The following is a 1084302-nucleotide window of genomic DNA, read 5'->3' on the forward strand; positions in this document are numbered from 1 at the left end:
CAGTGTTTCGAGAACTATATTGAATAGAAGTGGTGATAGAGGGCATCCCTGTCGTGTTCCGGATTTTAGAGGGAATGCCTTTAACTTTTGTCCATTGAGAATGATGCTAGCCTGAGGCTTGGCATAGATAGCTTTTACAATGTCGAGTTAAGTTCCTGTTATCCCTAGTTTTTCTAGTGTTTTGAACATAAAGAGATGCTGTACTTTGTCGAATGCTTTTTCTGCGTCTATTGAGATGATTATATGGTTCTTATCTTTAAGTCTATTGATGTGGTGAATAACATTTATTGATTTCCGTATATTGAACCATCCTTGCAACCCAGGGATGAATCCTACTTGATCATGGTGTACAATTTTTTTGATGTGCCTTTGTATCCGATTTGCCAGAATTTTATTGAGGATTTTTGCATCTAGGTTCATCAGAGATATTGGTCGGTAGTTTTCTTTCTTTGAGGTGTCTTTGTCTGGTTTCGGAATCAGGGTGATGTTGGCCTCATAGAATGAATTTGGAAGAGCTCCCTCTTTTTCTATTTCCTGAAATAACTTGAAAAGTACTGGTATTAATTCTTCTTTAAAGGTTTTGTAAAACTCCGCTGTATACCCATCCGGTCCTGGTCTTTTCTTGGTTGGAAGTCTTTTGATTGCTTCTTCTATTTCATCTATTGATATTGGTCTGTTTAAGTTGTGAGTATCCTCCTGACTCAGTCTGGGCAAATCATATGACTTAAGGAATTTATCGATGTCTTCACTATCTTCTATTTTATTGGAATATAGGTTTTCAAAATAATTTCTAATTGTCTTCTGTATTTCTGTAGCGTCTGTTGTGATATTGCCTTTTTCATCCCGTATGTTAGTAATTTGAGTTTTCTCTCTTCTTTCTTCGTTAGCATGGCTAGGGGTCTGTCGATCTTATTTATTTTTTCAAAGAACCAACTTTTAGTTTTGTTAATTTTTTCAATAGTTTGTTTTGTTTCAATTTCATTGATTTCTGCTCTGATTTTAATTATTTCTTGCCTTCTGCCACATTTGCTGTTGTTTTGCTCTTCCTTTTCTAGGGCTTTGAGATGAAGTGTGAGCTCATTTATTTGTTGTTTTTTTCTTTTTTTGAGGAATGACCACCAGGCGATGAATTTCCCTCTTAAAACTGCTTTCATTATGTCCCATAGATTCCGATATGTTGTGTCTGTATTTTCATTTATCTCTAAGAATTTTTTGATTTCCTCCTTTATGTCTTCTGTAACCCATTGATCATTAAGTAACATATTGTTCATTTTCCATGTGATGTAGGATTTTTCCTTTCTTCTTTTATCATTGATTTCCAGTTTCATTCCATTCTGATCAGATAAAATGCATGGTATTATCTCCACCCCTTTATATTTACTGAGGGATGCCCTATGGCATAATATATGGTCTATTTTTGAGAAGGATCCATGTGCTGCTGAGAAAAAAGTATATCCACTTGATGTTGGTTGATATATTCTATATATGTCAGGTAAGTCTAAGTTGCTGATTGTGATATTGAGTTCTATAGTTTCTTTATTCAACTTTTGTTTGGAAGATCTGTCCAATGGTGAGAGAGGTGTGTTGACGTCACCCATAATTATTGTGTTGTGGTCTATTTGATTCTTGAACTTGAGGAGAATTTCTTTTATGAACGTCGCAGCACCATTATTTGGTGCATGAATATTGATAATTGTTATGTCTTGTTGGTGAATGGTTCCTTTTAACAGTATATAATGTCCTTCCTTATCCCTTGAGTCTTGAAGTCGATTTTATTCGATATGAGGATGGCCACCCCTGCTTGCTTATGAGGACCGTGTGCGTGGTATATTTTTTCCCAACCTTTCACCTTCAGCCTGTGTATGCCTTTTCCAATCAGATGTGTCTCCTGGAGGCAGCATATTGTTGGATTTGTTTTTTAAATACATGTTACCAGCCTATGTCGCTTTATTGGAGAGTTTAAGCCATTAACGTTTAGAGTTACTATGGATGTATTGTTTGTACTTCCAGCCATGTTTGATTATTTATCTTCTTTTAGTTTGTTTCTCCAAGGTTAGCTTTCCCCCAGCCCCCTTTCTTTATAGAGGCACTTCCCACTGATGGTTTTGGTTATTGTTTTTCATTTCTTCCTCGTGTAGTGTTTTGCTCAAGATGCTTTGCAATGCTGGTTTTCTGGCTGCAAATTCTTTTAGCTTTTGTTTATCATGAAAGATTTTTATTTCGTTATCGTACCTGAAGCTTAATTTTGCTGGATACAGAATTCTTGGTTGGCATCCATTTTCTTTCAGTGTTTGAAATACATTGTCCAGGATCTTCTCGCTTCAGTGTCTGTGATGAAAAATCCGTTGTTGACCTTATTGGTTTACCCCTGAATGTGATCTGCCTCCTTTCTCTTGTAGCTTTTAATATTTTCTCTTTGTTCTGTATATTGGATATCTTCATAACAATGTGTCTTGGCATTGGTCTACTGTGATTTTGTGTGCTCGGTGTCCTGTATGTATCTACAATTTGTATATCAGTTTCCTTTTTTATTTCTGGAAAGTTTTCTATAATTATTTCATTCAGCAGGTTACTCATTCCCCTGGTTTGAATCTCTGTACCTTCCTCTATCCCGATGACTTGTAGATTTGGCTTTTTTATGTTATCCCATATCTCTTGGTTGTTTTTCTCGTGATTTTTATCCAGCCTTTCTGAGATGGCTAGGCTCTTTTCAAGATGATATATTTTGTCTTCATTATCTGACATTCTGGTTTCTACTTGCTCCACTCTGTTAGTGATACTCTCGATTGAGTTTTTAATTTGGTTTATCGTTTTCTTCATTTCTAGAATTATTGTTTGATTTTTTTTTATAATCTCTATCTCCTGATAAAGATGCTTAACTTCTTCTTTTATCTGTTTATGTAATTCATTTTCAATATGTTCTTTCACTGTTTGGACTTGCTGTCTTGTATCCTCTTTAAGGTTCCATTCCGTCTGTCTAAGGTATTCCTTGAGTTCTTTATGTGACCATTTTTCTGCTGACTCTAGGTCCTCCTGAATATTTAGGCTGTCCTTCATTGTTTGTAGTCCTTTTCTTCCTTGCTTTTTTATGCTGGTCATGTTACTTTTTGTTCTGTTTGAGTGCTGAGTTACTGTTTACACTTATAAATTTATTTGATGCTTGGGAGGAAGGATATTAGAAGGGCAGGGAAGAAGTCACTAAAGAGAATGAGAGTAGGCAGGTAGAATTCAAGGAAGGGGGAATAAGAAAATTGAAAAGAGGGCTGGGGATGTGGCTCAAGTGGTAGCGCGCTCGCCTGGCATGCGTGCGGCCCGGATTCGATTCTCAGCACCACATACAAACAAAGATGTTGTGCCCGCCGATAACTAAAAAATAAAGATTAAAAAAAAAATTCTCTCTCTCTCTGTCTCTCACTCTCTCTTAAAAAAAAAGAAAATTGAAAAGAAATGAAAAGACAAAAGAAACAAAAACAAACAAAAATTAGAAAATAAAGAAAGAAAGAAAAGAAAAAAAGTTTTTTACAAAAATAATAATGATAATAAAAAAATGAAAATTAAAATTAAAAAAAAATAATAAAATAAAAAAAATTTTAAAACAAAAAATTAAAAACATTAAAAAAATTAAAGAACAACAACAAAAATTGAAAATGAAAGAAAAAGGAAATAAAAAAGAAAAAGAGAAAAAAATGATAATAATAATAATAATAAATGTAGTCCAAGCGTTCGATTAACTTCTCTTCCAGTCGGTGGAGCTGTGCCCACTGGGTCAAGCTTCTCCTCTCAATAGGTGGAAACCGATCACTGTGCAGCAGCTCTTCCTCCCAGACTGGGCGGGTCTCCAATCCTGAGTGCCTAGGGCCTTCTTTTGTGGTTCCTCAATCTAGGCCATGCTCACCTGTGACGCTCACCACAATACTGGCCACACGCCAGGTCTGCTGTTCCTGGGAGCCCTGTTTTCATGAACACCTGGGCTCCCTCTCCCTATTTGCCTCCCTCAGACCCTATGTTTGTAGAGCTTGGGGCTGAGAACCCCCAGCGAATTTGCTTGCCCTCCGGTAGCCACGCCCCCTGTAGCTGGTGCAAGAGACCTGAGCTGTCAGCACTGGTGGGAGCGGTAGCCGGGAGTTTTGCGCCACGAGTCCCGTACCACTCCTGATTCCCTTGGTCTGGGTATCGCGCTCACAGGAGAGCTGGGAGGGGCCCTTAATGTTTCCTCTGCTGTGTGGAGAGAGATGACTAGGGGATTACACACCTGTCTCGCTGGTTTCAATGCAGTTATCTCCTCCGCCCGTGACGTCAGTTCTCTTCCAAGGTGGTATCCCATGCAAATGGTGACCGTTCTTTCCCTATGTCGGGTCACCAATGCAACGGGTGGGTCCTGACTCTCTCTCCCAATCCCCGTTTCAGTCCTGTGGCCACTGCCTATGAAGGCTCAGTTGGCTTTTACCTCTAAGTTCAGAAGGGCCGACCAGTTATTTCAGCGGGATCGTTAGTGCTGAGTCACGAGAAGCAGGCGAACCGGAGCTTGAATGTAGCTGATCCGTGCTCAGTGTGTGTTTTCTGAGGGGCCCAAACCGTACGCGCCAGATCTACGTCAACTCAGCATTGCCTAGTGATCCTGAGCAGACAGCCTTTAGATAATTTACAGCTCCCTATGCCCGCGCAGTTGAAGAGGTCAGAGACTTGATCTCTCCATGCCTGCAGTCATGTTAGACCTCCTCCATAATATTCATGTTACCCTTACAGTTTCCTGGCATAAGCAAGATCTTGGGATTATACAAACTGCTGCTTCTGTTTCCACTCCAGTTTTCTAGAAATGAAACCCTGCTGCCATCGCCTCCACCTCTGGGCCGCGCTCGCGGGTGCCGCGCTTGTCCGCGACCTTAGCAGCACCGCAGCGGCCTCCGCCGCTCCTCGGCCCGGTGCCCGGCTCCTGGGGCCCAAGTGGCTACTGCCGCGGCTCTCCAGCCCCCTCCTCCGGAGCACGGGTCCCCTCGCAGGGGGATGCCGAACGACCCCGGAGCAGGCTCTGCCCCAAGGTGCAGCAGGGAACAGGCGACCGAGGCGCTCGAGGCCGTGGTCCAGCCTTCGGAGGACAGGGCTCGGCACACCCCAGTTCCAGTCTCTAGATGCGGCTGCTGTACAATGTAGACAGAGCCATCAAGACAGCAAGCAGAAAGCAAATGGCGGCTCCCGCGGAGTGAATTTTCGGCCCCGAAACCATAGCCCAGCCAACAAACCCAATCCACTAACTCTCCCTGTATAGACAATATTAAAAAAAAAAAAAAAAAGGCGGGGCGCACTGAGCTTTCTTAGCCTCAGGTACTTACAATCCACTGCTGATTACACATTCAGCTTCTCTGCCAGGAGCGAAGTGAAAGAGGAAGCAGATGGGCGCAAAGCGCCCGCGGCTCTGAGCAGCAAAGCGTCCGGGAGCCAAGCGTCTCTTTTTCAATCTCTTTGTTCTTTCTGCTGCTTGGCAAAGTGGTCCGCTACAGATTAATGGTGAAAGGAGCTCTAACAAGCTGCGCAAAATCTCGATTAAAGCTGCTGCTCTGAGCACCACGCTCAGCACTTCAGCAACCCCCGTACCCAGCGGCCATCTTCTTCCCCTTGTTCTTCTTTTTCTAGAGCTTTAAGATGTAATGTTAAGTCATTTATTTTTTGACTTTTTATTCTTTTAATGAATGAGCTCAATGCAATGAACTGTCCCCTTAGCACTGCCTTCATAGTGTCCCAGCAATTTTGCTATGTTGTATTGGTGTTCTCATTTACCTTTAAGAATTTTTTTTAATTTCCTCCCTGATTTCTTCTGCTACCCATTTGTTACTCAATAGCATAATATTTAGTCTCCAGATGTTGGAGTAGCTCCTTTAAAAAATTTTGTCATTGATTTCTAATTTCATTTTATTATTATCTGATAGAATACAAGGTATTACGTCTGTTTTATTATATATATATTTGCTAAGACTTCCTAGCTTTGATGTCTGTGTTGATAAATCAACTGAGGTCCAAATTGTTTTCCCTGTAACCATAATCTGATATTTTTCTCTGGAATCCTTTAAAATTCTATATTTATTCTGTATGTTAGACATTTTCATTGTGATGTGTCTTGGTGTAGGTCTGTTGTAATTTTGTATATTAGGGGTCCCATAAACCTCATGTATTTGATTTCATTTCATTCTTTAGGATTGGGAAATATTCTGATAATACTTCATTGAAAAGATTGTGCATTCCTTTGGTTTATATCTCTGTGCCTTCATCTATCCCAATAAATCTTAAATTTGGTCTTTTCATGTTATCTCATATTTCTTGGAAGTTATGTTCATGGTCTCTTAACATCTTTTCTCCATGGTCAACATTATTTTCAAGATTATGTATTTTATTTTTATTGCTGGAGATTCAATCTTCCAAGTGGTCTAGTCTGTTGCTGATGCTTTCCATTGAATTTTTAATTTGTTTTATTGATTCCTTCATTTTGAGGATTTCTTTTTATAATCTCTATCCCTTTATTGAACTGATCTTTTGTCTCCTGAATTTTCTCTCTGATTTCACTCCTTGAATTGTCTACCTCGTGGATCAGTTTAACTGTGTACAGCCTAAACTCCTTCTCTGACATTTCTTCCTTTGTGGTTTCAATGGATTCCATCATTGGAGCATCTTGGGTTTGTTTGGGGTGATTTATTCCCTTGTTTTTTTCATGTTGTTTGTGTGTCTACCTATCTAGCAGTGTGGATCTGAGGAAGTAAAGTTTCTACCCTGCAGTCTTATGGCATCCCTGAAGGTTTCCAGCTCCTTGCCTTTAAGGGGAAACAAATAATAATAGCAACCAATGCAAACCATATACAGCCTTAAACCAAATTGCTCCTACTAAGATGTCTACAGTTTAATTGCAATAAACAGAAACAAAATGTTATGTTATTGCCTACAATTAAAACAGTAAATTTACAAAAGGGTTTACAATTTCTAATGGTGGATAAAGAGAGAACCGAAGTGCTATAGGATGTGATGTTTATGAGGAGGGAGGAGAGAAGACATAAGTAAAAAAATTAAAGGAAGAGTCAAAGAGGAAATAGTAGACATTGGCTGTTAGAAGGAGAAAAGAGGGAGAGAGAATTAAGGGAAACAGACATGTGGGAGAAAAATATATATGTAAAGTAAAAATTAAAAAAAAATAAAAATAGAAAAAAGTAAAAATAAAAGAATACAAAGCAAAATAAATATACTAATCAGGCATCCTAGTCCTCAATAAACTGATGCATGAAAAATAATTGGTTTCAAAAATGGTAGAAATATGAGAGAAAAAAAGGAAAAGAAAAGAAAAAAAAGATCTCAATGAAAAATTGAACAATTATTTCCGTTGGAGTTCAAAAGTGTCTCAGCTTCTCTTTTCAGCAGTTAGGTGGGGTTTTCTGGGGTATGATCTTTGCTCCACCCTCAGTGTGGGGTTGCTAGAGTGAGAGGATTAATCCTGGAGGCATGATTTAGGTTTAGGTATGCTCCAGTCTCTCCACTGAACCAATTGGTCTGGAGACTTTAAATCAGTGCACCTCCAGGGCCCAGCGATTGTTGGAAGACTACACCTCAGGAATCTCCTTTGGATTCTACTCCTGTGGTGTAGGAGCTTGGCTCCCCCAGCTGCAAGCCCCCACACTGTGGCTGCAAAATGTTTTCTTCTGCTGTCCTCTGTATGCCCCCAGGAGAGATGCAGTTTCTTTCCCATACAAGATTTTGTGTAGTGCACCTTACTGTTTAGTTGGACAGTAACTCTGATCCTTAAATGATCCATATCCCAACATGCCTTAGTTCTCTTGAGAATGAAGTTTCCTCTAATTCCCTTATTGCTTGACTGTATTCAGAGAGACTCTTTTGGTTTGTGTTTTTAGCCACTGCCACAGCTGTGGTGCTAGGGATTCTTTCCTTATTTTATTATATTAGATCTCCCGAGTCCCCAATCTGTTCTGAGTATTTGGTATTAAATTCCAGTAAAGTCCCTCCTAATTTTTGTTCATTCACCTACCTTGCCGAGAAGCTGCCTATATGCTCTTCATGGTTTCATGCCATGGAGCTGCCAGGGAAGCTACCTCTGTATTCTGCCATTTTCCCAGTGTCCTAGTTTAAAATTTTCTGAGAAGAAAATTTTCAAATGAAAGATGTGGATAGTATACTAAGAATCAGAAGTGAAAGCAGTTTGTTTGATTGTGGTATGGAAATCAGGTAATAGTATTCTAAAGATGACTGCTGTTCATATCCTTACCTACTCACTTGTAGGTTGGTGTGATGAGAGGAGTCTTAACAGATCTTTTTTAGCGTTCTTCTCTGGCAGTATACATGTGTAAGTTTTCTTAGATATGTGCATTCTGAGGTCTACTGCTCATTCAATTTCTCAGTTCTTTGATTCATGCTCTTTCCTGGCTCCTCATCTTCCCCAGAACTTGAGCATGACTACTCCATGAAATGCCTTTATTTACTCTGTTTAAATGACCAGGGTAAAGGAAGTAGAGAAGAACGTGTTAGTACTGTGAATGTTCAACCGACTGCATCTCTAAAGTGTATAATGAAAAGCATTTGCAAGTTTTGGTTTTTGATACATCAAAACTGAGTTGTGGTTACAGTATTGTAGCAATAAGTCTATTAAGTAAGTAAGTCTATATTGATGTTTTTTTAGTAAATAAGCTAACTGGAAAGAAAAAAAATACTTAAGTACCATACTTATACTACTGGAAGCATTATGTTAAAGCTGTGCTGGCAATAATAGGTGTTTAATATATTAAAGGTTATATACAATGTTTATGGTAATTTTTGAGTTCTTAAATTATTTATTTATTATTTATCTGACAAAATAATAGAGGAAGGGTTTATTTTGGCTCATGGTTTCAGAGGTTCAGCCCATCATCAGGCAACTCCATTGCTCTGAGTCTGTGAGGCATAACATCATGGCAGAAGGGGGTGATGGAGTGAAGCAACTCAGAACATGACAGAGAGGGGAGGAGTAGAGGGAGAGATAGAGGGCGAGTGGGGGAGAGAGAAAAAAAGTGATTCACTCACCAGGGACAAAATATAAACGTCAAAGTCACATTCCCAACCTTCAACCACTCCCTACCTGCCTATGCTTATCACCCAGTTAATCCGTATTAGTGGATTAAAGATCTCATAATCTAATCATTTTACATCTGAAACTTCTTGCATTGTCTCATACATGAACTGCTTTTGGGGGGCACCTCATATCCAAACCATAACAATTTTTTTCTAGTTACTTGGTAAGGATGATGCTTTTCATACATGTTTGGATTATTCCTCACTGTCTAAGTTCAGGCTATGTGTTAATTTACTTTTCAAAGGCAACTTGAATATGTTGGTTCCAAACTCTTCCAGTGCTAATTAGGAGGGCCTGGGTTGTTTATAGCTATTCTTTCTAAAGAGACAAATAATAATACACATTATTACTGGTTTTATTATAGAGTTTTTATTGCCTTTAGAGCTAGAGAAATCCCTGGGGGCCAGAGCAAGGTATTTATATGACATGGTGAGACTTCTTTGTTAACTTTGCTGTTTGGCAGTTAGTACATGAGGGAATCAAAGACAGTTTCAATAGCTTCTGGCATTTAAGTGTTCTTCCTGAACCCCTGTGTTACAGAAAAGTTAACATTCACCTACCTTGCTCTCCTCAGCAAGGTAGGTGAATGAACAAAAATTAGGAGGGACTTTTTCTCGTCTCTAGCCAAGGCAGGAGGTGAGAGGTTGTGTCTGGGCAAGTTAATTTCTTTGCATCATTTAGAAGAGCAAGGAACTCTTGGGATCCTTTGGGAAAATCACTAAGTAGACACTTGAACCTTTTTTTTGTGATATATGTCCTCAGGCCCCTCAGAATATTTCCTTGCTTCCCTTTTCTATAAACTGACAATTTTCTCTCTGATCAAGGTGAATATTTTTGCTATTTATCTGTTTGCTTCTGTCCTATCCCACTTCTGTGGTAAGGAAAAACTTCTTTGCTATTCTTCAGGTAACTCAGTTGTAGAAATGATACTGAGTCACTATTAACAGTGGTTCTTGGAGGTTGTCTGCAAGACTACATCAGAAATTGTAGAGGCACATGGTGTATGTATTCCCCTTCCTCATCTGTGCATGAGTTCCTGGATCTCATCCCATTTCCCAGGTGATTCTTATACAGAGCACTGAGTAGGAGTCCTTCTAACTATTGTTACTTTCTAACTTCTCTCATATGACCCTTCCAGAGAGATGAAGAAAGTCTTTAATGGTACCTGATACGTCAGGTAGTTATTCAGTGAATGTTTGGATATGAGTTAGAGAGAGAAATTTGTATTTTTTATGTAAGAAGGCCATTTTTTGGTTATTTCTTTCTCATGGATATTGTCTCTCTTTATAGGCTTTTTCCATGGGATTGTTTTATTTGAATAGGACCAGGATTTCTCCAGCTTTGTCCCGGTCAGCGCCCGGGACAAAGGAGACAGAGAACAGTATACAGGTGGACTTTTCATTGGCAGCAAGAGGGCAGATAGGGTCCTCATGGCTTTCATGAGATTCAGGGAGCTTAATGCAGGCTGGTAATAAAATATTTACTTGCTTTCATATCATCTTTCCTGTACATACTCCTTGGGCAACTTGCCAGTGTGAATAATGTTATGGAAGATAGTATGACAGGACTGTGGAGTTAGGATTTTGTTATCATATCCTAGCAGATTCTATTAACTAAAAATGCTATAGAGAGAAGATGTGTATGTTGTAGACAGCAGTGGAGTAAAATTCATCGATTTGAGTGTGTCGTTACCTTCTGGGGCTCTTTTTGACCTGATATATTTCTATTAAACAACAAAACAAAATGATACCAACAACAACAAAATAAAAATGTGTTATAAAACACCAAGGTTATTAATATTAAAAGGACTATGTTCTTGATTCCAACCATCATTATGACTCTCTGCTCTTTAATTTCTATAATGAAGCTTTGCTTGGGCTATATATGACTTTGTGCTGGCTGTACGGACCCTGTACCACTTACTTTCACAGAGGCCCTTTATTTCTGAGATGTGACCAGCACCACAGAGAGAAAAGAAGCCTGGTGTTTTTCTCCAGGATTAGTGTGCTTGTGATGGGCTGGGCATACTAACCCCCAGAGGGACAGCTTAACCCAAATTTCATCCTGTTTAACTCAACTGTTTAAAGGGCTGACCTTTTTATAATAGAGCAACTTAAACAGATTTCATATCTCTTTTATGGCTGAACTCTTTCCAATTTGAGTATTTTTTTTAAGTGTGAAAGACTTTATATCAGATACTGAGAATCTCATAACACTAAAGGGAGCTTAATTAAAGTCATTGGAAAATTCACACAGAGAGAAAATAAAAGCAGCAAGCAATAGAAATCACATGGACTAGATCTAGAAGCATATTGGGGATAAGCCCAGGAGGCTTGATGCCTTCAGGACAATCTATCAGATCAAGAGAGGAAGAATAAAATGTTGAATCTAAGTTAAAAGATAAATCCCTCATGACAAATATTGCTAACTCAAATTCTGCATTCGGAACAGCTTAAAGAGCCAGATATCCAACAGGATCAAACACTTTTTCTTTTTACTTTATGTTAAACTACATTTTTGTGATAATGAAGCATGTTATGGGGCATACCCCCAATGAAGGTAGACATAGGTGCTTGGTTTGAGGGTAGAGGAGTGGCTTAGAGCATAATCAACCATGTGGCCATTACCACACAAGTGGATGCATTGCTGTGAGTAAAGCCAGGAGAATTATTAAGCCCTTATCATCTTGGATAGCAATTGTAGATCCTCTGGGTTACTATCCTCTTTTGTGTCTCTGATAACCTCCTTTCATCTTGTTATTCAACTCTGTGTGATTTGGGCCTTTGGTGATGTGACATGCTATGGTAGACCAATGGCATCAAAAATTATTAAAATGATTGAATCTAACAAAATCTTTAACACTTAAAAAATGTCTGCAATCTCTAATTATGTTTGTCACTTGTTAACCATGAAAGTTCCAAGGTCTAGGTTAGAATAAGCACACGTTTTCCAAATGGCGGTGTGGCTATTGGGAGCTCTGATAGAAATCCCCGCAGGTTTTCATGCATGCTGTCTAGGTTGCTGTGGGAATATCATGAGCTTGCTGTCCTTTCGGTAGCATAGCAACAATTCCAGGCATGACTGTTCCCCAGCAGGCTCAGCAAAACAGCATGTTTACTGCTGTGCTGTAAAGCACAAGTGGCTGAGCCATAGTCTGCCTACGGTTGGCCTTGACCAATAATGCTGGGAGATGCTAATAACATGGAAGGTAACTAAGCTGTGTTTCAAAGCATTCTTCTCTTGTTGCCTTAAGATTAAAGATATATCTAAGGATTTTTGTGGACATCATTTATGTCCACACAGGTGAAACATAATATTAAGATAAATGTTGCTTCTAACATTTCATTTTAATAGAAGGTATTTAAACATGTTAGTTCCAGAAAGGAATAAAGATCTACTGCAGCAGAAGGAGAGCTGTCCATTGATACAATCATCTGGACGTTATCTTAGAATTATTGACTTCAATTGCTCCTTGTGAGAACCGTGATTTTCTAAATCAAAGCTAAATCACTCCCTGCAACAAAACAATAAGCAGCTACTATTTGGATCTCCTCACTTTTTGTATATACTCAATGAAACATTTCACTAGTAGCATCCAATGCTCACAAACTCTGTGGAGGAAGTTCTATTATTCCCATTTTGTACCTACAGAAACTGAGGCTCAGAGAAATTTTATCAAAACCACAGAGAAAGAGCTGGGATGGGAACCCAGGTCTATCTGATTCTAAAACTTCTTCTATAAGCTACACTCTATTTTTCCAGAAACTATGACTTGTCATATACCTAGTGCCTAACACAGGACGTGACACTTTAGTCTTATTATAAATAGGTTTGGACTGATTTGATCCAGTTTCAAAGATATTTTTATAAGATATAGAAGAAAAAAATTCCATCTGTTTCTTCAGGAACTTTACAATTTTATTTGGAATTCTTTTACAGAATTCTAGGGACCCACTTTAAATTAAAGAACCATGGAGCTCTGCTATAGACAGTAGTCTTAATCAGGGACTTAATTCACATAGCCCACGTGGCAAGGTGGCAAATGTGAAAATCAAGGGACATCTTGCTGAAGGATTTGAGTGAGTTGAGTGAGGAGGGAAAAGCAATGGATAAATTTGTTGCTGCCTCAGAGGTTAATGGAAAATATCCGTGCTTTGCTGAGCATAACTCACTACATAAAAGATGTAGCAAAGTTGCTTAACAAGGTCACTCAGCTCTGGGGAGATTTTTGATCTATGCTCAATCAAATCCTTTCACCTGCAGTGGTGGGTCAAACCTTGCAAATGGAGTCAACCAAATTAGTCACCCGAAATTCAAGTGCCTGGATTGCACTTTTTTAGGATTTAGTTCCTTGTCACTGTCACCACCTAGAAATGACACTTCCTAATTGAGGGTATTCAGTAATGCCCAGAGGCCTCTGTGCTGTAAGCCCTAGAGGACACCTATTTATCTTATTTAGATTCAGCCTATTTGCTGGAGAAAGGCCTTTATGGCAGCAGAAGGAGCCAACTTTGGAAAATAAGGAAGATTCCAATAGCATAGGTATTAGTTATCACTCTATCCTTCTTCGGAAAAACCAAAATAAAACAATAGAAAATACATTGAAGGCCTAAACCTAGGGTTCAGAATTAAGCTGCTTTAAAGGAGCATCAGAACTTTTGTTCAATTCTGAGCCACTGGGTTTATTGTTTCTACCCAGAGCACACAACTCAAGAACAACTCTTAGTGATACCAGATTACTGAGGTCAGCCTTACTATATTAAATGTTATTACAGTCAGCTGTGTTGACATGCACACTTAATTCTGAGTGCATTACAGCATGTTGACATACAATTGAGTGCTAGCCAAGGATCTGTTTTCATTGGATAGATCTATTGATGTCATAAGGGGCAGCAAAAGTTTTCAGCAGTTGACCCCCATCTTGGCTGAAGTATTGGGTTTCATTATTACTTTTCACGCCAGCTATGGAGACTGTTGTTGAAACTAATCTTCCCAACTCTTGTTTCTTCCCACGCCAGCTTTTCCCATTCACTGCTTAGATACAAATCATAACTTGTTTTTACTGTGATACTTTTTCTGCACATGCAGTTTTTGTCTCATTGTCTTCAAAATGAAATCTGAAAGTCTTAACACAATCTTTCAACTATTGGTCCCATATATTAAACTATTCTGCAGTGAAACACTGTTTGTGTGTAACCTATTTTCTTCTTCCCTATTTTTGTCCAACTGTCTCCTGAAAGTCCATCTGTATTTGTGAACTTTCTTCCCATCCATAAAACTTTATTTTCCATGAAAAGAAACTTCCATAAAGTTTTCTGATATTTTTCAAGAATGTGTATTTTCTTTCCGTTGCAGCTAGCCATACAGTTCTTAACATTTCTCTTATAGTAAACATCTTTATTCTTTATTTATCCTCTTTATTTATTCTCTCTTTATTATTATTTTTAAGTTTGTAGTCACCTCTAATGAGTTATAAATGACATAGGTTGGGGATTATGTTTTACCTTTTGTCTTGCATGTAGTAGGATCTCAGTTAAAATTTATTGAATTGAATTCTTGCTAAGAAGACTGATTTAATTTTTTCTAAGTCTCTACTTGTTTCATTTCCACCTAGGAAACAGTGATTGTCATTGGTGATAATTGAGTACTTGCAAATTTTTAAAAATAGCCTTTGAAACACTGATGTCTATTGAACACAATCTATTTCTGATGTTGAAAGGAAGTGGGTTAAAGCTAGGGGAAAGGGTTATGTATTTGTTTGAATTTCCCCCTACTTTTAATTCTCTTTGTCATCAAAGATATTAGCCTTCTGCAGTATTTAATTACTTATAAAACTCCGAACTTCTTGGCATTGCACAAAACTAGTTTAATACTATGTTTGTTGAAGATGATAAGCAAAGCTAAATTTCACATACTTTTACATTCATTTACTATGGCAGGAGCTAGAGAATGGAGATTGTATCCAGATTGCCTTTCTACATTTCAGAGTTAATGGTCATTATTGTTATTGCTGTTATAATTCTTACAGTTCTCTGCTGGCATTTCAAGTACTACACTAAACCAAGCTAGGAATTACACTAGCTTTGTAACTATACTGAGACTTGATTCAAGAATAGTAGCATTTCACACTGAATTGAAATAAAAATTAATCTTAGAGGCATCAATGTATTTCCTTAGGGATACACAGAATGGTGGTCTTTTCGGTTATGTCTAGTTCTCTCAGGTTCACATGCTGAAGTTTAGAAACATCAGAGAACTACAATAAAGTTTCCAGGAGAAGCATAAATTGGAATTTATATAACTTCAAAACTACTGTTCAATTTCAGGTCTACATTTCTAGGTAGGTGTACCACTATGGCCACATGCTTCTTCTATTTGTTTTCTTTTCTTTCTCTTTCCAACTGAAAATCAAAGCCAAAAACAATGACAAAAATCAATACTGCTCAAAATATTATTCTAGAAGCTTAAGAACTAAAATTTAAGCTTTATGTTTAAACTGGTCAATATCTACTGTGGTCTGTTGTCTTGTGTCTGTGGAGACTCAACAACAAAAAGATAATTATTATATCAAATGAATAACTTCCTCAACTTTTCATTGTTAATATCTTATTTTGCCATTCTGGGCTTTTAGTACTGTCTAGAATGATTAACTTATTTTAAGACAAAACAGGAAAGAAAACCCTAACCCTTCAGATATAGAATAGATGTCATTATTTAGGGCAGCAGGCTCTCAATTACAACTTGGCAATGAATCTATCTATCTATCTATCTATCTATCTATCTATCTATCTATCTATCATCTATCTAATCTATCTGCCTATCTATCTGTTGCCATAGAGGAAAAGGTGTTACTCTTCATTTCTGATGATATTTTGAGCTCGTATATTTGCCAGCTCCATGCAGGTGTTGCCTTAATAGGTTTTTTTATGAATGTAATGCAGCTACTTCTTAATTTCTGCTATTAATTTTTATTTTTTTGGAATATGGCAGCAAAACTAATGACTTTAAAATTAAACATGTACTAATTTTAGAAAAATGTGTCTTAACTGCTCAAAAATGTTTTTAAGACTTCCTGCAGGGACATTGTCTGGTGACCAGGCTTAGGTAGTGTAACAGTCATCTCAGCATGATGCCAGGTACCTTTTAGCTGGCATCGGTCACTCCATAGCTCTGTGATGCTGTAGTGTGCAGAAGGCTTTGGATTATGCTTAGTGACACTGTTTATTAATTGTTAACTTCAGAAAGTGGCTCCTGGATGTATCAGTGAGTGGAGAGTATTATGGAAGCCTATGTCTGAAAAAGGCTACAGATCACCAACACTGGCAATGTGTTTTACCCTAGCAAAATGTAAGCTGAGAAACAAGTAACAGGACTATAAAATAAAAGGAACTGCAAATTCTGAAATGTTGGGATGGGGATATAGCTCAGTTGGTAGAGTGCTTGCCTTGAATGCGCAAGGCCCTGGGTCCTAATCCCCTGCACCACAAAAAATAAAAAATAAATTCTGAAATGTCTCTGAATATACAGACTTTGCATGTAGCAAACTAGAGAAACTAGAGAATAGTACAACTGATAATTATAGGTAAATTCTGGCTGTCACTCTACTATACATTTTCATAATTTATAAATAAACATTTTGAATATTTTTTTTTAAAAATAAGCTATTTTATAAAGTGGCAAAACATATTTGATAATGTTTCAATGTACTGGAAACTAGCTCTTAATTTTTATTTTCTTACAAGAAAACTCATTTTTCTTTAAGTATTTGTGATTCTAACCAAACTGGTAAGTGGAATAATGAAAAAAAATGCTAGCATTTTGGGGACAAGCATCTCACATTGTGAAGGATGGATGAAAATTGCTTACCATTTTTAGTACACAGGTATTTCATATAGACCGCCTAGTTCTTTGTTTACAGATTTGTGTCTGTCCTAATGTTTTGGTTAGGGTCCTACAGGAAACAGATGACATCCTCTGGAGTGGTAATTGCAGACAGTTGAATGAAGGGGTAGCTTAATAAGGAGCAGTGAAGCATTCTGCTTATAATAATCATGGAACATATTACCATCCTCAACCTGCTGGGGAAAGGGAAGGCTGTATTAGATTTTGGGAGAGCTGTGGCAGCAGGAAAGGGACAACCAGCAGAAGTAAAAGCAATAACTGCAAAATGGGCTGGCACAGAGAGAGCGAGGGCAATCCATATTCTCTTTCCAACAGCATTCCAACCTCCTGTTGTATTCTTCCACTGTCCAAACCCAACTAGAAGCCAGGGGGACTGGTCCCTGAGATCCTTAGGGTTCAGCCTTCTGGAACCTAGAACAGGATGGAAATTGGTAGAATGTGAATTGGGAAAGGCTGATAGAAATACCAGTGTACATATTACATTGTCAGGTATTTTAAATAATGATGACGAACTTGTTCATTTATAGAAGTTGTGAAAAATCTGGCAAAATGTCTTAAAACATTTACGTGTGATAGGTCAAAATGCATCTACTGCCATGTATATAACTAATTAGAGCAAACAAAAAAAAGAATTACAAAAAAGCCTTAATTTGTTACACAATAGAATAAAAATAATGCCTAGTAAGGAATACTTTTAAATCCCACATCAAAGTCATTGAAATAAACATCTTCAGTGAGTAATTATACAAGAAAATATTACTAATAATGTTCCCTGGAGATTTAAAGAAGAAATACATTCATCTGTTGAATTTAGTGATAGTCTTCTCTTGAAACCAAATGATCTAATTCTCTGCTCATTAAAATTACAGTACAATTTGGTTAATGATGACCACTGTGAACACATCTGATCTACAGATGTGTTTGACTTGCAAAGAATTATTGCAAGAGGTTTATGCGTTCTTGTGTACAAGTTTTGTAGATTAAATAAATCACATACACATATTTTATGCAATTTAAAAAACAAAAATACTAATTTTCAGAATATATTATATGAAACTGTCAGAAATATTCACAAAAATTAAGCTACAAGAAAGTTCAAAACAATGTTTAGAATAGTATAAAACTGGAAATAATCTAAATGCCTAAAAGGAAGATATTGATAAAGTGAATTGTGGTTTGTTTGTTTTTTGGTACCAGGGATTGAACCCTGGAGCCCTTAACAATTGAGCTATATCCCCATCCCTTTTTATATTTTATTTTGAAACAGGGTCTCACAAAATTGCTTTAGGACCTCCCTAAGTTACTGAGGCTGGCTTTGAACTTGGATGTCCTCCCTCAGCCTTTGAAGATGCTGGGATCATAGGCCTGTGCCATGGTGCCCTGTGAACTGTGTTTTTCTCAATACAGAAATTTAACATTAAGTTGTATAAAATAATGCTAAAATATATCTTATGACATGGAACTATATTTCACCAGAACTTATAAAATAGACTTATGGTATAACCTTATTAGTATATAAAGAGAAAGAACAAAAGGACTATCTTTCTAGATAGTCAACCCCCCCCCCCAATTTTTTTCCTGGCAGATTATAGGAGATTTCTTTTAAAAAAATACTTTGTTTTGTTCATGTTTCAATGTTTTTCATATACGTCCATTAACTTAGTTATTTTAATAATGTTTTAAATCAGGTAAAATAAAGACTATTCTGTTAAACTATAGATATATATGAAACAAAAAACAAATAATTTTTCTCTCAAAGATGAAAAAAATAGAAAATTAATAACACTTTTTGTTTAATGTGGAATCTTTAAAGAACTTGTATAAGAAACAAGTCAATTTTGTTTTAGAGAAAATAAGGATAATAAGATGTCTGTTGAAAGTTTGGAAATGAGTAACATGCAGGATTTGGGCAGATGAGATTATGAAGTTAATTTTTAAATTAATTAATTATTTAATTAATTTATTGCAGTATTGGGGATTGAATTCAGGGCCTTGCACATGCTAACAAAATTAATGCTATTTTTGATGAAATTAATGCTAACTTTAAGACCAGAGCTTAGGTGCAGAAGCAATAGGTTTTTATCTAAGCCAAGAAAGCCATTTCTGGTATGGGTGGCACCAAACCCCCACTTCCACCTCTGTCCCCTGTCCCTATGTGGTAAGGAGATGGAGCCAGTCACAGAAGGAGTGAGTTGTTGAGCTATGCAGGCCCAGTCCTTGTCTGAACTCAGTATTCTGAAAAGTCAGTTCTCTTAGAATGGAGAAACTCGGATCAAAAACCTGTAGGAGAGAAACCTGCCTTATACATCACACATATCAGAAAAATCAGTGCATGATCACTTGTAAGCTATTGTAATTTCTTTGATATCAAGTTAATAGGAATGATCTTGAAATTAATTCAACAGCCATTAAAACACCTACTGTGAACCAGGTGTGTTGATAGTTGTTAGGATGTAAATTTGAAGGGGTTGGGGATATAGCTCAGTAGGTAGAGTGCTTGCCTTGCATGCACAAGGTCCTCGGTTCAATCCCCAGCACCAAAGGAAAAAAAAAAGATGTAAATTTGAAGGAGACATGCTTGCTTCCTCTGCATTCTGGGGAGATGACAGAATTGTAGCACACACAGCTAATCAGCAGCTCTCTCTGTATATTCAACTGTCCAGTCCATTTGTACACCCTTAAGACTTCCAAAGTCAACATGCAAATAACAAAGTTATACTTCCAATGAAACTCCACCTGTTCTTGGTTTGCTTTTTGATGAATGACACTGCCTAAACTTGAAATTCATTTTCAGCTTCCTTTCATTAGTGTTCTGCATCAACTGATTATTAAGACTACTCAAATCTATTATAATCACTTGATTTCATAACCCCTTCTCCTTTTAATAGCCTTGGATCCATTCTCTTTCATCTGGGCTCTATCAAATGCCATCTAATGGATCTCTCTGCCCACAGACTTTTATTCTTTAGTGCTTCCTCCATATTGGCTGTTCAGCGACTTTTATCATATGCATAATTAATTATGTTCTTCCCTTACATAAAAATTCTTGATGACTGTCAAGTTTGAATATGTCCCTAATCACTTAGCTTACTGGACAAGGTTTTCTATTATCCAGCCACTTAGTGGGTTTGTTATTGTTGTTTTTGTTTTTAGAGACTGGGTCTTGCTGTGATGTCCAAGCTGGGCTCAAGCAATCCTCCTGATTCAATCTCCCTAGCAGCTGGCACATGCTACTGTACCTGGCATTCTCTAGTTTTTGAACATCATTTTTCAGCATCTATTTTGTTTTTTTTGTCTACATATGTGCTTTTGTTTGGGTGTTCTAAGTATAACAAATTCCTAATATGGCATTCTTTTACCTGTCTGGTCTTTATTTTTTCTTTCACAGTTTTTTTATTGGTGCATTATAGTTATACATATGGTGGAATTTATTGTTACATATTGTACATGCATACAATATAACAATACAATTTGGCTAATATCACTCCTAGCACTTACCCACTCCCTCTCCTCCTCCCATCCTGGCCCCCTTCCTCTATTCTACTCACTTCTCTTTGCTTTTTTTTTTTTAAATAATTAATTAATTCTAATTAGGTATATATGACAGCAGGATGCATTTTGATTCATTGTATACAATTGCAGCACAACTTTTCATTTCTCTGGTTGAACATGATGTAGCATCACACCATATGTGCAGTCCACACATGTACCTAGGGTAATGATGTCCATTTCATTCCACCATCTTTCCTGACCCCATGCCCCCTCCCTTTCCTTTGCCCAATCCCAGTTCCTCCATTTGGTCTTTGAACTTATTATTGTTTTTACCTGGCATTCTCTCTCCTGTTCTGAAAAAAAAAAAAAATCCAACTTGTCCTAAAAACTCCATTGAAGTACCACCTACTGGGTTGAATTTTGGTCCTCCAAAAGATATGTAAGTCTTCAACCCCAGTACCCATAAATGTGGCTTTATTTGGAAATGGGTTTTTGCAGGTATAATTAAGGTAAGGATCTTGAAATAAGATTGTATTATGGTAGGTCCTATATCAAATAACCCATGTTTTTATAAGACACAGAAATGGAGAGACACAAAGGAGAAGGCTATGTGAAGAGGCAGAGATGCAGATGGCATTATGCTGCCATAAAATAAAAAAATGTCTGGAGTCAGCAAAAAGCTGGAAGAGGGAAGGGTGGGTGTATCTTTGAGCTTTCAGAGGGAGTGTGGTTCTGTCAACACCTTGATCTTGGAGTTGGTTGTGGCCTCCAGAACTGTGACAGAATAAATTTCTGTTGTTTTAATCCACTAAATTTGTGATAATGTACAGTGGCAGCCCTGAGAAATGAATATAACTATCTCCTTAGAAATCTTCTCTTTGGGGAGAGAGTGCCAAATTATGGCCACATATGGCTATGTTGGTCTCAGGCAGACTTGCATATAAAACTTTATTAAATAAAAAATGGTTTGGGGATTAAATGAGACAGTCTTGGAAATCATTCCCATAAAATAAGAGCTCAATGAATAGTGGGGTTATTCTTCTTCTAAAATCCCTACCTCCACTCAAAACTAAGTGTTCCTTTTAGTGTGTTTTCATATTACCTTTTATCTACCTCTACATTTATTACTTTATTATAGAGCTTATTATCATTATTATTATAAATTATAGAGTTTATTACTCTATAATTCCTTTATTTGTTTGCAAATCTTTCTTCCAAGCTTCCTGTGAGCTCATTAAAGTCAGAACTATGTCTTATTCTTTCTCATCTGCCCACCACGTAGTAAAAAGTCAAGCATGTGGGAGGCATTCAGTCACTGTTGAATTGAAGGACTTTGACGTCATGGTACTTTCCAGGAGGGGGCCTGGCACAGTACCGTGAAAGGGTAATAAGATGGTTAACATACTGTTCTGTGATACTGCTGGTGTCATATAGGACTCATGGGTTTTATGGGAAAACTCTTGCAACTTACATAAAGAAGAGACAAACTTTGGTCCATACAAATCCATTTGTTATTTTCATATTCCAGTTTTGTTGCTTTAACAGAATATCTGAGAATGGGTAATTTATAAAGTTCATTTGGCAAAATTCTTGGATAGTCCAAGAGCATGGTGCCTGCATCTGGTGAGGGTCTTTTTCCTGCATCATAGCATAATAAGGGACAGAATATATCAAGGCAGAATAAGCACAATAGCTGGGTCTCTCCTCCCTGTCTTATCTATTTATTTTTAATATTAATTTTTAGTTCTTGGCGGACACAACATCTTTGTTGGTATGTGGTGCTGAGGATCGAACCCAGGCCGCATGCATGCCAGGCAAGCGCGCTACCGCTTGAGCCACATCCCCAGCCCTGACCTCCCTGTTTTATCAAGCCACTAATGCCGTCATCGGGGTCCCACCCTCAAGACCTCATCTAATCCAGATTACCTCCCAAAGGTCCTACCTCCAAATACCTTTAACATATGAATTTTGGGATTAAGTTTCTAAATCCTGGGGGAAACATTTAAACCATAGGAATTATTGAACTATTTATTTTCAGATTAAGACCACAATATTAAACTAGTGTGGACCTATATTCTCATGGCATTGCTCAAAAAATTTTTCCTCTTTGAAGTCTACACTGGCTCCCAACTCCCTTCCCTGAACAAATTAGTCTCTTTCTTACCCACTTTGTATGTTTCTACTATAGCATTAATGACACTGAATAGTCAATATTTATTTAATTGTCTTGGTTATAAGCTGTAGACAGTTTATATGTATTATTTATCTCTGTATGTCAATAATGAATAGGCAATAATGAATATTTATGGACTAAACCAACAAATGAATGAATAGGATTCTATTACTAACAGGCAACAAAAGAAGATCTGGAGATATTTAGTTGCTCGCCATTACTTACTTGAAAATTTGGGGTCAGAAGTCGTAACTTCTAGTGCCAAGTTTCATACTGACTACACTAATATGAAGGTCAAATTATTTTTTGAGAACAATGAGTCAATATCCAATATCAATTCTAATTCTCATCTCACGTTGTATATCCTGCAACAAAGTAAATCATTCACCACTTCCTATTTGTCAGCCCACTGAAACTTGGAACACAGAGGAATTGCAGAGGCTGAATTGCTTTTCATGGACAAAACTGCTCTCTTCCCAAGAGGTTGCTTTGCCACTTAAATCATAATTCATGTGCTGTGCTTTTTCGATTTAGGCTTCATGGAATGTCAAACATTTTTTATCATAGGCTGCATAATGCAACCAATTTATAGAATGGCATTGGGTATAATAATCTTTTCCGTAAGGCTGGTCCCATGGAGGGGAAGATTCTGTCATGACACTTTGATGAAAGCTAATTATGTGCCCCCTTCCTTAATCCTTCTTTCATCATGCCGAAGAATGACTATCAGGAGATTGCCAGCTGGACCACTCTCTTCTTTCACTCAGACACTGTCTGTCAAGAACTTTATTTACCACCAAGATGGAAAGTATCTTTCCTCCTGCCTTAGGGCTTCTACATATAATTTTGACAGCCTTTACTTTATCAAAGAAATTGTGTCAATTTAAAAACTGGAGCCTTCCTTACTGTGGTTGAATATCAAATTTTAGATACAGAAGGATCTCTTTAATGCCAAATTTAAAAGGGAATTTAAGGCCAAATTAGAGAAGATTTATACTTTTGAAAGGCCATTAGTGCGATAATGATCACTATAGTATTCCTTCTGCAGGATTCACTCAAGACTGAATTTTCATCAGACAACACTATTATTTTAAAACATTGGTGTGCATACCACATGCATTTCAGGCATTTCAGGCGCTAACATGTCAGGAGCACACACACACACACACACACACACACACACACACACATACATATACATATACATATAAATAAAATGCATGCTATGGACATTGGGGGAGGTTGTGTTTGAGATCCCAATCTGCACAACTTTATTTCTGACAGATGAGGTAGTTGGTAAAGAACATCAAGGCCAGCATCTCTGGGACTGGGATATCATCATCATCCAATGAAAGAGCCAGTGTCACTAGGTGCTGATGGATCCTTTCCAAACAGCAGCCATTATCCCCTCATAGAACAGAACTCAACATGTCTATGTATATGGCTTTTCTCATGCTTTTCTTGAAATAAAGTGAAGGTTTTAAGCCACAGATGCACATTGGAAAAATTGGTAGAGTTTTCAAGAAAATGGAAGGGTGATCAGTAGGAAAGAGGAAAGGAACTTGGAGTGGGGGAAGAGGAGAAGAAAAGGGGAAATATTGGGGGATAATTTTTGCCAAATTGGCTTGTTATATTGTATGCATGTACAAATATGTAACCATGAATCCCACCATTAGGTACAACTGTAATGCACCAATAAAAATATGGGAAAAAGAGAAATATTGATAGAGTAAAACAACAACAAACAAATTTTGATGATTGGCTCCTTTTCTAGTTCAAATTAAATCAGAATGCTTAGAGAAATCCAAGCATGGGTACTTTTAAATGCTCCCTTGGTTAGTCTATTATGTTTTAAAGCCATATCCAAACTGAATTTTAACCTGCAGCTACATTAGGGGATGACACAGTCCCCAGAAAGGCATTCACAGCACTGTAGTGCTACCTTCCAATTGTCAACAGGCTACCACAATGGTAATAAATTGTGTTTGTCTGCTTCAGTACCCTTCCTGCTCACTACTGCAAATTCCCTCTGCAAGGCATAGTTTCCAAACAACTACAAAATGCCAATTTAGCTGAAAGGTCAAATCAAAGTAAGACCAGGGCGAACAGATGAGCCTACACTATGCCCAGAACAACCTCTAGCTTGAAATACCTAAACACACAAACACGAGCACAGGGAGACAAATGGCACAGCAAAAATAGTCTAAGCAGACAAAAGTGGGCCTCAATTTCAGCTGCTCTTAGTTTAGTTTAGTCTGGTCGTCGAGATTGTCCTTGTGTTACAGTATTGCTGCTCCTGGAGTCTTTTCACTGAGGCTTCTACTTAATTGGTTGTATCTTCCCTGCAATCTGAACTCAAGGTAAAGTGACAAGGAAAAGCCTTAGATATGTTCTGAACTAATTAATATGGAAAGTCTTGACGTGATCAAATCAAGCTTTTCCTTTAAGCTTTCCACATGAACAGCTGGTCCGCAGCACTCCAGGAATGTCAACTGCAGAGGCCAGTGTCCATCACTCAGGCTTGTGGTGTCCGGTAACCTGAAAGGAGAAGTATTTGGGTTGCTCCTTCCTATTTAAGATTCACGATTTGTGCTGACCTGAGAAGACAGACAGCAGCTGTGGTAAAAACCTCTATTTGTTCCAGTTGGTCCTTTCATTCCCTACTGGGCCATCTTGTAAATTGGCAGTTATAAGTAATGACAAAGAGACCCTCTCAAGGTTGGCAGGTGTGATGAGTAAGTAACATGCCGACATATCACCTGCAGTAAAACAATCTCTTGGCTATCCCCCTGAGATGGAAAAAAAAAAACAACAACCTTAAAAAACCCTCCACCTTTATCAGTTCTCCCCAATACATACTGAAATCTCAGTTTCTCTTCCCCATGAGCCTTGGACCTTGATTTAATTTAATCTCATAGCAGCCCTTATTTTCTTGTTTTATAAAACATCTGAGCTATTTAAAAGGAAGTAGAGTGAACCGGCATACCTATTAACCTCATTTTGGTTGGTGAAGTCTCTGGCTGATTAAAAAGAATGCCTTGTTGGAAGGAGCCACTGATGAGTCTGCAGACCCTGGACAGTCTGGCATTTCAAAGTTGGGTTGCAATATCGTCACCAAATTTAACAATGCAGTGCTAAATTTATCAATTCATCATTGAGAAAAATCCTACCTGCTTTATAGAGTTGTGCTTTTAAATTTGAGTCCACTATATCAAATTGATGTGTATTTAAATTTAGTATAATATATCTCTTATTTAATCACATTTATTTTATTTTGCTCCATTTTGCATATGGCACTGAAAAGAAATTGTATGGATTTTAATCTGATTTCACATAGTCCACTTCCTGCATGTCAGCTACTACTAATAGATTTTCCGGGATATTGAAAAACTAAATTTAAATTGATGACGGCCTTTGGTTTAGGAATATTATATTTCAAACAATTTTTTCTCTTGAGTAGTTAGGTTATTGGTCCTGATATTTTGTTTGTTTTGAGTTACCATAGTGGCCATATGTATGGCATTAGAGTCAGTAAATTCTCTTTACCAACTCCAGAAAAGTCAATTTAATTTTTTATGTTCTTGGGTTATATTTGCTTTTTAAAGCAATATGGATTAAAAGGCAGGGTTCAAAATTCTTGACCTACTATTGAAAAAAGCTATAGTACATTACTACATATATAAAATTGTTAAGGACTCTTAATCTGGTGATTATTCACCTGCTAGACAGCGAATGAGTCACATTTCTTTAGGAGTGCTGCTATTTATCATCTTAATAGGAATTTGAATATTTTAGAAATGAGATAGGCTATAATCTCAAGACTCTTTTTTTTTTTTGCTACTGCCAGAATGGTATTCACTTAGAAAGTTTTTATGAAGAACAATTAGAATATGCCTAATGAGCAGTGCCTTTGATTCATAGCCCGTATTGGTTTTTAAATTTTTCTTATAAATTCCTCCAGCATTGGGCCATCATATGGAATAGTGGCTGAGGACTCATTGCTTCTAAAATGGAAAAGACTCAACTCCATCTCAGTCTGTGTCCATTTCCTTGCCTTGGAATGCTTAATCATACATATTGAGTTATTATATATATATTTTAAAAAAACCTTATCTCTTTTTTGGTTGTCTTCTTGCCCTTAGCAGTCCATTCCCAATTCTAGGAACCACAAGAGAGTTTCTAGAAGAATTATGTCATGGTTAAGCTCTAGGCATAGATCTGGCTTATAAAAAATGGAGGATCCTGAAGTTTTTAGGAAAAACTATTGTTTCTCAAGATTATTTAAATATCAATTAGTAGACCTTTCAAGGAAAATTATATCTCTTTTGAGTGTGGAACTCTTGATTAAACAGTGAGCCAAGAGTATCATTTTCTGCATTTAGTTCAATTCCGAGGGTAACTTGTGACCCAGATTTTCTGGGATCAAAATCTAGCCTGGCCAGGAATAAAGATGTCAGCTTCGTGATAGTTGAGATAGCAATCATAAAGTAGGTCTTCTAAAAATTTTAGTAAGCAGTAACTTGTTGAAAGTGGAAATTGGGTACAGTGATATTTTTCCTAATGGATAGCTGTTGTTTTCCCATCCCTTTTGGTCACAGGAGTAATAGTATAACACAAGGTGGGGTGAATTAGTGATCAAAATAGGGTGGAGGAAGGCAGTCAGGGAGAAGGAGGGAAAAAGGAAAGGAGAGGTTCTAGGGAATGAGATTATCAAATTATGTTGTATAGATAAATATAATTATGTATTTATAAACATGTTATAATGAATTCCACTATTGTGCATAATTATAATGCATGAATTAAAAACTATAAAACCAAGATGTGTCAACATTAGGATCTTTAAATATTAATAGTGGGCACTATTCTAGGATCAGTGAGGAGTCCTTGATGTCCTACAGTGTTAACACCTTGCCTGAGGGAAGGTTGATTGACTAGGCAGTGATGATTATAGGAGGGCCTGATAACAACATCAGGAGCGTTAAGTAAGAAAACCAATAGGCTGGTGAATCCATAATTTTATTTTCTAACTACTTAGCATCTCCAAGGTAGATTTCTACCATCAAAGGAGCTATTGCAATTTTAAAATGCTTTTTAAAAATCTATGTTTATGGTAACTGGGGATTCTGAAGTATTTAATCCTTACTACAAATCTGTAGATGAATATATATGAAAGAGTTAAAAATATACCACTCTGACATATTGACTATTTAAGCTAAAGGCACCTGAAAAACACAGTTGCAAGATCACTTCAATCTTCGTGCTATTTCTTAAATGTAGAAGATGAAATTCCCGTGTGAAAGACACTCTCTCTATACTAAAAGGAAAGGCAACATCCTTATCTTCAAGGACAAGAAGGGGAGACCAAGAAAATTCTGTGTGAACCTTGTTAGAAGCTTTGATCCTTTAAGTCTTCTCCAAGTAATTTGATTACATTTTCATAGTTTACTAAAATCTGTCCCATTCACTATATGAGTAAATGTCTCTAACTGCTTCTTTAGGTCTTCATTTCTTTATGAGAGCCCTGTGCCATGTAAAATTTGTATTATGCTTTTCTCCTGTTAATCTCTCATATGTCAATTTAATTCTTGGATGCAGCTGGGGACCCTAGGAGGGTAGAGGTGGAGTTTTTCCATTCCTATATATATTACTTTCTAAAGTTGACAAAATTTAAATGAAATAATTTCCTGTCATCATCTTGACTTCACAATTTAAATGGCTAACCTGAAATGCCTCCCTGTTTGTTGATGTGGCCTCACTACAGGTCCCCACACACCATGGTGACCAGAAGTACAGTGATTCTCATCACCTGGTTTGATGCCAGGATTCATTTTGATTATTTTTTTCCTCAAGAGAGTTAACATCAGGCAACAATGTTAATCTGGTTGTTTTATTTATTAAAATGAATAGAAGGAGAAATTTTGAAAGTATTAAGTATGTCAATTTGAATTTATCAAAGACACTTGAAGACATTAGAGGTATTTTATCCACAATATGTTTGTAAAATATAAGAACAAACCTCCACTCTCATGTAAGTTAACATACTCAAATTAAAATGTCTATTTTAGAAAAACAAAAATTTTAAATAATTTACTTATAAGTATGAAATGTATTGTTTATTAGCAAAATAAATTAGCTAGTAAGTTGAAGCAAGGGATTATGCAGACAACTTAGTCTTGACTATTCATGAATAGTCTTATTTATTTAAAGACCAAAAAATTAAGACAAAATATTCCCCATCTTTCTCTCACAAATAATTTCTTTATTTGGAATGCATGAATAAAATTTTCAAAAGAAATATTCATTTTGTAACTGCAGAAGAAGTTTCTGTTTTTCTAAGATAGATTGTCACTTTAAAAGCAACTGATGTGCTGAGTATTACAGTACAGGTCCTTTGGGGAGATAGTCTTTCAAACCTCATCAGCCTTCTGAAATTCTCTGTGGTTGGTGTTATCCATATTTATAATATCTGGGTGTTACTTTTGTCTCATTGCCGTAAGACATTTTCTTTCTATCACATTGATTGGGACTGAAATTTTAAAGACATCAGCAAAGGTTAGATCATAGAACAAGAGGACTGAACAAATTGACCTACTATACATTTTTAGGACATTTTATCCAACAGCTATACAATATAAATTCTTCTAATCAAATCAGAAATGTAGCTATTACATCTAATACCATAGAAATGCAAAGTATTACTAAGGACTGTTATGAATAACTATATGTTAACAAAATTTGGAAAACCTAGAAAAAATAAATTTCTGGGCACATATAATTTAACAAAATTGAACAATAAGAACATATAAAACCCAAATAGATCAATAACAACTAACAAGATTGAATGTAATAAAAAATCTAATAACACAGGAAATCCTTGGACTGTATGGCTTCCCTGATGAATTTTACTAAACTTTTAAAGAAGAACTAATACCAAAATTTCTCAACCTTCCCTCAGGCAAGAATCGAAAGGGAACCTTTGGGTATCAGGAGCATTCCCCTGATACCCAAACCATATAAGAACAAATCAGAAAAAGAAAATGACAGATAAATATAGATGCAAAAATTCTCAACAAAGTACCAGCAAATTGAATCCAATAGCACATTAAAAAGATTATACACCATGGTCAAATAAGATTTGTCCTAGGGATGCAAGGATGGCTCAATGTATAAAATTTGATAAACATAATACATCACAGCAATAGAATGAAAAATAAAAACTATAGGATTATTTCAAAGGACATAGAAAAATCATTCAATAGAATTCAACTTCCTTTAATGATAAAAACTCTGAACATATTAGGTATGGAAGGAATGAGCTTCAACACACTGTAAGCTATGTATATGGCAAACCCATATTCTACTTCATAATTAATGGAGTAAAGTTGAAATCATTTCAAGATCAGGGACATGACAAGAATATTCATTTCCATCATGCTAGTATTGGGAGTCTTAACCAGAGCAATAAGAGAAGAAAAAGAAATCAAGACCATCCAAATAAGAAAAGGTCACATTATCCCTATTTTCAGATGCCATGATTTTATGTGTAAAAAAACAAAAACAAAAACAAAAACAAAGCATAGAGATTCCACATATACACCAAAAAAACCCCTATTAGAACTGATAAATTTAGTAACACACAGAAATCAGTAGCATTTCCATATACCAATAACAAAATTGCTGAGAAAGGAATCAAGAAAGTGATTTCATTTACAATAGCCACAAAAATACAATAAGTTTCAAATAGATGTAAGAAAACTCTACAATAAAAATTAAAAGGCTGATGAAAGAAATTGAAGAGGAAACAAAAAATGGAAAAGCATGCCAATGTTCATGGATTGGAAAAAATAATATCATTAAAATATCAACAACCCATGTGTTTGGAAGCAAAAAAGCTGATCTCAAAAAGTAGAGAATAAAATACTAGTTCCCAGAATCAGGGAAGAAGAAGAGAGGGATGGGAAGGAGGGTGATTAATGGATACATGGATGCAGCTGGATAAGGAGGAATGACTTCTGTTGTACAATAGGATAACCACAACTGAAAACAGTTAACTGAATATTTCAAAATAGCTAGTAGGGAGAATTTTGAATGCTCTCAACACAAAGAAATGATATATATCTGAGGTGTTAGATATTCCAAGTTACCCTTATCTCATCATGACACATTGTACACATACACTGAACTTTTATGATATACCTCACAAATATGTGCATTTGCTGTGTGTCAATTGAAACTAAAGATGTTCTTAAAAGATGGAAAATATCAATTAATTTTTGCATGTAGGAGACATCAGCAGTCAAGGGCAGTAATTGCTCATGAAGAAAACATTTGGAGCTGATTTTTACAGTGAAAATAAATTATTTAGTAAATCCTAAGTTGCTTCCATTAACTCCCATTTTTGGACACAGTTTTGTCTTTTCAGAGTTCTCTCCAATTCCTTCTATTTTTATTTGGTTTACATATGAAATAAGCTTTTAGGAAAGGCCCATTCCTATTAAATAGCTTTCTTCAGGGCTGGGGATGTGGCTCAAGCAGTTACGCACTCACCTGGCATGTGAGGGCGCTGGGTTAGATCCTCAGCGCCACATAAAAATAAAATAAAGATGTTGTGTCCACCGAAAACTGAAAAATAAATATTAAAAAATTATTCTCTCTCTCTCTTTAAAAAATAGCTTTCTTCAATTGTCACTTATTGAGAAAAATAGTCTTCACAGTTTTTCTGGGAAGGCACAATTCAAACGTGAAATGTTCATTTTAATATGGACGTTCAGAACCTTTTCTTTGGTGGTTGTGGGCTCTGCTGCAGAGAATGTCCATTCTATCAATCAAGAATTTCACATTTCAAATGATTGATGATACTGATTCCAATTTACCCAATTACTTTTCATAAGAATTCCAATGGCAGATGTCTCTGTCTCTCTGGGTGTGTCTCTCTCTGCCTTCTAAATGTTTTATTAAATCTAGGTCCTAAGTTTGTCATACTATAGGAGTGTCTTGTGGAAAATCATAGAATGTCAACCTTGTGGATGCATTGTTAGATTGATTTTAAATAGAATCATATTAAAACTGTCTTCAATAACTACTTTCTTAGAGATCATAGACCCTGGCTTTTGTAATGCACATCTTTAAATATTTTTTTTCTCATATTACTTGGTAAAATTGTGTATTTCAGCAGGAGATAAGATACAGCTTATTGAGGCCAACTTGATCAGATTTCAGAAGCAATTCAGGTACCATATATATGGTTTTTTTTCAAAATGGTTGTTTTATAGATATTCATACCAAGCATCAAAAAACTGTATTTATCCAATTGTGCACAGCAGGGGCAGGATAAAAAGTACAATATTATTAGCAGCAGTGAAGGAAATGACAGCATCATACTTAAATGGAAAGAAAGTGACTATTGATTGAATGACACTATAATAAAGCACCAATTTTGTATTTATTAATAAATTGAAGAATTAAATGTAAAATCTCTAATTGTTAAAAAACTAAAAGAAAAAAGAAACATGGGCCTATTTCTTTTTTAAAAGTAAAAAATATGAACTGATTATAGAATATCAATTCTGCCCTAAGGCTCAGAAATATTTTGAATTTGTCTGTTTCTTGTTTGTAGACATTATACTATATTCATATAAGATGAGGGATTCTTTAAATGTATGTTTGATTGTGAATTATAATTGCAAAGATTTATTATGCTAAAATAGGCATTTTTAAAAGGTACAAAAGTGAAGTTAATTCTTTTCAACCATATTTTAATTCTAAGTAAAGGTTTAGTTAAAGCTATGTGGTTAAGATACAGTCAATACTATTATTAAATGGGAATTTTCACTTAATATTCTGATTGTTAGTATATGTGAAACAAAATATTTACATTTTGAAACACCAAAATAATATGGAGAAAAATAAATTACTTTATAGTGAAGCTAAATGCTTTAACATTATACTTATTTATTTTTCTATTTAAAATTTGTATAAATTTATAACTTTTATTTTTTAATAGACACATAAAATTGTACACATTTACGTAATACCATGTGATATCTGATACATATATTCTGATACATATATTGTACAATATTCAAATGAGGGTATGTTTCCTTAAATATTTATAAGTTCTTTGTGGTGAAAACATTAAAAAATCCTTTCTTCTTTTTTGTTGAAATACACATTACATTATCTTTATCTCTTCACTGTACTGTGCAATAACACACCAAAAGTGATTTCTTCCATCTAACTATAACTTAGGAATCTGATAACCAACCTTTCCCAATTCTGTCCTTTCCTGTCTTCTCCCTCCTTCTGGTGACCACTATTCGACTCTCAATTTCTATGCAAAATCTTAGACCTTATAGTTCACATATTTATTTTTCTAATTACTGATAGAAGACTGGTAAAAATAAATCATGGCATATCATTACAATAGAATGCTCTGTAGCTCATTAAAAGTAATGGAGTAGATTCATATTTCCAAAATGAAGCTGAAGATAAGACTAACATGCATTGTATAATAAATGAAGTTAAAAGAAACTCCCCCTTTTGTGACCTTATCTTTCTGAATGCTAACATTTTTCTAGAAGCCAATTTAGAATTCTCTAATGAAGAGTTAGACTGTGGATTTGGGTAGGGAACGTTTCACTGTTAATTTTGTATTCTCATGTGATGTTTGAGTTCTTTGTCAGGTATATGTTTTACTTCTATAATTTAAAAAATACACTTGATTTTTTAAAAGAGCAGTTGGTTTTCTCAGACCTTGCCCTCTCCAAGTTTGAACCCTAAGGTAGCTGGCTTAAACACTCAAACCAGCTTATGCAAAAGGCTAAGTTTATTTTCACATTTTCCATCTTGTCCTTCTGCTGTTCTCTACCTTGGCTTCCTTCCAATGTTCACGATGTTTTTTTTTTTTTTTTTTATTTTCCTATGTTGAACCAACTTTGAATTCCTGGAATGAAACCCATTGTACATTATCTTTATTTTTTAGTTTTAGGTGGACACAATATCTTTATTTTATTTTTATGTGGTGCTGAGAATCTAACCCAGTGCCTCACACATGCTAGGTAAACATGCTACCACTTGAGCCACATCCCCAGCCCCTATCTTTTTTTTTATTGGTTGTTCACAACATTACAAAGCTCTTGACATATCATATTTCATACATTAGATTGAAGTGGGTTATGAACTCCCATTTTTACCCCAAATACAGATTGCAGAATCATGTCGGTTACACACCCACAATTTTACATAATGCCCTATTAGTAATTGTTGTATTCTGCTACCTTTCCTATCCCCTACTATCCCCCCTCCCCTTCCCTCACATCTTCTCTCTCTACCCCATCTACTGTAATTCATTTCTCTCCTTGTTTATTTTCCCATTCCCCTCACAACCTCTTATATGTAATTTTGTATAGCAATGAGGGTCTCCCTTCATTTCTATGCAATTTCCCTTTTCTCTCCCTTTCCCTCCCATCTCATGTCTCTGTTTAATGTTAATCTTTTCTTTCTGCTCTTTCTCCCTGCTCTGTTCATAGTTGCTCTCATTATATCAAAGAAGACATTTGGCATTTGTTTTTTAGGGATTGGCTAGCTTCACTAAGCATAATCTGCTCTAGTGCCATCCATTTTCCTGCAAATTCCATGATTTTGTCATTTTTTTAGTGCTGCGTAATATTCCACGGTGTATAATTGCCACATTTTTTTATCCATTCATCTATTGAAGGGCATCTGGGTTGGTTCCACAGTCTAGCTATTGTGAATTGTGCTGCTATGAACATCGATGTGGCAGTATCCCTGTAGCATGCTCTTTTAAGGTCTTCAGGGAATAGCCCGAGAAGGGCAATAGCAGGGTCAAATGGTGGTTCCATTCCCAGCTTTCCCAGGAATCTCCAAACAGCTTTCCAAATTGGCCGCACCAATTTGCAGTCCCACCAGCAATGTACAAGTGTACCCTTTTCTCCACATCCTCGCCAGCACTTGTTGTTGTTTGACTTCATAATGGCTGCCAATCTTACTGGAGTGAGATGGTATCTTAGGGTGGGTTTGATTTGCATTTCTCTGACTGCTAGAGATGGTGAGCATTTTTTCATGTACTTGTTGATTGATTGTATATCCTCCTCTGAGAAGTGTCTGTTCAGGTCCTTGGCCCATTTGTTGATTGGGTTATTTGTTATCTTATTGTCTAATTTTTTGAGTTCTTTGTATACTCTGGATATTAGGGCTCTATCTGAAGTGTGAGGAGTAAAAATTTGTTCCCAGGATGTAGGCTCCCTATTTACCTCTCTTATTGTTTCTCTTGCTGAGAAAAAACTTTTTAGTTTAAGTAAGTCCCATTTGTTGATTCTTGTTATTAACTCTTGTGCTATGGGTGTCCTATTAAGGAAATTGGAGCCCGACCCCACAATATGTAGATCGGAGCCAACTTTTTCTTCTATCAGACGCAGAGTCTCTGATTTGATATCAAGCTCCTTGATCCATTTTGAGTTAACTTTTGTGCATGGCGAGAGAAAGGGATTCAGTTTCATTTTGTTGCATATGGATTTCCAGTTTTCCCAACACCATTTGTTGAAGATGCTATCCTTCCTCCATTGCATGCTTTTAGCCCCTTTATCAAATATAAGATAGTTGTAACTTTGTGGATTAGTCTCTGTGTCCTCTATTCTATACCATTGGTCCACCCGCCTGTTTTGGTACCAGTACCATGCTGTTTTTGTCACTATTGCTCTGTAATATAGTTTGAAATCTGGTATGGCGTTCACAATGTTTTGAAGGCGGCTGCTGCAGCCGAGTTTAGCTCACCTGCTCAGAGCTGTATCACTAGGCAAAAATTGGCTCTTCTACCTTACTCAAACCAAGAAACGGTTCGTATCACTAGCCACAGTCCTGGACCATGACATAAGGAGTGGTGTTGGCAAATATTGTGAGGTGATTGTGTTATGGTGTGGATATGTTGTGTCCCACCAAAGCTACTGTGTTAATCCAAGAATAGTCAGAGGTGAATTGATTGGATTATGAGAGCTGTGATCAGTCCATCCTAGCTTGAATGGACTGACTGGGTGGTACCTGCAGGCAGGTGGAGCACCTCCAGGTGGTGGGTCACTGGAAGGCTTCCCTGGAAGAGTTCATTTGCTTTGTGACCTTTTCCCCCTCCCTGGCTGCCATGAGGGGAGCAGCTTCCCTCCATCATGCCTTCTACCATGATGTTCTGCTTTACCTTAGTCTCAGAACAGTGAACTTATTTGACCGTGAACTGGACCTCTGGAACGATGAGCCAAAGCAAGTTTTCCCTTCTCTACGCTGTTCTTGTCAGAGCAATGAAAAGCTGCCTAACACAGATTGCCACAAGACCCAAGGCCAATTACTGTGACAAAGGAAACATGAATAGAGCAGAAAAGGGTAGCCTCTTTCCCAAAGATGGGAGAGGTACAAAGCAGGAAAGTACACACATGCACATACACCCACTATTTGGGAAATGTATTTAGATACTGTTGTGATCAAATCAGTATCTACTACTGATTTTATTATAGTGTCACTTGTACTTTTGTCATTATAGATTTTTTGTCATAGATTTTCTCAAACATTAAACACTAAAATATACGTTTTTTTCTTTTTTCTTTTTGAGGAGGGAATGAGCAATTCATTTAACATTTAAAAATTTCCTTATGTTCTCAAGAGGATGGAGACCACTGGTGGAAGTCTGAACTAGGATATTGGCAAGAGTAAAGAGAGTAGGTATAGATTGGGGGAGAGATTTTGAGAGTAGAAAGTAGAGATGTTAAACTGTCTAATTATGGGGGCAAAGATGAGGGAATAGTACAAATTACATTGTGCCAGTATCTGGTAGTTATTTTAAGGACTTTGCAAAAACCAATGGATGTCTAGGAATATGACAGTCAGGTAATAAATGTGGTAAGCTATCTTTTGCCTTCCTGCTTTCCATTTTACTCACTACACTCATGCTAAAATAATAATAAATCTTTTTATTATTTATTTTAAACAAGAAGGTTACTGCATAAAAGTGGGGTACATGGAACAGGACTTGTGGATTTTGGTTTGGTTTTCACAAAGAACATTTTCTATAAAAAATGCTTGAAGGTACAATCAGGTACAATCAAAATGGCCTTGGACAAACAATACCTGAGAAAAACCTCACTGGTTTCCAAGGAAAAGAAAGAGTGATTTAATAATGGCACTTAGTTTTGGTGCTTATAGCTGTGAGTAAACTGAGGTGTTAAAAGAGATTCAAGAAGGGGCTGGGATTATGGCTCAGTGATAGAGCGCTTGCTTAGCATGTGTGAGGCACTGGGTTCAATCCTCAGTACCACAAAAAAATAAATAAAATAAATGTCCTGTAATGTCGGATTCTTGGGACCCTAATAGACCTCCAGGAACTGAATTCGATGCAATCACACAAGAGTCTTTAATGCAAGCTGGAGCCTGGACTCACAACCGTTTCCGACGCAGCGGTCCCAGGAGTGAGTCCTGGTCCTTAGTTCAGTGAGATCTTGGGGGGATACTCTATGCATCACAACATCACACAGCAAATCATTTCATACCGTGGGAAAGTCAAACAACGACTCTTAACATTGATTAGCACATTCACTGGTGGGAACAAGTTGGGTAGGGGTGATTGGTTAGTGCAAGAGGGGGATTCCTTTGAGCTGATTGGTTTAATCTGTGAGGGATGTACTTGCTAAACTACATGGTTTCCTAACATGTTATCAACCGCTGAGACTACGTGAGGGGGGTCATCTGGCATCCCAGGTATTTTCCCTGCCTCATGCTGATTGGTAGTTGCTAGGGGGTTGCAATGGGTCCTCACCTAGCCTAACTGAGTCAGGGACACTTGGCGCCACAGATCTCTTCTGTTATTTACAGACAAACAACTCAGCAGGGTGGCTATGTGCCTAGGAGTGCTCTGTGGGTTTTTCCAAAGACAAGGGTCATATCCCCTCCCTTTGGACAGGCCTTGAGGTAGAAGTTGGGTTTTCAAAAATGGAGTCACATCAGTTTCTCAGTCCATCAACAACTAAAAAATAAAAATAAAAAGCCTATGGAGGGAGGGGGAGAGGGAGGGAGGGAGGGAGGGAGAGAAAGAGAGAGAGAGAGAGAGAGGGGGGGGGAGGAAGAGGAAGAGAGAGGAGGCTGGTGGGAAGAAAGAGATTCTAGAGGATGGTAGGTCAGCTTTACATCTGAAAAATACTTCTCACTATAAGAAACATGACAACCATCATGAACCCCGCATATTTTGAACACCTTCTATCGGGCATAGCTCTAGGACTTCAGGAACAAATTTGAATTGCCTTTTGTTTACAACAAGAAAATTAATTAAAGGCAAATAAGTCATCAGCCTCTGCTTCCTAATATAGCTTAATAAATGCATGGGCCATACAAGTCATGGTTAATTCAATGCATAATGTTTATTAGCTCAAAGAGAAAGAAGTCCTGTTGGAGCACATTCTAATAAAGGCTGTGTCCTGGTTCTGCCCAATCTGAGGTGTAGAATCTTCTCTGGAAAAAACAGGGTTAGTCTTTTCTTGACAAATTCCTTAAAGACTGTTTATTTTAAAATTTTAAACGAAGTCAACAAAAGAAATTTTTCCATTATTAAATATCCTCCTCAGGAAGGATAATAATGACTCAGTGAATTGGGAGTGGAGGTTGGAGCACCTGGTCCTGGGTGGGACGTAGGGAAGGCGGGTGGCAGCACTGTGGTGGCTTGCCTTGTGCTCAGTGGAGGTGGAACTGGGCCTGGCAGGACCCACTTGATTCCTGGGGAACCCCCACTGCATAGCCCCTCTGTAGCACACCTGCTACTGCCAAGTCCAAGGCTCAGGGATGACCCTGGCTCCCAAGGGTCAGGGTCTACTAAGGAAAGGGAAGGAAGAGTGAGCAAGGGAGGAACACAGGAGGCTGGGGGACTGACTGCCCATGGAGATAACGTGCCACTCACTGCAGCTTCAGGCTCCTGGCAGGTTTGATGAAGCCTGTGGAAACTGTGGGAAGGAAACTCTCCCTCCGAAGATTTTGTTAAGTGAAATAAGTCAGGCACAGAAAGAAACATAGCCAGGGTTCCATTTATTTGTAGAACTAAAATAGTGGAATCTAGAACTCATAGAAGTGGAGAACAGAATGATGGTTTAACTAGGGTTTGGGTGTTGAGAAGAGTAATACTATGATTTAAAGCTCAAAATAAAGATGCCAAATATCATAGTCTGTTGAAATTAGCTTATTTTTACTTGTGCTGAGTAGAAATGTGAAATAGTTAACATTTCTTGGTAGATAACTTACTGATTATATAGTGTGATGGTTCATTTTAGTTGTTGATGAGATGGAGGGATGCTCAGAAAATTGGTAAAGCAGACTTCTGGGTGTGTCTGTGGGGGTCAGTGAGCTGAGTAGGGAAGCTGGGCCTTGAATGTGGGAGGCACCATCCAATAGGCTGGTGCTGCATGCAATGAAAAATGGAGCAGGAAGCTCTGACACTCATACGTATTGGACCCTTCTTGGGCAAATCTTTTCTTTTTTCTTATTGCTGCCTGCTGTCACCCTTAGATCAGAGTCCAGATTTTTAATCTTTGAATGTGTACCAGCAATTACTCAGGGGCTTTCAGGCCTTGCGCCCCAGACTGGGGCTATGCCATTGGTTCCTCTTGTTCTGAGGCTTCCAGAATCTTGGATTGAGCAATTACTGGCTTTCATGGCTCTCCAGCTTTCAGAGGGCCATCACGGTACTCTCCAGCCTCTAAGCATGTGAACCATTCCACAAATCCCCTCATAATTATGTATATTCTATACATTATTATTTTAGCTTTATTCATCACCGTAACAAAAAGACCCAGTAAGAACAACACGGAGGAGGAAAGATTCTTTAGGGCTTATGGTTTCAGAAGTCTCAGGCTACAGATAGCTAACTGCCATTTCTCTGGACCCAAGATGAGGCAGAGAACCATGTTGGACAGGCATGGTGGAGGAAAGGAGCTCAGGACGTGGCAATCAGGAGACGGAAGAGTTCTGCTCACCACTTCCTTGAGCTATACCCTACCTACCTACCTACAGTTACCACTGAGTTAATCCATATCAGTGGTTTAACCCACTGATCAACATATAGTTCTCAGAATCTAATTATTTCACCTCTGAAAATTCTTGAATTGTCTCACACATGAACTTTTGGGGTCACCTCATATCTAAAAACAACAAGTTATGTCCCTCTGGAAAACTCTGATGAAATATGTATAGATATTACTTTTGATTTTGATTCCATTCTTTATTTTAATTCATGTAGTAGTTACTCTTATATTGCTTTGATCAAACAGGTTCAAGATGAAAATTAAAATTTAAAATTGCTTTTCTAGGCATTCTTAATGGGTAAGTCATACTTCATAGGTAGTGAAGAACAGCTTAAATTTTTAAAAAACTTTAGTGGACATAGGAGTCATGAGTAAAACAGGTAAATTATGACAAAATGAGGGTGCATTTAATTAGAAAATTAGAAAGGGTGTTTCCTTCACTTATGTACTATAACTGAAAATTTTTGCTATTAAATATGGCTGTGATAAATGCATGGTCCAATAATTTTATTCACTGTTAGTATTTAATAGCTTATTAATATCTTCTCACTTCTGATAATGAATTTTAATTAGCAAAAATTGTCTAATAGCTTTAATTTAAAGATGAAACAAGTGAAATAAATCATGCTTTTAGGTAAACAAACTAGTAAATACACAACTCAGTTGATAATTTAAGATTTATTATTTAAAAGTTTAAGTTCCTCCATAGAAACTGCCCTTGGATATTTCTTTAATTTGTTCATTTAACAAGTTTTTATTGAGAACCTAGTATATGTTTAGCTCTGTGCTAACTAGGAAGGATACAAAGAAAGCTGTTCACTATTTTAGTTAATTCTATAGCTTAATGAGGGAAAGACAGAACTTAATTAAATAAATTTGATCCTCATTATTTGTGGTTTCCATATCTGCCAATTCCCTTACATGGTTCTATGATAATTTGCAAACATGTATAGAGAGGCAAAAAATTTGTTTCCCAATGTGCACATTCTCAGCTAAAATTGAACAAGGCAATGGTCTTATTCGGTTGAGCTCTCACACTTTAAGCAAGTCTCCTTTTAATAGTCTGTCTGGCTGGGTGTGGTGGCACAAGCCTGTAATCTCAGCGAGTGGGGAGACTGAGGCAGGAAGATCACAAATTCAAGGTCAGCCTCAGCAACCTAATAGTCTGTCTAGTACCATGTTTGGAAATTTCTGTGTTGCTATCAGCACTATTTATAATAATAACAGATAATAACCTAAACGTCAATCAGAAGTAGAAATGTCAAAAGGCCACCTTGATGGAACTATGTCAAGGAATAAGAAGCCACCTGAAAGTACTCCCAGTGGCCAAAGCTTGGACAATTAGAGTAACAAAATTAATCTGTCAATTAGTAAAACAGTACTGACTATAGCTCAAAGTTAGAATTAGATAATCAATTGTGCAGAACAACATGATTGCATTAAATGCTACTGAATTGTTCTCTTTAAAATGATTAATTTCAGGGGCTGGGTTTGTAGCTCAGTGGTAGAGCACTTGTCTAGCATGTGTGAGGCACTGGGTTTGATCCTCAGCACCACATATAAATAAGTGAATAAAATAAAGGTTCGTCAACATCTAAAAAATTTTTTAAAAAAACTTAAAAAATGATTAATTTTATGTTATGTAAATTTACCTAAAAAAAGAATAACGAAAAGCAATTAGCAGCAGGATTAATAACAAACCATAGAAAACAAAATATTCATAAAGTTAGAGTAGAATGGCATTATTCCACATTCTCTCATAACTTACATAGCTATTTTACCACTAGTTCTTATTTTCTTAGATTTCTAAAAACAAATTTTATGGTACAAAATATAGGATTTCCATGATGAAGAAATAAGAGCAGTGCATTGATCTTCAGAAATGTGCTTTATATGACATATACTCATCAACAAGCAAAGATTGCTTACATCATATCAAGGTATTAACAATTTCTATTGATGAATAAACAGACCTTAATTTATTGAAGTCTAAAAAAGTGGGACATTAAAAAGCTGATGGGCAGCTCTTTGCCAATGGATGGGACTTTTTAAATATAGACTATCATCGGGGGACACCTATAGTCACTATCTTTAGGTATGTTATTATGGATTGATTAGAGTCTCAAAACAAGAATAGTTGTCAGATTTAGCAAATAAAAATATAGGATTCATGTCCAATTAAGCTTTATTTTCAGGTAATCAAAAAAATGTTTTTTAGTGTAAGTATGACCTGATTCTTACAAGGAGACAGATTTGTGTTGAAAATTATTTATTCTTTATCTGAAATTCAAATTTTCTTTGGCAGTGCTCTAGATGAGCCTCTTATTAATCTCCTGCCTGGGGAATAGAATCTTTGCTGCCAGCATTCTCAGATCCATTCATGCAGAAGACGACTGTGGCTACCATATTTCCTACAGAACTTTGCCATTAAATGCCTCAGTTTTTCATATAGTTCCTACCTTTTTTTGTTTTATTCTCTGCAGAGAATAAACCAATCTTCTGCTGGTTTGTAGAAAGTCATTGCACAATTTAATTTTTCTTAATTTTTAGACTTTACATCTATTTTTAGCTCTGTTTTCATCTATTTTCAGTTCTACCTTCACCCCCACTTCTAGATGTTCTTGATGTCACCACTTCCTGAGAGTTTTGCCACATGTGGTGGCATTTGCTTTTCTTCTTAGAGTTTCTTTGCTGTCTGTTTAAAATTCAGGTTGCTCATTTTTTTGTGTGTGACAGTTATTACTTATCCATCTACTATAAAGGAAAACCTTTTTCCACTTTATAAATTCTCCCATTCAGTGAAGGAGCTGGGCAAATACATATTTTCAACCTATTTTCCTTAACCATGATTCATACCTAAATATTTTAGTAGGTGACATTCAAAGAACAGATAATCTTAGACTTAAGTAAATTTTCTGAATACTGAAAGTGAGAGAATGGTTCCCAACTTATTTTAACAGAAATTTAATTTTGATGCAAAAAAATTAGAGTACAGATAAGACACATGTTTTTGAAAAAATACAGTTCATTTGGAATCAAGTCAAGCAGTTTACATTAGAATTTTTTTTTAAGAGAGAGTGATAGAGGAGAGAGAGAGAGAGAGAGAGAGAGAGAGAGAGAGAGAGAGAGAGAGAGAGAGAATTTTTAATATTTATTTTTTAGTTCTCGGCGGACACAACATCTTTGTTGGTATGTGGTGCTGAGGATCGAACCCGGGCCGCACGCATGCCAGGCGAGCGAGCTACCGCTTGAGCCACATCCCCAGCCCTACATTAGAATTTTTATATTAAAATATTTTAAAATAAACATCTTGAGCAAGTTGAATTCAAACCAGCAATATAAGAATTTTCTTAATATAAAAAAACATCTGTTTCTATAATTGACCAAAAGATACAAAGAAAAAATACATCTTTATGAAATAGAAGAGGCTTGTGATAAAATTTTCCATACCTATTCAAAATAAAGTCACAGAAAAATAGAAATATAAAAATAAGAACAAACTGTATTCCTACCAAACATCAAGACTAGAAATAATTTTTACATACCAATATTAAGATTACACTCCATAGTTATCATTGGATACGCTCTAGTTTAAATCAACAACCAGGAAAGGATGTCCATTATCAGTGCTTCTAAGAAAAATTTACTGGAATTTTTATACAGTTCAATATGTAAGAATGAGAAATAAATGATGTGATAATTTTTTGAAGTGCATATCTCTCAAGATATATAAATGGCTTATATACAAAGTCCAAGAGAGTCTACAGGCAAAGTATTAAAGCTACTTGAAAGAGTTTAGTATGATTATGGATTGCACAGTAAAAACACAAAAGTTCATTGCAATTTTATACATCTGCAAAAAAATATTAAAATGTACTTTTAAAAACAGAAAATGTAAATATTTTGGTAAAATCTTAACAAATAGGGTTTTAGATTTAATAAAGATAATTATAAAAAAAATCTTGATGGATGTATTAAAAGGTATGAAGAAAAGAAAGTGTACAGTTTTGAGATAGAAATTCAAAGGAACAAATGCATCCCTTAGTGTCCAATTAATCTTAATTTATAAAGTAACCTGATTTAAAATATCAAAAGTGTTTTGGCAATTTTATATGGGAAATTGAAAAGCTAATTTAAAAATACTCATATCAGTAAAGGTGAAGAATAACTATAAAAATTTAAGGAATACAAATAAATGGTAAGGATTCACCTCAACAGATATGAAGGCCTGTGATGAAGTTGCAAAAACATAAAAATGACAAATTTTTGTGAGTTAAATGGCAGACTAAAATAATGCAACTAATCGCTAAGAATGATATTCATATGAAAAAAATTTTATCAATATTAAGGATGTTAATACAAACTCATGGAGAACATGTGGTCATTCAATACATGGCACTGGGACAATTGGGACAAGAAAAGGAAATCCCCATTTCACGATATACATAAATTTATTTCAGAGAAATTAAAGAAAGGTCTAAATTCAAAAAGCCATGCTTTAAACCTTTTTACCAAAATATTGGAGAAAATCATGATTTCAGCATAATGGAGTCACACAGACAGAAAGACAAAGACAAAAAACCCCGATGAAATTCCACTGAACATATGGAAAACCAAAAACTATCATGCATAATACAGAGGCAAGAATGTAGTTTTAATGCAACCACTGGAAAATTTGGGATCCTATTTTCAGTAGATTCAACTCTTCGGGTCAAAAACTTCACTTCTATATACATATGTCTAAGGAGATACATGGCAAAACTTTTCATTGAGGCATGTTTTTAAGAGGAAAAAACTGGAACCAACTTAAATATTCATCAATTCATTGACAGATAAGTCGTATTTCCTTACAGTGGACTACTATGCAGCAGTTACAGTGAATGGAAAGCACCATGTACATCCACACAGACAATATTCATAAAGAATACAGAGAATAAAATGCAAGTTGGAAAATAAGAGGTACAGCTTGATACTATTACAGAGTTAAAATCATGTAGAATGAAACAAAAATTTGTTTAGAGATATGCACACAAAGCACAATTGTACAAATGTGCACAAGAGTAGTAAATACCAAATTAAGGATATAAGTTTTTCCTGGAAAAGAAAAGAAGGGAAGGGAATAGAGATGTACAGTAGAACTTAACTGTTTCTGATATGTCTGATTTCTTAAAAAATTCTGGGGCAAGTTGGTAAACTGTTAGTGTTGACAAAACTGGTACTAAGTATTTTATTTCAGAGTTCTCTATATGGTAGGAATGTAGAACAAAGTGAAAATAAAAGATTTAGTCATAAAAATAAGAAGCTTAGACTGGAGGTTAAATTAAAATATTTGATATCTCATTCCAGGGGTCATTCTAAAAAATGTTTATTTTTCTTCTTCGTTTCTTTTAGTGGATATTTGTTTCTGGCCTGATTTTGAAATAAAGAAAACCTGATTGGCAGAAGCTCTCATTTCATTTTAAAAATACAAATCAAGTTGTGTCACAGCAAGTCAGTGGGCCCAATTTAAATGCTTTTTTAAAAAAAAAATTTTTGAAAGATAGCACAGATATTTTTTTTCTTATTTTTAACCAATATGAAAGAAAACTAGCTTCAATTACTAATGATAGCAATGTATCATTATAACCAACCAATAGATTGTAGCATATAGATAGGTGAAATGAATACATTTTTTATTAGCTGTTTACATGGCTCCTGTCTCTGGTTTGCAGTGTGGCTACTCAATACCATTCAATACTCTTCTCTGATTCCTCTCAAACCCACCCATTCTCATTCTGGTCTGTTGACTTGCCCCTTAGAGGACACCAGCGTGAGCTATGGCACTTACCTAGCTGCTCCCACCCTTCCTTTTCTCTCTAGGCTTGACAAGTGCAGATCCCTCCTCATAGGAATGAGTGATGCTTCTGAGGCATCTCTTCAGTAGTTTTCCTCTCTTACTGTATTCTCACCTCTTCTCTCCAACTTCTTCACCTTCTCTGAGGCTGTCTTCTTGTCATATGGGGGCAATAAATACTAACTTCCAATGAGTATCAAATGAAATCAGACTGTAAATATTCACTTATGTTACAAAAAGCCATGTGTCTTCAAAAATTGTAGTTTATACTCGACGTTTTTAAGCGTGAAAGGATTTGGACTTCCTTATAAATGTTCTATTTATATAATATTGATGTCTAAAATGCCTACAGAAAACATTCACAGGAAAAAGTCAGACATAGAAAACCCGGGACAGAAAGAAAAATTGTGGGCTAAATGGAAAGTGGGAACCGCAGGGAAAGACATTTACAAGTGTTTAGAGGACTGTTCATTGGATAGTCATTTCACATTCTCTTCACTCTACCTTTTCTCCCCATAAGGTGATATTTTCTTCTCCAGAACTAATCAGAAGAATATTTGAATTATGAAAATACATCTCTTAAAATTGATAAAATGATGCATTAGCTTATGTTCAAATTAGTAAATTGATATAGCACTTTGAATGAACAGCAGGACTTAAAAACACTTTTGAACAGTATTATGAAGCATTACAGATGCTTTTTTGGGACTAGCTGCTCATTTCCTAAATAGATTTATTTGATGGCTTTTCTCGTTTAATGAAAAGATGAATTAGAAAAATATGAACAGATTGTGATAACCAAAAATAAATGAACTTGACAACCTGGAAGAGGAACAATTGCCAATGGACTGAATAATAGTGTAGGAGAACTTTGGCATGCAAAATTTATGTATGAATAAGAAATAAAATTTTTGACATTTAAGTTTAGAACAGGCTGCCTAGAAGCAGATTTTGGAAAAAAAATAACAGTTTTAGTTTTGCCAAAAATAATGTTCTAATCAAACATGTAGTCAACTATGTTTTACTTAATGATTTTAAAAATATTCTCTCTCTTTCCCCTCTTTCATTTCAGAAACACAAAATAATATTCTGATGAAGATGACTATAATGAATACTATGGTTGTTTTATTTTGATTCTAGGTTACTCATAAAAAGTGAACCATTTAATCTCTTGCTTGAATATCTTGATTATGATTGGGATCTCTGAAAAAACAATCATCTTTTGAGAACACTGACAATTTCATTCTAGCTGTTTTTTAGTACCTGTGTAATCGTGAGCAACTTTACTTAGTACCTATCTCTAAACTTCAGATGCCTCAACTATAAGACATAAAGAAAATTCAAGAATTTTGTGATAATCAAAATGAAACAATTCTTCTGAGAGTGTGTTTAAAACTATAAATTGTATAAACTATATAAAATAAGATGCTTTCATGTGCATTTTGCACATTATGATTTCCTGGTTGGAATTTTCTGGCACCACATAGAGAGCATCCAGGCAATTGGGCTTTCATTTTTCATTCATAGATTTGGTACTGTATAGAAATATGCAAGCAAGACATAAGCCAATGAAGCATGAGTCTAGTTAAAGATTCAAGTACAGAATCTTAAAAACTGGCCTACTCTCTTTTTGTTATAGTTAAACAAAGGCATTAGGAAATACAAGAAGAAACACAAAGACCAATCATAGATGGGATCATAGGATCAGGATTTAGGGCTCTGGCTGCTCTGAATCCCTCCTAGTAATCTTTTTACTATTCCATGTTGCTTCCTTTTCACAAGATAGGGACAAAAAAGCAATGCTTATTGACTTAGTGATTTAGTATTTTATAAAGGGGTCTTCCAAACAATAAGTGATTGTTGGTTGCATTCTTCCTGTGATGGACAATGATAATTTAAAGATAAATAGAGTGCAGCTGTTGCCTTAAGTGATCACAATGTCTGAGGGAAAAATGTGTACAATAGAGCTGTCATGAGCTGGGACATCTGCCTTAATAGAAAGAAGTATTTATGAAAAGTTTGGTGAAGAGAAAGAAAGAAAGAAAAAGAAAGAAAGAAAGAAAGAAAGAAAGAAGGAAAGAAAGAAAGAAAGAAAGAAAGAAAGAAAGAAAGAAAGAAAGAAAGAAAGAAAAGAAAAGAAAAGAAAAGAAAAGAAAAGAGGAGAGGTCAGAGAAGTCATGGTCAGGGTATATTTCCCCGCCCAAAGAGAATTTTTTAACTTTATTTTTTCCCCTGATTTTGATGAGAAAGACTGTGCTGTGTGTGGGTGGGGGTAGGAGAACCTGATGGAAATGACAGACAGAGGACAACCAAATAAAAAAAGAGTATGTACGAGAGTCAGAGGAATAAAAAACAAAAACAAAACAAAACTGGAAGGCTTGTGAAATAGCAGGTAGTCCCACTGTCCTGATAGTTAGGGTATGAGGGAGGGACCAGCAGGAGAGGATTTAGAAAATAGAAGAGATAGAGAGAGGTCAGTTCAGATGAGAAGGCACGATTTAGGATATGGGAAATGGAGTGTGAAAGTCACTAGAGCAGTACAGAATACATAAATAAAAACCAGCAGAAAGCTAACCAAAGGTTTAATGCAGGCTGGCTCATTTTCCTTGAGTTTTAATTTTTTATTGAAAAACATATCATCTTGGAGTAGAATGGAGAAAGGATTATAGGTCTAAAAACTGGAGTAGAAAGGCAAATTAGGGAACTATTAAAAGAAACGATGGGATTTGATCTGAAGCATTGGCAACATAGATAGGAGAAAGAATGACCAAAAGGATGAGGTAGGTGTTGATATTCTCTTGTTACAGATGAATAAATTGAGTCTCAGAGAAGCTAAGTAATTATCCCATGGTTGCACAGCCAAAATGAGAAAAAAATCAAGAGCAAAACATGGTCTTCTATATTAACTCTAATGTTAGGGCCAGCTTTCAAGTTGTATTCCCTTGTGGAGGCCACATTCACTTAGAGGAAGAGAATTGCTTTCTTAATCACCTAACGGTGAATGCTATTTCTTCTTTCACCCTTATCTCATTTAAATTTTTTAAAAATTTAATTTACACATAAAAATCGTACTTCTTTACTGGATACAGTGTGATATTACAACACATGCATATAATGCACAGTGATCAGATTGTTAGGGAACAAACAGATGTAAATGGTGGGAAGACGAGATTGAGAGAATAATTCTGTAAAATGGGCCTACTGTCTGACCCCCACATGCTTTCTTTTCCAAGAAGCAGTTTGCCTGCACCCCTGCCTGGCCTCAGTGACCAAGACATTCCTCAACAAACTATCTATTAGCTGCAGGAGAAATGCAGGCCCCAAATAATGTTGATATGAGGAATCCAAGTTACCCTGAAGGGGGAGACTTTTGTGACTCCATCCCGAAACTCTGAGAGATAAAGCTATTTCCTCCTAGCCATAAAACTTGCAAGAATGTATGGTTAAGTATCCAATTAGAACTGGTCATCATGGGCTAAGGTGACCTAAAGTTGCCATGGCAGTGGGTCTTTAAGAGTCATGTCATTTTGCTGTTAGTCGAAAGTCAAGAGGTAGACTTGGGAGGGACTCTTTGGAAATTTCTGTGGGATCTGCAATAAAACTGGAGTGCAGGAGAGGTACATTGTCCCTCTCTTCTCTAAGAGGACGTACTCAATCCATTGAGAGTGTCTCCTTTCTCCTTTTTTTAAATCTCTCAATAAACTCTTTCCTGTTACTTTGAGTGACATGTCTGAAATCTTTCTAATTTGATCATAAGAATTGGGTTTTGAAGGGAGGTCTTCATGTATATATAAATAACACGATGAGGGTAATTGATATATACATCATCTCAAACATTTATCATTTCTTTCCAATGGAACATCAACTCTCTCTTTATTAGGTGTTTTGAAAGATTCAATTAATTTTTGTCAACCATATTTATCCTACTGTCTATACATCATTAGAAGTATATATCCTTCTATTCAACTTTATCCCTGTACCCATTAGCCATCTCTCACCACGCCCTCTGTGCCCACCCTTCCAAGCCTTGGGTAACCATTATTCTACTCTCTACTTCCATAAGATTAACATTTTAACAAAGGCAGTAAGAACATACACCACTGAGCAATGTCCATCCAGATCATTTGTCCATTTTTAAATCATATTCATTTGTTTTTGATGGTTTTTTCTTTTTTTAAACTTGATTTGATATTGATTTTCCTGACCAATGAATAGTTTGCAAAGATTTTCACTCATTCTGTAGATTGTCTCTTCATGCTCTTGATTATTTCCTTTGCCGTTCAGAAGCTTTGTAGTTTGATATAATTCAATTTGTCAATTTTTAAATTTTATTTCCTGTGATTTTGGTGTCAAGTCCAAAAACATCTTTGCCCAGACCAATATCATGAAGCATTTACTCTGTGTTTTCCTTAAGCAATTTCATAGCTTCAAGTCTTACATTTAATCTTTGATCCATTTTAAGTTGATTTTTTTTTTGTACATGGTGAGAGAGATTCAGTTTTGTTCTTCTGCATATGGGTAGCCAATTTTCCTAGCACCATTTATTGAAGAGGCCGTCTGTTTTTCTGATGTACGTTCTTACTGCCTTTGTTAAAAACCAGTTTACTGTGTAAGTAGGTGCACTTACTTCTGGGTTCTCTATTCTGTTCATTGGTCTATGTATCTGTTTTGATGCCAGTACCATGCAATTTAGGTCACTAGGGCTTTGTATTCTGAAGTTAGATATTGTGATGCCTCCAGCTTTCTTTTCTCCCCTTACAATTACTTTGGCTATTTAGGGTCTTTTGTAGTTCCATAAAAATCTGAGATTTTTTTTTTCTATTCATGAAAAGACAGTCATTGGTCTTTTGATAAGGATCACATTTATTCTGTAGATGAATTTGGGTACTATGGACATTTTAACCAGTGTTAATTTTTCCAATCCATGAATGTGGGGTTGCTTTACATGTTTTTGTGTCCTCTTTGATTTTTTTCATCAGTGTTTTATAGATTTTATTATAGTTGTTATAGTTTGGATGTGAGGTGTCTCCCAAAATCCTGTGTGTGGCAAAATGTGAGAGGGTTTAGAAGAGAAATAATTGGGTTATGAGAGCCTTAACTTAATTAGCAGATTCCCCTGACAGGATTAACTGAGTGGTAACTGAAGGTGAAGGGTGTGGCTAGAGGAGGTGAGCATTGGGTATACATATTTTGTATCTTGTGAGTGGAGTCTCTCTGCTTTCTGATCATCATGTGAGCCATTTCCCTCTACCATACTCTTCTGCCCTGATGTTTTGACTCACCTCTAGCGCCAAGGAATGGAGTCTGTCTTTTATGGACTGAGACCTCTGAAACCCTTAAATAAACTTTTCCTCCCCTAAAATTGTTCTTGTCAGGTCGTTTAGCCATGGGAACAAAAAAGCTGACTAAAACAGAAATTGATACCAGGAGTTGGGTTGTTGCTGTGATTAACTTGACCATGTGGTTCAGATGCTTTTGGAACTTTTTGTATTTTGTTGGAGGAATTTTGAGATATGTAGCAATGCAAGCTGGAAATATTTTAGATTGTTGTAAGGGGAGCTTAATTGCCAATTTTGGTGGGAACTGAGAAGACCAGAATGCCAATATGACTGTGGAGAGTGAAGACAAGGCTCAAGAGGGTTCAGAGAAGGAGAACTCTATTGGTAATTGGATTAGAGACCATTCATGTTATGTTCTGGCTGAGAACTTGTCTGCATTTTGCTTGTGTCCTGATACTTTTCTGTGAGGATTTTAAAAGTGATGGACTGGTAGAAAAAAAATGTCTAGGCAGTGTAGCATTCAGGTAGTGGCATTGATATTGGTGGTGGCTTTTAGCCAAGTTTCTTGTGACATTTAGGAGCAGAAAGCAGAGCAGAAATATTTGAAAAACTCGGACTTGAAAGGTGGGAGGCAAAGGAAATTGCAGTTTTAAAAGATATTACTGCCTCTAAAGAAATGCAAACTTTGCCCAGAGACAATTTAAAAAAAAGGCTTGAGAGCAGCTTCAGAGCTGCAAGTCCACACCCATCTCAGGCTTAAGGGAGTAAAAGTAAAATATTCTCTTGAGAAGATACTAGCGGAGCATCCTTCTTGCACAAGGGGGTCTAGAAAGGTTTTTCAACATGCTCAGCCACCCAGATACCCAGAGGCTGCTGCAGCCACGGTCCCTGGCGTTTTGGCTACTGCTCTAGATGGCGGCAGACCTTGGCATCAACCATGTGGTGCTAGTTCTTCAGGAATGCAGGATGCTGGAGTTAAGGAGTCCTGGAGGCTTCCACCAAGTATTCAGATGAAGGCCTGGGAGTCCAGGCAAAGTGCAGCAGGGTTGGAGTCCCTGTGGGCACCCGCTGAGAGGGCAAACTGTGGAAATGTGAGGAGAATCCAAAGCTGCAGTGGAGACCCCCGGAATTAAGAAATGCCAGTAACATTGTCCTAGGAAAGTTGTACGAACTAAACAAGCCAACAGAAAGGCCATTTGAACTGCAACCAACAAGGCCACAGGGGCAGATCTACACAAGCCCTTTGGGGAAAACATTTCTACACCAGGTACTCCAGATGCTGGATACAGAACTCCAGGATTTGTTTGTCCGGCTTGATTTCAGTCTTGCTTTTGTCCCATTCCTTCTTTCTATACTCCTTTTTTTCTGAATGGAAATGTTACTCTGTATCTCTATATATTGGATACTTATAAATTTCTTTTAAGAACTTTTTTATTTGTTCTTTTTAGTTACATATGACAGTAGAATGTATTTTGACATATCATAAATACATGGAGTCTAACTTCCCATTTTTGTGGTTGTACATGATGTGGGGTTACACTGGTCAGGTATTCAAATATGAACGTAGGAAAGTTATGTCCGATTCATTCTATTGTCTTTCAAAATCCCTTCCCCCTCCCTTGTAAATTACTTTTGATTTCTATAGGGGTTCACAATTTGAGTTTGCCCTGAGTCTCAGAGGAGACTTTGAACTTGAACTTTTGGGCAATCTTGGAACTGTTGAGACTATGGAGACTCTTGGAAATGGACTAAATGTATTTTGCATTGTAAAATGCTCATGCACTTTTGAGGACCAGTGGTGGAATGTCATGTTTTGGATGTGAGGTGTCCTCTGAAAGCTCATGCATGAAACAATGCAAGAAGTTTCAGAGGAAAAATAATTGGGTTTTGAGAGCCTTAACTCAATCAATACATTGATCCCTATCAGGATTAACTGAGTGGTAACTGAAGGTGGGTTGGGTATGTCTGGAGGAGGTGGGTTTTGGGGGCTTGCCTTTGGGGTATATATTCTGTATCTGGTGAGTGGAGTCGCTCTCTCTCTCTCTGCTAACTAATCATCTTGTAAGCTGCTTCCCTCTGCCATACTCTTCCTAATCTGCCTCACCTTGAGTCCCAAGGACTGGAGCTGGCCCTCTATGGACTGAGACCTCTGAAACCGTGAGCCCCTAAATAAATTTTTACTCCCCTAAAATTGTTCTTGTCAGGTCTTAAGTCACAGCAGCAAATAACCAACCAAACACCCCCCACCCCAAACCAAAAACCAAAACCAAAACAACAACAAAAACAAAAAACCTGACTAAAACAGTAGTTATTTCATTTTCTTGGTTAAATTTATTCCTATGGTATTTTTTTTGTAGTTATGCAAATGAGATTTTTAAAAAATTTTCTTTTCTATATAGTTTATTTGCTGTGGGTATATATGTGACTGCATGACCAATGTAATTCTGCAACCTGTACACTCAGAAAAATGAGAAATTGTATCCCATCTGATTCAATTGCATATGTCAAGATCATTGTACTGTCATGTGTAACTAAATAAAACAAATTTAAAAAAAGAATTAATGTTGATGTCGAAGGAAAAATTCTACCTACCAATTTGTATAGTAAGCTGATGATTACAAAAAAACAAAGAACTAAAATGTGAATTAAAATTAGATGTATCCTAAAGTCCTGTATACTAACAAATGGAGTAAAAAAGTTAAATATTTAGAGTAGGTTTACCTATGTATGTAGAAACTTACATGGAGACCACTTGTGCCATATGTATGTTTTATTAGAATCAGATTGAATCTCAGTGTTATCGCTAGCTATATACATCATTCTACAACTTGTATTTGTGGTTTGGTTTCTTCATCAGTATAACTGATAAAGTACTAGTACCAAACTAATAAGGTCGCATAAAAATTGTAAAAAATTAGAATAGTGCTTGGCACATAGAGAATGCACCAAGTGGATAGCATAACTAATACAATAAAAGTATCAATTTTAAATAAAAAATCATATACTCCTTTTATTTTTTAAAAAAATTTCTTTTCTATATAGTTTATTTGTGTATACAAATGCTTCTGATTTATTTTTATTTTTATTCTTCACTGAATTTGTTTATCTTTACCTTTTTCTATGTATAATATCATGTCCTCTGCAAACAGGGATAATTTGATTTCCTCCTTTTCTGTTTGGATGCCCATTTCTTTCTAAGATTTCCATTAACATATTAAATAAGAGTGATGAAAATGGGCATCTTTGAAAGACAGCACTATTTCTAATATGATACCATGTGTCTTGGGTTCTTTTCTGAAGTTTTAGTTCAGTGATTTCATTTTATCTTTGGACAAAACTTCTATAAGAAAATATTTTTTTCCTTCTTTTTGGAAATGATATTGCTAATGATCAATAATATCTCTGAGCCAAATGGGGCTAAAGAAAATGTATTTTCAAAAAACTGCTAATATAATGTGACTATTTCTGAACAGGCTGGTTGATCCTATTTAATTTTTCTAGGCTTTTTTTTTCTCTTCTCTTTTTCTTTTTTTTTCTGTTTTAGTCATAGAGTGATGGGAAATACTCTGTAAATATTATATAGGTAGAAAAAAGTTAATATAAATTTTAATAAAACCAAAGCCTTGGTTATTGGAATTATTTAAAAAATTTTTAGATAAATCAAATTTAATATACTCTTCAATATATCTGTTTACTAACAAAAAGTTAGAGATATTATGAGTTTTTCTGCCCTTTACCTGGATAATACTCTGTAAGTAAGAGGAACACATTTAGTTTTCACATAAAAATCTTTCACTTAACCAAAGGAAGCTTTTTCAATGGAACTTTAAAGGGGAAACAAAGCAAAAATGAAACAAATATTTAATAAGATTTTGATAATGGCAAACTTAGGGAACAAGTTAAGTGAATGCAGTATTGGCAAAGAGATGAAAAGAATTATAGTATCTCGTTTTTGTTTTTATTTGTTTTTATAGTGCTGGGGATTGAAACCAGGACGTTGCTCCACTAGGCAAATGCTCTCTAACCCCTGACCTACATCCTCAACCTCCAAATCTTGGTTTTCATAATAGCATAGAACTCAAACTGTCTGATAGACTGTGCTACTTTATAATTAGTTATAGTAAATTTCTTGTCTGTGGAATAAAAAAATTTGTGTTTATATGAATGCCTTTAACTATATGGTATGTCTGAGTCTCTAAGTATCTTGTCATTCAGTTGCTTTGAACACTGGGAAAAAAATAAGTTCAAGAAATTGTAAAAACTAAGTCAAGGGTTGTAAGTTGAATCAAGTCGACTTAGACCAAATATTATATTAATTTTTTACATATAAAAAGAACCAAGTAGGAGTCTATATATCCAGGTATGTGTGTGTGTGTGCATACATGTATATGGAGAGAGAGAAAAAAAGAGTGAGAAAGATTTATTTAAAATAATTCACTCATGAGGGTAATCTGCTTTACTCAAAGTCTACTAATTTAAATGTAAATCTGAGCCAAAAAAAAAAAAAATACCTTCACAGAAACATCCAAAATAGTGTTTGACCAAATATCTGGCCACTAGGCCCTGCTAAGTTGACTCGTAAAATTAACCATCACACCATTTCAGAATGTTCTGAGCATTACATGATTTAATAATATGTATGTCCTAATATATTAAGACATTGGCACATAACAGTTATTAAATGTTAACTCCTCCTCTTCTTGTTATTCAAGCTGTTACTCTGTTAGAATGGTATTGGAAAAAAAAAAAACTACTGTTTTTTAGCTTGTGTAAGAAATACTTCTACTGTCCAAATAATAGGAGACATTTTGAATCATTGTTAAAAACAGCAGACATCATGTAGATAAAGTTTCCCACTAGATTGTCAGATATGCTCATTCAAACTGGATCTTTGTGAAGAGAAATATATTCATGTATTTACGAAGGTAAGTACACTGGAATTGTTTTTTTTTTTTTTTTTTTTTTTTTTGCAGTGCTTTCCCTGGCACTTCTGGCCATACAACTCTTTCCTTTCTAGTGGAGAGGAAAAGCTCAATTCCTTCGATCAGATAAGGACAAGTGGCTTGCTTCCTTTAAAAGACAAGCTTATCTTTTTATTCTCCCTCTTTTTTTTTGTTACTGCTGAGAAATCAGTATAAAATAAAAGCCCATCACACAAAACCTTAAGTAGCAGCAGCGGTAGTGACATTATTCAGACTCAGTTCATATGGAGATGTTCATTATAACCAGCAAAGTTATCAGAGATGTGCAATTCCCCAGTGCATTGGGCCTTCCACGGATAAATCATTTACCAACGTGCAAGACTCAGCCTGGCCTTTCCTCTTTGCTCCTGTTTCATTGTAGGAGGACTCTGCCCAGCTTCTGATCTTTGCACACTGATTTTACAATTGAAGCTCAGAATTCAGGCATCTCTACTTTCCTGCGGTCAGTGATGAGTGTTCTCTCATCTTCATCAATTTTGAATTTTCTCAAAGCTTGTTTTTTTTAAAAAGGTCATAATCTGTAAGGAACTCTATTTTCAGATTCCTTAATAAATCTCTTTTCTAAATTATTTCAAGATAGCTCAAAATTATTATTTCTTTTTACATGAACTTCCTTGGGTGTGTTTTTTTTTTTCTCCCCACAGGCTTTGAATTGTTTTCTTTCTCTATGAGTCATATGGGAATTTGTTCTCTGTGTAGAGAGTTTTGATGCTTCTGTTTAAAAAAAAAAAACAAACATGATTCTGCTGCTTCTTTTTGTTCCATGTTCTTTGTTTCTCAGCCCTATTAATATAGTCGATCTTATAAAGGTGACTGCTTGCATTGCAGTTGTACTTGGCCCGGGTGGGTTCTGGTGGGCCTCAGCCTGCTGGAATTGAGGGGACAGTAGTTGGTATGGTCAGTGCCAGCCTCAGGCAAGATAGGAAAATACGATAAAGGTGTCTTGGGTGTCCTTGCTCTGGGGTGCCCACACCTCCAACTTCCTTTTGTTTTTCAAACTTAGTTTCATTTTTATTTTTATTTAGTTTTTATTAGTGCATTATAATTATACATAATAATAGGGTTTATTATGACATTCATACAGGCACATGACATAATTGGTTTCATTTCCCCATTCCCCACCTCCATTCCACCTCTGTCAATACTTAGGGTCATTGCTTAGGACCTTTCTATCTAAGAAGCCAATTTGTGCTCAGGAAGATGTCATGTTACTTCTTAACTTCCATTTTATCTGAGGACTGTATGAAGAGAGCAATAGTTAACCCCAAGAAACACAAGTTGTTGAACTATCCAGTCTCTTGGCACATGGACAGCATGTCTTTAAAACCACGTAGTATAGGTAATTATGTATACTATTAGTCCAGAGGTCTTTAAAGAAGATAATGCTGGATTCCTGGTTTTCCCACCCTGACCCCCCTTCTTGTGCTGGTGTAGCCATTCCCCAATTGCTTACATGGTTGGCTGCCAAAGACTCAGCTGTTAGCTGTAACCTTCTGTGGAGAATTTTCACCCATCAATGGAAGCCACCTAGCTTGAAAATTTCTGGGTGGTTATTCCAGTCGCAGAGCAGCCCATAGTCACAGCCATTGGCTGCCTGATAGGCAGAACGAGACCCTAGCCACTTGTCCTAAAGATGGAACTACTGTTGGATCTCCTTCGGGCTCCAGAACTCCGTATGTGCTAAGGCTCTAGCTGATCTCGATCCGCATCTTTGCCTAATTTTTCTCTGTTCCTTCACATCCTTACAAGTTCTTCTGAGAGTACTGTCTCAAAGTCTCTTGCACAAGAATGCACCCTAAGGCTTTGCTGTTAGGGGACATGGCTTAAGATCCTAAGCATAATTTTGTGGAACCAGCAAAACCTGGCACCTGAAAGAGGTGAAAGATTTTTTGGCAAAAATTGAAATGTCAAATAGAAAATATAATAGCATTGAAGTACTTTTCAAGGAGAAAAATTAGAATTTTGGCTTCTATTTTGAAGATCAAGTGGACACTCCCTTCAGTGGGTTACTATACATGTTTTTTTTTTTTTTTAGAGAGAGAGAGATAATTTTTTAATATTTATTTTTTATTTCTTTTAGTTTTCGGCGGACACAACATCTTTGTATGTGGTGCTGAGGATTGAACCTGGGCCGCAGGCATGCCAGGCGAGCTCGCTACCACTTGAGCCACATCCCCAGCCCTATACACGTCTTAATCAAATATTATTAGTAGAAAAGGAAATCTAGTAAATTCTCTGCTTTGTTTACCATCCATTCAAAGATGCATGCTTCCATGGACTCATGGATGAAAAAATATGCATATATTGTAGACTTCTCATATTTTAACTGTATTCAAATGTCATAACTACAAATGAATCTTCCAAATGAAGTGCATTGGCCAACTGTCTGTGGGTGGCAATCCCTTTTCTACTATAGGCATTTTGCAACTGGCCACTCTAGAAGTAGGTTCCAGTCTGGGGTGGTAGGGGATGTTTTCTGCATATCCAAGGAGGTCAGGTCACTTGGGTACTGTGAGCTTGTTTTACTGGGCATTCTTTCAAATGAACATACTTCAGAGGCAGAAAAACACAAAATCCTCTTCTACAATGGCAGCAGGCTCCCGATTGACCACACAACTGTTCAGATTTAGGGTGTAGCTCTTCAGTTTTTCACATCTCAGAGCTGTATCTGTCTATGCTCACATATCACATTTAAGGCAGCTATATTCACCCATGCAAAGCACACTCTATAAAAATGACCCATTTCTTATTCTCACTCGGCATATTCTGCACTGATTTAGAAGTTTTACACCCCATCTCTGATCTGCCTTTGGATCTTTTCATTTGACCTTGGAATCTGGATTCACTTGGTGTGATTCCCTGCTCCTTCTCTCTTGCGCCTCTTCCCTGTCTGCTCACAGGAGCTCCTGCACATGGGTAATTCACTTGGGCATCTTCCAGGAGAAGCATACCAGCCACGGCTCTTTCTTCCGGTGTACCATCATCTCAAATACTGCTTCCTGACAATGCCTTCTATGTGTCCCTTAAAATAGAATAAGACAATAGAACACAAAGGAAGCCACCAAATGGGAGCAAGGCTTTCTTTCAAGATTTCAAACAGATTTAAGCCATTAAATTCTACCACCCTTGTTCCAGGTACTGTGAGGCCTCAATGGGATGAAAAGTAGCTGCTTTCTCAAACCTCTCAGTTGATCTTACCTCATTGATTAGGATTTCTCACTAGGAGAAAAAGTAGAAAAAAAAGTGCTCTGTCCATGGTGTAATTACTAGGACTCTGAGAAAAGATTCAAAATTCCTTTTTGCTTAGTGCAGTGGCACACGCTTATAATCTCAGTGCTGGGGAGGCTTTTGCAGGAGGATTGTGAGTTCAAAGTAAGCCTCAGCAATTTATCAAGCCCCTAAGAAACTCAGCTATACCCCACAGCTAAATAAAATCAATCAATCAATCTATCTATCTATCTATCTATCTGTCTATCAGACTGAGGATGTGGTTTAGTGGTTAAAAGTCCTGGGGTTCAATTTCCAGTACCAAAAACAAACAAACAAACAAACAAACAAAACCAATCTTTTCTATTATGACTGCATCTATTTGTCAGCTGTCTTTATCATTCATCTATCATGTGGCAGACACTTTAAGAGCCATCGTCTTCACCCTTATATAGCTTGCAGAGGTAGGTATTATCTCCATTCTGCAAATGAAGAAATTGTGGTTTAGAGAGGTTAGGACATGAAGTGACAAATCTGGATATAATCTATGTGTCTGACTTCCAAGACTATGTTCATTTTTCCCCCTCTGTGGTGCTGAACATGAAGCTCAGGGCCTCACACATGCTAGGCACGTGCTCTACCCTTGAGCTATACCTGATCTCCACTTTATATTGTTCTCCAAATGCTCGCCTCAGCCTGACAATAAGCCATTGGCATGACTTCCTCTAATAGCTATCTTTTGCTACATAACCATCTTAGTGCCTTAAAACAGCACATATTTATTGTCTCAGTTTCTGTGGGCCTAAAGTCTAGCTTTCTTTGCTTAGAAAATGCAATCTTGGTGTCAGCTGGCCTTCATAACTTTCTGGAGCTTGGTGTCCTCTTCCAAGTTGTTGGAAAAACTAGTTTCCTAGCTTCTTATCCACTGTTGGTTGGAGGTGGCCTTCTTGGCCTCCCACATGGCCCTTTTCATAGGTGCACAACAAGGCTACTGGCTTCTTGAAGGGCAGAAGAGTGGTCTCCAGTTGCTGCCTTGGAGTTGTATCACCTGTGCAGTGATATCCTACTACTTTTGCTACATTCTGTTAGTTGTGAGCAAGTCACCAGTCCTGCCCACACTTAAGGGGAGGGGATCATGCAAGGATGTGGATTATTGGGGGGGGGTCACCTTATTCTGAAGGGGTCACCTCAGGATGCCTCCACCACACCCCTTCAGCAAAGGTCTAACAAGGCTGCTGCTGAAGGTTAAAAAAGCATAGTCCAGAGCAGATCAGATAAAAGTTTCTGCTGCAGCTGTTAATTCCAGCTGCCATTTTCCTCCCCCATCTGTAAAGTAAGGAGGAGGGTATTTATCTACTTTGCTGGGGCAGGGTGACAATTTGGCCACAAAATGCTTTGTTACCATGGATGAAAGTCTCTTTATAAAGCCACAGTATTTTTTTTTTCCCAAAAAAGAAAAATATAGAAAGAAGTCATCTGTTGCTAGGGAAACCACAACCTTTCACTGTTCTTATTTAGAAAAGAGACATATTCAAGACGCTTCACTGTAGGAACAGGGATGGTGCATTATGTTGGTGAGAATAAACAAAGAAAAAATACCATTTTTTTTTCTCAAATTAAGAGAAAATCCATTGTCTTATGTCTTGCTGAAAATATTTTATTCTGAGGGGTTCAATTTGAAATCCACCCTTTTCTACCCCTTACCATTTTGTCTTGTTTGCATATGAAACTTCCTTTGAAGTCAGAGGAATCTTTGGATCTGGGCAAAACATGAGAAGCTGAAGGGATACTGGGCAAGCGAGCAAAACCCATTCCAACATGGAAGAAGTCTTGGGATCTCCTCCTTCTGTCCACATTACTCCTGAGCACTAAGTCAAGAGTTTCAGAATGACTTTAAGTACATCCGCAGACTCCTGTATTATTGCTTAAATGATCACATTTTTGTACAGATACTGTGATTCAATTCACGCTTTTGAAAAGGCAGTTCTATTTTCAGGTGTCTGAAATTTTAGCCAAAATGGTTTGGTACAGTTTGACTCTAAATATCATTTCCACAGACATTTTAGCTCCGCTGGTCCTCCTTTGTTGTATAGTAAAGTGCTTCTCTTCCAGTACCTTTGTGAATAGGCTCCCTCAGCACGGGTCTCCAATCTGCTGTGCCAGGGCACTGCATCTCCCAAGGTCCAAGGAACTATGATATAGAATTTTTCTAGGGATATTTTACTTGTGAAAATGCAAAGGAGAGACAGGATGGGAAAAGAAGGAGGTAATTAAATTGGACCTTACGGAGCTTCAAAAATATTATTATCTATCAATGGTGTGTGCCTGGGCACAGGTTCCTGGGTTAGCTTTCTGAAAGTCTTCTGTGGAGACATTCGCTTAGAGTTTGAAAAGGAAGAGAAAAGGCATCTGAAAATTGGAGAGAATGTCATTTTGAATAGCTTTTATCTGTAGTCTGTATGCTACTGATTCTTCTGCTATTAGTACTGTAGAAAAAAATGTCCCAAAGTGGATGGCCTCTCTTCTTAGGACAGAAGTTGTATGCCATTGAGGATTGTTCCCACTTCTCAGGAAGGGAATGGGGAGAGGGGTGTGGATGCAGGAATCCCTGTCCCCTAAATGCCCTCTGCTTAGCAAAGAGGGCATTCCAGAGGGTTAACATCCAATGTGAAAGACAATTAGCTATAAAGGACCTAATTGTTATGGTTCATCTCATTGTCTCATATGTCTCTTTACGTGTGTCTTTGTTCTTCGAGTCTAGGCCTGTGATGATGGAATGATATTTTACTCACTACTGTGGTTACCTACATTAAACTTACGAATTCAAACTGTTAAGCACTTTCTTTGAAAATCTCAAATGATTGCACACATAGTTAAAACTGATGGATGCTGAGAATCATAAACCCAATACAGATAATCAGTAAAAAATGCACTTTAGTCTAATATTCAAATGTTCAAATGCAATATCTACAACAGTTCAAGCTGCTATTTTCCATGGTCATATGTATCACATTAAGAAAGGATTATATGGGCTAGATTTCTAATTGTCATTTAGCTTCCACAGAACTTAAATTTATAATTTTCTATTGGAAAAAGCCATTTAAAAAATTAAGTTATTTATTTATTCTAATTTGTTATACATGATGGCAGAATGCAATTCATTTCATATTACACATATACAGCACAATTTTTCAAGTCACTGATTGTACACAAAGTATTTTCACACCATTCGTGTCTTCATACATGTACTTAGGTTAATGACGTCGGACTCATTCCACCATCATTTCTACCCCCTTACCCCCTCCTTTCTCCTTCCTCTACTTCACCCTATCTAAAGTTCCTCCATTCCTCCCATGCTCCCCACCCCCCCATTGCCATTATGAGTCAGCATCCTCATATCAAAGAAAACATTCAGCCTTTGGTTTATTGGGATTGGCTAACTTCACTTAGCATTATATTCTCCAACTTCATCCATTTACCTGCAAATGCCATGATTTTTTTCTGTTTTCTAGAAAAAGCCATTTTAACTCTTGAGTCTGCCTACCAAGGAAAGGTCAGGTGAGGTCAGATGTGTGAATTGCTGGAAATTACTGAAAATTTTATCTAGACAATATAAGGAGGAGAAGGGTTTGAAAAAAGTAAACACAGTACTGTACGTCTCTAATTTCCTACACCATCATAGTAATAATTAAGGAATCAAATATTTTGGTTAGAAGCTATGAGTGAAAATACTAACATTCTTCTAATTGTAATTCATGGACAGCAAAAACCTTGATAATAGTGCCAGAAAGTTTGCTGTATTTAGTAATAAAAGAAAAAAATTAAAACCACTCAGTTTGATATGTTTGCATACCAATAGGGTGTACACTTACTTTGTATTGGCCAGATGATTTCACATGACTTGTTGCTAATAGTGGAATCATGTAATTACAGACTACTTGTCCCTGCCTGATTTTCAATGGGGAAGATAAGAGATGCGATGTCAGATTTCTGTTTTTCAAATACCACACTTTGTATAAACACAAATGCCGGTATCACCTTTTATAGTTAAAAGGGATTTTTAGCAATCAACCAATGATAGATCTGATACCCTGAGAGGTAAAGTGATTTGCTTCAAGTTATGAAGGCAGTGTCCTAATTGAGACAAAAGTGAAGATTTCCTGGTTCTTAGCCCAGACATTCAAAGCACAGTATTGAGGTATCAGAATTCATTTTAAATGTGCCAAGCAGATATAAAATTATTACTTGTGACTCTGTGGGTTTTCATAGGATAAATTTTTCAAATGATTTTGGAAGACTAAGGTAACACCTGCTACTTTTAAATAAATGAAAAACATCTTTAATCTTTATTAAATTCTCCTCGCTTCCAATGTGCTAAAGAAGAGTACACAAGCTGTCAGTATCTCCATTAAAAATTTTAAAAAAATGACAGCAAAATAAAGTCATTAAAAATGTCTTATTAGGGAAGTGATGAACTAAACAGTCCAAGGTTGTGGTTTGACTTTCTCCAGTTGGATATAATTGTCTACTTATTTCCATAGTCTGACCCTCTTTCACATTTCCACAGATGTTATATGGAAACATTATAAAACTGACTCTGAAGTCACCAATGAGCTTAAATAGTTATTTTATTTATTTATTTTTATATTTATGTCTGTCATATATTGGCTAGAAAAAGTCCTTATATATAGAAACTTTAAATAAATATACATTAAATTGAATAGTATATAGTTTTGTTTTTTTTACATTATAATTCTTATTACACATATATCACAATTTTTCATATCTCTGTTTGTATATAAAGTTGGTTGACATCACATTTCACCATCCTTGCTAATCCCCTGCCTCCCCCTTTCCCTCCCTCCCCTCTTCCCTATCTAGCTAAACAGTGATTTAAACAGACACGCAAGCGCACGCGCGCGCACACACACACACAAAAGATACATTTTTACATATGTATATTTAACTAATGTTAATGAACTTGAAAAAACAGGAAATGCACTTGGTTAAAATTAGTGTCTCTTCAGTGAGTTGTTTTCATAACAATGCTCATGTCAGTGGGTTTTGAATGCACTTAGAAGAGTACACAAATGCACACCAAAATTATGTAATAGCCCACAGTCAGCTGGAGCTAAATGGATCACGTTCATGCCAAAGATTGCTCTTTGTATTTTCCCCTGAAATCACAAACTTATGACTTGGCAGAATGTGAGTTTGCCTTGTCAGCTAGACAAACCTGGCACAAAAAGCTGGTCAGCAACAGATTATATTGGGTAGCACTAGATGCTGCAGGGGAGTAGCTAGCCTAACTTCTACTTGGCCTTCTCATTAAAGAGCTGCTCTTTAGGAACTACTTGCTGTAAACAGTACTGGTCTGGCCCTCACATCTTCATGCCAAGATATTGTATCTACAAATCCTAGCTCTGTTTGAGCCAGACATCCTCAATTTTAGCCACTTACAGGCCCAATAACTATGAATCCCTACGTATTCATTTACTGTGATTCTGATTGTAGTTAGGTACATGGAGATTGAAGTAATGTATTATCAGTAATATATAATCAATGACACCAACTAGTTTGGAAATCTTCAGAACTCCAAGCATCTGACTACTCAACTGTCAAATTTTCTGTTATTTCCCCCATTACTTGATCATTTCATGATGAAATGCTTTTTAATTGAGACATAATATTTGTATGATTTTATGGGGTATATTAGGTAATCAGTACTTGTATAAAATGTGTAATAATAAATAAGGGCAACAATCAATTCCATCTCTTCAATCATTAATCATTTTTATGTATTGACCATTTTGTAGTCTTCTTTTCAAGTGATTTTGGAAAAGGTCATGGATGGTTTCAAACAACAGTTATCCTACTCTGATGAAGAAACACTGGAATAACTTCTACACTCTGTGTTTTGGTGCCCTTTATTGGGCTTCTTTCCATCCCCCATCTCCACTACCCTTCTCAGACTCTTGAACTCTATTCATTACATTATTCTACAAGATCAACTTATTGGTTTCCATACATGAGGGAAGATATATACATGAGGGTATTTGTCTTTATGTATCTGAGTTTTTCACTTAATGCAATGTCCTTCAGTTCTATCCATGTTGCTGGCAAGTGATAGGATTTATTCTTTTTTATGGCTGAATAGTATTCCCTTATGTAATGATACCATATTTTGTTTATCCATTCATCCACAGAAGGGATCTGAGTTGATTCTCTATTTTAGCTATTATTAATAATGCTGCAATGGGGGTGTAAGTATCATTTTGGTACAATTACTTCATCTCTTTTGGTATATACCCAGTGGTAGAATTGTTGGTAATTCTATTTTTATTTTTTAGAAATCTCCATACTATTTTTCATAATGACTGTGCTAATTTACATTCTTACCTATACTGTATGAGTTCCCCTTTCTTTATGTCCTTACTATCATGTTATTTTTGTCTCTTTTATAATAGCCATTCCAACTGGGGTGAGGTGATATCTCATGTGGTTTTGATGCACGTCTCCTGAATTAGTGAAACTGAGCTTTTTTCATGGGTATGTTGGCCATTTTTATGTTTTATTTTGTGAAGTGGCTGGTTCCTTAGTGTATTTTTTGATTTGATATGTGTGTGTGTGTGTGTGTATGTTTGTGTGTGTGTGTGTGTGTGTGTGTGTGTGTGTGTGTGTGGTGTTCAGTCTCTTGAGTTCCTTATATATTCTGGAAATCAATCTTCTGTCAGATTAATACTTTATAAATATTTTAGCCAGTGCTGTAAATTGTCTCTTAATTCTATTGATTATTTTATTTTCTATGCAGAAGCTTCTTAGTTTGATATAATCCAATTTTTCCTTATGTTAGCTGTGCCTTTGGGGTCCTATCTAAAAAATAATTGATTACCCTAAAAATAAGTGATTACCCTGTGATCTTGTAGTAATTTCAGGTTTAACATTAAGATAGTTAATACATTTTGAGTTGATTGTTGTGTATAGTGGGAAGAAGAGATCTAGTTTCATTCTTCTGCATATGCATACTCAGTTTTCCCAGCACCATTTGTTGAATAGACTGTCTTTTCTCCACTGTTGGTGCTGTTGTCAAAAAACAACTGGCTGTATGAGCACGGATTAATTTCTAGGCTCAATGTCTTGCTCTATTGGTCTATGTGTTTATTTTTATGCCAGTACCATGCTGTTTAGGTTACAACAGTTTATTTAGTGTTGGAGCATGTTTTGAACTTAGGTATTGAGATGCCTCTAACATTGTTCCCCTCCCCCCAGAAGCACTTTGGATATCCTCTTTTGTGGTTCCATATAAATTTTAGGATTGCTTTTTTTTTCTATTTATGTAAGGAAAGTCATTGGTATTTTGATGGGAATTACATTGATTCTATAGCTCAATTTGGGTAGTATGGACATTTTCAAAATAATACTTGTGCTAATCTGTGACCATAGATTATCTTTCTATTTTTTATGTGTGTCCTCTATAATTTCTTTCATCAGTGGTTTGTAACTTGCATTATGGACATGGTTATTTAAATCTGAAAGATTAAAGTTGGATAGAATTTCAGTCATCATTTTTTGGTCACCTTGATATTATCCCCTGACTCAATACATTGAAGATGTAACTGAGAATTTGATGTTGAATATCTGTCTCTGATACCAACTGAGCAGTAATTTCTTAATTTGCTTTTGTGATTTGTAGTAGTGAACACACTTTTTTAAAATAAAAGTCTAGATAAACATTTTAAGCTTTGCAGGTCATGTGGTTTTTACCACAATCATTCAACTCTGCAAAAGTAGCTCCAGATAGTATATATTCCAGTCCAACTTTATTTATAAAATTAGATTGTGGCCTGAATTTGCTTCTTAATCTGTTCTTAGGCATCATAGTAAATTATATGGAGTGATTAATACTCTAAAATTCCTGAGCTTTAGAATTCCTTTTGCTGGACTCTAGGGGAAGGATTTCACAGAATGAGTTTTGCAAAAATAACTATTACAAATTTATTTCAATTCATGTGATGGGAGATATACTAAATTTAGCTTCTGGGAAGTAAAAGAAAAAAATCTACTATGATTTTCTTAATTTAACAAATTGTCAGAAAGTCTAAGAATAACTCTTGCAGAGATCACAAAATAAATGTTACTGATTTGTCAATGCCAAAAGCTGGAATGATCAATTTAGATCACTACAGTCTGGAAGTCTACTAAATGGAATGAATTATCCAGTCCATTAATTTAGAAATTGGCTAATGTTGTGAAAATTTCTCTAGTTATTGATACTCTCACTTGCATCTTAGCCAATAGGAAAAAAAAAACTTGTCATTGGAATTAACCTCTTAGATCTTAAAAACAAAATGAAACAAAAGCTTAATGATTATTTCTACTACTGTGACATATTGTTTGCCATTAGAATTTATTGTTAAGAATCTATAATGCTGATAGTGATTGATGTCAGCAAGATTGCAAAATAGGGGTTTCTGGTGTTCCTTCTGTCACAGAAACATTAGTTTGAACAATCATATGCTCATAAAAGTACAGAGCTAAGGAATCCAGGTAAGAGATTCTGAAACTGAGTGGAGCACAGAATTTAGAAAAGACACATAAAAAGAAGGTAGAAAGAACAGTTTCATAATACCTATGTCACCCTCTCCCAAGCCCAGACAACAGAATGCAGAAAGATACTCTTTCCATGGGTGAAGGAAAATAAAGTGACTAACCTCAGATCCCAGCCCTAGGCCCACCTCAGTGAACCAGGCCAGTGACCCCTATCTCTAGGTTGGTCTCAGTGGCCTCAGGCTTAAGGATCACCCCTCCACCATGTCAGTGTATTTAATTCTCATCACAATCTAGGTTGGCCCTTGTAAATCCAAGCTCCAGGCTGGTGTCTGCAGACCCAGGTTTCAGGCCAGCCCCTATAGACTGAGGAATCAGGTTTATCGCTATGGACTCAAACTCTAAGCTTGCCTTAGTCCTAGGCTGACTCCACAGACTCTAGCTCAGAATATGCCTTAACATCAGATCAGCCCCTGTGGGCCCATAATCTAGTCTTGCATCCTCATATTCTCAGACCAAGGCCACAAACCTATCCCATGGATCCAGTTACCAGGTCACCCCAGTGGACCCCAGCTCCAGGCTCTTTCCCATAGACCCAGCATCCAGACCTATAACCCAGGGTCTAAGATCAAGGCTTGCCTATGCAGGCTCAGGTGCCAGGTCCATCCACATGGACCTAAGCCATAGGCTGGTCCTTGGGGAGCCAGGTGCTAGGCCTACCAGGCTTCTGACTCGGGCATAAGGTCATTCAGTTGAAAATGCTTCAGCAGCAAGTACTTTCCATAGACTCCACCAGCTGAACTGCTAGAGAATCTCTGAATAGTCTGGTAAGGAGTATTCCCGACCAAAACCAATCTATACAGTCTTAAAAGGTAAGTGCCTTCAAATGTACAGGTACCGACACAAACCCAACCCAATTCAGAAAGAATTGGGGCAACATGACATCACCAACGGAACAAAACAAAGCACCAGAATAACCCTAAGTATTGAAGATTTGTGATTATTCAGAATCATAATTTAAAACAAACTCAGGAGCTGGGGTTGTAGCTCAGTGGTAGAGCACTTGCCTAGCATGTGTGAGGCCCTGGGTTCAATTCTCAGCACTGCGTATGAATAAATAAAATAAAGGTCCATCAACAACTAAAAAAATATTTTAAAAAAGCAAACTCAGTGAGCCACTACAAAAAAATGGACACCTAAATAAAATAATAAAAATGATACAATTACAAAATAAGAAGTTCAAGGAGATAGAAAACATGAAAGGAATCAAACAGAAATTCTGGAGCTGAAGAAAACAATGACTGAACTGAAAGGTGATATATTATCTCACATTAACTGTTAAGATGGCTATTACAACCATATGCGGTGGCATACACCTCTAATCCCAGTGGCTTGGGAGGCTGAGGCAAGAGGATTGCCAGTTAAAAGCCAGCCTCAGCAAAAGTGAGGTGCTAAGCAACTCAGTGAGACCCTGTCTCTAAATAATAAAATACAAAGTAGGGCTGGGGATGTGGCTCAGTAGTCAAGTGCCCCTGAGTTCAATCCCTGGTACCCCCCACAAAAAAAGATGGCTATTATAAAACAGTGAAAACAGATGCTGGATGTACGGGTGTATGCTTGTAATCCTGGCTATTTGAGAACCTGAGAATTGCAAGTTCAAGAGACCTTTTCAAAAACAAAACAAAACACAAAAAACCAGGGAGGCTGGAGAAGCTAAGTGGTATAACATTTGTCTAAAATATGAGAAGCCCTGGATTCAATGCTATAGTCAGATCTCAGGTAGGATTTCAGTCATGTGAAAGCAAAAACAAATATGAAAGCTACAAGTGGTGGTGAGAATATGGAGAAAAGGGAACTCTTGAAAGCTATAGATACGATGTAAATTAGTACAATCATTGGAGGCTTTTACTTTTTCTTCAAAAAGTAAAAATAGAACTACTATATAATCTAGCAATTCTACTTTTGTATACATCCAAAGAAAATGAAGTTAGTATCTTAGAGACATCTGGATCTCCCTGTTCCTTGAAGCACTATTTGAAATAGCCAAGAGAGAGACATGGCCTAAACATCCACTGGTGGATGAATGAATGAAGAAAAAAATATGGAATATTATCCAGCCTAAAACACGATATGCTGCCATATAGACAACAACAGGGATGAACCTGGAAGATATTATCTAAGTGAAATAAGAAAGATGAAGAAAGACAAATGCTGCATGATTTCACTTATCTATAGAATCTAAAAATGTCAGACTCAGAAGTAGAGAGTAGAATGATGGTTGCCAGTAACTTGGGAGTAGGGAAATGGGAGATTTTGGTCAAAGGGTACAGTTTCAATTATGCTGAATGAATAAGTTTTGGCGATCTGGTGAACTAGAGCATGGTAGCTATAGTTAATAATACAGAATTGTGTACAGAAATAAGAAAGATCAGTGGAGTAGACCAAGAGGATTGAGGTGTGGGGGGGAAATGGGAAGAAGAATGGAATAAATCTGACCTAAGTTTCCTATGCACATATGTGAATGTACCACAGTGAATCTCACCATCAAATTATTCATTATATCAAAATGAATCCTAATGTTAAGTATAAATAAAAAGAACCAATAAAAAAGAATAAAAATTAATCCAGTGTGTATCTGATGCAATGTGGTAAAGTATTTTTATCTAATAATTTTACATGTGATAAAAAATATGCAAAAGAGTAGATCTTAAATGTTTTCACTATACACATAAACATATAAATTGTGTTGATGGTTATGTGAATTTGCTCGATAGTGGCAATTATTTCACAATGTACATGTATATCTATTGTTTTAGACCTTAAATATATACATTTTAGTTTGCCAATTACACCTCAATAAAGCTAGGGTGAAGTGAATTTGTAATGCTACTGAGTAAATAAAAAAGTATTTGCCAACTAAATTGTTTGGGGAAAACTAGGCATCTTGCCAAATTTTAAAAAATTAGGTAAAGATGACATATTATGCATGCTATTTTTATGACTATTTAATTTGGTTTTAAATCTCTGCTTAGGAAACAGAGACTATGAGAGAATATTTGTTCTAGATTATACTGTAGTTATGCTTTTATACCTTAAATGATGAGTAGACTGACCAGGTCTAAGGAAGTGTTAGGATTATGAATGAACAGGTAATGTAGATAAAAATAATAGGGCCAATATGTTTGATAATTTGAATAAGATTCTTATTGCTTTAATGAAGAGTAGAAAACTATTAGAAAACATTTTTTAAATATGATAAATAACCATATTTATGTGGGTTGGTCTCTGTGTCTTCTACTCTGTATCATTGGTCTACATGTCCACTTTTCTTGTTAAGGATTGCTTTGACTATTCTGGGTCTCTAATTTTTCCAAATAAATTTCATGGTTGCTTTTTTGAGTTCTATCAAGAATGACATTGGGATTTTAATAAGAATCATATTAAATATATCTAACAGTTTTGGTAGTACAGCCATTTTGACAATACTAACTCTGCCTATCCAAGAGCATGGGAGATCTTTCCGTCTTCTTAGGTCTTCTTCAGTGTCCTTCTTTAGGGTTCTGTAGTTTTCATTGTAGAAGTCTTTCACCTCTTTTGTTAGATTGATTCCCAAGTATTTTATATTTTTTGAGGCTATTTGAATGGGGTAGTTTTCCTAATTTCTCTTTCAGTGGATTCATTACTTATGTATAGAAATGCAATCGATTTATGGGTGTTGATTTTATATCCTGTGAATTTTCATTTATTAGTTCTAGAAGTTTTGGGATCTTCTAAATATAGAATCATGTCATTGGCAAATAGTGATAGTTTGAGTTCTTCTTTTCCTATGCATATCCCTTTAATTTCTTTTGTCTTGTTGCTCTGGCTAGAATTTTAAGGACTATGTTGAATAGAAGTGGTGAAAGAGGGCATCCCTGTTATCTCATACTAGACAAAGGTACCAAAAGCATACATTGGAGAAAATATTCAATTATGGTGCTGGGAAAACTGGAAATTCATATGTAGCAAAATGAAATTAAACTTGTATCTCTCACCATGCACAAAACTCAAAGTGGATCAAGGACCTAGGAATTACACCAGAGACACTATACCTAACAGAAGAAACAATAGGCCCAAATCTTCATCATGTTAGATTAGGCCCTGACTTCCTTAACAAGAGTCCTAAAGCACAAGAAATAAAATCAAGAATCAATAAATGAGATGAATTCAAGCTAAAAAAGCTTCCTTTCAGCAAAAGAGACAATCATTGAGGTGAAGAGAGAGCCTACAAGTATGGGAGCAATTTTTTACCACATATACATCAGGTAGAGCACTAATTGCCAGGATATTTAAAGAACTCAAAAACTTAATACCAAAAAACCCCCAAACAACCCAACCAATAAATGGGCTAAGGAACTGAACAGACACTTCTGAGAAGAAGATATATAAGCATCAACAATATATGAAAAAGTGTTCAACATTTTTAGTAATTAGATAAAAGCAAATCAAAACTATTCTAAGATTTCATCTCACTCCAGTCAGAATGGCAGTTATCAAGAATACAAGCAATAATAAGTATTGGAGAAGATGTGGGGAAAAACGAACACTCATACATTGCTGGTAGGACTGCAAATTGGTGCAACCACTTTGGAAAGCAGTGTTGAGATTCCTCAGAAAACTTGGAATGGAGTCACAATTTGACCCAGCTATCCCACTCCTTGGTCTATATCCAAAGGACTTAAAATCTGTTACACCAATGTTTATAGCAGCTCAATTCATAGTAGCAAAACTGTGGAGCCAAACTTGATGCCCATCAATAGATGAGTAGATAAATAAACTGTGATATATATATATACACAATGTAATATTACTCAGAATTAAAACAGAATAAAATCATGGCATTTGCAGATAAATGGGTAGAATTGGATAATATTATGCTATGTGAAGTAAGCCAATACCAAAACACTAAAGGTCGAATGTTTTCTCTTATTAGTGAATTCTGATTTAAGATGGGGAGTGGGCATGGGAAGAATTGAGGAACTTTGGATTGGGCAAAGGGGAGGGTGGGGAGGGGTTATAAGGATAGGAAAGATGGTGGGATGAGATAGACATCATTACCCTAGGTACATGTCTGATTGCACGAATGGTGCATCTCTACACCGTGTACAACCAGAGAATTGAAATGTTGGACTCCATTTGTGTATGATGAATTGAAATGCATTTTGCTGTAATGTACAAGTAAGTAGAACAAATAAAAAAATTAAAAAAAGATGACAAATAAGCATGCAAAACTTGACTTAATCATTCAGGGATTTTTTTTTTTTTTTTAGAAAGGACACATGTGATGGCCAGCTTACAAGATAGCTTCAGTATTTCTTGCCTCTGGTATCCAAACTCTTTGTAATATCCTCCCACAGAGAATGAGTACTGACTTTTATGACCAATAGAACACAGAAGAAATGATGTTATGTAACTTTTGAAGCTAGACACTAAAAGGCATTTTTAGCATATGATTTTTTTTTTCTCTCTTGGATTGCTCATTCTGTGAGAAGCCAGCTGCCATTCCATAAGGGTACTCAAGTAGCACTTCACAGAAGCCCACGTGTACAGGAAGTGTGGTCCTTCTACCCCAAGTCAGCACCAACTTGCCAGCCATGTGAGAGGGGATTGAAGGGGATTCTCCAGTTTCAAAGAAGCTTTCACATGACTGAAATTCTAGCTGAAATCTGACTGCAGCTTCCTGTGAATCAAACCAGAACTGCCCAGCTAATCTATGTAGAGATTCCTGACCCCCCAAAAAACTGTGAAGGTAGTGAGTAATCATTGCTATTTTTAAATTTTTTAAAAGAATTTTTTTTGTAGTTGTAGATGGACAGCATGCCTTTATTTTATGTGCTTATTTTTGTATGTGGTGCTAAGGATTGAACCCAGTACCTCACATGTGCTTAGGCAAGCACTCTGCCGCTGAGCCCCAGCCCTAGCCCCTGATTTTTGCTATTTTAAGCCACTGAGTTTTGATGTGATTTGTTATATACCACTAGATGATTAATACCCAGGGAGGGGGGAGCTTTGTACTGTAGCTACTTCATCCTGATTCCTGAAAAATTTCTAGTAATAGAGAAGAGAGCAAATCTTCAGATCGGGAATGGAAGATGAAGAATCAGCTCTCAGTCTTCTCCTGGGGGCTGGCTCTACTGTGCATTTAACGGTACAGAATAAAGGAAGACCCAGATGACTGGACATTTTATAATAAGCATTCATGGTCAACACCAGGGAATGAGCATTCATTGTAGGCATGCGTGTAGATTTAGTCATCATACTAGAGCTACTTACTGAGTGTGTTCTAGGTGTAGTTGTAATAACAGAAATAGCAATCATAGCTATAACCCTGAATGATCATGGAAAGAAGTCATCACAATACTAGAAAATATAAAATGATAAATATTATTGTAGACCATACATAACACAGGAGTTCAGGACACACAGAAATCATAATAGCTTAGAAAAATTGTATGAGGTTTTAGAAGAGATTAATTCTTGAACAGTCTTGAAGATAAAATGAACAAAATGAAGGTATAATAGGTTAAATAGAGTTCAGCTATCTAGTATTTTACTTGAAGAAAAATTTATCTCCATCCTGTAAAGAATAAAGGAAAACACAGCAAAATAAAAATGGGGGGTTAAAATAAGTGAGAAGTACATAGGAGTTTGAAAATGTTTACATCTTCAGGTTCACTTGGGCAGAGTCAGGGGTACCACTGACTGTCACCTCCCTTCTTAGAGGCGCTGACCACCCATGAGGTGAGTCTTAAAAAAGGAATAGTTATATTATTTTTTTTATAACTTAAGTAATTTTAGACATTGGTTTCCTATTTTGACAAAGGCTCAGCTTCCATTATATAACCCTTTTCTAAACACACATACACACACACGCACGCTTGTACACACACACACACACACACACACACACTCAGACACCCAGACTTTCTTCTGTTGTGTCAGTATTGTTATATATTCTCAAGTTTGGGTGAAATTTAATGGGTGATTATGTTATTAAAGTAAACAAATGTTCTCTGCTAAGCAAGTAGGTTACTATGACTGTATTTATTTTTCCTGGGAATAATTTTAGTGTTTTCCTTTACTTACTAATTGTCTTGCTCTTTTCCCTTGTTGGATTTTCTGTTCTCCTATTGCTAGTTCTTTTTGCTTGTCTTCGCTTCTGCTTCTGGCTTGGATCTCTTGCATCTGGACCCCAAGAGTTTCTCCTTCTTGGTTTAATTTCTCCCTGGGGGAAAATATATTCTTGTCATTCTAAAAAGTTAACTATTAGGTAAAATATTTGATAACTTTTAATTTGAGAATGTCTGTATTCTATCCTCACATTACATTGACTTCTTGGCTGGGCATGGAACATAATGCAAGGTCGAAAGTAATTTTCCCTCAGAATTTAGATGTCATTTTCTAATTGTAATTTGGATTCTGGAACTGCTGTTGAGCGTTAGATCCACGCATTCAGCAAATAATTACTGAAGGCTTACTATTTTCAAGGTTCCATTTTAGGTACCACTTTGGGGCTCTTCATTCCTTTGTGTAAGTCCAATTTTTCTATTTGACATAATTTTCCTTCTACCAGAAAGCCTTTCATCTTTCTTGGAGTTCTGAACTCTTGGTGTATTTCTGGAAAAAGAAGTTTTACTTTATGTTCTCATTTAACATATATATCATCTGTGCATAGAATATAAGTGTTTTTTTCTTTCGATGCTTTAAATATGTTATTCCACATTCTTTCAGCTCTCATTGTTTCTGACAAAAATTTAACTATCCTACTCATCTATATCTCCCTATGTAATGTTTCTTTTTCATGGGGGGAAAAGGTACTTTTAGAATGATTGGTTTTATGAAAGCATTGGCTTTAGGAAATTTGTGTATGATGTGGCTTGATGCAACTTTTTCCTTATACTTTGTGCTTGAATTTTATTGAGCTTCTTGAATTCAAATTCAAGGGCTTAACTTTTTCACAAATTTGGAAAAATTTTAGCCATTATTTTCTGAACTCTTATCTACCCATTTCCTTCTGATTTCATGTTATTTCATATCTCCCTGATATTCCATTAATTTCTTTTCTTAGTTTTATTTCTATGTTTCACTTCAGCAAGTTCCTATTACAATATCTTCATAATCACTAATCTTTTTTTCTGTAGGTATTTTTATCTGCTTCTAACCTTATCTAGCATATTTTTCTTCCTATACTTTTTTTTTTTTTGATACAGAGTATTGAACCCATAGGTACTTAACCTCTGAACCACATCCCCAGCCCTTTTTATATTTCATTTGGAGACAGGATCTCACTGAGTTTCTTTGGGCCTCACTAAGTTGCTGAGGCTGGCTTTGAACTCATGATCCTCCTGACTCAGCCTCCTCAGCCTCTGGGGTTAGAGACTTGCACCACTGTGTCTGGCTGATCTGTTTTTAAAGTATATTCCATATATCTTCTTAGAGTACTTCAACATTCTGTGTATATTCAGCATTCTTGTCTACTGATTCTATCACCTATATAATTTTGAGGTATATTGTATAATTTGTCTCCTCATTGTGCATTGTATTTTCTGCTTTTTTGTATCTCTATTTTTTTAAAAAACAACAGACTAAATGTAAACTTTACTTTGTTGGGTTGAGTTTTTATTCTATTTCTTTAAATAATTTTGTTCTGAGGTGAAGCTAAATCATACAGAAACAATTTGTTTCTTCTTTTTTTTTAAGAGAGAGAGAGAGAGAGAGAGAGAGAGGATTGTTTAATATTTATTTTTTAGTTCTCGGCGGACACAACATCTTTGTTGGTATGTGGTGCTGAGGATCGAACCCGGGCCGCAAGCATGCCAGGTGAGCGCGCTACTGCTTGAGCCACATCCCCAGCCCTGTTTCTTTTGAGACGTGCTTGTAAGCATTGTTAGGACCAGAACAGCCCTTCATCTTGGGCTAATGTGATACTCCTACAATAGCACAATATCCTTCCAAAGTCTCAACTTGAAGCCGCATGTGTTAGGAAGTCTTTTGCTGGTGAGGGTCTGAGTTGTCCCTGTTCCTTTATGAGCTGTGGGGATGTCTGACCCTTTTGTAACAGTGGTCCGCTTCACCTTTTGAATATAGCTCTTGCAGCTTGTTTTAAAAAGTGACATGTTTTTTTTCTTTCCTCTTCTCCCTTCCTCCCTCCGCAACCTTGGGGCGAGGAACAAGATTAACTTTTCCCATCCTAGGCCAGTTATCTGTGCTTGAGCACACACCCCAGGAAGGAGATATTACCGAAGATCTATGAAGTGACTATTTCCCAAACTAACAAGTGAATTTCAACGCATCATCATGGTGCGCCTGGGAGCCCCATCGACACACAACACACCTGGAATGTAGCCTTTGAAGATCTTCTTTGAGAGCCCTCTGTTCTCCCAGATGGGGAGAACCACAGCCTCTGGGACTGAAGTTCCCTGTGCTTCTCCTTTGCTGGCAAAGCAATAAACCTTCTTTTTCCTTTTTCTCAAAACCATGACCTTGTTATTAAATTGCTGTGCTTTGGCATCGGACAAGGACTGAGCTTTTGGTAACACTTTTACTGGTTATTTCCTCAGCCTTTGTAGACTTCTCCAGGCATGCGCTGCTCAGAACTGGAATGAGAACTCAAGGAAAACCTTTGTGTGTCTCCTGCTCTTTCTATGGTTCTTTCCTCTCCAGACACCCACCTTAACGATTCTGACTGCCAGCTGGGGCCATTGTGAACTCTGGACTCTGCTGCCTCAGCACCAGGCTCTGTTAGATTTTCCCTTCTCCGTTCTGCAGCCAGGGAGTGCTGGGGGGCTTTCATAGACCTCACCTTGCATTTGTCTCAATGCTGCTGTTATTCAGTGTCTTAAAACTTCTGTTTCACATATTTTGTCTGGTCTTTCAGTTGTATCAAATGGGTGAAGGTGAATCTAGTTCCCATTACTCCTTAATGGAGGAAAGTAGTAGTTCTGGGGCAGAGATTTTGATGGGATATGGGAAGAGATTTTCTTGTGATATTATTTTATACATAAGCATGAGGGAAGAGTCTACTATAAAATAAAATAAAATAAATTTTCATATTTTTCCAAATACATTGATTCTTGACTTTCAACTCTCCTGCAAACTACTAGAATGATAATCATTATAATAATTATGTGCATTATTAAATAGTTCTAATTTTCTGGTTTAGCACATCATTATATTTGTTACTTAGTGAAGATAATGTGCACCAATTTTGTGTTTCATTAATATTTGAATTAATTGTTCTTATTTTTATTAGAAACATTTCTTTGAGGTGCAAATCGTATTTCCTATATTCTAAACCACTAAAAATATTGATTTAGTTGACAGTGTATAGTTATATTCTCTTGACAAGATGACTGAATCAATTTTGTGAAACTATATGCAATCCCAAAGTTCTCCGGGAAATAATAGCTTTGAGGCACAAGCAAAATATTCTTACTGTTATACCCCAATTCTGATCTACCCTTTATGTTCAAGCAGTGTCAAAGCATGTTTTAGCCATTTTTGGGAATCCCCAAAGGTATATCTTATATATGCCTATAAACCAGTCTTATGTCAATGAATCCTCTGAAGTTCAGCACACAGCATCCACCATTTTTGACATCCACTGTGTAAGTTCTCCATAAAGCTACTCTGCTGACATGGCAGAAGGCACCTATTAGTGAAAATATCACAGTCAAGGATATCATGTCATGATTCTCAGAATGACTGTGTAGTGTTCATTGGTGAAGAGTCAGGGAGAATGTTCTCAGAGTCTTTCCTAAAATAGCACTATGGCTGGCATCCATTCCTCTGTTAGACTTTCATCAAGCGTTTTATAAAAATAGCTCCATAAACTCTCAACTCTTTACTTTTATTATTAATATGGCTCATACTGGTCTAAGGAAGCCTGATGGAAAGAGACATAATTATTTTAATTAATACTTTTCCTTTCTTCTCGGGAAACATTGGCCTAACAAAAGTACTACTTCCTTCTACAGTTACAAAATAAACTCTTGAATGTGTATTAAAATATATGCATTATAAACTAAGAGAGGATGGTTGCTGTTTTCACCAAGTCATATTTCCTAGGTATTTTCAGAAAATAGCAGAAACACTTTGAAAAAAACATCCTAATGTTTGCAGTCTCTAATAAATCAAACATGGATAGTTGAGCTCTATTTCCAAAAGATTAATGTATATAAAAATGATTCATTTTCTGTTTCTAGATTGTGTAGTTTGCTCATTTTCCTGAACAAATAGTGATTTCTTGTTTTAAGTCCTTACATGTATCAACCTTTCTCATCCTCACAATAGCCTTACGCCTTAGGCTCATTCTTATTTCCATCTCACAACTTGCCCAAATTCCCATAACTAAGAAGCAGAAGAGCTAAATTAGAACTGTGTTAGTCTTGCCATGATATTTGGCCACTCAGAAGAGGGATTTAACTCTGATAATATTTAAATTGTTTATAATTTTATCCTCACTTTGAAAACTTGTGAGGTATGTAAATAACTCCATAGTGCTCGAATATTCTATAATGTTACATATTGGGATATTGATCTATTATAATTAAAGATTGTATAAGTAATTTGTGTGTGTGTATGTGTTTAGTGTATTAGCATCTTTTCTTTTCATAAAGACATCTGTTTAAGTTCATTTCAATTTGCTTTACTGTGGAATGAAATAGTGAATCACGCAAATGCTTTCTTGAACATGCACTAGTCCTGTACCAACGGATCCTCTTATATAAAAAAAATTAATTCTTAAAATTTATTCTATTTCTGTTAGAGTCTGTAAACAAGTCAAGATGGCACCTGGTATTTTGCAGAGGGAGTGGTTTGTGAAGTAAGGCCAGCGAGCCATTAAGTGTGGAGATTCCTTATTGGTTGACTGCTGTATCTAGTTTATGTTAATTAAGATAAGCTGTGTGGAATGTATATATACCCCTCCTGTCCTACAATAAACAGCTCCCACTCCAGCTGTATCAATCTTCACAAGTTGCTCGTAACCCCCCTGGCTATTTTGCTGTAGCCGGACTGCGGCATATTTCTACACATTAAAACCAAATGGGTAGAGCAGAAAGAACTGCGTGGGCATTTTGTACTTTTTGTGATCTGGGTAGCAATGGTTCCCTGGTGTAAGCCAGAGGTGAATAGATGATTTTGTGCACTATTCTATGAACTTACCTGGGAAGTACATTCTTAGCAAGAGGATATTGCCTGCAACTGACATATCCTCCACATATGAACCTTTCTATAATCATCATTGAAAGGACTCAGGTTCTTCTACCATCTGGCAGTTAGTCATTCCCTTGTGTTAATACACGGGTGTGTAGTTAGTGTCCAGATATGGAAGGATTGGGAGAGATCGGCTGCTAAGGGAAAGGAGGACTCTTGAGACTTGAGTGCAGGGCTACAGTATGTAGCTTGGGGCATCTGAGTGTCTGGGTGGTAGGATGGTCAGAAGAAGGCATGAAGGTGAAGAATGACAGAGGAGGCATGGATGAGGTTTGTTTCAATATTTCCCCTCGATTAGTTAAACTCTGCTCTCAGCTGAATTCCAGGAAGTCTGTGCTATAAGCCCCATGAAACTCCCTATGACTATGTTCACATATTTTAATCCTGGATGCTGTTTCCCTTGCTCCTAAATCTTGATAGTCATTTACCTTTTTTTCCCTCTTTAGTTAGTACTGGGGATTGAGCCCGGGGCAAGACGTCTAATTATTTCCTTTCTTTTGCTACCTTTATTAATTCTTTGTTAATTTACATTTTGAATTTTTTTCATCTTCCCAGTAGGAGTCCAGTGAGGCCCCATCTTGAAATGCCATTGATATTAAAATTTCTTTTCAAGTCAGTTCATTAAATAGCCACCAAGTGCTGATGATTAAGTTATTTTGCACTTTAAAAAATTTGACTATTGTATAAACAAACTATACTGAAGCAGCTGAGAAATGTCGTCTACAGAGTTCTTTGCAACGGAGCAATTACCAACCACAGAATCATCTTTGTCAGAGGATAGTTTGAGGAAGTGACATTCTCCTGCCTGTGCTGTATGTGGAACAGGGCCATCTACGCAATGTGTGACCAATTAATGCCATCTCTGTGGGGGAGCTTTCAGAGGCTTAGTTTTCTTGTCTGGTAATGCTTTTCACTGTGTGATTTTCTTTACAGGCTCAATTCCAAATTGTTCTATAATTTATTGAGCATATTTAGTTGTACTATTGAATACATGCGTTTTAGTAGATGGAATGTATGTATTCAGTGGTGATGTTTCTCTGTGATGTGTTGATGTTTGACATATTCAGAGTAAGGTCCTGAATTATATTCATAATCTTTTATGATTATAAGAAAATTAATTCAGTGATGTTTTTTAATGATAATCTGAATGAACCTTTGTCTTTCTTTAATTAACTCATGGTGACTTTTGCCCTTGATTATTGCACACAATAAATGTTTGACCAATATCAAATGTAACATATCATATTTGTATGTGTAACCAGTAGGTATACACCATGCATGGCAGGCATGGAGATAAGCCACGGAGATCATCCCCCTTTAAAGAAAGGAGGGTGGTTGTTTGGCTGACAGCCTTCTGTGGTTGCCTGCTTCAGGTCTTCCTCAGCTTTTGGGTCAAGGTCATACAGTGTGAGAGGAGCCCAGTCAGTGGACTAAGCAAGACTGTGAAACACGGACCTACCCATTTCCACCCAGATGTGATTCTTTTAATGGACAGTCTGATCCTGTTCTTTTTTTTATCTGCTTTTTATTATTATTATTATTAGTTGTCCAAAGCATTACAAAGCTCTTGACATATCATATTTCATACATTTGATTCAAGTGGATTATGAACTCCCATTTTTACCCCGTATACAGATTGCAGCATCACATGTTTTTACATACTTATCTGCTTTGTCATCTTGTAAATGAAGGTCTCACCACCTCTTACAGAGGTTCTGCTAATGGGGGAGCAGGATGGGTGCTCTCTCACCCTGAACATGTTCTCCAGCATGGAAACGCTCCTTTCTGTTTACCTATCATTCATCTTATTACAGGTTCAGCTAGTTAAGGAAGCAGTCTTCAGTTCTTCTTTCTCATCAGTCCCAAAGAGGTCCCTTTTCTTGTTTCATTCTGATCCTGTTCTTGTTGCAGAGTAGGTGGTATCAGAGCTGCATTGCTCTCTTGGCTCCCGCTGCCTAATTCTGCTTCCTCTCTACTTTGCTTTCACAGGTCTCACTGCCCTATAGACTTTTATCTGCCTAATTCAGGTCCTCAGCATCTCAGTGTCTACCTCCTGAAGTCAGAACCCAACTTAAGTTTACCTTAAGGATTTGGTTTTTGTTCTATTCTCCAATTTCTCACTAGGCATGTAGAATTAAATAGAAAAGGTGATGTAATTCAATTTTCTTAGGAGGACCGCTATTATTGTGTGTCATCCAGAGACTTCTGATTGTGTGAAGGAGTAAAACTGGCTTCTATAAATACATCTATTCTTTCTTGGACTAAACTCTGTGCTACAAAATGAGGGTTGGAATTTGCAGACCATTAAACTCAAATTTAAGCACTGTCTTGTCCTTTTCATTAAAAAAATAAATAAAAACCAAGCCTATGTTTCCAGCTTGATGAAACAGCCTGCTACTAATTGGTCATTTTCATAAAAAAGTGACTTGTAATCATATAAGCTGCAGCTGTTAAAAAGTGTTGCTTTAGTAACCGTTATACATGCCTGCACTAATGAACTCTTCTACTCCTCCATGTGCTAGGAGATTCATTTGGGTCATTTAAAGTCAATTCTATGAACCTTAAAACATGCAAAATGTTGTTAGTACCTTATTCTATGGCTTATAAACTTTAAACTAGGGATGAAATGGTTTTTATTAGTTTAATTGGCTCAAATATGAAATTTGTAATTACTAAGTACATGCAGAATAGAGGGGTAAAAAAATAAAATACTGCTTTTGTAGAATACGATAAAGCTATTTATGGCTTCAGTTGTTGAGAAATGAAAGAATATAACAGTGAGAGACTCAGGAAAAACTCTTCTTCCTGGAGTATTTTTATTCTCTTGCTTTCTGAAACCATTATGTAATTTCCCACATAACAAAATTTTAAAAAGCTGAATCTGAAGTGAACATATCTAGATTTATATCATAACCCTGCTACCCACCTGTTATGCAAAGATGGTATTATTTCTTTTGTCTTAGATTTGGTTTTCTGGTCTATAAAAGTAATGGTAATAGAAACTCTGACTTCAGGAGGGTGCTATGATCATCCAATGGGAAGATGGGCCTCCAAACAATCTGTAAGATCAACATTGTTTCCACTGGATGTGTTATTTTTCTATCTTGAAAGATTGAGAAAATGGAACTGATTTATTTTGAGAAAACTCATTAGGGTATGCTACAAAGAAAATGAGGGAAACCTATTGTTATCAAGGAACCATCATTATTGTGAGCAGAAACAAAAGACAGCTTGAAAGGGTGCAGAATGACTGAATCAAGTCCATGTTTGTAAACGTTTGAGCTCTGTCTGTGGAAGTGTGCAGTCACTAGTCTTGTCTTGGTGCCATATTTATTTTGTAAATGATAATGCATCTCTAAATTTGAACTATAAATGAATATATATATATATATATATATACACACACACACACACACACACACACACACATAGATGTTTGCATTTATTTAAGAACTTTTTGGTTTTTATATACTACACTCTTGCTTGTATATTCATATATGTACTCTAATAATTTATAATTATACTGTATCTTTTCCTTTTCTCCTTTTCCACCTCTTTCTTTATCTTTTTCATTTAAAAAAATGGTGGCTCTTTGGTGTTGGATATCCATCCCAGCACATGCTAAGCATGTGCTCTACCACCGAGCTATACTCCATCCCCATTTTCTCTTTCTCATTATTTTTCCTTTGGTTGAGAAATACTACTTGAGTTGAGTCATGCATGGCCATATCTGTCATGTTGCACAGTGAGAAGAGCTAAAAGGTACTACTTGACATTGCTTGGTTCTCTTCCTTCAGCGCTGCCTTTTCCCACAGTGATCCCTCTTCTGCAACCTGGAGATCATTCGTCTGACTGTGTCATTCTTTTGCAAAGAAAGTCTAATTTTATGAAGAAACAATGACAGGTTATTTTCTGGGATGTGTCTTTGCCAATAGGAGCACAGAGTCTCTAATGGAAAAACTATCAGAAGAACAAAATAGGTGTAAGTCACTACATCAAAACAACATATTTCTGTTGGGTCAACCAATGTATTTTCAGCACCTTCTATATGCCTAGAAGTTTTTAACTACTAATAGTCTATTGTAGCTATTTGCAAAAGGAAGCAAAGATAAATAGGAGACAGTCATTATCTCCTTACTAACACATTTACTTTTCTGTTTTAAAACAAAAATTAATATACTTTATTCAAATTTCAAACATTACAACAGATTGGTATAAAATGGAAAATAATGAGCTCTTCCTTCCAAAATTCCCATTAATGTTCCTCAGAGGTAACCACCTTAACTGTTGTACATTTCTTCAGAATATGTATATACATATATTGTCTTAGTTTCTTCAGGATGCTAAAAAAATAATACCATAGACTGAGTAGCCACAGACATTTATTTCTCACAGATTTAGAGGCTGAAAGTCCAAGATCAAGGTGCTGACCAATTTGGTTCCTGGTGAGTGCCCTTTTCCTGCAGATGGTGGTCTTTTCTGCTGTGTCCTTAGAGAGAGAGATCACTGATATCTCTCTTTCTCCTCTTATAAAGCCATTAATTCTATCTGGAGGGTCCCGCCCTCATAACCTCATCTAATTACCTCTTCAAGGCTCCAAATATAAATATGATCACAGTGGGGATTAGGGATTCAGTATATGAATTTGAGGGAGACATAATTCAATCCATAACCCAGTCCAGATACACAAACATGTGTCTATCTACTATCTATCCATCCATCATATGAATATATATTCAAATGGACAGATATAACAATTTGAGTCATATGGCAACAATTGTAAAGCAATGTGATTTTTGAGTAATCTTAAACTTGAGTAATTTTCATTGTATAAACAATGTAATACGAACATTAAGGAAAATATAAAAAATAAAATCACTAAAATAATGTTACTGATGTAGTTGTAATAATATTCTTTTCCACATGAATACCCATTTTGTATAGTTGTAATTGCACAAACCATATTAAATGTCATGTTTAAAAGCTGGCATTGGTGTAAATATTTTCCTGTAATTGTGCAATCTTAATAGCCTTGCCCTAAATTGCAAAGTATATCTATCTTTATTCATTGCTGTTCATAGCTGATCTTATTTTTTTTGGCTTATGACTAGGAAATTGGCTACAAAATTCATTATTTTCTAGACAAAGTAGACTGCAGATACTCAAATATGACCATAAGAATTCTGTTCTATGCTAGCTCTGTGACTCTGAATAATTTCAGAGCTTAACAATGCTTCATTTTTCTCATTTAAAAAGTGGATCCAAATAATACATATTTCTAAATTATTATAAGGCTAAGCTGCATAATGTGTATTAAGCCCTAAGACTATTCCCCAGCATTCAGTATGTATTCAATAAGGGATATGTGTGTTTATTAATTAATTATATTAATAAATATGTATTTAAAACTTTAAATATATAATTAAATCAATATCAGATAACTGGAGGTCCACAAATTAAACTCTCAGTCAAGGATATTACAATAATTTTTGCAAAAATATTCAATAAACTGTTTTTCTTTTTTGATACTATTATACTAAAAGATAGCACTGTACACAGGCATGGATGACTCAACCTTCCCCATTAATCAGACATTTCCACTGACTCAGTTGATTGCTGAATGTTTACAGAAGGCAGTCAATGGATGACCTACAGAAAATATTCATGAGAAGATGCCATGTGATGCAGTAGACCATAAAGAGTTTACTGTACTTAGCCAAAAGTGTAACAAACCCACGGCTGTATCCTTGATGATGACGAAGAAGGAAGTCCTTATGCTTAAAATGCTGCCATGGATATCTTACTTCAGAATTCTCCTGAACAAGCTATGAAGAACAGCATTAGCTGACCCTCAGGGTATGGCTGACTTTGCTACACAGAGCAAGCAGCAAGAATGACTTTAATTCCATATCCATCAGTGAAATTTATGATCTGACTGTCAAAGGCAAAAGGCAAAAAATGAATTAAATGTAAATGGAATCCACAATGAAAAAGAATGCACAAGGAATATACTCATGTCTGCACATCCCCTCACATGAATGTACATATATGCATTTTGATTGTTGCTTTGCTGAAAAAGAAGTGCAAAAGAATCTTTGGTGTATGACTCTTTCTGACCCAGAAGTGACTGAAAATAATAAGAAAAGATACGTTTTAAAATAAATCCCACTTTATCCCCATTTTTGATATGTCTAATGACCCTGGAAGATTCCCATAATTTTTTTTTTCATTGAGAAGAAAGTCTGAGCAGGTTGGATTTATACATAATCATTTCATGGGTGAGCAAAATTTTATGTTCCTCTACTGCCATCCAAGAGAGACTGGGATTTCTTCCAGAAACTATCCCAGGCTTCATTAATTTTAAGGCCACCTTCAACCACACAGATCATGGTTACTTAAAATGGATTCTTATACCATAAGGACAAATAAAAAATTTCTATTGGATAGTCAGGCATTTGATTTTATTCCAAAAATAGTAAGGAATGTTTTCTGAAATTCTAAGGAATAGTGCTAAATTGAACATATTCAGTGATGGAATGGTCTACCTTAGAAATAGTTTATGTAAAAATATTTGAGTGTATTATTCATCATTTTTTTTCCTGCTGGAGTTAAGATAACAAAATAAGACTTATACAGTACCTTTTGTAGCTTAGAGAAAAACCAGAAGTAGAAATTGGGGTTAGAACCAGAAACTTCATAGCATATGAACTCTAATATTTTATCCACTGAGCTTGGGGGGAAATGATAGGGAAAATTTATTTTGTGTGAAGAGTTTAGGTTATAAAATGTTAAGGTTATAGAATGTTAAGCTTTAATGTATCCTGGAATTCATCTGCTTCCCACTTACCCCACCCTACCCTACCCCACTGAGAGGTCATTTCCCATATCTCCCAAGATATTTTGTCATATGACTATTCCTTTAAGCTCTGTCTATATCCCAGGCAGTTCCAATGTTGGACAGCTCTACTTGCTGGAATCTAATACAGAAATGAAAATTCCTTCTCCAAGTGATCACTAATTGTTTCTTGATCTAACTCTTAATAGAAGAGATTTGTCCCTCTTCTTGACTGATGGCCTTTCATATATTTTAGGGAAGCTATTATACTTTCTCTAATCTTTTCTTACTCAAGCTAAGCAGAATTACATATATAGTCTTTAGAGCCCAGCTGAGATAAAATTTCTCTTTCCTCCTTCTTAATAACCTTTCTAAGTCTTAGTTTCCTTGTCTGTAAAATGTAACTACAAAGCTACTAAATTCATGCATATCTGAGGATTAAATAACAACGCAGACTCTCAACATATGTTAGCTACTATTTTTATTTTCTTCAATTCTTCCTTGTGTAGCTTAAATCTTTAGGCACTAGAATAGACCTAGATATGTTTAATTTGAATTCATTTTGATATATTTTTTTGAAAAAAGGCTTAATTTCTGGGAGAGGAGGATGTGCTTTTGTGTGTGTGTGTGTGTGGGGGGGTGCAGTTATTTTTCTGGCCTCTGAGCCTGGCATTTTGTCTTCACCGAAGTCTTGCATTTGTTCCATGTGTTGTGGTACTTCCTTTGTTTCTCTTGGAGTCAGTGTAAATGTGAAATCCCAAGGCAGTACAGAGGGCCTCATAAAATTAAAAGTAGAACTATCATATGATCCAGCAATCCCACTTTGGGGTATATATCTAAAGGAATTGAAATCAGTATGTCAAAAGAGATAACTGCTGCTGTTTTCATTGCTGCATAATTGACAACAGCCAAGATATGGAACCAAACTAAGTATCTACCAGTGGTTGACTGGATAAAGAAAATGTGGTATAGATACATAATGGAATACTATTCAGGCACACAAAGAATAAGCCCTGTCATTTGCAGCAACATGGCTGGAACTGGAGGACATTATGTTAAGTGAAACAAGCGAGGCACAGAAAGCTAAATTCCACGTGATTTCACTCGTGTGTGGAATCTAAAGAAGCTGACCTCACAAAGTTACAGAGTCTAAGAGTAGTTACTAGATTATGGAGAAGGCAAAGAGAAGGAAGAGATAGGAAGAGATTGGTCAATGAGTGTACAATTATAGTTAGAAGGAATACGTTCTGGTGTTCTATTGCACAGCGGGGTGACTATGGTTAACAATATTGTACTGAAAAAAATATAAGTATAGTTTAAAGAGTTTAATTATTTCTAAAGTCCTTTAAGAACAAGGACACTCCTCTTACCAGGGAAGACATGGCTTTCTGTTGCTCTGACCCCCAGCCTCCCTGACTCCCATTCTTTTTTTCACACTCGATGCCAAGTGATGTTGCCTTCTAGTTTCAAGAGTGCTTTGCTGTTCTACCACTAACTATGGCTCCTGTGAAACTCAGTGGAATTTGTACCCAAGCTTGCTTCATCTTAGTACTCTTTACCCATCCTTGAAGACAAATACTATTCCCTGAACATCTGCAGTAAAGAACAAGAAATAATTTTCCTATTATTGCGTTTGCAAGGTTTGCACACTCTGTTATACTGAATATTTAAAAAAAAAACTAGAAGAGAGAACATGAATGTTCTTTAACACAAAGGAAGGATAGACATGAGGGGATGAAACATGCTAAATATCCTGATTTGATTATTCCACAATGTGTATTTGTATTGAAACTTCACACTGTATGCCAAAAATACATACAATTATCATGTGTCAGTTTAAAACTAACCAAACATGAAACTCAGTTTCTGATTACATACACTCATACACACGTACACACCTTAATCATGTCTCTGAACATGTTGCATGTTTAATAAAACTTTGAGGAATTAAAAGGGCTTTGCTTAAAGAGAACTTAAAACTGAATATCTAACACTTTTATTTTAAAATGTTTTCTCCCATTCAGCTCTATCTCTTTTGGCTACCTCTCTTTTTTCTTCTCCTTGTTCTCAGGAACAAAACTACTAAAACTCTTCCTAGGGATTTTCTTTGATTGAAGTGATCAGATTAATAAGATTCAATTGATTAGTTTCTACCAGCAACAGGTATTATAAAGGTGATTGGGCTCTGATTAATAAGTTCCTTTTCATGGGATGGATCTTACCCTGTTGTAAAAAGGTTCAATAACAAAATAATGCAATCCTGCAGAGAATTTCCTGCTTTGCCAATTTGAGAAAGCAATGTAGCTATTTATGGAAGATCTTTAAACAAGAGCAGTTTTTATTACTTTGGAATCACTTGCAGATGTTATTCAATATCTTTGCTGTTGCCACAAAATTAAAACTAAGATGTGGCACTTGTTACAGCCATCTGTTTAATGTTTTGTTGAGAAACTTCATCCTTCTAGGTTTCTTCAGTGTTATTTTTGCAAGTTCAAATCTCTGCAGATTATAATCTGTTTATAATCATTGTCTTCCTAAGTGACTCAGTACTTTGTGTGAGTTTAAGTCTCTCTTCACTGTGGCATTAGATGAGAGGATAAGCTCTGTGAGGGCAGGCATCTGGCCCATTGTTTCCTGCTGTTTTCTCATCGCTCTGCACAAAGTGTGGCACATGGCAGAGTGTCACTCAATGTTGGTTGAATGAATGAATGAATACAATCTTTAGATGTATACAGAACAAAATGACAAAAAGTACCCTTAATTAATTTTTAGATAAGGAAGTCAGGGTCTTAATATTTGCCTAAGTGTCAGCTTGCAAGAATTAAAGCCATCGTCTTAAAATGGTAAGGAATTATTTTGGCAATAGTTGAGATTTCTTCTTACTACTCATCTTAGAATAAAAATGAATAGCGAATAACCTGCCATCATTTGGATAAATGCAAATAAAAATTTTCTATGATGCTTCTGTTAGGTATAAACACACAACTGCTCCCTCCATACTCTCCCCCAGGAAAAGTAGATTTGTTTGGAAGTTTAAGAGGGCGAGCTCCAGACCCTGACTGTCTGAGCTTAAATCTCAACTAGTTTACCTCCCAAGTCATTTATCTTGGGCAACCTGCATTACTCTCATTGCTTCAGTTCCCAGCTTGAAAAATGGAAGTTATAATGTACTCACCACCTAGTGTTATTTATTTCTAAAACTCTGAATGGTTCCCTCTCTTTCTCTTCCTACTTCCCTTTCCTTTCCTTTCCTTTCCTTTTCTTTCCTTTCCTTTCCTTTCCTTTCCTTTCCTTTCCTTTCCTTTCCTTTCCTTTCCTTTCCCCTTCCTTCCATCTTGCCTTCCTTCCTTCCTTCCCCCCTTTTCCCCTCCCTACCTTCCCCTTCCCTCTTTCTTTCTTGTCACCTTAAATGCTGCTTTTTCTATTATAACTTCTATATAATTAATTTCTATATAAAATTCATTCAACATTTGTTTTCTGGTCTGCAAATGGGAATTTATAGCTTTCAGAAAGAAAATACAGCCCGACTTAATGGGTGGGCAAGCATAATTTAAGTCATGTTTAAGCGTTGTTTAAACTAGGATTTAATTTATTTGTTTTCCAAATAGGACTATTTTTCCCCTCATGCTGAGTAAAATATGGCAGTGATCACATTATTATCTCTATTACTTTATTAGAAAACATGTATCTTTTTCACATGTCAATATCTCTGAAACTGGGAGGAATTTTACAGTCTCTAGAGCCTTGGAACTGGTCAGCCATGCACTATAGAATAGTTGTCATTGTGGTGTGTATGAATTTAATCACAGCTATACATATTGCTGTTCCTGCAATGGAGTTATGTGCATTGCTGATGCTACACATTTTGAGTTGAATTAATCTATGAGTTGGCATTAAAATTAAAAGCAAAGAAGAAAAGCAAAGAAACAGAGCAGTGAGACCCAATTTTGATATTAATGAAACAAATATTGCAGTAGTAGTCACCATTCCATTATTTTCTCTGAAAGCAAATCCAGGTGCTTTGTGGAAATGAATGAGATACAAAAACACCACTCCAAAATACAGCACTTTGACACAGTTAGTATTTTAAATGAAGAGACAGGAAGATGTCTCTGGCCTTATCTTGCTCCCTCTCCCCTGAAGTGGGCCATGGCAACTAGGAGTCCCCTGGTCCCTTCTTCTTTGAAGTGGACCATGAACCCCAATGAAACTCTGACCTTCTTCTTCCTTCTCCCTGAAGTGACTCATGTGACAGGTGTCTTTTCCTGTAGGTAGAGGGAAGAGGACAAGAAGCATCTCAACAAAAACAATCTTCTTCAACAGCTTTGCTGTTTGTCCCACATTAAATCATATTATTTTGTCTTCTAAGCATACTTTTGTATGACAGTTTATAAAAGCACATTTTTTTCTTGGTCTTTGGAGTTTTCATTTCTGGAGGCTCCCATATTATATAAAATATTTATTCAATATATTTGCTATGCTTTTCTCTTGCAAATCTATCTTTTATCATAGGGCTCAGCCATGAACCTTGTGATAGGTGAGAAAAAGTTATTACTTTTCCCTCTAAACCTCTTTAGCTGGGTGCCATTCAACACCCCTTAATAGACACTGCTTGTAAAACAGAAAATATGATATAAACACATGTCCAGTCCACAAATTTCTTCCATTCTGGTAGAGGAGGGTACACACATACACACACACACACACAAAATAATATAATCTGTAGTTGTCATAGAAAAATTTAGGTAAGATGTTAGAAGAGTTGAAAGGAAGAAAACATTACTTTCATATTGCCAATCTTCTAGCAACTTCCATTCCAAATAACACATAGGATCATAAACATGCCAGGATTTAGTCTATTACCATAGCAGTGTTATTAAATAATTATTTGACTTCATTCATTAATGTTTCATATATAATATTATTATATTCTGTAACACAGATAAATTAGGAAATCATATCTATATTGACCTATAATAATAATTACCATTTCTCCTTTCATCCATGAGGTTAGTCATAAGAAGGCTATTTTTATTATATAAATACAGAAATGGCAAATATGAAATATGAAAAAAAATGATCTTAATTTTTAAATTTTAATTTTACTTCATGTGTTTGAAAGATATGTATTTTCCACAGATATGTCTTTTTTAAAATCACAAATAGATTAGTCATTGGAAGTATACAGTTCAACGAAGAAAATGAAGTTGATATATAATTTCTTCCTTGAAGCAGACCATAAACCCCAGTGAATCCTCTGACCATCTCCTTCCTATTTTTATTTTGTTTAAATTAAACTCTCTGTCTCTGTTTTTTGTATTGATTATCATTGAGCAGATAAATGAATCACCCCGAGGCTGAGTTTACCTGTGTGTATAATGTATGTGGTGGGCAGGCTTGAGGTGGTCACTGTTATTGCTGCATCCATGCCCTTATAGAATACCTCTTTCGATTGTGAGATGGATCATGTTACTTACTTCTAAACAATAGAATATGGCAAAAGTGACAGGATGTCTTGCACATTACATATAAAAGATTTTGTCTTGCAAGCAAACATATAAGAGAGGCTCCTTTTACTTGTTTTGAATTAGCAAGTTGTTATGGGAAAGTAGCCATATTGGAGATGCTCATGTGGCAAGGGACTATGGGTGACCATTAGGAGCAAGGACTGTCTCTAGCAGCAACCTGAAGCCCCCAGTCCTGCATTCATCAAGGAATTTAATTCTGCAACCACTCAAGAATGCTTAGAAGCAGGTCCCTCTCAGTTAAGCCTCTATTGAGACCATAGCAACAGGCACAAACTGCCCTGTTAAGACCATGAAATAGAGAACTATAGTTAAGCTGAGCCCAGACTTCTGCTGCAAAAAAGTTTAAAATAGTAAATATGTGTTATTTTAAGTGATCAAATTTGTGGTTACTTGGTATGCAGCATTATACACTAATACAGTGTAAATGTGAGTTTCTCAGAATGGTTGATAGAAGTCAATACAGGATGAAGGCGACTGATTCAGCAGAGGCTGGCATGTTGTAGGCGTTAATCACATGTTAGTTCCTATGCATTTCCTTTGGACCCAGAATATTTCATGAAGTTCTAGTCATTGAAACTTAAAACTAGATCAATATGTAAAAGGTGCATAAACAGGCAATATATGGAATTGTACAAAGATTAACTATGTGTATTGTTAGCACTTGTTATATATAATGGCAGTAAAAATGAAACTCAACGGAAAATTGAGCATGGAATGAGGAGATGATTAATAAGATGGTCATTGATAGCCAGGGACATTTTCTTGGGTTAAAGCTCTTATTAAATTTCTCTATTAAGTACTTTCAACTTATAAAGCACCGAAGCACCATCAATGAACCCCATTCTTTCCTAGAGAATTTAACAGTTCTCTCTATGGAATCAGGCTGATGTTTGAGGTTTCATTAAAATTTGTCCAAAAGTTTTCTTCTTCTTCTTTTTTTAAATAAATGCTTTTATTAGTGCATGATAGGTATACATAATTTTGGAGTCTATTTTGAAATATATGGAATATAATTTGCTCCATTTCAGTCCCCCTGCCTTCCCTTTCTTCCCCTTTCTCTCCTCTACTGATTTTTATTCTATTTATTGTTTTTTTTCAATTGGTGCTTTACACATATACATAAAGGTGAAATTTACTGCAAAATAAAATTGAACATAACTGTTTTTAAAAAACATTTTCTGCTTATTTGTATATATTAAGAAACTATTAATGTGAAAAAGTTCTCAGAATTTTTGCAAGGATTTACTTTAACATTTACCTCTTTTTTGAGAGAGAGAGAGAGAGAGAGAGAGAGAGAGAGAGAGAGAGAGGAGAGAGAGAGAACTTTTTAATATTTATTTTCCAGTTTTCGGCGGACACAACATCTTTGTATGTGGTGCTGGAGATTGAACCTGGGCCGCATGCATGCCAGGCGAGCGCGCTACCACTTGAGCCACATCCCCAGCCCAACATTTACCTCTTTTTTTTTTTTAAAGAGAGAGAGAGGGAGAGGGAGAGGGAGAGAGAGAGGAGAGAGAGGAGAGAGAGAGAGAATTTCAATATTTATTTTTTAGTTTTTGGCGGACACAACATCTTTGTTTGTATGTGGTGCTGAGGATCGAACCCGGGCCGCACGCATGCCAGGCGAGCGCGCTACCGCTTGAGCCACACCCCCAGCCCCAACATTTACCTCTTAATAGAAAGTAAACGGGGAACTCAATCTATGTAGTATTAGGTGGATTTATTATGTGGCCTTTTCATTCTTCTATTGATGACAAGATCTGTGGCGATTTCAGCAACTCAGACATTACACCTTTGTCTCCATGGAAATTGTGTGCTATTCAAATAGAGCCCACAGTTGTCACTGGACTCATTTGTAAAAGTGTATATATATATATATATATATATATATATATATATTTGTCTGTACTTCTGCAAATAGTGACTCCACTCTGCCACTAATTGTAATGACTGAAACACAGAGAGTAGGCTTTTTACCAGATTTGAGCATAATAATTTATATAATGGCACTATGAAATCAATTTTATCACTAGTCCAAAACCACTAACAACATACAATAACTACTAACCCAGACAGCTTTTCTCAAACTGTATTTTATGGAATGTTCCCTCTTAGAATTTTATGTACAAAATAAACAAAGGAAAATTTGAGTGCAGCATAGAGAATTTTAAATTGTTAATGTGCTATACAAGACAGATACCTGTTATGCCAATTTTCAAGGCATTTGATCACAATTTCCTTTTTAAATGATCACCTACTTGCATATTCTGGAAATAGAATTTATCAGAACCATTTTGGGAAATTCTCCATTGACTTTTTGTGCTATGGAGTGTGGGACATCAGTAAAGGGGGAGAAAACTCTGTTAGTTGTTTTCACTGGAATTTAATCCAAGTATGCTCACCACTGAGAATGGAAGACTGTTTTTATATTTTATATGTTTTATGACTCTTCTAGTCTTAAAATCATGATTTACTGATTCAGAGATGAGTGAAAAATGACAATACTTGAACTATGATGAGAACTATATACAACTACCAAACCAGTGCAAGAGTTTACCTTCAAAACTAAAAATAAACTAAAATAAATAAAAATAAAAAACAAGGTAAAGCTTAAAAATCACATGGAGGAAAAGAACAATCATGAACAGCCCTGTTAACCTGCACCACTCCTCTAGCCTCTGTAGCTCTGCTTCCCAGAATAAACCACTGTTCTGCTTCTTATCATGATTGCCATGTGGCTAGAAAAACATACATTCCTCTTATACTTTACTGGATTTACTATAGATTGACTTCCTATAATAATAATCATGTGTACAACTTGTCATATCTCTTACTCTCTTCTGCCAGTAGCTAGATCATTGTCAGGGAACTTGCTGGCCACCTCTACAAGCTCAAAGGACCTAAACTTCTGCTCTTCCTTACATCAGTGGTAGGAAGCTCTTCTATTCCCTTCCCAAACTCTTTTGACTGAATTTTTAGTATTATACTGAGAACATGGATAATTATAATACTTCTTGCATGAATAGTCTTCTGTGCTTTAATTGTAACAGTTGAAACCAGCAAATATCATTTGCATATTTATTAGCTTTAGAGACAATCCTTCATGAGTTTTGTTTCTTTTCCTTTGGGTCTAAAACCCTGTGCTTCTCAACGAAGAATCCTCCTAGTATCTATTTCAAATGTATTTTTCTTTTCTACATTTCATCAATTACTTTCATAACACATTCAAACTCTTCTAATTTCTGAATTACATTATAATATTAATCCTTCACCTCTGATTTTTCCAAATGCTTATTTATTTTTATTTATCTTTACTTATTTGTCTTTAATTGACAAATAAAAATTGCATATATGCATCGTATATAGCATGATGTTTCAATATATGCATACATTGTGGAGACTAAATCAAGCTAATTAACATATCCATTGCTTCACATACCTTTTGTGTGTGTGTGGTAAGAACATTTGAAATCTATACTTAGAGGTTTGTAAGTACACAATATATTGTTATTAACTATAGCTACTATATTTAAAAATAGATAATCTGAACTATTCCCCTTAACTAAACTTTGTACCCTCTGACCAACATCTCCTGGGTCCGCCACCTGAACCCCCAACTCCTGAAAACCACAAATCTACTTTGATTCTATCAGTTTGATTTTTTTTTTAGTTCAACATGTAAGTAAGAAATCCAGTATTTATCTTTATGTGCCTGCTTTATTTCACTTAATATCCTACAGGTTCACCTGAAATCTTCAAATTGGGTTCAGATGACCAGATTTCCTTTTTTTAAAGGTGGAATAATATTTCACTGTGTACATATACCACGTTTTCCTTATCCACTCACCCAGTGGTGGACACTCAGGTTGATTCCGTAAAATTGATAATGAAATGAACAGTCGAGGGCAGATGTCTCTTTGGCATACTAATTTCAATTTCTTTGGATACATATACCCAGAGTGGGATTGCTAGATCATTTGGTAGTTCTACTGTTAATATTTTGAGAAATCTCAGTACAGTTTCCTATAATGGTTATACCAATTTGCATTCCCCAAAACAAAGTTTCCCTTTTCTCCACATCCTTAGTATTTGTTATCTCTTGTCTTTTTTATAACAGCCATTCTAACATGTGTGAGGTGATATCTATTGTGGCTTTAATTTGCATTTCCCCCATGATTAGTGATGTTGAACATTTTTCCATATATCTGTTGGTGTTCATATTTCTTCTCTTGAGCACCGTGTTTTCAGGTCCTTTGCCCATTCTCTGATTGGATTATTTGTTTTCTTGCTATTAAGCTGTGAGTTGTTTGAGTTTCTTATATGTTCTAGATATTAACCCCTCATCAGATATGTGGCTCCCAGATATTTCCTGCTATTCGATAGGTCATTGCTTCACTCAGTTGTTTCCTTTGCTGTGCAGAAGTTTTTAGCTTGATGCAATCCATTTACCTATTTTAGCATGCATAATCTGTATTCCAGCTACCTTACTCACCCTGAGCACTTTACCCTAGACTTTGATTTTGCAGAATTGCTGCACATATGTGTGCGAAGGCATGTGTGTGGGGACACCATTTATTGCTTACCTAAATTAGATCCACTCTTTCTTAGATTACAAGCCTGCCTTTTTCTTGATTAAGTTCCTCATATCTAGAAGTAGCTTACTAAGAAATGATTCATGGCAATTAAGTTTCCATCTTGGTGTTTTGAAAGCTTTTTTTTTGGCTCTTACATTAATTTATAATTCTGAAATCATATAAATGTAAAATCATCTTTCCTTAGAACATTAGCCTCATTTTCATTTAACATTCATTGTTACTGATGAGAAGTCTTACATCAGCCTGGTTCTTTTTATTTTTTAATTTTTTATTAGAGCTATGGTTATACATAATAGTTGGGTTCATCCCGACACACTCATACATGCATAGAAATCTATTTCAGTTCATGACTCCCTCCCCCACTTCCCTCCTGTCCCCACTTCTCTCTCCCCTTCTCCTTCCTCTACTCTACTAGACTTACTTTCACTAATCTATTAATTTGTATTTGTTTGGTTCCTTATGTAATCTCATTCTTCTTTCCCCCTTTCTTTATTTTACTATAGCTTTCACATATAAGAGAAAACATTCCACCTTTGAGTTTCTGAGTTTGGATAATTTCACTTAGCATAATATTCTCCATTTTCATCTTCTACTGGCAAATGCCATAGTTTTATTCTTTTTTTAAAAAATATTTTTCATTGTAGATGGACACAATACCTTTATTTTATTCATTTTTATGTGGTGCTGAGGATCAAGACTAGTGCCTCACATATGCTAGGCAAGCGCTCTGTCACTGAGCCACAAACCCAACCCCACAGTTTCATTCTTTTTAATGGCAGAGTAGAACTCCATTGTGTGTGTGTGTGTGTGTGTGTGTGTGTGTGTGATGTATATATATAGATTAGATCACAATTTCTTAATCCATTCATCTGTTTATGAGCATCTGGGTTGATTCCATAATTTAGCTATTGTGAATTGTTCTACTATAAATATTGATGTGTCTGTGTCCATATAGGATGCCGATTTTAGATCTTTTGGGAAAATACCCAGGAGTGGGATAGGTGGGTCATATGGTGGTTCCATCCCTAGTTTTTATTTTTTAAAGAGAGAGAGAGACAGACAGAGAGAGAAAGAGAGAGAGAGAGAGAGAGAGAGAGAGAGAGAGAGAGAGAATTTTTAAATATTTATTTATTTATTAGGTTTCTGTGGACACAACATCTTTGTTTGTATGTGGTGCTGAGGATCCAACCTGGGCCGCACGCATGTCAGGTGAGCACGCTACCGCTTGAGCCACATCCACAGCCCATCCATCCCTAGTTTTTTGAGGAATCCCCATACTGCTTTCCAGAGTGGTTGTATAGTCTGAAGTCCCACCAGCAATGTATAAGTGTTCCTTTCTCCCTACAACCTTACTAGAATTTACTGTTGTTTGTATTCTTGATCATTGCCATTCTACTAGAGTGGGATGAAAATTTAGTAGAGTTTTAATTTGCATTTCCCTGATTGATAGAGATGTTGAACATATTTTTTTATGTATTTATTGGCCATTAGTGTTTCTTCCATTGAGAAGTTTCTGTTTAGTTCTTTTGCCCATTTTTTGATTGAGTTATTTGTGTGTGTGTGCATGTGTGTGTGTGTGTGTGTGTGTGTGTGTGTTTTAAGTTTTTTGAGTTCTTTGTATATTCTGGATATTAATCCCCTATCAGAGGAGTACTGCCCAAGATTTTTTCTCATTCTGTAGGCTTTCTTATGCTCTTAATCATTTCCTTAGCTATGCAGAAGCTTTTTGGTTTGATGGCATCCCACTTATTGATTGCTAGTTTTATTGATTGTCATCAACCTGGTCTTGTTCCTTAGTATATAAATTGTTTTAGTTTCTCCATGGAAGCATTTAAAACCTGCTCTTCATTATTTGTGTTCTGAAATTTCACAATCACGTGTCTCAGTTTCTTATTTGATTATGTGTTTGTTTATTTTGTTCGGTACACAGGCCTTTGAATATGAAGACTTGGGTATTTTAATTCTGGGAAATATTCTAATGTTATATCTTATAATTTATTCATTCACATTTTTTTATCCTTTCTCTGTAGAATTGCTAGAATCAGAAGGTAGTCAACTTCATTTATGTGTGTATTTTATCTTCATACCTTTTTTGAATTCTAATAAATTAAAAATATACAAGCATAACTATTTTGACCTTTTTCACACTAACTTCTACTTTATCTTCTAGCTTTCAGTTATTTATTGTAATTTTCACAAGCAGCATTTTAATTTCACAGTTCTTTTCTCATTCACTGAACAAACATGCTGTTCTTGTTCTCTGTGTGTACTATGGTATTAAGTGACTCTGAGGTGTTCATTTTTTAAAGTTCTCTTCTGTCCCTTAAATAATCCATTTCTTTGAGTTTCTTTTTAAATTTTAAAATTTCTCGGATTCCAACATGGCGGCGGGCGCAGAGAGATCAAGTCTCTGACCTCTTCAGCTGTGCAGGCATAGGGAGTCGTAAATAACCTAAATCTGTTTGCTCAGGATCACTAGGCAATGCTGAGCTGACGTGGATCTGGGGCGAACAGTCTGGGCCTCTCAGAACACACACTGAGCCTGGATCGGCTGAATTTAAGCTCCCGTTTGCCTGCTTCCCGCAGACAAACAGCTGTGACTCAGCACTAATCCATCCAGCTGAAACAACTGGTCAGCCCTTCTCATCCTACAGAGGTAAATGCCTACGGAGCCTTCATAGGTAGTGGCCACAGGTTTGAAACGGGGCTTGGGAGAGACAGTAAGGACCCACCCGTTGCATTGGTCGCCCGGCAAAGGGAAACGAACTGTAGCCATTTGCAAGAGACACCACTATGGCAGAGAACTGACGTCATCAGACTGCGGCTGAGGAGATAAATTCATTGAAACCTGCGCTACAGGTGTGTAATTCCCTAGCCTTCCCTCTCCACACATTGGGGAAACCTTAAGGGCCCCTCCCAGCTCTCCCGTGAGCGCGATAGCCAGACCAAGGGAATCAGAGGTGGCGCGGAACTACCACTCCCACCAGGGCTGACAGCTGAGGTCTCTTGCACCAGCTACCGGGGGGGTGGCTACCGGAGGGCAAGTAAAATTCGCTGAGGATTCTCAGCCCCAAGCTATACAAACTTAGGGTCTGAGGGAATGGCAAACTGGAAGAGTGTGCCCAGTCGTTCATGAAAACAGGGCTCCCGGGAGCAGCAGACCTGGAGTGTAGCCAGTATTGTGGTGAGCGGCACCCATGAGAGGGGCCTGGCTAGAGGAAAAGTGGGAAGTGACTAGACACAAGAGGAGGCCCTAGGCACTCAGGATTGGAGACTCGCCCAGTCTGGGAGGAGCTGCTGCACAGTGATTGGTTCCCGCATATTGACAGGAGAAACTTGGCCTGGTGGGCACAGCGCCACCTACTGGAAGAGAAGTTAATCAAACTCTAAGACTGCATTTATTAGTTTTTTTTTCTTTTTTTCTTTTCTCTTTTTTTTTTGATTTGGGTTTTTCTTTCATTTTCATTTTTCTTTCTTGTTTTTTTTTTTTAATTTTTTTACAATTTTTTAAAATTTTTTTTCTTCTAATTTTAATTTTAATTTTTAATTATTTTTTAAAAATTTTTTTTCTTTTTTTATTTCCTATTTTTTTCTTCTTTTGTCTTTTCATTTCTTTTCAATTATCTTATCCCCCCTTCCTTGAATTCTACCTGCTTACTCTCATTCTCTTTAGTGACTTCTTCCCTTCCCTTCTAATACCTTTCCTCCCGAGCATCAAATAAATTTATAGGAGTAAATAGTAACTCAGCCGTCAAACAGAACAAGAAGTAACATGAGCAGCTTCAAAAAGCAAGGAAGAAAAGGAGTACAAACAATGCAGGACAGCCTAAATAGTCAGGAGGACCTAGAGTCATCAGAAAAATGGTCATATAAAGAACTCAAGGAACACCTTAGACAGATGGAATGGAACCTTAAAGAGGATACAAGACAGCAAATTCAAGCAGCGAAAGAACACATTGAGAATGAATTACATAAACAGATAAAAGAAGAAGTTAAGCATCTTTATCAGGAGATAGATATTATAAAAAATAATCAAACAATAATTCTAGAAATGAAGGAAATGATAAACCAAATTAAAAACTCAATTGAGAGAATCACTGACAGAGTGGAGCAAGTAGAAGCCAGAACGTCAGATAATGAAGACAAAATATATCATCTTGAAAAGAGTCTAGCCAACTCAGAAAGGCTGGTAAAAAATCACGAGAAAAACATCCAAGAGTTATGGGATAACATTAAAAAAACCAAACTTACGAGTCATTGGGATAGAAGAAGGTACAGAGATTCAAACCAAGGGAATGAGTAACCTGCTGAATGAAATAATTACAGAAAACTTTCCAGAAATAAAAAAGGAAACAGATATACAAATTGAAGATGCATACAGGACACGGAGCACACAAAATCACAGTAGACCAACGCCAAAGAAGGTCATGGAACAATGTATTTCAAAAACTGAAATACAATGGATGCCAACCAAGAATTCTGTATCCAGCAAAATCAAGCTTCCGGTATGACAACGAAATAAAAATCTTTCATGATAAAAAAAAGTTAAAAGAATTTGCAGCCAGAAAACCAGCATTGCAAAGCATTTTGAGCAAAACACTACACGAGGAAGAAATGAAAAACAATAACCAAAACCATCAGTGGGAAGTCCCTCGGTAAAGACAGAGGGCGAGGGGAAAGATAATCATGGAGAAACAAACTAAATTTTTTTAAAAAAAGGATAAATAATCAAACATGGCTGGAAGTACAAACCATATATCAATAGTAACTCTGAATGTTAATGGCTTAAACTCTCCAATAAAGCGACATAGGCTGGTATCATGGATTAAAAAAACAAATCCAACAATATGCTGCCTCCAGGAGACACATCTGATTGGAAAAGACATACACAGGCTGAAGGTGAAAGGATGGGAAAAAATGTACCACGCACACGGTCCTCGTAAGCAACCAGGTGTGGCCATCCTCATATCGAATAAAATCAACTTCAAGACTAAGTTAATCAAAAGGGATAAAGAAGGACATTATATACTGTTAAAAGGAACAATTCACCAACAAGACATAACAATTATCAATATTTATGCACCAAATAATGGTGTTGCGACATTCATAAAACAAATTCTCCTCAAGTTCAAGAATCAAATAGACCACAACACAATAATTATGGGTGACGTCAGCACACCTCTCTCACCATTGGACAGATCCTCCAAACAAAAGTTGAATAAAGAAACTATAGAACTCAATATCACAATCAATAACCTAGACTTAACTGACATATATAGAATATATCAACCATCAACAAATGGATATACTTTTTTCTCAGCAGCACATGGATCCTTCTCAAAAATAGACCATATATTATGCCATAGGGCAACCCTCATTAAATATAAAGGGGTGGAGATAATACCTTGCATTTTATCTGATCATAATGGAATGAAACTGGAAATCAATGATAAAAGAAGGAAGGAAAAATCCTACATCACATGGAAAATGAACAATATGTTACTGAATGATCAATGGGTTACAGAAGACATAAAGGAGGAAATCAAAAAATTCTTAGAGATAAATGAAAATACAGACACAACATATCGGAATCTATGGGACACAATGAAAGCAGTTTTAAGAGGAAAATTCATCGCCTGGTGGTCATTCCTCAAAAAAAGAAAAAAACAACAAATAAATGAGCTCACACTTCATCTCAAAGCCCTAGAAAAGGAAGAGCAAAACAACAGCAAATGTAGCAGAAGGCAAGAAATAATTAAAATCAGAGCGGAAATCAATGAAATTGAAACAAAAGAAACTATTGAAAAAATTAACAAAACTAAAAGTTGGTTCTTTGAAAAAATAAATAAGATCGACAGACCTTTAGCCGTACTAACGAAGAGAAGAAGAGAGAGAACTCAAATTACTAACATACGGGATGAAAAAAGCAATATCACAACAGATGCTACAGAAATACAGAAGACAATTAGAAATTATTTTGAAAAACTATATTCCAATAAAATAGAAGATAGGGAAGACATCGATCAATTTCTTAAGTCATATGATTTGCCCAGACTGAGTCAGGAGGATACACACAAATTGAACAGACCAATATCAATGGATGAAATTGAAGAAGCCATCAAAAGACTACCAACCAAGAAAAGCCCAGGACCGGATGGGTATACAGCGGAGTTTTACAAAACCTTTAAAGAAGAATTAATACCAATACTTTTCAAGTTATTTCAGGAAATAGGAAAAGAGGGAGCTCTTCCAAATTCATTCTATGAGGCCAAAATCACCCTGATTCTGAAACCACACAAAGACACCTCAAAGAAAGAAAAGTACAGACCAATATCTCTAATGAACCTAGATGCAAAAATCCTCAATAAAATTCTGGCGAATCGAATACAAAAACACATCAAAAAAAATTGTGCACCATGATCAAGTAGGATTCATCCCTGGGATGCAAGGATGGTTCAATATACGGAAATCAATAAATGTTATTCCCCACATCAATAGACTTAAAGATAAGAACCATATGATCATCTCGATAGACGCAAAGAAAGCATTTGACAAAGTACAGCATCCCTTTATGTTCAAAACATAAGAAAAACTAGGGATAACAGGAACTTACCTTGACATTGTAAAAGCTATCTATGCTAAGCCTCAGGCTAGCATCATTCTGAATGGACAAAAGTTAAAGGCATTCCCTCTAAAATCTGGAACAAGACAGGGATGCCCTCTATCACCACTTCTATTCAATATAGTTCTCGAAACACTGGCCAGAGCAATTAGACAGACGAAAGAAATTAAAGGCATAAAAATAGGAAAAGAAGAACTTAAATTATCACTATTTGCAGATGACATGATTCTATACCTAGAAGACCCAAAAGGGTCTACATAGAAACTACTAGAACTAATAAATGAATTCAGCAAAGTGGCAGGATATAAAATCAACACGAATAAATCAAAGGCATTTCTGTATATCAGCGACAAAACTTCTGAAATGGAAATGAGGAAAAACACTCCATTCACAATATCGTCAAAAAAAATAAAATACTTGGGAATCAACCTAACAAAAGAGGTGAAAGATTTATACAATGAAAACTACAGAACCCTAAAGAGAGAAGTAGAAGAAGATCTTAGAAGATGGAAAAATATACCCTGTTCATGGATAGGCAGAACTAACATCATCAAAATGGCGATATTACCAAAAGTTCTCTATAGGTTTAATGCAATGCCAATCAAAATCCCAACGGCATTTCTTGTAGAAATAGATAAAGCAATCATGAAATTCATATGGAAAAATAAAAGACCCAGAATAGCAAAAGCAATTCTAAGCAGGAAGTGTGAATCAGGCGGTATAGCGATACCAGATTTCAAACTATATTACAGAGCAATAGTGACAAAAACAGCATGGTACTGGTACCAAAACAGGCGGGTGGACCAATGGTATAGAATAGAGGACACAGAGACTAATCCACAAAGTTACAACTATCTTATATTTGATAAAGTGGCTAAAAGCATGCAATGGAGGAAGGATAGCATCTTCAACAAATGGTGCTGGGAAAACTGGAAATCCATATGCAACAAAATGAAACTGAATCCCTTTCTCTCGCCATGCACAAAAGTTAACTCAAAATGGATCAAGGAGCTTGATATCAAATCAGAGACTCTGCGTCTGATAGAAGAAAAAGTTGGCTCCGATCTACATATTGTGGGGTCGGGCTCCAAATTCCTTAATAGGACACCCATAGCACAAGAGTTAATAACAAGAATCAACAAATGGGACTTACTTAAACTAAAAAGTTTTTTCTCAGCAAGAGAAACAATAAGAGAGGTAAATAGGGAGCCTACATCCTGGGAACAAATTTTTACTCCTCACACTTCAGATAGAGCCCTAATATCCAGAGTATACAAAGAACTCAAAAAATTAAACAATAAGATAACAAATAACCCAATCAACAAATGGGCCAAGGACCTGAATAGACACTTCTCAGAGGAGGATATACAATCAATCAACAAGTACATGAAAAAATGCTCACCATCTCTAGCAGTCAGAGAAATGCAAATCAAAACCACCCTAAGATACCATCTCACTCCAGTAAGATTGGCAGCCATTAGGAAGTCAAACAACAACAAGTGCTGGCGAGGATGTGGAGAAAAGGGTACACTTGTACATTGCTGGTGGGACTGCAAATTGGTGCGGCCAATTTGGAAAGCAGTTTGGAGATTCCTGGGAAAGCTGGGAATGGAACCACCATTTGACCCTGCTATTGCCCTTCTCGGACTATTCCCTGAAGACCTTAAAAGAGCATGCTACAGGGATACTGCCACATCGATGTTCATAGCAGCACAATTCACAATAGCTAGACTGTGGAACCAACCCAGATGCCCTTCAATAGATGAATGCATAAAAAAAATGTGGCATCTATACACAATGGAGTACTATGCAGCAATAAAAAATGACAAAATCATAGAATTTGCAGGGAAATGGATGGCACTAGAGCAGATTATGCTTAGTGAAGCTAGCCAATCCCTGAAAAACAAATACCAAATGTCTTCTTTGATATAATGAGAGCAACTGTGAACAGAGCAGGGAGGAAGAGCAGGAAGAAAAGATTAACATTAAACAGAGATATGAGATGGGAGGGAAAGGGAGAGAAAAGGGAAATTGCATGGAAATGAAGGGAGACCCTCATTGCTATACAAAATTACATATAAGAGGTTGTGAGGGGAATGGGAAAATTAACAAGGAGAGAAATGAATTACAGTAGATGGGGTAGAGAGAGAAGATGGGAGGGGAGGGGAGGGGGAGAGTAGGGGATAGGAAAGGTAGCAGAATACAACAATTACTAATAGGGCATTATGTAAAATGGTGGATGTGTAACCGAAGTGATTCTGCAATCTGCATTTGGGGTAAAATTGGGGGTTCATAACGCACTTCAATCTAATGTATGAAATATGATATGTCAAGAGCTTTGTAATGTTGTGAACAACCAATAAAAAAATGAAAAAAATTAAAAAAATAAATTTCTATTTTATATTAAATGTATTTTTTTCACATTTAATAGTTCTAAGCCATCCATGCAAAACTGAAAAAAAGCAAAATGTTGATTTGGTGCTGGTGTTTTGGGCTGGTCTTTTTTTAAAATTTATTCTAGTTAGTTATACATAACAGCCGAATGCATTTCAATTCATTATACTCAAATGGAGCACAACTTTCAATTCTTTTGTTGTACATGATGTAGAGTTGAACCATTCATATAATCAGACATGTACCTAGAGTAATGATATCTCATTCCACCATCTTTCCTGCCCCATGCCTTTTCCCCTCCTCACCTCTCCTTTGCCCAATCCAAAATTTCTCTATTCCTCCCATCTCTCCACCCCAGCCCTCATTATGACTCAGCATCCACTAATCAGAAAACATTTGGCCTTTGTTTTTTTGTTTGTTTGTTTGTTTTGGCTTACCTCACTTAGCATAATATTCTCCATTTCCATCCATTCATCTGCAAATGCCATAATTTACCACAGTTTATTTATCTATTCATCTATTGATGGACATCTAGGTTGGTTTCAGAGTTCAGCTATTGTGAATTGAGCTGATGTAAACACTGATGTGGCTGTGTCACTATAAGATGCTGATTTTAAGTCCTTTGTATATAGACCAAGGAGTGGGATAGCTTGGTCAAATGGTAGTTTCATTCCACGTTTTCTAAGGAATCTTCATACTGCTTCCAGAGTGGTTGTATAGTCTGCAGTCCCACCAGCAATGTATGAGCATATCTTTTCCCCCACATCCTTGCCAACACTTATTGTTGCTTGTGTTCTTGATAACTGCCATTCTGACAGGAATGAGATGAAATCTTAGAGTAGTTTTGAATTGAATTTCTCAAATTACTAAAGATGTTGAACATTTTTTCATATATTTGTTGATTACTTGTATATCTTCTTCTAAGAAGTGTCTGTTAAGTTCCTTTGGGATAGTCTTTTGATGGTTAGCCTAGGTAAGCTGATGTGAGAAGGCATTTCTAACTGACAATATTGGGTCCATGCTGCCCACACCAAGATCCCAGAAATCAAGGAGTCTGTTCAATTCTGATGCACAGAAAAAATCCCAAGATTTTAGTGCCTTTTCTACTTTATTTGCCACCAGGTGTTAAATGATTTGGGAGGCCATTGGGAAAGGAGGGGTGCGTGTATATATGACATACATATATTGTAAATACTAATAGCATTTGCACTGATAAGTATTCATGATCAAAAAGAAATTGGAGTTCATTATTGTCAAGAATATACTAGTTCAAGAATGAAAATGATTGAATCCCTACGCTTTGGCTTATATGATTTCAAATTAAATTTCCTTGTATGTCACATTAAGTAATTTAATTATATTATTTGTATAACCAAAAGTTGGATGTGAACAAGTGAGGACTAGTGGAAATTTAATTTTGTATTAAAATAGATAACCTTATATATCTTAGTACATTGATATAAAATTGTTGTTTTTATATAAAATCACTCTAAACAGAGTGCTAACCAAATTCATATATTTATGTGGTAAGCTTCTTTCTTATGAGAATAATTTGAACTTCCAAAGTACAAGAAAGCAAAAACCATGGGGCCCTATCGAAATGCAAACCAGCAGAATTCTATGGAAATTCTAACCATGACAAAGCACCAGACACAAGTGAGTGATCTAGCTAATTCCTCAATAGGTTGTAAGAAGGCTTTTTAAAAAAAATTTTTTTTTACAGACATTATCTAGTTTCTGTCATTTTATTTCCAGCAAGTACTTTGTGCAGATACTCTGCAAGGCAGTCAGTGAATAATAATAGTAATACAGATGACAATATCTTTGTGGGTTGCAATCATTTAACATAATTTCTGCTTTTCTGAAAGTTTTTGTAAATTCACTTAAACAAAATACAATTTACTCTACAAAGGAATTCCCTCACTTATTTTGATAGACAAAATAACTAATATATATAGGATAACTCATTTTACTCATAACCTCTACCTCATTCCCCAGCTCTTCTTCTTTCTTGATTTTGATCTTATCTCTCAGATGAGAGAATCATCTGAAGTAAAAAAGATGGACTGTTCAATCAGAAACTCTCTTTCTAACATTTCCTAATTTTGATCCTGAGCAAGTTAGTTGATTTCTCAGTTTCTGTCTGTCATCTTCATAAAAATGACAAGAGTGAACTCACTGGGTTATTGGAAGTATTAAATAAAATGTACCAGTGTCCTATATTTTGCTGAGTATTCAATACAGTTTCAAAAAATGCGAATCCTTTTTCTAGAATAATTTTTACTCATCCTATTCAGGTTTCCTATATTTCACTTGACATTTAATTAAGTTCTTTGGAATTTTTTTTAAATATCCAGCTTTTTACACAATTGTCTTTATATCTAATCCTTAGGTTATTTAGATCCTTCAGAAAGTACAACCCTCCTAATCTGAGATCCCTTAACTATATTAAGACTCACCCATTCTTCTATGGAAAATTTTCCTTAGTGAGAATAGCCAAAATCAGTTATATGAATCATAAGTTTTCTGTTGCAGCAAACTAAAGGAATTCTTCACATTCTCTAGTGTGAAAAAAGAGTATTTTGGGGGATAATTTTCATCATTTCATGGCATTACTAACCAACTATTTTTCTAGGAATAATTTTTTTTTTTTAGTGTGTCGATTATTCTTGCCCTTTATTTCTCCTCCCTATTTTGTCTGCCTCTTGGCTATTTTTACAGCTCATTAGTGCTTCCATCAGAGGATGCGAAATGGAAATAAAAGAAAATGAAACTCACACTCAGGCAGTACCTATGCAACATAAAATGGACCTTCAGGGATTAAAGAAAGTCCATCTGATTGGCTGTGGGGATTTTAATGGCTGAATTATACTCACTATTTGATTTCAGACTGTTACCACACAGTGCTGGTCAGCTACTTACACTCAATTTTCTACGTGAAATGGTTGATTGGTATTCATTAATACAGTGGTATCCATCAGCCACCCAGGCCATCAAGCATGCTGAGTGATTGTCTTGATCTTTTGACTCGTGGGTGAGATGTCTGTACAGAGCTCTCAGCCTTATTCTGTTCTGTTTGCTGATTCACTTATCTCTTCTCATTCCTCATCTGCCTGTTAGGAGTTGGCATCTCCAAGCAACTTCAAATATGGTAGAAACAGATCAGGTACACCAATACTCTAAGAGCCAATATGTCTAGTAACTTCAAGGACACGGGAGGATCTGACTTCATTTACCTTTTGGTCTGGAATGAAGGTAGGATTTATTTACATTCTTGAATGATACGTTCTGACTAAGGCTTGACTACCAATAATTTTGTTTTTTTCTTAGGAGTTCTCTTATATCTCATCATAATAGTTGTTGTAAAACATTACCTTTGCAAAAAAAAATTGACTTGCTTTTCAGAAAAGCAAAATTCAGTTTATTGTAGCCAGTTATACCATCTATAGTTGTCTAGTGTTATATTTGATTAACACATTTTGTTCATGGATTTGATTGTGGAACTGCAGAGATCTATAGAATTCAAGTGTTTCTGCTTTAAATTCTTATTAGCATAAGAAATAAGAGTGGAATATAGGCAGTTGAATATGTATAAATAAGTAACTGTTTGGGAGTTGACACTTAACTTTTGGTCAGAGTGCTTTTCCAATTTTATAATAATAAGAACTTTTATAAAACTTCTGTAACCCATATGTACTAATTATTTCTCTTCATCTAATGTCTCTGAGCCTTTCTCCACTAATAATAGATATATAGAAATGTCTGAAATTCCTAGAAACTCAGGATATTTCAGTTGCCTGTTGTTGGTTTAATATTGTTCAGTCCAGTTTGTAAATCATATTCAGATTCCCCCCAAAAAACACACTCAAAAACTGCAATATTAAATACTAGAGTTTCCCTCTACTCTAAATTAGGTAAAAATTGTCATAATTGCCCCCTGAATTATGGAATTACCTTAGTAAGGAAGAGTTAAACTTGGAACAACTGTGAAAGATGTTTTCTGGCCTGGCTCATTTTTGTAGTATTTAGACTGAAAACATTTATGACAGAACATGCTGATAAGGCAAAGAATAATGGAGCTAGGAAGAAAAGAGAGGAACAGAAAATGAATGAGGAATTTATGTGAAAAGCCAAGGAACAATAGAGCTGTAGTTTCCTAAATGTAGGCTGTATGAATATGCTCCGTGTCCTGAAGTATGAGAGCAAAGCCGGTTGCTGAGAAGTCTGATCGTCTTTGGATCCTCCTTCTTCATTATTATTATTATTATTATTATTATTATTATTATTATTATTTTTAAGGAATTAGACTGAAAAGGAAATGTATGGGATAGGTTGGCATAGTGTATAGTTAATTTCACGCCCATTATTAGGTGTTAAGAAACTGGCTCAAAGATTTCAAAGGGAAAGTCATTGCATATATGAGCACTAATGACCTGGACCTCAGCTTGCTGTGGTGGTGGACAATAATCCCATTGTGAAAACTCAAGACAGTAGTGAAATTAATTAGCTTTCTCCTCCAACTGTGTGAAGATATAGTAAGAGTTTGAACTCAGTGGAGCACCCTGGCAGGGGACATGGACTTTAGAGGGGAGCAGGGAAAAGAAATACTTTCTTATCACCAAATTGTCATGTTCCTGTCACAAAGAAAATTCATGAATACAACAAAAATGTCACTCCCCCTTCCCATATTCAGCATTTAATTGAGAGCTTAGGTTGCTTTTAAAAATGAAATATGGGGTAATTAATTCTCTTATCAGACAACAGCCAGACTGCAATAATTATTTAGAGGAGTTTGAAAGGGAGTCTGTTCTATAGTCAACATAACCTTTATCATTTATGAGGCTGTTTATCTGGTTGCTTTAAAAAAGTTTTTTTTTTTCAGAAACTTTTCTTTTTAACTTCATGAGTAAATAACTTTGTAGTCTTTATTAATTGATTTTTAAAGTCACATTCAGAGTTCCACGCCTTGTATTTGCAAAGGTCAGAAATGTTTTGCACATAAATGGCATGGGGGGGTTTCTATAAATACTATTTCTGATTTCAAAAGGTCACATGGAAAGGGAAAAATTCATCTTTGTACTGCGTGCATTTTGTATACATCATGTGCTTTTGTAAATGAGTCCTTTGATAACATACCATGTAATGTGCCCTTAACCCTGACATTTCCCCCTCTTTAATCTGGATTTTAATGTAACCAGCTAGAAGGAAAGAGTATGTTTCGTATGGCTCAGCAATCAATACACATCTGCTTAGAGGAATCATTGAAATCATAAGATTTTTAAAGCTGACAAAGATGTAAAAGATCAGCTCAAAATGACTTCTTTCACTAAAGGAGACCTAAAGACAATGAATGTCACATGAGTCAGTCTACTAAGAGAACTGGGAGCCAAGTACTCTGATTCCCAGTTCTGTGCTCTTTGGTGATGTAATCTCAGTAAGATAACAGATTTACTTTTTTTTTTTTTTTTTAGAAGAAAGATCTTCACAAAGCTAATTCTCAAAAACAAACTTCTAATTAGAATTTCTTATCTCATGCTATCTTTTATTTAAATAAACTTTTATTTAAAAAGCATATAAATGATATCAAATAACACATATAAAACTTGATAATTATGCAAAGTAAATACATTTATGGAACGAATACATAAAGAAATAGAATATTGCCTGCACCCCAGAAACGTCTCCCTGGGTCTTTTCCCAGTCACTGCCCTAATGTCCTAAAAGGCAATTGCCATTCTGATTTCTATCACCATATATTAATTCTGCATGTTTTTGAAATTTATATGAATATATTCTTCTGTATATGGATTGCTTTCCATAAAAAATTTTGTTTTTTAAAATTTATCAATATTGTTTGTATAATTTGTTCCTTTTTGTTAATGCATAAACTTCTTTCACATCAGTAGCCACCATTTATCTACTTGATCCAATATTATGAACATTGACTTGCTTCTAACTTTGGACTCTTAGAAATGATACTTCTATGAAATTCATATTCATATCTTTGTGTATGTGTACACACATATATATGGCATATATGACTCAATTAATTCCTGGGGATAGACTATAATAATAAAGTATGCATGTATTAATAGACACAGTCATCTTTCCAAAGTGGTTGTGACAGTTTATACTCTCAAGAGCAGTGTAACTTGCTCTGCATACAGACCAAAGCATGATATTACCAGAATTTTTAATATTCATTATGGTAGATGTGTCGTGAGGTCTCATTGTGGTTTTGATTTGCATGCACCTGATGCAAATACTGCTTTCAAATTGTTTATTAACTTTTTGGTAGTCTTTTGAACAATTTCCTCTTGGCTTATCAACCATTTCATCACTGATTGTTGTCTTTTTCTATGTAGTTTGCTACAACAAAATATGCACTGGGTAGCTTATAAACAATAGAAACTTATTTCTCATAGTACTGGAGGCTGGGAAGTTCAAGATCAAGTTGCCAGTAGATTTGATATCTAGTAAAGACTTGCTTTCTGGCTCATAAATGGCATCTTCATTATGTATCTTCAGGTTATGGAAAGGGTGAAGGAGTTCTCCAGGGTCTCTTTCATAATAAGGGCACTGATCCCATTCTTTAAAAAAAAAAATATATATATATATATATATATATATATATATATATATATATTTTAAAATTATATATATATATAAAATTTATTTATTTATTATTGATTTAAAAAAAATAAATGACAGCAGAATGCCATACAATTCTTATTACACATATACAGAACAACTTTTCATATCTCTGGTTGTATATAAAGTATGTTGATACCAATTCATGTCTTCATACATGTACTTTGGATAGTGATGTCCATCACATTCCACCATCCTTGCTAATCTCCTGCCCCCTCTCTTTCCTTCCCACCCCTCTGCCCCATCTAGACTTCATCTATTCCTCCCATGCTTCCCCTCCCCACTGTAAGTCAGCCTCCTTTATTCGGAGAAAACACTTGGCACTTGTTCTTTTGGGATTGGCTAACTTCACTTAGCATTATCTTCTCCAATGCCATCCATTTACCTGCAAATGCCATGATTTTATTCTCTTTTATTGCTGAGTAAAATTCCATTGTGTATATATGCCACAATTTTTTTATCCATTTATCCATTGAAGGGCATTTAGGTTGGCTCCACAGTTTAGCTATTGTGAATTGTGCTGCTATAAACATTGATGTGGCTGTGTCCCTGTAGTATGCTGTTTTTAAGTCTTTTGGGTATAGTCCGAGGAGAGGGATAGCTGGGTCAAATGGTGGTTCCATTCTCAGATTTAAAAGGAATCTCCATACTGCTTTCCAAATTGGTTGCACCAATTTGCAGTCCCACCAGCAATGTATGAGTGTACCTTTTCCCAACATTCTCACCAACACTTATTGTTGTTTGTCTTCATAATAGCTGCCGTTCTGACTGGAGTGAGATGATATCTTAGAGTAGTTTTGATTTGCATTTCTCTGATTGCTAGAGCTGATGAGCATTTTTTCATGTATTTGTTGACTGATTGTATATCCTCTTCTGAAAAGTGTCTATTCAGTTCCATGGCCCATTTGTTGATTGGGTTATTTAGTTTTTGGTGCTTAGCTTTTTATGTTCTTTATATACCCTAGAGATTAGTGCTCTATCTGATATGTGCACTGATCTCATTCTTAAAGGCTCTACCTTTATCACCTAATCGCCTCCCCAAAGTCTGCATTCTAATTACATCACCCTGAGGGCAAAGATTTCAGCATGAATTTTAGAGAAACACAAACATCCAGACCATAACAACTGAGTTCTTTTCATTGCCAGCTAAATACATTCCAAGTAGATTGTAGTCTGTGGTTTGCCTTCTCACTCTCTTAATAATGTGGATGAAAAGAAGTCCCCAATTTTAGTGTAGTATAATTTATCAAACTTTTTCTTTAGGATTAGTATGATTTTTTTTCTCTTTTTAAATGTATTCCCTTACTCTCAAGGTCTTGAATATATTCTCCCACATTTTCTTTTATTGGATTTGTTGTTAGACTTTTGCTCTAATTAAAGCTAATCCTAATTAGAGCTATACCTATTAGATCTAATATATTTTTGTTATATATCAGGTGTTCCATATCTAGATGTATTTCAAGACTTCCTATTTTGTTTCACTGGTTTGTTTATCATGTGTCAATAATACCCTGATTTAACATCTTTCTATTCTTATATTTTTTGAATATGGTTGTATGTTGAATCTTCTAATTCTATACTCCTATTTCTCTATTTCTCCATCGAGTATTCTTGGTATATTTCTCAGGTTTGCTTTCCAGTTGTTAATTCTCTGAACATATCCAATTTGCTGCTCAATTGCTTTCTGAATATTTAAATTTTTGCTTTGAAATCCCATTGTAGTCCTGATATTTCTAATATTATGTTTATTTTCTTGTTTTTAAAAATGCTTACATGTGCTGGATGAGGTGGCACATGCTTGTAATCACAGTGGCTCAGGAGGCTGAGACAGGAGGATTGCAAGTTCAAAGCCAGCCTCAGCAATGATGAGGGGCTAAGTAACTCAGTGGGACCCTGTCTCTAAATAAAATACAAAATAGGGCTGGGAATGTGGCTCAGTGGTTGAATGTCCCTGAGTTCAATCCCTGGGACCCTCCCCCCTCAAAATAATGCTTACATGTTCTTTCAGATCCTGTTGTATTAGGACAATGTCTTTTTTAAAAATCTATTTTATTTCATTATATTGGTTCTTTTTAGATACACATAACATTAGGATTTTTTTTACATAATTATAAAAGCATAAGATTTAATTTGTTCTAATTCAGTCCCCAGTACTCCCCCTGTCCCTCCTTTCCTTCCTCTTCCTGTTCCCTTCCCTGTACTCTACTTTGTTTCTGCTATTTTCATATAGTTCTTTTTTTGAAAAAATTAGTTTCTTATCTACATGAATCTCACATGATGATGAGATTCACTGTGGTGTATTCATATATGCACATGGGAAAGTGAGGTCAGATTCATTCCACTGTCTCTCCTTACCCCATCTCTCATCCCTCCCCCTCATTCTCCTTCCTCTGCTCCATTGATATTTCTTCTATATTTTTTTAAACCTCTCTCTTCTAGTCAGCTTTTTCACTGCTGTGCCTACAGGACCTGACCAAAGCAAATGTAGAGGAGAAAAAGTTTATTTGGGGGCTCAAGATTTCAGAGGTCTCAATCCATAGACAGCTGGCTCTGCTCCTCCTCAGGGCTTGGGGTGAGGCTGAACATTATGGTGGAAGAGTGTGGCTGAAGGAAGCATCGCATATGATGATCAGGAGGGAGAGAGAGAAGAGAGAGAGAGAGAGAGAGAGAGAGAGAGAGAGAGAGAGAGAGAGAGAGAGAGAGAGAGCGCTCCACTTTCCAGATACAAATATATACCCCAAAGCCATGCCTCCAATGCCCCACCTTCTCCAGCTGCACCCCACCTACCTTCAGTTGCCACTTAATCCCATCAGGTTATTGGCTCTCATAACCCAATCATTTCTCCTCTAATCCTTCTTACACTGTCTCACACATAAATATTTTGGGGACACCTCACATCCAAAATGTAACACCCCTCCCACCACTTATTTTGGATTAGCTTCCACATATCAGAAAAAACATTTGATCCTTGACTTTATGGGAGTGGCTTATTTCACTTAACATGATAGTGTCCAGTTCCATTTACCAGAATATGCCATAATGTAATTCTTCTTTATGGTTCAGTAATACTCCATCATGCATATATACCATATTTTCTGTATCCATTCATCTGTTAAAGGATAACTAGATTGTTTCATGGCTTGACTATTGTCAATTGTACTCCTATAAACACTGATGTGGCTGTATCTCTGTAGTAAGCTGATTTTAAAGCTTTTGGTTATATACCAAGGAGTGTGGTAGCTGGGTCAAATGGTAGTTCCATTCCTCGTCTTTTGAGGAATCTCAATATTGCTTTCCAGAGTGGTTGCAATAATTTGCAATCTACCAATAATGTGAGTATACCTTTTTCCCCATATTCTTTGCCAACATTTATTGTTTTGTAGTTTTGATAATTGCAATTCTGACTAGAGTGAGATAAAATTTCAACATAGTTTTAATTTGCATTTCCCAAATTGTTACAGATATTGAATGTTTTCTCGTATGTATGTTGACTGTGTTTCTTCTTTTGAGAAGTTTCTATTTAGTTCTTCTGCCCATTTATTGATTGGGTTATTTGTTTTTTTTGTGTGTGTGTGTGTGTGTGTGTGAGTGAAGTTTTTTGAGTTCTTTGTATATTCTGGATATCAATGCCCTCTCTGAGGAGCAGATGGCAACAATTTTCTCCATTCTGTAGGTTCTCTCTTAATGCTATTAATTGTGTCCTTTGCTGTGAAGAAGCTTTTTAGTTTGATGTCACTCCACTTATTGACTTTATATCTTATTTTTTGAACTTTGGGCGTCTTAAAGAAGTCAGTTCCAGTGCTGTTGTGTTGGAGTGTTAGGCTTACATTTTCTTCTAGCAGTTTCAAGGTTTCTGGTCTAATTCCTAGGTATTTGAGATGACTTTTGTGCAGGGTGAAAGATAAGAGTTAAATTTAATTGTACTATATATGAATTTCCAGTTTTCTAGTATCATTTGTGGAAAAATGTCTTCTAATAACATTATTATTTGTTGCTTGATAACTCTTACAATTTTTATTATTTTGTTCATTTTGATTAAATGTCCATCTCATGAAGATTTTTATTCTGCAATAATCCCTTATGATAAGAAAACATTTCTCCTGAGAGGTTTAGGATTTGCATTTGGTGGTAGCTTATGCATAACATTGGTGTGGAGTACATATTATATTAAATTTCAGCTTTCTGGACCACCTGCCAATGCAGCTTCCAAATCTGTGTGAGTTTTAGGTCTAGGAGTCCCCAGTGGTTTTCTTTTGCCCAGAATCCTCACATACATAGATGCCACTATTCCCTAAAGAGTGGAATGTGTGTTTCTGGTGATAATGTATGAGAGATATTTCAAAAGGGAAAAGTGCAGCACAAGTATAAATATCAGTGTTTTGTATTTTATGGAAAGGTGTTATTTATGTATGAACAGTATAAAAAATCTTGCAAAACTTAATAGCATTCATTACTGTAAAACTTGCATCAATGAATTGAAAGTCTAATTCAAAAACTACAGGAGGAAATCTTTGCCCTTCTATGGTTGTCTGCCCACAGAATATTGGCACTATAAGAATCCATATTTTGCTTTTACCTATTTTTGTATTACAATTTCATCTTCTTTCTCTTGCCTAATGACAGATAGGACACTCTGCCACACCTGACAGATTGGTACATGGGGCAGTGCACAAACTGAAGTCAGTGCTTCAGTGACTGTGTCTTGAGCAGACCAGATGAACTTGAGATGCTCTCATCCTGCTGCCCCCGTCATGAGCTACTCCAGGCTCTGATTCTTATTATGAATGCTCAAAAGCAAATATACAGCACTTTGTAAATCATGCACTCTTTTTCAGATCAATGGTCAGAAAGATTCTAGGCTTAGTGAAGAAGCAGATAATGAGAGAAAAAAATCAAGAAGAACAGAGTTGGAGTTAATTCATCTTTGTTAAGAACTCTCATTTTAGAAATATTGGCAGTACCAGCCTTGAGATTCCAGCTGAGGATGAAAGGAAGAAACTCCTTTCTCATTCTCTTGGGGAAATAAGAACTAAAAATGAATTGGACACACACACACACACACACACACACACACACACACACACACACACACAAAGTAAATCTTCCTCCATCTCACTGATCAGATTTCTTCATAAAGCTGCCTATGTAAGATTTTTAACTTGTTCCTGAAAAGAATTAGAAACATGGAGAGATATAAATTATAGGTGCAGGAAGTATGGTATAAATCCAATCAAAAGCTTTCATTTTCTTCCATTTTGGCAAAACACTTCCACATTTCTTGGCTCTTAGTTTAGTTTTATCTCTATTATAGTTCATTCAATTCTTACTTTGAACTGTAATGACTGTCATGACCAAAACATGGACTCTCCATCTCTTCTAATGTGTCAAATGGAAATCTTCTTTTTTGGGGATCATCTGTATCCAAATATCCCCTCAGTTACAAATTGTCTTAAAGGGGCAATCAACCTGATGAGGGCAAGAGAGTATGTTTGCACTACAGGATAATTTTATTGAATTTGTCCAAATCCTAGAATGTTAATAATGGATTGTTCATGTTTAAAATGGTAGAATGGAATTTAGAGTTTTTAAATATATATTTATTTATAAGTATTGATTACTTTTTTTCCAGATCTAGGTGAGTTTTATGTGGATGAATGATGACTAATATGAACTTCTGAGTTGAAAATATTTCAATTTTGATAGATATAAACGTTAGTTATTTAATGCTTCATATAAATTAAGTAAAAGAGAATATGGAAACAGCTCAGAACTACCCAGGTTTTACCTCTCTAAAAACAAAACAAGACAACATAAAACAAAAATTTCTAGTCATTCTCAATTTAACCAAATGTTAGAAGTCATTCATTATGGACTGGAAATAAATTCAAATATTTAAGGTCAGGTATATAGCTGGATGGAAATTAGTTTTCACACACACACACACAACCTGATGCACATTCATGGTATATATATCACCTTATATTTATAAAGTAAAATTTGGCTGTTTGTCCAATCATTGACAGAAGTGTAACTGAAATTTGTCTGATTATGACTTCACTATTTTTCTTTAACTCCAATGAAAATAAATGTATCCTTATTTTAATGCTATATATAAATAACACCTAATGGCTAATATAATGTAATTCAGGCAGATAGCCAGTGAATAATATCATAGCTGCCTTTCTTCAGGTGCAGTACCAACAAATTTGTGAACTTCTCTGTGTATGTCTGACAGGCATGGTGGAACGACCTTTCTGTTAGTAAGTGAGAGAAAGAAGGCAAAATTGTAGTGTAAAATGTAAGTTGATAAAAGCAAACTATGGATTCTTATAATGCCAATATTCTGTGGTCAGAGAACCATAGAAGAGCAAAGATTTCCTCTTATAGTTTTTGAACTAGATCTTTATATATGTATGTGTGTGTATTTATGAAAATCAATCATTTATATATATATATATATATATATATATATATATATATATATATATATATAATGTTTGCATTGCTTTGAGAATCTATGGTTGATTCTCAAAGGAATGTGTATAGAAATTATGAGTCTGTTTTCCTGTAAACAGATGTTTGTGTTTTTATACCTAAGAATTTAGAGGCTGTTTTTTTCTTTCTTTTTCAGCAAAAGACCATGTTGTTGAATTGGTTTAGCTTTGTGAAGTTTTTCATGAGTTTTTCTTAAGATTAAATTACATAGTATCAGTTAGAATTGTTTTAGTTCCAAAGAGACAGAAAGCACTTAAATTGGCATAAGCAGAAACAACAGTAGTGAAGTATTGGCTTATATAACTAAAAAGTCTGGAGATATCCTGGGGAACATCTTGATTCAGATTCTCTAGTGATGTCATCAGGACCTTATTTCTGTGTGTTTGCTAAGGTGGCTACTAACCACACCAGGTTTTTATACTCTGAGGTCAAGCATAAATCAAAGAAAAAACCAAACCTTGTTTTACTTTTGGCATATCCACCTACATCCCAGAATTAATTTTATTGAATCTGATTTTCTCATGTGGCTTAGGTTAGTCATGTGCCTTGAGAAATGCTATACTTGTCCCAATGCAGATCATCTGTCCCTCTTATAACTGGGATTGAGTGGGGATGGGCAGTTCTGATGAGCAGCAGTAGACCCTCAAATAAAATCCAGGGGATTATTATCATCAGAAGGAAAAGTGGATGCTCCAAGGCAAAACACAACAGTGAGTCCAGTAGTTCTAACATTAAGACATGAATGCCTTTATAAAAAAAGTAGTGGTTTTAGGGCAGAATCAATGAAAAAAAAATCCATGTCAAATACTAAATTTTATGGCAATCCATTTTAAAATGCTGTTTTTGAAAGAACCATACATAATATGATTTTTGTGAGTTAGTTATTTAAGCATGATGGTTGATAAAAATAAGATCATTGCTAGTTATAATTGCTGACTATAAAAATAAATACTAGGACCTACACTCTATGAGGATAGAAATTCAACACTGAATTAATGATCTGTTCTATTTACCCACTTAAGAACTTTCCCTCTGTCAGTTAATGTTGTGGGTCTTCTTTTGTGGTGACACCAAATGGCTGATTCCCAGAGCATCACTTAATGATCCCATAACCATGTAACTCCAGCATTAGTCACTAGTTTCCTGGGTCATTAGCTCCAGGATCATTGTCTTTGCTGGTCAGTGTTCTTTCTCCTGGGCTATTGGTGATATCTGAAATATGGAACTTGTATGACTGACTCAACCCTTGTACTAATACTTTTTGAGTTTTTTTAATTTGTTCTAATTAGTTGTACATGAAAGCAGAATGCATTTTGACACATCACACATAAAAGAAATATAACTTTTCATTTTTTTCTGGTGGTATGACAGATGACCTATCTTGAGGTCATCTTACCTTCTGTCTAAAACTTTCTATTCTTTTGTGTTTCCTACTTTAGTAAACATTCTGTCTACTCAGTTCTTCAAACTTGTATATGGGCATCATATTTGACCCATGATGCTTTCTCCCGAGGCTGATTGATCAAACATCAAGTCTTAGTTTATAGAACTGTCAATTTTAGCTTACAAATAGCTTGCAAGGTGTTCCACCCTTCTTCATTCCCATAGCTGTCCCCTGCTCCATTCCTTAGCTGCTCTATCTGCAAAAGTCTCTTAACCAATTGATCTTGTCACTTCCTTACAAAATACCCTGCCATAGGATAAATATCTACCTTCATACTCTCTCATCTGCTGTCTCTGCTTTCCCTTCAGACATTAGCCTCTCTGAGCATCCTGATCTTATTTTAGAAGACAGTTCTTCAAGAAGGAGTTCCTTGCTTCCTTACACTAGTTTTGGTTTCTCTAGAACAAAAGCACAGTACATCTTACTTTTCTTTTTTTCACTCCTTATAATTATGTATATGCTGACTATCTTCCCCACCAGACATAGATTGCATGAAGGCTGGAAACACATTAGTCATATTCAACACAATATTTACATTGTCTCACGCAATGCAGGTACTCCATAAGTATTTTTTAAGTGCATGCATGAATAAAACCTACACAGGTCCTCCTGTTCCAAGCCCCAGCTCTTTACACTACACCATCTGCTTTTAGACACATTTTGATTTAATTTTCATTTCATAAAAATTCAGTCTTTGCCTCAGGACTCTGATGGGAATATCCAATACATTCAATATAGACATTTACATTTTGTTTCCTATTGAGGCAGTATCTCAGTTTTTCTTAGTAATAATTTTCTCAGGATCTTTTTGAAATAGTAAAAAGATCAGAGTGGAATGGACTTTTTTGAATGAAAATGATTAAAGCACATTTTTAATAGTGTTGGATTTTCCAAAAGCAAATTAAAAATGTGCTCCAGGCAAAAGATTTTGAATATTGATATTTCCTGAAAAGAATAAAATAACACTGATGGAAAAAAGTCAACAATTCCTTAAACTTCCTAAAATTTATCTTTATATTTACTATTGATTATACTTTTCATTATGTAACACTATTAGGATCACTAAAGGCCTTAACAGAACCTGCTTTGCAATGTGAGTGTTAGTGATATTCAATTGTTTGCATATGCTAGCCCATTGCTCTTTCATTTTTATAATAATAATAATAATAATAATAATAATAATAATAATGCCTGTGTATTATTATAGATCAGATACTATGATAGGTATTTTACATGCATTTATCTCTTCAGGTTACATTGAAAGTTAGATGTTATCCTCCCCATCTTTAGATAAGGAAAGTGAGTTAGAAGTTATCGAGAGATAACATGGCAAGATGTGCCTGGCTTCCCAGCCCATGCTTTCTGGAAAATCATAATAACTGTGTGACTGGGGCTATAACTTTTTCCCCATCATATTTGTTCTGGTAAGACAATCCCAATGCTGACTATGCAGCAGGATTTCATATATTGCTCCAATCTGCTTAAATTGGCTACTGTGCAAAACTGAAGCAAAACCCTAGCAGCTCAATAGAAAATCTATATGTTCCAACAGGATGCCCACAGGGAAGCAGCAGAGCTCTAATTTGGAACAATCAGCACAGCAGGGAGTGTGGCAGGATTGCTTTGAAAAAAATATACAAGAGTTTCAGTCATTGTAGTTGACAGACGAACTAGTATTTATTGTAGAAACTAAGCATTTTCTTTAGAATCAGTCATTGCACGTATCGGGAGTCAGCAGATAAATTTCTTTTATTCAGTACGTGGCTATGTCACTAACTGACTAAATGGTATGTTTTAGACAGAGACAGAGTTGAAGTATAAGTTCAGTGAAGTATGGAGAAAATTTGAGTAAATAAAATAACTTTCATGATACAACCAGTTTGAGCCAAAAAACATATTGACTAAAATAAACTTACTTGAGAATTTGAAAGTAGCTAAAATGAATTGGGAAAATGCCCCAACCATAATATGTGGCAGATATTTTGTGAAGAAGTATTCTACCTGGACTCTGGAATTTTTTGGCTCTCCTCACTGAGGTGGGCCCTTGAGGCAGCAAGGGTCGGTGCCAGTTCTCTCCTTTAGTGGTAGTAAGGTATACCAGATGCCAACAACCTCGGTGCTGGACTAGACCTGGTTTTCATTTCAAGGTGCATATGTTAGTAGGAATTTCTAAAGAATATTTATATAGGGAAGATGATAAGAAAAGCTGATAAATCATGTTGTACTTTAGTTAATGTTCATTGAATATTTAAAAACGAATGAACTATCTTGACCTCAAAAGTAGACTAATATTCTCTTAGTTTTAATTTACTAGAAAAATTTTCTTTATTTCTATGGAATTTCTCTTTTCTAATGTGTTACTCTAAGGCAGACTTCTCCTTTCTCCGCCTAACCCCTGCTGATTAATCACTCCCCCGCCATTTGCTTGAGATACTATTTGCCTGACTGATTTTCAACTTGATGGCTTTAGGCCTCTTCATGTGCATTTCAGTGAGTCACAGTGACTCTATTATAACAGCTCATTTTGCAGCTCGTTCCACTATTATACATGTGCTGACTTTCTCTGTATCGTAAAACATAATGGTTAGAATATGGTGTTAATAAGGCCAAGTGTGCTTATCCTCTTACAGGTCAATGAGCACCACTCAGAGAAATTGTCCATTCTAAGTGTACTACTTGGTATCATATCTTTGGCCCCAGGGATCAAGTCTTCCACTGAACATAAGATGAGGCAAAGGTTGCTATTCTGATATCCATTCTCAGAGATTTGTATATCATTTCAAAATAGTATCATAGAGACTTTCTCTGATCTGAAAAATTCCTCCGATAAAAGCACACAGATAATCTGGTTACATTCCTCTCCAATAATTTTGTCTGAACACACAAATTGTTTTATTTCAGAGTATCAATTTTGTCCCACTATGGTACACAGTTACATGAGTAGCCTTTGGCCAATCATGTCTCCTGGTAAGTACACCCTTGTGGTGATAGTCCCCTTCTGCATTGATGCGGAGCTTAGCTGTGTGACTTGCTTTGACCAATGGGATCTCAGAAAAGATGTGGCAAATAGTAGCTTGAGAGATGTTCACACAAGAGAACTTGGCCATCTAGAGAATTGCTACCACCAATGTAAAAGGCTTGGACTAACTTCCATAAGGAAGAAAGATCACATAGACAGAAGGGGCCAACTGCCTCAATATATCAGTCAAACTTACCCCTGTCAACCCTCCAATTGAATCAGGACAGCTGTATAAGTGAGTCCAGGTGAGATGAGCAGAAGAACCACCAAAGTTAAGAGAAATACTGAATCATTGGTCTTTTTTCTTTTTATACCAATGAATTTTGTGGTATTTTATACTTAGCCCTAGATAACAGACACATTCATACATACAGGTTTTATTTATTTTTTTAATGTGTGTGATGTGTACATGTTTTGTAGTAAGAGACAGAATAAAAACATAACTTAGATAACTTTTGCTTTTCTCCTTACACTTTGCTGTAACCATAGCAAAAATTACTCAATTCTTATGTGTTTGTCATCTAGATATTAGAGAAAACTACCAATTATTAAATTTGTGCTCTGTACAGCTTCTGACTGAAAACTGACACTTTGGTTATCAGCATTAGGAGTCTATCCATATAATAACAGTCTTTAAGTTATAGAAAAATGTATCATATTAAGTTCTCAGTATTTTTATTTAAATTACTGGAACTTTAGAGGAAGCTAAAACTGAGATGAATCAGAGAGACAGAGACAGAGAGAGGTGAGAGTATCTCCTTAGCTATATTTTTAAGAGGTGAATAACTGAGCACTTGATTTTACAACAATCCAGACTATTTGTTTTCTCAGAGTACCCCTCTGGGTTTCTTCCATTAGTGAAAGATGGTGGTTGGAGGCTACTAGCACAATGGGATCAATTTACAAACCAGGAAGAATTCCCATTGCATTCAATAATCTACTTTGTAGACTAAGGGTTTCTTAATGTTGTATCTTAAAGTACCTTTTAGGACATCTAAAAACAAAATATAAATATCACTTATACTTAAGTGCTCTTTAGTCCATTACTTGAAAAATACCCAACCCAGCTATGAACTTTGATCTTTTTCAAAACAAATTAATTCTCTCTAAATAAATAAATACATAAATAAATAAATGTCTTTCCTTTTGATTCAGACTAATGATGAATTTTATATAGTAAAGCGTATTTTATTATAATTTTGTTACTCAGTTAATTTATTTTTCTTATAGATATAACAAGGATTTTTTTTACATGCAAAATATAATGGATTAATATTGAGCCTAAAAGTCAACATTACCTAAATTTTAGACCTAGATGAAACATTGCCTAGTTACATGACTTGTAGGCAATAATTTAACTTTCCATATTTTTAAAACATTTTTATATGCTTTCATTTTTTTCTGTAGTTTTTTTCTTTTCTTTTTTTTATTTCTTACATACATGACAATAGTGGAATGCATTACATTCATAATTATCCATTCACAGCACAGTTTTTTGTAACTCTGTATATAAAGTATGTTCATGCCAAATTATGCCATTATACATGAGCTCTCTTATTTAGTTTTTTCTTTTTGAAAAAATTTGTTCTTTTTAGATATAAATGACAGTAGAGTGCCATAGTTTTATTTTATTTAAAATAAACCAGTGCTTCATGCATGCTAGGCAAACATTTTACCACTGAGCTATACATCCCTAGGCCCTTTCCATGTTTTAACTTTAAAACATGAAACTAATAATACCTTCCTTGTTTTCCTCATGAGATTTTTGAAGAACTAAGCAAAAAGTCTTGTATATGAAGATATTAATTGGTGTAATAACATCTAACTGTTTAAACTAAATGATACAATATTGGGAGTTATAACTTAAAGAATCAACCTTAAAATCTTCTTGATAGTTCTTCAGTATTTGCACGTTGTACATTTTGACATTGTATATTGAAGGTATTATTAGGGATATGAGCTAAGAACCATTTTGATCTCTCAGTGCATTTGAAAGAGTTCATTGAGCTGGGTACAGTGGCACATGACTATAATCCCAGTGATTTAGGAGGCTGAGGCAAGGAGATAACAAGTCCCTATCTTGAAAGAGATTCTGTCTTGAAATAAAAAATAATCATATTTTTTTTAAAAAGGGCTAGAGATGTAGCTCAGTGGTAAAGCACCCTGAGTTCAATGCTCAGTACCAAAAACAAAACAAAATAAAACAAAAAAATCTACTTCTGGAAAAGCAACATGATAAAATATCATTTTTATTCTTGGGGACTCTGTGCCTAGTTTGGGACCTTTTCAAGGTCACAATCAAATTATTCAGATTTCACAAGTGTTGGTCAAACATGAGGTGAACCTTTTTCAAAGTGACACATGACTTACATTGCCACATTCCAATTATATCTGATTTCCTTGATAATATATCTTGACATTTACTAGATACAATGTTTATCATTTCCAAATACTTTCTTTGCACAGCAAACACTTGGAAAAACATCCTAGACTATATGGAAAAATATTGTTGACTGTTATTTGCATACTATCAATCTTATGTTTGACTTCAAAAACATTATTTGAATCATTTGCATGAAAACAAGATTTTTGTCTTTTAAGAGTTTATCTCTGCCTGCTGCTATATATCTTATGCTGGATTATGACTTTATGTGAGGAATAAACAGCAGGAACAGATGAACTCTTAAAAATAAAGATCCTATTTTTATGCAAATACCTCTAATAATTAAAACCAAGAAATGAGAAGTCATACACAAAATTCTTTGGCCGAAACCAATAGAGTTTTTAAGAATAAAAAAGGCTTTCATGTTTCAATTTAACATCTGAAGTCAGAGGAGTTTGCATGTGTCACTTTGATCTTTAAAACCCTATGTGGTCTTGGAACCAGTGACTTTCAATGAGGCCCTTCAGGTTCCCTGCAGTTTTTTTCTCCAAAAGGCTTAGGGAGAACTAAGCATAACTGTTTTCTCTCAGAGTTTAGTTAGCAAACATTTCTTGAATTTGAAAACGAGGATGATAATATGTTATGATGTATGTATGCATGTATGTTTATGTAAGTGCATGTGTGTATATGTGTTAAATAGTTATAGTACTTTAATTGTGGTTCTGGGGATTGAACCCAGGGTATCAGTGCATGCCTAGCAAAAACTCTATCACTAAGCTACAACCTCAGGCCCTGGTTGTAGTATTTTATATTGAACTTGGTTAGTCATATAAGTTAAAATATACTACTCTGGCCAGGTGTGGTGGCTCATGCCTGTAATCCCAGCAGCTCTGGAGGCTGAGGAAGGAGGATCAAAAGTTCAAAGTTAGCCTCAGCAATTTAGTGAGGCCCTAAGCAACTTAGTGAGACTCTGTCTCATAATAAAAAATAAAAAGGTCTGGGTGGTTAAGCGCTCCCGGGTTCAATCCCTGGTACCCCCCCCCCCAAAAAAAAAATTACTCTGACTTCTGACAAATTAGGTTTCTTTCAGCCTCTTCAAGGATGAGAGTAAACTTTGAAATCAAATGATTTTTAAGTCCCCTTTTCACAGGATAGATATTATATTTTCATTTTTTCTAACTTCTGACAATGCTTATTGCATTGATGCTTATTGCATTCATCAACTTTTGAACCTCTCTTAATGACTGTGCTTCCCCCTGTTCCTCTTTTAAAAATAGCCAACTCAATATATTTTGATTTGGTTACTTAACTCTGCATCTCTGCTTGGGGCAGCTTGACTAGGGCTGGTGGATCCACTGCCAGGATGGCTGCCTCCCATGGCTGCCAGTGAGCTCAGCTGGACTGCTGGGGAGGGGCCCACTTTACTTTCCACGTGGGCCTTGCTGTAGGCTTCTTGGGCTTCTTCAAAATTTGGATGCTGGGTTTTAAGAGCTAGTGTTCCAAGGGACAGAAACAGAAGCTGCCGGCCACTTTTGTCTAGAAACCAGCACAGCATCATTTCTCCCATACTCTATTGATCACCCCGTCACAGAGCCCGCCCAAATTCAAGGGCAGAAACATAGCCTCCACCTCTTGATAGAAAGATGTCAGAATTTTCAGCCTCATGTACCATACTGTAGTTAATTTTGATTTCAGATATTTGTAGCAAAGCTTTCCTTGTTTCTTCCAAGAAGATCAGCATCCATTGCCAGTCACTCTAGTGGACACTGTACATTCCTGAAGGGCCTGCTCTGTTACCTTTGCTTTCTTCTGTGTTCAGAGCTTTCTAGGATGGAGAAGGGCTCTGAGATATGCCAGCCACCACAGACCTTAGTTTTGGGGGATTTTTATCATACAACTTAAGAGTACAGGGAAATCAACTTGATAATGACCCTAGCTCTACTCTCTCTGGTAGACATCCTTGACAGCCTTTAGGCCCTCATTGGCAATGAGGCCTCCTGTGGCAACAGTAGATAAAGAACAAGGGGACAAGTCTCTATAAAAAAGGAAAGTAGGGAATCAGTGAAGGGGTTGCTTCTTGTCCTCTCCTGACATTGCTGTCACCCCTAACTGTAAGGTCTGTCCTCTTTCCTGCCACATGGGCATGAGGACTCATTTTCCTTTCATGGTTAGTGAGATTCTTGTCATGCCTCTGCACCTTTTTAAACAGCAAGAAGGTTTACCCGAGGAGGCTGAAAGTGATCTCAACTAAGTGACCCCAAACTCAGACTACTGGGTCTGGTAAGTTGAATGCTGCTGTTGTCTAGAGGTGAGGATTTATGAATTACTTCTCAAAATGGTGATTTTGTGGTTTAGGTAAGTTATGGCTTATGTGGGTAGTGATAACCCTTTCAATAGACCACATCAGCTGGATAAATAAAGGACACTGGAGAGGAAGGCTGGCATTTATGAATAGCCTTTACCTGCTTGAACCTCCTACCTGAACACATAGGGCCTTTCTACCTGACATCATGGACTTAACATAAAGGTGAACTTAACAGAAAGCTCTCCCAGGGTTACAGCTTGCTGGACTTCAGACTGGATATAAAGCATTGTCTTCTTCTCTTTTACTTTAACCCAGACTTTTGGATTTGGAATATATATATATATTCCCACCCTCATGTGACTTAGTCTTATTCATGTGCATATTCTGATGCACTGGATGGAGGAGATGAACTCAGTATCTATAAAAATAACAAAGATACCCAGAACTCTAGGTTCATACCTCTAGGATTTTAGCTGCCTCTGAAACAGAAACAACCAGTGTGAACAACTTTAAAAATACTATGCATCTCAATTATATAGGAGTAAAAATAATGGCCTATTCTTGGGCTGGGATTATGGTTCAGTGGTAGAGTGCTTGCCTACCATGTGTGAGGCACTGGGTTCAATTCTCAGCACCACACATGAATTAATAAATGAAATAATGGCCCATCAACAATTAAAAAAAAAGATTTAAAAAATGGCCTATTCTTATTTAGCTAGTTAGTTTTAGTTGTTCCTGAATATTTTATTTTTTTTCTGATATAAAATATATATAAGCAGGTTGATTTTCTTTTGTCTCCTTGCCTATATATTTCACAGTAGAGTTCCTTGTTTTTAAGTTTGTAAATTTTGTTCTACATACAGGAATATGAAAAGATACACATATTTATTTTTTTATGTTTTAAATTGTATTAATTAGTTATACATGACAGCAGAATGCATTTATGCACTTTGATATATCATACATAGATGGGATATAATTTCTCATTTTTCAGGTGTACATGTTTCAGAATTATATTGGTCATGTAGTCACATATATACGTAGAGTAATAATGTCTGTTTCATTCTACTATCTTTCCTATCCCCACATCCCCCACTTCCCCTCCACACTACCCTCTACCTAATCTAAGGTAACTCTATTCTTCTCTAGTGCCCCCTGCCTTATTGTGAATTAGCATCCACATATTAGAGAAAACATTTGGCCTTTGGTTTTGTGGAATTGGCTTATATCCTTTAGCATGATATTCTCCAAATCCAATCATTTACTGGCAAATGCCATAATTTTTTTTTCTTTTTTTTTTATTGGTTGTTCACAACATTACAAAAAAGAAAAAAAATAGGAAATAAAAAAGAAAAAAATTTTTAAAAAAAAAATAATAAAAAAATTAAAATTAAAATTAGAAGAAAAAAAATTTTAAAAAATTGTAAAAAAATTTAAAAAAACAACAAGAAAGAAAAATGAAAATGAAAGAAAAACCCAAATCAAAAAAAAAAAGAGAAAAGAAAAAAAGAAAAAAAAAACTAATAAATGCAGTCTTAGAATTTGATTAACTTCTCTTCCAGTAGGTGGCGCTGTGCCCACCAGGCCAAGTTTCTCCTGTCAATACACGGGAACCAATCACTGTGCATCAGCTCCTCCCAGACTGGGCGAGTCTCCAATCCTGAGTGCCTAGGGCCTCCTCTTGTGTCTAGTCACTTCCCACTTTTCCTCTAGCCAGGCCCCTCTCACGGGTGCCGCTCACCACAATACTGGCTACATGCCAGGTCTGCTGCTCCTGGGAGCCCTGTTTTCATGAACCACTGGGCACACTCTTCCAGTTTGCCATTCCCTCAGACCCTAAGTTTGTAGAGCTTGGGGCTGAGAATCCTCAGTGAATTTTACTTGCCCTCCGGTAGCCATGCCCCCGGTAGCTGGTGCAAGAGACCTCAGCTGTCAGCCCTGATGGGAGCGGTAGTTCTGCGTCGCGGGTCCCGCGCCACCTCTGATTCCCTTGGGCTGGCTATCGCGCTCACGGGAGAGCTAGGAGGGACCCTTAAGGTTTCCCCGATGTGTGGAGAGGGAAGGCTAGGGAATTACACACCTGTAGCGCAGGTTTCAATGACTTTATCTCCTCCGCCGCAGTCTGATGACGTCAGTTCTCTGCCATGGTGGTATCTCTTGCAAAAGGCTACAGTTCGTTTCCCTTTGCCGGGCGACCAATGCAACGGGTGGGTCCTTACTGTCTCTCCCAAGTCCCATTTCAAACCTGTGGCCACTACCTATGAAGGCTCGGTAGGCATTTACCTCCGTAGGATCAGAAGGGCTGACCAGTTGTTTCAGCTGGATGGATTAGTGCTGAGTCACAGCTGTTTGTCTGCAGGAAGCAGGCGAACGGGAGCTTGAATTCAGCCGATCCGGGCTCAGTGTGTGTTCTGAGAGGCCCAGACTGTTCACCCCAGATCCACGTCAGCTCAGCATTGCCTAGTGATCCTGAGCAAACAGATTTAGGTTGTTTACGACTCCCTATGCTTGCATAGCTGAAGAGGTCAGGGACTTGATCTCTCTGCGCCCGCCGCCATGTTGGAATCCTCTGCTCCAAATGCCATAATTTTACTCTTCTTAAAAGCTGAGTAATATTCCATTGAGAGATACAATATTTCTGTGATATCTTAGTGGGTCCGCATGATCATAACACAATCAGGTCTTATCCTAACTATTTGAATGTGGCCCACCATGACTAGTGAAGATTCATTTACGACCAGCACACACTGTATTTTCAGATTTAGCTGTCCATCTGCCCTGGAAACATTTAATCTCTTTTTTAGTTTTTTTTTAAATTTCTCTTCCATGCATTCTGTCAATGTACCACCAATTAGTTCAGTGTAAGAAATGCATCACTTTTGCATTAAACTAGTTTAATGCAATAAAATGAATATGAATAACTCAAATAAACTGTTAAGAAGAAGAGAGTACATGAGTGATTGGGCTTATTTTGCTGACATTTTGATAAGATCTTTTGTTATCTAGTCTTCCTTCTCTCCTAGGCATTTCTTCCCTTGTTCATCACTGATACACCTGTTTTCTTTTCCTCTCTTGCTCTTCTATTCTGGTCATATTAAGCACATTCTATTTTTGCCTAAACTTTTAGAATTAATGGCACAACTTTTGACAATAATCAGAACTTCACTAACCTAACACCTTCTGTGATCTGACTCCTAAAATGAGGGAATTTTAATTAGTGTGCCTTTTGGTGACACAGATGTAGCTACAGAAAGTAGGAAGAGCAGTTCTTTTTCTAAAAAACCCTTACCAAATGAGCTACCTGATTGACCACTGGATATTAACAAAGTCCTGAGATGTGAGACTCCCATTTTCAGAACAGCAATAATGAAAAGGAGAAGGAAAGGAAAATAGCCTGTGTCAACTACAAAAATGAGATAAAAATATTTCTTCTAAACGTTTACTATTTTATTCACACCATCCTTTTCTAATTTAAAACTCCTATCATATTTGAAAGAGTAGTGAGGACTGAAGGAAATGTGTAATTAAGAAATTACTCTCAGTTGAATATCTACAAAAAGTTCTATAGAGCAAGTACCTGTTACCTCTTCAGGAGACACTTTCATTTTGTGCCAGGCCATAATCTGCCACTCAACCCCTGTTACTCTGTGCTCCCGACTGGGATGCCTAATAAGGAAGTAGGTCCACAATACACATGACAGATGCTTGCCTACTTCTCTTCTTTCATTCTCAGTTAATTGCCTGCTAATAGTTATCCTAATATAGTAGTTTTATCAGTGAAGTGTTCTACACTAGTGGATTGTGAAATTGTCTGGACCATGAAGATGCCCAGATATTTGGTCAAACATGATTTTGGGTGTTTCTCTGAGACCTTTTTTGGATCAAATTAACATTTAAATAGGTAGAGTTTTAGTAAGATAGATTGCCCTCTATAATGTGGGTGGGCCTCATTTAATCAGTAGCCTGAATAGGGGGGGAAAAAAGATTTGCCTCACTCAAGCAAGGCAGAATTTTCCAGCAGACAGTCCTTGAACTTCATTTGCAACATCAACTCCTCTTGGTTCTGTAGCAGATGGCCTTTGGACTCCCACTGGAACACTGGATTTTCCTGGAGCTCTTATTTGCTAGCTCACCTTGCAGATTTTGGGTTTCTCAAGTCTTCATAATCACATTAGCTAATTCCTTTTAATCTATTATCTATCTATCTATCTATCTATCTATCTATCTATCTATCTATCTATCTACCTACCTATCTATAATCTCTTATCTAATCTATGCCATCTCTAAAAATACCTAAAAACAATGCTACAAATATACCGTAAGTTATTCATTCAACAAATGATTGTTGGGTTCATAAAAGGTCCAACACCCTCCTCTAAGGTCCAGAAAAAGTCCCTGCCCTCATCACGCAAACTTTCTAATGATTAGGTAGAAATAACAAATCAATAAACAAATAATCAAGAAAGAGACTCTGTGGAGGAAATAAACTAAAGTGACAGAAGATGCCAGGTTGCAGACAATTTAGCTAGTATGATATCTTTATATAAACTTGTAGTTCATAACGATGGACTATTGTATTTTTTTACTATTTTTATATTTTGTATCTGGTAACTACTTGTAGAAGAGAATGTTTATGTGATATTATTCTACAAGCATAAAAATTATTATTAGGAAAAACAGTTTGATTTCTTTTAAAGGTGATGAAAATGTTCTAAAATTATATGGCAAAGGCTGCATAACTCTGTACAGGTACTAAAAACTTGAATCTCATGTTCTTTAAATGGACCAGTTATGTGGTATGTGAATTATATCTCAATAAGATTGTTAAAGAAATAATATTGTTCCATTCTGTCATAGTAGTAAGCAGTATAGGATTTTCCCCCACAACAGCATACTCTGACAAAGAAGGTCTATTTACACTTCTAGGTTGTATCTTCTCCTTTTCCCTTGTGGTCAGCATGCTACGTGGGCTCTGGGAGCCCTAATGTTGATAACAGCCATTAACTACTGGGCTCCAATACCAGTATATTGGAGTATTTTGTGTTGAGTATTGTATCTGTATTATTTTATTATTTCACTAAGATATGTAGGCATTAGCACCTCCATTTTATAGATGAGAAAACTGAAGCTGGGAATGGTTAATGCTATGGTCAGAATGTTTATGTCTCTCTAAAAGTTCTGTGTGGCAGCTTAATCCCCCTGTGATGGTACTTGGAGATGGGGCCTTTGAGAGGAAGAGGGTAGAGCTCTAATGAATAGGATTAGGTCCTTCTACAGAGATCCCAGAGAACTCTCCTGCTCTCTTTCTGACATACGAGGATACAATATGAAGTTTAGAAACGAAGAAGAGGACCCTCACTAGAAATCGACCATGCTGACACTCTGATCTTAGACTTTCAGCCTCCAAAACTGTGGGAAGTAAATTCCTTTGTCTAAGTCACAGACTACCACAGAGTGGTTTGATATTCTGTTACAACAGCATTAACTGAAAGAGTTCAGTAATTTAACTGATTAAGTAGTAGAACCAGAAAGGAAATGAGTATTAGAGTGCAGACAATACTGTACAGTAAATTTCTGTTCTCTAATGTGATCTGTGATCCCCTATTGTTGATATCCCCTCTTGTTTCACTGAGATGGAAAATACTTAAATGGCTGAAGGGTTCCCTCAAGCATGCCTTTTCCTCTGGTAGGTGCCTTCTCCTCCTTGTCTCCCCCACCTCCTAGTTATGTTTCACTCTTCCTCTTCTTTCTCTTTCTCCCTCTTCTCCTCATCCTTCTTTGTTTTTGGCTAAAAATTAACAGATAATGAAGAATTTTGGAAACAAGTAGTAAAGAGAATATGTAATTCTGGAGTAATGGCAGTTTAATTAAATTCTGGCTCCTTTCTGCAAGTTTTATAAAGGAAAAAGATATGGTCCTGGGCTTTATTGTACTATAAAATCTTGATTCTAATTCCTAAGGAAAGGCTTCCTTTCTCAGATACCATCTGTCTGGAGCTGTTTGAGAGTGGCTGTAGATCACTGGACTCATACAGTGGGATATCCTGGAACAGGAATTGGAACAGGGAAAGTAATTGTTACCCTGTTGGTAAATTCGGTCAGTCTGTTTCCCCCTAGAAATGCTACACTTTGTAGTATCTATAAAAGCACCATAGCATTTCCTGTCACTTAAAATTAATAATATAATACATCAAACATTCACCAAGTACCTCCTGTGTACATATGACAGTTCCACAGTATTGAGGCCCTGGGGTTATTGGGTTTTTTTTTTACCAATGCAAAATTCTATCCGCTTCTCCACCAATATAAATGCCACTAAATAACTATAATCTAAGTAAAAATTATTGCTTTGAAAAATGAAGCTTCAAAGTGCATCTGCCTTATCCTTCAATAGAGGAATTTCTTATCCCCTCTATAGAAAAATTCTGGAACGATTCCTGCTGTGGTGGGTATTTTGAGAGATCATAAGCTTTATAAAGTGTTCCTCTTCCTCACTGAGCTTTTAATCTAATTGAAGGGTAAATATGTAAACTTGGGAAAAAGCAAATAGCAATAAAATATTTACTAGGGTAAAACAAAATATATGACAAGGACATATGACTCCTGAAAGCATTCATAAGAGGAGCAGAAATAACATGCATTCTAAGTTGTGCTGTGTGTGGGACCAAAGCAGCAGGTGTACAGACTCTCAGTAAGGAGGGGGAAAGGGGGATTTTGCTCACATTTAATATTGGACACCCAAAGGGGCTTAGAGACTCAGAAATTTGGATACAATAAACAAAGAAGAAAGTACATCAGAACTGACCCAGCAACATGGATCACCATAGGCAGAAGGAAAGGATCACAGTCTTGGTATGGAGAAATCACAAATAAAAAATTCTGCTTAATCTTAGCTGATCCAGAGGCTGCACAGCACACTGGTTGCTTCTTCTATTTTCCCCAACCTTATGTATGAACCTCACCTGCTACACCTCTTGTGCATTGTCTCTTCAGTTTCTGAAATGGTAAAGTCTTTTCTAATTCCTAACACATTTCCTTTTCCCCGAATTAACTGCATTTTTACCATAATTCAGAACTAATTGGTTAATATAACTCCTGCCCCCACCATTAATACTAATAAATTATTACTGCTGTGGATAATATAGTTGACACCTGCTGTTTTCTTTAAAGCCAGAGGTAATTCATGGTTATTGTTTCACTATTGACAACTGCTGAATCCATCATGCCTCTTTATTGATGGCAATTAATTTTGAAGACTCATAGTCAGATCTGGGTATTTACTTTAACACTGTGTATTATCTGTTGTTTACAACTGTTGTTACTATTATTTATTTCTCCCTCCCATTCTGTGAGGTGCTTGGAACCTACAGATACACTAGAAGTTAACAAGTTAGAGGCTCTGCTGCTGAACTGAACATTCCCTGGCATTATACCAACTCAAAGAAGGGAGGCAACAAAAGCCCACAAACCAAAAATGAGGATCTAAGGAAGAACAATCAGAGAGGGATCTCAGGACTTACACTTTGGCATCTATGAAAACATCAAAAACAGAGAAGTCCCAGAACAAACAAGATAATTGCACACAAAAGAACACATGCAAAAAAAAAAAAAAGGTAGAAGAATCTACCTCAATTGATACATAAGACCAAAACCTCTGAAAACATGAGAAAACAGGCAAACCAATCTCACCCCAAACTCCACAATCTCTCAGCGAAGGATCCAACTGATAGTGAGGTGGATGAAAACCTAGAGAAAAATTTTGAAAAAATGATTATGAAAATATTCAATGAACTAAAAGATCCAAGGAAGGAATTGAAAGGGCAATTACAGAAGATGAAAGAACACTCTAATTAAGAAATAGAAAAATGGAAAGAAACTCAACAAAACTTCTAGAATGAAAGGCACAATAAATCAAATTTAAAACTCACTTAAAAACATCACTGACAGATTAGATTGCATAGAAAATAGAACTTCATCCCTTGAAGACAGAACCTCAGGCATTGAAGACAGGCTATATGATCGTGAGTACACAGAAGGCAGTAAAGGGAAAAAATCATAAAGCATGAACAGAATTACAAGAACTCTGGGACAATTTTAAAAGACCACACCAGAGACTCATTGGGATAGAGAAGAACATGGAGATACAAATTAAAGGAATAAAAAATACTTTTAATGAAATAGTTACAGAAAACTTTCCAGAAATGAGATATACATACACATACAGAGGGTGTACAGGACTCCAAATAGACCCAGCCAAATGAGAAGCTCACCAAGACATATCATAATCAAAATGCCTAACAGAAAATAAGGAAAGAATATTAAAATCAGCAAGACAGAAACATCAGGTCACTTTAGAGGCAAAACAATAAGGCTCACTTCTATTTCATAGCTCAGAACCTAAAATCAAGGAGGGCTTGGAACGAAATAACTATCAGCCAAGGTTACTATGCCCAGCAAAACTCAATTTCAAATTTGAGAGGTAAATCAAAACTTTCCACAACAAGAATGAACTAAAAGAATTCATGAGTACTAAGTTAGAACTACAAAGAATACTCAAAGATGAATGCACACAGAGGAACTAAAAACCAATTCCCAAATCTCACAAACAGAGAAAGTTCAATTGAAGAATGAATCCACTAAATGAGAATCAAGACAAGATAAAATATAGCAAAAATCAAAATGGCAGGAAGCCGCAAACATATATCCATACTAATGCTGGAAGTTAATGGTTTCAACTCCCAAATTAAAACACACAGATTAGCAGAATGGATCCAAAGACAAAATAAAACTATGCTTTTTATAGAGACTCAACATATAGGAGAAGATATCCATAGGCTGAAGGTAAAAGAATGGTAAAAAATATTCCAGGCATACAAAGAAAATAAGCAGAAATAGCTATTCTCATATCTGACAAAGCAGATTTCAGGCAAAAATTAGTCAGAAGAGAAAAGAAGGCTACTGTATCCTAGTAAATGCAACAATCCAACAAGAAGACTTAATAATAGTAAACAGTTAAGTCCCAAATGTTAATGCAACCAATTACATAAAAATAAATAAATAAAACCTTATGACATTAAATCCAACATAGACCCCAACACAATTATACTGGAGCATTTAAATATACCCTTATCAACATCAGACAGGTCATTCAAACTTAAAATCAATAAAGATATTTCCAACCTAAACAGCACAGTAAATCAGATGGATCTAATGAATATCTACAGAATATTCCACCCCAAACAGCTGAATTTACCTCCTCAGCTGTGCATGGAACTTTTCCAAAATAGATCACATCCTAGGTCACAAGACAAATCTTAGTAAATAAAATAATCAATATAATCCCAGTATCCTATCAGATAATAATGGAATTAAACTAGAAATCAACAGCAAGAAAAATAATGGAAACCACAAAAACATGTGGAGATTTAATAACTCTTAAATGAAGAATGAATCAAAGAAGAAACAAGAATAGAAATTATGAAATTCTTAGAAATGAAGGAGAACAATGAGACAACGTATCAAATTCTCTGGGATAGGAGTTCTAAGAGGAAAAATTATGGCACTGAGTGCCTATATTAAAAAAAATAGAGGGATCCCAATAAATAAGCTTATGCTCCACTTCAAAGCATTAGAAAAAGAAGAAAGTAACCCCCAATCCAGTAGAATATAGGAAATAATTAATATCAGAGCTGAAATCAATGAAATTGAGAATAAGAAAACAATGCACATGATCAATGTAACAGAGTTTTTTCTTTGAAAAAATAAATAAGATTGACAAACCCTTAGCCAAACTAGCTAAAAGAATGAGTGAGAAGATGTAGATCAACAAGATCAGAGATGAAAAAGAAGATATCACCCTGGGCCCTTCTGAAATTCAGAGAATTATCAGAAGCTATTTTGAAAATTTATACTTCAAGAAACCAGAAAATATGGATGACATTGGCAAATTTCTAGATACATATGACCTGCCAAAATTGAATCAGGAAGATATGGAAAACCTAAACAGACCCATCAGACCAATATCAAGTGTGAAATTGAAACAGCAATTAGAAGCCTTCCACAAAGAAAAAGCTCAGGACCTAATGAATCTCAGCTGAATTCTTCCAAATTTTTACAGAGGAACTAACACCAGTCTTTCTTCAATTATTCCATGAAATTGAAAGGGAGGGAACACTCTCAAATACTATTTATGAAGCTAGTATAACCCTGATACCAAAACCAAAGGTGCATCAAGGAAAGAAAACTATAGACCAATATCCCTAGTGAACATAGATACAAAAATCCTGTAAAGATCACTTATGATAAACTCAAAGACAACATCATACTAAATAGAGAAAAACTAAAAGGATTTTCTCTAAAATCAGAAACAAGACAAGACTGTCCATTCTCACAGCTCTTATTCAATACAGTCCTTGAAACATTAGCCAGAGAAATCAGGCAAGAAAAGGATATCTAAGGGACACAAATAGGAAAGGAAGAAGTCAAACTATCTCTATTTGCTGATGATGTGATTTTATATCTAAAATACACAAAAAACTCCACTAGAGGATTTATAGATCTTATAAATGGGTTTAGCAAAGTAGCAGAATACAAGATCAACACCCATACATCAATAATTTTCTTATACTCCAACAGTGATTCAGCTGAGGAAGAAATCAGGAAAACTATCCCATTCACAATAACCTCAAGAAAATATTGGGAATTAATCTAACCAAGGAGGCAAAAGAATTCTACAATGAAAATTATAGAACAATGAAGAAAGAAATTGAAGAAGGCCTCAGATGATGAAAAGACCTCTTGGGCAAAAGAACTAAACAGAAACTTCTCAAGAAACACAAGTGGTCAACAAATAGATGAAAAAATGTTTAACATATCTATCAATTATCAACTACAGTAAGATTTTATTTCACTCCAGTCAGATTAAGAATATAAACAACAGTAAATGCTGGTGACGTTGTGGGGGGAATGTTCTCCTGTGCATTGTTTGTGGAATTGCAGACTAGTATAACCATTCAGGAAATGGAGATTCCTTTAAAAACTAGGGATAGAACCATCATACGACCTACCTATCCCACTCCTTGGTATTTTCCCAAACAATCTAAAATTGGCATACTACAGTGACACAGACAAATCAATATTCATAGCTACACAATTCACAATAAGGAAATTATGGAGTCAACCCACATGCCTGTTGGTAGATGAATGGATTAAGATGAAGATGAAAAATACATATGGTATATGTATACAATGGAGCTTTACTTAGCCATAAAAAGAACGAAATTATGGCATTTGCTAGCAAATGGATGGAATTGTAGAATAACATTTAAGTAAAATAAGCCAAACTCAGAAACTTAAAGGTGGAATGTTTTCTCTCATATGTGGGAATTAGAATAAAATAAAGGAAAGATGGAGGGAAAGGATAACATAAAGAACCAATCAAATACAAATTAATAGATGAGTGAAAGGAAGTCCAGTGGAGTAGAGGAAGGAGGAGGAGAGAAGGTTGAGAGGACAGGAGGGGAAGGGGGATCATGAATTGTTGTCGATTTCCATGCATATATAAGTTTTTTTGGGAGAACCCAACTACTATGTATAACTATAAAGCTATAATAATAATAATAATAATAAATAATAAATAGTAATAGTAGTAGTAGTACATATAATAATAATAATAATAATAATAATAATAATAATAATAATAATAATAAAAGAACAGAAGTCAAAACCAGCCATTGGAACTGAAGGCTTGGATTTCAGTTCTGGTTTCACCACCTGCTCTCTGTCCCAAGGCTTCAGTTTTCTCCCCATCTCATATAATATTTGAGGACGCAGTAAATAAATACACCAAAAAATGTGTACAACATTTGTTGACAATGACAACAGAGTGTTAGCAACCGTCATTGCTTTCAGAAGAAGGGGCAACTTCATATCCCAGTGCTCAGGGAAGCTGTCACGAAAAGAGGAATTGCTTGAACCCGACTTGCAGGAAAGTTTGAGATTCGGATGGAAGGCACTTATTGAATCAAGAGACGAGAATGCTGTATGTGAAAGAGGCCATGGTGTATGTTATTATAATGCAGTGAGTTTTGTCTCTTCTGTGTCTCATGTAACTGGAGTCCAGGTGAAAGCTACCAACAACTACTGTTGATTCATCATGATAGGAGAGAGGGAGTCACTGCAGCAAAACAGTGCTTTCCACAGTGCTTTCTAATAATAATGGTATTAAAGATAACATGGAGCTGACGTGGAGTATTTGGGTCAGGCTTTGTTTAAATAGGCTGTCTCACTTTATTTCAACTGTCTTAAAAGATTATTTTATTTTTTTCAATGAGTTAGTTGAGAGGCATAAAGAGGTGAAGGAACTTGCTTGTGGCCACTTGCCTGATGGAGACAGGAGTTGAATACATGAAGTTAGCTCCAAAGCCTTCATCAAATTTAACCCATTAATAGGAGGAGGAAGGAGCATTTAAAACTACGTATCATGGGGAGATGTTTTAAGGGATTCATGAGTTTAGTACATTTTAAAATTATTCCATTTAGGCTACTTTCTGCTCTGTTCCCTAGGTAAGCAAAGTTATGATGTTGATAAACTAGGAAACAAAATGGGCTAATTAATCTGATTTTGCAAATTATTGAATCAAATATATTTTTATCAAGAAATTAGTAAATTCTAGGAGTAATTTCTGTATGTGACTAAAAGTCTCTTTAGTGTGCTGTATTTGATTTAAAAGCATGAGGACTTTTGGTTCAATAGCATCTTATATACTCACGTTCATACCTGTACATATCCACTTTTCCACATAAAGTCTCAAAAGTTGGCTTTGTATAGTGAATTTTTCTGTTTAGCTGGATAGGGAGCTAGCCTGTGGACAGGAGCATGAACTAGACACTTGTGGAAGACCTTTCCAGAGTTGTGATGCTTAGATCGTATACAGAGGAGAAGTACCTTGGAATTATTTCCAGTAACATCACACTCCATTTGTCATCCTGTGTTCTTGACCCAGAAAGAGGAGAAGCTATTTGGAAGCAGTGACTGGAGCTTTCACTAAAGTAAACAAATAAAATTAATGGAGCACAGTGTGTGGTTCTGCACTTGTGTCTTTCCATCACAATGTCACACATCATGAATGATACAGGCAAATGAAGCAAAATGAAGCAAATAGCAAAGCAATTTGTGACATAAAATGTAGATTTTTCATCAAGCAATACTTTTGACCAGATAGAAATGATGATAGCATCTTAGGAATTTATCATGATACTAGATTGTAAATGTTGCCTGCTTGAATAAGCAAGAAACTGTCAGTATTTGCTAAGAATGACATTTATTCTTTACTATAAGGACCTTAATTTACACTGTAAAAACTCAGGAAGTAGACACATGACCAAAATGAGGAGACTTCAGATGAGAAGATATGAAAAGTATGCACCATTTCTCATGCTTATTCTGGGCATTTAAATTCTGCTGAATTTATTGCTAGTAATCTAAAATATGCTTCTTTGCTTTTGCTAAAAGTCTGGATTAGTATTGTCTTTGAATGGCTGATTATTACCTGGAAGGATCTTTGTATAGAACTTTGGAAACTATTCCTTAAGATTCTAATTCAGTACTTTTGTTGTGGGGCCCAGAAATCTGTCTTGATTATTTTATGATCATTAAATCAAACATAATGTCTAAGTTATTGCTCCTACAAAGGAACAAGGAGGAGTCCGTGAACTTTGATGGGATCTTTATCTTCCCAAAGTCCAGTAGCACATTTACTGAGAAGGAAGCATAATATTTAGCAAAGCCCAAAATACATGTGAACTGATTTAATCACTTAAAAAAATAACTAGTGTTCAATGAGGTTAAGGAGACAGCATATTTTCAGATAGCTGGTAGATTCTGAGGTTGGAATTCTGCCACTCTCCATATGTTTTGCTGCTCATCTGATGTAGTTGTTTTGGATTCACAGAGATAAAATAACTAATTGGATAAACTCTTTCCCCTTTAAACACTGGTTTATATAGATAGTGAATATCTTTTTTTGTGTGTTATTGGAATTCCAAGGATAAATAAGATAAAACATTTGTAAAAGTCTCAAACATTTCAATAATCAGTAATTGCAGGTCAATTTGATAAAGCAGGCTAAAGAAAAATGTCAATATTTTATATAGAAGTAGTAAATAAGGTGTCAAGGAGAACATTCAGGTGTCTTACAAGGAAGGCTTTTAGAGACTGACGTAGAAGAACTACACTTACGTTCCTCTTAGATTCCATTGACTGGAATAGGATGTCATACAACCTCCCTGGGGGCAAGAGAGCTTAAGAAACATTGCCTTTATTCTGGGAGGTTAGAACTCAGCCAAAAAAAAAAAAAAAAAAAAAGTCTAGCATCCTGTCAATGTGGAAGAAATGGAAAAGAACATTAGGACAAAGCTAGCAGAATCCAGGATAGTAGGTACATTTTGGTTTTTGTTGCTAATTATAAACATAATATTACTTTTAACATGTTTTTTTTTCTACACAGCTTATGATTATGCAAATAGGGTAAAACTCTTGTAATTTGAGAAACAGTGTTCAAAAATTCTCATAAAGTGTAAGATTATGTCATTATATAGTTTATAAAATGCCAAGGTGAGTCTATGTGTCAACTGATAGAGTTCTAGGGTCACTACCCAAGTCTACCTTGATGGTACCTGGGGAGAGTTCTGCATTGTGTTCCTGGTTGAGTTCTACAGGACGTCTGAGACGATTTAAGGACTACTTGGGTCATATAGTATCTCTTTGTTGTGCCCATGAGGGAAGCTCAGGTCATCAGAATCCTGGGAACACAGGAACTACTCTTACCTTCTCCTGTTTCTAAAGACTTGGTTGTCTGCAGTTCCCTGTCCATCACTCTCCTCTTTTTTGAGTGCTCCTTGATTGAAGGCAAAGCTTACTCAATTGCTTATAAAGAGCTAGGGTTCTGAAGAAGAAAGGTATTATTTGTGTAATGTACATATTCCCTTCAATGAGAGGTACATTATGGCAGAGGTTTATTTGTTTGTTTTGATATCATAGGCACGTTGTGATAAAAGTAAATAAAAAACATTAATACAAAAACAAACAAACAAAAATCACATCTAACTTTCTACACTGAAATAGGTATTAGTTTTTTCCTCTATGCTCTCATTTTCCCTCTTTCTTTTTTTCTATAAACTTAGAAGATGACTGTGAGATGTGGGATAGATTGATTTGCACAGCTTTGCTGTTAAATCACCCGTTCTGCCACCTAGAGTGTTCAAAACTCTTCCCACATCATTAATCTCAACTACTGAGCTGATGGGAATTGGACTCTACAAACAGGTTGTCTGCCAAAGAAGATGTCCCCAGGCAAATACTTACAATATTTTTACCTAGTAAACCAAGTTTTTTAAAAAAACAAGCCAAACAAAAATAAGAACAACAATCTGTTTTCCCTATAGACTGATAAAATACCCCAAAATGTGTTGGAATTGAGATGAAAATAAATCACTCTGGACACCTTCAGCATTTGCAAAATCTAACTAATAACTAAGGGAAAAATGTATGAACCAGTAGATAAAAGACTCAATTATACCTTAGTGTGTAGATATTCCTGCCTGGAGTTAGACAAAGCATAGTGTACAGGTCCTCACATTTGTCCTCAACTAAGGGAGTGCAATTCAGCACGGGGGAGCAACATGATAGGCTGAGAGTCAGGTAGGCTTGATTTTTGATCCACTTGACCCATTATAATTTTGACCAGATTATTTGTTTCTGCTGAGGCTTGGTTTTCACATCTTTTGACTGAGGGTAATAAAAATAAATATTTTCCTAGTAACATTGTTGTGAGCATTAAGTTAGATAACTAAAGCACAAAGTGTAGACCATAGTGTAGTGAAGTTCAATAAATATTAGCTACTAATACAGTATTTTATTACTATTAATACTTTTGCATTCCTGCTATGTGAAGATGTTACCTTAACTTTTGTGGACTCCAAGGGATGTAGGGTAAGGTGTTAACCCTTAACATGCTCATAGTCTAATTCGGAAGAATACATTTAAAAAGTCATAATCATGTTTGATGAAAAAAGAAAAAGGTGTGATGTTTCTTTTTAGGGCAGACATTTGTTTTCTTATGATTATCTCCAATTAATTACAAATAAAAGCCTCCAGTGAATCACACTGCCTCCATCTCTGCCCATTTGCAATTCGATTCTGCCATTTATTCCCTAATAGGTGGAGTCTATTTTCATATTCCTTGAATCTCATCAATCTTGAGACTTGCTTTGGCAAAACAAAGTTGTGTGACTTCTGAAGCTAGGTCTAAAGACTTCTGTCTACTTCCACTTCCACTCTCCTGGAACCGTGTTTTCATTATATGAAGATCCTCTCTCTAGCCTCCTGGAAGATGGGAGACCTTATGGAAAAGAACCAAGGAAGTCCAGGCAGCAGCCAGTGTCAACTCAACTGCCAGACACACAAGCGTGCTCATGTTGGATCAGCCAACCTTCAGCTGAACTATCAGATGCCTGCATCCACATTCAGGCTGTCAGGAGAAACCACCAGAGGAGCCACCCAGCTGAGCTCAACCCAAATTTCTCATGAGCAAGTAAATGATTCTTTTTTTAGGCCACTAAGTTTTGGTGTGGTTTGTTGTATAGCAATAGTTAACTAATCCAGTTTTATGTATGATTTTTCTGCTATGAATTTCTTTCACTTGACGGGCCAGAGTGTGCTTGTGTTCATTTCTTTATGGTACATATGTTGGATTCTGGCACTAGACCTTTCTGTTTATGCTTGCCAAGTCACTATTCAAATGAAGAGGTTTTATTTCTTGGAAAGAAGGGAAGCTGCAACATACAATAGTAAACAATAGGATATAACAAAGAACAAGGCTTTGTTTTTTTTTTTTGTAGATATTTTCTTAAAATACAATGAGAAAAAAAAAACCCCTTTGCACCGACACTGTAAAGGTATGTAGAATATGTGGTAAAACTTTAATAATCAGAATTGTGAAAGGCAAGTTTTTTTGAGCCTGGTACTTGAAGCCTGAGCAAAGGGAAACCTCATGTGGTCAAATTGAATCTTTCCAAATGTCCAAACCAGAACCTACCCAGGCAGTATTAGCTGAAGAATTATACTTCCTTACAGCCCAGGATAAGAAGGCTACTGAGAGAATTCAGGAAGGGGTTCCTGAACAGTTTGAGAATCCTTGTAGATGTCACAGTGGAGCATGTTGATTTTTCTGGTAAACTTACTTGGGCTGATGTTGAGTGTCTAATAAATTCTAATTCTCCCTATTTCTTTCAAAAAGGGAGAACAATTGACCACCACGATCGTTTCTATTTTGCTACTTTAAACCTATGTACATAAAGCAAGCAAGTTAAATATTTCAGTATGTTTTAATTTGATGACATTTTGTTGTAACTAGAAGAGGAGAACACAATATTAAAATATAGTTGAGCCCTCTCATTTCCTCATGGTGACATTTATAGAGAAATGTCTACAAACATTATTTTCATTTGGTTGCCTTTCATTTACTTTCAATTCACTATAGTCAGTTTTTACCCTCAGCCAGTTAATGACTCTTCTTAATAAGACCTTCAAGTTTTTCAGTGGAAATGACTTAGTCTTTATCTTTCACAGTCAGTATTATACTACTTGATAATAATGTTGCACTTCATAAAATTCTTTGTTCCCTTAAAATGTATTATCAAGGTCCTCCCATACTGCCCTTTTTGGCCCTCAAACAACAGTGGTCCCAAGGCTCTGTTCTGTTGTTGCCACTCTGCTTCTTATTTACTACAGTCTTTATTGTCAGTCTTGTCTATTTCCCATGTGGTGTTTGTACACCAGCAAGTTGTTTACTTCATGGCCCATGTCTTCAGTCAATTTCAGTCAGGTGAATTCTCACTTTCTGCCCCTTTTTGATCTATTCAGGTCCTCAACAGATTGGATAATGCCCATCATATTTGACAATGCTAATTCCTTCTGGAAACACCCACACATACACACCCAGAAATAATACTTCATGAGATATCTGGCATCCTGTGATCTAGGGCAGGTTAAAATATAAAGTTAACTATTTCCCAAATCGGTTGGCTAATCTCAACTTCCTAATGTTTTTATGTCTTCTACTCTTTCAATCAATGCAAATATAACAATGTCATCAGTTTTCTCTTTGTAAAACCCAAATCTCTTTGTTTTACTTAAACACCTTTAGTGGTTTCTTGTTCTCCATAGATAATTTAACAAATCTTTGTAGCTTGGTAGAAGGGGCATCCTACACAATGTGGCTTCAAGATATATTTCAACCTTGTGTACAACCACTTTGACTACAATCAATACTATTACTACAGAAGTATTCTGCATTTCTTGGATAGATCATTGAATATCATATTGTGTCCTTGTACTTCTAATCCATTTGCATAGATATTCCATCTCTCTTTCATCTGGGTATGGAATAGATTAAGGAATGAAGCTATCCTTGACACAGTGCACATGTTATTTACATTGTCACTCTCAAATCTCAATTATGCCTTTAGTTCACCGCATTGAACTGTGGCTATTGATATAACAGTGAAACTCAAATATCTACTCTCTAGCACCAGACTTGCTCCTTGGTATAACAGTTATACTCACCCATCAGATGATTTATGAATGAATGGGTGATAGCAATTGATTTTCTTGTGCCAGACTGTCATATTGTCATATTTTTAACACACATTTTCAAGCTGAAATAAAAAATGTATGACTTTGTAATAGAAATATGAATGCTTGCTTATTTAGCGTTTCCTTTTGAGAAAATGTGTTTGGATGATTGACTTTAATAGGATAAATGGTGACAATTTGATTACTTCTCCCTCTTCTTTCCTTCACCCCCAAGCTAGTTACTGAATCCCTGGGCTACTGATCCTAATTCTCTTGGCAATGGTGATTTTCATAGTCGAACGGGAAGTATAGTTTCAGGTTTCTGGACAAATCAAGGTTCTTTTTTATCTGTAAATTTCCACATTATGTACTGAAATCTAAATGCAGTAGTTATTTAGAAAATCTTAGAGCAATAGGTATTTTTTTAAAGCCTAAGAACAAAATGTATATTGATTTTTTTAATGGTGATTATTCAGTTTTGTTTAAAATATTTCTTTTCCTGAGTTAGAAAGCAGATAATTAAACAGAATCTCCCAGTTAAAATGACAATTAGAAATTAGAAACACAGTGGTTTTGTTTATTATTATTTTATTTTTTAAAGGTTGTATATGCTTTCATAAATAAATGGAACATAATTTAATTAGGTCCTGATCTAGGGACATTTGGATTCCCTCCAGTTTTTTGCTATTACTAGTAATGCTAATGTGAGCCTTTTGTAACAAAAAACCTTTGTGTACATGTGAAAAAATATGAAGGACACATTCTTAGAAAATGCTACTTTGTATTTTTCTAATTTTAACTTTTTTCAGCAGATAATACATTTATAATGTTCAAAAATCAATGTTATTAAACAAAAAAAAATATAGTGAAAGATCTTGGTCCACTCCTACTCTTTATCTACCTTGTTTCCACATTTTTCACTTAATTATGTATGATTCAAGAGTTCCTGTATGTAAATGAAAAATGGAGACAAATAACAATAGTTTGGGTTTTCTCTTCTTACAAAAAATGTAGAATATTAATAATACTTTTTTTCCCACTGTAGTTTTCTTCTTATCCTTAATAGATCTTGGAAACCTTTTCCTGTAAGTTCACTAGAGAGATTCCTCATTTTTTTCACAGTTTTACATTGCATTCTATTGAGAAAGTGGTAAACATTTGTTCTATCAGTCACTATTATCATATTTTTGTTTTTTTATAATTTTGATATAAGTAATGTTGAATGAATAACTTTACATATATATGATTTTTTTCATGTGTTTGAGTATCTTTGCAGAACACAATTTTCCAAAGTGGGATTCCTAGACCAAAGATTGTATGGTTTTGTACCAAATTGCCTTTCTTTGTATATTACTAATTTATACTTCTACCAGCATCATGGGACAGTGCTCCTAAGCTTGAATACTTTTCAATATTTTAAGGATATATTTCTTTTTGAGAGTATTCTGCTCTTATTCTTTGATATTTTTCCTATAGTACTTTTTAACTTAAATTTTAAAGATGTTTTATATTAGAGAAATTAATCCTTTGTCTATGATACATTGGTCAAATACTTTTTTAAAACTTCCTTTCCTTCCACTCATATTTTTATGGTTTCATTTTGTTAGTGAACACAATTTATAAAAGTAAGTTACTTTATATAAGTTAGTTAGTTTAGGATGGGTATATCAAGATTCAATCTGAAAACAGTTTGTAAAATAGATTATTTAAGCCTACTGTCAATTATGGAAGTAAAATATGAAGGCCTTTAATGTCATGCTAGCTTGTCTTCTGTTTTTCTGTTTTTTGGAGGCTTTTATATATTACATATTTCTGATTGTGTGTGCACGCATATGTATTTCTTTTGATATTTAGAAAAATAAGTATTATTATCCTATTAATCATATTCTAAGTTATATTTTATATTGTTTGGCTTTCTTTTTTCTTTAAATATTATCTCTTAATTCCTGCCTATGAATAATATGATAAAAATAGCACTATTACTCTCTATCTTTCCTTCTTTCCCTGTACCACCCAAATTCTGTCAATAATATTTTGTTCTTTAGAGTATTTAACTAATAAACTGTAAGTATCTTTTGAGTACAGCTATTGAAAACTTTGTAAACTTACACCACGACTTATATCAGTCTCCATTTCATCACACTATTGTATTTATGCTATTTCCATAATTCAAGGCATGTAATGTTTACATCTTATTTGTCACTCAAATTTATATATTTTCTTATTTTTATATTGAGAGAAAAGTATGTATGTTCACTGACAACTTTTCTTTAATTTCCTTAAAAACATCTTTTTGCACCCAAGTTTACCCCAGTAGTTTCCCTATGAAAGATTAATGAGAAAATGTCCCTTCCTTCTTATGCTTGGAGTTTTTTTCATTGTTAATATTTTATTTTTAATTTGAATTGATTGTTGAATCCTGATTTACTATTTTGTGGGAGAGGTATTATTTTTTAAAATTTTCATTTGTTATATATCACAACCGAATGTATTATAATTTATATTACACATATAGAGCACAATTTTTCATATCTCTGGTTGTACACAAAATAGAGTCTTCATACATATATTTAGGGTAAAGATAACTATTGCATTCCACCCTATTTCTTAGCCCTATGGCCCCTCTCTTCCCCTCTCTCCTCTCTTCCCCTTTGCCCTACCTAGAGTTCATTTAATCCTCCCATCCCCCCCTGAATATTATGAATCAGCATCCTTAAATCAGACAAATCATTTGGCATTTATTTTTGGGGGGGATTGGCTAATTTCACTTAGCATTATGTTCTACAGCTCCATTCATTTACCTGCAAATGCTCTTTTTTTTATTGATTATTTAAAGCATTACATAGCTCATGATATATCATCTTTCATACATTTGACTCAAATTGTGTTTTGAACTCCCATTTTCACCCCAAATACAGATTGCAGAATCACATCTGTTACATATTCACATTTTTACATAATGCCATATTAGTGACTGTTGTATTCTGCTACCTTTCCTATCCTATCCCCTACTATCCCCCCTCGCAAATGCTCTTTTAATGTTGAATAATATTCCACTTTTTATATGTATATCACATTTTCTTTATCCATTCATCTACTGAAAAGAATGTAGGTTGGTTCCACCATTTATCTATTGTGAATTGTGCTGCTGTAAACATTGATGTGGCTGTGTCCCTGTAGTATCCTGTTTTTAAGTCCTTTGTGTATAGACCAAGGAGTGGAATAGCTGGGTCAAATGGTGGTTCCATTCCCAGTTTTCCAAGGAATCTCCATACTGCTTTCCATATTAGTTCACCAACTTGCAGTCCTACCAGCAATGTATCAGTGTGCCTTTTCTCCCACATCCTTGCCAACACTTATTGTTGTTTGTATTCTTAATAGTGCCATTCTGACTGGAGTGAGATGAAATCTTAGTTTTGATTTGCATTTTTCTAATTGCTAGAGATGTTGAATATTTTTTCATATATTTGTTGATTTATTGTATATCCTCTTCTGAGAAGTATCTGTTCAGTTCCTTGGCCCATTAATTGATTGGGTTATTTGTTTTTTGGTGTTATATACTGGGAGTTTTTATACTTAGTTTTTGACAGTGAATCAAATCTTTCTCACACCTTCTTTCCATAAGGCTCTTATAGCTGTTATCTCTTTATCTTCTAGTATTGAGAGTGCTGTAGGGATATCTGTTTTCAGCTTGAATTTTTTCCTCTTATGAATGAATGAATTTGTTACATAAAAATGAAGGGATTTGTTCTTCCCTTTAAAATATGAATGTACCAACCTGTATTAATTTCTGTCTTGGTGTTCACCATTGGTACCATTATTGGTATCCATCATGTAAATCTATAGAATCAAGTATTTTTTCTTTTATATTTTAATCTTGAATTATATTCAAATATTTGTTATGTTTTATTGCTTTGGTTTCTTTCAAGGGACTTCAATTTTACATACATTGGATCTTCTTTGCCTTCCTTTTATATCTGCATTTTCTCTTCAAGCACTTTTTAAAATTTTATACAGATTTATTTGCATCAATCCTTCAATACCAGTAAGATATCTGGTAAAATACAAACATTTGTTACCTTTCTTTTTCTTCACTCTGTGGCTTGCTAATACTGCTGTATCGTTTTTCTAATATTTTCTAATAACCTATCAAATGTTAAGTATTTTAGCACCAGTGAAATCCCCAAATTTCAGGTTTTATTACCAGCCTTCTTACATCCATTCCATAGATTTTTCTGTCAGTCATTCCTGATACATAGATTGCAATTGTTTTTATTTCAGCTCTATAAAGGAAAGTAGCTTTCATTATCTGACAGGTCTCACTGTGATTGAATTGGAAAAACTGTAAAAGAGAACAGTGCAGAAAATGATGTAAACCCTTCCAGGCAATTTCTTATTTGTATAATGTCACCAAAAATGGTGTACTTTAAATGGTTTTTCTCAGTTTCTTTTTAGAAAATCCTTTAAATTGCACAATTAGTGGTTCCGTCTCAGTTATTAAGAAGTTCACCCGTGGAAATCAAATAATATCCAGGTACTTCATACCCAAATCAATTTTATCAGCATATCTGCATTTGAAGTACTTAGTGCTGCTTTGATACACCAGTGTTGAGATTCAATGCCTTAAAATATTTCCTAGCTCTTAGAAGTTTGACCATGAATATTACCTCTCATTATTGTCAACAATATTTATTACCCATATTAAAATAAAAGCATTTGGTAAGACTTGCCTCAGTACTAACATTTAAACATTTTCAATCTGAATAATTATCTATGAAATTTGAGTTTGTGGTATCACTGCATAATTCTATTCTCTTGAAGCTGTTTGTCAAACTCAGATACTGTCATGAATTTTCTCCAAACATTTTTAACCTTTTATTTCAAGTTGCTATTTTCATTTTTCTCCTTTGAGTTCCTTACTATGTTTTCCAGCCTTCAATGCCACTTGTGGTCCTTCTCATTATTTATCCATGTGATAACTTTTAATTTTTCTTTCACTTCTTCCTGGAGTTCTGGCAGCTCATATCTCATTTGTCTCATTCTATCTCTTTCCTGTTTGTGTTTGTTTAATTTTTGATAATGTACATATTTACAGTTTTTTTAATACTCTGTGATAACTTTTCCTGGAGAGTATCCTATGTCCATTAATTTGTTTTGATGCTTATTTTTTCCTTGTGACTTTTTATACCAGAATACCATTTCCTTTTATTCTATTACTCTTGGATTTCTCTGGCCAAGTTATCTGTTAGAGTTTCCAGGTTTGAGACAGAATGCCCAGTTTTACTTGAATTTTATGCAAACTACATGTTTGAGGGTATATCCATCCTCTGCAACATTTGTAATATAATTATATCATTTTTCCTTACTTGTCCACAATTCAGATTTCATTGTGCATACCATATTTTTATCTGTGAAATTCTGGCAATTATAGTTGATAGGATCTGTCATATAGGAGGGGCTTCGTTTCATGACCCAAAGGACTTTTTCCCTTTTTGTTTACCTGACTGAGTCTGCTTCCTTCAAGATGGCTTTTTATTTTTATTTTGTGCTACTTCTTTGAATCAAACCAGGTTTAGGAGGGCTCACTAACAGGTTTAGCAGTCCTGTTCTGCACTGCTACTGTGATAAGGAGTATTTGGGCTTTCTCTTCATAGAATGAGCTTCTTATATGTGAAAGATGTGGTTGTATCTGTTTTTTAGATTCCTGAAAATTTTGGAAGCATACTTTAAATCTTTTTAGTTCTTTCATCTTTTTCTTCACAATTTTCCTTATATTTATCTTGTACATATTTTGTTAGATTTATATGTATTTCATTCTTTTGTGTGCTATTGTAAATGATAATGTACTTTTAATTTTAAATCTTAAAATTATTCATTGTTGGTTTACTGGAAAATAATTGATTTTATATATTAGCCTTGTATCCTGAAAGTGATCATTGATTGGTTTCAGGAGTTGTTTTGTTGATTGATTTCGATTGTCTATGCAGATGTCATAGAAAATGTTATGTCATCTAACAAACACAGATTTCTTTCTTTCTTTCCAGTCTGTATGCCTTTCCTTTCCTTTTCTTATCTTGCTACATTAGCCAAGAATTCTGTGCAATGTTGCAAAGCAGTGGTGAGAGGGAACATCTTTTTCTTGTTCCTTAAAGATCAAATGCTCTTTTAAAGATCATAGCAAAGTGGCATCATCACATCTAAAACTTATAATATTTTTTTATATCAGCAAATATTAAATCAGCATTTGTGTTTATCTGTTACAATTTTTATTTTTAATAGTATTTTTTGTTTGAATCATTATTCAAAGCCCACACTTTTCATTTTTGATGTCTTTTAAGTCTTTTTAAATTGATTTCTTCCTTATGTGTTTCTCCCTTTTCTTTTCTTGCAATATTATATTTGTGAAACAGATATGTTTGTTCTGTAAACTATCTTATGATGTATTTTACTAATTTTATCCCTGTTGTGTGATTTACAATATTACTTTTCCCCCTGAATTTTCTTTAAGTTGGAAGATATGTCTAAATTTTGATTAGATTCAAACTCTCTCACCTCCCACTCCTCTTCTTTTGGCAAAAACTTGCCATAGTTTATATTCTATATCTTCATCAGAAGGCACATTATGTCTGGTTGTACTTCTTTTGTGTGTGCAGCTAATGTAATTGTCTATATGTATTGTTTTATTTGGGTTTATAAAGTGGTGCTATTCCTTATTTTTTTTCTGTGTTTATTAGCTAGAATAACTTAGTGCAGACATACTTCTCTTATCACCTCTTTGATAGCTAACTACCCATTGCCTAAGATACAATTCATGTAGGAAGAACAAATGCTTGATTGTACCACTTACAAATTTTCAAAATAGTGATTTGATTTCCTAGCATTTCCCCCAAATAAGAAAAATGTTCACATTTAAATATATTTGATGTTTATTCAATCACAGTTACTACCTTTGCCTCTCAAATTGGATAATCTTTAGTCTCTCAGCACCTCTTTATGTTTGCTTCTGAGTCTTTTTGACATGAAGACATTAACATTTGGCAGTATCCTTGATTTTTTTCTTTTTTTATTGTTGGTTGTTCAAAACATTACATAGTTCTTGACATATCATATTTCACATTTTGATTCAAGTGGGTTATGAACTCCCATTTTTACCCCGTATACAGATTGCTGTATCACATCAGTTACACTTCCATTGATTTACATATTGCCATACTAGTGTCTGTTGTATTCTTCTGCCTTTCCTATCCTCTACTATCCCTCCTCCCCTCCCCTCCCCTCCCCTCTTCTCTCTCTACCCCCTCTACTGTAATTCATTTCTCCCCCTTGTATTATTTTTCCCTTTCCCCTCACTTCCTCTTGTATGTAATTTTGTATAACCATGAGGGTCTCCTTCCATTTCCATGCAAATTCCCCTCCCTCTCGCTTTCCCTCCCACCTCTCATCCCCGTTTAATGTTAATCTTCTTCTCATGCTCTTTGTCCCTACTCTGTTCTTAGTTACTCTCCTTATATCAAAGAAGACATTTGGCATTTGTTTTTTAGGGATTGGCTGGCTTCACTTAGCATAATCTGCTCTAATGCCATCCATTTCCCTCCAAATTCTATGATTTTGTCATTTTTTAATGCAGAGTAATACTCCATTGTGTATAGATGCCACTTTTTTTTTATCCTTTCATCTATTGAAGGGCATCTAGGTTGGTTCCACAGTCTTGCTATTGTGAATTGTGCTGCTATGAACATCGATGTAGCAGTGTCCCTGTAGCATGCTCTTTTTAGGTCTTTAGGGAATAGACTGAGAAGGGGAATAGCTGGGTCAAATGGTGGTTCCATTCACAGCTTTCCAAGAAATCTCCATACTGCTTTCCAAATTGGCTGCACCAATTTGCAGTCCCACCAACAATGTACAAGTGTACCCTTTTCCCCACATCCTCGCCAGCACTTGTTGTTTGACTTCCTAATGGCTGCCAATCTTACTGGAGTGAGATGGTATCTTAGGGTGGTTTTGATTTGCATTTCTCTGACTGCTAGCGATGCTGAGCATTTTTTCATGTGCTTGTTGATTGATAGTATGTCCTCCTCTGAGAAGTGTCTGTTCAGGTCCTTGGCCCACCTGTTGATTGGGTTATTTGTTATCTTATTGTCTAATTTTTTGAGTTCTTTGTATACTCTGGATATTAGGGCTCTATCTGAAGTGTGAGGAGTAAAGATTTGTTCCCAGGACGTAGGCTCCCTATTTACCTCTCTTATTGTTTCTTTTGCTGAGAAAAAACTTTTTAGTTTGAGTAAGTCCCAATTGTTGATTCTAGTCATTAACTCTTGTGCTATGGGTGTCCTATTGAGGAATTTGGGGCCTGACCCCACAGTATGTAGATCGTAGCCAACTTTTTCTTCTATCAGACGCTGTGTCTCTGATTTGATATCAAGCTCCTTGATCCATTTTGAGTTAACTTTTGTGCATGGCGAGAGAAAGGGATTCAGTTTCATTTTGTTGCATATGGATTTCCAGTGTTCCCAGCACCATTTGTTGAAGATGCTATCCTTCCTCCATTGCATGCTTTTAGCCCCTTTATCAAATATAAGAAAGTTGTAGTTTTGTGGATTTGTTTCTGTGTCCTCTATTCTGTACCATTGGTCCACCCGCCTGTTTTGGTACCAGTACCATGCTGTTTTTGTTACTATTGCTCTGTAGTATAGTTTGAAGTCTGGTATTGCTATACCGCCTGATTCACACTTCCTGCTTAGCATTGTTTTTGCTATTCTGGGTCTTTTATTTTTCCATATGAATTTCATGATTGCTTTATCTATTTCTACAAGAAATGCCATTGGGATTTTGATTGGCATTGCATTAAACCTATAGAGAACTTTTGGTAATATCGCCATTTTGATGATGTTAGTTCTGCCTATCCATGAACTGGGTATATTTTTCCATCTTCTAAGATCTTCTATTTCTCTCTTTAGGGTTCTGTAGTTTTCATTGTATAAATCTTTCACCTCTTTTGTTAGGTTGATTCCCAAGTATTTTATTTTTTTTTTTTGAGGATATTGTGAATGGAGTGTTTTTCCTCATTTCCATTTCAGAGGATTTGTCGCTGATATACAGGAATGCCTTTGATTTATGCGTGTTGATTTTATATCCTGCCACTTTGCTAAATTCATTTATTAGCTCTAATAGTTTCTTTGTAGACCCTTTTGGGTCTGCTAGGTATAGAATTATGTTATCTGCAAATAGTGATAATTTAAGTTCTTCTTTTCCTATTTTTATGCCTTTAATTTCTTTCGTCTGTCTAATTGCTCTGGCCAGTGTTTCGAGAACTATGTTGAACAGAAGTGGTGAGAGAGGGCATCCCTGTCTTGTTCCAGATTTTAGAGGGAATGCCTTCAATTTTTCTCCATTCAGAATGATGCTAGCCTGAGGCTTAGCATAGATTGCTTTTACAATGTTGAGGTATGTTCCTGTTATCCCTAGTTTTTCTAGAGTTTTGAACATAAAGGGATGCTGTACTTTGTCGAATGCTTTCTCTGCATCTATTGAAATGATCATATGGTTCTTAATTTTAAGTCTATTGATGTGGTGGATAACATTTATTGATTTCCATATATTGAACCAGCCTTGCATCCCAGGGATGAATCCTACTTGATCATGGTGCACAATTTTTTTGATGTGTTTTTGTATTCGATTCACCAGAATTTTATTGAGGATTTTTGCATCTAGGTTCATTAGAGATATTGGTCTGTAGTTTTCTTTCTTTGAGGTGTCTTTGTCTGGTTTAGGAATCAGGGTGATGTTGGCCTCGTAGAATGAATTTGGAAGAGCTCCCTCTTTTTCTATTTCCTGAAATAGCTTGAAAAGTATTAGTATTAGTTCCTCTTTAAAGGTTTTGTAAAACTCTGCTGTATACCCATTCGGTTCTGGGCTTTTCTTAGTAGTGTTTTGATGGTTTCTTCTATATTTTCAATTGATATTGGTCTGTTTAGGTTGTCTATATCCTCCTGACTCAATCTGGGCAGATCATATGACTTAAGAAATTTATCGATGCCTTCACTATCTTCTATTTTATTGGAGTATAAGGATTCAAAATAATTTCTGATTATCTTCTGTATTTCTGAGGTGTCTGTTGTGATGTTGCCTTTTTCATCCCGTATGCTAGTAATTTGTGTTCTCTCTCTTCTTCTCTTCGCTAGCATGGCTAAGGGTCTGTCGATTTTATTTATTTTTTCAAAGAACCAACTTTTAGTTTTGTCAATTTTTTCAATTGTTTCTTTTGTTTCGATTTCATTAATTTCAGCTCTGATTTTAATTATTTCTTGCCTTCTACTTCTTTTGCTGTTGTTTTGCTCTTCTTTTTCTAGGATTTTGAGATGAAGTATGAGATCATTTATTTGTTGGTTTTTTCTTTTTTTAAGGAATGAACTCCAAGCAATGAATTTTCCTCTTAGAACTGCTTTCAATGTGTCCCATAGATTCCGATATGTTGTGTCTGTGTTTTCATTTATCTCTAAGAATTTTTTAATTTCCTCCTTGATGTCTTCTATAACCCATTGATCATTCAGTAACCTATTGTTCATTCTCCAAGTGATGCATGATTTTTCCTTCCTTCTTTTATCGTTCATTTTCAGTTTCATTCCATTATGATCAGATAAGATGCATGGTATTATCTCTACTCCTTTATATTGTCTAAGAGTTGCCCTGTGACATAATATATGATCTATTTTTGAGAAGGATCCATGTGCTGCTGAGAAAAAAGTGTAACTGCTTGATGTTGGGTGGTATATTCTATATATGTCAATTAAGTCTAGGTTATTAATTGTGTTATTGAGTTCTATAGTTTCCTTATTCAACTTTTGTTTGGAAGATCTGTCCAGTGGTGAGAGAGGTGTGTTGAAGTCTCCCATGATTATTGCATGGTGGTCTATTAGACTCTTGAACTTGAGAAGAGTTTGCTTGATGAACATAGCTGCACCATTGTTTGGGGCATATATATTTATGATTGTTATGTCTTGTTGGTGTATGGTTCCCTTGAGCAGTATGTAGTGTCCCTCTTTATTCCTTTTGATTAACTTTGGCTTGAAATCTATTTTATTTGATATGAGTATGGACACTCCTGCTTGTTTCCGAAGTCCATATGAGTGATATGATTTTTCCCAACCTTTTACCTTCAGTCTATGTATATCTTTTCCTATCAAATGCATCTCCTGTAGGCAGCATATTGTTGGGTCTTGTTTTGTGATCCATTCTACTAGCCTGTGTCTCTTAATTGGTGAGCTTAAGCCATTAACATTTAGGGTTATTATTGAGATATGGTTTGTTCTTCCAGCCATATTTGTTTATTTATGTTACTAAACATGGTTTGTTTTCCTCTTTGATTATTTTCCCCCCTTTACTGCCCTACCTCCCACTGTTGGTTTTCATTGTTGTTTTCCATTTCCTCTTCCTGAAATGTTTTGCCAAGGATGTTTTGAAGAGATGGTTTTCTAGCTGCAAATTCTTTTAACTTTTGTTTATCATGGAAGGTTTTAATTTCATCTTCCATCCTGAAGCTTAATTTCGCTGGATACACGATTCTTGGTTGGAACCCATTTTCTTTCAGTGTTTGAAATATGTTATTCCAGGATCTTCTAGCTTTCAGAGTCTGTGTTGAAAGATCAGCTGTTATCCTGATTGGTTTACCCCTAAATGTAATCTGCTTCCTTTCTCTTGTAGCTTTTAAAATTCTCTCCTTATTCTGTATGCTGGGCATCTTCATTATAATGTGTCTAGGTGTGGATCTCTTATGATTTTGCACATTCGGCGTCCTGTAGGCTTCTAGGATTTGGGATTCTGTTTCATTCTTCAAGTCTGGGAAGTTTTCTCGTATTATTTCATTGAATAGATTGCTCATTCCTTTGGTTTGGACCTCTATACCTTCCTGTATCCCAATGACTCTTAAGTTTGGTCTCTGTATGTTGTCCCATATTTCTTGAATGTTCTGTTCATGGTTCCTTAGCAGTCTTGCTGAGCTGTCTATTTTCTTTTCAAGTTGAAATACTTTGTCTTCATTGTCTGATGTTCTATCTTCTAAGTGTTCTACTCTGCTGGTAGTATTCTCAATTGAGTTTTTAAGTTGGTTTATTGCTTTCTGCATTTCTAGGATTTCTGTTTGTTTTTTATTACCTCTATCTCCCTGTATAGTTGATCTTTTGCTTCTTGGATTTGTTTATGTAATTCATTGTCGAAGTGATGTTTCATTGTCTGATTTTGCTGTCTAATATCTTCCTTGTGACTCCAGATCATCTGAAGCGTGTATATCCTGAATTCTTTATTTGACATTCCATCTGCTGCAGCTATTACCTCTTCTAAAGTTGAGTTGACCTGCATTGCTTGTGGTCTTTTCTTTCCTTGTCATTTCATACTTCTCGCGTTTCTTTCTGTTTGGTGAAACTGTTGTGTTTTTGAAATTTCCCCCCTATATATTTATATTACTCTTGTATAGTTGAAAAGTCTCCCTTGCAGGGTGGGCAGCGGCTGTGCTCCTCCTCCAGTTGGTGTGACGTGTCTACCATGCCCGCGGACCCCTGGGGCTGTTCTGCTGGTTGGTCGCAGGTCTGCCTACATTGCAGACGCGGGCGGCGGCTCTGCTCTGCCCTTACGCCAATTGGGGTGACGTGTCTACCATGCCGGGGGGTCGCTGGGCCTGTTCCGGGAACGTGAGGCGGCTCTGCTCTGCCCCTACTCCAATTGGGGTGATGTGACTTCCACTCCGGTGGGTCGCTGGGCCTGTTCCGGGCGTGGGTGGCGGCTCTGCTCTGCCCCTACTCCAATTGGTGTGACGTAACTACCATGCCGGCGGGCCGCTGGGCCTGTTCAGGGTGCGGGCAGTGACTCTGCTCTGCCCCTACTCCAATTGGGGTGACGTCACTACCACGCCGGCGGGCCTCTGGGCCTGTCCCGGGCGTGGGCGGCAGCTCTCCTCTGCCCCTCCTCCAATTGGTGTGACGTGTCTACCACGCCTGCGGACTGCTGGGCCTGTTGTGCTGGTCGGTCGCAGGTCTGCCTACCTTGCAGACTCGGGCGGCAGCTCTGCTCAGCCCCCACTGCAGTTGGGGTGAAGCGATACCACGCCGGCGGGTCACTAGGCCCACTCCGGGCACGGGTGGCGGCCCTGCTCTGCCCCTACTCCCATTGGTGTGACGTGTCTACCACGCTGGCAGGCCGCTGGACCCATTCCGCTGATCAGCCGGTGGTCTGCCTACCTTGCAGGCTCGGGCGGCAGCTCTGCTCAGCCCCCACCGCAGTTGGGGTGAAGTGATAACACGCCGGCGGGTCGCTGGGGCTGTTCCGGACGCGGGCTGCAGCTCTGCTCTGCCCCTCTGGCCCCCACAGCACTCAGAAGGATCCGGACCGAGAAGCAGTCTCCGCGGGTTCCTCAGCCCTGGGTCAGAGCAGCTCCGGGAGCCAGAACTCGGCCGCTCCGGGCTCGGTGCATGCCCCGACAGGAGCAGGCCCCAAGAAGCAGTTTCCGCGGGTTCTTCAGCCCTGGGCCAGAGCAGTTCCGGGAGCCAGAACCCGGCCGCTCTGGGCTCCGTGCATGCTCTGATAGGAGCAGGCTCCAAGAAGCAGCCTCCGCGGGCTCCTTAGCCCTGGGCCAGAGCAGTTCCGGGAGCCAGAATTCGGCTGCCCCGGGCTCCATGTATGTTCTGATAGGAGCAGGCTCCAAGAAGCAGTTTCCGCGGGTTCTTTAGCACTGCACCTGAGTAATTTGTCTGCGAGACGCAGGCGAATGGCAGCCTGAAATTACCTGTTCTATCACATCCTTGATTTTTAATATGACAAGATGTCCTAGGTTAATTTTGTGTAGTAACAATCCCAGACCTAACATCACCATTTTTCCAGAAAGCTTCTGTTCTTTAGTGGAACATGATATTTAATGATAGCATTCCCCCTACTAGAGGTAATTGTGCTACTATTAATTATTTCTAGAACTTTTTGGTGGGAAAATTTTGCAAATATTTTTCTTTAAAATCATAAAAAATATCATGAGTTTACTCTTTCATCTCAAAATCAGGAATTTTTTTAAATTTGGCATGTTTATCTTACATTCGTTTCTCCTTTCTCACACACTAAAAAAACTCAGTTCCTAATAACATAAAAAATGGCATATTTACTTTATCCCACATTAGGCACACCAAACTTTTATAATAACATCAAACTTCTATCAATAACATGATTACTGAAAGCTGTTTAATTTCCTCTGTAGGTGAGCTAATATGCCAGATCAAATTGTCAAATCGGAGTCACATGGGTAGAAGATCTTATCAACTTTTACTAAAAAATTTCAAGGATATGGATAATTAAAGAGTCAGGTAAAATATAGAGAAATCTGGAATACTGAAAACAGCTCTCCAGAATTTTCCTTCTGTTGTTAGACATGAGTCTGTAACCCAGAACAGATGATGTGTCTAAGACAAATTTTCAAGATTCCTTATGCAAAGGGGAACATTTAAATTATGCAATACCTTTGTTGAATGTTCTTCAAAATCATTAGCTTCTGCAATACTCTTCAGGAAACCTCTCCTCATAGATTCTATGATCCTTAACTAGATATATCCTGCTGAAGGAATTTCAGAGGAAAAGTCTCTTCTACCTGGAAAATAGTATCAGTTTATTTACAAAAAAGGTCCAGTTTGTAAAATAATTGTTGGATAAAGTCACCTGACTACCCCCACTCCAAGTTCATCTGCTGAGTTGAAGGGAACTGGATTTGCTGCTTTATCTCTGCACAGAAGTTTATTTATTTTTTCCCTTAAGGCAGAGACCACTGAGGAGATACAGTCAAATATCCCCCACCCCACTTTAAACAGCTCCCTTCTGTGTGGTCCTGTCATGATTTAGCAAATATGCTTATATGTTTTTCTTCACTTTAAATTTCTAGGAATTGTTTTAAATTTTAGTTTTCCTTTAATATGGCATAAAACATTTACCTAGCTCCATATCAACTATAAAAAGAAGACATATTTAGAGAAATCCAGCTCTGTACTTGTCCTGTGCTTTCTTTTGCTATCATGACAACCTTTTTATAGGTTGCCCCTATTTAGATACATATTTCCACATTCTTAAGCAAATAGCATTGTTCTCTATAAAATTTCCTTTACCTCCCATTAACAATATATCCTGGAAACTGCTCCACAGCCATAGATAGAGAATTTTATTTTTTTCTTTATCCTTACAATAGCACAGTACTCCATTGCATACACTAACCAGCCCCTAAACTGATAGACTTTTGAATTGTCTCTAAAGTCTCACTTTTACAAATACTATGGCAATAGTCTTCTAATTTTTTTAAAAAAATTTGCAAGTGTATCTTGGGGATATAAGTTGAAAGTGGGATTTCTAGCTCGTGCGTGTGTATGTATAATTGTGTGCATTTTGCCAACTTATCCTCTGTTATTGTTTGAATATTAGATGTCCCCCAAAAGCTCATATGTGAGACAATGCAAGAGAGTTTAGAGATTAAGTGATTGGATTATAAGAGGTTTGACCAATCCCCTGAAACGGGTAAAATTGTTAGTAACTATAGGCAGGTAGGTTATGGCTGGAGGAGGTGGGGGATATTCCTTGGGAGTTTATATTTTGTCCTTGCTTAGAGAGCTCTCTCTTTGCTTTCTGAGAAATGTGCTGGGCTGCTTTCCTCTACCAGTATTTTGCCATGATTTTCTACCTCATCTCAGGCCCCAAGGAATGGAGTCACCAATGTATGAACAGAGACCTCTAAAACAATGAGCCTCCAAATAGAATTTTCCTCCTTTTTAAGCATTTTAAAAAAATTGTTCTGTTGAGTTATACATGGAAGTAGAGACTTTTCCTCCTTTAATTATTCTTGTCAGGTCTTTTGGTTGCAGTAGTGAAAAAGCTGACTAAAACATCCTCCATAGTGTTGAATTTTGTAGTCATACTAGCATTGAGGGAGAGTCTGTTTTCTCATAGCTTCACCAACAAAGAAAGTTGTACAGCTTTCAGATCTTTTCACAATATGATGGAAGAGAAGTGATATCTCAGAGAAGTTTTGATACTTCATTCTGTTTTTTTCAAAATTTTTTTGGAGAAAATATATATTTTTTAATTTGTTCTAATTAGTTATACATGACAGTAAAATGCATTTTGACATATTGTACACAAATGGAGAACAACTTCTCATTCCTCCGGATGTACATGGTGCAGAGTCATTCCAGTAGTGTAATCATACATGTATACAAGGTAATAATGTCTGTCTCATTCTACCATCCTTCCCATCCTCACAGCCCCTTCCCTCCCCTCCCCTTACTCCCCTCTACACAAACCAAAGTTCTTTCATTTTTCCCTAGTCCCCCACTCAACTATGGATCAGCATCCACTTATCAGAAAAACATTCAGCTTTTGGTTTTATGGGATTGGCTTATTTCACTTAGCATGATATTCTCTAGTTCCATTCATTTACCTGCAAATGCAATAATTTCATTCTTATTTAAGGCTGAGTAATATCTGATAGTAAATTTGTGTCCAGAATATATTAACAATTTTTAAAACTCAATATTAAAGGAGCGAACAAATCAATGTGTAAATGTGAGAAATATTTGAACACTTTACCAGGAAAGATATATGGATGGCAATAAAACATAAAAAGCATGAAACATTCAGAAGCACATGAAAGGTGCTTAGCATCATTGGTCATGAGGGGATACAAGTTGAAATCACAAGGCGATACTATCATATATTTGCATACATACAAACATGTGTATGTGTGCTTAGACATAAACCACAGCATAAACAACAATCTCTAAATATTGCTGGTTGAGGCTCCTTTTTTTCTTAGTTGCAATAAATACCTCACTGTTTCTCTTAGCTTTTTATTAACCAGAAGCTGACATCATTCAGGCATTATATGTGCAAATACTTCATATCCACATTTTAGACCTTGGGTTTGCTTAAACACCTTTTAATTTAGTCTTGCTTTAGAACTTGTGCACGGTTTCTTTTGGGGAGCAGTGAGGCAGTAGTGTATTTTGCCAGATCAAAAACTGTTAGTAAACAAAAGTCTTTATTACTCAGATGGTACACCTATAAAACTGAAACTAATAATGCCTGTGCATATTAAATGAAAATGTCATGTAAAATAATTATTGCTATAGATGATATATAGAAGAGTTCTACTTTATTCTGTTTTAAAAAGCTACTTAAATACTGGTAATATTAATACTAGGTTGAAAATACGATATGCAAGTTGAAAATATTTTATGTTTTTTTCTTGATCATGAAAATGCAAATTTTCATATGTAAGGCTTTGAATTTCATTTAGCCCAAATTATTAATCATTCTCTGTTGCATCTTGAATTGTAAGTACAGTTAGATTAAATTCCTCCAAGTCCCATGTTATAGCAGAATTTGGCCATGTTTTCTTCTAATACTTGAATGATTTTATTTTTGACACCTAAATATTTGAACTATTTTGAATCCATCATAGTGTAAAATATGAGGAACTGATTCAACATTGTGTCCTATAGTTCTATCCTGTTATTTCAATACTGCTTATTAAAATGTCCATATCTGCCCCAGTGGTTAGGTTATAGCCTTTATCATATAAATTTTCATATAGATTAATTCTATTTCTGTATTTTCCAATTCTGTTCCATTGATCTGACAGCTTGTTCCTGGTCTAATGCTACACTGTTTTAACCTAAGTCATATTATGTTTTAATATCTGGTACAGCCAAACAGTTCTTGCCCTGGTCACTTTTATTCTTAGTGTTTTCTGGCTTGCTGGTTTTCTTTTTCAAATAAACTTTGTATTCAATTGGTCTAAAGACAGAATAAAAAATTGACCTTATTTCATTGTACACATTTTATATTTGTAAGCTAAATTAGCTGCCCAGTTTGCTGTCAAATCTGCTCTCACAAATCCAACAACTATGGTCTTATCAAAGTCAACAATAACTTCAGGTATCAAAACCCAGTGGTACTCTCAGTTCTCATTTAACTCTAAGTAAGTTCCCATACTTAGAGTTTTTGAAACACACATAGTATTTGACACAGTGTGTACTTTCTTGTTCTTGGAAATATTTTCTTTACTTGGTTTCTAAAACCTGATTGTCTCAGCTTTTCTTCCACCAACCAGCAGCTGCTTCTCACTCCTTTCTCCTGGTTTCTTCTTATCTTTCAGACCTGGAGACCAGGAAATCCTAAGACTCAGTATTTGGATTTCTCACTTCTATTTAAACATACACTTTCAATTATCTCATCATGTCTTAGTAATTAAAATAGCATATCTGTGCTGATGAGTCCTAAATTTACATCTTCTGATCAGGGATCTCCACCAATTTCCAATCTTCTCTATCCAACTACCTCCCATTGGATGTCTGATAGTCTTCATCTCCACTTAGATTTCTAATAAGCAATTCAAACTAAAATCTCAAAATTGAAACCCTGGACTTCCAACCTCAAGTTTCTCCTCCCCCCCCCTCCTCCCCTTCCTCCTCCTCCTCCTTCCCTTCCTCCTCCTCCTCCTCTTGTACTAGGGATTGAACCCAGAAGCACTTAACCCCTGGGATTATAGGTGGGCACAACTGCACTGGGTCTTCTAGCTTCTTAAGTAATAAATCTTTTCTTTTAATTATGCAGGTCCAATATGTTGGACACATCATTGACTTTTACACTAATTCCACCCTGGTTGTATCTCCTTCCTAGACTAATGTGATATCCTGGTCCTCCTGCTTTCACCCTTGCTTCATTGATTGTATTATAAAAATAGAAGAGTTATCTTGTTAAAGCACAAGTCAGATCATGGTACTTCTTTGCTCAAAATTTTGTGTTCTGAAATTACTTAGTAAAATGAAGGACCTTCCCATGTTCTAATGACCTATAACACATGGACTCTGTTACTTCTCTAATTTCACTTCCTACTCCTTTCATCCTTAGAGTCTCTGGTTCAGCCACATGTGCACTAAAATGAACTTTATCAGCATATCTACATTGTTCTTCCTTACATTCTTCAAATTTTTCTCAGATATCAACTTCTTTATTAATAACTTCCCTACACCATACGATTTACAATTGCGAGGAACATCCTTATTTCTTGGCATTTCCTATCATCTTTCTTGCTTTATTTGACCCATGGCATTGCAATTTGTCATCCTGTTAATATTTCTAGTTTATTTTGTCCATTTTTGGTTATATTCTTTAAAGAAAATGTAATGAATGAGGACAGGGGAAATTGAGATATCAAAAAGACAGTTATTAATATTTTACAATAGCAATGTAATGGAAGAAATGAATTTAAAGGTAACATCTATAAGGAATTGGTTTAGGAATGTTTTCATTAATATCAATTCTGAAATAGAAATTAGAACACATGCACTTAGTGTTATCAGTTAAGTTTATTGGGATCATAGAGGAGCCCAACTTAAAGTGAAAAGGAGCTATCAGAAAATTTGGTCCAGTTGAGATCACAACTATATATCACTTGGCACTATGGCTTTTTCAAAGTTTCTCTTGAAAACCTCATTTAGCATCTGCCAGTTACTTTAGAAGCTAGACTGTGAGGCCAGTTTATGTACAGGGAGGCTAGTCATCCATATAATGTGTATGGTGTCAAGACCACTGAAAAAGCTGCTTTTCCCACTCTCTACTACAAACACATGTTTTTTCCCTGTTTCAATTTCTTGAAATTTTCACCTTTGAGTATTCCTTTTAGTGTTAAATTGAAGGAACCTAATATGCAAGTCTTTCTTAGGTGGGTAATATTTTTCTCAGTTAATTTTTCAAAATTTTAACAGAAAGAAGGATCTGAAGAAATTAGAACATAGGACAAATTATTGCTAGTTGTGTGGAAGAAAGATTGGGAATCTGAAATCTTGCTTGCCTTAATGTTGGTAGTTCTCAGTAATAGGGGAGGTGAAGAGAAAAACAGGTACCTATCTTGAGGTTCTGGGAGAAAGAGATTTCATAGGTAAAGTCTAGTCAGATTTAGACCATCAGCTTTGCTTCCTTTGTAATTTAACAAAAGGACAAGTCAAGCAAATATGCAGCATGTGAGGTTTCCACAGATTACCCAAAGAGAGGAAGTTGAAAACTCCCAGAAAAGTGTAAGGTGGTTAGCCCTCATGTAAGAAAATACCTGAATTTATTGCAAACTACCTCAGCTTATTCTCTTGTAGTGTAAGAGATGAAAGTGGAAAACATTAAATACCACGGAAAAAGTACCAATATATCAGGAAGATGACAAGCTGAATTTCAATTACTTTAATTTTAATGTTGTTAATGGTAGAATTGATTATTGAGCTAAACAGGAAAAATGGTTATCCCTCAGGCAAATGCTAATGTTCTCAAGACTTTCAATAAGGATACACGTAAAAAGGTGAAGAGAGGTTAATAAATTGCATCATGAGAAGATCATCCTTTAAGCTAGAATGTGCACACCAAAGATCACATCTTGTCTTAAATATATGTTTGCCTAAATTCAAGAGTATATCCCAATTAGAGCAGCTGTCCGTTTTGCATGCCTCAAAGCCACAACATAATACATAAGTTTGTGAGTAAAATTCTTATATCCAAAGAAAAAAGCTCATTATTTCACTATAACAGCACTATTTCACTTACAGCACTAAAAGTACTGTTTGAGTACTCTCTGAAGAGAAGGAAGGATGTAAAGGAGTCCATCTCATGGTGTGCTATGCCATTTGTGCCACTGGACATGTGAAAGAGCCATTCTACAAAGTGAGAATTTATCTTGTCACATCTACACTGGTTTGGTGATGGTACCTTCCAAGAGTTAATATTATGTTTAGTAGTCTCAAAATTTTACTCATTTTCCTTCAGTGATAGGATTTTGCTACCTCTCAGGTAATTAAGTAGAAGGTACTCACTGGGGTCATTTGAGATCTTTTTTCAATAATTCAAGATTTGAAGAACACTTCTATGCCCTCATTTTGCACTCATTTTGTAAAAGCGTTTGCAAAGAGAAATAGTGTTAAAAGTGATTGAGAAATCAATTTCTGTCTTCTTATGTAAGCTACCTTTTTTTGTTTGTAACCTATCATTAATTTATGCTATGACTTATGCAAGCTGAGAGACATTTTAACTGAACTATAAATGGTGAAATTCACAAAATAAGAATAATTCCCTTACTAGTTTAGAAATTGCCTAATGTAATTGCTACACGATTATTAGAATTTCAAAACCACTCTACAGAAAGCCTTATGCCAACAAAAAAACTCATTCTTTTATTTTATTGTAACTGCTATATTCTTTGGTTATGAAGAAGATTCTTTCTTCTTAAAATATTGATAGTGAGGGAAGGACTTGATGTATACGCTAACTTCTCTAGAATAACTGTCTTATATTACAGTAAAGTAAGCTGTAAAATATGAGCTCATGACAAAATAAGTATGGCCAATTGTATGCCATTATTTGTACCAAGAAAACATGATACAAAATTTGTCAGGTTCATTTTAGATTACCAATAAATTCATAGTTTTCAGACAATTCCATTAAATATATATTTTCTTTCTTTCTTTTCTTTTCTTTTTTTTTTTTTAGAATGAAGTCACTGAGGGTGTAGCATTAAATATCTCACACAATGTTACACACATAGTAGATGGTAAAACCAAGACTCATGCTCTGGCATTTTGGGCCTTACATATTTTTCTTTAACAATCACCTCAAGAATAAGAGGATATGAAGATTTAGATATGTTGTCCAAGTTGAATATGAGTTCAATCATAAAAGGAAGAATTGCCAACAAATTTTCTCTGAGTAATGTCATCAGTATGAGTCTGTTGGAAATGAAATATTTGACACATAGTATGAGTATATTTAGCATCTAAAAATACTATGCTATGTGTTAAGATATGTGAGAGGTGCACCCTTGTTCTTTTCAATAATTACCTTGCAGAGTTTCCCAGATAGCACAACTGGATTTCATGGGATATGCTTTAAATTATTTTCACATAATGTATTTTAAAAGAGAGATTTGAGGTAGTGTTGAACATATTCTATGTCTTCCCAATGCCAACAGAAACTTTTAAAATTAGTCCATTGAATTGTTCTTTGTTTATATGATGCTAGGAATGAAACATTGAATATTTCACTAAACTGGCTGATACATTTTAAGCAAAACTAATTGAAATCTCTAGTTGTTTCTGTGACAGGTAATGATGATTCACATGAAATAAATAAGTAAAATAAATAAATAATAATATACCATAATGTGCTATTTTCAGTGGGGGGGGGGGCTTCTTGAAGGAAATGACATTTGAACTTTGACCTGAAGCCAAGGAAATGTCATCTGGGGTAAAGAAAGCTTCTAGGAAGAGAATAAGTCTAGTATAACAAGTCTTATTTAGTATAGTCGACTGAATGAAAAATAAGCAGAGGCTGGTTCATCTGGAATTAGTGAACCACAGTGAGGGCAGTAAGAAATGTTAATGGAATTGTCCAAGGCTAGATCAAATAATTGTAGGACTTTGTAATTTTAGGGTAAGAAATGATCATTGTGAGCATCTTAAAAGGATGGAGAAAAGACCAGAATAGAAGCAAGGAACCACTCAAGAGATTATAACCACGTTCTAGGTGAACATGATGGTGACTCAGAATAGGGCCACTATAGAAGTCTAGAAATGGAAGTGTTCATGTTATGCTTTAACAAAATTTGTTGATAGGCTTGACATGGGATGTGATATAAAGTGAGACACAGAAATGTACATAAAGGATGGTTTGGTGATATTCACTTAGTGAGGAAGCCCAGGGCAGAAATGTTAGGTCTGAGTTTGGTTTGAGAAACTTATTAAAGTGAAGATCTTTGCATATGTTAATCTAAAGCTTGTGGAAGAAGTTGAATCTGAAGTGAAATTTAAGATCTCAGTATAACAATCATACTTAAAGTACTTAAAGCCAATGAAACTGCATGAGATCACCTAAGGAATTCATATATATAGAACAAGGTACAAGGAACAAGCCCTTGGGGCACCCAATATTTAGAAGTTAGGGAAGATAAGACATTTATCGTAGGAGACAAACAATGGTCAGTTATGAGAAATACTAGGGCAGTAGGGTGTTCTAGACTCTGAATGATCACCTGGAGCATTTCAAAAAGGACGTAATTGTTTCACATGTTCTCAAGAAGGTAAATAAAATGAAGATCAAAAATGAAACATTGGATAAGTAACAAGGAGCTTATTGATTAACTTGACAAGGTGTTTCAGTAGAATGGCTGGGACAAAATCATGATTGGAGTGTATTCTAGACGGAACCAGTGAGTGAGAAAGTTCAGTTAGGAAGTGTGGACACTGAAGATAATTTTTTAAGAGGATCATAAAAATAGGTCTCAAAAAATTTTTAATGGAGGAAGCAATATCACATTTGTATATTAACAACAATATCTAATGAGGAGAGAAAAATTAATAGTGCAGATTCGAGTCAAGATATTTGAAGAGGCAAAGCCCTTGGGCAGAAGACAGAAATAGGATCTAGGGGATAAGTGGCGATAATAGCTCAGTAGACACAGGTGTGTTTGACCTATTGTATAGATGGTGTATTATATGAAGATGAAGAAGCTCTTTAATGATAAAGCCTTCATCTACATGTGAGTAGGGAACAGGAGTATTGAGTGGTTCAGGAAAGAATAGAAGACAGAGCATAACTGTCTGAAAAAACTAGAGAATGAATTGACTAAGAAAATGTAGTGGGATTGCAGGCATGATGGCAGTTCACTGAGATTGGAATGGTCTGGAATAAAAAATGACCCATCCTAAACTTGATTGATTTGGGCAAACATCAGTGTACAAGCAAACCCAGGATAGAAGATGAAAAGTCTGGCAGCTGTGGTGTCTTAATAGGATTCATATTTAACTTGGATAAGAGGTTATATTCATTTCCCAAGTAATTTTCTGGTTTGTAAAAGGACAGCCCTTATATGTGGATACAGACCACAGAATCATCCTTGTATGAAAAACAACTATCTCATAAGGGATTGCAAAATGGAGATCCAGGGACCCACTTCTACCCCAGCTCAGTGGATACAGAATCTAACGTAGCATGTCTTGTATCAGATCAGGAATTCTGACTAGGTGGAACCCCCATATAGTCCTTCTCCTCATCATGTTAGGCTCAGTGTCCCTATGGTTTGGGCCTCTAAATGAAGGGCAAAGGTAATACAGATAAATGGAGCAGAAGAAGGCAAGATTGAAAACAGAGTTTTGAGAAACTTCACAGATTTAATAAGAGTTCAAAAGTGTCCATTTAAAGTATAAAATGGAATGGTCCCTCTAAAGTTAGCAGAAAAAAGTCAAATGTTTTCAGGATGAAAATTGAATTACAGTGCTGGGTCAGTAAGCTCGATGCTATGTTTTCATTCAGCTAAGGTTTAAAAAAGAAATAAAATAAAAACATCGCCTTCATCTTCTGACAATTGAAAGCATGCACATCCATCCACAAAGATGATATTTTTTGGTTGAACTAAACAAAAGCACAAACTGATCATGTGCGCCTTTGGACAGAGGACATTGAACAACAGAGGTTACAGTATCTGTAAGCAGTTTTACTATCAGTAAGGAAAGCCTATAAAGTTTCTTTTTTAAAAAAAATCAATCCTCCATAAAAATAGAGGGTTTGACACTGAATTATAACTAAGCAAAGGGTATTCTGTGAAGAGTGGACATAAAGTTGTACAGAAATGTTGCTCCTGATGGTCAAGCTCAAAGCAATGTCAAAACATAGCACTTCTTTATTAAGTGGGTAATTAACACACTCATTATGAAACAGCTCTCAAATATCAAGTATCTCAAATGAGTTTTGTACAGATGTTGGATCTCATTCCCCCTTATGTTCAAATCCCATGGGAGCTCCCAAGAACACAGATTTTGTACTCCTAATTTCAACTAAGCCTAATGCTTCTGACACCCATCCGAAGGTAAGACTGATGTGATATCCAACATGCCATCTTGGTGATGTAAGATGTTGCACTCTGCCACATCTTTACAATATGCTTCTATTGCATCCTAAGGTGGAGGTCTCATTGACATCACTCATATAAGTCCTTCAAAGGCCATGATAACCCTCATAATTTTCTATTTTCTGTGCTTTGTCAATAAATGTAGTGCTGAATGATGAGTTCCTTACAAGAATTAGATGATAAATTTCAACTCAATATTTTATAACCTTTTAAGTCAATATTAAGAAATTGACTTAATTTCTTCCAAGAGGTTTTCTTAAGTATTCTATGGCAAGTGATAAAAAGTATGTTGAACACAATAAATACATATAATTTTACCTATCAATTTAAACAAATGAATAAATTTGAAAAGATAAATGAGGAATTTTGACATAAAAATATTAGCTAAAAATGTTACATTTTAAATTATGAAAACCATATTTAAATTATTTTTATTGTGTCTTAGTTGATGCTATAGTTTGAATCTGAAATTTCCTCTAAAGATCCCTGTGTTAAAGGCTTTATCCCCAGGTTGGCAATGTTGGAAGGTGGCACAAACTTTAAGAGGTGGAACCTAGTGGGAGGTATTCTGGTGGTTGTCTGGGGACAGTGGGACCCCATCCTTTCCTCTTTCTTTTTTGCTTCCTGATTATGGGATGTAAATTCATTCTATCACATGCTCCTCACTATGATGTGCTGACTTGCCACAGGCTAAACTACAGGAGCAATTGATCATGGACTAAATCCTCCAAAACAGTGAGATTAAATAAACCTTTTCTTTATAAGTTCATTATCTCAGGTATCTTGTTATACTAGTGTAAAGCTGACTAACATGGTATAATTCTCTTTGAAAAAAAAAAACTTAGACACAAGTTGATTTGGCTATTTTACAAAACACACACATACACACATATAATTGATACTTTTGGGGCAAATAGTGATCTTAGTTACCATTTTATTAATTATTCTTTAGAATTTATATTTAATTAAGTTAGAAGATAAACTCTAATGAGTTTGAATTGGTAATGAATCCAACTCTTTCAGTTACTGTTTGATGCATTGCATGCTTTTAATTTTTTATTTTAAAATTAGTGATTTTTTTGTATATTGTGGAATTATAACACTCTATATGAAACCACTGAGATCACACATAGGGGTGGTTAAAAAAAAAACCCTCATATCGTACTTTTCAAGTAACAGGTTAAGGGCCCAGGAGTTTTTTGCTTTTTGTACTTTTGTGATCCCCAGTAGTCTCTTTTTCTCATCTAGTTTATTCTTGGCGATGTTGTGTTGGATACCTTCTGGTTTTTATGATGCACATCTTTTTTTTTTTTTTTCTGTGAGGAGTGAGTGGGGAGGATGACATCATACTTATAATGTGTCATAAGTGAAGGTCTTGGGAGTACATCTACCTTTTGTGTCCTGCTGGTTCCTGACTGTTCAAAGTTAATTTAGACTCTAAGTTAAGTGACTTAACTTTTCTGGGCCTTAATTTCTTAATCTAGACATGATATCAAGGATTCTGAGATCCCTTTGAACTTAGTAGTCTAAAATTTCATGAAGTTGTCAAGTCAGCTCTTAGATTTTTATGAAAAAATAAAGTTATTACAGTGCTCTGTTAGTTGAATTGTGAATAGCTGTAAATAATAAAGGGTAAACATTTATCTGCTGAAATTTGTTTAATCACTAATATGATGACTACTGAAAAGTCAGTATTATTTTTTCCTCTCCAGAGTCTAATTTTTAAAGTGAATCCTGTCTATCTGAAATTGACAGGTGGGATTGCTTGTTGTAGAGGGAAATCTGAAAGAAGTATTCTTACTGAAGATGTTCTTACCTTAATGATCAAATATGTCCTGGGGAGGATGGTGGAAGTGAGATGGGCAACAGTCCCATATCTTCTTAGTACACAGAAAGAAGTCAGTGAAGGAAAAGCAGAATTGAGAGATGGGTGATAAAATAAATGCACTAAGACTCCATATTACAAATTCTGAGAGCTGGAGAAGAGTGTGTACTAGATTAGAAAACAAACAGAGTGCCCCAAACCCAAAATGGTGGATAATGGGGGGGGGAGGGGCATCAAAGAGAGTGGGGGAGCTCCTCACTTAAAAATGGTTGCAAGGACAGACAAAACTTAACGTGCAGTGGTAACAGAGAGCTTATTAAAACAGTACAAACAGCCTAAAACCAAATTGTGGTTTTAAGAAAGCTAAGACAAGGTCCCTATCCATCTTGTGGAGCCATCAGCTGACCAGTCATCATCTTAAATCAGCACAGCATCTTCCCAGATAGCTAAACTAAACCAGAGGGAAGTCCCCTACAGTAGTACTTCTTAATAATCTGGCCAGAAAGAACTTTCAGAAGGACTATTACTAGCCCTAAATCACTGAAATGGCCCTCCTCCTCCACACTCCCCAGGAACTAGGGGCAATGAACCAGGGGAATGGAGTGGGCTGGAGGGGACCAGTACCAGGGAAGTGCAGCAAGCCCCTCTCAGCCTGTGTGACCTGGGCAGGGGCAAGAACTCTGTGCAGCCTCTGCTGACTTGCTTGACACAAGCAACAAAGAAGATGCTTTGGCATTGAACAAAGGAAGGCAGATTCACCAGCCCCCCTACCACTGACTCTGTGGGGAGGCATTGTAGGAAGACTGGGGACAGTCCCTGAGATCTGGACAGAAAGGCTGGGATCCCAGGGCCTACCCAAGGGAAGCTGCCGGAATACCCAGGGTCATAGAGACCAGCAAGAACGTGCTAGAGGCCACACAGCAGATAGGGGCTGATACCAGTGCAATCATAACTGGCAAATTACAGGGCATTGTTTGGCACACTTGTGGGTCCTTGAATTGGGAATCAATACATGCCATTCACAACCTGGAGTGTGGAAACTAGAGTCCAGGTGAACCACTGGAGTCCCTTCACTACCATACCTCAGAGAGCTTCATTGACTGGGACAATACCTCTGCACCATAGATCACCTGTGAAAAGTTCACAACCAGCATCCCTGTGCCCACAGATAGCCATCTGGATATTTACCACTGCAAAAAGGAACCAATAGGAGAACAGGTACACAGTGACACATAGCAATCACAGAGATCATCCAGAGCCTACATCCTGAACTAATACCCACAATAGAAACACTGCACCAACCCAGCAGTCAGCTGCAGGCCCTTGAGCTGACAAATCAGAAGCTGCTGATAAGATGATCATAGCAACTAGGAAATTGGCCCCTGTCCCCCAGCAACTCAGGAGAGATCCATGTCTAAGACTGATAGACATCTACTAAATGTCCAAACCCCAATGAAATCCAAACCAAGATTCAACAAAAATTTTCTTCTCCTGGACATTGTACACTATAAACAACCTTATCATCAACTTTGATCCTATAAATAACTCCTTAATTTGAAACAGTAATTGTTAACCCAGTTGCCAACTTTGTACCTTCAATCTATTTAAATGTATTTCATCTAATGGTTTAAAGCATTGATTGGACTCAATATTCCTGTTTTTGTTTTCCTAGCTTTAGTTATACCTGTCTCTCTTACCTCCTCTTCACTCCATGGCACTATCTATTACAACATCAAATAACACCCACCCATCTCCCTTTCCTTTTTACCTTGGTATAAATTACTCTTTTAGAATGAAATTATCACATTTACAGGTAAATGGATGGAGTTGAAGAATATAATGCTAAGTAAAGTAAGCCAATCCCAGTAAAACAAAGGCCAAATATTTTCTCTGATAAGTGGATGCTGATGCATAAAGGAGGGGGGCAAGGGAAGAATGGAGGAACTTTGGATTGGGCACAGGGGGAATGGATGGGGTGTGTTGGGAGGAAGATTGAGAAATGAGATGGACATTACTACCCTATATATGGTATGATTGCATGAATGGTGTGACTCTGCATCATGTACAACCAGAGAAATGAAAAGTTGTGCTCCATTTGTGTGTGTGTGTGTGTGTGTGTGTGTGTGTGTGCTGTAAAGGAATGATATATATACTACTGTTTTACATCTTCTCTCTCCCCCTTCCTATTGCTCCTTTCCCCCCTCCTATTTACTCAATCTTATTCCTTCCTTCTTTTAGCCCTCACTTAAAGGTATAGTAATTGTACTAAATTTAACAACTAATTTTTGACCTGTTTTAGAACTTTATTGTAGGTATATGCCTGAATTTGAGGAACCCACAGATCAAGTTTAACACGTTTTTGCTCTTTATAAGGTTGAATAGAATGAATGGAATGCCATCAAATTAAAAAACTTCTTCATAGCAAAATGAAACAAGCAAGCACATGAAGAGAGATTCTGCAGCATGGGAGAAAATTTTTGCCACCTGCTCCTCAGGCACAGCATTAATCTTCAGGTTATACAAAAGAGTCAAAAAACTTATCACCAAAAAAAGCAAATAACCCAATCAATAAATGGACAAAGGAACTGAACAGGCACTTCACAGAAGAAGAAATACGGATGGTCAAAAAGTATATGAAAAAAATGTTCAACATCTCTAGCAATTAGAGAAATGCAAATTAAAACTAGACAGATTTCATCTTAATCTAGTTGGAATGCCAATCATCAAGAATACAAGTAGCAATAAAAGTTGATTAGAATATGGGAAAAAATACATTGTTGGTGGAACTGCAAATTGATACAACCACTCTTGATAGCAGTATGGAGATTCCTAAAAATCTAGAAATGGAACTACCATTTGACCCAGTTATACCACTCCTTTGTGTATATCCAAAGGAATGAAAATCAGCATATTACAGTGACATAACAATGTTTATAGTAGCACAATTCATAATAGCGGAGCTGTGGAACAAACCTAGATGCCCTTCAATAGTTGAGTGGATTAAAAAATGTGGGGTATATATACACAATGGAGTATTAGTCATCCATTAAGAAGCATGACTCTTAAATTGATGGTAAATTGATGAATCTGGAGATTACCGTGCATAGTGTCATAAGCCAATCTCAGAAAAAACAAAGGTTGAATTTTTTTCTCTGATATGCGGAAGTAAACCACAGCAGCATAGACAAAGGGGAATGAAGGGAAGGAGACAGGGATGGGAAAAGAAATGGTAGTGGAGTGAATCTGACATAACTGTCCCATGCACATACATGAATATATCACAGTGAATCTCATTGTCATGTTTATCCATAAGAAGTTAATTTAAAAATAACTATGGGTAAATGACAGAAAGATCAGTAGAGTAGAGGAAAGGGAACAAGGGAGGAGGGCACGTACTGGGAACTGAATTCTAACAAGATATATTCCATACTATTATAATTATGTCAAAATGGATTCAACTGTTGTGTATAACTAAAAATAAGGAGCAGATACATAGCAAGATATCAGATTAGATGTTATTTCTCCTAACAAATTCTTGCTTTAAAAAGAGCATCATATTTATAAATTAAGACTGTGTAATCTAAATGTTCAACATAAGCAGATTATTCATGGCAAAAACAGCTCTTGGCAGTTCTGGGGGTGTTTCCTGTGCACTTACTTGTTTTATCTTCACATGTCATAATGACACAGTGGAGACATGAGCATTTCTACTTTACAGATGAGGGAAAGAAGAATAAGAGGCTGAAGTGCTGTCTTTGAAGACCTATAAGGAATGTAGATGGCTCTCAGCTCCCTCACCTTGCCCCCAACCTTCCAGTACCTCCATGCGCTCTGTGTGAGTGCATGTGGGGGGAGAAGGAACTTCAGTCTTAGTCTCTTATGCTGAGGGAGTTATGTGTAGGTATACAGGAGATAGGAATTTGGGGATTCAAAGAGAGTCTCAAAAGAAAGATGTTCACATCATTTGGAATGCAGAACAAATAACTCATCAGGGACCCAACCTGTGTCCTTGTGCCTACATCTTTGCCCATAGTCACAAGGCCTCTGGAGGAACTTCTCCTTTAGGGATTATGTGCAGCAAAGATTCTGGTATCTGATAAGTGACCCTAACCTCATAATTGTAGAAATTTAAGATGCTAATGAGCCATGATGTAGGAAGTTGCTTGATTAGAACATACTAGGGCAATGCACATTTGCAGGTAAAGTTGGCACTAAATTGCATAGCCCTGTCCTGACTCTACCTCTTATCTACTGCCTCTCTATAAATGTTAAAATCCCAAACCAAGATGAGGTAACTCTCTTTTTTCAGATTGCTAACACTCCCTTTATTGACTGTGTACTGTCTCTTTATAATAAATCTCTTGCCCTTCTACTTATACCTGATGGGTCCTTAAATTCTTTTCTGCAATGTTGTGTGGAATCTGGAAGGTCTGAGTGGAGGTCCTCCCCTCTTTGAGCCTTCCTCAGACTTCCATGCAGTAACATGTAGCTGTCTCTTCTGTTGCTTTTCAATGATGGTAGCTTTATTAACTTATTCTCAAAGATGGGGTTGCAGTGTTTAGAGGTGTCTCTGTTTCATCTTTCTTGCAATCCTGTAAGAAAATCAAAGGTCAGATATCCTCTGCTTGGAGGTCTGCTTTCCTCATAATAAAACCTATAATACCTTTCTTAAAGGGTCAGTTTATATTCCAAAATGAAAACAACAACAACAACAACAACAAAAATGAAACAAGTGTTTTGTTATGGTTTAGAAATTAGGTGTCTCCCAAAACCTCATGAGAGAGACAATGCAAGAACATTCAGAAGTGAAATGATTGGGTTATGAGAACTTAACCTAATCAGTTGATTAATCCCCTGCTGGGATTGGCTGAGTGGTAACTGAAGGCAAGTAGAGTATGGCTGGAGGAGGTGGGCATTGAGGGCGTGCCTTTGGGGTATATATTTTATATATGGCAAGTGGAGTCTCTCTCTGATTTCTGATCATTATGTGAGCCGCTTTCCTCTGCCACATTCTTCTGTCATGATGTTCAGCCTCACCTCGAGTCCTGAGGAATTGAGCTGGATGTCTATGGACCAAGACGTTTGAAACCATGAAACTATAAGCTCCAAATAAACTTTTTATTCTTAGTCAGGTCTTTTAATCAAAGGAGCCAAAAAGCTGACTAAAACATGTGTTGACTTTACTAATAATATTTTTTTTACAAAGAAAATGATCCTCATATTTAAAAACAGATGCAATATCTTCCTGAAAGCTCCTCATTTCTCCATCTTTGTTAGAGGGCAGAGTTACCTCCTCTACCTTTCAGTCTTTCCCAAGTCAGATAGCTACCCTGTAAGGTCTTGTTAATTCAAGCATTGGAGCTTCACTGTGAAGCTGAATGGAACTTATTGCTCACTCTTTCTTAACACTCAGGGAAGCAGGGTGAGATTTTTCCTCTAGCCAGTGGACATTCTCATTCTTCCTCAATCTTCCCTTCTCAGAAAGTGTTGCCATTGCATTGCTTGCAAGTTACCGAAAACCATGACAGCTAGCTAAGGTGAATGTCAATTTTCTTTCAAAAGTATAATATCCCACGAGGAAAGTTTATTTATACTACTGATGTGACTTGGCTGTCCTATCTTGGAATGAATTATTCTGACCTATTTGTTCTATGGAACATTTGACAAATTACAGTGCTGACTTACATTAGAAGGACCAACTTATTAACTGTGAATGGGTACGAACCATTCAGTATGGGAGGAGACACCTCCACGTAGATTCTTGTGATTCCAAACATTCTGTTGACTGGGGATGAGGTTGCATTCAATTTAATATGGGATAGTATATATGCAGGCATGATTATGCAAAAAGATATGTATACATCCATGTGTCACATCATGGGACATTTTGGTAAATGATGGACTGCAATAATGATGGTAGTCCCTAAATTATAATGGAACTGAGAAATTCCTATTTCCTAGTATTTTTACTCAACCTTTACTATGTTAAAATATGTTTAGAGACTTTCACATAAATGCTTGCCATTGTGTTACAATTACCTATAATTTCAGTATAGTAACATGCTATACAGGTTTGTAGCCTAGTAGCAACAATAGGCTATACCATGTATCCTAAGCATGTAGTAAGCTGTCCAATCTAGGTTTATGTAAGTACACTTTGTGATAGTTGCATAACAGTAAAATTGATTAATTATACCTTTTTCAGAGTGTATACCTATCATTAAGTGATGCATGACTATATATTTATAAATATATACATGTATATTATATACATATATAAAAAATATAAATTGTTACCCTTTCATATTACCTTGCAATTTGGTCTATCTCAGATTGTTGCTTTTGTGTTAATAGTTAATATGAAAGACTATCAGCACTCTGCAAAACTTCTATTTTCCTTTCTTTTTTTGCCTACATTTTTGAAACTGATGTAGGAATGTGATTTGCTATTGGCAATAAGATGTTAATGAAGTATTTCTAGGTGGAAGCACTTAAAAGCCAGTGTAGTTTCTCCATTTACTTATCTCCTGTCATGATAAACTAGAAAGCCCAATATTGTGATGGTGACATTGTAAGTTGGCAGATCTCTGTCCCTTGCTGAGCCCGTGTTGGACACACAGAGAGAAAACAAACCTATGTGATTTCAAGGGGGAGACTTTGAGTATTTATAAACACAACACAATGTAGCCTATCCTGACCATTGTAACAAATTTTATCTTTTAGTTTGTTGAATGCTACAGTTTCCTTTCTTGTTTTTATAACCTTAATTCTTTCTAATTTCATTCTCTTGAAAGAATTATTTATTTATTTATTTTTGATAACAAGTCTTCATTGAAGCCATGTGTGTTTGTTTTTATACATACAAATTCTGTCACAATGTTTACTTGTCTATTTATTTTCTTATGGATGTTGAACATGTAAATTTTGAACACAATGGCAAAATTTTAGTTTTACTACAGAGGTTTTGTTATGAATTGTTTGAAAATATTTGAATGTACTATATACGAGGGAACTTAGATAAAGTTCATGGGATGTTAGGTTATTACCCAAAATATATAAGGGATTCAGATAACTCAATAGCAAGAGAGCAAACAATCCCATTAAAATGGGCAAAGGACCTAAATAGATGTTTTTCAAAATAAGACATACAAATGGCCAACAGATATCTGAAAAAAATACTCAATATCATTATTTTTAGGAAAATTAATATTTAACACCATGAAATACTACCTTACAACTATCAGTGTGTCTTTCACCAAGAAATGAAAGATAACAAGTGTTGTCAAGATGTGGAGAAAGGGAGCTCTTGTACATTATTGGTGGAAATGTTAGTTATTGCAGTCATTATGAAAGACAGTATGGAGGTTCCTCAAAAAAATAAAAATAGAACTAACATATGATACAGAAATTTCACTTCTGGGTACATATTCAAGGATATAAAATTATGTTGAAGAATTATCTTTACTTCCATTTATTGAAACACTATTTACAATAGCCAAGTTATAGAATAAACCATAAGTGTCCATCAGTAGATCAATGGAAAAAGAAAATGTAGTGTATGCACATAATGGAATACCATTAAGCCTTAAAAATGAGGAAACCATCTGTCATTTTCAACACCAGCCTGGAGGACATTATGCTAAGTGAAACAAACCAGGTACAGAAAGACAAATATTGCACATTCTCATTTGTAAGTAGAATCTAAACAATTGAACTCATAGAAGGAGAGAGAATAATGATTACCAGAGAATAGGGGATGAGGATGAGATAGAAATTTAGGGACACAGAGAGTACCTGAGTCTCAAAAGGGAAACTGCCCTTAACTGTTAGAATGCAGACAAACAAAACCCCTGTTCCCCACCACCACAACAGGAAACAAAAGCACAGTGATTCACAGGCAACCCAACACACGTCCTTGCCCACAGCTTGCAAATTGGCTGATGTAAAAGCAGCAAGCCCCCAAGATATCCAAAAGACAACTGAAGGAACTAGGTGGCACAGTTAAACCATGCTAGGGCCAGGCACAAGCAAAACTGGTGCAATATTGCACAAGACTGTCCTGCTCCACCTCTAGTCCAGCTCTCTAGCTATTCTACAAACATAAGATGGTGTAACTCACTCTCTCTGGGATTACCTGTGTTCCCATTCTTGAGTGTGTACTGTCCCTTTATTATAAATATCTTGCTCTGCTACTCATAGCTGATTCACTCTTAACTTGTTTTCTTTAATGTGTCAAAAGCCTGGAAGGTCCCAGTAGAGGTCTCCTCTGCCTCTGGAGAGACCTTCTCAGACCCTCTTATGGTGACAGAAAGTTATTTGTCAAAGAGTAAAGTGTTCCCATGAAACAGGGAAGAAAAAAAAAAGAAAACTTGAACAATTATAAATTTCTTCAAGATGGCAGGATGCCATTGGGGAAGAAGTTGGAGTTTTGGGTTTTGAAAGAGTTTTATAAACTTGATAAGACCTGATGTTTCCATGTACCATTAAGCTCATGGCAAGCAATGACTTTTCAGAAGGTGTGGGCTACCTTTAGTGGTGGTGAAGCATCCATTCAGGATTCTAGAAGGGCCCATTTTTTCCTCTCTACCACCCAAACTCTTCATGATTTTAAGTTTCTTGAATTATTTCCTTATAATTCTGAATGTTCTCTTAAAAATATATTCCTTAATGTGAAAAATATATATATTTTTTGTATTAGGGTTCTATAGAAGAACAGAATTAATAGGATTTATATATATAAATATAAATATATACACACACACACACACACACACACAACACACATGGATATATATACATGGATATATGTATATTATATGTGTATTTGTATATATATATATACATGTATATATTTACATGTATATATGCATATTATATGTGTATTTGTATATATATACATATATACACGTGTATATATATCCTATTTATATATATGTATATATATATATATATATATACATACACACATATGTATATATTTACTTATTTATACACACATAAACACATATATTCTATATACATATATTTCGTAGGCCTATTTTATAGAATATAGAATATATACATGTACTTCATAGGAATAAAATAGGGGAACAATATAGTGTTGCTGAAGTTTCAGCTATTCCCTTTTGTTCTGTTTGACATATTTAGACACTATAATGGTATTGATATCTTATGAATAGAATAATAAGTACTTTGGTGTGTATAAGACATTAATGGAATTATATGCTTGTCTGTGTTTGCTCAAATGTCTGAAAAATACCAGATCCTGATGCATCTCTTTGCCCAACAATTTCCTGAGTTATGAGGTTCAACAGTATCAGGATGTGTGAAGTGCTGTCCATGGTGCTGAACCCAGGCTTGCTGACTCCGGTCCATAGTACAAACATGAATCCAGCAAAGTATTCTTTACTGCTGAGCATTTACATGACCATAGGAATTTCAACTGCTTATCCAAGCAACTGCTATCCATTTCTTAGAGATGGCTGTAAAATTGAAACCTATTAGTCAATCCAAGTTCAATGCCATGTTTCAGCCTTACATGGACTTCAGAAGTCACGAAACAGAGCTCATATTGATAAAGGATGCAATAGACTGATCCATAAGCTGGAGTAATTGTTTATTAATTTCCACATGGTAGTAACTAATGAATGCTTACCAAAAAGATAAATAATCTCCTTGTAGTGAGAAAATACTAATAACTTGCACTTAGTCTGTGCCAGGAACTGTCAAAATGCTTCATATATTTCATGTAATGCAATCATCACAACAACCCCATAAAATCAACTCTATTACTCTCCTTTTATAGATGGGGAAATTGAACTACACGGGTATAAAATGATATAAACAGCATTCAAACTCCGGCAAACTGGATCTGGCAACTGTGCTTTTAATTACTATAAGATACTGCTTATACATGAGAAATAAAATTATATACAGGAGTCACTTTGTAAGGACAGAGTAGAGAGAAATTGTTGATATAATTTAAGTTTTAGTAGAAATTGATTGTGGTGGTTTAGCAAATATTGTTTTTCATAAAATAAAAGTATATCTTCCCCAGGAATCAGTAATGAGTCAGGGCAGAAATAGGGTTCAGAGTACTTCTCTTATTCCTATTTAATAATAATCAATTCAATTTAAGATTGAACTTGCTCAAGTGGCATTTTGTAGTGACTAAGTAGGCTGAAAGAGTAGAATACCTGGGCCCTAAATACCACCTGGGACATGAATAGTTTCATGACCTTTCTAAGTTGCTTTTCTTTTTTCACTTCAGTTTTCTTATCTATAAGTTGGGGGAAAAATAATCCCTATTACACTAAGTTATTGTGCCAATTAGATGACTTAATGCTTGTAAAACACAACAATCTGTGGCACCTAACAAATTTCACTAAATATTAGTTATCATTATTTCATGCTTTTATGACATTAACCAGGTGAACTATTATCCAAAGTATTTTGTGATTGAAAGATATTGTTTACATAGTTAATTATCTTTCTTGTGCATTAATTTTATGGTTTAAATATGAAGATTTGGCTGCTTTTCCCATTCATCATATCTGTCTTTAAATTTAGAATATAAGCTGAGTAAATCAGAAACAACATAAATTATATATATATGTTGTTTCTGTATATATATATATATATATATATATATATATATATATATATATAGAGAGAGAGAGAGAGAGAGAGAGAGAGAGAGAGAAGCAGTGTTTTCCACAGTGCAGCTAATTTATAATGTATGATATAATGTATGATATTGGTTACAAAAATGTAAGTACTGTAAGTACTCATGTATGTACAAATCAATGAAAGTTTACAGAACAGTTAAGGTTTCTGGACAGATTTGTTTACTTAATCACTATTGGTAGCTAAGGCAATAAATAAAACAAAAACAAGATAAAAAAATAGATAAAACAAAAGTGCCTTGTTCTGATGGCACACTGTGTAAATACCTAGCTAGTATTGAGTCAAGGATATAATAAACAAAATGGACATACTGCAATGCCATAATTCCTAATAGATCATCTCATTTTAATATTAAAATAGTGTCATTCCTTTAGAAGGTATTAATAATTATGATAAATTATACCATGTTTAATAGTGAGATACCCTGTTAAATTCTGGTGGCAAACACAAACAAGCAAACAAAGCCAGCAAGGAAAACTGGGTGTGGTGGTGTGTACCTGTAGTCCCATCTACTTGGGAGGCTGAGGTAGGAAGATTGCTTGAGCTCAGGATTTTGAGGTCAGTCTAGGCAACACAGTGTGATCTCATTTTAGAAAAAAAAAAGCAAAGACAAATTAACAAAATGCAAGGTAAACTTTCCATTTTCATGTATCTGATAATAGGAGAGATAAATAAGAAAATAAATCATGGAAAGACAGTATGAGTAGGAATGTACAAAGTGGTATGGAAATAAAAATTATAGCATGTGAGGAAATTTTCAAACAGTATGTCATATGTCATTTTCTGAACTTCTGGACTTGTAGCTTATTAGAAAATTAGTTTAGTTTTTAAAGCGTAGGTTTGAAATCAGGTCCGTTTTATAATTTCAAAGTTGTACATCCTTTAAATTTCACTACAGCAATTGTAATGGGTATTAAATGAGATAATGCATATAAACTGCTTAAACTGTAGCCTATTGGTTTTCAATAGAATGTTTCTGTTATGAAAATGAAACATAAATTACCATGAAAGGGTTATTAAGTGTGGGTGGGTACCTTTTGGAAATAGGATGGAGATTACCTAAAGCAAAAATGCAGAGCATGGCTTTTAAATAAAATGTGAGTACATGTGAGTGAGCTATAGAAGAATAAACTGGAAAATTAGAAAAAGTCTAGACTTTGTCTCATGAACATGAAGATTATTTTAATATACATGATGGAAGATTTGATTGCCTGAAGAAACACATAATGACAAAGTCAGTATGAAATCAGTCACATTTTAAGTGGGAAGGCATTAAATTAATCACAAAACCATTATTAAAAATAATAGTACGTGTATGTTTGCAAGTTCAACTTTTCCATGGAAAATGCATGCTTGGATGTCTAAGGGCATATAGACCATTTACAGCAACTCTCAGGTTGGAAATTACTGCTGGCGATTATGGGGACCAGTGAAAATTTTGCTCATGAGAATGGCATTATCTGTTTTGCATCTGAGAAAGGATACTCTGTCCATGGAGAAAGAATGCTTTGCAATGAAGGTAGGGTGGGGAGAAGGTTGTAGGCATGAAACCAATCACAATTATTTCAGTGGTTTAGAGTAAGTTTGTATAATGTTCTCTGGTTTGATAGGAAGGAGAGAGGACACAATCTCTTGGAATTTATTAAAGGACATTTTAGCGAAGAAAATATTTACTGATACGTGGGTAGATTTAAAGTAATCAACAGGTTAGGACTAACAAGAGTGGGGAGCTATTTCTCCCTGAGGCCTTCATTACGTTCAGGTGTCATGAAAGCTTGAATGAGGGCTGGAATCATGGAAGAAACTGTATGAAGTGAACTTTAGTGAAGCAGCAGGGAATGGGGGAAATGGAAACCCAGGTTTCTTTATTCCCACTTTTCAAATCCTTCTGGTGCCTTCACACTAAGTCCAACCAGAAACCAGAGGTCAAGGAAAATTCAAAGGCTTCAGGCCTTCTGGGCCACTGAGAAACACAAAAATATAGAACAAATCTAGGAAGGCAAACAGAATAGCTGGCAAAAGATGAAAAGGTTCTAAACCAAAGTGACGAAAATGGAAATGAGGGGCTGGGGATGTGGCTCAAGTGGTAGCGCGCTCGCCTGGCATGCATGCGGCCCGGGTTCGATCCTCAGCACCACATACCAACAAAAGATGTTGTGTCCGCCGAGAACTAAAAAATAAATATTAAAAATTCTCTCTCTCCTCTCTCACTCTCTCTTAAAAAAAAAAAAGAAAAGAAAATGGAAATGAAAAAGAATAAATAACTCCAAAGACTTTTTGTGGAGTAGGAGCCAAAGGACTTGGTGACTCTATCACTTGAATCCCATGGGGTTCTACTAATACACACGATAAAATATTTTCCAGGAAAACACAGAGTTAACATATCAGCCGTGTTCTGAAGAACCAGTATTTGATTAATCAAAGCAAAATAATTTTTAAAAGTTATCACGTGTCTGTATGAAATGTTGATTTTCCAAGTGGGATACAGATGAGAGGAAGGATCTCAGAGTGCTCTTAGATTTCTTGTTTGAGAACTTGGAAGAATGATGGAACTATTTACCAACAAAAGAGAGAGAAGGAGGAAGGGCTGGAGTTGTTAAAAAAAATGGAAGTCAATAAATTACAGAAAATTTATATTTAATGGTTAAAATTGCTATTTCATTAGACTCTAGTTGGGTTAATCTAGTTCTCATAGGTTTCAAAGTTGATGCTGCCCCAAAGTTGGAGTATTCACCACTGGTTTGCAGGAAGGGACAACATACAGGTCCATAGTGGAACATAATTATTTCACAGCTAGTCATCACTTACTGTGGAGAAAAATATCTTTGCAGTGAAAATTACTCTCCCACCTGGATGAGGACCAATGGAGAAAAACTACCCTGCTTGGATATATAGCGTTGGGGCCTCAGGTTCCTTGGCAACAACTCTAGAGAGCTTGTTAATGTGACATTAGGAAACTCAGCTATGAATTTATAGCATTGCCTGTTTTGTTAGGCTCAGCAGTGTGTTGAAAAGTGGTATATTGGTTAGTCTGAACAAATCTACTTCATTTGATCAAAGTTGTTTATTGACATCATGACTCTGGCTTTAAAAGCACTGATTTTCCTCCTTTTTTAATATTATAAGTTGCTCTCTAATGAATAATTCTGTGGTTAAGAATTTTTCCCTAATATTGCTAGTTATTTCTCTATGGCAGATCCCATGAAATCAAATAATCTATGGGAATTCTTAAAGCATTTGGTTTGTGTTGCCAATGCTTTCTAGAAAGCTTGAATAAATGCATGTTTATACCCACAAGATATTAATCTCTTCTTTGCCTGAAGACAGTATTACAAATTGTAAAAACCTTTATTCAATATTTGAAAAACTGTGTTGCTACTTTTTAAGTTGAATTTTAAACTTCAATTTTCACACTTTTTTTCTTGCCACTGGTAGTTGTGTGTGAGTTCTTTTTGTCTTTCTTCTTTTCTACTTAAGTCTTAGTATTTTTATTGATATGTATGAACTTTTTTATATATTAAAATGTCAACCATATCTGTTGCCAAAATGTTTTCAAGTTTATTAAACTTTAAAGTTATATGTGGCATTTCTGGTGTTTATAAATTTTATGCTATTTAGTAAAATACATTATTTTTATTTGTAATTTATTTTAACAGAAATTCATTTTTTAACTAAGATAAATTTGTCTATATTGTCTTAATTTCATTTTAAATTTATTTTCATTTTTATAATGTTTAATACAAATCTTTCCAGACTTATTTTGTTTCATAAACCAAAAAAGAAAGTTATTTGCCTTCTCTGTGCATCGTTTCTCTTGTTTAAATTGGAATATAAAAGCATACGCTGTAAGGCTTAGGTTAATACTTATAAAGTACTTTAAACAGTGCCTGAAATATAAATACTCAGTATGTTAACTATTATTATTCATCACCACTTGTCCACAATTCTACAATCCAGAAATCTCTAAGGATTAAAAAATTCTTCACAGTTCATTTGGCAGAAAACATGACCTGACCTGGTGTAAGGCTTGTGTTATCACACTAGTATTAACCTTCACAAATTTGACAGCAGACATTTTGCTGCACTCATGTCACAGTACTCACCCAAGCTCAGAGGAGGTGTTATGCAAAACACAGTATATACTTTCCATTTTCATTTTAAAAGTCAATGTTAAAAAGTTTTGAAATACAATTAGTCTCTGAATCCATGATTTTTGATCTGTATTAGTTATTGATCAGCTACTAAAGACCAGGCATTAAACTAGGCTGGTATATTCAGGCTGCTATAATAAAATACCATAAATGGAGTGGCTTATAAACAATAGAAATTTATTTCCCATAGTTCTGGGAAATCCAAAATCAAGGTGCCAAAGTTTGGAATCTGGTGAGGGCCCATTTCTTGGTTCACAGATGGCAACTTCTTGTGGTGTCCTCACATGGTGAAATAAGAAAAGAAGCTCTTTTGGGCCTCTCTTTCTAGGGCACCAATCACACTCATGAAGGCTCTGCCCCCATGATTTGATCACCTGCCAAAGATCCCACCTCTTAGTATTATATATTTATGATTATGTTTCAACATATGAATTTGGAAGGGAAGCAAACGTTCAGACCATAGCACTAGGTATTGTCTATATTCTGTTATTTTATTTACTGCTCAAAATGATCCAGTCATACATTTGTCCAATCAACCAATATCTTCTAGGTCCCATTCAAGGTGTTTGGGACATTATCATTAACAAAACAGATTAATTTCTCCTTCCTGCTATGAGATAGCATTGTATTTCTTTGAGACAATATCATTGCTGCTTGTTACAATTAATAAAATAATTTGGAGGTAAGAAACAATGTTCCCTTAAAGATATACCATAATTGCATACATATCTTGATTTCAAAAACATTGAGATAATTTTAATAAAAATAATTCTAATTATATTTTACAGGAGGAAGTGAGGTTTGGAGATTAAGATACATTAATGAAGTAAATGGCAAAACTTGGATTGAAAATTTTGAAGGCCATTCTTTCTATTGCTCCATTTTGATGTCTCAAGGAATGGGAAAGATTCTCAACAGAATATATCTTCCATTTTCCCTCCTTCTCTTCCTTCTCTTCCTCTTTGTCTTAGTCACCATAATCAACCACACATAATTGGATGCCCACTATTACTGTACAGGACTTAGCTCGGGAGATCCTATTTAGATCTGTTAGAACTCTTATGCCTTCTTTATTATCACATTTCCACTCCACTTTCTTTTCTCATAAAATCCTCTGAAGTGAGAGACATATAAGGCAAATATCATTAACTTCCCTTCCCAATGAGAAAGGCAAGGTGACTAGGTTAAATGAATTACTTAAGTCATAAACGACATTGTTAGGAGAATTAGATCCAGAAGCAAGGTTGTAGCATTCTGAGTTCTTCTGTGACTCCCAGTACACTTTAGGAATTAGAGTTGACTTGGAAAATCAGGAATGTCTATTAGGGGCTTTCCTTAGCAAATAAATTTTTAGGGTTTTCCCTTATGATAGTTTAGAAGTTATAGCTGTGGGAAAGAAGGCTACACAAACATTAAGAATCATGAACTCCCATCCCCCAATCAGAAAATTATCTTCCGGTTATAAGTATTTGATTCTGTTATCCTAACTCCATGCTTATCAGTTGAGTCAACCAAGATAATTAAAGCAATTTGAGGAAATATACATGACTATAAGATCCAGGTGGAAATATTTAAGGCAGACCATTGATACTACTATTGCAGTTAAACAAAGTGAGCATGTGATTAAGAAAAATCTCAACCCGAGGACAGAGGGATTGACACATGCTAAAATAAATCAGCATCTCTGTTTTTCAAGTGCTTTTATTTTAGGGGAAAACTGTTTAAATACATCTTGTAGCTGGCCATTGATATATTTAGAGCTTCTTTTTCCTTTTTACAACCAATGTGTCTGGTCTGAAGTATGAATTCCTCTTTTTAAAGAGAACCATTCTTCATCCTTTCTTCTACCTTTAAACAAAAGCAATTCATAAATGACCACTTCTATGTCATATTAGTGCCAATGACCAGCACGACTGACAGAGCAGTGGGGGAATGAGCTCAAAGTCACCTTCAGGTCCCCCTTCCCCATTAACGGAATATTTATGACAGAAGAATTTCTGGAGTGGAATTCAAAGTAACTTTAACATTTAGAGTATAGAGATGCAATAAATAAATTTATACTTGTTGACATGTCTTACAAATAGAAGGATTCCCATTATTTATTTAAATTGTTTCTTTAATGAATGAGTTAATTAATACAAAAACTAGATTAACAACACTCCTTAAAAGAATGATCATGTTATATATGTGCCTTTTAACCTTTCTCTGGATCCATTCAAATATCCCTTTTAACAGTTGGTGAACATTAACCAATTATTTTTAAAAAAGATAAGATAAAAGAAGATTTTGAGAAAAATCTGTACTAAATCTTTCTGTCTAAATAAGCTTGGTTATACATCTGTACCCAGGGAATATTACTTCCTATGATAAAAATATATATAGGTCCTCAGAGATAGCACATGTAAAATGATCTATCTTCCTTGTTAATATTTATGTAAGGAAGACAGACTTCATTTGGATGGGTGGTAGAATTTACCTTCAGAGACCCACCAGTGGATTAACTGTACAGAGAAGATAGGTGTTGAGGTAGTCTTTGTCTTTATTTAAAATGATTTTTTTTGTTTTATTTTAAAATAATGTTTCTAAGTATGAAATTCCTGTATCATGTTCTTTGTCTGAAATGGTCTGAGGCTAGATTTAAGAGTTGATTTAGTAGCCGCAAATTTTTTTTCTTCAGAAACAAATTTGGAAGTATTTCATTAGCAGGGATAATAAGAATGAAATTAGTGCTGAATTTAGTAGCTGATGAAAGGGTTCACAAAAGCATATGTAGTCACCTCACCAAATAGAATATAAACATAATATATATCATGCATGTGTGTATGTATTACTATGCTTCCATTTTTAGAGGAAAATTATTTAAATTTGAAAGTATGCTGTTATGAGGGCAGAATTTATGTGTATAGACTGGTAGAAAAAAGTTTGACATCTGATTTGCTACATTTTAGTTGCCTGGACAATTTCTAGGTCTTCAGGAGAGGTTAATAAGACACTCAGCATTGGATAATTTGAAGATCAAATTGACTAATGCCATATTAGCACTTAGGACAATATTTGGCACATCATAAGGGCTTAATAATATTTGTTCTGCTTTTATTTATGATTTATCAATAGTTAATAAATCCATATCTAGGAAAAATTGTTTTTAAAAGTCATTAGCTATAAATGAGGCTAGTGATTTAAATAAAACAGTATTAAAAGATTATATTTTATGAAATCCATGAGGGAAAACAGTAAAATGTAAACACAAAACATTGGTTGCTTTTGTGAAGAGAATCATGTATCAGCATGAAAACAGTGTAACAGAGCATCAATAATTGAAGCAGAGTTAATATATCTCCTCTAAATCTTCAATTCCAAGGTTTAATATATTCATCATTTAAACAAGATTAGAATGTAAGCTATGTTTGTAAGATATGATTTTGGATATAAATTTTTCTAAGAATTATGATATTTTTATATTTTCTAATGCAACAATTGGATGTTTTATTTTGGTTGTTTATAGCCATCCATTTGGGTAAAAATATCTTAAAATATTTAAATAGTAAGATTTAAAAATGATAACAAAACATAAAAGTGTGCATTAGAAATAGGAAATATCATTGGCATACACAAGGATCTTGGCAGATAAACACACACTGGGACAGAGATGCTTGTGAAAGTTTACTAAGATCAAGGGTCATGATGATAGGCACAGCATGGTATTTTTAATTTTCAGAGAAGGACAGAATCACATACCTGAAGACTTTTCCATAGGACCAAATACATTATTTCATGAATGCATTTTATGTTCCTTAAAGAAGTAAGAAATACAGGCGTTGCTTTCCTCCTTTACAGCAGTGCATTGGGTGGGCGGTGGGGGGGGGGAGGCAGAGGGATGCATTTTCTGATCTTTATGGTAGTACATTCCCTGGATCTGCTAACTACCTGTGACCTCCTTATCTCCATAAGTCCAGAGAATGCTAAAGAACAGCAAGATAAACGGAGGCAATGAAGACAGATGGGGCATCAAAGAACCAATCTAGGAGGAAAGGTTTATAGCCTGACCTTCTTGTATTCTTAGAACAGCATCATTAGCAGTTCTAATTACTTTTTTTCAAGCAATTGGATCATTTTCCTATCTCAAAGCCTGCGGTTACTTACATTCCCAAACTCTTACCTCTCACAGTGTTTTTATCTACTATATTTCCCATTTGCTTTGATTTTTTTAAAAAAAATCTTCATTATTTTGGTATTTAAAAATACTTGTTTCTCGAAGTTGTTCATGCATTTGAAATGTTCTTTTGTACTTTGGTGGAAAGAATAAGTAGCTATTCTTTAAAAACTCTTTTTAAAACTATAATAAAAGGTAAGGAACTTGGCAAAGATGTTAAATATATATACATATTTACAATGCATATAAATAATATGTTATAAATGCTAATATACCTAAAGTGTTTTAATTTGAAAATAACTAAATACAAGTTACCACTTCTACATTTTTCCTACATTGTATTTTCTACATTATTTTTAATCTACAGGCATCACAGCCTTAAAGCCTTTTTATATTTTTATTTTTAAAAATACTTTCTGGTTCTGCTTTTATTTTTTTAATTTTTTTTTCTGGTTCTGCTTTTCAAAAGTAATTTATTACCCTTTTCTCAGAATTGTCTTACTTAATTTCACAAACTTAATGCATTAACAAGCCTACTTAATGCAGATACTGGCCTTCAAATTGTCATTGCCATTACTACAACAACAACAACTACTACTACTAGTATCCTGCCACTATTACTACTATCTTGAGTTCTTCTATTTACAAAAATTAGAGTTTCTTTAGAAAAATTGTACCTGCATTTGTAATACATTCCATTCCTAGTCTCTATATCTCTATTGGATAACGGTGGATGATCCCAGTGGTCCAGTCTTCATTTCTCACCTAGACACTCAGCTAAGCTTCTGCAATCAACACTGACTGCTGGTGCTGACCTCTAACATCTTAGTTTCTTTCAGAGGCCATATATGGTACCTAATCCCAGAGAAATCAGGGAGTTCCTTGAAGCATTGACGGATTAGAACACAAACCTCCGTTGTTGAGATCTGGTCTCTGAACAGAGAGTTTTTGACCCAAGCAGTTCTAGGCTGATGGAAGGGATGGATCTGTTTCTCTATGTGTATGTGTGTTTTTATCAACACTGGAGAATCTTCAAAAGTATTGAGGCTGCTCCTATTTATCCCTCTAGTAAAATTTATATGAATATTATAAACAAATTTTAACCAAAAGAATTGGTATCACATCTTATGTTGCTTTCCATAAACCAAGCATCCTGAACTTTTCCGCCAAGCCTGGGCCTGGGAGGTTCCAGTCATTCTGGCTGCAGCACAGGTGTTCACCATCTTGACGTGGCTCCTGAGAAGCCAAAAAAAAAAAAAAAAAAAAAAAAAAAAAAAAAAAAAAAACTTTCTCCTTACTCTTGCCGTCAATCTAAACACTGACTTAGAAATCTTTCTTGATTTCCTTCTTGGTCCCTGGCCCCATCTCCATCACACCCACCCAGACCACACTCATCCTCAGACACACATTTCCTCAGTTTCTTGGGCTCTGACTCCAGTTATCCTGGTGGTGCCAGGTTCTGGGAACTCCTAGAGGCGCTGCTGCCGCCTCCGCCGGCTCTGCGTTCCCCGCGTGAGCGCTGGATTATTCCAGTTTTTGAGCATGGCAGATTTCCACCGGATGACATCATGGGAGCCGAGTGAGTGCCGGCTCCGAGAGGGGGACTGAGAAGGGGAGGGGGAGCAGAGGAGGGAAGAGGGCTGGGGAGCGGAGCCAGATCCGGGCTGCCTGCCACCGGTGCGTGTCCACTAGCTGGGGAGGAGCGCTCCACCAGCTACTGACAAAGGATGGGAGGATGCCGGTTCCCCGGGATGCCGGCCGCGCGCAGCCTGGTGGCCGCCTGAGCCACTTCACCCTCCGCCGGTGAGTGATTGCAAAGATCATTCAATCAGCCTCGCTGTGAGTTCGCACTCTCTTCCGCTTTCTGTCCTGGGAGGTTATCTCTGATCCCAAGCGCGGGACTTGGCACAGCACTAGCCCGGAGCGCAGGCAGCAGGTGCCTTTGCTCGGTGGAACTGTGTCAGAGCTTATGCTCCTGGCTGGGGTTTGTGCGGCTTGTTGGGACCCAACCCGCTGGCGAGAGCTCGCCTGGGAGGCGCCGCTCTGGTGAGTGGAGCCTGCTCCAGCTGGTTGCCTGAGGTAGTTACCTCTATTGGACCCCAGCGCCCGCCGTGCGCTCACGCTGCTTCTGTGGATCCCGAGTGCACAGCGCGCTGCTTACACCCGCGTGGTACTAGTCATTCAGCCGCACCCCTCCGAAAGCGCTGAGTCGATGACTGTCACTCCACAGGCTCACGCACTCCCAGTGTGGGCTTGAGGGAGCAAGCACTGGTTACCCAGGGAGGGCGCGCACCACGGAAGACTGAGGGCAGTCTTTGTCTTGGGTTTATCGCTGATGCGCTCAAACCTGAGTCAGGCTCACTGCAACTGTAGGGTCCAATCCTGGTTCCCTGCACCCACCCCACTGGGCGAGGGATGTCATTGTGTTCCGGAGGCAGGCGGGATTGAGAGCTGGAGATTTAAAACGCCGAAGGGTCCTGCGCTCACGGGTGAGTGTCGCAGTTTTCTAGGTGTAGAGCTAGCTTCTGGAGCTCCCGGGAGTGAAGTGGCCAGTTGAGTCAGAGAGACGCCCAAGTTCTATCCCCAAGTGGTGAAAGGAAAAGAGCAAACTTAGCGATACTTACCCTCGATCTTTTTTTCCCCTCTCTGTCTTTCTTTCTGGCACTGAAGCGTTTATCTTGGGGATTATTTGTAGCAGGTGGATGGAGTCGCAACGTTCAATATGTAGTTAGCCCCACATTTTCTTGGCAATTTCTTTTGTTACTCAGTAGGTCCAGAAAAGGTTTGCTTGCTAAACATGTTGGAGATCAGTATCTTTTCTATTTAGAGCACAGCCAGTTTAAAGGGACTAGGAACCTGCTCAGGTACCTTAGTTGAGAGTTGCGTCTCCCACTTATAACTGTCAATGTAGCAAAGCCCGCGTCTGTTTGGGAAAAGCACAGATTTTGCGTAACAAGGAAGTGGCGATATTTACTGGAACATTATGCGTAATGTCAGTTAACATTGTGCTTAATGCCCCCCTACCCCCCCCCAAAAAAAAAACCTGCTCTGTGGAAAAAAGATGGAAACAAATGAAAATTTGCCACTTTGGGGTTTAGTTGCTTTTTTTTGGGGGGGGGGTGAGTTTTAATCCACTGAAATCTAAAATATTTACCAGTTTAAAAGCTATTATGTGTGTGTGTATAAAAATTAATGTATAATAGATAAATAAACAATCCCTGCACATTAAGGAGATTCTTGGTATACCAGTTTGGTATTCCTGTGCGTAACATAGTAATAGAATATAAGAAAGTGACAATGGCAGTTATAATTCAAAGGGTGTTTTTTAATTTTTTATTTTAAAAGCTTACTGCTTTTATTTAGATTCCTTCTTTGTCTTTAAAGACAGGTGATCCTACTAAGGATTTTCTAAGAGGATTTATAGTACATTGTCTTGATCAGCAATTGCTCTTCTGATGAAGTTTAAGGTCCTTTCAGAGCAGACATGATAAAGTATTTGACTAATAAATGTAGTGGAAGTAAAGAAGGATCTGGATGAAGAGTAGAGGGAAGTTTTACTAAATATGAATAGTGGAACTAAGAAGGGCATCAGAGGGTGCTACATTAGTTTTGATTTTGGAAAGGCTTATGTTAGCTTTTAAATGGTTCTCTCTCCTGGGAAGTGCATAATTAAGTGTTTGATTATGTTGACAGGTCTGTAATATGACCAAGGAGAGCTTGTCTTTATCCAGGATTTCTGGGGGCTAGCAGCAACATTTTCTCCAGTGATTCAGAGATGTGTTTATTTCATTGTTTGTTTCTTGATTTCTTGTCACAAAAAAAGCCTCCATCTGTTTCTTCAATCGTTTTTTAACTTTCTAACTTTGTCATATTCGTCTCTTTATAGTAAAGCATACAGAGCTTTATGTTAAGGTTCTCAGAGAACCTGTTGCTCACATGGACTGCTTTTCTCAGATAGTGTAATAGTAAAAGCTCTTTTAAAAACCTGCTCAGAGAATGTATGATCTGCTGATGTGCTCATGTGATGGGGTGTCCCTGACATAAAAATGTATGTCACCATAAAATATATATATACTTTTTATCAAACTGTCAACCAGCCATGATAGGCAGGAGATATTGTGGCATTTAGTTCATGGCTTTTGGCATGAACCTTTAAAAATAAGATGTTTTGCCCATTTTACATGGTAAATAAAAATGCACATTAAAGAAAAAAGATACATTTTTATTTAAAAATCTTTAATTTTATTTCAAACTATTTTGTCTAAGATCAAAATGCTTTGATGTTTTACTATACATGCATTAACACATGTAAGGAAAGTCATCACAAAATGTAAGCACTGATATGATTTGATATATTTGATAGCAAGTGCAATATTATTTTAAAAAACACATGGGTGAAAATAATGTATTGAACTGAGATTATTCTTCTAATGTTTTTTCATGTATTTTACAAAAAAGAACCTTAGCTATTTTGTTACACAAAGACTCAGCTAAGAAAGATGAGGAAGAAGAGAAAGAAGTTGTATTATAAGACAAAAACAAAGCCACCGCTTCTTGCCCAGAGGGGGTGAGAGTGATGTTCCAAGGTCATGGAAAGAGCATTATGTTGGTGTTTCCTCTAACATAAGATTATGTATGAGGAACAAGTTCATCCTATTTGATGGCATCTTGCTTTCAATGTTCCAGTTGGTTGATTTAAAGATACTCATAGAAACTCTATGATATGAAATTTGTTTCACCTTCCTTGTGGCAAAATTGTACCTTGAACTCCATCAAATGTTGTCTTATAACCTTTCTATAAGGAGGTCTTATGGCTTTTTCAAGCTTAAAGATGCTTATGGATCACAAAACATGATGGTTTAACTTTGGGGTAGGCCTTTGGTAGGGAAACCCATCAGTAAAGCTGAAAGGTTTTAGCATCTTCTTTTGAAATTACAGATTAAAAATGAAGGTCAACAGTTACAGGAAATTATTGAGGAATGTGGTGCTATCTTACTTAGAGGATAAAGATACTGGAGTTTTCATAAAGTTAAAGGAATTTTAAGCAAAAATCTTCAGAAGCAACCATTGTCCTTTTGTTATGTATTGGATACATTTTTGCAACTTAATGGGCCCTTCTATGTTGTTTTTAATTAATTTCCTACTTTGTAGTCTCCAAAAGATGAACACTAGTTGGGAAATATGCATTTCAGTTTTGACTTTGTCATCTCTTAGAGGAAAAAAAATCTCTTTGAACATTACTTTCATTTACATAAAATAAAGATGATAATATATTTGTCTTGCTTTTTCACTGAGGGAGGAGGTAGTACATAGCAAATGAGTTAATGTACAAAAGTGATTTGGAAAATAGAGGGAAACTATCTGACAAATATGATGTCTTAGTGGACTTAGTAACTTTAAAATTTCTGATTAGTTGAAGTCAAAGAAGTAAATGTAAAGAGGTGAATCTAGTTTCTGATTTCTATTTTAAACACCTGGCACTTTTAATTTGTGGCATTCAAGAATATTTAAACTATATATACAATTTGTGTTTGGTAGATCAACAATTTATCTTGTTATTCTTTTGACTTTTAACTTCTACCAAACCTGTCAGTCTTATTATTATTGTCAAAGGTCTTTGTCTCTGGTTGATTTTAAGATTTTTCTTTTGTCTTTATTTTTCTTCAATTGTACTATGATGTTCCAAGGCATGGTTTCTTTGTATTTATCCTCCTTAAATTCAAACATTCTTGAATTTGTGGATTAATATATTTCATCAGGTAAAATTAAAAAAACCTTAGCTATACTGGTGAATTCTTGTATCATATCTTTTGTTCTATCTCTTTTCCATTTCTGAGTTCTCAGTTCATGTTCAGCAGATGATTTCACTGTACTTAGAATGCCTCTTACATTTGTTTCACTATTTTCACTCTTCTTTTTCTCTCTGCTATTGTTTAGACATTTCCTTTTGACCCTTTTTCCTTCAATTTACTAATTTTCGTTTCTGCTATGTCTGTTATGCTTTCAAGTTCATCTATGGGCTAGCACTCCAATTATTACCTTTATTTCAGTTTTCATACATGCACTCAACTCTTTTTTTATAGATTCTAATTTAGCTATTTTCTCTATTTTGTCTTCTGTTGCTTTGAATATATTAATTAAAATTATTTTATTTGTCTGCTTTTGCCCATAACCATATTGTTCGAGCCTCTTCTCAATGTCTCTCTTTTCTCTTGATTTTAGTCATTGTGTATAAAATTGTAGAGTTTCTAGATAATTTATACATTTCCAAAGAGATGTTGATATTTTCTCTGCATGGTATGTACAATGGGCAGGGGGTGGCCAAGTCAGTGTTCTTAGACTTTGTTCCCTTCTGGGGCACTGAGCTACCAGGCACAGGTGTCCAGGGCCTCCCACTGTAGCATTCACAGGTTCTAGACACAGCCAGGATAAGACATCTGAGAATATTGCTATTCTTTTTAGAAATTTCCTTCTTCATGTCTTAGCCTCCAGTTATATGTGCAACTTCAGATTTCAGCAGATGTCATGTAGGTAAGATCAGGCAGGTGTCAGCTGAAATTTTTTATTTTTTGTCGAGGGTATCTTGGCCCTTCATATCTGTAATGGTATCATAATCATGGTATCTCTCTGCTAGAGAGATACCCCTGAACCCGCCCTCCCCCCCACCCCCCATCTGCCCCATAAAACTGCAAAAAAAAAAAAAAAAATCTGTGCTGAAATCTTTATTTCATAGCAGTAGTCCTCTGCTAAAGCAAAGCCCATATTCTGAAGATCTTGCTGTGTTTCCAGATTGGCAATTACCTTTACTCTTTACCCCTAGGGGAAGGAAAACACCTTAAAAGTCAGCTTATCTCTTTGATACTTAATCTATCTGAAATTGTGATGCTTCTGGTCGGGATGTGTTCAGAAGCTCTCTGTTATGATTTGGTTCTTGGGTGTCCCTAAAGGCCCATGTTTTAAAGGCTTGGTATCCTGTTGGTGCTACTGGGAAGTGGTGGGAACTTAAGAGTTAGGGCCTAGTGGGAGGTCTTCAGGTTCTAGGGGCTTGTCCCTGAAGGGGATAGTGAGATCCCCACCTCTTTCTCTTCGTCTCTGTTTCCTGGTCATAAGATGAGTGGTTTTGCTCTGCCAACATGTTCCCCACCATGAGTGCTGTGTTGCCACTGACCAACTGATCGTGCACTAAAACTCAAAACTGTGAGCCGAAATAAACCTGTGCTATTCATAATGTGAGTATCTCAGGCATTTGTTACAGTCATGGAAAGCTGACTCATATACTCTCTTTGTTCTTATTAGAATTTCCCCCTCAGACTCAGCTCTTATAGTTGTTCTTGGTAGTGGTATTGGTCTACTGTGGCTTACTTTACCAAAACTGTCAATTGAAATGGGTCACTATTTATAACTGATTATAAATGTAGATGTACAAGGATGCAGGCTCACTCTAATAAAAGCAGAGTTAGTAGCCTCAACCTATAGGTTTCTAGGCAATACAGCTAACTCCAAGCCCATTTGATTTTTGAAAAACATTGTTATAAAAAGAGGCCAGATTCTACTAAGCATTATATGATGTGCCATTTGGTATCGAAACACTTTTGTTGTTGATGTTCTGTTTTGTTTTTTGAGGTAGATCTTAGGGATAGTGAAGGTTAATAATTCAAATAACGAATAAATTTGAATTCTTTGTCAACAAAAGACAAGCTAGTAGCTTACTGATCTCTTTATTTATTGGTATATGGATAAAACTCAGAATATATTCTTAGACCAACTCACAGAACCATAGTTAATCCAGATCCTACCTGAGGAAGGCTGTTAGATACATAAGGTACAAATTAACTATATTTCTGTAGATTGGCTTGGAATTTTTGATATTCTGCCTAGTGATAGATGATCCTCAAGGTGAACTAACATATATAATGCTCTTGTTAAGTGATTACCTATTCCAGACAGCATATTAGAAACCACTGGTTTCTGGAGATACAATCAGCAATTGGAAAATGCCCAGAATGGACTCTTTTCCTTCCTGATTCAATGTCCCAAAGTATTCTAGAAGATTCGTTGAACCTGAGGGAAAGTGGTAAATTATTTCTTTCAGCACTGCTAGTTCATTGTCTGAGACTGGCCCTGTGTGCCGTGAGCAATGCTTTGATTCCCACAGGGTATGCCACAGGCTTCCCGGGCCCCCCCTCAATCCTCTTCCTCACTTCTGATTCTGGCTGACATTGCAGACAGGCTTTGACTCAGTTGTGGGGGGCTTTTTCACAGCTCAGACTTGTGTGGAGTATCTTCCACTTTCCGCTCTGTGACTTTGCTAGCATGTGTTTACTAGTAAAGGTCCATGCAGTCTGTAAATGGGGAGGATCTAACCCTACTCAAGAAGCCCCGCAGCCAGTGGGAATGGGTGGACCGTTCTGGGAGGCATCCTGTAGCTCCTGAGAAGTCCAGGTGGGACGGTGCCTCCACTGCTCCTGATGGTCAATGAAATTCCACAAGCTTGTCCTGGTTTATGTTCTTTCTGGATTTCATTTCACTCAGTACCTCAGCTTACTTCTTGGGGTCATCCTTCACTGTTTTCCCATGGTTTCTTAGTTCAACCTCTGATTGGAAGGAAGCAAGATATATAAATTGGCTTTTATTCCTCTGGAAGAAGATGAAAAAAAGAAAAGAATCAGGATTACAACTATAAGCCATATCCACTTATAGTGAGAGAATTAATGGGGAAGAAGCTAAAATGACTTTTATTTATTTATCCATTTATTTAGTTATTTACAAATTGATTATCTTTCAGGTCACAAATGAGGCCACATAAATTTTTTTTAGTAATAATAAGATCATCTGTTGATCTAATGATTAATTTCCCTCCCTCTTTCCTTTCTTTTTTGCTCTCCTTTAATATATATTTATTGGCAGCCCATTCTGTGCCTAGCAATCAGCTTGGCCTTGGTGACATAATGATGAGTAGAAAATGTATCCTGATTTCTGTTACTTTGGAACTTTTTATTTCTGTGCAGTTAATTAAATAATCACATGAACTAATACACAGAAGCAAGAGTGAGTATGCTGAAGGACAGTACACACTGATGGGGACGCCTGCTGTAGGGAATTTGACTTGTCCATAGAGCTTCAGACAACTCTTATTTTAGGAAGTAACATTTGAATTTATATTTGAAAGGAAAAAATAGTTAATTTAGTGAGGAGAGAATGTAAAAATTTTCTACCAGGAGAACAAATGGAAGGTGCTGAAGGCTCTATTGTTAAGAGAAGCTTGGAAATTATGCAGGAGTCATACACAGTGGAGGAAGTATGACATGGGTTATGGGGATGTGCCAGACATAAGGGATAGGTATAGAATGTTTGGTATATTAAGGAATAAAATGTGTGCATGAATGGAGGTTGGGGATTTCTAAAGAAGGGCTCAACTAATAAGTAAGACTGTTAGCAAAAGAAGAAGTAGAAGAAGAATCTGGGGAGAATTTTGTATAAAATACACAGGCTAAGAAATACTAAGAGTTATGAACATTTGAAAAAAGTGGGATTTGTAGAAATTGATAATTTTGTTAGTGAATTTCTAAAGAATACAGTTGAAAGCAAAGAGACATTATTCATTTATTTCTCAGTTAATTTATCCTAGCTTATGATGATGATACTTCAGAACTGCATATGAGGCTTTTTAAATTCAACACATCTAAGTAGTGGTAGAGTATAATAAAATGCATATATTTTTATCATTATATTAATTTTTAGAGTGGTAGAATTATAGGTAAATTTTTTAAAAAATTATTTCAATTAAAATTTTACTTGAGATTGATTTTAATAATATAATGCAGAAAAGTTTATTTATATGCTACTGAAGCATGGTGCTAGCTATACTTAATTATTCAGTCCCAAATCAGTTCCTGTATTGAGGTTTTATTTATTTTTTATTTATTTTTATTATTTTTTTAATTGTTGGTCGTTCAAAACATTACATAGTTCTTAATATATCATATTTCACAGTTTGATTCAAGTGGGTTATGAACTCCCATTTTTACCCCGTATACAGATTGCTGTATCACATCAGTTACACTTCCATTGATTTACATATTGCCATTCTAGTGTCTGATGTATTCTGCTGTCTATCCTATTCTCTACTACCCCCCTCCCCTCCCCTCCCCTCTTCTCTCTCTACCCCCTCTACTGTAAATCATTTCTTCCACTTGTATTATTCTTCCCTTACCCCCATTTCCTCTTATATGTAATTTTGTATAACCCTGATGATCACCTTCTATTTCCATGCAATTTCCCTTCTCTCTCCCTTTCCCTCCCACCTCTCATCCCTGTTTAATGTTGATCTTCTTCTCAAGCTCTTCATCCCTACCTTGTCCTTGGTTACTCCCCTTATATCAGAGCAGTCATTTGGCATTTTTTTTAAGGATTGGCTAGCTTCACTTAGCATAATCTGCTCTAATGCCATCCATTTCCCGCCAAATTCTATGATTTTGTCATTTTTTAATGCAGAGTAATACTCCATTGTGTATAAATGCCACATTTGTTTTTATCCATTCATCTATTGAAGGGCATCTAGGTTGGTTCCACAATCTTGCTATCGTAAATTGTGCTGCTATGAACATCGATGTAGCAGTGTCCCTGTAGCATGCTCTTATTAGGTCTTTAGGGAATGGACCGAGAAGGGGAATAGCTGGGTCAAATGGTGGTTCCATTCACAGCTTTCCAAGAAATCTCCATACTGCTTTCCAAATTGGCTGCACCAATTTGCAGTCCCACCAACACCTGAACAAGTGTACCCTTTTCCCTGCATCCTCGCCAGCACTTATTGTTGTTTGACTTCATAATGGCTGCCAATCTTACTGGAGTGAGATGGTATCTTAGGGTGGTTTTGATTTGCATTTCTCTGACTGCTAGAGATGGAGAGCATTTTTTCATGTACTTATTGATTGATTGTATGTCCTCCTCTGAGAAGTGTCTGTTCAGGTCCTTGGCCCATTTGTTGATTGGGTTATTTGTTATCTTATTGTCTAATTTTTTGAGTTCTTTGTATACTCTGGATATTAGGGCTCTATCTGAAGTGTGAGGAGTAAAGATTTGTTCCCAGGACGTAGGCTCCCTATTTAACTCTCTTATTGTTTCTTTTGCTGAGAAAAAACTTTTTAGTTTGAGTAAGTCCCAATTGTTGATTCTAGTTGTTAACTCTTGCACTATGGGTGTCCTATTGAGGAATTTGGAGCCCGACCCCACAATATGTAGATCGGAGCCAACTTTTTCTTCTATCAGATGCAGAGTCTCTGATTTGATATCAAGCTCCTTGATCCATTTTGAGTTAACTTTTGTGCATGGCGAGAGAAAGGGATTCAGTTTCATTTTGTTGCATATGGATTTCCAGTTTTCCCAACACCATTTGTTGAAGATACTATCCTTCCTCCATTGCATGCTTTTAGCCCCTTTATCAAATATAAGATAGTTGTAACTTTGTGGATTAGTCTCTGTGTCCTCTATTCTATACCATTGGTCCACCCGCCTGTTTTGGTACCAGTACCATACTGTTTTTGTCACTATTGCTCTGTAATATAGTTTGAAATCTGGTATCGCTATACCGCCTGATTCACACTTCCTGCCTAGAATTGCTTTTGCTATTCTGGGTCTTTTATTTTTCCATATGAATTTCATGATTGCTTTATCTATTTCTACAAGAAATGCCATTGGGATTTTGATTGGCATTGCATTAAACCTATAGAGAACTTTTGGTAATATCGCCATTTTGATAATGTTAGTTCTGCCTATCCATGAACAGGGTATATTTTTCCATCTTCTAAGATCTTCTTCTACTTCTCTCTTTAGGGTTCTGTAGTTTTCATTGTATAAATCTTTCACCTCTTTTGTTAGGTTGATTCCCAAGTATTTAAATTTTTTTGAGGATATTGTGAATGGAGTGTTTTTCCTCATTTCCATTTCAGAAGTTTTGTCGCTGATATACAGAAATGCCTTTGATTTATGCGTGTTGATTTTATATCCTGCCACTTTGCTGAATTAATTTATTAGTTCTAGTAGTTTCTTTGTAGACCCTTTTGGGTCTTCTAGGTATAGAATCATGTCATCTGCAAATAGTGATAATTTAAGTTCTTCTTTTCCTATTTTTATGCCTTTAATTTCTTTCGTCTGTCTAATTGCTCTGGCCAGTGTTTCGAGAACTATATTGAATAGAAGTGGAGATAGAGGGCATCCCTGTCTTGTTCCAGATTTTAGAGGGAATGCCTTTAACTTTTGTCCATTCAGAATGATGCTAGCATGAGGCTTAGCATAGATAGCTTTTACAATGTCAAGGTAAGTTCCTGTTATCCCTAGTTTTTCTAATGTTTTGAACATAAAGGGATGCTGTACTTGTCAAATGCTTTCTCTGCGTCTATCAAGATGATCATATGGTTCTTATCTTTAAGTCTATTGATGTGGAGAATAACATTTATTGATTTCCGTATATTGAACCATCCTTGCATCCCAGGGATGAATCCTACTTGATCATGGTGCACAATTTTTTTGATGTGTTTTTGTATTCGATTCGCCAGAATTTTATTGAGGATTTTTGCATCTAGGTTCATTAGAGATATTGGTCTGTAGTTTTCTTTCTTTGAGGTGTCTTTGTGTGGTTTCAGAATCAGGGTGATGTTGGCCTCATAGAATGAATTTGGAAGAGCTCCCTCTTTTTCTATTTCCTGAAATAACTTGAAAAGTATTGGTATTAATTCTTCTTTAAAGGTTTTGTAAAACTCCGCTGTATACCCATCCGGTCCTGGGCTTTTCTTGGTTGGTAGTCTTTTGATGGCTTCTTCAATTGCATTCATTGATATTGGTCTGTTCAAATTGTGTGTATCCTCCTGACTCAGTCTCGGCAAATCATATGACTTAAGAAATTTATCAATGTCTTCACTATCTTCTATTTTATTGGAATATAGGTTTTCAAAATAACTTCTAATTGTCTTCTGTATTTCTGTAGCATCTGTTGTGATATTGCCTTTTTCATCCCCTATGTTAGTAATTTGAGTTCTCTCTCTTCTTCTCTTCATTAGCATGGCTAAAGGTCTGTCTATCTTATTTATTTTTTCGAAGAACCAACTTTTAGTTAGGTTAATTTTTTCAATAGTTTCTTTTGTTTCAATTTCATTGATTTCCGCTCTGATTTTAATTATTTCTTGCCTTCTGCTACATTTGCTGTTGTTTTGCTCTTCCTTTTCTAGGGCTTTGAGATGAAGTGTGAGCTCATTTGTTTGTTGGTTTTTTCTTTTTTTGAGGAATGACCCCCAGGCGATGAATTTTCCTCTTAAAACTGCTTTCATTGTGTCCCATAGATTCCGATATGTTGTGCCTGTATTTTCATTTATCTCTAAGAATTTTTTGATTTCCTCCTTTATGTCTTATGTAACCCATTGATCATTCAGTAACATATTGTTCATTTTCCATGTGATGTAGGATTTTTCCTTCCTTCTTTTATCATTGATTTCCAGTTTCATTCCATTATGATCAGATAAAATGCATGGTATTATCTCCACCCCTGTATATTTACTGAGGGTTGCCCTATGGCATAATATATGGTCTACTTTTGAGAAGGATCCATGTGCTGCTGAGAAAAAAGTATATCCATTTGATGATGGTTGATATATTCTATATATGTCAGTTAAGTCTAGGTTATTGATTGTGGTATTGAGTTCTATAGTTTCTTTATTCAACTTTTGTTTGGAGGATCTGTCCAATGGTGAGAGAGGTGTGTTGAAGTCACCCATAATTATTGTGTTGTGGTCTATTTGATTCTTGAACTTGAGGAGAATTTGTTTTATGAATGTCGCAGCACCATTATTTGGTGCATAAATATTGATAATTGTTATGTCTTGTTGGTGAATGGTTCCTTTTAACAGTATATAATGTCCTTCTTTATCCCTTTTGATTAACTTAGTCTTGAAGTCAATTTTATTCGATATGAGGATGGCCACCCCTGCTTGCTTACGAGGACCATGTGCGTGGTACATTTTTTCCCATCCTTTCATCTTCAGCCTGTGTATGTCTTTTCCAATCAGATGTGTCTCCTGGAGGCAGCATATTGTTGGATTTGTTTTTTTAATCCATGATACCAGCCTATGTTGCTTTATTGGAGAGTTTAAACCATTAACATTCAGAGTTACTATTGATATATGGTTTGTACTTCCATCCATGTTTGATTATTTATCCTTTTTTAAAAAAATATAGTTTGTTTCTCCATGATTATCTTCCCCTCGCCCTCTGTCTTTACTGAGGCACTTCCCACTGATGGTTTTGGTTATTGTTTTTCATTTCTTCCTCGTGAAGTGTTTTGCTCAAAATGCTTTGCAATGCTGGTTTTCTGGCTGCAAATTCTTTTAACTTTTGTTTATCATGAAAGATTTTTATTTCTTTGTCATACCTGAAGCTTAATTTTGCTGGATACAGAATTCTTGGTTGGCATCCATTGTCTTTCAGTGTTTGAAATACATTGTTCCATGACCTTCTTGCTTTCAGTGTCTGTGATGAAAAATCCGTTGTTAACCTTATTGGTTTAACCCTGGTTATAATCTGTCTCCTTTCTCTTGTAGCTTTTAATATTTTCTCTTTGTTCTGTATATTGGATATCTTCATAACAATGTGTCTTGGCGTTGGTCTACTGTGATTTTGTGTGCTCGGTGTCCTGTATGCATCTTCAATTTGTATATCTGTTTCCTTTTTTATTTCTGGAAAGTTTTCTGTAATTATTTCATTCAGCAGGTTACTCATTCCCTTGGTTTGAAACTCTGTACCTTCTTCTATCCCGATGACTCGTAAGTTTGGTTTTTTTATGTTGTCCCATAACTCTTGGATGTTTTTCTCGTGATTTTTTACCAGCCTTTCTGAGTTGGCTAGACTCTTTTCAAGATGATATATTTTGTCTTCATTATCTGACGTTCTGGCTTCTACTTGCTCCACTCTGTTAGTGATACTCTCAATTGAGTTTTTAATTTGGTTTATCGTTTCCTTCATTTCTAGAATTATTGTTTGATTATTGTTTATAATCTCTATCTCCTGATAAAGATGCTTAACTTCTTCTTTTATCTGCTTATGTAATTCATTCTCCATGTGTTCTTTTGCTGCTTGAATTTGCTGTCTTGTATCCTCTTTAAGGTTCCATTCCATCTGTCTAAGGTGTTCCTTGAGTTCTTTATATGACCATTTTTCTGATGACTCTAAATCCTCCTGAATATTTAGGCTGTCCTGCATTGTTTGTACTCCTTTTCTTCCTTGCTTTTTGAAGCTGCTCATGTTACTTCTTGTTCTGTTTGACTGCTGAGTTACTGTTTACTCCCATAAATTTATTTGATGCTTGGGAGGAAAGGTATTAGAAGGGAAGGGAAGAAGTCACTAAAGAGAATGAGAGTAAACAGGTAGAATTCAAGGAAGGGGGGATAAGATAATTGAAAAGCAATGAAAAGACAAAAGAAGAAAAAAAATGGGAAATTAAAAAAGGAAAAAAAAATTTAAAAAAATAATAAAAAAATTAAAATTAAAATTAGAAGAAAAAAAATTTAAAAAAATTGTAAAAAAATTTGAAAAAACAACAAGAAAGAAAAATGAAAATGAAAGAAAAACCCAAATCAAAAAAAAAGAGAAAAGAAAAAAGAAAAAAAAAAAACTAATAAATGCAGTCTTAGAGTTTGATTAACTTCTTTTCCAGTAGGTGGCGCTGTGCCCACCAGGCCTAGTTTCTCCTGTCAATACGCGGGAACCAATCACTGTGCAGCAGCTCCTCCCAGACTGGGCGAGTCTCCAATCCTGAGTGCCTAGGGCCTCCTCTTGTGTCTAGTCACTTCCCACTTTTCCTCTAGCCAGGCCCCTCTCACGGGTGCCACTCACCACAATACTGGCTACACGCCAGGTCTGTTGCTCCCAGGAGCCGTGTTTTCATGGACGACTGGGCACACTCTTCCAGTTTGCCATTCCCTCAGACCCTAAGTTTGTAGAGCTTGGGGCTGAGAATCCTCAGCGAATTTTGCTTGTCCTCCGGTAGCCATGCCCCCGGTAGCTGGTGCAAGAGACCTCAGCTGTCAGCCCTGGTGGGAGCGGTAGTTCCGCGCCGCGGGTCCTGCACCACCTCTGATTCCCTCGGGCTGGCTATCGTGCTCACGGGAGAGCTGGGTGGGGCCCTTACGGGAGAGCTGGGAGGGGCCCTTAAGGTTTCCCCGATGTGTGGAGAGGGAAGGCTAGGGAATTACACACCTGTACCCGCAGGTTTCAATGAAGTTATCTCCTCCGCCGCAGTCTGATGACATCAGTTCTCTGCCATGGTGGTATCTCTTGCAAATGGCGACAGTTCGTTTCCCTTTGCCGGGTGACCAATGCATCGGGTGGGTCCTTACTGTCTCTCCCAAGCCCCGTTTCAAACCTGTGGCCACTACCTGTGAAGTCTCGGTTGGCATTTACCTCCGTAGGATCAGAAGATTCTGACCAGTTCTTTCAGCCGGATGGATTAGTGCTGAGTCACAGCTGTTTTTCTGCGGGAAGCACTTGAACGGGAGCTTGAATTCAGCCGATCCGGGCTCAGTGTGTGTTCTGAGAGGCCCAGACTGTTCGCCCCAGATCCATGTCAGCTCAGCATTGCCTAGTGATCCTGAGCAAACAGATTTAGGTTGTTTACGACTCCCTATGCCTGCACAGCTTAAGAGGTCAGAGACTTGATCTCTCTGCGCCCGCCGCCATGTTGGAATCCCGACACAACCTTTTTAGCAGTCTTGCTGAGCTGTCTATGTTCTTTTCAAGTTGAAATACTTTGTCTTCATTGTCTGATGTTCTATCTTCTAAGTGATCTACTCTGCTGATAGTATTCTCAATTGAGTTTTTAAGTTGGTTTATTGCTTCCTGCATTTCTAGGATTTCTATTTGTTTGTTTTTTAGTACCTCTATCTCCCTGTGTAATTGATCTTTTGCTTCCTGGATTTGTTTATGTAGTTCCTTGTCAAAGTGATCTTTCATTGTCTGATTTTGCTGTCTCATGTCTTCCTTGAGACTCCAGATCATCTGAAGCATGTATATCCTGAACTCTTTATCTGACATTCCATCTGTTGCAGCTATTACCTCTTCTAAAGTTGAGTTGACCTGCATTGCTTGTGGTCCTTTCTTTCCTTGTCTTTTCATACTGCTCGCGTTTCTTTCTGCTTGGTGAAACTGTTGTGTTTTTGAAATTTTCCCCCTATTTATTTATATTGCTTTTGTATAGTTGAGAGATCTCTCTTGCAGGGTGGGTAGTGGCTGTGCTCCTCCTCTAATTAGGGTGATCTGTCTACCACGATGGTCGGCCGCAGGTCTGCCCACCCTGCGGGCGCGGGTGGTGGCTCTGCTCTGCCCCCACTCCAATTGTGGTGACGTAACTACCACGCCCTCGGGTCGTTGGTCCTGATCTGGATGTGGGCGGCGACTCTGCTCGGCCTCTACTCCAATTGGTGTGACGTGTCTACCACGCTGGCAGGCCTCTAGGCCTGTTCTGCCGGTGGGTCGCAGGTCTGCCTACCTTGCGGGCTCGGGCGGCAGTTCTGCTCAGCCTCCACTCCAAATGGGGCTACCTGACTGCCTCTCCAACAGGTCGCTGGGCCTTTTCCGGACACGGGCGGCGGCTCTGCTCCACCCCAACTCCAACCAGTGTGACATGACTGCCTCGGTGCTACGTGTCCACCATGCTGGCAGGCTACCGGGCCTTTCCTGCCAGTGGGTCGCAGGTCTGCCTACCTTGCAGACTCAGACGGCGGTTCTACACAGCCCCTACTCCAAATGGGGTGACTTGGCTACTGCGCCGTCGGGTCGCTAGTCCTGTTCCAGGCGTAGGCAGTTACTCTCTTCGGCCCCAGCTGCAGTTGGGGTGTCGTGATACCACGCCGGCGGGTCACTTGGCCTGTTCTGGGCGCAGGCGGCAGCTCCCCTCTGCCCCTCTGGCCCCCACTGCACCCAGCAGGACCCGGACCGAGAAGCAGTTACCGCGGGGTCCCCGTCCCTGGGCCAAAGCCGCTCCGGGAGCCAGAACCCGGCCTCTCCGAGCCCGGTGCACACTCCGCTAGGAGCAGGCTCCAAGGAGCGATCTCCACGGGTTCCCCAGCCCTAGGCCAAAGCAGCTCCGGGAGCCAGAGCCTGGCCGCTCCAAGCTCTCCGAGCTCGGTGCACGCTCTGCTGGGAGCAGGCTCAAAGACGCAGTCCCCGCGTGTTCCCCAGCCCTGGGCCAAAACTGTTCCGGGGCTCAGAACCCGGCCGCTCAGAGCTCGGTGCACGCTTTTCTAGGAGCGAGCCCCAAGGAGTATTCTCCACAGGTTCTCTAGCCCTGAGCCTGAGCGATCTGTCTGCGAGACGCAGGCAAATGCCAGCCTGAAATCACCTGTTCCGTAGCTGAATGAGCTGAGATCAGTAGAAAACAGGGATGATTCCATCAGCTCCTGTATTGAGGTTTTAATAAAGTTAACTTGCCTGTATACTTGCACAAGTTTGGATTCTGGTTTTGTTAATCTCTCCCAAATTCAAATTTTAATCAATTAGAGACAAATTATTTTCCACTTAGAGCTATATTTCCTTTGATATTTCTTAGCAATTTTGCTTTAATAGAGCTGAAAGTTATGTCCCAGACACAGTGTGAAACGATTGATCCTTTAATAATTAACATAATATATACAAAAGATCTTGCCAGCTACCTTCGTTTCTTAATGAAATAACATAGCTTATATGCAGATTACTTTTAAACTTAATCTTTTATGAAATCTCTTAAACTTGTATGTCTTATTTTAAAAAATTTTTAATGAATAAATGGATAAATAAATATTCATTCAGTAACTACCACATGGAAGAGAGATTTTGTACCATGAACAATGTCAGAGGAATTAGAAGGGGGAAATTTTTGACATATTCTAGTATTAAGATATTGAGTGGCAAGTATGAAAGGTAAAATTCTTAGATTTATGGATTTGATCTTCATGACATTTATGATAAAGAATGATTCTTCAAAACAAGTGATAGATGCTATTATGTTGGGTGTTGTTATGAGAATTAACTAGATTTGTCAATTTGCAGGAATTGTTAAAAATTATGCAAAAGGTGTTAGTTTTTTTTTCATACATGACTCAACGAGCTCAAAAAACAAAAAGAAGTATTTCTTTACAAAGAAAAGCAAATATTTTCAAATGTCAATAGATGGCATAGACTATAGTTTCTTATCCTACTTTTATTAATTTTTTCAAATACTCTTCTATAAGTATGAATTATTTTCATCATAAATATAAATGCTTCTTGAATTAAAAAATAAGCAAAACTTTAATGTTAATTTCTGTTAAATTTGAATAGTTTTATTGTGGGAAGCTCTTTTTTGGTACCTTTTCTATATTTTCATATCTTTCTATATTTATGATACAGCAACCTAAAAGGCAAGTAAGAACAAAGAGTTTATTGAAGAGAAAGTGAGTGAGGATGGCCACCCAGGAATCATGAATTCTAGTTTTGTAGAACATATTCTCTGAAATGTCTTTAGAGGGGTCTGGTTTTGTAGATATAGAATAAGAAGTAATTGACAGCAAACCCATTGTTACCATGGCATTGGTGAGTAGTGCAGGTTGTTGATTGGTCATGAGTTACATAGGTTATACATTCCAGGTAAGAACTGCAATACGTAGAAGCAAAGCATTCTCCAAATTATTCATTACTTTAATGGCATCAGTGTGTCTACAAAGAACTAACTTGAGGCAGTCAAGAGCTGTATTCACCAGACTAAGAAACTCTGGCATCTAGGAGGTTGTGACTTCTGTCTCACAACCCAGGTCTTCCAGGTCCAATAAGAGTTTGCAGATGCTCTTTCTTTTACTTATGTCTTCAGTAAAAATTATAAATATTGAAAAAAATGATGTGAAAACAATCCTCTGTGCTAAGTTATACTGTATGGTGATCATATGAAAATTCCTTTGAAAATTTTGTATTTAAACGGTGTGAGATAGAATACATGCAAATAAATTGTTTTAAAGAAATTGTTTATCAACCTCACTAACTCATGAATAAATAATAGAAAACATTTCATATTGCTAAGTTTTATTCATGTGTGTTTTCATGAAGAGGAAACAGTAACCTCCCTCTCTTCCCTCTTATTTTTTCATGGCAATCAATATCTTGTTGATGATGGACTATGAACTCAGTCCATTGCAAAATCTTGGTTATTTACTTAGTGGCTGTGTGTGACTTTGACCATGTGGGTGTACTTCACCATGTGGGTGCTGGGAAGGACCGAGCCTTTGGAGCTAGAATGTTCTTTGGTTCTTTCTTGATACCTGGAATGTTAAATTTTATTTAAATATCTCTATATTTTATACTTTATAAAAATAAACTATAATACTTTATTAACATTTTTGTTATATAAAAAAACTTCAAAATGAATTTTATTTATTTATTTGTTCTAATTCGTTATACATGACAGTAGAATGCATTTTGGCACATCATACATAAATGGAGTGTAACTTCTCATTCTTCTGGTTGTGTCAAAATTAGTTTTAAACAAGAAGATTCAGCTTTGTTCTTAGAAGAATGGGAGACAAGTGGTAGCCAGAAAATGCTCAGACTCTGAGCCATATTGACCTGTGTTGAAATCCCTACTAGTAGGTTGCCTGATGTGTTTGAATGTTGGTTTTTAATGTGCAAAATGTAGATATATAATTTCCTAGTAGTATGGTGGTTAGGTCGATGAAAGGTAGTAAATAGATTCCCTAAAAAAATAGTAGGTTTTTAATACAATTTAATTTAGCATCATTAAAGCCAAATTATAGCTTTAAATGATCAAGTATGGTTTTATGTTTGTAAGATACTGTAAATTTTCAGCTTGTCTTGGTATTTTTGTTTGTACTTTATAAACCCAGGGGCACTTAACCACTCTTAACCATTTTAATTTTGAGACAGGGCTGTGCTAAGTTGCTTAGAGCCTTGCTGAGTTACTGAGTCTCTCTTTGAACTTGCAATCCTCCTGACTCAACCTTCCAAGCCACTGAGATTTCAGGCACACCTGGTGGTCTTGGTACTTTTTAGGGTGTGAATGAAATTTAAAGATTTAGTTGCAGGAGCTACTAAAGAAAGTCTGCAACCACCATCATCTCCAAAGGAATGAAAGACCAAAATGAATGACATAATGATTTACATCATTTTATAGTGGGTGTTTTTTTTCTTTTTTATGTAGTTTCTAAATTTTAAATGAGAGCCCATCACATTCATGATGGTAATATGGAAACTTTATCTGAAAAATAATTAATTGTATAATTATTAGTTTTTGCATCATACACAACATAATCAATCTAACATTCAAGGTATTTTTACCATAGTATAGTGGTGTAATGATTGCAATACAAAATAAAATAACAAAGAATAATTTTTTAGTGTTTTAAAGCTATAAAACTATGATGTAAAATGATTGTTGTAAAAAAATAAAGAGTGAAAAGCAAATATTCCTCTTTAATCCCTACTCAAAAATTATTTATTTAGATGTATCTACAATATAGACATTTAAGGGACATATATTTCATATATATTTATGCTCAAATATATTAGAATATTACATTTTGATACATATGTGTTACGCTGGGTCTTCTCTTTTTACAATATCTCAGATATCTTTTTCATATCTATATAGTCTACGAAGTATATGTTATATTTCTTGAGGGATTCAGCAATTTTACTTCTAGAAAAATTGTTCTTATGTGGGTACCAGGAGTCATGTGTTTATGACAATGTCATTTGTGTTAATTTGAAAAGTTTAAATAATCATTCATTATGGTTTTTTTGGATGCTATATAAAAGTTTAAATAAATAAACTCAAAACTAACATGTGTCAACAGAGGTCAGCCTATGAAGCATAATTTGAGTGAAAAAAGTTGCAAAGGAAATTTGAATGTGTAAAAGATATATTACTTTTTTTTAATTGGTTGTTCAAAACATTACAAAGCTCATGACATATCATCTTCCATACATTTGATTCAAGTGGGTTATGAACTCCCATTTTTTGACCCCAAATACAAGTTGTAGAATCACATCGGTTACACATCCACATTTTTACATAATACCATATTAATGACTGTTGCATTTTGCTACCTTTCCTGTCCCCTACTATCCCCCTCCCCTTCCCTCTCATTTTCCCTCTCTACCCCATCTGCTGTTGTTTAATTCTCTCCCTTGTTTTTTTTCCCCTTTCCCCTCACAAACTCTTATATGTAATTTTGTGTAACAATGAGGGTCTCCTTCCATTTCCATACAGTTTCCCTTCTCTCTACCTTTCTCCCACCCCGCTCGTCTCTGTTTAATGTTAGTCTTTTCCTCATGCTCTTCTTCCCTGTTCTGATCTTAGTTGCTCTCTTTATATCAAAGAAGACATTTGGCATTTGTTTTTTAAGGATTGGCTAGCTTCACTTAGCATTATCTGCTCTAATGCCATCCATTTCCCTGCAAAATCAATGATTTTGTCATTTTTTAGTGCTGCGTAATACTCCATTGTGTATAAATGCCACAGTTTTTTAATCCATTCATCTATTGAAGGGCATCTAGGTTGATTCCAAAGTCTAGCTATTGTGAATTGTGCTGCTATGATCATTGATGTGGCAGTATCCCTATAGTATGCTCTTTTAAGGTCCTCAGGGAATAGACCAAGAAGGGCGATAGCTGGGTCAAATGGTGGTTCCATTCCCAGCTTTCCTAGGAATCTCCATACTGCTTTCCATATTGGCCGCACCAATTTACAGTCCCACCAGCAATGTACAAGTGTACCTTTTTCCCCACATCCTCGCCAGCACTTATTGTTACTTGACTTCATAATGACTGCCAATCTTACTGGAGTGAGATGGTATCTTAGGGTGGTTTTGATTTGCATTTCTCTGACTGCTAGCGATGGAGAGCATTTTTTCATGTACTTATTGATTGATTGTATGTCCTCCTCTGAGAAGTGTCTGTTCAGGTCCTTGGCCCATTTGTTGATAGGGTTGTTTGTTATCTTATTGTTTAATTTTTTGAGTTCTTTGTATATTCTGGATATTAGGGCTCTATCTGAAGTGTGAGGAGTAAAAATTTGTTCCCAGGATGTAGGTTCCCTGTTTACCTCTCTTATTGTTTCTCTTGCTGAGAAAAAACTTTTTAGTTTAAGTAAGTCCCATTTGTTTATTCTTGTATATAACTCTTGGGCTATGGGCGTCCTATTAAGGAATTTGGAGCCCAACCCCACAATACGCAGAGTCTCTAATTTGATATCTAGCTCCTTGATCCATTTTGAATTAACTTTTGTTCATGGCGAGAGAAAGGGGTTCAGCTTCATCTTGTTGCATATGGATTTCCAGTTTTCCCAGCACCATTTGTTGAAGATGCTATACTTTCTCCATTGCATGCTTTTAGCGCCTTTATCAAACATAAGAAAGTTGTAATTTCGTGGATTGGTCTCTGTGTCCTCTATTCTGTACCATTGGTCCACCTGCCTGTTTTGGTACCAGTACCATGCTGTTTTTGTTACTATTGCTCTGTAATATAGTTTGAAATCTGGTATCGCTATACCGCCTGATTCACACTTCCTGCTTAGAATTGCTTTTGCTATTCTGGGTCTTTTGTTTTTCCATATGAATTTCATGATAGCTTTGTCTATTTCTACAAGAAATGCCGTTGGGAGTTTGATTGGCATTGCATTGAAGCTGTAGAGAACTTTGGGTAATATTGCCATTTTGATGATGTTGGTTCTGCCTATCCATGAACAGGGTACATTTTTCCATCTTCTAAGATCTTCTTCTATCTCTCTCTTTAGGGTTCTGTAGTTTTCATTGTATAAATCTTTCACCTCTTTCGTTAGGTTGATTCCCAAGTATTCATTCTATGAGGCCAACATCACCTTGATCCCAAAACCAGACAAAGACACTTCAAAGAAAGAAAACTACAGACCAATATCTCTAATGAACATGGATGCAAAAATCCTCAATAAAATCCTGGCGAATCAAATACAAAAGCATATCAAAAAAATAGTGCACCATGATCAAGTAGGATTCATCCCTGGGATGCAAGGTTGGTTCAATATACGGAAATCAATAAATATTATTCACCACATCAATAGACTTAAAGATAAGAACCATATGATCATCTCAATAGATGCAGAAAAAGCATTCGACAAAGTACAGCATCCTTTTATGTTCAAAACACTAGAAAAACTGGGGATAACAGGAACTTACCTCAACATTGTAAAAGCTATATATGCTAAGCCTCAGGCTAGCATCATTCTAAATGGAGAAAAACTGAAGGCATTCCCGCTAAAATCTGCAACAAGACAGGTATGCCCTCTCTCACCACTTCTATTTAATTTAGTCCTTGAAATACTAGCCAGAGCAATTAGACAGACAAAATAAATTAAAGGCATAAAAATAGGAAAAGAAGAACTTCTGAAATGGAAATGAGGAAAACCACCCCATTCACAATATCCTCAAAAAAAAAAAAAAGATATATCGCTTTTACCAACAATATATGAAAGTGTAATTTTCTGTTTTAGTTTTAGATACTTAAGTATTTAGTAAAACTGTGAAATGTGGTAGTGGTGTTCAGAGAACAGTTTCTATCTTCAGCAGATATTTAAAAGACACCTTGCTATTATTCTCTGTTAATGGTCGCACCAGTTTACGTGCTCACCCTCAGCCATGTATGAAGCATCTTCAAACTTCTTTGCACATGTGGGTTTGAATACATTGTTGATATTTAGTCTGTTTTCTCTCAGTGGTTCTATGAGCATCTTTTCACGTACATAAGGATTTGTCTTTTCATTGAAGTCTCCTCTTTTGCAAATTGTCTTTAAGGACGTGTTCTTTTTTCCTCTCCGTTTGGATTTTTAAAATGGATTGAGAATGTTTTTGCATTTTCTGAGTATTCTTTGTCACTTACATGCATTGAAAATATTTTCATGTATACAGCCTTCTCTTTTAAAGGTTTTTAAAATGTCTCCTATAACTTAGAGATTTTGAAATTTTATTATGTTCAATCATATCATTCTTTCCTTCATAAATTTAGTCTTTCTTATTTGAGGGGTCTTTTCTTAAAGATCATAAAGATGTTCACCTATTTTCCTACTAAAGCTTTAACTATATTTTTTTACTAAGGTCTCTGGCGAAGTTGGAATTTATTTTTGTAGTTGATTCTGAAATGGAAATCAGGCTTCCCTTTCCCCTCCTCCCAAATGCATAGGCAGTTGCTCTTTTCAAAGTTTTTCCATTGATTTGTCAGGCTAACTTGACATATCAGGGTGCCATATATTTATGTCTGTTCTTGGTTCTCCATTCTCTTCTGTGGGTTTATTTGTCTAGTACTTTGCAATTTAGTTCTCGTATCTTCAATTCTTTTGACATCATAAGTAGTCTTTATATCTGTTAGAATGAATTCCACTCCTCATTCTTAATTTTCAAAATTGTCTTCACTTTTTACAAGCTTTGCCACATTACTTTAGAATCTGCTTGTTTAAAACTCCATAAAGCATTGCAAGTGATGGGCATATCCTTTGGTTGCTACTTTAGACCTATTTTCCATGGAGCTGCATCCCAGCACTTCTTTAGCTTCTGACTTCTAGCTGGATTCAGCCAGTGGAAGACTGGTAGAGAGGAGACAGAATGATAAGGGGATTCATTCTTCTGTCTCTCCCTTGATGCCCCTTAGCAGTTGTGATGGATGCATATGTTCATGACCACAGTTCCTCTATTTCTGATTCCATTCTACCTGGATTTCTGTAACTGCATTCCCTCCCTTTTCTATATTTGATGTGATGGAGGTGATGGAGGTGCTGGATTCCTTTTTTAACCCTGGTATATCTCTTTACTTAGTCCCTTTGGATATGATATCTCTTTCCTCCAAGGCTTTTGACATACACTCTGTGGGGATGGGAAATATACTGATTTTATAGCTTAATCTGAGAGAACTGTCATTTTTATGATAGAGCCTTTCTATCCATATACTCCATTTATCTAGTTCTTCTTTTATGTACTTCAATGATGCTATAAATTTTTTTCTATAAAGATCTTGTTTAGCTGTTTTGAGATTTATTCCCAGGATTATTATTGTTTTTGTTGCAATTGTGAATGAGAAATTTAGAAAGATACATGCTTTAAATGTTTATTGGTGATGTATATTGATTTTTACATGTTGATTTTTCCATTCAGCAACCTTAATAATAGTTTCTAATATTCTTTGGAAGTTCTGTTATATAGGCTACATAATAATATTAACTGTATATAATGAAAATAATAAGCATTACTAAAATTTATGGAGAACTCACCTTTTTTTCAGAAGACATTCTTTAAATGGAGCAGCTCATTTAATCTTTAAAACAATTCTGTGATATTAGATACTATTATTGTTATACCTCTGTGCTTTTTTAAAAGAAAGGAGTTCCCAGAAGTTAATAATTATAGTAACTTAACAAAGACAGTGCAGCTTGTAATCAGCAGTAATTATCCCCAATTTTTTAAAATAAAAAATGCCAAGCACAGAAACATTAATTAGTCTGATGAAAACCAGACAAATGAAGGTCCAGGATGTGAACTAATGAATTCACTTTGATTTTAAAATTTCATATCTCCTTTTTTTTCAACCCTTATGCCTCTAATCTAATTTCTGGCCATAACATATTAGTGAAAACTCCTAAACAAACTTAATAGCAAAGAAATCCGTGTAGCAGAGAAATGCTGCCTGGTTGTGGGGAATGTGGTCAGTGGAGAGCCTCCGCTATTGACCCTTTCAGGGTACACCTCAGTTGCAGAGAGCCACCAGGACCCAGGACATACCCTTCCTGGAGCAGGCCACTTCACTCAGTGAGAAGGGGTTGGCATGAATGTCCAGCCACAGGTCAGCTCTGCTGAACCTTCACTCTGGAGCTCCTACCTAACCGAGTGAGGCTTTGCTGCCTGCAGCATAACCCAGCTTCACCTTCTGTCAAGTGAGCCCCTCTCTCTGTCCAAAGTGTTGATGTCTAATCAGTATTTTTAGAGTTTTTCAAATTTGGAATTGATCCCTAATTCCAGAAGGAAATCTGATTATTTGAGGGTGTTGTAGGGACAGATGAGGCAAGGCACTGAAGATAGCAGGAAACAGTTTTATTTGGCTGCAGCCAGGCTCAGAGGGCACAGCTTTTGCTGTAATCAATCAATCAATCAATCTCCCGAACCCTGAATTCAGGTAGTTTCCGAACTTTATACCCAGCATGTAAGGGGAGGGGCTCAGAAGTTCACAGTCTGCAGAAGTTCACATAAAAGCAGCTTTTTCTTTCACTGTTCTGGGCAAGTTAACCCTTCAAGGACAACACCTGAGAAGGAGGGAGCTTCTTCTCCCTTTCTTTCCTCCCCCTGCCAGCTGTTACCACAGAGCCCAATTGGTAACTTCTCTTATCTTAGAAATGTAGACATCTCTGTGAAGCCCCAGCTCAAGGCCAGAGGCCTTGTTTGCACATTTCTATAAACTACTATATGGATACATGTTTGTGAAAAACTAGTAAGGGGGTGTCTAGCACCCGAAGTGCTGACTTCTTCTCAGCCAGTGGCCAAGTAAAACAGGGCAACAAAAAAATTGGAAGTTTATCTACATTGAACTCTTTTATAGAGACTCTTTTGCTGACAGTCCTAAAATTAGCCATGGTGAAGATTTCTGGAGAAGCCCAGTTAGGACTTTTCTGTGGCAAAAGGGAGTACCACTACAAAGGCTCTGGTATGAGGATAGAAGATTTTCTTATATATTTATTGACTACACAAATACAGTCCTTCTGCAATTCGAATGGAATGGTCTTACTCATAAGCTCATTTTGTTTCCCAGAAATTCCAGAATTTATCTCTGGCTAAAGATTATTTTAAAAAATCAACTTCATATTTATTGATTTAAATTATTTAGAAACCTCCTCTCTTTTATAAATAACCCTGCTATATTTCCTTATTTTTGCAGGGGTTTATGTGACAAGAATGATTAAATATGAACAAAAGACCCCAGGAAGTTGATGTTACAAAAGAGAAATATTGGTTATTTTTGTATGTTTTTATGATTAGTTGGCAGAAAGCATTCTTTCTATTAGAAACCCTACTATTGTGTTTGCTGAACTGTGGAACACCCATAATAGCAGATTGGTACATTCTGGACTCAGCAACAGAATAAATGAAGTGGTGTGTAGTATAGTCCCAGAGTACATAAGGAAACACACACATACACATGATCTCTTTTGTATTTGTGTGCACATGCGAGCATGGACACATGCACACACACTCATGTGCCTCTTGATATTAATGTCCTTGTTAACTGGATGCCAGTTTTGTTTATAGTAAATTGGCTGGGTCAGAAGTGAATCATGTTAGCTTTCTATTACTGTGACAAAGTATCCGAGTCAAGCAACTTATAAAGAGGAAAGGTTGTTTTGGTTCATGGTTTCAGAGAGTTTAGTCCATGGTCAGTTGGCTCCATTGCTTTTGGGCCTGTGGTGAGGCAGCAATACTGCTCGCCTGTTGACAACTGGGAAGCAAAGAGATAGACAAAGAGGGGCCGAGTCCCAATATCACTTTCAAGGGCATGCCCCTAATGACCTCACTTCCTCCCACTGGGCCCCACCTCTTAAAGGTTCCACCACCTCTCAGTGGTGCCGTGGGATAGGGACCAAGACCTCCACACATGGGCCTTTGGGGAAAATTTCAGATCCAAACTACGCAAACTAATACACTTAAACTCTTATTTCGTGAGTAGCCTTGAGCCTGCTTTTATCTTTTCTTCTCCCAAGCTTCATGTTCTGCAGTTCTTAGGATGAAGTTTGCTGGTTTTTCTACTAGTTGGGATCTGTGGATTCCTTTTAGCCATTGACATTATGGACATCTCTATGGCCCTATGTTCTATTTTCAGCTACTCTGAGAAAATTTCCCAAAGATAAGAGTCTCCCAAAGATAAGAGCAGTTTGTAATTTGATTTAAACTGTCAAATATTGAAATTTTTACTTCATAGGAAAAAGAAAATTGGTTTCTACCCTCATTTGGATCTTCCCTGGATCCAGTTTGTATTTAGAGTTTAAAAATTTTCTTTTACATCTTTTCTAGTACCATTTGTTGAGTTGGTGAAAATTTACCATTTGTAAATTTGAAACAGAATAAAACACATTTTATATATAACAAATTATTTTCTTGTTGGACTTATGTCTTGAATTTTTATGCTGTTAGAGACTATGGCAGTTTTACATGCAGTGAGAGTCTATATGTCTTAATTGGTAATTGGTTTTAGATGCTGCAAGAAATGATCTTTAACGATTATATATTATAGAAAAATCAGTTTTCCAGAAAAGCAATTAGAACAAAAATGAGACAGTCTGTGAGGATCATAACTAAGAGAAAAGAAAACATCAAAATGAGAAGTTGGAATGGGGGAACAATTATTTGCAGATGACCCTATTTGTAGACAGTTTCTGTAACCATAGCAAAAGTTTATTTCTTTCTTGCTCACTAAACCATATGAAATATTGTTATGTGAATTCCTGGTGATTATACATCTGTTAATTTCTTCACCAGCCCTAGCCAACTTTTGATAAGCCACAGATCACTATTTACATTTTAACTAGTAACAAAAGTATTTACTGTTTGAACCTCAGTTGTAAAGGTTATTACTTTGTTTTAGAAAATAACAATTCCTGACTACTTCTGGGAATAAAATGTGGCTGGTTTCCAATCAAATTATGCATGGGTGTCTGCATTTCAACGAACTCCACTGATGGAGGCTGAGTTTCCTGTAACTCTCTGTATGGCCTTGACCTTCATTCACATAAATCATTTGCCCTGGACTCATGTCCCTCAGACATTTACACTGATGGAACTGATCATTGATCATCTAAATTTGTCTGGTTTGGAGTGTACCACTGTTTTCTCCAATATTTTAGACAATAGAGAGTTGAAAATTTTAAAACAGAATTATTCATGAGTTTGAAAGATTACACAAAAATGTCCATAGGTTTTTAGATATTGTTCGTTGTTCCCTACAAAACACTTTCTATATCAGCTAGTTTCTATATTTGTTCACCCACTATATCCTTTATTTTTGTACCACATCCATAGCTAAATTTAAATTATACTTTTGGTGATAAAGCCCTTGTTGTTTACTGAAAGGGAATAAAATCAATCTTAGAATTCTACAAGTGCATAATCTACTATGAGTTTTACTGTGACTCAACACTCTAAATTTGTGTTAATACTTTTGGGCTAACTAGGTGATGATTAAAAGTGTAGATGAATGGATAAAAAAAATGTGGCATTTATATACCATGGAATATTACGCAGCACTAAAAAATGACAAAATCACGGAATTTGCAGGGAAATGGATGGCACTAGAGCAGATTATGCTTAGTGAAGCTAGCCAATCCCTAAAAAACAAATACCAAATGTCTTCTTTGATATAATGAGAGCAACTAAGAGCAGAACAGTGAGGCTGAGCAGGAAGAAAAGACTAGCATTAAACAGAGACATGAGGCGGGAGGGAAAGGGAGGAAAAAAAAAGGGAAATCACATGGAAATGGAGGGAGACCCTCATTGTAATACAAAATTATATATAAGAGTTTACGAGGGGAATGGGATAACAAACATGGAGGGAAATGAATTTCAATAGATGGGGTAGAGAGAGAAGATGGGAGGGAAGGGGAGGGGGGATTTTAGAGGATAGTAAAGGTAGCAGAATACAACAGTCACTAATATGGCAGTATGTAAAAATGTGATGTGTAGCCGATGTGATTCTGCAATCTGTATTTGGGGTAAAAATGGGAGTTCATAACCCAATTGATTCTAATCTATGAAATATGATTTGTCATGAGTTTTGTAATGTTGTGAACATCCAATAAAAAAAAATAAAAAAAGTGTTAACATCAATTTCTGTAAATGAAATTAAAATATGGTTTCTATGATCTTTATAGTACAGTGTTAAGTATATAACTTCAAAATCCATTCCAAAAGTTGTATACATTAAAGCAAAGTCCTTCCATAGTAAGTTAACTTTAAAAATTTTATACTTTTAGAAGAAAACCCTCAGAAAGGCATGCAGCATATGATTTTGCTACAGTAAATTATCATAGTGAAAGATTCTTTTAGTATTTATACTCAACTCTTCCTACCCCAAATAGCTCCCTATTATAAAAATAGCTTCCCATAATAAAATATGGGCAAAGCTCAGAATTGCATAAACATGTTCAAAAATGAGAGAAAAAAATCAGAGAGTACAAAGATGGCGGGTGGTAGAGAGAGAGAGAGAGAGAAAGCTCAGCTAAGCAGCAGCTATAGCAGATATTTAGTAATATCCATAAAAGGAATACACTTCCTTCTAGATTTCCACTGCACCAATGCATATGCATTTGCAAATTAGGAAATGTGCTAACAGCTGAATTTATAGAGGATGGTGGTTGATGAAGGACCTAATTTAATTTGAACTTTGAATAACTGTAGACAAAAAGCATAAGGAATTCTTGTGATAAAAATGAATACTTTGGTATAAGTAAACACTTACTCCAAATTGCATGTATGCTGCTGTAATGGGTGCCCAATATCTGCCAGTGCCTGGAATATTCCTGGGTGTTGGGATCACACTAGTACTAAACTAGGATAGTCTCAGAAATAGTGTCATTTTTAATTTAAAAAAGTTATATCTGTGGAGTGAATCACAATCACCTTTAGAACTGCTGAAATTCCAGACTTCTCAGCCCTACTCCCAGAGGTTCTGACCACTTAAATGAGAACACTGTCATTTCCCTAGTGGCCTGTGTCTGACACATAGAGAGATGGACTTATAGGTGATAGCTAAAATATAAGCACATAAGTTTTAGGACTGTGGGAATCTTATAAGGTCATTTTCAACAGGGGACTTTGTTCCTACAAAGAATTCACTACAATAATAAAAATAGCCAAGCACTGGAGCATACCTAATTATTCCATACTGTCACTAGACCATTCAAATTACAGTATAACAAGAATTTGGATATTCTGCTGCAGTTGATTTAGCTATATTATATTGTTGGACTCCACACTTCCATAATTTGCATATGGCATATCAGGAGCGAGGACCTCAGATGAACATAACTGGGCATCATACACCTTAGAAAGTGTTGCACTCTTATCAGTGGAGGAAGCAGCTGAGGTACCTAATCTTCACATATGGCAGAAGTAGGATCTTTATTGAAGGGTCTCCCTTCAGACAGATCTGCTGAAGTTTGTTCATACCTTTTGAATGCATCAGATAATGCTGAAACAAGTGGTAAATGAGAGAAAGAACTAATTCTTCCCAAAACATCACCTTATGAATAGAGTTCTTTCTCAGCACCACCCCATACATGCAATGACACACATCACTGGAGTTAATAGAGTGCTTAAAGGCACGATGTCTATGTCCACATCTTCTGAATGTTTTCTAACAGCTGGGTGCAAAGGAACACAATTGCCTTCCTATTAAATACACCAATTGCTCCAGAAGTGTTTACTCTGAATCCCCAGAAGAAAACAAAACTATTTTTTCTTCTTTTTTAATAATTTAAGGTTAGGTTTTCTGGAGCAATAAAAGAAATACCTTTCTTAAATAAGTTGAGATAACAAAATACGTTATTTCCCTCCAAATATTTTAAAGAAAATTGCTATTGCTATAAAAAATAAATGGAAAAAACTAAATAACACTTCAAGGGCCCCTTCACATTTCTGTTTTTCATTTTTCAAGCATCTGGATGCTCAATGTCCAATATTATGAATAGTCTGAAAAAGCGGGTTCTTAAATTGACAAACATTAATAGTGTTTCCTAGTTCATAAACTATCCTGAACTCAGTCTAAAAGCCAGAAATGATATTTCATTTTCTTGGAATGATATTAATTATATTAATCCAATTGCAGCATGTTTTATAATCTGATTACTTTCTTCTCTAGTGGTATTAAATGATAGACTACTTCTCTAGTGATATTAAATGATGAACTACTTACGTTAACAAGGTCCACCAACTATAGTTTACCAAGAGTAATTCCATCTTTCACTTCCTTTTCATTCTGTTTGTCTCCCCAAACAAAAACCATGTTGAAAATTCAATTTATTTTTTTTAAACTAATATCCAGTACCCTGTTTGGTGAGGCTCATTTTGTAATTCTTGATGATCTGTTTCTTATCTCAGTATTTTTTTTCTTAAAACTGAATCAAGGCTTCATGTATCTTCTAGTTCATTCTCTGATACAGAGGAAACTACCTTGGATGCCTCATATTCAAAGTTAATTAACTAGTAACTTTCTTACATTTATGCCCCAGTCACACTGGCTGTCTGGAGGCAACCCCCTATGGCCTCTTTCAATTTCTTGGCATTCCAAAAGGCTCCTGAGGCTCCTGGTACATGTCTGAAATTCACTACCCCAGGAGCAGATGTTCACCTTGAAGAGGAGGCCTTATAAGGTCTGATGTGAATAACTGAATAATGTGGATTGACTCTTGAGAACTCACAGGTTTTCTTTGTGTGTGTTGGGGGGGTGGTGATTATCTCACCTTCCTGGAGAGGGATTCAGATTTTACTTATTAGGAAAATTCATCACAGTGCATCATTTCTGTAGTCTTTCTCTTGTTCTCACCTTGCCACCTGTTACCTGAGAGCTGAAGATTGGCAGCTCTGTGTGAGAATCTAAAACGCCCTGACACCATGTTCTCTTCCAGAAAAATGGATCTTCCCTTTTTCTTCTGAGGTTCTTTGGGGAAAATATTTTTCAAAAATCTGTTTTGTATAAACTCAATGCCAAGCTGTAGGTTTTATTTTGTCAATATTGGGAAGAACAGGAAAAAAAGAACTTTCTTTGCTTTTAACAATCAAAAGTTTTTACCAATTGACACTTGAGTGTTCATGAGAAAATACCTCAGATTTCAGTTTTACAAAACCTTAGTTACTACAGGATCTGACTTCCTTCTGCATTGCAAATTGATGGAACTATGCTCAGAAGTATTCCCATAAATATATTTTATTGCACTATAATTTTTTTTTTTGTGGTGCTGGGGATTGAACCCAGGGCCTTATGCATGCAAGGCAAGCACTCTGCCAACTGAGCTATATCCCTAGCCCTATTGCATTATAATTTTTTAAAAAAACTATATGTCTTATATAGGTGTGTTAGACTGAATAATGCCCCCTCATCCCCAAATCTGCATATCCTACTTCCCAGAACCTTTGATTGTTACTCTATTTGGCAAAGGGTCTTTGCAGATATATTAAAATGAAGGATCTCAATAAGGAGATATTACTCTATTATCTGGGTTAGTCAACTGTAATTTCAAAGATCCTTAAAAAAGAAAATCAGGAAGAATGAAACTTGGGGTGAGAGAGATGTGCTGGCAGAAACAGACATTGCAGCCATGTGCTGTGAAGATGGAGGAAGTGACCAAAAGCCAAGGAATAGAAGTGGCTGCAAGAGTGCAGACTCTCCTCTCAGTGACTCCAGAATAATGAGCCCAGCTGTGCCTTAGCCTGCTCAGGGAAATGGATTTTGGACTTCTGACTGTAAGTACTCTAAGATAAATTTGTGTTCTTTTAAATGACTAAATCTGTTAATCTGTTATAGCATCAATAGGAAATTAAACAATGAGAGTAAAAAAGAATAAAGGTATAAGACTGGACTCTCTCTAATGGTTACAGATAATATTTTATTATACTTTGGTACATACAGCTAGATTGACACACATGATTTTTTTGAGGGTGGGGGTGTACTGAGAATTGAACTCAGGGGCACTTGACTACTGAGCCACGTAACTAGCCCTATTTTGTATTTTATTTAGAGACAGGGTCCCACTGAATTGCTTAGTGCCTCATTTTAGTGAGGCTGACTTTGAGCTCACGATCCTCCTGCCTCAGCCTCCCGAGTCACTGGAATTACAGGTGTGTGCCACTGCACCCAGCGATGTTTTGCCTTTTATTTTTATTTTTTCTGATTTTTGTTACAATTATCTAATCACATTAATTGTATAAAATGTTTCACTGTGACATTTCCATATATGCACATATCATACTTTTATTGTATCCATCCTCCCTACTACTGTCATTTGTCCTCCTCTCTCCCCACTTCCCCAGTTCCTTTCTCCTTTCTTAGTTCCTCTTCTGTTTCCTATCATCTTATTTTTTCCCCCACTGTGAAAGAAAGCATGCAATATTTATTTTTTTATGTCTGGCTTATTTTGCTTAAAATGATAACCTCTAGTTCCACCTATTTTCCTGCAAATGACATGACTTTATTTTTCTTTATGACTGAATAAAGCTCCACTGTGTGTATATACCATTTTAAAATTCACTTATCTGTTGATTGGCACCTAGACGGATTCCACTTCTTGGATATTGTGAATAGTGCTGCAGTCAACATGGGCACACACGTTATCTCTTGTATGATGACTTTATTTGCTTCTAGTATATAAGTAGGAAGCATATTAAAGACCATCATCACGTGGGACTTTCCTGCTTTATCTTAAATGGAAAGGAATATTTTTCCTTCTTCCTCCTTGTTTCTTTCTTCATATCACATTCTTTGTAAGTGAGTGCTATGTGCTGATGAAACATCCCTTTTAGTGATTCTGATTCTGATATTCAAGTCCTGTAAATTACAGGGTGCTTGAAGTCTTATGAAAACTCTTACTCTCTAAAATTATATTAATTCTAGAAGCGTTCTCCTAAAAGGATATGAAAACTGTAATATTGGACAAATAAGTACTGAACTCTAAAATAGATATCCTGGAGAAAATACTCCGACATTTCTCCTATAAAGATTGGTAGCTCTGAGTGAGATTGTTTAATAGAGAAAGAATAGTTCAAGATTGGAAGATGTTGAGGGAATGATGGTTTGATGTCATTAACTTTCTGATTTATTTTAATAACACTGTTGGAAGTGAGAGGAATGAAAATGCAGAGGTGTTGTAGCTTTCTTCAGATTTCACTTCCATTCAGGAGATGGAGCAGAAAATATTCGTAGTCAATAGTCTGTCTAGCATTTTGTTAAGTAGAATCAACTCTGAAGCCACAAGTGCTGTTTTTAGAGAATATATACTACACACTATGAAGTTAAACATTAACTTATGAGTGTTGAACGTGGGCAGATACATTTTGATGACCACAGGAGGTGGATTGCCAGAACTGATTCAGCAAATCTGGCAGGGGAGGGGTTTTCTTTTTCTCCCCTGTCATTGTGCCACTCTGTGTCTATGATTCCAAGAGTGAAACCTTCCTGGTTAGAAGACAATCTTCAGATACAAAAAAAACTGGCTTACCCTTAGAACCTGGAAGCAGTTTTCTTGATCATGAACTAATAGCAGTCCTCACAAGGGGCTTGTTCTTTGTGATATTTACAGTATATGGAAGAGAGTATGTAGCGTAGTGGGATCTCAGTTCATGATCTTTGAATGTATGAATGAATTCAGCAAACATCCCATCATGGTCACATACAACTAAAGACCAGGAATCAGGTCTCCTGTTTTTTTTTTTTTTGAATAATGCTTGCTTAGTACTTTTAATAATTCATTCTCTGCTCATAGTTTTATTTCTGCCTAGAAATTCTATTGATATTAACTCCCCATAAAGGTTAAATCTCCTTGGCTCTTAAGATCAGGCTCTAAGTCTCCTCTGAAAGAGGATCAATATATTCCCTGCCATTTCAATTCTTTGTGTGGAATCAAGGTGACTGACATCTACTTATAACAAACTATGATATACCTGGTTCCTTCAGGTCAGGGGAGTAAACCATGAAACTTAAAAGAAGTTGGGATTAGACAAATCTCAGTATTACTGTAGGAAGTTAAAGCACTTTGTCCTTATAAATAGATAATGATAAATGAAAGTTTATCTCTCTATTCCTCATTTATTTATGCAATGAAGCAGGATAAATCCCTCCCTTTTCTTCTTCCTTTAACACCAACATAAAGGCAGTTTTGAAACCACTACTAACTGAAATATACTATGGGCTGCTGGGCTAATTCTATAGTTTTAAGTAAGACTGATCTTCTACAAAGAAAATTGAGCAAATTCTCTTGATGCTAATTATTGGGGAAAAAATGCCTAGATTTTATCTCTCCTTCTTCTACCTGCTTGTAGAAAATTGCAGAAACATTACATTTCCACCCCCTCTAAACCACAGACAAGTGTTTGGTTTTCATTTAATGTATGCTTATTATTTAATTCTACCTGCTCTCCTCAAAATACAAATTTAAAAATTCAATTGGATTAAGGAACATCTACCTCTTAAATGCTAGGTACTGACAAAATGAAAATATATAATAAATTGTATTAAATGTCAAGATCACAAACACTTTCTACTAACTTTAATTAGCTCAAAAATAGATATTTATCATTTTGCCCCTTTGAGCACCGTGTGTTTTGTTTCCAGTTTACCTTTCTATCTCTGAATTAATGCCCGTGAAGTACAAAAACCTCTTCAATGGCCACAGAACTAAGAGAAAACAATTATTCTTAGTACTATCCTCCATTAAACAGCTATTAAGAGTTCCAACTGATGTTTTATTTGGGGAACTAAGATTAGGAATATGTTTCGATTAATCTGAGGGAAAATGGCAGCTTGGTGGAGCCCCTATGGGGAGATGGGAAAGTGGCCTTTCACCAGTATGGGAAATCAAAAGAAAATGAGAATAGGTAAGAAGAGGCAAAGGAAAGAAAGAAAACATCAGGTTTAACCTGACATAGGAGTTACACCGTGCCCCTTGGAAGAGTGGGATGATGGAGGACAACACCTGACCTCTGCCTAAAAAATACTTGTTTCCAGCAAAGAAAGGGACATACCTGATTCTTTCTAGTTCTGCAGGACATTTTTTTCAGCTGTGTAAGTTACCAGAAACAGTCCTAGTTTAGCAGTGCTTGGAAGGACACAGAAATGAAATCTGGAATTTCTGACAGTGACAAGTGACAGATTAAATAAAGATAAGGATATTTGAAGTACATTTTCTGGAGCAGTGTATCACTTCTTCATTCAGTTTAGTACCAAATCAAGTTGTTTCTCACAGATTAATTTATTTCTTCATTTATTCATTGGCAGAGGTTGAGAGCCTACTCTATGCTAGACTCAGTTCATTGTGCTTGGGAAATATTAGTGAATAAACAAAAGTCCACTCTTCCCCAACACATACTCATAATGTGTGTTTTGAATGCAAGGACAGAAAGAAATCCATTTCTAGTATGAAAACATGAATGCCGGCATATGAGTCTAAGAAAACAGGAAATATTTTACACTATAATTATTTTTTATTTACATTTTGTTCTTAAAGACATTTAAAGATGGATAGTCTTGACTCATGGAGGCATTATGAAAATTACTGTAATGTACATGGTTTTTAATTTGCATTCATTCATTCAGAAGATTATATCCCTAGAGCTGAGTATTGGTGTTAGGTGCTACACAATGAAGCCATCTTTTAAAACGATTCAGCAGCATCTTTGAAGTGAAAAGACTTCGCATTCTACATGTTTTAGTTTGCTAACATTAGGACTTTCTGTGTATATTTATGCATATGAATCTATATATCCAAGTTTAAGGACATGAGCATTTGTCAAGACTGTTCCTGACTAAGCTTGGTTCCACAGATACCAAGAAGCAAACCATAAAGACTGTATCATGAGGACCTTTTGGCATATTCATTAGATTTTGTTTGAAAGACTTAGTGTGTGAAAATGCAATTCAGGTTTATCTTTTCTTCAACAGATAATGTTTTATAAAGAATTATAAAATCACATTTGATTTTTAAAAGTACATTGGATTTTCTTTCATATTGTCAATGACTCTATAAATAACATTTGACTTCTGTACATTTATAGAAAATAATTTTTTTGGCTATCCAAATATTTCTTCTGTTGGTTTATTACTTGAACTCAACTCCTAAGAGACTCATTTTCTATATCCTGATATATCTAGGGCATTATCTGTTTGGATCTGCTAAGCTCATTTAGTCAGAGCTAATGAGAACAAAGTCTCAGCTCCAATACCCAAGGGACTATCTGGTCATGGACTGCATATTTGCTATCTTAGCTCTTAAATATAATGGTGAATTTCTTTCAACAGCATCAAAGCTTTGGCCTGATGAAATTCATGTGGTTGTTAAAAAAGCATTTTACATAAATATCTAATCTTATTTACTTATTTGATCACTAAGTATGAATAATTTTATTATTGTGAGAATCATTAAAACGGGTTTTAGTGTATCTTTTATTAAACTCTTCAGAGAATTTCCAGTATTTGCAAAGCATTGTCAAGTTCTGGAACTCAGGATTTCTCCATATTGGAAAAAATGAGAATAACATAAATAAAGAACATCAGATAATAACAAAACTGTATGTAAGAGGGACTCCAAACTCTAAAGCTAGTATTTTACCTCAATTCATAGTTTAGTAATAAGCAAAGTCACTTCTGCATGATGTATGAAAACTACAGAAACAATTTGAAGTTGTGGCCCATTGATTATAGCTTTAATAATGAGTAGGTTACTTAGCATATGAACAGAATTTAGTTATTCTTTGCTAAAGGGAAAACTTAAATTAATAAGTCCAAGAATAAACTTATTTTAGTTATAAAAAGAAAACTTTTTAAGTATAGAGAGCAAAAGACTTCTTTGTTTCCTCAATCTGTTGTGCCTAGGTAGCTCAGTTCAGGATGAGTGTGCTCCTTGCTATTTTTTAATGTTTAATCCTATTTTTGTAGATGTGTTAATGGATAAACGGAGGGGTGAGATGCCAGATAATAGTTAAGTAGGAGAAAGAGGAAAAGAGGAATAAAAATGGTTTAGAGGCTGCAGACTCATTTTTGTGTGAGAGTCCATTAAAACTAGTTGCCTTTCTTGATCCTCAGTAAGCCTGCCTTTTATTACTTCATTCCACTCACAACCAAGTAATATAGGAGAGTGCTGGAGTAGAAAATGAAATAGGCAGATAATCAAATTTTATCATTGAAAATAAACTCTTCACTTTGTTTCTCAAAGGTGATGTACAACCAGATGTCCCCGGCACATACAAGTGCATTTACTCACCCACCCAGATTCTTGTCTTGTGGAGGAAATATTGGCCAATAATAGATTTAAAACAATTTTCCTAGATTTATTAAAGGAAAGTTGACAAACAAAAATTGTATATATTTAACATGTACATGGTATTTTGGATGTATGTATACATTGTGAAATGGTTATCACAATCAAACTGACAAACATATCCATCACCTCACATAGTTACCTTTTTTTTGGTATAATGCATAATAATAATAATATTTAAAATTGAGTCTCTTAGGAAATTTTAATTCATTATTATTAACTATTAACACCATACTGTAATTCTTCCTAGATCTTAGACATCTTATAATTGAAAATCTGTATCCTTCAACCAATGTCTCTTCATTTCCCCCACTCACCAATTCCTGCTCACATGCTTCTGTTAGTATGAGTTAGACTTTTAAACAATTCCACATATAAGTAAGGTCATGCAGTATCTGTTTTTCTGTGCCTGGCTTATTTCTCTTAAAATTTCTTCCAGTTTCATCCATGTTGTCATAAATGAGGATTTCTTTTTTTTAAAATCAAACATGCAAACTTTATTTAACAAAAGTAACAGGTAATGTCAAACAGGCACGTATATTAAGAGAAAAACTGACTAGAAGAAATTTTATTAAACACCTTACAATAACCTACCTGCAGTTGCATTGAAATGAGCTGGTGCTCTGAATAACACAGCTCAAACAGAGGTATGGACAAATGATTTGTTCATTTTTTAAGTATTCACTGAATACTACCTTATATACACATAGACATTAAATTTGTGATATATTTAATTGATGATTCCAGATATATTTCATTTCTGTTGCTTTTATTGGTAGAGATAGTCTAAAGACAAGAATATGGGGTTCTAGGTCATGAATCATATAATGAACCCAGCTTAGACTCTGTTAGACAATAAGTCTCCTCCATTCCTCTTCAGACATTAGATGAGTTTTGGGTACTTGTTTGGAAAGTTCTCTAGGTAACATGACATGCTGGTACTGATAGTGTTTGTCTGAGTAGTAGATCTGTTTATGGGCCTTACGCCAGTGCACATTTGGGCAGAGAAGAGACAGAAATGGACGACCTCAGGAATGGGTGAAGTGAAACTCATGTCTATTTCATGCCTAGACAATGAAATTAAGGTCTTCTTCTTTTTGAAGGTTTAGTAGTAGCATTTCATTGTGTGTATACCACAATACCATCTTCTTTTTCATCCACTAATGGGCATTTTTAATTGTCTACATATCTTGGTTATTGTGAATAATGCTGCACTAAACATGGGAGTTCAGATATGTCTTTGAGGTAGTGATTCTATTTCCCTTGGATAAATGCTCAGAAGTGTGACAAATGGATCATGTGGTAATTCTATTGTTAGTTTTCTGAGGAATCTCCATTCTGTTTTCCATCACATCTGTACCAATTTACATTCCCACCAACAATGTTTAAGAGTTCCCTTGCTCCACATCCTCACCAATACTTGTTATCTTTTTTTATCTTTTGAGGATAGTCCTCCTAACAGGCAAGAAGTGATATCATACTCTGGTTTGGATTTGCATTTCCCTCATGAATAGTCATGAATAGTCATGTTGAACACTTTTTCGTCTAGCTCTTGGCAATTTCCATACATCTTTTGTAAAATGTCTGTTCAGGTCCTTTGCCCACTTTTAAATCTGGTTATTTGTCTTTGCAATTGACTTCAGTTTCTTATATAGTTTCCATATCAATATCATAGCAGATACAGGGTTTACAAAGATTTTTTTTTTCCATTCTGTAGCTGATTTTTCATTTTCCTGATTGCTTAATTTGCAATGTAGGCACTTCTTAATTTGATAAAACCCCATTTTTTTCTGTTTCATTTCTTGTGCTTTTGGTGTTCAAAGTAAAAAAATTATTGGCAAGACCAATGTCATGGAGCTTTTCTTCTATTTCTTTTAGGAATTTTACATCCATTTTGAGTTGACTTTTTGTGTGTGAGATAACATGAAGACCCTTAAGACCCATCCACCCTTCCTTCCTCTCCTTCTTTCTTTTATTTTGCATTTGAATATCCAGTATTACTAACACTATTTGGTGAAGATAATACCTTGTCTTCTTCTTTATTGTATATTCTTGATGCTTTTGTTACCAAGTTTAGTTATCAACTTCTATGTAGGTTTATTTCTGGGATCTCTGTTTTGTTCGATTGGTCTATATGTCTATTTTAAGTGAGTACCATACTTTTCTTATTACTATAGCTTTATAATACAATTTTAAACCAGGCACTGTGATACCCATGGCTTTGCTCTTGCTCAAAATTGCTTCAGCTCTTCAGGGTCTTTGGTAATTTTATATGAATATAAAATTGTATTTTCTGCTTCTCAGAAAAATACCATAGTAATTTTAATAGAGGTATGATTGAATTGATAGATCACTTTGGATAGTATGGACATTTTGACAATATTAATTTTTTCTGTCCTTGAACATGAAATATGTTTCTGTTTATTTGCTTTTTTCTTCAATTTTTTTTACCATTTTCATGTATTTTAATAACAGGTAATACTGGCCTCAGAAAATGAGTTTGGAAGTCTTTCTTCTTCCAGTTACTTTTTTGAAAAATTTGAGGTTTGATAATTCTTTTAATGTTTTGTATAGTTTGTAAGAGCTTAAACTTTTCTTTGGGGGAATTTTTTTTATTATTACTGATTACATCTCCCTACTGTTTATTGGTAGCTCACAGTTTCTACTTCTGTATTACTCAGTCCTCGTACATTGTATGTTCCTAAGAATTTATCCATTTCTTCTAGGTTATCCAATATGTTGGCATATAATTGTACATAGCAGTATCTCACAAACTCTTGTATTTCTGTCCTCAGTTGTAATTTATCCTGCTTTATTTCAGTATTATTTATTTATTCATTTGATTCTTCTCTCTCTCTCTCTCTCTCTCTCTCTCTCTCTCTCTCTCTCTCTTTCTGTCTTTGGTTGGTCTACCTTAAGTTTAATTGATTTTTAAAATATATTTTAAAGAAAACAACTCTTGGTTGTTCTATATACTTCAGTGCTCTGATGATGCAATGGTTATATCGTCTTGATAAATTGACCCCTTTTTTGTTACATCACAGCTTCCTTTGTCTCTTTATTGAGTTTTTGCCCTAAGATTTATTTTGTCTGAAATAAATATTGCTAGTTTTGGTCTTCATTTATATGGAATATCATTTTCCCCCGTCCTTTCACTTTAATTCTATGAAAGGTGAAGTGAGTCTGTTTTGGGTAGCATGTAGTTGGGTCGTGTTTTCTTTCTTTTTATCCAGACAGCTACTTTATCCCTTTTGATTCGGGAGTTTAACTCACTTACATCAAAAGTAATCATCAATAGGTAAGTACTTACTAGTGCCATTTTGTTTTTTTCTGGTTGTTTTGTAGATCCATTGTTCCTTTCTTTATCTAATGCTTTCTTTCTTTGTGGTTTGATATATTTTTTAGTGGTTTGGTTCAGATCTTTTCTTTTTAATCTTTTTTATATGTAGTATAAGCTTTTCCTTTATGGTTATTCTAAGACTTATATATCATCCCATAACTGGCTATCCTTAACTTAAACAACTTAACTTTACACAAATGCTACACTTTTATTTCCCTTCTCCTATGTTTTTTAATGTAACAAATTACATCCTTTATTATTTATATCTTAACAAATTATTCAACTTTATTTTTAAGTTTTGCCTTTTAATCTTTATGCTAGAGATTTAATTGACTTACCTACCACCATTTTACCAAGAATTTGACCAAGTAGTTGACAATATACTTACTTTACCAGTGTTTTATATTTACATATGCTTTTTTGGGGGGAGGGTGGGTAACAGGGATTGAACCCAGGGATGCATAACCCCTGAGCAACATCCTAACCCCAGCTCTTTTTATTTTTTATTTGAGACAGAGTTTGCTAAATTGCTTAGGGCCTCATTAAATTGCTGAGGCTGCCTTTTTACTTAGGATTCTCCTGCCTCAGCCTGCCCATCCTCTGGGACTACAGGCAAGCACATGGACCTGGCTACATATGTTTTTATGTAACTAATTACCATTCTCTTTCTTTATCTTTAAAGAATTCTCTTTATAATTTTTTGTAAGGTAGGTCTCGTGATGATAAACTCTTTTGTTTGTCTGAGGAAGTCTTAATTACTCTGTTTAACATTTTCTTTTTCTACATTTTTATTGGTGAATTATAGTTTTACATAATGATGGGATTTGTTGCATATTGGTACATGCATACAATATAGCAGTATTATTTGCCCAATATCACTCCCCATCTCTTCCCTGCTCCCTCCCTACCTCCCATCCTCTGGTCCCTTTCTTCTACTAATCTCCCTTTGATTTTCAAGGGAATCCTTGCCCCCTCTGCCTTTGTTATCTTTTTTTTTTCCTCTCTAGCTTCTGCATATGAAAGAAAACATATAATCCATGACTTCCTGAGTTTGGCTTATTCTGCTTAACATAATGGTCTTTAGTTCCATCCATTTTCCTGCAAATGACATATATATATATATATATATATATATATATATATATATATATATATATATATATATATATATATAATCACATTTTCTTTACTCATTATGCATTGATGGGCACCTAAGCTGGTTCCATATTTTAATATTGTGAATTGTGCTATTATAAAATGGGTATGCATGTATCCCTATAATATGATAGATTTAATTCTTTAGGATAAATACTGAGGAGTTGGATCATACAGTGGTTGCATGTCTGGTCTTTTGAGGAACCTCCATATTCATTTCCATAATGATTGTTTAAATTTGTAATTCCATGAATAGTGTAAAAGTGTTCCTTTTTCTCCACATCCTCTGCAACATTTATGATTATTTGTATTCTTGATGATGACTATTCTGGCTGGTGTATATTTGAAATACATTGTTGCTGCTTATAATATTTTTGATTGGCAGTTTTCCCTTCAAAAGTTTGAGTATATAATCCCACTGCTTCCTGGCCTGCAAAGTTTCAGTTTCAACAAACACTCACTGATAATCTTATGGAGGTTCCTTTGTTTGTTACTATTCACTTTCCCCTTTGTACTTTTAATACTCTGTGTTATATTTTGATATGGATCTTATGAGATTCATTTTATTTTCTGTCCTTTGAGTTTACTGAACCTGGACTTCTATTTCCTTCCCCTGGCTGAGGAAGTTTTCTGCCATTATTTTTGAGCATGTTTTCTGTTCCTTATTCTCTTTTTTCACCTTCTGAGATGCCAGGGATGCATGTATTGTCGTGGTTAATGGTTTCTCCTATGTTTTTTAAGCTATTTACACTTTTTCATTCAGTTTTTTTTTTCTTTTCATTCAGATTAGATTCAAGTGATCTATCTTCTACTTTACTGATCCTTTCTTTGGTGTGATCTAATCTGCAGTTGACTCCATCTTTTGAATTTTCAGTTCAGTTATAGTATTCTTCAGCTCTATGATTTGTTGGATATTTTTTACATTTTTTTCTATGTCTATTGAAGTTTAAAATTAGCTTTTGCATTTCTTTCTTGACCTTGTGAATGTATTTATCATGGTTATTTTTATTTACTATTGGATAGATTACATTTCTCTATTTGGGTCATTTTCTGAAAATGTATCTTTTTGTTTTGTTTGGAGTATATTCTCCTGTTTCATCATGTTCCTTGATTCATTCTCTCTCTCTCTCTCTCTCTCTCTCTGTTGCTTTGTTTCTTTTTGTTTAAATAAGATCAGCACCTCTCTCAGTATTGTCAGATTGTCCTCAAGAAGAAGAATCTCATCAGTTCACATGACCTGAAATTTTTAAGATGCCTCTCAAATGGTTTGTTACTTTGGGCAGTTGATTTTTTGTTGTTGTTGTTAGCTCCCTGGAGATTGGCATGTACCACATCTTGAAGAATACTGAGACTGGTATAGTCAAATTCAGATTCTCTAGATAAAGCTGGAAAGCTTGAGGGGTTGGATAATATTTCAGTTTCTTCTTTCTTCACAGAGAAGCTGAGCGTAGGTATTTATTTCTCAATTGCTATCACTAAGCTGGGGAGAGGATTTGTGGTAAATACCTATACTCACATTCAGCCTGAAACAGTCTATTCCTGGGTAGATAGTTCTTGGAGATGTGCCTATTTTATGTTAATTTCTTTTTTTAATGATATATGGCCACTTTGGAATGAAAAACCCCATCAACTCCAAGAGTTAGGCTAGTAAGGAGATAATTCTTTGAGTAGAAGCTATAGGAGTTGTGGCATTTGGTATTCGGACAAATTTTTTCGAAAAAGAATAAATGAGCAGACCTGGAATTATCACTAGAGCAAAAGTCAATAAAAGGCTCAAGAAGTGCTGAATTTCAGCTCAAGTTGCTGGAAGGTTATCATCTATCCCATTGGCTTCTCAGTGCAACTGTGTTAAAAGCAAGGATGTTAAATAGCCACCAGAAGTATGTGCTATAAGCCCCTTGTAGAGATAAAATTGAAGCAGGACATTCTTGCCACTTTTCTACACTTCTTCAAGAGGGTGTTGCCCATAAAAGTGTTTGTACATGTGTTTAAAACTATTTTTTTTCTCTTTATCTAGACAGACTTGCAAATGCTCTGTCTTTGTGCTGTTAGAGCCAAGAAGTTTAGGATAAAGTCCCTTTGGAAGTAACTGTAAAAATTGATGCATTGCTTAAACCCACTCTGGGGAGAAAGAGGGACCTGTATTTTTATAGTCCCTTCTCTACTATTTTCAGGGGATAAAGTCCCTGGAAGTGTTGTATGCTCATATAAAACTGCTGCTTTTTTTTTTTTTTCCTGAGGTACTCACATATACTTGGTCACTTCTGTTCCTAGAACTAGGAGGATTAAGATGCAGTTCTTTGGGTGGAAGCTGTAAAAGTTAGAGCACTCATTGTGTGGACATTCTTATTCTAGGAATGATTAACAGACCTGATGTTATCACTGGAGCAAACACAGGGAGAAGGCATAGGAAGTGCTGATCTGTTTGATAGACTGCTTGTAGGCTAACATTATTCTGCTTCTTCAACTCCCCAATGTGTGTTAGTTAGAAATCAGGTCACCAAGTAGCCCTGGGAAGAGTGTCATGAACTCCCTCTGGGAAGAAACAGAAGGATGCATTTTTTAAATGTCTCCTAGGCAGTGCTTTCAGCATAGAAATGTCCAAGATGTGTATGACCACTTAAATGGCCACTTGTTTGTGCCCAATCCCCTCCACTTCCGAAGCTGATGAATTAAGACACAACCCATGGGGAATCTTAGAGTGAGGGTCATATGTATGTGAGGTCCAGACCCTCCTCCACATATGGAGGAGCTGAAGATTGGGGATTCCTTTTCGTACATTATGGAACAGTGCTTTGACATGTGGGTTATGCCTACATGTGCCTCAACTTTCACTCCCCATTTCATGTGAATGATGTACCAGCTGCCTGTAATCTCAGAGAAAACTGACCACGAATAGGTGTTTATTCCACACATCCACTGGTAGAGGAGAATCAAAAGCTTTCTCTTCTGCCAGGTTACTGATATCATCTCTCTCCTCCAGTTCTGGGCTGTTGTGCCAGGTATTTTGGTTGGCAGCTTTACTCTTCAGCACTTGGAATATATCACCCCACTTTCTCTAGGTCTGCAGTGTTCCTTCTGGATAACACATTGATAGCCTTATGAAAGTCCCTTGTATGTGGTGTGCTTCTTTTCTCTTGCTGCTTTCATCATTTTCTTGTTGTTTTTGATTTTTGACATTTTGATTATAATGTGTCTGAGTACATTTTCCTTTGACTTGAACTTCTGAAGATTTTTGTGCTTCATGCAATGGGATGGCTGTAATTCTTCCTATGATTGAAGAGTTTTCAGCTTTATTTCTTTAAAAAAATCCACCCTCTTTTTAAATCTTCTTAGACTACCAACATATTAATGTTAACTCTCCTGATGATGTCAAATACATCCTGTAGGTTTTCTTCTCATTTTCCTTGTTCTCTTTTCACTGGTTGTTTTCAAATGACCTTTTTAAAAATTCACAAATTCTTTCTTTTGCTTGTTCAAGTCTGCTGTTGTTACTCTCAATCACATTTGTTTTATCAATCACATTATATTATCCTTCATCCTCAGAATTTCTTTTTTAAAAATGATTTCTATCTCTTTATTTTACTACTTGTTTTACTTATTATTGATTTTCTGACTCCATCGAGTTTTTTATTTATATTTTATAGTTGCTTGCTGAGCTTCCTTAGAATTATTATTTTGAATTGTCTGGCAATTCATAGATACTCAATTCTCTGAAATTGACTATTGGAACATCCTTTGGTAGTATTATATTTTACTTTGTTTGTTTTTGCTTTTCATTCCTTGCAGTCTTGTGTTGCTACCTTTGCGTTTGAAGAAGTAGTCATATTCTCCAGTCTTAACTGACTGGCTTTGAGAGGGAAACAACTTCCCTAGTTAGCAATGCTAGGGATTCTGAGGTATTTAGACCTATTCTATAGGTGCACCTGTTCCACTCCTCTTGTTCCTTCTAAGGTAGTAATTCTTAAGATTCTATGCATTCTCTTTATCCTGCCATCCCTGGCTAGGTGCTGAGTCTCACATTTGTTTTCTGTAGGTGGGTCCTGAATTGTTCAAGCATGCATGCCTTCTTCCAACCCCACAGAATTGAGCTGGATGACTATGTGTGCTTACAAGCTTTCTGCAAATGCCTTCCCACTTGTGGTGGTTGTGTGGGGACCTGGTCCTTGCGAATGTGGGGGACTATTGTATGAAGCATCAAAGGTATCTGTGGGCTACTTGGGGAGTGGTTCTGCATGCAAGATTTTCCACAAGGTTGTGGGTGAGCTTCCTGATGGAGTCTGCAGCGTATTTATTAAGATCTCCAGCTTGTCCTTCCTGTTTCCAGCCTCTCCAAACTATTCATACACATCTATCACAGCAGTATTTTTAGCGGGGCGAGAGTGAAGTAGGCCTGTGATCTGTGTCTACCATGACTCGGGAAGCAGGTGCACCCTCAGTATGCTTTCACTTTCCCCTATGGGAGGGAAATGGGTCAAGAGAGCCTCTCTTGGCACTCTGTTACTTGGCAAAGGAATAATGAAGGTAAAGTGAAACTTGTCTTACTGTCCTCTTTAATGTATATGCAGATTTATTTTTGTTCCATGGGTATAGGGGAACTTCTTCTGAGGATTCCTAGACTTTCACAAAGCTGCTATTATTCATGGATAGTTTTCAGAATCACCTGAAGGGGATGATGGTATAAAACTTAGTTCTTGCCATCTTGATGATGTGCCTCAATGGCTGAGTATTATTGTAAAAAGTACCAATTTCTCCAAAAATTACCATTTTAAGGCTTTTTTCCTTCCTCCCTTCCTTTTTTCCTAGAGTAAGTGATTTTTGGGTTTGGAAGATTATTGTACTACCACTACATTGTGAAGTACTGATGAACAAAATTCTCCTGATCATTAAACATTCAGTTAAAAAATACATTACATCATCAGCCTGTAGGAGAGAAAGCTTTTGTACTGGTCAGAACTACTGATCTCATGTGACAAGACACATCCTTTACCTTTAATTGAAACAAGAACAGAAGATAAAGGTTTGAAACCTGGCACTAACCTTTGTCTTAACCTTTGAAAGATTGTCTGCCGTGCCTATGAAAAAGGATGAGAAGAAAGCAGGCTTTATATTGACAACATTCACAACTTTTATCTTTAAAGAAAATGCATCCTTAACACAAGTACTTAACATAAGCTACTCCTACTGTAAAAGAAAATGATCTTTCAAGGTTTCTGCTTCCAAGATGCATTATTTTATGTATGAATATTTGCTATAAAAGAAAGAAATGAAAAAGCTTGTCATATAACCCTAGCTATGTATTATAAAATAAGTGGGGCAAAGAAACTTATTTGCATTTAAAAAATGATGTATGGACCTCTGAGACTTTTGAGGCCTGGTAAATCCTTTTACAATGGATATTGCATATTCTTCATGTAGCACTAAAGAGAAAATACTATGCAGTTCATGCTCTTTTTTGTTTTGTTGCTTTTCCAATATCATTTCCATCATCATGCCACTTCCTGCCATCTTATGTGACGAGGACCCTTTGCAGGCATATTGGCATTTTTCAGAATAGTTGATTTGGGTGTTTATGTCTCTCACCTATCAAGAAGACAACATTCTTTCCCTTTGTTAATCTGCTTAGAAAATCTTCCCTCTCACAGCTGTGCACTTTCTGCCTTGGCATTTTATATTCATGAGTTTGATACTAATGTCTCCTAGTACAGAGAATGTAAGTTCATTAATACCCATTGAACAAGCAGCTTCATACTTTCCATGACATCCTGTTTTATATGAAAAAGGAGAGAGATTTCTGTTGAAAATACTATATATTATATATACTAGGCTTGCCTGATTAATGATTGGAAGAAGGAATATGTTTAATATATATATATATCTATGTGTGTGTGTGTATGCACATATACACACAAATATGTGATTGATTTTGTTTGTATGAATACACAATTTTATATAGCATTCATATAATATCATCTGAATCTTTTTTATGTAAAATCTGAAAGAAATACAATAGTGGGGATACAATAAAATATTTTTATTCATTTCTTTTCCTTAGTTTTGATAATCATTAGCCATTACCAACCTTGTTTTTTCTTTCTTCCACATCCCTTCTATTCCCCCAGATTATATTCGATAAAATCTCAGACATTTCATATCACCCATAAATATTTTACAATATATATTTGAATACCAAAGGACTATAAAAAAACCATATCCACAATATCACTATCCCACTTAAGAACTCACAACAGCAGAAGTATATTTAATCCAGATAGCTCCTAAACAACTAATTATCTTAAAGTGCTTCCTTTCTAAGTCAACTTGTAGAACCTCTCACCCATAATTACAATCTTAAGATGCTGATTGGGCATTCAGACTGTTTCACAGATGCCCAGATAATGGAGACAGTTAATGTGTGGCACTAATTGTACCAAATTATGGGTGTTGAAATCAGGGCTCTTATTTTTTGTGCTCAAGACTGACTTTGAGGTAAATTTTGAAATTTAGGAGAGCTGACCTTCCTTTCTGCATCCTGGTCTCAGAACGCAGCTCTTGCTCTTAGGGCTGCCACCCTCACCCTTTGCTCCACAGGGCTGCCTGCTACCCTTCTCCCCTGCTTTAATTCTACTCCCACATCAGTACAGTGCCCAATTCTCTCAGAGCCCCATTTCTGAGATAAATTTTAGTAGAAAGGCAACCCGTAAGAGTTTCAATAAAAATGTGTGAATTAGAAATATTTTATAAAAGCAGATATTTAATTATTTCTTTAAACAATCATCTTTGGTAGATAAAACAGGAGTGTCAGAGGACTTGGAAGTTGGAGTAGTAGCTGGACAATACGTAAGCTGCAGGGGTCCTAGGAGTGCCCAACACAACATGAGCAAGGCGTGTTCTAGCCTATTATTCTTTGTAAAAAAAATTTACATGTGTACCATTTTTTTATGAAATAACAATGATAGGAACAAAGTAGGAAAAAGAATAAATGGGAAGGAAAAGAATAAAACATAGAGAAGAAAGGCAGAGGTGAGGGAAACCCAGAATATAGGTGACAAATGTTGAGAACAGCTCCACCCATGTAGTTATTTGACATATAAAAAATGAAGATGAAGATGAGCTAGAGTTACCTTTAGTATCATTAAAGAGATGATAATTAGATAGATAATATCGAAAGATCTATTCAGAAAAGATTTTCTTTTTTCCAGCATGCACAAAATTTATCCTGAGAATTATAAACTATACACATGTATATATATATGCACACACATATGTAACACATACATGTACATACTAAGTATAAATGTGAAAAAGGAGAAGAAAATTGAGTTAGAGTATTCTTTTAAATTCTTCACAAAACAACCTATTAATACTCACAATTTTAAAGAAGGGAAATTCACTGCACTAGCATTTTAATAGTCTGGTATTAATACTTAAAAGAGACATGTATTTTGATGTTTCATGGGAAACACGAAAAGTTGAACAAACAGAACTAAAGTGCCCAAATCCAATCGTATAAATGACGAGTCTAGAATCATAGGAGTGCACTTTAATTCTTTCTTTTCAAAATCTATTGTTTATAGGGAGGGAAAGGGGAAGTATTGGGGGGCGGGAAATCTAGTGTTTTAATATGTTGCCTTACAAAGCAATTGAAAGAATGCTTTAACTCACTTCTATTTTCTTTTCCCTTTCTTTACAGAGTCTTAGTTCATCACCATCATAATTAGTTCTTGCATTTCATTCTAATTTTTTTTGTAATTTATATTGAATGGGTCACTGTTTGCTTTCCTACTTACTATTTCTTTGCCTTTAAAAATAAAATCTTAAAGATTATTTTAAAATGTTAATGCGAGTCACTTAGGAGAGGAAGTCATTATTATTTCTTAAATAAAAAGGAATTAAGTAAGTGTTAGCTCATGATATGAAAAGGATTAGTAGAATTATTTGAAAAACACTTTCATGAGAAAGGTGCCAGTGGTTAAATATTTCAGGCTTTTAAGCAGTTTATCTACTGACACACACAGAAATGTAAAGCTTTAACTCAGAAATAAATGTGTTTTTCTTTATTTATAAGTAGCATTCAAAATCACTCATATAGAACTGGTTCATCATTATACATAGGTATACTCCTGGCAAAATTGTGATTTGTTTTTTAACAAACATGGGTATAGTTTGAATGATTGATAACAGCTTCATTTTCCCAAATGTGTTGAAAACTCAGTTATATAACCCTTATTTTAATAAGTACTTCGTCACTGAGTAGGATTTTGATATTTTGCACACTGTAATCCTCTCCCGTGTCACTTAATCTTTCATTTTTGCAGGAATTCTAATGCCTTCCTGTGGAGGACCAACTGTGTGCACGTTCCTCATCACACCCTTGTAATAGGTTCACTACATCTCTGCATTAGATGTTGTCTGTTCCATGTATGTGTAAGAGAAACTCTATCTGCCTTATTTTCCAAATGAAAGACCTAATAATCAAGAAGTTGGCAGCTTGCACTGTGTGAAACATACAAGTTTCATTTTGTGGTTGAGGGAGGAAGTTACACACCTCTATCTGAGTGTATTCTTAGAGCTCTTTTCAACTGTAGCAGCTTCAAGTGAGAGATCAAGCGGTGGAGGGGAAGACAAGGCATCTCTTTCTAAGCCCATCCAGAAAAGAGAGTTTGGTCTCCTGTGGAACAGGAGAGAGACAGCAGCTCACTAAGCTCTTTTTAGTAAAGACTGTGAGCTCTGAGCAGATCCGGCACTGCTGTGTTGTCCAGGTGACAGAATCAGGTTTGCAGGTGAAAAGCCCATTTCTTTTCATCTTCTGCCATAGAAGCTGAAGCCAATCAGGTCACTTTAGAAGCAAAAGGCGAGGACACCTTTGCATGAACTTGGCATTCTCACAAAGAGGAGTTCACTGAGGTCACCCAAGCGGAGTTGCTGGAGCCAAAAGGAAAAGGGAACAGATGCTGTCTGATAACTGTTGCTGGCAGGCTGGTTTGTGAGCAAATGGGAGGTATCCCTATTAGGACTCCAAGGAGGTGGTGAGGAGGTGGTGGGAATGTTATACGAGTAGATGGGGGCTCAGAGCCATTGTGGTTTGGGCATTAATATAAGTATGACCTTTATTCATCCCTTGTTTCCCCTTCTTCCCTCCCTCCCTCCCTCCCTTCCTTCCCCTCCCTCCCCTCTTCTCCCCTCCCTTTCCTTTCTCTCCAGTCCCCTCTCCTCCGTGTTACTGATAACTGGAGCACACTGACTGTTTCCTTGAATTTAAATTTAAATACATAGCATTTTAACCCTTTGTGCAGGAGAGGGTTATGAATGATAAAAGAACCAGATGTCACAGTTTCCATAAATAAAAGGTTGTCACAGAGGTCAGGGACAGTTGACTTTTGCCGAGCACATCTGTTTGTTTCTGATAAGGAGGAGGATTTTGTTTGTTTCTCTTGTGGTTTTTAATTTTCATCCAGGGATTGAATGACAGAACTCTTGTGGGTGGAAAGTCCTTTCTCCAAAGAGGTAAAGCTGTAGGATACTGGGAGAGTCATTAAGGGTAATTCGTATGGTACATTACATCTATTTCAGTTTGCACTCTATTTGAAGTACATCAGTGATCCTGCCAGGAAAAAACTCTTAATTGGAATTTCATTCTGTGGCAAATGCTTAAACGAGGGGTATTTTGTAATTTACTCTGCCTCCACCCAAATGTTACTATGAAAATATGTGAGTTCACATTGAATTTGATTAAAAATGTTTCCTATGACCTGATACACTCACTCAACTATGCAGTGTTGCCGCAGTCCGGCTGCAGCAAAATAACCTGGGGGTGACAAGCAACTTGTGTACATGGATACAGCAGGAGTGGGAGCCGTTTATTGTAGGACAGGGGGGGTATATATACATTCCACACAGCTTATCTTAATTAACATAAACTAGATACAGCAGTCAACCAATAAGAAATCTCCACACTTAATGGCTCGCTGGCCTTACTTCACAAACCACTCCCCCTGGGAAAATGCCAGCTGCCATCCTGACTTGTTTACAGACCCTAACACAGTGTGCATCTTAAATGTCCCCCAAGGACCCATGTGTTAGAAGCTTGGTCCCCAGTTCATTGGTCCCCATCTCCCATCTTAATGGGAGATGATGAGACCTTTAAGAGGAGGGTCCTGGTGGAGGTCTTGTTATTGGGAGAGTGCCTTTGAAGGGGGTGTGGGACCCCTGGTCTCTTTCTCTTTTTCTCTTGTGTCCTGGCCAGTAGGTGAAGGTCACTTTGCTCTGCCTCATGCTCCTACCATCATGTTCTGCCCCCACAGGCCCAAAAGCAGTGGGGCTAATGAACCATGAATTGGAACATCCAAAAGTCTGAGGCAGAATAGACTTTTTCTCTTTACAAGTTGATTATCCCAGGTGTTTGTTATAGTGACATAAAACTAGCCAACCTGCTTGGCCTTTGTCCTCCAGTTGCCATATTAGCTTTAGTATTTGCTTTAAGCCATAGATAAAGGCTGTTATGGAAATAGGTTTTTCACACCTCAATCAATGAATACATTATTCCCTTAGTAGAGCTAAAATTATAAAGTATCTCCCTGTGTTTGACACACAAACATAGAATTGTATAAATGTGTTTAAATCATAAATCTAAAGATCACTCTGTCTTTCCTGTTTTAAATAAAAAATACTTTATGTTGTGAATATTTCAGTGTCTGTCAGAACTGAATGGCAGATGCTTAATTCATTAGACTAATTTTATTTTTACGCATTTGAATATGAGAAAATATATTATTTATTAAAACACTGATCTAAATCTACCTTTAAAGTTTTCTCTACAGACTCTGTGTGTGTGTGTGTGTGTGTGTGTGTGTGTGTGTGTGTGTGTTTCTGGGGATTAAACTCAGGGCCTCATGTACACTAGGAAAGCACTCTAATGTTGAGCTGCAACTGCAACCCCGTCACAAAATTTTTTCTCTCTATTTCCTTATTTTTTTTCTTTTTAGATATATGTGACATTAGAGTGTATTCTGACACTCTACCAACATGGAGTATGACTTCCCATTCTTGTGGTTGTACGTGATGTGGAGTTACACTGGTTGTGTATTCATGTATGAACATAGGAAAGTGATGTCTGATTGATTCTACTGCCTTTCCTATTCCTATGCCTCATCCCTTCCCTTCATTCTCCTTTGTGTAATCCAATGAACTTCTCTTCTCCCCCCTCTCCCACCCCCATTGTGTGTTAACATCCACATATTAGAGAGAATATTTGACCTTTTGGCTTTTGGGATTGGCTTATTTCACTTAGCATGATAATCTCCATTTCTATCCATTTACTGGCAAATGCCATAATTTCATTCTTCTTTATGGCTGAGTAATATTCCATTGTGTATGTGTAATACATTTTCTCAATCCATTAATCTGTTGAAGGGCATCTAGGTTGGTTCCCTAGCTTCACTATTGTGTATTGAGCTACTATAAACATTTATGTGGCCATGTCCACAGACATTTTTAAAGTCCCTAAAAATTTGTAATCACAGTCATTGTTTTGGTTCTATAGACTCTGGGGTATAGGATAACATACATCACATGTGGTAATAGTGCACAGTTTTATATTTCTAGCCCAAATATCTCTCCTGAGTCTCAGACCTGATGTCTAACTGCACAGTAAATACATCTTCTTGGATTTCTCACAGACAACTCATTCAACATGCCTCATGCTATCTGCTCTTGCGTATCTCTCTCTCTCTCTTTAGTGGGGGTATCAGGGATTAAACTCCAGGGCACTCAACCACTGTCTTGCTCCTATCTTAAAGAATGGCTGCACATGCTTTCTAGCCATAGGAGCTGGCAGCTACAGAGGCTGGAAAGTCAGTGTACTTTGTTTCCCAAAACAGCTTCCTCAAATTAGAAACCAGGTATTAAAGGTCGGTGTGTCCTTCATCGTGGTTTTGCTTTCTTCCCCCTTTCCCTGCTCACATTGCTTTAGAATGTACTATCATCTGGTCCCTGAATTACCATAATGGCCTTTGAAGTGGCCTGACTACCTCCAGTGCCTGACTACCTCCAGTGTCACTCTCCTCTGTCCATCTTGGATTTGAAGGGCTGGGGTAACTGAATATGTCACTTTTGACTTAAAAGCCTTTCAAGATCATGTTCAGATTCTCAAGATACAGTGTCCTTTCTCTGTTGCCACTGTCCATTTCACTGACATTACCCCAAGCATCTTAGCACATTCCTCTCCCTTGGTCTCCACCTTGGTTCCAGCTGTTAAAAGGTACTTCCAGTTTCCTTTCTGTCATCAAGATGCTTGGTTCTCCTATTGCTTACACAAGCCATTACTCGTCACTTTCCTTTGTTCTTCATCTCCATGGTTATATGTAGAAGTTTTTTTTTTAACTTTCTAGTTCTTTTGAGTTATGCTTCTTCCTGTTTTCTCATAAGACTATGCATATATGTAAAAACAGAGACGGTGTAGTTCCTGATTACTTGTCCAGCTCCTCATTAGAATACTTGATATTAAGACTGTATTATTATTTCTATTTCAAATGCTAACATAACATCTGGCTAGCAGACTCTTGATTAGATATGTTTTGGCTGACATACAAGATCATGCATAGCATATAGTACCTACAGTATTTGTCTGTGTTGGGGATTGTTCTAAGCCCTATACAGATATTCACATTTAATCTTCACAAGAAGCCTGTGAAGGGGGTACTATTATTAACCCTACTTCACCAATGATAAAATTGAGGCACAGTGAGGTTAAGGGAAATTCCTAGGCTAACATTAAGTAAGCAGAAGATCTGACGTTACACTGTAGTTTGGTTTCAGAGGTAACCCTCAAATTTTATCTGAATAAGTGAAGTGAACTACATGGTTAGAATGAGTTATCCCAGAAAATTAGTCATATTTATTTACATAAGTAAAACTATAAATAGCACTTTGTCATCTAGTCATTGTCCTCCTCTCTAGAGCATCAAATACTAGCTGCTTCTTGTCCAGTTTTCTTTCATTTGTCAACTCCCTGCTTTTGCCCATTTCTCCGGTACCATTTCCCTCCTCTCCAGTAGAAACTGCCTGTAGAGCCATGTGTTCTATTATTTTCATCATACAAATAATCCTTACTTTTTGAAACCATATTTTTGGTATAACAATTTTTATTTTATTAAACCTTAATTTCCTTTTGAAAGTGATGTAGATTAGGTGGATTCCTAGATCACCAGGTGATCTGGATCAGAAGAGCCAACCATTTTGCATCTCATCCTGTAACTATGACCATTTCATCCTGTTTACGTTAGCTTCTTATTGCTGTGATTAAAAGGCCTGGCAATAACAAATTAGAGGAGGAAAAGTTTATTTTAGGCTCATGGTTTCCATCCATGGCTGGTGGACTCTATTGCTCTGGGCCCTAGGTGAGACAGAGCATCATGGTGGAAGGGTATGGACTAGGAAAGCTGTTCAGTTCATAGCAGCTGTGGGGGGAAGGGGAAGGAGTAGGAGAGAGGGGGGAGAGAGAGAAGAAGAAGGAGGAGGTGGAGGATAAGGATAAGAATAATAATAATAATAGTAGTAGTAGTAGTAGTAGTAGTAGTAGTAGTAGTTGGAGGAGGAGGAGAAGGAGGGGAGAGGGGAGCCAGGGACAAGATATTGTCCAAGGTTACTTCCCCAGGGACCAACCTGTGTCAGTCATGCCCTAGTTGCCTATAGTTACCACCCAGTAGTTCTTTCAAATTATTAGTTCATCAAATTGATTAATCCACCAATGAGGATACATCTCTTATCATCTCAATCTTATCAATCATTTCCCTGTGAACACTCCTGCATTGCCTAACACATGAGCTTTTCAGGGGACATTAAAAATCCAAACCACAACACAACTTTTACACTGCAGTTAACCCTGTTTAGGAACTTGCTGTTTCCATCTCTAGCTGTATCCCTAGAGAAGATCTGAAATTCTAGTGAAAGTAAGAATTTAATAAAAATAAACGAAGTAAAAAAAGACAGTAGGAAAGTTAGTAGTAAGTTATATTTGCTGCCTGAAGAGACAACATACTAGTTTAGGAGTTTGGAATGAAAACAATATTATGAATATTCTAACTATTCAGGACAGTTTTCAGATATTTATTATAACTGAAAGTTTTGGAATAGATTTTAAAAAATGAGCTGTTAATGCAGTGTTACTCAGACATAAAGATGAATGAAATCATGACATTTGTTGGTAAATGGATAGAACTGGAAACTGTCGTGCTAAGTGAAATAATCCAGATTCAGAAAGCCAAGGGTTGAATGTTTTCTCTGATTTAGAGAAGTGGGTCCAAAATAACCGGGGTGGGGGAGAAGAGAGAGAGTGAAAGGGAAAAGATATATATACTAAAATAAAAGAAAGATGGGTGGGCTAGATGAACAGGACTGAGGAGGAGGAAGAGGGGACGGGATAAGAGAAGAACAGCAGAAGGAATCTGACCCAACTTTCCTATGTTCATATATGAATATACCACAGTGAATCTCATCATCATGTATAATCCATAGGACAGTATCTATTAAAAAATTAGAAATAAATTGCAGAAAGATCAGTAGAGTAGAGGGAAGGGAATGGGGTAGGAGGAGGGGAGGGTAAGGGGAAATACTAAGGGCTGAATGAGAGCAAATTATATTCCATGTTTTTGTAATCATATCAAAATGAATCCTAATGTATAACTAAAAAGAGCTATTAAAAAAAGAAACAAAGCAAAACAAAAATGCTGTGAATAGCACTTGTCAATCACTCTCCTATGTAATGTTTTTAAATCTTAGTGAAAAATATCATTTACAATTATTTTTCATTTCTGCCTTGCCACAACATATTGATTATTCATGCATGGCATATTTTTGCCAGATTAAATGATAAATTTTTAATATAGTGGAATATTTCTATCACGTTTCTATACATTTAAGATTTTCTATCTTTGTAAATTAGGTCTAAGTTGGATATGTAATCTCAGCTTTTTGGAAGAGTCTTCTTTATTGGTTTTGTCAGTAATTTTTTTTAAGTGTGTTTAAGTGGTCTGAAATTAAAATTTGTATGTGGCATGAGATAGGGGTCCAATTTAACACTTATAGGTATATAGCCAGTTATGCCAATTAAATCCATCCTATAAAAAGCTGTATTGAACTATAACTTTTCTTACAAATATCCGTGCAAAAATTATGTATAATATGTTTGCTTGTGTATGTATAGGCATATTCATACTACATAAAATATGGATTTGTTTATTTCCACTCATCTATTTATTTCCTACTTTTCCTTCCTTCTATTCTTTCCTGCTATTCCTTACTTACCTGCATTATAAGGCAAATTCATTTTCCTCCCAACATTCCTTTTTTGGGGGGAGGGGTACTGTTCTTGTATATTCTTGTGAACTTATTTTTCCACATCAACTTCAATGTAATTTTACTCAATGTTTACTTATGGATATTTTAATTTTATTTGTATAAATTTATCTATTATTTTTTTGAAAATTTGTATTTTGGTTGTGTACATTATATAAGAAAATAGAATGCATTTTCTTTTCATTATATCTTCTTTTGAGTCCTCTGTAAATCATTTTATTGTTTTCTTCATGTAGATCTTGTTGTAACTTTCTTATTGAATTTATTTCTAAAGATTTTATATTTTTGTTGCTTTTGCAAGTATTTTTCTAGTTTCCCTTTCAAACTACTAATTGCTAGAATAGAGAATAAGTATTGATTTCTTTCAAACTCATATTCAGGATGTATCAAATGATTGTGCTAGGTATAGAAAACTTTAAAAGTAGAGTCTATTGGATTTTCAAAGTAATCACATTGTTGGTTCATCATATAAAGTTTCATATATACTTTTCTATTATTAATATAGACAATTTTATTTTCTTCTCTAATTATATTTACTAGCTTCTTCAAGTCAGCCCTTAATAATACTGTGATTCACTACACAGTTTCCACTTATAATTGTCCAGTGCCTCAGTTTTGGGAATGATATTAGCTATTGATTTTTAAAAGAATTGTCATTGTGTGTCAGCAGTGTTATTTTTTTCTGTTTTACTTAGAACTTCTTTTAGAAACATATAACAATTGTCAATGCCTTTTCTACCTTAGTGTTATGACTGCATGATTTTGTTCCTCTATTTACTAGTATAATTGATTGTTATCAGATTTTCTAAAATGGACTCACTCATATGCATATATCTTTAATAGTTCATACTCTCCATATAAAATGTCTTTGAGCCATAGGATATTGTCTTTTTATATGGGTCTGGAATCTATTTATTAATATCTTACTTAAAAATTACATTGAAATAAATAAAATTGGTCTTTCTGTTAGGTTTGTTGTTGAATATTTTATATTACACTAACATATTCTTTAAAGGTTAGAGTCCATATTGGATTTTCTCTGAGACTATCTAAATTAAATTATTTTTCCAAAAGTAGATATTTATCACTTTCCCAGTCACTTTATTATATATTGATATATTCCAAAGTTTCCACTTCTTTTTAGCGTCAACTTGGAAATTCAATTTTGTTATGGAGTACTTTATTTTCTGTTCATTTAAAATTTATTGCCATAATTTTGAGTATAATATTTTAATTCATTTAATGTCTTCTATAGCTGGTTATGAGTCTCTTCTCAGTTTAGTGCATATGTTTATATTCACCTCCTTTTTAATTGGGGGTTTATTTGCTTTTCGTTGGTATCTTTATAGAAGTGTTGAATTTGTTTCTTATTTCTTGTTTTAAATATTCTCTGCCTAGATTGCCAACTTTTGGTAAATTTTATTTAAATTAGCTCTATTTAATTTGTTATGAGTACTTTCTTAATTAAATGCTCTCATCTTTTATAACGAAGACTCTACTTGCTGTGTTTTATCAATTGTAGCTTTTGCTTCATTGCGTGTATTCTCAGGTAGTGTTTTTGCTGTGAACTTCTGTACCTACCGGTTCCACATCTGTGGACTAAACCAACCTTCTGTTGAAAATCTTGTTTAATATTACTTTCTACAAAAAAAATCTTTCTTTATTGGACTTGTATCACCTTAGGTATCATCATTATATGTATGTGTGTGTATTTATTTACATGTATACATATGTATTATGCATGTATATCTATATATCTATATGCACGTGTGTATAGTTTTTATTTCGTTTTGTCTTGGTTTGACTTCTTTTAGGTCATTAGCTATCTTCTCTAGTGGTTCTCTGCCACCAGTATGTGTTTGTTTTGACTTAGCTTGCAATACTGTTGTTACTTACAAAATCATCTCTGCTAGAGTAGACCAGGTAGCAGTTGTATCATGTGTATGGGATCTTCAATGGTTGCCAAATCCTCACCCCAGCACTCTTTGATGCTGGTCACAAGCTTCTACTCAGTCTGTAATTGAGAAAACCTGAACCAGCACTCTGTGCCCCAGACAGTAGCCAACATCTCATGCTCACTCTCTGCCCTTTGGCTCAGGAAAGACTGAGACTAGAGATGGAAGTAGAGGGGTATTAAGTTGTGTCTGGCGGTCATCTCCCCAAGACTTTAAACTTCCAACCACATTTTTCTTAATTAATTACAAGTGTGTGTGTGTGTGTATACTGTAAGGACATGTCTATACTTTTACCTAAGTAAAACCCTTGCTACTGAGGGATTCACCAGTTCCAAAGGCCTAGTTTTCTTTTAAGGATCTGGACTCTTAGATATTTCCCATGTGTGGTTTCAACTTTCAGTCTTTGCGTTTGCTTGTGCATATAATGTTTATGTTTACCTGTGATGGCAGAAAATATGGCTTTGTAGGTTTAATGAAAGACATTCATGGAGAAGCCTGTATTTGCTCAGGCGTGGCTCTCTGCTTGTGAATAAAGATGGGAAGGAGTGACAGCCAACCCTGGCCATCCTTTTCCCTCAGAGCCTCCTAATTTCTCTGACTCCATTGATCTTGCTCAGAGTTTACCATCGTTTCAGGAGCGGTAATTCCTTAGTTTTTCTACTCATATTCTGCTAAGACTTTCTTCTCATTAGAGATTTTGGATCATAATGTTTGCCTTGGGAAATGTCACCTGGCAGAAGTTTCTGAAATTAATTCCTTAGTGAGCAAATTCTAGCTCATTAGGAAATATTCATAATTCCTAGAAAGATTAAGTTGAGTGCTTAGCACCATGAAGAGAGTAACATTTTTTTTCTTTTTCCAGCTTCTAAAATAGTGCCTTGCTGGTGATGCAGCTCAGTGGTAGAACATTGCCTAGCAGGTGCAAGGCTCTGGGCTTGACCCCAGCACCACAAACAACAAACAAATAAAATAGTGCCTTGTGCAGAGTAGATGCCAGGAAGCACTTGTTAAGTTGAAAACTAAATTCAGTGATTCTCCATTAAATACAGAAAAGTGTAAAGGATGTGATAGGGACTGTTCTTGCCTGTAAAGTTGGGTTTATATCATCCCTCTTGTAGTATGAGAATTATACTTGTTTTAATCTGAAAGCACCTAGAGAAATGTGACAGAAAGGGCTAAGGTTTAATGGTTTAGTCTCTCATCTTCCATTTGTTCTCTGTCATTCTCAGTGAGCACTTAACCATATGCATGAACATTTGCATACTGCTTTACTATTCTCATTCTAGGATGTAAATGCAACCTAGGATGTAAATATGTATAAGTCATTCACAAAGCCTATTATCTTATTTATATCTTTGTTTTCCTTTTCAAAACAAAGGATCTATTTGATTATCTGAATAAAACTGATCGGAACTAACTCAACATCAATTGAAACTAACTCTGAACTAAAGAGAAAATGTAATTCTTTAAAACACAGAGCTGAGAACACAGCTCAGTGTAGAGCACTTGGCTAGCATGCTCAGGCCCTGCGTTCAATCACCAGCACTGCAAAAAACCAACAAACCAACAAGAGAAAGAATAAAATATGAAGTAAATCTTTAAGAATATGAGATTTTTTGTGTTCTTCCCTTACACCAAAGAGTCTTATCAATGACAATTTTCAAGACATTTCTACCACACATGGACTTTTAAATTTTTTTTTATTATTGAAACAAGTTTTTCTTACCTTTTGATGGAACAAATATTACATGTAGCACAACTAGCCAGAGGAGTGCAGTGTTCTGTTTGGGATGAAGCTGATCTTGTTTGCTCACTGGGGGTGCCAGAATAGTGTGATTGTGTTTTGGAGGTTACCCAAGGCAGGTGTTCAAAACAAAACCTGATGAGGTTCTTTAACTCTGCACATTACAATGGCAACCAGATTAGATAAATTGAGTATTATCAAGTTACATGATGAGCTGAAATTTATGTGATGAATTTAAATGGTCTGCATGTGTTTTCATATATAAATATACTAAATGATATAGATGAGGGTTCAGGTGTAAAATTTCAACTTCTCCTATAAAAAGTGGCTGTGTGACAAAATCATAGAATTTGGAGGGAAATGGATGGCATTAGAGCAGATTATGCTAAGTGAAGCTAGCCAATCCTTAAAAAACAAATGTCAAATGTCTGCTTTGATATAAGGGGAGTAACCAAGGACAGGGTAGAGACGAAGAGCTTGAGAAGAAGAATAACATTAAACAGGGATGATAGGCGGGAGGGAAAGTGAGAGTTAAGGGAAATTGCATGGAATTGGAAGGTGAGCCTCAGGGTTATACACAATTACATATAAGAGGAAAGGAGGAGTAGGAGGAAAATTATAGAAGTGGAAGAAACGATTTATAGTAGAGGGGATGGAGAGAGAGAAGGGGAGGGGAGGGGAGGGGAGGGGTGAGGGGACAGTGGAGAATGGGATAGACAGCAGAATACATCAGTCACTAGAAAGGCAATTTGTAAATCAATGGAAATGTAACTGATGTGACACAGCAATCTGTATACGGGGTAAAAATGGGAGTTCATAACACACTCGAATCAATCTGTGAAATATGGTATATTAAGAACTATGTAATGTTTTGAACAACCAACAATAAAATAATAAAAAAAAGAAGTAAAATAAAGGTTTTATGGACATCTACAACTAAAAATATTAAAATAAAATAAAATAAAATCATTCTGGAAAAAAAAAAAAAGTGGCTGTGTGGCTAAGTGAAATGTGAGGCTAGTCCTTTGTAATCCCGGGGCTGTAGGGTCTTCCAGCTTTGTCTGTGTCCCACATTACACTCATCTGCTGCTTCAAGCTGATCAATAATAGCTGCTTTGAATCTATAGTCAGTGAAAATGCTTAAGAGTTACACTTTAGATAGTTACCACTCAAATCCATTTCTATAGACCAAGCGGCTTTGTTTTTTTCATTGTATGGTACCAGGTAATTTCTTCTCTATTTACCACATTCTTACAATGCCTGCCATTTCTTTTGTCCTATAATATCTCTTTTTCTGGGATGCTATTACTCTCTGACATCTGTTTTTGTGTCCTTCTGCACAACACCCAATCATTTTCACTTAACTGTTCTGAATTAGGTTGTAACAGTTTAAAGATTTTATAGACCTCACTCTTCAGAAGGCAGAATCAATTTCAGATCAAGTAAGACAAAACCAAATTGCCCTCTTTCCCTCCACCATTAGAATCAAACACTTCCTCAGACTCTGAGTTTTACTTTTTTGGCCACGATCACAGGTTATAGTGCACTATCCTTTTCCAAATTCAAGTCTGCATTTGATGACAGCTAACATTTTTTTAAACAATTATTATGTGCAAGGACCTATTATAAATGCTTTACATGTGTCAACTTGTTTAATTTTGTACCAACCCCGTGAAGTAGATTTTATTATCATCTTCATTTTCATAGATGATGAAACTGGGGTACAGATATTAAATAATTTGCCCAACTTACACTTCTAGTAAAAAGAGGAATCAGGGTTGAAATTCAAGCAGTCTGACTCCTGACTATGTACTTATAACCATCATACAACCACAGGATATGGTTAAAAATAGAGTTATTTACTTATTTGGGGGATAGAAAATTATTTACTTTAGTTAAACAACACTTTTCACATGAAATAGTATTTATCAGAAAGAGCCTCTAGAATATTATCCACTAGCAAGGAAATAATGGAATAATTTTAGCACAAAAGAAGTATTTTTTTCAATCAAAATTTATATTTTATTTTCTTATAGATTGGTATCTTTCATTTCTTTTCAGCAACATTCTTTGTCATTTCAGCTTTAATAGAGAAATATGAAATTTTAGTGCACATAGCAGGCCCCTTGAGATGAACATTATTATTGCTTACAGGTACAAATTAGGAATTTGAAGCCAAGATTAAATAATTTGTCCAAGTCCTACAGTTAGACACTAACGGATCTAGACTTGTTTACTGAACCTGTACTCAATTTAGCTAGAGATCCTGAGTTCAGACTTGTACTCTATACCCCAAGTTATATAACCATTATGACACCATTTACTTAACTCTCAAACCAGAGCAATGATCAGCTGATCCTTTTGATAGTTTGTATTTCAAAGAGTCTATGGTTAACATACTGAACATTGATTATTGTTGGGTATGACCTAGTTATGATCTGTAAGGACCTCATATAACTAAATCTCTCAGTGCCTCTAAGCGTACCAGCCAAACACTTTGTGAAAAATAAGGTTTCCCGGGGCCAGTAAAGGCCTTCAGCTTTCTGATAGAGGTCAGCAGCTGGCCTGGGGCTAGCTCTAAATCATCCACAAAATTGACTATTAATTTAGACACCAGACAAATTTGTCTCCATATGGTTTCTTCCTTGATTTCCATGTGACAATGACATATTTTCACATCCACCTCCCTTTCTTACAGCAGTGTAGTTATCTGGATCGTGATGGTCTGAAACATAGTTCTACATCTTGGGGTAAATTTTACCTTGCAGAACTAGAGAACTTGGATATAAACATTGCCCACGGGTATATTAGGTTCTCACATATGGACCACATTTCTACAGTGGTTGTTAACTATTGTATCAAGATACTAATGAGTCTACATTTTCTGCAAGATGGCATTATAATTGAAAGTTAAGGATCTGTGGAATTTTTTTTTTTTTAGGTTAAATTAGCCCAAATACAGAAGAAAGCTAAAGTTAGCCTTAGTTGCTTATCTTGGCATTGTTCAGTAGGTTTTAATGGGCTCTGAAGTGTTTTATGGTGCATAGACAAGTTTGGTGCTTCATGCATAAAATGTAGCTTGGCCATCTCCCTTAGTGTTCTGCCACACTTGAGTAAACTATGGAATAGCTTTTCTCCATTTTATTCATGTACTTTATTCGGCATTCAGTTAAGATGATGTGACTTTTAAAATCATCCCTGAATGTTTTGGAATTATCACTATTGCAGATTTAGAGTTTTAAGTGAGTAGTCAAAAGATACACATTTTCTGACTTTTTTTCCGAATGAAGAGAAAAGCACCTGGGAGCTGTCATCTTACTTAATGTCGAAGTATAAAAGCTGTCACATAAATATAATGAACATAGCATCTGGCATACAGTAAGGGTTTGATATATGTTAAATATAGAAATAAGAAGCACTGGGAGGTAATAGTGAAGAATGGCCAGCCCTACATTAATAAACCACAAAAAGGGATAACAAATATTAAGAATTTGCACAGCTTCAAGATTGCACAACTGTGTATTCTCTAGGATATTCCTAACTCATATCATTTTTATTTCGCCAGAGTTATAATCTGCCTCAACCTCGAATGTGTGCATGTGTAATTATTGACTGATAAAACTCCTGTTGCCTGTAATAAAAGTAATATTTTTATGTAAAAATGGGGGTTGTATATAGTCAATGACTTATGTGGAAAAATGAGGTAAAATATTTAGCTTTTCACTCTAGCCTTTGGGTGGTGTGGAGAGAGTGAATATTTATTCCTAGTGACTTTCCCTAGAGAATTGTGATGCACAAGATCAGTTCAGTTGGTTTCAGCACTGCATGGATCCATTGTACTAGCAATTAATATCAAAGATAAGTAGCAAGTTGTGATAATCACTTAATCATTCTTAAGTCTGAATTTGAATAATTAAACAGAATAACGCCTCTTGTCTAAAGTCTTATGTTACCTGTGATCAACCACAGTACAAAAATATAAAATGAATAATTCCAGAAATCAGCAATTAATAATTTTAGCTCATATGATGAAATCTTGTGCATCTTGCTTCATTCTGCCTGGAATGCAAATCATCCCTGCATCGGCATATCCACACTGCATGGTTACCCACCTATTGACCACTTCATAGTCTTCAGGGTTGTCAGATCAACTATTGCATATGATTTTGTTCAAGCAAGCCTTGTTTTTACTTGGTCCCAAAACATGAGAGCAGTGATGCTGGCAATCTGGATATGTCAAACAAAAAGCTATAAAGTGAAAAGGTTGTAAGTTTTCCACTTAATAAGGATAGAAAAAAAATTGTGCTCTGAGGTTGCTAAGCTATATGATAAGAATAATAATAAAAAAAAAAAAAGACAGGCAGAGCATCTGTAGGGTTCAGTTTGATCCAGAGTTTCAAGCCTTTACTGGGGGTCTTGGAGTATATCTTTTGTAGATAAGGGGAGACTACTGTATAGAAAGAAAATCCATTTTCTCAAGTGACTATGGAAGTCATGATGAAAGAAATTATCCATTTAGACACAGACTAGAAAATCCTGTGGAGCAATCCAAGATACAGAAAACAATTGGCAGAACACGCTGCATGAGCATAAATGAAGGAAGGGCCTTTTGTAAAGCTGAAAGATTCTAACTTTATCTTTGGAGAAATTTAGAATTTGGAGCAAGAGCATGTCAGGACCTGATCTACTTACTGGAGCTCTCCTTCAGGCATTTGAATGGAGAATGAGTTAAAGGGATGCAACTGGAGCTAGGGGCCTGCTTTCTTTAAGACAAAGGAAAATGAAAATTTGAACTAGAACAGATTAATATGGGTATAGAAGAAGTCATAGATTTGAGAATTGTTTATGAAAAAAAAACCTGTTGATCATTCAATACATGATTAAATGTGGGAAGGCTCATATTGACTTCCAGGGTCCTGGTGGGGGTGACTATTAGATTTAATTTTCATTCACTGAGGAACTCTAGGGAGAGGAGTATTTTGGGAAGATGATGCATTCAGTTATTCAGGGGGTTTTGTTTTCTTTAAAAATGCACATGATTTTGGAGAGGAAATTCATTAAGCTTTAGTAGCTATTTAAAGCTGTGATATTGTTATTCAGGGAGAGAGGCAGGGGAAGAGAAACAAGAAACCACAGCCCTGACAGACCATACCACGTCACTACACTCCCTGGAATGCATCAACCTCCGTTCTTGGATTTCTGAAATATGAAGTATGATGAGAATTAAGTTTTTACCTTGCAGAGGATCTAGACTTTGGCTCAGCCTGTTCTGAACTTAGATACTAAGGAGTTTTGGGGCACAGGTTCTGATTGTTTAGGGAGTCAGATGATTGCATGAAGGCTGCTGCCAATTTCAATGATTTTTTTTTTTAACAAATCTACATTTTACTAGCTTTTGTAAATACTCCAGATGAAGACAAAGCATCCTTAGGCACCAACATTATTAGTATTGAGGGTGTAAATATTCATCTTCAATGAAGTCCAGAGGTGTTCCACAACTGCTTCCTTGTTCTAACATATAATCACCAAGTTTAATTAGTAGTGAAGTCCTGGGACTCAGGCAGGGCTGACTCCACATCAACATAGCTGCTTTTCTAGTGTGAAATATCTTCCCTTTACCATGCACTGACTTGAACTTCAGTGGGTAACATTAAATGTTCTTCTGGTTTGTTTTGTTCTTCAACATGAAGGTGTACCGTAAGAAATATGAGATTAGAAACTTCTATGAATTTTCTGTAAATAACAGATACTTTCTTTCTCCAATTTAAATAGTTATGGTCAGTGTATGGAAAATGATTTATAGAGGAAAGGTTGGCTCAAGTAGAGCTGGATTTGATTAGTGCACACCACATTCATGTGCTGAAATATCACACTGAACTCCATTAACATGTACAACTAATACATGTTAACTCAAACTAAAACATAAAAACAAAAAGTATTTATAAGTGCTTCATTTGTTTGTAGTATAAAGAACAATTGCTTAAGGAAAGTGCTTTATGCACATTTCTAGTAGAACATCCTCAATGTGACCTTCATTATCATGAAGCTTTTCTAGAAATTCAGTTGACCACTCATCAGAATTCTTGGGAGATGTGAGTTTCTGGAGTAGCAATAAAATCAATGCCACCTTCTATGCTGCAAAAGCAGGGTCCAGATAAAAATGGACTTCTTACTTGCATGGAGAGAACTGAATGATACATGCTCATCATGGGCTTTCTTTGAAGTTTGAGATTAAAGAGAAAAAATGGAAAAGAAAACCAGTCCACAATAAAAGATAAGAGGAAGAGAGAATTCTTGTTCAAAAGATCAATGAGAAAGTCTTAAAGCTCCTCTCCATCCCAGGAAGAACTTCATGACATATGTAATCAGACTGTTCATTATCTTTATTATTTGATGCATGTACATTGCTAAAATATAATTCCTGTTCTCCATATGAATAAGTACTTCTTATGTGAAACACCTGACACCAATAATTCTTTTGAAATATATGTAATCCAAATGGGATTTCAAACACTTCACAAATTCTATCTAATCAGATTATGAAAAAGTTTCCACACAAAAAGATAATCACCAGGATTAATATGACTCATGATGATATTTGGAACCATAATTTCCCCCTTAGTTTCTTAGCAACTGGGAACTAACTATATGAATTTCTTTTTAAAGGTCTTATTGTTTCTCAAAACTTAATCACACAGTTTAGACAGATGGTCAGTGGAAACTTTTCTTGTAGAATGCTTCAATAAATAGTTATCTTTAAGAAAATGTATCTTTCCTTAAAATACACGTAACAGAGTCCTCAGTTAATTGCATACATACCATTTTGGAACTGAACTCAAATGTTTAATTTGAGTTTTTTTTTTCATAATAACTCATAAAACTGCAGTAGATGTTTCTGTAACAAAGTCATAGTTTTTTTTCTTTTTGTTGTTGTTGTTTTGTTTTCTCTGCCTCAGGGTTACCCTAGAGGATGACTGAAAACTTACTCAAGAAAATCTTTATGGTGTTTTGAGTAATGATCCTCAGAATGAGAACTGAGTAGATGTCTTTCTGCAATTCAGTATAGAATGTCGTCAACTACAAAGAGTAACTGCTTCAAGAGCACTCACCTGTTAGCATACTTAATAAGTGATAGAGAGCAACTTCATCTTTGGAGGCAACCGCAGCATTTAGAATGCATTTGGAATGGTCTCACTTTTACTGTCTCTGGACTTCCTTAAAAGGAATTCTAAGACAAATCATCACAAGGAGGAAAATGTTTTTGTGGAAGTTTGAACACATAATTCCTAGAACTAGATTTTTAAAATTGTATCTGTTTCAGTTTTTAATGTAGACCCACAAATCACTAAATGGGGAAGTCACTATTGATCATCCAGTATTTGAAAAATTTTAAGCCGTGTCTGATGAATTATATTGTTTATGTATATTCAATTAACTCATTTGATTTATTCTCTGTTTTCATATGAAGTGATGTTTATGTTGTTTTAATTTAATGATTTAAAATTAAGAACTGTGAGTAGTAGCTTTAAAGAACTGTATAATTTCCCCCAGAGCAAACTGTTACATACAGCAAAGAAGTGAACACTATGAAATAATAAATTTACTATCCATTGTTGTAAATACATTTCAGTTTTTCTGATGAGCAGAAAACATTTTCATAAACAGAATGGTTTTAATGGTCTCTTGAATCAACATGTTCTTTATATTAAAAAAAGGATTTCTTCTAGCAATTTGATAAAAGTCATAAAGTTCATTTTTCCTAATGATTAGAACATGGCTGAAAAAACAATGTCATTTTATATGTTTATATTTATATGTTTTGTATGTTTACATATCCAAACATTTGTTGTGGTTTGGATGTGAAGTGTTCCTGAAAAACTCACACGTGAGATAATTCAAGAAGGTTTGGAGGAGAAATGATTGGGTAATAGCTTAGCCTAATCAGTGAATTAATCCCTGATGGGATTAACTCAGTGGTAACTGGAGGCAGGTGGGGTGTAGCTGGTTAGAGTGGTTCAGTTGGGGAGTGGCTATGTGGTATATATTTTGTGTCTGGAGAGTGGAGTCTCTCTCTTTCTGGTTGCTCATCATAGTGTGAGCTTCTTCCACACTCTTCCGCCATGATGTCTTGCCTCGCCTCAAGGAATGGAGCCGGCCTTCTACAGACTAAGACCTCTGATACCGTGAGCCCCTTTCTGAACCTTTCCTCCTCTATGATTGTTCTGGTCAGATCTTTTAGTCACAATGGCAAAAAAAAAAAAAAAAAAAAAAACTTAGGAAAACAACATCATTTTAAATAAGGAAGCTAGTTATAGAACATTGGAAAAAGAATGATAAATATAATTGTTATCTCTGATTTATTATCAAGGTATTAATATCACAAATAGGGTTCCTACTACCTGGCCAGCCCAGCAGTTCTTCCTATACATTCAGTTCTCTAGTTTACTACTTTCCTCCTCTTAGTATCTTAGGATATTGATCTTTTGGGTAAAATGTATTGTATTCTTTAGAACCTGATTCAATTCCATGACTAGTTGTTGGTTGGTTACTAGGTTCTTGAACTGTGCTGAGTATAGAATATAGAAATACAAGGGAACAGATTTGCCCTTTTCTTTGAAGCATTTATGATTATGTTAAAAGTGAAAGTAATAGTTTATTGTAGCAGTCATGATGCCCACTACAGTCACTTATTGTAAAAACAGTAATTGTACCTGCTACTCAGCATGCCTGGGAATGCTATGCAAAGTGTTCTAGGTTTAGAGGTGAGCATTTAGCCAGATGTGTTCCATCTATAGAAATGTCAGCAACTCTTGTGGGGGTCATAGGAAAGGTTCTATCAACAGAACATCATTAGCATTGCTTTTCTAAAACGTGGAGAGGAGAATAGTGCAGAAATGCAGACAAAATCAGCCACAACATATAGACACATAAAATATAATATATATGTACTCTATATAGGTAGTATAACTCTCTCTCCCTGTGTGTGTGTGTGTGTGTGTGTGTTTATGTGCCTGCATCCCTGCACATACTAAGTATTGGTTACAAATTAATCAGTGCTTAGGATTTTTCTAGAATTGTAGAACTGAAAACAATTTTTAAAAATTGACAATATATACAAATGGTAAGATAGATGCTTATTTAAAATCACCCAGTACAAGTGATTCTATACTATTGTTAAACTTGTTTTCAGGTTAATTTTTCTTTATCCCTAAATTTTCCCTCCCTTTGCACAACAGATTATTTTGTATCTATCCATCTATCATTTGCTTTTACTCATATAAAATTTTGTGTAAGCCAGAGTTACAGAGTAACCGTCTCTCTCTCTCTCTCTCTCTCTCTCTCTCTCTCTCTCTCTCTCTCTCTTTCTTTTTGCTCTAATAGTATTTCTAAAACTGAATGCTCATTTTGTGAAATTTTATATTTTTTGTTATTTTTTAATTTGGGTATTCTGTTCTTTATAGCCTTCATAATCATTTTGTGTGATCAGTTGAAGCTGTTCGGGAGCTTGGGCAGGCAGAAAATTGCAAGCAGTGCAAAGTGAGCTGATTGTCTAAGGAAACAATCATCTTCCCAGATGAGTGTGATTTGAAATCAGTAGATTCCACTAAGGATAGCAGAGCTAACATTTAATGGTTTCATTGTCCTGGAATCCAGAAGAGAAAATGGTGGATAAATTATCCTCACATCTGTTTGTATTTAGTTCCATATGAGTATAATTTCAAAGTTCATGTTTGTTGATACGTCTCACCTCCAATGCTAGGTGTTAATGAAATGTCAAGATCCTTTGTGGATGTGCAAATCATAAGCATCATTGTGATTATTTTTTTCTGCTACTTAGCATCAAATATATCAAATGAAGTTAAATGGCTTGATCTCACTACTCTAGAGATGATTTCCCAGCCCCGTCACTCCAGCTTTTCTCATGCATTGGTCTATATTCATTAGTGCACAGTTACCCCATCTGGAAGATATAAAAGAGTCAGTGTAGCTATAAGACAAATTTAAGATTTGGCATGTTTAGTAGGCTCTAGGGGCCCATAAAGTGAATGAAGACACATGATTTGAAAGCATTTGCAGCACAGTAGTTTTGAAGACTTGATCATTAAACTCATATATTCTTCCTTAAAGGAGGCATAGTAGGAGATATCAACCATTTCGTAGTTTCTTGGTTGTTTAACATTGCACGAGTTACATTATATTATTGTTCATTCTTGTTGGGTCAGTGTGCTGTTGCCTAACTGTAACACTAATTCAAAGGCAAAAAAAAAAATGTTCCTTAAATTCATCTGTACCTTTAGCAGTTAGGATAGTCTCTTATGAAGAAGGCAATAAGCAGACTCCACAGGCAGAAAATTTTTGTAGTTGAGTTTATTTGTAATTGGGATTGCTATTCCTTAGAAGGGGGAAAAATGAAATGGTGTTGGTTTCAGGGCTATCCTTTCCTCTTTGCCCAAGGGTTCAGAGCAGGGGAGTTAAGAGATACAGGGTAGGACAAAGATTACATAGGGTTGGGCAGAGAAGGGGTTTGGTTTTCACTGGCCACATATAGACCTATGGACAGCCATTGTTTATGCAGCTTTAGAAGAGTATCAGGCCAGGAGCAGTAGCACACACCTGTTATCCCAGTGACTCTGGAGGCTGAGGCAGGAGGATCTCAAGTTCAAAACCAGCCTCAGCAAAAGTGAGGTGCTAAGTAACTCGGTGAGACCCTGTCTCTGAATAAAATATAAAAATGGGCTGTGGATATGGCTTGGTGGTTGAGCACCCCTGAGTTTAATCCCTGCTACAAAAAAAAAAAAAAGAGAGTAAGTGGTGTTACTATTTGGTCCTTCATGTTTGGACTCAGAGCCCCCATCAAATCCACCCCTTTCATGCAGCAGAGTTAATTTGGCTGTTCCCTCACCACACTGGGCTGTAAGAACTCTGAGGTTTTGTCTGCCTAAGTACTAGGAACGCCAGATTCTTGAAGCACAGGTCACTTTTATCCCCCACTCAAATGCCCTTCATCCTGAATCTACTGTTTAACAGTCTTTTCAAAATATTATGTACTTGCCTTACATAGTACTTGATTACAAGTTATAATTTTATAGCTCTGTGTATGTTGCATTTATTTGGTTAGTGTCTGTCTTCTCAACTAGAATGCAATCCATTTGAGGGTAGGAAAGCTGCCTTCTTTGATCACTATTATTTCCAGTGCCTAGGACAGTGTCTAGGATACAGCGTGCACTAAATATGTCACTGGTAAATTAAGGTGTAAATGCATGAATGTGTGGGTCCACTATGATCAAAGACATGTGCTTTAGAGTTTTACAAATGATGTTGGAAACTTAGATTTCATATACCTTCACAGATCTATTTGAGGAAACCATTTAGATTCACCAGATACCAAAAAATCCAAAAGCAGTCATTCAAAATACAACATTTGAGCTATTTACTATGTTTAACTTCCTTCTCAGAAACAAAATTAAACAAAACAATCAAGACGATGCCCTGTATTATAAAGAGGCAGCATTTGAACATAATGGATACATCAGGAACACCAAAATTTGATGTTAATATTTAAGTTACCAGGAAGCTTTCAAAAGTTACAGGATCAAAGGTATTTTCATTTCTCTGTTATGTCTTCTGCCACAACATATTTTAATGAAGAATATTTCCATAAGAGTAACTTAACACTTGAAATAAAGCCGGGAAACAGAATTTATATAAATTCTTAGAAATTATCCTTAAAGAATTCTGAGCCAAATCTGACCTCTGTTGTAGTGTTTCATTTAATTCTGAAATGTTTCAAAACCAGTAAAGATATGAAGGAGTGGGAGGGAGATACATTAGGGGTAGTGCCCGACTTCTCATTTCTTCCAGAATGCCCTTGGTTGTAAATGGAAAAGCTTTCGGCTTCCTGGTTAGTAATACCCACTTTACATTATTGGCTTGATTTGCTTCTTTAGGATTTGATAGACTATTGCTAGAGGCAGTGCAGTTTGCATTTACCCCCTGGATCTTGCTCTTTGTTTATGGATTACCTTCAGGGACATCTATACTTGTTTTTCTCCCTTTGGTTCTAGCTAATCATGTAACATGGTTTCTGGTATCTTTTCTTCAGTCTCCTACTTACAATCCTAATTGCAAGCTTCGGAACTATTTCATGGCTTCCAATCTTTGAAATCTTTAGGGATTAATTCATAATTTGATTGTTTTCAAGAATGAAGTAGCTTGCAGTAGTCTATTTGGAGGAGATTGAATAGAGAATCAGCTTGATAAATGCCAGCCATGGATAGGGGTAGGGGAGCTTTTACCCAGAGTCATCAGTCACTTAGGGTGTTGATTATCCCAACAATGCCCAGGGAGGTTTTTAACTCTCCTCATTCCTAGCAGCAACTAAGAAAATAAAAGTCTATTTACTTTGTGTCGTATGAAGTTTCACTTAAGATCCCAGAGCTGAAAGGTGTGTGTGTGTGTGTGTGTGTGTGTGTGTGTGTGTGTGAAGGGGAATGGGCACAGGGGGTATGGTGGTTGTGTAATAAGGTATGGGCAAATAAGTCAAAGCCCATGAGCTTCCTGGTAGTTAATATTATACCTTCCAAGGTGGTACAAGAATGCCTCTCTGTGGTGCACATCTATAATCCCAGTGGCTCAGGAGGCTGAGGCAGGAGGATTAAGTTCAAGACTAACTTCAGCAACTTAGTGAGTCCCCCAGCAATGTTACATGACCCTGTCTCAAATATAAAAAATTTAAAAAAGAGGTTTAGGGATGTGCCCCAGTGGTTAAGTTCCTCTGGGTTTAATTCCCAGTACCAAAATCAAAACGAAAAACAAAAACAAAAAAACAACAGAAGAATGCTTAAAAGGGCATGACTACAAATTATATGCAGGATGAACACCTATTCTGTGCAGGTGCAGTGAAAGTGGGTCTGCATATACAATCTCATTTATTCCTTATTTAATTATGTTAAGTATCAAAGAACAGGAGGAAGCAAAGGTTAGAAAAAATGAACCATTTGTGTAAACTGGCCCAGGGTTTAGCTTCTTTTTCTCTTGGTGCTTCTGCAAAGCATTCTTCCTTCACTAAAAAATTCTGTCTTCATTTCTTGGAAGGGAAGGGAAATGTTTGTTTGTTTGTTTATTGCAGTCCTGGGGCCAAAGTGAGGGCCTGATGCTCACTGATGCAGACTAGGCCAGTTCTCTACTGCTAAGCCACATCCCCAGTCCTGGGAAATATGTATTCTTATGTAAAAGATCAAGTTTCCCCAATTTTTTGTGTAAAAACAACTCATAAAGTTTGATTACAAATACTAAAGCAGAGAGGCCTGCTGAGCTCCACAGTCCCCCAGATAGCAAAGAGGGAAATAAATGGTGAGCTGGGTAGCAGAAAATATGCATTTTAATGCCTTGGCATGATTCATTTCAAACTAAAGGGAGAACCTACACCAATCCAAGTGGCACAGGTAGAATTGTACCCCAGCAGGAGCCCATGAATGTGATGGTATCCAACCATTTCAGAAAGAGGTGTTAAAAATCTTTTTTTTTGGAAGCTGTATATGAATAAAAATGAAAATATACTTATAATTATGTCTAACTGAACTTCCTCATTCTGCAGATTGATTCTATTCTCCAAGCTTTCACAGAGTGCTAATTAGAATATTCTTTATAATAAAACTCATAAACTTTAAAAAAATGTTATTAGGCTTTCTTCTAGTCTTATCTTTTCTAACCAAAATTCTCAACTTTTTAGGAGTTATGTTAGCAGGGTGAGTAAAGATTTGCCTTTTCTCAAAGAGATTTCGAAAATTTTAAGATACTAAACTACAAGATTACAAAGTTATTTTAATTCAAGATATGTTAAAGTTCAAATTTTCAATTTAAAGTTTTTACTTACAAAGTTTTTGAACAATGGAACAATGTGCTTGTGTAGAAGTGTCTAATGAATTGGATACAAAAGAAAGTAACTTATAAGAGATCAGATTTGCTGGGGGCCCCACAGGGTCTCTTACAAGCTCTAGAATGTAAGAAGAGGGCCTTTCTGCTACACAGTGTTCAGTTTGATGTATTGCCACTCACAATTACATACGTGACCTAAGGCTGCACTGCCGTCACCACTCTCTACAAGAGCCGTATTAAGTTCTGAGAGCCCCATCAGTCAACCGTGATGTGCTACTGTAAATGTCAGCAGTATCTATCATTGAATCCAGAGAAAAAGTCCATACCTCTCTTGGACTCACCTGTCCTCAATCCTGTTATCTCTTACCTCTTCCACAATCGTAGCCATCATTTGTCTTCTCCCTTAGAGCGTTCCTTATCTTTCTCCCCATTCTTGCTGGTCCACTTGCTATTCAGTTTTCTCTTACATACTTTGCTTTGATTCTTCTGTCTTAGTGAGCAAAATTCATGACTACCAGCATTCATTCCTTCTAGAATGGCTTTTCTGTCCACTTTGGGACATTCTCATTCCTTTTGTTTTCTATGATATTGATTATGATTATTTCTATGATATTGATTATGATATTGAAATAAAATAGTCTTTTATTTCTCTATTTTTTTCCTATTTTCTTCTTTGATATTTTATCTACTCACTCATTAAATGTATGCATCTATTTACTATCTGAACTGAGGCTTCTGTATTGCTCAGCACTTTTCCTTCAGTGATTTCACTCACTCTTGGGTCTAGCACTCATGTTTTGTTCATGACTACCTAAGATAAAAATCCAGCCCTGCACACACTCCTCAGCTCCAGAGTAAAATCTTTCTGTTGGAGGGACTTTCCCACCTCTTTGCTTTATAAAATTCAGTGTGGTTAGATCCCAACCTTCCTTATCAAGACAGTCTTACAAAGGCTCTGTGTTTCTTGTACAGAATAATGACTTCTTTTCATCCAGGTTGCAAAACAAATAAGCAGGACTCCATTTTCTTTTATACATTTGCCAATGCCTGGCAATTATATCTTCAAAACCTTTCTCTTTTCCATCCTGACTTTTCAGTTTTTGTTATCATTGTTATGCCATGGGTTAGTTTGTCTGGTTCTCTAATCTCAAATGCCTTCTCTTTTTTAGTTTTTCTCATGTGGTCATGGGAGTTATTACTCCTCTATAAAACTTAAATGTCTCCTTTTTTCAACATATTAAAAGCTTAATTATGTAGAACGATTTTTTATGATCTTGTCTCATCATAATTTGCAGTGTCTTTTCTTAGGATAGCTCTCTCAAGACCCTATGCCAGGCAGCATAAGCCTGCTGTGCATTAATGCCTGTGTGCTGTGGGTTCTTCTTTTGGTTTTCTTCTCTTTTCCCTTCTACTCAGATATTCCTTACTGTATAAAGCTCAGTTTAAATACCACCTCTATGTTGTCACCCTGAATCAGACCAGACAAGTGAGTAAATTCTCTTATTGTCATCATTTTGCATGTATCTGATGCACTGATGGCCTTACTGCATTCAAACTAGTATTGATGTTAATTTAATACATAGCTTCCTCTACCAATTCTAAAAATAGTTCAAGAGGTAGAAATTGTTCAAGAGACTGGGAATTATTGGAGAGAGAGTTCTTGGACCTTGCGGGGAATAGTATCATTTTTAGAATTTCAAGTCATATTGAGACAACCATGGATAGATCAGAAGACTGGGCATAGCTTTTTTGGATTCATAGGTAATTTAAAAGCGGATTATGGCCAGTAATAAAGTATAGCCAGTTGTACCAGTTGGTTCCAGTAAACCAATCAGTTATATCATTCATTGAGATATTGCTTCATCAGGAGTTTTTATAGTGAAGGAGAGCTACGAGAGATCATTAAAACAAACATTAGCAATAATAAGAAGAATGATAATGGAATACTTCTACAGGAGGGAAGGGGGGAGGAAGGGACACTTAGGATTGACTTGATGCCTATTCTTTTAGAAGAGTTCTGGTCCTAAAAGATGAATTTAGCATGTCTGAATTTTTATTTTTATTTCTGTTATTTATACATTCCAGAGCTATTTGTGGGACTAATATTTGTTTAATTTATATAATTTTCTCCTACTGAACACATTTGCAGCTAGAATTCTGCTAGATAATTAGTGAATTCTACTGAAAGTACAGATATTTTACTTTGAACAATACTTTGGAGTTTATTTTTAAAGTGTGATTTAATTTACAGAACAATTCCATAGTCATGCTCAAGTTTGTTTTAGAAAACAAACTACCATAAGAAGCAAAATCATCTGTCTTTATGTTAGTGACATGTATCTAAGTTCTTTTCCTTGGCAAGAGTGGCATACTGCATTGTATAGAGCTGATCAGAATCATTAGGACATCATGAAAAATAGGTTGGAAGGTACGTGGTTTAGGTCATTCCAGCTGTACAAAATAGGAAAATTCTTCTGTATATCCAAGGCCCATGCAACCTCAACTAGAATTCTTTGAGTTTGTCCAATTTAATTCAGTGGGCAAAAATCCAACTTTCTAATCTCCCAAAATTGTGCCTTATGTACTTTTGATTATTCATTTTCCTTAAGCTAATACACCAGTTCAATAATAAGGCAAAAATTTAGAAATTGCCTTTATTATTTAAGACCTGCTGTTTTTCTGTTGCAGTGATTTTCTTCTAGTATGATATTTCTAAGATTTCCATTTAACATGTCAAAATTGTCAGGACTTTTAGTGCTAGTCGTTTTTTTCTATCATTAAAACATAAATTTTAGAGCTATAAATTATTGTGGACAAGTGATTTTAGGAGGTTGCCTCAATGAAGAGAACGTAACTCTAATGGAATGCACATAAGGCTGTCTCCTTGTACAAAGCCTGGAACACAGGGAGTGGACACCTGATAAATGAGTTTAATATGTGTCTGTAAATGACACTTTCCAGCAGGTATTCAATTAGTATGTATTTATTAGTAGAAATATATTTTGAGATAGTATGAGTATATACTTTAAGTTGTATTTTGTTTAAAATGTCATGATTTTTAAAGAAAATACACTTAAAACAGATGTTTTGAACATCTGTTTATTTGGATCATTTTGTTCATAAAAATCATCTGTCATTTTACTCTACAGAGTATACATGCAAGAGAAGCAAATTTTATTCTATCACTTAACTCACTGTAACCATAGGAGAGTACTTTGCTTTGCTTCAATCTTTTGTATTGCTTAAACTTGGAGAATAACAAAATATAATCTTCTGTTTAGAGGTAGTTTTTGAAGAGCATTTCATTCCAGTAACCACTGTGTCATTTTTCCACAGAAGCGATAATATATTGCTCATAACCTTAGAGAGTTAATATCTTTGTAAGATCCTAAAAGAAAAGCTCATTTTGGGATTCCACCTCTTGGGTCCCCTTCTTCCTCCGGGAGAAGTCTTTTCTGCTGTCCTTTAATAAACTTCTAATTTCTACTCTGAAAAAAAAAAAAAGAAAAGCTCATTTTAAGCTCTGGTTGGAGTTCAGTGTAACTTTATAGAACACACACCGAAAGGCCTTTAGAGAGACTGACTTGTAATATTTTAAGGATAACTACAAATCCATGCAAAGATATACCAGATATGTAAAAAGGAAATAACTGTCCGTCTGGACTTTAATAAGGCCATAAGGGGTTCCTTCCAATGGGTAATCACTGCTCAAAAAAGAAATTTTCTACTGTGGGAAGATTTCCAGGCCACAAAGCTTTTTGTTTTAGTCTGCAATCAGGATGTGATGTACTACTTCCGTTAATTAACTAGCTCAATATATTCATCCTCCCCTTAGCAATGTAAAACAACTCTGAAGGGGCCTATTATTTTTCATCTTTTTTTATTGCACATTTAAAATTCCTTTTACATACTTGTTCAATATTTGAATTTGCTGTAAAACTTCTACTTGGTCATGTACAGTCCACAAAAATTGCATTTCTGCTAAAACATCTAAGTGCATTTGCTTATAGGCATAAAGATGCTTAATATGTTTGGGATGTTGTAAAACTCTCCTTGGGTCTTGTGTTTTATCTCAGTCATTTGGTGTTGTCTTCAAGTATTTTACTAGATTACATAAGTGTGGATTAAGACCTGATTTACCTTGCGAAGTTGATACCAGAATACAAAGTCATGAAGTTTCATATTGAGAAGATTCATGGTTTCTATCTAACATTGAATTTAGCAAACTTTTGGTAAATTGTATCACATGGTTTCTACATTTATACCTCCTAGACCCACCAACTTTTTAAGGATTTTTGTTTATTTGTGACAATTTTAAATTTAAATTTATAAAGAAGTTGCAAAGTCAGTCTAGAGCATCCTTACGTGCCCCCATCTATAAACATAGTGTATGTATCAAAATATCAAAACAAAGAAAGTACTAATTCTTAGTGTTACTGTTAATGAAATTCCAATTTTATTAAGATTTCTTTAGCTTATTTGGGGGAATATTTTTCCCCCTCCTATTCCACAGCTCCCTCTGGGAGACCACATTGTATTCAGTCATCATGTCTTCCTGGTCTCCACTGACTTGTGACAGTATCTGCTCTTTCCTTGCATTTTTCACAGTATTAAAAAGTTTGAGGAATGCTGTTCAGCTATTGGGTTTGGGTTTGTCTGAAGTTGTCATCAAGATTAGATGACTACTGAGGTGGCTGCTGGCTCTTCCTAGAGCCCTATGAGTGGTATGTACTATCAAAAGGCTTTCCATTGGGAAGGTTAATCTTGGTTCCCCAGACAGGGCATCTCCGATGTAAAGTTGCCTTCCCATTCCTTCCCGTGTTCTATTCTTTGGGAAGAAATCTTTAAGTCCAGACTACTATCAAGTCTCCCGTGTCTGTTTTAATAATTTAGGAATAATATGGGGAAAGTTTCCTTATTGTTCTCATTGAAGAGAATGTTTTATAGTACCTACCATTTCTTGTACACTTTCTGTATTTAATCCACTTGTGCTAAATATCTGAATTGTTTCTCTTAATATCACAGACCTGTGAGATAGAGGTTATTATTTCATTTTATAGATATGGATACTGAATCAGAGATTAAGCAACAATCTCTCGAGTATGAACTCAAGTTCATGCATGGATTCAGTTCTGTTGGGCTCTAAGATGCTTTTTTGTTGTTGTTTGTTTTTCTGGTACTGGAGATTGAACTTGGGGGCACTCCAACAGAGAGCTATATCCCTAGTCCTTTAATTTTTTTTTTTTTTAGACAGAGTCTTGCTAAGTTCCTGAGGCTGGCCTCAAATTTGCAAACCTCCTGCCTCAGCTTCCCAAGTTTCTGGGATTACAGGCGTGCACCACCACATTGAACAAGCTTTTAATCATTAGACTCTACCGATTCCTTGAGAGGCAACTCAATTCTTACCAAATGTTCACATATCCTTTGTCCTGGCTTCTTGGTTCCATATAAATTAAAAGGTACTTGGTTAGAAAAGTATCTCTATGCTAAAATGTATATGTAACTTGAAAATTTGACCTTTCTGGATACCAGATAGATGCTTGTTCATGACAGGTGCTCTGCATTCATATGAGGTAGACGTGGGATCTGAGGATGACAGTGAATTTACATGCAAGTGCATAAATATGAAAAATTGAGCTTCTCTGAAAGTTGAACTTCTTTGATTATCAATGGAATATTTGTGCAGGGAGTTGAGAAAAATCAACAGCAATGAGAGATGTAGAAGAAATATTCTCTATCTTCACAGAGCCAGTGATCCTCAGCTTGTTGAATGAGCTAACACATGAACACTTGATTAATTTGGTGACACAGGTTTTGAGTCATAGAACAACAAGTGTAAAGGTGAAATTATTTTTTTTAAGTAAAGGTTAAGTTAATTCTTCAGGAATTTAAAAATTCTTTTGATTATAGATAATCAAATTATAGAAGAATGGGCTGGGAATTTTAGTTTAAGAGGTTCTTATTTTGTTTTCAAATGCCAGATAGATTCTTCTCCTGGGGTGTGTGTGTGTGTGTGTGTGTGTGTGTGTGTGTGTGTGTTTTAGGTTCATCCTTAATCCTCTTTATTCTTCAATACTCTGTGTATTCAATAATTATCAAGTCTTATCCATGTACTTGACTCTCAGATATGCCCTCTCTCCTTCACCCCTTTTACATTAATTTAGGTCACTTTTGGATTCTTTGACAAATATAGCAGGTTCTTTCTTTTCTTCTATGACAAATATCTTTGTCATGTGACAGTTATGATTTAAAACTCCAATACTGCCTCTTCAGGTGTGCAATTGAGAGTCAAAGCGTATGCATCGGTCACCTACAGATCTAAACGTTTTGTCTGCCGAGAACTAAAAAATAAATATTAAAAATTCTCTCTCTCTCTCTCTCTCTCTCTCTCTCTCTCTCTCTCTCTCCTCTCTGTCTCTCTCTCCTCTCTGTCTCTCTCTCTCCTCACTCTCTTTAAAAAAAAAGAAAAGAAAAGCTTTGGGCATTTGTATACAAAAAAAGTTCTACCTTCGTCCCTCAGGCTCTCTTGAATATTATACTCCCACAGCACTAAACCTACTTTATTTAAAATAAAACTCTTATTGTTTTATTCTTCCATGACTCTTCACATGCAATTTTCTTGTGGAAAATGGCTTACTTCTTTAGTCATGTATATGTATATACATACATATACTGAAAGAATTCATAGCATGACACTCTCAAATGTGCCACTGTAGTGTAAGAAATAAATGTGAACCAGAAGCACTTGAAAAACAACAGGTGATGCCTGGCACAGACCTGTAATCTCACCAGCTCAGTCAGTTGGTTGTGGCTAGGGCTGTGTGTGAGAAGGACTGTTAGTATCCTTCGTTCCTCCTGAATCCTACCAACAACTATTGATTTGTGATGCTGCCGTGGGCACAGGAGGAAGGATAGGGAGCCCTGAGCCTTGGGCTTTAACTTGGTTCTGGAGGAGCAGTTCTCAGGCTACTTCACTGTTGAAAATGTAGTTATGTGGGATACTGTTTGGGTTGAAGCATAAATAACATTGTTTCCAGGCTATTTAACTTTTTGTTTCCTAGATTCTCATAACTGATCATGATTATTAGGTTGAGTATTACAAATCTTCAGTAATGATTCCCAATCAGTGGGCATAAGATTACTGAGGGGCAGAGGAGCCAATACAAGGGAACCTTCATGACTTGGGTTCAAGAAACAATCTTTAGTTAAAATAAAATAGTCAATTAATTATAAGTACTTGTAATTTTAAAGTATATGTATATATACACATATATACTCTATACATATATACATTTATAGTATATAATAGTATATATATTCATATCATATATACACGTATATATATGATATGTAATATATGTATCTACTATATTATATGTATATATACACTTGTGGGTGTATATACTATTATACTTATAAATATTATGTATATATCAATGACATGTATATAAGTATATATACTTACATATGTGTATAAGTATACTTATATGTATGTACTATATTATATACATATGTACATTTATGTACATATAGTATACATGTTTATATATACATATATACATATACTTAATTTTAAAGTATATACATATGTACTTTAAAATACATATATATTACACATTATATGTACATATATATTATTTATATATAATTTTAAAGTATATTTTTTTGTTTTTGCTTTTGTTTTTATTGTTTGCTCAACTTTTTTGATGTCTTTTTTTTATTGTTCACAAAATTACAAAGCTCTTGACATATCATATTTCATATATTAGATTGAAGTGGGTTATGAACCCCCAATTTTACCCCAAATGCAGATTGCTACATGTACATATATACATACATACTTTAAAATTATGTATATTTTAAAATATACATGTCTATATGTCTTCGTGATCCTTAAATTATTTGGATAAGCTTCATTTTTATTATCAAATGCATAGTAGCTTCTTATCATTATAGGCTTTCTCAGTCAGTGAATACTAAAATATTATTGTGTTAAAACAAAAACTGTAGACTAATTAAATTCAGCAGAATTTTAACAAAGAATGATTCATGAATCAGGCAGTTCTCAGAATCCAGGAGAGGTTCAGAGAGTTTCAGTCAGCAATATGGGCACACAGTATTTATAAACAGAGAATGGCAATGATATAGAAAAGCTTGCTTGGTTACAGTTTGCCATTGCCTTATTTCTGATCAGTTGGCAACCAGTGATTGACTAAAGCCTGAATGCTGTGATTTCTTGAGACTCAATCATTTATTATAAGAATAGACTCTTAAATTAGGCGGTAGTTTGTTTATATACAAAGTTAGATTGTAATTTGATGTTTAAGAATTCAAGTTACAGGGGGCAGCCACATTTAATAATAAATTTAAACTATTTAAAATTAAATATGCTAGATCATACAGGGATGTGTGATTTCCTTTTTCAAGTTCAAGTGGTATTTTATACCCAAGAACATTGAGAGTCATTGGTTAAGACAGACGGGAGACACTTAATGAATCAAATATGATTTTCATGAGTGAGTATGTTAAAAAAAAAGTGACAGAATCCTCAAGTGATTGGTTAGGAAAAAGAAATTTTATATAGTATCCTGAGTTTACAAAGTTAGGAGAATGTTTTAGGAGGAGAGATACTGATATAGCAACATGTAAGAATGGTAGTTTTGCCAAAAACAAACTTTAAAATCATTGCTAAATACATATAATCCTTTTTTTGTATACAAATGCCCAAAGCTTTTATTTTTCTTTTTTTTTTTTTAAAGAGAGTGAGGAGAGAGAGAGACAGAGAGGAGAGAGAGACAGAGAGGAGAGAGAGACAGAGAGGAGAGAGAGACAGAGAGGGGAGAGAGACAGAGAGGGGAGAGAGACAGAGAGGGGAGAGAGAGAGAGAGAGAGAGAGAGAGAGAGAGAGAGAGAGAGAGAATTTTTAATATTTATTTTTTAGTTCTCGGCAGATACAACATCTTTGTTGGTATGTGATGCTGAGGATCGAACCCGGGCATGAAAACATATATTGAAAAAAATTGTTAGTGAATTCCTGGGCACCATTATTCATACACAATTTTTAGTTGGTCATAATTCATGATTTATATTATCTTGGTGGTTATTGGAATCAGTTTTTATTGACTTCACATGACTAGAATTAGTTACTAGATCTGGTGATGAGACAATACCACATTACTTTGGCAGCTTAGTAAATCTTGTAAAAACCATTTTGGGGTGGTATGATCTTTGTGTCATTTGAAAACTGCTTATTAGTATCTTTTGGTGAGATGAAGGAGGCATAAACATCAAAACCAGCAGTATGGTATTAGAATCTTAGAGATAACTATAGAATTCTTTTCTAAGAAAGATTGCTCTGTAATGGCTGTGAATTTCCATTTCCCTCAACAGTTTCCTTTCTTCACATCCATGCCAATATTTGTTATTTTTTGTAATTTTCATAAGAGCCATTTTAATTAGCCAAAGGTAATCTCATTTTGGTTTTCATTTGCAGAGTGATATTGAACATTTTTTTAACACATCTGTTGTCGTCTTTTGAAATGTATTGGAGTCTTTTGCACATTATTTAATCAAATTTGTGATGTGTTTGGGTTTTTTTGTTATTGTTGTGGCATTTTTTTAAAACTATTGAGTGGTTTGAGTTCCGAATATATTCTTGATATTAACCATTTGTCAGATACATGATTTGCAAATATTTTGTCCATTCTGTAGGTTATCTTTCCACTCCATTGATTCGTTCCTTTACTATGCAGATATTTAGTTTGACTTAGTTAGTTCAATTTTTCTAGTTTTACATTTGTTGAATTTTGGGGTAGTCTTATTTAAAAAATGCTTGCTCAGATCAATGTTATGAAGCATTTCCTTTGTTTTCTTCTAATGGAAGACAGTACTAAGGTTCCTCAAAAAATTAAAATAGAAATACAATATGATCCAACAACCCTACTACTGGATATACACCCAAAGGAAATAAAATCAACCTGTGTAAGAGAGATCTGTACTCCTACGTTTATTGTGTATGTTCACAGTAGCTGAAATATGGAGGCAATTTATATGTCCATAAATGGATGAATGGATAAAGAAAATGTGGTATGTTCACACAGTGGAATGCTCTTCATCCATTTAAAACAAACAAACAAAAAGAAAATTGTCATTTGCAGCAATGTGGATGAACTGGGAGGACATTATGTTAACTGAAAATAAAGCTTGGCACAGAAAGACAAATATTGCATAATCTCACATGTGGACTGTAAAGAAGCTGCTCTTATAGAAGTGTAGAGTAGAAGATTGGTTTTCAGAAGATGGGGAGGGTAGGGAGAAGGTGGGGAGAGAGTATGTGGAGAGATTTGTCAATAAGTACAAAGTTAGGACTAAATTATGGTGGTATAATACAGTAGAATGACTACAGTTCATATTGTTTATTTCAAACTAGTTACAAGAGAGAATTTTGAGTATTTTCACCAAAAAGAAGTGATAACTATGTGGTGATAGATGTTAAATGACCTGATTTAATCATTACATGATGTCTACATTAGTATGATTTGTTCACCAAAACATCACATTTATCCCATAAATTGTTTAATTATTAGGTATTAACTAAAATGAAATTCAAAAAATGTAAAAGAAATAAAAAACCCATAAACATTGCTCTTTGAATTGTAGTATTTCAAAAAAGTTGGAATGAGATTATGGAAAATATTTTAGAAAGACCCTTAAGCAATTTATTTTTCAAATAGTTTTCAACAAGTATTGAAATACCCCAGGTGATGAGAAATCATTGTGTGAAGAATTTAAATAGCAGAGGTGTGTTTTTTCTTCCTTAGAGGCCTGTAAAATAATGTGACATTTATAGTTGAAGGCATCTTAAATTCAGTCTAAAATATGGGAAATCTCTATTAGTTGACAGTATGTAGACCCAAATTCAATGTTAATTTATGTTTTGGCAAAATCTATGATATGTTCTCAATAATATTGGATGAATGAATGAATGAATAAATTACAGTAAGTGTAAATAACATTAAAATTCCTAAGAGAATATAATACATTTAAAGCATCTCTGAGTCATTAAGGAAATACTGCATTGAGTTCAAATAAATGATAATTGGGTTTTATTGTATCTAAAATGGTAATCCAGGCATTATTCTCTACAAATCAGATAATTTTGTTACTGAATCAGTCATTTGGCAAACTGGTAGCTTAAGGAATGTTTATTGTGTTAAAATTTATAGCACTAGAAATGATATACAATAAACAGTTTTAACTCTATGTAACTAAAATATATATTCTATTGATCTTTTTCCAAAAAGGGTGCTTCTCATATTCAATATAATTTATCTGAGTGACCAAGAATGGCGTTTTACAATGTTGATTTATAAAGTCAGAATGGAAAATCTGTAATCAATCTTTCATAAATTTAATAGTTGTAACCTGATGACATAGTTTGTCATTGACAAAATTTGAGTTCTCTGATTCTTAATCATATTCTCTGGGCTAAGTATTTTTTAATTTCAGTTTAAAAATAAGGATAATTATAATACTGAGGATCATATTTTTATAAAAATATTATTTTTAAAAAAATAAATAGGGAAATATTATCAGATGCAAAGATTTGAAATAAGACATAGTACATTTGTTACTAAACTTATTTAAATATTCTTTGTCCTTGCTTGAAAAAAAGTTCTATTTCTAAAGTTAAATACAAATTAATTTTAAGAAATCATAAGAATATTTGTCATGTTTTTTCATGGACGATTTATATGACATTTTGAGATATTTTATAAAAATAAATTCTTAACTTTCATAAAAATGAAGTACAAAAGTTTTAAAATTCCTTTCATTTTTTTGAAAGCATTTCACTCTTGGAATTATGATTAAATATTTTATTTATCTGTGAACTACATAAATGGCATTCTGTTAATATATTATTAACAAAAATGGATTAGATAAGTAATTAAGACTATTTAGGAGGGAGAATTTTTGTGTTCTTAACCTCTCTGGTTCAGTCTTTTTCTTTTACCCAATCATGGTTTTAATTTAGTGACATTATAAAAGCCATAAAATGGAGGAGTTCCGTTTCTGAACTTAAAAATATTCATGACTCCAACTACCTACTTTCTGAAAAGCAATGTTTCTTAACCTCAGGAGTTTATACAGCATTCTTATAATACAGTTTCTTTTGTTTATTTTAAATGATGAAATCATGTAAGAAATGATGTAAAGAATTACCACTTATCCATTTATCAAGTTTATACTGAGTGATGGGCAAGCTCTGGGGGCTGATCAAGGTACCAAGAACAAAAGACAGAATAAGATACAGTCTCTCTTGACTTCAAGGAATGCATTTGTTAGGAAAAAAGACATGCAAATAATTAATTACAACCCAATGTGGGAATGCTATTATAGAGACATATTAAGTGCTTCAGGGCACAAGAAAAGAAACATGTATGCATGTGTGGGGATATTTAAGAATCATTTCAGAGAGGTGAAGTAGGAGAAGATATAAGGGAATCCATGAAGACATAGAATTACTAAGAAACAAGAGTTCAAATTATATTGTTGTCTCATGTACATATATGAATATGTAACAACAAATCCCACCATTATGTACAACTATAATACACCAATAAAAACATGGAAACAAAAGGGAAGAACAGGTTCTAAACTGTGTGGGAAGGGTAGACTGAGATATTGCTGGAATGGTGGAGGCTAAAATGAGGCTCTAAAGATATGCTGGGATTGGAGCATGAAGAACTGAATATTTATCATGCTGGTAAAATGCTGAAGGATACAAATATGAGCAAAAGGTCTTTGTAAGAACAGGATTGAAAATATAAAGGTGGAAAATGACTAGAGACCTGGAGGCTTCCACCTGTGAAAGTCTGATCAGACAGTAGGTAAGGGAGATGAATAAGACAAGGAAGGCTGTTGCTTAAATGTGGAGAATGATGGTTTGGACAATAAAGTCTTTCTCTAAACACTGCCATAAGCTCATAAACCTCTCTTCTGCAGTACCTCACTTGGTTACATTCACACAAAAGTGACCACATCAACAAACATGTTTGCAAATCAAATGTTACTTTAAAAAAAAAACTGTTTCATAATGATCGTCAAAGCCTACATAATGACCAATGTATTTTAGATTCATTTTGAATAACCTTTGAAATTTAAACATCAAAAAATAAAAAAGCCATCTATAAATTTAAGATACATACCAGTTCTTGTGCAGACTGTGGTAGTGATCAAGGCTACGCTTATAATGCAATCAGGAGTAGGTATCATTTATGGCTCATTCATCATTAGTGGCCAGTACATAGGGCCACAGTTACTAGGGTTTGTTTCATAATGAGCATTATAGATCCAACCAGAAAATATCTCTAGTACATAAATGAGGGCATCAACTTAATTAGGACAATTTGCAGCTTACAGAATATGTTGTCTGTATGGGGGTGGTGTGGTGGGGGAAGAATGTTACAAATACTCAAAGACAAGACTCATTTTGTTGGACATTCCAAATCTTAAGACTTCAGGATTTAATTACTTTCAACGTAATCAGTTCTAACAAGTGCAGGGAAAATATTTGGTTAGTTAAGGAATGGAAAATAATATGTATGGAATGTTTTTAAGTTTTTAAAATTCTTGAGAAACTAAGCTGAAGTTCACTGACAGAAAATTACAAATGTCAGATGATTTCTAATATATTAAAGGTAGGAATTCTTCACCTTCAGAGTTTTCCCCAATGATTTCAAAAGGACTCCCATTCATGAATATGATAGGTCTTTCAAATGTGGCATAGTTGAAAATGTGGCTGGCACTTAGACAATGACATGATCATGGGGACAGATCCTGACAGCTAAATGTGAAGGAAGTCTCTTTTTATCATTGTTGTTATTATGACATTTCATCCAGTTTGACCTCATTTTTTAATCTCTTCTCATAATTAGTTTTCATTAATTCTTTTATTCATAGAAAATCTCATTTTAGCTTTTTAAAATTTTTGTTCACATAAATACTCATTTCCTAACATTGCAGAGCAACTGCATCTAATCCTCCTCATCCGACGAAAACTTTGTGAGACATGGGGCTGCCACCAACAGCCCCAGTATCCTTCCCTTTCCGTTTCTGCTCCATTTCTTGAAAAGAATTTAAATGGTTTCCTTTATCCAACGCCTACCAAGAATACTTTAAAATCACAAATCTGAATTTTAACCTATTTTAAAGCATTTTAAGCACTTCTGACTCTTGTAGGATTTTTTTACTTCTGTTTTTCTGAATGCTTTACACAATAACATTGGATGCTGTTAAACTCCAGGACTACTCAAGACTGAGACCCTTACTTAGAGAACTGTAACCCAGGCTTTTCAACCATACGGCTAGATCTTGGATTTAATTTTTGCCCGTGACATTTCTGTTTCCTTCCCACACCCACACAACATTTCTGTTTTTAGATACTCATGAGCTCAGTTTATTTTTATGTTTCTGGGATAGTTTATATTAACAGTTGTAGGATTCATTTCAGAGTGTTCCAATTTTCAGCTTCTGAGAGATGTATCATTGCATTCTACCAAGAAATTTTATTTCCAAATGCAAAACCTTATGTAATTATGTCATCAGGAATTAACTATGCTCAAGTGACCTTCTGGAATATCTCATGAAGATGAAGGATCCTAGTTTGGTCTTCATGTCAGCCCAGCACCACTTTCACATGTCATTGAAACAGATGTTTTTCTCTTGCACATCCTGAAGTAAGAGATCCTGTAATGATCTCAAAATTTGAATGAAGGATTTCTTACTATTTAAGTCCTGTTACATTTGCACACCCAAGTAATCGGGAAGTGATGTAGTAGTCTCAGTGCTGTTTTAGTAATGTGGCTTAGCCATCCTAAGGAATGCCTTGCAGTGGGTTCTCTTAATCAAGATGTCCAGCGATAGCTTCACTGCTTTGAAATTGAGAGCTGTTAGAACATGACAACTCTGCTGTAAATTATATTATCATTTAGCTTATCTTAGACTGTCCTCTGAGCAACAGGCAAAGAACCTAAGAGTAAAATTGATAACAGATTATCCTTGACTACTTGGCCTTATAATGAGTTCATTTTCTGTGAGGATGAGTTGTTTTCCTGGTCTTTCCACTCCCTTGAAGTCCCTACCATATTCTTGAATCCTAATGACAATATACTTTGTAGAGCCTTTGATCTGAGAGAGAAATGGCCTTTAATGTAGACTTCATTAACTTTATATCAGAGAGAATGTTTTAGCATACATTTCTCTTCTGAGGGAACTATGGTACCAAGGAAACTGCACCAATTTTCTGTGTCCCTTGAACTGAATATTTTTTCCTAAAGAAATACAATATTCTTGGAACAATAATTGGAATGAACAATTCAGTAATTGATATTAAGCATTGCCAAAATATTGTAGTAGACTTTAAATACCATATAACAATAACTTCTTTCAAGGATGTTGAAAATTGATTAAAAAAATTGATAGTATTCATTGATTGTTGGATTCAATTTTTTTTTAACACAGTAGTGCTCACATGGTGGGGGGAAGCATTTGACTTTGGAAAAAAAAAAGTAATGTCATGTACTGGTCCTCTAGTGTACAGTTGCCAAATAAAATATAGGATGTTCAGTTAAATCTAGATTTCAGAAAAACAAATACTGTTTTAGCATAAGTATGTAATATTTAAAACATATATACCCAAAATATCCTCCTTTATCTGAAATTCAAATTAACTGTGTGTCCTGTATTTTTATTTGCCAAATCTAGAAATCCTCCCCTATGCATATTTATTCACCAGTTAAGAATTACTGTGGTCACTGTTGCAAAGTTACTTGCATGAGAAATGTGTTTTCAAAAATGCACATCATAAGAATATCATATATTGGACTTGTTAAGCATTTTCAGGACCCTGCTGTGGACATCCTGATTCTGTAGGTTAGATTAAGGCCTAGGAATTCTTATTTTAACAAGTGCCCAAATCGCTTCTCACAATCAAGCTTGTGGCACACTGCCCTAAGGAGTGGTGGAAGGTTCCCAGCACTGTCCAGTGTCCACCTTCCAATCCATCCTCTGTTCTTTCTAAGCCATAGGTTTTCTTGATGTCATTGTCTCTTCAGTTTTTATCATTCAGGAGGTCATGACCTGGACAACATGACCTGGAACTCTCTCATGTTTTATTTCCTCCAAGTGAGAAGTCCGTGGAACTACATGCTATTTATCCAAAAAAAAAAAAAAAAAAAAAAAAAAAAGGGTAGTTTCAGGTTTTAGACTTAAGTCTTTAAGTGATTTGATTTCTGTAACTGGTGAGACTTGTGGACATTCAGTTTTCCCAGCACCATTTAGTGAAGAGAGTGTCCTTTCCCAGTGTTCTTGCACTTGCGTGTTTGTCGCAGTGCTGTTTACAACAGTCAGGACATGGAGTCAATCTAAATGTCCATCAATGGATGAGTGGATTAAAAAAAATATATATGCAATGGAATACTATTTAGTCACAAAAAACATGAAGTCCTGGCATTTTCATTTTTCTTTCAGGGTGGTACTCAAGGGTTGAACCCAGGGGCATTAACCACTGAGCCATACATCCAGTCCTTTTTTGTATTTCGAGACAGGTTCTCACTAAGTTGCTTAGGGCCTTTCTAAGTTGCTGAGGCTGGCCTTGAACTTGTGATCTTCCTGCCTTAGCCTCCCTAGTCCCTGGGATTATAGGCATGTGCCACTGCACACAGCTCTAATCCAGTCAATTTTGAAGACGGGAATGGACCCAGAGGATATTATATTAACTGAAATAAAGCAGGCACAGAAAGACAAACACAACATGCTCCACTCAGAAGTGGAATTCTAGAAATCTGATCTCGGAGAAGCTGAGAGTAGGGTAGTGGTTACCAGAGACTGGGAAGAAAGAGAATGGGGGAGGGTGAGATCTGGGTCAACCAGTGCAGTGTTATTGTTTGAGGAGTGAGTTCTGGTATTGTATGGCTTAGCAGAGGGAATATTAAATATGGTGCATTATATATCTCAAAATAGAAGAAAGGCTCTTCAATTTTGAGATATATACCATACCATAAGGAAATTGTAAAGCTTAAGGTTTGGGATTTGCTAATTACCCTAAATTGATCACCACCTGACGTATACATAAATCAAAAAAGCACACTGCATCTAATAAATAGGTAAAAATATTGTTTCAATCAAAAAATAAAAATGAATTTAAAAAATGAATATTTCAACAGACAAGTTGTTTTTGTAGGAGAAATAAGAAAGAAACTTGATGTAATTTTTCAAAGAGATGTGACAAATTTAAAATTATGTCAGTTACAATAGTGGTGTTTAAAATAAAAATTACCTGTCATCCTGAGACATCATGACACATGTTTTGATTTCATGTTTTCACCTGTGTTGGGTTTTCCTTTTAACAATGTGACGATAAAGGGGAAAATAAGGACAGTAGTCGTCCAGTACAAGTCTTATCAAGATATTAGTTTGTTGAACTAATTTGGATACCATGTTTTGCATTAGTATGTTTTTATTTCTGATATAATAATTGTTTGTTAATCTTATCAACCTGCAATAAATTCTTAAGAATAACAGGATATGTGAAGATATGGAGTTCTTATTTTAAGACTAAAACACAAACAAGTTTCAGATACCTTTTCGATAAAATATTTTAATGTCTAGATAGCAGATCCTTAGGGTAAATGATTGGCATATGGTAAGAACTTAGATGCTATCATAGCTATTTATATTTTTCACGTGAAGAAATTTTTAATACAAGTTTGATAAAGGTCACATAGGGTTATAACTAAAATTTCCCTTTATCTTTTGGGGAGTTGAGTACAAGTGGATTATCCTGAAAAATACAGAAAAAAACAAAAGTTCTACAGCCATTTTCTTGGAATGATTTGGTATATAGATTATTTACTTATTTTTTCTATTAGTTACATTTTGACTTTTCTAATAGTATTTCGTTATTTTACTTGCATTCTTACTCCTTTCCAAGAATGCTGGTAGGAAAGAATAAGATCTGAAGTAGTCTATATTACTACTTTAAAAAAATAACAGTTCCATTGGGAAAAAGATATGATATTAATTATTATTAATTTTCATTTAAAATACTCTTTGGCTTTGGTTTAGTCATCTAAAAATAATATTCTGTAGATGGAATCATTACTAGGCTATTCAACTTAAAAAAGGAAATCAAATATCATTCTTTTATTTTTTGTGTGGTGCTGGGATGGAGCCTAGGACCTTGTATATGATAGGCAAGAGCTCTACCCCTGAGTTACACCCCAGCTCAAATAAAAATATCTTTAACAATAAACAACACTTTAATATTTTATCTCTATTTTGATTAAAATGAAATTAATCATTCCTAGTTACGTGTCTTATAATCGTCTTTTTTTTCTGAAGCACTCACAATTTTTAAAATTTGCAATCAAAGATATATTATTGTTCAACATGGTCAGGTAATTTCTTTTTTATAAAAATATACTTCTACGCTAGCACCTGTAGTTATCAATCCACTTTTAAAAAATAAACACTTGCTGAAGAGGCTGGATATGCTATCGGTTCATGAAGGAATAACAGAATTAATATAAATGCATATGTATTTTAGCTAAGGTTATTGGGAGCAACAGTTATTTTTAAGTTAAAAACATATATATTTGGGTTAGTTTGTAATTTTCCCATATTCTATTTTTTTAAAATGTGTCAAATATGTATGACACTGAGCTATTTTATATTCTCATTGTTTTTCAAGGAAGAAACAGCATTGTGACATATGAATATCATTGTTCTTTAACACAAAAAGTAAATTCTGATAGCTGAGTACAAATCTATGAGAGGAGAAGTCTAACTTTATCCCCAGCCCATGTCTCGATGAGTTGCTGAGGCTTGCTCTGAATTTGTAATCCTCTTACCTTGGCCTCCCCAGCAGCTGAGATTACAGGTATTCACCAAAGCATGCATCAGGAGATGTCTAACTTCAAAGCATATTTAAATAACCTGGGAGTTAGACAGTGTCATTGGTTTTGTATCTTCCCACGATTATAGGAGGTAGATAAAACTATTTAAAGGTCTTCATCCCAACTAGTTTTTTAGCTTTTTCATGGTGATTGCTTCTTTTAAGGAATGTAGCATTTGAATACTCAAATGCAAGTTACCTACTCGCCGTGTGACATGTTGTAAATATGGATGTGTACAGAAAAACTAAAAGAACACCCCATTTCCTTAGGATTTTTCCACTCTTATCAGCTTAGGCAGATAAATTATCTTTTTGCCCCCCCTTCGTCAACTTAAGGACTACAATAAGGCAAGTAGCATGGCCTCCTAAATATCTTTCCATTTGGCTTTCCCCCTTCCTCTGCTCTCATATGGAATGAGTCTTCCCTATTTCCCAGGAATCTTCCTTGGGGAAAGTTGGAAACGGACTTTGTGATGAAGAGGTGAGGCAATTCCTTTAAACTTTTTTGCCTGATATATGTTTTGAAAGTGGTAGGGAAGGTATGTTCAACACTGAGGAAGGAGAAAAGCAAGACCTATGAAACTGAGAGGGTGGTTAACAAAATCATGGAGAAAAAGAAGCAGGCTTATTGGGCAATATTGAATAGTTATCTGAGTTTTTGTGTTTCTGATTTCCAGTTGATATCATTAAGCTAGGTTCAGTGATTTTTTTTTTTCTATCATCAGAAGCACATGTACAAACATAGGTAAGCTCTATATTCAGTGGGGGATCGTGTGAATTTCATAGTTGTCAATACTGTTTCTAAAATCATACCACAGGGGAAGTCTTGAAATTTATAAAATCCATTGAGATTACTTTATTTCCCCGTTGACAAGAGGTGAGGCAATTCCTTTAAACATATGTTGCATTAATTAGAATGGGAGTATATTGCAAGTAGAATCAGAGTCATTTATAAGTGATTTTTAGCAATACCAGGTCTCCTTTCTTCAAAGATTATTGATTTTAAAGATAAGTCTAGGGTTATTGGGAAGTCATTGTCACTCACTGGGGAATAATGATCATACAGAGGAAAACCGAATAAAGCATCAGAGAGAGCTGCCTGTTGGTCATTCTTGAACTTCTGGACCCAGCTGTTTTGGACTCTCAGACTCCCAATTTAAGGATAAACAAAGTTTTCTTTGTGTTTGAATGAGTTATAGTGTGTCCTTGACTTGCAGTGAAAGTTATTTTGACTAAAAGACCAGTTAAGTGTTTCTGAAGGAAAGAGGAGCGAAGAATTGGAGTTGTGTTGCAGGAAAATGTTTGTAGTGAAGAACTAGATGTGAGCTGTGAAGCAAGATGGCGGTGACAAATGGTGAGAAGGTGGTGTGGGTAATGCATTGGCAGGATTGGTGCTATGAGAATACTGCTCCTAGATAAGGAGAGTTGGCAGGAAATTAATCTGAATTGGGGATTTTACAACTATCGGTGATAAGAAGATGCTAAGTGTGATCACACATGTCTGTGGCTAAGGTGGACAAAGAAGGTGGATAAACATTTGTGTCTGCATCACTGTAGTATGCTGATTTTTAAATCCGTTAGGTATAGAATGACGAGTGGGATAACTGGGTCAAATGGTGGGTCCATTCAAAGTTTTCTGAGGAATCTCCATACTGCTTTCCATAGTGGTTGCATCATTTGCAGTACCACCAGCAATGTATAAGCGAACATTTCTTCTCACATCTTCATCAACATTTATTGTTAATTGTATTCTTGATAATTATTATTATTAATTATAATTATTAATGCCATTCTGACTGGAGTGAGACTGATCTCAGTGTAGTTTTAATTTGCATTTCTCGAATTGCTAGAGATGTTGAACATATTTTCATGTACTCTTTTTACCATTCATATTTCTTCTGTGAAGTGCCTGTTCAGTTTTTTGTCCATTTACTAGTTGGGTTATTTGGGGCTTTTTTGGTGTTAAGCTTTTTGAGTTCTTTGTATATCCTGGAAATTAATGCTCTGAGATGCAGGTGGCAAAGATTTTCTCCCACTGTAGGTTATCTCTTCAAGTCCTTGATTATTTCCTTTGCAGGGAAGAAGATTTTTAGTTTAATACCATCCCATTTATTGATTCTTTTAAAAAATATTTTTAGATGTTGATGGACCTTTATTTTATTCATTTATTTATATGTGGTGCTGAGAATTGAACCCAATGCCTCACACATGCTAGGCAACTGCTTTACCACTGAGCCACAACCCAAGCCCCCATTTATTTATTCTTGATTAAACTTCTTGCACTTCAGGAATCTAGTTGAGGAAGTGGGGGAATGGGAATTACAGTTGAATTATCAGATATAACTTTCCTAGCCTAGTGTTTGAATACACAACCAGGGTAACTCTGCATCATGTACAACCACAAGAATAGAATTCTAATTAGAATAAATTATATCTCATGTATGCCAAAATACATTCTACTGTTACATATATTTAAAAAGAATAAATAAAATAAAAGAAGGTGGATAAAGAAGGCTGAGGTGGATAAGAAGTTCAAAGTACTGGGAGGGCAGATGTTGAATGATAAAGTTGAAGAAGGTTTTGAGTGGTAAATTAGGAAGCTGGAGAGAATTTGAGTGAGAAGAGTGGTATAACCACATGGTTGACTGTTGAGGATGGTAGGTTTTGTAGGAAAGAGAATCAAAATGACTTTGAAGTGTTGAGAGCAGAAAGATTCTTCCTTGAGACATAAATGTGAAGAAAAAACAAAGTCCATGTAAATGGGATTCAGTTAATGTGGGAAAGTGAATATGATATTCATAAAAAAGTCTGGGGAATGGAACCACCATTTGACCCAGCTATCTCTCTCCTTGGTCTATACCCAAAGGACTTAAAAACAACATACTACAGGGACATGGCCACATCAATGTTTATAGCAGCTCAATTCACAATAGTTAAACTGTGGAACCAACCTAGATGTCCTTCAATAGATGAATGGATTAAAAAATGTGGCATATATACACAATGGAATATTACTCATCAATAAAAGATAATAAAATCATGGCATTTGCAGGTAAATGGATAGAGTTAGAGAAGATAATGCTAAGTGAAGTTAGATAATCCCAAATAAAAAATGCAGAATATTTTCTTTGATATAAGGAGGCTGATTCATAGTGGGATAGGGATAGTTCAGAGGGGTGGGAGGGAAAGGGAGGGGGCGTGGGGTTAGAAAATGGTGGTGGAATGTGATGGACTTCATTATCAAAAATAAATGTATGAAGACATGAATTGTTGTGCATATACTTTGTATAGAACCAGAGATATGAGAAATTGTGCTCTATAAGTGTACTAAGAATTGAAATGCATTCCAGTGTCATATAAATTAAAAAAGAGAAAAGTCTGATTTATGGAAGAGCTTATAAGTGACACAGTAAGATAGAATGGAAGGGTGAAGGAAGGAAACATAAATGAGGCAATTTTCCCCAGACAAAGGAAAATTGAAAGCAAAAAAGCCTAGACCTTTGAGTGTGACAAAGGCCTGTACAAATGCAGAACTCTTAGAAGACTTGCTGCCTCTGCATCGTGTAGTAGTAGTAGTAGTAGTAGTAGTAGTAGAAGTAGTGTGTGTGTGTGTGTGTGTGTGTGTGTGTGTGTGTGTGTGTGTGTAGCCTGAGTGGCAGACTCTGGTGCGCTCTTTGAGGATGGTTGCACAGTGCTATCAACCACTGCTCTCCTAAAGATATAAGCTTACCCTGGTATGTGTGTTCTTTGTTATAAAGGCTCTTTACTCTTATTTCTCACCACTTTGTAGCCCTCCTGAATCACTCTTGGGTCCTCTACTACTTCTAATTTTCTCTTGCCTCTGGTCTATGTGCTCTTTACTCTTCGCCCAACCACCTCTGGTTTTAGCAGACACTCATGGTTATCTTTCATGACTCAGCCTTGACATTACTCCCCAAGGAACTAGTTAGTGCTCCCTGTCCTCTGGTGCCCCCCGCAACACCTTTTATTCCTATCACAGTATTTAATGCATAATGTCATCTTTGACTTTTAATGCAAGTTTTTTAATGGAAGGCATATAGCTTGTGTAAGAAGAGAGGCATGTAATATCCAATGTATATTTGTAACATGGATGAATCAAACAAATTTAAAAGTTATGGCATTTTATAGGCTTCTGTTTGACTCTTCCAGTTGACAGATCTAGCTAATCTGTCAGTCATTCATTTTTGCTGTACAATAGCAAATACCTAGTACAGTACCCAGGCATCACTTATACTCCAGTAGATGTAGTAATATAACTGAAACATTGAGAAACATCTGAATCTAATTTTTTGTGAGCATTAAGGAAAAATATTTTCTGCATTTTTTGACTTAAATTCTCTGATAGACATCCCATCATTCCTCTGTTTATTCTTCAAAGTATTGTAAAATTGCTCAGTGATTCTTTTTGTAATCATGAGTTTTGTTTTAATAGAATCAGGCAAATTTCTAGGACTATAAAATTACAACCAATATCCATAAATTTAGAGTGAGCCCAGGAATAGGAAAAACATTCTAGTTTTACCATGTGATATTCCTACTATCTATCCACTTAATATAATAGTCATCACAATATTCCAAAGAAATAAATTTCATGAAATTTGAAGCAGAAAAATAGGAGTCCAAATTTATACCCTCAAGTGCCTCATACCTATTCCCAAAATATATCTGAATTTGTAAAAACACTTAGCCTTCTATTTTCTGGGTTAAGTTGACATGTGTAATAAATTTGATTTCAGTATTTGAACATAAATCTATAATCCATCTGGAGTTTATTTTGGTTTATATAAAAAGGTGGGAATCAGTGTTATTCTTTTTCCAAATGGTTAGCCAGTTGTATCAACACCTTTTCTTGAATAATTCATTTCTTTCCCCTAGTTTAAAATGCTAACTTTGTGATATACTAAAGTTGTTTATTTAATTAGGTTTATGGCTACTCTTTCTATGCTATGTCATTGATCTTTCTATTCTCATGCTATAAGGTGTGTTTCTATTCTCATGCTATAAGGTATATATATAAAAATGATAGGTCTATATATTTTGGATTTTGGTGTGTGTGTGTGTGTGTGTGTGTGTGTGTGTGTGTGAGAGTGAGATATTTGTTTTTTCTGAGTCCACTGAAGACATTTGGACCCAGGTTAGCATTTCAATTATGTATCATGTTATATTTGTGACTTTAGGAAATACCTCTCTAAACTTCAATTTACTCATTACCAAAATAGGGATAATAACAAATTGAGATAACAATAATATCTCTTATAGGCCTATTGAGAATTAAGTGAGATAATCTACATAAAAGTAATTATATCACATTAAATATTCAACAATCCATTGAATTCACAATCTATTTCAATATGACATGGGAAAATGATTCTGTGGTTAGTTTCTGTCTTGAAGTTTGGTTTTTCCCATTGTTTCACTTCTATGTCGACATGTAATATTAAGAATCTTGGTATAAAGTTCACAAAAAAATTGGGGGGATTTCGATTATTATTTGGTAAACATGTAGGTAAACTGGGGTGGGAATTTGGGTTTTCTAAAAACATGGTACACTTCTTATTTTCATGTCCCTCAGATAAAGGCTCTTCTAGTTTTACTTTCTCAATATATTTAGTCATAAATATAGAATGTTTATTGTCCTTGCTAATGGAATTGGTTTTTAAAATCTTTATTTTGACCAATTATTGCTGGCATATTGAAAGGACATTACTTTTTGAATATACATTTAATAATGTGTCATCTTCCTTAATGTTTTGAGTCCTAAGAAGTTTTTCAATTGAATTGATTAGATTCTCAGGTAGACTATTTTGTGCACAATTTCTATGTTCCATTTTACAACATAAAAGCTTTAATTTAGTATTTTTATGTATACTATCATCTGTATATATGTGCATATTTATGCACAAATTTTGGTAAATATATGCAGGATACATCAGTGGGATTATTTGCATCCTTCTCAACTCATTGTTTCATCTAAATCTTGGGAAAAGAAAAAATGCAGTAATTGTATAGTGTGAATAGGAAATTACTCTAAGCATTTATAGCTAAGCAGCTCTTTAGTTTTAACTGTGTCCCCTTCCTTTTGTATAACAGTTAAACTTGACAAAGTGATTAATTCATGTTGGGTTTTGTCATAAATATTACAGCATTAAAATCTCTTGCTAAAAAGAGGGGGTATTCAAGAGAAATTTTATCTGCTGCTATTCAGATTGATTTTATTTCAAAAGCACACATTAAGGTATTGTTACATCCTCAAGAAAATGAATTCAAATATAACTTACAATCACACAGAGCCATATTTGAGAAATTTGTCAAGGTCAACTCTGGTGTAGGCTAATATCATACCACTTAACTCAAGAAATATTTTAGTATTTTATTAATAGCTATGTTTGATATGCAATATAATTTTGTAAATGCTAAATTAAGTTGTAATTTCACTCATGAAGTGGATTTAGTGGCTTGGGAGAAAACTTTCAGTAAAAATTTTCTCCTAAGTTTTCCTATCTTCAACACCATCCCTCACATTTATTACCCTTGGTGTTTTTTCATTCTCTTTTAGTTATTAATTAATTCCCATGGTTGCTCCACCTAAATAGGGAACCAATGTGAATGGACCACAATGATTTCACCAATTTTCCATATATGATCCCTGTCATCCTGACTTAAAGATAAATCAATTCTTTACCTCCTGTATTTCACAAATCCTTTTTTTTACTACATCTAAGTGTTAGGTACTATGCTAGACACTGGAAAGATGAATGGTGAACAAGAAAAAAGTTTGCTTTCAGAAGGCTTCAGCCCAATATGGGAAATATAAATTGTTAAAAGGAGATGTGCAATTGTGTTACATGCTATATGCAGAACATGTTGCTATATGAGCATATAATTAATGAACAAAGAGGTCATGGAAGGATTGCTAGAAGGAATGGATCTTCTGCTGAGATTGAAAGTTGAGCAGGGATTAGTGAGTAAAGTGGAGGAAAGATCCTCTGAAGCCAGGGAAGGAGCATGTACAGCGGCCCTGAGAGATGATGAAACAAAGTTTATATGAAGAACCACGGAAAAGTCTGATGTGGCTTAGAAACAGAAACCAGTAGGAACAGAGTTGAAAAGAGGCCAGAGAGGGAGAAGGTGTTTGCATTCTGCAGGGCCTTATGTGAAAGGAACTGTTCCCTAAGTGCAATTGTGATTCAATCATTACCGGAGCCATCAATGGAGTGCCTTGAACAGTCAAGGGGACTGTTAATTCCCAAGGACCCACCATATGCCAGGTATTTCTCTAGCACCTGACAATACAGCAGAGACCAAAACAGACAGAATCTCTGTCCTCATGCAACTTCTAGTGGTCAGCAGTTTTTAATGGTCAGAGGCCTCAAGGAGGGAATGACTTGGAGAAAGTGAAGCTGTCCAAGAGAAGATGCAAAAGCCTGGTGACTTCAAGTGCATCAGACAGAGCAGCCTCGTTGTCCTGCCTTAATCCTCTGGCGCTCAGAGAAAACTGATGGATCATCTATCCCAAATTCTCTCTCTATCCCTGTGTGTGTGTGTGTGTGTGTGTGTGCACGCACACCCACAAGTGTGTATGATCTGCAGTAGTTTAAGGGAGGAACATAAAGTAAGCTATAGAAACAGTATAAAGTGAGAGGAGAAACATCCATCTGTGAGGAAGGGCAATATTTTATGGCTGGGTGGAGAAATCCATAAAATGGCTTAGGAAGTGGCTTAGAAAGAAACACACACACACGGATGCTGTTTGACAGAATTCAAGGCAAAAATATGCAAAAAGAAGGTAGTGGTTTGATCATTAAATTCTGTTGAAGTAAAGATAAGAACTTCAACATAGTAGTTTGAGTTTAATGACTTAAGAGTTACTAAACCCAATTTTGGAACAGTGATAGAAGCAAAGTCCATTTAGAATGGAAGAAACCAGAAATGGAAACTGGGATAGTAGGTGATTCTGTTTATAAAAACTTGTTAAAAATGGAAAAAAAAGTTAATAGTACTGAGATAAATTGTTAAAGTGTGTGTGTGAGTGTGTGTGTGTCCCTAAATTATATATATATATATTTGTTTTGCGGGGGAGGCTTTGAGAAGTTTAGAAGCTGAAGTGAGAGTTCCAGTTAAGATGGAGATACTGATTATATGAATGCAAGAAAGAAATTTTAATAATAGTATAATAGATAACTTGACCTTGGCAAATGTCAGTTTTTGCAGAGGTACAGCTATGGAGGCAATGTGTCCCCAATTATTACTGGAGCAATCAAGTTGTCTATTGTTGCCACTTTAAATGTAGATCTCCAATATCCACTAATTTCTTTTTAACTAATGATACTGCTTCTTAAGGAAAAGAGAAAATGCCCTTTTTTTCCTCTTAATTTAGTATTTGAGTTCAGTGATATACTGCTTTAATCTCACTTTACCATAGATAAGTGAAATCTACACATAACATACTTTTATAAGGCATGACAATTTATAAATAACCACGGTTTGGAGCTGATTTTAAGTACCTGAGTGAAATTTAATCAATTATTAATCTCTTTCTCTCTTCTCAGCTATTTATCAAGTTTATGTCGAGACAAGGAAAAATTATCCACATGTTATTTAGAACAATCATCATTAATTAGTAACACTTATCCAGAGGGGTTTTTAACTTCCCTTCCCCCTCAAGAATTATTCCGATGTCAGAGAAGAATAAAAAATGTCTGTGGTGATCCTGACTCATTCAGGCTGTGTACTTAATGTATGTCAATTAGCTTTGTACTAGGAGCAGGAGGGAAGGGCTGGATGTTCCAGAACATAGCAGATCACAGAGTGGCAGAAGAGGAGGATTAAAATTCATAGGCAAATCATTCCCAATTCCTTTCTGTAATTTTAAATTTTTGACATAATTAACAACCCATTCCTTTTACACTTTCTTTGCAGTTCTTTGTTGGTATGCTATATTTATATTGGTATACTATATTTACATTAAGACAGATTAGCCTTATCTCTGATCATATTTGGGGGACTTTCTGAATATTATCTATGCATTAGAGTAGACTCTGAAGCACACACCGAGTGTCCTGTAGACAGTTATTAAATTCTGCCTCATGGTTATATTTAAACCCTAGGCTTCTTCACTTTTACAAACAAGAGATGAACACCAGGAGATTCAGGGATGGTCTTTTCACATCTAATATAGCTTTCAAGATGATTTTCCTTTTTATAACATTTTCCTGGCTGTTCTGTACCCTGTTATTAAGAAAAATAAACCATCCAGAACTCACTGAAGATGTGACTAAAACCTTTTTAATCATTTGGGGAATATGGCAGGCTTAAGCAATTTTGGTTATAGATATTGTGCCTACTACTTGCTAAAAGCAAACTTGAAAGTACAAAGACTAGAGAGTCAGCTGAAATGATAGCTGAGCTGCAGGTAAGTATGAAGTACAGCTTGCTAACCATTTGCTCTCCAACAAAGAAAAGTTCCAAATACAGTAGAATCTTAATAAATGAGATACTTGTTTTGTTCAATAAAAAATTCACTGTCATTGTCTAGTTCACTGGAGACTAGGTAAATTTAATTATGTGATTGATTACCTAAGACTTTTTTTTATATTGTAAAGATTGTATTTAAGAAAAAATGATTTTAGAGGTTTGGGGGCCTTTATTATATTGCTGGCAATTCTGTCAGTATAAGTTGAATATTGATTTCTCTGTTTCTTTTAAGAAGATTTTTGTTAATTACTCAAAAAATAAACTTTGGTATAGCTCTTATTTGCCTGTGTTTTTCTTTATTATCGTGTGCCATTCTAGGTGATACTTGCTTCTATGACTAAGCTGGCACATCTTCAGAAATTGTCTGATTAAAAACACTATCAGCAGAGTTTCACTAAATTGTAATTGATGTGACTAGTGAAATATATACATCCAGCTAACACTGTGGACATTTTACTGTATTAAAGTTGTAATAATAGTCCTGTTTAAGATAAGACATCTGAATCTTTTCTAAGATTTGTGCTTGTTGGGGATTAATTTGCTTTTCTAGGAGGCCACATACTATTGTGTAGTTAAACAAGTAAATTTTATGTCTTAGCTTAAATTGTCTACCAATTTCTGATTGTTCTGTAGTAAGAATCTATAAAAAAATTAACTTGTATTTTTCTCTTAGTTTAAAATTCCACAAATGCCTATTACATAAAACTTGAAATACAAATAATCAAAATACATTTTCCCACTAATATAGGAGCTAATATTTTGTTTAGCATTCTACATTTAAGATATTTTCATAAGTACATTTTTATATAATTAAGAACTGGCATGTACCACTTTCTATCACACATCTATAATGAAGAAAATAGCCACATAATGTACCATCACTCAACTGGATTATAGCTTATTTCTTCATTTATTTATTTGTGTTATTTAAGATTTTCCCGCATTTTATTTTCTCATTTTAATGGTGTGATATTTAACACATGCAAAATATACAAAATAAATAAAAGTGAAAAGAATGGTGCTAGACAGGCAGTGACTTTCTCAGTAGGACCCCATCAGCTCAGAAAATAATGCCAATAAATGGGATGTCATGAAATTAAAAACTTTTGCACAGCAAATTAGGAATGTAAAGAGAGAACCTACAGAATGGGAGAAAATCTTTGCTAGCTATTCTTTTGCTATGGAACTACCCTAGGTATCCAACAATGGATGAATAGATAAAGAAAATATGGTATACATATACACATTGGAGTTTTTTTTTCATCCATAAAGAAAAATGAAATCATGTCACTTGCAGGGAAATGGATGGAACTAGACACTATTATTTTAAGTGAAATAGCCAAACTCAGATGGTCTAGGGTCATATGTTCTCATATGTGGAAGCTACAGAGGAACAAGTTTAGGTAGAGAAGGTGAGGATCCCATTAAAATCAAGGGGAAATCAGAGGAAAGGGACCAGGGCGTAGGAGTTGGGAAGGGAGAAGGGAATGCTGGGGAATGACATTGGCCAAATTATATTGTGTCCATGTCCAGATTTGTAACAGCAAATCCCATAATTATGCAAAACTATAATGCACCAATAAAAAGGTTGAACGATAAAATTTTAAAATAGTAAAAAAAATGATACTAGATCAAATACAATTTTCTGGCTTAAAAAAAAAATAAAACAATTCTGATATTTTTCCGACTGACATCACTTCAACCACTCAAAGTTACTGCTGCTCCTTTTATCCTTTCATTGATTTTCTTAGTTTTATTATATGTCCTAAATAATGCATTTCTTTATTTTGCATGTTTTAGAACTTCCTATAAATGTGATCATATTGTAGATATTCAGCTGCTTATATTTTCATTAAATAATATGTGTGGGGAATGTAAAAAAGTGAAGAGTCTCATGCTAGTTTTAATTTGCATTTCTCTGCTCATTTGTGAAGGTGAGTTTTTCATGTTTACTAGCCATTCTTTTTTCCATTTTTTTGTTTCTGCAGTTTGCTTATCTTTTCACTTTATATTTCTTTTTATTGTTTTTCAATAATGTGTTGTGTTGAATATTCCAACTACATTTTTGCACTCATTATTTCTGTTGTAGCTATTAGTTCATTGTCTTGTCAGTTTATGATATCTTGAAAATGCAGACACTTTAAATTTTAACATAGTCATTCATGCATTTCTCCTCCTCAAAGTTTCTGGATCATATGACCTACCAAAGATCACAAAAACACTCACATTAATTTAAATGGCAGAAATAACAAAGGCAAACATCCTGTAGTAGGAGCCTACTGGAACCTGCAAGGGTGCTATTATGTCTTTAGAGGAATTAACCATGGAGGGATTAGATCAGACCAATTGTACATGGTGGCCAGATGAGGAAGTCTCTCAGGCTATTGCACAGATTTTACCTTAACTGTAAATGAGAAAACAAAGGGACTTTGGAGTGAGATAAATGGTGGAATCTGTTATATGTTTTAAAGGAATATTCTAGCTTCTGTCCTGAGACTAGATTGTAGGAGTCCAAAATACAAGCGGAGGGTCCATTTTAGGAGGCTGTCATAAAAAGTTTCATGAAAAGCACTATTGGATACAAAAATATAACATGCCCAAACTGACTCAAGGAGAAATAGAAAATCTGAATAGTCTTACCATCTCATCTTGAATAGTATGTTAAGCTTCTCCTCTCCAGTCAAAAAGGAAATTAAAACAAAAAATTGGGCTCAGTCAACTCAGACAGTTTTGCAGGATAGTTCTACAGAATACTAGAATATTTAATCTTACTCTTGCAAAAACTTCTAGACAAGAAAATGGAGCACACTGTGCAACTAATTTTATGATAGTACTAGAATATTGAAATTGGATAAGAATAACACGAGAAGAAAATCTCATGAATACAAATCCAAAAATCATTAGAAAAAGGTAATGATTAAAAATTATTTCAATTTTAATCTGAAATTACTAGTACATTATAATAGACATTGAAAGCTTAACAGAGGTTCTGAACCTTACTACATTATCACCGTCAATCTTTCCTCCTAGTAAATGGCAAATCCTATCATTTTGTTAAGGCTTCTTATCATGTCTTTCTTTAAACAACATTTAGAATTGGAACACTGTAGCCATCCTGGTCCAAACAATTATATTTTCAATTTAAGAAATAAAATGTTCTTTTTCATCTTTCTGAACAATAGTTTATATTTTAATATCAGTCAGGGTTTGGTCAGGAAAGCAGAAGCCATTCTATATAGTCCTACAATAGAAGTACAGTTTTAATGACAGGCTTATACTCTTATTAGAAAAAAAAAACAAGGAAAAAGCCATTAGGAAAACATCTTGAGAAGATCAAAGGAGTTCTGTTTTATAGCAGAGATCTCAGCCTGAAAGACTAGGGTGTAGGCACAAAACCAGAGTTTATGGAGGTGTCTGAGGAGTGTCAATCCTATTGGGACTGACAGTGTAGTTTATGAGGCTGTCTGCAAGCCATCACATGGGCCAAGCTGACATATCTAATCCCCCAGTATGCTGAATATAAGACCTGTTCACTTTCAATCTCCAGCTATCTGAATTTCTTTTGTTGGCAAACTCAAACCTGGAACAATGCACAAGGAAGGAGGCTTTGGGTGATACATTTCCAGACTTAAATATTAGAGGTAGTGGTGGCAGAAGTTGACCATCCAGCATGGTTATCTCACTCCATATATATATATATATATATATATATATATATATATATATATATATATATATAAATTTTAATTTTATTGTTGGTTGTTCAAAACATTACATAGTTCTTAATATACCATATTTCACAGATTGATTCAAGTGGGTTATGAACTCCCATTTTTACCCCGTATACAGATTGCTGTGTCTTATATATATTTTTGATTACTTCTTCTACTTATTTTTTTTTATTTTATTTTTTTTGTCCTGGGCATTGAACCCAGAGGTACTCTACCACTGAGGTACAACCCCAGTCCATTTTATTTTTATTTTGAGACAGGGTCTCACTAAGTTGCTGAGACTGGCTTCAAACTTGCAATCCACCTGCCTCAGCCTCCCGAGTTGCTGGGGTAACAGGTATGTGCTGCCATGCCTGACTTTCCTTCTTTTATATTTTTAATGACATATATGCATTTTATTATCTGTGTCTAATAATACAAACATTTGAATTATTTTCAAGTTTGATTCTGCTGCCCATATTTCTGCCAGCTCTCATTGCCTAGTGTTATAATGCATTTTGTGACTTAGTTGTCTGAGAGACTCATGGTCTTTGAAACATAATCTATGGGATTTTTGGAAGCTAGGTTTGATGAAATATTTTTCCAGAGAGGACTTATTTTATTTCTCTGACATACTTTAAACTGTTATCATCCTGAAATCAATTTGAATTAAATTCTCAGCCTGCAGGTTTGTGTGAGTTCAAGCTCAGACCTGTTTGAGAGTTAGATTTTGGTGACAGACACCACCGAAAGCATTTTCTCCATTCACTCAGAGGTGAGACCACAGAAAAATTTACTTCTAGATTTCTTGACAGAGTTTATGTATTTAATTAATTAATATTTTTATTTTCATTCTTTTTTAATTCATTTTTTTTGAGACAGGGTTGTCTCAAGGTTACTTAGGCTAGGCTTGATCTTCTGGGCCTCAAGGGATCCTCTTGCTTCAGCCTTCCAAATAGCTGGGACTACAGGTGCACACACTACAAGTGGTTTATTTAATTTTTATTTCTAGCTCACATTTTGACTGAGTGTATGGCACCCAGGTGAGATTCTCAAAGCCAGTTCTCCTCTTGTATGAACCCAAGCTGTGTCTTTATCCCCCTCTCTTAGCCAGAGGCATTTCTCAATTTGTAGCTACATGGAGCTTTCCCATTGGGAAGCTCATAACATAGCAACTGATTTCACCCAAGGGAGTTGGTGAGGAGCAAAGAGGAAGCGGGCAGAGGCAGAGGGAAATCATAGTTTTTTATAACCTAATTTCAGAAATGACATATTTTGCCATAATCTATTAATTAGATGCAAGTCACTAGGACCAGCCAACAAACACCAGCAGGGAATAAAAATTATTGGGAGCCACTTTAGAATCTTATATAAATATATCTGATTCAGAGATCTCTTCCTGATCTCTGTAATAGAAGTGACCCTTCCTTCTATATACTTCCATCTCGAATTTGATAGGTGTCTTACCACATATAAACTACTATGTTAGATATCTTTATCTGTCTATACCACATATAGACTATTATATTAGATATCTGTATCTGATTCTTCATAGGCTTCCAAACTCCAAGAATATCCATGATCTACAATTCATTTCACCCCACTCTTTGCAGCTACTGAACCTTAGGAACTTCATCAGAATTAACCATATATGTGGTCCTTAATGAATACTTATGATGTGGAATTGAATTTATATCTTACATCCATTCTTTTGCTCAATTAATAGGGAAAATTGTCATTTCTTTATCTTAGTGACTTGTTCTATTAAAAGTTGCTTTTGTCTGTTATTTTGTTAGGTGAAAATACAATGATTAAGGCTAAAACAAATTTTCGATATTTTGTTTAAGCAACAGCACCTGGTTTGTGAGTTTATCCCATGTTATATGTAAGTGTCCTCCTGAAATGAGCAGCATTTTAGGGTATTCATCAATCCTGTTTCCTTTTCTGAACTATGATAATAAATATTTAACATTCAAATTTAGAAAGATAAACCTGAAAATTACAGGGCTGGTGAGTTGTGAGATCTATTGTTACCACTAAGTATGACAGCAATGCAGATAGGCCCAAAGAACTCTGGATTAGAATCTCAGAGTCTATATGTAGACATTTATTTTGAGACACCTATTTATTTGTTTTGCAGACATTTATTAGATATTTATTTATCTCAAGATTAGCTTTAAATAATGAGCACATATAAGGCTGTAACAGCCATTAAACTTTTAAGTTGGAAATGTAAATGGTTTCTAATACAACAACTGCATCTGTTTTAATAACTTTAATATTGTTTGTTTCCAATGTCATTTCACATCAGACATTTCATTTGATCCTTAGTAACAATTTAAGTTGGTCAAGATAGCAGATGCTACTGTCCAAACTTTCTAATGAAAAATCCAAAGTTAAATGCGGCTAAGAGACCGCATTTAAAGGTCATGTATCCAGGGAAAAAGGGAACTAGGCCAGATGTATAGTTGTGACAAAGGAGCTGTATGATGTATGCCATTTTTGTGATCAGTTTAGCACTGCATTCTAACAAGACAGCATCCGTTCATATACTTGTTCATTCATTTATCATTTACTTAGCACTCACTGTGTATGTGAGGCACCGTTCTCATTCCATGCAGGAGTGAGCAAAACACACATGATCCCTACCTTCATGAAATTGCATTCTCATGTTGCAGACAATTTAATAAAATTTCCAATTATTTTAAAATTATAAATATGAGATATTATATGGCTTATACAATTGTTCCTAATTTAGTCAGAGGAGAGGCAGTTGAGAAAGACTTCCTTGAGTCGGTTCCATTTAAACTGAATTATGAGAGATGATTAGTAATTTGTCAGGAGAAAAATAGGCATAAGAAGAGTAGATAAAAAGGCATGAACTTGGAAAAATCTTGTCATATTCTAGGTTGTAAAAATACCAAAAGTTGCTAGGGCTGGGGGTGCAGCTCAATGGTAGAGTGCTCATCTTGCATGCCTGTGGTCCAGAGTTCAATCCTTAGCACAAAAAACAAAAAGAACAAGAAAGTCAAAGTGGCTGAATCATAGGGACAGTAAAGAAGTATTAAGTAGGCAAGAGACTTCACAGCATGTGTCATTGCACCCAGAGCCCTGTGGGCCACGATAAGGATATGGGGTGCTAATAAATACAAATAATAGAAGAGTTACAACAGAAAGTAAAAACATGATTATATCAAATATATACTCGTAAACAATTCTTTGTTTAATACAACTTAAAATGTTTATACTCTTATGGTTTAGATATTAGGTACCCCCTCAAAGCCCATTGTGAGACTATGCAAGAAGACTTATAGGTATAATGATTGGGTTATGAAAGTCTGAACCCAATCAGTAAATTATTCCCTGGTAGGGATTTACTGAGTGGCAACTGTAGGCTACAGGCTATGGCTAAAGGAGAAGGGTCCCTGGGGGCCATGCCTTTCTTGATGTCCTAAGCTGCTTTCCTTTGCCACACTTGGAGGCCCGAGGAGCCAGATAAACATGGACGGAGACTTTGAGCTCCCAAATAAGCTTTTCATCCTCTAAAATTGTTCTTGTTGGGTCTTTTGGTCACACCAGTGAAAAAGCTAAAACATGTACAATGTTCATTTTCAACAAATATCAAATGCCTACTATTAGTCTGGTACAGCCCTTCTCTACTTTGAATGAAACATATTCTCTAAATTGGAAAACTTTTTCAACAAAGAATTCAAGAGAGTCCCTAGAGCAGTGTTATATGGGTCTCTTCTAAGGTCCTTGAAATCAGTTTTGTCTACATTACTTTGCAGAACTTTAGCTAGTTTTGAAAATAGATAATGATAATATCCCTCTGCTCTATTTTCTAGTTACTTCTTAGGACACTACTTAATATACCAGTTTATCAGCCCCAGAGGTCTTGTACTTCTTTTCAGGTTATTATACTATTATACTCTTAAAGCTTTTAGTGTTCTTGTGAGATTTGGTGTACCTGAATCATCTTATTTTTAAAAAGTGGTAGAAGCTTAATACATTGGAAATGAAAATATACTGGTATAAATAAAAATACCAGTTTATCTCCATACTTTTTTCAGATTCTGAATAACATACCTCGAATAAAAATTTTAAATTGAAACAAAATTGCAGCCTTATATTCCACATTATGAATGATGTTTCTGAAAGGAGCATGATAACATATTCTGTTGTGATTGTGTACAAAATGACAATGAAGTATTAATAATTTATCAAATGCAGAACTATGAAATAAATCATAACTAGAAATACTTATGCAGTGTTAGAACTGGATTTAAGAGCAGCTCTAAGCACCACAACAGTGGTAAAATTTGCAAATTGATGGTGGTAGATCTTATATCTCAGTCTCAACCCTAACTCATTAATTTATTGACTCTTTTCAGTTATACATGATGGCAGAATCCAAATTTTGATATAATTATACAAGCATAGAATGCATCTTATTCTAGTTAGAGTCCATTCTTATGGATGTACATGGTGGTGGGATTCACTATTGTTTTCACATATGTACATGGGAAAATTATGTCAGATTTATTCCACTGTCTTTCCTTTACTCCCCCCCATTTCCCTCCATTCCCCATTGTCTAATCCACTGCATTTCTATTCTTCCCCTCACCCCCTTTACTGTGGGTTAGCTTCCACCTCTCCGAGAAAGCATTCAACCTTTGTCAACACTAAGTTTCTGTGGTTCACTTTCCTTTCCTCATCAGTAGAAAGAAATACATAAAAAGTAAATTTTTGTTCATATTACCCACAATGAAAAGGAGTTTTTAATTTTCAATGACTTTTTATTATAAAGTTAAACTGCTTTGTTCTAATGCTAGATTGGTGGGGTTTTTTTTTTTTACTTTTAAAAGTATTAAAAGTAAAAATAAAAAGCAGTTAAAATCTTCCATATGTATTTTTTCTTTCATTACAAATATCAAATGTGGTTTTGTAGTTTCCATTCATAACACACAGTAAAACTTCTTAACTTCTCCCTTCTGCTCACTAATTTTTGTGTTTTTCTAAGCATGTGTTTCTTCTGCCTCAGTTTTTCTTTCGTCTTTCACAATCATCCTGGGTTTCCTGTCTGCTGTCTAGCTCTTATAAACACACACACCTTGAAAAATACTTTCTTAAACTTAACAACTCCTTCATAAAAATCATCCCTGGGGAATTCCTATCTATCTCATCTCTTCTTCTTGTTCCCCTCCTTCCTGCCACCATTTTTAACTTACTCTATTACAATAAGAAGAAATGAATACTCATAAATTTTTCCTATTACGTCCTCACCATTTCTAAATCTTTGTCATTTCCCTGGATGAATGTTATCATATTTATTTGATGTACTCTAAAATTTATCCCACTCACAATGAATACCCACTTATTCCTCTTCCTTCTGTGATTTGGGGAATTTATAAGTGTCATTGTGACTAACAGCTTAGTATCAGAATCTAAAGTAGACTGGGTAGATGGGGAGAGGCAGATTTTGTCAATCACAGTCTCAGAGGATCCTTCACTGTTGGTTTCAGAATATGAAAGCTATTTGGTCTCCATACTTTGAAGCAGCAGTTTTGAGTGACTCCCTCTATCCTTAAACATTTTTTTCTCTTGCAAACATCAAATGGCAGCAGCAACAACAAAAACAAGTGGCTTATCTCAGATTTCAATATTTATGAACACAATTGAGCACCAGATATTTCTGCTTCATATCTCAGACAAGCACGGGCATGCCCAATGTTCCAGGTTCAGCAAAGTCCAGTAGCAGTCACTGATTTGTTCACACATGCTAGGTCTTCAAAATGAAAGAAAAGTAGCTTCCCATTCATAAGAGTGATTTCATCTCCACCATGTACACAACTAGGAAAAAAGCATTAGTTTGGTTAAATATTCAAGATGAGTCTGGCCTGCTTGGTATTCAGGAAAAAATTATATACCAAGATCTTCCTTGTTGTAGATCCAGTTTTGATAAGGCATATTTTTCTACCCACATCTCCATATAGTCTGACATTAAACATTAACATGCACCTTCTATCTACCAGGCTCTGTTCCAACCTCTGAGGATATGTTCACCTGTGGAGAGGGGAGCAAGGGATAAATAAAACCTTTTCATGTAGCAATTTCCCACTCTGAGAGGAAGAGCTGATGAAAAAGTGAATCAACAATATAATATTGTTTTAAAAATCAATAAAACTGAGAGTCTAAAAAGACTTGGTAACCATGAAAGCTTTACAGTAGAAATGATATTTTAACCAATACTAAATTCTTGAAGGAGCCAATTCTTAGAAGAGTTGGTAGAAAATATTCCAAGTCAAGGGAATAGCACAAAGAGCCTAAGAAGGTGAGCTCAGGGTGATTAAGGAGGAGAGAGGCACAGGATGTCAGAAAGGTAGCCGTGGATTAAATAGCTTGGAGATATGATTGAGTTTGGATTTCCTTTGGTTGAAAAAGGAATGAACCCCATTTGACAGTTTTGAGTGAGGACCTAACATGATTTGTAGTATGGGGTTTTTAATTTTTTTTTCCCCCAAAAAAGTCACTCAATGCATTGGAGTGGGTCAGGAATATGTGATTTTGGACAAATTCCACAGTCTCTGAGGTCTAGTTTCCTCATATATGAAGTGGAAATAATGAAGTACCTACCTTATCCAATTATGAGATACCCTACTTTATGATTATTGCCATAACAAACTGGGGTAGTTTAAACAATAGAAACTCATTGTCTCAGTTCAGAGCTGAGAAACCCAAGATCAAGATGTTGGCAGAGTGATGTCCCCTGTGCCGATGCTGAAGAAGCGACTGCTCCAGGCCTCTCTCCTTGCTTCAGGTGGTATCTTGGTTTATGACAGCACAATCTGGCATTCTTCGTAGGTGTCTGTCTCTGTGCCCCAGTTTCTCTGTCTTTTATAAGGGTGCAATCATGTTGGATTAAAACCCTCCTAATGCCTGATCTTAAATAATTACGTTTTTAATTTCCAAATCAGGCCACATTTTTAGGTAGTTGGAATTTTACTGGGGGATTTCAGCATATGAATTTTGGAGGCACACAATACAACCCATAACCTGAACACTGCTTGAAATTATACATCCAAAGACTTGAATAAAATAGCTTCCAAGTAGACAACAATCTATGTGATCTCATTATTTAATTGCAACATTGTATTATTGGTTTATTTAGACTCTATAAGGGTATAATCACTCATATTTGTGTCCTCTACCCCTTTACAGTTACTGATGGCAAAGGGATTTTGTAAAATCTACATATTAAATATTTGATAAATGCTTTTTAGTCCTATAAAAAAGTGTTACCTAATTAGATTTTGTAGTTCTAAAAAAGTTAGTGTTACTGTGGATTTCTATAGTTGAACAGTCACAAGTGTTTACTCCATAAGTCTCTGGATTAAAGGAAACTGAGTGTGAAGTTATCAGCTTGGTTTTGCTGACTTCAGCTGTGTGTCCTGTCTGGTTGGTTAAGAGAAACATCTGACGCGAGGCCCCTGGAGCACCTATGGTAATTAAGCACATAGAATGGAACCATTACTGGAAAAAAGTGTGCCAGCCAGAAAGAGAGAGAAAAGATAGTTTGCTCAAGTGACAAGTGATCCACAAATTCCTCAAAATTTAAGTAGTCTTAAAGGAGACATCATTGACAGATTTATCTTATAGCCTCATTTTGTCTAACACTGCTTCAAAACAAAGCAATTTATTGAACCTAATAGTCTCATTATTCTGAAAGTTTTTAAAGTTAAAAGTACCTCGAGTTTTGTGACGAGAAATAGCATCAGAATGGGGTGTAAATAATGATGTGTTTATAGCACCTGATGAATTCATAGAGACTGTTGCTTAAGAGTTGATAACCCTGAATCAGAAGCTTTTTATTAGATTTTTCTTAATGTCAAGAAAAAAGAATTTACCTTCAAATTTCCTGCAAATTGCCTTCTTACAACTAGATCAGTGGTTCTCATCACTGCTTATATATTTAAATCACCTGCAGATATCTAGAAACTACCAGTACTTAACCCTGCTGCCCTTTAAATCATGATAGGGGTTGGCCCTCCAGCAGCCAAATTTGAGTGAGATTTTCTCTGTGGCAGTTATGACAGTGATAACTGTACAATATGAAAATTATAGAATGGCAACTGAACATGCTTTAGCTTCTTTCTGAAGAGCTGAACATCTTAAGCTTGATGGCCACTTTATAGTGACCAAATCATGTAGATACCAGAAGTTTTGTCCATACATCTATTTCAAGGGACACAGAGAATTTACACACACACACACACACACACACACACACACCCACACACACCCCTACCTCAAGGGTCACATGGGTTCACCATTTTCAAAGAAAGCAGAAAACTTGGTAGAACACCCTGCTGAACTGAGACCTGTTTAGTATTTATTGCAGTTATGATCTGATTTAATCATTGCAGAACAATCACTTTTGAGCAGGAGGTGATGGTGGTATGAAGGGTTGGTATGAAGTTGGAAGAAGTGGGTTCACCCTTTTCACCTTGGAAGAGTAGGCTCAGTGAATTCACTATTTATTGATGACCGTTTTACTGGAAAAACACCTAGTTTTATTTTTAATATTGTAACTGACGTGCTTGTGGTATGGGAGGTGCTCAGTAATTTTTTGCCTCTAGAAAATGAATTAACCAACTGACATAGGTGATGAATAGACTTTCTTTTTTTAAACTTTTATTCTTTTTTAGTTATACATGACAGGGTGTGTTTTGGCATCTCTTACACACATGTAGTAGAACTTATTCTAATTAGGATCCTATTCTTTTGGTTGTACATGATGCAGAGTTACCCTGGTCATATATTCAAATATAAGGCTAAGAAACTTATGTCTGATTAATTGTACTGTCCTTCCTATTTCTGTCCCATTCCCTTGGTTTCTCTTTATCTAATCCAATGGACTTCTATTCTTCCCCTATCCATTCTCCTTTGTTGTGGGTTAACATCAATATATCAGAACATTTGGCCTTTGATTTTTGGTGATTGGCTTATTCCACTTAGCATGATATTCTCCATATCCATCCATTTACTGGCAAATGCCATAATTTCATTCTTCCTTATGGCTAAGTAAGGATACCTAGGTTGGTTCTGTAGTTTGGCTATTGAGAATTGAGCTGCTATAAACATTAATGTGGCTGCATCACTATAGTATGCTGATTTTAAGTCTTTGGATAACTGGGTTAAATGGTGATTCCATTCCAAGTTTTCTAAGAACACTGCATTCCATAGTGGTTGCACCAACTTGCAGTCTCACCAGCAATTTTGAGTGTTCTGTTCTCCCCACATCCTCCCCAACATTGTTGATTGTATTCTTTATAATTGCCATTCTGACTGGAATGAGATGGAATATCAGTGTAGTTTTAATTTGCATTTCTGTAATTGCTAGAGATGGTGAACATTTTTTTCATATATTTGTTGACCATTCATATTTCTTCTTCTATGAAGTGCCTCTTTACTTCCTTTGCCCATTTACTGATTGGGTTATTTGGTATTTTAGTGTTAAGTTTTTTGAGTTCTGGAGATTAATGCTCTGAGGTGCAGGTGGTAAAGATTTTCTTCCATTCTGTAGGATCTCTATTTACATTCTTGATTGTTTTCTTTGCACTGAAGAAGCTTTTTAGTTTGATGCCATCCCATTTATGGATTTTTGATTGTACTTTTTATGCTTTAGGAATCTTGTTGAAGAAGTCAATTCCTAAGCTGAAATGATGTTTGGTTGGGCCTACTTATTCTTCTAATAACCATAGGGTCTCTGGTCTAGTGCCTAGGTCCTTGATACACTTTGAGTTGAATTTTGTGCAGGGTGGAAAAAGGGGTTCAATTTCATTTTGCTACATATGTAAGATAAATATTTCTAGAAAAACAGAATACAGATAAAAAATAAAATGTGTGTACGATATATATATACATATATAAAATATATGGTATATAACTATTAAAAATTTTAAATGTTTACTATAAAGCCTAACTGAAACTATAATAACATAAACTGTGCATAAGGACAAGTTCTAAAGGGAAATAAATAAAAATTCTTAACTTTTTAAGGTAGAGATATATTTTTCAAACTTTTATATTGATGTGTTTGGAATAATATAAGGAAATACCAGAGTGACAGCAAGAAATAAACATAATGAGTATTCAACAGAGACAATTTTTTTTTTTTAAAGACAGCAACTTGTACTCACAGAAGGAAGTATCTCACAAGGAGCTGGGATGTCTGGATCTTAGTTTGGTCTTTTTTCTTAGTTAGGGGTGTGTCACCCTCTTCCAGTTTTCCCAGCACCATTTGTTGAAAAGGCTCTTTTCTCTAATGTGTGGTTTTGGTGCCTTTGTCTAGTAGGAGGCAACTGTAGTTCTGTGGGTGTGTCTCTGTGTTTTCTTTTCTGCTCCATTGGTCTTCATGTCTGTTTTTGTGCCAGTACCATGCTATTTTTGTTACTATAGCTCTGTAGTATAATTTAAGGTCTGGTATTGTGATACTTCCTGCATCATTTTTCTTGCTAAGAATTGCTTTGGCTATTCTGGGCTTCTTTTTTCCCAAGTAAAATTTATGATTGTTTTTTTTTTCTATTTCTGTGAAGAACGTTATTGGGATTTTAATAGCAATTGCATTGAATCTGGTAGATGAACAGACTTTAAATAGCTATATACTTGATATTTAAATCTAGTTGGCACATATATATTGAACTCAGGACCCCAAAGTATTTGCCTCTATAATCCTGAGATATCATTATTTTTCTTCATTAATATATATGCCTTAGACTCTGCAATTTCCCACTGGGTGTAGTAGCACAAACTTATAATTCCAGCTACTCAGGAGGATGAGGCAGGAGGATCACAAATCTGAGGCCAGCCTGGTCAACTTAGTGAGAGTCTGTGTCAAAACAAAAAAATAAAAGTCCAGGCACTTGCCTAGTATATGAAAGTCTCTGGGTTCCACCCCCAGAACCACAAAGGAAAATAAGTAAATAAAAAATAATATAAAAAAGTGAGCCATAAAAATGATGGAAAATAAATTCAAATATTCTTTGAATGCATATTTATAATCAAAGGAAAAGACTTTATTTTGATACTCAAAATGGAAATGTATTATAAAACGTCTGCATAAAATGATCAAAACATAAGCAACGAAGTACATTTCTTTGATATTGTAATTCTTTACACATGACAGAAACTCATTTGAACAGTTGTATTCAGTGGAAAAGAACTTCAAGTCCCTAAGGCAAGATACACTACAGGCCACAAGGCAAAAAATGATTAATGCCTTGAATTAGGAAGAGAGTGACACACCCCTAATAAGAATAAAGCCAAAACTTAGATCCAGACATCCCAGCTCCCTGTGAGATATTTCCTTCTGTGAGTACAAGTTGCTGTCTTTAAAAAAAAAAAAAGTTCTCTCTTGGATACTCATTATGTTTATTTCTTGTTGCCACTCTGATATTTCCTTATATTATTTGAAACACATCAATATAGAAGTTTGAAATATATTTCTACCTTAAGAAGTTAAGAATTTTTATTTATTTCCCTTTAAAACCTGTCCTTATGCACAATTAATGTTATTATAGTTTTCATTTATGCTTTACAGTAAACATTTTAAACATTTAATATAGTTATATACCATATATTTTATATATATATATTTCATACACACATTGTATTTTTATCTATATTCTGTTTGTTAAGAAATATTTATCTTACAGCTAGTTATTAGTTCACAATAAAATTTTCTCTGTGGCAGTCAATTATGCAGTTCATCCTGATAACAAATGTGTTAGAAAGAAAAAGAAAACCATAAAATATAACTGGAAATTTATCATAAGATGTAATCTAATATTTTTCATATGGTTTGGCCTCCACTATAGCTCCAAGATTCTTAATAATCACACCAAAATGAAACTCTAATCTACAAAATTTATTACATGCACAAGAAAAACAAGGAAATTATCCAATCACTTATCTTTTACTAAAAACAATACTAAAATAAAATTAAATATGTCTATTAGCCTAGGGATAGATATGCTGTGTTTACTTTCTGAATGGACAATCTTTTCTCTACTTTTCTTACAGTTTCATTGAATACTTAGGCTGCAGTTTTAAGTTAGCATTGATTCATCTTCTAATAGATACTTGTAATACTTTCAGCTACATAGATACATGGTTTTTGTATAGATTGCTCTTTTAAACAACTTCATAAGGGCATATTCTTATGGTTATAGGAACCTGTCCTTAAATGTTCTACTAAGTTTTTGTCCTCAAGGGTCGTGGCAATTATATTCCTATAGTCAGTGTTTGAACACAGCAGCTTCCTCCATACATACTTACCATCTTACTTTTTTAAATAAAAATACACTTGAAAATATAATTGATGAAGAAAAGAAATAGAATCAATGAGTAGTCAAATGTTTACATTTTTAAGAAACAACTATGAACAAATTACACACCAAGTTTACTGTATCAGCTTATATTCCTGGCTTTAAGTGTGCTTGTCTGACAATCACTTGAATCCTCTTTTCGTATGTCTTATAAGTTCTTGGCATAGTCATGTTTTCATTTCATTCTTAGACATGCTCTTCAGAACCACTCATAGATTTTCAAAATTATTTAAAAATATTTTGCATATTATTATTATAATTTTTTCTCAGTCTGTATTCATGTTCCCTTTTCCATTCCTAATTTAACCTATTTCTCTTTTTTTTCTCCTGGTTATCATGTTTATTCAGCTAGTGTTTTGAAAAGAACCAATGCTCTTTTTACTTTGTTAGTCCACTTATTTTTATTTTCATGATAATATTATTTTAATTTGTTTTTATTATTTTCATGTTTTAAAAGTTAATTTACATTTTCAGTCCTTTTGTTTTTACCTAAATATATTCAGAACACTATATTTTAAGCACCACTTTGGATAATCCTTAGGTTTTGGAAGACAGTAATAACATTTTCATTCAATTCTAAGTTTGTAATTCTCTTTCACATGAATTATAAAATTTTTGGATGCTTGAATTTTTATTTGGATAATTGTTCTTTTTTAGTTTTATTGTACTGTGATTAGTGATTAAATAATGATTTAATTTAAGCTTTCTATTTTTCCCTTGGAATGCCTTTGTGATTTCCTAGATGGTCAAGTTTTTAAAATATTTATTTAGTATTTGATTAGAAGGTTTATTCTCTGTATTTAGGAGGCATACAGCAATTAGACCAAATTTATTAATTTTGTCATTCATAACCTCAATGAATTTCCCATTTTTTTGCACTTTGGTTATTGGTTTCTTAGAGAGGTATATCAAAGTATCAAATATGATTTTTAATTTGATCTTCTTCTGATTATATTAGTCTTATACATTCTTGAATACAAATAATATATGGTGTAGATAACAAATACTGACATCAGTATTTATATAATACTGATATGACATATCAGTAGTACCTATATATATATTTTCAGGACTATTTTATGAGTCACTTAGAGATTTATATTATTATTTAATATCTTTGCCCATTTGAGAATCTTTTCCCCTTGATTATCATAATTTGACCATAACTACAGATGTTCCTTGTTTATGTCCCATTGGAAATTTAAATATTTTAAGTTGAAAATGGGTTTAATATAACCAACCTACTTATGTCATGACTCAGTGACAGAGTATTGTAGAGTGTTTGTGGTTGACCCTGTTGATAAGGAGTTGCTCATTGCTGTGGTTCCACATTGCCTGAGGGAGCATCTTAACACCTATTGCCAGCCTGGGAAAAGATCAGAATTCAAAAGATGGTTTCTACAGAGTACGCATTACTTGTAGGGCACCATTTGTAAAGTTGAATAATCGAAAGTCGATCATCATAGGTTGGGGACTGTCTGTATTTAATTTTGGAAGATTATCCTCTTTTTGTACTTTTCCACATTCCTGTGCCATCTGATTTACCTATATGTTATGTTATAGGTAACATAAGTTGGATCTTATTATCTGTGATATTGTCCGTATCTTAAATTGATGAGCCTATCTCATTTTTATGCATAGAGTTATTGAAGAGTTTGGACTTATTTCTAACATGTTATGTTTTTCTTTTCTACTTTTTCTGATTGTTTGTTTGTTTATTTATTTATTTGTTTGTTTATTTATTTATTTATTTATTTTTGTCTTTCTTACTAGATCATTGTTTGTTTGTTTTGCAGTGCTGGGGATTGAGCCAAGGTCCTGGCATATGCTAAGCAAATGTTCTACCACTGAGCAATAATTGAAGCACCTGCATCATTGTATTTCCCCCTTCACTAATTTTGCAGTTATAATTTCTATTTTATTTTAGAGGCTACACTTAAATTTCACTTTTTAAATATTTATATTTTGAAATGATTACAGACTATGGAAGTTTCAAAAATAGTACAGAGACGCCCAAGATAACCTATCTCAGTTTTCTCTAAATGACAGTATTTTACATAGCTGTGGAATATAATCAAACCCCTAAAATTGGCAATGGTAAATGTACTAAATAAATCAGATTTTGTCAGTTTTTGCATGATTTATTTTATATATGTGTGCAGGTCTAATACATTTATCACATATATAAGTTAGTATATATAGCACTACCATCAAGATTCAGTATGGCTCCATGTATGAACGATTCATGAACTACCCTACATAGCTCCCATCCCACCCCTGGCAAGACTAACCTGATCTTTATGTAATTGTGTTATTACAAGAATGTTATCTACATGGAATTATGCAGTATGTAAACTTTTGAGATTGTCAATTCCCCTCTTAGCATGCACATTTTGTATGTTTTTATGTGAGTAGTATTACATTATGTAGATTGATTACATTTGTTGTAATCAGTACTTACTTAAGTGTTACAACAAATTTTATTAATTTATTTGCTTTACATCTTTTTGCATATTATTATATCCTTCTAGAAATTTTTCATCTTGGTGAAATGTATTTTTATCTCAAAAACCTTAAGCGAATGGTCTACTTTCCAAGTCTTCAAATGTCTGAAAATGCCTTTATTTGGCACATCTCTCTTGAATGGAAGATGGACTATTAGATTTTTTTCCCCACAATAATTTCAAGGTATTCTTTTCATCATTCTTGCATTTGGTTTTAAAAAATCACAGTATTGCATTTTCTTCATTTTAGTGTAATCTTGTATTTCTATTTGAATTATTTCAAATTTTTTCTCATGGATCAATTTGAACTATTATTATGTCTCTATTGTTCTCTGCTTTATCCTTTTCTTTTTACAGTGAACTTTTACATTTGGAAGACATGCTGGCTCCTCCCCTCCCATGGCTTTGGAAAATTCTCAGGTGTTTTTCCTTCAAATCTTAATATTACAGTCTCATTAAACTTTAATTCTTATTCATCCCTCTGGAATTCCTGAGAGGTAGATTTGGAACTTCTGAAATTATATTCCTCATCACTCTCTTCAACCATCTACTGGATTTCTTAGAACAATTAAATTTTTCACTTTTAATCTCTTTTTTTATTGCTGGGTTTTTGTTGCATTTTTTATGTACTCATTTCAGATAAATAACATTTTCCTCCTCCTTAGACTGGGATAATAACTTATTTATTAAGTTAATGCTGATGGATTAATTCATTTTATTCTATCTCGGCTTTTTCATGTGTAAAACTTGTCAGTTCTTTTTGAAGGTGCTGGTTTTCTCAGGGGCTTGTCTTTCTGATGAAGACTTTGAGGGAGGACTCTTGAGCTGAGACTGCTTCAGTGCTGAGGAGGGTGCTGGGCCTGAGGCACAGCTGTGGGGAGTGCAAGGCTTAGGAGGAAATGATAACAGGAAATGGCTTCTGGGTTTTCTGGAATGTTCTGAAGCCTACTGCTGGGGCCTCTGTCTTTTTCCTTTCCCTAAAATGACCACTGGTGATATTCATTTTTTCTTTTTCTTTTTGGAGGATATATATATATATATATATATATATATATATATATATATATAATATGAATATAAATATATAAATAAATATATGAATAAATACAAATATATGTTTATTTATTTATTCATTTTATATATAATATTTACCTTCTTTCTTTTATTATACACACACACATACACCCACATATATCTATATATAGTTATAATTTTACAAGTCTGTTTTATCTTTTCTATACTTTTGATGCAGAAGGGAAGAATTCAGCACGTGTTCAATTTTCTTAAAAGCCAAGATTCAGACATATTCATAGTATTATTGGTTTAAACCATCATTAGTTACAGAGTGAAGTATTTTTATATTTTTAAGTTATAGAGACTAATCACTCTTTTAAGATTTTTGTTTTGTATCCATATGTAGGTAGAGTTCAAAAATTCTAATCCATTTCAGTTTTATTAATCATGTAGTCTGTAATTTGACATTTTTTTTCCTACTTCAGCCCTTTATGATTATTTTCTTAAGGTAAAAATTATTGATTTCTTTGATCACCAAATAAAATAATTTTAAAACCCTATTTATTCTCTGTCCTTTTTGGCATAAATTATTTAGTTAATTTTTAAACATTTTTTTCTTAGTCTTCCCTAAAATTGAGTTATCAATTTGTTATTTTTGTTGGTTTAAAATCTATCCTTTTTTGTTTTTTAGGCTGACTTTCGCTCCACTGGGATTTTATTTATTAGCAAGCAGCTATGCTGTGTTGTGTCAATTGTCTGCCAGGAGAATTATGCTGAAAGGGTTGGTAAGGCATTGCAGAAGTGATTCCATTTAAGATAGGTCTTGAATTTTTCAAAATCGCTGTGAATTATAAAGAAGTCTGCAATAAAAAGTTTTATTTTATCAATACTACATGAAGCAATTTGCCTTTACCATCATTCTTGTACCTAGACCACAAACCACATCCATTTACACCCTCTGTAAAAGTAGAATTTGAAGTACTCAAAGTGATCATTGTTTCCATGTGAATTTCCTTTTGGCCTGAGGCTAAAATTTGGCATCTGTGGGGATGTGCAGGATTTGACCAGGAGAGATGCCAAGAGAAAGTCTGCCAGGGAAACTATATTTCATTTCACATAAGCATCCTCAAATGTTCTCAATCTCACAGCTTACACTTTTTTTTTTTTACATTTTCTCCTCTATTTCTCTTCTCACAGAATAGAGGCAAAATATTATGAGTTTGAACTTGGTAAATAAAATAATGTGTTCTATCTTTGAAATGCTATTATGCCTTAGAACTATAGAAAGGATGACTTTCTATGCCACATAGAACAAAGAGCAAAATCAGACACGTTTTGCCAGGGAAATGTATTTGGAAATAACTCAGAGAAAAGAACACGAGGCTTACATTAAATATTCAGTGACTAGCACATTGGTGATAATTGTATATGGTAGAGTCTTATTCGAGTAATAATTGTTCATGGCAATATATCTTGATCCTTCTTGTGGATTTATTAGAATTCAAAACCAAAAGATGTCATTCAGGTTTTTTTTCAGTGCTCTTTTCCCCAAATTAAAATAAAAACAAAAAGAAAAAGTTAGCTCAAGTCAAAGAAGGAACAAAGGCACACATTGAGATATTCCTGGTTGATGGTCAAGGACTTGACTGAGTCCTTTCTCAATTTCACTTTTATATTTTCCTCCTTTCCCTATTCTAGTTATTGTTGTTAAAATTCTTTATCATTCTACTTCTCTAGATTCCAGTAATTTAAAAATTTTGATTTTTTTAGTTAAACAGATGATACTGTTGTTCATTAAAATGTTTTTCAAAAATTATTTAATTTATGTTTTGGGAGTCTTATAATCAATGATTCTATTATTTAATCACCCTGGAATGACTCTAGGATAGGAAATATGTTCTAAAAAATATAATTAAAGTGCTATATCATTTATTACTATAAAGTATGTGATACTTGTTTCATTAACTTAGAAAATTAATAAAATAGAAAATTAAGAGGTAATTTTTTTTTCTATAGATTTATTTATTAATTTACCCAATGAGATCAAAATAGAACTAAAACTTTTTGGTCTATATCATGCAATTTTACCTTTGATATTTTGCATATTTAGAACATCTTTTATCTTAGTTTTAGGAGAAAAAAATTCTAAAATCAAATAACAAATGAATATCATAGCTCATTTGAGTATCTACTCTTAAAAATAGTTGTGTTGGGCTGGGGATATAGCTCAGTTGATAGAGTGCTTGCTTAGCATGCACAAGGCTCTGAGTTCATGCCCAGTACTACCACCAAAAAAAAATTATTTGACTTTCTCCTACTCTTTGCTTTTAATGCTATATTTCCTCTATTGATGTCCTGAAACTTGGCTTTTAGTATGCATGTGCTTCTTTTACTAAAGATGTCTTTCATTTGCTCTCTGGAGCTCCAAACTTAGTACTAAACACCATAACCTGAATTTTACACTTCTTCTAACTTACCATGATACAGACGGACCTGATTGTCTTCCTGGGATCTGCCCCTCACTAAGAGATCTTGGGCAGATGGCTTCATTACTCTAGTTCAACATCTAATATAAGGCAAAATGAGATAACATAAGTAATATGCTAAGAACTGCTTGGCCAGCTCTTTCCTCCCTGACCTCTTCTCTCCAAGTTTCTACTTACACCCATTCACCAAATTATTATTTTTCAGTTTCCTCTTTTCCTTGCTTCAAATCCATGAACTGGCATCTTTTTTGTTTGATTCCAGCTGTTCTGTATGTCAGGATCTGACCCAGCTACCTGGGTCATTTCATAGTTTACCTTTACCATTCTTCCAGATCCTATTTCTTTCTTCCTTGATTAGGTTTTATGTATTGGCTAGGAAAAAATTCATGAAATACAGTCCTAATGTGTCCTATCCCTATTAATAAATTTTCAAGAGATTCCTCAATACCTACAAAATAAAGCCAAATATCATATGTTTTAGATTCTTTGAAATGCTATTATGCCCTCTCTCTCTTCACTATCATTCTCTTAGCAAACATTTCCTTCTTGTGGCACTGAGTGACTTGGTACACATATTCACCATATTTTCTTCTCTCAGTTTTTAAGCTCTGTTCTGCCTTCTGACCTCTAAATGTCTTTGTCTTCAGGTTCACCCGACCAAACCTGTACTCAAGAGCATTTCCTTCTGCTAGTGACTTCAACCAGCCTGGTCATTTTTTCATTTAAATTCCCACTTCACCTGTGTGTCTCCCTTCTGCCTGTTCTACAGTAGTTAAAAGTCTTCTTTGTCCATTAGGTTTTGTGTTTGCTCCTTGGCTGTAGGTAGCATCTGCATCTTCATCTTGGTATTTACTGAGTGATTGTAAATACAACTCTTCATTTAGTACTTCATAATTATTTGTTGAATAAATAAATGGATATGTGATGTTTAGTTAATTCCCATGTGGTTGCACAAGAGATAGGTGGTCCTTGATATAGTACTTTGTGTAAAATAAGAATAGTCTCAACATTTTCCTCTCACTATTTATAAAAAGGTTTAAGATTTTGAATTCATTTTTTTTGTTGTGGTTTTGGATTTATATTCAAAAGGTTTTGTTTTTGTGGTACTGGAGATTGAACCCAGAGCCTTGCACATGGTAGGCAACTATACCACCTCTGAACTACTTCCCCCGTCCTCAGGTCAAAGATTTTAAAAGCATTTATTTAGTTTATTTTGCAAAATGGTTTTAAATGGCATATCCCATTCAGTGAAACTTATCCTAGGAGAGGGACGATTTTAATGATTAATATTTGTTTCATGGAAAGTATTTATTTCTGAGTGAATATCTTGTGAAATTGGAATCTTCTTGACATTAGTGTTATATATATTCAATGGTATTTAAATAGTGGTTTAAATGCTTAACTATGTGAAGCAAAGATTCTTTACATTTTTAAGTAGAGTGGATTATATGATTTTTAAAAGAGTCAACTATTCACAATTAACTAGTCTCTAAGCATTTTATGAGATAGAGAAAAGATTGTAACAGCCAATGTACTTAGCATTTGTTGTCTAACAGATGAACTTATGAATATTTGAGAATTTTTTAAAACATATTTTTCAGTGACTCATTAAGTCAAAACATATTCTGCCCTTTAAAAAGGAACATCTCTGTCGATCCTCCAAATATATTCTATAATTTAAGCTTCTAATTAGCAGCTTTACCACACAAACTTTGCATTAGGTTTTTGTATAACATAAATATTGCACATTCATGGTTTTTTAATCCCCAGTATCTACAGTTGGCCTCTTGTGTGTGTGTTTGGGTCTAATTGTTAGTTCCTCTTTAATTGAGGCTGAAATAATTGTTGAATGCCACAATTTTAATTGCCACTTGGGTTTGTTAACATTATTAGTGGTATATCTTTTCTGTCATGATCAAAGTTTATATGCAAACTTTTTAGATTTAAAAAGGCAAAGGAACATAGGAAAGACTTGAAAGCTAACAACAGTCAATTTTAGACTCAGTGTTGTCACCTCCCCACTTGTTCATTAATTCACACATTTGTATATTCAGCAAATATTTATTGAGTATCATTTTAGTCCCTGGAAAGGGGACAGAGCTACAGAAACACCTTGGAACTTGGAGCTGTACCAAAACTTTAAGTTAGACTGAAGAGGGAGGAGAATCAATGCACAAAAGAGAACTCACTGAGTTCTTACTGTGGATTACATAGCATCTGCCCTTGATATTTATGTTCTCACTTAAGTTTCATAAGAATATTAATAGGTATGTAAGTATTTCAATCTTGTTATTAAAAAATAAGGCTCCTAGAAGTTGGATTACTTTATAGAAATAGAAAGTAGAATCCAGACTTGGCTTTTCCATTGAGTGAGGGTCCCTTATCATGAAGTTGTTGCTTCTGAGATCACACCTCTCCTGTATTAAATGAAGGGGATACTCTGAGTGTCTACTACCCCCAAACATGGTATGGCAAAACAAGATCACGTGATTGAAAGCATTTTGAATTTCTATAATAATGCCATAAAATTTTAAGGTATCATCATAGTGCCATAACAACAGTAAATTTTATAAAACCATCATCTTTTCCCTTTAAGACACTTAAAATTCTTATAGTATTAGCTTGTTACCCTACAGTCTTTATATTATAAATTGTTCCAGAGTCCCATATAAAATGTAAAAGAACATCATATTCATGAGATACAAAAAAATGGTCATTCATATGTACCACTCATATACTTGAAACAAATGAAAACGCTTTGTGATTAAATTCATAATTTTTGGTTTTGTTCCTGCTAATTATTAACAAATTGGGCATATTTTAAAACTCCATGTGAAGGGGTAAGTATTTGGAACTATTAAGATTAGGGTCCATTTGCTCTTTCATCAATCTCACCAGGTAATTTCTGAACAAAATTATAGGAACACTTGGTAAATAGGTTGCCTATGAAAAACATACAGCATCTCTTTTGGAAATCATGTTTGGTTGATTTATGTATTTCAGTGAATTTATCATGGGATTTTAAGTGTCCTAGTTTTTATTTAGAAAACAGTGTAGTGTATTATGGTCTTCACTATTTTTAATCCTTCAGATTACAGGGAGAAAAAGTTATAAATCAATGGGAAACAATTGATGTTAAAATGAACTGTTGCCACTAATATTTTCCTATTTTTAACAACTGATCTTTTTTTTTTTTTTTTGCATATACATGGTCATGCTGAACATTGGACAATTCATCAGTCCCAGGAAAGAACTTTAAATGTGTCATTGAATATCTTAAAAACATTATTTATTTGTTCTCATCTCATTTACTTTCCTCTTGACATAAAAGAATCATTTTGCATATGGAAATACAGGTTAAGTTTCAGAAACTGCTTGAGAATTTGTTAGGGCTTTTGATAACATGGAGGTAAACTGCAAGAAACACAAAAAATTATTTCTAAGAATATCAGAATAATTCTTCTTATACCAGGAATAACTGTCGCCATCAACACTGTAATCACTTTGCTGCTATTACTAGGCAGATGTTTAACAGATTTTAACAATGGGAACTTTACTCTCATACTTTGGGATTGGTGCAAAAATTTGCATCTTTTATTAAACTCAGTTGGTAAGAGACTTCTATAAAGTCACAGATTAATAGCAGAATTTCAGAAGAGACTCACGAAACTACATTACTAGGTCAAGTATATTGGTTACTGAATAATTTTTCATCCATATTTAATAAAAAAATTGGATACTGCAATTTGATATACAGGGCAGTAGTTCAGTCAAAATGTAGGTCAATTGTCAATTGTTTTAGGTCCTGAACTTTGTATAGCCATAAACAAATCACTTAAGTTGTTTGATCATTAAGAGTGTGATATCACTTACTAATGTCCTCCGATGTTTTTTTTCTTATTTGTTTGTTCTAATCGGTTATACACAACAGCAGAATGTTCTTCGATTCATTGTATATAGAGAGAACACAATTTACTAAATACAGAGTATTTGGGGCTGATGTGGTGGATTGTATTTTCCAATGTGGCCTCAACAGTATCTCACAGAACACGTGCTCTTGAGTAGTATGGATTTGCCTTCCCTCATCAAGGTGGAGAGTCTAGTTCTGCTTCCCTGAAATCTGTGATGAGAAATGGTAGATTAAAAATAACTTCCCTGTTTTTCTGTAGAACAGATCCTAAGGTGGTGCCAGGAGACAGTCCAATGAGACCCCAGTCACATTTTGGCATGGACAATTAGGTAAAGCATCCACATAATATCTCTTCCTCTTGCCCTATTTCATCCCCTTCATCCTTCATTCCTACTGCTTGAGATTGCATTTCGTTGTAAAGTGGCATATAAATCTACACCTCAAATTCTGCTTCTAGGCGAATCCAGTGTAAGATACATAAAAAGAAATTTCTCAATTTTAGTTGTCTTGACAAAAACCCTCTAACACATACCATCTTACACTGGAAAGGGAAGGTAAACTATTTTCAAGAAACATTAAGATAGTGTTCAAATATAATTAATCTAAGGCATGGGCCAAAATAACAAATGAAAACTTTTATAAAAACACAAAAAGTGAAAAACTGAACTTTCATTACAGTGGAAGCCTTTTCTTGGTAAAGTCATTGGTGGAACCCAAGAATGACTGAGGACCACTTTTTTTCTAAGGAATTAAGACACAGCAAGAGGAAGAATAGACAACTCTTGTTAAAAATGAGCACTGGGTGTCATGGGAGAAATCCAGAAGGGAGTGACTATCTAGAAATAGAGGTCAAGTGAGCAGACATGGAGAACAATATGAGGAATGACACATCTCCATTGGAATTGGTCTTGCAAACATATCCAGACACCATCTCTAAGAGATGCTTGGCATTCTTTCAAAGGAAAACCAAATAGAACATTCCAGCTACTTCCACATTCTGGTACTTGGTCATCACCTCTAGTAAATTTCTTAATACTGATATACTAAAAGAAAATCCCTGGAATTTGTAAGCTGAAAGCTAGCTTGAGAAACCTCATGGAGGAGAGAGTATGAATAAAGCAACATACCAATCTTATAGCTGACTGCAGCTAGAATCCAGGTCTCCCAGTAGTTGTGCATCACTTGAGGCCATACAGTCCTTGAGATGACCAGGTCTGTCTTAGTCGTCCTACGAATCTGGTGTCTCTTTCAATGCTTAGCACCTAGAGAGTGAGCAATGAGTATTTATTGAATTAGTGAATAGCTGTGACAACACTGAATGTATAAAGATACTCTCTTGCTCTATTTAAACGTGTGCTTATCAATGTAATAGAGAAAAAAATGCTTTTTATAATAATTTTCAATTAAGAATGTTTTCCTGCTTTCACAAAGGTTCTTATCCCTACAGGCATACCTTATTTTACTGTGTTTTGCAGCTGTTCTATTTTCTACCAATGGAAAGTTTATAGCTACTCTGCATCCTGCAAGTCAAAGGACACGATAACTTGATACCTTTTCCAATGTGACTTCCATTTCTCCAGCAACATGTGCTCATTTTGCGTCTGTGTCAAATTTCAGTAATTTTCACATTTCAAGCTTTTTCATTATTACATCTGTTACAGTGATCTGTGATGAATTATCTTTGATGTTACTATTGTAATTGTGTTAGGGAACCACAAACCATGCCCACATCAGACAGCAAACTTAATTGATAAATGGATGTTCTGACTGCTCCACCTACTGGCCATGAACTCATCTCTCTCAGTCTCTACTCAAGCGTCCCTGTTCCCTGAGACACAACAATATTGAAATTTGGCCAGTTAAAAACCCTACAAGGGTCTCTAGATGTTCAAGTGAAGAATTAACATGACTCTCACTTTAAATCAAAAGCTGAATGTGATTAAGCTTCATGAGAAAGACATATTGAAAGCCCAGATAGGCCTGAAGCCAGACCTCTTGTGCCAAACCATTCAGCCAAGATGGCACTGCAGAGGGAAAGTTTTGAAGGAAATTAAGTGTTACTCTAGTGAGCACACAATGATAAGAGCAAAACAGCCTTCTTGCTGATAAGGAAAAGTTCTGGTGGTGTGGATAGAAGAGCAAACCAGCCACAAGATTTCCTTTAGCTATCGGCTAATCCAGAGCAAGGACCTTAACTTTCTTCAATTCGATGAAGGCTGAGAGAGGTGAGGACGCTGGAGAAGAGAAGTTTAGAGCTATAAGAGGTTATTTCATGAGGTTTAAGGCAAAAAGCTGACTCTCTAACATACAAGTGAGGAGTGAAGCGGCTAGTGCTGATGTCGAAGCAAGCTCCAGCAAGTTCTCCAGAGGTCTAGCTTAGGTCATTGGTGGAGGTGGATGTGCTAAACAATAGTTTTCAGTGCAGATGAGACATCCTTCTATTGGAAGAAGTTGTATCTAGGAGCTTCAGCTAGGGAGGAGAAATCAATGCCTGGCTTTAAAGCTCCAAGGACAGGTGGCTTTCTTGTTAGGACTGTGCAGCTATTGACTTTAGTTTGATGCCAATGCTTATTTACCATTCCAAAAATTCCAAGGCCCTTAAGAATTACACAGAATCTATGCTGCCTTTGTTCTACAAATGGAACGGTGAAGCTAGATGACAGCCCATCTGTGTACGCTATGCTTTACTATATTTTAAGCCTGAATTGAGACTGCTCAGAGAAAGATTCCTTTCAAAATATTACTGCTCATTGACTATGCCCTTGTTCACTCGAGAGATCTGATGGTGAGGTACAATGGGATTCATGTTGGTTTCATGCCTGAAGACACAGCATGCATTCTGCAGCCCATGGACCAAGGAATATTTGATTTTCAAGTCTTATTATTTAAGATGTAGACCTCTTTCAAAAATTGTTGCATATCAATTATGCAAAATAGTTTCCTGTGATGTATTTGTATAAGCACAAAACATAATTTGATCCATTTCACTCCCTTAATAAACATGCCTGTTAAGGTGGTGCCTGCTGTAGATAGTGATCAAAACCTCCTGGAAAGGACTCGCCATTCCAGATGCCATTAAGAGCATCTGTGCTTCATGGGAGTAGCTCAGAATCTCAATATTAACAGCACTTTGGAAAAACTTGATTGCAACCCTCCTGGATGAATAAGTGGTGTGAGACTTGAGCAGAGAAAGTCACTGAAAATTTGGTAGAAATCTCAAGTAGGAAATGGGGCCTGAAGATGTGACCCAGATGGCTGAAACTTCAGGAGAGAACTTTCCAAGATAAGCAGTTGATTCTTATGTATGAGCAAAGAAAGTGTTTTTTTTTTTTATAGATAGAATCTATTCCTGATTAAGATGCAGTGAACATTGTTCCAATAACAAAAGATTTAGAGTATGACATAAGCTCAGTTAATAAAGCAGTGGCAGAGTTTGAGAAAACCGACTCCAATTTTAAAAGCGTTTCTACTGTGGGTAAAATGCTGTCCAAGAGTCTTGCATGCTATAGGGGAATCTTTTGTGAAAAGAAGTATCAGTTCATTATTTTAAGAAATTGTGTCAGCCCAGTTTTCAGCAACTGCCGCCGTGATCAATCAGTAGCCACCAATATTAATGTAAGGCTCTCCATAGGCAGAAATATTACGACTCAAGACTCAGATGGCTGCTACTATTTCTGAGCAATAAAGTATTTTCTAATGAAGGTATGTACATTGCTTATTTAGAAACATAATTTTATTTTATACTGAATAGACTAAAGTATAATGTAAACATGGCTTTCCTATGCACTGGGAAATAAAAATGCTCATGTGACTTGCTGTATTCTGTTCACTTTCTTGCATTGGTCTGGAACCAAACCTGCAATCTCTCTAAGGTTTGCCGGTATGAAATCAGCATTAATTTCTGTGAAATTGCTAAAATGGCCAAAGAAATGGAAGAAAGAATTTGATGCATACAAACATACTTTAAAAAATTCAGTGAAGGTTTACATTTTCAAGAGTCTGTGCTCACATCAATGCTTATGTAAGATGTCATGGTTTTATCACTGGGAATCCTGATGGGCTCATCATTTAGATAGATAACCACAGTCTCTAATTTGACATTTTCAAGTTTTGTCAAAACACACACTCATGCTCAAAGCATGTTTGAATTCCTCGTAAGGTACTGCCTCCTGACAAAGCCGTCTGAACACTGTGCAATCCAGCGGGGAAATGAAAGATGTCAAGGACGGCCTGACTACAGTCATGTCAAACAATCCCTAGATCTCTGGGGAAGCACCTTTTTCTACACGCTGAAGTTGAAAAGAGGCTATCAAGTGCTGAAAGTCTCATAATGAAAAGAAATGTAGACTGTTGGTAAATTGTGAAAAAAAAATTCTTAATTTTTTTTTTAACTGCTGTAATGGCTCATATATTTGACATATGGGCAGGGACTAGCAGATAAGATCAGACTTTTGTCCAATCAAAATAGGTGCTTCAAAATTATTGTAAAAAAAGATAATATACTTAGAACATGATAGTCAGTTTGTCACTTTCCTATGAGATGCAATTTCAATATTCCTTCAGGCAACAACTTATGAATGATGATGGGATAACTTTAGTCATCCATACTGAAGAAGTGAGAAATAGTAGTTGAAACATAAGATTTGAGGAAACTAAGCAGGAAAAGCCCCTACAATCAATACTTAAGCTGAAAACTATCAGTAGTCCAGAGCCATTTATTATACAAGTGAAAAGCCCAAAGTTGTGAGCCCTGAGACCTTAACTCTAGTAAAGCAGAATATAAAAATTTTCCTTAACAGTGTCACCAAATTATCCAGACATGGCCAAATATATTCTTTCCATAAATAGGAAATTGTAAAAATATTTAAGGTATGTTAGAAATATTTAACATATGGCTAAATTAAAATAACAAGGGCTTCTGTGAAACTGTCCTCCACTCTCCCCTCTGCTTTGCCCCAAGCAGATGTTTAAGATATTGGTAGCTAAGTATGTCTTAAGAGTCACAGAACCCAGAGGGCCTTTGTGAGCCTCTTTCTTAGTAATGTAGGAGGTAGAAGTCCATTGCAATATTCTGAGGAAGACACAAGCCTTAGCTGATCCTGCCCAAACTGCAGCCCCACTAACCTTCCTCTGTCTCCCCAAGATGGAGCTTTGAGAAGCTGGCTCCTCCATCTTCTTCAGGGATGGCTTTGAATAAACAGGATTCCTCCTTACCAACTCTCTCATCTTCCAAATTTTGGTCTCTTGGATTGAAGGGCAGCCTGAATGTTTGATTCCAGTAACATTAAATAAAAGTTTTGACACAAATAGAAAAATTCCTCATTTAATGAGAAAAATTTTGATTTTATCAGAATTTGATTAATCTTTTCTATGGTTTTAAATATACATTTTTCATTAAAGATGTAACTTATTAAAGATAGTTTCTTCCTTTTAAATTCATGTGATGATTTTTTTTCTAGATTCAATTGTAATATTGCTACTATAGACATATATTTTTTGATATTGTTAAAAATACAAAATGAGTTAAATGGAAGTTTTTTTTTTAACCTTTACTTTTGGGATGATATTTAATTTTATATCTGCCCTCTAAGGAAGGAACAAAAGTCTGAATAAAACTAATTTACTACATTAGTGCTCAAAAAATAAGGGCATCAAAGGATATTCTCTCATGGAGGACCCAATTCTTGCTTATGAAGTCATGTAAATAGAATTTTGCACAATATTTGGTATGCAAAATCTGGAAAATGTCAGTGTGAATGAGCTCAGCCAATCGGCATTTCCATTTTCCAATGGATCTGTCATGCCACATCTCTACAGGTTCTTCTTTTCTGATCTAATATTTACTTCACTACTGGAGGAATGGCTTCCCAAGGACCTGGGTTTTCTGAATTTGCTTTTGAATTACACTCGGGGGACATAATTTTCAAGAAATGTCTATGATCATTCTATTCTAAAAATTGCAAAGGTATCCAACGTTTGTCATGTTAAACAAATCTCCACATAAATTTTTAATTAGATCTTCTACTAGGGGTCTTTTAATAGTATCCCAGAGTTATTGAACTTTTAAAAATATAATTTTAACATCAAAGTAGAAATAACTTCTTACCTATACATATAACAATGGTTTAAAAAAATCTCTTGGATATCCCTTAAATATGTCAAATGAATTAATTGTTAATTGAGCTTTAATAGTTCTTAGCACTTTGTAAATAGAGATAGTAGGTTGTGTCTTAATCTTTTTAAGCATACATATTTTTTTTATCTTCTTCCTTTTAACACTACTAAAAACTACATGCCTAAAATTCATACTTTTTTCATGTATTTTGGCAAGTTTTTGTTTTTCTCTAGGTCTGGTATAAGCACTGAACTGGATTTTGGAGAGATGGCTTAAAAGCAGAGAGATACTTTTTGTGCAGAATTATTTTTAAAAAGGTGAAAAAGAATTTACTGGAATAAGTAAAGCAATTGTACAGTATTTTGCAATTAATAAGAGGAAAATTATGTAAATTTTTGTTTTGGACATTGTTGTGTAGTCTTATATAAAATATATCCTATTTGGGGTTGTGGTCAAAACATTGAATGTCTGTTCTTTTCTTCGGGAGAAGGTCTCTGGTCTTTAGAAATGCATGCAGATCAAGGAAAGAAAAAAAAAAGAGGTTGCTAACAGAAATGTAGAGCACTGTCAAACTAGCAAGAGAAGCATAAAGTAGTCAGAAGTTTCACAGTGGCAGTGAGTGCTTCCTGCTTATCTGAGCTACTAAGACCTAAAATAAAGCCATCAGATTCATAGAAAGTTTTTTAGTGCCAGTGAAAAGTGAAATTTTTTAAATTCAGTGTTGGGTGAAATAGCCAGATTTTAAAAAGAATTTAGACTGATATGGATGGGCATTGTGGTGCATGCCTGTAATCCCAGTGACTCAGGAGGTTAAGACAGGAGGATTGCAAATTTCAGGCCAGCCTCAGCAATTTAGCATGGCCCCAAGCCATTTAGTGTCTCAAAAAGTAAAAAGGGTTGGGGATGTGGCTTAGTGGTGAAAGCACTCCTGGTTTCAAATCTCAGTCCCACAAAAGAAAAGAAAAAAAAAAAACTAGATTCCTCAATCAAAACACAAAATAATTTTGATTGATAGCAAATGAAGTAATAATCCTCAGATATGAGATTTGTGAAAAAATGTGAAAATTAAACAAAAATGAATAAAAATCGGCTATGGCCAAGGAAAATCTTGTTTAAAATGGTAGAAGTTCTTGGATTTGGAAATATAAAGAACCACTGAGAAAGATGAAGGTAGAATGGAATTATATACTGCTGAAGGCTTAGGTGGATTTATTGGTGTGCAGACAAAAAGACCAGTGGTTAACAGAAGGTGGTGCAAATGGGAAGGTGTGTTGTCATGCAAATATCAGATTAACAGTTTTGGAGAATCAGATAAAAATAAATTTCAGAGCTATGATTTGAAATGTGTTCTCAATCAGGTATATCAATTATTTAGTTTACATATAATCAATCTTATTGTTCTCAGATTCTGTATTTGTGAATTCTGCCACTTGCTAAAACTTATTTGCAACCTCAAAATCGATGCCCTGGGCATTTTTATGGTCATTTGCAGACACACCCTGAGTTGCCTGTGTGCACACTCCCAGCAGAGGCAACCCGTGCTCTGCCCTTGTGTTGCAGCTTCTGTGCTGCAGACAGGTACACTTTTTACAGTCTATTTAGTGCCACGTTTGTCACATTTTTGTGCTTTTTGTTGGTGATTTCACTGCTTAAAATGGCCCCAAGCTTGGCACTGAAGTGCTGTCTGGTGTTCTTAAGCACAGAAAGCTGCAATGTGTCTTACAGAAAAGATGTGTGTGTTAACAGCTGAGTTCAGGCAAGAGCTACAGCACTGTTGGCTGTGAAGTCAATGTGAATGTCAATGAACTGAGGAAATACATTAAATAAGGTGTCTTTTAACAAAAACATGCATAAAGGGCAACCACTAAAGGAGTACCCTCTTGCCCATGCACAAATTCTGTTTCTATTCTTCACACTTGTATAAATCCTACTCCTTTCAAAAAACACACCCGAAACAAGGTTATACATTGATTAGTTGGTGGAAATATTGTGATCAATATTCATTGTAAGCTAATCCAGTATTTTTCCTAAAAATAATTGTTCAGTATTTATCCATTTAGAGTTTGCAGTGACTGTATACACTACTGCAAATGACAAGAGTTGACTGCAATTTTAAATAGCCCATATATATATATATATATATATATACAGACTATTAAAAAATGGAATATTGATAATCTTTTAATTATTTGTCAGGTTACTGAGTTGGATCTGGAATGTCCCCTAGAGGCTATTGTGTGGAATGCTTAGTTCCCAATGCAGCCCTGTTCAGAGGTGGGGCTCTGACCTCATCAGTACACTAATCCATTAATGGATTCTTAGCTGACAGCATTATTGGAGGTGGTGCATAGTACAGGGGTTGGAGCCTAGTTGGAGGAAGTAGGTCATGAGGGACACGACGTGGAAGGGCATTTCTTGTCCCTAGCGACTTCGTTGCTCTCTCTCTCTCTCTCTCTCTCTCTCTCTCTCTCTCTCTTTACTTCCTGTCTGTCATAAGGTCACATCTTTCCTCCACCATATCCTTTCATCATGATGTTCTTCCTCGACTGAAATCTCTAAAACTGTAAACCAACATAAGTCTCTCCTCTTCTAAGTTGTTAAGCTGACTAACACACTGAGTTCTGTGTTTTATTCTGCAAGCAAATCGCTGCAAATTAAAGGATCTGGATAAACATATGAATCATATATATTTTTTTGTAACCAGGGACATAGTAATTGGTAAAAAGCTTTTCTATAAGTTTACATTTTGAAGCAAATAAAACATATTATCTTTCCCCTCCCCCCAAAGACACCCAACTTTGAAGAAATTTTGCAATAATTTATTCAATTGTTATGGACCTATCAGGTAATGAGCCACTAAATGTGGCATATCACCAGATGTTTTAAACAATATTTTCAAAAGCATCTTATATGCCATAAATAATAGCATAATGGTAGAATGTTTTCTCTGCCTGCTTTTATATTCTTAGTACAAATTAATTTTTAAGATTCAATTGATATTATGAATGATTTCTTAAAGTTTTCTACCTTATATTTTATTTGTTCAACTGTCTACCTTGCCTATCTGCATTTTAAAATTGATGTTTCTATCATCAGCTAGGAAAACTGGTAGGGATTAGAAATACTTCAGAGCAAAGAATCTAAGATAGTTTTTTGTAGGAACTATGGAATAAAAATGTTTAAGAACTTTGTTCTTCCAACTATGCCCTTGGGTCTCTCCAGATATCATCTAATAAAATAGTGAAATTTATCTCTATTTGAGTCACAGGACTCAACACATGACAGAATCTATAATATTTAATATAGATCCTTCTGAGAAATTAACTGAAAGGTACAGATTATTCATCAGTTTAACAAGCATTTAATAAATAAAGCAAAGTGAAATGTTTCTTCGATAAAAAGCATAGAAACACTTGAAGAGTGGAAGAAAAGTCTAATGAAGATTGCTAAGTCATCAGATTCTGAGCTGCAACCTCTCAGCTAAGCCACTTCCAAGTTCTTGACCCTCAGAAAGTGGGCAGATAGCAAACATATGCTGTTTTTAATTAATATATTTTGGTTAATTTTATGACATAATAAATACTTGTTACTATTATCATTATTTTGGGTTCAAAATTTAAATATGTCTTTGCTTGTATGGTTCATTGTGATTTGTGAACAGTAATTAAAATAAGCTTAGTACTGAAATTTCAAGAGTCTTGAGGACAATGGGAAGGACTTATACCTGAGAGCATTGCTTCCTACACAACAGGGGATAATGAGTACATAAATATAGAACATGAGCACTTAAGCAATGCTGCTTTCCCTGCGTAAAAGACCAGGGTACCAGATGGGGGAAAGACAAAAAGAACTTTATGCTATTTTCTTTATGCTAAATCTGCATGTAACTGGGCTCTTTGCTAATAGTTCCTTGTAGTTCTATTTGAGAAAAAAAAACAAAAAGCAAAAAAAAAAAAATTTAAACAACTTAAACTTTATTAAAGAGACTTTATAGAATGGCCCCCAAATAGAACTAAATTTTAGGTTAGATTCAATAATTTTCCTGAAATTTATATACTTTTATAATGGATCTAAAATTTTGGACTATTGTGAAGTAAAATATGCAATAGGATAGCGTGAGTAGATAATTTTGCATATTTTTGTTATGTAGCATCGTCTAAGATTTGAAACTTTAGATATAGAGAATGGGAATGACTCCCATGGTCCTTGTGTGTGAAGACAGGTACTATAAGCTGGATATATTTTCTTAGAAAGTTTGACTTACACATGAAGAGAGAGTGGTTTGGAAGAGAGACCCTTAGAGGAAAAGTTTTAGGAAATATTTATTTAATTCATGTAAGGAAATAAAAAAATAAAAGGGAAAATTGGAACTAAATTGTAGCAGGAAAATCAGAGAATAAAATATTCAAAAGTGTGGGTACCTCAGCTAGATTTAAGCTGTAGTCAGATTATTTTTTTAATTAATTTGATATGAAATCACTATTTTTCTCTGATAATGTCCCAGAAAAATACTATCAGAATAGTTTGACTTAATAACACTGATGAAAAGAAATGTAGTTGTAGAGGTCTAAGTGGATTTTGATAAGGGTAGTTAAGTAGAAACCTTCCCCTTTTTATTTGTGGATGTTGACAATCTTTAAAATAATTTTGTATGTGTCTTTGATTTAAGATCTTATGGTGCCTCAAAAATCACATAATTTGCAATGTATGTTTCTGTGAGTTTAAGAGATTAAGAATGAGTTTTGATACCAGGGCATAACTTTAAAAAGCTTATTCCAAGTCAATCTATGATATTTCATCATCTTTATCTCTGACTGCTACTCTTAGAAGTGTGTTAAAGTAACATATTTTCTGAAAAGAAAATGGACAAGTGGGACGAAACCTTGTATTATTTACTCTAGCTTAGAAAGGACACATATGCATCATATTATATTTGGCCTTATACTTGGAGTGATACTATCAGTGGGGAGATTAAGAAGACGGCAGTTCTGAAAGAATGAACCCTACTTGGATCTGCTTATCAGTATTTGTGAGTAGAAGGGATAATGTTTTAGAAATGTGCAGAAATGGTTACAAGACTTCTATTACAAGGTAAGAATTAAGAGAGCAGACCTGCTGATGTAATTCATTCATTGGTTCAACAAATACTTACAGGGATACTATTAAGTACCAAATACTGTATTGAGTCCAAGAGTATTACTTTTTAGGTACTTAAAAACCCCTTCATAAAGTGCTGAATTACTTCTAAAACAATGGGGTTTAAGAAGAAGTTTTGTACTGTTAGAAGGTGGAAAGGCCTACCACAGGAAGTAAATCACAGTGGTAAATAAAACTCATGTTAACTATTTTTTCTCTTTTTTAAAATCTCTTTTTAATTTTTTTTATTTATATATGACAGCAGAATGCATTACAATTCTTATTACATATATAGAGCACAATTTTTCATATCTCTGGTTGTATACATTGTATATTCACACCAATTTGTGTCTTCATACCCGTGCTTTGGATAATAATGATCATCATATTCTACCATCATTAGTTACCCCATGCCCCCTCCCTTCCCCTCCAACCCCTCTGCCCTATCTACAGTTCATCTGTCTATTCCTCCCATACTCCCTCTCCCTATCGCATTATGAATCAGCCTCCTTATACCATACTACAGGGACACAACCACATCAATGTGTATTGCAGCACAATTCACAATAGCTAAACTGTGAAACCAACCTAGATGCCCTTCAATAGATGAATGGATAAAAAAATGTGGCATTTGTACACAATGGAATATTACTCAGCAATAAAAGAGAATAAAATCATGGCAGGTAATGGATGGAGTTAGAGAAGATAATGCTAAGTAAAGTTAGCCAATCCCAAAAAACCAAATGCCGAATGTTTTCTTTGATACAAGGAGGCTGATTCATGTTAACTATTAAAGAAGTTTTAGAAAGTGGCCATCATACAGTGAAAGTATATAAGTGTTTTTCTGTGTGTACATGTGTGGTTATGGAACTACTATTTCATTTTGACATTGAGTATATAGCTAGAATTATACCAGGTTTGTTAGTCTTTGCTAGCCAGCAAAGGATAATTTTTTTTTTCTTGGTCACAATCCAATTTTTTTATATGATACCATTCAAGGTATGGGTTTTAAAATTTAATATATTAAGCATATTATTCATGGCTAGAAGTAATAACCAAAGGATAAATTCATTATTATCAAAGTGTGGCTCAAGCCGTAGCGCGCTCGCCTGGCATGCGTGCGGCCCGGGTTCGATCCTCAGCACCACATACAAACAAGGATGTTGTGTCCGCCGAGAACTAAAAAAAAAAAAAAAAAAAATTAAAAAAACAAACAAAAACTAAGAATCTGTAAGTCAGTTGGTGGCCTCATAGAGGCCAGGGTGAGTCCGAATAGTACTTCTGATGGTTTATAAAGTACTTATGACTTTCAGGATATGGGATACAGGGATCTGTATCTTTTATTATTGGCTATCATTCATTAGTGTTGATGTTACTCTGCCTGATACCTGATTACATACTTCATTGTCATTATATAGTCACTTTCTATCTCATGAGACATTATATATTCCCCTGACTTCATATACTTCTTTGTCATTATGTACATGCATGGGTACGATATGACTTTATAAATACAAGAGACACCTAAGTAGGTCCAACTGTAGTCTCAAGAATATATTTAAGCATTGTGAGGAATTATGGTGTTTTTATAGCAATGGGAACAAATGCAGTATGATGACTCTTTATATTGACCTTCAAAATTAGCAATCATTTTTGTTCAGCATTCAAAGTGGAGACTTTGATTAGAACCAAAAGATGATGAATGAAAATGATGTTGCTTGATTAAAATTAGATTTTACTAAAATTGCTGCTGACTTTGTTCTTTGTGAACTAATCAGGCTTGTCACGTGAGGTTTGCCACCTTTTCTTTAGAATATATAATAAGCAAATTAAATAATATGGTGGTTTACTCCTAAAACTTCCTACCAGTAAGTCATCCTATTAAGCATTTAAACATATCATTATATGAGTTCTATTAAAATATTTGTTGATGATATGGCTAGGGGTTATTCAATTATTTTCATTGTAATTATAGTGCTAAAGCATATCAGCTATCCATAATCAGTCATAAGAGCCTGGCTGTAGAATTGGGTATAGATTTAAGAACATATTCTTCTGCCAAAATGTATTAATTTGATTTATCATTATGAGTATGACCTGTATAATGTTAGTGGTTCAGAGAAAACCATATAGAAGAAGGAATACATTATAGAAGAGCTTAATGTTGGGTATTAATGTATAATTTGGGCTGAGAGTGAGAATCAAAAAATAGGACATTATGGTCTAAAGTCATGAATTTTGATACCCAGCACCTAGTCCCCCACTGCATATCAAAATGCCTATTCTCATTTATAACTCTTTAATTCTTCTCTCCTCTTAGGAATATGTATTTCAAGCCTTTCAGAGTGTTCTTTTCACACACCTCTGCTAAAATTAAAAGAAGACGTGTTAACCGTCTTCAGTTTTGAACAATTTACATGCTAGATTTGTTCTATTTTGATCCAGATTGCAGAAATCTGTCCAAGGGTAAAAAGATTACAACCTATCAAGGATCTAATAATTGGGGTTTCTAAATTCTAGCATGCTGTAAAAGAATTAATTGACCATTTCTCTATCAGTGGAATTATGAAAAAAGTCATATTCTGAAATATCAGGAATATTGTGAAACAAATTCTGTGGGAGATTGGATTAGATGACCAGTACTTTTCTCCCACTGCAAAACATTCTCTCTCTTTCTCTGTCTCTCTCTCTTTCTCCCTTCCTCCCTTCCTCTTTTCCTCCCCTCCCCCCTTCCCCCCTTCCCCAGCACTTGAGATCAAACTCGGGGCCTCACATACACTAGGCAAAAGCTCTACCACTGAACTACAACCTTACTCCGTATTTTTCTTTTTTTTTAGACACATCTCTCTTATGCTTTTCTTTTTCTGTCAAAGTGACATAGAATTAGTGGTACAGACAGAATTTGAACAGAAGTTGACAAGATGAAAAAAAAATATCAGTTCTTTTTTGCTCCTCACAAATGTCCTGGATTTTTATATTCATCTGCATCCTGTTCACTGAGAGGGGATTCTAGTACTTGTGTGGATAAAGTAGAATTTGCATTTTATTTTTATATATGTGCTATTCCAAGATTTCTAAGCAGCAGTGCTTTCAAGGATAGGATGATGGTGATGTTTTAGAGATCATGAAATCTTAATACTAAGGTTGTTTGAATTAATAATTATTGTCTCAAATCAGAACATTGCACAATAAAAGCAAATATACATTTTCTCTTCACTGAAAAATTACAATGTAGCATGTATTATTAATTTATGGCTGCATAACAAATTACTTCCAAATTGAGCAATTCACAATATCTCAGGAATAGCTTGACTGGGGGAGGGGGGGTTCTGGCTAAGGGCTTCTAATGCAATTGCACTCAAACCTGGCCTCCATCGATGAGGAGGCAGAACTGAGCCTGTTCCAATTTCAAGAAGGGCCACTCACAGGTTGTTGAGCAAAAGCTTCAGTTTCTCCTTGGCTTTTGGCAATGGACTTATTTCTTATCATTTGGATCTCTCCTTAATACTGCTCATGACATGGAAGTGAACTAGAAAGTATTATCCAAAGACGGCTTGTAAAGAAAGCCACAAAGATACAAAGTTACCTTCTATAAGCCAGTCACTAACATTGCAACCCATATATCAACCTTACTCTATTCCTTATTAAAAGTAGCAAGCAGTTCACTGGATCAGACAAAGGGGAACAAAGGAAAAAAAAGAGGATGGGAATAGGAAAGACAGTAGACTGAATCGGACATAACTTTCTTATGTTCATATATGAATACATGACCAGTGAAACTCCACATCATGCACAACCACAGAATGGGATCCTAATTAGAATAAGTTATACTCCATGTATGTGTAACATGTCAAAATACACTTTACTATCATGTCTATCTAAAAAGAATGAATAAAAATTTTTTTAAAAAAGTAAAATACTAATCTAGTCACCCTCAAGGCTAGGCTAATCACATTTACCTCTCAAAGGAAAAGAATAAAAAACATTTTTGGGCATTTTGAAACTGAAAGATGATACTACTTTTAATAACAGCATCTCCTATGATTTAAACAATGATGTCTTCTCCAAAATACATGTTTGTTGATGGAAAAATAAGTTTTGAAAAAATAAATTAGTATATTTCAAGGCAACATGAATGGCCACTCCTCAGGACCACAAATTCAGTCAAGTTAATATGAGCTGCCAGAGGCTATGGGTCCCCAAGGACATGTTTCTTCTGCAAAGAAATTATGTAAGCCTTTTATAGGCCCCCAAAGTAGGCAGAGCCATCAGTTAGGTGAACTATAAAAAGGTGGGGGGAAACATGTTCTACAAGATTCAGATGTTTTTAATAAAGCAGAAAAAGTTTCAATAGAAAATGCCATTTCATTCCCAGCCTTAAGATCTAACAGAGGCCAGATGTCCGTCAAACTTAGTATCTATGTATTCAGAGGTCACCAAAATGATGGTTCAGACACAAAAGCCTAAAATAGCTCAGTATAACTTCATCTCTCCACAAGGTCTCAATGACCAAAGTCTCAAACTCAGTCTCTTTGGAAAAACTTCAGTTTACATGTTGAAACTTAAGCTCTGATTAAGATGTGTGGCCTTTGGAAGATGGTTGAACCTTTCCCATGAATGGGATTAGCAATCTTAAAAATATTTGAGAGGATGAGTCATTCCTTCTGCCCTTATGTCTTGTGAGGACACAGCATTTGTCCTGGAAGATTCACAGAAAGACCTTATGGTAGAAGTGGAGACTAGGGCCTTCACCAGGCATCGGATGTCAGTGCCATGATCTTGGGCTTCCCAGCATATAAAACTATAAGAAATACTTTTCTGTTCTTTATAAATTATCTAGTCTCAGGTATTTTGTTGCAGCAACACAAACAGACTAAGGTAGCTACCACATAGTAAGAGCTTAGATATATTTGAAAGGGTTATCTGTAAACCATAAAACTAGTCGTTTCTTCCCCTTTTTTTGTTTTTATCTCAAATTTGCCTGATATACACAGATATCTCCACATTAGCACCTGTAGTATTCTGTCTTGCCGTAAGTACCAGATTTTTTTTCTACTGATTTAATTATGGGCCTATAATGTGATCATCTTTCATGTATTACTTTCTCTTCTCTAAACATTGGAATTTAGGCCACTAATCCCAGAAACATTTTTTTTCTCTTGTCAAAACACTCAATAGATTTTTACCTACTTTTTAAACTTGAGCTAAAATTTGTTAAGAAATCCTGGACAAAGTAGCAAGAAAATGAAACTGTATCCCACCAATTTAATGTTAGAAGGCAGGAAATTGTGAAGGATCATGAATTCTCTCAGATGTTCTTAACAATTAAAACATTTGAAAAATCAAATATACATACTAAGTTTATCTCTGATGAGTGCATTAAGGCAAACCTGATAGATTCAGCCATAATATGCTTTTGCTATTTTGCAATAACTTCTACATTAAACCAAATGATTCCATGTGCAGATTAACTGCTAAAACTAACTTATAAAAATAAAGGCTGTTAACCAAGATAATTAGCCAGAATAGAGCTATTTATTATAACATTCCATTTACCACAATTAGGGAAACTCATTCAATCTACAGCTATTCTCTAAGAGACTTAGGGATTTTTAAGTTAATAGGACCAAATAAATGGAATATAGTGATAGCAAAGCAGATTCAATCATTTGTCATTGAGGGGAGAGTCTGTACCTCTAAACTAAGCTGGAATCTCATTAGGATCTGAACCACATGGTTTGGTAAACCCACTGAAGTTATAATGTTATCAGCATTACAACCACCACCACCACCATTGCCACCAACACCATCATCATCATGTTAACATTTATTGAAAACTTACTACATAATGTTTTGCATGCATTCTGTAATTTAAACTATAAAACTTGTCCATTATATATGTCAGTCTCTTTAGTATTTCCATTTTACAAGTGAGAATTCTGGAATATAGATTAAGTAATTTTGTTCAGGATTGTATTTCTAGGAACTATTAAAGTGGTTTAGTCACCATGCTACATCATCCTAGTATAGATAGTGCTTCTCCCACGTACAATACTGCCTTTACTAGATATGCCATCTCCATTTTATATCACAATGCAACAAATGTATTTATCTTCTCACGCCCTTGGAAAAGGGGGGGTCTATAATTCTATAATTATTGAGTTATTATCAGGAATAATTATCAGGTATGTAATTATTATCAGGAACATAATTTTAAAAACATACCAGTGCATGGTAGGATATATCTAAGATCATAAGAGCCCTTTTCTTGTCCTTCTGTCCAACACTATTCTTTTTTTAAAAGTTTGACAAAATTAACACTGAAGTAAATGCGATGACTTTGACTAGTTTTAACATACTTGTTACTATTGCTGCCTTTGTCCCCACTCTCAATCCTCAGATAATCTACATAAAGATGTGCTCCTGCCATCAAATCTCTACAAATACTGTTCTCTTCAAATCCCTTGAAACCATAACATCCTTAGTTTTATTTTTTTATTACCACTAAAAAATTTGTTATTCAGCCTTCTTTGCTTGCAGTAATGTTTAAAATGACTATTAAAAAAAGTGGAAGAAAAAAATTCTAAGACCTATTTACTGATAACTAATTTCTGTTCTATTTACCAATCCTTGAGGAGAAAGCGAGTTATCATGGTTAACAGCCTTTACTTTTATAAGTTAGTTTTAGCAGTTAATCTGCACATGGAATCATTTGATTTTTGGCTACACTTTCTGTCAGTTATTAGGGACCAAAACCTTTTATCAGAAAGCAAGTTAATATCAGAGAGATGGGGATGGAGGGGTGGGTAGAAGAATATAGTCATTTGACCTAGACCATGAAAGTTTGAAATTTTCATTGTTTGTTTTTTCATATATTGGATGCAAGATTCTATACATTGTGTGTGTATGTGTGTGCACATATATATTTATGCACTTATATGCATTATATATATATATATTTTAGCCACATTTCTTACTAGTCATATTTTACAATTTCTCTCTGTTCTCTTTGTATCATTATTTTCTCTCATGTTCTGTTTGTATTTTTGCAACGAAGTTTGGAAGAAATCCTTGGGTCAATCTATCCTGTCTTTAATGTGATTTTTCATTTTTATTTAGTCTACTCAACCTTTTTTTTTTTTTGTTGTTGTTGTTCATTTGCTTATTTCCCCACTCTCAATCCTTGGTATAGTCCACATGAAAATAAATAAGTTACTTATTTCCTAATTTTCTTTTACTTGAGTAAATAATTTCCCCATCCTCCAACAATTATAATCGCTTCTTTTTTTCTTCCACAATGATTTGTTACTATTGATTTATGGAGGTGACTCCGTATGAGTGTCTCTGAGAATATTCATTACATTTACTTAAATTTATTCTCTCTCCTTTATTTCATCCCTTTTTCAGGGGCTAGCCTAGCTGTGTGTGAAATTTGCAAAAGATAGTCAGGCTTCTGTTATTGTTACTATTAATTTTCTTCAACTTTTTGTTCATTTGAGAATATTTATTCATATTTGTGCTCGAAAGCTTAGATCAAATTGTACTGACAATTGTAATGCCTTTTAAAGTGTCAATGTAAATTAGAGAAGAATAATTTTGTTGTTCATTGGTTGGAGAAGCAGGTGTGCCTCCAGGTTGCAGGTTACAGAGGTGCCATGTTTTCTGAATCCTGAGCCTTCTATCTTCTGTTGACCATAATTGGCAGGGAACACAGTTTTCTTCCAGAACTCATTTAGGAGGTTCCGCAGCTAGGCTTGCACTTTCAGCTTTAAGTGTAGACACATAGTTTTAGGAGGCTTAGAAACAACTATAAATCACTACATTCAAGTGGTTAAAATATACAAAATAGAAATAAATAGAGAAACTAAGTGCAAATGTATCTATACCAATACAAACATAAGTATTACTGATCATCTGCCATGTTTCAGAAATGCCGTAAGCTAAGATAAGGGAAAACTAGGGAGCAGATGAATATGTGGGTGGAAGTGGTAAATTGTAGTAAATGAAAGAGTTCCATACTGTTATCTCACTTTTGGTGTACTCTGGCTAAGTCTGCATTTACTTTAAGGAGTTCCACAGCCTGAAACTGTCATGCTTACACAGGCTTGTAGGTCCTACAGAACAGGTGTCAATGGCTATGTGCTGAGTAGCGCCAGTGGTTCATCTTTGTTTCCAATACCAAACTCTAATTAAGCAAATCCAGGGAGTAGTGTTCATCATCAACTTCATCTGTAGAGTTTATAAAACATACAGACGCATGGTGCTCCTGTCATGATTTTAGGCTTAGAACAATGGCTGTGGGATCCAGCCATCTTTTTGACAATGCCTCTGTGGGATTCTTCTGTTCAGCCCTTGAGTTGAGAATCACTTGCCTACACAGACAAGGACAATAGAGTGAGAAAAAAGGAATATAAAAAAGAGAATTAAGGTGATAAACAGAAGATCACAAATAGTGAGCTGATTTGGTAAATGCATCAGGTTCTAGTTGATTGTGTGGCCACAAAACTCCTGCAGTTGCTGTTTCTTGATGCAGTAAGAATATTGCTGGAAGCTATCTTCCTGTAAAGTGGAATGACTGAAATTTACTCAGGATAAGGAAACATTGAAGATAGAAAATAGTATTTATGCTTGAATTCATGGAATGCTTTAAGCCAGTGGGAGATAATTCAAATGAGTGTTTAAGCCTGATAAGTTTGGCAAAGAACTACAAATGTTCAATGTATTAAGAAACTGCCAAACTGTTTTTTGTTGTGGCTGTACCATTTACCCATTAGCAAATATAAGAATTCCAGTTGCTTCATATTCTCACCAGATCTTGGTTTTTGTCAGTTTTTTTAAAATTAATAATTCCAGTATGAACTTAATGGAAAAATATCAGAATGTAAATAATTCCCAGAAAGCTTGAGTAGCACTTATTCCTATTTAGAAAATACTCATTATTTAATTTGATCTTTAATGCACAGTAGGATGACCTAGAAGGAATGACGAGACAAAGTTAGCTACAGAGAATGAATTTTTTCATGTTTTTCCCTGTTTACCACTTTCAATTTCAGTTATTAACAACAACAACAACAACAACAAAATTAAGAAACAAACAAAATCTTAAGAAAATGTCAATAAATCTTGTCACAGGATGTTAGGTAATTTGGATATTCCAGGCCAAGAGAAATAAGCAGTTGGAAATGTTACTTGAATTTGTAAAATTATGTATCATTTGACTTTTTTAAAATAAAATTTCTCTTTAAAACCTATTTACAAAAGAGAATAAACTTGATAAAAAACCATATTCATTGAACAAATGTTTCTAAAATGCCTACTTTATAAAATGCATTCTGCTAAGTACTGCTCCAACACAAAATAGAATGTAATTTGGTGCAGGTAGGGTAAGACAATTACACAATTATCTCTACTCCAAAGTATATTGTGAAATGTACCATAGGAGACATATATTGTGGGGTCCTGGAGTTTGGAAACAGAAGCAATGACATCTGTTAGGGGAAATGAAGGGTGTCTTTGTGACAACAAAGAAAAGCAATTTGGTCTTAAAGAATGCTTAAGGATCTCTCTGTTCATTTTGTTTAGATTTTTTGTTATAAAATGAATAAATTATTGTAAAAAGTTTGAAAAATCTAGATAAAATTTAAAAATCGCCTAAAATTTCACTGTTCACATAAAACCATAGTTAAAACTTGGTTAGATTTTACTTTAACCTATCTCTATATTGTGTCATATATTTGAGAACAAAATCTGCTTATACTTTTACATGCTGCTTTAAAAATTTAAAACTATATTAAATAAATGAATTCTACCATATTTAAAAAATTTCTTAACCCTGATGTAAATGGTTGAAGTTTCCATTATTCTAAGAGTGCTAAATACTGAGCAGGCCCCCTTACACAGAGTGTATTTAGATACTGTCTGAGGTTTTGCTATTTATATAAGTCACATATTGAACATCCTTTCACTTAAAGCCCTTTCTATATTTCTCTTTGAAAACTGATAGTCACTGGCAGGAAAACTTTAAGTAGAAGGGCTATTTGAACTCAGTTTGATGGACATGAAGATCAGTGGGAAGAACATTAGCATCTCATACCTAGTGGTGCAGGAAAGCATTGTGAAATGAGAACCTGTCTGTCCATATTTACAGTAAATGGTGAAAGGTTTTTATTTCTTTTGCAGAAAAATTTGGACCTAGAACACACCCATAGGTTGAAGAATTAGTGCAATAATTTTTCACTTGCTTCTTTAATGAATTTATATTATTGCACCCATTTTTCAACCTTTGGACTCCATGGTGCAGTTTGAATACTCAAGTCCTCAAATTTTGCTAATAAGAGCCACAATCATCACCATCTGTATGTATTTGCATGGCAGCCTCTGCCCCTTCCTGTATTGTTTTGGTTAGTTCAGAATGAAACAATAAAGTCTTCCTTTAAAAAAATTGCTGTTGTCATTTTGCATTTCTGAAACCTCATCATTGGTTCAGCTCTACAGCATCCTCTTTGACATCTTCCCCCAAGTTTCCTCACATACTTTATTATTCTTATTCTTACTTTGATAACTGATTCACTGTGCATCACTTTTGTCAAATACTGCCAGAAAGGTAGTGTAGCAATATCACAAATACTGTACAACCATCATGTATCATTTGAAAAACCAGCATTGAAAGGTAAAATCTAACCTTGCAATTACGATGGGGCAAGCCTGTAACCCCAGTGGCTCCGAAGGCTGAAGCAGGAAGATCACAAGTTCAAAGCCAGCCTCATCAAAAGTGAGCTACTAAGCAACTCGGTGAGAATCTGTCTCTAAATAAAATACAAAATAGTACTGGGGATGTGGCTCAGTGGCCAAGTGCCCCTGAATCCAATCCCTGGCAACCAACCCCCACCCCCATAAAAGGTCTAATCTAACTTGACCATGTTTTATTAGTCTTAGGCATGTTTTATACATGAGTATGAGCCCCCTTTCACTTTTATATTCTCTCCTTCCTTTTCTTTTTATTTCTCCCTACTTTTCTCTCACCATTTTTACTATTTGGCAGACTGTAGAATAGCATATAAAAAACAAAAACATAACTTACAATAAATTGGGCAAAATGTATCTTGCTTGTGTATGCTAACAGGGCTTATCAATTCTGTTAACTTTATAAGCCTACCCTAGTATGATATTTTCCCTTATAAAATTATTTTACTTTTGGGGCTGGGGATGTGGCTCAAGCAGTAGCGCGCTCGCCTGGCATGCGTGCGGCCCCGGTTCGATCCTCAGCACCACATACAAAACAAAGATGTTGTGTCCGCCAAATACTAAAAAATAAATATTGAAATTCTCTCTCTCCCTCTAAAAAAAATTATTTTACTTTTGATCCAGATGGCAATTCCTTCCTTCCTTTTATACATAAATAATATATTTTTTTCCACATACCTGAAATCACCTTTTTTAAAATGCACTTTTTTTTTTTTTTTTTTTTTTTGCTGTGCTGAGGATTGAACTCAGGACTTCAACCTTGGTAGGCAAGTGCTCTACCACTGAGCTATATCATCAGCACTTTGTGAAACCTTTTTGGAAAATTATCCATTAATTAATTTTATCATATACATAAAACATGAGAACGTAAAAAAAAATGAAGAAGGCAGAAGGAAATAAAAAGACACATGTTAATTTAAGATTGAAAATTCTAAAAATATCAACTGCTATTCTAAAGAAAATAAAGGTGTTGACAGATTATATCCAAATTCCTATATTTTTGCTAAAATGAATAAAATGCTTCACATATACCCCTTAAGGAGAGTGTCATAATACAATGAAATTGCCGAAAATTTCATTAATTTGAAAGTACCTACATAAAATTTCAACCCTTGTATCTTATTATAGTCAATTTCAATAGAATATTTATGGCAGATAGTAACTAGGGTCTTCAAATTTTCTTACCCTACTGAGTCCAAATTCTTTTTACTACTTGAACTCTGTTTTTTTTTTTTTTTTTTTTTAAAGAACTGAGCTCAAGAAACATAGTTCAGGGAATGATTATAACTGACCCAAACCAGACATAGTGTGTTCTTGCTCCTTGATTAGCCTGGGCGCAGACATGTGACCAAGTTCTGACCTGAGGAATGTCACCAGAGCCAGCTCCTTGGCTGCCTTCTACTTGGATCACTGATTTGGAAGTATAGCAACAGCCATCTGGTCACCACAGGGTAGCATGCAAGACCATGAAAATCAACAAAATATTGATGGTTGAGGAGAAAGGAAGGATTCTATACTTCAGGAAAGATCACCATGCATCTGTCCTATCTCTGGATTTCTGTTTCTGCATGCCTGTATTATTTTAGTCACTATAGGCAGGTTGGTTTCTTTTATTTTCAGTTGAAGTCATTTCTAATGAATGTAATTTTGATGTCATATTTTTGTTTAATCATCTTTTCCATGAATATCAGGAACTCTTTGAATACTGTTATGTGTTTTTGTGAATTTCGTTTTCTGTTCTTTCTTCAGATCTCAGTGATTCTGTTTATTTTAGTCCTATAAGCACCGCCATCATGTTATAATACATTTATGTGAGTTATTCTTTACTTTCTGCTGTATGTCCTCTCTCATGTTTTGTATGCTGGAACATCACGTTCCATAATGCTTGCTCTTGCTCATGAATTTAACACAAGAATACAAGACTCGTTCCCATATGTGATCAAGATTGTTTTCTATGTAGAGTGATGTTCTTACTGTCAACAATTCTTTAGCAAATCCAGACTCCTGTGCATGTACTACAAAAATAGAGCACAAAGAGTCATAATGCCCTTCACTGTATCTAAAATTATGAAATCATATTTTATTTTATTTTACTTATTTTTTCTTTTTTATTGGTTGTTCACAACATTACAAAGCTCTTGACATATCATATTTCATACATTAGATTCAAGTGGGTTATGAACTCCCATTTTTACCCCAAATACAGATTGCAGAATCACATCGGTTAAACATCCACAATTTTACATAATGCCCTATTAGTAACTGTTGTATTCTGCTACCTTTCCTATCCTCTACTACCCCCTCCCCTCCCCTCCCATCTTCTCTCTCTACCCCATCTACTGTAATTCATTTCTCTCCTTGTTTTTTTTCCATTCCCCTCACGACCTCTTATATGTAATTTTGTATAACAACGAGGATCTCATTCCATTTCCATGCAATTTCCCTTTTCTCTTCCTTTCCCTCCCACCTCATGTCTCTGTTTAATGTTAATCTTTTCCTCCTACTCTTCCTCCCTGCTCTGTTATTAGTTGTTCTCATTATATCAAAGAAGACATTTGGCATTTGTTTTTAGGGATTGGCTAGCTTCACTTAGCATAATCTGCTCTAATGCCATCCATTTCCCTGCAAATTCCATGATTTTGTCATTTTTTAGTGCTGTGTAGTACTCCATTGTGTATAAATGCCACATTTTTTATCCATTCATCTATTGAAGGGCATCTGGGTTGGTTCCACAGTCTAGCTATTGTGAATTGTGCTGCTATGAACTATGTGGATATGCTATGTGGCAGTATCCCTGTAGTACGCTCTTTTAAGGTCCTCAGGGAATAGACCGAGAAGGGCAATAGCTGGGTCAAATGGTGGTTCCATTCCCAGCTTTCCCAGGAATCTCCATACTGCTTTCCAAATTGGCCGCACCAATTTGCAGTCCCACCAGCAATGTACAAGTGTACCCTTTTCCCCACATCCTCGCCAGCACTTGTTGTTTGACTTCATAATGGCTGCCAAATCTTACTGGAGTGAGATGGTATCTTAGGGTGGTTTTGATTTGCATTTCTCTAACTGCTAGAGATGCTGAGCATTTTTTCATGTACTTGTTGATTGATTGTATGTCCTCCTCTGAGAAGTGTCTGTTCAGGTCCTTGGCCCATTTGTTGATTGGGTTATTTGTTATCTTATTGTTTAATTTTTTGAGTTCTTTGTATACTCTGGATATTAGGGCTCTATCTGAAGTGTGAGGAGTAAAAATTTGTTCCCATGATGTAGGCTCCCTATTTACCTCTCTTATTGTTTCTCTTGCTGAGAAAAAAACTTTTTAGTTTAAGTAAGTCCCATTTGTTGATTCTTGTTATTAACTCTTGTGCTATGGGTGTCCTATTAAGGAAATTGGAGCCCGACCCCACAATATGTAGATCGGAGCCAACTTTTTCTTCTATCAGACGCAGAGTCTCTGATTTGATATCAAGCTCCTTGATCCATTTTGAGTTAACTTTTGTGCATGGTGAGAAAAGGGGATTCAGTTTCATTTTGTTGCATATGGATTTCCAATTTTCCCAGCACCATTTGTTGAAGATGCTATCCTTCCTCCATTGCATGCTTTTAGCCCCTTTATCAAATATAAGATAGTTGTAACTTTGTGGATTAGTCTCTGTGTCCTCTATTCTGTACCATTGGTCCACCTGCCTGTTTTGGTACCAGTACCATGCTGTTTTTGTTACTATTGCTCTGTAGTATAGTTTGAAATCTGGTATCGCTATGCCGCTTGATACGAAATCATATTTTAAAGCTTAAAACAAAATTTAAAGATAATTAGGAGATTCTGTTCCTTTTTCCTTTTCCTTTTTCTCTTAACTCCACTAGGAGGAAGAGAAAACAAAGAAATGTGTCTTGAGGCAAGGAAAAGAAATTGCCTAAACTGCCCTTGATGTACATTATTCAATGTCCACTGCTGTCTTATTTTTGTTAAATAAATGGACTTCATTCCTAATAACTGATGTGTAGAAATGACAAAGTATAATTTTCAAAAAGCTTTCAATGCTTTTTAGAAAGTCTAATTTCTAAAATTTTTAAAATATAAGATGATGCTATTTTATTCAAATCCTTAATTAGGTAGGAATAGATAAGATGTTAAATTTGATTTTGAAGTGCATTTGGGAAGCAGGAATTTAGTCCATTTGGAAAGACATTAAAAGGTATTAAAATGAAATTGCTGGTTAGGTAAGTACAAAACTGCTTATTGTTTTACATGGCCATAAAACCATCACCTTTGGAGGTGTCTTCTCTACTAAACACAAATCTATGAGTCACATGTAATTTCACGGGTCTGGGTACAGGGCTGTCAATACTAGATGATGGTAAAATAAAAACCAAATATATTCTCTTAGAGATTTAAGTAATTCTTGAGTGAGTTTATTGACTACATCCTGGTGTAACATTGAAAGGCCAATGGTGCATACCTGTAATCCCAGTGGCTTGGGGAGGCTGGGGCAAGACGGATCATGAGTTCAAAGCCAACCTCAGCAACTTAGGGAGGCCCTAAGCAACTTAGTGAGACCCTGTCTCTAAATAAAATATAAAAAAGGGCTGGGGAGTGGCTCAGAGGTTAAGAACCCCTGGGTTCATTATAGTAACAAAACAACAAAAAGAAAGGACATATTTAATATTTTGGGATAATTTTCCTAAGTGTTAATTAAATGTTAAGATGGTTAATCAGAGTCACTGTACTATTAATAGCCTTTAAAAATGTACAGAAGTACTTTTTTTTTTTTTTTTTTTTTTTTTTGGTAATGAGAATTGAACCCATTGGTGCTTTACCACTGAGCCATATACCTAACCCTTTTTATTTCTGATTTTGAGACAGGGTGTTGCTAAGTTGCTGAGGCTGGCCTTGCACTTGCAATCTGCCTGCCAAAGAATTCCTTTGAAGATTGGCAGCTCTTGCTTCCTAAATCATTTTGGTATTATGAAGTTGTAGCCAGATACCATCTCCAACTTTGTGTTAGCGTTTTTCTTTCTTTCTTTTTTTTTTTTTTGTGAGATTGAGTTGGAATATTCCTCTGAAGCTCATGAAATGAAAAAAAAACTAAATATAATTGTAAAATGCACTGGAATTTTAAGTTCTATGGTATAGCTGATTATTCATTACTATAATTCAAATAATGTACATTCTTTTTTATCTACTATCTGTCTATTTATTTGTTACTGGGATTAAACTCTGTATCACTCAACCACTGAATCACATCCCCAACCCTATTTTGCATTTTATTTAATACAAAATATTATTTAATACACTGAGTTGCTTAGCAACTTGCTTTTTGCTGAGGCTGACTTTGAACTTGGGATCCTCCTACCCAAGCTACTAGGATTACAGGCAGGTGCCACCGTGCCCAGGGACTTTTTAAACTCATTTTAGTTATAATAATGTAAATTATTTATATTATATTACCATATTGATTTGAAAGAAATCATTTGAAGATCATTGGTTTCAGACTAGAGATGAAAAACATTCTGGACTTTAAAACTTTTAAAATGAGATTAAAAGTGAGTGCACAAAGAAAGATATTTTATTTGTCAATAGATATTTTGCTTTTGAACTGTCTTACTGTTGTTCTTGAGCCACTAATTGTGATGACTATCTGATTAAATATTTAATTTTAATGTAAGTCTTCTACATGATTAAAAATAGAAATATGCTTCAACAGCATTATAATTTTCCTCAGTTAATCCTCAAGCTGAGGCAGTTGATAGGAAAACTCATGTACAGATTTCTTCACAAAAAATGAAAACCTCAAAAGTAGTGGAACAATCTAGAATGTAGTAATAGCTATAGTAATCCAAATCAGTCCTGTCTACCTGTCCCTAAGTTCTCCAGCCCCCTAGGGAAGCCATTTACATTAATAGCTAAATAAATTCAATTTTTTTGCAAGTAATCCTTAAAGACTTGTAGTCAGTGGTCACCTCCTGTCCCTTAGCCTCTTTCTGGCTCATGGTTCCATTTCCTCTGGTTGCCACCCTTTCACTCTTTCATTATTCTCCAACCTCACTAATGCAACACTGTGTGCTTAAGACTTTTCCTGTGTTTGGGAGAGAGGCAGAGATGACAACATACCACACAGCAAAACCACTGCTTCCATTTCACTACTCAGCATGACAATTCTTAGACTATAGTTATGGCTCTTCCTTGTTTTAGAAAAGTAATTCTTTACTAGCTATTTCCAGTAAGGTTTCTCCATTATCTTCAAATACTTCTCTGTGGTTCTACTCTTATTTGAATGCCACACACTTATTTCCCTCTTTCTTACCTCCCATTCCAAAAGTTACCATTGTATTCACTGTCTTATACAGGGACATTTAGAACATGGTTTCAGTGTCTCCCACAAAATCTTTGATTATCCCATGAACATTGACTTTTCCAATACAATTTTTTTTTCTTAACGTATATTCTTATGGGAAAAAAAATCCAAGATCTCCACAATAAAAATCCTTCTATCCTCTAGATAGCAGAAGCTAGGCCACATTTTTTAAAAAAAGGTTACTGTTTTTATTTTTTCTTCTCCCTGTTACAGAATCAGGGTGAGGGCAATTCCCCACCTACTCTGTGGAAATCTTCTCAGCACATATGCAAAAAGAACAGAACACTGGTGGGTAGGGAGCACCATTCTGGCTTCAGGTGGTCATCCAGGGGATGGACCTGCTCCAGAGAACAGAGGCATGCTCTTTCCTCTCGTGCTCTCTTTTAAGACCTTGTAGAATGGTCTAGTGTAGAATGTGCTCCTGGGGAAGGAAGCCCATCAGTGCTGGCATTTGGCAGAATATAACCCCCAGTGTCAAAAGTCATCTGTGATGACACTGCTTTTATAAGCGACTGTGATTATTTTAAAATGATTTTTTCGGAAAAAAATTCATTTTGCCCTTCCAATAGGCTTTCCTTAATCTATAATTATACTAGCTGACATTTGCACCCAAAACTTAAATAGAACTCTTAGGTTTTGATGGATGGGTGACTAAATGAATACACAGAATCAATGTTTTGCTTATTTGTTTAACAAACGTCTCAAACCTTTTGAACTAGGGGAAGCTTTCTTTTATTCCAGACTGTCAATTAAAGCCGACATAAAAATCTCAGCTGGTTAGATAGAGGCAAAAGGTACTTGTTCCAAAATCGTTTGAGTAAGCTGTCTGATCTGATTGAATGAGGATGTTATGAAAAAGTAGCTGATCGTGAGTGAATTACGATTTAGTAAATACATTTAGTCTAGGATGACTGAGTTCTTCTTAACAGCAGGACAGAATCATTGGCAAGCAGCAGAACCATGAAATTGTAATTGGTAATAAGTGGGATTGAAAGGTGCTTGCTCTATAGTCTTTTTATTTAGTTCTGATGGTTCTGGTTCTTTTTTTGCATATCAGCTGTGTTTTTTTCATGTTTGGGTTAAGGTGAAAAGTATTCTCAAGTACTTTTGGAATATTTAAGTGAGTAAAGTATGGAATATTTACATAAGTAACCCAGTAATTTTCAATCACATGGACTCGAGGACTAATACGTAAAATATTCTTGAGTTACAGCTATTTCTGACATTTGCAGATGACAGAGAAAGGTGACAATGTTATCATCCTTTTAGAGTCAGGAATTTTCCCTTCAGCAACAAAGACCCTTACAGAGCCCCTCTGTCCTGTGGTTTTCCTCAAGGAACAAGATACCTGTAGGCCACAGATAAATCTTTTCTTTTTCAAACCTGTAAAAACATACAGTGTATGTTTTTTCTGTATTTTATCATTAAGCTCAGGATAATGACAGTTTAAATATTTTCTTCATCAGTAATTAATCTAATCCATGAAATGATTTTGCTTTATTAATAGAAAATTAACTAAACTTGATCATTCCTTTGTTAACAATTGGGTTCCAACTAATTAAATTTTCACATAATTATTTTTCAATCTGCTGCCATTCCTTGTAAAGCATATTTTTTCCTTCTTTTTCCATATTAGAATCACATACCCTTTCACCTTAAATTGGAGATTTAATGAAGTACTAATGAGACTTTCAGATTCAAAAGAATGTTTAACAATGTTATTTTCCAAGACATTTAGAATAAAGAGCTGTAATTGCACATCATTTTTTCTTTGGCTATCCGACAGCTTCTCCTAAAAGATGTTTTTATTTCTAAACCAATGAATCAGCTGCTAGCATTACTACTTAAGATGCTTTCTTAGATAAAGGTCAAGTGAGAAGAAATAGTTAAATTGAAAAAGGAAATATGCTTATGTGTTCCAATGCTGGTATCCTAATAAATACATTTTTAAAAATAGAGTTTCATGGAGTTTAGGTTTGTTCTGTCCTTGGAAAACATGTCCTATGTTGCTGACCCCAAGCAAAATTGAGCAAGTGTCCTCATTGATTCCTTAGGCCTTATATGAAAACTTACTTAAATACAGAAATTATATTTTACCCCACTTTTCATTATCCCTTTCTGATTACATTTTACCAATTTTATTGTATTAGTTTTTATAGAGGGATTAGAAAGATGGGTCTGTAGTTCCTCTAGCATGTTTGATTGAAACTTGATTTTACTGTTTATATAATAGAAAAGTATGTCTCAATTCACAAATCATCCCTGATGATATGACACAATTCCTTGGGACTGTTGTCAACCCTCTTAACTTTTGTCCTGGTGCTCTGGATATTCCTGCTCAGCCTCATCTTTCCCCACTTCAAATCACTTAAATCATAAAATCGTTGTCAACCTTGCTGTTATGGTTTAAATATGAGGTGCCCACTAAAAGCTTCTGTTAATGCAGCAGTATTCAGAGGTGAAATGATTGGATTGTGAGACTGTGACCTAATCAGCTCACTCTAGTTTAAATGGACTGACTGGGTGGTAACTGTAGGCAGGTGGGGCTGGCCACAGGAGGTGGGCCTCTGGGGGCATGCCTGAAGGATGTGCCTTGCTGTCCCCCATTCCCCTCCCTCTCTCTTTCTCTTTCTTCCCTCTCCTCTCTCCCCTCTTCCTCTCTTCTCTCTGTTTACTGACCCTGCTATGAGCCGACCAGGTTTCCTCCAAGGGGTCCTTCCCATACAGTGTGCTGCCTCATCTTGGGCCCAGAGCAATGGCTGTCTATGGACTGAGGCCTCTGAAACCATGAGACACACATCAGCTTGTCTTCTTCTAAGTTGTTCTTCTAAGTGGTTTGACCACAGTGATTAAAAAGGGAAAACACTTATTTTTGTTTTTTTAAGATCTTGACCACATGTTGCATGATCAAATTTCAAGAGTCAGAGAGTAATGGGAAAATGTGATAAGGGATTGTGATGGGAGGAAATGATAGGAATTGTGATTGAAACATGGTTAGTAGATGCCCTACATTACAGGCAGCAGTGCAAATTAAATACTTTACAAAAGACTTTATAATTGATAAAATATACGAAATATTTTTGTTCATCAAAGAAAACAGACCCTTGTCTAGATCTTTTCCACACTTCACTTATTTGTGATGTCTCTTCTAAACTGACAAAAGCCCCTAAAGATCAGCATTTTAAGCACCTTGTCCAGTGACACAGTACTTGGCAGAGCTATGATCTGGATCTAGGTCTGTGGTTTACAAAATCTTTGATCTTAGTCTGATAATTTATCATCATGTCTTATAAGGTGTTTAAAATGCAGTGACTTTTTCTTAAGGATAATGGAGATTCAATGAAGGGAGAAAAAAGGTATATTTTTAGAAGATATTTTCATTTATACAAAAAAAAATGAATTGCATACTGGGAAAGTACAGCATGTTAACTACAGAGGAAACTGTTAGGGATCTAAAAATTATAATAATATTAAAAAATTATAATAAATTTGATAGGTTAAAATATCCATTTATTATCTCATAGTTCTGTAGTTGGAAGTCTCAATGGTCACCACTCAATAAATTACTACTGCAATTTCTAATTCTACCATGTCTGTCTTTATTTTAGGGCCTGTACTAAGTGCCATAGCAATATTAGCTCATTTAAGTCTTATAACAATTTTAATAGAGAAGTTATTAGTATTGTTTGTTAAATGACGGAATTGGACAGTGATGGTAATTGAAAATGACTCCATCAGGAAGTGAGTCTCTTTCCCATATGTTTCTCCCCCACACCTCAATTATGAATGTCCTTTTAAGTGCCCATGGACTGATTTTTAAAATACACAGCACATTTTATTTATTACATGTGACTGTTCCGTTAGCTGTTTTTGTCTATTTTTATTTTAGTTTTAATTAATACATTTTTAAAAATAACAATGTAATAAATGTATACCTAATGAATATTTTTGTCAGGCCTCATCATATATTTTAGGTGAACACTCCATTCTTGTTGGAATATACTTCCTGGTACTGACAATATAAAATATGCACTTCTTACTAGGATGAGGACTACGTGCATCTTATCTGAAAGTTCTGAAAGTTCAAACACAAGAATCCCAAATTACATTTTTGTCATGAGATTTTTGGTGTTTATTATTTACATATTGAAATTTCTAAATGTACTTTCCTTTACAGTAGAAAACAGAAAAACATTTAAGGATAATATAATCTATTGGGCCCAAGGGATATGTAGTGCATAACATATATCTTCTTTTTTAAAAAAATATACCTCTAGTTTTAGCATTTCAAAATGTAACGATATAACATAATTTTATTAGCATGTAGCTGTGTTATAGATATCCCTACTTGTTGCCTATAACCAATGTGTTATATAGAATTTTAAAAATTAAAGTCCAAAGAAAAGTGATTAAAGATATTGTTGAAAATTTATCTGAGTTAAGAAATGAATTATTTATGGCGGCATTTTATGTGAAAGAAAAGACATACATACAAACTCAAACATATATACCTTATGTATCATATATGCAGCTTTGTCATTTGCCCATTTGCTTTCAGTTACATTTTTGGCCTTTGATGCTCCACCCTCTCAGATACTGATATAAGTTGACCATCTCTTACTGAAATGCTTGGGACCGAACATTCTGGTTTTGGAATCTTTGTATATACATAATTAGATCTTATAAGGATAGGATCAAAGTTTAAACATGAAATTCACTTATGTTCTCTGTACACATTATACTGAAGATAATTTATACAATATTTTTTAGTGCATTGCATTTTAACTGCAATCTGTCACATGAGGTCAGTTGTGGAATTTTCCACATCTGGCTTATGTCTGCCTCAAAAAGCTTTGGAAGTTGGAGCACTTCAGATTTCAGATTTTCTGAAGAGGGATGGATGCTCAGCTTGCACATATATATTTTTTCTCTGAGTTAAAAATAATACCTGGGAATTCTGAAATAAGATGTTCAAGAAACACATGTGTGTCTTTGCCTCCCCTCCTGCTCTCAACCCCATAAAATAGCAGAGAAGACATGTTTAAAAATAATAAATCTGTTAACACTCCTAGAAAGATAAAAAAAATCTTTAAAAAGCTCAGAGCTCAGGCTCTGGAGACAGAAACACTGGCACTTTCAAAGTTTGACTCACCACTGGCTGAATGATTTTATACAGGATACCATGGTGTGCCTCATGTTTCTCTCTTGTGAAATGGGGGACAATGCTGGCACCTTATGGAGCTATTGTATTGAATGAATGAGAGAAATGTGGACTATGAGCTCAGCCTAGTGCTTAAGACATGGTTGATGTTTCATAAATATTGAAGGTTGTGATCGTTTTTGTTGTTTATCTTCTTTTCCTCCTGTTTTTATAATCATTATCATTACCATCATCATTATCATCGTCTCTATCAGAAAAATTATTATTTGCTCTCAAAGGAAGTTAAATACCATATGACACCTTATTACTATTCATTCTTCCCAGGTACTTTGTTTCATTGACTTCTTTACACTATTTTCTTGATTTCTCCCTTTCTGTTTTTTCCCCATAAATAGTCAAACATGTTGGCATATCTTCCATTAAAAATATTCATTTAAATCTCCGCCTTCTGGCTATTGCCCCTATTTACCTATCTTCTACCAAAGCAAACATTTTAAAAATAATTGTCTAAACTCATGTTCACTTTCTTCCTTACACTTCTGACTTCAGCTCACTCCCCTTTGGCTTTCATGCTCCTACTTCTTGGGTCTGGAGCCCTTCTCACATTTCTAAATGTAAAGCCACGAAAGCTCAGAGTTTTCTTTTCTTTCTTTCTATCTACAGAACTAGTGCCAAGATATATTTTGTTCCAGCAGATACTCTACAAATATTTGTTGAGTGAATGGATACAGTTTTCAGTCTTTTTCTCATAACTTTCAGCATTAGTTAATTTACCTGGCAAGTTGAATTGACAAATAATAATTGTATATGTTTATGGGATATGATATCATCTTTTGATAAATGTATATACATGGTAGAAAAATTAAATAAGATTAATTAACATATTTTTCATCTTACACATTTATATTTTTATGATGAGAATATTTTAAATCTATTCTTCTAGCAATTTTGAAATATATAATTCATCATTATTAACTTTGATCACCATACTTAGCAATAGATCCCTGAATTTATTCTTCTTTTCTAATTAAATCTTTTTACCCTTTGACCAAAAGTGGCCCTGGGCCACTTGAACCATTTCCCTAACCTCCTGCTCACTCTTGCCTCTGGAAATCACCAGCTTACTTTTTCCTTCTACATTTCACCTCTAGGTGAGATCCATGCCCTGTTTTTCTTTCTGTGACTGGGCTATTTCACAAGCATAGTGTCCTCTAGGTTCATCCATGTGATTGCAAAGGACAAAAACTTTTTAAGGCTATACAAGATTCCACTGAGTGTTTATACTGTGTTTTCTTCATCTGATCATCCAATGATGGACATTTAGATTGTTTCTGTTTCTTGGCTGCTGTGAAAAATGCTGAAATGAGTGTGGAAAGTCAGATTCCATTTTTTAATCATAATCATTGTATGAATTAGTAGGTTTCACTGTGACATTTCCATAAATGTGTGTATCATGTTTTGAGAAGTGTCCATTCAGGTAATTTGCTCATTTAATGCTTGCATTCTTGTTATTATTTTTTTAGTTCTTTTTATATTCTGGATATAAATCCTCTGTCAGATACATAGTTAGCAAAGATTTTCTTCCTTTCTGTAGATTGTCTCTTCACCCCGTTGATCATTTCCTTTGCTGTGCCTAAGCATTTTAGTTTGATGTAACCCCATTAGTTAGTTCTTGCTTTTATTTCCTGATACCTGTTACTTCCTAACATAACTTCTAAATATTGAGGCTCAGTGATAGACTTGCCCACCCATTTTTTAGCTTTCTATCTACTCTTATAATATTAAACACCTCCTATATGCCAAGGAATGTTAATATTTATAACTCCATGTGGCTCAGATCTTCAGAGCTCCAGCCCACATCGGTTTACTTGAGGTAACTCAAATCTGATATACCTGAATCTTATTCTCCCATATTTATTTATGTTTATTTTTATTCTATTTTTTTCTCCATTTCATTTAATGGAATTTTCATCTCATAGTAAAAAGTAAGGAGTTGTCTTTGATGTTTTTCTCTCTCTCTCATCTTCTCTATGTACCCTGCCACGAAGCTCTCCATTTCACTGGGGATCAAAACCAGAGCTGTGGGTGCCAGGCGAGTGCTCTACTACTGAGCTAGATCACTAGCCCCCAACTCTGTCAATTCTATTCTAAAGTGTTCTATAGCTTTAAGCTACCAACTTCTCTTTATCTTCACAGATGCTGATAAATTAAACAATCTTTCTTGCATTTCAGGCAAATGTTAGTTTTCTCATCAGTCACACAGTTTACACTCTTGCCTCTTTTTAGTCAATACTCTATACTATATTCTAGGTGGCATTTCAATTTTCTTTACATACCTAAATTGTACAACAGAATCTTTTTGCACTACTAAACAATTTTCAAGAAAAAAGTAGTTTACATTTAGTTGTATGTAACTTGAATAAACAAAAGTTATTTTTTTCAAATAACTCACCTCAGAACCTATAAGGCCTGTTTATCCTTTTTCACTATATTTTTAAATACTTCCTGTTTTAGGAGTTGTATTCTTCTCTTCATTTATTCTAAAATTGCACATGATTTCCATGAAATCTAAGTATTATTCTAGAGGCTACTCAGTAAAATTAAGAGATTTTTTTTATATCAGTTAAATATTCCAATAATGCAGATACGTGTTAAATTAAGAGGATTGATTTTAGGGGGAAAGGCAATGATTCAGGGAAGGCAAAAATGCAATGTGTAACAACATATTTATATAATGAGGACAGTTATAACATTGTTATAACTAAAACTTTCTTTTTTTTTTTTTTTGGTCATTCTTTGTTCTCCATGAATTTGAATCTCTTTGCCTTAGTGATAGTTTCTTTTCATGGCAGAATTTCCAAAAGTTTTGCCCTGTGGCACCCTGTAGTGTCAGACTATCTGGCCTCTTCTCTCCTGCCTAGACTTTATGTTCCAGACTGCCTTACATTTGGGTATGACGAGGTTCTAGACAGGGCTGTGTGAAGATTCTACCCCTGGGCCACAGAAGGCTCTTTTGTGAGAAGGATGAACACGGAGATCCAGGAAGACACATTTTCAAGATGGCAGAATCACAAATCGGAAGGCAATTATCCTTGAATTACCATTTGGTAGAGAGCCATCTGATCAGGAAGCACATTTTGTCCTTCACTTGAGCAGAGAAACTAATATGTTAAGTCATTGAGAGTTTTGGCACTTTGTCAGTCAAAAGAGCATTGTCATAACTAATCCTAAAGCCATAGAATGGCAACCAGATTTTCTTGCTTATTCAATTACAGTTTAGAATACAAGGTTGCTTTTAAATGCCCAAGTTCCATTATCCAAAGCTCTTATTTCCTTCTCCTGAAATGACATTGCTCTTATCTGACTCTGTAAAAGGAATCTTACCCTTTTTCTCTTGTTTGAATATTGTCCTGCTTGAGAGGTTTGGTGGTTATCCCTACACTGATGTTAGGTAGGCAAATCCAAGTAAGGAAGATAAGATTACTGTTTTTTCTTGGGAACTATCTTAGATGGCATCTGGGAAGACCTGGAAAGATATTAAGGTATATTTCTGTATTTTATCCATGAAGGTTTAGATTTAGGTTTATACCCTCCTTCTAGATTCACAGGGCTGGCCTCTAAGGAAAGCTCTTATTTCCCAGTTTGTGATGGGGGTTTAGGGAGACAGAAAGAGTCTAACCCAGAGTGTCAGAAGAAAGGACTTTTAATAGATGTAACTTAAACCTTGTCACTCTTCTCCATAAAACCCTTCAAATACTTTCCCATTGCAATTGAGTCAAATTCCACAGTCTTGGTAAGATCAGCCAGGCACTGGCCCAACCCGCCTCTCCAGCCCCTTCCTTGATGATTGCATTTCTTGAAGATATGGTGCGCTCTGACATACACAAAATTGCCTATGCCCAGGAAAGCTCTACCCCGAAATTTTTGCTTGGCAGCTGTATTTTCAAGGCTAGACTTAAATACACCCTTATCCAGCATGGTTTTATCTATTTCCATCCCACTCAAATTTGCTTTCTTTTTAAAATAAAATACATTTTTTCTTTATTGAAGCTATCACAGTTTTCATTTATAAGTTTGATTTTATGGTGATTTGTTTAATATTGTCTCTTTTATCCACATCTGCATTTACTTCTGTTGCCTGTAACACAGGAAGCACCTGAGAAATACATGTCAAATGAATAAATCAATAAATTTAAAACAGGTAATTGAAGTTTTTAAAATTTATTGGCCCATAATTGACTGAACATTTCCAAATTGGCCATGTTATAACTAGTGTGACCATGTTATACAGACATATTAGGAAACAATGTTTTTCTTCATTGTAAAACATAATGATGACTTGTTTTGGCATATATTACTGTTCATCAATTTCCTTAAAAATAGCTTTCATTCCCTCATTCTTTCTTACAAAAATATTGAGGACTTTCTACTATTAGATGAGTTTATGCAATGAGTGCTTAACATAGTGCCTGTATTTAGTAAATTCTCAGTAAATATTTATTATTATTGTCAATTTTTGTTACATATGGTAGACTTTAATAAATTATTACAGTTTTTATTATGCTTGTTAATCATAATTCTGAAGTTTGTTTTTTGTGGTTTACAGAGTATTTTTTTACTTTGTTATTGATTTATACTTAGCTTGAGTGATTATTATATATAATTATTACATGTATTGACTATATTCCAATTAAATATATGACAATATCATATGGTTATATATGTAAAATTAGTTTAGACTAATTGATTGTAAGAATTAATTTTAAAAGGAATGAAGTTCAATTCAAAGATGGTTTCATGATCATGGAAAGCTAAATATTCTTCCTTCTTTTTTTGAAACAGGTAAATGTAGAGTATGTTATAGTAAATCAACTGACAGAAGTTATTCATTCTTTTACTCTTTAATTCATAGTTTGATGTCTGACTTAACAAAGCATTTTGTTATACAAATTTTGGAAATTGAAGCTTGTTTTGATTTTGGTTTTAATAAGTTTTCTGGAGCAAATCTGGCCATTCAATAGAAATAGAGCAAATGGTATTTAGCTTAGTCTGTGTATCATAAAATAAAAGTGTATTATGTTTTATTTTCATTATCAAAATTAAATGCTAATATTATGTTCTGCTCCCTTTAATCCTCAGATGACGAAATCCATGTAGAATAGAATAGAATGGGTCATTTACAATTTGTCTGAAATTTAAGTTTTACATTTTATATTACTAAAACTGTGCCTCTTTTTAGTGGCATTGTTGATAAGGCTAAGGTTTAGCTGTACTCCACTCAGATAACATTATTATGTAACATATCATTCTGAAGAGATTTACTAAATTGTCTAGTTTGGTTGAATATTTATTTTTTCTGTGGCTTACACATTATTTTTCATGGTTGTAGAGACAGTTCATAGTATTCTAGGTTAAATGAAATTCAAGAACAGTCATACGTTCAATAACTGACACATGAAAATGGAACATATTTATGAGATACATTGTGGTATTTTGATTATACATGTATAATGTTCAAATTAGGGTAAGAAAGAGATTTTTCTTTTTTAGAGGAAAATTATGGTTGATCATTGGATAGTAAAAGCAGAAGAATTGCAGAAACATTTCAAATTCCCTAGCTAGTATTTCAAGGAAAATTAATAAACAAAAGCCATCCTTTCTTATCAACATCAAATCACCAATGTATGGGTAACTTGAAACCTACATGATTACTCATTTAGAATAATGGATTATTTTAAATTAAATGGGAGACTAAAGTCTTATTACATAATCAGTCAAAGAAGATAGACATAGCTGTGTTTTTATGTCATTGCCAGATCATTTCCCCCCAGAACAATTTGGAGTATAGACTGCTGCTAGACGTGGCAGAGTTTGAACACAGGCTGTGTCATGTGACTCTGGGTAACAGCCCACATAAATATTTTTCTTTTCTTTCTTTCTTTCTTTCTTTTCTTTTCTTTCTTTCTTCTCTTTTCTTCTTCTTCTTCTTCTTCTTCTTTTTTTTTTTTTTTTTGGTACTGGGGATTAAACTCAGGGGCACTTGACCACTGAGCCACATCCCCAACTATATTTTGTATTAGAGACAGGGTCTCACTGAGTTGCCAAGTGCCTTGCTGTTATTGAGGCTGGCTTTGAATTCATGATCCTCCTGTCTCAGCCTCACAAACCACCCACATAAAATCTTGTTTCCATTTTAAAAAAATTTCTCATTGTTCTTTTTAGTTTTACATTTTTTAAATACAGATGATAATGATACCTGTATCACTGAATTTTATAGTTAAAAGAATAATGAAGTCAAGTCCTTTGGATGGCATTCAGACTACTTAATAAATATAAGCTCTCGTCATTACTAAGTGGTAAAAGAGCCAACTTCCATACAAAGATTACTTTCTATCAATGACTAACAATGAAATTAGTTCTTAGAAATCTATTTTTTATACAAGATTAAAAATCAAGAGTTTAGATAGGATTAAAACAAAAATGAATACAGCATATTAAATCATTAAACTATAGGAGGGAATAATAGTAAGCTACTAAATAAAAATTAAAACATTTTCTCAAAGAAAATATTCACCACACTTGGATCATTTTCATTTAAAAATAATTGAATACTCTTTTTATTTAACTTTCTTTATACTGAGAGAGATTAGATTCCTTAATTGTACAGAGACATCCAAATACTGAAATGGCAAGAGAGAATTTCATGTTGTAAATGTAAAATTAAATTTTTAATGCTCCTGTTTAAGTTTACAAGTCCTTGAGGAAATTACCTTCTGATGAAGTTGAATGAGGCTGGGAGTGTCACTGTGGAGAAATCCTTAATACTCTGCTCTGAATCATCTTTTGACACCTTCAACACTACCTTTGACATTCTTCTCACAGCCTCTGCCATTATGGGTTTTCTGATGCCTGTCATAGGATGCTTTTTCAGGATTCCAGGGTTTCTGAATCAGACATGCTTCTTGCATATTTTATTAGGCATAAAGTTTTCTAACACAGAATGGTTAGATATAACTGGGTCATTGCTACTCAACAGTGAATGACACATTTAATGTCATTTTTCACTGGCAAAGTCTGTTCTTTACTTACAGTGAAATGTGACTCACATGAAGTGAAAAGCTCACATCGTTTTCCTTTTACCTGGCTGTCTCAAAGAGCAAAAAGTGGAGTCGTGATTTTTAAAAATGGGTTCCTTTGTGTTTAAAATCCAGAGGAAACATTACTCATCCCAAAAATTACTCATCATTTTTGTAAGTGAAAAACTATTGCTTGACTACTGTTATGCATTGATTTCTGTTATTTGATTATTTGTTCTAATCCTAACCATGTTCAAAATGAGAACTCTCAAGGTTTATTATCATCTGCTTTAAGAGAGTGACATAAAATCAGGTTACTTTTTACTTTTAATGAGACTTTGTGCCACAAGCACCTATCAATCATACCGAGAACCAAATAATAGTAATAATAAGAGAGCCTTTTCTCATATCTATTGGGGAGAAAATAAATCACATCAAAACAATTCTAATATAGAAAATAGGTACTAATGGAATTACGCACAAACTACTATAGATAAGTAAAAATTTTAGAATTATAACTACAACAGATCTGTAAACATGTAATATTTTATTCCTTATAATTGAAATCAACTATATTTAATCTGTTGGTCTGAATTTAAACATAATAGCAGAATGGCACAGATCTTGCAATTGTAATGCATCTCAGGCTGGTGTTTACCGTGGCTCTCCGCTCTGCCTAGAATCCTCCCCACCCCAGACAGTCATCACCTTCAAGGAATATCTTCTAGTCATCCATGTGAGTGAACCTCCATTTGTCCCCTAAAACATCATTCTCTTTTCTTCTCTTCCTGGCACTTATCACTCTCTGAAATCAACTATTTTGGTTGCTTGCTTTCTTCTTTACTCTTTCTAGGATACAAAGTCCTTTAAAGTAGAGATATTTCTGGTTTATTTTATTGCTATACATTTAGTGGTTGGGTTGTAGAAGACACTTAATTTTTATAGAATGAATTACTGATGAAATGCATGCTAGTTTTGTAGAAGCAATTTCGTTTACTAACACTTAAGTATCTCTATATCTGACAACAGGTCATGGTAGGAAAAGGAAACATGAACAAAGAAATGGTTTATAGAACTGTACCTTGAAAGATAAGCAGGATTAATTTAGTCATGTGAGAGGTATATGAACAGGAAACAGGTATAAGACACATTCAGAAAATACTAAGTCACCATTATATGTGTTTTATGAAACTCAGAATGCAACATTGTTAAGGGTAGAGAGGTAAGGTGCACCTTATTTTCTTAGTTACTTTAATCATATTAGGATTATCTTTTGGAAAACACCCCCAAATGACTAATGTTCACAGTCTTATAAACATTGCATCATAAAAAATATGAAAGATATTAGAAATCCAAAAACAATAAAAAGATTAAATCATTGCATAAGGAATTTCAGATATACAATAAATAATACATTGTGGCAAAGCAATGATAAAGATGTGCATACGTGCAGGGAGCACAGAGATGAAGTGCTTCTCTGAATCCAGAGTCATCTTGGAAGACCCTGAAAAAAGCAATATCTTAACTAGTCCTTTGATTAAAAAAAAAACAAAAGGTAACCAAAGGCAACTAACAATTGCAGAGAGTCCCAGGAACAAAGCCCAGGAGCAAAGAAAGGCATATGAGTATGGCACCTTCCTGGGAGTGTTCAGCAGTTTGTTTCTACTGGAGCACAGAGTTTGGGGCACTGCATAATGACAGGAAAGACTGAAGACACAAAGAGGTGTAAGGGCATGTCCTGCTAAAATCATGGAAGAGATAATAGGAAGCCACTGAAACCTCAAGCAGAGTAAGATGGTCACATCTACACTTCATACATGTCATTCTGATATCATTATATTAGGAGGACTTACAGGAAGCAAAGTAGCAAGATAGAATTCAATGTCAGTTTGAGACTTGTTGTAAAAGCTATACCAAAGGAAACATTAAAGGTCTGAAATCTGGTAATGGCAGTGGGGATATACAGAATGGAAATATTTTGGAAGTAAACAAGGCATATTTTGCAGATGTTTATTTCTGAGACAGGTTAAGCTCATTGAATGGTCTCGATGTTCTCTTCTATGTGTGGTTTATTGGATTTAGAACATTTGATCTATTTAAGCACATGTAAGTGAGTTACATGAATAAAGTCGTTAAAATCCATAAAAATTTTACTGGGATCTGAGATATTTTCTAGCTGCAGTTTCTTATTTTATTTGAATCAATTCTTCATATCCTTATAATGAAGGTTTCAGGAAATATCTTTCTATTTGCCTAGAATTTTAGCCATTAAGTTTAGTTACAGAAGTTATGGTACACATTATGAGATTGGATAATATGGTATTTTTATTCTCCATACACTGATGGGAAAAATGAGACAAAAATTATTACCCAAGACTTCCAAGGTGTTTATGGATGGAATTATGGCTCAGACACAAATTTCCAGAAGTCTGTGCTGCTGACTTTTCTCAGTAGACCATCATATTCTTCCTGAATATTTTCCCATAAATTCTATGTGCCTGTGAAAGGATTCTTCCAGGGAGATATTGTTTTGAAATTAGCATACTTACTAAATATAGGACACAGTTCCTGCTAGAAAGAGCCTCATGATCCTTGTGGAAGAATTAATTAAAACATGTCATACTATTTTCTTTGATCCCTAAAAATAAAGAAGTGTCAGAAAGGAGAAAATTATTTTTCACTAAAGGGATTCATATGGCATTTTAATTTTATTCCTATTTCATTTGCCATGTCTAAAATTGGTTTGGTGTTTTGGTTGTAGTTATAATTTGATAGAACAGATATATCTGAGGTCACATTATGAATCAGCAATGGAAAATTCATGATGTTTCATAACACCAGTAAAGGATTGATTTAGCTTTTCACAGGATGATTTGAACATGTTACTTCTTCTTTCATTTGAGTGGAAATCTCACCAAAATATGTCCTTTTGATGTATTGTGTTGTGCACTATTTGTTATTGTCAACTTAATGTAGAAAGTTAAAGATCTAATCATCTGGGCTTTAAAATTGAGAAATCAAATGGGTCTTTGTGAAGAATGATTCCTTGATGGTAGTATGGGGGTGGGGTTCCCTGTGCCATCTTGAATTATAATCAACATGGAGGTCAGAAAAGACTTCTCATCTTCAGTTACATAGTTTCTTTCTTATTAGAAAGATAAATACATATTTGGATAATCCTCTGCCTGACCCATATTTACTTGTCAAGCCCTTCATCATAATATTGGTGAATATTAACTAGGATATTCATTTTCTAGAATGATTCACCATCAATTATCCTCTTTCTTTTAATGATAATCTTCTTTTAGTTATAGCCCTCTGAGGCTGAGGAAAAAAGACTCCTGCCTAGTCAATACTGTTACTTCCTCCTATTTTCAAGAGAAATAAGCCCTGTGATTAAAAAAAAAAAAAGGAAAGTAAAATTTACCATAAAAACATTATTAAAAAGCTAAAGCAAATTATAGTGAATTTGTTGCTATAGAAAATATTTTATAATGTTTTGGAAAAATAGTATTATAACTCACATTGTATTTTAAAGCAATGATTTGTAAGCTTAAAGAAACTGTCCCTTTTTAATAGTATGTGATATATTATTTGAAGTATGCAGAAAAATAAAGTATGCAAAATCATCACATAAAACCAATGAAGCATAACTGAAGACATTGTGAATATACCTGTTTTATCTAAGACGGTGTGGAAAAGACATATCTGAACTTCAGAGACTGTGTTGTCTGCAAGTTTTTCATTTAAAAACTGGTAAAAAAAATGTGGCATTTATACACAATGGAGTATTACTCTGCATTAAGAAATGACAAAATCATAGAATTTGGAGGGAAATGGATGGCATTAGAGCAGATTATGCTAAGTGAAGCTAGCCAATCCTTAAAAAACAAATGTCAAATGTCTTCTTTGATATAAGGGGAGTAACCAAGGACAGGGTAGAGACAAAGAGCTGGAGAAGAAGAATAACATTAAACAGGGATGATAGGCGGGAGGGAAAGTGAGAGTTAAGGGAAATTGCATGGAATTGGAAGGTGAGCCTCAGGGTTATACACAATTACATATAAGAGGAAAGGAGGAGTAGGAGAAAAATTATATAAGTGGAAGAAACGATTTATAGTAGAGGGGATGGAGAGAGAGAAGGGGAGGGAGGGGAGGGGAGGGGTGAGGGGACAGTGGAGAATGGGATAGACAGCAGAATACATCAGTCACTAGAAAGGCAATTTGTAAATCAATGGAAAAATAACTGATGTGACACAGCAATCTGTATACGGGGTAAAAATGGGAGTTCATAACCCACTTGAATCAATCTGTGAAATATGGTATATTAAGAACTATGTAATGTTTTGAACAACCAACAATAAAATAAAAAAAAAAAACTGGTAAAATGCATATGGACCACAATTGTAGTATACTGAAAGATATTACCAGCATCAAGTCAAATGATAACAGTGAAGCTATTAGTATTTATAATAAAAAAGTGATAAATATCAGTAGTAGAAAACTGTGGTATAACCCAATGAATCATCATCAGCGATACCTTTATCAGTCAAGATATTTACCAATGCATTGGTTTTTAGAAATTTGCAGTATTTAAACTATTTCAAATGCTGAATTTCCAGAATTAATTGATGTCTCTGTCTTTAGAATAGAATTGGAGACCTCAATAAATTCTAATAGTAAAATAATTCATTACTAATTTAACTCTAATAATTAAACTATTTTTAATTTTTATTATCAGATTCCTTTAGTCACCTATTAACTCACTTAACTTGTATATCCCCTGTGCAAAAATTAAGATATCAGTGTATTTGTACTTAGGATTTCTGTAAAATCTCAAAATTAGATTCATAATTTTAGATTTTTTCAAAACCTAGATGATTGTGATGGCACACGCCTGTAATTCCAGTGACTCAGGAGGCTGAAGCAAGAGAATTGCAAGTTCCAGGCCAGCCTGGAAGATTTAGTAAGACCCTGTTTCAAAATAACAAATTTAAAAAGGCCTAGGGATGTAGCTCACTAGGAGCATCCCTGAAGTATATTGCCAGTGCCAAAACTACAACAACAACAATATTATGAACAACAAAACTATCAAAACCCAGTAATGGTAAACTCTAAGGTGACCAATAAACCAGGGGCCATATTTCCAGTGTCATTAGCCTGTAATTATGGAACTCTACTGTTGTTCTAGACAGTCTTTCAGGTCTGTTTTAGTACTGAAATCCTCTACTTTATAAATCAAGAAACTGAGACCATCAGAGTTAAGTTCTAGATCTCACCTACAAATTTCCCAGAGAGTTGTGGGGCCAGAATGAGGGCACAGATTGCAATTCAGGGTTCCCCCCCTGCCACACAACAGAATAATGACTATTTCCATTTTCCGTGGAAAAGGTTGAAAGAAAAAGATTTCAAAGATGTTGAAGTATATTTCTTACTTTGGTTATATTTTATATTATACCATGTAAGTTAAAATATTTCTAATATTCTAAACATATCATACTTTCCATAAAAACATTAATATAAAAACATCCATTTTCTCTTTTTAGTTATTCACTGTGTTCTTTATGCTAACATAAGAATACAGAGGATTTATGTTTAAAATTGTGGTAGGAGCGGATGGCAAGATGGTGGAATAAAATTATAGTTGGAAAAGCATTCTGTTTTATTCAATCAACAAACACAAGTGTTTATTACGTGAAGACATAGCAGTTGGCTAGGTGTTAGAGGGACATCACCAAGGTAAGTAAAACAATGAATCACATGTCCTAAGAACTTCATGAATGACTGTAACAAAAATACTTTTGCTTTCCATAGGAAACTTTTCAGGTATGTACAGTGGTGTGTTAGGAATCAGTATAACAATTTACTGTAGAATTTCTGAAATATTAAGCTTTTCAATTTTATTGCCTGAAATGAAATGGTTAAAATCAGGCTTTCTCCCTTCTTATGAAAATCCACTAAATGTGTCACAGAACTTGGCCCTAACATTTTGATATCAGTACTATTCTGCCGAATTTTATTGTAGAATGACAGCATATAATTAAGAGATGTAGACTGAGTGCGAAAAGTTAATTAACTGTGAGATTTTGACAGACACCAGATAATTAAAAATTAAAATGAAAATAGTTTTTAAAATTTTTAATTATGTTTTATTTCATATGATGATGCTAAGAAATGTGAAAGAGGATGTTTTCCATTAGCTAAATTTGTTCGTCCATTATGGCTGTTCTCACAGTAGGCTCCCAGTGAAGTCATAATGCACTTCCCACCTGCAGTGCCCTTAATCTATTTCTGAAAGTAATTTTAGAAATTAGAATACTGCTGTGGCATTAAAGTTTAATACTTTGTTGGCACTATAGGAAGAAATTTCTAACAGAAAAAAATTTCACATAATTGAAAATAAAATTATATTTCTTATGTTTTTCTTAGAAAAGACTAGGTGGAGCTTCTATGTGATGTAGACATGAAGACAAACAATTTAATCTGTGATTCACTAGTATGCACTAAGAGCATTATACTAGATTGTGTCTCTACCTCAGTTTCCTGACATTTGTACTTTGTTGGTGATTTGGATGGACTTCCATTTTTGAGAAAGAGGGCTCATCCTTGCAAATCACGATCCATAATCATCAGTCATCATTATCTTTAAAACGAGTTTTAGTCTAGTGCATGCTGAAAGCTTTAAACCATAAAGCCACTTATTGGGAACTTCTGACCACAGAAATGAAATGTCTTGGGATATGTGAGCAAGCTCATTGCTATGGTTGAAGTACATTATAAGTATGTTCCCTAAAATCTCATGTATTTGGAGGTTGGTCCCCAGTTTGATATTGCAGACGTGTTATGGGATATTTAAGATGTGGAGGGTACTGGGCAGTCCTTAGGCTAATTGGGGGCATGTGTTTGGAAGATACTACAGCCCCTAGTTGATTTCTCACTTCCTTTTTTGAGATGGTGATCTCTTCCTCACACTTGTGTCCCCACTACTGCCATCTACCATGAAGTATTAAGCCAAGGAAAATGCTATTCATGACCTGCACAATGCCATATGGACTTGCAGCCTCTGAAACTGTGAGATAAATGTACTTCTTTATAAATATAACATGCTTCAGGTATTTTGTTATAGAAATGTAGGATGGGCTAATATAAGCTTAATGCTTCTTGGAGACAGCATTTTTTGTTAAAAAAATATTGTATGATTGACCTGAATATTATAGATTTTCTTGGCAGGATCCTCATTGACAGGTACTGGAAGATTCATGACATTTATTTATTGATTAAACTCATTTTTAAATGTTTATCATGTGACAATTATTATTCCAGAACTGAAGATGAAATAATGAGCAGGCAAGGTAATTGTCCTCATAGAACACCTATTAGATAATCAATGCTTAGGTGGCCAGGAGCCACCTTGACACAAAAAGGGAATTCTATATACTCCATTGAACAAGAGCAAGTGTATTTGCCTCCTTTATTCATAGAAACTTCAAATTTTATCTAGAACTTCTCATAAAGAATGCCTCTTCCAAAAAGTGTCTAGTAGAAGATGAAGGTCATTGGCATAGCAGCTAAAAGTCCTTCTTACAGGCTGGTGTTTCAAATAACTTCTTAAGAGAAAGAAGAGCTCTATTAAGAGCTTGAATGGGCTGGAATATGTCTGTAACCATTTTCTTGAATGTTTAGTATTTTATAATTTTACACTTTATTTTTTATTGTCTCTCATGGTATTTAGGGAAAGGTGATCAAGTGTTACTATAAAGTGGTCCCAGCTTCTTTAAGAGTGACTGAAGTGTTTTTAGCGCCTTCTTCTAACATCTCCCAACGTGTATGTATTCAGTGCCCATAAATTGTTTGCAGATGTAGATTTTCGGCAAGATCAGAAGATGACAGGCATATGCACTCAAAGAGTCAACTCTTCATCACAGTAGGACACAATTTGCTATCACCTTCAAGTCATATTATTTTTTAATAAAAACTTCATAAATATTAATTCACAAACATGAGGCCAACTTTTGACACAATGATACATCTTTGATCTGGGCTCATGCCTTGGGATATGTTCCTCTCCACAATTGGCATTTAGCCTGATACCTTCAAGACCCTGTCCACAGGTAACATTTGAGAATGTCCCTTACATTATAAAGAAACTGATAATACCTAATTAAATAGTAGGAGGTTGAAAAGAAAAAAAAAAAGAACTCTTCTGAGAATTAATTTTACTAAAAACCTAAGAATCCTTAAATAGCTAAGCATTGCCCTGGGGCTGTTATTCATGTGAGCCTCCCCTCTAAGAAAGTATGAAGAGACAGATCTGAGCAAATCTTAGTTTTATACTAGAAGAGGGAAAGCTGTTTCTCTTTGGCCTTGGGGCATACTGCTTTCTCTTTTAAAAAAGAATGTGATAATAGGGGCAAGAAACCCATAAGGCTCTCTTGGAAATAGGGACCCAGGAGATTAAATTTCCCAGAGAAAGCATTGCTGATTGAATGGAGAAGATGGTACCAAGAAGTTAGGAGTGAGCAAATATCCAATCTCAAAATTTCACACAATTGGAATACATAGAACATGGTTAAATTGCCATAATTTCTTTAGGGATGACTGTTTTTGTTGTTGTTGTTTTGTTTTTAAGGAAAAGCCATATACCTATGTGACAAGAGAGGCAACTTTCTTATGTTTGAGGAGACCCTGAGTATCTGTTTAACACCTTACTCACCTTGGTGGTTGGTGAGCTTAGGATTACTGCATATTTTCGAATATTATTGAAACTGGAAATCAGCATTCTGTTAAATATCATGGATAATTGCACAGAAATTTAGCTATTTGCCTGAAATTGTTTTTGTGATCAGTTATAATATCTCCTGCTATATAGAGGGAATTTTAGTGCTTTTTTTTACTGAAAATAAATGACTTCCATTTAATAAATCAGCTGGGCATATTCTTATCTCTACAGGAAAAAAATATTTTTTTAATCTCCCCAGAATTTGCAGCAAAGATTTGTGTAAATAGTTCTTCATTTAAATGAAGTGAGTCTCAGATATCATGAAAACAAACACAAAGTTTAATTGCTGCAATATGATTTTCAGCAATCCTAATTCTCTAAGTACTTAATGTTTTTTCAAAGTATAGATGACTCTACAATGAAATCTCCTGTGCTAGAACATTAATAATATATTAGATGAGATCTCTCTGCTGTGTGCAGAATTTAAGATTGGTTGACCTTAGAAAGAAAATTTCCTAATGCAGTTATTGGATATAGTAATTGCAATATCTTTGTCATTTAAATAAAAGCTAAATTCAATAAAAATAATGTTCACTCAGATACCTTAGGTGTTCATTACGTTTATTTCAAAATATCAGTATTAGTTAGAGCTAATGTAGTATGCTAATGCAACATGAAGCAAGCAAGTCCAAACAGGAAAAAAAAATCCCCATAAAAGGGGTTTTATTGCTAATTTTGCCTATTCTTAACACCCTTCCTGGGTATCTAAATATCATGCTTAAAGAATTTTATGAGGGCAACAAATGACTTGTTTAGAATGACCAACAATATACTAATTAACATCAGTACTGTGTTTTGCTTTTTAATTTTAATTTTCAATTTTTAAAAATCGTAAAATATTCGAAATGTGAAATCTGTCATCTTAACCACTCTTCAGTATACAGTTCAGTGGTTCTAAGCATGTTCACTTGTTGTGCAACTATCAGAACTCTTTTAGTCTTGTTTTTCCTTTATAGATCTTCTCAACTACTGATGGGGTTGGGTTCCAATAACTCCATCATAGAGAGACAAGTCTGAGGCTCAGCTCTATCAGGTGTCCAAGTGAGCAGCTCAACATTGCAAATCCATTGCTGCTTCAGGGGCCACACCGACAAGACAGTTAATATTTGATTTGGAGACTGCTTAAGTGTATTCTTCTATACTCAGATGTTATGAACTAATTTCTATGAAAAGGATTTTTTTTGTCAATAGATGAGGCAAAACTCTGCTGTTTAAAATAACCTTTTGTTTTCTGGAAGAATTAGTGCAGATTGCACCCCTCTATGATTGGAACAACATGTAACTCTTGGCAGAGTTACTATTTCTTTAATGTGAAGGTAGAAGTGGATTCCCATCCACCAAATAGGTAATGTAGAAAGGTTGAAATAAGGTGTGGAATAAAATCATTTAAATTAAACATTTGCTGGAGATATCAAATTTACCATGAATGGGACATGGAGGAAGAACTGGAACCGTAAATGGAAAACTAAAGAGGGACTTAGGAAAACATCAGAAAATCCAAGTGGTTTACCACAAGTCACACAATTGATTTCCACAGAGTATATTGTGTTGTTGAACAGACCAGCTTCATGCTTTCCTGAATCTCTGACCCTAAATGCACTGAGAATTACTTATATCTGAACCTGGATTTTTCCACTTCTAATGGTCCCCATGACTCTCAGAAAAAGACGATTTCCTAATGCAATTATTGGATGAGGTTATTGCAATATCTTTGTCTTGACTTTCAAACTTCTCCAGATGGCTGGCACCTTCCACAGGGAAGCCCTTCGTGGAGATCTCTCCTTTCTCCTCCCTTCTCTCTCCTCTGATAGGCTAATGATCAGTAGATTCCTTTCCTATCTCTGCTCAAATGTTACTTTCTCATGAAGGTTTTTTTCTTTTTCTTTTAACTACCCCCAAACTTAATTAAATCGATCTGTTATATGCTCCCACAAAACTCTGAACTTTATCATGAAGTTCATTGTTTTTTATTTAAATCAGGATTGGGATTGGTTTCCTTCTCACTATATTTTATATTTCATGATGGCATTTACCACTAATCTTGTCAATGCCCCATGGCTCAGCACTGTGCTTGGAAACATCTGACTCCTGATGTTGAAGATGTACATGTTAAAAAAACCTCACAATAACAATGCTAGAAAAATGCAGGGTGCTTCCTTTATAAAGTCAGGGTGTTGTAACTCATTCAAATTGAAGGATTGAAAGAAAAGCTTGATGATTTTAACCACATAAAAATCACAAACTTCCATAATTCAAGAAACCAGATAAACAAAGCCAAAAGACAAATGACAAACTGAAGAAAAGTTTTTCTACCTTTAGAATAGACAATGGGTAATAAATAAATAGAACAGTGGCTCAAAAGAGAAAAGCATTTGAACAAATAGTCCTCAAATGCCGCTTTTTATACATGGCATTGGGAAAGTTCTGAGATTGATAGTATATGCTTTTGATGAGGCTGTGGGGAAACAGACTTTGTTATTGCTTCATGATATGAGTGTGTATTTGAACATTCCCCATAAAGAACAGCTTGGCAATGATTTTTAAAATTTAAATTGACTGAGTAATCCCACTTTTGGGGATTTAACTTAGAGACAAATTACACAGCTGAAAAATTACATATGCACTAATTTATTCATCTTTCTGCTGTTTTTAAACAAAAGATTAGAAATAAATTAAATATCCATCAACTGGGCACTGGATAAATAAATATCAGTGCATTCATATGATGAAATACTATGTATGGGAGATGGAAGAATCTCTCTATTTTAAAATGGAAAGACTTCTAAGTTTTATTTGTTTAGGAATGTTTCAGATTGTATGTGCAGTATAGTATGGTATCTTAAGGTTTATAAAAGGTGGGATAACTCTATACATTCATATTTAGGTATTTTGCCTATAGCATCTCTAAAAGAATAAATAACATTTTCTAGAGTAAATGGAAATAGGGATTTGAGGTGAGTTTTTTAATGTAATAATACTTTATAACTTTTTAATTTTTGAATCCTAGAGTTTTATAACCTATTAAAAGTTAATACTCACAATTAGAGAAAAGAAGTATTAAACGTTTTAAAATATAAAATAAGAGGAAAGAATAAAGGTAAGTCTTGTTTATGCCAGGCAGAGGGGAGTTAAAGCTGAATTGGAAATACTCTTCGAGCTTAAATGCTTCTGCTAAAAAATGTGGGATATAGACCTTGATCTCTGGGTCACTTCAAATTCTGAGACTCTATCATTTGACAGGAAAAGCTTTCATAAGAAATGTTATGTCCAGATATTTTCTATCTCCATTAAGAATAGCACAAAGCAAAATGGGCTTAAGTTTTTGAAGGGAAAATATGAAGTTTGTGTTACGAGAATTTCAAGTTATCCATTTTTGATAGCAACTGTCTTGGCTTACACATAATGGGCATGACTATGCAGTTGACTTTAGGAGTTTCCTCTGTTTATTTTAAAATTCATTTACTTAATTTTAAATGAACTACATAATTGTTACAAGCCCTCTAGGAGTATAAACATAAAAAAGGTAAAAAATGAGTGCAGCTTCTTTAGATCCACTCACTAAGAGTAATTATGGTTTTGTAACTTGTTTCCTATACATGCATCAGAGTTTTATATATGTACACGTATATAATAAAAAATGTGTTTATTATGTGTTATATAGATGAACTTATATTTTTTTTAAAAAAGGATTTATTTGCAAAAGAAATGAACTTGTACATAATGTGTTCGTCAGCTTTCCATGACTGGCAAAATACTTGTGATAATCCATGACGTATTTGGGCTCATGGTTTCAGAGGTTTTTCAGTCCATAGTCAGCAAGGACCATTGTCTTTGGGCAAGTGGCAACCAGTATTTCGTGGTGAGAGTGTGAAACAGATGAAGCCACTCATATTATGGCAGCCAGGAATCTAAAAGAGAAAGGAGGGCCTGGGGTTCGATTATCCCCTTCCAAGGCACACCTCCAATGACCTCACTTCTTTCTTCTAGCCTCCATCTCCTAAAAGTTCCACCAACTCCCAATAGTGCCATGAGTTAGAGACCAAGCCTTCAAAACAGACTGTTGGGTGTCATTTGAAATTCAAATTATGTATAGTACATACTCCTTTCTAAGTTTCTGTTTTCATCTATGGTTTATTTACTATCTGCTATCTATACATATACCTTAGAAGATATGATCTATGTGATTTTTCATTTTTGAATAAAATGTAGTCAACTAAACATTTCTATAGGAACATTAATAGGATAAAATTTTACTATATACTTAGCTTGTATTTTTTAAATTGCTGATAATCTAATCTTTATTCACATTATTGATCTGTAGCAGGCTGTGTTGTACAATGAACATAGGGAAATGAACAGAGATCTAGAGGGAATCTGATTAGATATACATTAGTGTCTTTATAAGTAGTATTTTATGACTATTAATCATTTCATTGTCAATATAGTTTTTATTTTGGGATGTTGTTCTTGTCCATTTTAAACAAAAAGAAAACATACCTTCTTCCTGAAGTTTCAATGACAGAGCATGTATTATTTGCTGTAGGTTATATGCATGATTGAGTCCCAGGAGAAAAAGCTGAGGCTGGAAATCGATTTGATTTTGTTTACATTCAGGAAATTTACATTATGATACTAAAAATATAACTTCAAGAAACTTAGTCCTTAGCTAAAACACATTAACTTGACACTAAATTTAAAAACAGCAGTTCACGAAATGTTACAATGATATAAAAGAGAAGTTTGCAAATCTAAGGAATATTAATAATCTATTTTAATTGTACAAAAGAATGTAAGTTAGAACTATATTGTCATGTTCTAAATAGCACTTGGCACACCTCTGTGAAGGCTGTAAAAATAATAATCATCTTCCCAAACAAGCATCCTAATTTATCTCCATTCATTATAGAAGAGTCATTAAAAACTGTCATAGAATTAAATAACTTGGAATGTGATTTTTATATTGGAGTTTTTTTTTCCCCTTGTGGTTCCAGGGATCAAACCCAGGGCCTCCCACCTGGTAGGTAAGTGCTCTGCCACTGGGTCATAGTCCCACTACCTTAGAATTTCCTTATGATGCCGATTCTGTGTCCTTAGATTGGAGTCCTTTCATCTGCCTATTTATTGCCTTCATGGAATTATTGTTGGTCTTGTAGATAGTTGATATAACACATTGTTGGGACTTACACACATAGTATGTATGCTTGTGTGTGCATATATAGATGATGTTAGGTGTGTATATATGCACATGTACGTGATTACATATATGAACAAATATATAAAACAGGGAATAAAATGATACAAAGGAGATACAAAAGATAATGAAAGCTTTAAAAAAGAATATTCAATATAATTTGGGAGTTAAAATTGAAGGGTATGTAAGAGTTATTCAGAGAAAGAGGCTAACATGTGCCAGGCACAGGAGTCGTCCCAGCAAATGTTCTGTGGAGGAGAGAAGCTTGGTGGGTGTGAGGAGCTAAGGAACACTTAAGTGGGAGACGTGACAGGGACCCATCCCTGTGAGAACTCGTGGGTCGCAGTAGGCACTTGTTTTTACCCTATGAGCAATGGGACTCCAGTAAAAGATTTTTAAGTAGGAGATGATGGACGTTTTACTTTTTTGAAGATTTCTGTGACTGCAGAATTGAAAACAAGTTTTGGGAAGGTAAACAATGTCTAGAATGGATGCAAGTAGCCTCCTAAGGAGGGAGTGGCATGGTTCTGGGGAGAGGAGGCAGGCAGGTCTAGAGAAGTGGGGATGGAAATGCTAAGTGGACATGGGGGTTCTAATGGTATTTGTTTCTTCAATGATGAATGCCATGTTGGTCGAATTTCATTAATTAATACTTACTTAATCTTACAAGGCAGTGAGATTTAGAATTACTTGCAAGACATTTATTAATATAAATGTCCCTGAGGATAAGGATGAATTTAAGATGTCTGAATATATGTTTTGCTGTCTCAGTGTAAATAAAATGCTTGATGTCTCCTTAAAAATGATATACCATCAACTCTTCTGCTGCATGACCTTTCCCCCACCCCTCATCAAATAAAGGTGTACCCTGTCAATTATCATATTCTAATAAGACTTATGCCTCAAATTATTTTATTGTTATCAAGACCTACATAATTTTCAAAGTCAATGAACCTCTGAATTACCATTTCAAATTTATTATAAGGACATTAAGTGGACAGCCAGAATAACTATTAGATTGCAATTTCATGTAATTGACCTTCTCAAAGGGTTAGTTGTATTAACCTTTTAAATAAACAAATCATCCATGTTACACAAAAGTATTTTGCAAACACTTACATAAAAGTCCAAGTGACAAAAAATTCATCTCAAATTTAGCACTTATCTAATTTATATTTATTGCACCTAATAAAAATTTTTCTAGCCAGGCACAGTGATACATGTTCATCATCCCAGTGTCTCAAGAGGCTGAGGCAGGAAGATCACCAGTTCAAAGCTAACCTCAACAATTTAGAGAGGCCTTAAACAACTCAATGAATCCCTGTCTCAAAATAAAAAATAAAAGGGGCTGGAGATGTGACTTAGTGGTAAGCATCCCAGGGTTCAATCCCTGGTACCAGAAAAAAATATTTCTTTCCAAGGCAGAAGATGTATATCAGTATAATTCATAACCTAAAAATAGAAGTATATGTCTAATCATGTAATTTTTGACAATGAAACAATGGAAAAAATCTCATGTGTCTTTTTAATTCAGTGTTCTCACTACGGAAGAATGTCATCTTTATCAGTTTTGTGACTTTAATCCAGAAAAAGTGACTCAGCATTTATGATGTGAAATGATAGTCACTGCTAGAGATTTAGTGGTCAGGGAAGCAACATGCCCTGTATCCAGAATCTTACTATCCAGTATGGGGTCATTTCTTCCTACTCTATCTTTGCCAGGAACAGCCAGTTTTTAAGTTCTCCTCCCTCTGGAAATTATTTAAATATTCTTAGATGGAGCAAAACTTTCTTCTCAGTATTTTTCCCAGTCTGTTTAGTTTTATTATAGGTTATAGACCATCAAGCTGTTTTTATGCAAATCAATTTTTTTGAGAAAAATAGGTCCATTGGGGATTTTACCACTAGAGAGTAATTAACCACACTAGAAGATGTATCAATATTATCTTATAAAACAGACATTGGTTATATTAGACTATGAGAAAGAATGATTGTGCATTCTCATTAATGTGCCCTTATAGCCTGTGTGTGTGTGTGTGTGTGTGTGTGTGTGTGTGTGTGTTAATTCCAGATGTTTAATTCCTAGGCTTGACTTTTATGTCATCACCTAACATTAATTAGGAAACCCGCATCTTTCAGTGGTTTTGGATCTCCTCAGATTTTGAAACTATTGAATATTATTAGTGATTTATTTATTTACTCAATATAAACTTGTTACTTTTCTCTTCTACAAATATTACCAATTCTCCATGGAAATATGGCTATGAGAAACTGGTGTCAAAAGAAATTACAATGTAGAGCTAGTGACAAGTAGGCCTTATTAATTCTTAATAGGCTTAGCTTAGGCTTAATAAGAACTTACTATATGTAGGACCCTGTGCTAAGTGATTTTTCTTAAAAATGACTTTTACTTAATGCTGTCAAAAAGAGTCTACGGCTCCCTTCTCACACCATGGCCCACTCCTTTCATTCCTTGGGATGACACACCTGGCAGCTCAGTGGTCGAGAAACCACCTGTGGAGACAAGAATCCTGGGGTGGGATCAGGAGAAGAATGTCATTTATTCCCACATCCATCCACACTGCCAGCCAGCAGAGAAGTTGTGCTATGTATTCTCTGTAAAGGGAGCCTCTGGACTTACCCCAGGTGGTACCATCTAATTTCAAAGAACCAAGCAACAAAAAACAGCCCACAGTTATGATGAGATTTTAAATTTTATAGGATAAATGGTTTTCTACCTTTTATGTTATTTACATTATTCTAAGACTATAGTGTGCTTCTTAATACACTTTTAATTTTTTCTCATCTAAGCCATATTTCTTTAAGTTTTATAGTAAAAGTTACCCCTATTTTTGAAGAAAAATTAAAATTTATATAATTAGATATAAAGCTTCATTTTGAAAGAGAGATCACTAACTCAAATATGACATAATAAAGTCATGGTGATATTTAAAATTTCATATGCAAAACTGCACCATCAGTTCTCAGTTACTCATTCTGGGAGGGAAATGGTACAGATCACCTCTCTCTTAGGCTGCTTAGGGCTGATGAGAAGTCCATAACTAATGACAGTTAGATCTATGTCACCTTATGAATGAAATTGTTAAATCAAAGGTAGGGGGACCTCACTGCCTTCTACCCATCATGAACTCCTTCCTGCAGCAGCCTGCAAGACCTCCCTACATACCTCCAGGTACCTGCTCATTAGCAGACCCCTGGCTTTGCTACTGCTCATCCTCCTTCCCTTTTACCTACCCTCAGTCACACCTGTGTTCAAGCACCCCCTCTTGTCCAGAGGCTTCTACATCCACCCTGGCCAAGCCAGAGTGGCAGAGTGATGGTGGGACTAGGCATCTCCAAACTGAGGTTCCCTTGTACCAAGCCTTTACCTCTTTGTCAGCAGGTCTGTCCACAACACTTGAAGTCTTTAGGCCCAAAAGTACAAGCAAGAACAAGCAACTTTATTACAGTAGGGTTATTGGAATTTAGAGATACAAATATTTTTGAATTATGAAAGTGATTAAGTTCAAGGATATGTTTTCAGAACATCCTTTAGGTTCATGGCTGTGAAGGTATCACTGCACATCAACACCCTGTGATAGTCTTCTGTGACTTTCTTTCTATGATAGATTGTCACCTGAGGGTCTCTGATGACTGAATCACCGCTGATTCTCAACCCATGAAGATCAGTACTAATTTGCTAATTTTTGTATATCAGGATTATACTTATAGCCAAATGTTAGGGTCTGTAAACAAGTCAGGATGGCGCCTGGCAAATGTTAGAGTCTGTAAACAAGTCTGGATGGTGCCTGGCATTTTGCCAGAGGGAGTGGTTTGTGAAGTAACGCCAGCGAGCCATTAAGTGTGGAGATTCCTTATTGGTTGACTGCTGTATCTAGTTTATGCTAATTAAGATAAGCTGTGTGGAATGTATAAATACCTCTCCTGTCCTACAATAAATGGCTCCCACTCCTGCTGTATCAATGTACACAAGTTGTTCGTCACCCCCCGGTTATTTTGCCCAGCCAGCCGGACGGTGGCAGCCAAAGTCCCCCATATTCATTCTCTCTCTCTCTCACACACACACACACACACACACACACACACACGAGAGAGAGAGAGAGAGAGAGAGAGAGAGAGAGAGAGAGAGAGAGAATGAGAGAGAAATTTGCATGTATGTTAGTATGGCATTTTGCCTGAAATTATGAAAATTAAACCCTTAATTCACCTTGGGTTTGAAACCATTTTTATTCTTTCAGAAGCATGTGATTTACTAAGTGCCAACATTAAGAGCTTGCTCTCATTTATCTCACATTTGGTGAGCCAGTATTCTTTATGAAAAGATCCACCCTTTTAAAGAGAAAGGAGCCTGCCATTAGTTTTACCACAAAGCCAGGACATTTTTCTGTATGGAATCTCTGAAGTGTTGAATGACATTGGCTTCTATCTACAACAATCTCCCCTGCCATTCATAAGCCACGCAATTCTCATAGTAATTGAACTAGATTGGAAGTCAAAGAAAGACCCTGGATTCTTGAGTCACTTCTGCCCCTTACTAAATATATGAGTTTTGCCAAATAACTAAATTTTTAACATCTAAGTTGTATGACACACAGTGATCTCTCTTTTGGCCACATGGAAGGTACTTGTATGCAATGATGGGTGAGAAATTATTCGTTCTTGGAATCATTTGATTAGGATTGATAAATTGCTTCTCTGTGTGGATATCACTTCAGATATCAGAGGGACAGACCAGAAAAGGACAGAGTCTGTCTTCTGTCTGGCCTCACTGCTATGCTGGGAACTATTAAGTGCTACACAAGAGAAAGTATTAGGAACACATGAATTGATAACATTATTTATGTATATATTTATATAAACACTTAAATTGTTCCCTGGGGTAAAGAAACATGCCAAATTCTGTTGTATCTTTGGAAATATACATATAAACAGGATATAACAGAATTAGCAAGTCCATATGTATTAGGCAAGATCGAATTGAATTTAAGAAAAAACAAAGTAAAGGAAATTCCAAGAATAAATTTAAGCAGTTAGGAGGCCTAATGGTCAATCACAGAGTGTATTTATGAAACTCACTTCATTTTCTGAAGGACCCATTACTTGTTATTTAGAATCCAAAATTAAAAAAAAACTATAAAATTAAAGCCCTTACCAGTAGAACCTAATAAAGATATTTCTGTGAGGCAGCTGTGGGAAAAAAAGAAAATGATATAAAAATGCACTATCTCTGTGATTTCTATCCGGAGATTTCTATCCAGAAAGGCTTCATCTTGGTTTCGCAGATTCTCACGGCAGGCATATATAAATTCCAGTCCTGATTTGATTCTCTGATTTGATGATCTTTTCCTTTCTCTTTTTCCTCCTCTTCTGCCTCCTGCTTTTCCTCATTTTCCTCCCTGCACCCCATAGAGTAAAGTATTTTAAGCCAGTTAGATAGTAAGCTGGGTAACAGTCTTGGCATTACTTGGAGTTATTTAAAAATGAGATGACTACCTTTTTTTGTCCTTGAATATGCATCGGTCTGAAAGGAAAAAAAAAATCCTAGCAAATATATTGGTACCTTGAAGTAATGCTGAAAGATACCAAACATTTGAGGTTGTTTTGCAATATGTGAGCTTGTGTCAAACACCAATGACAATTATAATAGGCTAATGCTTTAGATTGGATAAGAGCAGGTTAAGATGATTGTCTCTCTTGGTCAACTGTTGGCCTTGTCCCAATGACCATGCTTAGTCAGGGTTGCCTTTGTGACTCGAGAGGTTTGAGATGAGATGTTATGATGGACTTTCACATCATCTTAATACCTATTGGTATTAAAATATCTTTTGAAACTTGGTCTTGAGTTTATTTCCTTATTTCTTATCAACAGATAGATATCTAAAATTATTTTCTAACCTCTGTTTCAGAAATTTTGATTTTCTTTTTGTGGCAATTATCTTGATGAAGATGGGTAAATGATTTTAAGGACATTGCTAGTTTATTATGGTCCAAGTGCAAACAATTTTAAAAAGGCTGCATGAGTGTATTACTCAGGCTTCTCCAGAGAAACGTAACTGGAGGATGTGTGTGTGTGTGTGTGTGTGTGTGTGTGTGTGTGTGTGTGTGTATGGCAGGGTGGGGTGGGGAGGGAGCTGTTTCAAAAAGGAGTTTGCTTATTCTCTAAAGCAATTGTGGAGGCTAGCAAACCTGAAATCTGCAGGGCAGGATAGTAGCATGTATGAGAGATTTTGACAGGAGTCAGGGTGGCAGTCTTGAGTCCAAAGGAAGTTGAGAAGCAGAATTCCCTCCTTTTCTGTGGATCTCAGTCCTTTCTCCTATGGTATTGCACTACTTGGATAAGTCCTACCCACACTACGGAGGGTAATCTACTCAATCTCTTGAGTTAATTATCTGTCTCAGCACAACATCTGGATTGATATTTGACCAAACAACTGAGAGAGGCTAGCCAAGCTAACACATACAACTAGGTGTCATAGTCAAATGTTTTAAAAAATGAATTTTACTATATGCTTTATTTATTGTCTTGGGGGAAAGCAGAGATAGAGTGAATAGTATTGAGGAAACCAGAGTTTTACCATTAGAATTTCTAATGTGGATGCATATGGGAAAAATCAGGGACATGACTATGAGAACCTAGATCTAGATTTGTACCTTGAAGGTTTACACTTTCTTAGTTTTGATAAAGATAAATAGGGAGAATTTTGTAATAACATAATAATTGCAATGATATTAATTTATAGCCATTATATCAAGTATTCCATATTTATTATTTCATTTTCACAAATCTAAAGCAGATTCTGATATTATCTCTACTGGAAAGATGAGAAAATTGATGCTCAGATAGGTTGAGATTTGTGCAAGGTCAGAGGTAGGAAGAAATACAACTAGGATAATTATGGCAATTATAAACAATGTTTGCTTCCATCACGTTCAAAACATATCCCCAAGATGGAAGACTGTACCGTCTCTTTCTTACATCCACTGTCTGGATGGATCTATATCCAACTTATTCAACTTTGTTTTTTTATAAAGTAAACTCACTTTTCTCCAAATTCTAAATCATTAACTAATGAGTAATGCTTTCCAAAAAGCATGACTCTTTTTTTCCTTCCTTAATAACTGGCCAGAATTATTTTTTCAGGTTATATTTTTTAAGAGGATGATCTAGGTATTGGGCATAAGTAGACAATATTTACTACTGTTAGAGTATCTATTTTACAAGACGTGTTTTAGAACAACATAATATTATTTTTAGCTTGGATTTTAACCATTTCCAAAAAGTTAAGCCCCATAAGCTTAATAAAAGCTGTTGATGTTTCCTACCAGCTTGGGGGAAGCCATCTCCACACCTCCAAGGAGGAGTTGAGCTGGCCCTGACTTTCTGTTTTTACCCTATTTGCTGTGCTCTCCAGTCTTTTCTGTTTTGTAAATAACAGACAGTTGTATTTCTGATGTGTTGCACCATATCTGGTGCACAGCATTCAGTAAATAATTCTGGAAAGAAAGGAATGAGGTTAGGAAGAAAAAGAATGCTCTTCAGAAATATTTACACTTCAGCTCTATATTTACTTCCTTCCATTCAGCCCTTTTGTAACACACTTTTGCTGGTGAAATTGGTTGCCGGGAGCCAAGGGGCTCTGTTCAAAGTTTCAGCGTTAACACTATTATTGTGCTGCCATTTCAACTCTCTTCCTCATTGTTCTGCCTGCTCACTATGGGTTTGTCATGAGTAAATCCCAAAAGGGCACATTTGAGTCTCAGGATGTGCTGTGCCATAGTGAAAAATGCTATCTTTGAACTTTCTTATTTTAAGACAGAAGGAAATACTGACCAATTTTTTTCTATTAGACACTTTGAGAAGGTTGGTTGACATTTCACTGTCAGACAATTTCTCCAGAGTCATTGATTTTTAAAAAACACTTTCTAGTGATGCTTCCTACCTATAGAATAACACTTGTGATAAACTCAGAAATATGTTTTAGGGATAATAAAGGATAGAAATTGCATCTGCCATTATTATTTTAGCACAACAATTTGTCTGATCTGCTGTTTTAAAAATAATCTGTATGGATGAAATTCAGCTCAGATCATGGACTTCATTCACCTTTGGTTTGAAAGTATAATGACTGGAAGAACCAAATATAATAAGATACATTTGGGACCAAATAAAATTGGGAAGATAAGTTATAGCTAATTGTTAATTTTTATTGATTTTTCTTTTAAATTCTGTCATATTTACCATCAGTTTTTTAATATAGACTTTAAATAGTATTTTTTTAGGTTAAGAAATTAATTGATCTGGAATGTATTTTTAATTGCTCCAAGAAAAACTGAATGGAGAAATTTAAATTCCAGACCTAAATATTTGGAAATAAGTAATTGATTTTTTATTTATTCATAGCTTGTATATTATAGGTTGTCAAGTTTTTATATCTTTAGATTTCAATTTTAAGACTTCTGTGAAATAACTATTCTAATAACATTTTAAAAATGTCTTCTATTGTAATCTATTCAACACAAAAAAGAATAGCACATTATAAACCTCTTAAAATTTACTTAAAATATCCATTTACATATTTTACCTTAATTTTTTTAAAGAGATAGAGAGAGAGAGAGAGAGAGAGAGAGAGAGAGAGAGAGAGAGAGAGAAAATTTTTTGATATTTATTTTTCCAGTTTTGGGTGGACACAACATCTTTATTTTATTTGTATGTGGTGCTGAGGATCGAACCCAGTGCCCCGAGCATGCCAGGTGAGCGCGTTACCGCTTAAACCACATCCCCAGCCCCTTTTACCTTAATTTTTATCCTTTATTTTTCTTAAGAAATTCTTGTATGGAAGTAATGAAATTGTGTGTTCCTTTGTATTAACTGAGAAGAAAGTAAAATATGATAACTTAACATACAAGTTGCAACTAGCAAGGGTCTTTCTTTTTATGATATAATGTCATTTCTGGATATAAATTACAAAATTGAAGCAGGTAAATCGACTTTCAACTCAAAAATTGTGTTGCAGGCTTTATTTGGGGATTTATATTTATTTTCTCACTGCGTATTCTGTGCAAGAGGAGACAGTAATGAAGAATAAATCTTCAGTAAATTTAATCAGCTTACAATATTCTGAGAAGCACAGTCAAGATCTTAAGTTTTACACTAATTCATTATGAGAGAAAATTCATTTAGGCTTCTGAAAATGTTACTTTCTAACATTTATCCTAATTCAACAAACACTTAAGAGATTACTAGAAAAGATATACTGCTTGCTGCCCATAAAGTTATTATAATGTCATAAATAAAACTCTGATTTGCTTTTAGATTTCAATTTTATTTTCTATAACTGATTTACTCATCTTCCCCGAAGCAGACACCAGGGAAAGGAGTGAACCATGTAGATGATGTCATTGTTCTTATTCTAAAAGACTAGAGAAACCGAGGAGTGATGGATAACTGTGGATAACAAGAAAGGAGTTTGAGTAGCTGGAAGTGATTCATATAAAGTTTCCACATTGGACTACAGTGGTTAGGGTTTGGCATCTTAATTCCACCGTGTGGAAGTCTCATGCCTGTTAGAGTGGCTGTGGCCTCGAAACCAAGGAGCAGATCAGATGGACAGAGCCTGCTATAAATTCTACCTAATAGGATGGAATATTCTGTGGTCAAGAATCTCATTATTAATCTCATTATTAATAGAGCAATGGAAAAACTGGAGAAAGGTTTAGATTTGCTATACCACAATTGTTTCCTCAGCCTTACATTTGCATAATGGTTGAGAAATCTTCTGAATAATGTTTAAAAGGCCTAAAGCATTTTCTTAGCCCTCATTTCCACCATGATGAGGTATTTGGATGACAAAAAGAGTCCATATATGGCAGAATTAGATAATGAATTTTTTAAAAATCTATTATTCCTTCAAGTATACTGAAATTCTTGTTAGGCTTTAGACTGTAGATTTTCCTTCCTTCCTTGATAAGCTTTAGAAAAATCGCATACTCTTACTTTTTCTTTATAATGGTATAATAGTATAATCTTGACAACTTAAATTTTTTATCTGTCATTTGACAAATAATCAATTCTAGAAACTTCCAATTACTTAATTCACTTACTACTTATACAGAATAATCAGCACTGTGATAAATTATGGATACTGGGCGATGTACATTAAATGCAAGTGTATAGACATACACAGATACATGCATATTTGTTATTCTATCATGTTATTAATGATGCTTCATTAAACAGTCATTCTTTAAAGTCAACAGTAAATTAGAGTGATGGAAATGCTCAGGCTCATAAATAATCCCATGGTGATGAAATTTATAAGCTTTTTAGTAATCACATTGAAAATACACTATTGAAGTAGATGATAAAACAGTAAGTTTTTACAAAAAGGGTAAAAGTAGTATGAAGTGCAATTATAAACATATGCCTTTATTTTTTCAAGGTAGTCCATTTATTCTTACCATTTAATTATATGTAACATTTATTTAATGAAAGAGTAGACATTTAAAAGCATTTGATTACTATAATAGGATAAGCCTTGTTCCAATTTGGGATCTCAATAACCAGCAATAATAGTTATGTAATTTTAAATTAATTTCACCAGATTCTCTTTGACACATTTATTATAGTATAAAGGAGCCATCATAATTTCTCACAGGCATCTGTGGCTTGTGGACGTGAATAAATTTCTCCTGCCAACCAGCACATCATGAAGCTTCCTCTCAGTGTTCTGGATTGCATTTCCTCTCACCTCCACAGGGATCTGTTCCATCAGTTTTGAGATAATTCCCTCCTGCCATTTAGCTAACTTTTACATGTCCTTCACAATGTTTTTTATGTGTAGTTTTCTCTAACCAGATTTCGATGACTCTGCCTTGCTCTGTTCCCAAAGCACCACTGGAATGCTTTTCCCACCATGATCATGAAGGTCATGAAGTCACTGGGCAAGTCTAATTGATTGTACTGTTTGAGGGAAGGAACTATAAATAAGCTAATGTTTACTAAATATTTTTTAAGTGCCTGGCATGGTCCCAAAACCATCTTATTTCATCTTCACATTTGTAGTCATTGCAGAAGATGTTATTTCTGCCCCAGGGTCAATAAATACTTATTGATAATTTTATTAATCACAACAATAATGTCCAAGTGAGCCCAAGAGCATAGGAGCTAAAAGAATCCCCAACCCTTTACCACTCATTTATCACAAACTCTATAAAGTTATTTTCACTAAAGGCAATTCAATTAAAGGCAGTTAATTCCTGTTAAACTTCATAAAAGATATACCTTTGCAAAATGTGCTAATGCCTTTTGTGGCCGTCACGAAGTGGTTCAATTCATTACGCTTTTACAATGGCAATTTCCATTTTTCTTCAAAATGTGTTTACCATTTTCATCAAAATGTGAAAATTAAAATTTTCATGCTACGAGCTGGCTCATATTCATAGGTCAAAAGTGCTATCCTTTCATTTTACTCTTTTTTTAGTTTTCCTGGACATCTGCCTTTATGTGAAGATAGCTGAGAATTTTGGCTTTCAAAATACACCTGAGTCCAATTAAGCAGACTGGAAATAGACGGAGCAGTAGGAGTAAGAAAAACTGGCCAGAAAATGACATATGAGTTGCTGTTGTTAAATGAAGGGTAAATGCATATTTTGTGGAGGTGATAGACATTTAAATTCACCAAGTGGTTTTAAATCACTTGGCTATGTTCTTTGGCTGGAAATGATGTACAGGTTATTGAGTGAGTCATTCTCCCAAGCAAAGGTAGTGAGTGGGGAAGTTTGGGTCATTGAACCAACTTACCTATGGCTTAGTAGCACAGCACCAGGGCCTAGCAGTCCTGGATGGTATGGTTTTGGACTTTCTATTAAACATGTTCAATTTCTTTGTTTCTATAACCATTTCATGTTACATAGCTTAACAAACATAGCTTCTAATTTTCTCTATAAATTGTCATTATCCCAACAGAACCCATTATAAAATGAAGGACAAGTTTAGAGACTAGTTATTTTCTTGGTAATATATGGACTGTCTTTTTAAAAACACTCAGCATTTTGATATAAGATTTTTTTGGATAACTTGATTATATAAGTGAGGAAATAATGAAAAGCATTTAACTAGCTTCACACTTCATTTGGACTGTGATGGGATTTTATTAGACTGAACAAGCTCACCCAATGTGCCTATATATTTATCATATTGTGCATGAAATAAGGGTGCCAGAGGAAAAGGCATGAAGAGAGACAAAAGAAGTACTTCAAAGGCAAGAATCCTTATTAGGCTGATGGAATTCTATCCCCAGGTTGATTTTTGATAGGCATACAATTCTTTGAATTTCTTATCCCAAATTCCAGTGAGAGTGTGTCTTGCTAAAAGCTGAGTCTATCAGTCTCTGTCTCTTGCATGAATTAATTTAGAAAAAGTTCTTTGAAAATGAGTTGCTGCATTATTTGCCGAGGATACTCAGCCTCTCTACTTCCATGGGAGATTCAGGCAAACATGGAAAGGAACTGGAATGGTATTTCACCCCTCTACAGTTTGACTGAATTTCTATGATGACTCTAGTAATGTACTGGCTACTCAACTTAATAGGAATAGGAGAGGCAGGAGGAAGAAGAGATTTGAGAGGCAGAACTGATAATCCCCAAAGATGAAATAAGAAATAGAATTTATGGTTACCAGGAAAATCAGACCTTAGTTCCACCTCATACCCGCTTTATGCTCACAGTATGTTGATCTAAAGCACTGGATCTTTCAGCTCATACATATCTTGTACTTCTATTCTAAAAAAGATCCTTTATTACATAACCTATATTTACCAGGTATCACCTATCTATTGGAGTGAAAATAAAAAGTATACATATCTCTTAGCTCGAACTTTCATAACAAAATACCATAGACTGGATGATGTAGACAATAGAAATTTATTTTCTCAAATTCTAAGATGCATGTGCCAGCATGGTCTAGTTCTGGTGAGGGCTCTCTTACTAGCTTGCAGAAGGCCATCTTCTTATTATATCCTCATATTACACATGCCTGCAAATGTGCACACATGAGCGTGCACATGCACACACACACATGCACACACACACACACACACACACACAATGCTCTCATGCCTCTTCTTATAAAGATGCTCTTCCTATCAGATGAGGGCCCCAACACTGTGACCACATTTAACTTTAATTACCTCCATAGAGACTGTACCTCCAAATATAATAAAACTGGGGGGGGATGGAGCTTCAAATATGTAAATTTAGAAGGTATACGAATCTTGACTTGACAGCAATAGGTATGTAAAAGTAATTATCTCTGACTTAAAAACTTTATCAGAAAAAATGCCAGAACCACAGCTCAAATTCTCTTTCTTATTTACAGGATCCTTCAGCCATCTAATAGGGGATCTTTTACATTTACAGGTTACCTGATCCCTTTTGGGATTATTTTCTGCCTTCTCTGTGTTGGGTTGTCATTGATAGATCTAGTTCTGACCATAGCCCATTAGAAGCTTTCCTCTAATGGTTGAATGGATCAGGGAGAGAAGAAAATTGACTTACTACACTGATATTTTCTTATTAAAGTAAAAGAAATATTGTATTTTAAGAATAATATTACCCACCAACACATGTAGTTTTTCATGTAATGTTTACAAAACCACTATGATAGAGTTATCTGTAAATGAGAGTGGATCATTCCATTAGAAACTGAAAGAATCAAACCAAGGCCATGTGCATTCAAAGTCTAGATTATCATCAAAATCCGCATAGGTTTTCTACCATAAAATTAAAGAGTCATCAAAATACTATTTGCTTGCACACACTTGAAAAAACTATTTGCATATATATTTAACATATACAACTCACCCATTTCATCCAACAAATCATTAATATCAGGCAACTGTTTGTGTACATAACTCTTTGTATTATTTTTGAATATGACTAAATGTATCTCTTTAGTTGTGGCATCTGGATGTTTGTTTATTCATAATGTTTTATACATTTGAAATGTTTATAAACTTTATTATTATCTTTTAATATATGTAGGGTCTACAGTTGTGTTCCTGTTGTCATTCTTGATATTGGTAATATTTGCCTTTTCTCTATTTTTTTTATAAATCCAGGTAAAAATTTATATTACTGATATATTAAAAGTGCCATCTTTTGGCTCATGAAATTTCTTGAGTTTTAAAACCCATTGTATACTTCATTGATTTCTCCTATAATATTTACTATTTCCATAATTACATTATTATTTTAGACATAAATTTCTCTTTTGCTTTTCTCATTTCTTAAGAAGAAGCTAAAATTTTTGATTTGCAATGTCTTTATTCCACTTCTATTATCTATTCCTAATTACCAAATATAGGTAATTAAAGCTATCAACCTTCTTCCAATAACTGATTTAGCAGGATTATTCCAAATTTTATAATATTTTGTGTTCATTTTCTTCCAATTGACTATTATAATTTTACCTTTTGATGTCTTCTTCAACCCATGGGTTATCTAGAAATATGTTAGTTTCCAAATGCATATTATTTATAGATAGCTTTGTGCTATTTATTTTTTACTTCATTGTAGTTAGAGAACATATTTTGTATTATGGTTAATCTTTTATTTTGAGATATTTTTGGACCCAGAATATGTCTATCTTGGTAAATCCTTGCATATTCTTTTAAAAAAAACATGTATAGGGCTGGGGATGTGGCTCAAGCGGTAGTGCGCTCGCCTGGCATGCGTGCAGCCCGGGTTCGATCCTCAGCACCACATACCAACAAAGATGTTGTGTCCGCCAAGAACTAAAAAATAATAAATATATATAAAAAAACATGTATAGGTTTTCGTATTAGTTAGCAGAATATCTTATAAACATCAGTTAGTTCAAGTGGGTTGGTAGTTTTGAGCATTTCACTAATTTTCTAATTTTTTTCCTGGCATTTATTACAAGAGGATATTGAAATCTTCAATGGAAATTCTTGATTTGTTAATATATCATTATAGTTACATGTTTTGCTTTATGTATTTTGAAACTTTCAATTGTTCTTTTATGTTTTTATTTTCTCTCTTTCCTTGACTTTTTCTGGGTTAGTTGATTTTTTTTTCTTATTCTAGTGTTTTTTTCAACTAGTTGAAAAGTTCTAACCCTAGGACTAGTTTCTTAGCATTTGTGAGCTCAACCATCAATCAGGATCTTTAGGATATCAATATTCTTTCCAAACATTGCAAGGAAACTTCAATCAGTTTAATTCCTTTGTGCCTCACCTTTATGCTATTTTAGTATTTTATTATAGTTGGATATTAATTTTTAATTCCCTTCAATATTATCATAATTTTCTAAAGTCTTATTTCCAAATATCTATTTATCTATACATATCCATCTGTCTATTCATATATATCAGTTTGCTTGCATTTCTGCTTTTATCTCTAATCTTCTGTGTGGGGTTATTTTATTTTTTGCACAAAGTGAATTCTTCACAATTTCAATTAATCTGTTGATAGCAAGAATACTCCTTTTTTTCACAGAATTTTTCTTAAGTTAGCCTCTTTTAGAGATGATATTTTCACTGAATGTAGAAGTCTAGGTTGACCTTTATTTTATTGCAGTTCATAGCACGTAGTGTTTCACTGTTTCTGGCTTCCGCTGTTGCTCTCAAGAAGTTAGTTGTCAGTAAAACCTTTGCTTCTTTAAACATGATATTTTTCCTGTGTAGTTGCATTTAAATTATCTATTTTCCCTTTAATGTTCTTCTTTTTCCTCATAGTTTTACTAAATATTGTTTTCTTATCATTTAGCTTGCTTTGAATTTCCTAGGCTCTCGTTCCAGATATTTGATTCTTTAATTTATTTTGGAAAATTCTCGGCCATTGTTTCTTTTAATTTGACATTTGCTTCACTGCCTTTCCCTCTTTCTTTTGGAATATGCATTATATATTTTCTGGATCTCTTATTTTGGCCCCTCTTCATCAATTCTTCCATAAAAGGCTGACGTGTATGAACATTGTCAATGACCTTCCTAGCCCTTCGGTTTATAGATATGTTCAAATAATGTGAAGCTCACGGTAGATCAGAAGGATGGAGGAGAGCAAAGTGGGTGCTTCCTGACCTTGGTCCCTGGTGGCCAGGCTGATTGGCCACTTACTGAGGGATACAGATCCGGTCAGGGCTCCTCCCCCTTTCAAGCTGTGCTCCCTCAGTTTCCCCCTCACTCCCCTCCCCATCCTTTCTAGGTTCATAGGGAGGTGCTGCCACAGTCACTAACCTTGGGATCATAAACGGATCATGTTGTTTCCTTACACTTTGACCCCAAACTCAAGTAGTCTGGCTACTCTGTTTCCCAATCAGACTGACTCAGACCCGTGACTATGAAACTTCATCATGTTCTCCAGGACACCTAACCTACATTTCATATCTGGGTTCTCCATTTCTATCTGCCTTATATTCTATGCATTTTATTCCAACTCAAAACTTCTTTTTAAAGTTGTTCTAATGATGAATTTTGCATTTTTAAATTCCATTTAGCTCTTTATCAAATCTGTTTGATAATTTATGATAATCAATGGTTTTCTTTAATATTTTACCTTCTTATTTTATGTCTATAAACCTAAAACACATGTTTCTTTTATATGCTTCCTGATAATTTCTATATCTGAAATTTTCATGGGTCTGATTCTGCTGACAATTGTTTTTGTTGGTTCTTGTTGATCCTTTGTTTCTTTTTAGTGTTCTGAGTTTTTTTTTTAACATGAGATTATATTCTTTGGAGTTTCATTTATGGCTATTTTCTGAGTTCTGGGATGAATATCCGTCCCTCCAATGGATTGGTTTCCCTCTTCCAGGTCCTTCAGTGAGCCACGTATCAAGTATCACTATAAATAAAAGGTGATTGGAATTGGACCATATTAGGGTTGGCTCACGATTGTGACTCTTTTTTAGCAGCAAGGTAGGTGTATCTAATTCAGTTTTAAACTATGTTTATAGCCAGTAGGTGGCCTAGATATGTAGACTGGATTTCTTCTTTTAGAGACCCTACTTGGAAGAGGCTTCAAGCTTTGTCTCGTCTTTTAAGCTGCACAAAGCTATGAAGACATAAACTCAAGTTTGGGAAGTCTAACAATTACCCTGAAGAGGAAACTTATCAGCAGTGATTCACTCTTGATCTCCAATTTCACTAGGTTTTGACCTTAACATTGCTATTGTTTTAACATTACATGGAAAAATGAAAGAATATACTTCCCCTAATTTTATCCAACATTGGTGATTGGTTTCAGTTGGATGATCACTTAGTGTTCCTCCTAAGACAAAGTGTTAGAATCAAACCATCATTTTATTCTGATGTTTTTGTGTCAATTTTATTTTTATTGAATCTGGGTGTTTCATGTCATTTAATTGTGTGGTCTGTTTTCTGTTATCTTATTTCTTGCTTTCTGATCTTTCAAATTCTTTACTTGGGTTAAACTTTAAAAGTTTCATGGAGAAGTTGTGCCTTAAGCTGAATTATGATGAAAGGGAGCTGTCAGTTGGAGGTTTGTAATGAGAGAAGGAGAGAATACTGTCAGTGGTTGAATTTATATACTCATTTTGAATCAGGCTCTTTTACTTTAAAAGTAGTCTATAAAAATTATAATCAGAGGTTTTTTTTTTAGAATAGTCACTTTTCTGATAATGGATATTTGGTTTTTGTAAATATATTTCCTAATTTTAATAGTCATATTGGAAATCTAAAGTTGGATTATAATAGTGAAATTTTGATACATATTTCTAATAAAATATGGAATTGAAAATAAAGTGTTTAAAATCCATTTATAGTTTGGGTGGCTAATAAAATTCAAACTTTGTACTGTTACTAATGATAAAAATATTGATGGAGGCTTTCTTTAGTATAATATTAAGATGCTAAGGCTAGGTCCTGGCTCAGTAAGAAGGGTGTCTTGAAGGGTAAGTAGTATCAAGACACTTTACAGGCTGAGCATCATATATCTTTCCACAGTGATGAAGTTCCATGTGCTCATGTTACGTTGAAGAATCGGGTCCAGAGAAGAAACACAATTAACTAGTATTGAGAACTGCTGCAATGATCTACAACATGGGGAACCCTCCTGATTATCCTAAGTGAGGAAAGTCTGTTTAAACCACTTTCCTAATCAGTTATGATATTTCTAAATAAATGTTGTTCAGAGTGAAGTACAGTAACAAAATTCTGAACTTACTTGGTTTTCAATTCTTCTTCATTTTTGACTTATACATACATTGTTTATTGAAAGAGAGAGTTTTTTTATTCATTTCAAAATACAAGTAAAAATAACAAAGAAAGACTTTTTTGGAGGACAAAACTTTCTATGAAAGTTCATGCAATTATTTAACAAAGATAGAATACATATTTATATTATTGTATATCATTCCTAATTTTCAAAAATTTTAAGTTAATAGTTTTTAGCATTGATTTCATATGCAGTATTTAAAACTCACATGAGCCTTATCAGTTTAACTGCTTGATTATCTCCATTTTGTATTAGAGTAAATGGACTTGAATAGATTGAGTGATTTGGTCACAGTCAGAAGTCAGTGATGATATGGGTTCTAAGTTTATCTGATTGCAAAGCCTGTGTTCTTAGTTTTAGTTATATCTTAGAGTCTCAAACACACTAAAACTTGGCATGAAGAACCATAAAATATTTCTAGACATCTCCATGTAACATTTTTTAATGCTATGATTATTACTGAGATGAAGGTTTAAGGAGAGCATAAGTCTATGTAGCAGAAATGTTCATGCAGAAGCTATCATTTAAACTGGGCATTGAAGGAAAGGAAGTCATAGAGGGATGGGGACTGACAAGCATATTTCCAGGAGGGGGGTTGTTGGGACCAAAGGTAGGAACAGGAGCAGCAAAAATGGAAACGATTAGGACGGTTTGACTGGGAGAGGCTGCGTAGGAAACAGTCAGAAGAGATCATTGGAATCAGAGTCTTCCTTCACTTTTGGCATTCTACATATTTGGTTCAAATTTTCTTTATAATCTTCAAATACCAACTATATGTATTATTGCTTTAAAAATGAATGTGTCCTCATCAAAACTGTACTTGTAGTTTTTGAGCACCAAGGACAAAACTGATTAGGTGTTAAAATAGAGTCGGAACAGATTCTTTTTTAGCCAATTAAAACATTGACTAATTTCTAAGCACGCCACTGATTAAACATGTTTAAAAATTTAAGTACTAGTCATTTCTATAGGGTTGCGAATATAGCACCAAGTGCATACAGATACTTTCCCTGTAAGCTGTTGATGAATTTAGCCAAGTGAATGTAGAAGCATTTGCTAAGAATAGAAATGACTGAAACTTGCTTCTGAGGAATCATCAAAAAGAGTATTGGAAAACCATGGCTGGAACTACCATTGAAGTGCTTCATTTGTTTTTCCCCATGTCTGATCTGAGGTGAGCTGTTACTCACCTGTTCCCACGGAAAAAGTACAAGATATACAGAAGTTCTGAGTCTCAGTGCCTCAGAATGTAATCTTATTTTGAAATTGGGTCTTTGCAGATGTAATTAGTTAAGATAAAGTCCTACTGGAGTAGTGGGCTCCTAATTCAGCATGGCTTGGCCCTTCAAAGAAGATGGCCATGGGAAGGTATGGGCACACAGGGAGAACTCCAGGCCAGGATGATAGGGGACACTGGAGTCACACTGCTGTAAGCCGAGCAATGCCAAAGGTTGCTGATGAACTAGAAGCTTCAAGGAGGCAGGAAAGATGCCCTTACAGGTCTCAAAGAGAGTATAGCCCTGTCTATGCCTTGATTTCAGCCTTCTAGAATTGTGAGACATGTTTCTATTCTTTTAATCTACCAGTGTGTGGTATTTTGTTATTGTTGATCTAAGAAACTAATACATTATGCAATGGATAATTATTGCAGAAGTATGGAGCATTTTCAACACAGAGCAATTTGCATTATTCTCAAAAATTATGAAGCCTCTTTTAGTGTTTTAAGAAAATAATATTTCATTTCATCCCAAATAATATTTTGTTTAATCCTGAATAGTGTAATGATATATATATTAATATAATTATGTTAACATCAATTTAAAGAACTATTATTGTCAATATATTATGGATTTGTTAAAAGCATAAACACAAATTAAAATTTACTATAATATGTAGATATATACCATGATATCATTTTAGTATTGTACATTATATTCTCGTTTCCTATACTATGGAAGCATGAATAAACTTACAGGTGTATATACATCAGGGAACTAAGAAGCAACTTGTAAGAATGAAGGAGAAATGTAGAAGGAAAAAAAAAAAAACCTCTAAACTGTAGTTCAAAATAATTGATTTCTAGTCTCAAAGTCATTATTTAGGTGCAAAACTTCCTTGAGCCATTTAATCTCTGAACAAACCTGTTATTTTCTCTATAAAAGTGGCATAATGCTGAGGTGTCTAAAGACCAAATGAGAGGGCACATCTCTTCGTTGACAGTTTTCTTAGTGTTTTGTAGGTACTTGGGATGGTCCTGTCAGCACACACATGAACGTGTCTGGAGGAATCCTGAGTTAAGAAGGGGTCTGGTGACATTCTTTACTGCTTATGAAATGACAAGGATTTGGTTTTCTCTTCCCTATGTCTCTACTGATACTATTCCTCCACCATTTTCCTACAGAATCCAGATTTAATTTTGTTTAATTAATTCAACAGTAGACTTTAGGACTATGTAACAGATATATTTACTTCAATGGACAATGAAGATCAAAACAAAATATGATATTGTCATCTGCCTTCAAAAATGTAAATGAAAGTTTGCTGTGAGTAAGAGGCATTTGGAGCATTCATGTAAATGTATCCCTGAGGGATCTAGAAATCGAGCTCAGTGGGATTGCAGTAGGACCCAGAATTTTCATTTCTACAAGGCCCATGATAATTCTGGAGCAAATAGACTAAGCTACCTTTGGAAAAAAAATCTGAGTTAGTGATCAAAAGCTAATTGAAACAGTCCATTAAGTCTTCTAATAGTTTTTAATTACCAAAATAGATGCTTCCAAAAATTATGATTTATTACTACTGTATGTTACTTTGAATCACAACTGAAGGATAAAAATCTTTTCAAGGGTAAGATGAAAAGGAAAATAGACAGTAAGATTTGTTTTACACGAAAACTCTTTCAACAGAAATTCCTACATGCAAAAGAGTGCACAGAACTAAGGCTAGAAAATATATATTTTGCTACATGAAATTTTTTCTTTGAAATTAAAAAAAAGTAGATGACATTTTTAGGTCTTTAGTAAGATCAGTGAAATTTTAATGAATTAATAGTGTTCTTAAAATGTGGATTATGTAAAATTAGGAAAATTAATTTCTTTTGGTTTTAGACAAAGTTTATCTTGATTATTTATAATAAGCAGTATAAAATTTCAGCCAGGGGTGGTGCTGCATGCCTGTTATCCTAGTGGCTTGGGAGGCTGAGGCAGGAGATGGCAAGTTCAAAGCCAGTCTCAGCAATTTAGTGAGGCCCTAATCAACTTAGTGAGACCATGTCTCAAAAAAAAAGACTGGAGATGTGGCTCAGTGGTTAAGTGCCCCTGGGCTTAACCCTGGTACTAAAAAGAAAGAAAAATATTTCCAATAGGTATAGAAAAACATTCTGTGGTAGGAAAAGTCCCAGGTGTGGAATTGGGGGCCCTGAAATTAATCACAGTGGGTCACTAACTTCTTGAGTGAGATTATCAAGACTTTAAATATTATATGCAACCTACTTACCTCATTTAGAAAATGAGGAATAGAGGCTAAGTAATTTTTAGGCTGTATTTCTAAAAGATGTAATTTTACTTTCTGTAACTTTTTATTGAAGGCATCCATTAGAAAATCTTACAGAATGACTAAATTTTTAAACTTTTCTTTAAAAATGGCCTAATGGTAAACAAGATATTTTTCACATTTTAATAACTATTTTTAAAGCCTGTGATTGCTAATATTTATTCTATAAAACATGCAAAAGTGCATGTAAAGTATTATACTGTTTTTTGAAGAGTATTCATTTGTAAAAATTTCACAAATATATCAATGTGTGAAATGTACTCAGCTCACATTTAGGTTAGCTCTTGAGTGGCACAAAATACAATATAGAACAGATAAATATAGTAATCACACTTCTCTGACTTTTTATAGTGTACAGAGCTATTTCTAAAAGCATAATCTCATTAGCAGTAAGCACAGAACTTCAAAGAACAGTCATAGATATCTTAATGTATCGCTATATATATATATGCATATATATATATATATATATATATATATAGAGAGAGAGAGAGAGAGAGAAAGAGAGTGTGTCAACGTGGTTTTATCTGATTTTTGTAATAATATATTTAATTTAAAAGCCTAAATTGAGATTTTTTTTTACAATTCCAATCCTATTCTAAATGCACAAGAAGTGATGGCTATTTAATCTGTGACAAATTTTTAAAAATTTTTGGTTATTTGTATGGTGTATTTTCTTAATGTCAGCAGGGTATGTGTATGGAGAGATCTTTTGCCTAAAATTTCCAATTATTCATAAATGTTAATCTGTAAAATGTCAAGCCATTTTCCATCAAATTTGGCAGAAGCTTTTCTTCCCATGAGGATGGGCTTTCTTTATTGAATGATTATTTAATCTGCATACAAGTTATAGAGTATAAAAACAATAATTTGATGTTTTTAACATTTAAAAACTTTTAATTTAACATCTTGTGTTTATATACTTTGATTTTCTTCCAATGGCTCTTTATTTTTCTCGAAGAATGTTACTTGAGGTAGAGTGATTCTTTCCATAAGCTACTTTAGAAGGTTTTATTTTTGTTAAAAAGGATAGAGATGGTTATCAAGCAGATGAGAAGAAGATGGATATATTTCAAATTAACAGATTTTGTAAGTCTAAGATGGTTTGAACTACTGATTTCATGTTTGAGTCTTAGTACATATTTTTGTTTTTCTAGGTGGGTATATGTATGTGTTAAAATATTTAATCATTATTTTTTCCTAAAATGACAGTTTGTGTACATATGCCCTAATTACCTAGAACAATGGGGGAGAAAAATATTAGGAAAATCAACGACAAAATAAAATAGTTTTTAAAAATTTAGAAATAATAAAAAAATTTAGAAATAACTTGATATAATTTTGGCTAACATAATCTCTTTTTCCCTCATTTTAAAATTAGTGCACTATAGTTGTGCATGATGGTGGGATTTGTTGTTACATATTCACACAGGCACACAATATAACAATATAATTTGGCCAGTGTCATTCCCCAGTATTTGCCTCTCCCTCCTCTCTTCCCCTGGGTCCTTTCCTCTCCTCTTCTGATCTCCCTTCAATTTTCACAAAATCCCTGCCCTCACAACTTTCTTTTCCTTTTTACTCTCTAGTTTCCACATATAAGAAACTTTTAAGTCATGTTGGTTTCTATTGTTTAATTTTCCTTATTCCAGGTATCATCATGCAAAATCACAGTTCTTTTTGTCTGCACATATATAGATATATGTTTATTTTGGGTTGCATGTCTTTCCTCTCTTCCCTTGAGACTATAAAACTTCCATAAGTTCAATAATGTAATTTTTATTCATGGTTACTGCAACCCAGAACTCAGAACAATGCTTGCAAAAGTGTAGGCTTGAAACAAACAGAATGAAAATAATGAATGGATATAGTTAGGAAGACACTGTCTGTCCTTACACTTCTAACTAAAGAATTCTCCTTGTGATTGTTACGGGCAAGAACCAATAAAACCTGAAGGTTAGAAAAGGTAAAAGTTTGATGTGGCCAGTGGATATTGTCAAGTATAACCTGAGGTAAGTTAGGAATATTCCCAGTCTTATTTTATTTTATTTACTAAGAGTGTCAAAGAAAATCACATTTAAAAAGAAAATATTTGGGCCAACACTTGGGGTCTTCTTTGTGTGTACCAGTTCCCAGGGGAATAGGAGAGGCCTGAGCTGGCAGCTTGGTTGTGCCCTTGGAGAAGCTGATGGAGCTGTGTGTTCAGAGTGAAATCCAGTGAGCATAGCAAACCTCAGAAATTGAACAATGCAAGTTTCAATTCTCAATTGCGCACAGGCCTTCTGTTTAGATATGAGGTGTCCCCTACGGATTTGTGTGAGACAATGCAAGAAAACTTAGAGGTAAAATGATTGGCCTTTAAGAGCCTTAACAATCAGTACATTAATCCTTCGATAGGGATTAACTGGGTGATAACTGTAAGAATGTAGGGTATAGCTGGAGGAGTTGCGTCATTGTGTGTGCTGAGTTTAGTCTCTCTCTGCTCCTGGTTTCATGTCCTGAGCTGCTTTCCTCCTCCACGCTCTTCCTCCATGATGTCTTGCCTCACTTTGGGCCCAGAGCAATGGAGCTGGTCATGTATAAAATGAGTCCTCTGAAACCATGAGTGCCAAATAAACTTTTCTTCCTCTAAAATTGTTCTTGTCAGGTTTTTGGTCATAGTGGTGTAAAGCTGACTAACACAGCTTCTGAGCATAATTTCTTCAGTGTGCAATACGTGCCATATAGCAAATATTACTCTAGACAATTTCCTCACATGGAAAAATACCTCTGTTTTCAGTCTACAAAGAGTTATAGATAGGAATGAAGTTTTGCCTAATAACAAAGGATACAATCTCTGATAACATCCAATTGATGGTATGGGTGGTAGATTTTCTACAGTATTTTTATGTTTATGAGCAAATTGACTTATAATTTTGTCAGCTTTTTTGTTACCATGACCAAAGACCTCACAAGAAAAATTTTAGAGGAGGAAAAGTTTATTTGGGGGTTCACAGTTTTAGAAGTCACAATCCATAGACAGTTGGCTTTTTCCTCAGGGCTCAAGGTATAGCAGAGCATCATGGTGCAAGGATGTGATGGAGGAAAGTGGCTCAAGACATGAAGATCAGTAAGCAGAGGGAGAGAGTTATCCTCACCAGGACAAAATTTAATATCCCTAAAGGCACATCCCCAGGGGCCCACCTTCTCCAGCCACACCCTACCTGCCTACAGTTACCAGTCAGTTAATCCCTATCAGGGGATTAATTCACTGATTGTGTTAAGGCTCTCACAACCCAATCATTTCACCTCTAAAGCTTCTTGCATTATCTCACACATGGGCTTGCTTTATCTCACACGTATCTAAACCATAACAATTTACAAACAATCTTTTAAAATCCAAATGGAAAAGTTTTTGTAATATTTTTCACATTAAAATTCTCTTAGTTCTCCTAAGATCATTGTCTTAGTTTGTGCTGTAAAAAATTATTACAAACGTATTGTTTTTTTTAAGAAATTTATATTTATTTTCTTACACTCTGAAGGTCAGATGTTCAGAGTGAGTCTCACTGGGCTAAGATCAAATGTCAGCATCATATTCCTCCTGGGAATTTGTTTCCCAGCTTCTACAGGCCACTTCCATCCCTAGGAACATCACCCTCTTCCATCTTTGAAGCAGCAATGGCTGCTCAAATCTTTCTCACAGCACATCACTCTGACACTGACACTTTTGCCCTCTCATTTCCATTCGAGGACCCTGGTGATTACACTGGGCCCACCCAGATGATGCAGAATAAGCTCTGCTGACCCATAATTATATCTGTTCCTTTAATTCTCCTTTTCTGTGTGATGTAACCTGTTTCTAGATTCAAGGAATTAAGAAGTGAATGTCTTTGGGAGATAATTTTTTTTTGCCTAGCAGATTATATATATATATATTTTTACGAAGATTTGGTCTTTTTGAAAATGGACCAATAGAAAGGACCAATTCTATTTTCATGTCTTGTTTCAATGTCCTACCTCCAAGGTTAGGGAAGAATCTACACTGCTGTTACTACTGATAAGCATACTCCTCGAAGAGAAACCACATCAGAGTGTTCTGGAACAAACAATCTCCAGGAGCACCATGCTCAAGAAAAAGAGAGGAGAGTGAGGTCTTTTCTGGTTAGTCTTTCTCCTCTGCTCAAGTAATACTGTTCTCCATGCAGGGAAAGCAATGGCATTCTTTATTATACGTAACTCCATATTTGCAGATGCATACATTTCAAGTGGGCTTTACATGCAGTGTTTTTTGGTACATTTCCTGTGGTTAGTGGAAATATGAAGCCTGGGGAAAACTTTAAAGCAATACTTTATTTACAAAACACACAAAATTTGAGGTACTTAAAAGATTTTAGAAAATAAAAGTTAATAATAAATTTCTTAAAATTCATTAGTATCTGTCCAGGTGAAATTTAATAATGAAATTTTTATGTTTGACCTCTGTGACAGATTCTAAATAAGAATTAATCTCTGTAATTAACTTATAATGGAATTTCACTTTCTAATCTTGTGCAAATAAAACCAACATTTGCTTATTTTTTTACTGTTTTTGGCAGTAACTGTTCCATCACATTGTTTTATTAGGCAATAACGCAGTGTCTAAATAGAAAAACTCAGGGCACAAATAATTTGTCTTATTGAATAACAAAGAGATTTCCATGAATAAATCAGGAAATCAAATTACTTTTCATAGGGGCCAGGACCAAGTGAAACACTTACAACTGCAATAAAAGACATGATTAATGATGTTTGAACATCACAGAGTGAATATTTGACATAAATTTATTAAATATCCAGAAATACATCAGGTAGTCCAACACCTTGAACAAGTGATTTTGAATTTCTTTACATTACTCATCCAACATTCACCACACTTAGAAATCTGATTTATCTGACGTAAATTATGCCCAAAACTATGTGAATTTGTGGTATTCCTGATCAAAAGCATTCATTTTTACTACTAACCCAAATCTAAAAATGGCTGTTTTTACTGAAGAAGTCCTTGAAGCTGTTGCTAAGGAACCAGTTTTAGAAAACAGGGACAAAGTATAATGGAAATCTATTGGTTAAAAGGGAGAAAAGCTCTGAAAAGCAGCCATTTCTCAGAAAAGATCATACGTAGTATTAAGCTTTTCCAGAGCTAGTACAACCTCTGGTCATTATGCCATAAAAATATCTTATTTTCCTTTCTGAATCATATATTCTGTTCTGAAATTTCCTGAAATGTTATCTGTTGGATTTAATAAAAGCTCACTTTTCAAATGCAAAGATCATAGAGAGGGTCTAGATAGAGTTCATAGTCCATACTAAGCACATCGTATGCATAATTCTTGCCTACAGGAAATGAAATACAAGGGAGGGGGAGAGAAATGAATTACATTATTGTCTTTGCCCATGTTAATTACAATAGATGGTCTGAAGGTAGAAAAAGCAGCATTTACTAGAATCTTCTAAAATTATGAATAAGAATTAATTCATTCTTTTACAAAAGAATTATTGCAATGGCATCACAGTGGGCAGTGAGTCATAATTTTCTAAAGGGCTTGAAACATGATTACTAAAAGTCAACTTGGTAAATGACAAATTTTATTTCTATTTGAGTATCTTCATGATATAGGAACTCCAGCTTCAGTTAATACCTTAAACAAAAACAAGATAGAAGTAATCCTGCTAACCTGAAAATTTCTGCAGCCTGAAAACTTTAGGAAAGCAAATTATGAATAGTCAAACAGGAAAAGAGATAAAATAATAGCAGGCTGGGGTAAAGATTGAGCAGAAGATGGCTGGCCATGATTAGCTGTAATGGATTCCTAACCAGAATTTATGTGCTGTCTTCAGGTAGTATTAATCTTAACACTGACTAATTCAGGAATTATGTTCAAGCACTATGCAAAATCTAGTGAACTGGCATCACATTAACATCCCTTACAAGTAGTTCTAGTTCTAGTATCTCTTGGTCCTCTGTTACACAGATTTTCTTAGTTTAATGGTGTGCACACACACGCCTGCCCCTCTGCCACACTGGGGTCATTATCATCAGTGAGGAGCTTTAACCATAAGGTATTTTTGGTCATATGAATAGGACTAAGTACTAATCTTTCCAAATGACCAGAGCCTTAATTAAATTTGATTATTAAAATCCTAAATGTATGAATGTTGTAATTTTGTTTCATCAAGTTTGAATGTTTTCTGGGCTATTCTTTTCTCTATTTAGCTAAAATCCAGAAGATCTTTTAAAACAATATTTACTATGTACAGTTTCTTTGAAATATGTACACATATAGAATGGCTAAATCTAGCTAGTAAACATATGTATAATTATTTTTTGAATTTAATTTGTACTAATTGAGTGATTATATTAAAAATCGGCATTATTCTAAAGGTGACTGTAAGAAGTTATTTCTGGACAGTACTTTTGAAAGGGTATGAAAAGAATTTATACTTTTACTAAGTTCCATTTTACCTAAAGTTTGTCCATTGTGAAATGATGGGCTTTGTTGCAAATAGTACTAGGGGTATTGTTTGTTTGTTTGTTTTGCAAAAGAAACTAAACATGATGTATGATGTAGTGGGTGAAAAGATGGCCATATATATGAAGAAATGACTAGGAATGTGTTTGGTATGAGCTGAAACTGACTGGTTGACTTCAATGGAGATGACTAGGTAGTGTGATTTTAGTCAGGTTTTTTTAATCACTGTGACCAAAAGAACTGACAAGAAAACACATAGGAGAAAAAGTTTATTTGGGGCTCCTGGTTTCAGAAGTCTTAGTACATAGATGGCTGACATCATTGCTCTGGGTCCAAGTGATGTGGAACATCATGGCAGAGGAAAGCAGTAGAGGACAAAGCAACCAGGAAACAGAGAAAGCTCCACCCACTAGGGACACAATACAAACCCCAAAGGTACGCCCCCAGTAACCTGCTACCTCCAGCCACACCCTATCTTCTTAAAGTAACCACTCACTTCATCCATATCAGGGGATTTAGCCACTGATCAGTTTCATCTCTCATAATCGAATCATTTCACCTTTGAACAATTGAGTGTACAGTTAGTTTGAACTGAGTCTACATCTAGTTTAGTATTTTCCTAGTGGATGACATAGTTCATGGTGCACATTAGACATTAATTTTAGCATTTATAATAGCCATTAAATATACCTGCTTGTGTAGAATGTTCTTTACATTTTAATCCTCTAGAATTGGTTTCCATTCTGCTTGACATATCTTTGAATTTTTAAACAAAAGACTTGCCCTCTTTCAGCTCTAAAAAAGCAACCCTCTGCTACCTTTCCTATCCCCTACTCTCCCCCCTCCCCTCCCCTCCCATCTTCTCTCTCTACCCCATCTACTGTAATTCATTTCTCTCCTTGTTTATTTTCCCATTCCCCTCACAACCTCTTATATGTAATTTTGTATAGCAATGAGGGTCTCCCTTCATTTGTGAACAACCAATAAAAAAAAAAAAAGCAACCCTCTGGGCGAGGATGAGCAACTCCTCTGGATCTGTTTTTCTCTGTATGAATAGCAGAGGTCAGTCCTTTCTGTCACTCCCACCTCCACCTGACTTTCCCAGCCCCTAGCTGACAGAGGGAGATATCATGTTACACATTCCTTCCCTCAATACCTTCCTCTCCTTTCTTCTCAAATTCTTTAATTAATTAATTAATTTTGCTTTTGGGAGCTCTGCTGCAGGCAGTCAGTACTTGAGGAGGGTAAGTCTTTTGCTTGAAAGTTCAAAGATACTTCATGCTGAATATGAGGTTTTGAAAAAATTTAAAGATCAGTGCTTTCCACCTAGGTTTGGACATGGAAAGATGGAATATCATTTTTCTGAGGCCACTTTCTGGTTCTTTTCATGATAGATTAAAAAGTTGAGGGGAGAGCATTTCCTCTGGAAGGTGATGTTTATGTACATTTATTGTTGTATTTTTTCAGGTTCTCAGAGACTTTCTATGTATGATCGATTTTGTAAAATATCATGCTCATTTTCCCATAAAACTTCATAACTTCCACGCACATTTTTTTATTTATTTACCTCCACAAGAAAAAGAGAAAATGAGGAAAAAAAAACACATCACTTTAATACCCATTTTACAGATGTAGAATGTAATTTCAGAGAAGTCAAGTGAGTAATTACAGAAAAATATAAGAATTAAATTCTTGCTTCTTTAGTTGTAGTTTATGTAATGGACTAAATCCATAACTTGCAAACCCAGCATTTCAGGATATATTCATTCAGGAAAAAAAAATCAAATCATCCAGCAGTGATAGCCTTTGAATCTTTATTTGCCTGCGTAAGAATTAAATTCCTCTCAGATGGTCTTATGGTGAGAGCATCCCAAGGAGGGAACTGTTATTCTTGTGCTTAGGAGAAGCCTCCGAAGAGGTTATGATGCTAGGGCCTCTCCAGTTCCTGGTCCTTGTGAGATCCTGAAGGCCATCTCAGAAGGAGTAATGACTGTCTCTGGCCACTCCTCTTTCCTGGCACCAACTTTGCACGGTTGTGCCCAAGCATTTCACCTGGTGTGTGGCCATATCGATTCCTTAATTTTCCCAAATACTAAGAGGATACAAATTATCATTTTGGGTTACCTTTTCCTATTCAGTGACAACTAGAAAAAGAAGTAGAACACAAAGAAAACATGTAGCTGTAAGAGAGAGGGTTGAGACAAAAACCAGTTCTTCCAACTATAGGATCTGCCTCAATAGTGCTTCTAAGTTTAGCTTCTGGCATACCCCATATTGATGAGTACTCCAAATCCACAGCCCTGAGTGTTTTCCAAGAACTCCTATGCCTCAAAGTCCTGACTGTTTCCAGGGAGCGATCCCAATTGCCCTTGCCTCCTACTTCTGGGCCCAGGTGCTAACTCTTCTTTGACTTCCTGACACTTGAAACCCTTGATCTTTCCTGTAAGTAAGTGATAACCTCTGGTTACCAGGCTGAGTCCTGATCCCTCACAGGTTGAACCATAGCATTAGAGAAGCACACTGAGGGAAGCATAAAAAGCAGTGTTTATTGAAAAAGGGGCAGTAGTCTTCTCCCAGGAAGGAGAAGGGGGTCACAGGTAGTATCCTGGTCTTAGGCTTCCTTTGTTCTCCTGCTATGTCCCCCTATTCTGTCCTTCCTGCTTAGGTGACTAGGCCTAGGAGATGCTCAGTGGGATGGCCAGAAGGTGAGAAGCACTTGGGCTGGAGGGGCCAACCAGGAACCAGATTGAGGGACAATCCCTGGGACAGGTTACCTTAGTAACAGGTTGGAGCAGGGGCAGGTTATTTTCATAAGGGTGGAGGAAGGGCTCTGAAGGCATTTCAGTCCCTCAGGGGACAGTCTCCAACTTCCAGGACTCACTCCAATTGGCCTCTTTGATCTGACCTGAGACCTGCCTCAATTTACCTGTCTATACTGACTACCTCTTTTAATTCTGGTTTCATAAGAATGAATTGTGTCTCTTGTAGGACAACCACATCCTCACCTAACCCAAATGTAGTTTGGTGATTCTTAAATAGCACTACAAACAGAGGATTTATTTTTGTCTTACCCAGTTTTTTTTTTAATCTTCCTTTTAAAAAACATCTTAAGATCTGACTTGAAGTTTTAGGGGCCTCGGCTTAGGATGTTGAGAGAAAAGCTACTAGTCTCTCTCTCTCTCTCTCTCTCTCTCTCTCTCTCTCTCTCTCTCTCTCTCTCTCTCTCGGAACAAACAATAGTTAAGTGTTAATATACATAAGAAAGACTTCTCCCAAGGAAACATTCAGGGTAATGCTTTCTCTGGGAACAATGGGAGGCTATTCTCTTTATATTTATATATTAAAGAGCTTTCTCAATTTAGTTTTTCAGAACTAAAGAGACTCATTTCATAGAGCCAGCTAAAAGTATAGCCCAAGCCTCTGATAATTTTAAAATGCTAGCTCCTCTACAGTTTCTGCCCCTCAAAGTTGGTAATCAACCAAACAACCAAACATACATAAAGTATCCCTTTTCACTTGGTTTTTAGTTGGTTGTTAATTTAGCTATTAACAGGGTTATAGACTTTTCCTGATCTCTTCAGCCATAAGTGATCTCTTCAGCCATAAGTAGTCTCTTCTCCCTTCCACGTTCTCTATAGCACTTAAAACCTCTCTCCCGTGTGGCTGGCTTTTTAATCATTTGATTATCTCTGTTTGAATGCTATATTATACAATCTGTGAGGACAAAGACCAAGATGATTATTATCTGTGACCCTCTCCATACCACTGTTTTCTGTGCTTAGAAAATATATGATCATTTTTGATAAACAGTTGTCCTTTTGCTTTACTGTTCTTTAAAAGTTAAAGGTCTTCTATCATGAAATCTAATTTAATTAGTATGGATGCCACAGAGACAACAGTAACATGTTCTTAGAGCTCTGGGGGCATTGTTGCCTTCAAAGCTCATGATCACTGATACAGAGAGGTACAGAGGCAGCTGTGTCATGTACGTAAGAGGCCACAGTCAGATACTGAGCAAGTTACTTCACTCCATGCACCAGTTTCTCATCCATGAAATGCAGGTACTAATTAATGGCAACTTCTGAATAGCATCTGGTGAAAATTACTTGAAATTAATTTCTGTAAAGCTTTTATAAGTGTCCAACACATGGTTCACACTCAAGAGAGCTTAGCTATTATTAACATTGTCTTGATAATGAGAAAGATCAATATCTCCTAAAATCAAACCAAAAGGGGAAAATTACACATTCTAAGAATATGCCATCTCTAGCCAATGCCAGTGAAGATTTATAGTTTTTTGGTGTTTACGCTGCCAGACTTCAGTCGCCTACAATATAAACTGGCTCAGTCCATGTGTGGGGGTTTCTATATTGCAGGATTAAAGAAGTTGAAAATTATGATACGAAAGAAAGAAGAAAGCTAGATCAGGTGAGAGAGAGAGAGAGAGAGAGAGGGAGAGGGAGAGGGAGAGGGAGAGGGAATGCTAGATTAAAAAGAACTATAAAAGAAGATTTCTTTTTTGGTCCGGTGTCAGCTAATAGACATGAAATATCCCTTCTCCTCCCCACAGCTCTCTGGCTACTTGTGGCCACATGTGGCCACATGGTGATTTGATCCTAAGTGCTTTCCTTGGTTCTGTCATTACTAGAGTAGAAACAGCTGGAAGAACTGGGTAATCAAGAAGTAAAACAACAGCTGTAAATTTTAGAACTAACCTCCAGGGATAAGTGTACTCTCAAGCCCTTAGCTTGTGCTTCAGGTTAACTTCCTCAAAAAGCACTCCACGGGACAAATCTGCTGCCATCAGTTCTTATCGACTTTTTATCATCCATATGGTTTTTTTTTTGTTTGTTTTTATTTATATATGACAGCAGAATGCATTACAATTCTTTTTTTTTTAATTGCTTTTATTTTTTAAATACAGGACAGCAGAATGCATCACAATTCTTATTACACATATAGAACACAATTTTTAACTCAATAACACAATTAACAACCTAGAGTTAATTGACATATATAGAATATACCACCCAACATCAAGCAGTTACACTTTTTTCTCAGCAGCACATGGATCCTTCTCAAAAATAGATCATATATTATGTCACAGGGCAACTCTTAGACAATATAAAGGAGTAGAGATAATACCATGCATCTTATCTGATCATAATGGAATGAAACTGAAAATCAACAATAAAAGAAGGAAGGAAAAATCATGCATCACTTGGAGAATGAACCATATGGTTTTTGTTTGTTTATTTGTTTTGGTTGGTTTAAAGACGGTGGTCCTATGATAAAAGGGGGAAATATTCCCTGGGGATCTGAGAGTAATACAAATGATTAGATACAAGGCTATAATGAAGCCCAGGCTGTGTTAGTAATGAGGCACATTGCTCAATCCAATTCTCAAAATTAACATATTGATTTTTTTTTCTTTTTTGTATGTGACATGTTTTTACCAGGAATACATATTTTGATATATTTTGAGTAAGTAAAAACAGATATTACTATTAGATATGCTCCCATTGAACCTGATCCATGTTATTTGACTCAAAATTTTAAACTTACTTCTCTTTAATAATGTGAAACCATGTTGGTAGCTGAATGTTCTTTGCTGCCATTAAAAAAATAATTTCTCTGTTGCTGTTGCATGAAAGATATCACCATGTATTTTATCATCAACTGTTGTCTGTCATGTTCTATTATCCTAATAACATAGAAATATATTAACATAATTATTTTACTCAGAATAATTCTCCTTTTGACATATCCTGCAGTTTCAGTCTAGTAAGTAACAAGATTATCTATCAGGAAGAAAAAAATTCTTAAGGGAAGTCTTGACAGTTTTAAAGTTAGAAAATGTACCAGAATTAATATAAAGTAGATGCCAAAGACAAAATTTATAATAATACTTAAGCAAATAATGAGAGCTGTGAAATCTGAGTTGAAAGGAAAGACAACATTGAAATATCAATATATTTGACTTGTATAACTTCTCATGTGGTTTAAATTCAGAGTATAGTTCTTCTTTTTTTTTTTCATTACTTGAACAAATTGTTTAGACAGTTGGTTCCTTTCATTTCCTTTGGGGTCCAACAAGATCTTAATATAAGTCATTATATTAATTCTCTTTTTCTGAAATCTATATGAGTAATTGGGAGGATGATGTGTCAAAAGTCTGCGTTTTGTTTCCAAGTTGTAGAATGCCATATATTTTTATATATATATATAGCTAGCCCAATGGCACAAAACTGAATTCTACCATACTGCTCTAGTCTTACATACCTCATAGATTACTTTCTTTGACAATGACGGTATCCAGGGAAATATGTAGCTTTAACAGTCTTGTGCAACTTTTTGCTGTGGGGGAATTTATGTGGAACAAGTAAGCACCAGATGCTGTACACAGCACACAAGTAACAAACACTCTTTAGTTTTGAAAGTAAGAACAGACTTGGAAGACACTTTCCTTTGATTTGTATAAGAGAATCTTAAAGATCCTGATCAAAGTGATCTGTGTATGGAAAATTTTCAAAGGACATAAGGAAACATAAAGGATACCCGTTACCCTGTCTAAGCCTGATGGATGTTGTTTAGGTTCAGGTAGATTTTCTCCAAACCTTAGTATTTTTAAGGAAATAAAATCATTTCTAAGAATGATTTTCTGACAGACTGTGTTAGTCCATTTTTTGTTGCTATAACACAATAATGAGGCTGGATACTTTATAAATTAAAAAGGGTTAATTTAGCTCATAATTTTTAAGGCTAAATTGCCAAAATTAGAAGGGCCCATTTGCTCAGTCTCTAGTGAGGGCCTCATGGTGATTCACATCATAATGGTGTAGGGGGAAACTTATGCAGAAGAGCATAAAGGACAACAGTGGGCCAGAGGGACGCAGGGTCCAGGCTTGCTCTTTTTATAAAAAGTCATTCTTGCAGCATCTGAGTTCTGGGAGAACTACATTAGTCCCTTCTGAGGATACTGTCCCCAATGACCTTCCACAGTCTCCACTACCTAAAAGTGTACTGCCTCTCAGCACTACCATACTTAGGACCAAGTTTCCAGAACATGAACTTCTTTTTCTTTTTTTCTTTTTGGTACTGGGAATTGAACCTAGAGCTGCTTTGCCACTGAGCGACATTCCCAGTCATATTTATTATTTATTTTAAGACAGGGTCTCACTAAGTTGCTGAAGCTGACCTGGAATTTAGGACCCTCCTGCCTCAGCTTTTCAAGTCACTGGAATTACAGGCATGGGCCACCACATCTTACCCAGCACATGAACTTTCAAGAAGCATACTCAAGCCTTATTCAAACTATAGAAGACTCCATAATGCTTTCTTTTGTGCCTCAAATCTTCTATATTTTAAATTGGTAATGTGCATATGCTAACAGAATTTCAGAGTTAGAAAAAATTAACACAAAAATGATTCTCAGTTTTACCCACATACACAATCCTCTGGTTCTCTTCCTAGGAGGAAACTGCTATAGGGCTTTTCTTATGTGTATTTTCAGATTATATTGGTAATTGTGGTGTGCGTGTGTGTGTGTGTGTGTGTGTGTGTGTGTGTGTGTGTGTGAGAGAGAGAGAGAGAGAGAGAGAGAGAGAGAGAGAGAGAGAGAGACAGTGGTTGTTGGGAAAGACATAAATAAATGGAAGTCCTTTGATTTCAAAATATCAGAAGATATCCACTAAAGAATGACCAGATCCTAAATAATGTAATGTCTCTAAGCTGTGCATTTACCTCCAGAAAATGACTTAGATACCAGAGAAAGTAGAGTGTATTCTTCAAGTAAGTATGTATTCTTTTAGAAAAAAAAATTGGACTTTTATTAGCAAGTATTGCTTTCAGCAGCTAGCAGAAATCTGAATAAAAATGCACTTTAGCATAATGAAAATTACCTGAGTTTTAAGATAACCCTTGAGATTGAGGAAACATGCACCAATCAATTGTTCTGGCAGAGAAAAATCAATGACTACTCTGTTGTAAATGTGTTTGGAAAGCAATTTGGAAGCAAATGGAGAAACTGCTTCCTTGGATCCATTCATAAAATTTCATTGTACTATATAACTGAAAAGATTTTAGAAAGATAAAAAATCTATATAAAACAGTCTCAAAAGGACAAATTGTCATAACTGATTATCGAAATGGAATGACTTTGAAAAAAAATTGAATTGGCTTATACTACTTATGGGACACTATGCTAGGATTATAAAACACCTTTGAGAAATTTTCAATATAGCTAGAAAATTATATATATATATATATATAAAGTATAATCTTTAGTATCTGTTTACAAAATCAGACAATATTAAGTGGACCTTGTGAATCAGGTTCTCATCAGACCTATGCCACTTTTGGTCTCTTTTGCAAAGTGACTAGGGAGATGAGAGTGCCTTTGGCAACTATGTAGATGGGTAATGGCTCCTGCCATATGAGCCAGATTCTCTGTTAGCATATGTCAGGTTTTTTAAACATGCATTAATTGTACAAATTTGTGGATTTCACTGTGGCATTTTCATGAAAAAGCACATATCAAATTTGAACTTAAGTTCACTTTTTGGCTTTACTTCTTTACTTTGGCTTCAGCCCTTCTCACAACAATGAAATGTTTTACTAGTCCACAAGGAGTTGCAGAATTTTGTTAATTTTGTTCTATTGGCTGTTCTGTGAAGGATTTCTTACTATTAGAAGTCAGTATTAATAGTAATTCATAATGTTCTATTTATACGTAGGATTCATAAATGAATATTCTCATGTAATTATTCTGGTGCAAACGACTAAGTCAGTCAATGCATTCCTGTAAAATGTATTTGCTTTTCTTAATAGAAATTTGTATGGCAAATATCACATGTATTCAGTACACAGATTTCACTTAAGGAATTACATTTTTATGTAAAGCAAGCTAATTCACTGAGACCTCTCAGGAGTTATCCTAATTAAAATGGTAGCTGGTTTATGGTATATTCACAGGCTACTTGGAGTAACAGGCACAGGAAACAAGTTTGCAAACAAGTATATCAGCAGCAGAATTTTAAAAGGTTTGCTATTCTCTTTGATTCATTGTAGAGTCTCCAGATTCAGATCTTCGGGCAATCACAGATAGTGTCCTACTCTGTTTACCTATAATCATAAGAAAGAGGAAAGTATAAATTCATATTAGTAAAACATGATATTAATTAGTTTTTCTCAACCAGTTCTTAAAAATGTTTCCTTGAAGAGCATTAGGATATCATTATTAAAACTGCTCTCTCAAGTTTTAAAACAAATGAGGTTTACAATTATGGGGTTTGTATTTCCAAATGCCAAGTGTAATTTGCTCTGACAGGAGACTTTTCTTCTTGTAGACAAATGTACAACTTCTATTGTTTATGGCAAATTAAATAGAAAACTTTTCATTTCATACCTGCATGTGCTTTATTTAGCTTCCACCCATCTGCTCAGAAAATGCTCTTATAAAACTGTCTCCCATGGCAACCCTCGATTGCATTTTATCACCATGTCTCCCAACTGAGCTCATCCCTCCCAGGGAAACTACCTTAGCACTTCAAGGAAAGCAGTTCTCAATTCAGAAGGGGTTTGGTTTGATAGCCTCCTCTTCACAATTTCCATTGTAGGACCTAGATATTACATACATTTTCCTTTATACTTACGTGAAAATACCTAATTTTTACATGGTTTATGAACCATGTTTCAATCTTAATGAGGACAATGAGTCAGGTTATTTCATAATATCACTACTCTCCTGTCTGCAAATGAATAAATGACAGATAATCATTTTTATCAATGTAAAGGAAATATTCTATCCTTGAAGTTACTTGAAATAGAAGCTTCTTAGATTTAGAATTTTAGTGGGAAGAGAAAAATTCAGATCTATTTACTTAGTATTTTAACATATAACTGCATCAATTAGGTTGTTACTTATGCTGAGGGAATTGAAACTATATTGGGAAAATAATTTGACAAATCCAGCACAAGGGGGCTACTTACAGCCCTGACATTTAGAGAAGGCATTTTATCCGTATAAGCCTCAATTTTCCAGTTCAGAAAATGGGTGAAACTTCCCAGGGTGTTCTGAAGATGTTATGAGATTCTTGCAAAAGCTCTTTGTTAATGACAAAGTACTAGTTAATATGGTACTTAACTGTTATACTCTCTGCCTCTTCATTTTATTATTGCAAGAATCATCTACATACAATTTAAAGCATAATGATATTGTAACTTGAAGTACGTTTATTCAAAATAGTAAAACAAAATACTAAATGAGATCATGGTTAATATTTGGAATCTCAAGGAGTCGGCAAGGAATATACTCTGCTCTCTGCACAGCCTTTTTTCTAAAACCAAACCTCTCCTCCTTACAACATTCAGTATCTGAATTCAGAATTGCTTTTGTGCCTTAATATATACATCCCCATTTTAATAACCATGTTCAAGTGTAATTATTTGGAAAAAATGCATTAAATTTCTACTATGATAAACTGCCGTGGAGAAACTAAAGGCCATGTGAGCTTATGTATGTTTATTTTAAAATATTTTATTCCATTTCTCCTTCTAGATATTATCATTATTCCTCAATTTTAGAATAATAATATTTATTGAAGTCTTGCGTTAGTTTTGGCATCTTACTGAATCTTATTCAGCCATTATTTTAATGTGTTGCAAATGTCTTTTTGCTGTATGAATCATAAACTGCAAACATTTGATCGAAATTCAGTAATATGGTGTGTACTTTCAAAAGTCAATGTAGTGTTAGAAAAATTTTCCAAACAGATATTTATTTAGAATGGTAATTTTAACTAAAAAGCATTCAACACTTGATTATATTCTCTTCTATAGAAGAGACCATGGAGAAAAATCTGCACTGAGCCAATACTTCTTGTTGAACTGAAATATGTATGACCAAACTATATAATCAAGTAATTGAAAGGAAATTTCATATAAGTAGTTGAAAATGATTATCCTTTCATTTTCAATGGCCAATTCTCTGAGACTATGCTATCCCTTTTGTTAATTTATTCTCAAATAAATCATTCAAGCTTTAATATTTAAAGGAGAGTCTGGTATAGCTTCTTATTTTTGCATAATTACAACCACAGAAAGGTCAGTACAAATTCATGGTAGTATAAGACTATGTTTATTCAAATCTTAAGAAGTTCTTCAAATTACATGTTTTCTGAAAGAGCATCATCAAGCCGTTACAAAGCAAGTTTTAAAATAATTTAAATTTACAATCATGAGTTTGTATTTCCAAATGACAAATTGAATTTGAAGCAACAAAAGTTCATTCTTTCTTCCTCTTTATTCTTATTCAACAATAGGGGAAAAAACATCAAAAATCTGCAATTCCAGGTAGATTATGCTAACATAATACTTTCATTTCCTCACTGTTAACCATTTTCCTAAGGAGAGGTATTTAAAAATCAAGATATGCCCTTTTTATCTCCCCTTCCTTGATTTCAGTTTTCTTTGCTTTATAGACAATTCGGTTCAAAAGCCACTGGTTGGGACTTGGCAGTGTAGTCATTTGGATGTGGGCAGGGGGCAGAGTTGCAGTTCAGAAAAGCGAAGAGGTAGCTTCATGGTGGGGCTTGGCCTCCTGTGAGGTACTGCAGTCTGAGTGACGCTTCATGGTGGAGCCACACACAGGGGAATCCAATGCTGGATTTTGGAGCCCAGTACCATGAGAAGACCACAAGGGGATGCAGAGGAGAACATGCAAGTTGTTTCACGTTTTCAGAGAGGTCTCATCAGTGTAGTGTAGGATTACTAGACACACACACACACACACACACACACACACACACAAACACACAATACAAATCTGTATTTTAAAAATTTGTTATATCTGTATTTTCTTTGATTTTTAGTAGTTTTTATGTCATTGTTAGAAAAATTTACCTACAGATTAGATTATAAAGAATAAACTCTGTGTGTGTGTGTGTGTGTGTGTGTGTGTGTGTGAGAGAGAGAGAGAGAGAGAGAGAGAGAGAGAGAGAGAGAGAGAGAGAGAGTGAGTGAGTGAGTATCTGGAAGTCTGAGCTACTTAAAGTAATTCTGATCTGTGCTACATGCTTATAATCCAATTTTATGGCTTTTCAAATAGCTACACATTTTAAACATATCTATTTATTTATAAAGTCTGTTTTCTCCCAGAATTATACTGATGGACCCAATTCTTAAATTCCTACCCAGTGTCTTTTCATGGGCCCATATTATATTACTTTAATTATGGAGGCTTCATGGTGGGTCTTAATGATTTCCAGGGCTGAACTGCCTGCGTTCTTTTCTTTTGCAGGTTGTCCTCCCATTCTTCATCTCATTTTTCTACTTTAATATCAATGTATCTAATTTCAAAAGGAAAACAACAACAACAAGGCCCTTAGTCTTTTGGAGGGATAATTTCAAATATCTATATATTACCTTGAATACAAATCATGATCTTGTTGACTTTGTATCTTTTATAAGTTATTTTAATGTTTTCTTCATGGAGATTGTGTTCTTCTCTTGAGAGTTATTCCCAATCACTTGATCTTTGTATGTTGTTTTGGAGTCTCAAATAGGGGAGGTATGCCTTTCTATGCTGTTGTCTATCTGGAAATATACATAAGGCCATTGATTTTAAATGTCAATTTCATATTTCTCTATCTTACTAAATGTGTTGCTTTGACATTTGGTTTCACTGTTTCAGCTCTTGTGTAGTCTGTGCATTTTATCATCTGCAAATAAATATGATTGACCTCTCTCTTTTCAATGTTTATCTCATTTTTTAAATCTAATTGTATTAGCTAATAAATCTAAGGAGTAAACCCCATTTTTATTACTTTCAATATGGATACGTTTCATGTTGTTCTCTAGGCCTGGATTCTTAAACACAACTTGGATGTCCATAAAAATCACTGTGTTATGCCATTCATTGACTTCATATTTTTATATTTATATAATGTCCATAAAATAATAATATATTTTACTTATAAATATAGATATAATGAATCTTTCTATCACATTCTTTAGTTTTCTTATTTGTATGTTTCTTTTTAGATCTATACAATCAATTTTGTTTCCTCGGGAATCATTTCTTTGTGCTTTATGCCCAGGAAATTCTCAAAAATCCAGTGATTTTACCAGGACATTTATTACACCATGTCTTGGTGTTTTCTACTTTCCCTAGTACAAGTTGACACTTTTAATATATAAAGAATGTTTTCTTATTTCTCAATTGTTATTCTTTGGTATATTTAAAATATTGCTTCCATTTCATTATTTTTTTTAATCTTTTGGGTTTTTAAAAAAATTTTTTAGTTGTTGATGGACCTTTATTTTATTTATTTTTATGTAGTGCTGAGAATTGAACCCAGTCTCTCACACGTGCTAGGCAAACGCTCTACCACTGTGCTACAACCCCAGCCCTCCATTTCATTATTTTATTTTTCTTCTTCAGTGACCTCACTTACATGTGTTTTGGATGCGTTGTCATATTTATATCTTGGCTTTAACTTTCTTTTTCTATTGTTATGATTATGAACTCTGGCTGATGTCTTCCCTGTTCCCTCTTCACTAGGATCCACTTCATGAACTTCACTTCTCTATTTCTAAGCTACCTCTGATTGGACTTAGTTCTATTAATGTTCAGTTCAAATATTCATTGCCATATTATTGGAGGTTTTGTGATAAATTGTCTGAGAATAGGTTATAAATATATGGTTGATGTTATTTTATATTTTTGATGGTTTCCATTCATTGGGAGAGACATAAAATTCAAATTTAGATTGAGGACATTTTGTTAGGGCAACCAAAAGTCCACAATTTTTTGTGACCATTTTAACATTTCTATGTTATAGGAATGAATTTTCTGTATTGAAGGTTGGTATAGTCAGTCATTTTCTTACAGACAAGTTGTTTCTAATTTTTAATTTTTGCTTCTTTTGTTACTTTTTTGAAATATATTTAATTAATTTTTAATTTAAATTTATTTTAATATACATAAAAACAAAAATATTCACATTAATGTGGTACCATGTGACTTTTTGATAGATGTAAACATTGTATGATTTTTAAACTGTTTAAAATATGTCCATCTCCTCACTTTTATAGTGAAAACATTTAAAGTCCTCTGAGCTTTTTCAAATAAACCGTACATTTTCATTATCTATAATCACTGCACTGTGCAGCAGCATGCTAAGACTTCCTACTCCTATCAAAATGTAATTTGGTACCCACTGATCAACCCTCCTTGCAGGTCTCCCCAGCCTCTGGGGACCACCATTTCTGTAATATCAACTCTTTTAGGTTTCACCTACAAATGTGATCATGCAGTTTTTGTTTTTCTATGACTGCTTGTTTTGCTTAACATAATGGTGTCCAATTCCATCCAGGCTTTCCTGAATGACAGGATTTCATCCTTTTAATGACTGAGTTGTATTTTTTTGTGTATTGGAGCACATTGTTTCTGCCTGTTCATTAGTTGATGAACACTTAGGTTTCCGTTTCTTGACCAATGGAAAATAGCGTATTTTGCAAATGATTCTGAAAATGTTGAGTATATTCTAAGAAAACTTTTAAAGTTGATTTGGCAAATTATTAACTACAAATATTTTATAGTACTTTGTGCTACATTTTGAAGAATAGCTTACCTTTTTCAGTTCCTGATAGATTGATTTCTTATTAATACATATTATTGTCAGTTTAAATCAATATTAACTGGAAGTGTTTCATTCACTTACATATTAGTTCATCACACGGCATGCATCACCGTGAAACCTGATGTATCTATGTCCAGGGACCAGGTGTTTAAAGCATTACCTAGGAAATTATTAAAGATGCAGAATTTGTAGCCTGATTCAGGCCTACAAAGTCAGAGTCTACATTTTAAAATGTTTCTAGATGGAATTTATGCACATTAAATGGGACAAGCATTGATTTAAAATAACAAAAAAGTTATTTTTATTATTAAAACATATTCTCTTAAAGCAGAAAATATTTTACAATTCAAAAGACACAATAATTTAGAATATTGACATGGATTTTAATTTTCCATTTAAAAATGGGCTAATAAGAATATTCATAGTTAAATACCTTAGTTCTGGCATTTTCTATGACAAGTGATCCAACCATTCTTATTTGATATTTCCTAGTGTGTTTAAGGGACAAATACAACCCCTCCACACACATACACATTTACTTCTTGAATATTTTTCTGAATAATAGAACTGTTCCATAGAAGTTGATATTGATGCGTTTTATCTGTAGAGTTAAATACAGTGCTACATACAACTATTGAATGCTAATAATTATGAAGAAATTGAGAGGTTTTAATTTGATTTAATTTTAACTATTTAAATTTGAATTTACAAGTAGTTATGGAAAACTTGGAATGTAGCTAGTGCATCTGAGAAACTGAATTTTCTTTCTTTCTTTCTTTTTTTTTTTTTTTTTTTGATGCCAATGATTGAAACCAGGGGCATTCAACCACTGAGCCACATTCCCAGCCCCTCACACCCCCCACACACTTCTCTCTCTATATTTTTTTTAAAACAGGGTATTGCTTAATTATTTAGGGCCTTGCTAAGGCTTTGAACTTGTGATCCTCCTGCCTTCACCTCTGAAGTCACTGGGATTATAAACCTGTGCCACCATGCCCAGCAAAACTGAATTTTTTACTTGATTTAATTTTAATTACTTATATTAAAATTTACATGTGACTAGTGGGTATTGTATTGAACAACAAAACTCTATAACAAGGATTAGTGAACTATGGTCTGCTTTTCTATGGTCCATGAGCTAAGAATAATTTTTCCATCTTTAAAAGATTGTAAACACAAACACATACACACAAACAAACACTTGTGCACACAAACACACAAACAAGCATATGTAATGCAACACAAGCTGCAGGTAGGCCTGTAAAGACTAAAATATTTGTTACTTGACTCTTTATTGAAAAGTTTGCAGACTCCTGCCCTAAAATGTTAATACAACATGCACAATTAGTAAATAAATTTAAAGCTAGATATTTTGGAAAATATACCATATTATAGCATTCTAGAATTTATATATTTAGTATAATATTTTAATATCATTAAGAAATATATAAAGCAAATAATTGCATGATAGTTTTGAGGTTTTAGTGATATAAAGACATCAGTTTAACTTTCCTATAGATATTTATACTGCTCTTATATTAATGATTGACAATTATCAATATCATCTAAATTTTAATGAAACCAATGAAAATTATGTAGATTTACAAATTAACAAAATCAGTGATGTTCCAAGAAATTTTTTCTCTCTCATTAATATTTGTGCTTAAAGACTGAACAGCAAAATTATAAACTTAGAATTTCTTAAATTTTATTTTGAGTACCTTCTACTGAAAGCAATTATGTTTTTTGTTCACATTTGTGGCAGGCATGATATCTTCCAAGTTCTGAAATCATACCTTTTCCCTATTTTCTGGATTTTAAGAATTTATAACAATTGTATCTTGTTTCATCTCCTGACAATTGCTCTCAAAAGTTTTCACAGAAAAATATTGAAAAATTTTAAAAATGAATTTCATATTAATTATAGTTATTTATACCAAACAGATCATAAGTTGCATCTGAAATAATTTGAACTACATTTATGATTTCTTTCCTTCCAAATGACTGATTTCTTCATTTCTGTAATAAATCAATTGAGTTTTGTATATAATTTTTAAAATTATGTGTAATATTACTTGATGCCAGTGTTTTTACTCTGAATAAGTTTTCTTTCACAATATTATCAAGTTTTACTCTAGTCTCTGCCAAATGCAGGAAATTTCCATTATCACTCTCATAAACTTTCTTGGATCATCTTCTTAACTTGTTTGTCTTGCCAGAACCAAAATTATGTATATTGTATATTCAGCAACAACATGCCATCTCTTCATTAGTCTGTTCTTGAACAAGTACAGTTATTAATTTTTCCAAATTAGATTTCAATTTTAAATATCTAACACTGTGATTTGGTGTCCAGTTTACTTTATTCATGTTTAGTTACTGCTCAAAATCAGTTACTGCCCATTCTCAAGTATTGCTCGATTTATTTGAACCCTGAAGAAATTTATACTGAATTCAAGATCATGGGCATAAAGTAGCTATAATATATTTTTTTATTTGAAAAATATCAGAAGATAATAAATATTTTAAAACTTCCAACCTTTCTGTCTTTTGTAAGGTTAGACTTTTGTTTGTCAGATGAATAATTTTTAGAAAGAATGGCTCATTGCTGAATACTGAAAACTATGTCCACATTGTAGGATTGTAAAGGAATATATTTTACTTAGAGGATTTTTTGGTTATTTTTTTCTCCTCTGTTAAATTTTCTTAAAAATCAGTAGTTGTGGACCTAGAAGTGAGAAAAAAAATTCATATCCTCCTCCATCAGTAGTAATTTGCTGAAAAATCATAGCTCTGAATTCTCTTCTGCCTTTATTTTTGGAGGTACATTCAGCATTCTTCAATTTTTTTAATGTTTCAAATAGTTTTGTGTGTGTGTATAAAATTTCCTATTTTTTCCTTATTTCAATAATATTTGTTATGATAAAAGAAGTTTTTCCCTATATTTTTATTTGTGTGTTATAGTTGTACATATTGATGGATTTATTGTTACACATTTGTACATGCACACGATATAACAGCATTTATCCCCTTGCTCCCTACTACCCACCCTTTGGTCTCTTTTCTCTAGTGATCTTAAAGGATCACTTTTATTTTATTTTTTTAATGACCAAATTTCCACACTAAAATGACTAAAAGAATGAGTGAATCATTATATATATATATATATATATATATATATATATATATATATATGTGTGTGTGTGTGTGTGTGTGTGTGTGTATCATATGCATATAATCATTATTATGTGTATACACACATATATAATTTAATCCCCTGTTAATATTTGCTTCTTGATTATTAATGCATGACTCATAATATTGCTTATATCATGATCTGCCTCATACTAGAAGTATCTTTTATTTAAATAGGGAACTCAGCAATACCTTTGTATTATATTAAACAAATAGATGCTAAGAATTATAATAAAAATATACTAACTATAAGCAGGGCATTAACACCAATGAGTTATTCTATTTTGTTCTTGAACAAGTACAGTTATTGATTTTAATACCTAAATTCCATATGTGTATATGCATACTACAGTAGTTTAATTAGTTAGGTAGGTTGATTAACGGAGTTATTGATAGGTATGTGTTTTAGTCAGCTTTTTTCTATTGGGACCAAAAGACTTGACAAGAATAATTAAAGGAGGGAAAGTTCATTTGGAGGCTCAAGGTATCAGAGGTCTCAGTCCAAAGATGGAGGGCTCCATTCCTTGGGGTGCAATGTGAGGGAACATCTTGGCAGAAGAGTGTGGCAGAGGAAAGCAGCTGGGGACATGGCACCAGAGAGCATAGAGAGAGCTCAGTTCAGTAAGAACAAAATATAAACCCCCAAATCATGTGTCCAGGGACTTACCTCCTCCAGCCACCCCCTACCTGCCCACAGTTACAACCAAGTTAACCCCTATGAGGGGATTGAAGCACCGATCAAGTTAAGACTCTCATAACCCAATCATTTCGCCTCTAAACCTTCTCACATTGTCTCACACAGGAGCTTTTGGAGGATACCAAATATCTAAACCATAGCAGTAGGTAACAGATTTATTGATAGCTTGATAAATCAGTTTAAAGCTTATAGTTACTTGATCAGAAGCACAGATTATCATATATGTTGTGAAATCAACACTGTTTTTTGGTTAATAAATCTTTAGTTTGCCAAACTTATTCCTCAATTGTAAGCCCAAGTGGAATGATGTGTATTGACTCTACTATAATCAAACACTGTCCCATATGTTGAAAGTTTGTCATAATAAACGTACAAGTCTTCTGTTTTTTGATGAAGTAGTTACAATAAAATATAAAAATAAAAAGTTGTTTAAAAGGAGTGAGGCACTATTAGATGTGCTGAGCATAATCCAAATAATCCAAACTGTTGAACATTTCTAGTGAAGCAATTTCACTTTTTACTTACATCCTTCCAATTTCCAAAACAATCTGTAATGAGTCACAAGAGACTGGGTTCAAAGCTAAATCTCATGTCTCATCATTATTTACCATCTGTTGTTTGAATCATGATATCCCCCTATTCCTACATGAATAATTTATTTCTAGGATAAATGTATCTATATAAATTTCTACTAACTTCATTCTCCCTCAGGATTCTCCTTGTTCATATGATGAGGTTTTTGGCATACACTGTAACAAAAAAAAAAAAATCCCCCAAATGTAGGAGCCACCAGTAGTGACCAGAGTTGAGTCTTGAGCACCCTCCTTTCTGCAGAGTTCTTTATTCAAACATCCTTTGTTCCTTTTTCGTCTCTCCCTTCCTCCCTCTCCTTTTGTCTCCTCCTCAGTAGTTCCCTTCCTGTCTTTATTGTCTTTCATGCCATATTACAAAAAAGGAAGTAACTGTTAGACAGGTACCTATAAAGGGAGAAAGCATCAGATTTATTAAGTTTTCCAAAAGCTATATGGAGAACCCAAATGAGGAAGCACTAGAACGGATAATCTTAATCTCTCTGTTCAAAGACAATATAATGTTTGCATATTTCAACATTTCTTTGTTTTTGTTATGTCATTAGATCCATTGATATTTCACAATAGTTACATTTGATACTCAAATTTTAATACCTAAATTCCATTTACATTATGTAATTTATAAAACTGGGTCTTTTGAAACAGAACCTTTTTAAGTTATTCAATTGAATGTAAGTGAAAGTAATCGTAGCCATAATTTAAACTGAACAATGGTAATTGGACTGTTCTGAGAAAAAGAAGGATATCATCCTGTAATTTGTAAATGAATCCATTTGAAATTGCTTAATACGTATGGCATTGTTAATATCCTACTTATTTTAGATATTTAAAAATGCACAATTATAAAAATGTAGTTAGCCAAAGTAGAAATAACAATAATGACTTATTTTTTAAATTTATCACATCGATAGGCCTAAAGACAAGAACCACATGATTATTTCAATAGATGCAGAAAAAGCATATAACAAAATTCAGCATCCATTCATGTTCAAAACACTGGAAAAACTAGAAATAGCAGGAACATATTTCAATATCATTAAAGCTCTATGCTAAACCAAAGGCCAAAGTCATTCTAAATGGAGAAAAATTGGAACATTCCGTCTAAAAACTGGAACAAGACAGGGAAGCCCTCTTTCACCAACTCCTATTCGACATAGATCTTGAAACCCTAGCCAGAGCAATTAGACGAAATAAATTAAAAAGATACGAATAGCAAAAGAAGAGCTCGAATTATACCTCTTTGCTGATAACATGATTCTATATTTAGAAGACCCACAAAACTTCACTAGAAAGTATCTTGAACTCATAAATGGATTCAGCAAAGTAGCAAGATATAAAATTAACACCCATAAATCAATTGTTTTCCTATACACCAATGACAAATCAGCTGAAAAAGAAGTCAGGAGAACTATTCCATTCACAATAGCCTTAAAAATAAAAACAGAAAAAACAAACAAACAAAAAAACCCCTTGGGAATCAGTCTAATAAAAGAGGTGAAAGACCTATACAATGAAAACTACAGAACATTAAAGAAATTGAATAAGACCTTAGAAGATGGAAAGATCTCCCATGTTCTTGGATAGGCAGATTAATATTACCAAATGTGATGAAGGCGTTCCTGCACCCCTTGTCTGACAGGGTCACAGCATGGGGAATGCTGTGGCAGGGCCGCACCATCTATAAACCAGAACCATGGGGAGTATTAAGTGTTTGGTTTATGATACTCATAAAAGTTTTGGTTTATGACATATGGATAATAAGGCATATGTCCATCAACAATAAAAGTACATGTTGTCTGAGATTGCAGCAAAATTCCCAGAATGAAACTAAGGATACAATTAAAACATGCAACAAGGTGTGTTTCGATATCTCTCAGGATACAAACAACAGTGTTATTCCTCAAGAAATTTATGGAACAAAGATTGCAAATCAAGGTTCCTGAGAAAAGCACAACAAAGTGGATCAAGGACCTAAGCATTAGACCACCGACCCTGCTCCTACTAGAAGAAAAAGTAGAGTCAAATCTCCTTCATGTCAGTTTAGGAACCGAAATTCTTCAACAAGACTCCTAAAGTGCAAGAAGTAAAATCAAGAATAAATAAACGAGATGGCATCAAACTAAAATGTTCACAGAAAAGGAAACAAGAATGTGAACAAGAGCCTACAGAATGGGAAAAAATCTTTACCTCAATGTATACCTCAGATAGAGCAGTGATCTCCTGGATTATATAAAGAACTCAAAAAAAATTAACACCAAAAGAATCCCACAAATAACCCAATCAATAAATAGGCAAGGGAACTGAACAGATAATTCACAGAATGAGAAATATGGATGGTCAACAAATATATGAAAAAATGTTCAACATCTCTAGCAATTAGAGAAATGCAAATTAAAACTATACTGAGATTCCATCTTACTTCAATCGGAATGGCAATTATCAAAACACAAGAACAATAAATGTGGGTGAGATTATGGAAAAAAGGTTCACTGTTACATTTCTTGTGGGACTGAAAATTGGTGCAACCATTCTAGAAAGCAGTATGGATATTCCTTCCTTAAAAATCTTGGAACAGAACTACCATTTATGCCAGTTATGCCACTCCTTAGCTTATACCCAAAAGTCTTAAAATCAGCATACTACAGTGACAAAGGCACCTAAGTACCCTTGAGTGGATGAATGGATAAAGAAAATTTTTGGCATATGTACACAATGGAATATCACTCAGCTATAAAGAATAATGAAATTATAGCATTTTCCCATAAGTGGATGGAACTGGAGACTATCATGCTAAGTGAAATAAGCAAATCTCCCAAAACACGAAGACTGGCTATTCTAATATGTGAATGCTAACCCATAACAAGGGAGGGTAGGGAGGGGAAGTATAGAAGTTTATTGAATTAGACAAAGAGGAATGAACAGAAGAGGGGATGGGAATAGGAAAGACAGCAGAAAGAATTGGACCTAAATTTCCTATGATCATATACTAATCATGACCAGTGTAACACCATGTCTTAAACAACCATAATAATGGTATCCTAATTGGAATGGTTTGTATTCCATGTATGTGTAATCTGTCAAAATACACGCTACATCATGTAAATATAAAAAAATAAAACGTTTTTTAAAAAATTGCATTGATAGTCATTTTTAAGTTAATGGACATTCCCATATTTCTGTGCAATACATTCTTCTGGAGATTTTTTTTTTTTTGCTGTATCTCTAACAAATTTATCTTCATGTTTATTTGTGGTACATAGTTTGAGTTTCATTCCTCTATCCCATATGGTTACAATGTGTTCCCAGTGTCAACAGTTTGACTTTTATAAATTGACTAGTTCTATGGGCAAGCTGGTTTTAAAATAACTATTATACAACCTTTGCCTTAGCTCCATACATATTGACTGTATAAACAGACACGACTCTCATTTCAGCGTCATATTTTTTATGCAACTACCATACTGCTTTACATAATATTTGAAAAAAAGGGTAAATAGCATCCTCTATTAGTTTAGTTTGTTGAAGTACAATTTTGTGGTCTACATACAAGAAAGAATTTGGAAATAGTGATATTAGTTCATTGTACAAGCATTGACCTTCTTAGTACTTTTAATTAACCACGCAATTCCATATTGTAGCCATATGTGTCTTCCACTGTTGTGAACACTAAAAGAAATAAGAGGTAAAATAGTTGGTGTTATTTCATTTCCTACATAGGAATGTTAGAAGTCATGAAGTACATGGTTTATGAATATTTCCTCGTGATATATTACTTAGAATATATAAAGATCCAAATGAAGCTGTTGGTTAGCTGTTGGTTATTTTCATCCTCAATATGTTTAATAACACACCATCAAATTCCTTATGAAACAACTGCATGAAACGGAGGACAGGTATTCTAGTCTGATGATTGATTGATTGCAGTCCTGGGAATTAACCCAGGGCCTAGCTTTTGCTAGGCAAGCGTACTACTATAACCTGCCTCAGCCTCCTGAGTAGCTAGGATGGCAGGTGCGTGCTAGCACACTGGGCTTACTCTGTCTTTTGCTTGACCTCTGTCTTTGGAACTGTTCCTGAGTGTCTTGTAGTCTAGCAGCTCACAGATGTTACAAGCAACCCTTCCTCTCTTGTACAAGAAGAGAGAATTTTGGAAGTCTTTACTAGAAAATAAAACTTAACTTGATATCCATAATATACAGAAGTGTGCAGATGTTTTAGAATCAAATAGAAATTAACATAAATTCTTTCACATGACTGAAAATTGGCAGAAATGAAATTAGGAACACTTCCTATTATATTTTTAAAAATTATTTAGATAGGCCCACAATTTGTACAATATTTATGTGGTTTTTCAATTATACAAATGATAGTTTCTTTTCATTTTTTTGAGCTTAGTCTTTTAACTTTATTTATTTTAATTTTCTTTTTCAGTGAATATGCCCAAGAAAAATTCTGAGAGGATATACTCAGTTGACCTGCTGTGATTAAACAGGATACTGCTGTATTTTGTAAGTTCATCTCTTTTTACCTTAGTGAAAACTTTCTGCTGCATAGAACTGCTTTATTTTTTCATTTGGCATTAGAATTGAATTTGGTTTTAATGGGAGACTTAATTGATTTTATTTTTTCCAAGCTTTGTTTTACCTTAATTTTATTCAATTTCAGTAAATAGTAAAAAGGCTTTTCTTTGTTAGGTTAAGTGTTTCCTTGTACCTATTAGCCAATATTTTAATGACTTGTGATAAGAAACTTATCATTTGTTGAGCTGGTTTAAAGAAAGGATGCTTCAGTCATGCTAATCTTGCCTCTGCAAATATATATTATGTTCTCAGTTTAATTGAACAAATACCTTAATTTTATCTGTTGTAACTCCCCTGTGTGGCCTCAGGAAGCCTAAGTACTGACCATCTTCAGCAAACAGAGTGATGTTCTTTTTACCAATAGTTAGATTTTCCATTTAAGGATTACAGTATCACAATGAGATATGCACTGCCTGATTCTGTATTAGTATATTTCACATTCTTAGGAAATAAAGAGATGCTATTATATGAAGAGTCATTCATGACATTACATTGGGTGTTCTCTGAAACTACACATTTACCACCCTTCCCATTATCTCAAAAGTCAAAGAGTTGGCTCTTTTACAGTCTCTGGAACACAATATAAAGAAAACAGATTTCCCCCTTTTACAAACTTCCTTTGAACATGGAAATAAAATAGTCCCTTTGTCCCCAATTAGTTTTCTATGACAGCTCCAGTCGATTGAGAGAATATAATATTTACCATTTGTTTTGACATTTGCAACAATTTTTTGGTGGGGGGGTGGGTTCATTCATGCAGACTATTTCCACTAAACTAAAGAGAAAAATTATGTTTTTTCACCTCATAATAAGCAGATAGGGAATCAAGTAGGTGAAATGATAGATCTAAAGTTCTTAATTCAGTGGCATAATGGTCATTCCAAGTGCTCTTCACTGGGGCATTTTCTTTTTATTACTTTTTAAATTTTATGTTTTTCCACTGGGGAATTTTTTATATCCCAATATTTTTGAATAAAAAATCATGCTGACTGTGGTTACATGAAGAGCACACTTAAGGGTCAGAATTTTGCAGGTCATAAATCAGTTCAAAAAGAGTTTGAAATCATATTTTTTAAAAGAAGATAAATTATATAAAGTCAAAGATCTACCAAAAAAAGTCATCTTGAATTTATACTATAATTCAATAATTTGATTTTCTTCAAACTCTGTCCATTCAAATTATTACTTTCCTCCAAGGAAATCATCTTATTTTTTTCTCTTAGAAAACTGCATTTAATTTTTAAAAATGCTGATTCTTTGCAATTTATTAAATAAAAATTTATTTATGTGTATATGTATCTATCTTAAATTCTAAGAAGTAGTTTTTCATATTGTGAAATAGCAGCAATATTAAAATGACTTTTTAACATTTTATAGCAATAGAAGACATTTGTTGAATGTTTACAGTGTATCAAGAAATATGCATAAAAAGTGCAAATAAATTTGGTATTGGATTTTTGCCTGTGTACTTTTAATCAGTGGCAAATATACATTTTCTATTAGAATTTCACAAATTTTTTATTTTACAAACAAAAAAAAAATCATTACCACATTCACTCTTGATAGGTCTGAAAAACCATGCTGGAACCATGGAGGTGTTATTGAACTTAGATTTACTAAAATTCAAGAAAGAGTTTTAAGAGCAAGCAAGAAATGTGTTCTTGGCTTTGATCACACTCATCTTTTTAAAAAATTTATATATTTATACAATTATAAATTAAAATTTTTTAAATTTATAAAATTTATACAATTCTTATTACACATATAGAGCACAATTTTCATATCTCTGTATACAAAGTATATTCACACCAATTTGTGTCTTCATACATGTACTTTGGATAATGATGTCCATCACATTCCACCATCATTTCTAACCCCCTGTCCCCTCCCTTCCCCTCCCACTCCTCTGCTCTATCTAGAGTTTGTCTATTCCTCCCATGCTCCCCCTCCCTACCCCACCATGAAATCATCCTCCTTATATCTGAGAAAACATTCAGCATTTGTTTTTTTGGGGGATTGGCTAACTTAACTTAGCATTATCTATTCTCTAACTCCATACATTTACCTGCAAATGCCATGATTTTATTCTCTTTTATTGCTGAATAATATTCCATTGTGTATCTATGCTACATTTTTTAATCCAATCATCTATTGAAGGATATGTAGGTTGGTTTCACAGTTTAGCTATTGTGAATTGTGCTGCTATAAACATTGATGTGGCTGTGTCCCTGTAGTATGCTGTTTTTAAGTCCTTTGGGTATAGGCCGAGGAGAGGGATAGCTATCACACTGATCTTGATCACTGTGAGCTCTGTGGTCTCCTCAGCTAAGGTAGAACCTGGAAAGAGTGAAAAGGTGCAAGGAAAAATGAAAGTGATGACTAAAAATTCTTGGAAATCATGCCTCTGATAAAGATTTTAAGGAAATAGAGTAATCCATTTGAAAAATAAATCATAGTGAGAACTAAATATCATTCTTCATTTATATGATGAAATTTTATAGAAAGGGGGAACAATTCTTTATTTTGTAATTTAAAAACACAAAATATATTTAACCTGTTAGTTTAATATACAAACATTTATATATAATGCACACATATTTACCTACCATGTATGAAATAGATTTATTTAGTATATCATAATATAGAGTACATATTATAATATTTAAAACAAAAGACTCTCAGTGTCGATTTCCAAGCGGTTAGAAGTTTTAAAGCAGTAGTATAATTGAAGGTAGAACTTGGTAAATCCCATCTTTAAAAAAAAACTTTAAAGCAAAACAGATCCTATCTTGAAGGGACTATGCAGGGGATAAAGTGCTCATTAATTCAACATGAAATCTTCCAGACCTACGAGTACATGATCATAAATTAGCCACTGTTTTACATTCTGTAAACAGTCCATTAGCTTCATCACTGTAACAACACTGGCTTTGTGCTTTTGAAATCCTACAAAGGGAGGAAGTAACTGGTTCAGCAAAACCTTGCCTTGCTCTGCTGTCCCAGCTGAATAACCGTCCAGTCCCTCATGGAGAATTAGGACAGTTTTTCTCTGAAGGTTTAACGATGATCAAAGTAGGCCCTTTGCTGTTGGAATAGGAGCAGCTCTGGGAGGTACGTTAACTTCATTTGGTTAGAATTCATCTAAGCAAATGTTTTAATGAACACACTTTCAAAACAACCACAGCTACCTTCCTTGTGCCCACCGCACAGCCAGTCCCCGAAGAGATGAATAGATCTCACAAAGTAATACCTTACCGCAGAGACAGTTTCCCTGGTGTTTTAGACAATGAATGGTTCTAGCTTAGAAATATCTGAATCTTCTGGCTTATAGTTCTATTTTATATAGACTTTCTTTTCCAGAAACAGTAGAGATTAAATCAATGGTATATTTTCCAATTTATATATTCTTTAATTTATCGGTTCTTTTTAGTTATATTTGACAGTAAAATCCATTTTGATATAATTATACAAGCATGGAATATATTGTTTTCTAATTAGAGTCCCGTTCTTATGGATGATGTACATTTTGGTGGGATTCACTGTGATATTTTCATATATGTACATAGGGAAATTATGTCAGATTCATCCCACTATCTTTTTCCTTTCCAATCTCCGCTTCCTTCCCTCCATTTCCCATTGTTTAATTACTGAAATTATTATCCAAGCTATTTTATAATTTAATAAATTTAATCAAATGAGTATTTATGCTAAGAACTCTGGGGGAATGAAGGAAAAGTGCAAAATATGACTAGTATTCTAAATCTCTATCATCTCATTTTGGAGAAAAAAATGTCTCTATAAAAACTACATGCAGGATTAAAATTAGGAAAAAAATGCAGACTTTTACTCCCTGACCATTCATAATACCTTAACTCTGTTCTTTGCATATGTACATGTAAATTCAAACATGTAGGGAAAAAAATCAATGAATCAATTTAAATGCTGCAGGTGTACAAAAATCAAGTGTACTTGTCTTTGAGATATGAAATGTAGATAAGACTTAGATGAATACCTAAGGACTGTTATAGATGAGATAAAGTAAGAACAACAGACCTACTTTTTTAAAAAAATATAATAATTAGCACCTATTAATTGTTTAATATAAAAAGGTTTCATATTGAAATTCCCATACTTGCATACAACAAAGAAAAACTGGCTTAGAAATGTACTTCATATCTACACGCTATCTCTAAAGACATTGGAGAAAAAATTTTACCAAGTGAATAGTGAGAAGCAAAGCCAAGTAGATAAGGTTGGTTTATACCATGAAAAATCTTAATTCCATGGTGGGCAGCCTGTGCTTGATTTGGTTGGGGGACAATTACAAGAGACATTTCAGTGGAATGCTATCTGTCCATTTCTGAATAATTGATACAGGTCAAAAAAACAAGCACCATGCCAAATTTCTGACTCTGAATAACTGAAAATATGTATGATGGGCAGAAATATGAACATTAAGGATAGATGGGGTGGAAGAATCTGTATGTATGAATGACAGACGGGATAGGATTTTCCAATTTTTGAAACTTCTTGAATTTATTTTTTGTTTTCTTACCTTGACATATTTTTATGTCAAACTGATATTTTATATTATTGGCATTTTTAATAGTAAAACTGGTTAATTTGTATTTATTTTTACTTTAGAGATATACCTTTAGCTTATCTAAAAGTGAACATTTAAGTAAGTAAACTGAGTAGTTCTTGGATTGTTGAAAGAAATGCTAACTCATTTTAGAACAGTCTTTACCTACATAAAAGGCAGTGTTGGCTTTCAGGAGTAATTGCTTGTTCCTTAAAGTCACCAAGTGCTCTGTTTTATAACCGTGGACATTTTATAGTAAGAAAATAAACCTGATTCTTCATTTCATTTGCATATATTCTTTTTACTTTCTCAAAAGACAGAGAGACACTTGGTTAGAAATAACTATGAAATGGTAGCCTAGGCTCTTCAGTTGTTGATTCAGTTGTTGTTCATTCATTAATACCATCTATTTACAATGAAGCCAAATGCAACGTAGACATCTCTGTGCAAGATCAAGTTTGCTCTGAGATTATAAACATTTATTAGCTAGTAATAGAAAGAAGCACAGAGAGAATAGGTACCTACAAAAGAAAACTGATATAAAAGAATTAAATTAATGTAATCCTACTCTAAATGTTATTGAAGGATAATTTAGAATAAAAATACTTATTGGTAATGATTATAAACATCAGTGAGATTTGTGCAGGTGGACCCTTTTGGAGCTCTAGCAACTGGTTATAATAATTATAATTAAGAACAATGATTTCATCAATAGAAACTAACAATCTATTTTTTGATCTATTTTATCAGTATGTCTTTACCTTAAGGCACTATATGTATTTAATTTTGTTAAATATTATCTAACTTAAAAGCGTTTAAAAACTATAACTTAATTTAAAATATAATTTAATTTAAAAACTTTAAAGACCCCAAAAATGCATATGATGAACAAAACCATTGGCATATGATGAATGGCATAAGCTGAGTACCATGATTGGATAGAGGATTACTTGTATCAAATAAAACAAAGAAATGTATTCAGGAAAGCAATGGCATTTCAGTATATCATTTTGTATTTGTTAGATTCACCTTGTCTAAGAGACAGGTTCACAATACATCAGCATTTTTCTCCTTGTTATGAGGATGCTGTTTTATTTGAACAAAGGGAGACATTCTCACAGCAACTTTGTAAAATACGATCTTGTGCATACTGTTGTCTCTTCTATCAGTCTTTGGTAGACAACTTGTACCAAATTTAAATGCAATTACTGAAGGAAACAAAAGTGATTATGACAGCTTTCTGATTATCTGGAAACACAGGGAAAAAACCTAAATAGTCTTGAAGAGTAAGCTGGCATTTTATTCCTTAGACTTGCACATCAACTGTCATAGTGGGCTTAAGATAGGAGTTTTATGGAAAAAAACTCAAATAAATTTTAGTGAGTATTTGAAAGGCAGGGATTTTTCATTCCTGGCCAAAAAAAGCACCTCTATGCTGTGGCTATCAACCATATTTTTTTTAAAAAAAGACATTTAATAGTGAAAGTTCAAGATAATGATTTATTCATTTAGGCAAGACATATTATTATTTAGCATATGTTGCTAGCCATTTAGCTTTGTCACCATCAGTTGAGGTATGGGATGAAAATTTTGTCATGAAGGCTTAAAAGATTGATATAGGATCTTTATGTTTCTATATCTGTCTGAAAGAGTTTGACAGATCTTGAAGATACACTAGTTTCCAACAACACAGCAGAAACATAAGTGGACTCATTTAGTGAATTTTGCTTGAGTGAAACTCCATGTGATGAATCTCTTAGATGAATGTGGTTTCCAAGGAGATAAATGGACAATGTGTGCATTTCCATCTACCTTCCTCCCCCCCTCCCTTATTTCTTTTCTTCCTTCCTCTCTTTTAACCTATGTTCTACACTATGGAGTTATGGCAATATTGTTATATGGAATAAAGCTCTTAACACCTCTAAGTGGAGAAAAATTGCTATGTCATGTAAGCCCAAACAAGTCACTATAAAAATCAGAAGTCTACAAAAGAAAAAATTCTCAGTTTCTCTTCACTAAGAGATTCATGTATAGAATAGAGATCAATGAACTGAGCATCAGTTACCAAAATGACAGCATTTAGACCATTATTTCTTTTCATGAGATGTAGCAAATGGCCCTTGCTGATTAGAAGAGATATTTCTTTCTTTCTTTTTTTGTTTTATAATTACTATTAATTAAATCCTTGTGCTTCCATGATAGAAAAATATAACATAATTGAAAAGCATTAGATTCATTTTCACAGCTTTAAAAAGTTCATGTATATTCTTGATATTATGATTTCAGAGAACAATATGAGCAGAATTTTCTTTTCTTCTGAAGTATTTCTTTATTAAAAAAGATTTTTAAGTCTGATAATCTCTAATTTGTTTTTCCAGCATAATTAACAAGTGTAGCTTTCTGTTTCATTTGTCTTAGCATCCGCTTTAATGAATTCACCTTTTGTCCTGCTGTGAACTTGATATTGAAAAAGGTTTTATGCACCATTGCTTCTTCATATGTCTCAGGTAATTAGCCCTGTTACAGTAGCTTCTGTAATACTTATCTGAGACAACTGGAGATATTTTTCTAGGAAATAGAGCTTAGCTCAAACGGATTATGTCTCAGTGAGGTCAATATCAAGATGGAAGATGTTTTGACAAATAAATCTATAAATTATAGAAAATTTATAAGGCATCTTTTAGACAGGTAGATAGAAATTATTCTTCCATATATTCTCAGATCTCCTTAATATCAAATGCTCTAACATTCCCACTTGTTTTTGTTAGATAAAGGAAAAAGAGTTCCTAACAACTTTATATGATAGCAAAATGATACATACAGGTAAATATCCTGACTGATACATACTGAAATATCCTGACTTTTCCACTGTTATTCTACCTTTGTCATCCTCTGGGTCTCGTGTGGATTGAGCACACTGAACTTCCTATTTATGCAGCTGAGAATATTGATTTCATTCTTTCTGTTCTGTTTTGTGGAGACTAATTTAAGGCCTTGTTGATGATGGCACATGCTAGTATTTGACTGTGGTTTGATGATTCTTCACACAAGCCCAACACTGACCATATTATAAATACTAACTAAATCTGCAAAGCTAATCTTTGATGCTTTGCAGTAGAACATAAAGTTCTATGTCCTTTAGAGAGAAAAGGGAAACAATTGTGCTATGTAGTTGACCTTTTAATATGTTAGTTTGAGCAGTTTCTCAGTTTTAGTCAAAAGTAAAATGGTCATGTGTCTAAATGCATTCCTACCCATGTTCCTGGTCAGCAGCAGTGAGGAACATAGAGAGTTGACTTTGGCCATTACATAAAGACAGCCAGAGATTTTTCACATAACGTTGGCTTCCTGATTTGAACACATCTCTCTCTTGTAACTGAATGGATAATATAAAGATCAGCATTCTTTCTTAAAATGGTTAGGAATAAAGCCTCATTTATTGATGATGTGGTTCTATCTGTTGTGATACAAATAACAGATATTTGTTTAAATATCAATCCTACAATAGAACTGAATAAGACACCTTGATTAAGACTGTGGCATGGTAGGAACTCAACTGGAAGCAAAATTAAATCATGTACTTTGAATGGAACCATGATACTTTTTAGAAATGAGCTTCAGAAATTCCTCCTCACCTTTTGAAGCAAACACTTTCTGGTAATCTTTTCTGTATTCCATTTGGAGGTCATCTTCCAAATTTATCTGGCCTGGTGCCATTAGACTTGTGATAAGTTAAAGAAACATATTTGATTAAATTGTTTTATTGTGAATTACTCTACGTACATTCTGAGTCAGAAAATGTCATCCAGTAATTACTTTTGAAATTAGAATAATCATCAGGTAATTTAATGACTTTAACATTACCTTTTGATAATCTGAAACTTTGTTTATCATAGAGTTTCTTCATATTACTTTATTTATCTGTTATAATAGTTTCTCATTAAAAAAAAGGTTTCTAATAGGAATTTACATGACTTAGGGCTCCGGTTGAGTGATGTCAATAAGGATGTTGTCTTTGCCTGTGGAGACAGGGTTTGAAACCTACAGGATGGGCAATTGGGAAGAGAAGATAGTCATCAACTCTGAAGGAGCAAACTGTAACCCCCACACATGAGCTGAACAAAGAAAATAGGTTGGAAGTCATGCCAGTTTTCATTCATACTGCTGTCAGCACTGATGGTAGAGATATCCTCCTGTTGAAGCTAGTGCCCCTCATCACAGAGCTGCACACATATCTATCCCAGAGAAGCTAAAGAAAACCATGGGAAAAAGTGGAATAGTTGTAGGCCATCCTTCAACATCTTATCAGTGAATTGGTCAGGAAAAACAAACAAATAAACAAAATAAAAAAGCCCAAAACATGATGTGCTGGGAAACTTAGTTTACCCTATCCCTGTTGACACATTACAGAGTCTCCATAATTTCACGGATCCATTTGAAATCTGGTGAAATTTATGCATCCCCTTAGAGAATGATATTTTTTAATCACATATAGAAGATTACACAGAAAATCAATTATATTGAAATGCAGTTTCAAAAGCACAAGAAATTTGTGATAAATTGGTAGACTTTGAGTTTAAATTTCTTTTTAACTGATACATTAAAACATAAAGGTTGTAGCTATTAATGTAATACCATGTTACTTTTTGATACATGTATACATTGTACAATGTTTAAATTATTTTAAATACATGTATTCCCTCAAACATTATTTCTTTCTGGCAAAAACATTCAAAACCTTTCAAGTGTTTTGAAATACATAGTGCATTTTCAGCATCTGTAGCCACTCCACTGTGCAATAACACCCCAGAGTTGCTTAATCCTATTAAACCATAACATAGTACCCACTCATCAATTTCTCCCCACTCCTTCCCTTCCATACCCAGCTTCTGGAAACTACCATTTGCTCACAAATTGTCTTTCTGTGCCGGGTTTGTTTCACTTAACATAATGATCTGCAGTTCTAATCATGTTGTCATCAGTGACAAGACTGCATCCTTCTTATGGCAGAATGGCATTCCAGTGTGCATGTGCACCTTATTTTCTTTATCCACTCATCAGCTAATAGACCCTGAGGTTGTTTCTGTTCCTTGGCTATTGGGAGTAGTATTGCAATAGAGTGCAGATGTCTTTGCAACATACTAGTTTCATTTCCTTTGGATAAGTACTCACAAGTGGAATTGCTAGTTCATAGGCTTTTAATAATACATTAACAAGAAACACATGTTTAATAGCAAAAGTGGTTCTGAAAGTGTGATAAGTGTGAACTTATAGTTTATGGTATTTATAATAACCAAAATGATATAGTAAAGTGTACATCTCTAGTAGCCAAAAAATATGATATTGACATTATTTTTATGATGAAAAATTAGCAGATATTGCTAATGATATTGTGGCTTATTGACTAAATGAAAATTTTAAGAATTCCAGAAATGAGACATTTCAGTTATGCTAGTGAAAATAAAAATATTTTTCCCCACTTATATGCACAAATCACCTGAATTAAATTCATGGACCCTATGGGTAGGATACACAAATCTGTTACGGAAACTCTCCTTTGGAGTCACAAATTCTGTTGTTGAAAAATTTGACCTGTACTTATTTTTTTAAGAAAATAAACTCAAAGAAATACTTTTGACACCTAAGAGCTCTGTGGAATTTGTAATACATGTTAAATGATGTCTGGAGTAGAATAAACCTTACATTATTTCTTTTACATGTCTACAGTTTTAAAGTCTTAATCATAATGAACAGCATTTTAGTACTTTTCTATGAAAAGTAAAATTAACATTACCACAGGAATTGGCACTACTAAATTGTTCATAGGCTGCCTGGGGTTTTCCTTCTTGCTATGAAGTCTTCATTGATTTCTTCATAGTTTAGACCTAGTGAAATAGCACCATTGTAGGCTTCTGAGAATGGTACTCTCTGAATGTTTTCAAATAAATTTCTTTCAATATATATTATACTTACAAGGAAAATGATTTTTGCATGCAATGAGATTCAGAATAATGCACACTTCATTAAAAGGATATTGCTATTTTGGTACAAATTGAAATACTGTTAAATATTAGCATAGAATACCAAATTTGTGTAACATTTACTTTTTAATTGTGTTTTCTCTAGCTCTGGCTCTTTCTTGCTTTGTGTTGAACATTGTTTATTCTTGCACATTTCTTAGAGAAGGATTCTTGAGAAACAATTTTTAAACAAAGAACATGTTTAAATTTTGCTGGATTTTTTTATTCTTTAGTTTTAGAATAATTTCAGAAATCAAGATGAAGGTTTGGCGACTTGTTTATAGTAATTAATGATTATTGGTTGTTACAATTATAGTATACCTTAATATCTAAAAGTTAATATAGTATATACTATTTCATCAAATCACCTTGACACTCTAACACTGAGAGGACAAACTTCATTTTCATTTCAAGGGTAAAGAACCCCTAATGGAGTCAGTGAAAGTGATTTGCCTAAGGTCATAGGTGTGAATGTATGTATGTTTGCACAGAAGATAACAAATACATTTGCCCTTTCCAGGTATTATAAAATTAAATTATGTTTAACTGATACATTAAGTTATCCATATTAATAAGGTACCATGTGCTGTTTTGATGCATGTCTATGTCACATAAAGTTTAAATCAGGTTAAACATATGAATTTTCTCAAACATTTATTATTGGTGGTGCAAATTTTCCCAAATTCTTTCTTCTAGCATTTTGTAATGTACAGTTCTTTATTGTTATCTATAGTCACCCCACTACACTTGCACCCTAGAATATTTTGCTCCCATCCAACTGTGGCTTAGCACCCATTGATCAACCTCTTCCCATCCTACTCATCCCCTGTTCTTCCTGGTCTCTGGGGACCACCATTCTACTCCCAGTTTCCATGAGATCAACTCCTTTAAATTCTGCATATGAGTAAGATCATGCAATACCGCTTACTTCACTTGTCAAATTTTCCAGTTTTATTACTGTTTTTGTAAATGACATAGTTTTCTTCTTTTTAAAATCTGAATTCCATTCTGTATATGTATCACATTACTTTATCCATTCATTAGTTAATGGACATTGAGGTTGTTTCCATTTCTTGCCTATTGTGACTAGTGCTTCAACGAATTTCCTTTGGATAGTTACTCAGTAGTGAGATTGGTGGGTTATATGGAAGTTTTATTTTCAATTTGTTTTGAGGAACTTATATATCATTGATTATAATGGGTAACTTTGGAGATATTGACTATAATGGGATTGTTTTTGGTATGTTTATCAAAGAGATTTTGGTGATGTTATTGTTATAAAAAGATATCTTTCATAATGCAAAGTCTGTTCTTATATTTCTAGTTAACTCATTGTTACTGAGGAATGCATGTGACTACTATCAAAGGATTTTCAACAGCAAGATAATCAGAATGTTCATTTTTTTTAAAACTTAAGATATATTTTGTTGATAAATTTCCAATAGCTTACTTATTTTAATCTAGTGGAACATAGCACTTAACCATCCTTCTGATCTCAATTTGCGTGAAGTTTGAATATTAGCATTCATATTCTTAAGGTAACGGTACATTTTTATAATCTTTATAAGTTTTTTATGTTAAGATCATATTAGGTATTTTTCAATTTTGGGGGATACCTGTACATGCTCTCCTAGTCCCATATTCTTGCTGTCTTAGCCAAGACTTGTAAGAAAGCAGAACTTATACAACCTTATGACCCCAGAGGGAGGCCATGGCCTTATATTAATGATTACTAAAACGTGATTATTGGCATCTACCACTGAATCTAAACATTAGTATAGAATACCAAATTTGTATACCACTTGAATCTAACTCTGTGCCCTCCGGCCTTTCTTAGAATCCAGAGGCTCCACTTTGGGCCAAGTTGGCTGCTCCTTGGACTGTGGTGTTATAGGATCCTCTGGTTTTCCTTCAGTTGGCCCGTATCTATATTGTGCTATAGCACCAGTCTTCCCTCATTAACCTGCCTCTCTGACAAGCTGGTGGCTCTAAAATCTAGGTACACATTTTTGGTAACAGAGAGAGGCTTAGAAGTGCAAATTATTTCCTGTCCTTTGCCTGACTGCATGGTACAACCCTTTTCAACATGCTGGGCCATGCTTTTTCTCCCTATAGGCATGTCCCTGCATAGCAGATATAAGAAAGGCCCAAATGGTTATTTGAAAGGAGCCTTTGAATTTTCAGTATTCCTCTCAAATATCAATTCTGTCTGAAGGGAAAGGGAGGAACCAGAGACGGGTAAGTGAGAAATGAAAGATCGAAACCAGGCAGAGATACATAAGTTAGTTGATTTGTCAGAGCTGACAAATAAAGACCATCTCTCTATAGCGGAAATAGAGGCAAAATAGGCTTGAATTCTGGGGCTTTCATGGGGGAGGCTCAGAATTAGAGTCTGGCAGGTCCAAATGTGGGAAGTTAAGGGTTGAGTTGGTATGAGGGAGTGGGGAGCCTTTCTCAGAAATGCCCTTGGGCTGGAAAGCAAAATTTTTTCTTTAAAATGGCTGTCACTAAAGATGGCCATTCAGATGCTAAGCAAGGACCTTATAATGTCCCTCCCTTATTTGAACTGAAACCTACAGAGATGAAACCAGGACATATATCAATCAAAGAACAAAAACCACTCTAGTTAAATAGAGAAATGTTAAATTAGTGTTTAAATGGTTAGAATAGTGTTAGAAAAGGTGGGGAGGGTACAAAAAGGGGAAGGTAAAGTTATTGGAGCAAAAAGGAGAAAAGATGATGCAACCTAGAATTAGTAACTGGGCGTGCTGTGCTGGGAAAGCCTCTGTGTCTGGAGCCTGGATACCCAGAATTTACTATGGAATAAAGGGACTATGGGTCCTTTGCTGATGCTGTATTCTCCATCACACTGAAACCTCTGCTCACAGTCCTGCTGAAGAGGCTACTAGAAATTTGAAGTGAAAAAGTCAGTCATTCTTTCATTTTTTCTGCCTTCTAAATTTCAATATGTGCTTCCTATTGGAAGACTTCCATTGGAAGCTCATCCAAAGGGATTTGGGAAGGGTATTTTGTTGAGAGCAAAGGAACAAAAATTCACACCAGTCTTTACCTTTACTTAAGATCTTTTCTCAACCTTCTGTCCACAAATACCTTCTAGAGCAATAGTGTCAGTTGCATGCATCTGCCTTCTTTCATAGAAACCATTTTTGTGCAAATGAAGAGACTCTTACCCTTCCCCCAAAAGAAAGAAATAATGTTTTGTTAATCCCCACAGCCATCTCTGGGGGTGATAATTCCTCTTGTGGTTCAGTATTATTCTCACCGGTTTTGATGTGATGTAAAATATCCTGTCTCCAATGCTGCTTATATAAAATAATAAGCAAAAGCAGGAAGAGGAGAAATAAGCTTATATATGCAAATAAATAAGGAAGAAACCACAAAAAATCTTAAATGCCTTGCTTCTGCAGATGTCCCTTCCTTGTACCACCATGTTTTCCCTCTTCCCCTCTATCAGCTAGAACTCACTGTTAAGATTCTTTGCCTGTGGAGTGATCTCAGCCTTCATTTTTAGAAAATCTTAAGTTCTGTGGTTCTACTCATGATATTACTATAGATTTCCATTAGTTCTTATCATTAAGTATAGAATAATAAGAGAAGAGCTAGAGATTTCCCTGAGGTCCAGATATATTCCTCCCTGACACTATGTGTTTTAAGAAATCAATTTTCTTCTGATAATTGGGATCACTCAACTTAATCAATGGAGTAACTTTCTTCTTTACCAGTTGCTTCTGTAGGAAGACACTGTGGTAGAGAATATTGGTGGCAGTTTCAAAGCTCATTTAAATGAAAACACTGTTTTATCTCCTGGAAAACCATTAATCCCTTGGTAACCAAGAACTCCAAATCACTGAAGACAAAAATCTTGGGAAGTGGAAGTAAAAATTCTACAAGTGGGTTAGAGTGAATTATTGGATCTAGAGAGGTGGAGCCATTGACATGGCATCCTTGGTATGTCAGTACCTAAGTGAAAATATTATATATCTGTTTAATCTGCCTACTGCATCCTATAGACTACTCTCCAACCTCACAGAATGTCTTAACTGAGGCTGTTCTACAATTCTATCAGGTTAACTGCTGCTGAACCGCGGGGTGTGAGGTAAGAAATAGTGAATTCCCTAACATAAGACTTTTGTTATTCTTTGCTTAAATCCAATGTTGTTTGGGATGCATGATGGTAAATAAGGTCTCACATGATTCCACAGATAAACCTTAACAGGATACAGAATCGTTTTGGTCAGGGGAAACCAATGCATGTCTTGACTGTCTCTATTCCAGTCTTCACATTATGTTGGAAGGGATTCAAAGTAACCCATCTACTACCAATGGCTGGATGGTTCCTCCAACTAGAAACTGGTGTGCTCATTGAGTGCTAATTACTGATCTCTGTTGCCAGTAGTTTAGGCACTCAGTAGCATCAGCCACCAGGTAGACCTTGATGAGGAAAGACTAGGTGGTTGCTAACATAGCTACTTTGTACTCATTGCTCCCTGGAGTGAGTAGAGAAAGAAAATGCCAGCTATAGACATTTTAGGACCTCTTTTTTATTTTGTCTACTTGGGTTCCTACACACACACATGTATACATACACACACACACTACTTCTCTAGCATCTCATGATTTGCTTGAAGAATATTTTCTCTAGTCAAGTTTGTCTGAAATCAGAATTAGACTATTTTTTTTTAAAGAGAGAGTGAGAGAGGAGAGAGTTAGAGAGAGAGAATTTTTAATATTTATTTTGTAGTTCTTGGTGGACACAACATCTTTGTATGTGGTGCTGAGGATCGAACCCGGGCCGCACGCATGCCAGGCGAGCGCGCTACCGCCTGAGCCACATCCCCAGCCCCAGAATTAGACTATTTTAATGTGATATCATGTGGAGTATTTAGTCACATTACAACATTTGTAACACTATATTATAATTGGCTATTAAGTAACATTGCCAATCTGACTGAAAAATCATTTGTAGAAAGACCATCTTTTACTTTCAAATCTCTAGTTCCTAGCCTTTGTTTGTAATAAAGCACACTATGTCATTTTGTTGACAATGACTGCAAGTCAATCTTACTTAATATTTCTTTAACCTGTGAATTATTTAGAAATACATTTTAAATTTTCAAGTAATTGTGCTTTCGCACGTGCCTATTCAAACTTTGCTATCAATGTATCTACTTTTATTAATCTATATTCTTAAAGTATGACATTTGTCTTCTTTTTTAAAAATTCATTAAAGTTTATTTTATGACTACTTAAAGGATTTGATTTTGAAAGTTTGGAAGGTGTCAGATATGTCTGTTACCTCATTTATAGTGTTGGTGTGATAGCTACTTTAGGTTTCATCTTGACTGGATTAAAGGATGCCTGTGTAACAGGTAAGGCATTAATTCTGGATGTGTCCATGAAGGAGTCTACAGAGAAAAATGGTGGGTGAATCAATGGAATGAGAACTGAGGTCCAACTTCAACCTGGGTGGGCACCATCTAATTGGCTGGGGCCTAACTAGGGCAAAAAGTGAGAGAAAAGTGAATTTTTTTTCCTCTCTCTCTCTCTTTTTCTCAGAACTCTCTTGGAATAGCATTCTCAGAACTCTAGATTCTTTGCTTTTGAACTTTGGTACTTACAACAGTAGCTCTTACGTTCTCGCGCCTTTGATCTTGGATGTTGAGTTCAACTCTTGGTTTCCGTGGTTCTGAGGCCTCAGATTTTGATAGCTACCCTACTAGCATCTCTGGTTCTCCAGCTTGTAGAATTGGCCTCCACAATTTACTTTATTTTGAAGAGCAATATTTTTATTTTTTTAAAAAATACTATAAACAAATAGAAGAAAGACCAGAAGAGTAGTAGGGGTGGGAGGTGGGGGAGAGAGAGGCAGTGGGGGGGTGGTGGTAGGAGGAAAGGAGAAGTACCAGGAACTGAAGTGGAGCAAATAATACTTCATGTTTTTATGATTATGTTAAAATGAACCTCAGGATTATGTATAACTACAATACATTAATAACATTTAAAATTCTATAGATTTTATTCCTTAAATCTAATCTAGAGTATCAGGGGCATAGAGAGACATGTTAAAATCTCCCATTCTATTGAGAGCTGATTGATATTTCTACATTTTAAATTTTCAAGTAATTGTGCTTTCGCACGTGCAAATATCAGAATGATATTTGGTGTGACCTTCTTTCTTTCACAGTCCATTTGAGTACCACTTAAATTACCTTCCACATTTGAACATGGGTGCAGAATGATGGCAGAGCATCCCTCAGAAATCTGTGTTCAAGTAATTCTCAGGTTATTTTGTTGTTCTGAAATAGGTTGATTTCCTTGACCCATAGCCTAAACGTTGAACCCTCAATCAAGTAGCGTTTCTGGAGAAAACATTCTTTACTTTTTCTGCAGGAACTCTCTGCCCTTAGCTTTGGATTTCTTCCCTACAGTGTGCAACTGACAACTACGCCCTTCCCCAAGAGTTTTCTCAAAGTCTTGAGGCATTTTTATGAGTTTTCTTCTTTTTTTCAATAAAGCATTTTTTTAAAGTTGTTGACGGACCTTTATCCTTTATTTTATTTATATGCGGTGTAGAGAATCAAACCCAGTGCCTCACGCATGCTAGATAAGCGTTCCACCACTGAGCCACAACCCAACTCCATGGGTGTTCTTCTTGCTTCCACACCACAGTGTCTACCTTACTCATTTGGTAACTAATAATGAATGATCACTTGTGATGTCTTTTTGTCTCTTTTGAATTTTGAGGTTACTTAAATTTCATCCAAATCTTGGCTCTTACATTTATTGTTGTAATGTATTTTCCATATTATAAGTTTTGCATTTTAGTGTATTTATAAGTATTTTATTATGAAGTGGGATAAAGTGATTCAGAAGATAACATATATTTTCAGCAAATACAAAGACCTATTGTAATAAACACCTACTATAATATCTTACAGATATACTCCTTACTTATTGTTTAAATCATGATGTTTCACAATTGAATGATCATAAATAGAATAATAATAAATTCGAAAAAGTAGGATGATTGAGTAATTGGAAATAAACATTTTTAGGCCCTTTTTTATATAGTGATGAATTTTCCAAATCACTGTATACTTGTATCACCACCACTTGAGAGTCCTTGTTTCAATAATTCTCAATATTGAAATTTTTATTGAAATTATTTTTATCCCAAGCTGCATGGCAAAAAATAGCATTTGGTTTATTTAATTTATATTAAATTGGTTAGTAGCTTTTGTACTCTTTGCACACTTTGTTAGTTCCTTGTGTTTCTAATTGGAGAATTCTATGATGATATAGTTTGCCTATTAATCTGCTGCCTTTTGGGAATATTTCTTTTCAATAAATATAACAGTTCAATGTGAATTCCCAGGCAACAATTATTACATTTGTGTGAAGAAATATAAATGTTTTGAAAAAATTTCAAAGGAAATATAATTTATTCAAAAGGACTTAGGGAGGCACAGAGTACCTATTTTTTTTTTTATTCCTATAGATGAGATCAAGAAGGTAGAAAAAGAGGTCTCCTTCAGAATGCATCAGCCCTGCTGAGATGTTTGCCCAGATGAATTCCTTCAAATCTTTCAAGTCAACAAATATCCACTTAGTTTTTCTAGGTAATTCTAAGACTGAACTCTTTCACAATGATTATTGCTCCTTCAATCAAAATTGCATTGAATCTTCAGAATGCAGATTTATTTTTTTTATATATGATAGTGGAATGCATTACAATTCTTATTACACATACAGGGCACAATGGTTTCATATCTCTGGTTGTATACATAGTATATTCACACCAATTCGTGTATTCATACATGTACTTTGGATAATAATGTTCATCATATTCCACCATCATTAATTACCCCATGCCCCTCCCTTCCCCTCCAATCCCTCTGCCCTATCTAGAGTTCGTCTATTCCTCCCATGCTCCCTCTCCCTATCCCACTATGAATCAGCCTTATATCAGAGAAAACATTTGGCATTTGGTCTTTTGGGATTGGCTAACTTCCCTTAGCATTATTTTCTCTAACTCGATCCATTTACCTGCAAATGCCATGATTTTTATTCTCTTTTATTGCTGAGTAAAATTCCATTGTGTTTATATGCCCATAATGCAGGTTTTATATAAGTTTGCATCCACTGAAACCATATTTTTAAATGAAATATTAGTAGATTTAAGTTCCTTTGAGTTCCTGTGCCATTTTCAAAAGATAGTGGTTTTTCTTCTAAACAGAAAACTACATTATTTTGTGTGTACAATTTTAGGGTTTAGACCAGTGAAAACCCATGGTATTATCATCCTAATCAAAGAAACAGAAGCATATAATATCGCTCAACTTTCCTTGTGTTCCTTTGTTTCATTTTGGGTTAAGTACACTTAGCAAGAGATCTAACCTCTTACAAATTTTGAAGTGCATATTTTTTAACAGAAATTATGTATATTAAGCTGAGGTTCATATTCCATGAATAGAAGTAGAAAGAAAATAAATTTCCATTTCATTTTTAAAACCCTTTAATTTGTTGAAGATATATCCCAGAAGACTATTAAAAACATTCAGCTCCATAGACATTATTGAATGTAATATTTTGTTATTTAGCTTATTATTTCTTGAGAAAGAAAACAAAATACTTTGTAATGAAATGCCGCCCCCCACTTTTTTTTTGTAAAACAAGAATAGGCTAAAACTGCCATGGAGAGTACATTTCATAGTAATCGCCATTTACATGGCTAAAGAGGATATGGTGTTCCTAACTAAATCTAGGAGTGAGGGTATGAAGGATCATTCTAAGTCAGATATATTTTCATCCAGCTTAAAATAATGTCTTTGAAATTCACTCTAAAAAGGGAATTACCTACATATTTACATGTCAAATATGTTTTCATTTTAGCATATTGCCATTCTTACCTGTAGTTAAAAATAAGTAAGTCCTATTGTATACTACATGCTTCTTTGTCCTAAAACCTTGTCTCTCTCGTTTTATGATTATCACACTTTCATTTGTATTTATAGATTTTAAAGATACCCCTTTGAGCCTTCATATCCCCAGATTATAAATAATCTTTTGTGTACATTTAAATATAAAATAATCTTGATTAAGGAAAACATTAATTCATTGAAGTCAATTTTATGTTAGTTTCTCTACCAAAATGTAGACTTATAAAGCTTTACTCATAGGAATCTTTGAAAGCCAATTAATCTATACCTTTATCTTATATTTCCATAATTGTGATCAAAGTATAAATAATAAACTGTGAAAGATCTCTAAAATTGATCTTTCAGATCAAATTTGTGGAGAGAAGCATACAAGCACTTTTCTAACAAAGTTAGTTAACCAACATTTAAATTAGCTGTACTTATTCCTGCTGAATTATCAGGGTGTGCAATACTTTTCTCTTGTCTGTAAAATCCCTTCATGTGTTTAAAGACTGCTTTCAGGTTATGTCTCAATTCAACATCTATTTAATGTTTTTCTGCATTTCAATGTCAATCATCCTTTCCTTCAAAAGTAATATCAAGTCTAGAATTGTTCTAGTAATGAGGGCAAAGCATGACTTGTGTCTTTCCCGAATCTCAGTTTTGTCCTTCACCCTGGAGATCCAGAAAAGTCTATCAGCTTTGGAGTGCTGTGAGGATTTGTTTGGTTGCCTATTGAACTTTTTATGAGTAAATGTGAGATTTACTATATTAAGAATCTACAGCTACTATTGGACATTTATATATTCATTAAGGAAATGGTTTCATATGTGGAAAAATAATTTAGTTCAGAAAATCCACAGTGTACTTGTCTAATGATAATCATTTGAAAATATCAATAGCATACTCTCTGGCAATGTATATATTAGGCCAGTGTGTATAGTGGTCTTGTATACAGGAGGTAAAAATATGCTTGCTGTATTGAACTAAATCAACATTTGAAAAGAGAAAACATGGTTATAAAGGACAAAAAAACTCATTTTTGATCTCTGAGAACTATTGATGTTTATCTTTTAAAAATGCTAGGAATTCCAAGATTGAAAATCATCCAACTAAAGTTTATTTGGAAGATTTTATTTCTAGGAAGTATATCACTAGTTTTAAATTTCTTTTTTAGTTATTTTATTAAAGTAATCAATTCATATAATCATTGAACACCCCGTTTCCAAACAATTCTCTATAACTCATAGAAATAGGAAATTTAGCAAGATTTATCTTTTCTCATAAATCAACCAAGACAGTCTTTAGAATTGCACTACAGAACTATTGCAGATGCATTGGGAAAAACTCTGCTGGCATTTGCCTTTGAGAAATCCATAACAACAATACTTCCCTTTCAGCACCCAAGGGTTTTATTCTTGATAAGTATGTATTATTTTTAATGCATAACACTCTTAAGTTACAATATTCTTTCTTCAGTCTGCATAGTAATGCCAATGAGTTTGGCAAATGAAGTGACGATAAGGGAGCATGCTATTGTGGACAACATAATATGACTAGTTATTATGACTATTTTCTGCTATCAGATTGGGGAATATAATCTTCTATCTGAGAATGTAGAACCTTAATATTTGTCTGCAGTTCCATTAAGGCATTGTACATAGTGAGAAAAATAAGGCACTTTCCTAAAGTAGATGTTTTTGAAAGTGCTAAAAACCTCTTTTTAGGTAACTGCAAGTTTAGCTTGGACTGAATCTTTGCAATTTATTGGTTCAAAAACTAATATTTTGGCTTATCTAGGAGATTTTAAATAAATTATGAATCAAAGTATGTCCTAGGTTGATAAGAAGAGCTTTAAGTAGAATTATTAAAACAAATTTTGTTCTCCTTCAAATAATAGATGCTCATGGAAATCCTTTTAATTGCTGGAAAGTCAGTTCTGTTCTTTGAGAAATGTCACAATACATTGGGTAGATAAAGGAAATATGTGGGGGCTAGAGACGTAGCTCCGTGGTAGAGTGGTTGCCTAGTGTGTGCAAGACCATGGGTCCCACCCCCAGCACCACAAAAAGAAAGAAAAGTAAAGAAAAATGTTAGAAAGTGAAAACAAAACCTATTCAATGATCAAGTTGATATTATAAAATCAATCCACAGAATGTAGTAAGTGACAAAAGGGAAGATATTCTCTCGGCCTTGTGGGCTTAATAAGGGAAATCCTGCAGTAAAATTGAGATGGCTATTATTTCATTTGACCTCATTACTTTTTTTAAAAAGACATCAATTTTTCAACTCATTTGGCAGCAGTATTTTCTGTAAATGTAGTGATAAGATCATCGGTATGGTTTGTTGCTTTGTCATTAATAGTGGTTCACACAAGGTGGCAAAAGAAGCTGGATATTAATGTAAAAAGCTATGAAATAGTGAATGTCTTCCAACTAAAACACTGGAAAACTGTTGCTTATTGTGCAGTATTTCTTACTTGAATTTTGGAAAATATGCAAATTTATAATTCATATAAGACACTAATAACAAATGATCTGCATTAAATTCACTTTTGAAGTTGATAGATTAAGAATTTATGCAAAATACTACTTTAGAATACGAAACTATAATTGTTTATTTTACTAAGCTTATGCATCCTTAATTATATATGTAGGTAATTACATTATTTTTATCTAAATTATCCACTATGGATATTCAGATATTTTTCTTGTGTAAATAATTTATCTAAAAGCAGAGATATATTAAAATACCTTAACCGAAGTATGAAAGTACAATTCAACTTAATTCACTAAATATTTACTATGTACCTTTATATCTTTAAAAATTGAATTAATTCAACTAGGGAAAATAATATAGAACAATTCATGGCCTCATTACTCAAATAAATGATAATAAATTAATTACTACAAGTTCAACATTTAAAAAATAGAAACTGTTTTTTTTTCTTATACCTTTGTTTATTTGTTTATATTTATGTGGTGCTGAGGCTCGAACCTAGTGCCTCACACATGTTAGGCAAGCATACTACCACTGAGCTACAACTGCAGCCCAAGATAAGTTTTTTTTTTTTTTTGCCATTATACATGAGCTTTCTTTTTTTTTCCTTTTTTTATTGATTATTTAAAGCATTACATAGCTCATGATATATCATCTTTCATACATTTGACTCAAATTGTGTTTTGAACTCCCATTTTCACCCCAAATACAGATTGCAGAATCACATCTGTTACATATTCACATTTTTACATAATGCCATATTAGTGACTGTTGTATTCTGCTACCTTTCCTATCCCCTACTATCCCCCCTCCCCTCCCCTCCCATCTTCCCTCTCTACCTCCCCTGCTGTTGTTCAATTCTCTCCCTTTTTTTCCCTCCCCCTTGCCCCTCATAACCTCTTATAATTTTATGTATCATTGAAGGTCTCCTACTATTTCCATGTGCTTTCCCTTCTCTCTCCGTTTCTTTCCCCCCATTCGTCTTTGTTTACTGTAGTACATGAGCTTTCTTGCTTTTTTTTTTTGCATTACAATTCTTAGTACAGCTTCATACCACAATTTACCATATCTCTATTTGTATATGAAATATGTTGACAAATTCACATCTTCATACATAAATTTGTATAATGATGAGGGTCTCCTTCCACCATCCATGCTATTCCCCTTCCCCCTCCCTTTCCCTCCCACCCCTATTTCCTAGGGAGAGAGAGCATGGAAGGAAGATTACCAAGATAAATTTTTTATTATGGAAAATTTGATAGAAGAACTAGTGTAGACATAAACTCACTTACTCATTGTATGACATATGATACTATCATTTTTATGATCCTCAGTTTCTTACCTGTGAAATGGGGTAAATCACAACCTCCTGATACAGTAATGATAATGCAATAAGATAAACAAGCCAAATAATATGCTCAATGATTTTTAGAGGCCTCTTCACTAAGTTATAGAGCCTCTCCTATGGAAGGCTAATGACCAATATGTCATTGAAATGAAAAGAAGTTAAAAACAGAAACAAAAGTCATATCCTTAGGTTAAAGCAATTGAAAAGAAGTAGAGTTAATGGCAATACAAAGTACTACAAGTGATTTCTATTTCTGCTGCTGTGCTTTCAGGCCTAATATTTTAGTCTGAAAAGTAATGATTAATGGTCATTTTAAGTCTATTCTTCTGTGAAAGTGTGAAATCAGATTTTTAAAATATATATGATGGAAGCAGAATTGGGTGGTACTAACATTCTGCATTAAGGCTTCAAATAATGCTTTTCTCTCTCTGGTTGTAACCTCAAAGATCAGGCCCAGAAGCAGTTGAGAGTTAGGGGGCTGCTGGAAGATACAGTTTTCTACTTTATCAAAAATGTGTACTCTTGGAATAATCTCTACACCTACCATATCTACATTGTTTTCTGCATAAAAGCGAGATATTTCCTTTGCCTAGCTCTTGTCCCTTCCGCCGAGCCTTCGGGACCCATTCCAGGCTGCCCTTCAATAAATCTTGAATAGAGATTTCACTTTTACTTGCTCCTAAAATATTTCTTTAGAAAGCATGTGACTAGATAAGTTATCAATGTGCCCACTTAATTTTGTGTGATATCTAGTGTAAGAAATAGCCAGCTGATCATTAAAAACTTAAACTTTTTAATACTTTTAAATTTCATCTACATCCAACATCATCTGACTTTATGTCACCTTCCTCTGGGCTAGATCCCAAACTTCCTCATTTCTTACTCACCTGAACTCCTTATCTATCTATCTATCTATCTATCTGTCTATCTATTTATCTATCTATCTATCTATCTATTTATAGAAGAGACAGTGCAAGCATCACCTGACAGATTCTTTTGTTCCCTTCTTATATAAATGATGTCACGCGCTCTAAGTAAGGGAAAGAAAAGAAGGAAGACTTGTGAATGGGTACACCTTCCCTGTCAAAGCCATCATGTACATCTCTTTTCTAGAAAAATTTGGTGCTATAAATTTCAGCAAATAATTTGAGAAAAAAAATTTCTTCAATATATGAGTAGGGCATTGAGATTTGAGATCCCGGGCAGAATAATGGCAACATGAGTTTTTAATATTGATTTTAATTTAAGTATTCTACGTGGACGGTATGATTTGTAGCAGTGATTTGTGATGATGTGCTTCATTAAAATCCTGTTTCTCCTCTGCATAAAATGGATTGCAAGTCAGGATGAAGGCACCAAACATGGTTAATTTCAGAAATGATCACATTGCTTGCTTCATGAGTTTGAAAATGAGACACAATTTATGAATTGGTCTATTTTTAGCACATACATTTCTTTCCCATTGCTCTGAATAGAGTGTATGTCTAGTTCCTGGACGTTTTTGTGGAATGGATGCAAAATAATTGGCTAAGATAAAGTACAGATAATGTCTAATGTCTATATGTATGCTTTGTAGGAAATGTGTGAATCTTTTTAATTAAATGAAAATTTACTATATCTTTGTTTTTTTCTCTTTTATTTCTTGTAAAGTTGCCATATTCTAGATCATAAACTAGCTCAAACCCAGATTTAAAGACCTAAAAAGAGGATGGATAGAATTACTAAAAATATTTTTATTGGTTGCTTTACTTCCTAATGTATGGATTTTTTTGTTCTTTGAAGAAGACATCACCAGGTCTGTAAATTGATATATCTAAGCTCATGGCACTAAGAAATGGAGTAGCTGTCTCTTGTGTTCTTGAGGATGATTTACTTTCCTAATATATAATTTCATGCCTTGTTAACAAGATAGAAACTGTTGACTGATGAAGGTGAAATGAGAAGATAGGTTTCACTGGAGAAAAAAATTCTTCTATATTCTTTGAAGAAAATTTGACATTTATATAGAGAATATGCAGATGCAGGAAAAGGCTTTGGGGAAAGTAATCCCCTGGGGGTTGTTTTCACAATTTGGAAAACACTAATACATGAATAATTTGCCAGGCCGGGTTGGCAAGGTAGATAAGATTACATGCACCGGACATAGTGATCAGGCCTGTGTATATTTGCTAGCCAGATGGCGTGAGACAGTTTATTAGCATGGTGTCCTTAGGTGATGTCTCTATTAGTCCTCTTAGTCAAGTTGACTCCTAGTGGAGCCATAGATAAAATGCACCCCTATTAAGAGAAACCAAAGGAAAAACATTTCATTAGATAAAGGTCTAGTGTCTAGGTTTTCTAGCCATTCACAGGATTCATAATCTGATTTCTACATTTGCGTGAGGGGTGTGTGTGTGTGTGTGTGTGTGTGTGTGTGTGTGTGTGTGTGTTTTCCCTAAATCTAAAATCAAAGTAAGAGGCCTTGTCTTATGAGTGGCATTTGTTTTCTTTTCATCATTAAAATAAGGCAAGTCTTAGTGCTGTGCCATTCTGTTACCCTCGAGGAGCACTCACAGAGTGCATTTGGATTCCTGTTCCCCCTTAAGTTCCGGACTTCTGAGGGGTCTCTCTTCTTTGGTGGGTTAAGTGGTGTTCTTGAGCAAAGAAAAGCAGAAGGTATAATGGTTGACTCGGAGGTTTGTCAGAAACAAAGTCCTTGTTTTACAAATATCTTTGTTTACCTACTTGTTTTAATCAGCCTTTGCATTGTTGTGAACAAAATACTTGATAAGAACAACTGAGAGGAGAAGTTTATTTGAGGCTCACAGTTTCAGGGTTCTCATTCCATAGTTGGCCAACTCCATGGCTCTGGGACAAGGGTGAGACAGCACATCATGGAGGAAGGGCTCAGTGGAGGAAACCCACTCAGCTCATGGCTGGGTCAGGAAGAAAGGAAGGGGCCACAGGAAGAACAACCCTTCCAGGGACCCCCCACACACACACACAGTGACCCACCTCCTCCGGACTTACCCCATCTGCCTACAGTTACCACCCAGTCAGTCCATTCAAACTAGCAAGGACTAATTAGTTTATAGCTCTCATAATCTAATCCTTTCACCTGCATCAATCCAGGAGCTTTTAGGAGACAACTCATATCCAAATCAGAGCACTACAAAAATAGTATTATTTCCCAAACACATTTAAATAAGACCAGTGATTAAGATCTGCTAGCATAATTATATTTGTACTTTCAAATCAGAAACATTTCTGATTAGGGTAATTTAATATGTAATATTTCTCAACATCAAGATATTTCTCCAGTTATAGATTCCTAAATCATTATGGGCAAACTTACCATTAATAACACATTTGACCTTGCCTAGTAATTTTTAGACCTTTTTTTTCTCAGAGTATTTTGATAATTTTATATAATATTCTCCAGGAATTTCAGAGTTTCTATGCTTTTCATGCTTTAAAAATATTTACATCCTTTACTTTTGACTCCTCAGTTTCTTATAAGGATACATAAATGAGGGAATATTATAAAACATACTTCTTTAAAATTTACAGATGAAATAAAATAAGTAATCTTAGTAGAAGTTTATGGTGCACTGAAGGAAAATGAAAAGGAGATCCTATGAATTTACCTAATCTGTGACCCAAGAATTTCTACTAGTGAAAGTCTGTGCTCCACTTTCTTCCTCAACCCTACCCACCATCATCATCATAGTAATGAAAATATTATGTGTGTGTGTGTGTAAGTGTGTGTGTGTTTCAAATACTACATAACTTTCTAAACACTTACATGTATAGATATTACTATATATACATCACTGGATATTTGAATATTTAGAGATACAATAAAGATGTATCAGTGCATAGCTAACCACCAAAAAATTCAGTGCCTTCCATGAATTAACTATTACATTTTTTCGTGATTTTGCAACCTGGTGGTCTCACCAGTGCTGGTCATGTGACTCCAGTTCAGTTGGTAGGTTATCAAGGCCTGATGTCAGCTCTGTTATTGGGAAGCCCGGGAATCTGTCTTATTCTGTGTAGTCTCAGGACCTGTTCTTCTCCATCAGTTCCGTCTATATAGTCTTGTCAGCTACACAAGGTGCTTACCTGGTGCCTGAGGGCTCCCCAAAGCACAAAAGTAGAAGGTTCCTGTTCTTCCCAGGGCTTAGGTCCAGAATTGGCACGATGTCAATTTAATTGCCTCATATGAATTAAAATGAGTCATAGGATGACCCCAAATCAAAGAAAATGGATGACACTAGGGTATAAATATTATTAAGATATGGCTTATTGCAAGCTACCAATATAACAGATCACCACATTGATATCAATACATTTTGTTTATAACACTATTTATTATTTCTGAAATAAATTTGTAATATTAATATTACAGCTACTTATGGTTCAAATAACTACTTCTTTTCTAATATATGTTTTGTGAAATTCTATTTATAATGTTCAAGGCGTGACAACTCAAAAGTAGATAAATAGAAATAGAAAAGCAGATAAAGTTGACCACAAATAACTGACACACTAATTCTTTTAAAAATGAGTGTAAGAAATTAGGACTTATGCAATTTTTTTAAAATTAGAAGTTATATGAATCCTTAGTTTTTTTCTTTAGTGTAAGTATCTATTTCATAATGAACTTTAAAAAAAACATGTTGTCTAGACAAATGCATACAAGAAACAAATAAAACAAACATATTTATTAACATGGAAGAATATTTTTTATGAAAGTAATCTGACAGTCACCACCATTATTGATTGCTTTATGGTAAGAAGCAATCATCGTGATCATCTGATATCCATTTTCAATTTGGCTAAAAAAGTTAGTCCTTCAGTTTTTAACTTCAGTTATCATATTCATTTTTAAAAGTTCTATGTAGATTAGTCTATATCTTTACAACTGTTAGGTTATTTCTAAAATTTCCCATCACCTAATACCACTTTAAATCTTTTATTTCTTTGAACACAGTAAGCATAATTGTTTTTTAATCAGCTTCTTGGAATTCTAATATTTTAGGCATTTCCATGTTTTCTTTTTTTTCCTGATCTCTGTTTCTTTCTAGTTTTTGTTCATAGTTCCTTATTTCCTAATGAGTCTGACTTCGGTTTGTTTGTTTTTCCTTATGAGCTGATTATTTTTGTTGTTGTTAGATAATTACTTGTTTGCATTCTTTGAGTCCTAGAATGAAAGCTGTTCTTTTTTCAGAGAGGAATTTTATTTTCCTCTGTCAAGCACCTGGATTATTACTTGCAAGAAGTATTTTAAGCTAAATACATGCTTAGAAGTACAGTCATCAATTTGGTGTGAATTGGGTCCAAACCATATGAACAGCAGTGTATGGTTGTGTCTCTGCTCCCACCATTTAGGTAACATTCTTTGTAGGCCTCACATGCATATTTGTCTATAGGAAGATGAGTGCATTTCAAGGAGATGGGTTCAGTTCAACCCAGTCTTTTAGAGGTCATAGATCTAAGAGGAATGGCCTTCTAGGCTCCATTCCCACCTTGGAAAACATACTCATGTTTAATTCTGTCTTCCACTCCCTGTAAATAAATTTTGGAAATGGCATAAATTTATTCAATTTGGTAAATGTCCTCAAATGAAGTTCAGGTTTTAATTAATCACTGTGGTTCCAACTATATTTAAACTTTGACTTATTGAACCACAATAGTTCAATAGTATATAACAATCAGCATATAACTGCTCATGCATCAGGTGTGGTCATCCGAGGATCTTGTCTTTATGGATGGGCTGGCCATTTGCTGGAAGGATTGCTAGTTTGGCTCTGCTCCTCAGTCTTCATACCCTTGACCTGGGAGTACACACTTAGGGCCCAGCCTGAGTGTCTCCCTCCAAGCATGTGAGTGAGCTAACCAACCTTGTGAGCACACTTCAAACTACTGTTTACAGCATGCTTGCCAATCTCTTGTTAACCCAAAACAAGGCAGCTGTGAAACCACAACTAAAGTGGGAGGTCACCACATGGCAAAGAGAATGGTTATGGTTTGGATTGAAGAATGGAGATATCACCAGGCATGGTGGCACTCACCTATAATCCTAGTGACTCAGGAGTCTGAGGCATGAGGATTACAAGTGGGAAGCCAGCCTCAGCAACTTAGTGAGGCCATCAGCAACTTAGTTAAGAACCTGTCTCAAATAAATAAGCAAACAAACAAACAAAGTGAAATAAAAAGCACTGGGGATGTAACTCAGTGGTTAAGCACTTCCCCCCCAGCATACCCCCCCCCCCATAGCTTCAATTCCCAGTACCTAAACAAATAAATAAGAATGGAGGTACCTTTTCCAGTCTGACAAATGGAAAAATCTTTCCCATGGTAATTTCTTACCATCTCACCATTCTACCATACTAAGAAGTATATTGCTTATATTTAACTAATTTTTTTTTTCTGTGTTCTTTAGTATAGATAATTTAAGTAGAATATCCTAAGAGAACAGAGGAAGCTTTCATTGATTTAAGATTTTTAAAAAGTTCTATAATAATGTTTTTTAACATTGAGACAGATGTCATAAAATATAATGCACTCATGATGTCACTGTTACAAATGAGGGATTGTTTGGACCAAACATTAATATAGTACACTGTATCATTTGCTTTGTTCTTGTAATCTGGTAAAAGTTTTATTTTTTTCTAATAAAATAATAGACTCATAAAGCAATATATTTATAAGACAAATAAAATATGAATTTACCTGCCAAAAACACATAGGAGAAATTATTGCACAAAGATTAGTTTAAAATAATACTATACATAACATGTTTTAATTTCTTTCAAAAAATAATGAAAACATTTTTCCATGTGTATAAATACTTCTTTCCTACATACTTTTAAATGACTATACCACATTTTATTTTGTATTTACCACAATTTATTCAACAAAATACCTAATTTGATTACAATTTTTCAGTATTACAAACAATGTAGCAAATAGCATTCATGTCAAATTTTTGTGTCCTTTATGAATTTCCTTAGCATAAATGACCTGAGTTAGAGTGAATCAATTCAGATTTATTCCTGCTTTCAAGGATATAATGCATATTTCTTTTTTTTCCTCCAAAAAATGTTGTGTACTTGTTGCCTATTCTGGAAATGGACAAAGACCATTTGAAGAAGAAATGGAGGGTTACTTGTTCAGGGCTTGCTGTAGATGAGAGTTGGCCACCACCACCTGCTTTTGACAGAGCCTCAAAGGCAGGCAGGGCTGGAAAGCTGATGTGAAGAAAGGGGAAGGCTTCAGGGGTGCCCTGATTGGAGGTGTTGGTGGCAGGCTGACTAGAAGCAGAGCATCTTGTTTGATTGGTCCTTGTTGGAAGCAGGGATGAAGAAAGTGGAGAGCTTGGCAGTTGTTGAACAAGTCCTGACACTTTGGGGCCAGTTGAACACACATTCAGTTTTCTGGTCCAGTTGTTGTAGGAGCTGAGGTTCAGCCTGCTGGATTTGTGTTGACCAGCATTATATTGCCATGAGTGGTTTAACCAGTTCTCATTTGTATTTCAGTCTCCATACTGAAAGAAGGATGTAAGAAGTAAATGCTTAATTTGCATTGTTGTTTTGTTTATTAAAAAAATGTTTTTAAAGGGAAGTATTTAGGGATTGTTCTTAGAAAAACAATTGTTCCATAGCAAGATCTCAATAAATATCAGCTATCATTATTTACTTAAGTTCACCTTTTTAAAGTAGTATATTCAGCATCATATCTTTTATTATGATTCAGTGGTGCTATATGTCCTACATGATAACGTGAACATCTTTAGTTCATATTCAAAGGCTCTTTACTTTGTCCTTAATGTGCTCTCCCAAGAGTCATCTGCCTGTTTATCAATTCAACTCATGCATATTAGTTACTCACAAAACCTACACAAGTCATTGTATTCAAAACAATTTTGTTCCTGCCTTTGTTCAGATTATTTTTCCTCTTCTAATATTGCTGTTCCCTTTGTGTTTATGTGAATTCCACCATTCTTCAAAACTTACTTGCTGTGACTTCCTATGTTGAAACCAGTTACCATCAGGTTCTCTCCTCTGAACGCTCATCACCCATGACATCACTGCTGTCTGACTTGACATCATATGCTTCTTCCTGTTTGTGTCATTTGACCAATTCAATGTTATATGTGTCCACACATTTTAATATTTTCCTTATTACATAATATGTTAACTCTCTTAATAGTCCTTATTTCTCTATCAGTGTTTTCCTATGAAACTAAGGATCTGGGACACCAATATACTGTTTTATTATTAGAGACATTGCCTAAGTTCAGGCTTCCATTTCTGAAAAGGTGATAATGCTTTCAATTTCCTCTCAAAGAGATGAGAATAATGAAAACATTTAAAGTTTATCTATTTCTGGAGAAGTTGTTATAGAGTGAATAATAATGCTGGTAACAAAACATGAATAAACATTGGGGAATGATAATGCTTTTACATTTGTTATAAGAAAAAACTTGTACCCTAACCAGTTCCTATGTTGCTCTCACTACGTGCATTTATGATATATAGATGAGGAAGAAATCATGGCTTTTGCTTGTCAGAACTGACTTTCTTTTCTAGATTTTGACTAGCTCCAAGTGCAGAGCACAAATGCTTTTATTACTTCTCTTTTTGGCTTCAGTATCTTCAAAAAAGTCTACAGATGCATGGTCATATTGTTGGCTTTGAAATTATCTATTTGATATGAATCCCACTTTCTCACTGCACTAAAAAATTTATAAAAGATACAATGAAGCATTTCTCTCTCAGACCAGAATGCTGAAATTGGGAAGAAGAAGGTGTAAATTTATATTTCATATAGTGTGTTCTTACACAGGGAGCCAGAAACGCACAGCAGGGTAAGATATTTTAAAAGCAAAGTTTAACACTAGGAAGCTATGTGTTGTCAGTAACAACACAAAGAGATGTCTTATAGAAAGAAAGAGAGCAGCAAAGAATTTTAAACAAAGGAACAAAACAAAACTTTAAATATTCATTACACTAAGTTAGATTTATTTGGGAAAATGCCATTGTATGTGTTTTCTTTATGAAAGTTAAAATCGATGAAATACAACCATAGATTAAATGCAAGATCAATAATTACAGTTTTACTTCTTGATGGACAATACTTTATAACATTTTCTTAATATTTAAAACTATTATATTTTAATCACTATCAATTTTTGTTTTTAAAAAAATCAAGAGAAAAATATCAAGTTTTCACTTATGTAATTTATGAAATACATAAGCAAATAAAAAACAAATAAAGTGAAATAAAAAGCACTGGGGATGTAACTCAGTGGTTAAGTGCTCCCCGGTAGCTTCAATTCCCAGTACCTAAATAAATAAATAAGAATGGAGGTACCTTTTCCATACCAAAAAATTATAGTCCATACCAAAAATTTAAACTTGGCACATAAGAATTATACTTTCTTTTTCTTTTTTGCTGTATCTTTTAAATTTGAAAATCAAGGTTAACACCTTGAAGAATACTGATTGATAGTTACAGTTTCTACAACTAATATTGTCACATACAAAATAACTAGATGTTTTACTCTAAAAATCTAATAAAATGCTGAATATTCTTTGTTATTTTTTAAATTTGGAAGATAATATTTGTTTTATTGCATAAAGATCAATGTTGAAACAAATTCTTACAGTTTTGAATATTTTAACAGACTAGACCAAGGCCTTTAGCCTGGCCTAAATAGATTGTGTGACTTTCTCTGCTTTTCAGGTATTTAATTGCTTATTAGTACAGAGCAAGGAACTTCATCTTGCACCCCTTTCAAATCCATGCAAATGAACAATTTCAAACTATTGAACTGAGATGAAGATATAATTTGTCATTGAAACCAGGAAACTTTGCATCGGAAAAGAGCATGATGGAGGGCCAACTGATATGAGTTGAGACCACACTGGGCAAACCAGAGTTATGTGGTAACTGTACAAATAATACACACTGAATGCTCCCAATGTCCTCAACTAATCGCTTTTTAAAATGGTCTCCATCTTGGTTATACATGCATATAAACATTCTAATAAAATTCTAGCTTAGGTCCATTTTAAATTATTGAGTACCATCTTAAATTTCAAGGGGGAAATGCCCTATTCATCTTTAGTAGTGTACATTAACATTAAATTTAGTGTTGTATTTAACATTAGATGTCATGTCACAAAATTCTTTTAAAAACAGCAATCGTATATGCTTTGAAGCAATGTTTGTTACAACGTAGTGTTGCTACCCTGCTTATGAAGAATGCAAAAGTTCAGTATTAAAATTTAAGAATAATGTGTGCAAGAATCAGAGTTCAAAATAAATTCTGAAAAATTTCAAGATTGCCTAAAAGGCATTTTTACTTTTGTTAAAGTTTAGAAAAATATTGGAGCAGGTCCTGTACCATAGATAGGGCTAGATGATAAAATGTTTACAGATGACAAATTAAGCTACTAGAGTCCAAATTTATTTACATGTTTTTCCATTTAGAATATTTCAATAGAAATATGTCAAAGTGAATTCAAGTTCTAAGAAAAAAATAATTTCTTCCTGAATCACTGAGACAAATTTCAAAGCTGAATCAATTATTCCTATTTGGAAAACATGATGAATCAAAGAACTGATGAAAGTCAGAGATTATCAAAGTGGGCAAACCTCAAAGACTCTACCAAGAAAACCTATTAGAAGTAATTGATGAATTTTGCAGTTTCAGGACACAGCATCAACATTTAAAACTCAGTAGCATTACTACATGCTGAAAGTTGGAATTCAGAAGCATAGTACCCAAATAATATGAAAACTTTTGAAAGAAATTATTTTAAAATGTAGCTGGTAAGCAAACAGAAACAATGACATTGTGAGTGGAAATAATGTGAAGATCTGATGTGAAAGACTTATTACTAAGCCCCTTTTTGTCTGTTGTTGGTATATTCAACTCATAAATTATTTGACTGGTATAGTAACATTGCAATAGTCTCTTAACATGACCTAGAAAACCAAATAGATGAAAGAGGGCAAAATGATAGGATATTTGAGTGAATTTGTAAGACATCAAACAACCATTGTCAAAGAGAATTGATGAATAAATTAATATTGCTTTGACCAATACATTTTAGCAGTATATAACTTATTTTTTAACATTTTTATCAGTGATGGTAAAAAGAAGTTATTTACATGTTTATCAAATTAGAATAGGATGCATGAAAGAAAAGGAAAGTAATATATGGTTTAGGAAAAATGGGAAAAAGAACATCTCTACTGGTGCTTATTAAAATCCATTTCATCTTTGACCCAACTATTAGAAAATACTTATTTAAATAGAAGGGGAATATTATTTCTAACTTTTACTCATTTGTATTGGTTCTATTTCTTAATGGTCATAGAGAACACTGGAACTTTTTTCTAAGTGAAAACTGTTCAATTATTGGACAACTCTCATGATTGTTCCTATTCTGTCCTGGAGAAGTTCTTATTTTTTTCCAGCTATTTATCAAATTACATGGTCTTGTGTTTATGCAATATTTCCTATCACCCATTGGTTATAAACTATTTTTATTCACTTCATCATATCTCATTCTAGGACTACAAATAAAATAAAATATTATCTGATAAAATAAAAAATAGTATTGATTATAATCTCTTTTATTTGAGGTACTATCTTCTATGAATACAATTTGAGAACACATCAAAAGGTTGTTCTAGATGAGATTAGTATCTGTTGAATGCTCCAATAGGTCTTTTATGCTTATTCTGAATCACAGTTTCTATAGCCTATACTCAAAGTAACAGTCCTAAACTCAATTCTTTTATCATAATTTTATAATATATTTGTCAATCTGGAACAAGAATTTGATATACCATGAATATTTGGGAAAAAGAGCCATATTTCAGTTTTAAAATCCATTATTTTGTTTGTACAAAAAAAATAAAAACCATAGCAGACACAGAATAAAAGCAAAGCTAAAATAATTTGGATTTGCAAGCGGATTTTACTGTTTACTAAATTACCTAATTTATCTGAAACAAAATATTCATCCTAAAAATGAGAAATTGAAGGCACAGAAAGGATAAACAGCTTAGCCATGATTATAGCAAGACTATGTAACAATCCTGAGGATTAAGTAAATGGGTTATTTACCTACCTCCAATCTGTGAACTGCTTGAAAAAATATTGTGTTTCCTCAGTTTTGTGCAACTTTGTGAAAAATATTAAGGTCAAAGTTTATTACCCAAATTTTATTACTTTAAAATAAGTCTATACCATTTTGCTATTGTAAACCATAACATAGTGCAAATTTGTGAGATCACATGGTATGATATTCAGAATAGATTTTTTATGGGAATTAGCAAAAATGTACCCATCATCATGATTATGAACATCTGTATTTATTTACATCACTTTAATTTTGATTTGGAAAACAGAAAAATAGTACAATGAAGTTTACAAGTTGTTTAACTTTATTTTCATTGCTAAGGTTTATGATGCATAAAACAGCAATGCCTCTTAAAAGACTAGGATTTTTTTGTCAATAAATTCATATAATGCCAAAAAATGCTGAAGAGGCATGTTTTATTTACCTATCCTGAAAATATATCAATAGTATGGAATTTTTTAATGAGAATTTTCAACTTGAAAAGGCTAAGACTTTATGCAAATTCAAATTTGTCTCAATCAAAGTCTGGTCTTCAGGCATCCTACAGAGTGGCTTATCACATTGCTAAGAGAAAGAATCCAAACTCATTGGGAAGTACTTGGAGGAGCCATATGTCCTGGAAATGTCAAGTTGGTGTATGAAGAAGCAAACTTAATTCATTGCCTCTGTATTAAGACACCATTGACTCTGGAGTCGCTGATATTTCTTTTAGTATTTTGAAGCAGATCATGGAGGAATTGGCAGCTGTTATTTCCCTTCAGCATACTTGATGAATCTGCTGTTGTTCTTTCAGTACAACTAGCTCTTATGTGTATGCATCAATCATCAATGAAGAATTCCCATTCTATGAGCCCTTTTTGCAAGCTGTTAAGGCCATTGGTATCTTCAGATGGTGAAAAATTTCTGTGCCAAGCCACACTCAACTGGAAAGAAAATCTTGTTACTCTGCATAGATTGAACACCTGCAGTTTCTGGCAACATATCTGAATTTGCAATTTTAGAGAACAAAGAAGTTCAACAGACATCATTGTGACTCATTGGTTTCTATATCTGTGAGTATTTTGCATCAGAGGCTTTGCCAACCATTCCCTCAAATTCCTTTCCATTGACCCAAAAGTTGTCAATTTCATCAGAGACAGGCACTTGAATAATTAGCTTTACATTTTTAAATTTAAAAAGGGACATATTTTTAAATCAGGGAATGGAATAATATTTGAAGATATTCTTTGCTACATGAATGGATTTTGGCTTTCTGAGAATACATGTCAAAGAGATTGATTAGATTTTAGACTTTTCTTTAAAAGAAAACGATTGCCTTTTTTTGTCAGCTAAGATTGTTTTCCTACACATAACAGAAAAAAAAGAAAGCATAGAGACTTATTAAGATAGAAGTTTATATTTTCCTCTTGTATAATAGGAGTTCCAATCTGTAGGCAACCCAGGGTAGGTTTGATATCTGCATTAGAAATCCAGGCTTCTGTCTTTCTGCTTTACCTCCTTAGTCTCTGGATTTTATCCTCAAATTACCTTGTAAGCCAAGATAGTTCCTTCATGTCTAAGAGATTGTATCTTCTAAGATGAATGAGACAGACGAGAAAAAGGAAGTTTCCTTAGCAATTTTTAGGCAGCTTTCATAGAGTTCCCACAAAATATATATACTTACATGTCATTGAACTGAACTTAGTTATGTGACCGTATGCAGAGATGACGGAAAATGGAACACATTGGAATTGTATAAAGTAACGTGTCTATAAAATAATTAAGTCTTTGTTATTGAAACTGAGAGAAGGAAATGGAAGTTGAGTTGAGCAACTTGTCGTCTACCACATTGATTCAGAATGATTTAGTTAAGTGTACTTCTTCTTAATTCAGTTTAACTGGTGGATCTTCTTGTGATATGGATATGTAATACTTTTCATTCATGTGCTTCAGACTTGGTTATGATTGTTTAGAAAAAAAAATTTGATCAGGGCCATCTATATTATGTGTTGGGCCCTCTGCAATATGAAAATGCAGGATCCTTGCTCAAACAGGAGGAGGAAACCTTTTCTTTTTTCTTCTCTAGTATCCATCTTGACCTGTCATTGTGTTTTTTATTTGCTATTTAATATTGTATTCCCTCAGCATGAGGTTTCTGGAGTGGGTACAGAATTCCGCAGATACTTGAGTCCCAGTCCTGCAATTCCACATAACCCTCCCAGGGTTCACGCTTGAGCCCCTTCTGGTAGAAGAGTGGCTGAAGTTGGCTTGGTCAGTTCAAGAGTAAGAGGCTGAGAACCTGCCTATCCCAGTGAGACAAGGAGGTAGCAGAATCCTAGACCATATATAACTAAGGCTTAAGTTCTTGGCCTGGCACCATTGTCCCACAGACTTTACAAACAAAATACAAATTCAAAGATAAGATTATAAAGAGAATTAGTTTTAAGTGCCATGTGTGGGGATCCCTTCGGTGCAAGGAGCCCCGAGAGATGCATTGGATACAATCTCCAAAGTTGGCCCTGGATAGGAGTTCTTCTAACCAATCTGTTACTCTAAATGAGCACGTCGGAAGTATAGAACACTAACATTTTTAGGTTAGATTTCCCAGAGATAGACCCTGGCAGGAATGTTCCTGTGAAAGTGATTCATTTGGAAGTCTTCTCAAAAAAGCATGGAAGGAAAACGGAGAAGGGGGACATGAGAGGACAGAACCCAAGAGAGAATCTCAAAATCCTCATGGTGACTTTATCTCAAATGCTCAGGAGATCTCTTAAGGCAGGGAGGGTCGCAGCTCCAACTTGTCCTGTTAAGATAGCAGAAGTATGTATACCGCACGTCTGTAGTTAAGGGATACTCACGGGAGATATAAATTCCCAGGCACTTTTTATTCTCCCAGCTGCTCATGGCTGAAGTTGGTTGGGCAGCCTAAAGGGAGCTTTTCCACAAAGAGATGCAGGTGTTTGCTGTGGGAGACAAAGCACATGGAGCCAGAGCATCACTGCAGTTGTGAATGGTAAAAGGAAAGGAGGGGGTTGTGGCCACAGCACCAACTAATGTGCATTACAGTAATTATCCAAAGCTGAAGGGCTTCTGTAGGCTACAGTTGGACTCCCTCCACCCCACTGTAAATATTTGTAGACACTTGGAAGCTTTGCAAAGCTATTTCTGCAGTGAATGTCTGTATCTTTCCTTGATGCCCAAGGAACAGCAATAATGACATAGGTTTGACTAGAGAAGAACCAAATGAACTAAACACAAAGACCTCACATTCAAAGATATTTAAGAAGTCATGTTGCTTTTAAGTCAGATCTTATAAAACTGGTAATGCATGTATAAAATAAAGACTCTAGAGAGTGTTCCATGCATATGTGTGGGCATTTTTCTATAAATTGACTATAAATTTATCCAAGCAATGATTCCCAGAAGACCATTCCTCTAGGGAATATACTTTTTTCTTATTTCATGTTACCAAAATGACAAATGTTTTAAGTGACTAAATCCACTCAATATAAAATCTATATTTATTTATGATTGCTGTCCTTTTTATGTTATTTATTTATCCCAGTAATCAATATTTATTCAGCACCTAGTGTACATGTTCCCAGAGAGAAAGACTTGACGAGGACCCCCTTTTTACTGCATGATCCAATCTACACAATTTCTCTACCCCTAATTTGTCATTACATTATTCAGGTTTATTTCCGTCATTGCATTTTTTCAATAACTAACTGTACCTTCTTACATTTCCTTGTTTACTTACTTGTTCATGCTTTCCACTTACATAGCTCCCAACAGGTTGAACAGAGGAATAAACTAGATAACACTCAAAGGCCTTGACAACTTTCCTAGCCCGTGATTCTACAAAGAATAATTTTCTTCTAACAATTAGGCTGTTCCAAGTCAAGATGGTCTTCATCTTGACACACAATAACTATTGCATCAAACAAAGCCTGAATAACAGCTTGTTTCAAATGTTGAAGAGATGATTCCTGCATTCGAAAAGGGGGTTGAATGTAGTATCTTTAAAGATCATTTTCATCTTTGAGAGTGTAAACTGAAAGAGAAAAAAATGGCATAATATGAAAGAGAAATATAAAAGACAGAATGGTAAGCGACTTGAACTCTTTCTTTATGGACTGAAACAAAGCTATTTCAGCTTAATGGAAGAAGCATGTGGGAAACCACAGTAAGACTCACTTTAAATGCTTCCTGATGGCCATGCACAATTGGGAAAAATGTCTTTTTCAGAGTTGAAGTGGACTGGGTCTAAAAAAACCTGGCATTTGAGTATCCCTAGTCAAACACAAATTTAATGTGCACAAACTAGAAAACCTGGAAATCAATTGTACTCGCATCTTTTCAGTCACTTGCAGATGTGGCTGCCAAGCATCACTGTCACCCCCATGTATGCCAGCATCCCACCCTGTGCCAGGGCTTTCACTCCCTTCACACCTGGCATCACCGACTGAGAAATATCAGATCTCCAGTTTTCTCTCTCAACTCCTGTATGTGGGGTTAAGCCACAGGAAATAACACCACAGGTGAAAAATGCTCAAAGATGAACTATTTCAGTAGTTTCATCTAAAACCTTAAGAAACGGTCATTGATAACTTTGAAGGAAACATCAAAGAACATGTCTCTTTTGTGTATTCAAATAGACTTTTCTCAAAAGTGATTTTTATTGTACCTTGTATGCTGTAAATCACAAGTTTTTTTCTAAATCAATTTGATTCTCTGTTCTTATAACTTTATATATATATATATATACAAATATATATATATATATATATATATATACAAATATATATATATATATATATATATATATATATATATATATATTCAAAAGGTAATATCGTATCAGACTTAACTGTAGATTCTTTTCAAACAACTCCAAAAGCAGAGAAGATGAAGAAACTATAGGGGACAGACACTGAAAGAAAAGAAGGCATCCAGATGTATAAACCAGGGTATGGAAGAAGTGTTCTACGGTACATTGATTCCTTTAGTGGTTTTACTGTAATGTGATTAAAATATCTTGATTTTGATTCTCCTAATCACTTTTTACTCACTATTAATGACTGTTGTGATTTCCAGTCCTGGTGTCAAGAACGAGTATGGGTCTGAACTTTTACCTTATTTGTAAGCTAGAAAATTAACTTGCCAGATTTACAGATGTGGAAAAAATAAGAACCCTGGGTCAGAGAGCGACAAAAGACTTTATTGTTCAGAGTACAGCAGGCAAATGAACTTCAATCACATCATTTCCTCTTCCTCCTCAAGTTTCATGGGTATGATACAGAACAACCCAGGTTAGTACTGTGTGCTGTGTACACAGCAGGTCTGTGTTATAGCCAGGGAACCCTGAGCTTAGAAACCCTCAATCTTATGTGACTGGTAGCAAAACTAATTAATTTTTATCCAGAAGGAAGGCAGTTATCTTTGTTATTCTGATTTGAGTTAAACACAGCCTCTAACTTCTAGAGATACTTACTGTGCAATCATACTTGAAAAAGTAATACAAAGTAAAAAGCTGTCATAAAATGTATAGAAACCTCAGAGAAATGTCTCAGAACATTAGTATTATATTTTTTAAAAGCAGAAATAAGATAAGAAATATTGTCATTTGCCCTCTGCCATTTATTGTCTAGAGGATGGATGGATAAATAGATAGTGTTCAATGTCTGACACTTCATTGTAGTATAATAGTTACATTCATTTTCCATAAATGCAAATGAAAATTCTTTTGCATTTTAAGAGGGATATTTAAGGAAAAGCAGAAATGTCCTCTAAACTTAAGAATTTAAAAATTGTCCAACATTTGAATGAAACAAGCTAGTTCTTTATAAATTCTACATGATCCCTAAAGAGTTTGGTAATACTAGTGCATCATCTTTCTTTTTTCTTGAATGTTACACAAGAGCATGCAGTTAAGTGTCTGGACTGTGGACCTAATGTAAATGCTGGCTGTGCCATTTCCTAGTTATATGTTCTTTGGCAGGTTACCTACTGTCTTTTAGTAAGGAAGGAAATATTAATATTTATTTCACCAAGTTTCAAGACTTAATGTAAAATATTTCCTTATAAGAATATAAATTTAGGAAATATAGAAAAGCATAAATAAGATCATTTTAAAATCCTTCCACCAGGTAAAAACACTGCTGATATTTGATGTTATAGTTTAGATATAAGGTGTCTCTCAAAAGCTCATGTGCAAGACAATGCAAGAATATTCAGAGGTGAAATTATTAGATGAGATGTAACCCAATCAGTTGATTAATCCCTTACAGATTATCTGGATAGTTAACTGAAGGCAGGTAGGGTGTGACTGAAGGTAGTACCTTTGGGGTTTATATTTTGTCCCTGGTGATTAGTTCTCTTTCTGCTTCCTAGTTGCTATGTCCTGAGCTGCTTTCTTCCTCCACTCCCTTCTGCCATGATGATCTGCCTCACCTTGGGCCCAGAGCAATGGAGTCTGCCATCTATGGACTGAGAACTCTGAAACCATGTGCACCAAATAAACATTTTTTCCTCTAATTGTTCTTGTCAGGTTTTTTGTGGTCACAACAACAACAAACCTGACTAAAACATTTGGGTTTACTTGTTCCATGAACAGAGAGAGACAAACATATGGAGCATATTGTATATAATGTATTCTAAACTGTTATTCCTCCTTACCAGTATGTGAAGTGCATTTCTCCAACTCATTAAGTATTCCATGGAGAATATGCAGTATCAGTGGCTACACATTATTACATCATGTGGATGTATTGTATTTCAGCTAAGAGACATTTAGTCTGTTTCTTTACATAAATTTCCATACATTTCATATATTTCTCTGAGATGAACATCATTATAAATAAGATTTGAGGAGTTAAAGGTTAAAAGAAGTGAGTATCTTAAAATCTTGAAAATGGTGCCAAAATGTCCTCCAGTAATGCACAAACTAGTGACTCCATCTCTCTTTTTTTTTAAATAATCACTTTGCTGTGTAGAAACAGGAGAACAAGGTGGGGGAGCAGGGATGTGAGTTAAAATAATTCTTTTCACAATTTAATTGCCTATGATTACATGGATACCATTCAAAGTAGAGATTCAAGTTTAGTAGGTCTCTAGTGGGACTAAGACACTGCATATCTATCCATCTTCCAGATGATACAGGTATTGCCTACTGGTCTCTGGACCATGTTTTGAGCAGCAAGATGTAAAGAAGACAATTTTAGTAGTGGAGATGAGAGGTTACAGCAGCTTAGATCACATCCTAGCAATGAATGCATGTGTGCATGTTTCATGTATTTCGAAGGTAAATCTCCCAAGAGTTTGATGAAAGACTGACGAAGAATGAATATCTCTGAGATGTTTGATATGATCTACTACTGGAGGATGCAAATGCTGTTAGTGGAGATAGGGAACATAGTAGGGGAAGAGTTGGGTCATAATAATAGGGCTTCATTTTCCTTTGACACATCCAATTTGAGGTGTTAAATATTAAGCATCCAAGTAAAAATGCTAATAGTTGGAAATACAAATCCAGAGTTCAGGGAAGAGGTCTAGGACATACAAATATATTTGAGACTTTATTCTACTATAACTATGTGCCTATCTGAAAAAAAAATTCAAGGAAAAAAAACAGAAATGAAAATATAATTTCATTAGGCTTCTGAAATGAGTGTTTTCTAGTGTACATGTGCTCAGTGTAGTTGACAAGAATTATATAAAGTTTTTTTTTCATGGTACATTTTTATTCCTTACCTTATAAAAAATGTGAGATCACTTTTTAGTGACATTTTCATCAATTTTATTTAGAAAGAAAGATGAACACATGTAGTAGTTATATATTTTCAGTGTGTCATAAGAAATGAGTGTGATATGTTAGACATTGATAGATACTATTTTGTATCAGACATCATGGGCTTAGTACCTATTCTGTCCTTTAATAACTGTGTAAATTTAGTCAAGTTAATTAAGTTCTCCAATCCCTATTGTCATCATTTTTGAAAAATTAATTTAATACCTGGTTTTCCAGATCATTTGGAGGAATAAGCCAGTAAGTGCTTTTAAACAAATAGCTAATATTTTATACATTAGGTTTTTTTTGCCATTTGTTAATTAATGTTAAATAAACATTGGCTTTTAATAAATAGCATTATTTTCTAGACTAGAAATTTTGAATAAGAAAATTATTTAGAGGTGAGTTCTTGATGATTATTTCCCCCTTATAGGTTAATAATTGATTAAATATGAAGTAAATGTATATAATATTTTTTATAAAGGCAGTTAAAAGATTGTGAGTCTTACCATATCTAAGGAAAGAAAGATGGAAATATGTATCCTTAATTTTGAAAAGGATTTTTTAATAGCTTTTTGGTATCTATTGAAATATTTCAATGGGAAAAATAACTGGGAACAAAAGTTCCAAGGAAATTAGAAGTTCTTAAAAGACTTTTTTGGCATGGTAAGGGTGAGATGCTTAGCTAGAAAAATTGAAATCTGCAAACTTATAAAAAGTAAAAGGCAAAACCACTAAAGAAAACACTTTATATGTTAGGATTTGGTAGAAATGAGTTGAGAGAAGCTGATATACCAATAAAAGGAAATGAAACTTTGGTGGTCCATAAATATAAGGATAATATAAATGTCAAAAGAAAACTAAAGTCATAATTAATTTTTTTAAATGCAAATTATTAGCATATCGTGTGTGTGTGTATGTGTGTGTCTCTGTGTGTTAGAAAGAGATCATTTGCTGAGGGTAGTCTGTTTAGGGCATGGAAAACAGAAAAACCATGCAAATAAAGAGTAGTCTTTTGCCCTTTTCGTTCTTGCATTTTTATAGAGTATGGTCAGTAGATGTTTTGATTTAGAATTTTTATCCTGTCCAAAGTTACCAACTATCATTTATTTGAATCTCTCCTTATTAGTCTTAGTTTTTTCTCTTTGTAAACTATTTCATATAACAAATTCCTGAGTCTTAATTTTGTATTGTGCAGTGATGTGCTTCATTGATTAGTTTAGAATGATTAACAAAATTCAACATTAAAATTTATGAGGTTAAATCCTGAATTTAAAAGGAGTGTCTGCCTAGTGGATTCAAACTGTAAGCCAGAAATAAAAGTATGAATGAGTTTAAACTATTTTTTCCATTTCTGTTCATAAAATCAAAAGCGTAAAGCATTATATTTTTTTAGGCGATTAAGGAATGTGACATCCAACTAAGGATCAGGCACCATTTTATTTATAATTTAATTTTATTAACATGATGATATATTTTATATCTTTTGAGATTTTGTTTTGTTTTGCCTTTTGTTTTGGTCTTTTTTCCCCCAGTGGAAAGAACCAAAATATATAAACCATAAATTTCGGAGAGAATTTTGAATGGTTTAGACATTATGATAGAGAAAAACTGGTTATATAGAAGGTAGAAATAATATATCCCTTAAGGAACTACTAATCCAAATTGAGAAATGAGATAAATTACAAATATAATTTACTAATTATTTGCCCACAAATGAACTTGCATAACATGAAAATTGAAGTTTAATAAATCAGAAATTTTTTTTAGTCTTAGACAAATTCAAGAGAGAAATAATTTTATTTCTGGGATTTAGACTGAGCCTTAAATGATGGTTCTGGTCTTATTCAGCAGAAATGACCTTCCAGAAGTCAAGAATTGAATTAGTAGTAGGGAGAATACACACACTCAGAAAACAATAAAGTAAGAACAGATTAAATGTTCATATGGTCAAATAAGTGGGAAAGGTGAAAAAAACTGCAAAATAAGCTGGGATATGTTTATAGAAAGTCACTCTGTGGCTTTTCTATTTGTACCATTACAAATTACCACAAATTAAGTGGCTCAAAGCAGCACTTATCTATTATTTCATAGTTCAGTAGGTCAGAAGTCCATGTGGACTTGGCTGATTTCCCAGCACCTGGTCTCACAAGATTCAAATTAAGGTCTTTGCTGGTCTGGGCTCTTTCCTGGAGATCTGGCAGGAAGTCCACTCTCAGGACAATTCATATTGTTAGGAGAACCTCCCTTCAAAGTCTGTGGTCTCTGTGTCCTTGCTGCCTGCTATCTGAAGGTCATTTCTAGGTTTTAGAGGAATTCTCTAAACATATATAAATAAATATATATATAACCCTGGCTGTCCCCAGGGTTAGGAGCAGTGTTTTAGAAGAATTTATTTGGATATGCCCTTATGCAAATTTCCTTTATTTCAAATGTGTGGATGTGTGTATTTACATTATATTTAATAAAACATACAAAAGCTTACCTTTCCTTGAGGAATATTCGTTTATTTGATTTAATTAAATTTGTGGCAATGATCTCTGTTCTATAAACACTAACATTCTTGTTTAACCTTTTTATAAAATATTAGTCTGTCTTCAATATGCATTTCCCTACTCTCCATCAAGGTGTTTCTTTCCTTTAAACAGGTCTGAAAGTATTGCCTCCCTAAATGAACTTTTCTATGAGTTCTCTTCAAAGCTGACTGAGTACTTTCCAATCCTTGTTCTGACTGATCCTATTCCTGGAAGCTATACTCTAATTATGTAATTCAGTTTTCTTCTCATCTATAGAATGCAGTCGTATCCTGAAAATAATGTTTTTTTATGTTTACTCATCTATTTGTGGGTCCCATATGTGTTTTTATTAATATTTCTTATCTTGAATTACAAATTTATTGCAGGACAAGGTTAATAATCTGTAATTCTTAGCATAAACCAAAGACATATTATTTAATAAATGGTTTTTGTAGACAATAATTATATTCACTTTGATCATTTAAAAATATACCAATACTTGGTATCGGATAATGCAATAAAGTAGTGTTCATAAGTGAAATAATTTACATTATTTTTATCAATCAAACACTGGAGGAAAGCACCTACAGTGTGATGGAAGACAATCCTCTATGGGTTTTTGCACATCTTGTGAACAGAGACATTTATGGCTTTTACTCTGACTACCTGTTCTGGAATGTTTGTAGAGAAAACAGCCTTAGAAAATGGAAATAGTGTCTCCCTCTGGGGCAGAAGGTATATTTATTGGCTTTCCAGTATAATAAAGATATCATGTGCCTCTGGGGCAAAAGTCCATTATAAAACATTGGGATTAACTAGAGTTTCTTCTCTTTTAATGCAACCCACTCCAGATGCAGGTATCACCTGTCTCTTGTGGCATCAACCTGTGCAGGGGTTAGGAAACCAATGAAAGAAATTAACTATACCCAAGCTGTTCCTATTGCTATGGATGATAAACATGTCTCTGATTTAGGAAGCTTGACTCTTCTGCTAGCATCCAGGAGAAGGTGGCAAGGTGAGTTGTTAGCTTGCAAACAGGGAAAATATCAGATCTTTCACAGTTCCTGACATTATGTTTCAGGTACTTTGCTGCATACATAAAGTAAAATATAAACTGTATCCTGCTCTCACATAGCCTGTTATCTGTCTGGAGGTGCCTTGGTTTGAGTCAAGAATGACAGAGGAAAAATTATCAGGAGGAGGAAGGGTATTCCGAGAGTAGGTTTGTTTTTCCTATTAGACCATATAGTTTGCTATTTTTTTATGAAGCCATTATTTATGCATGAAACAATAAAACAAAAACTAAACTAAATATGGATCGATCCTATAACCCTTATAGTTTGCTAAGAGAGTGTTAATATTCAATTTATCAATTGTACTCATTCAGAAAGTTTAAGATCTTTTAGTAGGTCATCTTTTTTGCTGTTTGTTTTTTGGTCAGTTAATTGGACTCTTTTTGAGATTTTTTAGGAACAGCTTATTTATTTCTGTCATACAGCAATATTGATTTTTTTTTCTTTTGGTTTATAATTCTATGATTTTGATGTATCTCACCTCAGACACATTAATTCCATTATCACCCAAACTTCTGGATGGTGACTATTTTAATCCCCATCTTCCTGAGTTACAGGAAAAATTATCTTTTCTTATGTTTATTGAGTGTAAATATAACCTAAGTTCCATCACCTACTTACTTCCAGATGATTCTATGGTGGATATTTTAGGATTGGAGGGAGTAAAGTATTATGTTTGAAAAAAAAAAAGACTATATTCTAGTAGGATTTGAGGAAGACAGGCATAGAAAGCTCATTCCAGTCACATGCTATCTGTTCCCTTTCCTTTCACAAAGTGATTTATTTTAATTAGGACATGAATCCCTACTTGTATAGCCTGGAGAGACTCAAGCTAGAGGAGCAGAGTGGTCTGATCCTTGGATCCTGGCCCTGGATGAACACACTCTAAGGATAAAGGAGAGGAGACAATGATAGACTTATTCACTGTTTTAGAACATAGTATTAATTAAGCAAAATAAATTGAGTACTGTTGGTGATGGCATTTCGCAAGCAGTATTGGTATCTCTAGGGAGCAGGGACAATAGTGACATTTTAAATCATAGAAGTAAGAAGGAGCAAGTGTCTCCTCTTCTAAGTACAGATTAATCATTTAAATCTGATATGGGATTATTTTTTTCTATAAAATATCCATCTTTATTTTAAGCAGTAAGATTACTTTGTACTCTATGAGAATGACAAAGTGTTAAGCTAATGAAAGAATATACACCTAATATGAATCTTTAGACTAATGTTTTTCCAACATCAGGCTATATTGGTATCAAAAGAAAGGCTTTATAAAAATAGATCATGTTTTTATATTCTGGAGGTTCCACCTCCAGAGTCTCTGATCTAGACTATTACAGTGGGGCTCAATGATTAGCATTTATAATAAATTTCCAGGTAATGCCCATGCTACTGGTGCTGGGGCCATACTTTGAAAACCACGCCTCTAACTTACTGGGACAATGGGAGGGAAAATACATCTAAATATAATACTTAAAAATATCCTAGTCAAAATATCATGATCTTTGTTATAAGAAATATAGTAACTTTGGCTCTGTAATTACTGTCTTAATCCACTCAAAAAATAATTGTTAAGGGTGCTCCATGACCAAGGAATCACTGTGGTGGTGGTTGTGGCAGATAAATTAAAAAGTAGACATGGAACCTATCTACAAAGAGCTTCTAGACTAAATGAAGAGATAAGACATGAAAAGACAATGACTTCCTGTAGAAAGGTTAAATGGAGTTTAAAAAAAAAAAATGTGTAGCCAGGCACAGTGGCACACACCCGTAATCCCAGAGGCTCAGGAGGCTCTCAAGAGGATTTCAAGTTCAAAGCCAGCCTCAGCAATTTAGTGAGGCCCTGAGCAACTTGGTGAGACCCTGTTTCAAAATTAAAAAAATAGAAAGGGCTGGGGATGTGTTGGCTCAGTGGTTAAGCACCTCTGTCTATAGTGCTATGGTGGTTGGGGGGCATTTTCTTGACAGAGATCAACAGGATGTGGTAGTACCAGTGAGAAAGATAAGCTTCATAGCTCCACACCTAAGAATTCTTGCTGCTGCATAAAAAATATTTTGTCTGCTCTTATAGATGCTGCTATGCAATTCATTCTACCTAAGTGACAAATTTCTAGATATGTTCACCACATACTGAGAGCTAGAGCTGGACAACTTGGTTAGTCTGATAATATGTGGTAATGGTTTTATTATATTGGGATCCTCTTAAAATTGTCACTATAATAACATGAGATTTCAATTTCAGTTTATTATCTGAGATTTAATAAAACTGCACACTGTAGGAAAACTAGGAGTGAACACATATTTTGCTAAAATATGCACACAGTTTAGCTTGGTAGTCTTTCTAGCATAACATCCTTAGATTTGTATTAGATTAAACCATTCAGAATCCCAGATTATATTTTCTAATCTTTAGGTTGGAAAATCATCAGTGACATTTCCTAAATTTGTTTTCTACACTGCAAGCTTTCCAAACACAAAATAAAGCCACTCCTTTAAATAAAGAAAAAAGTAACAACAGACATATTTAAAGGTATTGAACAAAACCTTATTTTGAGTATTAAAAAAGGAAACAGAAAACCATTACAGGTGCCTATATGATTTCATACTCTATTATTTCTTTAGCCTGAAATCAGGTAGGAGGAGAGATAAGCAGAGCATAACCCATCCCTTAGGAAATCAAAGGTAGACAGTCTGTCTTGGTCAAACTCTGATCTTATCTCTACATCTTTCTAATTGCCCCTGGCCTCAGTTCTACCCTATGTCTGGAATCCTATTGTTGTTGAAAATAATTTGTTACTGAGTTGATGTTATTAAACATTTCTTACATTACCAAATCCATCTCTAGTCGTATGGTTTCAAATTAAACCAACAATAAATTGTATAAATGATGATGAATTAATATAAAACAAAAGGATAATAAAATGTGATAACTAGAGATCATAAAATATTTACCTGAAGTTAAGGAAAATTTACTAATTTAACACATACTTTCAAGTGTGTAATCAGTAGAAACTACTAAAATATGGAATTTGAACATGTAAAACAAATATGTATGTGTTAAATTGGGGAGTAAAATAATCTATTTTCTCTACCTATTACTTTGGACAAATGGAAGAGAAATCTGTATATTTGTTTCAATCTTTAAATTCATATGCAGTGGGTATTTTCTAATCCAGTGTTTGAAGATATTTCAAAAAACAATAATAGGTGCCACATGTTTGGTATAGAACTTGACTCTCCTTATGGCATTTCTTGCCTCAGAGTTGCAACAGTGTATTGATTTTGACATGCCAATAAAGTTACACAGAAAGAAATTGGGTTGAAATTGAATTTACCATGTAAAGTAAAATCCTATGCAACAAAATTAGGTGAAGAGTACAAATGTCCTTAATATAAGGAGTCCTTTCTATGTGCTGTCACCGCCAAAGTCACAGGCTCATAAAATCACAGTTATAGAAAATAAGTCTCACTTGTCCCAATTCACACAGTAAGTGACACCTAATCTGGAAGTTGCATTATTTAAAAGAACTGAAGAAAACTCCCGCTGAAACAGGAACTTTCACATGTTATTGATAACCGCTCAAATTAATCTTCTGATTATGACCCTGTTTTCACGTCCACACACCACATATCAATAAACAGAAGCACAGACATGTTGGTTTCCCATTATTCCCAATACATGGGACTATATGCATTCAGACAGAATAATACTGTGGTCCTTAGCATCATAATCTCATGATCTTGTGAATGGTTTTCTGAACAAAATATTATAGTCCACTTTTGTATTAATTCATTTATTTTTCATTACATAAATTATGAAATTATGTATGAAAACACATAAACAGGTACTTTCTCCCTAATGGAAAGTCAGACACATCAATGAAGCTCCACTTAAGCACCCTGAACTCTACGTGAGAATTTGTGAGAGTTTTGAGAGTAATTTGGACAGAAAAAGTTGAGTGTTTCTGGTAAGACAGGTGTGGAGGAAGCTGAAGAATGCCAAAGAGTGATAGAGGAACTTAGTCAAAGAGCATTAAGGTGGTGTCCACCAAATGGAAGACTCTGGAGAAGAATCTATGGCTCCAAAATAGTAGCTGGAGAGTGACTGAGATGTATTGGTAATCAGTTTAATTTTTAATATTGGTTGTATGTTCACGTTTTTAACATTAGCTCTAATCAGACATTGGTTTCCATCCCTTTATTTCTAATTACGTTTGCTTCCTTGATGCTAATGGCATGACTTTAAATATCATGTATATGCCAACAACTCCAAATTTCCATCTCCAGCTCACTCTCTCTTCTGAATTTCAGACTTTCACATCCAATAGCTTACAGAGCATCTCTGCTTGAATGTCTAATCAGCATCTCAAATTCAACACGTGTTCCCCATCCAACCTGCAGTCTTCATTATCTCAGCTATACATATCATTCATCTAATTGCTCAAGCCCCAAATCTTAGAATTATGTTTTGCACTTCCTCCCTCATTTTAAATTAATTATGAAATCCTGTTTTTTTTCTTCTTTTAAATACATACACAATTTAGTTACTTAGATCAACTCCATTGGTAACACTGGTCTGACATACGACCTTTTACTTGGAGGTGAGATAACTGAATCAGTTGGTATGCATCTTTTTTCTGTTTGGTGATGCCAAACTGTTCCCCCAAATTACATTTTACTCTACTCATCAATAACCTTTTAAACTTTGGCCTTTCTGGTAAGTATATAGTTATGACACTATGGATCATGTTCTTTGATCACTGGGGTTGAACTTTTTTTTTTTTTTTGAGAGAGAGACAGTTTTTTTTTTTTTTCATTTTAAAATCAGTGGCTTGTGGAACTTAAAATTTTTTAAAATTACGATTATACATAACTGTGGGATTCATTGTGACACAGTGATACCTGTGCATAACACAACTTTTTTTTTATTGGTGGTTCACAACATTACAAAGCTCTTGACATATCATATTTCATACATTAGAATCAAGTGGGTTATGAACTCCCATTTTTACCCGAAATACAGATTGCAGAATCACGTCAGTTACACATCACATTTTTACATACTGCCATGTTAGTGACTGTGCATAACACAACTTGATAGATCATTTTCGAGCCCTTTTAAAAATGTAATGTATTTAAAATTTATTCAGTTTCCTATGCTGCTACAAAACTAAATTCTCATCAACTCTCATTCAGGAGACAGCATTTTCATTCTGAGATGACACAGGTGAGAATTTTTTTTTGGGGGGGAGACTGTTCCTCCATTTCTCCCATGTTCCCCCCAACCCCACTGCCATTACGAGTCAGCATCCACATATCAAGGAAAACATTCGGCCTTTCTTTTTTAGGGGTTGGCTTACTTCACATAGCATTATATTCTCTAACTTCATCCATTTACCTGAAAATGCCATGATTTTATTCTCTTTTATTGCTGAATAATATTCCATTGTGTATATATATACCAGTTTCCCTACCCATTCATCTATGGAAAGGCATCTAGCACAATTTAGCTATTGTGAATTGTGCTGCTATAAACATTGTTGTGGCTGTGTCTCTATAGTATGCTGTTTTTAAGTCCTTTGGGTATAAACTGAGGAGTGGGATAGCTGGGTCAAATGGTGGTTCCATTCCAAGTTTTCCAAGGAATATCCATACTGCTTTCTATCAATTTGCAGTCCCACCAGCCATGTATTAGTGTGACTTTTTCCCCACATCCTTGCCAACACTTATTGTTGTTTGTGTTCTTGATAGTTGCCATTCTGACTGAAGTGAGATGAAATGTTAGAGTAGTTTTGATTTGCATTTTTCTAATTGCTAGAGATGTTGAACATTTTTTCATATATTTGTTGATTGATTGTATATCCTCTTCTGAGAAGTGTCTGTTCAGTTCCTTGGCCCACTTATTGATTGGATTATTTGCTTTTTTGGTGTTAAGTTTTTTGAGTTCTTTATATATCCTAAAGATTAGTGCTCTATCTGAGGTGCTTGTGGTAAAGATTTGTTCCCATTCTGTAGGCTCTCTATTCACCTCACTGATTGTTTCTTTTGCTAAGAAGAAGCTTTTTAGTTTGAATCCATCACATTTATTCTATGAGGTAAATATCTTCCTGATTTCAAAACCAGACAATGACACATAAAAGAAAGAAAACTTCAGACCAATATCTCTAATGAATATAGATGCAAAAATTCTCAATAAAATTCTGGCAAATCGAATACAAAAACATATCAAAAAGATAGTGCATCATGATCAAGTAGGTTCATCCCAGGGATGCAAGTTTGGTTCAACATACAGAAATCAATAAGTGTAATTCATCACATCAATAGACTCAAAGATAAAAATAATATGATCATCTCAATAGATTCAGAGAAAGCATTTGACAAAATACAGCACCCTTTCATGTTCAAAACACTAGAAAAACTAGGGATATCAGGAACATATCCTAACATTGTAAAAGCTATCTATGCTAAGTTCCAGGACAACATCATTATAAATGGAGAAAAATTGAAAGCATTCCCTCTAAAAACTGGAAATAGACAGGGATGTCCTCTCTCACCACTTCTATTTAACATGGTTCTTGAAACTCTAGCCAGAGCAATTAGACAGTTAAAAGAAAGGGATATGGATAGGAAAAAGAAGAACTCAAATTATCACTATTTACCAGTCATATGAATCTATACCTAGAATATCCCAAAACTTCCACCAGAAATCTTCTAGAACTAATAAATGAATTCAGGAAAGTAGCAGGGTATAAAATCCACACCCATAAATTAAAGGCATTTCTGTACATCAGTGACAAATCCTCAGAAAGAGTAACTAGGAAAACCACCCCATTTATAATAGCCTCAAAACACAACAACAACATCAACAACAAAAACCTTGGGAATAAACTCAACAAAAGAGATGAAAGACCTCTACAATGAAAACTCCAGAATGCTAAAGAAAGAAATTAAAGAAGACCTTAGAAGATGGAAAAATATACCTTGTTCTTGGATAGGCAGAATTAATATTGTCAAAATGACCATACTACCAAAAGCACTATACATATTTAATGCAATCCCAATCAAAATCCCAATGACATTCCTCATAAAAATAGTAAAGGCAATCATGAAATTCATCTGGAAAAATAAGAGACCCAGAATAGCCAAAGCAATCCTTAGCAAGAAGAGTAAAGCTGGTGGCATTACTATTCCAGACCTTAAACTATACTACAGAGCAATAGTTACAAAACAGCATGATATTGGCACCAAAAAAGACCTGTAGACCAATAGTACAGAATAGAAGATACAGAGACAAACCCACATAATTACAGTTATCTTATATTAGACAAAGGCACCAAAAATGTACATGGAAGAAAAGATAGTCTCTTCAACAAATGGTTTTTTGGATCTTCTAAGTATAGAATCATATTATCTTCAAACATTGATAATTTGACTTCTTCCTTTTCTACTTTTATCCCTTTTATTTCTAGCAGTATATTAAATAGGAGTAGTGAGAGTGGACATTCTTATCTTGTTTCAGATTTTAAAAGAAGTGCTTTCAGTTTTTTCTTATTTACTTGGAGATATGAGGTTGACTTTGGGTTTTTCATATATAACCCTTCTGATATTGAGGCAGACTCCTTCTATCCCTATTTTTTTTTAAATCATGAATAGGCACTGAATTTTGTTGAAGGGCTTTTTTTTTTTGGAGCTATTGAGATGATTAAGTGATTTTTGTCCTTAATTCTATTTATGGACTAGCATTTATTTATATTTCACATACTTTTTATACAATATTTCATGGCAATTCTATTGGTTGATTTCATAGCTTCCCAATTACAACAAAAGTTTTCTTTATCTGTTTATATCATAAAAGAGACACATGCAGTAGTTCATTTCAGTTTTTCAATCCCCTCTCCCACTCTATTATTGAAAAAATGTCAATAAGCTAATAGTATCTGTCAAATTGAATAGTAACCACAATTAAGGGGGATTATCAATGAATGAGGAAATCACTACACTCTGAGAACGTCATTACCATTTAAACATATAGTATTTCACTAACCCATTTTTAACAATACTTTTTATTTGATAATAAGAACCCTATTAATTAGAAATGTTCTAATTTTTTATCCCTTTAGAGTTCACTTGGAAGCAAGAAATCCACGATGTTCAATTTTTATACCCAAATAAAACAAACTATATATATATATATATATATATATATATATATAAAATTTTTACAAAAGTTGAATATATATACATATATGCTTTTTACAATTGAATATATATCTTTACTAAGTTCAATTTTATATAATATATATATATATGTATACACACACATACACATCATCACACCCAGTGCTTTGGGCCTGAGGTAAAGAGAAAACATCCATGGACATAGCAGAGGAAAGCTGTCATCTTGTGGCAGCCAACAAGAACAGAGAGGGAGGAAGAGAGAGAAAAGAAGGGTCCAGACAGAATATAATTCTTATAGGACTCATCCCCAGTGACTACTTCCTCCATCTAGTTCTCAGCTGTGACCTACTTCCTCCAACTTGTTCTCAGCTCCTATTATTCCACCTGGCCATCAACGGATTAATCCACTGATGAAGTCAGAGACCCTAAGGATCCAATCTCTTCCCCAAGGTTCTACCTCTGAACATATGAGACTTTGGAGGACATTCCAGATCCAAACCATAACAGCTAGTGGTTATTATTCTAAACTGATAGAGAGTGGCTTAATTTTTTTTCTTCATAAACAACAGAACTAATCCACAGAGAAGTTGTGGATTTAAGTTACGGTTATCAGATTGTTGCTTAATTATTTATTTTCCATAAGTGTGGAGTAATGCTACTGCTCCTCTCTATTTATATCCATTATATTTCTGAAGACTGAAAGATCTTTGGTAAACATTTAAACTTCTCAGAGTTCTCCAAGATAGCTAAAACTCTTTGACCAGACATAGGAATGTTTATTTCAAGTGATACTTTATATAAATAAATTTATATATGTTAAATCTTATTGTTCAAAATAAGATAATAATAATAATAATATAAATATATTGACATGTACAAAATTAATGGAAATTAGTGATATTTTCTCTTTGATATCTCCTTAGTAATGTGACATTATTTATATTTAAGGGCATATATGTGGAAACTATTATGTAATATGGCTTTTGTTATGTTCTCTAGATTGGGGAACAAGAGAGCCATAGGTGGCAGACACCAAGATCAATTGCCTGCAACATAAGTGACTTTATAAAATTTACTTAACTTCTTTGAATTGCAGTGTCTTTGCCAATAATGAAAAATAGTTATCATGAGAGGAATGAGAGGAAAAGAAATATCATAATACACGCATATTTGTCAATAGATTTTTTTAACTATTGGCTGCAGTTATAGCTCTGTGGTAGAGAGATTGCCTAGTGTGTGTAAGGCACAGAGTTCGATACTCAGCACCTCATAAAAATAAATAAATAAAATAAAGGTATAAAAAAGATTTAAATTATAGTTAAAAAAACTATTGGGCTATTCTGCATTTATTTTTAATGAATTTTTGTAGTACATAATACGTACCATAAACCTGTTATTTCAGAAGTTTAGCAATAATGCTATTATCAGTTAGTCTAACATGTATTCCATTTATTCATTTGAGCAGAAAAAGTCATAATCTTCAAAGTGCTTTTTTAAGATTTTACTAACTATAAAAGGTCTTGATTATTCTATTCATATTGAGATATCTTGCTTGCTGATTTTTATTTCAAAAAGTAAATATGCATTTTAATACAATCAAAGCATACAAAAATGCAAAGGAAATATCCTCCCTGACCCACTGGGAGATGTGGATGTGTCCTTTGGCATCTACCATGTTAGCACATATTCACATGCCTTCACCCACAGTACTAACTAGATAGCATATCACTCAGTCTTCTCACTGTTAACCACTTAGGATGCTTCTGTTTTTACTATCAGAACCAAACTACAGTAAATTTATTTATAGCTAATGAAAAATTTCCAAAATTAGAATTACAAGATGAAAGAGTACATACAGTTTTTAAAGTTATAGATTAATTTTCCCTGGGGAGATATTTTATCAACTTTAATTAACTACCCAAAGTTGATAGCAACTCCCCACTTTCCTGAACTCTTGCTTCTACTGGATTTTACTATTGAAGTTGTCTTTAGAAATTTTGAACATGAAATGTTTACTTTTATTTTAATTGCATGATTACTAGAAGAACGTTTAAAACTCAAGGTATGTTGCCTATGAATTACACAGTAGCAAAAGCAGCTATGAGAAGTAGAGTCTGCAGTCCCCACAAATATGTCAGGAGAGTTAATACCAGGGGAAAGGGAAGAGGTAACTTTCTCTGAAAATGATACTTGGGGCTGGGAAGAGCAAGAATCAGTAAGGCAATTAAACATACATACTTCAGTCAGAGAGCTCAAGTTTATCAGTTTCCAGATACAGTAGCTGTTGAAATCATGGACAAATTGTGCAATTGTTTTGAAATTTTGTTTAATCCTCTATAAAATATCACACAAACTTATTACAATTACTTTAATATATGTGTATATTTTTTGTAATTACTTGATTTAGTATTAATGAAATTTATTACTTAAATTTTTGTCTACAGAGATTAAAGAGAAGGTCATATTATTGCCTATTTCATAGAATTTTTGTGAAGGTTTAAAATATTTCAAGTCAGGATCTTAACATGGTGCTTGGTATATACTATGAGCTCAATAAAGGTTCATAATTATTAATTATTTTGTTTTGTTTTCATAACTTCTTATGTGAGCTTGGTAGTATACTTTTTAAAAGTTTATGACTTGGACCCTGCAGAATTATTTCATTATTTTCTATAAATCCTAAGAATTTAAATTTCCAACAAGAGATTCTTTAAAGTAATTGGTATGTTGAATACAGGTTATTTTTTGAAGGTAGTGTATAACAAATCCCATTTTAATATGTTAAGATGTGATACAAAAAGTGAACAGCATGATAGGGATTGTTTGTCTTGTTCTTATTTTTTTTCTTGTAGACCAAAGGATAGCATACTATCCTCAGATCCGCAAAATTCCCTCTTCTTATCTGTTCTTTCTCTTCCATCCACTTTTGTCCTCCTTGGATCCTTTCAATCCAGTACTCTAATCTCACCTTTGCAGTGAAAATTTCCCTCACAAAATATACTGACTCACCCATGCTGAAAATTATGTCGCAGTTGTTATCTTAGTTGCACAGGTTTATGTGTGATATTGTATTATCCTAATCGCTAATTAGAGCCTGTTTTATAAATCTAAACTCCTCCACAAAGCTATTTATTCGTGCTTCCTTGCATACCAAACACAGCGCCTAATAAATTCCTGATATTCAATAAACATACCACATAGTTGTTTTATTGTAATTAAAAAATGATCACACTCACATATGTCACTTATGATTAGGGTGCATCTTTTATGTTAAGGCAAATCCTGCACAAAAAATATTTCAATAACAGGAAGTTTGATCTTGAAGAAGGATGCAGAGTGGATGGCAAATTATTTTACAAGGTTATTATAGAGCAGCTTTCTGTCTTTGCTGACAATTAGTTGATGATCAGAATAAAATATAGTTTATAGTTCAACTACAGTGATGACCAGAACAAAATTTATTCTGTGTATAAATATTAAACATACCTTTGCTTCACTTTTGAATGTTAAAAAAATAGAAAAGTATATAAGCACCTTTTTCAATTTTTTTTAAACAATCAAGGCTGATTCTTTTTTTTTCTCCAAAAACAGCTATTTTTCTCATTGCTAGGAATGGAACCTAAGACCACACACAGGTCAAGCACAAATTCTACCATAGAACTACATTCCTAACCCCTGAGATTTATTTTCCAAAGTTCTATGAAATATTTTTATGTGATATTATATTAAAATAATATATTTTTAAAATGTATCCCTTTGTAAATGATAACTAAAAGTATTGAGGAATATTATTATTCATTAGAAGAAATATTCATATATTAATTATATATTGCTGTTCAGAAAACACAGATGATCCCAATTGGTTTTCTCCTTGACAGGTGTTTTTGTAACTAGCTACTGTCAATTTTTCACTTGTAAAATCTGTATAAATATAGAAACCCAAAAAGGAAAAAAAACTTCAAAAATTCTTTTCTCCAAAGAATACAATATTAAAAGAAATATAGTGATTTTTTAAAAATCTCACATCCATGAAAAATAAAACATTGTAAGAAATATCAATAGATTTTAAAACAGCATTTGTAACTGAAATTCCTGATGTATTTCTTATAGAAGTTTAATGGCTTCTCTCTATGAATACTCAAGCAAACTGAAAATTACCTCAAAGTTCATATTCAAGCAATTCTAAATTCCTCATATAGTAAAGGTACTACAAATCAATACATAGAAGATAAAATTCAGTAAAGTTTAATATGCTCAGGAACTCATGACCAACCACAAACATCTATTACAGCAGTGCTGGCCAACATCACTTCCTGAGACCCTGTAGGATGAGCTGGTCATTGGCTACAGGTGGCAGGTTAGAGAAAAACATGGCTAGCTTTGGAGATGAATTTCATTTTCTTCTAATTAGTTGCATGTGACTAATGCAGTCTTAGAGAAAAGGAGGTCTTGAATTCCTGGTAGGTAACAGATTGTACCATCAAGAGGGCTTAACTAAAGTAAACATAAGAACAATATATGTTTTTTTCATGTCATACATAAAGTAAAATATATGACAGAAATAACTCAAAGGATGGGAAGAACTAATTGGAATTGTTGGAGGGCTCTTGTACAACAAAAATATTGTCTTTTAATAAAGGTAGGTCTTTTAATAAAATATGGTCTTTGAACAAACATTGCTAAAACTATTGGATGTCCATAGACCCTGAAGTTAATCCTGAAGTATACCTCACACCTTATAAATTAACTTAACATGAATCATATTCTTAATGAATTTCTTATGAATTTAAAATTCTGTAAGAATCTATATGAGAAAATATCTTTTGTTCTTGTGTTAGGTAAAGGGTTTGGGGGTATGATGCAAAATACATAGCCCAGAAGAGGAAAAAATACAGATAAATTGGACTTGATCAAAATAAAAATACTTCACTTTTTTTTAAAATTTAACTAAAAAGACTCAAAAAAAGACCCATATAGAAAAGCATATACTGGGGTTAAGGAAATGAAAATGAAATGGTGGAGTGTTCCAAGATTGCAACAGCAGGACATCATTTTACCCAGAATTGTAGGACGAGAGAAATCATGTGATGTTACCAGAGCCCAGTAAGAGCCTGGAAGAGGGGCTGCCCATGGGTGGCATAATTTGGTGAGGAAAGTAGCTACTGGCAAAACCACAGGAAATCTAGAGTGAATCCAGGAAATAAATTATCTGCCACTGACCACCCAGCCCAACCATATGCCTAGTCCATAGAAATAAGCCTCTCAGGACATAACAATAATTGAGAAGGATAGCAGGTGAACTGGAACACTCAGTTTTTATTTCTGTCCTTCCCTTAATTTTTTTTTTTAAAGCACTCCCAGCAAAGAAGAAGTACAAACTCTTGGAAATAGTGGAAATAGTGACTACATAATATTTCAAGGTAATGTCAATTCAGCCACAATGTTGTTTGACTGTGCAAGTCAAGCATTTCACTCTTCTCCAGAGCTCATTTACCCTGATAAGGGACCCAAACTCCCTCTAGAGAAGACACAGGGAACATTCACAATTCATACTTATTACCATATTAGAGTTTTCAATTCCTTCTCAGTTAATGTGCTGCTGGTCTTGACTCTGACTTAAGTCTAGGACAAGGTCAAGGGGCTGTAAAACCACAATGGTAGATTGATCCCTACACACATAGGTGCTTTACCTCACATTTTCTTCAGAATTCTTGGTGGGATTCCTGTACTAGTAGCTTTTGCCTAGTCCAATGTCATGATTCCTCTTCCTAGGTATAAGATCCTTAGACTGTTTCCCACCATTCTCCCTCAGTTCTTGTCCAATGAAATCAGCAAAGCTCTTCAAATTACCTCGTGTGTGATTTCTCTTTTGGGGAAGGGACTTTTCATTTTATTCTCCAGTAATCCTCAGATTTAACTTTCATGATGAGAGGGGAGACAATGAAAGATTAAGATAGATTCAGAGAAAAATGAACATACTATTTTCCCCAAAGTGAAAATAATTGACTCTTTTCTTTTTAAGGAAGTTTGGTTCCTTGAAATTAGAGAGAGAGAGAGAGAGAGAGAGAGAGAGAGAGAGAGAGAGAGAGAGAGAAGAAAAATAGAGAAAGAAACTTCTTTTATTGGCAATGGCAATTAAGAAAGTTATTTGAATCCAAATCTTAGCTGGTTTTGCACAATCTCGTGATCCTACTGTTTATCACCAAGCTTTTGGCAAATTGCTCAAGTCATTAACATTGCCATTCTGCCTGCATTTCCTATATGTGGATCTTAGATTTGACACTCAGGCATGTCTTCCCTAGGCTACCCTAATTATTTTTAAACTGTTATTAAGATTTTATAGTTCTCCACCTGTTCCTTGGGTATAGGTCATTTAATGTTTTAAGCATATACTTATCTTTGTGTAAACTCTCAAGAATAGTCAGAAGCATATTTTCCCCATTCCTAACATGTGTAATCACTACTTTTGCCATATCCACCAAGTGCCAAAGAAGTGCAATGCATTTGGAAGACATAGAACCACTCAACAAGAACTATTGCTAAAGAGGAAAGCTACTACTGTTGGAAATGTAACATAACAGAGAAAGCTAAATACCATGACTTCACTCACCTCCCACCTCCACTACTTTGCTGTTGCCTCCCATTTGGCAAAGCCAGTCAAAACCAGAAGACCTGGCATTTCTGTTGATGTGGCCTATGGTAGTCAACCTCAGAATACAGTGTAGAGCAGAGAGGAATAGAAGAGAGAGAGATCAACAAGCAAAAAATGAACATGAACACTTTCAAAGACTCACAGGCAAGTTCTGTGAGTAATTATACTCTTTTGTAATTATAGATTTTACAAGGTGAATGTTTAAGGAATAATCTTAGAAATGGGTATTGTAAAGTAAGCTGAATGCCAACCAAAAGAACCTTATCCTTTTATATAAATTATTTTAATTTAAAAACCAGTTTATCAAATTCTGTGATGAGCCCAGTGCATTATTATAGCAAGCAAAAGTAGATGTAAAGTGTATAATATTGAATTTATCAGGAAATAATATCAAAATTGTATGTAGATAATTATAAATCTAAGTATGATAATAACATAATTATTCCTAATAATATATTAGTGTATATGTAGTGGTATCTAATTGTGGTCTGATATACTTTTCCCAGATTACTAACTATATTGAGAATTTTTATATACTTATTAATGATATATCTTTTTTGATGAAACACGCATTGAAAATTCATTTCAAATTTATATTGTGTTATTTTCTTACTGAGTGATAAGAGCTCATTTTAAATTTCATAATATGTAATTATGTCTGAGTAGACAGGTAGGTAAGTAGATAAAATATTTAAGTATACGTACATATCATATATATATAATATTTTTCCCACTTTATGTTATCTTTTGTATTTATTTCAAATGATGGCTTTTATTTGAATTAAATTTATCAAATATTTTTCTTCTATGATTCATGACTTTCTTCTACCAAAAAGTATTTGCTTAATCCAAGGTTGCAAAGGTTTTTTCCTAGGTTTCCTTTTAGAGGTTTTATAGTCTAGCCTTATATTTTGGTTTTTGTTATAATTTGAGTGAAATTTGGCAATGGTGTGAAGTAAGGGCCAATGTTCATTTATTTCCAAATATATACACAGTTATTGTAGCACCAATTGTTTAAAGGAATGTAATTATTTTTCCTGAACTATTTCTTGGCATATTTGTAGAATTGATTGACCACATATGTGTAGATATTACTGAAAACTCCCTTTTATTTGTATTGATCCGTTCATTCATATACCAATAGAGTTTTAATTACTATAACTGAATAATAAATTTCAAAACCTGATGAAGCAAGTTCCTCAATTTTTCGCTTTTTCAAGTGTTTTTCTACTGGTCTGGGTTCTTTATAATTCCATACAAATTTTATAATTAGCTTATCAATGTTTATATAAAGGCTATTGGGATTTTAATTGTTATTGCATTACATTTATATATAAATTTATGGAGAATTAATATAACTATATTAATATTCTAATAAATAAGCACAAAATGTTTCTCCATTTAGTTGTCAATTTTTTTCCAAAAAATGTTTGTATTTTTTATTATTTAGAACTCATATATACTTTAATGTATCCTTATTACTCTTGGTTTTGGATGCTATGACAAATGATATTTTCAAAAATAACATTTTTATTATTGTTTGCTATCAGTATAAATACAATTAACTTTGTACGTTGACATTCATTTCTGTAATTTGCCTTAGTTTATTTAGTTCTCGTTGTGTTTTGTGAGATTTCTTACGCCTTTCTATGGATCTGACCATGTCTTCTAAAAATAAAGACAATTATATTGTTTTTGTTTTTCTTTTTAATTTGGCATGGTTTTTGTGTCCTTTCTTCCCTTATTGATTTGGCTAGAACCTCCAATTCAGCATTGACTGGAAATGATGAGAGAGAACATCCTTGTCCTGTTCCTGGTCTTAAGGAGTTTACTTTTTTCATCAGTAAGCATGATGCTAGTTACAGGTTTTCATAAATAGCTTCTATCAAGTTAAGGGAGTGGTAGCTATTTTCTGCCACATTTTCTATAATTTTAATGTAAACATGTGCTACATATTATCAAATGCTTTCTCTATTGAGTGAATCATGTTTTGTTTTTTCTCTATTGAGTGAATCATGTTTTTTTTATTTTAGTGATCATCATAGAACAATGCATTGTCAATTATTAAGGCGACTTTCCTTACCTGGAATAAGCCCCATTCATCATGATCTTAGTACTCTTAAATATTACCAAATATAGTTTATTAAAATTATGCTAAAGATTATGGCATTTATGTTTCTGAGGGATATTGATAAATAATTCTGTTTTCCCCACTTTGGGATGTTTTTGTATAGGAGTAATTGTGACCTCAAAAAATAAATTGAGAAATTGTGCCCTTTTATCTCAAGAAATGTGTGTCAGATTGGTAGTTATCACTAACTCAAATACTAGTAGAATTTCTTGGTGATGGTTTGTGGACCCAGGGTTTTCTTTGTTGCATAAATTTAAATTGTGGATTAAATTTCTTTGGTAGAAATAGTATTATTCATATTTTCAAATCTTCTTTAGTCAGTTTTCTTAATTTATGTTTTTCAAGATATTAAATCCTTCAATCTGTCAGTTTCAAGCACAAAAGCATTTGTGATATTTTCTTATTATCCTTTTGTTATTTGTTTAATATGTATTCTCTACTCTTTTGTCCTTGTGATTAGTAAATTAGAGCCTAAGTCTTTTTTCTTGATTAATCTAACTAAAGATTATTTAATTCTATTTAACTTTGCAAAGAATCAGCTTTCAGTTTTACAATTTTCTCCTTTGTTTTTTTCCATAGGTTATCAATATCCTTTATTTAGTTATAATTTTCTTTTTTACTTACTTTTCACTGATGTGTTCTCCTTTCTTGCACTTCTTAAGGTGGAAAATTAGGTCCTTGATTTTTAGACTATTCTGTTTCATAGATGTATATGAAGCATGCATATATATGTATATACATTTATATATGTGTTGTATATTTAAGTAAATATATATGAATATATATGTATATTTATTGTTAAAGCTATATTTATTGTTAAAGCTATATGTAAATATATATATATATATATATATATATATGTATATTTATTGTTAAAGCTATATTTATCCTTGAGCACTGATATAAGTGCAATCCCCAATTTTATATGCTGTGCTTCCATTTGCATTCATTTTCCAATGTATTCTATTTGCCACTGAGATTTCTTCTCTGGCTCATGGACTTTATTGAAATATATTAATTGGTTTCCAATATTTGGGAATTTTTCTAGATTTCCTTATTGTTGATTTCTAATTTTATTTCACTATGATTATAAGATACAAAAATATTCTAGCTCTTTTAAATTTACTGAATAATTTTCATGTTGATTTTGTGATATATTTTGTGAATTTTTTATGTGTACTTGAAAAAATTGGTATTTTGCAGTTCTTGAGTGCAGTTGGTTGTCAGTGTTGTTTTAGAATATACTCTTTGCACAGATACTCCTAATTGATTTCCACTGTGGTTGTACTAATTCACAGTCCCACCAACAGTGTAAATGTTCCTTTTCCCTGCATACTCACCAGCATTTATTTTTATTTGTATTTGTGATCATTGCCATTCTAACTTGGGTTAGGTGAAATCTCAGTTTAGTTTTTATTTGCATTTATCTGCATAATTTTTCATGTATTTCTTAGACATTTGTATTTCTTCTTTTGAGAAATGTTCTGTTTAGTTCATTTGCCCATTTTTTTAAAACTGGATTATTTGTTGGTGGTTGGGTTTTTTTTGTTGTTGTTTTGGTGTGTGTGTGTGTGTGTGTGTGTGTTGATGTTAAGTTTTTTGAGTTTTAAAACATATTCTGAATATTAATCCAGAAGGGTAGCTGGCAAAGATTTTCTCTCATTCTCCACATTCTCTCTTCATGGTTGTTTCCCGTTGCGGTGCAGAGGGTTTTTAATTTGATGTCATTCCATTTTTTAATTCTTGTATTATTTCCTAAGTTTTAGGAGTTCCACTGTGAAAATTGTTGCTTGGACCTAATTGTTGGAATGCTGCTTCTATGTTTGGTAATAGCTGCAAAGTTTCTGGTCTAATTCCAAGGTCTTGAGTCCATTTTGAATTGACTTTTATGCAGGATGAAGGACAGGGATCTAATTTCATTTCTTCCAAGTGTGAATATTCAGTTTTCCCAGCACCATTTGTTTAAAAGGCTGTCTCTCCTCCAGTGTATGCCTTTGGTGCCTTTGTCAAGTGTCATCAGCTCCCTGAGTTGGTGTGGGTTTGTCTGTATGATTTCTATTTCATTGGTCTACGTGTATGTTTTTAGGGGGGTACCATTAGCTCTGTGGTATATTTTGAAACCATGTATTGTGATGCCTCCAGAGTTGCTTTGCCTCTTCTTGATCTTTTATTCATAAATATTAATTTTAGGTCTGTTTTTTTTCTAGTCCTGTGAAGAATATTATTATTTTTTGGTGAGGATTGCATTGACTTTGTAGATTACTTTTGGTGATATGTTCATTTAACGATATTTATTCTGACTTCAAGAACAGGAGAGGTCTTTCCATCTTCTAATGCCTTCTTCAATATCTTTCTTCAGTGATCTACAACTTTCATTGTAGAGGTCCTTCACTTCCTTGGTTAGATTTATTCCTAGAATTTGCTTTGTTTGTTTTGTGTTTTTCTTTTTTATAATTTTTGCCCTTAACCCAGAGCCAACTGGAGTGTTTAGGTGATTTATATTTAATGTGTAAGTAGCAGTAGTTTTAGGTTACAATGTATCATACTGCTGTGCTTTTTATTTGTCTTATTCTCCTTTTTTCCTCTGCCTTATTTTGAATTGTTACTTTTATAATTCTATTTTCTCACTATCTTTGGCTTATCAGTGGTACCTATTTCTTTTCTGTAGTGCATTACAAGTGCTTAAATATCCCATATTTCACTGATCGCCATGTACCATCATGCCATTTCACACGGATACCATGTATCACACTACTTTACATGACTCTTGCAGTGAAGTGCTTACCCCACCCTTTTTACTTTAATCCTGCCTAAAGAACTTCCTTCAACCCTTCTTTACATATTATTCTCTCACAGATGCTATCTAGCAGCAGATAGTTGTCTTTATTTGAAAGTAATTTAAAAGATAAATTGAATATTAACCTCCTTTCCTTTTTTAAAAGGAAAAGTAAAGAATTTATAATAGCCTTGCAGGTGTGTTAAGATTTCTGTTTCAGCCGGGTGTGGTGCGCACACCTGTAATCCCAGCAGCTCAGGAGGCTAACTCAGGAGGATTGCGAGTTCAAAGCCAGCTTCAGCAAAAGTGAGGTGCTAAGCAACCCAGTGAGACCCTGTATCTAGATAAAATACAAAATAGGTCTGGGAATGTGGCTCAGTGGTCAAATGCCCCTGAGTTCAATCTCTAGCACCCCATCCTCTCCCAGCCCCCCCAAAAAAAGATTTCTGTTCTGAAGTGAAAGATTTTGCATAATAATTTGAATATGGCCTAGATATCCTTCAGGTTTTTTCATGTTTATTCATTTGCTAAATGTGGCTATTTTTAGAAAAATTATCCTTGAGTAATTGAAGCCTCTTTTAACCACAGAGGAGAAATCACTGATAACTTTAAAATTCAAAACATAGATTTTATATTAAGTTATTATATTGAGGCTGTTTACCATACATTAGTAAACATTCTATTAGGTAGTTATTCTTCTACAAAGGAAAAGATATCAGACTTGAAATTATGTAAAGTGCTTATAATAGAATCATAATTCAGATTGTATTTTATGTTCAAATCAACTACAGATATTTGTCTATTATGCAAGTTTTCTTTATTCTTCAATAGAAACTTCACAGGGAGTAAAAACATTGTGAAATTCAATCCAAATCAGCAGATATTCTGGCTCAAACAGCAAATAATTCAACTCATTCATTTTAAGTATCTTAAAATTCTTCAGTTTCTCTTTCTTTCTTATATATTTATATATTTATGTTCATTGCAGATTAATGTGCCACCCAATGTCTAAAGAGATTTTAGAGTAGTAAAGTAGTAAATTCAGTTCATTTCTAATATTTAGGTCATGATTATTTGCATCCATGGTAGCTGCCATCTGTAATGATCTTCAGGAAATAATCTCTTGCATAATACTTATCCTTCAGTTTAATGAATCATAATCTGGATAATAATAAATTACTTAGAACCTCTGTGTTTCAATTATTTTTCAACCATTTAAAAGTTAATTTTTAGGAACTTTGTATGTTAGTACTCTATTGATTCTACATCCTTGGGGAAATGGTCAAGTAGTGGATAGGAATTTGTGATAAGTATACTCATTTTGTCCACTTACATGAAAGCAAAGATGTTATTATAGAGTGCATTGATCTGAGTATTAGTTACTACAAGAACGTTCTGACATCCATTGACTGCTCGGCTTTTTGGCATGTACTTCAGTGACAGTTTCACCAAGAAAACACAATCTAATTATCGCTTCACACAATTAATACTCATTTTTTCTGCATTTTATCAACCAGGACTCTGTTACCATGTTGCTATGAAGGTGTTTGGTGTCAGGCAGAGTTAAATTTAATCTTTTTTTTAATAATCAGAAATGTATATCTATGTGTATTTTATTATAATTATTATTATTTTTTTAAAGGGGAAAGAGATCAGAGGAGAGAGTAAGTACAGAGCAGTATTAAATGTCTTATCATGGGCTGTAGGTTTAGCTCAGTGGTGTAGCACTTGCCTACCATGCACCAGGCCCTGGTTTCTGTCCCTAGTGCCATATATTACATGAACAAAAGTCTCATCACCAACACCCCTCCCCACTTTCCCTTACCCCCCATACTCTGCCCACCAGCATCCCAGGACAGAATACTTTAAATGTAGATAATAATTCTAGGACAGATGTCCGAGAGGTAGGTTATCTTTTATTTATTTAAAAGAGTTCAAAACATATTTTTATTTGTTCTTTTTAGTCATACGTAACAATAGAATTCATTCTGATACAATTGTATAAGCAAGGAATATATCTTATTCTGGTTCGTGCCCCATTCCTATGGATGTACATGATGGTGGGATCCACTATGATGTATTCATATAAGAACATAGGAAAATTATTCTGGATCCATTCTCCCCTCCCTTTACTTCATTCCCCTTTGTCTGTCTATGAGTATCTATTCTTTCCCATTCTCTGCACCCTTATCATTGATTAGCTTCCATATATCAGAGAAAACATTTGACCTTTGGTTTTTTTGGGGATTGTCTTATTTCACTCAGCATGATAGTCTCCAGATCCATCCATTTACTGGGAAAAGTCACAATTTAACTTTTCTTTATGGCTGAGTAATATTCCATTGTCTATGTATACTACATTTTCTTTATCCATTCATCTGTTGAAAGGAACCCAGGTTAGATTAGCTGTTATGTATTGAGCTGCCATAAACATTGGTGTGACTACATTACTTTAGTATGCTGATTTTAAATCTTTTGGATATAAACTGAGTAGGATAGTTTGGTTAGATGATAGTTTCATTCCTAGTTTTTAAAGGAATCTCCATAATGGTTTCCATAGTGGATGTACTAATTTGCAGCCCACCAGCAATGTATGAGTGTAACTTTTCCCGCACATCCTTACCAACATTTATGTTATTTGTATTCTTGATAATTGCCATTGGGAGTGGAGTGAGATAAAATCTCAGTGTTGTTTTAATTTGCATTTCTCTAATTGTAGTGATGTTGAATATTTTTTCATATATTTGTTAATCATTCATATTTCTTCTGTGAAATATCTGTTCAGTTCCTTTGCCCGTTTATTGATTGGATTATTGCTTTATTGATGTTAAGATTTTGAGTTCTTTATATATCCTTGAGATAAATGCCCTATCTGAGGTGCAGGTGGCCAAGATTTTCTCCCATTCTGCAGGATATCTCTTCACATTCTTGATTTTTATTATCTGCTATAAAGAGGATTTTTAGTTTAATGGCATTTTATTTATTATTATTATTTTTAAAAAATTTTATTTCTTGTGCTTTAGGAGTCTTGTTGAGGAAGTGAGTTCCTGAACTAATATATTGGAGTGTTGGGCCTACATTTTCTTCTAATATGTGCAGGGTTTCTGTTCTAATTTCTAAGTCTTTGATCCACTTTGAGTTGTTTTGTGCAGAGTGAGAGACAGGGGCTAAATTTCATTCTACTATATATGGACTTCTAGTTTTCCCAGCACCATTTTTTGAAGAGGTTATCTTTTCACCAATGTATGTTTTGGCACCTTATCAAGTATGACTAACTATATTTTTGTGTATTTTTCTCTCTGTATTCTATTCTCTACCATTGGTTTTCTTGCCTGTTTTAGTGCCAATACCATGCTGGTTTTGTTACTATATCTCTGTAGTATAATTAAAGATCTGGTACTGTGATGCCTCCTCCTTTACTTTTCTTGTAAGGAATTGCTTTGGCTATTCCTGGTCTCTTATTTTTTCCGGATGAGTTTTATGACTGCTTCTTCTATTTCAATGAAGAACATCATTGGAGTTTTGATGGGAATTGCAATGAAAATTTTAATCTTATGTGAGTCTTTGACTATATGTGAAACTTTGGTCAAGTCATATAACTTTCAGAGCCTTAGTTTCTATCCCTGTTAAATGGAGATAACAATCCTGCCTGGGAAGATTCTGGGGAGGTCCAAATTAAGAAATACATATGTAGAGTTCCTAACATTATTTCCCAGATAGTTTATGGCTCGACAAATAGTCATTACTGCTGTCATTATTATGGTTTGTATGATATAATAATTCAAATTTATAATAATGACATTAGGCTACTATAACCCTCTTATTATGAAAGTTTACATTGTATAGTCTATAGGGTTTTGGTATAAAGTGTATGCTGCTTTTTCATAGTTCTTATTTTTTGAAAAGTGCTAGTTAGTATGTATATTTATGTTTAACCAATGAGTGGAAATAATTCCCTATACATAATGATACAGTGTTCTACTGTGTGTTTGAACATTATATTCTTAGGTAGAGCTTCAAAGAACATACCTAATTATTATTTTTTTGATAACCAATCTTCAATATTCTTTTAAATATAACTCCTGTTTTATGACTGAAACATTTATTAGGTAATTTTCCACTTCAGATATGAGTGGTTAACTATTAATTAGTGCTTCCTCCCTTACAGGCCACATGCCAAGAAGTTCACATGCATCATCTCATTTTTCCTGTGTTCTAAAATTTACTTTTTAATTAACAAACAAAGATGGTGAATGTTTATCATGTATAACATATTACTTTAAAATAAATGTGCATTGTGCAAAGGTTAGTGTGAAAGATGAGGTGGGGAAAAGGGAATTCTAGTACAATGTTGGTGGGAAAGTGAATTTTTATAGCTATTATAGAAAATATAATGGAATTTCCTTAAAATTTAAAAATAGAACTATCACATGATGCAGCCATCATAATTCTAGCTATAGAGCCAAAGAAAATAAAATTACTATGTTAAAGAGATCTCTGCACCTCATTTTCACTGTAGCACTGATGATAGCAGGCAAGAAAGAGGATCAACCTAAACATTCATCAGTGGATGAATAGATAACGAAAATGTGACATTTATATGCAACGGAAAAAGTGACATTTTGTCATGTGGTTCAATAAAGATGAACCTATAGGACATTAAACGAAAAAGCCAGGCACAGGAAGACAAACACTATATACGATCTCCCTCACGTGGAATCTAAATATTGATCTCATAGAAGTAGAAAGTAGAATGACTGTTTGGGACAGGTGGCATTGAGGAGATGTTGGTCCAAATTTTTGTTAGATGGGAGGAATAAGTTCAAGAGATTTATTGTATAGCATGGAGACTATACTAGCAGCAATGTATTATAATTCTGGAAATTGCTAAGAGTAGATTTTAAAAGTTCTTCTTGCAAAAATCATTAGTATGTCGGGTAATATGCATGTTAGTATGATGGCCACTATCTCATTTTTTAAATCAAAGTATTAACAGAGTACTCCTGTGTTATTACTTATTATTCATTTTATTCATATAAAATGAATTGAAAGCACCAGAACCTCTCTGCCTTAGAGAACTGAAAAACCTAGATGATGAAAATACCCGAATGATTATCATAGTGCTCTTATTCATTAAATTTTGGAGGCCAGTCATGGATATAGCATATCTTATAAAAGTGATGAAATAAATAGATGATAAATCTGATTTATTCTTCTTAGGAACTAATTGTAATAACATCTTTAAATATTCAACAGCCCATTTCCAAATAGTTTATTTCATAATTCATTTTACTCTTCTTATTGCTTTTGTGAATGTCTTTTCTCCATGAAATTTTTTTATGATAATACAAAATTTTTCAGTACTACAAAGTTTATTATATTAAGAATCTCTTGTGTTATCTATGCCTTCTTTTAGACATTTTACATGTAGAATCTATGTATGAATATGTGTGTGCATGCGTGTGTGTATTTAACCCAGTCACTTAAATTGTAGGTAAGGAATGTGTCATTGCCAGTGTAGTCAATAATTAGACAAGTATGTTTACATTTATTGCCACAAGCTAGGGATTTATTTCTTCTTCTATAATACCATCTAACTCTATTATCCCCTACTTTCCTCTTCAGTTTTTCTGTTCTTCTTTGTAGTAAGACATCATCGGGAGCAAAGTCTGTCCATTCACATTCAGCCCCACTTTACTAAGGCAATTGCTTCATAATGTTATGCTATAAAAGAGTAACACCATGTGCAAAGAATAAACACGAACTAATATGCCAGAATTCTCAAATTAAAGGGTACATCAGAAATTATGAACCCAGTGTTTAAAAAGATATTCATTGTTCATTTGAAGTTACACTTACTTATTTCTCAGATGATATTATTGTAGATGGAATAACAAACTACAAAGGAAAAAAAGGGAAATCAGTAGCCATTTGTTAATAAGTGTATTTTCCATTTTGCAAAATATTTATTTAGGATAGAAAACTATTAATAAATTAAGTAAAAAATAATCTCCATGTTTTACAAGTTGGAAAATCATTTTGGAGTTGGTCTTTTCAAAGGATGTCGATTTTCAAGCTTTATTTTCCAGTTTAAAAATCACTCTAATAATGTTTACATTTGGCTGAGAAAAGTTCCGGGATGAAATAAGAGAGGTTTGGGCTGGGGATGTGGCTCAAGCGGTAGCGCGCTCGCCTGGCATGCGTGCGGCCCGGGTTCGATCCTCAGCACCACATACCAACAAAGATGTTGTGTCCGCCGAGAACTAAAAAATAAATATTAAAAAATTCTCTCTCTCTCTCTCTCTCTCTCTCTCTCTCTCTCTCTCTCTCTCTCTCTCTCTCTCTCTCCCCCCCTCACTCTCTCTTAAAAAAAAAAAAAAAAAAAAGAAATAAGAGAGGTTTACATATGGGCATCTAATTGAACCTTTCTGAATTGGATATATTCTCTATAGGAACTAGGCAGAAATGTTGATGTTATTTTTAGGTTATAAAAATAAGATTGGGATAAAATGTATGAATTATTATTGAAAAAACTTATGAATACTAATATTCTTACATTCAAAAACATCTTCCTTTTCTCAATGATATTTGAAATGACATCTGGTGATGCCCATGTGTGGTTCCTTGGACAATTGTTTTAACCAAATTTCTTAAGCCTGTTGACTGCTTTGAAATTTTAGAGATAAAGCATGTTATGTCATCAGTAGAAAAGGTAAATTGGAATCTTATGTTCATAATTCTGTCATTATGAAACCAAGCCAGATAGTGAAAGAAGAGTACATATATTTACTTTCTGAGTTTTGACCCATTATTTCTTAAAGCACTTTCCCAAGTATAGTTCATATTAAAAAACAAGTTAACATAAATATTACTTATTCTGAAAACAGTACGGTAAATATCTTAATGCTTCACATTTTTCATAATCAGGGGACCATGAGAAAGAAAAAAAAGGAGGGGAGGGACCCAAAGAGGATCCTCAAACTTATTCATTATTTTTGAATGATAAAAAATTGAAATTTTGAAAATAAAATGTGGATCATTCAGATTTCTTTATAAAAAGCAAATAAAATGCAGTTTCCAAGGAGATGTCTGTGATTCATATTTGTGCCGTAGCATGTATTCTTCCCAGAACACATACCTATAATCAATGAATAAATAGCCTAAACATATGTATTAATCAGATGGTTATTTTTTATTTAAAACAAATCTCAGCTGTATACTCATCCAGTCAGGTCACTGCTTGGTTAAAGAGCTTGGTTAAAGAGGAGTCTCAGAATGCGGAGATTCTTCTGCATGTCTCTGTCATCTATTGTTTTCAACTATGTCAAAACAGTATCTCTAAGGACTTATCCTCATCATATATAAAACCCTTGAGATGAGTACTTTCTAGTTTGTTTTCCAAATACAAAATGTTATGATCCCAATTTCCATTTTAAATGCATAAAGTCTGGTAAGAAAAATTTCTACAAGGAAATGCAAATATTTGAGCAGGTGCCTATCTCTGTGCATCCAGATTCAAATTTTAGTTAGGAATCCAAAATAAGGTTATTTGTTTTGCATTTGTATGCAAGCACATGATCAGGAATGTCAGAGCCAATTCTCCTTTGCTTAAACCTTAAACCACATGGGAAGCACTTTATTAAACATGTGCTTTAATTTTTTGATGTAATAAGTCAGAGTGTTGGCATTAAGTCATTGAAAGGCTAACAGGAACTGTGCTGAGATGCTCTGAACATACTGGCATTTATGAGGCTTCTTTTGCTATTAACAGTGAACTCTCAGAACACAGAAGCGGGGCTCCTACCCCACATAGGCTTCCATTCCTCAGAGATCTGGCTGAAGAGGCTCTGAAGTAGGTCTTCAGGGACTAAAGACTTTGTACTATGATTCTGATTCTCTCACAGATGCAAAGATATCATTCTGGAATGAATGCTTCTCATATTCTAAAGATATATGAAAGAACAGATATTTGCTCTCAAAGATTTGTTTTTTCCCTCTGTTTGCTCTTTGTTCGACTAGATATGCTCGAATTTTGAAAGCTATAGAGAATATTAACAAAGATTAACTTACACCTTTGTATGCATGGAGAGCAGGGCTGAATTTAACTATTTGCCAAAATAAATCTTGTTTTTTTTTTTTTTTAATTATTAACTATATTTGTCTTGCCAAGAAAATAAAACACAGAAATTTGACTTCATTTAATCTTAAAATATTCCCACAAAATTAATTATTAATATTTGCTTATCTTCCTTGTATTTTTCACCACTTCTTTTATGTCACTTTGTTTAGAGAACTGAATGAATTTTTTAAAATTTTTTCAGCAAATTAGAAATGAACTAACATCAATCCCGTGATGTTAATAGAGAGTCTTTGTTTTTGATGATATTCTTTTGTCATGAATGTAATATAAGGAATACAAACTATACAAACTAGTACAACTGGCTCTTTTAATGCCTGCTGTACTTATCACACATTTTGTGACTGTGGTGATTGCTATTGATTCTTTAAAAGACCGCATGAATTACTTGGCTATGTTGTAATCTGTTCCAACCTCAGAAAGCAGATGTGGCCAAAATTAGGACCAATACTTTTCAGAGAGTAGAACTGAGGATCTTGAGGATTCGTCTGACCCATTCTTCAGTCTTCAGAGCTGAAGGGTGATCATCCAACTCTTCTCAAAGTTTTCAGAGGCAAAAAGAATGACATTAAAAGGATGTCCTTCTAGTTACAAAGACACTGGTACATACCAAATGTGATCACAATTGGATTCCAAGAATCAGACAAAACCCAGTAAGAAACCTGCCATTTTTAAGTGCTACGTTACATTACACATGATAAACACAGAACCAAACATTTTTTTTACTATTTTCCCTTCTCATTATTTGCATTTGAGCTGGTTTGAATTGTCCCCTAACGCTGATAACTATCTTTCATCATTTCCCTAGTAAAAGTAGCCTTTAAATTCCATTTCCTTTCTCCATCTCCTTTACCAGATGCCATAATATTTCTGTGTGATGATAGCTTCGCATATATTCTTCCCAGTAACCTCTGGTAGCAGTTGTCAAATGCCCTGTGCGATGACACATTGAAAACCCATTCAATCCACACTTCCTCCCTTTCACCAGGGATTTGCTATGAAATATCCTTTCCCCAGCTCAGAGTGCCTTGTTTCTATTTTTAGAAACCATTTAAAGGTCTCAACTTCATCACTTCTCTTCTGGTATCAAGACATTTACAATTTTGACATTGCTTTTCATAGACATTTCCTTGCTTTGCTGTCCTAGTCCTGGTTTCTTCCCTCTCTCCTCCCAGGTATCTGTCAGCATCACATCCTAATGACCATTCATGGTTGAAATCAATTGAAAATCTTAAACATATTTTCTATGCTATTTAAAATAGTATCCTGAAGTCCCACCTGTCAGTCTCACACTCGCTGCTGTGCCTTGAAATGACTTAATCATCTCATCTCTACTAAGCCCACCCCAGGCTCCAGTTGCTCCTTAAGACTTTCTTGAATTATTTAGACCTGTTGTGATTTCTTGGTGCTCAAAGCTTCTTTGACATTTCCATACAGTATTCTACATTATCCTCCAAACATTATTTACAATGTTTGGAGGATAATGTAGAATTACGATTATAATAATGTAGAATTAAAAATTACAATATGTTGTAATTTTTAAAACTGACTTACCTACGTAAGTAAATAATCTAATGACATCTCTCTAATGACAGAGTGAAATTCTTGACTACAGAGATTGTGCCACAAAATTTCCCACAGAATTTTGGGCCCCTCCCTCCAAACATGGTTCAGAAAACAGAGGATGCTTAATAAATATTTGTTGAAAAGAACGATTATTCTTTTCATTTAATATATTAGCAGATTCTTACTTGGTTCCTTGTTTTTACCTAATACTATATTTCCCTTTTGTTTAATTACAATCCAAATAAACCCCTAAGAAGCCTATTTTTTTTTTTTTTTGGAAGGTGGCTAAGACTGATGGGGGTCATAAGCTAGATTATAAGATACTTATTTTGTTTTGTTTTCCTTTTAAAACTCAGGTTACTGAGAGCAAGGAACAGCATCAAATCAGAATGTCTTGGGGCGGGAGGCTGAGCTCTTTAGAGTTAGCAATTGTAAATGCCAAATTCAGGAGCCAGAGGCAGGCACAGAACCAGCAGGTTGGAAGTCAGAATGTGGAAGCAAAACAAGTATAATTCAGACTTGTCTATGGAATGGTGTCCAGGTGGAGAATGAATGTTCTGGGTAGGTTTCAATAGCACTTAGAGTCCACAGTTTCCACAAAAATCAAGTTTAGAAATTTGGGTATGGTCGAATGGCTTTGTATCAGACACAGTTAGCTGATCACTTTTCTCTGTAGGGTGGCCAGTACCTGCTGGCTCTTTGTTTGCTCCTGGTTTACTCCTTAGGTTTAATAACTGCAGGGGATGGCCTGGGCTCCCACAGGAGAAACACATGTCTGCACAGTTTTCTCAGCTTTGGCTCGTTGCCTAAGGATTCACCCCAGAGACTTCTTACTTTGTTAGGCAAGCACTTGGGAAGCTGCTTGAGGAAAAGAATTAGATGAATGCAAGTCATTGACATAGCTCATGTGTAAGTCCTGGGTTCCAAAGCAGCGATGTAGTAGAACACACAAAGAATTTTCCCACTGATACCATTTGAAAATTTTAGAAGCTCATTTTTTTCACAATACCTAATACAATGTAGGTAGATATTTCTCAAGTATACCCTGCTTATTATTTTTTCTTATTTCCAGAATAATTACCTAAATAGATCTAACAAACCTCCTTTTCTTTAGTGTGTAAAATAGTCTAAGAAATAAATATCCTTTTCCTGAAATTCAATTTATATTCTAAATTTTAGGATAAAAGAAAGGTAATTGAAATAACTCAGCCATATAACTCAAATTAACTTAAAATTTAAATCTTACTTTTGAAAAAATCTCACAGTAAACAAAGGATAACCTCACATGCATAATGAGGTACAGGATTAAGACAGCCACTTAGTCAATTCAAGCTAAAAATCTCCTTTCCTGTAACTTTAATGAATATTTTACACAAAAGTACTGAAGTCTAACTTTATCTGGAAAACTGCCTTGGCTTTTAATGGAACTTTTCATGGTTGCAAACACTGACAGTATTCCTCTTCTAAAGAGCTTTATGATTTACATTTTTGTTACAGACTATTAGATTTACAGACTTCTATTTCCAACCTTCTCTTAATTAAGACAGTCCTTCTAGATAAAGGGCTTAACATCCCTTTTTTTCAAGAGAGGAAAGGTTCCTTTCACATGTACAGCTCACAGATGTGATCCTTGAGCCATAGCAAACCTTTAGCATCATCAACTTAACAGTGGGTGTGGCATTTTTGGAAAAGGTTATCTCTAAGCTCTTCATTAACGTTTTTGCATCTCACAAATACACTTTTTAAGCTAGGACAAGATGAACCAACGCCACCTGTAGGGTGCCCAGTTCCCTGCTTTTTTTTTTTTTTTTTTTTTTGTAACTATTCTAAAGCAGGAGAGTTTCTGCAATACAAACTTTAATTAACTTATTGTGCCAAGATTATTTTACTGAGATATTCTAGTGAATCTCAGAATTGGCTTGTGCAAGTCACCTGTGACTGTTTTAAAAACTGTCTGCTCAGGTATATGCCTTGCTGGACCAGAATCTATACAAGTATGTCACAAGTTATCTGTGTATTATAGAATCTCCTGAAAAGCCCAATGGATGATAGGGGTGAAAGCCATGTGAAGGTGACTAATTTAAGTTAAAAGGAACACACAATTGGACAGATCTTGAAAATGCATTGGAGAATTTATTTGAATACAAACAAACATCTGGACAAAAGATTTTGGGGGCAGTCTTTATATTTATAACCTTTGGCTTTATTACCAATGAAAGTACTTATCTTTTTTCACATTTTCTCTCTATCCTGAGTTTGAGCCAATTGTAACATCATATTGGAAATGGCATTTTTTTTTGTTGTGGAATAAGAAGATGGTTAGAGATGCATTGCAATTAGAAACTGCTTTGAAGATCTTCTATTTCATTTACAGAAAGGAAATAACTGCAGGAGGGGAAACAATTTTTACAAAGTTAATGTATATAAAAATTCACTTCACTGAGAGATCGAACTGTTTAAAAAGTTTGTTTTGCTTTGTTTTTAATTTAAAGGGAGAAATTCTGATTTTCCATTTATATTTTCCAAATCGTTTAACGCTACAGAGAGGATGCTAAAGTCCTCAGCAGAGTCGATTTTCTTCCTGGAAAAGCAGGCAAGAGCTGCTATTGAATCTAACAAGTATATTTTGGGGAGTTCCAATAAAGCTGAGAGTAGAGATCTGTGCTTCCGAGTGACTGACACCTGAGACTCCTGTTGCAGATGTCTTAGTAAGGCAGACAGGGTGAACAGTTAAAATCCTTTTCAACAGGCCACAGAATAACATTCGCAATCACTCCCAATATTCCTCTCCTCTCCTTCTTTCTCTCTCTCTCTCTCCCCACTTCATTTGATTTGATGCTCTTCACTTCAAGACAGATCCTTTGACCTAAGCAGATTATTGTAGATGCATGAAGGACACAGTCAGCTAGTGGAGCTTTTCATGGAAGAGATTTGGCTCCAAATAGGACACTAAGCTTTTCAGCCTTCTGCTTATTTACCTAGTCAGCAGGATGCAGTGTCTCTGGGTGCTTAGTAGCTTCCTGGGGAATCCGGGGTGGGGTGGGATGGGGGAGAAACAATAGCCAAAGTGGCAGCCGCTGCAAAAGCGGGAGTCCTTGCCATTAAAGGAAGCAGTTGCTAATAAGGGCCTGAGAGACCTAGGTTTCCTTGGTTTCCATGACAGTTATTAGGTACCATAGAAATTGAATTGTCTCCCACAATGCTCTTAGAGGAGAGGGGGTGCTCCAGTGACAAAGCAGTGCAGTTATGACTCGCAGTAAATTGTCCTTTTGAGAATGCAATACTCCCTGGATTATTTGCTTCTTGCATTTCTTTTAAACACCCCTTTCAGTGTGCTTGACGTTTTGGCTGGAAGACCCTGGCTGCTGCTGCACAGTGTCTCAAACACTTTTTTTTTCCTCCCTTTTTATTTAGACCTGGGCTTGACAAAGCAAGGATATGAACAGTTGTGCAGGTGGGCTACTCAGGGCGAGTAAAGAGATAAGGCATCCAATCAGGAATTGGCAACCTGCAGCCCTGCCAATATGCCCCTCCACCAGATTTCCGTAATCCCTGCTCGGGAGACTGCCAGCAATGGGAGAAGTTCAATGGGCAGAAACAAAGAGAAGAACAAGGAAGTCGAGGTAAGAGGAGGTTTGATTTGCCAAAATAAGAGAACCAAGCCACTGTAGCCAACATAGCTCTCTGCACACAGGATGCCTGTCTAAGGTTTTAAGAGCAGCTGGAATCCAGCTCGGAAAGGTAGATCCAAGGGAAAACATTTGTAATTAACAGGGACAAAAGAAACAACCCCTATTTCCTGAATGAAGGCAGGAATCAAATCCATAGAGAAGAATACTTGCTGTTTAACAGATAAAAACTTCTGATTCTTTTTCTAACCATCTACAGAGTCACTTTTGACTGAATGGCTCATGGGGTGCAACCTGGGTCCCCTGGGCTGGTTGTGGATGTTGCTTTGTCCCTTTTCAGACAGTGGAACTGTTGATGCTTCCTAATTTTACCCACTGCCCATGAAACTAAAGTGTTGGAAAATATCATAACAAAGCAAAAGAGAAGCCAGGGAGGCTGTAACACTGAGGATACAGCAGGAACTGGTGCCCCCTAGGATTGGCTGCTCTCCATTCATTCATAGTGCATGCAGGTGTACTACTCGTTTGATGTCTGTTCACGTGTATTTTATTCTTTCCAAAAAAAAAAAAAAAGCATTATTTGAAACTTAACAGAAGCCATAATATTCAACAATACATGTGAGCTTTATTTTGTAGTGAAGTTTAACAGCTGTTGTTGTAAGTTAATGTGCTTTAAAGATCAGATGCTGGGAACTCACTTCGAGTTTTTAAGAAAGTGTTTGAGCAGAGTCGGGGATATTGGGTGAAAATATTTCAGGTATTATCATACTTCCCTAATAGGGAGCTTGAGATAGAATGCCAGGAACTGGAATCCTCTTATCTCTAGCATAGCTATGGCCTCATCCTCAGGTGTCATTAGCTTTGTAGGAGTTGAGCCGTCCCCACCTCCTGGTCTGTATGTTCATCTTTTTTTCTCAAGGGTAGGTGCTGGGGACAGAGGAAGCAACATACTTAACACCACTCTCCCCTCTTCCTGCCAAAAAGAAACAAATGAAGGTAATAGGAATGGTCTGTCAAGGAGAGTCTGTGAGGGGCAGAATGTTGAACTTGACTGACTTCAAATGACAAAAGACATTTACATCCTCTTTCTATTTTATTTGAACTGTTTTTTAAAAAATGTCATTCAAGAACAATGAGTTACTGAAGTGGATAGAATTTGTAGACATCTTTGAGCAGAGTTTCTTGACTAACTTAGTGCAAGAGATACCATTCCTTCAGTAACGTCCCTGTCATAAGTACATCAGGTGTTTCGGTGAATAAAATATCCTTGGTAAAGAAACTTATCAGCTTTAAATTAACTGGAAATATTCTCTGTATTATGTGTCTTCCTATGACTTGGTAATGTGATTATTAGAATATCAAAGAAATAGCAAGTTTATTGGTACAGGGTAAGAGGAACAGGGGATACTGGCTAGGTTTGAAAGAAATATGAAATGCTAAAAGCAAGATTCTTATAAAAGTTATATATAAGTCACTCATGCTCTAAATATTTAGATACATTTAACAATTACTGAAGAAAACTTCATACATTTTATTTATTTATTTTAGATAGGGACTTGGTATGTTGCTTAAGGCCTTATTAATTTGCTAAGTCTGGCCTCAAAGTTTCAATCCTCCTACCCCAGCTCCTGGAGTTGCTGGGATTATAGATGTGAGCCAGTTTATCTGGTGGTAGCCTCAATCTTTATTCAGATATTAGTACTAAGCCACATCTTCAAACATCCTCAGGAAACTTTCAAAGTCTCCTTATATGAGCACCAACTCTTTCCAGGGCAACAACAGCTTAATAACATGGCAGAACCCAGTGGGTACATCTCTTGGTAAGTGAAAAACCATTAAGAACAACCAGGAGATTAAAGAGAAGAGACAGTTTTAATTACTTGCTGTAAGTAAGGAAAGCACTGGAGCCAAGTGTAACCTGTTTGTAAAATAGTGATCAACCTGCACAAAGAAAGCTCAGGCTGATCACTGCATATAGAGGTGGGCACACTTCTGAACATTCTCAGTTTGAGATCATAAATCATGTGTTCAAAACAAAATGGCAGACAGAGAGACTCATTGATTTGGGATGGTTTCTTATAAATTTCTCTGAGTCTTATCTAAAACAAACAAAAAAATTAAGGCACATTAACAGTCTTAAAAGAGCAGCAATTTCCCCTCCCTACTATAAGTATAGAAGCTTGTCCCTGAGAGTATCTGTTTAGCCAAGTGGCTAACAATATTCCCCAGTGGGAGTCAGAGGGAGATTCTTAAAGAAAAATCAGGTTCATCGTGAGAAAATGAAAGGAAACTCCCAGTCTACATACTCTTTTAAAAAGATATATAGTTCTGATTGTCAGAAGTGGAAGCACTTTTAAACTTTCAAATACTTCTTGTTTTTTCTATAGGATGGAGTTTAAAGTTTCTCATTAAAAGCATGTTTGAAACATATTATTAAATCCCATGGCCATTAAATTGCTTCTTTTGATGAATAAATAATCTAAAAGAATGATAAATGACTTTTAAGGTAGAAAAATTAACATGTGCCCTATGTGCTAGAAGGCAATACAAATATTTAGTATTATACAATGGTTTCTCTAAGTTTAAGTGATGGTTCCCTTTAAAAGTAAAACATTTTTAACTATCTGGATAATTCCTGATTGTTGCACAAATGAGAAACATCCTCCTTGTAAGCTTCCTTGATAGTTTTTTTTCTTGTCTTGAAGTTACTCAAAGAATCCATGTGCAGAGACAGTATGATCTATTCTCAGAATTGAAATTTGATAATTTAAATGTAAGCCAAATTGATTTCTATTCCACAAGAAACTTAAAGACTCTTGAATAAATTATTAACTTGACATCAGGGTTTTTGTTTGTGTTTTTTTAAGCATTTAAAGGGAAAAAAGAAAATAATAAAAAAGTATTTATTAATGATTGCTACAATCCAGAATATCTGGGCTATAAAAATAGGTTAAACTTCAAAAAATAATATTTCTGCCTTCAAGTTTAATGATTTTGACATATTTTGATAGATTTTGACATATTTTGATAGATTTTGACATATTTTGTATGGCATAATGTTGTAATTATCTCTTTGGTTAACAACCCTAGAATCTTCACAAAAACAAGATAACACACACCCTGTTTGGGTCAAGCTGGTATTATGAAATTATGCACGTGGGTAGGGGCACCAGCTCCACAGGTTCCCTGGGCACTCCTAGGACAGTGCCTCACACTTGCATCCAAGGCATAGTCTTCATTAGCACAACCAAGATTTTATTGAAGCAACCTGAACCATTACCTCAATCACTTCAATATCTCATGAAGTGGAGAGACGTCAGTCTGTTAATTTAGCAAAATGCAATTGGTCAAATTAATAATTTTATATCAGGAGACATATTAAATTAGTGATGGAATATTTGAGTGGAAGCTCTAGAGAATTCTGAAAGGGAATTACTAGTCAGATTCTCCTTAGGCGTATAGAATCAGTTGGGAAATGAAATGGTTTGGATGGGAGACGATTCACCTATCCTTTGGGAAAACCTTGATCTTGGGAAAGCCACAGGGGAAGATACTGCTCTAAAGAGTTTAAAATTCCAGATTTCTTTCTCTGGTTGGTGTTAGAGACTGACAATTTAGCTTCCTTAGGTCTCATTTGCCTACTTTGCAAAGTGGGCCATTTTACTTCTATTAATCCAGTCTTTCCTTCCTTTTTAGCTATGGTAATACCATTTATTAGGCTGTAATTAATTCATGTTAGAGATTTGGGCCTAAAAGACTTTAGTCTATTACAAGAATATTGGATTTTATTAATCAAATTCTTAGCCCTCTTGGGGTAACTTAATTTCCTTCTCTATCTGAAAATTATAATAATTGTATAATTTTTAGTATTTAGTTAAACTCTAGGATGCATTCTTTATAGCTCTGCAGGATTTGCAAGCAAATGTCTCTAAGACTCACTGTTTCAAATGTGGGGATACACCTGAGATCACACTAAGGTGCTACTGCCACTTGCTCTGAATGCTACTGTGTTCGTCATCAGATTTGAGATGATTGAAGTTATGGAAGAGGAGAAAAGGCCATGAACCCTTTCTTTCTGATCTCTTCTCACTCTCAGGTTGACCTACATGATGAATGTATTTTGAAGTTTTGGGAGGATAAAAACAACCCCCCATGTTTATATGTGCTTTATCTTTTACAACTTTGATTATATTGTGATATTTCTGTACTTAAGAGTTTTCATCCCCTACCCCCACCAAATTATGCTAACCTTCTTTTCCTTGTGTTTAGGATATCCCTCTCCAACTGTGGTCACTGGGCCATTTTTTTTTCCCTCTCTCTTTCTCTCAAAGTAGCTGCAGATCTGTTATTTAGAAATCTCTTCAGAAGCATCAGTGAAGTGAAAGCCCATGGGGATTTTTGATATATGCCTTCATTTTGAACATAATGGATAAAGTATAGATTTAGTAATTCCCATTTTTTAGTTGGAAAAAAATTTTACCAAAAAAAAAGAAGAAAGCTTGAAATCTCTGGGTTGGAGCTGAGATTAGAATTCAGGTCATTCTGATTTCAAATCCTGTACTTTTTCTTTGCAATTAAGTTACCTTGAACTTTTCATGTTTCTTAAGCAAAATTTGTAGAAACAAAGTATCCCAAGAATCAGACAATTCCTCAAAAATTCTTTATCTTAATTTCTCAATGGAAGCTCACAGAAAATTATGAGCTTGCCAATGCCACACAATTAGGTTCGTGGTAAATTTGGGACAAAAAGTACAGATCTTTCGACTATCACTCTACTGTGCTTTCTGTCATTACTGCATTTGGGGTTTGGTGTGATTTTTTGAGGCACTAAAGTATAATACAAAAATATAATCCCTGTAACTTCTAACTTTTGAATGATAGTTTTGGCTTCTTTTTATAGTGTTAGCTAAGGAATTGTAAAATCAGATGAAATAATTCAATATGTCCTTTATGATTAAGCCTTTCTTTTTTTCAGGTTGGATGTTTATCACTTACAGCATATAGGGCCCTATATGACATTTTGCCAAGTGCGATATTTTCCTGCTTTGTTTCCTGGGCAATAACTGACTCCTGAAACTGGAAATATCTGGGATCTGTGTGAAGTCATCACAAACATTAATTTATGGATAACCTGTACTGAGAGCACATTTAACCCAAGCATACAGGTTAATGCTCTGTATTAACCAAATGAAATGCATCTTCAGCAGGTGTGAGTCTGACACTACAGGGAGAATGCCAGGGGGTAGAAAGGCTAATACCCCTTTTCATTTCTCTCAAAGAGCACTTTCCAACAACTATCTTGAGTCTAAATTGAGTATTAGAGTCCCATGTGCTTAGAATGAATTCCACTGAGTATGCTAATAGTGTTAAAATACTTTCACATAATGAAAACCAGAAAATTTCCATATTATTATTTGCTTTCAGCAATGAAATTAGCATAATTCACATTAATTTTTCTTGTTTAAAACAGATGTTGTGGGTAATTGCATTAATAAGTAAGACTGAATAACACATTTTATTGACTATCAAATGATAACAATTAGTAATTGCTGGCACATCCTGGTCAGTATTTTCTTTTTTTTAAATTGTGGCCTTAATTAGGCAGGTAAATTGTAGAATTCCTCCTTGATGTGACTCTTCTAAAAAAATTTATTATGAATTCATGGCTGATTTAATGAGACTCTGCGATGGTTGTGTTTGAAGGCAGTTGAACAAAGATCTTGATGCAGAAGAGTCTTGGAGCATGGGAAAAGCAGGTGTAGCTCTGCATGTTTTATTAATCAGGATTTTTAGAACTTGCTGATTAGCCAACATTGCATTGCAATGTCAATTCTTTACATCACAAAGAATGCGGACAGTGGATCTGGAATCCCCTCATTCCAGGGCCTGCTGAAGGGGAAGGGTCACAGCTTCAGCATTGCTTTTCCCAGCTCATTCCCAGGCAAAGCACCCTGAGCCACTTGCAGCAGCCTTCATAACCTCCTGGTGATGATGAGAAATGACATCTGTTCAATACTCATTCTCTTTCCTGTCTCTGCAACCCTGTTAAATAATTGAAAGAGGAGTGACAGGAGGGTAGGATAGGTGATAAGCCTTTGCTCTTAAAAAAGAGTAAAAAGGAGACTGAGGAAAAGGACACAGAGCTCATGGATGCTGGGTATCAGCCTCTCGTTTTTTTGTTTTGTTTTGTTTTGTTTTAATCTTGATTATTCATTAAATTGTGCACATCTGGATAACAAAAGGAAATGGGACAAAACTTCAGTGGGTTCTCTTCACCACTAGCAATGAACACACATTTTCTGATATGAAGTAACACATTGCATTCTTTAGGACATTGCATTCATGGTGACTTTTGGTGTCATTCTGAAGAAAAAAAGAGTTTCTTGGGGGGAAAAAATTGACACCAGGAGAGCAATGGACGTGCAATGCCACAGGGCACAAAGTGAAGCCTCAGGTGAGATATGAAAAACAAATTTGTTAATGAGGAGCCAGCTATGTGATTTCACACGTGGTCTGATTCTGTGCAGGTAGTAACTCTGCCTGCCTGTAAAGCCAAGCAGGCTTACACTTCAATAAGCTCCCTATAGTGGTGTGTGACTATAAATGCTCAGTGACTGAAAGTTGAACAGATTTAGATCTGTAACACAGTTTTGCTCTCCAATTTTACTCAGAATTATAAACTTATCAAGTGGCTCAGCTTTAACAACTTAAATTGCAGAAATATGTTTTATTTTAACCTAGAACTACTTTCGATATGAACTTAACTGTGAAATTACTACTACTGTTCATTCAGGCTTTAGAAGATGCAGTTCTGTTTATAATTAGCCAATTACGAGTGAGAGATTTGCCTTTTTATTGCTTCTATTCTTGATAACTGCCGTTCTGAGGTGGGGTGAGATGCATTTCTCTAATTACTAAAGATGTTGAACACTTTTTCATATATTTGTTGATCGCTTGCGTATCTTCTTCTGAGAAGTGTCTGTTCAGTTCCTTACCCCACTTATTGATTGGGTTGTTTGTTTTTTTAGTCTTAAGTTTTTTGAGTTCTTTATATATTCTAGAGATGTATGTGTGGTAAAATTTTGCCATACTGAGCCCCCATACCGGAGGCTCACTCTTTACCTCAATGATTATCTCTTTTGCTGAAAAGAAGCTTTTTAGTTTGAATCCATCCCGTTTATTGATTCTTGATTTTATTTCTTGCACTTTAGGACTCTTGTTAAGAAATTTGGGGCCTAATTTGACATGATGAATATTTGGGCCTACTTTTTCTTCTATTAGGTGCAGAGTCTCTGGTATAATTCCTAGGTCCTTGATCCGCTTTGAGTGGAGTTTTGTGCATGGTAAGAGATAGAGGTTTAATTTCATTTTGCTGCATATGGATTTCCAGTTTTGCCAGCACCATTTGTTGAAGAGGCTACCCTTTCTCCAATGTGTGTTTTGGGCACCTTCATCTAGTATGAGATAACTGTATTCATATGGGTTGGTCTCTGTGTCTTCCATTCTGTACCATTGGTCTACATGTCTATTTTGGTGCCAATAACATGCTGTTTTTGTTACTATCACTCTGTAGTATAATTAAAGTCTGTTATTTTGATGCCTCCTGCTTTACTTTTATTGCTAAGGATTGAACAGGGTGTGGGGGAAAAGGTACTTATACATTTTGCTGGTGGGACCACAAATTGGTGCAACCACTTTGGAAAGCACTGTGCAGAATCCTCAGAAAACTTGGAATAGAACCACCATTTGACCCAGCTATCCCACTCCTCAGTCTATACTCAGAGAACTTCAAATCAGCATACTATAGTGACATATCCACACCAATGTTTATAGCAGCTAAATTCACAATCGCTAAACTGTAGAACCAACCTAGATAGCCAACAATAGATGAATGGATAAAAAAAACTGTGGTATATATACACAATGTAATATTACTCAGCATTAAAGAGAATAAAATTATGACATTTGCAGGTAAATAGATGGAGATGGAGAATATTATGCTAAGTGAAATAAGCCAATCCCCAAATAACAAAATCTGAATGTTTTTTTCTGATTAGTGAATCCGGATCTATGATGGGGTGGGGTAGGAAGAATGGAGGAACTTTGGATTGGGCAAAGTGGAGGGTGAGAAGGGCTTATGAGGACAGGAAAGATGGTGAAATGAGATGGACATCATCGCCCTAGGTGTATGTATGGTTGCACGTATGGTGCATCTCTATAACATGTACAACCAGAAAATTGACATATTGCACTGCATTTGTGTAAGATGAATAGAAATGCATTCTTGTCATGTACAACTAAGTAGAACAAATAAATAATTAAAATAAAAAGATTCACCTTTGACTGTCAGGGCTACCATCTGGCTCAGGCATTCTGTTAGAGTCTGGTGAGTGTATAAGAGAAACTTCATGCTTCTGAGTAAGAAGGAATTTGGGACCCGTTACATGGCTGCTTATGTTGAATGGTTAAAAGCCTGTACCTGAAGGGAGACTGATGGGGTTCGAATCTGGGCTTTGTTATCCCCTACCTGTGGGACTTCAGTGAGGATATTTAACATGTCTGTGCCTCGGTTTCTGCAAATGTAAAACAGTGATATATATATATATATATATATATATATATATATATATATTTATTTATACACACACACATACATACATACATACATATGGACTACCTCATACTGTTAGGAGAATTAAAGTGAATTAATGTTTTTAAGGTGTCAAAGATTTTGTGGAACAAAATAAACATCATTAAGCAATTAATTCCCTATGTTGCCTACATTTTTATCAACATATTTTGTTATTCTTAGAAATGTCTCATTAATTAATACCTTCTATTGTGATAAAAGAAATCTGTAAGGTTTCATGGCTCTGTACATCATATCTTTATAATTATAATATTAATAAAAAATTAACTCATTGCTGTTCAAAGTTTGCCAAGACTGACCTCTACCTGAGAAGACCATGTGTTTGCCTCAGGTAAGTGAAGCCTAGCTTTATGTCTTTCCTTTGTTGACTTGAGTCCATTCTCGTAGTTTTATAGATTCAAGAAATTTTTTAGAGTGATGATTTGTAGAGAAACACATACTATCTTTTATTTTAATGGTGTTTTATCTAGTTCTTTATGCTATGTATTTTTTAATATTTCATAAAGGGATTTTATATTTGATTTTTGGAAATATCTATTATCTAGATCTGCCTTTTTACTTTTCTTCATCTTTATGGTAGTAATGCTCTTGATTGGCTTTTGTTTTACCAGTTCTTTGGCCTTTATGAAGAATAGGCTGTGCTTAGAAAACTGAAATAATCAATAATTTCAAATGGAGAAGTTCGTTGAGAGTTTATGTGCATGAAATTATTTTGTGAATATTTGAATACTAAGGGAAATGGCAAAATTATGTTTTTTTCATTGTTATAAATCACAATAAAGTGTCTTTCAGTCTTCAACTTCACAATAATGCTTTATTTTATTGTGGAACATACAGGTACTGACCTGGCTCAATTCTATATGAAGTGCTCTGTGAAAAGTTTCTTCTTTTTTTTTTTTTTCCTCTCTTCCTCTTTTGATACTCGTTGGGGATATCAGTACTTGTAGTGTCAATTAAATGACTTTTGGAAAGTAGAAGACCTAAGGAAAAAACCACTGTGCTGAATTTGAGTTAAAACAGCGAATATGAGGTACTTGATTTGATGAACTAGTTAACTCTATAGAGGGTGTCCAGGGAGCCGTCTCTGCTCTGTTTGAAGTTGACAAGGGAAGTGGCCATTTCCCGTAGGTGCCTCGAGTTATAGAAATCCTGGGATTAGTAGCTTTGAATGTGAATATGTAAGTGTTGGCTACTAATCAGGTTTCCTGCTCTACATTCCTGGCGAACAGCATTAAGACAGTTTCCCTGACTAACTTGCTAAATGTATGTGCTTTGAAGGTAAGTGCAGTTTTTCTCTAATCCCAACCCTACTAGTAATAAATTTTAAAATAAATTTCATGTATTTATAATCAGAATCATTATTATTCTAGCTGATAATTACTGAATACTTCCTGTCTGTTCCATAAAAAATTATCTTATATGCTTTTCACATTAACTCACACAACTTCTCTGTGAAATCGTATTTCCAGTTGCCATTGTCAAGAATCGCCCCAAAACTTAAATCTTAAAATTTTGTCCTCTTGTTTTAAAAGCACCATAGTACACACCGGACAGGAACATATCCCTTTGCAATCCGGGGTGAAAAATACAATTACTGCCTCCCCCAAGACCTCTGAGCTCTCACCTCATTTTGTCACCCGGGAGCTTATCATCTAAACTTTCCAGGTGCAGGTGAGGCCTCTTGGGTACATTCTGGTATAGTACTTCTGTCTGAAGACCTCTGAAGTAGAGAGACAAGCTGTCTGTTGACTGCACATTTCCCATGTTGGATGACCTCCAGAGACATTCTTATTCAACAGGAGGCAAATAGAAGACATCCAGTAGTGGCTGAGGCATACAAATTCTGAATCCCAGCTGGGTACTTGTTTCAAGTTCTCCCCTCCCCCCCATCCCCTCCCTCCCTGCCCCAACTAGGGTCTATTCCTCCCTCCCCTAAACAGTGTTCTCATGCTCTTGATTCTGCCCCAGGCCTCATGCTTCCTCCCCTGACGTATTATTTCTTTACCATAACATATGACCTGTGGTTCATATGAGAAGCACACTCAGGCTTGCCTCTTACTTAAAATGATGGCAAGTCCAATGGCAGGAAGCTGACCAGTGTCTGTGAACATTTCATGGATTTTCTACATGTCAATGTTTAATGCACTTCACTAGACAAAACTCATACCCACAAGTCTTGGTAAGGTCAACTCTTCTAAACTTTGGCTTCCTGTGGGGCTACTGGACTCCATACCCTTAAAATTATCAATTTATATTGTTCAAAAAAGAGACTTACCAGGATATTCTTAAGATCCTTGGCCTGGTACGGTGATACGTGCCTGTAATTCTAGCAGCTAGGGAAGCACAACAAGTTCAAAGCCATCTGCAACAACTCAGCGAGGTCCTGAGAAATTTATGGGACCTTGTCTTAAAATAAAACATATAAAGGGCTGGGTATGCTGCTCAGTGGTTAAGCATCCCTGGGTTCAATCCCTGGTACAAAAATCAAAAGACAGACAAAATCCTTGGAAGGTTCTTGTGTCTTTGAAAGGGTTTGAGGCACCACTTCCAATCTTTCTTTTTTTAAATTTTTTTTTAGTTGTAGATGGACACAATGCCTTTCTTTTACTCATTTATTTTTATGTAGTGCTGAGGATAGAACCCAGTGCCTAGCACATGCCAGGCAGGTGCTCTACCACTGAGCCACAACCCCGGCCCCACCACTTCCAATCTTTCTAAGCTCTTGCAGGAAGTTTTGTACAGTCATTCCCTGGACTTCATGTTAACTCCAGGTTTTTACTTGAGAGGAACAGGGAATTGATATTTGCCTGGAGCTGTTTTCCTAATTTGAAACTCTTCTGCTGGGAGAAACTAGATAAAAAGAAAAAAAAAATTTTAAACACAGTAAGTCCAGGATTCCTTTATTTCCTATACAGTTTGTTTGATTTGTTTGAAAGCTTTAGATTTTTTTTCTCTCAGTTCTTATCTCCATTTGTATTTTATCATGTACAGTCTCTTGATCAATAACCCCCTTACCTGTTGCTCAAAATAAGCACACTAGTAAATTTTTTACCATTAATGATGATCAGCCATTGTTCAACCTCTTGTAACAATTTCTCTTCAGGTTTCTGACCTTGGGTCAATAGTCCCCTTAGGTTTATCCAACTCTCAGTTATAGTCTCTCTAAGGTCTATATTAGTCATGGTTCTCTGGAGAAAACAGGAAGAGGAGGTGTATGTGTGTGATTTGTTGTAAGGAATGGGCTTATGCATTCCAGGAGGCTGAGGAGTCCCACCATCTGCAGTTGGCAAGTTGGAGACCTGGGCGAGCCAATGGTATAAATTCAATCCCCAAACCAGGATGACAAAGAGCCAAGAAGAGCCAGTATTTCTAGTCCAGAGGCAGGAGGCAGGAGGCATTTTCTCTTATATAGGCTTTCTGTTATGTTCAGATCTTCAACAGATTGGCTGAGGGAAGTCCACCTTAACAAGGGTAATCTTTATTCAGTTCACCAATTCTATTATTAATCTTGTCTAGAAGCACTTTCACAGACACACCTAGAGTAATATCTGGCCAAAAGTCTGGGCACCCAGTGACCCAGTCAAGTCAATACATAAAATCAACCATCATGAGGTCCTTCCAGTTTCTGCTTCAAAGTCAAGGCACATATTTTGGGTTTTAGGGCAATACCTTTTTTTATCCAGGTGCCACAGTTCTGTTATAAATACTATTGCCATATACCAAACATCCTCAGACTGCAGTGGCTTAAAACAAACACTCCAATGCTTATGAATTCTGTTCTTTAGAATATTAGGCAAGGTATAACAGGGATGGTTTTTCACTACCCCCATGGTAGTGACTCAAAATTGTAAAGTAAATCAGCAGTTGGAGTCATCTGATTGTTCAATCAGTGTTTTGGAGCATAGGTTAGGAAGAATGCAAGAACAAGACTGTTACCTGAAGCTTCCACACATAACTGTTTTGTGTCACTTGGCTTCCTCATAGCATGGCGATCTCTAGATGGTGAAATTTCTTGAATGGAAGCTCAGGGCTCCCAGACGAGAGTGTTCTAACAATCAAAGCTAAGTTGCATTACATTTTATGAGGAAATCATGGAAGTCATGCAGCATTATTTTCAACAGACCTGTTGCTTAAAATAGTTATAATCCCACTTTATTCAAAAGAGGGGGGTGTCAGAGAACCTGCCTCTTGAAAACAAGTGATGACTAATAATTTGGGAGCCATCTTTAACATCACCACAAATGGGTATTTTCCTTATCTTCATTCTGTAAGTCAGCAATTTAGAATCCCAAAAGGATGTGATCCTTTCTCTAATGACACAAACTTAATAAAAGGCAGAGCCAGGATGTAAGCCCAGGCAGTCTGACTCCAGAGGTCACGCTCCAAACCATGGTGTTACCCTACTTTTCCCCACTGGGCTAGACAGAACATATGTTTTAGCATCCTACACCATAAACAGGAAAATTTCTTTTCATTTAAAATATTTATGTATGAAAATGAGACAGACACTGGATTAAGTACTAAGAATATTGGTGAAAAAGAGGGACAGGATCTTCATCTTGCATAACGTGAAATCTAGTTTCTCATTATCTTTCTCAGAACACTTATTTGTTATTATTTGAAATAGGTCATTGTCACTATTTATTGTGAAGACGTGGTTTTACCTTGGTTTGTGCTATGTAGCTGTGGTGGATTCCTTGTAGTAATGGCCCCGTTGTTGTTATCTCCTTACGTTCTAGACTTTTGGTAGTGTCCTCCCACAGTTTCTGGGCTTTGCTATGTGACTTTGCTATGTGACAATGGAAGAGTAGAAAAACGATAGCCGATAGGTTTTACTCTCTTAAATTTCTTATGAAGCAAATAAGTAAGAGAAGTAAGAGTGGCTATTAAACAATAAGACATGAGTCTTGTCATTGTGTCCCCCAGCCAAAAAGTAGCCAGTCACTAGACATGGGAGTGAGGGTATCTTAGACCCACCAGCACCCAGCTGATGACAGAATCATGAACTAAGTAATTGTTTAAAACTACTAAGTTGGGGGGTGGGGTAGCTGATTGTATAATAATGGAAAACTGATATGGTGGCCTTTAATATATATATATGTTAAATCTTTGGGTTATAGAGTCTGACTTCACACTTGATCAGTGTGTACAGATGGTCCTGATCGTCTCCGAAGAAGTTAAATGCAGATTTTATGTTTGCCATGCTATTTTTTTTTTTTTGGAAAGGATAAGACAGTCTATTTTAATACCACATTTACATATAGAAATCATCTTTGCCACTGCTAGATTGGTTAATTTCAGCTGCTAAATTAACTTTACAACCATAACAATTACACTGATAGTGACTAAATTTAATTCTTCTAAATCGAGCCCCTTAAGATTTCTATACCTAATAGAGCTCTTAAAACATACATCTAAGGAGCTTTTAGTACAAATAGGCCTTGCAATATAAATAAATATAATACTTTAAAGTCCAGCATACCTCAGATTTGTAAAAATCAAACAATTTCAAATGCAGTTTTCAAAATCCTTTTGCAAATGCTCTTTCTCTTGGCTAATTTCACATGTCACTATTTACCTCAATATTTTGAATTTGAACAACCATATAAAAGGCACTGAATATTTACTTTCCAAATATGTAAATGCTGCATTTGGAAGGTTGGAAAATGTTAGATGACATCTTAAGACATTGGTTCTGTTCATTTGAGCTCACCTACCTGGTGTGTCAATCTCAAACACCTGCCTCATTCTCTCCCCTGCTCACTTTCTGGTTTTGTCACCATTTGTGATCCCCTTTGGAGAGACAACATCTCCATTAGCATTGGCTTTGTGGAACCTACAGTAACAGAGGTCACCTGAATGGGAACTGTAACATGATCATCTCGTCCACGGTCAAGCACTACACTTTAGCTATACACCATACAACCGCCTCCCCGATCTTCTGTGGGTTTTGTGTGGATAATAATCATGGACTTTTTTTCAGGGAGGCGGCTCTTTGGTAGCATTTGATCTAACTTGTCACCAGACTCTGAAACTCAATATTCTTTTAATTCTAGTTTGTGCCTTCTGTGCTACATAGATTATATTTGATCTATCCCAGATCAAGTCTCCAAATACTTCCAATTTTCTAAATTTAATGTACAAAATCTCTATTTTCTAGGACACACCAGCATACCCATCTGAAACAGATTTTTAAAGAAAAATTGTTTCAAGTTTCTTTATAGATCTCGGTTGTCTAAATTTGGGGAACAATTTAGTTTGACAATGGTGTTCTCAAAATGCAATTATTACAACTAAACACAAGACCCTTTTCTGAACAGTACAGGCTGGAGTAAGATTATCATCTCATCTAAATAAGGTTTTTTTTCACCCCACAAATCACTGTAGACTTGTCATGTAGCAGCCATGCTGCGGACACTGTGGCTTCAATAGAGGACAGAGGCAAAGCACTTGTCTCTCAAATACCTCATTTTCATAGGAGAAGGCAGCGTAGGTAAGTTCAGACAGTGTCTATATTCATGAAGCATGTAAACCTGAGCAGTAGGCTAGGGAGGCAGGGTGCAGTAGTGTTATTTCAGATCAGCTTAGAAAGGTGGTGGAGCCGTCCACATGAAGAATATGGCGAAAAGCACAACAGGTGAGTAAAACCCGTAGGTATCGTCTCTGAGGCAGATATGAGCTTCAGTTTCAGAGTCTGGTGACAAGTTAAATCAAATGCTACCAAACTTATCTTTTTTTCCAGATAAATAAAAATAAACTCCAGAGTGTGTATATCAAAATATTCCCCCCAAATTTACAGATACAGTGGTAACACTGGAATCCAGCCTTCTGGATTCCAACTGAATTGTTCGTTATTGTGTATTTTTTTCTTCCCATTCAATATCATTATTTTTTTCTAACACTTGAAAGGTTCATCCACCCATCTAAGACTTATTGAGTATTTACTATTTGTATGCATGAATACACTGTTAATGAAGGAAACTCAGTGTCTTCTCCAGGTGATCTGTTGGCCACAGGATCCTCTTGTTATGAAGCTGGGTCCTTTTGAGAAACTGAGGTGGTGCAAAAACCCTTCTTTAAACTCTGATTCTGGTGATGAAGTCAGAAAGATTTCAGACATGTCACTCAGAAGAATAGGAATGAGATAGGAATGAGTTTATTGAAGGAATAGGAAAAGGGAAAGGGGATACTCTCCAGGGAGAAAGTGGGTGGTCTTAGGAGAAGGACAACGTGTCTCTACTGCACAGCAGTTTTATTGGAAATCTCAGAGAAGTTTCCAGAAAGTCCCACCCAGGTCCACTTTTTTTTTGCATTTTAAAATTTTTTCTTTAGAGTAATACATAACAGTAGAATATATTTTGATATGTCATACATGGAGTATAACTTTCCATTCTTGTGGTTGTGTATGAGGAGTTACACTGATTGTATATTCACATATGAACATAGGAAAGTTATGTGTGATTCATTCTACTGTCTTTCCATTCCCATTCCCCCTACCTCCTTCCCACTTCCCCCAGTCCAATATGGTGAATTTACACTCCTCCCTTCTGCACCCCCACCACCTATTGTGACTCAGAGAGAACATGCCTTTGGTTTTTTTGGATTGGCTTTATTTACTCAGCATGATAGACTCCAGTTACATCCACTTTTGCAGCAAATGCCATAATTTCATTCTTCTTCATGACTGAGTAATATTCCATTGTATATATGTACCACATTTTCTTTATCCATTCATATATTGGAGAGCATCTGAGTTGGTTCCATCACTTAGCTATTGTGAATTGAACTGCTGTGAACATTGATATGGCCACATCATTATAGTGTGCTGATTTGAAGACCTTTGGGTTTAAGTCAAGGGGTGGGATAACTGGATCAAATGGTGGTTCCATTCCAAGTTTCCTGAGATATCTCTAAACTGCTTTCCAGAGTGGTTGCACCATTTTGCAGTTTCACCAGCAATATATGATTGTACCTTTTCCCCACATCCTCACCAACATTTATTGTTACTTGTATTCTTGATAATTGCCATTCTGACTAGAGTAAGATGGAATCTCAATGTAGTTTTAATTTACATTTCTCTAATTGCTAGTGATGTTGAACATTTTTTCATATATTTTTGATCTTTTGTATTTCTTCTTCTGTGAAGTACCAGTTCAGTTCCTTTGCCCATTTATTGATTGTGTTATTTGGTTTTGTGGTGATATTAATGCTCTATCTGAGGTGCAGGTGGCAAAGCTTTTCTCCCATTCTGTAAGCTCTCTCCTCGAATTCTTTATTGTTTCCTTTGCTGTGAAAAAGTTTTTATTTTGATATCATCCTATTTATTGAATCTTGATTTTAATTCTTGTACTTTAGGAGTCTTGTTGAGGAATTCCATTCCTAAGCCAACGTGATGGAGATTTGGGTCTACTTTTTCTTCTGGTAAGGGGTCTCTTGTCTAATGCCTAGGTCCTTGATCCTCTTAGAGTTGAATTTTGTACAGGGTGAGCAATAGGGGTCTAATTTCATTTTATTACATATGGATTTCCACTTTTCCCAGATCCATTTGTTGAAGAGGCTATCTTTTCTCCATTGTATGCTTCTGGCACCTTTGTCTGGTTTGAGGTAATTGTATTTATGTGGGTTGGTCTTTGTGTCTTCTGTACCATTGGTCTTTATGTCTGTTTTGGTGCCAATACCATGCCATTTTTCGTTGTCACAGCTCTGTAGTATAATTTAAGTCTGGTATTGTGATGCCTCCAGCTTCACTTTTCTTGCTGAGGATTGTTTTGGCTATTCCAGGCCTCTTAGTTTTTCAAATGAATTTCACAACTGCTTTTTCTATTTCTGTAAAGAAGGTTATCAGAATCTGTATAACACTTTTGGTAGTATGGCCATTTTGACAATGTTAATTCTGCCTGTCAAAGAGCATAAGAGATCTTTCCATCTTCTAAGGTCTTTTTTAATTTCTTTCTTTAGTGTTCTGTATTTTTTATTATAGAGATCTTTCACCTCTTTTGTTTTTAGAGAGAGAGAGAGAGAGAGAGAGAGAGAGAGAGAGAGAGAATTTTTTAATATTTATTTTTTAGTTTTCGGCAGACACAACATCTTTGTTTGTATGTGGTGCTGAGGATCGAACCCAGGCTGCAGGCGTGCCAGGAGAGCACGCTGCCGCTTGAGCCACATCCCCAGCCCCTCTTTCACCTCTTATGTTAAATTGATTTCCAAATATTTTATTTTCTTTGAGGCTATAGTGAATGGGATAGTTTTCCTAATTTCTCTTTCAGTTGACTCATCACTGATGTATAGGAATGGAATTCATGTATAGATGTTAATTTTATATCCTGCTACTTTGTTGAATTCATTTATGAGTTCTAGGAATTTTCTGGTGGAATTTTTTTGTCTTCTAAATATGGAATCATGTCATCAGAAAATAGGGATAGTTTGAGTTCTTCTTTTCTTATTTGTATCCCTTTAATTTCTTTCTTCTATCAAACAGCTGTGGCTAGTGTTTCCAGGACTATGTTGAGTAGAAGTGGTAAAAGAGTGCACCCCTGTCCTGTTCCAGTTTTTAAAGGGAATGCTTCCATTTTTTCTCCATTAAGACTGATGTTGGCCTTGGAGTTAGCATATATAGCTCTTACAATGTTGAGGTATGTTTCTACTCTCCCTAGATTTCTAGTGTTTTGCATATAAATGAATTCTGTATTTTGTCAAATGCTTTTTGTGCATCTCTTGAGATAGTCATGTAATTATTATCTTTAAATCTATTAATGTGATGAATTATGTTTATTGATTTCTGTAAGTTGAACCAAACTTGCATTCCTGGGATGAACCCCACTTGATAATGATTCACTGTCTTTCTAATATGTTTTGTATGTGATTTGTGAGTATTTTATCAAGAATTTTTGCATCTATGTTCATTAAGAATGTTTGTCTGAAGTTTTCTCTCATTGATATGTCTTTGTCTGGTTTTTATATTAGGGTGATACTAGCTTTATAGAATGAGTTTCGAAGGGTTCCGTCCTTTTCTATTTCATGGAATAATTTGAGGAGGTTTGGTGATAGTTCTGCTTTGAAGGCCTGGTAGAACTTGGCTGAGAATCCAACTGGTCCTTGGCTTTTCTTTGTTGGTGTGCTTTTCATGGAGTCTTCAATTTCATCGTTTGAAATTGATCTGTTTAAATTTTCTATGTCCTCCTGATTCAATTTGTGTCTCTAGAAATTTGCCGATATCTTTACAATTTTCTATTTTATTAGAGTATAAATTTTTAAAATAAGTTTTGATTATCATCTGCAGTTCAGTAACATCTGTTGTGATTTATTTTTCATCCTGAATTTTAGTAATTTGAGTTTTCTCTTTGTTAGCATGGCTAAGGGTTTTGCAATTTTATTTATTTTTTCAAAGAACCACCTTTTTGTTTTGCTGATCATTTAAATTGTCTGTTTCGTTTCAATTTCATTGATTTCAGCTCTGACTTAACAATTTCCTGTCCTCTACTGCTTATGGTGTCAATTGTTCTTCTTTGTCTAGGGCTTTGATATATAATGTTAGGTTACTTATTTGTTGATTTTCTATTCTTTTAATGAAGGAGTTCAATACAATGAACTTTTCTCTTAGCACTGACCTCATAGTGTCTCAGAGATTTTGATATGTTGTCTTGCTATTCTCATTTACTTACCTCTAAGTACTTTTTAAAATGTAATCCCTGCTATTTTGCTATTCATTCATCATTGAATAGTATATTGTTTAGTCTCCAGGTGTTAGCACAGCTTTTATTTTTAATCTTACCATTGATTTCTAATTTCATTTCATTATGATTTGATAGGATGCAAGGTATGATCTTTATTTATTTATTTTTTTGTATTTGCTAAGAGTTTCTTTGTGGCCTAAGATATGGTCTATTTTAGAGAAGGAACCAGGTGCTGCAGAGAAGAAAGTGTAGTCAGTCATTAATGAATGAAATATTCTATATATGTCTATTAAGTCTATACTATTAATTGTATGTGTTAGTTCTATAGCTTCTTTATTTAGTTTTTGATCAGAGGATCTTTCCAGTGGTGAGAGAGGTGTTTTAAAGTCACCCAGTATTATTGTGTTATGGTCTACTTGCTTTTTGAATTTGAGAAGAGTTTATTTGATGTATGTAGATGTTCCTTTGTTTGGGGCATAAATATTTATGGTTTTTATGACTTATTGATATTTAACTGCCTTAAACAGTATGAAATGTTCTCTGTCCCTTCTGATTAACTTTGGCTTGAAGTCACTTTATCTGATATGAGGATAGAAACCCCTGCTTTTTATGAGATCCATGTGAATGGCACCCCACTCCCCCAACATTCTTTTGTCCTTATTCTGTGGGTGTCTTTGCCTATGAATTGGATCTCTTGGAGCAGCATATTGTTGGTATTGTTTTTTAATCCAGTGTGCCAGTCTATGTCTTTTGATTGATAAGTTTAAGCCATCTACATTGTTGAGATGTGATTTTTATTTCATCATTTTGATTTATTTATGGTTTTTAATTTGAAGTAGTTTTTCCATTGATTCACTGTTCCTTATTGTAGCTTTTCTCTTTGCTGTCTTCAGTTTTATTTTTTACTTTTTCTTCATGAAATATCTTATTGAGTATATTTTGTAATGCAGGGTTTCTAGTTGTAAATTCTTTTAACTCTTGTTTATCATGGAAGGTTTTTATTTCATCATGAATTCTAAAGCTTAATTTTGCTGGGTATAGTATTCTTGGCTGGCATCCATTTTCTTTCAGAGCTTAGTATATATCATTCAAAGACCTCCTAGCTTTGAGGGTCTGGGCTCAGAGATTAACTGAGATCTGAATTGGTTTCCTTCTAAATGTTACCTGTTATTTTTTTTCTGACAGCCTTCAAAATTCTATCCTTCTTCTGTATGTTAGGTATTTTTATAATAATGTGCTTTGGTGTGTGGTCTAGTTGGTTCTAGTTGTAATTTTTTATATTTGGGTTCCCATAAGGCTCTTGTATTTGATTTTCCATTTCATTCTTTAGGTTTGGGAAATTTTCTGATATTATTTCATTGAAAAGATTTTGCATTCCTTTGGTTTGTATCTCCAATCCTTAATCTATCCCAATAAATCTTAAATTTGTTCTTTTCAGGTAATCCCATATTTCTTGGAATTCTCTCCATGTTCTCTTAACACCTTTACTCAGAGTCAGCTTCGTTTTCAAGATTTTATATTTTGTCTTCATTGCCTAAAACTCTGTCTTCCAAATGATCTAGTCTGTAGGTGATGCTTTCAGTTGAATTTTTAATCTGGTTTATTGATTCCTTGATTTCAAGGATTTCTGCTTTTTATTTGTTTGTTTTTCAGAATTTCCCTCTCTTAATTGAAGTAATCTTTCACTTCCAGTATTTTCTCTCTGATTTAACTCCTTACTGTTCTTTACTTTGTAGATCAGTTTAACTATGTACATTCTAAATTTCTTCTCTGACATTTCTTCCACTGTGGTGTTGATGGATTCTGTTATTGGAGTATCTTGGTTTGTTTAGGGTGATTTGTTTCCTTGTTAATTCATGTTGTTTGTGTGTCTATCCATGTAAAAATATGGGTTAGAGGTAGTAGAATTTCTACCCTGTGGACTTATAGTGTCCCTACAAGTTGCCATTACCTCACTTGCTGAGAACCTGCCTGTCTGCGGTCTTGGTTTTATGCCAATAAACAGCCAGGAAGAGACCTCCTGTATTTCACCATTTTGAAAACCCCCCAGGTTCACCTCTTGACTTTTGACCAACAGAAAGATGACATCAGACTTTAAAATTCCCACTATCATGGCAACTCTAGGTCATCTTTGCCCATGCTGACTGGTTCTAGTTGGATTCTTAAGTATACATTCTTATAGATTTTATGATTAGGAGGAATTATTCTTATCTCCCAGAGTTTCACAATCTGGTCACAAAAGTCTCTTCCTTCAGGGTAACACAGCTTCTTCTTATCAGCACTGTTTTAGGCCTGCATTTCTCCTGCAGTGAACAGGTAGTTGGCTGAGGAATATGACTGTCCTGTCCACTAAGGTCAGGCAGGGCTGTAGGTAAATTATTTCATGGAAAAGAAGACATCTAGGGGTTGACACAGCAGGCCAAGTTTATAGAATTATTCTCTTAACATCATATTCCCACCATTCACATCTGTCTGTCCCCTAACTCTCTGGGACCCATGGGAGAACAAGGTAAGTGAAAACTTTTTTTTTCATGTTGCTCTATGTGGTGCACAGCTGGGTCCCTGTTATCAGATTAGTTTCAAAACAATATAAAGATATAGGCTTATGATGTAACTTTTTTGAAGAGTATCCTGCCATGAGAGTTGACTAAGTTCTTTGGCTTGTGTCAAAACCTGTGTCTGTATCAGGTCCTTTGAATGGGTGAGATCCACTGGCTTGACCATGTTCAGCCAGGTCTACTGGCTTTAGCTCTGTGGTACTTACTTCTGCCTTCTTCCTTGTCAAGTATCATTTTGGTGATGTGACTTAATGAAGAAATGTTTCTTTGAATCTCAATTATGCTTAATTAAATAATAGTTTCCTTCCATATTTCTTATTATTTTGAGACTCTGTTTGCTGCTATTTCCCTAAGTCTTCCCCCAAAACATGTATTAATGGACCAAATAATTTTACTGGGTTGATCAGCACCATTTCCTAAGCCATTCTGTATTTCTACTCTAATCTGCTTGTTTCTGTTGAGTGACAAATGCATTAATTAATAAGCTACATTGCATCAAATTGAAGAAAAATTGGGTCTTGGAAACATGTTGCATGTAGCATATATTTCTGCTTCATGTCATTTCCCTTGATCAGTTGCCCATCCAGATGGACTACAGCATATGCTACATTGCTACATTTATCACTAGAGATAAATAATGGAAGGATGAACTTACAGTCTGAGGAAAATCATTTTTACTTTTACACTAAATCTAATTAAATTTTCTGTAAAAAGCAGAAGCCGTGTTAAAATAAATATTGCTGTTTTTCTGTCATGTACCAGCTTTATTGGCAAGAATCAATACCCCAAAGCATTATTTCCTTCCTGAAATATATCACCACACCTACAGAGATCTTTTTGAACACTTTTTAAAGCATCCTCATTCCAACAAAAACTTACCTTAACTTGTTGTAGAAAATGCCATAGGGAACAAATAGTTTCATCATGCTGCTCGAGCTTTTTTTCTTACTTGAAATGGTACTCTTAAATTTGAGCTGAGCTCCAAATATGAAAATGCAAATTGAGTTTGCCAGCTGTGTATACGAAGAGGGGAAATGGGCTCCTTGTTTTCACTGGCAGTGTGTGAACTACACTCCTCTCATAGGGATGCCTTTCTACCTCTTTCTTGTCAAGAGAAGGAGATGAGCATTGTAGAGGGCTCCTGAGAAACCCACCCTACCGCCATGTGCCCATGCTTGCTGCAATGTCTCACTGCCGACCATGGTGAGCACTGGAATCCAGGATGTCTCTAGGACCTCTGAGTCCAATGGACTAAACACTATTACAGCACCATTTTCCTCCCTGCTCTACAGGCCAGAGGGAACAATTAAACTTAGCCCTCCTAATTAATGCACTGTGGCTAGACACAGTTAATTTGGATAAACAATTCCTGAGCCAGGAAGTGTATGTTTTTATTTTGTGGCATTTTATTTTCTCAGGGTGATTGTGCTTCAGAGCTCTTTGTTGGACGAGGGGCAGATGGAAGAGGAGAGCTACTGAATGAGGGAGGAAGCAGTTGCCAAGTATTAGGATGCAAATGTGCACATCCACAATCCCATACTTCTCTTAAGTGCAAATAGTTTGGTGTGCCCAATGGGCAAAGAAGCTCTCAAACGGAAAAAAAAAGTCGGAAGCATTTATTCAGTGCTTAGCATAGAGTAAGAGCTCAGCAAATTCTGGCAAGGTGTAATAGTGGTTTTGATTAATGCTCTTTGCACAGATTAAATACTATAAATATTATTTGATAATACCAATGCATGGAAAATCATTGATAGTTTTCTGAATTGTAGAAAAAGTATAATGCGCAATAGTATTTTCTGCAAAATGCATTTCCAAATGCTGACTTTGTAAATTACCCATGTAGAAATTTGAGCCTAAATTCTTCTCTCGCTCTATTTATTTGTCTCTCATTCTGCCTATGTAGCAAGAGTGTCTAGAAGTGAGTCTTAAATATGCCTTTTCAAAAAAAGCAAGGCTTTCCTTTTGGTTTGGGGCAGGGGGTGGGGATTAAGATCTAGTGAGTAGAGTCCACTAAGCATATAAGAAGCTATCTGCAAGTAAAGCATTCTCCTGAAGATAGATGAACTTGACCCTGTAACTAGGGAAATTCCTGCAGCAACTTAGAGGGTTTTCTTGGTTCCTGGGCTGAAAGACATTAGCAAACACCTGGATATTCTTACGAATGCTTAATTTATATCCCATCAAATAGAAACTAGTTCTGAGACCTGTCCAGGAATGACCACAGCTATGGTTAACTTTATGTGTCAACTGAAAGGGTATTTTTTTTTCAAGAGATTAACATTTAAATCAGCAAACTTTGAGTAAGAAGATGTAACTCTCTCAGTGTGAGTAGGCTCTATCCCATGCAGTTAGTTGAAGGCTCACATACAGCAAAAGACTGGGCTACCAAAACAAAAGAGAAGAGAAATTTGAAATTCATCTATTCTGTCAGCACTCCTGGGGTTTTATTCTGCTGGCCCACCACCAGATCTTAGGTTTCGTAGCCTCAATAATCATTACTATAATTTCTTATAGTAAACCCCCCTGTAGAGATTGAGATAGGTAGTTATATATACATATTAATGTATGTATGTAGATAGGTCGATAGACAGGTAGACAGATCTCTATTTAGTTCTGTCTCTCTGGAGAACCTTGAGTAATAATACAACCATCAGCCATCAGCTTGCATATTCCTGTGTTGCATTAGCAGATTAATGAGAACTTGAGAAACTAGCTGGGGTACAGGGGAGAGGCAAGACATCAGGAAAGCCTTTAACAACTGTGGAATAAAACACTGCTCCTGTAATGTTTTTATGGGGCTAGTTATGCAAATTGCCAAAGTGATTTACTTTTTCTAAAACATATCTTCAGTGTAAAATGTTAAATGGGCCACGAGGAATGTGGTGGGTAGTGAGACTCAGTCAGTACCAATCATGGATCATTTATTTTTCCATCCCCTTATTCCCACTCTGCTTATTGCTCCTGACATCTCTAACAAGGACCAACCTTAAATCTGTTGACAGTTTAACTTTGTAAACGATAATTGGGCACTATCACTCCTCTGCTTAAGTGACTTTGATTACTTCCCACTGCCTTATAAGTAAATCTAATTTCCTTGTCATTGAATGCAACGTCCCCTTCACAATTGGATTCCAAAGGACATTCCTCCTCCTGAGTCTCAGTAGGGTCTTTCATTCTCTGATTGTTGCAGATGTACTGATCTACCTGCACTGTCTGAATAGACAACTCTGCTGACATATTTCCCCTCTGTTTGGATGGTTTGTTTTCTGTTCTGTTGTTTGAGTTTTTAAGACCCCACCCTAAAGGGAAGCCATCTGAAAAATCTTTTTTTTATTGCCTAGAGTCAGAATAGCCCCCTCCTTCGTGCTGTTAGAGCACTCATTTTACTTGACCAGGATGGCACTGTCACGTGAGCTTTTCGCCAACTGTACTGCATGAATCTGAACCTCCTGCTGGAGCTCCAACATAGACAATCCTGGCTGAGAAACTCTGTTGTACTCCTGGGTAGCTCTGTGACACCAGGCAAAATATTCCCCAGGGTCAAACATCTTCTATGTAAAATTGTGAAAATAACAGTAATATGAAGAAAAATAAATATTTTAAGTTGAAATGTTTAGAACAACTCCTGGCATATAGAAAGAGCCTCAAAATATCATCTTCATTTCATTTATATATTGGCCTTTCAAGTACCTGTTATGTGTCCCACATTATCTATCATTGTCACCCTTACTGTTATTGAATTGTCACTTAGTTTTTGAGTGGTAGCCCAATAAATGTCACACAGATATTCATTATATGTTTATTGATATAAGAATTGCTTTGGTCATTAGGGCTGAAACACTGGGAAATTGGATGCTCAATTTTAATTCTACTTATTAGGTAAAAGTTTACTGTCTATGGTTATGAAAAACAAGCTCTATTCCCTAAGGCTGTTTTTCTAAATGGTGGAGAATTAAAAAACCTAATTAAAATGAAATAATATCTCCCTTGTATGCAAAATAACTATGTTTATAAAGACAATTCATTATAAAATTATGTTGGAAGAACCAACTTATAAATGGTAAGATTATATATTTTTATCTTAGTGTAATATAGCAAATTGTAGTATTATTAGATGTAAATTCATCTTTTGAAATATTAATTTCAACTCTTTGAAACAAAATCAACATTACCTTGCAGGCACTACATATGTAATGTTAACTGTTGGTAAGAACACATAGCATCTAATGCCATAAATAGTTAAACTTCATAATTTTTATGTTATTGTGTCTATCAGGTCTCAGTTTCTGGTATGTCCAGAATTTCACTCAAAACTGTAAAAACACAAATGAAAGTATGTCCTTTTTTCCTCATGGAAATAATGACACATTCATAACATCAAATATATAACTTTCTAACTGAATCTCTCACAGCTGGTGTTACTTATGTAGCTTCAGTAACAAAGCATTCTCAGTGGTACATGGTTTGATTATGTAGTTCCAACTGCAGGAATCTGTCCAATTGGAGGTAATTGACAGATCAGCTTGGCATAACTGTACAGTGTTAACAATCTTTTTCAAGCTAACAATGGAGATATAAATTCAGTGCCACTCTAGAGGTGAGCATGTCAACAATTATGATAAAAATGTCACATACTGTAGACATGGAGACAAGAAAGAGGTAGGTCTGAGTCCGTGCTACTGCTGTTTAGAGCTCTTCTAGAATTTTAGTGTCTTATTGCCTTAAATGGGAGAAATGCAGATGAGTCCGAAGGAGTCCAAACTAGGAACTGCCCAAGTTCAATTCTAAAGGAACATCTATTCAACATGGATCAGTATCTTCATCTGTAAATGCAGATGCTGGAGATAATAGCCCCTGTCATAGAGTAATGATGAGGACTCAATGAGTTGACACATGTAACATGTTCAGAATAGTGTGTGTCTGACACAGTGACAATACTGTGCCTGGATATGTCACTCCCGAACAGGAAACACCCTTGCCACATTTGAATGAAGATCTTAGGAAATTCATAGGCTGAAATAAAATCTCACCCTCTCACTAGTCTGTGAGTAGTCTGAGGTTCTATGTTTGTAACTATTTATCATTATCCCTGTTCCAGTTAATATAGGTGCTTAATAAGTATCTCTTGATACCTGTGTATTTTGAACTACTTAAAATCTAATGTGGAACCTCCATTCCTTCTCAGTTCATAAGCAATTCTTAAATTTGCTTAGAATCCTTACCCATAACATCTTAGCCAAAGTATCAACAATTTGCATTTTAGATTTGACTTTAATTTAATTTGAAAATAGTTGATTACTAGAGCAAGAATTCTATCAGCATAATCCCAACCTAGGTTAAGCAAAAAGATGGTCAGTTAAGCAACATTTCTGAATCCCAGCTGAATCTGTGGAAACAGCATGTTCTGTATGCCCAGAAGAAGTCACAATTGTGATGGATTTCAGATGGAGTGACTCCAGGAAGGCAAAAACAAAGCTGGGCACTGCTCATGGAGTGGATTATAGAAAACAGGAATCACAAGAAGAGAAGCCAGGATGAAGAGGTGGAAAATGGAATAGACCAATTTGTTTGACCTGATTAACATTGTTTTTTTCAAACATCTGTCCCAGAAAAGAAGGTTTTGACATTATCTTAACCCAGGGTTCTCAAAGTATGGCCTTGATGTGAAGCACAAGCATCACTTGAAACTTCTTAACAATGCAAATTCTTGGGGTATATTTTAGGCTGGCAGGGTCAGACCCTCTGGGAGATGGAGACCAGCAATCTGAATATAACAAGCTTTCCAATTGGGCCCAGTGTCATGACATAACATAGACTGTCAGCAGTTTTGCACGTTCACTGTTTACTAGGCAATGGTAATGAAAATAGTTTTAAAACATCACCATGATTACTGAATAAATAACTAATAAGTTACATGATTCTGCTAGTCCTGAAGATAAAAAGCCATTTTCTGTTCTCTCGTTAGTGATAAAGAAGTCATAAATAGCCTAACAATACAAGGCAGTCTTTGCAAAATGCTGAGTGATTATTTGTAAAAACACACTGTACAAATGTTGAGAGAAAGTGGTGGTCACCACTGCTACAGGTGACTGTGGAAAGGGCCTTGCAATGGGATTTAGGAAAGGGAGTATACTGTTCTCTTCAAGCTCTGTGTTCCTAGACAAGCCTTCTATTTATTTATTTATTTCTCAATAAATCACCGAGCCTAGTGGCCAAAATCTAGAATTTATTATTGCCTCTCATATTTCTGATAGTTTACTGGGCTCAACTAGGAGGTTCTTGCTTGGTGCCATTACCATCTGTTGCAGCTGGAGCTGGAGTTCTCCCGAGGTTTGACAGGCTGGATGTCCCGAAGAGGTTCCTTACATGTCCTGTCCTCTTTCTCTGTATTGTTATTCCTCAGAGCCTCTCCATGTGACATGGGCTTCTCAGCATAATTGTCTCTGGGTACATGCTCTTTCTACCATGCAAGTAGCTTCCAAGAGAGAGGAAGCAGAAGCTCCCAGTCTTCTGAAAGATTTGGAACTGGCAGAGTACCAAAGCTCCCATACCCATTGGTCAGTACAGTCACAGCTCCAGTCTTGGTTCAAAGGGAGGAGACTCAAGGTGTGAATAAGGGAGGCATGGTTTGTTGGGGCCATCTTTGGAGACTAGCTACTGTAAGTCTTTGATGATCCCTGGAAAATATTAGGTTTGGCCTTGATGATCTCTGGAGTTTCTTTTTTTTTTTAATGTATTTTCACCTTTCCATGATCTACAAAACTTCCCTCCATAATTTTATTTCACCAAGGAAGACAGTAAAATATATCTCAATTGAATATCAACTGTTTTCTATTCCTATGGCATTTTGTTTTCAATGCGTTCCCAGTATGTGCTGTTGAAAAAGAAAAATCAAAGAAACTTTCCTTCAGGTTATAAAGCCACTAGAAACATCTCAGAAAAAAAAAGTCTCTTAAGTTGATAAAGTATTTTTGCTTTCGTTTCATCTTTACAGTCAGAGTACACTAATGCCCCAGGTTACAATACAATCTCAAAGTGCTGATACATAACCAGTAAATCTGTGCATGTAAGGGTTTTAAAGTCAGTAATACCTTATAAATTCATTGAGTGGTGGTTTTGGGGGAAAACTTTTATCCTATTTAAATGACTGTTCCTTAAAAGCATAATGGTTCTATTCTGACCCAGATGTTTTGAAATACAAGGTTCTATAGAGAAATGTAGTGCCCTCTAGGAAAAACCTGTTGAGTAAAAATAAATGTAGGTTTTTTTAAACATCTTGAATATACAGGCTGTAGTGCTCCAAGTATTCATTCATCTCATGGGATCAAGCCAGATGCTATGTCTTTAAATGAAAGTCATTAAAATTTCACTAAAGAAGCAAAGTAGAATAATAATCTATAAATTATTTAAAATTACCTTTAAAACAATTTATTCTCCAAAAAGTAGTAAATGTTTCCAGAAATTTAAATTTATATCAATACAGAAGTGTTTCTGCATGTTCCAACAAGAGTGGCTAAAACATAAAGAGGGAAAAATGGGAGTGTAGAAGCATTTGGGGGAGGTATATGCAGAGATTTCCAGTCTGTAAGGATTTTTTTTTATTCTAGGAATGATTAGAAATTATTCAAGGCTCTTAATAATTAGAAATTATTTTAAAAGGCTCTCTGAGTGTAGTATGGAGTGATCAATACAGAAACATGGATGGAAAAGGGAGTTTTGGGAGAAGTGACAATACAGAACTGTACCAGGGTGGATGCATAGAGGGGTGTTTTGTGATTCACAGTGAAAGTAGAGCAGGGCATGGTGGTGGATGCCTGTAATCCTAGCAGGTCCAGAGGCTGAGGCAGAGGGATCACAAGATCAAAGCCAGCCTCAGCAACTTATTGAGGCCCTAAGCAACTTAGTGAGACCCTGTCTCAAAATTTAAAAAATAATAATAATAAAAAGGGACGGGGATGTGGCTCAATGATTAAGCACCCGTGGGTTTAATCCCTGGTACCCAAAGAAAGTAGAATATATATTTATAGGTTGGCAATTGGGTGTAAAAGACATATGTAGCCAAAATGACTTATTTTTCTTGGCCTGAGTAATCCAATAAATAACAAGTACAGCTCTTTCCTTAACAGGAAACAATGAAAGAGAGCCTATTATACAATAAAGGAAACCAAGAGTTCAATTTGTATGCAAAAGTAACTATTACTGCATATGGCACAGAGTTAAGTAGATTTTTTTTCTTTTTTGCCAAAATATGATAAAGGGTATCCTTTACCAAAAAAAAAAAAAAAAATAGCAAAAGAACCAAGCTATTGACTTGATGGAAAAATAGAGAATTCTGGTATTCAAAGCAAATTTGGAGTCAGTGAATGGCTTAGTTTCCGGGGAAACCAACTAGTATTGCTAGGTTTTATACTGGTTTGTTTTTGCAGCATGAACTTAATCATAAGAACCGTAAAAAATTGTTTATATATGTAAAATTTTGAAAAGAAATGTGTCACATTACATTGGTTATAGAGTTTAATAAGTGATTTAGAATTTATTATTAGTTTAATTAAGCAGCTCTAATTTTTTTTAGATAAAAGATTATCAGCTCTAATTATGAAATTTCTATTGGTAAATTCAAATAAAATGTGTTAAAATATGCACAGGTTTCATTATTTGCCTTTATCTTATTCTTTAACAGTTGAAAATAGTCCTTAAAGAAATGAAAAGCCACACAGATTTTGTATACCTAGGGGAAAAAATTTAAAAATAACTTATTTTCTGAAATTTCTTTCTTTTTTTTTTTTTGTTCCTACTTTGAGACATGGAGTGTGATTTACATGAGTCTCAAACAGTCTTGAGTGTAGGAAGCCTTGAATGGTCATAGCCACAAAAACTCTCTTCTACTGATGAAAGTATTTTGAAAATACCACTTTCAGCAATTGTCTGGCAAATGAGTCCTTCAGTCCTAATGGTGCCATAAAGCACAGCTGATATTGCAGATGTAATGTAAATAAATCCTCTGGTGGAAGTGAGAATGGGTTAGCAGCAGGGATTCTTGCTGGATGAACACTTAGTCTCTCTGGGCTAAATAGATGCCCATCACACTAAAAACAGCACCAAAAAACACTGCACAAAAACCAACGCAGTTTTGTTGGCCTTTGATGACGACACAACTTCATGGGGATGGTTCTTTCAAATTGAATGATAAGCACACAATTTAAATGCTTCCTTACTATGAAAAGTCATGTTACTAATCCAGATCAATTTGTTCATTTTCCCCCAACCTTTTTTTTAATTAACCCATAAATTACACTATTTACCTAAACTAATTTTGCATCTTCTGTTAAAAGTTTCTATAAAATATGGTCCTTTGTTGCTTAAAAGACCAATTAACCAACTATAAATCTTACTGCTAATTTATGGGCTAAAGAGTTCTATCAGCTCTGTTCACTGAACCGGTGACATTTTGGCAACAGCATGGGCTTCCCTTGGTGGCCAGCTCCACACTGACTTTAATGATGGGATTTACAGAAGAAGAAGCCACCATGTGCTGTGTTATTTGTGTCAGAATTTCATTCAACAAATTTTGAAACTCTTGATATGTGTTAGACATAGTCAGTAAATATTTATTAAATGCCAAATGAGTAGGAAATGTAGCTTGAGACTATAATTTGAATAGAATTTCTTTTAACTTTTTATTTTGGAATTTTTAATTTTAACATTTTACATAATTGCAGTTTCTACTTATTATATTAAAACTAAAAAATTAACATTGGCTCATGCTATTAACTACATTAACAACAAATTATTCCACCATTTTTTCCCCAAACATATCAATTTTCTATTCCATGATTCATTTCAGGATGCCAAATTGGATTTTCTTGTCATGTCTTTCTGTTTCCTTCTATGACAGTTTCTGAGAAGACTTTTGTCCAAAATATTGGCATGTATACTTCTTAGTATATTTTATACAAAATGAAACTTATTTCATTTATTCATTAATTCATTGGACAGTTAATAACTGTCTAGTGTAGGACGCTGTTCTTGGCACTGGAATATAAACTTTTCTAGAATATTGTTACTCTAGAGAAGTTCTAGTTTAAGTGAAGAATTCCAGCTATAACATGAGTACTGTGACAGAGGAATGAGGAGGATGTAAGGAGAGTACCAGACTCCAACTGGAAAGATTAGATGAAGTCTTCAAGGAGAGTTAATATTTCTACAGACAAATTGGGCTGTTTGAGACTAAGGAACAGGGTGCAAAGGCACAGAGATGAGAAGCAGAGCATGATTAGCACCAGAATTGTTGTGTAGACTCATGAATGAGTTGTGAGAGAATATAATGGCCCTGGAGAGTCAGATTCGGAAAGCTTTGTATGTTCTGTGAAATAGTGTAGACTTCATTCCATAGGCAATGAGAGAATTGATTTTTCCTGGCTTGAAGAGGAGCCTATAAAGCTCTTACCCTATATTTTGTGGCAGGATTTGTTGTATTAGGTCATTCTAGAAAGGCATTCCTCACTATTAGAGCTTTATTCACAACACTGTTTCTCTCAAACATCTTCCCTTTCTCTTTACTACTTAAGAGCAATTAGAAAAGGCTTTAGGACAAAGCTATCATTCGTAAATGATTTTGGAACTTAGCTCTTTCCAAATGTAAATTTTGATATAAGTAATAAAAACATACTTACATTCCACCTCCGTTGTCTGAGTTCACCTATTGCCAAGAAACACGATGAGTGTGGATAGAAGCAGCGAGGGCTATAGAGGAACACAGAGTGTTGCTAAAATCAGGAATTGAATTTCTGCATGCAGAAAAGGTGTTGCTTCTATAAAAAAGTTTAGCATTTGAAATTCCAAACAGCCCAATAGTTTGTTGAAATGTCCAAGTCAAGCATCAAATGAAGCAATTTTATGCTGAATTTATACAAAGTCCCAGGGGCAAAATAATTAAAGTATGGGCATACTGCTTTTTGTCTCTGTGTGAGAAGCCAGTGTTATTTAGAGCTTGCTGCTCAGTGTGCCATCAGCATAACCTGGCATGACCGAACCAGTATCTGCATTTGTAACAAGATCCCCAGGTGATTCATACACACATCCAACTTTTAGAAACACTAAATTAAGACCTTTTTTATTATATTCTTAAATTGTCATGAAAAAGTGCTTGATCGCCATAAGTAAAAATATGGCTATCATTTGTTTTTAGGAGATGAAAATATTTCAAGACAACAGGTACATGGGAAGATTCTAAAAAGTAAAGAATGTTGCATATAATTATCAATCTTTTTAAATATGAATTTTATTTTTATCTAAGTGCATGCAAAGGACAAATGGGAAAATTGTTTTTAAGCATCTTTAAATGTCACCTCATTAAATCTGATTATGTATTTTTAATGACTGAATGAAATTTGTTATATCAGTCTTCCAAGAAATTTTAGATGTGGAACTTTAAGTGTTGAATTCTTAAAACTAACACTTAAATTGAGTTGATGTTAAGCTGAAATAGAACTTTTATCTAAAAATCTGAATTTCTTAGGAATTTAATGATGTTATCAATAGTGTATGTGATTTGTGCAAGAACTATAATCCACCTATTTCAAGTGAGATTTTAATAAATGAAAAACATGATTTACCTTTCAAAGAACCTATGTACTTTAGTTAAATATTTCTTTATATAATTAAAAATGTCCATTGAGAGCTTATTGTATAGAAACTATTGTTAGGATTTCATAGATTTTTTTTTTTGTAACCATCAAGAAATTAGCATGGAAGTCTGAGACACTTCTTTCCTCCGGAACAATTCTGATGTAGTTCTTTATTAGAATTAATTGAAGACAGTGTTTAGCAGACTTTTTCTGTAAAAGACCAGATAGTAAATATTTTTGGTTTTGTGGCTTATGGAGTATGTGTTTCTCATCCTCAAATCTGTCATTGCATTCTAAAAATAGCCATATCCAATACATACTCAAGAAAATGTGAACATGTTCCAGTAAGACGTTATTTGTGAACACAATAAATTTCATACAATTATTTTATTCTTTTAAAAAAACATTTATAACAATAAAGGCCATTCTTAAATTCTGGATTACACAAAACAAGAAGTGAGCTATATTTGGTCTCCAGGCCATAGTTTCCTGACATCTAATATACACAGAGTATCTGAATGCATATAAACAGTGGCTCAGTCTTGACTATGAATTTAATAAGAACCTGATTAGTTCCTGGCATCTAAACTATAACACTGGCATTATGAGGATTTTTATTATCATTACTGTTGATTTGAGATCAAAAACAGACTGAAGAGAAAGAGACAGAAGCAAAGAAAACTAAAAGTCATTGTGAATCTACCAAGTACTAAACACCATATTTAGCGTTTTGTATGTTTCATCTTTAAGATGGCCCCAGGAAATACGTACCATTTAACACATGAGAAAACTTGAGGCTTAAAGAACTTTTCAAGGTCACACAGTAGGTAAATGTTGGAAGTAATTTTAGTCTGATTTAATCCGGCAATATTTTTTTTCTATATTCACACCAATACACTCTAGCCAAATGACTTATCCAATAAAAATGCATGCGATATACTTAAGTGATTTATTTTTAGAGGAAGACAAGGGGCAGTATTCCAAGGAATGCAATATTTGTTTGGAACCTTGAAGTGGAGTTCTGCAAAGGAGCTGGAGGGTGGAGGAAGGCATCCAAATATAGAGGTGAAAGTGGAGAGAACACAGTTGGGGTAAAAAATAGACAATGACCAGCTTCCAATTTTCAGTGTTCATATCATTCTTCATCTCATTCACCATTCATGCATCATCCTCTTTCCCTATAATTTTTCAATCTTTTGAGGCTGATGAAAGCAGATTGGTTCACATTCTTTCTTTTACTCACCTTTTTTTTTTTTTTCTGTTCTTAGCCTAAATTTTCAAAAAGTAAGCCCCAGTGCTCACCTGGCACTTCTGAGTCCCTCAGACACATTTCAGATGGAGCCTCCTTTTCTCTGATGACTTCTGTATAAGCCTTTGGACCAATTATTCTTGGCACTGTGCAGTCGTAAAACACAAAGGAGGTAGCTGTCAGGGGTTGTGTCTTTCATACTCCACCGCCTTTTGTACTTCTTCAAAGCAGATTACAGCTGCATAGCTATTCAGATGTATGCAAATTATATCTGGTCACAGCATTTGAGCTTGATCATAATTACGACAGAGGTGGAGTGGTGACTGTTTCATTAGTACAAACACACACCTTATGCAAACTCTCCTTTTGTCACACAGTGACTCTGTTCAGAAATACAATCCACATTTTTCTTTCAAGGACTCAGTTTTATTATGCGCTTAATTTTTAGTCATTTTAATTATTCTTTATTCAGGAATCCCTCATAGCCCAAAGAGCCATCGAAGGACAATGAAGATGTTAGCACAGAATCTTTGCACTTGAGTTTTGAACCCAGATTATAAAATGGCATGAGAAAAGTTATGCCCCATCGGAGACTTCACATCCTCACATTAGTGTTTTCTACAATGTACAGCCTTACATAGGATAAAGAAAGAACAAGAGAGTGTATAAAGAATTTCTCATAGATTAAATCTAAAATATCAAACAGTGTTCAACTTTGATTCAAGAGATGGAAAATATGACTTTGTATTTAGAAGATCAAACTCAAATATATGTTTCTCGTGGCCTCATGCTTATTCATGGAAAAGCAAGCTATTTTCATGGGGTCTTAAAGAGATAAGAGATCAATAGAATCTTTGTTGCTACTAGTAACTATTTCCTGAGATTTAAGAAATGTTCTCTCCTTTATAAATTGAATTATGTTACAAAATAAAAAATAGAGAAGCACAGGCAGCAAATAATCCTAGAAAAAATGTGACTTCTGTAATTCACAGTTTGTAGCCTATTTGAAATGGAAACCTGGGGACTGCCTGCAAATAGGGCTCTGACATATCATAAGCTATAGCTTATTGAAATAGCAAATATTTGGGGAGCTACAGCCAGGAGTACTACTCATATTTTCTAAATGATTCCTGGGGCTGATGGAAGCTCTGCCTGGATCTTTAAGCTCAGCCAACTTATCCATAACCTTCCTATGCAGACCCTGGGAAGCAAGCTGTGAACACTACAGTTCTTGCTTTGATAATCACCCTTGTCTCCTTGTTGCTTTACCTTTCTGATTTTTCTCTTGGTTCCCAGGTTTTGGTCCTAGCTCCCTTGGAGCCATTATTTCAGGGAAACCTTCAGCTAATCCCTCAGACATTCCTTATTTCTGGTATCTCTTAATTGCCTGAAGTTCACCCTTCTTCGAGGTTTTAGCTTTTGAGCTATGTATTCTCCACCAGGAAGAATCCTGTTTTTACATAGACAGATTTCTTCATTTTCTACTCTCCCTGCTTTACTGTAGGCTTACATCTGTGTTCATGATTATTTACGTCTACATAGCAAATCTACTTAATAGGAAAGAGTTCAGGACAAAGGTTAGTTTAAAGGTGGCAGAGGAAGAATGATAGTCATTGATAAGTAGCTTTAAAGACCAAGTTATAGATATGGTTAAAGAAAATGCAGCTGACTATTTGCCAAATGGGTTAGGTTTCTGTTGCTATGACAAAATACTTGGGAAAAACAACTTAAAGGAGAAAAGATTTATTTTGGTTCCTGGTTACAATTCATGTTCAGATGGCTTCATTCTGGGCCTGTGAGTGAAGCAGAACATCATGGCAAAGGGAAGCTGTTTCCTTCATGAAAGCTGGAAAGGAGAGAGAGAGAGAGAGAGAGAGAGAAAGAGAGAGAGAGAGAGAGAGAGAGAGAGAGAGAGAGAGAGAAGGTGGAAGACAAGATAAAATCCCCCAGGGCATGCCCCCAAGGGTCTATTCCCTTCAAGTAGGTTCCTCTTCCTACAGTTTCTACCACCTCCATTGAGTACATTCAGTTATGAGCCTGTGATGAATTAATCCATTAATGAGATCACAGCCCTCAAGATTCATTCATTTCCCCAAAGCCCCACCTCTGAACATTGCTGCATTGGGGACCAAGCCCTGAGTACATGAGCCTTTGGGGGACATTCCAGATACAAACTATAACAGATGTAATAATCCTTTTTCTCCTTTTTTATTTCCTTTTTGCCTCTGTTAAAATCAATTTCTTCATTTCATGTCATGCATCTCAGTTTAAATCTAGCTCATTTTCAGCACATCTTCAAAGTGAGTAAAGTAATAATCTCGTCTGCTTTTTAAAAAATTATTTTTGATACCTGCTGTCTTCAATATATGCGACTCAGCCCTGTCCAACCTATAGGGACTCAGCTTGATTAGACAGCAGTCATCCTGAGTTGCAGCTGTCAGAATGGCCCCTGCGTAACCCTGATCTGTCTGCCCTGGATAGTTTCCCAGTGTACTCTAAGAAGACAAAACCATTAGAGTGGGGTGTGGGTCTTCACCATCAGATCCTGGTGCCATCAGAGCCAGAAATATGCCTGACATCCTTGATATTAGCTTGAGATAAACAGGGACATCCCAATTTGGATGAAAGTCATAAAAGAGCTTTCTGGACCATTGTAAAAGCCCCCTCCTTATGATGCAGTTTATGGGGATGCACTGTTCCTGCTGCTGCCTGGAACCACACTCCTGTCAGGAAGCCCCTGGTAAGTTGCAGTCTTGCAGTCCTGGACTGTCTGCCTCTTTCCTCAGTCTTAGGGCACCTTCTGGCGTGTTATCATATACTGGGATAGGGTGGTTCCAGAACAGACTGCAATATTCGGGCTTTCCCAGTAGCCATACTGATCTCTAAATTACCAGGAGTTACTTGGAACATCACCTTCCTGGAGCTCATGTGAAGGCAAGGTTCTTTGAAATATCAAGAAAAAATAGTTTTCTTTAGATCGATTTCTTGGAAACTCACTTTTAATAAACTTACATGCTTATGCAATTCAAACAATCCTATAAATTAGTATATTTCATCGCTCTAAGACAATGTTTCCACTTAAATCCTATAATGTGCACTCATGTACCTTCATGGTGCCTTGGAACAGGTCACTGGCTCCTGTGTTAGAATCTTGCCCTCCATTCTAAGTCCCCAGACTCAGTGTTTCTGATTTGGGGCTTTATTATCTTCATTTATTATGCTGACCAGTGCCTGTTAAGGCTTTCACTTACTTACATTTTTTGCTTTAAGGGCTTCTCTTACTTCCTGAGGTTACCATGATATCTCTAAGTGGCTGCTGACTGCTCCATTAAATGTGGACACTTCCTCTCGTTTATTCTGATTTTCTGCATTACACATTTATTTTAGCACTCTACTCAGGTTCTTAGGTTTTCTTCTGTCTTTGCTCTTGTTGTTTATTCCACTTAAAAATGCTCTCTCCTTTTCTCCACATAAGTGTATCCTCCACATAATTTTAGGCACAACTCGTTTATGCTCTTTATTTCATTGTGTACATATCATCTCAAATAACTGGTAACTAATGTATATACTACTTGGTTTTACTAACTTTGTGATTTTTCCTAAACTTAATTGTAAATTTCATGTAGGTGAGGAATTAACTTTTGTACCACAAAGCCTTAAAATACTAGACATGTCGTAAATTCTTAGACTAGTGTTCTAATGAAAATAAATGTGCTGCCGGTACTATATTAGGACATTTGAAAACAGCTTAACTTCCAAGAATTTGTATCTTAGAAATTAGCTAATGATACTGTCTTATTTGACAGGAATATTGTTAATGAACCATTAAAACAAAATGCACCATGCAGTGCCACTTTAGGGGCACTGATTATATTTAAAATGCCATTGTAGCCAGGTGCAGTGGTGCTCTTCTGTAATTCTAGCAGCTCAGGAGGCTGAGGCAGGATGATTGCAAGTTTAGGGCCAGACTCAGCAATTTAGTGAGGCCCTAAGCAATTTAGAAAGACCCTGTCTAAAATTTAAAAAAAATAAAATAAAATATTAAAAAAGGGCTGAGGATGTAGGCTCAGTAGTTAAGCACCCTTGGGTTCAGTCTCTGGTACCCAAAATAAATAAATAAACAAATGCCATTGTATGCTTTATGTCTTTATTGTTATCAGCTGGATATTAGTTCTATACCCAGGTTTGTGATGTGCTGTAGCAGAAGATACAACATGGTAAAGAAGCAAAGTAGAATGGTCAGAAGGCAAAATGTGTAAACAGAAAGGCGTAGTGATGGTGGGGAATGAAATAGAGAAAGCCACTTTGGGGAATGTGCCTCATACCGTTAGAATGTTGATAGTAGATGATGGAAATGGAAATATCAAATCATATGATTCTGCTTCTCCTAAGAAACTATAAAACTACCAAGCAGTGTGTAGTCCTAAGCCATGAAATAGAAACACAAGGTTAATAATCATAAATTAAAGGTAACTCAGCGCATACAGAATGAAACTTGGTTTCACCTTGCTTGTCTAAAAGGCAGGTGGCTTCTAGACAATGTAAACTACCACCACTACTACTACCACTAGTTTCCTCTCTTTTACTAAAATAAATAAATAAATAAATAAAAGAATTGCCACAAAGTTAGTAACTTAACACCACAAATGTATTATTTTGGAGTTCTGCAGATCTGAACTCTAAAATTCATGTTCCTTCATAACTCTTGGAGTTCATTTCCTTGCCCTCTGGTGTTTTAAAGTCTGTCTGCATTCTTTGGCTCGTAGCCCCACATCACTCCAACCATCATTTCATTTCACTCTTGACTCTGAACCTCCTGTCTCCCCATCATAAGAACTCTGCGATTCTTTTGGATCTACTTGGATAATCAAAGAGAACCTCCCCTTTCAAGATTGACAACTTAATTATATTACCCACATCCCCTTTGCCATGCACACCTTCAGGCATTAAGACCTGGCCATCCCTGGGGTCATTATTTTGGCTACCATCACTAGTGAGTGTACTAGGACCATAACTCATCCTCTTCCTACTCTAAGTACCTCAAGAAGAGTAACACAAAAAACAACAAAGTCTGAGATTTTTAGATTTTTATTTATATCCCATAGGCTTGTATAGAAGGCACAGACTACTTCCATTTAAAAAATTCTGCAAATAGGTATTCTGTATTTAAGTATAGACCTGGATTTGGTAACATTTCCTAATGGTTTTAGGGGTAGCATCTCAACAAAATGTTGTAGTGATATTTAAGGAGCAGTTTTTAAATAAATAATGCATATCCATCCTGTGGAAAATAGATCATGGGAAAAGGAATCATGTTTTAATTGCTGAGAAGGACCGAAATGCCTCTGTATCATTAAAAGCATAGCTACAATCATACAAAGCTAGCAAGATTACTGAAAGCTAAACTAATGAACATTGATTGTGTACTTGTGCTCAGCATAATCTAAAGCCTTTTGGGAACACAAAATGAATGGAAGCATGATCTTTTCCATCAATCTACTTGGGGATATTAGGTAGATATTCTTAAAAACTAAATTTCATTACAAATTGGGAGTTGAACATGATTACTTGGGGCTAGAGGAGTTGAAAAACTTCCTTAGTTTGTATTATTTATCTTTTAAAATAAATTTTATTATGTTTACTAGAGGAATAAAATTTAATATTATGGAATATAAATAGATTATAATAGAGTAAAGCAGACTATCATATCTATAATCTCACAGTTACCTTGAGTGATAAGCATAGCTGAAATCTATTTATTTAACAAAAATTCCCAATTCAATCTTATTAACTTTAGTCCTCATGTTGGACTTTAGATCTTTAAACTCCTACTTATCCCCTATCTTGTATCCTTTGACCTGCATCTCCCCCGTATCTTTCCCTGCCACCCCTTCCTGCTATGACCAGTATTTCATTCTTAAACTCTGTATATTTAGGCTCTTATAAAATTTTTACTTTACTTTTATTTTTCATTTTTAAAATATTATTCTTAAATTGAGCCCTATAGATAGACTGGATGGGTGAAAAACACCAAGGACCAAAACTGATAAGCAGAACATTATGAAGAGAAAGCCAGGGCTAGAGGGGATTGACCTTGCAGGTATGTTTTAGGTAGACACAGTGGGCTCAGGTCAAGTAAGGACAAGTGGAGGAGCCGGGGCCTGATAATATACAGGACATTGAATATCAATCGATTGAACAGACCAAACCGTGGAATGCAAGGTTTCCCACACACATGTGCATAAATGAAAATACGTGTGGAAGGTATGGATGGGAAATGGTGAGGGTTTTTATTGTTTTGTTTTCCTCAATATACCAAGTGCCAACAATAGCATCAGATGTATCTTTGTTAAATTTTACAGAATGAATGAGTTGAATTCATTTCATTTTTATAATTAATTTATTTATTCTAATTAGGTATATATGACAGAGTTTAATTCATTTTCCATGTGATGTTTTTATAACAAATCAACTTTAAAATTCATGTTTCAGTGTAAATGATAAAATATTAGTTTGATGATATCTGGAATTAGGTATTTTATATATTATAAATATTTACAATATTTATATTTTACATTTTCAATAATACAGACCTAAGTAGTAGGTCTGGAGGTGGAGCACTCTTCCTTGACATTAGATATGTGACTTAGAGGAGCACCTTCAGACTCCCCAAGGCAGAGAGAAACTTTTTTTAGGTGAAAACCTGTTGTTTAACCTAACTGAGAAGCAGAGGATTCTACCAATTATTTGTGATAGACCTACGAGTGCATAACTTTTTTCTTTTTTGTAAATGCATCTTTGATTATTTATTTTTCATAGTTTCTTTCTTTTGTTTTTTTAAACACAAAACATGTACATGCTTATAGGGTTAAAGTATGGTAAGCCTGTACATGTATACAATGTAGAATGATGAAAATCAGAGTGATTAGCATTTCCATCTCCTCATTTATCATTCCTATTTGATGAGAAACTTCAACTTTTTTTAGTTGTTTTTAAGTATATCACAGATTGCTTTAGACAGTAGTTAACCTTTTAGGCTATAGGACACCAGAAATAATCACTCCTAAATGTAATTTGGTGCCCATTATTAAACCCAAGACTTTATTTCTTCTTCATCAGTTTTTATCTTCTTTTAGGACTTTGAATATATCATCCCAACGTCTTCTGGCCTGTAAGGTTTCTGATGTAAAATCTGATTTTGTCCTAATTAGGTTCTTTTAGTCATGACTTGTCACTTTTCTCTTGTTGTTTTTAGAATTCTGTCTTTACCTTTGATCTGTAAAAATTTATTAGTTCTAATCAGTTATACATGACAATAGAAAACTCTTTGATTCATTGTACAAAAATGGAGCAAATTTTTCACTTCTCTGGTTGTGCATGAAGTAGAGTCACACCATTTGTGCAATCATACATGTACCTGGGGTAATGATGTCTGTCTCATTCCACCATCTTTCCTACCCCTTTCTCCTCTCTTTCCTACCCTTTTTCCCTTCCAAAGTAACTTTTTTTCATTACAATATTTCATCCCTTGCAATATCAACATTACGCAATAAGTAAATTAAGAGTGTGCAGAGAAAATGTAATTTTCAATTAAATTCATATGCAAAATATTGAGTTGATAATAATGAGCTAGTTTATGGAGATAATGAAATATGCAGTTGATGAAAAGATCTGTAATTGTAGAATTGCTGGAACTGAGTTCAATAATTCAGAAAGACTGAAGGCTTTTTTGCCAGTACCTTAACTATTAGACAAACTAATTTTAGAATGTTAGTGTTTTTTAAATATCATTTGAAAACTATTCTACTTGCACCCACTCACCTTAATCAACCCCAAACAGACTGAAAGCTATATCACATCAATACTTTGCTTATTACAAAATAACTCTCATTTATATTACTTTTATGAATTTTTATCTCATTTTTTCCTAATCACATCTAGTTTTCTGCTGTTCAATTAGAGACCTAAAATATTCCATAAGTTTTTATGAAAGAAAACCCCAAGGGGAAATTGTATCTGGCCTATAGCCATGATTTCTGTGAAAATTAGGAGAAAGTTGACATTTCTGTAAAGTTATAGATATCAAGTATGACATTATTGTCTTGAGATTATTGGGCACAGAGAGTAGTTAAGAGTTTTAGAGGCATCCCATATACCTCAAACAGCCTATGGGTGCTTCTCATCTGTGTAAAACAATATTACTTTGTACTTTACCCGTGGTCTTAGGGATGTACTATAAATACATAGCTGTATGGAGATGAAAGGGAAAGCCAGAAGCCTAGGAGTTTTTATGTCCAAGGGATGTCAATATTCAATTGACATAGATGAATATGATTTTCATCTGGTGGCTTTATCTGATAACTTTGGATTGACACTAACGTTACAAAACTTGAATCTGTCAAATTATCTTGGATACCTCTGGACATAGACTGGAAAAGTAGAAAGTGTGCTAGATTTCTGGCCAAGAAATACATGTCCTAATTAAATTCCTGCCTGTAATTAATATGACTTTGAGCAAGTTGCATTACTAGTATTGTCTCATTTTCCAAGAATTATAATTTGCATTTTTTGAGCAGGTTTTTTGATGACTTCATGATTTAATCTTTCTCAGAGATGAGTACTTGGGAAAGACAAAGTGAGGAAGTAGGATTGAGCAGAGAAAAAGATGAAATGCAGTGTAAATCCAACACAGCCTTGATCAACCACATTAGCATTGCTCCACGACGGACTGAAATCACTGGGGTTATTTTTGGTTTTTGTTTTTTGTTTTTTTTTTGGTCTTACTTGCTCACTCAGTCACTAGGCATAGATTTCCTCAGTAAAGTTATAATACCAGGCAAGAGAGATTTCTGCACCGAAGCAAAATTAAAGGAGGTGACAGAGACAGTATGCAGTCTCTAGCATACTGACCACAACTTCACCTAGGAAAGGTCTCCCCTACAGGACAGCGTTATTTCCACATCTACCACCAAATCAGTAAGAGGCACATTGTAGTGAAGGGTTAGAGTAGGCATTTTGTATTAATGGTAATGTATAAATTATGAGATACTATGTAAGATTTAGCATTCTATAAATCTTGTTTATAATCATATTAAGCCCAGACTTCAGTTTCTGGGAAGACTCTAGAGTCAACTCAAGGACAGAGACATCTTGAGCAGCATAAACACTTAAAGGACACAAAGACTGGTACGTCCTTTAGTGGGTCTTTGGATTTTGTTTGGTTAGAATCTCTCTCTCTTTCTCTCCATGAACAGCACCTCAATTTTCTTTTGGAAAACCACTGGTCTCCTACAGTTATAGTCTGCTTCCTTCTGTCTGAGAGGTAGGCACCTAAACCTAGCTCAGTTGATGAGATGCATTTCCCTAGAATTTGGATTTGGGGAGGAGTGACAAAAGTAGCAAAGAAGGTATAGAGGCTGATTTATTAAGATGGTGGCTGCTTGTCCTTGATCCTCTGCTCTTCCCTGGCTGCTGACATGTAACTATTAAACTTTTGTTTTGGTTCAGTGATTTATATAACAGTATTTCTTCTTATTATTATTATTAGTTCATGAATGTTGGTTTGGGTTGCTTGCAAAGAACCCTAATAACAATTAGGGTTTTACAAATAGTACTCATGCTAGTCTAAATAACAATAATAATAATAACTATGAGTTGATTTCTGATCCAATAAATGAAAGATGAGAGGGAATTTCATTAAAATAAAGGAAAGATCAGTAGAGTCAACGAAAGGGATTGAGGAGGAGGAAGAAGGGAATGAATCTGACTGACTTTCGAATGTAGATACATGAATGTGGCGGAGTGAGTCCTGGCATCAGGTGTATCCTCAGGACCCTAATTAAAAATAATTTAAACTGTAAATGGATTAAAAACAGATCGGTGGAGTGGAGGGATGGGAGTGGAGGTGGGAGGGGTGTGTGATAGTGACTGAATTGGAGCAGGTTGTGTTCCATGCTTTTGTGATTATGTCAAGGTATATCCTAGTGATGCATGATAACTAAAAAGAATAAAGAACAACAAAAAACTCTTGTTACCTTTACAGATAGTATTTATGCTAATATAAAACAATAAAATAACAATAATAATGGACTATGAGTTGCTTTCTGAGACAAAAATGCTAAAGGAACTAATATATTAATTTTGTTCTTTTTTTTTTTGGAAGTAGAGTTCCGAATAAGTATGCTTCCACATTAAAAATAAAGTAATTCTTTGTGGTGTAGAATCTAAAGGAATTAGTGAATAAGAGAAACAAAAAGACTGAACTGAGAAAAAATTATTTCAACCCATTGTAAAGAAAAGAAGTGTTCAAAAGAGATCCAGGGAGGTAGTGAATTCTTCACCTGTAAGTCTTTATGGTGAACTAAAAATTGAGGAAAAAGTATCTTGCAAGGCCACAATGAGATAGATTCTCTTCAGTTCAGCCAACACAGTCTATTTCACCATTGCTGCACAATTACTTGGCAAGGACTTTATATGAGGCAGTTAAGCAGAAGTGTATTCAAAGTAAAAAATCATTAAAATCCTTTCAAACATGAACTTTTATGATTCCCTGTGCCCATATAATAACTCACCTGTTGCATCCGGCTCTGGTTCTCAAGAGCCCTGGCTTGTCAACATATGTAACATGGTCAGGAAGCTGCCTAACAGCCTCATAGGACACTCCTGCTGATCATCTTGATGTCAGTCTTAACAGGACTGACTGATGGAGGAATACCGTCTTCTTACCCAGGAAGACAGAAATCCTGAGTAGGGGGAGCAGTGATACCTGTGACTAATTTCTTTGCTTCATTACTTTATACCACTGACCTTTGAGAATGACTTCCAAATTGGCTAGGGAGGATGTGGTCATTTTTTTTCCTAGGAAACGATGATGTGGAGTCTTACAAATTCACAGATATTACACAAACTCAGGCAGTGACTTATAAAAGATGATAAAAAGCAATAGAAAAGAAACATGCTATTTCATTGTTCATGAAACCAAATGCGGCAGTTTTGTTGAGAACTTATTTCAAGTTTAACTACCCCTTCACACTAAATTGCATGTGCTGCATATTTAACTTGGGCTAAAAAGGAAACACACAGAAGAAAGTTCTTTTGGTTTAAGGAGCATAGGATGGAAAGAAGTAGGCAAGTTCCCTTAAACCCATAGACATTTTATTTAAAAGTGAAGGATTTCTGAGTAAAATAAGTTAACACCTCTAAAAATTGAATCATAAATTTAAATGGTAATTTTAAAACACTTTATAGCACTTACTATATGCCAAGCACCATTTTAACTGCTACAACATAGCGAATCCCTTAATCACTGCCACAGTTCTGTGACATAGATACTACTCTCCTTTTCTCAATGGTTACTGAAGTTCTCAGGTACACTGTTCTTTGGGGGAAAAGAAATAGGAAATTGAGGAACGTCTCTAAAGAACTTGTGGTAAAGGGAGATCCATCTGTTGGGCAGAATTTGGAATGGTATATATGTATTTATATGTATTTTTGATACTTTGTGTGGATTGAGAAAGACCCAAAAAGGGCATCAAAAAAGGTAGCAAATAGAAGGATCAGGATTTAAAAGCAGGAGGAGTCATCTAGAATGCAAAAAGTTGTCCTTAACGTACATCCCCATATCTAATAAGACAGCTGTTTCCTAGCTGTACTGCCTCTGCCATATTTAATCCTGTCTCAACACTTGCTTTTTTATTTTCATGATTCCTTAGAATGCTCTTTTCCTCCCTTTAACTTATTCTCCTAAATTCAGTGCCCAGCTCAGTTCTAACTCCTTCACAAAGCTTTTTTTCAACAACTATAGGTAAGAGTAGATTTACCTTATCTTTCACCCTTTTCCATCAGTGTTGACATCTCATGATTCATTACTTAGAGAAATCATTGAATGCTGGGGATGTTGCTCAGTGATAAAGTGCTTGCTTGCCTAGCACGCACAGGGCTCTAGGTTCAGTCCCCTGCACCACAAGAAAATTTGAAATATGTATTATTATTCATATTTTCAACTAAGTAGAGGACATTCAGAGAAACTGAGTTGTCTTCTCAAGGTTACAAGCTGGTCTAGCACAGAAGGATTCAAGAATAAGACTTCTAAACTGAAATGAGGTGTGCTGTAATCATCTAATCTATTTTGTCTTCAGCTAGACTAGAAACTCCAAGGAAGAAAATGTCATGCTTTATACTGCTGTGTCTCCACAAGGTTTTTATGCTAATGTTTGGCAAAATAAATAAATAAATAAATAATATGAAAGCAAGTATTTATGGAGTGTTTACTCCATGTCAAACTTGACTTTTCATCTCAGGTAATTCTTTCCACAACACTGAGCTGGGAAGTATTGTCACCCTTGTTTTCAAACAAAGAAACTTCCTTTAGGCATTAATCAACAAATAAATGCATACCATATGCTTCTTTTGAATCATTGAGTCATTTTGGTAAGGCATACTTACATCTTCATATACAGTTCAATATTTCAGATTTTTATTAATGAGATGCATGACTATTTCATAATATTACAAAGGATCCCTATAAACAAATGTATGATTTGTGTCCTCTAAGAACAGAGCACCTCTTGAAACAATGTATTTCCTAGAAGATGCCTTTAAGCTCCAAAGGTGGACCTATGGATTTCCTAGAAGATGCCTTTAAGCTCCAAAGGTGGACCTAGAAGAAACATGTGAAACATGTGCATGTTCAACTTACTAGAGTATGCACGTGTGTAGTTGGCATTTGCAGCTATGCTGATGAATAAGCTGGTATTTTTCCTCCTTCTGAGTATTTTTAGAGATTTATAGAAATAGATGAATACATACATACACCAACACCAGTGCAGTAAAAATGGAGTATATAAATAAATAAGACAGAACTTACAAATAATTTCCATAAACAGGTGGGTTGGACTCCTGTCTTAGGTCAGATTTTATAATAGAACACCGCAGACTGGATAGCTTAGACAACAGAAGTTTATTTCTCACAGTTCTAGAAGATGGGAAGCCCAAGATCAAGGTACTGACAAAGCTGGTGTCTGGGAAGGTCACTCTTCTTCATTTGTAGACGGCCATCTTCTCATTGTATAGACCGTAACTATTCATATTAGCAGAAGTACTGGGCGCATGAAGTGCAAATGTGTATCCAGAATACAACATGGCAGTTGCAGTGAGGGCAAATTACTTTTTCTTCTCTGTTGGAAGACTTCCTGTGATTTGACTGATTGGTCCCAATTGGGAAAGGTACCATTTAGGGGCTTTGTATGGATCTCTGCTGTTAAAAAGATCAAGCATTCTGGTGGTGGTAGCCAGATCTGCCTTGGTAAGAAATAATACATACTATGAACCTAAAATTGAGCTTCCATTCCTGCCACTTGACCATTCTGTGCTTCTCCTGTCATTCAAAGAACAAACAGGTTATTGTATTGGCTGGCCTGTTTCTGACAATGGAGAGAAATTGGATTAGTTCAGTAAGAATCAGGAGGACATAGACTGCCTCTCCTCCTCAGAGGCTTCAGCCCCAGTTCCATTGTGCCCAACCTACAAGTGCCTGAAGTATTGTCATTAACCAAATATCTTGCCCTTCATGGATCTCCTTGTTCCTTCTCCGAGCTCCTAAGATATTCATATTAGCCAAATGTATTATTCAAGTTTCTCCAGAGAACCTGAATCAATAGGATATGTATGTACACAGTGCTAGGGATCAAATTCAGTGCCTTTTGTATGCTAGGCAGGTGCTCAACCACTAAGCCACACCCTCAGCCCAGAAAGAGATTTATATATATATATATATATATATATATATATATATATATATATATATATATATATATATATAAAGGAACTGGTCCATGAGATTGTGGCAAGTCCAAAATCTGATGTGATAGACTAATGTGCTACAGACCAAGGGAAGAGTTACAGTTTGAGTCCAGAGGCAGGTTTGTTAGCAGAATTTCTTCTCAAGAAATGCCAGTCTTTGTTCTCACCAAGGCCTGAAACTGATTGGACAAGCCCACCTACGTGATGGGGGAGAATCTGCTTTACTAACCAGTTGTCTTAGTGCATTTGGGCAGCTGTTAGAAAATGCCTTAGACTTTGTACCTTAGCAGCAACAGAAGCTTATTTCTTATAGTTCTAAAGGCTGGAAACTCCAAGATCCAGGTACCAATAGATTCAGTGTTTCGTGACAGCCTGTTTCTTATTGATGGCCTTCTTCTTACTGAGTCTCAAATCTGCTGAGATCTTCCTTTGAGCTTCTGAGGTATCATTAACAGTTAATTGGTACCTTTCCCTCAAAGCTTTTGAATTCCAGGGCTCTGATGCTCTCCTCCAAACTTCTGAGGTTTGAAAACCTCAATAACTTTCCTTTTATTGCCCCATCAGGATATGATCATTGATTTCTGAAGTTTTTTCTAACTTTTGTTCCCTTTTTGCTTTTTCAGTTCTGCAAACCTGTTTAACAAAACTCCTATGTCCAATTCTCAATAATTCTCTATTGACCTATTAAACCATGGCTGATGCATCATAATCCTGGTTTGCTGAGGACAATTTTGATTTACGTCTACCTTTCCAACATGATTTTAACAGTGCCCTCTGACACTCTCAGAAGTGTCCTAGCTAGACAATAAATTACACAACAGCACTGAGAATAAAGGACAGTGTAACTAGAAATCAAGACACTTGAAATCTGGTCATGAAAAAAGTAAGGCATGTGACCTTGAGCAAATCACTTAACCTGAGAAGTAGATGACAATTTCTGCCATCATTACAGCCCTTGAACTCTTTGATCTTATCATCTATGGTGCTATTGTACAATTTACTCATATATACTTAAATGTGTTACCACTGAGATATTGACATAAATTAGAAGATGCCAGAGGTGACATGGCTTTTAGCTGTGTTCTGAAGTAGAGAAAAAAAAACATGATTGGCAAAGATGAACTGAGGAACTTTTCTGGAAAAAAAGAGGATTATTAAGTCAGTCTGAGCACTATAACACCAAAATTATTGCAGCAAAAAAGAATAACTATACATGACGATTTCAATAGATAAAATTAGTAATTAGCATTCATTGAGGTTTTTGTGTGTTTGTTTTTGCTGTACAGGTACTACTTTCAGTTCTTTCCAATAATTCTTGAGACAGGTAATAGTATTTCCATTTTATAGTACGAAAGACTGAGGGGATTTAAATAACTTGTTTGAATATAGACAGCAAAAAAATGGTGAAACTGAGAATTGTGTCTAAAGTAGTCTAATTTTGTAACTTCTCTACTAGAGTTTTAAGACCAACATAGCTATACATAGGAGAAATAAAATTATGTTTCATTAGAGAAAGTCTGATTAAAATATTTGCATTTTTATTCTTTATAATTATAAGAAACACCTCCTTGTTACAGATCAAAATTTCTTAGGTATCTTGGTCCTTGTATGCTTAAAATAAATCATCAGGTATTTGGATTTCTGGACTCAAACCTCAGATGATTTGACTCAGTAGGCCTGGAATGGGGCTCAGAAATCTGCATTTTAATATTAACCTGCAGATTAATGCAGAAAGTAATATAATAAATTCCTATATTCAGCTTTTATATTATTAATCTACAAATTAAATCATGACCCCAATGATTGTTTTTAATGATATATTTTATAAACAGCTATTTTATAATTTTTGGAATATTAGGAAAGCAGTGAAGTACTGTTATAGTGTATTAGTTTGCTAGGGCTGCATAATAAATACCCCAAACTGGATGGCTTAAGAACAGAATGTACTTCCTCGAATTCTGGAGGCTAAAAGTCCAAGATCAAGGTGTCCACAGGTTTGGTTTCTTCTCACTTCTCTCTCCTCAGGTTGCAGATGGCTGTTTTCTGTTTATGCCTTCCCCAGCCCCACAAAGTCTGTTTCCTGTGGACCAGTTTCTTCATCTTGCAAAGGCATCAGTCATATTGAGTTAGGAGCCACCCTAAGGACCCTGTTTTAACTTGATTATGTCTTTGTTTTAGTTAGCTGGAGTGCTGCTGTGACTAAAATACCCAATAAGAACAACAGGGAGGGAAAAGTGAATTGCAGCTCAGAGTTTCAGAGGTCTCAGTTCACAGAGAGCTGACTCCATTGCTCTGGGTCCAGGGTGAGGCAACGTATCATGGAGGAAGGGCCCAGCAGAGGCAAACTGCTCAGCTTATGGTAGGGTCAGGAAGCAGAAGAGGGGAAGGTGTCCCAGGGAAGATGTAATCCTCCAGGGCATGTCTCCAGTGACCCACCTCCTCCAGCTATGCCCTTTCTTGCCTACAGTTACCATCTGCTCAGTCCATTCAGACTAGGATAAGCTGATTAGGTTGCAGCTCTCATAATCTAATCATGTCACCTCTGAACATTCCTGTATTAACACAGAAGCTTTTGAGGGACACTGCATATACAAATCATTACTTTCTTTAAAGGCAGAGTCTCCCCATAAGGTTGCATTATGAGGTATTAGAGCCAATAATTGAACGTATGAATTTTTGGAAATACCACTCAGCCCCATAACACAACGACCATACTTCTCCGTGTGTTTGACATAATCCTAGTTTATAACTGATATTGCTGGAACCATTTTATTAGAGCCTATTTTTAATAGTAATACTGTTTCAGTTTGGATAATATATGGTTCCCTTATTTAAAGGTCACAAAAGGGTATCTTGAAGACAATTAGTATACTACAGGAAATACTAGAACAATGAACTTCTAGAAGCTATATTAAGACAATAATATATTTTAATTGTATTATACTTAAAAGTGAAAAACCCCAGTGAAAGGAAATTTAAAAATTAAAGTGCTGGGCTGGGGATGTGGCTCAAGTGGTAGCGCGTTCTCCTGGCATGCATGCAGCCCGGGTTTGATCCTCAGCCCCACATACAAAGATGTTGTGTCTGCCGAAAACTAAAAAAAATAAATATTAAAAAATTCTCTCTCTCTCTCTCTCTCTCTCTCTCTCGTCTCTAAAAAAAAATTAAAGTGCTTAGAGTATTTTTTACCACTTTCCACATGTGCAATTTTTCTTGATTTTGTTACTTTGCAAATTGTTTTCTTTTATTCAGTCTTTATAATATTGATCCATAAATTAAATCAAATTTAATGTTTTTATTCAAAGACTGCTACAAACATCATTGAAATTTCATTTCTATCCTGAATTTTCAACTGAAAAATATAAAAACTCACCTTTCTGAAGTTGTGATCAAGCAGTTTAGATTCCCTTTAGGTCCATGAAGTTCTTTCTGTCCTGGTTTCCTCAAAGAATAAAATATAAATCATAATCACAGCTACCATAGAATTATGAAAATTACAAAGCCCACAGAAATGCTGTAAGATCCCTCTGCCAACACAGCTAGCTCTTCTTTCTCATCAATTCTCTGATTGACTTTCCTCCAACACTTGTCATATTGCTTTATCTTATATTTCTGTTTTGTCTTAGCCACTGAGAGGTTAGCATCTGAGGCAAAGGCACCCTATTGGTATATTTATTTCTTTTATCCCTTGGGCTCCATAGAAAGATTGGAATACAGATAATACATAGTAAAAAATTCATAAAAGGAAATGGCAAATATAAAAAATGAACAATGTGATAAAGGAACTTTCCTTCCTAGAAGATTCCTCAAGGGCTTGAACATCTAATTGATATTTTCATCAAATGAGTCAACTATGCATATCCCATTCAAACATCAAAATCGTAATTCAAAATTGAGCAATCATAAAAAGAGAAAGGTGAACTTATACAACATACAGGAAAAGCAAAAGCCCATCCTTTGTTTCTTATTTATCACACTTCATTTGGAAGACAGAAAACATTTTTAATACTTATATTATTATACAAAAGCCTTTGCTCATGAGTCTCTATGTGCATGAGTGCACATGTTCAAATTCAAACAAGGTGCTACTCTAAAAAAATAGGCTTGATTTCACCTTTCATCTTAGAATCTTTATAAAATGGATTCACATTAACCTCAGGATGTATTTTAAATTTTACTAAGAGTCCAAGGTGTTATTCAGTCTTTTTTTCTTGAAGGCAATTCCTATGGTATTTTTTAACTTTGTATATAGTTCACTCTAAAATTACTCTGCAAGCTAACCAGCCAATCTTTCTCATTGTAGTACTGAAATGGTTATTTCTTGAACTTGCTAACATCATTTAACATGAAGTTTCAGAATCATGAAGTTACATATAAAAATTTCCTATTCACTTTGAAAATATAAAACAAACACCTCTATGTCTTAAAATTTGCATAAATTTATAGATATAAATAAAGCAGTCTCTCTTCACTCTTTTTTTCTCACATGCATGAATTTGTGGGCTGCCTGAAATATTGCAAACTCACACACTAAATTTTAGTTACACTGACTATAACTGTTTTTGCCATTTCCTTACAAGGGTGGCCCCAGAGGTTTATTCAAAATTGAAATTCTTCCCAGCCTCAAGTCCTGACTTATGAATCTGGTTAGACCTGTTTTATTTGGCATTACCTGAGACATGGAATCTAACTGGCAATTGGGACTGATGTCGTCTAGGGAGAGAACACTAACTACATCAAGTTGCACTGTCCCATTTACATAGTAAATGTGTGAATCTTCATTACATAAAAGACAGGATGCACAAACATGGGTTTCTCTTGGAAAAAGAAATTGCAAAAACATTTGAAACCTCTTTTTTGATCCATAATTATCTAAATTTGGGGGTGATTGCCATTGCAGTTTTTTTTTAAAGAGAGAGTGAGAGAGAGAGGGGGACAGAGAGAGAGAGAGAATTTTAATATTTATTTTTTCTTAGTTCTCGGCGGACACAACATCTTCATTTGTATGTGGTGCTGAGGATCGAACCTGGGCCGCATGCACGCTAGGCGAGCGCGCTACCGCTTGAGCCACATCCCCATTCCCCATTGCAGTATTTTGATAGCTTAAAATTAGCATTGGTTATGTCCAAAATGGACTTTCAAAAATTCATTATTTTTAGTAGTATTTAGCTGTTTCCTACACATCCTACTTTAGAATTTTGTCCATTTCAATTTTACTAGAGCTTTCTGAATAGTAATAAAATTAGCCATCTCCCTTGGGAGACATTTTCATGGGCTGTCAGTTTATACTTATACCTGCCCAAGTTTTGGATTTTGATTGGAACAATTTTCCTTCTCCTCCTAGATCTCCTATAGTATCAGAAAAATACAAATTAAATCTCAAATGGTGTCCTACAGCCATACACACCAAAATACAAAACATTTTTTAAAAATTCATAATTCTAGGTACTTTTGAACATGTAGAAGTGAAATTCTCATCTATTAAATGGAAGTTTAAACTGATAAAAAGCAATCTGGAAAATACTCAGAATTACTAAAAGTGAACATGTATATACTCTCTTTGCCAGGAATTCCATTTCTCTGTATGTGCTCAGTGGAAAAGGGTCTGTGCTCACTAAAAGGCATACATAAGAGTACTGACAGCAGCTTTATTTATAATAGTTCTTAACTGGAAATAATCCAATTATCCATCATCAGCTGGTGGATATATAGTACATTTATATAATGTAGAAATTTTAAAAAAGCAACTGTAACTGCTTACAACAAGGTGGGTGAATCTCACTGAATTTTAGGTGAGGGGATCCAGCCACTCGAGTGTACATATTGTATGGTTCCACTATATGAAGTTTAAACAGACAAAAGGAAACTAATTAGTTACTTTGAGTCAGAATAATGGTTACCTTCGTGGGAGGTGATAATGAGAGGTCCTACATTTTGAACTATATGTTATTTATATATTTATCTTAACCTGTTATATATACAGCAAGGTGTACAATGAAGATTTTCCACTTTGCTTATGTTATACCTCAATTTACAAGTATATAAAATATGTTTACATTTGGCTGTTATTATTTGCATACCACACTTGGAAAAAACAACAAAAAAACACCAAAATATTTTGCAACTGCTTGGTGGGGATGGTGAAATTTGAGCAAGTATTTATATATTTTTCACTAACCTTCATTTTTATATTAAAATTTTAATTTTTCTCCATTGCTGGGGTGCATTTATTAATTTCAAATTTCTAATTTTTTTAATTAGCAAGTAGGTGGAATAGAACATCATTAACCAATAATTAAACTATCTTTCTCCAAATAAACAGTTACTCTGAAGAGATTTGGTTTAGTAGAGTAAGTTCTACTTAAACTTCAATCTTACCCATCTCATTATGTTCTACCACAGTTATCTATTCTGTTTTCATACCAAAATTATCAGATGCTTCTTAAAGTTTACTCTGAGCTTCTTTGAACTGATAACAATTGCATATCCTCATGGAAAATTATTTTGAAGAAAATTCTGAACATATCTTCTTTGACTTACTTTTTTGAAGTACCTTACATGTGTTGAATAGAAGAAGTAATGTAGCAATGGCTTATTTGGAAGAATTATTTTCATTGCTTGATAATTTCTGTAACAAAGTTAAGATAGAGGTGCTAATTGCAGAGCATTTCTACTTAGGAGTACACAGAACATTCTGTTATCAAAATACTGGGGATCTTGGAAGAAAGGGACTTTTTCTAAGTGAGGTCAACTGTGAACCCCCAAAAAACACTATGTATCTGGCTTCTACTCTGAATGGCTTCATGTATGAACAAGATCTTGTATACTTTTTCTTATTATTCCTTAGCTTCACTCTTTCAAGTGGAATTTGCCTCGCAGAATAAATATAAAACAAATTGATAGGAAAATAAAAACAAATTTCAAAAGCACCAGTCTTTGGTCAACTTTGATCCCTGCCTGTGACAAAGTCTTTATCAGTATTTGACCAAGTCAAAACCATTAGAGATCAAGAACCCAGAGGACCCAAATTTGATGTTGGGACCTTGGAAAACTATCCTATTTTGCAATTTGTAGAGTTTTGTTCAAGAGGATAAGCCATTGTCATAGTATTTAATGTGCCCAGAGGCTGAATCAAAATTAAATTGGTTCATGAGATGAAAATAAATAATATTTACTTATGGAAAATACATGTTGTTTTAGTCAGCTTTTTTACTGTTGTGACTAAAGGATCTGACTAGAACAACTGTAAGGAGGAAAAGTTTATTTGAAGGCTCATGGTTTCAGAGGTCTTAATCCAAAGAAGGCCAGCTCTGTTCCTCGGGGCTCAGGGTGAGGTTGAGCATCCTGGCAGGAGAGTGTGGCAGAGGGAAGCAGCTCACATCAGGCAGCAGAGAGAGATTCCAGCTCCAGATACAAAATATATACCCCATAGCCATGTCCCCAATTAACCACTTCCTCCAGCCACACCCCACCTGCCTCTAGTCACCACTCAGTTTATCCCATCAGGGATTAAGTCACTGATTGGATTAAGACTCTCACAATCTGATGAGATTTCTCCTCTGAAACTTCCTTCATTGTCTCACATGTAAGCTTTTGGGGAACACCTCATATCTAAACCATAACATATAAATTTAGTTTCCTTTAAAAAGTTTCCATAGAAAACTTTATTTCTTTCCACAAATAAAATTTCTCTAAGTATTTATCATTTTGCAGGTTGATTTTTTTCCCACAAATTTATTGCAATTTTTAATTAAGTATAAATCTTTAACAAGAAACAGAAAGCAGCACAAAATTTTTGGTATGATTTCTAGTGATGGTACCTACTGACTGTGTACCTTTGATCAAGTTTCTTATCCTCTGTATCCTCAGTTTCCTTATCTTTCATACTTACATCCACCTCATAGTATTATTGAAATATTTGTATTACTCAATTTTTTTGTCACTGTGCCACAGTATCTGAGATAATGAGCTTATAAGAAGAAAGGTGTATTTTTCTCACAGTTTTTGAGGTTTCAGTCCAGAGTCAGTTGGCCTAGGTGCTTTTGGGCTCATAGTGAAGTTGCACATCATGGTAGTAATGCATGTTGGAAGAAGTTGCTCAGCTCATGGAAGCCAGGAAGTGAAAAAGCAAAAGGATCCAGGGTCCCAATATCCCTTTCAAAGTCTCCCCCTCAGAGACCTAACTTCCCCCTACTAGACTCCTCCTCTTTATTGTTCTACCTCAACCCTGTAGTGCCACAGGCTGGCAACCATGTCTTTCCACATGGACCTTTGGTGGATGCTTATCCAAAGCATAGCAGCAATCAAATGAATTTATGTCTGCAATTTCATAAAAGGAATTTCTGACACTATACATGAAATAAAATTTGAGAAGAAAATGAGTAAGTAAAAGGGAAAATCACCAAAAACTCCACCACTGATATTGCCTTTATCTTTTTTACCTTGGTCTTTTCTGTCATTACGGTTCTTTCTATGGACACATACCTGCAAGCCTGAGTGTACTATGCTGCACTTTCTGAGATATTTTGTCCACATTTTATATGCACATCTGCTTCTTTTCCTGAGCTCATTCTTTTCCTTTACTTGTAATGCTTGATCTTCTCATATTCACATGTCCAAAGTCCAACCAGCCTTGAAAGCTTAGCTCAAATGCATTGGCTCCTTTTTGATTACTCTCTAAAACAGGATGTTAATTTCGTCCTCCTCTGAAATTGTAAAGCATGATGTTCCTTTACAGCATTTAAGTGCTTTCCATCTTGTATTACAGCTTCTTAAATATGGTACTTCATCTCCTGAACTATCAGTCTGTGGAGATGTGCAAATCTTTCCAGGCTCCATGCATCAAACACAATTTATATGCACAGTAGATCAACAGATACTTGTTAAATAGATTAATGAATGCTCAATTTAAGTGCATTTTAACAAAATATATTGCTTCTAAAAATCAGATTTTCTAAGAATATTTATAGACATGACAAAATATTCATGATATAACACTGATATAAAACGCTATAAAGAATATGACCCAATTTTCTAAAATAATACAGTAGTCCATCTATTTATAACTCATCTGTCTGTATCTATTTATCTGTTATGATCTGTTTATTGCAAAAAGGCTGAAAGAAACATTTTAGATATGGCAGTATTTATGTTTGCATTATAGGATACAAGTGATTTAAATTCTTTTACTTTTGTTGAGTCTGTATAATTCTAGTTCAACACCTTTATAATTATAAAAGTTTAATATTATAACAAATGTTTATATTAAAATAAAAATTACTTTATCCCAGGAATATAAGAAATGTACTGCCATCATTGAACCTTTAAATAGATTTAATAGATTTACTTTCTGACATTCAACATAGTGATTTTACACTCACTGGATCCAAAGAGAATACAAGATGTGTCTTTCTCCCTTGCTTATTCTAAATACAATAACTAGTTTGCAATAAAAATGGAAATGCTTAGCTTAGATAAATAACAGGTAATTTTAATAAGAAATCTTATATGAACTCCTGAATATTTTATTTTCCATACAGGATTATAAAGAAAGCAAAGTCAATTTTTAATGTGCTCTAAACATAGAGAAAACCAAAAGCATACAGAAAAAAAAATAAGAAGTACCTAGAGGAAGAAGAAAAAGGAAGTGATAGCATATGTCTCTAGAATGATCCTTAAATGATTCATTATGAAAATGGATTTCATAGCTGTGCACATAGAGAGGAATAAGGAATAGATATTTTGATGACTAAAGGCAAAGTATTTGTTTCAGGAAAGCAACTAGAAGTGAGTTCAAGTGATCTGCCAAAATGTCTTTCCAAGGATTACGTTATTGTGTGGTTAACTAATTCTGGATCACCATTAGTGTGTTATTCAAGTATATGTTTTAATATCTTTTCTCTGTAGACCTTTTTTCAAACTCTGTGAGGGGGACACAAGACTGACATCTGTGTACTTAAATAATTTCTTGTTTCTTTTATGAAGTTTCTTCTATGTATATGATTTTTCTAAGATAAAAGTTTCATGCAATTCACTTGATAGAGTTGAATTTTACTTTATTGCTGATAATTTTTTCTCTACAGTAGCCCTAAAAATGTTTGTTGAAGGAAAATGCATTTGATTTGTCATGTATCTATTGAAGGAAAAAACCCAATGGTTGTTTTGCTCAATGACTAGTATTTACGAATGGGTGTCATTTGGCCTTTAAGAAAGAATTAATTCCTTCTTGGATCTTGGTTTATTTAGCTGAACTATTTATCTAATATAGTTAGAGAAATACATTAGAGAGACACATTTGAAATTCAAATGATGCAAGACCAAACACGATTAATTCAACACCTAAGTCATCAAATTGTTCATGGAATTGCAAATTATAATAGCAGTATTCGAACAGTAGATGGATGAATAAAATGTGCTCTATGGTCTTTCTGTGTGCTACGAGGAGGAGCCTGATTGCCAGAGGTTTTGGTAAAGTACAACAGCTCTGGGTGACTCACTGTATAATAGGCAAAACAAGCTTATTTTCTGTTTAATACATAAAATTTATGTGAAATGAAAAACTCAGCATTTCTTTTTGTATGGCATAAAGGTATAAAATACCTTTACAAATTTCAAGATTCCTAAGAATTTTCCCCAACTTTAAAGTGTACTAATTTAGAAGAATAATGCAATAGATTTCCCTCCAAAAATTAACCATGGAATTCCCAAGCATTAAACCATTTGATAAATTATCAATCTATATTTTTCTTTATCATCTACCACTTTTTAGGTCTTATCATCCAATACAGCATCAATAGTCTGAGAAAAAATATATACAACCACTAAAAGTACCTGAAATTTGTTGAAATCTTGTCTTACCTCATAAAAAACTTGTAATTCTTGCTTAGCTCGGTTACAGTTCTGAGCATTGTGAGAGGGTTCTAGTAATAGTTAAATAATTTATGACCACCAATGTCATTTATAATGTCTTTTAATTCACCACAGATTGCTTTTAGAATGAGGGCAAAAATAGAGCATGAATATAAGCTTCTAGATCTACCTACTTCCTTCTGAGCAAAAGACTTAAATCTGCCTAACAAAGACTCATAAAAATCTAAGTATGACACCCTGAGAGGATCTTCAATTTTATCCTAAGCAAGATTAACCCCAAGTACCCACAAATGAATGAGTTTCCAAACATGAACAGAGTTAGATTTCATGACAATTCATAGAATCATGTATTATTCAGTAATATTTCCTTCAAGCTTTTTTTTTTTTTTTAAAAAAAAAAACAACTTCTTCTCATGTAATTTTCTTACTTGGTGTTTTAAACTGATCTAGCCTTAATTTGCTCTCTGTAGAAACAAAGACCTTCAGAATCTGTGTCTTTAGAAAAGAGCACCCCGATATAATTCAATTTGAAATTGCTAAATCAAATCTTTCAAATTATATTTTCAAATTTTACATCATTGAAGCTTTACAAGGTGTAATTTTGATAGAATCCTTTTTACTTTTTTATGAGTTTCGGTTTGTATGGGGTTCTTACATTGTTCAGATTACACTGTTTAACGGTTCTGTTAAGTCCTGAGAACATAGACATATGGTTATCCTAAAGACCTTTTTAGCAAAAAGATTCAATAACAGATTTTACTTAACAAATTTTGAAGTTTTAATTAAAATGTGGAATTATAACAAACAATTCTTTTCATCTTCTGGCCTTCATAACCCTGTCAGTGCCTCCTGTGAGCATCTGAACCCCAGGCAGTGTTGAGGGTCACAGGGCATAGAGAGAGCATAGTGCACAGGAGCTCTCCCAGGACCAACCACAGAGAGAGTTCCAGCAGCAGTGTAGAAACACAGGACTGGACGGCTGGCTCCAGAGAACTGTCAGGACTGTAGGACACCACCCCATATTTCAGGAATCTGCAATGTCTACAGTATGGCAAAGTAAAGGTAGAATTCAGAAGACTTAGAGAGACATCAGGCATTGTTGGAGGTAAAACCAAAAGGGGAAAAAGACCAAAGAAGCAGCGTCAAGGATGGTAATACTTATCCCAGCAATTCTGATCAAACAGGAGAATTCTGACTTGACTAATTTTCGGAAGAAGGGTAACAAATTTATGGTATCTTGGAACTCAAACATGAATGGTATTAAATCCATATGTATGGCAGAGAAAGAAAATAGATCATGACCTCAGATCATTTTTAACTGTACTATCTACCATTTCCTAAGTAATCAGATAGCTACCAAGTACTTCTAGCTTTTGAATATCATCCTACATGGGTTTTAATTTTTTATGTGTGGTGATCTCATTTTGATTTAATTATTCTGATAATCTGACCTATGAAATATTATTTATTATACTCATTTTAATGAAAAAATGCAATCAAGAAAATTTAATTTTTTATCAAGATGAGATGCTAGTTGTGGGGGGACTAGTTCAAATTGGGTTGTATTCCTTTTACTTGTGAATAAGATGGATTTTTTCTTGGAGATTTCTGGGTCTCATGCTGTTCACTTACTTGTCAATGCCATTGAAATGGAAGTCCTTTGAGACACAGTGCTAAAATCTGGTAGCTAATACCAAGAGACAGGTAATGTATTTATGAATATTTTGGTTTATTAAAACATTTTGGTAAGTTCTTTTAAAAACTAATGCCTTGAGATAACAGTCATGTCCCTTTTATTTATAATTCGTTAATGTGAGCTACATAATTGAGTGTAATGATATAAAAAATAGAAGTTAAAGTATGTTTTAAAATATAAAATTAAGTTATCCTATATATTTCTACTTATAAATAATATATTCACTACATAAAATATGGCAGAGATACAGTAAAATATAAAGAAAAAAATACATGTAAACTTTATAATGTAAGGCATTGCGATTTTATATACTTCTCAATTATATAAGTAAAATATTAATCCTTTTAGTTAATTTATAATTTTCTATATAATATTTCAAGTGTTTCATATTTCATTTCCTTTTCTACAAATTACTTATTTATATTCACTTTCTATTGTGTTACTAATCTTCTCCTTGATGAAAATAGTTACTTTCACCCTCTTTAAGGACATTTCTTTTCTCTCAGCAACACTAGCCAGGCTTAACATCTCTTTTCCAATATTTTTTTCCAGTATATTTTAAGCAAACAAAAATGTTTTAACATTTGCTCTTCAAATGAAATCTAACTCATAATATCTTTGTCATTGACACCTCTCTGGATTTTAACTCACAAGCTTAAGAAGAAATCAATCTCATCTCATGGATTGTGTGTCAATATAGTTTCTTAAATAAAAAATAAGTCACCTTTTGCTTTAGAAACGTTTATGACCTTGCCAAAGTATATCTTCTGTAGGAGAAAGTGAAAAACAACCTCCATGTCAAAAACAACTTAATTTCTTGTGAATTCATGCTACAGGAAGAAAGAGTATCTATTAAGTCCAAACTCTTAGCAGAATACAACAGTCACTAATATGGCATTATGTAAAAATGTGAATATGTAACAGATGTGATTCTGCAATCTGTATTTGGGGTGAAAATGGGAGTTCAAAACACAATTTGAGTCAAATGTATGAAAGATGATATATCATGAGCTATGTAATGTTTTAAATAATCAATAAAAAAAAAAAGTCCAAACTCTTAGCAGACATCCACACATCAATGCCACACAGAGGAGAAAACACACACAAACAAATTAATGCAGAAACATTTTCATTTTTATTATAGAACTTCTCATGGAAAAATAATGCACTTATTGTTTCACTCCTCATTGCTGATTTCTAACAAAATAATTTGTGATTAATCCACACAGTTAAAATGAGCCTCACAACAAGTAACTAAGCAAATGAATGAAGAATAAACAAAAATGGCTCCAGGTATAAACTTTTTAATGACTATTGCCTGAAAAAAAGTCTTTAGATACATGTTAGTAGACAAACATACCCACATTTATGAAATAATGTTGTATGACACTGAAGATACCAATAATTTTTCTCATCACTTAATCTTTACTGCAATATCTAGGCATGCTAGATTTCTATCATCAATGTTTTTTGTTATGTTTTGGCCACATTTCTTAATACCCTTTTTGTCCAATGAAGTGCCTCAATATATTTCTCAACCTAACTCATGTGCTATTAGAGGAGACAAATCACAGACTGGGAGAGAATATTTGCAAATACATATCTGGCAAAAGAATTATATGCAAAACATAAAGAGTATTCCTAAAACCCAACAATAGGAAATGAACAACCTGATTAAAAATGAGCCGAAGACCTGAACAGACACCTCAAAGAAGATGGTATATAAGCATAGGCAAGAATGCTCAACAGTGTTTGCCATTAGGGAATTTTTGCAAATTAAAACAATCAGATACAACTACATACCTGTTATAATGGGCAAAATCCAAAACACTGACATCAAATGCTGGAGAGGATGTGAAACAACCAGAGCTCTCATTCATCACTGGTGGAATGCCAAATGGCACATTGTTGGTAGACAAAATGGTCTATGTTGAATGACAATTCAACTGTTTCTACAAAAGGAAACACACTGTACCTCCCACGTGATCTAGAGATTAAGCTTCTCCATATTTGTCCAAAGGAGTTGAAAATTTATCTCCACAAAAATCTGTATGCATATATTTATAGCATCTATTTGCAACTCCTAAAACTTGGAAACAGCCAAGATTTCCTTCTGTAGGCTGTTAAGAGTCATAGCCAAGTAGTATGATGCATGGCATTTTTGGTTGAAAGGTGACGCCAGCAAGCCATTGAGATGATATGATTATGTAAAGATCTGCATTCATATGGATATTAGACCCCTGCTGTCCACCTGGGCCTGCTAGGGACTCTTGGAGAGTTCCCACTGGTTGGGGAAGTACGGTAGGAGGGACTTCTGGAGGAGGGATTTCCTGTTGGTGGGGGTCCGGGAGAACACCGAGTGTGTCTGTGGGCATTTTTTCCTGGAGCTTACGGGGCATTGGCGGCAGTTTCAAAAATAAAGTTTGTTCCTGCTTGAGTGGCTCGTGATTTTGTGCCCAGCCAGACTGCGGCAGTAGGCGAATGGATTAAAAAAAAGGGGGGGGGGCACATCCAGGCCATGGAATCTTGTTCAGTGCTAAAATGAAATGAGCTATCAAGCATTAAGACAAAGAACAATCTTAAAGCATATTATTACTAAGTGAAAAAAAGTCAATCTGAAAAGGCCACCTACATACAACATGACATTCTGGAAAAGCTGAAACTACAGGGACAGTAAAATGGTCAGTGGTCGCTGGCGGGAAAGGACCATTGGGGAAAGGGTACACAGATGGAACACAGAGGATTTTTAAGGCAGTGACTACTCAGTAGATAAATGTCATTACACATTTGTCAAAACTCATAGACTGTATAATACCAAGAGTGAATGCTGGTGTAAAGTGCTCACTCTGTGTGACACTGATCTGTCTACAGTAGCTTCATTGATGGTAACAAGTGTACCACTCGAGTGTGGGATATTGCTGGTGCGGGGAGACTGTGTGTACATGTGGAGCAGGAGGATATTGGGAATTTCTGGTACCTTGCACTTGATTTTGCTGCAAAGCAAAAATTATTCTATAAAAATATTTAACATAGGGAAGTCTCCTGTAGCATCGTTTTTCTAAGTGTCCTAGGTGGCAGGGGCTCTATTACTGCTTCTCAGAGCCTAGCAAAATAATTTCTGACTCTTGAGCATGTCAATGATCTTATGTCTGCCCCTGTGGAGCCACATCTTCATCGATGCCATTTCTCTTAATTCCTTGCTTGCATTCTGTACCCCCCTCAAGCCTCACACACCTGTGCATCTGCCACCTGTCCTGTCTCAGATTCTGGCCTGCTATGCTTCTTAGAATGACATCTATTGTGCTAGAGCAGGATCACCTCCAATTTTGGTACTGCTTTCCGTCACCTGGTACATAAGGATGGGTAAAAAAGGTCCCAGCTCTAAGACAAACGTAGTATAAGGTCTGGAACAAATTTGAGAATCCCTTTTTTGAAAGACTAAAGGAAAACCCACATCAAATAACAAAAAATGATTGTTTCTTCCTGCCTGCTCTGGATTTGCTCAGTTATCTGTACTGATACAATTATTTCCCAGAGACACAGATCATCTTGCTGACCACTGGCATTCAGTACGGTTCCAACCTCCCTGTGATGGCCTCTCCGAGGCTGTTTATTACAGATTCAACTCAGATCTCTATTGAGTTCAGTGGGAGGATCTACTTGTCCTGGTGCAGGGAGAATTGCTATCCTTCATGAACCATTCAATCCTAAAATTCTTCATTAGTTTGAGGTCAAGTCACTGGTGTAGAAAATCAGATGAAGCTCTCACATATTACAGAACAGCTAACTCTCAATCAGGCCAAGGCTGTCAGACTCTACTGCCTGACTATTTAAGGGGTCCTGAAGCTGTTCTAACAGCAATTCCCAATTCTGTTAATATGGTTCAATGAACTATGTTCATTTTTATTAGTACACTCTATTAGTAGACTCATTATAAATCAGTGGAAAATAGATAGTACAGAAAATTCCCACATCACTCCCTGCTACTGTTTTCCCTATCATTAATATGGAACCTTAAATACAAGTAATGAAACTCTAATGATACGTTACTATTAAATGAAGCCCATGGTTTATTTGGATTTTCTTAGTTTTTCCTAATGTCCTCTTTCTGACCGGGATCCCATCCTGGATGCCTCATTCCATCTTGCTGTCTGTCATCTTAGGTGTCTTTTGGTTATGATAATTTCTCAGGGTTTCTCATTTTTCAGGACCTTGGCCATTTTGAAGAGTACTGGTAGTATGCTTCTTTATTTAAACTTTTATATTTTTCTCACGATCATATTGGGATTATGGGTTTTGGCAAGGAGGATCACAAAGGTAAAGCATTTCTCTCATTGCATTCTATTAAGAAAGAAACTATTCCTTTTTGTTCCCCCCTTAATTTCTGTTCTTCCTCCCTACCTCTTTCAATCTTCTCGTCTCATATTCTAATCTTATGAACATAAGAGCAAAACATACTTTTTTCTTTAAACAAGTCAAAAGTATATTTCTGTTTAATCCCCATCCCCTGCCTCAAAACACACTGTTTCTCTTTGAATAAAATATTGAAGGACCTCAACATAGTTTGCAATAACCTGCAGTCCTCCGGCTCCCACCTCTCCTCCACCTTTCCCATGCCACAGCCATGAAGCTCCTAAAACAAGCAAGTGTAGCATGGTCAATATCGCTATTGTGCAGTAGTCAAGGAAGGAGCCACTGAAACTACCTGGGAGTTGCTCAGTCTCCAAAGAATAATGCAGACCTACATGGACCAAAAACTGTCAAAAGCTGCAAAACAGACTGGAGACTGAACAAAACACACCGAGATTAGTCTATGAACAGTTTTTCTCTACCAGCCAAGCCCTCGTTGTTCCCTCCAAAGTCTTGGGTGTTCTTTTTTTTTTTTTTTAAATTTGGTACAGGGGTTTGAACCCAATGGTCCCTTACTAGCCACATCCCCAGCCCCTTTTTTATTTTTTATTTTGAGGTGGATCTTGCTAAGTTGATTAGGGCCTCGATAAATTGCTGAGGCTGGTTTTGAACTTGCAATCCTCCTGCCTCAACCTCCTGAGTTGCTGGGATTACAGACGTGCGCCACTGTACCTAACACAGGTGTTCTTATCTACCAGTTGTCCACATAAGTTTTAGAGACTTACCAAATTCTCAAAGAAAACAAAAACATAATGCTAGTATTTTGATCTTCAAATTATACTCTAGTTATAAAACAATTTGAAAGTATTTAACATTGTTCATTGTAACTGGCAGAATATTTTCTATTTAATTCCTCTACTCAAAGAACTGACCTGACTTGTAAATTTTACTTCTACTGTTAAAAGCACTTAAGTGTTTAGTTTTTTATTAGCTCATTAACTTTGTTTTTAACTTTTAATCTTTTTTCTCATATCTTCCTTAAACTTGTTCCTAGTTTCTTTAAATGAATAATTTATTGATATTAATTCCTAGATATTTTAAATGAAAAACTTTTAAGAAGACATTTACCTCCAAACATATCTTGATAAGTTCCCTTAAGTTATATTGTAGTTTTTCAAGTCATGATTTTCTAAATGATCTGTCTATAAGTTTTGCTGCCTCTTTAACCATTTTTTTAAAGAAAGTCTTTGAACTACAATCTATTTTAAATTTATTGTCAAAAAATATTGTCTGTATAATTTCTGATTTAGGGAATATTTTCAGGAATCTTAAGGGTTTAGTATCTGAGTGATGTTTTTATAAATATTTAGCATGTGTTTCAAGTATACTCTTGAGAAAGTACAAAACTCATTTTCCCTTAATTTAATCTTAATTATAATAATATCCATACAATCTATTATTTTCACTTTGTTTTTGTTTTTCAGTGTTGGAAAGCAGCCACACTTCAAATTCCATTCCCTAACAATTATGATTTTGCTAAATTCTCCTTTTGTAACTTGTATTTAATAGTGAATAGAGAGAGGATTAAAGTTTTCTATTTTGGGGCATCTTCTCTCATCATACATTCTTTTCTGAAAACTTTGTAAGTCCCAGAGAGTTTAAAAGCCCTTAGCTTATAACTAGAGCAGAATTACATGGGAAAAACCTATTTTCTCAAAGGTTTATCATGATTATATTTATCATAAAAAGTGATTGCTGCTGTCATGAAATAGTATTTTACTAAAAATTGGATTAGACTGTCTGCTAAAGGAAAGAAAATTAGTCCATAATTAAAAAACAATTTAAATGATGTTTAATGAGGCTGTAAAATGTCACTTTTCAATTGACATTTTCATAAATTTTTATACTATTCTCTTATAAATGGAAAAAAAGAATCAAAATGCTTCCACACACTGTCTAAATTACATAAAGCTTGAATAATAACTGTCAAAAGATCTTTTATGTCTATGAATATACAAAGAGCAAATCAAAGAATAGAGATCACCCTGCTGCCAGGATCTGATATTACTCACCCTTATTTCTGCTTTAATAGCCTGACATCCCCTGCTGTGCTCATGGTAAAGAAACATATAGTTCAGGGTGGAATGAAAGTCAAGAGTCTAATCAATTAACATTTATCAATGCCTAAGATATGCTGGGTTTTTGTACTTTGGCTGTGGTGACCATAACAATGGGTGACACTAAGAAATGTCAGCAGGAAGAACACCAGACCATCAGTGTCCACAATGCAGAATTGGTATCATTGTTATGCCAGCTGCACACAAGTGTGGCCATACAGGTTGAAACTCTGTTTCTCTTCAGTTACCTGCCTCTTTATTAAAAACATACTGAACATTGACATTGCATGGGCTTACAGAGTCTAGATTTTATTGCAAATTGTGGATGAAGGTTAAAGGAATTTCCTGACACTTACCCACTAGCAATGAAAGATTCTACAGAGGTAGTAGAAGTTTGAGAACTGTGCATCAGCAAAATAGAAAACAGAAAGTTTCCTTGATTAAGGAAGGGTTTCAGACATTGCAATACAGCATTGAAAAAGACTGTTGACATGTATACGATAAGGATGCAGAAAAGGTTAATGTGGGTAACATCTAATATTAAAGGTCAGTGTCATTTCATCACAAATTAAAACAGAAATCAATCCTTTGGGAGCACAGAAAATTAATCAAGACCTCCATAATCATCAAAACTAGAGATTAAACATCAATCCCTCAAGCTAATGTTGAGTACCCTCCAAGTGTGTGCAAACAAAATACAAAAGCAGAAAGGGATTGTTTGCACTGTGATGCACTTTGACCAGTGAAGAAGTATAAAATAAGACCTACCTGCTTCTTATAATTTTACAATTTAAAAAAAAGACATACTCTAAATGTTTTGAAAATCTCTTTGAATTCCACAAGGAAGCTTACATCTGACTTCAAATAGAGACATTTTAATTCTCATAATGTTTCATTTATCTTGGAAAAGACTTTCTATAATTTGTTTGAAATTGAGGAGTGATTTACTTTATAAGAATGTATCTTTGAATTTCCATAGCTCTTCATATTTGTCCAAATAGTTTTATTTCACATGAAATTATCCCTAGTGACTTCCAAATAATTTTCTCTTATACATGTAGTGTTACATTTTGGTTTCCATGGTGTTTAGACCAGAGCTAAGGCCACTAGATAATCTTGAAAATGTCACTCTTATGCTGTCAGGTGATATGACAGTTTTGTTTTGTTTTGCTTTGCTTATTTAACTGTAACAAACAAGAAGAATGAATTTTAACTGTCTTAATGAGCAATATGGATCACCTCATAATTGAGTAGAATCTAGCAAATGGTAATAACCAGGAAAATGGTAAAAACAATCAAATTAGCCTTGCTAGTAGATTTCAATTTTTTATGAAAATTTTTTTTCCAATCACATCTGTCTTTTGAAGGTAGTACTAAATGTTCCTTCTTCCCCTTTTCACAGAACTACTTACGGTACTCTGGGTGATCTATGTTTAGAAATTGAGGTCACTTTGGGGGATAATCATATAGCACTTATTTCTTCCTTTCCTTGGTTCAGGGCCAAATCACAGTTCTTTGTCAATATCTGTTCTCCCCATTTTAAGGTAACCACTGACTTTAGCTGGGCATATGACTTCCCAAAATAATGACTACATTGTCCATCCTCCTTTGAAGATTCTACCTGTGGGTAGTATCTAAATTGTACCAATGGCCATGGAAGCAGAAATGCTTGTATAAGGGAATGCTCACTTCTTTCCTGTTTCTTGTTTTAATTTCCTGATGGCTAGAATGCAAATGTGATGCCTGGAGCTAAAACATGGAAAGAACTTGCTACCTAAGGACTTCACAATACTGAGCTATCAACTCCAGACTAAAGATTTTTTTGTTTCTTAAAAGAAAAACAAATAAGCTGGGCATGGTGGCACCTGACTGTAATGTCAGTGGCTCAAGAGGCTGAGGCAGGAGGATCACAAGTTCAAAGCCAGGAACAGCAACTTAGCAGGGCCCAAAGAAACTTGGGGAGACCCTGTCTCAAAAGAAAACAAGTTTAAAAAGTCTTGGGATGTGTCTCAGTGGTTAAGTGCCCCTGGATTCAATCCCCAGTACAAATATATATAACTTAATAAACACATTCTGTATTAGTTTTCTAGGATTACCATAACAAACTGGATAGCTTAAATAACAGAAATTTATGTTCTCACTCTCCTGGAGGCTACAAGTCTGAGATCAAAATATTGACAGATTGATTTCTCCTGTTTCTTTCCTAGGTTTATAGAAGGTCATTTTCTCTCTTCTACATGGTCTTTCTTTTGTGAATTATTCATGTACAAATTTCCTCCTCTTATAAAGATGTCCTTACTAGGGCTGGGGGTTGTGGCTCAGTGGTAGAGCCCTTGCCTAGCATGTGTGAGGCCCTGGGTTCAGTTCTCAGCACCACGTATAAATAAGTAAAAATAAAAAGGTTCATTGACAACGAAAATAAATAAATAAAGATGTCATTACTAGAATAGGTTCAACACATATGACCTATTTTGCCTTAAAACGCTTTCATAAGCCCTGTGTCCAACTACACTCATATTCTGAGATATTGTGGCTTAACATTTACTGTGGTTTAGGAGTGTCCCACAAATGCTTGTGTGTTCAAGACTTGGTCACCAGTCAAGGGTGCCATTGGGAATGGGGGTGGAACCTTTAGGCAGTGGGGCCTGGTGGGAAGAAACTAGGTGAATGGTGGAGTGCCCTCGAAGGCAAGAAGCTTCTCTGTCCCATGCTCCTGACATGGTGTACTGTGCTACCACAGACTCAGAGCAACTGGCCCAAGTGACCATGGTCTGAGACTTCTGAAATTGAGCCAAAATAAGTCTCCTTGTCATAATGTCACAAAATTGACTAACAAACTTCATGAGAGTTTGGAGGGATGCAATTCAGCTCCTAACACACTTTTACTTACAAGATTAAGAATGTCCAAATACTATAATCAATGATAAAAAGATGGAACATTAGATGACCTGGCTTAAATGTGTTGACACCGTAGGCTTCCTAATAGCTTTGTCCTCATTCAAGCTGACTTCCTACCTAGAATCAGGCACACACTTCCCCTCGGTAGGGAAAGCCTGTTCTACTAAACATGGATGGCAGAAAAGCAGAACACAAAGTATCCTTCCCAGGTTCTAAGAAACAGACTGGACTCAGAAGGGGCTAATCTCTACATGTGCAATCTCTTCTCCCAGACCCACCAGATTATGCAATCACTACCAAATTCACTGATCAGATTACTCAGTCACTCCATACTCTAAAGTGAAGGAGACAGAAGTGCATAGGGTTTTTCTCTCATTACAAATTCTCCACATGGAAACATGATGCAGGATAAGTGATCTTTCCCCCAGTAATAGTGCTATCATGCTGAATGGACCACCTGTTATGTAGCTGTTATTTCTGATATTTTTTTTCATATTATCTTGCATATAATTTACTGCTAAAGGCTGATAACTTATTGCAAGTGGGATGTTTTGAACGTGTAGCATCTAACTTTACCAAAATTATTATTGATTACTCCAACTGTCCCTTGTCAGAGACATTTTTCACCAGGAAACTAGAATAATACTAACTGGGAAGCAGTAATATCTGGAACACTTCAGATGACATACTGTAGGACTAGGTCACAATCCACCGGGAGGAGAACATAACCTTGAGAAGATGTTAAAGTCCCTGGGAAATGATGTGTACTTTTCAGGATGCAGCTTATTTCTAAGCATAGACCTAAGATTGGCAAAATGGGGCCTGTCTGCTTCATCCAGCCTTCTACCTATTTTTACACATAGTTCTGCTGAGACGTATTATTTATGTAATATATGTGGCTGTTTTTTTGCTAAAACAACAAATTTGAATTATTATAAAAGTTATTGTGTCTAAAATGTTTACTATTCTGAAATTTACTCTTGCAAAAAAAATTTGCTGGTCCATTTTCTCTCTTTCTACATGGTTTTTCTTTTGTGAATATCCATGTACTAGATTAAGTATATTCCTCCTAATATCCTCCTAATATTCTTGTACTAGATGTCCGTGTATTAGGTCATATGTGTTGAACCTAATCTAGTAAAAAAGGGGTCATATGGAACACTTTTGTTTTTAGCCATTTGCTTTCACCTTTTTAATGATAAATTATCATGAATAATTGGTTATATATAATTTAGTTATTCAAAGAAAATCATGATAGATTAATTCAGATATAAACTAATGAATTTTCATTTCTTCACAGACTGAGGATTTGGTCCTTATATGTAAAATGTTTTGTTATGATCAGAAAATTACAAGATAGCTCTTCAACTAGTCTAAGAATCAGTGTTCCAATTGAGACACTATTAAGTAATTTTACTTCCAGTGCACTCTAGTGAGAAAAATATGTTGATAGTTTACAAATTGATTTTACAGACTAGCTAGTGAAATATTTTTTCAGCATATTAATTGCTTAGTCAGTAGCATGTCTCAGTTTCATTAATATCCAATACAAGTTAACTCTCAGATATCTGCCTTTTACATACACTTATGCAAATAGTCTCTCTCTTAGTGCATAATTTTTAAAAAACCTTAAATAATTTAATCCGGTTTACCCAATTTTATTTTATATGACATTTACATTCATTAATTCTTCAAACTCTAGACAGAGTTCAGTCAATAATATAATGTATTTGATTGTTGAAGATAATCCTTTATTTTTAACTGAGAACTCTGAAGAAAACTTGGATTGCTGGCTTAAAGAAAGAGAAATGAGATTTAATTATTAGGTATGAAGCATTTTCTACCTACTGGGCTGCTGAACTCCATCAGAGGTCATACCTTTTCAATTACAGACATGGGATTCTTTCTCTTTCCTTTGAAAATATTCGGTATCATTCCATAGTAATTATGAGTATGGATTAAACATGATTTAAGTATCATTTATTTTTCCCACAGTAGGATACAACTTGTGGGCTTGCAGTGACAGAAAGCTTATGTTTATGCACATGAAAGATAATGTTAAGCCTTGAAAATCGGGATCCTGGAGTGCTAGAAGAGTTTATTATCATCTCACATTCAGACACTTACTGTTTCTATTATTGCTGGTAGTTTTCCACGGTAACCACTACCTGAAAACAATTTAATTACATTATTCAGCAACTTAAATTAAATTAAGTTAATCCAAGATGGGCTGTTTACAGAAGGATATATACTGCAGTGTATCAATTAACACTTATTAAATTAATTTTAAGCCTATAAGTCCCACAATAAACTACATTACTGGGAAAAATTTAATGTTAAAAAAAGGGAAAATAATGAAGTGTGTTATTGATTTTCTTTCTCTAATGTTATATTCTGGCAGAATGAGATAAACTTTATTGATCCACTGGTTTTATACTCTGTATTTTCTCTATAGTCTAATATATCTTTACTTAGCATGCATTAATAAAGCTATTTAAGAAAAAAGTCTGTAGCCTTTAAATCCATTAATTTTACTCCTGGGAATATAAATACAAATATTATATGTATGTTGTTTATTATAAGAAAAAAATCTGTGGTGGACATCCTTCCACATATTTATTTATGATAATTTTTTATAATAATAGCTAAATGGTACACATCTTTTTGTACAGGGATCCTGATTTTATTACTGAAATACAAATAGTCTGATAACTTCATTGTTCACTAGTAGACACTTTTGAATAGGATCATCTGGGTATCCAATCTTGCCAATTTACACTAGGGAATCATTACATGCATACACTTGGCTGGAATTGAAACATTTGGGGGGAGATGTTCACAGGAAGACTTTATGATCCTCAAACTAGACTTCCAGGTTCTACCATTAATTCTGTAGTTTACAGACTTATGTTTGGTTGAATTCATTCTGGGTAAATGAAATCCATCGACTTCTCTTTTCAAGACTGCTTGTTTGTATTCCTTGTGATTAAGCATATGGGACTTTATCTTCTCAGATTTCCCATTGTCTAAATTACATTTTTAACCTAGAAATCCTAACACAAAGCTGCTCACCTTCAGGACTATCTACATGAATCACAACTCACTTTACAGAATTGAGCATTTAATGAACTCAGAATTTTATTGATATGTACTCTATGAAAGTATATTTTAGTGTGTAATGCATTTTTCTTAATAAACTTGTAAATTTCTGAAAATTATGAATCAACATCTCTCTCTCTCATATCTTTAAGTCATATAAGCAAAAAACATTTTGCTTGTCGTAGGTATGTTACAAATATTGTTGACTGAAACCCAGTATCTATAGCAAGATGAATTGGTTGCAAATTTTCATGTAAACTGCTGATTAAGATCTTTTGTGAATAAAAAGTAGGCTGTGCTTTAAACTTCTTCATCCTGACATTACCAAGCTAGACTGCTAAGGTAATCCTATAATATGAGCTATCATACTACATGTCTCTTACACATGCCAAGTGACAGCATCAGCTTGTAGTAACTTTTGAATATGTGCCTCAGAAATGCAGCCTATTACATGGCATCAACTGAGTTGGAAAATGTAGAGGGATGTAACAAATGTATTCCAGGTCCCTTGTCTTACTCTCAAGGTACCTCACATTTACCTCCATTGATGTTGAAATATAATGCATGAGCTACACTATTACAAGTCTTGTATCAGTTTTATTTCTAGTGGTATTAGCTTGAATTAATCAACCTGAGTGAAGTTATGGAAGAGTCAGGCTTTCTTAGAAATTGACATAGCTCAGTTTTATTTCATGTCTAAGTAGAACAAATGAATCAAAATGGACAGGGCAGACAGACCAAATCAAGTTAGAGTTCCGATTCATTCCATCCAGTTAACTCATCTAAGCTTTCATTCCGTCATGTACCATTAATAGCCTATTTAATTGGAATTTCAATCTAGAAGTTAAGATTATTGCAGAACGTCCTAATCTAAACTCTAGGAGCTCACTGGTTTACAATAAAATGTTTTATTCTGTTATGACTTGACTGCTTTGTTTAGATGGTCCCATTAACCAACACATATTGTAATGAAACAGGCAATATTTCCTAACCTATATATTTTATATTAATATATTACTTTAATTTCCCTTAATCTAATAATTTTTTTAATACAATACATATAGACATTTAAGAGTGGTAACCTTAAATGCCACATAAAAAGCATACTCCATTCATTGGCAGCCGATTTTGTTAAAAAAATATAAAACAAAGATATTAAATAGAAACAGAGGATAAAAGTCATAAAATAGCAAAAGCTAATACACAAGTAATTGTAGTTTATGTGATTGAGCATTAAATTGAATTCCCAGCTTCTGAGTATAAGGCAAGTATTAAAATGGACTGCTGTGTAATTCTTATCAGATGATTTAAAATACATGTTATTGATGAAATATCAATGTTTCTGGTCCTAGATCTAAAATTGAAAGTAACACATGGCCACCAAACAACATTTAAATCCATGCTAATATCTGAACCATGGATTTGTAAAATATGCAAAAAAAATCATCATAAAAATATTTTATCTACTCATTTTCATTGAAAGCCAAAACCATATTATTATATAAAAATACATTGATTTCTTTAAGTGTGTCTATGTGTGTATGTGTGTCTTACCTGATTCTAAGATAAAGCCTTAGAAATCTGATAGCTAAAAGATAAGGCAGTGTGGTTTTAAAATTTTCTTTGTCAAATACCAGTCTTCTTGCCTAGCACTATGACAGGATCTGCATAGCAATTTATAAATTTCCTGTGCATAGTCTGAATCCAGACACAGCCTAGGTACAAACAGGATGCAAGCAGCTACATTGCTGATCAAAGCAGGTGGTGGATATGTTAATGGCCCGGACTGTGGTGATGGCATCATGAGCAGTGGCCAAAAAAAAAAGAAAAAAAAAAGAAAAAATTCCCCTGTGGGAGAGAAAAAGCTGTGACTGCTCACTCATTCATTAACAATCCTTTGGTATTAATAAACTAACAGGCTTTCAGAGCTAAAATACAGTGATTTTGCTTCATGTATCCATTGGATAAATTTATATTTCCCACAAATTGCCATATATTTAGCATCTTTTTTTCTGAAAGACATGGAATTAGTCTAAATTTAAACTATATATGTCAACAGGGAAAAAAAAGTATGCAACTTTCCATGTAACTTGGAAGATAGAATTCTTTGATAGCAACTAGTTAAACTGACTGCATGACTGGAATACATTGTCAAAAGAAGAGATTATAGCCATGTTATTATCAAGTTGCTTTGCTGGAGTTAGGGGAAGAAGGGGGCATTAGTAGTTGGGAACCTTCCCAACTGAAGGATTATTTTAAAAGTCTTGATAATTATCATAGCTTTTCTACACCTCATAATTAGCATCAGACTATGCCCACAAGCAAAGAAACCATGCTGGATGCTTAAACCTGGTTTGTTGTGCCCTAAAGTACTTCTGTGGCAATGTTTTCCAGGATTTGGACTGGAGACATATACATACTAGAATTATCCTTGCTTCTGGTAGAAATCTGTTCCTTACATTTTTTTTCTGTGATATAAACTAAAATATAGATCCATGAAAATAACTGCAAAATAAACGAGATTGAATATCGAGTTTAATATTAGGATAGCTATGCTCTATTCTGGAAGTGCAAGTCTTTAAGCTTAAGATAAAATGTTTGGAGAAGAACAATTAAAAGGGCATATTAAGTGTGTCTGGGTTCAGTAAGTGGCTCTAATAGATTATTAGCTATGTTGATGAATGTTCATGTTGGGCACTCAATAAATATTTGTCGACTGGAATTGAAAACTACAATAGGCTTGTAATTTAGGATTGTTCTAATGGTTTCTTGATCTTTTGGTTTCAAAATTTAAGTATATTAATGTTCATTATGTCTGTATTTGTTCAACTGTGGTGTTAGGGACACTTCCTTCTCTAATTTCCAGCTGTAACTCTGTTGGGCATTTAGGAATCATTTTCCAGTAGATTTGTTATATTTGGTCTAAAACATGAAATATTTTATTAATGATAGCTCTTAAATAAAATATAAAAAAATATTGTTGTGAAGCCGAATGCAAACTATGGTTTTGCTTTTGTAGCTGTGCCAGTCTCAGCTAGTTTTTTAAAACAATATAATTTAGAACCATAAGTAATGATATACTGAATAATTGCATGTATCTGTTAACTTCAAGGTGAAAGAACTAGAATTGGGAGATTCAAAATGATTTCAAAAATGCATGTGTATACTCAGAGGCTACTGGAAAAAATACGGAGGAAATAAAATGGGAAAGAAGCCCAAAGTGTGGTATCTAATCATGTAAATGCTAAATGAATCTTTTCTACTTTGGAATAGGGACTTGCTACTTGATTACAGACTTTCCAGCATCTATTGAACCAGGGACTGGATCTCTAAATATGAATTTACTCTATGCTCACTTTTTCCCCCAAACCCTCCATTTCTTGGTTAAATCTTATACCCACAGGTTGTCTATTTGACACACCCACTGACAGTCTTTTGGCTCAGTTTTCATTGACGTTCGGTTCCAGTACCATTAGAAGATCTTGTTTTATGATTCTTCTATATATTCCTTTTCCACGCATCTTGAAGTCTAACCATGTCCTGATATAACCCAGATAAAAGAGTGATTCTCAGATGCTAAGAAACAGGGCACAATCAACTTTAACTGCATCTTCTAGCAATGAGTTAATTACATGTTAACTTCAAGTTTTCCAGCATATCTTTTGAGGGGTTTTGTGATTCAAAGTGATTTGTTTTTGTGAATCTTAGAGGTCTAATTTTAAATAGGCTATGCCTAGAAAGATTTTCTCAACGTTGTATTTTTCAAATAATTTCATAAAGGAAAATATTAGTCAAACAGAAAACAGTTAAGTGATTCTTTTAAGCATGACAGACACTAAATGAAAAAATATGTGTGTCTGGGGTTGTGCCCTTCAGATGCCCTTCATATTTACACTTTTTAAATTAGACAGACTAGATTGAAGTAGTAAAATCATTTTAATCATTAGGTCTATTTTATTTAAATCATTACACAGAATATATTTTAAAACTTTACGTAGAATGAAAAGAGTTATGTAGAATAAAAAATGTGTTATTCTGCATGAGTTTATGTTCACTAATACTGGGAACTTTAGATTTAAATGGTGTGATCTATTTAAAACAATGATCAATTTTCAACTACAACAGCTTATCTACTTTGATTCAAATGAATTAAGCAGTTATTGCTTAATACACAATCAATTGACTCACCTCTACTTCATATTGAACAGGAACACCTTAGTAAGTACAAGTGGAGTTTCTAAGGCTTAACTAGAACTTTGAGAAGCAAAACCAGTGTGTACACACGTACAAAGCCACACAAGAAGGAAGTGTGTAGGGGACAAACTAAAAACCAGAAGTACTCCACCCACACAAGAGTTAAATATTGGGAACATTTTTTTTTAATATCAAGTAAATTTACAAGATTACATGATTTGTCTGAATTGACAATAATCTGAGACTTCTAGCTTTCGGATCTATTTCAAAGAACTGGTAGTTATTAGGACTGTAAATGGAGGTCATTGGGAATAGTCTGTATATTTGGAAGGAACTCGGTGGAAGAAGATGACAGCAAAAGGGAAACTGGCAAGCTTTGGAGAAAGGAGATTATATATAGAGGGATGGAGCAGTCAGCCATAGTTTTGGAGAATTTAGCTGTAAGTACAGTAGATCATTAAGGCATGCAATGTTTGGTGGCTGGGAAGAGCATTTGTTTGTAGAGGTAATAATGTTATGTCTTGGTTTATTGTGATTAAAATTGGTAACCTTCTAGATAGAAAGAGTCCTTCATAATCTCCTTGTCAGGGAGCCTGGGATCTGACAATTGAAGCTTTCTTAGGACAGTACACTGAGTATCTCCTACCTGAAGATCTTCCTTTAGGGAGGGAAAAAGGAATTAAAGATGCAATAGGTGGTTTTAATGAATGTATGCAAATTACATTATGATGGAAATTGTGTCTCAAAGATTTCCTCATTACCAGAAGGGCCAACAATCACTAAGTATAAAACCAACCGTCATGTCTGCATTTTAATATACTCACTCTTTCCATGCCACTTAAGGTGCTCTGCGAGCCAGGGATAGCATTCTCTTGGTCTGTGTGATCCACTGTCTCTCATTATAGTATCAAACCACTAGAAAGGATGTGTATTGCCTCCCTAATATTTAATTAGATTTTTAAAATGAGCATTCTCTGGTGGTAATTTAGGCATATTACAGCTGCTAGAGCAAATTGAGAGACCCCTGTGGGATCTAAAGGGATGCTTGACATTCACCATGGTGATTTGTTTTGATGTTTCCTTCCCTAATGCTTGTTGTAGAATATTGCTGAGTCTAACGATGCTTCCGATGCATGTCACCACCCATCATACAGACTTGTCACTGTTCTTTTGAGGAGATATTTGGGATATGAAAAGTACTAGGAAGCAAGGTTTGTTCCCCCACTGGCAACATTTTCCTATTCATCCAGCAGTTTTATAGCAGAATTTCTCACTTAAGTGATGTCGTATAATGCCATTTTCCACCAGACTTGGAGTTTGATATTAATTTTAAAGAGTAGAGCTTTTAGACAGGAAGACAAAGGAAGCCAAACACTTGAGGCAGAGTTGCGTTTGCATTGTTTATTTTGAAGTTCCTGAAATGATTACTTCAGTAGATGGGATAAAGGGGGGATTATGGATGCCTGGGATGTTCACATAAATTTAGCAAAACTCTGAATATCTGAAATAGCACACAGCAATTGCTCTTCTGGGAAGAGCAATGCCAGTCCCTCTGTAAATCTTTACTGCCCAGGCCTTCACAACCCATTTGTCAGTCTATGCTTTTCTATAACAATTTTAACTCTGAAAAAATATCCCCGGGGCTGAAAACTTATTAAAACTCTCAGTGTGGAGTAAGTATACTGCCTTGGGTTCTCTAAGGAGCTGCAAAAAGAAAGAAGGCTGGTCCTAACCCTTCGGGCAGTAAATCTAATGAGAGCCACAGGCAAATAAAAAGGATTATGTGTATAAGACAGGTGACCAAATGTTAATAAAGACATCCGAATTCATAAAATAGGCTGAATGAAAAGTTTGCCATCAGGCGAGACAGGTGGATTGCATTAAGAATGACTTCATTAAATAGTCCTAATACTAACACTAATAACTGCTACAGAAATTCTCCCTGTACTAGGGATTTTATTTACCTTACTTTATCAAATCTTTATCATGGCCCTATAGTATAATCATTAATTAACAGAGGAAAAAAATGTAAGATTTTAAGAATCATACTTACTTATGAAGTTCAGTCACCCTGCTCATTGATAATCAAAGTCAGATTTGAATCCAAGTTGTCTCTCAATAATTCTGAAATACTTCTATGGAATATATCCTTTATGACCAATAAATATGAAATATACATTACAGAGGTTCTCACCAATTTGTCATAAAATTATGTGGTGAATCATAGGATGGCAAAATAGTATCTAGTTTATTTTGTGGTACACATAGTAGTTCTTCCATGAATATCTGGCATTACTTTAGCAAATTTAATAGTATCTTCTTGGAGCAATCATTAAAATTCAGAGTTACTAGTTATATTACTACATTAATATTTATGATGTCATTATTCGTTTGACCTGTCTATGGTATGTCTAGCTTTTCTACTAATAGTTCTGTAAGAACTATCATGTCTACATTCCTTCAGTGCCCGTCACAATATGGAGCACAGAGAATCCTATTAATATATTATGTTAAAGTCCAACTGAATTGAAGGCAGAGTGTTCAAAATGAGATGCCTTAATTCTTGCCAACAGCAAGCAAAGTTGATTTTGGTATAACCGGACAAAATCAACCAAAATCTAGAGAGTTTGGATAATTCTCTAGAAATAATTCGTGACAATCATGATGTCAAAGATACATTTATGGAATAGATTTAAATCATTAGCAATTAGACTAAGTTGAAGAAAGATCATTAACATTTTAACTTTTTCATTTACCCTCTTGTATGTATTGCCTGTAGCTAAGTATAAGATGAATCCCAAATACTGTTTTTTAGGCAAGAAGCTATATGTGGGCACTGCATTTCCTGGAACAGAGGTTTCAGAAGCAGGATCAATTATAAGATCAGAAAGATCTCCATATGAAAACACTGAAAATAATCTCTTTTAAATAAGGAAATATACTCTGTGGATAGGAATATAGTGATGATTGCTTGCCAGTGCTCCCTAAGTAAATCTTTAAATTTAATAGAGTAGTAGTCATCATTCATTCTTTCAAAAAACACACATTGAGAGTCTAGTATGTTCTAGTCACTATTCTCAGCATGGGGTTTTGCAGTGAACAAAACCTCCCTGAGTTCATATTCTAGTAGGAATATATAAGTGATAAAATTTAGTATCAAAATCTTATAAGTAAAATCTTGATCAAGGCACTGGATAAAAATAAAGTAGGGAAGCAAGAATGATTCCTGAAGAAGGGGATCAGTGAAGATAGTCTCCTAATCAGGGAACATTTAAGCAAAAACAATAGCTGGGTGAGAGCAAGCAATGTTGATATTGGAAAGCGGACTGCAAGACTGAACAAAGGTTAGTTCAAAGGCCTGACCTAGCAATATCCTCAGTATTTTGAAAAGTTATCATGGCTTGAATTACTGAAATACTCACCCTGTTGGTATTTACTGACAAGGGGTAAACTATGAAAGAATAGGTTGTGTGTGTGTGTGTGGGGGGGGGTTGATACTGGGAGTCTGTGTTTGGATATATTCTGTTTGAGCTAGTTAACAGATACTGCAATGTAGATGTCAAGATTTCATAGTAAATATGCATCTGGAGGTCAGGAGAGAAATTCAGAGTATGAACATTTGGGAGTCAAAAACAATTAAATGATATTTAATACAATGAGTCTGTTGATATGGGTGTAAGTAAAGAGAGCTAAGGAAAAAGTCTAGGGCTATTCTTGTGTTTATAACTAAAAACAAAGTAGAATTGGTAAATAGGGTAAAAATAGGGGATAAGGAATTAGGAGGGAATTGAGGAAAGCCAAGTGAAGAATGTGTTTTGAAGAAAAGGGAAATAATCAATTGTATATCCTGCTACTAATAAAGTAAAAAGTGATAGTCTGACATTAAATTTAGCAACGTGAAGCCATTAGTGACCTTGACAAGTGGTTTTAGCCAAATGGTAGAAAAATTGGAGTTGGATAATAAAATGAGAGGAGGGGAAGTAATTTGAGAAAACAGAGTATGGACAACTGTTTGAGGAGTAGCTGCTAAAGAATAGTTTGTTTATCTAAAGTATGAGAAATTATATGTTAATGGAAAGAGTGAAACAGACCATAGGAATGCAGGGAGAAACAAAAACGTTGCCTAGAATGATCTAGGCAAGTGGAGATGCTTCTAGTACTGACATTGAGTACTAGAATGGTGGACTTCTATATCAGCAGAGAGAGTTTGTAGTTAGTGAAATGAGAATACTAGAAGATATGGACATAGTTGAAATTCAATGGATAAAGAGAGAGGTGGGAATATTGGGAATTTCTTTTCTGATCATTAATTTTCTCAGTGCAATAGAAAGCCAAGTCATCATCTGAGTTCAAGGATGAGGAAGAAGTGCTAGAGGTGTGTAGACGTTTTATGCAGTGGAATTGCTGTGTCCACTTTAGAAAGAGGCTTTAATTTACAGGAGATCAGTTACTATAATAGTGTATTTATTTCTAGCTTTTTCAGGTAGGATGGTTCTGAGTAGGCATCAAGATGACATTAACCAATGTTGGAATTTTTCTAAGCATGAAAAATCATAAGAGTTCAAGGAAGGTGAGGGTGAGTAGAAATGTAGGCTTATAATGGTGGGCTGTGGGATTCAGATAAGTAGAGATAAAAGTGAGAACATAATTTAGTCAAGGAACAGAAAAGATGGCATTAAAGAACTATTGGAGTGAGATACTTGAGGTAATGAGCTAGAAAATTATGAAGAACTTTGGGCTTAAGAAGTTTGGATGTAATGTTAGAACATGATGTAGTTCCTGATGATTACATGTTTGTAATATAGTTCATGATCATTACAGGTATGTAATGAAGATTGGCCATGATTGGTAAAGAAAATGGGATTGGGGGATTTAACAAGCTAGTGTGTTGGAAAGGTTATTCATGAGGGAATTGAAATCACCAAAAATTATTCAGGAATATTAGAAAGCATGAGCACTAAGATCAGAGTTCAAATATTCAAGAAGTTAGGTAGAGTAGATCAAGGGTTAATTGACTGAAATTGAATTAATAGGAATGATGTATTTTGGTGAAATGTATTTCCAAATGAGCCATCTTAGGGAGAAGAGAGGAGAAATTATCTAGAAATACTTTGAGGAGCATGGGTGAAACCCTTAGCCTCTACACCCTGTGGTATAAGGGATGTGGCAGAGAAGAGTCCTCATTGTACATGTAAAACAAGTGATTTTCCCATTTTGTTCAACCTTATTTTCAGGCACTTCAGACAATTAAATGTAGTAATTTTGGTGATGAGAGTGATGGATCAGAGGTAGTTGTCCTGAAAACTAAAAGACCAACTCTGGTTCAAATAGATTCAAGGCAGAGAAGAGAAAAGAAAGAGATTAAGAATAAAGGTATATGTAGGGCAGGAGATGTAGCTCAGTGGTAAGGTGCTTGCCTCCCATATGTGAGCCCTGAATTTGATCCCAATACTAGAGGTAGGAGGGAGAATAAAATTCTATATTAAAAAAAGTCCAGGTAAGAACTTATAGTTAGGAAGAGATATCATAGAGTAGTTGAAGGAAAACCAAGAAAAATACTACGTAATGAAGAAATTCCAAGAAGGAAGTGGATATTATTAGATTCTCAGAAATCTCTAAAAGGAACATTTATAGACTAGATAAGTGAAGCACAAAGAAATAAATTGATGTATCCAAATCTTATAGTTGATTACAACCTGATAGAGCTGGAATTGAAGATGAGTCTTTCTGACTTCCAGTCTATGCGATAGAGGCCAAATAAAACTATAAATCCAAATGTACCCTGTAGTTTCTATTCTTGGACTTGGCATCCTTATTATTAATGTTATAATTAATTGCATGCTAATAAGACTTCACTTGAAAAGAACAGGAAATTATTCTTTTTTCATTAAAAGATATATTTCATATAAATTCAGCAGAAGGCAAGATGACACAATCATAGAAGATATGAAAGCATAATCAGAGAGAAATGTTCATATATTATGTTTTATGATTGGTTTAGCACATCAGTGTTATTTTACAAAATTGATTTAAAAGCATCCCTCAACACTGTTCATAGCAAAGTAATTGAGTCACTTTGGTTGGGACCTTTTATTTCTCATTTTTGATTGTGTCTGTGTTGGGTGGTGGGGGTCATGCTTACTGCATGACTGCACGGTGATGGAAGATTGGAGCCTAGGTAAGCCCTGGGAGTGGCAAGGGACCTTGTCAGTGTGTTATCTACATCTAAGCAAGGCTCAGACACTTGCTGAACACACCCACTGGCGATGATGGCAATTGAAGTCTCTACTTAAATCAGTAAGTTCAGAAGATTGAAAAAAAAAAGTGTTGACTGCCCCAACCCTACCTATGAAACCTGCTCAGAACAGAACATACTCTTTCACAGTACAGTGAGACTATGTTAATTTTGTGGGACAGAAGCCTGAGAGACATATGTTATCTCAAACACATTATCTGCTCTTCCCACCTCCACCCACACTATGTACCTTGGACTTTGCAAGAGCTGTGGCTAACATCATAATTAATTGCAGGAAAATATGTTTAGCTTTACTTCTGCTCGGGTGACAGAGGGGGTAGGTTTAGGTTTAGCTAGTTTCCTTCCCAGAGCAAAATACCATGCTTATCATCCGCCAGGCATCACCCCAGGCATCAGGGTTTGAGCCAGTTCATCAAGCACCCAGGAAGTGTAGCTATCTCAGGAATGCAGCTAAAATGATTTATTCCTGTTCAGAGGAGGATTTAATTGGTATTTTGAAAGAGGTAAAGGATCGAAGGCAATAATGCAGCTAAGCAATTCTAAGTTGTCTTAATTGTGTAAATATTCATCTTAATCATTTATAATACTTAAATTTTAATGCTGCAGACTTTTTAGACATGGCAAATGTGTCATTACACACTCATCATATATAGCTATACATGTGCATTCTGGTATGTGTATGTGTATGCACATGTATACTTATGTATATGTGCATAAGTATATTATCTTTCAGAAGGAAGATTTTACAGTGAATTCTACAAGTAACTGTCATCTTTATTCTTATAGAGATGGCAAGGGAGCTTATCTCTTTTCATTAATTGGTCGTCATTCCATGATTGCACATATACTTATCACACATCTATGTATTTACCAACTAAGCAAGTTGAGTAGGCAGTCACAATTATGGCTCAATACTTGTTTTAAATATTTTTATAACTATACATAAAGATTCAGACAAGTAAATAGATAACTATAATATAAAGTGATAAATGCTATAATCAGGATGCTATAATGACACAGGGAAACCACCAAACCCATCTAGCCTTGGAGAACATTTTCTTCTCACCATTGGCCAAGTCCTGAAGAATAACCGAAGTTGGGCCATTGTCCCTAACAGGAAATAATGTTACTTTGTCCTTGAGACTCAGTGGCCTTGCAATTCCAAATCAACCTTTCATGATGCTTAATTTTCTGGGATAACACATAGAAATAAGGAAATGGGTAAGAAATTTAATAGAGGTGCGAAAAGTCAGCATTAGTACAATTTATGGAGGCACACCATGAACATTCCTATGCTCTTTCTCCAGCAATCAGATCTTGTATGTGGAAGCCATTTCCTATCTGGAGAATAGAAAAGTTTCCTATCTGGAAGACGGCACGCTGCCCGTGAGCACTTCTTGGATGATGTTGCCTCCTGGTGTTGTGACATACAGATGCTCGGTGGCTCACTCTTTCATGCTGTAATGAGTCTTCAGTGAATGTTTTAGGGACACTATGAAATGTCCCTTCATCTTGACTTTAAAAAAATTACTATTACTTTATACATTTATTCAAAAGACACTCTTAAGCCTCAGTTATATGTCAAAGGCTCAATAAAGTTCATTAATATTTTCTCATCAGTTTTAGAAATAGCAATTAACTATTCAAAAAATGGAGAAAATATTTAAAATTTTGATCATCATTTACACAGGTCCCCTTTCCATTTGTATGTCTAATGTGTTGTAAGATAATTATCCATGGGTGTCTTGCATCCCTGTAAAACCTGTGAGCAGAAGCACTGACAGAATAGCTTTGTTCTGAACTATCTTTGCAAGGATATTTCTATGGCAAATAGCTTTGGAAGATGGAGAAAGAGAGGGAAGTTTGTTTACCATTTAGATTTATTATTTACTACATTGATTTAGATACTTTATTGATTACACAATATTTCCCTTCAGGGCAAAGGTCAAGCAGCCTCACTGCCCTTTGCAAAAGGCTAAGGTTTCCTTTTCTCTAATGCACTCCCTGCATATGAAGACTCACCAGGCTTCTTTGTATTACCTGTGGTAATAAGAGTTCAAGGAACTGCATGAGTGCTAATCCTCTGGCTACTGCTCTTTCCACGAGTAATAAAGTAATTTACCTCCAACCCTGTCTCATGTCTTGTGTTAGTATTCATGAAACTCTGACAGTTCTTGTCAGCTGTCAAATAGGATAAATACTCGGACCTTTCCAGTCCTTGACATAGTGTCCTTTTAAATAACTTTTCTTTATCATCAACTTCTTATAGCAAGAATAAATATACAGATCAATAACTCTAAATATAAACCCCCGTAATAAAATTATTTTTTTCTTATACCTGTACTCTTCATGACAGTGTATTGACTCTGCAGTGACAGCTGTAGAAATATAAACCTCCCAACTAGAGCAGCAAGGTTCCTAGTTTAAGTTCCTTAAACTAAGTTATGCAGAGCCCAAGTGTGCCATCCGGTGGGATTGTGACAAGCTCGAAGGGTTTGCTTCTTCCATTTCAAACGTGCCAGTTCTAATCTTATGTTTTAAACATTATAGACCTGCCTAAAGTTTTAGGCAATAAATAAATGAATGAAAACATGAGTAAATGAATAAAACAATATTATATATTAAAAGTTTATAGCATTGTGCTAGATTGTGCGTGTTTAAAGAATACCTGGACTAGTAGAGAACAAGTTAGGAAGTGGTTTTCATGTTTTATTTTTCTTCTTAATTAACTTAAAATGTGAACCTAGTTGAGTAGACTGTGCCATTTTAACACTTTAGTGTTTTTGTTATTCATATTTAAAATTAAATTGTCTCATGTTGTTGTGGTTTGAATGTATCCGTCAAAACTTATCTTGAATTTAATCTGCATTTTGAAGTATTGAAATGTGGGACTGGGTGGGACCATTAACAGGTGATAGGGTCCTGACTCCATCATGGACTAATTTTTTCATGGGGTAATTGATTACTGGGCACTAGCCGAGTGGGTTTGTGATGCAAATGAGCACTCTGGCTTGCTTGCTCTGGCTTCCCACGTGATGCTCTTTGCCATATCAGGACCCAGCAAGAAGACCCCATGTAGATGCCAAGCACATACCAGTAGCATATTCTTAGGTTTCTAGAATTACAAGCTGCATAAAATTCTTCTTTATAAATTATCCAATCTGTGGCATTCCATTACCAAGAGAAAAGAGATTGTGGAGTTTGTTTTTGTTTGTTTTTAATAAATTTGTTGACACCTCACTTAAAAAGGACAAGTTAGTGCCCTATAGTATCACCTGATGATTATGGAATGCAGGGTGGGGTACACCTGTGAACCAAAATTGTTTGCTAATGAAAGAAAGATCCATATGGATGGTATTAATCACCTGCAGGGGGATGAATATCAAGGAGTTTATATTAGGGGGAAAGATGAAAAAAAAATCCAGGTCATTTTTTTAATTGTTTTTGTTGTGATTTTTGCAATAACATGCTTTGGCTCTGTATGCTTGAGCCCTTAATGATAAAAGGAATCAATGTTCCACTACTTCATAGTATTGCACAAGTCAGGGGGAAAGAGCTCCAGATCCTGAGGGGATAATGAAGTACTGAAGAGTCCATAAATTTCCATAGGCAAAAATGCTCCTTTTTGAAATATATTTTGAAAAAAATGCAATGGATTTATATCCACTCAAAATTAATGTTAACTTTTAAAACTAAGAAAACAGAGCACAAAGCAATGCACAGATAACTTAATTGAGAATCTCAATTTTGTGATCTGTAGTTGAAACCTTTTATTCTAAAATTTCCTCTTATAATTCATGTGTTAAAATGATTCACCATATGAGCTAGTAAAGTCATTTGTCTCTGTGGGATCTAAGTAAGAAATCAGGAAGACAATTATTCACCTTCTCAGGGTGAAAATTTAATTACTGTTTGCAGTCTGCCAAGATAAAAGCATGGAAATAATTATTATTAAAGCATATACATAGAGCTCTTAAAATTATGACCTGACAAGATTCTGGTGACCTTTTCTGTCTCCACATAGTATCTCCTAGGCTTCGAATCTTTCTTTTATCTCTGGTGTTTGGTATGTAGGTTAATTATACTAAGTAGTGTGAAGTCAGAAAAATAAAATGAATCTAAATAGTAATCATATATTTTACACTCACTTGATTCAATTCTCTGAATATTTATGCATATATGGGCTCAGGTTTGAAATCTAGGAGAAAATTTACCAGTGAAGCTGCTGGTACCACTTTAATTATTGTAAATTTACATTGTAAATTCATAGTTACTATATAAATCAAGCTTATTAGATCACATAGCATGTGGACCACAAGTTCAAGAAGAAGTTTAAAAGTGAATAGGTAAGTAATTAATAGATAAATAAGAGTGTGTATATTTCCACTCAGGAAAATAGAAAATGCTCTATTTAAACAGAGTATAAGGCAAAGAAGGGATTCCACAGGCAATGGAATTGATGAGCCAAAAGAGAAGAGGAAGGCAAATCAGAGCTTAGAAATAACAGGGACCTCACCTCTTCTAGGCCAGCAAGACAGGGATTAGGGCTGCCTGGGTTCCTCTAGAAACATGGTATCCTGTGGCAGGAGCTGGAGTACCGAGGGCACACTGCTGGCTGCGTGGGACACTATCCAGGTAGAGAAGGAGGAGGAAATCTCTGCCTTTCCTCTTCCCTACCTTCCAATCTCCTGCTATAGACCCCCAGAAAATCCCACAGGAAAACAACTAACACTGGAGCTTGTGACTCTCAGACAGCAGGACTCCTGGGTACTGAGGAGAATACAGGGAAGCAACCTGAAGGTGAGCAGGTCCAGGTCCGGGAGAACACAGCTTGGAAACCGTCTTATTAGATCTTCTCAAAAACACATTACACCTTATCTTGACTCATATGTGGAATCCAAAAATGCTGACCTCCTTGAAGCTGAGAGAAGAGCGGTGGTTACAGGGACCAGGGGCAGTAGGGAGCAGAGAGGGCTGCGGAGAGGTTAAAGGATGAGCCACAGTCAGACAGGAACACGTTCTGGTGGGCCACCGCACAGTAGGTTGGTTATAGATAATGATCGTGTGTGGTACATTTCAAAAAGCTAGAAGAAAGGATTTTGGATGTTTTCACCATAAAGAAATGATAAACATTTGAGGAGATAGATATATTTACCCTGATCTTTAAACTTAAAAAATGTATATCTTTATCTATCTAAATATTATATGGTACCCATAAATATGTGCAAATTTTTGTTTTATATAACTATGAATAAATTAATTAATGTATAATAAATAATTTAATACATAAATACATTTAAATGTATATATACACACACTTGTGTATATGTATGTGTTACATATACACGCATGTGTCTATATACACCAGTCTATTAAAGCATATATTCAGTAGGAGGTGCATTTTTGCATCCACTGAAAATATGTCTTTCAGTCAAACCCCTATATTCTCAAATTTTCCCTAGACATCCCCTTTGTCTTTTTGCTATAACTACAACTTGGCAGTCTCCTGAGACACGGCCTCCCCTGCATGTTCTCTACCTTGTCTTTCACTCCCACAATACTGTCATAACTGGGTCCAGAAGTAGGCTAGACAGATTCTTTATCCCTCATTGTTGGTTTAAGATCACTATCTGTCCTCCCTAAAAAGCACTAGCAGTGAAATGTGACTTTCACACTATGCAGAGGTTTGATTTGGACTTGACACTCTTCTTCCTTTGTTTCCTTCACATATCTGCTCCTGCCCTTGTTAAACAACCTTCACCCCTTCCTGCTTTTCAGGCCCTGGTTTATCTCTGTAGCAGTTATTACCACTGGACACCTCTGGTTTTTCAGATGGGAAATCCAAGGCACAGACAGATCAAGTCATTTGCCTAAAGTCACACAGTTAATAAAGAGCAAGGGACAGATTTCAATCCCAGTCTGTCTGGCTCTAAAAACCATGCTCTTACTCCCAACATTTCATTGTCTCTCAAAATGCAACCAATAAAATTAATAAAATGGGGAAGGGAAAACAATTGTAAAATTTCAAAACAGCCTGTGTGTTTTGTGATATAAACACATGAAATGCATTTTACTTATTAATTCTGTCATTGAGACAGCAGATATCACAGTACACATTCCTATGTTTAAAATATAACAAAGGTAGTAAATGTATTTGTTATTAAGAGGCTTTTTTTCTGCACATAGTGATTTGACAAAACTCATTTATCAAGGAGATTTGTTATAAGGATATATACAGAAGTGGAGGAAGAGAGTGATAGGGTGGTGAGAGTCACCATTTGAGAAATATATGGCTCTGCTCTTTAAAATATACTACAAAAAGGAAACAGGCTGAGGATGTGATTCTCTTTGTACATGAAGGATGAGCAAACCAGCCACACAGGAGAAGCTCAGGCAATCCAGAGACTGAGATCTGAGAAAATTAATCAGTCAGGATTGCTTTCCTCACTATTTTATTTATTATCTTTACTTCTTTTCTTCAACTATGTAACATATTTATTGAATATGTTTGGCTATATGGTGACTTAACTATCACAAAGAATATAATACAGTCCCTGTTTTAACTGTATTTATAATTTAATTTAAATTTTTGTGCTTCAATATCCTTATTTCTTAAGTAGAGATGAAAAGAATGTGTACTTTATAGGATTGTTCTAGGATTAAACTGATATTTATAATGTACATAAAACAGTGTCTAGTACATAGTAATAACTGTAATTTGTTTTATATGTAAGTATATATGTATAAATATAAAAATTCTTACTACATAATTAGAATAATTCATATATTATTAAAATAATCATTGAAATAATAAATGCATTGTTCTAATATTCTATAGAATATATGTAATTTAGAATGATAATATATATATGATTAACGGCTGTGATTTCCAAGGACATGGCATTTCACTTTAGATCATTTTCTCTTTTGTCTCCTTTTTATATGTAATTCTCTGATTTCCCATTTAACTCTAGCTTGTTACAGAAATTCAGCTGAATTATCAACTCAAAATTCAAATAGCACTTATACTACACCATAATAATTGATATAGTTCACCCTGCACATTGATTTACTTTGATACATGCTTCCAGCTCACAGGGACCACACTGAATGCATCCTCAGCATCTAGCACCTAGTACAGAAATTAGACAATGACCATAGCAAAACTTATTACTAGCTGCATACAAAATAGCATGGACAGAAGATAGATGTTATGGTTTCCAAGAACAGGGCTTCAGACTGCTTACCAGAAAACTTTCAGAAGTCTTCTATTAAGGAAAGTCTTATATTTTATGAAAATTTGACTGTCTGTCGATCATTAGTCTTATGAGCTAAGAAAATGGTTTAACACAATCATCGTTGGTTCATTTCTCAGGAGTGGATGCCATTGAGCAGGACTTGTCTAAACAAAGGGAGACTGACATATGCTCAATGTGAATGACTGAGTGAGTCAGCAACCATCCATTCCTCTAGCAAGGGTTGCATCCTTTCCCATCCAGGAATCCTGTGCAATGTGTGTGACAACCGAGTGAGGATGCTAGTGTTTGCTGCTGTCTATAGAAGTTTGGTTACACTTAGTTTTCTTTATATTTTGATATATGCAAATGTATATTTTCCTTGGAGGCCCTACACACTGCCTCATTTGCTTGTTATATCTTGGAGACCACTGATTTAAATGGAGTATTTTTCACACTTTATCCTAAAGTGTCACCAACTGCAGAGAAAAAGAATTCACATTCCTGGAGAGTAGATGATAAGCTTTAAAGTGACAATCTCTAGGTTCTTTTGAATTTTTCTTGTTATATCTTTAAAAGTAAAACAGCGTTAGTATTCATTCAGTCGTATCAGTTTTTAAGATAAAGTGCTGTTTTCAATTACTAACTAACCATTTGCTAAAATGGATACCACGTCTGTCCTCTGGCTCCGTCTACCTCCTGCTATTCCTCTATATTTACATAAGCTTTAGAACTAAGTTTAAGGATTGCAATTTTAGACCAGAGATAAAAGAGATCTTGTTGAACGTGTTCAGGGTATTTTGAAACTAATCAGCTCTGTGTGAAGTGAACCCAATTCCACCTGCGATCTTCCCAGGTCCCAAGCCATCTTTGGTACTGGGGCCATAGGATCTTAGAAAACAAGGGGAGTAGGGGTCCAGTGGCAGTGTTATTGCATTAGCTTTGTCCACAGAACCTCTAAGAAATAAAAGAACTTGGGGAAGCTTTCATTTAAATAACTTATTTATTTAGAATATTAAGAAAATGAAGAAGTGTCCCCAATCACCATATAATATAATTTAAGGCATGAAAGCAAGCAGCTTATATAAAGTGACATTAGAGATATGTTTATTTTATAATTATAAATTTTACTTAATATAAGACTTCCTTATACTTTCTTTTCAGAAATAATTTAAGAGGGATTTTGTCCCTAGATCACAGGGGATCAATTACCCCGAGAAGTCTCTCTCAGGAGCCCATTTAAGCTCAATTATTCTGCAAAGTTGTAGTTTTCTGGGCCACTCCACCAAGTGAGTTGGGCATATCCAACAATCAGCCATCAGTCTCTTCACACAGAAACCAGTTTCCAGACACTACTTATAAAGACTAGTAATTCTTTATATATCTATAGGAATTTATGAGGAGCTGTTTCCTCATCCTGCTATGGTATTGCCAAAAGAAATAGATATCATAATACATGTGACTTAAAGATACATTTGTATCTTCATTCATCAAACAAAGATCTGCTGACATCAATTTGCTATTTTGTGATAGATTTATTAAACATTCCTGGATTTGATACAAACTGAGGCAAGCAATTGTTCAATATGATGGTATATAGGCTGAGTATTCACCATTAGTGATCTGTGATAGGGGTCATTAAGTTTAGCGAGGAAACATACAGCATACCTAGTTAAATGTGAACATCACATACAAATTAAATACTTTTAATACAAGTCCTATGCAACGTTGTGGGGGGGATATTTACACTAAAAATATTGATTGGTTATTGGAGATGGAAATTTAACTGGGAATCTTGTATTTATTCTGACAACACTGTTTGTAAGCCTCAGGGAAGACTTATTGCAACTATAATATTCTTCTATAATCTCTAGTATTGGTACTTCATACTCTGAAATCACATAATATTTGATCTTTTTTTCATTGCAAATATTAAGACTCTTTAATTAATTAAGAATTGACTCTTTTACCGGAATCTATTAAGCAAGTTAAGAGACAATGAAGAATATATTTGAATACTTAATGATTGGGTGATGATGAGTCTTTGTTTATTCATTTGTAAAGGTAAAAAATAGTTTTCTAAGTAATTCTTGGTTGTTTAATGAAGATCAATAATAATTTTTAAAAATTATATTTCTAAGTAGAATTGGAGGTATTATTTTTCATATAAACAATAGAAGGCAAAGATACCAACATCTGCTTCCCTTTTCCTACCCCAGCTCAAAAATAAATCCAACATTTAAAAGTACAGAATGAAATACTCAGTAGACTTTTCTACCTTTAGTCATATTATCTGTGATATGGCAATCACCCATCTCCAACTAGATATCTTTTCAAAGCCTCCCAAATATACTTTACTTTTGACATTTGTTAAATTTGAAATGCTCTGAATTCTTAGAAAGTCAGTCCTGTCTCTCAAATATAAGTACCATAATGCATTTGAGAGGTGATTAGATAGAATCCCAGCACAGTGCATCCTGAAAAAAAATAGGGAAATGAGTAATTTGGAGGTAATTGATAGATCTGACCCAGTAGATTTCACCAGGAATCAAGTTCTCATGTAAGAGAAACTTGTAAGGTAGAAAAGTGGCCAAGTTCCAGATGTCACAAAACTGTTCCATTAAAGTGAAATTTGGTGGATATAACACAAATCAAATCAAACACTAGCTTGCCTGTTCATTGTCTACACTTCTGAGCATCTTGATTTATATGAATGGTGCGAGGCTAGCTGAGCTTCCTTATAGTTGCTTTATAATTATTAGATCTTTTGGTTTATATCCAGCGGTGGGGAGTTGTATGGGCAGGAGCAATTAATTGTTAGCAAAGAGGATAAGTTCTGTGCATTTGGAGCAGTCAGAAAGAAGCAAAGGTATGGGACAAAAGTGCCATGAACCTGTTTTATGTACAGCTGGCTCCTGAATGAAGAATTATATATATTTCATCTGCTCCAAAATGCAAAAATGCATATATAAAGTTATTTTCAATTTTTTAATGTGATGTCAACACTGGCCATCTGCTACCACCGTGAGAAGAAAAGGAAAACCTATTAGAAAAAGTGAGAAAAGAACTCCCAAGAGGGACAAATCCAAATAAAAAGAGAATAATTTAGACAACTTCTACAGAATGAGGACTCTACATATAGGGTAAATTATTTTTTTGTGTTCATCATCCCTTTAATAATATTAGAGCTGTTTAGATGAAGAAAATGGTGCATCCCTGGCTAAAGGAAGACCTGGATTCAATAACCTCTAAGGTTGCATCTTCCCTGGGAACTAGAGCTTGAAAGCTGGCTGAGGACCTGTGATGTCCTCCAGAGTCAATGTTAGCACTACTGTGTCATCTTTGCTTTGGAAAAAGAGATTAAATGAATTCGCTGGCTCATTTATTACCACCAAGCCCCAGAGACACATCCTATGTTTATTTCAGTGACAAGTGTTTCCCACAATTGTGGAGTATTTTAAAAGCACTTTCAAAACCAGACACCAAAAATCTCTTCTTTCATCTCCGCTCCATGAAGTACCGTATTTCTGCAAATTAAAATGAGAAGTAAGTCTCTTGCCCGGTAGAAAACTAAAATAAATCAGTAAGTAGGTGTTGATGCTGTAAAGAGTACCCCCAACTCACTATTCATGTTGCTTTCTATGTGAAGTCACAAAGAACTTTATTGTCTTATTTATAGAAGTTTTCACTTGGGCGAGCCTCATCACCAAGGTATTTCATTTTCATCTTGTTCCCTAAAGGGCATGACATTCAACAAACACTGGACTACCATGACTGCTCCCTATGAGAGGGCACATTCAGAGTGCTGTCAGACTTCATAAGCAGTACCCATCCACACACCTTTGACTGTTATTGGGGTTACAGGCCCAAGCAAAATTCACACATGTGTTTCTGTTATTAAATCTGTCTGTGGACTCTTGGATAGTGTTTCCTGTATTCCATTTATTCTTCATCTTTTCTCAATTCTGATACCGATCCCATTGGTTCTCTTTAGTTTATTGCTTCTTTTCCTCGTTTTCCAGTATTATGCATTCAATTATTTTGTAGATGAGGTAAGTTGGTGGCAGGAAATCTATTTCTACCTCTTGAGTCCTTAGCAAAGATAGGGGCTGGCACAAAGTGGGTACCAAGTATATGTCTGTCAGATGATTGTATTCCCTCCACTTCACAATGTGAATTGGACACGTTCTGTGTGTGCGACGCACACTTGGAAGGGAGGAGAGCTTGAGATGTGAGAGCTGTGGCAATTACAGCTCCTGGCATCTCTTCTACAGTAGCCCCATGATGTCAGTTTGCCAGTCCCCTCAGATCTTTCCTTATCACTACTCCTAATTTATTCAGCTTCAAGAAAACTTCTCTGCTCTTCAGGTGACTCTGTCAGTGTGGAATGATGGGGACTGACTAAAGGGTAAGAGCAGGAGGCCTGGAGCAGGAGTTCAAGAGGAAACCCACAGGAAATATGTCAAATATTTAAGTTTCAAATCAAGATACAATGAAAAAGATATGACTTTGTGCAATATCTTTAAAAAATGTAAAGCTGTGATCTTCTGTAAATACAAATTGACAAAGTCCACAGATAAATTCATTTATTGTTTTCATTTTTATGTATTAAAACAGACGAATAATGTTTGTCTGAATAAATAGTGAGACTTTCTCATTTCATGTATTATTGAAGAAAAGCTATTTTCCTGCCATTAGAAAAATGTATTTTTATAATTCACAATCTTATATAATTGTATAATTGTAATTAAAATAAATGTAAAATAACATGAATTATCAAAAAATATTAAAATTATAAAAAATTATTTTTCTCAATACCCAAAGTTATCTATGATAATTAAAAGTCAAATTGTAAGTAGACTTAAAGCCAAAATTTGAAAGCAAAATTATTTTAGAAGTAAAGTTTTAAAATTATTTTTTGAAAACTCATTTAAATCTTATCAAATAATTTTATAAAAAATGTTTTCAACTCTATGTCCATTTGATTGTTAATGTATTAATTACTGTTAGCTTTCATGTATATTTTAATCTTTCTGTATACACAACATAAATTTGAAAAGGTAACTTGCTTAAATTATATATTTTAAATGAAAACATATGTTAAGTAGAGCTGTCTTACATTTATAAATATTTTGTATTTGTATAATTTGTAAATTGTTTAACAGAGTAAAATTTTCCTTAGTCATCATGGACAACTGTTACAAATTACCTCAGATACCATGAATTGGAACCTGTAAAAAAGCAAACTTTCAAATACCTACCTCATTACATTTATTGACTTTTACTCTTGATTTTAAAAACTACACACACACACACACACACACACACACACATTTCCAAATCCTTTCTCTGACAGATAATTTTTAAGTTAACAAAAGATATATATATCCATGTTATAAATGCAAATAGCATATAAATAGAATAAACATGGAATTGTTTTCCATAATCCCTCCCCCTTCCACAGTCTACTTTTTTTTTACATTTTTTTTAGTTGTCTATGGACTTTATTTATTTGTATGTGGTGCTGAGAATCGAACCCAGTGCCTCACACATGCAAGGCAAACACTCTACCACTAAGCCACAACCCCAGCCCCATAGTCTACTTTAATTTTAACAGTTTGATATAAAACTTACAAGATATTTGTTTGCATATGTGATGCACATGCACACACACAAATGTCCACATATACACAAAATATCTTGTAAACGTAGAAGATAATATTATATATTATCCTTTGCAACTTGCTTTCTACATTAAAGAACATAAGCATCCTTTAAAGTTAGTTCATGCAAGACTCCCTCTTTATTTACAATGTAAAATTAATTTAATTGTATACTATGAAGGATTTCTATCCTTTCATAATTATGGATAATATGACTCTGGAAGTTGTATTTATATAAATCCTCTATAAAGTTAGCTGGTATGCATGGGAACACCTGTACTAGTCAACAGCCAGGGTGATGATCGAATACCCCGTACGCAGGGATCCCATCTCACTGTGTCAGTTGCCCAGGACTGTATTCCAGGACCCCACAATAGGCAGTCTCCAGGAGTCTATTCTCGTGTGCTCTAGTTAGGCAAAAAAAAATTTGGTTGTTTTCTTTTTATTAGCACTTTACAGTTATAATAGTAGTTGGTTCATCCTATCAAACTCATGCATGCATGAAATTTAATTTCAGCTCATGATTCCCCCTTTACCCTCCTGTCCTTCCTCCTCCCCTTGTTCTCCTTCCTCTACTCTGCTAGACTTCCTTTCACTCATCTATTTCTTTATATTTGATTGATTCTTTATACTTAAACATAAAGGTGACGTTTCCTATGGTATATTTATATCTGCATAGAACATGATTTTATCAGAATTTATTCTACCTTGCCTCCACTCTGTCTCTGGATCTCCTTTTTCTACGGTACCGATTTTCCCTTTATCTTTATGATATTCTATCCTTTCCACCCCCTTTACTTTATTTTACTCTAGCTTCTGCATATAAGAGAAAATATTTGATCTTTGAGTTTCTGAGTTGGATTTATTTAACTTAACATGATATTCCTCATTTTCATCCATTTCCTGGCAAATTTCATAATTTCATTTTTATTTTTAGCTGAATAGAACTCCATTGTGTGTATATACTACAGTTTCTTAATCCATTCATCTCTTTCTGGGCACCTGGGTTGATTCCATAATGTAGCTATTGTGAATTGTGCTTCTATAAACATTGAGGTGGCTGAATTGTTATAGTAGGCTGATTTTAGATCTTTTGGGAAAATACCAAGGTGTGGGATAACTAGGTCCTATGGTGGTTCCAAAGAAAACTTTTTCTTTTTCTTTTTTTTATTATAGCTTTTTAAAATTATGTGAAAGATGACTTTTCCTTTTAGAAGTTCTTCCTTGGTTAAATCTAAAATTTTTTTACTGTTAATAATTCAATGCTTAACACATTTTACTGTGAGAGCTAGTTGCCCTTTGCTAGTTGTAATTTTTTAGATGACACATATTGGATGTCTATATTTCATAGTGCTACACAAATGCAACTTCTCACATTCATATCCAGGTCTAATCCTGAACATTTGGTAGATTAAAAGGGGCATCCAGATAGCACCCAGAATAAACTTACCTAATCACCTTGCAATTGCTGGTTCTAGAATCTCACTTTGAATGGTGGATAGATAATGATATCCATAATTTACTTTTTAATTTATATGAGCCACAAACTACTGAGTAGAATATATTGTATGGCTTTGGGAAAGAGTCCTCAGCTATGTTAAGATAGAACCTCCTACAATCTTTTTCAGCACTCTAGACATAAATGGACTCATACACACTAGTGTTGCTAAGTTCAAGGTATTACATTTAATCCAGGCCTAAACTTTAGAAGAACAGAAGGATGGTGCAGGAATCTGGAAAAGTACTGAGGGACTTCTAATTCCTGTGTTAGGAAATCCTTTTTGGAAGGTCAAGTTTGTTGCACTAAAATCACAAGAGTTTTTCAGGCACAGATTCATTCTGCTTGATGTCTAAGCACAGATCAAAATCAGAACAAGTATAGATTCATATGTGTGAGCAAATCTCTTCTTTTTAAAAAAAATACCAAGAACCTGCTCCTCCTTTCCTTTCCTATGCAGCCTCTTATTTCTTTCTTTGGTGCTCATCAGAATAAAGAAACTGCTGTTTTGCGAAACCAGATTGGTTTGGGGAATATGTCTACCAAAAGTGTGTGTGTGATTTCAGGACATTTGGCAGAACTCCTACAAATCCTTGCCAAATGAGGTCAAGAAGAAAGAGGGCCAACAAAGGAAGCAGAGGGCTCTTTGTTCCCTGACAAAGTGATTAGAAGAGAACTATGAGAAGTGTAGGGAGAAAGGTCTTCAGATATCTTGAAAAACTTGGTATGAATCCACATCTGAAAGTGCATGTTCATCTTCTGCACTCTGTCCTCCACTCTCATACCCGGGCACATACGTTCACTCACTTATGCTCACGTGGTTGTATATGCACACAAAAAAGCCCTGGGAAGAGATCCGCTTCCTTCTAAATATAACTGAGACATTAGAGGGTTTTAAGCACTTCTTATAAAATTCACATTTTGTAAAGGTCGCTCGGACTGCTTATGAAGAATATACAATAAAAGGCCAAGATAAAACAGGGAAGGAGGTCAATGTTGGTAGCAGTGAATATGACATGTCATATTTTTTTATATATTTTTGGCATGTCAGCAGGTGAGTAGTGAATTGGGGAGAGGCAAGTTTGCAGGGGGAAGAGTTTATTTTTCATCATGGTAAATTGAAATGTTGAGTGAAGATTTGATTATATTATCTATAAATATGGAGAAGTAAAAGTTGAGGTGATGATAAAGTTTGAGAGTATTGTGTTTGTCAGCTTTGAGTCACTGTGACCAAAATAACTGACACCAACAAATTAAAAGAATGGCAGATTTATTTTGGTCCATGGTTGCAAAGTTTTCAGTCCATGGTCTGATGACTCCATGGTTCTGGGTCTGAAGTGAGGCAGAACATCATGGCAGAAGGGTGTGGTGTAGGTGACCTACTTCCTCCAATTATGCCCATCTGCCTAGTTTCCACCCCCTCCCAGTAATCCATTCAGTTATCAATAGATTAATCCATTGTTGAGGTAAAAACCCTCATGATCCAATCACTGCCCCAAAGTCCCACCACTGAGCATTGGAGACCAAGCCCTTAAAACATGAGTCTTTGAGGGATATTTCAGATCCAAACCATAACAAAGATATAAATGATTTTCCAGGTAATGGCAGAAAATATAGGTCAGTGATTCTCAACTTTGTCTGTTCATGGGGTCAGGTGGTGGGAGTTAATACTCAGACTTAAGAGAAACTAATTCAATAAAAATGTCAGGGAAGGGCCTGAGCCAATGCTAATATTCTCAAAGATCTCCAGTTGATTTGGATGTACAATGAGGGTTGCAAAACATTGTTGAAGAGAGAGAAAAGGACTAATCCTGGAAACCCACAAAGAAAAAGATTAATGGTGAACATATTGAGATTAAATCAGAGATGCCAGTGTCACTTAGACATTTAATCAAGGACTCTTCTGTAGCAATGAAAGTAACTGATCTTGAGATCACAGGTGATGACAGATCAGAGGAACTTATAATATAAGGTTGCCATTATCATTTATATAGTACAGTTCTTAATACAGTCTCTGTAGAGCTAAGCATGGATAATAGCTAGGATTCAGAGACCTGTGGAGCTTTAAAAATGTATTTTAGGGCTACTTTCTGCTTCCTAAACCTTACAAAAATTGTTACTAATTAGAGAATGCTTTCACATGATGAAATTCACATTACATCCACTGAGTCATATTTTTGTTACGATTGATTTGTTATCAAATATTATCAGTTTACATTTTGTTCTTTTTAGCCTTCTTAGCTCCCAATAGTCATTATTATAATAATTTGGAATAGTATATTCCATAGTTAATTTTCTGACTTAACTAGTGAGCTAATGAAAAAAATATTCCACACCTACATGCAATCTTATAGAAAATCATCAGCTGTAGATGGAAAAAGGCAAAAGACATTGCTTTACAATTTTCACTCACACCTTTTCCTTTTCACCCCCCTTTGTGGGGACAATGTGATCAATTTCCATTGTTTCTAGTATTACTCCATGCCAATATCTAGCAAATCTATAACTCTATCCCTGCCCTTGAACCTGTTTCACAAAGAATACTTCAGAGGGGATGTGGCTCGCTCGCCTGGTATGCGTGCAGCCCAGTTCGATCCTCAGCACCATAAACACAAAGAATACTTCAAACTGCCGGCTGAGCACATTTGCAGGGAGGTCCCACTAATTCTCAGATTCCACACTCTAGTTCTCTGTGGACTCATCTTTGTATGTGGTGCTGAGACTCGAACCCAGGCCACACGCATGCCAGGCGAGCGCCCTACCACTTGAGCCACATCCCCAGCCCAGGAAGCCGTTTACTAGTCCAAATGAGAACAGAAGAATCCCAATTACATTAGTGGCAGAAGAAGAGGAAGAGAAGAGATTTGATCAGACACATTTTGAAGTCAATATTTATACTCTGGTGGCTGATGAGAAGTATAGGGGGGAAGTAACCAGGGATGACATCAACGTTTCTACTTCACAAACCTGAGGGGGTGAGACATCTGAACAAAACTGGAAGTCTTAGGTTATAGGACATTTTTTAAAAGAAGATAAGTTCCATTTTAGATAGGATTTCTGCAGTTTGTTCAGTAAATTGAGATGCATTACAGTTGCGGTGAACTGTTAAAAATAGGAGCTTGGATTTTGATTAATGTTTTGTTTTTTAAATTTGATATTCAAGTGTAAATTTTTGCTGTCTGGAGTTTACCAAGATATGGTTTTTCTAGAATTGTCTACATTTTTAAAATGAAGAGATTGTGTCTGATGACCTAACAAGGAGTTTTGTTCTAATATTTTGCTTTTCTTCATCTACCCAACACACATGTCTTTATAGTTGCGTTCTCTACTCTCCGTGGATACTTCTGCCTATAATTTACTTTCATCTCTTTTTTTCAATTGTCACTTTATTGCTTTACTTTTGAAGATTTGATAAATTTTCTGTCTTAATTATTCCTGATTAGAATCAGCTACTCATTCCTCTGTAATATGAACAATATCCCCAAATGGCTAATTGAACAAGTGGAATTAATCTAGCTTTTTGATATTTTTTGCATGATGATTTAGCAATTTAATAAATCCTAGTTAAGCTCATGTCAATAAATTTTTAAAAATAATTTAGTTCAAACATGGAGTAATTGAGTTCAATTTCTGAATGTAAGTACTTACCAAAAAGAGGACAAATAAAGATTTCAAAATTTTACTCAAAGCAAAATAGGAGGTCCGAGAGGCCTGTTTCCATTCTGTCATTGAGATGCAGGTAATGCTGTGCAACTTGAGAGTTGTTTTCATTTCATGTTGGGTTAGGGAATGTAATTAAAGTGATGAATTTTCTTTCATATTGTGATTTTAATCAGCACCAATTTAAGGTTATTTTGTAAGAAATCATAACAGATAATTGAGATTTAGTATGTTTCATTGCTGGGAGTTGCTGAGTTGCTTTTTTGACATCAAAGAATATTTGGAATTAAAAAGTTCTAAATTCAAAATTGTGAACCTCCCAGGGAATCACTTGGTTATATCATAAAGCTATCTGAAAAAAAATTAATCAAAGATGAACTGAGGAAGCATTTTTAAAAATAATATTATTGATGTGTTAAAAGAAGTGCTTTCAAACTAAAATTCAACACATATGTTTGGTGAAGACAAATAAAAATAAATGAATCCCACAATCATGAATTTTCCTGAGCTGACTAGAATTACACCAAGTGGGATTTTTGGAAGTCAAAAATTCCAAACAGACTATAAAATTCATTATGTATAAAAAATACTTCAAGTGTGTGTGGTTAAAGTACTTTTGGGCTATGTATATGAAACATGCTATTGCAGGAGGAACAGGTAGAACCTTTGCCTAAAAGAGAACAAAATATCCCAGAGGCAGGTATATAAATAAAGTACAGAGGTTTTCTGAGCATTTTAGTAATTTAGTGCCTTTTTGTCTAAAAATATTTGTTTTTTAGTTGTAGTTGGATGCAATACCTTTATTTTATTTTATTTATATTTATGTGGTGCTGAGGATGGAACCCAGGCCCTCACATGTGTTAGGCAAGCATTCTACCGCTGAGCCACAACCCCAGCCCCTATATATCCTTTTTCATAAACTTTTTCTAACTACGCTGAAGTTCCACCTTAGTGAAATAAATTTACACCAAGAATATAGCTGAGCTCTTAAATGAACATAATTTTCAATGAATACTTAAATATCACGTTTCTCACTGAATATTTTTTCAACATTCTAGTATATATGCCACTGGCCCAACAACTTTTTGGAGTGTGGAACAAGGAGGAAGGGCAAGAAATTTGTTGTCAGTTTTTCCATGTTAAGTCTCACTAGTTAATTTTCCCCACTAGGTATTAACCCCCACACACTTCTAAACGGTGTTACCAAGCCACGGGAAGCAGATGCTGGGGAAAGCCAGAACTTCTATGAACTCGCCACCAGATAAGAGCTGTCAGAGGAGCTATAGCTCCCGCTATGAGGATTCCAATGGATACCATGGCAAAGTCCAGTGTCCAAAGTCCATTGCACAGAAGTACATACAATAAATAGGACAAACAAAAATTTCAGCATTTTATTCAAATTGAAATAGAAGGCCCATGAACCTCATTTCCATTCTGTCATTGAGTAGAAGGTCATGCTGTGGAATTTGTGTGTTGTTCTCATTTCATGTTGAGATGGGGAATGTAATTGAAGCTGTGGATTTTATTTCATATTTATTTGGCAAAAATACTTCTTCTTGAATGCAGGTAGCTCCTGGCTGACCATGTTTAACTTTTACTTAAAGATATAGCATTACTGCACAACAGTCTCTCCTAAGTAAAACACATTAAGTTACCTACCACATACCACTTTACAGTAAGCAACACAGGTGTGCTTTTCAAATATTTTTCACATTAGATAATTCTTTCCTGAGAGCCCTGTTTCTGATCGACTCTCCAAAGAGTTTGTGTTCACCTTCTATTAAGGGTGCAGATTTACCATTATTCAAGGGTCTACTTGTGTTGATTTAAAGAAAATTAAATGTTCCTTGGCATTTCATTCTAATCAAGGTCATCATCTTCCCTTTGGGCAGGCAATCTATTTAGTTTAACTTCCAGGAGATGTGTTTCCTCAAAAAAGTCCAGAACACATTCACTATACACAGACAAAAGGGTTGGTCAATGTGATGCAGGGGTACCTAAAGTTATTTTGAATTAGAATTAAATGTCATTTATTTAGAATTTAATTCTACTACATCTAGTAAAATATTCAACTCAAATGACTGATTTTATTATGTTACTTATCTTGATTTTTTGTCAGTTTCTTCTAATTCGTTAAGCTGCTTCTTGACTAAATTAATTAATAAAAAACTTTAGTAGTAAATATGCTTCCTTGGCTAATAAAACTCAATTATTTTGAAACTTGTATATCATAAAATTAGTAGTTTTAATAAACTATCTAAAACAAATTTTTCCTGGCACTTGATTTTGGATTATTCATATCTAAGAATGCTGGGCCTCAAATATTAACAAAGATGTGTTATACAGAAATATATAATAAGGGAATAAATATATAATTTTCCTATAATGCAAGTACAAATCAAATGCATGTCCTGTGAATATGATTTTTTATGTGTGGTTTAACAGAGTCATATCCCTGTACTTTAACATACTAAACCAAACATTTATTTTAAAATGAATTTCTGAAAGTCAACTAATTCTTCTATTCTGCCTTTCACATGTCTATTCTTTTTGTCATAAGCTCCTCTAGAGGTCAAAGACTTGTATTAAAGTTTTCTGAACAAGACCCACACAGTGACATAAGCCAAGAGAGATTCCTTGTAGAGTCTTGATTTTGAATAGATGGTATTTGGCATAATACAAGCTAGATGCAGCACTATACTTAGACATTTGTTTTTCTTCTGATTAGATTTCTCATTAAACACCCTAACTGTGGTAGATTACATAAAAACAATGCTATTTATAATACATTTTCAAATAACATTTGTAAATGAGAACCAGATCTTAATACAAAAGATAACAGAAAAACATTTTGTCTCTCACATATGAAAGCTCATGGTGTATGTTCCACTTATTGTGTTATTTAGTTTCAAGCCATCTTAATCTTTCTCTGAGCTATAACAACAACAAAAAAGGGCAACATTTCTAGACTGGCAGTTCCTCTTAATTCATCCCAGGAGGTTGGGTAACTGTGACAGCAATCGGGGAAGATACGTTCTTCAGATTCTTTCTCCTATAAGTTAATTTTAAGTAATATATTCTTTCTGCAGTATGCCAAACACTATTCATAATATGCCAACAAACCAAACCAAATCAAACAAAAATTTGGATAATTCTGCATAAATGCAATATCTCTACTACTTTGTCCATACTGTAAATATATCTACACAAAAGGAAGAATGATGGAAGACGGCATTGGTTTAAATGATACAGCTTTACAAATGGAAAATGTTCAGACACACCTTACCATGACAGTAGTCATTTGCAAGGACTAGAAACTTTGAATATAATGTAGGAAATTTAAAAATAATTGAAAAATACTGAAAGTAGAAAAATATTTTTTTCTATTTATGAGTCATTACTTTTCCCCATATGACCTCATGGAAATCCTGGTTAGTCAGAGAATTGACTGTCAAACAGTGTGAATGTCATATCTGGGATCCTCGATTCTAACTGAAATAAGCTCCAAATTCCTAGAATAAGAACAATATTTAAGTATGTATATTTCTTAGGCTTTGTATTTCTATAGTCTCAGGAGATTTTGCTATTTTGAGGAATGGCAATCTCTAATATTCTTTCCAATCCACTTACATGCTGCACCAAATAAAAACTTGGGATTTTGTAGCCCATTGGGTCATGGACGATGTTAATGACAAGAAGGTCTTAGTTTATAACAATATGAAATGTGGACAAGTTTTTATATAAACAATGTAAATCATGAAATGATTCATAAGTAGAGCTACCTAACTGCTTATAATATAAAATACTTGCTGGATTAATATTCTTTAATAGCCTTAGGGTTTTCTTATCATAATAGACCTTTATAGTATCTTTTAGTGGGCAAATTGCTTAAAAACTTTCTCTAATTTCTGTATATTTCTATCTCCCTTGGATTCTTGGACCAATGGAGGGAATTTTTCAACAGTAGTAACATATACGATTCAATTTGTGTTTTTATTTCATGGTGAATTTTGAGGTCAAAGAAAGCTAGATATTAATGGCCTTGAAGCAGCTTTTACACCTGTTTTGGAATTGCAGTCCCTCAGGTCAGGGCCTCATTTCTGCAACCTACTGCATGTGCAAAATTGAGTCTGCTCATCATCCGAGTCAAACCATTGAGTTGTTCTGTTATTGGAATTCACCATCACCAAAGGTCATGGAGCATCTTTGTAACAAATTTCCGTAAGAATAGCCTACTATATATACCTGGTTGCTACAAAATCCTAGTTAAACTTGTATAAATCTATAAATTATCAAACTTAGATGTACTTGGGGAAATAAAGCCTGATATCCAAATGTTACTAAACTCAATCATGTAATCCCTGAGCCACATCATCTATTCCTGGTTCTCTTCTCCTTTCTAGAATCTTTTTCTTTGGCAACAGTAACCTTATTTCTTCTAGACTATTATTTAAAGTTTCAGACATTTTTTTACCTTATGAATTAAATTTAAGAATTGTGTAGCACATTGTAAATGGCCTTTTTTAATGTTACTTAAAAATCACATGGTCAGGAATATGTCAGATAGCAGCAGAGCATTGTATCATATTGGAGTTTCCTGCCTATTTCATCTGACTCTATTCATCTTTTTCTGGAAAAAAAAATCCTCTGAGATCGAGCACTACTAGGTTGTCACCACAGGCAATCTTGGGAAAGATGTGCAGGCCAGCAAAGTTCCTTTTTACTTTATTATGTCAAAAAAACAAAGTCTTCTTTTCTTCTTTTATCGCCAGTTTGACTTTTTTCTCCACAATGAAACAGAATACATTTTAAATGTCAAATTTATTTTTAACTGGATCTTCACAGTTGCTGTTTTAAAAGTTACTATTCACACACCCATATTTATCTTTCATAGGATCAGTTCCAAAATACACATTTGTGCACATCTATGTGTGTATATACGTGTTTGTCTATATATACATATATACACATACACGCATATATTTCTTTTGTGGCAAAATTAGAAGTTCACAAAAACTCATTATTTTTAACATTTTCAAATTATGTTTTTTTTTTTCTTTTAGCATCAGGTGTTGAATAGTTTCCTACAATGTGTCTTTATCGCTGGTTTGGAGCCAATGTTCTATTTATATTTAAATAAATTTGCCATTTTTGTCATATCCTCACAAAATGACCTTGTCTGCTCCAGGTGGCAGACTTAAAAATTCTCCATGTAAAGAGTGTTAAAAGTTGAATGATAAATTTTTAGTTTTAATAAATATATTGAAGATATTTTCTTTATTTTGACAATTTCTGTGTATTCTTTCCATGTTGATAATGATTGTTGATATTTTAATGTTAAATGTTAGAGTTGTGATCTGTTTGTGGTCCATGGGGCTTAAAAGAACTGTTTGAAAACACTCCATCCCTTTCTTAGAGTACTTTCAATGTGGGTGGAGAGGCAGACAATGGACACCAGTGATAATTCAATGAAGGAACAAGGTCCCAGGTTCATGTAGAGAGGGAGGCAGGTTAAGTAAGGCAAGACTTTGCAGAGCTCTTGATGGAGTGCCTACGTATAGACAGCATAACAAGAGCATGAGAGCAAGAAGCAGAAATCCCAGGGGAATGAGTGCAGAGGAGGAGATGAGGAGACTGACCAGAAGATCAGGAAAAAGAAAAAAAGTAGAGGAAAAAGGGAAGTCATTCAAAGTCAATATACATTTTATCTCTTTGAAATTTAGGTGTTTAGTTATTTATTGATTATGAAAATTAATCAAAGCATGATCTTTCAAAACTAGATATGAATGTATATCTATGTCAGTACTGTGGGGATTTGGACAAAGCCATTTCTGGAAATGGCCAAGAGTGGTCTGTAGCAAAGAAGCCTAATGCAAAAGGAAACATCTTGGTGGTCAATGTCTTAGTCTTCATTCAGGTAAACTGTCCCTGATGAGAGGAACTTGAGTATGCAATAGTACATTATTGTATTTCTGCCATTGGAATACAATTCTGATTAGGTCACATAAAAATTTTAATACTAAAAATAAGTAAATTCTACATAGTAGAAATATGATTGTGCATTCAATTAATCTAAATAGGGAAGGAAATGTAATTTATACTTCTAATAACTATTAGTAGCTATCTGACAATTCAAAGAAATCAATTAATCTATGTAGGGAAGGAAATATAATTTATACTTCTAATAGCTATTAGCAGCTATATGACAATTCAAAGAAATCAATGATAGGACACTAGGACTATATCATTCTTTTACTTCATTTTAAATAAGTACCACAGTTTGAGGTTGGATGGAGAGGGGAGAGAAAACTCATTATGAATGAGTATTAAAAATGAACTAACTTAACATGTAATATTTATCTGAATGCCATTTTTATAATTTACAAAAAATTTGGGGAACTACAAAAATCCATTTAGAACATCAGTTTAAAAAATAGGCTTAACCGAGAAGATGGCGGCGGGAAGTGAGTAAGCCGCTCTGTGCCCCGCGCCGCCGCGTCTGAAAAGATGAGGTAAAGATCATTAAAGGAGATCTGTCGACAAAAACCCAGCACCGTGTCAAGAAAGGGGCCTAGGTGGAGTGAATCCGCCACTAATCCAGCCAAGGTGAAGGGAGTCCATCACGACTTCAGCGCGAGCAGTAAGGCTGCAGCCCCAGCTGCACGGCTCTATCGGCCCCATCTCCTTCCCCTCTCCGCCTCTCCACCTCGCTTCTTTCTCCCCAGCTGTCTCTCCTCCCAAGCTCAGTCTCTAAATTTAGATCTCAATTTCTTTCCCCCACCCCGCCCGCTCTCCTGCGTGTCCGGCACCCGGACCGCGCGGCCCTGAGGTGCCGACTCCCCTCCCCCAACCTCCACCCTCTCCCCGGGGGTCCCGAAGGCCGCTGCTGCCGCCGCCGCAGCCACCGCCGCCTCCCGCGGAGCACCATAGAGCAGACTCTTCACCGCACAAATGAGCTGCCGAATTATATGAAACAGCTGATAAGATGAGTGACAATTTAAAATCCAAGTGATCCGAGAACACGCACTGAGCTCTGACCCGCTGAATTCAAACTCCCGGTCACCTGCTTCCCGCAGACAAACAGCTATGACTCGGCATTAATTCATCCGGCTGAAACAACTGGTCAGCCCTTCTCATCATACGAAGGTAAATGCCTACCGAGCCTTCATAAGTAGTGGCCACAGGTTTGAAACGGGGCTTGGGAGAGAAGGACCCACCTGTTGAATTGGTCGCCCGGCAAAGGGAAACGACGTCATCAAACTGCTGCGGAGGAGATAACTTCGTGGAAACAGGTGTGTGATCCCATAGCCTTGCCTCTCCACACATCGGGAAAACCTTAAGGGCCCCTCCCAGCTCTCCCGTAAGGGCCCCTCCCAGCTCTCCCGTGAGTGCTACAGCCAGCCCGAGGGAATCAGAGGTGGTACGGGACCCGAGGAGCGGAACTACCGCTCCCACCAGGGCTGACTGCTGAGGTCTCTTGCACTAGCTACGGGGAAGTGGATACCGGAGGGCAAGTAAAATCCGCTGAGGATTCTCAGCCCCAAACTCTACAAACTTAGGGTCTGAGGGAATGGCAAACTGGAAGAGTGTGCCCAGTCGTTCATGAAAACAGGGCTCCCGGGAGCAGCAGACTTGGCATGTAGCCAGTATTGTGGTGAGAGGGGCCTGGCTAGAGAAAAAGTGGGAAGTGACTAGACACAAGAGGAGGCCCTAGACACTCAGGATTGGAGACTCGCCCAGTCTGGGAGGAGCTGCTGCACAGTGATTGGTTCCCGCGTATTGACAGGAGAAACTTGACCTGGTGGGCACAGCGCCATGTACTGGAAGAGAAGTTAATCAAACTCGAAGACGGCATTTATTAGGTTTTTTTTTCTCTTTTTCTTTACTTTTTCTTTTCTCTTTTTTTTGATTTGGGTTTTTCTTTCATTTTCATTTTTTTTCTCTCTTGTTGTTTTATTAATTTTTAAATTTTTTTTAACAAAATATTTTTTTAATTTTTTTTCCCTACTAATTTTAATTTTTTTTAATTATTATTATTATTTTATTTTTTTTAAATATTTTTCTTTTTTAGTTCCTATTCTTTTTCTTCTTTAGTCTTTTCATTTTTCTTATCCCCCCTTTTTTCCTTGAATTCTACCTGCCTACTCTCATTCTCTTTAGAGACTTCTTCCCTTCCCTTCAAATACCTTTCCTCCCAAGCATCAAATTAATCTATAGGAGTAAACAGTAACTCAGCAGTCAAACAGAAAAAGAAGCAACATGAGCAGCTTCAAATAACAAGGAAGAAAAGGAATACAAACAATGCAGGACAGCCTAAATATTCAGGAGGACCTAGAGTCATCAGAACAATGGTCATATAAAGAACTCAAGGAACACCTAAGACAGATGGAATGGAACCTTAAAGAGGATACAAGACAGCAAATTCAAGCAGTGAAAGAACACATTGAGAATGCATTTCATAAACAGATAAAAGAAGAAGTTAAGCATCTTTATCAGGAGATAGAGATTATAAAAAATAATCAAACAATAATTCTAGAAATGAAGGAAACGATAAACCAAATTAAAAACTCAATTGAGAGTATCACTAACAGAGTGGAGCAAGTAGAAACCAGAACATCAGATAATGAAGACAAAATATACCATCTTGAAAAGAGTCTAGCCAACTCAGAAAGGCTGGTAAAAAATCACGAGAAAAACATCCACGAGTTATGGGATAACATGAAGAAACCAAACTTACGAGTCATCGGGATAGAAGAAGGTACAGAGATTCAAACCAAGGGAATGAGAAGCCTGCTGAATGAAATAATTACAGAAAACTTTCCAGAAATAAAAAAGGAAACAGATATACAAATTGAAGATGCATACAGGACACCGAGCACACAAAATCACAGTAGACCAACGCCCAGACACATTGTTATGAAGATATCCAATATACAGAACAAAGAGAAAATATTAAAAGCTACAAGAGAAAGGAGACAGATTACATTTAGGGGTAAACCAATACGGTTAACCACAGATTTTTCATCACAGACACTGAAAGCAAGAAGGTCATGGAACAATGTATTTCAAACACTGAAAGACAATGGATGCCAACCAAGAATTCTGTATCCAGCAAAATTAAGCTTCAGGTATGACAACGAAATAAAAATCTTTCATGATAAACAAAAGTTAAAAGAATTTGCAGCCAGAAAACCAGCATTGCAAAGCATTTTGAGCAAAACACTACAAGAAGAAGAAATGAAAAACAATAACCAAAACCATCAGTGGGAAGTGCCTCAGTAAAGACAGAGGGTGAGGGGAAAGACAATCATGGAGAAACAAACTAAAATTTTTTTAAAAAAAGGATAAACAATCAAACATGGATGGAAGTTCAAACCACATATTAATAGTAACTCTGAATGTTAATGGCTTAAACTCTCCAATAAAGCGACATAGGCTGGTATCATGGATTAAAAAAACAAATCCAACAATATGCTGCCTCCAGGAGACACATCTGATTGGAAAAGACATACACAGGCTGAAGGTGAAAGGATGGGAAAAAATATACCACACACACGGTCCTCGCAAGCAAGCAGGGGTGGCCATCCTCATTTCGAATAAAATCGACTTCAAGACTAAGTTAATCAAAAGGGATAAAGAAGGTCATTATATACTGTTAAAAGGAACCATTCACCAACAAGACATAACAATTATCAATATTTACGCACCAAATAATGGTGCTGCGACATTCATAAAACAAATTCTCCTCAAATTCAAGAATCAAATAGACCACAACACAATAATTATGGGAGACTTCAACACACCTCTCTCACCATTGGACAGATCCTCCAAACAAAAGTTAAATAAAGAAACTATAGAACTCAATACCACAATCAATAACCTAGACTTAACTGACTTATATAGAATATATCAACCATCATCAAATGGATATACTTTTTTCTCAGCAGCACATGGATCCTTCTCAAAAATAGACCATATATTATGCCATAGGGCAACCCTCAGTAAATATAAAGGGGTGGAGATAATACCATGCATTTTATCTGATAATAATGGAATGAAACTGGAAATCAATGATAAAAGAAGGAAGGAAAAATCCTACATCACATGGAAAATGAACAATATGCTACTGAATGATCAATGGGTTACAGAAGACATAAAGGAGGAAATCAAAAAATTCTTAGAGATAAACGAAAATACAGACACAACATATCGGAATCTATGGGACACAATGAAAGCAGTTTTAAGAGGAAAATTCATCGCCTGGTAGTCATTCCTCAAAAAAAGAAGAAACCAACAAATAAATGAGCTCACACTCCAACTCAAAGCCCTAGAAAAGGAAGAGCAAAACAACAGCAAATGTAGCAGAAGGCAAGAAATAATTAAAATCAGAGTGGAAATTAATGAAATTGAAACAAAAGAAACTATTGAAAAAATTAACAAAACTAAAAGTTGGTTCTTTGAAAAAATAAATAAGATCGACAGACCTTTAGCCATGCTAACGAAGAGAAGAAGAGAGAGAACTCAAATTACTAACATACGGGATGAAAAAGGCAATATCACAACAGATGCTACAGAAATACAGAAGACAATTAGAAATTATTTTGAAAACCTATATTCCAATAAAATAGAGGATAGTGAAGACATCGATAAATTTCTTAAGTCATATGATTTGCCCAGACTGAGTCAGGAGGATACACACAATCTGAACAGACCAATATCAATGGATGAAATTGAAGAAGCCATCAAAAGACTACCAACCAAGAAAAGCCCAGGACAGGATGGGTATACAGCGGAGTTTTACAAAACATCTAAAGAAGAATTAATACCAATACTTTTCAAGTTATTTCAGGAAATAGAAAAAGAGGGAGCTCTTCCAAATTCATTCTATGAGGCCAACATCACCCTGATCCCGAAACCAAAGACACCTCAAAGAAAGAAAACTACAGACCAATATCTCTAATGAACCTAGATGCAAAAATCCTCAATAAAATTCTGGTGAATCAAATACAAAAACACATCAAAAAAATAGTGCACCATGATCAAGTAGGATTCATCCCTGGGATGCAAAGATGGTTCAATATACGGAAATCAATAAATGTTATTCACCACATCAATAGACTTAAAGATAAGAACCATATGATCATCTCGATAGATGCAGAGAAAGCATTCGACAAAGTACAGCATGCCTTTATGTTCAAAACATTAGAAAAACTAGGGATAACAGGAACTCACCTTGACATTGTAAAAGCTATCTATGCTAAGCCTCAGGCTAGCATCATTCTGAATGGACAAAAGTTGAAGGCATTCCCTCTAAAATCCGGAACAAGACAGGGATGCCCTCTATCTCCACTTCTATTCAATATAGTTCTCAAAACACTGGCCAGAGCAATTAGACAGATGAAAGAAATTAAAGGCATAAAAATTGGAAAAGAAGAACTTAAATTATCACTATTTGCAGATGACATGATTCTATACCTAGAAGACCCAAAAGGGTCTACAAAGAAACTACTAGAACTAATAAATGAATTCAGCAAAGTGGCAGGATATAAAATCAACATGCATAAATCAAAGGCATTTCTGTATATCAGCGACAAAACTTCTGAAATGGAAATGAGGGAAAACACTCCATTCACAATATCCTCAAAAAAAAATAAAATACTTGGGAATCAACCTAACAAAAGGGGTGAAAGATTTATACAATGAAAACTACAGAACCCTAAATAGAGAAGTAGAAGAAGATCTTAGAAGATGGAAAAATATACCCTGTTCATGGATAGGCAGAACTAACATCATCAAAATGGCGATATTACCAAAAGTTCTCTATAGATTTAATGCAATGCCAATCAAAATCCCAAAGGCATTTCTTGTAGAAATAGATAAAGCAATCATGAAATTCATATGGAAAAATAAAAGACCCAGAATAGCAAAAGCAATTCTAAGCAGAAAGTATGAATCAGGCAGTATAGCAATACCAGATTTCAAACTATATTACAGAGCAATAGTGCCAAAAACAGCATGGTACTGGTACCAAAACAGGCGGGTGGACCAATGGTATAAAATAGAGGATACAGAGACTAATCCACAAAGTTACAACTATCTTATATTTGATAAAGGGGCTATAAGCATGCAATGGAGGAAGGATAGCATCTTCAACAAATGGTGTTGGGAAAACTGGAAATCCATATGCAACAAAATGAAACTGAATCCCTTTCTCTCGCCATGCACAAAAGTTAACTCAAAATGGATCAAGGAGCTTGATATCAAATCAGAAACTCTGCGTCTGTTAGAAGATAAAGTTGGCTCCGATCTACAGATTGTGGGGTCGGGCTCCAAATTCCTTAATAGGACACCCATAGCACAAGAGTTAACAACTAGAATCAACAAATGGGACTTAATTAAACTTAAAAGTTTTTTCTCAGCAAAAGAAACAATAAGAGAGGTAAATAGGGAGCCTACATCCTGGGAACAAATTTTTACGCCTCACACTTCAGATAGAGCCCTAATATTCAGAGTATACAAAGAACTCAAAAAATTAGACAATAAGATAACAAATAACCCAATCAACAAATGGGCCAAGGACCTGAACAGACACTTCTCAGAGGAGGATATACAATCAATCAACAAGTACATGAAAAAATGCTCTCCATCTCTGGCAGTCAGAGAAATGCAAATCAAAACCACCCTAAGATACCATCTCACTCCAGTAAGATTGGCAGCCACTATGAAGTCAAACAACAACAAGTGCTGGCGAGGATGTGGAGAAAAGGGTACACTTGTACATTGCTGGTGGGACTGCAAATTGGTGCGGCCAATTTGGAAAGCAGTTTGGAGATTCCTGGGAAAGATGGGAATGGAACCACCATTTGACCCTGCTATTGCCCTTCTCGGACTATTCCCTGAAGACCTTAAAAGAGCATGCTACAGGGACACTGCCACATCGATGTTCATAGCAGCACAATTCACAATAGCTAGACTGTGGAACCAACCCAGATGCCCTTCAATAGATGAATGGTTAAAAAAAATGTGGCATCTATACACAATGGAGTACTATGCAGCAATAAAAAATGACAAAATCATAGAATTTTCAGGGAAATGGATGGCACTAGAGCAGATTATGCTTAGTGAAGCTAGTCAAACCCTAAAAAACAAATACCAAATGTCTTCTTTGATATAATGAGAGCAACTATGAACAGAGCAGGGAGGAAGAGTAAGAAGAAAAGATTAACATTAAACAGAGACTTGAGATGGGAGGGAAAGGGAGAGAAAAGGGAAATTGCATGGAAATGAAGGGAGACCCTCATTGCTAAACAAAATTTCATATAAGAGGTTGTGAGGGGAATGGGAAAATAAACAAAGAGAGAAATGAATTACAGTAGATGGGGTAGAGAGAGAAGATGGGAGGGGAGGGGAGGGGGGATAGTAGGGGATAGGAAAGGTAGCAGAATACAACAGTTACTATTAGGGCATTATGTAAAATTGTGGATGTGTAACCGATGTGATTCTGCAATCTGCATTTGGGGTAAAAATTGGGAGTTCATAACCCACATCAATCTAATGTATGAAATATGATATGTCAAGAGCTTTGTAATGTTGTGAACAACCAATAAAAAAAAATAAAAAATAGGCTTAACCAATGTATAATAATATAATAATAATATAATAATAACATTAATAAATGCTTAAGATACACTAAGACACATACTGAATGTATGTTTACTCTAGAAACATTAGAAAACACTAAATTTTATAGTTCACTTTTGAGTTCCCTAGAGGTTAAAGTAAAGAGGGACATACATAACTTCTTTTAGAAAAATTAGTGTCAAAAATATAAAAGTATCACCAGGTTCAGTGACGCACTCCTGTAATTTCATCGGATCAGGAGGCTGAGACAGGATGATCGTGAGTTCAAAGTCAGCCTCAGCAACTAGTGAGACCCTGTCTCTAAATAAAATAGGATGGGAATATGGCTCAGTGGTTGAGTCCCCCTGAGTACCCTCAGAACTCTCCCCCCCCAAAAAAAGATAAAAATATCTCTTTGAATATAAGAAATTCAGTAGCTATTTCAACTAATAATATAAGAAAGGTAAGGAATGGAGGACTTCAGTAACTTAACAAGGGGAAAACACAGGGAAACTGTATATGACATTTTTGAAACTAAAGTTTTGAAAAACTTATCTAAAAAACTACTTTTGAATAAATGGTAAAAGTGCTGACACAATCATCTCAAAATCAATTGAAAGGGCACAAGTGTTTAAAAATATGACTAATGTTGGAAGTCGTTTTCAGGCTCCATGTGGCTGCAAAATATAGAATTTCTCACACAAAACATGCAGGCATTCCAATGCCTACTAAGATGGCAAGACATAAATGAGATTAATTATAAAATTATTATAATCACAACTTAAATTCATGTAGCAATGCATGTTCTTAATAAATCTATATGAAACATCCTCCTAATAATAAGTCAAAGACTTGTAATGATTAACATTTTTTTTGGTAGGGTGTACTAGGGATTGAACTCAGGGGCACTGAACCACTGAGCCAAATCCCCAGCCCTATTTTGTATTTTATTTAGAGACAGGGTCTCACTGAGTTGCTTAGCACCTCACTGTTGCTGAGGCAGAAAGCCTGGCTTTGAACTTGCGATCTTCCTGCCTCAGCCTCCTGAGCCACTGGGATTACAGGTATGTGCCACCAAACCCAACAATGGTTAACTTTTTAAGATAAAAAGATGTTTCACATTGGAAAAAATTGTAAATCCATATTTTATTGAAATACATTTAAATGTGTTTATAAAGAGCTACTCAAAAAATGTGAGTTTTCTTAAACTCTTCTTATAAATTTACAGTTTCATGCCCAAGATAATAGAATACTGAGGAACTGTACATGTCTTGTGTAGATGGCAAAGTGTGTCCTTCAAAGGTACTGCCTTAAACTTTTTAAATTTCTCTCTCTCCAAATTCCCTCATTTCTGGCAGAGACAGGGGTGGAAACTGGCTTATCTTGAGCCCAGAGATGTTAATTTTTTGGAAAGTTTGAATAAAATCAATTTGACAACTTCTGAGTACTGCTATAATACAAACTTTTCTGCCAGCTTCATAGGTTATTTATTTATTTCACCCAAAGAGGAAAAAAATATCTCCACTCAAAATTTTGAACATTATCTGCAATCTTTCTCTATAATAAATGCCCAAACCATATAATTTAGAACAGTTTATTAGAGTTATTAAGTCATTAGCCTTTGGATATATGCACTTCTCTACTGGTTATTGCTTAGAATTGTATATTGAAATAAAATGTTTCTACAGATCTGAAAAAATAGACTACAGATTTAATTTTTAAGTAACTTTTTAAAACAGTTTTAGATTTATAGAAAAAAATGCAAACATAATATAAGGAACTCCCATGTACCTTATACCCAGTTTCCCCTATTTTTAGCCTTTTATGTTAATATGACACATTTGTTACAACTAGTGGAAAATACTGATAAATTTTTATTAACTGAAATATGTCCTTTATCCAGATATCTTTAGATTTTATCTAGTATCCTTTCCAGTCTCCATTTGGGATACATTACATCTTGTTGTCACAGTTCCCTGGGCTTTATTTGGCTGTGACAGTTGGCTAGATTTTCTTCAAGTTTTGTTGTTGTTTTTGTTTGTTTGTTTTTGTTTTGATACTGGTAATTAAACCCAAGAGTGCTTAACCACTAAGCCACACCCCCAGCAATTTATATATATATTTTTTTAATTTTGAGACAGGGTCTCACTAAGTTGCATAGGTCCTTGCTAATTTGCTTCAGGCTGGCCTTGAACTTGCGATCCTCCTGTCTCAGCCTCTTGAATTGCTGGGATTACAGGCATGCATCATCAGATATTCCTCATGTATGATGATTTGACAAGTGTGCAGATTAATGGTCCGGTTTTCATAGGGTGTCCCTCAAATGAGATTTTTCTGATTTACTTTTTCCTATTGATTACACTGGAGTTCAGCATTGGGGAGAGAGGAACCCAAAGTTAGAGTACCACTTGCAGGACATGGTGAGTCAACATGACTTAACCCGATTGATCTCCTGCCCATGTGGGGTTTGCCAGGTTTCTCCAGTTTAAAGATTCTCTTCTCTTCCATCTTTCCACATTGTACTCTTTGAAAGGAAGTTGCCACAGTCTACAATGAAGTGGGAAGTGATATGCCCCCTTTGTATTTGACAGTGGATTTTCTACATAAATGTTTGTAATTCTTCACAAAATATTTGTGTATTCTCTCCCATTTATTCTTTATTCAGTCATGCACCATATCACTAAAGACTCATGGAATTATCTAACACTTTGGGTTACACTGTGGTACTACTTTATTTCTTTGTTTAAATTATACCAGCTTTGGTCTTTGGGGGCTGGTTTCTTTGGGTTCTGTGTCCCTTTGAGATAAACCCCCAGTTGTGTTTTGTCTGTGACTTAATTTGTTTTGATTTGCTTTTTAGCACTTTCTTACTTTACAGTGCTCTAAGTTTCTCCAGGCTTGTCTTGCACTCTTTCTGCCAGAGTCTGGGAATCAGTCAGATTAAGCACTTGTGGTACCTTTTATTGGAAAATAGTATTAAAAACCAAGATCTGGACATCAGGTTTATTCCTCGCTCCTGGGGTTTCAATGCCTCTATATTTTCTCAGCTGACAGAACAAGAAATAATATGTGTGTATGCTAATCCATATACAGATATGCATACCCATATATATGTATATATCTTATAAATATTCCTATATGTAATCTTTATGTCTGTATTAAACTAAAAGTGAGCCCATAGTTCATAGAAGTCTCTAACTCTGATCCATGACTACCTGGTGCGTGCTTTCTGCACTTGCTTTTCTGCAAACTTTTTCTCCTACATTGAGAAACTTGACTCTCATGGTCCAACATTTACTTAATTGTTCTGCTCCAGTATACATTTATAGTGCTGTCAGAGTCATTACCCCATTCCTCCATGGGGAACAATACCGTGAACTGATGCACAGTGCTGTGTACAATATTTTGTGCCTCTAGCCTTACAGACTCCATCCATTTCCAAAGGTACTTAAGAGAGTATATTTTCCCACATTCTCTTCAGTGAGGGTTTTCTATGTGTTTGTAATGTATTGCAATTATATTTTTCACAGTCTGCATTTTATTCTGGAATTCGGAACCTCCTATGTGAGATATGAATTTGCATACTAAAAGGTTAAAACTGTGAGCTATAAAGTTCTATAGAGGATCACAAATGCAGAATGTAATGTATCCACTCTCCACTGTCATAGAGAATAGTTTAGATGCCCTTCCACTGATTATTTTATTGTCACTATAGAATTTTTGCCTTTTCTAGAACATCACATAATTGGAGTTAAAAATAAAGTCCTTTTCAGTCCAGGTTATTTAATGTAGCAATATGCATTTAATGTTCATGCATTCATCTTTATGTCTTCATAACTTATCTGCTTCTTTATGAATAGTATGTCATTATATGAATTTATCACAATTTGTTTATCCATTCACCTATTGAAGGACATTTTTATCACTTCACGTTTTGTTGATTATTGACAAAGCTGTAATAAACATTTTCATGTACATTTTTGTGGGGTTTAAATTTTTAAATCATCCATGAATACAATTGCCGAATCTGGCAATTACCTTAAAATTTATGATAAAACTATCGTTATCTTTGCAAAAAAAAAATAGAAAGTTGTCTTCCAAAGTGGCTGTACCAATTTGAATCCCAACAAGCAATCAGTAAGAGTTCCTGTTACTTTACATCCTTGGTAGCATTGGGTTAGTACCAGGTTTTTGGAGCTTAATCCCTTCAATAGGTACATAGAGTTGTCTCATTTTTGTTTTACTTTGCAATTATCTAATGACACATGATGCTAGCATATTTTCATATGTGTATCTTCTTTGTTGAGATGTCTGTTCAGATTATTTTCCCATTTTATTGGGTTGTTTTCTTGTTATTGAGTTTTGAGAATTCTTTGTATGTTTTGAATACATCTTAATCTTGTATGCATTTTGCAAATGTTTTCTTCCAGTTGCTGGTTTTCCTTTTTTATTCTCTTAAGAGATTTCCGGAGAGCAGAAGCTTGTAATTTTAATAAATTCCAACCTTAGCCTTTTTCTTTCACATATCATAATTTTAGCATTGTATTTAATACCTCATTGCTAATCCCAAAGCCACCCACATTATTCCTCTCTGTTCTAGAAATTTTAGAGTTTTGCATTTACATTTAGCTCTATGTTCCACTTTGAATTTCATTCTGTGAACTCTGTAAGGTCTGTCTTGTATACTATAACTTTATAGTAAGTTTTGAAACACTGTGTATCCCACAACTTTGTTCTTCTTTAGTTGCGTTGCCTAGTCTAGGTATTTTGCCATCTTACATAAATTTTAGAATAAGTTTGTCAAAATAGCTTGCTGGGATTTATATTGGACATTGCACTGAATTCATAGCTCAAATAGGGAAGAACTTATGTGTGAACAATTTTCAGTCTTCCCATTTATGAACAAACACTATGACTGCTATTGTTGAGTTTTTATTTTTTAAATTAAAGTTCTATAGTTTTCCATATGAATCCTGTAAATATTTTGTTATGTTTATGCAGAAATTTTGGTGCTTTTAATTTCCAAAACCCAGTTGTTCATTAACAGAGATAAGCAAGCGAGTATATAGAAAAGCAGTTGGCTTTTGTATATTAACCTTATATTTGGGCAATAGTTCTCCAACTCTATTATCACTTTTTTCTCCTTATAGTATTCCAGCTGTACATATGTTAAATCTTTTAAAATTATCCCACAGTTCTTAGATGTTCGACATTTTCTCACATTCTTTGTTCTTTCCTGTTTCATTTTCTAATGTTCATTGGAGCAGTTGGTGTGAATTATAGGAATGCATGTTACAGTTTTCTGGATTCTCAGAGACAAACTCTTGGAACACACATACACATACATACTTTCATGGAAGAAAAATTAATTCTCAAATATATACAATCTAGTAAGGAAGGGAAACATATTTCTAACTACCCTCTTCCTTCTCCTATTTGTAAGATATTTCTTTCATTATAGAAATCAAACCTCATTATTATCCGATTGGGATGGAGTATGTGTCCAATAGTTGAGACATAGTTCTGAATGATACCTGAGCTCAAAAAACATACACAGCCAAAACTCAGAAATTGTTCATTGAAAAAAAAAAAAAAAACCTTGAAATTCTAGACGAGGGCCATTTTCAAGTCTTACATTTGAGGCCAAGAGACACCTTCCCAATTGTCTGTATGTGGTAAACAGAGGGAATATTTATTGAGGGTCATAATCACACTTGACTGGATATAATACAGAATAGGCAAATTTGAGGAAGAAGATAGTTGAAGAAATAGAGATGTATGTAGGGGTAGACAACTGTGTTTTTCTGCGGGAAACAAAATACTGATTTTTTGATCAAATTAAATTAGACTTGGAATAAAGTAAGGTGAGCATATGAGACTCACTTGAGCAAATCAATCAGGTTTCCAGACTGCAGAGCTTCAGGCGGTGTTTTATGTGAATAGCATCCAGTAGCACAATGCCATTTGCACGGGTGCTGTGTGAATGAAGCCCTCTGGGTTGTGCCATCCAGCCTATTGTGAAAGGAGCCCTTGGAATAATAACAATTTTAGTTTTCATGTGAATTACTTTTAGTCTTGCTTCTTTTAAGAGTCTTCCAAATCAACCTTTCCTGGAACACGATACTAAGTTAAATGTCATTTCTCAAAATATCTACAGTGGCACTGCACTATCATTGTACACGTATCACGGTACATGTAAAAGATTGTGTACTTGTCTCTTCCCCCTCCTGCCTCTGAGCTCTGGGTCTGTTCCATCTCCGTACCCAGGACTCCAAACTCAGTGTCTGGCACAAAGGAAATATTCAGTAAATGTTTCCTGCATTAAAAGTAAATTATTCTCCATAAGATATACCCAATTGCCTTATATTTTTTCCAATTTTAATTTGTTGTCAATTGAGTCCACAGAGAATGCACTATGCTCCTATTTATTAAATTAAATATCTGCTTGGAGTGGCATATTAAAAATTAAGCTTAGTTAAATCTCAATTTCCTGTGATCATTATATAAGTTGCTCATTGCTGCATCTCATATTAGCTTGGTTCAGTGGTTAGATAGCAATTAACATGAATGCTTAATGACCACTTTCCTATTCTGATATATTACTAATGATACTTACAGTTTAAAGTGCTTCAGGGTTAATTATAAATGTTTATAATTTTCCTACCCTTCTGGCTGACAGTACAGTCTTAACCTAGGAATATGATGCAGGCTTCAGACCCTTGTAGGAAGAAGGCTGGTCTGCAGAGGCTCAGCCATCAACATTTTTAACTCTTTAGTTCTTCCAACTTGCCTACACTATTTCTAGAATTTCTACTTTAGCATCAATGATACGGAAAATTTTTTTCTTTGAAATGTGATACATAATTTGATTGTTTCTTCGTGACAAAACAGAAGATATTTTTTGAGGGAAGTCACAACAGTCTGGGACCCAAAGGGATTTAAGGAGTGAGACAATGGATCTCTCCATTTTATCCCTGTCTTTCTTTTCAATTCTCTTCTACACCCAAGCTGCTTCTATTGAGATAAATTAGAGATTGGATTCTCCTACCTTAGCAGAAGCATATTATAAAGAACAAGTCATAAGATAAAAATTCTGTTTTAAAATATAATATGGATGGATATCCAGACATAGTAAAGCAACCATCACAGGCCTTTTATATGTTTCTCATTAAAATAATAAATATTAAGTGGTCACAAACTATGTAGTTTGGTATTGTCTATTATTTCACACATTTAATTTTCTTTGTAAATATTTCTATAAATATGTCCAAGCTGAATCACAAGCTTTCCAACCTATAGAAACATTGTGTTTCTTTTCTGTTTTCCCTTGTCAGTACAGTGCCCATCTTTAATACTTAATTCTTATTATTAACATTATTTATATGAAAGTATGCATTTTAACTCTGAAATATTTAGCTCACCTAATAATTCTAAAATTAAGATAACTGATACATGCAATAGCAAATCAGAATGCAGTGGATATTTTACTGTAATATATATTTTGGTTGGTGTAGCCAAAATCTAATAGTTTTTATCAAGATGACTTGGTGATAGCAGGTCCGCAAAACAGTTCAAAAAGATGATTTGCACAAGCCAATTTCAGGGAGTGGGTCAGGATGAGTAGACAGTCACCTTAGAGTTAAGCAAATAAATGTATAAGTCACAAAATTAGGGATCAGAAAGGACCCAGTGATTCTCAGACTAAAAGATTCTCTAGAGTGGATTATTGTATAGTCAATTCAAATAAGAAGTGAAAGTAATCTTCATCTCATAGCTCTCTTTAGCACCTACAATATCATGGGAGTGGGGGATAAATACTTATGGATTAATGCCAACCAAATAAGGAGTGACGTGTGTACCACGACCACCATCACATATCAAAAACATGCTGCAAAAGAAGTTATACTACTTCATTTAATCTCAGAATCTGAGTGGGAAATAAGAAGTTGGCTGCTTCACAAACACACCTCAGAATGGATACTGATGATACAATAATTTTGTGGACCACTATGTGATGCTTTTTATTCATGCATGAATTCAACATTTTATTATAAGTTCTAAAGTGATACGAAATTATACAGTTAAAATTTTTAAGAAGTGGATGGCAGATAACTTAGAAGTGGAACATTTGTTTATACTTGATGAAACTGTTTTGGTCATTATGTATCATTTCACTCTTTGCCTTTGAACAAAGATACTCATTTTCATTTACTCTTAGAGCACTTCAAGAAATGCAATTAAAAACTGATGAGTAACCAAGATAGTGTGTTCTGGGAATGTGGAAATATTTACTTTCAGTGAAGTGCAAATTAGTTGGATATGCAGATTTAGTATTAAATAGATAAGATATTTTCATAAAATCTCAAGCAATGTGTTTGAAAATGCAAGCACCGATAATTTGTTGCTCATTCAGACAAAGGTTTTCAAGTTCCCCCTCACCATTTCTCTGTATCTCAAATGAATGAGTTACTCATATTAGATAGTCAGTCTTATTAAGAAATTCATTTCGATGAGTATCTTAAACTTAATTTTTATGAAAGTTTTTATCACTTCCCTATTTACATTGTTCAGATCCATTTAACTTGAGTATTTTGTCATTTAGAGTAATAACTCATCAATCCATGGTGCAACCTTTCTTTGTTACTTTTCTTAGTGCTCTGAAATGTGCTATTTTGAATCCCTGAAATGTTATAAACCACCAGATTGCTAATTGCTTTGGATGCTGTGAAATATAATTACTCCACATTATTTTTGATATTTAATTGACAGTGTAATGCATTTAACTAAAGACCTGCAATAAACTATTTCTAATTACTGAGGGTGGTGGAGTGGAAAAGTAGGCTGTAAAACTTTACAAGGAAAGCAATGTTTCTCCATTATGTTAAAAGTCCTTGTTGATAGAACTTTCTCAGAAAAAAAAAAGTTCTCCCAAATGGAAAATTCTGGTAAGCTTTAGAAGGAGTTGTAGAGTAGTTCTAGTAATAATATAATAAGGATTTTAATAAATTATTATGTTTAAATAGATCATACAGTGATGTATGTCATATTTCTAAATTTACTATATACTTGCACTGAAATGTTTTTCTTCTACACGTGGCAGAACTTTACAAGAGGGATTATCAGGGATCTACCTGAATGAGTAATCTGTCACTGGTCTGTATTCATTTTATTCTGCTTCTGTAGGACATTTTTCTGAAAAGCAGTAACACATTTTATTTGTCATTGATACAGTCATGTACTGCATGATGACATTTTGGTGAATAATGGACGGTACATACAAACTGAGATTATAATGGAGCTTAAACATCCCCGATGCCTAGTGATGTCACAGACACCTTAGACATCATGGTGCAAAGCATCATCCCTGTGTTTTCAATGATGCTGCTATAGACAGATCTACTGTGCTGCTAGTCATATAAAAATATAGCACATACAATTATGTGCAGTATGTAATGCCTGATAATAAACAACTGTGTTTCTGGATTATGCATTTACTATACTGTACTTTGCATTATTATTTTACAGTGAACTCCCACTACTTTTTTGGAAAAAGAAAATGTTTTCTGTGCTTTTCCAGAATCAGCAGAATCATCTCTTGTTTTATGGAGGTATAGGATTTTCACTTGTATTTGTGCAAACATGAGTATCAACATCTCATAATGTTTTATGGTTCCATTAATAGGCCAAATCCTGTGATTGAACTAGGCCATCCAGGTCTAAGCAAGTACATTCCTTGATGTTCTCACAACACCAAAACTACTGCCAGACTCGTTTCTCAGAACATATATTAACTGTTAACTTACTTGTGAGTGTTGGTAGATATTATCAGGGGGTGGGTCTGTTCTTGGCTCCCAGGGTAAGAACCTATCACTACAAACAGATCCCTGGAAATAATACTTAGAGCCCAGTGCAAGAAACTTATGTTTCTAGGAGAATCACAGACAAGCCATGAAAGTATTAGGTTCTTTCAGAAGATGTGTACTATTTTCACTATCCTGTGACTCCCAGATATTATTAATATTATTTGGCATATTATTGTTTTCCTATTCATAATTCCTTGTTAAAATAAAATGCCCCCAATGGTATTTCTTTAAATTGTTGATTTAACTTCAATTTTTGTGTATTTTCCAAAACATAACTAAAATAAGTGACCTGTTTCAGGGAATGTAAATTATTTTCAGAATTTCAGAAATTGAAAAGGGAAAAGAGGAAGGAGAAAATGCTGGGCTGGTGTGAAGCGATAGCCCGTAACCCTCACAGAATCCCAAACAACACGCGAACACCCGAGATCTCAGGGGATTTGGCTGATACCTCACAAACCTCCACATTGGTGAGTGGAAAGTTATTTTACCTCACAATGGCTTATACTTAAATGGAATGCTAAGAAATGGGGAGAGGATGACATGCTAAGTAAGTGTTCATCTCCTTTACAGTTGTGTTTGCCTTTCTGGTATAATATTCATTTAAATCCAGTTTAATGGATGGCAATAAAATATCTTATCTCAATTAACTAAAAATATCATGTAACAGTACAATTTAACTTAAATTAAACAATTATTTCTTTTTCTTTCTTTTACTTTGGAATTATTCTTAATTATGTTAGCAACTTAGAGAAATTCTAAAAGTTCTTGGAATCTATAATTCCATTATAACTGTATAATGGAATCATTGTGGGGAAAGCAAATGAGTCAGCCGAACACAATTAAAGAATTAGAATCATACTTTCTGTATTTTCTTATACTTTTTCTAAAAATATCTGAGTAAAAGGATTAAAGCCTGGTGATTTTCACCAATTGTGAATTAAAGGGCTGCAAAAATAATTTGAAGAACAAATCAATAATATACTCTGCAATGTTTTGTTTTCAGCTTTAATTAGCCACTATTTTCCAGTAATAGGAGTAGATGATTCATTGGCAAGAGGACTTTTAAATATTCTTTGCGTAGATTTTGGCTATAAAATAATTTTTTTTATTTAAAGATGGAAAATTCCATTCACTAAGTTTTAAATTAACATGTAAACGTATGTATTATCGTGTTATCATTTTATAAGAATGTGCATGTTTCCATTAGCCTATTTTACTAGTTGATAAACATATAATTAAATATCACTTGGGCTGGGGATGTGGCTCAAGTCGTAGTGCACTCGCCTGACATGCGCGGGGTACTGGGTTTGATCCTCAGCACCTCATAAAAATAAAATAAAGATGTTGTGTCCACCGAAAACTAAAAAATAAATATTAAAAAAATCTCTCTCTCTCTCTTTCTCTCTCTCTCTCTCTCTCTCTCTCTTTAAAAATATCACTTAATGTTATCTAGGGTTTTTTTTTAACTTTTGGTTTATTTGAAAATTTTTATTACTTCATTGTCTTAGTCTGTTTGTTCTACTGTATAAACGGGTGGCTTATGACAAACAGATTTGGATCATGGACTTTGTCCGAACTGTGAGACTATAAAGATTTTGTGTTGTCAGTATAGTGAGTAATGCTTCCTCTTCATGAGAAAATGGAACATGATATGAATGTTTAATGACCATAAAGGTAGATTGTGGCAGAGATGATATGGGTGCTCTCTAATGCCGTCTCCTTTTCCTGGCTGTAAAGGAGTACAGCATTCACTACCTTCCCTCAGATTGGTTCCTAGTCATGGTCAGGGTGTCCTTGGAGGGAGGAAGGAGTGACAAGCTCCCTTGGGCCTCATCTGTAAGGTCACTGGTCCCATTCGTGGAGGTTGCACCCTCATGGCCTGATCCCTTCCCAAAGGCCCACCTCTGATTACCATCACCTCAGGGTGAGGATTTCAGCATATGAAGTTTTAAGAGGACATAAACATTCAGATCACATCATTAATGTAGAGATAATGATCCTGAATAAACATTAGTGAATGAATGTCACAGAAGCAAGGAACGGGATTCTGGTTGACGAAACTTAAAAGTAGCATCAAAATCCTGCTTAAATCCCTTCGTTTTGGCTTGCTGGGGGAGGGCTAAGGGTATGGAGAGATGGGTGCAATACTATTGGATATTCAGAGTTCTAAAGAATAGATTCTTTGAAATTATCACCTGCGCTGTGTCATTTCACTCTAACACAATCTTTTGCTAAGTTATCTTTTACAATAAAACTGCTTGTCATACAATAAACCTGTGTTATACAATATAATAAAACTGTGTTATACAATATTTATACATACAGCTGATGACTGGAATTGTAGCTCAGCAATAGAGCACTTACCTAGCATGTGCCAGGCCCTGAGTCAGATTCTCAATACCAGAAAATAGATACATTCTCAAGTATCAGTCAATAACTAAAAAATTTTAAATAAAGAAATATTTTCTTCTGTAGTTCTAATAAAGTAGCTTTTAGTGCTTAACTCCTATTTTATGGAATCATAAATCAAAAACCACATAAAATCTTGAGCAAACACTTGGCCTAGCTTTCTGCCTATAACCAGTAACCTAATATTACCTTCATTTCACAGAGGTGTATTGTGGCCCAGAGAAGTTAATTGACTTAGGGATAGCTGGTAAAGATGAAAGGGTGACAGGTAACAGGCTTCTGAAGGCTAGGCTTTTCTACTAAGCACACCATCTCCTTTTCTTGATGACATTTTCTTCCCATTCAAATAATTTTAGTAGAAAGAAAGCTATACCAAGTTATCGATTTAATTAAATGCAGTAGTTATTTGATACTGTATTAGGGGAATAACCTCAAACCATTGTAGCACATAAACCTCAAACCTGTTTCTTAACAAAAAGAGAAATAAAACATTTCTTTCTCTTCTCAGAGCCTGATGTGTGTTGGGCAGCTGTCCTTGGATGTTTGCTGCCTACCAATAACATTCCTTCCATCTTCTGATGCTACCCTCTTAAACATGTGACCTCTTGGGTCACTAAGGAAAATAAGGAGATTGGGCCCTTACTGCATGAAGCAGCCTTGAAAGCCTGGACCTCACCCAATTGGCCAAAACCTAACCCCTTGGCCCAATTAAAGTGGAAGAGAAGGTGGTGAAGGTTGTATTCCTATGCAGCAAGGGAAGTGAGATGGAATTAGTAAACAACCATCTCATCTCTGCCACAGCCCACTTCTCACGAAAAGATGAGTATTTCACGAAATATTCAATGCATGTTTCTTTCTTTCATAAAAGGGAGCATTATTCTCTAGACTGACAACACAAAATTCTTCTAGTCTCAGAACTCAAAGTTCACATTGTCCTCATCAAATAATGGTGACAGTGGTGACCATGATCAAATTATCTGCCTATAATCAATGTACAAGAGAATAATGCTTTTCCCCATGTAATGGAGATTATGAAACCAGGAGTTGTTTTCAGTTTTAAATACCTTGAGTCTCATATTTCCAGAATCTTGGCATTCTAATTTTCCAATTCCTTGAAATCTTATTAGGGTTCTGATAGTTTTGCTTCTGACAATCCATGTGTCTGGATTTTTTTTTTTTTTGGCATGCCTTTTACCTCACTCTTCTCCCATGTCTCTATCAAGTTGATCTTGTCTTGAAAAATATGTATAATGCAGAGAAATGGGTTTACAACTTGGAGGTTATAGCTTGATTATCAGGGTAGAAAGCTGAGTTAGGAAATTAACAATACACTGGGAAATTTCAAATGCTATCATGATAAAAATTTGCTTCTGTTCACAATTCAGTCCAATGTAGGTAACTTGATTTATCAACAAAGAATGCAGGGATTCGTTTCCTCACATCTCATGCTGCTATTGTTAAAAACATGGCTCTTGAACTTATCAGGGAAGGGAAAGAGAATGAGTGGTTAATCATGAAACTACATAGGTAGGTGTTAAAGTGATGTGCCTCTCACTCTGTCCTCATACCATTGGCTGGAAATCATGGACATATGCAAATACATATGTAAGAATGCTGGGAAAAATAGTCTTCCTCCATGACACAAATAGGAAATGTAAGGTATTTAGTCAGTCTCTATCGCAAATGCATTCCTTCCTTGTGAAGTAGTCTTTTTGATTTGCATTTTCACTTTGTATAAGCATACATTTATTATTATTCCTCTGCTGTCAACCAGAGCATTTTAGGCTATCAAGTATAAATTATATGCCTTCTAAAGATGATGATGATCATGATCATGATCACGATGATGGCTGTTATGTTCCAGGACCTTTTCTAAGCATATTACAAATATATTCATTTTTAAGATTCACAAAAAATCTGATGAGGTGGGTATGATCATTGCCCCTATCATATGGATAAAGAAACTTAGGTATAGAGAAACTTTAAAACCTATCCAAACTGACTTTGGTAATAACCGATGAAGCCGGTTTTTCAACAATTCAAGCAGTCTTAACCCATAACTCCACTCTATAATAGTGTCCCTCCTGAGTTGGGGAAAGACTGCCATCATTATCTGAATTGTATATATTTGACTAAAAACAAAGATTGCAAATGAGAAAATAATTCATTATAGCATAAACACAAGTAAAATCTTTCCTTTATAATACATTGTTCTATGTGCCTGTTAGACTATTCGGTGCTCTACATGGATCAACATATAAATGTGGACAGTTTCACAGCATTTGCACCATCTCATTCTCAGTAACTGATCTGATTGAAAAGATCTAGGTTTTCTATTTTGATCTATAAGGCAATTCACGCTACCTGCTTTATAAACTCAGAAAATATTTATTGAGCTTAAAATCTTTGAAAATAAATAAGAACTTTGAGGGACTTGAAGGACTATGCTTATGAAGCAGAGATCCTCACCACTGTAACCTAAATGGGAAAAGGCATCTCATCTTAAATGACAGGCAGGGAAGAAATCTCTCTTTAAATTTATTGGAACACGATTATACTTGTTAAAAACAAAAACACTTTATGCCAACTCTACCCATAAGCAATTTATTGAATCAAATCAGAGCTCCAATATTAAATTTAAAGTGAGAGCAAAGAAGATCAAAATAATCAAGAATTAAGAAGGTGAATGATTCTATGAGGATTAGAGTTGAAAAATCTATGGAAGTCAACATAGGAAGATTAGAAAATGTCATTTTTAGATGGTCAGCAATGACTCCAGAGAAAATTACCCATCTACAATCAATGATAATTCTTTGAGGCTATTAATAGACTGTCATCGGGTAGAGAAGAAAAAGTGTCACTCCATTTGTTTGATAGAAATGACTTGTCACTTTCAAATAGCTCAGACGATGTTTCTCTAGACTTCTATGGATAGGTGCTCCTTGATTTATGCTGGGTTATGTCTAACCCATCATAAGTTGAAAATATTAAGTAAAAATTTGTTTAATACAATTAGTGAACATCATCAGAGTGTAGCAAAATCATACACAGATTATCACACACAGCTAGCTTGGAACTATGGCATACTGGACACTGCCCAGCACCAAGACTGAATATTGTACTAAACATGATAACCTGGAAAAAAATCAAAATTCAAAACTGTAAATACGGGTTCTACTAATGCTTATTACATTCACATCATAGTAAAGTTGAAAATTTTTTAAGTGGAATCATCATAAGTCAGGGTCTGTCTGTACGTAGTCCAGGATGAGATGCTTGCTGATCTAGAAAAGACTAAAGAGAAACTACCTGAGAAAGTTCTCAAGGAGAAACATGCAATACATATATATAAAAGTCAGGTGAAAAGTTATTTGTAATGAGATACATACTTATAAAAATATAATTTTCAAAGCAGATTTAATTATCTAAATAGGTAATGAAATAGAGATACTATTTAAAAATTTATATAATTTACTTTAAATGATTAGGGCCCAGGTATCTTAATTTCTAGGGCTATTTTATACACCAGGCCCATTATAAGGTGTTGATACTCATGTTTGCACAAATACCAGTGAAAATCCTATGCCTCTAAGGGATCAGATAACCAATACCAGTAGCAAGCAAGAAAGAACCATTGGTGAACTTAGATGCTGTCTGATTTTTAAATCCCAAGATATGTCTTGAAGTGAGGCATCATCTACTGATAATATATAATTTACAAATCAAATTTTCAGCTACTGGAACAAATATGTTCTCATACAGTCTGATAAGCATTTATTAATAAAATAAGCAGCAAAAAAGATTTGTTTAATTATTTCATAAACAATCTTTTATTTTCAAAATATGACAGTTGTGTTAAAAGCCAAAGTTTATAAAACTGATGAAAAATTATGAATGAAAATTAAATGCTCTTGTCTTCTTTTAGAAGTTTTTAAGTGAATTTTTGTGTTCTACTTGAGGAATCCTACCATTATCAGCTTGTCAGTGTTGTCCTTATTAGTAACAGCTATTCTAACATTTGTTTTGTTTTGTGCTTAGCCAGCCCACTTTGGTATTTGTGCAATATAGAAAAACACCCGAACTTGAGACTTTTTTTCCTAGAATCTCACTCTTTTTTTTAAAGAGAGAGAGAGAGAGAGAATTTTTTAATATTTATTTTTTTAGTTTTCGGCGAACACAACATCTTTATTTGTATGTGGTGCTGAGGTTCGAACCCAGTGCCACACATGCCAGGCAAGCACGCTACCGCTTGAGCCACATCCCCAGCCCTAGAATCTCACTCTTTATGACTTAATCAAATATACTATTTCCTGGATATCATACAGAAAATAAATAAATGATAGGCTTTGTATGACTTTACTTAGCTTTGTAGAATCCACCATTTGAGAAAATAATATCACAAAATAACTACATGCAGTGAAAATGTAATAGAAAATAAATATGGCAGAACCTTTGCTATAAACAGATGAATAGAGGCTGTTTGTTTGTTTTTCTTAAAAACAAGGTGGAGTGGTATCATTTACTATTAGAAAAATTAATCTCTTAGACTAGAAGGTTAAAGTAATTGGTATTAAATATTAATAAAATTTTCCAAATTATCTGCCTTCCATTCATAACTTTCAGCATTGGAAACTGGTTGAATTGAATATAGTCTACTGAATTTTAATATTTTTCCCAGTTATATTCTTATCATCAATAGCCATAAAATGTGATTCATCTTTATGCATAGAAGTTAAAAAATAATAATAGCAAGAGAGTGATCATCTTGATAAATTGGTAATATGGAGATGATCTTTATTGTATGAATTGAGGAGATGAGGATAAAGGCCATTATGTATTAATGAATTTAGATCAGATGCCAAATACTTTCTTTCCCCAGATCTTTTCATGGCTAGTGTTTTAGTAAGCTTTTTTGCTGTCATCACCAAAATACCTGACCAAGACTAGTTTTAAAGAGGAAAAGTTTATTTTGGGACCTATGGGTTTAAGAGGTCTTAGTCTATAGATGACCAGATTCATTGCTGTGGATCCAAGGTAAAGCAGGAGATCATGGCTGAAGGGCAAGGAAGAGGAAAGCAGCTCAGGACATGGCACCAGGAAGCAGAGAGACTCTCCTCATCAAGAACACAATACAATCTGTATACGGGGTAAAAATGGAAGTTCATAACTCACTTGAATCAAATGTATGAAATATGATATGTCAAGAGCTTTGTAATGTTTTGAACGACCAATAATAAAAAAAATTTTAAAAAGAACAAAATATTTACCCCAAAGACAAATGCATAATGACCCATCTTCTCCAGCCACACCCTACCTGCCCAGTTAACTGGCCAGTTAATGCCTGTTAGGGGATAATGCACTGATTAGGTGAAGGCTCTCAAGCCAAGCATTCCACCTCTAAACTTTATTGCTCACACATGAGCCTTTGGGGAACAATTCATATCTAAACTGTAATTCAGGACTTAGAACATCAACAGTGAGGACTTGGACCAGAGATACACCTAATATTGTGTCCCAAATATGCTTTGATCATGTACTCTCTATGCCAATTCTGATTTTCTTTCTCTTATCATGGACTTATCTTACCTGAAAATAATTATATAATTATAATTGCACGTGATTTATTTTTCCTTTTCACATGAGAATATAAAATGAGAAAATGAAGAACTATTACCTTGGTAACCACAGTGTTTAAAATATAACAGAAATTTAATAAAATTCATAGAATATATAAACAGTTTGAACAAAGAGCATAAACTGAGCAAAACTAAGTTTCATTTCCTATTTTAAAAGGCTCTATTAAGTGCAATATCTCATATATTAAATCCCTTGTGCTTATTAGAAATGTCATCTGCCTTAAACTGTGGAAGAACTAATCCTGTAGATCAAACAATTCTCAGGTAGCTGCTATGATAAAAATACATATTTAAAGATTCAGAAACTAAAATCATGATTACAAATTTGCAATTCAGTTAAAATACAATCTGCCTATAGTAAAAAATTAAAAATATTGTAGTTTTCCAAATGCATAAAATGATGCAACAATCTTGTCCTTACAAAGAAAATCACCTTTAGCAGTTAAAATTTACTAAACACATCTTCATCACTGTCTTCCTAATTATTCCCACCTTCTACTTTTATTCTAACTGAAGACTAAAAGGAAAATATACATCTGCCTATAGCAAATAGACAGTGTAGCTTACAAACATAGCCTCTTGTGGAAACCAAACAAAAGGGAAATAGAAAGAAGAGTTTGTATATGTTAAATTTCTAATTAGAATAATTTACTTATTTCTACACATTCAGTCTCCTCATGAGTGCACCAGTTGATCTTTGCACTGTGGCCTTTTTCCATTCAGAAAATAAATTAGGGTCAGGGCTCCTAGAGTTTTCAGCTGTTTTTATTTTGCACCTCATGCTTCTTTCTCCTTTTAATTCTTATTTAATCATGCACTAGCTATTGTTTTCCATCGCTATTACAAAGCCTTTATTGAGTACTGCCTAAGGCAACGGTGAATAAGATCTAAGTTTTTATTAGAATAAATATCCAAAACAAATGAGGGAAATTAATAAAAGGACATGATGCTTTCAAGAGCTTTGATTTTTTTGTTAAGAAAGCTAAGTCATTAAAAACATGTCCCAGTGGTTGTTATGGAAACGGATTGAACTGGAGAATGCAAAGGGGAGACTGATACTTCAAATATCACATCATGAGGAAAAATTACATTTGCTGAGCAGCTTAAAGTAATGTATTAACTTTAATCATATAGTTACTGAACAATGTCAAAACATGATTATTCACAATAGCAATAATTGATCTAAAATGTTTCTTACTCGAAGAAATCTTTTCCTCTAAGAAGTCAAGTCAGGAGATTACATTCATAGCTGCTCTTTAGCAAAGTGTGTCGTGTCTGTCTGCTTAATTTAGATATAAATTAAATTGTGAGCATCTCAGAAAAATACCTAGTTCTTAGTTAACCCTACACTCTGCATACTATTTAGAACACATTGGTTTTTAAATATTTCATTATCTGAGGTCTAATGGGAAGAATCTAAACCCCAAAAGGAGAGGCTCCTGGGTGTATGTGGAATTGAGGAATGTTGGTTTAAAAAAATATCAAGTTAATTGAAAAATATCAAGCAAAATATCAATTGATTTTGCTTCAGAATAAAAAATTGCAGCTGGAAATTAGTGGAAATGGCCAACAAAAGTCTGCTGAATCCAGAGTCTTTTCTGTGTAACAATCTTCTTATTCAAAAGATAAGTGGGATGAATTCATTAGAGTTCTCATATAAAATTATCTCTCTAAGCCCAATGTCAAAAAATATAATAGCATTTTAATGCCTATGTTATGCAAGGGTTTAGACCTATATCTCAAAAGTTCATAGTAACTTTGAAAGTATGTATTTCTGTCTCATTATATGGACAGGGAAAGTAAGGTTTTAGGAAGATTAGAAAAGTGACAGAACAGGAGTCCAGGGTTTCCCAGTCCTCTATGCTGCTCCTTAGAGAATACTTTTGTTCATTTGAATAGTTCATATTTGCATGATGTAACACAATGAACCTACCTGCAGTGCACAGTCTTATTAAGTTCATTATCAACCACCTTCCCAGATGGCACTGCCTAAGGAAGAAATAGCTTAGTATCCAGTGTTGTGCACTCTTAAGTTGCAACGTGGAGCTCCAGAGCTGCGTGTTATCATGAGAGAAAACAGGGATAAATGAATAACCAGGGAACTGAATGATTGAAACTAGTCTCACCTGAAAACATTTGAATCACAATCCTCATCCAGTTTAGGAAATATCTTCATATTTTTTTCTATCCTTTATTGAGAGCCAGCTACATGCCAAACACTATTCTATAGGACAAATATACACGATTACAGAAAAATTTTTTAAAAAAGTTTTTATCCTCAAGGACCTAATGAAGAAAACAAATTAATAGTTCAATAATAAGATGAAGAATAAATAAACAGTATTAGATATGGGTATTAGGATGGGTACTTACCCAAAGACCAGCAAATTTGGTGACATAGGGGGTGGAGAAGGAAGGGGCATTCTGTGACTTTATACAAACTATTTACCTCTATCATGTACAAATTAACTTCTGTGCTATATAATTTGAAAGACATGTTTTACCCATTTGGTGGCATTAAGTAAAAGGAACAATCTTCAAGAATTATGATAGAGAAATCCACTTAAACAAACACAAGTTTTTACTTTCAACAAGTAGTATTTCATAGAATTTATTTTCTTTGGTATCTAAGAGGTGATCTTATATATGCAGTCTATAGTAACGCTTCTAATAACTTACTGATTCTATTGAGAGAACAAGGGTCTTCCCAGTTGAATAGTGAAGAGGAGCTGTGTGTCAAGCACCCTGGGAAGGAAAGAAGGACATATAAGAGTATTCAACTTTGCTCATTTGACAAAACAATGGAAAAATAATGCAATGAAAGCCAATGTTGCTGACATTTGTTGGATATGTACTATATACCATAGGCACCTGACAACTTGCTCAGTCAGTCTTCTCTACAGCACTATGAGAAGTGAACAAATCTCTTTCATGTAGATAAAAGAGGAAGCAATTTGTTGAAGTTTATCCTACTATTAAATCTGACTCAGGAGTCCACATTCTTAAGACACACTTCTATGTGAAAAGTAACATGATCATAAAAAAGAAAAGTATTGACTTTATTAAAAATAAGTTTAACTCAGAGTCTTTGTTAACTAATCCTTGTTAAACACTTAAACACACACACACACACACAAGCATAATGTTCTGTAAGATATATCTATCATATATATATATAATTCTCAAAACAGACCTCTGATAGATATACTATACTCCCCATTTCACAGATAAGAAACTTAGGTTTATAGATTATTGGATGCATACAGGATATGACAAATATAAAAAAAATTGATAGCAGATAGAGGGATATATAATATACATAGCTGATATACCCAGTTGATTATCCTTATGGATACTTATTATTCACTACATTTCTTGAGAAAGGGGAAGAGTTGTTTAATAGATTCATTTTTACTTTTAATTTGTTTTCATTATTAGCAGAATACCTTCTGGCAAAATATCTGCACAACATATGAAGTAATTTTTTTAGGTTAAAAGCCAAAAGCCACCTCTTAATTTATGGTCCATTAAATTATTTTTTATATCACCATAGTAATTGTCAACTGTAATTATTAGGTGAAATAATCCATGAGTACAGCTTTATGATTCCACATTAAGAAACCAGCAACTCAAACACAGATATGGAAACTTAGACACCTGGTTTCTATGTGTCTGATGCAGCCTACAGGAATAAAATTTAATTTAACAATCCAGTAATTCTTTAAAGATAAAAATGAAATAGCTTTCACACAGCAGTTACCAACTTGTCAACTTCCGCAGACACATTGTCATGCCAACCAACTTTTATTACATATATTGCAATGAAGCTGCAAACAAAAATTGGTTGTCTTGTTTTCATGGGTTGAGTAATTTCACCTATGGAAATTAGACAAACTAGAAGCATTCAATGGGCATAATATCACTGATGCTGTTATTGCCTCTCAGTATGTGAGAATAAATATAAAATTAGTGTAGCCATACGCATAACTATTATCAAAACCTGGAAACCATGTCAATGACTCTATTTTCTGCACAAGCTTACTTGTTGTTGGGCTTTGCTTTAGTGGGCTTCATAGTTACTGCATTTTCTATATTTTGAAGGGGAATGGCAAATCTGTGTGGAGGAGGGCTGTTGGTCCCACTTTTCCAATAGCACGTGCTCACTTGGTGTCTCTGTGTCACATTTTGGTGATTTGGGATATTTCAAACTTTTTCATTATTATTGTAGCTGGTACAGAGGTCTGTGAGGAGTGATCTTTGGTGTTACTCTTCTATGTGTTTTGGGATACCACAGACCCCTGCCCATCTGAAAACAGTGAACTTAATTGATAAATGAGTGGTGTGTTCTCACTGTCCAACTGACCACTCACTCACTTCTCCCCTTCTCCTAAGGCCCTTCCCCTTCGGGAGACACAAAAATATTGAAATTAGGTCAGCTAATAACCCCACAGTTACCTCTACGTGTTCATGTGAAGAGTTGCATGTCACTTGTTTCAAATCTAAATTTAAAATGATTAAACTTAGTGAGGAAGACATGTCAAAAGCTGAGACAGGCCCAAAGCGGGCCTCTTCCATCAGTTAGCCAAGTTGTGAATGTAAATGAAAAGTTCTTGGAGGAAATTAGAATACTAGTCCAGTGCACACACAAACGATAAAGTGGAACAGCCTTGCTGCTGATATGGAGAAAGTTTTAGTGGTGTGCATAGAAGAGCAAACCAGCCACAACCTTCCCTTAAGTCAAAACCTAATCTATCAAAAGATTCCAATTCTCTAGAAGTATATGAGGGCTGAGAGAGGTCAGGAAACTATAGAAGAAATTCTTGAAGCTAGCAGAGTGTGGCTTGTGAGGTCTGAGGGAAGAAATCATCTCCACCACCACACAGTGCAAGGTGAAGCAGCGAGTGCTGTCGTGAAAGCGGCAGAGAGTAGCCCTGAAGGTCCAGCTAGGATCACCAACAAGGCAGATGTGCTAAGACACAGATTTTAAAGGTAAATGACACATCCTGCTCTTGGAGGAAGATGTCATCTAGAACTTTTATAGCTAGAGAGGGAAAGACAATGCCTGGCTTCAAAGCTTCAGAGGACAGGTTGGGTCTCTTCAGGAACTAAGGTGGCTGGTGACTTTAGGTTGAGGCCAATGCTTATTTACCATTTTAAAACATTCCTATGATTCATTGTATTGCGATATTTGTTTTACTGCAGTGTCTGGAACCAAACCTGTAACATCTCCAAGGTATGCTTGTCATATCTTATGAGTAGGCTCCACTGCTACTGGTTTAAATTAATTCCTTTTAAAAACAGACTTCAGTTTTTAGGACAGTTTTAGTTTCATAGCAATATTGAGAAGAAGGTACAAAGATCTTCCACATACCACTGGCCCCATTTACATATAAACTCACAACTATCAACATCCCCTACCAGAGTAGCATGAGTCTGATAATTGATAAATCTACATTGATATATTGTAATCACCTAGTGTCTGGAGTTTACCTTAGGCTTCACTCTTAATATTATGCATTCTATGGATCTGGACAAACACATACTTGCTCCCGCCATGATACTATCACACAGAGTGTTTCTCTGCCCTAAAAATCCTCTGTCTCTTGAGATTCATTCCCACTCTACTTCTAGCACTTATGTGTCAATTCTTCTACAGAGATGCATTTAAATTTAGTGAAAGGCATTTAAGAAAGCTCATTCTTTTACCTAGTCTTTACCTAGTCTTCCATGTTTGCTAATCTTGGATTGCTATAATACATTTATTTTGCTTTACAAAAGTAAATGCTGAGCAGAGATTTTAAAACATCTGCTTGTTCTCAGATATATTTAGGTATATTGACCAAAAATAATATATATTTAAGGTGTAAAATATAATAATTTTTAAACAAATACATTATAAAATAATTGTCATTCTCAATCTAATTAACACATCCATCATCTCATACAGCTATAATTGTGTGTGCATGTATGTGAGATAGGAACACTTACATCAACTCTCTTAGCAAATTTTAAGTTTGCAAATACCTTGTAGCATTATTAAGTTTAGTTGCCATTTTCTTTTTTTTAATAGAGATTTACTATGAGTTAAGTATATTGTTTATTTTTAATTTCTTGAGGAGGATGCCTCAATTAATGAAATGAACTTCATTATATCAATTTAGAGCTAGAAACTTTTATCTTTTTATAATTATCATTCAATTCAAAATAGTTTTGTACTTCCATTGAGATTTTTTTATTATTTTTTTATTTTATTTTATTGTCGGTTGTTCAAAACATTACATAGTTCTTAATATACCGTATTTCACGGATTGATTCAAGTGGGTTATGAACTCCCATTTTTACCCCGTATACAGATTGCTGTGTCACATCAGTTACATTTCCATTGATTTAAAAGAAGTCTATTTTTTAGCTTTTAAACTTTTGGAGATTTTTTCTAGTCATTATTTTATTATTGATTTCTATCCTTTGAAATTTGCAAAGATTACTTTATGTCCCTCCAAGTAATAATTTGAGTAATTTTCTCCTTATATATTTTAGAAGAATGTGCATTTCAAATTTATTAGAAACAGAGTTTAATGTAAAGCAGTTAGCTCAAGTTTGTTAATCATGTTTTTCAAATCATCTGTATCTCCACTGATTTTTCATTTACTTGCTTCAGAAGTTAAGAGTATCTCCTTCTATGATAATAGGTTTATCTTTAATTTTTATATTTTATATTTATAATTTGAACCTATGTTATGAATTGCACAAAATTTTGTTTATATCTTTCTTATATGTTAGCTGATTAATTGCTATAAAATTTTCTTCTTTACTAATAGCAATGTTTCTTAAAATAATTGATACACCAACTTTTTATTAATTTTTGTATGAAGTATACTTTTTCCCTTGTGAACGCTTTCATTTTTCTCTTTCATATATTTAAGTTGTATCTCTTATAAGTAGTTTGTAAATAGTTGTATCTTTAGATTCACACTGAAAATATTTCACTTTCAATTGACTTTAATTTGAGTTGAACCTGGTGAGTTTTAATAAAGGTATTTAAGTATACCATCTTACTATCATTTTAGTATGGTAATAATTTAATTTAAACATAGCTCTTGGCCTAGAATGGGTAAGGGACCCTAGGTTCAAACCCCACACCACAAACAAACAAACATCGCTCTGCCAGTTTGTACTTCTGTGACCACGGACAGGTTAGGCTCAGAACATTTAAATGACTTCACCAAGTCTAATAGCACTAGATCTAGGATTCAGTCCTTCTGTGACCTAATGCTTCCCTTATTTTTGATGCACAAAAATGATACTTTCAACTGTGAATCTATCACAAAATAGTGATATCTTTCTTTTGGCACTTTGCTTCTCTGTGATCATAAGCACAGTATAATTGTCTTATATTTATATTTATGGAGTTTTAAATTCCCCCCAAAGAATTCTCTTCTCTCTCAGACATTTCTATAGTAAATACAGGGAAATTATTAAAATCCACACTCAAGTGGCTTTACTTCAACTTGCTCAACTAATAATAGTTCCTCAAAGTGTGTTCCACCTACTCTGTGAGGTTTCCTCTGTGAGGCACCCAGTTCATATGGTCTCAGATATAATTCTCCAGGTTTTCTCCATTGGGACCCTGTCAGCAAGCAGCCTGGATGCCTTTTGCTACCAGTGGCCCACCCAGGACTGCTATTATTTTTTACAGAGGAGGATACACTTTCCTCTGCTGATGACTACTGCTTCTACCACTTTTGTTAGCTTCTGGCAGGAGATGCTTCTTTTTCCATGTGTTTGTCTATTCCTAAGGCGAACTTTGTTCCTAAAACAGAGATACCCATGTGCAGCTTTTAACAAGCACAGGGTAAAGAGTCAATGTGTATCACAGAATCAGTTACAAATTCCAATACGATATGAATCTGAAGACCCGGCTTTAGAAAGCCATCCTTCCAGTTACATGTAAACTGCTCACTGGAAACCTACTGGGGAGTTTAACATTAATCCCTGGTACTAGGAAAAGAAATAGACATTTCACTCAATCATTCCTAACAGCATCATAAATTGCCCATAACACATCTAGGCCAGGAGGAATGAGCCAAGCTAAGTTCAGCTCATTTTTACTTTTTCTTCCAAGAGACAATTGTTATATTATTTTTCCTATCAGATGGATTATTTCCTCCATGTAGATGGAGAAGTTAAGATGAAAACATTTCAAACAAATTTTCCTTGTCACCAAGCCAGGTGATAGTAAAGAAATAAAGAGAACTATGAATGATCATAATAATTAACTCTCTTAATAAACTATATACTTATGTGAAATGTATGTGCAATCCCCATGCTTCATATCTATAACCAAAGGTTGTATTTTAGCTGCCTTGCTCATCTTTCTGCCTGTCTTGAAACATTTCTGACATTGCGACTTTAAAAACCATGGATATGGTCTTATTTGTTCCTATATATTTATTCTAAACTATTTTTCTGTCTAGTTCAGTGAGATTTATTTCCTAGAAATATAACTAATATAAATATTTATGTGCATCTACAATAGTAACATAGGTCAGCCTATCCAGAAAACTGCACTGGTTTGAGTTTGTGCCTCTGAAGACAAGGTGTAACTCTAGAGAGATTGAGGTAAGATCCAATATTCTCTCATAACACTTAGAAATTGAGCAAGCATCATAAATTGTGTATTTATTATTTATAACTATTTCAGTTATATTTATTACCAAAATTATTTGGAAGGACAGAGAGCTGTCTGTACAATTCTCAATAATTATTAAGGGTATTTGGCAGGTTTTCACCAGGCACACAATTCCATCTAATGCGCTCCTAAACTTATAACTTCAGTGCACCCAAAACAAGGTTGTTTTTCAAGTGCTTTTACTTCTGTGTCAAACATGAAATTAACTCAGATGTTGATTTGCAAGTACAATTTTGTTTTGTTTTGTTTTATTCTTGGTAAAAAATATATTGTCTCTTTCTCCTTGGCAACAAAAGAATCAAGTACAAAAAAAATGTTGCAACTCTATTTTTTTAATGTAACAAGACAACACATAAAATGACTTACATTCATTGTTTTTTCGCCTGTCAGAATGAATGAAAAATGAAGACAGGGTTCTCAATTGTCCCACCTGCTCATTTGTGGACATGGGCTTGATGATGAAATTGTAGTTGGCTGTGTTCTCCTTCCTTCTAATTGCTTCAGGAAAGCTTTGATTGATGTTACACAGGGGTGTGCACAATAAGCAGAAACACATTATTCCTGTGTAATTGTCCCCATTTCCATTGCACTCTCTGAATTGCTTTTGCTTTATTCAGTTGTCTTTCTCAATAAAACAACGTGCTTCATGCCACATCATTCCTTGTTTCTTACAAAAGTAGCCCAGAGCACCTAGTCTGAGGAAAAAACAATAAATAATATTTTGGACCCAACTTTAAACTGAGCTAGATGAAGAAAACTAAATCCAATTTTTTTAAGTTTTCAGAGTTTGAATGTTAAGTTTGGGGAATTGGGGAAATTTTGCTAGAGCTTTCTAGTTTTGCCAAATGAGTTATATTAATAATCAAAAATGCCCTAATCTTTCTTGTCTCTGTCAAGCTAGTTCAGTTGCATGCATATGGAGAGCAGATGTAATTACCTCCATTTTACCAACATGAGAAGCTTGAAGATTAAGGGGCTCTATGCAAGGTCACACAACTCATAGGGAAAGACCACCATTGAACCATGTAATCTTGACTTTTTACCTGTTGAGTCCTCATTTGTTAATAATTCTCTGAATCTGTACATAGTCTATATCTTTATGCAAGGCATCACAATTTATCCTTTTTCCCAAATGGTAAGTTGTATCCCTTAGTCATTCGCTTATCAAATATGCCTCAGACATTTCTTCAATTTGTCCTTACTAAAGTTCATCCCTCCTTCACAATAACCTTCTAATTTGTCTTTCTGCTTCCAAGTTTATTGTTTCTAATCTGTTTTGAACTTTGCTTGAAATTTTTTTTTTTTCTAAAACATCAAAGGAGTCCAGAGCTCGCTCTCAAACCATCAATGGCCCAGATGGTTTGAGACAATAGTTAATGTCTGTAACAGCAACTCTAAACTTAGAGTGGTATATGAACAAGGGCCTTCACAATCAAGTGCCCCTTCATTAGTCATGAATCCCTTCAGTGATTGAAGCTCTGCCACACCAAAGAATTGTCATATAGGCTGCAAAAAAAAAAAAAAAAAAATCTTAGAAATGCTGAATAGTAGTAACGAATTCCTCTGGATCTTTTTTCTATTCTTTTCTGATATTGGCATGAATTACCTTTCCTTTTCCCTTAAAACTTTGATTTGGCAATTTGGCTTTTATTTTCATTTACTACTGTTTGAACTTAGATTTGTTTAATGGACAAATCTTGGACTTTGGACTTGGTTCTAGCCTGATATGCTATTCCTTTGAGTGTTGTGTCTGGAAAATTCTCTTGGTTCTAAAAAGACAAAATTCAATTGAGAGGCATCTGGCCCTCACTTTCATTATCAAGCAGGGCTCAATACAGGAAGCAAATGACTCCAAATTCAGTTAAAAAGGAAACTTAATCATTGAAAGGTCAGATGAAGTTTTTTGCTGAGCTTCTTGGAATATACCCACTGACCCCCCAAAGTTAAGTACTAGCCCTGATCATTACTAGGCCTTTGCATGGAGCATGAACAAGAATCTCCACCTCTCATAACAAAATTGCCTCTCAGCATCTATGAGACTAGATACCAGATGCTTTAGCATTGCTGCTGGGGACCCTACAATTTTCACAACCTTGGTCGCCAGCAGCAACTGTCCCAGGGACAATGGAAAGAAGCCTTCATCTCAACTTTCCTAACCTCAGGTGAGCATGTGATTGATAGGACTAAATTTGCAGGTCAAACCCTAGTTACAAGGCAATGTGAGAAAAGTAGATTTACCTTCTAAATCCTGAAGGAGGGAGGGATGGAGGTTGAGTGAGCCATTCCAGGTGTTAACAGAATTAAATGTCTGGGCTGCCCACTGCTTGAGTACCAATATTCAGAAGACAAGTGATGGGAAGAAGGATTCAGGTATATGCAAGTCTAGTCTTGAGGAAGACAGAGGAGATGGCTTCTCAAAGATCTATCTTTCCAGGTTCAAAGGGTTTTTATAGATAGAGAGGAGGCAGTGAGGCTACCAGATGGGCGGGTCTTTACCTGCAAGGGCTCCTATATCTTCTTGAAAACATCTCATGGAATTTGACCACCTGCCATTAAGGAAGGATGTTACAAAGCCCTTCTGAGTCCTGTGTATCTAAGGAAAGGTTTAGCATCTATCATCTGTGTGGGACTTATCTTCAGCTAAAGACTTAGGGAGAGATGGAAAGGAAAAAGGGAGAAGTTAGTGAAGGATAGTTTCAAAGGCACTGCTGTTACAAGGGTGTTCAGCGTCTTCCCAACTCCAACCTTTCTTTCCTCTCTCCTCTGTACAATCTTTTGTTCAAACACAGAGTTTTTTCCTATAGTCAACCTAGTCATCAATATACCATGATTGAACTGATAAGTTTAGAAGTGTGTATCTAATTTATATTATAAAAATTACATAAATTATGTAAGTAAATTTTATATACATTTAAGCAAATTCATATACAATTTGTGTGTATATATACACAAAGGAAAGTAGGAAAAAAGGGATGAAATATTCCTGGTTATTCTGTAATAAATATCACATTTATTGTGTATTTTTTGATCTAGTCTGTTTATCCTCCAGACAATAATGCAGATGATAAGCTGAAGCTAAACACAAGATAAATCCTATTCCAGAGTGTCAAACATTTTGCATTAAGCTTTTGGAAGCTTTAATTAAATTGTTCACAGTTCGAACTTACCCACAAAATCCTGACATTTCAACATTGCTCCAGGCTATACACAATGTGTTTTAGAAACTAGACCCCAAACTGGGTCATCCCAATACAATTTACCTGCTATTTGAAATATTAGTTTCAGAAACTTAGAAAATCAGGCAAGGCCAAGATATTAACCTACCTGATAGAAAAAGGTACGAGAGTTGTATATCTTGTATATAGCAGGCCCTAGGGGTGGGAGATTGTTTACTTACATAATTAATGTACAAATAAATGTAGCTGACCAATTCCCTTCCGTGCAGATATGTGGGGAAAAATGTAAATTTATGTGGTGTGTCTGCTTTGCCATAAGAAGTACTGGCACAAATAGTAGTTTTGAATGAGTGTGCATGTTTTCCATTGGGGTATATGTGATCCAATAGAGGAGGAGCCATCCCTACTGCTAAATTCCCCTTATTCTCCTCCTGGAAGCCCATCCCTAGAAATTCAACAAAAGGGCCCTGCTGTGACATGGAAGGAACCCTAAGGAGATTTGGCAACTCCTAAAGTGTCTTATTCTGTGGGTGACTTAAATAGGCATGTATGAAAAGGTGCCAGTCAAAAAGGATAGCCACAAATATGTTAATGGTACTAGTTGTCTATAACAGATTGTATAGCAGTCAATGACCTTGAATTTTGGTTTTTATATGAACTAAAACAGGTCCTCTAGTCTTTCTTTGTCTTGATATTGTAGAATAGGAATAGACAAATTCTTATTACCAAGCCATTTTGAAGATAAATTGGTTCTACAAACTTTTGAACTTTGTGAGTAAAATATCTGCAGTATGTAAGCATTGAGTGAGGAATTATGTATCTAATGGTCAGAAATCATACAGATTAAATATGCATCTTTGTTCTTGCATGCTCCTTCTGCTTGTCCTTCCAGGCATGAAGGAGCTCTGGTTGTGATGTCCATCCCAACTTTTCAGGGCTAACTTAGCTGCTCAGCCTGGCTGGACAAGTTGTTCCTTCCCTAAATCTTGGCCCCTCCTGCACCCCTCCTGAAACTGCATATTCATTTGAAGATAATGGCGTTGCCAGGACCCAAAGCCTGTGCTTCTGTCCTTCAGTGAAAGGTGCAAGTGGTTCTACACTCTGTCTAGAACCTGCAAATATTGGGTCCTGCTTCCATTTCAAAGAGGTTCAAAACGTGGGAGCTCTCAGTGTTTTTAATTAATTCATCTTCAAAATACCTAGAACCTCTAATATTGGATTTTTGATCCAACTTCTGATGTATGACACAGATTTACATGGCCAGAATAGTCAATATTTATGGCTGAGATAGAAATTTAAATGATCTTTTGTTACCCACAACTGGACATTTTACCCACCAATATTTTCCTCAAGTTATTTTTGAGACCTAAATATAAACTTGAATACATATTTTTGTTTCATAATGTAAACAACACTTTCTTTTTTTGTCATTTGGCATCAATGTTGCTTGCCTTACATAAAGAACTCAAGTACATCAATGAATGTGTTTTTACTTTGGTTTATTAAAAATATCCATTTTAGTCCCTTGAAATGTGCTTCCAAATATTTATGAGTCATGTGTATAAAAAAAGATATCCACAGAACAAAATTTCCATATTCGATGATGGAAACATTAGGTTTTACTGAAAAATGAAAAAAAAAAGGAAGAATAATGTAAAAGGTAAAAAATAGATACAAAAATCAAGTCATTTCTCATGCTTTATTCACTCTTCCATTGTCACTCTATAAAGTTACACCTCTATAAAGTTATACCACTATAAAGTTAAAAGCAATTATCAAAGAAACAATGGACATTAAAATTAAACCAAGAGCAAAAGTTTTCACAGGATGGACATTAGAATCGGAGGAAGAGGATGAGGAAGGGGAGGTGAGGGAGGAGAAGAAAGTGGAGGAGTTTTCATAGGAGCATGTACTGGTAGAGGGTATACCCACAGTCAGGCTTTATCCTGAGTCTACTGAGTCAGCATTCATAACATATTTACACTGGCACCTTATTTTAGATTTGTGCTGCTTTAGCTTTATTGGTTTCAAAGTTGCCAGTCAAGAAAAAGACAGGTCTTATTTTCATTGGCAACATGTCTAATTGCATGGTCCATTCATTTCAAATTTGCAAAGCTTCAAAGTAAAGTTTAATTTATGCACGCTGTACACAGAATTAACAACATTAGCTGTAACTTTCAAAGCATCCCTGGAGTATATCCAGGCTCAACTTCATTGGCCATAACAAGTGGGAAGGTGTTTTTCTGTTCAGCCCTGTCGTATTGAATGCAAACCATGTCACAGGCATGGAGCTAAGCTGAGGGGTATCTGCTGTTATGAATTCCCTTGCCTTAAAGAAATTTAAAGTCTGAAACATTTAATTTAATGTCAGAAGTAATTCATTAGTCACCATTTTGATAAACTTATCTATTCAACAAATTTATAAATCATGTCAATGAAAAAATAAATTTTATCGGCTATTGAAAAGAAATTATTTGACCTGAATTCTTATTCTTTAATGGAACTGATTAGAAAAATCTCCTAAAAGTGTCCTATGCTATGATCTTCTGCTAGTCTTTGGTCCTTGAAATGGCTAATTCTCCCCAACACTCTCCTAATTTAGAGGGGGAAAAAATCAAGTTGATTGGAAATCTATCTATTAAAAGACAACTAAAGCTCTGCAAAGCATCAGTACACTTAAGAGAGGTTTATATGTGAACAGTTCCACACCACTACATAACCTGTTTTCAGCCTAAGTTGAAAGGAGATGTTGTCATCTACCTCTCAGGGTTGCTTTTAGTTTCCATTGGGAATGACCACAAAATAATAATGTTTTGGATAACAATTTATTTTTATTTTAAAAAAATGCTTATCTCTTAAATATCCAAAAGGAACATAATTGTATATAATCTTGGTCTGTAGAACAATATTTTGTGTCATTAATGGTCCAGAGATAAGATAGGTTTTCCCTTGTTATTCTGTATGTTAGCATCTATTGTCTCCTAACAGCATTTATCATGCTTTCTACTTAGACAATATATTTATTTACTTTTTTTCAGTTTTCCCTAATAACTCTGTTTGCTAAATAGTATAACCTAGTTCTTAATGCAGCACTACATTAAACTACCTCTCCAACAGAGAATAGCAACAAAATTTGTTGCTACCAAATACCTCTTGAATGTTCTATTGTTCAATAAAATCTATGTTTGTATATCTTCAGGATATTTGTTTCATGAGTATGAATTTTGGGAATCATTTTATAAAAAGGAAAATTCCAAAGTGAATTGTTTTAAAGAATTAGTTGTTGTTGTTGTTATTATTTATATTATATTTGCTTTAGTCAGATTTTTCACCAAAAGACCTGACAAGAACAATTTTAGAGGAGGAAAAGTTTATTATGAGGCTCATTGTGTCAGAGGTCTCAGTCCATAGATGGCCAATTCCATTGCTCTGGGTCAGAGGAGAGGCAGAACATTATGGCGGAAGAGTTTGATCAAAGCAGGAAAGCAGCTCAGGACATGGCACCAGAAAACAGAGATAGAATCCCCTCACTATGGACAAAATATATATCCCAAGGTCATGCCTCCAAAGACCCACCTTCTCCAGCCACACCCTAACTGCCTACAGTTACCATGCAGTTAATCCCTATCAGGCGATTAGGTTAAGGCTCTCATGACTCAATAATTTACCTCTAAATGTTCTTGCACTGTCTCACACATGAGTTTTTGCGGGATACCTCATATCTAAACTATAACAACCTTCATTCTAAACCACAGAGGAGAAGTGTGTTCAGTAATCCTTGCTAGCCACTGAAACCCACCAAAGATATCTTTATAACTGTTGGATATGTAAAGGGTGAGTAAACTGACAATGTTAGAGTGCACTAAAAATTACAAATTGCACCACAAAAGTTGTCGAATTACTAGATAATAATCCAAATCAATTAAACTAGATAAGTTATTAGATAAGTAAATTAGCTGAGCAATAAAACATTCTGTTATTTTTAACAATTCATACCACTGTATTATTTGTCAACTACCTCATTTATCAGCATTTGATATTCTAAGTTTTATGTAAAACAATTTCAAAGGCTGAATATTGTTTGATACATAGAATGGCAAAACGTAATACTCTCTATTCTCTCTCATTGACCAAGAACAACATGTGTTTTTGACTCTTGTGCTACATCACAATACACAGTTTACTCCCATCTTCTGTACTGGAGAAGCACAAAGGCACACATTTAAATATATGAGTAACCATGCCCAGCTTTGTTAAATCTTGCATTCATATAGAAAGTGGTGAAAGACAAATTGCTAGTAACTGAGCCATATTATCATTTTGCTTATATTCCAAAATGAGTGAACATACCCTAAGTGAAAAATATTCTGCTGAGGAATAATTATAAGGAAAACAATAATTGTGCAAACATGAAGAGTTATGTGGACACTTACACTCATTCAAAATTTTAGAATGGAAGGGTTTGTAAGCTAGGAAAGGATGATTGTGTTAAAAGATAATTTACTAATTTAACAAGTAAGAAGTATGATATACAAGAGTAATAAGGCATAGTCTTGAGAGAGAAAAACCTCAAGATCAAATTAACCACGGCTCTCCATGACAGACAAAAGTCAACAGCATAAATTTCAGAATTATTAAGTGGAGAAAAAAGTACATCCAAATATACAGACCTGAGAGTATCTAGCATCCAGAACATAACAGGGTTATATGTCCTTTCTTTTATAAAGTTTCACCCACTGTACACTTAAGACAGGTGCTCACCTTAGCGATGATTCAGCCCTTAGTCCCTACAGCAGACCAAATTATACTTCAGTACTGCTTCCACCTGATGATCTGATGGAATGACTGAAAAGGAAAAAGTGCTAGATCAATACTACAAGGCATTAATGGAGGGAGCTCCTGCGTGGGAAGATAGGAGAGCAAAGGAACAGAGAGAGAGAAAGGGAGAACACATATTGTCGTACCTCAGAAGGAGACTATTCTGAAAAGAAAAGAAAAGGAGAAATAAAAACCTCTTCCTTTAAAAATATGAAGATATACAAATATAAAACAAATACATATTTTTAATTTTTTTGTTTTATTAAGAACACCTAAGGTCTACTCCTTTAATAAAGACACAAAGTTGTATAGCAAAATGAATGGATTTAAAAACGTTGTGCCTAGGTAGAAGAGAGTATTCTTCAGTTGTAAAGAAACAGGAAATCATACAATATGCAACGGCCAGTCCAGAAGGACAAGTGTGCATCATTCAAACTTATATGAGGAGTCCAGAAGAATGCAAAGAGCAAAGAAGAGACCTATGGCTCCCAGGGCTGGGGAAAGTTGCTAAAAGATACCTGTTATTAATATAAAAATATTATGTAATACAGGAAAATGTGTTCTGGATGTGATAGATGTGGTATAAATAATTAGATAACCTGTAGCTTTAAACTATTCTATTTGAGTACATATATTTAAAAAACTATAATTTAAAATAAATAAATATATATATATGCATATAAGCTTTGAGTGATGGTGTTATTAGAATTATTAAAATTGGATTATATGCACTAATTTATTCTAATTTGATTTGATCATTTGCTTATATACCCTTTCAGTAATCTCATCCCCTCAAGTTATTTATACTCTTCTAATATACCTGTGATATTGGAACCTGATTCTTTAAACAAAGACTTGAATTATATAGAGATTTTTATCATTTCTGTAAAAAGATAATATATTCTCTAAGCTGGCTATAATTTCTTTCCCTCAATTTCTAGTGCTAAATTTTGAAAATAATTTTAAAATATTTTATCTCTAAGTACATTGATTGTGGTTTTATTAAATTTAGAAAAACAAAATATAATTTTCCTAGAGGCTCGACATTATTTGATTATCCTTATCATGAGTTTCCTTTGGGGTAGTTTCTTTTAGCATACTTTAATTACTTCTTTTGATCATTCTGCTTTATAAATGTTTTTGCTCTAGTAGTGATAATTATAACCGGATAGAAAATTATCAACTCAGTTAATCATCTAAGACTAATTTAACGATCATTGATACAATTTTTAAGACAACAGTAATGGTTTGTATGTAATGATAACCTGGATTTGGCTAGACAGTTGTTTTTGCTGTTAATTAGAAAGATAATAGCTTTTCTAATCTCCAATATCTTAATGTATACCTTCTATCTTTCATAAGGTAGAATTCCAGTAGTGGACCGAGCAAGGTGTTTAGAGTTGATTAGAATTGGGTGCAGATTTTGATCCTGCCACACACCAACTACCTGTTCCAGAACAGTTGTTTTAAACTCCACTTCGTCATCTGTAACATAAGGACAGTAACACCATCCATGCTGGGTAACTGTGCGATAGTCTTTGTAGAGTACCTGGCAAAGCAATTAAAATTGGAATTGTCAATCTGACACAATGTCAGATACAGTGTGCTTGTAGATATTTAAATTAAGGTGGAAATATGAAGAAGAGTCTTCATTCATTCCCTTACTCTGAATTTTGATAGGCTAAAATTCTTAGGGTTTTATAATTAATATGAATACAGGAGGCATAAAATTAAACAAAATACAGTGAGACTGCATTGTTAGCAAAATAGATGTGAGAGTAGGTATAAAAAAACAGGGGAGGGCTCTAAGTAGTTACAGTCTGAGAATCCATTGTTGTAACAGGGGTTTTCCATCAGATCCTATAGCGGACTTCAGGGCATTAGAGATGACTCCATGTTTCAGGTAGAATTGTACATGAAGTTGACTCTTCCGGAGGAAGGGGGTCACAGACTCCATGACATGTAAGTAATATCTTTGACTTTCACACACACAGCAAATGTTTTAAAAATTAATACCTCTTTTTTCATCTTATATAATGGGTCAATAAATAGAAAGCATTGGTGTTTTAAATTATGAATCTTGCATCTCCCCAGTTATGTGTGCATGTTGGCAGAGAGTAGAAACAATTAGAGAGCAGGTGAATGTTAGAATAGAAGTTCAACAAGAAGAATAGGTGAGTCTTCTTTGTAATAAACAAATTCTGTAACTCAATGCTCAGAGTAGGTGTTCATGAAAAGAAATGTAAACCCATGTACCTTTATAATGACATATTTCTTTGGGTTTCCATCTTAGAACTCACATAACAAATGATTTATATCTAAGAATTTCAAAGATGAGGATGAGGTTTTAAAAAAAGAATAAATGAAAAGTATAGTCAATAAAAATTATGGCGAAACCTAAAAATCATACAGTTTGCTTTCATTCATTAAATCTAATGACACTCTCATATCCCCCTACATTTTCTTGCAAGCCTGTTGCCAGTGGCATAGCGGGAGGTGAAGTTGTTTGGGGAAACTTGCCTTATACTCTGTTTGGCCAAAGGACCTTGTGTTCTGTGATGCTGGAGCCACAAATGGTGTTTTCTCATGGAGGTGGGTCTGTAACTCAGTTGCTCTGTTTTTTGAGCTAGTAAAAGAGACTCTTTCCCAGAGCCCTTGCAATATGTGAGAGATGTGAGAATTTGAAGCTTCCATTTTCCACTTTCCTGGTCTTTTGTTTCACAAAAGATAGTTTTTCCTTGATTTGTGGAATTAGTTCTAAATGAAATTGGGAAAGAAATGAAAAGTTAGAGGGAGCTAAAAATGAATTAATGCACATTTTAATCCTGTTAACCAAATTTTTATTATTGATTTTTAGTTTACATTCTTTGAACTTTCAAATATTTCTATCTCATGGTGTTTTTTATTTACCTCATCATGCATGATTTATTTTTCCACAGATTTATCAGTATGGACGACTGAAATGATTTATGTTTAGATTTAATGCTCTACAAATATTTACTAAATGCCTACTATTGCCAACTCTATCCTTGGCGTTGGCCACACACGGTTCTTGAATTCATGGTCTAATTGGAGAAATGTCACTAATAAAATAACCAAACATGCAAACAAACGTATGGAATTAAAATTTTGGTAGATGCTAGAAAGGAGTGGTGATTGTGCTCAAAGTGTATGCAAAGTAAAAACTTAAAATAAATTAATAAAAGAAAATAAGCCTATCTTGAGAAAGTACTTGTGTTGAATCTGAAGGTACGGAAGTGTGGCCCAGAAGGAGGAAGACTGTGGAAGGACATACTCACTCGAACCTTTGCTGACAGTGTGTAGGAAAGCCTAGAAGACCATTAAGATTGGAGCAGTGGAAGGTGGTAAATTGCAGTTCAAGATGAAGTGGGAGAAGTAGGGCAGGAACAAGCTGGACGGAGCTTGGTTCATGAGCTTTCTTTTTGTCCCCAACACAGTAAGGAATTTTAGACAGGTAGGTGGTGTGGTTACATTATATTTGCATTTTAAAAAGCTCAGCTTGTCTTAAAAAGAATGAAGTGGAAAAAAAAAAAAGATGTGGATAGAATACTTAGGAGGCTATTTCAATATCCCAGGAAAAGATGATGATAGCATTGACTAGAATCCATGCAGATGGTGTTTGGGTATAGAAAGAAGTAGATGCTTATGAAATTTATAAAGCTGACTTTATGAAATTAGTAATGAGTTAAAAGTAAAATGAGAGGGAAAGAGAGCTGTGAAACCACCCTAGCTTTGATAAATGAGTTCTGTTATTAGAAATGATGACTATGTGAGAGAGTGCATATAATGATTAGGTAGAGTTAGTTATTACATGATTTATATGTGCACCCAAACAATTATTATATTTGGTAAATCAAGTTCCATCTGTTGGTTTATTTTATAAAGAAGTAAAGAACACTGAGATGGAAAAGAGGCGTGGGTAGAATGTGAGGAAGATAGTAAAATTCATGTTAGTCATTATTTGTTTGAGGCCTTTTGAATATCCAAAATAAACTGTTACTAGTCTTTGAATAAGTGATGAGCACTTTAAAGAATGGTCTGAGTTTACATATATATATACATGTATATGTACATATATACATGTACACATATACATGTATGTGTACATACACACACATGTATATATAAATACAAATGTATGTTGCACGTATATATATAATATACATATATAATGTGTGTATATGTAAACGTATTTATATGTCATGAATCTATGAGTATAAATGCTTTTTGAAAAGAGAGATGAGAAAATGTAAAGCTCTAAAATAAAATCTAGGAAATTTCACATGGCCGAGTAGAGAAGCATGCAGCTCTAAATGAGGCTGAGAAAGAGCAGTAGGGCAGTTAGAACGCAATGGGAAGATTGTGACATAAAGTTTATAAAACAAAGCACTTCAAAAAGACAAAGGAGTCAGCATTGTAGAATGCAGCTGAGAAGTAAGAAGAATGAGAATTATCTATTGGATTCAGAAATGTCAATGTTAGCACAGACCTTACCAAGAGTTGTTATCCCAGTGGAATGTTAGGAATTGAAGCCAGATTGGCATAATTTGGAGATGAGAAAATAGAGATGGTAGGCATAGATAACTCCTTAGGAAACTGGAATCTGAGGAGAGAAAATGTGGAATCAATACTTTTTAATTCCTTTATTCAGGGTTTTTAATGAAATTTTGTTTGTTTTTGTTGTTGTTGTCTTACACAGATTGTGCCTTTTAAAAAATGATGGGAAGGAATCAGGTGAAAGGAAGAGGTCAAATATATAATTAAGTAAAGTTTTGTGATTTGGATATGATGTATCCCCCCAAAGTTCCTGTGTTTATGCAGGAATATTTGGAGGTAAAATGGTATGATTGTGAGAGCTGTAAGCTAATCAGTCCATTCTAGTGGTATTTTGTAAGCATGTGGAGCGTGGCTGGAGGAAGTGGGTCACTGGGGTCATGCCAGGGAAAGGGTTCATCTTCCCGGTGACCACTTCCCCTTTCTCTCTCTGCTTCCTGGCTGCCATGAACAGAGCAATTCTCCTCCTTCACACCATTACCCCATGATGGTCTGCCATACCTTGGGCCCAGAGCAACAGAGTTGGCCCACCATACACTCAATCTTTGAAGTCCAGTATGATACCATTAGAGATTCCAATAGAGAAATAAAGGCATAGCAAAGCAGTAAGACCCAAGAGGACTTTAAGAAGCTGGCTTACCAAATGTTATTGGAGGAAGCTCAAGTCTATGTCCAAGTTTTTGGCATCTCAAACAAAGAATTGAGCAAGACATATAGGAGAAGTGGCCAGAATGTAGATCTGTTGAAAGTGAAAGACTGGGCCAAGTGGGAGAGAATGGCTCAAGGTTCCCAACCAGGAACCCAGCAGCTTATATCTGCCTTCCCAAGGGGATACCCATATGGGGTGGTACTTTCCTTGTTCCTATCAATGCTCAGGTGGAAGTTCCCATAGAAACAGGTACATTGACCTGTGATGTGGATGACATCTTGGTATATTCTGCCATCTTGTTATTCCTAGTCTCCTCCTTCAGTGGGAGAGATGACACAAAGCGTAGGTGTGTATACAAGTCAGTTTGTGTGATTCGTGTCATGCATAATTATAGCGAATTGGAGAGTTTTTCAGAAAAACAGAATAAGATTTACAGGGGGGTATTTCAAGGCTTTGTAGTTAGGTAATTATTAATTAATGATGGATCAAATCTAACCAGTTTTGAACCTTTCTCAAGCAGTGCTCTGCTGCTTTGTTAAAGGCACAGAGAAATTCGGTGTGTGTGGCTCATTCAGCCTTATGGTTCATCTATACAATGCAAAAAGACATGTAGGTACACCTGAATTATGCCATTAAAATTTAAAAAAAAAACCTGGATTTCCAGCTTAATGAAAAGAGAAGTAAGGAAAGAAGTCTGATATACCAGGAAACATTAAGAGCAAGAGCACAGGACTAGGGAGTCCAATTATGTTTTAGAAATGGTTGTAAAATATATGTTGGTATAATAAAGGTGGAATTGGAAGTATGGTCATTAGAAATGATGGCAAGTTTATTAGAGATGCAGGGAAGATGGATAAAGCAGAGCAGGAGAGAAGGATACTGGGTGAGGCTGGGTGAGGTATTCTATTGTGATGATGGATCATTAAGGTGAATATTGGCATCAGAGAGATAAATATGAGCATTTGGTTGAAAAAGATTTTGAGCCTACTGCCACAGTCTTCAGTGAAAAAGGGCGAGTGGGCAGATGTTAATAACGAGAAGGTGCTCTATGTAATAGCATGTGTTTCAGAAAGAGAAGCAATCACGTGGGAGCTTTAGTGGGGAGCAAGAAGGATGACAATCTCTTCCTGACCATAAATTTCACAAGATGGTGAGAAAATAGCCAATGTTCAAGAGACTGGTATCCCAGACCAGAATTCAATTAAAATGTGGGGTTAAAGGAATATTCTGATAAAAGGTATGAGGCATGAATCTTTGCAGGTTTTGGTGGCAGTTGCAGAGGGTATCAGAAAGATTTGGAAAGTAGGATTAAGTAACAGGTTAATCCTTAAAAAGGAGACAGATTAAAACTTGCTCAATAACTGAAGTAAGAAAAAAAATAATTGAAACATTTGTAAAATAAAGCAACCAAGGACAAACTAAAACATCTGAGCAATTATTTCATTATAAGTATCTTTCCAAGTACTTTTTAAAATGTATGTAAACCTTTAGCAGAAATGCCACCAAATTTTAAATTTTATTTTTAATTTGTGTAAATTTTATTTTTAATTTAACTGAGTGTACATACCATTGGGTGCTATCCTGTTGAAAATATTCTTGAGTGTAACAGATGAAATGTGTTTTACAATTTGTAACATTCCTATTATAGAGTATAAAGACACAGGAGCAATTGTACACCAAAGACAGACGATGTGAAACATGAAAGATATATGTAAAATTGTTTCTCAGAAGGGAATCCAGACCCAAAGGGCAATGAAGTGTACAGCAGTATAATTGCAGAGACATGTTTCCAAGATAATTTTAAGTGAATTGTAACTATTGAAGACACATCTAGCTTGTTTTTTGTTTTTGGTTTTGTATTATGAATGTTTTTAAAGTATTCTGGTATTTAACATCATAAAATATAAAATTTCAGAGAAGTAACTGAAAATATTCAAAACATGGTAGAAGACAGGATGGATAGGTCTGGGTCTTTATTATGGTCTCTATTCACCACTTAGTAGCTGAAGGTCTTAACTGAGTTAGTTAGATCCTCTGAAGCACAGTTTCTCCATTTGTAAAATAAACATCAACATAGCTACTAGGAAGGTTGCTGGGAGGAGTTAAGTGAAATTATGCGGATAGTGTATGACAACGAATCCAACACCCAGGAACTGCCCAGGAACCTCTCCTGGGTTATGCAGTTATCACTGAGCATGGACTCAAGTAGCAAAGGTCCCAACTTTGCTACTTGATAGCTGTGTGGCTTTGTGGGGGTTATCCGCCCACTTCTCCTCTACAAAAGGAGATACAGGAATAGGAAGCAACACTCTTTCATAGGACTGTTGTCTGAATGAAACAACACATATGTTTTAGAACCCAGGTTTTGCATCATAGTAAGTATGCAATACATATTTATTTGTAAGAGGTTCATTAAAATGATGTATTAACTAGAATATAGTATTGATAAGTTGTCATTATTATTAACAGATTGAGGATGTTTTGTTAGGGTTATCTATTCAAGAAGGTAAAAATATACGAAAGTAGAGTCCCAGTGGATCCACGGGCTATTTTTTTTTTTTTTAATCACTCCAAGGTACTGTTTCACTCTTTGTAGATGGTCTAAATGCTTTTTTTTTTTTTTTTTTTTTTGAAGATCAGTATAATTTAGGATAACAATCTGCCAAGAAACTCACCTAGGACTGTATGGAAAGTTCTCTCCTGCCTTTTGGTCAGCTTTAGGTCTTCTTCCCTTTTCTCTGCCAGGTTTTTCCAATGCCTGTGCAGCAGTTTAGCTGTAATTACAAACATCTGGTCCCACTGACTTCTCCTTAATTTTACAGTTATTGCTCAAGCTCCCAACACTCCTTTTAGAAGTACCATTTTATTGTTCATTTAGAAGAAATGAGGCAACTCAGAGTGCAATATGGTTGCTGTGAAATAAGTAATTTCTGGCAACCCATAGAGACAATGTTTACTACTTTGTTCTTGGTAAATACATGTGCATTTTTTAGAACATATTACTTGGGGGTAGTATTTACTTTTTTCTCCAGTTATAAGAAGGGGAAACAGAGAAGGTTAAGATTATTGGAAAAGACGTACAATTTTCATTTGGTTTGCTCATTTTCCCACGCCTGTATTAATTATTTAGTAGATAGTTCTCACAGTTTCAAGGAGGGAAAATAAATAATTTTCTAGAATAACTCTCACAATATTCTTATATAATCTGCATAAAGTAGAAATTAAAATTATTAAAATCTTGAGAAGATTAGATATTCCCAAATCTTTCATCACCTTTGAAAAAGCGAGTCTCACTGACTGGAACAAGAAAAGCACAAAATATCAACTTAGTAGAATATGAAGAACTGGACTTTGTCACTTGATACTTCAGGGTTGAAATCTTACCCCACTATATGATGAATATGTAATATTAAGGAATATCTTCTCTCTCAGCCTCTCTAAAGTAGAGGTAACAATACCCATCAAGGTATACTTTGAAAATTTAATGCAATCATAAGAATTATGTACAGAGTACAGTGCATTACTCATAAATTTTCCCAGAATTTTCCTTTAGTTATTAATAGGCTTACTTGGCATTAAAAAATAAATAAAAACACATTTCATTTGTACATATGCACATTGATCATCACTGAGCAATTTGGGAGGTTTTAAGTCCTAATTTAAATGCATTATGAGGACATGCGATGGTTTAAAAAGTAGTTAAACCTTCTCTTATCTTAGAGCAAAAGTATTGCTCATGCAAGATTTAATGTGGAATGCCATCTTTTACTTTGCCATTCTAACCTAGCCATTAGTAAGCACTTCACTTTTCTGGACAAACAAGTCAACCATTTTCTGTTTTTATTAATATGTCTGAAGTTAGCAATTGCAGCCTTCTCTTTCTACCTTAATGTTTTTAATGATGCCGACCATTTTCTAACATAAATGCACTTTTACCAGTTTCAAAAGCCAGTAGAAAAAGATTTTCAACTTGTGTAAATTTACTGTATTCAAAAAAGAGATTCTAACATTTTATAATATTATAAAATTTTGATATAATTTCAACTTTTTAAATATAATTTCAATATGTCACAGTTATTTAGTGTAGATAGGGTTTTCTTTATTTTTTAGTTAGTTATATGTGATAATAGATGCACTTATATACATTGATATATCATACATAGATGGGATATAATTTCTCATTTTTCTGAGTATACATATTGTAGAATCACATTGGCCAGTCACCTACATATATACAGTAATAATATCTGTTTCATTCTACTATCTTTCTTATCCTCATATCCCCTGCCTTCCCCTCCTTTCACTTCCCTCTACCTAATCTAAGGTAATGCTATTCTTGGTTTTGTTTTTGTTTTTTTTTTTTTTTTGGCATTACAATTCTTAAAACACATATACACCACAATTTTTGTATCTCTGTATATAAAGTATGTTGACACCCAATTCAAGTCTTCATACATGTACTTTGTATAATGATGTCCATCACATTCCACAATCCTTGCTAATCCCCTGGCCCCTCCCTTTCCCTCCCACCCCTCTTCCCTATCTAGAATTCATCTATTCCTCCCATACTCTCCCTCCCAATCCCACTATGAGTCAACCTCTTTATATCAGAGAAAACATTCGGTGTTTGGTTTTTGGGGGATTGGCTGATTTCACTTAGCATTGTCTTCTCCAACACCATCCATTTTCCTGCAAATGCCATGGTTTTTTTTCTTTTTTAATGCTGAATAAAATTCCATTGTGTATATATGCCACATTTTTTATCCATTCATCTACTGAAGGATATGCTGGTGGGATTGCAAATTGGTGCAGCCAATTTGGAAAGCAATATGGAGATTCCTTGGAAAACTAGGTATGGAACCACCATTTGACCCAGCTATTCCTCTTCTCAGACTATACCCAAAAGACTTAAAAACAGTATACTACAGGGACACAGCCACATCAATGTTTATAGCAGTACAATTCACAATAGGTTTTTCTTTATAAACAAGACAACTGGAAAGAAAATAAATGGTTTGCACAAAGTTACATAATATCTTTAGACTATAAATGGATTCTGTTTTCTGACTTTTAGTTCATCACAATCTCTATTATGTGACAAAGTTTCTTCACTCTGAATGATATGTAACTACAGCAAACAATTTCATAGTTATGCTAAAAATATTTTCCCAATATTACTTATTGACCTCTAGGATGTGTAGTATTTGTGATTAGCTAGTTTATAAGTTGATTTTTAACTAAAACTGCTTAATAATCAGAATCTTGTATATGAAAAAATCAAATGATTAAAAGGAATTTATGTATTCACATATGTGAATATAACATGCTTTTAGTTTTGTTCCTTTTTAAAAAAAACATTTTTAAAATATTTTTAAAGTTGTTTTGACCCCAGTGCCTCGCTTGTGCTAGGCTATGAGCACTCTACCATTCTACTGCTGAGCCACAATCCCAACCCCTCAGTTTTTCTCTTTACTCTCACTCTAAGTACAATTGACTGCTGGGTGCAGTGGTGCATGCCTGTAATCTCAGTGATTTGAGAGGCTAAGGCAAGAGAATTGCAAGTTCAAAGCCAGCCTCAGCAACTTAGTGAGACCCTAAGCAACTGAGCAAGATCCTGTCTCTAAATGAAATATTAAAAAGGACTAGGGTATGGCTCAGTGGTTAAGCACCCCTGGGTTCAATCCTGGTACTGGAAAAAAATACAATTAACTACTTACAGCTTTGTGAAATCAAATGTATCCTTCTGTGCTGGGAAAATTGGAAATCCATATGCAACAAAATGAAATTGAATCCCTTTCTCTCGCCATCCACAAAAATTAACTCAAAATGGATCAGGGAGCTAGGTATCAAATCAGAGACACTGTGTCTGATAGAAGAAAAAGTTGGCTACGATCTACAAATTGTGGGGTCAGGCTCCAAATTCCTCAATAGGACACCCATAGCCCAAGAGTTAACAACAAGAATAAACAAATGGGACTTAATTAAACTAAAAAGTTTTTTCTCAGCAAGAGAAACAATAAAAGAGGTAAATAGAGAGCCTACATCCTGGGAACAAATCTTTACCCCCCACACCTCCGATAGAGCCCTAATATCCAGAATGTACAAAGAACTCAAAAAATTAAACAATAAGATAACAAATAACCCAATTAACAAATGGGCCAAGGACCTCAACAGACACTTCTCAGAGGAGGACATACAATCAATCAACAAGTACATGAAAAAATGCTCACCATCTCTAGCAATCAGAGAAATGCAAATCAAAACCACCCTAAGATACCATCTCACTCCAGTAAGATTGGCAGCCACTATGAAGTCAAACAACAACAAGTGTTGGCGGGGATGTGGGGAAAAGGGTACACTTGTACACTGCTGGTGGGACTGCAAAATGGTGAGGCCAATTTGGAAAGCAGTATGGAGATTCCTGGGAAAGCTGGGAATGGAACCACCATTTGACCCAGCTATCGCACTTCTCGGACTATTCCCTGAGGACCTTAAAAGAGCGCACTATAGGGATACGGCCACATCAATGATTATAGCGGCACAATTCACAATAGCTAGACTGTGGAACCAACCTAGATGCCCTTCAATTGATGAATGGATAAAAAAAATGTGGCATCTATACACAATGGAGTATTATGCAGCACTAAGAAATGACAAAATCATAGAATTTGCAGGGAAATGGATGGCATTAGAGCAGATTATGCTAAGCGAAGCTAGCCAAGCCCTAAAAAACAAATGCCAAATGTCTGCTTTGATATAAAGAGAAAAACTAAGAACAGAACATGAAGAAAGAGCATGAGGAAAAGACTACAGTAAACAAAGACGAATCGGGGGAGAGAAACGGAGAGAGAAGGGAAAGCATATGGAAATGGTAGGAGACCTTCAAGGATACATAAAATTATAAGAGGTTATGAGGGGCAAGGGGGAGGGAAAAAAAAAAGGGAGAGAATTGAACAACAGCAGGGGAGGTAGAGAGGGAAGATGGGAGGGGAGGGGAGGGGAGGGGGGATAGTAGGGGATAGGAAAGGTAGCAGAATACAACAGTCACTAATATGGCATTATGTAAAAATGCGAATATGTAACAGATGTGATTCTGCAATCTGTATTTGGGGTGAAAATGGGAGTTCAAAGCACAATTTGAGTCTAATGTATGAAAGATGATATATCATGAACTATGTAATGCGATAAATAATCAATAAAAAAAAAAAAAGGTAAAAAAAAAAATGTATCCTTCTGGTTGGGTTAATAAAAATGCAACTGTGTATTGTCCTGAGGAAATTGAAGGGCAGAAGGATAAGCTCATGGTTAATAATTCTTATTTACAAATGAACTACAAGAATAATAAAGTATTTGAGCAGAACTGAGGCAAGATAACTAATATACAGAGCAACTAAAATGAGAGGTTTAGAGTCAGTATTTTGGAGGGTCAAAGAGGGGTTTAAATTCCAGTTTCTCCACTGACTACCTCTATGATAATTGACCACTCTGGTTCTTAGATTCTTTCTCGTTGAAACCATGGAAATTCATGGACTTGAAAATTATTTTGACTGTGTTCAAGACTCAAATACACAAATGATCAATCATGGAACTTTAAGCAAAACTAAGTCCCTAATCCTAAGTCTACAAAGTTCTGAAAACTCAATGATTTTCCTAGATCATGTGACCATAATACCCCACCCTTTTTGAGTTGACACAAACTCCTTACAGTTTTTACTTACCCACTTAGTATGAAGAATTCTGTTTTGCTGCTAATATCATCCTATATCTGGTTATATTCTTATCCAGTTTATGGCTCACGTATCATATTGCTTTCCCAAATAAAATAAATAAAAAATTCTGAATTTTAAAGTTCACTTACTCTCAAAAGTTTTGAATCGAATACTGTAGCTCTATAGCTAGTATCTGTAAATCTGTAAACATGAGCATCTTCATTGAGGAAATGAAGGTAAAACTGCATGAGTGTATTAGTCAAGTTTCAACAAGGAAATAGAGCCAATAGGTGATGTAGTATTATAGTCAGGTATTGACTCATGCTATTATGGAGACAGAGAGTCTTACCATCTGCCTTCTGTAACCTTAGAACCTAGGAAAGCTAATATAAATAGCATTGATTAGCATTTGGTTCTGAAGACCTGGGAGCCAAAAGTATCAAGAGTGTGAGAACATCACTATCCCACCGCTAGCAGTCAGGCAGGACCATTCAACTTTCTTCCACGTAATGGATTGCATGATGTCCACTTATACTGGTGAGAACCATCTGCTTTTTCCTCAGCCCACCAATTCAAATGATAATATCTTCTGGAACCCTCTCCAGGACACCCATGAATAATGTTTAATCAGCTATCTAGGTATCCTGTGGCCCAATCAATTGACACATCAAATTGACCATCACGTTGATTACTAAATTGTTATGGAGAGAAAATGACATCATCTATGTGAAGCACAGTGCCTGGTAATGGTAAGTATTAATAAATATAAATCCTTATCATTACACTAAAGCTTTCTCAATTTCTAGGACTATGGATTCATTCTAATAAATTTTCTAGGCTTTACCTTTGTCTATAATTGAATTAAATTCCTTTTTCCTCCCAATAAACCCTATCAGCCAAGGCAGCAGAAACTTGATTCTGCTCTTCCCCATCTCCCCTCTCTATTTGGTTAACATTGAAAATATTTAGAATTTTTCCTTTTGTTTTCTTTTATTCTTTGCAATCAGGACATCTCCAGAATAGCATGGTGGAAGAAGATGTTTTCAAAGTGACTTTTATCATGATTGTAATTACCTTTTAATTGTCTGTATGTTATATTTATCATCTACTAAAATAGTGAAGTATGAAAGACATTTTCTTAAAACACTCATGTTTTGTGTTTATAAAAGTAATACAATCAAAATTTTCCTTAATTTTTAATTTTGAATTCAAACAATATTTTGTGAATTTTTTTAAAGTTAATTATAGCCTAGAAAAAAATTTTCTGCTATCAGAAATTATTGTCATATGAATAATGTGCTGAAGAATTTCAGGGACCAGCTAGCCATTATAAACCCAGAAAATTATAGGCTAGAGGGGAAGAGATGGATTCACCCACACACTTTGTTTCTTAGGGCCCAGAGAAGCAGTAGATCAGATAATTTTTGGATAAAACTTTGTATTTGCTACTTTTTTTTATATACCAGGGATTGAACCTGGGGCCATTTAACCACTGAGCATATCCCTAGCCCTTTTTATTTTATTTTCTTTATTTAGAGGCATCATCAGTAAAAGTCCATTAGGGCCTTGATAAGTTGCTGAGGCTGGATTTGAACTCACAATCTTCCTGCCTCAACCTTCCAAGCCACTGGTATATTTGATACTTTATAAGAGAAGATTAAAAGAAAAAAAAATCATGAAAATTCAAAATATTGTTGGTCATTCTTAAATTTATTTATGATTAATAATTTTTTAAAATAATATTTAATTTCAGATTGTAGAAAGCACCATTATCATTCTGAGCTTAACATTTCTAAGATCTTTAATTGGTTCAGAGTGGGGCATCCTGAGATTTCAACATGGAACTGTCCGGGATTCTCGTTTTTGTTTTTGTTTTTTCCCCTCCTCTTTCCCTTCACTTTGTACAACTTTGGCACCCTCACTTTCCTATATCACCAATGAGGTCTAAATTCACAAGGATAATCCTAGAAACGAATTCTAAAGGGCAAGGCTCCTAACATCAGTCTTTCCTAGTTATATCTTGGTGGTCAAACAACTGGAGTTGTTTCCCAGTCTAATTTTGCATAGAGCTTCTCAAATGACACCATTTGCAAGACACATTACCAAAGGAATTTTGAAACTTAACAAAAGTGTGATTTGGGGGGAAGTCATTGAACGAACAAAGATTACAATGTGAGAGGACGAACTTCATTGAAAATCTATAGCATTGCTTCTATTATTTCAATGTTTTTACTATACAAACCATCCTTAACATTTTATTTTGTTTTTATTTTAAAGTGCTTTCATTTTGACTACAAAATGACCACATATATATCACATATGTGTATTGCTTGACTTTTACCTGTATATATATATATATATATATATATATATATATATATATATATATATATGGTTAATATATTTATTTATTAACCCAATGTATGTTATACGAAAGAAATTATATCTTTTGCACATAATAATATCCCCAGTGAGTAGTATTCATCTCCTGTAGTACTGGCTTTTCATATAAATTGTGACCTTTTCCTCTGACTTATTCTGAAATCATGGAAGACTTCATAATGGAAGAGAGTAGGACAAATAGCAATTTAATATTTTCAATTCTTGTGGAAATTTTCTCCTACCAAAGAGATGGGCAGAAATGGTATTTGTGAGTCAAGTACTATTTTGAAATAAATAGAAAAAGTGTGAAATATTATAGAAGCCATTATAAAATGCAAATAGTACAGCCGAGTGGATTAGACAAGGAGATCTCAGCTGAATTTTCTTGAACCTATTGCTTTATAAACACTGGTCAATGTTTTTCTTCTTACTCTCAGTAAGACACTTTGCACACGTCAGAGCTAGGCTAGTCTTAAACAAATCATGATCTTAAAGTTTCCCCAATTTTTAAAAGGCTTTAATAATCTCAAAGCATTGGAATTCTAAATTTCAAATTGTTTGTTGTTAATTGTCACGCAGGATAGGGTTAGGTAAAGAGAAGGAGGTGAAATGAACACTGAGACTCATACTGCAAAGGTATAAGAAGGAAAGAAAGAAAAGAAGGGAAGAAAGAGAAGGCTTGAGGTGTCTGAGTAGTGGAGATGATGCTAGGCTCTGAAGCCCCGAATTTCTACTAGATGGTTGAGCTATTCCACTCTGAACTCCAGCCAAACAACACAGTGCTAACATGGGCTTAAAATGCATCCCTATTGTTCTTTCTTTACAATGCCATTTCTCCATTCCACGCCTCATTTGTACTCATTTTAGCAATGCTATTTCTAACTCTGAAAAACATTGGTTTTTTTTTTTTTTTTGTGAATCAGTATTAAATTTCCAAAACATACATTGAAATGCCTTTCAATTAATACATTTAAAATTTTGTTGAAATGGAAGCATTTAAAATTCAGGCAAAAGAACTTAACACTAAATAAGGTCAGTCACACTGGGCAGGACTGCCGATTGTGTACTTGAATCAGAAATGCTTATCTAAGAAAGCCAGGTAGTTACCATGGAGAAAGGATGTTCCAGACAGCATGTGATTAGTGGAATGGACATTTTATTTTATGTGGGCAGGAGTTATTATTGGGTTTTGGTTAGCTGTGAATTTCTTTGCAATTATGTTGCCTCCTTGGAGATAAACTAATGTCACTTAGTATCTGCATGTAATTTTTTTTTCTCTCAAAATACTGTGTCACAAAACAGCACAACAAAGCTAGCAGCCCAGGAAATGTGTGTAGGAGTAAAAAGAAAGAATACTAGGGAAGAGCCTGATTTTTGCTATGATTACCAATATAATCTGTGAGTAATGACTAAAGACAATGCTGTAATTCAGAAACAAAAGTTTAGAAAATACTATTAGAAAAATGTTGATTCTTCACATGAAACAATTGAAAATGAAGCTAGCAAATAGTATGGAAAAAATACAGAAAAGCATTAAAAGTTTAAAAAAGAAATTCCACGTATGATTTCACTGTTTTGAATTGACTTAGTTAAGTACCATTTTATTTTAAGCTTCTTTCCATTTTTGGTCGGCATTTTTATTTAATTAAAATAAATTTCATATATAAAATGCTCTACTTTTATTCTTTTTATGGAAATAAAGGCAATTTCATAAATTACGAATTCTCCATTAGTATCACTTTAATAGCTAAATAATATTTATCAAATGGGTATGTCAGGTTTTATTCCCCAATATTACTATTGTGAAACGTTTGGATCACTTTTACAAATATTTTTAGACATAAGAATTCTTTTGGTAATTTTTAATTATTTTCTTGCACTAAATTTCTAGAAATGAAGTTATGATCGATGGGATGAAAATGGTAAAAGTCATTTGGAAAAGAGTACTAAGTTCTTTCAAAATTGCAGTTTACATATTTGTAAAAAGTATATGAATACCCATTCCACAAGTGTGTTAGTTCATTTTTGTTACTCTTGACAGGTTCTACTGCTCTACTCTGAGGCATAAAAAAAAAAAAAAGGCCTATTTGGCTCACAGTTGTAGAGGAAAAAATGGTGCCAGCATCAGCTCAGCTCTGGTGAGGACCTCATGATACATGGGACCATAATGGCAGGAGCACATGTGGGAACAAGAGATCACATGGTCAGGAGGACACAGAGTAATGCAGAATTTCCAGCTTGTTCTTATAACTACTCCCGTTAGTGAACTAACTCAGAATCCCACAAGAACTATTATTCCCTTGGGTCAGGAGACATAGATCAGTGGTAGAGTGCTTGCCTAGTGCACAGAAGACCCTGGGTTTGATCCCAGGACCAACAAACAAACAAATCCACACTCTCTCTCCACTTTGCCACAGTGAAACCAAGCCTTATTGGTCAAGTCAGATACAACACAGAGCAACATGAGTTTGTATATTTGTATATTTGACTATAAGCTAAAATTCATTTTGCATTTCATTTTATTTTATGTTTATTAGCCATTTACATTTTCTCTTTGGAAATTGTTCACGTGTTGCCCCATGTTGCTACTGACATTAGTGCTATTCTTTAAATAACCCCTTTGTGAAAATTTTAGCAAATATTATTCTAGATTTTTAAAGGATTTTATTTGAAAAACTGAAGTACTTGCTATTTGCTTTGTCCATCTTATGTGATATTTAATTAGTTGAGAATTTAATATTTCTTTAGTTGGGAATGTTTCCATTGTGAGTGACCACACTGTTTTGGACAAAGGTGGGTAGATCTGCTGGTCCATCAAGTTGGGAAGGGGACATACCTGGGCAGGAGAAGTTGAGACTGAATGCCACTAAGATGCCTTCTTCTCTCTCACCTCCCTTCCACTTGCCAGTTTCATTTTCTCCTTGCAGTCAGCAATTGGTCAGCAGCCATTCATGCCCTCCCAGCACTGATTCTAGAGAGTACATCCCTCCCTTCTAGAGCCTTCTTAAGAATGGATTTCAGTTGTCACAGCATGGGAACATGCCAAAGGATAAGGTGGGTCTGATTATGCGTATTAGAGGACTCCACTGGCACATATGGTTTCATGCGGGGGGGGGGCTGGGGGGGCATAGATATCCTCAAAAGGATCTAGGACATATCCTGTAATAAACACAGGGAAAAAAAGATACTGGATTGACAAAAAAGAAATTGGGACTCTGAGGTGGGTTGAGACTTTTCTTCAATGTTATGTTGGAATCTGTTTCCCTGTTTGGGGTTTACAGGGCTTCAAAAACATGCTTTCAACCCTCCAGCTCTTCCCTCTCACCAGAATGTGGAGCCAGCTGAGAAATACAGGAGGGCATCAGACAGATGGCAATTAACATATTGATTGTCTTGCTTATATAATGCTTTTTGGAGAAAACAGCACACTTATTGCCCAACAATTGGGTTCTTAATGTGGAACTTTTTAATTGAACTTATACCTTCCTGTTTCAGACCTGCACCTAGTAAGTGCAGGGCTTTTTTTTTTTTTTTTTTTTTTGTAAGATTAATACTGGATGAATGGCATATCTAAGTACCTCCCAAAGACAGGCAGATCCAAGTATAGAGGGCATCTCCCCTGAGAATGAATAGACTGAAACTGAAATTAAGATCTCTAGATATCACAGGATTGAGTGGTTGGTGCAAATAGATTTCTCAGAGTTCTTAAAACAAACAAAAACCTCTGGGTCAAGCATTTTGACAAGGTAAGAGAAGAGCAAGGGAAAAGAGGCTTTTCTGCTGCTGAGCCTTGTGTCTGTGTATATGCTGTGGCCATTTAAATCAGTGACCATCATTACTCGGCTCTGCCATCGTCACTGACATTCTGGCATAGGATATGCAACTACCTTAATTTTTAATGGGGCATCATGGTTCAATGTCTTCAAACCTGTTTCCTCTACAGCATAAAGTAAATTTGGAGTCTATCTTAGTCTGGTTTGTTGCATGAGGGAATATTTGAGACTGCATTTTTTAAAGGGATTTATTCAGCTCAAAGTTCCAGAAGCTGGAAAGTTAGGATCAGATTGCTACATCTGCTTCAACTCATGGCAGAATGCAGAAGGCAAGAGGACGTGTGGGGAAGAGGCAAGAAACAGAAAACCTTGCTTATAACAACCCACTCTTGGGGTAACTGACCCAGTCCCATGAGAAAAGCTTTAGTCCATCCATGTGGGCTCTACCTTCATGACCCAACAGCTTCCCACTAGGCCCTGCCCTGCAATACTATTACATCAAGGATCAAACCCATCACAGATTTTGGTGGGAACAAGCCGTATTCAAACCACTGCAGAGCCAAATGAATGATCTATAGAGCCTGATGTCCTCACGTTTACTTTCATCTAGGACTATCAGATTGCAATTTAACACTATTTTTCATGTTGCCACAGCTGTGCAGTAAAATAAAAATCTAAGTCTAATATTTGAGTTCAAAAATATCATTGCCAAAAAAAAAATATCATTGCCAAATTTTGCCTTGCAACTTTGCTTTGGGGTTTAAACACATTTGCCTTTATATCTTTGAGAAGCCATGTCTTTTACAAAGTTGTTGTTTGCTTACAACTGAAATTGCATTTTTTTTAAAAAGTGGGTATGTATATTAATTGTATATATTAATTGCAGAAATCCATATTGCCTTATTTTTTTCTACCTTTCAATAATGGTCCAGACACAACTAGCTAATGTGTCTGGACCATTATTGAAAGGTAGAAAAAAATAAGCTATTTAAAGTCTTCTTGGGTGGGCATAACTTTTTCACAGTCTCATCTCCAGGTTGGAATCATTGCAATTTCCAAAAGGGGCATAGTTTTCAAGTCAGTAATTTGAAAAATAGAAGACTAAGAGCAATGAGAGTTGGACATGCAGCCAAAAATGAAGACAAGACAGAGAGTAAAATAGGAGAGAATGCCTGGAAAAATTATGAGATGCAAATGAGACATGTCTACATTTTTGTGGCTTTAATGCACCAGAATATAGACATTAGCACACATTTTAGATCTTCATGAATGACTGATTCAACTTTGCATGAATGTCATTTTATTATACTTATAGGTCTTTGGAAGATAAAACCTCATCTATTTGACCCTCAATTATTCCCAGAAGAGGTGGAAAACCAGGAAAGTTTTAATAATATTGATTTAGTCTAGTGACTTTGCTTAATATATAGTGTAGTTATTGACTACTGATTTTCTTCCAGGTATTTTTAAAATTCTTTCAGTTCGATGTTCCTATTGAACAGTGGTCTCGAAACTTTCCTGTGCATCAGAATCCCCTGGAGAACTTATTAAAACATGGTGCTCTTTCCCAGTTCTAGTCTTTGATTGGAATAGGTCTGAGATGGAGCCTGAGAATTTGCATTTCTGTGAAGTTTCCGGATGATACTGCTGCTGGTCCAAGAATCAACTTCTCAATGCTGTAGAAAATTGGTTGTGATTTGGAACTGGAGGTACCTGATGTGTTCACTTGTCAGAAGTTTCAGTTTGGGGTTTTAAAGGGAGCTAAGTCTCTGAGTGGTGGCTGCTTATTCGTGAAAATTTCTGAGATCTATGTGAATATGGTTTTATTAGCAGGTAAAGATGCCTTATGAGTATTCCTGTTGTGGTTCTATAGTGACCGTGCTGTAAACAGATCATTTATTCTACTGTAATCTCAGTTTGATTCAGGAGCTGCTCTTCAAGGACTATCTTTTCTCAGTGTATCTTGCACCTTGAACATTGACTTGTGTAGAAAGGAATGACTGAGGAAAATAAATAAAAGCAAGTCTGTCATGTCAAGAAACACATTTTTATAAAGTAGCTATTGTTTCAGCTGCCGAAATCAGAAATTGAGTGCTTGGTTTACAAATGATTTCAAACAAGAAGATGGTCTCATATTTCTGTAAGTTTCTGAAGGCACCTATGTAAAAACATACTGAAATATATTCTTGACTCTTCAATTGGGATCAGACACTAATTTCCTTTTTTTCCTCTCCTAACCCCAAGGATTTGAAATGGAAAGATATGAAAGACTAGTATATTGAGGGAAAAATACCTGATTTCACTTTCAAGCAAAAACGCCTACCATCACCATTCATTAACAATATAATCATCTCCTGCAGCTCTGTGCTTGAGCTGTATATGTAATAGTACCAGAAAAAGTGTGTGGTGCAAAGCTAAAGGTCATTTAACACTCGCTGGATTTAATTAAAATGCAAAGCTTAAAGACACATATGGATTCAGATCAGGAAAGGGACTCTTTAAGTACATATTTTATATTGAGAAAATATTATTTTAAAACATTCAGAAATAACTTTCCAATGATGTCTAGCCACATGGACCCTCTTTCCAGAAATTTCATCTAGGGTATTTTAGCAAGAATTCAACAGACTTAACAGTACAGGCTGTCTGAGGAAATACTTGAAGATTAATTCGGATGAGTCAAGTAGCAAGTGGGTACCTTTACCTCTCCAACAGGTTGAATATGACCATCTCTGCCATGTGAGTGTGACAGGTCTAAGTCACCATTGGGATAGGCAGGATACTGACTCCCTAATACTGTGTTTACTGTGACTGTGACAAGACACAGGATAACTTTAACTGATCCACCCTTGGCGCTCTCACCAGAACACAGGGCTACATTTTGTTATTTATCTTTTCTTTTGTAAAAACAATGAGGCCTCCTCAGTAGCAATAGGTGCAAAGCTGCAGAGCACAGGCCCTGTGCAAATCAACTGAAATTTTGGTTAATTGTTTTCTCTCAAGAATTGAATGTGTTGAATGCATTTTCAAAATTACTTTTGCTTTCCAATTTCAAACCTTTTCTCGCTGATACAAAGAAATGTTCATAAAAATGCTCCTGTGGAAAACAGCATTGCAGCAAATGTGGGTTTTTAAAAAGTAATGATTTTGGTAACCATAGTTATCTAAAAATACAAATATGCATACATTAATTAATAAATTAATATCATTAAATAAGTAAATTACAGTCTTTTCAAGTGTATCTGGTTTTGTTACCATACTGCTTTCAGTATTTTGAATACCTGTTTTGTACCTAGCACAGAGCTCCACATTACCAATTTACAGTTTAGGTTCAGAGGTAGAGCGCTCGCCTAGCATGCGTGAGGCACTGAGTTCAATCCTCAGCACCACATAAAAATAAAATACATTGTGTCCACCTATGAATAAAAACAAATATTTAAAAATAAATATATATATATACACATACACATATGTGTGTGTATATATGTTTGAATGTATATTTGTGTACGTATATATATATACATATATATACATATATATGTGTGTATATATATATATATATATATATATAGAGAGAGAGAGAGAGAGAGAGAGAGAGAGAGAAATTTATATATCTATCTGTTTAGTCGGGCCATTTTTATTTAAAGGAGGGAACCACAGATAAAGCAAAAATACACTAGAGTTTTGATAGAGGATACACACCAGATATTGAAGGTGCAGTCCTATTAAGTAATCCTTTAAGGGAATGGGGGAATTCCTTATTTTTTGAGGGATGAAATAGGGAAAAAGTTCAAGAAATCTAAAGGTAAGTGTTAAACTGGCAACTAAAAGTCCACCAAAACTCTGCAAACAACTACAGTCATTTACACCTTAATCATCTCCTGAAATAGGATTGCTAGTCTATGTGAGACTTTAGATCAGAGGTCTAACAAACATTTAGCACTTCAGCAACCTAAATTTTAAAATTGAAAAAGAAAAGAAAAAGAACTCTCTCTGAGATTTAAAATTACCCCACTGGTAAACTATCTACTCAATACTTTCCAGTAATAAAAAAGAAAAAAAAAATAAGAACTAATACATGAACAACATGGATGAATCTCAAAACCTAACACCAAAGGAAAGAAGCCGGTCACAAAAAGTATATGTTTAAATATTCTATTCGTATGAAGTTAAAAAACAGGAAAAAGTTCATTGAAAGTGATAGAAGTCTGATTACTTGTTACCTCTAAGGAAAAGGAATCTACTGAGAAGGGGAAGTAGGGAGCATATCAGGATGCTGAAAGTAGAGAATATTTTGACTTAAGTGAATGCATGTGTGTACACATGTGTCACCCTTCATTGTATCTACCTTAAGAGTAGTGTGCTTAGTGGGGAAAAAAGTAAAAATAAATGACTATAAATAATCCCAGTGATTTTTAGAAATACAACTTAAACTGTTTAGGCATAGTATCATCATCTTCTTCTTCTTCTTCTTCTTCTTCTTCTTCTTCTTCTTCTTCTTCTTTTGAGAGAGAGAGAGAAAGAAAGAGAGAGAATTTTTTAATATTTATTTTTTTTTAGTTTTGTATGTATGTGGTGCTGAGAATCGAACCCAGGCCGCATGCATGCCAGGCAAGCACGCTACCGCTTGAGCCACATCCCCAGCCCCATAGTATCTTCTTAATAGAACAAAAGTCAGAGTTTACTTAGATAACTTTGGAAAACTTTTAAGTAGATATCTAGGGAAATTTTTTTAAGGAAATGGTTTATAAATATTACAGTCTGTCTTTGTATTGGCAGTGTTGGGTTATTCCTAACAGTCCATTTGAAATCCTCCCAAGATCATAAATTTATGGATTATCTATGACTAAAACAGAAAATTTAGGATTCACCCTTCATAATTTCTGGGTTAAAAACAAAGCAAAACTACAAAAACCCCAGATAAATCATGGAGTTTTGTGGGGTTGTTTTTTTGGGTGGAGGATGTTTTCTTTCAACAACAAAAGTGTTTATTTTCTCTCCAATTCCCCAGTCCCACAGTGATGGTATAACAGATTCTTTAAGAATTGCTAATGGAAAGAATGTGGAAGTTAGAGACTGTCTTTTGTGAATGCCAGTTACAGACAGGAGCAGTCTTAGGGCCTGGTGTTCTTCCCCTTGAGTATTTCAGCTCACAGTTCAGAAATAGTCTACAGGATTTAAGAGGAAAACAATTGATTTCAGAGACACCTCCAACTCCTTGGTCATTACCTGTTTATTGGCTGATGTGAGAACTAGCCTCATTCCCTGGGGTGTGGAGGCCTACAGCACCTTGCCCCATGTCTTTCCCTGATGGAACATCTGAGAGAATATTTTCATTTAAAAGATTTGCAGTTTCTTCTAGCAATGATTCTTGAGGGTTTGTAGAGTCTGAAGACTCTATTTTAGGAAAATCAGTTTAAAAAGTAACACATGAAATAATTGTACTTGGTTTCTTTCTTAAATGAAGTGAAATGGAAGTCAAATATATTTCATCACAGAAAATAGGCTACAATTATGTTTTATATATCTTCTTATTATCCCTAGAATTCTCTCTGCTTAACATATAGATAGACAATTAGAGAGAGCTATTTTAAATTATTGTTAATGGCTGTAAATTATTATTTAAAATATTATTATAGTAAAGAGAAGAGATCCTTAAGAATTATATGTTGAGTATATTAATAACATATATACCAAAGGAAAAATATGTTAAAAAGATAGCATATGCATGCTATTATATGCTATAAAACACTGGTTTACAATTGATAATAGCATATAATTAAAAATTTAGAATAAAAATAAGAAAAATCAAATTAAAACGTTTACATTTCTTAAACTCTCAGTCACTAAAGAAAGAAATGGTGGTTAATACATTGTTTAAAGTTTTCTAAAGATATTGAATGTTTTAAAGAAATTTTATCTAGAATCTAATTAAGAAATATCAAATATTTGTGTGTGTATGCATTAGTATTTTTATTATTAGGTCTCGATTGACTTAAAGTAATATGACTTTTTACATACCGGTTCACAATAGGTTAATTTAACAAAGAATTAAACCTACTTAAATTATTTGTACTTTAACAAGTATTCTGACCACTTTTGCAAGCTATAAAATGTACACTATTCCTCTTCTTATCGGATTAGGAATCTGCCCTTACAACCTCATTTAACTTGACTTCCCTGTGGGCCCTTTTTCCAAATTTCTCATTGGACTAGGGTTTCAACATACAAATTTTGGGCGGGGAGGACACCATTTAGTCCATAACACTCCATAGGTACTAATATTCATCCTCTTTTAAAAAACATTCATTCAACCAAGGGTTCTCAAAACTTCAAATTAAAGGTGTAAGAAACATAAATTGACAGTTGAAATTTGCCGCAGTCCGGCTGTAGCAAAATAACCCGGGGGGTGACAAACAACTTGTGTACATTGATACAACAGGAGTGGGAGCTGTTTATTATAGGACAGGAGGGGTATATATACATTCCACACAGCTTATCTTAATTAACATAAACTAGATACAGCAGTCAACCAATAAGGAATCTCCACACTTATTGGTTCCCTGGCGTTACTTCACAAACCACTCCCCCTGGCAAAATGCCAGGCACCATCTTGACTTGTTTACAGACCCTAACGGAAATTCACAGACACAAAATATAAATTCAGAAGCTTCTCATGAGTGTGAACAGAATCAAGAATAAAGACAGCAAACTCAGACCCAGAAAGACACACTTCTACAATTATTGGCACAGAATATCAACCATGTATAATAAGTTAAGAGAAATAAAAGAGAAACTATAGATCATAATTAAAGATTTATAGAAGACCAGAAGACCCTTGAAAAAGAATCAGTGAAACTCTAGAAGTAAAAAATGATAATTGAAATTTAAAACTCAATGGATAAGTTAAGGAGCAGATTGAAAAGATTAGTTCAAGAAAGTTTGGAGAGCTGAAGTAGTAAACCAAGGATCCAAAACTTAGCACAGAAAAAAATAAGTGTAAATTGTGATGTGAATTAAAACTAAGAATAAAGTAAAAATGTCTAACATGTTTGTCTAGACTTTAGGAAGGAAATAATAGAGAAAAGGGGATATGGCAATATTTGATGAGGTAATATTTGGCAGCTTCAAGAATTGTTGAAAAATATCCATCCCACACAGGAAGTCCAGATAATCAATCAATCATTCTCTCTCTCTCTCTCTCTCTCTCTCTCTCTCTCTCTCTCTCTCTCTTACACACACACACACACACACACACACACACACATCTCTGTTAAAGGACTGCCATCTTCTTGATAGCAAAATGGAAAACTGAGAGAAGAATAAAATTATTCTCAGTATATCAGAAGAAACACACACACACACACACACACACACACACACACACATCCTCCACAAACTTAAACTGCATTTTAAGAGAAATAAAAGACAGAACTGGGCAGAGTTTACTAGCAACAGACTATTTTAAAAGTAAATTCTAAGATATGCCTTAATAATTGGAAAATGATCTTAAGTAGAAGATCTGAAACACAATAAGGAGAAGTAAAAATTAAAATATGTCAATATCTAAGTTATGAGGTTAAGAATAAGTAGAAATAAAATATTAGACAAAATTGTCATAAAAATTGTGTGATGCAATCAGACCTAAAGCATCTCTATTACTCAGGAAGAAGGTAGATTCATTGATATGCTGCATACTTCATTAAGTATAAAGGTAAAAGCTATAGAATTACTAAAAATGAGCTGTACAAATACAATTATCAAAACAGTGGAGAGAAAATATTAGAATGGGGGAAAGGAACAAACCAAAATAAGGCCCAAAGTTATGGGAATACATATAAAATATCACAAAAGATAAAAGTGAATTATACTTAACAAGTATAAGAGAAAGATTGCTAGATTTATGAAAAGTAAGTAAATTAATACAGTGCTGTGCTATTTTTAAGATCTGCACCTTAAACTTAAGGACACGGGAAAGTCCAAAGATGACAGCAAGAAGCATGTACAGCAAATACTTACTATCTCTCTACCTTTACCCTGCCCACAGAAAAGAACAACAAACTGTCGTGGCTATAATAATGACAAATTAGACTCAACAGCAAAAATATATTGCTAGAGAGAAAAGTGACTACTTACTGACAAAAGTTTCAATTTCCTAAGAGAACATGATGATTACAAATTTATATCTCTTAAATAACTTTCAAAACTTGGCACAATTACCCACAGTCATTGATAAACCCATGGCATAAAGTAAAATGTTTAACACATTTCAGTAAATGACAGATTAAACGAAAAAAAATAAAATAAACTACCAAAGCCCTAAATGTTATAATGTAAAGACTAACAAGACTGAATTTTTAGAAGTACAAGTAAAAAGTAGTTAGAAAATATCATAAAATGTCTGGGAATTAATCCAACCAAAGATGTGCAGCATCTATGTTACAAATTATAAAATTTTATTGAAAGGCAATAAAAGAAGCCTAAATGTGATTGGATAGGAAAAATCAATTTCACAAACTGACATTTTTATGAATTTGATTTACAGATATAATTCAATTTCAATCAACAGAGATTTTTCTGAAAATTGATAATTTAGGTCTAAAATTTATATGGAAAAAACAGATAAAGAACTGTCATGACAGGTTGGAAGAAGATTGAGATCAGAGACAATAGTCAATGTACTGATAGAATGTTCTATTGTTAATTTTAATGCTGGATTTAAACATGTCTGTTTTACCATTTTAGCCCTCAAGTTTATTTTATATACATTTTATGTTCATGTGCTCTATTTAACAATAAATTCTTTTTGGAAATTCATACAGTATAAATTTGAAACTCATTTCTTTGTAGAGTCAACAACTAAAAAATAGCATAACTTAGAGGTATACATATAGATTTTTTACTAATAATTACTTACTTTTGAAAACTAAAATGCATTTTAATATAAAAATAATACATGTCTAATTTAGATTATTTGGAAAATATGAAGAAATGAATAAAAAAGTCACTACAACCCAAACCATTCAGCTTGACCACCACGAATATTGCTATATGTCTTCTAGTCATTTTATCCATGAAGATGTGTGTCTGTTTGTGCATTTGTTTGTAAACTTTGATAAAATTATTGTATTATGTATTCATCTTGTGTTGTTTATTTTATTTGCCATTACAAATTAATATTTAATGTGCTTGGAACCTCATAAACTAGATTTTTTTTAAAAAACAAAGGTACAGTGAAAATTATAATTGCTCAAGCAATTCTTTCAAGAAATAGCAATATTTTACAAAATAAAACTAGAAAACTCAGCAAAGAGGGCTAATATAGCAAGGAAAATGCCTAATTGTAGGGAATATGTATTTTCAGCTCCCCCTCCCCCACTGAAAAATGGCAGGGGATAAGAGAAGATGCATATCTCATCCATTGGGTTTAGTCTGAATCATAATACTTCCTACTACATATGACACTGAATTTGTTAGTTATTAAACATACTCTACTGTCATGTATATCTTAAAAGAACAAATTAAAAAACTAACAAAAGCTTTTATAAAAAAGGAAAACCAAAATACAGTACAAAGGGTTTTCCTCTGTGCTTCCCTTACAGAGACTGTTCCCAACAGTTTGCATAACAGATGCCATTATTTCAAGTCCTGAGAAAGGGAATATTATATTGAACTTAATAGTATGACCAAACACTTAATACACTATGCTTTCATCTCATTACTAAAATCAGAATTATCTTCAAAGCCAGGGAATCCCCTGAGCAGTGTTCCAAGGGAGAAATTTCTAGCAGGTTGACAAATTCTTCCTTTGAGGTCCATATCTTTTCCTCCAGCTCGCAGAAGAGAATTACAGGCCTTGGGGTGGATCTGGTCCCCAGCAAGTTATTTTATAAATCCTCCAATGCCAGTACCAATTGAGACTTTTCTACATGCTGTTTTCAGTAGGTGAAGTATATTCCTGTCATCGCCGAACTAGAAAGAGAAGGATGGTATTTGCATTGCCATGGCAACCTGCTTCTCTAGATTGAGGTGACATTTTTTTTTTATTGTTTGTTTCCACTTTTCATTTAGGGATAACATTTTTTAATCTCCTTTTAATTGAGAAAATAAGTTGGGTGTGCACATAACATCTGCTATATGTCAGGCACTGTGCTAAGTGTTTATATACGCTGTTGCTTTCATTCCTCCAAGGGTTCTGAGAGGAAAGAGGTCTCATTTTGGAGAGTAGACATAAATTTCAATATTTTTTCTGTGCTTATGGTCAAGAAATTACAAATTTACAGGGCCAGGGTCTCCGAGCTTGGTGTCTCGAATTTCCAGGCTGGTGACTCTTTCACTACTCCACACTTTCTCTGGCAGTTTTTATTTTTCTGTCTGGGCCCCTAATGTAATTCTCCCATAAGGCTGGCAACCACCTTGAATACCAGTAAGTACATGGCAATATGTATTTTTTAAGTGTTGTGGTTCTTAATGTTTAATTATAATTTCCATATATAGAAAATTGCATCTAAATTAGGAATGACTGATTATGTTGTACTCTTCAGTTAAAATAGTTATTCAAATGCTCTAATTGCATTTGATGTGCTGTAGAAGATGATGCCAATTAAGTAGTTAGGACTTAGCTTACATATCATGAGGATTTAGTTATATCACTATGTAAGAATTATATCTATATTTAATACAAATTTATAGATAGAGGCTATGAAATATGCATTGCAAATATGAGATTATGAAGATCAGTATGTGTTTGTTGAACACGAGAGATCTCTATGGGTCATATTTTGGGTCTGTCACTCAGAAGAGCAAAGCAACAAGCATGAATTACATTTACAAGCCATTGAATTCAAATTAAGTTGGCTATTCAATTCTTATTTAGATTCCAAATGTTTATTAAAAATTAGATCTCATTTCCTTTACATTTTTATAGGGATTCTTTTTTCTCAAACTAAAGAATGTGAAGGCTAATATAGAAAACTCCTTTGTAAAAGACTTAATGAGCTATTTGAATAGTCCTGATGTATACTCTTGTTATTTTAAAGGTGTTGACTTCAGTTGCAGTAATAAATCAGTGGAAATTCTTTTCAAAGATCCTATCTTTAACAGAGACAGTTTCAGTAAAATGAAAGAGACTTTTTTTTGGCGGGGGGGGGGGCGGATTCTGAGATTGAACTCAGGGGCACTCGAACACTGAGACATACCCCAGCCCTATTTTGTATTTTATTCAGAGACAGGGTCTCACTGAGTTGCTTAGTGCCTAGCTTCTGCTGAGTCTGGCTTTGAACTTGTGATGCCTAGGCCTCCCAAGGTGCTGGTATTGCAGGGCGTATGCTACTATGTCCACCTAGATATTTTAGTATTAGAAAGAATGTGACATCGTAGTTTAAAAAACCACATCCATTTCTTTATCTTCTTAATTCCCAGCCAGTAAAGGTCTCAGAGCTAGTTATTGTTTGGGGAGTCTGAGGGATATTGGCATTCAAAAACAAGACAGTCATGGACTAGGGGATGGCTGTGAAAGCAGAAGGCATGGGTTGCTTATCAGAAGTTTAGGAATGATAGGTCAGAGAAGGAATGGCCAGTAGAATGGAGAGGGATTGTTAAGACCCTGGAAATACGCTTTGTTCATAGGTGATCAGAGAGAAATCCAAGAACAAAAGAAACAGAGGATGCAAGATAAAACTGGAAGTCCTGTTGGCTAAAGGAGTCGGGGAAAGATACCTGGGATCTGCTTGTGTGAAGAGCAAGCATAATTTCTTTAGCATTAGCACCTTAACTCTCATTCTACAGTCCCTGTAATAACCACCCTTGTCAATCAGAGGTGGTTTTGAATTGGTATGATGCCATATTCTAGCATAAAAGCATGTGTTGATTGACAAATTATTCTGGAAAGTTAATATGAATATGTATAATATCTGGAGCACAAAAAATGTCAAGACATTATGATTCTTATTTATAATTACCTTTACATGAAACTAGAGCCCTCAAAATAAGTGCATGGTGATATTATTTTGAATTTCGATGCTATGTGAGTAGCTTTTACATGGACACATTCTGATAGAAAACCGTCCATAATGAATGAATGCAACCTTAGCATATAAAATGTATGATGGCTGTATATCCACACCTGTCACACGTCTAAATCAGATGGGTACACCTTCAGCTAGCAGAAGAAAACCCCTTTTTATATTCCTGGCTTGGTAGTGAGTAAACGGGCTCCTACAGTGTTATTTTGTTTATTGTGCTTCTGGAGACCCTCAGGTGCTGTGCGTTTCATTCTGAATTCAGTGTTAAAAGAGCCTCCCCATGCTATAAACCAGAGAGCAAATAAATGAGTCCTTTCTATCACTCCTTTTTCGAATACATATCAAAAGAAACTGAAAACATGATAAGTGTATTCATTGCTGGGAGATGTTTAATGAGAAACTCTTCCTAACATAAATACTTGCCCTTGATGACATTTCCTGCATGCCAAGGACTCCTTCAGCCAGGTCACCTAGCAGCCCAGGAACACGATTCTATCCCTCTTGCCACTGCTGAGAATGTTTTTGTTCACTTACCTCTCATCCCAGGTACCTAAGATACTGGCCTACTTTCTGGCTGAGTCCCCAGAACTCTTTTAGTTTGAGTTCATCCGGGCTATTAGAAGGCAAAAAATTCCTGCATATACTGCAGTTACAGGGTCCAGATTCATCATTTCTCTGGGTTCGTCTCCTAAGAATTTTTCTTTCAACCCATTAGTTTCTAGGATAATAATAATCTGATTTTACTCAGAAAAGCTGGTGGTTTTTCTTTCAGGTCTTTGCATAGCTGAAAAGACATTATTGGCACCTAAGTAAAATATGCATAGACAGACAAAATATTCTGTCTTCTGAGACCTTATGGAAATCTGCCCTATTAATAGCTACATTAGATGGGAGTTGTGAATTTTTGTCGTTTCAGCATCTTTCTTCTCTTTAGCGGTTAGTTCTTGTGTATGATATTGAGTAATTTAAAAGAGACACTACTATCTGACTTTTCTGGGCTAAGGGCATTTGATTTTATGAATTACCACAATAAAGACTCTTCTGATCTTTTGGAAAAGATTAAAACATTAGAAAAATTAAGCATTATAAAACTGAGTGTTTCTTTTTAAATTTCTTTATTAAACACAGTAAACAAATAATTACTACACATTTTCTTCTTGTAGGACTGTCTCTTCCAACCATACCTTGGTTATATCTACCAAAGACTACAAGGACATCAATAAAATGAAAGATAATCAGTAAAATATTTGAAAAGATGAAAATTTCCCTCATCCTATTTATTTATCATGAACCCATTTTTGTTATTTGTAATGAACTGATGCTCTTGGAACTCTTTGATGCTTTATCTTTTCCAAATTTGATAGATTTTTATTCTTACATAGTGAATGATGGCAATAATAGCATATGTAAAATTGAATTGTGGCATTCTGAAACTTTTACTTAATATGTGAGTATATTTAAGCATTTTTTCTTAAGATTCTTCAATAGAGTCTCCACATTCCTGATTGTTTCCTTTGCTATGAAGAAACTTTTTAGTTTGATGCCATCCCATTCATTCTTGATTTTACTTCTTACCTTTTGGGAGTCCTATTAAAGAAGTCAGTTCCTAAGCTGATATAGTGAAGATTTGGGCCAACTTTTTATTCTAGTAGGGTCTCTGATCTAATGCCTAGGTCCTTGATTGAGTTGAGTTTTGTGCTGAATGAGAGATAGGGGTTTAATTTCATTTTGCTATGTATGGATTTCCAGTTTTCCCAGCACCATTTGTCGAAGGGGCTATCTTTTCCTCAATGTATGTATTTGGCATGTTTGTCTAGTATGAGGTAACTGTATTCATGTGGGTTTGTCTCTGTGTCTTCTATTTTGTACCATTGGTCTATGTGTCTGTTTTGGTGGGTATACCATGCTATTTTTATTACTATAACTCTGTAGTATAATTTAAGGTCTGGTGTTGTGATACCTAGTGTTTCACTCTTCTTTCTAAGGATTGCTTTGGCTATTCTGGGTCTCTTATTTTTCCATGACTGGTGTGCTATCGAACAGTAGTTTGACTATAGGTTACAATCTGTACTGTGTATTTCAAAAAGATATATGAAAGGGTTTTTAATATCTTTATCATAAATAAATATAAACATTAGAGTAGATAGTTATGTTTACTCTGATTTGAACATTGTATGATGTATACATGTATTGAAATATCATGTGATACCCCATGTGTACCCCATAAGGTACACATACTTTCTATGTTTTTATGTATCAGGAAAAAAATAACTTATACTTCTTATAATAAAATGTTATTGAGCTAATAATGTTTTTTAAATATGGTTTTGGAATTTAACCCAAATAATAAATAAATAGCCATGAGTCCATAATGATATTGAAATGCATTTGAATAAATAAATAAATAAGTAAAAAATCCAAACAAAAATATATAAGGAACAAGAGAAATAGAAAATCACCCTTAGACAACTCAGTGATGATTGCAGCAGTCAAGATTCATTGACAAATGTGAAAATTAGAGGAAAAACTCAAGTATCATTTTTTTTATTACTGGTACATTATGATTGTACATAATAGTGTGAATCGTTGTGACATAGTCATAAATGCACATAATCTAATTTGATCAATTTATATCTCCAGCATTCACCTTTTCCCTCCCCCTGATTCCCACCCCTTCCTCAGCACTATTGATCTCCCTTCTATTGCATGAGGTCCTGTTGTTTTCATTTTATTCTACCTAGCTTCCACATATGAGAGAAAACATACAACTCTGGACTTTCTGAATCTGGTTTATTTTGCTATACAAGATGTTCTCCGGTTATATGTGTTTCCTTGCATATGACATAATTTCATTCTTCTTTATTGCTGAATAAAACTCCATTGTGTATATAAAACACTACACATTCATCCACTGAAGCACACCCAGGCTGGTTCCACAGTTTGGCTATTGTGAATTGCACTGCTATAAACATTGGTATGCATGTACCACTGTAGTATGATTTAAAAATTCTTTGCCTCAAGGTGTATTTTGTAAAATATTTATTAATCATGTGATGGTTCAAATATCCCTCCACAAATTCTTAGAGATCATTCCCTGCAGGAAGTGACTCTTAAGTCTGAAACCTAGAGTGTAGGCTGGATGTAGTGGCTCCCATTTAATAAGTAAAATGCAGAAGGGGATAATTACTCTAAGCAGAAACCTGGCAGACACTGCCTGATCCAGCGACCCAGGGTTAGCATCACCATCACTAAGCCTATCGATACTGTGCACCTCCCAACATGGTTCAAGGAGAAAGGCATTCCCCTCTCTTGTACTCTCTCCCCAAACCTGCAGCCCAGATCTAATAATGAGAAAACACAGACAAACTTAAATTGACAGACATCCCATAAAATGGCTTGTACTCTTTAAAGGTGTCAAGGTCATGAAAAACAAGAAAATGCTAAAAACCATCACAGATCAGAGAAGACTAAGAAAACCTGCTGAATAAATGTGATATAGTGTCCTAGCTTAGATCCTGGGACAGAAAAACACAGCAGTGGAAACATTAGGGACAGATGAATGAAGTCTGTAATTTGATTAATACTGTACCAGTGGTGTCATTTACTCTGATAACATTGGGGTTAGCATTCTCTGTCTTAATTTTGTAACTCTTCTGTAAACCTAAAATTATTTCAAACTCAAACATCTTTTTATTGTTGCAAAAAAATACATACAATTAATTTACCACGTTAATCTTCCTGGTCTTTAGGGTCAGCAGCATGACTTCTGCAAATTTCTCTGTCTTCTGCTTTCTTTATCACCTCTCCTTTTCTGTCTTGTACCCTTCTGCCTCCCTCTTATGAGGACACTTTTGATTATATTGACCTGCTGATATGACTGAAAATGTCCTCAATATACTAAGTATATTCACATTGTTATGAAACAGACCTCCAGAACTTCCTTATCATGCAAATCTGAATGCTATACCCCTTAAAATCTACACCCTTCTTATCCTTTCCTCTAGCCCTTGGCAACTGTTTTCCATATTTCATATGATTAGAATCATACAATATTTGTCATTTTGTGACCTGCTTATTTCATTTAGCAAAATGTCCTTAAAATCTATCCATATTGTATATGCATCAGAATTTTCTTTCTTTTTCAAGACTGAATAATATTCCAGTGTATTCTGTACTATATTTTTTAATCTATTCATCTATCCATAAACATTTGGGTTGTTTACACCTGTTGACTATTGTAAATAATGTTGCAATGAACCTGAGTGTTCAGAGATCTTTTTGAGATCCTACTTTGAATTATTTTGAATGTGTACCAATAGGTGGAATTATTGAATTTTATGTTAATTCTATTTTTAATTTTTTGGGAAAACACCATAGAGTTTTGCATAGAACTATACAATATTATATTCCTACCAAAAGTGAATAAGGGTTCTAATTTCTCCATATCCTCACCGGGATTTGTTATCTTCTTTTTCAGGGGAGGGGGATACCAGATATTGAACTTGGGGGCACTTGACCACTGAGCCACATCCCCAGCCCTTTTTTGGTATTTTATTCAGAGACAGGGTCTCATTGAGTTGCATAGTGCCTCGTTTTTACTGAGGCTGGCTTTGAACTTGTGATCCTCCTGCCTCAGTCTCCAGAGCTGCTGGGATCACCAACTTTATTCTTTTTAAGAATAGTTTTGGCTATTTGAGGACCATTCAAAATCCATATGAATTTTAGAATTTTAGGTTGTTTTTCTCTATTTCTATAAAAACATTATTAGCATTCTGATAGAATTTGCATTGAATCTATAGAAACCGAAGAGTTTTTTTTAACATGTCACTTTTAACATTTAGTTTTCCAGGAATACTGGTAAAGCTCTTGATTTTGATGAGTACTAAATATTTGTTTACTACTTTTTTTTTATATTCACCACACTGCAAATGTCTTATTACTGTTAAGTTTCAAAAAGTTGTTTAATAATTTCCTTATTACTTTTTATTTTCATTTTTTTATTATTCTATATTATTGAGTCACAGAAATTTCTACTAATATACTCTACCAGTTTGAGATGCCCTTTACGAAAATAATTTTCAGGCCTGTATAACTCAAATCTAATCTGAATTTTACCATGCTTAATTGGATTTCCATTAATATTTTCAAAATGTCAAAATTGTAGAAGTAGTCAAGTGAATGCATTCATTTCCTAACTGTGCTGTAACAAATTACTACAAACTTGATGGCTTAAAACCACATAGGTTTATTACCTTACATTTCTGGAGATCTGAAGTCCTAAAATCAAGGTGTCATTCCTTCTGGGGGTTCTGTGGAAGCATATTTCCTTCCTTACCCAACATTTGAGGCAACTCCCGGCTATAAACTCCTGGTCTTTACGGTCAGCAGCATGGCATCTGCAAATTTCTCTGTCTTCTGCTTCCTTTGTCACCTCTCCTTCTCTGACTTGTACCCTTCTGCCTCCCTCTTATGAGGATACTTTTGATTATATTGACCTGCTGATATGACTGAAAATGTTCTCACCACATCAGAACCCTCATTTTAATCACATGTGCAAAGTCCTTCAAGCCATGGATGGTGACACCTTTTCAGATGTTGGGGACTTGGATATGGATATTTTTAGGGAGCTATTATTCTATCACAGTGACTTTTTTCTTCTTTATCATTTATCATATTTGGGATAAATTTGCTACTTTTAATAATTTGAAAGATATTGTGGGAAAACACTAGCTATTATTTGCTTCTCCTATCTATCTATATACACATACATACATATATATTTATTTATCTATATAAATGTAGGATCTTACTTTTATTCTTCAGTTATCAGCCACTAGCAACAATGAGATATTATTCTCCCACATATTCTTACACTACATTTCCTAAGTAAAATTTCTTGAGAAAAGATCCATTGTCTTAATTTTGTTTGGGTTCAGGCTAAGTGGGAATAAGAGAGGCAAGATTTTAGATCAATATTTGACAACACCTGCATATTGAAAGGCTCCCTCACTAAGATTGAGCATCAGGGTATGAAATGCCAACTCCTTTAGGTAAAATGCATGTAGCAGGCTTTGAATCACTGCAAACTGCAGAAATGGACGAGCAAACTGTGGACATCAAAATGAGAAACTGTGGGGAGACCTTCAAACTAGCATTGTTTGGGACTAATGCCATCTATATCTTTCCTAAATAACCAAGAGGAACTTAAGCTGGAATTCTTAATTTTCTGTAGCATCAAGTTCTAAAATCTGATTCTGACTTCTAGCAGCACCAGACTTGCAGACTTCCTGCGATTAAAAGTAACTATTTAAGTGTTTTATTTAAGACTAATGATCTCTCTAGCATTTCTTTTTGTCACAGTGTTGCTGTGAATACCATTCTCTATTCTGCAGTCAATATCTTGGCTGGTACAAAAGGATATTGATTGAGAGCAGACAGTGTTTTACAAGGAAGAGGGCAAGAGGGCCACACATCAGATAGAAATCTTTGCATGTGGGATTGGAATTTCTCAGAGAGTGCTAGGGAGACAAATAAATCAAGAATATTTAAAGTGGAATATGTTTTGTGGAAATTGCAGATGTTCTAGCAGAAGTTGTAATTTAAGGAAAAACGTTTCCTTTGAAAGTTATTAGAAGAATATATTTGTTACACTTTTGTTTCCTAAGCAGTTACAAGTACTTAATGGTTACTGATTTCAGTAGCGCCTATGAAATGTCACTGTCTCCCAAGCTTTTTTTTTCCTGGAAATGGAAAACAAAATAGTGAATTATCAAAGTTAACATATATCAATATTGGGTAAAGATGGAACCAGACATACCTCTGTGTTTTTAGTCTGTGACTTGGGTGAATTTTCCTGATGCTCCATGACAAACTGGTCCTAGTGTTTCCATAAACTTAGGGTTCCTCAAGACATAAAAGCTATTAACTTTCCCATCTGTCAGGTCATCTCTCTTGCCTAGGAAGAGTATCAGTGGAAGACTCACGATGTGTAAGGAAACGCTGGTTGCATAAGGTATTCTGGGCACAACATTTAAGGAGGTACTTGGTCTGGTGCTGACCTTGCAAGGACATGGCCCTGAGAGTGGAGCTTCCTTTAATCTTATACCAGAGGCTGCTCCCTTGCCTCTCCTTGTGCCTACCTTGGTTCTATTCTTTGGAGATACCTCCTAAGACTGTTTCAGAAGTAAACTGGGAGATAAGTCTGGTGGAGCTGGTGACAGATTGAGTGTACTTTCTGTGTACAGCAGTGAGGCAGAGTTCTTCTCACAGCCAAAGAAATGTGATCTCGGTTCAGGAGTCTCCTACTCACCTGTCAGTCCAGTCCTGGGGTTTGTCTGGAAGCTGACCTACAGATTTGGCCGGCTGCTATCTACTCATCCCTGCCAAGGATCCTGGGATCTGCACCACATCTTACATTAAACATCTTCCTGTTTGAACCACATAGAATAGATTCTGCTGTCTAAAAACTTAGCACTCTGATGGTCACAAATTTTTACTTGCATTTCTACTTTTGTGATCTTCAAGGTGACTTTACTCTGAGCTTCAATTTTATCATCTGCAAAAAAGTAACAGTAATTTGTACCTCATGGAATTATTTTGAAAAGTTACCATTATCTGTAGAGTAACAGTGCCAGGTATATGTCAGATAATTGAGAGATATTAGCCATTTTGTTAATATTATTTATCAATTTCAGAATTTAAATCATCCATATTTCTGGCCTTCCTTTATCTCTATTTTGACAGGACCAATGCAATTTTCTTGTTCCTCTTTCCCTGATTTTACTTTATGCTTTCATTTCAGGAATCTAGATGCCTGTTCTTTTTTGAAAACTAATAAAAGTTTCTTGCATTGGCTGTCCGCTGTGCACCTCGTCTAATGAGACTCAATTTTCTGTACTTCTTTTGCAAGCCTCCTGAAGCCTGGAATCCTAAAACCAATATAAGTACTTCTTATTCTTTCCTCCTGGTACAATAAATGCTTGCATGTCTTTGCAGCATGCCCTCACATTCATGCTCTCCATCCTCATGAGCATGTGCCCACTTACCAGCAACTAAGTGCAGGACCCTTCCAGTGATGACTCTCGGTGACCTCTGTACACTGCCTGTCAGCATGCTGCTGGATAGTTTCAACCTGCCCAAGATTTCTGATCACTTATACCCAATATATCCTGAACACCCAATTTCTACCAGAGGCTTCATCATATCTTCTAATCAGGCTGCTTGGGCTTCTTCCTTCCCAATTCTCATTTCTCAAGAATGGTGTTGATACTAAAGCTAGTCTGCCTTGATTTAGAATTGTTTTTAATTCTTTTTCTGGTCCAATAGTAATATTTCTCTGTGGGTAACCATAAAACAGAGCTTTCTCTCATATATATATATATATATATATATATATATATATATATATATATATGTAAAAATTATATATATAAAAACACACAAATATGTATATATACACATTTATATATATAATGTATAGACACACACATAAATGTGCACACATGTGTATTTCTAGGGAGTTGAACATGCATCTCAAGAAACTATAGTTTGATATGAGAGAATCTGTTATTGGATAGTGGTTTGATCTTAAGGTGAATGTCACATACAGCAACTCAGAGGAAAAGACGTATCAGAAGTGAGTCTGAACAAAGTGTTAACCTTATCTGATTTCACTCGTGTAAGAACTGAAAACAAAAATCCCTCTGGAATGCCTCAGGCAGTCTTCTTAGACTAATGATAACTTAGTCTTTGTAAAGCAGGTCTCTGATTTGAGTTCAGCCACAAGCAGGCAAGACTCACGTATAACTTCTCCAAACTTGGATTTGTTCTGCCGCTGGCCCTGCTATAGGAAATGTTTTTTTTTTTTTTTTTCTGTTATCCCTTATACTTTCCAATTTTTCTCCTTTACTCCTGCTGTAGAAAATACTGAACCTTGACAAGATGACCTATAGGAATCCACTGCACTTGACACAATCCCGGCTTAATAGCTCCTTCCTCTTCTGTTTTAATGAGCACAGGACACTTGCCAATGTTGGATCTGTGTTTCAGCTTAACTCCTTGGCCATTAATTCTCATCCTGCCTCCTTCCTCACCTTATTATCGAAGTCTCCTTTGGTTCTAAATGACACACGTCCCAGTAATTCCAAGTCTGTCATTCTGAAGCTCCCCTTCCCCACCAAACAGGACTCACATGCAGAAAACACCAAGCTTGGCTCTGACTGCAAGCCCAACAGAATTGAAGACTCTTTCCTCTGTTCTTTTTCACTGGCCTCTCCTTATATCTTTCAATAGTTAAGATGCATATTCTACTGCCATGTTGACCCCAGTGGTAAAGGGACAGCTTCCCTCCCAGCTCTGGCAGAAAATGACCAAGGCCCATCCTTGCCTATTCTGCTTCAGTTCCATGCATTTTTCTTGAACAACCAAAAGAGCCCCTGAGGTGTGAGGGGCAGCACCCTTGTCACAGGAACAGCTTCTCCATGGGAGTTTGCAGACAACCCTGCCAAATTCACACAGAGCAATTTTCTCACAGAAAAAAAAAATAAAATAAAAAGATGCTTCTGTAAAAGCATCTTTAAAAACAAACAAACAAACAAAGATGCTTCTGTAAAGTCTTCGGGGGAAATTAGAAACAATCTACTCATTGACTGCCCAGTATCTTGCACAATCTTTTCAAACACAGTTTTCTTAAAATTTTCCATCACGTAAAACTACCATTCACTGTAAAATAAAACCCATGATTCTCCACTTCCCAAAGGAAATTCTGTTCTTCCTCCTGACTTTACCTTTAAGTTCAGGATGAGGAGACCTCCTATTTGACAGTTTCAGAATATCTCTTCTTCAATAGAAAGACTGTGGTTTTTTGATATCCAAAATATGGGTATAGGACATCAAAATATGGTGATTTTTAAAGAAATATATATATATATATATATATATATATATATATATATATATATATATATATATATATAATTTCCTCTTTTGAAAACAAAGGATAATATATACCATTAGATGGGATGAAGAATGCTGCTCACTCCCACTGGAGGGGATAAGGAGTCCCACCCATATCCTATTGGACAGGCACAGAGTGATTTCCTTGGTGAGCTAATCTGACAGCTTTCTCTCCTAGACTCCAGCTTTCCTTTCCTGGGCACATAAAACAAAGGCACTAAGGAATTGTCCCTTCCTTCAGGCTCCAAATTCCACTTTCCGAAGATGTGGGTTTAGAATTCTGAGGTCTGCCATAAATTCTAGAAACAGCCACAAGCCCTTCTTTACGTGTCTTTAGATAAAATCAACCTCAGTGAATTTCTGTTCTCATTTTTGTCTACTCACTGTGCTGGGCAGCAAATCTACTTTATCCAGGCATGATCCTTGAGCCCATACCCAGACTTGAGTGTCCCCACCACTGGGCAATGTCATTAACGCTCTGCCTTCCTAGAAGATTAACTGCTTTCACACAGGCCTGTGCCAACAACATAGTGCTGTCAATTATGCAATATTAAATTGCCTATTAAGTCAGAGCTTTTGCCTAGGGAGTAGAACTGTATAATAGAGTTTTTTCTTTTTTCTTTTTATCCAAGTAGGGAGTGCATGACAGAAGATATTAGGGTGGGCTTTGGAACACTATTCTTTCAGTTTTCTCATTGTTTCTACATCCCCAAAATATATTCTATTTTGTTCCCTACTTTATAGTCTCTTGAGCGTAGGGCAAATAAATTAACCTCCCAAGTTCCGTGAAGCCCATGATTATATTTTCTTCACTCAAAATTATCACAGTCTAGGGCCATAGGTGAAAATATCCTCCCATAGGAAATGTCCCCCTTTCTCATTTACAGTCTAGCCAGCTTGGACTTCAGCTTGACCTTTTAGCTCGGTGTTTATGGAAAACTACAAGGAGTAGCCAACTTCTCTGAAATGATATTTTTCTACTAAATTCCTCCAAACTTTTAGCCTATTTAGGTTAACTCTAAATCATGAGTAAAAAAGGAAATAAATAAACTCATAACTCTGCTACCTAGTTTAAAAAGACTGCCAGTTTCCCAGCCGAGATGAGATTTTCCCATGTCTCAAATCCATCTTGAGTTGTCTTTCATATTTTTGACCTATTACTGGCAACACTTCAATTCCTGATAGCATCTTGTGATCTCAAGTGATGAAAATATAGCTCAAATTCACTCAAATATTTCCTCAAATAATTACTTTAGGAAAAAATTGGGGAGAAATATTGTTTATTCATGTTACTAAAAGGTGCACAAATGAGTTCATATCTCTCTTATTTCCTATGGCAGATGAGAAACTTGCATAACATCAACCAACCAATTTCAATGGAAAGAGCATAATATATTTGAAAAGAGGTGATCAAAAGAAAAATGTACAGAAGCCTCTTGTCTAGCATGAGGTATGGAGATATGTGCCTACCCAAAATCAATGAGGAAAACTAGTGCTAAGAGGAGCTCTAATTGGCTGAGACAGGGTTATGGGTTCCTATACTTAGAATAAAAGCCTAAGGACAGTTCCTCCAAAGTAAAAATAAAATATGTCTCCATTAGGAAAATGAGTTGATGAACAACATAATGGGAAATGGGTAGTGCTTAAGTTAAAAGAAAAAAATCACAGATGCTACTAGCTACACTCTGCTCTTCTACATTCTATTTTCGTTCTAATAGTTAGGGAAGAAGAGGGGGCACTTTGTGTCTCAGAAGGTAAGAGATGCCTGGGTCTTCTTACTTGTACTGAGGGTTCTTCCCACTCTTCTATTTCAGGGTTACAGAGACCATTCATAAGTTCCAGTAAAGATTTGTGGCACACACAACTCTGCAAACCAATGTGAATTTGAGTCACTTGGAAGAGTAAAAATGTCTATATGTCTGATTAAAATTAGTTCTGAAAATAATTTTTTAAAAATAGTGCTTTTCCCTTTATATTGTATTCTAGTATTTAGATGGGTTTTCCATTTCATTATGGATTGAATTCATTACAGTATGCCAGTATATCAAAGTACTGATAATTTGCAAAGACATCTTTAAGGGAGAAGAGAATATTCTTAGTTATAAATACCTTCAATCCAACCAATTCATAATCTGAAGATCAACTGTAATCTCTATAGAATTTTAAGAAGCTTTCATGAGTATTATATTAATAGCTATTACTAGGAATATTCAGTATCCACAAGGTACCCTAAATTTATCTCAGTGATTTTTACATCTTGTTCCACTTAATAATTCAGAATTGTGCTCATTTTAGAGAAAAAGAGATTAAGGCTTGAAGTGTTAATTTGATATTGGGTGTAAGAGCCTGAATTTGGAACAGATATATCTGTCTCTAAAGTTCATTCTCATTCAATGATGTTATAATTTTGATCTTAAGACCCTAAGACTATCCAGAAGAACAGTATATTCTAAGAATAATAAGATATATATTGAATTCCTTTTGCATAGTTAAGAAGTACTGGAAGGGAGGGTAATACTCAGGGCTTTTAATTTCTATATTCTGATTCTATGCCATTTTTTTCTCCTTTCAATGTTCATTCAATAAATATTTGAGCATCTTTTCTGTGTCTTGCAAAGTTCTAGGCTTAGGATTTACTAAAGAATTAAGCAGAAAAAAGTTATAGTGTCTTATATGTAATATTCCAGTACTCTCCACAAAAAGTCATGTTCTAAAAAAGGAAATATTAACTCTGTAGAACACTAAAATTCTCACTGTTGCATGAGAAAGATTATGGCCATTAGCAAAATTCCCAAGTAAATGCTCTACTACTTAAATAACTTATGACAGCATAGTATGTAATATTCACTGATGCTTACTAATGCCTTTCCCTGTGTTAAATACTTTACATGATCATTCCTTTCAAGACTACTAATGATCCTGAGGTTGATATTGAGGATCATAACCGACTACATGGTATAAAGACCAGCATCTCTTTTAATAGTTGATCATCTACCCTTATTAAATCCTGCCCATATATTGCCAGTTTTTTTTTCAATATTCTTGTTCTTGTGGGTGGTGTAATCTTCATTGAATGATTAGAAAATGTAGTCTGACTGAGACTAAATATTTCCCTGGGGATGCAGAGAATTAATGGCATACTTGATGCCCTTTCAACCATGTATCCCTCCCCCCATAATCTGATCAATCTACTTTTTTCATTATCCAGGTCACGCCAGAAGCTTATACTCAACTTTGCTTTCAGGGAGTCATAATTTAGTAGAGGGCAATCTTCAGGACCTCATTAATATCTTTTCAATTTGAAGAATGAGCACAAAATGCTTAGTGGTTCATGGAAAAGATAAAGGCAAGAGAAGACATTATTAAGGATTCCAAAATATTTGAGTGCCTAATGTGCCCTAGACATAATTTTAGGTACTTGGGACAAAATTCATATATTATGTATCTTATACTTAGTTGTTTTCCCTCCATATCTTATCTGAAAAAAATGAAATATCCAACTTGTATTCCTTTTAAAGATAAAGAGTATATTCATAAGAAATATTCCTGAATAATCCCTTCAGACTCACACTCCATTATTAGAAGTAAATTTTGTTTGCATGTGCACCTTAGCATTTGAATAGTAGAGAGATTTGTTTATAAAATATTTCCTAGACTCTAAAAAATTATCCTCTTATTTATGAATTAGAGTGAATGGTTTCTGGATAAGGTGAATCAAAGAAGAGAAGGGAACTCATCTATTGATCTATTTGGAGTAAATTTTTATGCTATACTCTCTTGAATAGATGCAATTTTCTCTGATCTGACTTTTTACCATTCTTAGGAAAGTGAAGATGAGGAACATTGGTGATAGAAGGAAACAGAAAATTGGATACCAAATTTGTGAGAGTAAATAAAATAAGATGGAAACAAATCACACATCATTAGATGCAGGAAAGTTCTGGTACTACAGAAAAGTCTATCACCAGTACAGAAGGAGGACTTGAGATTTCAGAATAAAAGATGACAAAACAGTTTTAGATGAAACTAACTGAAGAAAAAAATAGGAACTAAAATTTAAATTTTTTTTTCAAAAACAATAAAAGAAACTTCCTGTAATGAAGAAAGTTTCCAAATCTACATACGGAATGGGCGTCCCGTAAACCAAATAATATGAATTAAGATACAAACACTGACGCAGTGATGAAACTATTAAATTGTAAAGAGAAATCCTGTTATCTTCCAAAAGGAAGTTCCATATACACATAAAGAGGCCATCCATGTCTGATGGGCAGCCCCAGCCAAGCTCCCTGCTGACAGTCAGCATTTGCTAAAGGCCATGTGAGTGAACCATCTAGTCCAGCTGGGCCTTCGGGTAACTCAGCCCCAGTACTCCCTGACTGAAACCAAGTGAAGACTCCATGAGAGAACCACCATTTAAAAACGAAAAGATAATTAGGGTATTCTTTGAAGCCATAGATTCCAGAAGACATTAGAACAGCATTTATAGTTTTTCAGAAATATTCATTTAGGTCAACAGAAAGTGTTTGCAGACAGACAGACAGACAGACAGACACACACACACACACACACACACACACACTGAAAAGGCTTATAAGTTATGTGCAAAGAAAAATGAGAAGGCATAATTCACCCCATAAAAAGTTGCATAAATATAAAAAGCTGATGGGTAATTTCACCATTCCAAAGTGAACACCTGGAAGAGGGATCTCAGATGAAGAGACGAATGAAGGGAAAAACTGTGTTAATAAAAAATTGGGGGCTGGGGTTGTGGCTCTGTGGTAGAGCACTCGCCTAGCATGTGTGAGGCCTTGGGTTCCATCCTCAGCACCACATATAAATAAATTAAATAAAGGTATTGTGTCCACCTACAACTAAAAAATAAAAATAATAATAAAAAAGAATTGGATTGAACGTAGAAATAATGTTAACATAGAATTAAGTCTGTATACTATAGCGAATAATCTGTGAAACAAAATATTATCATAATAATTCTTGAAAGCAATAATATAATATGAAAATGCAACCCCAATATGGCAAAGCAAAAATCCTAGAGCATCAACTGAGCCACTTAAAAAGTGTTTAAGTCCCCTAATTGCTTCATATTTCATATGAAACATTCATAGAGAATATTAAAATCTATCCTTTGGTAAGTGTAGCTATATTACATTCAAAGGTTGAAGAAAATTCTTTGCTACCTGTTATGGTTTAGATATTAGGTGTCCCCCAAAAGCTCTTATGTGAGACAATGCAAGAAAATTTAGAGATGAAATGATGTTGCATTAATCCCCTGATAGGGATGAACTGTATGCTGGTAGGATGTGACTAGAGATCATGGGTGCCTTTGGGTTCTATATTTTGTGAGCTGAGCTAAACTGTCTCTGCTTCCTAATGTGATGTCTACAGCTGCTTTCTTCTACTTTACTCTCCTGCCATGATGTTCTGTCTCACCTGGAGCCCCCGAGGAACAGAGATGTCTGTCTATGGACTAGGATCTCTGAAACCATGGGCCCCCAAACAAACTTTTCGCTCTCTAATAATTCCTTTTAGGTCTTTTGGTCACAGCAGAGTAAAATCTGACTAAAACACTACATTTTTCCCTTGTGAGATGAAGCCCAATCCCCTACTCTTGAACCCAGGCCAACCTTAATGACTTTCTTGACCTAAGGGATGTGGTGGAAATGATGTTTATCAATTCCAGATCCAGTATTTTCTTGGATTTCTCAAAGTTCTGTTGCTTTCAAGCTATGAATGACCCAAGACTCACAAAGAGGCCATGTGTGTCTGATTGTCAGCCCCAGCTGAGCTCCCTGCTAACAGGCAGCATCGGCTATCAGCCATGTGAGTGAACTGCCTGAGCACCTAATCCAGTTGGACCTTCTGGTGAATTTGCCCTAGTGTTCCCTGACTTCAACCACATGGAGACTCCATGAGAGGACGCCCAAGCTGTTCATTGGTTCTTCTGATAAAAAGAGACTTATTTTCTTTAGTAGTCCACTTTATACTTGTTACTGAGAAATTGTTCTCCAGAAATGACTGTTAATTTGGGTGCCCTGTTCTTGCTTATAGGCAGTGCCTTTTTTATAAAACCTGTATCCAAAAGTGACACTAATTAGGGATATAAAAAATTGAAAGAAATAAATAATGAACCACTAAAGTATTCTCAGGAAATAAACAACATTTTGCATAGAGGTATTCTTCATTGCCAGATGTGATTGGTACAAAGAAGAAAAAGAAATGAAAAAAAATCAATTTCTAGGCTTCACAGTTTTAGGCTTAAGTCAGGAACTATCTGTGTATTTTAAAAGACCACTGAAGGAGTCTATCATTGTGTCTATTCAACACTTTGATTGTCAAAATTATACTTAAGAGTTTAGGTCATAGGCCTTAGGAAGTCGGTGACCAAATCTTGTTGCTTGTCTCAGATCTAAGGGGGCATCAGGCAGGTGAAAGTCAATCTTTTAAAACTAAACATGTTTTTTTTTTTTGCTTGCTTTTAAAATAAATCATGTAAGAAGACAAATAGTCCCCACAGATAGGCATATGATAGGAACAAACAAATAGTGCTGCTAGCTAAACACATGAAAAGATGTGCACTCAACATTGTTATTCATTAGAGCAGTATAAAACCCCAGTGAGATAGTATTTCATGATACTAAAATGACTCAAGTTAAATGAAATTTTCAGCATTAGTGAACACATCAAGCAACACCTGGGTAGTGTCTCCCACAATCAACACCCATTCACCATATTCTCTTCTAGATATTTTTCCAAAAGAAGCAAAAATATCTGGGCCCATAAAGCATGCATTCAAATATTTTAAGAGTTTTATTTATAATAACCAAGTTATAAAACAACAAATATGTCTATTAATTAATAAGCACATAAGCAAATTTTGGTACATCCTTATAATAGGATCCTGCTTCTAACAGAAATGTGTGAACTGTTGAAACAGGCAGCAACGTGGATCAATCTAAATCAATATTACATTAAGTGAAAATACAGGAATGTATGTGTTCGGTTTTACATCACTGTGACTAAAACACCCAACAAGAGCAACTAAGAAGAGGAAAAGTTTTGGGGGGGCTCCTGGTTTCAGAAGTCTCAGTCCATAGACTCCATTGCTCTGGGCCCAAGATGAGGGAGCAAATCCTGGACAGAAGGATGTGGCAGAGGGAAGCTACCCCCTTCTTGGGAGCAAAGAAGCAGAAAGAGAAAGGGAAAGGGCCACAGGGAAGATAAACACTTCCAATGAACACCTCTAATGACCACCTCCTTCTGCTACCTCTACCTGCCTACAGTTACCACACAAGTAGTCCAGACTATGGTGGATTGATAGGTTACAGCTCTCAGTCCAGTCATTTAACCTCTGAACTCTCCTGCATTAACACAGGAGATTTTAAGGGACACCTCACAGCCAGACCACAACACCACACTTTACATTTTGATTCTTTTCGTTATACACGACAGCAGAATACATTGTGATAGAATTACACAAGCATGGAATATATCTTATTCTACTTAGAACCCCATTCTTGTGGATGTACCTGATGGTGAGATTCACTGTAGTATATTCATATTAGTACACAGGAAAATTACGTCAAATTCATTCCACTGTCTTTCCTTTTCCCATCCCCCCTCCCTTTTCTTTATTCACCTTTGTCTAATCTACCAAACTTCTTTCCTTCCCCTCCCTGCTTATTGTGGGCTAGCTTCGACATATCAGAGAAAACATTAGACCTTTGGTTTTTTGAATTGAATTATGATACTCTCCAGATTTATCCATTTACTGGCAAATGTCATAAAACCATTCTTCTTAATGGCTGAGGAATACTTCATTGTTGTATATATACCACATTTTCTTTATCTATTCATTGTTGAAGGGCAGCTAGGTTGGCTCCATAGCTTAGCTATTGTGAATTGAACTGCTATAAACATTGATGTGACTGCATCATTGTACTATGCTGTTTTTATGTCCTTTAGATATATACAGAGAAGTGGGATAGCTGAGCCAAATGGTGGTTCTATTCCCAGTTTTTTGAGTAATCTCCATACTGCTCTCCAGAGTGGTTGTGCCAATTTGCAGTCTCACTAACAATGTATAAATGTACTCTTTTCCCCACAACCTTACCAACGTTTATTGTCACTTGTATTCTTGATAATTGCCATTCCAACAAGTGAGATAAAAATCTCAGCATAGTTTTAATTTGCATTTCTCTAATTGCTAGAGATGTTGAACATTTTTTAATATATTTGTGTACTGTTCATTTTTCTTCTTTTGAGAACTGGCTGTTCAGTTCCTTTGCCTGTTTATTGATGAGGTTATTTATTTATTTATTTATTTTGGTGTTAAATTTTTTGATTTCTTTATATATCCTGGGTTCAGGTGACAATGATTTTCTCCCATTCTGTAGGGTCTCCCTTCGACTCTCTTGATTGTTTCCTTTGCTGACAACACACTTTATGATTTCCCTGATGTTATTTTCTAGAAAAAGCAAAACTATGATAGAAATCAGTTCAACTGTTACAAGTAGCTACTAATATTGGGGTGGAGAGGGGGTCCTGTCAGCTAAAAGACCCTAGAAAATTTGGAGGGGATGCTGTGTTGGTGATTACCCCATTGTTTAGATTTGTCAAGTCTCATCAAATTGTACATTTAAAATTGGTTAACTTTATTATATATAAATTATACCTCAATAAAAATTCTTTAAGAATAATATAAAATGTGAAGGAGGAAAATATTAAGTAAATATGTCATTACTTGTTGGGGTAGGCTTGTTCCTCATCCTTGACATTTTTATATCCTGCAAATTTTAGAAAATGAAAACACAGACCTTCCCAAAAAAACCCACAGATAATACCCAGATCAAACTTCTAGTCTATCTGCTGATTTCATGTTCTTGTTTTGTCAGTGGTTTTCACTGTGGCATTAAAAGATTGCTTTTTTGAAGAACCAATTGATCATCTTCTATATGCGTTTTCAATGAACAGGTAATACTTTACAATAGAAGTTCCAAAGCATAACCCAAGACATACACTAAAACCACAAGGGACTTTAAAATGCCCCAATGCAGACAGCTGAGACAAAAATAAATATGTAACTTCATGCTAGGTTTTAAATTTATAGACAGAGCCATTCATCATAAAACAAAGGAATGAGTGAAATGGTCCATCATGAGCAAAGGAAAATGTCTTTTGGTGGGGTTTATATTCTTGTTAAATTCCAACTGCAGTGCTACCATTTGAAAGACCCATTCATCTTTAGGGAGGCACAACCTTATCATCATGGAAATTAGCATGTAACTTAGACATGATTCATTGACCGAAGCTTCTGAGAAGGCAGAGTCTTGACCCAGATGCAGATAATCATAAAATGCTTTGTGACTTGGATCACATGAATTGAAAGTTTATGTCCTTTCCCTTTAAATATGAATTTCAAATGATTTCTTTTAAAAAAGGTTGAATTAAAAAGCAAGAGGTTACAGCGAAAGAGTTGGTAAAGGGATTATAAAAGTAATATATTTTGAGGGTAGAAAAAATGCTACAAATAGTTCTATACTCTGAAAATTACCTATTTTAGTATTATTAGAAGAAAATACATCCTTGCATTTCAAACTCTTTTATGTATTCTAGTTCTCATGACCAAGATTTACTACTCTATAGCAGGGATGGTACTTAATGTAATATCTGCTCACCTTGTCTTGTTTATGTCATTTTAATTGCTTTGCATAGAAAATAATTTGAGTATCTTCTCTGTATAAAACGATGTATTTTGTTGGAGATATAGAGATGCCCGAGAAACTGTCAAGAGTGGATGGGTAGTAGGACATAAGAACAATCAAATGTGACAATTTTGTGGTTCAATCAAGATATAAGAGAAATCAAATACACACAGTTCTTGATTTATGATTTTTTGTCTTACACTTTTTCAACTTTATGGGTGGTGCAAAAGTGATATGTATTGTCAGAAACTGTACTTTGAATTGCATGTTTTGATCTTTATGTTGGCTAGTCATAGTCAGTATGATGCATTCTCATGACACTGGGCAGCAGCAGTGTGTTAGTCAGCTTTATGTCATTGTGACCAAAATACCTGATGAGGACAACTCAGAGGAAGGAATGTTTATTTGGTTCACGGTTCCAGAGGTTTGGTCCATTGCCCTGAGTTCAGAATGGAGCAAAGCATCATGGAGGGAGGAGCACCGCTCCATTCATGGAATGCACATTTTACACGTTTTCTTTTTCCATCATAATATAACTTGAGTAAATATCAATCATCTGAACAGCAATGAAAGTTATGTAAGAGACACAGAGACAGAGATGCAATGGATGCTGGAAAGTGGCAGATCTGGATTTGAACACAAAGCCTCATTAATTCGAATCCATTGTGAGCAAGTTTTTTTTTTTTTCTGAACTATTTTCTTTCTTATAAAATATAGAAATGAGGGGCTGGGGTTGTGGCTCAGCGGTACAGAACTCGCCAAGCCTGTGCAAGGCCCTGGGTTCGATCCTCAGCACCACATAAAAATAAATAAATAAAATAAAGGTATTGTGTCTAACTATAACTAAAAAATAAAATATTTTTTAAAAACTTAGAAATGATGTCTAATAAATGTCATCGTATGAGTGTTTGTAGCAATTCCAAGAAAATGTATTCAAGTGTTGAAAATGATGTCTGAGGAGTAGTGGGATCCGAACAAATTGCTAGTTTGCCATTGCTTTCTCCCGTCCCTCAGAGGATTTCAATTTCGTGGCCTATCAGGTGCTTTTTGCCATAAATATGGCCTCAGCTTCACCCGTGCCAGGAAGTTCTCAGGCCTATTGCCAGCCCAGTTCTTCCCCTGTGCTCAGTCTCACTACATCTTCCACTTTGATCACCTCTAGATATTTACAGCACTTTAGATCAGGGGCAAAAATCTTCTCCCACTTTTTTTTTTCACTTTTTTTTTTTTAGTTGTAGATGGGCACAATGCCTTTATTTTATTGATTTATTTTTATGTGGTGCTGAGGATCGAACTCAGGGCCTTGCTCCTGCTAGGCAAGAGCTCTACCGCTGAGCCCCAGCACACCCCGCCTTTTGGCCGTCCGTCTGTCACTGCTCTAGTGACCTCACATTTCTGGCCTCCTTTTTTGCCCCCCCCCACACTTTTTTCCTCTATTCAACTCAAATGAATCTTCTCCCTGTGGTCTCCTTGAAAATTTTCTACATCACCCAAAAGAGAGTACTTTTCCTAATATTTGTCTTCCTTTCCTGGTTTTATGAGTATCATGTTAAATATCAGGAAATAAAGCCCTTTAATCTCGCCCCAAAAATTAATTATATCTGCTCTATAAAACCCTCCCTGAACTGAGATTTTTTTTTTTTAAAGAGAGAGAGAGAGAGAGAGAATTTTTTAATCTTTATTTTTTAGTTCTCTGCGGACACAACATCTTTGTTTGTATGTGGTGCTGAGGATTGAACCGGGCTGCACACATGCCAGGCGAGCGCACTACCACTTGAGCCACATCCCCAGCCCCCTGAACTGAGATTTGACAATAAATTCCTCCGAAATTTTTCCCAACTGAATGTGATACTAGCAGGACTCCGTCACATACTGCATGTTCTCCCTTGATGTTCAAAATGTTAATAATTCATGGATTCATTCCACAATATTGAAATGACTACTACATGACAGGCTTTGTTCTAAGCATAGGGGACCTAGCCCTGAACAAAACAAAGTTCTATTCTCGTGCAGAGAGAAAGGAGAAACAGGCCACAAACAAAGAAATACATGAATACTCCGAGGACGTATAAAACTAGGTAAGGGACTAATGATTAAAGGCCTCTCTGATAAGGTGACACATGAGTAAAAATATAAAAATTTTTTTCATACTTTCTACCAAGTAATGAAGCAACCATGCTGATATTGGGAGAGAACATTCAGGAAGAAAAAAACAGTAATGTAGAAACTGAAAAGCAGGCATTTGCTTGAGAAAGGCTAGATCCTAGAGAGCAAGAGGAGAGATGAAGTGAGAGCTCGTCAGGACTTACCTGGTAGGAAATAGTGATGGTTTGGGTTGTTACTGAGAAAGAAGGGAATCCATCAGAGATGTTTGGACAGAAAAGTGGCACAATAGGACTCTTGTTTAGGCAAAAGAAATTGAAGCAGACTTTGGATACAAATTTCAAATCTCCTACAGGACTGTGGTAAAGTAGACCAATATTTTTTGCAGATCAGTGTTCTCCTTTAGAAATAGAAATGGTAATGACTGTCTTGTGAAATTGAAAAAATGAAATAAGGATTTACAAAAATGTCTAACATATGGAAAACACTTCATTGAAAGTACTAAACATGATCTCATTTGTATTTGCCAGTATCAGTTTTATCTCTCTCCATAATAATAATTTTCATAGGATCACATCTAAGCCAACTGTGGAAATTTTGGATAGATTCCAAAGATATTCATTCTATTATGTTTTAATATGCAATCTTAAGTCACGTTAAACTCAAAAAATATTTGGAATTAAGGCAAAGAAGGGAAAACAGATTGATTCTAATTTCTCATAATTAGTGAATGGATCTGTTTTGTATGGTTTGAGAGGCACCATTTGTGGTGTTATGCATTTTTTTATTGTAAAGATATTCATGAGGAGTACCAGGGATTAAACCCAAGGGGCTCTCAACCACTGAACTACATCCCCAGCCCTTTTTTATTTTTTAGTTTGAGACAAGCTCTCACCAAGTTGCTTAGGGCCTTGCTAAGTTGCTGAGGCTGGCTTTGAACTCAAGATCCTCCTGCGTTGGCCTCCCGAATTGCTGGTATAACAGGTGTCACTGTGCCCAGGTCTTGACTGTATCTTAAAGGAAATATATATATTAAAATCTTTGTTTTCCTCATTAATTAATTCTCAAATGATAACCTTTTCATGAAAGCATCGTGTAAAATCTTAAAACCACTCTTAGGAGTACCTTCGAAGAAATTCAAACATAAAGGAGCTCATTGTGTATAAAAACATTATAAACCTGCTTGCTTGAAATCCACTTAATTTTCTTACTGAAATTCCAGGAGAGGATTTTTAACCTACATTAAAAGAACACATTTATATAATGGGAATCTTATTAAGATCTAAAATTATTATGTGCAAACAAAAGCAGACCATCGACACAAACCCTGGCAGAGCAGCACAACGCAGATGTAGGCTCTGATAGTAGGGAGGGTAATATGGGCAAGACAGAGAGCTCTGCCTCTTGCTCTACCAGGGCCCGTGTGCACCAGGGTGAAAATTGTGAAGGACACAGCCTGACTTATGACAAATGGAGTGTCACTCGTTGTTTTAGTCAGTCTCATACTTCATAATCTCTTATCTGCAATAAAGGGTGAGGAAGGATCAAATAATTGCCCCATTGTTATCAAGAATCTCTGAAGAACTGCTTCACTATTAGCAAGGCAACTGTAGCATTTGCCTTATAACCCCATGGAAGATGGTAAAATTATATCTTCTTGTAGCTTATAAAAATCTCTGAAAAAAAAATTAATTCCAAGGTATCCTTCATCCTTATAAAATAGCTGAAACTCTAAAGGGTATGTGATCCTCATTATATTCATTTTAAAGTAAAAAGGAACAATAAGCACATTTTTCCTCATGTTTTGCCCAACTTGGTAGTCACCTGGCTCCCTTTTAAGGACACCTGTTCCTGGGGAAGTTTCAGAAGCAGGGGCTGCTCCTTCCTTCTCTCCCCATTCCCATTGAGTTGCTTTAGGCCACAAATGCTCTGCCCTGTGTAAAGCAACTCTGTCCTCCAGAGGAATAGCCTAATTCTCATTGGACCCTCAGCCCCATCCATTATAAATGTTCTTTTCTTTCTTTTTTTTTTTTTTCTGTTAAACTCTCTCCCTCATTACCTACCACCAATGTTTTAAAACTGATTTTCTTGCTTCAAGCTTGGAGGCTGAAATCTTCCCATTCATCTTGAGCACATGACACTTGACAAACAAAATAGAAGTCGTCTGACCCCTTCACAGCCAGGTTTCCTCGTTCTCTAGCACTCTTCCCTCCCACCTTCCCTTATTCCACAGGGATTTCTCTTCCTCTTGAGGCTCCCCTGTTCAGTGGCTCTGTTTGGTGGGCAGAATTCTTCCTCCAAGACTTCCTCTCCCTGTGCATTATCCTGAGTGCTGTGAATATGTAGGATTTTGCTCTCAGGATGTAATTCTGTTAGAGGACAGTTGACTTTAAGAAAGGGAGCTCATTTGGTATTTGTTTTTTAGGGATTGGCTAGCTTCACTAAGCATAATCTGCTCTAGTGCCGTCCATTTCCGTTCAATCTAATGTAGGAAGTATGATATGTCAAGAGCTTTGTAATGTTGTGAACAACCAATAAAAATTTAAAAAAAAAAAAGATTCCATAAGAAAAAAAAAAAAGAAAGAAAGAAAGGGAGCTCACCTGCTTGGCCTCACTTAATTGTCTGAGCCCTGTAAACTCTGACTAGTGGCTAAAGGGAAAGTTAAAGGTTCAAAGCACAAGGATTCAATGAACTATTGCTGGCTTGAAGGCAGAGAGGGCACCATGTATGTGGAAAAGAATGTGAGTGGTCTCTAGAAGCTGAAAGCAGCCCTGCTGACAGCCTTCAGGGAAGAGGAGCCTATTGTCACAAGGAATTGAACTCTGTCCACATGAAGAATGAGACTGGGAATGGATTTTTCCCTGGAGCCTACAGACAAGCCAACGGATACCTTGCTTCAGCCTGGTCATACCCCCATTATACTGTTTCAGAAACCCAGTCATGCCTACAGGATAGTGGCAGAGGAAAAGGGTAACAATTTGTTACATATAAGTAGAAAATAAATATATTCCAGTCCATGCTCAATTCTTTTGGGGAATATTCTTCATTAAATCATTTCCTATCCTCAGCTCCTTACTGCCCTACTGACCCTGACACCATTACCATAATTACCACCATGATCAGCACCTCTAATAGTGATTGCATATGGTGGACACCATAACATACTTCATGTGAATCATTTCATTTAAAACTATAGGATCATAAAAGCCAGGGATGTTTAAAAAAATGTAGATTGTGTTAGGGCCTGAGATTCTATCAAACTCCCAGTTAAAACCTCTTCTCCTGATTTAAAGCTGTGTTTGTGGATATAATTCATGGAATTTGACTGGAATTTGTAGTTGCATGACTAGCCTTATGGAAGTGGTCCTGTTAGGCATCGGTTAGATAATAAACAAGTGGTGTTGACTTGACTTCAGTTGAAATATCTGAGCAGTCTGGTGTTTCTCAAAATGAAACCTGAGATGGGGGCAAATTTAGTAATCCCGGTGACTCAGGAGGTTGAGGCAGGAGACTCACAAGTTCCAAACCAGCCTCAGCAATTTAGCAAGGCACTACTCAAAATAAAAAATAAACAAATGGGTTAGGGAAGTGCCCCTGGGTTCGATATTTAGTGCCTAAATAAATAAATAAATAAATAACCTGAGGAAAATTATCTCAGTACTGATTTCTAAATTCCTCCATCCATGAGCTCAGAATTGCTCAGGAACTTGTAATTCTAATAAACTATTGCACAATCTAAATGTGTTCCCCCAAAATTCATATGCTGAAATACTATCCCTCATGTTGTTGTTGTTGGTATTAGGAGGTAGAACCTTTGGAGAAACATAAAAAGATCTGATTCTGAAACTTTCTCAAAGTCAGAGTAAGTTCCTGTCACTAGTATGTGAGAGTGTGTGTGCATGTACGTGTGTGTTCAGTAAGGAAATGTGTATTCCAACAATTGAGATTTTATATTATGTGTAAATATCAATCCTCCTTTGAACCTATATTGTATGCTGAAGTTTATTTATAAGGCAGTCTAGCAACTAAGCTGGTATGTGTCTGTGTGTACTTCAACTAATTATATGTTGTTCCTCACAGAAACAATCCTTTCTTTTCCATTTGGGCATTTTAAGCATAATTTTAAGTTTAAAACCACTTACAGGATGACTTTAAATATACACACACATTGAATCTCTGACCATTGATCTATAGCAGTTGGTAACGAGGCTGTGTAGTATTGTGTCATTCTAAGTGATTATGGTACAATTACTCATTTAAAATTAAGTCTATCCAAGCTGCTGCTAATTGCTCAACTCCAGTAGAGATTTGACTTATTGAGTAGGATATAGTGCACTCATTTTCACAGCAGTCTCAGCTCTTATTCAGGGAGGCAATGCCACAGAGTAGTGCAAAACAAAGTCTTTAGAATGGGACATTCGTGAGTTTCATTCTAGCCTTGTGGCATCCCTGGGGCAAATAACTTAAAACTCCCTAAATATTATTGTCTCCAGCTATGAAAGGGTATGGTCCAACCTCATGGACTTCTTGTGAAGATTAAATGAGATACTCCACATGAAATGTTTAGCACAGGACACAATTTATGGAATATACTGAATTTATAGTATCTATTATATTATTGCAGTCATACATTGCTTAATGATAGGAATGCATTTTGAGAAACATGCTGTTAGGCAATCTCATCATTGTGTGGACATCACAGAGTATGTTTCCACAAGACTAGATGGTAAAGTTGAATCACTCAATGCAATCAAGAGACTCAGCAGCTGGGCACTCTGGCGCACACCTGTAATCCCAGCGGCTCAGGACTCTCAGGCAGGAAGATGGTGAGTTCAAAGCCAGCCTCAGCAAAAGCAGTGCCCTAAGCAACTCAGTGAGAACCTGTCTCAAAATAAAATACAAAAAGGACTGGGGATGTGGCTCAGTGGTTGAGTACCCCTGAGTTCAATCCCTGCTACTCCCCCCACCAAAAAGAAAAGAGACTCAGTAGCCACAAGATAGATGTATGAGGGTGCTGGCAGTATAATATGGCATACTATTTCAAAGCAAATGTTTTTTAAGTAACAGGAATATAATCTAAAAAAGTGACAAAAGTATAGCATAGTAAATACATAAGCCAATGATATGGTCATTTTATCATTATCAAATACATAATTGTATTTGCTATACTTGGCCTACCAAGTGTGACAGACAGCCAGTAGATGCGTTTCCACCAGCATGAACTCAACCAAGTGAAGAGTGCACTGTGCTGCTACATTAGTGAAAACTATGACATCACTAGGTAATGGGAATTTTTCATTTCCATTGTAGTCATCTGGAACCATTATTGCACATGTGCTGCATCGTCAGCCAACACATCATTATGCAGTTCATGACTGTATTTTAATTCTCTTAATTCCTGGAATAGCAAATCTATGGCCTGTCTATATATTTGTTTCCCTTAATCTTAGGTAGACATGTAGGCTCAACTAGATCAGAAATTTGTTTGCTTGTTTATATTGATATGCATATACCATATAAATTTGACATAGTCACTTAAAATATATCGGTCTGCTTTTTAAAAGGCACATCAGAGAACAGTATCTACATTGGCCTTTTGCTAACAAAGGAAAAACAGTCCTTATTATAAACTTGGACTTATTCACATGGTGTGAAGTTTAAGAGATATATTTGCACTAAATATTTTCAGTAACATGGTAGTCACTAAGAAGTCCAGAGATTTGAAGTATAAAGATTTAATATCAAAGAGCTAATGGTTTCGAGAAAAAGCATAAGACATTCAATTCTATTCCTATTGATTTGCACTTTTTACTTTGCTACCTAATCTGCAAAAATTCAAACCAAAGAAATAAAACACAGTTTGGTTTCACAGAGAGACGAATTTGAAGAAAGGCACTACAGAGTGCAAAAGGTTACACTCAATAAAGTTCTAATAAGCATGGTATTGTAGATGACTCATACAGTCTTTGAATTCTATTCAAGCTCTTGCAAAACAATAATTACTTATGCATTTCCTAAGGAAAAAGAAGTCAGAAATTGCCATTGCATTCTGTTAATAAAATATTTTAAACCCTTTTTTTGGGGACTTTTTATTCAGGGCAACTGAACAACCTTCTCGGTTTGACAGCACTTTTCTTATTTTGTTCCCCCTCAAGAAATTAGAATAAAACTTCCTGTACTTCATTCTAACTAATTTGAATTGTGTTGATAATATCCTTCTAACCTTGTACTAAAGCTGATTCAAAATATCTGAGCATAACTCATTGAAATTGTGTTCAAGGTATTCTTTTCAACAAGATAGAAGATAAGCACTTTATAATGACAATTCTGTTTTCTTTTTAGTCTGAGAATATGTGGCAGTTGAAAGAATTTAAGATGCTTTCTATTATTAATCAAATTAAACTTTATTCTATCTATTGCTTATAAATTTTCTATAGGAATCCCCAATTTAAAGTCCGGTGGGAGGACAGTAAAGGACTCAGCAGCAGGAGGAACTGCCTGAGGTTTCTCTTCTTTTGTTTTATGTGGAAAAAGAATCAGAACTGCTGGAGACCAGTTGGTGGAACTCAGATACCCAAATTATGTGTTGCTTGCTGGTAACTTTTGGGCTGCATAGGAAATAACCTGTCCCTTTAAAACAATGAAGATGGAATTTTATGAGACAATATAGTTCTGTTTGAAAATGTTTCCTTTGATCTAAGGAGGCTGATTCATAGTGGGATAGGGAGTGGGAACATGGGAGGAATAAAGGAACTCTAGATAGGGCTGAGGGGTTGGAGGGGAAGGGAGGGGGCATGGGGTAATTAATGATGGTGGAATGTGATGAACATTACTATTCAAAGTACATGTATGAAGAGATGAATTGGTGTGAATATAGTATGTATACAACCAGAGATATGAAAAATTGTGCTCTATATATGTAATAAGAATTATAATGCATTCTGCTGTCATATCAATAAAAAATTTACATAAAAAAGAATATGAAAAATATAATAAACAAAAAGAAGAAAAATAAAATAAATTTTATCATACCAAAAAAAGAGATAGGTTTGAGTGTCTGAGAACTGGCTGTGACTTCAGGGTCACAGTAAGGATCTCCAACTGGAAAGGAGACCTTGAATTGAGAGCAAAATGCAAATTTAAATAACAATAGTGAAATTAAGAAAAATTTCAAGCCCATTGGATTCAAGGCGTCTATATATTGTACATATTCCCAGGCACTTAAAGAACATTTAGCTCAACTTGGACCTACCAAGTAGAGCAAACCTTAGAACTGAATTCTTTAAAATTTCCCTTAAATATTTCAGTAAATATGACAAGTCATTTTAAACTTCTCGATGAAAATGTCTTATTTTTTATTTAAAAATATCTTTGAAGGGTAGTAGTTTCAGTAGAGTAAGTTATTGTATAATATTAACTTGAGGGGAAGAAAAAAATTCTCTAATCTATAAATTAGGGTAGATTAGACTATGAAGAAAGAAAGGCTGGAACTGGCTTTGCTGACACTGCTCGGTCAAAAGTGGCAATGTTGGGGCTGAGGACAGTACAATGTGTGTTCCCTGTTGATAACTAGGCAGAATCAAAATTAATCAGATTTTCATAGGCTTTTAAAAAGTATTCTCTGTCCAGATTGCCTTTCCTCCCCAACAAGGAAGAATAAAAATTCTAAGAAGGGAGCCAGTGGAATCCGGTAGATGTGTGACCCTTACAGGTTACATACCCTTGGGAGAGATATTTATCTCTTCTACCTTTCAGTATCCTTATCTAAAAAACAAACAAACAAAAACAAAGCAAAACAAAACACCACAACAGCATATACCCTAAAGTCTTTCAAAGGGATTAAATGAAATGATGGAAAAAATGTATGTCATAATGCCTCACACATAGCAATTATTATTTTTACCACCAGTAATAACAAAATACTTATTGACTGTAGCTATGTAACATTTAGAAAAGCAACTCAGAAAAATCATATGTTTTTACATATATGTAAAATCGTATCTTTTATAGTAGATGCAAAAAGTTAAAGCTGTGATGTTTCATAAAATCATGGCTGAGAAATATTTTGTAATACTAAAGGTTTTGTTGTCGTTATCAAAAGGTAAACAGTCCACCAGCTCTGAGAAAATGAAGCAAATGTTTTGTGTCTTTGAGATAATTTCCTATTATTGGGTGTGTAATTAGTATTGTGTTTTCTGTGATTGATTGCAACATTGATATCCATTAACCTGTGAGGAAACAGCTTCTGTCCTTATTCCTAGAAGAATCAGCAGCAACCAGGGCAAGTGTGTTGGGAAGTCATCTGCCAATGGAATGTAAGTTAGCCAGAAGTTCATATTATATGATCACAAATCAGCTAGTTCTTTCTGTGCATTGACTCCGGTGGGTGGAGGGGATTCAGAGGCAATCCCAGAGTCTAGAGAATTTGAAGCTGACTCTTAGAGTTAAGGTTATTGGAGATCAAGAATGTGCTCTTGTGTTGATTTCTAAGAGCACATTCTTGATCTCCAATAACCTTAACTCTAAGAGTCAGCTTCAAATGCGATGCCAATCAAAATCCCAACCGCATTTCTTGTAGAAATAGACAAAGCAATCATGAAATTCATATGGAAAAACAAAAGACCCGGAATAGCAAAAGCAATTCTAAGCAGGAAGTGTGAATCTGGAGGTATAGCAATACCAGAGGTCAAACTGTACTACAGAGCAATAGTAACAAAAACAGCATGGTACTGGTACCAAAACAGGCAGGTGGACCAATGGTACAGACTAGAGGACACAGAAACCAATCCACAAAGTTACAACTATCTTATATTTGATAAAGGGGCTAAAAACATGCAATGGAGGAAGGATAGCATCTTCAACAAATGGTGCTGGGAAAATTGGAAATCCATATGCAACAAAATGAAATTGAATCCCTTTCTCTCGCCATCCACAAAAATTAACTCAAAATGGATCAAGGAGCTAGATATCAAATCAGAGACACTGCGTCTGATAGAAGAAAAAGTTGGCTACGATCTACATATTGTGGGGTCGGGCTCCAAATTCCTTAATAGGACACCCATAGCCCAAGAGTTAATAACAAGAATAAACAAATGGGACTTACTTAAACTAAAAAGTTTTTTCTCAGCAAGAGAAACAATAAAAGAGGTAAATAGAGAGCCTACATCCTGGGAACAAATTTTTACCCCCCACACCTCAGATAGAGCCCTAATATCCAGAATGTACAAAGAACTTAAAAAATTAAACAATAAGATAACAAATCAGCCAATCAACAAATGGGCCAAGGACCTGAACAGACACTTCTCAGAGGAGGACATACAATCAATCAACAAGTACATGAAAAAATGCTCACCATCTCTAGCAATCAGAGGAATGCAAATCAAAACCACCCTAAGATACCATCTCACTCCAGTAAGATTGGCAGCCACTATGAAGTCAAACAACAACAAGTGCTGGCGAGGATGTGGGGAAAAGGGTACACTTGTACACTGCTGGTGGGACTGCAAAATGGTGAGGCCAATTTGGAAAGCAGTATGGAGATTCCTGGGAAAGCTGGGAATGGATCCACCATTTGACCCAGGTATCGCCCTTCTCGGACTATTCCCTGAGGACCTTAAAAGAGCGCACTACAGGGATACGGCTGCATCAATGATTATAGCGGCACAATTCACAATAACTAGACTGTGGAACCAACCTAGATGCCCCTCAATAGATGAATGGATAAAAAAATGTGGCATCTATACACAATGGAGTATTATGCAGCACTAAGAAATGACAAAATCATAGAATTTGCGGGGAAATGGATGGCATTAGAGCAGATTATGCTAAGTGAAGCTAGCCAAGCCCTAAAAAACAAATGCCAAATGTCTGCTTTGATATAAAGAGAGCAACTAAGAACAGAACAGGAGGAAGAGCATGAGGAAAAAACTACAGTAAACAAAGACGAATGGGGGGAGAGAAAGGGAGAGAGAAGGGAAAGCATATGGAAATGGTAGGAGACCTTCAACGATACATAAAATTATAAGAGGTTATGAGGGGCAAGGGGGAGGGAAAAAAGGCAGTGAATTGAACAACAGCAGAGGAGGTAGAGAGGGAAGATGGGAGGGGAGGGGAGGGGAGGGGGGATAGTAGGGGATAGGAAAGGTAGCAGAATACAACAGTCACTAATATGCCATTATGTAAAAATGTGAATATGTAACAGATGTGATTCTGCAATCTGTATTTGGGGTGAAAATGGGAGTTCAAAACCCAATTTGAGTCAAATGTATGAAAGATGATATATCATGAGCTATGTAATGTTTTAAACAATCAATAAAAAAAAGAAAAAAAAAGAAATCAACACATCTTTGGTTTACTTCTTCTCAGTCTCTCAAGGTCAAGAAAAGTGGTTTTGATAATCCACTTTGCCTTAGCTCTGCTAAGATGAACCAGGAAAAAGATATTGGCGCACTGGTTTGTTCTGATCTTTTATCCTTGTTTGCTTACATTGTTGTTATCGTTGTTAACAAAAGAGGTGAGTCTCTTGCACCTCTTCTCAAGTATGATTCTTGAAGGGAAAATATCCAAAATGTACCTGTTCTGACAGACCCAAGCATCATGTCCCACTGCTCAACAGCACAGCGAGTTCCTATGAGTGAAAGACTCAGAAAGCAGCAGGGTCCCAGCGTCCCTCGCTTCCTCCTTTTCTTCCTTTAACCCTGAGTTGCCTGATCAGATTCAATGTCTGAACTTTAGACCCACTTTCCTCCCGCTGGGGCCCATTTTAGAATGTGACAGCAAATATATTGGACTGCAGTAACACTTTTGCATAAAGATACTTCTTGGGAAGGCAACATCAGCCCTTTATATTTTATTTTTAATATTATATACTGTTCTCAGACATTTAGGAATATAGGTAAAGAGAAAATATGGGAGAAGCACAATGGGAGATAAGCATTCTTCTCTTATTTGTAAAAGCATTACAAAACACATAGATCTTTTATTTTCTCCAAAGTCAGCGGTTTTCTCTGGAGCGCATTCCCTCTGCATTTCCCTTTGGTTTCTCCAGGTGAGAATAGAAATCTCAAGAGGAACACGGTGGCCTGCGGTTGTGGCTTGGTGGTAGCGTGCTGGCCTAGCAGCTGTGAGGCACTGGGTTCAATCCTCAGCACCACCTAAAAATGAAATAAAGATTGTGTGTCTATCTACAACTAAAAAATAAGTATTTAAGAAAAAAAAAAAAACAGAAACACTGTGACGATTCATAAGTGTCATTACACTTCCTGGGTAAAAAATCCCACCTTTTGTGATATACCTTTTAGGGGTATTTGATTGTTTTATAACTTGTCAGGAAATTGCTGAAGTTCAACTCTTATTATGATCACATACCCAGGTGAGAACTCATTGACAATCATAGAAAGAGACTTCACAACACAAATTAAGGTAAAATGCAATCTTGAACCTGTCATTCAGGATTCAGAACACAGGGAAGAGTAAAAAAAGAAAAAAAAATCCTTCCTCAAAATACTAAAATACATAGCAGACCTGTCTTCACCCATGCCATTCACTGTTATACTTTTAGTGACACAGGTAAGGGGTAGAAGAAGAAGAATGGCTGTGGTTAGCACACCACTCGTCACACTCTTCTAGAAGATTCAACAACTGATCTCACATAAGCCAACTTATGTACCAGGTGATGATTCCCTAATGACTGCTTTTAATAAATAAAATGGAAGTGGTTGAAAATGACCATACTTACTTTGACATACTCTGTGTCTAATGAAGTTGAACTTATAATCCCTCTCTTGTTTTCTATTAACACATTTAAATGGTCACTGTAGTTTTTATCAGGAAATTTGAGACCTTGAGGCTACATAATACTCAGAGGGGGATTTTTCTTGGGAATTTTTAGTCTCAGTGGGGGTAATACTTTTCATCATAAAGATAAATTTTCTCAAAGTAAAAAATTGACTAGCTGTGAACTTCATCCATCCATGGACATGTATGCTACCATTAAGAATTAGCAAATATAACAAACTTAGAGGTCTTTCTTCTGGATTAGGTGATCTTAACTGGTACAATGAAATAATCCATTTCAGCCACCAAAAACTGTTTCATGCTCAAGACATGCTTTGCACCCTTTGCATATTCATTTTCCTTCATTCTTCACAATTTACAAATTACCAAGACCTGGTGTTTCTTCTTCCTAAGCATCATTGTATCTAAGGTGCTGGAAACAGTCCTAGACCTACTAACCCCTCAATAGCTCTTTTAATGAGTGTCCTTTAGTGAGTTGACTTCAGCACAGGTGAAAATAAATAAGAAATGAGTGGGCCTAGACCTTTCGGTGAAGGAGTAGGTGTATATTGGGGGATTTAAGCTGCCTGCACAATATGATCTGAAATGGCGTTTTGTTCTTGAAGAAAAATGTCAAATGAGAAGTCTCAACAAAACATGGGTGAACAGAGGTGATGTGATCCCTTTGGCCTTGTAGTTGTATCATCGAAAAACATTTACAAGTAGATTTTAGAAATATTTTTTCCTTTGATTTGATTATTTGCTTACTTATATATACTACAAAAGAATGAGTGATACATGGAACTAAATAATTCATTGCCAGTGTGGTGGTGTGTTTCCTTAATTTAAAAGCCCATCTATGATGGTCCTTACTGTCACAACCTTCAGTGATATACAGTATGTAATGTCCCCAAACAAGGTACAGTTGTCAAATGTCAGTCAGTGTGTACTAAATATTCCTCTTCTTTACTTTTTTTTTTTAGGTTTAACAAAACTATAGAATGCTAAGATGATAAAGTTCCTCTAAAGTAGTGACCAAATTTCTAAGGTTCTTGATAGAGTAGACAAGAAAAATGAGTATCTATTACAATACTTAATTTTTTTATTGGTGTATTACATTTATACATAACAGTGGGATTCACGGTGACATATTTGTACATGCACATAACGATTTGGTCAACTTCATTCCCCTGTTCCTCCCCTTTCCTTCCTCTCTACCCTCTGTTAGGAGGTCCCCCTTCTCTACTCTACTGGTTTCCCTTCTATTTTCATGAGATTCTCTCTCTTCTACCCCCTTTCCTTTTTTCTAGCTTCCAAATATGTGCAAACGTCCTACCCTTGATTTTCTGAGTCTGGTTTATTTCACTTAACATAATGTCCTCAAGTTCATCCATTATCCATCAAATGATGCATTTTTTTTCCTTCTTTGTGGCTGAAAAACACTCCATTGTATGTACATAAAATACATTTTCTTTATCCATTCATCTGTTGAGGAACACCTAGGCTGGTTCCATAACAACACTTAATTTGGCATGAAATTTCCAAAAGTTTTACTGTTTACAGGTTAAAAAAAAAAATCAATGTTTCAGAGAAACTCAGTTTGGACAAACCTTAGTAAATAAAATTAATTAGCATTATCTCAGGGGAGGATTAACTTAATCCTTGGACAAGAATGTTCCAGGCCTAAAAATAAGCATGTTGTTCTTACTCAGTGAATAAGAATAACTTCTGAAAAGGTATAGCAGTAAGAAGAGAGTCCATATCATGAACACGTTCACCTCACCAGGGAATTTCCTAGGGCTGCCTTGATTTCTGTTCTCAGATTTCATTAAGAGTAGAATGAATTTTAAAGATTCGCAATTCAGATCCCCAGAAAAGAATTGCATCCTGACTGATATATAGTGAAATAAGAACTATAAAGGCTCCTCATTTAAGTTTTCTCTTTTACTACACATATAAAATATAAATGTTAAAATTGTGCTCAGAATTCTATAAGCACATTTATGATCCCAATGACGTGAGAATACCACTTGTATTTTACTTCTGAGGTTTATACTGCCCTGCGAACACTTTGATATAATTAGAGGCTCCTTATGTGCAGTGGGAAGATGCATGGCTACTTTATAATGAACAAAAGATGAGAATAATCTTGTAAAGTGCCACTCATATTCCTATTATAGCTGTACTCTTATTATTTTATTCATAATGAACACCAGGAAAGTATGGAGTGAGAAACTTAATTTGAAAATGGTCAGTACATGATGTCCAGGTAAGATTCATGATTACATGTTAACCCTCTAACTACAGTTATATATGTAAAATCTCTTTCTAGCCTTCTATGAGTATATTTTAGATTGTACTAAGATTTTACATTTAGCAAATCTACCTTAGAAACATTATTTTACTTTTTGAATTATTAGTTAAGGCAAATGTGCTATTTGTATAATTTGAGACATGTGCTTATAATGGCCAAAGAAGGAACACTAAGAGATATAATTTCTTCTAAAAATTCTGAAATGAAAAAAATCTTTATACTTACATTCAGCTGGATTTTGAAATATACTATATATGTATGTGTATATATTGATTTTTCAACTTCTTGTGTACATAAAGGAATTTGGAGAATCAGGACAATTTTTAGACAAAGTAGACCAAATAATGCAATTTTTGCCTTAAAGATTCAATTAAGAAAAGTTTTTTGGTTATATATAATCGAGGTAATTGCGGCAATTTTCCTCTGGTAATATATTCATAGTTACTTTTGCCAACTTTTAAAAACTAAAGTACAGGTAATATTTTTCTTTGCCAATTGTTAAAGAATAGAATTTTATGAAAGCTGATTTCATAAACCTGAATATTAATAATAGAGGTCAGACATATAAATGTGAAATAAAATTACTGAATAAATGGAAATATCTGAATAATGCAAAGTTTTTAAAAAAAGCCTTTTTTTGAGAAATAAAATTCAAGGGAGACAGGCTTTATTAAAAAAAAAAAAAAAAGCTAGCCTGAAATTATATAGGAAATCACCTCAATTTTCCAGTTCATTTAGCCAGTTAAGAGTAGAGCATATCCATAGAAAGGGTTACTTCAATTCCTCCTATTGCCTTATCTCCCATTACAGAAACAATATAAATTCTTCTTTAACTAGAAAAGACCAAAGACATCTTAAACACATTGAGAAAAAAGTTAGAGCTCTAAAAAAATTATGAGTTAGTGGTTTTTAATCACATACACACACACACAAAAAAAAAAATTCTGTGAAGTATATGTCAATATGTAAATCAGTGGAAGTGTAACTGATGTGACTCTGCAATCTGTATACGGGGTAAAAATGGGAGTTCATAACCCACTTGAATCAAAGTGTGAAATATGATATATCAAGAACTATGTAATGTTTTGAACAACCAATAAAAAAATTAAAAAAAGGGCTGGGGATGTGGCTCAAGCGGTAGCGCGCTCGCCTGGCGTGCGTGCGGCCCGGGTTCGATCCTCAGCACCACATACAAACAAAGATGTTGTGTTCGCCGAGAACTAAGAAAAAATAAATAAATATTAAAAATTCTCTCTCTCTCTCTGTCCCTCTCTGTCCCCCTCTCTCTCACTCTATCTTAAAAAAAAATTAAAAAAAAATAAAGATGATAACTTATTTTCAAAAAAAATTCTGTGAAGTATATTCCCATAAACAAACAAATTAACTCAATATCCAAATTGAATGTGGAGAAGGGGAAGGGGAAGGCCATGTGTTCCATTTGATGGTTGCAGAGTTATTGGAAATGAATACTTCATTCAGTCATCAATGTTCTCAGACCATTTGTGGTGACTTTTTATATGTCAACTGGGTGAGGCTGCACATTTCCCAGAATTCCCTTCATTGTATTTCCAGTGGGCAACAACATTTATGGTGGGACTCATAAATGACAGGAGTGAAGTCACAGCTGTCTATCATTCAGATATGTGGTAACCTGCCGGCTCACCCATTGGAGTAGGACCACATCCCAACCTGCAGCTTCTCCTTCCCCTGATTCTCTTCAGCTTCTCTGACTCCCAGGCTTGAGGATAGTGAGCTCCAGACTTGGCAACTCACCAATATCTTCCAAGTCAGAGGTAGCAAGAACTGATATGAGTTCTAAGCTGTTCTCCTGAGCTCAAACTCATGCTTGTGATTTTATCCCTGTCCTTGTCTTTGTATCCATCTTCCCTTCTTCACTTCCTGCCTGGCAGACTTTAAGCTCCAGCATCAAAATATCATCCAGAGGAAAACTGTAACAATTTCCTAGATTGTTTATAAAGAAGGCAGAGGCAGTAGGATCGGAGTTCAGAAGCCACCCTCAGCGACTTAGACCCTAAGAAAGTTAGCAAGACCCTATCTCAAAATAAAATATGAAAAAAGGCTAGGGATATGCCTCAGTGGTTAAGCGCATCTTGGTTCAATCCCCAGGACCACAAAAAAAAAAATTCTTAATTGGATTTCGAAGGCAAAAAAATTGCATTATTTGGTCTACTTTATCTCAAATTTGTTCTAATTCTGCAAATTCTTTTATGCATCCAAGAAGCTGTGTACAAAAACTAACCAGTTCCTACAGTTGTGTAATGTTGAACCTATAAACCCCTTCATGTGTTACTATGTACCTTAGAATTTCTGTTGGATGATTAAAACTTGACTGATAGACTAAATAGACTATGCATTGTATTAGCCTTCAAACTTTGTATATATTTCTAATTTTAAAATGATTGTCTTATAAGTTCAAATAATTTTGGGCTTGCATCACCATTATTCCAATAGTATTACTTTGTAGTTCTCTCATTAGATGTGTTTTTAGTTGCAGAAGTATTTACAGACACATTGTAAGATGTTTTCCATGAGTCTAAAACTTAAAATTGGGTTAATAATTGTGAACCTGCAACCTCAAGAAGTAAAATGCATCTTCCTACTTAAGTTTTGCAGAAATATGTTTAACTGATGAAAAACTTTCCAATTTCCCAAGAAAACTAATTATAAAATGAAATATTTTCCAACCCCCAATGACTAAATTAGAAACTTTAAAAATTGGATGCACCATAAAAATAAGACTGCAGTGAATTTCTGAGTTAGTTTTTTTTAAAAAAAGAGTTCTGCTTTTTAATGCATAGAAATGCAATTTTCTGTTTACTCAATGCTGCACTGCAATAATACTCAAAGGAAGCACCTTTTAAATGCTAGCCTTATCTCTGGTTCTTCAACCCTTGGGGAAAACTCTCATCAAATTATCAAGGTGTAATTAGAAACAGTTGTCAACATATGTGCTAACAGCAGAACCAAAAAGGAAAAATTCTTCAATTATTTTGGGAGGAAAGTAAGGGCATCACTCTACTCAAGGGAAAGACTAGAATAAACTAGACATAATGAGTGGAAGAGAGAATAATGGATTCCTGCAAAGATGTCTACATCCTGATCCCCCAAACCTGAGAAGATGTTTTGTTACATGGCAAGAGAGAGGTGGCAGGTGAAATTAAGATTACTAATCAGTTATTTTCAAAAGGCAGAGATTTTCATGAATGATCTATGTGGGCTCAGTGTAATCACAAGCATCCTTAAAGTAGTAAAAGGAAATAGAAAAAGTCAGGACCTGAGGGTTAACTTCACAAGAAAGACTGAATTGTCATCCATGGTGGCTTTGAAGATAGAAGAGGGTCACAGGCCAAGCCATGCCAGCAGCCTGTAGGATCTGGAATATGCAAGGAAACAGATTATTCTTCAGAGTCTCCAGAAGGAATGCCATCTTGCTGATACCTTGATTTTAGACAATAGGCCCCTTTTGAACTTCTCACCTTCAGAATGGTAGGATAAAAGTTTCACACAAGATATTAGAACAAGATGAACAATTGAATTTAGCAACTTCTAGAGAATGCTTTTGTGCTCACATAAGCTCTAGAAACTCCCCTGAAAGTGAAGAGAGAAAACAGAAATAAATGAACAGTTAGATCAAACTCTCATAAAGGAAATATACTCATATTGAGAAAAACCATAAGAAAATTCAATATTCCCATTTCTAGCTTTTATACAAGAAAAAAGAACAAAATTTTAAAGAGAAGAAAAAAAGATTTAAATTAACATGTGCAACATTGATTTAACTTACATCTCCATGTCCCCCACTGCATTATATCCTTTGATTATGTGAAGTTCATTTCAGCTCAATGTAGATTAAATTGAATAGTGACATTCCCAACTGGACTACCAGATGGAATCACATTTTAATTAACTTTTCAACCAGCATACAGATGTGCTTCTTGTGATTATTATCAAGAAATCATTTACTTTCAGAAAAATGAGAAGCCCTGGTGGCAGATTGTAACATAGAATGATTGATCACATCATGAGATCATTAACCTTAGAATCCTTTTAATCATTTATCGACCAAACGAAGAAAAAGCTTATGGACGAGTATTGAATATATCTGAGATGCATTATTAGTACCTTTTGAAAGATTAAATTAAAGGAAATATTTGCATAAAATAATGATCTATTTGTGTATATTACTAACTTCTAGAAAGTCACATGGCTTCCGAATTTAAGCCATTTCATAGATTATTGAAAGCATATGCCACTGAAACAAAAGAATTTGCCTAGTTACCACTGTTTTCTTCATCTCCATCAAATAATTCCAATTCACATTTGATGCTTTAAGAATAATAAGTCTTTACCTTTACACTTTGAAAAAGAAACCAGCATGAAAAATTTATCCTTCGGTGGAAAAAAATTAACTGCATTTAAATGAAACATAAAAGATAATTAAAAGTATATTGAAAGAATGAATCTGCTTATACAACTTATGACTTGCTGTTAATGTTTGCTTCAATGCTTTTCAAGCTATAACTGGTAACTCTAGTAACTAGGAATCTAGATACTAATAACTCTAGTAATAAAAACCTAGTAATAAGAAGAAGCTAATGTTTAAAAACATTTCATTGGCTTATTCCAAACTTTATAAGTGAAAGTCAAATGTAAACTATTTCTATTTTTAGTATTATTGAGTTACTTTAATATGCTCAGTATCAAAGGTGAGAAAAGGTATCTGTCTTTGAAAAAGGTTAGGCTGTGAGAAAATGCAGGCAGGCATTTTAGGCAGTCAGAAGCAAACCCAGATTTTTTGGTGTGTGGTTTAAGGTGTCAAGGTATAAAGCATTCATCATCCACTTCATCTGTACTCCTAAAAGCCAAAGTGTGTCTATTAACCTAGGAATAAAACATTCACTGAATGAACTGAGAGTGCAGTTCAGGTCTCTGTCCTTCCGGTATAATAAATTATCTACTAAAAGAAATTGGGATTCTTCTAGCTCCCTAAGTAACCATGGAAAAGACACTCAATGCTCTGCTGATTTCAGTTAATCCATCAGAGAAATAAATTTTAATTTAGTGCTTAAGCCTCCCTTTTTAGTTAAAAAAAAAATCCCAGATAAATTCCAGTTCTTAAAGCTGATCTTGGTGGAATGTCCTTGGTCAAACTGGAGGTGGAGTCGGGAGAGAGGACTCCACTCATTTTGTTTCATTCCTCCACATCCAAAATCCTTGAGGCTTTTCAGAGCCCAGATTGAAAATGGCTACAGTCCCTCTGCCCACTCCAGTTCAGCTTGTCCTGTTTAAATGTAACTCTTTGAAATTATTAGGATAGCAACAGTTGCACCTCCAGCTGAACTTTGCCTTCCAGAACTTCCCACACCTCAGCCTGAGGCTGGCCCAGGTCCTCAAAATATTTGGTTTTTAATAAAGGTGTTCAGAAAGAGAAAACTAATGGGAAAAGAAATAAGTCAAGAAAGAAAATGCCAGATAAGAAAATTAATTAACATGCTTCTATACATAATAATTCATATTTTATTATCTTTTTATGTAGAATCCCATAATGCATTTTTTTCATTATAAATAAACAGAAAAACTAAATTGTGAACTAATTGATTTCAGTGCAGGAATGATTGCTTTGAAATGTCACTTTGACCCTTGTAAGAGGCTGGTCTCAAGTTCTCCTTGTGAACAAATAACATTTAGTGAACAAAACAAAGCATGTTGATTCTTCAGTCCTTGGTGTAATAACTACTCAGTCATTCTTTTGCCATGTGGCAGAAATTACCATTTGGTTCAAGGATCATTTAGTCAAACAAATGTGAAATAAATTCTAAAATGTCCACCTTTACACTGATCAACAAAATTCTTAATTCATTAAAAACAGCTATGAGAGCAAGTTTAGACTGAGTTGTGTTTCTGTAGTAGCTCTACTCTTTTCAAAGACCTCTGGCTTTTTCCTTTCAATATTTGCTCTTCCTAAGTTTAGACAGGTGGTATTTGAATAGAAGTATTCCAGAAAGGGAAAATAATGACATTAGTTTAGACAAATATAGCACCTGCCTTCTTAGCTAATCTACTTTCTGTAGACCAGCTTTCCTAGTTTGCAAAAAGTCACATAATTATTATAGACTCAAAATAGGAATGGGCAAAGAATCCAAATCTCTGACAAGCTGGACTTAGCCCAATCAATATTGATAATATTGAGATTCACATTTTCTCTAAAGTTTATTCAGCAATTAACTGGCAGTAACTGTGTCCTAATATAATTTAGAATTCGAGTTATTTTGAGGTCTATTTTGTGAGTGAGAAATCAAGACCAGGACATAGGAGAAATAAGTATGGAGACTGACAGCTGTGAGGATAATCTTTTTACTTTCAGAATATACATTGGTAATGATTTTGTGTGTTCGACAGTTTATACAATGACTTCTTCCCAGAGAGTTAAGTTTGTAAATGTTACTGTTGTGGTTTGGATCTGAGATGTCCCCCAGAAACTCATGTTAGACAATGCAGGAATGTTCAGAGGTGAAATGATTAGATTATGAGAGTTGTAACCTAGTCAGTGGATTTCGTCATTTGATTGATGCATAATTTGAATGCACTACTGGGTGGTAAATATAAGTAGGTGGGGCATGATTGGGGAGTGTAGGTTACTGAGGGCATGCCCTGAGGGATTGTATCTTGTCCCTGGCCATTCCTCTCTCTCTCTCTCTCTCTCTCTCTCTCTCTCTCTCTCTATATATATATATATATATATATATATATATATATATATATATATATTTCTATCAGTCTCCACTTTCAACTTGCCATAAGTTTAGCAGCTTTCTTTCACCATACCCTTCTGCCACTATAAATGCAGACCCAAAGAAATGAAGTTAACCAAACATGGACTGAACCTCTAAACATATAAAGGCAAAATAAATTTTTCTTTTCTGTGTTGTTCTTGTCAAGTATTTTGTTCAGGGTTATGAAAAGGTGAATAATATAGTTACTTGTTTTACAAAGATTGGATAGCAGGAATAGCCAAGCTTAAAAAAATATATGTATATCAAATAATGGTCAATTTCCATTTTCATCCTCACATCCATGTACAGCTTCAACATAACCGAGATAAACAGCCCATTTCCTCTACATCCTCTTGTCTATGGCCTGAAAATCAATGATGAAAATAATTTAAAGCCTATTGGAAAAGTATCATTTCTTTTTATTTCTACATACTAGTTTTCTTTCATTTGACATTATTTTTTTTTTCCTTTTCTATAGACAAATCACTAAATAACAGATTTCTGAAAATATTTACTTAAAAATTTGAACATAGACTTTGAAACATAAAACATGTTATTTGAATTTTACTTTGTCATTCTCGGAATTAGGGTGCAAAAGTTTTGTATTTTTTCCTATTCATTTTTTTAAAAAATTGACTTCCTCTTTGGTATTCTTTCTAAAGTGGAAGCTATATTGATGTAGTTGACAGAGCACTGGGAAGGGAATTAGACAAAGAGGTTTGAATCCTATCTCCAGCTGTACTAATTCTATGATTTTGGACAAAACATTCTTTTCTACTCTGTGTCTCAGTGTTCACCCTTGAGTGTGGACTATTGTGATGGTCTCAGTCTAAGTCGCTGTAGTATTTTGTAAGCTAAACATAACTTTATTTGGTAAGTAGTTTTTGAGTTGCTTTGAGAGAGCCACAAATAGCCTTAAAGTGGAAAGCATTTGGATAACAAACAATTTCTGCATACATAGGGCAAGGTCAGATTATATTTAATAGGATAAAATTCCTCTTGGCATTCATTAAAGGGGGTAAGGTCGCCACCCACACATCTATGTTTAGTAGGTAAGCACCGGTAATTTGGGTTCAACTGATAATGTATTATTAGTAATTCCCAGGAAGACAAAGCCAGAGTGTACCTTGACCTAGTTGTCTGTATCTTCCAGAGAATCTCTTGTTCAGCACCAACAGTACTGAGCTTGCTTACTTTTCCATCAAGGATTTAGATTCTTTGCAATCTTCCTTCTGTGATGATGCTCTATTATATGACATCACTTCCATACTTATTTTGGTGATTTTATTGTCCTTTACAGATGCCCAATAGCCCAAGGTACAAACATCAGTTGAACATTGTTTCACCTCTTGAGTCCTTTTTTTACAGGAAGAAAATTGGATCTTTCCACTGTAGTTCCGTTTTTATTTTTTTCTACATGATCTACCCCAAATGATAGCGTCAGACACAGCAAGACAGTTGTGTTCACTGCTGGTGTTAAGCTTGTAAATTACATTGACAGAGAAAAATAGGAGCCCCGATATTGTCAGGGACTGAACATGAAACATCTATTTTTAAGTTCCTATCTGCCAACCATAACTTTTTAGGTAGGCTGACAAAACAGGGTTTGCCGGATTAGAAACACAAATCATAGAGAACACAAGCCATGACACAGGATATTTGAAGAAGTACAAAAATTTCACTGTAATATTTGACTTCTTCTCTGCTATCAGCAAGTAGAAAACACCAATCTCAGTGGACTTGGATGACTCAGAAATTTGGTTGAAAGTCTAAAACCAGGGTTTCTCAATTGTGGTAGTACTGGTCATCTTTTCATCACTGTGACCAAAATTCTTGAAAACAACAACTTAGAGGGGGGAAAAGTTTGGGCTCATGGTTTCAGAGGTTCAGGCCATTGTCAGTTAACTCCATTGCTCTGAGTTTGAGGTAAGGCAGGACATCATGGCAGAAAAAGCATGACATAAGAAAGTTGTTCAGTTCATGGAATCCAGGAAACAGAGAGAGGAGTCAGGGACAAGATAATGTCCTCAAGGCCAGGCCTCCTGTGACCTACTTCCTCCAACCACAACCTACCTGCCTCAGGTTACCACTCAGTCATCCATTTCGATTATTCATCCATCAAATTGATTAATTCACTGATGAGGCTACTGCTTTCATCTTTGCCTACCAGCCCCACCTCTGAACCTTGCTGCACTGGGGACCATGCTTCCAACATAGGAGTTTTCTGGGAGACTGAAATCTCCAAACCATAACAGTAGTGCTTTTGACATATTGGACCAGATAATTCTTTGTTGCGTGGAGCTTTCTTTGCAACATAGGATATTGAACAGCATCTCTAGCCTCAAAACACTGAGTGACAGTAGCACTACCCCCTCACCCATACTCAATTAGAAAAAGCAAAAGTATCTCCAAGTATTGCCAGATGTCCCCTAGAGAACAAAATCATACCTGGTTCTAAACCACTACTATAAAACTCAAATAGATAGTGAGACTTGAGGCACAATTGCAAAGTTTACCCATAAGATCTTTGCTTTTCCCTTCCTGCTTCCTTCCCACTCTCCACTGTCTCCCCCAAGACTACTTCTTTATTTTTTTTCCTTTAGAACCCAATGTTTCCCACTTTGTCTATCCTCCTGATATTAAAATCTAATCTCAATGCTTCTGAAAAATGACTTCTTGCCCCATGCAAATGTGAAATGACATTTTTACATTTTATACAGGAGAAAAATCTTTAATGGAGTTTAAACCAAAGCATTAACATTTTAATTGTGGAATTTTATATATTGAGCTTTTTGCAAGGTGGGAGGAATGGATGGCGCCAAAATGAATTGATTAAACTTTCCCCCAGACTATTCCCAGATCCCAGCCAGTCATATGTGTAACTAAATCCTTGTCCACTTTTCATTATTCTGCCACACTATTGGTAATAAACTATTGATTCACTGGCATATTAGTCCTTCTGAAAAATCCAGGTGTCTAGTCTTAAAAATATCAGGCTAAATATTAGGCATTTGTTGTTTCCCATTCCAGTTTTTATTTTATTTTCTTCCAAGGATAGTCAATCCCTCCTGGCTAGAGTAGAGATGCCCACAAAATTAGAGAGCTAATCCAAGAAGAATGCAGATGTTATTGAGTTTATAGAGAAGGAGAAAATCTTCCTTTCCTACTGTACCTGAACAAGAACAATGAAGGGTGGAGTTGTTTGAGGCTCTCACAGCTATATGGAATGTAAGAATGAAACCACAGAGAGAAAAGGAGCTCAGCAGCTAAGTACAATTGTGACCTCTGAAAGCAACTCAACACTGCATCTTCTAGTATTGAGTCAATTAATTCAGTTTAGTTTTCAGGGTTTTTGTTTTGTTTTGTTCTGTTCTGTATTTATTTTATTTTATTTTTGCATTCAAAAGAGTCTTGTTTGCTAACAAATAATCTTACCTTTCTCTGCCTCAGATCTGGCAAGTGATGTCTTTGTTCTGCGGCCATTACTCCTTGGCTGTTTGTGCTGACATTGGTGCAATAATGGCAAAGCCCACACAAAGGATGATGTTCCACAATGTTCTCAATCCTACCAGCATTGTCTGCTCTAGAGTCTTGACATATTATAACCATAATAGAGTGAGGAGAAAACCATCTTGCTCACTCTTTGTCTTTGTCCCAATTGATCTTTGGAGTGTGAAGGCCACATTACTTATAGCTCACAGTGGTGCTAGTGAAAATATTTACAGCAGCTGCAGTCAGTAGGACTTCCAAGCAGGGGACGTACACATGAACTAGTAAGGCTCAGACCTCAAGGGCTAGATCCTCTCCAGGCTTCCTCACATCCCCTGTCGTAAGAGTCCCTTAGGACATTTATGAAAAAACTCTCTTGAAAATGGAACTGTGCTGGTTAAAAAAGCAAAGAATAAAACAGCAATAATGGGCTTAGGGAAAAGATATTTCCTTAAATGTTAAGTGACTAAAATACTAAATTAAAATTTTGGAACACTCAGAGTATCCTTACTCAGGAAGATATCTGATCCATCAACTCACTTAAAGGATTCATTATATCTTATTTTGTGTTAAATAATAAGTAGATGCAAAAGGATATTCATGAAATATATGTATGGGTGTGTATTTAAAAGAATACACAGAAAAACATATTTTTGTTGAACATTGCCATTAAGTGTGCATACTTTCAATTTTATTGTTAAGGAAAAATTATTTTGCAAAGTATTTGTGGCAATTTAAATTTGAACTAACAAGGTATTACTGATAGCAATACATCCCTGCCAGGATTTGATATTGTAAAACTCTTCAGTTTTTACTAACTTTCTTTGGATTTGGCTTATATTTTACTGTTACAAGTGAGGTTGAACAACTTTTCACCTGTTTATTGAACTGTTTTGATTATTCTTTGAGATATCTATTTAGGCTACTTTTGCCAATTTTTCCAGATGGTACTTTTGTCTGTCATTAATTTTTATGAGTACTGTGTATATCCTACGTATTAAACCCATTTCAGTTATATGTTCTGCAAACATTGTATTCATTTCTGTTTCATCATTTTTTTCCTTTTATAATAATAAAACTTTCATAGTGCTTATTATGATCCCTCCCAAATGATTGAAAATAAAGAAATTGAGGCCTAGTTCCCACCACCATTGAATCAAAAATCAAGCACAAGTAACCTATCTTCTGAATCTACAGTCTTACAGTCTATATCGTACTGCATTCCTATGATATTTCTATGGTATCTTTTGTTCAACAGAAATTACTAAAATAATATCATCTATGTTAGACTCTTTTCTCTATGTTTCACCTTTGGGAGGATAGTCTAAGAAATGCTTCCCCATTCACAATCATAAAATTATTTTCTTATATTGCCTTCTAAACATGTTATAGTTTTTTTTCTTTGAATTTAGGTGTTTAATCTAGTTTAGATTGACTTTGAGTCTGGTGTAAAATAGGGGTTTAATGTTGTTTTCTAAATGAATGACATTTATAGTAAAGTCAGTTATTAATCTCATGATTTAAAATACCAGCTCTATCTTAAATTATTTCTGTGCATATATATAGTTACTAGCTACCTATTCACCTCCAAAGAGAAAATTTTCATTCATGTGCTAATTCCACCTAACTTTAAAATAGGTGTTGTTTTGATAATAATTTGTTTGATAATAATCCTATCTAGTAAGGCAAGATTCCCATTAAGTTTTTCTTTATTCGAGTGGCCTTTGTTATTTTTTCTCTTTTCCTCTAACATCTAAGGCTTTCAATCATTTAGGCAATCTCCTCTGCTGCCCTCTGTACTTGTGTTGGGATATTTTATTGGAATGACATGAAATCTATATTACAACATATATCAAGTTGATAAAGAGTGGCCTCCTTCAATATTATTTCTTGGACCATAAATATTAAGTATATTTCTCTATTTAAGTGGGTTTTACTTTTTCAGTAAGTTTTTTTGTTTGTTCTGATTAGTTATACATGACAGTAGAATGCATTCTGATACGTCATACATAAATCGGGTATAACTTCTCATTCTTCTGGTTGTACATGATGTAGATCACACCAGTCATATAGTCATATACACACACAGGGTATTAGTGACTGATTCATTCTACTATTCTTCCTACCCCCAGACCCCTTCCCCTTTCTTCACTCATCTCTGCCTAATCCAAATCAATAAAATTTTGACACTAAAATGTTATAATTTTCTCATTTAGTTAGCTCTTGCTCCTTTGTTATTAGATGTATTTTTAGATCATATATTGTTATTTTTGGTAGTGAATAACATTGCATTCTTATTCTATGTTTATTTTTATACCCAGAAATAATGTTCTAAATTTTTTATTAATGGCATTCATTTATTTCTATATTTTTTTGTATGTTTCTCTATAAATTCACATCCTTTGCAGAGAGTAAGGAAAAGTATTTGATCTCTTTCCTCTCTAATCCCCAGCCTTTTATTTCATTTTTCCCTTATCTTTCTTACTGCATAGTTTATACTCTAATATTGCACAGAAGTGATGATAACTAACACCCTATCTTCTTGTTCTTCATCTTGAAATGAATGTTTTTAGTATTATATATTAAGTATGAGTTAAACATACTCCACTTACATGAATGCTCTCCCATTAGTTAAACAAAATTCCATTATCTTCCTAGTTTTCAAAGTATGTTCCATCATGAATTGGCAATTAAGAATACCAATACTTTCCTACATCTTTTATGAACACATTGCTTTTTCTTTGAATTTGTTAAGGTTGTTAAATATATAAATTATCTTTCTCAATTTGAAATACAATTTGGACATTTTCTTATCTTCTACATTATGGATTTAGTTTGTTAGCATACTTATAGTTTTGCTTCTATGTTTGTGAATTAGACCTTCTTTAGTTTTCTCTCTTAAATATCTCAGTACGAGTAGCAAGTTTATGCTAACTTAGCAAAATGAGAGTGATCCTTTGCCATTTTCAAGAGAAGTCTGTGTGTGATTGAAAGGATTTTTCTTTATAAGTTTTGGATGAATCAATGATAAAGCCATTTGTGTGTTCTGTTTCCTTTGTCAAATAGTTTAAAATATTGATTCAGTGGTTTAATACTTAAAAGAATTTTGGCCTGGTATCCCTAGGAAGCAAAGTAGTCTAAGATAATTAATTCACAAAAATTAGGAGTGTGGAACAAGCGTAATGGAAGAGAGAAGGGGAGGGAGCCAATATGCATGTATTTTTGAGTTAGTCACAATTAAGTGCTTCTGCTTGGCTGGTCCCACAAATAATCCCTGAGAAGCTGTAGAACCACAACATATAATTAATGCAAATAGATTCAGAAAACATACTAGACATAATTTAATAATTGTTCATGGTTTTTAAAAAAAACTTAGTAAACTAGGAATAGAAGACAGAGTTACTCAATTCGATAAGAAAACATATAAAAATATCTAAATCTGGTATTATATGTAGTGGTTAAGATAGAATTCCCTAAGATATGGAAAAAGCAAAGGTGGCTTTTATTGGATTGCCAGGGCAGGAAGACAAGAACAAATGAAGCCATAAAAAACAGAAATCAAGAAGCAAAAACTGATTTTATTTGCAGATGACCTGACTGTTTGCATGAAAAATCCCAAAAATCAAAAAAAAAAATATTAACACAGAAATGAACAAGTCATTAACAAGGTCATTGTACAAAAAAAATCAATTTTGTTTCTACTCACAAAAATAGTCACAAATTAATTTTAAAATGAAACTTAAAACCAGTGCCATTTACAATCGCATTAAAAATACAAAGAATTGAAGAATAAGTTTAACCAAATAATGTGCAAGACCTATAGATTTAAAAAGAACACCTGTAGGAAAAAATATTTTAATAAATGTAAAGAGACATATCACATTCAAACATTAAAGAGAAGAAATAATAAAAATTCCATTTAGGAAAGATAGTCATACACAATGCCTTGGCCTTCACATGGTTGCGTGAGAGTGCCCTTGGGTCTGGCACATTTTCTTGTAAAGAGATAAAGATCCCTCATATCCTGTGATGGACATGTCTCCTCATTTGGGAATATCTTCTTATTGGATAAAATATATTTTGTTCTACTTAAGTGTGTTCATCATCTGACATCTGGGAAGCCCAACTATTCCATCTGCTTCTTCAGGTGAAGGAACCTGGTCCTTTTACTTGGGCATGAAGTGTGAGATATGTAGCCACATTGCTCACAATGCTGCAGAGGAGTCACACTGACACAGGGTATCTATGCATTGGAGGTTCGATGGCAAGGGGCTGTACCTAGGGCACCCTCTCTCTCCTTTTGCTGTAAATAAATACTGTGCCACCTGAGACTGGTGGGCATTGCTCCCTATCTATTCTCAGTGATCTCCAATCATTCATTGATCTCTTCCCTGGAGGTGCACAGTCTGAGCACCTAGTGGAAAGGTAAAATAACACCAGTTCTCTCCAATATGACCTATAGTTCCTATGCAATACCATTAATAATCCTGACAAGATTTGGGTAGAAATTAATCTGATTCTAAAATATATATTATGTGGAAAGGTGAAAGACACAGCATGATCAAATAAAGCCTTTATCTCATTCTCTCATTTCTGACTGAATACATATTGGACCTTCTTACCTGATCATGCAAGTCTCTAAATCTCTCTGTTGTATTGTCTTCTCTTTTCTATATTCTATGCAAATTCTTCCACTTTTTGTTTTCCAGCTCCTTAATTATCTTATCAGCAACATCTAATTTATTGTTAATTTTACCCCTTGAGTTTTTAATTGTAATTGTTATATTGTTATGTCGTTTTAGCTCTAGAAGTTCAATTAGGTCCTGTTATATCAGATGTTCACCCCACCCCAAAGCTTCTGTATTAATGCAGAAATGCTTGGAGGGGAAGTCATTAGATTATAAGAATTGTTAACATAACCAGTCTGTTCTAGTTTGAATGGACTGAGTAGCAACTGGAGGTAAGTGGGGTGTGGCTGAAGGAGATGGACCACTGGGGGTGTGCTCTTGACTTGTGAGTCTTCTCTGTGCCACTTCCCACCTTCCCTCTCTCTGCTTCCTGCCCTGCGTGAGCTGAGTAGTTCTCCTCCACCCTCCTTTCAGCCGTCAGGTGCTGCCTCATCTTGGGCCCAGAGCAATGGGCTCATTTGTCTAAGGACTCAGGCTTTCAAAACCATAAGCCCCAAACCAACATTCCCTCCTCTGAGTTGTTCTTGTCATGTATTTTTGTACACAATGAATAAAGTTGACTAAAACAGTTCCCTTTGCTTAATTTGTCTAGGAATCCTCTTAATAATTTTAATAGTCTTTTTTCTTGATTCATATATTCATTCACTTCATTTATTTTATTAAGTAGTTTGAACATACAGCTTATTTTACACAACCTGAATTCTAAGCCAAATTCAATTCTCAGTTTATTTGCTGGTTCTCACCTAAAATATCTTTTTTTCTTTTTTCTTGTGAATTTTAAGTTCTGACTGTGAGTTTATATATCTTGGAACTTTACCTATTGGGAACTGCTTTGAGACCTAAAAGTAGGTTCCATCAAAGAAAATTTATATTTGCTTCTGCCAGTATCTCGGGGCACTACCAGCTTGGGATCACTTTAAAATAAATTCTCAACTAGAAGTATGTTGGTCTAGCCAGCTGATGTGGATTCAAACTGACTGTAGTTACAAATTCTTTTGGGAGAATATTTTTCCCTTTTTCTAAGTGCCAGGCTTTCTGAAAGGTAATTTTCTTTATAGTTCCCTAAAAGAAGATGAAACGTTTCTTTCTTTACTCCTGACACTGACAGTGCAGTTCCGTAGTGTTGCAGATTACACATTCATCTCCTATTAGGCTACACTATTGGCAGACCCCGAACTTCGTTTCCTTTACCTCTGCGAGATGGAGATGTAATGTTAGAAAGGGTTGATGGAGTTCACCCAGCTCTGACAATGTTCCCAAGGTCAAAGACCAGCTTCCATGGTCTATTTATCTCTCATTTGCACTTTCATTTAGTTTTTGGCCTCTGAGAAAGGAGTCACAGTCCACTGAACTCCCCCACTGCTGACTGACCACAATGGGGAGGAGGACTCTCGAGGCAAAATGACTTTACCAGCTAATGAGCAGCACAGTGTGGGTGCTGATCACCTACGTCCACTTTCTAGGGAAACAGACAAAATATTTCATGCTAATCCATAATCAGTGGGGTTTGCTTTTAAATTTATTTATTTATTTATTTATTTATTTATTTATTTATTTATTTATTTATTTTATTTATTTATTTTTTTTGGTGAGGGAGGAGATCCAAGATTAAAAGGAAATGGAGCCAAAAAAATAAATAAATAAGAATGTAAGCAACAGGAACACTCATTCCTGGTGAGAATGCAGAATGCAGCCATTGTGGAAAATACTTTGCCAATTCACTGAAAAACTAAACATAATTGCTACCACACCATCCAGAGATTTAGCTTCTTGATGTTTACCCACATGAGCTGAACAGTTATGTTCACATAAAAACCTGAATGTGGATGTTCGCTGTAGCCTTGTGCATAATTACTAAACCTTGGAAGCAACCAAAATGTCCTTCAGGAGATGATTAGTTCAACTGTGGTACATCTAGACAAGGGAATGTTATTCAGGACAGAAAATAAACTACCAAGCCATGAGAAAAGATGAAGGAACCTAAAACACATATTACTAAGTGAAAGAAGCTAGCCTGAAAAGGCTGCATACTTGATTCTCATTATAAGGCATATGCAAAAAAAAAAATTAAAAAAAAGGAAAAACTATGCTATGCAGGCAGTAAATTGTTCAGTGTTGCCAGGGATTAGTGGGGAGGAAAGAATAAAAAGTCAGAGCAACAGAGGATTTTTAGGGTAGGGAGAGTATTCTGGATGAGACTACAATGATAGATGTTGGTGTTGATTTATACAAATCTGTACAATGTACAAGGCCAACAGTGAACTATGATGGTCTTTGAATAGTAATGATATGTCTCTAGGTTCATTAATTGTAACAAATGTGCCACTCTAGTGCAGGATGTTGCCAACAGGTAAGCTGTGAATGGGTGGGGATAAGAGGTATATGGAAAATCTGTTTCTTCCTCTCAATTTTTCTGTAAAGTTAAAACTCTAAAAAATAGAGTCTATTAAAAAAAATGAGAATATGAGTCACTGAAGCTGCCCAATTTTATAACAACCCATCTTTTCTAAAGTGAAAAGTCACTCCTAAGCCATTTGGAGGGAAACAGGAAGTGTCATCCATGAAGAATACTCTCTGGAGTTTACAGTATTGGCTCCTCTGGGGGTTTTCCATGGCATGTAACTGAGATGAACAATTTGGGGATATAAAAGTCGATTAGATGTTCTTTTTGAGGGAACAGAGGAGAGAATAAGGATCATTATCAAGCTATTTAAGAGCTGCCTATCAGGAATCAACACATTCACCTGTCAAACAAAGTGTACTTGTGGTGTTGCTCCAGTATTTTTGTGACTATTTGGTTGAGTACATCACCTACTCCATGTTCCTTGACAAGACATATAGAAATACTTTTTGAAATAAAATATTATGAAACTTTGCTTCTGGTATAAGATTGCAGTAATTTTTAAAACAAACAAACTATAATTTGGGAGTACTTTTATTTTTCCTTTCTGCATTGGTCTCTTGAGAGCTCAGAGCCAAATTTTCAATTCTGTTTAGTAGAAATAAAGCCATAACAAATTAGGGTTCATTTTTCATAGTTTGTGTATTATGAAAAATGTTTTCCATATTTTCTATTTTATCTTCAATTTTATTGATTTTTTTAAAAAATCTTACATTGTCTCAATCCTTTGTGAAATCAGTGAGAAACTTAAAAGAATACAAATAAATATATTTTAAAATAATTATTATTTATTTTTAGGAAAACAAGTATAATGGGCCAATTTATGACTCAGCTCTTTTTTGTCAGCATAAATAAATCATAATTTAAAAAAACACTCTATAAATATTGCTCCCTATTTCCCAGGTATTATTCTAGGGATTTTTGTTCATTTGACCCTCACATAATATTCACCAACAAGTATGACATTTCTTTCCATTTCACTGACATGTCAACTAAAAATCAGATAGTGTAAATAACTGCAAATTCTGATTGACTCTATAATACAGGCTTATTTCAATACATGGTTCTGACTCTGTTATCTAGACAGAACTGAGAAAATACTTGTTATATGGAAAACATTTCAATCTAATGAATAACAGGCTATTTTCCATGCCATTCATGAACTGTACAGACTCATAGCTCTGTATCTAAACCATGAAAATAAAATACGAAAAACCTCACTGTGAGGCTTTCCTTCTAGAAAGAAAAACTTTGGTTTGAATAATACAGATAAAATGTTGAGAAAAGTCACCTAGTGGGTCCTTGGAGTCTCTTGTCCTGATAAAAAATGCACACAGTAATAAATCGATCGCTGCTCCCTATGAGTGGGTTTAAGTACAGTTACTAAAAACTGTTTCAGCACCTGCTCATGAAATAGAAATTGATTTGAAATCGGGGTCAGATTCTAAATTTAGATGGATGTTTTATGGAACAATTAGATTTGAAGTACTCACTAAAACTATGGTGATTTATTGTATATACTTAATCAACCTGCAGCTCTAGCCAAAATGTGTTATCACACAATTGATGGTCTAATTTGTGATGCAAAATTCATAGTTCAGTACCAACTTCTGGGTATTTATTGGTTATACTATTTTAAAGTGAAAGCAACATTAACAATTTCACAAGTTATTTGGTATGATCCTGAACGAAATACCCTGAATCCAGTTCTACCCCGCTTCACTCGTGTGTTACTGTAATTAAGTCTTCTTAAACAGAGAAACCACTTAGGTGTAGGTAAATAGTCTCCAGTTAATTTACAAATGGATTTTTCCAGAGTCAGCCATGACTGTAAGAGCCTCATCATGACATTTATCCTATATGCATGCTGTCTACTGGCCTGTCCTTGTTCACTTGGGTTAGCCTGACAGCAATCTTTAGAATTTAGTACTCCTCAACTGCTCCTCTGTGGCCAGTGTGTGACCACTGGGGATGAGCAAGAGCCAGGGACAATCCAGGCAACTTCAGTGCAATTCCAGAGACTTCTGCAATTGTTATTTAGAACCCTAGTGAATGCTCAGGGTTGGACAATATTCCAGACTTTTTTTTTTTCTGATTTTGCTTCCTTTTAGATTCTGTGCTCTTTTCTCAGTCCTTCTAAACTGATGGCTTAAAGTATTAGAATAACTTTAAGGTAATGTCTGTTTAAATCATATGTGTCTAACTAACCAAGTATTTGTGTGTCATGAATGCAAATGGCTATGTAAGGTAAAGAGAGTCACAAGGTAAATATGGATGAAAATATTATTTATCACTCATAGCACCCGCTTCAAGGGGCTGGTCTTCTTCACACTAAGATTTTGTCAAAGGAAATACTACTGAAATTGAACTAGAGACATGTAAATAGGAACTCTTCCAGTGAAGAGAAGGTCTTACCCTTCTGATTCATCTGCCCAGAAAAGCTGATGTGTCACATGCAGGTCGGTGGTTGGCACTCCCCTGACTCTACACACAATGATCTAAACACTGGATCTGAACAAGGGCTTCCTCTCCCATTCTTTCATCATTAAAAACCTGTATGTAATTTGTATGTAGTTTCACATGCAGGCACATACATACACACTTATAATTTTATCCTTTAATTGATATATTTAACTTCCTTCTTCTGAATACTTCTCAGTTCCCATTTCCTTTGAAATCCCTTTTACCTGTAGATAAGCCTTTGAATGTGCTGGTCTGAGTGAAGATGAGGCTACCAACTCACCATCCGCTCCACGTAATTGTTTCTCTGTTTCATTCTGAGTAATAAACTGCCTACCACACCACTGAGAGCACTGAAGAACTTCAAAAGTGCTCTTCCCTCAGTGGGTTACCATACTGCATGTCTTTTCAATTGCAGTTTTGCACTCCTACAAACACAGATGTGAGATCTTATCATTCTTTTCTGTGATTTCTTCTCCTTTCCCCAGCATTAATTCTTCCCCTGTCTAGTCCTGTCAAAAGCACCCACAGGTATTAACAAGTCATTTTAGACTAATGAGTCTGTTGATGGACAGATTTAGTATCCCTCTTATCTCACCTGGGCTTCATGAGGACAGTGGCCCTTGGCCAAGGTGCAGCTTTAATCACTACCTTTGGAAAATTATTTCTCTCTCTAAGTTAATTGCTCCCTGATTACCACAGAGAACCATCTCCTGACCTTGACTTTATTAGTCCTGAATTTTTACTAGCTGAGCTATCCAATCCAAATCATTCCCATCTGTTTCTCTTAGTACAGTGCAATTGCTCATCAGGAATAATGGAATGAATGAGAATTTCTTGTGAGGGATCCCCGTGGAGCTAATGCCTATATTAGCTCCAAAAAGATGTTCCTGAAATGTCCCTTGGATAATGTAGTAGGGGATCTCAGTGACGATCATTTGCTGACTCATGATCAGGCTGAAGTTCCCCTCAGTCTGCTTCAACACTAAGGAAGAAATTGGCCCTTCTCCTGTTTCTACAAAGCAGAGCAAATATCTGGCTATATTATTATATCAGTGAGAGCTGAGAAATAGGGATTATAATTTAACTTTTAAAAAACTATTTTTCCTACACCTATTAGCCAAAATGTTCCTGCAGGAAGAGGCACCTCTTTGTCCTCTATTGTCACTGGTTTGCTGAGATGTTTCAAGGACAAACTTCTTTCTTGATCCTGTTCTCTCTTCTCAGGGTCCAAAGCACAACTCTCTCCTTAACACCAATCTAAGAAGAGGGTTCGTGTCACTCAGAATAAGGTCCAGCATGGACTCTGGCCAGACAGATAAGGGACACCCACTTCCTCAGGGGAAAAAAACCCTACTCCACCCAGACCTTGTCCTCACATTGATGGAGTGGTCTGATTTTCTCTAAAGCACAGAAGGACAGTCACCACAGGTCAACAAACACATGGCTTAATGTCTAGGTTATTCATTCTAAAAGAATGGATCTAAGAGTCCAGTAAGAATCTATATTTAGATTAAACATAATTATTTCAGGATTCATTTTGGGTCACAGACATATTTCATTTATATTACTAAACAAATAAATTGTTCAACTACAATGAGTCACTTTTCTCCTATTAGCTTAAGAATTTCAAGTTCCACCTTAAAATTCTGAAAATATTTGCATTCTTCACATGCCAATTTTCTATTTTCAACCATTTAAGGAATCTAATTTTAGCCAATATGAAGAAACTATTGTCAGTTTTAAAATGGTAATTTTGTCCTATTTACATATGCTTTATCTAAAAGTCATTGCACAACTGAGTCCTGACAAAATCATCCGGAAAATGTAATACAGATTTCTACACACTTTCTTAGACCAACAGGTCCAGAGTCTTTGGCACTATAATACTGGGAATTTATATTTTCAATAAGAATCTCCAGGTTGTAATTTTGGCTGAAGTTTTAGAATCACACATCTTCAGCATGTTTGCACAGAACCTATAAGGCTCTGACCACCTTATCTCCCTTGGCATTTCCAAGCACCTCCTTAGACACAGCTGTTACAAAAAGGGAAGATAACTTTGGGCAGAGGAGGGAGGCAACACTGTGATCCAAGTCCTTCCTCCAACCCTCGGTAATTGTATGAATAGCAATAAATTACCTTTCCCTCTTGTTTGAATGTATTCATTTCAAAAATGGGATTTTTTGAAGATAATATGGGATAATGCAAGTGAACTATCAAGTAAGCTATTTAAGTAAAGGGGTTATAATTTAGCACATGAATTTTCCATTCTTTTTTTTTTCTCATCCCATCTGAAACAACTGAAACTCTTTACCTAGAAGGTGGGAATCAGAGCAGTCAAATAGTAGCTGAAATTCCAGGGCTTGTCGTCTTCCCTGTCCCGCCTTTCCTTTCTAAGGTGACAGCTCCTAATCTCTCCAGCATAGAAAGTCAATCTCTTTTAGTGCTGGTCAATTGGTTATCGTGTTTATTTGACTTCACCCAATGTTCATAGCAAGCCTGAAGAAGAGATATGAGAAGAAAGTAAACACAACTAAAGACCATAACTCAACTTATGGATCTGGTAGAGGATCTCCCTAAACTAATGGTCTCCATGACTTCTGGACATTCCCCCATCATAAATAATATGCAAACACCAATGTGACTGTATCTTCCAAAATAATTTAAAAATTCATATACTATTTTGCTTATTTACTGTATACATTACACAAAAGAAGAAACTTGAAGTAAAAGCTGTATAATGTTGTGTAGGTACTTAAGGTCACTTAATTATACACTTGAAATGGCTAAAACGTTCAATCTCTGTCATGTATATTTCATCATAATAGAAAAAATAAAACATATGTTAAAATAAGTAGGAATAATACTTATCCATCCCCAATGGCTGGTGTGCTCTGTGGCTTCACGGCAGAGCTAGAGAAGTGAACATAGAAAACATGGAGAGGAAAGAATCCTCATCCCCACCTTAAAGGGCCATATCTCTTGTGAGAAAGAATACCATCAAAACCATCTCTGACATGCATGGGAAGCCCTAATTCTAGATTTCCTTTTTTTTAATGCAAGATAAGTTTAAAGAACTTACATTGATTTATGTCAAATGTACATGAAGGCATTCTGCATCAAATATTTCATAATCCTCAACATAATTTCAAGATATATATTGTTATTCCAATGTTTTAATGAGAAAGCTGAGATTCAAAAAAAATCAAGTAGCTTAATATCACACTGCTACTAAGTAGCAAATTTATATTCTGAATTCACATGTTTATTTTAGTGCTGATTCCACCACTGCCTTCCAGAGGCAGCAGGAGGTAGACAGGGTTTTGTGAAGATTAAGCAGAATGATCAAAGTTTTATAGCAACTCAATTCACAATAAGTAAGCTATGGAACCAATCTAGGTACCCTTCGTCAGATGAATTTATAAAGAAAATGTGATATATATATATATATATATATATATATATATATATATATATATATCACATTTTTTATATATATATATATATATCACATTTTATATATATATATATCACATTTTATATATATATATATATATATATATATATATATATATATATATATATAATGGGATATTTCTCAGTCATAAAGAAGAATGAAATTATGGCATTTGCTGGTAAATGGATGGAACTGAAGACTAACATGCTAAGTGAAATAAGCCAGTCCCAATAAACCAAGGCCAAATATTCTCTCTGATGCTAACACACAATAAGAGGGATTGATTAGAAGTCCACTGGATTAGACAACGAGGAATGAAGAGAAGGGAGTGGGTTTGGGAATGGGAAAGACAGTAGAACGAATTGAATATAACTTTCCTATGTTTTTATATGAATACCTGACTAGTGAAACTCCATATCAGGTACAACCACATGAATGGGATCCTAATTAGGTTTAAGTTGTACTATGTATATGTATACTATGTCAAAATGCATTCTACTGTCATGTATATCTAAAAAGAACAAACTTTTTAAAAACAAAATGATCAAGGTAACATATATGCACAGTGACTGGCCATAATAGATACATAAGTTCCTTTGAAAAATTTCTGATGGGGATGTTCTCTACAATACACTGCATAATCAAACTTAATGAGGAGTTCCCCTATGGGGCAAATGAAGAGCAACATTATAAGCAAATTACTCTCTGTTTCTGTTTCTACTTCTCAGTCTCTCTCTTTCCCATCTGTACTCCCTCATGCCCATGCACATGCACACACACACATTCACACTCTAGCACTGAACAGTTAAAACATGAAAACACAAGTAAAGGAATAATTGAGGTAACAAAATAGTGCTCCAACTTTGACCCCCTAATGTTACCCATTGAGGGTAGTGTGTTTTACATCATTTTCTGCCCTATGAAGTATAAAACTGAGCCATGTAGACAAGAAGCGATAACAGAAAGACAGTTCACATAGGCAGATGTGCAACCTGAAGCACATAAGTGGAAGAGAGGGGAGGTCTAGGCTGACAGATGTTATTTCATGGAAATGCAAATGCTCTTCTTTGCAGCAGGTGGCATGGAAATCTCCTTTTCTCTGGTTGCCATACTGTGTCCTCTAATGGCTCTTGAGTAGCGGGGTGAATAATGTTTTCTGAACTACCTGCTTTAAACTTTCTTTATTCCATTATTCAAATATTCAATAAAGACACCTGAAATGCATTGCATTAAAGTGCAATTATGTTGGAACACAGTTCTCCATGAATCTCTTACAATTCTGCACATCTTGGGAACAGAGGTCCTCTCCGTTTGTGATCCATATCATCATTTTAAGAATGTTTATATAGTAAAGAACCTCAGAAGGGAGGCATAGTTTTTCCCTTTACAGCCAAGGGCAGGCATACTTATTGGACATTATAATGGATTTATGTGCCTAAAACGTAGGACTTTATCTCCAGTTACACAATCCGCTGAATGTGCCATCACTTGGCTCTTGCTCCAGTAAGGATTAGGCCATGAAGAACCAGCCTAATGCTGGCTGCTGCTATGAGTGTGTGTAATAACCTGTCCTTGTCTCTGACCCATGAGTCTTGTATCTTCTGCCTGTGTCAGTGAAGCTGTGGCAGGATAACTTTGTAGCCTAATAGTAGGTAAATCCTCATGATCCTCACAGTTCTTTACAATGATGATGGTTCAAAAGGATGATATGAGCCAGGACTTGTCCTGAAGCCAAAGTATATGTTGATGAAGGAGACCTGTGCCCTGAACTAAGGGAGGTTAGGGGAGGCACAGGGAGTCAGTGGAAGGTGGGGTTGGGTGGCTGGGGATGGGGACCGGGGTCTGGACCAGGCCATCGGTCTTTATCAGGAGCTCAGATTGTTTGAAGTCTCTCAGCTTCTGTGTAATAAACAAGTCTCTCATTTTAAATGGCTAGTTCAATCATGCAGGCTGCCTATAATGATCAGGCAATTTATGTATGGGTAAGTAAATGACGAAGAGTGGTTGTGACAAGGAAAAAAATGTCACAATTTATCATTATTTCTTTACTATCATTCAGGTATTATGACATATGGGTGGAATGCCATATCAGAGAGAATTAGACTCCACTCTTGAGATGCATAACGAGAAAAATAGGGGATTCTTTTTACCACAGAATATGATTCTGCGGAGTTCCAAAGTGCTTATTGTTGCCATATTTTAAAGAAAATGTAACTCGATCTTAACATGAAAGTATAAAGATTATCTCTGAAAACTAGCACATAAAAGAAGTTTAAGTGATTAAATATAACTGAAAAATTTTTCTAAGAGAAAATTATTTCCTCCTGAGAATTTATTCTGAATGTCATGTTAGCGAATTTTACATGATTATCTCATATTATTTTAGTTGTTAAATACAGAATAGTGTTCTTTAAAACTTTTTAGAGGAGGGGATTTTTAGTTCATGACATTTCAGTTTATTGTTCTTTTATCAAGCAGGGATATGGTGTGCTTTGAAATTACTGCTCTGCCACCCGTACCACACATACAATTTTGCCTTTCTTGCTGACATAAATGTCAAGTTAAAGAATGTCCTTTTCATTATACTGAATTTTCTCATATGTAATAATCAACCTCCATAATTTGTGAATAATAACTTGTCCAATAATGACATTGAACTAGTCTATAGTGTCCTTTTAAGTCTTGTCCAGCCCTCCTTAGGTTTCAGCAGGGTAGAATCCGATTATGTGGCAATTCTGCAAGGGGTCTCCTGTGATGTTTCACACGGAGAAAGTCTCTAAAATCTTTTCACCTCTCAGTGTGTTGCAAAAGGCTGTGAAGTATTTCAGGGATATGAACAAATATATATTCCACAGGTAAACATTTCTAAAGCAAAGAAATGAAAACCAAATGCTCTAAAATTATATTTTATGGAGTATTACATTGAGTGTTTTGATTTCTATGACAGTTCAATGTTTGTTCCATAGGGCAAATATTACTAACCTAAAAAGAATTTGACAAAAAGGAAAAAGTCTGAAATTTCAACTGTGAACTTCAGGAAATCCCCTCTAACCCCCACCCCCCACTGGACCATTGTTTTGTTTTTTTGTGTTTTGTTTTTTGTTTTCTGGTTTATGGTTTTATCAGAAGCAAGTGGCAACTAATTAGAAGCAAGGTTGAAAGGAGATACAAATTAGTTGCTGGACCTGAAAATTTGGGATATTTTGTAATGTACAAAGTAATTTATAGTTCAAAACATGCTTTGGGTTCTAAAGTTTAATGAGTGCTTCCCCTCCCCCCACCCATAGCTTTTGTCTCTATGACAGTGAAATATTTTTAGAGAGTTTAAATCCTGAATGGGAGGCTGAAACACTACTCTGCTTTGCATCTGTTTAATCTGCTGTTTGAGAGGGTCCTAATCAGAGGCATGAAATATTCCTTAAAATAGTATTTTGAAGAAGAAAAATAGCCCTTTCTAAGCAGAAGGCCATTCCAGGCATGCTTTCATGTCTAATATGAAAGTACCAGGCGGCTGATAATCCATTACTCCTCAATTTGAAGAAGCTTTTATTACAAACAAATGTAAACTCGTGTCGTGTCACCTAAGAGGTAATAACGGTTGTGATAAAAACATTCATACAAAATTATGCAAAAGCTTTCCAATGCTAAATATGCTTTGTGATCTGAGAAGGCAAGAGTGAAACAGAACCCCAGGCCCATAGGCTCCTAGCTTTGTTTCCCCAAGTAGAAAAAGTGTGGGTTCTCTGCTGGAAATGTCAACTTTGAAAGACTTATTTTGCTTCACCGGCCTGAAATCAGACTAAAACATATCCTCAGTATCTTTCCATTGAATGTATGGATTCAGGCCCATTTGAAGACACACTCAGGTTTCCTTTAGCCTGTTCCAAAGCAACAAGAATCTGAACTGAACATGTTTCTGCAGGGCCAGGGAGCCTGCTGATTTCAGATAAGCATGTGACCCTACTCGGTCTTTCAAGACATCCAATATCCAGACCACCAGGAAGTCCAAACTCCTTCAAGGGCTAGAGAAGAAAGCAGTGAGTGCTGACAGGTGACTTAAAAGAATGAGTGAAGCCACAGGAGTCATCTAATTAAAGGATGGGCAATGGGGTAGAGAGAGAAGTTGGGAGGGGAGGGAGGGGAGGGGGGATAGTAGGGGATAGGAAAGGTAGCAGAATACAACAATTACTAATAGGGCATTATGTAAAATTGTGGATGTGTAACCGACGTGATTCTGCAATCTGCATTTGGGGTAAAATTGGGGGTTCATAACCCACTTCAATCTAATGTATGAAATATAATATGTCAAGAGCTTTGTAATGTTGTGAACAACCAATAAAAATAAATAAATAAATAAATAAATAAAGGATGGGGAGACACCAGGACTCTACTTTGGGCCCTGGCAAACAAAGGAATTCTCACTTGGTATTGGCTGCTTTTCTTTCCACAAATGCAGGTGGCTTGGGCCTCTCTGCCTGAGCTACCAGAAAGGGATTGAATGCAGTCTAGACGCAGACCTCCACTTCTCTCTCTTGGCTGTACTCACCAGCTACTGTTTCTTTGTATAGCATGTGCCTCTGGCTGTATTAGGGCCACCATAAATTTATTAGACTCTTCACTTTTGTGTGCTAAAGAAAAAAACTAAAATGGGAAGTGGGGTTAAAAAAGTATGACAAAGTAAATTATGTTTTATGAAAGATTTTTACTTTTAGTGAAAAACAATTTCTGGCTCATAAGAGTATAAAATAACTATTTGCTGACTATAATAGAATAAAAGCATGTTGGCTGGGTACTTTCGAAACTTTTATTAGATGTGATATAATTTAGTAGCATCTACTGGTGATTTCTTTTTTACAGCTCTTAGTTCTTAAAAATGTCTTATGTTTCTTGCTCTATGTCCCTGGGGCCTTGTGGTTTTTATATGTTTTAGGCATCACTGCCCACTTCAGTGTGATTCCTTATACTCTGAGAAAAAGTCTGATAGAAATATCTAGATTTTCTTTTGAGATTCCAATCCTAGAACATATATCACTGCAGGATATCAAACGAAGAAAAAAATGGAAGGAAAATGTAAAAGAGATGGCAAAAGCTATTCCAATGCAATAGTGTATAGAGAAGTAAGAGGTTAGCACTCATCTAGATCATTAATTGGAACAATTAACCTTCATGGAGTGTATAACATGTCCAGGTGTTAGAGCACTGAACAAGATATAAAATTTCCACTCCCAGACTCTCACATCTAATAGGGAAATAGACAATAAAAATAAATAATTTAAAAAATAATAGTAGATGATTATAAGAGCCAGGGAGATGAGGGCCTTGGGGTAATGGATCCAGGGTAAAGTGTGGTGAGTGTGTAAATAGTGAGCTCAGGCAAGTCTCCTCTGAGGTGGTGGCATCTGACAGAGAGTGTCACAGTAGGAACTTTCAGTCTTATCCAAAACTAATGAGGAAGCAATAGAGGGCTATGAGCAGAAGAGTGATGTAATGTTTTATTTTTACAGCTATATTGAGGTATAATTGACATGCAAATGTTTAAAGTGAATGAGATGTTAAATTTTGACCTATCTATATATCTGTGAATCCATTACTGCAATCAACTTAATGTATCTGTTCTTTCCCTGAAAGACTTCCTGATATCTCCATATAATTCCTCCATTCTGCCCCAACCCACTTGCCATTCAGTCAACTACTCACCTGATTTCAATCACTGTGGAGGAATCTCCATGTTCTGGAATTTGAACATCCCATCCTAGATTTGGAATATTACAAAAGTGTCCACTCTTTTTTTGGGGGGGGCAGTGTCTGGCTTTCTTATTCAGCATGATTATTTATTTTGAGAATCAGTCATGCTATTGCATGCATCTTTACTTCATTCTCTTTTAATACTGAATAGGATTCCATTGATAGAGATGTTCCAGAGTTTTCTTATCTCTTCACCTGTTGAAAGACATTTCATTGTTTCCAGATCTTTTGCTGTAATAAAGAAGGTGGCTGTGAAATTTTATGTACAAGTCCGCCTGAATATATACATATATACTTTAATTTCTTGGATAAATATCTAAGAGTAGAATGAGTCATATGGTAGGTATATTTCTAACTTTTTAAGAAATTGCCAAACTGAAAAAAAAAAGAAAGAAAAGAAAAAGAAAAAAAAAAGAAACTTAAATTATTTTTGTACTTTCATACATTTCCACTAAAAGGGTGTGAGGGTTCCTGTGTCTCTATGCTCTGTCAACACTGGTAAAGTCCACATTTTGTTTGTATATTTGTTTAAATGTTAGCCTTACAAATGGTCATGTAGCGATATCTCATTGTGGTTTTGAATTGTGTTTCTCTAATAACTAACGATGTTGACATGTTTGCATGGAAATATTTGCCATCTCTACGTCTTCTTTGGTATAGCAACTGTTCAAAAACTTGCACATTTTTCTTTTTCTCCTGTTATTATTATTAAATTGGTATTATTAATATAAATCGATATTATTATTATTAAATTGATTGATTATTATTAAATAGTTGTACATATAAATGGGGTACCATGTGATGCTTCTCTCCCTGTATATATTGTGTAATATTCAAATCAGGGTGAGCCTAGCTATCTCCTCAAACCCCTTCCTCCTTTCTGTGCCGGTACAATTGGCCAATCTTTTCCAATCGCTCTTTCCCCACTTCTCTCCCCAGTCTCTGGTAAGCTCTATTCTACTCTTAATTTCTATGAAACTGTCTTTTTTTGTATTCCACTTGAGTGAGATCACTCAATATTTGTCTCTCTATGCCTGGCTTATTTAATTAAATGTAATATCCTCTTGATCCATCTATATTGCCACATGTGACAGGATTTCATTCTCTTTAGTGGCTGAATCCTATTCCATAGTGTACAAGCACCACATTTTCTTCATCCTTCTTCACTTGATGGATGCATGCTGTTTCCAAACCTTGCTGCAAAGAACAGATGAGTACAGAGGTCTCTTCACTGCACTGATGTCATTTCTTTGGATGTACACAGAGTACTGGGACTGCTGGATAGACTCCTATTTTTAACTTTTTGGGGAACCTCCACTCTTTTCCCACAATGGCTAATTTACATCCCACCAACAGAGTACAGGGGTTCCTTTCTCCACATTCTCACCAGCACCTGTTACTGTTAGTCTTTTTAATAATAGCTATTCTTAGCGGAGTGAAGTGATAGCTTATTGTGGTTTAGATTTGAATTTCCCTGAGATTAATTATAAGCATTTTTCACATGTATGTTAGCCATATGTATTTTTTCTTCTGAGAAGTATCTATTTGCCCCATTTTAATTAGATTTTTAAAAATCTTTGACTTATCTAATTGTTTGAGTTCCTTATACTTTCTGGATATTATTCCATATATATTACAAAATATATACTATATATATTTAATTTGCAAATATATAAGATAAACATATATGATATATGTGTATATATATATGTGTATGTATATATATGTTTTATGTTGTTGTTTTGTTTTTGTTTTTGTTTTATTTGCAAATGTTTTCTCCCATTCTGTAGGTTACCTCCTCATCCTGTTGATTGTTTCCTTTGGCTGCACAAAAGAGTTTACTTGATCCAATCCCATTTGCTTATTAATGCTTTTATTTCCTGTGCTTAAAGGGTCTTATTCAACAAATCCTTACTCATTTCAATGTCCTGAAACATTTCCTCTAGGAATTTCATAGTCTCAGGTCTTACATTTAATTCTTTATTTTGATTTGGTTATTATATATGGTGAGGTAGGGATCTAGTTTCATTCTTCTTCTTGGAGCTCGTCAGTTTTCTCAATATAACTTATTGAAGAGACTATCATTCCCCAATGTGTGTTTTTAGCACTTTTGTGGAAAACCAGTTGCCTATAAAAGTTTAGGTTTAATTAAAGCCTGTATAGTTCTATTTGTTTATGTGACTATTTTTATGCTATTTTGATTACTACAGCTTTGTAGCATAGTTTGGGATAAATCCCCTTGATCATGGTTAATAATCTCTTCGATGTACAGTTAATTGCTTGTTAGTATTTTTTTGAGGATTTCTGCATCTATGTTCTTAGGTAAAGTAATGATTTTCTTAGTTTATTCTACTCAAGACTACAGTGGTGTTGGGGGGTTTTGTAGTTCTGTACAAATTTTAGAATTTTTTTCTAGTTTTATGAAGAAAGTCATGATTTTTTATAAGAATTGTATTAAATCCATATATTTCTTTTAGTAGTATGGACATTTAGGGGGTGGTTTACCAGGGATTGAACCCAAGAGCACTGAACCACTGAGCCATATCCCCAGCCCTTTTTATTTTTTGAGACAGGGTATCACTGAGTTGCTTAAGGCTCACTAAGTTGCTGAGGCTGGCTTGCAATCTTCCTGCCTCAGCCTCCTGAATTGCTGGGATTACAGATAGCACCACCAGGCCCAGAAGTATGAATATCTTAACAATACTGATTCTTCTAATTCATGCACATGGGATATTTTCCTATTTGTTACAGTTTTCATTGCAGAAATTATTCATCTCTCTTTGGTTAAATTTATTCCTAGGCATTTTTTTCCTGCAGCTATTGTAAATGAGATTGTTTGCTTTATTTCTTTTGCATATAATTCATTATTAGAGTATAGAAATGCTACTGATTTTTGTGTTGATTTTGCATCATGCAACTTTGATGAACTTGTTCATTAGTTCTAATAGATTTTGGTGAAGTCTGCAATTTTCTACATGTAAGATCATATCATCTGCAAACAGTGACAATTTGATTTCTCATTTCCAATTTCTTTCTCTTTTCTTTCTTTCTCTTGTTAGATTGCTCTGTACAGGACTTTCAGTACTATGTTGAATAAAAGTGGTGAAAGCACTTGGAAAACATTCATATCTTATTCCAACCCCTAGAGACATGCTTTTTTTTGATTTTATATACATTTGTTTGATGTTATATGTGGGCTTATTATATACAGCCTTTATTGTGTCAAGGGATGTTCCTTCTATACCTAATTTGTTCAGAATCTTCATTGTGCAGAGATGTTGAATTTTATCAAGTGCCTTTTCTGTAACTATTGAAATGATCATACCTTTTTTGTTTGTTCTTCAGATATGGTATATCACATTTGTTGATTTGTAGATGTTGAAACATCCTTGCCTCCCTGGGATAAATCCCACTTGATCATAGTTAATAATCTCTTTGGTGTACAGTTAGATTCTGTTTGTTAGTATTTTTTTGAGGATTTCTGCGTCTATGTTCTACAGGATATCCATTGGTAGTTCACTTTTTTGTTGCATTCTTATCTCGTTCTATTATCAGAATGATGCTGGTCTCATGGAATGCATTTTTAAAAAATCCTTCCACTTCAATTTTTTTTTTTAATATTGAAACGAAAAAAGTGGTGTTGGTTCTTCTTTAAATGTTTCATGGAGTTTTACCACTGAAGTCACCAAGTCCTGGGCTTTTCTTTGTTGGAAGACTTTTTATTATCAATTCAAAGCCTGTACTTATTGTCGGCCTGTTTATGCTTTCTGTGTCTTGGTTCACCTGTGGTAGGTTTTATGTGTCCAGAAACCTCTCCATTTTTTTCTGGATCTTCCAACTTGTGGCAAGTGGGTTTCTTTATGTGGATTTAAGCTTTTGTAGACTGGTATGGTCACAAACCTGGAGGATGTGGAAGAACACATTTATTCCCCCATATTCTTTCCTTGTGGAACTGTGAAATAACACAATTTAAAAGAAGTTTGGCAGTTTCTAATAAAGCTAAACATACTTTTGTCTAAGATCCAGAAATTTTGTTCTTAGTAATTACACAAATGAATTGAAAATGTGTGTTCTATCAAAGCCTGCCTAAGAGTGTCTATGCTAACTTTAATTACAGTTGCCAAAAACTTGGAAATAATTAAGATGCAGGGATGTATAAAATTGTGGTACATACAAACAATGGAATACTATTTAGCACCTAAAAATGAGATTGAAGGTCATGAACAGACAGAGGAAACTTCAATGCATACTACACTAAGTGAAAGAAGGCAATCTGAAAAAAAGTCACATACTCTGATTCCAACTATGTGACATCCTAGAAAAGGCAAACCTATAGAAACATCAGTGGATGCCAGGAATTGGGGGAAAGGCAGAGATGCATAGAGGAGTAAGAGTTTTATGGAAGTGAAATTAGACTTTATGACACTAAAATGGTAGACACATCATTATATGTTTGCCAAAACCAAGAGAATGTATGATATCAGGAATGAACCATAAAGTAATCCACAGACTTTGAATGATAATGTGTTGGAGTATGTTCTTCAAATGTGAGGGCTGGCTGGGATCTGGTGGTACATGAGAAATCTACATACCTTATACTTAATTTTTCTGTGAAGGTAAAATTTCTCTAAAGATCTTTTAAACAGAGAAAAGGAAAAAGACATATAATAGCTTAGCTTCTATTTCTCTTTTTATATGTGTGTGAGATGCTGGAGATCAAACCTATGCCTGATACATGCTAGGCAAACAGTTTATCACTGAGCTTCACCCAAGACTCTCTTTTATATTTTTAAAATTTTACATTATTAGAAGACTATTGGAGCCCATAAAAGATATAATAAATCATGTCATACTAATCATGATAATTTAATAAAAAAGAAATGCATACTATTCATTATATGTAAGGTTAAAAAGTTTGCATGATGTATGCCACTTAATTTTTTTAAAATGGTATTTAATGATAAGTACTATTAGAGTTTACTTTGTGCAGTTGTAGAAACAGGTACAGAGAGATTAAGTAAGTTTCCTGATTATAGAGCTAAACAATAAATGAGAAAGCCAAAATTCAAGTTTGGAGCTTTCTAACTTGAGATTTTAGGTTATGACATTCTATTCTATACTGCCTTACAATTACAGAAAGAAATTTTTAAATTAACTTTAAGTATTTTTGAATGGAACATGTAGTATCTATTACCACTTAAATTCTTATTGTTTATTTTCTCTTACTATGCTTTTTCTTGGCTTTATTTTCTTCTTTCATGTCACTATTTTTATCTCTCCTTTTTAAATACTGAAAATATCAAATTCTCACCAAAATATTCATGTTATATTACTCTATAACATTTAAATGTGTCTAGTGACATTACAGATTAACATACATTATTAACTTAAAATGCTTATTCTTATGGGATTATATTTGCCTTTATGAACAGATGTACTAATTTTCTCATCTGGAACGACCATAAATAAAATGTTTCTCAGTTTGTAATAGCTTATGGACCTAGGGATACTATTAATAATCAAGTCAAACCTAGGCAGGCTGTGCACTCTCGGTTGCTGGCCCTGGGCTTTTGCACATGGCTGCCACCAACCACCAGATGCTCACAGGCGATTTTCCCATTCATCCTGAAAGCACCAATCATGAGCATTGAGGTGCTTTAGCAGGAATGAGTCAACACCACTTCGAAAACAGATGGATTCACATGTCCTTGGGACTCCTGTGCAAGGGAACGTATTAACATGAATAGTTCTCTATACAAGTTTGTAGGTTAAGCTTCTGCCTATATTTATATAGAAATAATAGATTTTTATATTTTTCTGTTTGCCTGCTTCCAATTTGACTATAATTTAATTCTGTTTAGCATTGCCATCTTAGAACAGTCAATATCATTACCAGAAAAGCCATAAAATGACTCTTACCTATTACTAAAAAAAAAAAAAAAAGGCAATTTGCAAGCTACTCTGCACAAATAAACATAAAATTGTATCTCTTACATGCTGAAACAAATTTTTAAAATGAAGGCTGAGCCAAGTAACTGTATATATTAGATGCTTGGAGTTTTTGTTTTTTACATCAAAGTTACCAAATTTAGAACATGTTGCCAAGTTAAGAGCCATTCAATTTTACTCTTCCATAAAGACTTTTAGAAACCTAGTTATATAAGCACAGGAGTCTTCTTAGTGATAAATAACAAATTTATTAGCACTGCTTTAATTTTGAACCACCAATATTTTGATGATAGCACATGTCCATCTTCTTGTAGATCTTGATGAAATTCTGTGCTCTTTCATGTTTGTCAAAAATTTTAGAAACTGGGCTATCTCATTATAAGTAGAGATCTAGGAAGGGTTGATTTTTTATTCATTCCATAGAGTCTTGGTTGAAAATTCATTAATTCTTTTAAATCTGTTTATGGTCAAAAGTATTAATGCCTTTTGAACTTTTGAAATATTGAAGTAGGGCTTTTTCAGTAGATATTCTAGCCCTTAATTTATTATGTTTTATTATGTCTTATCCCTAAAGTCTATTTCCATTATGAGAAATTCAAATGTCTTTAATAAATAGTCATTGATTCTTGTTCTTTTTGTGAACATATGTGCATATCTTGGATCTCAGTGATTTTCACAAAGATTAAAGTGATATTTTGGCATCTTTGTGGAATGAGATCATAAAAATACTTTATAAACTGAAAGATGCACAAAGATATTAAAAACAATACATTTGCTGGTGAGAGTCAACTAAGATGGATTCACTGCAGCTTATAATTGAGTCCAAAAAACAATATATTATGACCAAAATGAATCCAGTGTTGCTTTGTACTTGTGACTTTAAAATTTGACATTTTACAAACAGGTGTGGCTTTTTATTCTTTATTATAAATTTCACAAAAAATATTAAAAATTACTATTTGTGAATTAAATAGCATATAAATTATATCATATACTTGCTATTATTCTCAGGAATGACTACTAGTATCTATCTGAGGCAAACATACAGAATTAATTACCAATTAGTTCTATTTCATGTATTAAACATCTGTGATATTTCAGGCAGATATTGTGTTAGATTTTAAAAAACTAAAATGTAACTGAAATATGGTTTCTTTTCTTGAGAAATGTTTTATTAAATATTTGTGGTAGAATAATATATATAAACATACCCCTAAGTCAATTTCCATTAGCAGTAGTTTCCAGAATTTTTATCTGATAAAAATTTGTGGGCAATAATAATGTTAAGGTTGGGGTTGCAGAATTTCTACAGCTTTTGAGTTTGCAAAGCAAGCACTGTGTTTTTACTGACATTATGTATTTATTTGAAGTGATATCTATTTATGTGGTGGAGAATTTGAGAGTGTGTGGAAGTCCAGTAACTAAAGGCCACTTCTTGCAATTAATTCTATTTACTGAGAATATGCCATAAAACCTCCTGATCCGTGTATGTATTATATTTCCAAGCATTAAAAAATTTCAATGAAAGAATAACATAAGACATTGAAAAGTAGTCATTGGCACAAGCTCAGCTAACTAGTGAATTTTGCACTGATTTAGAATTTGAACCATGTGTATTTTACTGGGAATTCATTCTTATGCTTATTTACTATTATTACTGTGCCTGTTATATATTTACTACCTGATGTCTCACTTGATAGCTATAAAATCATCTCTTCCCACTGGTTTGTGGTAGACACATACTTTCTCACAGTTGTCCAGGTGTGGCCAATGTCCACTGAGGCTACTGACAGGATGAGGCAGGCATCCTGTTCCACAACCACCTTATCCTCTTAAAGTCAGAGTTCCATACCTCCCCCACCACCCACAGGTGAAATCTGAAAATGTAGCTTTAATTTTATGAAGACACGATTCACAATGTCCTTCTGAAACCAACTTCAACTAATTTTTAATTTTTTTTCAAACAAAAAATGCATTCAGAAATTTTAAAAATTGCAATCTGTTCTATCAGACTGTGTCTAATGTAATGATGTACAGGCTATAAAGAATTAAGGTTAAAATTTCATTTAAAATATAAGATTAATTATCCTATGTATTATTTAACCCATTATGATCCACAATAAATATGTTATCCCTGTTTTCTTACAACAAAGTTGAGATGAGTGTATGATTATCAGCATTCTACAGATGCACAAACAGAAGTCAGAATATGTAAATAACTTGCCCAAGATCACACCGTAGTGGTATGGTTGTGATTCAAACCCAGGCATTCTGGAAAAAGTGCTATTTATTGATCATAAAACTATATTAAATAATGACTCATTTTCTTTTCTTTTCCTCCTTAATGGAAAAGAGTAGGTAGGTGAATAAATTATATATGGACTGTTAAGAGGTTACTTGTTTTCCTACCCTCTGTCAACTGTCTAATAATGAGTCTCATAAAAGTGAAAATGAATTCTTAAACTCTTGCCTACAGTGTGGGCTAAATTCTGTTTGTTTTTCAAAGCAGCTTTAGAAGGGAATACTCTGTAACAATGGAGAGACAGAAAGTAAGATAAAAGGAGAGTGTATGTCAAAATTGCTTTTACAATAGGATTAATAATTTAGAAGTAATCCAGCTGTGTTTTTCTTTTTCATGTATGCATGAAATTTGCATTCATGCAGACTTCATTTGGTTGATTTTCACGCTGTCTCCCCACAAGATTCCGTGAAATACTGCCTTAAGATTTGAGTCCAGCTGTGGCTACGGCTCAGTGGTGGAGTACTGCACCGGCATAGGCAAGGCCTGGGTTTGATCCCCAGCACCAGAAAAAAGCAAAACAAATAAATAGTAATGAAGAATAAGATTTCCAACTCCAGACTTCCTGTGGGCCAGTGTTATCATAACAGCAAAGGCTTGTCAAAAAAGGACCCTAAGAAATGGCAGTAAAGATGAGACCTGAAATGTAGGCACATTCTGATCCACAGTTTCTAACCGTTCAACGAGGAGGATCTCATTTATAACCGCAGCTGCTTCATCAAACCAGAATGTGCAGGCCCACGGATAAACTTCATCTTATTTCCTCATCTGCTGTTGATAATGAAAGGGATGAAAAGGAGAGGAATAATGGAGTGAGGGGCAGGAACAGAGGTTAGGTGAAAGAATAGAACTAAAGGGCTCCTGGAGCTGCCCCAGGGACAGGAAGCTCTTCCACCCCCACAGAAGGTGCAATTACCAAGATGTGTGTGGGTCATTTCCCTAAAAGCATATTTTGTTCGAATTACAATTTTTTAAAACATTTATTTTTTAGTTTTAGGTGGACACAATATCTTTATTTTACATGCATGTGGTGCTGAGGATCGAACCCAGTGCATGCTAGGTGAGCGCTCTACCTCTGAGCCACAACCCCAGCCCCTCGAATTACAAATTTTAATATTTAAAAAATTGTGCTTACAGGTAAAGGAGTTGTTGTCTAGTTTGCCACGGACAAAAAACTTTCTATTCTCTCATCCCAGAGCCACATGTGTGTGCACGTGCACTATTAAAGCTTAGACTCTTTTAATCCTTTTTCAGAATTTGATATACAGCCTCACAATATTAAGAAATATGTGGTAGGTACGTTGCTACCATAAAAGCTGAAGAAACACCCATGAAAACACCCCCCACCCTGCCGCAAAATTTAAAAGGTTGGTGTCTAATATGTGGACAGATTCACAAACATGTCCCCCAGGTTAAATTAAACCTGTGTGGAAAAACAATGTAACTCTTATACAAATTGATTTGAAAGCTACTTGATAGGTTTTTCAAGCAGTGGCAGGCTCAGTTGATAAAATATAATCATATCTTCAGAGTAACCTTCTGAGATATTAACTTGACAAAAAAAAAGCCAAAAAAAATTAATCTTCTTACTAATAATAAAGCTTCACAAAAATACTAAAGAATTTTTTTGACTTCTATTCATCAGGCTTGTCTAGAAAGAAACTGATGACACTTCCAAATTGCATAATTCAGGGACAGTTAATAGTTCATTTTCAGTGGGTGTGAACAGAGTCTAGAGAAAATACAAGGGATATTTGAGTAACCCACCCAGTAGGTAAATGCTACCCACACTCTTGAACAGGCTAGGAGAAGCAGCATTTTCTAGAACATAGAGACAGAGAAGCTTTAGTGCAGAGGGCTACCTGACAGATGTTGAGAAATCCAATTAGGGACACAGTCAGCAGGTAGTGACACTTCAAGGAGAGAAAGGTTCCTCTAATCTCCCTATTCTTCCATTCTTATAATCTCCTGCTGAGTTCTGCATCAGTAGATTGAAACCGGAAGCCTGGAGGTAAGGAGCCAGTGTTGATATCTGCACAGGTGTGCCTCCTGGGACCCACCCAGGTGTACCTCCTGCCCACAGAGCTGGAAGGATCTGAAGGGACAAATAGAATATGTGGAGCAGACTTGTGAAAATAACATTTGAAACTCAAAAGAGAATGTGTGTCTTTATTATGAAAACTCCAGGGTTCCCAGGCAGAAAAATTAAAGAGCCAAAAGCTTAGGTAAATGTTAGTATTTATAGGAAAAATTCAATCAATTAATAAGGAATAGGATATATATTTTTTGAAAAACAAAACATACAAAAAGGAAAGTACTGCTAGATATGTCTTTGGGTGATATTAAGAAGACTACCATGAGACAATGTACATGACCAGTAGAAAATTTTAGACTAATAAGAAAAGCAACAATTTTTGTCAATAACGTGTTTTTAGAATACCAGAGATGTGGCAAATTTCCTGTTTTTATGTGAATATAATCATATAAAACAGAATTGTGAAAACAAAACTACTTATAAATCATTCTGTATAAATGTTCAACAAGAAATCGTTCACTTAATGTATGAGTATATGGTAACCTGACTTTACATACTGTGAAGAAAAAGCAGTAACCATTTTTACACACAAGCAATTGATGTGAAATCATTACCTTCTGCAGATTAGCAACCATGGCCCCTACTTTCTGTCCCTTTGTGACTGTTAGGATGTGTGAGTTTAAACCCTCAGGACTTGTTCTCTGGTGCTCTGACAATTCAGCCAGTGATCAATTTACTATTTACTATATTCTTTTTTTTTTCTTCTCCTTTATCCAAATGAGGCTCAGTTTGAAACATTTTCAGTACTGGAGTGTGGAAACTTAAAATAAAATCTTTTTATCTCATTCTAGGAATTACAATTACTAACTAATCAGACTGGCATGATTTATCAGTAGATAAGCTTTCTTTTAGCAGTGGGCAGAACAAGGACATGTCTGTGCATGATTTTTAAAGAGAGGGTATCACAGTCTCCATCAGAGGATTTTTTATATTATTTTCTAACCAGTACAATTGTTTGGCATCTCAAAAAACAAATAATTTTTATTCATTATTATAATTAGTAAATGTGTAAATACATGACATTTCTATATCAAAGATAGGATGACTGTAATGTCTGTCTTCATTGTACAGAAGAATCTTTGTAGGGTTAGTACTTTCACTTAGAGAAAACTCCCTAAGTATTAGTTATTAGATTTTCACTTGGAGAAACCCCAAAAGTTGTACAGAAGTACTTTTAAAAGCGCTTCCTGGTCTCAACTGTTAGACTTTACATAGTGAAGGAGAAGTTAGATAAAGTCAGCAAGTTTTTCCATTACAGTTGCATTTAGGAGATGACAACATTTGTGTTTAAGAAAAATTAAAAGAGTTTTCAGAAAATTCTGTGTGGTACAAAACAATAATAAGGACTTACAAATTTCTGAGGACTTACAAATGATCTCAGAAATCTTTGGCAAATTCAAGTTTAAAAATCCCAGTAATCCTAGTTTATATTCATACAAGCAATTGAAATCGACTCCAGAATTCAGAACATACTCATATAAAGTTTATCCTGCTTGCTTCATATTCCAGCATGAGCAATATAAAGCTCCATCTGGTTACCTTACCTTCCATATTCCTAACTGCTTGTGACTTTAAACACCTTGTCTTACATATCTGACCATCTGTACTCCTTTATTCAGTGGATTTCTGTTTCTTTTGTTTAAGTTTTTTCTTTTTGGGTTTCTTTCTGTTGCTTTTTTAATGAATAGGCAAAATTTGTTTTGATATCATAGACACTGAACTCCATCAGTCTCTTCCTGGCATTGTTTTTGAATTTGTTTGTTTATTTACTTTAATTCTGGGTATTTTTTCAGATAGAATATAATCAAATACACGAGTGATGTGTAGTTTCTGGGTCCTTCCTAGTTTTGTAGATCTCCCTGACCCCAAGACTAAGTTTGTAATTTAAACTTGTTTCAAAGGTGTTCATTGTTAATACAGAAGGTTTGTTCCATCTGGGGTCTCTGATTGTACCTGATATGTGGTGGGGTCTGTCTTTTCTTGTACCTAGGTAGCCATTTGTCCAGCAGCCCTCATTATATCAGCTATCCTTTAATATTGTTGGGAAATGCCAATGTTGCTGTCTATGACATTCTTTGATCTATTTCTAGAGTCCTTACTTTGGATTACACTGATCTTTTGGTTAATTTCCTATGGCAATACCAAATGGATTTAATCACAATAACTTCATATATTTGATGCCTACCAGAAGAATACATCCTCTTTTTGGGACTATTTTCTTGGTTATTCTTTTTTCTTTCTTCACACAAATTTCTATCTTCTGTCTTCTCTCCCAAAACTAAAATAAATTCCATTGGAGATTTAATTGGAGCTATTGCCTTTTTTATGTCAATTTTATGGTAATTAAATTTTGTTAAATTATCTTCCCACCAAAGAATGATGTTTTCCTTTGTTTAAGTCATGATTCATACTCCTCAGTAGAATTTTATATTTTGTCTTTTTAAAGAAGATTTTATGCCTTCCTTGCTAAATTGATTCCTAAGTATTTTACGGTTTTAATCCTATTATTACATTTCTGTATATTTAATATTAAGAGAAAGCTATTGGTTTCATAGAATTTCCATTAAGATAGATAAAATTACTATTATTATTATTAGTAGTAGTATTACCAGAGATTGAATTCGAGGGCACTCAACAACTGAGACACATCCCCAGCCCTATTTTTTTGTATTTTATTTAGAGACAGAGTCTCAGTGAGTTGTTTAGTGCCTCACTTTTGCTGAGGCTGGCTTTGACCTGGCCATCCTCCCTCCTCAGCCTCCTGAGCAGCTGGGATTACAGGCGTGTGCCACCATGCCTGGGTAAGAAAGATAAAATCATCCAAATAAATAAATAAATAAATATAATGGCTTAAAAGAAATGCCAGTTTCTTTCTCTCTGACCACAGTTTAGGGTGTATGTTCCTAACCGGTAGAGGACTCTTCATCACATGGCCATTCAAAAACCCAAGAGAATTCAGCTCCACCGCTTGGCACTTGGATTCTGGTTCACTGAGAGTTTGCATACCAATATAGAGCCAAAGTGACCTTGGAAGAAATTGTATGAGAGATTTATGTGACATGGAGGAACCTGAGAATTGTTAGCTCTGTTCACTTCTTTTTGGAGGGAATTTGTTCTCACACAGCCTGTAAGAGAAAGAATACTGGGAGAGAGAATGCCACTCAGAAGATTTATATCCAGTTACTCTTCTGTTCATACAGAAGAAGGGGTGAATGCATCTCAGGAAACCTAGTAGGCTCTGCCATGGTGCAGTTATCCTGAATCTAATCCCCATACTGAAATTTTATTAGCTGTAGTAGTTTTCTTTAACTAGAGATGCTTGAGATTTCTATAATATCATGTCATCAATAAGAGAAAATTGGGATGGTTTTTTTTCACTTCTTTTTCCATATATTTATTATTAAATAGTTAATTTTGTCATTATTATATTTGCAAGAAACTCCAACAAGTTGAATAATAATAGCAAGAGCAAATGTCCCTGATATAACTACTTTAATGTGTATAGGTCCAGTATTTTGCCATTTAGAATAATATTTTGTATTCAGTTTTAAAATATCATTTTTATCACTTTACGGGGTTTCTGTCATTTCTTGTTTTACTTAGGACTTTTATTAGAATAAGACCTATAAATTTTGTCAAGTATCTTTTCAGCATTTATTTACAAATTACATTTGTCTCTTTCAATGTATTAATCTGATGAATTATGTTGACAGATTTCATAAGGAAATACTGGAATACATTTTATTTATTTTATTCTGTGGGATTATGATATACACTACTGGTATATCAAAGATATATAGTGATCTTTAGATACAGGCTAATATTTTCAAAAAAAGTTTTGCATCTTTATTCCAAAATTAAACCAAAGGACAATTGTCTTTTCTCTTTAAATATTTAAAGTTTCATTTACACAAGATTAATGAATTAGGGAAACTTATGCTTCTATGGAAAGAATAATATAAATAATATTGGAATTATGTGTTCTTAATAGTAAGAAAAACATGTCATGAGATCACCATGACCTTACCCTGCATAGGTGCATAAAGACTTTCATTTCCTTTTTCAGTCTTTTCTTGGTTTATTTTCTCAATTTTCTGTCTTCTTGTTCTTGAACAAATTCTAGAAACTCTTATTATGTTAGAATGGCATTTATTTCCCCTAGATTTTTAAATTTGTTATAATAGTGTTACAGGTAACAGTCTTCTATTATTTTCTAATCTTTTTTGTGTCTATGATTATGTTTCTCTTTTTTCTTGTTTTCTTACATATTTTTGCTGTTTCTTTTGATAAGTCTTATGGGACGTTCATCTATTTTGCAGTTATTTTCAAAGTGCTTCCTTTAAGAAAGTCTTTTTCTACTTGTCAATTCAATGCATTTAATAAAAGATTTTATATTTTATTATCTTATTTTCATTACATTTTATTTTACTATGTTCTCTAAAAATGAAATCATTTATAGTTATAAATTTTAATCTGGATACAACATGCACTGTTCCCAGATGTTTTATTTATTTATTTATTTGGTAGCAGGGATTGAACCCAGGGGCACTTAACCACTGAGTCACATCCCTGGCCCTTTATTTTTTTTTAATTTAGAGACAGGGTCTCCCCAAGTTGTTTAGAGCCTTGGGCCTTGCAAAGTTGCTGAGGCTGGCTTTGAACTTCTTTCTCAGCCTCCCAAACCTCTGGGATTACAGGTGTGCCACATAGTGCCAGCTTCCATAGTTTTTAGTATGATGTTTTTTAAAGTTCCTGGCTATATTCCAGAGAGTTTTCATTCCTTTAAACCAAACATTATATAAAAGTCTAATTAATTTTCAATTGATTGATTTATCACCTCTCAAAATTGCAATTCTAATAATTGGCTTGAAAATTTTGTTAAAGAATTTCTGAAGAAAAATATTTTTAAATGTTTCATAGACATGCTTTTCATTTGATGAACATGAGGGTTTTTTATATATGTTAATCAAATTTTATTACATTATCCAATTTCACTGCCCTTATTTTTTGTTTTTAAGTCACAGTTTTTAAATAGTTTCTTCTATTCCAAGCTTTAATTACCACCCCCAGCAAAAAAAAAAAAAAAAAAAATTCTTCAGATAACTCTCCAAATTACCATAATTTTTCCTCTTTTCAAATACTCAGTTTTTAGCCTGGGAGTATGGAGAAGAACCCTACAGAATAGCATTATTTCAGTGATTTAATGAGGATATCTCAAATTGATCTCTTCCTGCAGGAATATTTAGTGTCTCCTTCAATTTACATAAAAAAACTTGAGTTTTCTTACTACCTTCTTTGGAAAAACAATATAGTATACAAAGAATTCATGTGTAGAGAGATATATACATGACCAACCATATTGCACATTCTTTAACACTTTAAAGGATAACATTAAAAATACATTAAAATAAGATTTGGTATTGATTTTCTCATTTGCTAATTTCTCTTCCTTGTTGATAATAAACATCCAACTCTGTTTACGAAGATCAAATTTGAAAGCAATAACAATAACCATAAAATAAAGCAGATAATATATCAAATGAAAAAGTTAGAAACCTCTTAAAGATATAAAAATATTCTTGTGAAATTATGAGCCTCTCTCTGCATGCTCTGAATGATATGCTAAAAGTCCAACATTGTTTTAAAAATAATTATGAAACTACGTCTCTCTGTATGCTGTGACTGACATGCTATGATCCAACATTACTGCCTCAAGATTCCACACTTTTAATGCAGACCTGACAGAAACTCTTGTTGGCTATTGACCTCCAAAGTCACTATAATTTGGGTTGCAGTAAGATTTGTTAGACTCTGAGACAGCTTATATTTAATCTAAGGTAAAGTATTTAAACTGATCATAATGAGGTATGACAACCATATTGACTAATCTACAAAAAGGAATATGTCATTGCAGCCGTAATGGGACAAGCCACCCAATTAATTAGCAGCAAATTGGACAGATCGCCTTGGAAGCTTTCCAAGAGAGAAAGCGCTAGATGCTTTCCTTCAGAAACAAGGCTGATCAACTTCCTTAATATCCTTGTGAATAAAAAATTTTGAACTTTCATTCTTAAATTTCATATGCCCAGAATTTAATCATAGTAGAGGCAGAATTGCAAGACAAAGGAATTAAGATGTTTACCTGAAAATTGTGACTTTAGGTTTGGGCATGTGGCTCAGTGGTAGAGTGCTTGCCTAGTATGCTTGTGGTCCTGGGCTGAATCCCCATTACCGCAAAAAAAATAAAAATAAAAGAAAGAAATAAAAGGAAAGGAAATTGTGACTCTAGTAACCAACAGTGATAGTGATGCCAATGAAGAGAATAGATAGTACCTGTTTATCATAATCCTATGATGAATTCACTGACAACCGCAAAGAGAATCTGACCCTCCTTGTTTTCTCTCAAAATAGCACAAAGTTCTGTTTGATTTGAAAAATTAAGTAATCTAATACCAAACAAGTTTCCTGTTTTTCTTCTTAGTTCTTGCAGCAAGACTTCCAATTCTTGTTTCTTCTTCACATCCTCAAATACCATGTACATACAGAAAACATAGCAACCACCACAAGCCTACCCCCAAAGCCTATTGTATTCTGTGGCTTATATACCCCTGTTCTACACAATAATGTGTCAAAATCCTGAAAAGATGGGTTGACTTTGTTAACTAATCTCCAGAAGAGGAGTTTTGACGTCCATAGAAAAAAAATGTCTCTCCCCATCCCAGCAGAAGCTAATCAGGGGAGGTCTGTGGGTAGCATGTACATCCATCTTCACTTGGATCCCAGGGTTGTTATGAGGAGTGGCTGATGGTACGGTGACTCATCTCGGTCTGTAATAACATAACAACTCCAAGGTGATATCCGTGGTTGTATGATGTTTCATCTAAAGAAAAAAGGACTGTTCAGCTAGAATCTCTGTAAGCCTATGCCTGACTCAGTCACAGCCTGCAGCGAGTGTAGCTGCTATTTTTTCACTCTGACACATCTGCCATTTCCCATCAGCACCATATTTCTGAAACAGTCTCAAGTAGTCATCACGGGGCAATTTCAGCCCCATGGGTTTTTGTGACCCTCAGCCCTCAGAAATGACCTCTGTCAAGATACACTGCTGTAGTCTACTCAGGTCTGCTTTGAGGTTGAGTCCAGAAGTTAAAAAAAAAAATTTACTGTGACAAGAATATTTCAATGACAATGTTGATTCACATCCTTCACAAATTTTAGGTTTCCTGAACTGATTTTTCCAACATTTTCTCTACAGGAGAGGTATACTGTGACCTCATTCTACATGTAAAATGCATAATGCCCATAAACTGATTTTTCCAGTTGATTATCCACTTACAGATAATTGGCAGAGTATAAAGCATAAACAGACTGGACCAGTCAGAAGGCCTCAGGGCGGTCTGGCTTGCACTAGATCTATGATGGCTGGAAGTGGAATGTCTCTGGCCTTCCAATGAGAGGGGTCAAGTCCTTAAGGTCTCTTTCCATTTTAAAATTGCATGACTTTTAAAAATATTTTATTTGAAATCATTTTTTATTCTACTTTTCATCCCAACTGGAAATTCTTTAAAAGAACTGGCTTTGAAAGTTTTAAACATTTTTTTTTTTTTGGTTTTAAATTTTAGAACTTACAATTTAGAATTTTAACTTAAAAAAGCAAATATTTTAAATTTTTTAAGTGTGTAAAATAACAGCAAAGACCAATCAAATCTACTTTTGAAGAGCACAAGCTAGGTGTCTCTACCATGCATCTGGCATTGAGAATTTACTGGCATTGAGAGTCAGAATTTACTCAGAATTTCCTGGTTGCAAAAGCAGAAGGGGAAATAGAGGACTATGTTATCATTGTCTAATTTTATTTTCAAAGAAATTGCACAAATCTTTCTGGAGAAATAATATAATCATTTCCTGGAAATAAATATTTCTAGCTTGATAAGTGCTCAGACGTTCACTGGGATATTTTTAAAACTACACTGCTCTATATTGGAGAGATAAAATTTGAAGAGAAAAGTCATTCTGTGTAAGCAATTAATATTTCCCTCAGTCAGTTGGAACACTACTGAGAACAGTGACATGAATACCCCAAGCTGTGCCTTTTCTTCTCAGTGATAGAGTATTGCCACACTCCTCTTTAATCAATGTTTCTAATTTTATTTTTCAGAATGACAAGTCCCCAGGACGATCTGCCAGTCGATCAAGTAACATTTCAAAAGTAGGTGAAATCTATTCATGTTCTTGTTTATTGATGTCTCCATTGCATGAAGTTAATAAATATTTATAATATTTAACCTATATTGTTATCTGGGAGGAATACATATAATGTGGCTTAACAGTTTCAAGCTTTTATTGTGATAAAAGTAATGATTTAATACAACATAATTAGTTAAGCTACTTTTTGCTCTCTTTAATGCTGTGTCCAAGAGATAATTTGCTGCCTTCAGAGTTGAGGTACAAAATGTTTTCTTTTTTTTTTCTCGTTTCAAACACCACAGAGCAACTGCACACCCGAATTAAAACTGTATCATTAATAATAGTACAATTCCCCAAAATTTAATTTCTCAGGAATTTGGGCTCAATTCTGCTGTAATTTAACCTATAGAGAATTGTATGTCAGTGCTTCAGACTTGCTATACTTGGGATAGCAAATGTCCCTCCAAAGCCTAAATGTTTGTGGCTTGGTTCTCAAAGAGACAATGTTGGGTGGTAAGGGAACCCTTTTTAAAATTTTTTGTTCTTTTTAATTATATATGGCAGTAGAATGTATTTTGACATATCATACATGCATGGAGTGCAACTTCCCATTTTTGTGATTGTGCATGTTGTGGAGTTACACCTTTAGGAAGAGGGACTTGGTGGGAGGTCTTTAGATCTTTAAGAGGAATGCCCTTGAGTACTTCCCTTCCTTTCCTTGCCCTCTTTTGCTCTCTGGACATGAGGGGAGTGGTTTTGCTTTATCACCCACTCTTTTGTGTTTTTTTGTTTTTGTTTTCCAGTTTTATTCTTTTTAAAAAAATTTGTTCTTTCTAGATATACATGACAGTGAGTGTATTTTGACATATTATACATACACAGAATAAATAAAACTTGTTCCAATTAGGATCCCATTATTGTGGTTGTATATATTGTGGAATTGTGTGTTTATATATAAGGATAGGAAAGATATGTCCAATACATTATAGTATCTTTTCCATTCCCACCCCCATCCCTTCCTTTCATTCTCTTTCGTCTAGTCCACTGAACTTCTAATCTTGCCTCTCTTGTTGGGATGGGCATCCACATATCAGAGAGAACATTCTGCCTTTGGTGTTTTGGGATTGGCTTATTTCACTTACATGATAATCTCCAGCTCCATCCATTTACTGGTAAATGCCATAATTTAATTCTTCTTAATGGCTAAGTAATATTTCATTGTGTATATGTACCACATTTTCTTTATCCATTCATCTGTTGTAGGGTTCCTAGGTTGGTTCCATAGCTTGGTAAGAAGTAAAATCAAGAATCAATAAATGGGATGGTATAAAACCAAAAAGCTTCTTCACAGTAAAGGAAACAATCAAGAATATGAATAGAGAATATCTTTACCACCAGCACCTCAGATCATTAATCTCCAGGATATAGAAAGAATTCACAAAATTTAACACCAAAGAATCATCATCATCATCATCATCATCATCATCATCATCATCATCCAATCAATAAATGACCTAAGGAACTGAACAAGCACTTCACAGAAAAAGAAATAGGAGTGGTCAAAAAATATATTAAAAAATGTTCAACATCACTAGCATTTAGAGAATGCAAATCAAAACACCATCCACTCTTTACATGACATGACCTAAAAGCAACAGGGTGTCCTAATCATGGTCTGGAATTTCTAGAACTCTGAGCCCAAAGTAAACCTTATGTTGATTATCTCAACTATTTGTGATAGTATTAGAAAGTTAATACAGGACTGAACATTTCTAATTGCATTAAAATTTGGGTCCCTTCTGATATTTCACAGTCAATGTGGCCTTTGGTTGAGTACAAATTTAGTTGAGTTCAAGTCTCTGCTCTGCCACTTTCTATTTGCATGACCCTGAGACATTCACTTAACCTCCCCAAGACACAGCTGCCTCCTCTATGACATGGATGATAAAGTAAGTCACCTGAAGGAGGTTTGCTTCAGTTGTTGTAAATTAACACAATGCCTTTCAAATGCCTGTCATTCTAGTTTCATAGTGAAGAGCTTTGCCCACAGCCACAGAATAGTCATCTTTCTCAACTTCAATAAGAATGCTGAAGAGGTAACAACTTAGACACTTGTCAACATTACTGACAACTCCTTTGTCACACCAAATATTCTGGATCTAGGAGCAAAAATATCTTCTTTCTAAACTGCTGTTTGCATCTAACAGAATGTAGCTTGTTTATAACTTTTAGGCTTCTGATTAATTCTTTAAGAAAATAAAATAAATCCCAAGTGTAATTTCTCTTCTCTGAGTTCTTTTTTTTTTCTTTTTTGTTCAAATATAAATGCTTCCTATTCAGAAGGGAATGAAAAGCTTTATTCTTAAACAGTCACTTCATTGTATCAAAACTCAACTACCTAATACTGGTAGGGATAAACAGATTCCAGTGTATATAGGTTTATTTTTTCTATGCTGGTATAACTTTCTGTTTATTTATGTGCAGAATGATAATCACAAATGATAAATGCATTCTTAAATCTTCACTATGTTTTATGCATTATTGATAGTGACAAATTCTTCGTTAAGACCATAGAGTCTACCAAGAATTGGATGGCAAAAATCTAGGGATATTTAATTTTTAAAATGTTGGCAAAGAAAACATTGAAAGTAGAGCAAAGATTCTTTCTTTAATATTGTAAAAAAAAATGAAGAGAGAGAGATAGTATGCACACCTGAGCTTTTCAGGGGTGTGAGAATCAGGGTAGCATTTAAGAAGACTGATATCAGAGGCACTGCTTCAAAAGGTGATTAAACTTCTTTCATAACCTTATCTCTAAGGTAGAATATGTCACTGTATCTAACTCTCGGAGTTGTGCTTAGAACATTGTTTGGCATGGCATAAGTATTAGCTCTTCTAATTACCCTGTTCTTAATATTTATAATTCACTGAGAACATTAAATAAGTGTTCAATAAGTCTCTTTATAAGAAAGTGACTTTAAACATGGTCTATAATATATATATATATATATATATATATATATATATATATATATATATATATGGTTTTTATAGTTGAATCAGAACAAATTAAAGAGTGGATACTATATATTGCTGATTCTTTTAAAATGTACTTATATTTAATATTAATAACATCCCTAATATCAGCATTAGTCTTACTTAAATTTGGTAGTTCTCTTATCTTTTATCTAATATGTGCTATCCTGTGGCCATTAATTCAGAAAAATTACAGAAAATATAGGGAGATCCACCCAGAACAGGAAGACAAGACTCCTACCCATACTGTTAGGTTTACTTTCCCACCTATTCTTGCAGTTCCTTCCTAAATGAGCTAATCTTCTAATCATCAATACTTGTCAAGTGTCTGCTTTCAACAATCTCATTCTATGCTGGAATGCTGGAATAATGAAAGAAATCCCAACTCAGCCTTCAATGGGCTTACCCTGAGATAGTTGAGACAAGTTGTAAGATATGTATGTTTGTAAGATAGATTCCTGTACTATGCATATTCATAAAGTAGAACTAATGTGACAACCAGTACACAAAGCGTCATCATAATAGGCCTGGACTCCCATCCTTTGAAAGAAATACGGTCAAGTTTAGCCCTTGCTGCCATCTGAGAACTGGGGTTTCCGAAGTGCCATCCTACTTCATGAGATGGTTCACTGTGCCTGGATTACAAACAGTGTGGCTTGTCCTAAACACGTGCTTTCCTTCTGGGAGTCTGGAATATTGGAACATGCTAGGCAAGTGAGTCTATAGGACTAGTTCCCAATAAAAACTTTGTGCAATGAGCCTTTAATGAGTTTCCCTGGTGGACAATCCAGGGCTGCAGGAATAACGCACTTCCTGTGTGATCTATGGGGATGAACTTTTGGAAGCTTGTTCCTGGTTCCTCTGGGCTTCACCCTTGTGTCTTTTCCCTTTACTAATTTTGCTCTGTATCTTTTCACTGTAATAAATCATAGCCAGAGTATAATTATGTTTAGTACTATGTTCTAGAAAATCAGAGACCTTGGGCATATTCAAAGGGACCACTGACATATTATCTTAAAAGGAAATACAAACAGAGATTATAAGAATTCAGAGAGGGATCATTTCATATATTTGGGACAGAATAGCATCAGAGAAGTTTTCTTGGAAGAATGGCATACTGAATAGGGACTTGGAAAATGGGTGTGAACTGATCAAATGTCAGGAAATGAGGCTTAAAGGAATCTAAGAACAAGGCCTGGAAGCTAGAAAACATAAACATAGATTAGAAAGGAGGCACATTAAATAGTTTTAAGAGGTTTTTCATATGGCACTTTGAATAATAGAATACTTTCACTTTAATCATACAAGTATAATCTGACTTGGAAACTGTCAAAATGGAGAAATGGACTTAGAATCATCAAGGTGCCTATGCCCTAAGACTTTTTAAATAAATTATATGAAACTGAACATTATTATTTTTACCATTCAGGACTATAATTTATAAACATAATCTTGCTGCTGTGATTATGCAAATTCCAAATGTGGTATAAATAAAGTTGAATGGTTAGTATCAGTTTTTACCTCTGAATCTTCAAGTCTTCATACCCATATATTATTTAATTGCAATTATACTTTGAATTTTATATTCATTTCAACATTTGTTTCTTATTAGTGTATATATCTAGTTTGTTTTAATCAAAACAAGACTATAACTTTATTAATATTTTAGTAAGATTGGGGTGTCCTGAATAAGTTAAAGTTGATCCAAGAGCTTCAGAGAAACCACATGGGTGCAGAACAATGTATATGAGATTGTCAAAATAGATGTGAACAAAGTATCATTTATTTAGCCATCACTTCTTTTTTTTGAAAAGCTGCTCAAGAGATTAGTTATTCTTGTTGCTGTTTTTGTAAACAGAAATAATTCACAAATAGTTTCCTTGAAATGTAAAATTAGACAAATTTCACCTTTCTTATACTTCTATGGTAGGATAATTACATTCAACTAGAAACAGTTTATATAAATCAGAAGGAAAACAACTTTCAAAACTAAACTGTCAAAAAGGAAAGAAAGCCTTGTACTTTTGATTCAAGTCAACAGAAGTTTCTTTTAAATAAAATACTGTGCTTTTGGGTTTGATTCAGAAGCAACTCACAAAATCTAAACTATTTATGAAAAAAATTTAAAATCCACTACCTTCACCAAGTCAGATTTCAATAGTTTCCCATAATTTCCTAATATATTTTATAGACTTCCTTAACTTCACAAATGTACATCTGAATTTTTCAATTGGTTTCTATCCAAAAATATAGAACGTTAGGGTAATGATGGTATTTAGTTTATAAAATATTATTCCTAAAACTTCCTCTTGCATGAATATCCTAGTTCATGCTGTAACAAATGAAAATGTTTGATATAGTCAACACAATTTACTCAATAAATAGTTTTAAGGATGTACTGTGTCCAGGCATTATACTATCTTTAAGATTCCAAAGTATTTTCCAGCAAGGTCAAGGTGAAAGTGTAAAATGTACTGGGAATTCTTTCAACTGAATCTGAGCCAAGCCTTTGCATCTCTGAGCAGGTGTTTAATGTTCTGATTTTTTGAGAGCTCCATCTTGGCTTGATCTGATACAAGGGACCTATAAATCAGCCATACCCCCAGACATCAGAACCTTTTGCGGGTAAGTGTGATAGGTTGTTGAAGTAAAGTGGGATATAAAATGAGGAAATAACTGAAAATGAGTTGACTAATCTGAGAATTTTCTTAGAGCCTCAGTCTAAAGTTCATCCTGAGACCAACACTGAGAAAATGTGTCAGAATTTAGTTGAGTTAGTAATAGTGTTGGGGGAAGATTAAGAGAATCTGAGACCTTCTTATGTTCTGAGACTTGTCCAATATATATATATATATATACATTCACTCCTTGGTTGATTTCTCTGCTAGCCTCATGACTTTTTTATAATTTTGGGGCCAATAAGTCTTAAAAAGATATTTTTTAGCCCAAATCTCTGCCATGAAGTCCAGACTCAAATATCTGACAACTCCAATTTTCTACATAAATGTATAATGGAAAGATGTCTTGGGTTGCCCAGAGAAGATTCTGAGATAAGAATTTTAGCAGTGATTTACTAGTTTTCCCAGGAGAAACCATTACAGGCATGAGAAAAGCAGGACAGGGCAAAAGTCAAGAGAAGCTCCCCTGCTCCTCCATAGGGACTCTGTCACATAAAATGCACTTCAATGTGTCCCCTGTGGAGGCCAGGGAGGCAGGCTTTCATTCTCCAGTGTTTGTCATTCATTGGCTCAGGGTCATGCCGAGGGGAGAGGAGAACTTCAGGCACTTGACTCTCTTTACTTGTGGGTTACCTGCCCAAGAAGCCAAAGGGCAGTTTCCCAAAGAATTGAAGTTACAGAACTTTATAAACAAGAGCATCCGGGAGCTGAGGGAACCATGTACTGAGTAATGAGGAAAGGGACCAGAAAGGATCCAGGTGAAATACTGACAGTGTCTGTTACAGCTCATCCTTTGTACCACCTTGATCCATAGGCACTCATTCCATCCTCTCATGAATTCTTATAGATGACGATTGTTTACCACATCTAAAGAAAATATTTAAAGGCATATGTTAGGAGAAAGAACTCTTGCTACTGAAACGGCCGAGCCATAACTTCTAACACTCTTCCCAGTTATCTCTTGTTCTTGATGATCACTTCCTTTAGTCTATGTGGCTTGCTGGCGAAGTGTCTCTGACCTCCAGTCCTGATTTCCATGCCCTTAGCAGGCCACGGTTGCTGTAATCATCCAATTACAGTTAAAATTGTAGGTAGGTAAATGAAAAAATGCTGCAGCAGATCTCCCAAGTTTTTAAATTTTCTTGCTTTCCCATTTCATAGCAGCAGCCACACCTCCTAGCAATGGGAATTCCCGTTGTTCAATGAATTGCTGCTCTGCGTACCAGACACATGGCTTTTGTTATCAAGCTCTTGAGGACATCTCCAGCCATGTGGTAACTGATGTCATGGTCAGTTATTCAGCCTTTATAGGGCCAAGGAGCTTTTTTCTAAGTGGTAAAGGGAGCTCTGTTTCAATAACATGATCTTGAACACTAGAGGTTTCACTATGATTCTCCATTTGGAGATTTTTAGTTCATTTGCTGTAGCATTTTCTAAATAGAATGATTTTTTTTTTTAAATCAGACCTAATGAAAGATATTTAATTATATCTAAAAGGAAGATAAATTAAAATACAAGTAATAAAACTGCATATTCCATTTGGAGCTTGATAAAAAAAAAAAAAAAAGAAAAGAAACTACGTTGCATTTCTATTTATCACGGCATGGAATTTGCCATTTTATTATTGCTCCAGCATCGAGGCTGCTCACATCACAAGCTGAAACTCCAGAGGAACCTGGTCTTTTTTTGGGCCCGTCTCAAAACTGCAGCCTTTCTGAGTCACCTGATACAGGGGTCTGTGCATTATTCTAAGGTTCTTAGATTCCTATGGAGCACTCTGGTCTTTTTTAATGCTAAGGAAGGGTCAAAATTTGTCCTTCACTCTAGAAAGAATCTATTACCATGCACCGACCAGGAGATTTCTAAAAATCTGACTGCTTTATCCAGCCCTTGAATACATGTAGGTTTTTTTCCTTCTACCCTCTGGAACACACAGGTCTAATGAGGCATTCAGAGTATTGGTTTCTTCTGACTCACTAGGTCTGATTATAAATGATGGTATCATCAATACAATGAACTATCCTTATGTTTGGCAACTGCCAGACAATGGAGGTCACCTCCAAACTATATTGTGAAATATCCCTGGCACCAGGCTATGAATGTATATTGAAATCCTTACTAGGTGAATGCAAACTGCTTTTAATCCTCATTTATGGTAAGTATCAAGAATGACACAAGCCCGACCCCACAATATGTAGATCGGAGCCAACTTTTTCTTCTATCAGGCGCAGAGTCTCTAATTTGATATCTAGCTCCTTGTTCCATTTTGAATTAACTTTTGTGCATGGCGAGAGAAAGGGGTTCAGCTTCATCTTGTTGCATATGGATTTCCAGTTTTCCCAACACCATTTGTTGAAGATGCTATCCTTTCTCTATTGCATGCTTTTAGCCCCTTTATCAAATATAAGATAGTTGTAACTTTGTGGATTAGTCTCTGTGTCCTCTATTCTGTACCATTGGTCCACCTGCCTGTTTTGGTACCAGTACCATGCTGTTTTTGTCACTATTGCTCTGTAATATAGTAATATAGTATCACTATACCGCCTGATTCACACTTCCTGCTTAGAATTGCTTTTGCTATTCTGGGTCTTTTGTTTTTCCATATGAATTTCATGATAGCTTTGTCTATTTCTACAAGAAATGCCGTTGGGATTTTGATTGGCATTGCATTAAACCTGTAGAGAACTTTGGGTAATATTGCCATTTTGATGATGTTGGTTCTGCCTATCTATGAACAGGGTACATTTTTCCATCTTCTAAGATCTTCTTCTATCTCTCTCTTTAGGGTTCTGTAGTTTTCATTGTATAAATCTTTCACCTCTTTTGTTAGGTTGATTCCCAAGTATTTTATTTTTTTTGAGGATATTGTGAATGGGGTGTTTTTCCTCATTTCCATTTCAGAAGTTTTGTTGCTGATATACAGGAATGCCTTTGATTTATGCGTGTTGATTTTATATCCTGCCACTTTGCTGAATTCATTTATTAGTTCTAGTAGTTTCTTTGTAGACCCTTTTGGGTCTTCTAGGTATAGGATCATATCGTCCGCAAATAGTGATATTTTAAGTTCTTCTTTTCCTATTTTTATGCCTTTAATTTCTTTTGTCTGTCTAATTGCTCTGGCTAGTATTTCAAGGACTAAATTAAATAGAAGTGGTGAGAGAGGGCATCCCTGTCTTGTTCCAGATTTTAGCGGGAATGCCTTCAGTTTTTCTCCATTTAGAATGATGCTAGCCTGAGGCTTAGCATATATAGCTTTTACAATGTTGAGGTAAGTTCCTGTTATCCCCAGTTTTTCTAGTGTTTTGAACATAAAAGGATGTTGTACTTTGTCGAATGCTTTTTCTGCATCTATTGAGACGATCATATGGTTCTTATCTTTAAGTCTATTGATGTGGTGAATAATATTTATTGATTTCCGTATATTGAACCAACCTTGCATCCCAGGGATGAATCTTACTTGATCAGGGTGCACTATTTTTTTTGATGTGACTCCCATAGCCCAAGAGTTATATACAAGAATAAACAAATGGGACTTACTTAAACTAAAAAGTTTTTTCACAGCAAGAGAAACAATAAGAGAGGTAAACAGGGAACCTACATCCTGGGAACAAATTTTTACTCCTCACACTTCAGATAGAGCCCTAATATCCAGAATATACAAAGAACTCAAAAAATTAAACAATAAGATAACAAACAACCCTATCAACAAATGGGCAAAGGACCTGAACAGACACTTCTCAGAGGAGGACATACAATCAATCAATAAGTATATGAAAAAATGCTCACCATCTCTAGCAGTCAGAGAAATGCAAATCAAAACCACCCTAAGATACCATCTCACTCCAGTAAGATTGGCAGCCATTATGAAGTCAAGTAACAATAAGTGCTGGCGAGGATGTGGGGGAAAAGGTACACTTGTACATTGCTGGTGGGACTGCAAATTGGTGCGGCCAATATGGAAAGCAGTATGGAGATTCCTAGGAAAGCTGGGAATGGAACCACCATTTGACCTAGCTATCGCCCTTCTCGGTCTATTCCCTGAGGACCTTAAAAGAGCATACTATAGGGATACTGCCACATCAATGATCATAGCAGCACAATTCACAATAGCTAGACTTTGGAATCAACCTAGATGCCCTTCAATAGATGAATGGATTAAAAAACTGTGGCATTTATACACAATGGAGTATTACACAGCACTAAAAAATGACAAAATCATGGATTTTGCAGGAAAATGGATGGCATTAGAGCAGATAATGCTAAGTGAAGCTAGCCAATCCTTAAAAAACAAATGCCAAATGTCTTCTTTGATATAAAGAGAGCAACTAAGATCAGAGCACGGAAGAAGAGCATAAGGAAAAGACTAACATTAAACAGAGACGAGTGGGGTGGGAGAAAGGGAGAGAGAAGGGAAACTGTATGGAAATGGAAGGAGACCCTCATTGTTACACAAAATTACATATAAGAGTTTGTGAGGGGAAAGGGGAAAAAAACAAGGGAGAGAATTAAACAACAGCAGATGGGGTAGAGAGGGAAAATGAGAGGGAAGGGGAGGGGGGATAGTAGGGGATAGGAAAGGTAGCAAAATACAACAGTCATTAATATGGTATTATGCAAAAATGTGGATGTGTAACCGATATGATTCTGCAACTTGTATTTGGGGTAAAAAAATGGGAGTTCATAACCCACTTGAATCAAATGTATGGAAGATGATATGTCATGAGCTATGTAATGTTTTGAACAACCAGTAAAAAAAAAGAATGACACAAGCATTATAGATTGATATCACATAACAGAGATAGGGTGTAGATCTGCTCTATAAAAGATATCACATGCAACTTATTATTATTACCAGGATTCTGCAGGAAACAGAGTGAAATTAAATGTTCTATTGTGTTAAGTTATAATAAAAATATTCTTAATATGGAATGAGTAGGTTTTTCAGAGCACTGATCCCTGGACCATGCCAGGCCAGGGATTCATTGTTAACCACAGCACACAATTTTCAGCTATACCATAGAGAAGGTCTAGTACAAAAATTGCACCAGATGTTAGTCCTATCTTGAGGAGAGAGTAAAAGTCAAGGAACCATTGATCTCTGGAGAGTAGAAGAATATATGAACTCCTGGGTGAGAAATTTCCTCTTTGGCTAATGGTAAGAAGGGAGCTGTAGAGACCAGTTAACATTTCAGCAGCTGAATGTTTGGGGCACTTTTCTTCTCCTTAGTAGCAAATTTTAGAGGAGATATAATAGCTGCCACTAAAGATGACTCCCGAGACCTCTGAGACCCACTTGTGTATCACAGTAAGTTCAATTCACTTCAACATAGCTTCTGCAGGATTCTAATTGGGCATGCTTTTTGAGGAAACTTATAAGAAGAAGTTAAGTGGGATTAATTGGGATGAAATACAGCCCTCATTGCTGCATTTGGTCAGAGTTCATAACTGATAATCACCTTCTTATTCATCCAGAGCCATACTAGATTTCTTTTACTTTTTGCTAGCATTTCTGCTGCAGAGACTGCTTGCTTGAGGGATCTGGTTGCCATGCTTTTATCAGGCTGTGTAACTATATTTGCCCATTTATAGCCACATTTTGCAAGGGAAAAAGGTACCCTAGTATGTCACTCAATGAGTGAACATATTCTCCCTGTTCTGTTTTGTAGCAGAACTTTCTCATGCTATCAGTCAGGATAGTAGCTGAAGACTAAGAATGTGTTCTAACATGGGATAGGATTTCACCTAACATCATCTCAGGCCCGGGGACTCACTTTATAGCAAAAAAAAAAAAAAAAAAAAAAAAAGTGTGCATGGATGTGTCATGATGGGATTCACACACCCTACCAGCCTGCTGCTGCTGTTTGATACACCAGTTACATAGCTTTTTGAAGGTTCATCAGAGGTATCAACTTAGAAAAGACAGCCTGGGAGAAGGGAGCTAACTCTCATAGGATGCAGTATGTTTTATGTCAACATCTACAAAATGATGCTTTGCCTTTTATAATTGGCACTAAGGGGTAAGAGTAGAAGTTACCCTGTTCATCATCCTTTTGGAGAAATTGTGCTTCTAGTAGCCTTCACTTTGGACTCTGTATTTCTTTGAGTTCTAGTTCAAAGAAGGAACACTCCCAACTAAGGGCCCAGTAGAAGTTCCAGGAAATTGAAAACTATGGGTGTTTCCTGGCACTTTGAGCTTTTTATAATAGTAACCCTAGAAAGTAAAGAAATCTCTTACGGGCTGGGGATGTGGCTCAAGCAGTAGCGTGCTCACCTGGCATGTGTGCGGCCCGGGTTTGATCCTCAGCACCACATACAAACAAAGATGCTGTGTCCGCTGATAACTAAAAAAATAAATAAATAAAACATTAAAAAAAAAAAGGAAATCTATTACCTTTGAAGCTAGCTTTCTTTCAGTCTGCTAAACTTTGTCAGAGGCCTTCTGTTGTATTATTGCAAGTGATAGGTATGGTGGTCTGTGAAACATATTCTCTCCTTTTACTTCATAATATGGTCCTTAAACTTTAATCTTTATGATTTGGCGGCTTATTTCACCATTAGAACAACCTTCAGTGTCCAGCCTTCTAATAAATGGAACTGTTAGAAGTTCTTTTTTTTTTATTATTTTTGTCTTTTTCACATTTTTTATTGGTACATTATAGTTGTACAAAATGATGGGATTTGCTGTTACATATCTGTACATGCACATAGCAATATAATTTGGTCAATATCACACTCAGCACTCCCCCCAACCGCCACCTCCCACTACTTGGTCCCTTTCCTCTACTGATCTCCTTTTGATTTCCATGAAATCTGGCCCCACTTTTCTTTTCCTTTTTCCTCTCTAACTTCTGCATCTGAGAGAAAACATAGGTCCCTTCGCCTGGTGAGTTGAATTTATTTCACTTAACATAATGGTCACTGGTCCCATCCATATTCCTGCAAATGCTGTAATTTCACTCTTTCTTATGGCTGAATAAAAAGATTAAATTAAATAAAATTGTGTATATATAGCACATTCTTTTTATCCATTCATTCATTGATGGACACCTAGGTTGGTTTCATAGTTTATGCTGTTATAGACATGGGTGGTATGCATGTACCACTGTAATACAATGGTTTTCATTCTTCAGAATCAAAGTTCTTTTTTTTTTTTTAATTTATTTTTTAGTTCTCGGCGGACACAACATCTTTGTTGGTATGTGGTGCTGAGGATCGAACCCGGGCCGCATGCATGCCAGGCGAGCGTGCTACCGCTTGAGCCACATCCCCAGCCCATCAAAGTTCTTTTTAATGTGAACAACATTTGTATGTAGGTAGGAGAAGGATTTCATCACTAAAACAAGAAAATTTGGCTGATGGTCTTTAAGGACTGTTTTAAACCCTGTCTTTACTATTGTCAGTGACTAAATCATGGAACAGAATGCTCACTACAAAGTTAGGATCAATAGTATTTTATCTCCCTCAACATAGTAGTAGATGGATATAGTCTTCTTTCAATCTTTAATCACTTTCATTATATTGCTGTTGTGAAGATCCCTTAAAAAGAAAATGACTCTGGGGGAAGTTCGAGGCCAAGGTAATTTTAGTAGAAAACAGAGTTTGTTGTTAGGCTACACTATGTTTTCAGAGCTGAAATTTAAAAAATGAGGCTGCAGGTTGTCTTATGTGTCAAACACAGTGGAGCATGGGATTCTTGTTGGCATTTAGTCTTTAGGCCATGTGTCTTCTTAGCTGAAGAACTCTGACCTATCACCAGGAGTGCAGGCAGTTCAGATCTCTTGATGTAATGCTCACCCAGACACAGACTCCTGAGAACTCAGAAGAAAGGTCATGCCAGCCACCCACTGGGAGAGGACAGTCAGAGCAGAAGAAGAAAGCCAAGACATCAAACGATTAACATTGGCAGTGGCAATCTCGACATATGTAAAAGGAACCACCTCCGTTGAACTTAAACTCTTCCATGTTCCACTTTCCTACTTTTCAAATGTCCTCCTTTTTACTATAAAACATATTAGTAAATTTGTGAAATGAATTGAGGCTATCATGTCTTTTAAATGTGCCTTATGTTGTGAGTAGTACTTACCCATCCTATAGGCTATAAGGAAGAAGTTTTTTTTCTGAGTCCGGGTCCTTGAGGTCAAGATGAAAAGGATTCACTTCAGGAGATGGATAGGAAAAAATATCCTATATAGGTGAATTTTCAGGAGCAAACAGCTGGTTATTGATACTAGAATTTCCCTGTCCCGTGTAGTAGCTACTAGACACAGGTAGCTACCTAAATTTAAATTGATTGCAATTATACAAAAATTTAACTGAACTGATTGATCATCAATGATCCCAAGGAATTAATAACATATCTCTATTGTTGTGAGTGTGGTGCTGGTAATGTTGGAAGTACTCTTCCATGCTAAATCATAAAGCTGTAGTGGACCTGTTTTTGGTTTCTATTATAATTCCAAAAGCAAATGATTAGCATGTGGTTTTGTGGTGCCAGGGGTGAAAATCATCCCTCCTCACTGACCATCTGTCATATTAGAGAAGAAACAAAAAGCAACTTTGCAGTTTTTGTTTCTTTTCCAATAAGAAGGGATTTATTTTACATGAGATTGATTTCACTCAATTTATTATGTTGGTGTAATGAATCTCGGAGGTAATGGGAATAAATAAGTTTTAAGTCTAACTACCCATAAATTAATAGTTTTCTGTGATTTGGGGAGATGGGGGTAAGAGATAGAACTCAAAGGAAAAGGAAATGAGTGCTGTCTACTATTCCTCTGAGCAATCATAATTTTCTCTTCCTCTGTGTTTCCTCAACTAAAATCTCATAAGAAAAATGGATTGGAAGATAAATTAATGTTACTCTTGAACACCTTTGACCTCAATAAAATATAGAAACTTTCTTTAAATTCATGTTATCTAATATGGCATTTTTTTAACCTATAAATTTTTTTTTGGGGGGGGGGGTAAATTCTATTTTGTGGATTTCCCAACTCATGATGTTGGTATAGTCAATTTGGATTGACCATCATCTATAAAGCTGTATCAGTGAGGGGTTTGGACATATTTTAGTTCAAATTTAAGTGGTGTTATTTTAATCATCTTTTGGGATGCTGTGACTAGGATACCTGACCAGTATATTTGTAGAGGAGGAAGAGTTTATTTGGGGATTCATAGTTTCAGAGGTCTCAGTTCACAGATAGCCAGCTCCATTCCTCTGGGCTCAAGGTGAGGCAGGACATGGTGGTGGGAGAGTATGAGAGGGAAACAGCTCACATGATGATCAGAAAGCAGGAAGAGAGATCTCTACTTGCCACATACAAATATGTACCCCAAAGTCATGCCCCTGTTGCCCCACCTCCTCAAGCCACACCCCACCTGCCTTCAGCTACCACTCAATTAGTTCTATCAGGTGATTAATTTACTGATTGGCTTAAGGGTCCATAACCCAATCATCTGAACCTTTCTTCTCTGAACCTTCTTGCATTGTCTCATATATGGGCTTTAGGAGGACATCTCACATCCAAACCATAACAGGTGTAGTTTAAGCTATTAAAAGTCAACGAAGTCAAGAGTTTTGATCATCTTTAATCCCTTTTAACAAAAGATTGTTGACATGGTTTCCATAGAATTACACCATCTCCTCTTGCTGCTTTTTCCTCTTTTTTCTTAGATTATTAGATAGTGCGTGTCTATTTTAATGTTTCTATGACCCTCGCTTTTTGTCTTTTTTTGCATGTTACAGTTGAGTCCTGCTTTTATGTTTCTCTCAGCTACATTTATTTATTACTTCCTATCATCTAATATTTTCATGTCCTTCATCATCCCCGACTTTTGAGCTCTTTCCATGTATCCTACGGTGAGGAGAATGTTGGCAGCTGTGTTGCTAATGTAATTAATGTGCATAGTCAATTTGGATTGACTAGGCCAAGTAAATCCACTTTGAGACATAAAACTACCCAATTTGGCTGTCTTTGTTGATCAGATTAACTGGATAATTGTCAAATCTCTATCTCACTAATTACTGCAGAGACACATTATGTATTCCCTCATTTGATTCTCATTTCATTAAAATTTACAACCAAAACTGTATGAGGAAATAGTGACATATAAATAGATCAATTTAAGATGAAATTCAATAACCATGTGCTTTGTTCCCCACTTCATCTTTCCAGTGAAATGAGGAAAAGGAAAAGTTATAATAAGTTTTTCTTGCTGCCACAAGGACAAATATGATCTTGGAGAATCCATATCCACTAGACCTGAAGTCAGTGAAGGTATCACACCATCCCCCAAACACCATAATTCTCAGGCCCAATGACTCTTCTCCCTCAGACTCCTTGTGACTCTTCACCTTCAGAAAGTGAAAATAGAACAATTAATCACTCATCTCAGGCCTTCTGTCTATCAAAAGGGAACATTTAGATGACCAAACTACAGTAAAGTACTTATTTAATATTCTTTTATTCAGCAAAGGTCTTTTGTACTGGTTCATGCAAGATGAAAAGAATGTGGTTTCTTTCCTCTGAGGAGCTTACCTCTATCTTGAGGTCCCAGACAGGTCACCAAGCCATTCTATATTAAGGGCTTTCTTGATTACCGTTCTCTTGGTTATTGCCACTATTTCAAGATAATTTATGTTTAAGGTAAGAAAAAGCAAACATAAAAATTACTACTCATAATGGCCCATCTAAACAAATAGACAAAAACATTTTCACTAAAAAGTTAATAGCAAATTTGAAGATTAATAATCCATGTCCGAGAGGTTAAATTTCATAGTTTGGACAGACTTACGATAGGAGAGTTTGGTCTTGCCAAAACTTAGTTGTTCCAAGAATAAAACAAGTTGACTAAAAATAATTCTTAAAATACTCATTTAACTATTGTATTTTAGACTTTGTACACTGAATTATAACAGTGTACTCATTTTGTACACAGCTTTGTTCTTGTCAGTTGAGTGTTTTGACTTTTTTAATGGAAAAATTCAACAATATCAATGTTATCAATGCTTTTAAGTTAGCATTTATTGAAACTTACATGTCAAGTATTGAGTTAAACATTTTGCATGATTTGTAAAGATCCCTTCTGTCCACGTATAAGGTGACAATTTGCTTAATGCATAATACATAATAAAATTAAATTTGAAAAATTTATTTCTGAGAAAAAACCCTATTTATTCCAAAAGTGACTTTATTGGTCACATGACAGGTGTGGATTTTGAAGTTTCTTGGGGTTGGAACTTCAGGATGCTTAATGACCACCTGCTGTGTGTCAAGGATCCTAATAAGTCCTATACACCTGCTATCACTAACACTGACAGAAACTCTTTTAGACAGATTTACAATTTAGACATTGGCAAATTAAGACTGATTCGATGATTTACTCTACGTCCTCCTGCCCCAAACAATGGCATAACATAGATATTTTACTCCAAGAGTTACTTATCCACAGAGTGCAGTGGGGGTCCACCTCCACAGTCCCCTTTGACTTTTCTTCAGTGTGTCTTACGTCAAAATGTAAATAGGCACCACAAATTGTACAGGATTCACACTGTAGAAGGAAAGAGGAGTTGTTTAAAGAATAATTGGAATTGGAGATCATTATGTTAAATGAAATGAGCCAGTCACAGAAAGACAGTGTTATGTGATCTCACTCACACATGTAATATAAAAAAAAATTGATCTCATATAGGTCATGGAGAGTAGAGTCATGATTACTAGAGTAGAAGAGAGGGAAGAGTGGGAAGGTTGTTCAATGAGCACTGAATTATAGTTAGGTAAGCATAAGAAGGTATAGTGTTCAATTGCACAGTACGGCTAATAATGTACTGTGCATATAAAAAATCTAGAATAAAGGATTCTGAAAGGTTCACCATAAAGAAATTATAAATATCTGAGGAGACAGATGTGTTTACCCCAATTTAAATATTATATAATTTATACCTATATTGAAACATCACAAATATGCATACTTTTTTATGTTTTCATATGTTAGTTAAAAAATAAGTTTCATTTAACTTTTAAAATAGACAATGCCCATTATATATCATCTTAAAAGTGTGTTATCAACAGATTTTAATAAATGATAGATAATTGATGTGGTTGTATTAAGAAAATATTTGGGGTTCATTTTAGTAGACAATAGAAAAGACATTGGAATCTTTCAAGAAGAAAAATGGCATAATAAAAATAAAGCTAAAAAAGATGCCACTGTAAACTTGTCACATGGTGCATTTAAGATTTATACATTTTACTATATGTAAACTTGACCTAACAAAAGACCTGTATATGAATTTTGAAGGCTAGTTAAGGCTTTGCATTTTGTGAACTATTTAGAGATGAAGTGTTAGGTTAGATTGGGATTGATTTGAGGAACTAATGGCAAAGAATGTGTCCAGAAACATTACAATAAACCAGATACATATAGGCTCTTGAGACACTGAGCAATTTTGGTAATGACGGGAAAAAAGAAATATTGATTATGATCAATATTTAAAATGAAGAAATGAGAGATTGGTTTAAATTAGAAATAGGGGATAAAATAAAGAAAGAAATCTTATGGGAAGCTTCTGAGCCTAGTGAAAAGAACAATGGTGGTGCTCTCAATCTGGCTTTGAGGCCCTGAGTGTGATAATGACCAAGGCCAGCATTGTTCTGAAGCACTTCTGCAGCAGGGTTGGGTTTGGTTTTGGTCTGGAGACTGTTAAGTGGGACTTCTCCCTGACATGGGCAACATCCTTTCTAGTGAATACCTCCGGATGCTTCCAGAGCTCCTGTTACTGGCTACACCAGTGTCTATCCCCAGCCCCATGCTCTTCCTACAGAGCTGCATTAGCACACCTCTGAGAGTCCTCTCAGAGGACTTTTTTTCTCCCCTGAGAAACGGGATGGGCCCTTGTAACTTCCTTGACTAACTGAATGTGGCAGAAGTGTTACCATGTGACTTCTAAGACTGGGCATGAACGGTAAAACGTGTTCTGCCTGGTTATCTCTCTCTCACCACACACACTTGGACAGCCCCAGGAGGCCGTTTCAGAATGCTGGCTGCCCTCCAGTGTGTCCCTGGAGACACTGCAGAGCTCCTGCACACAAGGAAGAGCTCCTGGGCCAGAGGAGCACAGCTGTTCTACCCCTGCTGTTCCAGTCTTCCAGCTCACCTGCAGTGAGCCAGTGACAGCCTCCACATGGTTCCTGCCCCAGCCTGAGGCCTCTGTTGCTGATGCCAGAGGAGCCAACAGGCTTATCTTTGTTGAGCCCCGTCCAGATTGTAGATTTATGAACAAACTAAATGTCATCATTTTGAGACACTTGGTTTTGGGATAATTTGTTACTCAGCCATCATAAGCAGAACACGTCCAAACAGACATTTTCTAATAAGGCTACTTTTCCCATCAGGAAAATCTGATTTCCCTCTAGGTTATTCACATCCACAGGAAACATGAACCTTCACTCCCCAGCAGCAGAAATACATCTTATTCCAAATAGTTTTCTCTCGTCACTTTGCATTTAGTGCCTAGAATCCGTTAGGCGCTTATCTTTAAATTTTTCTAGACAAGAAACAAACAGTAATCTCTGTAACTTCTAAAATATAGATGATAAATATGAACCTCTGGCTTACCACCAACCCACATGGAACCTTTGTATAAAGTAAGAAAAGTCACCACTTGCTCAAGATACTATATATTTCCATGTATTGTTAATAGATAGACGTATATTAACTTACAACATATAATGCACTGATTTATCAGAACAAATATTTTACTGTTAAATGACTGAAAATTATTTTACTACAGTAAACTGCAACATCTAATTAAACTCCTAAGATGTGCCAATGTAAATGGCACCCCTAAGGTGCAGTACATGACCTACACAGCTGCCTAGGCCAGTTCTGAAAAGTCTTGAGGTTTTCCTAAAGCTTCTCTTACTTGAGATGGATAGACTCATTCACCCAACCACACCTCTTAGAACTTCTTTCCTATTAATTTTTTCTTCTTTATATAGCTTGAAAATGGTTAGTGGCATACAAAAGTCACAAACTAGTTTGGGAGAGTGTATCTCTTAGCAAATCCTATAGACATGATATTGAAATCCTTTAAATTGTGGGAATATGGTTTACCTGTTCTGAGGTGAACTTCAGAAACAAGATGGTCCTATTGAACATCTGGTTATCATAAATCCAATCAGCAAATATCTATTGAGCATCTCAGGTGTGTGTTTGTGTGTGTGTGTGTGTGTTTGTCACACATATATGTCAGTCACAATGACAGGCAACTAGGAATACAATGGCCACCCCTGAAATTTGTAGTATAATAAGTCATTTATGCAATCACAAAATCATACCACTATATAATGATAAACTTTAGTAAGAGTCATGAAGAAATTTTAAGTGATAGTGGAGCATCTTGGAACACTAGTCTGGTTTGGAATAGAGATTCAAGATTTATATATATTCTTCAGAGATGGTAGTTCTAAATATAAGAAGTGATATTCAGGGAGTAAGTGTGTGTGTGTGTGTGTGTATATATATATATATATATAACATAGAGTTCAGAAGTCTAAAGATAGAGTTGAAAAAAAAAGCACTCCTGGTTTCACAGAGAAAAGATAGCAAGGAGCCCCAGAAGAATATAGAAGTGGCCAGAGAGAAGTCAAGAGCATGCTGAGCCATAAAATACTGACCTGGAGGGTGGCGTTCCAAGGAGTAACGTTCTCCGAGTCTAGGAAGGATTCATACTGAGAAAGGATTAGATATGACACAGATGTAAGCACTAGTTTCCTTAAACTTCAGAGAAAGGGTCCTTGACTTATGAAAAGACAAGAATAATGTTATAGCACCACAAAGAAGTAGGATACAAATTAGTCTGCAGAATCTAAAAAGGCTTTCTGTGTAGCCTAAGCCCAAGCTGAATTTTTATAAGTAGAGTAATAGACAACAATTTGAAAAAGTAATATAGAAACAACATGTGCAAAACCATAAAGGCACAACAGAATATGATGTTCTGGAACTGCTAGTACTTAGGAGCCAACAGCTGCATTTGGAAAAGTGACAAAGATGGAAATGTGGGATGAGTGGGGACCAGATCATACACCATCCTTGGTCTAAATTAAGGAGTAGAATTTGAGTATGAAAGTTCTGAAGACCATTTTAAGATTTAAAAGAGGAAAGCAATGTGGAAAGGTCTGAGTTTAGTAAATGCACTATAGCTAATCAATTTAGGAAAAGACAGACAAGCAAGAGAGAGTTAAAAGGCAATGACAAGCTGCACATGATGGCACACACCTGGAATCCCAGTATCTCAGGAGGCTGAGGCAGAAGTATTGCAGGTTCGAAGCCAGCCTTAGCAATTTAGCAAGATTGTAAGCAACCTAGCAAGAAGCTGTCTCAAAATAAAAACTAAAATTTGGGCTGGAGATGTGGCTCAGCGGTAGCGCACTCGCCTGGCATGCGTGCGACCCGGGTTCGATCCTCAGCACCACATACAAACAAAGATGTTGTGTCTGCCGATAACTAAAAAATAAAATATTAAAATTCTCTCTCTCTCTCTCTCTCTCTCTCTCTCTCTCCCTCTCTCTCTTTAAAAAAATGTTTTAAAAAAAAAACCTAAAATTTAAAAAAGGACTGGGGATGTTGCTCAGTGGCTAAGTGTTCCTGGGTTCAATCTCTGGTACAAAAAAAAAAAAAAGTCCATCACAAAATAACCCAACCCAATAGATAAATAGGCAAATAAACCGAACAGACATTTCTCAAAAGAAGAAATGCAAATGGCTAAAAAGTATTCAACATGTTTAGCCATCAGAGAAATGCCAATCAAAACTACACTGAGATTTCATTTCACTCCAGTTAGTATGGTAATCATCAAGAATACAGATAACAATAATGCTGGCAAGGATGCAGGAAAATGGAGCCCTTTATAGATCATTAATGGAATGTAAATTAGTACAGCCATTATGGAAATCAGTGTGGAAATTCCTAAAAAGACTAAAAAAGTGAAAACTACCATATGATCTAGTTATACCACTCCTCAGTATGTATCTGAAAGAATTAGTCACAGACTATAGAGAAACCTGAATACCCATGTTTATTTCAGCACAACTCTCAATAGCCAAGTTCTTAAATGGCACCAGTCAATAAATGAATGAAGAAAATGTGGCATATATTCACAATGGAGTATTATGCAACAGTATGGAAGAAAAAAAAATCATGTCACTTGCAGGAAAATGGATGGGACTAGAGATCATCATGTCACATGAAATAAATGATTCAGAAAGATAAGTTGTGCTTATTTTCTGTCATACAGAATTGAGAAGGAAAAAAAGACAAAGTGAATGTGTAAGGGAGGCTATTAGTGAAAAGGAAAGAGACTGGGGGAAGGTGGGAGGGAAGGGTGATGAATGAGAGGGTGGAAATGATCAAAGTAAGTTATATGCCTATACCAACATGATGTAATGAAACTGAAATCAACTAGAAAATTAGAAACATACAGAAATTGGTGCGACAGTAAATTTACACTAGTCCTACAGGATATAAAATCCAGGCATAATAATTACATAAAGAATTATAAGAGTGATATGTGTGTGTATATATACACGTGTGTGTGTATGTATGTGTGTGTGTGTGTGTACTATATTTTGTTATAGAAAGAGAATAATAAAGGGGGACAGAGGAAGAATAATACTACTTTTGTAATGCATTTATATTGATGTCGGAAAATACAAGATATTATCAAAATCACATTGTAGCTTTCATGACCCGGACATTTATGCATACATGGGCCACATCTGTTATTTAAAAAATATTAAAATTACATTTGGCGATATAATGCTGGTACAAAGGCAAATACATTAATCTTACATATGAACAAAAAAAAAAAGCAATGGCAGTTGACACAAGTGAAGAATAGGAGTTAAAGACGAGAAGTGGAGATAAATAGGAGATATTCTGTAAAAGGTAAAAAATACAGGACTTGCAGACTTCGGAGTTTTGGAGTTAGATGAAAGAGGAGTTTAAGGTGATATTCAGGTTTCTGTCCTTACTACCAGGAAGATATGAGGGTCCATGTACTGCCATTTACTGCTTCAGGGAACATGGGAGAAGAGGAATTTGGGTTATATGTATCCTAGGGTTTTCTAAATGGCAGAAGTCACCAAGCAGGGTGAGCTGAGCTGCTGGGGAAGATTGGACATGGCAGCGTACATGCTCAGAGACTGTCTTCCAGAAAAGAAACAAATTGGCATATCTTCATGTCTAATAAAATATTCCTGAAAAATCCAATGAGTTCCTGAAATCCACAGCACAAGTTTCAACAAGAAACCCCGAAACTTTCATTTCCAATTCTCCCAAAGACAGGATGGGAAGCAATTCAACTCTCTCCTCTTTCTGTAGATTTGGGTATTGTGAGAGCCAAATACTACACTTGATAATTTATGGGCATAGCTTACCCTTCTTTCTGGCACAAATTCCATATTGCGGTGACAAACGCAAATGCCTTAGTACATGACTCTTTATTCTATGCATTTATTTCTTAAAAATCAGGACAGTTATGGAAATAAAAATGTTCCATTTTTAATTAGTGTTTACTGCCAAAGAAAGTGGCTTTATCTGCAAGCAGCTATGTTTACATAAGTGAAAGTTAAAAATTACTGTGGTTCTCTAGCTGGCTGAACAACCTGATAAATACAACTGTTAATAGGTAGATAAACGGTAAGGCAGAAACCTAAATTTCATTAAACTCCCATAATTCCAAGAATCCAATGCTCAGAAAGAAACTATAGAAAAATACAAGGTATTCCTGAAAGCATAAAGTCAATCCCAAAGAGACACAGACAATAAAGAGAGCAGTCTTCACAACACTACTGTCAGCTTATTCCACATAACTCACACAAATAGCTTATTTTCTACCCAGAAAGTGCTTCAGGATAGTAGCCGAGATATACTGAGTGTTTATTCTAAAATTACCTGGTGTGAGACGTAAGACATTTATTTCCTTAAAGGAGTCTGCCTGACATTTGAACTTCCTTATAAAATTGCATTAAATATGTATCAGTTTGGAGGGCCTACCAAAATAGAATAATGCATTTTCAATTTAGTCTTGGTTACACTTGACCTGTTTTAAAGTGCTCCTCTAATGAAATGGAAGCTATACCAAAATTAATTCTATGCAAGAGGCAGAACAGATTCTGTGTTATTTAATCATAATGTATATGATCCACTTTGCCTGAGCAGAGAAACAATATCGAGATGGCGATTGCTTTAATCTGGCAGGACTGATAACATTGTCATAATAATCAAAATGAAGTTCAAGTGGTTTTCTGACCTGAATATAACACTCATGTTGTATTATAAGAAATAAGGAAGGGCAGGGAACCAAGGAATGACATCTGTGGCAGTTTTAGCTTGTAGTTACACTAATAATTCTGTATCAAGAGCAACTGAGCTAGGAAAGAAGAGCCCAGAACCAAGTCTTCTTTATTAACATCACCAGTTTAGCTGCTGCATGCTAGACACCGCTCTCAGGATTTCTCACAAGAATTAACTCTTGAGTGAGCCCATCTTTTCAACCTCGCAGGGTTGTTTAAAGAAAAAAAAAAAAAACTATACGTTTTACAAATGAGGAAACAGTCCAGAGTGTTTCCAAGTTATCCTACTGGCAAGTTGGAAATCTGGGTTTACAAACTCCTGTTTGTTCCTCTTCATCAGGCAAACCCCTTCAGTCATATCTTGGCATGTGATGTGTACCAGGGACTCGGTTGGATTTTGAATGTGTGGTGGATAAAAGTCATAATTCAAGGTCGTGCTTTTGCACAAGAGAAAGAGGCTGACAACAGATAAGATGAAACCAAAGTAATATCAGAGGTATTCAGTATCGTTGAAGAAATAAAGTGTCAGCACAGAGAAACATGGGAAAAGTAGGTATCTTTCATTTATTTGTTTTAAATATAGCATAAATTGGCAGGTTCTCCCTAGAGTAGAGGTATTTTAAGAAGAAACCTGAATCACAGGAAGGTACTAGATATAAATGAAAGACCACTGTGGCAGGGAACAGGAAACTTCAAGGCTCTAAGGCAGGAAGGAGCTTAGTGTCTCCCAAGCAGGTACAGGTAGAAGGCCAGTGTGGTGAAGATGGAAGAGAACTTCACACCCCATCCCCCACACACAAAAAAGAAATAAGATGGGAACAAATCAGACAGACACTACAAGTTTGTAGAAGCTTCTGGATCTTCTTATGGGACACTACAGAAGAATTTGAGTAGGAGAATGGCATGACCCAATTTATCTCTAAAAATCTGTTCTGGCCAGGCCTGTAATCCCAGTGGCTTGGGAGTCTGAGGCAGAAGGATCCTGAGTTCAAAGCCAGCCTCAGCAACTTAACCAGGTCCTAAGTAACTCAGCGAGACCCTGTCTCTAAATAAAATACACACACACAAAAAAAGGGAATGTGGCTCAGATATATATATATATTCTGGGTTTGGCATGAGAATAATTTGCTTATTTTTTTTATACTTGCTCAGTTTCTGACAATTGTCAATTTACCTATTTCCCCTTGAAAGGTTTTGACACATAATGTTTATGATGTCGTGCTTTCTTTTTGTATATTTTTTTTCTAGTATGTAACATCCCTGTTTTCCCACGTGATAGTTTTGCTTTAAGTTCTATTTTGTTAGACTTTTTAAATTGCTCAGGTTTTTTTTTGTTGTTGTTGTTGTTGCTAATATATTCCTTTAAAAAAACGTTATGTGTTGTTTTAGGAATGCCACTTGTAGAAAACACCACCAAATATTGTGAAATCTTATTTTTTAATCTATTTTGAGTAGCTGTAATTATTTTATCCAATTGTATATGAATCTTATTTCTTCTTTTATTTGTGTGTATTTATTGTTGCATTCCTTTTATAGATTTAGTTCTTTATATTTTACAGCTACATATGTTTCTGTTGTCCTTACGGTGGTTAATCTCAGCGGAAGAGTTACAGTGTTCATTTAATCACCAGATTTCCTAAGTTTACCAATAGTGACATGATCACAATAATAAAACCACTACTTCAGCAGAGACTTACAGCTGTCTTTGCTACATTTTATTCATATGTTTTAGAACTTAAGGACTTAATTAGTTATTGAAAAACCGTCTAATTTATTTTAAGTGGATCTTACTAATTTTATGCTGCTTCTCCTTCTCCTCTTCCTTCTCTGTGCCCCTCTTTCTCTCTCCTCCACAAAAAAAAAAAATTTAATGAGAAATTTGGATACCTTTTCCCCCAACACTATGGCACCTAGGTTTCTGTGGATATTTCTCACCTTTACTTATTTGAATACCTGCTCCAACAGTAATTTCATCGTGTGGCCTGAGCAAAACTTTTGAAATCTTAAATGCCTAAGGGATTTTTTAATGTCTTCACATGTGATATTCTTCAATATCCACATCTGGATATTCTTCAATACTTTATAATTGTCTTCCATTATTCTTATGTCAAATGTTACTATCAAAATGTTTGGCAGTCTGCTTCTTAGAGAGATTTGTTATTTTATTCTGAATGCTTTTGGAATTCTGCCACTGTGCTTGATACTTCTAAATTTTACTAAATGTGATGTCTTTGTCTTCTATTTCTTGTTTAACACTTTACTAACCTTTTCAATCTGAGGTCTTCATCCTTTTTTAGGTTTATCTTTTTTTTGCTACTAGGATTTGAACACGGGGCGGGGGTGGGGGGGAGGGGGACTTACCCACTGAGCCACATCCCAGCTCTTTTTGTATTTTATTTAGAAACAGAGTCCCACTGAGTTGCATAGAGCCTTGCTAAATTGTTGAGGCTGGCTTTGAACTCACAATCCTCCTGCCTCAGCCTCCAGAGCCACTGGGATTACAGGCATGCACCACCATACCTGGCTAGGTTTATCTTTAATATTATATTTCATATGTATATTTCTATTTATTCTTTAAAGTTGTCATCCAAAAGAGTTCTTTAATATTATCTTGCAAATTGCTACTTCGTTTTTCAGGTATATCTAGCATGGTGTCTATTCCTTTTGTTATGTTCTCTATGTCACTATTATATTTTAATATCTAGTCTTTTCAATTCTGATTTATTTTTCCTGTTTCATGTTGCTGATATCCTGCCTAAGCACAAATTTACATATTATACTTATTTAAAATTATGTCTACAAATAATTGTGCTCCGAATTCCATATGCTGTTCCATTTAAGCCTTTCTTTTATAACAGTTACATGGCTCAGGCGTCTGATGTCTGTGAGTTCCTGTTTCTCTGAAAATACCTGTTACTGCCACACGGGGGAACTAGGGAAGAGCTAAAGGCTGGGGTGGGAATGAAAACCAGGTTTCAAAACCCCAAGTTCCAAACACCTAAGCCACTGTAGATAACCCCGCCTGCGATCACTCCTCCTGAGAAAACACTCTTTGCCTTTTACCTGAGTCTTGGGGGAGAAGCTGCCTGAGGAGATGTCTTCCTAGAATAAAGCTTGCAAGCTGGGGACTGAGGAAGGGAGAAGCAAGAGGCTCTGAAGCACCTGAAGCAGCTGGTCAGCCCCACCTGTTCCTTCATTCCCCAGCCCCCTGTTTCCTGTGGCTTCTGTTTTTCCCTGTGTGCTTTTACAACTTGATTGTTCCCTAAATCACTGCCTTCCTGGTGTTGACAGGTGGTGATGCTGACTTTGATAGTGAAAAGGAAGGCAAGGTTGTCTGTCCCAAGGGCAGCGAAGGGGAGAAGCTTAGAGGCAAGTTCAAGTCCCCATGGGCCCCCTGAACATGCCAGTTCAAGCCTTTGTCTTTGCCCAAGGTGGGGTAACAGTGTGTTATTTATGCGAACGCCTGGAATTCGTGTTATCTTTGCATTTTCCACAAATGATTTTGAAGGAAGTATTAGGAACCTATGCTAGTTTCCCTTGGTAAAAGGAGTGTGTATTTATTTTTTCAGTTTATGTTTCTTGTGTTTCTTAGATTTGACTCAGTAGTGTCCATATTCCCCAACTCCAATTCATGAGCTATATTCATGACAGATTCCAAAAGCAGTATTGGATGCACCAGGTCTACTCTGTGGTATATGACAAGCACGTCACAAAAACTTGCTTTTTATGATATTCTGCCTAGGGTTTTCGTCTAGCAAATTATATGTTTATTTCTTATGGCTTATTTTAGATGTTATATCTCACCTATTTTTCTTACTTGAATTTTATGAAGTAGCCGTTTTAGGATTTCTGAAAGAACAAATCTTATTTAATAGGATGTCTTTATTCTATTAACAATTTGTGTGGGTGTAGAAAACTAAGAAGGTCCTTCTGTTTTGTTATTGGAATCTGACTAAATAAAGGGGGGAAAATAACAACAAAGCTTAGAGTTAGGATGATCAAAAAGGCTTAATGATCCCCAAACAGTCAACATTAAAATAAAATTCAGTTTTCATAAAACCTGATCAAAATGTAAATTAATACAACATCCTTCCTTGGCTTGAGTTAGTTAACAGTCATTCAGTTAGGATTTTGCTAAATGTTAACGAGGCCAATATCAAGGACAATATTAAGTGAGCATGCTATTTGACCAGTCTAGAAATGTATTCTTAGAAATAATGAAAGGGTGCACGGACATTGCTTTCTCTAAAAATACTTATTTCAATTTGGTGTACAGTCTGTGGTTGGTTGAATAATGGTCCTCCAAAGATATCTGCTTCCTAAACCTTGCAACCTGTGATTACCCTTGTGGCAAAAAGGATCTTGCAGCTTTATTGAGAATTTTGTGTGGGCCCAGTGTAATCACAAGAGTCAACCTCAGGGAGATAAGAGTCACAGTCAGAATAGGACGTGTGACAAAAGGACCAGAGATTGGAGGGAAACATTTCAAAAAAGAACAAGAGGGATCGTTATGGCAGCCTCTGGAAGTTGGAAAAGACCAGGAAAGAGATCTTCTTCTAGAAAGAACACAGCAGCCCTGCTAATACCTGGATTTCAGATTTGTGACTTCCAAAAGTTTAAGATAATAAATTTGTGTTATTTTAAATGATTAAATGTGTAGTAATTTGTTAAAGCATCAGTTGAGTACAAATGCATATATAATAATAAAAGAGTTCAAAACAAATCAACTACAAAAGTCAAAATATTATAACATTAAAAAGTACACACCCTACAGTTATTAAAATTATGTTATAGAACAAATTTTATTGTATAAGATACACATGCAATATCATTAAGTAGAAGAGTCATAAAACAAAACGTTAAGTAACTCATTTTTAACATGGAAATTATAAATAATATTACCTAAGATTATTAAGTGCTTCTTGTGTGCCAGGAACTTTTAAAGGGACATACTTGTATTATCTCAATTACTGCTACTGTGAGGGAGATAATATTATCCCAATTTTACAGATAAAGTCATTGAGGCACTGGGAGGTTAGAATACTTGTCCAAGATCACACAATTAGGAAGTTACAGATTTGGAACTAGGACAGTGGATCTCTGAGCTTGCACCTAGTCCTCTTTGTATAAATATCCCTGGAGTGAACAAATCAAACAAATGACAGCGATGGCAAAGCTCTACAGTAAAAAAGCAGGTGGGCCTAATTTTCTCCCTTTCTTTATCTGAACAATAAACCTTAATTACTTTTGAAATGCAGGAAAAAAATTTTAAAGTTTTTAAAGCATATTGAGATGATCTTTAGAAAATACTTCCTGTTCTCATTTTATTTTTAGGAAACAAAAGTACCTTTTCTTCTTTCAAACTGAACTGCTATGAGGATCGTATATAAATACGCGGTTATCTAAAGAATGAAAATATGTCATGACCTACTTGATTACATACCATTCAGTTTTGCAAATCCAACATATTCATACTAAAATACCTATCCATTTACTTATAAATACCAGAGATACATATAAGAAAGTAAACTAAAATTTAACCTTAGGATAAAAAAAAAGAAAGAAGGAAAGAAAGAAAGAAAAAAAAATGGCATGTGTTTAACCTCATTTCATCAGTACATACTAGGAAAGTACCTACAAAGACATAACAAAAAACTGCCAAATAGAGTCATGCTTAAAAAATTACAAAAGCAATTGGTGAAAGATTTGCCTTGTGCTCTTGCTGAAAGTAAGATAACTACTAAATGCTTCCTCTACCAGACCCCTATTCCAAAATATGAAGTCTCTACTAAGCAACACCTGGGCAGCTTTCTCTCTACTATGAGAGTTGTGGTTTTCAAAGTAATCAAATGCTGATTCCACAACCTCAATCACTCTCAGCATCTGGACATCTTGTTGCTTAAATGTATTTCCCCAAAATAAAAGTACATTTACAGAGAAATAGCTATGACCATAGACAGAGATAGGATAGAAAAGCCTTTATAACAGTAAGTAGTGATGGTTATGGGTTTCATTTATCCATTTTAAGTTCCTTTGTAAACTAGGTACCATAGATAGTCTTGGAGAAGATCCCCTATGCATCCAAATGCCGAATCAGGAGCTGGGCAAGGAGCTACATGTTCCATAAACTATCAGTTAATGTAAGGGAAAGTGAACTCGGTAGGGAATGAGCCCGACATAATATCCCAGTCTTTCCACTGGCATGGGGCCGACCTCTCCTTTTGTTCAAAGATAAATAAGTTTTTAAATGAATTCATGATCACCAGGCACTACAAGGCACAAGAAAGGAAATACTGGAAGATTCAGAAGAAAAAACAGAACCCTTTAGAACCCTGGTTGTCTTTAACTACCAGAATAAGAATATTTGCTTTTCTTTTTAACCATTGCAGCCCCAGATCCCAGAATATTCAGTAAATATTCATTGAATTAATTAACAAATCATTTAGAAAATTATTCTTTAGAGGGTGGCAAGAAGTTCTTGAATCTAGAAAGCACGAAGGTAAAGCTATAGAGAGAATAAGCTAATACAATGAAAGAGAAAGAAGGAAACAGAAAGAAATGTGCTGAGTAAGAAAATGTAAAATAAAAGTGGAATTGAGGATATGAAAAATGATGGACATGAAGAATTTTTTCACATACATATTTATTTAAATATATCAAATACTTAGTTTCAATCTGTATCATGTTACTTTTTATGTATAGTTAATTTCATTTTTACATAGAATTTTTTAATCTCTTTTAATTTCTGATTTCTAATTTTTATGTCTGACTTAGAAAAGCCCTTTTCATACTAAAATTATTCCTATTTAATTTAGTTATGTTATCATAATGATCTCTTTGACCAAGCTAAAAACTATTATTATAAAATAAGATACTTGTGTTTTAATGAATAACACTAAAGAAACTTCTCATAAAGTTACAAAAATCATCGCCTTGAAAACTATGAAGAATTAATGTAACAGTAATGAAAGATTAAAAAACTACAGGAAGATAAACATCTACAGGGGAGACCTTGGTATTTGGGGCTAATTTTCCCTTTACCAATGTTTACCAATATCAGAAGTGGTTGAGTAACTGAGAGGCTGGGAAGCCACAGAACCTGAGACCTACCCCATCAGAGTCTTGGAAAACATCTGCTTTCTGTGGCCTTTCAAGGCTGAATCCAAGGATTGAGTGAGAACAGGAAATGTAGACACATAGCACCTGCAATTCCTAGAATGAAATTAATGAAATTCTGGATTACTAGTAGTTTCAGGTACCTGGCATGAATAAAATTCTCACTTTGCACCAAATTATTTGCAAGAAACACGCCTTTTAATACTATGACCAGCAGTATAAGATAACTAAGCAAATATGAGATAAGACAGTAAAACTAAAGCCAAGTCAAAGTCCAATCAGAAAAAGAGAAGCCACTGTACATATTCCAGTTATAAAATATTTAATATGAGAACTAGAAGCTTACACCAACCATGGAAGATCTGGGAGACTGAAGATGCAAGAATTTTTCAGGGAATATTGCTGCATTCAGCCTGAAACTCCAAAGTAGGCCTTCTCCACGGCTTTCCAAAAGCTGCTGCAATTCTCAAGAAATTCTCAGAAGCTCCCACAAATACCACAGCATGCAGAAGTGAAATGGGTAGATCTCAATGGCTCACCAGAAAACCTCTGTGATTCCCAGGTGGGCCACACACCTAGCTGCAAATGCTTGTGGTGAGTAAAGGATTCTTTTCCTCTTCCACCTTCCAAATTACTCCAGAGGATCTCTCACCAAGAAGTATTCAGGGAAGGCAATTTTGAGAAGTGTAACTCTCTTTTCTTGGCTTCTTTTAAATTTGGTTTTTCCTTTCAGACATATTATCCCAAGTCATAGTTAAGCTTCCAGTTGGTCTTATTTTGTGATTTGACATACTCTGGTCTCCTCACCCAGTCCTTTGCTGACACCATGTTTCAACATCAGTAAGGAGCTCTGTTGCTCTTCTGCCTTCTGTTTGATTTCTTTTCCATATGTTTCTGTGGGGTCCTCATGGTCCCTAGACTACCTCACTTGTCACATGCTCTTAGCTTTCTTTGCCCATTCTCCCTCACCGGCTCCTCTTTCTTACTCCAATTAGTCATTCCTCTGTGTTATTCTCTATCATACGCAGGATCTGACTCATTTATTATCAAAGAGTATTTTGTCATTATTTGCTTACTGACTTCACCTGTAAGTCTGCAGCCATTCTTGAGGACTGCCAACAATTATGTCTTCATTACTCATTTTCCGTGATCAAAATCTACCTCACCACCTCACTCAGTTTAGAATTTCAGCAGTTTTGTTGAATGCGATCCATTAGTTCATCACCAACCTAGCAGAGAAGTTGGTGAAATCTGGATGTTTGGAATATACCCATAAAACCATGCAAGTATCACCCTTAATTTGTGGTTGTTTACACCATATGGAATGATATAACAATGTCATGATTAGTTAGTCACATATTTAAGTCAAATAAATAGCACAGTTCAATCTTTACCAATGTTATTTCTAACTAGAAATATTTGGTGATTGCGACAGGGACTGCACATATATTCATTCTAACCTAGATATTCCAAAAAATAAGCTTTTTAAAAAAGTTTTGTATTTATATTATATAGAGTATTTTTTTAGTTGTTGATAAACCTTTATTTTATTTATTTATATGTGGTGCTGAGAATCGAACCCAGTGCCTCACACATACCAGGCAAGTGTGCTACCTCTGAGCCACAGCCACAGCCCCCCAAAATAAGCTTTTAAAAGAGAAGCCTTATTTAGAATTAGACTTTTATGTCAAATTCAAAATTTTTTACAAATAATGGACACCAGGTAGCTACAGTCATATAAAAAATACATTATAGTGGAGAGTGACCTCTCCAGGGGCTTCTGACATAAATTCCACTCTTAACTGAAGATTAAGAAAAATAAATGTATTTTGATATCAATAAAAGGTTTTATGACCTACATGATCAATGAGTTGAATACTACTGTCAACGTTTTCTAATTCATGAGCCATTTCTCTTATGCTATTAAAGCCTTTAATACCAGGGAAATTAACTGTGGTTAGTGATGGAAGACATAATACTTTTCTCTCATTGGTGAGCCCTTTGATACTCGTCCTGCAGTGTCAGCCACGTTCACATCACATCACAGGCTCTTTACGGTCACACTGTTCTCCCACAGAGCTTCCATCTGCCCCTGGAGTGCAGGAGCGTCACCCCATGTCTTGTCAGAAGTATCCATACTTCTGTGATTTTTTTAAAAAGCATTTTGCATCTAAAAAATAACTGTGGTTTAAAAAAAAAAAACTATCTTGAATGAAGTTGTTGTTCCTAAAATTTCCTCTTTGTTATTTTGGTCGTCAAATAATTAAATGACCATAATATAAAATCCAAATGACTCTTTTTTTTTCCCCACAAAGCTCAGAGTCCAGGTGTACCAAAATACTCAAGAGTCTGTGGGGTTAGGGCCCTTTCTGTTTACCTTTTTTAAAGTGGGATTTTCAAGTGTTTTTAAATTGCATTTTAAAATAGGAACATATAATGGGGTGGTTAGAAACAGGAAGTGTAAAGCAGAACCTTGAAGTCCATGAAAACAGGCCAAAAAAGAAATATCTGAAAATTGTATCTTGTGACATGACCTCTTCTTTTGATCCTAGTGCTCCCTGGAAATAAACTGGGTGGTGGAGACCTTGATAAGATGCCCAGTCCATTCATTTAGAGCGAACACAGCAATTGGTATGGGAAGAATAGGCTGCCCTTAGTTAAAGTGACTATTTTATATTTACAGAGATGCAAACAAATAGTTTGGGCCTGAACTTGCACTTCCTTGAAAAGAGAGTGTATACATGAAAAAAATCACTCTTGCTGCAATACTTAAAGCTCTGACACAAATTTTGAGGACTTTTTTCTTTTTTGCAACTGAAAAGAGGAAGAATTAGTTAGAAGCAATAAAAGAAAATAAACACTTTTTTTTTACTGCTCAAATATTTCTTCAAGATTCATTTCAGAACCTCTTACAAGACAAAGCTCATATAATAGAAAAAACTTAAATTGTGATAACAGCCCAAACTTCATCAAACCATGTGACAAAATTAAATGACACATGTTAAAGTTTTCAAAAGACATATGGAAAGTGATTCAGATCCCCTGGTTAACCTAGTCCTTTACTTTAAAGCTTGAACAGGGCAGAGATATTCATGATAACTTTTACTGATATGTGTCCTCCATATGTAGAATGATGATGTGTACAGAGTACCGAATAGGTGATTAAATAAGACAGTAAGTTTTTACTTACCATGTGAGATCTTGGTGAGCATGTTCACACGCAGCATGCAGCATAAACATTGGTTGTCTGAAGGAACTTGGGAGCAATGCCATGTTAAACTCATTAGGCACAGTGACCTCCTCAGCATCTATCCAAAACAATATGCCCAGTGAAGTAGAGAAATTTGCAACTTTTTGTCATTAAAAATTTTTTAAATATTTTTAGATAAGCTTATAATTAAGTGGGAAGTGTCTTTGAGTATATTCTATAAGAGGTTTATTCTGTTTCTAGCAGGGGATGATAGTGATCAATTTTCTACTGAGGTTGCACTAATTTTCATAGAGAAAAAATGTTACAACACAGAAAAAGGAGCAGTGAAGGCAATGTGTTCTTACTTGGCCTTAATGATCTGCACAAAGCAGACTTGAGTTCACATTTCTTTAAAGCTACGCACTCTATAATGTCTTCAAGAGAACACTGAACATTTTCACCACATATATAAAATAATTAAATAATTTAATGAATTATTGTTGTAATAAAAGTAAATTATAGCGTTGGTGGAAGAACATGCATTTGTCATCTGTCATCTTTAATGCCTACGAATGCACTTGGAAGAGGACTTTTGGGTTTTTTTTGCAGTTCTAGGTATTGAACTCAGGGTCTTGCGCATGCTAGGCAAGTGCTCTACCACTGAGCTACATCCCCATTCTTTTTTTTTAACCTTAATTTGGTGACAGAGTCTCACTACATTTCCCAGGCTGGCAGGGGACTTGCCATCCTTCTGCCTTAGCTTCCCTATTAGCCGGGATAACAAAAGTATGCCAACATCTCTTTTGAGATAGAAAGACTGGGATGATTCCCTTAAGTCATCCTGCCATATGAGCATCTGAACTCTTTAGAAAGAATCAACAGCTAACACAGCTCTCACCCAAAGCAAGATTCAATTTTTGGCAGCACTTCCAATATCTTTTCAATTCTATCACTGAAAGAACATTTTAATCATTTTTTAAGTGCAATTTGCATCTGTATAGTTGTTTCAGTCTGTATCACTAAATATTATGACATCGAGAATGACATAGGAATTTTCCTGTATACTAAACTTTGTAGGCAAAATCAATTCTCTTTAATTCTGTGGAATACTCAAAAAATTCTGGGATTAAGCCCACACCATCACATCCAGTAAGTAGCCTATAGCTAGACAATAGCTGCACTGTGATTTTTATAGACATTAGGCACTGGTGCCTTGTGGATTTCTTCAAAAACCAACATTAAAATTATTTTTATGACAACTTTGGTATTAAACAAATAATCTGGTCTGGACTTAACATTATATATTTATTTTATTTATTTTTCTGATTTTAAATAAAATCACCATAAAAATATTTTCTTGGGTCTTTAAAGTTATGATAGACACTGGGCCCTGTTTCTACTGTGTCTACTAAATAAACTGATCCTGCAGGTAGAATATGTCTTTATTCTATCGTGTTAGGAATTTAAAACTTGATTTTTAGATTCATATCATTTCTGTACATAATTTGGTTTGTTTATAACTACATCTGAAGGTGCCTGAGTCTGAAGATAACTAGAGTAGTGAGAAGACACCCTTCACTTTTTTAAAGGGAATGTTTTTATTTTTATCTGTTTTATGTTTAAGTGTCCTTTGTAATATTTAATTTTGAAGAAGAGATATCACTGCTCTAAAAAAAATCTTTTTTAAACCATTGATTTGGAATATATTGTTTAACAACAAGTCAGTTTTTGTATTTCAAAATATCTTAAAAAACTTGCTCATCTGTATACATCTGAGAATTGCTCAATAAAATCTCCACGTATGCTGTCACAATCACATGCAAGGGTACATTTATGATTTTCCAAGAAACAGGCAAATAGAGGTAGCAGCACTCGTTATTCTTTGGTTTATTGAACAAAACATATTCTTAAGTTTTTCAATGTTGAAAGTGCACTTGGATTTCATTGTCAATAAAAAAATAAGGTAGTGAGACTACTCTGCTGATTTGTTTTTCAGTGTCCAATCTCCAGTTAGAAGATGCAAATTCATATATCACAGCTGACTGCATTTGTCAGCTGTTTTGTGTTTTTATCAGGTTTTTTTTTAACTGCCCTATTTTTGGCAAGTACGTTGAAGTCTTGACCTGGCTGTGTTAACAGCTCAAAGTTCTCATGAACAATCTAGCAGGTTGTTAGAAGAGATAAAAGATTCAAGTGGAAGTCACTAAATATTAAACCTAAGGAAGTTGATTGCTATTAATTTCTATGTTGTTGATTTTCATTTCTAAATATACGATCATAGATACAACAGCATGAGCTCATACATACCAGTTTATGTTAAAAATCAGAGGGTTTTACAAAGTGAGCATACAGTGTGTTGGAGAGAGAGCCCTGGACCAGAGGAGTAGCCCTGGCTCTGCCACTCATCTGCTGCTCTTGGGTTCAGCATTTAGGCTCACAAGATTCAGCTTCTTTGCCAGTAAAACCCATCATTGTAACGAGGAAAATGAGACAATTTAAGACTAACAATGTGTGCAGACAAGATGGCCTGAAATTTCTCCTAATATAAAAACACAGAGATGCTAGATAAAAATACAGTAGCTAACGTTATCAGGACCTGGCTATGCTAGCAAGAAGACGATTCTCCGGTAATTAGAAAGGAAGAGGGAACCATGAATCAGAGAAATTGGCCAGAGAATTGTCAATGTGGCTGCCCTGGGAGGGAAGGTGGCCTGGTCAGCCATGATTATCTAGTTGTATGGCTGTCAAGGTCCACTCAGGACAAAGCAGAGGATCTCTGTGGGTGCACAAATATACATCTTTACATTAAAAGAAAGAGAGAAAAAGAAAAAAAAACATTAAAATACTACAATCTCGGTGAAAGTATCCACTAGAGGAAAAAATACAACCACCCACACAGGGACAAAAAGGAAGCTTGCCTTTTATTTTGGCCTGAATTCTGCATGTAATAAGAAAAAAAAAAAAAGGCCTCTAAGAAGTTTAATCACAGATTTAGACTACATTCCATGGGCTCAAATTTGTATTATCTGCATGGTCTATGAACCCCCAAGTTAAGAAAAAAAAATTTTTTTGGCCAAGTCAATGATAATCCTTGGCAAACAAATGCTATCTCTCCCTCTCTTTCTCTCTCTCCCTCCTCCCTCTCTCTGGATTGAGCTGAGTCCCTGACTCCTTTTTCGTCTCTTGGTACCAGAATGTTGGCAATAACTTCATGCCCAAGGCAAGATATGGCTGGATTCTTTATAGCTACAGATACTTAAAGCTGAGGGAATTGTTCCCAAAACCAGTTTAGCCTGAGCACCTTGAGTGAAGGCTGCTTGTTAGCCAGCCCCAAACACTCACAGAGAATTTTAAAGCAGGTTTTGGTTACTCATTAATAACAGGATCCAATGTTCAGATATTTGAGGAAAGCTTCTAGGAGAGAGAGAGAGAGAGAGAGAGAGAGAGAGAGAGAGAGAGAGAGAGAGAGAGATTGAGATTTAAATAGAGACAATGAAGGAACATAGGAATTTTTTAAGTGTAGTGCTCTATGAAAAGGGAAGATGAACTTAATAAAAAAGAGTGAGAAATGAACAATGAACCAATGCAAATATGAAAACAGAAGTAAACAGTAGTTTTAAAAGTTTGGAAGGAAAAAAGTCAGAGAAACTTCCAGAAAGTAAAATAAAAGGTTACAAAATTAAGAATCACTTCAGGAGTTTCAACATCCAAGTAATAAGAGGTACAGGATGAGAGACAAAAGGAAACATGTGAGTTGAAACTGTCAGCAAAACAATTCAAGAAAAAATCCCCCAAATTGGAAGACTAAGCTTCCCAACTCAGTGGACTAACTATGTATCCCGAAAAAGGCATTGTTAAAGATCTAAACAAAACACAGTCAAAACACTACATTACACACCTTCCAAGAAGAACCCAAAGATTATTTTTAAAGAATAAATAATCAACGTAGCCTCTAACTTCTTAAAACCCTGAAATCTAAGGGGCAAAAAAGGAGCCATTGCTTTAAATTTTTAAAGTAAAACTATTTCTAATTTAAAATTCTATATCCACTTAAGCTATCAATTGAATGGTAGGGAAGAAAAAAATATTCTGAGAAATTAAAGTTTCAAAAGTTTATATCCCATTCTCTAAAACCTATATTCTGGGAAAACAAACAAACAAAAAGCATCTAGAAAAATGAACACATCAGATTCCAAAATCAAGGAATTCTAAAATAAGAGAGGCACAAAAAGTTCCAAATAATAAGACACACAAAGGGAATTCCAGAATGGTAGCCAAAAAACAAAAAAAAAAAAGCTTCCAGGAAACATCGATAGCTTTAACTACAACTCAGAGCCCAAGCTCCGGAGCTGAGAAAAGGACCAGAAGGCAGCAAGAGAGACATCAGCAAGAAAAAAATAAATATTAATATGTTTTCCAATGAGCTTGAATGTTGAGAGACATGATTTGTGGCAAGATTAGAAATGAATTATTGAGAGGATTATACAAAATTAAGCCAAAAGAAAAAAAAAGACAGCTGGTAGCAAAAACTTAATGTAGTAGAAGATTCAATATCTACATAAGCAGAATTTTTATCCAATTACATTAGGAGGATATAAAGGGGAAACATGACGGGGTGTGGGGTGTCAGAATTGTATAAAGATAAACTGCTTAGTTTCCAGAGTGGCAAGTCAACAAAGGCATCAGATTGAAAAAAAATCAATATTATTATATGTTATAAATATAAAGGTAAAATACCAAAAAAATAAAATTACCACATAGTTCTACTTGGACTTTCATAATAATAGGAGAGAAACAATAGGGAATCATTAGGAAAAAATGAAAATTTTACAGGATTATGCAAATCATGAATCCTTAGATTTGGGAAGCTTTAGTCCTTCTGAGTGAAAACCCAGACTGGAGAAATGTGAATACAGCAAACACAGTAAGCAAGAGCGAACAGAGGACAATCAGCACTACCAGACAAGTGAGCACCGTGTTTTTTCAACAAAAATAATAAAATCTGGAAGACAATGACATTTATCATGTGAAGACTAAAAAGTGACTCGATCTAAAATTTATACACAGCTAAATTGGTTTTTTTTCAAAAGAATCAGTTTCAAAGAAGCCCATTACAACTGTCACTAAAAGAATTATGAAATGTATTTATTCAAAAAGAAAAACAAAGATAAAGTTCTGTGAGTTACAAAACAGAAATTTAAATGAATGAACAAGCATGTGAGTTAGAATAAAAATAAAACCATCTACTATAAATGGTAGCTAATGACGATTAGTTTAAGGGATCTGTGAGGGCAAGCATTCTGCAGGAGATTAGAGAATGAGTGTTAGAAACTTGAGGAACATCATGGACGTTGTGTGTGAAACTTCCAAATACATGTGGATCAGAGGAGGGAAGGGACAGGGAGACATGAGTAAAGTTGATTAATGGAAAGTAGGAAAGCAAAAGAGACAAAGACAAAGTAATTATTCGCCAATACAAAGCACCTAAAAAAAAAATAAACCAGAAAGAAATCTATTATATGACTACCACAATTAATGTATAAGAATCAAATCTAATATTTATGGCAGTTCACAAAATTGACACAAAAGAGACCAGGTTCAGCTCTGTGGGATTTACAAGAGACCTGTCCAAATTCTAAGTGAGAGATTATTGAAAGTAGATGGAAATAATAGCAACAGGCAAAGGAAGTTGGTTGGTGTCTATATACTATTGTAAAGCAAAAATGAGTATTACAAGAATAATTGCAAACAATGAAGAGGAAGAACAACTCACCTGAGAGATGTATTATTTCTAAACTTGTGTATACTAACAATATGGTCTTAACAAATATAAAGTAAAAAAAAAAAAAAATGATCGGAATTCCAAGGAGAAAAGAGAAATCTAAACAATAAGAAATTTTAATGCACCTCTCTCAGGACTTGTTAAATGAAGCAAAGATTTGAAAATATAAAAAGATACAAACAAAGCAACCAATCAAGTTTATCTAACTCGCCAATTCTCAACTAGGATGTTCGAGATAGTGGCCCTATTTGTTGATGCCTTAGTTACCCAGGTCACTGAGCCAACTGACCCCATCTGCACACCCTTGACTCTTTGCATCTTGTTTTATATGGATGCTATTGTTATTTCCCAGGTTAAGAAACAGAAGGAAAAAAAATGTTGAGAAGCACAAACTCGAGATCTGCCAGTAAAAAAGAAAAAGAAAAAGAAATCACGGATTCAATAGGATCATCTTTAAACTGACTTGTGTAATAAGAGCTCATTCGGAAGGGAGAGAATCTAAGTGTTCTTGAGTAGGTTTGACAACCTCTGATCGACTTCAAAAGGAGAAATTCAACACAGGATGCAAACTTCCTCTGCCTCACATTTTCCTCTTCTCTTGCCCCTTTCCCTCCAGTTTCCTCTTGAAAGAGCCCTTTGCAGCTGCCGACTCATCACCGGCTCCCTTCTTTCTTGCACATGTTCCCCAAAGACCTCCTCCATTGCTTTGTTCTTGTCAAGAGTTCCACAGTGACTTCCAGGTTGCCAAGCACTCAGTTCTCAGCTCTTATCTTACCAGGTTTCTCAGGACATTTAACACTGCTTCCCTCCGTTCTGGGCAAAGCGCCTTTTCTTTTCCACTTGCTTTCCAAGGCCCTCACCCTGTGGGGCTTTCCTCCCACCCCACTGGTTCCTCTTCATCCAACAGAACTCAAATAGCAGAGGGACTCTGGGCGGTATCTTCGTTGATATATCTCTCACAGAGCTCCTCAGGTTTGAACAAAGGAAGTCTAATCCATTCACCTAGGTCCTCAGGGCCAAAACCTTGATGGCCATCTTCTCTATTCTTTTCCTATCTAACCTTCACACTATCCCATAATCCATTTGTGAGAAAATTATGTAAATGAGCTTCACCTCCAACACAGAACCTGAAGCCAAGCTCTTTTTCCTATGCTGCTTCTCTGTCTCTTGCTGTGGTTGCAATAACCCTATAACCAGCCTTCCTCCTACCTCTGCCTGCCTCCACTCTGTTCTCCACAAAACATGTCAAATATAAATCTATTAATGTCACGCCTGTGCTCCAAACCTTCTAATAGCTTCCCATCAAACTCAAGAAAATAATCCTAGATCTTGCTACAATCTATAAAATACAATGAATCTCTCCTGGGAGTATTTTTCTATTTTTCCTATCATTCTGCTTTTCCATTGCTATCCTCCAAGCATGGTGTCCTCTTAGGTGACTCCTGTCCATTTTTTTCTGCTCTTTCTTCCCCTTTCTCTGCTTAAACTGCTCTTTCACAGAGCAGAGGCTGCTCCTTCACCTCTTCAGAGAGCTTTCTATGACCACTCTATTTAATATCAGTCCCTGTCCCCAAGAACTCTCTATTCCATTGTCCTGAGTAACTTAATATAGCTTATCATCTCATGATTATATAATGTATTTTCTTTTTTTAAATTTTTTTATTGTTCTGTCTCCAACCCTCCTCCCCCTCAATAGCACATGAATTCCATAAGAGAAAAGACTTCGTCTTACTTACATCACCAATACCTTGAAGAGTACCAGGAACATAATCAGAGTTCAGTAAAGATTTTTAAAAAATGTTTGCTGAATTAAAAATATTTGAACTTCAGACAGCTATTGGTATTCAACAAAGTTGCGTAAGAAAATAATGACTTGGAAATGTGCAAACAAATTTGAAGTCACCTAGTTCCTTTTATTTTAATTAAAGCATAAAACATCTCTAGACCCTACTGGAATATTTAAAAGAAATGAAAGATTCGTTGAAAGATGCAGCACTTCCTGTCCTTATGTATGAGACTCATGATTCAAAAATCAAAGATGTATGTTACTCTGTAGTGGGAGAAGGAGACTCTTAGATGGAACAATTAACTAGGGATTGAGATGGATAGAAGGAAGCTACTCGGCCACGAGTTGGAGGAGAGATGTGACAGTCAAAAAGAAGAGTAAACACAAAGTCACCCTGCAGATAAGAGCTCCTTGTTGAACAAGAGAAGGGAAGCCGATGCGACTTGCACAGGGTGAGTAATGACAGAACTGTAGGAGATGATGTCACAAAGACACCTTAAGATGCACATCTCTGACAGCCATGGTCAAGGGTTTGACTGTTAATTGAAACACAATGAGGAGCTCTAGAAGTGTCTAAATTAGGGGAGACACAGTCAGTTCAGACAATATCAGCTGAGTGAGCAAAGCACTGTTTTAGGAGTAAGTGTGGTATAAGTGTTATGGGAGCAACTTGAGGGGCATCTAAAGCAGTCCAGGGGCAACAGAAGGCTTCGTAAGTTAGCCATTATCTGTGCATCTGCAGATGGAGTAGACGGTTCTAAATGACATATGTAAAAGCCCAGAAGCAAGAATTCATGAGATAATAACTAGCTCAAAATAAGCAGAGCACAGGATACACAGGAGGGAGGGAAGAGGCTGCAGACATAAATAGAGACAAGATCCAAATGCCTTGTTAGCCCAATAAAAGGTCATCGCTTTGTGTTTAGGGAAATGGAGTGTCATTAAAAGAAAAGCCAAGTAGGAGTTGACCAGTGTCACCTGGTCATGACAAAATGCCCTAGGCTACAATGAAAAATGAAATAAAAACAGGAATGGAGAAATGTGAATAGACATATTAAGGAGGAAAATATAGTGGAACTTGATGATTGCTTGGATGTGTAAGAATGTGAAGAAAAGAGAGTCAAAGATGAAACCTGATCTTCTGTAGAAGATGGAGCTGGGTGGGCAGGCCAATCCATTCACCTCTACTTTCCTTTCTAATGCCACTAAAGTAGAACTACAGGAAAATTTTAAAAGCATAAAACTAATTTTTTAAAAAAGAATAAGACTATCAGAGTTAAAAGGAAAATCTTATGGTGTTTAAAGAGCAGATAGACTTGTGGGAATTGAAGCTGTCAAGACATTTGATAGCAAAGGATGTGGCAGAAAGCTGAGAAGCTGCTCCATCTGTTACAAGGACCATCCAAGAGATGAACTACTGATCTTCAGAAGGAAGGACAAAGGTGGGCCCCAAAGTAGAAGGAGTAGTTGAAAGTCAGTTTTAGAAGCAGCTACACCCTCAGATCACACTGTGTTTGAATAAACTTTAAAATTCTGATATATAAAATTCAATGAGATGAAATTTATTAAGTACATAGATTGGCAAATGACAATTCTAAAAACTATTAATAGTGAACCCCAAAGAACTACCTCCAGCTTGTCTCAAGTATCATCGAAAACAAGCCATTCATTTATCCCTTTATTCAACACAACACATTGGAACACCACATAAATAGGTTAATGACTTTAGAACTGAACTTCCTACATTTAAATCCCAGCTCTAATATTTGTTTTCTGTGTCACATTAGAGAGTACATATCCTCTCTCTTTGCTTCCATTTCCCCTTTTCTGAAATGGGGCTTTAGAAGTAGATAGCTCACGTGCTTGTTGTGAATATCGAATTGATATTTTACACACCTGTCATCTAATAAGCACAACATACCTAGTTGCTTCTATTCCTGTTACTACATCATCTCCAATTGCACCAGGTTCATGTCAGGAAAAAGACAATGAACGTGCTAGGGTGAAGTCAAGGTCAACCAAAGACTAATAAATACACAAGGTAACTGCAGAGTGGTAAATGGAATGAAGAAAATGAATTATCCATTGTGAAATTGTCCATTTAAAAATATGCTTTTGCTTTAAAAGAAATGATTCAGTGACTGAAAAGATTTTACTCCACATTGTATTATTTCTCTATGGAATTTAATTTCCATCAACAGATTAATGAGAGAAGGGATCTATCATGGTGCATGTACTAGACACTTTACAGCTGGTTTAATGTAAGCTTCTAGCCACCTACAATGCAGGCAGTATTATCCTAATTCTGCAGTAAAAGAAGTAACAGACTCAGTGAAATTCCCCAACCCTTAGGAGGCTTGCAAGCCATGGCACTAGTGAGAGGCAGAGCAAGAATTCAAACTGTCTGTCTTCATCTGTCACCATCTCATAGTCTCTTATCTGATTTTAATCTTTTCCATTGTATAAATATTTCTTTTTCCTAACATTAAATTTAGGAAATGGCCTTGTTTTTCCCTTTGTGTCCTTTGTAATTAGTTTTATTTGTTCAACTGCTACATTTACAAGCTTTAAAAGGCTTCATTATGTCATCACAGAGATTTCAGCACAGTGTCTTTTATTCCAGTTTCATACTTGTTAGTGTCCTCAAAAGATACCACATAGGTTGGAGAAGCTGTGTGCCTGATCTTTTGTAAGAACTTTTATGTTTACTCACACTTTTCACTATAACATACTAACTTTAGACCCTGCCTGTGCCTTTTCCCCAGTCAGAACTCACATCCTGGAGCTCTACGAAGGGCTGTTGGTTGCTCTCAATGATGCTCTCCAAGGCATCATTGCTGAAGTGGTGCTATTGGGAGGTTTTGAAAATTCCAAAGTCAGGGCCCAGTAGGAGGTTGGTAAGTCAGTGGAGCTGTGCCCACAAAGGGATTTCGGGACCCCACACCCTTCCTCTTGTTTTGCTCCCGGACCATGAGGTGAGTGGTTACACTCTTGGTCTCACTGCTGCCATTGGACACTGTCACCAGAAGCCTAAAAGCAATGGGTCCGTCTCATTACAGACGACAGCCTCTCAAACAGTGGGTCAGATTAAACTCTCTCTCATTGTAATCTAATTATCTCAGGTATTTGTTACAGCACTGGAAAGCTGACTCACACACCCTTCTTTATGAACCATCTCTGCTTCTCACAAAGGTGAACAAGAAGGAATTTTTTGTCTCTCATCATCAGAAAGTAGGGTGTACTGATCAGCTCCTCGTTTTGCCTTTATCTTCATATTGGTCCTCTCTTGTTTATCCCCTGCTTATCATATTGTTCCTCTCTGTTTAGAATGCAGCAATCAAGTGGTTGTATGACGGACACAATGGCACTGTCACAGTTGTCCCTCTCTATCTGTGAGGATACGTTTCAAGATGGATGCATGAAACAGGATAGTACTGAGCTCTACATAGACTATGTTTTCCTATACATACCTAAAATTTTAATTTATAACTTAGGTGCAGTAAGAAAGGGACTATAACTAATAATAAAATAGAAATATTACTATGCTAAGTAAAATGTAGATCACTTAACACAATCACTGAAGTTCCTTAATAACCAATACAGCTACTGAGTGACTCAGGTGGGCATGCTGGTAAAAGGGATGATTCACATCCTGGCTGGTATGGATGGAGGCTGCCCAAGATTGCATCACATGCACAGCTCAGAATGGTGTACAATTTACATCTTACAATTTTTTATTTCTGGAATTTTTCATTTAATATTTCCGGGCCACAGTTGGTGACAGAAAACTAAAACCACAGAAAGAGAAACAATAAAGAAAGGGAATAAGGAGGGAAAACTGTAAAAATAAGCAGAGACTCCACAGTGCATCAGAAGAAAAGTCTCAGTTTTCTGTGTTTGAGGGAAAAGGCTATGTGGGGTTTTGTGTATTTGTTTATCATCATGCATTAAAACTGTCAAGCTAAGAACTGACTGCATCTGTGGCCCTTGTGTTGGGGACAGCCTCAGCTACTGGAGAGGTCAGCAAAACTCAGACTCTATGTTGCAGATACTCCTTATCCTAAAAAGTCTATTTAAAATTCCACCAGATCAATCTCTCTGATGGATAAATTTAGAAACAAAAACATGAATTATCACCAATTATATTTTTCCCAATAGCCATTTCTTTTGTGCAATGTGTTTTGATTGATAACTCTCTGCCTGTAAATTTCTCTTCCATTGTAACATCAGACATTCCTGTGGGTATGAAGGAAATTAAGCTGAGTGTAGTTAAATTCCAAAAATACACCAGGAAAATGTTCTTTCTGTGTGATATAAGTCAATGTGAGGGCTCCAGTAACCTATTTCAGTGCAGAGAATCCATTCATTTTAATGGAATACCCAGTCTAATGGAGCATATTACGCTCAAAGAAAAACTCATTCTCAGGAATGTGCTGCACCAGGTACATAATTTACCAGAAATGAAGTTAAGTTCAGCATATTCTAGAAAAATGAATCATGCGCCTCTTGGATCTTGCATGATGCCTTCAACTTAAATAGTGCTGTTTGCCTTCTATAACCATGATGATTTGAGAAAAGCCAAAAACATAGTCACTTTGGGAAAACAGGCTGCAGTGAACTCCTTGTGCCTCTAGATTGCTTCCCCAAAGATGGTGTCTGCAACAATACTTCAGAGGAAAACATGGGAGGACAGAAAGAGATGCTTTAAGTCACTGTAACTGTGTGTATGAGTGTTTACATTTCCTTTGTTCAAACATCTAAATCCCTAGTTTCTTCTTTTTTCCTCTCCCATCATTCCTCTTTGAGTTGCTATTGCTAGAGTTCACACAAACTGAACAAAATGTTTCTTTATCCACTTCTTCTCTTTCATCTTCTTTATGATGATTCATACCTCCTTTATTCTTCTTAATTTTCCTACATTACATACTTTCTTTTCTCTCCAGACCAAGAAGTATTTTCTGCAAAGGACCCAAATGGCATTATTTTAAACTCTGCAAGTCACAAAATGTGTCACAACTACTTAATGTTGCCATTATGGTGGGAAAGCAGCAACAGACTTTATGTAAATGAATGAGCATGGCTCTGTTCCAACACAAAGTCAGTTACAAAAGTAGGCATCAGGATGGGTTTGGCTCATGGGCCAAAGTTAACTAACCCCTGCTCTAGACTAGTGAATAACAAAATGAATAAAATCTTCATGATTAACTAGAAGAAATGAAAAATTCCTAACCAGCCTGTTTTCATGCATGAAACTTCTTTGAATGTTTTAGAAAGAGTAGATATGCCTTAAAATTGCTAACTCACCAAAGTTCATAATACAAATAAATTGAATACAGTACTCCAAATCCTTGTGCAGTATCCTGTAAGGGGCTAAAATTTGTCTCACTAATTATCTAATAATTGAACCTAACATCTAGAAACTAGGATTGATATAGAAATAAATCCTAGTCCCAATTTTGTGTTTTGACCCAGAAAAAAATCATTTTTTCCTCAAAGTTAATTAAAGAAAATGAGTCCCTAAATTAAAGAGTAAAATCTCATTTTATTTCATGTTAATAGAAAAATGATCTTTGGTAGTATTCTTGCTTAGATTGAAATTTACCAAACAACTTTGTGAATTTGCTTCAGTTTTTGTGGGAAATGAAAGTTTAAATCTTCTCTTTTTTTCCCCTCAGTTTATCTGAAGATTTGTTCATTCTATCTTTCAACAAAATCCAGTAATGGTTTTGTTGATCTTTTCTGTTGTCCTTCTAGAATTTATTTAGGTTCTAATATTTGCTATTTCCCTCCTCCTGTTAACTTTGAACTTAGTTGTTTGGTTTTTTTATTTTGTTTTTTAATTAAGATCCTTGAGGTATAACATTAGAGCCACTTCCCCAATCCTTTTTTAAATTTTATTTTGAAACAGGGTGTCCCTAAGTTGTTCATGTCCTCATCAAGTTGGTGAGGCTGGATTTGAACTTGTGAGCCTCCTACTTGAGTCTCCCAAGCCACTGGGAGTTATAGGCATGCACCATCATGCCCAGCATTATCTTCTTTTTTAATGCAGGCATTTTTTGCTATAAAATTCTGTCACATGATTGCTTTTGCCACATCCCCTTTTAGGATATTTTCTTTCCATTTTCATTTGCTTCTAGATTATTTCCCTTTAAATTTCTCCTTCCACTCATTGATTATACAGGAACATGTTTAATTTTCATGTATTTGTGAGTATTCCAAATTCCCTCCTAGTATAGATGCCTAAGGGCTACTAGCAAAAGATATGTAATATGTTTTTAATTTTCTTAAATTTATTAAGACTTGTTTTATCTACTCTATGATCTATCCTACAGAATATTCCATGTGTATTGGGAAAAAAGTATATTCCTCTGCTGTAGAATGGAATGTTCTGTGTATGTCTGTCTGTTGGGTCCATTTCCTGATTTTCTGTTTGTAAGATCTATTAATTGTTGAAAGAGGGGTTTTGAAGTTCTCTACTATCATGGTATTACTGTCTGTCTAGCTCTCCCTTCAGATCTATTGACTTTGAATACTTAAGAGTTTCAATATTGTATTTTTATAATTGTTATATCTTCCTGATAAATTGATCTCTTTATCATTATATAGTACTACCATTTTTGCCTATTTTTACTTTTTTTTTAACTCACAGTCTATTTGTCCAATATAAATATAGCTACCCCAACTCTCTTCTGTTTTCTACTTACCTGGAATATCTTTTTTTATTCCTTCACTTTCAGAATATATATGTCCTTAATGCTGACATGAGTCTTTTGTAGGCAATATATCATTATTTCCCCTCACCCCAACCATTCTGTCTTTTGATTGAAGACTTTAATACATTTATATTCAAGGTAATTACTGATTAATAAAGAGTCACTACCACTATTGCACTGTTTGTTTTTTGGTTGTTTGTAGCTCCTTTATCCATTTTTTTCCTCTCTTGCTGTCTTCTTTTACGGTTTGATGGTCTTCTATAGTAATATACTTTGAATCTTTTCTATTTTTACTTTGTGTTTCTACTAATGATTTTGCTTTGTAGTTACCATGAATCTTACACAGAGTATTTTACACTTACAACCGGCTATTTCAAGCTGATAGAAACTTCAATTTGGTTGCATGTAACAACTTTACACTTTCACCTGCCCCCCCACATATTTTATGTTTCCAATGTCACAATTTACATCTTTTATATATAAAATTGTAGCTATTGATATTTTTGTAACTTCTTAAACCTTTAGACTAGAGATATAACTAACTTATGCAACACCACTTTTTGAGGATTGGGAATTTGACTATTCCTTTATTTTTACCAGACAGTTTTTATTTTGGTATGTTTCATGTTATCAACTTGCATGCTTGTGTTTCAATTTGAAGTGCTCCTTTCCTCATCTCTTGTAAGGCAGGGTTAGGGGTGTTAAGCTCTTTCTCTGCTTTTGTGTATCTCTAATTTCTGAAGAACAGCTTTGTCAGGTATAATATTCTTGGTTGTTAGATTTCTCCTTTTAGCCTATTTGAACCTATCATCCCACTCCCACCTGACTTGCCAAGTCTCTATAGAGAAGTCTTCTGATAGCCTAATGGAGATTCCATTGGATATGACAAATCTCATATCTTGATGCTTTCAAGATTCTCTCTGAGAACTTTTGACAATTTGATAATAATGTGATTCAGGGTATTGTTCTTTGTATTGTTCTTGCTTGGGGTCCTTAAAAGCTTATGAATCTAGATGTCCAAATTCCTGCCGAGATTTGGGAAGTTTTTGGACAATATTTCCTTAAATGACCTTTTGGAGCCCTTCCTGATCTCTTCTCCCATAGCTTCTACAATTTGTAAATCCCTGTGCTTGTTGGGATCCTGTGGGTCCTTTATTTTATTTTTTTTCAGAGTAGAAATTAGAAGTTTATTAAAGGACAGCAGAAAAGACTTCTCCCGGAGGAAGAAGGGGACCCAAGAGGTGGAATCCCCTTTATTTTTCTTTTATTCTTTTTCATTCTTCTTTTTCTTTTTGTTCCTCTGACTGGCAGATTTCGAATGACTTGTCTTTAAGTCTTCCATTTCTTTATTTTGCATATTTGAGTCTGCTGCTGAACCTCTGTATTGAATTTTTTCAGTTTTGTCATTGTATTTTTCAGTTCCAAAATTTCCATTTGCTATATTTTCATGGTTTCCTCTTTTATTATTAAAACTTCTCATTTTGTTTATGCATTGCTTCTCTACTGCCTATCCATGTTTTCTTGTACCTCATTGAGTTTCTTTAAGATGAGTTTCTTTAAGATGGTATCACACCTGGCATATGTAAGGCTCTGGGTTTGATCTCTCTGGGAAAAATATATATTTTATTTTGAATTTTCTTTCCAGCAGCTCACATATCTCCATTTCTTTGTGGTCAGCTGCTAGACCTTTATTAGTTTCCTATGCTGGTTTCATATTTGCCTGATTCTTCATTAGCCATGTAGATTTGTATTGGCATCTGTGTATTTGAAGGAGAAATGTAGACTGGTTTTGACAAGTTAAAACCTTCTATTAGATTATTAGATTCCTGGTCTGAGGGATTACCGTCAGAACTATTTGGGATTGGTGCTAGGTCATATGGCTATTGTTGGTCTACAGAGAGGTCTGTGGTTGGGGGACCTGTTACCAGGGTCTTTAGTGAGTATTAATTCTATCTGGTCACTGGGTAGACTGAACTATCTCCAGGACCTTGTTGTTTCAGACTGGCACTGAGATTTTGGTACACTTCAAATATAAAGATAGTGGGCTTGTTATCAGATCATGGGTAGATATTCTCATGATTCTCTTGGAGCACTCTTTCTAGATCACTATATGATTCCCTAGCCATGTAGCACTGCCATGATTGTATCTGAGAGAGACTAGAACCAAGTCGCAGGGCTACTTTAAAGTTTATAGTCAAGACCCAAGTCTTTGAACATGTGTCTGAGATTCACAAATGAATATCTCTTTTGGCAGGACCCTGAGCAAGCAGGCCTGCACTTACAATGCAGTTGAGAGTGATCCAAGGTGAATATTAAGGTCTTTTGAAGACACATACAGTGGAATCAAATCAGTAGATCAGCCGAAAAGGGCACTGACAGGGATGTCTCTCTTCATGTCCCTGTATAAGCAGAGCTACTCTTAAACTTCAGCTGAGAGGAATGGAGGTAAGTTTCAGAGCCTTTTCAGGGTTTGCTATAGGACCTAGTTCAGCTGGCATACCTTTGGAGTGTGGATGAGTGTGTCTCCCTCTGAATCCCTAGGTGGTCAGAACTCTCTGACTAAAGCTTAGAGGAGCTAGGGCCAAGATTCAGGATTATTTCAGGATCTGCTGTGGGACTGAGTTAGAAAAATCTGTTCCTAGGACTCAGATAGCCATGTCTCCCTTTGGATCTTTGTGCAAACAGAACTGATCCTTGGGCCATAGTTTTGAAGAGGCTAGGACCATGTTATAGCATAATTAGTGGGTTGTAGTGAAGACCAAGGTGGATGGTCTCTCTCCCAAGCAGATGCCTTGGCAGATGGTTTTGGTAGCAGGACCAAAGTCAAACAGAGCTGTAGCTGAGTCTGAAGATATGGGGCCATTTCTAGGTCTGGAACCAAAACCTATAGCTGATGCGTTTACCATATGCATATGGCTCTTCCCTCTCAGAATGGTTCTCCTAGGGCTTGAGTTCAACTGGGGTTTCACAGACTCCTTGCTGAATCCTAAGGCTCCCACAAATCTCATTTGCCCTGGGTGGATAGGAAGGGAAGACCTCCTTTTGTTCTTTTGCTCAGATATCATACGTTTGAAGGACTTTTTGAGAAAATACTATCTTAACTAAGAAATTATGGGATAAAAAAGCATGCAGAAATATTAACTTTACATAAATGTTACAAGTTTTATAGCTGAAAAACTTTTTAAGAACCACACATAATATCACTTGTAAGAGCACTATTGAATACTTTGGTAAAAAAAAAAATGATATTTGAAAAGAGCATAGAAGAAATTTGTACAATGTTGTTTTTCTCTTATATTATTCTCTTCATTAGTCCCATTTTCCTTCCATCTTACTTACTAAATTTGTAAACTATTCTTCCACATTTCCCCTCTTGCCATTTTCTTTCTGTTTAAGCAAAGCAGTTACAAAAAAAAATGAGCTAAAAGATTATTTTGAAAGGATTATTATCAAACACTTGCTTACCCTTCCCCTTCAAAAAAGGGAAGAATGTTCAAAGAAATGTAAATCATTAAAATCATTGCTAATTATTCAGAACATCCTCTGGGAAGTTACAAGAAAAGAAACTATAGCTTTTTCCCCTTTGTTGAATATTTCAAAATCAATATTTGAGAATAATTTACTCATACAAATGTACTTCATTCTTGTACCCTGAAATCCTCATTTTTAGCAATAAATTATCTTTTTAAAAAAACCAAAATATGAAAATGCAAGGATAATACATTATTTCAAATAGTGCTTATCCCAGTGAATGGATCTTTCTTTCTTAGTCTAAATCCTTTTAGTTTTATTTATCTAATAACTATAATAAATAATTATATCCATTGTAGTCAAATAATTCTAATTACAGCATTCTGAAGATGCAGATATTTTTAGCATAATTTTTTTTTTGGCAGAATCACAGAAACATAGTATCCTATTTCTCCAAAATAAAATTAGCAAATCTGGAGTTCTGGAGGAGCAAACAGGAGGAATAAACGGTAAATTCCCTAAGTTTCTATTAATCATCCATCCATTTGCTTTAGAACACACAAAGCAATCTAATTTTAACAGTTGCTATGAAAGGAACTTTACAAAGAGATCCAACAAAATTGTCTACTTAATCAAAAGACAAACATGCAATCAAGTCAACCAAAATGCAAGGCAATGATTTATAAACCCAGTGAGAATGATTTGCCCAGAAATGAAGTGACTTTTAAGCAAACAGTGATGACTATACATAGTAATGTGAAAATAAATCCAGATGTTCTGCTACTCTACAGGAGATTTCAACACTGACTCTTAAAACAAGAGAGGGAGACCTTCAAGTGATTAAACATTAATAAAGGAAAACCTACTCTTTATTATCTTCATTTAAAAAAAACTACTCTTTATTATCTTCATTTTAAAAGAATAAATAAGCCACTCCCCCATCCCCAGATGACAACATAAGCCTAAAACCAGCTCTCAGAATCACCCTCCAAATAAGGACAAAAATAAAAGCAATCACTAGCAGTGCCGCATGCTTATTTATGAGCACCTGTGTTAAATTTATTGAGTATTTGATCTAAATATAAAGTCAAATTACTAACTTCGTGATCTTCTCTAGCAGAGCAGGAATTGGGCCTGGCTACTACAACATATGGAAATACTGGCAGTGTTAGCATGGTGAGAGTAGAGTTGCAGGTAGGGAGATGTCCAAAAGAATAGAAACACAATGTCTCCATGGGTGGGTCGGTGGATACCAGACATCAGTTGACCTTCAATTCAAGAAATTTTGAGAAATTGTGCACTGTGCAAATCAAACCAAAGCTATTAGGAAATTTTTCAAAATTTTCAACTCCAACAGAGATAAACCAAATTTGTTTCTAGTCCCACAAATCTCTGGCACCAATCTGGAAAAGATGATGCTAACAATAAAAAGAAGAAGATAAATGGAAATCTATGAGAAAATGACTAGACTAGAGTTGAAATTCCAAAGAATTTTTTAATTTTTTGGTATTGCTGAAAGTACCCATCAGATTTATGTTTTTTTCCAACAAAAATTCTACTTTTGTTTAAGTTAAGAAGAAACTCCCCTGTTACCTACATATAAATATTTGCTTTACACTGAAGTAAGCTCAGGTATTGGTTAACTCTTACATACCACTGCAAGCAATTTATCTTCCTTGTAGCTTCCACTCCTGATCTAATGTGTGGTAAGAACCAGGATTTTCAGAGGAAATGCATCCCAAGACCTTCAGGAACCTCAGACTTAGGAGTATCTTAAGAGTTCATTACCTTTAGAAGCTTTCCTTTTCCTACAGCCATAATTTTCTAGTACTATTATTAGTTATAATGACTGAATTACAGGAATTGTAGTAACTTTAGTTCTTTTCTTTCTTCTCCAAGAGTTCATATTTGATTTCCCTTTGCTCTCTCAGTCAAAGTTAAACTATCATTTTATTCTTGAAAAGTGACAGATTTTATGAAGTAGTAACTAGGTATTAAATATTCTTTGACTTCTTACAGCAGATTCAAATTAGAAGTTAGCATGTAAGAATGCAAGAATGACACATTATAACATTAGGTAAAATGTATTGTATTTGCCAGATGTTCAAAAATTACTTTAGGGACAATAGGGACTGCACTTACAGGTTGACATGATAATGAGATTTTGTATTAAAACCATTAAAACACACATTACAAATGAAGGAACTATGAAACTGAGACTAATATCATATAAAACTTTTTCATTTTTCTTAACTTCTTTTGTCTTATAGCTGTTGGTACCCCTTTGGCATTTGAAATAGAAAAATAAACATTCTCTTTGACACAGATAAAATTATTTTAATAACAAAAAGTACTCTTAATAGACACTTGGCCCAATTATTATTATACTAAACATTTACAAATTAACTAGCTAAAATTAAAGTGACTTTGTTAGGACTTAAACTGTCAATAATTTTGCCTAAAATTCCAACTTACACATTTACCTAGGCATGAAGTTGGCAGCCTATTTAACTTGATAGAAGATGATTGCTCAGGCTGTTAAATATGCTGTAGTTGGTTTTTCTGAATTCCTTTTTTTAATAAACATGTTAGAAATATGATTGGATATTCTCTGATTTTTTTTTCTAGGATAATTTTGTCCTAGAAAAAGGAGTATTGGGCCCAAAGCAAAAAAAAAAAAATCATATTTTCTTACTTAATATGTCTGTCACTATTAACAATACTATTAAAATTTGAGACCTTGACTGTCCTTTTATCTGTGCATTTGAGTGAATTTAAAAAGCTTCTTCTCACAGCTCTTGGCCAGACTACATGTGCGTCTTTCACCAATTTCCTTCTGAATGTTTGCTGGCTTTGGATTCAGCCTCACATTCTTGACAGCATCCTCAACAGGAGTGAAACAATGACTACTTTGCCTGACCTTATGTGAGCCCACCCTTACCTGGAAATACGGAATGTCTTCATGGAACCATAGTCTTATTAGCAAGCTTGTTGGGAGACGCAATTTGTATAAAACAATTGTCTCATCTCTAGCTTTTCCTGCAATTCTCTAAAGTTGATTCCTGAATAAAGTCAGAGAGCAAAGAGTATACCAGACCCTGTATTTTGCCTCCCACTGAGCTGCTTCTCATTCATTTCACCCAAATAAATCCAAGCTCTCTTGCTCCTAAAGTTAGTCCTGTCTGGACACAAAATCTCATTCAGCAGGAATTCAATCCCTAAGCACAAGTGAATTGTAAGCACAGGTGAATTGTCATGACGGTTTTTCTGGGGATGGTCTGTGGACTGGGGAAGGGGTGAAGATGAAGCTGGAATTAGGTCAAAGAACACACAATAAGTGTTCTTAGAGAGCCTTTCCTTATCTACATTGCCTTGTTCCTCACTCATAAAATAGCTGCTCATCTTTGTCTCATTCACAACACTCCTAAAATTGCTTTCAGCTCCCTGTCTTATCACTCTATCCCTAATCTTCTTCCTTATCAGATCTTATTTATTTCTTTTATAAATTTTTTCTTTGTAGAGAAATCTGACCCACCTTTCTGCTTACTTTTAGCACCACTTGCTGCCCATCTGAATAGTACGATAAAGACCTGATAGACCAAGAAGAAAGTTTCTTTTTATATACTTTTAAAAGAAGGAAGGAGGGGAGAGCTGAGTTATATTTATAACAACAAATATCAAACACATATCCATTATTATTTTTTTTATTTTTTTTTAGTTGTAGGTGGACACAATACCCTTATTTTATTTATTTATATGTAGTGCTGAGGATCAAACCAAGTGCCTCACACGTGCTAGGCGAGCACTCTACTGCTGAGCCACAACCCCAGCCCCATTATTATTATTTTCTGAATAATAATAATAATAATGTCAAAATAAAAAATTTCATGTTACACTGAATGGTGCATTATACCATTGGAAATTAATAATGAACTTGTGTTAGAATCTCATAGCTCTGTTAATTATAAAATCATATTGTCTGTAGGTATTCATCACTGTTTCTTCTAAATTATCACCCAGAGATTACGGTGCTTTTTGGTTTCAGTATTAGCATTGTGATGCTTCTAATCATTCAGTTTATTTTTATCTTATGGACAGCGTAAACCATATAATTCTTTGTATCAGAAACTGGAAGACTTAGAACCAAATTTGGGGTTGTTATTCTGATCAGTGTACTCAAAGGTATGGACCTCATTTTTCTGCTATTATTTTCCCTTTGTCCCATTTTCTTCATTTTATCTCATTTTCAAGTTACATTTATTTTCTAGTTGTACATATATGTGTATGTATGTGTATATATATATATATATATATATATATATATATACTTATTTAAATTTATTTTTATATACATATATTTAAATTTACCCCTTACCTATTTTTAAGTTTATAGTGAGCATTAACTACACTCATTGTATTAGGCAGTTTCTTCTTACTGTAATGAAATACCTGAGATGTGCTATTCATTTAGCTCACAGTTTGAGAGGCTCAAAGTGCAAAGGGCATAGCCATGCTCTGGCCCCATGGCAGATGGTGTACTGAACATGGAGTAAGGATCACATTTCAAACTAGAAAAAAAAGCAGGCAAGAGGGGCCAGGTTTTCTCCTTTTACAACCATCTCATGAAAACTACCAAGGGGTTTCATTAGAACTGCCCCAATTTCCCAATGACCTAAATACTTCTCATTAGACCCTACTTCTTAAACTCTCCATTACCTACCAGTACCTGAGAACTGAGCCTCCAATCACATGGACCCTTGAGGGACATCCAATCCACATCACAACTATAGTATTCTGTCCCTAATCCCCAAGAGTGCTTATCTATCTCACATTGTAAGATGCATTCATTCCATTCCCAAGAATCCCAAAGACTTAACTGTTCTAGCATTGCTTGAAAATCCAAGTCCAAGGTCTCATCTGATTTTAGTTGTGAGACAATAAAAATTTAAAAAAAAAAAAGGTACATACAAGATACAATGGTGCAACAGGCACAGAGGACACATTCCTATTCTAAAAGGGAGGAATAGGGAAGTAGAAAGGAGTGACGACGGGCCCAAAGCAAAACAAAACACAGTAGGGCAACATGAAACCCTAAAGCTCCAACTCGATATCCTAGTCACACTGTGGTGGGGGTTGGGCCCCCAAGGAGTTAGGAAGACTCCCCCTTCAGACTTCCCTGCTTTCTGAGGCTGCGACCCCCAGTGCCAGTGGCTTTCCAAGGCTGACACGGCCTGTGGCAGGCTCTGCATTTCTGTGGTCTCCCCTACAGCTCTACTCCCACAGCTCCACTGCGTTCATCAGGGGCTCCACACAGGGGTCCCCTAGCTTCTCAAGGCTTCCTGGCAATCTCATTGGAAGCTTCCGTGACCCCAGAATTCTTGCATTCTATATACCTGCAAATGCAGCATTGAGTAGACAATGCCAAGGTCAACTGCTGGCATGACCTGCACCTGGGCCCTCTTGAACCAGGGCTGCAATGGCTTTGGAGCACCTCCCCAGCAAACTAAAAGACCCAGGTGGTCCTGGGCATGCAGGGATGTGAGGAGCTCTTTCCTGAAATAATTCTGCCTTGGCAGGTCTCTAAAACAAATTTTCATGTCTAGGTCTCCAGCCCTGTCATGGGAGGGGTGGCCCTGTAGAACTCCGAGCTGCCCCCAACACCTTTCTCCAACTGTCCTGCTGATAAGCATAAGGTCCCCTTTATCCATCCTAACCTCTTAGCAAGTGGCAGCTCATTCACCCCCTTCTAAACCACACATTTGCCTCCTCACATATTTTGTTGCTGTTGGTTTTCCCCTTCCCTCAAATATTCTCAATCTTCCTGCTTATTTTGTTCCTCACTCTCACGGCAAAACTGAATAAAAGCAGCTAGTAATATTCATACCTCAGCCCGATTGCTTTGCTGTTTCAAAATCTCCTCTGCCTAATAAACTAATCCATCATTCTTAAATTAAGCTTCCATGAAGTCGTAAGGCATGGACACAATGCAGCTGGATTCTCCATCACAGTATAACAAGATTGGCCTTTGGTCCAATTTCCAATAGAATTCTCATTTCCATCTGAGAATCTCATTTCTACGGCCTTTGCTGGTCACATTTCTATCAGTATTCTGATCACAACTACTTACCTATCCAATTGCTAAGATGTTCTAGCTCTTTTCTAGTCTCCTAGTTTTCTGATCTATCTCCAAAAATCACCTATAATGCCTTGCTTGGGATGCTAGAAAGCATTCTAAGCTTTCTCTGACCTGTTTCTCCAAATTCTTCCAACCCTACTTAACCAGTTCCAAAGCCTGCTCCCTATTTGCAAGTATGGTTACAGTAACAACTCCAGTCTTCAGTACCAATTTTCTGTATTAGTCATCTTTTCATTTCCATGACAAAAATGCCTGAGATAAACTGTCTTTTAAGAAATAGTTGGGGGCTGGGGATGTGGCTCAAGTGGTAGCGCGCTGGCCTGGCATGCGTGCGGCCCGGGTTCGATCCTCAGCACCACATACAAACAAAGATGTTGTGTCCGCCGAGAACTAAAAAAAAAATAAATATTAAAAATTCTCTCACTTCTCTCTCACTCTCTCTCTCTCTCTCTCTCTCCTCTCTCACTCTCTCTTTAAAAAAAAAAAAAAAAGAAAGAAATAGTTGGGAGGTATGACGACTAGAACATAGCTCAGTGGTAGAACGCACAGTGCACAAGGTCTTTGGTTGATCTCCAGTGCTGCAAAAAGGAAAAAGAAAACAAAAGGAGTTTATTCATCTCACAGTTTTGGAGGCTGAAAGTTTAAATGTCAGGGTGCAAGATCTGTCCCCATGACAGATGGCAGGTGGTGGAGTGTGTGTAGAGGAAGGATCACTTCTCAAGCCAGGAAGCAGACAAATCGAGAGAGACCAGGGTTGCTCCTTTTATAACAACCTTCTCATGAAAACAACCAAGGAGTCACACAAGAACACCCTCATTCCTCATTTTTTAAAGCTTCCACCAATTTCCTCTAATGACACCCTGGGGACCAAGCTTACAATCACATAGGCCCTTGAGAGATACTCAAATGATATCCAAACACTAGTGTTTACACTTGAATGTAATCACTCTCCAGGATTCTTTTTATTTTGCAAAGTTGAAATTTTATATCCATTCAAAAACAACTTTCCATTTTCCTCCTCCCCCATCCCCCAGCAACCCCCATTCTACTTGTGCCTCTGTGAATTTGTCTATTTCATGTACCCATCAGTGAAATCATATAGTATTTGTCATTTTGTGACTGGCTTATTGTGTTTATCATAATAGCCTGAGGATTCATCCATGTGATATGATTTTCTTTCTTTTTAAGACTGAGCAATATTCTATTGTATATAAATACATTTTTGTAATGCATTCATCCATTGAGGGACAAAGGGTTTCTTTTACCTTTTAGCTATTGTGAATGATGCTGCTATGAACATGAGTGCACAAATGTCTCTATTAGAAATTATACTTTAGTTCTTTTAAAGAATTAAAGAAATGGATTGCTGAATCAAAGAGTAATTTTATTTATAATTTTTTGAGGAAATGCTATACTGTTTTTCATTGTAAATGTAGCAGTTTATGTTCCCCTCAATAGAGCAAAAGAATTCCAATTTCTCCACATCTTTCCTAAGACTTATCATATTCCCTCTCTCTGTCTCTCCTTCTGTCCTTGTCTTGGGTGTGCTTGGGTGTATGGGTGTATTTTAATGAAAGCCATGCTATGGGGGTGAGGTGATATCAAACAAGTTTTGATTTGCATTTTCCTAATGATTAGTGATGTTGAGCATAGTTTCTTGTGATTGTTGGCTATTTGAGTGTCTCCTTTGCAGAAAGGTCTATATAAGTTCTTTACCTACTTCTGGATCAGGCTGCCTACTTTCTTATTAAGTTATACATGCTGGATATTGACCATTAATATGAACATAAGGGCTGGGGTTGTGGCTCAGCGGTAGAGCACTCACCTAGCACGCACAAGGCCCTAGGTTCGATCCTCAGCACCACATATAAATTAATAAAATAAAGGTATTGTATCCAACTACAATTAAAAAATAAATATTAAAAAATATATAAATATGATTTGCAAGTATTTTTCCCATTCCTCAGGACGCAATTTTCACTCCGTTGGTTGTTTCCATGGATGCACAGCATACTCTTTTTATGCAGTCAAATTTATCGGTTTTCCCATTTGCTGACTGTGCTTTAATTATTACATCCAAGGGATCATTACCAAAACCAATGTCATGAAGTTTCTCCCTCTATATTTTCTTCTAGGGTTTTCTTACTTTTAATATAATCACGGTGTATCTTATGTTGTTTGTGTCAACATATTGGATGTATTTTTGTAAGTTGGGTACATTACCTTAAATTCATTCCTGAGCAAGATAGAAGATATATACAAATACATTTTTTAATTATCCAACTATTTTTCATACCATTTATTAAATCTTCTTCAAAGCAAGAGGCAGGATATATATAATATTCAATTGGTTTTGTTATATATTTGAATCTTCATGCATAACTGTTTATTCTAGGTTAAGATATGCCTTAATATGCTTCACATCTCAAAAGCTTTGACTTAGAACATTAGCATAGCAAAGTAGCTAAGTAATTTTATTTTCTATGAAACTATAGAATAAATCATTACTAGGGTACATAACATTTCTAAAACCACAGATATATAGGCTCCTCTCTAAAAAATACAGTAGGTATGAACATATATACATTTTCTTTTTTATTCCCTTTCCTGCTCTTTTTTCTATTCTTTGTTTTCTTTTCTTTTTTTTTTCTCGTCTTCTCTTAGCTTTTTCCTTTCCAGTCTTTTCTCCATTGCCAACTTTGCTCTACTTCCTTATCTTTATTTTTCGACTTATTAATCTATTATCTTTCTTTTTATGTCCTTCCGACTTTTATCTACATTCCCTTTTTCATCCTATATAAAAAAATACTTTATAATCCCTTATCTTGAACATAAAGATGTTTTTTTGCTTCTATGGCCTCCAATTTGTGTTTTTCCACCACTATTGTCAAATTAAACTTTTAATTCTTATCTAATTTATTTGATGAATAAAAATAAATAAACTTATTTCAAACAGAATGAATAGAACAACAGATTGCAACCCGTTAAGCTGTTTAAGTCAATGAATTTTGATTTAAACATTGCCACAGTCAAGACACTGAACATTTCTGTCAACTTCCTAAAACTCTTTGGACTCCCATGGAGTCAATTTTCCCCTCTTTCCGCCTCTGCCTCTAGCAACCTCTAATATGACTTGAGTCACTATAGAAGCATTTGCTTTATAAATGGGATTTCACTGTATGTGCTCTTGTAACTGGATTCTTTCACTCAGCATAATTATTTTAGATTTCAACTCTGATGTTGCATATATCCACCGCTTCTTTTTTGCTGAATAGTATTTAACAATATGAATAGGCCATTTCTCTTATCTATTGACCTATTGTTGCAGATCTTGGTTTATTATGGTTTGGACCTATTGTGAAGTAAAGCTGCTATCTCTAAACATTTGTATAAGTATTGGTGTGGGTAGATACCTGTTTTAATTAGTCTTGGGTAAATACATGGGAGTAGAATGACTAGATCATGGTAGGTTTATCTAAATTTATATGAAAGCTCCAAATGGTTTTCATTTTTACAATTCCTCCAACAATGTACAGAAGTTCCAGTAGCTCTGTATCCTTTTTGGTACTTGACACCATTAGCACTTTTAATTGTAGCTTTTCTAATGGGTACATAGCGATATGTCATTGTGGCTTTAATTTCCATTTCACTGATGATTAATGACTTGAGGCAGCTTTTCCTAGGCACATAGAAAATCATATGTCTTTTCAAATGTCTTCTCAAATACTTACACCATTTTTGGTGAATTGTCTATATATATATATATATATATATATATATATATATATATATATATATATATATCACTGATTTATAAAAGTGTAGAATTCTTTATGTATTTCCAATACAAGTACTTTATCCAATATTATACTTTTCATTTTCTCTTTCTTTGTGTCTGAGAGAAAAAGTTTTTAATTTTTATAAAGTCTGATTTATCAACATTGTGTTTTATGAGTTGTGTGCTGTTTGTGTCTTTTCTAAAAAATCGATTCTTACTCCAAGGTCAGTGATTTTCACCTATGTTTTGTTCTAGGAGTTTTATAATGTTTAGTGTTTAGTTTTATAAATCACTTCAAGGGAATTTTTTATATGTGGTAAGGTAAGGGTTGAGACTCATTTTCTTCCATGTAGCTATGCATTTCTTCCAGAACCAGTAAAAGAAAGAAAGACATTTCTTTCCTTGTTAAGTTATCTTGGCAGTTTTGTAATTAATCAATTGACCATGTCATCTAGGTCTATTTCTGTGCTCTTTATTCTATCCCACTGATGAATTAGTATATTTCTCAGGGTTTGAGTGCTATGGTAAGGTCAATTTTCTTTGATCTTATTTTCTGATAGATTATTCTTTTTAAAAGGACATCTATCATCATTGTTTTATTCAGAACCTTTCACTGATTACCCACAAACAAGGTAGAATATGTAACCTGACACCACCCAGTGTTGTGGAAAATATTTTTTTTTACAGATTTGTCACCTGCCTCTTATTCCCAATTAAATTATTTATTCATTGTTCCAAATGTGTATTCCAGGCTTGTATATTTCAAATGTATATTCCAAACATACATAATGTGGAAAAAAGACCAAATGGGGTACAAAAAAATTGGTATATTTGAGCATCAATAAGAAATAAATGTTATGATATGAAAAGACTTACGCATTAAGCAAATGAAGAGTGGCTTTGGAGGGTAAACACAGGACTCTTGCTGGAAATGACAGACGAACAGTATTCCATATAATGCTAGGATGATGTAGTTAGAGCACTCTGAAAATGCAAGGGACATTCTCAGGAGATGGTGAATTCCCTGTTACTAGCAGGGGCCAGATGATCACCTATTGAGAACTGTGAATGGGATAATAGTGTCAGATGGGGGTTAGATCAGGGCACCTTTATAAGGTTCCCTCCAGCGTTGAGACTGCATAAATACACATTCAAAATTTATTTATCTTTCTGTTGTTAAATATCATTTCACAGCCAGAAGAGTCTTCCAAATAATTTTTGGCTAAACCAGTGAAATATTCCATTTAAAACTTCATTCTTCAACATGCTACTCATGAACTACTGCTGAAATTAATGGGAGCTTAAAAAAAAAGAGAGAGCTTCTGCTACCACATTTCCCATCTGCAGTTCTAGAATCATGCTTCATGGGACATTATTAATGTATCACTAAATAAGAGAAGCCATTTGTAAATGATTGTGCACGATTATTCTTTGTCATATCCATAAATTATATATCGGGCTCTCCTAGTTGAGTGGATCTAAACCGGTCAGGGCAGCAAGAAGCAACAGCTTTAGAATCTTTTGAGACGATAATTAATTTTCAAAATGCCAAGGCCAATTGGCAATAGTTAACATTACCCCCAGAGCACAATCATGGCCTAGATGCCACGGAGACAAGTTGCCCTGTATTGCCTATAAATGGATTCTCAGAAAACCTAATTTGAAATTACTGCCTTTAATTATACTGCTGATATAAATAACTTTGATAAAATTAGTGCAGCTGGCCTCCTGTTTGTTTTTCCCATTTAAATGCACTGTACAATGTAATCATCTGAAATAAACATCCATTACAAAGAATGCTTCATTTCAAAGAACATATTATTCTGCTCATCCAGCCAATTGTTATTTTCCCCTCCCCAGCCCCATTTCAATCTTGCACCTATTAAAGGGATGAACAAATTACCAAGCTCTCATAATGTACCAACTAGCGAATTAAAACAATACATTGCTGCTGAATAGGGCCATGCATTTAAAAGATTTTAATTCATTTTTATCCTCAATTACCACGTTTTCTCTTTAAACAGGCCCTGCCTGTTTCCAAATTGTTAAAAAGACATGTTCTTCTCTACATAATATAATTATGTCATTCCCTAAATAGAAATCCATATCTTTAGAAGGAAATAGAAGGTGAGCATTCATTTGTTGGGCTTCTTGACTCTAAAGTCTGAGAAAAGGGTCTCAGGACTTAAATGAAACTTTGGCTTCACTTCATTTATTCTGTTACAGGGCAGAATTGGCTGTCCTGTAGAACAGACTGGAACCCTTTCTTCTTTGTTCACTGTGGTGTGATTGTTATCTCTATCGCTACTGCAATCAGGACAGGATTTACCAAGGTCAATTCAACTCAGTTCAACTATTACCAAACTCCATTCTACCCCACAACTCTTTATTAACTACCCACTATACCCAAGACACCATGAAGATTTCCAGAATGAGCAAGACGTGGCCTCTTTTGCTCTGTTCTATAGTGAAGAAAAAAAAAGGTTAGCTATAGAGCTGTGTGGCAGTTTGGAAGTGGTTAGACAAGGACACAGATGATGCACTAAATGCTAGAGCCAGATTAATACCATATGAGAAGTTAAAAGGGTTCTTGGAGTTCAGAAAATGGGTACACATAAGGTTAGGAAAATTAACTGGCCCTCAAGGGAAATTCCAAGGCTAATTCTTGCTCTTCTCTGTAAAGTCATGGAAACAAAAGTAGGGGAATGTTTAGGAATAGCAAATGAGCTAGTTCTTGCTGGGATCTCAGAATTAAAAGAAATAGATGAAGTGAAAATCAGAAAAATGAATGGAATTCAGAACACAGAGGCCTAAAATCCCAAACTGGATGTATGTATTTAATTTATTAGGTAGTGATGAATTATTTAAGCCATTTCAGGAAATGAAAAAAAATATTTGGGTTGTACTTTAGGGAGGGAAGTTTCAAATTCCTGTAAAACATGGGTCAAAAGGAGAAAAATGGAAGGTGGTGAGAACTGTGAGAATATCTTCCTATGTCTCAATAATTAACTGCATCAAGTTGAGGAAGGGGCCGAGATCTGATATTTGATGTGCTTGCAGTCAGACTTAGATCAAGCACCAGAGCTACAACCCGAGCATGGGAGATACCCCAAGGCCAGCAGGTGCAGTGGCAATCATCAACTGATTTATCCTCCAAGTATGTAACTCAAACTCTGTTACATGGACTCATGGACCCAGTACCCACCGATAATACAGCTCCTCCTGATTGTCCAGTCTCTGAGTTTATGTTCTACCAAAAGTAGAGCCTAGAACAAGTGCTTGTGCAAGTAGTTTGTTTGGGAAATGCTTCCTTGGCAGAAAGAATGAGAGAGAAGGAGGAGTGAGACAGAAAAATAGAAGAAGCCAATGGAAGGATATGGGCCTCACTGAAGTGGCAACAGGGATCAGCAGGATCTCCTAAGAAATGTCAAGGCTGTAGGCAAGTAGTGAGCTGGTGTGTTTATTCTCCACCTTCTGCCTTCCTTCAATTGAGGACTGTATAGGGATTGCACCTTTTATACTCTGGGGTACACTTGTACATAGGCTTTCACAGAGTGCCCTTGGCTTGGTTGAACTTGTTCTCTTTCATAGAATTTCCAAGACAGCTAACAAGTGTATAGCCTTATAAACACCACTGGCCTTGTAGATTATACCCAAACTAAAGCTACTGCATGCTTCTCACCACCTGAACTTTGTCCAGGAATTATGATGCTACAGCTCACTTGGCACCATCTCCACCCCATCCACTACCAGCAGAGAGTGTTTTGTTATGTCTAACCATGAGTATGATCCAGCTCCTAAATTCCACCACGTCAGTCTGCTTTCTAGCACAACTTCTGGTGTCAATTTTCTGTCGATTTTGGTTTCACTCAAAGCAGTACCTGTATCAAAGATTTTGGTGCAACTGGTGTGTTTGAAAAGTTTCCCAGGAATCAAAAATGGTAACATACAGAAGGATGAGATAAGGATGGGAGGGGAGTGAATTTTTCGACTGCATTTTGAAGTTAGTAATGGAAGACTGATTCTCATGGGGCTCTGGAGAAATATCCAAGATGACTTCAGAATTTTCCACCTTAGGAACAATAAGATGGGTCACTTGGCCACAAGCTCATAGTGTCCATTTTTATTAAGGGTTTTCTTAGGGGTGTTAACTCCCACGCTTTCAAGCTTGAACAAAAACACAAGAAAACCCAGAATAAGTAGAAACCAAGTGACACTCACCTAAGGTGTGGCACTGTCATTGTGAGGTTGGCTAGCATGCTTAAGGAACTCTTCACTAGAACCTCAGGTGTCATGAGAAGTGTACTGAAAGGATGTGACCCTGGATACCTGGGTATCTTCTGTCTCTCAATCTAGCTCACGGGAAGTCTATGTGTTACTAGGCAGCCTAGGTGCTATGAACCAACCTCTTCTATTTCACAGAATGTTCCCTCGTCATTACCCAGGAAGACAATCCTTGCTCTCAGAACTAGTCTTATGATTTTCTGGCCACAATGGTTCAATCTGAACTATCGACAAAGCTTATCTTGGACCTGGTTTATATTAATAGAAGCAAATACCTGTTTCTGTTGAAAAACAGGAGGTGACATGGTCGGGTGTTTCAAACTAAATTTTCTGCCATGCCTTCCCTGCTGACAATAATTATTCTATCTCGCTTTTCAATGCTGGGTTTCAACAGGAAATACATCCAGGCTGAGTTTGTTCTCTGCACACCAACATAGCGCCATCTACTAACTCTCTGGGGCCTCTCCAGGCCAGCTAGATTCCCCATTATTAGTTGTGCCTTATTTTTTTAACCTGCTGAAGAACCTAGCCCTGCTCCAAGCCACTCTCCTAATAGTGAGAATTGCCAAAAATTGATTTTCCCCTTTTGAAACCATGTTCAACTCCTTCCAAACCTTGGTGTGTCAAAAGGGGCATTCAGATGACATGCTCTGCCATTCTCTTCCACTTTTTCCTACATGTACCACTTTTATTCCATAGGATTTTAAATTTCACTTCAAAATCATTTTCCTCTATATCTAGATGTTGTCCTCAGATCATGGTGCAGGAGTTTTTATGAATGCCACCCTGCCTTTGGCATTTAGTATTTTTTTCTTGAACTTCCATTATTGCTGATGTGAGAAATGTTTAATTTAAAAAGAGAAAAATAAAAATGACTCCAGTCACTATGGCTTCAGAGCTTAATTGCATTCAGTTTCGCAGCACTTCTCACCCTGCCCTTTCCATTTCCTGAGTACACACGGAGCAGGGGCCTCTGTGCAGATTCTGTCCTCTGGATTTACCAGATCTGTTGTAAAATGCTCCTGGCCTGGGAGCTGGTGGCCAACTTTCCAAATACAGTTGAGCAAGGCTCTGGCCTCCCACCTATTTCAGCTTGCACAGGCAATGCCAGGCTTCTTGACTGGGCAGTCTGCCCTGAGTCCCACTGTTAGGAAGTCACATTCACTTTACTCTGGTGGACCCTGCTTGCTCTCCCTGGTGAGCAGTTGCAGCTATCTTTCACATGCCCAAGAAAGCACTGATGGTGTCTGGATTTCCTCACTCTCCCCGCCCCCTCAGGATGAGAAAAGGCAGACCTCCCGTCTATCCTCTTCTGTCCCTTGTACCTCCCCACAAAGGTGCACAAGAGGCACTGCTCTTGCTGGCTGAAAAGCTGAACTGAAAGGAACAGGCTTGAAGAGCAAGGCTGTGCTTTTGGCTTCCCCCAGGAATATCCTGATGAGTCTTCCGCATACCTTGCCCTACCCCTGCCTCTCTTCTCAGCCTAGGTTCAACCCACCGTGGATAAATGGGCGATGGAGATAGTGGGATTCACCCCTTGTTCTTTTTCCCCTGTCTTGCTCTTCAGCAGAAAGACTGTGATTTTACTTCCTGCATACTAGAATTTTCCCTGGGTCATTCCTTCTCTTTCCTTAGACTAGGGTTACAGTAAAGCTGTGTCTAGAATTCCAGGATCTCTTCTAGCTATATGAAAATGATATCCAAGGATGAGAATATTCCCAAATTCTCTCTCTCAAAAAAAAAAATCAAACTTTCAATATTATCTCACTGGAGTCTCAGAAAAACATCTAATGTGAAATTTCAAAAGCAAAGCTGTGTCTCTTTTGACTAAAGCCAGAAGTTCGTAATTCTGGATGCACATTATAGTAACTAGGGCAGTTTTTAAGAATAGTGATGTCCAGGTTTTGTGTCCAGATCCCAGTCCTAAAAGATTCTAGAATAAGGCTCAGGGAAAGATATTTTTTTAAACTTCCCAGCAATTCTATTGTTTAGCCAGGATTGAGAGTCACTGACCTAAGGCTGTCACATGTCTTTCCCTCAGGGAAATACCATTGAGTCCACGTGTCCATGTCCATGATTTATGAGGAATGCATAAAAAGAATTTTAATATTTCAAGCTTAATGTGCTGTTACAACCCTAAAACATTCTACAACACAGACCCACAAATTCATGTTATCATCTCTCCAATCCTTTCGAGCATGTGTTACTATTCTGTATTTAGTTGAAAGGTGATGTGGAGCTCAAAGAGGTTAAGTAATCACTGGAGACAAACACAAATCTTTATTCCTGATATTAATAGCCACCATTTACAACATTCTAAACATGATTTTTAAAATGAACCTCCTATGATTAAAATTAGATATAGAAACAGATCATTTGAAAACTGAAGACTTTCTGTAATCCTAAGTCATAAAGATAATTACTGTCAATGATTGGCTGTGAACACCTCCAAGCTTTTTGTGTCATATGCAAAGACATCAATAAAACACTATTTCCCCTAATAAGATCACACTGTATGCAATTTTGAAACTTAATTTTTCTCTTAAACATATATTCTACAGCCGGGCACAGTGGTGCATGCCTGTAATTCCAGTGACTCGGGAAACTGAGGCAGGAGGATTACAAATTCAAAGCCCTGTGAAACAATTTAGTGAGGCCCTAAACAACTCAGTGAGACTCTGTCTCTAAATAAAATATTTAAAAAGGGCTGGAGATGTGGCTCAGTGGTTAAGTGCCCCTAAATTCAATCCCCAGTCCCTCCTACCAAAATGTTTACCAAATTGTCCTCCAAGTAAGTGAAAACTTACAATTACTTCAACAATATATGACAATGATTGGTTTCCACACCTCAGTGACACTAGGTGGGTATTAGCAATCTTTTTTGAATGTGCTCATTTGCTAAATGGAAGTGGATACCCATTATTAACTAAATTTGCATTTGTTTACTTATTTAAAATTGGACATCTTTTTACATATGAATTTTGATCCTTTGTATTTCCTTTTCTGTGAACTACCTGTGTGTTTCACTCATTTTTCTATGAGATCAATTGGCCTTTCTTTATTGATTTGTGAGAGATTTCTGAATGCCAGAGAAATATGATGTTATTTGTGGTTTTGAGTCTTGTCTGGTTTGCCTTTGAAGATTAGCTGGAGTGTCTCACCCTATATTACTTTCCAATAACTGTGTAATGTATGGCTGCAGACTTGCTGACTGTGAACAACAAAAATTTATTATCTTAGAGTTCTGGAGGTTGGAAGCCAAACATGGGCTCCATGGGGCTAAAATGAAGGTGTCTGCAGGGCTGGATTCCTTCTTTGGGCTCAAGGGGAGGACTCTTTTCTAACGTTTTCCCAGTATCCACAGACCATTGGCGGTCCTTCACTTCAGGCCTTGTCCCTTTCCCTTCAAGCCATCATCCGTGTGGCATATTCCTTCTCTCTGACCTCTACTCTTCTATCCTTTGTTTTTGCCATCTGACTTAATTCCATTGCCTCCTTTTTATTAGGATCCTCATGATTATATTGAGCCTACCAGGATAGCTCAGGATAAATTTCCCATTTCAAAATTCTTAACTACATATGTAAAGTCCTTTTTGCCATGTATGGAAACTTGTCTACAAGGTCCAGAGATTAGGATGTGGACATCTTTGAAGGACTGATATTCAGCCTACTGGACATGCTCTTCCCATGTTTTTCTAATGTCTTGAGTAAGAATTAATTTCTCTTTCTCTCTGGATCCCACAATTCTCAGCAAGAGATGATTCCCATATTTCTAATGTGAGAATTTTTAGAGCTTCTGTGAAATTTGGGTTAATCTTTTTACTCTTATTCTTACTGTCCTGGTGACTTAGCTGTTTATCTCATCTATGCAGTCAGATAGGCCTGAATCTAGACTGGTAACTCACTTGGTTTCCTCATGTGTGGAGGGGGAGAAGCTATCCTGCTGGATAAGAGAACAGATGGCAGAATCAGATTCCTGGTCCAAATCTCTGCTCCACCACCTACGAGTGAAAATCTGCCCTAATTTCTCAGTTTCCTCAACTGCAATACACAAATAATTACAGTATCTACTACATGCCTTTACTATATTAATTGAATATGTGGAAATGGCTTAAAATAATGACTGGCATAAATATTTACTAAAAACTATAATTTATTATTTCTCATTGTGAAGTTATTGTGAGAATTAGAAATAGTAGATAACACCACAACAGAAAACAACACAACGCACAGGGTAAATTACCAGTACACTCTTGCTTTCCATTTATCGTCATCTTCTGTGTTAAAAACAATAGCTTAAAGAAGTCAAATAAAGAGAATGCTGTATTTCAAAGGTAGAAAATGTAGTGAAATGTATTCAACTTTGTGATAATAACCTGAATTATTTCAGGCTCTCATTCTCAAGCTCAATATGTCACAGGGTTAAAAACATATGAAAGGTCAATACTGTTGCAATGGAATGATTTTATTAGTTCCACTGATGAAATGATAATTATGTCAACCACAGGCTTTTAAATATTACAAAGTGTTTTCAAATATATTGTCTCATGGGGCCTCAGTGTTAACTCAAGGCAGTATGTAGCAGTCTCATGGCTATTTGATTATTTCAGCTCCCCAGATTATTATCATCTTTATCACATAATAGCATTTCACTCCCTTGGTTCATGGGCTCTCCCATTGTTACCTATTTGTTTCCCAGGCAAATTGAGCTAGTCCACTCAAATGATTATAGTAAATAGAATAGAAACTTGTGGAATCATCTTCCTCTATGGTGTGAAGCAACAGCAGAGTGGTACAGCAAATCAGCTGTTCCAAGTTCCTCAAAATGAGTTTTACTTTTGCAAAAGAGCCTCTGACTTCCTGCATTCTGTGAGCTGCACTGTGATCAACATGACTGGCAGCCACGTTTGTTGTAATTTTTTAAATATGTGGAAAAAAAGCAAGATATCGACCATGTATTACCTTAACCAAGATGCCAAATTATCTAACTTGTTTCTCCAGGCCAGCAGCCCAACGACAGGGGCAGCTCCCAGGAGCCAGTCAAGGTTGTCTGTCTGTCCATCCACTCAGGACATTTGCAGGTAAGTGCTGAGCAAATAATCTTATTCAATATTGCTTAGACCGGGGTTTTGTGTTTTTGTTTTAGTATGAGAATGTGTAGCTCTTGCTTCTGCTTTATTTTCCTCTAGTTCGCCTCTCCCCTCTAGTTCATTTTCTCCTTTTGATCTTTATTTACCAGCTTCTGGCCATGCTATCATTTTCATCATTCTTTTTCTTTCCCTCTGTCTTTCCATCACTTTCCTCTCCATTCCCATCTCCCATCCTTGGCCTGCTGCTTTGTCCAGATCTTCCATCTTACATGACATGTCAGAAGATGCATTTGAGCACTGCACCCCTGTCGTGGTGCTGGGTCCTGCTAGGAAGGAGTGTGGTAAGAAGCCAGTAAAACAGAAGCCTAGGAGGAGGAGAAGGGCCTCCGAGAGATACAAGCATGCAGAAGAACAAATAAAAGGGGGGAAAAATGACTTCCACCTCCAGATCTCAAGCCCCAGATGGAGAGAACTTTACACAGATTCTTCAGACTCATCTTCCACAGATGAGAATCACTGGATTCAGACAAAAAAGAGAGCCCAGGTTAAGTTCAGACTGTCACGAAGAAGGAGAAATAATAATAAGCCCTGTGGAAACTCGGCTGCATCTTCCACTCCTAATGGAATTGAGCTTGTCGATCTGGGATCCAAAGGTGAGAAGCAGCAGGAGCCAAAGGAATGTGAGAGTTGCTCTTTAAACCTATGCAGAGGAAAAGTCCTAAGGTACCAAGAAGGATCCTTTGAGACGAAGAGACCCTCAAGGAACCATGAGAGAAACAAAGTTAGATACCACCACAGGGATTCTCAGCTCTTGCACAGTCTTAGGCAAAATGAAACAATCAAGAAAGGATTTTCAGAAATGGATTCCAGCACTGAAATACTGGCAGTTGCAGGAGGCAGCCAGTCCATGGACAATACAGGGCTCCAGGTGAATAACGCTATTCAGAATCCTCCAGCCACCTACGATGATCACTTAGCAGTGTGCAGGTCAGTTGCTATAGAGATAGACTTGATGTCTTCCTAGTAGATTTCTTCCTGCTGTGAGTTGGGTATGTGTTTGTGTGTGATCAACCCTCAAAATGTGGCATTTATTCATGCTGTTATTTGTCTGATAGGCTATAAGATGATAACATGAGAAAAGCTGGGTATGTGAAGAAGAATGCAAAAGTATCTGGGCTTTCGAAAGCTGTTACAGAATTAGGTTTCTTCTTCCATTTCTTATCGTTGAATAATCACCTATCCTGGAAAAGGGATTACCAAAGCACTTGAGGCTTGTGCCCATTCCACTTAAGACAAAAATAATGGAGAACAAATGAGTAAGAAGTGTGTGGAACCTTAGATCATTTCATGTGAATCTGGTGAAATGTTAGCATCCTGACAGAAAGTTATTCATGGCTTAGGTTCTTTAATGTCAGATTTTTTTGCATCAGAAAAATCGCCTGTGCAGTGGGCTCTAATTTGTTCTCCAATTGCCTGACTCAGCAGGGTCACTCAAGACTGAAAGGACAGAGAAACGGTTCATGGACATTTCAGTGGGGTTACTGGAGCCTTTAGGGAATGAGAGCACATTAACTTTGCTGATAATCACACACTAAAATATGTCAACTTTTGGACATTTCATAGCTATGATACTGCTTTCTTGTACTTTTTACCCCAGTGCACCCATTTTCAAAATAACACAACATCAAAAAGAAGTATAGGGATATCCATGATAGTAGGCATAAATGAGGTACTTAAAAAAAATTAAAATTATATCCAGTCATTTAAACTGGATTCTATTTGGGAGAAAGTGCAGATTTTGTTGTATAAAGCATGTCTGTTTGACTTTATTCTCATAAAACTGAAGTTACTTTATAAAACGTGTGTGTGTGTATGTGTGTGTGTGTGTGTGTGTGTGTGTGTGTGTTGCATGTGAATCACATGAATGAGAGAAAGCTATCCAGGCCCATTTGGGGCAGGGGAGCAAGAAAAATTAATTTCTAGATGTGAATAACATTAGGGTTTCTCTGAAAGTTCTATAAGATAGTTATTCATAAAATGTTCATTCATTAATTCAAGCATTTATTATGCATCCAGCTTTACTCTAGGCACTGAAAATACCATGCATATTTGGATAGTTTCTGACAAGATAGAGCTTATAGTCTCATGGAGAACCCAAACATGAAACAAATTATTTCATAGTTATTATATTTAGAGTCATGATAAGGAATCTGGGAGCACAGAAGCTCAATTTATTCTGGGAGATCAGAGAGGAATTCTTCTAAGGAAGTGACAAGCTGACCAAAGCTCCACATACAACAAAACTTGATCAAGGAAAGAAGCAGGAAGGCCGTCCAGGCAGAGGATGCCAGGAGGAGGGAAGGAGCCTGAGAGCAGGGAACTGAAAACCTGCTTTTGTGGTCTGGGTGTGGCGAGGGAGGGGAAGCAGACAGGGAAATAAGGATGGAGAAGTGGGATGGGCTGGACTACACAGGGCCATGTTGGGGGGTGTAAAAGGCATTTAAAAGTAAAGTGACACCATTTGATTTATGTATTAATGCACGTTTCCTACAATCTTTTAAATATGATTAATGCATGCCTTTCCTGAACATGTAAGGGATAGGCTACACATCATTTGTGGTCTAAACTAAGAGCTCCCCACTTGCAACCATCTGTTGTCATCTCCCAAATCTACTTCCAGCATTATTTAGTAAGACAGCCAAAGAAGCTAGCTTTATACTTAAGGATAATCGGAGAAAAAAAGTAATGCTAACAATTAAAGTCATGGTGACTGGTTCCCCTAACATGAATACTACTCTGGAGGAATGTTTCCACAGACAGGATACTTAACTAAATGAAACTGAGATCAGTGGGCTATTGCTATTATTTCCTACTGTGGATTAGCACCAAAATACACCATCTAAGCAAATGCTGTGGGCAGCATATTATACCGAATGCTGAGAATAAAAACTGGCAAAAGACTTGATCTTTTTTCCTTTAAGCAGCCTATTTTCTAAGTGGGAGAAATTGAGTGCACACCTGAAAAGACAAAAGTTTAAGGTAGCACAGAGTGAATGTAATAAAGAGAACTATTATTGGAATCTGAAGAAAGAAAACTCTCCAGAACTGGAATGATTTAGAAATCCCTTAGAAAGGGATGGGATTAGGGCTGAGAAAAGTAGAATTTTGACTGGCAACATTTCCTGGATGGTGCTCCAGGTACTACAGTCAGGTAATATATTATTAGCTCAGATAGGGATGGGGGACTGACTGTGCATTTAAGATTTTTTTTTATGAATTTGTGTGGCTGGGTTAGAAGATTCACATAGATTGATAACAACGAATGTTTTTTTAAAAGACATTTTGAAGAAAATATTGACTCATTCTGAATTGTTGCTTCTGTAACTCTGCTTCCAAATGACCTCAATAAACTTTTAAGTTCCAAGTTTTTGCTTTAAAAGCTGAGGGTGGGTCAGGGGCCCTCTCTTAGTCCATCTTCAATCAGACTCTCAATCAGACTCCATCTTCAACACGGTTCTGCATAGTAAGCCTCTACTAAAAATAATACAGAAAAGCCTTTGCTAAATAAAACAGGCTGATGGAGTGTCACATAGAGAGGGCCACCATCCTTGTCCTTGAGTGTGCTGATAGAGGAGCCTTGATTTAGGAGGAGTTGGGGAAGAAGTATCCCACTGTGAGTTGAGCAGGATGCCTGTTCATGGATAAGGAAAGAGAAGAACAAACGGCATACTGGCATTCCACCAAGTGAACAGGAATGATCTTAGTGACTAGATTTGGTGAGAGCATAAGACAAAGGAGTCAAAGGTGACTCCAAACGTTGGGAGTTGGGAGACAGGAAATGCTGATGTTATTGGCACAGGCAGGAGAGGTCAGGGGTCAGTTGAGAAAGACATTATGAGTTCAATTCTAGGCAGGCTGTCTGAGGATGTAGTGACATTCTGGTGTCAGCTGTCCAGCAGACAATATGAGACATAATACTGAAGTGCAGGAGAGCAGGCAGAGCCGGGTATGAATAATTTTTCAATCATCAGTGAATAATACACAGCATCACAACAAACCACTGCTTATGTGTAACTGCATATGCTAACGTGATGTATTAACACAGGAAAATAGATATTAAACACAGAAAGCTTCTCAAGGCCAGGGGAGATATAAAGGCCATGGTAATTATTCTCAAGGAGGTGACAGCAATGTCCGGAAAAGTGAGTTATCTCTACAAAAGATCATATATGAGTGAAGGCTCCAAGTAGATAGAGCCTACGCACCAGGGTGCCCAGAGAGGTAGATGACAGTGACAGAGCAGCAATCGCCTGTGAACTGGCACTCCTGTGCTTCAGACATGCATGAGCAGGACGGGATCAGCCACAACCACAAAGCAGAAGCAGCTCGGAAGCCCTTCCTCCTTTTCTGTTCCTGGCATTTAGTCCTCACATGGACACTATATCCTCTTTCATACCCTCATCGGGCCTTATTGAGACATAGTGTTTCTATCAGCCAATTGTAACATGGAAGGAATGTAAATCACCATGCTGTCGTACCCACAGTTGTGCACAGTGGGAAAATTTCGCCCTTTTTACAGAAAAAAATACATATATTACAAAAGAAAACATGAATAAGAACATCTTAGCCCCTCACTGAATTTTTTAAGGCCTCTAAGTTGCCCTCAGTGGCACGGGCAAAATCTTTCATGATTTTCAAGTCCCCCAATGATCTCCCTATCAGGTCTTCAGCCACAACACACGTCATTCCCCGTGACCTATTAGTGCTGGTCTCTTCCTTTCATGACCGAGGTTGGCATTGCACTGTCTCTGACTCTCACCAGACTAATTCTTCATCATTCTTTCTCAGTTTAAATGTCATTTCTTTGGGGACACATGCCTGACCTCCTAACAGTCAATCCCCTTGGCTGTCACTTCCATCATTTTTAATTGCTAAATATCAGTGTTTTGTGATTAACTGTGTCAGATTCACCCACTGCCATATCCAAAGTATCTGGAACAATATCTAGCAGATAGCACATGTTCAACATATTGTTTTTTAATAAATATACATAAGGAAAATGTGTTTTTTCTGTAGGATTCATGCTTACTATGTGAAATCACAGCATTGTGTTCGATTACCCCACCCCCTTTGGAACCAATCTTTAAGGATACTCTACTCCAGTGGTTCTGAAACCTGAGTGGAAGACTAGTAAAAATACAGATCACTGGTCACCCTTGGACTTTCCCTTACTCTGTGGTTGGGCCCATGAATTTGCATTTCTAAAATGTTCCCAGGTGATACTAATGCTTTAGATGCAAGGACCACACCTTGAGAACCACTGTCTGGGCTACAAATTCTCCCCTTGTTTTGGGTGGGAAGGAAAAGGAACCAAAGGGGAACTTTGGAAAGCTACATTATGAATGTCCATAGATTTCTAGCATGTTCCCTGGACTGCTGGCACAAAGCACAAGTAGGTCACTCTGCTGTACTTCACAGTGTCATTCCTGCATAGTGGGCATCATGTCACTGAAGCCAGAGGCTGATGGTGGCATGTTTACCAGGAACTCAGTTGTCATGGTTTGACTGTTGCTTCCATTTAAACCCACTTCCTCATCCCAACTACCCCCATTTCTATCAGTGAGTCCACACATTTTCTGAATTTTCAGTTTTGACTCTCATTCCTTCTACCTTGGATGTGGAACTCCAACAAAGTCCTGTCAAATGTTCCAGAGGTTGCCTCCGATCTGTGCCTCCTTTCTCATCCCTATTGTTCCATTCTGGCCATCCCTACACTTTCCATCTCTCCCCACATCCACCCATTAGCCCTGCTACCTGTTTTGGTCTGGACTTTCCTACCAGGTTAAAATTGACTGAAACCAATTCAAATGAGCTTAAGCAAGAAAGGTATGTGTTAACCACAGGAATACTAAAGCCAGGTGTGCAGATGACTTCAGGGACTCCAGAAAGTTAAAAAAAAAAAAAAAAAAAAAAAAAAAACAATGTGCTTCTCTCTCCTGTGTGTTGTTATTTTCTTCTATTACAGACAAGCTTTCTCTATATAGAAGAGGAAAGAGAGAGTGTGGACAGGATTATATCTTATCAGTGTGGCCTAACAGAAAAGAGAAATGATCTCTTCAAGTATTTTAATATAAAATGTGAGGGAGGGAATATAATCAGCCAACCCTAGGTCTTACTCACTCACCAGGGGCATGGAGCATTTTGCTTGGGTCAAGTCCTTGGGCAAGAAAACTAGATTTAATATGCAACTATCTGTAATCCCTCCAACATTTTATGAGTTGAGGAAATGACATTTCAACAGTAAAAAGAGCAACATCAGTACCTGGAGTGAAAAAGAATTGTGAGCAGGACAAAGAAAAACAAAACCAGTAGCACTCAACTATATCACCCTCAAATGCAAATCCTCCTCCTCCTAAATGTCTTTCTTTTTTTTTTCTTCCAAATGCTCATTCTTAGGTTTGCTTCCACAGTCACCTCATTTTTATCCTCCTCCATGAAGCTTTTCCAAGCTATCATGGTCCACAATGATCTTTTCTTTCTTGGAACTCCTATAGCCCTTATAGTGAATGTCACATATTTAATATTCAATTTTTCTCAAATTTCACATGCATTCATTCTATTATCCTTGTAGAATAACCACTCTTTGAACATAGGGGTCATAAAAGATACTTATTTATGTCCTCTGCCATACTCAGGACAATTCTTGCCTTACTCAAACACAACTTCTGAAATGGCTTTCAAGTTAGTGAGGTCTCAGAGAGGAGACTGCACGGACAACAGTGAGAACTGGGTAATATACTGTAAAACCAATAAGGAATTCTGAATTCCATCTGAATTCCTCTTCTTTAAAAGAGGAAAATGACAAAGGTAAGTGATAGTTTCTGGTAATGTTCCAGCTCTAACTTGGGTTAGAGAGTGAATTTGAAGATGGACTTTTTAATATTATACAAGAGCTTTTATATATTATATGCATATTCTCATTTTTATTAAGAAAGATTCTTGAGAAAAAACAAAATAAAACTTGATTAAAAAAAGTCTATTTTTTTGAACTCTTACAAGTTGCAATAACTTTAAATGGGTGTGGGAAAATGGAGAGAAAGATTTCCTAAAGCTCAATATGTTCATAGCAGAAGACTTCTCAGGAGCAACAAGATCATGCTTTTAAAAATACAGTTAGCATGTGTAAAAATTAATTTAGATAACTTTGGGGTAACAGGCCTAAGCCTTGAGAGAATTGTGCTTAAAATGGACATTCTTACTACCGTCCTCAAATCTATGAATTGATTTATTCATTCATTCATTTATTGAACAATGATTCATTGAGAACTTGCTTTGTGTGAAGGGAATTTCCTAGAAGCTGACAATGCAGTGGAAAAACTAGAATGGCCCCATCTTTTATTCAGTCATATTTTAGTTGGTAAAACAATTAAGCAGATGAATGTTTTTTAAAAAAAATCCATGAACAAAGCTAAAGGAACACATTTAGTGGAACAAAGCAAGTTTCTCTGAGGAAGTAATAACTAGGGAAAAATCCAAAGGAGAAGTAGGAGTAAGTCAACAAAGAAAAGGGGAGAAGGGATAGCCTGCTTCAGCTAAAAGATGTGATACCTACAAACACAGAGGTGAAGGAGACTCCCTACATGAAGGATTAGCAGATGGGGGAGGAGCTGCAGCCAATCACAGAGCGCCTATCAACCATAATTAGGAGTTTGGACTTTCTTCTAAAGACCAGGAGAAAGTTTCTGCAGACTTTTAAGCCAAAGAATGACAATCTCAGTTTTGCATTTTGCAAGGCCACTCAGGTTGCTGCTGGAAAACAAATTGGCTGGGGCAAGTCTGAAGTCAGAAGGGAGAAAACCAGAGCCAGTCAGAAAACTATGGCTGTGTCTCAGGGAAAAGGGGCAGTGGCTGTGAGAATAGAATGGGATTCATGGACTTTTAGAAAAATATTTTGAAAGTAAATTAAGCAGGACTTGATGGTAAATCATATACAAATCTGCTCTCAGGTTTCTGATTTTTAGAAAACTAGGCAGGTTATAGTATCATTTACTACTGAGAGAACATTCTGCTTGAGAAGCTGATTTAAAAGGGAAAGATAAGTTCAACTTGGGGCATGAGAGGTTGAAGTACAAAACAAATATCCAGAAAGAGATATTTGGTAGTTGGCAGTCGCATATAAGGAACTAGAGATCCAAAGAGACAGCTCAACATTGGAAGAAGACCAAGGAGTCTTGAGTACCGAGGCAGTGGGGGTGAAGATCCCTCATGCAAATTCCATAACTGAGAAGATGAGAGCAGAACCCTGCAGAGTGGCAGCACTTAATGGCCCAAGGAGAGGAAAGGAGCCAAGAGAGGGCAGGAGCAAAATGACAGAGAAGGCATATGCAAACCTAGGAGGTAAATAAGGAAAGAGAGAGTTTAGGAAGTAGAGAGGTGAACTTGGGAATTTTTCTGTTTTGTTTTGTTTTTGCTTTTGCTTTTAGTTTAGAAGAAACTTGAGCTCAAAAAGAGAGAAGTCAAAGATACAGAAAACTGAAAGGATTCATTATTTAAGTTCACCCAAAGAAGGTAGGGGAGAGTGAGACCAAAGGGGACGCCTTGGCCATGGCAAGGAAAATAGGTATGTCTTTCCTTGCATTAGAAGTAAAAGAAGAAAGAGTGGTTATAGACCATGTAGATCAACGGACTTAAGAAGTTTCCTTTTGATGTCCTTGTAAGGTCAACTGCTCAGCTGAAGGACATCGGTTACTAGGTCAGACATCCAGTGATATCTGAATTTCAGATACAAAACCAAGAACTTTTCACGAGGAAATAATGATACTAAAAAAGGATTCATTGTTTCTCTGAACTTTCCATTTAACTGGTATCCTGCATATTTTTGTTAAGCTCAGCAATGGTAAACATAATAAAATACAGAAGCATGGTTAAAACTCCTTCAAGGTTCATAACTATGGGTTGGAGGCCATAGATTTCAGGAAATATAATATACCTCTGCAATACATCCTTCAAATGCCGCCACAGCCCCAGAAGAGTGACAGACACCAGTCAGGGAGCAGCACCATGAGACAGCTGTTTCCTATTTAGCAGTAAGTGTTATGTATGCATGCTCAGATAAACTTGAAATTTAAAAACTAAGAAAAATATGCATTATAAATAAAACTTAAAATAAATATAATTCCAATGAGTAGTTTTGTTCTCAATATTTATTCAGAGAGAAAAAAAATCACACCCCTCTTTACCTTAACCTTTCAAGCAATTATTAGTCACTGGGAAAAAAATCAGTTCACAGACTCCCATCATCTGGGTCACCTTCCCATCTGCTCACTGAAGACCCCTGAAATATCAGCACATGTTGTCATCTATCACTTCCTTGGACATCTGGGGCAGGCTTTCTTCTTTCTGAGTTCCTTGTTGTGAAAAAGGTTCTTTCAGCCTCTATATATTTTCTACCTGTTAGTCCTCGATTTTTATTCACTCAATATTAGATATTGTTCAATTTTTGTTCCTTATTCTGTTATTTCTCCCTAATATTTTTTTTCTATACAGAAATGAGACTAACATGCTGTTGTCAAAGTTCATTCTCAGGGTCAAAGATAAGCTGTTCAGTCTTCAATATTCAGATGAGAAGTTCTGCCCTCAGTGACCTATGGGAAGTGTTTATTCTCAGAGCCGGGAGACTTTTCAGAAAGTTTACAAGTTTATGCTCTTCCTCACACTCTTGCCTTTATTTTGCTTAGTCTTATAGGAATGACTAGCACTCTTTCTTCTGCTTATTTTAGTAACAGCTGAGTATGTAGAAAAATTCAGGTTCAAGCTTTGCTGACAACCTGCCAAAGGCAAGTCACCTGGGAGATTACTCACCATAAGAGTCAGAAAATCTAATATGCAACTCTTGGAGTGGTTAAACACGGGAAAGGGAATGCCCCCTTTCTAACTTATGTGACCATAAAATGAGAAAAATTAGATGTTCATCGCCAATGAATGCATTCCCAGCACAATACAATATTTCAGAATTTCTCTCTTGAAATGCATAACTTTATTCATTGCAATCTTCAGTAAAATTTCAGATACACAACATTTATAACACCACATTTTAATGTTATAAATGTTTAGTATTCTTTCACATGGTCTATTAGCATTTATCTGAGTAGTTTTTATTTTGCATGAGCAAGAACAATGAAGATATACACAAACATGAGACCCATGAATAAATTGAAATGATTGTAGAGATGGTATTTTGTATCTTTTGTTTATATATTTTAAAGGCATGCCTTGTTCTCAGTGAAATCTTTTTCCCCTAATTATTCCAATTTGAGAGATAATCTTTCCAGGAATGAAATAACACTGTCATCAATAATACTGATTATCTTGACTGGTAAATTATTTTACATGACCAAAATCAAGTGGATTGATTGATTACTTTCTAATTTGGCAAAACAGATCACTCTGATTTTTGTAAATACCATGTACTCCACAAGCCAGTTATTTACATTGTGCTTTTAGAAAGGAACAAAGGAAAAAAATAGACATTTCCTTGCTTACAAAACCATTTGAAATATATTTGAAATAGCAATCTGGAATTTTCCAATCTCAGAAATTTCATAAAAAAATTATGATGCTCTTTTAGACACATGGTAAGTTTTACATTATAAGACTATTTATTCTGGGCATCATTTATCTTTGGTAATTTCTAAACTTGGTAAATACCCAGTCATACCAAAATGCAAACTACTTAATAAGGGAAAAATTAATTAAATAGAGTTTATCTACTTTTTAGAACATTATGTATTGAGGATTATAGTTATTTTCAATGGTATGCTTCCTTTAATGAGTTTATTTCTGTTTGGAAATAGGAATTTTTCCTCTCTCTTTTAAAAAAAACACAAAACAAACAAAAATTAAAAATGCCTTCTTCTTCTCTTGTTTATCTCATGTTCATTTTTAAAATTGTTATGTGCATTAAATTCAGATTCCCTATATATTCATGCAAACAGAAAATGAATACTGTGTCTATAAACTGATGAGTGTTGGGTATAGTGCTTATTGCTACCAGATCATGGCTCATATCTGAGAATTTATTTATAGCTTGAACATTTCTCGATTTCTAATTACCATATTTAGGTTTTTATCTTCCTCAAAACCGTTGCAGAAATTTATACATTCATTTTAATTCTACTGCAATCATCCTGAGACACAGGTAAATCTAAATACTGGTATCTAATTTGGTTCAGAAATCAAAATACCTCTGCAACAGTGTTGGCGAGTTGTCCTTTGTTCATATATCAAACACAGCACAGCATTCTCCTTTCCAGCCCTGTCAGATGCAAGGAGGACTCTAGGAGTCCATTAGGTCCCTTTCATTCGCTTCGGGTAGGCACAGAACTGAAGATGCTCTCATGCAGAGGTTCCTGTGTTTGGAGATAGATTTTGCTTAAGACATTGTACAGAGAACTTCCTTATTCTTGGAGATGGATTTTTTCCAGTGCTTTGGATTGAATCCAGGTCCTCACGCATGCTAAACATACACACTACCCCTAATCTCTACCCCAGCCCCTTGGAGATGGCTCTTCTTTCCCTGTTGCCCAACAGGTGATAACTAAAGCCTCTCCATGTGCTGCCCAATTTTCACTGCCTTGTTCTTACTCAACTTTTCTGGACCTCCACAAATTCTGTTGTCTTTATTTTGGAAACTCTTTGATCTAAGCTAGATCAACAACCTCTAAGGGTGTCACCCAATTAAAATGTTTGCACACTCTGAGATAGTGAAAGTGAAGAAAATAAAAGAGGAATGAAGAAAAAAGAAAAAACAAATTAAATATAAGCCCTATACACTGTCAAAATGTCCCATGCAGCCTGTCTCCTAACACCATCCCAAAGCTGCAAGATTCCACCAGTTAGAGCTAGAAAGGTCCTGAAGAGATCATTTTACCCAGAGGTTCCCCATCTGAGCTATACATTAGACTCACCTGGGAATTTTTTTTTTAATTTTTTTTTCCAGATCCTTCTGGACTTGAGGTCTCAGCATGTGTGCATTTTTGAGAACATCCTAGATAATGTTAATGAGCAGCCAGGGCTGAGAACACTGCTTTTTAATACAATTCTAGATGGACAAATTTATGCCAGAAGCTGTATGGTGTGTGTCTATGTGTGTGTGTGTGGTATGTGTGGGGTGTGTGTGTATGTGTGGTGTGTGTGTTTGTAGTATGTGTATAGTGTGTGTATGTAGTATGTGTATATGGTGTGTGTGTGTGGTGTGTGCGTGGTGTGTGTGTGGTGCGTGTGGTGTGTGTGTGTGGTGTGTGTGTATTGTGTGTGTGTAGTGTGTGTGGTGTGGGTGTGTGTGTGGTGTGTGTGTAGTGTGTTGTGTGTGTGGAGTGTGTGTGGTGTGTGTGTGTGGTGTGTATGTAGTGTGTGTGTTGTGTGTAGTGTGTGGTGTGCGTGTGTGTAGTGTGTGGTGTGTGTGTGTGTGGTGTGTATGTAGTGTGTGTGTAGTGTGTGGTGTGTGTGTGGTGTGTGTATGGTATGTGTGATGTGTGTGTGGTGTGTGTAGTGTGTGGTGTGTGTGTGGTGTGTGTGTGTGTGGTGTGTGTAGTGTGCGTGTGTGTAGTGTGTGTGGTGTGGGTGTATGTATAGTGTGTGTGGTGTGTGTGTAGTGTGTGTGTGGTGTGTGTGTAGTGTGTGGTGTGTGGTATGTGTGTGTGTGGTGGGTGTGTTTGTGGTGTCTGTGTGTAGTGTGTGCATGTGTGTGTAGTGTTTGTGTTTGTGATGTGTGTGATGTGTGTGTGTAGTGTATGTGTAGTGTGTGTGGTGTGTGTGTGGTGTGTGTGTGTGGTGTATGTGTGAAGTGTGTGTGTTTGTGTATGTAGTGTATGTGTGGTGTGTGTGTGTGTAGTGTGTGTGTGTGTGTGTGTGTGGTGTGTATGTGTGTGTGTGAGATCATAGGGCAGGAAGTCCACTTGGCAGCACTTGTATAGTCTGGACACATCAGAATGGAGTCTGGGGGTGAGCAACTAGTGCATACCATTTCCTCTCATCTCCTGAAGAGCCAGCTAAAACTTAGGACAGTGGTTCTCAAAGTGGACAACTTTATTGGTAGAAAGAAAATAGTTACTTTTAAAAGATTTCACCCTGGATTAAACCTCAACTTTCTCATCAAATTGGTATAGAGAAGTACAATTCACTTTCAAATGAAACAATGGGGGGAAGAAAGGCCTTAATCAAAGGATAGTACCTGTATGTGTAGCATCACCTAGGAATTTGTGGAACATGCAGGTTATTGGGCCCCAAACTACTGAATCAGAAACTCTGGGGGTTGACTCCAACCATCTATCTTTGAACTAGTCTCTATGTTAGTCTCATGCATGTTAAAGTTTGGGAACCAATGAAATGTTGAGTACAGATAAGAAACCAGGTGTTATGGTCTGGATATGAGGTCACCCCAAAGTCTCCTGTGCTAATGCAGAAATAGTCAGAGGTAAAACGATTGAACTGTGGGAGCTGGAACCTGATCAGCTCATCCTAGTTTGGATGGATGGACTGGGTGGTACCTGGTGGCAGGTGGAGAGAGCTACAGGAGGTGGGTCACTGGGGCATTCCCTGGAAGGGTGCATCTTCCTTGTGGTCCCTTCCCTCATTTTGTTTCTCTACTTCCCAGCTGCCACGATGGGAGCAGCTGCCCTCTGCCCTGTCCTTCCCCCATGATGTGCTGCCTCACCTGGGCCCAGAGCAATAGAGCCTGGCATCGCGAAATGGTACCTCTCATACCACGAGCCACTTTGCCGCCTCTAAGTTGTTCTTGTCCCGTGTTTTGGTCACAGTGATGTACACTGACTAATATACCAGGCAATTGTTATCATATGTTCCTTCTGTGATGGGATAACTATAGAGTGCGTTAGAGTAAGGAAAAGGAAATTACCCCAAGCCTATGCATGGGAGACAGCAAAACACAAAGCAAAAGAGAGGAAATGACATATGTTTGCATTTCCTAATTATGTATTCCCTTTTTAAAAAAATTTTTTGACAAAAAATATGTGTGTATATGCATGTGTATTTACATATGCATGGTATATCAGAAGGATAAGATAGGAAAGTGAGAAAAATCAGAGCACATAAATATAAGGGTACAAAAATGCACACGTGGATCTATCCTACAAGTTTAATTTCCATATGCACAGTGGCCAACAAAGAGAAACAGGAATCAGGAAAGTAAACAAAGTATTTAGAAGAGACACAGTTTTTCCTAGTAATGATAAAAATTTCTTTCATTGAAACTTACAATGAGAACATTTTAAATAGGGAAATGTTCGTATCCACTGTCAGCCTGCACTTTTTCTTGATGTTTAAATAGCTCCAGATTGATCCTTCCTTGTGCTATCAATTTTCCAAGATGATATAAAAACTTGTGCTTTTTTTTTTTCTGTGTGTCTGTGTGTGCGTGCGTGCACACACCAGGATTGAATTCAGGGGCACTTAATCACTGAGCCATATCCCCAGCCCTTTTGTATTTTATTTAGAGACAGGATCTCACTGAGTTGCGTAAGGCCTCAGTAAGTTGCTGATTCTGGTTTTGAACTTGTGATTCTCCTGCCTCAGTTTCCGGAGCTGCTTGGATTACAGGCATGCATCACAGTGCCCAGCCAACTTGTGCATTCTTGCAAGGATGTGTTATGAGCAACTCAGTGGACAGTCATTAGTATTGAGGAAGTTCAACAAACACACATATACATATCTGAGCACTTGAAAATGCTAATGATACAGTTGAAGTTACCCCTTCCATCTAGCAAATATCAGAGTAAGTTGGTTTCATCTTCCGGTAAACTGCAGCAGAATCTGATAGGCTTAAAATGAAATGTCTGAATATGTACACTTGCACAATATATGAAGTATACGATAAATGATATCAAGTAATTTCACACACTTAAAGTTCAGATAATACAAGATACTCCTGATATTGTCATATGTGTGGGGTAGGGAAGCAGCCTCCTCATAATACTCCTTTGTCCCTACAATAAAAAAACTATTTTGAAATTTTAACAAGAAACTCTTGCTCACAGAGTTAACATCTGTAAATTTATGTCTACTAAAATGTCAATAACAGTATCCTTTGGTTTCCAATTACCATGTTTTAAAGATTGTCCCTGAAGCTAGACAGGAAGAGAATAGGATAGCAATTCAACAATTACTGATGATAAATTATTGCAAATCAGGCACAGTGGTGCACATTTGTAACCCTAGCCACTTGGGAGGCTGGGGCAGAAGATTCAGAACTTTGAGGCCAGCCTCAGCATCCTTCAACTTTGTGAGATCCTGTCTCAAAATTTAAAAAAAAAAAATGCATTTCTCCAAATTGCTCATATATATATAAATCTATCAAATTTATTCATGAATTTTTTAACTTACTGGAGAATGAGATAAAAAGAAATGAAAAGCAATTTAACATTTTTAAATCTTTGTTTATTTAATATTATATTGATGAGTATGCTAGTTTCTTATTGTGAAAAAGCTAAAAGTAGAGAAAACTACTATTTTAGTTTGAACTTAATTATCTAGTTAGATAATCACTATCTTGATTTTCCTGTGTTTCTTTTAAGACTTTTCAATGAATTTAATTTTTAATTAAGTGTATACTATGTTTTCAGTTATTTCTTTCAAAGACAAAATAGAAATTCATATACTTAGTTTTATATATATACTAGTTGTAGACAAACACAATTCCTTTATTTTATTTACTTTTTTTTTTTTTTTTAATGTGGTGCTGAGGATTGAACTCAGTGCCTCACTCACGATAGGCAAGTGATCTATCACTGAGCCACAACCCCAGTTCATACTTAGCTTTTGAAGAACAGAGACTATCAGGAAAAAAAAAAAAAGTGCTTTATCTAAGTAGAAGTTCTGTTTTATCTGAATAAATAAATTTTTGTGATTTTACACTCTTATTTGAAAGAAAAATAATAGGGATAATCAAGTGGTATTGGTATCATTTTCTGGCTTCCTTACACACTATAAAATGTGGCTTAAAAAGAAAAAGTAAGGAACCACATGGTTAGTTATATATTTTTAATTCTAGTGGGGCAAATATCTTTCAACTATTATTATTCATTGAATTATCTCAAATCCAACAGGAAGGCTCTCTCAGAAAGTTTTCAGCTCCTTCCTTCTGTCCCCATACAGTGTCACAGAATGCAGACTCTCGCATTGTAGTTTTCAAGTGGTAACCGCAGTGACAGTCAATGCTCAGAGGCCCTGTGCATAGATTAATCCTGAGCAGCCTTTCCAAGGAGCTTTAATTAAAACCTTAAAGTCAGCTTGACTCCATTCTCCCAAGGCTTGCCACCTCCTCCTCCCAAAGCAAGGCCTCAGCTCTGACAACTTTACTTTTACAACATCTCCAGTCTCTCTGCTTTCCCACAGTTAGGGATATTTCCTCACATTCCCATTGATTTTGATGCTTTCAATATTCTCTTCTTTTTTTTTTTTCTTACCTATCTGAGCTAACATTACCAAATTAATCTAATAATCCTCCTTTTTTTGTAACTTGAGAATGACATTATTTAGTTTTTTATTGTGGTAAAAGCATGTCACATGAGACTTTCCTTTTTAATATATTTTCAGTTTACTGTACAGTGTTTATGGCGAACAGTGTTGTACAGCAGGTCTCTAGAATTGAATCATCTGCATAACTGAAAATTATGCCCATTGAATAGCAAATTCCCATCTCACCTACAGCCCAGCCCCTGGCAGCTGCCATTCCACTCTCTGTTTCTGTGTTTGACTCATTTATATACCTCATGTAAATGGAATCATTTTCTGTGACTGATTTATTTCACTTGATACAATTTCCTCAAGTTTCACCTAATGGACATCCAATCCTGCCACAAATGATTGGATCCCCTTCTTTTATAGAGCTGAATGATATTTTTTGTATGTATATTGCCAATATTCTTTATTCATAAAGACATTTGATTCCATATCTTGATTATTGCGAATAATGTTGCCATGAATGTGGGAATTCAAATATCTATTTGGTCAGGATTTCACTTCTTTTAGAAAATTTCTCAGAAGTAGAGTTGTTGAATCAGATAGGATTTCTATTTTTAACTTTTTTAGGAACTTCTTCAGTTTTGAACAATAACTGCACCATTTTACATTCCTAACAATGTACAAGAGCCCCAATTTTTCCATATTCTCAAGAATAATGGATCAATATTTGTGAGGTAATATCTAATTGTGGCTATGATTTGTGTTTCCTGATAATTAGTGATTTGGACACCTTCTCACACACCTTTTGATCATTTGTATGTCTTCTTTGGAGAAATATCTATTTAAGCCCATTTTCAAATGTAATCTTAATTTCTTACTCAGATTCCTTAATGGAATTCTTCAAGATTATAAATTACTATGGTTAAAGCTTGTGTGTGTGTGTGTGTGTGTGTTTAAGTGTTGATCTGGAGTAAAAGAAACAGCCTCTTTTATAATCTTACCTTATTTTTTTTTTTTTGGTATGCCATCCCAGTATAATCCTACCTAAAAATATTCATGTTCTTTTTGAATTGGCTTCAATCTTCTACCTGATTAGCTGATCAATTCTACTTCTAAGCATTCACTGAAAATATCTCTATACATGGAGTATTCTACCAACTCCATCTCCATCTGTCAAAATTTTACCCAGGCTTCAATTCTAGTTCATATACCACATGTTCCATTGGGCCTTGACCACCAATTTGTATATGATCTTTCTTTTACTTGCATATGATGACACTTGACATGGCTCATGTCCCAGTTTAACTTGTATTCTGACTAGCTGTGGAATTGTCCAATTATGAACTATAAATAGTATATAAGTTTTTAAAGTGCAAAGATTGGAACTTATGCATCTCTGTATTTATCATAGCTCCTTGTAAAATCTTACACATAATGCATATTCAACAAAGTATTTTTTAAGTATTTTTTAGTTGTAGTTGGACACAATACCTTTATTTATTTTATTTATTCATTTTTATGTAGTACTGAGAATCGAACCCAGTGCCTTGCACGTGCCAGGTGAGCGCTCTACCGCTGAGCCACAACCTCAGCTTCAACAAAGTATTTGATGAGAGAATGAATGAATGGATGGATGGATGGATGGATGGACAGATGGATAGATGGGTGAAGACTGAGTATAATTCACTCAAAGTGTCTATAACTGCTTTAAAACATCAATACTTTCCAAGTCACTTACCTCTGTCAAATAATTCATATGCAGAGGAGTATTTCTCAGTCAAAGCATTCTTTGTTATCTGTAAATAAAGTGCTTGCTTTGTCAATTATCCATGGCAATGTGAGAATTCCTTTGATGTAATGCTCAGCCAGGTAAGATTAATGAATGGAAAAAATTGGAAGGAAGTCATGGTTGAGGGTGAGCTTATAAGAATTTTAACACTTAGCAATAAGAAATAAAGAACTATCACAAAATCAGTTTGAATTAAGACTTTGTCACATCCAAAAAAGAAAAACACTGAAAAGTTATAACTGGATTTTTCTGATAGCTCTGTTGTTACGTATGTACAAAAACTTCATTCTGTATCTGACCACATCTATTTCTTTGGTTATAGCTACACAATAAATCCAAATGAATTTGTATCATCTGTCCTTTTGCTTTCCCTTTTCACCTCAATGAATGCAGGAAATAAAAATTTATCCTAATACTGTTGGGAATACCTGCTTAGAAATATCTCTAGTTCAATATTTTCAGTCTTACAAACAAACCCCAAAAGATCTCAAAGCTGATATAAAAGGAATGTGTATGATGTGTGAAAATGTAGAGAAAATCATAACATTGGCATATTCATTCAAAATCATTATCAATTTACTTGCCTATTTGTCACCAAAATCATAAAATAGGATCTGGAAAGGCCATTGGAGAAAACCATTTTCTTTACCTAGAAATAGATTGTGCTTTGAGCTCACCAACGAAGTATGGATAGAGTGGGAAAGTGGTGCTTAACTGAAGAGGGATTATCCTAAAAGGCACAACCCAGCTTTGAATCTCTCCCTGGTTTGGAAGATTTAGACAGTTGAAGCTAATTCTAAAGTCAAGAATATCTAGCAGGGTGCAGCAGCACATGCCTGTAATCCCAGCTACCTAAGACAGGAAGATTGCAAGTTCAAGGCCAGCCTCAGCAATTTAGTTAGACACTGTCTCAAAATAAAAAATAAAAAGGACTTGGGATGTGGCCCAGTGATAAGGCACTCCTGGATTCAATTCCTGGCACATACATATGTGTATGCATGTATATATTCTATTACTAGGTACACTCAGGACTGGAGCTACACATGTCAACATGATGGAGGTTGGGGGAAATCTAATGTGCTCTGCAAGCCCATGAAGACTTCTAAGAAAGTCCTCAAGGAGAGTCTAACCCACTGTGAGAGTGAGCCACTAGGCTAGATGAGAAAAAACAAATCTTGGTGATAATTCTCAAGTCCAATCAGGATTTAAACTCCCAGTTTAAATGTCATCAAACTGTCTCCAGAGGTAATGAGGGACCCAAGAGGAGAAATACCAATGGAATCTTTCCAAACCATTGCAGAACTCAATGCCTATGAATTAAAATGAGACGTGGCCTCCTCTGCTTCCATTACTGGCAAGCAAGAGGATCATTATCTTCACTGTTTTTCATTAGTGTGATATCGGGTGGGAGGAAACTGTAGCTGTTGAGTTGAGACTTTGAATTGGCTCCAGGAACGGAGTTAGGAGCCAGAAACAATGCTGTGTCATTGTCTTTGCTGTTGATCATTCCCTTTCGCTCTGTGCAGATGGTCTGAGGTTTTGACCAAGACAGTGGTGACAAATTAGGGCATGAAATTACACTCAGGAAGTCATGCTATGTAGCTGCTTTTCTTAGTTGAAAATAATTCCTTTGAGAAAACAAAACACTTTTTAAAAATCACTTATGTATAAGCAACTGTCACTCATCTGTAGATGTTTGAAAACACTGTAGATCTAGAGTGATCAACCTCATGGTTATAAAAACTGTATCAGCTGTTGATAAAATTATTTTTATTATTATGTCATAAATGGTTTTTTTAATTCAAGTTTTCAAGGTATTTTAAAGAGTGGTAACTTAAAACATGTGTCTTCTGATAAGGAAACAGAATTCTGGCTTATAAGGACTTTGGGGTTTTATTCCAGAAATATATGCTGGCTCCAAGTCAATAAGAGGAGCTGGAAACAGCTATTAGTAAGAATGATATTAAATACTGTCCATCTTCTCCTCTGTTTATTAAGTATGAGTTACTTCTTTCTACTTCAAATCACTTTGCTTGACTTCCTCTGCTGCTCAAAGAGGGTATAAAATTGTCACACCTCAATTTGGTTCCTCAAATGAAAATTAAAGAGTGCATGGTATATGAAAGGATTATATATTTCTCACTTTCACTATAAGTGAACCTTCCCAAAACACAAACAAAACACAAGTAATTGGGAACCACTTCTGAGAACTGTTAAATCATCTCAGCAGGACAGCTGTTGGATGTATGTTCCATACTTGCCTAGCTAAATTCTTAATGCACAGCACTCCCAACCCATTTATGGTCTGGAGACTCATCATCTTTCCCTGACTTTTTGATGCTTATCAGCTAAATTTTAATATTGAAAACACTGTGGGACAAAAGCATTGTCATGTGGATGGCAATATGAATATAGGGTCTAAAGTACATGGAAAGATCAAAGATAAAGGCAGACTATCCTGACATGGGGGAATACTACTGGATTGGGATCTTTAAGAAGAAAAGCTATCTTGGAAATGGTGAGGCACAGAAAGTAAGTGTCCCACTGGGGAAACACTGACTTTGGATTTGGAGAGCTGGCTTAAGTTTCTTGCTATTGAAAAGGTTTTGAAGGGAGGTGTCTTAAAGTCACAAGGTCACAAGTCTAAGATCAATATTTGAAGTTGCGAATCTAGACTGCCTTACCATGGTAGTATAGAGAGGAAAAACCAAAGGGTCAAGTGCAAAATTCTAAGGATAAGCAGAGGAGAAATGCTCCTGAAGAATTAAAAAGGGGGAAAAAATCAGTCCTTGGGAAACAGAAAATAATAGATGTCAACCTTGGAAAAGAGGTGAAGCAGTTCACCTTTGCCCTGGTTCATTTTAGAGTACATCTGTCCAAACCACCCTATCTGTGCGGGAATATATTCAATGGTGGGAAATTCACCATTTTGGGAGAACTCATTCCAACTTTGGCAAATGCTGGGTGTCTCCATCTCTTCCTATTTCATGGAAGTGTGTTTCCTTTAACTTCTCCTCACTGGGTCTCGTTGTGAGACAGACAAGACAGTTGCTCTTTCACACAATAGACTTTGACATATTTGAAGACAGCTGTTATGTAATTTCCCTTTCCCTGCTTTTTATTCCTCTGAGAGGTTAAGTATGGAAATTAGCATTTATTTTTGTTTGTTCCAAAATTACTCATATATTAAAAGACAGCCCCTTTGCCTATAATTTTGAAGTGCAGCAGAAGAGTCTCTGCCATGAATTTAGACACTGAGTACTATATTATTCCTCTATCATCTCTTACTGTCCCAGAATTCTAACATGTTGGTGGTCACTCTTCCACTTGCTCTGATCATTTCATTTTGTTTGCCACAATGATGGAAGTTTCACATAAGCCAAAAAGGTGGAAGTTTCCAGAAGGAGGGGTTAGTCGAAAAAGCAAAAGACATTCATAAAAAATTTAAAACTAGCAAAGGTACTTAGACTTGACTATAGGGAGCGTGTGGGTATCTTAATAGAAAAGTAATCCGAATATAATACCTAGCATCACTTATAATACCTAGCATCACTTTCTGTTGGTTTTATTTATATATTGGTAATAAGACCTCATTTTGGAATAGTGATTAAATTTGGCAATATTTTCTCACATATATTATTTGAGCCTGGTAATAGCCACATAAGATTTTATAGATGAGACTACCAATTCTAAAATCTTATCTGAGGCCTCTCATAATAGAGAAGAGTGAAACTGAATTCAATATCAAATTTACCCTACACAGACACAAAAACCCCTTTCTGCCTAGCTTTCTTGCAGACACGACTGTGACATGACTGACCTGTGGACTCAAATGTGTCTGAAGCTAACCCACCTGTGTGCTGTCAGAATTCATGACCTTGGCCTTACGAGAATGAGTTTTAACCAACTAACCAGCTGCTGAAATCATTCCGTCCCAGGGTACTAAAAGCAGTGCCATTTGCAAACCAAATTAGGAGTGGTAGTAGTAATCCCATGATCCCGTAACAAGTCATAATATAATTAGCAAGCCAAAGTCAGTTAAAATTGTATGTGCGTCAAATAAATAAGTAAAATAAAATAAATATTTGATTGCCTACCATGGGCCAGGTGCTGTACACTTTCATCTCATTTAATCTTCATGACCCCCTAAAAGGTATTTTTAACCTTACTTTACAAATGAGTAAACTGAGATTTTTTTTTTTTTTTCAGTTTACTGGAACAAAGAGTAAGAAGGTGTGCCAGGACTTGATCTAGATTTGAATCTCAAATACCAAATAATTCCATATACTATTTCCCCATTGTCATGGGAAAGCAGTGCAACCAAAAGAATAGGAACTCACCTTTTCCCAAAACATGTTAACCAAGATAAGATTTCACTTGCCTCCCACTGCCTACATGCTGTATTTGCTGATGTTCCAGAATCCTTACTTCTGTGTCCTGCCTATTTCTGACCTGGTGATCTCAGAACAGTTAGAATGCGTCCCAAGCTGCAGGGCGGCTCTCTGACTGCTGTTCGCTGCCAAGTCCCTGTACAATGTTAGCAGCATTTACTGTAAATCCGCGCTGTCTAATCTCACCAGGGACCTCAAGGTTGCTCCACAATTCTTACATTCACGCTTCGTTAATTTCCCATCACATTCTCCAAGTGGTTTTTTCTAATTATTTACAGCCTCTCTAAGACCTTAACCCTGTGCCTTCCTCCCATGTGTTTATCATACCTGCCTCTAAAAAGAGTAGACCACCCACTGCTGCAATTTCTTCTGTTTCCACCACTTTCTCATCTTTACCTTCCATTTTCCCTCTACCTCTTGCCCTCAGGAACAGGTGTCAGTGTTCCTTTTCTACTTGCCTAAACACTTTCCCCTACAAGACTTTCTTTCCCTATACTTTCTTCCAACCACCTTTGTCAACAAGGGGGCATTCTCTTGCCCAATGATTTTTTTTTAAATGTCCAACTCTCTGTGGCACCTTCAATTCCATTTATGAACAAGTTCACATTTTCCATGCTAATAATAAAATGAAAAGAAAACTAAAAATAAAACTTTCCCTAGCCTGCTATCCTTTCACTGCTGTGTAATACTGAGAGACAGAGACATTCTAACTCTTCACTCATTGACCTTGAAAGTTTAATTTCTCACCACTGCTTAATACTTTTCAACATGGCTTCTGTCTGAAAAATTTCTAAGATCTTTTTGGTTTAGTAAAGTGAGTGCTAAGAATGCATGCCACAATCTGAAGCATGATGGTTAGGTCTGAATGATTAACATCCAAATTAAGCCAATACAGACATAGCAGTACCCACAATTACTGTTAAAGATTATTTAGTTGGAGATGGTTATAGAGAAAAATGTAGATAGGGAAGTGAGGGGATAGCCTTAGGAAGAAAGGCCAAAAAAAGAAGGGGTAAATCTAGCATGGCTCTGAGAATCCATCAGTTGGGAAGCCTGTGGTCACGATGCTGCTTGAAGATGACAAGGATGATGGCATTTGGAAGTCAAGTATGTTCTAGAAGTGCTTTGCTACTGCAGCTAATCATGGAAGACAAGTGAGCCCTCCATGTCTCCACACTTTCCAGAGTCACTTGTTGACCTTCCTCAAGGTCACCATGTTGGTCCAGATTCTTATTTCTCAGATAATTGCAATAGTATCACAAACAAGGTCCCTAAGAAGGACTGAGGTTGTGGCACTGTGGCGCAATGGTAGTGTGGTAGCTTAGTATGTGTGAGGCACTGGGTTCGATCCTCAGTACCACATAAAAATAAATAAATAAAATAAGGGTATTGTGTCCATCTACAACTAGAACATATTTTTTAAAAAGAACTAAAAATATATGATCAATCAAATGAATGAAATAATTTTTAAATTCCCAAGTTTTTTTTAACCATGATGGGCCTCATAAAGACAATTTTTCAAGTAATGAATTATTTTTAAAACTTTTACAGAAAAATATATTATTCTATCAGGTCCAAGAGCCTTCAGAAGGGAGTGAATGGTGAAAAATAAAGACCATTTTAACATAAATAAGACCAAAACAAAAGAAATTACTTTTCTTAAACTCAAACATTAAGGCAATTACACACTTTGACCATGCCAAAAAGAAAACAAAAACAAACAAACAAAAAACTAACATTTAATGTGTTACATAACATTTTGTGGTGTTCTGTTCATGAAAAGCTAAAAATTATGTGGAAGTACCAGTGCATTGAAGTCTTAAATATGAAAATCTCAACATATGCTGATTAGATTGTAAGTAGACAGTCAATATACTAATATGCCAATAAAATCTATGAATTCAGCTTCTTCCTCCCACTGGGTATCAGGCACCAACATGGATCACCAATGAGTTTACAGAATTACTGAATTTCCAAGCCTCAATTTCCCATCAAGTAAAAATGCATCAAAATTATGAATATTTTACAATGTAATTTTATTATAGCATTAACAACATTTTCTTTATGCAATTATTCTGTTGGGAAAAACATGTTTATATTTTCATTACTGTGTTTTCATTTATAATTCAGCAATTGTGATTTCTGTCGCGTATACCGATTTAAGAATTGTTTAATTCTTTCTTTAATGGTCTTATCATATTATTTTTTATTTTTAAAAGATACTTGAAGTTGATATTTAGCTCTTCAATTCATTTGAAACAATCTAAATATAGCTTAGAAAAGACTCTTGGGTCTCACTTGAGTTGGATAATTTAGAAAAAGTTCAAAATGCTAAAAACGTGCTAAAATAAAGTATGTGAAATGGAAATGAAAATGAAGCAAACTTTTAATTTTTCCTATGGGAAATAATTTTAATTTTATGAGAAAATAATACTGCTGGTGGTGCTTCAGGTAAGAGTCTTAGCAGAATTTTTTTAAAAGATCATTATAAGACATAGGAAGTTGTATTATAATCAGTAAGCTGATCAGGTCAGTTTGAACTTAGTAAATCAGCTAGGTCTTTGTTTAAAACTGCTTATGAATAAATTACTTTATTCATGTCAGTAAAAAGTCAGAACCTCAGAATCTTTTTGACAGATGTTGAGCAGTTGAGCATTTGATACAATCTTTTTATTTTATTTTAGTGATGAATTATCAGATGACTTTAAAGGCAAATTTCTCTTTTTCAAATGAGTAATTTTGCCCATGGAAGCAGTAGACTTTAAAGTCAGGTCAAGATAGCTTTCATTTAAAGTGTGAACATTTTATTATTTCCCTATATAATCTTTATTTCAGTTTTTGGTTGCTTGCAGAGGTTGGGGTGATTTATTTTGTAAATTTTTTTTCATTGTTGTCAGCAACATACACATATTGTCTCTAACTCAGAATCGCCATGTATACCTTAAAGAAGGAGTCTGCAGACATTTTCTGAAAAGGGCCAGATAGCAAATATTTTAATCTTTGCAACTAGATGATCTCTGCAGAAACTACTTAGCTCTGCTGTTATACTGCAAATATAACTCTAAACAATGTATAAACCAATAGGCGAGGCTGTGTTTCAATAAAACTTTATTTATAATCACATTCATTGGACAGAATTGGGCCAAGGTCTGATTGAAGTAGTAAGAGAAATAGGAGTTTCAAGATGAAAAAAGTCAGAAGGTCAAGGATCACGTTTTCTCCCATATGTAGAAGATAGAAAGGAAAAAGGAAAAGAAGGTGTGGGAGGGGATTTCATGAAAATCAAAGAGAGATAAATAGAATAGAAGAAGGGGGTGTGGAAGTAGATGAGGGACTGGTGAAGTGCTGAGGAGTGGTATTGGCCAAATTATATTGTTAAACTGTGTGCATGTATGAATATATAACAACAAATTCCATCATATGTACAATATAAAGCACCAATAAAAAATGGGGAGAAAAAATGGGTTCAAGGACCTATGAAATAATATCTCTTATTCTTCACAATTAATTAGATTTCAGTGACTCAAATAGTAAATATTACAATCAGATTAAATGCTGTAGAAGCTCTTATTTCCTTCATAGCTGCCTTGTCAGCCAACTACTGGGCACCTAGGCTGTGACACTGTGGTGGCATTAACTGTGATATAAGGCACAGAGGGCCCAGTTCCTGAAGCCTAGGTTTGGAAGAAGGAGCTATTTCAGGTTTTTTAAGGAATAGGCATTCGGATCATTTTGGGGGGCAAGAGTGGGTTCCAGGGATTGAACTCAGGGACACTTGAACACTGAGCCACATCCCCAGCCCCATTTTGTATTTTATTTAGAGACAGGGTCTCACTGAGTTGCTTAGTGCCTCACTTTTGCTGAGGCTGGCTTTGCACTTCCTGCCTCAGCCTCTGGAGCCACTGAGATTACAGGCATGCACCACCACATCAGCCATTTGACCTTGAGGTGTTTTATCCAGCATTGCTGCTCTCAGCTCTGTCTGGGAGGGAGAAAGGGGACATTGGCCTGACCTTCCCTCTGTCCTCATCCCATCATGCCCACCCCAAAACTGTAGAAGTCAGGTTTTCCTTGTGCTTACTTTATTTTTACTTAAGAAATTAAGACAAAATACTGGTGTCCTCTGTCCTACTTCTTTATTTTGAGGTCAAGGAACATTAGGTTTCAATTCCTGTATCTTACTGCACTGGCAATCTAAGCAGGTATTTCATTTTCTCTGGGGAGATAGTGTATTTTCAGAGTAGATTTTAAACCCACTCTTTAAAACATATGCTTCTGGAGAAAAAGGTGTAAACACCCATAAGGAAAGAGCAGTAGCAGCAATGGATACATTTTTCCATCCCACCACTGTGACTCAGCTTTTTTTTTTTTTTAAAAAGGAATTACGCAGATTTTTAATTTTTTTAAATGCTACATTCAACATTCATATCTCTAACAGATATAAAGCAATGTTTCTAATTAAATTTATTACCAACTTCTAACAGCTGGTTAAATCATGAGAGTTGCTGAAAGGCTGAGGTTTTAATTCACTACCTAGAGTTATGAAAGGCTTAACTCATTCAAATAAGAAAATAAATTATTTTTAAAAAGTATGAATATGAGAGTAATGGAGATTTCATTTTAATTTTCCCCTACCACATTGATTTTTATATGAGACACTACATCCAACATTGCTACTTTTTAACTCATCCCAGGGGAGGGGGGACATGGATTGCAAACTTCTCTATGTAAATCTGTGAAACTCTAAATCTTTAAAACTAGACTTTAGAGTAATTCAGAAACTATTTGAACTCAAAGTTCACTGGCCAAAGTAGTGATTAACATTTTCAAACAATAGAATTTCATGAACTTGAATTTTATGTAATTGGTCATTTTTATGGGTTTTTTGTACAATGATGACTATTGACAGTTTGGACAGTTAATTATGACTCAATAGGTATGCTTCTTCCTAGGAAAATATTTATAATATTTTTAGTCTGAAACTTCAGTAGTAACTTTATTTTTTGATTATGCATTAAAATTTTTCAGAAATTTCCCACACTATATTACTACATTATACACTATAGCCCTATAAAACCGCCATCAAAATAACACAATGAAATTCTAATGTTCCACGCCATCAGAAACCTAGCAACCAAGAAAAGCCCAGGACCAGATGGATACACAGCTGAGTTCTACAAGCCCTTTAAAGAAGAACTAACACCAATACTCCTCAAACTATTTCATGAAATAGAAAAAGAGGGAACACTTCCAAACATATTCTAGGAGGCCAATATCACCCTGATTCTAACATTCCTTAGAATATTTACATGTCATAACTTTTAGATATGAAAACCCAAAGAAAGTGACTTTTTAAAAGAAATGAAGCTGGATACAGAGCTTGTATGCTCTTAAAACTGGCTTCAGGCCAGGCATGGTGACGCAGGCCTATAATCCCAGCGGCTCAGGAGGATTGAGAGTTCAAAGCCAGCCTCAGCAATTTATTGAGGCTCTAAGCACCTTAGTGAGAACCTGTCTCTAAATAAAATATAGAAAAGACTGGGGATGTGGATCAGTGGTTAAGGGCCTGTAGGTTCAATCCCCAGTATCAAAGAATTATTAATTATTTTTTTTAAAAAACTGGCTTCAGTGTAGAAATCAAATGATAGTCTGTTTCTGCATTGCCAATATCTAATGCCGTATAACATGACTTAAGTTTGGCAATGACCATACAAGTGCAAACAAATTCATATTGATCAAAGACTCAGCTCTAGCATCCAGGTTGTAATTAAATGTCAGTGTACTCTAAATTTTAGGTTATAAGTTCTAATATAGCCTGGTGTAAGCAAGGGTAGAAATCCACTGGTGAGAATGTTCTCTGTGAGATTTCATACTGTCTGCTGTGTCCCTCCCCAGGATCTGTCACTGCGAAGGGGACGAAGAGAGCCCCCTCATCACACCCTGTCGTTGCACGGGGACCCTGCGCTTTGTCCACCAGTCCTGCCTCCACCAGTGGATCAAGAGCTCAGACACGCGCTGCTGCGAACTCTGCAAATATGACTTCATAATGGAGACCAAGCTCAAACCCCTCCGGAAGGTACAGTATCCATAGGAGCTGGTTTGGGGGAGAGAACTTGCAAGGCAGGCTTGTTTTTATAAGTTCATTTCCTTCCCAATAAGACTCGGCCAACATGCTAATATCCATGGAGGTGATGTATCCTGTAATGGGCTCAGTGTGCAAAATACAGCCAAGAGATGGCAAGTGATCTTTTCTTTCTTCTCTGTTTTATACATTAGGACCTCTGATTTATATATCACCCTTCATGATTAAAACAAAAAAACACATATGTAAAATACATATATAGAGAAAATCACACATATATATGTATGCTAAATATTTTTGTAATTCAATATAACTGAATTGTTAAAAAATTTTTGAGAATAGTTCTCAAGAAGTTAAATGATAGATTAAACAACATGAACCTATCTAATTTCCTGAAAGTCAAGTAGTAAATTATAGAAAAGTAGATCATAAAAAAGAGTGATTTCTTCTAGAAGGTATGGACTGATTTTTATGTTTATTTTTATTTATGTATTATTTGTGTTTTATATATAATGAGTACATAGAAAAAGTATTATTTTCCATATTGTACATCAAGCTATAAGAGAGATAAGTATATTTCTAATCTATGAAGTTTATCTTCAAATTCTGCATTTGTCATTTTTTTCCTAAAGAATGAAGGTAAGACTATGTTTCAAGTATAAGGTTAACATCTCACTTAAAGCTACCCAAGGACTACTTGTAAGGGACACAGACAAGGACAATGAACTTTATATAATTCACACTTGAGAGCTGGGCCCTGGATTTTATCATGTAACTTATTCTTCTTTTTGCCTAACTGCAACCTTACACATATGGATTCTTCAGTCTCCAAAGGGGAGTTTAGAGACTGCAATTTAAATAATGAATCAGCCCAGGCCTGCTTTTTCATTTAAATGAAATGCAAAGCTAAAGCGGATAGAAAGAACATTGCTTGGAAATAAACATGATGGGTTCCAGAATGAACAAAGATGAAAAGCAAACAAAAACATTCCAGTAGGTAACTGACTGGTGGCTGGCCATCATAATTCTTCATTTCTGTATATCATGAAGAGGGAGGATAACATTCCATACTTTTGTGGTACCGTTGTGTTTAAAAATTTGCAAATGCTTTATAGGTGTCAAAAATTATGCACAAAGTGCCTTTGGGACATACATTGTCATTTTTCTTAGCATAGGAGGTGACCCAAATGCCAAAAGGTGACACTGTTCCTCTGGGTCCCAGAGCAACAATGTAAGAAATAGAAATGGATGTTTATTCCTTTCCTTTTGCTTTATCCACTAATAGATGCTGTATACTGTCTGGAGTAGCTAATGACACATTGTGTGCTCCGTGATTCTCTGAATTTCTCTTCTCATCCCTCAGGAAAATGCAAGTTTTTTCATAGCATCTGTATATTTCAGTTTGAGGGCAACAGTCTAAAATAATAACATATTCAAACTGTCTCTTTTTTCTAGTATCTACCACTACACTTTTTTGGCATAATGAACTAAACGTGATGCCCTGAAGGAACTTGAAAAGTCTTTATTCTACCCTCAGTTTTTATAGAATCACCCTTTAAATACAACTCTGGGCCTTTCTATTTTGCACACTTTTAAATATTTCAGTACCAACAATTGACAACCATATCAGGAAATCTTTGTTTCCTGAACTCACCTGCTTATAAACCAAATAGACAGGAAGCAAATATACCCTCTTTTTAAATAGTCATGATAATGAATACGTTACTATAGCCTAATGAATTATCTGTTGATTATCTGTGATTAATGAATTACCTTAGTTTCCTTTATTTAAAAAAAAACTTTTTCTTTGATTGATCATAAGGGCAGTATTTCAACATCCTTTATTTTATATATATATTGTGTGTATATGAATAGGGAGTGTTAGAATCTCATCCAGAGGCGGTTTCCTGACAGCCCACAAAAACAGGTTTTGTTTGACCCACAGAGTTTAAAACTTGAATTCTGTTACCAAAATTTAAATGTGATTAGTTTGTAAAAAAAAAAAAAAAATGTCACACATCTGACTTTGTTTGAAAGTCCCAGGATTTGGCTTTACCAGGACCACATTCCCATTATGACCACAACCAGCAGGGCTAGTGTGGAAGCTGGTCCCTTTAGAACGCGATTTGCTTTCCAAGTTCTTCCCATTTTTCTATCTTCTCTCTCATACCTGAGACTTCTTGCCACCAACACTCCGCATGCTTCAATGGCCTGGTGTAGGGCCTCAATTTTCAACTCCCGCCTCAAACACGAGTTCTAGACATGAGGAACATGTGAGCATACTGTTCTTCCCCCCATGATTTATGGGCTTTAAAAGAAGACCAGAGAGGGAAAGTATTTCAAATTCTCATTTTTTCCTTTTAAAAATATAGAGCACTAAATTTACACTAAAGAGGCAGTATCTGGAATGACTTTTCAGATGGAGGGGTGACACAAATACACAGATCTGGGGATATTAAAACTATTCTAGATGGTTTATTTTGATGGCACTAGGATTCATCAACAATTTCCTTTTGGTAGTTTTTAAGTGGTCATAAAGAGTGCCAGGTACAGCATTTGTTTAGAATATATTTGAAGAACATCCAATTAGTTGCTCTCAACTCAGTAATTCCATTATAGTTTATAACGTTCTAAAGACCAAGCACATGAAACAATTAATTTAGCTAATGATTCTGAATTTCTGCCATTAGCCAACAGAGGCAGGAGATCCTGCTTAAATGAAATGAATTTGAAGATAGAAAGGTGGAAGTCTCCATAGTCTGACAAACCTTGGGGCTAATAGTCTCTGAAGATATCAGTAAACTCTTGCTTCATTAATTGATAGTTCTACACCAAAACCTACAGTTAGCAAATTCATCAAGGTATTTTAACATTTCCAGAAGAAAATCTTTAAAGTCAAAATAAAATCAAGGGCTTATTCAAGGAAAAGCAATTTTCATCATCTTTAAGTCAGTAGCTCAGCTACTTTTATGACACTCAATAAAAGTCCCATTAATTTGCTGAGTTACCCAGGGTCAGAAGTAATTCTCAGAGCCCAGAAAAGTCAAAAAGTCACAAGTAAAGAAAGCACAATGAAATTTAGAAAAATACACAATATTGATTAGGAAGCATAAACTAATCTCCTATTTTGAAGCAAAATAATTGCATGGGGTTCCCATGTCAGTCACTCCTATATGAGAGAAACCAGGCATCGATGTGAAGCCAGGCTTATGGGGACAGCAAATACTACTGACAACTTTACATCCTGCCCTAAAATATTTCTTTATATAATTTTTCCATATAGAAATTATTTGACAAATATATAATAAAAATACTCAAGTCCATGCATTCTTTTATTTTTTCATCAGTTAAATAATTCAATCCTCATTAAACCCCATGTGACATATCTTAAGCCCAATTTAGTGAGATTCCATATCAAAGTGAACGTCACACCCTGGAAGTTCCTAGGTGCTAACCCCACCACCACCACATTTCACATTGTGGTACCACCACTAACAGACTCTCTTTAAGCATCAAAACTTTAGTTTTTACTTGAGCCATTTCCAATGGAAATCTTTCTGAATCTTTTTTTTCTAAATTCTTCCTTCTTACACATGAATATTTTACCTAATAACTCAGTTTTCCTAACCTCTTCTAATAACTCAGGGACATCATTACATGCACATCAATTATTTTGCAGGCTGAAAATACTGACTTACATAGTTTGAAGCACATATTCAGCTTTATCTTCACTCTTCTTTCCTTATCCTGCTGCGTTTTGACAATTTTCCCATCTATCTGTGTTTTATTGTTTCTCTTCCCTCCCTGTTCTCAGAGCATCAGGGTCACTTCTCTCTTCTCCAACTGTCCTTGTCAACGTTTTCCATAGCTATTTCATTTCCTAAACAACAACAAAAACCAAGGGTTATAGGACTTGGAAAAGGCTGAAGTCAACTCTGGATAGACTTCTTCAAAATTCTATTTTAAGCAGGGCGTGGTGGCGCACACCTGTTATCCCAGCGGCTCAGTAGGCTGAGGCAGGAGGATCACAAGGTCAAAGCCATCCTCAGCAAAAGTGAAGTGCTAAGCAACTCATGAGAACTTGTGAGACCCTGTCTCTAAATAAAATACAAAATAGGGCTGGGATGTGACTTTAGTGGTTAAGCGTCCCAAGTTCAAACTCTGGTACAAAAAAAAAGAAATTCTGTTTTAATCCCTGGTGACAATTTTAGTGGGCAAGAGCATTCTGATGCCATTCTAGGGTTCTCAGAATCCTCTTTGACATCCTTCTTAGTTCTCAATTTTGCTCAAGGAATTTGGGATTGCTTAGGAGGGAAGCCCTCAGCACGTGAAGTGTTGATGCCTTATCACTGGTTTGCTGTTTAATTTCTTCACAAATATGCAAACCTATAGCAATGAAAATCTCTGCCCTAGTATAGTCCCAGAAAAAAACTTCATCCTTTTTTGCAAAGATGACCAAGCTCACAATTTACAACACATACATGTTCTCTCATTGTACTGTGCTCAGTTTCACTTCTGTTATCTTATGACCCTATGGGAAGTCTAAGCAATTTAAACTCAGGAAATGATTTTTTTTTTTTCCTAACGCATGCTCTTCAAAGGAGCCAGATAGTTTTTCCACAAAAAAAAAAAAAAAAAAAATGCTCACTGTCCAGTGTTGGTGCTGTCTGCAGCCAAACTCTCCTTCCCTGACTTTTCATTGCTCCATTCACTGAGGGACAATAGGCTACTTAGCTGATTGGTGTGGGAAGGGACTTATGAGCAAATCACTAATAACAAAAAGAAGATCCTTTTTAAAAACAGTATTTCAACTTGATGAGAGCATTATCCTTTTCACTAAAAGTGCTGGATTTTTAAAATTTATTTTAGTGTCTCAACACATTAGTACTCTCAGAATTACAAATGATATTTCAATTAGATTAAAATTCCAATGTGAGTAGAAAACAATGCCAACCTGTCTTTTAAAATGATTTTGAGATGGAAAACACAGGTATCTTGTGATTTATTTTAACAGACACTTGGGACTTAACACATGGCCCTGCTTCTATCTTGAAATAAAACATTACCAGCTCAATTCATCTTTTGAAATTGCAAAGAAATGTATAGACTTCTAGAATCAGAAATACAGAACAGTTTGCTCAGAGTAAAAGTATTGATTTCTGGGCAGCAAAAGACCTTATTGTTTTACAAAGCTTCTATCCATAAACACAGTCACCCTGGGTAGATCTGAACTCACTCCACCAGCAAACTGTGCTCTGAGTGATGGTCCTGAGAGGCCCCTAGTGGTGTCTGGCTGGTCCTGTGCTCTGCTCTCACTATACCAAGCATCTACCATATGCTAGTAGTGTTCAGTAATAAGCAAGACAGAACAAAATCTCTGCCCTCAGAGAGCCTGGAGTGACCCACAAAGGGTAGAAAGGGAAGGAAGAATACCCTCCAGCTCCAGAAGGAAGGGCACGGGGAATTTAAAAAGAGAACTGGGCAAGATTATTCACCTTTTAAAACCATCCGTAACTAAATCTATGCAAACAAAAGGAAACAAAACTATAAACACAGAGCAAAATGACTGCCTTCTGTTTTGTTCTCCATGTTATTCTAGAAGTATTATTTAGCGGTTAGATATCCAAGACACGAAGGGGAAAGAACTGGAAATAGGGGGCCAGATTTGATACAAGGTGTCACAGATGAGTTTAAATAAACTACCTTTGAATAATTATCCTTGGCTGTAATTGATTAATTGAAATCTTTCTGTATTTCTTTATTACTAACTTCAATTATACTTTACTTCAGCTCATTTTTATCTCTTTGAAAACTAATGCTCGGAGAACATCACCCTCTTGCCAGTAAGAATGTCACCTTGTGTTACTATTCTGATATGAAAACAAACACTTAACTTACATTAGCCTTGCTATTGAAGTCTGTAACCAGATAAAGTTCCGCCCTTGAGAAAATCCATTTTTATTTTAACAAGGGCCAAGGACACACAAAATGGAGATTCTCTTGTATATTGTATATTCTGATTTTTGAAACACAAATTATGATTGAAGTGATGGGATCAATATTTCAATTATCCATATAGAACACATAAAAGCATCAAATTAGAATGTGTAGAAATGGGGCTCGAGTGTAGGTCACTTACCTAGATGTACAAGGCCATGGGTTTGATCGACTTCCCCTCAAAAAAGTGCTAAAACATACACATACACACATATACACCGGTAGAAATAAAGACTTCCACAAAGCATTATCTTATGTGAATTATCCTTCAGTTACAGATTTTTTTCTTGTTCAGTTTCAGGGATATTTTTCTTAATTCATTATTATAAAATCCTCAAATCTTCGCATCAAATATAAGAATAATTTTTACCTTTTTGGGGAGGTAGTGGATATTGGGTATAGAAGCCAGAGGCACTCTACAACTGAGCTACATCCCTAGCTTTTACCTTTTTTTTTATTTTGAGACACAATTTTGCTAAGTTGTTGAGGCTGGCCTTCAACTTGTGATCCCCCTACCTGGACCTCCCAAAATCACTGGGATTACAGGCATACACCACCACACCCATCTCCTTTAAATTTTTTAATTCACTTTTCAAAAAAAGCATTGTAAACCAATTTTCTAAAGTGAACATTTTTTATATCTAATCAAATCCCTTTTCTTTTGAATTGATGATAATGAAAAATATTTTCATGTGATTTACCTGAACTGATGGTAGCGGGGCCCATTGTGCAAGCATCAGTATGCTAGAATAATATTACCAACATTATAATATGATAAATGGCTAAAAGATTGCACTTCTGAAGAGAAGGAATCTCTCACAAGTCCACTTCCTTCCAATTCCCTACCACATAGCTCCTTTTGTCTCATCTCCCACATGGGTATACCACCTGTATCCTAATTGTACCAATGTTATCATCTTGCTCAAGAATATCTACCTCAAATCAAGTAGATAGAGCAGAACCTACCCTTGTGAAATGTCTGGTGTGTTAGATGAGACACAAGTGGGGACAGAGGGTGGGAGGTGGAGGGAGGCTCAGCAATCCAGACCTGGTTATGGGGGCCATTCTCGCTGTTGGGGAACTGAAGGAAAGCAGATAGTGGCTGCTGTCTAACTCTGATGGAGTTCCCTCCACATGAAAACATGAAGGAAAGAGAAAAGGGGTTTTCCGGGGAGCAGGACAGTGCTACTACTGTGGGACCTGCTCTCCCAAGACCTAGACTCAGGATCATTAAGTTATCTTTTATCTGAAATACAAGAACATGGCTAACTAAGAACTGCTCAATTCAAACCATAAAGGAAGGAGTCCTGATCCAGGAGTCAGAAGACCAGGTTTTAATTCTGGTTCTCATGCTTAAGCCCTCTGTGCTTTGACTCTGTAAAAGGAGGAGACTGAATAAAGTTGTCATTCAAGCTTCTTTTGACTTAAAACTGGAGTTTCATGAAAAGCAAAGTGAAGAATTTACCCCCACCAAAATAAAATTATTTCATGTTAAAGTATATTTTAATTCTAGTGTGTGGGGTGGGGTGGTAGGGAGACTAGAGATTGAGCCCAGGAAATCTCTACTGAGCTACACCCCCAGTCCTTTTTATTTTTTATTTTGAAACAAGTTCTCACTAAATTGCCAAGGCTGGCCTCCAACTTGCAATCCTCCTGCATCAGCCTCCCTAGTCGCTGGGATTATAGGAATGCATGCAACACTGCATCCAACATAAATGTATTTTTAGATGTTCAGAAGAAAAAGAAAAATGAGTATAGAGGAAAATCTTTGGTGTCCAGTGGATTGGCTTGTGCAGGGTGAGATTCTGAGTAAGGAGGGGAGGGCTTGATGCTAAAGAAACAGCGTATATGCTTCCTCAGTCATTCTCATTCCTTTTTTTAATATATATTTTTCAGTTGTCAGTGGACCTTTATTTTTACTGATTTATCTATTTATATGTGGTGCTGAGAATCGAACCCAGTGCCTCCCACGTGCTAGGCAAGTGCTCTACCACTGAGCCCCCAGCCCCAGCCCTGTTCTCATTACTCTTTAAAGCAAATCTTTGTAAGGAAAGAAAGAAGTATCCTCTCTGTATTTCAGAGAGAGAGGACTAAATTAATTAAAGTTAGGACAGGGAAGAAGAAAGGAGTGAAAAGAGGAAGAAAAAGAAAGAGGGGGAAAGAAGGAAGGTATCTGAGGCATCCTGAGAGGTGCCTGGAAGCCAAGTTAAGCCAGAACACCCTGTTTTGTGTTCTTCTTACAAGCAGTAAGCTGGTGGTTAAAGGCTAAGGTAATGCAGGTCCAGAGGTTCTTGACAGCAAAGCTGTTCTGCAGCCCTGAGGGATACACGAAAGACTTCTGACCCCAAGAAACGGGGCCAGTGGGCTGAAAGCCATTTTCTGTTTAGCACAGTGAAGAAGCATAGAGCAGATTTAAGGTGCAAGCAAGTCAGTTTAGCTGAGACTGAGAAATATGTCCTTTTTCTTGAAAGCTAGGGTTTCTACAAATGGAAAACTAGTTTAATACAAAAGTTGATACTTTGATAAAATACTTTTATGAATAAACAAAGTTAACAAGTTTTTGAGCCAGCTCTTTCTCTGCTTCTGGGAAATGGCTTATTCCCTGAGAGATGGATGAGCTGTTATTGGATTCTTTTGATAAAAGAAATGACAACAGCCAGCTGTGTCTGAAAGACCACCCCAAGGGATCCCAGGAGTATCCAATTCTGAGTCCCTACCCCTGCTTCACTCAGTCAACAAATATTTACTGAGCACTTACTATGTGCTAGTCACTGTCCCTGGTACTAAGGTTACAGTAAAGAACAGGACAAAAATCCACTGACTTCAGAAAATTTACCTGTGATCAGGGAGGGATGGGTGTAGGGAGTTTGAAAATGAATAAGTTGGTTGTAATATTTTGATATAGACTTGACAATGGTATGGGGATAATTCTAGTCACTCAAGACAGGATTAATATAATTCCAACCATTAAACTATAACTTGGGCTGGGCAGATACACAAAATTAACCCCAAATTGGTTGAAATAAATTACTAACAGTGTCTATGGAGAACTGCTCAGATCCACACTTGACTTTATATTAGGAACCAGATAACTACTATAACAGTAGGCAGTCTGTTTTCATGATGAGAAACAGCCAGGAACACAGCACTGGGTTATAATAAGGAGCCTTAGGGACCATGGTGCTTTGACATGCTACTCTAAAGGGAATAATAGCTACTCGACTCTAGTTGGTGGTTGCCAAATCAACTGCTTTTTCAAATGAAGCCCAAATTCTAGATTTAATCTGATCTCATTTTTTTTAAAATAATCATAACCAATTCAAATATGAAAACAATTCAGGCAGAACCCAAAGTGGTCTGAAGGCCAGGTTTAGCCCTCAGGCCAGGAGTCCATAATCTCTGCAGGGTAGAAATGTCCATATGTCTCTGCAAAGATTTGCCTAGTGGGGTTCAATATAATTCAGTGGAAAGAACCTAGTTTGCATGCACAGAGGAACTGGATTTATTCCCTCTGGGTTCTTGCTTTGTGGCTTTAGGTAAGTTCTGTGATCTGAGCCAGTCTCCTTTTCTATTAATAAGTGGGAAGGAGTTGGAGGGGTGGCAATAGTACCTGCTTTGCCAACTTTTCAGGGTTATACCAAAGAATAAAGTATGTAATAAAAGCATTTTGTAAAATGTAAAGTCCTATAATATGGCAATGTTTATTGTCTCTCTCAGTCACCCATTAGCAGTGATGTAGCAAGCATGCTTTTTAGTTCTTATTAAATCAATATTTATTATTGATATATCAATGTACTAATGTTGGTTTCATAGTTTTAACAAATGTATTATGATAATGTAGGATGTTTACATTAGAGGAAGTTGGGTGAGAGAAGAAAGATATGGTTAACCTTTATTATCTATGGAAATGTTCTATGAATCTAAAAATATTCCAGAATTAAAAGTTAATTCTTTTGCCGGGCACAGTGGTACACATCTGTAATCCCAGCCGCTTGGCAGGCTGAGACAGGAGGATCGCAAGTTCAAAGTCAGCCTCAGCAATGGCGAGGTGCTAAGCAACTCAGTGAGACCCTGTCTCTTAATAAAATACAAAGTAGGGCTTCAGTGGTGGAGTGCTCCTGAGTTCAATTCCCAGTACCCCCTCCTCCCAAAAAGTCAATTTTTAAAAGATTGGGCTGAGGGTGTGGCTCAGTGGTAGAGAGCTCACCTATTATGCACAAGGTCCTGGATTTGATCTACAGTACTTCAGGGGGGAAAAAAGATAAAAATGTTAAATAAAAGAAAAATGTAAGAGAGAGAGAGAGAGAGAGAGAGAGAGAGAGAGAGAGAGAGGGAGGTAAAAATTGAAATGCTCTGACTATACTAGAGAGAAAAGAAAGTGAGAGCCAGAGACCTTTCTCTTCTATGTTGCCTTTTGACTCCTCAAGTTTCTACAACTCTGAGAAACCCTTGACCTCTAAAAAAAAAAAAGACTAGAAACCACTAACTCAAAATGCTTACTTTATCAGAGGGGGGAAAAAAACCCTCAGACTCAGAGTATTAACCATCTTGCTCAAAATTAGACATTTATGTACAATGAGGACCAGAGTCTAAGATTTTTGTTTGTGTTCTGTTACTCTTCACTAGCTGTAGATTGTATTATGCCCTCTTTCTTCTCTAAACTACAAGCATTCCTCAGTTCGAATACACAAGAGAGACTCAACTATTTGACCAAATAGCTCCCATGTGAGATTAACCCATGTGCGGCTGCAGTATGTAGACTTACTGTGAGAAACGGAGTCATTGACATAAAGATGAGTTTTGTCTTCTTAAACACTTGTTTCCTGTAGTCCCACAGGAGTGTTTAATGGAAGGTGTGTTGGTGAGACTGTCAACTTTTAAGGTCAGGGAGCTTAGCTGAGCACTAAATTATGGGTGTATATTAGATTGGATTTTCTACTTTCTTGTCTCGATGAAGCAAGAAATGCTCATCGTTAGAACTGAATCCGAAGCTGCTGCTGATGACTTCTCAAGCACGCTTCCCCGAATCACATGCCTATTTCTGCCTGGCGTAGAGTAAGTGAGTCATTGTTGATGTCATGTGTGTTCACTTGTCACTTCTAAAGATACTTCTAATGATGTTTCCATTCACCCACTGGCACCCTTTAAGCTATTCATAGACTTGGAGTGATGGTTTGTATCTCCGCCAAACATCAGCCCATTGAGAAACACTGGCCTTTAACAGAGTTTGTGGGTCCATCTATTAAGAATCTTGTTTATGCCCCAGGGAAAAAAAAAAGAAATGCCATTTAGAAAAGAAACTTTTGTTCTTAGCCTTCATAGGCAATGGCACAGTCCGCTAGGTTACCTTGGCTCTGCACATATTGGAGATGTCACTGTCTGCAGATTTATACTATCTGAGCCCATAGCGGCTTGCCCTGGTGCTTCTTAACTTTGTTATTACAGAGGCAATTCCTTTGCTCCTAATATGTGTCCCTCCGGTCCCAATTCATTTCCACAATCTTAAGGCCAGGAAATCAAAACACAAAGGGCAGTCTAGCCACACAGTATGTCTCCTTCACTCAGGGCTCATCTCTGATAATATCAGATGAATCGCAGCATGAAACTGTGTTGCAAACAAAATTCAGACTGATGTTTAAGCCAAAGAAAAGCATAGCTCTGCTTACCATTTTTTTTTAAAAAAAAAATCATTTTAGGAAAGAAAAACCTAAGCTCTCATTCAAAATTGCTTTATGGTGATTTTTAGAAGAAGAGCATCAAAACTGTGAACTTTGAACAGCATTCCACAGAGATGCTCAATGGGGAAGGAACGTAGCTTGTTGGACAGTGCAGGGTTTCATTACCAGGCTTTGTCTTTGAGGCTCCATGCTTTAGGGGTAAATCCCTCGTCGACCTTGCCGGGATAATTAGACTAGAGGGCACATATGTTAGCAGGTTTTGTTTTCTGTGTAAATAATAACTAGCTTTGTCAGGATAATCCTTATTTATGCTCATTATTAAAGAATATGCAAAAGCCACAGTGCTCAGGGAGGAACAATGTGGGAGCTTGCTGGGGAAATCACAGAATCAGGGCGAAAGAGTGTTCTTAGCAGAACTGAAGTTCTGAGAACAAGCAGACTCCTGGGTTCCTTCTGAGTATGTGGTGGTTTAGAGGAGATGGGGCAACCTCATATAAACCCATTTCACAACTGCTCTCTTTACTTTTCATCTCTTTCCTAACAAGGTTCATGATACAAAGTGAGAGCTAATAATTCATAGGTCAGGTAACACTGCCTTGCTGTGGGATTCATTTTCCTTTAACCTGGTTTGCAATCATGACATACCGGAAGAAGGTCCTGCATTGCCGTGGATCTCTTGATGCTACTGTCCCATGTTGTCAAGGCAACCAACTTCACTGTTTTATCCCCTCTAGAAACTATTTCCAACGTTGCAAGCCTGAAATCACAATCATCTCTTAGAATACTTAGAGGTCAAATACATCCCATATATGCACAAAGCTGTTACTTTTTTATATCATGTCATTACAGTGAAAGATTTTGACTTCAGGGATAATGTATATATTAGAACATTAAAGTTAAAATAATCCCATAGCATTTCTGTCCTGCTTCTGCATTCCCCAAAGACGCGAGCCTGTTTATTACAGGCAGTTACATTCTTTCGAAGCCGCAGTAACAATGTTAGCATATTTTGACTGATTTCTATGTAAATTGATGGCAATCAACAGCTCTCTCATGATTTGTGAAATTAAATTGCCTGAAAGACAAAGTGTTTTCAGGGATTAATGGAACCCACCTGTTGTATATTTCCCCCATTTTTAAGAGTCAAGGCCTAGTTTTAAAGTTCTTTCCCTGTTAAGTGGGTTCACTTCACCATTCTCCAAGTTGCTACAGCCTCACACTTTCAGAGATGAACATCATGGAAAAAAGTGTTTCACCAGGAACCTGGTTTGTAGAGTGATTGCTTCAGAAGAAAATCCCAGTGAAAGATTAAGAAGAAGTGTGTTTTCTCACTATTAACAGGAAATCCAGACTTAGTTAAGATTCTTACTGAGATTTGAAGATCTGCTGGCTTCCTTTTCAGAACCAAATCCCAGCCATGGACCTCACAGGCTACGTGGTAATTTAAAGTAATTCTTAGTCAATCATCCAGGACTGTTGGTCTGAATTTCCAGTTAGTTTTTCAAATATTTATAAGACTTCCTTCCCCTTTCGTTTTTGTTTGGAAGTTGATTACACAAGAGGTAGTCATGTTTCATTTCACGATTCCCAAAGGTTTCTGAACACAAATATGTGGCTTTAAATGAAGTTTCTGTATGAGGCTTAATGGTTCAGAGCATTTTCGTGTTGCACATTTATTAGATAAAACATACCTCAGCTCCCAGCTGCCATTCTTTTTTCAATAAACCGCAGAATTATATTCATATAAAATAGTACAAATTATCATATCTGCTTTTGAAAGACTTGGCATTATTTTCTCTCCATTATTGGGATTTGACAGATCAAGCATTTAAATGTCAGTCAGTCTAATAAGGCTTTTAGGTTGCCTTTCTCAGCCCTTTTTTGTTGTACCCTTTGAAAATTATTAGTGCTCCATCACAATGCACAGAGGATTTAAGCCTGTTTACAGAAATACATGCCAGAAAGAAGCAAGTGGATAACAAGGTTGCAGTAATAGAAAGGGAGGTAAAAGCCTAAGAATGGTCCCTAGCATGTGTGAGGCCCTGGGTTCAAACCATGGGGGAGACAAAAATCAGGCAATGGAAGAGTGTACCCAGGGTCCTGTACAGAGTTTGAAGGGAAGAGTAATTTGCCTCCAAAACCTTTAGCAACCAAAGCAAATAGAGAACCATGGTTGATTAAATGATGGTAATATATAACCATGAATGCTTCAGCAAATATACAGAATATCAGGCCACTGATGTGTTCCTCCCGGGATGTCACTCAGTGAATTTAGTGAAGATCATTTACAGCAACAACTGTGCACTCAGAGCATCCCATCGATGGCCATGATCATTAGTGAGATGCTCCTAACTGCTTGCCAGTGTCACTTACTGTGCTGTGTGCTCTGCCATGTGCCCAGCCCCATGTAACCCTCCAAAGAAAAAGGAACTAGATGTTGTTCTCAGCACAAATGAGAAAACAGAGGCTTAGAGAGGTTAAAGAAGTTGTGTAAGTTGGCAAGCTGGAGCTGTTAATTAAGTTGGAGCTTTATTCCAGGTTATGGCCACATTCAGGGTTATAAGCACCATGGTACCCTATCTCTTTGGTTCAGAGCAGGGAGAGATCTGTCTTCCTGGGTGGGTAAGGAAGCACTTCCCACAGGGACAAGTAGTTGAAACTGACATGGATGGTGACCACATGTTTCCAGTGAGATATTGAGTGTTGAGGACATTCTAAGCAAGAGAATAGTACATCTAAATGCACAGTGAAAAAGGAACTCACAAATTGAAAATAGCCAGTTTATCAGAGAGAAAGATGACCACAGGCAAATTCTTTAGCCTTTTGCCCTCATCTAAAATAGAGGTCAGAAGCTGGGCACTGTGGCCCATACCTGCAATCCCGGCCTTTCAGGAGGCTAAGGCAGGAGAATTACAAGTTCAAGGCCAGCCTCAGCAGCTCAGTGACACCTTGTCTCACAGTAACACATAAAAACAAAATGGCTGGAGATGTAGCTCAGTAGTAGAGCATCACTGGGTTCAAACCCCAGTACTGCAAAAATAAATAAATGAATAAAAAATAAGATAGAGGTAAGAATAGAATTATATTATGAGAATTAGATTAACAATATACATTTATTAATATATATTATCTCTGAGATAGATAATAGATGAGGTTATAAAGAAAGCAAGAGTCAGATCATATAGGGTGCTTTGTGAAAGAATTTCAACTTAATCAAGAATGGAAAACAGTTGTGGGTATTAAATAAGGAATTAAAATACCTGCATTGTTCAAACATCACTCACAGCAATGTGTGGAGAAGGAATTGTCCAGGTGAATGAGCCCGGCACAACATTCAAGCTAGTAAACAAGATAGAAAATTAAATCAATTAAATTAGCTCTTGAGGAGACAGAGAGGAAGCTGCCAGGACTCAAGAGGAGAGAGGAGGTGGAGGAAGGGTTTCACCATGATTCTGTTTTCTGATTGGAGAGTTGGGGTAAATGTTTTAATTTTTAATGGACGAAGAACATGCATGGTGGTATGAACAAATCTGGGGAAATAACATGAGTTGGAGCTGCCTACAAACCAGCCAGGTCCGGGAACTCAGTCTGAGCATCTGGACTCAGAAATGTGAATGGAATCACAATATCTCCAGAAGCTTCAGGCTCAGACCAGTCAGGAAGAGACTGATGGGAAAGAAGGAGAAAGTGTAAGGAGAATGAAGACAAAGAGGAGTCCTAATTATCCCTCTTTATCCTGTATGAACCCAGGTGAAAGGGCAAGTGGAAAAGAGGAGCCAACAGAATGATTGATAAACAGTAGCTGCTAGAGAGGTTCAAAGAACCAATGGAGAATGACACTCTTGAATCCAGAAATCTTAACGACTTTTACCAGAGCCGATAGTGTCAAGTGCAACAGACAGGACTTATAAGCTTAGGACATTGTCAGTAATTTTTTTTTTTGTACTAGAGATTGAACCCAGGGGTACTTAACTACTGAGCCACATCCCCAGCCCTTTCTTGTATTTTATTTAGAGACAGCATCTCACTGAGTTGCTTAGGGCCTCACTAAATTGCCGAGTCTGGCTTTGAATGTGTGATCCTCCTGCCTCAGCCTCCAGAGCTGCTGGGATTACAGGTGTGCACCACCATGCCTGGTCATTATCAATAATTTTGACAAGAGAGGTTTTAGTGGAGTAATGTTTTTAACAGCTGGGTTTCAAGCAATTGAAGAATCAAGAGAAGATGAGAAAGAGTTGACATCTGGGAACTTTAGAAAATGCTTTCAAAAGGTTGCCGACACAGCAGCAAGCAAGCAGGAGCTGTGAGTGTGAGGTTCTGTGCTCCACAGAGATGGATTTTTTTACTGGGTATGAAATAAAAGATTTCTTAGAAATCAGTAAGATGAGCAACAAAAAAAATTTACAATACAAAACAGGAAAAAAATTCTATACCATGCCAAAAGTAAACATAAGCACACATAATTACATAATTCTACCTTAAAAGCCGCCTTAAAAATGAAAAATTCAAACAATAATCTGATATTAATTTTATCACCTTATATTGGCATTTAAAACATACAGGTAGTGAAATAATTTGGGATAATTTAAAACATACAGGTAGTGTTTGGGGGATAATTTTCCTGGAGTACAATTTAGTCATATATATCAGGAGCTTGAGTATGTCATACAATTTCTCACTACAATTTTATTTCTAAGAACTTATGTTAATGAAATAATCACAAATGTGTACAATATTTTGCTAGACAATGCAATAAAATAATTAAAAAATCAAAATATTTAGATTGGAAAGCATTAAGTAAAATGGTGTTTATTCATAGATGACATGATTATATAAGAAATCTAATGACCCACTTGAATCTGAATCCCACTTGAATCTAATGTATGAAATATGATATGTCAAGAGCTTTGTAATGTTTTGAACAACCAATTTAAAAAAAAAAAAGAAATCTAATGAAATCTGCCAAAAGCTATAAGGACTGATAAGTGCATTTATCAATATTGCAAAATACAATTTCAATATATAAAACGAATCATATATATATATATATCATATATATATTTATATTTATATATATCATAATATCATATATCATATATATCATATATATTTATATATATGTATATATATCTTGTGGATTTTAAAAAATACCAGTTGCAATAGTATTTATATCATTAAATATTTAGGGATAAATATGAAAAAAGAGCTATAAGACTAACACATTGAAAACAACAAAACATTAATGAGAGAAATTAAATACATAAATAAACAGATATACTATATTCATGGTTTGGAAAAGTCAATATTTTGACAAAGTCAAATGCTCCCACTAAATTGATCTGCAGCTTCAATGACCTACCAATAAAATTCCCAATAGGCATTTTTACATAAATTGTCAAGCTAATTATAATATTCATATAAAATGCAAAGGAAGTAAAGTAGCCAAATTAACTTTAGAAAAGAAGGACAAAATTGAAGAAATACTAACAATACCTGATTGAAAAATATTTTAATGCAAATGAGAATAGGAAAGAAAATAGATTGAATCAGATATTACTTTCCTATGTGCATATGAGTACACAACCAACGTAATTCCACATTATCCAGAAGAATAGGAAGTTATACTCCATATATGTATAATATGTCAAAATACATTCTACTGTCATGTATAACTAATAAGAACAAATTTTTAAAATGATATTGTAAAGCTACAGTATTCAAGATATTTAGTATCAGCATCAAAACTGATAAATCAGTAGACCAAACTTGAGAGTTTAGAAATAGATTCGCGTCAATACAGGCAACTAACTTTTGACAATGGTGCAAAAGCAATTCAGAAAGGAAATAATTTTTTTCAACAAATGTAAAATAATAAATTGTAGTCCATATTGCACTCCACATGCAAAAATTAACTCCAAATGTGTCCTATAAATATTAATTCTAAAACCATAATATTAGCTTGAGAAAACAAACTTTAAGACTTTGGGTTAGGCAAAGATATTTGGGTATGTTATAAAAACAAGATCCATAAAACAACAAATTGATATAGTGGTCTTTGTCAAAATTAGAAACATCTACTCCTCAAAAGGTATTGTTAAGATAATGAAATGACAAACCACATATTAAGAAATAATATTTCCAAATTACATATCTGATAAAGGAATTATATCTCTCATAAATGAAGAAATTTGAAAATTCAACAATAAGAAAACAAACAACCTAATAAATAAATATTGGCAAGAAATTTTTAAAAAGATAGACAGATGGCAAATAATCCCATATAAAGATGTCAACATAATTAGCCACTGGAGAAATGCACATTCAACCACAACCATCCACCATTGTACACTAATAGAATGACTAACATATAAATGACCCATGATGCCAAGGGCTAGGAGAGGCTGCCTGGAACCCTCGCATAGTACTGGTGGGAATTTAAATAGTACAACCACTTCAAGACTTTCAAAAAGTTAAACATATGTCTCCCGTGTAATCTAACCATTCCACTCAAAGGTATTTAACCAATAGAAAAAAAAATGTACATACAAAGACTTGTACATGGTTGTTCATAGAAGTTTTATTTTCAAAAGCTCCAAACTGGGGGGAAAATATGTTCATCAACAGATGAAGAAATAAATAAATGTAGTACTGCCATTTAATGGAACACTAAAATATACTATGGCAATAAAAGAAATGAATACATGATATAACATGGATGAACCTCAGGATAATTTTGATCAATAAAATAAACCTAAAAATAATATATAATTCCATCTATATAAAACGCTAGAAAATGCATACTAATCTACAGTGACCAAATCAGAAAGGCTGGATGGGAGGCATTATAGAAGGGTAACAGGAAACCCTGGAGGGTGACAGATAGGAGACTCACTTTTCTGGTGGAAGTGATAGTTTCACAGATGTACAACATGTTCAAATTTCTCAGCTTTTATACTTATGCACAGCATATATGACAATGATAACTCAATCCAGTTAGATTTTGAAAACTGTGTAAACAGAAAACAGGGTTCACAATTGCTTAGTTCTATCTTCTTCCTTCTCCTTACTAATTACAGAGCAGGTTTCCCCATTGCCAGTCCTCTAGACAAGCTTGGCCCTTACCTGTATGTACAAGTGCCCTAGGACATCATAAAAGGGACTGTCCATGCTGGGTTTGCACGCAGGTGCTGAGAGAAGCATCGTGGTGTGGGAGCGTGACTCATGCGTGGCAGCCAAAGGGCGAATCTCTATTCTTGGCTCCACTGAGGTGGGGAGGCATAGGGCACAACTGTAGGTTCTTAAGGAAAGGACAGGTGGTTTCTGAGAGGTGAGGTGGTTTTGTGTGGCTCCTGTCTTTTAAACAATGTCTTTCAAAGCCGTCCTTCTTAGGCCTTTTCACTAAGTTTTTCCTGAGCAATTGGGCCTCTGTCTTCTAGGATAATATCTCATTGTCATTATCCAGGCTTCCAACATGTATGAGATTCCCCCCGCTCCATCCTCTGACCTTGTCTTAGTTCAAAGGAACCTGCCTTCCTGCTTTTGTAAATGTCAACCACTCCACATATATCCCACCCCATTCTGCAAGTGCTCCAAAGAAATGAAGACACACAGGAATTAAAATTCTCTTTGAAACTGGTCTGAATGTTTCTGTTCCAATATATTTGTATGTATACATAAGAGAAAGGGAGATTGAAGATGTACATGGCAAAAATGATTTTATTTGTTTTACTTTTCCCATATTTTATAAAACTTCTACAATGAACAGTCAGGTTTTGATAAAAATTGAAATCTATTGTAAAAGAAAGGCTGTGAGAGATTGAGAAGCGAGTTTTCGTATGGAAGAGAAAGGAACTACAGAGAGAGAAAGAGAAGTTAAAATTACCATAAAATATATAATCAAGGGATCAAGGGCCATGGGGTCAATAATTCATTGGGACTATAAAGGAACATTGTTTCTTAAGAAGAAAGGAAGTGAGAAGGGTGTGACGCAGTTATAAATACATGTTTAGTTGGAGGACAGGAAGTTAAGGGAGTTTACCTAGAAGACTCATGTTTAATAAGACCCACTATTAGGATGTGAGTTCCCAACCTCCCCTGGACTACTCCCCTGGACTATGAGCTCCTCGTCCTCACTCTAGCTCATCTTCCTCATAGCTGCAAGAATGGCCTTTCTGAAACTCTGATAACCCCAAATCCTTCTCACCTTACTGCTTTTAGACAGCCTTAAATTTAGCCCATTTCACAGTCATGGCCAGGATGTCCACACCTGCCTTCTACAAGCACCTACAGCCCAGTTTCTCTGCTCTGCATCATCTCTTCCTAGGCTGTCCTTCTCTGTTCATGTATATCTGAGCTCAAAGATTAGCAATGTCCCTAATTCCATTCAACTCAGCATTTGCTGAGTTCAATAGCAGAAGGGAAATCGCACCCTGCAGCCAGGGCTCCCCCTTCTCTGCAGCTCCACCCCAACTCTCTCAGCAACTCCAGCATCTTCTCCTCAGGATGACAGATTTGATTGCCCATTATCTTGCACAGAAGAGGCCAGCTTTCAGTCACATCCCTTGTGGTCTTGATTTCTATTGCAAGTGGCCATAAACAAATTTCTTTTAAACAAATGTCATGAAGGAATTCTGGTAAGATTTTCTATTTCTCCCTGTGTATTGTCTCACCCACAACAATCTGATGCCCAGCAATCCCCCATTTCAGATGAGGATGGAGGGCCTTTATCTCAGGCCCTGCCACTTGTCCCCCTCACCTCCTGTCCTTCCACCTCATGTTCATACAATCTTCTCAAGTTCCTCAGACAAATCCACAGCTCACGTCTGTTCACATAACTCAAAGTCCCCTTCTTAGAGAACTCTTTCCAATTCTGTGTTCAGTTGAAGTATCTGAAGGCGTTTATGATCTTCAAGAGAAAGGAGACATGGAGGGGACCATAAAAGGTTCCTGCTCTATTTTCACTTTTGATAGCTGAACTGTACCTCCTTGTTTTTCATAAGAACAAATTATTAGAATAATATTATATTGGTTTAGCATTTACTTTCTATCTCCTCGCTGGCATCAAATTGTACCAGAGAAATTGACAATTGAATCTGCAGTGGAAAAAAGTGTCCATTATTAAGATTAATGAATAATAATAATTCTGGTAATAAATAACTGAGAATGAAGGACATAGAAAAAGCAGCAAGGCCAGCCCATTATTATTAGATTTCCAAAGAGAGTGGAAAGAAAAATGACTATTAAATACAGGCTCTGGAATAAGAGCTCCTTCTCACTCTTAAGCTTTAGGAAGAAAAATGGACTCTGTTCTAAAATGTAAAAAATTATCATCTGTGTGCTAGGAAATTCCACACCGAGAACACACAGACCTAAGGAATTATTACAAGACATGAGCTCCCTTGGCATGAACTTCCAAAGGCCCAGAAAAATCCTCAGAACTGCAGTGAGATCCTGAGCTCCTTGGAGATTTCCAAGGTCCTAACCAACTTCTTCCTACTTGGAGTGAAACTGGATTTGGGGTTGATAGGATAGAACAGAGCTGCTCTTCTCATACAGCCAAACACTAGAACAAAGTTGAATATTTCTATGCAAACATGAGCCATCATTTCAGATCCCAAGCCCCAACCCAACCCTTCCCCCTGGGCTGGGAATCAGCTTTTGGGATGCAGAATCCACCCTGGGTACTATAAATGAGGAAATCTTCCCAGTTGTGGTGGCAAAGCCATTCTTCGTTTCCCAAACATATGGAGTCCCTGAGCCACAAGTTTAATTTTCAGCCTGTGGAGATACACCTCCACCCCTTCCCTGGCTCAGTGCTTCCTCATTTGTAAGAAGATATTCACTATTAAATCAATGCTAGGAAGAGCAGTCTAAAACAAGGGCTTTTAATCTGGAAAGTACCTCAGATCTCTTTGAGAATCCAGTGAAAATCAAGGCCCCTATCTAGAAAAAAATAAATATAATATTCTGCCTACAAGCTAAGTAATTTATATACTTTTAGAAACCTCAAAGGAATTTTATCATTTTAGAAAGAAAAAAAAATGGCTTCAGTTGTAGTTTTGAAAATTCTTAACAAAAGCTGAGTCTACATTGGCCTAAAGGAGCCAGGTATGGTGGCACATGCCTGTAATCCCAAAGGCTCCTGAGGCTGAGACTGGAGGATCATGAGTTCAAAGCCAGCCTCAGCAAAAGCAAGGCACTAAGCAACTAAGTGAGACCCTGTCTCTAAATAAAATACAAAACAGGGCTGGAGATGTGGCTCAGTGGTTGAGTGCCCCTGAATTCAATCCCCAGTAGCACCCCCCCCCAAAAAAAATAAGGCCCAAAGGAAGTAAAAATATAAAATATTGAGCTAATTAATCATGCTTGATATCAGAGTACTGATCAAACTGATTTTTAGATATGTTAACTAAGCACTGTTTGCTTTAAGATTTTAAAACACTATTGGTTTATTATACCCAAAACATGAATCAAAATTTAAAGACATTAAAATAGTATTGACTGCCATTTAAGAGACTATAGAATATACATTTATCAGGTTAATTTCAATTTTTATGTGGCTAAAAGACTCTAAGGGTTGGAAAAATATCAACCCAATTGAGTTGTATACAATGTTCACTGCTATTAAAGTAGGGTAGAGAGTGAATGCAAGGATTTTTTTTTTTTTTTTGACCCATGAAAATATGCCCTGACAATAGGCAGCCAGTAGACTTGAGCTTGCCATGGGTATGCACAATAGAGAAGGCAAAGGAAAAACTCTTTGCTGCCACCCAAAGGAATACTCTAGAAAGATACTCGTGCATACACACAAAAGATAAAAGGCAATTGGGAAAAAGATAGAAGCATTTGTGAAATTAAAGCCCATTATCTGTTATTGATAAGCAATTAAACAGTCCTCTATTCTAATAAATACACAAAATTTCATAACTGTGACAGTAAAATGGAAGCAGGAATCCTGGTTATCTTCTTTCCCAATACCTAGAACAACCCCTGATGCATTGTGATGCTTCATTAATTAGCTCCTGGATGAAAATGATGTAGTAATAACATTTCTATAACCCTGGGAAAATCAGTTTAGTGTTCTGGGCTCTCGTTTTTCCACCTGTAAAATCAGGAAGTAAAACTGGGTCTTTTAAAAAAGTCATTCTTTTCATATTCCCAGGCCCTGTGACCCCACTTAGTGCATTAACACTTTCTTCTGAATTGCAAGGCTGTGATCGTTTTAGGCAGAATGTCTGCTGGCCTGGGTAGACCCCACATGTGCTATGGATATCCACTAAGGGGGAAAAAAGGGAGACGCACACACAAAACAAACACGAGAAATGTATTGCCAGGGAAGAGATTGTGTTGATTCCAAGAGTCCTGGGAAAAGGCTTAAATCTGTAGGGAAATAGATTTGTGTCACTTTATGAAATGTAATCCAATTATTCCTTTTTGTTTTTTTTTATTTATTAAGCTACAATCCATAATTAAATATTCTGATGAACACAGCACCACAGATTCTCTGCTGCTTCAACATTCTTGAAGCAACAATACACTAACTTCTCTTCTAGAGTATATGTTATGATATTAAAATTTTCACTATGACCATCAAGAAAAAATAGACAACTAAGTATTGATTAAGTACATTTAAAGAAACCTTGTTTGCCAGGTGTGGTGACACACCCCTGTAATGCTAGAGGCTCAGGAAGCTGAAGCAGGAGGATCTCAAGTTCAAAGCCAGCCTTAGCCTCAGCAACTCAGTAGGACCCTGTCTGTCTCTAAATAAGATACAAAATAGGTCTGGGGATATGGCTCAGTGATCAAGTGTCCCTGAGTTCATTCCCTAATGCCAAAAAAAAGAAAAGAAAAAAGAAAAGAACAGAAACTTTGCTTAAATAAATCTATTAATAAATCTGCAATTTGTGTTATATAACTGAGAAAAGGCCCAATCCTGCTGCCACTTGATAAAGCCAACAACTCAAGAGACAGAATGATGAGAGAAGAAAGAGCTTCATTCAATGACCAAAGAATAGCAAAGTGGGAATTCCACTCACAAGTTCACTTCTCCCCTCCAAGGAGTCAAGAAGCCATAGACACAGGAAAAGAATGATGCTAGAGAGAGACAAGCAAATAAGGGAGGAATATTCCTGTTGTCTCTGAAAAAACAGAATTCAGGTACCACATCTTTTTGCTCCTTCCATGGCCTGGCATTTCCTGTCGTGGCAATTGGTAGGTGTCTATATCCTTGAAGGGGAAGAGAGAGCAAGTCTAGGTCAACTTAACCCTACATTATAATTTTGGACAAAACGTTTTTCAAATGATTAACATGTCTATGTATAGAACTAAGTAGAATCTGACCCAATAGTTAAGGCAGCAAAGGAGATAGACGTTATGAAGACAGAGATGCCACATCTCATACATCCTGTTCTAGTCACCCATCAGACATCTGCAGGCCCAAGTGAAGGGGCAGCACAAATGGCCTTCAAGTCCTTCAAGTAAGCTAGGCAAAAGTTATCATCCTAACCCATACGTCAGAGGTGTTAAGGACAGCAGAGCTGCTGGGGGAATAATAATGTGTTGCCCAGCTATGTGACCTCCACAATTAGTTACTTTCAAGTCAACTAAGAGAAAATAAAGTTAGAAAGTTTAATTAGATTTTCCTTCAGTGACATTCTTACATGATAATAGTAATCAACTGAGATTTAGATGGGTTCTTATGAAATATAGGGGTGGTGATTGAAATATCTTCACTATTGTAAAAAAAAATAAAGTATTAGATGTTATAGTGTCTTTCTAGAATATTTCTCTGAACTTTCCCTTCCTTGGGAAAGTAATCCTCCAACTTTAGCATATAGAAAAACCACAGTGCATGTTACAAATACATATTTCTAGGCTACCCGCAGATATGGATCTGGGACAGGGCCTAGGAACTTGCTATTTTAACTGTTACCCCAATAGTTCCAATGGAGATGTGCCTAAGTACCACATATTGTACATCTGACACATATAAAATACACTTCCATTTCTTTTTTCCTTGCAGATTACCTTCATAGGTTATATCATTGCACCCTCTAGTGGATAATTTAACTAAGCATTTTTTTTCTGTATTACAAAGACTTTTCTCAAAATTATTAGGAAATCCCATCTGTCATGAAAATCTTGTCAAAAGAAGGGGAGATGAGGGAAGTATTTAAGAGAAAAATGATTTGATACTTTAACCTCAGAACTTTATGTATTTACAAAGACATTTACATGGTATATGCACATATTTTACAGAGAAAAAGTTAGTCTTGATAAAGTAAGCTGAACATAAAACAGTCACCTCTCAGTATTCTCTGGTTCTGCTTCAGCAGATTTAACCTGTCGTCTATCTGAAGTATTCAGGGAGAAAATAATGTCTGTGTTTAAAAGACATAGATTGTTTTCCTTGTCATTCTTCCCTAAACAATGCAATATTATAATTATTTACATCACACTTAGTCTGTATTAGGTATCATAAATCATCTATAGATTATTTAAGTATATCAATATTTGTAGGTTATATGCAAATACTATGCCATCTTATATAAGGGACTTGAGTTTTCATTGTTTTTGGTACCCAAAGGGTTCCTGGAACCAATCTCACAGATGCCAAGAGATAACTGAATATCCAATCTGTTTTATAAAAATAATTTACTAACTTTGAATTTACTGACCACTCTATTTTAGAATATTTATGCCTGTAAAATTGATATTCTCTCATCCCATTTTTCTAACAAACTTTTAGCACACCAACAAGACAACCTAGGTCAGCCTGACGACCCCCATCTTTTCAGAACTGTTATGGTTTAGATCTGAGGTGTCCCCCAGAAGCTCATGTTTGAGACAACGCAAAAAGGTTCAGAGGTGAAATGATTAGTTATAAGAGTTGTGGACTTCATCAGGGGACTGATCCACTGATATGGATTAACTCAGATAGGGTGTGGTTGGAGGAGGTGGGTCTGGGGGAATGCCTTTGGGGTTTATGTTTTGTCCTTGGTGAGCAGAGCTCTCCTGCTTCCTGATTGTCATGTCCTGAAGTGCTTTGCTCGGTCACATCCTTCTGATGATGTCCTCTTTCACCCAGGCCCATAGCTATGAAGTTGGCTAACATGAACTGAACCTCTGAAACCACGAGCCAAAATAAACTTTTCTTCCTCTAATTATTCTTGTCAGGTCTTTTGGTCACAATGATGGAAAAGGAAACTAAAACAAGTACCAAATGGTCATTCTGAAACCTCCTCATGTTGGCTTCTAAAGTCCTTAGCTCTTTACAAGATCACAAAAGTTGGTGTGTGCTTTTTGCGATTTATGGCTTCTATCTTCTGAAAAACTTTGCTTACTGATTCTAATGAGGGCTTTTAATCACTTCAAGGGTCATAAACTCACAAGGTACCAAACAGGTAATATAAATGAGTAAAATATACTGGATGTAAACCAAAGAGAGTGGCAGGGACTTTGGCAAACTGAGTTTGCTACATTTAAAGGAATTCAACAAATAATTATGATTTTTAAAGTCTGCTATGGGCCTAATAAAACATCTGTGAATCATGCGAAACTTCACAAAGCAGCTAGTACAATGACAAATTAGCCCATAGCTGTAGTCCCAGCCATTGCGGACGTTGAGGCAGGAGGATGGCTTAAGCCCACGAGTTCCAGAGCAGCCTGGAAATCATATTGAGACACTGTCTCAAAATTAATGAATAAATGAAGTAGCCAGAGACCCCTGGTTTACTTGCTGGCTTGATGTGTGCTAACTATTTGTATATGTAATCTCATATAAATTCTAATAACACTATGCAGGAGTTCTTACTGTTATTCTAATTTTGCCAAGGAGGAGGCCAAGGTGTTAGGAGAGTGGGTTACTTGCCCCAAGTCAGACCCGGCTCTCTAACCAGGTCCGCCTATCCCCAGGGTCAGAATTCTCAGTCGCTTTGCTCCAATTCCTCTCCAAACACATGGTCCCTTGCTTTGCCTGTTCCACATGACTTTGTCTTGTGTCCCTCTCCTCACCACCAGCCGAACCTCCTGCCCCTACTCAGGGTCTCTCTGGTCCCCACTGCTCTTTCCAATGTTTTCTATGTTCTCTGGCCTTTGCCTCTACTAGTGTCTTCACAATTGGACAATTTCTTGTGGGCAGTTGACGTGGCTCTCTGCTTCAACACTGCATCATACACCTAATAGCACCACTGAGTGACAATTCTTAGCCATGTATTCTTCATATGGTAAGCTAACGTGGCCAGCATATCCATCAAACTTATGTTTGCTATGTCGCTTTAATTAAGCGCACCTTCTCCTAGCTCTTTACAATGGTATTTCGGCATTTTTGTAATAAGTTGCATTTGTACTGCTCTCACACCTCTACTTTTCCATTTCAATGGTGTTATAAATACCCCAAAGTAATGTGATCTCTTCTCAGTAAAGCTCTATTATATCAGCCTCAAACATCTTTCTCTGAAAGCTAACACTAAGAGTATTTGTGAGCAGAAATCAAAGTTAATTACCTTTTAAGGAAAAAAGCCATTTCTTTCACTCATCTATTCTCAGGTAACTTTGTAAGTTTTGCCCTCACAAAGGCAGTCAGTATAGCAACCACAGGTCCATTTCAAGAAAGTCAAGGCGAGGCCGCTGCCATGTTCCACATATCATATGGAAGATGTGACTATCACATACACCACGTTACTGCTCTTGGTTTATTTGGAATATTTGAGTGTCTTTAACCTCTTATGAAATCTGTCATCCACCACAGTGTTTCTTAGGGAAACATTGAATCTTAACATTCTGAATTACACAAAAAGAACATGAAGTTACTAGGGCGTTTATTATAACTTGTGCTAAATTTTTTCATTCCTAACAGAAAAAGAAAAAACATCATGTACAATCTTTCAGATGATTCTACCTACTATATGCAAAATAACTCACTCACTTGACCTTCTTATCTTTGTTCCAATAGCTAACATAAACAGACTGTATTTCCCTCATGTGAGATTTAATATTCAGAAAAGTTCTATATGTAGTTGAAAAATAGATGGGGGGGCTCTGGCTGACTTAATTCTCATGAAAAATCCCATCTTCATCCCTGAGAAATGTTATCAACATAATACAGTTACCTGTAAAGCAAGGACACCTGAATCCATTTGGATATGGTGCTATAAGTTCCATGTTATGATAATGGCTACAGTTTAATGAATTCCTTTTAAATGACTAGTGATGTTCTGTATTTCCATGCATAAATTCACTTTAGTTTCCTATCTTCCATTAAGTTTCTAGCAATTTCATTAGGGACGTGAACAAGTCAGATTTTTCTTCTAGTGTTCTTAAATTCAATTTGAGGGAGAAATTACTTACAGTGATCAAATCTATGAATTTGGTAACTCATTAACATCTCAAGAGTAATTCTTCACAAATGTCCATAAGTCAATAGTTTGGTTCTGTCCCCAAATACTTGTAACTAATCGTTACTAATACAATTAGGTTTTAATAAGCCTTCATGTTACCTAAACACTAATTTAAAAGGTAAAATTAAAAAATGAAACTGTTTTAGTGATTAATGAGCTAACACCAATCATTTTATTTTAAATAAATTCATTGATTTTTGAGTTTTTAAATTTCAATTTGAAATATTTACATCACAGTCAGGTAACCAGAATATTTTGTTGATTTCTTCCCTTCCCTGAACTCCTCATTTATGATAGGAGTGACAAGTGCTACTTCTAGTATAGAATCCACTGAGTTCACCATGCAGTTCTGCCAACTGTCATTGATGAAACAGGCCATTCTCAAATTTTGGCTTGCTTGAGAATAACCCGAGGGCTTGTCAGATTACAGGGGCTGTGCCATCAAAATTTCCTCTTTGATAAATTTGTTGTAAAGCCCTAAATATTGAATTTCTTACAAGTTCTGCACCACCTTACCCTTTGTATTGGTCAGAATCAAATACTGAGAAATACTGCTGCACTGGAATGAATCCTCTAGGAACTTCTCCAAGGTTCTAGAATTTTTGTAGGGCTTATTTACGCTCTAACACAACATATGTTATTAAGATGTGTAGATAATACAATGCATTTCATACCTGCTGTTCTAGGTATTATTTTGCACACGAGTGACAAAACCCCACTGTAATATGACAAGCTGAGTTAGAAAAATTTAAACAGTTAAACTGTGAATTTGCTTTGATGCTGGGTTAATGAAACAACAGCCTTCACAGCCAGCTGGCCGGGAGTGCCTGGTCAGCCTGCACATGGAAACCAGTTCTGCTAGTTACCATGGGGGCTTAGTGCCACCAAGTGGCAGTTATTTGCTCTATCAATCAATAGATTTCATGATAATTCTTGGTCCTATACAGTGGCCAGGAAAAAACAAATGGCTTTGGCAAAGTAGTCCCTACCTCATGGTTTTTAATGTTGTGCAAATGAACTGCCTTCATTCTACAAAGATTTTTTAAACATCTTCATTAGTCAGTATTTTCAAATTTCTCTCTTAGAATAGACTACAAATACAAGTAATTTAATTTAGAAAATCACACTGAAATGCATTGTTAGATTTAGCTAGAGCAAATGAAAAATTTCACAGAAACAATATTTTCATCAATTTATACTACAGTTCCGAAATCTTTTCAGAAAAAAATCTGGTTTAATATTTCTGAGTGAATAACATAATTCTGTCCAATTCTTTCTATTGTGTAAGGATTTCAACAAAGGAGCAAAGGCCCAGAACAACAAATAGGTACTCAAAACCCAGGAACTGTAAAGTCTAAGCCCAAAGACCAAGTATGTAGGAGGTGCTGGGGTATTTGAAGCAACCTTAGCTGATGCTAATTTTCAAGAAAACTTGATCTCAAAACCTCATCAGTGTTTGATTTGGTGTGATAGCAATCACAGGTTTACTCCTAACCCACGTCTTCAGTGACAGGGCAGACGGAATCTCAATTGTCTTCCAGGGCAGGTTTAGATAGAAGGCTGCCTTATGAAGGAACTCCTTGGAAGAATCAAAAAGTCTTGTCACTGATCAGTTCTGAACCTCAAGAGAGCGTTGGTTTAATTCTCAGACTAAATACCAACCAGTGTTTTTTGACATTTTCCATTTTAAATTGATGAAAATATTGTTTCTGTGAAATTTTTCATTTGCTCTAGCTAAATCTAACACTGCATTTGACCTTTTTTCCATTTACATAGTATCACTGTTAGAAAAATAAAATATTTGGAGTAACTAAAAAAATAAAACTTGTTAACTACTGAATGGGCAGTGCAAAACCTTGTAAGACTGCTTGTGTGCTGTGGTATGTCCCTGTCCCCCCTTCTACCTTGAGAAAGGGGGTGCTCTCTAATGTTTGCACTAGATGGAGAGATGTGTGTCTCCTTCACATTGAGACTTGAGGACTGAATATTTGGCTCAGGTCTGAGTAATCTAGAGGAAAGGCGGTGGCCATTGCTGCCCCACTGATGGCAAGGCAGAAGGGGGCTGGCCTCATCAAGGAGGAGGCAAGGTTCATAGTTTCTGAGTGCCCTGTGGAAAAAGCCAATATGGTCATCTCAAAAGTAAAGCTCAAGAATTTTCATCTCTAACTAGCATCCTGATTCTGCTGCTGTGCCGATGGTTGTGACTCTGGTCCATCTCGTCCCTATCTAGTGACCATCTAGTCACTAGGTTGTGACTAGGACTTTGAGAATCCAAAGCAGCTCTCCTGACACCCCACCCTCTAGAGATATAACACTGGTAACATCATGCACATGCTAATGTAGGCAGAAACTACACTTTGTTTTATAAAGCTGGGAAGGGAGTCAAATGCTATGTGAATTTTCAGATTACCACTTTCCTATCACAAAATATTTTGTGCGCTGCTACTGAATTTCAATTACACAAATATTAAATCACAGTACTTTCATGACAGCTTTGTCTATCCCTCCCTACCTCCTCCTTCTATTCCTCATGGTGAAGGCTTGTATGAATCAGACATTATTACCCTATGTGCATGTACAACAAGAATCACAAGTTATACTCCGTTTATGTATGATGTGACAAAGTGCATTCTTGTGTCATGTATAACTAATTAGAACAAATTTTAAAACTTTAAAAAGTATTGAAACTTGTTATATAAAATAGCAAACTGAATAGACAACATGTCCAGTTTATAAATACAATGATTTCGTTGATGTAGTGTATTGAACATCGGCTGCAGTAATACAATCTCCAGGTAGAAGGCGCTGTGACATCACATTTACCTGTGCGCTGCGTAGTGAATTTCTGAATGGTTTCTGTAAAGCTTTATAAAATGGAAAAGGTTGATGGTCCCCTCACACTTCGTTTCTCCTTAAAATGTCACTTCTAATGCCAGTTAGAGGTGATAAATTCGGAGCTTCTATTGTCTGGAACGAGAAGGAATCTTTACAAATGATTTGGTCCATCTGTGTCAGTTCCACTGATATTTTTCTATTGGAGGTTCATTGATTTTAAATAATGTGTTCCAGCCATTTTATCAAATTACTCCTTAGATAAAAGAAGACTCATTTTTAAGGATTTTTATGGGTAGTTTTACAATTGAGGATACACTTGGTAGGAATATTTTGTTACTGAGGGTATTCCCGTACACTGGAACATTTTAAAAATCTGAACAGCTGAATCTGCTTTTCTGCACCACCTCACCTTTTGTATTGGTCATACAGAATATTGAGGTAATTCAAGGACTATTTAGTAAGTGGTAAACCACAAAATGCTCTTACCAGATGGTAAGATTCTATGATTATACAGGTTATTCAAATGAACATTGCCATAAATAAATGCCAAAACAAGATTTTAAGAAGTAATCTTTCACAGATATGATGTGAAGTTTCGATAAAAGCCAAAGCAATGCTAAAATCTTCTCAATTGGTTGTTGATTATTTCAAAACAGAGTGTAGATTGAAATGTGTGTTTACTTCTTAGGACGTTATTAAGATTTCTCCATTATTAGAATAATACAGAAGATACAAGAGTACAGGAAGGAGTGTAAATGGGCAGTTAGCTCTGATAGACCCCTATGAAGCAAAGAATAAAGAATAATCCCTATATCCAGGAGCAAAATCTCAATGTTCCTGTAAATATCTGCTCATATCTCATTGGTGGAAAATAGCCAAAGTTCACCTCTACCAACAAGGTTGGAAAGGCAGCTTTTAGCTGGGCATAAGGTCGACCCTAGTAGGATTAGCCTGTTAACAAAGGAAGAAGTGAAGGAAGCCTCTCTGCCATACCTCTGCCAAAATCCACTTCTCATGAAGATGAGTTAAGTGGGGCCCAGTGTGAGTGAGCAATGTCAGTCATGTCTCAAGCTGGTGGCAGATCCAGGACTTTCTGCAACATGATGGATGCCCTCTTGCTTTTAATTAAGTCCTGCATCAAGTTCTATGTGTGTGTTGCTGGGGTAGGGTCTTAACAAGTTCTAAAGATTTTGCTTTAGCAAGGGCATAATAATATAAAGAATCTTGAATTACTAAGAGCTTTGCATATTCATTCACAGCTAATAAAATCATAGTGATTTCGTTTTCCTTTGGGAATACAGTAAGGCAAAATAAAGACATGATTCCTAACATGGACATGAAGTGACGCTGTGCATGTCCAACATCCAAGTTTATCTGGAGAGGCTACTTTTCCCACTATGGGAAACATGTCCTCACACAAGCTTCACTTCTTCTACCAACCCGTAGCCTCCCAGCCTTAGAGAGCACCCCTCAATTTTTGAGGAGTGTGATTAAGGGACAATGATTGTCCCAGAATTTACAACTCTCCTGGCAGCAATAAATCAAGGCCACTTTGAAAAGGGCTTTGGCAGATTGTCGTCTATGGCCTGGATGTTAAAATTTTGTTTTTCTAGAAGAGTTGTGAACAGAAAACATTGACTCTCCCTTGCAACTATTAATCAGCCATTCAAATCCCCGTTAAATTCACACATTCAAGAATGTAATACTAGCCAGGAACCGTGGCACATGCCTGTTGTCCCAGGGACTTGGGAGGCTGAGGCAGAAGGATGGCGAGTTCAAAGCCAGCCTTAGCAAAAGCCAGGTGCTAAGCAACTCAGTGAGAACCCTGTCTCTAAATAAAGTTTTTTTAAAAAAAAATAGGACTACGGATGTGGCTCAGTGGTTGAGTACCCCTGAGTTCAATCCCCAATACCCTATCCCCCTGAGAAAAAGAATGAAACACTATGTAAGGTCATGTCATAATAAGAAGACAATGTTACCTGTCACTACTTGTAATCTAGTACCACAAAGAGGTGATAGGCCGAAACCTAAAAGGAAACGTTTTCTAAAACTTGTACAATATTAAAAGTATATCATTCGTATTATAGAATGCAACACAGACTAGCAAAACAAAAATAACTTAATTCACTTGGAAAATGGGAAATTATTTTTGTTTGTATTAATTAATTAATTAATTTTTATTTTTGCAGTACCAGAGATACAAACTAAGGGCCATCCTACCACTGAGTTACATCACCAGCCCTTTTTAAAAATTGTGAGACAGGGTCTCACTAAGTTTCTGAGTCTGGCCTTGAAATTGTGATCCTCCGGCCTCAGCCTTCAAAATAGCTAGAAGTACAGGCATGCGCCATGGCATCCAACATCTTTTTTATTTTTTTATATCTTTAACTTATTATGATTTCATGGTTCTCCAAACATGATGACTTATTTGAATAGTATAGTGTAATCTTAAATTGCAAAAATATGTTTTCCTTCCATTTGTGACCGATGTCTGGGAAATAAAAATCAAAGCCTATTTTTTTAGTTACAAACTCAGTTTTGTGTAATTTGTTTCTAATTGCAGTGGGAAAAACTACAGATGACAACAAGTGAAAGGAGAAAGATATTCTGCTCTGTCACATTCCATGTCATCGCCATCACCTGTGTGGTTTGGTCTTTGTACGTGTTGATAGACAGGACCGCGGAGGAAATCAAGCAAGGCAATGACAATGGTAAGCGCGGGTCTTTTCTCCCCTCTCTTGGATCCTAATGACTGTACCCAGACGTGGGCAGGGAACCTGCCGACCGGTTTGGGTTTAGCTGTGCTGACGCATGAATAAAGCCAGTGATGGCAGTTGTGACTCCCTGGATTAACTAGATTAACTAGAAGGCACTGAGTACAAAGGGTGCTGAAGTGAGACGAGATGTATCAAGTTCATATAAAACTTAGCAGGGAGAAACTCACAGATGACATTTGCCCCTTCAGGTTTTCCAGGAGTAGAAAAAGGATCAGCTTCTTCCTGATAGGAAAAGGCAAACAGTACTAAAAATGGAAGGATTTTAAACTGTATTCAGTCCACCCTACTCATGGCTTCTTCTTATGCATGAATAAGATGGCATTCCAGTAGAGAACATGTTATAGCTTCTTAGTACTACATAATGTGATAGCATGGATTAGCACCATGGTTTAAAATTTTAATTATGCCCAATGCGATTGTGAAGATTTGTGTCAAGACTACAAAAACAGATGTTTCAAAATGTATTTTTACATTTAAAATGGATAGATCATTTGCAACAGAAGCAAAAATGGGAAGCACCGTGGCTGTAAAATATCATTTGCATTCACTTCTGAAGACAGCCTGTCTTCTTCTCTCTCACTGGGTGGTGGCTGCAGTACATGCCTAAATCGTGGCTGGTGAAAGAGGGAAAAATACTCCCATGCCCCAAGTCGCAATACCATCTGAACAATTTCTCCTTTCAAATTCACAAGGAGAAATTGTTCAGATGGTATATTTTGAGTTTATAAGAGTTATGAAAAATATTTATATGCTATCCCCCAGAATAGGAAAACTAAAGAAAGAAGAAGGTAGGATACAGTGAGAGAACAAAGAAAGAAAAGAATTTTAAAAGAGAAGGGCCTGCCTATCCTGTTCCCTTGTATTTACTCATGCGACCGGTGGGCCGTCTTTAGACTGTAAGGATCCACAACTTGCGCTGTAGATGCCGTTTATGTACTTCAAGGGGAGGGGGAGGAGCAAGATCCAGGGACAGAGCTGCAGATCCTACTACTGTCCTTTCCCAAAAGAGTGCAAACGCTGCTAAATCAAGTGTAAAGGCCAGAAAATCGGGCAGGCCAGAGCCTCTGGTTTTGGTTTGTTTGTTCAGGATTAACTCATTTATATACTATATCATTTATATCAAACTACTTTGTTTGCAACTACATTATACATTGTTCCAGAGATTATTGATTTTCAAATGTTATATTATATTCACACGATTAAATAAATTCCCTGAGGATAAGACCTTTCTTTCTTATTTTCTTTCTTTCTTCTTCTTATTTTTTTTCCCTTAACCCCTTCCCTCTAGCCATAGGTACTGGCCCATGCCAAATTATTGAAAGTGTGCCCTAAACACCGCAATCAGGTAGTCCTGTGTGGATGGGAAAGCAGACGCGTCCCCATCTAATTTCGCCCAATGTACTACCTTAGGACTCCTGCGTTCTAGCAACCCAGGGCAGACCTGCTGTAGAGACCCGTTATGGCTAATGTGGCGCTCAGTGTTGGAGAGCCATGCATTTTCCCTAAGTCAATGTGGCCTCAACCCTGTGCCCCTGCCTTGACCTGGTCACAGTAGACTGCAGGCTCTTCTCCGCAGGCCACAGATGAGGGACAGAAGGCGAAAGGCTAGAATTGACAAGCAGCAGTCTCATTTCATCCCCGCTAAGACCCTCATAACCCATCCAAAAGAAACCCCTCAGGTTTATTTTAGCTGTATTTCTGAAGCATGTGAGATGTGACCATTCATCCTACAACTTCAGCTCAGCTTCAGTTTATCTCAACTTCAGCCAACAGATATCTCCAGTCCCCAAGAGAACTATTGCCCTGCCACATTTCTGTCTCCCTGCTCATCCTCCCATCCCCTGGTTATTCTTACATCCTTAGCTGCCATTTCTATGCTGATAGCCGCTGGCTCCATGCATCCTCCTGCCTCCTGGACACTTCTGTTTGAAGGTCTTATAGGTGCCCCAACCTCACTGTGTCCAAACTCATGGTCGACCCCACACCTCACCCCTACACTGTGGGAGAGGCAACACTGTACCCAGCAGCCAAATCCACATCTCAGGCTTTCATTCCTGATCTGTCCTCCTCTCCTTTATATCAATCATCAAATCCCATTTATTTTGCCTCTTATGCCCCTAGAATCTGTCCATTCATCTCCTTCTCTATTGACACCAACCATGTACAAAAACTTCTTACCTAGACTTTCTCCAATTTTGTCCATCTTCAACTCCTGCTTGGTTATTATAATCACAGTAAATATACAAACCACAGATCAAATCAAGTCCTATCCCCATTTAGCCAATAATCTTAATATATAACCCAAACTCCTTATGGGACTCTGCTGTCCCCAGGACTCAGGTGTCACCAGTGAGAGTGAACATCTGTTCTACTCCTCAGATCTACTTGCAGACCCTTGCTAAGCTTTGCCCTCTGTGAAAAACAGCTTCCTTGTCCACTGCCACTGCACATAGTTAAGACTTAAATATCTCAAATACCTCCCTAACCCAGACTCATCCTTGGCAGGTAAATACCAGTCTCTGTGGGAAACCTGGTTCAACTCTACAAACTAGGATAATTATTCCCAATACAGTGGTTCTCAGAATGTGTCGAAGGAACAGAAGCGTCAACATCCCTTGGAGATACACACACACACACACACACACACACACACACACACACATATGTGAATAAAGATTCTAACTAACCTCTCACTCTTGTAGACTACTGTATCAGGAATCCCAGGATGCATTTAGGTAATTTGTACTTTAAAAGTCTACAGGTTATTCTGAGATGTCTGAGAGCAACTGCCCTGCCATGTGCTTCCAGGACCACCCCTCACTTGGCCCCACCCTGGCTCTCCGTCTTCCTTGCACACTGGAATTACCTGTAGAGTTTCTACGTCACCATAAAACCTGTAGTTTATCCCCACAGATTCAGTCTAATCATCCCTTACGTGATTCCTGTCACGCAGCTATGTTGAGAATCTGTCCTGCCATGTGATTTACCATGTTAATGCACTTAACTATCTGAGTTCCCTCACCTGCTCAGACAGGTGGGAATATATTTGTCCCTGTCACCACATATCTCATGCTCATTGCCTCTGGGAGGTGGCAGTTGGTCTGGTCCAGTCAATGTCATAGAAGGAAGGATGAGGTATGAATTCCTTGTACCTGAGATTTTCCCCCTTTTACTTTCCTTTTAGAATTTTCTTTGAATATTTTCTTTTCAATTTTGAGTGGTTGCTGGATCTCAGACCACTGTCTCACATTGGACTGTCCCTTAGGGCAGACACACTGTATTATACATTATAATTTATAGATCTTTCAGTTTCTTAAAGGCAACTAAAAATGACATCATTTTTATCTTCAGTGTTTAAAGCTTTTGAATTAGGTAGCCAGGTGTTTATCAAGAAATGGTGCCCATGGCTATCTCTACAGAGTCACATGCCAGTGGGATGGCTCCCAGGCCACATATGAAAGCCACAGTGACATGTGTAAAGAGTACCCTCTGGATTTACGTTCAAATTGTTTGAAACCTTACTTACCCATGCACACATTTAAGTGGAGTATGGGCATCTGTATGAATCATTGTTATGTTCATCTTCCCCTGGCATTGGGACTGTGTTGATCCTGAATTTACGCTTAAAGTTATTAGAAAAAAAAATCAACACATAATTTAAAGGTCAACATATTTCAAATCTATCTTGAAAAACCTTCAGAAATTGAAAGGTTAATAAAATAGGTACTTGTCACTCCGTTTTTCTATATGCTTAACAAAACACTGTTGAAATCTTAAGAACTGTTTGCTAATCTTGTTCTCAGAATGTGCTGTCCCTAACTGTGGACTGTCTGTTAATCTTGTTCCCAGAATGAGCTGTCCCCAACTGCCAAACTACAAAATGTAACTTCTCTTGCTGCCCTCTCCAGGGAAAGTATATAAGCTCTGCTCAAGCTGTTCTCAGGGCCCTATCTCTCTTTGCTATAGAGAGAGCCCTAGCATGATGGTCTCCAAATAAACCCACCCTTCTGCTGTTGCATAAGACAGTCTCTTGTGGTCTCTTACTCCGACGTTTCGCCGGACCCTTACAAAATAATTGGAGAGGAACAAATTGTCCTTTTCAACCAAAATTGAGGTTGAATATAAAACAGCAAAAATTTTTGAGCTGTAATGACAATACTGGGAGAAAAAAATATTCTCCATATGTTTGAGAAGGGTTATTCTTTTAGATTAAAATGCATGATGCCCCAGATGGCTCTCTCACTCCACTCTTTCATTCCCCTGTGATGACAGAAAATAAAGTAAAATAAATGAAACATATGGAACTTGAAAATTTTAACACTCTAAATCACCCTTGTTACTGACTCTAATTGGGGCAACAATTGTTCTTCCTGCCTTCTCTTTACAGGTTCTAGAGGAATGTTCTCATACATTATTTGTTTGTTAAAAATGAAACACAAAACACGAACCAAAAAAAAAAAAAGCAACAATTTATACTATCCATTTGGGGTATTTTCAAATTTCAGAAGAGTTTCATATACACAAAAAGATACCTTGTGGATAGGACTCAAGTGTAAACATGAAATACGTTTGTGTTTTTTATACCTTAGACACCCAATTTTGTTCAGTATGCTTAGTGGGCCTGTGTTTCAGCTGCAGCCCATTTACTGGGGTGGAACTTTCCATAGTGACATTGTGTTAGTTCTCAGAAAGTTTTGGATTTTGTAGCATTTTAGATTTTGGATTTTTAGATGTGGGATGCTTAACCTATGTCAAGGAGACTGTAGGTGCAGATCTTAAAGTTATCCCAGATTTCTTTAAAAATATATACCACAAGGTTTATACTCACATAATGAGTTACTTTTATTTTCATGGCTGACTCACTTGTGAGCCTCTAAGCAACTCTGGGGTAGGGGCTCCACCTCATTCTCAGAGCACCTTGGTATTAGTAGAGATTCAAACATTTTTTTTTCTAGCTGTGGCTGACTCTAGCAGATAAGAACAACCCAAATATAACAATCACTGTCTTGGGATAATTATCTGAAGAAGAGACTTCTGGTTCTGTTCTAGTCAATGACTAGCTATCTTGAACAAAATAATCATTAATCTCTCTGAAGTACAGTTTCCTCTTCTATGAAACTAAGCAAGTTAGATTTTGTGCCTTCTAAAGTTTCTTTGTATGACTTTTTTTTCAGAAATCATGCACTTTACTTTGCATCAGGTAAACTGAAATGTGTATCCATAAATAATGCATATTTATCATATATGTTTATTCATATATTGAAACAAATTAAGGAAAAGATATGTGAAACAGAGTTGTTTTTATTCAATAATTTCTCCAACTGAAGAAAAGTAACCAGGAGAAAATCAACTCACACACACTTCCTTATACAAACACATTTTGTGTAACACCTTTTGCATAACCTAAGCACTCGGTCAAAGATATTCCAACTTCTAGTGAGATATATGTTTTCTAAATATGCACTGTCCCTGCAGCTGTTAAATGAGGCAGCTTCTCTTCTGCTGTTTGGTGATTTAAAAAAGCTTTTAGACACACTCCAGGTGTCTCCAGTCCCATGCTCTGCTACATAAGATAAGCAGGAAACTGAGAAATCAAATTTAAATGCTAGGAGAGATCCTAAAGACCCCCGGGGTTAAGATGAAAAAATAAGAAATTCATGCTGTCTCCATCTATACTATAAATGGCCACCTGGGACCTTCTTGCTTACCCAATTGGAGTTTAAGGGAAATCAAAAGAGTAGTTATTACGGTGTCTAGCCTTTGTGCCTCCGGTGGAGAGGATGGGGACACAATATTATCACCAAGGGAAATATATTTTCCAAGAAACAATATTGCTACAAAATAAATGAATCTGAAAGGGGCCCTCAGATACACCTCAGTTCCCAAGCCACTGTCATTTGGCTGAAAGCTTGGCATAAATATTGCCTAACAGATAACAATAAAACTATACACTCCATACGTATCTAAAGACATTTTAGTTTATTTTTAGTGAGACTTCTGAAGTATTCTCCTGAGGAACAGAATTGCAACTGGAAGGGATGCCCAGAGTCACATGATGAGGACATCTAGAAGTCACTAAGTGCTAGCAGCCTGGCTAGTAGCTAACTGGACTTCTCCCCCTTAGATTCTGTAGGTTTTCATTACTTGCAGTCAAGGGGAACACACAGAGGTCGAACATTCCAGCAAAGTTGGAAAGATCTTAGAGGTAGGCAGCTCTGCTCTTAAATCTACAGCTCAGTCAGCCAAAACCTGTAGCATTTAAATCACCCAGAAAAAGGCAATAACAACTATTCACATTTATGTAGCTGTTTGGAGGTGACAGGCCCTAATAACTCATTTAAGACCCACTAAGAACCATAGGAGTAGATACCATGTTTACCTCCTCTTTAAAATGATGTATCAGTTGGCGTTTGCTGTAAAAGAAAAAAAAAGAATAAATAAATGAAAATCTGAAATTTAGTAACTTAAAACTTCAAGCATTTACTTCACTCCCAATTTTGCAAGTCAGTTAGGTATTTAGAGTTTGCAGAGAGCTGAGGTATCAGCCAGCAGTCACAGAGGCAAGGACAAGCCCCTTTACACATCTGCTAGTGGAAATGCTATTGACCCGGCTATGACAGGTACAACTAAGCTGTGTGTGTGTGTATGTGTGTGTGTGTTAGTTATCTCTAGTGTGATGGCCCTGCCTTCTTCACATGGCAGTTGCAATGTTTAAAAGGGCAGCAGGAGAGCAAAACCACCATATGCAAACATTTTTAAAGTTTCTGATTTTATCCTGTTTGCTACCATCCTATAGGCCAAGGCAAGTCACATGGCAAAGCCCAGAGTCAATATGGGACGGCATACCCAAGGTACAGGGAGGCCTGTGCCAATTGGGAACTGTAATTGCAACAAGCTGCCAAGGATGAAGAAACTGATACCTTAAGGAAATAGTTACCTGAGTTAGGGTAGATAAAAGCATAACCACTAAATACTGATTTTTAGGAATAAAAATCCATACCTTTCAGGAGTAAGTATGGATTTTTCCAACAACAACAACAACAAAAAATCTTTAAAAAGTCATTAACCACACTATGGGAAATCCTATTAAGATGTGACCTGCAAAGAGACTGAAGAAAAGTCTGAATCATTTTGGGATTGGAGTGTATCTTAGCTGAAAAGGAGGAGGTTTAGCCAGCCAGGTGTGACGGAGCACACCTGTATTCCCATTGGCTGGGGAGACAGGGGGATCACAAATTGAAGACCAGTTTCAGCAACCTAATGAGACCCTGCAGCAAAATAAAAAATACAAAAGGGCTGGAAATGTAGCTTAGTGGTAGAACACTCCTGGGTTCAACCCCAGTATTAAAAAAAGGGAAAGAAAAAGGAGGGGTTTTCTGGTAGTAATGTTGAAAAGACAGTACTATAAATAGCCCCTTGGTTGCAGTGGTCCTGTTTATAGATGATGCTTCAGTCTCAGGTTCCTGAAGGAGAAATCAATAGCACCATCCATGTCTCCTGATCCAACACCAATAAAGAATAGGATAAGGTAAATGTGGGTTTTTTCTTTTCTGTGAAAAAATAATTTCTAACTTTTACTTTCTCAACTCAACCACTTTTACCTTTTCTTTCAAAATCTTGGACACTCCAGGTTCTCCCACTGGGTAAGAAAAATCTTGCCCAGAATCAGACTCAAAAAGAGTCTAGAACAAGCTGTGATGTCCATCTGTTTTTCTTTGTCCACAGTGCTTTTACTTTGCTCTTTTAAATAAACATTTCCTTAAAAACCGTGGACTGATTTCTGTCATTCTGGCAGCTCTATGCTTTCAGAAGAAATAATGTAGCATTTTGATTCCTCTAATTTGTGAAGTCTGCAACATCATATTGAAGGGTAAATGTGCAGACCATCTCAAGCCTTTCTTGGAAAAGCTATTAGCATGTTGATTGCTTTGGGATGGTGTGTTAAAATGTTGCAGCCCTCAAGTACCACATCACATATAGCCAATTGTTCCAAGGAAACCTGGAGGAATCTATTTTAATAATCATATTGAGACTGAGAATGTATTGCTGTTTTTTGGAGAATTAGCATGATGATATGGAATGCAAATGAACCAATTAAATTTATTATAAGAGAAGATTCTTATTTCTTTGGAAAATAATGGTAGACAAAATATTTGCTCCTCCAATTTCTGTCCCATTAGTGTTTCCCATTAATGCAAAGAGAGTTTATTCCCAAACCTCCAGAAACTCCCACAGAATTCCAGTCTCAAAAGCAGGAATAGAAATGAATCCTTGTGCTCCTGAGAAGATTCTTTCATAGAAAACAAAAATCTCGCCTACTTCATCAAAGACAAAAAGAAACAACACATTATCTCTTTAAAAGATGATCATTTGCACCCAGTTTGTTTTTGTATGTGGGTTGGGAGATGGTCTCACCACTCTAAATTCAGCCCAGGGGTTTAGTGTGAGCTTTGATTTCCCAAGAACAGATTAAGGAAGGATGTGTTGGGCAGAGGAAACTGATTCATAGCTACTTTGTAAAAGAAAGGGGAGGGATCACACAAAATTTCCCAGTACAGGCAGAAAAAAAAAGACAGCTGATTACTCCTGGCTCAGACCTACTGGTAAATTATGGATTTGGCTCACTAGTTCCAGAAGGAGAGGAGGGGCATGAGGAGAGTTCTTGAGATTGTCTACCAACAAAAGCAGAGATTCACTGACAAGAGAAGCTGTAAAATCTTCATTCATCTCTAAAATATCTACTGAGCAAAGCACTATTGAAAACAAAGACCAACCGGACAAATTCTGTATTTGTCAAGATTATAAGATAGCGAGGTTAAAACAGTTGCAAGAGAAAGTGGACTCATTCCACAAACAGAGAAATAACTTGGAACTGGGACACTGGGCAAGTTCATTTTCAGCTAGGAATTACTTCTGAGTTGGGTTGTGGAGCAGGAGACATGCGTAAGTTGGGAAGCAAAATCCAAAGAAAAGAAATATCATGGAGAATAGCTCAGGAGTGGAAAATCTCCAGGCATTTATGAGGAACAGCTGGTAGTTTGATTTAGCAAACAGAAGGGAAAGTTGGATGTAATCCATGGGGATTTCCCTAAAAATGGGAGATAAAGCACACTTCATCTCCAGTCTGTGGCTAAAAGCTTTCTAAACACAGAAACTACTGCTTAAAATAATAGCTTATAGCAAAAGTCCTTCTAAATTTGGAGAACTCCAAGATATTTTACTTGTATACTGAATCCTCCCTGCAAATTACCTAATAAGAATCTTCAGTGATTGTCTTTTTTACCACAGGGATTTTCACCCTGAGCACTACTGACATTTTGGACTGAATATTTGTTGATGGGGGCAGGGGCGGAGGGTGGCTGTATTATGCATTGTGGGACATTCAGTCTGTGGCTTCTACTTACTAAGGATCAGTACCACCCCAACCCAACTCCAGGTATGACAGTAAGCAATGTCTCTTGACATTCCCAAATGTCCCCTAGGGGACAAAACTAGCCATGGTTGAAAACTTATAGTTGACACTGAGTTGGCATGCCAGATGATGGTTCCTCTCATGCAGATGGAGAGAACTAAGAAAGGAGCTAAAAAAAAGCCCTTCTGCACTCCAAACACAAGGACTCTACATAGAGAGGAATTCAACTCTTTTTATTTTTAACTACATTTTGATACCACTATACTCCTTAGCATTCAGTAAGAACAGCCCTCAGATCCAGCCATCTCTAAATGTGTGCTACCATTTATTTGTGAATATTAAAATTATCCCATATGCTTATTTGTCAGAATTTCTCCTAAAATCATTTATAAAGGCTTTGACTTAAAATATTTTAAATAAAAATAGCAAGTTAATTGCTATTTCTATGTAATATGCAAACCAAATTTCAATACTATCATAGGTTACTAGATCAAGATCATTGGGTCATGGTCTCCACATTAGCATTAAATAGCAGAAAAAGAAAGATGGGAGAATTGAAATAGACAGACTCTAAAGGTCTTGAACTTTGCATTTTTAGTTCATTTTTTTTGCTGGAATACTAAAAATAAAAAATCAAGAATTGAGCAATGTCTATTTTTTAACCTAAAAAATTTTGTATTTCATAAAGACGTTGATCTTTTGAAATGTACAACAATAAGCAATTGCTACAAAAATAAGTAAACAAATGTAGGAATATGTTTCAAGTACAGATTATGTGGTTCATTATGAAAAGGGGAGTGAAATCTTTAGATGAGGGACTGATGCTACCAGATAGGGCACAATTCAAGAAGTCGTAATAAGCACATTGGGAAATTTATGAATAAATATAAAACATTTGTACACCCCAATTTTTAAAATTTCTTCTGTTTTTCCATCCCTCAATGAAAAGGTTTCTGGAGGGTATTAGAACACATGATACTCTACCACGCGCCCTGCGCAGTGGTTTCATTAATGAGGTTCTAGGCATTAAGTTAGTTAGAAGAGATCAAAATAAAACACACAAACCAGTACCTTATTTTACATTGCTAGGTCCGAGACGGCTCACCTCCCTGGTTCCCGCCTCCAGCTGCCCAGCAGGGCAGCGAGGATTACTCTGGGCTAGCAGGAGAGAGAGAGAGCGAACACGCCGGGGAGTAGCCTTTTATTTGGGGGACAAGAGATTCAGGGGAGAATTCCATCCAATGAAGGTTGAGGGGGGGCTGCACTCCAAGGTCAGGGTCAGTGATTGGGTCTCCGGGGTCAGTGGTCACGCACACCCCCACACGGATGGGCTCTCTCATCAGGAAAGGGTCGGGATAGCTCCGACACAGCCAGAGCGCCTCAGGCCCTTAATGGGAGTCACCCAATCACGTGTCAGAATGGCTCCCCACATATTCCCCCTTTCTTTTCTTAACAATGAGGCGGCGGTTCACTCTCTGGAGTCCCTGGATTCTTGATTGGAAGACTCGCCATCCTATAGTTACAATACAAAAGAGAATTAACAGCAAAGAGAATAATCCAATAAGGTACCAAGCAGAGTGTTTAAGAATATTTCCAGGGTTGAATCCATTTAACTCCTTCAATATTTGGTTAGCCAAGGAAGAAGGATCTGAAAAATCAGCTCTATTATTTTGAATGTCTTGGATATGGTGATGAAGTTCCAGAATATCCAAGATATTATTACTATTTTGCCAAATACCTAATAAATGGTTTTTAACCTTCTCCCAATCCCAGAGAGAAGCATTGTACTTGGCAGCTGTAACACATACATACTTATAATTAGCATGGCATTTAAGCCTTTCCTTAAATTTTAAGGCTGAAAGTTCATTACCAATGTTTATAACAGTCGCCTCTAAGGCGTTTAATTTAGTCTCAATCTTTTCATCAATATTTACTTGATTACGCAGAGCCTTGGAAGTATTTTGAGCTAAATTATTAAGAAATTTTGCATGCTGAATATTCTGAGGCAATGTCAGAGATGCAGAGACAGTTGAGGCAATAAAAGAGACCAGTGCTAAAACACCAACAATTATGACTCCAATAGCACGTTTAGGTCTTGTTAGCTGGGCATGAATTTGCTGCAGGACTTGTAAACCAGCATCAGTATACCATGGCTCTGAAATATTAGCAGGTAATAAAACAAAAGAGGGCTGATGAAGTATCAGCACTCCTTTTTCTCCATTATACCTAGAAATACAATTGGTTAGGTTGCACTTATTACAAGTAACAAAATATCTATCATCTATCCATTTAACTTTTACATTTCCAATAATTAAAACATAAGGAGATTGGACATAGGCTCTTAAGCCATAGCAAGATCCCTCTTTACAGTTCTTGGCAACAAATTTTGGTAAAGGTTTATCTGTAAAATGTAAATATTCTGAGGCAGCAATTAAACGCCAAATATCTTTTTGAATACCTCCTTCACTATAAGTCAAAATATTACTAACAAATCCTGCAGGTGTCATAGCAGAATTTTTTCGTAATTGTCTCTTATCAATTTTTGGAGACCAGTCTAAAATATACCCACTAGCTTTAGACACCTTATGTTGTACAGGAAAGGTATTTACACAATCCATCCATTTAGGAAAGGTGCCAATTTCAATTGTAGAACTATTTGGACAGTGGGGTATCTGTGGAGGTTTTGCAGAAATGACTGGCTTGTTATGGGAAAGTCCCATCTTAATTACTGATCTAGTATTAGGTTTTAAGTCCCCATAAATAGAATTATTTGTCAGTCTAGGTTTACCAATCGCTGTCTTTTCTTCAAATGATACTTTCAGACAGCCAGCATGTTTATCATGTGACCAACATAAAGGTAATTGGGCACTGTAGCCAGAATAATTAAATCTAGTCACATGATTGGGAGTAATATGAGTATCTGTAAATCCTCCCATCATGAATGAGTCATTAGTAAATACTGGAATAGATTCTCCAGTCCACACAGCTGGGTGTACCAGGGGTGGATCTGGGAAATATGTCCAATAAGTGTCTACTTGATTCCCTTTTACCTGACAGCCCAGTAGGGCAATTACTGTTGCTACCATCAAGATTGGGGTCCTGTTCTTTCCCAGGCGTCGAAGTATTTGGGAAGCCTGGGTTGTCAGCTTCTTCACATCTTTCCACGAAATCAGCTTCTCGGCTGGTTCAATCTGGTCTTTCTTCATCTTTTTCCGATCTCTCCTCCTTCTGGGTTGTGGCTCCTCCGGGTCGATCCTCAGTCGCTTGAGTCTGGGTTCTATTTCCTCCATGTCTGATAGCACGTTCAGGCACCCAAATAGGACGGAAAGCACCTTCTGGAAAAATACAAGCATGCCCTCGGCCCCATGTTATTACCGGGTCCGGCCCCTTCCATTGACCAGTCTGTAAATCTTTCCACAAAACTCTGCCTAAGGGGCCTGTCACTGAGGGAGACATTTGCCTCTCAGCAGCAGTGTGACCTTCTGTGTCACAGTTTAAAAAATTTAAAGCAAACAAGGCATGATTAAGGCTATTTTGGGGAGTCACTATCTTATTCCCCCTTTTTAATTTTTGTAATTGAAGCTTAATAGATAAATGAGCTCGTTCTACAATGGCTTGACCTTGGGGGTTATAAGGAATTCCTGTTTTATGATTAATTTGAAACTCTTGGCAAAATTGTTGAAAAGAAGAGCTTACATAAGCTGGAGCATTATCTGTTTTAATCTGCATAGGGCACCCTAAAACGGAAAAGGCTGCTAAGCAATGAGAAATTACATGTTGAGTATTTTCCTTAGTACGTGCTGTGGCAAAAATAAATCTAGAATAAGTGTCCACTATGACATGCACATAACATTGCTTACCAAATTGAGGAATATGAGTTACATCCATTTGCCATATCTGATTTGGTTTTAATCCACGGGGATTTACCCCTGATGGCAGAGATGGAGTGTGAATAACACACTTAGGACATTGGCTTACAATCTGACGAGCTTGTTCTCTGGTAATACTAAATTTTTTACGTAAGCTAGAAGCATTTTGATGATGTAAAGAATGGGAAGCTAGTGCACAGTCATATGAAGACATCTGTTGACAAAAAGCTACTAATTTATCAATTTTGTCATTACCTGTAATTAGGGGTCCGGGAAGGTTAGTGTGTGCACAGATGTGTCCAATGAAACATGGGAACTTTCGCATTAGCACTGTCTTTTGTAAATTATGAAATAATTCAAATAACTCCTGTGATGAAGTAAACCCAATAACTGAGGTTTCAATATTTTTGGTAACTCCGACTGTATATAAGCTGTCAGAATAAATATTAATAGGCTTATTTGAAAAATAATCTAAGGCACAAATCAGAGCTTGGAGCTCTGCCCTTTGAGCAGAAGTATAAGAAGTTTGTATTACCTCTGTGTGAACACGGCTGAAGAAACCTGCCTTACCAGAGTTGGAATCATCCGTGAACACCGATAAAGCTCCCTCTATTGGATGAGAACGTACAATCTTTGGAAAAATAAGTGATGTTAATGATGCAAATTGTACAATCTTATCACGAGGATAATGGCTATCTATCTGGTCAGGAAAATCTGTAAAAGCTATCTGCCATGAACTAGAAGTTTGAAAAAGCCAATTAGTCTGTTGAACAGAAAATGGAATAATTATGATATCAGGCTCAGATCTAATTAATTGTAAAATCCTAGTTCTACCTTTAATAACTAATTGAGCTATAGAATCATGAAAAGGAATTAATGTTTTTTGAGGGGAGTGAGATAAATAGATCCATTCAATAACTCCTAATCTTTGCCATATGGCTCCTGTTGGGGTATGCTCAGTTGGAAATATTAATAAATACATTATTTCTTTAGGATCTATTCTAGTAAGCTGTGCATTTTTAATTGCAATTTCCACTTTCCTTAAGGCTGCTTTGGCCTCCAAAGTTAGTTGACGTGGAGAGGTTGGAGAAGGATTTCCTTGTAATATCTGAAATAAAGGACTTAACTCAGAAGTAGTTAACTTTAAAGATGGTCTTAGCCAATTAATATCTCCTAATAGTTTTTGAAAATCATTAAGGGTATGTAACTCCTTAACTCTTATCAGAAGATTTTGAGGACGGATTGTACTCCCTTGAATTATCTGACCTAGATATTGAAAAGGAGATACCTTTTGAATTTTTTGAGGAGCTATACATAAACCCATTGTTGTAAGTGAAGTCTCTAACTGAGTAAAAATTTCTGAAAGTACTTCTGGATTAATATGAGCCAATAGTATATCATCCATAAAATGAATAATATAGGCATCAGGGAAGCTATTTCTAATGGGATCTATTGCCTGGTCAACATATTTTTGACACAGTGTAGGACTATTACGCATTCCCTGAGGAAGCACCTTCCAGCAGTATCTTTTAACAGGTTCCTTAAAATTAATTGCTGGGACAGTGAAAGCAAATCTTTCACAATCTTCAGGATGTAACCTTATAGAGAAAAAACAGTCTTTTAAATCTATTACCATCAAGCTATAATCTAAAGGAATGGCTGTGGGGGAGGGAAGTCCTGGCTGTAATGATCCCATAGGCTGAATTGCATGATTTATCGCCCTTAAATCTTGTAGTAATCTCCAATTTCCTGACTTTTTCTTAATAATAAAAATAGGTGTATTCCAAGGGCTAAGTGTTGGTTCAATATGACCAGCCTGAAGTTGTTCCTCAACTAATCTATGAATTATTTTAAGTTTTTCCCCTGAGATGGGCCACTGAGAGATCCATATAGGCTCTTCTGTGAGCCACGTGATCTTTTCAGCTGTCTTAGGGATCGGGGAAGTACCCAGGGCCCCTAGTAAAAATTCTGGTCTGGAGTATTTACTAATCCTTGTCGTGGAGACTGGCTTGTAAATAGATATTCTTCCTGAAAGGTCTCCTTATCATCTTCAGGAAAATACCTCTGATTAACTTCTTCAACTGATCTTATAGAATTTGGAGTAACTAATAACAGTCCCATTTTGGCTAATATATCTCTTCCCCATAGGTTAGCTGGTAAGGACTCTAACACATAAGGCTTAAATACTCCACTGTTCCCATCAGAATCTTCCCAACGGAGATAGTTGGCACTTTGAGCAGGCTGTGAAATCTGTCCTATTCCTTCTAGGTTAGCTGGTGCTGTATGCAAAGGCCATGTCCTGGGCCAAAACCGGCTGGACAATACTGAGCTATCAGCCCCTGTGTCAATTATTCCTAGGAAATTTTTATTATTAATTCTAAGTTTTAATAAAGGGCGTTCTTGTCGCACTAACTGGGACCAATATACTCTGTCTGGCGGTTTAGAAACTGAATCTACCGGCAGGTGCCTTTCTGAGACACAAGGCAATAATATTAATTGAGCAAAAATATCTTTTGGGGTGAGTCTTAGGGCATAATTGGATCTTACAGTAACATATAATTGTCCTTTAAATTCTGAATCTGTTACACCAGGTATAACTTCTATGGCTCCCTTCAAATTATCACACCCCAGAATTAAACCTATAGTATTTTTAGGAAGTGGCCCAAAAATCCCAGTAGGGATTTGTGTTGGCCCCGTTTCAGGATCTAATTCAACTGTCTCTGAAGGTCCTAAGGAAACTGTCTGTGATCCCTGTCCCTGTCCCGGTAAAAATCGCGGACTGTCCTGGTCGGCGCTGCCAGTGACGTCACACTGTGCGACGTCTCCCCATATTGTTTCTGGGCCCGGGGAGGGGCCGAACGGAAGTTTTTTGTCCCCTCGCTAGGAGGAAATACTTGTGGCGAGAAGGCGGGCTCATCCGCGCCACCCGAATCAACCACGTGGCGCTGAGTCCTGCAATATCTATTATCGCCAGTAGATGGAGCCCTAAACCTAAAATTGCGTATGCGACACTCGCGGGCAAAATGACCGGTTTTTCCGCAAACGTAACATTTACCGCGGAACTTCTGAACTGAATTTTGTGGCCCCAAGGTTTCCTTTAATACTGTTGCTAAGGCCACCGTTTGTAACTGAGTGGAATCTAAGTCAGAACACAAGCGAATATACTCAGAAATTGTTCCTTTTTTACGATGGGGTCGGAGAACATCCTGACAGATTTTATTTGCGTTCTCAAAAGCCAATTGCCTAACGATAAATTCGCTAGCTCCTGGGTCCCCGATGGACCTGTTCGCAGCCTGATACAGTCGGGCTACGAAATCTGAATAAGTCTCACTGGCACCTTGTCTGATTTTGGTAAGAACTAAATTGGACTGGTCCTTGGGGACGATTTGTCTCCAGGCACGTTTTGCACAATCAGTTATTTGATTGTACACTACAAAATCATAATTTAACTGTCTTTCTAAATCAGCGAAATTTTCAGTCCCTAAAAACATTGTTACTGGCGTCTCTATGCCCTGTCTCCTGTTTCTTTCTGCCTGTTCATTACAAAAATCAGTCCAGTAAGTTTTCCAAAGCAAGTAATCTCCCCCGCTCAGACAAGATCTGGCTAAAAAAATCCAATCACTAGGAGGAAGGGGTTGTGAGCAAATATTTTCTATCAGACTCTGAACAAAAGGCGAATTTGGGCCATACGTTTCACATGCATTTTTCAATTCCTTGATAGTTTTAAAAGGGATTACAACATGAACTCTAACTCTCTGATCTTGTTCATTAGTTTGCTCAAAAACTGGAAAGAGGTGAAAACCAGTAGTATCCTCTCCCATTTCTTGAGCCTTCCTAATACCTTGCTGAACTGGGGTAAGAAAAGTCATCTTTAATTCAGCACATCTGTTAAATTTGGTCCTTCTAGCAGGTACCGGCCGAATTTTAAAAGCTTGGGCAGGTGGTGCTAAATGCAGTCTATTAAAATTTCTCTCTAAATCCTGAGTTTCCACGTCTAATTCTTCTTCCTCAGATTGTGAGCTGCTATCAGACTCTGTACTATCGCCATTTGGAATTTGGGTTTCTAACTCACGTGGCTGAGAAGAAACCTGAGCCCCTCTAGGAGTTTCCTCTGTATTTTCCTCTCCAGGAAGATTGTTTACCACTTCCGGAGGGCTCTCCAAGATTAGAGATGCTTCTTCTTTATCATGCTGTTCTGTACAATCTGTCTGCGGGCTAGCTTGCATAATTTTAACCTTTGTTTTAGCTCCTAGCGCTTTTGTTTTAAAATGGCTCAAAGGAAAGGAAATTAATTTAGCTTCAGGCTGATTTTCCATTTGAATAGACCTAATAGCTCTTTGAATGCCTTTCAGAAGGTCTTCTGGCGGCCACAAACTCTGGCCCATGTATTCAAAAAGACAGACTTCTAGGGCTGTCCAAGTTTTCTGTATATTCTCTATACCTCCAGGTATTTCAGTAGAAAGACAGACTCTCTGTAACTTTCTTCCTAATTTCTCCCAAGTAAGTAAATTTGGAGACTCTTGGTCACAAAACCAAGGACAATATTCACCTACAATCTTTAAAAATTGTAATAACTGAGTTTTCTTTATCTGTTTTCCTTTCTGATTAATTATACTGTCTAAAATAGTCAGATACATTTCCTTATCCGAAGAAGTAGAATTTCCCATTTTAAGTAATTTAACGTCTCTTTCCTTCAATATCTCCCGGTACTTTTGTGACCCAAATGTCACTTCTTCCTTTTCTTTATCTTTATTCTTTATCTTCCTTATTCTTTATTTCTTTTTCCTTATCTTCCTTTTTATTCTTTCCCTTAATCTTTTTAGCGCGCGCTCCCACTCAATCTAACTAATTCAGAATGCCCCCCTCGTGGGCGCCAATTCTACCACGCGCCCTGCGCGGTGGTTTCATTAATGAGGTTCTAGGCATTAAGTTAGTTAGAAGAGATCAAAATAAAACACACAAACCAGTACCTTATTTTACATTGCTAGGTCCGAGACGGCTCGCCTCCCTGGTTCCCGGCTCCAGCTGCCCAGCAGGGCAGCGAGGATTACTCTGGGGGAGAGAGAGAGCGAACACGCCGGGGAGTAGCCTTTTATTTGGGGGACAAGAGATTCAGGGGAGAATTCCATCCAATGAAGGTTGAGGGGGGGCTACACTCCAAGGTCAGGGTCAGTGATTGGGTCTCCGGGGTCAGTGGTCACGCACACCCCCACACGGATGGGCTCTCTCATCAGAAAAGGGTCGGGATAGCTCCGACACAGCCAGAGCGCCTCAGGCCCTTAACGGGAGTCACCCAATCACGTGTCAGAATGGCTCCCCACATGATACAGTATCATTATTATCACTTAGATAAGACCAGTGCTATCACTCAACACATATGATAGCAAATACATCAGCTTATAGAAATCAAACCCAGGTAGCAGACCTCCAATGTGAAAATCACTATCCTTAAAATCAAAGATTAGCTGTGGGACAATAGAAACAGTATGTGACCAACAAAATACTGCCAAATATCTGAGATAGTCCATTTTTGTACTCTGGAGTTTCTAAAATCAAAAGTTCTGGTTTTTTGCCAATTTGTTTTCTAAAAATAGCATCTTCTTTTAAGTAAATGCATTGATAATTGATCTCTGTTCCTTTAAAAAGTTGACTGCCATTATACCTTAATTAGTTTTCCAAGGTTCTGACTCAAGTAGGTAGACATGAAAACTCCAGTGTCTGTCTTATTTTATATTCAGAATAATTCCATTTTACTCTAAAGTAACATTTAACCAGTTAACATTCAGAAAGTTTCTATACAAACAATTTGCAACATTTTGAGAATGTGTTTGCTTCTCCTGAGCCTCAATGGCAAAGAGATTTTGCTTTGTGTGCCAACTTCAGAGGCTGACCTAGACTGGGATGTTAGGGACCATTAAGCTATGACAGCAATTAGGAGGATAGTGTTGTCACTAATTAGGACATGAATTTATGTTTGCCAGTCTCATGAAAGAGACTGCACTCTTCTCTCCCTGGGGTGGGTTCTGAAGAATTAGTAGTTTACTGTAAAGAGGACAGACGGAAGAGCATATGCTAAAGCATGGATCTGTGTTAGAAAATGGGATGTTTGGGAAATAGCTACACCGATAGGATTTTAGGTAAAGTTTACTAAAAAAAAAGGCTTCGGGTGACAGAAATCAGGATTCTGAACACAAGTATAAAACAGAGATATTTGATCACAGCAAATTTTAGGAACAAAATTGGGCATAGTTTCAAGATATGAGGTGTTTGGGTGAGATAGTTTCTATAAATACACATACATTACAACTTCCAAATACTTAAATGGTGACAAAGTCATCTCACTATGAGATTTTTGTCTGTCCTAGACAGGCTTGAATTCATGGAACTAACCTTAGTGATATACATTCTTTTTATAACAAACTATTTTAGAATAAGGTTAGATTTGTAGAAAGATGTTTGGAGGAATACATTAATAAAACTATCTGGGTTAGTTCTTTCTGCTTTGAAAGGTTACCAATTGTTGATTTTGATTTCTTTGATATAGACTTATTATTACCCATTTTCTACTTGTGTGAGCTTTGACAAACGATATTTTGAAGTGTTATTTCCACTGGGATCAAGGATATGTTCAGGATGCTGACACCATGAGTTGGTTAAATCAAAAGGAAGTCCTTGCAAATCAGAAGTTAGAGAAAACATTTATCTTTGCTAGCCATGAAGGTTCGAATAAATTCTTTTGAATATATTTGATCCATTGCAAAATTAAGTTTCAGATTTGATACTGAAAGAAGCATAAAAATTCATTTTAGGTCAACAGTGCTAAACAGAGCCACAAATGAATAAAACATCAACAATAGTGAGAAGTTTTTTTATGTCAGTAACATAACTTTTAAATTCAGAGAGCATTTCTTCCAAAATTTCCAATTCTCTTCCAAAAGAGTTAGAGGCAAACATTTTAAGAAAAAAAAAATGTTGGAAAGGTTGAAATGAGTCCAGACTTCAGTCTATTTTGCCAAATGACAAATACAACAGGTATTTAAAAGAAAATATAGAAAAACAGAAAAAGTAAGAATTTAAAAATATGAAAAAGTTACTATGATTATTAAGTTTGCATTAGCTTTTTTCACAGTGGAAAACTAAAATCTTATCACATGATTATCATGTCTGTAAGAGTTTGACAATACTTGCAATATTAACTATGTAAACGTCAAGAATAACATTGTCTTTGCTGTGGAGTCTGGGCATACAAATGTTCCATATTTCATATTTGGGACCAGGAATTGACAGGACACCCTGTTACTTCTAGATAATCTTATGTGATAGGAAAAGAGGTACTGTCCATTTTGCTTTCAGAAGCATAAAACGAATGTCACTATTAACAAAAGGTAGAAATCTCATTCACTTTTATAAAAACATAGAACCATAGACTTGCTGTGGTTTCTATCTACTTTCACTGTCCTTCTCTACAGAGCCACACTTTCACTTGACTGATTTTCACATATAGCAAATATGTCCCCCACACCATCCTGGTGTGGCCATATACTCACTGTTGTAAAAACTGTTTCTTTGTGAAAGAAAGCTTGTATCTAGTAATGGTATGGGAAATGAGAAGAAAATACACATATCTAGGATTTTTTTTTTTGTTTTTTTTGGTACTGGGAACTAAACCCAGAGACACAAGACCATTGAGCTACCTTCCTAGTACCCGCTCCCCAACCTTTTATGGCTCAGCGGGGGTCACTAAATTACTGGGACTGGGTTCAAACTTGTAACCCTCCTGCTTTAACCTCCTGAGTCCCTGGGATAACAGATGTGTGCCACCACATCCAAGCTATGGTTCTTTGTGACAAAATATAAAAATTTATGAAACAAGCAACGAAAACCTTAAGTCCTTTGCATGACTGTCCTCAGAAATTCTGTCTCTTTAGTGAGAAGGATATGGCAGGCTTCTCTCACAGGGAATGCATGTAGGGAGATTAGTCTGCATAAGCCTACATATATACCCATTATTTCACCTTCTTAAAAGGATTTGAACTCTGATCCTTTCAGTGTGTTCACGATCCTTCAAGATTTAGCTATAAGGAATAAACGTTAAAGTGCCCAATGTCTAACACAGTATATGATGATTAGAGCAGATATTGGATGCAAAAGGTCACTGCAACAATAGGTGAGAAAATTTCTTCATATGCAATTTTAGCTGTATATTTAGAATATTTGAAAGCAATTAAGCCAATTAGGTTACAAATCTTCCTAGTTATTAAAAATATTTCTATTAACATAATTTAGCAAGTAGGTCTGGTCTTCTGAAGGGGGCCAAAGGAAAAAATACCCAAAACCATTAATGACAACTTGGTGATAACATTCTCTTTTTATTTCAAAGGTGTCCTTGAATGGCCATTTTGGACAAAACTGGTTGTGGTGGCCATTGGCTTCACAGGAGGTCTCGTCTTCATGTATGTACAGTGTAAAGTCTATGTCCAATTGTGGCGCAGGCTGAAGGCCTACAACCGTGTGATCTTTGTGCAAAATTGCCCAGACACTGCCAATAAGCTGGAGAAGAACTTCTCGTGTAACGTAAATACGGACACCAAGGAGGCTGTGGTGGTGCCAGTATCACAAACGGGTACAAATTCACTGCCGTCTGCAGAGAGCGGTCCCCCAGAAGTCATACCAGTTTGATGGAACCAGTTGACAGTTTCTTCTCAGAAGACCGTCTTTCTAGCCTCAGCCACTACAATTGACTGAAGCGATCCTGCATTACTCACTTCCTTTATCGGCTCCTTGCTCCTACTGACTCATTTTTCCTTACTTTGCTCAAAAAGGACAGAAGGAAAAAACATCAAATGAGCAGGACACCAGGAAGCAAGCCTGAAGTGTGATATGGAAATGTGAAGATGGCTAGAGAATGACTTCTAAGACAATACAGAACTGTTGGTACCGGAATGCTTTTAGGCAATGACAAACTAAATGGACACATGATACTCTTCGTAGTAGCAGGGGAAAAGTTCAAGAATATAGACTTGACTTGTAACGTGTTTCTTCTAAGGGTCTTGTAATGTTAGCTATCTCATCTGGATAAACACATCTGGTTTTAAGCCTGAAATTGTCTGCATTATTCCTGTCATACTGGAAGCAAACTTGGAGGATGCATATTTTGATATTCTTTGACAGCTGACAGATTTTTATGGCAATAGTGAAGTCTGGTTATTTTGACAGATGCATGTTATAAAAATGGATGCAATACACATTTGAAGATAGTAATACTTGGAACTATGTCTGAATCATGAACAAAAGATTTTCATAAGATTATTGGGTGAAATTAGCTCTTTTAAATGCCCACAAAAGTTGAAATTGTCTAACAGGTCCTATATTTTACCTGGCCCTTCTAATACAGTGCTGTCCAACAGAAATACAACTTGAACTACAAATGTAAGCACAAATGCAAATTTTAAATTTACAGGTAGCCCCTTTATAAAAAGTAAATAGGTGAAATTAATTTTTATAATTTAACACCATATGCTATCAATGTAAAACATTATTAAAACAGTCATTTTTTAAAATCAATTCTTCAAAATCCAGTATGCATTTCACAACACACCTGTTTGAATGAACTAAATTGGATAGCATGGCCCTAATTAGAGACTAAGGCTCTACTTTATTTAATGGCTGAATATTTCGAAATAAAAGCTTAATTTATTCCTTTATTTTCAAGTTTCATTGAAGGGTTATGATTTTACAAAGCACTAAATTAATCAAATTAAGTGTCCTGGTTTGAAGAATTAGATGAAGTTGCCATTTCTCTAAGAAAACTAAATTTTTTTAAAAAGCAATCTGCTTGTAGCAAAATTGTGAAATTAACTTCTGTTTGCTACAATGAAGCAACAATAGGGAAATAAAAAGTATTTTTGTTATTAAATCACAAGTGTTTTTCTTACTCCATATGAGTGTCAACTTGACTGATAAGTAGTTACAGCCACAAACTAGATCTTATTTTAAAAAGTTGACAGTATATTCCTTGATAGTTCAGAAGCAAAAACATTCAACAGATTCTATGGTAAGTAATAAATTGAGTTGTTTAGGTTTGACAATTGATTATTGCATTCTTTAAATACTCATATAAAACTGAAGTGTGAATGATATTGCAGAGAGCTAGATTAATAATTACAAGCATAGTGACCTGTCAAAGAAAGACGGCCTAGTAAAAAAAGTGATTTTTATTAGCTGTCATATTTATTATTGTGAAAAGGCAGAGAAGGCCATAAGAACCAAAGCATGGGTATCACATTGCACAAATCTGGGTATCACATCAATGCACTTTGTAATTATCAGTGTGCTTGTTCTTCACAGATTATCAAAGGAAAAAAAATAACCTTTTAAAAAGAGGAGAAAGTATGGATATTAGTAGTGGTTGATATGGAGTCCAAATAGCCACATTCCTAGAAATAAAGAAAAGGTAAACAATGTTGATTTTGTGTGTGTGGCATGTGTGTATTCATGTATATATGTGAGAAAAATGTTAAGGTATTCGGTCAGGAAACAAAAGGTTTAAAACTCATCTTTCTTAAAACTTTTAGGGGATGGAGTAAAGGCACAAGGAAAACAAAGTGGAGGTTATTAAACTGGACCAAAACTACAGCAGGAATGACTTCAGTGAACCTTAAACAAACTAAACTTTGCATTAACTTCCCCTATAAAGTGTGAAGACAAATGTACTAAAAATAACAAAGCTTGGGTGATTTAATCATAGCACCACACCCAAGGAATTAACCTTGATCGTATTTCCTGTTAATTTGCTTAATCCATTTCTCTATGGTTTAGCAAGAGCAATATGTTGCTTGCAAATATTTCATGGGAGAAAATCTCATCTCTAGCAAACAAAGAAATATTGATTCCTCTTTTGTTTGCTCTGAAAGAAAAGCATTATTTACCTTAATTACCAGGGAAAATACTGTTTTAAATCCAAAATAGATAAGAGTATATCTTTGCACAGTGGGAGATGATTGGCTAAAATAAAACCTTACTTATCAAGGGCTACATTTAACACTAAGAAACATTTCTAAAAAGCTAAGACAAGCTTTGCTGTATTAGTGATAAAAGATGAAATGGTTTTAAAACTGTGCCCAAAGTCTCAAAATTAACTTTCTTAGGTTTTGATTTTATTGAAATGAGAAAATAATAAAGCTCCCTAACAGAATAAAAGTCAACATTTAATTCTGTTCTTCTTCTGACCTTTCAAAATCCTAACCTGAATTTCATTTTAAAAAATTCATTGCAGAAGAGTTTCATTAAAAAGCTTTCCTGCAATGGATGTTTGTGGTTCACCTGATTTGGAACAACTACATTCACTTAAAACCTAATGTTGATTCATTTACATTCCCTATGGCAATGGTACCTTTTTCCTTTCATCACTGAAAATATTTGGCTTTGTGGCAGTGCTTTTTGGTGAACTGATTTATCTCTCAAAAAGAAAAAATGAGCTATGGAATGACAATTTTTTGAGGCATGTTTACCTGCTCAAGTCAGAAACAAAATGGAATTCAAGCAAAGAACGGAAAATGAAGAATGAACCTACAGCTGTTTAAAACTTTGGCTTTTTATAATTATGACCCAAATTTGTGATATTGACAATACCATGAACTACAAACATTGAGGCTACTGCCCCCCCCTCCCCAGTACCAGGGATTGAACTCAGGGGCATATTCGACCACTGAGTCACATCAGCCGTATTTTGTATTTTATTTAGAATCAGGGTCTGAGTGTTTAGCACCTCACCCAGCATTTCTGAGACTGGCTTTGAACTCTGGATCCTACTGTCTCAGCCTCCTGAGCCACTGGGATTATTGGCATGTGCCACCCTGCCTGTTGAGGCTGTTAATTTCTTAACTAAAGAACTGTCACCTTCATTGTATAGGATTAAAGATTAAAGCAGTAAAGAAATGAAATTCCAACTTTTAAAAAGTGAAGCCCAAAAGGCAATTAAGTTTAGGAACAAAAACAAACAAGACAAGATTTCTTTTAACAAAATTAAAATATAAGTGATCCCAAGGATGTGGGACAGCAATGCAGAAATTGAAGGAATCTTTCTCAAAATGCCCCAGCATTACATCTCAGTAGGAGCTGCTGTTACAGTGTAATTATGGTCGTAGAAAGATGGCCTTGATTGTACTTCTTGTTTTACAAAAGGTCCTTTGGTACTCTTAAAACATCTATTCTTTGGCTGGAAAATTAGCTCATTAGCTCAATGACATCATTAAAAGAAATTATAATGGTAATGGTCATGGGGCAGGAAGGACATTCCATCGCTAGATTTAATTTATCTTTCCTTGCCTTGACAATGATTTTTCTGGAACAAAGTAGAGGTCTTAAAATTTATTATCATTATTATTGTAGTTATCATATAATAACTGTGTAAGGATTACATTTTAATTAAGAAAGATGAAAACCTTTTTTCTTTCCTGAAATCAGCCCAATGGTGCTATTTTACATATCAAGAGTTGAAAGGAAGTACTGTTATTTTGGGCTGCAGTGTTTCCTCCACATCTAAAGAAAGCCCACCTTGAAATTGGATATTGCATTGAAACAAAGAAGAAAAATTATTTTAACTGTGTGCAATTTTTGAGATTGGGCATTTGTACTTTTTTAGTTTTACCTAATTCTCTTTCATTAACAATATACTGTTTGTGAATAATGTGTGCTAAGACAAACTAAGGAAAAGAAAATAAAGATCTGTGAAAGACTTTGTATATTAAACAAGTGATTCCAATTTTGATTGTAGCTTCTATACTTTTTGCCTAACATACTGGGACCTATATAGATTTCTATTTCCAACACTCAAAACCCTTCAATTTTCAAAATTGTGGTGTTGTTACAATGCTCTGTGTTTTTAGGCAGGGTCTAGATATAATCATTTTAAAACAAATTATACTGACAAACCTTAGACATTGTAGGAAAATAAAAAGGTGCATTAACCAATAAAAATATAGACTTTCAAAACATTTTTTTTAAATGTAAAAAATATCATATTGTAATCTATAGGATTTTCCCATGACTAAGATTTAGATAAAGACTATATTTTCAGAGATTTGAGTGGATTCAGATATTCTGTGGCTAAAGAACAGTAAGCCAAAGACATTGGAATGTAATCCTGGGGTGGAGATTGATAATAGCAAAGAAAATGTCTCTTTCTAAAGCCTCAATTTAGATGCCTGAATTCAGGGTAAATAGCTGTCTTGGCCTAATGCCTCTATAGGACTTTCTACTTGGACAGAACTAATACAGAAGTAAGAGTTCCCAAACTGGATATCTGAACTCATGGGCTTCTCCCACCACCCAGAATTACAGCAGACACACCCAGATCACTAACCACTGTCATTGTGTTTCAACTAACTAATGATCCTAACCTGTGTGATGGCACAGGGATTTTCAAGGAATAGCAAGGGTGTGAGGGTAGAGATACTTGAGCAGGCAGATGTAACCTTTAGGTTCAGACCTCAAGGATGAGAAAACAGGTTGAACTCTGGATCCTACTGTCTCAGCCTCCTGAGCCACTGGGATTACTGGCATGTGCCACTAATGCAGCCAGAGGGAACAAGGATTGAAGTCCTGAGTGGGAAATGTTAAGCAAGACGGACAGATTCACACAGTAAGGAAACAAGCTCTCACTAGAAAATTTAATTACAAAGCTGGTAAAAGATGGACAAAGGTACCATCTCTCTATACTTGTCCCACAGGAGGACACAAACAGAAAAGGAGCCAGATGACATGATAATCAACATAAGGGTAGGGAGTCCCCTTCCCTGCTGCAGTTAAGTAGTTTTATAGCCTGCAGCTGTACTCCAAAGGGTCTTGAGATGGAAATTCTCAAGCTTCCACAGAACCCAGAAGATGAAGCCATGGCTATGGATTGTGGAAGCTCTCTTATAAAGATCACAGGACATTCTTCCAAGGTGAAAGTCAGCTGTGACAAAGCCTAGCCTAAGAGGAATAAAGTGGATACATGTGAAGTCATCAGGGTGCCAGCAGAGGAGCAGGGGGATGGTGGCAGGAAGGTCAGTTAGGAAGTCATTGCCTGTATTACAGCAAGTCATAGGGGGAGACAGCCAGATATAAACCAATTTGACTTTAATTTTGGAAATAGAACCAATAATACTTGCTAATTAAATAAGATCATAGGAGGACATAGCAGAGAAAGGGAAGAATCAAGGAAGACTTACAGAAAGATTTCTGGATTGAAAATTAAAGAAGAAAAATTTTTTTGAAGTGACAGTAGAGCAAAAAGGACTTATCCAATCTCCTAGCCCTGAAGCATAGGTTATATAAGAACAGGAAAAGCTTCTATCAGAGGTGAACAAGGTTCTAAAGGGACATGTTTCAGCCAAGCAAGGAAGTGACTACAATGTTGGGAAAAGAGCAAAAATGTCAGAGTTAGCAGCTCTAAACTTAGAAATGTATCCTAAAACTTGAAAGGAAAGTGACCACAACACTCAGAGCAACCAAGAGATCTTTACTGCATCAGTGAAAAAGAGGAGAAAAGAGAGAGAAAGAGAGAGCGCGCAAGAGAGACAGAGAGAGCAAGAGAGAGAGAGAGCAAGAAAGAGGGGCCTGGCAGGAAGGAGTTTTTATAGCCCAAATCTAATGGGGTCTCTGGGTCTGCAAGCTGCCTTGTTGGCACAAGGGGGGTTAAGTGTTCAGCCTTGAGCAGGAGCTTGGGAGTTTGGGCTTGAAGCAAACAGGTGATAAAGAACCAGACAGAGGGTTTGAGTGGCCAGGTCATCCTGCAGCTAACTTTGCTTGGCATGCCCTGCAGACAATTTATTCAGCCTGTCCTGCACCTAACAAAACTAAAAAAGATCAGCAAACAATGACCAATAAGTCAATCCAGCTTATGGCCCACTTTGTTCGTGAATTAAGAATGGTTTTTACATTTTTAAAGGGTGGCATAACATACACACAAAGCAAGTTACCTTTACTGTGTTCCATAGATATGGATTGTGGAAGCTCTCTTATAAACATATGCTACTGACCTAAAAGTGGTCTCCATGAAGGAAACAAAAGTTATCACTTTTACAAAACATGTTCTCCAGACCAGGATTAAAAACACTACTCTAAAGATGAGTTGATGCAGGCTACTTTGTCCAAGTGACATGTTTTGTTGCATTTATTCATCAACAGATTCTTATTTTAATTCCTAGCAGATAGTGGGGTTTTGTTTGTTTGTTTGCTTGCATTGACAGCAAAGAAAACTAGTAACAAACATCTGACAGGGAGGATGATCTGCCACTTTGACAAGTTATTCATCTAACAGACTGGACTTTTAAATAGTTTTTATACTATTCACTGCAGTTCATGACTAAGTTTTCACAAATATTTTGAGACTGTACATGAACCAAAAAAAAAAAAAAAAAAAGAAAGAAAATTTCAAAAAATTATAATCACAAATCATTTTCATGAAGATTACTGAAATTAAGCGACATCAATTACATACTAAAAAATAATTCGAATTTTAAGGTGAAATTTTTGAATTAAATTTTATTTTTAATTTTCAGAAGTAAAAAAGTTATAACACTCCATATAAACTGCTAATAAGACAGTTGATATTAAGTTAACCGCATACACTGTTTTCCTTTTCTTGAAAATAAATATATTTATATCACATCCTTTAAAAAGTACACTAAAAGATACTTATGTTTAACAATTTCTATAACTAAATTCTAATATGTCCATGTTTTTCATGCCACTTGAAATACTCTTATACATCAATTTAACCTTTTAGAAACTTATCACTTTTCACAATGAGAAAGCAAAAAATAATATATAATGAAAAGAAGCAAGCCTGAATCATTTATTCTCTTTGTCAAAAGATACAGATTAAGTGTGGGGATCAATATAACCACAGAGACAGACTCTTCTGTTTCTAACCTTTACTTCTGGCTCAGAAAAAAATAAATGATAATGTATAATCTATTGGTGAATATGACTTCACTATCAAATTCTTCCCTATTTGTCAGGAAAAAAAAATAGGTTTAATGTTTAAGAGAAGAATTGGTTTAACACAATTTTGTTATTATCACAATTTAAGAAATATCCACAGGAACCTCTTGGAAAACAGGTTACTGAACATTCACCCCATTTGGGAGATTAGGCAATCCTAAATCCACATAAGGAAAAAATTTAAAACACATTTCGTCCTCACACATTACTTTTCCTCTGCACAAAGTTCAGATTAAATGTCTTTAAAGATCACTTTTGGATGTCTCCCTCAAGAGCTCACATAATAGAAGCGTGGTGCCTAGTGTGGCAATGTTAAGAGGTGGTGGTAGTACCTTTAAGAGATGGGCCTAGTGAGAGGTCATTACTGGCCCCTCCCCATTCTCTGGTGTTCTGTCTTACTACCTTCTGTCACACCCTCCTGCATGGATTATGATGTCATCCACTGTGAAGTGACATTGCCAGAGGCCCTTACCAGAGCCAGTACTTGTGGATTTTCAACCTCCAAAATCATGAGCTAAATAAATGTCTTTTCTTAATAAGTAACCTAACCTTGAGTATTTCATTATAGCAACTGAAAACAGATTAATACAACTTTTATCTATTTCAGCAACTTAATATAAATGAAATGCAACCTTCATTTTTAAATAAAAATAACACCATATTTTAAACTGCAAATAGGACTCTCATTATAAAACAATGAGTTCAATAGCAAATTCTTATGTCTAGATAATTATTTACCATAATTAATGTGTGTGTAATTTGAAGCTCTCAAATTATTTTCAACTCAAGACAATCAGGCTACTGGAGTCATTTCTTCATCTGAGTCATTTGATTCACCTTTTAGTTCCAATTCCTCTAAATTTTTGTCTATAGTTAAAATAGTTTTCCTCTTCCTCTTCTTAGGAACTGCATCATTAGCACAGAGTTTTCTCATTTTAATGTTTGGCAATTTCTTCAGATCAAAATCCCATTCCCTAGACAAAAGAGAGAATATAGAGTGTTAGCAGAAGTTGAAGTGAAAAGGAAGACAGTCAATTTTCAAAAACCCTGAAAATAACTGAAAAAATTATATAAATTTACAACAGATTTCAAGTGTACTAGGAAGAACCAATATAAATGAACAAGGAAAAAAACAACATACAAGAACCGAGGCTTGCTTTTTCCATTTTCTCATTCATCTATAGTAGCAATGTCTGCACAGGGAATCCCACATATTCAAAACACCAAAAGCAAACAGCAAAATATTAGAAGTTACAAGAAGGCTCTATTCCATTCCTTTATTCACCTAAAACTAACTTTCCCACCAACCTTCCTCAGGCTACATGACTTAAGATCACAAAAGCAGAAACTATGTCATCCCTGGCAACTCTCTCAAATAGACACCAGATAGGTTTTTCTTTTCATGTGATATATTACAGTTAACAATCAGTAATCAAATAACTGTTATTAAGAGAAAATTTTCAGGGCTGAGGTTGTGGCTCAGTGGTAGAAAGCTTGACTAGCATGTGTGAGGAACTGGGTTTGATTCTCAGCACTCCTATAAATAAATAAATAATAAAGGTTAAAAAAAATAGTGCTAAAGCAGAATGTAAAAAAAGAAACTTTCCTATTTTTCAACCTCAGTATTTTCTATGACAATTCTATGTTCAATTACTTTAGGAGCAATATGAGGACTGTTTCAAGAACTGAACTCTAATCAGCAATGCTAACAAACTATGTTCATCTCTTCTTTCATTTATGATTTTCTTTGGAAGAAGCAGAACAAACATTGTTTCAGAAATAAGGAGCAAATTTTAGATTTGATTTTGCCTGGATTTAAATTTATCCATTTCAATTAACAAAAAATTTCAGGCCCATCAACCTAAGCTAATCAAGATCAAAATGATTTATCAACAGCATTTTCAAAAGACAGAGAATCTGTTTGAGAATTAAAAACTTAAAACCCTACTTGGCACTCTCCCTGGTTACAAGGGGTACAATTAGAGAGACCTCTGAAATCACTTTCTATTAAGTATCTATCTTCTATCCAAAAGAAGGTGCTAGAATAGTTTCAGAATCTGACTCTGAGCCATCAAGTATTAAATTATTATGAAAAAGTAAGTCATTATCACTTTAGCATATATCACGTTTCAAATAAATACAAGGGGGCTGGGGATGTGGCTCAAGTGGTAGCGCGCTCGCCTGGCATGCATGCAGCCCGGGTTCGATCCTCAGCACCACATACAAACAAAGATGTTGTGTCCACCGAAAACAACAAAATAAATATCAAATAAATACAAAATACAGAAAATATTAATAAAAAGAAATCTGATTTTCTTTTATTGCTAATGTCTAGAATTGAAAAGGAAGATTTATGTCACATGTATTTTACATACAGCTTCCAGGGAACAATAAAAGAGACACTCACCTAAAAGTTTTCAGATTGTTTGCATTTAAAATGTCTGGGATCTCTGGAAAAGAAAACAATTTATAGCCATTAGACATTTTCTCTCTTAATTACATCATTTTTTAGTTTCTTCATTTATTATATCAAATACAACAAATAATAATTGATACCAAGAATATCCAAAGGAAAACACAATTTTAAAATGCTGTTATAATTAACTTACAAAGTCTGGCAAGTATAGTTTAGTTTAAGGTGATTTAAGAAGAATAATATTAAGTAATAGATCCTAACACATAATTTATGAAATTAAACTACACTATTATGAAATTAAACTAAACTATTATGAACAATATGCTGAAATGTTTTATATTTTTTCTTGGTGAAAAGTATAATTTTTTCAAGTACATACTTAATCATGACATGGTAGAGTTTCTCTAAGGAAAGCAAAGACTATTTAGTATTAAAATAGGACATCATTTAAAATAAAAAACAGTTTGAAAAGCTATAACCAAATAGATGCTCAAAAAGGTCAATACAATTTAAATCCATTTTTAATAAAAACTAGATGTGTGGAAGTTCTTTACCATGATTATAAAGCTATCATAAATTAATATGTATTCACTCTTATTGCTGAAATGCCCATCTAGCCAATGTAATAAAATATTAAATAAATGCAGTATCAATTAACAGAAAGATAAAAACCAAAATGTTTGATACAACTGTGCATTGTCTTATATTTTCAGAAAGTAAAGAGGATGAGGGACTAGGTGTTAGGTGTAAATTAATTTTTAAAAAAAACAGGATCCTAATAAAATGAGTCAGAAACAGTTACATTACCAGGGAGCAAAGGGAGAAAAGGTGTTCATATTTTGTCTTCTCAAAATTTATGAAACAGACTTCTGGAGACAATCTGTCCACATGTTTCTACACACTTGCAAACTAGTCAGAATTCACAAGGCTTCTTTCACCAGCTATGCTCCCTGATTCTAGAAGAAGCACGGGGTATAGTCAGAAGAGCACTGGATCTAAGCTTTAGCACTGTGGCTATCACCAGGATATGTTTTACTTGGATGGACTCTGCTAATTCCTGCTAATTAATCAAGCTGCCACATATTGAACAGACTATAAGGGGAATGATTAGCAGCAGAGACCAAAAGGGAGTAAATAATTATACAGTGGAGATAAAGGTAGTTTGAACTAGGGAGATGGTGGTAGTACAGGCAAAAGCCGTAAGATTAAAAATATATTCTGCTAATGGGTTGGATATGAACTGTGAAAATGGACTCCAGAGTTTCTAATCTGAGCAACTGGACAAGTGGTGATACCAATGATTAAAATGTGGAACTTATAGGAGGCTTAAGTTTTAGGAGAAAAGCAGGCTTTTGCTTTCTAATGTCATTTTTTGAGATTCCTGTAAGACCTTCAAGTAGAGAGTTTGAAATATCCAAGTTTGATAGATCTGGGGACAAGATAGGGTTGACCATATGTATATCGAAGTTATCAGCATTTAGATGGGATTTAAACTCATGGATCTAAATGAGATTAACTAAAAAATGGGGTATAGAAAAGAGAAGTAAGTTGGATACGAAGAAACTTTTAGTTGGTTAGGATGAAGAGATTCAGCTTAGCAAAAAGTCATGACCAGTCACCTAGGGAGAACGAGAAAAGCTCAGGGTCTTCTATACCAGATAAAAAGTATGCAAAAAAATAAGTTTTGTTTTGCATCAAATGCTGATATAAGTCCAGTGCAACAACTATTTTGTCTTAGCAACCTGAAGGTCATCAGTTGCTGGTACTTTTGGTTGAGTGGTAGGGACAAAGTCAAGTTAAAATAGGTTCCAAAAAAGCCAGTTATAGTGGAGTACATATGTAATCCCAGAGACTTGGAAGGCTGAGGCAGGAGAATGGCAAGTTCAAGGACAGTCTCAGCAACTTGGTATGGCTCTGTCTCAAATTAAAAAAATAAAATACAAACAAGCTATGGATGTAGTTCAGTGTTAGAGCAAAACTGGGTTCAATACCCAGTATAGTTAAATAAATAAATAAATGAAATTTTAAAAGAAGAAAATTAAAAACAAGGAAATGGGTCTAATTCTATGGTCTTAGAAGGTAAATAATTAAGTTAAAAAAAAAAAAAGACATAGGACTATCTGAAGCTCTCTGCCACCCTCTCTTTTATTAAGTACTATGTCAGTCACTTTCATTAATTAAATCTTACTTAACTTTGGAACAACCTAGGAAGTTGGTAATACTATCTGTTCTATTTTTAACTTGAGGCTTAACAACCTGTTAAATAACTTGACCGCTGTTATATAGTTGGCTATAAGGACTTAAGTCTGGCTCTATCTAGTTCTACAGCTATTCTCTGTTGCTTTTTCAGTTATAAAACTCAATTTTCAGGAATGAAATAGGACTGCCACCCACTGCAGAGTTTCTAGTATTACCCACAGAACAATTTGCTTAGGATCCTATGTTTTCATGAAAACTTAAAAACTTAATTTTGCTATTAAACATTTCACTTAATATACCTTCCAAGTAAAGCCTTGTAACACAAATGCTTAGTGGGACCAGGTAAGACCTATGAAGTAAGGGTGAGGGCCACAGCAAACTTTTAAATATATGCCAAGGTCCAGGAGAGATAGCTGCTAATCTACTCCCACAGATGATGCTGCCAGATTATCTGTTTTTTTAAAAAGAAGTCAGAAATCTGTATTTATCCAGTTGAAATCATCAGCTGTTATTCCCTCTCTACTTAAAAATGACAATTAATAAGCTAATTAAATACTATTTTCCGGCCATGCAGCCTTTGGGTAATCACCAATTTGTGGCTTTGCAAGTCTTAGCATCTTCTTCTACTAAGTGATTTTTCTGACCACAGTGTTACCAAAGTAATAACATACTGATCTTTATGAATTAACTAGACAGGATACAATTCAAAGAAACAAATTTTGATTTCTAAAGTTGTTCAAGGATGATTAAATGTGGAGCTAGATGGAACAAGAATTGGAAAATGAAAAGAACATAGTATCTATTCCAATTAGATACAGCTGGAGATGGACTAGTAGCACCCCTATAACAAAACAAATTAGGTACACACTGAAAAGGAAAGAAAAACACTATGATCACACTAGAAAGACAGTATGTCACTGTCACACAATTGAGTTTTGTTGGGAATACAGGGGAAAAAATGAACCTAAAGATTATTCTATACACATAGAAAAGGAAATCAAACTAAATCAATAGAAAAAATAAAATTCAACCTTTGAAATAAATTACAAATCTGATACCATTATTATTTTAGAAAGAAAAAGCATAGAGCACACACCAAGGCCATATCCTTCATACTGCTGTCTCTCCCGCTCCATCGTCTGCTTGATAACTGTTTCCCGGGAAAAGTGCCGCCTTCCTTGCCTGTCCTTGATGCCGTTATGTAACTCGATCTGCTCCAGCTCGCTGCTAAATCTATTTAAATACCTATAAAAATATAAAAATGATTTGAATTTGGGCTCATATTAGTTCATTTAAAACTAAACCTCTAGCTTTCAGATGTCCTTTACATTTTTACATTCCTCAGAGTTCCTCATGTCCTCAAACCTTTTAAACTTTTCCCTGGATAACTTGACCATATCCTTCATTTCATCAACCAAATCACAGCCTATTATCTGTTGAACTAAGGCCTCTCATATTCAACTACCTATTGTCCAGGTCTATTTAGATGTCCCCTAGTAGCTTCACTTTTAAAACCCCAAACTTGTCATCACCCTGTCCCTGCCCATCACCAACTACCTGCTCCATCTCTTGGGCTCCCTACTTCAGGGAACAGTTATGATCATTCATATAGCTGTCCAAGCAAAGTATGCAGGCATTCTGCTTGGCTCCTCTTTCCCTTTCATTCTACATATAAGTTTTCACTAAAGACTAAGATTTCCACATTCTTCACATCTCTGGAATCTTTTCATTTCTCTTTATCATACCAGTCAGATGCCACTATCATCTTTTGACTGGACTACCTACATCCTGACCAAAGCCATGTGTCCTTCTCTGTATTACCTTATCCTCGTGCTTTCTGTAAAAGCTCTCCATGCCTCCTAATGCTCTTAGATAAGGTCCAAACTCTTAAGACACATGAGGTCTCTCCTAAGACAGTTGTTACTTATTACAACAACCACACTTCCCTCCTTAAACTTGTTACTTCATTCAGTGTTAAAATGTCTGGCAGGTCACTGCATGCGTCATCTTTGCTGTCACCTCTGGGCTTTTTAGATATTATTCTCTTGAACTAGATGCCTTTCAAACCACCTTACGATGGTCTATTAATCCCCATCTGTGAGTGCCAAGGTAGATGACACCTCCAGGAAACCTCTAATATCCTAAGAAATAGGGCTGACTATTACTCTGAGGCCCAGAAAGACTACAAACCTACTGAAGGGGCCAAGCTAGGATACAAATCTAAAGTCTTTCTGATAACAACGTCTATTTGCTTATTCACAATCCCAGGTCAGAGCTCTGTCTCTAAGAATAAGATTAAAGAATCTCCTATTCTGTCCCTTTGCTTATAATATGCTCAGTGTTTACCTTTCAACTAATTCACAAGCATCTTTCTTTGAATACCCCAATTTTTTGGGATCCAGATGACTTTGAAACCACTGCAGTTTTTCACCTATAAATTAAAAATAACAACATATTTTTTAGCATGACAAGTCATCATTTAAGCAAAGAGGTTTATTATATTCTCAACATCAATGTGCTTCAAAGAGAACCAAAATTTATTTTAATACTAAATATAAAGCTCTGTGTGGGCGCAAAACAAATTAAACCAAAAAAGAAGGCAAGCAGGCAGAAAGCCACACAGAAAGACAGGCAGGTAGGCAGGCAGATTTAATAGACTATGAAGTTCTAAGTATTGAAAAAGCAAAAAGCAGTATGGAGATTACTCAGAAAACTAGGTATGGAACCACCATATGACCCAACTATCCCACTCCTTGGTATTTTCCCAAAAGATATAAAATCAGCATACTACAGTGACACAGCCAGATCGTTTATAGCAAATTCACAATAACTAAATAATGGAATCATTCCAGATGCTCATTGATAGACAAATGGATTAAGAAACTATTTCACCTTTATGCATAAGTAAAAAGAATCAATCAAATATAAATAAATAGGCAAGTTAAAGGAAGTCTAATAGAACAGAGGAAGGAGAATGGGAGAGGTGAGGGAGGATAGGAAAGAAAAGGCGAGGGCAAAGAGAGGGATCATGAACTAAAATTGATTTCCATGCATGTATGAGTTTGTTGGGATAAACCCAACTACTCTCTATAACTATAAAGCTTTACTAAAAATAAATAAACAAACAGCAAGATAAACAGCAAAATTTCTAAAATAAGTCAACAGATAAGCACAAACTAGTTTTGGGTGAATCACTAACATTGCTTATTCTAAATACTTAATGATTTGCTTCATTTTGTTTTGTTTCACTCCAGTCTCATTTAAAAAAGACTGATAAAAACAGTATTATACTAGGAAATTTTTAAAAAAGAGTACAAGATAAACATTCATGATAGCCAGAATTTTAAGTAATTTAATTTTAAGTAATTTTATTTACCAATAAGATTGAGACGTAAGGCCTTTTCATTCTTCAACCTTGGAAGGAAAGAAATATTTGTTAAAAATTTTACAAAGCAAATTTTTAAATTTGCAAAAAATAACAAGAAAGCTATCCAAAGAAAAATTTTTTGACACCTGAAAACATTAACTTTAACACAGAAACATGGAATGCTATGCTTCTATTTAACTTACTGGAAAAAGTTCTTAGAAACTTTGTTTTAGCTCTTCAACAACTAAAGAAAGCCTATAGAATCAGTTTTGAAAATATAAATGAAAATTTGAGTGGATTATGGATGTTCAGGTGGGTTTTGTGACAAGCAGAATACTTATGCACAAAACAGTAATGAACACTCCAAAAGATCAAACTGCTGCCACCAAGATCAAAATGCACTACTGCAATATCTTTTAAATTTCAAAAAACTCAAAACAAGGTGATTACTTTTCATAAATCTGAAAAGAATTGTGACATAAAAGGTTCATTTCTTTTCAGAAACCGTGTAGGTTAACATATACCTCCTACTATTGATAGTCTAAATATTTAACTCATTCAAGAGACCTTTATATATTAAAGTATACTACTGTACATAGAACAATTTGGACACAAATAATGAAAAGACACTCACTTTTCTTTCTTATCTTGTTTGTGGGCCTCTCTCGTAATTTGAGCTGCTTTTCTACTATATGGATGGATGACTTTTTTTTCCTGTCCTGTACTTCTTCCCTTTGGTACTTTAGGCTAAAATGTAGGAACACATGACATGTATGGTCAGTTACATTGATTCTAGTCAATTCTTTGGTGAAATTAATTTTAACAATAATGTAATAGAAATACAGTGAGTCAGAAACATAATCATTCTAGCAGGCTGTTTCTGGGATAAAAGATATGATATGTTCTAACCATGTAAGACAATTAAAAAGGCATGAACAGGGCAGTAAACTCTTCTCTTCAATCATTCCATCTGAAAAATATGTACAGAGAATACAGATAGCAAAGAGATTCAGGCCTGGAGATCTGTGTTACAGGATGACTAGGGGTAGAGGAACACAGGATATTTGTGAGAGTTTGTAGAAGTTGCACATGGAAGAGAGTGGGCAGTGAATCAAGCAAAATCAAAGCTGGCCTTATGGTCTTGCAGATTATTATTAATAAATAATAGAAGCTATCTCAAAATCAGTACATCCAAATATTTTCCCTCTCAAAATCAGCAAATCCAAAATTATTTTCTCACTTAAGCCTCATACCAATTAACAAGGTTACAATTCATTCGGTCCTCCAAACTATATGTCTGTTATCATTAGTATAAAATCCTAAGTCTTATCCTACCAATATAATTAAGGAATCAGGTTTGGCTCTCTATAATAGAAACCCAAAATAATAATATCTTAACTCCAACAAAGTTTAGTTCTCCCTGTTAAAAGCAGGTGCTGGAGGTTTTGCCCCCAAAAGCCCTCAGAGATCTAGGCTTAGGTTATAACTTCTTACATTGTCTAAGATGGCTTAATGCCAAGTCTACTCTGCAGCCAGTGAGCATTTAGAAAAAAAATTCAGAAATCAAACTCTTTTCCTGTAAGAGCATGATTTGGGAAGTTGTAGATTGTTTTGTTAACATCCTAATGATCAAAACTTAGTCACAGTGTTTATATATAGAGAGGAAATTATTATATTATTTAATTCTTGACAAACAAATCTAACTACTATAGAAAAAAATATATTAGGAGACAACTGAAGGTCTCAAACAACTGAAGGTCTCTTAACAAAATGCCAAGAATCTTCAGAATCTTCTTTCAAAATTACTGTCAATTGCCTTAGTTCAACTCTCATGATCTCTCATGATTAGGATGCTCTTTAGGGTCTTCCTGCCAGTCCCTTTTCAAAGAAGTCACAGAACTTCTCTTTCTAAAACACTAATCTAGTAAAATTCTCATTCTTTGCTTAAAGAGCTCCACTGGCTGACAGTTTGGTCCTAAATCTTTAGCATGGAAAACAATTTATCCTCAACCTGCTTCTCCAGCATTAACCACACTCCTTCACAAAAGATCTTTTTCCCCATTCTTACTGAAGTTTTCACCATTCCAGATATACCATGAATATTATAACTTCTTGAGACTGCATTTCTTGTTACCTACAAAATCCATTCCCTTCCTTGTCCTTTGATAAGATGCAGCTCAAAATCACTTTCTTTTAAAACTCCCTTGGCAGGATTATTTAAAATGAAAATTAATTCCTCATTCACACCTGTATTCATTCTTCTAACAAATAGGCACTGAATGTTCTCATTTCTTGAAAACTTTCACCAGAGAAGATATGTGCAAGTCTGAAACACAGGGTATAACTGGAAGTTGGCTACAGGCACAGGTAAGTAAAGAGTAAAATCATCAAAAAACCATAGAAGATATATTCTTTTGCACATATGTTCTCTTCACATCTGGGGAGTAGAACAGAGAAGGGGAGGTGTGATAACAATTTTTCTTTTTTTTTTATAACAATTTTTTCAAGCATAAAGTCTACCTACCAAACATGAATCAAATAAAAATTTGGAACATGTGGTAGGCTGCCTCTAAGATGATCTCCAAAGAAACCCACTTCCTGATATTCATGTCCTTATATAATCCCCTCCCTTTGAGTGTGGGCTGGACCTAGTGACTCACTTTAAGAACAGCATTTGGTAAATGTCAATTCCAAGATTAGGGTATGAAAGGACTCTGGCTTCTGTCTTCTCACTTGGCTTTCTCATGGAAACCAGGTGTCATATAGTAAGGGGCCCTATGGACAGGCCCACATGGCATAACTGATAAAGGCCTCAGGCCAACAGCCAGAATAGAACTGAGTCCAACAATGCAGGAGGGGCTGAACCCTACCAAGACCCATGTTAGTGAGCTTTGAAGTGCATCCTTCCTAGTTATGTCCCACAGCCCCAAGTAATTGACCATGAGAAACCTTGAAGCACAGGATCCAGGAAGGCCATATCCGATTACTTCCCACCCACAAGAACTGTGAGATTAAAAAAAAAAAAAAAAATAGTATTGGGATTGAATTAAGGGGCACTTAACCACTGAGTCACATCCCCAATCCTTTTCATTTTTTATTTCAGAGAGCATCTTGCTAAATTGCTTAGGGCCTAAGTCACTGAGGCTGCCTGAAATACAGGCATGCACCACCACCATGCCCAGCTACAAATATTATTGTAAGCCACTAAATTTTAGAAAAATTTCTGTACACAGAAGATGGTAACTAATGTGAAAAAAAAAAATAAAACAAGCACTGTTTGAAAAAAAATCTTCATCTCATATACATCATAATCAATAAAATTCTTTATTTTAAAACAGTGAAAAGGGTCACAAATCTTAAGGAAAAAAGATAAACTCTATGAAACTGTTATGACTTAACAACTAATATAGTTAGGAAGGTTTCAGTGATATATGTAAGTCCACAAAAAATTTTCTTTGAAGAGTCAAAAACTTTCATTAGAAAAAAAGTTTGATACTCTTCTGAGTATGAAAATGTCCTCAAGGTTTTTCAGTTAAAGAAGACTTAGGACAAAGAAAGTACACAAAACTAAACACATATTCTGACTCATTGTAGTTTATGGATTCCTTATAGTAATTTATTTATGAGGTTTCCTCAAGGCATGATATGAATATATAACAAGGCAAAGAAATATGCGCAAGATTTGCATTTCAAAGCATTTTCACATTTTTCAGTACATTAAAATTAAAAATGCTTTGACAGGAAAAAACTGAGGTAAACCTCAATAAAATGTTAACCTACAAAGCAGTGAAAGTCTAAGTCAGTCTGAAAATATTATTTCTATTTAAATTAATTGCTCCTGGGGAAACCAATTTTCTGTCATGTTGGCCTGACACTGAAAATGAGCAGGGTGATAGGTGACCTATACACACTTAGGTGATTAATAGATGTGTCCCAGTCCCTGTAAAAGGCACTGTATTTTTCACTGACAATCAAATTACACAGCAAGGATGAAGGCACTGTCTTATTGAAAGCAATTCATCAACCATCAGGACTGCAACACACATATAGGCTGAAAACCTAGATCAAGAAATACAAACTGGATAAAAAAATTCCAAATTTCTTGACATTAGGATATTTGAGTTGCAAATCAACTTTTGGAACTCCAAATGTACTTTACCATAGGAAATAATCAATACTTCTAAAGCCAAATTCAAGAGTCTGAACACAGACATTATTAACAAAATAAAATTTTAAAGTCCATATTATGTAGTAAAATAAGACAATACAAATACCATTTGTTAACAATTCTTTCTCTATATCACAAAAGCTTAGTTGAGCTTTTTTTGAAGGGAAGGAGGGAGCATCTTCTGTGAGTTCATGTTTCAGATTACTGTTAAATATTTCAAGCACTCAAAAAATGTAAATAAAGTAAAAAGCATATAATTTCTTAAAAATTTGGTATATCAGTCCATATTCTAAGCTCCTCATAGGTCATACATAAGCACAAAACATGAAATAATGTGAGTCCTAGAAAAAAAAACTGCAGATTAAATTTCAGAATAAGATCTTTTTAAACATTATTAAACTCCATAAGACTAAAAGAAAATAACAACTCCAACTACATAAAAATTTAAAATTCGTAACTACAAAGCTGCAAGATTAAAAGACTGAAAATCTAAAAAATTAGAACAAAACAAAACAAACAATAGAGTAAAAAAGTTTTTTAAATGTTTCAATTGATATGTGGTTTAATTTAAAAGAAACTTAAGTTAAAACATTTAAAAATTGGAATTATTAAGACTGAAAAAAATAAAAAATGATTAGCTTTGCATATGTGAGCATGTGGTTAAACTGGGACTCTCACAAACCAGTGGGGTATAAACTGGTAGTCCTCTAGAGAGCAATTTGTCAAGACAAAAGTGAGTTTTGACCAAAGAATTCTACTTCTATTAATTATTTTACAGACATATTTACACATGTATAAATGGAAAAAATAATAATCAATGCAGCAGTATTACAGTGTCTACAGCAGCAAAGGAATGGGAACAGTTTAAATGTTCCATCAGGGATCAGTTTAAATAAATTTCAGTAAAAGCAAACAATGGAATAGTAGCTGTTTAAAAACCAAGTGCTTTAGTTCAATTTCTATTCTCATAATGGAAAATTTACAAAAAAAAAAAAAAACTTATTTAGGCTCACAGTACTGGAGGATGGGAAATCCAAGATGAGACAGCTGCTTCTGGTGAGGGCCTCCTGCTGCTTCTTAGCATGATGGGAGTGAAAAGAGGAGAAAGAGAATACATAACAAAGAAAAGAAAAGGGGCTGAACTCCCAGGACAACCAACCCATTTCTAAGCCATTTGGGTGAAAAAGGCATCAATCTATTAAAGAGGGCTCTGCTCCATGATCCAAACATCTCCTATCTAGGTCCCCCAACACAGCCACATAGAGCAATCTAGGTTCCAACACAGTAACTTCTGAGGAACACATTCAAATCATAGCATCTATTTACTAACATGGACTGCTCTCTAAAATCAAGTAAGACCAAAAAAAAAAAAAAAAAAAAAAGCAAGGGGCATAGGATTGTGTCTATTACACTATTTATATAAAAAAAAAAGGGTTAGGGGACATACACACTGCTATATGCATATAAAATACCTGAATGGATAGCTAAGAGGTGATAACACTGCTTGTTTCTCAGTTCAACTGGAGTATTAGGCAACAGAGTTGGAGGAAAATTTATTTTGTATGGTAGGCAAATAGTGCTCTGCCTCTTCATCCCCATGTCAAACTGTCCGAATTCCTTGGAAAATGTGATTACTACACATGGCAATACTTTGCAGATGCAATTAAAAATATTGAGATGGGGAGATTATCCTGAATTATCCATGTGAGCCCATTAAAATCCTAAGGGCTCTTATAAAAAGGAGGCAGGAAGATCACTGTTAGAGGACATGGATCTTTACTGGAAGATTTGTAGATACTATGCTCCTGGTGTTGAAAATGAAGGAGCCAGGAGCTAAAAAATGTAGATAACTTCTAGGAAATGAAACAAGCCAGGAAAATAAACCTGCCAACACCTTGATTATAGTGAGACTCATTTTTGCACCTCAGACCTCCAGAAATATAAGAAAATGAATCTGTAATTTTAAGTTACTAAATCTATAAATCTATATGAATTCTTTACGGCAGTAATAAAAAATACACTTTTCACAACCACTTTTTTTTAAGAAGCCATGTGCATATGATGTTATTCGAAAAATGGTTGGTATACAAGGTTGATATTCATTAATATTTTTTACTTTTATTAAGTTTCGGGAGCAAGTTTCCATTACCAGAAAGCTGATTTTTTGTTACAGCTAACATTCACAGGGGTGAGCCTTACAGCACAAAATTCCTGCTATCAAGGAATTTGTAGGCAGTCATTAGTGTTTAATGGCCAGATATTATAGGAATAAATATGATAAATCAATGGAGGATAATGTCACACTTTTCAGTGGTTTATAACCTAGCTAGGGAAAAAAAAAACCCTAAAAGCACACTTAAATTTAATAACAAGTTTATGTGATAGAGGTGTATATCAATGAATGTTTTGCATCATTGCACAAACCAAACTTAAAACTACTAGGAACAGAATAAAGAAAACCATAGAAACTAGACAGAATAAAGAAATATTGAGTGGGATGGCTTAACTGAAAAAGATTCTTCATGTAGTTACATTAGTTTGATCTTACAAAAGATATGAACTGGGGCTGGGGATGTGGCTCAAGCGGGTAGCACACTCGCCTGGCATGCGCAGGATGCTGGGTTCCATCCTCAGCACCATATAAAAATAAAAAAAGATGTTGTGTCCACCGAAAACTAAAAAACAAATATTAAAAAATTCTCTCTCTCTCTTAAAAAAAAAAAAGATATGAACTTGCACAACTCTAGGAAAGAGTCAGAATATAAATGAACAAAGTAACAAAAGTGAACAATAAAAGCTGTGCTGTTACTATTTACTTTTATTACTAAAGTTCATAACAATACTAACATTTACTAAGTGCCAGTATAGGGCTAAGTACTTTATATTTATTTTCACAACATTTTTATGAGGCAGAAACTACTGCCATCCTAATTTAACAGAGTTAAATAATTTCCTGAAAAATCACAGGTGTCAAGCATTCTGAGGTGAAGCCACATTCTGAGCTATACTGACAGGAGAAGCACTGATGTTATCAAGAAAAATGGCAGGGCCAGAAATATACCAAAGAAAATATATTTATATGCCACTTTTTTTTTCACGTCTATACCAAGGCAATATATTTCTATATATTGGCAAACTGAAGTTCTAATTGTCAAAGTTAACAATTCAAATGCTAATCAACCTCATAGCTACCACACAATGACATGTAATTGCTTTAATGTTCATTCTGAAAAATTATAAAGGATTGGAAATAGAAAAATATGTTAGCAAACAGGCTGAATTTACACAAATACACACTATCTAAAGCAAAAGGATAACAGATAAGACAGACAAAAGTGACTGACACAAAAAAGGCAAGAAGGAACAAAGAAAGGACAAAAAAAAAAAAAAAACACTGTGGCCAGAATATAACTTTTCACTAGTATAAAATTTTTAAATTGTTCTTTTATTAAAAACTAATTGGAGGGCTGGGGATGTGGCTCAAGCGGTAGCGCGCTCGCCTGGCATGCGTGCGGCCCGGGTCGATCCTCAGCACCACATACCAACAAAGATGTTGTGTCCGCCGAGAACTAAAAAATAAATATTAAAAATTCTCTCTCTCTCTCTCCCCCTTCTTTCACTCTCTAAAAAAAAAAAAAAAAACTAATTGGATAATGTATACGTTCCTTACTTATTAATGTATATAAAACATGTTCCTATTTAGGAATGAATCTCAAGAACACAGCTAGCGGAAAACATACTGTTGTGGAACATAAACACAGGTAGTACCTGTAAAGAAAGTAAAAAATAAAATTATAAAATCTACATGCTCTTTACTTCTAAGGGGTTCCTGAATGTTATAGGTTCGTGGAAACGAACACGAAAACGAGTGAGAGAGTTCCTTATGTTGTTCACCTTTACACCTAATCGTGTTTTGTGAATACTCACAAATATCTACTGAAGTTTTTAACAAAAACAAAACAGCTTCTGGGCCCTAAGGAAGGGCAGGCGCTGGGGACGGGAAAGGGTGGCTAAGTTAGGAGAGGCGACTAAGCTCAGGGCAGAGAAGAGGGGTGGCGGGTCCACTCCTGTCCAACACACAGCAGCTACAATACAAAGGCGCAGGAAGCGACGAGGAAGGAGCCGGGCACCAGGCAGAGTGGGAGGAAAGCCTACTAACACTGTGACAGGGGCGCGGGGCCTGGACGCCTCTCCGGGCCAGCTCCCCGGGCTCCCTCACCCTAAGTAATCACTAGCTTCCTCCCCCGCCCCGTTGTGCCACACCGGAGACTTCCAGGGAACCGACCGACAGGGCTCAGGAAACTGGGAGGGGGCCCACCATGGTGACGTCCAGGAGGCCGCGGAGAGCCTCCGCACTCCAGATCCGTCAATCACTAACCACAGCCGCAGCAGCACACACGGATACTCCAGGCTGAACACACGTGGGATCCCGGGAGCTGTGGGGGACGGACCGGAAGAGGAAGGGCGGGTGCGTTCCTCTAAAACGTCCCCGGAAACTGAGACCTAGTCTTTTCCGCCCGTGCTTAACTTTCAAATTCTAGCAGAGTGAACAGCCCTCCCCGGTGCCCGCGGGGCAGGCCGCTTGTGGTGGGTGGGTGACAGTGGCCACGCGCTCATCCCCACGCCGTGGATTTCAAGACAGTTCCCCTTACTAAGTGGACTCCGCATCCCAGAGGCTGGACCCCTCTCAGGAGGCGTTGGCCCGCGCCCCAGCTCTGCAAATGCCTGGCCTCCTGGGAGGCGTCCAGCCTCTGGGACGCCATGGAAGTTGTTCCCTGGGCTGGGTTACCTTGGGCAAAGCTTTCTCCACCTGATTCCTGGTTTATTCCCACAAAGCCTCAAACCTACCTCATATTCAAGGCCCCTTCCAGCCCAGTTTTAACGTTTTCTGCCACCATGTTACAATTCCACAGACAATAAGTTCACGGAATAAACATTTATGGAATGCCTACTGTATGCCAGACATTGAGGATATCTGTCAGTGTTCCTGCCCTCAGTTCATATTCTGATTGGGCATAAAGGAGAAGAAGTAGAAGGAAAAGAGGAGGAAGAAGAGAAAGGAAAATAAGAAAAAAAGAATGAGAGGAGACCCAATTCACTAAGATCAAATTTGAAACAACTGAAATCGATTCAGATTTATGTAAACATAAGATGATCTTATATGCAAATGTATGCCATTCAGTTTCAAATTTGGTAAAGAGGAGCAATTCTAACAAAAATATATGACCTATCAAAACCAACACAGAAGAGTAGAAAACTTAAGTAGTACCATAATCAAATATCTTTCCACATTAAAATTTGAAGCCTAGCTTTTTGGGGTTTTTTTGGGGGGGGGGGCAGGGGGAGATGTGATGTAGGGGATTGAACTCAGGGACACTAAACCACTGAGCCACATCCCCAGCCCTATTTTGTTATTTTATTTAGAAGCAGGGTCTCATTGAATTACTTAGCGCCTGACTTTTGCTGAGCCTCCTCAGCAGCTGGGATTAGAGGCCTGGGCCACCGCACCCGGCCTTTTTTTTTTAAATCTTACAAACACTCATGAATCAGAATTGAAGAGCATTTTCTTAATAAGATAGGATTATAAATAGTAATGAGCATTCTTTTGTTCCTGACCTCAAAGAGCAAACTTATTGAACTACATTGGAAAACAGTTCACCATTATCTAGATATTTAAAATGTCTACAATCTGTAGAGTATACATATTTCCACATATATAACCTAGAAGAACTCCAACACACGCCTCTCAGAATCTACACACAAGGATAGCAACATTGTTCACAATGGCAGTATCCTCTTTAGCCATGCTGTTCATAACAGCCCAGACTGAAATAAAAACTAACTGTTCATTAACAGAAGACTTGAAACATATATCATAGTAAATTTTATATAGCAAAAAGTGAACAAATTACAGCTATTTTAAACCATGGATAAATTTTTAACCATAATATAAAGAAGTATACAGAAATATATATGTAAGTATAATTCCATTCATATAAAAATAAATTATACTACATTTTTGCTGAGACTTTTAATAGATAAACAGCAGTATTTCTTAACCTAGGTGGTGGTTAGTTTGATGTTTGTTTTATAATTATTCCTTACATTCCACATTACATTTTATACACACTTTATGTTTGCAAGTGGATACCCAAATCTGTGGATGCTTAAGTCTCTTATATAAAATGGCAAAGTATTTGTATATAATCTACCCACATCTTCCCATATGTTTTAAATATTCTGTAGATGGGCTTATAATTTCTAATACAATATAAATTCTATGTAAATAGTATTGTTTAGGGAACAAGAAGAAAAAGTTCATGTTCGACACAGACACAATTTTTCCTAACATTCTCCATCTGAAGTTGTTTGAACCCCAGATGCAGAATCTGTTTTTAAACCCAAATACAATATTTCTTTGTTTCTTGATTCCAGTATCACTATTGTAAAATCTCAATTTTGTTTAATTTTTGTTCCTTTGAGAATGGTTTAATTTTCTTTGAGGAATCACTTAATAATTTATATTGTTATAGCTCTTCTTCAGTTGCACTAAATGTGTTTAGGTTTGGGTATTTTCTTACATATCTTTGGCACTCTCTGGCTTCTTTCAATTTCTTCATAGAATTTGAATTATATGAATAGTAATCAGTCCACCCTCCCTTTATTTTAGTGCTTCTTTCCCATTTTCCATCTCTTTTATGTTTTTCCCCAGCTCTCTATTTTTTTGCTGCCCTGGTGAGGGTTAATAATTAGATCTTCTGGTTTACTATTTGCTTCTTTGATGCAATCATCTTGACAATATCTCACCTATTGACATCTTCATTTCACCTACTTCATTTTAAAAAGTATTTTTAGTTGTAGATGGACACAATACCTTTATTTTATTTAATTATCTTTATGTGGTACTGAGGCTCGGACCCAGGGCCTCACCTGTGCTAGGCAAGCGCTCTACCACTGAGCTCCATGCCCAACCCATCTGTTTCATTTTAAAATTTAATGTTTATTCTTGTTTTTTAAAGTAATCCCACATTCCTTTGCTGTGATACCACTATCACCTTAACTCTTCTGGATATATATTATACTTATTTTGAATTATTGTCCATCTGTTCCAACAATTACTTCACGTAGTACATATGATCCATTTTTAAAGCCTTTCTGTAGTAGTAGTACTCCTCAGGGATATATTTTCTTTGGACCTGCAGCATCAAATTTATTTCACTGATGAAACTGGCTGTCATGTGTGTTGGAAAAATGCTCAGAGTCACCCATCTGTATCCTTCTTGGAGAATTTAAGAAAAACAAAAAGTTTAAATTTCTGAGGAGAGAGCATCAGGGGGACAGAAGAACTTCTGCTGACAGGAGAGCTGGAGGCAGGAGCCTGCAAGGGCATCCTTCATAAGGCTCAGGCTGTCATCAGCCCCTTAGGGCTGCCTCCCCGTGTGCAGCTTTGGTGGAACCTCACAACACTGGGAGGTTGCAGTGTTTCCCACTCCAGAGTCCTAGAAACCAGAGCTAAAAGTGCAACCTCTTCAGATCCTCCAGAGCAGCCATGGACGCCCTCCTACTCTGCAACTGAGACATGCCCCTGCTCCCTCCTCCCCATCACTCCCCTCCTCCTGTCTTCCCCGGGGTGTCTCACAATTGCAATTTACTTCCAAATCTTTTCCTTCCTGTTCCTGTAGTTTTTCAGGGTTGATTTTGGAGAAGTCTGTTTTACTTTATCATTTTATTCTACTTATTTTTAGAAGTTGTGATTATTTTGATAAAATTAGCTTTTTGTCAGATATGATGTAAATTAGTAAGTTTTCTTTTGACCTGTTTGTGACTCCTCCTGCCCCACAGGGGAGAAATTGTAAAATGTCTATCAACAGGGAACTAATTGACACATAAATGAATTTAAAGATGGTCCCTGTATATTGGTCCTATGTATATTTCACAGCAGGCAGGGACCTGTTAACTCAAAAGCCTGCCAGTGCCAAACTCAAAGTTGTACACATCCAATTATTTTAAATATAGCATAAAAGTAGTTTCTTAGCTATTTAGAGCCTGCCTGCTTTAAAAAACCTGAGAAATTGCACCTAACATCTACCAGTCATAGATACCAATGTAATACAATTGCTGTTCCTGGGCAGGGGGGTTGTCCTAGCCTCCCTACCTGCTGCTGAGTGGCATCGTTTAGACACTGTCTCCCATCCTCCAGATCCCTCTCTGATTCTCCTCTCTCCCCCTTCTGGGTAATGACCTCTACACACTTGCCTTTGAAGTTTCCATGCTGGGAGCCAGTGCCCCACATCCTCTTCCTCAACACACAAGTCTGTCAAAGGTTCTCCCGAAAGAACTGTGTGCTAGTGCCACCTTGTGGTCACATCTTTTTCTTTGATCCTTTGAACTCACTGCACAATTTATTTATTTTTTTCCCTTATTTTATTTTATTTCATTTACTTATTTACTTATTTTTTTATTTTTTATTTTTTTTATTGGTTGTTCACAACATTACAAAGCTCTTGACATATCATATTTCATACATTAGATTGAAGTGGGTTATGAACCCCCAATTTTACCCAAATGCAGATTGCAGAATCACATCGGTTACACATCCACAATTTTACATAATGCCCTATTAGTAATTGTTGTATTCTGCTACCTTTCCTATCCCCTACTATCCCCCCTCCCCTCCCATCTTCTCTCTCTACCCCATCTACTGTAATTCATTTTTCTCCTTGTTTATTTTCCCATTCCCCTCACAACCTCTTATATGTAATTTTGTATAGCAATGAGGGTCTCCCTTCATTTCCATGCAATTTCCCTTTTCTCTCCCTTTCCCTCCCATCTCATGTCTCTGTTTAATGTTACTCTTTTCACTGCACAATTTAAATACTTCACACACACAAAAATTGCCTACTGCTGTTTTTAAAGCTGGGATCTATATGTACCCATAATAAAATATGTTGTAGACTTAAATAGAAAACTAATAATTATAAATTATTTGGTATAATAAATCCTACTTACAATAAAATGTGGAACAAAAATATGTGTAGGTGCTAATTCATGCACAAAAAATAGCTAGAAGGAATCAAAATGGCTTTATAGTTTATTAGAATAGGATCATGGTAGGGAGAACTCAGGAGATGACTTCATTCTATTCTTCCACTGTATTTGAATTTTTCAAAGCAATATATATCATAACTTTTTTCCAACAAAAAAGATTAAGAAAAGCTGAATTTGATCATTAAAGTGGACAAAGATTGTGATACATTAGAGAAAAATTAATGCATACCAAACACACAGGAGTTGCTGATTGAAATGAGCCTACAAGTGTTTATGTATCTTTTAACAAAATGTCGATCTAGGTGTGTTGGCACGTGACTAAAATCCCAGAAACTGGAGGAGGATCACAAGTTAGAAGCCAGCCTGGGCAATTTAGCAAGATTCTGTCTCCAAATAAAAAATTTAAAAGGGCTGGGGATGTAGCTAAGTGGTAGAGTGCCCCTAAATTCAATCCCCAGTATCAGGAGAAGGGAAGGGGAAAAGGAAGCTTTGAAGTAGAAAGAAGGAAGTTTCGGTTATTGTTAAGAACTTATTTTTGAATTTGATTTTAGGATAGCTTATCATAATCCTCTTATATGTAGTAATATAAAAAAGCAATAAAAATGGAGTTTACTAATTTTTTTGTACACTTGTCACATTTAAAGGGAGTTATATGCCTAGTGGTCCATGTATCTTTAGTTAGATTTATGAATAAGTGATACATTTTTCTGAAAAAGATAGAGGGTGTTTTTGTTTTTCCTTTTTGTTTGGGGAGGTTTTCATTTGTTTAATTTGGGTTTTTTTTCTTTTCTTTTCTTTTTCTTTTTTTTTTTTTTTTTTTGTACCAGGAATTGAACCCAGGGTGCTCAACCACTGAGCCCCATCCCCAGCCTGTTTTATATTTTATTTTGAGACAGGGTTTTGTAAAGTTGCTTAGGGCCTCACTAAATTGATGAGGCTGGCTTTGAACTCAGGATTCTCCTGCCTCAGCCTCCTGAGCCACCCCTGGGATTACAGGCATGTGCCACCATGCCCAGTTTGGAGAGTTTTTGATAGTAATACAAACATTATGTGAATCCTCCCTGTTACTGGTTGAATTGTTTTCTCCCAAATTCATGTTGAAATCCTAATCTCCAGTACCTCAGAATGTGACCTTATTTGGAAATAGGATCACGGCAGTTGTAACGAGTAAAGATGGAGAAGTAAAGATGAAGTCATACGGGAGAAGGGTGGCCCCTAATCCAGTATAGCTGGTATCTTTGTAAAAACAACTTTGGACTCATCCATACATAGGGAGAACTCTCTGGTGAAGACTGTAGTTATACTTGGGTGGCAGGGGAATTATGTCTCCCCTAAAAGTGAAAATGGAATCTTAATCTCTAATACCTTACAATGGGATCTTATTTGGAGGTCTTTACAGAAGTATTTATAGGGTCTTTACAGAGATAATTAAGTCAAAGTGAAGTTATTAGGGTATGTCCCAATCTAATATAGCTAGTGTCCTTATTTTATAAAATGGAGCTTTATGCACAGAAGGGAGGGAAGTTGGTGTGAAGACAGGGAAAAGCCAGTCAGCCATCCACATGACAAGGAGCGAGCCCGGGCCTGAATCCTTCCCTCAGCTCTCGGGTGGAACCAACCCTACCAACATATCCATGTTTTACTTTCAGCATCCAGATCTGTTGGTTAAGCCATCCAATTTTGTGGCAGATTTAGAAAAGTAGTGCACCCACCAAAGCAAATCCACTTCTTTCCTTGCTTCTTGTCATCAACTTTGTCAAATAATTCCACTTGCTTTTATTAAATTTAATGTTTGGTACTGTCCTTTAAAAAAACGTATGGAGCTAACAATAACAAATAATTTCCCAGCATAGTCCTTTAATAGCTGACTTAGGCACAATTTTGATAGCTTCATTCCTCCTACCTTTATTTTTCCCCTAACTCCATTTATTTTTCCTAACACTGCCGAAACAATTTTTCAAAATACGATTATGATCAAGACACTCAAATGATAAAAATTTTTCCATTGTACCTTGCCCTCAAGCCAAAAGCAAGAGAACAAAACAAAACATCAAAATAACCCACTTAGCTCTGTTTAAGTCTTTTTCAAATCCGTCTTTCTGCTTTCCCTGATCACTGTTTCTCGGCAAGTCTTCCCTTCCTTTGAGAATAAAAATTCTCTTTCCACTTTCATAACTTTGCTCCCTGACTTCCTCTCATATTTATTTTATCCAAAATTTTGCCCATTGGGTTAAAGATTCCCTGTTCTACTGCAACTTCTGGTCACTGGCTGGTCACTTGTTCCTCTGCCCTCTATACTTGATGCCCAGAGGCACTTACTGTAATCCTGTGTGCCCACCTTGTCTTTCTGATCCAAGTCCACCATCTAGAGGGTGGCAAACATCTCTGACTCCTCTGTAGAGCACTGCATAAGGTTTAGCATTCAGTGAAGAAATGAATCAATTAATACCATTTGATGGAAATAATTGCTTGGTTTCTAAAGCATCCTTTGGTGATAAACTATTTTGGACCTGAAAACACTATGTGTGTTACAAGGTTATGTGTCAACACAGCAGAACCAAAAGTTAAAGATTAAAATAACAAGCGGTAGAGCTAGTGAATTGTCCACCAGTATTGGTTTTTCCTTTCTACGTAGCACACATAAGCTCTTACTCTAAGTCTTAACAGACCAATGGCAGATTGCTACAATTCCCAATCTCTCTTAATGCTGGGTGTAGCTAGGCAAGTGAGTTCTTACCCGTGAGAAATGAGAAGGGTAGCCTGAGATTTCTGGGTCACATCCTGAAAAAGAAATGGATTGGTCTCTTGAATTCTCTCTTCATTCCTTCCTGTGGTGAGTCAACTGGATGGGATGGTTTCTGGTTTCAACTTCACGCATGAGAGCAACACCTGAATCAATTAACGGGCACCAAGATGGAAAGCATCTGGAACTTTGTAAAACCCTGTTGAGCAGAGATGCTTGACAAGACAGGACCTCCTACCACCCTCTAAACAATTTTGTGACAGAGAACTAATCTTAAATTCTTATTAAGTCACTGCCATTCCTTTTCTCTCATCATTTTGTTACCGCAGCCACATAATATGAAAAATATACTATAGTATAGTAACAAATGCTAAACATTTATTCCAAACAAAAATGCTGGGAATAACCTTCCTCAGGCACTATTCTCAATAGTTACTTTGATTTATTTGATTGAATTGCAGTGGAGCATAATAGCCAGTGTTTATAATGATGACCATTAGTCATCAAAGAAAAGGTTAATGCGTCCACATAACCTTTATAAAAAGAAAGGTAGTTATCTGATATGTTTTTGAGGGTTTAATTTAAAATCATTCAAATTCAAAAGGTTTTCTTGTGCTTAACAGAGCAACATTAAATCTCTCTGGAAAATTTAACCATAACAATGGCTGTTTCTCATACTTCTTAACAATTAAGATTTTATTAGGAGAACATCTTTTTTAATTACATAAGAAATGTAATTAACAATGGATACAATTAGGAATTCAAACTTCACAGTCTTCTGAAGTAAGAGAGGTCATGCCAGCATGTGAATCAGAGGGGTGCTAGTCAGTAAGGAGTGTAGCAGGCTGAGCTGTCATTATCTGGAGAGTCCATGCCCTGTACAGATATTAACATTCAAAACATTGGGAATGACTATTCTGAGGTTATGATGAGTAACTGGAATAACCTTTCTCTTCTAGCCATGAACAGATAGAAAACTAGATAAAATAAGCAAAAACAAGATAACAGTTTCCACACATTGGAAAAGAGGCAGCACAGGGCTGTGATCCCCAGAGAGGAAAAAGCAATGCGGAAAAACATGTTATTTGTCTGACTCTTCTCCTAGAGGCATATTGCAGAGAGTCCTACAGGGAAGAGTATCTGACAGAGAAGTGTTGAGATACAGGAGCAGAGACTAGAGCTCAGGAGGCTGAGCTGGAGACAGAATGTATGCAAGGAGGTAACTGCCTAGACACAGATCTGCAGAAATTGTAGAAAGGATACCCTTGCACAAAGCACACGTGTACAAGGCCAGGCAAATGACTACTCAGAAGCAGGAATATCTAAGCACTTCCCAGAGCTCATGAAGGGCAGAGACATGAAAGTCTGACAACCAGAGTAGAGGGTGCTTGTTGAATACTCAGGACATTTGGTGGACAAGCTGGAGAGGTTATGCTTTTGTGGTTCAACCAACCTAACAAGGGAGAAAGAGCTTACTCTAGATTTTCCTTAACAGATTTAGCATTTTTAAAAAGACAAATTTGCCTACCAGAACAAAGTTCAACTTTCCTTAAAAGAATACAATACAACTAAATTCAGCATCCCTAAATAATGTTGAGGATTTTTTAAAAAATACTAAATATTGCAAAAAGCAAGGCAGTGTCACTCATTATCAAAAGCAAAAGTAGTCGAAGAAACAGACTTAGAGGGATAAATGATAGACTTAGCAAACAAAGACTTTTTAAAAGCTTTTTAAACGATGCTAGAAGGATTCAATGAAAATATTACGAGTAGAGAAAGATTTAAAGAATAATCACATGACATTTCTAGAGATTAAAAGTATAATATTTGAGGGCTGGGGATATAGCTCAGTTGCTGTAGTGTTTGCCTCAAATGTATAAGGCCCTGAGTTCAATCCCTGGCACCACAAAAAAAAAAAAAGTACAATACTTGAAATAAAATTTTCAATGAATGGTATTCACATCAGACTAGACACTGCAGAAGAAAATATCAGTGAACTCAAAGACAGCAATAGAAAGTATCCAACCTGAAGATCAGGAAAGGAGAAGATTGACAAACAAAAGAAGAAACAAAGCTCAGAAACAGAAAGCAGATTGATACGCCCTAGTGTAGCGAGTAATTGAAAGCAAAAAGCATAATGGAATGTCCTGGAATAACAGAACTCTTAAAAAATATTTTTTGTGTGTGTGGTGGTAGTTAAATAGGCACAAAAGTTTGTTCAAATTCATTAATTTGTTGGTTAAATGGGTTGCTGTTATTCATATAATTGTTTTAATCTATAATTCAATGAATCTGATAAAATTGTTTTAGTTAAAATGAACTCTCTATTGAGGACTGAATTTGATCTGAGAGTAGGAAAAGGTTAGGTAGGACACACACAAGTACTCATCCAATGTTTAATGCAAGGAATAGGAGTGCCTAGTCAAAAAGGGTGTATAAAATAAATAAAATGTATATTTGAAGTAGATAATACTGACTCACATTCAGTAATACAGTATAAATCCAAGGCTTTGGATTTTTTAAAAAATTAATAGTTGCTATTATTTTTCATTATCTTTAAAAATAAGACATGTTTGTAGTGATATATTTCAGGATTATTATCAGGGCAGGAAGAGAGGAATTTTCTTCACCAAATGTCATGAAGCTCTATGAAAAAATGTACTGAAATATTGTTTTTACATTTATACTTTACTTAACCAACTAGGCCTGACAATAGGTGAATACGATAGAGTATTTGAGTTCCTCATATACATGATATCCATGTACCAAGTGTAAAGATTTTAGTTTTCCAAGAGATAAGTCAGTGTACCAACAACAGCAGCAATGATTATAATATAACAAAAAAGGTTAGAGTTGTAGGCACATGGATGGAATAAGACATCAAAAATAAAACTACTAAGAAAACTATACTCCCTTGTGTACCATCCATTTTATTCTGAACTTTTAAATCATTGTTTCTTTTTTCCCTGATCATAGAATTAAACAAGCTTAAATGATTCATTTTGTATTTAGTAGGAATGCTTTCAATTACAGATTATATAAATTCACCCTATATAGTTATAAAATCACAAAGACATTTGCTATTTTCTTGGCAAGAATTCTGGAAATACTGGTACTAAGGTGAGTTATGAATCCACAAAGTTTTGAAGTATCCAAATCTTCTATCCTTCCATACAAACTTTTGTTCTTGAGTTTGTTGAATTAAATTAATACCTCTAACATCACATACTGTAAAGGTAGAGGTGGTAGAGGTAGTGATGGTGGGTGGTAGGAGGGGATCAAAAGAAGACAACACAATTCTTTATTCACTCCTCTTTATCAGGAAGACAAACTTGACATTCCTCATAGAAACAGAAAAGGCAGTCATGAAATTCATCTGGAAAAATAAGAGAACCAGAATAGCTAAAATAATCCTTAGCAAGAAGAGTGAAGCAGGTGGCATCACAATACCTACCAGACCTTAAACTGTACTACAGAGCAATAATAACAAAAACAGCATGGTATTGGCACCAAAATAGACTTGTAAACCAATGATACAGAATAGAGGAAACAGAGACAAACCCATATAAATACTATTATCTCATATTAGACAAAGGCACCAAAAACATATTTTGGAGAAAGGATAGCCTCTTCAACAAATGGTGTTAGGAAAACTGGAGATCCATATACAACAAAATGAAATTAATCCCCTATCTCTCACCATACACGTAACTCAGTTCAAGTTGGATCAATGACCTAGGAATTAAACCAGATATCCTGCACCTAATAGAGAAAAAGGTAGGCCCAAATCTCCATCATGTCAGATTAGGCCCCAACTTCATTAATAAGACTCCTAAAGCACAAGAATTAAAATCAAGAATTAATTAATGGGATGTATTCAAACTAAAAAGCTTCTCAGCAAAAGAAACAATCAGTGAAGTGAATAGAGAGCCTACAGAGGGAGAGAGAGAGAGAGAGAGAGAGAGAGAGAGAGAGAGAGAGAGAGAGAGAGAGAGAAAGAGAATTTTAATATTTATTTTTTTAGTTCTCGGCGGACACAACATCTTTGTTTGTATGTGGTGCTGTGGATTGAACCCCAGGCCGCACGCACGCCAGGCGAGAGCGCTACCGCTTGAGCCACATCCCCAGCCCGGGAGCAAATTTTTAACACTTACACATCAGAGAGATATATAATCTCTAGGATATATAAAGAACTCAAAAATCTTAACACCAAAAAAAAAAAAAAAAAAAGAAAAAAAAAAAAAGAAAAACCAATCCAAAAAAAAAAAAAAAATGGGCCAAGAAACTGAACAGACACTTCTCAGAAGATGATATACAATCAATCAACAAATATATGAAAAAATTTTCAGCATCTTTAGCAATTAGAGAAATGCAAATCAAAAATACTCTAAGTTTTCATCTCGCTCCAGTCAGAATGGCACCTATTAAGAATACAAACAACAATAAGTATTAGCAAGGATGTAGGGAAAAGGCACACTCTTACATTGCTGGTGGGACTGCATATTGGTACACCAATCTGGAAAGAAAGTAGCATGGAGATTTCTTGGAAAACTGGGATGGAACCACCATTTGATTCAGCTATCCCATTCCTATGTTTATACACCAAAGACTTAAAAATAGCCTACTAAAGGGACAGAGGCACATCAATGTTTATAGTAATACAATTCACAAAAGCTAAATTGTGGAACCAACCTAGATACTCTACAGTAGATGAATGGATAAAGAAAATGTGCTATATATACACAATGGAATATTACTCAGCATTAAAAGAGAATAAAATCATGTTATTTGCAGGTAAATGGATACAGTTGGAGAATATAATGCTAAGTAAAGTAAACCAATCCCCCCAAAACAAATGCCGAATGTTTTCTCTGATATAAAGATGGGGGTAGGGGCAGGGAGCATGAAGGAATAGACAAACTTTAGATAGGGCAAAGGGGAAGGAGGGGAATGGAGGGGGCATGGGGGTGGAAAGATGGTGGAATGACGTGGACATCATTACCCTAAGTACATGTATGAAAACACGAATGGTGTGACTCTTCTTTGTGTACAACCAGAGACATGAAAAAAGTGCTCTATTTGTAATATGAATTGAATTGCATTCTGCTGTCATATATAACAAATTAGAATAAATAAAATGAAAAAGAAATCATTCTAATGCAAAGCAGACTTCTTCTTACATCTTAGTTTTTAAAATATTTTTATTAGTTGTAGATGGACACAATATATTTATTTTTATGTGGTGATGAGAATTGAACCCAGGGCCTCACACCTGCGGGGCAAGCACTCTTCCACAGAGCTACCGCCCCAGCCCTGCTTATTATGTCTTATTGACTATAACTGGAATTGACCTCCATTACTAGCAAAAGGAAATGGTATTGTGATGCTCATCTTAGATCAATTATATTTATCCTCTAAAGCTGGGAGGTAGATCTAGTCTTCTAAATACCTTGCTACATCTTCTCTATCTCCCTTCACCCCACCCCCAAATAGGATTTTTTAGACTATAGAAAAAGTAGGACAGGAATAATACTAACATCTGCTATAATTTTCAAAGTGATAATACAGAGGGGTATTGCCCATTTCCTCACTTTAATGCCTTACAGAAGAATATAAATATATATATTTGGTACCAAGAATTGAACCCAAGGATGCTTAACTACTAAACCACATCCCCAGCCTTTTTGTATTTTTTTGAGACAGGGTCTCACCAAGGTGCTTAGGGGCTTGCTAAATTGCTGAGGCTGGTCTTTTAACTTGCAATCTTCCTGCCTCAGCCTTTTGAGCCTCTAGGATTACAGGCATGTGCCACCACACCCCTCCTTACACAAGGATCATAACTTCACTTGATCCATACTCTGGCTACCAAGCCAACGAAACTCAAACAATGGAAGGAAAAAAATGAATCTAGCATTTGTGACTTTTTTATACTTCTCTTTTAACAAAACTCTATAGTTAAGATGTAAGTCAAACTTCAGTGTTCCCAACCTGTAAATACTACTCACCCTCGCATAGTGAAAATGTATGTTTTTACAAATAGGGTAAAGCTCCTGGGTAATCAGTAATTGTGTGCTCCGTTTCCTCTATTGTAGCTCAGTAGAAATCGCACTTAACAAATCCTGCTGTTTATATTTTCTCCTCCATAGGTACTTACTTGTATTAGTGATCCTGCAGGGTTTTATTTTCATGGGAAATGTACACCACAAAAATGAATACTTCTGCATAAGAGGAGAAAAAATTATGGTGAAAATTTTAAGCAAAGGTAGAACAAGAAATTTGTTAGAGTTGTTGTTTAAACTGACTTTTAAAATCAGAACTCAAAACGGGCAGCCTGGTCTGTTTTATTTGTCCAACAAAATGTTCACAGGTTTTTTTCAGTTCTGAAAGCCTTTCAGTGGGGCTGGTCCCCTCCTGTTTGCTACAGGCCCCTCCAACCCTCTTATACTTTCCCTCACATTCATGGGCCACCATTCTCGAAAGCCCAGTAGGCACTTGAATTTGCTAATCCCTACCTCTTATAGATAAACCAAAATTAATGTGAATAATTTTCCTATTTGCCCAAAACTTTTAATTGGACTTGAAAATGAGTTGCACAATTAAAATAATATACTCTTCTCCAAGACAACTAGGTTTTTGGCATGCTGCCTTAATTTTTTTTTGGCTGGACTTTTGTCAGTAATAGCCCTTTCTAAATAAGTGAAACACAAAGTGGTATTGTGTATTTGATTTATTTGATTAAGTTGTTCTCATGGCCACATGAGGCAATTTTGCATTATCAAATTATGTGTAATTTATACTTATAATTTTTATTTATGTTGAAGCACATTTAAAAGACCAAAATACTTAAAGAAAATAATAACTCAAATGTATATAGATCTCTCTATATATACATATAACTTTCCAGATTTCCCTTTCAAAAGTATCAGAACATTTTATAAATACTTCACAAAAAGTTATTTTCTATAGTATGAAATATCCACACAGTCTCACAGAATGACAGAGAGAAATTCAGACTCCTTATTTAGGGTATTAAATCTCTAATATCATATTTTTTTCTTCACAAAAAATAAACTTTAAGCAATGCTAAAAATGTTTTACTTTAGCAAATAGTTGAATAATGCTTTCAATGAATGGAAGAACTTGGGCCCTTGAAAAGGAATGTTAAGTAGTTCCTAATTCTCCTGTCCGTTTTTCATGTGGACACTGCCTCCTAGATCATTTTTAAACTATCATATTTAGGTTGTGTGGATTAGAGCTCTCTTCTGCCAAAATAACGGTGAGCCACCTGTGTTTCTATTTACTGCTTTCCTGCCAAATCTCCAGTCCCCCTATAAAAGTAGTTTGCTTTTATGATTCTGTGATTATTTTTTCCCCTCTAATGTCTGTATTATTTACTCCCAGTCCTAGTCTGGTCTGCTTGCATTTTCTGTCCATTTATTTGCCTAAAAAGATAAGCCAACATTAATTTGCAAAGGACATGGGGAGTGATGAATATAAGATAATCTTTTAAGGATTCGTCCATCTCCAACATTTGTTCACCAAGCTTTAAAAACATTAGTGTCATACCATTACTGTTTATTTTGATATATGTCCTTAAAAAGGTCTGTCCTTAAAATTAGAGGCTGGGGTTGGGGCTCAGTTGGTAGAGCGTTTGCCTTGCATGTGTGAAGCACTGGGTTCAATCCTCAGCACCACATAAAAACAAATAAATAAAATAAAGTTATTGTGTCTGTCTACAAGTAAAAAAAAAAATTTTAAAGAAAATGATAGAGCTACTTGAAATGGCAAAATAAAAGTCTAAAATATTTTTCTGAATTATAAGAGACAGAACAAAGTAGCAAGACCTTCTGAGTAAGTTGTTTACAACCCTGAGGAAGCATTAAAATTCTCCGAGGAGCTTTCAAAATTACGGATGCCTAGATTCATCTCCAGAAATTCTGATTTAATTGGTTTGGAGTGCAGCCTGGACATGAGATTTTTATAAAGTCTCCCAGATGATTTTAAAGTACAATCAATGTTGAGAACCACTGGTCCATCTCCAGATTGTCTGCTCCCATTAACCATAATACCTATTCTTTAACCTTAATCTTGATTTTAATCAATTGGTACATTTTTAAAACATAGTCTCTCAAACTTTAGTTCCAGAAATTTAAATTATATTTGTCTGAGGTGGAACTCAGGCAGTTTTTTCTTTTAAGTGTTATAATTTTAATGTGAAGTTAAGGTTAAGAATTTAAGAATTAGTGCTCAAGAACCAAGATGTTCAACACTGCAACATGGAGTTGACAGTATGATATACTGTCATTCTTTTCTTTTTTTTTTTTTTTTTTGATGGCAAGCTATAACCTTTGCTTGCTAGAAGAGTTCAATGGCACAAATTCAGTTTTGTAACTAATCTTCTTTAGAAAATTATTTGTAGTAACAGCTGTTTTAAAAGGTAAACTGAGACACATTAAAACATTTAAGAGTTTATTTGTGCATTTGGCAATTCATAGGTCAGAGCACTCTAGACCCCCAGCAGTTTGAGGATCTGCCAAAGGGGCCCAAAAGGAGGCTTTTATATCGTGGATGCAGAAGCAAGGCAAAGGAAAATTTGGGTAAAGTAAAGCAGTGTTGGACTCACTGGAGCACAAAGACCCTACTTAGAGGTTAGTTGGCAGTTACTGACTGGTGAAGCTGGCTTCACTGTACTGTTTACACTGAAATGGGTTTTGATCTGCTCAGGTAGGAACCCAGAGAGCTGGAGCTGCCGCGGCCAATGGCCTCCTACTGAATTATTCTAACACAATAATAGTTCTTCAGGATTCAGTGGGGAAATTGCAGGACTGGACATTCTCCCAGTGAGTGGTTTTGGATTTCTTCGGCTGTAACTCTTGGTCTAGTTAGTCACTGTATTTTTGCTGTGACAGCTGATATTCAGAATTTTTAGTCGCTCTGAGACAGTCTCTGCTGGGCGTCTGCCACCTCGAGGAGATTCAAAGCGACTTGGGATGTTTTCAGTTTACTCTTCTTATTTAAATGAATGAAAATGGCTCCAATATAGCGCACAATCCCCCGAATAGCTTTCTATAACACACAGATCCGAGGATGTCCTTTTGCAAATTTAGATCATTGGAAAGTATGAAAAAGGCTTAGTTATTTTAAATAACGTTGAGCCAGCAAGCGAGACGCCTGGACCGACCACGCCATTGAGCGCGAATGGCAGAGGGCGCATGCGTGGCACCGCCCTTGGGCGGGGCCGGGCGGGGCCGAGCGCCCCCCTGTGGTCACGTGAGGGAACCGCCCGGGCGCGCTCCCGCGACCTTCGCTCCGGGGAACTGTAGAGAGCGCAGCCATGGCCATGGCCATGGCCAACGACGCCAAGCCCGACGCCGAGACGCTGCAGGTGCTGCAGGACATGGCCCACCGCCTGCGAATCCACTCCATCAGGGCCACGTGTGCCTGCAGCTCCGGGCACCCCACGTCGTGCTGTAGTGCCGCGGAGATCATGTCCGTGCTCTTCTTCCACGCCATGAGGTACAAACCGACTGAACCGGAGCACCGCGACAACGACCGGTTTGTCCTCTCCAAGGGCCACGCGGCTCCAATCCTCTACGCCGCTTGGGCCGAGATAGGCGACATCCGCGAATCCGACTTGCTGAGCTTGAGGAAAATCCACTGCGACTTGGAGGGACACCCCACGACTCGACTCTCGTTTGTTGACGTGGCAACAGGGTCCCTGGGGCAAGGACTAGGCGCTGCCTGTGGAATGGCGTACACGGGCAAGTACTTCGACAAGGCCAGCTACCGGGTGTTCTGCCTCATGGGAGATGGCGAATCCTCGGAAGGCTCTGTCTGGGAGGCTTTGGCTTTTGCTTCCCACTACAATTTGGACAATCTCGTGGCAGTCTTCGACGTGAACCGCTTGGGACAAAGTGGCACTGCCCCCCTGGAGCACTGCACAGACATCTATCAGAATCGCTGTGAAGCCTTTGGGTGGAATACCTACCTAGTGGATGGTCATGATGTGGAGGCCTTGTGCCACGCATTTTGGCAAGCAGCTCAAGTGAAGAACAAACCTACTGCTGTCATCGCCAAGACCTTCAAGGGTCGAGGTATTCCAAACATTGAGGATGCAGAAAATTGGCATGGAAAGCCAATGCCAAAAGAGAGAGCAGATGCAATTATCCAGTTAATTGAGAGTCAGATACAGACCAACAGGAATCTCATGCCCCAGCCCCCTGTGGAAGACTCACCTCAGATCAGCATCACTAATATAAAAATGACCTCTCTGCCTACCTACAAAGCTGGTGACAAGATAGCTACTCGAAAAGCATGTGGTTTGGCTCTGGCTAAGCTAGGCCATGCACATGAAAGAGTTATTGTTCTGGATGGTGACACAAAGAACTCCACCTTTTCTGAGATATTCAAGAAAGAACACCCTGAGCGGTTCATAGAGTGTTTTATTGCTGAGCAAAACATGGTTAGTGTGGCACTGGGCTGTGCCACACGTGGTCGTACCATTGCCTTTGCTAGTACCTTTGCTGCCTTTTTGACCCGAGCATTTGATCAGATCCGAATGGGAGCCATCTCCCAAACTGATATCAACCTCATTGGTTCTCACTGTGGAGTATCCGTTGGTGAAGATGGACCATCTCAGATGGCCCTAGAAGACCTAGCCATGTTTCGAAGTATTCCCAATTGCACCATTTTCTATCCAAGTGATGCTATATCAACAGAGCATGCTGTTTATCTGGCTGCCAATACCAAGGGCATGTGCTTCATTAGAACCACCCGACCGGAAACTGCAATCATTTATACTGCACAAGAAAATTTTGAGATTGGACAGGCCAAGGTAGTCCGCCACAGTGTTAATGACAAGGTTACAGTTATTGGAGCTGGAGTTACTCTACACGAAGCCTTAGCAGCTGCTGATGATCTTTCTCAACAAGGTATTTCTATCCGTGTCATTGACCCATTTACTATTAAACCCCTGGATACAGCCACTATTATTTCCAGTGCAAAAGCCACAGGTGGCCGGGTTATCACAGTAGAAGATCACTACAGAGAAGGTGGTATTGGAGAAGCAGTCTGTGCAGCTGTCTCCAGGGAGCCTGACATCCTTGTTCATCAGCTGGCAGTGACAGAAGTGCCTCGAAGTGGGAAACCCAGTGAATTGCTGGACATGTTTGGAATCAGTGCCAAACAAATCATAGAGGCTGTGAAATATACTTTAATGAGCTAAAATAGCTCATTTTTTAACAAATCTGTTGACTTTGGTCTTAAAACACTGGTGGTTTTATAGTGAATTTATACTTGTTACAAAACCATCTATACAGTTGTACTGGCTTTAAAAAAGCAAAGCCACTTAACACAATTACTAATTCCAAAACTCAAGTTATTGAACTTTCTGTTAAACTCTAATATGTAAATGTCTATCTCGTTTTTAAATCTTTAAAGTGAGTCATAAACATTTTAAGTTGTAGAATAGTAAATAAAGCAACCACTTAATATAAAGTTCTTTGATAAGACTACAAATAATTGACTGGGCTGGATATGAATCTAGAGGTAACTGCTTCTTAAAAATGTATAATTTCCTTATAAATTAAGAAAATGTGAATTTTAGATTTTAATAGCCCAGATTATAAAGCAAACTTGAACTTTCATAAAATGCCATCACCATGCTGTGCCTGAAGTTTCCCAGATGATATTTTACTGAAGTTTCCTTGGAATTTCCTTTGAAGTTCATCTCCACTCTACAGTTTAAGACAGAAGAGCAGCAGCAGAATCTCTTATGATGCATCACGCTGTTTGTGGTGAATACTGTGTAAAGAAATGAAAACAACTATTTCCAGTATGTATGCTACGTGCACTTTTTTTGTGTGAAAATTCAGAAATGTTTCACTTTTTTGTGATTAAACCAGATTGCTAATTTTATTATATTTATCTATATAATAAAGTGTTTTAAAATAAACTACATTATTTGGTTTCTGTTGTATATATGTGACTTGGTTTCTCATAAAACTATAATTCAGGAACACACTTTTAGAGGTTATGTCACCCAGTGTCAAACCTTGAGAAAGGTTGGGGCTAGAGACAAATCACTAGAAAACAATGGATAAACTGAAAAGTCATCTCTTAGGCAGATTTCTCACTTTTAGCTGTGATGCATAAATCATACACTTGGAGTATGAGAAGTACCAGTGCAGTAAATTAAAAATGAACCCTGGAATCCATATTAAAGTTACTGAGAGTATGTCTATGTCAGGTAGTTTGCTTAATTTTGTTGCCCTCATTAAAGTCCTCATTAAGTTCTTTGGAGGTATAACCAGTTTTTCTTGGCAATGGTTATAGGTGTGATAGAAAATATGATTTCTTGGGAATTAGAAAAATCAGAGCCTAAGTAATTCTGCTACTGTCCTCTTTCTCTGAGCTAGTTTTCTCTTTTGTAAAATGATCATGATGAAGTGTTTGTATAAGATTTAAAATTTAATTTGAAAAAAGTTGACATAGGAACATTTTAGAAATTTGGAAAATGCAAATATGCAAAAAAATTATCTCACACTTTATCAAAAAATTAAAAATAAAAGTATTTGCCTGTATGTGATGGATTTTCCAATAGAGTCATTTGAATTTAGTAAAGTCAAATATCCCATTTATTCATGAGTTGTATGCTAATAAATTATAAGTCTCTATCCATTCCAGATGGAACCCCTTGCCTCACTGCACCAGTGCTGTCTTTCTCACAAACCAGGTGTGTACAGGTGGAGGTGTGTGCCTGCCGTACTGGACTATTTGTCAATTCTTGTGTCTATGCTACTCTCTTAATTATCATCACTTCATAATATCCAATCATTTTAAGACCCCCGTTTCTTCCACTTTTTGTTCTTTTTCAAGATTGCTTCTCTTATTCCCCATCCTTTAATTTCAATATAAATTTTAGAAATACTGACAGTTTCCACATATTCAGTTGCTTCTTGATGCAATGACAAATGGATTTATATTTCTTCTTAATAATGTGATTTAAAGAGGTCATGTTATTAAAAGTCATTGGGGAAGTTAAGCTGAAGATATTTCATTAAAGGAATTTTAGCAAGCTAAGTTTGGTTCTCATAGTCCTGAAGACTTCTCAACTTGTGTGCACACATGAAAGATTCTGAATCTATTTGCAGATCCTTCAACCCATGTTTTTGTTCATAAAATTGATCTGCCTGGGAATACCACTGTGATCCTTTCCAATATTCTCTTTCATAGTATTCTTTTCTACTTTTCAAAAGAAAGACGTACTTCTCACCCACCCTTAATGTCATCATACGTTTCCAGTGATGAGATCATAAAAGTGACAAGCAAATGAACTTTTCAGAATATTGGTTCTGAAAAACCCCTAATGAAGTCACTATGAACTGTCAGTGAATCATTGCGTTTTTCCTCGTCTTACTCCTAATTTTGGTTAAGGTAAAGCCTGAAATTAGACAGCAGTTTCAACCCATATGAGCATGTCCTTAATTCAAGATATATTGTAGATTGAGTGATGGCCAGGATGACCATTTTTATTTAACCAGTTATTTCCTCTCATCTCTGAACTGATAAAATTTTTTGCTGATAGTCAGGATAGCAAAGCAAAGAACATCAGTTAAGAAATACTGAAGATATATTAGTTTTCTGGCCATCAAACTCTGACAAGTCTTTGTGTCATATTTACCTATGAATTTTAGCAATGGAATATTCAAGACTTATGGAAAGTGTATTCAGTCTTCTCATAAAGAGAAGAAGCCTGCTAAAGACTCTCATTCACTTGAACCTATTATTAGAATTAAAGTTTGCATGGTATTGCAGATGAAGTTGAAAGTTCCATGTTTATTTTTGACAAACCAATAGATTGTTTTATTTTTTTCTCTACTATTTGTTTAGATACACTTGAGACATATTTTTTCATGACATGTGACAAAAATTTCTGAATACTGCACAGCTATGTTATACATGCTCTCATTTGGGTATAAGACTCCCATATGTTGTAAATGATGGACTGTTTTTTTTTTTTTTTATCACCAACACTCCTGGTTATTTGCAATGATACACATTCTTAACACATAACTTACTGAATCTAGATTGACTTCATTTCAGTTTGTTGTGGATTTTGCTGTATGAATGGAGCATTTAAGAGATAATTATTAATACACCATTGTAAACTTTAATTTACTTTTGGCCCAATATGTTCTCTTACTTTTGATGATAATTCCACAAATTAGATAAAAATTGCTCTCTTAATATCAAAAATCTTAAGTGCAGGTACAGGTCAAAATGTACTCCTGCTGCAATCTAGGACAATCTGGGACATGGTGCCCTAAACTTTACAGAACCCACTTCTTTTAGTCAGAATTCATTTATCCCTCTCAGATTTGTGTATCATACTAATGCTATTGGACATATTAAAAATATGATAGAACAATTTTATTGTAAAAGATAAATTAATAATAAGACAAAAGCTATATCCTTAAATAATAATAAAAATCAGATATAACCTTAAATTTTCTGGAGACATGGAAAGAAAATAATTTAAAGATCACTGGTTTAATTAAACAGGGTCCATTTGTAATAGGTGGAGCTACAAACCTAAGGGATGAATTCAGCTCTTAAAGACCATCCTATGTTAGCCCCAATTTTTTCTTTGTCCCCCCACAGCATTGGATTTGAATTGAAACACCTACACCAATTGCATCCTCTTCATCTCCACCACCCTTAAAACTGTTTCCCACACTTTATTTGTGCCAGACTTCTAAAGAGATTTTAACTTGCTATTTATGTGTCAATTTGTAAGGACATCATACCAATAAAGAGTATGTGGCTTTTTAATGACAAAAGGTACAAGCTCAATTTGTTAGAAACTATAAAATTTTACTGAAGACCCAAAAATGAGACCTGACTAAAAGTGTCAAGACACATTGTGATCCAGGGTGGAAAAGTTCAAAGTCTTAAAAACATCAATACTTCTCAAAGGGAAATAGAATGAGTCAGATGGAATATCAAAATGTGGGGAGGGGAGTGGGAAATGTAGGGTAGGGTGATTAGGGTGAGGAGAAAAGAGATGGGTTCTAAATTTTATATGATAGGATAAGGGTCTGAACATTGCCAAGACATTTCCATAAAGAAAAATATGAGGGTTAACTATGTAGTTTCAGGGGCTCAATACAAAATAAAACCGAAGAACCCCTTATGTGGATTGAACCCAGTGTAGACTCCCTGCATGGGCTGCAGAAGCAGGTGATTGTGGATATGTTTATTTGATGATCTCCATAATTGGATTAATGTAGATATGATATTTTGTAGTCATATAATGAACAATGAAGGACTTTCTGAATGACAGGCAAACATACATGTGGGACGTGCCCAGCTTCAGTAGGACAATTTTAGCCACTGGGCAAGAGACATAAGAGACAGAGAAACAACACTCACTGGTCCAGTTATCAAAAAGCTGTTCTTTTTCCTGATTGGCCTCAACTTTTTAATTGATTTGAGAACACACTACACTATAAAAAACATACCAAAGACTAGCAAACCAGACTGATCACAGTCTCTGACACAACCAACAATATGTATCTATAGTCCTTAACACAAAATTATTAAACAAATCTTATTTGCTACAGATTTACCTTATGGTAACTTGCAGTTTTAAAACATTTCTGAGTTTTTGTGAGAAAATAAATTTTAGATCTAGTATTTTTTTTAAATGATAAGTCTAATTTCTTTACTTTTCTTGAGACATTAGAAATATTTGATTTATATGTGCACTTATTTTTTCATTGAAATAAATTTCATTAATTTAAGTGATCAGGTTTTAGGTCATTGGGTGTGCCTTTGAAGGGGATTGTGAGATACCAGTTCCTTCCTCTTACATTGCTTCCTATTAGGTGAGCAATTTGCTCCACTAAACGTTCTGCCTTACCACAGGCCCAAAGCAATGGGTCCACCCAGCATGAACTAAAACCTCCAAATTGTGAGCCAAAGTAAACCATTTTTTCTTCACAAATTACTTCAAGTATTTTGTTATAGTAAGGGGAAGCTAACTAACATAGAGATTAATATTTTACCCTCAATATGAAAGTTTTATCAGTTATAAAAGAGATAATATTTTTACTTGTGGACTTTTTAAAAAAATAAAGTATTTTATTATTACTTCAATGAAATAGGTAAATAGCTGTTGTTTATCAGTCTTCATCTTAACCAAATACCTAAATTTCCTATTCTAACTTATTTTTGGCTTTCCCCAAATCAGATTCTAAAAGTATGAAAAAATGAATAAACTCAGAGGATATCTTTTATACTGAAAAATACTTTTAGGTCTCCCAGAGGGATCTGATAAACAAATCACATTTTTCACCTTATGAAAAGAAATGCTAGAAATAGTTTGGTTTGTTTAATGTCACTATGAGACCAGTTTCATGGTAATAATTGCCAAATCAAAAGAGATAATCAGCCTTCTCTATTTTAAGTTTATGTAGGTAAAATGCTATTAGTTTCTATATTTAAGAAGTCACATGCTTTAGGGAAATTTATAGAAATTTTTCAATGCTATCATTGTGCATAACATGTTTTAACTTCACGGGAAACACTTGTCAGATTCTTTGAAATATTTTTCCTGTCCTCATATGCTTTACAGTTCCCTAGTCATGCTCTACCTAATAGCTTTAGGCAGTAATGGCATGGCACTGCTAGTCATGATTTTGGTTATTATCCAAAAGGTCAATTGGCCAAGATAGTACTTCTTTAATTCAGGTTTTGCAACTTCTTAGGAGTAGTTCTCAATTAAGGATATATATCAGACTTGCCCTGGAGTTTTATATAAAAAAAATTATAAAACTACAAAAGTGGGGGCAGGGGTTTTGGCTCAGAGGTAGAGCGCTGGCCTAGCATGTATGAGGCACTGGGTTCTATTCTTAGCACCACATATAAATAAATAAATAAAGGAAAGGTCCATGGACAACTAAAAAAAATACTACAAACATATAGGGTTTACTCTAGACTTACTTCATATCATTTGGTTTATGTTGTTGATATAAAAAATTAAGTCTCAGAATTATTACATCATATATCCTGACTTTTTTCTTAAAATTATCTTCATGAAACATTTGTACAAAGTAAACATGATATTTCCTGCTTTCTTTGAAAAAAAGCTTAATCATTTACAATACAGACATTTTATCTAAATTTTATTTTGAAAGAGTCCTCTTGTCTTCATTTTACATGCCACAGATATGACCACTTTTTTGTCACTAGGATTATCATTATTTTAAATGTCCACCAGTGATCCACTGAAAGTCTATGATATACTGTATAGATTTGCTCATGAACAAATAAAATAAATAAGAATTCAGAATGTCCCCTGTGTCCATGACATCAGCATCTTCACCTTTGAACCTTTCTGGGTTTATACTTATAGCTTAAAAATTCACCCCCCCCCAACCCATGGAACAAGTGGAATATGGATGTTGATGCTGGCTTGTATCTAACTTTAAAACTCCTATTTCCGTTAGCTACATCAACGTTTTTAAAGACTATTTCTCAGCCATCGATGTATTCAGTGGCAGACAGAACTTTGCTCTATAGTCCTGAAGTCATCCTGAAAGCCTTCTACAGAAAGCTTTCCTTTCACTGTCGTCTCTTTGATCTTAAGTGCACTTTCCAAGCATTCACAAGACTAAGACTGACATCATTTCCCATTTTTAAAGGATGACTTGAATGAAGATTGTATGAAAGCATATTTCCCAACCATTTAGAATTGCGACTATTTCATCAGGGCTTTTGTCCTTCAATATGACTATATATTGTGAAATGAAAATGGGAAATATTTCACTTAGCAATTAATAAACCCGGGGGTGCCTTTATGTCTAAGAGAGCAATAGAAAGATGCATTTTATGAGCAATGTCAATGCCCAGTTTCCAGAATTTAGCTAAATCATACACTGATGATTATACCTTCGATTTTTATGCTTTCAAAGTGCTTTTGCTTTATCATTTCCTTTTTACCACCACATATGCCTCCCTACTTTAGAGATTTTGTGAACCATCATCCATTTTTTCTGCATTCTTCAGTCATCTAGTAAATATATACTATCTACAAGATACACTGCTAGGCTTTAGACATACAGAGATCACAAAAAGAAAAAAGATCTGGATATTGTTTGAGGTTCCCTTTGGTTGCAACTGTATATTCATGATAATAACCATAAAGATTGTAGATATTGTAGATATATTACAGCATAAGAAACTGTCTTATCTGTAGGTCAAAATTGATAAATTATTGGCTGTTTCATGTGGCTTACCCTAACACCATAACATGGTGATGTAGATTTGAAAGGATTGGTTAAGCTATCATGGAAAAAGATGGGGATTGAGTACAAGGTGGTAAGGGACTAAAAAGGGACCAGTTATTTTGGATGAGAAAAGTATACTCCATACAAAAGAAAAACTTTGGACATGAAGGTATCAAATAACAAAATGTCCTGGGAAATAAAAGAAGCATGCTGTAGTTGAGAAACCCCCTTTTTTTCTCTTTTAATGCAGTGCTGAATATTGAACCCAGGTTCCACCACGTTAGTTGCATCCTCAGCCCTTTATATTTTTGAGACAGGGTCTTGCTAAGTTGCTGAGGCTGGCCTCCAACCTGTGATCCTCCTGCCTCAGACTCCTGACTTGCTATTACAAGTTGCACCACCATGCCCTACCCTTGAGAACTCTTCAGAAGCTCTACTATCTGGCTTCAGACTTGACTATTTACTAACTATAAGACTATTAAGACTATAATCAAGACTATGTTAAGAATGTTCAGCTATAAAACTATAAAGCTAGTAATTGCTTTGTCCCTTAGTTCCTTCTTCAGGATGAAGATAATATAGGACTAACATCATATGGTTTTCAGTGGATTAAATGAGCTAATTATATAAAGCTCTCAGAATGGTGTCTGCCAAAAAAGGAAGCAAGAAGTGTCAGTTATTATTGTTGTGAGGTAAGGATTAAAAATCTTTGGGCTGGGGATGTGGCTCAAGCGGGTAGCACGCTCGCCTGGCATGTGAGGGGCACTGGGTTCGATCCTCAGTACCGCACAAAAAAATAAAATAAAGATGTTGTATCCATCGAAAACTAAAAAATAAATATTAAAAAAATTCTCTCTCTCTCTCTTTCTCACTCTCTCTTAAAAAAAAAAAAGAGCCCTCATCTTTTTAGCTTACATTCTATTTTAGCTTACTGTCCCTCTCCCTTTTAGAGGTCTCCCTCTTGGATCTGTCTGAGCTGATGGCACCGTCTCCTAGCTTACCCTTCTTCACTTCGTTAATTTTCCCTCTTCTCAGTGCATTTTCTCTATCAGAAGATATCAAATCTCTCTTCCACACTGAGGAGACCTCAGAGTGAATTAAGCTGGAAGTGACCTGACAACAGCTTTGCGTAATTTTAGAATCTGAATGTCTCACAGTTGCCACACAGGTCCACCTGCAGTGCAAAATCTGCAGGGGGATTTGTATGACTCATTCTGTGGTCACATACATTTTAATTACCATGTGGTAGCTTCAAATCATATTGAGATTTTTCAACATTAAAAATAACCTTCTAACATTATTACAGCTTCATTTTTTGGAAGTCTTTCTATTTGAGACTTTAAAATGTCAAAAGGTACTACATACTTATTTTAATAAGAAAAATAACACAGACTTTCATTAGTAAAAAAAAATTAATCTCACACTTTACAACCCGTCTCTCAGCTCCTCCTTCTGCAGTAACCACAGTGAACTTGTTAATGGCTGACTGTACATCCTTCCACTCCTTGGAGAGTCACTTCCTCATATTCAAAGGGCGGTTTCCCAATATAGTCTTATTTGCATATATAACATATGTAAATTTTAAAATTGGCTTTGTTTTAACTGAGACGGAACCATTTTCTACCATTACACTCTAACTTGTGTATTTTTCACTAACAGTACACTATAAACAGCTTTTCAGGTCAGTGGATACTGATACAGGTCATGCTTTTTTAGTGGCTTCAAGATATGTCAAGGCAACAATATTCCCCAATTGGTGGACATTCAGGGGCTTTCATGCTAAAGAAAAAAAGCATAAAAAAAAAAGCTTCATATATGCATTTTTTGTGAAGGTATTTTGTATATCTACAACTGAAATCAGGAAATAGGGCTGCTAAGTCAAATAGTCTTTGCTGATATTATCAATTTTTGTCAGATTACTTCCTAAAATTATTTTAACAAGTCTCTCTCCCTGTGCTTTCTGAAACATTATCAGAAGGGTATGTTTTCACTCTTTTAACTTTCTTCTATCTTATGAGTTACAGTCATCTTTTTAATAGTATCATATTGTATTTCTCTTACTACTAAACACATTGAAGATGGTTTCATATCTATGTTGATGCTTGCATTATATCTTCTGTGAATTTTCTTTTGCAGAATTTTGTGAATCTTTTGCTTGATATTTTCTACAGTGTCTTTTCATTATTAATTGGTAAGCTTTTTGTATATTGGCAGTATTAAAACACATTTAAGAGACAAACAACAGAATTCAAAAATTTTTATAGTGCTGATTATGATAAAAGCATTATCTGCCCTGGGCACATATTAAACAGTAAATGTTGAATATGATAATGCAATCCAATAAGTCTGTTTCATCCTCTGTGGCTGTTGGGCATGCTGCCTTGCTTACAAAGTCTACCTTCCCCCACATTTTGCTCAATCTAAGGCTGTACAAGTATCTGCAAAATTATTTCCAATAATTTGATAGTTTTATTTTTATATTAGACTCAATTCAGACTTTTTAAATTTTTGTTTAAACTGAGAGAGGAACTTTGTTTCTTCCAATGTATTTGTCAAAAATACCAGCACTTAACCTTTTTTAAAGACTTTGTGTATACAGATTAACATTTCCTAAGAGAATTCTGTAGAATGCCAGTTATAGATTTTCTTTAAGATGCAATATCTTTATTTCAGTGGTTTCTAAATTTAGACATCTTATTACTTCATTTTTAGGACCTAAATTTATTTTTAAAAATACTTTACATTATTTAGTTTATGTAGGGTAAAATGATTAGGAATCCAGGATCAGAAGTTAGACCAAATCCCATATATGGTGCATAGCTTGGAACAAGAAATTTTTAATGGACTTTTATAATTCTTAGAGTCGTCATCTTTATAAGAACATTAAAGAAAACTATAACAAGGTTTTTGTAAGAATTAAATATAATACGAGACCCAACATGGTGGCGGGCGCGGAGAGATCATGTCTCTGACCTCTTCAGCTACGCGGGCATAGGGAGTCGTAAACCGTCTAAATGCTGTTTGCTCAGGATCACTAGGCAATGCTGAGCTGACTTGGATCTGGGGCGAACAGTCTGGGCCTCTCAGAACACACATGGAGCCCAGATTGGCTGAATTCAAGCTCCCGTTCGCCTGCGTCTCGCAGGCAAAACGCTGTGACTCAGCACTAAATGATCCTGCTGAAACAACTGGTCAGCCTTTCTGAACCTGCGGAGGTTAATACCAACAGAGCCTTCATAGGCAGTGGCCACAGGATTGAGACGGAGCTTGGGAGAGCCAGTCAGGACCCACCTGTTGCATTGGTCACCCGGCAAAGGGAACGAACTGTCGCCATTTGCATGGGATACCACCATGGCAGAGAACTGACGTCACCAGACTGCGACAGAGAAGATAACTTCATTGAAACCATCGGCGGCAGGTGTGTAACCCCCTAGCCTTCCCTCTCCACACGGCGGGGAAACCTTAAGGGCCCCTCCCACCTCTCCCGTAAGGCCCCCTCCCAGCTCTCCCCTGAGCACGATAATCAGACAGAGGGAATCAGGAGTGGCACGGGACCCGCGGCACGGATCCCCCGGCTACTGCTCCCACCAGTGCTGAGAACTGAGGTCTCTTGCACCAGCTACCGGGGGCATGGCTACCGGAGGACAAGCAAAATTCGCTGAGGATTCTCAGCCCCAAGCTCTACAAACTTAGGGTCTGAGGGAATGGCAAACAGGGAGAGTGTGCCCAGTCGTTTAAGATAATACGGCTCCTGGGAGCACCAGACCTGGCGTGTAGCCAATATTGTGGTGAGTGTCACTGGTGAGCGGGACCTGGCTTGAGGAAAAGTGGGGAAGTGACTAGACACAAGAGAAGGCTCTTGGCACTCAGGATTGGAGACCCGCCCAGTCTGGGAGGAGGAGCTGCTGCACAGTGATTGGTTCCCGTGTATTGAGAGGAGAAGCCTGGCCTGGTGGGCACAGCTCCACCTACTGGAAGAGAAGTTAATCAAACTCTAAGAATACATTTATTAAATTTTTTTATTTGGTTTATTTTTTCATTTTCAATTTTTTATTTTTTAAATTTTTAAACTATTTTTATTATTATTTTTTTAATTTTAATTTTTTTGATTATTTTTAAAAATTTTTTTCTTTTTTTATTTTCTATTTTTTTGTCTTTTCATTTCTTTTCAATTTCCTTATTGCCCCTTCCTTGAATTCTACCTGCTTACTCTCATTCTCTTTAGTGACTTCTTCCCTTCCCTTCTAATACCTTTCCTCCCAAGCATCTAATAAATTTATAGGAGTAAACAGTAACTCAGCAGTCAAACAGAACAAGAAGTAACATGAGCAGCATGAAAAAGCAAGGAAGAAAAGGAATACAAACAATGCAGGACAGCCTAAATATTCAGGAGGACTTAGAGGCATCAGAAAAATGGCCAAATAAAGAACTCAAGGAATACCTTAGACAGATGGAATGGAATCTTAAAGAGGATATGAGACAGCAAGTTCAAACAGTGAAAGAACACATTGAAAATGAATTACATAAACAGATAAAAGAAGAAGTTAAGCATCTTTATCAGGAGATAGAGATTATAAAAAATTAAACAATAATTCTAGAAATGCAGGAAACGATAAACCAAATTAAAAACTCAATTGAGAGTATCACTAACAGAGTGGAGCAAATAGAAGCCAGAATGTAAGATAATGAAGAAAAAATATATCATCTTGAAAAGAGTCTAGCCAACTCAGAAAGGCTGGTAAAAAATCACAAGAAAAACATTCAAGAGATATGGGATAACATAAAAAAACCAAACTTAAGAGTCATTGGGATAGAGGAAGCTATAGAGGTTCAAACCAAGGGAATGAGTAACCTGCTGAATTAAATAATTATAGAAAACATTCTAGAAATAAAAAAGGAAACGGATATACAAATTGATGATGCATAGAGAACACCGAGAATACAAAATCACAGTAGACCAACACCAAGACACATTGTTATGAAGATATCCAATATACAAAACAAAGAGAAAAGCTACAAGAGAAAGGAGGCAGATTACACTCAGGGGTAAACCAATAAGGTTAACAACGGATTTTTCATCACAGACGCTGAAAGGGAGAAGATCCTGGAACAACATATTTCAAACACTGAAAGACAATGGATGCCAACCAAGAATTTTGTATCCAGCAAAATTAAGCTTCAGGTATGACAATGAAATAAAAGTCTTTCATGATAAACAAAAGTTAAAAGAATTTGCAGCCAGAAAACCAGCACTGCAAAGCATCTTGAGCAAAACACTACACGAGGAAGAAATGAAAACCAATAACCAAAACCATCAGTAGGAAGTGCCTCGGTAAAGACAGAGGGTGGGGGAAAGCTAATCATGGAGAAACAAACTAAATTTTAAAAAAAGATAAATAATCAAACATGGCTGGAAGTACAAACCATATATCAATAGTAACTCTAAACGTTAATGGCTTAAACTCTCCAATAAAGCGACATAGGCTGGTAACATGGATTAAAAAAACAAATCCAACAATATGCTGCCTCCAGGAGAAAACATCTGATTGGAAAAGACATACACAGGCTGAAGGTGAAAGGATGGGAAAAAATATACCATGCACACGGTCCTCGTAAGCAAGCAGGGGTGGCCATCCTCATATCGAATAAAATCGACTTCAAGACTAAGTTAATCAAAAGGGATAAGGAAGGACATTATATACTGTTAAAAGGAACCATTCACCAACAAGACATAACAATTATCAATATTTATGCACCAAATAATGGTGCTGCGACATTCATAAAACAAATTCTCCTCAAGTTCAAGAATCAAATAGACCACAACACAATAATTATGGGTGACTAAAACACACCTCTCTCACCATTGGACAGATCCTCCAAACAAAAGTTGAATAAAGAAAATATAGAACTCAATACCACAATCAATAACCTAGACTTAACTGACATATATAGAATATATCAACCATCATCAAATGGATATACTTTTTTCTCAGCAGCACATGGATCCTTCTCAAAAATAGACCATATATTATGCCATAGGGCAACCCTCAGTAAATATAACGGGGTGGAGATAATACCATGCATTTTATCTGATCATAATGGAATGAAACTGGAAATCAATGATAAAAGAAGGAAGGAAAAATCCTACATCACATGGAAAATGAACAATATGTTACTGAATGATCAATGGGTTACAGAAGACATAAAGGAGGAAATCAAAAAATTCTTAGAGATAAATGAAAATACAGACACAACATATCGGAATCTATGGGACACAATGAAAGCAGTTTTAAGAGGGAAATTCATCACCTGGAGGTCATTCCTCAAAAAAAGAAAAAACCAACAAATAAATGAGCTCACACTTCATCTCAAAGCCCTAGAAAAGGAAGAGCAAAACAACAGCAAATGTAGCAGAAGGCAAGAAATAATTAAAATCAGAGCGGAAATCAATGAAATTAAAACAAAAGAAACTATTGAAAAAATTAACAAAACTAAAAGTTGGTTCTTCGAAAAAATAAATAAGATCGACAGACCTTTAGCCATGCTAACGAAGAGAATAAGAGAGAGAACTCAAATTACTAACATATGGGATGAAAAAGGCAATATCACAACAGATGCTACAGAAATACAGAAGACAATTAGAAATTATTTTGAAAACCTATATTCCAATAAAATAGAAGATAGTGAAGACATCAATAAATTTCTTAAGTCATATAATTTGCCCAGACTGAATCAGGAGGATACACACAATTTGAACAGACCAATATCAATGGATGAAATTGAAGAAGCCATCAAAAGACTACCAACCAAGAAAAGCCCAGGACCGCATGGGTATACAGCGGAGTTTTACAAAACCTTTAAAGAAGAATTAATACCAATACTTTTCAAGTTATTTCAGGAAATAGAAAAAGAGGGAGCTCTTCCAAATTCATTCTATGAGGCCAACATCACCCTGATTCCGAAACCAGACAAAGACACCTCAAAGAAAGAAAACTACAGACCAATATCTCTAATGAACCTAGATGCAAAAATCCTCAATAAAATTCTGGCGAATCGAATACAAAAACACATCAAAAAAATTGTGCACCATGATCAAGTAGGATTCATCCCTGGGATGCAAGGCTGGTTCATTATACGGAAATCAATAAATGTTATTCACCACATCAATAGACTTAAAGATAAGAACCATATGATCATCTTGATAGACGCAGAGAAAGCATTCGACAAAGTACAGCATCCCTTTATGTTCCAAACATTAGAAAATCTACGGATAACAGGAACTTACCTCAACATTGTAAAAGCTATCTATGCTAAGCCTCAGGCTAGCATCATTCTGAATGGAGAAAAATTGAAGGCATTCCCTCTAAAATCTGGAACAAGACAGGGATGTCCTCTATCACCACTTCTATTCAATATAGTTCTGGAAACACTGGCCAGAGCAATTAGACAGACGAAAAAAATTAAAGGCATAAAAATAGGAAAAGAAGAACTTAAATTATCACTATTTGCAGATGACATGATTCTATACCTAGAAGACCCAAAAGGGTCTACAAAGAAACTACTAGAACTAATAAATGAATTCAGCAAAGTGGCAGGATATAAAATCAACACACATAAATCAAAGGCATTTCTGTATATCAGCGACAAAGCTTCTGAAACGGAAATGAGGAAAAACAGCCCATTCGCAATATCCTCAAAAAAAATTAAAATACTTGGGAATCACCCTAACAAAAGAGGTGAAAGATTTATACAATGAAAACTACAGAACCCTAAAGGGAGAAATAGAAGAAGATATTAGAAGATGGAAAAATATATCCTGTTCATGGATAGGCAGAACTAACATCATCAAAATGGCGATATTACCAAAAGTTCTCTATAGGTTTAATGCAATGCCATTCAAAATCCCAATGGCATTTCTTGTAGGAATAGATAAAGCAATCATGAAATTCATATGGAAAAATAAAAGACCCAGAATAGCAAAAGCAACTCTAAGCAGGAAGTGTGAATCAGGCGGTATAGTGATACCAGATTTCAAACTATACTACAGAGCAATAGTAACAAAAACAGCATGGTACTGCTACCAAAACAGGCGGGTGGACCAATGATACAGAATAGAGGGCACAGAGACTAATCCACAAAGTTACAACTATCTTATATTTGATAAAGGGGCTAAAAGCATGCAATGGAGGAAGGATAGCATCTTCAACAAATGGTGTTGGGAAAGCTGGAAATCCATATGCAACAAAATGAAACTGAATCCCTTTCTCTCGCCATGCACAAAAGTTAACTGAAAATGGATCAAGGAGCTTGATATCAAATCAGAGACACTGTGTCTGATAGAAGAAAAAGTTGGCTACGATCTACATACTGTGGGGTCGGGCTCCAAATTTCTTAATAGGACACCCATAGCACAAGAGTTAATAACAAGAATCAACAAATGGGACTTACTTAAACTAAAAAGTTTTTTTCTCAGCAAGAGAAACAATAAGAGAGGTAAATAGGGAGCCTACATCCTGGGAACAAATTTTTATTCCTCACACTTCAGATAGAGCCCTAATATCCAGAGTATACAAAGAGCTCAAAAAATTAAACAATAAGATAACAAATAACCCAATCAACAAATGGGCCAAGGACCTGAACAGACACTTCTCAGAGGAGGACATACAATCAATCAACAAGTACATGAAAAAATGCTCACCATCGCTAGCAGTCAGAGAAATGCAAATCAAAACCACCCTAAGATACCATCTCACTCCAGTAAGATTGGCAGCCATTCTGAAGTCAAACAACAACAAGTGCTGGCGAGGATGTGGGGAAAAGGGTACTCTTGTACATTGCTGGTGGGACTGCAAATTGGTGCGGCCAATCTGGAAAGCAGTATGGGGATTCCTGGGCAAGCTGGGAATGGAACCACCATTTGACCTAGCTATTGCCCTTCTTGGACTATTCCGACCTTAAAAGAGCGTACTACAGGGACACTGCCACATCGATGTTCATAGCAGCACAATTCACAATAGGTAGACTGTGGAACCAACCCAGATGCCCTTCAATAGATGAATGGATAAAAAAATGTGGCATTTATACACAATGGAGTATTACTCTGCACTAAAAAATGACAAAATCATGGAATTTGCAGGGAAATGGATGACATTAGAGCAGATTATGCTAAGTGAAGCTAGCCAATCCCTATAAAACAAATGCCAAATGTCTTCTTTGATATAATGAGAGCAACTAAGAACAGAGCAGGGAGGAAGAACAGGAGGAAATGTTTAACATTAAACAGATTACATGAGGTGGGACAGAAAGGGAGAGAAAAGGGAAATTGCATGGAAATGGAGGGAGACCCTCAGTGTTATACAAAATTACATATAAGAGGTTGTGAGGGGAATGGGAAAAATAAACAAGGAGAGAAATGAATTACAGTAGATGGGGTAGAGAGAGAAGATGGTAGGGGAGGGGAGGGGGGATAGTAGAGGATAGGAAAGGTAGCAGAATACAACAGTTACTAATATGGCATTATGTAAAAATGTGGATGTGTAACTGATGTGATTCTGCAATCTGTATTTGGGGTAAAAAATGGGAGTTCATAACCCACTTGAATCTAATATATGAAATATGATATGTCAAGAGCTTTGTAATGTTTTGAACAACCAATAAAAAAAGGAAAAAAAAAGAACAACAAAAAAGAATTAAATATAATAAAGCATTTAAAAGTTGTGCTTATTATATAATCAGAATCCAATAGTTACTATTAAAATTTATTAAAAGATACCTTATGGTTATCTGATATGAGCTTGTATGCCTAATTTAAACTCAAAAAATTTCAGTTTATTACAGGATGATACATAATGAAGACTGTTATTGTTTTATAATAATACAATTGAATCTAATTTGTTTTTAAAATTAACTCCAAAGATGACATCACTGATTACATTTATTATAGTTTACTTCCTTAAGTTGTGGATTTTGGATTGCTGTTGGTTGACTGATGGACTATTTTCACTTCATATGCTGAATGTGATACCCAAGTCTCATTTTTAAAATGGTGTTATGACAGATGGTAGATGCAGCATCACATGATTTTAAGTAAATATTTTTTAAGTAAATATTTTCTTGATAATTTGTCCTTATTAAATTTCTGAGTAGAACCGATATCAGTTTTCCATCAGCAGAAAATTTTCAGACTTTTTTTTTTATTAAAGAGAGAGTGAGGGAGAGAGAGTGTGTGTGGGGAGAGAGAGAGAGAGAGAGAGAGAGAGAGAGAGAGAGAGAGAGAGAGAGAGAGAGAGAATTTTAATATTTATTTTTTAGTTTTCGGCGGACACAACATTTTTGTTTGTATGTGGTGCTGAGGATCAAACCCCGACCGCACGCATGCCAGGTGAGCACACTACCGCTTGAGCCACATCCCCAGCCCCATTTTCAGACTTTTATAGAACTGAATCTTTCTATATTAAATTTCATTTGACCAATGGCAAGAGTAACTTGGTTGTATTTTGATTTTTCTGTCTGAAACAAAAAGCAATACATACCACAATATTCCTGCTCCTTCTTTATCTTAACCACTTGAGATAATGGATTTTCTTTCCTTGTTGTACTGCTGGTACCTTTGTTGTTTAAACAAGCAGATACATTTTTTAAAACTTTCCATTTTTTCTCCAGCAGTGAAGTCTCAGCTTAAAATTGGTATAGTATGACAGTTTAGTTCATATGATTTAAAAGAAGCTTTTGAGATGTTTAATTTTTAATATTTATAAAGCAGAAAAACATTAACCCCTCTCCCCCGAAGTCTTGCATCCAAATAAAAATACAGTAAACAGATGGGTTCTAACGTATATTCTAGATTGGTTTTGTTTACTGGCAAAGAAAAACATAGCATCTGGCATACTTCTGTTTTAATAAGATTCTTTTAGTTGCAAGTAAAAAAGTGAATTCTAACTGATTGGAAGAAAGAGGGAATTTATTGACTTTTAAAATTGACATTTACATGATTAGAGCAAGTTTCTGCACTGCTGGATTGAGGACCTAGATGATCTGTGTCCTTCCATCTCTTGGCTCCTGTAACTCTAGGGGTAACTTTCTTCCTTCCTTCCTTCCTTCCTTCCTTCCTTCCTTCCTTCCTTCCTTCCTTCCTTCCTTCCTTTTTCTTTTCTTTCTTTCTTTCTTTCTTTCTTTCTTTCTTTCTTTCTTTCTTTCTTTCTTTCTTTTCTTTTCTTTCTTTTTTTTTTGTACCTGTAATTGAACCCAGGAATGCTTAAACACTAAGCCACATTCCCAGTCTGGTTTATTTTTATTTTGAGACAGAGTTTCACTAGGGGCCTGGCTAAGTTTCTGAGGCTGGCTTTGAACTTAAGATTCTCCTGCCTCACCTCCAGAGCCTGTGTTTTTACAGGTGTGTGCCAACATGTCTGGTGGTAACTATGTTTTTATACAGGTTTTCCCAGGATGGTGATCACAACAAACAATAATTGTTCCAGATGTACATGCTATCAATTTAGATGGTGATGAAAAAAAAAAAGAAAGAACAAAATTTACCAAGATTTGCAAAGACCAAGAACTAACTTTGCTGACTTGAATTGAGCCAGTTTGGATCATGTAATATTCTTAATTAGCTGCTGTGATTCTTCTGATTGATGACCCTCAAGTCTTCTGCATATCCCTGAAGTCTATAGGTAGCTTACACTTACCTGTTACATGTGGCCTGAGAGAAAAGATTCTCCAGGGGATACACACTAAAGTTTAGACAGCTCTGTCATTTTTACTCCTACAATCCAACAGATCCAAAGATGTTCATATTCTTAGTTGATAGGCTCTTTAGAGACTGTGTCTAGTCTTGACTGGAAAACAACAGTCTCAGAATTCTCAGGTAAGTCCAAATCATTTTTTAAAAGTAATTCCCCTTTTGAGGCATAATTTTTGGCACCTATACTTGATCACCTGGAGATCCTAAGAACTGAGATATTAATTGTCAGTGGAACATTATGAGACCAATTCAAAATGTAGTTAATACACAGTAGTATTCCATGTGCAACTGGAATATAGTTATTTAAAGTATGTTTTGAAAATCCAAGGAAATTACATAAATGTTCATACTTCTGCTGACCCTGCTCATCTCTCAGCCCACACTGAATCCTTCATGAGAAGTTCCTATGACCAACTTTTATTGGAAAAGGAATAATTGGAGTCTGGCTTACAAATAACATTGCACATGATAAACCGTATTAACTGGAATTGAACTATTGTGGCAGGAAAGGCTTATAATATGTGGATAGCTATCAACAAATTTGAACTCATTGACATTTTAGAATGGAAAATTCAACTATAGAAACTACATTCCTTTTTTATGACAGCAGAATGCATTACAATTCTTATTACACAAATTGAGCACATTTTTTCATATCTCTGGTTGTATACAAAGTATATTCACACCGATTCATGTCTTTATACACGTACTTTGGATAATTATGTCCATCACATTCCACCATCATTTCTAACCCCATACCCCTTCCCACCCCTCTGCCTTATCTAGAGTTCCTCTATTCTTCCCATGCTCGCCCTCCCTACCCCACTATGATTATTTTTAAGTATACATGAGGCATTCATCTGTACTATTCTAATCCATATTATCACAAGGCTACCATCATCTCTCCAGGGTAATTTCTCCTGCCCAGGAGGGGATAAGCCACCTGAGAAAATACAGTCTGAAATAATAAGAAAATAAATAAAAGACAGAGTCAAATAGTAAGTTTTAAAACAGAGTGCCTGATAAGTCCCGCCCACAGAGGAGTTGGAGCTGAACAACTAATAATACCTCCAGAAGTTTATTTAAGGGGGTACATCAAAGGCAGGAATCCTGCTTCATGATGTCTTTCAGTTAATAAGTTGATTGGCATCTTGGCAGGCTACACCCATCTCTGAGAGGCTTGTGTGGCTGCAGCAGGTCACCCTATCTCCGGTGCTGTGTGGGACCTTTTTGACAGAGCTGAATAGAAATATACATGTATCTGGAAAGTCTTATCCTGTGGGATTGCCACTGGAAGTTCCCAAACACCAGATTTTCCTATTCAATGGGCTTCCATTGCTGATTAGGTCCACACATAGTCCACAGATGGCTCTGGACACCATATGATGGGTGATTCAAAATATCTTACTAGTAACTTAAAAAGAATTGCAATCAACTATGATAATTTTTTTTACTAATATGGTCTTAAGTTAAAATAACTGAACATATTTAAAAAATTTAAAAAATATTTGGAAATTTAAAATGCAAAAATTGTAAGACATAGCTAAAGCATATCATATATTGCAACTAAAAACTTAGACAGAAATTAAGAGATTGAAAAATTTGAATGTAAAGATGTGAAATCAATGATCTCAGTTTCTGTCTTAATAAACTATAAAACTGAAGAGCAAGTAAAAAATAAATTATAAGAAATATTAAAGAATATGAGCAGGAAAGAAATGGAAATTATAAATACTAGAAAAAAATTTACAAATGGTCCTTTAACAAAGGTTAGTGGAATTAATATATCTTTAGCATGACTGAATAAGAAAAAAGATAACAGATATAAATACCCCAAATCAAAGAGGAAATCTAATAATATACCCTATAGACATTAATAGAATAATAAGGTATATTAAAAAAGGAAAAATTTAATAACACTAAATTTGAAAACTCATATAAAATGGACAAATTCCTTAGAGAAAATACTAAAATTAATACAATAAAAAGTGAAAAACCTGTAAAATATCTCCATATCAATTAAGGAAATTGAATTCGTAATTTAAAACCTTCCTACAAAGAAAATTTCATTCTCAGATGCTTACTGATGAATACCAAACATTTAAGGAATGAGAACTAATTTTACAAAAATCTTTTCAGTAAACAGAGAAGGGATTAGTTCTAAACTTATTTTATGAGGCCAGAAAAACTATAACATGAAAATCTGACAAATTATTACAAAATTTTCAGATGAAAACATATTCAAAACTCTTCTAACAGTGTTAGTAAATGGGATCCAACAGCATGTAAAAAGTATAACATCATCGTAACATTGGGTTATCTCAAGAATGAAGGTGTTCTTAGTATTATAAAATCAGTTCATGTAATTCTCCACATTAGCATAATACAAGACTTTTAAAAATATGATCACAGGGCAGGGGTTGTGGTTCAGCAGTAGAGCACTCACCTAACACGTGCGAGGCTCTGGGTTCGATCCTCAGCACCACATAAAAATAAAATAAAGATATTTTGTCCACCTAAAACTAAAAAATAAATATTTATAAAAAAATAAATAAATAAAACCAAAGGTATTGTTGTCCAACTACAATTGCAAAATAAATATTTTTTAAAAATATGATTGTATCTTTAGGTTCTTTTTTGTGGGGGGAATGGACAAAATTAAACCTGCATTTATAATAAAAATTCTCATCAAGCTAGGAATTGAAAAGAACCATCTTAATATGATAATGACCATTTACAAAAAACTTAGTTTCATCAAACTTAGTTGTAAAATATTAAATCTTTGGGGGTTTTTGTTTGTTTGTTTTTTGGGTACTGGTGATTAAACTTAGGGGCACTCAACCACTGAACCACATCCCCAGCTCTATTTTGTATTTTACTTGGAGACAGGGTCTCACTGAGTTGGTTAGCACCTTGTTGTTGCTGAAGCTGGCTTTGAACCTGTGATCCTCCTGCCTCAGACTCCGCAACAGCTGGGATTACAGGCATGGGCCACCGCACCTGACTAAATCTTTGTTTTATGTTAAGTTCCAGAACAAATCTAGGATGCCCACAGTTACCAATTCTATTCACCCTTGTATAAGAGTTCAGAGTCCGTACAATAAGAGAAAATAAAATAAAATACATAAATACCAGAAAAAAAGAAAAGTGTTTTTCCTTAGACACAATGATTTTATGCATTAAAATCTCTTTGGTGTCTACCTAAAATGAACCCTATCAGAATTTCATAGTAAATTTAGCAAGTCTTCAGAAATAAGGAAAACATAATTGTAATACATAATCTTAAATTCTTTAAAACTGTACAATTTATGTTGAGGAATAAATCTATTATGTAGTTCTCAAATGGAAATGATTTTGTCCAGGGGACTTTTGGCAGTACCTAGAAATCTTTGTGGTTGTCACAACTAAGGGTACCATTGGTATCCAGAAAATAGAGATCAGCAAGCTGCTCGAAATCCTGCAAGGAACAGAGAGCACTCCACCACAAAAAAACCTGCTTCAAAATGTCAGTAATATTGAGGTTGAGAGCCCATGGTCTAGCATGAGATGTGAAAGATACGTACACCCAACTGAGAGAAATGTAAAAAGATGTATCATGTGGAAAGTTCTAATAGTTCATGGATTGTTATGATGGACTTTCTAAGTTGATATATGGATTCAACATTATTCCTACCAAAACACATCAAGCTTTTTGAAAAATTAATAAAGTTCATTCTAAAAATTTTATAGAATCATAAAAGATCTAAAATAACTAAAACAATCTTGAAAAATGAGAAAAAGCTTATAGCTCTTAACCCATTTTGTCCCATAAATCCCAGATGTGGGACTCCTCACATAAACATAAAACATAAATTGAGCAGTAAATATTATCACTTCTGGTCACTTTGAAATGAATAGTATAGTATGTTTTTAGAGTTCTATTCTTTTGAGAAAAGTAAGAGGTGAGTGATTAGAATGTTTGGAAATATGTATATCCATATGTTTCCATATGTACATATTTGAAAAACAGACATATAAGTTTTAGATTATGATTTTCAACCTATTTTAATACACCTACATAAATTTCATTAAAAACTCAGGACATGATAGGTTTTAAACTACCAGATTTCAAGATTTATTAAAAAGCTATAGTTTAATGTAGGGTGGACAAATAGACACTTGAACAGAATAGAGTGTAGAGACAGACCTACACATATACAGCTATTTGATTAGCAATCAAGTTACTAAGTTCATTTAATGAAGAAAGAAATTCCTTTGTATGAAACGTTGCTGCATGATAGCTGGGTGTGGGCCTGGGAAAAACAAAACAAACAGGACAAAATAATTCATGTCTTATCTCACACTATCCCCAAAACTTATTTTGGCATACATTGTATACCTAAGCATTGAACCCAGAACCATGGACATCCCAAAAGAAAATCAAAGACTACTTTTGATGACTGAGAATCAGAAAAGTTTTGTAGGACACAAACAGCACCAACCCCCCAAAATTGAAAATTAATTAATTTTCATATGTCTTTGCTCTTTGGAGAGTTCAGAAGAATCGCTCTCCAAGGAACTCAGAGGTGCCATCACCAATTGCTCTATATCTTAACCAATGACAATGAAATTAATCCTTTTGATTATAGCCCATCTAGTGGGTATGCAATTGTATCTCACTAGGGATTTAATTGCAAAGATCCCTGATGACTGAAGATACTGACTATTCAATGGAGCTCAGGATGTGCTACCCCTAAATATGACAACTTGACATTGAGTATTTAAGCTTTCATATGTTTATTGAGTATTAGTACACTTTAGAAACGTGTTTAAATCTTTGACTCATTTTAAAAACTGGGATTTCCTCTCGTTAATGTTGATTTGTAAGTGTTCTTTATTTGTCATGGACAAAAGTCCTTTTTCATCTGTATTTCAAATATTTTTCCTCTATCTGTGGCAAGAGAAGCAATATCTCCAGAGCAGAGTTAAGTAAAGGAACATTCAGAAAAATGAATGACGAGCCGGGCCACCATTTACAATGGTGTAGGTTGTTCTGATGAAGTGTGTTAGGCAGAGGGGCAGGGAAGCCAAAGTCTAGCCTGCACTCCTCTCACTGAGCTTCATGACTTGCCTTGGAGTTCACACACGGGAAGACCAGAATGTCTTAAAAATTGCATGGCTGTGCATTGTGACTTAGCTAGGGTACTACTGGGGTTAAAAGAGAATGTTCTTGCCATGAACTCACCAGAGGCTATGTACAGAACCTATGAGGATGAAAAGCTAGTGGACAAGGGTAGATTTGAAAGTCTTGGGCTTCACACAGTGACTAAGGTAATCAGAAACAAAGTACATCACCTTCATGATATGATCAACCCTAAAGTCTCAAGCAGAATGTGATACTGAGATTATGAGATTTAGGGTTAGGGTCCCTCTTGCTAGGAGACTTCTGAGTGTGAGCCTCTCCAACAGTGAGGTGAAGGTCAAGAGAGGAGCAATCTGCCTCAGACTGTCTTTGGAGTCTTTTTAAACAGAAGACCCTTTGTGTCACCCAGTGGACTCCTAGCAATTATATCACACAGGACAGGGGATGTGGGAGCTTACTTGGTGTACAGGCAGATTCTGTTTTCCCTCTTTAATTTGTGCTAATGGGAGTGTGGAGAACAGGGGAAAGTCACAGAAAATAATGTGTTCCTTCTTGCTTCTACCCATGCCCTTTCTCTTTCTCTCTCTAATAAAAACACTCCCAATTTGCTTTGATAAATACCTGCCCTTCCCTGAACTCTATTTAAGATGAAATCTTCAGGGAAGGCTTCCTGAATTGAGTTGACTTCTTTGCACTTTGAACCCCCCACTACCTTTGTTATGACATTCATCTCAAGTTAATATGATTTACTCATGTATTTCTATTTCCTTAAGAGCATGTAATATCTTTTATTCTATATCCATTACTCAGCACAATACTTGACACACAGTGTTGATTCCATTAAATCAAGCAAATTAGACTGAATTGATCTGAAGATGTATCTAAGAAAATGAATATGGTATTGCAAGACCAAAAAGAAAAAAAAACTAGCTTCCTAACTTTGCATATGTTTCTACTTTTATTCATAGAAAGTTTCATAATTTCTGTGCATTTTAGTTTTCCAAGCTATAAAACTGAAGGTATTGGTTAATATCTCTAATATTACTTTTGATATCATTACTCCATGATTCAGGCACCATGCTTCCTGCTCGACTTTGCTGTCTGAGTTTTCATACTTTGTATAAAGAGCAGGAACCCATTCCTAGGAACAGAATAGCAAAGTGATAACTAATAAGGCTCAAGCACTAAGGATTAACAAGGAAATCTGATTAACTTAAACACCCCAAAGCTACCAAATCTCTCATTCTGGCTTAAAAATAAACAGGCGTATAATGTATCAATCTTTCATGTAATTCATACAGTGAACTTGGGGTCTATTGAATTACCTTGGAAAAAAAAAAGGTTTACCTTTGTAGGCCAATTAGAACCTATGATTTATTGAGTGATTTCAAAGTTTATGTATGTACAGTTTTAACCTATGCTATTAAAGAGTAATTCCCTTTCCACATGTTGAACCAGCTCTCAGAACAGTGTGATTTCAAATGAATTAAATAGCAACAATAGCTCTAGCATTATGAAGGTGATGTTTACAAATGATTAAATTACTTTTCAACTTGTTTCTATCTTATAAAACGAGGATTGTGCTCTGTCCTCAAGCTAGTTTTTTAAAACAGGTGATTTTATTTTGTACAGATGGATGAAACAACAGTATGCTTTTGTGCAAAGTAACCTAGAGATGCAAATAATGTTCTGAGCAATAGGTCAATTTTATCCATCTATATGAATTTGCAATGCATACATCAACATGGCAAGGACAAGGAATATGTCTTCCAAAGTGGTTTATGTAGGTTTGTGTCAATTACAGAGCTTTATAAATATTGGTCAGAGTACTTTGAAGGGGGACATGAGTGGTTCAGGTCATGGTCTTTGCCTTTAATAAGTTATTATTCCATTTCTATGTGAACATGGATAATGCATCAAAAACACTGTGGGATTTTTCCATCTGAAAAAATTGCTATAATTATATTTAAATGATTATCAAGGCTTTAAAATTACTTTCTGTAAAATAAAATTGCCTTTGAACAAAGCATGCCATTTATGTAAATGCTAGATATTAGATAACATTCAGTGTGAAATTCGAAAAGTGATTATTTTTCCAAATAACAAAAAACACATTTACTCTTTTATTTTTGGCATGAGACCAAAATAAATGTGCTAAAACCTTTTAAATGTTTTGTACTGAAATGTTTCCAGGAAAACAAAGTATTTGTTCTTAGTAACTGTCCATTTTACCAAGACCATGTTCCTCTATGAAAATGCTGCATTGCTCCAACTACATCATAGGAGAATTGAGATTGCTAGGGGAATTACAAGTAATCAGCATTACCCTCAGGCATTACTGATTTTTTGAAGACCCGATGCATTACTTTCCTACTGTGACTATAACAAAGTACCCCAAACTTAGTGGCTTGAGGCAACATAAGTTGATAATGTTACAGTCTTTAGGTCAGGAGTCCAAAATGTTTCTCAGTAAACCCAAATCAGGCTGCTGGATTCCTGGAGGTATAAGAGGATATTCAACACCCTTCCTTTGCCAGCTCCTAGATGCTTCCTGACTCCTTTGACTCATGGGCCCCTTCTTCATCTTCAAAATGTATCACTACAACACTTCTTCCACCATTATTTTTTCCTGATACTCTGATCTCCTTTTTACAAGGATTTCATGATTACATTGCACTCACTTAAATAACTAATCCCATTTAATTTCTTCATCTCCATATCCTTAATTTAGTCACACATGCTTTCTGGTTAATGGAAAATTATAGGCTAAGTGCATTGATGTTAGTTAAAAAAAATGAAACTCACAGGCTTAAGTGTCACATGAGAGGGGATTTTGCATGTCAAAGTCCCTAAGCACTATTAGAACTTTACTGGCTTTGTGGACATGGTAAATGATTTGCAAGAAAAGAAATGTTCTGCAATAGTGATGGGAATGCTGAAATGTGGCCTTAAAGCATTTCATTTCAGCTTGTACTTGTGGACATTCCTGTCAATTTATTTCTCTGTTTTCTTGAACTAATGGGGTGGGGTGGGGATCAGGGCTGGTCCATTTTGAAATTCTATAATATTTGGGGTATCTATCTTTGTGTGCCTATACAGTTTTCTATAAAACAAAAAATTTCTGTGAACAAATTGAGAATATTTGAATAATGCTGATAATTCTAATTTACTAATTTTTCTTTCACAGAGAATATTTTTCTTTCTTTCTTTTTTGAGAAAGAGTTGCAGCCCTCGTTAAATTATTGTAACTTTGCAGAGGTATTCAGAACCTCAATTGCTGGAAAGATATGCTCATTGGACATTAGATTATTTGTTCCCTTGATCAAATAATGAGATTAGTCTGAGTAACTATTCTGGTAATCATAAGTGACATTTACTAAGTGGAATGTTATGCTTGAATTGAAGAGAGTACAATTTGAGAAGTGTCTCTATTTATTTGCCATTAAGTAATCATTAAAATTTTGGGCAACATTCTACCAAAGATATGGTCCAGTGTGTCTGCATTTAATAAAGTATAAAAATTCATGTAACACGATTTGAAGAATTTAAAAATCACAAACTCAACAATATTTTTTTTAATTACTTGCTACATTTGGTGTTCATTTACCAACTCCTATTAGAAACCAGCTTACCATTCATTATTCTAGACACTAGGATTACAGAGATGAATGCACACCAATTCTGCTCTGAAATCACCATTTTGTAGAGAAAATTGAAAAATGACAAAACAAAAAACCATGATCTATTCCAGAAAGTGTTGTAATGGATACGCGTATAAAGTGCACTCTCTGGGACCATAGAGTGAAGCACAATTTAAATTCAAAAACGTTTACAAATTCTTTCAAGATAGAACTGTACTCAATTGTAGCATATTGTTTTGAAAAAAGCAGAATTGGAATTCTGTCACTGATGATAGCACTTGCAAAATGTTTGTATTTTTTTAATCTCAGATGCTAAAATGGAGACTAATAATAATAAGAGCTAATACATATGAAGCCCTTACTGTGTACCAGGCATCATGTCTAAATCCTTTGAATATATTACCTCATTTCATCTTCAAATAATTGTATGCACTAAGTACTGTTAAGATTGTTTTCATTTTTTAGATGACAAAATGAGGCACTGAGAAATTAAGGAGCCTGTACAATTCACAGTTAATAAGTAGCAAAGTAGGTATTCCAGTCTAGTCATTCTGTGGCTTTAAAGGTGAAGCCCATAACTCTTGTACTCTGCAGCCTCTCAAGCAATAATTGATAAACTCTAACAATTATGACAGTGATGTATCTGTCTAAATCAACATTTGGATTTCACAAGCCAGGCATTAATAAATATTACACTTTTTGTATTTGGAAAGATTAACTAGTGTCTTTTTGATGATTGAAATGGCCAGCTTCCACTAGATTCTTATTTATATAGTTCATTTCAGCCTTCTTACTTCTTTATATTGCTCATCTCTCTCTTTCACCAATAATCAGAGATGCACCCACTTGTGGATAACTCCCCTTAACAGAATCTCTGCTTGGAAATCATGATAAAAGAGCTATTTAACAATCTGTATGTTTACTCTGAGAAATCCTGAAGCAAGAGAGGCTGGGAAGAAGACAGATCATCCAGTCAATGAGGGATGAATTCTGGGACTTCAGGTTTGGCTCCCATGGCTTCCTGTATCAGATACTCTCTGACCCCTGACCCCTGACAATACATGAGGTTTCAAAGTCAGGTACATTTCCATTTTTATATTCCAGCTTACATGACATTTTCCATAGAGCTATACCTTATAAAACTATAGATTCTGTGTTTATTTATCACATGTTAGAGACATCTTGCTAAAAACGTTCTCCAGTTAAACATCTTACTCTTGGCAAATATTATGTAGTTGGAGTTTATTTACTCAAAGGTTCAGTAAACATGCTGACAAATAAGGTACTCTGGGTCACCTTCTCTTTTTTTCCTCCCAGGGGTATTCCCCAATTAATTAGGGAAAAAAGGAAAGAATCACAGACCAGCATTCTAACTTCCTGAACCCCATAGCACATACAAGTTTTCCGTATGAATTGAATGATATCCATACAGAATGCAATGTACCTGGCGCCGCATGAGTACATTATTTTACTCTTTTCATTTTGGTGGGGGGCGGGGGTATCAGGGATTGAACTCAGGGACACTCAACCACTGAGCCACATCCCCAGCCTTATTTTGTGTTTTATTTAGGGACAAGGTCTCACTGAGTTGCTTAGCACCTAGCTTTTGCTGAGGCTGACTTTGAACTTGTGGTCCTCCTGCGTCAGCCTCCCGAGCTGCTGGGATTATAGGCATGCACCACCATGCCCATCTACTCTCTTCATTTTTGTGTGTCTGGAAACACAGACATGTGAAGAACAATGTAAGAAAAAAATATTTGTCATATAAATAGTACAAATACAAACAATATATAATGGATAGATAGCAAAACTCAATTTTCCTCCTCTCCCTTCCTCCTCAGCCGACCAGGCCCCTCATCTAGAGATGATCACTGCAATAAGTTTCATATTTCTCACTGTTTTCCAGAGATACTTCAGACACTTAAAAAAAAACTGGCTTTGAAAAGGTTGGTGTTTAATCTTCGATGAGAAATCCCCTAGGCAGAAGATGTTCAAATGGTGGGTACGTTCTTTTGCTCTGATGAGCTGTGAGGGACAGAGAGCCCAGAAGCTCAGGTTTAGTTTTGTCTCTTCAATAATATGCTCTAGTCAACCTTGCCCAGGTTATTTGATTGCTTGTATTTAAACTACATCATCATCATCATCATCATCATCATCATCATCATCATCATCATTTAACTGGATGTTTTTTCTGTATGATTTCTCTTAGTTCTACTCTTTAAGGATTTCTCATACAACTCCATTAATAATGGTGCCAGGAGACTTCTCCAGTGAGAAATTTACTTTAAGCATCTGACATTAGTAATAATATTTTCTCTTCGCGTAGTTGTTGAATTGGCTACCCAGTGCTTTTCACACTGGGGAAATCATAAAAGCCTTGGAAAAGGCTACCAGGTATAATGAATTAGCACTTCTTTCTCTTCAGAGGGGAGTGTACCACCTTAAAGAGAGACATTGTGTTGAGACTCAAACTTCATGGAAATTAAGATATTCTAAACTATGATATGGTAAGAACTGAAGAGTTTAAGGCCATTGGACTGGTCTGTGTAATTACTGGAATAATTCTTTCCTGCCCTAATTAGGCAATCTATTAAAAATCTTTAATCTGATGAGAGAGAAAGGAATGTTTGACTTCATTTAAATTGGAAACTCAGAATGCTTCCTTCCCTAACAACACCCTGAGAAGAAAATTCCCTTTTATGCTTTGAAGCTGATAAAAAGGAAGGCTTATTGAGCCTGGCTTCCTACTTACTGGCATAGGCTTACTGAGAGTGCTCTTTAGTACCCTGTGGAGCTTAATCACAGAAGATATGTGACTTTCAGGTGAGATGGAAGCCTTCTATCTGCTCTTTAAATGGAACCAAAGGTATTTGTACAAACAAATAAAACAAAACCTAAACAAATACTAAAGAAAATTTTTAAAAAAATCAAAATTCTTAAAAAGCAGAGAATTTTTTTCTCCACTGAAGTTAGGAACAAGGACAATTTTATACAAATCTCCCGAAAAATGTCTGCCTCCTGCAAAACAATGAGGTGCAAATTGAAAGACAATTTGAAGATATAAAGGAAATCTCTCATTCCAAGTCCAGAGGAATGAGCTGGAAATGAGGAAATTCACAAAGCCCACACATGAAGGCCCTAGAGGTGTGGATGTGGCTGGGCCAGAGGGAAGGAGAACCTCCCTTGGAGTTTGTTCCCTGCAGAGCAGGTGTGATTCTGGTGGAGAGCCTACCGTCACATCACTTGGGTTTTTGCCCATCCTGCTCAACCCAGCTGGGTTCTCCTTCCAGCCTGTTTCTTTCTCCACTGGGAATTTCCTAACTCTGCAGTCAGCCTGGCCAACACAGGATGCCGGCATTGACTTCATTTTCTCATGCTGATTCTGCTGCCTCTAACTCCTGAAAGATATTTTTTTTCTTTCTCTCTAAACAATGTGAGTCTCAACGTAGTAAAGAATATATTTCAAGGTCCTGCAATTCATCATTGTAAAGCAAACAAGTCCCTCAGTTCCCTTGGACTTTGCCAGACCCCGCAACAGGACAAAACGTAACCCTTAACCTTGAAATCTTATTACGGCTCAAATGGCTTGAACGTTCTCTCTCAAACATTTAATTATCTTTCATAGATGGCCTCATCTTTTCTAAGTACATTGCTTGTATATCATTATATCATTTGAACCAGGTTATGGGAAGAATTATTTTTGTAATTTTTCCTGCTGAAATCTTTATTTTGGTTTGTGATTCTTTATACATGGCATTAATAAAATATAATCATAGAATATATAAACACATATTAAAATTTTTTAATTTTTTTTCTATAATTTCCTAGTATGTTAGTGGCTTCCAAATTGCTCCATGCACATTGGGATTTTGCACAGTTGGAAAAATAAATGTGACTTAATGGAAAGGATTCAGAACTGAGCATCAAGAGATCCAGTGGCAATTACTCAGCTCTAAAGGTTTTCTTTGAGGGCATTTTCTGTCTTGATTTTCAAGTCTGCTTTTAAATCACCCATGGAAAACTTTATGGTGTTTGGCTTCCTTGCAGGAACTGTTTTTGTGAAACACAGTCTTCTGACTAAACCACACTGTATCTGCAACAACTCTATGGCTTTCTAATGCTTTTCCACGTTACTGATGTGGAAACAGAAGGTCAGAGAGGTAAGCCTGCACTCCAAAAATCACACAGCCAAAAAATGTCAGAGTAAGATTCAGAACTCAGATCTGATTTCAAATGGTTGTTTCTAATGAGTTGCCAGATCTAAATCAGTTACATCATTTTAGCACTGAATTATTCCACCACGTGGGCCCACCACCACTATTAACTCTCGGCCCAGATTATTTCTATCTTCTTACTCCTACCTTTAACCTCACCTTTTCTACTCCTACCATCTCCTTCCTCCCATATTTTACCTTCTCTGTCCGTATCCATGTTCCATATCTCACCTATCTTTAGGGGCCATTGCTCTCCACCCTTGGCTTCCTTCCAAACCTACGACCTGATTCATCATTTTAGTTGTTACATCTTCCTTTTAGAGTTTACTTAAAATTTCTCCATTATCTCCTAATGCATCTACAAATAACTTACTGGCAAAAATGATACCATATATGACTTTTTATCTGTTCCATGCATTATTCTGATGTTGGGCATGAAGTAAAAGCTTAATACCTGCTAGCTAAATTCCTTTGCAAAATTGTTCTGAAAATTACTAGAAAAGTTAGAAACATGACAGAAATATAAGTTACCATTATTTTCAAATCATAGCCTCCATCTATCTTTATCCACTGAAATCTTATGTAATTATTTGTTAGCTTTCAATTATCTTTCCCAAAACATGTACTCATTATCTTTATTGTAAATCATAGTCCTATTGATAAGAGTCAATAAGTCCATAACCTTTCAGAGTAGAAGTCTTTCAGTAATAATGACAATACCGCCTATTATATATAAGCCTATTTTCAATAAAACCCTGAAGACATGGGAATTATTTCATCGTTTTACACGTGTCAACATTAATTCTTCAACAACTTAGGTAAGTAGCTACTTCTACCAGACATAGAAGCCAAGAATCAAGGAGATAAAGTGATTTGTCCAAATCCATCCCAAGAAATACAGAGGTATTATTGAAGTCAATGGGTTCTGATTTCAAAGCCTTTGATTTTTTTCTTTGTTCCTAACTTTGTGCAATTTTAGAAACAATATTAGTGTAACATAATCAATAGGTACCTTTTTCCTGATGTAATATAGAAGACATCAGTGATTCAGGTTAAATATTTTTCTTATTTTTTATTAAATTTTTGTGATGTTTTAAATCAGAGAAAAAATGAGTTATGTAGGAGAGAATGTAATACAGAAACTTTAAAAAAAATATTGATCTTTAACTTAATACTGAACTACAAAGATAATTTTATTCCTAAAAATAATTGTTTTCCTAACAATAAAGAAAAAAACTTTGTATTTTCTTATATCAGTTATTAATATCAAAATCTCTAAAATGATAAATAATTAAATGTTTTTGATACTATATATTCATACATATGAACTTATCAATTTTTTATATTTTGTTGGAAAAATTCAAAGAACTGGCAAAATACATAGAGGCTGCATTAAATAAATTTGTTAGAAAAAAAATGTTGTACTCTCAGTAAAAGATACCAGAGACAACAGACTACAGATAGATTTAATTATTTGTCGGAAATCTCCCCCAAATAATCTATCTTGGATCCTGCTTGTGAGCTGGTTCATTGATCAAATCAATAAGCCCGGAAGCCACAGATTGTGGAAATTAAAGAAGATGAAATATAATCTTGGAGACTCTGACCTGTTCATGAGATAATATTATAAGGATGTAAATGTTACCAACTGATAAGGGCACCAAAGAGGCAGTGTGTAGAGCAGAAACTGGTCTCTCTGGCAATGGAGAGGCACTCTGCTTCTCAATTTTAGTCCCAGTTGCTTAGAGAGTTAGAACTATCTTCCAAATACAGAAAATCAGTTTACTTAAACTTGAGGGATGCACCTTAGGACCATCTCACACTTTTACACTGGAGCTAAGTCTCCAGTTAAAGAACCGAGTAACCAAGTAGGAGTGGATTTTGAGTATGTTCCTCATGTCTAAAACCTGGAAAATGTTCTCACTCTCAAAGAAAAATCATCTGCATCTTTACAGCCCTTCACTTTATGAGAAGAATGGAAAGCAGAGTCTCTAAAGGAGACAATTGTAAACCTTCAAGAAAATACCTATTTTGGCAAGAATGTACAGAAATAAGGTATTGGAGTAAGACAGGTGTTGTGTGGCTTGGGTGTTTTTTAAGAGAAAACAAAAAAGGAAAGATTTGTAGAGCTACAGTGCACTAAAACTTTCCTACCTTCCTGTTTTGTTGACTGTTTGCTTGTTCCCTTTTCTGTTTTGTTTTTTTCTTTTTTTCTTTCTTTTTGGGGGGATGGGGGAGTTCTTTGACGAACTGGGAAAAATCCTTCATAGGTGATCTCTATGTATCTGAGGGCATGAGAACCACTGATTTAGCTTACTGGGGAAGAAAGACGCTACCCAGAGGACAGGCCAGAGTCCTGGGAGCCAGCGGTCAGTGCACAGCTCTCAACAGTAACCAGCGCTTTGGGAACACTCTGATTTTTTTTACAGTTTTATGTTAAAGTTCTTGTGAAAGTATGTATGGGGTGTTTAAAAGTCATATTTATTAAGGAGAAGAATATGGTTTGTTTTTTCACATTCTTTGAGGGACGGGAAGTCAAAATAAGTGGTATTCCCGGGATGATCAATATGGTAGAGACCCTTTACCCCTCAGCCCCATTGCTGTTGTAATCTCTAAATTTCCATGGTAGTATATGTTTCATTCTGTTCCTAAAAGCACAAATAAAATTATATTTATAATGAACTGTACCGCTCTACATGTTCAACAAGGATGAGGAGCATTATAAACCTCCGCTTTTATATTAGATGGAATTATATGATCCAATATTTCTAACATTTCACATTTGAAATACATGAGCAACTCTAACTGAATCTCTTACTAGGCTAGAGATGAAACATAAAGCCAGTAAATTTTGTGCATGTCTTTTAATATACATAAATTTAATTTCAAATTTGAAGATTATTTCCACTCTACATTTTTCTTGGTTGGGAGACCAATCTTGATGGGGGACTGGCCAAGAGAGTGAATGTTCTTCCGTCTCCTTACCCAAGGATTTTCTAGGTTAATCCTCAACAGGATCAGTCCTTGGTGAATGCTTCTAGAAATTAACAGATTGTTTTCCTTTCTGGTGACTTAAAGGAACAATCAATTATTTTTCTTGTCTTTTTCAGTTTCTAGAAGCTTCCTGAGCTCCCAAACTTGTCCCCCTTTCCATACTTTCAAAGTCAGGAACGGGGGGTTGAGTCTTTATAATATTTCATCTCTATGACCCCTCTTTTATGTCATATCTCTCTGACTACAGCCAGAAAATATTCTCTACTTTTAAGGAATCTGTGATTACATTGATCTCATTTGGGTAATTTGGGATAATCTCCTCATCTTAATATCTTTAATACAACCACAGCTCCAAAGTGTCTTCTGCCATGAAAGAAAATGTTCTCACAGCTTTCAGGGATTGAGACTTGGACTTCTTTGGGACATTATTCTGCCCACCAGAAATAATATATTAAAAATTTGGGGTTCCAGACAGTCATGTACTATTCTTGAGAGTGTTTACAGCCAAATGTTAGACATGTTAAATATGTTAAAAAACAATAGCATAAATTCAACAGTGTTCTTTATTTTAGAGACAGTAAATAAGGATAGATATTGCACTATTGTTCAGTCTTCAAACAGTAGCTGAATCATATCTGTACTTATATATAAATAGGTCTCTCATATTGAAAGCCCTTTAATTTAGTTTCAAAAGATATGTAGTTAGCTGAATAATAATTGCAGAATCTTATGGAATCTTTTCCTGCAAAGATAGTAGCATCTACTCACATATAAAATTTAGATTCACATTGAAAACCACAAGCCTACTAGAATATATACTATTCCAAGTTATGGCATCCTTAAAGCTGTGTGGTATGTAACAGATTCTGAAAATAGCAACATAAAGTCAGTTTTAACAGGATGGAATATGAGCAAAGAACAAACTACTCAGAGGAACAGAAACTGAGTAGATGAATCCTGGTGCATCCAGTGAGGTGGGAGGAATCCTAGCTGCTTCAGAGAGAAGGTACACAACCCATGCCCCCACATACTTTCCCAAAGAGGGTTTTTCATGCAAGTTCCACAGGAAGATAGAAGAGGACCTACAATTCAAAAGTCTTTATCTTTCATATAACCATATCATCAGAGACCAGAATTTTTGCCTGATGTGCATATGTATGCACTGAATAAGTGGATATATCAGTGAAACATTGAGTGAATATTTGTAAATATTATCTGCCAGCTACAAGGGTTGATCCAGAGGCCACAAGCTTCTATCTTCTCTGGCAATCCCATGCTCACGTGTCTCCTAAGTCCACCCATCCTTTCATCTGAAAGACTACTCTGGCTTCACTTGTTTTGCCAGTGACATGACCTTTTCTCACTGATACCACCCATTGCATATGCAAACATAAAATTATGAGCAAGTAGACAAACAACTTCCGTTAGAGCAATCATTTGATGAAAACCATATTTGGTATGCAATTTTCTTAATAACGAAGGTGGATATTTGAGTTCTCACAGAAACTAAAACCTCAAACTTCTTGGCTGACAGAAATTTCTAAAGTAGATGTTTTAAAGCTTTCTTTCTGAATGTAAGTTAGGGGAAATACACATTAAAATTTTTCCTGAATATATAACATAGATTTATTGCCATTTCACTGGTTTCATTGTTCAAACTTTAAAAAAAATATGATTAAAGGAAGGGAAGCAATGATTCTATTCTGATTTTGGTTAAATGTCCTCTTTCAGCATTTACTAGCATTGATTTAGATCAAATATACATAGGGTAGTTACATGATATGTATTCATTAAATATTTTTAAAACTGTAGTTAACAGACGTTAAAGCAAATACTCCCCATGACTCATTACAGGAAATTCTAAATTACATGTCTCCCAAAAAAGTCTTCACTGAAAAGAGAATAATTTAGTGGTGTCCATTCTTCATCTTCTTTGATTGTGATCTTTCTTAAGTCACTCCCATTTTTCATTTTCATCTATACAGATTTATGAAGATCTAGCTGTTTACTCTTGGGTTTTGTTGGATTGAGACATATTGAACTCATAACACTGGGGCTAAAACCTGTTGGTTTCATAATGATGTTATTATATTTGGGGGTCAACTGGCATCAGAGGTACTGTTTATCTCAACCATAATTAATGAGGAAGTAGGAGCCTTGCTAATTATAATAGTTATGATTATAGTCAGATTACCTTTGACCACCGAAAAGAAACCACTTGATTAGGGGTACTCCTCTCTAGGGGACTCTGCGGTTCTCTTTTATTCATGTTTTCGTTTGCCACCTCCACTTGTTCCTTATTTTATCTTGATAATTGTATTACAGCCTAGTGAAATGAGCTACTCAGGTATGACACGTGTCTCTTCAAAACTTAGTTCAGAAGTGTTTTTTTTTTTTTTTTGAGGGGGTTCCAAGGATGGAACTCAGGGGACCTGATCACTGAGCCACCCCAGCTCTATTTTTGTACTTTTTTTTTAGAGACAGGGTTTCACTGAGTTGCTTAGCACCTTACTTTTCCTGAGGCTGGCTATTAACTTACGATCCTCCTGCTTCAGCCTCCTGAGCCACTGGGATTACAGGTGTGCACCACCGTGTCCAGTGAGAAGTGATCTGAAGAAGAGAAAATTCATACAATACACCCAATTTCATCTGGTTATTAGAATGGGAACCGCTGGAAATTTAGTTTTATTTTAGAGCATTATAGATTTAAGACTTGTAGTACTGATCCTGAAGTATACCTAAAGAGACAAACAAAAATCCCATCAAAACAGAGATGGCTTTTATACGAAGTCAGATGCAGAACCAGATTCTTCTCTCTAGTCAAAATGAATGGAATCATTCCTAATTGTTTTCAAGTATGTGGAAAGATGACAAGATCACAGTTTTGGCAGATGTTTTGGCTTCTCATAATTGTTATTTGTGTTTGAAAATTGGATGAACATTTGCTATTATTAAAAGTAGTAACTAGCTAAAATTAAAATATTAGGTACTTCATATTTTGGAGAAAAGTTTATTTTGAGGAAATATGTTCCCTGATTATATGCATCAAATTAAATATAGTGTAAACAATAAACAAATGGCTTCAAGTCTTTTAAGAACTCAGTCCTCTTCAGAAATTTCTATTTTCCCTGTGAATATTCTCATCATAATAAAGATGTGGCCTGCCATAAAAATATCTTGACTGGTTAGTAGTCCTGCTTAATAACAAAGTCTTTTGTAAACATGCTTTTAAAAAACCAATAAAGGATGCTAATCCCATTGCTTCATCCTGTGCATGAGGAAAATGAAAAACAGAAATATTAAGTGACTCACTCAGGGTTACATAGTTTCTTGTTGATAAATCAGGATTTCACATAAATTCTGTTCACAATATATGTCACACCAGTCTACTTCTTTGCATATTAAGAAATGCATTATAATTAAAATGATAACTAACTCCTCTAGTGATCCTACTATTCAAACCAAAAAGCTATAATACCTGACAAAAGAGACTACCAGGAGGTAGAGCAAAGAGATGAATAATCTTACCTTATTAAGCCTGGAGAATTGCTTTTGCTCCGCTTTAGAGAACATTTTTCTAAAAATGTCTTGAACACCTTGTCTGTCAAATAAGTAAGAGTGTCTATCATCTGCATACTTTTGGGTAAACATTGACAAATACTTGTTTAATTGTTCTCATTTTCATTATTATTTTTTTTACCAACCTCCAGAAATGACTGTCATTACAAAATACCATGTTTATAAAATATTACAGTTTCTGAGACTGCAGCTTTTTGTGCCTTAGATATATTTTTGGTAGATGCCTGTTCATCATCTTAATATTATAAGTAAACATTCTTTCAGATCATAATGTAAGATGGATTTCACCTGCTTGCTGACACCTTACTTGATTTATTTGCACTTTCTCTTCAGATAACTGCCCTTGTTTCAGAATTGTTTTTATCTGTTAGTGCTAGAGTGATTCATTACTCAGTAGATATCCTTCATGACCCAGATACACTCAGGTCACTGTACTAGATCCTTTTGCGCATGTCAAGATGAATATGAAGCTACTATTCCTATCTAATTCAAAGAACACCATCTCTTAAAGTAAATTTGTGGCTAAATAATTATTGAACTTTGAATTTTTAATGAATTTTTGGTAAGTGGTGTGCATACAGTACAAATTCAATAACATGAAGGCACAAAATAATTGAATCAATTCCTCCATTTGAGACATAAATGGAAATGTCAGGATGAGCAACCCGTTTCTGACAGGAATTGTGCGTGTTGTGTATGTGTTTGTGTGTGGGGGGGTGTGTGTGGGTGTGTGTGTGTGTGTGTGTGTTTAAAACAGCTGAGTTAAAGCTATCAATATAAAATCCAGGTGGAACTGTCTAATAAACACTTGGAATGAAACCCAGGTTGGAAGCAGATGTGGCAGATAAAGATTTGGATTATTGATGTATAAACAAACGTGTTATAATATCAGATGTGGTTTCCATGGCAGGGACAGAAGAGCCAAGGATGTTACCTTGCAATTCTAACATTGTGAGAGGTTTGCTTATTTTAGTTTTAAAGACAATTTGTCCATCATTTTAAAATTATGTTCTCTTTGATTCAAAAGCAGTATTGTACAAAGCTAGGAATGTAAGGGTTCAGTTCTGGCTTAGCAATGTGAAGTTGTCACAGTATCTTGCTAGTGTATATAATTGTAAATTGATGACATCTGAGGAAAATTGAAAACATGATTGTGCTGAGTATTTTGCTCTCTGAGATGGCATAGTGGGAAATAAAAAGCGTAAACATTGGCGTCAAGGCCTTTTTCAAATCTTGGTTCCAACATATACTTTATGCAGGAATTTGCACCAGTTCTTTAATTCACTCTGCTTTAGTTTCTCTTCTGTGAAGTATGGATAATAATATTGACCTTGAAATTAGTATGAGGAATAAATTAAATTTATACTGTCTGTAAGCAGTGAGTACTATAAGTGCTTTTAATATTACCATTATCATTATTGACTAATGGTAAATTTGCTCTTTTGAGATTGGGAGTATATCAAAATGGTGTTATTTATGCCTTGTGAGGTACAAATATGAAAATCAAACATTGGCCAAGTTGCCATAATTTGATGAATCCACATGAGTAAGCAAAAAGAAAGCTCCAAGTAATGTCAAAACCCTAATTTCGGGAAGATATACAGACACAGTTTATTAGAGAATGTATGGTTAAATTCCTAAAGCCCTTGTATTTAGAAGATTGCTAGATTAGTTAATACCAAGAAAAAGATTTTTTTTAAAGCCATATATTTTGTAATTCCTAATGTTATCCCTTGACAAGGTCAGGTCATTTGTACACATGCATTTTGTTTTTGTATCTTATAGTTTACCTCCTAATAATTAGATTTCTTCTCAACTCAAAATTTTGACTGATATCACACACATATCTCACACTTACCCACACACCCACTTTATCTCCACACCATATTTGAGGTTAATATTAGGATAAAATAAGCTGAAATAACATATAGATCCCAAAAGTCAGAACAAAAAGATTCTTCTGTAACAGTACAAGGTATATATCAAAGTTTGCAGAATGGCTTTCCTTTATAAAATTATTCATTGACAAGGCTGATAGCTCTTCTGCCATTTTGGGGTACTGGAGATTGAACTCAGGGGTACTCGATCACTGAGCCCCATCCCCAGCCCTATTTTGTATTTTATTTAGAGACAGGGTCTCACTGAGTTGTTTAGTGTCTCACTTTTGCTGAGGCTGGCTTTGAACTGGCCATCCTCCTGCCTCAGCCTCTTGAGCTGCTGGGCTGCTGGGATTATAGCACCTGACATAACTCTGCTGTTTTTTTTTTCTTAAAATATTTTTTTTTTAGTTGTAGATGGCACAATCCCTTTTCTTTGTTTGTTTGTTTATTTATTTATTTATATGGTACTACGGATCAAACCCACTGCCTCATTCATGCTAGGCAAGTGAGCCACAACTCCAGCCCCACCTCTGCTGTTTTTGATGTGTTATATCCAAGTTCATCCAGTGTATTGCCATTCTACCAGCCAGGAGGAAAAAGACACATGGAGGAATGTATGTAGGAGACTTTCTGAGCCATAACTAAATATGGCACATGATACCTCTGATCACAATCCATTGGGCAGAATACAACTCATATAGCAGAGAAAGAGAGTCTGGTTTTATGGCAGCTAAGAAGAGAGCAATGTATTTTAATCAATCTCTAGTGCTCCACCACAATTTTCAATGTTGGGCAAATGCACTTAGTGGAAATGGTTTCTGTATTCATTGTTACTTTGGGAGATAAGTCAATAGCATAGAATTCGCTCTGTTTCAGTTTCCTGGACATGTCACCTCCTGATTAAAAGAAAATTAAAAATGAAACAATGTATCCTAAAACTTGACGTGTACCCATTGCTAAATGTTAACAAGAGTAGGGACAAAAGAAACACGTGTCTATCAGTTGGAAAATTGACCCCTAAGTGAAACCATTAATCCATGGCAATTTCGTGTTCTCCTCGGGTCACCATGGTAATAGAAATGAATCAGCTTTTCATGGGACAAAATCTGTACTTCAAAAATATGATTCATAACGAGAATAATTTTCTTTAGTTTCCATGTTCATTTTCATAAAATGAATGTTCTCCTTATTTTAACGCCTGCGCTGCGCTGTCATCACTGGGTTTTCAGTGAATGGTGTTAGAATTATATACAACAGCGAGTCAAGTCATTTCAGTACTCACCTCCGTGTTTACTGAACATTCCCATGAAAAACCCCTCCCCTTTGATTCTGGATAAATCTAAGCATTCAGACAAAAAGGAATCAACACATGAAAGAAAAAATCTAAATTAACTGAGGTCTAAATTTTCTAGCTAATCCAAGTGTTTGGACGTTGAACATTGTGAAAAATAGACTTAGTCCTCTGTTTTTTTTTGTTGATGTTTTTAAATAAAAGGCCCTGATATCCTGTCAATTTGCATTCTTGCTGATTGCAAATGTCTATCTGGGACAGTAACTTTCTCCTAAGTCAGTTCTACTTGTTAATAGTCATTGAACCTAGCAACTATCTGATATTTATTGAGCAGTTATTATGTATAATATTCACTAAAAGTTGGTGTTTACGGGATATATACAAGACAAAATGAGCTTCCTGCTCCCAAGGATCTTACAATCTATTCAGGAATCCAGACCACAAAATGTTAATTAAAAATAAATTACTAAGTTAATAGAAATTGCACATCAGGTTTTGAAGAAAGGAGAGATCCCTGAGATGTGTGATAGCAAAGACTTAGACCTTAGTTATTGAAGTTACCCTTGCCAATGGCATATAAAGGGGCAGTTTTGTTATGCACATCTTGTTGGTTATTAACTCACTCAGTTGATCATCCATCATGTGTAAGTATTAAGCCTAAGCACTATTCACCATTCAGTCCAGTGGGAAAGGAAAATAATAAATAGGCAGTTAAAATAAAGGATACAAATGTTATGGATTGAAATTGCAGTATGTGATAAAAGAAGCTTATTGAATTTGGAGAAGAGAGAGTAAACTTCTCAAAGGAAGTAAGTTTGCTGAGAACTAAAATGTGCTTATGACTCATACTATGGAAGTAGATTTGATTTCAGTAAACTTCATTTTCTATTCTACTTTATAATTATATGTTTGATTATGCCAAAGCAAACCTCATTTGGAGAATTTTTACTATTTTGGGAAAGATTTCCCAATACATCAAATTGCCCTCTTGAGAATTCCTTTTAGCCAAACTAAAGAATTTAGATTTGAAACTGAGTATGATTGGGCTGGGGGATTTTGAGAAAAGACTGATGTGAAGTGTTACAGATTTTTTAAAAATGTCATCATGGCTGTTGTGTATGGTGCACTTTAGGGGACAAAAAATGTGAAAGTGAGGTCATCAGTTAGGGTCACCCTTACAGGACTCTTAAGGTGACACTTTCCATTCCCAGGTAAATGTTTCAATGACGACACATGGCTCTGATTCTAATAAATAAAACAGAAACCAAACAAAATGGGGATGTTTTACTGAGAGGTCTTACATGAGTGAAAAGCAGTAAAAAACTTAAAATTTTTTTCCAATAAAATAATATTCTGAGATAAAGGGCACTACTAAAGACATTGGCATTGAGATATACACACACAAACACACACACATACACACAAACATATCAATAGGAAAGCCACACTGCCAGTATTTTACTATTTCAACTTGATTACTCATATTTAAGTCTTTTCTCTGTGTTAAAAGTAGAGTGCTTGCCTCACGTGCACAAGCCCTTGGGTTCAATCCCCAGCACCACCACCACCACCAAAAAAAAAAAAAAAAAAAAAAAAAAAAAAAAAGTTTAGTATGAGCAGTTACTAAGACAAGAAAACTCTTGTAACTATCTATTAATTTATTTAATGTTCTAGTTTCTGTACCTTGAACTGTGGCTAAGAGCTGACTTTGAGGGGTGTGTGGGGCATGCACATTCACCTGGTAAAGAGCTAGGAAAGGACTGGGCAGGCATATGTAATGATGTAGGGAGATGCATGCAGGGTTCTAGGAATCTGAGAATCATGGACTGGAGGATTTTGAGCATAGGAGTGATATGAACTGATACTGATTTTTAAAAGGTCACCAGGGTTGTTGCATATGGTGCCTTTAGGTGACAGAAGTGGGAGTGGGACCATCATTTAGACTACCTTTACGTAACTCCTAATGAGCTGTGATGGAGAGGCCATGACCTGAGCATTAGCAAAGGAGACAGGGTCAAGCAGATGGAGCTATGTGTTCCCTGAAAAGTGACCAGAAACATTTAGGGTAGTGGCCAAGTAATGCAGCATCTCTTTCTGCCAGGCATCATCAATTATTTCAATTTCATATTTTAATCAAGCAACAGTGTTATTTTATAAGTGTCCAGCTATTTATTAAGTGCCGGAGGACATAAGCTAAGTACATTGTGGTTCCTGACAAATGTGGTCCTAAATAATTAAAATGGCAATTAAAAAATCAACCTGGTGGTGTTCTGTGATAGAGACCATTAGTGCTCAGCTGTACTCACTCTACTCTCTCCTTCTTGAGCAGGCAAGAGGAAATCATTTCGTAGCCTCTTGTAGTTAGTTATTTCCAGTTTTTTGTCTATTACAAAAAAAAAAAGCCATGAATACACACATACAAGCATAAGACATTGGAAACCAAACGTTATTTGTTTTAATCTGCTGAAATTTAAGATTTATTGACTACTGTAGCTTAGCCAACATTCATATTCATATTCACTTTGCAAGGTGAAAAGTTGCAATCGATTATTTAAATTTGTTTTGTGCCTCCTTTGAAGCAGTCCTTCTGTATACATAAAGACATGTTTTCACAACAAATTTCCTGTTAGGCGTTATTCATCGTTTAGTTCCTAATAGATGAGAAAAGTGTGATTGAGAGAGTCTGACTAGCTCTTGTTCACATGATAGCAAAGCTTTGAAGGCACATCCACAGAATTCACTGACTCCCACGAGCTGTCAGGTTCTGAGAAAGCGAATCATAGAGGATGTCTATCCTTCATTGCTTGTAAGCTGATTTGGGTATCTGATTTCTTCAGCATAAGAGACTCCGAATTAATGTGCTACTAGTTTCAGTAATCTTATATCTAAGCATTCAGATCACCTTCCACAGGAGCATTTTGATTTCATAGCTTATTCTGTCTGCTAATATTTTCCCAGGCTGAAGAATTTGTATCATTCTTCATTCAGTAGGTTATTCAACACATTATTTATCTTCCCCATAATTTTTCATTTCATGTTATTTCAGTATTTGGCAAATCTATCCAAATCGAACCTATCAGCATTTTCCAGCGAAATTGTATATGATGCCAATTTTCTTTGCTAATATTTTTCCAGGCTGAAGAATTTGCATCATTCTTCATACAATAAGCCATTCAATGCATTTTTTGTCTTCCACCTAATTTTTCATTTCGTGTTTCAATATTTGGCAAATCTATCCAAATCAAGCCTATCAGCATTCTCCAGGACAATTGTATATGATGCAAACAAGAAGGATTTTTCCTTCTTGTTCTTTTAGCACTCACTATACATATCATGAAGCAGACAGCAGAGTTCAATGTGGCCACTAAAAATAATTTTAATGAGGCAAAAATAACATATAGTAGGTTATATATATTATAAGGTACTGTTTGGTAAGTTTGGACAGACATATATACCCATGAAAGCATCTCCACCATGAAAAGAATATCAACCAAAAAGTTCCCTTGTAGCCCTTCAAAACTCCTCTCTTGTAGCCTTCCCCCACCATACACCTGCATATCAGTCAATATCTGATCTGTTTACTATCACAATAAATTTGTTTGCTTTTTCTAGAATTTTCTGTAAATAGAATCTATAGTATATACTTTTTGTCTACCTTCTTTCACTCAGCATAATTAATTTGTTATTTATCCATGTAGTGTATATCAATAAGTAATTTCTGTTTCTTCTAAGTTGTATTCCATTTATGTATACCTAACAATTTGTTTAACCATTTATCTGTTGATGGATATTATCTGTTGAGTTATTTCTAGTTTTTATCTATTATTTTAAAAATGTATCATGGAGTCACCTGTACAAATACTTAGACATGTATATTTGCCTTTTCTCTTAAATAAATAACTAGGTGAAATGGCTAAATTATATGGTGTCTGCATAACTTTTTAACAAATTGCCAAACTGTTTTCCAGTGTTTGCATCATTTTATATTCCCACCAGATGCACAAAAGAGTTTCAGTTCCTCTAAATTCTCACCAACATTTGATCTGGTCGATCTCTCTAATCTTTGCCATTTTGGCAAATATGCAGTGGAAACTCATTGGAGTTTAATTTTCATATTCTTAATGCTAATGATGTTGAATGCCTTTTTATGTGCTTATTAGTCATCTGTATATCTTCTTTGGTGATATGTCTGTTCACATCTGCCCATTTTTAATTGATTACTATATTCTGTTATTAATGGCTTTTCAGAGTCTTTTTTATGTATCCTGGATACAACACTTTGTATCAGATGTATACTTTACAAAATATTGTTATCTAGTGGGCTTATTATTCATTTTCTTAATGATATATTTTTAAGAGAAGAAGCCTTAAAATTTGATAAAGCCCAATAATTTGACCTTTTATGGATTATACGTTGATTGTTGAATGTGCAAAATGTTTGCCAATCTCATGATCACAAAGATTTTCTTGTAAAAGTTTCAAAATTTTAGATTTCAAATTTAGATCGATGATCTATTTTTCTTAAGGGTTAAAGTTATCAACCATAAAGGGGCACAATTATTTAGAAATTTTTTTTCAGATATTACAAGATACCTGTTTTAGGTCAGGTGTCCCAGAAAAAAAAGGAAGCTTTGTGTCCAGAAGGTTCACTGGGAAATGCTCTCAGAATAATATCTGTATGTTGGTGATGACAGAAGAGAGAAGGAAAAGAGGAAGAAATGCAGTCCCCAGAAGTCCTAAGATCACACAGTGATGGTCTTTCAGATCTGTCTCCAGTTGAGGAAAAGGGGAGAGGACTTTGCCTCTCACATACTGTCATCTCAGGAGGGCCAACCTGGGAAAAGGGGCAACCACGGATAAGGTACAGACATTGCTGAAGAGACCTCTGCTCTGAGCCCTCCATAGCTGACACACCTCGTAGAGACTGAGTGCCTGGGACCTGAAGAGGGCATGTCTTAAGAGGGAAGGAGGAGGATACACCTAAAATCCACTATTGTATCAAATTCCTTTTTTCCCCAAGATGGCAGTGAAGTGAGCCAGACAGCTTTAAGTAGGTTGCCTAGAGACACAAATCTTGCTTTTGATAGAGATAGGCGCCGAACTCTTCCCTGAAAGGTTTGATAAGAACAGACTTATTTTAAGTTGAGAAGCTTTCCAATTAGTGTGATGAAAATCCATCAAATGAACTTTTAAAAATTATTCTTTTCTCCCTTAAGAAAGTGATTTATGCTGACAGAACCCATTTATTTTGTTTTTTCAAAAATGAAAACCAGAGCTAGTGGAAGTTATTAAGCTGTGTATTTTGATGGGGAAAAATATGTATTCATAGCCCTTTCAGAGAATTTTTATATATGCCTAATGCTATTAGCCAAAGCCAGTGAGGTTAATAAAGGTTACCCAAAGCGGCCGAGCCTAACAGTGACGGTTTCTAGAAAGAACAGGTGAAACAGTCAAATTTGAAAAATGGCTAAGTTAGCCCAGTTGATTAGGGATAGAGTGGGAAAACAAGTCCTCATTAATAAATGTGTCCAATTCTGATTGTTAAATTTTAGAAACCCAATAAGATGATTTCTAAGATTATATTTTAAAGCTGGAAGTGAGTCTTTATCTGAGGTGAACAAACATTAGTACTAATTACTACTGAGAAGTAGAAAGTAAACCAACACCTTAGCAGGGTCACAGGTTCTCTTTAAATTTCTTTTAAGACTGACGAATAATCAAGTAACCTGTAGAGACACAACAGATGTACAAACCCTGAGAGTTTGTAGAGCCAATGAAGGAAGGAAGGAAAGTTCCACGGGCCTAACTCATGACAGGGTCTTCCGAGATCATCCTGGTTAGGATTTATGGCCATATGATCTGGATGTATTGAAGAAGGCAAATTTCATCAGTAGCACAGGCACACTAAGATAAAAGCTTGCCTGGTCACTGACCCTAGCACCCACATTAACATAGAATTGGCTCAGAGATGAAGCCCCTCCCCCATAGGATGGTCACCAGGACACCTCTGGAAAGGACACACTAGGGTCAAAAGCTCCCCTGTTCCAATGTGAGGGAGGCTTTAAACATCTGACTGGTGCAGATGACTTAAGATGGACCCCAGTTTCCCAGATAAGCATCAGTGATACGTTTGGAGGGAGAATTCAATTTCCTTTGTCATCCTCTACTTGGAATGACTTTCTCTCCAGTGTTCTTTGCTTGAGCCTTGCTTCCACTTGTCATAAAGTGACTCTATATTTTCTCTCATCAGGATACAAGTACTGAGCTTTGGAACGTCAACTCCCCACTCACCTGTGAAGGTGGTGAATATGCTGTTACTTATTTTGTTATAAGGAATAGTTTTTATTTTCTGATTTTTTAAAAATTTTTTTTTTTTTTGGTTTGGATTTGGAATGTCTCTCAAAGGCTCATATATCGAAGGTTTCATACCCAACGCAGCAATAATCACAGATGGGACTTTGGGGAAATGCTGGGATCAAGAAGGTTTTCAGTTTATCAGTAGATTAATCCATTAATGGTTCATAATTTGACAGGTTATCCGGAGATGTCAGAAAATGTAGAAGATGGGACCTCGTGAAAGGAGTAGGGTCTTGGAGACCTGTCCTTTGGAGCTATATCTTATCCCCGTCCTCACTGCCATACACACTTCCTGGCCACCATGGATGAGCAGCTTTGCTCCACTTCACCCTTTCACCATGATGTACAACTCACCACAGGCTCATAAACAATGGAGCCAACTGACTATGGACTAACAGGAACCAGAATAAATCTTTCCTCCTCATTGCTCTGAAAAGCTATCACAAAATAATTTTACATTTACATTTTTCCTATAAAATTAACATATGTATAATCTCAGAAACTTAGGGATGGACTTTTGAAATTCAAAGTAAGTAAGAATAACCTGTGGTATGAATTTCTTTTTTTAAATTTTTTCTTTTTAGTTATAGATGGGAACAATACCTTTATTTTATTTATTTATGTAGTGCTGAGGATCAAATCCAGTGCCCCATGCATGCCAGACCAGCACTCCACCACTGAGCCACAATCCCAGCCCTAAATTATGAATTTCTTAATCCTCATTCAAAATGTGGGTTGAGACACAGAAACATATATTTTAAAGTATTCACTGATGATTCTGAGAAAGGCAATAATACTTGTACGAATACTGTCAAAGGAATATTGTTCTCAGTCTTGCAAACTAATCCTTAGCTATACGTAATCATAGTTGTTTAGAGTTGAAATCAATAAAACTTAAAACTTAGATAAAACACTGAATAAAACTTAGATAAAACACTTTAAATCTTAAAATTTTATAATCATCTCAAATGTCACTCACAACATTCACCAAATCCAGTGTTTTGGTTGCTCTCTCAGCCTCACTTTCAGACTGGGCCTGAAGTTGGAGAACATTTCACAAAGTGAAAATTAGATTTTCACCACATTAATAAAGTAACCTCATTATTGGTTCCTTCTTCATTACTGGTTCTTCAGCTCCTTGCTGATAGTGAAACTGAGATCCTCATGACTCCAGATTATTGGCTTGATTTGTAAGATGACTAGAAAACTGACTGGAAGGGGTTTTTGTTTTTATCAGCAGAATCGAATTTGAATGGCTATGAAGGATTTTTTTTTTTTTTATTCTATAATACTCTTCTGTTCCCAGCTGGTAGCACTGCTACTCACTCAGAGAATCTACTCAAGAAGTGAGCTCTTCAAAGTAGCATTTACAACTGAAGTAGAATAACGCCATATGGCAGTATCAAGTTAAAAACGAGTCATTCTTCTTCTTCTTCTACTGAATGTGATCTAAAGGAGAATTAATTTACAGTAGGGAAACAGACTTTTTTTCTTTCATAGGCCAAAACCCCCCAAATTAGTCAACCAAGGGTCCAGCTCTATCTAAAACAAAACAAAACAAAAAACTTGCTACTAAATTTTATAAGGTTTTTTAAGAAGAAATATTGAATAGTAAGCTTGTTATTTATTTAAAAATATATAGCATTAATATTTATGGTAAAATAATAAAAATAACCATAATTTTCCCCAAAATGTAACATGATATTTTTAAAAACCTGACTGATTTGATTTGTTTTATGGCTAGTTGTAGATAGTCAGGGTGACATATAACTGGGAAAGGGTTACTTCAGGGCAGGGGTTAAAGGGTGGTTAAAGAAAACACTAAAGTTGAGACAAGGATCAAGGATATATGCACAATGTCTTTAATGAGGACTGTGTTAGTTGTGGTATTAAAGGAAATTTTCACAATAACACTATTAAGAAATATGTAAGGTCCAGAGATGTAGTTCAGTCAGTAGTGAAGTGTGTGCTCTGTATGTGCAAGGTCTGGGGTACCACTATAAAAAAAGAAAGAAAGAAAATCAATCAATCAATCAATAAGGAAAGAAATGAAAGAAAGAAAAGAAATTTTAGGAAAAGCATAAAGAAAAACCAAATTGAAAAAACTATATTTGACCAATTAAAGTGATATTAATTTAAGTAACTGCCTTTCCATTTCAAGATTATTGCCATGTACCCACAGCATTATGCTTAGCTATTTATCTTTCATATTAACTCTGGTAAATGTTATGGATTTTTTTATTTCATCATAATGTTAACATACCCATCCATGCTTATTTTTCATAATTTAATGCTTATAGTTAACTAGTTACATAACATCATTACCTAACATAAACTTTAAAATATGAAGAGAGAACATAAAAGCTTGAGATTTGATAAGGAACTGGAACAGAAAAAAAGACAAATATGCCCTAGATCTTCTGTAAATTGGAATATAATACAAGACATAATTACTCAATGAAAACAATAGATAAGTGAAAAAATGACAGTCTTTGAAAAACCATCAGACACTAGCTTTTGATTGTAATAGAATAAGTGACTAGATTTATCCTATTACCTGAAATGACTAAATAAAAATAGGAAAATTGTAAGGAAAAATGATTTTTATGACCATGGGCACCAGCCAAAGGATAATGACCCTAAGAAAGAGGAAATAAATGAGGTAAACCTAGTAATTGTGTCAGTCTAATTATTCTGAAAGAGATTATCAACTATGTCCCAGGGAGGGGGACTCACGTGGGGTTTGGAAGACTCTGAGTTGAGGAGACACAGCTGAAATCTTAGGTCACCTAGGAGGATAGAGGATAGAAGAGGAAAAAGCTGAACAGAGAACAAACTGCAGGGCTCTGTACTCCTAACCTTTGTGAGTACTTAGCATACAACCAATCAATGAATGAACATGAAGAAATTATGACTGGGGGAAAGAACCACTAGAGACTAAGAAGGAAAAATGCTTGACATTCATATAGGGCTGAAAATAGTACCTCTTCCAACCGCTCAACATGGGAACCTTATAATTCATTGAGCATTGAGTAGACTATTCAGAAAAGTCTTGTCTCAGTGGTGGGGAATGATTAGCCTTAGAGTAAGTACTGCTAAAGTTATGTCTTAAATATCATAAAAGTAAGGCCCAAAGAACTAATATATTTTCAAGCAATTCTGCTGCAGCCCAGAATAATGATCTAAAATATTAACAAGCATAGGAAATATTCAGCTCCACACACAATTTCTGATGTCCAAAGATTACAGGCATTCAAAAAAGTAAAATATGATCTTTAACGAGTAGAAAACTAACTAAGTGAAACGGGCAGAAATACTAAATTAGCAGGATATTAAAATAATTATTGTAGCTATAAGTTCAAGAAGTTAAGAAGAGACATGGAATATATGGAAAAGACCAAAAGTCAAACTTCTAATATAAGAACTTCAATGTGTTAGGAAAAAAATACACTGAATGGGATTAAAAACCAACTACACATTACAGAAATAAAGGTTAGTAACTCAGAGAAATGTCAGTCTTTGAAAAACCATCAAAAGCTATCAAAAACAAATGTAGAGAAAAAAAGTGATTTTTATAAACAGCTTACTGAGGAAAAACTTTTAAGCAACCTAATATATATGGTTGGAGTACCTGAGAGGAGTGAGAACAGGAGAGAAGGAAAGGGGAAAAATAGAAAAATTAATGGCCAAAAATTTTCCACATTTTCTGAAAACTATAAACCCACAAATCCAATAATTATAACAAACCCAAGGTACAAGAAACATGAAGATAACCTCATTAAGACTCACCATATTTTTTTTCCAAAATAGTGATAAAGAAAAAAATCTTAAAAGCGGGCAGAGAAAATCAACAGACTACGTACGTAAAAACAAATATAGGATTACAGCATATTTCTTATCAAAAACAAAGCCAACAAGCAGAAAGTTGAACACCATTCCCAAAGAACTGAAAGGAAAAATATAAGAACCTTTTTAGTAAGATACATTACCCAGTGAAAATGTCTTTTAAAAATGAAGATGAAATAAAGACTTTTTCAGATGTACCTAATTAAAAGACTTCATCACCAACAATCTGTCATTATAGGAAATGTTAGTGGAAATCATTGAGGCAGAAAGAAAATTACTTTGGATGGAAATACAAATATTCTGAAATAAATGCAGAGCACACACAAAAAAATGTAACTTATAAACATGTATCCTATGGAAGTAGTTAGAGGTGTTTAGATTCACATAAAAGGAGCATCATTGTAACATTGCATTTCAAAAATAAAAAGGAAAGAAAGGAACAAAATAAACTAAATGTCCAATAATTGGAGACTAAATGGTAAGGCAGTTATCCAAAAATATACATGGCTATTAAATATTTTTAGAAACATGGTAATGTTATAGAAAAATGTTCATAATTTACAAATGAAAAAGTTTGCAAAGAAATTCTGTTCTATGAGTCAAATTCTCTTAAAATTGCAAATGTAAATTTATAAATGCTCAGAAAAATATGGTCAATTCATAATCTGCTGTATTGCATTTAGTCATCTAAGTTTATTATAGAGTAGATTGGTATGTAAAAATTAGGGACTTCAAAAATATTTTTTAAAGTTATCAGATAAGTAGAGATGGCCCTTATGCCTCAGAGCTCATGAAATCACTCAGTTTAGCCAATTCACAGAAGCCAATTCACATAAGAATTCACCATACTTGCCTTACGTAAATTACACCCATCTGATCCAGCTTGTTGTAACCCTGCTGTAGCCCGCACTTAAAGCTATACCAAAATTTTTGCCTTTTATCAATCCAAGTCCCCTTTTGTTGTGCCCTATCATCAAAAGGAATTTTAAATTTTTAGCAAATAGAACTATTAAAATCACATTGAATATTGTTCATGCCTTCTTAGATCCACTCTTAACTTTTCTGTTTTGTTTTGTTTTCATCTTGCTTAGTACCTAGGATACTGACCGCATGGTTCATGTTGATTGAACAGGAGGGTTTGTAGCTATTAAAGCTTGGGCAGTTATGATTGTATTATAATGGTGGCTCTTGCCTTGTAAAATTGCTACAAGTTGGTTGTATTCCTCCACAAAAAGCTCCCCTGACATGTCCCTGTTCATAATGGTACTATCCCAATTCTCCTCTTGCGTCTTTAAGCCTAAATATAATAACAAGTCTGCTTCTGCTAGCCAGGAGACACTGCAGTTCTCTAAGTCTTGCTCAGGCCTTTATATTGGGTGTACTGATTGCACCCATTGTTTGGATATACACAAGCTTTAAGGGCTTCAAACATTTTCATGTACCTGCTTTAAAATATCAACTTTTTCTACTAGGAGTCTGAAACTATTGTGGGACAGACGAGGCTGGACACTGAGGAATTAGCAGGAAGAAGTTTTATTGGCCCAGGCTCAGAATGGGGTCTTTTACCCCAATCCATCAATCCCTCTGAACTCCAGTGTCGGGGGAGGAGCTCAGAGGTTCACAATCTGTAGAAGTCCACACAAGAACAGCTTTTTCCCCTTTTCTGGACATTGAACCCAGGCTTGGATACAAAATTGCAAACACCTCCCATCTGAAAACTCTGCTGCAGAAATTATTGCTGATAGTCTAAGAACAGTTATGGTGAGGGTCTCTGGAGAAGCTTAATGAAGATTTCCTGTGGAGGAGGGGGTGCCACTACAAAACTGTAATGTTGTAGTTATATAATATAGATATATAGTAAAATGATTAACTATTTTGGTAATACTTGGAAGAATTCCAAATGTTCTAAATTAGCTTTTCACATTCTTTTTCTTGCTTCCATATGATGCCAGTGTTGCTTTAAAAGGGGAAATTCTTTTTAAAAATATGTATATTAAAATATGTAAACGGCTATAAATATAAAATTTTTGCAATCAATTTCTAAATAGTTTCTATTAAGATCCACTGCTTTCAGCTATTTTTCTAAGCATTGTGGGGTTTGTTTTAAAAATAACTAAAGTTTTCTATTAAAATGCAAAAGTATAGTATTACATGTGACATAGAGTTTCCTGGGACTATCTTTATAACAATGATATTAAACACATTGTTTCTATATTAATCAACCTAACCACACAACAGGATGGACTGATTTTAAATTGGAGCTCAGTGAGAATAAATAATTTGTACATATTTGCCCAAGGATTAAGAAGTGGAGTGAGAATTCAAATCTATTTCTGTTTAATTCTAAAGCCTATGATACAATGTGGTTTCAGATCTGAGACCAATATTTGAATTAATTTTTTTTAATCAGGGATTAAACCCAGAGGCACTTTACCACTGAGCTACATTCCCAGTCCTTTTTTATTTTTATGTTTTTAATTTTGAGACAGGGTCTCACTTAGTTGCTGAGGCTGGTTTTGAACTTGGGATCCTCCTGCTTCAGCCTCCCAAGTCATTGGGATTATAGGCTTGTGCCACTACACTCGACTGAATTTCATTTTTGAAAGTTAAATTAATTAAAACTATTTCAAGTATTCAGCCTCTCTGTAGATTTTACAACATGTTTAAACCTACTCCTTTCATTGTTTTTGTTTTTTATAAAAAAGAGGAAGAGAATACTGTATTTAAGAGAAAAAATGGTAACAAAACAAATATCATAATCATAGCCACCAAATATTAGTGTTAAATTTGTCCCAATTCTTGTTACTCATGCCTCATTGTCTAAACATTTTCATATGAAATGATACAACACGTGGTCTTGGAGGCATAGATAGCTGTTTTAGTTTGTGATAAGCATTTATTAATAGGTCAGATGAGGCATAGGATTATAAAAATAATAATTTTAAAACATTAGTGCCAAACCAAATTTGCCCCAATTTATATTAGCCAATTTATTAAAAATCAGGAAATGGAAAAAACTTTCATGTGCTCAGACTGTCACTGAGTATCTGATGGAGTTGTGTCAGAGGAGAGACTATGATTTATCAAAGTCTCAAAATGCTTCAACTTACTTCCTCTTGTGAGTACAGGGATTACTGGCCGTTATTTGACTATTGTGAATGGAAAAATACAGGAGAAAAATGGTCAAATCCAAAACTACAGTTCTTTTGGATACTGGATATTGATCAATTTTTCTCCCAAAGGCGGGTTCCAACTTAAGCTGTCACACACTGTTTTGAATGTGTCTATGTCAGGAAATGTCTTTCACTAAATCTGTGCTACCCTATTGCACCCCTTTCCTTTCTCATCGATCACCTATGGACCCTTTTGTTCTCCTGCATTCTAAACAGATGCCTACACTGTAACCCGTTTCCAATACAACTTAATTAATTAACTCCCAGCTGACCTTCCCACGAAGCAGATAAATTCCGTATCCTTAGTGACCTGAATAATGCAAATTGTCATGTTAATTCAATATACTCATGAATTAAGCCGAATCTGTCTTCAATAAGATTTGATGCAAGAACAGTTAAGGGTCTGGGAGCATTTCTATAGTCTTCTCACACACACTTTAGATAGTGATTTTGGATTCTTTAACAAGCTTAATATTTCCTTTCCAGCTTTATTTCTTCCACTGAACTGAAGAGAAGGAATTGGCTATTTGGAAACTTGAGTGTGGATTTCAATTTTTAGCTTTCATCAACTCTGTATTTTTATTAAAGTTTTGAAAGCTTATTTAAGAAATCCCAAATTAGATACCTCCTACTATTTGATAAAAAATAAGTTATTCTTTTCTCACTGAATGATTAGTATCTTGTAAAGAAAAAAATTTTTTTTTTTTAAAAAAGAAATATCCATTTGATTATACGATGTCATAACCGGGCTACTAGAAGGGCAATCCACTTAAAGGTTAATTATTTCATTAAGGTGTTATTTATCACTTCAAACTCAAACTGCAAAAGGAAAAAGGGCTTTCTTTGGGGCCTTAGGGATTGCAATTCAGAAGAAACGGGTTCAGATAGCTCTGAATCAGTGTTCCAAAGAAAACAGTGAAGGTAGGCGCTTATATTGAGCTGTGTTGACTTATTATAAGGCAATAAAAACACTTTTGTGGGGAAAATTTCTGTTAGAGAATAGGTGTTTTTTGACAAGAGCTCTGTCACTGCTAGAAGATAAAGACAAAATGTATGTACTTAGTAAAAATGCCCACAAAATATGCATCTGGAGTCTCTGAGCACAAAGTGCTTATCTGTTCCAGCCTGCAGTCAGAAGTTGGCCAGATTTCATATGCTCAGGCTGCAGCTCGAATTGTGCCCAAGTCCTGCTTCCAAATGACCTCCTGACTCCTTGTGGAACAGTTCTTTCAATGCTGTTTTCACCATAATTTTTCCTTTTATTTTCACAATGCAGCTCACATTAGAATTTGTCATGTTCATAGATATAAATATTATAAGAAATTAGAACTCATTAGCATATGCTTTCCACAAGTTAGGATAAGCCTATATATATAATTTTTTTTGCTCTTTCTTTTTTTAAGCCTATATATTCAGTGGGCTCACTTATCTATTAATTTACTCAACTATGTGCATAGCACTTTTTTCATAAAAGATTTATTACCTATCCAAATATCATGTATTGTATGCTCAAACATCTGCACATGAAGGACAGGTTAACACTTTTTATTGCCAAGAGTTCATTTCTGAATTTCAGGTTCTGAACTATCAAAACATGGAAAATATTTATTGGCTAAAGGTAGCTTCAAATCTGAATACATTGGTAGACATTTTTCCCTTTCTAATTGCATTCATCAAATTTGTCCCTTTTTCCTTACTCTATTCTTACATCATTTAAAAGCAAAGACATAAATCCAAAGATTTTGGGAAAATATGAAAAGTCCACATTTTACAATTTAAATTAGACATATAGACCAGGAGAGAGTAACATTGAACTTCATCCCTGAATTTGTGCTCCTCCTAAAGGCAGACTCTTATCTACTTTGGGAGTATCAATTTTAGAGAAGTCATTTTGATTTTGAAACTAGTTATGTGCTTTTACATTCCAAAGTCATCAGAAAATTTTATATCATCAGGAAATAACATTTAGTCACATTAAAAATTGTTAAGAATATTTTTGAAATGATTTTGAAAGCTTCCTGGAATATAAATGTAATAGTAGTATGTCATGGGCTGTAATACTCAGAAAATTCAGGAAACTAAAATACATGATCTAAGCAAGTCATCTATCAAAATATGCTACTTTAGAAACAACACTCTATGGATTCCAGCTTCAGAAGACTTGCCCACAGCACACAGAAATGTTCTTCTTAAGCTTCCTTGAGTGGAGTCAACATGTTCCATCTGTACTTCAGGGCATGTTTGTGAGAAGTCTGTTTTGTATACTGTTTTCTCTAAATATTTTTTGTTTGCACATAATTTTAGTCTTTTAAATGAAACTACCAACTCTTTAGTTTTGAAATGTAGAACCCTACAAAAAGCCTCAAGCACCCGCCCTTGTTCAACTGAGGTAGTACTCAGTGGTGAAGATGATACACTCTCCACTTCCTCCCAAGCCTCCTGACTCCTAAAGATGAGTAAGTAAATGAGATCAAAGTCACTTCATATTCTGGGCCTGGGAAGTGGTATTTCAGTAGAATTTTGAAAACTAACTTTATTCAAAGTATGTTCGTCATAATTAGGGTCTATTACTTACTTGTTTTCTAACCCTTTGAACAGTGTGATTCTTATGGGCATTGGTATTGTGAATTTCCCTTCATGAAAACATTCACTCTAATTATTCCATAAGTATTATTCTGTTACTGCACAGGGGTCCAAGAAAGTCTCTAAGGTGGTGGAGACCTCTCCTTGGGACTTCCAGGTTCATGATCAAATCTCAGAAAATAATTTAAGGACATGTTAAGTTTGAGTAGCAGAGCAAGAGATTTTATAAAGAAAAGTCATGCACACTCAAAAATTGGAGTGCAGGCCATCTCAGTGGGGGGGGGGGTGGGGGGAGAGAGAGAGAGAGACAGAGAGAGAGAGAGAGAGAGAGAGAGAGAGAGAGAGAGAGAGAGAGAGCGCCACCTCATCATGGTCTGGGTTTTCGCACTTATTGAGAAGAGAAGCCAGGAGGCTGAACCAGAGATGCAGTCAGGGTGGGGTCATGCAATTTAACACCAGAATCCCTTGTACTTGCATATTGCCCTTGAAAGTTCTAATCATGCTGCTTCCTACATCACAAGTCTCATGAACATCTTAAATCTCCACCCAGCAGTGTGTTGGTGGGTTTCTTACTTTTATAATAAGGCTCGGTTTATTAGTCAGTCACCCAAGTTCTTAATGAACACATTCCCTAATGGAGTGGTTTCTCCAAAAGCCTTGTGGTTTTCTTTAGGTTTTGTTGTCTTTTCAGCTTATTAGCAAGCTGCAGGCCAGGACACAGGTGCAAGGACATGAGCTGGGTTGCACATGACTTGCTTGTTCTGTTTGTTAATGATTGATGGTTTCTTTTCAAACTCAGTGCTCCTTGGATCCCTAAATTTCTATATAGTTCTATAAAAGGTTGTTTGTTTGTTTGTTAATTCGTTTAGTACTGGGGCTAAAAAATATAATGATACTGAGCAAGGACTTGCTGCTCAAAGTGCACAGAGGCCAATAGTATGGCACCAAGTTTTTGTTAAAAAAAAAAAAAAAGCATAAATGGGGAAGGGAGTCATCCTCCAATCTGACTCCTTTTTTTTTTTTTATTGGTTGTTCACAACATTACAAAGCTCTTGACATATCATATTTCATACATTAGATTGAAGTGGGTTATGAACCCCCAATTTTATCCCAAATGCAGATTGCAGAATCACATCGGTTACACATCCACAATTTTACATAATACCCTATTAGTAATTGTTGTATTCTGCTACCTTTCCTATCCCCTACTATCCCCCCTCCCTTCCCCTCCCATCTTCTCTCTCTACCCCATCTACTGTAATTCATTTCTCTCCTTGTTTATTTTCCCATTCCCCTCACAACCTCTTATATGTAATTTTGTATAGCAATGAGGGTCTCCCTTCATTTCCATGCAATTTCCCTTTTCTCTCCCTTTCCCTCCCATCTCATGTCTCTGTTTAATGTTAATCTTTTCTTCCTGCTCTTCCTCCCTGCTCTGTTCATAGTTGCTCTCATTATATCAAAGAAGACATTTGGTATTTGTTTTTTAGGGATTGGCTAGCTTCACTAAGCATAATCTGCTCTAGTGCCATCCATTTCCCTGAAAATTCTATGATTTTGTCATTTTTTATTGCTGCATAGTACTCCATTGTGTATAGATGCCACATTTATTTTTTATCCATTCATCTATTGAAGGGCATCTGGGTTGGTTCCACAGTCTAGCTATTGTGAATTGTGCTGCTATGAACATCGATGTGGCAGTATCCCTGTAGCATGCTCTTTTAAGGTCTTCAGGGAATAGTCCGAGAAGGGCAATAGCTGGGTCAAATGGTGGTTCCATTCCCAGCTTTCCCAGGAATCTCCAATCTGCTTTCCAAATTGGCCGCACCAATTTGCAGTCCCACCAGCAATGTACAAGTGTACCCTTTTCTCCACATCCTCGCCAGCACTTGTTGTTTGACTTCATAGTGGCTGCCAATCTTACTGGAGTGAGATGGTATTTTAGGGTGGTTTTGATTTGCATTTCTCTGACTGCTAGAGATGGTGAGCATTTTTTCATGTACTTGTTGACTGATTGTATATCCTCCTCTGAGAAGTGTCTGTTCAGGTCCTTGGCCCATTTGTTGATAGGGTTGTTTGTTATCTTATTGTTTAATTTTTTGAGTTCTTTTTATATTCTGGATATTAGGGCTCTATCTGAAGTGTGAGAAGTAAAAATTTGTTCCCAGGATGTAGGTTCCCTGTTTACCTCTCTTATTGTTTCTCTTGCTGAGAAAAAACGTTTTAGTTTAAGTAAGTCCCATTTGTTTATTCTTGTATATAACTCTTGTGCTATGGGTGTCCTATTAAGGAATTTTGAGCCCGACCCCACAATATGTAGAACGGAGCCAACTTTTTCTTCTATCAGGTGCAGAGTCTCTGATTTGATATCTAGCTCCTTGATCCATTTTGAATTAACTTTTGTGCATGGCGAGAGAAAGGGATTCAGTTTCATTTTGTTGCATATGGATTTGCAGTTTTCCCAGCACCATTTGTTGAAGATGCTATCCTTTCTCCATTGCATGCTTTTAGCACCTTTATCAAATATAAGAAAATTGTAATTTTGTGGATTGGTCTCTGTGTCCTCTATTCTGTACCATTGGTCCACCTGCCTGTTTTGGTACCAGTACCATGCTGTTTTTGTTACTATTGCTCTGTAATATAGCTTGAAATCTGGTATCGCTATACTGCCTGATTCACACTTCCTGCTTAGAATTGCTTTTGCTATTCTGGGTCTTTTATTTTTCCATATGAATTTCATGATTGCTTTATCTATTTCTACAAGAAATGCCTTTGGGATTTTGATTGGCATTGCATTAAACCTATAGAGAACTTTTGGTAATATTGCCATTTTGATGATGTTAGTTCTGCCTATCCATGAACAGGGTATATTTTTCCATCTTCTAAGATCTTCTTCTACTTCTCTCTTTAGGGTTATGTAGTTTTCATTGTATAAATCTTTCACCTCTTTTGTTAGGTTGATTCCCAACTACCTATGAAGGCTCGGTAGGCATTTACCTCCGTAGGATGAGAAGGGCTGACCAGTTGTTTCAGCCGGATGGATTAGTGCTGAGTCACAGCTGTTTGTCTGCGGGAAGCAGGCGAACGGGAGCTTGAATTCAGCCGATCCGGGCTCAGAGTGTGTTCTGAGAGGCCCAGACTGTTCGCCCCAGATCCACGTCAGCTCAGCATTGCCTAGTGATCCTGAGCAAACAGATTTAGGTTGTTTAGGACTCCCTATGCCTGCACAGCTGAGGAGGTCAGAGACTTGATCTCTCTGCGCCCGCCGCCATGTTAGAAAAACCAATCTGACTCCTTGATTTATTGGTATCAGGAGAATAAATAGGAAGAGAAAGGGGACAGGATGCTTGTTGATTGAATGACAAGAGAGGATAGTTTTGAGGCCAGGGAAATAAAGACAGTCAGTGTAAATAATGAATAATTAGGTCCAATGGGGAGATGAAGGCTGGTTCGAAAAGAAAGGAAATCAAGTGCTAATATCTCCACAGTCCTTCTTCCTCCTCCTTTATCCTGTTGCCAAGGTGACCTACCTCCAGGGAAGTATTCCTCTCTGCAGAGAGTTATAGAAGTTGTGAGTTAATGCCTCCTGGGCTGCTCCCTCCTTACACAAGATCACTCCACAGTTTGGCCCACCTTTTGGTAATATAGGCAAGATAAGGGGAGAAGGAAGGCATAAGAACAAAGGAAATCTAAAATGTATAAAAGGAGCAAGATACCCCCACTTCTTTGGATACCAGCTCTGAATCCCCTTCTCTGTGGAGAAGTGCATTTATGTTCTATTCTTTAAATAAAATGTGCTTCCTACTCTTGCCTTGGCATTTCTCAGGTGTTCAATTGTCAACATCTGGGGAAAGGGAACTTATCATAAGTGTTATCATATTTGGAGGTCCCACCGAGACTGTGACCAAGGTAAACTCCTTCACATACCCCACATCTTTCTGAGGTGTACCCTACTGCCTCTTTCTTTCTTTCTGGAGGACAAATGGGCACCTGTCAGCTAATTAAACACAGTTAGGCAAGCCACTGTTCTACAAGACACAGGTGAGAGGATTCCTGGCCTACGAAGTTCTAAATCACCTGTCCTGCGGGTCAGGCATGTGGGTTCTGCCAAAGCTGTTTCCCACTATACTATCCAAGCTTGGAGATGGTTTGGTGCAAGTACACAGTGTCTCTAATCCCGGTTTGCCTTGGGATGCATGGAGATGGAGAAAGGGTTGGAACAATTGCAAGGTGATGGCCTAGGCCACCCTGAGGTGGACCCTAAAGGATTCTTCTCCTAACTCCTCTCCCAATTGCTCCTGGGGTAACCATGGTGATCTGTGGATAAGTGGGCATTGAGCAAAAGGGCCAATGGCATATGCCTCTAGCTGGGCCATGCTGCACTCTCTTATGCTTGCTCCTCCTGAGCACTCCCCTCTCCTTGCAGATCAGATTCTGTTAGCACAAAGTGACTGGGTCAGGTACAAACTTCATGGATCAGGCACAACCTTTTTTTCAGCTGTGGAGCCATGCCTCTGGTGGACCCACTTTCCTGATGAAAAATGAGCCACTAGCCAAAGTGCCGAGTCTGTGCTTATATAGGTTACACTGAGAGGTGACTTATTATTGACAGAGTGTGTCAGTTTGGGCACTCAGGAAACAGGTTTGTGAGAATTTGAAATTTGTTTTTAGTGGGCAATATTTTTACTTGGAGCAAAATAGAGGGTCTGGAGTCAGCACTCAGTACTTATCTCTTTCCCTTTAGGGTCCCATTGTACTGTCACCGGGAAAAGGATTTATCTTGGGAAGGATCAATGATATTGTTAGGTCAGGCAATGGCAGCAACCAAAAGGAGGCAGATTTAAAAAGGATGCTGAATGAGGCTTTATTGAGATTCCACTCCTGGGTGGATCTCAGACCAGGAAGGTAAGAAGGGGGTCTGAGAAGAAGCTCATGGGAGCCCGACCTGACTGGAATTTTTATGGGGTTTAGGGCAGGAAGGGAGGGCTTGGGACAGGAAAAGGGGTTTTTAGAGTCCCTTGTCCAATTGGGGTTGGTTGGGGGTAGCTGGCTAAGATCCAAGATTGGCCAGGAGACCCTGCTGATGGACAGGTAGTTCCATCAGTGCCTGATTGGTGTTTCTTTCTCGAGAGCCCATGGGCTGCTTGGTACTTTGTTCCTACATCACAACCATCGACCTGACAGACATGAGTATCAGAAATATTATAGGATAATTGACTGTTGATTATATTAATTAGTGTGTGTGTTGGATAAAAGACTATAAGCAATATGCTTATGGCGTAAAGTGAACTGCAAAACTTAGATAAACTGCAGAACTCAGATAGACTTAAGTTAGTGATGTAAGAGTCTACACCCTAGGTGTTCACCCCAGGTTTCACCCACTTATCAGCTGCAAGCACAACTGAACTGGGACTTAAAAACCCAGACTTTTGTGGGGCTGGTGGGACTAACAGGACCCAGACAGAAAGATTAAGACCTCCACCGCTGTTGTCCCCCCTGCACCAGATTCCTCCAGCCTGGGTTGAGTTCCAGAGACCCAGACTTAAGACACATCAGAGGTGAGCATCTGGGACCCTTGGGTGTAGACTCAGTTAGGACTTAGAATTAGCATGTGTGTCTGAAGTATGATGAACATTAATAAAATAGATTTGATTGAATCTAACTGTGCCTCAGACTGAGTCTGTAGAAACCTCTCATGACAGTCGATGCTATCAATGTGTGGCTTTCTTCCTCACACCCTTTTCCCAGGCCATACTATTCTGGGGTTTGTCACTTTTCATATCTTACAGATTCTAGCTGTTCAGACTCTAGGGTTGAAAAAGGCACATGGAAAGGTTCACAGGGAAATTCCTGGGATCCCTTTATTCACAGCCTTCACAAGCCTGCAGAGATTCTCCCCATTATTGTTTCTATGTGCTCTGCTAGTTTCTCTGACTGCAAAAAGGCAGATTTATACCCACAGCCCTCTGACGATTTTCTTTTGGTCCACAGCGAGCATAAAGTCTTCAACCACACTTTACCTCTAGTGTTCTTCTGCTGTCAAGTATGGTCTCAATACCAACTTTCTATCTGATAGAGAATCATGGCCATAATAGGGAAATATAAGTTTTAATACCATTTTACAGTTTAGCCTGTTCTATTAAAAGGAAGGAGATGGTCTGAAGTTTCTACCTTATTTTTTTTAAAAAAAAGAAAAAACAAATTGTGCTAAAAATGTAAATTAGACTCAGCTATGATCCACTTCTAAGTGAGGCCAAATTTTCCCTTCCAGAAATTCATTAAATAATGGGAGGCTTAACACAGACACATCAAGATTTATTTCAAACGGAGTTGCATGTTCTCCCAGGGAATTACAAGTCATATGGTAAGGGTGGATAACCCAGAGGCTTGCATCTTTTTCAAGGCCACCCATGAAAACGCACACAGGTCATGACCAAAGTGATAAGGCAGCAGTTAAATCCAGAGATCATACATGGAAGGAACAGGGGAAACTCCTGATCACTAGAGGCTCTAGGAGCTAGAGGCTCTGGCATAGGAAAGATGTTCCCTAGCCTAAGAGGCAGTTCCTCATACAGACATTTATTGGTCCTATTCTCTTTCACTTCGTTCATGTTCGTGTTTTTCAGACGGAAACACATCCTCAAAAATAACAGGAGATGATGTCTCATCGTTTTCTGCAACCAAAGCTCGCTTGATTAACAACCAGGGAAATAAAAATGGTTAAAATGCTCTATACTGGAGGCTTACTTCAAAACAGCATCCTCACTTAGTTTATGCCAGAGATCTATCTCACCAAGGCTTGCATTGAAATGTAAATTGTAGAGGGTTTGTAGGGCTTTTGAGGCTCAGCAGTGAACCAACTTGAGACTGCAGAAAAAAAAAGTGAGCCACTTTAAAATCCTAGCTTCCTGTGGCTGGCTACTCCCTAAACAGGGCAGCACAGAAGAGATGGCCTTTTTTTGTTAGCTCTGACAAATAAACTCATGTATATCTCTGCCTGATCTCTATCTTTCAATTCTCACTCACCCATCTCCCGGTTCCTTGCTTCTCTTTCAGTTATCATGTTCTGTGCAGAAATTTTTGAGTTTGTGATGTCAAAAGGTCACCCTTCTGTGCATTCCCATTTTTGAAAAGCCAGCCTTAAGCCAAGCTTGAGTGTCTTCTCTATGCACCTTCTCCAAAACAACTTGCTTATTTATTTTATTTCATTATTTAAGAAATGTATGTCTGTGTATATCCAGGATTTGGCCAGTTTAGAAGGTCTGGAAGTGTGCCACCTTGACATGCTGAGCTGGAAGAGTCTCAGACTCAGGGTGTCTCCCACCTCTTCTTCCTTTCCTCCCAGTCTGTCAACCCTCTTTCTCTCCTGGAGGTGCAGAGAAGGTCTTTCTCTGAAAATTTTATTTTCTCACAGAAGAATCTTCCTTCATTAAAAAAAAAGTGTGTTTGTCTTAAACCCTCCTCCCTAGGAATATAATTAAATAACCAGGAAAAATGAGACACTGGAGAATAGAAGAAACTAAAAGTCATCACCAATGCCCACACAGACTTTTCATCTATTCTTCTAAGATTAGCTGGGAGACTTTATCTACATAAGAAGACAACCTTTGTTCAAAGTACATTTCTTCCTCTAGCCCTCCCACAAATGGTTGTACCTTCTCCCAGGACCCTCAACCCCTATTTTCTTCTATAATTGAAAACCCTATGTAAGCTTCAGCCATCCAGGGGTGCTCTACCACTGAGTTAAACCTAGCCCTTTTTAATTTTTATTTTGAGACAGAATCTCACTAAGTTTCCCAGGCTGGGCTTGAATATCTAATCTTCCTGCCTGAGTCTGCTGAGTCTCTGGTATTACAGGCAGTTGACACATTCTCTCTCTCTCTCTCTCTCTCTCTCTCTCTCTCTCTCTCTCTCTCTCAGTTTTATTCATATTTTTATATGGCTCCCATACTTTAGTATGTTAATAAAACTTGTATGCTTTTATTCCTAATAATCTTAACTGGTCATTGTCAGTTTATCCCAGCAGATTAAGTTTGAATATTCAGAGGCAAAGTTAGAACTTTTCTAGAAGAGAAAAACTGTGTTTATTATGGAATGAAAGGTATAAATATTGATTTTTTTGGACTCAAGTCCTCCTCTTTGGTGACTATCTTTTGACTGTTTCATTGCCTATTAGACAAATAGCAATTCTGAATCCGTAGTTTAATGATACTCCAGGGCAAATATTCAAAGGGTATTAAAATATTAGGGAGCGATCAGAGGGAAATGACCAAACTGACAAAGTGTAGACAGATTCCAAAAGAACACTTAGGGACAGTACTGGTAAGGCAGGAGATAGATTCCCTATAGGCAAAAAGAAATGGGTACCTCAGAGAGTGGGGGCCCACCACCCTAGATCAAACTCTAGGTGAATGCTTGTGGTTTTTTGTTTTGTTTTTGTTTCTGGCTGCCTGACTGGAAGACTCCATTCACACCTGTATGCCATACATTCTGTTGTTGTCCAGGTTTCCTTGACTCCCCTAACATTAGTCAACCTCAAAGAGTTGTTTTTATCTCAAGCAGTTCTTTTGTTTTAAGGAACAAGTACAAGACAAACTCAGATGAACCACCAGATTAAACCATCCCATTATGGAAATAAGCTAAGATAGTACACATTCAACTGAGTCAGAAAAAAGGTCAAGAGAGACCTTCCAATGAAAAGTTGGTTCCTCATCAATAGAGTAGAAAAGCCCATAAACCACAGACACCTGCTGGTATCCCTCTCTTGGTATCCCTCCTTCTTCAGGAGCTCTGCTTTCTTTGTTCCACATATAAGAAAAAATATACAACAAAATTTTTCTCTAACTGTGAATTATTTTGCTCAAAATTATGGTCTCTGTTTCAACCCATTTAGTTTCAAATGACAATTATTTTTTATGGCTGAATAAAATTTCTCTCTCTCTCTCTCTCTCTCTCTCTCTCTCTCTATATATATATATATATATATATATATATATATATATGTATACACACACACACACACACACACACACACATACACACCACTTTTTTTTAAAGAGAGAGAATTTTTAAAATATTTATTTTTTAGTTTTTCGGCAGACACAACATCTTTGTTGGTATGTGGTGCTGAGGATTGAACCCGGGCCGAACACATGCCAGGTGAGCATGCTACCGCTTGAGCCACATCCCCAGCCCCCACTTTTTAAAATCAAATTTTTAAAATCAAATTTTCTGTTGCCTGGTACTTAACCTGTCACCATAACTTAGCTATTGTGAATTGTACTGCAATTAATGTAACTACTCATGTATGTCCAAAGTGGGCATACTTTGGACATTCTTTTGGATAAATACCAAGGAGTGGTAGAATGGAATCATATGGTAGTTCTATTTTAGCTTTTTGAGGTTCCCCCTTACTGATTTACATGTAAATTATACTAATTTACATTCCCACCAGCAGCATCCAAGGGATTGCTGTTTCCCTGCATCCTTACCAGCATTTATTGTTATGGTTTTCTTGATGATTCCCCTTCCAAGGAGAGTGAGATGACTCAGTGTAGGTTTGATTTGCATTTTCCTCATTGCTAAATATGCTGAACATTTTTTCATATAATTGTTGGCCATTTGTTCTGTTGAGAAGTATCTGTTCAGTAAATTTATTCATTTGTCAATTGGGTTTTTTTGTTGTTTTTTTTTTTTTCGTGTATGTTGTTTAGTTTGGTGGTGAGACTTTTTAGTTCTTTTTATAATCCAGATATGAATCTTCTGTCAGAAGATTGTCTGACAAAGATTTTCTCCCATCCTGTTGGTTGTCTCTTCATTGTTGATGGTATCCCTTGCTGTTCAGAAGCTTTTTAATTTTATGCCATGCCATTTGTCAATCTATTTTAAATTTCCTGGTCTGTAGGAGCCCTACTCAGGAACTCTGTCTGTGCCTATATGTTGAAATGTTTTCCCTATTTTTTCTTCTAACAATTGCAAAGTTACTGATGTATATTTAGGTCTTTGATCCTCTTTGAGTTGTAGTTAATTTGAAATCAAGTTTTGTAATGCCTATAGCATTGTTCTTTTTGCTCAGAATTGCTTAGCTATTCTGGGTCTTTTGTTCTTCCCTTAAATTTTGGGATTTATTTTCTATTTTTGTGAATATAATTGATATTTTGAAGAGGGTTGCATTGAAACTATAGATCTCTTGTGGTATTATAGCTATTAAAAATATTAATTTGGTCTATGATTGAACATGAAAGGGCTTTCCATCTTCTAGTATTTTCTTCAGTTTCTTCCTTCAGTATTTTGTCATTTTTATTGTAGAGTTTCTTAACCTTCTTCATTAGGGTGATTCCTATGTGTTTTGTTCTTTTTAAAGCCTTATGAATGAAATTGTTTTCTAGATTTATTTTTCAGCAAATTCATCATTGCTGTACATTGCTATTGGGTTTTTGTGTTGATTTTTATCTTGTTATACTGAAATTTTAAATCAACTCTAGAAGCCTTCTAGTGGGACTTTTAGGATTTTATAAGTATATGGTAAAGAAACTATTGAAAAAATTAACAAAACAAAAAGTTGGTTCTTTGAAAAAATAAATAAGATCGACAGACCCCTAGCCATACTAACGAAGAGAAGAAGAGAGAGAACCCAAATCACTAACATACGGGATGAAAAAGGCAATATTACAACAGACGCTTCAGAAATACAGAAAACAATTAGAAATTATTTTGAAAACCTATATTCCAATAAAATAGAAGAAAGTGAAGACATCAATAAATTCCTTAAGTCATATGATTTGCCCAGACTGAGTAAGGAGGAAACTCACAACCTAAACAGACCAATATCAATAGATGAAATAGAAGAAGCAATTAAAAAACTTCCAACCAAGAAAAGCCCAGGACCGGATGGGTATACAGCGGAGTTCTACAAAACCTTTAAAGAAGAATTAATACCAGTACTTTTCAAGTTATTTCAGGAAATAGAAAAAGAGGGAGCTCTTCCAAATTCATTCTATGAGGCCAACATCACCCTGATTCCAAAACCAGACAAGGACGCCTCAAAGAAAGAAAACTACAGACCAATATCTCTAATGAACATAGATGCAAAAATCCTCAATAAAATTCTGGCGAATCGGATACAAAGGCATATCAAAAAAATTGTGCACCATGATCAAGTAGGATTCATCCCTGGGATGCAAGGATGGTTCAATATACGGAAATCAATAAACGTTATTCACCACATCAATAGGCTTAAAGAGAAGAACCATATGATCATCTCAATAGACGCAGAAAAAGCATTTGACAAAGTACAGCATCCCTTTATGTTCAAAACGTTAGAAAAAATAGGGATAACAGGAACTTACCTCGACATTGTAAAAGCTATCTATGCCAAGCCTCAGGCTAGCATCATTCTGAATGGAGAAAAATTGAAGGCATTCCCTCTAAAATCTGGAACACGACAGGGATGCCCCCTATCACCACTTCTATTCAATATAGTTCTTGAAACACTGGCCAGAGCAATTAGACAAACGAAAGAAATTAAAGGCATAAAAATAGGAAAAGAAGAACTTAAATTATCACTATTTGCGGATGACATGATCCTATACCTAGAAGACCCAAAAGGGTCTACAAAAAAACTACTAGAACTAATAAATGAATTCAGCAAAGTGGCAGGATATAAAATCAACACACATAAATCAAAGGCATTTCTGTATATCAGCGACAAAACTTCTGAAATGGAAATGAGGAAAAACACTCCATTCGCAATATCCTCAAAAAAAATAAAGTACTTGGGAATCAACCTAACAAAAGAGGTGAAGGACCTATACAATGAAAACTACAGAACCCTAAAGAAAGAAATAGAAGAGGATCTTAGAAGATGGAAAAATATACCCTGTTCATGGTTAGGCAGAACTAACATCATCAAAATGGCGATATTACCAAAAGTTCTCTATAGGTTCAACGCAATGCCAATCAAAATCCCAATGGCATTTCTTGTAGAAATAGATAAAGCAATCATGAAATTCATATGGAAAAACAAAAGACCCAGAATAGCAAAAACAATTCTAAGCAGGAAGTGTGAATCAGGTGGTATAGCGATACCAGACTTCAAACTATACTACAGAGCAATAGTAATAAAAACAGCATGGTACTGGTACCAGAACAGGCGGGTGGACCAATGGTACAGAATAGAGGACACAGAGACTAATCCACAAAGCTACAACTATCTTATATTTGATAAAGGAGCTAAAAACATGCAATGGAGAAAGGATAGCATCTTCAACAAATGGTGTTGGGAAAACTGGAAATCCATATGCAACAAAATGAAACTAAATCCCCTCCTCTCGCCACGCACAAAAGTCAACTCAAAGTGGATAAAGGAGCTAGATATCAAATCAGAGACTCTCCGTCTGATAGAAGAAAAAGTTGGCTCTGATCTACAGATTGTGGGGACGGGCTCTAAATTCCTTAATAGGACACCCATAGCACAAGAGTTAATAACAAGAATCAACAAATGGGACTTTCTTAAACTGAAAAGTTTTTTCTCAGCAAGAGAAACAATAAGAGAGGTAAATAGGGAGCCTACATCCTGGGAACAAATTTTTACTCCTCACACCTCAGATAGAGCCCTAATATCCAGAGTATACAAAGAACTCAAAAAATTAGACAATAAGATAACAAATAACCCAATCAACAAATGGGCCAAGGACCTGAACAGACACTTCTCAGAGGAGGACATACAATCAATCAATAAGTACATGAAAAAATGCTCACCATCTCTAGCAGTCAAGGAAATGCAAATCAAAACCACCCTAAGATACCACCTCACCCCAGTAAGATTGGCAGCCATGATGAAGTCAAACAACAACAAGTGCTGGCGAGGATGTGGGGAAAAGGGTACTCTTGTACACTGCTGGTGGGACTGCAAACGGGTGCGGCTAATTTGGAAAGCAGTATGGAGATTCCTGGGAAAGCTGGGAATGGAACCACCATTTGACCCAGCTATTGCCCTACTCGGACTATTTCCTGAAGACCTTAAAAGAGCACACCACAGGGATACTGCCACATCGATGTTCATAGCAGCACAATTCACAATTGCTAGACTGTGGAATCAACCCAGATGCCCTTCAATAGATGAATGGATAAAAAAAATGTGGCATTTATATACCATGGAATATTACGCAGCACTAAAAAATGACAAAATCACGGAATTTGCAGGGAAATGGATGGCACTAGAGCAGATTATGCTTAGTGAAGCTAGCCAATCCCTAAAAAACAAATACCAAATGTCTTCTTTGATATAATGAGAACAACTAAGAGCAGAACAGTGAGGCTGAGCAGGAAGAAAAGACTAGCATTAAACAGAGACATGAGGCGGGAGGGAAAGGGAGAAAAAAAAAAGGGAAATCACATGGAAATGGAGGGAGACACTCATTGTTATACAAAATTATATATAAGAGTATACGAGGGGAATGGGATAACAAACATGGAGGGAAATGAATTTCAATAGATGGGGTAGAGAGAGAAGATGGGAGGGAAGGGGAGGGGGGATATTAGAGGATAGTAAAGGTAGCAGAATACAACAGTCACTAATATGGCAGTATGTAAAAATGTGATGTGTAGCCGATGTGATTCTGCAATCTGTATTTGGGGTAAAAATGGGAGTTCATAACCCAATTGATTCTAATCTATGAAATATGATTTGTCATGAGCTTTGTAATGTTGTGAACATCCAATAAAAAAAAAAAAACATGTTTAAAAAAAAAAAAAAAAAAATAAGTATATGGTAACATTGTCTGCAAACAGGGATAATATGAGTTTTTCCTCTCCTATTTTTTTCTTCTTTCTTTCTCTTTCCTAATTATTTTGGCTAACATTTCAAGTAATATATTGAATAAGAGTGGTGAGCGTGGACATCCTGATTTTATAGGAAATACTTTCAGTTTCTCCTATTCAGTATGAGGCTTTGGGTTCATCATGTATAGCTTTTATTATGTAGTTTCTTCAGGGTTTCTGTCATGAAAGAGTGTTGATTTTTTTAATAGGTTGTTCAAAACATAACAAAGCTCATGACATATCATCTTCCATACATTTGATTCAAGTGGGTTATGAACTCCCATTTTTTTTTTACCCTAAATACAAGTTGCAGAATCACATCGGTTACACATCCACATTTTTACATAGTACCATATTAATGACTGTTGTATTTTGCTACCTTTCCTATCCCCTACTATCCCCCCTCCCCTTCCCTCTCATCTTCCCTCTCTACCCCATCTGCTGTTGTTTAATTCTCTCCCTTGTTTTTTTCCCCTTTCCCCTCACAAACTCTTATATGTAATTTTGTGTAACAATGAGGGTCTACTTCCATTTCCATACAGTTTCCCTTCTCTCTCCCTTTCTCCCACCCCACTCGTCTCTGTTTAATGTTAATCTTTTCCTCATGCTCTTCTTCCCTGTTCTGATCTTAGTTGCTCTCTTTATATAAAAGAAGACATTTGGCATTTGTTTTTTAAGGATTGGCTAGCTTCACTTAGCATTATCTGCTCTAATGCCATCCATTTCCCTGCAAAATCCATGATTTTGTCATTTTTTTAGTGCTGCGTAATACTCCATTGTGTATAAATGCCACAGTTTTTTAATCCATTCATCTATTGAAGGGCATCTAGGTTGATTCCAAAGTCTAGCTATTGTGAATTGTGCTGCCATGATCATTGATGTGGCAGTATCCCTATAGTATGCTCTTTTAAGATCCTCAGGGAATAGACCGAGAAGGGCGATAGCTGGGTCAAATGGTGGTTCCACTCCCAGCTTTCCTAGGAATCTCCATACTGCTTTCCATATTGGCCGCACCAATTTGCAGTCCCACCAGCAATGTACAAGTGTACCCTTTCCCCCACATCCTCGCCAGCACTTATTGTTACTTGACTTCATAATGGCTGCCAATCTTACTGGAGTGAGATAGTATCTTAGGGTGGTTTGGATTTGCATTTCTCTGATTGCTAGAGATGGTGAGCATTTTTTCATATACTTATTGATTGATTGTATGTCCTCCTCTGAGAATTGTCTGTTCAGGTCCTTGGCCCATTTGTTGATAGGGTTGTTTGTTATCTTATTGTTTAATTTTTTGAGTTCTTTTTATATTCTGGATATTAGGGCTCTATCTGAAGTGTGAGAAGTAAAAATTTGTTCCCAGGATGTAGGTTCCCTGTTTACCTCTCTTATTGTTTCTCTTGCTGAGAAAAAACGTTTTAGTTTAAGTAAGTCCCATTTGTTTATTCTTGTATATAACTCTTGTGCTATGGGTGTCCTATTAAGGAATTTTGAGCCCGACCCCACAATATGTAGAACGGAGCCAACTTTTTCTTCTATCAGGTGCAGAGTCTCTGATTTGATATCTAGCTCCTTGATCCATTTTGAATTAACTTTTGTGCATGGCGAGAGAAAGGGATTCAGTTTCATTTTGTTGCATATGGATTTGCAGTTTTCCCAGCACCATTTGTTGAAGATGCTATCCTTTCTCCATTGCATGCTTTTAGCACCTTTATCAAATATAAGAAAATTGTAATTTTGTGGATTGGTCTCTGTGTCCTCTATTCTGTACCATTGGTCCACCTGCCTGTTTTGGTACCAGTACCATGCTGTTTTTGTTACTATTGCTCTGTAATATAGCTTGAAATCTGGTATCGCTATACTGCCTGATTCACACTTCCTGCTTAGAATTGCTTTTGCTATTCTGGGTCTTTTATTTTTCCATATGAATTTCATGATAGCTTTATCTATTTCTACAAGAAATGCCATTGGTATTTTGATTGGCATTGTGTTGAATCTGTAGAGAACTTTGGGTAATATTGCCATTTTGATGATGTTGGTTCTGCCTATCCATGAACAGGGTACATTTTTTCCATCTTCTAAGATCTTCTTCTATCTCTCTCTTTAGGGTTCTGTAGTTTTCATTGTATAAATCTTTCACCTCTTTTGTTAGGTTGATTCCCAAGTATTTTATTTTATTTTTTTGAGGATAATGTGAAAGGGGGTGGTTTTCCTCATTTCCATTTCAGAAGTTTTGTTGCTGATATACAGGAATGCTTTTGATTTATGCATGTTGATTTTATATCCTGCCACTTTGCTGAATTCATTTATTAGTTCTAGTAGTTTCTTTGTAGACCCTTTTGGGTCTTCTAGTTATAGGATCATATTGTCCGCAAATAGTGATATTTTAAGTTCTTCTTTCCCTATTTTTATGCCTTTAATTTCTTTTGTCTGTCTAATTGCTCTGGCTAGTATTTCAAGGACTAAATTAAATAGAAGTGGTGATAGAGGGCATCCCTGTCTTGTTCCAGATTTTAGCGGGAATGCCTTCAGTTTTTCTCCATTTAGAATGATGTTAGCCTGAGGCTTAGCGTATATAGCTTTTACAATGTTGAGGTAAGTTCCTGTTATCCCCAGTTTTTCTAGTGTTTTGAACATAAAAGGATGCTGTACTTTGTCGAATGCTTTTTCTGCATCTATCGAGATGATCATATGGTTCTTATCTTTAAGTCTATTGATGTGGTGAATAACATTTATTGATTTCCGTATATTGAACCAACCTTGCATCCCAGGGATGAATCCTACTTGATCGTGGTGCACAATTTTTTTGAAATGCTTTTGTATTCGATTCACCAGGATTTTATTGAGGATTTTTGCATCTATGTTCATTAGAGATATTGGTCTGTAGTTTTCTTTCTTTGAAGTGTCTTTGTCTGGTTTTGGGATCAGGGTGATGTTGGCCTCATAGAATGAATTTGGAAGAGCTCCTTCTTTTTCTATTTTTTGAAATAGCTTGAAAAGTATTGGTATTAATTCTTCTTTGAAAGTTTTGTAAAACTCCGCTGTATACCCATCCGGTCCTGGGCTTTTCTTGGTTGTTAGTCTTTTGATGGCTTCTTCTATTTCTTCCTTTGTTATTGGTCTGTTTAAATTGTGTGTGTCTTCCTGACTCAATCTTGGCAGCTCATATGACTTAAGAAATTTATCGATGTCTTCACTATCTTCTATTTTATTAGAATATAGGGTTTCAAAATACTTTATAATTATCTTCTGTATTTCTGTAGTGTCTGTTGTGATATTGCCTTTTTCATCCCGTATGTTAGTAATTTGAGTTTTCTCTCTTCTTCTCTTCGTTAGCATGGCTAAGGGTCTGTCGATCTTATTTATTCTTTCAAAGAACCAACTTTTAGTTTTATCAATTTTTTCAATGTTTTTTTTTTTGTTTCGATTTCGTTGATTTCCACTCTGATTTTAATTATTTCTTGTCTTCTGCTATATTTGTTGTTGTTTTGCTCTTCCTTTTCTAGGGTTGTGAGATGTAGTGTGAGTTCGTTTATTTGTTGGTTTTTTCTTTTTTTGAGGAATGAACTCCAGGAAACGAATTTCCCTCTTAGAACTGCTTTCATTGTGTCCCATAGATTTCGGTATGTTGTGTCTGAATTGTCGTTTATCTCTAAGAATTTTTTGATTTCCTCCTTTATGTCTTCTGTAACCCATTGATCATTCAGTACCATATTGTTTATTTTCCATGTGATGCTGGATTTTTCCTTCCTTCTTTTATCATTGATTTCCAGTTTCATTCCATTATGATCAGATATGGTGCATGGTATTATCTCCACACCTTTATATTTACTAAGAGTTGCCCTATGGCATAATATGTGATCTATCTTTGAGTAAGATCCATGTGCTGCTGAGAAGAACATGTATCTACTTGATGATGGTTGATATATTCTATATATGTCGGTTAAGTCTAGGTTATTGATTGTGTCATTGAGTTCTATAGTTTCTTTATTCAGCTTTTGTCTGGAGGATCTGTCTAATGGTGAGAGTGGTGTGTTGAAGTCACCCATAATTATTGTGTTGTGGTCAATTTGACTCTTGAACTTGAGGAGAGTTTGTTTTATGAACGTTGCTGCACCATTATTTGGTGCATATAAATTGATAATTGTTATGTCTTGTTGGTGGATAGTTCCTTTTTACAGGATATAGTGTCCTTCTTTACCCCTTTTGATTAACTTAGGTTTGAAGTTGATTTTATTCGATATGAGTATGGCCACTCCTGCTTGCTTCTGAGGGCCATGTGCGTGTTATGGTTTTTCCCAACCTTTCACCTTCAGCATGTGTATGTCTTTTCCTATCATATGAGTCTCCTGAAGGCAGCATATTGTTGGGTTTGTTTTTTTGATCCAGGTTACTAGCCTGTGTCTCTTGATTAGTGAGTTTAGTCCATTAACATTTAAGGTTACAATTGAAATATGATTTGTACTTCCAGTCATATTTATTTATTTATTTATTTTAGTTTGGCTAGTTTTTACTTTTTGGTTTTTTTCCTCCCCCTTTACTGAGATACCTCCCACTGTTGGTTTTGGGCACTATTTTTCCATTCCTCTTCTTGTAGAATTTTGCCCAAAATTCTTTGCAGTGCTGGTTTTCTGGCTGCAAATTTTTTTAGCTTTTGTTTATCGTGAAAGATTTTAATTTCATTGTCAAATCTGAAGCTTAATTTTGCTGGATACAGTATTCTTGGTTGGAGACCATTATTTTTCAGCATTTGAAATACATTGATTCAGGATCTTCTCGCTTTCAAAGTCTGTGATGAAAAATCAGCTGTTAACCTAATTGGTTTACCCCTGAATGTAATCTGCCTTCTTTCCCTCGTAGCTTTTAATATTCTCTCCTTGTTCTGTATGTTGGCTATCTTCATAATTATATGTCTTGGAGTTGGTCTATTACAGTTTTGGATGTTTGGGGTCCTGTAGGCTTCCAGGATTTGGCAATCCATTTCATCTTTCATCTCTGGGAAGTTTTCTAGGATTATTTCATTTAATAGGTTGTGCATTCCTTTGGTTTGAACCTCTGTGCCTTCTTCTATCCCAATGACTCTCAAATTTGTTTTTTTGATGAGATCCCATATCTGTTGGATAGATTGCTCGTGAGATTTAAGCATCTTTTCAGTGTTGACTATACTCTTTTCAAGTTGATAAACTTTGTCTTCATTATCTGATGTTCTGACTTCTACTTGATCTAGTCTATTTGTAATATTCTCGTTAGCATTTTTAATCTGGTTTATGGTTTCTTGCATTTCTAAAATTACTGTGTTTTTTTTTTTTAAGATCTCTATCTCCTGGTAAAGCTTATTCTTTGCAGTTTGAATTTGTTTGTTTAGTTCATTTTCAAAATATACTTTCAATTCTTGGACTTGCTGTCTCATGTCTTCTCTAAAATTCCGTTCCATCTGAGTTAGGTATGCCTTGATTTCTTTCCCTGTCCATGTTTCTGATGATTCTAGGTCCTCCTGTAGATTTAAGTTGTCCTGCATTATCTGTAATCCTTTTTTCCCTTGTTTTTTCATGTTGTTCACATTACTTTCCAGCCCTGTTTGACTGCTTTGTAACTGCTTTCTCCTATACATTTGTTTTGGCTTTCTTTATCTCTGTTGTCTCTCCTTTGTGGTTGGAGATTATGCCTATAGATGTTGGGCTTTATTGTACTTTAGAGCTGATTCATTCAATTTATAAAGGGCTTCCGGATTTTGTATGCATATAGTGGTTTGTTTTTTGTTCTTAGGACTTTAGGTTAGGTGCTATGCAGGTATAAGGGTTAGTATGTCTTGGCTACTTTAGAAGATTGCTCTACTGAAGGGGGATACTAACCGTCGATTGGATCAGGGTGTTGGTAGAAGCTAGGTATTTAGGAGCACTATAGATGGCCTCGAAACATTCACCTATTTGCATTTAGACAGTTACACGAAATGGAGGACGTAATGCTTGGGATGAAAGTTGGGGGGAAGGGGAAGGAAGGTGCTCTTGAAAAGAAAGAAGGAGAGGGAGATAGATAGCATAGAGGAGAATGGAAAGAACAATAAAACTTGGAAGGGGGGAGAGAGAGGGAAAAAGGGAGAGAAAAAAATAAAATGAAATAAGAAATAAAATTAGGTCTTAGAGATCCATTTTCTTCTCTTCCCGTAGGCAAAGCTGTGCCCTCCGGGCTGAGTTTTGCCCTCAATGTGTCAACAGCAATCCCTGTAAGGCGGCTCCTGGGAGTCTCTCAATCCTGTTGGTCCAGAGCCGTTTCACTTCTACGGCCCCTCCTCCCCTTCCTCCTGCCAGCCAGCCAGGTCCTGCTCACCGGAGGCAGTTCACCAAGGATTTGGTTACACTTTCAGCCCCACCGAGTGCTCTATTTCCCTAACGACTGAGCACTCTCTCTGTCATTCATCTAAGCCCCAGTGCTGTGGAGCTGTGGTCTGGGAGTCAATTGTTTAATTTTTCCGGACCCCTTTGGTGGGCACACCTTCGGAATCTGGCGGCTAAGACCATTGGTGTCGCCGCTGGTGGTAATGGGAGTTGGGGGTCGAGGATACCCTCTGCTTCCCTCAGCCCCTACAATCACGACCACTCCGCTGGCGGTAGGAGGAGTTTGGGGTCTGGAGTGTCCTCTGTTTCCCTCTGCCCCTACCGTCACGCCCTCTCAGTTGGCAGTTGGGGGAGTTGGGGATGGGGAGTCTTCTCTGCTTCCCTCTGCCACTACAGTCACGCCCACGTTTATTGGCAGTAGGGGGAGTTGGGGGTCGAGAGTCCTTTGGCCCTTACGGTCACGCCCACGGAGAGATTTTGAAGTTTCCCGGTTGTTTGTATCTGATGTGGGTGGGAGTCACACACCTGCTAAAGTAGACGGAAGGAATCTCTTTGGCCAAACTTTGGTGACTTCCCCTCTCTGCTATGGCGGGCCCCTGGCTCCTTGCCGGAGTGTCCGAAGGGAGGGGTGGAACTGGCTTGTCTCTGGTCTGACACAATCTCTGGTTTTAGTTCCCAGTTCACTATTTCATAAAGGCTTGGTTAGATTCCCTTCACGTCGTCTCAGGGGGGGGAGCTGTTTGCCAGGTGGGCGGGGCCGTTAGCAGAGCCTGGAGGGCGGGGCCATCTGCCGGGCCAGGCGGGGACTCTTCTCGCTGCGCCGGGCCACCGGGGCCGCTTGTAGAGCCGGGTGGGTGGGGTGGCCGTTCGCAGAGTGGGCAGGGCCACCAGAAGAGCCGGGATGGCGGGGGCTATCTGCCAGCCAGGCAGGGACCCTTCTCATGGAGCCGGACCACCGGGGACTGCTTGTAGTGCCGGGCAGCTGCAGCCTTATGGCTAAGAGCCGGGTGGGCAGGGTGGCCGTTCACAGAGCGAGAGCGGGGCCATCAGGAGAGCCGGGATGGCGGGGGCTGTCTGCTGGGTCAGGCAGGGACCCTTCTCGCAGCGACGCTCCGGGCCGCCGGCTGCTTGTAGAAGCGGCCGGTGGCTGCAGGATTGGACCTCTGCGCCTGCGTGACTGGCCAAGATTCAATTGTCTGGGACAAACTGTCACTTCTAATAAACTTACTAATTCCCAGCAGGTCTCCTTTTAACGGAATTTTACTAGAAGTTCCTCAGTAGGTAGAATGTAGCTGTTTTAATGGGTCTTTCTGATCCCGTTAATGTGGAGATATTGAAAGTGCTGCTTCCTCGCCGGCCGCCATGTTGGATCCTCTGAGTGTTGATTTTTTGAAGTCTTTTTTTCTGCATCTGTTGAGATGATCATGTGATTTTTGATCTTGGTTTATTTATTGCTTTGGGTATGTTGAACCAGCCTTTGCAATCCCATGATGAAACTAACTTGATCATGATGTATGATTTTTCTGATGTATTTTTGAATTTGAGTCACTAATATTTTATGAGGATTATTGCATCTAACTTCACCAATGCTATTGGCCTATAGTTTTATTTTCTTCAAGTATTTTTATCTAGTTTTGGTATCAGGGTGAAACATGCTGAATTTGAAATATACCTTTCTTTTCAAATTCATGAAATAGTTTTAAGAGTATTGGTATTAGTTTTTTAATTATTTGGTAAAACTCAGCTTTGAATCTTTGTCTGGTCCTGGACTTTCCTTAGTTGAAAGGTTTTTATAACTGCTTCAATCTCATTCCTTGTTTCTGGTTTGTTTAAGTTTTACATATCATTTTGGATCAGTTTTGGATAACCACATATATCTAGAAATTTATCCATTTCTTCTAAACGAATTTATTGGAATACAAACTTTCAAAATTGTCTGGATTTTAGTTGTGTCTGTTGTGTTATCCCTATTTTCTGCTCTGATTTTAATAATTTATGTCTTTTGGTTAGTTTGGCTAGAGTTTTTTTTTCAATCTTGCTTAATATTTTCAAACAACAAATTCCTTGTCTTATTAATCCATTGTGCTGAATTTTTAGTTTCTAGTTCATTCAGTTAAGCTCTAATCTTTATTATTTCTACTACTTTTAGAATTGTTCTTGTTTTTTAAGACTTTGAGAGGCATAATTAGTTTGTTTATTTGAGGTCTATTTTTTAAGTGTAGGTACTTATATCTACAAAGTTCCCTTTTGAACTGCCTTTGCTGGATCCCAAAGATTCTGTTATGTTCTTTCCATATTCATTTTAGTCCCAGAATTTTTAAAATTTCCCCTCAATTTCTTCAATGAATTTTGTTCAAGAGTCAATCTCCATGCATTTTTAGTTTCTGTAGTTTTTTCATTATTAATTTCTAAGTTCATTCCCTTATGTTCTGAAAAAAGTGCAAGAAATTTTAGGGTTGTTTTTTTATTTGCTTAAGGTTTAGTATATGATAACTTTCAAGAAAGTTCCATGAGTGGCTGAAAAGCAAATGTATTCAGTTGTTGTAGGGTAAAATGTCCTGTAGATATGTGTTGTCCAACTGATCTACATTACAGTATAAATCTGATGAGTGTTTTTTGATTTTCTGTCTGAATATCCTGTTAGTGAGTGTGATGTATTGAAATATTACACTATTATTGTATTGTGGTAAATTATTTCCTTCATATCAAGTTATGTTTGTTTATGTAATTTGGCCAACACCAACATTCAAATATAAATATTTTTATAAATATTTACATTTGTAATATCTTGTATTGTTCCTTTTAGCAATTTGTAATTATCTTATTTTCTCTTCTGATTAATTTTGGCTTTGAGGTCTGCTTTGTCTCATACATGAGTGGTTATTCTTGCTTATTTTTGTTTTCCCTTTACACAGAATATCATTTTTCTTTCTTCATTCTTTTACCTTCAGTCTGTGAATGTCTTTGATTGTGAGGTATGTTTCTTGGGAAAAACATGCAACAGGATCCTTTTTTTTTTTAACCTATTTCGCTAGCATGTGTCTTTAATTAGAAAAATAAGACCATTTATATTCAGTGGTGTTATAGAGAGAAATATATTACTTCCTGTCATTTTCTTTTTTCTCTAATGTTTGAATCATTCCTAGTTCTTATTGCTTCTTTATATTCTAATGTAATTTATTCTTTCCCCTTTTCTCTTGGTTATTTTTATCTTCGTTGTGTAAAAACCTTTCATTGTCTTCTGCAATTCTGGATTAGTGGTCTTGAATTCCTTTAGTTTATGCTTTTCTTGGACAATTTTTATTACTGCTTTGGTTCTAAATGATAGCTTTGCTGGATTTAGTAACCAAACTTGGCAGTTATTTTCTTCTAGAACTTAAAATACACAATTCCATGTCTTCCAAGATTTTAGAGTTTTTGTTGAGGAATCTGCTGCTATTCTGATTGTTTTGATTTTGTAAGTGAGTTTCCTCTTTCTTGAAGCTTTCAAAATACTTACTTTATTCTGAATTTTTGGCATCTAACTACATCATTGTTTCATTCTTTCTCTCCTCCTCCTCCTCCTCCTCTTCCTCCTCCTCTTCCTTCTCCTTCTTTTGTCCCGTTTAGAATTTTAAATTCCTCCAGTAACTGCAAGTAAGTCTCATCCTCCAATTTGGGAAGTTTTCCAACATTACTATGCCATTAGTCTCTATCACTATCCTTCCTCAAGACCTAGAATTCTTAAATTTTGCCTTTTTAATGTTGTCTTGGAACTCTTGCATATTATCATATATTCTAATATTTTTATTACTATCTGAATCTTTTTTTGCATAATTTAGTCTGTTGGTGAGACTCTCCATTGAATTTTTTATTTGATTTAGTTTTTCATTGCCAAGATTTCTATTTGGTTCCTTTTCAGAGTATCTATTATTGAAATTCTCTTTTCTATCTGGCATTTTGTTCTCCTTTATTTCATTTTTTTAGATCTTTTAGTTCTTTGATCATTTTAACAATATATTTTGTTTTTTTTTCCTTTGGAATTTCTTCCATTTTGATGCCTATTTTGAAGTGTTATGAACTTTTGGAAGTATGACATTATCTTGCTTCCCTTTTTCTAGGTTGACATTTGTGTATCTGCTGGAATGGATATCGCTTTAACACAGGAAATTCTTTCTAATGAAGTGCTTTCTATGCGCTATGTGTTCCATATCTCAGTGTCAAGACACCCACTGAACGTGATCACAGATCTTATTGTTTATTAGAATATTCTAATAAACAATAAGAACTCAATGAGAATGTTCTCCTCAACTCCTTTAGTCCAAAAGTGAAAAAGGGAAATAATATTCCAAAATAGGCTGAAAATTACATCTTAAAGAAAGTAAGTAAGTATTAAACTATACAGGGTATGAAAAGGAAAAGTCAAGAAGAAGAAGTAAAGAAGGGAGGGTGATACAGAAGCAGATAATGCAGTAAGAAAAAGAGAGATGAAAGAGTGAGTGTAAAAACAGAGATGGTTTTACTAGGCTTCCATCTTTGGATTGTGTCAGGTTTTGAGAGGTGTAATAAATGTCCATAGTTCCTCAGCTGGTCCTTTAATGTGCTCTAGGAATAGAGGTAGCAACCAAGCCAGCCATCTCCATGGTGGGTTGGGGAGCTGTAATGTGTTTTTCCCCTCATGTAGTTCATCTTTCTGCTTCAAAAACTGTGAAAAACTCAGGTTTGGGCACTTATCCACATAGACCTCATTCTGCCTACATCTGCAAACCTAGGAAGCTCTCACCATTTTTTATTTCTAGCCACCTAATAGCTCTGTGGAGGATCACAGAAAATAGCCCCTGATTGTCTGAAGCTGAGCAGCCAGGTATCTCCCTGGTTGGGACTGCAGCCTGGGTTGTGTGCCCACCTGTAGAGATTCTGTAAATTCCTGTAGCTCTCCAAGCAGGTGTGAGCTTGCTCATGTGATTTTTGGAATGGGGGTGTGGCAGCCTAGGGAAGAAGTACAGTGGCCCTGCAGTGGAAGTGCAGTGACCCAGTGATAGAGGTACAGTGTAGCCCCTGGCAGAGGCACAAGGCAGCCTGCAGCAGAGGCCTGCATCCTGTTGTCAGGTGTGTATGGGGAGGAGTGGGAGTGGGGATCAGGAGCCTTCAGTTTTCAGGGAACCTACCACGGAGATTATTCAGATGGCCCATTTCAAAGGTTTTCCCTATGATAGTATTTGCTGGCATCTGGGTGGGATGGAGCTATAGAGATTTAATTCCTTCCAGAGTGGCAGGCTTCGGCATGGTTTCTACATTTTCTGCAGTAGTTTTCCCTACGTGGAGAATGAGAGTAACTGGGCACTCTTGCTCATCACTCCTGCTTCAGCTTAACTCAGTCTGACTTTCTCTTCTGCTGTTTCTGAAGTAAACTTATCAGCTTTTCTTGGCCTTCTTTCTCCTTTTTACCCCCACCCCTTCAGACTTACCCTGAAGCCTCCTATTTTATCTTTATTGATTCATGCCAGTGAACATTCAGTGGGCCAAGGGGAAATTTTTCTTTGCCCATATAATATCAAAAAAGAATAATTAAGTGTGGATTTCTCTTATGAGTGAGTCACATGGATCTTTTCAAATTTTCACTGATGAAATGTTCATTGCTTATTGTCCTTGTATTTCTCATTTTATAATTGTGTTTTAAGATTCAAGTTTTATAAGGACTTCTGATTCTGTGAAGATTATTTTCTCTTGTTGGGAAAATACAACAACAAAACAAAGCTTTATCCTAATTGTAGAAAATTTTGCATAAAGATAGAAGGGAAATAAAACAGTTTTATTGTTAAATAAGCATTATACCGGAATAAATGCATAACATAACCAATGAACAAAGAAACTGTCACGAAAGAAAAAAAAACATCTTTTATATAGTCAAGTACGTGCAACCCATTACATCTCTCTTCTCAAAATAAATAACAATTATTCTCCAAGTAAGGGGACTTGACCACCACATTTGTCTCATATATTTCATCCTCAATTCACTTGGTAAGTGGGGTGGTCATATGGGTCAATTAGCCGATTTTATTCAAAGGAAAGATAAAGTCTCATATCTCATGACAGGAGAGTCATAGAGAGGTGGTAGTGAGGTACTAACAGAAGATAGATTTCTACCCTCCCACAGACAAAGGGAGAAGCTTCTCTGTTCCTTAATGATCCATTTCAAAGAAATGATCCTTAAGGATGATGTGTCCATAATGCTAGCAAGAGTCTTATTTAGCTTTAAAAACATTTGCATAAATTTCAAAGAGGTGGAGAAGAAATTTGCAAGTTTTCTAAAGTAAATGCTTTCTGACTGACTGAGTTTAGATCTTTTGCTTTATGTTCAACAGGGAGAATTAAGCCTCCCATTTTTAATTTGCATTTGCCCTTCTCCTCTGAGAAGATGACCTCCTACCTCTTACCACATATGCATGGTCTTTTTAGTGTATTTTCTTGGTATGGGATGAAGGATATGGCTGCATACTCTTCTGGTATAGTCTCTAAGATTGTCTGCAAGGAAAGTGTACTTATGACCTACATTTGCAAACCACTGAAATGCTTGTTATCTCTAGTGACCTTCTTATTAATACTTGCAAATATCTACTAGTACACCCTTTTCAGTTAGAGTAAAATAAAAAAAAATATGAAAGGCAATAATAGGAATGTTATACTAAATCCTGGTGACAGTGTGATGTGGTGGAAGAGAATGATGGTTTTGCCAATGTCAAGAGGGCAGCTGGATTTGTATTTGAAATTGAGTTGATAGGAAAAATAACCCACTGCAGTTTGGATCCTTAGAGAGAGAACAAAGTTTAGTATATGGGGAAAGGTACACTTCAGATTTTTAGAATGCAATTGACAAAGGTTATTTTCTTGACTAAACTTTAGTCATGTCTCTGAACCTCTTCTAGGCTCACCCCTGCATTTTCTTGCAAAATCTTCTTTTAGCAAGAATCCTGCTTTCAGGTTAGCAAGAACACCTTGTGATGTAATTACACTTTATATCTCATCAGGTTCCTTATCCTCCACTGTCCTCCAGATGATTTCTGATCACCGTGGCCTCTTTCAGCAAGAATATCATTAGCTCTGTCCAGCCAGAATCCCCAGTCCCTTACTCCTGATGTTACCTTAGCAAATTTTTACTCACTCACCCTGCCCCTGCCCCTTGGCTATAAGTTCCCATCTGCCCATGCTGTATTCAGATTTGAGCCCAATTTTATATAGAAATCTCTTTCCTCTTATTGTAATGGTCTTGAATAAAATCAGCTTTTATAATTCTGCATTTACCTCTTATCGGCTGCCTGAATGTTTTGGGAAGCCCTGAGCTTCTGCTTGCTAGTTGTCCTATGAAGATAAATATGCTTATCTAATAAGATTCTTGTAGGAACTAAATGAGATGTCCGAACCAAGGGCTGGACAGTAAATGACATGGAGTAAGTCTTCAGTAAAAGGTAATTAAGGTAATTCTTTTTCTTTCTTCTTCTTTTTTTTTTTTTTTTTTTTTTTTTTTTTTCCTTTCAAGAGCTCTAATCAGTGTCAAAGTCAGGCCAAGAATTTGGATCTTTCTCATTGTTTTATGTCTTGTGTCCCAGAGTCCTAATTTAAAGTACATACTGTTGTTGACAAAGGGAGTTTGAAAATTTAATAAATGTAACTAGACTTAACAAAGGCTTTTATTTATTTTAATTTAAATTTGCTCTTGGTGGTTGTGGTGCCAGAGATTAAATTGAAGTCCTTTTATCTGCTAAGCACACACTCTACCACTGCACCATGCTCTTGGCTAACTTAATTTTGATTTTAAAAAGTAGAGAATTTATGTAGACTATATATTGCCTGTACTTTTTGGACAGATTCTTTTCTTTAAGTGTCTATGCATTTCTGTTGATGTTTAATAGTGTATTCCAAAACACTTCCTTACTCTTCAGTCTGGAGTAGCACTAAACAGATTATCTAAAGTACAGCTAATTTGTTCAGATTCAGGTTTTATTGCTAATGATGCAATATATTAAAAATATTTTGTTAAAAAATCATGTTTAGTCCATATTAAAAGAACTTGAGGACTTATGCTCTTTCCGGCTGCTTCTTTGGGAAAATAGGAGCTGGATGGTTGAAGCTGTTTTTAATGTCCTTTCACTGGTGATTCAGTGCTTTGCAGAGCAGATCTGGCCTTGTTTATTTACTTATGCAACCGTCATCCACGCAACTCATTTCCAGGCCTCTCAACTACAGCAACCAGCCACAAGCCTCATATGTTAAAATGTGACCTCCACTGTCAAATCACAATTGAAAATTGTTTTGTACGTAATCTTTTTCAAGGATGCAGATCCAAACACACCTTCAAAATCAAGCATATAAATGTGACTCTCAATAAAGCAGAAACTAGTGGTATAGCTCTGTCTGAAGTGGAATTATATGAATATCCTTAGCTAGAGGAAAGAAATACATTGCTTTTGCCCCATTTTGTAAAGGGTAAATGAAAATAAGTGCAAATAAAAAGAAGCGACAGTTTCTTCTATTTTTATTTTACAAAGTCATTTTTAGTGCTCTGGCACATTAAAATGAGAAATAACTTATATTCCAGTGGTGGGTAGAAAGACAAAAAATATTCACCATAAATTATGAAAATACTATTTCTTTAAGAGTCAACTTTCTCAATCAATAGAGCTGCATTCAAAAAATCAAAATCATTCTGCCCTAATACCTAAAGATAAATATATTTTTCTGCTGTTCTCAAAATACACAGTGCCAGAACTTCTCTGTAATGATAGATAGAATGCTAGCACATTTTCAGGTACTTGGATATTTTCCCCTTTCATGTTAGCTTTTCTTACAGAACAAGGAAGTTATCTGGGTCAGTGTCACGGATAAAGTTATGACTAGGAATGTTGCAAGAGCTCCTGAGATTGGTCTGTGCGGAGTCACATGTACACTGAAAAAGAGGAACTATCTAGAAAAATCACTAAGCTTTGTTTTCTCGTACAGCTCAGGCAGTTTTTCATTCCTACCACAATGGTGAGATTCCCAATGAAACTCTCTTTGCAAAAAAAGCCAAGAAACATTAATTGTGAAGAGGAATTTGAGTTCTGAGTCTGATAGCCATACTTAAAACCATCCCTGGACTAACTCTCACATGTATTATGGGTCTTATGAAGAGAGTGGGATGTAATATATGCAAGAAGTAGTGCAGGGCCATGAAAATAATTTCAAGCTGAAATCATGCAAGGAATTCTTAACAGTTAATATGTGGGCTGATGGTGTAGCTCAATGGTAGAATGCTTGCCTAGCATCCACATGGCCCAGGGTTCAATCTCAGCAGTACAATAATAGTAAAAATTAATCATGAAAATCACAATTGTTCTATGATCTTTAAAAAATTTCTATCAAAATATTAAGATTTTTTTTCTTTTCTTTCTTTCTTTCTTTTTTTTTTTTTTTTTTTTTTTTAGGGGAGTGGTACCAGGGATTGAACTCAGGTGAAATCAACCACTGAGCCAAATCCCCAGCCCTATTTTGTATGTTATTTAGAGACAGGGTCTCACTGAGTTGCTTATTGCCTCGCTGTTGCTGAGGCTGGCTTTGAACTGGCCATCCTCCTGCCTCAGCCTCCTGATCCTCTGGTATTACAGGTGTGCACTACTGCATCTGGCAGAATGTTAAGATTTTCTACCATTCATTGTAAGTGTATAGGGAATTGAAAAATAGTAAAATATTTACTTATTATTCTGTAACTTAAAATCCTTCTAAATTTAGATCAGCTTCCAACACTTTATCTTTTGTCCTTTCAACACCATGAAATATCTCTGAGGATTTCTGAAAGGTGAAGTTTGTTGCCAGCGTCACTTCCACTGGGTTTCTTCACAGCTACTTTCATCATTTATGTGAATAAGTTCACCTTACTGGCTAGTTTGAGTCTCAGACTGCGACCATGCTGACTGACCATCCTATGACAGCTTCTGCTATAACTCCATTTAGGTTTGATTTGATTTCAGTCCCTGGAGTATCATTTTTGTTTCTTTGCTACATTCAGATTTTTTTTTGGTCAGTTCCGTGTGTGTGTGTGTGTGTGTGTGTGTGTGTGTGTGTGTTTAAAATATCATGGATGTTTAATGTATGTTTATCACTGGGAGACAAACAGACAAAGCAGTCACTTACTTTGTGTTTGAGCATGAGTCAAATAACAGATTCCGTTGCCAATCACCCAACAGGCTCTGAGAGTGAGGGGTGTGATCTGTTAATGCACGGAAGTCATTTCATTAGTAATTGTGGACTCAAATGCTAGAAGTGAAACTTATACTTTATGCAATTACTCACAGTTAATAGATCTTGGTTAATGAAATTTAATTTTGTTGTTGGGGACTAGCAGTGCTTAGCTAAACTGTGATAACTGAAATTCATGTATTTAAGAACTGTGTTAAAAGATCACCTGCATGAAAATGCCTGCTTAACGGAACTATATAACTTAATATTGGGGTCCCAGTAATCTGGGACCTTCTAAAAAAGAAGAATGTAAATAGAACAACAAAAAACAAGATTTCTTCCCCCTTCATATTGAAAATTCGGCATTTCAAGTGTTCAAGAAGCTTCTGGCAAAGAGAAACACGATGGCCCACAAAGCAGAATTGTTTCATGTCTGAATCAATCAAGAATAAAAAGGGAACCAGGTCTGTCTTATACTTGACAGAGTGCTACATTAACAGGATGTATTTTTCTGCATGGAAGAATTAAGTGTCATATTAGCAATGACTGAGAATATTTAAAATACTAAATTTGGAACCATGATTATTCTAAAGCTTGCACATTGTAGTATTATTTTATGATAGGTGATGTATTTGACCACATGGGTAAATAAATGGTTTATGTTTTCATGAATGTTGTTGAAAGGAAAATGTAAAATGTTGTAAAGCAAGACTTAACTGTGTATATTTAAGATGTACAACCTGATATCATAAAATACATATAGATAGTAAGATGGTTACTACAGTGAAGCAAATTAGCATGTCCATCTTCTCACAAGTGTTCCCAAGTGTGTGTGTAGTGTGTGTGTGTATGCACGTGCATGTGGAAAGAGCAGCTGCATTCTTCTCATTTAGCAAAAATCCTGAGTACAATACAGTATATCAGCCACAATCCTCCTGTTCTAGAATTCCCACAGTGAATGCCATGGATGGAGGAGATGATGCAGGCAGAGCCTTGATCCTCCTGATAGGGACACCTCCTGATTATGGGTGAAGCGCTTGTTGTACAAACGCAAATTCATAAAGTCAAATGAACATCACCAAAAACCCCTGGCAAGTGAGCATGGGTCCTACTTCTTTATTTTCTTTCTCTTGGAATTACATTATAAAAAGAGAAGCAGCTAGATTTTGTAAGGGACAAAAACAGTGTTAAACCATATTTATTGACATCCCCAGGTTCTGTTTCTATCTAATTATCATTTAACAGCCATTTTACAGCTTTTTGAATTCCTAGCTTTAAAGGACAAATTTTGGAAATATGAAAAAGATTAATGTGAATAGGATAAAATTAAGATTTTTGTTTTGCTGGCGCTGTACACTCTTAAGTTTCCAAGAGAGTAACAGTGAAGCACAGAGTACTTTTTATTCAAGTGAACTCTCAATTTTTTTTTAAAAAATGGCCTTTTAATCCACATTTATAAAATCTCATGAAACTTCTTTATTTTAAAGTGTAAATTAATATTTTAAAAATTATGTTTGTTTATTGGAAGTATTAGAATTTTTTTTAAAAAGTGGTGAGTAGGGAACACAGTAGTAGGTGATGGATTGACGTAAACTTAGAATATCTATCCTTAAATAAGACCAAAGTCTTAGACCATCCTAAATAATTTGTTATATGGAACCAAAGTGAGATAACCAGAGGAAATAACAGCAGAATATAACAGCAAGGGGTACCATAGAGTTGTCCTTCTGAGAAAGAACAATATTTAGCCTAATATGAATGGGAAGCAATCAGACTAGGTTGTAAAAGCAATAAAACTATTAGAATAAGCAAATAGTAGTTTTGTAAATCATTTTATTTTCCAAAAATAGGGACTCCCCGTTGATTGCACCTGGTTCTTCTCAGTCTTGCACACGGTTATTGCTTTGACTGTTGTCAGTGGTATCATTTTATAATGAAAGGGACATGCTGACAATTTGCAGAAAGGATTTATATCTGAGTGATTTGCATTAAGCAAAACATGCCACTTGCTAAACAGCCACATTTATGCCTTTTCGCACATCACTCACACACCATTCAAGCAAAATACAATACACCGAATAATAGCAGTTCTCTAAAAAATCCTAATTCCATGTAAGCCATTGAGCTATTATTCATGGACCTTTATATCAATTTTCCCCCACTAATTTCAATCCTTTTTCTAGGAAGAAATGAACACTACTCGGTAGACATGAAATTTGCCTCAAAGCCATTATCATTTCTAAATGTAGGAGAACACTATTATTTGATGATTCCTTATTACTGGAACTACAGAGTGGCTGGTAATGCTGACAAACCTCAGCTGTATGTTCTCTGTGATTTTATGTTTCAAATATTTCAATGCTGGAGTGTAAGACGTGACTAATTTTCTTAGAGAGCATCAGAACAAACCAATTGTCCATGCATTTCTTGCTCAAACCTTGTCCTCCCCAATGGCAGAAACATTAGGATCCACTCATGGCAGGAAAAACTGTTTTGTGCATTGACTAGAAATGAATTGGTCCAAGATTCATCCCATTTGGAACATGTTAACAAATTTTATAAAAAATGACACACACAGATGATTAATTAAAACAAAAAAATCCAATAGCACAGGAGGGTGAAAGATGAAATAAAATGTTTTCCCCTAACACTGTTCCAGGTCTTGTTCCCTTTTCTGGGAATTCACAGATATATCTCTATGAATGATAAGGGATTTCTTACTGATTCAAGTGTTACGATATGTATTAATTTCCTATTGTCATAATAAATTACTGTAACATAATGTTTAACACAATACAAATTTTTCATCACAGAGTTCTTGTGATCAGAAGTCTAGAATGAGTTGGGAGAGCTGCAGGGGAGAAGTCATTTCCTTTCCTTTCCCAACTTCTAGAGGCTGCCTGCATTCAACCCTTGCCTGGTAGCCCTCTGTCCCTCTGCCCTCTTTTTCTGTCATCATATGTCCTTCTCTCACTCTGAAACCCCTGCCTTCTTTAGATAAAGATCCCTTTGATTACTCTGAGACCATCCTGATAATCCAGAATGATCTGCCCTTTTTAAGATCCTTAACAAAATCACATCTGCAAAATAGGGTCCCTTTCCCGCCCCCCCCCCCATGGTAATTTTTTCATTCATTTTAGGAATGAGGACATAGTTGCCTTTGGAGGGCCCTTATTCTGCCTACCATCATATCCCTTTGGTGAAGTTGTTTCACTCAGGTCCAATACTTTATTTGTTCATTGCTAATTATGTTATCTTTTCGCTGCTGTTGATTGTCATTCATAATTCAGATTTTCCTCTAGGTTCTTTGGTAACTTAAGATTGCCAAGTAAACAAGACATGTTATTTCATGTGGAAAACTCAAAGATGAAGAAATATTTCCTGGAAATACCTGTCACTCCATTTTATTTTGATGTGTTAGCATTGATTGATCATTTCCTCCTGCTTGTAATTCATTCTCTCGCTCTTATTTTCTCTACTTCCCTGACTGCCCCTTCCCAATGTCTTTGTTATTCTACCAAGTCTTTTCTGCAGGATGTGTCCAGTAATATGCTCTAGGTGTATTCATTCTCTGGCTAATTTCCAATCTCAGGACTTTAAATACCACCTCTGAGCACAAAACTCAAATTAATTTATTCTGTTCCATCCTCTTCCCTAAGGCCCAGACTCAAAAAACAGTTGCTTTTTGTGACACTCTTTATGTAAATGTTTAATTGGCGTTTCAAATTTCCATGTCCAAAGCAGAATATTTGAATCTCTACCCACCACCCCTACTAAACAATCCTCTCTTCTCCCCAGTTTTTCCCACCTCAGTGACAATGCTTTTCATTCAACTAATTAGGGAAACACATGCATACACATGTGCACGCACGCTCGCGTGCACACATACACATTCACATTCATGCACACACACCTAAGAAGCACATTCGACTTCTCTCACATCCTCACCCAATTCTACAAGTCTAGTTAGCTCTATTTTTTGTAAAATCTGTCTCACTGTGTTTTGTCCCCTCTACCACTGATGCTCGGGTCCAAGAGACTAAGTCGATCAATGGGGCATCAATGGGGCATTGCAGTAACTTTCTTTCTGCTTTTCCTCTTGCTCCCCCTGTCATCCAGAATGGCCTTTCCCAGATGTTTCACAGATCAGATCACTTCTTTGTCCCAAACTCTCTGGCTTCTAATTTTACGCTGATTAAAATTTTCCACTCTTTGGTATTTTGACATATTTAGTATATTGACCCTGAGAAGACGAGTGGCTTCCACTGAGAAGACGAGTGGCTTCCACTGAGATAGCTACAGGGAACGGACGTGATGTTCTTGGAGAGGGAAAATTTCTACTAAATCTTGACAGGAAAAGGAAATATCCTGTGAAGACATTCAAGATATAAACAAATGATCTCTTAGGCAGAGTAGAGATGATAGCTGGATCAAGGAAGAAATTAGGAGCTTGTGCTTAGACTGTGACCAGTGATGTCAAGAATGTGAAATCTGCTGGCAGTAACTGCTTCTGCGATTCCAAATTTAACTTGCGGCTGTCAGTTGAGGCTAAAGCTTCATAGTTTGGATTCAAGCTAAAAGAATCAAATGATAATGTTCATGTTCTAAGGGGAATCCCTGGGGACTGGCACATTGAGGCAGTAGGAAGTGCAGAGAACCCAAGAGAAAAAATAAAAGTCAAGACAGAATCCTAACTCATCTGCTGATTATCCAATCAATGCTGACTGTTAAAGTTCCGAGATTCATTTTATTTAAAAAATTTATTTCATTTAAAAAATCAGTTCTCTTTTATTAATTTTTCTGGAACTCTCGTCCTGTCTATGATCCTTCCAAATCTTTCTCTGTATCAGTTTTTCATTGAAACATTCAATTTTGGTAGCAATATGTTAATGAACGTCCTCCAATAAATAGGAGGAAGAAATAAAAGAAAGAGAAGCAGTACCACAGCTTCTACTTCAAACAACCTTCTGGGTGTTTTTCAAGGTAGCTGCATGAACCCAGTACTTTCCAAGGCCATAATGTTCTTTTTCATGTATAAGTATGTATTTTGTTCAGTTTATAGGCTTTTAAGTCATTAGTACATTAGGGCAGTTCAATTTCTCATGACTCACATCCACAAAAAGATCAATTACAGTGAATATCTTTAACCCCATCTCCTAGACAGTCAGTAAGTTTTCCAGGGCAAAATCTTTTTGCTGACCTGTGACAGTGTTATGTGTAAAAGCTCTATATTGCTGTCTTCAAGCAGAGATATAATTTCATCTGTATCCTTTTCTGACTTTTCTTAATCATAATCTTGAAATAAATGGATTACACAAAAACAACCAGAAAAGTTACCTCTATAATGATCCCTTGGTTCTAGAAGTACCTTTCTGATGTTCAAGCCATTTGTGTCTACATTCTATCTTTATTTTTCAGAAGAACACCATAGGTGAGACCCAAATCAACACATCTGTTTCAAGAGAAAAAAAAATAAGAAGCAACCATGTTTAGTAATTTGCTAGTAAGAATCAGCATCAGAATTAGAGCCCAGACTTTCTGATTCCTAATCTATTGTTTTTCATGCTTTGTGATACAATGGTCATTAAAGATTCAGACAGGAAGATCCATGTGAAGATGTAATGTAGGATGTGTGATAATATTGTAACTATTATGATATTTATATTTTTACCCTCTAGAGATTTCTTTTCAATTCATACCCAATCAGAAAATTATTCTGTATGCCAAACATTGATATAATGGAGGGGAGAATAAAATTTCATCCCATGCTAGCTGCTCAGAAAAAAATAGAGAACAGTAGGGCATCTGGCCAAAGAAATTACTCAGATCATTGACCACCAACTTGGCACAGGTATTTTGCAGAGCACAGATAAGAAAAATCAGGCCTCACAGATAATACAATAGGTAATGAGACTGCACTTTCTGAGAAACTTGTGTAGTAATAGAGGTATAAACCAGACATTTTCTACAGAGTTCAATAATCTTTCTGCTAAAACTAAATGGTATTTGAGCACAGACAGGTGTGGTAGAAGCATGGCAGAGAACACACAAGAATTACCAGAGTTGGCAACAAAAGAGAAAAATAGGTATCAGACAGAGGGTAAGAGAATACTCTAAATAAATATATATATATAAAATTACATATATATATCACATATATATCACATACATACATATATACATACATATATATATCATTGTGTGTAATATATACACACATATATAAACATATATATATTATATCATATAATGTAGTAATGATTTCTACATATAAACTAATTATGTGTTTGCAGTTGGAGGGGAGGGTTCAGCACAGGATGTGCTCCATAACTGTGGTTTGAATGATAAGTTCCTTCAGTTAGGATTTAAATGCAGATTTTGCAGCATGCATCTCTAGGGGTTGCCATTCACATAGACTAGGCTGGTCTGAGATAAGTTGTGACTGGATATACCTGCTTAACTGCATTTCCGAAGTTCTTGTGGATATAAGACTTACATTTTTATCCTCTCCTGTTATTATCTCTATGTGTTGGTGTGTAATATATCTTCATCCTTCTTTCAGCTCAGTTGTGATATCAGAAGGACTCCCTCTAAACACTTGATTTAGTATTCCCTCCAGCCTCAGTCGGTCTCCACCTTCTTATCCCGTGGTCTTGTCTTCAAGGCATTTCCTTTGACCTGAAATTTTCTTGTTCATTTTTGGGGGACTTATTGTCATTTTCCTGCTCCATAAAAGTACAAACCTTCTTTGTGAAATAGCCATAGCTACAGTTAAGTGCCTGGTATCGAATGGGAGCTCAAAAAATATTTGTTGGATAAAATGAATAAGTATAGTAACAACTTTGATGGTTAAATGAGATAATGAAAATAATCTATCTGGCACAAAGTGGAATTTGCTAAGAAATCTATAATTTTTGTCATTTTTCGGATAGTCTAATAATTCTTTACATGCAAGCTTAACTCCTTTGCTCTCTTTTGCTTTTTCACACTTGCCTGAAAAAAATCCCAATCCTGCTTAAATCCAACTCTTCACATATTTTTGCTGCACCTACATATCTGAATGTGGCTGGAGAAAAATCATTCCATCTTGCTTCTTGGTCTTTCTTTAAATGACTCAAACTAAAGTGAGACCCTTGAGCTGCCCAGAAATTTTTTTCTGCTCTTTCTGATTTATTTCGTCTTCTGTGTCCTGAAGAAAACACCAACTCTTCCCCCTCAGTTGATCACCTTATTCTATTAAGAAAATAAAAGCAAACGGAAACATTCCACACATTCCTCTAAGAATTTCCTGTCTCCATGTGGGCTAGAGTATATCCTTCATGGATGTGGAATCAGTAGTCACATAGGAACCCACTTGCAGGCGGGCTCTGCACTTGGAATTTAATGCTTTGTGGACCCTGTCTTAAAATATAACTCTTTAATACTTTTATCTTTGATTTGTGTTTTGTAAATGAGATCTAATAGGTCAAAGGGACTTGGAAACTTGGCTCACAGGTCCTCCTTTACGTTATCTCTCTGCCTCCTCCAAATCCAGTTTTGATCCAGGGATCCCCTCCTCTCCCAACTCTCCTATCTTGCTTTCTCCCCAATGTTGATATTGTCCTCCACTATTTCAATATTTTCATTGTTGTGACCAAAAGACCTGGCAAGAACAATGTAGAGGAGAAACACTTTATTTTGGCTCACGGTTTCAGAAGTTTCAGTCCATAGATAGGTGACTCCATAGCTCTGGGACTGAGGTAAGGCAGAACATGGTGGTGGAAAGGCATGGTGGAGGAAAGAGCTCAGGACGTGGCAGCAAGGAAGGAGAGAGAGCTCTGCTCACCAGGGACAAAATATAAAACCCAAAGGCATACCCCCATCCATATGTCTCCTCTAGCCACACCTTATTTGCCTATAGTCTCTGCTCAATTAATCCATACCAGTGGATGAATCCACTGATTAGGTTACACATCTCAAAAAAAAAAATCTGATCATTTATCCTTGAAAATTCTTGCATTGTCTCACACATGAGCTTTTGGGGGACATCTCATATCTAAACCATTATATCTACCTAGGGATGAAAATTGTGTTGGTTCTGCATTCTGTCACTCTCCAAGCCAGGAAGATCTGGACACTGGTACAGGGTGTGTCAGGATTGGGCACATGCCCTATGACATCTTGGGTCAAGACAATACAATGGCTGTTCTGGCAGCTGTATGGCTCATTTATTGAGTAGGTGACTAGTCAGTAGTTGCTAGCTTACTCCTGATCCCAGACCTCAGCACATCACAGGGAGAAGGTTATGAAAATGATTTTGCAAAAAGTATGCAGAAATGAATAAGAAATCTTTATTTAGAGGGTCATCTATGGTGATGGTTTGTTTTATGTATCAACTTGGCAGGACCAAAGTGTTCAGATATGAGGCCAAATATTATTTTGGATGTTTCTGTGAGGACATTTAAATTATGGGATTTTTAAAGCAAATTGCTTTCTGTAGTGTGGGTGGGCCTCTTCCAGTCAGTGGAAGGCCTAAATGAAACAAAAGACTGACCTACCAGGAGCAAGCAGGAATTCCACCAGCAGATGGCATTTGGCATTTGTATTAGTCAATGTTCTCTAGAGGAGCAGAACCAACAGGATAATTATGTGTTTTTACAAAAGGGGATTTATTAGATTGGCTTACACAATCAGAAGCTGGATAGTTCCACCATGGCTGTCTGTATACTGAGGAACCAGTAACTGCTCGGTGCAAGAAGGTGGAGCTTCAGAATAAGAGGGACCAGTGATGTAGCCCCAGTCTAGGACTCAAGGTCTGCAAGCTTCCTGGAGAATCACGGGTGAGAGTCCACATTGAAAAAGTAAAGGAGCTGGAGTCTCGTGTCCTTGGGCAACGGTGGCAGTGAGAGATGCACCCACTCAAGAAGAATCAATCTTCAATCCCACATGGCAGTGATTTCTGGAAACACCTTCATAAACACACCCACAAATCTTTTTTTTCCACGCAATGAAATAGAAGATGCCATCAGAAGCTTACCAACCAAGTAAAGCCCAGGACTGGATGGAAACACATCGAGTTCTACAAGACCTTTAAAGAAGAACTAATATCAATACTCTTCAATTTATTTCAGGAAATAGAAAAAGAGGCAGAACTTCCAAACTCATTCTATGAGGCCAATATCACTCTGATTCCAAAACCAGGCAAAGACACATAAAAGAAAGAAGAAAGAAAGAAAGAAAGAAGGAAGGAAGGAAGGAAGGAAGGAAGGAAGGAAGGAAGGAAGGAAGGAAGGAAGGAAGGAAGGAAGGAAGGAAAGAAGGAAAGAAATAAAGAGAAAACTTCAGATCAATATTTCTAATGAACACAGATACAAAAATTCTCAATAAAATTCTGACAAATCAAATACAAAAACACATCAAATAGATAGTGCACCACAATCAAATGGGATTCATCCCAGGGATGCAAGCGTGGTTCAACCTACAGAAATCAGTAAATGAAATTTATCACATCAATAGCCTTAAAGACAAGAATCATATGACTGTGTCAATAGATGCAGAAAAAGCAATTAACAAAATACAGCATACCTTCATATTCAAAACAATACAAAAATTAGGGGTAACAGGAACATATCTCAAATCATAAAGGCTATCTATGCTAAGCCGCAGGCCAACATCATTCTAAATGGAGAAAAATTGAAGGCATTTCCTCTAAAAACTCGAACAAATCAGGGATGCTCTCTTCCACTCAGAAATCTTTTAATCCCAAACACTTCCTAGATATCTCTCAATCCAATCAAGTTTGCAATCCAGATTAAAAATCACAGCATTGAACTGCACCATCAACTCTTCATAGGCAGCCAACTTGCCATCCTGCAGATTTTAGAATCTCCACCTTCCATAATCACATGAGCCAGTTCCTTAAAGTCAATCTCTTAATATATATCACTGCCCTGTGCTGCTGATCCCTGTGCTATCACATGCGTGCTGATTCTCTGCACATGCTGTCCCCAGACAGAGGGTACATCATTACACTGAACATTCATTCCATGGTATCAACTGTGCGGGGTCACCTGGGCATATGATCCCTTTGCATGCTCATGCTCATCCTGTCTGCATGACATCCTATCTAACAATAGGAGTTGGTAACTTCTCTCAAGTAATTGGGAATGTCAAATCTTCATTTTCTTTGTTTCCTTAGGTAAGGAAGAAATAAGTCAGTTATTATTTGTATGTGACAGATCGCATCCTCTCACCATCTCTGTTCAGCTGGCATCTCAGTGCTCTCCAAACAGAATAACCTGTTGAATGGATTGGTCTTTCCATTGAAACAAAAACAGCGGGCAGCAGCAAATATTCCCCTGCCAGAATAATCTCGACAATTTTGTCTCTAAATGTAATGTTGGCTTTCCATATGTTTCTGCATGCTTAGAAACCCAAAGCCTTAGTTGGACTGTAGACTTTTTATGAATGTTTTAGAATGAAGCATTTATTCCAGGAAGCCACATGTCCTAAGTTTTCAGGTCTCAGTTTGTATCTACCATTTCTTTTATACTGGAGAATAGAGATAATGAGAGTACATAGAAATCAGACAAGCCAAGCTAAAAGCAGGGTGAATACATGGAAAAGTACAGGAGAACATGAAAAAAGATGAGGCGACGAGCAGGAAGCAATCCAGCAACATAAAATCCACTGAGGGCAAATATGCACATGGCCTCCTAGAACAAATAAATATTTGATAACAATCAGTTATGAAAGCATCTATCTTCAGGGGGAAAATTCCGACTCCTTTTATCCTGTCCCAGCTCTCTGTGTCTGAAGGCTTTCCCTCTTTTTGATTCTGTTGTGGCTTCCTTTATGAAGATTTCAAACCATATTCTCAACTTTGAATAACACTCCTTACATTCATATATATTTTTTTTTAAGTTGGCTTTATTTGGGGGAACAATTTTGGAGTCACAGCAAAATGGAATGGAAGGTACAGTGATTTCCCATATCTTCTTTCCTTATGTGCACTCTCACCCCCATAATCAGTACCCCGCGCCAGAGTGGTACATTTGTTACAACTATGAGCCCACACTGAGACGTCATTGTCACCCAAACTGCATGGTTTGTGCTGGGGGTTCACTCCTGGTGTCCTACCTTCTATGGGTGTTGACAAATGTATAATGACGCATATTCTTCTTTGTAACATCCTACAGAATAACCTCACTGCCTTAAAAATGTTCTGTGCTCCTCTTATATATTCTTCCCTTCCACCTAACCCCTGGCAAATGTTGATCTCTTCACTGTCTCCATAGTTCTACCTTTGCCAATGTCACATAGTGGCAATCAGATACTATGTATTCTTTTCAGATTGGATTCTTCATTTAATAACTTGCATATACGTTTCTGCTTTGTCTTTTCAAGGCTCCATAGCTCATTTCCTTCTTAGTACTGAGTGACATTCCATTGTCTGAAAGTACCACAGTAATTTTATCTATTTACTTACTGAACAATGACTAAGTGCATCAGTGTGTAGGATTTTGTGTGAACATTAGTTTTCAACTCCTTTGGGAAGTACCGAGGATTGCAATTGCTGGATTATATGGTAGGAATATGTTTAGTGTTATAAGAAATGTCTTCCAAAGTGGCTGTATCATTTTGCATTCCCACCAGCACCCCAAGGATGCTCTGCATTCTTGCCAGTATTGGGTGTTATCAGTGCTCTGAATGTTGGTCACATCAGTGGGTGTGTAGTGGTATCGCTGCTGATGTGCTTACAATTTAAATTCCCTGATATTCTGCATTTGCCTCTCAGTCATAGACAAAGTTTGATTCCTCAAGTTTGCCTTCTTTCTCCTTTCTCTCTCTGTGTCTCTCCAATTGAACATTTTTATCCCCCTCTGTTTCTAACTCCCTCAACCTCCAAAATAAAGATGTTCCCTAGTACTTGGAAAAATGTTCCCTAGTACCAACTCTTGTTATTTATGACCAATATTACTCCAAGTTAAGCACGCAACATACCCCATCTACCCCATGAGAGGATGGGGTAACTTTTTGAGTAGTGGGATATAAGAAAGTTCTCTCTCTCTTTTTAATTTCCTAAAGCAGTGGGTGAATTGAATAGAATCTGATCTCTTAATAATTACTTTCTTTTTAAAATAAGAAGTTACACTTTGTTGGTGTTGGTTCTTCTAAAATATAAATGTCTATAAGAGATAGAACTTGTGTTTTTAGCTCATTTAAAATAGCAATTTACAGTCCTCTTTAGTTATTTGTGTAATGCCTATTCATTCATGAAAATTAAGAATAATGTATGATTGTGTGTGTGTGTGTGTGTGTGTGTGTGTGTGTGTGTGTGTTCCAAAACCTCATCATGGAGCACTATTGGCCTTGAATGTACATTGTAACTATTTCTGCTTTGTTTTGCATATAGACAGACATTACAATCTGTATCATGCTTGTGACTTATTTTGTTTATGTAATAAGAGTATCTTAAAGTTTTATGTTTTCATTAAAATATCCTTTTATTTGCCTGCATATAATTTCATTGTATTGATAATACCATTAAGTGTAATAATTCCTCGTTGATGGCCATTTCGATCATTTGCACTTTTTAAACTATTGATGGCCTTCCATAAATGTTCTACAGCTAATTTTGTGCATATTCCTGATTATTCCTCTAGTAGAAATTTCCATAGAGTCAAATTTATGGATCAAAAACAATTAAACTTTTTAAAGCTTTGGAAGTCTATTGCCTAATTTTACTATCAAAACGCTTTATGGATTCACAGTCCTTTGATAGGTGCACAAGAGTTATCAGACAACATTTAAACCATCACTTTTACATTTTGAGTACTAGTAGAGTTGGACACAGGAGAGACACCCACATACGGAAGAAAAGAAAATTGGGTTGTGGGCAGTAGCAGGGGCGGAAAGAGGACATGCAGTCCTCTTTAGACTGTACAGGCTCCACACGCTGTTTATAAGTATATTGTGTTGCTGAATTCTAAAAAAAAAACTTCTCTCCTAACAATCCTATCTTGTAACATCGAAGTAACCAGAATGCAATTATCCTAGAAGCAAGAACATGAGCACTCACTCTTAAATTTTACTTCTAATAAAACAAATTCTGAGAGTTTCCCATCATCCCTCTCTCTCTAAAGTATTCTATCAGTAATGAAGCTATTTAGCTAAGATGGTGGTTAAGAGTCCATTTAGCTTTTGGCCAGAAGTGATTTACTGTTGGAATTCAGTGGAGATTCTGCTATAACAGGATCCTTTCTTTAGTATAGGGAAAATTGAGCCATTATCACTTTGAGGTGATTTGTATAGAAAGCTACCGAGAGCTGGTTCCTGTTAGCTTTGCAATAATATGGTTGTCACAAGCCCAACATGTGTCTTTCATCTACCTGGAATTTTCTTTGTTTATTTGCTTTCTTTCTTTGAGATGAGGCTGAAATCCTGTGAGAAAGAGAAAATGAAAATCCTAATAGGAATAATATCCAATGTTAACAAATGTTTCTAGCTTAATTAGAGACTCTGTTAAGTATTTTTTATTTTATTTTTTTTGGTAACATTTGGTGTACAAATGTGTAAAAATATTTGGTTTCAATCTTGATTAGGAAATGGCAGAAGATACAGGAAAAAAAAAGTATCAATTTATGATTTAAAGCTTTCACTGATGGGAAAATACATACATTCATGGGCCACAGTCCCAAAATGAGACTCTAGAGGGAGAATATGACATCTTTGTATTATTTACATGTCTGTATGTAGCTGCATTAGGTGAGCCCTTAAATTCTTTAATGATGAACAAAAAGAGATAATGTGCCTAGGCTGAGATTGCAACATGAACATTCAGTTTGCAACTTCTTTTCAGGTTTCATGTATAGTTTCATAAAGTCTCAAGCTGTACCTGTTCATAAACAGCCTGAATATTTTGACAGTATATTTTTTGACAGTATAAGTATATTTTTTGTCAAATACCATTGACACAAGAAGATAGCTCTTGCTAACTTAGCAGTTACTTATCAACACTCTCCTGAGAATAATTAGCTGATTTTCCTGTTGTACATAGTGCTTTTAGGAGATGCTGTCTAACACCTTAACATTATTCTTTTCTTGCCAGGACAGCATGACCAGTTAAGAAAAGTGCCTGGCTATCATAAATCTGCCAGATGATTGTTTTTCCTCATTATGTTTTAGCTGCATCTCTTCCCTCAAACCTGGTTGCTAGGGCAATGCATGACCTCTTTCTTTAAGAACTTTCTTTAAGCTGTGAAGCCAAAGAAGTGAAAAGCCAGCAAGACTTTTTTTTTTCTTTTTTAGGAGAGACAAAACAACAACAGTTTGAGATGAAAGTTGCAAGACAAACAGGAAGACTCTAATAAAATAGTAGTTGATGCTTCCTTTTTCCAAATAGACAAAGACATCCATCCTGAACAAAAGCCTAGTGATAAGCACTTAATTTGCCCATGTCCTGTTGAACTTTTAAACTACAGACTTTATTTTCAGCCATTATATATTTAATTGAAATGTTAGACATATGACTCTTTGGTGGGCATGCATTTCAAAACCTATTGGTAATTCATTTGCCTCACAACAAAACTACTGAAAATAACTCAGTGTGATTAAATATTTATTTTATGAAACATTAAAACAAAGTTTATTGTAGGAAAAAAATCCATAAACTGAAAACAACAGCAAAGAAACTGATAAATGTTTTCTTTTATCATAAAAGTACATATTGTCCAAGTGACTTTCTATAAAAACAATGGAATGCAATACATCAGTGTCATGTATTTCTTTCTGGAAGAGTCATCTGTTAAAACGGTTATGTTTATTCTATTCAAAGAATGACAAAAATCCAAATCCACATGCAGATTTTCAGTTTAGAATTTTCACAGGGCCATTTGTACTGCGAGACTAGTTGGAGAGAAAACTTTGTGACTAGAGAAAGACAGGATTAAACCTATTTAAGAAAACAAAATTTAAAAAAAAAACCCAAAAAACAAACAAAAAAACCACCACACCCAGCTACATGGGAGGCTGAGGCAGAAGGATTTCAAGTTGCAGCTGGGTGGTACAACTCTTGCCTACTATGTTTGAGGCCCTGGGTTCAATCCCCAGTATTGTTAGGGAAAAAAAAAAACCTGAAAAGAAGACTAGTAGGTAAGTAGTAGTGTGTTTGTTTATTATTTCTCTACTCAGTAGAAACTTGGAGCCCTCCTCGGATACCTCTGCCTTCATGAAAGGCCAGGATATCATGCTTTGACAATGTGGTGGCTTTCCTAGTTCTGGTTGGTGGTAATCACTACCAAGGCCAATCACCTCAAGGTTTCTGTCCTCTTTAAAGCTGAAGGGCCACTGGGTGCCAGCCAGGCTCATATCTATAATTATCACTACTTCTGGAGACTCAGGCAGGAGGATCACAGTTCAAGGCCAACCTGGACCACATAGCAATAGATATGCCATGACAAAAAAAAGAAAAAGAAAGAAAGAAAGAAAAAAGGAAAAAGAAAAAGTAAAAAACAAAAACAAAAATATTGAAGGGCTTTCTCAGTTTTGAATTGATCATTACAGAAGTAAATTATGAGCAATTACTGAGGCAGTAGAAATTAGAGACCCTTGCCCCAGACCCAGCTTTACTTCGAGAGCTAACATGAGCTTCCATGTTGAGGACCTTCCTTTCATCTTGACTCTCCCAGTTATCACAACAAACTTTGTCAAAGGTAAACAGTTAGATTCTGTTTTTCAAAAGATCAGCCAACCACCCCAAGGCACATGCACAGAGACCCCTGTTTGACCTAGAATAACCCGAGCAAGCCCCCATTGAAAACCCCACATATATGACTTGCGTCTCATGCATCTAATATAAAATGAAATGAGCATTTGGTGCACTCACAGAAGGCATTATGGGCACAGCACAAGAACCTGTCAAGCACTCATGCTTAGCATAAACCACGGCTTGCAAAAAGCCCTCCAAATGAGAACAAAGAATGAAGAATCCCATATAAACCCAGATCCCCTCTGAGTTCTGCGAGCAGATATCTTTGCAGTGGGGTCACTTGCTGCACCCTCACAGATTATTTTCCTCCAATAAACTCTTTATTTTGAGTTCTTTGTATATTCTGAATATTAAAGCCCTATCAGAGAGATCTTCTCTTTGCCTTGGTGAATTCTCACTGCCTGCACACCAGGCATCACCCAGGTTCATGACAGTAATTAGAGCTACAGAAGGAGAGCTGAAATAGGAGATGAAAAGAGGGACTGGGATGTAGCTCGGTGGAGAAGTGTGTACGCAAGGCCATGGCTTCAATATCCAGAAGCAAAAAAAAAAAAAAAGAAAAGAAAGAAAGAAAAAAGAAAAAGAAATGAAAAAAGACATTTCAGAGCCTCTGGAATAAACCAAAAGTCCTAATAAAAGAAAGTGACTGTCCTGATGAAGTTATCACAGAATTCTAGGAAAATTGATGAATAAGAAGATCCAAAGAAATCAGAATAGAGATGCTTCCTAGTTACACTAGTTACACACTATAACCCAATGCTGCTTCCCCCTACCTCCTTCCAGTGCTGAGAATTGAACCCAGGGACTTGTACATGCCAAGCAAGCATTCTACCACTGAATTATATCCACAGCCTCAGCATTTCTCTTTTAAATAAGGTTTGTTGATAATACCAGAGAAGTGTTTTATCTGTAAAACACTAAACTTATCCAAGTTTTCAACTGAATACGTTTGGAATCCTTATGACTCAGCACAGAATGATATTCACCACAGAAGCACACTCCAGAAAGTCAATGGTAATCAGCAGGAAATATTATCATTTACTTGAGTCCATTAAAGAGCATTAACATGAAATGCTATTATTTTATGAACAACATTGCTTATAAAATTCATTTGTTTCTTATGCATATAAACACACAAACATCTAAAAAAAAGTTGTTCCAGGACTCCCTACAGACACAAAAATATGTGGTTTGTTGAGTGTGCAAACACAGGACCTGCATATATTATGCGTACATAAACATATATACATACACACTTACATGGACTTTGAAGCCTTTTAAATGTTAAACCTCCAAATAATTATCTAAATTTACCTCTGTGTCTTCTCATTCTTCTCCAAGTTAGCCCTTGGTTATGTAGATCAACCTAGCTTATTTGATTTATTTCTTATTGGTTTCTTAGCTCTTTCATTTACGGGTTAGCATAACAGAAACAGGTAACTACAGAATACTACTTGAGGTCACCAAAGGATACACAATATAAGCTAATAAAAACATTACCACTGAGGGGGGGGAGAAATCGGCCTCCAGATTAAATTAATGTACATCATTTATTTTTAACCATAAACAAAATTATCATTTTAACATAATAAATACAGGGAAGAAATTTTTAGAAACATAATTTGCTGTAAGGCAAATTCAGGTATTCTGTGACTACCAGTTGGCTCTCAGTGTTTACTCAGTACCCATGTTCAAGTTGGGGAGACTAATGTATAAAGGTTCTTTAGAAGGGACTGCTTTGTGAGTCCTCTGAATGATATATTTTCAGTTTAGCCCCACAATCTTGCCCATATTTATTATCATTTGCATTCTTGATCATTGCCATTCTGACTGGAGTGAGATGAAATCTTAGTGTAGTTTTGATTTGCATTCCATAATTGCTAGAGATGTTGATCATTGTTCATATATTTTTTGGCTACTTGTATTTATCCTTTTGAGAAGTTTTTATTTAGTTCTTTTGTCCATTTATTAATTTATTTCTTTTTTGAATGTTAAGTTTTTTTTGAGTCCTTTGTATATTCTGAATATTAAAGCCGTATCAGAGAGGTAGCTGGCCAAAATTGTCTTTCATTCTGTAGGCTCTCTCTTCATGCTCTTAATCATTTCCTTTACTTTGTAGAAACTTTTTAGTTTGGCATTTCACTTATTGATTCTTGGTTTTATTTCTTGTGCTTTGGGTATTGTTAAGGAAGTCTGTTCCAGCACATGAGTGATATGATAGAGTGTTGACCCAATGTTTTCTTCTAGCAGTTGTAAATTTTCTGGTCTAATTCCCAAGTCTTTTGATCTATTTTGATTTGAGCTTTGTGCATGGTAAGAGAGAGTAATCTAATTTCATTTTTCTACATATAGCTCTCCAGTTTCCCCAGCACCATTTGTTATAAAGGCTATCTTTTCTCCATAACATAGTTTTGGCATCTTTTTCAAATATTAGATGGCTGTAGGTATGTAGATTTGTCTCTGTGTCTTCTCTTTTATTCTGTTCCATTGGTCTTCATGACTATTTTGATGCCAATACCATGCCCCCCACCTTTTTTTAAACTACAGGACTTATTAGTATAATTTCAGATCAGGTATTGTGATACCTCCTGCTTCACTTTTCTTGCTTAGCATTGCTTTGGCTCTTCTGGGTCTCTTATTCTTCCAAATGAATTTAAGAATTGTTTTTTTTCTAATTCTGTGAAGAATGTCATTGGTATTTTAATGGGTTTTGCATTGAATCTGTATATGGCTTTTGGTAGTATGGCCATTTTAGCAATATTGATTCTGCTTCTCCAAGAACATGGATGTCTGTTCATCTTCTAAGGTCTTCTTCACTTTCTTTCTCCAGTGTTCTATAATTTTCATTGCAGAGCTCTTGCTTAGATTAATTCCCAAGTTTTTTTTCTTTCTGTTGCTGTTTTTTGTTGTTGTTGTTTGTTTTTTGAGGTTATTGTGAATGGGATGGTTTTCCTGATTTCTTCCTCAGCTGAATCACTGTTAGAACTTAGGAAAGCTATTGATTTATGAGTGTTGATCTTGTATCCTGCTACTTTGCTGAACTAATTTATAAACTCTCAAAATCTTCTGGTGGAGTTTTTTTTTTTTTTTTGGGGGGGGGGGTCTTCCAGATATAGGATTACATCATTAGCAAAGAGAGGTAGTTTGACTTCTTTTCCCATTTGTATCTCTTTGATGTCTTTTTTTTTTTTTTTTTTTTTTTTTTTTTGCCTAATTGCTTTGGCTAATACTTTGAGAAGTATATTGAATAGGAGTGGTGAAGTGGACAGTCTTGTTCCTGATTTTAAAGGAAGTGTTTTTAGTTTGTCTCCATTTAGTATGATGTTGGCTTTGAGTTTGTCATAAATGGCTTATGATATTGTGGTAAGTTCCTCTGATCCCTAGCTTCTCCAGAGTTTTTTAACACGAACCTTTTCTTCATTTATTAAAATGGTCATGTGATTCTTTTCCTTAATTCTGTATAAGTGGTGAATTACATTTATTGATTTGTATATGTTGTACCAAACTTGCATCCCTGGAACAAAACACACATGATCATGGTATATTATATTTTAATGTTTTTGAATGCAACTTTGCTAATATTTTATTAAGAATTTTTTCACCTATGTTCATCAAGTATATTTCTCTGTAATTTTCTTTCCTTGATGCATCTTTGGTTTTGGTATCAGAGTTATAGTGGTTTTATAGAATGTATTTGGGAGTGTTTCCTCCCTTTAAACATTACTTTCTTATTTAGCATTTTAATAATATGAAACATTTTAGAAAATTGAATTCCATTGATTCCATATATATTGTTTTGATAGCATTTACTATATATGAGTTATGAAAAAAAATGATACCTGCTCATTATAAAGAATTCAAGTACTACAAAAAGGCTAAAGAAGAAAGTAAAAAAAAAATCTTATTACTTTGATACAACCTGTAAGAACATTAAACATGACTTCAATGAAAAATTTAAGCTGAATATCTTAGAGAGAACATAATACTATGTAACACACATTGCCATATTTCATTAATAATAAAGGCTTTCTAAGAAAGACTTATTAAAATTAGGTACCTGAACCAGATATAACCTTGTGCATTTTATTCAACCCACAAGATAATAAATGTTCATCACAGGTTGTCTTCTTCAGAAAGGCCATTCTTTCAAATTAACTGGAATAATGGGATCTAAATGCAAAGTATGGTGCACAGCTCAATCCAATAAAGTCTTTATGTTGTTAATGTAAAATTGTAAACTAAAGGACCCCTGCAGGTACTAAGAATGGACATACTCCCCAAGTGACAATAGCATTCAGATTTTCATGCCCTGGATTCAGAAAATCAGCTAAACCACAGCCCTAACAAAATGGAGCTTGAGAGGGGCCCCTGAGCCTGGAAGTTACTTTTTCTAATGTGCTGTTTACTCAGAATAGCACCACTTAGGAGGTGACCCCAAGTCATTCCAACAATAAGCAACAGCAACCAATGTTAAAATGCCAAGTTTATCTTAATCTTGCTCTCTCTCTTCATATTCTGATTAATCTCAATATGCTGGTAAGAAAATAAAATGATGTAGCTCCATGTAGTGAGGAATTAAAATCAGATTATCAAGATTGTAAGGAAGCATCCAAGTAAAACAAACCACATCGCCCACCTCCCAGTCCATTTCTGTGTCCTCTGGGACATGCCATTTCTCTGAAGGACCAGTTCAGTCTCTTCAGTTGCTCCTAAGTAAGTCCCTCTCTAACTTCCTGGTAATAAAGACTGCATTTATTTTCACAGCATGAAAGAGGAAGATGTCTTTTGTGGCTCTCTCAGATACTGAATCTGTTTCTAAGAAAAATAATTCAAGTATTCTAATGGGTAAAATTCATTGATGTGTGTCTATCCCTGTTCAGGAAGTGAAGGCAGAATATTATAAAATAATAGGCAGAGGGGCTGACTGGAATGCAGACAACATAATCACCAGCAGGTTAAAAACGCTGGAGAGGAGGGAATGCAGGAGATTTAACGTTTCTGAATAGTAATCATCGTCTTGCTGGGTTTGGGGGAGAACACCTGCTTACTCAGATTTTGAATAGCTCTTTTAAGAAAAGTTCAAGTCCTATTTTGTAGACAACAAACAGATGTGATCTTTTTTTCTATGTTTGAGCTTAAAAACAAAAAACAAAAAAGCATTTTAAGATAATAAATTTATGTGTGAGAAGTCAATACGCAGCATGAAGGTACGTGTACAGGGACTGTGGAAATATTCAGGACCTCTTTTGTCTCATCCACCCTCCAGTCATTATCATATATTATCATTAGCTGTTCAGTTCTGACCTTGAGAAGTTTTGAAGTGCTGGGTCAGTCTGCGGTAGTATTGATGGGGAAGGAGGAAGGTGATGGAAGTGGTAATTACCACAATATTAGTGCTTCCCACCTAAGGCTCCCTACTCAGGGCCTTACATATGACTTTACAGATGAAATTCTTTTTAGAATTTTCAAGAAATTTGTCAGAGAGAGTGAACTGATTCTGCGTATTTACATGCTTCAGAACTGGTGCAACTAAGATTTAAATACACATCTTTGTGATTATTCAGCCTGAATCAGGTTTTAATTGTTATATTACACTATGCAGACATAGCTGATCATTGCTGTTGCCATTAATTGTAGATTATTGGGGGTCCTACTTGTTATCTTGAACATTATATTACATACTTTATTGTGTTATCTTCATTAAAACTCATTGAACTATATTCTTGCTCTTAGCTATCTTTAATAAATAAAGATGCTGAGGTTTAATATCTACACACTTTTTAATAACTCTGATGAGATAATGATCCAGACTTCTATTGGTGCAAAGTCTATGATCTTTTCAATAAACTTGATTCATTGAACCTACCCAGGAAAATCCCCAAATAATGGTGACTGCATTACTTTTAGGGATACAGAAATACATTACCACAGTCTAAATGTGTTAGCTGAGTCTATAAAGTTAATAAGATAGCTATATCCATCATGAAATCACTAAGCTACACTAACAAACAAAGATAAAGAAAATGCATTTTAGTTGTTTTACATCAAAGAATGATAATGTGTGGCAAGGTCAAAAGAGACCACAAAGACACCTACCTGAGCAATCCTTTTACCAGAGAACCCCCCAAAACTAAATGGAGGTGAGGCAGGCTGGAGGGGAGAGAGGGAGCCTAAACCAACTTTGCAACACTGGCTCAAAATAGCTAAGCAGAGATAAATAAATTGCCAATCATCAAACACAAACAAGTGAGGCTCTTTTGAGTCATAGTGCATCTCACTTGAGTTGTGTGGGGTTTTTTTGGAGTGAGAGAGATTGCTGAAGATTGTATCAATACAGAAAATACCATATCCCTGGAAGGAGAAACTCAAAATTTACAGAAATTATTTTTTACCTTTGATGCCATTTCTATCAAAATCTTTATCAGTATTTAAATTTTATAGATCAACTACAAAGTCCATCTGAGCAATTAAATTATAAGAAGATAAAAATCCTTTCATAATTAAGACTATTTAGGGAAGCATACTAAATTTTGAAATGCCTTAAAAATACATAGCTAGATAAACTAAATGGTTTTGATACTGGAAT

The 1084302-nt window shown here is 35.6% G+C and overlaps 3 protein-coding genes across 8 annotated transcripts; 2 read left to right on the forward strand and 1 right to left on the reverse strand.

Moving 5' to 3' along the window:
- Positions 1 to 194215: 194215 nt before the first annotated feature.
- Positions 194216 to 932365, forward strand: MARCHF1 (membrane associated ring-CH-type finger 1; the record flags this gene model as incomplete). 2 transcript variants are annotated; one of them, XM_081268945.1, is made up of 9 exons in its annotated part: positions 194216 to 194307; positions 430903 to 430979; positions 510800 to 511008; positions 775836 to 775886; positions 847189 to 847268; positions 847533 to 848264; positions 875832 to 876012; positions 909489 to 909636; positions 931364 to 932365. In XM_081268945.1, 7 exons carry the CDS (start codon positions 510910 to 510912, stop codon positions 931660 to 931662), a joined length of 1590 nt encoding a protein of 529 aa, XP_081125071.1. In that variant the 3' UTR covers positions 931663 to 932365. The 2 variants fall into 2 exon arrangements, with proteins under 2 accessions (XP_081125071.1, XP_081125070.1); XM_081268944.1 differs by lacking the exons at positions 194216 to 194307; positions 430903 to 430979; positions 510800 to 511008 and adding an exon at positions 636946 to 637056.
- A 6430-nt stretch (positions 932366 to 938795) lies between these two features.
- On the reverse strand, positions 938796 to 955579 carry TMA16 (translation machinery associated 16 homolog). Of its 5 annotated transcripts, none has more exons than XM_081268970.1 (8): positions 955442 to 955574; positions 952137 to 952196; positions 947590 to 947702; positions 946965 to 947002; positions 945935 to 946019; positions 944685 to 944833; positions 941381 to 941423; positions 938796 to 939947 (listed from the first exon to the last, which is right to left on the reverse strand). In XM_081268970.1, the coding sequence occupies exons 1-8, from the start codon at positions 955442 to 955444 to the stop codon at positions 939767 to 939769; spliced, it is 672 nt and encodes a 223-aa protein (XP_081125096.1). In that variant the 5' UTR covers positions 955445 to 955574; the 3' UTR covers positions 938796 to 939766. The 5 variants fall into 5 exon arrangements, with proteins under 5 accessions (XP_081125096.1, XP_081125098.1, XP_081125095.1 ...); XM_081268972.1 differs by lacking the exon at positions 952137 to 952196 and adding an exon at positions 947865 to 947925 and having other exon boundaries at positions 955442 to 955570; XM_081268969.1 differs by having other exon boundaries at positions 952137 to 952199; positions 955442 to 955562.
- A 16675-nt stretch (positions 955580 to 972254) lies between these two features.
- TKTL2 (transketolase like 2) lies at positions 972255 to 974138 on the forward strand (the record flags this gene model as incomplete). The annotated part of the gene is made up of 1 exon (XM_081269671.1): positions 972255 to 974138. The coding sequence occupies one exon, from the start codon at positions 972255 to 972257 to the stop codon at positions 974136 to 974138; it is 1884 nt and encodes a 627-aa protein (XP_081125797.1).
- Positions 974139 to 1084302: the final 110164 nt, after the last annotated feature.

This window comes from Spermophilus citellus (genome assembly GCF_964194105.1).
Source record: "Spermophilus citellus genome assembly, chromosome: 16".
Taxonomy (NCBI): Eukaryota; Metazoa; Chordata; class Mammalia; order Rodentia; family Sciuridae; genus Spermophilus; species Spermophilus citellus.

Coding starts and splice junctions, on each gene's coding strand:
- TMA16 (XM_081268969.1), bottom strand. Junction 947,003..947,589: donor AAACAAGATAAGAAAGAAAA/GTGAGTGTCTTT, acceptor TTTCCTTCCAAG/GTTGAAGAATGAAAAGGCCT. Junction 941,424..944,684: donor GTATGAAGGATATGGCCTTG/GTGTGTGCTCTA, acceptor TTTCTTTTCCAG/AGATCCCAGACATTTTAAAT.